The sequence below is a fragment of the Triturus cristatus genome, chromosome 10 (assembly GCF_964204655.1).
Source record: "Triturus cristatus chromosome 10, aTriCri1.1, whole genome shotgun sequence".
Lineage (NCBI taxonomy): Eukaryota > Metazoa > Chordata > Amphibia > Caudata > Salamandridae > Triturus > Triturus cristatus.
Window position 1 is genome coordinate 616,436,804 of NC_140593.1, and position 1,153,433 is coordinate 617,590,236.

General features: G+C 46.0%; 4 protein-coding genes, 1 non-coding gene and 1 pseudogene across 11 annotated transcripts; 2 read left to right on the top strand and 4 right to left on the bottom strand.

Moving 5' to 3' along the window:
• Positions 1-49,111: 49,111 nt before the first annotated feature.
• On the bottom strand, positions 49,112-88,732 carry LOC146789800 (methyltransferase-like 26). The gene is made up of 6 exons (XM_085632145.1): positions 88,278-88,732; positions 67,036-67,198; positions 64,730-64,789; positions 62,752-62,819; positions 56,552-56,630; positions 49,112-53,596 (listed from the first exon to the last, which is right to left on the bottom strand). The coding sequence occupies exons 1-6, from the start codon at positions 88,472-88,474 to the stop codon at positions 53,549-53,551; spliced, it is 615 nt and encodes a 204-aa protein (XP_085488271.1). The 5' UTR covers positions 88,475-88,732; the 3' UTR covers positions 49,112-53,548.
• A 483-nt stretch (positions 88,733-89,215) lies between these two features.
• TRNAG-CCC (transfer RNA glycine (anticodon CCC)) lies at positions 89,216-89,286 on the bottom strand. The gene has a single exon. It is a non-coding gene; the product is annotated as a tRNA-Gly (tRNA).
• A 77,395-nt stretch (positions 89,287-166,681) lies between these two features.
• Positions 166,682-311,954, top strand: MCRIP2 (MAPK regulated corepressor interacting protein 2). Its single transcript, XM_085632147.1, has 5 exons — positions 166,682-167,144; positions 167,770-167,872; positions 239,951-240,087; positions 285,303-285,404; positions 311,310-311,954. Exons 1-5 carry the CDS (start codon positions 167,093-167,095, stop codon positions 311,378-311,380), a joined length of 465 nt encoding a protein of 154 aa, XP_085488273.1. The 5' UTR covers positions 166,682-167,092; the 3' UTR covers positions 311,381-311,954.
• A 29,647-nt stretch (positions 311,955-341,601) lies between these two features.
• Positions 341,602-818,649, bottom strand: ABCA3 (ATP binding cassette subfamily A member 3). Of its 7 annotated transcripts, none has more exons than XM_085632152.1 (32): positions 793,408-793,622; positions 791,678-791,792; positions 664,921-665,024; positions 647,207-647,465; positions 642,065-642,192; positions 625,488-625,653; positions 616,511-616,782; positions 608,818-608,934; positions 608,370-608,490; positions 575,354-575,527; positions 554,286-554,467; positions 527,131-527,277; positions 510,142-510,271; positions 481,943-482,097; positions 466,293-466,448; positions 465,880-466,090; positions 463,878-464,028; positions 459,158-459,256; positions 448,044-448,236; positions 444,688-444,994; positions 437,627-437,900; positions 431,007-431,211; positions 430,333-430,552; positions 386,690-386,848; positions 372,985-373,157; positions 356,177-356,311; positions 355,837-356,031; positions 352,869-353,056; positions 352,602-352,772; positions 351,342-351,532; positions 349,961-350,034; positions 341,602-347,210 (listed from the first exon to the last, which is right to left on the bottom strand). In XM_085632152.1, the coding sequence occupies exons 3-32, from the start codon at positions 664,972-664,974 to the stop codon at positions 347,079-347,081; spliced, it is 5,139 nt and encodes a 1,712-aa protein (XP_085488278.1). In that variant the 5' UTR covers positions 664,975-665,024; positions 791,678-791,792; positions 793,408-793,622; the 3' UTR covers positions 341,602-347,078. The 7 variants fall into 7 exon arrangements, with proteins under 7 accessions (XP_085488278.1, XP_085488276.1, XP_085488281.1 ...); XM_085632150.1 differs by having other exon boundaries at positions 792,956-793,622; XM_085632155.1 differs by lacking the exons at positions 791,678-791,792; positions 793,408-793,622 and adding an exon at positions 818,545-818,649.
• Positions 818,650-904,122: 85,473 nt separating this feature from the next.
• On the bottom strand, positions 904,123-1,045,731 carry CCNF (cyclin F). The gene is made up of 17 exons (XM_085632146.1): positions 1,045,530-1,045,731; positions 1,037,475-1,037,629; positions 1,016,901-1,017,007; positions 1,006,640-1,006,707; positions 1,005,370-1,005,563; positions 1,004,834-1,004,887; positions 1,004,618-1,004,722; positions 991,922-991,999; positions 991,343-991,494; positions 986,980-987,144; positions 982,922-983,045; positions 982,555-982,735; positions 976,600-976,687; positions 928,365-928,464; positions 926,156-926,289; positions 912,026-912,198; positions 904,123-907,839 (listed from the first exon to the last, which is right to left on the bottom strand). The coding sequence occupies exons 1-17, from the start codon at positions 1,045,540-1,045,542 to the stop codon at positions 907,364-907,366; spliced, it is 2,367 nt and encodes a 788-aa protein (XP_085488272.1). The 5' UTR covers positions 1,045,543-1,045,731; the 3' UTR covers positions 904,123-907,363.
• A 61,008-nt stretch (positions 1,045,732-1,106,739) lies between these two features.
• On the top strand, positions 1,106,740-1,132,413 carry LOC146789805 (small ribosomal subunit protein uS8 pseudogene; annotated as a pseudogene).
• The last annotated feature ends 21,020 nt before the right edge of the window (positions 1,132,414-1,153,433 follow it).

The window sequence follows — 1,153,433 nt, forward strand, 5'->3', positions numbered from 1 at the left end:
ACAATATTTTGCATTTAATTCCTCCAGGATTCATGTAATTAAACTGTGCGTAGTAAAAACCATAGATCCAAAGTTAGATCAATCTGAAACTATTACTATTTCATTTAAAAAAAAGTACAAAGCAAGTATGAAGATGTACCATAATGTCAATATCTTTCCTGACTTCACTGACACACCAAGTTCAGGACAGGATTAACATACCAGTGAAGTCAATTGCAAATAAAGCAGGAGTCTGTTGGCTGCACGGTTTGCTCACGTTATAAGCTTTCAATGAGAGACATGCCAAATGGATGAGCAGACTTTAGTGTATGCATTATTTTTTAAATCCATTAATGTATTTCAGCAGTACAGCACTTGTCCTGTGCAGCAACAGATTTCTAATATAAAGGGGTACACAGTGAAAATGATTTGAGCCTGCACCCAAGCTCTAGCAATATGAGGCTAGCGTTTACAAAAAAACACAAAATCTAACCTTCCCTGTTGATGCTTTCTGGGTCTTTTATTTGTAATTAATGTCTGCCATCAGCTTTGTGCGAAGAGCTCTTGTACTGATCAGCAGAAGGACCCCTTTGTTAAGCGCACTCCTGAGGGCACCTTGCACAGAGGATAGTTACAGCTTGAGAGGGTGCCCTAGTGTGCACCTTAGACAGATGTTATAATGACGTAAAGTGGTGTGATCTTCATACCCTTTGTAATGTAATACATTCCATTCCGCGCTATTGGTTGTTTCCATCACCCCATTCCCCACATTCCACACTTGTCAGTTGCTTTCTGTGAACTGTCAGATTAACCATGGCAGTCCACCCTCCTGGCCGTGTCCAGGGCTGTCACCACATTACCTTAACCCACTTACAACTTCGGGTCATCTTTGCAAAGTGGCGACGAGTGGACAGCCCTACATGCAGTTTCGAGTCGTTCACCAACTTGCTAATGTTGGTACGGAGTTGTGCAGTGAGGAGTTTAAGAATCCTGGTGGACATATGGTGTGGAAACCTTGAGACGGAAGAGGTGCATCTTGAATAGCCTTGATCAGTGAAAGTTTTGGTGAAATACCTATTGCACACACAGAATGACCCAGATAATCAAACACTTGTACATTAAATTGGCATTTGTCCAACCTTAGAGTAATACCAAACTCAGAAAATTTACCAAGAACCTGGGCCAGTACAGCATCATGCTCAGCCATGGTTTTAGCAAAGGTGAGGACATCATCCTGGTAGGCCTGCACACCAGTGATGCCCTCCAGAATGGTGTCCATCAATTTCTGAAAAAACACTGGCGGCAGATGCCAGTCCAAAAGGAAGTGTGGTAAACTTGTAAGCCCCAAAAGGAGTAACAAATGTAGTGAAAATTTGAGAGTCAGGATGAAGAGGAATTTGATGATACGACACCTTTAAATCCAGCAGGGAAAAGTGCAGCGCACCACCAATTTTGGCCAACAACTCCTGAATTTTAGGTAAAGGGTGACTCTCAATAACAATGCTTTTGTTAAGGCTGCGCAAGTTTGCACATAATGTAATACTATTATCTTTCTTGCGTTCAATAACTATGGGATTGACCCATTCAGATGCTTCTGCCTTAACAACCACATCTTCAGGTAACATTTTATCAAGCAAAGACTTAAGCTCATTTCTAGTGTTCAGTGGAACTGGATGAACTTTGTAAGTACCAGGAGTAGAGCTTTTCTTCAACACAATAGTATGTGAATAGTTTTTCACACCACCTAAAGAGTCAATAAACACAGCAGGAATTTTTTTTCTCCATAATGTCATACCACACTCCTCAATAGAGTAAACTGGGGCAATCGGAAAATCATGAATCCTGACTAGAGGCTCACCACCAGGAACTAAATAAATTCCTAATTTGGCCAGATCCTTCCAACCATTAATAGCTTTACCCTTTTTTGCAACATAAATCTTAGTTTATAAGGTCCTACCTAGGCAAGTACTGAGATCATAGAAAAATCCCACCATATCAATTTCTTGTTCCCCATAGGCTTTGGGACGTACATCAGAACAATGCAAACTTGCCCGATCACCCCAGTTAGAATAGAATAACACGTGAGAAATAATAGTGATGGGAGCACCAGAGTCACACATCTTGTCCAGAGTGCGGATCCCAGCTATAGTTACCTCACAAATGGGATCCTTAATTTCTTTATCTGAAATTTGCAACACATCAAGACTAAGTAATAAATTGGATAGTCCACAGGTGCTCTTGGTGCAGATCAGAGCTTCCGAATCCCCTCTACTTCCATGGACAGAATGATTTCACAGTCAAACACTCATACACACATCATACGCTGGTGGGGCCCATTACACCAACATTCACCCTAAATCACACTATCCGTGCCCTGTAAAGGAGAAACACCTTTTTACATATGCTCTGTCTAATCTGCCTGTACTTTGAGGTCAATGCGACCAGCTGGTTGCTGTGGATCTAGCAAAATACATTTCAAAGAATACACAATAAAATCAATAAACATGACCAGAAATAACCACCCGAGACAGGAATTCAAACAGATTGTTCATTTATGTAAAATTTCAAGAAAAGCCAATTAAATGCAAATTTCATTTCTCTCATATTTATCTATTCTGTCTAAATGTCAGATCCTAAGTCAGAACCGGTCCTCTGTAGAAGCATTAGAGTCTTCTGTCGTCATGTAGAGTCATCGTCCTCTCCGTCAGCATAGGGACCTCGCATCATCAGCTCGGGAAGAAGTGGCGCTAGACCTCTCTAGTCTACTATTATTTATACTAAAATTTACATTCTAAAAAGTATCATTTATTTATTCAGAACGGATGAATGGCGGAAATAATGTCATCTTGGTACTTTTTGATATTGTACGGGTTATTCTCACGCATAGATTGTCCCAAATAATGAATAGCAGAATTGAATGTTCATGACTAATTCGCAACATCTACGGATGTCTCTATTAGGTGAATTTGTTGCAAAATTGGGTTCACTCTAAGTTTGTATCAACTTTTCCGTCTTTCAGGGGCTCTTGGCTGATGTCCCAGACTTGATATCATGCTTATGGCTTTTCAGTTCATCGGAGGTGCAAGGTCACAGGCAAAGCGATGCCTTTCTGTAAATTTCCAGCAACTCCAATGCAGGCTGCGGGTGGTGGCCATTTTGTGGCAGGCCACAATGGACAACTTTAAGCAAAATAGACATAAAACAGAATTACTGCATAGAAATGATTAAACAGTGTTATTCCCCTGCTAATACCCTTATGTGTGTGTATTTATCTAGCCATTTGCGACATCAGAAGCCATTAATGCATATTAATTATAAGCGCAAAACACCATAACATCACATAAGCAACATCGTTTTCTGTCAGTTTGCTCACCAACTTAGTTCACTTGTTATTTAGCCATGCAATAGCATTCCCACGTGTAATTCTCTTGTTAATAAGGTTGATTAGTCAATATTCGACAAACTTTTAATCATTAATAATTAATCAGTAGTACTTTTAATTATAACATGCGAAAATGAAACAGATATTCGGTTTTTAGAGTAAAACCCTGCTCCATCACTCTCACACTATTAACTCTAGTCTGAGTTTTGCCCATCCTACATAGAGTATGGAAATGACCAACTTTTTTGCTTTTAACACAACGTTTCCCAACAGCTGGACAATGAGGTGAATTACCTACATGATATTTTGAACCACACCTGAAACAAAAGGTCGCTGTTTTGTTAACGTACTTAGTAACTTTGCTTTTAGGTTTTACAACATTGACATCCACCTCATTATCAACAATGTGCACTGGAGTAGAAGTAATCATTTCCTGACTCATAACTTTAGAAGACTCAATGGAGCATTCTCTGCTTTTAGAAACTGTTAAAACGTCCCTAAGAGATGGATCTCTGAAACATAGCAACTTCTCCTGTATCTTTTTGGATGAACAGCCATATACAAACTGGTCACGTAAGTAAATATCCAATGATGGACCAAAATTGCAGTTGGTAGCCCTGTGTCTCAAAACAGATAAATAATCCTCCATTGACTCATCACAGGTTTGTCTTCTTTACACAAAATTAAAGCGTTCTAGAAGAATGCTTGGCTCATCACTGACTTTCTTTTGAAGGTGAGCTTTCACTTCCAGAAAAACATCCCACTCATCTTACTCATCAGTGGGTGCTGGTACTCTGGGCAAATGGTCAAAAACGTGTTGACCTTCACGACCCAAAAGGCTAAAGAAAATAGCTGCTTTGCGTTTCGCAACATACTCATCAGCACCAACAGCAATTAAGTAACACTCAAAAGCTCTGATCCAAAGCATCCACTTCACAGGAGGTTTGACAGGGCGCTCAAGAGACAAAGCCAACTGAGCCAAAGAGTTGGGCGCAGAATTAGCAGCAGCCATAATTATTGTGCTGGCAATAGAAGAAAGCAAAAGCTGAGTGCTGTCACCGTTGTAGACAGACAATAACGCTCCTGAATGATCACAGGTAAGATGAAATCTTGAAATGGGTCCCAGGCGCACTTCTGTAGATGCAGGAAATAACCCCTTGAAGAGAAGATTCCACTCAAGGTGAGGCCATGAACATCCAGAGACAAGAGACACTTTAGAGCGATGCGCAGGAAAGTGCACAGTTGAATATGCTGTAAGTGAATCCTTGACTTTAAAAGGCAACTCCACAAATATCCAGAAATGAAGCAATTTGTAGAAATGAGGTGTGAACCTCTTGCGTGCCTTAATCCAGTGACACCAAGCATGTGTAGCACTTTTACAAGGGAAGAGTGCTACTTGAAGAAGATCTGTGGGCTCCCTTAAACGTGTTTCATTCCTAATCGCCACCAAAATGTGGTACAATAGTCCAGGCAGAAATGTACCATCGCAGAAATGAGGAGGTAAGCAAGTCAGCCAATAAAATCCAGAGAGACCATCCAGCGTCTCGCCATTTGCAAAATAATCGCAAAATCAGCTGAGGAGCGCGATGATAAATATATTTATCTCTTTGGTCACAAAAAAAGGTCTCTGTCAGACAGGAAAAAAAACGAGTGTCATCTTATTGGCTGTACGCACACATACATCACTACTTGATGCCGCAGAGCCATAAAAGCGGCCTGCTTCCTCCTGCCACATTAAGGATTACAGAAGCAAAAGTACAATCGTGTCAGTGGGCCCTGCTCATTTACACGATTGTACACATTAAAAGTCTGCCTGCTCAGCTGTGCTCACCTCACATAACAGAGGGGAACACAATGCTGTGAAAGAAAGACAAGAAAACGAAAGTAGCTCTTCACTGGCAAACTCCTTAACCCCTTCGCCGCGAGGGTAATTCCCCCGCGGCGCGGGGGGGCTGCGGCGCTGTGCTCGTGACGAGCCCAGCTCGTCATGAGGCACAGTGGAGCTGTGCTCATGATGAGCTGGGCTCGTCACAACTCCTCCCACTAATTGATTCTCCCGCACAGGCGGGGAATCAATTACACATGGGAGTGGCGTGACCATTATGACGAGCCCAGCTCGTCATGAGCACAGCTCCACTGTGCCTCATGACGAGCTGGGCTCGTCATGAGCACACAAGGGGTTAAAGTAGCGCTAATTTGTTTGGGTGTGACTAAAACCAGTATGGTCACTTTGCGGCCACTGTGTTTTGTTTGAACATTTTTTTTTTCTTCTTTTTTTTTTTCTCTGTCCCAAGGTGGAATATACCTATCTGCCATACCCCAGTTTTGCTGGTTTTTACAAAATGTTTCTGTCAAGGCATTATTCATGGCCATGAGCAGCACAAAGATATCACAGGTTTTGTCCATTGACATATATTTGTCAGTGGAATCTAAGATGTGCCAAACAGTAATTCCATTGCTCTATTGCTGTCCTTTTCTCAGGTATCCTCCACTAACATATTGAGCAAAAAGGCGAACACAAATCAGAAGTAGCATGCTAACTTTATGTGTCTAATGGTACAAAAACTATGGACCCACATTCTTATGTGTGCGTACGAACAGCAAAAGAACGTGGTTGGGCGTATAAAGTGTGAGTTTTAATGGTAAGTGTAGTCCAACTGGCATTCCAGACTACAGACAGTGCATAATTGTTTCACCGGTTTCAATAGGGCAAAACAAGAAGATGGACAGAACAGTCTGCCAAAAACGACTAGTGGAAAGACCTCCCTTGTAGAGGCACCTCTCACGCTGATGCTAATAGTTGAGACGAGTGAGATGGAAAACATCACAGTGTTACTGGTCACCCAGCATCAGCAAGCAAGCTGCGCCGCCAAAGGTATGTGGTTGCAAAATTAATAAAACCCGCCAAGCCCCCGCAGGTGGCCAACAGGGCCTGGAGGCTGGTGACCCAAGACTCTTTGCAGTCTCACTTTACCCCTGATAATAGGAAGTCTCTGAGCACTCTCCCAGTGAACATGGGAGTAGGAAATCTTGAAACAGAAATTAGAAAAATGCTGTCTCCATGCGCACCCAAACTAAAACCCAAACCGATAAAAAGACCACTCTCAGAGAAGTGGTACAATCTGAACTCAAGGAACTTAAAAGAAAGTGTAAAGCCAAAGAACATCAATGGAGACTGTCCAAGCAAGAACTAGACAGACTAAGGTATAAGTCTGAGTTCAAGACCTACAATAATGCCATCAGGAAGGCAAAGAAGGCCTACTTGCACAACGAATCAACAAGAATTGCAACTCAGCAAAACGGTTGTACAAAAACTGTTGGATCTGTCGGTAGCGTTCGATACGGTCTCGCACAACCGATTGCTGGAAATCCTGCATGGAAAGGGAATCCATTCGAAAGCCCTACAGTGGCTCAGTTCATTTCTGAGTAACAGAACACAAACGGTGCAATTGGGTCACTTCCTATCCAAACCTAGCTCCATCGGCTGTGGTGTACCGCAGGGAGCATCTCTGAGCCCTACACTGTTTAACGCTTACGTGTCATCTTTGGCAAAAACCAATAATAAATGGGGTCTCAGTATCTGCTCCTATGCGGATGAAACACAACTGATGGTAGCCCTGGGGGAAGGGCAGGATGGTACCAGAGTAAAATTGAACAATTGCCTTTCAGAGATGGCACAATGGATGTCAGAACATTGCCTAAAGATGAATGCAGGAAAATCAGAGATTCTGCTCTTCGGTGGAGCCAACCTAATCTGGGATGCCACTTGGTGGACACTATCCCTGGGAGATGCCCCAGCACCCAAACAATGTGCAAAAAATCTAGGCATTCTCATCGACAATACCCTTTCCATGAAGGACCATGTGCGGGCCCTGTTTGGAAGGGGTTTTGCAACTCTGAAACTGCTGAGAAGACTCTTTCCCTGGATTCCATTGGACTGTAGAAGAACAGTCACACAGGCCCAGCTCATAAGCAAGTTAGCCTATGGAAATGCCCTATTCGTAGGCATGGCAGAGTACCTTTTTACACGCCTGCAGGTGCTGCAAAACACTGCAGCCAAACTGGTGCGTAACAAAAACAGACTGAGCTCTGCATCGATGTGCATGAAACATCTTCACTGGCTGCCTATGCGACAATGAGCAGAGTTCAAGCACCTCACAAAGCATTGCACCACTGTGGCCCCGGAATTTTACAGAATAGAATCAAATTCTATGTCCAAAAGGTGCCTACGATCACTCCATCAAGGGCAGGTCAGGCCAAAACATATAAGGAAAGCTAGGGGAGGAGGACGCTCATTCTCTTATCTAGCAGCAAAGAAGTGTAACGAACTACCCCAAGAATCACGCCTTATGGGTGACTATCTAGTGTTTAGGAAAAAACTTAAAACTCACCTGTTCCCTAAAACCTAACACAGATCCACTACTCCCACTGGCAGCCCTACGACGAATTCCCGCTACATAGCGCTGTGATATCCTACGGGATGAATGTCGCGCTCTATAAATAAATAAATAATAAAAAGTGAATGAAGAGTTACCACCTCACACATACCTCCTGCTTTTTGCCCTCTTATGCAGGGACAAAGAGGGTCATATTGTGGTTCTCTCATGCCTCCCCCTCATGTATTACTTTCATAACACATTAAAGCTCATTGGATCTCCAGAACACTTGAGGAACAAAGCAGCAAGTTTGGGGAGCGTATTCAAGGATTAATGCAGGTGGAGCTGGTGATGAACAAAATACCTGGTTCCTCCTGTCTTGGAACGTATAGCACTGACTTGATGTAAAAGGTAATTGCTTTGAGGCTACTGTCCCTGCGACACAAGAGTGCACTTGTTGTGCTCCACCACTGCTGTTGTTCCAAAACAAGGCTGTCGTGAGGATGTTCCTCCACAACCTCAGGTAAGTGAGACTTCTCTCATGCTAAACGCTTTTAACAGCTGAGGATGGACAGGTTTGGCTCTCCCCACATGATAGATTGATTTTTTTTTGATTTTTTTGATTTTTTTTATTAGCATTTCAAGTTTATACAACCAAATACAACCATAACATACAGGTCACAGTACAACAGCATCCATCGTCCAAGTTTTAGTATCCCAATATGAATCGGAGGATCCCCCACGCACCCCGCCATTTGTCGCATGTGACAGCAGCATTCCACTCTCTTACTGTGATTGCAAGTATTGTGTCAGGTACGCCCAATAGTCTTTTGGCTGTGATCTGGCAGGAAGTTCTTCTTCATATATCTTCAGTGTATCTCTACAATGCGTTAAATCCACAAGCCAGTCTTTAAGTTTCGGGACCTTTCTGCCATTCCAGCAGAGCGAGACCCTCCTCTTGGCCATTAGCAACGCTATAACACAGAATCTACGCTTCAAGGCTCTAATGTCAGGAAGTAGACCCAGCAAGCAAGTTTTTGCCTCACAACGCACCTCACCGCCCACCATAGTTCCCAGAAGTTTCGTCACTTGCATCCAGTATTCCCCTATCGCCCCGCATGCCCACACCAAGTGAATAAAGTCCGCTCCCTCCGCCCCACAGCGCCCGCATCTAGAATCCTCACGCAGCCCGTATCTGTGTAGCCTGGCAGGCGTGTAGTACGTCTGGTGTAAGTACTTGAAGTGTAGGATGCGGAGATTGCCATTAGGCGTCAACATGCCAGTCAGTGTACAAGCAGTAGCCCATTCCTCCTCCGTGAGTGGAGTGTCCAGGCAGCTATTCCATTGTTCCAGGGAGGCACTAGTGTCCGCTGCTATGTCTGTTTGTATTTTCGTGTACAGTGTTGACACCAGATGTCTGACCGCGTGTGTGGTGATCAACCATTGCAAGGCTGTCAGCTCCGGTGGTTCCACCGGGTATGTCGGGTACAGCTGTTTCACCGCTATTTGGAGCCGGTGATAGTTAAATCGGAACAGCGCAGACATATTACTAATGAACGTCAGCTGATCTAGTGTTTTGAAAGTCCCGGCTTCGTACAGATCTCCCAGGGTGTCAATGCCCACTTGTCGCAAAAGCTCCAACCCCTTCTCCTCTTGTGTGACTGAGATTCCCGGATGCCACTGAAGCCGGAGCGCCGGGGCATACAGCGGTAGTTTGTTAGCCTTCCGCCCCATAGTGTGCCATGCTTTATTTGTAGCGTCTATTGTGTTAATGTCGTTCTTGTGCAGGGGAGGCCTACGGTGAGTTATAACTGCTTCCAGGGGGATCGGCAAAGCGTCCCCTTCTTCAATTGCCGTGTGGGTGAGGAATGGAATTTTGTGGTACCAGAAGTGCGCATATTGCGCTTGCGCACAGAGGTAGTAAAGGAAAAAATTGGGTACTCCGAATCCCCCCCGGCTGTATGGCAACGTGAGCGTGCGCAGTTTGATCCGTGCTGCTTTTCCCGCCCAGATAAGCCGGAGGACCATCGATGTGATGCGTCTAAACACCTCTGCAGGAGGATGAATGGGGATGTTATTGAACAGGTAAAGGAGTTTAGGCAGCACCACCATCTTAGTGATGGCGATGCGATCCGCCAGAGACAGTGGCAACTGGATCCACCTCCCCACCTTTTCCTCTAGTGCGTCAATCGTCCTCCCATAATTAGTTCGGATCACAATGTCTGGGTCCCTGTGATACCACACACCCAAATATTTGATCGGGTCAGTTCTCCACTCCAACGGGTAATCCATTGTGTGTGGCCGCGGGCTGTCCGTCAGAGGAATAATCATGGACTTGGCCCAGTTTATACTGATACCAGAGTGGCGCGCGAATTTGATGAATTCCCGCAGCAACGGGTTCAGGTTGTCCTTTGGATCCCTCACATATAGCAACATATCGTCGGCGTATAGTGATATATGCAGCGGCCTTTGCGGAAACTGCAGAGCCGAGTGGTGGTGACCCTGTCGGATTTTGCATGCCAGGGGCTCTAGCGCCAGTGCGAACAGGAGGGGGGACAGAGGGCATCCCTGACTCGTCCCCCTCTGAATAGCAATGGGGTCTGAAATATATTTGTTTACCCGGACCCGCGCCACCGGAGCGTCGTACAGTAATTCTATCCACTGGAGGAACCTGAGCGGGAACCCCATCCGTCGCAGCACCGCATTCAGATATGTCCATTCCAGTGAATCAAAGGCCTTGGCCGCGTCCAGGAAGACCACCGCCGCCTTCGTCTCGGGTGTTAGGTAGTGCGAGAGCGCGAACAAAGTTCGAGTATTGTGCATAGTGGAGCGCGACGGTATGAACCCAGATTGGTCGGGTAGAACAAGATTGGGCATCAAGGGGTTAAGCCTGGCAGCAAGTAGTTTGGCCAGAATCTTGTTGTCCACATTTATTAGGGATAATGGTCTATATGAATCGCAGAGCTCTGCACATGATAGATTGATTGAATCACCTACCGAGACAGAGCGAGGGAAGGTGGAGCTAAAAGGTGCCATGTGTCTGTTTCCTTCAAAAACACGGCTCTTATGTCAAGCAACAGTAAGTGGTCACCTCTTCTCTGCGATCCCTGGAATTCTCACATATTTTGGATCACCTGGTGTCTCCTCCATCCCAGGATCTCTGGACCTTCCTCAGAAAGAATTGGCTTCATCTTTACTTCTTCTTCCTAGGATTCTTACCCAATGTTTTCTAAATTCCTTGCTTCACTCCGCCTCACCAAACTTCATTAGCCTCTCTTTCTTCCCTGTGTCATTGACACTTTTGGCTTTGCCCAGATTTCATAAATCTCTGACCCTTCCAGCATTAACTGACACTTTGAGATTCCATCAACTCTGGATCCTTGGTTCTTTCCATTTCCTAGCAGCCATTAGCTGAAGTGCATGCTGTTTTAAGTGATGCAGTGTATATAACCTAGTCATTTCTCTTGTGGTTAGCCTAACCATTATCCATGATATTACTTTTCTGCTTGTGTTGCTCTCTCCCTAATGTTCCATGTTTAGCTGCACCCTTCTCATGTTTAGTTTTAATTCTAGCATAGCTTTCTATCCCACTGTTCTTTTAGAACTTACTTTACCTCCACGTCTTGCAGTCCGTGTTTCACATTTTATCCAAGCAACTCTCTTCTGCTTCACAGTTGTCTCCCTTTTTCATGTGTTCTGCTGTCATGAGCTATCTTTTTTTCTGATTTCTTTTTGCCCTGCTTATTTTTAACTTCTACTATGGGTCTCATTACGAGTGGCCTTTTAAATTCAGGTATGTGCAATAACTCCTGTTACTGCACACAGCAGAATTATCAGCTTTCAAGGGTAAATTTCATCAGGTCAAGCCTCCAAAAATTTACAAAATTCTAAAGGCCACACACTTCCTACCTGGACAAACGCATTCACATTTCTTATTTGTCTCTTTTAGAAAAGCTAAAATAATGTATTCTATGCACCCATCCGAGCTTCCTTGGATGAATTGTTCCTCTCCAGAGCTCGTCTTGAAAACTGTACATTCCGCCTTAACTCTGACTCGTGTACCCTAAACCCCAGGGCTACACCTAGTAATGTAACAGAAACTGCTTCTATAAAGGGTTCTGAAAACCAAATCAGGGTTGAAACTGATATCTAGCTACGCTCCCTCCACGTGGAGCTGCACATGCACATCAGTTCCTTCTCAATAGTCAGTCTTTGCTGATAATTTGTGTTGGTATCGACCATAGACCCCAACTGTGGAGGGCGCCTCACTTCCTCCATGCTTCATTTGTCCCCTTAGTGTCGCTGGATGTTTCCCACACTGCAAGTCTAGTGCTCCCTAAGGATAGCCTTAATGTACCATCCCCAAGGGAGAGCCCCACAACCCATAGGTCCTGGCTGAGGCAGCGTTTATGGATTTTTCAGAGGTAGTAGCAGCACCAACTGGTAATGCCTAATGTCCTCCAAGTGTAAGTTACATCCAGGGGCTTCTGGTAAAGCGCCACCCTATGGATGTGTTTTGTTGTTTGATTAATAGGAGTGTGAGAAACATTAGCCAGATTGCATTTGAAACAATGACAGCAAATATTGAAACAAGAACCGATGAAAGACTGATCATTTTGACATTCCTTGCACCTGCTGTTAGGGCTACACCTACTGTGAAGATCTTTTGGTATGGTTTGTTAATGTAAAATAAAGGATGGCTCTGCCCACAAAGATAATCTGGTTACATAGAACACTGCAGCCTTTCAATGTTCCATCAGCAAAAGAAAGGGTGGGTTCTTATATACTCCTAAGTGCGGCTACACTTATTTCTTAGTCTTGCCCACCTCCAAGTGATCTTCATTCTAAAAGTTTGGAGTTTGCCAACCAACCACACACATGATCACATCAATTAAAAAAAAAAGGTGTGAGAAGTCAGAAAGTACCTCACGTAAGCACCACCCATAAAGCTACTGGTTGGTACTCACCAGTTTGCTCCAGTTGTCATCATCAGTAACTTTCATGGTAAGAGAAGAAAATGAACATTTTTGCCCAAGTCTTGGAGTTGTGTGAGAAAAAGTGAAGATGAATAAGGTGTCAATGACCATATCATCCATCAGCCATCTGGACCCTGTAAAGTGCAAAAGAAAACTTTTCTAAGCTAAACTGAGTTGTGGCTCACTTTTTGTCATACATACTTTAATTTCCACAGTGTCCACACTCAGATTAAAAGGAACAGCATGTTTAGAGCATCTTATTTGGAGCAGCCAACATGTTTTATTGCCTTGTGAGTTTTATGCCAATTTTATCAGGGCTCAGGGACGCATCTCCACCTCACTGATGCTTCTAAAATAATCAAGTGGTTGCCTGGTGGACTCCTACCAGCAACTCACTGAGAAGGGGGAAAAAGAGTCTTAACAACTTTTCCCCACGGGTAGAACGCAGCCATCACTTGTAAGCAGCTCTACCGATGGTCTGAGCTTCAACAACCTCCTGGACACCGAGAGAACTCGTGCTCCCAGTAATGAAAGCATGCATGCTGTGACCCGGAAGCGGGACACTAGACCTAGAGCCTCACCTAAGAGTATATTCGAACCCCCCCCCTTTTTTTCTGATGGAACATTAAAAGTCTGCAGTGTTCTATGTAACCAGGTCATTGGTGTATGGATTAGTGAGTGGAGGGCGACCTGGCTATAATCCCTCTGTTGCTCCGAATTATTTTGATGGTCTGCCCACAAAGAACCAAGATAGACACACAACCCGCTGCTTCTTTCTCCGCCTTGCCCGTTTGTACCCAGGGCATGTGTGACGGGCATGCACTGGGTTTGACACCAGAGCTGATGAATGGAGAATGTACCCACCAGATACTATATAGGTATCAAACTTTACAATACAATCTGGGTCCTGTGAAAACTTGCTGTACCCAGCATCCTCTCTGAGAAAATGTACTGACTGGTTGGATGCCTGAATAGAACGCGCTTGAACTGACTGTTAGTGTGCCATTGGCCAACTGCCAAGGGCTGAGTATATATACAGCAAAGGGAAGCTCTCCATTGACACAGACCTGTTTGGAGCCCCCCTTCTTCTGAACATGGAGCTGTGCGCCCCCTCCCATTTCCTTCCCTTAAAATTAGATCTAAATCAGATGCCGTGAAGAAGCTCTTGTGGCCTTTCCTGCTGCGTCCTTCAATTGCATGAAACCATGACTCCAGCCAGGTCAAGGAGTTGGAGAGAAGAACACAGAGCACTATTAAGTTCTATGAATCTCCCCCCAGAGACCGGATGAGGGCTGCCCAGGATCAACCATCAAGTACAGGTGAGCTGGGCGCTGACCCAACCTGCATCCATCTTGGCTTCTTCACATTCATTGGACTCCCTCAGCTAATATCTTCCCTTTCCCAGTAGTCTGTAGCCTATGTCCCACGTGGCCTTGAATGTAGACCCCTCACCATCCCAGTGGCTGGGATTACAGAAGTGCCCCCATGCCCACTTGCAGATCTACTACCCGTCCTTGCTGTGCTTACCAAAATGCTCCTGCCTTGGTGCTAGCTGGATCCAGAAACTCAAAGTGGTGCTGCCGAGTTCGAGGACTGGAGGAAAAGCCTGACCCTAGCGGCTAGTGGTGTGGGTCAAATTCTGTGCATTTGGAAAAAGATGTTATAGTGCAATAAAATCCATCAGTTAACCATTGAAACAGTAGCTATGGATCAGATTATAAATATCAATAAGGCTGTGCTTAAGGCTAGGAATGAAGAATCGGTGAGAGAGCGATGCCAAATTAGGCTAGTAAAAACAACAGCACTCAAACCAGTGTTCCAATAGTTCCCGGGGAAGCACCTGCCAATGCAGAGAGGAGAAACTGTTCCTGAAAAACACTGAGCTGATTATATATTTGAGGAATGACAGCAGCCTCCCAATCCCAGTCCTGTAGATGCCCAGTCTCCTTATCCCTAGCTATTCAGATTTGGTCAATTGAGACAGGAATAGAGAAAATCAAAATGACATTATCTGAGGAAAAGATAGTGATCCAGAAGAACAAGCTGTAAATGGAGCAGAGAAAAAGAAGAAAGGTAGGGCTCATGGTCTTGAGGTAGAACAACTAAGAACGGAGGCCTTAAATATTCACTCTGCTCCACTTCTTGCTGTGGCCGCCCTTGTAAACTCTTCGCTCCCATCCCTCACTTCCCCATAGATAAGATATTTTTCACATCTAATCTATGGGCAAAGATGACTTGTTTCTGTCAACGTGTCAGTTATCATGTGAGGTTCCCAAGCTTATTGAGGTGGTAAAAGGAGTGCGTCAACTCAGTCGGTTGCCTCTCTATAATATGGAAAGTGATAACTGAACTGAGTGTGAGACACCAATCTGTGAAGCATGAATGATCCATTTGTTAAACAATTTTGGTAGAATATGCCGCATGAATCTTGGGAGACACAGAGGCAGGATTCTACCCAGACTTGAAAAGTAGGGTGAATTGGAAAACGTTGGTCTGTTATATTGACCTGTGTAACACATGCTTTGGTTGAACACCATTTGGACGCTTTTTTAGCAAATTTGTGTCAGTACATCGCTGACCCAAGCTGCTGGGTTTGGGAGGAGACAACTGAGAAGCCAAGGTGAGGAGTAAAAGAAAGACTGGTTAGTGCAGTTGCCGTGCTTATAAGCATGACAACTATTCGAAACAGTAAGCCTAATGTGTCCTTGTGTTATACTTGCGTGACTTTATAACCACTTAATGCTGTATTGCTCAACTATGACTCTTATGAATCAACTCATGAACCTCTTGTATATGTTATCACGTAATATGTACAGCGCTCGCATACCTTCGAGTCTAGCTAGCGCTTTATAAAACTCAAAATAATGATGAAGACCCTCAGATCATTTGCGGGGATCCAAACTTCCTGTTGAAGACTTGGGGGCATATTATCAAGATAGGCGATAAAATTATCGCCGCTTTAGTGGCAGAAAACTGCAGCTAAAACGGCGATAATGGGCTTGATAATATGCTCTATGGAATTCCAATTGAAGCTCAGGTTAGATGTGAAGGACATCTAACCTGAGCTTCAATTGGAATTCCATAGAGCATATTATCAAGCCCATTATCTTCGTTTTAGCTGCAGTTTTCTGCCGCTAAAGCGGCGATAATTTTATTGCCTGTCTTGATAATATGCCCCTTGGTGCCTGGAGTAAAGTCGAACAGTTTGAGTGGTGCACGCTAATTTGTACAAACGTTTTTGTACAAATAATCAGCTCCAAATTCGTAGTAGTGGGTTCACCGGAAAGCACCTCAACAATTGCAGTTAGGAAATGCCCAAAAGGAATAGTTCCCACAACGATAGTTATATTAAATCGTTAATTAATCTTTATTACTGGTGATGTGTTTAAAACTTGTGGTGATGTTTACATTCATTCCCTGTTAATTCTTAGGATTCACTAGTTTGATGCTGAGCTGTCAATCATGTAATTGTCACAGCATTTTGTCCAGAGCTGCCCTTCTCCAGAAGATAAATAATGTATCCAATCTAGAAGCTAAAATAACATATGTCCTGTTTTTCTGAATGTGAATAAAAACTCAACTCAAACAAATACAGATGTCAGGAATCATTTTTTTAGATGTTACGATTGGACATTCCTAAGGCTTTTCCTGGAACACTAGACTGCGGGTTATACTTCCCCCATTCTGTCATGGAATGAGAATCCAGTGCCTGTCTTTGACCCTCGTTTACAAGTTCAGTGCTAAATTCTGATCCCCGTGCAAACTACTTGCACAGGAATCGCAGTAATGAGTTGTGTAATAATTAGCACACCCTAGCACTTTTTACTGTGATAGAGTCTGGCAGGCCAAGCCTGCCGAAATTTACTGTGGCAAGGGGGAGAGAGAAAAAAATGGAAAAAACATTTAGAATTCAGTGTGTCAAATAGTGTTTCTGTATGTCATACCTCATTTTCAAGTTGAAAATTCGGAATAAGAGTAGTTTACAACACCCAGTAAATACCTTACCTCAGAGTAATAGTATTTATGAGGTGTGGTAAATACACCAACTACCCATTCCACCCAACTTGCAATAAGCCCTAAACTGTAAAAATAAGTAAAAAAGAAGGGTGTTTATGGATGATATCAGGTTTCAAGTACCAATGTTGCTTTTGTGTTCTACTTCTTCAATGTGACCCTTCTTTCAGTTTTGTGAGACATTAGTTTTATCCTATTAAGGACCATCGGTCAGGCATGTTGCATATTCGCTGATGTATACCTATTGATAATGCTGCATTAGGCTCAGACGCGTTATTTCAGTCTTTTCACGACAGACAGACTTTTAATAAAAGCCAGATCCTTGTTACAGCGGACCAGGCTGCTCTTCTTACACAAGATTCAGATTTAGCACTTAGAAGTACTGAGGGGCATATTATCAAGAAACGGCGTGAAGATTATCGCCGATTTAGCGGCAGAAAACTGCAGCTAAAGCGGCAATAATGGGCTTGATAATATGCCCTGGAGAATTCCAATAGAAGCCAAGGTTCTGGTGTCAACACGGGCTTCTATGGGAATTCTCTGCGGCATATTATCAAGCCCATTATCGCCGCTTTAGCGGCAGTTTTCTGCCGCTAAAGCGGCGATAATTTTAACGCCGTGCTTGGATAATATGCACCTATGATATTACTTGCTGTGTATGTAAAACAAGCAATTATCATAATTATAGATAGATGAATACCTAGATATTTGTCTGAGACAGCTGAAGGTCCGGAAGGCAAACATTTCCCCCCAAAGGTCAAACTTGTCCTTGGCAAGGTACTATCCCTGAAAATAATTTGTTTAATTTTTTTATATTTTTTTCAAATCTCTTTATTTGCATTTTATCTTATTTTCATGCATTTATAGTTCACACAACAAGACTGATCATTCCCAAAATAATTAGTTTCATGTTACAAATCACAACACTGGGAAACTTAATTTTGCACCGTTTACAAATTATCTGTCAACTGTTGCTGGGCAAGGCAGCCAGGTCTTCAAGTCCCATCTGGTTTAAAATGTATTTGATGGTCAGATATGAATACTTTTCTGTTATCATGTAAGACCCATGCAAAAGAATCTTCCAATCAGCTAAAAACTATTTTGCACGTGTTTTTTTTTGCCATTGTATGTTTTCAAGCGCGAATATAAAATGGTAATGCATCAGGAATACACAATAAGTAAAAACAGTCGGCTACCTTCAAGTCCCACTCTCTATTGCTGTTCCTTATTTATCTCCTTTTTTCAGTCTCTGCTTTACCTTTCTTTCTTGATTTGTTTCTTTACTTTTCTTACCTTTCGTTAGCCTTCTTTCTTCCTCTTTTCTTTTCATCATTTCTTTCTTAGAGCAGCCTCTTCATTAATTATTTCATCACTACCTGACTGGTGTGATCATGGGATAGGAGTAGCTGCTGAGCTACTTTAACTTGTAGGCAGTTGTGAAATCTAAGCGTACCATATAAAATTTATTTTACAGCATTAATCTCTTCTATATCCGCATGCTGTGTATTTATCCACAATTTTCAACTTTATTTTCCTGTTGGGCATTGACTTACACAGTCAGTGGGACTCACCATAATGTCAGTCATAAGCCTACAAATGGCTCTCAACTTAGCGTCCATCTTGGTTCCCACTGGTGGGTTCAGGGGTGCGTTGAGACTGCACCGAAAACTCAATTCACTTCATTCTTTATTTCATTTTTTTTTAATGCATAAAAGTACACCATACCACAAAATACAAATGCAATAAAATAGATAGCCTAAATTATTGACGGCCGTAAGTAAGTCCCTTTTTTGCGGCCGCAAACGGGAGATCCTACCGTTTGCGACCGCAAAAAAGGGTAATGGCATGTACAAATGCTATTTTGCGAGCCACTGACTCGCAAAATAGCATTTGCGACTCCTGCTATTAGGAAGAGACATCCCTTCCTAATAGCGAGTTACCATGCCATGTACAACTGTTTTGCGACTGCATTTGCGTCCGAAAAACACTCGTAGTTTACCACCTACTTGAAGTAGGTGGTAAACCACTCGGAAACATGAAGGGTACACCAGGGGACCCCTTCCCCTTTGTGAGTATGTGAGAAAATATTTTTAAGAGCAGGCAGTGGTCTCAGGGACCACTGCATGCCCTTAAAAAAATTAAACAGAAAAGTTTCACTTTTCTTTTTTAAATGCATCTCATTTTCCTTTAAGGAAAACGGGCTGCATTAAAAAAAAAAAAAAAAAAAAAAAAAAGACTGCTTTATTTAAAAGCAGCCCCGAACATGGTGGTCTGCTGACCTCAGCAGGCCACGATCCCTAGGAGTGCTAGCCATTCCTAATGTGGTCGCAAATTGTGACAGCCTCATTAATATTCATGAGGCATGAAATTTGCGACCCCATTAGTAATTGCTAACAGTGTCTGAAACACTGTTATACGTCACAATTTGTGAGTCGCAAAAGTGACGCACTTTGCGAGTCGCAAATTAGTGGGTCGCACATTTGGCCCTGAATCTCTAAAACTGTTAAAATATTAATCCATTTATGTACATGACCATAAAACATGTATAAAATAAACCACGGTCATAAAACCATGATAAAAAAAAAACGACTGTTATACTCATTTACACACACGTAAATAATGACAAGAGGATTGCACTCACCATGAGCCCACAGGACTTTGACGAGACTTGCAGATTTTGTGGCCATCTTGAAGCAGAAAGTATAAATTCCTCGTGGTCAATAGCATTCTTTCTAGACAATCCTGATACACAGTTGCTACAGCAGAGACTTGCTGGGAGTCCTGTTATTGTTCTACTATGACAGCGAAGAAGACATCCGGAAGGCAGACAAATATCTTGCAGGAATAGACGTGCACTTGGTCCTTGGGGATTATGAAATCTATAGCACTTGACTATTTCCCACGTGCCACCCATAAGATTATGAACCCTGGTACAGTGTCTACTCCGGAAGGAATCAATTTTGTGGGTTATTAAGTATTCCATACTCTAATGTATGTATATTAGCACAAACATATTATGTTTGTAGTATGTCGATACCAAACACAGTGAATACATATGTGACCATAGTTAGAAACCATAAAGCCAGTGCCAATGAATACTTTCATGGTACAGTTATCCATTTGTCCCCTTGGATGCAAGCCCAGCATGGAAATAGATTTCCTGAGTTTGAAGGTTGCTTTCATTGGTAAACAAGTCAGGCTGATGACACTTCAGTTACTATATCAAAACTTAATCGTAGTTCATGTCAGAAAAAAGGCAGGGTTTTAAATTGTACTGAAAAGTGGGAATACAGAGTGTCAGCAGGTATACCATAGGCAACACTTCAGCTTAAAATATCAGTGTTTAAACTATAGCAATGATAATGCTCTCATTTGCCTTTTGGATATCAACACTCCATAGTGCAGATTAAGCCCAGCTGTGTGACCAGGCATGTGACGATTTCCAGTGTATCCTTTTTTCTCTCTTATTTCATTCCCTCTCCATGGTCCTACTGTTTAATTCCACTATAGTATTGAGGACTTGGTAGTCGGTTAGAAGTGTGGAAAACATCTTCACACCAGCCCAATAAGGATGTCCAGGTTAGTACATTTTGACAGTAAAAAGAAAACCAAAGACATACGGAGTAGACATGAGAAGGGACCAGAGATTTACGCTAGATCATGGATTCAGGTTTTTCCAGGGGGTCTCCGGAGTAGTAGGAGAAGATTGTATGTTAGCGGTGGTGTCCTGGAGACTCTTCAAGGCAATGTGTAGCATGAGCACTTTTCAAATTCCTCTCCAACTGCTACGAAAAGTTCGACCTTAACGACAAACAACAGGTATGCATGTTCTGCCCTGCCACCCCCAACACTATCCATAAATCTGAAGACTGCGGTGTTTATTCTAAAGATTTCTACCTGTGGTGGTTTGACCTTTGCATGTAAATCAAACAATACACCTACCGTTTTGTTTTTCAAAAGCCAACAAATGCAGAAGACAGAGGATTACATAGATTAGACACAAGAATGGCTATATGTACTACATACAAGTGACAAAGGATAACAGGAAGGTTTATTTGTAGAGCACTCAACACAAGTTTTAGTACAGCGCTATCCAGAGGACCTCTTGCCAGATGATGGGTCAAGCTATGCAAGCTTTCTATGATTTTCGCAAATAAAGCTCTGGATGTGAAGCCAAAAGCACACTCTACTAGAAAGAAGGGAGCGACATTGGCTTTTATGTCTTATGTATCCTTAAATGACTTATGGATACAGCAGCTGCTTGGGGTAGTACGGAGTTCTCAAGCCTCAGAGATGGGTAGTTTAAAATTAAATAATTATAATAGCAATTCCAATTTATATTTAAAAAATAAATACAACTAGCTAATAATTTAATATTAACTTAAAATCAAATTTAAAATTAGAATAATTATTAAAAACAAATTTAAGAAAACATATTAATTACCTTGCTACATTAAATTGAATTATTAAATTACATGTGTGAATATGCATACATATACACATGTATATGTGTTTACGTACATTACCCAGTGGAAGTCACCACTGGGTAGTTCAGTCAGCTGTTCAGGTGAAAAGCAGTTTTTGTGTTGCTAATAACTTTAGACCCGTTTGACGAATCTTCACAAAACCTTTCTACTTTTTGACAAGTTTGTGCGTGGAAAGTTTCAGGGTGACCCATCAAGCAGGGGCCAAGAAAAAAAAGGGGGGTTTCCCAAAACACACAATCCCCATTCCTTTTCCATAGACTTCTTCAACAAGGGCACAGTTAAAACCGCTGAACGGAATTGCCAAATTTGCCAGGAAGATGGATCTTAGTCCGCAGATCACGCTTTTAGTGATTTGGTGTAAATTTGATCAGTAGTTTTTAGAAATTAAGGGTAAAAAATATTTGTATATTTGGGTGGTTGGTTCTGCAAAATGCTCAAGACACTTTTGCTGGAGCACCTGTTTAAAATGCAGCGTTCTGATTGGCCTAAGGAGCTTTTATTCCTTTGGGCCAATTCACTCCCTTGGGATTCAGACTATCGTAGGAGTGAGCCCTCTCATTGGCTGCCAGCAACATCAGGAAAATGTTGCAGGCAGCCACTACAGGACTCGGGGACTTAGTTCCCAACCCTGAAGTGTTAAATAAAAAAAGAAAAGAGGGCAGGTAGGCCCCTAGGCCTCATGGGGCGGGGAGGGACTCGGGGTGAGCCCCTGTGGTCAAAAACAAATCAGCAACTTTTGCAGCAATCTCGCAGGATCAGAGGGGGGAAAATGGTGGCTTGTTCAATTATAGGCTATGGGGAGCACACCCCTGGGGGCCATATTCGATAAGAGGAGGGGGCTGTATGCCCCCCCCCCCCGCCTGAACCATTATAGGCCACAAGGAGCCCACCACTGTGGCACAAATTACCTCCACCAGTCATTACAGGGCCTGGAGAGCCCACCGCCTGGGGCCGAAATATCATCAAGGGGAGGGGGGGGGGCACCGGCCTTCCACACAATCTCTAAAGCTCCTGGGGATCCCATACCCTAGGGACGCTAAACCTTTTTAAAAAGGGAGGAGGCGCTGCCCCCGAGTCATCTATGTGCCTACAGACTCAATCCCCCTAGGGCAGCTCACATGCTGTGTACCTGGGAGCCACCCTTGCGACACCCCCCTTTTAAGATATATATATATATATATATCTATGAAACTTGGCATGGAGCCCCTGGGCCATAATTGGCACATACCCCCTACTTTAAAATAAAAAGATATCCCTGGGAGATGGGGTCCCCAGGGCCTAAAGATGCTCAAGGAGTGGCACCACACGGCCCCTCTCCTTTAACATATTTATGGCCCTGGGGGGTGTAGTGTGCCCAGGGCCATAATAGGCTGCTCCCCCCTTAATATATATGCCTCTAGATCCCTGGGGGATGGGATCACCAGGGCCATAATAGGGTTGGGGGGGCACATGTCCCCTCTTTAAAATAAAAAAACGACCCTGGGGGATGTAAAACTCCCTTGAGTGTAGTAAGCATGGGTTATGTGCACCATTAAAACTATACCATACACTTCACAGGTAGCCTAGTTCAGATTACCAATCTATCACAGATATATGGGAAACCCTTACTGCACAAAGTGTTCAATCTGTATACAAGTGTTCAGAGAAAGCCAAGTCCCTCAAGATACTCAACGTCTCTTCCAAAACTAATAACCTAATACAGATAGCCTGGATCTGAATCAAACGTCTCCCAGTCACCGAACCTACACTGAGAAATGAGGTGGATACGAGTGGAAAAGTGGGTACTGTAAACGCTGTTTGCTCTATGGAGAGAGTTTACTCAGTACCACACTGTTTGCAGACAGTGAAACTCTCATGGGAAATACACCAGAGTATTAAAAAGTATCTACTAAGAACAGTGTACACGGTACGCAAAACGTGTCTAAAGATACAGTATTCACTTAAATAAGTAAGGACTGCAGGGGCTCTAGGTCCTACTACCTGCACAGTTTTGTAGTGCGCTGAAAACTTTACAGATACACCATCTTCTAAAGCTAAATAAGTACATAGGTTAGTACCAGGTGCACACAGTCTTCTATGATATGTAGACATTGTCATGCTGAGACGATTCTGTCTGATAACTCAAGGCTGCCTATAATATTTAGTATCTACTACTTAGAAACTTTGTCCTGTTAGAAATTTTTTCTGCAGAGACAAAAAACTTGCACGGAACATACTTGACAGAACTCGGCAACTGTCCTCTGCACACAGAGTTACTCTTCAGTACGAAGGTTTAGAACCTGTTCAATACCTCTACACATCTACGATGCATTATAAACACATCTGTTGTTTAAACACTTACACCCCGTACCTGGACACAAGCTGTACAAAATTAGGTAGCACAGTAATACAGTAGTTACCCGCCACTATGGAAACTATAAAACTAAGAAGCATATTCATTGGATGAGGTCATTGGAGAGGTCATCTGTGATGGTGCAAATGATGTCATAGAACATGTCATGAGTGATGAAATATGTGAGGTTATAAATAGTGCATGACAGAGGAGCAAGTTATAGTTAACTCTGCTAACTATAATGTGTGAATTTCTGTGTTTTTTTAGTTCAAAACATTAATGTTGTCACTGACATATTGATCTAACTATAACGTTACTTTAACATTAGTATATATAAATATATATTGATATAGGTTTCGAAATAAAATATACTTACCACCTTATCTGCAAAGTAAAGTTTTCCCAATGTAAAGTACCGGGATGTAAAGGTAATCCTAATGTAATGAATAACAGTCTTTCACTCCACCTGGTTTGGGGGGGGGGGGTAGGGGTAGGAAGAGTGACATAGGGGCAGCTAACCTATCAAGTAAATATGCAACATCGTAAGCCAGATAGGTTCTTGAGCTGCTGTATTCTCTATTGTTTGTTCTCATTGTAAAAACAAGAAAATATCTTGGAAAAAACAAAAATTTTGAAAAAGAACATGGACTGAAATGTATGAAAATTGTGCGTAATGTAACTGTGGACTAACATTTCAGAGAAAAGAAATAAGGTTCTTCCTACCTCTGCTTTTAAGGAAAAAACACACATTTTTAGTAACAGGTTCCAAAACTTGTGAGTTTGACGATGTTGAAACATAGTAGAACTACCAGAAGCAATATGTTCAATGTTTATAAAAGAGCACAACTTTTTTTTTAAACAAACTATCATTTATTATGAACACACACACACCAAAATACACAAGGCAATTTGTTTAAAAGTCAAAAGGCAGCTGTTGGCCTACTTAAGTCACCATAGCACAGTGTCACCCTTACATAAGGATATTACTCTCACTAGGAGGAAACACAAGCAGCACACTCTCCTGATGTGTGTTTCCGCTTGTACTGAGATTGGCTGGTGCTTGGTTTGAGAACTGCAACTGTGTATATTTGCAGTGCAGTGATTAACCTCTTCAATGCCCATGACGAGCTGGTCTCGTCATGGGCCGCGGTTGCGCTGTGCCCATGACGAGACCAGCTCGTCATAAACCCCGCCCGCTAATGCAACGGCCGGCACAGGGCGGGGAAAGGGGCGGGCACTGAAGGGGTTAACCTATCCTATCACAAAAGCAGACAAAGACTAACCCAGAGCTCGGCTGCTGAATGCTGGAAGGTTACTCATTACTAGGCTGGCTAGATAGCAGGGGTGGGTTATGTCATTTTGAACCTAGTGATGGGACTGAGCGAGATCAGAGGAGAACGCTGGGGATACCATTGCAGTTGCTGCAAGCTGCCCTCCTGATTGGTCCCGTTTATAAAGGTCTTTCACAACTATACCTCATTAAACTTCGGAATAGCATGAGGTGTCTGCACATATGAATACTATCCAATTACATAAACAGAGAGAGATTAACCCCAACCATAGGGCTGTGGGAGTTCTGCTGGATGCGGGGAGCGAGGGCAGAGAAAGGAAGACAGTTTGTGTCTTTAGGTAAGGGCAGACGTGGCCCCTTCTGCTGTGGATGCGGGGGCTGGCAGGGAGTGACAGTGTCCTAGCAGCACTGTCTCCAAATCATGAGCAGTGAAGGCTCTACTGCTGTGGAGGCTGCATTTGTTCACGGCCCCACAATGTATAACAAAGTCTCAGCGATGCTGACTCAATTACTTACCAGCAATTGTATTGCTCAGAGTCCCATCCCTCTCTTCCATGCATTACACAACGAGGCAGGTTTGCTGCCATAGACACAATCACCACTTAGCCTCCTGAATAAAAAGTCCCTCACACCCACTCTCATTCTGTTAACACTAAGTCAAAAGACACAACATTACCAGTTGGCCTCAAATGGACTTGGAGGGTGGGATGGTAATGGATGGAAGCGAGGTAGTGGATCTTGGAGTAATACAATTACTGGTAGGCATTAACCCCTTGTCCCTCCCTTGCTTCCCTTCATTACACAATGAGATATACCAAAGCAAGAGCCCAGAACAATCAAGGTTGCATACTGAAATACTATATTATATCCACACAGCAAGAGTTCTTTCCCTATCAATCCATTGAGGAAAGAACCTTAGAATAAAAAAAATCCTTAACATCCAACCACAGCATAACCCTGTAATGTTTACCAAATGTTCACGAAGTAGACCAGGCAGATGCCCTGCACATTTCTGCAATAGAAGCCTCCAGGACATCTGCCATGGAGGTGACAATACCCCTTGTGAACCCACCTTGAATTCCCATTGCCCTGTAACCCAAAGATACCAGGGATCTATTGTGTGAGGCAATTTACATTTTTTCAGCTCTTCTAACTATTCCAAAGTTGACATAGAACAAGTCAGCTGCTCTGAAGGAGGATACTCTATTATTATATATGAGAAGAGCCCTTCTCACTTTCAATTTGTGAAGCCTGATCTTTTCCTTTGACTCATGGTGAGGTACAAACTGGAACAAAATCGCTTCCCGATCTTAATGAAAAGAGTTAAAGTTCAGCACAACAGCTGGACCTAGGCAAAGGACAATCCTTTGTTCAAAAAATAAAAAGGATGTTTGCATGACAGCACAACTCCCAAGCCTTCTCGCTGAAGTGACTGCCACAAGGAAAAAAGATTTAATTCAAGGTCTCAAAGTCTATTGAGTCAAGAGGCTCAAAAGGGGTATTTTTCAAGGATTTCAACATTAAGAACGAATCTCAAGAAGGAAAGGTAGGAACACAAACTGAGAGGACATAATTAAACACCCTAAATAGATGATCTACTAAACGTTCGTCATATGAGAGGTTTCCTTTGGTTCTACTAAAAGTTTGCTCTGAAGGCCGCCTACTGCATTTTCAGTGTGGAAACCTCTGGCCCCATGTGGAAACATTCTGAAAAAGTAAAAGATGTGGGCAAAATCATCAACAGTCTGCGGATCTAACTGCTTAGTTGTGCACCAAATACTAAAAGATTCCCAACGTTTTCAATTGGACCTTAAAGCAGATTGTCTTCTGGACGCTAGAAGGGTTCTAACAACAGCATCTGAAACACAACTATCTTTTAAAACCTATTCTTTCAACCTTCAACCTCTAAGTTGCTAACTGGAGCCTGGCCATTGTGTTTATAAGCAATATCAGAATAGAAGAGATGGTTGGTAGGTAGAAAGCAAAACCTCCTGACCCTTCCTCCGAGCTATCAGAAGAGCAAACCAGTCAGAGTAGGGCACTATCAGAGCAATAAAGATCATTGATGCCCTTTCTCTCCTCATCCAGATTTAGAATGGAAGAAGAAGCAGGATCATAAGGAAAGCATGAAGCAGACCCCAAGGCCACTGCCAACAGGGTACATCTATCCCCTGGCTCCTTTTTCCTTCCCCTTCAAACAAAATACCTCTACTTGAGCATTAAGAGGCGATGCAAGGAGATATATTACTTGCCTCCCTCAATGTCTGCATGTCCTAAATGTCGAAATGGAGTGGCAAGTCCCTTGGATAGAAATCGCTGAGATTGAAACCACATTCAACTCGGTCCAAGCAAAAAGCTTGTCTGATATCTTGTAAAGGAATTGTGCTTTCATCATGCCTTGTTTATGTACAACTTTGCAATCATGCTGTCAGTCCTGATCAGAACTACCCTCCCCTTCAGAAACTTGGAGAAGGACAAGCGGGCTACACAAATGGTCTCCAACTCCCTCCAGTTGGAGGACCTTAACCTCTGATAGTCTCTTTGTCCAGTAAGAATCCATCAAAGCTCCCCTGTCCAACAGATTGGCATCTATTGTACTTACTACAGAGTCAGGAAACTAAGGTTCTTTAATACTGACAGAGGTCTCTCTGTGTGAAACTGCAATTACACACGTGATGAAGAATGAACCAGCCAGTCCTCCAGCTATAAATACAAAATGATTCCTTCCTGTTGAAGGTGAGCTACCAGTGGGGCCAACACTAGGACTGGCCTGAGATCCCAAAGATAGTAGGACCAAAAACAGGATTAAATAAACTCCTTGTCCAATCTCTTCTTGAGGAACAGGAATGATGGCTCCGTTTTTAATAGAGCCCAAAGCCGTCCCACAGCGTTTTGGCAGGATCTTTGGGAACAGAATTAAGGATGAGCCCCTAGTTTGGAGGAAGTTCCGAGAAGCATCTCTTGATGATGATTGAAGATCCATCCATCTTGTATGTATTTTTGCCATGCCCGGAAAAATAGCTGAATTCTTCCACTCACAACTGGTGGTGGAGGAGGATAGTTACAGAACATTCGTTTAGAAGTTGTTTTTCTTGGCTGAAATTTCTTCGTCCTGGAAGAGTGAGACCTGTAGTCCTTTCTGCTGGACTCATATGAAGACTAGTCCCAGGAGTTTTAAGAATGTGAAGTTTTCATCATGCAATGTAGATTGAGCTTCCTGACTTTAACAGCTTTGTTGATCGTAGCATCCAATTGATCATCAATTTCTTTCCATCAAAGGATACGTTTAGAAGGGAAGAGTACTTAGAAGCATCCACCTTCCAATCACGCATCCACAGGTTTTGTCTGCCTAAAACCATGGTGGCTTTAACTACTGAAGCAAATTTTAGGGCATCCGAAGAGACGCTGGCCATAAATTTAGCTTCCTGCTCCATCTATACAAACAAGTCTGAGCAGTCCATGTCCTCCTGAAACACCACTGAGAGAGCTTCAAAATCTTTAACTTAAGCTTGAACCACATAGGTAGAGTAATTGGCAGTATTAAGGCAAATATTCTAAGCTGTGGACAATCGCTTTAGAGTTCGACACCTTTTTATCACCTGCATCAGTAGGAGAACAGCCGTTTAGGTTTATTGAATGGCCATCCAAACAATGTTCATTCTCCATGGAAGTAAATAGAGGGATGCCCAAGTTGTCCCTATGAGTAATAGTTCTCACATCTGCTCTCTACAAATACTTCCTTGATGCCGTTGAACCAAGAATTTCAGACTCTGAATGAGATGAATTATCTTGGAAATGAGTCAGTCTAGATTTTGGTTGTATGTACCAAGATAAAAGAGATCTCTTCCCGGTGCAACAATGAAACGCCTCTTGCACAGCAAGCAATAATATAAAGTATTGCCAGTCAAACAAAATGTAACAAATAATGTCCTATGAGGAGTGACTTTTTTCTCTCCTTGTTGGCTCCAAATCCACTTGGGAGAGCCCTATTACTCCCTCAGTGGACGCAGCATCTCCAAGATGCTGCTCTGCCTTCCCTGACCTGGTATGTCAGTCCCTAGCACTTTTGGGGAAAATAGATGTAATTTCTGCTCGCCTCAGTAACCTTTGTGAGGCTTACCACTAACACAGTTATAACCTCACTGAAAGATGCTTCAGACGGGGTGCGCCCCAACCCACACAATAGAGACGACAGCCAATATCCAGCACATGGCCCCCATGGAAAGTCTTCTGTAAAGGCAAACAAAAACAAGACGGGGAGGGGCTTTTCATTCAGGAGAATACGTGGTTTTTGGGCCTGCCTCACTGTGTAATAGATGGAAGAATGTGGGGGATGAGGAGGCATTGTCCTTGGCTCTGGGATACAAGGGTCTTTGTGGATGGGATACAGTGAGTGTGCCCTAATTGAAAATGAACTCTACTATCCCTTAGGTGGAAGTACTTTTACTGGTGGATGAATACTCCTGCCGATTTAGTACTTCCGCAAGATATCAGGGCCTTTCCTATTATTATTGGACTCTAAATCAGTCTCTAGTTGTTCCACGTATACTCCTGATAAGCTGGCAGGCATCTGAAAAACAATTTTATAGACCACCATGTTTTTAACATCCTCCATACCTGCCTTACCTGCAACAGTACAAATACTATTATTTTATACCGCGATCTCCTTCTAGGACAGACTTTAAATCCTGTAACCAATACAAAGGGGGGCCCCTGCGGGCGAATGATAGGGAGGTGAAGCAGGGGAAAATAATAGAAGCCAACACTAACAAAGATCACCTACCTATATGTAAGAATTGCAAAAGGACCAAAAGGGGAGGGTCCCAATATTATATACCAACAGCAAGGGCTGACAGATGCATATGCTCAAAGAATTTAACAATAGAATTAATTGACAATTATTTTTCTTTTATTATTATATCAAACATAGTTGTCAAATTTCAAAGATACATAAATAAATGCATAGGGTATCATCAATAAATATATACAATGTCCCACACATAATCATTCATAACCATCATTCATGCTTACATTCACTCATAGTGACATACACATTCATTCCACAAAACAAACACATTTCTAGAGGCATCACAAATCAATCAAGGTGGTAAGACTGCCACAAGATGTTAGAATGGATGGTTCTCGTGTATCATCCCGATGGTGAATGGAAACAGAGTCCAAGGACACGAGAAGAGTTAAACGCCGACGCACGTTTCGGTGTAGAGCCCAAGACAGGGCAACACCTTCATCAGGGCGGAGATCGATAAACAGTGTGGGACACACAAGCACACCTAAAATCACAGGGAAATATAGCATCAGCATTTATGTTTACATAATTATATAAACAGCATGTACATTATTCAATGCGGCAAGATATATCGAAGCACAAAAATACAGCAAAAGTCAGCCCCGGGCGGAGAACTAGATTCATTTTTTACATTCTATAGAAAGCTCAGTAATTTAAAAACGGAATAGAATGCACCAGAGCGAAATATAGGATAAGATAGAAACAGTGAAAAAAGAGTTTACCTTAACACTATACATACTGTGTAGATAGTTAAAGATGCCAAGTTCAAAGACATGTGATGAGGATTAAATGTGCATATAATAGAGCATCATGGCATGCAGAGGGCTCAGAGTAGGAAGACTTCTAGCATACTCCAAATCCTCCAAATATACCTGAAAAATAGTGATATTCACTTAAATTCTCTTTACAAGGTCATGAATATAACCTAGCGGTTCAATGGAGCAATATCTGTAACGAGAGCCAATGAATAAAGGTTTGTCAGGCACTCAAAGCAGTGGCTGTCCCGTCAAAGAACATAGGAAAAGGGGGTAACCATACATAAAACGATGCCTTCCAGTAGTCAGCAGTGCTACATGAGAATCAAAATCAAGGCAGGTGCGATGGCCGTTCAAACTGTCTGGGACGCCAATAGGGAATCGTTAGTGAAACTGTTCAGGGAGAAAGTCACTAGGTTCGTGGATAAAGGCTGCAGCATTTCTGGAAGGTAAGAGAGAATATGGTCTCAGACAGATAAAGATCAAAGGCCGAACAGGATTCTCTTACAATCTACATAATCCCACAAGTGCCTGGGTCCCCTTATAGCGGACACGACTTACCAGTTGTTTTTGGAAGTGAGAAGGATTCCGGAAATTACGGGGTCATAAGGGAAACATGACTGTGGCAGAGCCACAAGTAGAACAAACAGCCTGCTCTATCTATTCGATAGGGAAAGACAAGAATATAATTCAGGGATCCAAATTATCGCAGGCGGGACTTCACGACACCTAAAAACGAGGAGGTCAAGTGGCCCCTCGGGATAGCGAAAAAGGGGGGATATTGGAGATCATCGCAAGAACCAAGCGGATGAGATTCACAACCAAAAATGCTGTAAGTGAAAACGGTCAACACCTAAGCTCTGAGGCAATCAATAGGGCCCAGCATGTGTTGGCGCGCTTACCAGATAAGGATTACGGGTCCATCCTGAATGGTGTTTCCTCCGGCATTCGACAGGGCGGGGGACTCTCCAACCGTAAAACGTTACAGTGACTGGACAATTTCAATGTTTCCCAGTCTGGTAAGCCTCCAATAGGCGAGCGGAGTTTACTGCACATGAAGATAGAGGACGGACTGGGTTGAGTAAGTTCCACGAAGAAGGCAGAAACCATCTTGTAAAGTGAAAATATTGTGATCTGTAATAGAGAATCGCATCAAAAACATTTCCTCTGGGGCATAGATGGAATAGTAAAGCATGTGCCCCGCAGCTATATGGTCAAAGCCAGAGTCAAGTTGCGACTCATCAAACATTACAGAGTTTTCAAAATATAGGTAAAACAAAAAAGACAATATTGTAATGAGGCACATACCAGCAAACACAACAATAAAGGAGCCTGTTTGTGTTTCCAATAAGGGTACACAAGCCAGGGGAAGGCTAAGTACAATCAATATATCATCGACATAGGGGATGAACGAAGTCACAGCTACATCAAGACTGGAAAGTCAGAGTTAAATGATGGCATTTTGCCAGGGGCAGTGTTCGTTCAGGCCTTTATTTACAGAATTTAAAAAGTAGATCCAGAATACCTCTCTTTTCTTTCTGATCATAGTCGGATCCTTTCTCGGAGTAGCTAGAACTTTCTCTAGGATTGACCACTTAAGGTCAGTTTCAGTATGATCCTTTTCTAGCCAATGGCTGACCAGGGGAGCCGAGACCTTCTTGGTTCGAATGTTTGATTTATGCTCCCCAATTCTGATCCTGCATTCTTGTCCCGTTTCTCCAATATATAGAAGATTGCAGGGACATGTGATAATATAAATAATATTGGAGGTGTGACAATTCGTCATTCCTTGTAGAGTTAAAGAACGCTCGTTGATTTTAATAGTATGGCCCACAATGGTAATTTGGGCAAGCCTGGCAGGTGCCGCAGCGATGGTTCCCCTTGATGGGTCCAAGACTCGAAATAGATTTTTGACATGGGGTAGACGGTTCCAAGATTTTTCCTTTCACCAGATGGTTCTTGAGGTTCTTATTTCTCTTAAACACAAAGAGGGGTTTGGGAAGTTTACTGTCGCCATCATCCATGTTCAATAAGTACCACAAGGAATTAATGGTTTGTCTTATTTTGAGGTTTATGTTGGAGTGTTTGGTGACACAAACCAGCTTATCCGTGGGTCTAGCCTCATTATTTTGAAACATCGCATCTTGATTAAAATATCTTGCCCTTTTAAAAGAATCTTTAATCAATTTGCAAGGGTATCCCCGATTGAGCAGTTTTTCCTTTAGGATGTCGGCCTGTTGAAGAAAATTCTTGATGTCAGAGCAGTTTCTTCGCAGGCGAAGAAACTGGCTGAAAGGGATACTATCCCTTTGACAGTGGGGATGGGAGCTTCCATACTGCAACAGAGTGTTTCTGGCAGTGGGTTTAGTGTATAGAGAGACAAACAGTTCATTCTGATTGTGCTCGATCCATACATTCAAGAATTCCAATTTGCAATTGCTGGAATGTGCAGTGAATTTCAAATTTACATCTGCAGCGTTAATCCATAGAATAAATTCATCTAAAGATGCCTGGTCCCCCTCCCAGATGGAAAAAACATCATCAATAAATCGAGACCATGCTCGAACATTCTCATGGAAGGGGGCCATCTCATTGTATATATTTCTTTGCTCAAAGTGTCCCATGTATAAGCAAGCTACACTGGGGGCACATGACGCCCCCATGCTTACTCCCTGTATTTGGTGAAAATAGGTAATGTTGAATTCAAAATAATTCTTACTTAGGACCACATTGAGACATTGGATAATAAACGGAGCATTGGTAATTCCAGGTTCAGTAGATAGAATCTCTTGGAGTACCATCAAAAATCGTTCCTGGGGGATGATAGTATAAAGGGACTCCAAGTCCAAAGTGACCAGGAGTTCCCTATCGCAGTAATATTGCATATTCTCAATCTTTGAGACGAAATGGCCTGTGTTCTTGACAAAATATTCCAGTTTGCTAACAAGAGGTTTCAGAAATCGTTCAATGTATTTGGAGAGGGGCTCAGTAGCAGATCCAATAGTGGATACGATGGGTCTTAGAGGAGGGTCGAGCACATTTTTGTGAGTTTTGGGGACCCCGTAGATAATGGGCATGCGAGTGTGTTTAGGAGTCAGATATTCTGCTTCCTGAGGGCATATGTATCCCATATCTACGGCGGCCTCAACCATAGAAAGAATTTGCTGCTTCAACCCAGGTTCAGGGTTTCTAACAATACGTTTGTAATGTCTGGTGGATGAGAGAAGGGTGTTAATTTTCTCAATATATGAGGGGGTGTCAAAAATGACAATACCCCCTCCCTTATCACAGGGTTTGATCGTTAGTTGTTTATTTTCTCTCAGGGACACCAGAGTGGTGTTTTCAGTTCTGGAAAAATTGCAAGGAGGCTTAGGGACATATTTAATGATTTTTTCAATTTTTGAAATGATGGCTTTCTCGAAAATACCCACCTCCGGTCCTACTGAATCGAGAGTGGGGGTGAATTCAGAGGGAGGTCTCAACCCGGAGATGTTATCAATGGTATCAGGAGGAGGTCTACTGAGGAAGAATTTCTTCAACCTGATTTTCCGAAAGAAAAGGTGAAGGTCTTTCATGAATTCAAATTTATTGAAAATTGATGGTAGGAACAAAAGTGAGGTCCCTAGATAAAAGGCTCACTGCTTCTGAGTCAATATTGGAAGTGGATACATTAAACACAGGGATGTTTTTTATGTTTTCCAATATTGATGGTGCCGTGTCTGTATGTACATTTGCGGCTGGTCTTGACCCTGACGGAAATTTCTCTGTTGGGGGTTCCGGGTTCTTGGCCGGAAATTCCCCCTGCGATTGCCCAAAAAACAATTGGGCATCGCTGATCTTTCAAATGATTCCTGTCTGGGTTGATAATTCGAATTATAGTTGGGATCATAGTTCGTAGAACCTTCTCCGTCCGAATCTGTGGTGTCAGAGAACGTTGTGACTCGCCCGTTTCCCCATCTGGAGTTGCCATTATAAGGGCCATTATCTTCAGGAGTGGTATAGAAGTTGGCTGTCGAATACGGATAATCACGGTCTTGGGTGAATAGCCGGCTGTCCTTCTTGAGCTTTTCCGTCTTTCTCTTAAGGAGATAGTCGGAGAAGGAATCTAGCTCCTGGCAGATTTCTTCTAATTTCTTTTTACCCATTTCAACTGAGTTGTCTTTTTTCAACTTTTCTTCCGGATCCTTAGTCCAATGGGGATCGTGCCAGTCTTCAAATACTCCAGCATGAAATTAGCGTGGAATTTGGTACGCTTGGGTTTCTTCCTGCGATTGAGAAGTTTAGTCTATTCCCCTCTAAACCTTTAGAGAGAGTAAAGTGTTTATCGCTACCTGCCGACACACCAATCATGCGAGCAAAATCCTCATCGGAAAACCCAAAGGTCTTGATACTTTCCATAGCTGGATAGTGGAGGAAAGAATGTAGATAAGAGTGGAAAAGAAGATCCACAAGATGGAGAAACAAGGAAAAAAACTTTCCAGGGGATGGGACCTAGCACTCAGTAATGGGAGTAAGAGATCAGGGACACAAACCGAGACCAAAAACATACAAATAGACACGCTAATCAATATAAGCTGGAACAAATGATAAATGTGAATATATAGTAAAAAGAAATGAGCTAAGAGACAATCAAACAAGAGCCAACCACCAAAGACAAAAATAAAAGTAATTAGGTGCACACTTTTCCAAGAGGGAAACAAAATCCCCACAGCAACAGGGCTGTGACGTAATAACCAATACAAAGGGGGGGGCCTGCGGGCGAATGATAGGCGGGTAAAGCAGGGGAATAGAAGCCAACACTAACAAAGATCACCTGCCTATATGTAAGAATTGCAAAAGGCCCCCCTTTTCCTATATTCTTTGACGGGACAGCCACTGCTTTGAGCGCCTGACACACCTTTATTCATTGGCTCTCGTTACAGATATTGCTCCATTGAACCGCTAGGTTATATTCATGACCTTGTAAAGAGAATCTAAGTTAAGATCACTATTTTTCAGGTATATTTGGAGTATGCTAGAAGTCTTCCTACTCTGAGCCCTCGGCATGCCATGATGCTCTCTTATATGCACATTTAATCCTCATCACATGTCTTTGAACTTGGCATCTTTAACTATCTACACAGTATGTATAGTGTTAAGGTAAACACGGGCTTGTCCCTCTTTTTTCACAATTTCTATCTTATCCTACATTTCTCTCTGGTGCATTCTATTCCATTTTTAAATTACTGTGCTTTCTATATAATGTAAAAAATGAATCTAGTTCTCCCCCCTGGGGCTGACTTTTGCTATATTTGTGCTTCGATATACCTTGCCGCATTGAGTAATGTACACGCTGTTTATATAATTATGTAAACATAAATGCTGATGCTATATTTCCCTGTGATTTTAGGTGTGCTTGTGTGTCCCACACTGTTTATCGATCTCCGCCCTAATGAAGGTGTTGCCCTGTCTTGGGCTCTACACCGAAACGTGCGTTGGAGTTTAACTCTTCTCGTGTCCTTGGACTCTGTTTCCATTCACCATCAGGATGATTCACGAGAACCATCCATTCTAACATCTCGTGGCAGTCTTACCACCTTGATTGATTTGTGATGCCTCTAGAAATGTGTTTGTTTTGTGGAATGAATATGTAGGTCACTATAAGTGAATGTAAGCATAAAGGATGGTTATGAATGAGTATGTGAGGGATATTGTATATATTTATTGATGACACCCTAAGCATTTATGTATCTTTGAAATTTGACAACTATGTTTGATATAATAATGATAAAAGAAAAATAATTTTGTCAATTAATTCTATTGTTAAATTCTTTGAAGATATGCATCTGTCAGCCCTTGCTGTTGGTATATAATATTGGGACCCTCTCCTTTGGGCCTTTTGCAATTCTTACAAATAGGCAGGTGATCTTTGTTAGCGCAGACTTTAAATCCTGGCCATTAATTAGCCATTGGCAACTCTGCAATGCTCTTTGGCTCCACGAGTCTAGCGCTGAGAAACCATGCAGAACAGGAAGGTGGGAAGTTTCACAAATCACAGTTCAAAAGCAGGATGGAAATCCTGGTGATATTACAGAAAAAATGCAGTAAAGCTAATTGCTTGGTTTTAAATCAACTTTAAACTACCTTATATGAACAATAAGCCCAAGGAGAGCTGTAATAGCCCCACAAGACAACAAAAAAGCGAAAGTAGTAAATCAATCAACAAGGGAGGCACTTTGCCTCATAGGGTCCTACTGCTCATGAATCCCGCTTCTTTGAACAACAATTCAAACCAACATAGGAAGCACTACAAAATAATCACAGACAGTTAGCAGTTCATTCTAACAAGTATCAAAATAATGCACATCAGTTCGTTAGAAGAGATGAGTCTTCATTCAAGTCTATTAATACACAGGAGCTATAATGTTGAATCCACAAGACCTTTTCATTCTTCACACATCGATTTCCAGCCCACGCGTTTCATCCCTTTAAAAGGTCTTCATCAGGTCTGAGAAAAAACATACAAATTGCTTCCTAAAACTACATAAAACAACTCCAAAACATAAACATTTGTTATGGCTCCCAAACCCAACATATATCATATCACAGAGCAATAGGAATATGGGACAGAATCTTCCTAATTCCAAAAACTCATCTTCCTGGTATGCACAAACAAAATATTGCATCACCTTAGTTATTTACCATATTCCAAATATCAAGTAATACTGCATTGGTTACATAATAACACAAACTATTATTTACATATATTAACAACAGAACTCTAGAAATCAGGATTCACATAAACAACAAAATTAGCTAAACATCCCATTTGAACTACAATCTTTGTTCATTATAATTTATCAAAAAGTATTCACATATATTCGTAAGTCTATCATAATCTTCTTCCTACAATGAACATGTTATCCAACATGAACTGAAGGTCACATAAATTATGTGCAATGTTGGCTTTAAAGAAACAAGGAATTTTTTATTCACCCATAGTTGAATTCAATATATAGTCACACCTCCCCAGTTCCCCCATAAGCAACTATTCACAGTTTATTTCCTCTAGTCTTTAACATGCACATCCAAGTATACACGGCACTGTCGCCTTTAGTCTTGTCAAATCTTACGTATAAATAATATTTAACAAATTCACTACCTTTTATACAATCGTACAGTCAAACAAACACAATAACTAACCATGCGCGTACAAAAAAAAAGCTCAACTTTTTAGCCTTTCATGTCGTAACACACTGTGTCACTTCCATGTGAACCTCAAAAAACGCGACCAATCAATCAATCATAGCATTTGTAAAGTGTAGTACTTACCCGTGAGGGTCTCAAGACGCTGGGGGTGGGGGGGTGCTGCTACTGCTCGAATAGCCAGGTCTTGAGGAATCTTCTGAAGGTCAGCAGGTCTTGGGTCTGCCGTAGGTGGGTGGGGAGGGTGTTCCAGGTCTTGGCGGAGAGGTGGGAGAAAGATCTGCCACCGGAGGTCGCTCTTTGGATGTGGGGGACTGCGGCGAAGGTGAGACTGGCGGAGCGGAGCTGACGGGTGGGGGTGTAGAAGCTGAGTCGGCTGTTGAGGTATGCTGGTCCGGTGTTGTGGAGTGCTTTGTGTGCGTGGGAGAGGAGCTTGAAGGTTATCCTCTTTTTGACTGGGAGCCAGTGCAGGTCTCTCAGGTAGGGTGTGACGGGAGATGTCGAGGATCAGGGATGTGGAGGTGTTCTGGATGCATTACAGCCGTCTCAGGAGTTTGGCCGAGGCTCCTGCGTAGAGTGCGTTTCCATAGTCCAACCTGCTGCTGACGAGGGCCTGGGTGACCGTTCTTCTCGTCATGGTGGGGATACACTTGTAGATCCTGCGGAGCTTGCGGAGGGTGTTGAAGCAGGAGGAGGAGGCGGCATTGACCTGCTTAGTCATGGAGAGGGTGAAGTCGAGGATGACCCCTAGGTTGCGTGCGTGGTCAGTGGGTGTTGGAGCTGTTCCCAGTGCGGTTGGCCACCAGGAGTCGTCCCAGGCCGAAGGGATTGATCCGAGAATGAGGACCTCCGTCTTGTCCAGGAGGATGAGGGCCGCTGTTTCTCCTTTATCCAGCAGGGTCCTGATGTCATCGGTGGCGGCGATGAGGGCGGTTTCGGTGCTGTGGTTGCTGCAAAACCCAGACTGGGACGGGTCCAGGATGCTGTTCTCCTTGAGGTAGTGGGTTAGTTGTTTGTTGACGGTTTTCTCGATGACCTTCGCCGGGAACAGGAGCAGGGAGATGGGCCGGAAGTTCTTGAGGTCCTTGGGGTCCGCCTTGGGTTTCTTGAGTAAGGCGTTGATCTTGGCGTGCTTCCAGCTTACCGGGAAGGTTGCTGTCGCGAAGGAGATGTTGATTACTTTCCGGAGATGGGGTGTGATGGTTGTGCTGCCTTTGTGGAAGATGTGGTGTGGGCATGGGTCTGACGGTGATCCGGAGTGGATGGTGTTCATGATCTTGCAGGTTTCGTCGTCGTTGATGTTGGTCCAGGAGAGCAGGCGGTTGGTGGTCGAGGGGTGGAGGTCTCAGTGGTTGTCGGGGTGGTTGTGGCGTTGAAGCGGTTGTGGATGTCGGCGATCTTGCAGTGGAAGAAGGTGGCCAACGAGTCGCACAGGTCTTGCGAGGGTGGGATGTCGTTGGGAGTTGGAGCTGGGGTTGGAGAGTTCCTTCACGATGTTGAAGAGCTATTTGCTGTTGTGCGCATTGTTGTCTAGGCAGTCCTTGAATGAGGCCCTTTTGGCGGCTCTGATGAGGTGGTGGTTCTGCAGGTGGTGCTCTTGTGGGCTGCGTAGCTGTCCGGTGTTCGTTCGCGGAACCAGTTCTTCTCCAGTTTTCGGCATGTCCGTTTGGAGGCCTGGAGGTCTTCGGTGAACCAGCTGACTTTCTTGCTGGTGTTACTGTAGAAGGGTTTCTTGATCAGGGCGAGGGTGTTGGCGCAGTCGTGGATCCATTGTCTGAGGTTGCAGGCAGCGGTGTCGGGGTCGTGGGGTAGGCAGGTGGGCTCTGGGCAAGGGTGGTGGTTAGCTGGTCATCGGTGACTTTGCTCCAGCGAGCCATCTGTTGGGTGCGGTGGTGGGCTTCCTGAAGGTGAAGTGTATGCAGCGATGGTCGGTCCAGTGGAGTTCGGTGGTGTGGCTGAAGGAGACGTGGGGGCATGCGGAGAAGATGGGGTTGAGCGTGTGGCTGGTGGCGTGGGTGGGTGTTGTGACAAGTTGTTTGAGTCCAAGGTTGGCAAGGTTGTCAATCAGGGTGGTGGAGTTGGTGTCGTCGTTGTTCTCGAGGTGGAAGTTCAGGTCCCTGAGGAGGATGTAGTCCGTGGAGGCGAGGGCGTGAGTGCTGATAAAGTCGGCGATGGAGTCGCTGAACTGTGGTCGGGGTCCGGGGGGTCTGTAGACGAGCGTTCCTCTGAGGGTGGTGTTGGGGTCGGTGTGGATCTGGAAGTGCAGGTGTTCGGCGGTGCTGAGGGTGTCGTCGGTGTTGGTCGAGACTCTGAGGATGTTCCTGTGGACGATGGCGATTCCTCCTCCTACTCCATTGGTGCGGTCCCTGCGAGTGATCTTGTAGCCTTCCGGGATGGCTATGGCGATGTCGGGTGCTGAGGCGGGGTTCAGCCAGGTCTCCATCAGGAAGGCGACATCTGGGGAGGTCGAGTCGAGTAGGTCTCAGAGTTCGACGGCGTGTTTGCGGGCGGAGCGGGTGTTGAGGAGGATGCATCTGAGGTGGTTAGGTTCATTCCTGGTAGGTGGTTTGGCGGGGCGGATGCTGGTGAAGCTGCAGGTCCGGCAGGTGAAGGGTCCTTGGGTGCGCTTCGAGGTGGCCCTGTAGCAAGTGTGTTCTCGTCCGGGGTTGAGTGCGTTGGGGGTGCTGGCATCGTAGTGGAGTCGGGCGTCGTGGCGTTCGCGGGGTCCAGGCGCGGACGGGTGCAGCCTCCATGTAAGGGGCGGGAGGAGCAGCTGGGAGGCGTGGGGAGCAGCCTTGCCTGCAAGCAGGGTCAAGGGTCACTCTCACTGCTGCGCAGCAGCCTCCATATAAGAGGAGGTGAGAGGGAGGAGCAGCTGGGAAGCGAGAGCGGGGTGGCGAATGGGTGAGCGAGGGGGCGGGCCGCAGGGAAGCAGCGGCAGGAACGGAGGAAAAAAACGGGATACAGAAGGCAAAAGGGGGTTCAGCACCAAACAAGTAATACAGTCAAAGGGGCACAGAAAGGAAGAGTGGGGAGAAGCAGACAGCAATTACAGGTACAACAGTGACAGGCACAAAATGATGCAGAGGAGTGGCGAACTTACGGCAGCAGCGGGGGAGAGGCAAGGACACACAGGAGGTGCTGTGCGGCGTGGGGAGCGGCCTGACCTGCAAGCAGGGTCAAGGGTCGCTCTCACTGCCGCGTAGCGGCCTCCATATAAGGGGAGGTGGGAGGGAGGAGCAGCTGCGAGGTGGGAGCGGGGCGGTGAATGGGCGAGTGAGGGGGCGGGCCGCAGGGAAGCAACGGTGGGAACGTTGGAAAAAAAACAGGATACAGAAGGCAAAAAGGGGGTCAGCACCAAACACAAGTAATACAGTCAAAGGGGCACAGAAAGGAACAGTGGGGAGAAGTAGGCAGCAATTACAGGTACAACAGTCACAGGCACAAAATGATGCATGGGAGCGGCGAACTTACGGCAGCAGCGGGGGAAGGCAAGGACACACAGGAGGTGCTGTGCGGCATGGGGAGCGGCCTGACCTGCAAGCAGGGTCAAGGGACCAAAACACTACGAAATTTAAATCATGTTCGCACCAATCATAACCCTTCTCAGTCTTGTTGCACTAATCACACGTCTGTCTGAACCATCTTCTTGTGCAAATAAACCAATCACTGACATTCATATACAAATCCTTCAAGCAACTTCATTGGATAGTTTTTAAACAATCTTTCGCTATTCCTCATTCAAAAAACACCCACGCATTATTAGGAGCAGCTTATCATATTTGTCAATCCCATACCAATCACTACATGCTCATATCATATTATAAGCAGGATTCGACACCTATTCACAAAACATCATGTCAGAGATGCATGTCGAAACTTAAATTCAAAAACTAATCTAACAAACTCACTCAATTTTACACAATATTAAAAGCAACCAAACAAAATAACCATCCATATAATCCCAAAAACGCTCACCTTTTAGTTTACCATATCATAACGCACCGTGTCACTTCCATGAAAATAAAAAAGATGCAACATAAAGCAATATGAAATTTAAATAATGTTACCACCAATCACATTCCTTTACATTCATACTACACCAATCACACATACCTCTCTGAGCACTCTTAGAAAGCAAATAAACCAACCACTTACGTTCAGACCAAAATAATTCAAGCTGTTGTATTAGTGCGTTTTTTAACCAATCCAAGAGTACAAACAACTCTCAGCATCCAACACCATTCCTCATTAAAAATTGCCAGTCACCTCTTCTAGGGGGGCTTACATAATTCATCAAATCCATACCAACCAACAACACCCATTCAACAAGAGTGTAACCATCTCATTGGAGAAGTATTATTCAATAGTAACAAATTTACTCCTCAATACACCGATCACCATGCAAAACTCCACCTATTCTTACCACGGCAATACAAAAAAATCTTTAAGAACAAAGAAAACAATCTCTATTCATCCAAACACAAATACATCAAAATGCTGTATCAAAATGTCTTTTAAGTTTGTAAAAAATAAGGGACCCCTGACACAATTTCCTAAATCAGGGTGTATTAATCGAGTGTAAACAAAACAAATTAGGAAAGTAGAAAATAATTATGGACCTAAACAACATACATAATATAATGTACATACACCCTCTGGAATTAGGTATCAAAAATATTTTTTCTTTTATAGATAATTTTATTAATGTACAATTTAAAAAAGAGAAAACAGAAGTTTTTGTCCTCTACAATCAATAATACACTGTATTTACACATTTTGATTACATGAAATGGTTATGTTTCCTATCATGAATCCAGACACAACTCTATAAATGTTTTAAATTTATATATTTAATTTTAAATCTTTGGTCTCCGTATATCCTTTTGAGATATCATATTCATACTACTATCATAGATCACTGGACGTGACCATTTAATATCACCGTGGTAGTTAGGGGGGGGGGGGGGGGACAAAATCTTTTTCCTCCTAGTTTCAGGCACTATTGCCCCACACTATGGACAAACTGGATATAGAATCTCCAGAGCCATGCCAGAAAAGAATGTACTCTACATAAAATGAAGTGATAACTTGTATATCTTTAGATTAATATTGAATTATTTGAAATATCTTTATATACAAAGATGTTTACTGTTGACACTGTAAAAAAATGTATAGAGTAGTGTCTGGATTCATGATAGGAAACATAACCATTTCATGTAATAAAAATGTATAAATACAGTGCATTATTGATTGTACAGAACAAGAACTTCTGTTTTCTCTTTTTAAAAATTGCACATGAATAAAATTGTCTATATACATAATATAAAATAAAAAAATATTTTTGATACCTAATTATATTATGTATGTTGTTTAGGTCCATAATTAATTTCTACTTTCCTAATTTGTTTTGTTTACACTCAAAATGTCTTAAACCATTAAAAGTGAAAATAATCTGCCAATGCCACTCTGCATTTAAAAATGTGCCCGCCGCATGAACAAAGCTGCCTGTCTGATTCATGCAGTCTATACCAATCATTAACACACAAAAAAATTAATGTAGCTACCTTATTGGATAAGACTATCCATCTGTGGTTATCTTTGACCAGTGGTGGCTGGTGACATTTGGAATTGGTAGGGCGTAAACGTTCCGGTTCTGCTTCCCCCAGATTATTTTTCAAAATAGTGGGTTAATGGTGCATTTTCAAGCTAATTCGAGGAAGCAAGAAGATTATAATTCCACAGTCGGTGCAAACTGCTGTTTGTGTCCATAGTGAGATTACCGTCTGCACTAAGTTTGCGATTGTTCCTAGCTACGATTTTCGGCAGAACAAAACTAACGCATGCAAATTGCACAAATGTACTGATTGCAAAATACAGGAAGTGCCTGAATTGGGAAAACATATTTGCCTGTCCTTCCCATTCGCGCGTAATCCGACTCCATATGTGCACTCGCTTATTTGTGAACCTACTACACACAATTGCAAATAATATGGTGTTAGTGCATAGCTTGCCCAGGCAAAATGCAACCCGTTTGTGATCGCGCCCTGATGTGCCATGATTTTTAACCCTTTGCCACGCACACGTTCCTCTCGTGTTCACCTCTCACCCTCTCCTAGGTTCAGGCCCCGTCCCTACCCCCCAAGTTCTGCTCTTTTTCCCAGCCCTGTTCCTGCTCATGCTGCTTACCCCTGCGATCCTTCGGCGCCAAAGTCTGGCTATCTACAAAGCATACGGCTCCATCGGTGTGTTACTGCCATTTTGGGGGCCGGCGGGAGGCAGTTGGAACTCAGGCAACATGAGGGTCCAGTGTTCTGGCCAGACAATTTAAAGCTTTGAAAAAAGGCATTGGCTAATCTCGTCCATGAACAAAACACTCCTAGAATGAATGATTGTACGTAATATGTCTATTGTTCATTGAATAATTGAATAATTCAATGAATTCCTAATGTTGGAAGGTGGGTTATTGGTAGGGGCAAATGTCGGTCTGCCACTGGCAATAAGGCCACTAACACATAATAGGACCCAGCATAGGTCTTAGAAAATTATTCCTATGCTCAACCCTTGGTAACGTGGCTGCGAGCAGACAGGCTTAACTTCAAAGACAGGTATGTAAAGCATTTAAAAACACCATTTCAGTAAATATTTAAGACACAACACTAAATAAAAATCCAACACCAATTTATAAAAATAGGTAATATTTGTAACGTTTAAATGACACCAAAACGAAAATAATCCACTGTAGGGAACCAGAGTTATGAATTTTTAAAGATTAGTCACTTTCTAGTGCTTAGAAACCAACAGTGCCCCTTTTAGTCATTTCGTTTTCTCTGACAGGGACACACCTTTAGAAACGGTTCAGTGCCGCCTTCTCCAGCAGGCGGGTCCAGTTAGAACTCCTACCTGAAGTTCTGCTTGCGGGTCCCAAAGTATCCAACACACAGTCCAAGGTTCTGGAATCTCCAAGAGCGTCCTTGAAAGTGTGAAACTTCAATTCCGCAATCCACTTGAACAAAACCCTTTCAAATCCACTGGTACTCCAGGCTGGGGATTCTTTGTGGGGATGTCCAGGTGAGCTCTGTTAACCTGTAGCTTACAGGGATTCTACTTCTTAGTCCTTTTGTAGCAAGGTAATCCACAGGGCTGCAGTGTTCAGATGGCGTAGTTTTCAGAGGTCAGGCCTTAGAAGTCTTTGCACAGCAGAACTTCGCAGTAGGGCACGTCTTGCTTCAAGTAAGTTTCAAGCAGCAGATCTGAAGGGCTCTGCCCCTCTCAGATACTAATTCAAAATTCTCTGGGTCAAGCCACAGGTCACTTCTGACCAATGAAAGCAGGGTAACTCCTCATAGTTATGACCACATCCGGTAGAGTGTGGCATTATGTTGTCCCAGAGTGCATCTTCCTTCCAAATCCATAATGGCTGATTTTCCAGCAAGGAGGTAAGAGCTGGCTAAACACACCCCCTGGGATGGCTTATTTCCATGGACTCTCCCCCTACCATCTGCACATACCTTCCTTAAGCCTAGCCCTGACTCCTGGTCAAGAGTGTCAGAGTGAACCTGAAACCCAGGCCTCCCCTCTGCCTTTGAAGAGGATAGTTTACGACTCCACCTCCTGGCCTGGCATACCTATAGACCAGCACACTGCCCTCCCAGCAGAGTGGCCCTTTATCACCTCTTCAAAGCAGCCTGGCTAATCCACTTAACTCTGACCAATCAGGGCAGACCACTGGAAGGCTGAATTTGGACTTACAAACAAGAAAGTCTTATAACTTCTTGTATGTACACTTTAGGAGAAATTCAACAATATAATATTGTTGGATTTACTACTACCATTCTGGGAAGTCTTTGAATGGTCCGGCTAGTCCTCTCCTATCAATATTTATTAATCTTTAACTTCCTACCATGTTAACCTATGGGCCATGGGGTTTGCAATGGGGAAAATGACTTGGGTCAGTTTTCTAGCACCAGGGCTTATAAAAACATATTTTATAAGTATTTCCCTAATCTCTACAGGACCCCCCACCCCCTGTGCAACTAAGGGAGACTTTAGGGGTTTTGAATCTGCAGAAATATTGCAGATCTTCCTTAACCAGGTTTTCTAGCATCAACGTCGAATTTGAGCAGCTCTTTACTTTTTAAAAGCAGCCCTGGCAACCAGGGATGGTTTTAAACTGACCCCAGGCTTCAGCAGAGCACACCTGCAAGTGCAGAAAAGCTGCTGGCCTCTAAACTGCCATGCACCAGGATACTGGGGACCTCTAGGTAGTTTCAATCCCCTGCCATATTATATAAATCTAATGTGTTCCTTTCAGCTTGGCACTGGCCCTGGGCCTGGTTAGGAAGAGCCCAGGGTCAGTCAGAGTCAGTTACCACCAGTTCCAGTCAGCAAAAAGTTAGGGGGTGCCCAGGATGACTTTGCAACACCTAAAATAACTGAATTTCGTACTCCTATGATAGGAGTACGAAGTTCAATTATTTTAGGAATGTACTGGCGACGCCTCTGTGGTGTACTTGCTGTGGTAACACCGTGCCTTAGTGTGGGATATGTCTTGCGCGATTGTCACTGCCACGAAATACTGTCCTTTCGAAATAGGTAAAAATTTCTATTTATGTTAGTGACAGGCACATATTGGGGAGACTGTTATCTTGCAGGTAGCATCGGCGTATTTTACGCGCATGGACTGGCTTGTTGTGTCGTTTTCCCACTTTCTTGCCAAGCATCCCCCCCCCCCCGCCCTCGCCAGCTTTAGTCGGCCCCAGGCCAGGGCCTCTGCGGGAGGGCTGCAGACTCCGTTCCCCTGACAATGGGAAGCTCTCTGCCAAGTGAAAAGAAAAGTTTAGCGCGGGCGGCTTCCTCAGTCACTTCCCTCCCCCGGAGCACCCCCTCTCTCCACTGCAGACCCTCGGCAGGTGCACAGCTCAAACCGGTGACTTATATTAAAGGAAGGAAGAATTTGTAACAATAGTTTCTACAGCCGCGCTGTCCTATATTACCATTGCTTCGTGTAATGAGACTATTTGGCGCTTATCGGAATGATGAACGACCGAACATTTCATACACAAATTTCCGAACATGCTTTTGGTCATAACGCTAGCTCAGTGGATAGGCATCAACTCTGCATCACTTTTGGAATTAGAACATTAAATGAAAAAGAAGCGGTACACTACAGCAGCATAAGATTTAGCCCAAACAAGTTCCCTCACTAGCTCGCGCGGCCAGAATTGTGGGCGGAAGGGTGGTGGTGGTGGTTGGGGGGGGGGGGGGGGGGGTTGGGAATGGGGTCGTCAGGTGGGGTATGGGGGGAGGGGTCTAATAACATCAAAATAATAAATAAAACTTACTGAGCTTCTGGATGGGACCGACGACTTCCGACTTCTGCCGTCCGGTCCTGCGCCAATTCCTGCAACTCCTCGTCAACTGGAAAGGCCGCCTCGCTCCTCGTCAACTGGAAAGGCCGCCTCCTTCCCCTCCCTCCACCAATCACAATGCTGGTGAGGCACTGGGGAGAGCGCCCCAGCCGTGCCATTTTCTCCCGCATAGAGAAAAAAGGGAGAGTGGGCGGTCGTGCTCGAGGGCAGGGGGGAAGTGGCTTACCCGCTTTTGTGGGTACTGACTGTTTGGACGGCCCCTGGCGCTGACCAAACAGTCAGTACCCACAACAGTGGGTAAGCCACTCCCCCCCTGCCCTCCAGCACGACCGCCCACGATCCCGCCCCCAACCAGGTACTTCTGCTTTCTCGCAGTGCGAGAAGCAGAAACATAAATGGTAGTTTTACCATTTTATGTTTCTGCTTCTCGCACTGCGAGAAAGCAGTGGGGCAACGCCCAAACGCCCCTATGGAGGAGCCGCCACTGTCTTTGACCTCAGTGCACATGATTGTCAATTAATCAATTATTTGTATAGCGCAGCTAATCACCCTGGAGGGTATCCAGGCGCTGTGCTGCGGGTATCAGTTGAAGAGTCAGGTCTTGAGTTACTTTATGAAGAGGATTAGTGAAAAAGTGAGGAGATGAAGTTTCAGGCTTTGGCAGCGAGTTGGGATAAGGAACATCCTCCGGAGCGGCGGATATGTTGTGTCTAAGCAAGGGCTAGGTGGCAAGAGTGGAGGTTTCTGGAGGGTCGGTGGAAGATCAGGAGGTGGTTGATGTAGTCTGTTCCTTGATTGTAGAGGGCTTTGTATGAGTGGGCCAGGAGCTTGAACTTGCATCTCTTCTGGATGGGGAGCCAGTGGAGGTCTTTCAGGTGCTGGGTGATGGTGTCCTCTTGGGCAGGTCGGCAATCAGTCTGGCTGCTGCATTCTGGCTTGTATGCAGTCTTTGCAAGAGCTCGGTGGAGGTGCCAGCATAGAGTGCATTGCCGTAGTTGAGCCAGCTGGTGAGGGCCTGCTTCACAGTTTTCCTTGTGCAGATGGGTAGCCATCTGAAAATTTTTCAGAGCATGAGGATCATGTGGAAGCAGGCTGAGGCGATGACACTGACCTGACGTTTCATGGGGAGTTCCTATTTAGTATGATGCCAAGGTTTCGGGCATGGTCTATTGAAGTGGGGGTGGGTGCACAGTCCATTGGCCACATGGAGTCATTCCAAAGGATGGTGTGTCTGCCGAAGATCAGAACTTCAGTTTTGTCAGTGTTCAGTTTCAGGCAGTTGTCTTTCAACAATGTTGCGACGCTCTTCATGCAGTTATGGAAGTTGGTTTTAGTCAAGGTGGTGTTCTTAAAAGTGAGAGGATGAGTCGAGTGTCGTTGGCGTAGGAGATGATGGTGATGGTGTGTGATCTGACGATGCCTGTGAGTGGAGTCATGTAGATGTTGAAGAGGGTAGGGCTGAGGGAAGAGCCTTGGGGAGCTCCACAGATGGTGTGATTGGGTTGCGAGGTGAAGAGTGGGCGGTGGACTCTCTGGGCGCAACCTGTGAAGAAGGATGTCATCCATCTCAGCACATCATCTGTGATTCCAGTCTAGCAAAGTCAATTGACAAGTGTGTGGTGGAAGACTGTATTGAAGGCAGAGGAGAGAGCCAGGAGGATGAGGGCACCTGATTCTTCTCTGTCGAGAAGGGCTCGGATGTTGTCTGTTGCTGTGATCAGGGCTTTTTTGATACTGAGGTTGGTTCTGAAACCGAATTGTCTTACTAATACTCTCACCTCACACTACGATTAGCGTAACTGTAGTGGTCATGGCCTTAGAGTCTCGCCACCCAAAATTAATCTAAATTTCAGACCAGAATAAATCAGTGTTACTTTTCAAAAAAGCTAATATATCATATAAAATAATACCTATCGAAACAGTAATCATAACAGAATCCTATTATCCCCAAACCTCAGTCTAGTATCTACAACAATCCTAAGTGAAATTAAAAGTCACACACCCCAAACATTCAAAATACTGTTTCAAACCACTACATATATCCACACAGTCTTATCCTAAAGAACATATCTCTCATCAAACACCCTATTAATTTTCACTATAATTCACATTCATTCTATAAACGTCAAGACAATAATAGCCAGTGACAATATTCATAGGAAATAGCGTAATTTATTCTCAAATTGATCCCTTTTTGTATTTTACCACTCTCAATCTGTTGTTCCCCTCGCCTCCATTTGGCAGAGCCTCAATTTGAGGTCACCAACTTGTGGATCATTTTTCAATCCTCTGTAACCCATGAAACTTCAAATTGATCCATTCGGTATGGTGTTCTTTAATATGTTGGGCCAGAGGAGGACGCATATCCTGGTTTTTGACAGTCTTGCAGTGTTCTTGTATCCTGAGTTTCCTTAGTACTGCCTACGTACAACCTAAAACAATCATAAATAATTGCATACATCACAGACACTATTGCAATTAATAAATTGTTGGTTATGGTATACTTTGTCCTGTTGAATCTGAAGCTCTTGATTTTATTTAACCTATAACAGCAATATTACAATCTGTACAGGTATAAAATCCCTTAGGTGGACTAGTTAACCAATTATCTTTTTTTCTTGGCTGGTAATAAATAGTTCCTAATAACCCTATCTCTCACAGCATATCCTCTCCTAAAGGTGACTAATGGTTTATCAGAGATCATATTAACAAATCCTGGTACCCCTTAAAGGAGAGACAAATGTTTCCGTAATATCTTGTAAATGACATTGTGCTCCTGATTGTAACTAATCACCAATGCTAATCTGTTGCCAAATTTCTTCTTGGTTTTCTGTACAAGAGTACTACTCCTATCAACAGTACAGATCCTCTTTTCAGCTTGATCCCCCCCCCAAAAAAAAGAAGAAATAGAGTACCACTTTACCCCAACCTGCTTTTCACATCCATGATTCCATTCTCAAAATGTTGGTCTTTTCTCCAATTCCTCCGTAGTCTAACCATTTCCTGATAAGGGATACCTCTAATCAAAGAATTCGGATGCAAACTTTCTGCACGTAGAATATTATTAGTGGCAGTGGATTTCCTATGCAGTTTACCATGAATTGAGTCTCCTTTCACATACAATTCCACATCCAGAGAATAGATTTTACTGATGTCACAAAACATGGTAAACCGTACATTATAAACATTGTCATTCACATAGTGCAGGTATTCTTCCAATTTTTCCAGTCCAAATGATAAGGATGTCATCTATAAACCACCAGAAAAGAAAATGTATTCAATCCATTCACTTGCAGCGAAGGCCCAGGCATGCGCCCTCTCAAACCATAAAAAGATGGCATAAAAGGGGACAAACCTAGACTCCATCGCGGTTCCCTGTACCAGGTGGTACCATTCACCACTGAACAGAAAAAAAGTTGTTAGTCAAAATAAGATCTGCCATTTCAACCAGCATCTCAGAATGTTCAATTGGACTTGCACTTCTGTTTGACAGAAAATGACCCAAAGCCTTGAGTCTAAAATCCTTGTGAATACATGTTTAGAGACCAACATCCAGAAAAAGAAACATCTTATTAAAGTCCTAGCGGATATCATGGATCTTATTTAGGATGACAATAGTATCTCTTTCATAGGAAGGCAGGATGACCACCAAAGGCTTTAAAAAGAGGTCAAGGTATTATGACAGATGTTCGGTAAGGCTATCTAAATCAGATATAATCGGTAGTCCTGGTGGAAAATCTCCAGACTTGTGTACCTTCGGTAGAATGTATATAAAAGGAAAATGTGGGTTTCAACTCGGATGTATCTATATTCTCCTTCATTGATAAGCCCAGTTTCCTTCCAGGTATACAATTTCTCAAAATCAGCCATTTTGCATTTATTAAAGGGTTACCATTAACCTTTACATAACATGTATCCTCACTCAGTGTTCTTATAATTTTATTACCATAACACGATCTTTGCATAATAACAATATTTCCACCTTTGTCAGACTCCCGTAGTACGTTGGAAGTATCAGCACCCAGACTTCTCATCGTCTGGAAACCGATGTCTGAAAAATAACAAGAACTTGTGGATTCAACTTTTAGGCTCATGTGTATTAATGGACTGAATAAAGAATCACCTATCCTGATGGACTGATTTGCATTATTTTTATACTTGTTAGAATAATCTACTAACTGTTCATGTGATATTTTGTAGCGCTCCCTATGTTGGTTTGAATTGTTCTACCTTATGTGGAGTAAAGCTTTGCATGATTACAGACACATACTGTTGTACAGAACAACAAAGCCCATTTACAGAATTGTACTCCTTTCATTCACCTCGGGAGAATGCTTGGCTGGCTGAATGGCCCAGATGGGATTTGAAACTGTGGACCACAGTGGTCAAACATAGATCCCTGTAGTTCATGCATTAGTCCACTAAATTCCCAGACACTGCATATATAATTGAAGCTCCAACCATCATTACAGGACATGTACCTTGTTGCTTATATAAATAGAAGTGTGCACTTCTCACATGCACATCTTGGGATATATCTCCCTGACCAATGTAACGTTTTACTCTATCTTCGGAAAATTGGGACAAGCTATATAAACACTCAAATCAAAAAGGCAAAATTAACACCAATGTCGCTTTAAAGCTTAAGGCTGGCGGTCCACAGGAAATACATACATACTTACGAGACAAATGTCATTACTACAAGTGAGGGGTGGGTGGATGACATAACTTGCCACAAAACATTGCAAGTCTGCCTCTCCTACTTAAGAGCACTCTGTTTGAGATGGATATTGGTTCTGTAACTAAATACAAGCACTTTGCACTGCAAAGCTCCAAATGGTGCTTTAAGCAGAGTGATCATAAAAGGGATTTCTGCAAGTCAAGAGGCATGTCTGACTAGTTCTGCTTCTCTGACCATTAATGTAGATAAGGTACCTACACAGCACTTAGTAGTGGTGATCAGCATATTTCTAAACACTCCCAATTTTTCACAAAAAGGCAACCAAAGAGAAGGCACATGAGTTGTGCACAAGTTAACAGAGTGCAGTCAAGCGAGGAAAGCGGTACAGAAAATGTTCACTGGTGCAAAGAAATAAAGCTCGACAGGTTAAATTAATTTGCCTAATTTTTCCAGCATGTACAATAGGGAATGGAATACATTTATTTGCTCTATAGAAAATACAGCACAAAATGATTTAAGACTTTCAACCAACATGTTCCACATGTGTCATTCTACAACCAACACTTTCCCAACCATACATTTTCAAAAGGCACCACCCAGGTACCAATGCACCCAGGTGGCCTTGGCAGGGATATGAAGAGCTACACAAATGTAATAATAAAATGTGTTTTAGCTGTATTTAGATAGTATGAATTGGAAAAATTTACTTTTTTACTTTCGAATGTGAAAGTTGGGTCCATAGTTGAGGGAAAAATCTATCTTCTTTTTAATCATTACAAACGTTGGAAAAAGAACACAATCATCAGTTGCACTCTTTTAAAATGGACTAGTATTTAGATTCTAATAGATCTGTTTTTTTGTACTGATTTATATATAGATTTTTTTTAAAGTGTTAAACATATTTACATAATGCATTATCATAATTTTTAAGTGATGCAAATCTGCTGGCCCCAATTTTGAATTACAAGAAACATTTTGCAAATATATTACCCATTTTGTTTTTGCACCCGCACAAAGTTACCTAATATAACCCAAGGTCTTCTGGAAATACAATGCACAACAGGCAGACCAAATTCGCTCGTAACCCATGTTCTAAAATTGAACCTGGGGAGGAGGGGGTATCCTGGTAAACTAGTACCAAATAGCAACACGAAAGTATCACAACCAGAATAGTCATTGGCTGGCCTAGGCGTTCTTTTTATCGTCCCGCTCCCGCAAAGCCTATTCCGCAACTGCAAAAACACTGAAGTTATCCTGTTTGCAGGAATGCCCTATAATATTACTGGCCACTAGACAGTGCTGAAGCTCCACACATTATGTACAATGAAATACTGGCCTGTCCAAGTCAGAAAGCAAATGCCCAGAAAGACTGTAAGGATCCATGTAAACTGTGTCTTAGGTTTTGAAAATAACAAACATGTTACACAGCAATTGATGTTCATGGCGTGTTAAACTTTACCTAGATTTACTACAACATTGCCAAACTCAATGGTGCTCATTTTCTTGGTCTGTTGGAGGCACTGTTGCTTGTATGAACACGAATGGTAGGAATCCGCTAGCACTATGAACATGGCCAGACTTCCTGAAGATACTGAAAACCAAAAAGTCTGTATCGCAAAATCTTTTTCTACTGCAAGGCACAAAAGCAAGGAGGTTTGGGGATTATTGTAGTCATGCAGGGAGTCTAGAAATCGTCCCAGAGACACTGCATAGGGTCTCGACAATTAGTTAAGCTTGACCTGCCATTGTGGCCACAAGGAGAAGAACAAGGTTTGTTTACAAGACTAGAGTCAAGGAGGCAGTCGGGCAGGGAGAGTATTGTCAACCTTCGGTTGTCATAGGTAGGTAAACAAACAGGAAAAATTAGGCAGCCCCCGCAGGGAGTAAATCAGCAATCGTCGATTCCCAACAGTTACAGCTTGCGGAAGAGCAGACATTTGTTGTTGGCGGGCATGTCCACCTGAAGGAAAATCAGAAAAAGGCCTGGGTTAGAACAGTTTTTAAAATCTTAGCAGTGAGAACAGATTGGCATACTGAGGAAGTAATATCACACGACCTCTGACAGTGATGACTTCATGGTAAGTCACAGCAGTACAGTGAAAACAAGCATTGGCAAAGCCAATAGGTGTGGTGTGGCTGCCAACATTTAGTGTTGCCAATATTTGTGGATAGTTTTGAAAAACTGTATGAAGGAACTACTTTAGGTGAGTAATTGAACATTGTGCAAGAACAGAATGTCATTACTCACAGAGAGGTAAGCCAATGACTAAGGTGAGCTGCTCCTGTTCCCCACACTCTGGTGGATACAACAAAATTGTTAATGATGTACTGACAGACCAATGAATGAAGAGAACTGCCTGAAAGCTCCTAAATATATATTTTTTCACAGAAAAAAACAATAAATAATGGTATAGTTAGGTGAAAATATAAGTTAAAACCTAACATCGCCATGCCAGTGTTGTCATCCATGTTGTTTTTTTAGATGTTATCAATGATGTAATTAAACATGTCATGGAAGATGCAAATTGTGAAGTCGCAAGTAGAGCATAGTAGGGGCACAATTTCTATTTAGCTAAGCAAACTAATACTCTAAAGTAAGAATACTTTTACCCTACCAAACTATAATGTCACTTTCGCCTTTGTTTTTTTCTTTAGTAAATTTCTAATATTTTTTTTTTTAAATGACATAAAGTAAGATCTTATCACCATGCCCAAGCCCACTACAAAACAGCATGAAGAGAGAAAACGTTCGAACATATACAAGTCGCCAAAGGGAGAAAAAAAAATCAGAAGATGGTGACTACACACAGGAACTTCCGGGGTGCCCATTTGACAACACAAATAAGACTGACTTATTACCAAATGGTGGTCGATAAGGACACCGTTAGAAAAAAAACCAAAAGGAGACCATTTTGGAAACAAAAGCGATTCAGAAAACTCATTGAGCTGCAAAACTACTCCTACAGGTAAGTAACTGTTCCATTTTCTGCCTAGGCATAGAAGGAATGTGTTCTTAAAGCAGGATTCTTTCTCAAATTAACTTTCTATGTTCTTCTAGGTCCTTTGACAACACCAGGATTTCATCAAGATCAAGTATGCTGAAAGGCAGCCGGGGAATGGCAAGGTTTCAAAGGACATGACTAACTAGTCATAATGGCAACAGCGCTCTTTGGTAGTCCCCCTGCCTCTGCAGCATCCATAAACAGTCATCTAAAGCAAGCCTGCAGTTTATTAGCCATGGTAGCTACCACTGCCTACCAGTAGATGGCACCAGATGAACGAGCTGCTGAATTTTCTTTTCATGAAGACGTTTGTCTTAAGTCTGTGTTTTAACAGCACATAGTCTAACAGACATTTTGATTAAAATATAAATAGAGCACCCCTTTCAATCATTCGCTTTTTTCGACCGTTCTCTTTTTGCCATTTCAGTTAGATTTCGGCAATTACATCTGAGTGTTCTTTCGTCGCCCAATGCTATTGGCTGTTTGGGTGTCTCCTTCACCTCCATATGAGTTCAGTGATCACTTTATAATAATCGTCATCTCTGTCTGCTCCTACTGCACTCTCCTGTGTGTATCACTTTGTTCCTCTTCTGTGGTCCCTTAACATCCCTCCCTCCTCCTTCTGTGTCGTCCTAGTTTCCTCCCCCTGTTGCCATGTTGTAGCTCCCCAGCCCTTCTCTCCTTCTCCTGTGCACTCATCACTCTTCCTTCCGCCCTGTCCTCCCCTGTGTGCTCTTTCGTCTCCTCACCTGCTATTCCTTCCCGGCGACTTCTCTTAAGTGCCGCTGGGACGTGGTATTGTGCTCGGTTTCGTGTAAATGAACGATGGGCTATCTTGAGTCTCCCTTGCCTTGAATACAGTTCTCTTTTTGTTTTTATGTCCAAAGAATGTAGGGTGGCAATGGTGCCTCCATTATGGTATTTTTGTTAAGTCGTAAAAAACTGAAGAATGATTTTTAAGAAGGATCCCTTGCCACCCACCGTTTATGAGCAAGTTAACCCCAGACCTAAGGGCTTTGCCAGTGCTTGTTTTATACGTAGACCGAGGCAGTCTGAGGGACCTCATGTCACGTGTTTCGCCCGAGCCCTCCAAAGCCCTCTCCAGGTCTACCTTGTTTGGTTCCATTGGAGTCTCCACGTCACTGGCTCTTTTCAATATTTATTTAGGTTTCTTTTGTTCAACAGCAGAAATCGGGGCTTACTTGTAATCTGCCTGCTTTTGCTTGCTCCCTTCAGTATACCTCGCTCAATTGTGCCAGTACAGAATGAGTTAGCACATCACAGTGCATCTATAGGCTTGCCCAAAGCTTGCTTTCCAGGTTATCAATGCAAGGTTTTACAGAGATTCTCCACTGTCAATGTTTTAAAATATTGGCATGCATCAACCATGTTTTATTAAATCTTAATTAGAGAAAGTATATTTAAAACTGCCTTAAAAAATGCAGAATAACTTTCCAAAACTATCTTTTCTTTTCAAGTTGCAAATGTTTCTGGGCGCATTTTATTTTGAAAGTAAACAAGCCAGACTCTCGCTTCCATTCTTTTGAAGCTAGGTTTGAGATTTACAAACAAAGTTTGGTATATGAAGTCTTCTGAGAGGCGGATGGATTTCTGAGACCACCTGCTGCCAGCCCACCTTGGTGAATAATAAACATGGGTCGGGCCCGGCGACTGCCCAAATCTCCAGATCTTCCGAGAGCACAGAGAATCTTAGTCAAAACAGTTTCCTAAGGAGTCTAGAATTTCCTAGTAGACCATAACATTCAGACAACTTCCAGCAAACAGTTGAATGGTGGTGGTGGGGAGGCAGAGCAGAAATGGGAGTTAAAATTTTTTAGGAGGGGAGAAGACATAAAGCAGTTCCTCAGAACAACATCACCACAGGAGAAGCTGAGACTTGAAATGAAACTTACCATTTTCTCTAGTTGCAGACAGTTTAATTCAGCTAGTTGCTGCAGAACATTTGTGTCCCGAATGCCCCAGGCAGGATTGCTGGAAAAAAATCAAACAGCATAAGCTAAAGCGGTCGATTAGAAATGGGGCAGTTTCACAAAGGCTTACCCACAAGCTCAAACACAATGGAATAGAGGGCACGCAGGCATCAGATTTTTTAAACATTTCCTACATTCACTTTTTTGCTGTTTTAGTGGCTCCACCATAAGTGGGAGTGGGCATGGCAAGAGACCGTTCCTCAACTCGCTTTGCCAAAGGTACTCGAACTTCACTTGCGGATGAGGCCTACCAAACGTCTCAACCATGTCTGGGGTTGCTTGCGTTTTCTTTCAAGTTTTCATACCCTAGTAGTTTGGGATGAACTGATACTATGAGGTTCTTCTATAACGGTGCAAACAGCCATAAAATGATGGGATGGCATGCACCCAGAATGGTTATCAGTGGCTCACATAAACTCCAGCACTTCCTATCATCACTTTCTACTTCTCATCTGAAGCTGCAACACCCAAGTGATAGGATATACCCGACACAGTATCCAAGGCTAGAACATCTCAACTGCATCGTATACATTACAGTCAAACTAGGACAAATGTACCCCTCAGGAACCCACACACCCATTACCCACCTGACATTCCTCAGAATTCACAGCAACCTCACCAGTTGAACACATCCTTACCATTAAAAATGCTAACCCCTAATGCACTCGATCTGACAATTTCTGTTGTCTAATAGTTAATCCCTTACGCTCACTTTGCATTACCTCTCTTTTTAACCACTCTCTCTCTCTGGTACATTTCCCACATGCCTCGATATGACAGTGGCCTTACCTTTCATCAAAAACCCTAACACTAATCCTTCATTCTCAGTGAACTACTCTACTGACCTATATCTGAAATTCCCTTTTTTTAAAAAAAATATTAGAAAGATTGGTCTTCAATTACCTCATTTATTTGGCTGAAAAAAAATCCCCTCTACCCAGTGCAGTAAAGTTCTCAACCTATCATTCCACTGAAACAGCTCCAACTCATTTATCTTTCTTCATCATGACTGCTCGCCACCCAATCTCCCTACTACTTGACTTTTCCACAGCCTTCGACACTCATTCAATAACTTGCAAATCACTCGATCAGTGCACACCTGGATCAATTCCTAGCTCTCTAACTACTCATTTAGAGTGGACTAGAATTCCAAGACTTCTATGCCCACTCCTCTTCTCGTGGGTGTCCCACAAGGCTCAGTAAATGGGCCGCTTATGTTCTTTCTATACAACACTGCCATCTGTGACATCATTTCCTCCTTTGGCTTCTCATATCACCTCTATGCTGACAATACCCTGATACTGTGCCTTTCAAATTCACTGATATTCAAGCACAAATCTCTGACCGGCTTCCAGTCATTCATCAATGGATGGATCTACAATCATTGGTGATAAATTCTTGTAATGATCTGTGGCATAAATTCACCCTCCAACACTCAGCAGGTGTGTCAGTGCACTGCTTCAAATTCATTAGCGTTTTAGACACTTATCACCTTAAAAGACTTGATTTTTTCATCAGGTGTATATTGTATTTAAGGCAGTGCTTGTTTCTTAGGGAAAAACTATTCATTGATATCAGAGATAACTATATAATTCTGATGAGCATTTATATTGCAGTGTGTTAAACAACCGTGAACCTATATTAGAATCACAAAGCATGTAGCTAAACAATAGAAGGTAGCTACTTACAAAATGGAGTGAGCTTGCATCAAAATAAAGAATACAATTACTTAAATTTAGATTCCATTTGTGGTTCATTTTCAGAGAGTTGCCAATCAACAACGAAGTGATTTGTTTGATAAACATAAACCTGAAAAGAGCAATAACATAGTATTTGTATCCAAATACACAACCAGCTCTTCAGCAATTAAAAGAATCATTAATAAAAGATGGGAGTTATTGGCCAATGAGGCAGATTTCAAGGACATATTCAAAGAACCCCCCTTACATGCTTACACAAGGGGAAAAAACCTGAGAGAATTACTATCTCAAACTCGTGTTGCCGACACCCCTTCTACATCTAAAGGCACACTTAGATGTTTTAACTGTTCTCATTGCAACAACGTAATTCTTGGCAACTACATTATTCACCCTACTACTGGTAAAGCAATCCCATTAAAACATACGAGTGATTGCAATACTAGCAATGTGATATATGGAATAAAATGTCCCTGTGGGAAAACTTATATTGGCAAAACAGAACGTAAAATCAAAATCAGACTGACAGAACACAAAAGCCGAATAAGAACCAAAAATTTGAATTCATCATTGGCGGCTCATTGGATAGAGGTAAATCATTCTATTTCCCAACTACGTTTTCAAATTATAGAGAGAGTCAAAATTTCACCAGGGGTAGATAACAATAACAAACTACTTCAACGTGAGGTTTACTGGATTAAGACCCTGGACCCTATGGTTCCAATAGGCATGAATGATAGATTGGATATGTCATGCTTTGTATAGTGTTACAGACACGGAGTACTTATAACACAGACAACAATTTATTTTCTCTCCATACTATTTTCTCTTCATTTAGCAACATATGCCACATCTGTGCTTTGTTACTACTAGCACCAATATGTATAGTCTGCTCATTTCAGTCAGACTTTAAACTCCTACACTATACCATCTCTTGGCTTTCATCACATTAATACTAGATCTTCATGCATTGACTATCAGCATCATTATAGTCATTACACCTCATTACCCTTTCGTCCATAGGACAGTGCTATTTACGTAAACTTTAGGCACCTCATTATATCTTTTTTTTTTATATTACGTTCAGGTTTGGCACGTTTTACGTACAACTCCGGTCAAACAGGCACTCTCTATTAGTATTCCATAGAGACGGTGTGCCGATTTTTTATACACGCATCGCGTTCAGTTTGACGAGCCACTATGTCATCATGTCGGTATGTCTAGTATACCTAGTTTCCTTCTGAACACCAGTTTTATCAGAAGGAGCCCTTGATTCTTTTGATTCTTTTTCCCGTCATCCCTGTTTATTCATTAAAATACAGTACTATGGTAATGGCCATATCTTGGACAACATTTAAATATGGCGCCATAAGATCAGTCCCACGCCGTTGGCCCGTCTTCACTGTTTACAGTCCGCGCCTTTATCGCGCAATTTAAATGTGAACGCAACGAAATACCACATCAGCATCACGGAAGTTACTTTGTTGAACGCGATCGCATTATCTCCAGGTACGAGGCACTTCTCCAACCGGTTTCTTAGGCTTAATCACACGAGTCTTTAATATTATCTATTGAGGAATGGTTAAGACCTAATCTTGATTCATGTTGTTTTTTCGTTTAGATATCAGAAGAAATGGGTGCTATTTAGGTAAGGCAGTTCACTTTGTGGATATGTCATTTAAACGCCTTAATGCAACCTTGTTGATTGGATTGCTTCAATTTCATGGTTTTTATATCAGATTTTCTTTTGGCTCTGTATTTCAGACAATGTGTTCGGTAAACCTCTATTAGGTAAGCCTTTACAAAAATGTTGGCTTTACGTTTCCAAGCTTTTAGCGGCATTAAACTATTATCATTGTCATCTGGCATTCTAGATTATATGCAGTAAGGACTACCGGTTCACGCAGATACACACTGGCTACTTAAGGTATGACTTATTAATACGCACTGAAAACACTTTGAGCAAACACACATTTGCAGAAATTCAGGTTAGGGCATTCTGACAATCCTGAAAAGAAAAAAAAAAGAAAAAAAAGGTGCTCTTCTTTCCCACGTCCTCTGCATCTGCTTTCCTTTCTATCTTTCTTTTAATCCCTGTGACTTAATGAAAATGGTCTCATCAGCTAGAATCTCAGGGCTCATTTTCACCCTTCTATAAAGCTCAAAGCATATATTGGCCACACTGCCACAACTGAAACCCTTTCACACTACTCATCACCATGCAACCTCCATTTCAACAATCACAACCTACTGACTTCACAAAAACACTGCCTTATCTAAATGTAAAGCCTTTTACCGCTTTGGCCAGCTCCTCTAGAACAAATTACCCCCTGGCATCAGCGCCTCCATGTTGCTCCAGGATTTCAACGACATTTTAAAAAACATGTTTTGAAACAGGTAATTGAAACCGGTTTAAATACATTCATCATTTTGTACCTGTAACAGCCGCTCTGCTAGTATATAGTTTCCCAATCAGTTAATCCCCAAGTAGTAACACCAGCTTATGTACGCATGTTATATAGGGTCTCTGCCAGTCATAACCAAATATTGGCATCAATCGTTTTTCCAACAATGTACATTTAACATCACTCATGAAATAATATTTCAAACCGTCTTGACATATGTACCCCCACAGTTTGCCGTGGACAACATTTGTGTCCAAAATGTTCTGCTGCTGTGAACTATAAGGAATGCATATACTCTTTCTGATGCCACAGTGCCATCGTCATTTACTTTGGACTCAATGTAAGGCTGCAACATTCAATTCTCATAAAGTAATGGCTGAGCCCTCACAGTATTCCCATACGAAAGAGACAGAACTTGCAGCCATCACCAACTATTGAACTTTTTTATGCTACCTCATGTTTTTGTATTCTTTTGTGGATGCAATGCAGAAATAAACTATTCTGTAATAGCAGTGAAAAACTAGGATAAAGGGATTTCAGGAGTTAGAGGTTTGTGGAAAGGAGTCAGGGCAAGGTCTGGAAAAGTAGCACACTGCAAAATAACAGCGAGACATCTGAAAGGCTTTGTGTGAGTATTAGAACTGAAATAGGTAGGGAACAGGGAGATATACATTGTGACGAATTACAGCCTAGTGCATAGAGAGTTCTTATATTGGTGGAGCAGATTGCCAATAGGAAAGACCACAACCACGCCAGCACACAAGGAGTCTATATTGGTAAAACACAGAGGCTCTAATTGCAAACAGGCCAATGATTTTGAGTCATTGCAAATTGTCTTTTGCGACAGATTCAGAATTAGAAGTTGTGCTAAATTGCTGCACTGACCCAGATCTTACCTGCTAAAATTTGTGTGGGAAAAGCTACAATATTTAAGTTTCATCAATCACAAGCGGGAAAAAAAGGAACATGCTTTCAGCTTAGAGTAGGATAAACCATGCCTCTCTTATTAAACTATTTACTCTTGAGCTAAATTATTTTACAACACAGTGTAGCACCCTTGCATGCATGTACTGTGCTTTTATATACATATGTTTGGGTTATTATAACTTTATGAAGCTTCACTACTATTTATTCAATGACTAGCTAAGCCTTATACATTGTTGAAGGAGACGTGCGCAAATGTAGATCGCTTGGGCCACCCTCATTTTGCCTAAAAAAGTTCTTGTTTAAATATATAGGTATTATCCAGACGACAGCCACAGAAATTGGTTTATTTCTATTTCCTTCACTTTTGCATGCTTCCTAATAAATACACCATTTATGGCTAGGTATTTGGGTAGTTAAATAGGGTTCCTTGGTCCTGAAGAATGCCACAGACCCCTGCGGGGGCTCATAGTTGATGGCTGAAATATGGCAACCCGAGGATGAGGGGGTGGCTAATAACCTCAACGTTGATACTCTTGTTTTAACCTTACCATAGGAGACACATATGAGGGGGTTATTGACGGCATATAGGTAGCTTTAACATATGGAGAAGCCCACCAGCCATACTGAGCTTCCACCTGGGTGAGGTACAGACAAAAAGTTAAATTTCACTTCGGTGGGTAAGGTTCATGCGCCCTTAAAACAAAAACCTTAGGAAGGTGGAATTTAACCTGATCCTCATTTGGATCATATTCTGTGGGTTCTTCAACTTTTCTGGAGTAATCCTATATCAGTGCATGCCACAACCAGTGGGAGGGCCAGAATAGTCTGCAATTTGTAAGTATTTGTGCAATTTTACAATTGCCGTGTTTTGTTTATTTTGCTGCAAGTGCAACACCCATACAAACCCGGAAAGGTCAGTTAGAAGTGTGTAGCCGTGGGAGTGTGTGTGGGGATGAGCGAGGGTGTGTGAGGGATGGAGTATTTTGTCTCCAAAAGCAGAAGCTTAACGTCACCTGTTTAAACAGTGATAACTGCAATCTGAAGAGAAAAATAAATTAGAGAAAAAAAAAACATAGTCAATTCATCCTCCTACCTGTGCCTCAGACTTCTGTCAAAATCCACGTTGCTCTGTGACGTGAGAACTCCGTTGACCACATACGGCTGTAAGAACACAAAGCAAAGCTGAGGCAGACACCAAGATCACATACTATACGCATACACTAGTAAGAGAACCAGGCACAGCCAACAACCAATACCTTTACAGCTCCCACCCTGTCATCCTCAACCACTCTCAAAGACCGTAACAGCAATATACCTCCAGATGGCCACATGAAAAGCAACACATCAAACTGAAGGCAATCAACATGACTGAGCCATGCTGCTTAAACCAGAGTAATGTGAAGTTCAAGATAGGAAAGAATAGGATGGCAAAGCAGAGCAAAGAATTAAGTCAGTTCACTTGATGAGGAACACACGCTTCCCTTCCCCCTTCCTTTCCCCAATTAAGAGCAAGATGTAAAGTCTGGGTGAATATCTTTAAATAGAAATCTTTAAAGATAGATTGTGAAACCTTTCGTTGTCCACTACCTGTGGAGTTAGGAGCGCAATCCATCTGTAGAAAGGACCAAGCCGTCACTGGCCACAAAATTGCATTTAAGTCGGGCAGTGCAAACTCTCCAAAACCATCAATACAGCAACGCTGCAGTAGGCCTAAGCTACAGTAATGAACCCTCGCGTTCAACATCGCAGAATTGATCAATTTAGGCGACAACCCTAATATTTGAAAAAAAAGCAAACTAACTGCTTCCACTGCCTTACTCTGGATTCCTTCAGAGCAAAGAAGCAGACTAAAGAGGCACGCTGGCAGGCCATTCCAGTGTGGCCCAGCAAATTCTACCCCACAAGGAAAACATTTTCGTAGAAGGTTGACTAGTTGAATAAGCGGATAGATTTGTTGTTGTTGTTGGTCTGCATAATGTTATGCCAAGTGCCTGGCAGTATTTCTTTAATATCTTGATTGAGTAGACATCATTTGTGATCACTCGTATCAGTAATTGCGATTTTCATTATAAGAGCTAATAAAGCTCAATTTTTTAAAAAAGGAAGACTTTTTCCACAACTTGTGTGCCAATTCCAAAAAATAGCTAGTAATTTGTCAAAGCCAGGCAGCAGCCTCACCTTTACACCATTCTTTTCTCTTGGGTCCATGTAGGAAGTAAAACTATAAAGAACTCCTTAAAACTAATCGCACAACAATACTAAATCCAACTAATAGACCGAAGTCCCCTTACTTTATCTGCTGAACTACTTGTAGAACAAAACAGCTGATTCTTAGCGGACACACCTGAATCCATGACCCCGGCCACAATGACTAAAACCAGAGTTCTGCTATCGACCTGAAATCCAAGGTAGCGCTGCCGAAGCCAAAGTGATGCAAATGCAGAATTCAGAGTAAAGGCTCATACTTATACCAATAATCTATGAACGAGATCCCAGAAATCAATCTCCAAGCAAAATCATGCATCTAGAGCCCACCAAGCAACACTGTGCATTCTGAGACCACTGTGCAATGTCCTGCATCCGGAGGTAAACCAGCAAAGCCTTGTAGCTGGAGACTACTAAGCCGGGTGTCATATCCCGAAACAACGGAACACAGTCCTGCATCGAGAGAACACCATAAAGGACCAGTATTCTGAGACACCAAGCAAGAGCCATCATCCACAAATGACTGAGCAAGGTCCAGTATCCTGAGACCACCCAGAAAAATGCATGCATCATAAAATCACTAGCAATGTACATATCCTGAGGCCACCAATCAAGGAGTCTCAATACAGAGACTTTAGAAAAAGGCCTCGCACTCCGAGGCATGCTTCCTCCAACCTCTCGAGTCAGTCACTCCAAATTCTTAAATCCTGAGACAGTACTACACACTTCTTTTCCGGAATTCCAAACCAAGCTCCAACTATCTACCGCAAGACATATTTGTATCAACCAACCCTTCATCATTCACGCTCCCATTGGCACTGACAGTTTCTGCTTTGTAGCCAGACAATGAGTTTCTCAAAACTTACCCCATATGTGAAGAGGACACCACCAGGTTTCAACAGGATCCCCGCCCCTTCAAACAATCCCTGGAAAAGGAGACAGCGTAACCAACATTTTACAAATAACCCTGAAACAATTAAAGAAATATTACAAAAATAACTTTGACTAGAGAAGAACTACTATTGTGTGTTGAGGCACTGGCATGCCCACAAAAAAACACTCAAATAGATAATAAAAGATAAATAAAATCAGAACAAAACTACATTAAAAACCAATGTTAAAAATCAAATGTAAAACTAATGTTTAAAAGAACCCCAATGCAGCAGAAACCTCAAGTTTTTGTATTCTCACATGAAAGATCTGTTTTATTTTATTTCATGTTATTAACTTGACATTTCTCTAGTAATGTTTTCAGAAACGTTGATCTCGTTTTACAAAATTTTAGGCAATTCAATAATGAATGTTCCAAAGCATCTTTTAACACGTCTTTACAATTAAGGTTCTCCTTAAGCACATTTAGACCGAATGATGAGGAAATAGACTTGGTCTTTAATGTCATTAAAATTTGATGAGGAAAACTGTCTCACACCTCACTTAAATATTGAAAACTACCTAAGGACATTGCTATAAATTCAACCCACTTCATACTTTTTTTTAACTTATGTACCTTGTATCCGATGGGACAGAGCAGATTTTTAAAATCACATGGTTTGCTTCCATATCAACCTTATTGAATCAATCAGTGTTTGTAAGCGCGACTACTCACCCGCTAGGGTTTCAAGGAGAGTTTAGGCACTGGTAAACTAATATTTAATACATTATAACTATAACATTTTATAGACTTTTCCCAGTTTAACTAACTTTTAAAAATCACTTACCAACTCATTGCAGCTTCTGATGGCTTGTGTTAAGAAGCCTACATAAGCCCATAACCCTCAGCTTCTCCTGCTAAACTGTTCAGGCCCAACTCTAACCTGATTGCCTCACTCTGGAACTCTTAATGCCACCTTGAAAAGCTGCCCTACATTTTTTTAAATGATACAGGTGCTTAAAAAGTATTAACTCATACCCGTAAATGACTATCAAGCAAGGTTTTATATTTATAAACTTTATTAATGAGTAGAGCGATAATCTGTGACATTGATCATTAACTTGCTAACGCCTCATAATGTGCAAGGCAGTTTTAGCTCATCTCCCAGTATCATTTCCAACTAAGACCGCTCGCAACTAGTACTCGAAGGTAGCATATTGACCAGTTACAATTTGGTGCATCTCCAAGAAGAATTAGATGTATTCTTTTTTTGAACTCTTTCAAAAACATGATCTATGTCTTTAATGTACAGAGCATGAGATACATTGCTCGACCAGGGCAACTGGTGTTACAATGAAGGACAAACTTATATAGTTAAAACACAAGTTAAGGTATTTTCAGAACTGCAGATATAAACTTCTCCAAGCTGGAAATGAACCCCCCCCTCTCCTGACACACTGAATCAGATAAAATGTGTGCGCAATATAGAATCATAAGATCATCTAGTTTGACCCCCTGCTACCAAGTATCAACATCCTTCATTCAGCTGTGTCACAGAGTTGATTTTATTAAGAGCAGAGGAATTTATAGCGCAGACCTCAGCGCAATCAGAATAAAATTAAAAAAAGAAGATTAAAACAAATAACATAAAATGATATACTTCAATGTTATAATTAAAACTAGTCAACATTATTCAAGGATCACTTGGTACAAGGACAATACAATGCTACAAATAATTATCAAATATAAGATGGTGAATGCTACTCGTCCCATGATTGCTTTAAATAATGCACCATCTTCCATCTGACGGAAGATTAACACGCAACTATAAGTCAGTTGTATCCATATGATCCAAACTGCTGCAGGATGCCTTAAACCAGGTTCATCAGAGCACGTCCCACCCATTACCAGGATATAGGTATTTTGTGGCTCTATCATGAATTACATATCTATTTTCTTTGCTTGTTTAATTTTCTTTGCTTGTTTTAATAAAACTACCCATCACTCTGTTGTTCAAAGTTGATAAATCTTATTTTTAATCTGAAAGTTAACAAAAAACAGCACATCATCACAGGAAAAAAAAAAAGATGGTTATGAGGACTTGCACATGATGGCTTCAGTGCACCAAAGCATTGAGGCCATCAGATTGGGGCTGCAAGCTCCAGTTGGGAAGGAAGGCATTTTAAAAAATCATACATTCAAGAGGAATAGAGAATGTCAAAATAAATGGGGAGAAAACATGGCTTCATTAAAAACTAAACTGTCTCTGCTAGATTTGATTTGGAGATCAGGCACACTCACCTTCGTGCATTGAAAGGGGGTGATGTGGATCATATTGATGCAGACGACCAAGTCCAGCGAGTTAGGCTGCAGGTTGCCCCAGCTCTCCCAGCTTTTGGATGAGTCCAGAAGCAGGGGTGGCAGCACGTTCTTCAGCTTCATCCACGAGGTGTAGGAGGCAATGCTAAGTGGAGCACAGGAGAAACACTTTGTAGAAAGACTGCAAAAACAGGTGGACCGACGCACTGGATGCTATTTCATTTTAGAATCTAAGTCTCCCCTCTCGATTTCTTTGCCAATGGTTATTTAATTAAGATTTTACCTCCTGGCCTGTAATTGTCAATGCTCCCGCGTTTACATTTTTGAACCTGGGAAATCAATGTTCTCCCCACCTATAGAAAACCGACCCTAACGCCTACTGTACGATCCACGGCCAAAGGCACAACACAAGTATGAACCAGATGGACTCGAAGACTAGCTTAATAATCTCGAGTTGAGATAAAATGAATTGCAGTTGATATATCGGTCGCTAATGTTAAACCAAGAATGCATACCTCTCTATTTGCCTGTCCTATCCTCTTTCTCCCTCTCATTTCTAACTTTTCTGTCCTTTCCTCCTTACACCTATCTCTCTATCAAAAATCTAGCCAGCAAGGGGGTTACCGCATAAACAGCACTGTACTAATGATCTATGCCAGCTGTGGTTAACCCTGCAGCAGTAATTGTGATTGTATACAATTTATAAAAATAAATTTTAAAAAATTTAAAATTTAAAAAACGACATGCAGCAGCAGCACCACTGCATTGGCACAGAGACCTCCATGAGTCACACAAAAGGTGTCGACAGCTCCCCTAGTAAAGTTATCCCTTGCACTTTGGTAAGTATAGTTTTGTTAACTGCAAAGAAAGAATTAAACTGGATCAAATACGTTCTGCTGTTTTATTACATACTTTTGTGCAGTGCACCATTCATCATAAAATAGCCAGTTGGTACTGTTTGGTGGCACAGCATTAAGGCTGTCCCTTACAGGCTGCAGGTTTTTTCTATTGTGACTTAGTTTTATAGAGCAGTGCTTCCCAATCTTTTGAGATCACAACCCAATTTTTAGAACTACAAACGTTTGCGAGCCACCTATCTTTAACAGAAATGAAGCTGGCAATTTTTTTAAGTAATAGTAGTCATGCTTTCAGAATTTTGTGATACACCATAATATTCTTTACAATTTTTTGCGTTCCTCTTTAACAGAAAATGTTTGTACATGTCACAACCTTGACCACACCCTTCAATATGTCTTTATCAGACTGTGGCCAAGAGATCGATCTGCTCATAAAAATGGCAGATGGCGCTCTGCACTGGAGCTGAAACACACTTCGAAGTGGGGTGCTGGCCTGAGGCACCTGTTCACTAAAATTACAAGACTTCCGAAAAACATTGGTGTTGATACCAGTAACTTTAGCAAATCTGAAAAACCATTCTGCAGAAGAGTAAGGTCTCATTTTAAATAAAACGAGGCACAATGGTGCATTAAAGACTCCCTATTTATATACTGTGCTTTACACCAGATTGCATTACATAAAAACAGATTCATTTTATTTTATGCAGAGGAGATTAAGTGATTTGCCCAGAGCCAACAACGGGACTCGAACCTGGTTCCCTAAATTCAAAGTCAGCAGCTCTGGCTGTTAGGGCACATCCATATTTCTCAATTTAGTTGCAAAAGTCATACAAGTTGGATGATTGTGTAGGTTTACATATAGCGAACACATTCTCTGTTCAAATGGCTTTGTGAAGTTAAGAAAAGCCGCAGAAAAATTACTGGGAGGTTTACCCACAATCTCGATTGGGAATAGATTAGGCAAGGGTTTATTTTAAAACTAAATTTATGGGCATGGCTCAGCACCTTTGCACTAGCGGTGCTCGAACAATTTTCCGAGTGCTGTTACTGACATCAATGCTGCATCACTTAAGTCGTAGGGATTGTGAAAAATCCCAGCTTCACACAAGGTGTGGTAAGGCTGTAGTTGTAGCTGGTAGTGCATTTCGGAGCACATTGTCGCAAATTTATTACTAAAGCATTGTGTAATTTTGCACTCACTTACAGGCAGCACATTTTTCCATTGAAATAGCCACTAAATTTGCACAGTCATACAGTCTTATGATAAAACTATATAGAACCCAAAACATAATGTGTGGAAATTGGGTTTCAATGAAAATTTATCATCTGTACATAACCAAGTAAAACAAATTGGATTTGATTATTTTAAAATCTTTATAATCTTTAATTTCATCACTATTCAGAATTACAAGAAAAATATGCTTTTTTTTTAGGTCTCGTCTAGGCAGCGCTAGCGCAGTTTCTTCGAGACATACTGTATAAGGTATGTATAAGGTATGGCACTGAAGCTCTGCCCACTTGCCACCCATATTTTTCATTGGCTTGTGTCATTGCCCTTCGTCAATAGGCTTGTTTGTCCCTCCCTTGGTACCCCCTTTTCTACATTTGTAACCTCCCATGAGGACTGGCCCTTTTACTTGTGTTGTTACGTGGTATGTTTTATTTACAGTCTGTGAGCACTAACTTCTTTAATGATTTTCTCCTACTGCAGACACAACATGCTTTCCTGCAACGGCGTCCGCTTTGCTTTCACCTTTTCATCTATGTTATTTATTTATTTTTTGGCTGCTCGGCACGTTTTAACTATAGCGGCTGTGCGCCTTTATTTTCCTTGCAGCTTGCTCCTTTTCATCTGCATTATTTTTATTTGTTTTTGCCAGCGCAGCACACTTTTACTATAACGGCTGCGCCCCTTTATTTTCTTCTGAACTGGCTTCTTTTTATTTGCATACATTTTTTTGTGCAAGCTCAGCACGCTTTTACTATAGAAGCCACACACCTTTTTTTTCCCCCTCGAAACACAGCCAATGGTGGCCGCATGCTTTTTTTTCCAACAACAACCCCTCCTTCCCCATATAATGGCCGCCAGAACTGGAAGAAGGCATCTCAGTGGCAAACAGCAGCTGCAAGCGGTCACAATGATGGCTTGAGGATTAGAAGCCTACTCTAATCCTGGGCCAGTGCATCGGCTATGCCAGAGGACCCGATAGCTTCTGTGCAGCAGAGGTGCCGCAGGGGACTTGATCCTAATATGGGAGGCTTTTTTTTTTTTTGCATGCACGGCTTATCACTTCTAAGGCTGGCATCATGCTTCTCAAGAATTCATTTGTTCCTTCTTCAGATAGATGCACTTCATCTTCAGTGTAACTGTTTTGGCACTATTTGGATAATAAGCCGCCCATGCCTGACAAACGTCATATTCATGGTCTCTCGCCTTCGACTCCTATCAAGAAACAACCGCATCTTTTTTTCCATTTTATTTAAAACGCCGGCTGGTACCGACGCGGTTTGAGTTTCTCCTGGGCTTCAATCACCCCCTCCCCTCCGATTGTGTCCCATCCAATCGCTGTCCTCTGCCCCCATTGGCTAGACATTTTCACATGCTTTCTTCAAACTTTGCATCCTATTGGCGCTTTATGCCTCACTTCCTACTCTGTCACTTCCTCCCTCTCAGTTATTGGGGCACCATTTTCCGTTTGTGTAGCTCTGGCCCGTTCTTTGCATGCACCTCATGCGTGCCACATCCCGGGACCGGTTAATGTAACATCCCTTGACAACTGCTGCATGTGCTGGCCTTAGACATCATTGTCTATTTTTGTTTCACAGTATGATCAGTTTTTATTTTTTTGCAGGTTTGTGACCAGAAGTTATTTGAGCACTTTACAAGAGCACCAGCTGCATTACTCAAGGACACATTCATTTCTTTTTTATAGACAACGGGAGATTAAGTTTATTCGCCCCAAATCACAGGATGTTGAGTCAATGCCGAGACTAGAATCTAGTTCCTCAGATCCGAAGGCGGCAACCCTGGCCTTTTTTTTCCCCCCTTCCGCTTCGCATTAACAGCCCCCTCCCCCAACTTGGTATTTCTTTTAGTCTTTCTTTTTTTTTTGCACGCTGCGGCATGCTCTTTCTAGCTTTTTTCTTCCCCCCTCCCACTTCGCATTAAAAGCCCCCCCTCACTCAGAATTTCTTTTGCACACGGCGTGCTCCAAGCCAGTGCTGCCACTTGGGTGTGCCCTGTACACATGTGATGTGGTTGTTATTTGCCCACGTGATAGCCTGTTATTTGCCCACGTGATAGCCTGGTTGACTAACGCCCCAGCGACAATGCAGAGAGATATGTGTAACCAATTCACAGATATTTACCATGGAGCTAATAAGTAGCTGCTGGAAACATTGTAGATTTACACCAACTGTTTTACACTAACTTTGAAAAGTTTGGCACTGGAGCCAGCCTGAAGGTGCTCAGATAATCTTTAAGGTGCATTTGGACAGAGTTTATGCTTTGCTAAATGGATCTTAAACATGGCCTGTGTGACTTTCCACAAGGGATCTTTCTTAATACCACCCAAAGTGGCTGGTGAGAATCTGGCATGCCTAATTTGCCAAGAACTAATCTTGGTGAAAAAGACTCATTGTTTGCTTAGCGTATATTCCACCGAAGACCATTTCTAAGCACTCATGAGGAAGTTTCCTCCAGTGCTTTCAGAGAATCTTGCTTTGGGGTGTCAGTGTGTAGCTCTGAGAGCCCCATCCGAAGAAGAGCTTTTTAGTCAATTAATCTTTTGTTCTGTATCTCTGGGAAGTGGTTCTTTACAAAAGGTTCTGGACCTGCTGTATTCGGTTTGATGTGCTTTGCTGTCAGGCTTAACTACAGACATTTCTTATATTTACACTTGCTCATACTTAGACACGTGCATGCTTTAAGTCTACTGAGACACTGTTTTCGGAGCGCACTCTTCTTTAAGTGGGTTATTTGTCATTTTGCACCCCTGACTGGCATTTGGCACCATGACCTAACTTGATCTCATATTTGGTGAATAATAGGGTGCTCTTGAGATTGCTAGAACAGATTATTTCTCTTGCTGCAGATAGCGACCACCAGGCCATCGTCAACCACTGTGATGCTATAGATGGTACCACAGATGCAACTTAGCTCCAAGATCTCTCTCCTCCAGCACTTTTATTCTGCTTCGCTCTCTGCAAAAAGCTCTTTTTTGAAGGCACATATATATCCGTGATATGCTAACAAAGAAATTTGGTGGGCGAGTGCCAGGACAAAGCACCATATAATTCACATTCAAACCTGGCATGGCCAACTTAGCCATTAATCCTTCAGAGGTAAGTAAAGTGCATTCAACAGGCAAGTGAAAATAACTATAATAATAAGCCCTGCAACAAGTACCTGTTTTAGGGTATTCGCTATGTATTGAGCCCCTACTCCTTCCTCTTGGAAGATCTCTTCTGACGTCTGTGTATAGGTCTTGATTCCCCAAGCCCATCCGGCGCGGTGGCGTACATGAGCCCCACCACTGTTGCCAAGATAACAGGTATTCATTCACCCAGTTAGAAAACTTACAAGTAAACTCCTGTCATATTTGGGGGAGAGTTGGCTAAGGGTGAAAGAATAGCAATCAAATACTGCCAATACCTAACTAGTCACTTAAAAAACATGTTTGGGGCATCCAGGGAAAGTTAAAACTAACTTCTGGCTTGCATTCATCGTCCGGACTAAAATATTTTTTAAACAGCTTTTTTTGTTTACATTTGTTTTTATTATTATTGTTATTATCATTAGTATTATGTGCATGACAATTATTACATTGCAACAGTTCGCATTACATCTGAAACATCAGCAATCCAATATAAGTTACATATCAACTTTGTAGAATGCATGCAAATACAGATGTACACATTATAGTCAATTTCTGTTGGCATAGAGCCAGTGTGTTGTTAGCTGAAGTAATCGTTTATATGTTGAACATCTATCATAACCAAGTAAACTCACAAACCCCGAAACATAACATTTGCACCCTCCTCTTCAAGTCATTGAATAACTCAACTGCACATGTCTAGAATCAGCACAGTTTTTGCTACCACACCATGTTGAATGTGCCCAGCCGCCCACCATACTTTTCACAAGATATAAATTCAGGCCTATGTGCCTGTCAGTGTTAGTAATTTATATTTCACTGGCCCATTCCTGGGATTTTGGGGATTATGCGCGGACGCAAGTGTGACTATTGCACCCACAGGTTACATTAAGATGTTATTTAGAGGCGAGACATCTTTCCTAGTCCCTGCACCCAATGCACCCTGAATAACTACCCCCCTCCCCACTCTCAGGTGTGTCTTCTGATGTCTCTGAACGAATATTTTTTTTAAACGTAATTTATCGGTGGAAAATGCACCCTCCAAAAATCCACACTACCGACAATCCAACACATAATTCCACATCACACCACAAAATTCTACAGCACACCACATAATTAAACTCCACTACATAACACAACACAAAATACTATACCATATAATTACTCTTCATAACACAATCCCACTCCATAATTCCTATACACTAAATACCACATAATTACTATCCACATAAATCCACTACACGCCACATACATCCACTCCAATCCAAAAACCATATACATTTACAATGCCAATGGCTATAACTCTGTCTTGTGTGAGACCTTTTGCATTGCAAATGCTTGTTGCTTTCCTTATTGTTGATATGTTCTGACATATGTGTACTGTTCATTTACAGGTGTTTAAATGTTGTGTGTTACAAATTACATCCTACAGCATTTCCTTTCACACTCCGTGTACCACAGCAAGATTGTTACATAGGTCACGTTACTAAATCCTCTCACTTTGCAGTCAGAGGAAGAAAGGTAAACACGAATCCCCACGTTGGAAGAATAAGCAGCAGTTTGTCAGAAGATATAGTCTGACATTTGACCTCTGTCTTTGAAGCACAGCAAATGTGACAAGATAAATACAAAATGTAAAGGCAACTTTATTCATTGGTCTTTCGCAACCCACCTATAAGCAGCTGCCGACCAGCAGTTTGGGAAACGTGGTTATAAAGCACAATACAGGGATAGCTACAGGATTTCCTAAAACAGATATATTTTCGGTTCACTATGGAATTTTTCAGTGTTTCCTTCTACAGACAATGTGGCAGTAAAGCAGTCCCAATGCGAGCACCACAGAATCCAAATATTTCCTACTCAGAGCAGAAAACATAGGCATACAGCCTGCCAGATTTCTATTTGAAGAATAGAGGTTTATCCCAGGAACAAGATTAGTTACTAACACCCAAAGATAGTCATGTGCATTCCAGTGAAGACGTTTGCACACAGACTTAATTCTCGACTCGATAGGAAGACAGTGCAATTGTATTCAGGCTTAGAAAGCAAGATCACTTTTCCTCTGGACCGATGGCTGGGTGGACCTGAAAGAGCCTGGGTATAAAGCTACACAATAGTCCAAGCAACAATTAACTAAATAGTCAGTAAGAACTGATCTGTGTCTGGCTTGGATGAAATTGGCAAGAAATATTAGTCAAGCAGAAAATAAGATGTTCTCTGCTGACACAAACACTTGGAACTCATTGAAAGAGGTGGGCACTGCTACAAAGGTATATCACCAAACATGCATGGTTGGAGGAAAGTTGGAAGGGTTTTACTGGTGTCCCATAAATGACATCTTCATTTTAGACCTATTGAGTTTCAACCAACTCGGTCGCATCCGTGACTCAATTTCAAGAGAACACGCAAGTAGTTACTAAATATCCTTTCTCGCAACCCTACCACCACACACCCAGTTTCTTAACCAGAATCGGGCGGCGGCAGAGCAGGATTGGTACAGTAGACCACAGCCTGACGATACTTTCTATAGTGACTGCATGTAAAAATAGATGAACATGCAGGACATGACCCGGATTCCCTGTTCCAGTATTTGTCTTCCTCTCTGTGTCCTCCGTCCTATCTCTAAGTCAGTGGATTCCTATTCTAGTTTTAGTAAATTCCTGCTAGAGTTTGGGGGTTTCCAGTTACAATTCCAGTGTATTCTCTTTCTGGATGTTTAGTGTGCTTCTTGCCCAGCTTCTAGGAACCATTGCCTCAATATTCATTTCTGAGACACATATGTGGTGTCCAGGCCTGGCTCGACACTCGCTGCACAGAGGCTAGGCCTCAGGCGTTGCAACGCAGCAACAAAGGGACACCCACACTATATTGCTGGTACTGGGCTAAGACCCCGAGCGGTCTTACGCCCCTTTATTTAACCCCTCGGGCGAGCCTGCCCTTGGGGTGCATGCGTGCAAGTCATGCGTGAACGGGCCAGGTGGCGCCATCACTACATTCCTCCAATCTTTTAGATACTAAGGTCCTTCACATTTGCAACCTCAGTCTTTCTTTATGCACCACGCAGTCTTTTAGTCTTTGGCTGGGGGCAGGGATCGGCCGGAGACCATACCTCTGGCTCCGGGAGTTCTTCTACATTCCTGACCCACCTGCCCCTCCTTCTAGCTCAGGAGACATGGCACCGGGGCTCCGCTGTTCTTCACCCGTTCTTAATTCTTCTCCTTCCGGGTGTGTCACAGGTGCTGGACTACTGATAGGAGTGCTTGTTGGGGCTATTCCTTCTCCTTCCTCTGACTCTCCAGTGGCACCATCTGCAGACACTGGTCCACACTCCACTCTCTTGAACCAGGATGCATTCCTGGTAACCACACGAGTCCCATGCATTGCCGACACCATGGTACCTTGCACATTGAGGACTCCCACACCTCTGGCTCATACGGGGTGCGATACTTCCACCAAGGGTATCGGTCCTTCACAATGATCCTGTCACCAACTCGGATATTCATCGGCTGTGCTCTGCGATCCTGGGTAGCTTTATCATTGGTAGTTTTTCACCGGGCTTGGTCAGCATTGGGGGGATTCTAAGAGGGGTCCGCGGGGACGCTGTCCCGAGGTGCTTTTCGGAACATTAGGTGAGCCGGCGCACAATGAGTGATGCAGTGTAGTGTCTGACGATAGGCCCTCAAGAATTGCTGTAGGCAATGCTTGGCATCCTACCTTTCTCCACTCCGATCCAAAGAGCTCTGTTCATCGCCCGCATAAACCGTTCCACCTCGCCATTTGCCGGAGGCCACAGTGGCGTGATCTTGCGGTGTCAAATGGCGCGGGAGGCCAGGTATTCTTGGAACTCTCTTCCTTGAAATGGTGGGCCAATATCTGACTTCATTTCTTCTGACAGTCCCATCATTGCGAAGACGTGCTCAAGCGCGGTCCGGACGTGTTTAAAAGTGGTTGACGACACTACCTCCACTACCGGGAACTTTGAATGAGAGTCGATGAGAACCAGGGTGTTTCCACCGTCTGGAAACTACCCAAAGTCGAGACTCACTCTGGTCCAGGGCTCCCGGCACGGTGCTTCAGTGATCACTGGATGTGGTGTCGGGTCACTTCCGGTGATGTTGCAGGAGTGGCAGGTATGGATGACCTCCTCGACCATGGCATCCATGCCAGGAAACCAAACTTTGCTTCATAGCCGGGCTTTTGTCTTCGATATCCCTTAATGCACTTGGTGTGCCAGATGAACTATTCTCTCTTGAAGGCTCCTTGGGATTACGAGGGTGGAGCCACACAACTCCATGAAGGCCCTCATGAGCTCACTCTGAATTTTCCACATCTGTTGCCGAAACAGCCTTTCCTCCGCTGTCAGCACACTGACGCCATCGAGGAAATGATGCCAGTTCCTGTTGGCTAACGTGGCCTTGACCAGGCACTCATCGGATTCAGTCACCTTCCTGATGTCTTCTAGCGTGAGAGCAACTGGGCACGCTTAGAGAGAATTCATCCGGACATATTCCTCGGTGCTGTCTTCATCGGATAGGGGCCTAGGAGACCCAGACGGGCCAGGGTGCCGTGACAGGAAGTCAGCGGGGTTGTTGACCCAAGGACGGAAGATTACGTCAAAGTGATAGGCCTACAGTTGGACTGCCCACCTCTCGATCCGGGTTGGAGCCTGCCGAGATGTGCCGGCGAAGAGGGGGACAAGAGGCTTGTGATCCGTGACTACGTGAAATTCGTGCCCATACAAGTAGAGATGGAAATGCTGGCAAGCCCATTTGATGGCCAGGGCCTCGCACTCTATCTGTGCATAGTGCATCTCCGTTCTGGTCAACGCTCTGCTGGCGTACGCAGTTGGGACCCACTCCTTAGACTCTGTCTCTTGCATCAGGACCGCACCCAGCCCTACGGGACTGGCATCTACCACTACCTCGGTGCGCCGATGGGGGCGAAAATACGCCATCACTTGGTCATCGATGAGGGCCTCCTTGATGGCATAGAATGCCATATCTTCCTTCGCGGACCAGGCCCTCGGCTGACCCGCCTTTATGAGACTGCAGAGTGGTTCGGAGAGGGACGCCAGATTGGGAATGAACCTGCCATAGTACATGGCCATGCCGAAGAAACAGCGGACCTCTGTGGGCGACGTAGGCCTCAGGGCAGAAGGTATGGCCCACTGCTTTCTTCGGGTCAACACGTAGCCCATCTCTAGAGAAAATGTAGCCAAATAAATCCATCGACTCTTGATAAAACTAACATTTGGCTCTGTGCAGGGTGAGTCCATTCTCCACCAGCCGTTGAAGGGTGGCTCTGAGATGCCCGTGGTGCTCCTCCAGTGTCTTAGAGAATACGAGGATGTCATCACCCAAGTTTATAACACCTTGCAACCCTGTGAGCGTCTCCCTGATCACGTTCTGAAACACCTCCGCTGCGGAACACACCCCAAAGCTTAGTCTCTTATACCGACGTAGCCCCATGTGAGTGGAGAAGGTTGTGATGTTCCTGCTGTCGTGGTGGAGCTCCAGCTGGTGGTAGCCGGCATTGAGGTCGAGTTTGGTGAACCACTTGGCGCCATTGAGGTCAGCCACAATTTCATCCATGGTGGGTGTGGGATGACGTTCCCTCTTCACGGCCTTGTTCGGAAGGCGCATGTCCACACAGAGCCGAATGGCTCCCGGCTGCTTTGATTTGGGGGCCACAACCAAAGGCGACAACCACAGGTTGGGGCCCAACACTTTCTCTATCATGCCTAACTGTTCCAACTTCTTCAGCTCCTCCTCCACTTGAGGGTGTAGGTGGAGCGGCACTCGTCGGTGCCTTAAGGCCATCAGCTTGACTGTTGGATCGATGTGCAGCCTGAACATTTTCCCTTTGAGGCAGCCCAGGACCTCAAATAACATGGGGAAGTCTCTGAGGATTTCTCGGGCATGCAGATCGTGCATCTGGTTCGTGAAAAAAACAACTCCAGGTCCTCCCCCGTGTGACAACTGAGGAGGGTTCCTCGTTTCCCTTCCGTGACACGAAACCTTGTGTTGAGACAATGGCCCTCATTGGCAACTTCAATCTCCATGACTCCTCGCAGGGGGAGCAGCTCGTTTCCGTCGTATGTGTATATTCTTGCCTTGGACAGTAGGAGCGGCGGACGCGGTGATAGCTGCTCATATTAATCACTGCCCATTACATTCACCGACGCCCCCGTGTCTATGAGGGCACTCACGGGAGAACCAGCCACTGTGATAGTGCACATGGATGGCGGCTGGCGTCTCGTGCCTTCTCGACCGACGAACGACACGAAGAACATATCATCGTCTTCTGCTCCTAGTCCAAACCCTGGCGGGGTGGTGTCCACTTGATCCAGAGGGTCCTCGGGCGTCAGCTGTCTCACCACTGTTGTCGGTCCACGATGACTTAGGGTGTTCGTTCTCACTCTGCCTCCTCTGCGGACCTTCGCGAAGTGGTTGAGCTTTTCGCATTGGGAGCAGGTTTTGCCTCTCACAAAGCACCTCCCTGCTGGAGGGTGATCCAATCTACCATTTCCGCACGCGCTTCTTTGGGGCGGTCTCGCGGGTCCCCTTGTCGTTGCCGGCTGTCTCTGAATGGCGTCCACTCTCTCCTCTTTGACCACATGGGGTCGTGGCGGTGCGGGCTGAGGCATGGGCCGGTTGAGAGCCGCCTCCATCTCATCCGCACGAGCGTTGGACAGCTTGTGGGACCTGGCGAGCACAAGAATCTCATCCAGACTGATGCCCGGTTGTCGGAGTATCAGGCAGCGCAGCGTCACTGAACGAAACCCTGAATGACTTGCGCCCTGATCTCCTCCCTCTGGTCTGGCAGCGAGCGGCAATTTCCGTAGACGAGCGTAGAAAACATCTATGGTCTCAGCCTCCCCTTGCCTATCGGAGCTTGAATCGCTCGAAGTCGGGGTTTATCTGGGGATTGAAATGCCTGTTTAGGGCCGCAACCGCCCCGTTGTAGTCGTCATCCACCCCTGTGTTGGGCAATGTCTTGAATAAGTCATACAGCTCACCCCCTCCATAACACATGAGGAGAGACCTTTTCACCCTTCAGTCGGTCTCACGCACACCCACGAAGTAGTGGTCCAGATGGCCGATCCAGGACTTCCAGCACGCTGCAGCTGTGGCAGGGTCTGAGAGCTCGCTGAACGGTGGTAGGGGGGCAGCCAAGGTTGATCTGGTAAGGCCGCCTGCTGAGGGACCAGCGGCTGCGCCGCAGAAGCTCCACCTCCTCCGTCTGCGTTCTGCGCATTCATCTCTGGCCACTAGTGTGCTTCGCCGAATCCCTTGGGCGTGACCTCCGCTGTGCTGCTGGTTTTGGGACACCTACAAGCCACTGCCTGAGGAGGTGAGCGTGGCTGGTTGCAGACCGACTTGAGGCAGTGGGAGCACTTGCAGGCTGCTAACTCCCAGTGAACTATGCAGTGTTCTGTACAACTTTCAGGCCGTGAGGCCAGGTGTGAGGCACTTGCGCGTGCAAGCGCTACACTGCTGCGGGCCCCGAGACTCCTCGCCTCTCCACACACGCGAGGAGCATCTCCTCCGCCTACCGTCCGCCGGCTCAACCACGTGGGCGCGCGGCGGGCCTTGTCGCTACTGGGGCGCTGGCTCGACCACACAGCTGTGGGAGCGGTGTGTCGGGCACGCGCAGACACGCGTAAGGCAGGACTGGCCTCACCTGCAGGTTGTCGCTCCTGGCGCTGCCGGCTTCCTCTTCGCACGGGCCTCCACGCAACCAAGTAGTCCTGGCAGGCCACCAGTCAGCCTTGCAGTGTGGGGTGGGCACCCGCCGATCCGGCAGGGTGAACTACACACGCCACGTGGAGATCTTCTACGGCGACAACCAGCCGCGATCACCGGCACCGGGGACAGTCGAGGGAGGTGAGGCACGACGGAGGAGCGGGTGGGACCTGCCTCGTCGCCAATGTGGTGTCCAGGCCTGGCTGGACACTCGCTGCGTGGAGGCTAGGCCTCAGGCATGGGAAAGCAGCAACAAAGGGACACCCACACTATATTGCTGGTACTGGGCAAAGACCCCAAGCGGTCTTACGCCCCTTTATTTAACCCCTCGGGCGAGCACGCCCTCGGGGTGCGTGCAAGTCATGGCCGGGTGGCGCCGTCACTACACCATACACATAGCATTCTCGGTTCTAGAATTAGTAGTGACTGTGCCTCAATAGATTGCTGTGTTTCTGGCAAGAGATACCATGGCCTGGCAGACCAAGACGGACGGACGGACATTGTGAAGTAAGGACAACAATAATTTGAATATGTTGCCCCCTGTCTTGGGTGATGCTGAGGGCAAACGGCAATGGACTGGAATGAGCCCAAGCTATTATCAGTGACTGAGACTACCCATCACCTTTTCGCTATTTTACAGTTCAAGTCTGTTCACTGTCTCTGTAGTGTTCTCTGTCAGTGTTTACATGGAAACCAGGGCTTTAAGTGGGCCGGGTGTCACCGGGTCTGAGCACCGGCAATTTTTTTAAGGGGGCCTCGAAACGGGTCTCTGTTGGGCTCTGTTTTGTGCCCTCGCACAGGCTGCCTGTTTAGTTTGTTACCGGACTGCAGTGACAGCACATCATTCACGTAGGGTCCCTTTAAGTGATCAAACTGTTATACTCTGTAGAGCAGGGAGTAATTTTTGGAAGGCTATTGGAAACTGTTTTGTTTAGTCTTCGATAGTTAATCATTGCGTCAGCCGTGGGTCTGCAGACAATGTCAGTCTACTAGAGGGGCGTACAGGCACTTGCGTCAGCCGAGGGGGAAGCATACAGGGTCTGCAGACAGAGGGGAATCAAGGCAGTTGCATCAGCCGTGGGCCTGCAGACTGAGGGGTTTACATGCAGTTCCATCAGCCTTTGGTCTAAGAGGTTTACATGCAATTGACCAGTAGCATTCTCTAGGTGGCCGGCAGGTGGGGACAGTGGCCCATCTATAACTGTCCTTGCCCCACTTTTGTGTCTCACCACTGGACGACAGACGTAGCTGCCAAAAACCAACCTCTCAGCTTGGGAACAGCAAAGATGATCATTTTTACATTCCAAGTTTTACTTAACTTTTGCATTCCCTTAAAGTGTAGGCATTTTCCAGGATGTAGTGCTTTCATGCAGCAACTACTTGTGTACAGTGCGTACTGTGAAAAGAGTAGCCTTTGTGTAATTGTGTGAGTTCAGATTGTGGGTGGGTATTTATAACAGTCCATGGCCGAAATCTGTGGAGTACAGGCCAAACTCAGTGTGAATTCCCACAGTGCCCTTCAGAGGGTTATATAGAGGTTCAGAACAAGTGCTCATCCAATCTGTGGCCTCTCTGCAGAGCACAGAGAGCAATGTCATGTGTACTGATTATAACTGTGATTCGATGAAAAAATGTGTGAAGGAGGTACACTACTGTGTAGGGCAAAAAGTTAAAAAAAAATGCAGTGTTTACAGGCGAGTGGGTGAATTGTGTATTATGAGTAGAGAAGTGAAGGAGACACAAAGAAGTGTATGCAGAAGAGAGTGAAAAGATGATGCTGAAGAGTAAAGAGATGAGGTGTGAGAAGCAGAAGGCTGCTTCAGAAAACTATGAGGAGAAAAAGAGTGTGCCTAACCGAGAGACTGCAGAAAAAAGTCGTGTGAAGAGGTGATGGCAGGGCTTTAAGTGGGCCGGGTCTCACCAGTGCTGAGCACCGGAAGTTTTTAAAGGAGGCCTAGAAACGGGTGTCCATCGGGGTCTGTGTTGTGCCCTGGCACAGGTGGCCCATCTTTTTTCCGGTCTGCAGTGACAGCAGGCACATCGATGTGCGCGTGCTCACTTCTTACTAGCGGAGAAGTTACGGCATGACGTCATGCCAGGTGAACGTTGTAGGGCAATCCTTTGAAGAGAGTTAAAAATTTGCTAACATTCGTGACAAGAATTTTCTATTCTATTAAGGACAAGGAGGCGAGGATTATGCTTTCTCATTTCTTTACTAGAAATGCTCAGCAGCCAATAAAACACAGTATAAGAAAAAACTACAATACACATGAACACCAGGGTATGACGTATAACCATAGAGTCCACTGTATATATAAGGCAATATGGCAAGCACAACATCCTCTTTCTTTGGTGAGAACAGTTCCAATAGTAGAAGAAACAGATGAAGAGTCACAACGACCAACAGGAGGGACCACCAGCAGAGGCCGCAGGAGTCTGTAAGGCAGAACGCACATCACTGGAGGGCGACAGGACTCTGGTAGCCAGACGCCATTGGATGCAGATGAAACCAAAGGATGCAGTAAAATTGTCACTTCGGGTCAGAACCTGAAAAGAGACAGACTGCCGTAAAATACATCCAATATAAGAAAAAATGTAACAAGGGGGGGGAAAAAATATCAGAGAACAATATAACAGCAGAAGATACATAATACATATGCAAACATCTGTATAAATGCAAATTAATACATGAGAAGGAACATAATGGGTGGGATAATCCTCGCCTCCTTGTCCTTAATAGAATTGAAAATTCTTGTCACGAATGTTAGCAAATTTTTAATTCTATGTCAGGACAGGAGGCTCCGATTATGCTTGTTCAAAGCTTATCCACCACTACTGAAGCAACATGATCAATAGGTTTATAATAAAAAGCCTTAAACATGGAATCAGAAGACCAATCTGCGGCCTTCATAATGTCAGACAAAGTCACACCCAAGGAAAAAGCTTTAGAAGCCATAGCTCCTCGTGCAGAATGAGCCCCAAAAATAGATACATCAATGCCTGCTTCTGACATAAGCCAGCGCACCCAACGAGCTAAAGTAGCCGGGGTAACAGGACGAAAGGGTTTCTGCAAAGCAATCAACAGTTGACCCTGTAAATCAGAACGTAAAGAAGCAGTACTTACCTCATAATCTTTGAGACATTGGACCACACAAAGATTGGGACGGAGAGGAAAAGAAGGATAGGATATCAATGAAGTATTCGTCTTGGTACGACGAGAAATTCGAAAAGTGACACCCTCAGGGGTAAAACAACGACCAGCCAAATCTAAGGCCCGAACATCAGAGACTCGTCTGCACGAGACAAGGCAAAGTAACATGGTCAGTTTGGCTGACAGCTGTTTGCGGGAAAGCAAAGAGTTGGAAGGCCAGGCGTCCAAAAAATTCAAGACAATGGAAACATCCCATAAAGAAGAGTATTTAGGACAAGGGGGAGTCGTTAGGCGAATACCCTTGAGCAATTTAGTAATCAAAGGGTGCTCCCCAGCAGGTTTACCGTCAAGAGGAGAAGGGCCTGCCGAAATGGCAGAACGGAAGTTGTTAACGGTCCGATAAGCTAAGCCTGAAGAGGCAAGAGACGCCAAAAAATTAATAATTAGAGAGACATCCGCTGTAGCGGGATCAGCTTCCCGTTGAACACACCAATCACACCATCGTTTCCAAGAACCTGCGTAGCGTTTGTGAGTGTTGGGCGCCCAAGACTCGCTGATAAATTTGCAAGCGTCGCTTGAAAGGCCTGGGACCGACCAACGGTCCCCGAAAGTCGCCAAGCCAGAAGACGGAGAGAGCCTGACTGGATTAGGGGATGCGGATTCCCTAGAGGGTCCAGCAACAGATTCCACTTCTGGGGAAGAAGGATCGGCACCGCACAACACATTTCCAGAAGAACTGGGAACCAAGCCTGAGCCCTCCACAGAGGAGCAATCAGAATCAGCTCTGATTGAAATCGCTTTGTTCGAGCTAGGACTCTCGGAATCATCATGAATGGAGGAAAGGCATAGCACAGCTGGGCAGGCCAGGTCTGGAGAAATGCGTCCGTGGCCAGAGCCTCCGGATCCGGTCTCCAACTGAAGAATCGGGGAAGTTGCGCGTTGAGGCGAGAGGCAAAGAGATCTATGTGACTCTGCCCCCAAAACCGACTGAGGGAACGAAAGATGCGGGGATGAAGTCTCCAATCGCTGAAATCCCGAAGGTGACGTGAATGCCAATCCGCAATCAGATTGTTGCGGCCCGGAAGATATTCTGCAATAACAGTGATCTTCCTTTGCAGACAATAATGCCAAAAATCTTTGGCGATCTCCGCTAACAATTAGGACCTCGTGCCGCCCAACTTGTTGACATAACGAACCGCGGACACATTGTCCATGCGGAGAAGAATGCAACAATTGGCCTGAAGAGGCGTGAAACAACGAATCGCAAAGGAACCCGCCAGGAGTTCCAGACAATTGATGTGAAGAGACAACTCCTGCGGGGACCAACGACCCCCCGTTGAAATCGGACCGCACCGGGCTCCCCAGCCCCACCGACTGGCATCTGACTCTATCACTATCTCCGGAGAGGAACCGAACAGGGCTCGACCATTCCAGGCCTCCATGTGGTCCAGCCACCACTGCATCTCGCATCTCGCCTCGTCTGACAGAGGAATCTGATCGGAATAGCGAAGACCCTGCTGAAGATGACGGATCTTCAGCCGTTGTAATGCCCTGTAATGCAGAGGACCTGGAAAGATCGCCTGAATTGAGGACGCTAATAGACCGACTACACGAGCTATAGATCTCAATGACACAATCCGTTTGGAGATAATAGACACCAACTCTCGTTTGATATAACGAATCTTCTGAGAGGGCAACAGAAGTTGACAGGTGAGTGAATTGACCTGGAAACCTAGAAACTCCATCACCTGTGAAGGAAGGAGGACAGATTTCTGAGGATTCACCAGAAACCCTAATGATTGGAGAAGATCGATCGTCCAATCGAGCTGCAGGATCAATTTGTGAGGACAATCCGCCATGATCAGAATGTCGTCCAGATAAACAATCAGGCGGAGACCCCGCGCGCGTAAGTGTTCCACCACTGGCTTCAGAAGTTTCGTGAAGCACCATGGGGCCGACGAGAGGCCGAACGGAAGGACCTGGTATTCGAACCAGTTCCCTTGCCACTGGAACTGAAGAAAACGCCGATGAGGCTTGAAGATTGGGACTGACAGATAGGCGTCTTTGAGATCGAGACGAACCATCCAATCTCCCGCTCGGAGAAGATCTCGCAAAAGATGGATCCCTTCCATCTTGAAATGTCGGTAAACCACTCCGCCGTTGAACTCCTTTAGATTGAGGACGAGGCGGGAACCGCCCCCTCGTTTCGGAACTAGAAACACCGAACTTACAAACCCTCTGGGATGGCGGGTAGTTTGAAGAATAGCCCCTTTCGCGAGAAGAGAAACGATCTCCGATGAGATGATCTCCTGATCCTGAAGAGAAAAGATCAACGGGGTAGGAAGGAGAGGTTGAGGCACGGGCTGATAAAATTCTATTTTGTAGCCCTGAACAGTTTCGAGAATCCAAGCATCGCTGGAGATTAGTTGCCAATTGTGTAGAAAAAACTGGAGCCTTCCCCCCAAAACCACATCGGAAAAAGGAATCACTCTCACCTGAAGTATTGGAGTCGTGATGACCTCCTTGTTGTCCTCCGAAGCGACCCTTCCGGAATTGTCCCCTTCCCTTGCGGGAGGTATAGAAGTTTGAACGGGTGGAGAAGCCGGGATCCTGTCCACCGCCACTGTGGGACTGAAATCCTCGTTGAGAATTTTGCTGTGATCCGCGGCCGAACGAACGTCCCCTGAGACGTCCGGCCTTAGCAAAAACCGGCCGAAACGCCCGCCTCAGCGAGGCCTGGGCTTTGTCAAGGCCACTGAAAGTGGCCACAAAACTAGAAAGTTCTTTGAGGAAAGGTTGTCCAAATAAAAGCCCCTGAGCCAAGGGACCGGCCTCAGAAGAGGAGAGCTCCGCTAGCCTGGGGTCCAGGCGAAGAAGGATGGAGCGGCGTCTTTCGCAAGAAAGCGCACAATTGGCATTACCCAATTGACATATGGCTCTCTGAGCCCATTGAATGAGTTCATCCGGGTTGACAAGAGCCGATGATTCTTTAGCCAGAACACCCAAATCTAACATCTTCGTGAGTGGGCCCAATAAATCTAATAGTTTATCCTGGCAGGACCGCCAAGATCTATCCAAACCCTTTTTAGGGTCTCGTGCATACTTCTTCAGGTAGGTGACCATGGTAGGATCAACCTCCGGAGTGTCGGCCAAATGATCTGCCAGATCAGGACGGGGACATTCAGATCTCATACGTGCCCGGGCATCTTGTGGAAAAGGTTGGCGAATGTGGGATTGGACGTAATCCGCCACCGCTGGTGAAGGTAGCCAGGAAGTGGAATGGGGATGCATAATCTCCAAAGGTTCAAATGTAAGAATGGGAGGAGTGGAAGGAGCGTCAACAAAATGCTCTTTGCGAGCCCTTTTCCTAGGAGGTGGTTCAAATTCAGACGAGGAAGAATGTGCATCATCACCGTCAGGATCATGGGAGGATGAAAAAGAAGTCCCAGCCGCCCCTGCAATAGAAGACGTGTCCGAAGACAACGACTTAGCCAATCTTTGAAAATCAACCTTGTGAGGATTGACAGGGGACTTTGACGCACGGGACGGTAACCAACCCTGTTGCTGTGCATACAGAGACAAATGTCGCTTCAGAGGATTTATTGCGCGCACAAGCGCCTTATTCACGGAGTGCTGCACCCCTTGATCAAGAGCTTCCACCAAGTCCTGCTCCAAAGAGCCAGAAGGATCCTCCTCATAATAATACTCATCCTCATCATAATATTCTGCCATGCTGACACAAAGTGTAACAGTAGTCAAAGCCCACAAAAAACAAATCAATAGTGGCCAAAGGCACAATGCAAGGGGGAGTGAAAAACCCCACAGCAAGCCGAAGTGTAGATAAAACTAAACACTTCAAGTAAACAAATTCAAATGTGGAGGGAGGGCTTGCTGAAAACAAAAGCTAGCACTCTAGGCAAAGCCTATGCACAATTATACAGCCCAAACCCTTAAAATAGCAAAAATGGGCGTAAATAGGGGGAAATACTGTAGCTGTGGGCTCTCGGCGCGTAGCGACCGTTCTGACAGGCGAGACACACCTGTTGTCAACAACAAATATGGCCGCCGCGCATGCGCGGTAACGGCCGCCCAGTATTTTCAAAAACGAAGCACTCGCAGCACCAGCGCGAGTCTCCGAGCCCCTGACTCCCTCTCCACAACAGTTGAAACGCAGGCGCAAGGCGCCCGGTAACGGGAGGTGAACCACACGCTCCCCGCACCTGTACTGACACACGCGGCGAGCGAAGGTCACAACAACAACAGCGCCGATAAAAGAAATAGCGTAACCATGACAACAATGCGCGCTGAAACATAAAGCGTGGCAGCGTACAAGCAATAAAAACAAAGCTGCAACAAAGTCACAAGAAATGCAATAAATAATGTCAAAAGCACTTAACTGGCTGCGGAGCAGCAAAGAAAGAGGATGTTGTGCTTGCCATATTGCCTTATATATACAGTGGACTCTATGGTTATACGTCATACCCTGGTGTTCATGGGTATTGTAGTTTTTTCTTATACTGTGTTTTATTGGCTGCTGAGCATTTCTAGTAAAGAAATGAGAAAGCATAATCGGAGCCTCCTGTCCTGACATAGAATTGTTTTCTCTTGGGATTTCCCTTCTCTCTTTAAACTAAGGAGCAGCATTCGTGGTGTCACCAGGGATTTAAGTGGAAGCTTTTTCAAAATTATATACAAGACATAGTTGCTGCTTATTTATGTTATGCAACTAACAACCACTGTCAAAGCCAATAGTCCTTACTTGTTGTAGGTATGATGTTACTTGTTGTATCCAATATCTGGACGCAATGACAGAAACAGCAAAATAGAAGTCGGGTGGCACACTATTGCTTAGCACACATTGTTACATTACGTGATTTAGGTCACGCCCTTAATGACATTGGCCGCGCCCATTTGAAAGACCCCCCCCCCCCCCCCAAGTTTTTTCATCCCACTTAAACCCCTGATGAAACCATTAAAAACAACATGCACACAGCATATATTGAGTCACAGGGAATATTGACAGGAATAACGTGACTCTGCCAAGTATACGGTATAAAGACACTCCACCTGCAAGATGTTGTGTGCCACAGCTCACCTCTCTATGCATTTCTTGTCCATCTCCGACGGCTGCCATCTTACATTAGGCAATGCCTGGGCAAAGTGGGCAGTATGCTGACCAGAGCCGGAGGCCACCTCCAGAACGTGGACAACGGGGGCATGGGGATCCACGCAGCCTCGGAGCACATCCAGGATGGGCTGTTTGTTTCTATCAGCGGCAGCCGCAGACAACATCCTAAAAGTCCTTCTAAAAGTAAGAGTAACCGTTGTGAAGGAAGTTGCTACGCTTAAGGGAAGCCCTGTGCAGCGGATGCTAAGAAATCGTAAGGAGACGTAAAAGTGGTTGATGAACACACAAGCACAGAAAATATACAGAGCAAGGACGCACAATGAGCGGTAGACAAAAGCTATATACTGGGCTGCTTCCAGAACCGAGAAAAAGATACGCCCCTTAAAGGTTACTGGGGATTGTAGTTCAAATGAATTCAAAACCGCCAGAAAACTACAGGAACCCGGGAAATAGTGTTACTAAAATGTAAATGTCAAGGTACTTATAGAGCGCACTTTCGGTTTCCTGGCGCTGATACTCATACCGCTGTGGAACCCCTCCTGGCTTTCCCTGTGAAGTGTCCACTCCTGGGCACCCCCAGACTACAAACCCCACGGAATATAACCCATTTAAGAGGTTTAAAGAACCTCGAATCACTCGCCCCTTTAAATGTGCATACATCGATTATTTTCTCCCTACTCTGCGTATTTTCACATTTATGAGTATATATAAAGTGATCACCAGAACTGTGGGATAATATGTTAGCAAAACACTAAAAGTCTAAGTTTACTACCACAATTTTCATTTTGCGAGCTGCTTGTCCAACGGCTCAAATTTTTGAAGTATATTAAACGTTGGCAAGATGTAAGAGTGCGAAATATCAAAGGGCAGAAAATTGCTCATAAATAATTGATTAACAAAACAAGTGCGCCGCCCGGGAATCGAACCCGGGTCGCAAGAATGGGAATCTTGCATGATACCACTACACCAGCGGCGCTCATGCTCTCAAAAGTTCCACTGTGAAATACATCGTTAGAAGTGAGTATGTCGTCATTCTGTTACATGCTAAATCACGTGAGATTTGAGCTCTGTCTGAAGGATCCGCCCTATTAGAGTCAGGCAAAGTAAAGTCAAGAGAAGCCGTGCTAGGAGGCGCCTCACTCTAATATGCTCATTTGCACTAAAAGCTGTTTTATGAAAGAAAATTCGAGGATTAGAAGTTAACATTAACTTCTTGTCGACTTTGCATCAGCCACAAACTTTGTTTTAAAAACTCTCTATTTACTGATTTTACAGTTGTAACACAACAATAAAACAACAATTAAAACCAACTAATGCATGTTCAAAAAATCACCTAAATCCGTATTTTTCCCTTATAAATTCATATTTAAAACAGTAAAGATTAGAAGAAAACACTTTAAAATGTGTTCTACTGCTCCCCTAATGACCCTAGACTGATAAAAAAGTAAATAAATAGTGAAAGGCCATGTTAAAAAAGAATACAGACACTTCATATAAAGTTCTACTTAAGATTTGTGCAGGTGGGATGAGGGCCTTGACATCCAATCCACTTATCTTGAATACGCATGTGGGTTATGGCCTTCTGCGTCCGCCTGGTCTGGCCCCCTTCCGGGTCATACTGTGGCCGAGTCCACTCCAGGTGTACAGGAATTGTGACCCTCCTGTATCCTCTCAGCATAAGAGCCTGTGGGGGGCACTGCGTGGTGCAGTGTGATGTGCCCCGGAATTCCCTTAGAAACAGATTAAGGCTGAGTTCTGGGCTAACACCTTCATGTGTGGCAATTATCAGGGTTTTGTCATGGTCTGCAAAAATATTTCCACTTCCCCATTCGCTTGTGGCCACTACGGGTAATGTGGAGGTGTCGGATTCCTAGACTGTCAAGCGGATCCTTGAACTCGGGCCTTGAAACGGCGGTCTGTTGTCCGGTTTAATTTCTTCAGACAGACCAAACAGGGCAAACATATTTTCCAGCGCAGGCGCCACATTTGCAAACACCGTTGACTCAATGAGCTCCACCACATGGTATTTCGAATGACTGTCCACGAGGACCATGGTGTTCCTTCCATCCAGGAAGTTCCCGAAGTCCATGCTTGGACCATGGGGTGATACATGGCTCCTCCTTAATGACCGGCGCAGGCTGTAAGGAGTCCCAGGATTTTCTGCAGGAGCGTAAGGAATCCGAAGAGAGTGCCTCAGCCTTCCCCTACGGCCTTCCGACTCTATCAGACGCTAGAGTATCGGATGACACGCCAGGGGAAAACAGGGAAACAAAACAAGGGAAGGCGGGGGAAACTTCTGTAGCGTGGCTGAAGACGGGTCAGGAATGGGTGAGGCGATACTCTGCTGAAAAACAAAGGCTGTGTTATCTCCAGCAGTCACAGTATGACCCATATGTAGGACTAACCCTTAGGCCCCACCTACCACTGTTCTGTCACATCCGATCTTATATGGGGTAGGCATTAAGGTTTCAACATTGAGGATCCTATACAATAGAAAACACAGGGTTAGAGAGAGATGTCCCACTGAGAACATACACCGGACTACTAATGAGAGCAACTCACCCTGTTAAATGGTAGCGGCAGTTTCAATCGATAACCTTTCAAGTATTTGCCCGGCGGTAATCGCCTCTCATACCACTCGATAATTTACCAATGAAAGAGGCAGGCGCCGGAGACTGGAAGGCAGGAAACAAAGTTTTATTCCGTCGGAGCAGAACACATCAGATCAGACAGCAAGGTATCGTCACGAGGTGCTCTAACTGCATCTCTGAGACCTGGTCTCTTATACACAGGTTTATTGCTTTATTACACATAGTACATTCTTGAGATTCCCTTGATGCATGAGAGAACATCCCCTGAAGCCCCGGCTCAGATCCGATCCCACACATAGCTACAGTAGAAGTTCCCACCTTACCCGCAGTAGGAGATGGCTATCGCGCAGCAGGGTATTCCGCCAATTCCCGGGGGTGTGTGTGACCGGTCGGGTCTCAGGGGGTAGGGGCTTTGATCTACTATAATCCCTTTGATGTGGGGTGTTTCCCTTACAGTAGGGGCAATAAACTGCATCCGCAGGGCTAGGTGATGGCCTGGGACCAGTTCGGACAATGGGGCGCAGAGGAAGGGGGTTATCAAAGGAGAGGCACGACCATGTATGGGATGTCGGTCGGATGTGGTTCCGTAGCAGGGTCGCGCAGAAGGAGAGGGTTTACGGCCTGTATGAGAGAGCGGGGGTGGCCGGCGCGCGGGGGATGCTTGCAGTGTCAGGGGAACGCGCTGGCGATTGACAATGAGCGGGGGAGAGAGTGGGGTGCCCAAAATGGCTACCGTGTGCTCGCTGTGCGTAGCGCTGGGGAGAGGCAAGATGGCGCAGATAATGTTCAGTTTGCGAGCTAAATTTCCACAGTCCTCCCTTTTAACATATCTCGCCAGCTTGTCTAGTTCGGATTTATCCCCATAATACTACGGACTTCCACCTCATAAAGGGCTTTCATCCGCTCTGTTTCAAAGTTCAAAGTCTTAGGGCAGATGCAGTTCATAAAAAGCGAACATAAAGGTGGCAGACACTGAATCCCCAAGCAACATCCACATAGTATCACAACTGGTATTAGGATAAATGAAAACAGCCTCCATCCCCAACTTTTAATAGTGTCCCAAAACCAGCTCCCAAGTGACCACCCTTCTTGCTCCTGATGGACCTCTGCGGAAAGTCTGTGGAGGTGTTCAATTGCTTTGTAGACTGAGGGTGAGTTATACGGTACGTAGGTACAACAGCTGGACCCAATGATGCGGCATGCTCCTCCACGATCAGCCAGAACCACATCTAGAACAAGGCGGTTCTGAAGAGCCACCAGGCGGACGGCCTGAAGCTCAGCGGTGTTGTTGGCGAGGGCGCCAGCTGTAATGTTCATTGCTGTTTCGACTGCCTGGGTTAAGTGGCGGATGGCACGGCTGTTTACCATTGGACCCCAGAGTGGAACGAGTCCCTTTACTGCATCCAGGAACTGTGCTCCGGTGGAGTCGGCTTGTACAATGTCTTTGGCACGTTTCTGTCGGTGATGGTTTGCTGGAGCCACAAATGTCGGGGGAAGGACAAAAGCAATGTAGCAGGTGCCTCCCCAACCTTTCGGGAGCCAGGTGTAGGCCTTAGTACCACAGATGAAGTACATATTCGGGGAGGCAACAAAGGAGGGTGGATCGACTGAGTCCAATGTTCGGGTGATGAGGCAGGAGCTGTGGCCCACCAGCTGCGCCCCTAGGCCTTCGAGGCACACAAATCCAGTGATGTTGACGACGGTTAGGGCCACTGTCAGGGTGGCGGCCGTTCGTTTCCGGAGGTAAGAGAAGGTAGGTCTGGCTGGGTTGTTGAACACTTGCATTTCAACTCGTTCTTTGGCAGGGATGTCCAGGTGGAAGGAAGTGTTTGACTTCAGAGGGCAGAAGAGGGCAGAGGTTTTTCCAGTTTTGTTCAGCCAGAACCCATGGTAGAAGTGTGACACAGTTTTGCCGGAAGTGGCATTGTCCTTGTAGCTCTCCTGCAGGAGGATCAGCCAGGCGAGGCAGGAACCATGGACAGAAAAAGGTGAAGGGATGAAAGGGATTGAGTGCCCAGTGGCATGTGGTAGCAATCCACAGATCCAGCAGTTAGTGGCGTTGGCGGCAAGATTGTGTTGGTGGAGCAACTGCACAAAAGAGTTATTCCAGAACTCCTTACGTCTTTCTCGGAGTTGGGGTGAAAGTGAGATCAGATGGTGTTCTTTCATGGTGGTAGGTTGGACGGTGGTCAGCAATGTCCTATGAGCAGGGGCGCTCTCCTCCATGATCCAGAAGGTGACCATGAGGAGAAGGCAAAAGAGAAGGGTGACGAAAAGTATAATAATCTTCGAGCTGTGTATTCTGTCAGTCTTTGGGTTTTTGTAGTAGGTCTTCGGACGTCTGGTTGCTTCCATCATCTTCGTGTCGGGCGCTTCCATCACCTTCAAGGAACTCGGTAGCGGGCAGAACCACAGACTTTGTTTAGTTTCTCTCCTGATGGCCTTTGAGGGGACTAGGCAACCGCTCTGAGATTTTAACTTAGTTTGTGGTCTGCTTAGCCGAAGTTCTCTCCTTTCGTCGCAAGTTATACCCTTCTTTGGATGGCACAGTGGGATCGGGATATTCAGTCAATTCAAGTGTCTCTGTATCCGGGCAGCGGCTCAGGGATGGTCGGTCTTTGTCCAGAAGTTCCTCTTGGGCGGTGATGTTGTCCGTGGTTGTCAGGGTCGGTGATACCTTCTTGCAGTGGTGTGCATGCAGCCAATTGCGTTTCCCCTCCACTCGAAGAGCTGTTCGGGTGGTGATCAGGACTTGCAGGGGGCCCGTCCACCGGGGCTCCAGACTCTTGGTGCGCTGGAAGTTACGCACTAAGACGAAGTCACCGGGTTGGATGTCGTGTCCGGGGCCCCTGGAAACATCGGGAATGGCGTGCAGCACCTGCTGATGGATAACAGACAATGTTTTAGTTAGATTGTACAGATAATCAGACATGAGGACGTCCGGGACGTCGTGGATGGATGTTGGTTTTGGTGCAGTCCAAAGGTTCATGGGCCGCCCGAAGACGACCTCGTAGGGGGTTAAGTGGTGTTTGGTGGGGGTGGAACGCATTGATAGCAATGCTAGTGGGAGAGCGTCTGGCCATCTTAGTCCTGTGGTGGCGACTATTTTTGCTATCTTAAGTTTCAATGTGGCATTGTGTCGCTCAACCAGGCCTGCAGATTGGGGATGGAAGACCGCATGGAATTTCTGTTTTACACCCAACCCTTTTAAGATGAGTTGGATAACTTCGGCTACGAAGTGGGGGCCGTTGTCGCTCCACAAAATTCGACAAAGGCCGTATCGGGGGAAGAATTCCTTCAGTAGTACTTTTGCAGTAGTCATAGCGGTGTTGTCGTGGGTTGGATAGGCTTCCACCCACTTGCTGAAGGCACATACAACAACAAGTACGTACTTCAAACCCTGGCACCTTTCTAACTGGACATAGTCCATTTGTAGGACTTCAAAAGGGTGATTGGGGACCCCAAACCCTCCCCGGGGTACAGCAGTTCCTTTCCCAGGGTTGTGTTGGAGGCATACTAGGCATTGTTGGACCAGACGTTTGGCTGAGTCTGGGATCTTGTCGTTGTGCCAGACTTTGGAGACGAGTTCGATCATGGGGGCAGACCCTATGTGTGCGGGGGAGTGTGCCATGGTCAGCATGGGGATCAAGTATGAGTCTGGTAGCAACCATTTGTTCAAGTCTTTAGTTCGCCAGCAACCGTCATCGACCTTCAATCCCACCCGGGCCCATTCAGCTAATTCGTGAGGTGTGCTGGCTAGTTGGATATCCCTAATCGTTTCCCTAGCATCCTTCCATCTCTCAGTTTGTGACCTGGTCACGTACATACGGGTCGTGGACCTATTCTCGGCTGTGGTTCGGGCAGTAATGTCAGCTAGTGCATTTCCCTGTCCTATAATGTCTGTCACCTTCTTGTGTGCCTGGCATTTGATCACGGCCAGCCGTGTGGGTAGGAGGACTGCTTCGGTCAGGGCAGAAACTAGATCTCCATGCAGGATGGGTGTGCCATGAGAGGTCAGGAATCCCCTCTCTTTCCATAAGAGCCCAAAGTGGTGAACTACCCCGAAGGCATACTGACTGTCTGTGTAAATGTTTGCGGTTGTCCCTGCTGCCAGAATGCATGCTCGTGTGAGAGCTATTAGTTCCGCCGCCTGTGCGGATCGCTGTGTGATGCGGGCTGTCTCAACAACTGTTCGGGCCGTGGTGACTGCATAGGCAGCTGAGGTGGTGCCATCGGGGAGCTTGATACATGAGCCATCCACCCACAGTTCTCCGTCAGGGTTCGGGAAGGCAGTATCTCGGAGGTCAACCCTACTCTTGGTCTGTTCGTCGGTGAGGGTCACGCAGTCATGTATAGGGGACGCATTGGGGTCAGGGAGAGGTAGTAGAGTAGCTGGATTCAGAGTGGTGCATCGTTTCAATGTGATGTGGGGTGCAAGCAGAGTCAGTTCGTAACCGGTCAATCGTGCGCTAGTCAGATGTTGAGTCTTGGTTTGGTTCAGGAGGGTGTCAACCGCATGGGGTACCAATACAGTGAGGGAGTTCGAGAGCACAATCCCCTCGCTTTGCCGGATAGAGACAGCGGCGGCGGCCACTGCTCGAAGGCAGGCGGGCAAAGCTCTGGCTACGGGGTCAAGAGTGGCAGAGAAGTAGGCACAAGGGCGTTGTTTAGGGCCTATGGACTGGGTTAGGACAGACAACGCACACCCCTCCCTTTCGTGGGTGTAGAGGGAAAAAGGTTTAGTGTAGTCTGGGGTTCCTAGGACTGGGGCTGAGCAGAGGGCGTCTCGTAATTCTTTGAAGGAGGATTGACATTCGGGTGTCCAAGGGAGGGGGAAGGGGACATCTTTAGCCAGCAGGGAAAGCAGGGGTTTTACGATAAGACTGAAGTTTGGCAACCATTGTCGACAAAAGGAGGTGAGGCCTACTAGGGACCGTACTTGCTTCTGAGTTTTGGGAACAGGGGTTTCTAGGATGGTCTGAATTCGGTCAGGGGTAAGTTTTCTCCCGTCTTTGGATAGTAGGTGGCCTAAATATGTTACTTGGGGTTGGCAGAATTGTAATTTCTTCCTGGAGACCTTGTGACCATTCTCCGCGAGGAAGCGGAGAAGGTGAATGGTGGCTGTGACTGCAAGGGGAGTGGTGTCGGCCGCCAAAAGGATGTCATCGACGTACTGTATTAACACTACTCCATCGGGTAGTTGGACTGCATCTAGTTGTCTCTTGAGGGCTTGGCTATAAATGCTGGGACTCTCAGTGTAGCCTTGGGGTGCCCTACAGAATCTGTATGAACGGGCTTTTAGGGTGAAGCCGAAGAGGTAACGGCTGTCCGGGTGGATGGGGATGGAAAAGAATGCGTTCTTGAGATCAATAACGGTAAAGGTAGTGGCAGTGGACGGAATCAGGGTGAGGATGGTGGTGATGTCTGAGACCACGGGGTATTGAGGTATGACTATTTTGTTAACTTCTCGTAAGTCAACAATAAAGCGGTATGCTTTCTCATCTCCCTCGCCTTGCTTCTTAACAATGGGTAGGATAGGGCTGTTGCAAACATTACTGACTACTTCTTCTACCACTCCTGCATCAACTAGGGACTCGATGATTTCCACCAACGCCTTCTCGCCTTCAGGCGATATCCGATACTGTGGAAGCTTTGGGAGCACTGCGTCCGGTCGGACGGTTATGTGTACTGGGTCAATCACCATGCGCCCTACATCTGAGTCGGTTTTAGCCCATAGATGTGAAGGTAATGTGTCGAGTAGGGACAGGTCAGCATCAGTTATAGAGAGCATACGTCGTGTGTGACAGGGTCTGGACAGATCTGGGTTATCGTGCAAGATGACCCGAACTCCGTCTGGGGAGCATCTGATGGTAGCTCGAAAATGTTTTAGTAAGTCAAGTCCCATAATAGCATCGGGGGTGTTGGAGGAGAGCAGAAAGGTCGTGTCAGTGACGTTATCGTCTAAGTCAAAGGAGATTGGTGCTGATAAGGGGTTAGTGGAGGGCGTTCCATCGAAGCCTATTGAGGTTACGTGTGAGCCAGACAAGGGTGCCCTAGGAATCAGTCGTTTAGATAACGTGCTACGTGTCGCCCCAGTATCTACCAGGAATGGAGATTTCGTGCCCAGGACCTTAGCGGTGACGTAAGGACCTTGCTGGTCAACACGGAGTTCGACTGGATCCCTCCCTTGCCCCTGGCGGTCCTATGCGAAGTCATGAGTGCTTTCGTAGTCGGACTGCTGACACTGGTTTTGTCGGGGGCGATCAAAGGTGTTTGGTCTGCCTAGCCTGTCGTTGATGGCGTCGTTCGTGTGCCCTCGTCCCTGTCCTCTATTTCTGGGGTCATATGCGGTGTTTCTGGGATCCCTATTTTTGTTAAGTTCCAGAAGGACCGGGCACTGGGATTTCCAGTGTCCGAACCCTCTACAGAACGCACATTGGTTCCCATCTAAGTCTCTCCGTCCGTTGTAGGGTGTAGGGGTATGGTCTCTAGGGGGTAGCTTTCTAGGGGCGGTTGGTTGGTAATTCTCTTTCGGGGGTTCCCTTCCTATGGTCACCCCTTGCAACTGTGCTATCATTACCCTCTCCTTTAGTTCCTTTTTCTTCTTCTCTGACGCCCTATCGTTCTCGTTTTTCTGGTTTTCGTAGTATTGGGCCATCTGGAGAATTGCTGCGGGTTTGGAGGCTGCCCAACTACTCTCGCTGGTCTGTAGTTTCTGGGAAACTTCTTGTGACAGACCCTTCACATAATTCTGGACAAAGAGGTGATGTCCGGTTGCGGTGGTCATGTCTTGGCCACTGTAATCGGAAAACACAGTCTCGAATCGGGAGAAGTATTCAGACACATCCTCCTGGGGTTTCTGGCGGCAAGCCGTCACTATCGACCAGTCTACCTTTCTTTCTGGGATTAGAGTCTTCAGCTTTTGTACAATCTTGTCTGGGAGCTCTAATATGGCTTTCGGGGGTTTCTGTCCTGGTTCTCGCTGTTTATCTATGGTATCGAGTTGTACCCAGGTATATCCGAACGGCTCAGCGTGGTCAACTTTCCGGATTTGTTTCCACACATCAGCCGGCAGGCATAGCCCAAAGAACAAGTCGATATCTGCTAAAGTCATTATCGTTGAGCCTAAGGCTGTACCCAGTTCAGTGTAGAAGGCAGTCGGGTTCTTTCTCAAGTCGGGTAGAGTTTTTCTAAAGGTCAAAATATCTTGCCGGTCCCACGGCTGGTAGACCCAGTTATATACAACCCTTCCCTTCGCATCTTGGTGGTTGATGTTGTCATGTGTTCCCTGACCTCGTGGGGGGACCCAGTAGGGGGCAGCTTCTTTGATGGGCATCATGGCATCAGCCCTTCCTTCCTGGGGCTTAGTCGCTATGGGGGTTTCTGCTTTGGTGGTCTGTCTATGTTCTTTAAGGTGTCGGTAGACCTCGAGTGTACGAGTGAAGAGGTTCGTCACGTCGCCCTCTCTTTCTTCTCCGATGTCTACCTTCCTATATAGGGCCGCTAAGCCTTCGGGACCTTTATCGTGGTATCTATCCTCATATGCATTCAGGGCGTGATAACAGAGCCGTACGACAAAGTGTCGTCTGCGGCTGTCGGCATACGAGTTATACACGTCTGTTATATACTCCTCACTTTCTTTTCGCTCCACCAGTGTCCCTACTATCTTATCAATTCCTGCTCGTTCATCCTTTGTTAATCGATTCATTCTGGTGGAATCTTTCTTTCCCATCTCATGGTCATCTAGCGTTATAGCCGACGTTGGGTTCAGTACAAGAGGCTCAGCCGGCGCGGAGGCCGTGAGGACCGAGGCCCCTGTACTGCTTTCGCTCGTGTTCGGGGGTTGTGGGTGTTGCACTACTGACTGGGAGGGTGCATATGGAGGGGGCATGTAAATGATCGGGGGACCTAACAGTAATTCGTCATTCGTTCGCTGCTTGGAGGACAACTCAGGGTAGAGCAAAGAAGGGGTCCTAACAGCGTACTGGCCTGATGTTTCGGGCTCCTGCCTTAGTTTAGTTTCCCTTCTCTCCTTTATTTCTTCTTCTAACCTTCTAGCGGCAAGGTGGGCTGCCTTTCGTAATTCCTTTTCTGCTTTTACTTCTTCCCTCTTTTTCCGTTGCATTGCTTCTTTGCGCCACATGCCAATACTGTCAAGCATAGTAGGCGTCGTCTTATTGCTACGCAGAGCTACTTCTAGCGCTTCTATCTTATGGTCGTCGAAGGATCCCATCAGTGGCCACTGACTCTCGGGGTCCTTCTTGGTATATTTATGCCACAGCTTGCTATAAGCTACGGCGACTAGTCCATATTTAGTGAACATGTCCTTATTAGGGGTGCCCTCCAGTGGAGCCGGATGGTTCACCTCTAATAAGCGGTCCGGGCAGAACCAACTACCAATCAGTGGGGAGAAGATAGGCATGACGGGTTTCAACGGAGACAAAAGTCAGCACTACCTATCTTTTCACTGCTTGCAAAGACTAGACAGAATATCTCTATTCCTCGTTATTTGTAAGCAGAGAATACCTCCAAAGAACCAATATCGAACAACTAGTGTTCGGACAATCAATCAATCAATCAATGGGGAGATAAAGATAGGCACGACGGGTTTCAACGGGGACAAAAGTCTGCGTTACCTACCCTTCACTATTTGCAAAGACTAGACAGAATATTTCTATTCTACGTTATTTGCAAACAGAGAATATCTCAAAGAGCACTATTCTTCAAAACAATCAATGTTCGGACAATCAATCAGTGGGGAGATAAAGATTGGCACGACGGGTTACAACGGGGACAAAAGTCTGCGTCACCTACCCTTCACTATCTGCAAAGGGAGAGAGAGAGAGAGTATTTCTACTCCTCCCCGTTTGTAGACAGCGAATATCTCAAAGAGAACAATCAATGAGCAATACTAGTATTTCCAAAACTTCAAACAATCAATCAATTATTTCGCAATTTGTCGTGTATCACGACCTTACCCGGACCGCGTGGACAGTTTCTCGTCTTCCGCCTCCAGCGTCCGATCGTCCTCTACTCTCCGTATTTGCCGCGGCACTCCTGATGGTTCCCAGTCAGGACCGTAGATCACTCGAGAGAGGTCTGCTCGGAACCAGTGAAGTTCGGATGATCGGCTGCCAGACGAGGGTCTATTGGGCAGGAGCTCTCCCGATCGTTGCAGTCGTTCACTCTGTCGTCGGGACCTCTCCCACTGGATCCACGTGTCGCTGATGGGCCCCACGTTTGGGACGCCAATTGTTAAATGGTAGCGGCAGTTTCAATCGATAACCTTTCAAGTATTTGCCCGGCGGTAATCGCCTCTCATACCACTCGATAATTTACCAATGAAAGAGGCAGGCGCCGGAGACTGGAAGGCAGGAAACAAAGTTTTATTCTGTCGAAGCAGAACACATCAGATCAGACAGCAAGGTATCGTCACGAGGTGCTCTAACTGCATCTCTGAGACCTGGTCTCTTATACACAGGTTTATTGCTTTATTACACATAGTACATTCTTGAGATTCCCTTGATGCATGAGAGAACATCCCCTGAAGCCCCGGCTCAGATCCGATCCCACACATAGCTACAGTAGAAGTTCCCACCTTACCCGCAGTAGGAGATGGCTATCGCGCAGCAGGGTATTCCGCCAATTCCCGGGGGTGTGTGTGACCGGTCGGGTCTCAGGGGGTAGGGGCTTTGATCTACTGTAATCCCTTTGATGTGGGGTGTTTCCCTTACAGTAGGGGCAATAAACTGCATCCGCAGGGCTAGGTGATGGCCTGGGACCAGTTCGGACAATTGGGCGCAGAGGAAGGGGGTTATCAAAGGAGAGGCACGACCATGTATGGGATGTCAGTCGGATGTGGTTCCGTAGCAGGGTCGCGCAGAAGGAGAGGGTTTACGGCCTGTATGAGAGAGCGGGGGTGGCCGGCGCGCGGGGGATGCTTGCAGTGTCAGGGGAACGCGCTGGCGATTGACAATGAGCGGGGGAGAGAGTGGGGTGCCCAAAATGGCTACCGTGTGCTCGCTGTGCGTAGCACTGGGGAGAGGCAAGATGGCGCAGATAATGTTCAGTTTGCGAGCTAAATTTCCACAACCCACCAATCTTATAGGTACATAGGAATGTACTCCACCTAGGGTCCACTATGCATGAAATGAGAAGTGTTCAGCTAGGGCGTAGGAGAAGATCTGCCAAAAGAGCAAAACAACACTAAGTACCCCCCAAACTGTTATCATGAATCAAGGTAAAGAAAAAGGCAGCGCACAGCGCTGTTACCGTGCTTCTGTCGTGCTGAAATTACGGGCACAGTGGTCCACGCTAGTATCCCCAACGAAGAGCAAGCCTCTCTCCCCTTCTGACGAGCAAGGTAATGATACGCATCAATATGTGGAGACCAGGCAGGTTGTTAGGCTGTGGAGACCAGGCAGGTTGTTAGGCTGAACCCGTAGGTAGTGCCCGGTCCGGTGGTGCGGACAGGGCCGGTCGCAAGGCTGAGGACGATTGGAGTAAAGAACAAAGCCTCCGGCTTGGGGCCAAGGAGGCGTGCCGAACCCCGAGGAGTAGTGTGAGAAGTATGGGAATACAGGAGTACAGTTATAGGTCTCTTGGGAGAATATAAACGAGAGATACCGGGCAGTGTCCAGCCCGGTAGGGAAGTAACCCGGGCAGTGGGAGAGGAGCGGGCTGCGGGACAGAACACCGGGATGAGGGAAGTAACCCAGGCAGTGGGAAAGGAGCAGGCTGCGGGACAGAACACCGAGATAAGGGAAGTAACCCAGGCAGTGGGAAAGGAGCAGGCTGCGGGACAGAACACCGGGATAAGGGAAGTACTCAATCCGCGTTTGACCTGGCAGCAAAAGAGGAGCTGGCTGCAGGGCGAGTCAACAGGAACCAAGAAGAGACGCGGTAGTTAAATCCAGCCAGCGCTATCAACCCACTAGGGGCCGAAGGCGGAAACAGGAAACGAGGTAACGGAAGTCAGGCAACGAGAATCAGGACGGAAACAGAGCTCAAAGCTAGAACGCTAAGCGCGTTCGTGAGCATCGAGGGTCCTTAAATACTGGAGCGTCTTACGAGTCGGACCACGGGGCATGACAGCGGCGTTCTGGGATGCTGGTAACCTGGCACGCGGGTAATTGCTGTACCAAATTGTCCACCACTGCTTCCAGCCCCTGGAACCACACCTTCTCCCTCAAGCACGACTTCATTTTTGCCATCCCCTGATGCCCTCCATCGGCCAGCACTTCTCCCTACAATTGCAGACTTTCAGGGCTGACTAGCCCATGGACCCGCAGAATGAGACCCTCTTGGGTGGTGCTGATTTTGTACCATATCCTTCATAGTTGGGTGAGATGTTCCTCGTGCGGGTCACTCCAGCTGTTGGTGTCCAGAAGAAAATTATGCCATGATCCTCTCTGCAGTGCCCCCAGAACCTCTGCGAGCGCTGGATCACCAACAGTCGCTTCTTTTATGCCTGGCAGGCCCAAGGCTTTCAAGCAGGCTCCTTGAGACACCAGGCGGATGTACTCCTCCGTGCGATCAGCTTCTTTTTCTCATTCCTTTAGGGCAGATGGCATTACAGGAAATCCGCTACATTTTTGGACCTTTGCTTGTAGACCACCTGAAACTAGTAGTGCTGAAGTTTGATGGCCAACCGTTCAATGCAAGGTGGTGGATCGGGTGCCGTGCCCCTGAACAGTGGCATCAGTGGCTGATGATCGGTGATCCCCCTGAATTATCGCTCACTTAGATACAAATGAAAGTGTCCACATGCCCACTTGATGGCAAGGGCTTACATTTCGATCTGGGCATACCTTGCTTCTGTTGGAGTGAGCCCTTTGCTTGCAAACGCCAGAGGTGCCCATCTCCCTGGCACCAATTCCAGTGTTAGTAACACCCCAAGGCCTACGAGGCTTGCATTGACCACCAGCTCCGTTCTTTTCTTAGGGGCAAAGTATGCTATTGTTGTTTTGCCCAGGAGTGTAGATTTTACTCTCTGAAAAGCCTCTTCTTCACCTGGGCCCCATACCCAATGAGCATCCACTTTTGTCAGTGCACTCAGTGGTACCGCAATGGTCGCCAAGTAGGGAATAAACCTTCCACAATAAGTGGCCATTCCTAAGAAACTGTGTGCCTCGGAGACATTGCTTTGTGCTGGTGCCTGCTTTATGGAATGCGATTTTCAGGAGGGTCGACCAGCACCCCTTTCGATGTGAAAACACATCTGAAGAATTCAATGGTGGTCTGGAAGAAAGAGCAGTTTTCCCGATGGAGGGTGACACCTTGCTCACTTATGCGTTGTTGTTGAGTAAAATAAAATGTTATCACTGACATTCATGATGCCCTGCAATCCGGACAGTACCTCCCTTATGGTATTCTAAAATACCTCAGCTGCAGATGATATGCCAAAGCTTAGTCGCTTGTATCTCTGCAAACCACGGTGTGTGGAGAATGTTGATAAGTATAGGCTCTCTTCCGCTAGCTGGAGTTGGTGGTATCCAGCATTGCGGTCCAATTTGAAGAACCACCTAGCCCCATTCAAGTCTGCTATAATGTCGTCCATCTTGGGAGTGATGGGTCTCTTCCTTTTGATGGCCTTGTTTGGAAGGCACTTATCTACGCACAGCCATACCTTGCCAGGCTGTTTGGGCTTCTCTGCTATCACCATAGGGATACCCAGGGCATCAGACCAGACACCTTCTCGATCACCCCTAAGCTTGTCCAGCTCCTGTTCCACAAGCAGCCACAAGTGGAATGGTCCACGGCGATGGCGTTAGGCCACCGGCTTGACTGATGTGTCAATATGTAGACTGATCGGTGTGGCTCACAGGCAGTCCAACCCTTTGAACAGCCCTGGGAACTCGTTCAACTGTTCATCCACCTGATACGTTTGCTCATTCCTGGCTAATGACACAAAGCCCAGATCTGCTGTATGACATTCCAGCAATGTATCTGCCCCTTTGTCAATAACGTGAAAGACTGACTGGTCATTGGACTGGACAGACAACCTCATGAGTACTTTGAGCAGCAACAGTGTGTTCTCTCCGTATGTGTAGATTTTTGTGTGGGACAAGGACAAGGCGGGCCTCGGACGGAGGCGTCGATATTGTGGATGCTTTTTATATTAACTGGCAATCTCGACCACGCACGTGGGTTGTGGCTTCTATGCCACTTCAGATCTCCTGTGAACGAGATGAGGAACACGTCCTCCCCCTTATCTGAGTGTCGACCCCACGGGGGGCTTGCTTGGCCGCTCCTTGGAGCACCGGGTCCTCTGCGTGCTCCCCTTTCACATTTTGGTGTTTAATTGGCACTTGTGTTATCACCATGTCAATCTCTGTGGCCCTCGTAGCCGACAGATCGTGAGATCACGCCATGATGAGAATATCATCTAGAGTGATGTTCGGCTGCCTCAATATTAAGCTTCGCAGGGTCTTGTTTCAGCACCCTTGAATAATTTGCTCCCTGATCTCCTTTGATTAATCATCCACCATACAAATGCTCACCTACTCGCAGAGGTGAGCATCAAAAGCGTCAATGAACTCACCCTCTCATTGGCGGTTCCTGGCAGAGCTTGACTCTTTCGAAATCTGGATTCAGCACCGGGTCAAAATGCGCATTGAGAGGCCTCGCCATCACATTGTAGCCATCTGCTGATCCCCTGCTGGGGAGATGTTCAAATAGTTTATAGATCTCCTTCCCCGCACAGTGAAGCAGCAGGGTGTGCTTGACTGCCCCATCATCTTCCAGGTTGGCGATGAAATAATTATCGTCTCTATACAATGTCTTCTACCTAGGCGCAGCAGCAGCCGGGTCAACTAGTTTACTAAACGGCTGAAGCACACATAGCAGCGCATGCTGCTGTTGGACCTGCCCTTGCTGTGGCCCGTGATGTGGCGTGGCATTGGTCTCATCCTCCATTGTCCTCATGTAATCAGGTGACCTCCCCGCTTTTTTGATGGTGAACTATCTTTGTGGACTCACTGTCCTGTTATCAGCCATGTGCAGCTGGTCTGGAGGGTACCTACCATTGGTTTGGTAAAGTGTAGTCTATTTGAGTATGTCCACTTCTTTTTTTCCCTTTTTTCTTTGTTTCTAGCCCCCAGGCCTCTCCCAGCACTTGTCCCCAGACCACCCTCCAGGCCAGCAAGCAGAAGCCTTGATCCTGTTCGAATGCGGCGTGTCCATCACCTCTGAGGGGCCGCTCCTCACCTTTTCTCAATCAATCAATCAATCAATCAATCAATAAGGTTCTTGTAGAGCGTGACTAATTACCCGTACGTGTCTCAAGGTGCTGGGGGGAGGGGTAGGGGGCTTCTACAGCTTAGTCAAAGAGCCAGGTCTTGAGGTCATTCCTGAATTGAGGCAGTGACAGTGATTGCTTGAGATTCAGAGGTAGTGAGTTCCATGTCTTCGCAGCGAGGAAGGAGAAAGATCTTCCTCCAGTCGAGGTCTTTTGAATCCATGGGATAGTGGGCAGGGCCAGGTGGGCGGAGCGGAGATGTCGGGTTGGTGTGTAGAAGGAGAGGAGGTAGTTGAGGTATTCGGGTCCAGTGTAATAGAGGGCTTTGTGGCATGTGTGAGGAGCTTGAAGGTGATTCTTTTGTTGATCGGGAGCCAGTAGAGGTTTCTTAGGTGACTGGAGATGTGGTTTTGGCAGGGGATGTCCACGATATGTCTGGCAGAGGGACTCTGAATGCGCTGCAACTTCTTTTGGAGTTTTGGATGGTGTCGGCGTAGAGTGCATTGCCGTAGTCGAGCTTGCTGCTGACGAGTGCCTGGGTGACCATTCTCCTAGACTCGGTAGGGATCCATTTGAAGATCTTCTGGAGCAGGTGGAGCGTGTGGGAGCAGGAGGATGATATGGCATTGATTTGGCGGTTCATAGAGAGCAAAGAGTCGAGGATGATGCCGAGGTAGCATGCGTGGTCAGTGGGTGCGGGGGGTTCCGAGCGATGCTAGCCACTAGGAGTCATCCCATGCGGAGGGAGTGAAGCTCAGGATGAGGACTTTGGTTTTGTCAGCGTTGAGTTTGAGGCAGCACTCCTTTAGCCAGGCGGCTGCTGCCGTCATCCCATCGTGAATGTTGCTCTTAGCGGCTGTAGGTTCGTCATTGAGGGAAAGAATCAGCTGTGGGTCATCGGCATAGGTGACGCTGTTGAGTTTGTGGTTTCTGGCGATGGCTGCAAGCGAGCCATGTCGATGTTAAAGAGGGTGGGACTCAGAGAGTCGCCTTGGGGGACTCCGCAGCTGATCTCTGTAGGTTTTGAGGAGAACGGTGGGAGCCTGAATCTCTGGGTTTGGCCGGTGAGAAAGGACCAGATCCACTCTAGCGCTTTGTCGCAGATGCCAGCGTTGTGAAACCTTGTGCAGCGGGTGTAGTGGGAGACAGTTTTAAAGGCAGCAGAGAGGTACACGCTGGGACTGAATAAAGCACACTATGTGTTGCAGTACGGGTAAAGAACACATGCAGTCTAAAACCCCTTTATTTATAGCCTCTGGCTGCGCCTGGCCAGAGAATGTGGTGCAACTGACAACCGGGTCATGGGGTCACCCCATATAGGATATAGGGTCCGGGTGGATCATTGCAAGATTTATGTCTGGGGCTTTGCAGAATCTTGAAAAATGACCATTGGGCTAGGAGAGATATTACTAATAATAATAATAAAATACTTTAGACAATTAAGTCCCAACAACTTCAAGCATCTTGAAACATGACCATACAGGCAGTATTTTTCTCCAGTAAAGGCGGTAACCCTGGCTAACAACAAGGAATCTAATCCATGGGTGCCAGAGTTTACCATGTTTATGTGGGCAGAATCTTACACAAGTATTGTGTTTTTTTTAGTGTTACTCATCTCTCTACTCCCCTTCTGCATATAATGACGCTGCCATTGGTGAAATCCAATATTTAATAATAGTAGTTTAGTAAAAGAAACGTTTTTTCGGCAGCTACTGACATTTTTTATGAACACTGTTAGCCAAAGCTCTTTTATCAGACCCTCCAGGATTTTCACGATTTCGCGGTTTGCAAAAAAATCACGAAATCGGCAGTTTTGTAAAAATGCCGCGATTTTTACAAAACTGTCCGTGAAATTTGGAAAATTTAGAGGATGTATAAATAGAACAGTGATGGGCTGGGGCGGTGCAGGGTTTGCAGTGACGTGAGAGTGGCTGGAGGCTTTGGAAAACGCTCCTCCAGTAAGCAAGTAACAATCAGCCAGCAGCAAAGCAGCCATTCGAACCGGACAAACTGTTTCAGTCACAATACGCCTTTCACTTTTAACCCCTTGCATGCCCTTGACGGAACCACTCCGTCATGAGCCATGGGCGCCATGTGCTCATGACGGAGTGGTTCCGTCATGCTGCGGCCGTTGGCGGCCGCTCCTCCCACGCGGCGCTAAATCCCCGCCTGTGCGGGCGATTAGCGCAGTGGGTGGAGTCATGACGGAACCACGCCGTCATGAGCACAGCTCGCCCGTGACTCATGACGGCGTGGTTCTGTCATGAGCATAGCGGCGCCGCAAACCCCCAAACCTCCCCAGCGCTGCGGCGGAATTCGCGCCGCAGCGAAGGGGTTAAAAGAACCAAATAACCGCGGATAAACAATGTTTACTTTCTTTATTAACCTGCTGCTTATTGCGAGGCCTGTTTTTTTTAAACCTATGGGAATGTGGATAGAATATATGTCCTTGCAAAAGTATTTCAAACAAATATGTTACACACGTCAGCCATTCTCAGCATTTTCCTACTCTTTCATCATGTATACCTTTGCTATTTTATTGCCTGTTAGGGCAAAATGTAGAATGACCTTTATCCTGCTCTTGATGCACATTTTGAAAGAAGACGTGACTGCATAGTTTTTCTCAACGTTTGCAGGTTCCATTCACTATTGTCTTTTCATACAGTAGAAAATGTTCTTCTTTTATGGAAAAAACAGTTAGCATGTTAAATACTCCATTTAAAGTTTAATTCTCCTTATATCGGAACTAGTCTTGCTTTCATGCTGAGCAGGTTGCTGTGACATAATAATTATCTATTTTATTTTGTTTAGAAAAAAAATGCTCCAGCATCTCTTAAAGGCATGGTTTAGACTTAGATGGTAAAAGAAAAATCCAATATCTGGATACTACATCCACTTCAGGAAGTTCCTCTCACATACTATCAAAATAGGGAGGGGAGCCTCCAGGGGATTCACTCCTTGATTTAGCATCTCCTCCAGAAATTAGATTTTCTTTTTTCTGTTAACGCACATCTATAGGAAAGGACATTATATGGCACGATCAATCGCTGAGAAACTTGCATCTGTAGGCATAATTTTAAACCGCACACACGTTGGTATTCCACCTACTCTTGTAATTAAATGAGAAAAGTATTCTAACAAAAACACTGTTTTCTTTTTCAACATTTTCATAGTCTGCGCCACAAGTTATAAAGGGTATTATTAATAAAAATATATATTTAGATTCAATGCATTTATTTAGGATTACGAACTAGGGTAGAAGCAATGTGATATAACCTGCAATTTTTCGAATGCAACCAAATTTCAGTGTCTATACATACGTCACAAATAATGGTGAACATTGCAGTATTTGTAGTATTTCGAGAGGGTCACTTCAGTTACACAACTCAAAATCATTACAGTTTTTCACTCACTCCAGGGGGAAAAGCTATGTTACAAACAAATAAGCTTAAACCTGGAGAAGAATAGATTTGAGCACTCAGGGTCTCATTGATAGGGAATTGGCACAGGGCAGAACTGCAAATCTTCTTGCTGCGCTGCCCTACGCCAATGTGAAAGGGCAGGTCTTTCTAACTGCACTGGCGCACAAATTGCTGCCGAGCGCCATCACAGGCACCCTCGCACCATGGTGCAAGGGTGTCTGTGTTGCATGCAGGATTGTTTTTGTGCAGGATGGAGCACGTTCCTGCACAAAAGCAATCCAGAGAGGCCTTTTTCCTCTTCCTATGTTTGCTGGAAAAAACGGGGGTATAGGGTAAGATATTGCAGAGAGATGTAAAAGGTAATTGGATCAGCCATTACTATCCTGTGTCCTAGGGTGCCCGAGGAAGAGGTGTCCTGCCTCACGGATCCAGGAGGCAGCGGTGCCCCGACAGGGGTGCATTCATGGGCATGAGGTTAGGACATGGAGCTGTGCTTCCGCAGAGCTGCAGACACTTTAAACATGCCTATTTCAAAGTGGAATTCTCTGCTAAAACTGTTTCCATTGATTTCAGGCTGAAAATGAATGATTATGAGTAAAATAAAGTGCTGCAAAAATGCCGCTAAATTTCCATAATTGTGCCGCTAAATTTCCATATTTGTGTCGCTAAATTTGCTAATCCATGCCGCAATATCCTGGGGACTAAGCAATAACAATGTCCACAAGGAACTTATTTGAAATAACGTATTTGCAATAGGGAGTACAAAATTATATACTCATAACTGAGTCAATCAGGAAAAAATACATAATGATTTAAATTAAATTTGAAACAGTAACCTGGACAGTAATTTACTTCAGCCGAAGTAAAAATTGGTTTATTTTACAATTAACAATTTATTCACAAAAAACAGTTAAGGTCACAGATTTTTTCTGATACTATAGGCACATTTTATAGAAAGTGAGAAAGTGAACCCAGTGCAGTGATCATAGCCTTCAAGGTGAAAGTTAAGTGAATAGAATTCAAGGGAAGGTCTTAAAAACAGTGAGAGGCATTCAACAATAGCATGAATCTATCTTGCTCTCTCTTAGTTTGTGTCGACGGCGTTTCAACCCGCAATGAATAAGGGGTCTCTTCAGGACAGTTATCTGGGGACTAATGATAGTTTCGTATTCCCACAATGTTGTATGGTGTACCACTGATTGAAGCAGGGATGAGGGGACTTTTATAAGTTCAGTCCTGCATGTATAATTGTAAAAGTGATCTTCACTCGTCCTGGATGTGTTGGCAGCAGAAGGATTTGGGTTTATATCCGATCCGTCTCCACGACGATTTAAGCGTCTCAATTCAAAAAGGTGCAATATCCTGGGGGTCTGTTTTATAGCTGATGTATTTTAACTAGTATGAGTTGAACGACCCTGGTTTCTTAAAGTCTTATGTGTCTATATCAAGCGTGATACATGTTTTATCAAGAATGCATTTAAAAGCATGCTATTAGCAAACATGCTTGAAGTTGTTGGGACTTAATTGTCTAAAGTATTTTATTATTATTATTAGTAATATCTCTCCTAGCCCAATCGATATTCTTAGAAATATAGTGTCAGTTACGTTACTTCTTTCAAGATTCTAGTGACAGAACCCCAGTATTTGTGTATTACCGCAAAAGCCAAAGTTGTATGAAAGTCGTAAGAATACCAAGTTCCATGAATCTCTCACTGGCTGGAGTTGAGTGTCTGGGCCTCCTCTTCTAACCTCCGCCCATTCATAGTAAAACAGCTTGCGATGAACGTCGGGACGAAATTCTCGAAGGAGCTCAGAGCCAGGCCGCCTACTTTTTGTTATCCGTCTGATCCAAGTCCTAACTAACAATGGCGATGACACACCCTGATCCCATATCCCTCACAAAACACTTCTGCAAATCCAAATATAATGCTTTTAAGTTCACATACCCTCTGAATCGCTCTAAATACTTGAGGAAAAACCCGAAACACAAAAATGGAGAGGGATTTACCCCGTCTGCATTGTTGCCTGCTTGGACTACGGCTGGCACTCCCCTCAACCTCAGAGTGAAAGTTATTTATCACCCTCAGGGCCAAATTAACACTTTCGTCGAAGAATGCATGGAGATTTTCACATCCCAATGAATCCGCCCCAAAAGCATCATCTTAGACTGCCAGAAACCCACATACTGCAAGGGCTCCACACTACATCTGATCATATCCAGAGCCCCCTACTCAACAACCACTGATCCCATTCCCCGTAGACTGGTCTGAACTCCGTATAATCCGCTTCAAAGTGAACTTTACCCACACCAAAACCTCAGTTGCTCAACCAAAGGAGAAAATCTGGTCTAGGGGCACAAGTAGCATAGATATTTATGCCCTTGCTAAGATGGCTCACCCAAATCCTGTTTTGATCATTCCCCAACTTGACATCAACGAGGCAGGCGTCAAACAACTTTAATAACTGCATGGATTCCTTGATAGAGGAATTAGCTCCTCTCAAGAGCAAATGCAACAGACCCTGAACTCTCTCTACCTTGCTTCTCTAAAGACCTCTATAAAGGTAGGAAGCATCTCAGAAGGCTTGAGAAAGAATAGAGACAACCATTCTCCACTTTGAGGCTTACTAAAGCGAGATCTGCGAGACAAACCCCTGAAGACCACATCTTCCAAGCCAAGTCATCACATATCAGATGCCTCCTAGACACTACTAAGAACTGGTCTGGACTCCACTTCTTCGTTGGGGTGAGGTAGTGAGTACTGGGAGGAAGTGCGACGCCCCCGAAAACACCCTATAGCAGCGGCCTGGGACACTATGCTTATTCAATTCAAAGAGCTGACTGCTGTAAACCCTCCCCACACCCCCAGCCCTCTGTGTTCCTAGGTGGTTGCTGCACTGGCCCAGTGCCAACCCCCACACCTTGACGCTTTGCTTAGGAGGGTGGGCCGTACCCTCAATTGCCTCCCAGTGCCTTGTGTCCCTAACCCAAGTTCCCCTCCACTCTTCTTGATGCTCACCAGATGCCTCCGTTACTAGAGTTACCTCATACGTTTCACATTTTCCCCAACTTTCCTGCTTGTCTTGCTCAAGACCAAAGTTTCTCTTTTCCCTTCCTTTTTAATTGCATTCACTCCTCTGGAGTTCCTGGGATACTAAGGGTTTACTCGTAGGCCACTTCCTCCACGTGGATGTATGTTACAGAACTCATGACCTGCTACACGAAGCAGCCCACTACGTGGCATATGTTTGATTGTTACTGTCTCTTACTTTATGACCAGTCACAGAATACAAGCATACTACTGCTGAGCTATTCTGCCATTGTGGTGTTCTGCTGGCAAGTACATTTCTATGTTTCCTGTACTACATATGGCATGATGTAATCTGACACTTTCACAAAAGTAAGAAAACCCCAATAAAAAATATATAAAAAAAGAACAGACCTGACTCCTACTTGAAGTAATCAAACAGCTAAAAATACTTTCTCTAATATGCCATCAATGTGCTCCGACGACGTGTGCAACAACTTTGTGGAATGTCTCAACAAAAAAGTCAAAGACACAAACATCTTGATGCCAGCCACTCTTGACAATAAAGTCAAGGAGAAGAATTCTTGGAAAGCAAAGCATCTATTGCCCTCTATCTCCACAGTTTCAGCGACAGAACAACTACACACCATATCCAAGGGAAAACCTGCAAACCATACTTGCAAATTATCCCAGGCTTTATCAGTAAAGGCCACGCCAAACAGTTACTTCCCATTCAGAACACCCTGGTCAACTCCTCCCTGAAACAGGGTACATTCCAGACTGTCTAAAAGTTAAACACATTTCTCCTCTTCTAAAATAATAATAATTTGACTCTGATGAACTTTAAAAACCTCTGTCGAGTGTCTACCCTTCTCTTCTTAGGTAAGGTGATTGAGAGTTTTGTAACCTCCCAAATGTTGTTTCACATCAATCAATCAATCAGAGTATTTGTATAGCGGACTACTTACCCGTGAGGTTCTCAAGGCGCTGAGGGGGGGTGCTGCTACTGCTCGAAGAGCCAGGTCTTGAGGAGTCTTCTGAAGGTGAGAAGGTCTTCGGTCTGCCGTAGGTGGGTCGGGAGGGTGTTCCAGGTCTTGGCGGCGAGGTAGGAGAAGGATCTGCCACCAGAGGTCTTTTGTTGGATGCGGGGAACAGCGGCGAGCGCAAGGCTGGCTGAGCGGAGCTGGCGGGTGGGGGTGTAGAAGCTGAGTCTGCTGTTCAGGTAGGCTGGCCCGGCGTTGTGGAGTGCCTTGTGTGCGTGGGTGAGGAGCTTCACACTAACACTCTCTAATCTGGCTTCAAGCAGGGCTACATCACCCAGTCCGCAATGCTTCAGATTGGGAATGTCGCTCTCTGCATCCTGGAGACTGGACATTCATATGCTCTCCTCTATTCCTCTGCTGTATTTGGCACAGTTAAACACCAAGCTCTGGTAAAAATCCTGAAAAATGTAATGGGTATTGAAGGTAAAGTCCTTAACTGGTTCACTTGCTATCTAACAAACCACTTGCAAATAGTATAAATTGGGAGCTCAGTGTCGAAGCCAGTGAGCCTGCACCATGTGGGCTCCAAGGCTTGATCTCCTCGCCAAACCTATTCAATCTCTTTTTTGAGCATCTCTGTAAGATACTTAGGAACTCTGAATCCTCTTCCATCTGTACACAAACAACGCCCACATTTACCTGTAGAGGGCTTTCACAGACATCACCCTCCTATCAAAACGTCTAGATAAGATTTCAATCATGGATGTCAGATCACCACCCCAAACTACACCTCTAGAAAATCACAATTCCTTCAGATATCTCTGAAGAAAACCAGCCTATCTCTGCAAGATTGGATGGGATTCCCCTCAACCTCCATTGTTCAGAACGCCAAGTGACATGGCTTCATTCGCGACAGCCAACATAACCGCCAGAGCCGCATCACAGCAATGGCAAAGAACGCCCGGTTCCAACTAAGGCTGCACTAGGGAATCAGGCACCTCACCCCAGAACAGGCCCTAAAATCATTTGTACAGGCATCGGTTCTTCCCAGACTTGTCTATGGGCTCTCACTCCTCTGAGGTATCATGTTAGACCTGTCAGCTTTAGGGTGGTCTTCCTCCAGAGCTTTTACCTTACTCCTCCCTATTTTTCTGATCCAGTTTATGTTGGCCATTGGACTCTGTGCACTTTAACACTGCTGATGAGTACTAAGGGGCTTGTGTTCTCTCCTCTAAACATGGTAGAATTGGCATACACCCAATCTCTATATTTACTTTACTTGTAAGCCCCTAGTAAAGTGGTACTACATGTTCCCAGGGCCTGTAAATTAAATCCTGCTAGTAGGCCTGTGGCACTGATTGTGCCACAAGCTTAAGTAGACCTTTAAACATGTCTCAGGCCTGCCAATACAGCCTGTGTGTGCAGTTTTAAGCTGCCATTTTGACCTGCCATAATAAACCATTTACCAGGCCCAAACCTTCCTTTTTAATACATATAAATCAACCCTAAGGAAGGCTCTAAACAGTACCCACACAAAAAAGAAAAGGATGTTTCTGTATGATTATGAAGATCAAAAAACATTAATAGAAAAGACGCAAAGTTTTTTAAAAGCGCCCTCACCCACTAGTAGTGGCATGCTTCATCATAGGGCTGCTACAACATCCCTGCGCAGACCAACACCTGGGATGGAGCAAAGGGAAGAGGGAAGACAATACAAACATAGATCTCAGGATCAAATACAGCATAACATAACAACGTAACACAGAATGAAAATTATTAGAACTATCGCTGGGATACCATAAACTCATTTTATTTGATGACTCCCCAAATAGGATTAAAACAGAGAAAACAACTTGGGATGCTTTAGAGGATAATTAGTGCCCCTTCATTCTCTCACACTGCTCATATTGTCAACATGTTTTAGCTGTTCTGTGTTGGCCCAAAAGGGGTCATTCAGCCTGCTTCAGGATTAGCAATCCCACTTATTTCTGTCCCCTTAAACACATTATTTTAAGAAGGAGATTTTTTGTTAGAAAATTTTGGAAGATATATTCTCCTCATATATAGGCCTTATGTGTCACTCTTTTGATCACAGACTCAGGATACCTGAAATGACAAACCATGTACATAAACGCCCAACAATGCTGTAAGAAAGTGGCTCTGTATATACTGTTCCCAAATAGGTAAAGTGTGCACAGAGTCCACAGCCCCCAGAGGTTTGGCAGAGGCTAAAGTTAGATATAACCTTACTCTCTAAAGTGGTAGCTTGGTCGAGCAGTAAGGCAGAATCAGAGGACAGTGTAAAGCATTTGTTGTACACACACACTCAGTCAGCACATCCACTCAAGAACTGAACTCTAGGCCAATGGTTTTGTATAAAAATATATAGTTGTTTTATTTTAGAACCAACAATAGGTATCAAAATATACTTTCTCAGAATGAGATGCTTTAGATAAATACGTTCAATAGGCAATAGACGTTTGAATGAAATAGTTACAGTTGTTGCAATAGGCAACACAATTTCAAACACAATGTAACATTGAGCTCAATGGGAATTTCTAGTTAAATTCAATTGATTACTTTTTGGATTACTTTTCTTACCACAGGACTGGATCCTAGATTCAGTCCTGGGACATCTCCTGTAAACAGTTGAGTAAAAACGTTTTGGTTACAGTTGTGATTTTTAAGGAATATTATTCTATTCTAAAAGTTGACACTTAGAAACTTTTTCACATAGAATCACCAATGTTATTTTATGGGAGGAAATTCACTTAGCAGGTAAGTAGTGTTATTGTTACTTTTTCAAACTCAGTGTTGGATCCTGGATCCAGCACTGGGGCATCTCCTGTAAACAGTTGAAAGAATGTGTTTTTGTTATACAGGCGATTTTTAACGAATATTTGTACGTTTGCAAAATCGACACACAAGAATTTCTGGCAAAAACCAGGCAATGATATCCTATGGAGGAAAATCAAGTTATAGGTAAGTACGGTTGTAATTATTTTCAGGGTCAGTGCTGGGCACCAAGATCCAGCACTGGGATCTCTCCCGATAACAGGCGAGTAAATTCGTTTTCGTAATTCGGCTGATTTTAGATTAATATTCTAAATGTTTCAAAACTCGACACTTAGAAGAATATTACCCTATGGAAGAAAAGTGAGTTATCGGCTTTTGGGTAAGTACTCGTGTGGCAGAGTTAAGGTTCTGGGCATAGACTCAGGGTCAGGTAGGTACAGTTGTTACATCCTCAGCGGTACAGGGGCAGCCGGGTGCAGAGTGAGTTAGGCCCAATGTTATCCAATGGGAGGCAGGGGGCCTTTGGTTGGTGGCTGCTGGCTAGCAAGCCACGCGGCTGTGGGAGCTGGGCTCCTGGTCACTTGCTCAGGGCAAATGGGGAAGTAGATTAGAGTAGAGGTTGCACTGCCAGGGGTACTCTGGCAGCTGGGTGCAGGGTGCTTTTGAGCCTTCGGCCGCTCAATGGATTTCAATGGAGAAGCTCAAGAACGAACAAAGGCTGCAAGCTCGGGGACGAAGATTCTTTAGGTGCGACCACCACTTCGAGATGTAAGTTGGGTAGTTGGAGGATAGGTAGGCACCCAGGAGTTGGGCACAGGGGACGCAGGGCGCCGGGTGCAGGGGTGCCATTTGGCGTCGGGAAATCTTACCCTCTGCTGGTCGGGGTTGGAGGGGTCCCTGGTTCTGAGGCTGCAGGCATCGTCAGAAGCGTCAAGGTGGGTCCTTGGGTGCTGGATTCGGGGTCACAGTCGCCGGGGGGACAACCTCGTGGTCTTTGTCTACTGCAGCACAGGCCAGGCTTGGCAGGTGCAGAGTGTGCAGGGTTCGCGGTTCCTGGCTGATGCCAGGGGTCAGTTACTTGCTTTGAGCAGTACCAGGTCCTCCGGGGTTTGTGAGGTTGCTGGCCACTGGAGATGCCGGGGTTTAGCAGGAGCAGGTTTGAGGGTCGACAGGCCGGTAGGGCTGGGGCCAAAGCAGTTGGTGTCTTCCTCTTGTTAGCAGTGGCACAGCAGGCCTTCTTGTCTCTTGATCTTCTTTGCTGTTTCGGAATCTGGATCTGAGGAAGGAAGGTTCAGGGTGCCCCTAAATACTAAATTTAGGGGCGTTACAGGTAGGTAAAGGGCAGGGACCAATGGGTCCCTTCCCTGGGGTGGGTACACCCCCTATCCTGCCACTCTCCTGTGGGAGGGGGCAGTAGCCTATTCCTGATTGGGCAGGGCTCCCCATCTTCAAGATGACGAGTGCCCGGGGATGTGCTTCACCTCGCCTCCCCCACCTGAGGGGTGGGGTTAACAGAGGCTATGATACAAAGGGAGGGACAAGACAGGCGGGCTTATTTAATGAGGTCCAGTGTACAGGCCCCAATAATCAAGAACAAAAATGGGTACAAAGTTCCTCTGGTGCATAAAAAAGTTTGTTCAGGACGTCAATGATATTATACAGAACCGGAAAGGCCTAGTAGTAACTTGGGAAATTCCCTTGGTTGAACTAGAGCTCTCACACACCCAGCAAGCTGGGTGTCATGCTTCATCATATGAGCTCTGCCCCTCGTCAAGGCGGCGCTGCAATCCTTGACGGGCACCCGAACCGGGGCTCTTTATCGGGGATCTTCTGTTCCTGCCGGTTGGTGCATGGGGGTGAGGGGCCTAAAGTGTGTAGACGTGTGGAGGAGTGAGATTAAAACGGGTCAATTAGTCCTTATCAATAATTTATTCGGAAGGTAAACTACCCGATTAAAATGGTGTAGAGTGGCTAGTGTACTAGAGAAGGTGTCTAGTCATGAAGCTCTACTCTATAGATCGACATGTTTCGTGCCTCGTGTGTCAGGAGGATCTAGGCACTTCTTCAGGATCATAAGCAACTATCTACACTACGTGGAGAGGTGCATTCTACCTACCACGTCTTCAGGTGCGTTGCCTGCGGACAAGGGTGAAAAAAGTATAATACCAGATAACAATCTAAACAATACTCTTCTAAATATCAACAAGGATTATCACCATAGTGAAAAAACACGCAATTGAGGTTTGGATGTATAAGGGTAAATCAACTCTTCAATCAATAACGCATATGGTGTGTAATAACACCCAGTGTGCAAATCAAAGAGTAAAGGGGCGTGCAGTTAAAAGCATATTTTAAAAAAACATGTATTAAGGGAGAGGAATAATACATCACTCATGGACAAAGGGATTGCAGCTGCGAACTCACCTAGTGGGTTGCTAGAAATTGCTAGCAACAGTCCTGGCGGTGACTAGAGGACACCAGTTGGGTCCTGTGGAAATAAAAGCGTCAAACAAAGGGGAATGGGGGGTTAGGGAGGCCTGGTACATGACGCACATAAGGTAGGCAATCAGTCAAACTAACAGAGGCTGGCACACCCCCTTTCCTCACTTACCTTTTCCCGCCAATCTTCCTGCCAGAGAGGGGGTCAGAACCGGTGGGGGCCAGTTGCTGAGTACAGCAAGTGGCCTGGAGAAGCTCAAAAAGTCGGCATGCCTTTGAAGCTTCCCCTGATCTATCCTGGGGGAGGACACCTAGCGCATGGCTCTCTACCCAGGGGTCCAGCAACATGTCTGCTGCGTGGCTGCCTAGGCAGCCCCTCAGACAAGACGTGGATTGTAGGTTAGGTTCAGGGGGCAACTCTAAGTTGCCCTCTGTCGTGCATCTGTTTACTGATACCAAACTTCTCAGTCTTCAGTGTAGCCATCATGGTGCTGTGGAGTTCGTGTTGATGACCTCCCAGCACATATACTCTTAATGGCAGCACTGCACTTACAGTGCCCAGGAATGGACCTGGGTACTATAGGGGCACAGGGCTCATGCACCTGTGCCCACACCACTGGCATAGGGCACCCAGCTAGAGGGGTGACTGAGGTATGCCAGGGCAGTGTGTGTTGTGGGCATGGCACACAGGGATGTGTGCCATATCGACTCTTTGTTTTGTTCTGCACCAAAACACTCAGCCTGCAAAGGCAGTGTGTGTGTGTCAGGGTACAGGGCCTCTAAGGGTGGCACAATAAGTGCTGCTGCCCTTAGGGGCCTTCTCTGGTCACAAGGCCCTGGGTACCTAGGGTACCATTTACCAGGGGCTGACATGTGACCAGTGATGCCAGATTAGGTTTTTGCTGTTAGGCAGTTTTTAGGGAAGGAACACAGGCCCTGGGTACCTGATTGGCAGGAGCCCAGGGCACACCAAGGAAAAGTGCATCATTTATCAGGCAAAAAGTGGGGGGGGTTACTGCAACAGAAACCCACTTCCTTACAAATGCCCTTTCCAAAGCTCCATCTTCACCCTCTTCAATGCATGTTGTACATTTTCAATCATGCCATTGTATGAACAATCTTGCCTATTATCAGCTCACTCACATGGACAAGCCACTACCAATGATAACCATCACTCAAAGATTAAAGTACTGTTAAAATAAAGATAAGGACTACAACCATGTCGCTTACCACGTTTCAGCATTAATATAGCTGAAACTGGAGTGCAAGCGGGAGCATCTCCCTGTAGTCAAATCCCCTCGGGTTACGCAGTTCTGAGCTCACATTGAAACCGCACACTAATAAAACAAGCACGCCCATTGCTACTGTATTGCTGTTTGGTATGTTGACATACGTCTCGAATTGACCGACCCACTCCCACAGTACTGCAGTACTTACATCGTCAGGGAAAGACGCCACTAAATTGTGCCTCTCGCTGCCCCAAGTAGGTGCAGAGGCCATTATTTCACCACCATTTATTTATTTATTTTTTTATTCATTTATGCGTGAAGTATGCAGGGAGAGTTCAAGCCAACCCCAATTGCCCTTCTGGTGGCAATGTACGTCCAGTCACATGACCGGAGCACTAACTCTGTGTCAGTAAACTCCGGGCCTCTCATTTAGAGCCGAATCAGTCCAGCCCTAAATAATGAGGGTAACCGAACCATATTGTGTGCTCGCACACCAAGCGTTTCTCATTCTTGTGTTGTGTTGTCCAGCTCACGGTATTCTGTTGCCTGACTTCCCATACACAATGTGTGTGCATCGGGAGGGTTACCTTTCCCAGCACTGGCATGTGGTTGTTTACTTACACCCTTCCTGTTAGGTCCCACTACCAGTTCCATATTGGAGACAGGCATCAGATTCCACTCAGGAATAAACAAACCAATGGCTCAACCATATTCAGGATGGTATAAATAGGCCGTGTATGAAAAAAATAATTGTGCTCAAATTAAGTCCAAGAGAAACATATTTTTTATTTAAACAGATTTAGCGCTAGTTCACATGTTATGACTCGTCTGTCCCCAATGGGTCACTTTACTATTGGGAAACACAGACAAACTATTTTTAGCCTTAAGAATACAGAAGACTACCCTTCCTACTTAGGCAGTTAATGTTCCATAATCTTAACCATGCACAAGAATGCTGAACAGGGTAGTGCATCCTGATATCCGCATATGATCAGAGTCTCCCTTGTACCACTGCGCCACTCCTGCTTGGAATCAAACATTCAGTTGCCCCTTTACAGGTTGTTCAGTTGATGCCAGGGGATGTCATCACTCAGGCTAACCTTATGGCTACAGATCTTATAAATCCATTTTTGTTCCCTTTTAAATAGAAAGGTCTTAACATCCCAGACATCTTGGGGAATTGTGGGTTTATCTAGTACAGTCCAGTGAAATATTTTCTACTGTATGGTTCATCTCATAAGTTGTAAGCTTGGTCATGATTTTTGTGCACTTTACTTTGCCTCTATGTTCCATTATTCTCATATTTTTGAAGCTCTTCAAAATACAGCTAAATGTTAAATGAAACAGTCTGTAATAGTTACACTTCTCAACAATTTGCAGCTACACTCAGAGTTCTTTATTGACTGAGTCAGATGCAATGAAGGAGCCTGGGAGGGGGGGGGGGAGGGTTGTATTGTTTGTCCAGTTGAAGAGGGAGACCAGAATGGTCCATATACAGATGGAGAAATGAATGGCCATGCTTTATCACTGTTGGTTGATACAGCTGCTATCAATTCCACAGACAGACCAGTGGAAGTTCCGAACCTACCCCTCTTGGGAAAAGAAGTCCAAGTAGTAGGCATTTCAAATAAACAGGCAACTGATAAGATGTCGACACATGTTCCTGTAAAAATAGGCTTTATTATAAATAAGTATGTATTTATAATTAGTGGAACAAGTCCAGTAAATCTATTAGGTTGTGACCTGCTATTTAAGTTAAATTGTGTAAATCATTGCACACTGGATGGTATTTGCATTCAAACAAATTCGCCTGAGGGTGACTTTTAAAATTAAATCAGCTGAAATAAAAAATGGTATGTTCCCATTTCTCACAATTGAGGACTTAAGATTTCAGATACACAGTGATAAGAGAAGTTCAAGAATTCAATGGAAAAGAAATTGAGCTGATTAGAAGTACCATTCTAGTACAACATACAGTGAAACCAGATGAAGTGAACCCGTGCATTCCGAAATATAAAGTTACTTGTGAAACTGAAGAAAGGATTGCATATGTAAGGAAAAGATGATGCAGCAAGGCATTTTAAAAGAGGTTTTAGGAAGTACATGTAAACCACCTATAATTGCCTTGTGCAAACTCAATGGGAAATGGAGGGCATTCCAAGATTTTAGAAAGATTAATGAGATAGCAGTTCCATGTTATCCAGTGTTACTATATCTAGCAGTAATTTTCTTTAAAAATATGCCTGACTATAAAAAAACATTATTTACTTTGTCATGAAAAGAAGGTGCTCACTTTCTCTTCTTACACAGCAACATGGCAATGTAAAAAGACCAATTTATATTTTTCATACAAATTAGATTCAGCTGCTGCAGCTTTGTCTGGGTGTTTGAAAAATATAGACGCTCCTGCCACAATCACCATGCAAACGGAATCAATATTCATGGGTTACAAGCTCAGCATGTTAGTTTCTCATTCAGTGGAGACACTGTTACCCCAGCTCAGAACACAGAAATTAACCAGTAGCAAACGGACTGAGTATCAGAAATGTATCCTTATTGCTGAAAATATTTTCATTTTAAGATGTGAGAATTTGAACCCAGCTACTCTTTTACCATTGTCTAAGGATGAAAATAAGGATGAAGAGATGAATTTGATGACTAGATGAATTTGAGCAAGACTGCATTAATGTAACAGAATTGTGCACAAAACGAAGACAAGAAATTCAAGATGTATCACTCAAGTTAGTTGATTTCATTTTATTTGAGGATGGCTGATGTTTGAGAGGTGCCTACGAATGTTTACGAGCAGCATATGCAGTTTGAACATGAATATACTTTGTGGAGGCATCATAATTATGTAAAGCAAAAGTAACTGTGTTGATTGCTATCAATATAACATGCATAACCAATTAATTGAGTGTTACAAGCTATACTGATAGTATTGTTTTGAAGTTGTGCACAATTTTAGCCAATTGTGGTCACAGCACGGTTTCATGACTTCTGCTAGGACTCTAATTCCCAATGGGCCACGCTTTCTTGAATTGTTACATGCATTGAAATTAACCAAATAATAGCTGGGCCTTTGCATCAACTGGGAAAAGTCGGAGGTCATTCCGTTGACGGCGGCGCCCTGTAGCGGGATGACAAAGTATCCCCTGGCATGGTGTGAGGACTCTGTTAAATACCTCGGTATCCATGTACACAGAGATGCGGACCGCATCATATAGCTCAACTACAGTCCGGTGGTGGAGAGGCTGGGATGCAACATAGAGTGCTGGTTGACACTGCTCCTGACTATGGTGGGATGGATCACCATTGTTAAAATGGTAGTCCGCCCTCAATTCTTGTATTTATTTCAAAACATTACCATCCCGTTGTATAACAGTTTTTTCTCTACCCTTCAGACACACTTGACTCGACTGGTATGGGGTGGCAAGCAACCCCGGATTAGCTGGGACACCCTAATGTTGCCATATGGGAAAGGAGGGTTTGAGGTGCCAAACTTCTGTATTTACTACCTGGTGGCACAGGCAAGCTTTGCTCGGCACTGGTACCATGCAGATGCTAGGATTCCATACTGTAGGCCGGAGGCCGATTTGGCACTTCCGGCGTCCCTTAACATGCTCCTACATGCTGGGATCCCGCAGGACCCACAGGAAATTCAGATGCTCTCCACAACGAGCTGGGCCTGGCACCGACTACTCATCATAACTGGATCCCGCATCCTGTTCTCCCAGCATTACCACTAGCAGGCAATGGCTAGATCCCCATTCTGCAGGAGACGCTTGTAAAACGGACGTTAACAAAATTTGACTTGGAAACGTTCGGAGACTTGTTCCCTAGTGATCATATCTCCTCGCGTACGGAGGATCCCCGTTTTCGAGAGGCCACAGTTATGGATCATTTCATACTACGAAGGTTGCAGATGGCTCTGAGGGTTAGCATTTTTAGCTACCTGCTCGAACCTCCCAAATTTCCCGTTCTGACAGTTATCATCAAAGATACAGGTGCGATCCACTTTATGTCCAGACTATATAAGGCTGCTGTGGCCTTGCTTCCCAGCCGGGATACCAGGGTGCAGGCGGCCTGGGAGCGAGACCTGGGCCATCCCATCACTGACTCACAGTGGAGTGACTGCTGCACACAAATACGCAAGTGACCCCAAATCACAGCACAAGTTGCTGCATTTTACATTTCTTTGGAGGGCGTATATTACACCAAGTACATTACACCGTATTACACCGTATTGACCCATCCTGTCCACACTCCTGCCCCAGAAGCAGAATTTGCACACATTACTTGGACATGCGATAAGATAGCTGGGTATTGGAGAGTAGTCTTCGTCTTTGTGGAACTCTCCCGTATGACAGAGAAGGAGCTTGCACCCTCACCACTGATGGCAGTTATGGGGTATACGCATGACCTCCCCAATCCCAAGCGACACTTTGTCGTCATTGCGCTCCTCATTGCCAAAAGGGAAGTAGCCCTTAACTGGGGCAGTAAATTTACACCAACATTGAAAATATGGCTATGTAGCATGGCCTATTGCAACACTAACAGCGACACATATGCATCATTACAGCGGCCGGCTGCTAGGCCCCTTGATATATGGCAGCCATTCTATTCTTATTTACTGGCTGCACAGGATACTGGCGGCACTCCAACCCCACAAAAACGCACCCCTCTAGGTACTGGGATAATCAGGGGAATACCGGCATCCATTGGGCGGACACCAACGCCACAGTGATTGAATACATGTGATCTCCTCCCCCTTGTTAATCAGGATTGTCGTAATTAATGATTGCCTTGAATACCTCTGCCTGTTTATGGACCAGAATTAAACATTTTACTGTGGCCAAACACCAAGCTGCACTGTACCTCTGTTCAAATGTTTATTGTGAAAATTAATTAAAAAAAAAATGCTATTTCAGGAGGTGATCCTGAGGTTTGGATTGCCAACTTCAATTGAGACAGACAAGGATACACATTTTAAGAATGAAGTCATGAAGATCTTGTGCTTTGCATTGTAACCCGTGAACAGATGTTCTTTCTTAGTTATTATTCAAAAGCATCAGGGTTGGTCATTGAGCATATGAATCACATTATGAAAGGAACACTAGCAAATGTATGTGCTATAACTTCTTTGAAATGGACAGACATTCTTCCATTGGTGTTGTTTAGCATGAGATGTACTCCAAGTAGGAAGATTGAGTTGATTTCCAATGGTGATCACAGGAAGGTCTATGAGAACTCCTGATAGTCCATCTGCTGCTTTTTAAAATATTATTCATGATTTGGTCTTGGATTACTGCAAACGCCTAGCTGATATGGTACGCTCTCACCACATGACGCTTGTTACACTTTCTGCAAGCACTGAGATTTCTCATGATCACGAACCCGGAGACTGGGTTCTTGTGAAGAAGCATGTAATAAGGAGCTGACATGAGCCATGCTGAAGTGGACTACATCAGATGATGTTGGTAACAAATACAGCTATGAAGTGCTGTATTGGATCCACATATCATTCATAAAAATAGTGTGCACTACAGATGGAGAAATAGTGACACAAACTGCTGACTCACAAAGTCAAGTTCACATTTGCTGCATGGATCTAGTGGGGAAAGAGCAACAAGAAGAACATGTAACTTTGAAAACCCAAATAGAAAGTCACAGTGCACCACTTGTGAATTGTATAAACCAAGAAACAGATGAAACTCAAACAGATGAGACATATGAAACTGATGGATACTTGGTTCAAGTGGATTTGTCTGGGAGTGTGACAAAAAGCAAAAGAGCTTTGCAAAAACAGACTGAAGAAAAGTGATGAAAAATCACTTGATACAGTAAAAGAGAATGTTGACAAAGAATTAATAATGCATCAATAAATTATCATTTGAGAAGTGAACTAGAGATTGTGCATCAAAAAGATAAACAAGAGTAAAAGTACTAAACAAGAAATATCCAGCTCCAGAATGGGTATATCTGACAAAAATTGTAGCAGAGGTAAAATACACTGATTTGAAAGATGTTTAAATTTGTGCTTTAATAGACCTCATGAAATGACAAATGAACTAAGAGATGATCAATGCTAAATTGGTTTCCTGACAAAGAAGTGAACTGTTGTCGTGAATGTAAAAACAAATTGATTTTTCTTAAGATTTTTGCTTTTGAGGTATGGAGTACTTTTGAGTTACTTTGAATTGCTTGGTTTACTTTGGGTTATGGTTTATTTCATTTGATTAATGTTACATTACTTGTACTTTACTATCTGTGCTATCATAATTACATTTCTTTTGGAAAAAACGTTTTATAGAACTAGAGAAGATGCCGTCAACAAAAGAAATATTTTCCAAATATTTTTTACAATTCTTACTTCAAATGCACAAATGAGTGTGTTGATTTATCTGTATCTCTCTGCTGAATATCTCTCAACCCTAAATAATAGCTCAATGTTCTAAAATGATACTGATAGTAAAATCATAGGTTTGATTGTAAAGATAGTTATAGTAAAGGATTCGGACAAAATTCTTGTATAGATTTACTAAAGAATTATAGCGGGATAATGAATTTGTCTGATTGCAATATTTTTAATCATTTGCCACATTCGGTTCCTGAAGGTATTACTGTGTACAGATACTTCTATGGTACAGTATTTCATGTTCTAGCTTCTATGCAATCACCATGCACCAGGATTATTTAGAAGAAACTAACAATTACCAGATGACCTATGGTTGCAAATTTTGGGACAATTTATCCTTTTATGGGTGTTCTTATGTTTCACTGTCCTAACAATTGAAGGTGCTATACAGAATGTATGTAGACTGAGTGAAGCCAAGCATGATTTTATTATAGACTATAACAGAACGTGAGTAAGAGAGATGTTCTTGGGAATTCATAGAAAGGGGAGTTTGACTTGAAAGAAGAGGTCATTATTAAAAGTGCACAAATCCATCCTAGTCTTAGAATTTGGAAGGAAAAAGAAAGGCCTTAGTGTGCAATGCCAATGAAAACAAATACAAAGCATAATCCAACTAATATAGCGTATAGTGTGTGTGCTTAAAATGTTATTATAGATAGGTTGTAAATGTTAGGCGGTCTTGAGGCCACTGGATGTAGGCGAAAGTTCTTTGTATCTTAAAAATAATAAAAACTGTTGCAATCCTAAAAAGGCTCCCTCAAGCCTCTGTCGGAGGGACGGGCGGAAACAGAATCTTGGAGGCCGAATTAGATTTTCAATTGTGGCTGGTTTATTAGGCAGTGATAAATTGAAACAACACTATGATGCAAAGACAAGAATCTTCTGGTTGAAAGGATGGGATTCTCTCTGTTCTCTGGATGCTCCTGAGGAGTGTGGCTCAATGGTTAGAGTGGCAGACCCTGAAGCAGAGTTCTGGCCAGGGACCAGGGTTCGATTCCCACCTCGGCGGGGCTCGGGCTCAATTTCCTCGGACCTGTCTATTCTCGACTCGGGGCATATTCTAATCACGGGCCCCATGCTGCAACTCTGGGCAATAGCTTGCTTAGCCTCCACACCGGCCCCAACAGCGCTAAGGATGCTTGGCTTCACCCTGGGGGTGCCCAGGAGTGGACACTTCACAGGGAAAGCCAGGAGGGGTTCCACAGCGGTATGAGTATCAGCGCCAGGAAACCGCAAAGGCGACACCGCAAGGTGTCCATCTGGTGACAGTGTGCTCTATAAGTACCTTGACATTTACATTTACATTTACATTTACGGTTGGTTTTACCCAGGAGGCTCCGGAATAGAAAGAGAACATGGACGGTAAGTGTTTGAATTTATGGTGGATTTTATTGTACTACCCGTCACCAACACCAGGTGAGTAAATGTGCAAAAATCAGCTTTTGCAGGTCTAGCACTCTTTGTGAGGGCAGGGTAGGAGAAAGTGTCCAAACAAGAAAAACAAGCATTTGCAATGCAATAGGACTCGCATTTACGCGAGACCTATTGCATTACAAACTGGACTGCGGGCGAGAAGGCACAACAATGGAGTGCAGGGGGTGCGAGAAGACACAGACTGTGGGGGGGGGGAGGCATCTAAATAAAACATACTGTGCAACACTGGAAGTAAAGGGGCCAGTAACCATGGAAGGATACAAATGACGACATGGCCTTCATAAGGAGGGACTAACAAGCCTAAAACCAACCGGAAGGCAACATTTAGAACCGACAAAGACACACAGTAATGAAAAAGATAGGCGGAGAGTGGGCGGAGCTTTTATGGAGCTTCCACTCCATACTGAATATTGCATGCCTCGCAAAGGGAGCAGTGCATGCGCACTGCCGCTATAGGCTCGACCTAAAAATCAATACTGATTAAAGTTTAATCTACAGTGGTTTTTAAACGTAGAGAGACTGCACTCTCTTCTTGCCCTGTTTAGAGATCACTGCAGTGCATACCGCTTAGTGCCCTTATATAATCTGCAGTAATCACAGCAGAGTAGGAAAGCGTGCCGAGGGGTATGCACTGCAGAGTGATATGCAGTGGTTCCTAAAGTTTAGAAACCACTGCATACCACTCGGGGGCAGCGCCCCTACATACTCTGTAGTAATCACAGCAGAGTATGTAAGGTGCCAAGGGGTATGCACTGCAGAGTGATATGCAGTGGTTCCTAAAGTTTAGAAACCACTGCATACCACTCGACTGCGTCACCCTTACATACTCTGCAGTAATCACAGCAGAGTATGTACGGGCGCCACGTGGTGTTTGGCTGCACTATTTTCTTAGTGCAAAATGCATCCTGCACCATTTTTGGACGCAAGGGTGCATTTTGTGCTGAGAATATGGCGTCAAAAGCCCACTCTGCGCTGTTTCAGAATTCTGCGGAAGCTCGTGGAATTTTAATGTAATTCAACAGAATTCCATGGACTCAAACTCTGCCAATACCTCACACCCCTAATAAAGATATGTCACTGTCCATTCAAAAATGCACAGTGAGCTAATGGACTTCCAACAGCCCCATGCTCTGAGAGAGTGTTTTTAATGGGATTGCTGCCTACTTCTGTGAAGGCCATTCTGCATTGGAGAATGCCTTCCCACTCTCGTTAATCCATTTCCTAGGCACACATCCCATCCCAGAAACAGAGTATTACCTTAACAGAAAGTCAAAAGTTAGTTTCTTTCTCAACAAGACAATGTGATGCAAGTTAGAGTGAAGCCTACTGCACACAGCAATTACAAAATGTCGGTGAAAAGCATCATTGGTTCTTTGAGGCATTTTGTTTTGCCTCACAGGTGCTGGCAGTTTGATTTGTAACACAGGGGTCGCGTGGACTATGCAGGGGGTCGCAAAGGGAATGCCAGGGGTCCCAGTTGCAACCTCTGATGACACTTAAATTATGTCCCTGCTAAAGGATATGGCTAAGTGGCGATTAGGCTACGTGAACTTATTTGGCTGAACTCTGAACACCATCAATTCTCATAGTCTGACAAGCAAATTCACCAGACATTTTAAAATTAGATACTTTTTTTAAAGGCGTGCAGGACATGCTAGGACCCCATGAGACGGTGGCATTCACTTGTAACAGCTCACAGGGCTGGGCGAGCATTGAACATCATCTTTACAGTAACAAACAGCAGAATTTCTGTTGTTTGCAGCTCTGTAGGTATACACAAAAGTTCTACAGTAGCAATTCTATTATGTTTATAGCTCTATAGGTATATAAAAAAGTATTACGGTAGTCCTTCTGTTATGTTTATAGCTCTGTAGGTATACACAAAAGTACTACAGTAGCAATTCTATTATGTTTATAGCTCTATAGGTATATAAAAAAGTATACGGTAGTCCTTCTGTTATGTTTATAGCTCTGTAAGTATACACAAAAGTACTACAGTAGCAATTCTATTATGTTTATAGCTCTATAGGTATATAAAAAAGTATTACGGTAGTCCTTCTGTTATGTTTATAGCTCTGTAGGTATACACAAAAGTACTACAGTAGCAATTCTATTATGTTTATAGCTCTATAGGTATATAAAAAAGTATTACGGTAGTCCTTCTGTTATGCTTATAGCTCTGTAGGTATACACAAAAGTACTACAGTAGCAATTCTATTATGTTTATAGCTCTATAGGTATATAAAAAAGTATTACGGTAGTCCTTCTGTTATGTTTATAGCTCTGTAGGTATACACAAAAGTACTACAGTAGCAATTCTATTATGTTTATAGCTCTACAGGTATATAAACTAGCTGTGTTAATGTTATTGGTATAATTCTAAGCTAAACACATTGTTGATGTTCTCTGCCCCCGAAACACCAGGTGTAAGAAAACAACTAAAGAAGAAGAAAACAAATGAAAACACCAGTTAGATCACATGTGCAGCAAGGCACAAATTGAATATACATATTTGCATAATTCCATGAGCCTTTTGAAAAACTCCTGTGTTGAGAGGAAGCATGGGGTTTAATACATGGTCAGCAAATAAAAATGAAGTTCTTGTTGATTTCCGAGCAAGTATAATTTCGGGAACGTAAGGAGACAGGGGGTGGGGTTCGAATGGGAAGCAGCTGGAGATACTGAAAAGGGACACTCACAGTACCTTCACAATGAAAGGGAAAAGAGCAAACACAAGTAAACATTGGTTTCCCATGTATGGTTCACAAGCTACTGAAAAATCCACAGATTGCCAAGAGAGCTTTTGAGCCAGAGCTGGACAAACCCCACAAGAAATATCCGAGCCAAGCATCATTTTTGCCTGCTCTCCAGAGACGTCTAAATCAAGGCTGAATCCTCCATGTAGTACTTAACCCCTAATTGGAAAGGAGGCAAGTCAGTTTTTTATTTACTGTTCGCAAATAACGAGATAGTAAGCCCTTGTATTGAACACAAAAAAGAGAATCTGTTTCCCAACCGTCTAGAGCCACCACCTTCTAGCTTTTGAGCAGAGGTATGGTTATTGACATAGCCAGTAATCATTTAGTCAAGGCCAGCAAAAGAAATAGGGCAATCAGTTATAGCCAGTATTGCCTGCTTGTAAAAAAAATGCCCGCAATATCAAACAGAAGTAAAACATCACTTTAAGGCTGATTAGAACAATGTAAACTATTGCTGCATTTTTATTAAGGCCGACGTATAACTGGCAAGTTAAAAAAATAATATACAGGGTATTTTAGAAGTCACAGTTCCAAAGTACTGGTGCCTGGCTCTTCCAGTTAGATTTTCAAAGCATTAACACAAGTGCTGTATTTCTCTGTGAGGAAGGTGTCAAACGGCCGCTAAATGCCCCAAATATTTGTGGGCTGGCATTGTTCGGAGAGTGGACTACGATGTGTGGTTTGAATGAACAACACGGCTTGTGAAAGGGGCGTGGCACATTTATTACTTTTATGTGACTGGCAGAGATGGCTCATTATAACAAGCAACAACGACGGGCCAAAGTACGAAAAGAAAAGAAATATTCTCAAACAAAGTTAGCTGACACATGCATACACATACTACCTTCTGTGCTTTTTCGGAGGCTGAGATGGTGAAACATGAAAGCAAGCATTATTTAAAAGGGTGCGCAGTCTCTAAATTAAAATAAATAAACTAAATAAAATCTGCCCGCTTTCAAAAGTACACACACTACCTTCTGGAGAAAATGCAAAAATGTGCTATTGGTTCAGTTTTATCCTACCTAGGAGTGCTTGTGGGCAGAGAAGCACCTTTGTTGAGCCCCGCTTTGTCCGAGGATACTACTTGGTGCTCTGATAACATCAGAGCTTTACTAGAACAAGCATTTACAATGCAATGGTCTCGGCATTGGTAAAGTTAGAGCTATTGGCATTGCTCATGACAATGCCGTTTCTTTAAATGTTTTAAAAACACAAACATAAACAAAAATAATGTCATGAGCAATGCCAATAGCTCTAACTTTACCAATGCCGAGACCATTGCATTGTAAATGCTTGTTTTAGTCTTTGCTGTGTACTACAACACTTCTCTGTGAATGTACATTAAGCATGGCCACCAGGGTTTTCTTGGATACTGGAGTATGTAAACCTGCCACTTGCAAACAATTGAATTACAAGGTTTTCCAGGGGTTCAGGAAATCTATCAATAACATGGGTTATCATAAGAACCCAGATGACGCAGATATCTCTTCACAAAAAGTGTTAGAATCAATCTTGTCGCTGTAGGTAGCTTTTTCTTTTCTTAATAATCAGCATTCCCTTCACAAAAAAAATGTACGAATGCATTCTTTTTACCAACTTGTACCATAAATAACTTTTTTGTGGCCCGACTTTTTCACATTGCCCATTATTTTAAATACCCTTTTCCCTAGCTTCCTTCCTCAAAATGTTACAATTTTGCAGGTGCTCATTTTGTCGATGACATCCAATTTCTTACCCAACCTACCCCTGCAGTCTCTAAGATATCTAGCGGGAATGTAGTGAGCGAGCCCTTGCATAACAGTGAGATGGTGTGGTGGGCGCTTGCACCGGGAGATTTACCCGACAGGCACAGCTAAAGATTGGATAGGCTTCAAGCTTCTCAAACATACCCAAATAATAACTAGCATGGGGGAAACCAAGAGTAACTGTGTATGTCATTTGCTCAAAGGCACGCACAAGGTGGTGGTAAAACATTTGGATATTGAACAGATGAATGGTACTTGAAAGCAGACTGTAAGAAAGTACAATGCTACAACTTCAAAGAGTTGAAAAATAAGAATTTTATGAGGCACATTGTCAACCACTTCTAAAACAATGCACCTTGGAAAGCTAGGAAAGGAATGAACTACAAGCAACTGACAGGCAGAGAGTCATGCTAATTCATGCCCTGCCCTTCACTGTGCACAAGGGCTGGCTGTCGGGCGGCGACGCGCTCTTATGTCCAGCTAGAGGCAGCGCCTGATCTCGGGCGTCGAAGGGGTAGTTTTAAGCAGGAATTATTTTAAAATCAGTTCTACTTTGCATCACCAGGGAATAGTCACTAATGAAATAATGCATCCATTTAGAGCAAAATAATAAGCAGTGAGTTTTTGACGTGTACAATACATTCAGCATCAGTCACGAGGAACAAACGAGATAACGGTTGCTTCCAGGCTCTAAAAATATAAATGTCTTCAAGCAAGCTCCAAGGATGCACGCCAATCCCGCCACGGCAGCACGGAAAGAAGAGCGGCACGCTGCAGTGTTTACACGCCGACTCCTTCATCAGCAGTCACCAATCTAGTCATGGTTTACATCCGTTTTTAAATTCTGTTTAGTTATGTTCGAACATTATGAAGCCTGTCAAAAATAGTTTTAGCTGTCTGGCACGGGGGTTGGGGGTCAATACAATGGCTGTGTTTCAGCACTGGACTCGGGCGCACTGCTTGCAGAAATGGCAATAAAAGCTTACAGGTTCTTTGTGTTTTTACTTCAAGTGCATAGGAAAGCTAACACTGCCACACATCTCTCTGCTATCAAACGAGCACGCGCCCGCCACCCCTGGTAACGAATGAGGCGATTCAGAGCACTACAGGAAGGCAAACAATATGCAGAGAAAGGCTGGAAAGCAACGTTGCAAAGAGTGGCCGCAACACAAATCATAGCAGTGAATTGCAATGCCATTTAAAGAGTTTAATGTGACTGCAAGAGGTGGCAGCGACGCCACGGATGCCAATGGGAGATGCTGCAGCAGGTGGGGGGAGGGGCAGAGGGGGACAGAGAGAAGGGGGGCAGCCATGGTTGACATTTCCACCATACCTTCGTGGGTAGGCTCGGGGTCCGGAGTGAGCGAGATGTCGTCCAGCTCGCGGAGACAGAGCCACTCCCCGTCCATGGACACTCGGAATTTGCACAGATAGATGGTCTCCATTGCAGCCTGCGTGATCTTGTCTGTCGTGGGGGTTGGCATGTCACTTTGAGGCGTCAGGGCCGACATGATGACTCAGCTGGCACAACAACAACAAAACACAATCCTAAAGAGAAGCCTTCTAAAATACAACGCACAAATACCTCACCGTGTAGGATGGTGACAAAATGATTATCTTCGGAAAAAGGGTTTCGAATATCAAAGGCCACTGGTGGTCTCCCCCTCCTTGTCCTTAAAATCTAACACGGCTTTCACCAGCCGTACAACAAGCTATTCATCCCCATCTAGCGCCATAAAGCAAACCTGTCTCCCGGACGATGGGCTCTGCCTCAAAACGAAATTAGAGCCTGCTAGCTGGAAAGAAAAGGGGGGTGAAAAACAAAACAAGACAGTAAATATGGGACAGAAGAAGCAACAGTTATATGGAACGAAGGGAAGGGGCGGGGACCAAAGAGCAAGTGGCCAAGTCCAAGCAGACTATAGCCGCCATCTTCGAACGGGTCACTGAACTACAATCGACCCACACTGACCTCCATTTTTAAAGAGGACGGTCGCCATATTAGAACAGGATGTGAAATGTCGTAACTGGACTACTACCTTCGTTTTAGGAAAACACGAAGAACTCTATCTCGGAAAGTTCTAATTCAGAATTCGAGGGCAAACTTTGTACAATAATGACTGAAAGTGGGTTAGACAACCACAGATGCATGCTGCTGTGCCAGTTGTCAAATTCATAGTTTTTTTGGGAGGCAGGCTGCAAGAAATTAGCAAAATAATTCGTCGTTATCAGCGGCGTCATAAGCAGTCTATAAACAAGGCATTAATAATGGATACAGATAAAACGAGGAGAGCGAGACCAGGGGAAATGGATACCGCTGGAAATAAACGATTCTGGATCGGCAGCGCGCGCAGCGTTCGGTAATCTCAGCAGCAGAGGGATGAGGCACGTGGAGGGGCCGGGATGTTTTTTCATCGCAGTCTGTAAAGAGGGAGAAAACAAGGAGAGCAGGTGAGGGAGCAACGCCGGAACACCACCGCCTTTCTCCGAGGCACAGCAAAAATGCCTCGGAGAAAGGGAGCGTCCTTTTCGGATTTGGGGGCGTGTTTTGCTGTTGTCTCCTCCCTGAGACTTCTCGCAAAAAACACGCCCCCCGATCCGAAAAGGACGGGGCATAATCGGAGTGACTGGACCTCTTCTCCAGTGGCTGGCCAGCATTTAAGAGGCCAGCCAATGGAGAACAGGAGAGAAGAGGGGCAGGTGCAAGCCCCTCTTCTCAAAGTCATTAAATCTCACGAGCGAGACTGCGCAAGCGCAGCCATCGCTAGCCGAGACCTAAAAAGCGATCGTTAATGTAAAAAAAAAAAGCAAGCGCGCCACTGCGAGCCATATGTGTTTTCAATTATCGCGCCCGTGTCTGGGCACGATAATTGAAAACATATGGGCTTTGGTGCGCGTAACAGACACCAATAGGCTATGGGCGGAGCAATGCGCCTGCCTTTGGCCTATTGCGTGCTCTGTTTTAAAAAAACACGCACACAAAGCCCAATAGCGGAACCCAAAAGGAAAAGCACACGCACGAGCGTGTGCGATTCGAGGGTCCATTTTCAAACCCCGGACAAAAGGGCTCTCGCCTGCGCGTGCACCGCTGCGCCGTGCAATGCAGGACGCGAGCCCTAAAAAGAAATAAATAGGTTTTTAGTGGAAAAAACAAGGGTGACTCTTCTCAATCCTCCTTGCGTTATCATACAGCAATAACAAGTTCAAAAGAAGAGGAGGCACCACTCCCTCAAATACGATCGTAACAACCCTCCGTCTATTTTCAGGGTTACTACTTATGCCTCACTATGACCTATTTCTGATCAGCCATTCAGGCAGTACACCCAAAGAAACAAGTGGGGGCCAAAATTCAAGTATCTGGGAGCAAATTACTTATGCTTGACTTGCTCCTCACCCTGTACCCCTTTATGCAGGCTCTCCTCCTATGGATTCCTTTGTCTCAAGGCAAGAATCCCTTATGTGTGCAAATGTGCAAGAAAGCAGTCAAAGTAGAGCAACGCAGGCACTCATACTGAGCCGTCTGGACTACTGCAATGACCTGTTGGTCTCGGCCAATGAGTCCTCGCTCAATAGATTGCAGGTGGTCCAGAACACTGCGGAGCGACTCGTCCTTAATGCCCCTCCTAGGACTGCCTCCGGCCCTCTTCTTCGTCAGCTTCACTGGCTTCCAGTAAACGAGCGGGTTAAGATTAAAGTTTGTTGTACAGTTCATAAAGCCATGTACAATCTTGGCCCCGCCCATCTTACCGAAAAATTTACGCCATACATGCCCTCTAGGTCCCTTCGCTCTGGATACAAATCCCTTCTAGTGGTCCCCCGAGTTAGGAAAGCCAGGCTGGGCGGGAAGGCACTCTCCCACCTTGGCCCTCTTTTTTGGAATCAGCTCCTGTTGCATTTGAGACAATGCCCCGACCACCTTCAATTTAGAGAGCACCTTAAGACCACTCTTTTTTGCTTCTAATTCTGTTCTTGCGTCTTAGCTTCTCTTGTCGCCTGTCCGAAGCGCAGAGATAACACTTTGGGGGTCGATTCAGGCGCTATATAAATCTGGGCACGATAATTGAAAACATATGGGCTTTGGTGCGCGTAACAGACACCAATAGGCTATGGGCGGAGCAATGCGCCTGCCTTTGGCCTATTGCGTGCTCTGTTTTAAAAAAACACGCACACAAAGCCCAATAGCGGAACCCAAAAGGAAAAGCACACGCACGAGCGTGTGCGATTCGAGGGTCCATTTTCAAACCCCGGACAAAAGGGCTCTCGCCTGCGCGTGCACCGCTGCGCCGTGCAATGCAGGACGCGAGCCCTAAAAAGAAATAAATAGGTTTTTAGTGGAAAAAACAAGAGTGACTCTTCTCAATCCTCCTTGCGTTATCATACAGCAATAACAAGTTCAAAAGAAAAGGAGGCACCACTCCCTCAAATACGATCGTAACAACCCTCCGTCTATTTTCAGGGTCACTACTTATGCCTCACTATGACCTATTTCTGATCAGCCATTCAGGCAGTACCCCCAAAGAAACAAGTGGGGGCCAAAATTCAAGTATCTGGGAGCAAATTACTTATGCTTGACTTGCTCCTCACCCTGTACCCCTTTATGCAGGCTCTCCTCCTGTGGATTCCTTTGTCTCAAGGCAAGAATCCCTTATGTGTGCAAATGTGCAAGAAAGCAGTCAAAGTAGAGCAACGCAGGCACTCATACTGAGCCGTCTGGACTACTGCAATGACCTGTTGGTCTCGGCCAATGAGTCCTCGCTCAATAGATTGCAGGTGGTCCAGAACACTGCGGAGCGACTCGTCCTTAATGCCCCTCCTAGGACTGCCTCCGGCCCTCTTCTTCGTCAGCTTCACTGGCTTCCAGTAAACGAGCGGGTTAAGATTAAAGTTTGTTGTACAGTTCATAAAGCCATGTACAATCTTGGCCCCGCCCATCTTACCGAAAAATTTACGCCATACATGCCCTCTAGGTCCCTTCGCTCTGGATACAAATCCCTTCTTGTGGTCCCCCGAGTTAGGAAAGCCAGGCTGGGCGGGAAGGCACTCTCCCACCTTGGCCCTCTTTTTTGGAATCAGCTCCTGTTGCATTTGAGACAATGCCCCGACCACCTTCAATTTAGAGAGCACCTTAAGACCACTTTTTTTTGCTTCTAATTCTGTTCTTGCGTCTTAGCTTCTCTTGTCGCCTGTCCGAAGCGCAGAGATAACACTTTGGGGGTCGATTCAGGCGCTATATAAATAAATAAATATGCGTGCCCCAGCTCTGTCCCGTTCACTTACCACTGGGACCGCAGCTCTCCAGAACTGCGGCGGCAAACAGGCATCTCCTGGAGGCAACCACCAGTTGTCACTCCAGACTTCTGGGCCGTCTTCCCCATCGGTGGTTTCTTCGCCTTCCTTTGCCATCTTCCAGCAGTCCTTCACTCTCTCTCTCCATCAGTCCTTCTCTCGGGACTTCGATCCCGCGTCCTCATTTCCTTCGCCACTTCCATGTTCTTTCTCTCCTCCTTCTTCCTGTTCTCCCGATTCGTCCCTTTTCCCGGTCTCTGGGGCTTCTGGTTGGTTCCCAGAAAGGGCGGTGTCTGTGACGATCTGCATGGGAGAGGAGACAAGGAAAGGTTTAACCCCTTCATTACATTCATCCTCCTCTCCGTAAGTATATTTGGGAAGCATGACATCTGGTGGCATACATTGGTGCTCGTCCTCCGCCCCCTCCTGACAGCGACTGAGTTGACGAGCTCTTGGTGATGCACCTGTGCACCAGGGAGAGGTACAGAGACCTGAGAGGATTGTGGCAGCTTTCTCAGCAACCCCAGATGAATTTCGTTTTTATCTCTATTAATGAAGGATAATATCCAGAAACACATGTGTCTAGAGATTAACAGCACTAACCTGCACCAAATTTGGTGAAACACTTCAGCAAAATTTCAAGTAAGCATTTAAATTGAACTGCATTTACCAGGATGCCACGGGGTGAACTGTGCTGGGAGGTGGAGCAGTGTGCTCCCATTCCCCTTTTCCCTCAATGAATGTATGAAAATAGCAGGTAGCCCATGCAAAATAAAGGGATTCCCATTCAATAACAGAATTTTTTCTCTGAATTAGAAAAAGAGTGAGAAGAAAATCTTACTGTTCTCTTGAATCTGCCATGAATTGTGACAGTACTGCTCCAATACCTACAGAACTTGCATTGAATGTGCGAATAGTTTTTAACCCCACCTTAAATGGAACCAAGACCAGAGCATTAGTAATATTGTTCTCTGCATCCTGAAACACTGCCTGTTGAGCCTCTCCCCAAATAAATGTCTTCCATTTCTTCAACAAAATTCTCAAAGCCTTTGACTTATGGGTATAATCCTGTACAAACTTGGAATAGTGCACCACCAATCCCATGATAAAATGAAGTTTGTCTCTGTTGGTCGGTGCAGCTGCATTTACAACTGCACTGACTACATTTTATTTGAGTTTTACTCCCTCATCTGAAATAAGGTACCCCAAATATTCTTCTACCTGTACAAGGAACCGGTATTTTTCTTTATGAAGAGCTGAACCTACATCAGCAGATGTTCCACCCAAAACGTCCTGCAGTGTTGCATTGTGCTCAGCAACAGTTTTTCCCAAGCCCAATATAACATCTTGGAAGTACACAACATTCTTAATTCCAGCCAAAGTATTAGAAATAAGTCTTTGAAAAACGCTTGCCACTGACGACAATCCAAGCGGCAATATGTTGAAATAGTAGACCCCTTCTGGGGTAATAAATGCAATCAAGGCCTTGGAGACAGGATTAACCTTTTCCTGATGATAGAAACCTCACAGACCTAATTACAAGAAGCACCTTCCTTTCCCCAGACAAAATCAAAACCAATTCATTTGTTCTACCCGAGCACAAGTTGAATCCAAAATACACCAAACAAGAGCGAGGGGACTCATTAGGGACATGACCCCAATTAAGATCACAAAAACTGAACACGAACGTCAATGTTCAATCCACAGCAAAAATCATGATCAAGTAAAAATTATCCAAAGCACAAATGGAGAACAGGCGTCCCCCAGGGATAAGAACAAGGAGAAAAGCTCAAGTCAGGCTCAATTCAGGCCTACAAGCAATGCTGAATCTCTCAAGCCGGACTCTCGAGAAAGCCAAACAATCTGCAAGGAAGACTCCGAACCAATTTTATTATTTATACCAGAATATGTAACAAGAGGCAGGCACGACACACTTAACAGAGGGAACATAATAAAATTAATCAATACTATTCCAGACCTAAGGGGAATAGTTTCCCAAGACTTGCTGGCAGTGGAATTTCGGCAAAACAAACACTTTCCAGACACTGAAGACTCAGTTACCACCTGGGCCTCAAAGGACATAGCTGCTAAAATCCTTGCCAACAAAGAATCATTCGAGAGCTGGGGTATAACCCTGATCCAACATAAACGCCCCAGATACCCATACCCCCTAACCGGAGGCACTTCCTCACCAAAAGGGAACGAACCAATTGGTCACAAGCATAAATCATGTCTCCGTGGTGTCCGCTCTATTACTCAGGAAAAAAACCCTGGAACAACGCATACTTATCCAATCCAGCCTTGCAACAAAGGACCCTCTAGTCCAGTCCAGGATTGGTCATGGATTCCTTCGACTCTAAATCAACAGAGTTCCTAAAAATGACACAACCCTATTTTCTAACAAACACACACTAAACCAACATACCGACAAAGCTTATCCGGAAACAATTAACTTGTGTTCATGGAACACACATGGCTTTAGTAGCATGGATCAGGATCACGAGACTCAACATTTTTTTCAAAAACACGACATACTCCTCCTCCAAGAGACCTGGAACCTGACACATCCCGCAATTCCAGGCTTTGCAGAACACCACATCTTGGCGAAGAAGCTGTCCAAATTTGGACATCCATGCGGAGGGCTATCGATATACGTATCTCAGAATTTTAACTGGGAAACCGAGATGTTGGATGTGGGGTTAAGCTGGGTTCAAGTAGTAAAAATAACCAGAAAGTTGCTACATCAATTTTTATTAATAAACATCTACATTCACCCCGAACGGTCAAGCAAGGAAGAAAAAATGGAGACACTAGCTAAACTCATTAAAGTCCTACAGAAATCAAACGAGCAATGTCCACTGATAATTTCAGGGGACTTTAATTCTAACCTAATGAGAGACGGAACATCTAGTCGTAACCAGACCACTAAACTCGGATCAGGTTATATAGCAACGTTCTTGAATAGACTAGAAACACAGGGCCTGACAATCCTCAGAAGTGAAAAAAGGGGAAACTCAACAACAGGACCAACTTATATGAGTGGGAAAGTCAAGTCCACCATAGACTTTACAATAATAAGTAAGAGCATAACAGATAGTATTGTAGACTATGACATAGTCCAGCGTACAGAAAGTGATCACTTTCCCCAAATCATCAGGTTGAAATCAGCAGTCACCAGGCTTAACAAGATAATCTCACTGACTCACTTGCCGGAGAAATTTAATTTGAGAAAAATCAGATGGAGAGGGGGAAAAACCGAAGAAATCCAGGCAACAGCAAACAAATTTATGTTAGAACATGAACAACCAGAGGATGGAGAGCTTGTAAAACACTGGGAAAACATGGTTGACACGTTAATTCAAAAACATTCTGCCCCCCCAGCCAATCAAAACACCTTAAAAACCTTAAAAGAACCCTGGTTCACTGATGAACTAAGACTGGAAAAAAAAAAAATATCTAGGGAGCAACGGAACGTTCACACGTCCAAAAATCAAGGAAACAATTCGAACTACACTCTGTTAAGGAGCCTGAGGAAGAATTACCGTAAAATGCTGTGGGTGGCAAAGGCCAAATACAAAGAATCAATCTGGCTAAAACTTCTATCAGCCAGTAAACAGCAAAACTCTCGGGATTTCTGGGGGATTATTAACAACTTGAACAAAGGCGAAGTGATGTCTCACGATCCTGGCATTAATGCCGATGTCTGGGAAGCCCACGTAAGGAACCTCTATGCAATAAAGGACACTGCCCCATCTAACAAAATGCTACGGGCAACCAACGCAACGGACTCAGGTAACCAAATGGGCCCCCAGGAAAGTTTAAATAGGCTAATCGAACTGGACAAGGAAAAACGGGATTACGACCAGCCAGTACTGACATCCTGCAAAAGTGTAATAAAACTTTTACAGAAACTAAAACCCGAGGGTGCTCCTGGCCCAAACGGACTACCGACAGCCATATTTAAATTGAATAAGGACTTCTGGTCCAACCACTTAACAGCTTTGTTCAACCAAATCTTTATCACTCGTCGTATGCCTACATCGTGGAAAGGAAACATCATCCACCCCATCTACAAAAAGGGGAATAGAAGAACCCCAGCTAACTATAGGCTGATCTCTCTCATAGATGTAGAAGGAAAACTGTATGCTTCATGTCTTTTAGAGCAGGTTCAAGTATGGGTAGAAAATAACAACTTACTTCCCATTTTCCAAATCGGCTTTAGACAGGGGATGGGGACAACAACAAACCTGACGACACTGGCACTGCTGATGGAGAGAGCTGAGAAAAAGAACCAACGATTGTACGGGTGTTTTATAGACATAAGAGCAGCCTTCGATCGAGTGAGCCGGTTAAGACTATGGGAAAAGCTCAAAGACTGGGGGATGCCTAGGATGCTGCTAAACGCTATAATCTGCCTATACACCGATACATGGGCAAGGGTTAAATTAAGCCAGGGATCGAGCTTAACATCAAAAATCAAAACTCAGGACGGCTTAAAACAAGGCTGTGTCCTGGCCCCGTGCCTATTCAACCTGTTTTTGGCAGACTTAGGTAGTAACCTAGGACAAATAAACAACCACGCACCCAAACTAGGGAATGACTACATTCCAATCCTGCAGTTTGCGGACGACATTGTTCTACTAAGCAAAACCCCAATAGGCTTACAACGTCTGATAACCAACCTTCATTCCTATTTAGTACAAGAAAAACTGGAACTAAATAGGGAAAAGACAAAAATTCTTCGACTAGTTGAACATAAGAAGATTAAATTTACATGGTCGATTGATAAGTCAGTACTGGAAGAAGAGAATTACTACCGGTACCTAGGCGTTACAATTGGGAAAAGCAACTCAAAAAAAGAACATACCCTGACTATAAAAGCAAAGTCCCAAACACTGATTTACGCATATAGACAGCTTCAACAAAAAATGGGGGGTCCCAATTATACGCACCTCCTGAGGGTAATGTCTGCCCAAATTCAACCTACACTATCATACGGACTAGTCACTTGGCTCGGAGGTGAGGCCAAAATTTTAAACGAACTACAGAATAAAATCTACAAATCTGTGTTCAATCTGCCTAAATCAGCATCTGCGGCTCAAGTCCGCCTTGAATTTGGCTTACAAAATCAACACTTTCGCTCAATGTCAAGGTTTGCAAAATGGTGTCATAAACTTCGGCTAGCCCAACCCAAGTCCATGGACCACGTTTGTTGGCAAGAAATAAGCTCCCAAAACAGAGAGTCTACCGGAAATTCTTGGGCAATTTACCTGAACTCCTGTTTGCACGAACTAGATCTCCTAGAAACTTGGAACAAAGAAATCGAACATACTACTTTCTGTAAAATAGCCAACAGAGTGGCAAAAAGGAAATCTTTATTAGAGGACAAAACTACACTGGCTTCTCGACGCCACGCTTGGACCGTAATCTCTTCCTACTCTTATCAGAAACAGCAGACCTACTTAGCAACTCACTTTAGTCAACACTTAAAAAAAATCTTCATAGACTACAGACTGGGTCTGCATTATTCTAAAGATCTAAGACCGTCGTGGAAATATCAGAATGAAAGTCTCCAATGTAGACTATGTGGATACCATAATGAAACCCTAACTCATCTGTTTTGCGTGTGCCCAGCGCTAATGACACTGAGAAGGAAATACCTACGTGCTATTTGTCTCAATTTGAACATAAAAACATGCCGGCAAGCGATAATAACTTGGTTGAGTGGCTCCTCTCCCACTTTTGCTTGCCGGGGACTCAAATTCATGACAGAAGCTAAAAAACTACTCCCGGGCAAATGAGCGGCCCTACACTTTAACTAAAGTGGAACACAGTGATTAAGGCCGGACACTCTACCACGTGATTACATCTTAAAACGTGTTAGACTAAGAATTCAAAATCTATAAGTTATTCTTCCGGGGACTTGTGACCTGGTTTTAAAAAAAAAAAAAAAGACAAGACGAAACAAGTAATTTATGATCGCAAGCTTTACAATTGTTTTTATTAAATGTGGATTGTAATAATTTTTATTAATTATGCAATAAAAATTGACTGACTGACTGACAATTCATTTGTGGTAGGAAGCGGAAACCAGTCTGTCACAATATTTTTGTTCTGGCTACGCAAGTTTACACAGAATCTAAATGACCATTCAATTTCGTCATTACCACAACAGGAGGTATCCATTTGGCGGCCTCCACAGATTCTATAACCTCTTCCTTGATTGTTTGTTGCAATATTGGTTTGTCTTCTCCACTAACTGCTAAAGAAACTTTGGTTCAACATGCCTGACTGGCACAGCACCACAAGCTTGTGCAAGTATCCGTTGGCCTCACCAGGTCTGTTCTCAAAAACTGTTTCAAATTTGTCTGAATCTGCATCATCCACCACCATTACTTGGTTGACAGCTCTTTGGTTGACTACTATATGGAAGTCCTACTGATGTGACCATCCTAGAATAGGCGGTCCTGACTCCGCAACATATACTTTGTCAAATGTCTCATGATCTCCAAACTCGATCCTGGCCAACATGAAACCCTTCACAGAAATGTTTGGGGGAGATTTTAAAATTTTGTGCCATGTTTGCGTCACAAAAGTGACTAATTTGCAATCCAGCGCTAAACTTGTTTAGCGCTGGAAATAACATAAAAGTAATGCAAAGCAGCACAATGCGCAGCTTTGCATTACTTTGCGCCATGGGGGCCTGCCAAGGGTGGTGCATGGGCGTTCCCATGCCACCACTCAAGGTTTCTCACGCTACGCCCAATGTATTAAACACTGTAGATTCAGTTTAGCCTGAGAAAACTGCACCCTTTTAAACTGGGCGCAAGAAAGGAGAAATGCTTTCATTTCTCCTCCATTTTCTGACTTTGCATGAGTGCTGCACTGTGCAGCACGCATACAAAGTGTGAAAAGCTTTCCCTTGTGTCTAGGCATAGTATTTCGTACAGGAAGGCTACCCTTCCTGTACAAAACCTATGCTAGACTCACACACACACCCTAGTGCTATGGTGATAAGGTGGTGCGTGGCGCATGGCAGCTGTAATCAGCGCTGGCACAAGGGAAAGGGGAGGAGAGAGACATATCTTTGAAAATATGGCGCTCTCCTGCTCCTTTCCCTGTCGTGCAACGCAGCACAGCCTCGCAGGAGGCGGCGTTGCGTGGAGATTGGGTAAATCTCCCCAATTGTCTATTAATAACCCTTTAAATTCACAACCTTTGCTTTCAGTGATTCTCCGTGCAATGTGACTTCAAACAATTGTTTATGTATTAAAGTATGTAAAGATCCAGATTCCACCTCCAATGAGACATCTTTGCCCTCGAAACTAAAGTTAGCTTTGGGACGAACCTTGCTTTTCAATTCGTCATCAAGGTCATCAGAGTGTATATTCTCAACACTTAAGACTTTATGATCGGGATCATCATGTGCCTCACCAACTAGGGAGATCTGCCCCCTTCCCGTAGCCCTACAGAGCCTTTCAAAATGTCCCTTCCTTTCAAAGTTACAACACTCTTTACCTATAGCAAGGCAGTTCTTAAAGCCTCCTGAGTGTAATTTGCTTCCACACCTGTGGCAAGATCTTGACGTAGCCCTTGCACTTGAATCAATTTCTGGGTTGTCATCTATTTCAGCTACCGCTTCAGCATTCCTTATTTCCATCCGTTGCATTTCTTTCATGCATTTTTTTCAGATTCCTCAACCACCTTAGCCATTGTTCTGGTATCCTTCAGTGTCAGATTGTTGGCAGCCCATAATCTTTTTGAGGGATTTTAGGTACTGGAACATTGTACTATACATTAGTACCTGATCAATTCATCTGTCATCGCTCCGAATTAACACTTTGCTGCTAATTACCTCATCTCAGCCCAGCTAGGAAGTCTTAAATAGAATCTGTTGCTTTCTGGGTTGGGTATTAAACTTAGAGCGACCCATTACAATGTTCATATATATAGTGAATCTAACTCCAAGACACAATTTAGCTTCCTAGCATGCATCCAAAATGTTGTTTCCATGTTCCTCACACACAGGTGATAAATATTTTTTAAAACGTGGGCTAACTTCACCTAGAGATCAAAGTAGATGTGTTTTTCCCTACATTAGAGGAAAGTCTTCCCTTTCTAGGGCCTGTAAATAGTTTTCAAAAGTTTCAATCCATTCTTCTGATTCCATTAGTGGACTTGCTGGGTTGACCAAAAAGCTTGGGGGGAAGGGGTGACTCTAGAATGATTTAGACTCATTATTTGATGTAGGACAAATGGATATTCAAGTATAAAATAAGTTTATATGATTTTTCTCTTTATATTATTCCATATAGTTGCAATGTATTTATTGTTATTTCTCCCCACTAGATGGCGCTGTGCGCTTTGGAACAGAGTAACCAGCGCCTCTATCAATTTCGGGGGCAGGTGGTGAGTGTTTTGCTCTTTCTTATAAATGTACAAATGTTTACAACCAGTAAGAAACAGGGAGGCTTTTCTGAGTGACGCAAGTGAGCAAACGAGTATGAAACAATATTTAAGGTGAGAACCATTTATCAAGTTCTGAAGTTGCTATGGTTGAAGGACTGATAAAAGACGCTTAAATCTGTACTGAACGAGAGTAATAAAAGTATATAAAAAGTGATGGATGGAATACTTGAATTAATCTAAACAACTGAAAATTACTCCGGCTGTTGCCCAAATCCATCATTATTTTGCACACAATGCCACCTCAGTTTGGACCCAGAAATATGCAAATGAGTCTTGACTCTTCTTCAATAAGAACAGTCCAGCCCGAATTGAAGAGCCAGGTCCTCTCTGAACCAGAACACAAGTAACTCAGGTACAGTTTCGCCCTAGTCATAGGCTCATCAGGCGGGTACAACTTGGTTCCAGTGACACAGTGTGCACGGGACCCGCGTCTGGACATACCAGTCCCACTTAAGGCGACACATCAAAGTATACAAAAAGCAATGGATGGAATGCTTGAATTAATCTCAGCCACTGGTAATTACTCGGGTCGCATCCCAATCCATTGTCATTTTCCACACCATGCCATCTCATTTCAGACCCAGCTATATGCAAATCAATCTTCACCCTGCCCCAATGGGAACAGTCCAGCCCGAACTGCCAGGCCAGGTACACCCTGAACCAGAACACAAGCAGGGAGGATCTGGTCTGGCAGGTCAGACAGGACTGTTCCCATGAGGAGCAGGGTCAACACTGGTTTCCATATGGATGGGTCAAAACTGAGGTGTCATGGTGAGCGACAAAAGATAGATTGGGATGCGGCCCGAGTGACTGCCAGTTGCTGAGATTAATCCTTCACCTTGTTGTTTTTGCATTTGATGCCTAAGTGTGACAGGTATGTTCAGACATGGGTCTGGGTTCACTGTGCCACTGGAACCAATCTATACCTGGCTGAAGAGCCCAAAATAAGGAGAAACTGGTCCTAGGTCGCTTGTGTTCTGGTTCAGGGAGGACCGGGACTGGTACTTCAGGCTGGACTGTTCTCATGATGAACAGGGTCAAGACTGGTTTGCAAACGGCTGGGTCCAAACGAGGTGGCAGGTGAAAAACAATGAATTGGGATGTGGCCTGATCGATTGCCAATGGCTGGGATTAATTCAAGTATTCCATCCATCACTGTGTTGTTTTTGCAGTTGACACATAAGTGTGCTGTGTATGCCCAGACATGGATCCCGGGCTCACTGTGCCATTGGAACCAAGCTATACCTGGCTGAAGAGACCTAACTAGGGTGAAACCGGTCCTACGTTGCTTATATTTTGGTTCAGAGAGGACCTGGCCTGGCAATTTGGGCTGGACTGTTCCCATGAGGTGCAGGGTCAAGACTGATTTGCATATGGCTGGGTCCAGACTGAGGTGGCATGGTGGGTGAAATATGATGGATTGGGATGCGGCCCGGTTAATTGCCAGAGTCTGAGAGTAATTCAATACATCACCTTGTTGTTCGTGCAATTGATGCCCTAAGTGCCCCGGGTATACCAAAACGTGGGTTCCGGGCTCACTGGGCCATTGGACCCAATCTACACCTACCTGAAGAGCCCTAACTAGGGCAAAACTGGTCTTAGGTTGCGTTATTGATTTGAGATTATTATTCAACAAGGTATGAAGAACATTTAATTTCTTTTACACAGGAGAGCACATAGAAGACACATAACAGCTCCCGGACAACAGGAGCCGTAGCTATTGAATGCCCAACTGGGAAGGGACACCGAAAGGAGAGGGAACGTGCATGTGAAATGTCCTTAGGCACCCACTGTGCTATGTAAATCGCAATGTTCATGAGTTGTACTATGTACGGTTCATTATATAATTGAAAATACAAAGTTGTTCATTTCTGAGATCAGGGAAAAGACTGCAACAGTGTTTTAAGATCACTTTATTTCCCTGGGCCTCAGTTGACTTTGAAAGCCGGTCCAGTACTCTAAACACTATGTGAGTTATGATAAGTGACAAATTCTGTCCTTTGACAGAAACAATATCCTAGCACATTCCCCTCTCGCGCCTACAGTGATAGCGATAGCGATAAAAAACCTGACCAAAGCAGACGCCACATCCAGTGACATGGTGGTCATCATGTATAATGGTTCTGACTGTTCAGAATCTTCCAAATAATCATGTTCAGAGCTCTCCATTTGTCTAATATGTTTCATTTTTCCTCTTGTTTGCGTTTTCCATGTCTTTTCGGTATCTCTCCGCTTTAACTTGCAAAATGGCTTAATTTTCCACATTCTTTACCCTGCTGTCCTAATGCCGGACCTGTGTTTGAGTGTGGAAATTATAATCCACATCTGTAGCATACCCTTTTGTCTTTCTGTGAGAAATGTATCTTATCAGCTTTGCTGTCCTTTTTAACCATTTGTCTGACTTGTTCCATTGCTTTTATTCTACCGTGTTCCATATTAGTAGCATGCTTCTTAGGCTGCACTTCAATTCGAGCCATTTGAAGAATTGTGTGTAAATCATGTGGTTTTTCCAGTAGTTTTTTTTCTGAACTCTAGTGAATTGCCTCCATGAATGATTCACAGTCTAACTGTTTCTTTGTTGTTAAATGTGTTAAATTTACAAAACATTACTAACTTTCTTAATTTCGTCACATATTCATCAATAGTTTCATCCTCTTGTTGAGAGGCCATTTTAAAATTATACTTTTCAAAATGCAAATTTCTTTGCGGATCAAATTTTTTATTTAGACATTTCAGAAGTCATTTATACATGTTCTTGTCTGCATCAGGGAATATTACAATTTGATCTTCAGCTTCATCGCTGTCGGGTTCCAGCTTCCCTCCTCCCGAGCAGTTGTGTCAGGCATCGCCTCACGGGACCTCCCCTCTCTTTCCCTTACAGCCCCCGATCGTGGACTAAAACTGGAAAGACCAAGACGAGTATTACTCACACAGGACTGGCTCTTTAACACCCAACTGCAGGAGGACTCTAGCCACGCCCCCTGGGGGTGGGATCACGCAACGTCAGTCCCGGATAAGACCACCGGGACCTATCGAGAGGAGGAACATACCCGGAAGGAGTAAGAGAACCAGAGCGAGACCACAGAGGAACCGAACACCGCGAGAGGGAAGGAGTAGTCGGAGCGGCCCGCATGAACCGGACGTGGAGAAGCCAGGAGGCAACCTACCCCATGCAGCACCGTGCCACGTTCCCGGAGGAACGTGGCTTGAGCAGTTACGAGCGCGCTTCCTGGTAACAGGGAAAAGGGTGGAGACACCGTCAGAAAGGGCTGGGGAGGCTTCTGAGACCTCACGGCATACTGAGGCTGCCACCTAGGATAGGCCCTGGTGCACCCCCACCTTCTTGCCTTCGTGACAGTTTTTTCCCCCTGCACCAGCCCCAGATAGCCGGGTGAATACTCCCTCACTCCCTTCCTCTATTTTGTGCAAAGGTACGACACTAACAGAAGTGCATTTCTTTCTCTTCTTTTCCCCCGTACCTGATCCGAGTCCCGGAGGGAACCACATCCAAAGCGACGCCAAGGAGGGAGAGGAACCGATCCCCCTGAAGACGACATCACCACCCAACATATTATTTTGTGTACTTTTGTGAGACAGGCCCCAAAGACTGAATAAACTAAGAGTTTACCGCATATCCTGTTGTCACGTGTTTCCTGCCCAGCGCGACTTGTGGTGGAGAATGAGGGCAACATGACTTCCATTGGAGGCCCTTATACAACATTTGGTTGAAGGGCAAAAGAAACTGGAATGGGCGGTAGAACGTCAAATGAACTCGCCCAAGCGGACCGAGATACATTTAAGGACCTGATGAAGTCCCAGCTGGACACTCTAGTAAGGGGCACCGAAGAACAGCAACAGGCCGCCACAGCACATAAGCTCACCAAGGGATTCACGGCAGCACCAAACGTCTCTCTGCAGAAATATGTGTCAGGACCGGACCCGGATGCCTTTGTCCTGAATTTTGAGAGGGCGGCCAGGGCATCAGGTTGGCCCATAGGGAATGGCCTTTCTTCCTTGCCCCCTTGTTGTCAGGTGAAGCCCAGGCAGCATATCAGGTCGCAAATGCTGGGGGTGTTTTTCCCTACGAAGAGATAAAGGCCATCATCCTGGACCATCTGGGGATGGACTCGGAGGTGTATAGGCTTCGATTCAGAAAGGAGAATGGTTCCCGTGGGACAACTGTCGGGTACCCCACAAGACTTACTTTTGCTTGCGAAGTGATTCCGCAGAGACGACAGGAGCACCCGTCCTTGTCCCCACCTGACCTCCCCTGGGACCAGGACCCAACAGGGATGAGATGGGCGCAAGGAAAGGAGCCAGAAAACGGGGATGAGTTGGTAATGCGTGGAAGGTGCTGCGCAGGATATTCCGGGGGCAACTGGAAAACAGAACAAGAATATAATAGGTAAAGATCCCCTGCTTTCGCCCTTTATCAAACCTTCCCTAAAACACACACAAGCGTTATCCTGCCAGGACTCACCGGTGTGTCTGCTGCTCACGGTCTCCAACTTTTCGTATTGCTTAATACGGAACTGAATACTCCAGGAGAGCTCCCCAGCATGGACCCCCTGTGAAGCAAGAGCATGCGCTCCTGTGAGGGTTCGAGGAACTGAATGATGAATCGCCCCTGCGCTAGTCACAATGAAAGAAGGATTGCACAATGCTCTGACTCCCTATAACGTAAGATGTAGCGCTCCTGCGCTGTTGGCAAAAGAAAACAAGCCTGTTGGCGTTCCAGTGAGGAAACCAGAAAACACAAGGTCAGCGCTCCAGCGCGGTGAGATGAAACACAGTAATTAGCGCTCCAGCGCGGTAGCGAAGAAAAAACAATATACGCGCTCCAGCGCGGTGATACTAATACCCAAAAGCTAAAACAAGAGATGCGCTCCAGCGCGGTGAACAGGAAACCGCAGGTGTTACCGCTACAGCGCAATAACCAGGAACACAAGTTAACGCTCCAACGCGTTTAGCAACGAAATAGACTGGTGCTCACAAAACGGTGGGTTACTGGAAACTCCCACTCGACGTGAGCCTCTGACGAAATCTGAAGCACAGAGCCGGCGGGAAGCGCGAGCTAAAAGCGTTTCCCCCGGAAGTGCTTCAGTGCTCTGCAGGAACTAGACCGGGGCTCATCTTCCAACCGGAAGTGAGTATCCCGGCAGTGTTGTGTGTGTTTACAGGATGTCGGGGGAACGGCAACCGCTGCGAACCCGACAGAACCCCCCCCTAAAACAAGCCCCCCACCGAAACCCCGGACCTCAGAAAGGGCAAGCAGGGCGAGGGCTCAGGGGGTGACTCAGATGAAAAGCACGGACCAGAAGGGGAGCATGACGGACATGGGACAATGGTTCCCAGGATCGTTCATCTGGGCCGTAACCCCTCCAGTCCACCAAGTAGAAGAGTTTACCCCGGACACGGCGAGACCCCAAGATGGCCCTGTCCTCATACTCAACATGGCCCTCCACCACCACCGGAGACGGAGGAGAGGGAATCGGTGCACCAGAGCGGACCGCCCGCAGAAGGGAGACATGGAAGACCGGGTGGATCCGCATGTGTGGAGGCAGCGAGAGCTTCATGGCCACAGGGTTGATCACCTTCTCGATGGGAAAGGGACCCACAAAACGAGGCAACAGTTTCTTGGGACCATGCACGTTGAGGTGCCGAACGGACAACCACACCTTGTTGCCCAAACGGTAGTCGGGCTCCTTCTGTCTGTGTGCGTCGGCATGCGCCTTGTAGGTGTCTTTAGCTTTTGCCAACTCAAACCGCGCCTGCTGCCAGAGGTTGCGCAGGGACTCATGATAAGCACGCACCGATGGTAACTGGCTGTCCCGAGGTACCTCCCAAGCAGTGGTGCGGGGGTGACGGCCGTGAAGACAAAAGAAAGGAGACATGCCTATGGCCGAATGTTTGCTGTTGTTGTACGCGAATTCCGCCATCCATAACACCGCTGACCATTCCTTCTCCACCATCAGAAGCAAACAACGGAGGTACTGTTCCATGGTGTGGTTCGTTCTCTCCGCCTGACCGTCGGTCTGAGGATGATAGGCGGAGGATAAGCGTACGTCCATCCCGAGGATGGTGCACACCTCCTTCCAGAAACGGGACACGAATTGAGAACCCCGGTCCGTTATGACCACCGAAGGGATGCCATGGAGGCGGACCACCTCGTGAACGAAGACCAAAGCCAGCTCTGTCGCGGTGGGCACCTTCAACAAGGGTATAAAGTGCGCCATTTTGGATAGGTGGTCAACGATGGTCCTGTGAGGCGTCCGCTTCCACTATGAAGGGCTGCTCGGTGTCAGGATGCACCAGTACGGGGGCGATGGTGAATCGTCTCTTGAGTTCTTGGAGGCGCTGTCAGCGTTCTGGTCCCACCCAAACTGTACTCCTTTCCGTAACAAGCGCGTGATAGGAGCTACCAGAGCGGAAAATCCTGTGATGAACCTACGGTAGTAGTTGGCAAAACCTATGAACCGCTGGACCCCTTTTACGGATTCCGGAGAAGGCCAAGTCAAGATGGCGTCGACTTTCTTGTTGTCCATCTGGATGCCTGCCGGAGTGATGATGTGCCCCAGGAACTCCACCGAGGTGACGTGAAAGACGCTCTTCTCCAGTTTGACGTATAAACGATGTTCCCCTAGTCGTTGGAGGACTGCGCGCACGTGCTGTACGTGGTCCTTGATGGTTCGGGAATATATCAGGATATCGTCTATATAGACAATACAGAAGACGTCTATGAAGTCCCTCAACACCTCGTCTATGAAGAATTGGAACGCTGCGGGGGCATTACAGAGTCCGAAAGGCATCACTTGGTATTCGAACAGACCAAATTTCGTCCGGAAAGCGGTCTTCCATTCGTCTCCTTTCCTAACTCTGACGAGGTGGTAGGCACCCCGCAGGTCGAGCTTCGTGTAGACCGATGCGTCTTTTACTTGCTCCAGAAGGTTTGAGATCAACGGTAGAGGGTATCGGGTTTTTACGGTGATGGCGTTCATCGCCCGAAAGTCAATACAGGTCCTCAGATCGCCTTCCTTCTTCGACACGAAGAAAAGAGGAGAGGAAACCGGAGACCTGGAATGGCGAATAAAGCCGTTGTCCAAGAACTCATCCAAATACGAACGAAGGTGAGTATTCTCCTTCTCTGTGAGAGAATATATCCTGCTGCAAGGCAGCGTGGAGCCAGGGATCAAATCAATGCGGCAGTCGAACTATCGGTGAGGAGGCAGAGTGTTGGCCCCCTTCTTATCGATCGAACACCTCCGCTAGGTCCTGATACTCCTCTGGTATGTTTGCTTGGGAAACCGTCCCCATGCCATCTATCGGTAAGGACCGCGCCTGTATGGAGCGAGTCCCTGTTAGATTGTCCTTCATGTAACAGGTAGTACAGCAGTATTCAGAATCCAGGTGTATTGTTCTGGCCACCCAATCGATCCGGGGATTGTGCTTCACTAACCATGGTAACCCCAGGATGATCTTGAATTGAGGAGCGTCGATGACGTCGAAACAAACAGCCTCAGCGTGCTGGTTGACAAAGGACATGATCATGTTCTCTGTTTGATGCCTGATAGGACCGGAAGTCAAATCCGTTCCGTCAACAGCCTTGACCGTTTCAGGTTGCTCCTTAGCTACTGTGGCTATGCCCAAGGTGCATAGATAAACGGTGTCAATAAAGCTGCCTGTCGCACCGGAATCCAGCATGGCAGTAACCGACCAGGTTCTGCCCGCCTGATTTTGTAAGGTGACTTCTATTCCTACGTGACGACTGCCGTCCAGTACTGCAGGGATCGCTGAGGTGTTATACGAAGAACCCAGAGGACGGATCCCCTTGTCTACTGGGTTGTCTCGTTTCCCATCAAATCACTTTTGGTAACGGGTAACGCAAACGGCCTTCTGCCTCTTGTTTTGGAGGGTTTCACTGGACATTCCCTGACGAAATGTCCGCTCTTCCCACAATAGAGACATTGGTTCTGTTTTCTCCTTTTTTCTCTCTCTTGACTGGTCAACGGCCCTCTTATGCCCCCTATCTGCATGGGTTCGGATGTGTCACTTGGAGGTGTTGCTTCCTCTTTGGCCTTTTCGGCGCCCTTATCTCCGCTGGACAGGAAACGATGGTCGCTGTTTCTCCCTTTATCGGTCCTTCTTTCCTGTAGTCGGAAATTCATCTTCACCACTAAGTCTATAAAAGGACCTATTTCCTCAGGCGGGTTGGGCAACTGGGAGATGAGATCCTTCAGATCTTCCCGTAGGCCTCGGTAGAAAACTGACACCTTTTTATCTTCTGGCCAATGGGCCTCGATGACAAGCCGGCTGAAGTGGGTGATGTAATGTAGCAGGTCTTGATTACCTTGCTTTAGGTTTAGCAACTCATTGTCTGCGGCCTGTACAAAGGTGTGACGGGCGAACATACGCCGCATGGTTTCCTGGAATGTCGGCAAGTGGTGAAGCATGGGATCGTCGTTTTCCACAAATGAAATGGACCACTGAGCTGCGTCTCCCCCCATGTATGATAAGATGTAAGTGATCTTGGATGCGTCATCGGGAAAAGCCGTGTTTCTGGCCATGAAGTGCAAATGGCATTGGTGGATGAAGATCCCATACTTGGTACTGTCGCCGTAGAAACGTTCAGGTGGTGCCAGTTGTACAGGATGGGGTGTGACGACTTGTATGGCAGTGCTCGGGTCGGTGGCAGCGGAGGGCCCCCCAAAGGTGAAGGTTGGTGGGCGCAACAACCCTTCTTGTATGACTCTGGGACTAGGAGTGGTTCCCCAAGGACTGGTGACCCCGGACGCCACTTGACTCTGTAGGGTAGTGATATCGTGGCGTAGACTTAGGTTCTCGGTTTGCATGGCAGCCAGCATGACTGCTATGTCGCGCAAGGTGACCTCCTGGTCGCTCATGTCGTCTGGGTGGAATAGGTAACGTGGGCTTCAGATTCTGTCGGGTACCCCACAAGACTTACTTTTGCTTGCGAAGTGATTCCGCAGAGACGACAGGTGCACCCGTCCTTGTCCCCACCTGACCTCCCCTGGGACCAGGACCCAACAGGGATGAGATGGGCGCAAGGAAAGGAGCCAGAAAACGGGGATGAGGTGGTAATGCGTGGAAGGTGCTGCGCAGGATATTCCGGGGGCAACTGGAAAACAGAACAAGAATATAATAGGTAAAGATCCCCTGCTTTCGCCCTTTATCAAACCTTCCCTAAAACACACACAAGCGTTATCCTGCCAGGACTCACCGGTGTGTCTGCTGCTCACGGTCTCCAACTTTTCGTATTGCTTAATACGGAACTGAATACTCCAGGAGAGCTCCCCAGCATGGACCCCCTGTGAAGCAAGAGCATGCGCTCCTGTGAGGGTTCGAGGAACTGAATGATGAATCGCCCCTGCACTAGTCACAATGAAAGAAGGATTGCACAATGCTCTGACTCCCTATAACGTAAGATGTAGCGCTCCTGCGCTGTTGGCAAAAGAAAACAAGCCTGTTGGCGTTCCAGTGAGGAAACCAGAAAACACAAGGTCAGCGCTCCAGCGCGGTGAGATGAAACACAGTAATTAGCGCTCCAGCGCGGTAGCGAAGAAAAAACAATATACGCGCTCCAGCGCGGTGATACTAATACCCAAAAGCTAAAACAAGAGATGCGCTCCAGCGCGGTGAACAGGAAACCACAGGTGTTACCGCTACAGCGCGATAACCAGGAACACAAGTTAACGCTCCAACGCGTTTAGCAACGAAATAGACTGGTGCTCACAAAACGGTGGGTTACTGGAAACTCCCACTCGACGTGAGCCTCTGACGAAATCTGAAGCACAGAGCCGGCGGGAAGCGCGAGCTAAAAGCGTTTCCCCCGGAAGTGCTTCAGTGCTCTGCAGGAACTAGACCGGGGCTCATCTTCCAACCGGAAGTGAGTATCCCGACAGTGTTGTGTGTGTTTACAGGATGTCGGGGGAACGACAACCGCTGCGAACCCGACAACAACCCCAAGACACTGTTGTTTAAACTAAATCTCGCGGCCGATAAGTGGCTTAAACCCGCAGACCGCACCAAGGAGGAAATAATGAACGCCATCTACTTGGAGCAATTTTTGGAGGCCTTGTCATACCCCACTCAGCGGTGGCTGAAACAACACACCAACCTCACGGCAGAACAGGCGGTAGCAATGGCGACTTCCGTCGCTCGTGCTCAACCTTGCACCGTGACCTGGGAACCAGATCGGACCCACAGAATGCCTCCTACCCCCTGGAAACCCCTTAGACCTATTAAAGAACCCAAGAAGGTGAGAGGCCCAAGACCTGAATTGCCCTCACACCATGGATCCCCGTTTTTTCGACTGTGGAGAGTGGGGCCACGTAGCCCAGGCCTGCCCAAGGAGAAGACCAGATGAACCGATGGACGTCAGTTACGTTCCCAGTAATCTTCTCTACACCGAGGAGATGGGAGCCTGCTTCTATGTAAGTTTACGTGTTAACGGGTCTCTTGTGACCGGTCTCCTTAACTCAGGGTGCCGTCAGTCGGTGATCAGAAGCAAGCTAGTCAGACCCAGTCAGGTATTCCCGGGTAAACAGATACTTATCCGTACTGAAGTGCCCTGGTCGCTCCCTCTCCATGGTCACAGTGGGCGTTCTTCCTTCTCTTCCGGAGAAATTGATCCTGGGTATAGACAATCCAAACTTCTTGTCCCTCTTTTTAGGTAAGTTGCGGAAAAGTCAAGGAGACCCTGTCGCTCACCAAGCTCACGCCCCTACAGCCCTTCAATCCCAAGAGCCCTGGCAAATAGACAAGGACTTTCGTTGGGCTCAAAGCAACAATGCCACCCTATCCCATGCCTGGCAGGAAGCTCGCTTGACCCCGACCAGACCAAGGACAACCTATCCCTGTTTTCAGATCTCCAAAGGTCTCCTGTACAGAGTGGCTGGGCCTGTTGATAACGCACAACTGTTGGTCCCCCACGAGTTCCGTGAACAGATACTATTCTTCGCCCACTCCCACTTATTGGCTGGTCATTCGGGGGCCCTAAAAACCACTCAGAACCTTCTCAGGTTTTTCTATTGGCCAGGTATCTATGCACACATAAAGAAATATTGCCAGGAATGCCCGCTCTGTCAAAAGAAAAATCTGTACCGTCCCCCTCCAGTCCCTCTTTAGCCCTTGCCTATAGTAAGCAAACCCTTTGAAAGAGTGGGCATGGACCTGATGGGCCCTTTACCCACATCAACAAAAGGGTTCCAGTACATGCTAGTGTTGGTAGACTATTGTACCTGATTCCCAGAGGCCTTCCCCCTCAGGGCTCCCACTACCTCTAACATCGCAGACAAGCTATTGGAATATTTCTCCCGGGTGGGTTTTCCCCATCAAATCCTAACTGTTCAGGATACACCATTTGTCTCAAAACCTATGTTCCAGGTCTGTAAAATGTTAGATGTGAAGCACATAAAGACTTCCGTGTATCACCCACAGACCAATGGACTGGTCGAAAGGTACAATGGGACCCTTAGGTTGACCCTGAAGAAGTTGCTTTCGGTGAAGGTAAGAACAGGTACCGTATTCTCCCTCTCGCTCTCTTTATCATTCGAGGACAGGTTCAGACCAGTCTGGGGTGCTCCTTATTCGAGTTGCTCTATGGACGATAGCCTAGGACCTTGCTGGAAATGACACGAGAGACCGGGGAGAACGAGAACAACAAAACCAGTGAACTTCTAGAGTACATCCAACGTCTTCGTTCCTGGATAGAAAAACTACGGGATCTAGCCCACACAAACCTGGAGAAAAACCAAGCACGCCAAAAACATGTCTATGACAAGGGAACTGAGTGGAGAACCCTGCAGGTGAATGACTGGGTACTCATTCTCCAGCCAACCTCTCTCTCCGCGGTCAAAAGGGAAGGGAAGGGCCCCTACAAGGTGGTAGCCACCATAGGGAAGACCCCCTGTAAACTCCAGCTTGGTCCCAACAAGTACCAGATGTACCATATAAATTTACTCAAAAAATGGATAGGGCCTCTACCACAGAACAGCCACCTGATCCTGTCCACAAAAAGTATATCCTGTACATTGGAGAATCTGGTACTCAATGACTCCCTGACAAAAGACCAACACACAGCCAATTAGACGTACTGGAATCTCATGCTTCCCTTTTATCTGACCTCCCTGTAAGGACCAACCTGGTAGAACACCATATTGAGACAACCCCTGGGAAGGTGGTCCACCAGTGACCCTATACCGTCTGCTCGTCGGGTGCCCATTGCTGAGGAAGTCAAAAAGATGCTACATATGGGCGTAATCTGCCCATCACGGAGCGAGTGGACCTCCCCCATTGTTATGGTACCCAAACCGGATTGGTCTGTCCAGTTCTGTATCGACTTCGGCCAGATAAACGCCATTTCCAAACTGGACGCTTACCCCTTGCCCAGTCCTGTTTTGGTCTCCCCTGACTATAACCGGCCCTTCATTTTGCAAACTGATGCCTCTGATGTCGGCATCGGGGCAGTCCTTTCTTAGGTCTCAAAGGACGGACATGAAAGGCCCATTCTCTTTGTCCGCCGAAAGCTGTTTCCCCGGGAACAACATTACCCAGTTATAGAGAAAGAATGTTTGGCCGTCAAGTGGGCTATTGAGAAACTCCGGTACTATTTAGAAGGCAACAGGTTCATCCTGTTCACCGACCATGCCACCTTGGTCTGGATGAGTAGGAACAAAGGCAATAACCCCCGGGTGATGCGCTTGTTCCTGTCCCTCCAGCCCTTCTCCTTTGAAGTATGGCACCGAAAGGGGATGCATAATTCCAATGCGGACTTCCTCTCCCGTATTCCCTTCATCCCCGAACAGGAAGACTCTAGGGGAGGGGTATGTTGGGTTCCAGCTTCCCTCCTCCCTGAGCAGTTGTGTCAGGCATCCCCTCACAGGACCACCCCTCTCTTTCCCTTACAGCCCCAGATCTTGGACTACAACTGGAAAGACTAGGACGAGTATTACGGCACACAGGACTGGCCATTTAATACCCAACTGCAGGAGGACTCTGGCCCCGCCCCCTGGGGGTAGGATCACGCAACGTCAGTCCTGGATAAGACCGCCGGGACCTATCGAGAGGAGGAATATACCTGGAAGGAGGAAGAGAACCGGAGCGAGACCACAGAGCCGGAGCTGAGGAGCCGGACGCCGAGAGAGGGAAGTAGAAGTCAGAGTGGCCCGGACTAACCGGACGTGGAGAAGCCAGGAGGCCACCGACACAACGCAGCGCCCTACCACGTTCCTGGAGGAACGTGGCTTGAGCAGGTACCACGTGCTTACTGGGAACAGGGAAAAGGGTGGAGATGCCGTCAGAAAGGGCTGGGGAGGCATCCGAGACCTCGCGGCATACTGAGGCTGCCACCTAGGATAGGCCCTGGTGTGCCCCCCACCTTCTTTTCTTCAGTGACGTTTTTTCCCCCTGCACCAGCCCCAGATAGCCGGGTGAATACTACCCCACTCCCTTCCCCTATTTTAGGCAAAGGTCCACCACTAACAGAAGTGCATTTCTTTCTCTTCTTTTCCCCCGTACCTGACCCGAGCCCCGAGGGAACCACATCCAAAGCGACGCCAAGGAGGGAGAGTAACTGATCCCCCTGAAGACGACGTCACCACCCAACATATTATTTTGTGTATTTTTGCAAGACATTCCCCAAAGACTGAATAAACTAAGAGTTTACCGCATATCCTGTTGTCACGTGTTTCCTGCACAGCACGACAATCGCCTACCAAGTTAAGTAATAGGTCCTTAGCTTGATCATAAGTGTATCCTTTGCAAGTTGCTTTCAGGAAGTGTTCAAATCTCCTTCCCATCTCTGAGCAAGTTTGTTGATCTGGTATGTCAAACGTTAAAGGTCAATGAAAAATGATGCTGGAAATATTCTCTTTATCTTGAATGTATATATCATCCATTTGTGTGTTTGCCGTTGCGGTTGAGCTTTCACCCTCTTCCAAAATATTCTAAATAAATGCATGTATAAAATTATATAAGTTTATATAAATGTTCCTTATTTTTAAGGAAAATCCCCTGTTTTTTTAGATCTGTTCACTTTTTGTATTGTTTGTAAGGAAAATATGCTTGTTTTAATGTGCATTTAACTGTTACCTGGCCTTAAGATGGTTTGCTCCATAGGAACCAATTGTTGAGCCTGACTCAAAGATGGCCTCTGAGATTTCTAAGATGTCCACCTTTGTTACAACTTGTGCTTCATACGCACTCTGTTCCTCTTATGTGTCTCCGTGGGTGGGTAATTTGACCCCCTAGGCATTTTTCCTCCTCACCCAGGTTGTTGACAATTCTTAGTGATGCACGGTATGGGAGGGAGAGCACAGGGGGGAGGGAGTTTATTAATAATATATATTTTTTTTAAAGTTACATTTACCTGCAGCTGCCGGCTGCCTCCTGCGTCGCCCCTCCTCCTTCCTGGTCCCAGCAGACACTGGGACTACATCACAGACTCTCTGTGCAAACCCTGCACTACTCTCATTCTATGAGAGCAACGCAGGGATTGGCATGAGCAGGCTGAAAAGAGGCTCCACTCAGGACAGGGAGTCTGTGCTGTTTCTCCAGCCCGACTGTTCAATACAGCCGGGTTAGAGAAACCTACGTGCAAATATGTGTTTGGATGGACTGAGATGACCGGCCAAACACACAGGCGCACTCCTCCCCCCTCCCATGGCCCTGGCCGCACCCCTCACTACTGCACGCTGGCTCAGTGGGCAACTGAAAAATAAAATGATGAAAGCATATTGTTTTATTTTTCAGGTACTTGCTCTGAGCCAGTGGGGAGACACTCCTCTGCCATTGCGGAGGAGCCCCCCGTGGTCTAGGAACCATATGTGTTAATATAAGTCTTAACCTCGTTGTATGTTTCCTTTGTTGAATGTACATGCGGCTATTGGATGTTCTGACTGGAATCTGAGTTGGTGTCATTACGTGAAGGGATTACACAAGTAACACATCAAGAGTTGCCTAGTATCCAAGAATGTTCCTTTCTTTTAATACCTTCTTCCCCCTTCACCCTTAAGGCTAATCGGTCACCCTAATTGCTAATTTAGTTTGTAGGGTTAGCCTGGAGGTGAGAGGATGGACTATCTCTGTTCACATGGAACCTGGGTTTCGGGTGAGTGGGACTGTGACAGCCATGAATGACATTCAAAATATTGCATTGTTTCTTTAAACAAGTGAATTCGTTTAATTTGAATACTCGTCTAGCACACATGCGCTCGTGATCACCGATTCATACCTCAGATTGGCAAGAGCTGCATGCGTGCTTAAATAGATCTATTGCTTGCGCTCTTACCGATAATTTGTTGAAATTACAGGCAATTCTTATGCATTTCTTCCAAGTAGAGACTGTGGGTACTTTGTGGTCACTGCAGTGGAAGACACCCAGAGATACTATCTGGTATTAGACTTTACAGGGAAGATGTCTACAAGCTGTCATGCGACTTTCCCAAATCAGATCCTACATTCCCCTTTGCTACCATTGTTCCCTCAAAGGTCTCTTAAAACCCATGGCCAATCCCGACTATCAGCGTTTCCTACTACAACAAGCACAAAAGGGCTCAATGGAGTCTGGCAAAGGCTCAGCTTGAGGAGTTAGCCAACAAGTGCTCTTTTCGGAACAAAATGGAGGAAATCAGGATGCAGTTAATTGACTGCAAAGCTTAGACCAGGCAAATCGCTACAAGACATTATGACCTTGGGGCACTCCAAGTAACTATTGAAAGCCATAGCATTCAACAGGGAGGCTGCTTTGCATAAACCTATAAATACCAAGCCGATAAACCAGATCACCAAGGAGGAGTAATCACAGAAGGCTGACAGGCCACGCTGCCCATGGGGTACCTGCAGAGGACCATTTCCCCACTTAGGTGATTCCCCACCAGTGGAAAACAATACATGGCGTGTGGGATGATGAATCATTCTGGAGAAGTGTGACGATCGTTCCGGGACCCAAAGGCAACTCTCTAGAAAACAGTGCATGCTGTCACACCCCTAGCAAGTGACTCATTAGATGGTGACATGGATGATGATGAGGCAGAAGGAAAAGTACACACAGTCTGTGACACTTATCGGCACCATACCAAATCCCGCCTATCCCCAAAGTGCCAGATACTGGTTGGTGGCTTTCGATGACCGCTATCATTGGCAGGAGATCATCTATCAATGTGATGGACAAACAAGTTTAAGACACCCTAAGAACCCAACCGATGTCACACCCATGATGGTCAAGGTCTACCCTTATAAACACCCAACTCCTTTGCCGTTGGCAGAGCTTTTCAACCCAGACATCGCCTACAAATGCCATTGCACCTAAGCAAAGGTATATGTCACACAAGGGGTCACACTGAAGGAAGTGACCCAATTAGGGCCACCCGGGTCACTCGCCACCACCTCTCAGCCTTCCACAGAGAAGAGTTGGTCAGACAGTAGAGAATACAAAGCAAGTATATTTATTCAGATACACTTGAGTAGAGTCCAGTCTGACTAGCCTCCTGGGATTGCTGCAGAAGGACTGACTTCAGCAAGCATGGTGATACATTATGTACTATTCAAAACAAATAAACACACGCCTTGACTGGAAATTTACAGTTGGAGGCAGTTGGACAAAGAAGGTACAGAAGGATGAGTTTCAAACCTTAAACCTGGCACACACTATCTTAATGCCAAGGTCGTTCTGCCTGTGCCGCTGCTCTAAAGGTGGAAGCAGGCCTATCTAATGGGAAAGGTATGCGCTAATAAGAACAGTGTATTCATTAGTACAGCAAGGCTCAACCTTGGAAAAACGAAAACTATTGCAGCTGCTTTCAGCAGGGGCAGAGAGAGAAATTAGTTTTGATCATGGCTCAAAATGGCGGCTAAACATAAAATGGTGCCGCAAATGCTAACTTAAGATGCACAATACATAAACAGCACAGCTAAAACATTTTTATTCCAACAACATGCGTGCTACTAAGCCACCAAACAGCTGTGGGTTGTATAAAAAATATGGAGGCTTCTTTCTGTATACTGTGAACACAGGTTTGCTTGTTTTCGGTCATCGGAGCAATTGCAGTTTCATTGTTTTCCTATTGCTTTTTGACCCCACAGTCCAAACCTATTTTCTGAGACATTGTTGAGTGTCATTTTTAGGTCTCGGCAAGCGAAGGCTGCGCTTGCGCAGTTTCGCTTGCGAGATTTAATGTTTTTTAGTAGTGGGGCTTGAACCCGCCCCTCTTCTCCATTGGCTAGCCTCTTAAATGCAGGTCAGCCATTGGAGAAGAGCTTTGTCTGTCGAAACAAGCCCCGTCTTTTTCGGATTCGGGGCGTGTTTTTTCGCTTCTTTCTCTTTTTTAAGCCCCGCCCCTTTTACACTGGTGGGCGTGTTTGTATTTTTTTTTTTTTACAGGGACGTTCTTGTGTTTATTTTATATGAGCCAGGGAGGAAGGCAGGCGCGATGGGGCGGAATGCAGACTCGGCTCCCAATTCCCGCAGCCTCCTTTGTTCTCTGCTCGGGCTCTTCACAGCTGAGACGGAGTCCCATTGCACAGATGCCGAGCCGAGTCTCCAGGTGGAGGAGGGGAAACGAAGAAGGTAAACAAGCGCTCCAGCTAGTGAGCTACGGGGGCGCTGCAGAGTTTGGCGTGGACTGAATTTTACCCAAAGGTTCAGAAGCTTAAGAAATGTGACACTGAGCGCCCATTATGTGACTATGTTGGAAGCACAGTGCAAGCAGCATTAAAATACAACATATTTCCGGTTCTCGGCTCCTCAAAACTGATCTCGCGCTCTGTTCTTACAGCCTACCTCACCCTCCCCTTGGAAACCCGTGGCCAATGGCAATCTTTACGTGGAGGAGAGCGGCCTCATGGCCAGAGCGACTGACTTTGCGCTCGGAGGACCGTGTTTCAGTCTTGGTGTCGACTATTTTTTTTTTTTGCTGTTGCCTAATTATATAGCGCAAACTCGACCCGAAGGTATTGGAGCGCTTTACATAACACCGTATTTACATTACACATTCAGGCACGGGGAGATTAAGTGAGCCGGGGAGGAAGGCAGGCGCGATGGGGAGGAATGCAGCCTCAGCTCCCAATTCCCGCAGCCTCCTTTGTTCTCTGCTCGGGCTCTTCACAGCTGAGAGGGAGTCCCATTGCACAGATGCCGAGCCGAGTCTCCAGGGGGAGGAGGGGAAACGAAGAAGGTAAACAAGCGCTCCAGCTAGTGAGCTACGGGCGCGCTGCAGAGTTTGGCGTGGACTGAATTTTACCCAAAGGTTCAGAAGCTTAAGAAATGCGACACCGAGCGCCCATTATGTGACTATGCTGTAAGCACAGTGCAAGCGGCATTAAAATACAACATATTTCCGGTTCTCGGCTCCTCAAAACTGTTCTTGCGCTCTGTTCTTACAGCCTACCTCACCCTCCCCTTCCCTTGGAAACCCGTGGCCAATGGCAATCTTTACGTGGAGGAGGGCGGCCTCACGGCCAGAGCGACCGACTTTGTGTGTGGGAGGCTCTGTGTGTGTGTGTGTGTATATGTGTGCCTCTGTGTGTGTGGGTGGCTTTTTTTGTAGGTGGCTCTATGTGTGGATGGCTCTGTCTGTGTGTGGGTAACTCTGTGTGTGTGTAGGTGGCTCTGTGTGGGTGGCTCTATTTGTGTGTGGGTTGCTCTATGTGAATAGCTCTGTGTAGGTGGCTCTGTGTGGGTGGCTCTGTGTGTGTGGGTGGCTTTGTGTGTGTGGCTCCGTGTGTGGGTGCAAATGCAATAGGTCTCACATTTGAGAGAGATTAAGCTATTGACATTGTAAATAACAATGCTGTTTCTTTAAATGTTTTAAAAACAAAAACATAAACAAAAATAATGCCATGAGCAATGCCAATAGCTCTAACTTTAACCTCTTCAGTGCCCATGACGAGCTGGACTCGTCATGGGCCGCGGTAGCGCTGTGCCCATGACGAGTCCAGCTCGTCATGGACCCCGCCCGCTAATGCAACGGCCGGCACAGGGCGGGGAAAGGGGCGGGCACTGAAGGGGTTAACAAGGCCGAGACCATTGCATTGTAAATCCTTGTTACCTATGACTCAAGGTTGAAGAGCAGCTGGGAAAGTTGGAGGACGCAGAAATGATCAAAGCAGTAGAAGAGCCCATCCCCCTGGTGCCGCAAAACTTTGTGACCCAAAAACCCAAGCAGTCGGGCGAACTGAGACTGCGTGCACATACGTGTCCTAAATCAAGCCAACAAAAGGGCAAAGCATCTTACGCCAACAGTAGACAAACATTGGGAGTGAGTTGAGTGGAGCCTGTTGGTATTCCAAAATGGACTTGCAGTCCAGTTACCATTAGATCCTGCTAGACCTAGAGTTGAGGTACATTACCACCGTATCCACGCATCTTAGCCTCCACCAATGTCAGAGACTTCATTTTGGAATCTCAAGTGCAGCCAAGGTATTCCAAAGTACCATCAGAGAGGTGCTGTGTGGGCTGTACAGTGTTCTCTATGTAAGCGCTGACATTCTGGTGTTTGCGTCATCGCTAGAAGAGCATTTCATGCTTGGCACCAAAAAGGTGCTAAAAATGCCCCAAGGTATCAGCATCCTTGGGTACCGGTTTTCATTGGAATGGGCAGTCCCTGACTCTGCCGAGAAGAGAAACGTAAAAGCTGCACCTCTACCATCCTCAGTGATGGAGGTGAGGAGCTTCTTGGGTAGTAAATTATTGTGGAAAGTTCATAAAGAACTTACAATCGCTCCCCGCCCCACTATGTAATCTTACAAAGACTTGAGGAAAATCATGACGCACTTCCAGAGCACCAAGTAGGCCTTGTCTGCCAAGACCATCTTAGTGTTTTAGACCCAGGCAATCAGAATGAGATGTCAGGATATGCCAGTGCCACAGCCCTAGGGGGGGTGCTTTACCAAAAGCAGAGGTGCGGGAAGTGGGTTTCTGTAGTGTACGCTAGTTCAGCGTACACCCCTGCTGCTGCTGTCCTGAGGCGGACTTGTACAACAAGGTTTGGGGGTGCTCAGAGATAGCAACATACTGGAAAGCTAACTGAAGTCCTAGGAAGACCAGTGGAGATCTCCCCTAGGAGTGCACTACTGGGAATGCTGCGGGATTTGAGGGGCCACAGGGGCGACTGTGTGCTGGTGGGCATGACCACACTCTTGGCCAAAAGAGACATAGTACGCTATTGGACGGCCAAACTGACTCCTAATATCTCATCATGGATAGCGCCTATGTACTGGTGGGCCAAGCTTGAAGAACCCATATATAGGGACAGGGGAAGTCCAGGCAAGGACGACAAAATATGGGGCAATGGTAGAACTATTCTGGGATAATCAAATGAAGGGGATGGAAGATCGGGGAAACCTAGGGAACGAAAACTGGGGGGCATAAAGAGTGAATTCGACGTCTGTGGCATTATGGTGTGTTACCGAAACTAATAAATTTGGTTAGAAAAAAAATAGAACTTTCTTTAGGGTGCAGTGGGACTCTCGCACCTGCTGCACCATTGATACCCAAGTCCATACTATCTCTCTGCTGGGCCAGAAGTTCCTTCTGGGGACCCTGTGGCTGTTCGCGGTCCACGCAGGGGGCCTCTATAGGAGGGCAGCCGCCTTAGTGCCACATGATGGCACACGACGACAGTCTGGTGCTTTAGGGACTCCCTAGGGGTCCAACGCGTTCCACGTCATTTCCTGTGCGCTGGTGGGCGGGGAGCCAGGTATAAGTACCTCTCCCCCCACCTGGAGCTCTCTTTGCTGACAATCCTTCACGCCGTTTCCCTCCCTACCGCTTACCTGGCGTATATACAGGGAGTGGGGTGGGAGAGGCTGTTAACTTGTTATTCTGTGTTGCAGGTGGAGTTACAGGGCGGTCCAGAGGCTGGAAGGTACATAGGGGTACGATCTTCAGGAGCACAACAAGGGTGCAAAGGCCAAATATCCCCAGGAAGTCCTTGCGTTGGACCCTGGAGGAGTGACGGCGCCCCGCTAGTCCTACGGGCGGTTGTAAACCTGAGCAACCGGGGGCTGCCTGGATACCCTCCGCCCCCCTCAAGGGGCGTGAGTAGATGGGTGGACTGGCGGTCCACAGGTGGGAGGGGTAAACCCTCCCCCTAAAAATTGGTAAGCACCGATTGGCTAGTGCCACGGTGCAATTTGACTCTTCAGGTGGGCAGGCAGCAGAGGGGCTGCCTCCCCTTGGATCGCCCGTAAATTGACTCACCATGTTAGCATATTTCGGTATGCAAATAAACCTGCAGCGATTTTCTCCACGACAAAAGGTGTCTTGTGTGTTTATTTCATCAGGAGATTGCTGTATGTATGATGGGGCGTGTGTTGCCAATATTGGCACTATAGGAACAGCAGTCTCAGTCCAAATCACACAGTTCACTACATTAAAATGCAAGGAACAACACACGACGGTATACATCACAAGTGAAGTTGAACAAATACGATTCCATTACATTTCACGACGCCTCGTCGGGCGATGGCCTTGGGGAAGAAAAACGGTGGAATTATTTGGTGACAGTCAGCAGCACACAAGGGCCGAGCCGGTCAAGCATGCAATGCTTGCCATGCTCGCGAGGCGACTAGTCCTTTAAGAGCAGGGGGCGGGGCACGGGCCACCACATGTCTCTGTTTAAAGGGGCAAGGCAGGGAGGCTGGCCCCGCATTGGCAAAGTCACTTTGGGAGCAGTTTTGTTCACAGGGCACTTGTGGCAGCTGGCAGGCAGGGGCAGCTGGCACCTTAGACCTGGCGAAGAGGGGATGCTGCGACGGAAGGAGGGGTGCAGAAGGAACGAACGCCGGTAGGGATCCTCCCCGGGGGCGGCACGTACCGAGACAAGCATATGTGCATTAATATAGACTTTTGTCAAAGTTTAAACCTCCCTGTGAACCTCGCTGCTGTTCCTGGCTCTAGCTTTGAAGTGTCTGTGCCCTTTGCCTCACCATGTACACCATCACCAGGGGGCCCAGCAAGCTGGCCACACAGAGGCGGGCAGGTAAGTTCTCTGACACTTTTCGGAGGAATGACCACAAATGTTTTTTGATTAACTATACCGCTGACGTTATTGTCTACATTGTATTGGTACCTGTTTGGTGCTTTCTGACATCAATGCGAGACACAAAAAGATCTTTCTAAGTAGTCTGATCAATGTGTTTGTATAACGCTTCAAAATCTGTCGAGAAGCGCTGGAATTTGCACCGGGTTCCAAGCGCCTTTTAAAAAAAAAAAAAAAAAAAAAGGTTTCAAAGTAAAATGAATAATTCTAGCCATCATGCGAAATTCTGACATTTGTCCGTGAAATTACTCATTTTATCTTCGGTCTGAAATGTATAATCAGGTGGGCTGGCAACGATCCACTCCAATTCAGCTCCATGCAGAGGGTCAGCCGGGGCAGGCTGCGCTGGGAATGTCCAGGGGGTTTAACCTGTAAATGCATGTGGTTGTGACTTTTGTCAGAAGAGTATATTCAGATTGGATATCGTGTGTTGTGCTCACAGGTCTGAGCCCCGAGAGTTTCCAGAACACGGAGAGGGGGGGGGGGCAAGTGGGAGGCTCCGCGTTCTGCCTGCAGCCGGCTCTGCAAGCCAGCTCCACTCACACACGTGCTTTTTCCTTGGCAGGACCCACACAACAGATCGACAGCAAGCTGGTGGATTCGAAGGGCAGGGCAGACCCATCGTCGCCTTCCCCCGTGGCATCGTTCGCTTCTTCTTCTTCGTACAGGTGAGAGAAAACCCCCTGCTCGTTTAATCCCCATGCCTGCTGTCAGCCACCACCCTCCCCCACCCAGGGTGACCTTGCCTTTCGTACTGGGCTTCACCATCTTGCAGTCCTCGCATGCCCTCGGATCCCAGCAATCCGCACGGGAAGGGCGTGACAGCTCTTGTTGAATCCCCTTTTGTTCAGCTGATGAGGGGGGGGGGGGGGCGCTCTCCTGGGTGGGTTTTAGCCGGAAAGGTAGCTCAGTGTGTTCGTGCGCTTGCTGTTAGCGCTGTGCGAAACCTTGTTCACGAGTGCCTGCCCCGGCAAGATAGAGAAAAGGTACTTCAGTGTTTTCTTTAAGCCTCAATTGGTGACATTTCTTCAGCTGGTGATGGGGGCGCTCTCTTGGGTGGGTTGTAGTCGGAAAGGTAGCTCAGAGGGTTCATGCGCTTGCTGTTAGCTCTCTGCGAAACCATGTGAGCCTCGGTAGGTTAGTAAATGTATGTCAGTGTTTTCGTTAATCCTCATTTGGTGACTTATGCGCACAGTGCTGGCCCTGGGTTCCACCACTGATATGATGATAGATAGATCGGTGGGTTCATGGAATTCCTGTAAATATCTTTGTGGACCCGCTGCCCTAATCTCGTGCCGTTTCCTGCCCACGTGCTCTATTACACCAGTTATTTTCTGGAGGAGGTGAATAAAACTCAGTTCGAATCGATCCTAATGCCGCCTAGTATTTTTTATGGTGCTGGGAAGCTATGGGACTTTGCCGACAAGCACTATATGAATCCGAGTTGCTTCTTCACATGACTGGTATGTCAGGGTAACCTTGCCTCTCCTCCAATGGCTGTGGCTGTTTTCGGATATCTCAGTGGGCTAATGCCTTTCCTACAGAGGTCAGTGTGCAGCCAGCAGACCTCAGTTCAATTAGGCCACCCTCCCGAGACAATCGCAAATCGTGCTATTTACAGCGCCGAGGAGCTTCATGACTACGGCACTGGGCGCTGTAATGAAACAAATACGGCCGTGTCATTCCTCAGTTGCCCCAGCCACCACCGTGTGACCTTGTACCGGGGCTGCCTCGACAGCCTCTGATTGCCACATGGTTGAAGGGGGCGTGGCTCAGCCTCAGCGCTGGACTGACTTGACTCCCATTGCCAAAATGCCTTTCGTTCCGGGGACTTTTATTTCCCAATCCCAGGTCACGAGTAGACGAACGTCCCTCGTACTGGCAGCCCAGTTGGAAAATTGACTTCAGAGAGTCCCGGCGTTCATGTTCCCAGTTGACGCATCCATAGTCTGTTGTGATATATTTTTTCGTGTCTGGAAACCAAAATATTGCAGGAGGCGGGCGTCTGCAATTAGGGGGCGGAGCCCATAACTGTTAGGTAACTCCTGTCATTGCTGATGCATTTTCTAATTTCCCGAATTGGGAGGCAGGAAAAATGCAAAGTTTTGAAATTAGAAAGAGGGAGATTTTGGAAGAAAGCAGGGCGTTATACGTGATGTTTGGTGTTTCTATTTTTAACATATCCTTTTATTGAAGCAAGGCAATTTCAGGCAGGAGACTGCTAAAAGAAAGCCGCTCTGGCTCACAAAGGTCGTCTTCCCGTGTGTTCCCACTACAGTTCAATCAATCGAGGCTTATAAAGCTTGGCTACTCACCAGTGAGGGTCTAAAGGCGTGGGGGAGGGGGGGGGGGAGGTGGGGGGTCGACTGCTGCTAGTCCTGGTTGGAGGATCAATCAAAGAGCCAGGTCATGAGGCCCTTGAATTGGGTCAGCTACGTGGATTGCCTGAGGTGGGGCACGGTGTTTTAGGTCTTGGTCGCGAGGTAGGAGAATGAACTTCCTCCAGTTCTGGTCTTGTGGATCCTGGGGACGGAGGCTAGGACGAGTTGGGCGTAACAGAGTTGTCTGGCGTGGACGTGGAATGTGAGGCCGGGGTTCAGGTATGTTGGTTCTTTGATGTGGAGAGCTTTGTAGGCATGTGTGAGGAGCTTGAAGGCGATTCTCTTGTTGACTGGGAGCCAGTGGAGTTGTCGTAGGTGTTGCGTGATGTGGCTGCGACGGGGGATGTCAAGGAGCAGTCTGTTTGCTGCGTTTTGGACGTTCTGCAGTTTTTTTAGCTGTTTCTGGGTGACGCCGGCGTAGAGTGTGTTGCCGTAGTTGAGCCTGCTGGTAATGAGTGCGTGGCAGTGGCGTAACGAACGTTGAAGGTGCCCCCCTGCAAGGTACACTCTGGATTTAACCTGGATCTCTCAGGCCAGAGTTCTGTGCTGAGGGGGTCCCCCTTCAGCTCCGCCCCCCCCGCACTGCGGGGTCCTGTGTTACGCCACTGGTGCGTGTGTGACTATCTTCCTGGATTCTGTGGGGATCCATCTGAATATCTTCCTACTGCGTTGATTTGGCGGTTTATTGTGAGCGATGAGTCCAGTGTGATGCTGACGTTGCATGCGCAGTCTGTCGGGGTGGGAGGGGGTCTCATAGCGGCTGACCACCAAAAGTCCCAGGCTGAAGGGGTGGGTCCCAGGATGAGTACTTCGGTCTTGTCCGAGTTGAGCTTGAGGCAGCTGTCTTTTGTTCAGGTAGCAACGGCCTTCATTCCGCTGTGGAAGTTAGTTCAGACGGTTGTGGGTTCATTGGTGAGGGAGAAGATCAGCTGGGTGTCGGCGTAGAAGACTACGTTGAGTCCTTGGCTTCTGACAATGGTTGCGAGAGGGGCCATGTAGACGTTGAAGAAGGTGGGGCTCAGGGAGGAACCCTGGGGCAGTCCATAGCTGATCTCTGTAGGTTCTGAGAGGAACGGAGGTAGTCTAACTCACTGAGTCTGGCCAGAGTGGAAGGAGTGGATCTTGTCTAGTGCCTTGCCACAGATGCCTGCGTCATGGAGTCTCGTGATTAGCGTGAGGTGGGAGTCAGTGTCACGCCCGCAGGGGAACACCCAATCTCCCCCTCCCTAGGGCTTACCACTTGGTGCGCTCGTCCAGTGATGCAACACTACAGAAGTGAAGCCCAGCCGCTAGTATGCATGGAACGCGGGACAGTCCAGAAGAGTGGACTGAATCAATGGAGTGTAATTGGCACTAACCTGAGTCTAGGAGTGGATCTCCACTTCAGTTTCAATATCATACTACTTTGCCGACAGCCTCGGAACATGGTGATTGGCACAAGTGCGACAATTCAACCTGCTGGTAGGAGCGGAAGAGAATGTTCCTGACTTTGCCAGAAGCTGACATGGGCAGACCTATGACAGCTAACGGGCAAGGGGGCGGGGTTTATTGTTGGGTGACACAGCCACTTTGATCTTTGCTGCTGCTCTGCTGGAGCTGCTGCATTTTTCGAGCAACACTGGGAAAAGGAGGCCAAGCTGCCCACCTGGAGTGCAGCTGTGAACCTCGAGCAGGACCACTCCTGCTGCTGTGTATGTGAGTCACACACTCAAGATTCCTGAGTGTCATAAGCTACAGGTAAACTAACCAAGTTAAGGGAGAGGAAAGGAGTTGGCCTAATAGCTAGGGCAGTCGACCTCGATTCTGGGGAACCGGGTTCGAGTCTCGACAATGACGCTGAACATCCTGTGATTCTGGGAAAATCACTTAATCTCCCCGTGCCTAAAAAAAATTAATGTGTCCTCATGCAACGCAACTGATGCTATGTAAAGCGCTCTGACACCCGATACCAGGTCAAGTTTGCGCAATATAAAACTCTGTAAAAAAAAAAAAAAAGAAATGGAACTTTGACTGTCCCTCAATTGCCAAAATAGCACATTAAAGCCCAGAGAGACCCTTTTAATAGTGGACATGATGGAACCGACCATCGCATTACTTAACCAGGAAGGCTGCTTGCACATGCCATTGTGAGTTGCACTTGTGTCATGATCTCACCTAGTCATTCTGTGTCATTATAATACAGCAGCACCCATAGTTGTACCATGTGCCTGGCTTACCTTACATTGGCTAGTATTACATTTTGGTGTGTAATAAAGTCTTTCTTTTGTTTCTAAAAGAAAAGCCCTGGGCTGGACAGCATTTATTGTCTCTGTTGTTTAACTATTTGAGTTCTGAATATTTATCCCTTCCAGTACCTCTTTGAGTAGCCTTCGATTCCTGCCCTCTACCCTGAAAGTTAAATGCACAGTGGGGTGCATGGCGCCATTTTGCTTTGCCATATTAGATCTTGAACATCTGTGATAAAAGGTCTCATTCTCTCTGCCTTGAACTGCACCCCACATATCGTTGTTTCTGCCAAATCCCTAAGTATTACTTTAGACAAAGACCTTTCCATGCAAAAACACCTCAGCACCATCACTAGAGGAGCTAACCCTCAGCTGCATATCCTTAGGAAACTAAAGCCTTTCTTCGCCCCGGCTAACCTTACAACTGCGACTCATGCACTAGCACTTTCGAAACTGGACTATGGTAGCGCTACCCTTGTGGGCATCCCGAAAACCTCACTTACTCATCTGAAGGCTACCCTTAATGCGGCAGCTAGGCTAATCAAGGGATCTAAAAAATGTAATCACATCACCCCTGACCATCAAGCTCTGCATTGGCTACCATGTGAGGCCAAGATGCACTTCAAAATTCACGAAACTTTATTCACCTATTATAAACAGTCATAAAAGCACAGAAGACATAAAAAATATATTAAATACATTAAAACACCTCGATATCAGGTTCAATTACATATATTCATTATATGCAATACATAAATAATTCACGGGCCCACAAAAACATGCAACATTTCGTCACATTAATGACTTTCAAGACAAAAAGGGCAACATTATAGCCCACAGTGGGTTTTCTTAATGCGATCAAGTATTTATGTAATCTGATATTCTGTACAATGAATAAAGGTTTAAGATAAAAAACACCTGCAAATCTGGTAAAATGTACAAAGCAATAAAAAGTGCAACGTGCTTTGCTTACTTCAGATGGGACAAAGGTCATATGTGGAGGACAGGACTTCATATTTGGGAAAGCCGCTAAGTGATGCACAAAGCCACATCTCAGTCTTACCAGCACAAAACGATGCTGCATATTTGTCGCATGTAATAGATAACTAATTCCACCCCCACCAGGTCAAGTGACTTATAAAGAACGACTGATGATTTTGTTCCATTAACTGCCATACGCTGATCCAATCTATACTGTAAAAAGGCATCTTTAATCATCCTCTTAGTTAATGAAAATACCTGGGTAGGGTCTGACCACTTGGATAAAGTAAACAACCTACCAAGGGAAGAATTAATGTAGGATAGCCAAGGAATACTTAAAGCGTTGTCTAGAATTAGACAATCTGAGATAATAGATCTGATCAAACCGTTTTTTTTTACTCATAAGGAAACCATAATAATAGAGGTTTCAGCAGAAGAATATCTTCTAAAAACTTCAAGCCAACTTCCTGATGTATAATTGTATTTGAAGAAGGTAGACATAAAAGACATTAAAAAGCACTATTTTCTTCTACTTTCAAAGCAGTACAGAGGCTTAACCCCAGAGGCAAGCTCCATATGTGGTAGTAGTCCCTCCTTTACCCTTGTATTTTTCAACCATTTCCTTGGTAGGTCGGCTACCTAATTTAGAGGAAAATCTAAAAATCCCCTGCAAAACCCTACTCATTTTGGCTTTGATATTTAAAACCTGTCGTGCCCATGAACCATTACCCGTAAATAATATGCCCAAATAACAAAATGTGTTTACTGAAACAATTGTGGTGGTATCAATAAAAAGGTTCTAAATGGCTTTTGAATTGGCCCGTAGACCATAGTAAAAGTTTTAGATTTGCTGATTAACATTTTCTTAGAGGTCGCAGTTGACCTCACAACTGCTACTCATGCATTTGTGCATTTGGAACTGGACTACGGAAGTGCTGCCCTTGTGGGGCTCCTGAAAACCTCACTGGCTCCCCTGAAAGGCTACACTTAATGCAGCAGTTAGGCTAATCACAGGATCTAAAAACTGTGATCACATCACCCCTGACCATCAAGCTCTGAATTGGGTACTATTGAAGCCAGGATGCACTTCAAAATTCAATGCATGACCCATAAAGCGCTGCACCATATTACGCCTTTCCTACCTGTCCCAGAAACAGAGCCTTTCAGGTGGAAACAAACCCTCCAGAAATACTAGCTCCTTACTTCTCAAGCCACAAAAATTCAAAAAACAGAATATCTACAGCCTATCCTTCTCTGGAATGGCCCCATATATTTGGAACTCTCTCACTTCTGAGATCAGATGAACCCCATCTACATCCCTCTTCGGGAAATAAGTAAAAGATTATCTATCCAACAAATTCCTCTCTCAAAGGGTTCAACAAAAGCCAGTTCCCTGTCTAGACCCCAACTTCCTTTTGCCCGTTGACTCTTGTCACTCCGTAACATGCCTGAGTCTTGGGCCATGTTACACTGCACCCCTCATTTAAATCTATGCAGCCCTATCTTGCGAAAAACTGTGCATCTACTCTCCCCACCCGCACCTATCTCGGAACCTGTGTACACTCTCTATCGTATTCTTCTTTGGTTTGTCGCTATGTATTTTTATTGACACTTTACGTAACTCGGGTACTTGCTACTATTCTATTTATATATCCCACTGTATTTTGTTTACTCTTTTTACTGTTACTAAATATTTTAATTTTCTCTCTGTGTACCTCATGCTATTGCTAATGTGCTTAACCCCTTGCCTGCTCATGACGGAAGCACTCCGTCATGAGCCACGGGCGCCGTGTGCTCATGACGGAGTGGTTCCGTCATGCTGCGGCCGTTGGCGGCCGCTCCGCCCACGCGGCACTGATTCCCCGCCTGTGCGGGCGAACAATGCAAGTGGGCGGAGTCGTGACGGAACCACTCCGTCACGAGCACAGCGCGCCCGTGGCTCATGACGGAGTGGTTCCGTCACGAGCATGGCGGCGCCGCTAACACCCCAAACCCGCCCAGCGCTGCGGCAAAATTCGTGCCGCGGCGAAGGGGTTAATCTGTAAAGCAATAAGTTCTCATAAACGTAAGCGCTAAGGCACCATGTTTGTTCTCTACCTCGGTGGATAACTATGCATCTACTCTCTGCTCCCTCACATCTCCCTACCTCATGTACCTCAGAACTGTTGCGTTCACATGTCCTACTCTCTATTGGATTCTTCTTTTTACAATGTTGCTATGTATTTTTGTTTACGCCCTATGTAACTCAGATACTTGTTGCTATTCTGTTTACATATCCCACTGTATACCGTTTACACCTTTTACTTTCACCATATAGCTTTTTATCTACTCTTGAGGTACCTTTTTGTTATTGTTCTTGTGCTTCCTCTGCAAAGTGCTCTAATAAACTTCGGGTCATGTTCGGGCTATACAAAACTCATATAATTTTTTTTTTACAAACCCTGTGGTTGAGGCCTTGTGCTCTCCCTAGAGGGTTATGACACTTACTGTGTCAAACTGTGAGATTTCAAGTCCCAGGATATAATAGCTGTTGGCTGAAAAGTTAGGCCTACCTGAAAGGGTTGCATATGTCGTAGAGCCTTTCACCAGCTATGCTTAGAAAAACATAAAAATACAGAGAGACTTTTGTGTATTTTTGCTCTGCGTTTTTGATCCAAACCCACCAGTCCTTCTTTAGGGCCGGGGTTTATTCTAGAGAATATATGAAACTTTGACTGTCTAGGGCCACCCCAAAAGGCTGTTGGAACCCTTCTCTGGATCGCTGCACCACACCTATACTACAGGATATCCTTCTTGGCACATTGCCCGTTTACTCTATCATGAAATGCCTAACATAACTAGAGTTGTATACACCTTTTTCAATCTCTCTAAGTGCCATTTGTTATGTGGTAGCTTCAACAGTCTAAACAGCTCTTCTGGGTGTGTGTATCTGTAAACCTTTCTTTAAACAATGTGTCTGTATGTTCATGCACACACATTTGTATATGTGTTTTCCTTCTCCCTAATTTAATCTCCACTGTCTTTTGTCTGTTGGATGACTAAAATTGAATATGATGATGATTTGCAGGATTTATAAAGCGCGCAGATGCTTCTAAGAGTGTCCGAGTGCTAGTTCATCAGCAATTCAGTTAATACTGGGTGAAAAGACAAGTTTTTAACTTCTTTTTGAAAGTCTTCTCCGAGCTTTCCTGCTGAAGGTCCAAAGGAAGTATATTCTACTTGGAAGGACCAAGGAAGGAGAATGGATATCTTCCGGTCCTAGCCTGAGGAATTCTAGGGACTTTTGCTAAGGCCCATTTCTAGCAGGGCAGTTGAAGTAGATGCTGCTGGACAAGTAGTGTGTGCTAATCTGATGTACAGCATGAAAAATCAGCACCAGAATTTTAAACAGAATTCAGTTCCTAATAGGAAGTCAGTGCAGAGTATGGCGGTGCATAGAGCCCTGCTGCAACTTTACTGGGAGTGTTGCATAGCGCCGGGGAGCAAGAGGACCACATTCCCCAGGAGCTCCTGCCTGTGACACGTTAGTCAGATGCCGGAGCTCCATAAATTTACTTTGGGCGACCTGCAGCGCAGGAGCCCTGCTGCAGCTTTGCCAGCAGTGCTGCATAGCGCTGGGGAGCAAGATGACCACATTCCCCAGAAGCTCCTGCCTGTGACAAGTTAGTCAGATGCCGGAGCGCCATAAATTTACTTTGGGCGACCTGCAGCGCAGGAGCCCTGCTGCAGCTTTGCCAGCAGTGCTGCATAGCGCTGGGGAGCAAGATGACCACATTCCCCAGAAGCTCCTGCCTGTGACAAGTTAGTCAGATGCCGGAGCGCCATAAATTTACTTTGGGCGACCTGCAGCGCAGGAGCCCTGCTGCAGCTTTGCCAGCAGTGCTGCATAGCGCTGGGGAGCAAGAGGACCACATTCCCCAGAAGCTCCTGCCTGTGACACGTTAGTCAGATGCCGGAGCGCCATAAATTTACTTTGGGTGACCTGCAGCGCGGGAGCCCTGCTGCAACTTTGCCGGCAGTGCTGCATAGCACCGGGGAGCAAGAGGACCACATTCCCCAGAAGCTCCTGCCTGTGACACGTTAGTCAAGTACTAGAGCTTCATAAATGTACTTCGAGTGTCCTGCAGTGCAGTACGTGAGCGGGCAGCACCCTGGCCAAGACCAGGCCAAGAGCGGGTCCGTCTGCGCCCGTCCGAGGCCGGGTTGGGCTTCTCCTCTTGGTTATTAGCAGAAATCCACAGGAAACAGGGGAGATTATATCCAATCCTTCACAATGGCAAAGCAGAGGACTGAGGGAGGCCTGAGGGGGGGTTGTGCACGCCCTTCAGCATTTCTAGACTCAATGCTAGAGAGTAGTGGAAATTGTTACCAATGAGATCGAACTCACAGAGCGACGATTTTCACTTGACTACAGGGCCCCACCTCCGCCGTTTCTCTTAGGGGATGGGAATGCTATAACTACTATAAGTACCGTTACCCCAACTGAGGGCAAACTGCTATCATCAAGTATTTCACCCCCATACCAATGCGACTAGAGACACCAACATAAGTCATAGCAACAAGCCTGCTCCATGTTGCTGAGCAAAAGCACGTACAGATCATTCTCCACCAAAAAATACAGTAGTTAAAAGGAAAAGGGCATCCAGCAAACAGCCAGGCAACAAGAGGAAACCACTGCTCAGAGCAGCATCTAGTAACAAGCATTTACAATGCAATGGTCTCAGCATTGTTAAAGTTAGAGCTGTTGGCATTGCTCATGACATTATTCTTGTTTATGTCTTTGTTTTTAAAACATTTAAAGAAACAGCATTGTTATTTACAATGTCAATAGCTTAATCACTCTCTCAAATGCGAGACCTATTGCATTTGCACCCACACACAGAGCCACCCACACACAGAGCCACCCACACACAGAGCCACCCACACACAAAGCTACTCACATAGAGCAACCCACACACAAAGAGAGCCACCCACAGAGCCACCTACACACACACACACAGAGTTACCCACACACAGACAGAGCCACCACGCATAGAGCCACCTACAAAAAAAGCCACACACGCAGAGCCACACACACAGAGCCACACACACAGAGCCACACACAGAGCCACCCACACACACATAGAGCCTCCCACACACACACAGAGCCACCCACACACACACAGAGCCACACACACACAGCCACACAAACACACACAGCCACACACACAGAGCCACACATACATACACCGATCCACATACACACACACAGCCACACATATACACACACACACACACACACACACACACACACACACACACAGAGCCACACACCCACATACAGAACCACACACACACATAGAGAGCCACACACACACACATAGATCTAGACACATACACATTGATCTTGGGAGCCAAAGCAGAAGTGGCACCCACTTCACCTCCTGTTCAAATGTTAACTGGTCTCTTTGTATATGATTTGGGTAACTTGTTACTCCACACAAGCTCCTGAACACTGCTTGGTGGTCAGATATGAGGCTCTAGTTTGTTGTACACAGATGGTAGAACACGACTTTATAATGATGTGGTAGGAATCTTTTGGTGTCATTCTTGAGGTTTAATCATCCTGGCAATTAGTTTTGTAGCTGGTTAGTAGATTGTGTGCTGGCAGTGAAGTCTGTAAGGGAAGAGTTGTTGTCCCAGGTAGTGGGCACCCCAAGAATATAAAGGTTTGGGTACTCGTACAACGCCACTTACCTAAGGCTCCCTGATGTCTACGCCAGACCTAGTTTATCCCCAGGTAATCACCCACGTTTTGGAGGATTCAGAAAACAAGAAGGGTGTAACGCAGGTCATATCTCTCCTACGATTCTGTTCAAAATGTGACAGCCCAGAAAAATCCTTTGGCCTATCCCTCCAACAAGTGGTAAACCCTACTGAACAGAGCTTTTTTCATAGGAAGGAGGGCTGGTGAAACAAGCTTGCCTGACCCCTACATCTGTCCATGCATTATCAAATAAAAGCAAAGCCACACCGCATGCATATCCATGCCGCCACCCCTCCCCCATTCACCCAAACTGATAAATTCCACATATTCCGGATATCCACATAAAGTATGTGTGCATAGAAACAACTTATGCGAATCTCGTTGACTTTCAGGAGGCATCCTGAAAAATGTGGCCTGAATCAAGTCCTCCTGGACTTCTGTTCGGCATGCAACTAGGACACTATTCAGTCGGTGCCAGTGCACCTCACAGATAACAAACCTTCTCGTTGAACAGCATCCAGAAGACATGTGCCCTGACCAGCACAGAGAGATGGTAGATTACCTTCCAAGCAAAGAAATATATGCCACGCACCAGGCTGCTTTTTTTGTAGACAGAGAAAGGAAGTTATTTGAAGCGTCTGATGGGATACTCACCAGAAATATGATGAAAAGTCCTGTATTTTCAATTACAGCTGTAGGTTTATTAAATATTAATCTTTGTGGAGGCTCAAGATTTATTGTTTGCATGCAAATGTAGCAGTGCTGCTGCGCAGTTAGTAACACTGACTAGACACATAGCCGTCACGTACCTATGGATGGTCACACACACACCCCCAGCAGTGTACACAATGTCTGCTTTACAGCCATAGTATGCACGCTGTAGAGATACCCACAAATTACGAGCACTGCTGTCAAAGTAGCGAACACAAACTACTAGTACCACAGCCAGAGCACATGCTGCTAGTCCAGAATCTACATGAACATGCGGTTACACTACATCCGGGGTCAGCACTGCACCCATTGTCAGTAGCAGTAATGCATCCGTGATGGTTGCCTTCACGGAAAGCATTGCAGCGGGGCGGACACCCACCATGCTGATAGCACCGCAGCCAGCTAATAGATACACAAGGCGCCCATAACCAGAGTAAGTGCACACATTCACACTACTAGTAATGCAGCTAGGGTGTGTGGGCACACAAAAGGGATGCTTGTGCTAGTACTGCAGTTTCCGTGTGCACAGTACTACAGAGAGCCACCACACACAGTACTGCACCCAGATTATACACACAAACTCCTAGTATAGGAGACACAGTAAACCCACACATTGCAGCCACAGCCTACCCCTCCCCCACTACTGTCAATACTATTAGCACAACAGCAACCTTCCTACCGACAGCCAAAGCAGTCACTAGCAGTAAAGATAACACAACAAGCAGCTGTAGGCGGTTACAAATACAATACAATCGGGCTCCATATGCATTGTCTGGCGGTTATTTCTCAAGCTCTCGCATTCGTCTTGAGCGCCGCATTGTCCACTACAAAGCACGGGACCCTGCACACCCACTGGTCACTGGCTATCGGGGTGCTGGGGAATAAGAAACCCTGCTCGTCACTGTGGGCTCCTGAACATAATCCCCAGGTATCTGAAAGACTGCAGCTTGCTCTAACACCCTAATCACCTCCCGGGTCGGGAGCGCTGGTGGAAAGAAGCGTGACGCGCTAGCAAACCCGGCACATATAAATAGAAAGAGGATAAGGCAGCTCGCAGAGTGGACAGCGCAAACGCTTCCCCCCCGCTGCAGCTTCATGGTTCATCACTCTCGGAGGCCTGCGCAAAGCTGCTGGCGGAAAGGGCTCGGGCCGTTCTGGGCGAATCTCTGCAGCCTCTGTGCCTGCTCCGGGCACGCGACCGATAATACGGCGGCAGGGAGACTTGAGCTGCAGGGGAGGAGGGTACTATGTTTTTACAATAAAATAGAAACGAGGAGAAATCGGCCCGAGGAGAGGGAGCGAGCGCCACCATCTTTCTCCGAGGTCAAGCAGAAATGCCTCGGAGAAACGCAGCGTCATTTTCAGATTCGGGGGCGTGTTTTTCTTTCTCTCCTCTTGACATTGGCTGGAATGTTTACATTCCAGGGGAGGGAAAGAAAGTAAAAAACACGCCCCCGAATCCGAAAAAGACGGGGCTTAAATGGACAGATGCCCCTCTCCTCCAATGGCTGGCCTCCGTTTAGAAAGCCAGCCAATGGAGAAGAGGGGCGGGTTCAAGCCCACTACTGAAAGACATTAAATCTCGGAAGCGAGACTGCGCAAGCGCAGCCTTCGCTAGCCGAGACCTAAAAACCTATTTCTCACATGGGCACAACTTATCCAGGTGGATAAAGCCTCACAACCCTTACTGCATCCGGATTCACAAACTCCACACAGCATTAACATGTCCTGTAATGCTATCATAAGCTCCTCAAAAGGGATCTCTCAACCTGACTCCTCTTTTGTGAAGGCCTGTGCAACAAACGTAGTAACATTTTGAATGTATAATTAAAACTATGATTGGAGCGGTTGGCTGCCCTGGGAGAAGAAACTAGAATCTGTCTCCGGCCCTGTTGAGATGCACAATGCTGACAAAAACATTGTCTGTAACTCTTGCACAGCACCCCATGTTTTATCGCTACCTAGAGACACTGTATCACAAAGATCCTCTAACACTCCCCAATTCGATAGCATCTTGAGCAACCCACGGGGACAGGCCTTATTGCATGGATGTAATCTTGTAAGTGATAGCAGGCCAACAACCACCTACACAATGCTGAAGGGCCCAGCCACTAACCCCCCCCCCCCCATGCACCACATGCAGAACAAGCCACAATACGTACCAAGGCAACTGTAATGCTCGATGTGTAACCAAATCTCGACCTTTGGGGGTCTTAGGACATCCTGGACTTCTCCCCAGCAGCCTGTCTGTTGTGGTAGGTCTGGCTGGAGTGCCACCTCTGAGAGCCAACCAAAGAGAATCTTGGGAGGGACTGAGAAACAAAAGTGTTGATTGGCTAACCAAGCATAAAGGCTTCAAGTTCACCAATATTAACAACCTGCTAATAGTCTGGAGGGTGGGTTGGTTTGGTCGCTCTGAGAAAACAATTGCAGGTAACTGTATTGTGATTAACCTACGTAAACCAGCAATTGCTTGCAATCTACTGAGATATCCAGAAGATAGCCAAGTTTTTGACACTAACATTTGTTGTCTCCCACTTAGTTACTTTTACAAACCCATGTTGGCCTGCCCCCCAACACCCGCCACCTTTTACTGGGAAATAGGTTTGCCACCTTAGAGGGCTTAGACTAATTGGATTGACTGAGATCTACCCCTATTGATAGAACTGTCCCAGTTATTACTGAGCCATATTCAGATCTTGTCCCCAAGAACACGCTAGGTCTCAGCGTAACTGAAAGCCCTAAAGAAAATACACAAAAAATATTGAGCTGGAATATAGCCGGGTTACAAACTAAATTATCATGCCCCGACTGGCTCACCATCCTCACCCAGTATGACATTCTGATGTTTCAGGAGACCTGGTCTCTAAATGAGGTACACAATAATGGTTTTGTCCGCTTCCAGCATCCCTGTCAAGGTCAGGGCGTGTGAGAGGGGGTTGGCTACTTCTTTGAACATTAAGCCAGGAGGCAGTGTAAAGGCCCTTGAGACAGTTGATCCCAATTTTTTGACAATAAGGTAAAATCGAGATCAGACACTACATTTAAAAACTGTTATGATAATGATTTTACCAGTGTGCCCAACACCAAATTTATCTCCCTATTTGAGCAAATCTCTACTCTCCAGAAAATCACAGCAGAGAGCGGTGAAACCGCGGGGATTTTGCATAGGGGGAGATTTCAATGCTAGACTTTGCCCAATGCTGTCAATTCTGTGGAGGACATAGCTGCTGTAAATAGCCCTAATTCAAGAGGACTTGAGCTGGCCTCCCTTCTGCTCATGAGTTAGTCACTGTCATGGATATTGTATACAGAGAATATGAAATACCCCCTACTTTAAAAGGTCGAGGCCATAATTCCACAATAGGTTACATTTTTTATCCTCTAATTTTGTAGACTCTCTGTTACATGGCAAAGTGATCTCCTCTAGCTATAGCGACCACAACCCAATTGAAACCCTTCTTGCACTAGCGCCTAAGCCAGTATGTAATAAGGAGATTGGGGATAGTCATCTTGAACCCTTCTCAGACAGTCTAAGGTTAAAACAGAGAAGTATAGCACCCAAGCGTTTATCAGAATGTGTTTACTGAAAACCTCCCCCTGGTACAGGCATTCGTCACTGAGGCCGATTCGGCTAACCCTGCAGTTGTTGCCTTTGCCCATCTCTATGATAAAGATAAAAAAGAGCTTACCGCACAAACCTTCGAACCACCCAGTAGACCACGATGGTTCAACCGGTAGTGCTCTCTTGCTAATTGGCAGATGTGATAAACTCTTAAGGTTATCCCAAAGAATTCTCCGACTGTGGCTGAAGCTTGCAAGCAGTATACATGGACCATATGCATCAGGAAAGCGGATCTACTAAACCAGCAATGGGATTCCTTACATCAGTGGCAAATAGTGAGAATGGCAAACTTTTCTGGGCCGCTGTTAAAAAGATGAAACAACCCAATCAATCAGAGCTCAAGATCAATGGTAACATTTCCAGATAGGACTGGGAGGCCCATTTTACCAGAATCTATGCCCAGGACAGTCCAGATACCATCATCACATCCGATTTTAACTGTATTCCAGTACAACTGACCTTGGAGGAGCTAGAGGAGGCATTGCAGCAGAGTGTCGGGGGCAAGGCACCCGGTCCTGATGGGGTCCCTATCGATCTCCTGAAGCATAACCCCGACCTTTGGGCACCATTATTGCTGAATATATTCAATAGCCTTGCCTTTTCCCCTGTTCCTACTTCATGGTCAACTTCATTCATAGTAGCTATTTTTAAAACGGGGGACCGCTTTCTGCCCAACTGTTATAGACCCATTTCATTAATCGACACTACCACAAAAATTCTGGGTAGGGTCTTATACAACCGTATTAATGAATGGGCCAAAGCGAAGTCAAAACTGCATCCCAGTCAGTATGGTTTTAGACCAAATGTGGGCACAATAGAGCTGTGCCTTAACCTGAAGTTAATTATAGGGAAAATTTACCATTGCCGGAAATTCTCCTGTTTACCTGGCTTTTATGGATCTATCAACAGCTTTTGATGGTATAAATCGCTCAAAGCTGTAGCTTGTTTTAATCTCCCTTGGCCTGGATGAAGCACTTTTGCACTTTTTTGGCATACGTGGATAGAGGTATGAAAGGAAGAATAACAATTAATACCAATGGGGAAGTGTCAGAAAAGGTCGACATTCTTTTTTTTAAGTTTAGAAAGCTTTATTAAATATCATAATCCAAGTAAAACATCAGTACAGAAAAAAAACAAAGGCAATGTAATAGAACAATATAAAAAAAAAACGAAATCCTACAGTCTGAAAAAAGTGCCAATAAAAAGGTAGAGAATATACTTAGGCAAAAAGCATTTTAAGGTTTTGATTAATGGGCAGGGAAGGTAGAGAAGAGAGAGGAGAAGAGGGGAAGGGGAAGGGAGGGGGGGGGGGGGAAATGCGACCATTATACAGGATAAGCATCAAATACCGTAAACTAGTGAATGAATAAATACACTAGATGAAGCTGTATGTATAACATGAACAAAAAGAAAAATAAATAAAAACAGCTATTTATGGAACAATTTGAGAGAGAAAATTAGTTTATGGCAACCATAACAGATCTTTTTTGATCAAAAGAGGTACAGTGGTGGCAAAAGCACGATCCAGTCGGTGGTGATGGCATAGTAGATTCCACCATGCATTATATGAGATCTTGGAGGTATCTTTCCAATTGGTCATAATAATCTGCAGAGAAATGGCTATATACAAGTCTATAAATTTACGTACATTGGCAGAAACATTCCATATAGGAGCCATACCACCCACAAAAATATGGACAATCTCAAAAGTATGGTCAGTAGCTAAGATATCGTTCAGTTTAGACCAAATACGGGACCAAAGGGATTTAACCAACGGGCAGTGAAAAAACATATGCAAAAAGTCACTATTCTCAGAGGGGCAAGACCAACATTTTTTAGAGTCAATTAATTTGAAACTATATAAATCAGAAGGAGTAAAAAAAAGTTTGTTGTAAAAAAAATAAAGAGTCTGTATGGTGCTAGCAGAACGTGAAGCAGTGTGCAACTTTAACCAAACTCTTGGGCTAGATCCACTTCCCAGGAGAGTTCAAGTTTGGACTTGGTTCTTACTACCGGGGAACAGGAAAGTAGCTTATAGATAGCAGCAGCTTTAAGGGGAATAGAGAAGTCCGGCAGAGGGAAAATGGTTGAGTCAGTAGTAGAGAGTGAGGAGCCCTGAGAAATGAAGAGATCTAAAGAGTTTTTGAGCAAGGGATATTGGGAGGAGTGGGCATTAGAGAGGTGAAAAGAGTCGCGAATGTCGGAGAAGTCGCGCAGAGAATTGTTACTAAGTAAGGAATCGAAAGTAATGATGCCTTTATCTATCCATTCTTTCCAAAAAAGTGCTCTGTGATTAATCTTAACGGATTTGTTATACCAAATTGGGATTGAGAAATGAAACTCCAACTGCGAGAGGGAAGAGCGAAAGACAGAAAGGGCAAGTGCCTTGGAGTGTCTAAAGATAGGAGTAAGAAAACGTTGCGGAGGATGAGATAACCGGGCAGCCGTAACAAATGAGAAAGGCGAGAGCTGCGCAAGTTCTATAGCACTCCAGGCTGTTAGAGGGGGGTCAGACAAATCAGATACAAAAGGCCAAATCTGTTTCAGAGTAAAAGCCGAGTGAAATCGAACAATGTTGGGGAAATTAACTCCACCCAAATCTTTAGGTTGCTGAAGACGGAAGAGAGAAAGACTCGCCCTACGTTTATTCCATAAAAAGGAGGTAAAAATACGGTTAATAGTTTTAAAAAAATAGAGTGGAAGGGAGATTGGAAGCACTGAAAGGTAAAAATTGTCTATAGGAAGAAGCATCATTTTAATAGTGGCGAGCCTCCCCCACCAGGATAAGAAAAGGGGGGACCAACATTCTATAAGGGAAGAGAGCTTTGTAACTATATCCTTCTGATTAAGCTTAATCGTATCCCTAATAGTGCTAGCATACAGAATACCTAAACATTTAATATTACCTGAGTTCCATTCAAAACCCGAACCCTGAAACATATGAGGAAGGCAAAATTTGTTAAGTGGTAGAATCTCAGATTTATCTATATTAAGTTTATACCCAGAAACAGAGAATATTCTTGTAACAAAGAAAAGAGTGTGGGCAAAGAAGTGGACGGGTTAGAAATATAAAGCAAAATATCATCCGCATAGGCCGTAAACTTAATATCAATGTTTTGAAATATGAAGCCAGTATATGATGATGAACGTCGAATTTTTTCCAAAAAGGGTTCTAACGCAAGAATAAAAAGAAGAGGAGAAAGAGGACAACCTTGTCTTGTGCCTCTATGTAAAGAAATATAAGAGGATTGAGACCCGTTAACCCAAATAGAAGTGGAGGGAGCAGAGTATAACAATTTAACATAATGAATGAAGGGAGGACTAAAGCCATGCCATCGCAAAGCACCAAACATAAAATCCCAACAAACTCTGTCAGACGCTTTCTCAGCATCTAAGGTAATGGCAGCAATTGGTGAGTCCATCTTTGAGGCCAGGTGAATAATGTTAAGGAAGGTTCTCGAGTTATCAGTAATGGATCTACCGGATTGATAAATATTGGTAAGATCAGGAATAACTTTGTTAATACGAGAGGCCAAAACTTTAGCGTAAATTTTACAGTCCGTATTAATTAAAGAAATGGGTCGATAATTCTTGCAAAGGGAGGGATCTTTATCTTTTTTAGGGATTAAGCATAACATAGCCTGAGTGAAAGAACCTTGGGACCTCCCTTGAGCAACGAAGGAGTTAATCAAAGAAAATAAATGTGGTAAGAGGATATCTTTAAAGTGGAGATAAAAACGAACCGTGAAACCATCTGGGCCCGGAGTTTTATCTTTGGGAAGGAGAGTGATAGCATTAAGTAGCTCTTTCTCTGAAAGAGGAACGTCCAATGATGAGAGATCTACAGAACTATCCGAGGACCTAGGGAGAGACTGAAAGAAGGAGTCAATTTGAGAAGGCGAGGGAACAGATTCAGGCGTATAAAGTGTGGAATAATATTGAACAAAACAATCGAGAATTTTATCATCAGTATGCTGAGGATTCCCATGCGAATCAGTGATAGTTATTATTTTAGATTTCTGTTTCTTAATTTTTAGATAAGTAGCGAGAGACTTACCGGCCTTATTGCGTCCCCCATACATTTTGGAATGAAAATTGAGAAGAGTATTACTCGCAGAGTCCCAAGAGTGCTTGTTAAATTGCTTTTTTGCTTTGATGAGGGAAGAGAGCGATTCTGAGGAATTAGTGGTAAAGTAGAGATGCTCTAGATCTTTGATTTGTTTAAGAATTTGGGCCGACTTTGAAAGAGCTGTTTTCTTTTTCCGTGAGACAAAAGCAATAATAAAACCTCTAGCAGCAGCCTTGAAGGAATCCCAAATAGAGTGAAAGTGAGAAGTAGAAATGAAGATTATTTATAAAAAAATCCTGTGCAAAAAATATAAATTGCTCAACAAACTGTGAATCTAGGAGGAGCGAATTATTAAAGCGCCACCGCCTAGAGATGGGAGTAGGTGAGGGAAAGTCCAGGTCAGTAATAACCGGAGCATGGTCAGATATAAGAATTGAGCCTATTTCTGAATTAGTCATAAATTGGAATGAATGCTGTGTGAGAAAAATATTATCTATACGGGAGTGTGAAGAGTGCACTGGAGAAAAAAAGGAAAATTCTAAAGTATCGGGATGAGAAAGTCTCCATGAATCAATAAGACCTCTAGAGGAGATAGCATTAAAAAAGGACTTTTGCATTTTATTAGGGACATATCTGGTGTGTGATTTACGATCTAAAAATGGGTCCATTAGTTGGTTACAGTCACCACCCACAATCAAATTATCACTTGCATGAGAGGAAAGAAGCTTAGAGAAATCCCTCCAAAAGAATAAATCTACACCGTTAGGACCATAAACATTACAGAAGGAAAATTGTGTATTATTAACAGTAGCATCTAAAAATAGCCATCTACCACAAGTATCATGAAATTCATTGTGCAACTGAACAGATAATGACTTATGAAACAAAATAAGAACACCATTTTTACTATTTACTGCTGGAGAACAGAATGCCTCTCCAACCCATTGTCTACGCAGCGAAGACAAATCTTGAGAGTTAAGGTGGGTTTCTTGTAACAGTGCAACATGACATTTCAACCTTGCTAAATGAGATAAGACACGTTGTTTTTTAACAGGGTTGCGAACTCCTTTAACATTCCAAGAAATAACACGAAGACCATTCATTTCTGTAAATAAAGTAAAGATAAGCAGAAAGGAGTATGAAATTTAAGACAGGGTAGAGAATGAGAAGTAGACTGAAAATAGAACTTAAATGAATATGTGTCTGAATAAATAGTCAGAAACAGAAAAATTAAAGCAGGCAACAACCGCAAAAACGGTGGTAAAGATATAAAAGAGAAGAAAAACAAAGAAGTACCATGGTCAGAGAAAGAAAAAAAGAAAGTGTGGTGTGAACCAGATAATGAAGAAGTTGCCAAAAGAGTAGAGATGACAGGGATAAAAAGGGATGAAGAAAGAGAGGACAAACAGCAAAAAGGGGGAAGAAGCGAAGAGGAAAAGGGTAAAAATAGAGAGAAAGGTACAGGGGTACAGAAACCCCCAAAAGGCATCCAAAGGAGGGTGACGAAAAGCCTATAGGCTTTAGCCACTGAAAGCAATTGAACAAAAAACATTACTGTGAGAGGGGAGCGACGAAGAACAAAACAGCCTCACTAAAAGGAGCATATAGGAGAACAGACTATCACAGAGATAGAAAAAAACTGAAAGACGAAAGACTATGAATTGGAAAACTAGAACAATATATAAATCAAATAGGACAAGTGAAGGAACTTACCAAACATCTAGGGAAAGAAACAGCAACAGAAGGGGTAAACACTGTAAACAGCAGGATGGGACAAAGGGTGACCTTGACAAGAACACCACATAGGGGAATCCTGCAAAACAAAAGGAAAAACAAGGAATGAGCAAAAGAAGTACAGGAACTATCCAACTTATAACAGAATATTTTAGCAGAACAAAGCAGTCATATACTAAAAAAACAAAAAACAACTAGGGTTTGCTCAGTTCCATAAGTTCTCCCTTGTGAGTATGAATGAACTTCCGCAAGTCAGCAGGATCCTCAAAACTAAAAGTCCTTTCCTTATAGGTCACTTTGAAAAAACAAGGGTGTATTAAACCGTAGCGCGCATTCATAGATCTCAAAGCAGGTCTAAGGTCCAAAAATTCCTTTCGACGGGAAGCCGTAGGCTTGGAAACGTCCTGAGTGAAAAAGACCTTGTGCCCAGACCAAATCATTTGCTTATGTTGCTTGGCGGCCTGAAGAATCATCATAAGATCAGAGTAGAGGAGGAAATATGCTATGATTCCACGAGGTTTAGATGCAGAAGATGCATTCCTTGGCCCCAGACGATGAGCACGTTGTATGTTAAAGTCTGAGGATTTCGGGAGGCCAACAATTTGAAGAACTTGAGATTTTAGGAATTGGATCATATCCGACCCCTCCGAACCTTCCGGAATACCATAAATGCGCAGGTTGTTGCGCCTATTGCGGTTTTCCAAATCCTCCTCTACCTTCTTGAGCTGGCCGACCTCTTTGGTGAGAGTGTCAACTTTAGTAACAACATCCTGTGCATCACTGATCCTCTGTTCCACCTCAGACAATCTCGTATCCAAACTAGACCATTTATCATCTAACCTCTGAAGCGTGGCAACAGTGTCTGTAATAAAAGGACGAATAAGGCGCAACTCTTCCATAATATCCTCAAGAGTGAGAGGCAGCGGAGACTTGTTTGGGGAAGGCGGGTCTTTTTTGGTGCGCTTGACAGAAGGGTTGCTTGAATCCTTCCTTCCCCCAGTAGAACCACCATGAGGTTTAGTTGAATGTACGCCTCATACTGATGGTACCGCAACCAATAATGACAGAAATAACCAATGGCGGAATGCAGGCAGGACAGCAGTGATATTGCTTAGTCAGCAACAAGAGGAGGCGTAGCAAACGATGAAAGTGCCAAAATACAACACAGCGAAGGGTACTGGAACGCTGGAAGCACAACTAGCTCCCTCTAAAAAAATTGCTAGGAGACACAGTCCGAGGAATCCACAAAAGCAGCTGAAGAGACCAACCACTAACAACTAATTGCGCAAAAAGATAGCATAAAGTGAACTAACGCAGCCACCGCCGTAGTGCCACCAAAAAACAACAGGGAATTAACAAAAAGAGTCAGTGGCAGCAAAAAAATAGAAGAAAAACGCTGCAGAAAAAACAAAATGGCGGCCGCCATCTGAGGGGAGCAGAAAATGCGCAATTAAAGTGACAAAAAGACCGCATTTCGGTCAAAAAAACTTGCCAAAACAGTCTCTGCAGTGTCCCATATCCAAATCCATGGTCGAAGCGAAGCTCCGTTGCAGTAAAGAGGTGCCTTCACGCTCGAGTCGGCTTTGTTCGAGCGGAGCTCCTCACCCGGTGGCCATCTTGGATCGTCGCGCCGCGCGCTCCCCTCAAGGTCGACATTCTTGAGACAAGGTTGTGTCCTTGCTCCACTTTTATGCATTTCATACATTAAAGACCTTCTATCTTTTTTAACTTCCATTACCCCCAATGTCCCAAAAATCTAGAGCTCCTTCTATTATGCGTAGATGACGCCGTGCTAATGACTCATACTCCAAAGGCGCTTTCTCTTTTAGTAAGTGGCTTTGTAGAGTTTATGGCATCATTACACCTCCGAGCGAATTTTACCAAATCCTTTATAATGTCTTGCGGCCCAAAAAAAATATAATATATCATCCCTAAAGGTTGGTGACTCTAGTTTACATTACACAAGCACTTTTTCTTATCTTGGCATGACCTTCAGCAACAGTTGTTCTTAGAAAGCACATATAGCAAACAGTGGGAGCAAACTTTCTAGAGCAATAGGCTAGTTACTCGGCGTACCCCGCCCCAGGAAAAGGAGAGCCTTAGTCACCGTGCTTCAGATCTACAGATCCGTGTCACCCCATTGCTACCTACGGGGCTTAGGTCTGGGGAATTGAGAATTCTCATCAAATCCAACTTGAGGAGCATAGATTCTGTAGGAAGATCTTGGGGGTGCCGTTTTCCAGCTCTAGGTTTGTATGTCACAGTGTGTCCTGCATGTCGAGGATTATATTAGTGCCTGCCCACTGCATTTTTTGGTTTGCAATCTGGCATAATACAGAGGGAGCCCTTACGAAAGACATTACAAAAGACTGCCCTTCCTGTGACAAAGGTAGTAAAATTCCATGGCTGAAGTAAATTGAATTGAGCATGCACAAAATAGGTTATAATCAATTGTTCGAGAACCCAGGGGGCTCTCACACTGTTAGTAAAAAACAGTTTCAGGCCTGCTGGTTTAAGTTCGTCCATGCAGTGAGACTGAAGAGGGAGTCCAGCAAATCTAGAATGACAGCCTATCGGGCCAAAAACCAGGCAGGGCATGTCTCACCCCAAAGCTATTTGACTAGTCCTATAGGTCACTGGCAATGCAGTCTTGTTTCACCTTAGGGAAGGCACAATAAAGTACCTGCTAAACTTGCCATTAGGCTCTCAAGTAAACTTAGACTTTTGTCCCTGTCCATTTATTGGGAGGTCTGGCCAATATACGTTACATTTTTTAATGTTTTGCGGTTTTATTCAATGTATACCAAAAGTATTCTATTACCATTAATTAAGAGGTTACACCAGAATGATTTTAGAGAAGGTTACAACGCATTACTTCAGTTGAATAACAAGGATGTTTTTAACTGTATTGGTTTGTTTTTAAAAATCCCTGTGCGAGTGCAACAATCCATGTCCGCTCCATAATTTTAGCACACAGGGTTTTTTCAGACTCTTCTACCTAGGAAGATAATATCCGACGCACAGGAGAATCAATTTACTTTTATTCATTTATCTGTTCTCTCATGAGTGCAGTTTTCAGGGTTGTATATGTAGTCGAACAGACTTTTATGCACTGCACTGAACTTATCATGTGAGAGCAGCACTAGGCTAATATAAACACTAACATAGGGGACCATGTAGTAGGTTTTTGTTTTCTAGTTCTTATGGCTGTGCTGTCATACTCCAATCCCTATATTCAGTAATTGGGAGAGGGCATAGACACATGTGATTCTGTCGCTTTGTAATTGTTATATTTAAATTTGTATTACGTAAATTGTGTCGCTTTTTTGTGTAGTTTTATGGTTTCTATGTGTAAACCGACTAAAGATTAATAAAATGAGACTCCAATTCTCCGAGGAAGATTAAGTAATAGTCGTGCCGCAGCATTCTGGACCACCTGTAGTCTGTGGATGGCATAATCCAGCAGCCCAAGACACAGAGTTTTGGCATAGTCCAACCGAGAACTAATGGGGGCCCAGGGCCGGCTCTCGGGCGGTGTGATCGGTGCCACCCCACCGGGCGCTGACTTGGGGTGGGAGCGCCATGTTCATCACTTTGAAAGCACCGGATGCCGCGTACTTTGTCCCCGCAGTAACAATGACAACTCCAGTGAGTAATGTTCTTCCTGGAGAGAGTCCGGAGCTTTGTCTACTGAAAGTTTTGACTGATCAGGGGGCAGAGGGTTAAAATGCCTGTTGCAAAGAACGTGTCCCATTAACATCACAAAGTGCATATAATATAGATAGGTCAATGGGTTACCGGTTTTGTCAGAGATCCTTTTCTTACTTGCAGTTTGTAAGTTAAAATCCTAATATAGAGCAGTGAGCTATTAACTGCCAACAAAGAGCTGGATGCAAAATGGAAGGAAAATATTAGAGCTATATATTTTTTGCCCAGACTTTCGTTGTCCTAATATTGCAAAAGGGGTTCATTTGGGTAGAAATCAATTGTTATTATTAAAGAAACCCCCAACAATGGTGTTATATTTTAAATTCTGAATTTGTGCTTTTCCTGCCCGAGGACTCAAACTATACTGCCTACCAGTTTGGATGACATGTGACTCCTACCCCTTGTAGGCCTCTGTCTTATATAACATTTCCTATACACTGGTTTTCACAGCGATGATTGATTGTGTCTGTGCAATGCGTGTGTGATGTAAAGTTTTCTGACATCTTAAACTGGCATGAGTGGCACTATAAAACTAAATGAATCTAAGAGACAGTGGTTTTGGAGACTTGAGGGGCACTGTCAAATGGCGGTAGTGAGGGAATCTGTGGTGGAGGTGGTCATGGGGGGGGGCAACCAACATTATCGCACAGGGAGCCACCAGTGCTAAAGCCGGCCCTTTGGGGGCCTGAATAACGGGTTTCCTGGTTGGAAAAGACCGGTAGAACTGGAATTTATTCAGTGCTCAGAGAAGCCCGAAATATACCCGATTGTCAGATTTGACTCCAAGGTTCTTTGCTACCTCTGTTTGAGAAGCTGGAATGGGGCTCCTTCCGGCCAGCATGCCAGCCAATTGATAGGAGATGGTGTGCCAAAAAATAGTATTTCAGTCTTGTTATCGTTACACATCAGCTGTTTATACAAACACAGCAGCCAGGAAAGTCCTAATGAAATTAGGGGCAATATCCTCACCTTAATCGAAAGAAGAGAAGCTAAGCATCATCCGCATATGATGTGATCTTGGCACCAAATGATTCGACCAAGATGGCAAGAGGATTAAGTTAGATATTAAACAAAGTGGGCGGAACCCTGACGGATGCCAACTGTTATCACCTTATTGCCAGAAGAAAAAGGGGGTGTCCAAGCCTCCTGATAGCTATTCCCTAGAAAAGACCCCACCCTTTTAAGAGCCAACCTCATCATAACATGGATATTCTTGAAAAGAAGTCTAAGTACCATGAAGAAAATGAACAGAAACTAGTATATATAACTCATTCAGACTTGCAGTCTACCTGCTATATTGGCATACAAATGTTCCTCACTGGAAAAGTATTACCTCAACCATTCTTTGGCGTTGCGCCCACCTTCCATGAATCCCTTGATCTGGCCTGGCCTCCACTGACCTTGGTCCTATGACCTGCTGACCTCCCTCCACCCGGTTCTGATGAACCGGTAACCTTTTGTATACCTGCTGGTCCTCCTATAAATCCTGCAGCTACCAGTCTACCCTTCCACCTACCAATATTTTGTTTTGCGACTTGCAATCGGAGACTTGCAAAATGAAATGTACTAATGTGTCCTAATGTGTCTCAGACACATTAGCGATTCACAATGGGGTTGCAATGGACCTGGATCATCAATATTCATCAAGCAGGTCGCAATTGCCAACCCCTTGAAAGTGAGCAATAACACAGGGATGGTGGCCTGCTCGGGACAGCAGACCACCATGTCTGTGTTTGCTTTTAAATAATGAAACTTTTTTTTTTTATTGCATCCGGTTTTCCTTGAAAGAAAATGGGATGAGTTTTAAAAAAGAAAAATGAAACATTTGTTTTTTAAGAGCAGGCAGTGGGACCACTGTCTGCTCTTAAAAAACGTTTTGCTGCCAGTCACAAACAGGAAGGGGTCCCCTGGGGACCCCTTACCGTTTGCAACAGGCTAACCACCTTCTTGAAGTAGGTAATAAACTGCGATTGTTTTGGACCACATTCTGGTCGCAGAACAATTGTACGCCCCTTTCTAATAGCGACTAGCCAACCCTATTTTGTGAGTCAGTCAAAGGTTACGGACCCGCAAAATGGGGTTTGTACATCGGAAAATGCGTCGTACATCTGGCCCTTAGTGTTTGCTCTGCCCGTGCCAGTTGGGCGCTACCACTGCAGCACTTCAAGCTGTGCCAAACTGCGACCTTACAGGGTTGTGATGCTTTCCTCTGCAGAGGGACCCCCCACGAGCCCTAGGCAGCCCCCGCTAAGCACGTCCCCTGCCTCACCTGCTTGGGCTGACTTTACGCATGGCGGCGACTACGCCATCACTGCTGCCGCCAAGCCCAACAACACTCTTCGGGCCAGCTGACTCTTGCCCCCCTCTCACTAACTCCACCTGTGCCGGCCGACAACAAGTCCTCCTGGCCGGCGTCATGTAGAAGACCTCAGCAACACAGCCGTTGTCCATGCTGCCGCGCACGCCGCTACCACGGGCAGCAAACCTAGCTCCCTGTCCCTACACGCGACAGTCCACAGTATTGTCTTTTACAAAATGGTGGCTGGTAGCCCAAAATCACCTGGCCTTTTCAGAAAGTCCTGACCCCTAACTACTGAACCCAGCCCAAAACCGTTGCCTGTCCCGCGGACTGTACCACCCACCCAGAATGCCCGAGGGGCAGACCCATGAAGTCAACTGCCCCCCATTTTGGAAGTAGATGATGGAGTCGACGTTTCGGTCTTAAGTGGCATCAGTCCGTCAGACCATCTTCAGGACAGTAGATATTGCATATGAAAAAAAACCTTTTCTTGCTGAATGGACTAAACACGATTAAATCCTTTTCGTGGGAGTAAATTTCACACCGCTTTTATCAATAGCGGAGCTATCACTTTTTCATATGCAATATCTACTGTCCTGAAGATGGTCTGACGGACTGATGCCACTTAAGACCGAAATGTTGACTCCATCATCTACTTCCAAAACACTTAATGTGTTCAAGTGACCATTATTTTCACTAGGAGATATGTCATTTGAGATTCCACTGGAATAGATGTTTTGCTCATGAATTGTAGGATTAATTGTATTTTTACCTCCTTTCATAATTTAGTGCTGAATTAATTGTTCATTTGTACTCCCTTTTTAATTCAATCAACACATATAAATATTTTTGTATATTCAACAGAAGATACTCCTGTGTTTGTGCTTTTTTTTACTCATTTATTGATTGTTTCAATTGGAAACTTGGGTTTGTGATCTAATTAGACTCACCTGTAGAGAAACTCCTTGACAAATAACGACAGAATTTTTTTTCCTGTAAACAAAATCCCTTGTAGGCGCATTTACTTGCTACTGTTTGAATTGCCCAAGCCTCCAAGGGTGTATTGGGTTCCCCCGTTTTTACGCCCCTGAATATATGTCACTCACTTTTACAGTACTCGTATGATTGCCAGATATTCATGTTCTGTTGTTAATGGGTCTCCAAAACAAAAAGTGTCAGCCACAAATACCAATTGGGATGTCCTGTTCCATCTCCTTGCGCCTCTGACACTTCTCCACCTAACCTTATATCTGATGAATCTGTTTGTACATAAACCAATAGGTGTGGCTTACAAGTGTACATTGTGAACAGAACCTGTTTTAACCTCGTTCGAAACTAGATGGTGATGTGAGGTCTGTTCTATATTTTCAGTATGTTGTTTCCAGCAGAATTTGCGCAGAATCACAGGATACTGAGCCGACGTCTCGGCGTTGGCTCAACACCCTGTGATTCTGGGCAAATTACTTAATCTCCCCGTGCCCATAGACAGTGTGTGGATACCCTCACGGGTAATAAGCGTTGGTATATAAATCTACAAATTTAAATTTTGTTTGGGTGTTTGTCGTACATGCGTTTGTTGTTCTGTACTCTGGACAATTCTCATATAATAGTCTGACTTGCTTCATTGTTCAAGCTCAGTTGAGTTTACAATGGCTTCTACTTTGGACGGATCTAGACAAAGTTTATCTCTTAACACCTAATACACTAGGTTATTGGACTCTCACAATACAACCTAGCATGTTATTGTTTTGTTGTTAGAGAATCCCAATCAACATTTCAGTGGCGGCTGGCATGGCTTGCGGGGTAGGCGCAGGTTCCAGGGGTGGGGGGTGGTACGTGGGGCGAAATGTTAAATTATAAATAAATAAACACTTACTTTGCCACCGGGTCCCGCGTCTCTGCTCTAGCTCTCCTCTGTTGGACTCCAGGAACTGGAAGCACAGCTAGGCTCTCTTGACCAATCACAATGCCGCATTGCGGTGTTGTGATTGGTCTAAGCGTCGTGGTTCGACGCTCAGCCAGGGAATGGGTGCCTGGGCATGTTCAACACGCAGTCTGTAATGCAGCCTGTGTGGAGAACAGGGACTGTGCACATAACTGTTTGACCGGCCCCAGAGTGCTCTTAGGAGAGGGAAAACCACTCCTTCCCTGCTCTTCTCCAAGAGTAGAGCAGCCCCGCCCGCAATGATAATAACTCGGTTATTACCATTTTATGTTTCCTTTATTTGCACTGCTTAAAAGCAGTGAGATGACGCTTCTCCGCTACTGCAGCATTCACTGATGTGTGTCTGGATCTCTTTTACATGAAAAAGTAATTTCAGTGAACAGAAATAACTCTTGTGGCACACTGTACTGAACGCAGACCTTTTTCGAGTGCTTTCCAACCATAGCACTTCCCAGTACCTCCAAGCTACGTCTGTAGTGGTTAGGTGCCCAAACGTCAAGCATGGTATTGGTTCAGGGCAACTGATCCCATTACCAGATTTATCTGTCTGAATTCTTATGCAGATCAATGGACCTGCGTTTGGCAGACTAGTGTTAGCACAAAGTGCAGAACACAATTATTTTCTCTCTAAGGGTACATCCAGCTTAACTCCATAATCGGAGCAGAAGTACAGTATGGGGCAGTAACATTAGAGCACAGCAAATTTAATTTTTACAGGAAGTGTTCAGCGAGGATTTCTCCCAGTAGATGACAAGTTGCCAAACATTTGCTGCCCATCATATAAATTGTATGTATATTAGCATGTATGTATGTATATGGTATTTCTGTAGCACAAACCTAGCCAAAAAGCAGCGGAGACTATACATCGTCAAAGGCAAGTATAACGTCAACGAGTAATAGGAGAGGAAGCTGGTTGCGGACGGTTAAATGCATTGTAATGTAGTGGGTCTTCGACTCCTCCCTAATTTGGAGCAGCATTGGGGCTGTCCTGATGGATGGGGGATGTTGTTCCAAATTTTCTATGCATAGACGGAAATGGCCTGTTGTCTTGTTTTTTTATGTTTAACTCTTCTTAGACTGTAGTCTGATGGTATCCCAGCTGAGGGTGTGCCGAGAGCCACCAGAGATGGTGAGTTTGTCCTCAAGATGAATTGGAATGTTGGTCGAGACAGCTCTGCAACTGATGCAGCTGGTTTTGAAGATGGTGAAGGCCATCAAGGGGAGCCGAGGGCCATTGGGATTGAGGTGATGTGATCATGTCTTCAGGCCCTTGATGAGATGTGCTGCGGTGCGTAGGATACCCTTAAAGAGTGCAATTGTGGAGTGTAGGTCATCATAGATACGACTCTGCAGCTGCATAATATAAATATTTACTCATTGTATTATCCGGGGTATGTGCATTTAGACATAGGAGCCAGATTCAAGTGTTTAGTGTTGTGCATCACAGGTAACAGTACCCAAAGTGATCACAACAGCAGAAAAACTCAAATGAAATGTAGATGGCAAATATGTTTGAAACAATACAGACCACATGTTCTGGAATTTGCAACAGAGGAATCAGCTAGGCTACGTTGTTTAATGTGTAACTTACGCCACTTGCTTTTATTTTTGAGTCATATGATGCTAAGATTGTGTCCTATGCAGATGACACACAGATTCTTTTCTCCTTTAAGGAGGGGGAGGGCCTGGCTCTTGACTCTATCAAAGCTTGCCTTACAGCAGTTTATCCTGGCTACATCAGAATTAGCTAAGGTGCAACACTGATAAAACAGAAATTATTTTTTTGGGCTCCTTAACACCCTCCGGCTGGTCCGCTTGCTGGCCAGATGGTTCCATCCCACCTGTATCTCATACAGACACAGCCAGGAACATGGGAGTTAAGTTTGAATGGTGTCTGCCTTTCTTACCCCAGATAAGCGCTGTGACTGGTATGTTCTTTGGTATATTAGGCACGTTGAAAAAAATTACATTTCTGCTATCCTTCTCTGCCAGGAAAACAGTTATCCAGGCTCTCATAACATCTTGCCTTGATTATGCTATTTCCTTATATCCTGGCCTGCCAGAATATACTATCCGTAGACTGAAAGTAGTACAAAACCCTACGGCACGTCTCCTACTGAATATACCATAGAGAGCGAGGATCTCGAGTTATCTCTCCTCTTTGCACTGGCTCTTAGTAAGGAAGAGAATTATGTTTAAAGCTTTGGTACTGATTTTTCGTGCTCGCCACAATATTGGTCCAGGATATATGGCTTCCCGTATTCTTTTCTATACTCCTGTGAGGAGACTATGATCTTCTCATCTGGCTTTGGCCAAAGTGCCGAGAGTGAGACTGTCAAGGATTGGAGGGCTCTCCTTTTCCTTGTTAGAGCCTTCGGTATGGAACTCTCTCCCGATGTATCTGAGACAGGAAACTTCAAAACCTGCTTTAAGGAAAAGATGAAAAACCTGGTTATTCACCATATGAAGGTCTGGTCTACCACCCAGAGACCACTAGGAACAAACTAAATTGTACCCAGTGGGCATGGCTAAGAGCCTTTTGAACATATGGAATACAAGCCGAGCATGCCCTAGGGGACGGGAAGCTCTGCACACTGCCATTACCCCAGACCAGTAAACCTCATCAAGCAGGCTTCTTATGGGCGGGACTGGCCGTTCGTCACAGTCTGAATCCTGGGCTTACTGACAGGTGTTGAAAGCCATGCATAGTGGGATCTCTAAGTTGGGGGTACTGAAAGTAGCAAGGAGCCAAACCATGGGCCCAGCCCTCCACCCATGTAACAGCTGAAGTGATCTTTGACCTCAGCACACCTCCTTTTGCCTAGTGCACAGCCAAAGGCCAGTCCCAGAACCCACAGCCTCTAGAGTTCGGCGCTAGGTTCTGACCAATGGGAAGAACTTGCTCTGTATTGTCCTTGAACGGCTTCAGTGATGTCATCTATGGTGATTTGATGTCATCCATGATGTCACTAATGGCCTCATTTGTGATTTCACCTCTAATGTCAAACACGAGCTAATGAGCAATGCATCACGCTGGTCTGAGTTATGTTTGCTTAACTACCTCAACTTGCATATTTCAGTGATTTGTAGGCTTTGTATTATGTACACTGCATCACAACTAATCTGTTTTTGTTTGGCTGTGCTCCAGCTTACTCCCAATGAAGAAAATCTGAGCCCATTTACTTTCTGCTACCCACGGATCTTTGACTGAATGAGAGGCAAGAGAGGGAACAGATTTAAATTTCAAAGTTTCACAGTGTAACTCATTAAGACGCACAGAAACCCAGTCCACAACTGGAAAAAGGTTTAGTGGAATTTATTACAAAGTCAAGAATAAGCTCACAAAAACCACTCTTAGCAAAAGCATATAAAAACAAACTTGGCCAAATCTCCTGAAGAGATGAGCTTGATACAGAAAAGAAAGTATGATTAGTTTAATTATTACGAAATAAACTATCAGAGAAAAGAAAGTTGAATTAAGTTGCATTAATTGATTCTCAACAAGCAGAATTAATGCTACCTTTTCCTACACTATCCTAGCAAGGATGATTGTCAGGTTCAGGACCAATAAAGGAGAAAAAGAAAAAGTTGTCAGCAGTTGAAATCTTCAGTAGAAGTACTTACAGAATGGGTCAAGTAGCATGAAGCCACACAAGCATAGGTCTGCACGCTACGAAGTCTCAAAAGGAGTCGGTCTCTCCAAATATCAATAGACAATATCAACTGCATGCAAAAGAAGCATGTCCCACATGACCTTCTCTCTGGTACTTTTCCATCTGCCAGGCTTGATTCTTCCAACTCCCTTCTCACACAGGTAAGCGATCCTCTTCGTCCTTGGCCACACTTCTTCTCCTCCATGGGAACTCATCCCCTGCTTGTTGCCACATTCCTCTCATGCTACTTTGTCCTTTCACACCTCACTCACTATCAAACTAAAAAATAACTCATCTATGCTAACTAAGAAGGCTTTATCCATACCAGCAGTGGAGACAAAATAAACCCAAAACATTCCACATTGAAGGTTAACCTCTTCAGTGCCCATGACGAGATAGTCTCGTCATGGAGCACGGTTGCGCTGTGCCCATGACGAGACTATCTCGTCATGAACCCCACCCACTAATGTAACGCCCGGCACAGGAGGGGGAAAGGGCGTGGCACAGAAGGGGTTAAGCACAAATCAAATGTTAACTGCATTGTATACTTGCACTGAAATACAGCGTTAGGCTAGAAACAATAACACATGAAGTTAAATGAACAAGCGTTCGGCCTGAATAATAGCCAACTTAACAAATGTACTGAGTTACATATACATGCACATTTCGCTGTAATTAATAATTAGATAATTCACCATTATGTCATTACCACTAAATTATTAATAATCAATTCTAACTTTGCATTCAAATGATTAGACTTCAACCTACCCACATATCTTAATTACTAACATCACAATATCGCATATTAGTCCTTTATATTCTCAAAAATTCTAATACATCCCTTACAATACTTTCCATCAGGCACATTTTATGCACAAAGTTATGTTGACCTCTACATGGAACATTCTACATAAATGATACTCCTAAAGTTAGCAAAACATAATACTTGAGTGGCAATTATAGGTGAGTATGATGCACTCCTACGTTATCTCACATTGAAATCAAAATTACGCTTTCCCAATTTCATCATTCAGCTGCTTCAAACACAACCTTATATAAGTTTTTTTCTGTGAATGTTATTATTGTTTAAAATAATATACCCTGTTGTTGTGCCACCTCCAGAACAAGAGTCTTCGGCCATGCACTGGGCACAGGGTGTTAATTTCCCGCGCTCGACGCCAAATTCTTGTGCTCCACTAACTCAAAGGGCATTCAGCTGCATGCAGAGGTACTGGCCTGTTGGTATGGGGCTCAGAAGGAAAATAAATACTGGACTGAAGAACAGGGCGATTGTGTAGAGATGGAGCGGAACAGACAATGACTAACCTTGTGACAGTATAGAGACAGAGCAAGGGAGCAGGATCAGGACAGAGAAGGCAAATCAACCCTTCTGCTTTGTGAACAGGCAGGGGAAAGTACCAATAAATGGGGGGGAAAGCAAGGTTTTCACTTGCCATACATATGATAAAACTGTACATTTCCCACTGAAATAGAGAACCACATCTCTAGAGATTATTTGTAATGATGATCACATCGCGAGCTCCACAAGAAGTGGCTGTAGGTGATGTTTAGTGCACAGACAAGCATTATTCTCTCATACACACCCTCAAGCCTATATGGGTCCAGCTGAAAACCCATTGGAAATTCTTAAAGAAATACCAGTATCACTTGTCACAGTTAAGACGCTTTATAACGTATTTACCAGAAGATAAAGGAAGGGGCAGGCATTGTGTCCTGGAGTCAAGGAGCCAATCCCTGTACACATGGAAGACAAATACACACTGGTGAAGACAAAACAGTGCACTTGTCTGAATAATAAAAGCCCAAGAGCAGTACAAGGTGAGCAACGGGAAAAAGATTGTTTCAAGTAAATAAGCACAGGGAACAGGAATGCAAGTGTGATCTAACAAAACAAAAAGAGAAGCTAAAGGTAAAATAAAAAGCAAAGCAACACAAACAGAAGAAGCCTAATAACTGTAGCAAGCTTGCAAGTGTAAAGTATCAAGGTGGAGCCAGACAATGAGTAAAACAAGATAAGCATAAGAACACAGGGAACAGAGACAGGCACGGCAAAGCTGGGTAATACAAGTGTATGCACAAGTATTAGGAGCCTAGACATGTAAGAAACCAGGGCAGACCTTCAGACTAAATCAACAGGCCAAGCCCAAGCAGTCTAGCAACTGTAGCAGAAAAGAGACATTGACTGAAAGGTTACCTACAGAACACAAAGCAGAAGCACAAGCAATGACTAGATAAGATGATACAAAATCAGAATACTATGGAGAGTAGAATCCAAGTGTACAGACAGACACACAAGGTGAAAGTATAGGATACAAAGGAAACAGAAACAAGGAAATAAGAGAGGAAGCAAAGGAAAATAGAAGCAGCCAAAGGAGAACACAGAGACTGGCAACAAGGAGATGGAGCAGACTGAAGGCCAAAGTCAGAAAAGAGAGTAAGGCAAAATGCAATGCATGAGTGGGAGAAAGCTGCACTTGAACATGAGACAGACCTCTCCAACAACAATGCAGTAATGGATCAGGAACCAGGCAACACAGCTTTGTACATAGAGTTGTTTAAACCGAGTTTGAACATGGAGCTTTGGACAGAATTCTGAGCAGCAGAAGGCCAGGGCAGAGTCACATGACTGGGCTGCACAAGACTAGTCACCGTTGCATGTGTAATCTCATTTGCTCAAAAGGCCTGAAAGGGAGAATCCAGTGCTGAGACATGGCAGGACTCGTACCATTTAAAAAAAAGTGCACAGCTGTGGCTGGGTTTTCTGATTACTGGACCGTGTGTTCTGGGAGGTGCACTCTATGGAATCAATGGTAGGTTGTCTGCTGACATGCAAGCAGAAGTCCTGTAGGGGTTTTGGTGAGTTCTAGTGATTGTTTCCTGCACAGCATCTTAGAGAGAAAGAGATATGAAGTGCTGGGCACTCGTATCCATGAAACAACGGGGCACAGCATGCATCAATGTTCAGTGGGCGCTGGGCACATTGTGTGATTATTGTCCATCCCGTGCACCCAGTGACTGTGTCTCAAATCAACTACTCATTTGGTTGTGGCTTTTGTGTTTATTATCAATGACTAAAGGGGTAGTAGGTTTTCTACTGTTCCGTTTACTAACCATACAGCTGTAATCTGCCCCGGTTCTCCTCTCTCAGCAGTTGTTAGTAATAGGCACAGAAGAAAGACTAATATTTCTGTTGCTGTTGCCCTTGGGCGTGGCCAGGGAAGGGCATGGTGGGTGAAGGCACCACAGACCTACCTACCCAGGCATTGGCATGGCCACGAAGTTTAGGAAACCGCTCATCGTGCTTGTCACAGGCTCAGTAGATAGATGTAATATGTCTGTCCCTACATAGGCGGGCAAATTGGGGTGCACGTATGTAGGTGACGCATGAATCCCTGAGCGTTGGGCTGGGGTATGGGTGGTGGCCATGCATCATCCCTCCCCGGTGCTGGGCCAATACCAATAATGATTTTAAATAGCCTCCCCTTAGCGCTTGGACACAGACTGCAGTGACAACACATCTGACCCTGGGACTTCTTCAGCCAGGCTGAGCTGGATAAATGCTCCTCTCCGAGTCTTCCGAAAGTTCGCGAGAGATCAGGGTGGGAAGCTGACACTCATCCGTGACGAAGGCTTAGACCTTTGCACCCTGGCCTTTTACCTAGGCAAAGAGAGACTCCTTAACCCCCACCACCAGGGCCCTGAGCAGGCCAAGAGGCATGGGTGCAAAGTTCAACATTTCCTAGCATGCCAGGGAGATCATTGGCAAAAAAGGGCGGACCTCTTCCATCCTATTTTGGCCTAATGTTGCGGGACTCCCGCTGTGCCCCATGGATTTTTTTTCTCTATCCCGGTGTTAGAAATCATTGAGAGAATTTGCATTAAACAAAGAGCAACCTTTTCTTTCCAAATACGTGCAAGCCACACTATGCTTACAATTTTTGGATGGTGTAACATATTTGTTTCTTTTAATTGAAAACATGCTCAGCACCCGACTCAGCTGAGTCTGGTGCAAGGATCTCCTGGGCTAAATAATTACCGGCTTGTGTCCCTGAGCTTGTCTCCCTCATGTGCTCCGGGTGAGTTCGCACTGCAAACTTTTGGACTAAGACTCATATGCACCCTGCCATTTTGGGACCATCTCCTAAAGACACTCTTGTCCTTTCTGCCATCTTAGCGACCTTGGTCCCTACCTCTGGTCCCGCCGGTCTCTAGCTGGGTGACCTTTCGATCGATCGTCTATCTTCTCCACGGATCTACTCATCGTTTGCGAGTAATGCTGATGCCCCTGAGCCTATCACTCATCACCCCCCTCCCCTACCTCTTCCCTCCCTCACTCTCTTTCTACCTCCCCAATTCCTTTCCTCTCTCCCCTGAATTTCTCTCCCCTTGCCTGCTTTTTTCCATATGCCTGAGCCATGCTCCTGTAACTCATAAATATATATATATATGTAATATATCATTGTCCAAGCCTAATCGCTGTTAAAATGTAATCCTGAGTGAATTTACAATTTGTATATATACAACTCCAACCACTAGTATATGTAGTAGACCTTTGTACTCACTACCATTCCTATGTGATTTTAGAGTTTTTCCGTTTGTATCTCTTCCTTGAGTGACTTTACAACTTGTACATTTGCAAAAAAAATAATTCTGTGTGTATCTCTTATGTAACTCATGTCATCCAAAGTCCTTATGTAACGCAACTGGTTCTTTAGTAAAGCGCATTGACACCTTCCGGTAATGTTCGTGCTATATAAAATTGCATTAAATAAATAAATCTCGCAATGAAATTAACCTCTTTATGTCACCGACCAAATCTGAGGGAAACAAGAAGCCTGCTCCCAAATGTTTTAGAGGCTTCCAGACAGTCACATGGCCATTTTTTGTGTTTTTAGATCTGAAATTTTAATTTCTGTTCGCGAAAAATTCATCCATTCAAGTGGCTTTATTTGCCTTTTTTAAATGTGATTGATGATTTTGTAGAGCAGAATTAACAAGGGTATATTTATAACTCTCCTCCATGCACTAGTCAACTACATATTGAGGGTTCCGGTTTTCTCAAGAAGACTAGCCCATACTTCACCAAGCCAGTAAAAGATACTGAATGAGATTGAACCCAGCGTGCCTTCAAATTCCGTGGATTTTCATTCATACTTCTTTGTTTCTCATGGTGAGCCGGTTCCTTAGGGAGATTTCCGTGCAAATTATCACTTTTTAAAACCCTCTGAACTTTGTGCCTCTTTTAGAACATTCTGCATCACATTTGGCAACTCCCAAGAAGAGGTACTGTATTTTTATTTTGTAAAGCTTTTACAAATTGATCAAGAGAGATTAGAGGGGGCATGGCTATTAACAAAGCAAAATCAGCTGATTTTATGTATGTATTGAATGATGCCTCTAAATTAGTGGCAAAGATTCTAGGTAATGTGCAATCCTTCAAAATGTTTGAGGCCATTTACAGTTTAAATGATTTGAGTCCTCTTGTAAAAATGCTGATGCCCCATCTGCAGATTTGTGGTTTGCCAGTCCCATTATGACTCAATGACATGTTGGCTGTAAAGAAGTGCTGACATGTTAGCGCTTCATATTTATGTACTTGTATTAAGAGTTAGACTCCTAGGACTATGACCAATATTGAACTGTCTGGAATTATATATGAAATTTCCTTTTCCTTGGGGTTTAACGTACACACTTACCACCTGATCCAAACAGGTGGTAAGTGTGTCTGTGGGGGGAGATTTGAGATGCAAATTGGGAATGAAGTGGGTGCGTAGAGGAAAGGGTGTGGGGAAGTTCGTGACGGGAGGGAGTAATGTTGGATAGTGGGTTATTCTCTCATGCTTGTCTCTGGGTTGTGCAATGCAGCCATTTCTTTAAATCATTTTATCGGCTGGTAATTCTGTGTGTGGAGGAGGAACAGCCATTACAACGCAGCTGTTACCACGAAGATCCTTTGCCACGCATACACCGTTACCACGCATAGCTTTTACCACACATTTTTTTACAACGCATATGCCTTTACCACGCATGCCTTTGCAATGAATTAAGGTTGTAACGGTATGAATGGTAAAGGCATATACGTAGTACAAGTGGTATGGGCATATGCTGGTAACGGTAGTAACGGCACCTGCGTAGTCAAGCCTAACGGCTTCGTTGGACAATGCGTAGAGACCCTTCCGATTCTTCTTGAAGACCAGTGGCGCACCTCAGAGTTGCTTCGTCATACTGTTAAGGTAAGGAGGATTGGGCCTGGAGCAGGGGGTATGGATTTAGGGCTTTAGACTGGGGGTGGTGGTGGTTTTTGTTAGGGACTGAGGACCAGGGGAAGGTCGCAATGAGGTATGGCTTTAGGGTTCAGGGCAGGGGCCAGGTATTATTTTAAAGGGCCGGGAAGGTTGGGGGGCTGGGATTGGGGCATGGTCCGGGTGATTTTGAAAAGAGCCGGGGGGCAGTTGCGCAAGGGTGTCTGGTTTTAGGGTTCAGGGCTGGGGCCGGGGGGGGGGGGAAGAGGGGGTTTTGCGCTGGTGTCTAGTTTCAGCAAACACAAGGAGATGATGGACGGAGTGCTGAAACTTTTCAGACACTCAGCCCCAGTCACAGATCTGGGTTGAATCCATCATCATTCTTCCGCTCACTTCACCACCCCAGTTCAGACCCAGTCATATGCAAATCAGTCTTGACCCTGTGCCTCATGGGAACAGTCCAACCCGAACTGCCAAGCCAGGTCTTCCCTGGACCGGTAACAAGCGTCCTAGAACCGGTTGTGGGGTAACACCCCTAATCAGCCAGGCTAGCTTGAATCCAGTGGCAAAGTGAGCAAGGGACCCACTTCTTGGCATACACTGCCAACTTAGAGCGAACAATGCAAACACCCAGCGCTTCAGTCCATCATCTTCTTGTGTTTGCTGGGGTCTAGTTTTAGGACTCATGGCAGGGGTCAGTATTTCTTTTTAAAGGCTGGGTGCCGGAGGGTGCTGGAGACCGGTTTGAGGGAAAGGGTCAGGGAAAACCTTTATCACTCATAGGCCTTTACCATACATGCCTTTACAATGAAATTCGTTATAATGGCATGCATGGTAAAGGCAAACTCGTTAAAAAAAAAAGTGTGGTAAAGGCATTCACGTTTTAACATATGCGTAGTAGAGGCATGCATTGCAACAGAATGCCTTGTTCCGTCTTACATCCATGTGTAAGAAATATGCCTCCATCATGATTCAGAAAAGTGAAATTATACACAATATTTCCAAGTAATGCCTCATAATTGAGGCCTTGGAGGTCGGTGAAGCTCCCGGTTTCCTCCGGTAGAGCCTCTGTTTGTTTTGCCTTTGGAAACTTTTGACCGATGGCCCATCCCGCACAGGCCCATTAGTAATTGTACGCCTTCGTAAGGATAGTCCTTCATTTGAACCTTTTTCATGTTCAGGATCACCAGAGAAAGCCTGGTGGTTCTTCACAGGAAGGAACATAATGACTTCCTCACACTAGAGTAAACCTCCTTGAGTGTTAACTCCATAGGATTTTTGTTTTCCAGCAACAAACTGTCACTTTCGAAGTGTGTTATTGAAAAAACTAAATCTTTGCTGATTGGGTGTATTAAACATGGTGACAAATTTACAAAGGATCAGTGCCGTCAACAGAGCCGGAACAGCAGATCCACCAAAGGGACAGACATTTGCCGACAGGCAGGCGGGAAGCTTTAAATATGGCAAGAAATCCCCCACCAGTGGGGAGGAGGCCATAGCTTCAGTTGACCTCCGAGGCCAGTGTCCTGCCTGCCAGACTCAAAATGACCCCCTCTGACCACTTAAAAAACAACTGGTCTACAAGAGGCTACTCTTTTACACTCCAAGCACTGGGGATTGTGCTTAAGAGCCGCACCTCTACCTCCACCGAAGGGTGAGTCACTTCCCTGTTTTTTGGTGCATTGGTGTATATAGAGAGAGACAAACACTATTAAGGCACAGAACGAGGGGAGAGTCTGAAATTGATAATGACACAGAAGCTGTGAGATTAATCTTGGGCTTCTCATCTGAATCTAGAACAATCCGAGTCGGTCGAAAGGAACTGGAAAGTACTACAGACAATGTTATTGGCAATCCGTTACCTAGCAGGCCTGATATTACTTATCGAAAAAGTAAATCTTTGAAAGATATGCTAGTACGCATTCACTTTGTAGAGACAGTGCCTGAAATACCAGCAGTAGGATTTGTTCCTTGCACTTCCTGCAAGGCATGCAGAAATAGTGTTAAAGTGAAGGAATATTCAGTCCCTGGGAGTAAAGCAATACGTACTATTGAGAAACTGATGAATTGCAACACTAGTTTTGTGGTGTATTGTTTGGTATGCCCGTGTGGTCTACAGTATATTGGCAGTACCATCCATCCTGCCAACAAGAGGATACAGAGCACACACGGGCAATAACCAATCATGACAGTGCTTATCCCGTGGCCAGGCACTATGCAGAGATGCATGAGTCACGCAGTGATAGGCTACGTTATTTTTGCCTGGATCATGTGCCGATAAGTGAAAGGGGAGGAGACAGGGTGAAGGCGCTGCGTCAGCTGGAAGCGAGGTATATTATAGAGCTGCAAACACGTGCACCCTGGGGACTTGACAGTGAAGAGGAATTGTGGTCATTTATAGGATAATTTGCTATGGGTATTAGCCATGCATTAAGGGCAACGTTGCTTTTAAGTAACCCTGGAATGGCCGCTTTTATTTCGCCTTCCTTTCCTTTCCTTCTCTTTTCCTTTTCTCTCTCCCCCTGTGTTTTTACAACTTGGTTAGATCCTTTCTTCTCCTTTGGCCTTACTCTCATGTCAACAAAGGAGAATGATGAGAGAATATAGGTCCAAGAGGTCTCTGAAAATGAAATTGTACAGTATATATTTTTTTATTTTTTCTATTTTTGTTAAAACCACCATTTTGTTTCGTAATTTAAAATTGTAATGTTTGATTGCAGGTTGCAATGGAATAGAGTGGCGCATTGATTAGGCGTTGAGGCAGTCACACTATTTGTATGATTTTCTAATACAACGAGTTTGCCCATATTGAAGGGTTGAATTTGCCAAATCCTCCAAATTTGTATATTAGAAAAATTGTGATTAATGGATTGTGCTATGGACAATGATTAGTTATTTTGATGGCCATTGTTGGAGGGTTTACCCATCAAGGGCTCAATTTTGCCTTGTGACAGAATTCTAACTTGAATGAATCAGGATCAATTTGCGACTAAGGTTCTCGATTTGTTTTACGAACAGTACCCCGCAGTGAAAAATAAGAATAATTAGATCAATGAGCCAATGAGGAATCGATTGTGACAAGCAGAATGTCACAATTTGCAAATAAATGTGCCCAATAGGAGTAGGTAGTTACATGTATAAATCTGCAAATCTGCTGTACATTTCAAATGTATGGTGACTGTGTTGGCTTGGCCAAGATGGCTGCCACGTTAATACATTCAAACCAGTAATATTTTTTGCGAGTCCGTTTTTTGTCTTGATGAATTTCTATGAACGAATTAAATAACCTGTTAGTTAAGGGTTGTGCTTTATGAGTTAACTAACACTGACGAAGGCCAGATGGCCGTAACACGTGTGTTAGTCTTCCGTTTCCTGGAGCTGGAATAAACTGTTTTGAAAATATTGAGCCTGAGTGTGCAGCCTTGTTTCTTGTGTGGAGACTCCGTTACGCAAAATATTGTCGTGGGACCGCCTATATGAGCTGCGGCACCCGCACCGCCGAGAGCGAGGAGAATTGGGCGGTTTTCATGTGTGAAGAATATATACATATATATTCACTGAAAAAAACATAGGTTTCAGGGACTTTATAGTTAGTTGGACATTTCGCTCCTATAAAACCATAGAAATTCCGCCGTTCTAGTTAGTTCAGCTAACTATAGTTCGCGCCCCCACAATGCACTGCTGCTGACATCACAAAGTACATCATTCATGACATGGTCATTGACCTCACTGATGACATCTCAAATGACATTACTGATGTGCACCGGGGAGGTGGTGGTGGTCCCTGGGGCAGTGTGGGGTGCTCGAGCCCCCACACTAATTATTAATTACAGCCCCGGGTGGTGGCGTTCCCCGGGGCATGGGGGGCATCGGGGGCCCGCGAGGCCCTCCCGCCCTTAATTAATGAAGCCCCAGGGAGGTGGCGGTCCCCCAGGCAGCGTGGGTGTGGTGGGACCCCCCCCCACGCTTTATTTATTTAAAAAGCGCCGGGGAGGTGGCGAGGGGGCCGCATGCCCTCCGCATGCCCTCCGCATTAGATTTAATAAGCCCTGGGGAGGTGGTGGTCCCCGGGGCTACGGACCCCTACTATTACTTTTACACATGCCACCGGGACCTGGTCCACCCAGGGGCTCAATAATAACGAAGCACGAAGCCCACGCTTTGTGTTCTTTTTTTTTTTTTTTTTCTTTTTATCTGCAGGATTATTGTTTTCTTGTGACTCGGTTCTACCGAGTCACAAGATGGCTGCCAACACTTCCTAGTTTGGAGTGTTGACAGCCAATTAGAATGAAGCTCGTGGTCGGGAGGGTTCGCGAACCCACCGCTGCCCCGGATATCAAAACCTTTTCTTTTTCTAATTTCTCAGGAACTACTGAACGGATTTACTCCATTTAACAAAAAAGGGCTCTTTCTGAACCAAGACCTACCTTTTTGCCAAATTTGTGTAATTCCGTTCAGCAGTTTAGTCTGTAGCTTTATCTAAAGTTTCCTATGGAAAATAACATGGGGAAAACGCATTTTGGGACCCCTCTTTTTTTCTCAGGCCACCGCTTGACGAATCACCCCGAAAATTTCAGGACAGGAGCTGACCGGAGCGGGCCACTAGTTTCGAAAGTTTCGCGAAGATTCGTCAAACGACGCCAAAGTTATTGGCAAATCAAAAAACGCTTTTCCTATAGAAAATAGGTCCTAACTATAACTACCTACTGGCAACCGCCAGTAGGTTATATATATATATATATATATATATATATATTCACTGAAAAAACCATAGGTTTCATGCCTGATATAGTTACGAATTAGCATTTAAAAAACCTTAGAAATTCACAGAAAAAAACATAGTTTTTAGGGGTGTTATAGTTAGCTGGACATTTCACTCGTACAAAACCATTGAAATTCTTCTGATATAGTTAGTTGTACTAACTACATCTCGGCGCCCGCAATCCACTGATGATGATGTCACATATTACATCATTCATGACATGGTCAGTGACATCACTCATGACATCTCAAATGACATCACTGATTACATCATCCAGTGAATGTGGTGTGGTTTATTATTTAAATATGTATTATATATATATATATATATAGCCATTTGCATTGAAGAATGAGTGGATATATAAATATAAATATCTAGATGGAGGATTTAGTAGGAGTGTGATTGACTGTTTACTTGACTAATTCATAGTGTCTCACTAAATATATTGGATAGTGACTTAACTGTGTGAATATCTGTATCACTTTGTCAGTCGTTGTGTAAACTGCTTCTCCAGTTGGTTACTAGCTATGTGAAAGTCTATATTAGTTATTGATTAGTTAACTGAGTATTTGTATGGGAGAGTGAATGTGTGTGTGGTTCGGTGGGGGTGTGTGACTGCCCAAAGATGTGTGAATAGTTGATTCAGTAGGTATCTGAAGTTAAAACTACATGTTATAACAGTTGTTTGGGTGAGTGAACATCTTTATGGGTGTGGTGATGAGAAAATATATGTCTCAATGGTACATGCCCAACAAACTAGAAAAAATAAAAGCCAGTATATGTGTCAGTTGTTGTATATAAATAAGTATACATAAGACTCAGTGATTGTATGAGTGACTGTATGGATAACTGTATACTTGTAATAGTGATTTTATAACACACTAAGTATGAGTTACTATCTATATGAATCGATGAAGTGGTGTTTGTATAAGTGTGTAGCTAAGTAAATGTAAGTATGATCCATTGTTTGCATTCGTGAGTAGGATGACTTAATAAGTGATTAGGATGTGTGCTGGTGTGTAATGTCGATATAGGTGTATAAGTATATTTGATAGTGTTCTATTGATCTTTGACAGCATGTATGAGTGAATCTATAGGTAAGTGATTAGATGTGTGTATAGATCTAGGAATCACTGAGTGGGTGTTTAGAAACTTGTATTGGTGTGTCAATGGATTCAGATATGGCACTCTGTATTTTACAGTGAGAGATGAAAGGTTATACTAGTGTATGATGAGGTGTATCTGATTGTCACGTGGATGATGTCATCAGTGATGTCATTTGAGATGTCATCAGTGATGTCACTGACCATGTCATGAATGATGTAATATGTGACACCATCAGCAGTGGATTGCGGGCGCGCGAGATGTAGCTAGTACAACTAACAATATCGGAGGAATTTCAGTGGTTTTGTACGAGTGAAATGTCCAGCTAAATATAACACCCCTAAAACCTATGTTTTTTCTGTGAATTTCTAAGGTTTTTAAATGCTAATTCCTAACTATATCGGGCATGAAACCTATGGTTTTTTCAGTGAATTTCAAAGGTTTTTTAAATGCAAATTCCTAACTATATCAGGCCTGAAACCTATGTTTTTTTCAGTGAATTTCAAAGGTTTTGTAAATGACAATTTTTAAATGTATTAATTGTTATATTTATTTTTTGATACTGATTAACTACATTTTTTAAACTATTTATTTTTAGATATTTTATTTTTTAAATTACATTATACATTACATTACAAAATATACTTTCTCAGAATGAATTACTTTAGTTTAAATACTTTGCAAATAGACTTTTAAGTACAGTAGTTACAGTTGTTGCAATGGGCAACATAATTTCAAACACAATGCACCATTGAGCTCAATGTGAATTTCTAGTTAAATGCAATTAGTTACTTTGTGGATTACTTTTCTAACTACAGTACTGGATCCTAGATTCAGTCCTTGGACATCTCCTGTAAACAGTTCAGTAAAAGAGTTTTGGTTACAGTAGTGATTTTTAAGAAATATTATTGTATTTTAAAAGTTGACACTTAAAAATGTTTTCACATAGAATCACCAATGTTATCCTATGGCTGGAAATTTACTTAGCAGGTAAGTAGTGTGATCGTCACTTTTTCTTACTCAGTGGTGGATCCTGGATCCAGCACTAGTGCATCTCCTGTAAACAGTTGAAAGAATGCGTTTAAGTCATACAGGCGATTTTTAAGGAATATGTTTAGTTTGTGAAAATAGACACTTAGAAACCTTTCTGCTGAAAACCAGACAATGGACTCCTATGGAAGGAAATACAAGTTACTGGTAAGTACGGTTAGAATTACTTTTCAGGGTCAGTGCTGGGCTAAAAGATGCAGCACTGAGGTCTCTCCTGATAACAGGTGAGAAAATCGGAATTCGTAGTTCTGCTGATTTTATAGGAATATTTTAAAGTTCCAAAACTCCACACTTAGAAGGATTTTCAAGTGAAACCAGTCAATGTTACCCTACGGAAGGAAATCCACTTAGCAGGTAAGTAGTGTTATCGTTACTTTTTCTTACTCAGTGCTATATCCTGGATCCAGCACTGGTGCATCTCCTGTAAACAGTTGAAAGAATGCATTTAAGTCATACAGGTGTTTTTTTAGTTTTTTTTTTTAGTTTGTGAAAATAGACACTTAGAAACGTTTCTGCTGAAAACCAGACAATGGATTCCTATGGAAGGAAGTACAAGTTACTGGTAAGTACGGTTAGAATTACTTTTCAGGGTCAGTGCTGGGCTAAAAGATGCAGCACTGGGTTCTCTCCTGATAACAGGTGAGTAAATTGTAATTCGTTCTTCAGTTCATTTTAGGTGAAAATTTCAAAGTTCCAAAACTCCACACTTAGAAGAATTTCCAAGTGAAACCAGTCAATGTTAGCCTATGGAAGGAAATTCAAGTTACTGGTAAGTATGGTTAGAATTACTTTTCAGGATCAGTACTGGGCTCAAAGATGCAGCACTTGGATCTCTCCTGATAACAGGTGAGTAAATCGGAATTCGCAGTACATCCAGTAAGCGCCACAGAGCTGCGTAGCAAAGAGATGTCAAAAGGGGCACGGCCTGCACCACCTCTCTGCAACACAGCGCAGTGGCGCTTCCTGGAAGCACCTGGTGGGCTACTTGGCCCCCATGGTCCCTCAGGTTTGAAGTGGAATTTTTTCCCTAATTTAAAGTGCGCCACAGGGCGTGTTTGCACACATCACGTAAGGATCCGTCCCCTCGCTTCACCACTGTGTAAACCCGCCCTGTCACGGTTCTAAGTTGAGAGAGTAAGTCTCCTTCAATCCTAAGGGTCCCTAGGGTCAAACTAGCCCACTAGGTACCTCCAGTAAGCGCCACAGAGCTGCGTTGCAGAGAGGTGTAAAAAGGGGCATGGCCTCTGAACACCTGTCTGCAACGCAGCTCCCTAGCGCATACTGGAGATACCTGTTGGGCCAATTGGCCCTCAGGGACCCTCGGTATTGAAAGAGAATTAATTCCCCAACTTAAAACGCACTACCGTGTGTGTTTGCACATTGGTGAAGGAAGGGGGCGTGGCCTGAGGTGACATGTCTGCAAACACGCCCTGTGGCGCGTTTTAAGTTAGAGAATTAATTTCTCCTCAATCCTCTTGGTCCCTGGGGCCAACTAGCCCACCAGGTACCTCCAGTATGTGCCAGGAGGCTGCGTTGCATAGAGGTGTTCAGAGGCCAAGCCCCTTTTTACAAAACTCTGCAACGCAACTCCGTGGCGCTTACTGGAGGTACCTGGTGGGCTAATTGGCCCCCAGGGACCCTCAGAATTGACAAGGAATTAATTCCCCAACTTAAACCGTGCCACAGGGTGTGTTTGCACACATGTGAACTCAGGCCCCGCCCCCTCCCTTCACCACTGTGCAAACGCGCCTGTGGCGCATTTTAAGTTGGGGGATTAACTCCCCTTGAATACTGAGGGTCCCTGGAGTCCAACTAGCCCACCAGCTACCTCCACTAAGCGCCACAGAGCTGCGATGCAGAGAGGTGTAAAAAGGGGCGTGGCCTCAGAACACCTCTCTGCAATGCAGCCCCCTGGTGCATACTGGAGGTTCCTGATGGGCTGGTTGGCCCCCAGGGACCCCCAGTATTCAAGGGGAATTCGTTCATGGCTCTTTTTTTTTATATTTTAGGAGGGGGGCTGCCTTGCCCCCCTCCTTATGGCCCCAGGGACCACATCCCCCGGGGCCAGCCTTTGTGTTTTTTTTATTATTATTATTATTTTTATATATATAATTTGAGGAGGGAGTCGCGTGGCCCCCCTCCTGGGCCACTAATAGCCCCGGGGACTCCATCCCCCGGGGCTGGCCCTCTTCGTTGGGGACTATGGGGAAGTCCCCAATTTCCCCCACGGTCCTGCCGGTTCCCCGCCTCCTGTGGGAGCCAGCATTGCTTTTCCACATGGGGAGCAGCTAACATGCTGCTCCCCCTGTGGAAAAGCAATCTGCTTTACTATTTGGAAGAGAGAGCAGGCTTCCAAATAGCAAAGCAGTTTGCTATGGCAGGGTGGGAGCCGCGAGGCTCCCGCACTGCCATAGCAAACTACTGTGTCCCGGGGGTGGGCACCCCAGGACACTGCAGGAGCCGGCCCTGGGGGGTGGCGGTTCCCAGGGCCCTCGAGGGCTCCAGGAGGGAGGCCACGCGGCCCCCCTCCCAGCTTCTGCAAAGTCCCGGGGGGTGGTGGTCCCCGGGGCTGGAGGGTCCATCACGGACCCCCCAATTTACATATATAGAGCCCCAGGGAGGTGGCAGTCCCCGGGGCATGTGGGGGGGTTCAAGCCCGCCCCACACAGGTTTTTATTTTTATTTACAAAAAAATAAGCCCCAGGGGGTGGCGGTCCCCGGGGCTGCGAGGGGGGCATTGTGCCCCCCCCGCAATGTTAATTACATAGAGCCCCAGGGGTGGCAGTCCCCGGGGCTCGGGGGGCCTTAGAGGCCCCCCAAAAATGATCATATTAAGCCCTGGGAGGTTGCACTCCTCCGGGCTGCGGGGGGCCGTGAGCCCCCTGCATACATTAGCAAAAAGCCCTGGGGGGTGGCGGTCCCCATAATAATTAAAACATTGCTTCCGGGATTTGACCCACCCGGGCGCTAAATAGCAACGAAGCGCGGGAAGCCGCGCTTCGTTTTTTTTTTTTTTTCGCCCGGAATTCGTGCTGGGTGCGCGAATTTCGCTGATTTATTTTTTAAAAAAATGCTTTTTTTGGCCCTGGGGGTCCTTGTGGGACCCCCTGAGCAGGCCTAGGGGGTCAGGGTTTTTCTACCCTGCCCCCTTTTCGCGTTTTGCGCATTTGTTTCTTAGGTTTCTTGTGCCTCGGTTCTACCGAGGCACAAGATGGCTGCCAACACTTCCTGATTTGGAGTGTTGACAGCTAATTAGAATACAGCCCGTGCATGGCAGGGTGCGCTTAGGCTGCGCTTAGGGTACGCGGACCCTCCGAGGCCATAGCTATATATGTACTTTCAAATGTCATTTTCTCAGGAACTACTGAACGGATTTTCACAATTTAAGCAAAAGGCACGAGTCTGAAATAAGGACTACCTCTTTGCCAAACTTGGTGTAATTCCGTTCAGCAGTTCGGGCTGTAGCTACAGTTAAAGGTCCTATGGGAAAATGCATTTTGGGACCCCCCTTTTTTCTCTGCCCCCGCTTGACGAATCACCGTGAAACATTCAGGATAGGAGCAGACCGGAGCTGGCCAAAAGTTTGGAAAATTTCGCGAAGATTCGTCAATCAGCGCCAAAGTTATTCCAAATAGAATGTTGCGGATTTCCTATGGAAAATAGGTCCTAACTATATCTACCTACTGGCGACCGCCAGTAGGTAATATATATATTCAACTAATTTTTCAGACTTTATACAAGTTATAATACATAAATCTGCAAAATATAAAATGCAGAGTATTAAATCTAAAAAGATGTCCTCACTGTTTTAAGATTTAGATTCCCATTGTAAGTTTGTGTCATGTGTGGTTATGCAATATACATTCTATCATCAGTATGGCTTCTTTATGCCATTGTGGACTGGTACCTTCTCCACCTGATTTCAAGGATTTTGACATAGATTAGACTGTGGTGAATACTAATTTCAAAGATAATTTTCCAGCCCTCCAGTCATTGGTCAACCTTCTTAAGTAAAGTAAGCTTAATTTATGAATCATAACACTGCATAATTGCAATCTTGTCAATTACACTGCGCTGCTTAGTGATGCATAGCGTGCCCCGTGTTTGGAACTTATTTGAATCTTATGCACCATAAGCAAGATCTAACACATAGGACATTTTTATCCAACAGCCTTCAAACCAAGCACTCTGAAAAACCCCGGGAATCAATAGAAAGGGATGTATGACGTTACAACGCATGCTTTTACAACGCATGCTGTTACAACGAATTTTTCACAACGCAAATGCTGTGACAACGCAAGTCTTTACAACGCAAGTCTTTACATCGACTTGCAGTAGATGGCGTGCTAACATTAAAAAAGGGTAATTTACTATTCTAACTCCAGTCCACGTTGCAGTAGGGAAGGTGTTTGGATAGTAAACTACACTATTTTTAATGTTAGCACGCCATCTAGTGCAAGTCGATGTAAAGACTTGCGTTGTAATGGCATGCGTTGTCACAGCATTTGCGTTGTAATAGTTTCGTTGTAATGGTAGTGCGTTGTAAAAGTTGCGTTGTAAAGGTTGTTCCCCCATAGAAAGCAATGGAAATCAGAGCACTTCATGACTTTGTCAGTGGTATGCAGCACTATACAATTGCTGTAAAGTATGCTTAAACTGTGATAGGATGATTAATCATAAGTGATAATGCGAGCAAAGCCACAGTTGAAACAATGCAATGTGTTCCAGCGAAGGCGAAGCAAAGTCACCCAGTAGGAATTGATCCACTAGCAACGAATGTGCTCGACCTCCTACCCTAGCACCAACTTGATCTTCCTTCTTGACTACCTCCCTCATCTGCTCTTGGGGCTCCGTTCTTATTGCAAACCCCTTTCCTGATACGCCCGGGCTCCACAGACGCGGAGCAGCACCATAAGTATATTCCATTTTTCTAGATTCCACACATTGCCAGGAAAACTTTCCACTCTGTTTTGGATTTTTGGTTCCCTCAGAACTGAGGTCAGCAGGATAGTTCTTACATCTGTCAGTGCAGAAGAAGAGGATATGAATCTCACGTTTAAGTGACCAAACCAGTTAACTCACTCGCAGCGCCTGGAGGAATGTTCTTAATGGTTGTTTGTAAACACCCCAACCAAAAGCAGACTTACAGGTTACTCAACCCCCATATGTCTAGATCATGTAGGCTTACCTTCTTGAGAGAACCTCAGGTTTAGTTATGTCCAAGTTGCCATAATGGTGGAGTCTGTTATCCTTCCATTCTGCTGCTGTGAGTACACCAGGATCTCAGTATGCCATAACTTTAAGCGTCTTCCTGATGAACTGAGAAATCATTAGTGACATTTAAAACATACCCGAAGCAAGGATATTTTATACATCCGTCTGCTATCCATGAGGAGTTAAATCTCCATATATGCTTCCCCTGGAATTCCCTCATCTGGTGTGGGTTCTCAGCACAATCCTAATAATGGACAGTGTCCGTGTCTTCTCAGTGAGTAAATCGGTCTGAAACTACTGAGGGTCCCATAGCGTATTCCGGATTCAAATTTACTCTGCACTAACTTGCCTCTCAGCGTCCGCTTTCTTTAGAGACCCCAGAAACGGAATCTGCTCATCATGCCCCGATGCTTGATTTTTAAGGTCGGGCTTGACAGCGCAGCTGTCATCAGACAATTATGTGAGCGTCACTAGAAAGGGGCTTTTGCGCTGCCCACATGCTGGGAGCCAGGAGTACATGTTTTGATTGGCCAGAAGCTGTGCGCTTCCTCAAAAAGTGCTTGCTCTCCACACAGCTGTTATAATTTGGTTAACTTATCCAGCGGACTAAGCTTGAACTTTCAGGGGCACCCACATGACAATGGAATGCTATTATATGTCTTAGGTAACTAGATAATTTATGTTGTTTTTTCCTCGGGCAACATTACATATCGGAGAAGGGCAGTCATTAGCCTACATGGATCATAGGTCTGGCTTAACAGTGCAATATAATTCTACAGCACATTGCATCCACACGAATGCAGTTCTATTCCCTTGTTTCACATTACCATACAACATTCCATTTAAGCCAGACATTGCCAATGCTTGTTATATTCGCGTAGAAGTGAGTTGCAAATATCGGCTAAACTGTCAGATCTGTAGGAGTAGTGTTCTTCGGCTGTTTTGACTCTTCATGTTTCATGTGGGTGTGATGTCTGGTGGTCTTGCTACAGAGTGCAGGACACTGATTGAATCTGCCCCTGATTTCAAGTTCTTCTTCACAGGCTCTCCCCATTTAATGTGAATAACCAAGAGCTCTCAAGTATCCTGATTAAATGTGTGAGTAGTTCATGTAGTTGAGGTGATTGCTTTGCATTTCGATTCTTTCAGTCCTCAATCTACAAAGGGATAAACCGTACTCCTCACTAAGCCCACGCAAAATTGTATTAACATTGGCAAAATTCGTCAAATTAGCAAATCCCACACTGTGTGAAATTCAAAACATTTCCTGAAATTTCACATTACCTGATTTCACATAATTTTCTCACTCTGAGATTTATTTCCACGGAAATGCCTCATTCATGATACATTTTCTGTCTAAACCATTGTCTTGGCAATATCTCTGGGGACTTTGTTATGTGAAATTGCGTACAGTTTCGCAAAACGTTCCTGGATTTTGCATACTCTGACTCATTGCCAGAACCCAAAGAAAGAGCCTGAACTGGATGAGCGACTTATATATAACCATCAGGAGTCTGAGCGCGCTGATGGGGTCATTTGTATCCATGATTATTGATGATCAAAAGTCCCTACTCAATATATTCGCCTAGGCACATGTGACCTAGTTCCACCACCTTCCAGCAGAACAAATGTTTGCAATGGCTCTTAGTCCCAAAGTGCAGTAGTAGAACTCCATTCTCCGTCAATGTCCAGAAAGTGATTTGTATTATCACACAGATTTGGTAGGCTGCAATGACAGGTGTTTGCCTTTCCCTACATTACATCTTCATTGGACACTTTTTAGGTCGAGCCACTAAACTGCTCATGCGCAGTCTGATTCCAGGCATATTGTGGCTTGCCATGAACATCGAGGAGGTTGGAGCCCGCCCACTGCTTACCATTGGTTGGCTTCCCCTCTCACTCTAACTTACCTGCTTCTTATTCATGTCCCATCTCGTGAATATTGTGTTTGGCCCTTACTGTACTTTTATTGGCTGGCATCACTGCTTCCACTGCTTACTTTTCAAAGTACCTGTTTTCTTTTGTGTGAAGCTTTCCATGAGAGTGCGTGTGTCTCTGAACCATTGCCCTTGTGTACATATGCCCCCCCCCTTTACTCTGTTTTGCTCTGTCGCCCAAGTGCTTCTCTATGTCCCCTTCCTGTTGCGCTCACCCATGTGCTTATCCACACAACCTCCGTGTTGCTCTCCCCTAGCTGCCATCTCCGTGTTGCTATCCCCTCCCTCTCCGTGTTGCTTTCCGATCCCTCCTGTCCCCCTTAGCCTTTCCCAATACACCCCCCCCCCTATTGTTCAGTGAACAATGACCCAGCCGCCCCTGCTTGTTCCTTATGTCGATAGCGATCCCAGGTGTCTTGCAGGGCGGCAGATGCGCGCTGCTCCAGCAGTTCAACTGTAATTTTTCTTCAAATAACCACACTACCCCAAAGGTATTCGACAACTCACTCCCCTGTACAGGTACAGAAACTCTCTGTTCTTTTACCCTTCTCACTGCTGAGCAGGTAAAATTCCAAATGAATTCCATCAAGTCGGGCTCTCCACTTGGTCCATGCCCCCCCTAAAACAATACAGCTAGCACCCAAGATTATGGGAGCTCATCTCACTAACATTTTCCATGAAATGTTCAGTTCTGGTTATTTCCCAAAACAGTGGAAAAGGGCATCCGTACAAACTCTAACAAAAAAAAATCTAATCTCAGCCTGTTGAAACCTAGCAGCTGCTGACCATTTCCTGTGGAAAAGGCTATGAACAAGGAATCCGCCTCATTCATCAATTTGAACCATCTCCTTGAGTTCACACAGTTTGGGTTTAGGAGTGAACACAGCACTGAATCGGCTCTGATTGTGGCCTCAGAGGATGTAAGAGCTACTCTCGGTAGGGGAGGTAGTGCATCTCTCATGTTACTTGACCTCTGTGAGGCTTTCGACACAGTCAAATATGACCTGTTGATTGACCGTCTCCATCATATTGGAATCAGGGGAGCGGCACTTGGCCTACTGAAATCCTTCCTCCCTGAACTGGAACAATTTGTTGCTTACTGAAATCCTTCCTCCCTGAACTGGAACAATTTGTTACTTACTGAAATCCTTCCTCCCTGAACTGGAACAATGTGTTGCTTACTGAAATCCTTCCTCCCTGAACTGGAACACTTTGTTGCTTACTGAAATCCTTCCTCCCTGAATTGGAACAATTTGTTGCTTACTGAAATCCTTCCTCCCTGAACTGGAACAATGTGTTGCTTACTGAAATCCTTCCTCCCTGAACTGGAAAAATGTGTTGCTTACTGAAATCCTTCCTCCCTGAACTGGAACAATTTGTTGCTTACTGAAATCCTTCCTCCCTGAACTGGAACAATGTGTTGCCTACTGAAATCCTTCCTCCCTGAACTGGAACAATGTGTTGCTTGCTGAAATCCTTCCTCCCTGAACTGGAACAATGTGTTGCTTACTGAAATCCTTCCTCCCTGAACTGGAACAATTTGTTGCTTACTGAAATCCTTCTTCCCTGAACTGGAACACTTTGTTGCTTACTGAAATCCTTCCTCCCTGAACTGGAACAATTTGTTGCCTACTGAAATCCTTCCTCCCTGAACTGGAACAATGTGTTGCCTACTGAAATCTTTCCTCCCTGAACTGGAACAATGTGTTGCTTACTGAAATCCTTCCTCCCTGAACTGTTTACCATTTAGAATCCTCGCCGAGAATCATGTCATGCTAGCGGGTGCAGTCATCTATAATCCACCTGGACAACAAACTAACCTCAGTGCGAAACTAGTGAACCAAGTACTCCCTTTGTGCCTAAAACACAAACACTACATGATCATCGGAGATTTTAACGTCCACTACGAAAATTCCAATGCCCCTGGAGTCGCCCAGCTTAAATACGACATGGAAATCCTCCAACTGAAACAACTGATCGACAACCCTACTCATACAGCAGGGCACACCTTGGATCTCCTCTTTACAAACATCGAGCGGACCACTCTCAAGGAAATTCTCCCCCTGTCATGGTCTGATCACTTCATGCTTTCATTTCTACTTGAACTTCCTGGCAAACCCGTAAAAATCAAATACTCCCCCCTCACCTCCAACAGAGTCTGGAAACTAATCAAAGACTCCAATTTCCAAAATCATTTTCACGTGACAGATGTCTCCCTTCCAGATAACGAACCTACTGGGAATAACGCCATCCGGCTAGAAACCAGCATCCGCCAAACATTAGACAAAATTGCACCCCTGCGAGACGTCAGAAAAAAAACAACCATCAACGAAAAATGGTACACCCCCTCCCTCAAGAGCCTTAAAAGGGAATGCCAAAAGATGGAACACCAATGGAGACAAGCGAAAAACCCCACAACCAGAGTCAATTACACTGCCAAAAGGAAACAATACATCCTTGCCATCCGAGTGGCAAAAAAGGCATTTTTCGTGCAACGAATCAACGAAAACCACAACTCGGCAAAAGAGTTGTTTAAAATTGTGAAGGAGCTTAGCAATCCATCCTGCACCTCGCAAAACCTTACCCCCTCGACAGAAGCATGCGAACGGATAAGCTGCTTCTTTTCTGAAAAAATCAATAAAATTTACTCAACTTTTACTCTCCCCCAAACCGTCCCTCCTCATGATAATTCTGACGCAAGACCACCTACATCCGACAATGATAATGATCGCACAGACCTGGGTAACTCCCCTCGCTTATCCAACTTCCAACCGCTCTCTGAAAAGGAAGTACTAACAGTCCTTAGAGCAATAAAATCTGGCTCCCCCACAGACCCCTGTCCACACTTTGTATTCTCGGAAATTGCACCAACCTTATGCCCAATCATCACCAAACTTTTTAATCAATCCCTCACTTCTGCGTCTTTTCCAGACTGCTGGAAACACGCATCTGTAACCCCCCTCCTGAAAAAAGCTGGAGCCGATATTCTCAACCCAGAGAACTATAGGCCAATTTCACAACTCCCCTACCTCTCCAAAGCATTGGAGAAGATGGTTAACTCACAGTTATCCAAATATCTTGAGGACAACTTGCTTCTGGACCCCACCCAAACCGGCTTCAGATCCAACAATAGCACCGAGGCCACGCTGCTGGCAGTGTCGGACAGCGTCAGATGCATCACTGACCAAGGGGGTTCGGTGGCTCTGATACTGTTAGACCTGTCGGCAGCGTTCGACACTGTTTCACACAAATGCCTACTGAACATCCTCCGGTGCAAAGGTATACAAGGCACAGCGTTGCAATGGATCGAATCCTTCCTGTGCAACCGCACCCAGGCAGTGCACATGGGCCAATTCCATTCTGAACCCCGCCCCATCAGTTGCGGAGTCCCACAAGGGGCTTCCCTAAGCCCCACTCTCTTCAATGCCTATGTATCATCTCTGGCCGACATCGGGAGAAAGTGGGGCATCGGCATTTGCTCATATGCCGACGACACGCAGCTGATGGTGACCTTGGATGAAAGATCGGAGAAATTAGAAACAACTAAAAATAAACTCCACAGTTGCCTCTCCGAAATGGCCGACTGGATGCGTAATCACTGTCTCAAGCTCAATGCCGGAAAATCCGAAATTCTACTGTTCGGAGGAGCTAAACTATCATGGAATGATTCTTGGTGGCCACCGGCTCTAGGGACAGCCCCCGCCCCGAAACAACACGCCAGGAATCTGGGTGTCATGATGGATGACGCACTATCCATGAAGGACCACGTACGCACACTTTGGGGTAAGGGATTTGCAATCCTGAAACTCCTCGCCAAGATCTTCAAATGGATCCCACTGGACTGTCGTCGCACAATCACACAGGCCCTCCTAGTTAGCCGCCTGGATTACGGCAATGCTCTATTCGAAGGAATGAACGAGCAGCTGTTCTCTCGCCTCCAGGTCCTGCAAAACCAGGCTGCCAAGCTGGTATGTAACAAAGGCAAAAGGGACTCAGCATCGGCATGCTTAAAACAACTCCACTGGCTGCCGATGCGCCAGCGCGCCACATTCAAACTACTCTGTCATGCGCACAAAACCCTCCATAAAACAGGCCCTACTATCCTGCAAGGGAAAATTGAATTTTACATTCCAAACCGAAACTTAAGATCCACTAATTCAGCCCTAGCAAAACCCAGGCGTATCTACAAAACAAGAACAGGAGGACGAGCCTCCTCGCATTTGGCGGCCAAACGCTGGAATGAACTACCGGCGGATCTGAGACACACCACGAACCTCCTTGTATTCAGGCAAAAACTCAAAACTCATCTCTTCCCCAAATAATAAACCCCCGGTCCAAACCTCAGCAGCCCTTTCTCATTAAGCGCCTTGATATCCCTTGGGATGAATGCTGCGCTCTACAAATACCTCAAATAAAATAAAATAAACTGGAACAATGTGTTGCTTACTGAAATCCTTCCTCCCTGAACTGGAACAATGTGTTGCTTACTGAAATCCTTCCTCCCTGAACTGGAACAATTTGTTGCCTACTGAAATCCTTCCTCCCTGAACTGGAACAATTTGTTGCCTACTGAAATCCTTCCTCCCTGAACTGGAACAATGTGTTGCTTACTGAAATCCTTCCTCCCTGAACTGGAACAATTTGTTGCCATGAATGAATTTGCTTCTGAGCCCTTTTCCTTACCTTGCAGGGTTCCTCAGAGGTCATCCTTGAGCCCGACACTTTTTAATATATATATCACTCCTCTAGCCAGCTTAATTAAAGCCCTCGGTTTCTCTTTGTTGTCCAATGCTGATGACACTCAAATTGTAATCTCAGTGCCCAGCAATCCTATTGATACTGCAACCAGATTTCACACCTGGATGCTGGAAGTTGGAAACTGGATGAACAACAACTGCCTCAAGTTGAACTCGGAAAAACGGAGGGGCTCCTCTTCTGCAACAAGGTCTCTTTCTGATCCCCTGCCTCGTGCACTGGGCACCCTGCCGACCCCGGTTAAGAAAGTACAGAATCTGGGGGTTTTGTTTGATGACAAACTGTCTTTTGAAAGTCAAATCAATTCTATCACCACAGCATCCTTTTACACTCAGAACAATTAGGAACGTTCTCCCATATATTCCATCGAACTACAGAAGACTGTAGTTACCACCCTTGTCTTATAGAGAATAGACTATTGTAATGCTCTTTATTTGAACATGCAGCAAAGACTCCTCAACAAACTCCAAATATTGGAGAATGCAGCAGCCATTATGCTGCTGGGGATCCCTAGGTACCAGTCAGCCTCACATGTCTTACATGGATTGGTGTGGCTCAATGGTTAGAGGCGGCAGACCCGGAAGCAGAGGTCGACCAGGGTTCGATTCCCGTCGCGGCAGGGTCTTGGGCCAAGGTCAGCGGACTCGATAATTCTCGCCTCGGTGCCCACTCTAACCATTGATCCCACTCAGCAACTCTGGGCAACAGCTTGCTTAATCTCCATTTACGGCCCCATCAGCGCCGGGGATGCCTGTCTTCACCTTGGAGATGCCCAGTAGGGACCATCTCACAGGGAAAGCCAGGATGGGTTCCCCAGCGCTATACAGCGCCGGGACACTTCCGAGTAGCTGCGCGCTTTACAAATTAAAATAACATAACATAAGATAACAAGCTGCACTGGTTATCAATCCGAAAGCTCCTTGCGTTCAAGGCTCCCTGTATTGCCTCCAAATCTTTTCATGATTCTGGACCAGAGTACCTGAAGCGTAGTTTCACTTGGTACATCCCTTCCAGAACGCTTTGTTCTACTGCGGCTAAGTATATCATCATTCCCAAGAACAGACGGTCCACCAGGGGCAGTAGAAGTTTTATAACCTGTACTGCCAAACCCTGGAACAGCCTCCCACTCAAACTGAAATTAATGACCAGTCTTCTTCTTTTCAGGAAAGCTTTAAAAACCTGGCTTTTTGTCAACTCGTAAGGGTGCCTTATGAAGAGCAGCAACAGTGCCAAGGCGCCTACGGTCGCTTTATACAAAATAATTTGAATTTAAAATTAAATTTCATATACCATAACATGTAAAAGCTGGGGATAAAATGTATAAGGAGACGTATGAAAGAGATATTCACGCTATGAAAGGCAATAAAGTGTAGGTGTAACAAGTATTTTTGATTTGCAGAACTAGATGTCGGAGTGAGAATTAACGGATTTTAGAAGGCCAATGAGTAACAATCAGATCAGATTTGTTAAGGCAGTGAACGAATTAAACAATCTCGCATCAGAAGTGGTAGTGTTCAAAGGAATTTAAAAGACGTGAGACGTACTGGTGAGCAATGGCACCGGCTAAGCAACAGTACAACTGGTTAATGTGGAGTACGTGGAAGAGCTCTCCAGAGTCCCCACTCTAAGCATGAATACAACACATCCAGCCCGGATATTTTATGTGCTCTCTGGTACTTGTCCAGAAAACAGGACTACAGATACCCAAATGCAAAGGAAAAACATAGATGGGATGAACTGTTCACGCACAGAATCGAGGAGTGTCCGAGATACGTCAGTGTGTCACATGTACTCATGGTACATATGAGATTTTAGTGACACAGTATATTATGGCATTGTCTTTCTTCAGATTAGACACCCAGTGGTGGCTGGTAGGCAATGGTTGCGGGGGTGAAGGGGGGGGGGGGGGGGGTAGGAAAAAAACCCAAAGAAAACGTACCTGCTGGTAGCTTCCGCTGCCTCTCCTCCAACTCAGGAAGCACCCAGGCTGCCAGACTCCCCGAACCAATCAAGACGTTGCATTACAGCAGTGTTGTGATTGGTCTGAGCGCCATGGTTTGGTGCTCAGAGAGCGAGTGGGAGCCTGGGCATGTTCTCCACTGGCTGTAACAAAGCAGGCCAAACCGTCATGCTCACTTTAGAGTGTGCTCACCACTCCTGCCCTGATCTGGCCACTCCAGTCCGCCCCACACCTAAGCAGGAACGGAAAAATAAAATGATAATAACGCTCCATTATTATCATTTTATTTTTCCTCTGCACTGCTCTTAAAGCAGTGGGGCGATGCTCCCTCGCCCTAGCGGAGGAGCCGCCGCTGTTGACACCATTCTTTGCCAATGCGCTGCACGTGACATCACGAGCATCTGCTGAGAAAACATGATTGGCAAAACCAATAGAGGGCTGGGCAAAGCCTCTCGATTTATAATGAGATAAATAGCTGATGTGAAACTTGTAACAGCACCAAAAATTGGACAACGCTCAGCTTCCCTCTTTTGTAAGAACTGGCCGGGGAGAGGGTTTATTTCTGGTCCAAGTCTTTTTGTGAGGATTATGTCCATTGCAAAGCAAGATTTATTCTGACTTGTTTCTGAAAATACATATAAAATTACGAAAGAAGAGCAGAGGGACATAATAAACATTATGGTAGGACTTCCAAATATTGGTTCTTATTTTCTTACTTCTTTTAAAAACATTGCTTATGTTACAGTTTCAAGCAATGAATGATTTATGAAAAACTTTTATGTTGTACACCACTGGCCGTCAGCGCCATTGAGAAAGCCATATTTCACGGATCTCCTGTCAGGTGTATCTCATCCGGTTCAGGTTCTCTCCTTGCATATCAGGTATAGGAAATTAGGTTTTCAAGCATTTTTCATGTAGAACTAAAAGCACCACAGTGCCAAGAAACAGTGGTCCATAATATAGTGGCACCTGAAGCAATCTGAAATATTTTGAAGCTAAATGTATTATATCGTTTGGTGACTAACTCCATGTAGTAGCTAGATATCCTTTCCAAACAAAGTTTATTGGCAAGAGCTTATTCGGTGTGAGTGTACAGTGGTCCAGGTAGGGGTGGTGAGGGTCTTATAAATCGACATGGGTGACACAGCTAGTGGTGGAATGGGACGGATCCCCTTACCATACCCTGCCAGACGTCAGACTCTGTGTTCCTGCTGGGTATCCCACCCTCTCCCCCCCCTCTTTCCTCCTTCATTCCTCAGTGTGCCCGTGATCAAAGCACTCCTCTCCCCTTGTTGGGGAGGGATCCTGCATCTTATGCCCTGGAGTCTCAGCAACCCTGCTGAGAGAGTCCACCGTGAATATGGGAATCACACTTAACTGAGGACTGAAAATGATCCCTGTCCCACCCAACCGGACGTCAGACACAGCCACTTTCCCCGTCTCTACGCTGTCTCCCCTACCCCCTCCACCTCCGCTTCCCTCCTTCATTCTTTGACTACCTCCCCTTTCCCTTCCTCTCTCCCCTGAATTCCTCTTCACCTGCTTGCTTTGTCTATTCCTTTTACTGCTCTGCTAATTTCTCCCTCCCCTCACCCTTCCACTCTACCCCAGGGGCGGCTGGTGACATTTGAAAGTGGCGGGGCGTAAAATGATTGCAAAGGAAGCAAACGAACGTGTAAGCAGTCGTGGGGGGGTAACACGCGCTGGGGGGTCGCACGGGAGAATATGCAAACGAACGTGTGAGCAGTCGCGAGGGGGGGTCACGCGTGGGGGGGGTCGCACAGGAGAATACAATGAAAATTAAAAGGAAAACTTACCTGACCGCCTCTGCTCCTGGTCCGCGTTGGCGCCTCTGCCCCCTTCAAACCGGAACACCACGGACGTCAGCACTGGAGTGGCAACCCCTCAGCCAATCCTGGCGCTGCTGCAGCGCCAGGATTGGCTGAGGGCACAGCTTACGCTACGCCCGCCGCCTGCCCATTAGGAGACCGAGGGGCTCCTAATGGGCATGCGCAAGGCAGTAAAAACACAAGTACGCATGACTGGGCACGGGCTAAAAATTACTCTCCATGCCCACTCATGCGCACTTGTGCTGCAGTGCTGCCTTTCCCTGGCTTGTCTGACAATGCATGTCAGTCGACATGACGCCGGACCGCCCACGGTCCGACGTCATGCTGACTGACATGCATTGTCAGTTCTCCCCACCCTCAGCGTCTCTGAACTAAAGTAAACTAAGTTCAGAGACACCGAGGGAACTGCGGGCGCAGGCGGGAGCGCGGGGGCGGGGGGCAACGCCCCCACGCCCCAATGGACGCACCGCGCCTGCTCTACCCCCTTTCCCATCTACATGCCATTAACCTAAAAATTTAACTTTTAACGGTTGTACCTTATGTAACAATGTATAATTTGTAAGCTATGTAACTCTCCTCATGTAAAGCGCTCTGATGCCTTGGGGTCTAGCCAGCGCTATATAAAACTCAAGTAAATAAAATAAATATGCAACTTGTGGATAAGTGCTTCAGCGCCTGCTAAGCGCTATACTGGTGCTACACTATAAACCAATGGAGCCATTGTGCCATTACAGATCTATATGGTTAGTTTTCACCTTCCCTCCCAATATCACATCAATATCTTCTGGTTTGATTGTAGCATGTACTGCAAAGTACTTAGTAATCTTTTGAGGGCATTCTGTTGGTAAGTATAACACATTTAGCAAGCAGGCGGGCATGGATAAGAGAAAGAAGGAACAAGTTCAAACACAGTCTTGGTCTACAGTGGGCCTCACCTGGCCGCAACACGCTACGCCGCAAGAGATGTGTCTTGGGATGCGGCCAGGGTGGGGTTGCAGAGCGTGGAAGGTGCAGCACCCATCTGTATGACTGACAGCTCTTCCACTGATTTATTTTCAATTTAAGTTCACTCATTCTCTGAAGCATGTGCCCGGACAAGAAGCAGCACCAGTGGTCTATTCACCTGGCCTGTGCTGATCTTTGCATTCGATCATCACGTGGTCTGCCGCTACCTAGGTCACTGTGCCGGTGCCGCAGTTTAATGATTAGGAGAAGTTAACAAATGTGTCCCACTTAAGCCCACAAAACTACCACATAACATAGCCAATGGGGCCCACCACTGCCTAAAACGAGCAAACAGGTCTGGCTTTAAAGGAATGTTGTATGGTAATGTGACCCATTACAATTAAAAAGCAGGGGAATAGGTATGTTTTTGTGTGGAAGCAAATTACTGTAATACTGTTTTAGGTTAAAAGGTCGGGTGACAATTGCAGTGTCAAGCCAAACCTAAACATCCATGTGGGTTAATGACTGTCCTCCTCCCATCTGTGTTGCTGTCAGTTATCTTGTTATCTAAGACACTTTAATAGCATTACAGTGGCATGTGTGGTCCACTGAAAATTCAAGCTCAGGCAGAAGGATGAATAAACAAAATGATACAGCTGTATAGAAAGCAAGAACATTTTTTTGTTTTAGCACTCAACTTCTGCCCAATCAAAACGCGTATTCCTGGCTCCCAACATGCAGGCGCAGCCAAAGCAGCTTTCCAGTAATACATGTACGTCTGCTGGGATGTCAAGCCAGACCATAGTGATCACAGCAGCGTAGAGGGCAAGCACTTTTTTTGTGGAAGCACATACTTCTGCCCAATTATAACTTCTGGCTCACAACATGTGGGCGGTGCCTAACCCCCTTTCTAGTGAAACTCACAGAATTGTCTGGGGACAGCTGTGCTGTCAAGCCAGACTATTTTGAACGCTGCTCTGTATAAAACATATCTTGCAAAATTTTAATGCACATAAAACATTGAGGTCACAGAGTGACTCACACAAAAGAAGCATGAGTAATATGGCCAGATTAAAGAGTTTGAATCACCTTTTTAGGTCTCGCCTGACCCAGCGCATGCGCTGGTCTGGCAAGACTTATTGAGAGGGCTCCAAAAAGTGCTACCAGGCCAGCCTAGAGCTCCAGTGCATGTGCGCGGGTGCGCGCGCCACGGTTTACCGCGATTAGTTTAACTTTTGCGGCCGCAAGGCCGCTTTGATATTTGATCGCAATCGCGATCACTTTCACTTTCGCGGCCGCAAGGCCGCTTGGCATAGCCAATAGGTCTCGCTTTTGGGACCTTATAAGTATTTCGTAATGCAACTGTTGCATGGCTAAACACTTATAAGGTCCCAAAGGCGAGACCTATTGGCTATGCCAATGCTTGTTATAGAGTGACAAAGAGAAGGACAATGTTTTATTTTTTTTAACCATGCTGGGGAAAATTAACCAAAAGCTGCTTTGAAAATTACCAGGATGAACCCACATGCTAATTATGTGCAGTAGATTCCCCAAAACGTCCCCCCAGTCCGTGGGAGTGCTTAATCTATACAAAATATGAATGTAAAGAGGCCCAAAGCTTTTCTTAGGTGCATCCCGCAAGCACAGTTGAGTGGAGGGTTTGCTGAACATCTAGGCTGCCTAGTCTTGATTCCACCTCATGCCTCTTTCTTCCACCACCCAATACCTCCTGTCTTTCACTCTTGTACGATCTTTTTCCATCTCTGCTTTTTCCCTTTGCTACTGTTTGTCTATTTTTCTTGTACCCTTCCTTTCTCCCTTTCTCTCACTTGCTCTGCCTCAAAGTGTCCGATGATTAAAAAAAAGTCCTAGTCCCTAAAAATGAGTACCTGTGCCCTCCACCTGTGACCTGCTGCACTGGGTGGTGGCACTGTAGTTTCCACCAATGGACTCTATGTACCATTGAGCGATAGACTTCCTTCCTCTTCCAAAGGGCGCCACATCTAAGGTTTGTAAAGTGGCACGTGCTCAAAGACAAAGGACATAGCATGCAGCTGCCTTGTGGCACCACCACAAAAGGCCACCAGAAGCAGCTGGTTTGCAACACATTTTCTTGTTGAGGGGGAAATGGAGGACCCAAACACCAAAATATCATTTTGCTTGGGTCTTCAAAATACTTTGGGGGAGATTTACCAAATCTCCACGCAATGCAGCGCAGTCTCCCACAAGGCTGCGTTGCGCGACAGGGAAGGAGCAGGAGAGTGCCATATTTTCAAAGATATGGCTCTCTCTTCCCCTTTCCCTTGTGCTGGCGCTGATTACAGCTGCTTTGCGCCACGCACCACCTTAGTGCCATAGCGCTAGTGCGTGTGTGTGTGTCTAGCATAGGTTTTGTACAGGAAGGGTACCATTCCTGTACAAAATACCATGCCTAGACCAGATGCAAAGCTTTTCCCACTTTGTATGCGTGCTGCACAGTGCAGCACGCAGGGCTGGACTGGCCGTAGCGGGCACCGGGCAATCCACCGGTGCGCTGCACCGGTGGGGGCCGGTTTTAGGCCCCTGGGGGCCGTTGTTGTTACAGGGCCGGTTTTGCAGCATAGCTGCAAAATCAGCCCTGTAACAAAAACGGCAGAAAACCGTCCCTGGCAAAGAGCTCGGCGGCACCCCCATACCCCAGGGGGGGCGGCCGAGCACTTTGCCAGGGCCGGTTTTGGTTCCCAGTCCGGTCCTGGCAGCACGCATGCAATGTGCGAAAAGGAAGGAGAAATGCTTGAACCAAGTTTAAAAGGGCTCAGTTTTCTCACGCTAAACCCAATCTACTGTATTTAGTAAATTGGGTTTAGCGTGAGAAACCTTGGGTGGTTGCATGCATAACGCCCATGCACCACCCTTGGCATGGTAGCGCGAAGAACGCTGCTTCACATTACTTTTACATTATTTGCAGCGCTAAACAGGTTTAGCGCTGGAAAGTAAATTAGGAAAAAAAGATCTTGCGCTGTTTCGCGTCATTTTTGTGATGCAAACACAGTGCAAAATCTTAGTAAATCTCCCCCTTTGTGTTGGTCCGATGAATGGCCTGGTCTCCCTTTGTTCAGTGCAGACAGCGTTCCCGCGACCAGCCTGAAACAAACAGCAGCTTCTTTAAGCAAAAATCTTAAGTCATTGATCCAGAAAATGGTATGAGACAGGCCAGAGCTAAGGAAGGCAAATCAGCAAACACAGTGAATCCCGTGGACTGAGCCTTACGCAGTCACTGAACAGTTTGGAGCGACTACACAGAGATCACGGCGGAGCATTGGCAGGGAACCAGCCCACGCTTTTATCCTGACACAGTGACTCAGCAGTACTGAAATACCCCAAGGCCAGCCTCCCTGTCTCTAAAGAAAGGCGTTCATTATGAAACATGAAAGAAAATTGGCGGGACTTGCGCGGGCCACCGTACACCGATCCCAGGGAGGTCTCTTGGCTTCAGGTGTGCAAGCCAAGCAGGGGCAAGGCTGTAGCCTGGCTCGAGACAAATGCCTAACTCGGGCTTGGCCCTTGTTTCGTCAGGACTAGATCTAAAATTCAGCTACGACAGGCACTGCTCGACTCTCTCTCAAATATAGTTTTTGAAACCCAAAAACTGTTGAACACGGGACAACTGGGTGGATTTCTAAAATCTTCTTTTCTTCTTGTACTAGTAGTTCTGGTAAACAAATGCTTTTGGTATTCGGCTGCACTTCACGTGTGACTCATGGAGATCATTAGCCCAGAGTGCTCTCTCAGTGGCCACATTGTATCTATTTAATTGCACACAATGACGTTTTGTGCCACACCTAAAAACGGTCTGTTTTTGTTAAGTCCTAAAAAGCAGGTGTATTAACTTAAAAATAAAGGGTTCTGCTTTCCTAGTCACTTGAATTGTACTTTTTTTCTACAGATTTTATATAGCGTCAGAAAATTGTTACGTGATACTTGTATTTGTGTCATGCCAGTGGAAAAAAAATGTAGCCCAGTAAAACCGAACTGACTAATGCGCATTCACAGTTGGCAATTTCCATGTTATTACTATTGTACGACTAATTTGTCACAATAAAAATATATATATATATATATATTTTTTTTTTAATAAACACATTGGTTTTGAATGAGCACATATCCGACATTACCAAAGCAGAATACGATGTGCAAACCGGCATACCTTAAAGAACATAGTATTCCCACCATTTCCCCCATACCCTTGTGTGCTTCTACGGGCATCCCCTGGCTTGGTAGATTGTCTCTTCGAGTTTAGGACACCAGTCAATGGCGATCTTCCAAGTAGACAGAGGAGGGGCCGTTGGGTAGAACCAGTGCATTGTGGGTTCTCTCTTGGCAAGTACTGTTTCAATCCCCACTAAGGTTGGGTCACCCAGAGTTTCCCCCAAATCACCGAAAATTCCCAGCAAGGCAATCCTAGGGGAAGGGTATACCGTTGTGTTCAGCAGGTGAGTAACGGTGTTGAATATCTTCCACCAGTATTGTTGAATCGATGGGCATTCCCAGACCACATGGAAGAAATGGGCCTCCTCTGCTTGCCAACGTCGGCATGAGGGGGCTGGGAACTTGTTAGCCCTCTGCAGTTTGACCAGTGTGATGTATGTGGTATGGAGGAAATTAAATTGAATCAACCAGAGTTTGGAAGGAATTACCAGGATTCTAGGGGACATGCATGCATCTCTCCAGTAAAGGTCGTCCAATGGCACCACCCAGATCTCCCAGTGGGCCTTGAGTTGGTCAAGGGAGGGAGAATCATTTATGACAAGGTGTTTATAGACCAGTGAAATCATTTTCTCTGTCATGGGCCCATAATGTGTTTTGCTTCTAGAGGGTTGAAGTCAGGCACCATAATTAAGGCATCACAGTGTGCGTGTAGTACATGCCTGATCTGCAGATACCGGTAGAATTGAGACTTGTGAAGGGAAAATTCTGCTTGAATTCCTGAAAAGATTTAATATCTGACCCATGTCATATGTCTCCCAACACCAAGACGCCAATGAGGTCCCACTTCCCAAGCCCTTCAAGTTTCCGCAGTGTGTTGCAACCAGCTACCTTTCCAGAGGGGAGTTTCAAGGGTAATCTTGTGGTCCCAGCTCGCCTGTCACAAAGCCACTCTCCAGGACCACAAAACAGTCTGAGTGATCTCCGGTACATCTCACGGAATTGGATCGCCATGGAGGGGTCCCACGAGGATTTCATACCCCATTCTCTCAATTTCAAGGCAGTTTGCCGAATCGTCCCATCCGCCACATAGCCAGTTGTTAATCACTATTAGATGAGAGGGCCAGTAATAGAATTGCATGTCTGCCATTACCAGTCACTGTCATATGTTGACTGAGTACATTTATCACAGTTCACTCATGATGGATGGTTGGCTCAAATAAAATACCTAATTTTGGAGAGTAACACCTGGAAATAACTTTGATGGGTCCATAGAGGGAAATTCTGAGTCACGTATAATACACACGGAAGTAAAATCATTTTAAGTAAGTCTACCCTACCCATTATGTTAAGTTGTAGTTTAGCCCAGGAAGTCAAGGACCTTCTCAGAGAGGACTCAAGAGGCTGAAGATTTAAGGCCCCTGTGACGTGCGCTTCAAGGGCTATGTGGACCACAGATATAGGAAGCTGAGTCTTCTGAGGGAAGCTGGGCCTGCCAATTCATGGTACTGTCATATCCCTTCAAGGGAACCAAGAGAGACTTGGCCCAGTTGACACTATGTCCCACCATATAGAGTCAGCATGTGGAGTAGGAAGGGCCACATCAAGGAGGGTTTGGAGAGAAAAGTAGGTAATCATCCGCGTATAGGGCAATGCGGTCCTCCACAGCCAGCCCTCCATCAAATTCCAAACCCTGTAAATGACATCTAACCCAGACCACCAAAGGTTCTACAGCTAGCAGAAATAGTAAGGGGGACAATGGGAAGGCCTGTCTAGTGTCCCGACGCAAAGAAAAGGAAGATGATAGGATGTCACTCTGACATGTGCTCTCTACTGTGCATATAGAAACTAAACGTAGGAACGAAACCGGGGACCAAATCTCATTTGCATTAGAACCTCCCCCAAAAAGGCCCAGTTAACTGAGCTCAAAGCCACTTGGACTCTGCAGATACAGTGTTGCGTGCTATTTTGTTGCATAAAGCCACATTGGCCTGGATGAACTAACTGAGTAAGGAGTGGTTTGAGTCTGTTGGCCAGGTTTTGTGCCATAGGTTTTAAGTTCAGTTTTAATCAGGGTTATTGGTCAGTTGGATGAGCATCTCTCAAGGGGAAGCCCCTGTTTATGCCGCACTACAAATGTGGCTAGGTACAGCTCCAAAGGGAAGTGCCCTTTCACCACAGCTTCTTGGATCATGTCTAGAAGGGATTTCAGGAGTAGAGGAGAGTCTTAAGTAGTATACTATGGGGTACCCGTCTGGCCTTAGGGTCTTTCCAGATTGTATTCCTGCCACAGCCATCCCCAGATCCTCTACTGTGATGGGACGCTCCAGGGAGTGGGGCACTGCAGGGCTCAGCTCAGGCAGAGGGAGGTCTCCAATGTGCGGCGCAGAGGTTTCGGGACTGTTCTGGGCTGCATACAGTTTTTGGTAATATTCAGCAAATGCCTTCGCAATATCGTTGGCCCATGATAACTGTTCCTTGGTGCCCTGTATTATGTGGGTAATTAAGTGAGAGGCAAGGTCTTTGGTTGCCTGCCAGTAGATCAACTTTCACCCCATTCATATAATCTGGTCTGGCTAACCAACACTGTCAGGCCTCGTCAAGGGAAACCTGCTTGAGTGTCACCCGTGCATCCTCCAGTTGTCTTAGTGTCAGCTCATTGGGTTGGTCATAGTAAGATCATTCCACGGTCACAATCATGGCCTACAGGGATGTGACCTGTTGGTGTTTTGCCCCCTCCTGTCCTTTAAGATAGGAGCATGCTTTTCTCACTTATGGTGACCTTACTGGCCCCCAGAGCACTCCAGGAGATGTCGCAGAGTCTTTGTTATCTATTAAGAATTCTTGAAATTTGTGTATCAGAGTCCATGTGAATTTCTTCTCTGTGAAGTGTCTGGCATTGAGTCTCCACATTGGTCTAGGGCCCGAGTTGGGAGAGCTGAGTTAGACCACCAGAGGGGCTTGATGGGATATTCCCCTTGGTAATGTATAGAAACCCGATGAGTGGACCAGATCGGGGGCGGGGAGGGGTAGCAGGTCAATGCAGGAGTGTGTTTTGTGTGCTGAAGAAAAGAGTGAGTACTGCCTGCCTTGTGGGTGCAATATTTGCTACACGTTGCAGAGACCCAAGCCATCCACCCAATCTTTGAGACGATTACTGTCGCCTCGGCTGCCGGGATCCAGTAGAATACAATGCCGGATCCATGACAGCATTGAAGTCACCTCCCACTATTGTGGTTCTCTGGGGTAATTGTGTAACTACTTTGTGCAACTCTTGCAGAGTAGTCTTAGCCAGGAGGGGTGGAACATATACGTTTAGCAAGTGAAGTGGGGTACCTTCGAGCATGTCCTCCACCACCATGTAGGTCCCCAAGGAGTCAGAAGTGACCCTGGAAAGTTCCAGGGGAAAGGTTCTGTGACTACCCCCTGGAGACCCCATACTCTGTCGTGCCCATATCGCACCAGCATAGAACAGTTAGTACCAAGCAGGTGTCGTTCTTGAAGCATAAGGAAATCAGCGGCATATCTCCTGGCAAAGCGGTGAACTGCTCCTCGCTTTATCCGGTCATTAAGGCCATTAACATTCCAGGACATGATCCTAAACTCATACATTTGGTGGGTGAGTTAAGTCTGAAGGGGATGCGGAGGCCCACCAAGCGTGAGTTGTACTCCACTAATGGTATTGAAGGGTGGATGAAACTCACCCAGGGTGTTGACTAATCTAGAGTGTGTGTTGAAGCCAATGAACTTCAGATATGCAACAACCAAAAACATGAAGACCCTATGAGCGATCAATTTGAACCCCCCAACACCAACAAACCCCCCATCCTACACTCCCACACCTCCCAGAAGCATCTGTTGCCCTCCCAACATAATTAGTTGTCAGTTCAGTGAGTAGCTCCTTCATTCCTTACCCGGTGCAATTTTGATTAGTCCGGATACCATGGTGCTTGTCTGTGGTTGAGAACCAGGTCTGGGGACCATCGGAATAGTGCAATGCAGAGTACATTCCTGATCTGTGGAGTGTGGTGACTGAGTCCCCCACCATGGCAGCACCACAGTGCACTCATTGGATGAGTCTGGCTTGTCTGCCTCCGAGTCAGAGCAGTCTTTCAACACGGATTTCAATGTTCCTCTCCTGTTGCATTTACGATGTATGGGGCAGCCCAGGGTGCCTACAGTGGTGGCAGGTGCATCCACTGCCACCGTCCTGCTAGTCAGCCCTGCGGGGGTGGAGTTGGGCCCCAGTGGCTGTCAGACTCTGGGCACCGGCCGTACAAGCGTAGATCCAAGGCCGCCAAATTCAACGCCCAGAGTGAGGCCGATATTCTGGGAGCCCCCGGCCGACGGCTGCCCCACTCAGCCAGGTGCCAACCTGAGCGCCACAAAACATAGCCCACAGTCACCCGCGCCGGGTGCAGCCAGCCCCTGGTCCCGCAGCCACAGACCCAGAGCCGCCAGACTCCACACCATGTGCGAGGTCCGCCTTGCTGGAGCCATCAGCCCTTAGTTTTCTACTGGCTGGCCTGGCTTCTTGGTCTTCCATCTTGCACTCTTCCCGGTGCAGTCCGCTCCTCCTCTTCGCTCCAGCCTTGCTCTCCACACTTGCAGCCCCCGGACCCAAGAGGGAAGGTCCAGAGGGTGGGGCGCAGCCAGGGTCTCTCGTTCCCCTGTAGTTACAAGACCAGGATTATAAGAGTGCTTCCAGGAACTGGGAGCTTAGACGGGTATATCCACCATATTGGCCCGCTTGACCACGCCCCGATAAAAATATTTTTTACTGCATCACTGGTTGCATAATACAAGACTTTGCACAATGAAGTGGCTAGACTAATAGTCCCAAGACTACCTCACTGTTGTTGTACCTCTCTGAAGGGATTTAACCCTTTGCACCCTGGTTTTTGTTGAGTACCTTATTATTATTTAAAAAAAATATATATATTCATGTAATGCAGTTGATACCTGGCCTTTGCCGTTCCAAATTCTGTTTGCGTGTGTATGAAAGACAGACAGACAAATAGACTGGTAGACTCCAGTCTGTATCTGCCTGAACGAATGAGTGTGTTTTGTAATGTGCTGCTGGTACCATATATATGTTTTGTGTGTGTGTGTGTCTTGCAGTGCTCCTGCATGAAATGTGTGTTGTGTGTCAGGGAAAACTGCACTCCTACTACCTTTGCTGTGTGCGAAGAAGGCTTGTTGTGCTGCTCTCAGGCTGTAACATTTCTTTCTGTGTGAGGAGAAAGCACTTTCAAGTCAGGATCGTTGAAATAAAGTAGAGAAACAGTGAAAAAAAGTAGGGAAGCAAGGTGAAAAATAAAATACAACGGAGAGAAAGAAGAACAAATACAGAAAAAAGATGGAAAGAAAAAAGGACAAAATACTGAAAGCAGGATAGAGAAGGAAGCAAACCTAAGAATTTCAGAATTCCCTCAATGGAGCCTTCACCCCATTGACTGCTGGGTCACTTGCTTCACTTGCTCGCTCCTATTTGTTTGGGACATAGTTCAAAGTAGGGCTACATTATGTTTTTTAGCTGCTCCCTTGCTATAGGTGCTTTCTCTTTGGTAGTGAAGTTTAAGCAGACTTTTTCAATGGACAGCTTGTTTAATATTGCTTTGTTCTCCATTTTCTCAATCTCCAGCAAGCCTGTACCAGTCCCCAAGCTTGTGTTCAACAGAGTGAATGGGAAGAAGCACCAGCCATTCAGCCAGCAGTTCAGAGCCACAGAGGACAGCTACACACCAGCGCATGAGGAGAATGTCCGCTTCGTCTATGAGGGTAAGGGTTTGAGTTAGCCGGTACACATAGGGACTGATTACGAGTTCGGCGGAAAGGGTCCCACCGTCGAAATGGCGTCAGATTCCCCGCCCACCTAGTAGGCGGTCCGCCTGCTGTGTTACAATGTTGACGTATTGTTGAAAAAAAGGCCACTGGGTACCGCTGTCTCCGCCAGCCATTTGCCGACAGCCTCAATGGAAGCATGGGGAAAAGCAGCTGTCAAAGGGCAGTACAGACAAGGTTCCAGCCGTTGGGATCACAAAGTACCTTGCCGTTGAGCCCCCTGTGGCGGGGAGACCGCCTGCTTCGAGTTGGTGGAATCAAAGGAAAAGGGATGCAAATTCTCCCATTTCCTTCTTTTTCCTTCAGGCTCTGAGGTAGACCCCTTCGCCCATGACCCAGTCAGCATGGAAATCCAGAAAAGTCAGTTTCACGCTTTTCTCCCATTGACTAGACTTGGCATATATGATCCGGACTCCAGCAATGGAAAAGTACTCGTACTAGACGTATTTTTCACGTGTCATGCATATGTGTAAAATTTACACTTATTTAGTCTGAATGTATAATCCTGCATCGACACATTTGAAAACATATTTTTGAATTGCTGACCGTGTCCTTGCAGGTCCCCCACTGTCAGAAACACTGCCAGGTGGCTGGGCCAGTGGTGACACCTAAATATGGCAGATGAGAGACATTTGACTCGATGAAGCACTTGGAACCGCCGCCTCCACGGCATGGCGGAAAAACCGCCAAACTCGTAATCAGGCTCATAATCTACACCAGGGGTCTCCAACGAGTAGCTCGGGTGCTACTGGTAGCTCGCCAGTACCTTCAAAGTAGCTCTCTGAGGTGAAGTCAAGCCCAGTATCAATTTCAAAGTAGGTGCCTATTAAAGAAGGCAGCACTGATCATCTCAAGACCCTAAGAGTGACAGCCAGCCAAACTTATCACAGTGACTCATACTAACACTCAAATACACATTGTGCCAGCTTATAGGACCTACTACATGACAGTATGTATCCAATCTCAATATAATTAAGACACAAGGAGATTGACCATGTTGCAGTCCATCCTTTATCAGTCACAACATATGTGTGAACAGTGCACCATCAAAAAAGTATGGCAGCAATAGCCTGAGCTGTAATCAGTGCTGACCCACCAAAGTGCGGGACTGCAGGAGTCAGAGTGAAAATGTGTCAGTTAGATGCATGATCAGCTCAAGACCTGAGGAGAACAGGGTATGATCCAGACCAGAGAAAATTAAGAGATTCATCAACATTTATGTGTGTGCCCATAAGAAACACTATTGCTTTCTGAAACTATGCCTGGTGCCAAGAACCACCAAATATATATGCTAGCCCCATCATAAGAGTGTTATATTTGGCATAATTGTGTCCATTCCTGACATAATAGTGCCAATGGCATAATTATGGTCATCCTTGACTATTTTAGTATTTTTGGCCTAGTTGTGCTATGCTGGCAGCCATCATAGACCTACTCTGAGCATGACTGGCCTATATGCACCTATTCCTGGCATATTAATGGCCATGACTGATATGTGGTCTTATCCCTGATCCTTCTGGTTTCCAGCCTTGGCACAACTGCGGCCCTAGTATAATGGTGGACATTACTGGCATAATCCAGGCATCCTTGGTGCTATGGTGAGCACCCATTATGATATAATGGGGTAACCCACAATTGTCCACGGACCTGGGTAACAATTGGTATAGGAAACAATGGTCCTAGACTTCTTTAAAGCTACAATTCAGTTATGAAAAACATTCATTAGTCAAAGGGCATCCGGTACATATAGAATTATCATTGTATCATTAATGTACCACCATTTTCTTTACAATGCAAATAAGTATATCCTCAAAGACACACAGGCACAAAATATCGCTCCAATAGTAACTGTTTATTATTCAGTTACTTTTATAACAGATCACTATATTCAATGCTCCAAATAGAGAAAGAGGTTGCTCCAAGGGGAGTGTGAAAAAGGAAAGTGCTCGTGAAGTAGGACAGATCTAAAGGCGGGGAATCCAAAAGGCAAATTCAATAACCTATCAATTACACATTCTGGTATCCTTAGTAAAACTGGTCGTGGTTCATAGTGCCACCAGTTTTACAGATAGGCCAGTCCCTTAGGGATTTACAAATATTCATTTCATGATTTTCTGATGATGCACAGAGAACATTCATCTGTGAAAAGGCAGGCTGGGATGATATCGGGTACAGGCCCACTGGGAGAGAGTGTCAACGTTTTGACCCTAGTGCAATTAGGGTAATTTATATCCTCTACAGAATCATAAATTTAAAGTTCATGCACTCTCTGTATCTCTGTCTCACTCTGTTGCACACACACTCTCACCCCAGTGTCCTTTTCCGGCCATTGAGCCCAGTTCCACCTTCTACAATGCCCTACAGTTTTCAGACCACAATCCAGCCCAGCCCAGGAACAGCACAGCATCCTCCTGAGACATCCTCCTTTTCAGGGCACATGTTCATGCACACTGTGGACCCAGTATTGGAGGAAGCGCACACGAAGTAACACTGCATGTGTTACGACAGGGTCTGCACAAGCAGAATGATTGGCTAATGGGCAGTGATGATCAGGGCAAATGGTGTGCACAATATCTGTGTCAGCCATTGCCGCGGGCAGGTGACCGGCCGACAATGTGTTTGGTGGTCCCGCCTGCCCTATTACGATATAAAAGGCCTTTTTCTACTGCAGCTTCTGCTGTTTCCGAGTAAAGGGCAGCAGCACAAGCTGCAGCAGAAAAAGGTACTTTACAAACATCCATGAACCATGTGGTGCCTGGAACACAGTGCATGGATGTGTGTGGGGAGGGCACCACATGTGCCCACTTGGCAGTGGCCCACGGGAGTGGAGGGGCCCTTCTTGGGGCCCACATAGTCCATTTCCTTCTACCTTTTCATGGCGGTGGGACTGCCATGAAAAGGCATTCAGAAAGGGGCATCGTGATCCTGACGGCGGTGCATGAGCAGGCACCACCTGCATTCAGGATTACGATTCCCACAGCCACCGCGATGGGATCAGTAGATCCTGTCAGAGGTGTTGGTCCATCCCCTGCGATTCAAGGGTCCGACCGCCTGCATCGTAATGCGGCGGGCGGCCCGAAGGTTCTGTCTATTGCCACCGGCATCGCGATGATGTCCTAAGTTGCAACTAGTATATTTCCATATTTATGTATCATTAAGTGCACACTAATGCTTGGATGCTTGTTAGTTATATAAACGATGAGCAGCCTATATAAAACAACAGCACACTTTCTGCATACATTAGCATAGCAATACTGCCATGTGCACACCAGCATCTGTTTAAGGAAATCTTATCTCTTTGTTACTCTCCATGCTGACAAAATACACAGATGACGGCCCGACGGTCGTAATTGTCTGACTAGAGAGCCATTCAAACAAGGACGAACTTTCTGTATTTTTTCATTTGTAAAAATAAATACATACAGCAAACGCATTGCTCTCCAGCAGTATGTTGGGTTAGAAAATCTGTAAAAAAAAACCCGGAAGACTTGATTATGATGGAGTTTTCATTGTCAAGTTCTCAGGGGCATGGCATCAGTCAACCTCATCAAACCTCTGCTCCATTTCCAGCTTGGCTTGGGTCTTTCGATCAGGCTGGCAAGAGAGAACCACCTTTGGGGTGCTTCGCTGCATTCAAAGGCTACAAACAATGGAGCTTCCTTTCTCTGCCTCCCTGCTTGGAATCAAATTATGCCAAATTCCATAAAGGCCTGAAAACTCTTCTAGTTCTGCATGCATACGGTTTAAATCGCAGCCAATGTCCCGTTGGGTTCCTGGGTGACCACCAGCACTCTGTGTCCCGGTCACTTGTTCCATCTCCTCTTGACTTCAGTAGTCACCTACTAACTGTGGCACAGGTCTGTGAATCATCCTGGAGGCAGTGTATGCTTAGTCTAAATGCCATGATTAAAAAGAAAGCTCCAGCCCATCACCTTGATGGAGATGGGTGAATAGGACTCAACTGAGGATAAGCTACCACTACTGTAGATAAGCTACCACTACTGTAGCTTTTTGGGTGCCTGCATCAAAATGACAGCCTTTCCCATGTAGGGAAGCAGAGACTCTTATCACAAAATAGAGAGACTTCACCGCTCTAAGGATAACTGTGTGGCCGAGCAGAGGGTTATAGAGCCTTTCGCTAGTTTTCTGCTTGCTCAAGTTTAAACATTTCAACAGTGCTGTTGCAGTTACTTGCTTGAGGGGCACTTGGGGAAGTTAGGGAGCAGGGTTTATGGAAGATTGGAAACAAGGTGGGGATGGTCCTTTTAGAAAAGCACATGGAGAGGAGGTAAAAGATGGCGTCATGGGTCATTGAGGGTACTCGTCCAAGAAAAGACGAAGGGTGTGAGACATAATGGTGATGCCGCCAGGGAGAGGGGGAACACGGTGTGTTTGGTGCAGATGTTTCCTGTAAAGAGTATGCTATGATTCATCATGTCTGATTGTATTGATTTATATAGTGAGGGTGTGCCAGGAAGGTTGCAGAATTATTTTGTGGTTTGGTGTTTAGGCGCTCGGGTCTACTGGTTCAGTGCGATGATCTGTTGCACTTCAGGCTGGGTTGCAGGCTGTTAAGGGCAAAGGGTTAGTTCCTGTGGATGATTCTCATGTGCCAAACTGAAGGTGGATGCAGGGTTGTCCTATCAGACTCTATGGGACAGTGAATGCACAAATCAGGTACAATTGTCTATTAATGAGGGACCGCAATCAAACACAGCCATTGAGGTATATTTATTTAAGCTTATGCCTGAGAGATAAAAAGCTTCAGCTTCCAAGTATACTCTGCCAGACGCAGTTAGTGCAATCCATTTATACTGTTTAAACATCATTGACATAAATATGTAGGTTAAGCTGAAAATCATTAACCGGATTTCTATCAAACCTTGAATACACTTTCACGGTGCTGAGGCCATGTGAGGTTCTGACATTTGTTGTTTCTCATCTACCACTTATCTACCTGAACCTTCAGTTCTTAAAAACAAAGGAGAAGCTACAAGAGTAAACAGTTCCTGGACTTTACCCTCCTTGGCCTAACTGCAAAAGCCAGGGTTTGTGCAGCAGCAGGTTTTATGAAATAACACTGAAGACAACAACATGAAGAATAGTTGTTCAATATCACATTTCTGCTCCTAGAAACCGCCCTTTGAACAACTGTTCAAGATAGTTATTATAACTTTTGCTATTCAATATTTATTTGCACTAGTGCAGTTAGTTCTCCCCACTGCATCCTGACGTTTGGAACATGAACAGTGCTTGGTGTGGGAATGCACAATTTGGTACATTAACACGAACATCAATGATCCTTGAGGAATCATTCAGCTTTAACTCATTATTTAGGAGTCGTCACACTAGTGAACAAAATTTCTCAGAACTCGAAGAGTTTCCATTAATAAATAGTTATTTTTATCTTGAAATCAATCAATCTTGATATGCAATAATTTTTAATCAAACGAACATGGAAAAGTATTCATTAATCATATCACATATGGCAACACACAAACTACTGTCTTAATTCATATAACATACACAGTAGTATCTTACACCTTTTGTTCCCCAGTATGGACAGTACATGTAATCAACCATACATTACAATCAATTCATAGTTTTTGTTCAATTCATTATGTTTCCACTGATAACTATGTAAACAAAAACGGTGTAGTAGCGTCAATGTTTCGGTCTCAAATAAGATCTTATCCACGAGACCATCCTCAGGACGATAATCGTTGCACCTAACTAACTAAAGCGCCGGATGCCTCTCGGTCACTTTATCCCTCAATATACTTTTCATTCAATAAAGAAATTTGCGTGTCACTCCGCAACTCTTTCTATTTCAGGAACTTGAATAAATCCGTCCAACACTCGACAGCAAGACCGAGTCTTGGTACATGCCTGTCGGCAAACAAGAAGCTTATCTACACATAAACAACAGCTAATATTGCAATAACTATAACTATTATTACCTTTAATTTAGTCCAACCCCAGGCTCCAAATAGTGAAACAATTGTATTTCTAACACAAAATTACAGAACTCCAGGGAAGAGGTATCCACCTGCTCAACCTCTCTTCTTCCTCTTGCTATACTGTTCGTGTGCAGATATTTACTAGCATGCTCCTTAGAATGCTATCTAATAGGTGGAGGCATTGGCACAGATGACAGGACCCTCCCCAACCCTTGGGCAGCCAAAGATAAGCCTTTTGTCCACAGGCAAAATAAATGCCCTCCTCTGCTGCTACTGATAATGAGAGCCAAGAGGCATTGGCCAGACTGAATACATGGGTGCAGTTATTCCATCCCTTCCATCGTGATACATTTGATACAAGACATAGCTGCCCATGTCCCCTTGTTACCCATAAAGCCTGGGGATTTTTAAATAAGGGGGAGGTGTTGGGAATTTAATTATTCATCCCTAGGATGAACTGTTTATATCTTCTACTCATGACACTATCGCTGTAGGGTGAACCTTTGCCTCTGACAGAACAACCCAATGGTACTACTATTTCATCTCTGTATTTGCATCTGACATCAGTACCCTTCGGGCCAGAAAACCAGGTGATTTAAATAGAATATAACAAGACTTATTGAGCGCCAAACTGCAAGGCAACAAAGGCCTCCCGTGTTGTTACAGAAGGAAGTTTTTGACAAACCCATCAATCTGAGACATTTAATTCCTTATGATAGGTGTTGATCATTTGTATGGCAACATTTTCATGGTACTCTTTGGAATGATGGTCGTGTAGATCTTCAGTAAGCATGGTGTTGTTTGAACCCAGTAATTTTGGGAAGTATAGATTAAACAAGTAGATGGCAACTGCTGTTAGAGTAGTAATGATGACCAGGACAAAAGTATGCACAATATCTTTGTCAGTGTTGTTTCTTTCCATCCTAATGATTCCTCCTGAGCAGTTGGGCCACTTTGTTTCTTATTCTTCACCATTACTAGGCCGTGAGAGGTCTCTGGACCGGATAGTATACTATCGTTGGCTGGGTCAAGAAGAAGGACTTACTGTAGGGCGTGGGTGCAGGTTGTATCGAGGGCCAGCGTCCTTGATGGGCTGAGGGGTTGCAGTCATTGGGGCAATCATGTGTGATGCAGTCGGTGCTGAGGTGGCAAGGCAAGGGTGGGAAAGTTAGAACCATCCTCCTCAACAGCCTGGCAACGGTTCTTGTTGTGCAGCATGAGATTTAGAGAAAACTCAAAAGTATTCAATCTGCTATTGAAGAACTTAGGTTGGCAACTAAATTCAGGTTAGTTTGTTTATTGTAAACTCTGAAACAGATTAATGTACATCAATCTAAGCATAATAATATAGAGGTACAAATTAAATAGGATGAAGCCAAATCTCCGGAACCGATTCGCCCTATATAACTAAAAGAAAACCACTAGTTCAATTACAGCCACACTGGGTAAGAGAAGACAAATAGGCACTTTAGCTTGCATCAAAACTCCATTTAGAAACCCTTAGGGATGTCTAACTGTCCCTTCACTACCCTAAAGTGGAACTCCTACTCTAACCCAAGCTTCAGTTAAAAAGGAAATGGTGTCAGCCGTCAGAGCCTTCCACAGAAGTAAATCCAACCTGGGTCATGCAGCATAAAGCCACATAAGGCAAAGTGGAGGTCTGTACTACAAGGCGTCCTAAAGCAGAAGTGTATGCTGTCCCTAACTATGTTACAACTTACGCAATCACTGAATTAAGGCACCTCCCACAGTTCTACTTGTATTTTTCCATTATTCCAGCATCCTCCATATTCCTCTCTCCACCTCCATGTTCACACATTGAGATATTTCGTACATCCTTGATGCCGTCTCCTTCTCCCACGAGAACTCATTATCACATTTCTTCTTATCAGAACTCTCTATTTACTCTGTCTCTCAACTAATGAAACCTTGTCCAAATGCAGTGGGAACACAAGATACATGCAACATTCTATGGTATAAGCAAATTGCGAATTCAAACGTTAGCTGAAAAATGAATTGAAAACTCATTTCAGGCCTACAGTTAAGCTAAATTAACAATGCACAGGTTACATTATGTGCGCTTTTCTGCAGACACATAAGCTGTGCTTTCGATATATCCGTTAACAGTTACAAATGGCAAACCTTAAAATGTTAGTGTCATTAGTGTAATATTAAACAAATTCAGCAAACACATTTAGTTTGTTATTCCTTAACTACGTATTAATGCACACTTTGCCAGTTACATTTCTAAAGTACACATGCGATTGTTAGTCATGGGATTACTTCAACAACTCATACTCATCTTTCTTCTTTTTCATGTATTAGTCACACAGAATATATGCGAATGCAGACTACCCGTGATTATTATAATGCACTCCTACTGTCCATTCATAAAGGGGGTCCCAATTGCACTCCTCCAAGGGCAACGAGGTGGCATGTGCTGCAAGAGTGCGCACGATCATTACTGACACCTTACCGCATGCTTTTGGGAAGAATGGCTGAGGTTGATGTGTGGGGTAGTGCTTCATATTCACGAAGTGACCAGAACATTTCCAGTTCCTGGTCTGAGTCTGGTTCTTCTGCTGCTCTTTTTATCTTCGTTAACATTCTCTGAAAACATTGCACCTCCCCTTTCACTTGAATCTCTTGCAGCATGTGGTTAGTGCTTGACAAATGTACCTAGTCTGAAAGCCCTACCCTGTGATGCCCTTTCTGCAGCAGTTTCACCATTCTCCGTACACGGGACCAGGCATGACTATCAAAGTACCTTACATTGATAAGCCTTGTGTAGAGATTAACATCTCCGTCCAAGCTTTCATAATCACTTAAACGTTTCTTACCTTCAGCAATTTTAGGATGATGTTCTTGACTGTGGTTCTATCTGTTGGCTGAATACATTTGCACACGTATGTTTGGAGACTAAGATGCCTATGTGATTTCTTGTAGACACCCTCCATGACCAGACTCTGATGAATCTCAATTTTGTCTGCTTCGCAGCCTCTATGTGGTTGGCTGGCCAGCTCATTAGTCTTATGCTTCTTATTGCCTTGGCCAAAGGTAAACCAGAGTCACAGAGCATTTGCTTGAGCTGTTTGTCTGATCTGCATCATTGGATTACTCGCCTACTGACCAGCCGCGGCCCCTGGAGGGAGTTCCGTGGGGCGGTAAGGCGGGGTGGGGGAGGGGAGGGGCAGGGTGGGGGGTTCTAAAAACCGGAATATGGGTAATTGCAGGTAAGTAAACAATTAAATAAATAAAACGAATTTCGCAAAATGCGATGCAGCGCGCGCTACGAAATTCGTTTTATTTATTTAATTGTTTACTTACCTGCAATTATCCATATTCCGGTTTTTAGAACCCCCCGCCTTACCGCCCCACGGAACTCCCTCCAAGGGCCGCGGCTGCTACTGACTTCATTTGAGCCTAAAATGTCGTGACCAGTTCGATCAGCCTGTCATGGAATACACCAGTGGACTCCTCTGATTTTTTTTTGGGGGGGGTCTGTTGGAGCATAAACTAACCCTGGGCGTAGTTCGCGAAGTAGCGCTTCGCGTAGCTACGCAAAGTGCACTTCGCACTATGCGAGTTACGAGTACCACTTCGCGAACTGCGTAGTACCTTGTTCGCACTGTGCCTGATGTCGTTTTCAATGATTGCACAGTGCGGACAAGCAACCGGCACTGTGCAATCATTGAAAATGGCATCTTGCACAGTGCGAGCTGTAGTTTTCTGCTGCTCGAGTAGATTTTTACTCGAGTGGCAGCTTTCTCAACGCGAACTGGTGGTTTCTCATCGCGAGCATACGCGACCACTCGCAATGAGAAACCTGACCTCCTCGCGTTGGGAATCTCGCTGGGAGGTTTATTTTCCATGCTCGCGATCGCCAACTTGATGTTGCTGATCGCGAACAAGGAAAAAGTCTCGCCGGGATGTCATTTTGCTTGCTCGCGGTCGCCAACTTGACGTTGAGGACCGCGAGCAAGCAAAAAAAGACCGCAGCACTACGCAACACTACGCTACGCATGTTTGCACTGTGCTACGTGCAATTCGCGTAGTGCGAAGTAGCGCAAACTACGCGAGCGTAGCGTAGTGCTTTGCCCAGGCTTAGCATAAACCTCATGCAGTCTGCATTGACTGGCGGCGGAACATGAATATCAGTTCACCAAAATGCAGAGAGTAATAGAACGGACTTCATGCACCCCTTGATCTCCTACGACCTCATATGGTTGACCACTGTCCCATGTGAAATCCTCTTACAACCTCTTCTTTGCTGTTGGAGCATTACAGGATGGGGAATGTGAGCACACTACAGAACGCATTAAACGGGGCTCTTTGAGCCATCTTTAGTTCCAGTTCTTCTCACTGCCTTTAAAGTAACTGAGAGCAGTGGTAGCAAGGGCAGTGACGGGGATACCAAACCATCCAGGGGTAAAGCCTACTAATCCAGACGGCTCCCAATTGACTTCTGCTGTCTGATGTAGTTGGAAAGCGTCATCGCAACAGCATCCTCTGCGTTGACTCCCGCTGTATTTGGAAGGGTATGGAAACTGTCATAGGCGTCCTTGTCCGCAAAACGATGCAGTCGCAATCTCTTGGTAGGTGTCATTCTTGTTCAGTGTCAACGTGTAATTTGTTTATCTCGCCATCCAAAACACCCACCATGGGCCTGAAGATCCGGGCACCACGTGTGCTTGGGTGTCTTCTAGCAGGTCAGCGGCGATCTCGTGAATGAACCTTCACTAGGCTGCAGTCGCTACCCAAACACTGCCAACAATGACATGTTTCATTGCCAATCTGATGACAAGTTTTATGAATCACTGATGAATTACAGGACACAGGTTAGCATATAGGAGAAAAGAATACTGTAAGTTCTCTGTGCTCACAGCCCATTCGTTTGGGATTGATTTTCTTTTTATGTTTGATTATTGTCAGTAGAAAAAATGTAAAATACATGTCAACACTCTCTAGTCATTGCTTGTTATGTTTCTAGGACGGCTGGCCGTTGCTTGAATGGTATGCCCATCAAACTCATGGGAATTTGTGGATGATTACATTCTCCCTTTGCGCTTCCATTAGGTTTTTGTGATTGGTATCAAAAAGTCCTAGACTAGAACCAGTTTGTGCTCCTTGATGTATTTACTTTGCTTACATAACTGAATGGTAATTGCTGGTTTGTGGCTTTTATTGGTTAAGAAATGCCATTTGGATGCTTTAGCAGTTATAAAAACATAATTGCAATCACTAATCGCCCTGATGCGTTCATTTGTTTTACTTCTGTCATGATAACACGTTGTTGGATTTAAATCTGTTTTTTTCACATACTAAAGAAGTGGCGTGGCGTGAGGAACGGCTTTATTAAAAATGCAACAATTCTGAAGTTTGTCAAAAGTATCTACTATATTATATTAACTGTGCATGTCATTTAAATTCATCCTTCCAGTGCAAATGTTCTAGTTGACCCCTTTTTCATAACCCTCTTCTAGGAGGGTAAATCTGAACTCTGCTAATGCAGTCTGTGCAGGAAACAGCCCCTCCTCCTGGTTTTCCACAATGTCGGAGCCCAATATGCTGCTTCACTATGGATTGTGTCGTCTAGTACAGCTGAGGGCAACACGCGCAAAGGGAGACCCGACTATTACCACGTACTCTAACAAATAGTCCCACCTAATGGCTTTTGCCAATGCTTGTTTGCTCTTCAGCTTATCTCGGTGTGTCCCAGGTGCGGGCACGAGTGTAGTGCTTTGCCTCTTTTCAATGGCAGGTAGCTGCATGTTCCAATGAAGAGGGCCTAGCAGCAAGAGGCCGTAATGCAGCCCTGTTACTAAGAGCTTAAATAAACCACCAGCAGGAGCTTATGTATTCATGTTTACATTGAACAAACTCGGCCCTGAGGCATCGGAGCGCTTTGCATGAGCATCAGGTTACATTACACAAGGCCAGAATTCATTTTTTGTGTTTTTTAGGCTCGGGGAGATTGAGTGATTCGCACAGAATTACAGGATGTTGAGATGACGTCTCGACTCAAATCTTGTTCCCGAGTTCCAAGGTCGGCTGCTTGGGCGGTTAGGCCACATCTACTCCCCCTAAAACCCGCTGCTGAAACATGCGAGTTGAAAATAATCTATCATTAAAGACTACGATCTAATGGAAGCATTTCAAGCGCCGCCCGCCTTCCCTTGTGAGTACAAAGGGGACCGCCCTGCCTCTGGCAGTCGGAGCCGAATGGCAATTTTAGGTCGCCCTGGGAGAGGGGGCTGGCCATGGACTATGACCGTGCAGAAACACCCGTTCTTTCGCGGGGTGCACCTAATGCTGCTCCAAAGCTTGGATTTGCTACTAGGGCAGTGTTCAGCATTCCGAGACACCCTTGCACAAGAACATCATTTTGGGAGGGAGGGGGGCAAGCCAAACCGAGACCAAATTTGTGCGTGAAAAAGGCCACTTACTTGAAACGGGTGCATATCACAATAAAACACTGGCAACTGCCTTACAAAACCTCACTACACCTCAAATAAGTGATCCCCTGATCCCCATCCCGCCCCTACGATTCGATTCCCCCCCACCCTGCCGTTAACATAACAATAGCACAGTATTGCAGTTAAAAATCATGCAGCCCAATGAAACCCAAATCCCCTACTTGCCTTTCTGCAACTGTAACTACCAAACGCCTACTATAAACTTAGCCTACCTGCCTACCCTTTCCCTGCCCCGGTTTACAAACTTCCAACACTTAACCAAAAACTTCTGCCAACCCTGGCCAACTTTTAAAAACCCCGCCAGCACCTGTTCCAAGTGACAATTGTACAAATTAACGTACCCCTATGCACCTGTCTTCAACAAACCTAGCCAGAAATATAAATAGATAATTAACCCCTAAATGCACCCCCTCAAAGCATAAATTGTTTTAGGGTGGGAGGGCAAAAACGCTAACTAAGCAACAGCACTCCGAGCCACCAGGTCACTAAACCTAAAATGGTGGCTGGGAGTACCAGGAGCCAGACGTTATACCTGTTGGGCTATAATTGGGCTGTCAAAACGAAGCCCAAATGCACAAAATGGCCGCTAATCGACCGACCCCACCCCCTCCCAATCTGCCCGGGGGCAGACTTCCCTGGGCTTGGCTGCCCCCCAAACCCTCCTTGGGATGGCCTGGGGCACCGGCTGTTGTGCCAGGCATGCCCCTAGGTACCACTGGCATTGGCTTTCCTTCCCCGGTTCATGGATTCTGAAAGAAGTCACAATAAGCATGACTCACACTGGTGGGGGGGGGGACACAAATTGAGGAAGGCAAGGTGGAGTCTCCTGCTGTGTAGAGGAAGCCGATTCCCAAAATACGACTGCCCATGAAGGTAGTGATGTCCCCGGTCAGTGATACGGGCCCTGGGGAAACCCCATAAGCCCCTGTACCTGCTTTCCTGCGGTGCTGCGAAGTGGCCGGAGGTAGTGACGCGGCCAGCCGACTGCCCAGTTCCACGGTGGGGTGGCTCGGAGGAGATGAGGCACCGGTGTCGTCCACGGAAGAGCAAGGGGAGGCAAGCTGGGGAACGCGACAAGCCCACAAACCGCACCCAGGCCTAGCTGGGCCGCTTCTGTAGACCGCCGCGGCACGTCCCTTTAGTGGACTGAACTTGCTGAGGTGGAGGCGGGAGTGGCCGGACCCCGATTGTGCCTGTACCTGCCTTAGTCATCCCCCGTTGCCGCCAGCCCACCAAGATGCTCCTTGGAGGCGTCTGCTATCCGCTGCCGCTGGTGGTGCCCCTGGGGGGTGCCAACAGAGATGGAGGGTCAGAGGAATTCAATGCGGCGGGTTGGGGGCTTGTGGCGCCGCCAGGCCGACAATGCTGTCACAGAGGGCGTGGAGTTCAGGGGCACCCATGCTACTTTAGCCCGAGGCCAGACGAGGCCATAGTTTTTATATCCACATGTCCATTCAATGCACCTGACTGGTAGTGACCGGGTTCTCCACTGTCGAAACGTGTTGCTTTATTCCCCACATGCTCACTTTATGCAGACTCACTCTAACTTTGAGATCCTCTTCGCTCCCCTCAATAATGGTAACTCTGCCATCAGTAGTGCCTATTGTCTCCTACAAGTCCTCATGTACACTGTGAATCAGAGGGTCGTCCTTTGTTACAGTGGTAGTGAGTCTGCCAGATCCTCCTTGTGTGATGATGGTACCAAATGACAAGAGGAAAAAAAGTATTTCAGTTTTCTAGCAGATTTGTCCCGTGCCGCTTTGGGTGGCATGTTGCGAAGACAGTCTGATACCAGTTGGGCTCCACAAAGCTGTCAGTGGGACTCTCCCCTAAGTGCTCCAAATGGCCGATCCACCAAAGCTGAGCAGCAGGTTAGTGGCTGTCATTTGAGAGGGCAGCTCACAATGGGCTGCCTGTGCTCACAACCATCCAGAACACCCTGTCACTCCTTGGGGTCATTGTGTTGGCACATCAGACTCGTGGCTGAAGCCTTTTCAGTCCCTGGGCTGGATCACCAGGGTCTTCTCTGAAAAGAATAGCGGCTGTCACCATGTGCCCTCCAAAATTCATCCTAGACACCACCGAATCCCTCTCCATAAAATCTATTAATCAGGAGTTTGTAAAGCGTGGCTGCTCACGGCGCTGGTTGGGGGGGAGGGGGGGCTCCTGATCCCATCTGGGAATGGAGGTTCAGTCAAAGAGCCAGGTTTTGAGATCCTTCCTGAATTGGGTCAGCGGCCCTGGTGTCCTGACCCTCTCGACTGCCATGGGTGTGGAATGGAAGGACTATTTGGTTTGTGAATAGTGGCGAGGAGTTGATGCAGCACAGAGCTGATGTTCTGTTGTTTCCACCAGCTCCACTATGACCTGATGGGGACCTACACTCAATTTGGTTGCTGAAACTGACACCTCAGCGGATGCCACGCTGGAACTCCTCGCAGAAGCATATATCTGGGAACCAAGCATGCTCCGTCTCCACCAAACTGTAGTCATTGTAAGTAGAAAGATAGAGAGCCTGATTCACAAAGGGCCTCCGCATTTGTGGCGCAGTCCTGCAGTCGTGGGGGAGTCTTGGCACTAGCGGCGGAATCTACGCAATGAGAATTCCCATTGTGGGGATTCCACCCCGAGTGCTGAGACTCCCCCCATGAATGCTGGGCCTCCGCCACGAGTGTGGAGGTCCTTTGTGAATCAGGCACTGAGTATTGAAGAGATGCATGTTGAAACCCAGCATAAATAGGCTTGCAGAATCCACTCTGAAGGGTACTGCCGGCTAGCACAAGGAGAAAAGGGTGCATTTCCTAGACAGATTATCCACTACCACAAATTATTAAATGTGTTACATGATCGGGAACATCAATAGGGAGATCTTACTTTGTCGATGGCAGAACCAGGGATTCAAAGCTTTCAAGGGAAGGGAGGTCTGTGGATTACATGAGTGGTTTTCAAGTAGGTATATGTTCTTAGGGCAGACCTGGAAAGGCAAGGGTCAGTGGCCTGTCACTTTCTTATTTGTGGAATGGCTTGTCTAAAACCTTGAAGAACAAAAGAGTTCTAAAAGCAGGTCTGCCTATATATGGCAAGAAGGGGTGTACGAGATGTAGATAAGATAGTACCCCCCCCCCCCCGGTCAAAGAGGCATTTGATCTAATTATTAACAAAAATATATCAAACCCAGGTGGCAGCATTAACATTGTGCTCATTTTTGTGTGAGTGTTCACACAGTCCTGGTTTTTCTCTGCATACTTGGTTTTGTAATCCTGATTTTAAAATGGGATAATAATGACAATTAATTCGAGAAACCCAATAAAAAGCTTGAAATGGACGAGCTAGCAACGCCTGCATGATCATGTGGCACTCAAGAGATCTGCATTAAATGGATTTAATGTTCACACAACAAGGAAGCACGAAGTTCAAAAGGCAGCAAGCACACCTTTAGGTGAACACTTGCTTCTGAAATAACACAGCGAAATGTGGTTGCAAGCAATAAATAAAAAAAGTTATCATTCTTATAGTAACTATGGAGTTTTCCTAAGGGAGGTGTTCTTAATATACTACTGTGGAATTACAGTGTTATATAGAACTTAACCATCCGTAGTGAAGCACATTGCACTGAAATAATTAGCAGATTCATTCTTTGTAGCTATTGGTCTGGGATTTTACAAAGGGTTGATACACTGAATACTGAAGGCTGTGAATTAGCATTAGAGATTCTTTAGGACAAAGAGGAGCATTATGGGTTGGAGATGTGGTGTAAAAATTAGTTGCACACCTCAGAACTGAAGTAGGTTTTGCGACTTGTTCAAAACATGTGTCCCAGAGAGTATAAGCGCATATCCTTGTGCCTCTGTTTGGTTTCCGAGAGGAAGAAGAGTGCGAGAGTGAAGGCAAAGGAAGAGCAGGAGATTAGGTTAGATTAGAATACTTGTAAAGCGCATGGCTGCCTCGGCAAAGAGGCGTCCCAGCGCTGAAGCAAGATGAGAAGGGGTACAGCGAGGAATTAGAGTTGAGAAAAGAGCCATGTCTTCACAAGCCGTCTGAAGACTTGGTGGTCACAGATGCTGCGGAGGTGTAAGGGAAGGGAGTTCCATAAGGTAGGGGGCCTATCGCCTGAAACAACGCCCACCAGATCTGGCTCTTCGGATGCGTGGAATATGAGCGAGCATGAGATTAGCTGAACGTAGTGCACGCGGTGGGGAGTAGAGGGAGCACATGTCACTCAGAATTTCTGGACCGATACTGGTCAGAATCTTGTGCACGGTGCAGAGTGCCTTAAAGTGAACTCGGTGAGAGATGAAATAAAGCAAAGAGCGAGGAGTAAAGCAGGAAATAGAGAACAAGCATTGGCATAACCAATAGGTCTCGCCTTTGGGACCTTATAAGTGTTTAGTTATCCAGAACAATATCCTTGGTGCAACACCATCAAGTGTTGCATGGCTAAACACTTATAAGGTCCCAAAGGCGGGAACTGTTGGCTATGCCAATGCTTGTTTTGGGTGAGTGGCTCGTGCAGGTATGCCACTGTGAGGTAGAGATGCTGCGAGTGCTTTTACAGGAGCCCCTGTGACATTGCGCCTCTTCAAAATGTATCTTGGGTCTGGTGTAATACTTCTAGCCCCTATTCCCATCTTCTCGCACCCAATGCATCCTTAAATGTCCCATGTACAGGTAGGGTTGACACTCCTATTACCCCTGCCCTCCAGTGACACTTTACCTGTCACCGTTGGTGGTGGTGGACGTGGTGGTGGTGGTGGATGTGGTGATGTTGTACGAGGTGGTGGATGTGGTGGTGGACGTGGTGGTGGTGGACATGGTGGTGGTGGATGTGGTGGTGGACGTGGTAGTGGAGGCGGTGGTGGACATGGTGGTGGTGGATGTGGTGGTGGTAGACGTGGTGGACATGGTGGTGGTGGATGTGGTGGTGGATGTGGTGGTGGTGGAATTTGTGGTGGTGGATGGGGTGGTGGTGGACGTGGTGGTGGTGAACGTGGTGGTGGTGGACGTGGACGTGTTGGTGGTAAATGTGGTGGTGGTGGATGTGGTGGTGGTGGACATGGTGGTGGTGGACTTGGTGGGGGTGGACTTGGTGGAGAATGGGGTGGTGGTGGATGTGGTGGTGGTGAACGTGGTGGTGGATGTGGTGGACGTGGTGGTGGTGGTGGTGGGAATGGTGGACGTAGTGGACATGGTGGTGGTGGACATGGTGGTGGTGGACGTGGTGGTGGTGTTGGTGGTGGATGTGGTGGACGTGGTCGTGGTGGACGTGGTGGTGGTGATGAACGTGGTGGTGGTGGACGTGGTGGTGGTGGTGGACGTGGCATACATGGTGGTGGTGGATGTGGTGTTGGTGGACGTGGTGGTGGATGTGATGGTGGTGGACGTGATGGTGGTGGACTTGATGGTGGTGGACGGGGTGGTGGTGGACATGGTGGTAAATGTGGTGGATGTGGTGGACATGGCGGTGGTGGACGTGGTGGTGGTGGATGTGGTGGTGGTGGATGTGGTGGTGGTGGTGGACGTGGTGGTCGTGGACGTGGTGGTGGTGATGAACGTGGTGGTGGTGGAAGTGGTGGTGGACGTGGCAGACATGATGGTGGTGGATGTGGTGGTGGTGGACGTGATGGTGGTGGACTTGGTGGTGGTGGACGGGGTGGTGGTGGACATGGTGGTGAACGTGGTGGACATGGCGGTGGTGGTGGACGTGGTGGTGATGGTGGTGGTGGTGGACGTGGTGGTGGACATGGTGGTGGATGTGGTGGTGGGCGTGGTGGACATGGTGGATGTGGTGGTGGTGGATGTGGTGATGTTGGACATGGTGGTGGATGTGGTGGTGGTGTTGGACATGCCGGTGGACATGGTGGTGGTGTTGGTGGATGTGGTGTTGGTGGACATGGTGGTGGATGTGGTGGTGGTGGACATGGTGGTGGTGGACGTGGTGGTGGATGTGGTGGTGTTGGACGTGGTGGTGTTGGACGTGGTGGTGGACGTGGTGGTTGATGTGGTGTACGTGGTGGTGGTGGTCTTGGGGGTGGTGAATGTGGTGTAGGATGTAGTGGACGTGGTGGTGGATGTGGTGGTGGTGGTGGACATGGTGGACGTGGTGGACATGGTGATGGAAATGGTGGTGGTGGACGTGGTGGTGGTGTTGCCAGTGGATGTGGTGGTGGTGGACGTGGTGGTGGATGTGGTGGACATGGTGGTGGTGGATGTGGTGGTGGTGGATGGGGTGGTGGTGGACATGGTGGTGGTGGTGGACATGGTGGTGGTGGACGTGGTGGACATGGTAGTGGTGAACGTGGTGGTGGTGGACGTGGTGGACATGGTGGTGGTGGACGTGGTGGTGGTGGACATGGTGGTGGTGGACGTGGTGGTGGTGTTGGACGTGGTGGTGGACGTGGTGGTGTTGGACGTGGTGGTGGACGTGGTGGTGGTGTTGGTGGACGTGGTGTTGGTGGATGTGGTCGACGTGGTGGTGGACAAGGTGGTGGTGGACATGGTGGTGGTAGTGGTGGACATGGTGGTGGTGGACTTTGTGGTGGTGGATGGGGTGGACGTGGTGGTGGGGAACATGGTGGTGGATGTGGTGGTGGATGTGGTGGACATGGTGGTGGTGGACGTGGTGGTGGATGTGGTGGATATGGTGGTGTACGTGATGGTGGTGGAGGGCATGGTGGTGGTGGACGTGGTGGTGGTGGACGTGGTGGTGGTGGACGTGGTGGTGGCGGACGTGGTAGTGGTGGACGTGGTAGTGGTGGATGTGGTGGATGTGGTGGTGGACGTGGTGGATGTGGTGTTGGTGGACGTGGTGGTGGACATGTTGGTGGTGGCCGTGGTGGTCATGGTGGTGGTGGCCGTGGTGGTGGACGTGGTGGTGGTGGACGACTATTGGGTAGGAAGGTGCTAGCAGAATGTGGATGGAGAAGAGGATCTCGAAGAGGGCACATGGGAGAGCAGAAAGTGGCTGAATAATAGATACAATAAAATTTAAAGCGCAATGCTCCTTTAATACAAAATAAAACGTCGTGCCTGCAGTGAGAGTGGCTCACAAAGAAAAAAAACAAGTTTGCCTCCGGTGTTCAGTCGATTTAAGCTCCTTTTACCTAGATGCCCAGTTTGTTCAGGGGCGTGTGCGCTCGGTGAAATATTGTGTACTGACTTGTCTTGTGAAACCTGGCTGTATTTCTCAGCTTCCCGCGTGTGCCAGTCAGCAGCCTGAATTGACTTAATTCACATCACATGGAGTCTATGTCAATGTCATCTGTCACAAGACAAGATGTTAAATGCATGCAGTCACAAAACTCGGAATCTAGGATATTTCATGGAACAGCAGAGTCCCAACAGAATTAAACTGAAGTGTGTTCAAGTTATGAACCTTCTGTCAGTAGTTTGGTGAAACCACAGCGAAACCTTTCTGACATGTTTCTGTTGTTGAAACATTAATAAACTATACAATGCAAACCAAGGTCGGTTTCAGAGGCAGACATGAGCATTGAAAAAACAGCTCTGTTTTAGAATTGCTTTTGTTCTGCTTATCTTTGTGAGAGAGAGGGGGAGCAGGAGTTGAGCCCGGGACTGGTGCGTGCCTGCAAGCGCAAACTGCTCGTTTTCAAGCACTGCACTCGTGCTTGTGGCGCGCCCCTGCTCGCTCCCGCAAGGTGGATGCCGCCACAAGCACGAGTGTGAGCTTGAAAATGAGCAGAGCGACGGCTAAAGGCCCTCCTATACAGCGCATGCTCGCTGCGTAGGAGAGACCTAAAAAGGGCAGGTGCGGGAAGGATGAAGAAGAGGGAGAGGGAGAAAAAATGGGAAGAGGGAGGAAAATAAGGGCATGATAACATAAAAGGATAAAAGGTTAAGAGAAAACTATAAAAAGACGGGAGGCGCAAGAGATCGATGGTAGTAAGAGAAGAGGATCAAGAAAGATGGAAACAGATGATAATGATTGATACAGAAGACCAGAGAAAGAGTAGTAGAGGAAACATTTAAGAGTCAACCTTAAGCATGGGAGGGTAAACAAGCATTGGCAAAGACAACCGGCCTCGCGTATAAGCACTATTGGCCTTGGAAATGTTTTGTAGCCATGCTGTACAGCAGTGTGAACACTTTGTAGCATGGCTAAAACTAATTAAAAGAACCAATATGATGGCGCTAGATCTACTGAACCTTTTTTTTTAAGTGCAACAGTGCTGGATGTGTCATAGCACTTTAAAAAAACAATTTGCCACGCTGCTATCCAGAATGGTTACAAATCATTGTGAAAGTCAGCACTTTGTACGCTTTACAGCATATAAATAAAAATTTTGCAGAGCCAAAATGTCATATGGTCTATTGGCTTTGCCAATGCTGCTATTTTTTGTAGGGGTTTTTAGGAGGCGGTTTTATTCTGATATTAAAAGGCACTCAAACAACATAAATGTTTAATATGCTGTGATTGTTGTTGTAATTTTCTTTTCTGGAAGGCTTTGAATTTATGAGTTGATTGAATGTGGATGTTGGAAGGATGGCTGAAATTGAGCAATTATATATTGGCCCAAATCGAAATTAGAAATGGCAATATGGATCAAAAGAAAGCAGAAGACATTCATTATTTTATTACATTGTGATCAGAGGCCTCTCTGTCAATGGTGAAGCAAGTGCAGTGTCCCTGTCTATCAGAGGTTAATGATGACCGTTAAGCTGGTATATGTTGAGATTATAAGTGCAAGTTTCTGTGTTAAGCATTTTTTGCTTAATTGTAAGATGTCATGGAGAGGAGATGTGACTTAATGGACAAACCAGTCTTCTTTAGATCGGGGAACCTGGTTCAAGTCCGAGGGCCGACACTGCACCTTGAGCCTCTGAGCAGATCAGTCAATTTCCCCATGAGTGAAAAAGAAAAAAGACTCAGCCCAGGTCCATGTCTTCGTGACAATACATTTGGAAACAGATAACACCTGTTGTCACAAGTGGCCTCAAATTCAAAGGAGAAAAGGGCTTCTCTGAAGGGCATGTGGCAAAGTAAAACATAGCTACAAATGGAAAAAGATTCAACGCGGACAACAAGGAACCACGAAAAAATCAATATAGTGCCGCAACCACACCGCGATCAGCATGAGAACAGAAATAAAGCTGCAGCAACCAGTACTTGGTCCATGCTCCAACCTAAAGAAGAGGAGGTGAATCCTGCTAGTACTGACCAATCAGATGGCAGCAAATAGGAGTGACTATGCAGCCAGCGAATGGAAAGCAATAAGTGGGCTGCAAGCCGCTTATTGTATTCAATATCTCTTGCAAGCGATAGCAAATGTGCTGTCGCAGGTGAGACCTAATAATGACAATGCGACTACCCCTGAAACAGTCTGGGCAAAATCCCTAATGCATTTGGAAGACAAAGGATATGGTGGAAGACAAGAGAATAAAAAGGGTTGAAAAATTTTAGTTCAAGAGCGGCAAGTCTGGATGAACACACAGGGAGTGGTGGGGAACTCAAATTAGTGATAAAGAAAAAGTGTGTGCAAAAACATGGCTGTCACAAAGAAGGCAGCAGAGGACGATGAAGCAGGCAGATAGAGAGGGGCTATTATCAAGGAATGAAGAGGCTGTGAGGAGGCCTTTGCATGAAGGGATACTGGGGAATGGAGCACCAATAAAAGGAGAAGCGATCAACAAAGGGAAGAAGACCAGTTTTCAAAAAGAGAGGTGGAGGGCAGTTGTGCAGGCCGCTAGGCAAGATGGAGGTAGAGGGCATGCTTTGAGTATTAGTCTTGCGGTGGGAATGACTGTGAGAAGAGTCTTTAGATGAAGGTATACCGTGTAGTTAGAAACAAGATAGGGTGGGTCCAGCAGGGTTTGTACAGGACGGCTACCAATGGCGGTAGGTAGGTTGTGAGAGTGGTTCGTTGTTTGACGCTTCACCTTACGCTAACCTTATAATGTCCACTCTCCACGTGAGCGCAGCATTTGGCATTGTTTATTAAGAGGGTCTGGTCAGAATTTCAACATTTCTTACCTCGTGCCTGAGTGCTGCCACTTGTGTGTCGCACATCTTTTCAATGTCAACAAGGATCTGAGCTAGTGTGAATCAACAACCACATGACGACTCGGTCTGAGTGCAGGTGAAGAATGCATATTTGAGCCGATATGATTTGATTTGAATACTTACATAGCGCGCGAATGCCCGGAGGCGTCTATATATGAGAAGAAAGATAAAAGCAAGACGGGTGGGTGTGAAAGCAAACATTATAAAATGGCGGAAAGGCCGCTGTAGTGCCGGCACAGACCAGAGGTGCAATGGAGGAAAAGCAGCTCACTGACAGAAAACTTCTTCAAGCCTTGCTATCAAGTTGGCAACGGCCTTGGAATTACAATGTAAGTGCCTGCAGGTTTGTTCCACATGTATGAGTGGCTGTATAATAGTGTGGCTTTCCTTTAATAAACCACCAAATCACCCTCCTGTGACTGAGAAATGGCATGCATTGAAAGCTGCGATGCAGACCCAGGAAATAAAATGGAGAAATCCAGTTCTTCAGAAACAGCTCTGCGTTGAGATCTAGTAAAATTAAAGTTCCATTTTCATTGCGGTTGCCATGTTGTGTGACAATAGCATGGCCTGGCTAGCCAAACCACAAAGCTCATGTGCCAGCATTTCTGTTGTCATCTCTATATGGCAGCCATGGCTGAGTCAGTCAGTCTTCTTTGGGCATGGGGACCATGGCTGCATGAGTGGTAGACATTGAGGCCAGCTGTAGGAGGACTCATTTTCTTGTCTGTGGCCATGGATTCAGCTCTAAAGCAGAAAAGGATTTCTTTACATTTGAAGCAATGCTGTGCTGTAAAGGCACCATGTCATGATCAGGTTGTTTTAGGAGGGTCTGTATCTGCCTTTGCCTTTGCTTGGCGAGATTGAAGAATGGGGAGGGTTAGTGCACACACTGCGATGAAGTGCTGCCTCCCAGGCCGGCCAGGACAAGACACACCCGCTCCCTAAGAGGAAAAAAGGAGCAAGGCGGTTAAAATGGATGAAGGGGCTGCTGTGCTCTTATATGCATCCTTCGTGTCAACCAACCCCATACAACTGAAAACTGTGATCCATACTGGGATACCGGTATGGGGAGAAGATGTGGCGTTCTGGCCAGAGCTGCCGACTTTGAAACTGGGGAACCAGGTTCAAGTCTCTGCGTCAACTCAATATAACATGTATTTGTAAAGCACACGTTCACACGTGGGCATCTTGGCGCTGAACAACAGATGTTTATTGTTACCCAACTCACTGGTACTATATTTGACTTCAGATGGATGAAAGGCTGAGTGGACCCACTGGGATTTGAACCGGTGACCATGAGGTCAATCACAGGCCCCTGCAGTGGGCGCATTAGTCCACTGAGCCACCAGATCCTGTGATTGTGGGCGAATCGCTTAGGGCCTGATTTAGAACATTGGCGGACGGGTTACTCTGTCACAACGGTGACGCATATCCCGTCTGCTGAAATATAAATCCCATAGGATCTAATGGGATTTATATTTTGGCAGATGGGATATCTGTCATGTTTGGGACGGAGTAGCCCACCTGCGAAGATCTAAATCAGGCCCCTCATCTCCCTGTGCCAAAACGGAATGTGACGTTGTGTAATGTAAAGTGCTCCAATACCTTCGGGTCGAACTCACGCTATATAAAACTACAAACAAATAAATATTACTAGAGGGGAGAGGCAGCAAGACAGAGAAGAGGTGGGTAGGTGGGAAAAGAAGCACCACACATGGGGGAGTGGGAGGAAGAAAATAGTACCTCAATGACAGCACACCGGGGGCGGGCACCAATTAAGTGGAAAGAGTCAGCGCTTGGTCCATGCACCATGGAAAGTAATGAAGTATCCGCTTAACCTGCATTGTCCAATTAAGGGGCACAAAAGAAGAGTGACAAAGGAGCCAAGGAATGGTAATCAATGGGCAGGCTGCACGCAGGCCCGGTTCTAGTGAGTGGGCCAGGCCCACACAAGGGAGCCCACTGTTCCTCCTAAGACCCATTCAGAAGCAAAGTGTCCATTCGTGTTTCTTTTTTAATGTCTGACATATGAATGTAGCATGTCCTCCGTGCCAGGCAAGGGACTTAGTCTATTTCAGCCTTTGCCCCCTTACACAGACAGAAAACTGCTATAAAACCTCCCTATTTCCAAGTGCACTTTCAAATCATTCTCCTATGTGCCTTTATCTGAACCCCTACCATTCTCTAATCACTGTAATCGCCCCAAGTGATTTAAATGCACCATGCCTTATTGTAAATAATTCTTCGAGAGCAACTACAAATCTCACATAAAATGGTGTTTAATTTCTATTGTTTCAAGCTGTGTTGTTGGCCCTGTATGCATGGCAATGCGCCATTCACTGGTGTCCCCCGGAATTTATAAAAGAGAACTTAGCTGCTTCTAACTATAAATCATCTTGTGTTCTTATCAATGTTACTTGCACACTTTGTTTTAAAAAGCTAAGTTGTTGGGCTTCTCTGATGCCACACAAGAGGGGAGAAATTGATTGGTTTGGTACATGGATTTATAAACTCTAATGCAACAAGTAAAGAAGACCAGATTCTTGTGAAAACTGATTAGTCTCTGCACATGGTTCAAATCCCGGCCAGTGCAGTAGATTAAAAGCGTAATTCTTGGCAAGTCATTTAACCTCCCTGTGCCTGTGTGTGTATAAAATTGTATCATTGTGATCCCCACTTGATGTACATCATCATTTTTAAATAGTAGATCATTATTTTGGGCCGGCAAATGTCCACTTTGTTGAATAATCACAACTCTTGTCAGAGTGAACTCTCAAAGTCACTAAACTAACCTAAGCTTGACCCACTTGTAGGTATCGCTAAGAGCAGACAGGCTTCACTTAAGCAAAGTGTAAAGTATTTATTCAGTACCAAAACCGTAATAAAGTCAAAACAGCAAGCAATAAAATCTCAAACCGAATTAGAAAATAAGAGTACATTAAAAAAAAAAAATGACACCAAAACAACAAAAATCAAATAAGGGGATCCGGAGACATGAATTTTGAAAGATTTAGGACAAAATAGCACCAAAACATGCAAAGCATCAGTGGTAGTCAATGGTATTGGTAGACAGGGACCTAGGAGTGATTTCAGGCCAACCGCAATGGAGTGCGGGTCGGATACACCAGCCGACTTGGTCGGATGTTTTACCTTGGAACTTAGTCTCAAAAGTGAAAGTCAGAATCCTTCAGAGGGCCAAGGCAGGATGTATCCAAAGAAGTCTTCCCAAAATCAGATAGGCGTTGGTCAAAGTCCCACTGAAACTGTTGGTTTTGGCAGGAAAATCTCAGAGCAGGGAAATTCTAATGTGTGTCATGGGAAGTTCTCTCACTGGCTTGATACTTTTGACACCTTCACACACTTAAGATTTCTATCTTCAGATTTAGTCTCTTTTTCGTAGCTCATAATCCATTGAATCTGATTAGTTTCTGTAGAGAAACTCCGAGTGTGAGAACCCTGATTTCTTAGCTCAGCGAGGTCGCGCCTTGGGCAGATTGGTTTGGGTCCAGGTCGTCTGGAAGTCTTGAAGTCCAAAAAATGTCCACGTCATAGATTTCAACGGTGGTAGGAGAGGTCCAGTTAGACACAACTATGGTCAAGAGTCACTCCAGCAGAGGCGAACATCGGACCCCAACAAAAGGTCCAGTTTGTACTGGTTACCAAGGCACTTTAATGAAAAGGCCTCTTGCAGCTTGTTGTGTCCCTGTAGCCACACAGTAGATCATCTAACTAATCCTTGGAGTCCACGTCTTTGTCCTGAGTGCAAGAGGGAGCTAGTCCAGTCTTTCAGGGTTACTCTCAGGTCAAAGAGAGCAGGTCCAATCATCTTCTTTTCTTCCACAGGTCCAGAAAGTGTTCTGAAGTGGGTGTTTGAGGGGTGCCACATTTATGTCTGGCACTAGCTACTGGGTGGTGATGACTCCTAGCCCCACCCTAATCAATCAGTTAAGGTTTCTAAGGGTAACCCTACCCAGTTTTCCAGCAGTTCCTGTTTCCCCTACTGCAAACAATCCAACAGTGCTCCTTGTGTTCAAAATCCAAGATGGGGAAACCCTTCTCCCCTTGTGCTGATCCTGTATGCCCACCCAGAGGTGTAGCCAGGGTAATAAACCGTGCTGTCTCCTTTGTGGTTACTCTTAACCAGTTCTGGGGATGGCTTTCCCACCATTGGCATTGGTGCCTGCATGACTGGGAGGACAAAGACTAGGGTCTTTTTGGGTGTCACCAAACATTTACTTGTGGTAGGGGAGGCCCCTTTGATGCAAATTAGGTTAATGTGCCCCCCATCAACTAGTCCTCCTGCCAGTGGAACAAAAACACCGCCCCACATCCAACCACTTGTCTCTGCTCTGGGAGAAGTTTTCACAACTCATCCGGGCTAATTACTCACTGGGTTACTGCTGGACAGCTAACCAAAAATTAGCCTCTAGAAGCTTCAGGTGAGTAAATAGGTAACTTTCTAAACGTTACTCTTCTTTAATACTCTAACTGGAGATAGCAAATGTAATATGTAATATCTAATCCCAGTGTTTCACTGTTGGTTATCCAGCCCTCCTACAGTGAAAATAGTGTTTGTGTGCTAGTCACTGTAAGGACATCAACTTTACATTTCTACATGCCCTACTTTTAAATAGCATGCACCCTGCCTTGTGAACTACGAGGCCTACATAGGGGCGACTTTCAATTATCTATCAGCCAAAAAAAGTTATTTTGACAGGTCTCAATGAAGGTTTTACATTGCAACATACAAGCTACACCAGGTAGGGCTGAAGTCATATTCGCACTGTCACTGTAGTGGATGGTATAATAGGTGCTGCAGTCTACTTGTGGCATTTAAGTTCCAGGCCCTAGATGCACTTTCTACACCAGTGGTTCTTAACAGGTTGTCCGGTAACCGCTGAGATCTGCAAAGCCTACTTAGGGAATCCACAACTGCTTAGAAAGTTAAATAATATTAACAGATTAATTAATATTCTGTAAATGTAATGGAATTTTAAATTGGAGGATAAAAAATAAGTTAGTATCCTCAGATGGATTTGTGGGAGCAGTTCAAGTTTGTTAAACAGAACATAGTGTGGATCGTGAGTGGCCTCAATTTGGCCTCAATTGAATTTAGATTTTTTTTTTATATGTTTGCAAATTGAATAAAATATTTGACCATTTGTGTATTTGTTCGATTAATGTTTGTGTATTTCATCATCATCATCATCATCAGAATACTTTATTCGACAACTTAATGCCTTGAAAGTGAACAGATCGTACAACAATACATTTCATTTACACAGTAAAAAAAAAGAAAGTATTCCTGATATCAAGCCCTATAACCGTGATCTAAAAATACAATATAAACGGAACATTATGAAATACGATGTGCAAATGAGCAAGTACATTCGAATACAAATGGTCCTTATTTTTTCCTAAAATCCACCATAAGTATTATATAAAAATCAAGTACAAGAAAGCCTGCACAGACAAATTCCTAGAGGGTTCCGGTATGAATATGTCTAATGTCAAACCGGAAGCCAAGGCCTGATATAAAATAAGGTGCCAACCGTTTTATGAAGTATAAGGCACAATAAGCAACTGAGACGGATTCAAAGAATCCCTAATGAAAGAAAGTGAACTCATACAGGTATTGTAATCCCACATTATAAATCATAAATGGGCCTAAAGATAAAAACATAGAGAAGTAAAATCAAAACATAATGAATAATTGGAAGCCAACTTTTTCCTGCATCTGATGGCTCAAACTAATAAAAAAAAAAATTTAAAATAAAGAAAAAAAAATGAAAGTACGATGAAATACAGTAAGGGCGGCCTTACTTTAGCGAAAAGAAAACCTTTAAAAACAGTATTAAATATAACAATCACAGGGACTTTGCATGTATACATACATCTAGTTTTTGGCTCATGATAAAACAATCATAAAAGCGTCCTTGACTGACAATCATCACCCTCCTTCTCTTTCGCGGATTGCCCAGGACCAACTCAGAAACTTGGCGACCCCTATTATGGTGATGGAGTCGCCACCATTTTTCAGAAGACTTTTAGCAATCATTGCAGAGTTCGTACCCAAATTTCTGCACAGGGGTTTAAGCCACTCGCTTCTGGGTAAACGGTAAGCAGGGCAAACCTATAAAAGATGGTCAATATTTTCAACTAAATCTGGGCAAAATGGACACTTGTCTCCCTTGCCAATTGTCCAGTTGCGGGTGAATTTCCTAAGGGGGAGAGTTTCTACTCGAAACTGGTGAAACAACCTGCGATCTCTAGGTTTCGTAATTAAATCCCAGTAGCCTTCCATCCGGGGGTCATCTTTAAAGTCCAAAAAAGCTCTTGTCAGTGAGGAACCACCCATGAAGGAATGCCTCCGGTTTTTAATTAAGTCCCAGAATGCTGCTTTATATGATACTGAGTTTTAATTCTAGAGAACCATAAAATCTTATTTGAATGATCCAGACCCCTTATTTCAAGTAAAGCATTAGCAAATGGAAGTAATTCTGGGACAGTCCAGAGCCTTCTCCAAAAAGCCAGCATTCTAAAATGAACAATGTCCTCAATTGCATTGCATACCAGGTCGATAAGGAGGGGAATACGGGGGGTCGATCTGGGGAGACCCACAATAGATCTTAAAAACTTGTTTTGGACCAATGTTAAATCAGTTAAATTGCTACAACCCCAAATCTCAGCGCCATAGAGTATGGCTGGTATGATTTTCAGGGTGTACAATTTTCCAACTGGAGCTATTGGCTTGGTCTGGGAGAGCCTATGTTCCTTTAACAACGCCCCAGCTAACTGGGAATGTTTCAATGCAAGTAACTTCACCTGGGGGGACCAACTCAATTTTTCTCCTATGGTGATACCCAGATAGGTGAATACGTTGGCCTGTTCCAGGGGCTTCCCACTCATGTAGAATCTTGCAGAAACAGACCTCGCCCCATGGAGTACCATAAAGTTGGTCTTTACCACATTAATCACTAGCTCATGGTCGCTACAGAACTCCTCAAAACGGGACAGTGCCAGCTGAAGGCCCTGCCCTTGTTTTCGATAGAATCAGAGTGTCGTCGACGAACATGAGCAAAGGTACCCTTTGTCCATCCAACATGGGCGCATCTGTGGGAAAGTTATCAAAGTACTGTACCACCCCATTAATAAATAGTGAGAAAAGTGTTGGGGCCAGGACGCACCCCTGACTAACGCCCTTCCCCACACTAAATTTCTCAGTGACCTCACCTGGTTTCCCCCACCGAACCTGTGCATAATTAGAATTGTGGAGTTTAACCACAAAATCCACCAATTCCTTGGGTATCCCTAGTCCCAACAAAACTGCCCACAATTTAGATCTGGGAACAAGATCGAACGCAGATTTTAAATCTACGAATGCTGCAAAAATCAGGCCTTTACCCAAAAGGACCTCCTTCCAATAGAGCATAACAAATCTGAAGACTTGATCTAATGCCCCCATGTGAGCCCGAAACCCTACTTGTAAGGGAGATAAAATGTTTTCATTAGTCATCCATCTTTGGATCCTGCCCAGAAGGACCCAAGCTGTGGCTTTTTGTAGGGCATCGATAAGGCTAATGGGCCTATAGTTGGCCGGAGCGGAACGGTCCCCCTTCTTGTAAATCGGGATAATTTCCGCCCCGGACCAAGAGGGTGGAAATGGATTACCCCCCGCCAAAGAATTAATCAAGGTCGTGATATAGGTAACCCAAAGATCACTATTCTGTTTAAATAAGTCTGGGGGAATGCAGTCGGGCCCAGGTACCTTGCCGCTTGGAATGTTCCTTAATACCACCTCAACCTCCTTGGTGCTGAACGTCAAGGGGGTATCTATACTTATAGATGGAGAGGTGCTTTCCCTCTCCGTACCCTGGCGATATTGAGCTTCAAAAAAGGCAACCCAATGGTGTGGATCCACGTTATTGTTAGGAGTGATCAGCCTTTGCCCATTCCCCCATTTTATTAAATCCCAGAACTGGGTCATATTCCTCCCTTTACACGCCTGCAGCAGATCCTTCCATCGCTCCTCATCCCAGTCTCTTTTTGCAATTCTTAAGGTGGATTTATAAAGTGCCCTAGACTGTTGGATGGAAGTGTGGTTCCTAGATTTAATGGCATTAACAAGAACTTTGTGGGCGGACCTGCAAAGGTCATTATACCAAGAGGTGGGTTCCAGCTTACGATTCGCTCTTAATGGCTTGGTGTTTACGAAGTACTTTTTCAGACCACTAAAAAGCTTGTTATGGATTGTTGGCAAGTTAGCTTTAAGTGTCTCCTGCGAGCCACAGTCATTAATTTTCCCCAATGATCCTGTCACTAATGCCCTAATTTCTAACACACTTTTTTCATCAAGGGCCAACGGACCCTTCTCAGATCGTTTCCCAGTATTACGTGGTTAGAGCTGCTGTCAGACTCCAGAGTGGCTGTAGGGCCAAAGCTCAAACCTTTTAGTGTGAGTACCAAGGGATCATGGTCGCTTTCAGGGCGGGGTTGTACTTCCATGTCTAAGACATGGTGCCAAAATTCCACTTTTACTAGGATATAGTCTATCCTGCTTTTGTGGCAGCCGTTGTCAAAGGTTGCCGCCCCCAGTGCGTCAGACTTAGTCCTACCATTGGCTGCCCTAAAACCCCATTCCAGGCACAACCCTTTAACCTGGAGTGCAGCCTCGGTCCATTTTTTAATAGGTTGGAGGTCCAGCTGTGGCACCCCCCAAAGACAATCCACCTCCTCACTAAGCCTACCATCATCAAAATCCAACAGCTCGAAGCATGTGTTAAAATCTCCAGTGATGATCAAGTTGATTTTATAAACACCCTCCGCTAAGAGGGTCTCAAGGGCTGCAATAACCGGAGAACTCCTGCCCCCCGGTTGACCTCTAACGTAAACGTTAAACAGGAGTAGATCAAGGCCTCCTGAAGATCTTACTCTTATAGCGAGAATATCGGGATTGTCAAAGGGAATCTCGTCCACAGTTATCCCCTCGTATTGCCTAACCCAACATGTTAGGCCTCCCCCTCAAACCCTTATTTGCCGGTTTCTAAAAATGTAGGTAACCAGCATGAAACACATTGTCCACTGACCAGGTTTCTTGAAACGCCCATATGTCCACTCCATTAATAAAGGATGACCAATCTACTGACCCAATTTTTGATTCCAGACCCGCTATATTCCACGAAGAAATAATCATAATTTCTTTCTGCGAGATAGGGAGCTGGCACCCAGTGGCAACATCAGGGGCCAAAGAGCGACTAACCGGAGTCATTAGGGCAGTGGTGGGAGCCAAGGTTTGGTCCCTAAGGTCTACTGGGTTAAAATGACTGGTAGTGGGTAATCTCCTATCCCAGGACCTCCTATCACTGCTCCCCCGAAGGCACCCACCCACTGTCAATCTATTTCTTCAAGTGAAGAGATGGCATCAAAACGATTATTAAACTGAAAAGAGGAGACTGGCCTAAGGTGATTACGTTGGACTGGACGGGCATCCCTGTTTCTCTGGAGCGAGTACTGTCGGTGTTTGTGTATTTGTTTGTGTATTGTTTTGCGGTTTAAATAGGAGCAAATACATAGGCTAGGATGCCTGGCTTCCAGTAATGACTCAGTAGGCCCTAGGTTCCAGTAATAATTAAGTGGGGGTCAACAGAAGTCAGAAAATTTAGAATCACTGTTGTGTACTATAGGAATAAGCCAATTTAGCTGTGTTTAAAGAGGGAGCACAGGCACACAACTACTGTTTAGCAGGGGTAAAGTCACAGAGTTCTAAAGCCAGCAAAGCAGAGAGAGCAAACATCTGAGGGATATCACGCAAAAGATGGTCATTTCCTGCAAATCATATAGCTTGTCTCCCGATCCCTTCCGTAATGTACTGCGCACTGTTGCTTCCTAGCTAGGTTTGCGCACTATAAATATCAATACATACATATATACATGGGATCCTGGCAGCACCACCACGAAGAAAGGTGCAACTATTGTGGGAACTGGCTTTAGTGCTGTTTCGCCACCATTAGACTAGTTTCAGCAGAGCGACACAAGAAGAAAGGCAGGATCTACAAGTCGGAGAGGAAGGAATTTGCTCAACTAGGCACAGAGCAGCACTATTTTGCCCAATAATAAAATACAAAAAAAGGAAGATTAAATGGTTTAAACTCATCCAATTAAATATATATATGATTGTGAGTAATCAATATATATGTTCTACGCAATATATATTCACAGTTACAATTTAAAAGTTTGCCAGTGTCTGACCTCAATAAAGAAGCTAAAATGAATTGCTAGTTTGGGCTAGTCACCAGTACACATTCAAAATGCAATACTCAACAACTCAATGAACTTCCATTTCTATTCAGGGTTTCAATATGTCATCCGTACATTTAAAAAAACCACTTGTTGGTTGAGGGTCTTGCCAACCTAATCAGGGCATTACTGCAAAAGCACAGTTTTGCATGCCCAGTGTTATGAAGGGAGATTTTAGATATCGTCTTTATTCTTCATTTGTTTTGCAGCTCGGGAAAATAGAAAATTACATGCATAGGAAACTCTTTGAAGTTATTTTAGAATCTACAGCAACCTGTGAGGTTTGAGTTTATGTGCACTTGACATCGTTCCCCCGATAAAAAAAGTCAAAACCTTAATCTTAAACCTATAAGATAGGAAGAAGGTCTAACAGATACCTGTACAGCTTATTGCAGGAGTAGGTGGTTAGGAAAAACACACGGAGTCCCAAGAAGAAAAGAGAATTATAACTCAAGCTTTCTAGAGCGGTCCAAAATCAGAAGTTGAGTGACAGAGTAGTTTATAGTTATTACAATATATAATGGAGATCAATTGTAGTGAATCAACCATCTATAGAGAACTAAACACACAAATAGCTCAATAAATAAGATTTATTCAAAATTGGCACACGTTCAGGATTAAAAACATAACATAAAAAATCTTTTTAATTAAAAAAACATTTCATTTAGAGAATATACATATATTATACAATACAATGTACAAAAAAACAAGTAGGTGGTAAGCCTTTGCTCAGCCTGTTTTCTTCAAGCAAACTAGTTAGCTCTGCTTGGTATGATTTGCCATTTAGATATTCTGTCAGTATTTTAAATACCAAAGGAAATGATGGATGGAGTGTTGAACATTGCAAGCACTCACACCCAGTCAACTGATCTGGGTTTAATCCATCACCATTCTTTAGCCCACTCTGCCACCCCAGTTCAGACATGGCCATATGCAAATCAGTCTGACCCTGTGCCTCATGGGAACAGTCCAGCCCGAACTGTCAAGCCATATCTTCCCCGGACCGGAAACAAGCTTCCCAGGACCGGTTTCTGGCATTTCAGCCGTCTTCAGCCAGGCTGGCTTGAATCCAGTGGCAAAGTGAGCAAGGGACTCACGTCTGAGCATACCCTGCCAACTTATGGCGAACAAAGCAAAAACCGAAGGAAATGATGGACGGAGTGTTGAACATTGCAAGCACTCACACCCAGTCAACTGATCTGGGTTTAATCCATCACCATTCTTTAGCCCACTCTGCCACCCCAGTTCAGACATGGCCATATGCAAATCAGTCTGACCCTGTGCCTCATGGGAACAGTCCAGCCCGAACTGCCAAGCCATGTCTTCCCTGGACCGGAAACAAGCTTCCTAGGGACCGGTTTCTGGCATTTCAGCCGTCTTCAGCCAGGCTTGCTTGAATCCAGTGGCAAAGTGAGCAAGGGACTCACGTCTGAGCATACCCTGCCAACTTATGGCGAACAAAGCAAAGACCAAAGGAAATGATGGACGGAGTGTTGAACATTGCAAGCACGTGTATTCAAGCAAGCCTGGCTGAGGACGGCTGAAATGCCAGAAACCGGTCCCTAGGAAGCTTGTTCAGAGGGGTGGCAGAGTGGGCTAAAGAACGGTGATGGATTAAACCCAGATCAGTTGACTGGGGGTGAGTGCTTGCAATGTTCAACACTCCGTCCATCATTTCCTTTGGTTTTTGCAGTATTTTAAATACACCACGCACCAATCCAAGTTAGCATACCCCCTGCATATCCAATGATGTTAGTATGTAAGTATGAATGTAAACCATGGAAACATGGGCAAAGCCCTTAAGCTAAACAAGTCCAACAAAAGCTGAGATTTAAATGTAGCTCTCTAAATTACTGCTTTGGTGCCAAATCAGGACAAAGCAAGCTTCATTCCCAGGGTGTACTTGGTTAGACTAAATTCCAGTCAAATATTCTCTTGTAACATGGAGTTGGGTGATCTGAATAATCATCATGCCCAACCTCTTTGCTGCAGAGGTATATCTGGTGAAACTCTCAGAGGCTTAAAGGGTGCAGAAATATGGCCCTTGCTGCATCCAGGATTGGCCTTGCTGTTGGGCCTGCACGGTGAGGAAAGGATGCCTGCAGCACATATTTAAGAAGCAGTTTTCAGGTTTGGCGATGCTCGTTGATCATGGTCACTGCCCTTTTCGTTGAACCAGACCATGGTGTCTGCAGGCTAGCGATTTGGCCAATGCTTGACTATTCATACACAACCGCCCTTGTTTCTTGGCCTTGGTTCTGAATACGAAAACATTTGTGCTTGTTGTTTTTACTGCGGTCTTGTTGTCTTTGCTCTACGTGTGAAGGGCACTCCATTGATGCTGCAGGCCGATACTAATTCCGTCCAATGTGATTGTGTCAGCTTCGTACTGTAATTTTGAGGTCGGGGTCTACTTCTCCTCTGGGGGATCAAGACCTAGATTAGCCAGAGCAGCGCCCAAGTCTTCTACAAGTCTGCTCCGCAGAGGCTGAACAAGAGAGGGGTGAGCACACAGCCTTGTTTCAACCCCCTATTCATCTAGATCCTAGCGGATAAAGCAGAGGTGATGCTAAGATGGATTTAAAATTAGGTTCTACTGGATAGCTTGTACCCATATGGAATTCCCCAGTAATTACATTTATTTGACAATAAGTTCCTGTTGACTCCAGAAATGTTGTTTCAAAGTCCATGAAGCAAGCATACAGTAGTTCCCCAGCATTCAAATATTTGCAACCACAGTCAATGGTAAGATTTTGTCTGATGTACCATCAATGAAGCCTGTTTAAAGAATAGCAAAAGATGTTGGTGTGCAATCCAAGTTTCTAGTTCATGTAATAAGTTCAGCATCAAGTAGTTCCATTAGTCAGTCGTTTGGAGGGTCTGTGCGGGAGGCTGTTTTCTATAGGGGGTCCAGAAATGCCTCCCTTCCATTCCATGTAGTCGGTAAACCTTTGCTGATTTTAGGCTGCCTCCACCGTGTATATTCATGGCTCACTCGGGTGTTCTCATGGCCCTTCCAGGTTGCGAATCCTGGAGCCCGGGTGGCTGCAATCCCTTGTTATACACAATAGTCTTGCAAGCGAGAGCGGATGCACAGGTAGGGCCTACAAAGGGACAAATGAGAAACAGAAGAAGAGTAGGGGTAAGAAAGGGAGAGCACCAGGATCGTCTTCAAAGAAATAAAAACACTGTAAGAAGTGTTTAATTTGAGGCGGTGGTTGCAGGTGTAGCCCATCGGCATTCATTTTGGGGACTAGGACTTATTTTTTACTTATCAGGCTTTCACCCAGAGCTAGAGAGATTAAAACGCACAAAGGGGGAAGAAGTAGGAAGAGAAATATGGAAAAACAGTGATAAAGGGATGAAAAGGAACCTGAAAGGGGTGATAAAAAGAGCGAGGGTGTGCCTGGTGGTGGATAAAAAAAAGCAAGGGGTGGAATAAGACTACACAGCCTTGAAATTTGGCATCCTGACCTTTAAATGGCACATGCAGCTGGCTTTTCGGTACCAGCGCACATTATACTACAAATTAAGCACTGACTGGAGAGCTGCCTCACAGCTCAGGAGTCGGGGTGATAGTCTGAGTCAGTCTGGCCTGTAGGACAATCTGGCAGTGCCAGAAGGGCTGGTCTGGCAGGACAATGTGTGGGCTGTTTTTTTTTTGGGTGGGGGGGGGCTTTGTTTTCCGATCCCATCTTAAAATATGCCTTAAAGCCAGTGAGTAGTTATTTATTTTGTTTTCGTTGGCCCTTAACAGAAATGTACCAGCTCTAGCTGGAGACACCAAGTTTAAGGAAGCTGTCACCTGCTTTCAAAGAGTGACTCGAATTCACTCTGTTTGGTTTTGTAAATGAAAGCCTCCCCTTACAACCCAGCACGCCTCAGTATCCTGTCCCTGGGTGTTTACCTCAGTTGTTTCATCCTCCCCAACTCCACCCTTTTTGGAAAGTCAAGATGGTGAGAGGCGAACTGTTTTCACCCGTGGGCCCTTAAAACCATTATTTTGAACAAGTCATTTGAATGGGAATCTCAGGCGTGGTCAGCACAGTTTAGTCCAAGCAGAAGGTTCATTAGCACTGCCTTAGGTACAGCATTATTTCTGAGGATCTGGCAGTGCCGCTCAATGATGGACTAAAACTTATTATTTTAGGGCCTCCAAAGATGAGCTTTGAAGTGGACGGCTAAAATGCAGGAAGGAGCCTCTGTTTCAATAAGAATGGAGGGGTCTGGAAAAGTGAGATAGAAAGGGTGGGGTGAATGACAGCAGCCTGGGTTGATAAGGAACATTGTCTGCGCCAAGCAGCTAAGAAATGAATGGCAGGGCCACACCACGACATTGTAGGCGAGTATGAGGCCCACTAGACACCCAGGCCGTTTGATGTCCTGTCTCCTTCTCAGATTCACTAGGTGTCATCAGAGGATTTGGGCGCCCTGAGGTTGACAATTGTTTGCGGCACACTTTCAGCCTTCCTCATGTGAGCCATTGAAAATCTGCTGCAAAACAATTGATAGTTACATATTGGCCTTCTCCTCCGGGAAGCGTCACTGGCCTGTGCTTAATTTGTGCAGGTGCTAGGCGACAGCTTTCATTTTGGGGGACCAGAATTGTATCTCCACCGTTAGATTTTGGCTCAGAGCAGGAGAGCAAGGGAGAAAGGGGAGCGAGAGGGCCTCGTTGGTAGGTGAGGTGAAGGAATTACGGATTCGTTCAGTATGGGATTTCCAAACCGGTGTCAAGTCAGTTTGGTTTTCAGTTCCGTTTTTATTTGTTTTACTTACCTGTGCCCCCATAGCTTGACTGCTTCCTTATTGAGGCCTGGTCCGTCCACGAACTTCTGGTCTCTCGGTGTCACCAGCTCGAGCCACCAGCCCCTCAGCAGCGATCCTTCCTGGCTACTGTCCTTCTGTCGAGTGCTGCAGCGCCCTGGTTACAAGAGCTTTATACAAAGGACGCGTCACAATGGAGACCCTTCAACTTTTCACTATGACGCCACTACTCGGTGGATGATTCCATGTGTTCCAGGTTACGGGGGTGAAGGGTGTGAAAGGTATGGACACTATCCTGTTTCTTGGAAGGATTAACTATTATATCATTAAAACGGGTCCTGTGGCGTGGCTGCAAAGAAGACCCACCCCCTGCTACCCCCATATTGCCTACAAAGTGGTATCTCGTTTTCACCCTGCTGCAGTGGCGGCCTCCTGTATGCAAGCTCCATTGGGTTCATGAACTCTAGGCCTCGGGACATCACATTGAAGAGCGTATGACATCATCAATGTCCCCTTCACAGAGTTCTGCTTCTGGTGCTGCTGGGAAGGGTCGGGCGGTTTCAAATCAATGTTAGAATTTACATTTTTCTCAGTAATTGTTTAAAATAAACGAAAATGTAAAATAATACTCATTCGCACAATTTGTTTCCCCAAGCTACCGCAAGTGTATTTGTTAAATTGTGCTCCATAGCCACACACGCTTCTTGCGCCTCTCTTCTGCCAGTAACGTCCAGTAATCGCCCTCACATCATCTTTTAAGCAGTGCTTAATACCAATGGTGCCCAGGCCTCGGGCGGGTAAATGCGCAGAGTCCCAAACTGTGAGTATTTTAATCTAGTATCAACACGGGGTCGGTTTTTCAGTCTCCCCTTCGGAGGCCTGTACTTCTAACCTTGTAGGAGTTGAAGTTCCTTGTGTTTCTCTTGATGTGGTTTCCGGTGTTTGTTGTGGTTCTTCTGGTGAAGTCTCGCCTGTGGTGAGTGTCCCTCCTGTGCTCTTGGAGGGCACTGTCTGTCCCAGAGGCGCAACTAGAGCCAAATTTCGGGGAGGGCTAAGAAAAAATTTCGGGAGGGGGCTGAATATTTTAAGCCATAGGCAGAGTGGAACTGCAGGGGCTCTGAGAAGGGGTGAAACTACAGCGAGGCCTCATTCACATGCAAATAGTCTTTTAAAGACCTGTGAAGTGCTCGGGTGCGCTCGGCTGTGTGTGCGCCGGGAAGCTGTCTCATCCCGGGCTGCCACACACGACGGGGGTCTGAAGCCCTTTGAGTCCAATGGGTGTTGCGCGCCTGGTCTGTCCCATCTATTGCTGTTTGTTCACTTTGACGTCACAGCTTCTCTCTCAGGCCTAGCACAAGATGAGAGACTCCTGCACCACTCTTTGTGCCCGCTCTCCTGCCGAAGCAAAAGGCAGGTTCATGAGGCCTACTTTAAAGATTTAGAAGTAAAATATATGACAACGTGCAGCAGCTTTGTAAATATTTTTAGGGGGAGAACCAAGACTTTCAAATATATCCAGTTTGTTTCTTTGCGCACGAGCTGACCAGAACACATTTTGTTTTTTGAAATACCTTACGTTTGTTTTTCCTGTTATGTCATTTATCAGTAGTGTACTTTTTCTTTTTGTATTTAATAAAGCATGGCTTCTATGCGCTATTCCGATCCCGAATGCAGTGGAGAAAATGTTTTCTTGTTAGGCCCATAACCTGCAGAAGGACTGAGGACTGCGCATCTCTAGCCAACCAGTCTATGGGTAGATTACCCGAGTTTTCCAATATTCTGAGGTCCCTGTGACTTGCTCTTGACCTAATTCTGAATTACACCTCTGACTTAATTCTGAATTCCCCCTCAAGTCCCACTAGTAAGTTACACTTACTTACTCATGAAAGAAAGGTCTGAATCCGGATGTAGAGGTCTAAAGCAGCATAGTGGTGAGCGCAAGAGAGTTTGGTGTTTTGCACTAGGGCCCAGATTTACTAACCTTTCTCGCAACGCAGGAAGGGAACTTGCTGCACTGTACTGCGTGAAAGGGCAAGAGCAGAAATGCGCCATATCCACTTCTGCTTCCTCCTAGTGTTGGCGCAGTGTGTGCAGCTTAGCGTCCATGTAGGCACCCTTGCGTCATGTTGCAAGCGTGTCTGCATTGCGAACAGGATTGTTTTTGTGCAGGAAGGGTGTGTGATGCGGAATGCATCACACATAGAGGAAAAAGGAAGTAACAAGTCGAAATAAAGATATTTCTCCTTGTTACGCCGGGATCTGGGAGATGCACCATTTTGACGCATTCTCAAGTTTACAAGTCTTTGTAAATCTGGGAATGTGTCAAGGTCCATGCGAGAATGCGTTGGGACGCCCATACTTACTTATGAAACTCCTACATGGCACAAGGTAACGCAAGGCAGCGCTACGCTGCCTCGCGTTACTTTGAATTTACTACACCACGCAAAGCGACTATGCTTGGCTTAGTAAATCCCAGATACGGGCTTGGGTTGCCTTATGATGTTTTGCATCACGCAAGGACAACATAAATCCTTAGAAAATCTGGGCCCTGTTTTCAGAAGTTGGCAGACCACATTTGTTGCAATTTTAGTAAAACTGTGAATTCTATTTTGCTAAACTTTTACAAGATCTTGCATCGAGTGCCTTGGGCGCACAACCCTTGGGCTTCTACTGAAACATAAACGTGCTTGCATCCTAGGTGTTCTGAAACATTAGCGTTTCTGCATCCATTGTGTTCTGTGATCTTAGTCATGCACTGGTGGCAAGCCTGGGAACCACCGGAAACATTTGTTTTGACGCCATTGTCAGAACTGGACCTTGGAGGTTGTGAGTAGTAGGTTGTGCTTTACTGCAAGGGCGCACCAAATTTCCACCACCCCTAGGCAGCTGTATGTTGCATTGCCTGCGTGCCACACAGTCCAGCACTTTATGTTTTACATGAAGCACATAGTGCCAATATCGGCAACAGTTGTCACAAAACACATAAGTACATAAATAAACCACACGACACTGTATTGTAAGTGGAGAAATATTGGTGGGTTATCTTACGGGCGAACCCCCCCCCCCCCCCCCCCCCAGCCTTACAAAGCTGCTCGCGCGGCCGTGGCCTGACGTCACTTGACACTCTGGAGCTTCCGTACCAAGGGTGCAACACATTTCCACCACCTCTAGGCAGCTGTATGTTTGCATTGCCTGCGTGCCACACAGACCAGCACTGTATGTTTTACATGAAGCACAAAGCTGCTCGCGCGGCCGTGGCCCTGACGTCACTTGACAGTCTGGACCTTCCGTACCAAGGGCGCAACACATTTCCACCACCTCTAGGCAGCTATATGTTGCATTGCCTGCGTGCCACACAGACCAGCACTGTATGTTTTACATGAAGCACAAAGCTGCTCGCGCGGCCGTGGCCCTGACGTCACTTGACACTCTGGAGCTTCCGTAGGGCAGACGTCCAGATCAGGGCGGATCAGTCTGGCCTGAATGAAGGTTTGTGCCAAGGGCAACCAATTCCAGGAAGCCCCGGTTTAACGAGCCCAAAAAAGAATAGCTTTTCACAAAGCAGAAGTCCCAAGGCCATGGTGTTAAAATTCCCAAACTGCAAAGAAAACTAAAACCGTTGCACTTCACCCCTCCCGTCCACTTGGTCTACCTCACTTTTATGAACTTGGCTATTGAAAAGCAGCATTGATGTGACGCACGCAATTTGCATATCGGCTCAATGCATGGTTGGGAAAATGCAATTGTAATAAAACAAGCATTGATATTAATTAGGGACAGAAGCTCTTAACACTAGCTTGCCCTTTTGTATTCCTAGCACTGCCCTTGCTTCGCCTTAGGGAGACCACCTCCCTCCAGGATATTCTGAACAGTGTTTCAGCCCTAGACTTTTATATGTTGGTGCAATGCATTCTGGGTGTTGTAGTCTTGTTTTGCTTCAATTGGCCTAATTTGACCAACATACCCGAAATCAACAATTAGTAAGTGACAAGCTCAGCACTGGAGGCAGTGTGCGTAGTGACGTGGGATGAGTTGGTCACCAGGGCTTTAAACAGAAATATCGAAGTGCTGGTACTCGCTCTTCAGAGCACTCGTGTGCTCTTGAGAAGGGCTGGCACTCTCCTGCTAAATGTATTGCAGTCGAAACGAAAAATAGCGCTTTCTTTTAAATTAACGGAATGCAGGCACTATCTACCGGAGAGTACTTGCCTAGCACAGCCGGGCACTGGTTACCTACCCCACCAAGGGATATGAAGGCGTCAACCGGAAGAGAATGGACACTGGGATCTAAGACTCATGTTTACTTTCTATAGTTTCATCTCATTGTTGGTCCCCTAGTTTATCGGCAGCAAACAGTAGGGCAAGAGGTACAAGTCTCTGTCCGCGAGGTGTCTTGTGTGGTGTTAACAGTAGATCCGTTTTCTTAAAGCCCAGCGTCCTTCGTTCCCATCACCCCTTGGTGCAGAGTTCCGCCTCAGATTAGCAGAGCAGCGTCTGCCAGGTGGAGTCTGAAACAAGTTTCTGGTCTTGTACTCGAGTGAGGTTATAGGGATTTGTCCTTCAAAAGGAGGGATTTCCATGAGGCGGAGCCCAGTGTCTGTTGGCTGGTGGTGGGCGAATGTCCCACTTGGGCTGGCTCAGCATGGGCTGTCTCTTGGAAGTGTGGCCGAGGGTAAGGGTTGACCTGTGGAGAAGCGCTGATGTGTGTCCAAGTCTCATAGCTCCATCGGCTGTCTCGGTTAGGAGGCTGAACCCATGAGGGGGGTTTGTTCATGCTGCCTTCCCTGGCACCATCATTAAGTGTTCAGTGTGTCACACACATGGGGGCAGATTTATGAGCCCCTTGCGCCACTTTTGCGTCACTTTTAACATGGGAAAAGTGACGCAAAAATGGCGCAAGGGGCTCATAAATCTGCCCCATGGTGTTTCCTGCACAGTAAAACCTCAAAGTGGGGTAAGGGTGCTTCTGCCTTCCCCAACCACCGTTTAAGTGGCTTCTGCGCACATTTGTTGTAGATTCCTCTATGAGCGAATCCATTTGCTGAACTTAGATCGTATAAATAACACCACAATTTCCATTACTGAGCCTTCATTTAATATCCGCTTTTCTTTAGCGGGAGACTATATTGAATGAAAACAACATAAGTCTCCAGACCACTTTTTCCGTCTGTTTAGTACATTTATTTTATGTTTTTTAGTAGTATGCACTATAATTTTTTAAGTGACTTCCAAAACATGCATTTAAAGAGTTTATCACAAGAAAAAAACAACTATTTTCAATAGACATAAAAACTTTTTCACTCCAGACACATTCAATTTATCATAACTCACATTCATTCCCATACCATACTGCGCAGTTCAAAAACATACATGTCATACACATACAAATCACAAATTATTTTTCAATACAATAACGAATTTTCTATTTTTTGAATTTTTACAAAGGCCATAGAAACGGACCGTAGCTTATTGGCCATAAGAGTTTAAAATACTCTCCTAAAATACTTGCATTTGTGTACTATTCTGAAAAAATGTTTCTATGGCCTTTGTAAAAATTCAAAAAATAGAAAATTCTTTATTGTATTGAAAAATAATTTGTGATTTGTATGTGTATGACATGTATGTTTTTGAACTGCGCAGTATGGTATGGGAATGAATGGGAGTTATGATAAATTGAATGTGTCTGGAGTGAAAAAGTTTTTATGTTAATTGAAAATAGTTGTTTTTTTCTTGTGATAAATTCTTTAAATGCATGTTTTGGAAGTCACTTAAAAAATTATAGTGCATACTACTAAAAAACATAAAATAAATGTACTAAACAGACGGAAAAAGTGGTCTGGAGACTTATGTTGTTTTCATTCAATATAGTCTCCCGCTAAAGAAAAGCGGATATTAAATGAAGGCTCAGTAATGGAAATTGTGGTGTTATTTATGTTTATAGGCTAGTCCTTACTGATGGATGTCTAAACCCAGTTTTTGTTGAATTGAACTTAGATCGTATGGCCTACCTCTACACTTCTGTGTGTTCATTGGGGATGTCCCTGTGGAAGAACCTCTATAGGAGGGAAGAAGGCAGGAAGTTGAAATTGTGTGTCTTCAACCACACCTGTGTAAAAATATTAAATGGCGTCTCTGCTTTGGATTTCTCTTAGGTGGAACCTCATATTAGAGTTTGGATTTGTAACTTTACTGAACATCTGTGTAAACAGAGGGAATTGTGTGCAACATTTATTTGCTTTCTTTCTCCAGTAGGATGGGGCTGGTGTGTGTATGTGTATGTAGTGCTGAGCATGTCTCCCTGACCCACTGTTTCTGTCCCTGTAGACCAGCTCCAGCATCTGTCTGTGCCCTAATGCCAGTGCTCATGTTTTCCTGTTGAGTTAGTCAAGTTACCTCTTCTCTCTCGCCAGAGTCAGTATGCCCTGCTTGTCTGTGGTTGCACATCCATTCATCTATGCCTAGTCCCATTGTCCCTGATCCAGTGTAGGTGTCAAGTCAAGTCAAAGAAAGCTTTATTCGGATGCTATATCAGACAATCATAAAAGCATAAAAAAAACACATCAATCAATTCATGAGATTAAAAGTATCATACAAATATAAACATAATCTACAGTACATTACAAAGTTAAAACCGTATTAAATTAGCAGGATCCCTAGTCCGATTAGAATCGATTAAATAAGCATAAGTTTCCTTTGACTCACAACTTCTTTCAGAAAGATTACTATCCTAAAAACACTGTGCTCGTTATCTAAATGTTGTAGTGCAAAGAGAGCAGGTCGACATTGACGGAGCCCAAACAATTTTAGAACTGGTACCAAGTACATTCTCCTTACATGGATATAAAATCTACAAAAGAAAACCACGTGAATCGTAGATTGGTTGGACTTGTTATCACAAGGACAGAGTCAGAGGTTTTGGGACCAGTCATTCATTATAGGTAAACTGACTAGTCTATGAAATACCCCCAACCTAAATCTAATTAATAAAAACCTGTCATAAACTCCTGTGTAGGTGTTGTTACATCTTTATGCCAGTGTATCTTAGTCAAGGTATGTCCCTGATCCAGCGTTGGTGCATATTTACATCACTGTATCTTAGTTCAGGGTGTGTCTCTGATTAAGTGTCAGTGCCGTCACATCTTTACGCCACAGTATTTTAGTCACCGTGTGCCCCTGATCCATTCTCATACTCCTCAAATTTGTGTGTCTGAGTATCTCAGTCACTGTGTTTCCCTGTTTCACATTTGGTTTATATTCTTAGTCTCTGTCCCAAAGTCATCATATTCCTGTCCTATTGTGGGTGCTAGGGTCTCCTCTGGGTTCTATCTGTTTTGTTATTTAGATATAGTTTCTTATTAATCCTTTCGGTGGGAGCACCATGTCATCATGTACCTTCTGACAAACACAGGATTCCTGGTTCCAGCATGTGGACTTTGGGTGGTATGACTTGCTCCCTGTGCTAAAACATGAATTAGGATGGAGTTTTTATGGGATATTATAGTAAGAGGGATATATGGGGGAAGGAGCTGACTCATTGTGCCTGAAGATACCTCCTATCTTTGCTGGTAGAGATAGGCGAACAATTTAAAATTTGTTGGTTTCTTATATTTATGTTTGTTTTTTTGCTTTTAGCCTGGCAGCAGGTGGCGCAGCAGTTGGACGATGGACAGCCTGTGAAGAATGGGTCGCGGCCTGTGGAGTATGTCGAAAAATCGTCAAGTCCAACCTTAAAGAGTGAGTTTACAAGAACTTCTGTCTGACAATTGCACATACTTTTGTTGATCTACGAGTTTTGTATAGCAGCACGTCTTCCTCGACGCATTTCAAAGCATTGGGTTGTCTAACAGACACTCCATCCAAAAGCACACAGTGACCTAACCATCGCAAGTCTTGGCTATTAACGCTGCAAGTGTCCGTCAATGGCCACTCTTCCCAGCTTTGTGTGTAGGACTTATATGAAAGGCGTGGGGTTTGGTTCTGCTGTCTAGTTTTGATAGAGGTCACTGATATTTCACATCTTTATGGCTTGAACGCAGCTTGGTTAGCCAAATCAAATAAGACAATTGCATGTTCTTGGTTGGTGTGTAGTTGGGTATCATGTTAGGCATGTGCCTAGGATCTCTGACCCAGTTGTGTAACCTGTGCCGCAGTGTTATGAATTTGCTATGCATAGGACGCCTTTGACGTTGGTGTCCCTTAGGTTTTACCTACATTAAAACACTTTTTAGTCTCCTTGCACTGCAATCTTAAAAATTTCAATGCGCGTTTTGACGACCTCAATTAAGAATATGGTGTATTAATCCTAGATGATGTTAAAATACATTACATGACAAGCAGGGTGCATGAAACTGTCTAAAGGGGCAGTGGAAAGGGAGAGGAATGTGGATTGGTAGGGGTACTAAGTGGGAGAAAACACAATATTTTGTAAAATAACCAACGTTTTTGAAAACTTTAAAACAGACCGGGAGATTGTGTGTGTGTGCTTTTTTTGTCTCTGTGCGTATAAGCATTGCTGGTAAAATCCGACAAACACCTCACCATACCGGACTGAAAGCACCTGTACCCCACCAATAACCAGAAAAATACATTTATTCGGGGCGTGTAATACCCCAAACACCCCCCCCTAAAGCAACGCCCCTATAAGTATAGCACACGTTCACTACTGGTTTCTTAGCGCTTAATGTGTAATTTGCGTGAATGGAAAGCTGAATAAGAAGGGAGAATCACTAGGCTGAATTAGTCTCAGCAAAGATGGATTTATTGAACAACCATGTTTTTAGATTCTTTCTAAATGACTTTAATTCTGTTTCCAAGCGCATGTGGGCTGGCGGAGAGTTCCACTGTGTGGACACTAGCACGTAGAAACTACAGTCTCCTAATCTTTGTTTGGCGTATCTGGGTATTGTTAATCAGTTGGCAGTTGATGGGTGCAGAGCGTTAGCCACGAATAATGGGGCCATTGCACGTAAAGGTTAAAGGTTACGCAGCATGTTTTAAACTGGATGGTTTGCTTAATAGGAAGTCAGTGAAGCAGCTTCAGTTGAGGGGTCACATGGGATCCTTATAGGCTTTGAAGATCAATCAATCATTCGGGGGAATTGTAAGCACGCTACTCACCCGTGAGGGTCTCAAGGTGCGGGGAGGGAGGGTAAGCAGCTTCGTTCAGTCGAAGAACCAGGTATTGAGTGTCTTCCTGAAGATGTTCGGGGAGGGGGCACGTCTGATGTCGATCGGGAGCTCGTTCAAGGTCTTGGCCACAATGTAGGAGAAGGCTCTTCCACCTGTTCTGGCTTTGCGGATGCGGGGGTTTTCGGCGAGGGCGAGGTTGATGGATCAGAAGTTTCTCTTGTTTACGGGGAAGGAGATTCTCTCGTTGAGGTATTGAGGTCCGGTGATGTGGAGGCATTTGTAGGCGTGGGTGAGTATCTTGAAAGTAACTCTCTTCTCAATGGGGCACCAGTGGAGGCTCCGTAGGTGTTGGGTGATAAACTTTGCTGTGGCATTTTGCACCACCCTCCGTCCGTGTAAGGAATATGCTACTTACCAGTATGCATCTGTTCTTGGCATGTAGAGCTGCAGATCTACACACTGTGCATAGATCGCCATCTGGTGTTGGGCCCGGATGTTTGCAGTTGTTTTTCCTCTTGGAAAGTCTTTGGAAGTCACGAGGTCAGTGACTCCTCCTTTGGATCGTTTTGCGCATGGGCTTTGGCTCCATCCTCAGATTGTTTTTCACCATCAGGGAAATGATGGAGCGTAGTAATAAACAGTGAAGATGCCCATGTGTGTTGTATCTAAATAAGATAAACTGGAACAGATAAGGTAGCTGGGGAGGCGGGTGGGCGTGTGTAGATCTGCAGCTCTACATGCCAAGAACAGATGCATACTGGTAAGTAGCATATTCTGTTCGAGGCATATGAGCTGCAGATTACACACTTGTGCATAGATTTTATAGCAGTACCCACCCGTATCTGTTGCAGTGGTTTGAAATAATGTTTTGAGTACAGCCTGGCCCACACTAGCCTGTTGCTTAGTTTGCACATCTACACAATAGTGTTTGGTGAAAGTGTGCGGTGTTGACCATGTAGCTGCTTTGCAGATATCATCTAATGGGATGTTTCCTAGAAGAGCCATTGAAGCCCCTATTTTACGTGTAGAATGGGCTTTAGGGGGAACGGATAGCGTTCGTTTTGCTTTGTGGTAGCAAATCTGAATGCATTTTACAATCCACCTAGCTATCCCCGACTTGGAGATGGGGTTGCCCTTGTGTGGTGGAGAGAAAGAGACAAACAGTTGTTTGGTCTTACGGAAAGGTTGTGTTCTCTCGATGTAGTAGAGTAAGGCTCGTTTGACATCTAGTGTGTGGAGAGCTCTTTCTGCGACGGTTTGTGGTTGCGAGAAGAATACTGGTAGTTCTACAGACTAGTTTAGGTGAAAAGGAGAAATGACTTTAGGGAGGAATTTTGGGTTGGTACGGAGAACAACTTTGTTATGGTGCATTTGTAGAAAAGGTTCTTGAATGGTAAATGCTTGTATCTCACTGACCCTTCTGAGGGAAGTGATGGCTACGAGAAAAGCGGTTTTCCATGTTAAAAATTGGAGTTCACATTTGTGTAGAGGTTCGAAGGGAGGCCCCATTAGTCTGGTGAGAACGATATTTAGGTTCCACACAGGTGAGGGTGGCACTCTGGGGGGAATTATTCTTTTAAGGCCTTCCATGAAGGCTTTAATGGCAGGTACTCTAAAGAGTGATAGATGTTGCCTGTTTTGTAGGTAAGCTGCTATAGCTGCGAGGTGCAGGCGAATGGACGTATAGGCTAGATTACACCTTTGTAGGTGGAGTAAGTAGCCTATGATGTGTTGAATGGAGACGTCTAGGGGATTGATGGTGTTGTTGTGGCAATAGACAACAAAACGTTTCCACTTGGCGGCAAAGCACGCTCTAGTGGTGGGTCGCCTAGCTTCCTTGATGACGTTCATACAGTCAAGGGTGAAGATTTAGATAACCGAATTTTAGGATTTCAGGAGCCAGATCGCAAGGTTGAGCTCAGCTGGGTCCGGGTGTCTGATCTCTCCATGGTTCTGGGTTAAGAGGTGTGGAGAGAGGTGTAATGTTAGGTGCGGTACTACAGATAGTTCCAGCAGTGTGGTGTACCACGGTTGTCTGGCCCAAGTTGGAGCTACTAGGATTAGTGTGAGGGAGTGTTGCTGTAGTTTGCGCACCACTAGTGGAATGAGTGGGAGAGGCGGAAAAGCGTACGCAAATCTGCCTGACCAGTTCATCCATATGGCATTTCCTTTGGACAATGGGTGTGGATATCTGGCGGCGAAGCTTGGGCATTTGGTGTTTTCGTGGGTGGCGGAGAGGTCTATCTGTGGATGTCCCCACATCTGAAAGTACGGGTGTAGAACTTGTGGGTGGAGTTCCCGCTCGTGGATTTGTTGTGTTTGTCTGCTGAGCAGATCTGCCATAGTGTTTTGGACTCCTGGGACATGCTGAGCTAGGAGAAAGATTTTCTGGGGTATGGCCCATTTCCATATGCTCTGTGCTAGCTGAGAGAGCTGTGGAGAGTGTGTGCCGCCTTGTTTTTGAATATAGTACATGGCTGTCATGTACGTCTGTGCGGATTAGGACTGCCTTGCCTGAAATCTGTGTTTGAAAAGATTTTAGAGCTAAGAAGATCGCTAGTAACTCCAGATGGTTGATGTGGAGTAACCTTTGTTGAGGTGTCCATGTGCCCTGCACGGTGAGATGTAACAGATGAGCTCCCCAGCCGGAGAGCATGCGTCTGTCGTTAGTACTATCTGGGGAACCGGTTCCAGGAACGGTCGACCTTTGGAAAGGTTTGTGGTGGTCGACCACTGCAGAGAGCGATGGGTGCGACCGTCTACCAACACCAGATCTGTTAATTGACCTTGGGCCTGGTTCCATTGGCGCGCTAAGCACTCTTGGAGAGGACGCATCTGGAGTCTTGCGTGAGGTACTATGAAGATGCAAGAGGCCATCATCCCTATTAGTTGCATAAACACTCGAGCTGGAAGGGAGTGTTGTGCCATGAATTTTGCGCGTAGAGCCTGAATGCTTGTAATCCTGGCAGGATTGGGGTAGGATAGCGCTTTTGAGGTGTCTATGGTGGCACCGAGGTATTGTTTTAAGTGGGATGGTTGTAGATGGGACTTTGCGTGGTTTACTGTGAAGCCCAGTTGGTGAAGTAGCTGGATAGTGGCATGCGTGTGTTGTACACACTGGCTGTATGAACTGGCTATTATTAGCCAGTCGTCTAGGTATGGGAAGACATGGATGTGCTGTCTCCTGAGGTGTGCTGCCGCTACTGCTAGACACTTGGTGAATACACGTGGTGCTGTTGTGACTCCGAACGGGAGTACTTTGAATTGGTAGTGTTGGCCGTCCACTACGAATCTGAGGAACTTCCTGTGAGCGTTGTGCACTTGAATGTGGAAATAAGCGTCTTATAGGTCTAAGGTGGTCAGGAAGTCGTTTTGGGAAAGCAGTGGAAGTACCTGCTGAAGCGTTACCATGTGAAAATGGTCTGAGTGTATGCATTTGTTTAGGGGCCTGAAGGTCTAGGATGGGCCGCAGAGTCTCGTCCCTTTTTGGTATGATAAAATATAGGGAGTAGACCCCCATATTTCGTTGGTTGGTAGGCACGTGTTCTATCGCCCTTTTCTGTAGGAGGGAGATTACCTCCTGCTTTAGTAGTGTTAGATGTTCTTGTGACATTGGGCGTGGTCTGGGTGGAATGTTTGGGGGAGTAGATATTAGTCCTAGGCAGTAGCCTGACCAAATTATTTGTGTTACCCATTTGTCTGAGGTGATGGTGGCCCAGACAGGGAGGAAATTTTGGAGTCTGCCCCTGACCGGAGTGGGATGGTTTGGGGGGAGTGGAGGGAAGTCATTTGGTAGGTACGGTGGCAGAGCGGGCGGTGTTTGTTTTGCCTCTGCCTTTGTTATTGTTGCCCTGTAGCCGCCTCTTTGGTAGCCCCTTGTACAGGTGGACTGGGTAGGGGCCTTATATGAAGTGGAAGCGGTGTCGGAGGAGTAGCCTCTGGATGTTCTCCGCAAGGAAGAGCAGCAAAAGGAGCGCCTGGGAGGGTGTGATTGTAAAGCTCCCATGGATTTTGCCGTGTCTGTGTCCTTTTTCATCTTTTCTAGGGCCTCATCCACTTTTGGGCCAAACAGATGTTTCTGGTCAATGGGATGGTTGAGGATGGAGGCCTGTACCTCCGGTTTAAAACCTGAGATCCTTAGCCAGGCATGGCGACGGAGGAGGACACTAGTATTGATGGCCCTGGAGGCTGTGTCTGCCGCATCTAGGGCACAACGTATGGAGGTATTAGTAATGGTTTTTCCCTCCTGAATTAGCTCTTTGGCCCTAGGTTTGTATTTATTAGGGAGATGTTGCATTATGGCTTTTAATTCGTCATAATGGGCCCTGTCATACCTGGCTAGTAGCACTTGTGTATTAGCGATACGCCATATGTTGGCAGCTTGGGATGCAGTACGCTTGCCTGATGCGTCCAAGAGTTTAGACTCTTTGTCAGGTGGTGGTGCGTCGCCTGACGCTTGGGAGTTGGCTCTTTTACGTGCTGTGGATACTACCAGAGAATCTAGTGGTGCTGGCCCTCTGATGTAGGAGGGATCTGTAGGGGCGGATTTATATTTCTTTTCAATGCGCGGGTTAATGACCCTGGCTCTGACTGGCTCTTTAAAGACCTCTGGCGCCTGTTTTATAACTTTTTTTCACTAAAGGCAACTGTTGCCTGCGACTGTGTTCCCAAAAGGGGTTACAGTTTCTTCCTCGAGATGGTCCTGCACTACTTTCGTCAGATGGAATATCAAAGATATTGACGGAAACGCCTCACTCACATAATAGTGACATGCTTCATCATCGGCGTTACCTCCACACCCAGATAAGGTGGTACTATCTGGGCGGACTCAACCATAGATATACCGGGAGTTCTTATAAGTAGGTCACTGGTTAAGAGGCGAACCAGATTTTTTGGTACATACACTAAAAATACCTACAAGTGTACCTCCTCTTGATTCTTTATTCTGAGGCACTTGTGATATCATTAAAAGCCTTATGTTGGGGTTTTTTTGAACATTAGTGTATTCAAATTTACCCTCTACTAGATGCCAACATGTTTCGGCCCTCCCTAAATAGCCCAGTCGGGTCTGGGGCCTTCGTCAGGGCGTGGTGTTTATAAAGCCTACTTATGAGTCCCTATTGGGGCTTTTTACATGTATTTCATGCACACCAAAGGTGAGGCCTAGTGCACTCACCTGTACGTCTTTTGTTCGAACTCCAGTAGTATTTCTACTGGTGGATGCTATTAAGCATCATGCAGGAGAAGTGTGTCAAAGGTGGCGTCCTGTAGTCACACATTCGTCAAGGAACCGCCACCGCCGATCTGCCTAGTACACAACTCGCCTGCCGTCGAACCTGTTTTATAACTCCCTTGAGCATAGGCAATATTGAGGTAGTCCTATGTGTGGTGTCAAACGTATCTAGGAGGAAATCCTCCTCCACGGTGTCGGTATGGAGATCTACCCCGTGATAGTGTGCTGCCCTTTGTAATAGATGGTTGAACCCCAGTGAGTCTTCTGATGGGGAAGGTCTGGAAGGGTAGAGATCATCCTGTGGGACGTTAGGGATGTCAGGGATATTATAATCGTCCCATGGGTCTGGGGAGCCTGTGGGAGTAGGGTCCCCTGTAGGTAAATCTTGGGGCACGTCTCCTATGTCATCATATGGATCCCCCTGATCATCATCATCATCCGGAGAGGGTGTTGGGGAATGATGAGGTGGGGGCGGAGACGGTGGAGGAGGGGAAGGTGGAGGTGGGCGTTGGAGGTGGGGAAGGTATTCTGAAAGGAGAGGTAGCAGAGTCCTTCCTCTTTGGAGGTGGAGGCGGAGCAGGTTTTTCCAGCTGTCTCTTTTTGATGGAGAGCATCAAATGTCCGGTTTTAGGATCCTTGGTTAGTGTTTTTTGTAATGGATCCGGTGTAAAGAGTTCTGGTGATGTTGGTTGGTCCGTCGGTGCCGAAGGCATCGGGGCCGTTGGTTTTTTGGCTTTATTCGTGCTGGTTCGTTGTTTGGAACTATGCTTGGAAAAGTCTGATTGTTTGGTCGGCGCCGAGGTGGATTTCGGCTTCGAAGTGTCGGTGCCGGTGGCCTTGTGTGCTTTTGTCGGTGCCGAAGATGGTGTCGGCACCGAGGAGCTGGAGCTGGTTCTCGACATCGAGTGTTTCGGTGCGGGGCTCGGTGTCGAAGCGGAGGCCATTTTCTTTTTCAGTCTCGAAGAGTGTTTATCGGCACCGACGGTGGGCTGGCTCGAGCCCGAGCCGCTGGAAGGCTTAATCGGCTTCTTTACCGGGCCCGAAGGTGCGGTGTGGGAAGCAGTGTCTTTGGTCTTGCTTAGGCCCGGAGGCGAAGGCATGACCGAAGCCTTTTTCGTTGCTGGCGAGGGTGTGGGGGGGGGGGGTAGATTAGTACTCACGACCCTCTGTGCCAGAGTGATGTCCTCCACATCTGAATCGTCGGCTTCGGAGGCGCTGACGAGTCCCTCGTCGGTGTGGTGTTCTTCTGGAGCGTCGACGCCTTCCCCGAAGATGTCGTCCGGAATCGCCATCGACGAGTGTGTCATGGTTCTTCTAGCCCTTCGGTCTCTAATGGCTTTCTTGGACCGTAAGGACTTACACGCCAGACAATCTCGAGCCTCGTGTTCAGGGGAGAGGCAGAGATTGCATACTTCGTGGAGATCGGTGTGGGGGAACTTGGACCCACATCAAGGGCACTTCTTGAAGGGAGTCCTTTCCATTAGCCAGGACCGGAGCTTGGGTAGGCCCGAAGGCCGTCACCGACGACCGGAATCAAAGGTTTTTGCCGATGAGAGGCGCGTCGAGTGGGGAGATCGCGATCGAAACAATGCCGCGAGTTGGGGTGAGGATTGCACGTCGATCGTCGAACTGGAAGCTGTTCGGAACCGGAGCACGAAGATCACATCTGAGCCCGATGGCGGAAAAAAACAATCTGAGGATGGAGCCAAAGCCCATGCGCAATACGATCCAAAGGAGGAGTTACCGACCTCGTGACTTCCAAAGACTTTCCAAGAGGAAAAACAACTGCAAACATCCGGGCCCAACACCAGATGGCGATCTATGCACAAGTGTGTAATCTGCAGCTCATATGCCTCGAACATCGTTTTTTGGCAGTCCCAGAGTATTGTTCAAGTAATGTAGCCCTGACCCCATAGTACCATTACAGTATTTAGAGCTTCCACAGAAAAATAGGATGTTAACTTCCTCCATTACTCGTAACAAGAATATGCATTTTGAGACCACAGAATCTATCAGGGCTTTAATTGAGAAGCTGTTGTTCATTATCACACCCAGGCTTCCTGATTCCTTGGGTACATTAAAAGTATCCATTTCCGGGGGCTTATATTGATGAACCCATAGGTTGAATTTAGTATTCATAATCACTACCTCTGCCTTTTCAGCATTTTATTTTCAGATGGTTCTTTCCAATCCGGCACCAACCAAAATGCATGTATTTCGAAAATCCTTCCAGCAGCCTCTTGCAGCTAGTTCCTTTTATGAAAGGCCTAACATAGATATTGAACAAATGAGGGGATAAGTAACAAGGAACCTTGTGGGGATCCACATCTTAGAGGCACACTTGCTGCTAGAAAAGTGTAAGTTGAACTGCGTTTACCCGGTTCACCAAATTTAGAGGGAGATCTTTTAGGCTTGCCTCCTTAAGGTCTAGCAAAATTTCATGCTCAACCAGTCCTTCCATAATACAAGTGCTGAGACTGGTCCACTATCTAGGTCAGATCTTAAGTTTTGCCCATTGCAAGATGTTTTGTGATCTGAGATTTGTCTTTTTATTTTATTCTAATGTATGGCTGTATCTCTTGTTGATGTTCTGCTCTTCAGTCTTCTAGTGTGTAAAGGCCTGGAGGATTTTGGTGAGGGTGCGGGGGATCAGCCCTTCGAGGTTTTCCATGGTGTATAAAGTAGAGTTGAGTGTATGTACGAGGGAGTTGGTGCTGGTTTCTAGTGCAACTCTAAGTACAATTGTTTCTTGTAGTGTGTGAAAGGGGAAGCTCTTGAAGGATACAATTGGGGTTTATGGCCTTCAGAGGGGTTTGCCAGGTGGAAAGTTAAATGGGATAGGGTGATGGTGAGATCTGTGTAGTGGGAGTAGTGGGAATGCATCCAAAGAAGAGAACAAAGTGTGATTGAAATGACTGGTTATGTAGGTGTGTATGGCACAGGAGTTTAAACGAGTTAAGGAGCTCAATAGAAGAGTTTTTGATCCACTGACATCTCAGCTGCCGTGATCATAAATTGGTCGCTGGTAGGGTGCTGGTGGTGTTTTAGACAGCGGGAGTGAGAGTCTCAGATTTGGCACTGAACTCTTTGCCGTAGACGGAGGGTCAGAAGATTAGGTGAAAGGTGATTGGTTGTGTAGATTTCAGTTGTGAGGAAAGTGGAGACGTATTTGAAGAATGTTGTTAGCCGTATGGTAAGTGTGAGGAGTGGCAGATGAATTTATGGATGATGGCAATTGCAGGTTTGTTATAGGATTGGAATACAGTTGTGGGGGGGGCAAAAGTAAGGCCTACATCGAATAAGACTCCCATGGTGGCTTCCTTTGTGATGCATGGCTGGGGGATTCTCTAGGTTTTTTTGCCAAATCAAATGGGAGTGCCTCAGTTTTTGTGTCCTCTCCCTCTGCTCTTGAATCTCAGTTTTTGGCTATATTCAAATAGAGGGAGTTTAATCCAGCAGAATACGTGATCCAGACTCTGAGGCCCTCATTATGAGTTGGCTCCTAATTCCAGCGAAACCAGTAATGCAGTAACCAGCCCAGCAGATCTGTTTTGTTCTAGCCAGAGGTTTCCACTGCTGAAAGCTCCAGGAGCAAATGAGCTTCAGATGCTGAAAGCTCAGAGTCAAAATGCTACATTATGGGATGGATCACACCCAGAATACTGATTTTCACAGCAATTTCTCATTTCTCAGAGGAACCTCAGGGTTTCATCTTTAGTATCCATTAAATGTACCCTCTTAATGCTATTGTCGGTTCTGCAACCTGGGGTGCTGACTTACCAGGGACACATCTTGCCCACTCATAAGAAGAGGTTAGCGATAATTGTGTAGTTCCACAGATCATCTCTAGTAGGATGTGAATTTGGTTATCCGTGGCATGCAACCCAATGCTATTAGAATGCCTTTTCTGATGGAGGTACATGAATATTCAACTGCAAAAGTGAGTTTCAGGCCCACTGCACTTCCTGATGCAACTTTTATGGATGTGTCAACTATCCACTTCATACAGTTGCTGGCTTCAGATGAAGATTAAACATTGTAAGGCAGTTTGGGACAACGCTGTCAATTTTTCCAGTGGTTTCAGGAGTGCAGCACGACACATAATGTGGTTGGCTGCCAAGTGGATGAGGTATCTGAAGCAGCCAGCTTCCTGACCTTGAGAAAGGGTGAAGTGGAGATTCTATGAGATCTTTGCAAGTAGAGCTTCATCTCCTTTAGTGGGCCTAAGGCTCAGCTGTTCTGCTAAGACCATTGCACATCTGCCAGGTTAGGATCTGTGCACTAAAAATACAGCTCCTCTAAAGCCTCTGAAATTCAATTTAACTACCCTTGGTGGGCATGTAGCCTTCTCTGTGCAAGCCCACACCACCTGGAATTCCCAAATCACTCACCGTTTAATGAGTCGTCATTAGCTATCAACTTACAGATGCAATATAATAAAAGTACTATATATATATATATATATATATATATATATATATATATATCAGATTCATCCACCAAATATCCCCTAAATATATTCAGACTCTTTCATACGCTACTACCACACAAGATCGCCGCCTCACTCAGAATCAGCATATTTCTTAAAAGTTTGAAAGATTTGCAGAGGAAGCAGAGAGCATGTATATTTACAACAGGTAGGGATTGGAAATATTCTTCAGCTGCTTCTTCGTACTGCCAATTATTTTTTTTAATTTTTTGTAGGGTGTAAGATCTTTTAAGCAACAGGATTTCACAAACTTATGATTGTAAAATCAAATCAGATCAGCTTGAAGGCAGCATTGATGCTTGCCTTAGGGAGTAAGGCTTTCTTCCACCTGACACCAGCAAATTGGAGTTTCTTTCAGAGCCCGACTGCGGAATAAGAACCCTCCTCTGTCTGGCACACACTCGAAGGCGGGATCGCCTCACCCTGCTTTGTGTTACAGACTGAGGCCGATGCTCTGCAGCATGACATTACATATTCCATAAGGCAGCTCCCCTATAGTCCCACACCATCACAGATTGAAGCAGTGCCTCTCGTTGACTGAAACTAGCCCAAACGATGGAGCGCCTCTCATTTACACACACTACTGGCGGCCTCTGCAGGCTGACACTACAGCACACTCTGGGAGGCCCACTCTCAACAGTTGAGTTGCTAGAGGACTCCTACCCAAACTGACATTGAGCCTTTCTTTCTCTTATGTTATTTAGATAAGATATCCAGTACTGCCCAGGCTACTGCTTGCGGCATACCATATTCTCGAGTCTTTTTATGTTCAACGCTGCGCATGCGCAGTCTGGCAGCAGAACCGTCCTGCGAAGCGAGAGGTCAGGATAGTAGAACAGAGAGCGGTTTAGACACATAAATGTTGCATCATTGCCTCTTCCCCTACACCTGCTGATGAATGTTAAATATAACTTTAAATTACCTCTCTATAATCTATTTATTGAAAATACCATGACAACAATGGTGGGCTTTCCCCCAAAACAAATATCTCCTCTCATATTCCCATTAGCAGATATTTCCGAAAACATTTTTTAATCTAGGATTACCAACGGTGGCACTTTAAGCAAAATATGAAATGTGTTTATCTGTCCCCACGTTCAAAATTATATGAATTCGTATTTAATTTCTAGTAGTTAAAATCCTATTTGGAGCCCAACCACGGGGAGGATAGCACACAGTTTTGGGAAAATTAAAAGCTTTAAGCGCAGAAACTATTGGTACAGGTAAGTAATCTTTTCCTTCTCATTGTCTGAGGAGGAACTGTGAAAACACGCCTGATCAGATCTCAGACAATATTCCCAGTAGTGCCTCTAGAAGGTAATCTAATAAAAAAAATATGTAATCCTTTCTCTTGCTGGATAAATCGCTGGCTAACACCAGGATACCCAGTTTTTGTGGAAATGGTTCAACCATCTATCTACTCAACATTTTTACTTGTGAGCAGGAGGTCTCTCTGTAATACATTTCAGAAATGTTTCAGCTCTCTCATTGTCCAAGAAATGTACTCTTTTTGTCACAGGTAACGGAGTCCGACTGGCATCATTATACTTGCTTAATAACACCAAGTTAGGGGAGGCTATGTAATTTCGTTGAAACAAGGCTCTCAGATCTTCTCATTCTCAGAGGTCTGTCTTGGAAAGGGAGCATTGCTTAGATTTAGCTCTGTCTCTACCTCTGATGGCTCTTGACCATGAGACTTGATCCCATTATGGACTACTGTTTTTTACTGGCTTTAGGTGAATTCGGCCTCTAACGCTTCCCAAAATATTACTCTTTTCGTTTTGGGATGTCAACAAAATTGGAGTCTAGGCTAGATGACCTCTTTGAAAATTGGAACATGAGAGTGGGCCTCTGAGAGTCTGCCAGGCAGCCATCAGTGTGTGTAAATGAGGTGTTCCATCAGCCTAGGCTAGTTTCAGTCAGTGAGAGGCACTCCTTCAATCTGTGATGGTCTGACCATCTTTATGAACAAATTAAAAAATAATACAGAATAGGGAAGGGAGATAAAATCAACCAAGACACTGGGCCCTACACACATTCATAAATTGTGGGGCAACAAGGAATAGTAAAGACTTTGAGAAATTACTACGAACAGCAGACAGCAACTCCAGATAATTACAAAAATATGCCATCTCCTTAGGTCGAAGGAAGGAAGGCTGAAGAAAAGCTTCCAGGTAGCATGGGAAAGAGAGCCGAGTGTTACACTCCCAGACAAAGCATGGCAGCGGATGCTGAGAAAGATAGGCAAGGGTGCTAAGGGAGCAGAAGGCATAGAAGTGAGTAAGAACATCTTATACAGATGTCATTATACCCATAGTTGAAAATTTAACCACGCTAGTTACTCTTTTGAACAATAATCCTGGGGAAGCCGTTGACGGAACTACTTTGGGTGTTGGAGAGGGAACAGAGCCTTCCGGGGAGAATCCATCGACATTGATTTCTAACGCCGTTGTTGGGAGCTCTACATTCCAGTGCCCCCCAGCAAATCCAACCCCCGCGGCGAATGTTCCCCACATGCAAACACAATTACAACCCCATACTTCTACGTCGGATCCCCTGCAATTTATTGTTGAAGCCACACCCGTGGTGTTAGTCCTTGCAAATGTCCCTCCATTAGAAAGAGGCACGGTGGAAAGTTCTAACTCACTGTGCAGCAAAGCCCTACACTGGCTAACCAGTAATATGCGGCTAGCTCCAGGAGGACAGCAACATCTCGCAAGTGTAATTAAATCAGCAACTAGGGTTTCTTGGCTGGGAAATCGGCCAAAAAAATTCAAAGGTGAATGTGTGGCTGTGAGCTTCTCAAATCAACACGTTCTTCCTAATATTCTTGCAAATATCCTTCCCCCCCAACGAAGACAAGGCACTGTGGTTCCCCTCACTTTGAAATTCTTTTATGGGGAACAGCAGAACGTATCAATCCCAAGGACTCCTGCTCTAGGATGGAACACAAATTGGGATTTTCACTCTAGATGGGGACAAGATATAAGGAATAATGCACCAGTCCACCGACAACAACCCTTCGTGTTTAACCCTGTTACACAACCCTTAGAACTGTTTAACCGTTTTGCACCATTATCTTTTATGGATCAAAATGATTGACTTTTGCCAAGTCAAATTAATGATGTTGAGGGACCACATCCCGCTTCTGTTTTATCACCTCAGTCCTCTGCGGGCAACAGGGCCTGTAGAATTATGAGCTGGAACATTGCTGGGCTCAGAACCAAATTTAAAGACAAAATATGGTTGGACAAAATCAGGAGTTATGACATTCTTGCTTTTCAGGAAACTTGGGAAACGTTAGAGTGTTTGGCCCTAGATGGCTACTCTCATTTTTCAGTACCTGCAGTCCCCAGTAAAGTAGGAAGAGCAAGGGGTGGGTTAGCTGTGTATATTTCACTTGACGTTAAAGGTAAACCTAGATACATCCAGTCTAAATCCAAAAATTGTTTAATGGTTGAACTGACTTTATCAAACTGTAACCCTATTTTACTTGTAAATTTTTATAATTCTTCGACCAGTCAATTTCCTAACGAGCATTTGTTATCCTTAGAGGATCTTTTATCTACTCATATTGAGAACAGTTATTTCGAGTATGAGGTAATCCTTATGGGAGATTTTAACATTCATCCCTGCCTGGCAGGTTGTCAGAGGGAAACTGAGATACTTCCTTTTTATTCTTCATCTCCGCATTTTGAACACACCCCAAGCGGAGAGATTTTGGAATCATTTTTGGCCACCCTCAACCTTTATGAATTTTGTACCTGCTCAAATGATTCGAGGCTACCAACATATGTGGGTCATGATTCTGGTACAATTATTGATTACATTTTTGTTTCTTTAAGTATTCTACCTAAAACATTTGCTTATATGGTAGAAACTTCTGTTTTTAGCGATCACAATCCTGTGATTTTAGAGGTTTTAGCATATGGAGTCCTGGAAAATAGGAAGATTGACACACTGTGTGCGACAGGTCTTGCGCTAAAAGATCAAAATCGTAGGCTGAAATGGGACCAAGTTATCCCAACATCCTTTTTACAGGAAACATTGGCCAAAGTTGTTGATGAAATTGCCATTTGTTTAGATAACAAAAACCCGAGTGCCAAGATGGTTGAGGCCTTTAGTGTCATATGTCATCAAGTTAACTTAGATTTGACTGTAAAGGCAAAGTCAAACAAACCAACGGGCCCTAGATGGTGTGATATAAACTGTTCTAGGGCCCATTCAGCCCTTCTTAAGGCCTTAAAGTGTAAACCTAGAGACAGAGTACTGATAGCATCATTGAGGAAACAATATAATTTAGCTATTAGGAAGAGGAAATCTGAGATTAAAGATGAGGCTTGGAATGATTTGTTACTGCCCGAGACACAGAAAGATAGTGCTAAATTTTGGGCAGTCATAAATCACCCATATTTTGTGGGACTAGATAATCAGAGAGCTGACTGTATTATCCCAGACGAACAGTGGGTGTCACATTTTAGTAATATTTATAGTCAAACTCACACCACAATAGATTGTGAAACACCAGTACTACAATCATTGACTCATATTCCTCCCTTTACTCAGGAAGAGGTGATACTTGCAATTAAAGATACATTCTGCAAAAAGGCACCGGGGCCAGATGGGGTCCCTGCGGACTTCTTTAAGAGCGCTCCTGAACTTAGTTCAAAAATTTTAACTAATATTTTTAATGCTACAAGGGAATTTATTTCCCCCCCCAGCTGGGCAATTTCGACCATTGTGCCAATCTTCAAGAAAGGACAGAGGACAGACCCGGCCTGTTACAGGCCTATCTCTCTTATTGATTCGAGTGTTAAAATCCTGGGGAGAGTCCTCTTAGGTAGATTGTCCACGATTTTAGAAAGTAAGGGTATTTTATCTAATGCACAATATGGCTTTAGAGCCAATAGAGGAACTTTAGATCAGTGCCTAAACCTAGAGCTAATTATAAACAAATATGTAGTCGCTAGGGGTGGTTCACTGTACATGGCCTTTATGGACCTCTCCTCAGCTTTTGACCTGGTTAACAGGTCGAAGCTGTGGGGGATCCTTTTGGGCATGGGCCTTGACCCCCCTTTAGTCGATTACTTAGCTGAGCTACATAAGGATCTCATGACTTCAGTTAGAGTCACTAGGGAAGGAAGATGCACCTGCCTCTTTAAGTCTGAGAGGGGGGTTAGGCAAGGGTGCATACTTGCCCCCCTCCTCTTCACCTTATATATTAATGATCTTGAGGCAGTAATGCGAACATCACATAGTGATATTCCGCGTGCAGGGGAGACAAAGATACCTGTCCTCCTGTACGCGGACGATGCTGTTCTTCTTGCACGTTCTGGAGTTGCATTGAATAAACTCCTTTTATCTTTTGGAGCTTTTATGTCATCTTTGGACATGAAAATTAATACAGAAAAATCACATGTAATGATCGCTGGACACGCAGGCAGAAAAAAAAAGATGCTAACATTTTATTGCGTGGGGAAGGAGGTTAAGAGAGTCCCTTCTTTCCCATACTTAGGTGTGACTTTTGACGAAAAGGGCACTTGGGGCCCCCAGCTTCTGGTTAAAAGTAGCGCTGTTGCTAGAGCGACCGCAGGATTGTTGGGTTTTGCCAAAAAACTGGGCGCCCGTCCTATGGAAAGCATAATTAAAGTTTATAAAGCAAAATGCTTGTCAGTCGCCCAGTATGGCTCTATCATTTGGGGATATATTAACTCTGCTAAAATACAGAATGTAGAAAATAAATTTTTAAGATCTCTCCTTTCTGTTCCCCAATCAACCCCGACATTTGCATTACATACAGAGGTAGGCTTGGGCTACATATCTGATACTTTAAAATTAGCCCCAGTGATTGGCTGGCTAAAAACCTGGCTTAACCAGGAGCTCACATTAAATCACATCATTTTAAAAGATTGTTTAGCCCTGGAAAGAGCACTTAAAATCCCATGGGTAAGATACGTGAGAACTCAGCTGTCCTTAGCAGGCCGTCCGGAGCTCTTCTCATCTCCAGATGAAATAACTCATGAAGATTTAAAATTAGTTAAAAATACTCTGATAAATCTATATGCCCTGGAAAGGGAAGCACAAGAGCTAAAAAAAACCCACGGTAAGGAAACATTATTTGCTTACCTCTGTTCCTGGAATGGAACCATACCTTCTTTGGGTAACAAACCCTTACCATCGTTTTCTCTTAACGAGATTTCGTTTTGACTTAATTCATTTTATATTGGGTAATTTTGGAACCTGGGCTAGACCTGATGACGCTGAACCATGCGATTGCGATTGTTTTTCAATTCAGGATACGATGCATTTTATTATGTTTTGCGGTCATTATACCGAGATTAGAAAAAGATACTTGCTCCCTATTTTACGTACTCAGGGCTTTATTCAGGTAAAACCAGCCCTGTTGTTTTTGCAACTTCTTCCTAATATAAAAGTAGCCTTCTCTGTCGCTAGTTTTCTAGTGGCAGGAGCACGTTTAAATAAGTTTCAAATAAGGCACAGGCACTTTATCTCTGAAAAATGAATTTCCTCTTTTTTTAACAAACCCTTCTTTTTATCCCTTTTAAAATATTTATGTATGTTTTATTGTATAAATTTAATGTTTCTTTTTGTGATAATTGTATGCAAATTTAGTGATCTGATGAAATGTTGTTATGTATTTTTGCTCGATCTTTTATGATTTTTAATAATCGAATAAAGATAATTGACTGACATTATACCCATAGTTTTGGTCCAAGCATTACTGACTCATGCTGGAGATTATATAGAAATAGGAGTACACTATTTATGCCTTATGGCATTGTCCCAAGGTTGAGAAATGTTGGGCTGAAGCCCTCACAGATATACAGCTAATTACAATAATTCAGCTTCCCTAAGAGTCAGCTAGTAAATTATTAGAATGGGCTCTGGGAATCAACTCAGAAAGAGGGAAGGGCGTGGAAAACCTTTTAAGGACTCTACTGCAAGGGGCAAAAGAAATGCTGTTAACAAGGTGGGATAAAGCTGCCCCACCTACAACCTTTGAATGGTACCAAAAACTTTGGCGAATGGAGAAAATATTGCATGATAGGGATGATACTGAGAAACATTTCACAGAAATATGGTCACCATTGTTCTAAATTTTTTCAGCAGACTGCAGATCGCTCACTTGTCCATGGACTTTAAGAGCCGTACAGCTTATACCAGTAGAAATTGAACAAAAAGTGAAAAGGACAGAGGGGTGTGTGACCCCCACGCCATGTCAATAACACATTAGTCTTGCGTATGGTAAAAATATACTAGCAATTATATTCACTGGGCCGGACTTCATTTCATGTGACTCGACGGAGCGCAGGAGCCAAAGTTGCTGCGCTGCTTTGCATCAAAAGGAGAGAGCAGAACAGCACTATATCTGTTATGGTATGTTATTAATATTTGTTAATGTGCACTACTACCCTCAAGGGTATCCTGGTGCTGAGATAGTGGGAAACTAGGCCTCACAGCAGTGCTATTGGAGGAGCCAGGTTTTAAAGCTCTTGAGGAACTCAAGTAGATAGGAGGAGGCTCTAATGTGCAGGGGGATGTTGTTCCACACTTTAGAAGTGATATAAAGAGAAGGCTGACTCCGGATATGGTTCTTCATATGCATGGAATATGTGCTAGTACGAGTCTGGTAGAGCGGAGGAGTCTGAAAGGTTTGTGAAAGGAGATGTAACTGTTAAGGTAAGTGGACCCATGTTGTGTAGTGCTCTGAAGGTGTGGGTGAGAAGTTTGAACTGTGCCCGTTTGTGTTTTGGAAGCCAGTGGAGCTCGTCGAGATGTGGCCTGACATGGGTGCTGCGTGGGTGGTTGAGGGTAAGTCTAGCTGCTGAGATCTGGATGATTTGTAATCTTCTGGTGTGTTGCGTGCTGATTCTGGTGCAGAGGGTGTTTCCGTAGTCCAGCTTTCTGGCGAAGAGGGTGTGTGGTGGTCTTGCGAGCGTTGCTTGGGAGCGAAGAAAAAGCTTTGTTTTGCTCTTCCTCTGCATGGATGCATTTTAAGCAACCCTGTGCCACGCATGTTCACTTGCACCATAGTGCAAGGATGTGTGTGTGATGTATAGCATATATTGTATATTTGAAGGATACTATTGTGTACCAAATTCCAGCCTCAGACATAGTTTTCCAAGTTTTTATGTATGCTGTAAGGTACAGCACAGATGAAAAGTTATGAAAGTTTGAAGAAAGAAAACTTTTATCCAAAAGACACCTGCCTCAAGGAGGCATACATTTTTGGCATAATGCCCTGTCTACCCTTTTCATTAGGTAGGGACCTTTCCTCAAAATCCAGGGATCCAGAGGTTCCATAGCCAACAAATATAATAATAGTGATGGGCAGGAACCTTGCCTGGTGCCCATCTCAAACTGCCACGGTTCTGGGATGACTCAACCCTCCCTAACTCTAGCCATTGGTAATGAGCACAACTTCACCTATCCCATACAAGAACTACTTGTTCCCAGCTTCCGCTACACCTTCCAGAAATATGGCCAGGTCACAATATTGAATGCTTTGTCAATATCCAGTCATGCAACCCATGGAACCAGACCATCCCCAGGGACGCTTTTTCATTTTGTGAAGAAGGTGACGGAGATTAAAAAAAGGTATTGCGTTGTGCTATAAAAGCATTTGGGTTGTGATGTACTAACGATGGTACCACTGTCAGTAGTCTGAATCTTTACCACCCAATTAGGAACTGAATAGTAATTATCATTGAACAATAATTAATTCCTTCACAGCAAGTACATTTGTCATCATCTCAAAGAGTAATAAATCCGAAAAATGTAATGGACCATATGACCATAGAAAGTGCATATCGATTAAAGGTGGGTTCTGAAGGTCCTTTATAAATATTTATGTACTAGTATAACTGTGGTTGTGGCGGAATCACAATCAGTTTTACAGTTCCCACAAGATTTTTTTCTGCTTGAACCAGTCTCCTGTAGAGAAAATGATGTGAAGGCACAACCGTACGGAAAAGAAGCTAGTAATCGTTTATATACAAGTGTCAACAATTTGGAATTGCGTTAAAATGTCCTCGTGTAACTAATATTTCGCCAAGGCCTAATCATTAAACGTTGCTTTAATATTCCAGCATCAGTAACCGTGCCAAATGCTTAGGTTGCTCAGTACCAAGGCTGCCTTATCTTGATTCGAGTTCATGACTCTTTCTTCCACCACCCTACACTTCTGTCTCTACGCCTCACTCTTCCAGGTTCTTTATCATTCTTGTTTTCTCTCTTTGCCACCGTTTTGCTATCTTCGTCTTCCTCGCTCTTTCTGCTTCTTCCATTTCTCTCTCTTGCTCTGGATTGAAGTCTGAAGAGAAAAATAAGTCTTGGTCTCCAAAAATAAATGCTAGTGCACACCACCTGCAAATGTACTTAGGTAAGTGTAGGCTTGCTTTACTTAACTCCACACAAATTAACTTTGATTATATACATATCTATCTTCTAGGTGCAAGGATTTAAGACTGGTAAAACTATACTTACCTGTATATTCTTGCTGTCATTATATTTTAGTTCTCCATGCTCAGGCCGCAATATTTGTGTGTATCAATATTCTGATACAGCCGTGTCAATGGGCTAAGCCGTCATTTAAGACATTTGTTGATTTTGTGCAAAAAGCACTACGCTGTCCACTTTTCATTTTAGATTTTGTGAAAGTACAGACATTGGGGTTTTCTGAAATTTAATTGAGAATAGCTAGGACTGCGTTTGCTTTGTCAGAGGAAAAGAAGATTATGCGGTCTGCTTATGCCTCGTGCTTGGGTAATCATTACCTCTATGTTTAATGGTGGGAGGAAAGGGCAAGATCCTTGTGAAATACCTCTTTGGTATCTAGGGCCATGGTTGCAGAGGTCTTAGAGGAGGATTTGACTGGGTGATCATGTGTGACTGTAACGTGCTATGGATGCTAGACAGTTCTATGTGCATAAATATGGTTTGTGTGAGTTGGATTAGTGAGCTAAACAAGTGGTTAGCATGTATCCTTGGTGTATGCTCAAAATCCGCCTATAGTTCACATTTTGTAGGGGTCTTTACGCACTTTGCAGAACAGCACGATAACTAACTCTGAGGCTGTTTTATCATGTAACTCCCCTCCATAAAGATGTGTATGTGTGTGTGTGTAGACCCCCTTTCAAATAATTGGGAAGTTCTCTGTAAAAGAGGTTGTGATTGCCATCTGGGTCACTAGTTTTGTTGGTGGCGAGCATGGAAAAGGATCTCTGCTTCTTTTATTATGTCTTTGTCTACTTCTGAGGCCCTCAGTAAATTGCTGTTGCCCAGGGGCTGGCGACCAAAGAGAGGGAAGCAGTGTTCCTTCCGAGAAGGGCGCCAAGGTTTGAGTACAATGTCAGCAGTGTTTAGGATGTCACTGTCTTGGTCAGCAATAGTTCCAATTGATGAACTGCAGCTCTCTTTCTCTTTATTTTTGTAATTAAACAGCTTGATTTGTTAGTGTTGCAAAAAGAGCATGTGGATTAGCATGGCATCCAATTTGTTTTCTATAGTTTTTATACTCCATGTTCACTATTTAAGGTTTACAGCGATAGAATCTAGACTTTGAAGCCAGATAGGCTTCTTGACTAATCCTAAAATTCTTTTTAACATCACTATTTCTTTTAATTGAGTGTGTTGCATTGTGTATTTGATTTGCTGTTATCACTTACAACGTGCCCACAATTGTCAATTGCAAGGGATTCCACTGTAGTTTGTGAGATCTTTTCCCAGTCATTCCCTTTAAAGTAAGGTGCCCCCTCTCATCTTTGTTTAGATCAGACCGGTCTTCCAAGATTTCATAATTTGTTCGTTCCAGTTTGATGTTGTCGATGACTGGTAGCGTCTAGTGAAAAGTGTATGCAGAAATTATATGAAATACAGATTGGCCCCACAGATCATGTCACATTTATGGGGGGGGGGGGGGGGGGACCAATTAAAAGGTAAACTATGCTAGAGTAGCTGTACCTTGAAAATAAAAGTCAAGGTGAATTTGCTTGCTGTTGGGGTATGGATTCTCTATATTCCCTCTAGGGTGAAATGTTCACAAACGGTTAAGGGCATTCAAGCATATTTGAACAGTGAGATTTTATATCATTGCATGGAGTTTATTAACCCAATCTTCTCAGGTTGTATTTAATGACCTTTCACAGTACCGTATAAGGAATTCAGTGACACGGTTTCTTAAATTACATCCTATCTCTTATCGGTTGCTGGGAATTCATTTTAAATCTGATGTTTAGTATTTTTGTCCAAAACAATTAGAAAACATCTCTTTTTTGCAATCTTACTACAGAGAACTAAACAATACTTTAAGATAAGTGTGACTTTGGCCTGCCCGGTGCTCATTACTCAGTAGCTTTCTTGTCCATTGCAGCACCTTTCTTCTGCTTCAATGGATGTGCTCCCTATTCTGGTTTGTCCAGCCTCTGACATTCCCTGTTGATGTCTAGAAACTATTTTACCTTTTGCACCAATCTTTAGTATTTAACATTTAGGGCCTCATGTAGGTAGCCAAATACCGGTCGGTAACGGCCGATTTTCGGTAATTATACCGTTACCGACCGGTATTTTGGCTATTGGTATGTAGGGGGTCAATTTCTGGAATCGGAATTTACCGATTCGGTAAAACTACCGAATCGGTAAAATTACCGAATCGGTAACGTTACCGATGTGGTAATGTTACCGATTCGGTAATTTTACCGAATCGGTAACTTCCGATTCCAGAAATGATATGTAGGGGGAGTGTGTGGGTGTGTTTAGGAGTCGGTATTTACCACCAACTTATAGTTGGTGGTAAATAATTAATGTATGTGTGTATGCATTTTGAAGCGCTTAGCAGTGTGCAATGTGGCAGACATACATGCCCTTAGGGCATGTATGTGTGCCACATGTGCACACATGGCCGAATCAGGGGTGCAACAGGGTGTCAATGTGACACCCTGCCACCCTTGCATGTTCTCCACCATTACCGAATCGGTATTTACCGATTCGGTAATGAGGCATACCTTCCCCTCAATGGGAAGGTATGCCTCATTACCGAATCGGTAAATACCGATTCGGTAATTACCGAATTGTAACGAATCGGTAAAAAATACCGACTCATTACCTACATACGAGTTACCACTTCTTAAATACCGATTCGGTAACGTTCGGTATTTTAGAAGTGGTAACTGGTATGCTACCTACATGAGGCCCTTAGTGTGAGGGTATCTATTACTCACTCCCACCACTCCATGAGTCTGCTCCTACCTATCCTCTATCTTGTTTCTGCCTCCTGCTTCCTAGTCCAGCCACTTCCTCTTTCCCCGCCATTGTGCTGCCACTCGATGTCCCTCCCCCCGTCTGCATGCTTCACAGTGATATTTCTCTCCTCGCTTTCTGCACCAACCTCATCACTCCTTCCCTTGTTGTGCCTCTGCTTGAGTTCTCCTCTGCTTGTCATCCTACTCCATGGTGCCTCCCACTTCTGTCTGTTCCCATGTCTGCTTCTGCACTCCAGCATCTCTGCCCACTTCGGTCTGTCCTGCACCTCCCTGTTTATCGTTTTTCTCGCCTCACTTCCTACACCCTGCTTCAAAGCAAGACCAATTGGTTTTTCCCATGCTTGCTTGCTACACAAGCAGCCCCACAACTCCCAAAAATATTGAGCTCCACACGCACAGACATTCACAGAGACTGTAAGGCTGTTTTGTAACTAGTGGTAGTATACAGAAGAAGCATACCCCCCCTCCCCCCCCATCCACAGCAAGCTATTGTGCTGGAGCCTAGTGTAAATCCCATCAAACAGGGGTCAGCTTTAGAAAGAAAAAACATTCTACATATAGCAGCGGTCGCATGCACTGGGAAGCATTGGCATAATTAGGTATGGTAATAAAATCGGGCTTAACATTAAAAAAACATAGAAATTCACAGAAAAAAACACGGGTTAAAGTGATAGTATAGTTAGGAATTTAAACAATATTCACAATTTAGATAAAAAGCTTCAGAAATGTACTCATAAAAATTAAAGGTTAAAGTGATGTTATAGTTAGGTTAAAATGTAATGTTGTAAGCTAAAAAAACACACTGAAATTCACTAGTTATAGTTCACTCAAGTATTTATAACTTCCGCCTTAACCATGCATTTCTTATGACCTCACATAGTATAATACTCATGACAAGTTCTATGACATCAATGATAACCTCACTGATGACAAAAGAAATTACATCATTGATGACATCACTATGCATGGTGAGAGATCACGTTAGAGTTACTTAACTATGATTGCTGAATTTCAGTGTTTTTGTTTTAGTTGTAAATGTTACGTTTTAACTGCCACTTTCACCTAACTAGAACATCACTTTAACCTTTGGTTTCTTCTTACGGATACTCCCAGACTGGATACTACGGATTCCCTATGGGAATTGTAATCCTGATGGGGTAATAGGGTGTGTTACTGGCCCACATGCAGGGCCAGCTCTAGGGTGGTGCGACCTGTGCCACTGCACTGGGCGTTGAATCCGGGTGGGGACGCCGTGTTTGCAAGTATATTAAGGATTCAAAAGCACCTTCCTGGAGAGAGATAGAAGTAGTAGAAGTTGTAGTCTAGTAGAAGTTGTAACTCATCAAAAGGTAGCGCAGAGGGTTAATATGCCTGCTGCAAAGAACGTGTACCTTACTGATCACAAAGTGCATATAATGTAGATAGGTCAGTGGCTTACTGCTTTTTTCAGAGAGATCCTTTTGTTACTTGCAGTGTCTAAGTTAAAAGCCTTTATGTAGAACAGGGAGCTATTAACATTTCATCAAAGAGCTGCATGCAAACAGCAAGGTATAGATTAGAGCGTCATGATTTTTCCCCCAGTATTTCATTATCCTAATGTTGCAAAAAGGGTTCATTTGGGTAGAAATCAATTCTTATTATTAAAGAGAACCCTCAACCATGGTGTTACATTTTAAATTCCGAGTTACTGCTTCTCCATACAAGCACTCTTAAACTATATCGCCTACCAATATGGATGACATGTGACTCCTACACCTTGTAGTCCTCTGTATTATGTAACATTTCCTATGCACTGATTTACACACGTATGATTGATTGTCTCTGTGTAGTGTGTGTGTGTTGTAAAGTGCTCTGACAACCTACACTGGTTTGAGAGGTGCTATAAAACTAATTAAATGCACCTGAGAGAGAGTAGTTTTGGAGGCTTGCGGGGCATTGTTAAAGGGTGGTAGTGAGGGAATCCGTGGCGGAGGTGGCCATTGTGGTAAAGGACGTTTCCTGTCTGGAGGAGATGTGTAAGGTCAGCAGGAAGGTTAGCTGGCTGTCAGCTCTCCATGACATTCTGCTATTTGTGGTGCCACCAGTGACTCGGCCACAGTGGTTCCCCCACATAGCTTTTCTTTAATCCAGCTAAGGGGGTGCATTTAAGATCATAAGGTCTCTTGACAGCGGTAGTGACGTCGACCTGAAGTCGTATCTTTGGGGATCACCGCTATAAGCAAAGCCACACATAAAGAGATTTTAATTCCTGAGGCGAAAAATATAATATGAAAGGTTAGACAGTGGTGTTCTTATTCACCCCAGACATGACGGAAAGCTTTTTGTTGTTGTTGCCTCCAATTCAAATGCAGTTCCTAGAGGGCGTTTGAACTTCTCTGCCGTTGACATGCTGGAGTGGTAGGTGCCGAGCCAAGGATAGCTTAGTCTTTTCTCTTGTTTGATGATTACTGTTTCTGTCCACATCTGTATCGGCACTAAATTGTTGTTATATTTCTGTCACTTTTCAGATTTTGTGCCTATTGACCTGGAGGAGTGGTGGGCCCAGAGGTTTCTGGCCAACATTGAGAACTGCTCGTAGATCACAGGTTCGACCACAGTCGCCATCTTTGCCTGCTGCGGAGTGTGCTGGGAATGGCGCACCAAGTGCAACCAGAAAGGGGGGCATGGCACCGCGCACCCTCATTGGGGCGAAGCTGATCCTGCAGCACCCTTTGTCATAGAAACCGCATGTGGACCGTGCAACTCCAGAGACATTCCTGCCAAGACTGAGCCGTGTACTGGAACAGGAAGTTGAGCTCGATTCTGATGGACTTTTTTTATCCCACAGGGATAGTAAAGTATCCCTGAGCCTGCCTTTCCCCCCGACCCCCTCTTCTTGGCCTCGTCTTTTCAAACCACAAGTTGTTGCCAGCGATGCACAATTACCTGTCTGTAGAGAACAAGATGTCGCCGGGGTGAAGCCGCAGCCTCTTGCCCTTTCCCAACTCTTACAGCCAGCGTACTGGCAGCACTCGGGAAGAGGGAACGAGGAGACTGGACAAACACAGAGGGGACACTTTTATACATGCAGTTCATGTGGCTGCACATAGTGAAAGATGTAAACAAACCCCACTCACCCTATGATGGATGTAATTTATAAACCTTCTAATTTACTCTGTGTCCATGTGGTCAATGAGCATCTGCTACTCACCGAAATGTGCTTCGGCGCCTCGTCGGGGGTAGTAAGTGCTATGTAAATACAATTTTCCTAGATAAGGAGATCTTGGTGGAGGGGTTGAATAGTTGACAATCTCCGATTTGTTACAGGTAGCAGCAGCCCACAGTTTGAGCGCCAGATGGTACTTGTACCATTGGGTACTTTGGAAGAACAACAGGGTTGGAGGGGTGCGCGCCCGTTTAATAATCCGTAAAGATAGAGGCATATTTATCATAGGGTTGGGTAGCATTTGAGCCATGCAATGTGGTGCAAAAGCGATGCAACCCTTAAGTGCAATTTATCAAGATGGCAGACTGGCTTGAAAAATCTGCAGCAACGCAATGCAACACACATCGCTTCCATGGGTTCTCAGTGTTCTCAAGCAACACCAATGGATTTTGACTCAGTCGCCGATTTACCATATGTTTTAGACCTGGGAATATGTCAAAACTGCTACGTATGCATTCCCAGGGGAGGTGTAACGAGGAGAAATATCTTTAGTTGTCCTCATTTGGGCCTCTTTCTATGTGCGCTGTAGAAAGAGGAAAATGCCTCAGGGGATAGTTTTTGAGCAGGAACATGCCCCTTCCTGCATAAAAACAATCCTGCTTACAATGCAGCAGCCCTTGCACCATGGTGCCTGTGTTGGAACTAGGCAGCACATTGTGCGTCAGTGCTGGGAAAAGACAGGAATGCGCTGTATAATGTTAAATATGGCACATTCCTGCCTTTACCCTGTCACGCAGCAAGGTGAATTGCTGCGCTGCATGACTTGTTAGTAAATATGCCCCATATTATGGTTCACAAGCATGTGTTCGACTATGCTGGATGGCAAATGTGCACAATTTAATGCCTTTTTCATCCTGTTAGTTTGGATGCTAGCTGGCAACAGAATGGTACCCAGGTCTAACCAGCATTTTCATGTCTGGCCCTCCCCAACCATAACTAACAGTCAGGTGCGAGAGAAGCCAGGAAGACCTGTCTCTCCAGCATGCTTAATATAAGACTGACACAAGACAGAAATCTAAGTTTCTCCAGCGTTCCAACCCCAGCTGGAATAGGGCTTTTCATGGGCTCTGAGGAATAACGGTAGGTCACTGTAAAAGAGTATTCTAAATTCACCTCCTAAGTATATCTTATCTTCCTATTCACTATGATGAGTCACATGCCAATGCTAATGGTAGGAAGGACAATGGTTACTAACCTCTGTAGTTATAGGATGAGTATTAGCTAGAAGATAATTATTACACCAGCTGAATTGACCCTTCCATCCACCTACACCAAGGGATTCCCACATGCCTACAAAGCTCTGCACGATGCTGGACCTGCGTACCTCAACCACCACCTCACATTCCACACACCCACCAGAGACCTCCGCTGCTCCCAACTGGCCCCGCTACCATCCCTCGTATCCGGAAGGCCACGGCCGGAGGAAGATCCTTTTCCTTCAAAAACACATTTTTCATCAGTGTTGTATTTGGGGCTTCTTACCTCGTAGAGTCCTGCACTCAAGTAATCTTTAGATTTTTTAGAAAAGTGGGAATCTCATGTGAGCTCGTGGAATAACTTGCATTGGTACTGCAAGCTCCCTGTCCAGTGTCCATGTAATCACAATTACTGGGTTAACACCTTTGGTCATATTAATGTAAAAAACCCTGCAATATCTAATATGTTTTGCTAACAGAAACACAGTACCTTAAATGCATATTTTTGTTTAGTTTGAAAGTGATGCATACCACCATGTTGTAAACTTGGCCAATAAGATACATTGAATAGAAAAATGGAACTTCATCCTGGAACCCAAAGAACCAGTCAGTAAGTAAATGGCAGGATGTCATCTGCTGGTGGGAGAATTCGTCCATGTGTACTGAAGTAATGGTGATAAAGCCTTGGTGCAGAGCCAATAAAGTCGAAGGTAGTCCAGAGAAGGCAGTAGCCGATCTTAAACATCTACTGGTCTGACAAGGGATCAAAAACAAATGGACATAGCTGGGTTTGCATATAGACCTCTGTTGACCATGTCCCTCCTTGAAAAAGATAGGTATTAATGACCTGAGTTTATGGAGTCCCTTCCTAGTCTGGACTATGTAGAAATGAGTCCTCTGCACAAAGGCACCTTCTTTAATTTATTTAATGGAACATGACGTCCATATGGACAGTGTAAATGGACAATAGGTTTTGATTGATTGATGTTAGACGTCTAGTTGGAAGGAAAGGGACAAACAACCTGTCTAGATTGCTTGGTCAGCCATGGAAGGCTTTGTGGCTTAAATAGAGGGGTTGCAAATTCGATCATACTTTTACTGGGGGCAATGGAGGTAATTCAGTGCCACTGTGATGTTGATTGTAATGTTCCAGGTCAAACATGGTATATAGCCTCTTTGGAGTTATAATAGTGATTTGTTTTTGCTCTCAAGTGTTGAGGCTGTTTCAGTATTGCAGTTTGACTTTACCACAGCTAGGACTAGGGCAACTTTTTAAGAAAGGTGGCAAAACCTTTCTTACCAAATGTAAGTGGTGGGAAGCGGATTTGAAGTCAGGACTTAGTAGAGGGTTAAATGAGAACATGCTGTCAAACAGCACACACAGAGTACAAGCTTTTTTTACGGGGAACAGGGCGGATCCCATTGATGCGGACAATTTAAACCAGGGGCAGAGTTAACAAGTGCCCATAAGCAGAATGTATGTTTTCTCGACCTTCAGGCAGAGCTCATTTTTCTGCCTCCAGGTAGATCTGGAAGTTCAGAGCTATTTAACTTACAATGGCAATTAGCCTCATCTGCATATATTTGATAACCAATCTTGTGGGTAGCCTGGACGTTCATGAGCAGGACCATAAGCAATGAATAGGGATGGTCTACCCTGCTAAATACGGAAGATTTTCCAAGATTTGTCTTGGTAAATATTTTAGAGTTGTAATGTGGCAGGAGAAACTGCTTGAACAGAACTAATTCAATTAGTTAGCATTTTGTACCTCAGACAAGCAGAAATTTCATTAATGGAACTGTTGAGTTCTAGCTACATAGTCCACACCTATCTGGCACTAAGATATAACTGTTGGACATTATTGAGGCCAGAAAGTAGCTGAAAAATGTCCAGTAACAGGAGATAGGAAATTAAGGACTTCATCGGATGGCAGTGAGTTTCACTTCAGTGGTGGAGCAACAGAAGTATTCTGTAATTGGAGGATGATCATTTTTTTGTTTCACATACCTCTAGGTCTGTCTCTCTACTCCATATTACAGTGGGCCCTTTTTACGTTTGCCAGACAAGCCGTCTTTGTTTAAATCGCCTGTTGTGATAAGGTTTAGAAAAGATTTGACACATATGCTTCCTCCCAAATTTTATGGGATGCCACAATGGAACCTTAACTTGGTCTTACAGTTTGTCATGTGCAAACGCTTCGAGCCCATGCATAGCTGCGTGCTTTGCCTCTGGACTTTGAAGACTATCTTTCTCATTGCAATTTCTTCAGTTTATTGCATGAGGGAATCTCAGGTACTGTCGCTGCAACTGCCCCACACAGCATTTTGTTTCTTGATAAAGTGGTGTTGGGAACTGGGGCGACCTTCAAATCTAAAGTTGTCGCTCCTTTCCATATTGGTGCTGTTCATTGCTCACCCTCAACCCTGTAAGGAAGACGTGAGGCTCCAGTGGTTGGGCCCCAAAAGAGTTTGAGTTTTTATATTGATCATAACAAAGAAAACCATGTGGACAATCAGATTTTTGTGAGGACCCTGTCAAAGTGGATTCTTTGTTGCATCAGGATCTGCTAGGCAATGGCCAAGAAGCATACTGCAGAAGGTCTGAGAGCCCATTCCACCATTGCCAAAGCTGCTACCACTGTTAGCAGCAGAGTGGCTGTTCTTGACATCTGCGAGGATGCACCGCGGACATCAGTGCACATGTTCATGAAGCACTACTACCTTGACAGCCACATTTGGTGGGATAAGCATTTTGCCGATTTGGTCATGTGTGACTTTTTTACGGTCTGAGCTCACTCCACAGACCCTCCCTATTTGAGAGATATTGGTCTGGTCTGGTATCTATTCTAAGGTGAGTAATTTATGTTTTGATGTATCCATCAGAAGAACAAGTTACTTACCTTTAGTAATGCTCTTTCCAGTGTACACTGCATCGAACTACAGATTGCTCACCTTACTCCCCAGGCACTAGACTGGATCTGGTAAAGTTTTCCAGCATGAATTCTGGCCTATATGTGTAGGCTATTTGCTGCAGCTTTTAAATATACAGGCGAACCTGTCACAATAATCATTTTTGCCAGGCAGGAAACCTGCTTTTAAGTATTAAGGGAGTCAACCCTAAGTAGGCATTTTATCACACTATGTTGGGGGCCTAGTATTTAAAAGTGGAACAGGGTGACATGTTCCTACAATGACTAGCCGCTAAAAGCTATTATTACTTCAAACAGCTAAAGCTGTTTCTATGACAAAAAAGAATGTACAATTAAAATACTATTTTTGATAATTATGATTTGTAATATACTTCTTAGTCCATTCAACCTCTATTTTTATTATTTATTTAAAATCCAATTTAGTGTTGTAGTTAGATTTGTGATAACTATAAAGGAAAAGTAATATTCTACTTACCAGTATGCATCTGTTCTTGGCATGTAGAGCTGCAGATCTACACACTTGTGCATAGATCGCCATCTGGTGTTGGGCCCGGATGTTTGCAGTTTGTTTTTCCTCTTGGAAAGTCTTTGGAAGTCACGAGGTCGGTGACTCCTCCTTTGGATCGTATTGCGCATGGGCTTCGGCTCCATCCTCAGATTGTTTTTCGCCCGCAGGGAAAGATGGAGCGTAGTAGTAACAGTGAAGATGCCCATGTGTGTGCTATCTAAATAAGATAAACTGGAACAGATAAAGGTAGCCGGGGAGGCGGGTGGGCGTGTGTAGATCTGCAGCTCTACATGCCAAGAACAGATGCATACTGGTAAGTAGCATATTCCGTTCGAGGCATAAGAGCTGCAGATTACACACTTGTGCATAGATTATACAGCAGTACCCACTGTTAGCGGCGACCACCCGTATCTGTTGCAGTGGTTTGAAATAACGTTTTGAGTACAGCCTGGCCCACACTAGCTTGCTGCTTAGTTTGCACATCTACACAATAGTGTTTGGTGAAAGTGTGCGGTGTTGACCATGTAGCTGCTTTGCAGATATCATCTAATGGGATGTTCCCTAAGAATGCCATGGAAGCCCCTATTTTTCGTGTAGAATGGGTTTTCGGGGGAATGGATAGCGTTCGCTTTGCTTTATGGTAGCAGATTTGAATGCATTTTACAATCCACCTAGCTATCCCCGATTTTGAGATGGGGTTACCTTTGTGTGGTGGAGAGAAAGAAACAAACAGTTGTTTGGTCTTACGGAAAGGTTGTGTTCTCTGAATGTAGTAGAGTAAGGCTCGTTTGACATCCAGTGTGTGAAGAGCCCTTTCTGCAACGGTCTGTGGTTGCGAGAAAAATACTGGTAGTTCTACTGTTTGGTTTAGGTGACAGGGAGAAATGACTTTAGGGAGGAATTTTGGGTTGGTGCAGAGAACAACCTTATTGTGGTGCATTTGGAGAAAGGGTTCTTGAATGGTAAGTGCTTGTATCTCACTGATCCTTCTAAGGGAAGTGATGGCTACAAGAAAAGCGGTTTTCCATGTTAGGAATTGTAGTTCACATTTATGCAGAGGTTCGAAGGGAGGCCCCATTATTAGCCTTGTGAGAACGATATTTAAGTTCCACACAGGTGAGGGGGGCACTCTGGGGGGAATTACTCTTTTAAGGCCTTCCATGAAGGCTTTAATGGCAGGTACTCTAAAGAAGTGAGAGATGTTGCCTATTTTGTAGGTAAGCTGCAATAGCTGCGAGGTGTAGTCGAATGGACGTATAGGCTAGATTGCACCTTTGTAGGTGGAGTAAGTAGCCTATTATGTGTTGAATGGACACGTCCAGTGGATTGATGGTGTTGTTATGGCAATAAACAACAAAACGTTTCCACTTGGCGGCATAGCACGCTCTAGTGGTAGGTCTTCTAGCTTCTCTGATGATGTTCATGCAGTCAGGGGGAAGATTTAGGTACCCGAATTCTAGGATTTCAGGAGCCAGATCGCAAGGTTGAGCTTCGCTGGGTCCGGGTGTTGGATCTCTCCAGGGTTCTGGGTTAAGAGGTGTGGAGAGAGGTGTAGTTTTTGGGGCGGCACTACAGATAGTTCCAGCAGTGTGGTATACCACGGTTGTCTGACCCACGTTGGAGCTACTAGGATTAGTGTGAGGGAGTGTTGTTGTAGTTTGCGCACCACTAGTGGAATGAGTGGGAGAGGCGGAAAAGCGTAAGCAAATCTGCCTGACCAGTTCATCCATATCGCATTTCCTTTGGACAATGGGTGTGGGTATCTGGCGGCAAAGCTTGGGCATTTGGCGTTTTTGTGGGTGGCGAAGAGGTCTATCTGTGGATGCCCCCACATTTGAAAGTACGGGTTAAGAAGTTGCAGGTGAAGTTCCCACTCGTGGATCTGTTGTGTCTGCCTGCTGAGCAGATCTGCCACTGTGTTTTGGACTCCTGGGACATGCTGGGCTAGGAGAAAGATTTTCTGGGGTATTGCCCATCTCCATATGCTCTGTGCTAGGTGAGAGAGCTGTGGAGAGTGTGTGCCACCTTGTTTTTGAATATAACACATGGCTGTCATGTTGTCTGTTCGGATCAGGACTGCCTTGCCTGAAATTTGAGTTTGAAAAGATTTTAGGGCTAAGAAGATTGCGAGTAACTCCAGATGGTTGATATGGAGTAACTTTTGTTGAGGTGTCCACTTGCCTTGTGTGGTGAGATGTAGTAGATGAGCTCCCCAGCCGGAGAGCGATGCGTCCATTGTCAGTACTATTTGAGGAACCGGGTCCAGGAACGGTCGACCTTTGGAAAGGTTTGTGGTGTTCCACCACTGCAGAGAGCGATGGGTGCGACCGTCTACCAACACCAGATTTGTTAATTGACCCTGGGCCTGGTTCCATTGGCGCGCTAAGCACTCTTGGAGAGGATGCATCTGGAGTCCTGCGTGAGGCACTATGAAAATGCAAGAGGCCATCATCCCTATTAGTTGCATAAACACTCGAGCTGGAAGGGAGTGTTGTAGTGCGAATTTTGCACGTAGAGCTTGAATGCTTGCAATCCTGGCAGGATTGGGGTAGGCTAGTGCTCTTGAGGTGTCTATGGTGGCACCAAGGTATTGTTTTGTGTGGGAAGGTTAGAGATGGGACTTCTGGTGGTTTACTGTGAAGCCCAGCTGGTGGAGTAATTGAATGGTGGTAGATCTGTGTTGAACACACTGATTGTATGACCCGGCTTTTATCAGCCAGTCGTCTAAGTATGGGAAGACGTGGATGTGTTGTCTTCGCAAATGTGCTGCTACCACTGCTAGGCACTTGGTGAATACCCTTGGCGCTGTTGTGACTCCGAACGGGAGTACCTTGAATTGGAAGTGTTGTCCGTCCACTACAAATCTGAGGTACTTGCGGTGAGCTTTGTGCACCGGAATGTGGAAATACGCGTCTTTTAGATCTAAGGTGGTCAAAAAATCATTTTGGGAGAGGAGCGGAAGTACCTGCTGAAGCGTTACCATATGAAAGTGGTCGGAGTGTATGTACGCGTTTAGGGGCCGGAGATCTAGGATTGGCCGCAGAGTCTCGTCCCTTTTTGGTATGAGAAAATATAGGGAGTAGACTCCCATGTTTTGTTGGTTGGCAGGGACGGGTTCTATTGCCTGTTTTTGTAGGAGGGAGATTACCTCCTGCTTTAGGAGTATTAAATGTTCTTGTGACATTGGGCGCTGCCTGGGTGGAATGTTTAAGGGGGGTAGATATCAGTTCTAGGCAGTAGCCTGATCGAATTATCTGTGTCACCCATTTGTCTGAGGTGATGGTAGCCCAGACGGGAAGGAAATGTTGGAGTCTGCCCCCGACCGGAGTGGAATGGTCTGGGGGGAGTGGGGGGAAGTCATTGGGTAGGCGTTTTTGCAGAGCGGGCGTTGTTTGTTTTGCCTCTGCCTTTATTATTGTTACCCCTATAGCCGCCTCTTTGTTAACCCCTCGTGAAGGTGGACTGAGTGGGGGATTTGTACGAAGTGGACGCGGTGTCTGAGGAGCAGCCTCTAGATGTACTCCGTAAGGAAGGGCGGCGAAAGGAGTGTCTAGCAGGGTGTGACTGTAAGGCTCCCATGGACTTTGCCGTATCCGTATCCTTCTTCATTTTTTTATAGGGCCTCATCCTCCTTTGGGCCAAATAGATGTTCCTGGTCAAAGGGATGGTTAAGGATGGAGGCATGTACCTCCGGTTTAAACCCTGATATTCTTAGCCAAGCATGGCGACGGAGGAGGACGCTGGTATTGATGGCCCTGGAAGCTGTGTCTGCTGCATCTAACACACAGCGTATAGAGGTGTTAGTGATAGTCTTACCCTCTTGAATTAGTTTGTTGGCCCTAGCTTTATATTTTTCAGGGAGGTGGTGCATTATGCTTTCTAACTCATCATAATGTGCCCTGTCATATCTGGCCAATAGCGCTTGAGTATTGGCTATACGCCACATATTGGCTGCTTGTGATGCAGTGCGCTTTCCTGATGCGTCCAGTAGCTTTGACTATTTATCAGGTGGTGGTGCTTCGCCCGACGCCTGGGAATTTGCCCTTTTGCGTGCAGTGGACACCACTAGTGAATCTAGTGGCGCTGGCCCTCTGATGTAGGAGGGATCTGTGGGGGCAGCTTTGTATTTCTTTTCTATGCGCGGGTTAATGACCCTGGCCCTAATTGGGTCCTTCAAAACTTCTGGCGCATGCTTTACCACCCCTTTAAGCATAGGTAATATGGAGGTAGACCTATGTGTGGTGTTGAATGTGTCGAGGAGGAAATCTTTCTCCACGGGGTCGGTATGCAAGTCTACCCCGTGATAGTGTGCCGCCCTTTGAAGTAGATGGTGGAACCCCAATGAGTCTTCTGGTGGAGATGGCCTGGAGGGGTAAAGGTCATCTTGTGGGACGTTGGGAATATCAGGGATATTGTAGTCGTCCCATGGGTCTGGTGATACTGTCGGAGTGGGGTCCCCAGTGGGTAGGTCCTGGGGGACATCTCCTATGTCATCATATGGGTCCCCGTGATCATCATCGTGTGGAGAAGGGGTGGGAGGACGATGAGGTTGGGGTGGAGAAGGCGGAGGGGGTGGAGGTGGAGGAGGTGGAGGAGGTATTCTGAACGGAGAGGTAGCAGAGTCCTTCCTCTTTGGAGGAGGAGGTGGCGCAGGCTTCTCCAAATGTCTCTTTTTGGAAGAAAGTGTCAAATGTCCAGTTTTTGGATCCTTGGTGAGTGTTTTCTGCAAGGGATCCGGTCTAAATAGGTCCGGTGAGGCTGGTTTGTCCGTCGGCGCCGAAGGCGTCGGGGCCGTTGACTTTTTAGGCTTTTCCGTGCCAGTTCGTTGTTTGGAACCTGGTTTGGGAACCTCCGGACGCTTGGTCGGCTTTGAGATGGATTTCGGCCTCGAAGTGTCGGTGCCGGTGGCCTTGTGTGCTTTGGTCGGTGGTGTCGGTGCCGAAGAGCTGGGTTTCGACCCAGAGTGCTTCGGTGCGGAGCTCTGTGTCGATATGGGGGTCGGCTTCTTTTTCGGTGCCGAAGCGTGTTTATCGGCACTGGGGATAGGCTGGCTCGAACCCGAGCCGCCGGAAGGCTTGCTTGGCTTCTTCACCGGGCCCGAAGGTGGGGTGATGGAAGCAGTGTCCTTGGTCTTGCCTAGGCCCGGAGGCGAAGGTGTGACCGGAGCCTTTTTCGGTGTGGGTGGGGGGGATCAGTACTCACGACCCTCTGCGCCGGGGTGATGTCCTCCACATCTGAGTCGTCGGCCTCGGAAGCGCTGATGAGGCCTTCTTCGGTGTACCGCTCTGGAGCGTCGATGCCTTCTCCGAAGATGTCGTCCGGAATCGTCGTCGAGTAGTGCGCCATAGTTCTTCTGGCTCTTCGGTCCCGAATAGTCTTTTTGGACCGGAAGGACTTACACGCCAGACAGTCTCGAGCCTCGTGTTCAGGGGAGAGGCAGAGATTGCATACCTCGTGGAGATCGGTGTGGGGGAACTTGGACCCACATCGAGGGCACTTTTTAAATGGAGTCCTTTCCATTAGCCAGGACCGAAGCTTGGAGAGGCCCGAAGGCCGCCGTCGACGACTGGAACTGAAGGTCCGTGCAGATGAGAAGGCGCATCGAGTGGGGGAGATCGCGATCGAAACAATACCGCGTTTTGGGGTGAGGATTGCACGTCAACTGTCGAACTGGAAGCTGTTCGGAACCGGAGCGCGAAGATCACATCCGAGCCCGATGGCGGAAAAAAACAATCTGAGGATGGAGCCGAAGCCCATGCGCAATACGATCCAAAGGAGGAGTCACCGACCTCGTGACTTCCAAAGACTTTCCAAGAGGAAAAACAAACTGCAAACATCCGGGCCCAACACCAGATGGCGATCTATGCACAAGTGTGTAATCTGCAGCTCATATGCTTCGAACATAACCTTTTAGAAAGGTAGATGTAGGAAAGTGCACTATATGACATGGTCACCCCTCATTTGTTGCCTGGTAGTTGATGTGATTTTGACTGGAAGGGCACTGGGTTCCTGGTAACCAGGTCCCCATTGGTAGATCTCTTTCCCCAAAAAACTGTGCACTTGTTTTTCCCAATTGGCGATACCTTTAGTTCCCTCACTAAGTCCCTAGTAAATGCTACCCCCAGTACCTAGGGCACTAAGGAGGGTCCCCAAGGGTTCCAGTATGAATTGTGCCACCTCAAGAGGCCCCTCATTAAGCTCATGCATGTCTTGATGCAGATAAAAGTGAAAACACAACATGGTACACAACCCGTGTGCCCTGCCTGCCGACTCTGTATGCAGTAAAATTAAGTCATCCCTACAGCAGGCCGTACCACCCTAAGGCAGGGTGCACTTTGCTACATGGGAGGGCATAACTGCATGAGCAGATATGCCCCTGTACTGGTAAGTTCCATTACTGCCAGTACAAGTGATGAGGGAAGCCATTCTAAAAGCATGTGCTGGACACTGGTGAAAATGAGTTCCCCAGCTACATGATGGCTTCTCTGAAAATAGGGATGTTTGGTATCCTGCATAGCATGAATAAACCCACACTGATGCCAGTGTCGGATTTAGTGATGCATGCACCCAGAGGGCATCTTAAGTGCTCTCTGAAAACTGACCAGTGACTGCTGTGCTGACTGCCTGGGTTTCGCCAGCCTGCCACAAGAGATGGGTTTCGGACCCCCATGGGTGAGAGCCTTTGCTCTCTGGAGGACATGAACAAAGTGTGGTCGAGCAGGGGGTGCTTTGCACCCTGCCCACAGAATGACCGGTGGATTAGCATTTCAAGGCCCGGGAGCTTCAAAGAGACCCACCGCCTCTGGTATCTGAATCTGACTTCTCTCACAGGAGAAGAAACTGCCCCCCCCCTTTGTCCAGAGCCCTTGGCTCCTGTACAGGCTGGAAATTAGCTGGGCAAGACAGGCGCGTCCACCCTCAGGCAAGCACAAGCCCTTAAGTGAATAGGACTTTTCAGAAGTGACCATATTGGTGATGGAAAATTCAGGATCTCTGGGAGAAGGTTATGCCCACTTCCCCCAGGAAGTGGTCCTATAGGGGGCATAGTGCTACCAGGGGTGAGTAACTCATTGGCTACTACCCTATACTCCCCTAACACCCCTACATTCTGTATTTAGGGGAGCCCTGGCAGAAGGAAATCAGATCCAGCCAACCCCAAGAAGAAGGGCTGAAGATTCTCAAAAGCAAGAACTGCAGAAGAAGCAATTGACTTGGCACCAGCCCTGCTGGCCTGTTCACCTATTCTCGACAATTGCACCAAAGTCCTCTTGCCTTGTAAGCTGCTGATCCTAAAAGCCTAGGAGGACTGCCAGCACTTCTCCAAAGACTCAGAACTCAAGTGGAACAGCAGAGCAGTTCCCCTGCATCTTACAAGTACAAAAGACTGAGCTGTGAGGCTCCAAGACCACAAAATACCGACACCGGAAAGCACCACTGCACCCGAGCCGCATAGCCCGAGGTGTGCCAGTGGTGCCAACAAGACATCGAAGAGATGCGAAAGCAGACCAAGGAAGAGCAACAGACTTCACACCAGGGCTGGCGGCCTGTCTGCTTTTCCCTGTCATAACTATGCAAAAGACATCTTGTTCTGTAGCGGTTGAGTTTTTATGAATGCAGACAGTCATCCTAGGCTTTGGCAGCACAATAACTTCCAAGGAGCAGTGTAGCGGCTTCCCTGCATCTAGCAGGCACCACAAAGAAGACTGGGTGCTCTGGACTGCAAAAACCCAGCACCGCAAACACCATTGTACCTGTGCTTTCAAGCCTGAGTTGAAGTGGGGCAAAGGTGCCAGCGTGGTCCCCTGGCTCTCCAGAGACGAAGCCCACCTTGGACTTGTCCACTGTGAACTTTCCGAAGCCGCTTTCAGCCTCTGTTTGCAGGCCCCCTCTATCGTGAGTTATCACTGTGACGAAAATCTGATGCCTAAAGACACCTCTGCACCTGTCGCCTTTGGAGAAGAGGACCAAAGGCGTCCCCATGTTCCCGAGAATCACAATGGCTGAGCCCCCTTGTTGGTTCAGCCCGACTGGTCCCCAAGCCTGCAGTCTTTTATCCGATGGACCGATCTCCATAGACTTGAATTATGCATCCAACGCTGTAAGGCATCTCTGCAGCCGGCCGCTCCAGTGCTGCCTGAAGTGAACTGCTGATGCTGCCTAGGACCTTGTCCCATACTCACCCTCAGTCTAGAAGACTGGTCCTGTAACTCGCTGTTGAGTGCCCAAATGCAATACATGTTTTTCCTCCAGAGATTAACATTAAACACAGTGCTTCAATTACGATTTTAAGTCTCAAAAACCTGTTTTCTTCAAACCTGCTATTTTAAAAAGTACTTACCAGATTTGGATGTTCCCAGTGCCTAAAGTTCTATAAAGAATAAGTGTTTATTTTTAATAAACTGATGTGAATCTCCTTATTGAGACGTGTGTATCATTCATTAGCTGTGTGCGCGCAGCAGATGTCTAACACTCCTCTCTGATCAGCCTAAAGCTGTTCGACCACACTACCCCCTCAAAGAGCACCCTGGGATTGCTAGAGTAAGCCCTGTCCACTAGTTAGGAAATACCTGGACTCTTTGCACGATATACCTCTTTCCGGTATGGTATATCGTATAAAGAGCAAACGTCCTATAGTAGGCTTTCCCTGCTTGAAGCTGATGATATTAATTGTTGCCACCCATGTAGGAAGTGGCAGATCCTGCCTCCAACTCGGTAGCTGTGCGCTGGTAAGGGCAAACTAAAGGGACTTGGAGGCCCTGGCCAGATTGGCGGATGATTGGGATGAACATTGCCCCTGTTGGCCAGGTTGTCTGTTGACTCCATGGCCCTGACCTTGGAATGTCTGGGAAGGGCCCAGCAGTGTGTCAGTGAGAGCTTCACAGTAGGGCAACAGGTGTTTGGTTGTTGCCTGGCCAATATGTAGAACATCTGTTGCCATGTTAGTTTTTTAACCTCCATATTGGGAAGGTGAAGGACCCCAACAGCCCTCTCTATTACTGTGGCTTTAATGACTTAGTTGCCCTGGGGGTGAGGTGTTTAGCACATTGGTATCCTGTAGCTCCATATACCAGTTATCATCAGATGGGGCAAATTCCTACCCTTCTCCACCATAATCGTCTCCATGAGGCTGGTGCTGCTCAGAGTCCAAACCAAAAAGCGGGTTTAACCGACTGTGAATTGTGCTGGAGTCAGATGGGTTCAGCAGGGGCTGCAGCACATCGAGATCTGGATGTGGCAACGGTTGAGACGGGATTGCCAGACTTCTTCCGGCATTGGTGGCATTAATGCCTGTGTCAATGCTGGAGGAGCTTTCAGCGCCATTCCCAGTGCTGGCTCAAAACCCAAAATGGGCCCAAGGGACCCAGACAGCACCAAAGGCATACTAGCCAGCAGTAACCCAAGTAGTGTTTAATGTGGATTCTTGGAGCCCAAAGACGTGTCAGAGGGAGCCAGAAACGTGCCTCTACCCGCTGTGATGTCGCTGATCTGTTTTATGAAGTTCTCTGGTGCAAAGAAAGGCAAGGCAGTGCAGACATGCCCAAGCTCATGATGACTATTCCTTTTTATTAAGAATTTCTAAGCACTGGCTAAGAAGGAGCCCTTTGAAGGTCTGAGAGCTCATTCCACCAGAGCCAAGACTGCTACCACTGCACTGTCATATGAACTGCCTGTCCTGGATATCTGTCTGATAGCTATGTGGGCATCAGTACATACGTTCACTTAGCACTATTGTCGTGACAACCAGGTCCGCTCGGATGCTCATTTAGCAAATTCAGTCCTGCAGGACTTTTCAGTTGGAGCCATTCTACAGACCCACCACCTTGGGAGGTAGTACTTTGTATATATTCACAAGAAAAGGAATTTGTGGTTAGAAGTATCCATCAAAAGAAAATGGTACTTACCATCTTTAACACTCTTTCTGCGAATTCCTCACCGCCTTCTCACCTCCCTGTTCTGTGGAATGGTCTCCTTTTCCACCTAAAAACGTTCCACTTTAGGAATCAGCACACAGGTCCTTCCAATTTGTTGATGGGCTCTGTGTCTGAGGGCACAGACAGCCACATGAAAACATGGGTAGCACTTAAATGCGGCTCAGCTCGTCATTTCTGGAGTGGAACTGAGGTGACGCAGAATTGCACAATACCACTCAACAGCACACAAAAGTACTGCTTTTTTTGAGTTTTGCAGATCTGTATGTTACTTTAAAAGCATGTAGCCAGTGTTGGAATTGTGGGGAACATTGTGTTATTTTTTTATTTTACTATGCAGATCTGCTTATATGTATAATTGTGGAATAATTAGTTTTTTATATGTAGATCTGCTTATATGTATCACTGCCATCAGTATGAGTTTTAATCCGTTTAAAAAAAAGGTTTTGCTCGTTTGTTTTATGATATCCTGTCTTGAAAAAAAACTATATATTGATTGTGAGAAGCCTTTTTACGCTTGAATGCAGAGGATGATGGACACTGGTGGTGATGAACAAGTTACTTACCTTCGGTAACGATGTATCTGTAAGAAACATTAGTTAGTTAGATTCCTCACCTTAGAATAGCCCCAGGCGTCAGGCTGGATCCGGAAAGATTTTTCATCCGCAATACCCTTTGCGTGTCGCTAGGCGTCGTCTGCGGCTCCGCGTCCGTCGTCGGCGTCGTACGCCGGAATGATGTCGTCGGAGTACTTAGATGCCGCCCTCGCGCGCTTACGTCAGTTCTTGTACATAGCTTTCCGCGCCAGGAACGCAGAGCCATGCAAGAGACCGACACTGGTGCCAAAAAATTCTAGGGCCCTGAAAGGGATAACCTCAACCCTAGATATCGGTTCACAGAACGGGGAGGATGGGTGGGTCGGTGAGGAATCTAACTAACTAATGTTTCTTACAGATACATCGTTACTGAAGGTAAGTAACTTGTTCATCTGAAAGAAACACGTTAGTTAGATTCCTCACCTTAGACTAGATACCCCAGCAATACCAACGCTGGTGGTGGGTCTGCGAACCAAGATCACACCAGAAAGTCCTCGAGAACAGAACGGCCAAAGAAGCCGTCTCGCCGGACTTGGCTGTCCAGGCAATAATGCTTGGCAAATGTGTGCAGCGAGGCCCACGTTGCTGCCTGACAGATGTCCTGCAAGGGGACTCTCCGGCCCAGGGCAGTTGTCGCCGCCGTGGCCCGAGTGGAATGGGCCCTCAGCCCTACAGGAGGTTCCTTTTTAGCCAAGGAATAACAAGCTTTAATACACAATACGACCCACCGAGAGATGGTTCGCTTGTGTACCGCCCTCCCTTTCTTAGCGCCCACATAGCCCACAAAGAGCTGGTCATCCACCCGGAACTGCTTGGTGCGGTCCAAATAAAAGTACAGCGCCTGTTTTGGCTCCAGACGGTGGAGCCTCTCTTCCTCTTTCGAAGGATGCGGAGGCGGAAAGAAGGTGGGCAACGTGACAGACTGCCCGATGTGGAAGGCAGTCACCACCTTAGGAAGAAAGGAAGGACGAGACCGGAGAACAACTTTCTCCGGATGGACAGAAAGAAAAGGAGACTTAGAAGATAGAGCCTGGAGCTCACTCACCCTTCTAGCAGAGGTGATGGCAACCAGGAAAGCAGTCTTAAGAGTGAGAAGACGAAGGGGGCAATTATGAAGTGGCTCAAAGGGAGCGCACATCAGCTATGTCAATACCAGGTTCAAATCCCACTGAGGCATTACGAAAGGGACAGGAGGAAACATGTGAGTAATGCCCTTGAAGAAGTGAGAAACAAAAGGGGATTTGAAAAGAGAAGGCTGATCAGGAAGCCGTAAGAAAGCAGAGATAGCTGAAAGATAACCTTTAAGAGTGCCCAGAGCAGAGCCCTGCTGGGCCATGGAAAGAAGAAAAAGGAGAACCTCAGAAAGAGGGGCGGAAAGGGGATCCACAGCCTTTGCTGTGCACCATGCCACAAATTTCTTCCACCTGCAGGCGTATACCGATTCTGTGGAGGGACGCCTGGCTGCCAGAATCACATTGCAGACTTCAGGAGGCAAGTCAAATGGCATCAACTGTCGCCGCTCAATCTCCACACATGGAGGTGGAGACTGGACAGGTTCGGGTGGAGGACCGTCCCCTGCTGCTGCGACAGAAGGTCCTCCCGAAGAGGCAGTCGTATCGGGGGATCGATCGACAGACTGAGTAGCTCGGGATACCAGTACCTTCGTGCCCAATCCAGAGCCACCAAGATGACTTGGGCCCGGTCGCGCCTGATCTTCTTCAGCACTCTGGGCAGAAGTGGTATAGGCGGAAAGGCGTACAACAGACCGCAACTCCACTCGCGACGAAAGGCGTCCCCAAGCGAGTGCCACCTTGGAAACTCCAACGCGCAGAACTGCTGACATTGCGCGTTCTCTTCGGTGGCGAATAGATCTAACCAAGGTTCTCCCCACTGCCGAAAGAGGCCTTGCGCCACGTCAGAGTTGAGACGCCATTCGTGATCCATCATGCACCGGCGGCTGAGTTCGTCTGCTCTGGCGTTCAGAGAGCCCGCCAGATGTTGAACCACCAGGGTGATGCCCTGATGTTCGAGTCATGTCCAGAGGCGCAGAGCCTCCTGACAAAGGGTCCACGACCCCACCCAGCCCTGTTTGTTGCAATACCACATAGCGGTGGTGTTGTCCGTGAACACCTGCACTACACTTCCCCGGACAACGGGAAGGAATGCCTTCAGTGCAAGTCGGATCGCTCTCAGCTCCAAAAGGTTGATATGGAGCCGAGACTCCGCCGGAGACCAGAGTCCTCTGATCTCCGCCTCCCCCATGTGGCCCCCTATCCCAGGAGGGATGCATCCGTCACTACTATGTGCTCCGGTTGGGGTAGGGAGCCACTGACCCAATCGCAGTCCGTGAGCCACCACTGCAACTGTCTTGCAGTGCCCTCCGAGATCAAGACATGGTCGGACAGGTTGCCCCGATGCTGGGCCCACTGAAACTTCAGGTCCCACTGCAGAGCCCGCATTCGCCACTTGGCGTGATGAACTAACAGGATGCAGGAGGCCATCAGCCCCAGAAGCCGCAGCACCAACCTGACCGAAACCTGGGATAGAGGCCGAAAGATGGGAAGCAGAGCCTGAATATCCCGGACTCGCTATTCCAGAGGATAAGCCCGGAACTGCGCTGAGTCCAGAACCACCCCGATAAAGAGGAGCGTTTGGGAGGGACTCAGATGCGACATCGGCACATTGATGGAGAACCCCAGCAAATGCAGGAGGTCGGCCGTAGTCTGGAGGTGGGAGATGACTTGCTGTGGCGAGCCCGCCTTCAAAAACCAGTCGTCGAGATGGGGGAAGACTGGAACCCCTGATCTGCGCAGATGAGCTGCGACCACCGCCATCACTTTCGTGAACACCCGAAGGGCACTGGTGAGGCCAAAGGGGAGCATGGTAAACTGAAAATGCTCCTGACCCACCGTGAACCGCAGGTAACGCTGGTGGGCCGGCAGGACGGGGATGTGGAAATAAGCGTCCTGCAAGTCCAACGCTACCATCCAGTCTCCAGGGTCTAGGGCAGCCAGAACCTGAGCTAAAGTGAGCATCTTGAACCTCTCCTTTCGGAGGAAGGCGTTGACGCTCCTGAGGTCCAAGATAGGGCGTAGGCCCCCTTTGCCCTTCTTGGGAACCAGAAAGTAGTGGGAATAACAACCACGGCCTACATCTGGACCAGGAACGCGCTCGACGGCCCCTTTGGCCAAGAGGGCCGCAACTCCCTCCTGTAGAAGATTCAAGTGATCCCCCGACATGTGGTGGCACTGCGGTGGCATGGCTGGCGGGGTCGTCTCGAAGGGGAGGGAGTAGCCCCTTCGGACGATTTGCAACACCCACCTGTCCGAAGTGATGGAACGCCAGTGGAGCAGGTGATGGCGAACTCTGCCTCCCACTGGCGTGGAATGGGCCTGAAAGCGCGGACTAGGACGGCTTTGAGGCGGATGCTGCTGGGGTGGATGTGGATGGACCGGCACGTTGTCCCCCTGTACCGTCTCGGCGGAATCCACGTCCGCGTGGAGGTTGGTTCTGCGGCCTGTGGCTAGGCGGACGTGAGGGGGCGCCCCTTCCTTGGCCACGAAAGGAGTGAAAAGCGGAAGTTTGTGGACGCAGGGCCGAGAGACCCAAGGACTTGGCCGTAGCCCTGGAGTCCTTAAAGTGCTCCAGCGCACTGTCCGCTTTGTCGCCAAAGTGGCGACTGCCATCAAAGGGCATGTCCATGAGGGTGCTCTGGACATCCCCGGAAAAAGTCGTGGACCGCAGCCAGGCGTGACGACGAAGCGCCACTGTGGACGACATTGCCCTGCCTAGAGAGTCCATCGTGTCCAAACCACATCGGATAGCATACCGCGCTGCATCCCGCCCCCCGGCAAGAGCCTGGGCGAGCCGCGTGCGGGCCTCCTCCGGACATAGGGGCAGCACGTACTCCACCGTGTCCCACAGAGAGTGGGAGTAACGGTCCAAGAGACAAGCGTTGTTAATAGACCGCAGCCTTAAACTAAGTGAGGAGAACAGCTTTTTACCAAACTGCTCCAGTCTCTTGGATTCCCAATCAGGGGGAGCGGACAGGAATGAGGTCTGGGAAGTAGAGGCCTGGATAACCAGGCTCTCAGGCGTGGGGTGTTGGGACAGCAAACTGGGGTCGCCCGGTGCAGGGCGGTGGCGCCGGGCCACGTTCCGGTCCTCAGGAGGTACTGTGGAGGGCTTGGACCAGGTGCCCTTCAGAACGTCCATCAGTGCTTCGCTAAACGGCAGCAGAGGCTCCGAGGAGCTTGCTGACGGTTGGAGCACTTCAGTGAGGAGGTTAGTCCTCACGGCCACAGTAGGAAGCTCCAGCCCAAGGGCTTCGGCCACCTTACGCAACGCCACAGAAAAGGTAGTACCTTCCTCCGAAGCCACAGTCGGAGGAGAGATGAAGCCAGTGTCAGGGGAGGTGTCAAGGCCACTGGCATCCCCCAGCTCATCTGCTCAGTCCTGTGATAACTGACCCTGGCGGGTCAGAGGGTCATCAGACCCCTCCCAGTCACCACCGTCATCCAATTCCTGGTAAACCGGTGGAATGATCGGAGCCGGGCGGAAGATGAAATGGTCACCCATCGGCGTCGGACCGGGACTGAACTGGGGAATGGCGTCGTCCGGAGACGGTGCCGGGGGTGGCACCGGTGTCGGCGCCGGCAGAGGAGGGGTCGTGAGGTCGACCGGCACCGACTGAGATCCAGGCCTGGATCCCGCGGGGACCTGCGGCGTCGGGCCCGAAGTCGATGACGGCACCGGAGCGCTAGGCCTCCCAGTCGAGCCCGCGGGGCCCGAAGGCGTGCCGGCAGGCGTCGACGGCGGAGCCAGGCCCCTCATGGCCGAGAGGAAGGCACTGATCTCCGCCGGAGTCGCGTCAGTCCCAGGGACCGGCAGGTATGGGGACGGACGCAGCTCCTGCAGCTCCGAAGGAGCCGCGGGGTGGTACCACCCGGACCCTCGACCGAGTCGCGCGACCGGCGAGGGGAGTCCGAAGAGCGATGTCGTCTCTTGGACTTCTTACTATGCTTCGACTTACCCGAAGACTTGGAACCCGACAAGCGGTGATGATGGCTGCGGCTCCGCGACCGGTCCCTCGACCTCCTCCTCGACCGGGACCGTGTACGGCACGGAGCCGAGTGCCGGAGCTCGAGAAGCTTGCGGGACCGCTCCCGCCTAGCCTTCGAGGGCAAGGCACGACTCCGCATCATGGTCGGCCCCAAGGCAGTAAAGGCAGCGGCGGTGGTGGTCCGTTACCGACATCAGTCGGTGACAGGAGTCACAGGCTTTGAAACCAGGCATCCTACCGGCACCAGTATCAACGAGAGTAGACAAGAGTCCAAAAAGTTTAGTCAAAAAGTGACTAAAAGGGTAAGCTCTTCCCGGATTGGCGCGGTCTGGCGCGGAAAAAAGAAGAACTGACGTCAGCGCGCGAGAGCGGCGTCTAAGTACTCCGACGACGTCATTCCGGCGCACGACGCCGACGACGGACATGGAGCCGCAGACGACGCCTAGCGACGCGCAAAGGGTATTGCTGACGAAAAATCTTTCCGGATCCAGCCTGACGCCTGGGGATATTCTAAGGTGAGGAATCTAACTAATGTGTTTCTTTCAGATTTACCCATTTAAAAAAAATATTTTTTTAGTCAAACAGATACTTTTAATCAGATTTCTTTGAAGTTTAAGTTGTGCTATGAATGCATTTAGATGATTTTCGATGGGATGTAAGTATGAATATTGAAGGCATAACCAACATCCACTTTTGTACAATGCCCTATACAACGAGTTCCTTAATTTCTAGCATAACTTTTCATCCTCTAATTTTAGCCACCAAACATTTCATATTTTTATTTACCTAAGACCACCACCCAGAGGACGCCCATGAGTTCCACGCTCTTCCCCACAAGCGCAATCCATGGCCCCCCGTAATCCACCAGTCTTAAGGTTTTTTCGTAGTACATGGTGTCCTGTTGGTTCCTTCTGCACTGCTTCACAGTCTTCCCTCAAAACCCATCGCTCCCTCTTTTTACACTTTGTTTTGGTTCTGCCTCCTATCCATCCAAGGTCCAAAGAACCCATAGAAGTGAAGTTGAAATGGAGCAGTCTAGTACAGCACAGTTTAATCTTGCACCATAATCAGTAATAACGCTGTTGGAGAAATGTATGCTTTGGAGTAAACTTAGAAACACAGGGGCTTATTTACAAGACCCTTGCGCCGCAGGTGCTTCACTTGGCGTGACGCACCGGCGGTGCAACCTGCTGCCTAATATTTACAAGCACATGTAAAGCCACCCTGTGTGGCTTTATGTGTGCTTGTAAATATTGCCCCTTTTCACACAACACTTTACATGTTATGGGCGTGACATGGATGTTACTGTGTGTGTTCCTTGCAACACCCATGTCCACTGATGCAGTTCAAGCAATCGTAAACCTGGAAATGAGTCAGGGGTGGCATAGCGAGGCACAACGAGGGGACATTTTTTAAATTCTTCTTGTTTTTTCACGTCTTTCAATGCGTGCTGCATTCTACAGCATGCATTAGAAGAGGAAATCACCTCAATTGGTTGTTTTTTGCAGGAAGGGGCACCTTCCTGCACAAAAACAATCTCCCCATGAAGCAGGCAACCTTGCACCATAGTGAAAGGATGCGCGTGCATGGCAGCACTTTGTGCGCCAGTGCAAGGAAAAGCACAGAGATGCGACATATTGTTGTAAATATGTAACACCTGTGCTTCAAAACTAACTCAGCAAAATGACTTGCTGCACCGCGCTGCGTTAGCTTCGCGTAAATGGGGCCCTTAGAGAAAGCTCTTGATACCTCAGTAGTTCTATTATTTAATTATTATTATTATTTAAAACATTTATAAAGCGCAACTGTCACCTGGCAGGTATCCTGGCGCTGGTAGCTACTCTTGTGGTTTATTGACGGGGGTGAACTGGAACTGAACCGGTTTTTATAGGGACAGGGGAAAGAGCCAAGTTTTAATACGTTTCCTGAATGGGAAGAGGTGAGGGATATGGCGTATGTCGACAGGTAGACTGTTCCATAGCTTGGCTACAGCTACTCGGAACGATCTTCCTCCCATCCTGGCCCTCTTACAGCTGGGCACTCTCGCGAGGCAGGCAGTTGTGGACCTGAGTGTTCTTGTGGGAGTATACCAGGAGAACAGACGTTGAAGAGGTCTGGGTCCTATTCCATGTAATGCCTTGAAGACCAGGCAAAGGGCCTTGAAAGCAATGCGTTGCCTCAAAGGCAGCCAATGCAACTCGGCCAGTGCGGCAGTGGCCGAGGATCTCCTGGTCCATCCCAGAGCCAGTTTGGCTGCTGCCGACTGGACTCGTTGGAGTCTGTCCAGTAGTGTCGCAGGGGATTCAAGCAGCAGGGCGTTGCAGTAGTCAAGGCGACTAAGAATAGTACACCTGACTACTAGAGCTCTGGCGGAGGATGGAAGTAGAGGCAAGACTTTGCGCAGTGAGCGCATAAGGCCAGAGCAAGTTGCGACTGTTCTTGAGACCTGTGTTTCCATGCTTAATTGATGGTTGAGCATGACGCCCAGGTTGCGAACGGTGGTAGCTGGTAGGGGGTTGTTGGAGTTTTCCGGGGGCCAGAACTCAGCGGGCAGAGGGCGAGGTATGCGACTCGCAGGGCAGTACATCACCTCGGTTTTCGAGGCGTTGAACTGGAGTGAGTTCCGGTGCAACCAGCATGCCGTGTCTCGTAGGCAATCATGGAAGGCTTGCAAGGGAATGGAGTCTTCGCCTTCCCACGAGAGAAGGAGCTGAGTATCGTCCGCATAGTTTACTGTGGTCATGTTGTGTGACTTAATTAACGTGACCAGAGGTTTAAGGTAAACATTAAAAAGAATCGGACTGATAGAGGAACCCTGGGGGACACCGTGAGGGACAGGGGAGAAAACCGATTGGAAAGGGGGGGAGGGAAACAGCCTGTTTTCTGTCGCTGAGGTAGGAGTGAAACCAGATCAGGGCCGTGCCGTCGATCCCTGCCGATTTCAACCGCTGTAGCAAGATCCTATGATTGACAGTATCGAATGCGGCAGACAGGTCAAGTAAAATGAGGGCCACGGGTTGGCCCCTGTCTGCATTCGAAGCTCCTCCATGGCCGTGAGCACCGCGGTTTCAGTGCCATGGGCTGGGCGAAACCCAAATTGGAATTCGTCCAAAAAATGGTGCTGCTCGAGGTGTGTTGAGAGGTATTTACTGAACCAGCGTTCGAGCACCTTCACCGGGAAAGGCAGGAGTGATATGGGGCGGAAGTTGGACAGACAATCTGGGTTTAGCGTGGGTTTCTTTAGCAGCGGGGTTATAAGCGCTTGCTTCCAGGAGCGGGGAACGACGCCGCAGCTCAGGGATTGATTACAAATCAAACGAAGGGTGTGAAATAGTAGATGCCCGCAGGTTTTCCATATTTTCGGTGGCAGAGGGTCAAGGGGGGATCCGGAAGTGATGCCCTGTGCGACTATTTCAAATTCCGTTTGAGGAATAGGAGGGAAAGCCAGCAATTTATCCGTGGGAGGACAGGGTGGCCTCAGAGATTCAAGGTCAGTGAGATTAGTTTTGGAAAGGGTGGAGAGAGTGGAAGATGGGGACGTTGCCAGGTTGTTAATGATAGTCTCAATTTTATCAGTAAAGAACTGGGCGAGGCTATCACAGAGGGACTGAGAGGGGGGGATGGAGTTTTTGATGCAGTCAGGGTGTAAGATATTGTCCAGAATCTGAAATATACTTTTTGGACTGTTAGCCGCATTGGTAATGGTGGAACAGTAGTAGTTCGCTTTACTCTCTGCAATAGCGGATTTGTAGTCCTGGAGTGCCTTCTTCCAGAGGGCTTTGTTGTTGTTACTATATCCGTGTCTCCACTTTCTCTCAGCTTGCTTGCAGGCTGATTTGAGGGTTTTCAAAGAGTCGTTATACCAGGGAGCCGAGGCTCTACCTTTCGGTTTACAGAGTTTAAGAGGGGCAGCAGAGTCCGCAAGGGAGGTGATTCTCGAGCTAAAGAGTCTATAGTTATCTTCCACAGAATTGGTAGTGGTGAAACTGTCCTCCACCTCGAAGGTTCTGGTGGAGGTGCTGAGTTTTTCTAACGCTTTCCAGTTTCGGTACAAGAATTGTGGAGGCGGGTGAGATTTGGCTTTGCTTGTTGTGGCATTATTGATATAGAATTTGATGAGCGAGTGGTCTGTCCAACTCATAGGCAGGATGTCGCCTATTTGGGTTAGGCCTGGGCTCGAGAAGATAAGATCGAGTCGGTTGCCTGCGGAATGAGTGGGGTCCTTTACCAGTTGTTGGGAGGCCTACACTATCACAGGACAGCCGAAGGTTGTCTAGACCTGCGTCTAGGCCCGCCATTTGGCCAAAGATTAAAATCTCCTAGAAGTACTAGTTTACTGTGAGAGGTTGCCATGTTGGTGATGGTCGTGAGAAAGGCTTGCTGTTGCAAGAGAGAAAAGGCCCCAGGTTGACGATAGCAGATGATTACCGTAAAAATATCTCCTTGATGGCGGTTTATAGACAGACCAAAGAGCTCGATTCCAGGAATCGGGTCTATGTCTAGGATGTTCGTTTGCCACGAGGCTTTGAGAATGACACCAACACCGCCACCGCGGCCCTTGGGTCTAGGAAGATGAAGAATGTTAAAGTTTAGCGGACAGGCGGCTGCTAGGTCAGTCTCACAGTTTGCGTGTGTCCAGGTCTCAGTTAAAAAGAGTACATCAAGATGGTGTGACTCGATAAGAAGATTGATTTCGGTGGCGTGTTTTGGTAAGGATCTTACGTTCAGGAGGCCTCCTACAGTTAGGTCCTTGTGTGTGAAGTCAGTTAAAGGAAAGGCAGTCTCTTCGAAGGAGAGCTTACCTTCATACGCATACCCTCGAAGGTCGAGCAAAGCCTCCCGGGTGGAGTCGGGGGATGATGGGCTGTGCCGGACAGGGTGTGTGGCGCTAGGCGCGTCCTCGTCGCGGACGAGTGCAGACGAGCTTGCCTTAAGCGCGCCTTCGGCGCGCAATCGGCGTGCCCGCTGCGCTCGTCCGCTGCGCTTCCGACATTGACACATAGTTTATAGTGGTCACGGGTAGCGTGGGAGGGGGGCGTGGCCAACAAGAAGTTCTACATCAGTGTGGAACTTTTCATCTGTTGATTATTTCTAATAAGACTACTCCATGTGGCTATTTGTATTAGACACTGGTTCAATCAAGTAGCACCGGTCTAATTTGCAGACATTCAATATTTCGTTGCTGCAACGGTGGAAGGAAACTATGGACAACGATTCATCTGAATTGTATCCTGTTTCTCCACATATTCAAAACAGAGCATTGTTATTTGTATAGAAAATACCAATATTGTGCATTCAGTCCTTTCACTGCTTAGCAAGGATGTGATCGTACTGCAGAAAAAAAATGAACACATATTTACAATGAATTGTGTTTTATGGTAGATCAAAATGGCCCCCTCCGGGATCTGCAGCATCAACTCCACAATCACTGCTGCTTTTTCGGGGTATTGAGCATAGACCCCTCCAGTCCAGCACTTATTCGACTCCTACTTGTAGCCTTCCAGCGATGCACAGATGCAGTCCGGTGAAAGTTACACTGAAGCCTGCATCATCTAGGAAAACTTGATGAACTGTGTCCGAGTGTGTTTTTTGTAGCTTGATAAAGAACAGCGTTATTAAGACCATATTTTCATGATTCCACTAGTCGGTAATAACAAGCAATTATACTCGAAAATGGAAGAACATTTAAGTGCCCAAACCCCTAGATGTACATTTTTATTTGGTATGGCATGTGACAGCAGCTCTTCACATTGCACATATACAAAGTACTTGCTATTGCAGTATGGTAATGTTGCATTTATTCTGCATACAATGGACATTAGGGCAGTGCCCGACTACAGAAACACACAATCATCCCGAGCCCGAAATTGTCATGCAGTAGACTTGAATTCCCAATAGTGTGCAACTTGCGCTACCAGTCAGCGTTTTGTCCAGGCAAGTTATCCCAGGGCCGTTTAGGGCAATTTATGACTGATTTTGCCCACTACAAACGACCCTCTGGGATTTAATTGGTAAACCCATACCAGTCATTTTCTGGATGCCCCTGGTATTCAATGTCTTCAATTTTTGTATTGTCACCTTGTACAGCTACAACTAGTAGTTTCTCCCCCTCCCCTTACTTAGTGGCCACAATCGTGTCACTATTTAAGCCTCCTCTCACAATAAGACTTATATCGCCCGCTCTCATTCATAAACGTTGAAGCAAATATCGTGGCCAAAGTCCTGGTGAACAGATTGTTACTCTTGTTACCTGATCTAGTCCGTCCCGATCAGGTGGAATGTATTCCTGGTACGTCAGCCACTTATAACCTCTGCTCCCTGTTTGCCCTATGCATCAGCTGAGCCTGCAACTTAGTGCTGTGGTTGTCTTTTTGGATGCCACCAAGGCGTTCAACTCTCTAGAGTGGATCTGCCTATTCGCTGCCCATCTAGAATGGTCTTTCCCGACAGTTACATACACTGGGGTAAACTCCTGAATATGCAGCCGTCGACTCAAGTGAGACTGAACAGACTTCTTCCAGATACACTGCCATTGGGAAAGGGCAGGCAGCAGGGCTTTCCACTCTACTCTATGCCTTGGCTGTCAAACTGTTGGCCAGTGTGATTCGACAATTACACGGCCAATGTGGCCTTAATTTCACCCTTCTATCTCATTGTACGTGAATGATATCACTATATTTAGGCAACTCTGCCCACAATCTAAGCCCCGTCATTTATCAATTCATGCTATTCAAAGCTGTATCCGGCATCACTATCAATTGGAATAAATACACGGCGTTCCTACTTACTCCCAACACACAAGAGGTTTCTCTTGAGTTCCCTATTCCTTGGTGCACTACGTCAGTCAAATATTTGGCTGTCTGTGTTCTCCACAATAAAATTGTGCTGTAGGAAAACTACGGGGTGGCAATGACCAATGTGGAGGATCAGGTCAATAAATGGCACCACCTACCCCTTACTCTAATGGTCCCTCTAGCCTTGATGAAAATGGTTATCCTACTGCAACTGCTATACCTGTTTTTTAATCATTTCCTCATCTTTCTAACCTAACAGTTCTTTGGTGTGTTAAGATCACACACAATTTCCCTGGCAAGGGCAGGCAAACAACCAAGTGTTTGTTGGGAAACTCTTATCTTACCATATGCCCAGGATGGTCTAGTGAGCCAGACTTCAGCTTCTACTGTATATAAACTCAGCAATGTGCTAACATAGCCCCTTGGGGCACTAACTGGTCAGTAGCCCTCTTGTGGCTACTCCAAGATCAGCTTGGTGGCCTGCACCAACGAGCCTGGGATGGCATCCGTTGCAGATTGAAACTATCAACGCTCTGCGCCCCACAACAGGCATTTACCCAGAACCCACTGATTCAGCTCATGCAGGAGTCGCAAGTCCTCTGTAGGTCGGGAGATTGGGAATTGCGCCAGACGGAAGATATTTATCCCCATGGGACAGTTCCTTTACTATGCATCCCTTGTAGCCAACTGGGATTCTACAACACTAGACAGATTCACATACCTTTGGCTTCGTGCACAAGCCCATCCAATAAACACTTAGTAACCATGTTATACCCAATCCAGCAGGCCAAGACCTGGTGGTGCTCCCTAGGGCCAGATGAATTTGTGAGGGGGGCACCTATCTCAGCCAAAAAATGGACCTTCTGCTGTGAGCAAATGGGGATGTTGTCCCCAAATGGTCAATTATGCCTCATTCACTTTATGTTTCTGCGCTGTGTTTACCACACACCTCTTCATTTGGCAAGATGCCAGCTGAGGGTGGACTCCTGCTGCATTGGATTTTGCATTAGATGTGGTACCATGGATGTAGACTTCATACACCTTGAAAGGGCCTGCCCCTCACTAGGCGAATACTGAACGACGATATTTGACGCTCTTTCGAAGATGACTAACTTATCTTTCGAGCCCTCACCAAGGATGGCATTGCTGGATTACATGTCCAATGTGGGCAACGGCGTTTAGTGTCAATCGCTTGTTTGTTGGTCAAGAGGTGGGTACCATGAAGCTGGGGGCAGAGACAAATCCCCACTGTCTGGCAATGGATGCTCCACAGGGTCTAGTGCAATAAGCATCTGGAACTGTGTTATTCTACCATGCCCCCGCCAGTAGGCCTAAAGACATTTGGGGGCCTCTACCAGCTTACTGGTGACAGAACGCACCATTGGCGGATTGAGAATGACTGGGATGCGAATAGAGGTGTGGGGTGCCTGGACAATGCTATGGATTCTTCACCTGGGTTGGCAATGGGATCAGCTGCCTGTATGTAGTTAAAGTGAGGGCCAGTCTGTGGGATGGTGGTCTGTGGAAGTTTGACCTCTGAGAGTAGACCTAGGACTGTGGAAATAATTCCTTCCTGCCTGGACTGGTTTTGTTTTCGGGAGACTACCTAATGCGAGCCAATAACTAACGATATGTATAATGATTATGGATTCTGTTGTCCTCTGCATGTACCACTGTACCTCATGCTGTGCTTCAATATGCTGTTGGTCACTTATGCTGAGTTTTACAGGAAAAATACTTAAACTTTTTTTTATTTTCTAAAGTTTTACACCGATTGCAAGGAAAGCTATCCCTCGAGTCACCATTGTGTGTAGTATGGCAAGTTGGGTCTATAAACAGTGTTTGTTCATCTAAATGAATATGTGCCGATTGTGGTCGTAGCAGTGAAACATGCTGAACACCATTCTTGAGTTTACACATGCAAAATATGGTCTCAGATGGGTGCCGATAAATCACCAGTAAAGCCCTCATGAATGTGTTCCAACAGCTTTAATTTTTGTTTCTGTGCCCTTACACATGCCTTTGTGGCACCTACACTCTTGATAGGGACAGGGATTTAAGCAGCACACTTCTGTTCCTTTAGTAAGGACTAGCCGTAGGGTTCAGCATTCAGGTTAGCACACCTCTTGTATCTCGTGCAACAGCCAAGGAACTCCCAATAATGGTGGAGTTCCTAACTAGAAGTGGGACCACCACCACCCTTGGTGTTCCCGTGAGGTGTCTCCTTCACATTTTGTGTACACAGCACACAGTGTGCTGCTGGGTAAGACCATGCAGGATCATTCCTTTTTTGCTTGCATACCTCTGAATTTATGCAATGAGGGTGTTCCTCTTCTATAGGAGGCGGTTTAGGCACTGACACACTTACATGATTAATTTTGCGTAAACCGAAGTGTCTTTTCCAGGATTTGTGTCTTTTTATAAAGGTTTACCGGGTATACCTTGAGAAAATTGTGAAGCCCAAGTGAAATACCTTGTGTAACTACAAGTCGTCAAAAGCAGTTCTGCAAGATATTCCCCACTTCCCAATCGGAAAAATCAGACTCTGTTGCAAAACAAAAAAACTGTGACTAACACTATTAATGTGAAATAATTATATTTCCCCAAGGTGTGTTTAGTGTCCATAGGAATAATAGCACTTGAACTGAGTGGTTGAGTACCAACATAACTGTGACTGACTGGACTGAAATAAAGTTGTTGGACCATTATCATTCCCTGTAACTTTCCAGTCAGAGGACTGAATGAGGGCGTGCTGCAAAATGGATTTTCATTACAAATAGCAACAAACATTTCTTGTACATTTTTGGCAGAAGCATGACAGTCCAATCACAAGGGGAAGACAATACACCATAAACAGACACCACAGTTCCACTTGTAATGTCAAAACTGCAGCATAAATATTGGTTAATTTAATATGTACAATCATAGTGATTTTAGTGCAATATTTAAAATTTGCATTGGTCGTCAGTAAGTATTCATGGTTGTCGCTTTCTAAATATGAATCTCAAACTACATTACACGAAACAGGCCAAACTGTTAAAATACAATATTAGCAGGTTTGAGGCAGTGCTGGTTTCTGATCTCTCCCTCCCCCTGGATCCCCAAGACAAACATCTTGGCCTACTCCTCTTTTTTGCAGGATAAAGTGCCTATGAAGCTCTAGCACCAGACGTAAAGTTACAGCAGGCCACTTCCATATAGCCCAACGTATACAGCGCTTGTAATAAATCCTTATTAATGTACATTGTAGAGTCGACTTACAGTACATAACATGAAATTCCTCGACTTCACGGCCATGGTGTAATCCTTCTCTTAAATTATACATTTTGATAGGCCATCACGGTTACGTCTCTGTATTGCGACACTACAGCTGGTGGCATGGTGCAGAATGCTTATACAGGGCTTGGGAAGCAATTATGAATCACTTTCTTGCAAACAATTAATGAAGCAGGTTCTCCCATAGATATACAAGATAAACCTTCAACTACAAAATGGTATATCAAGATTTAAACATCTAACTCTTTGGCAGGAAACTAACTGCACATGAATGAACCCACTCCATCATATATTCCCAAAACCCACCGAAACTGTTATGTTGGAGACCAGAATGTGCAAACAGAATTTAGCACTGTTCTTTGTAGATTGAATACTTCACTTAGAAAGAACCTTAGTAACAAGATATAGCTACTGTCTGACTAGAAACTTCTGTCCAGCATCCTCAATGTACATACTTCTGTTGGATCCAACAACGCATGGTGGCAACTTAGTTGTCCAAAGGCATCAATGATAGTAGAGGACATTTGCAAATAGTGATTTTGAAAGAGTACTGGCAGGTGGGACTTGGAGGAAGGACCAGAAAGGACAGCAGGCCCTTTCAAGGAAAGGTCTGTTTACACACAAGTAATATTTGTAAACCTTTAATGATAAGCCGAAAGGATCTCTGGTGATACTGGGCATCATAGAAGAAATTAGTGCTTCTTCCCTGGGGAAGGGAGCTACTACAGTCCATAATTTCAAAACACTTTAACTCAAAAGGAAGAACAGAAAAATGGGGACGGAGGAGGCTGCTCAAAAGGTACGCACTTCCCATAGATGCCTTCCTGGGTCCTCTCAAGCATGATGGAGGCTCCTTGTAAATATGGAAATTTGATCAAAATAAAGTAATAGTTTAGGTAAGAAGATAAAAAATATGTTTCAAAATAAGGATATTTCATTTTTACTCTTCGTAATGGATATTATTCTGACAACACAATAGATGCGATTTCAGTTAATTCATATCTACTACAGGGGACTGAAATCCCGAAAAAAAGCACAGACTCAATGGTGGGTTGCGCAAGGAAGAGGGCTGGACAGTTCCTGATGGGATAAAACAGTATTTGCCAAACAAAATGGATAGCTTGTAGCAGCACACATGCCTGTTAATCCCATCCTAAAACAGCAGAGTGATGCATAACAAAGTGCAGAATGGTGCAGAGGTTTGGGCAGTTACACACACAACATCCTTTAAAATACAAAAAAAAACACTCTACCCTCTTATCTGCTCCGTTTTTGTGACTGGAGCCAGATAATTTCATATGGCCTTCATTTAAAGATAAAGTAAGCTATCGTTACCCAAACGATTCTGCCGAGGCCCAAATTCATAACAGATGAACTGCAGTGCAGCCATACATTATAATTCTATTTTTGTTCTGCCTATATCCAGTGCAATAATCAGCCACTGTTATAACCCATGTATCACACATGCCCAGCACTGAAATTCACAAATAGTTATTGGATGGAAGAGCTCCAAGGAGGGTTAGCTGACTCTAGGCAAAAAAACAGGACTCCCGTCTCTTAAGCAGGAAGCAGATGCAATGGGCGGCGAGGCTTCTGTGTCAGGATTTATACTACTGACTAAAGCCTCTGACTTAGATCCATTCTTTTTCAGGGCACTAGTGTTTTCCTTCTGGTGCACCACTCTTAATTAGAGGTTGTTTTTTCTGCAGTGGATGCAAACACGTGAAAACATCTTGTTGGGACAACCGCGAGTAAAATTTAGATAGGAGGCGGAATTATACTGCTGATGTTGCATGTCTGATGGGAGGAATCACATGTGTCATCAGGGCTTCATGTATAATCATCGGCTACTGGAAGACATGATCAACACTAGCAAAGAGTGTAGTAGTTTGAGTTATGTTGGTCAGTCTCTTGGCTGTGCCCAGACATCAGATGTTTCTGCCACGGTTTGCGGCTTGGAGTCAAAGGTGATCATAGTAAAGAAATCACCTTTTTTCCTGAATCCATGGGTTTTACAACTCACTTCACTGTTTTTAGAAGATAAAGTTCAGTTATTGGAGGAAAATGGGCTAGGTTTAGTTTAACTACAGATTAGCCAGGGTTTACAAACAATAGGAAGGGCAGCTACATTTACAACGGATGGCCCCAGCGCTTCCCTCTACAAGCCGCCTCTGTAGATAGTGGACCAAAAGAATTCCAGAAAGGAAGATTTAGGGGGAACCTTTCCACAGAGTTTAAGGCAAGGGCTGTCATGCTAAACTGCCAGGAATGTTTGCTTACAGGGCTATGAAGCCACGAACAGTGATTTACCTCAGCCATTCCTTCTTCACAGATTGTTCGGGCTGATGTAGTAAGACTAATTAATTTACAAGGACTGAGAAAAACTTTGACAAGATTGACCAAGGGCAGGTAGAGCCTAGCAAGCCCCACGGCAAGTCAGTCGCAGAGCAGAAGAAAAATGACAGAAACATTAGGAGAATGTATTCTCTTAAAAAGTGTGGGATACTCAGAACAAAAGTGTACCATAGGGCCACGAGGACAGCCAATGAAACCACACTTTGCGATATTTCAAGATTTAGTTGTCTGAGACTTAATTTTCATATGAGGGAAGCATCCCACAGTGCCACAGGCAAAACTGAAAAAAAGGAAGAAGGGAGGCTCTGCCAGAAGATGTCTGGTACCTTTCAAATCACAACAGCTTCAAAGGAATTATGTGGCACGTGCATACAGTAAAACCGACCAAGGCAACCTGTGATGTCACAGATTCATACTGAAGCAGTACCTCTTCTCTCTCCCCCAGCTAAGAGAAACATGCAACCTAACCTCAGCTGGCCTCGAGGCCAGCTTTGCGCAGGATACTATACAATTTCTTTCTAATGCTTCATAGGAGCAGCCTGTGGCAGGGAGTGGCAACAAACTTAGAGCTGTGATGGGTCCAGAAACAGACATGTATCTCTTTATGTAGAATATCTGAATATCCCTAAAGATTCACAGCCTTGACAGGGTGAGGAGCATGGCGTTCAGGCTGGCTGGAGGTCCACAAGTTTGACTGTAGGTCCAGTAGTTCAACCTAGCTTTAGGTAAAGCACGATTGTGGCCTATGTTCTAAAGACATGCTGCCATTACACTCCAATCCCCCTCTCTAATCGTGGAAAAGCGTGAACCCACATGACGTTGCCTCAGTTTCATTTTTCAGCGCTAGTTGTAATTTCCATTGTAATCAGATAGTTTAACTTTCGAGGAAAACCAAATCACATTCATTAAGAAAAAATAAACCATCAAAGAAAGTGGTTTGGCCACGTCTAAACACAGCAGCAGGGAATTTGGAAAAAAGACAACGGGGAATAACAGAGCCTCAATTAACCACCCATCTTACATAAAATGCCCAGAGGAAAGCTTTGGATGGCAAACATAGCACACTGTCACCTTTCTTGCGGAAAATAAGCTGAGTACTAATACCCTAAAAGGGGAAAGAGACTACGGGTCCTTCTTGGTACCTTGATGGCACAAATAGGGGGTTTCGATCACTATGGGTAGCAAAGAAATGACTTGCATATAATGTGCCAAGAACTTCAAATCTATTTTCAACTAGAATAAAAAAACATTTTGAATGTCTTGTAGGGTTCAAGGATCAGTGAGTTAGGAATGAATTGATCCTATTGTTTTCAGCAGCTGTCACTCAAATTGATCCAACATAAAGCAAAGTCAGAACTGCCCCAAACTGTGAGGCACACACTACAGCACACAGCACATATTTGGAACCCAACTCTGCTTTCAAATGGGTCTTTACGTATTAAGAGAGTGGGGCAAAGAGCAACACAGACAAAAAGTACCCAAGTGGACAAAAGCGGGAAATCTTTCGATTCAGAGGGCTAATGTATGAAGGAGTTTGGACCCTACATTCTAAGTACATCTTCTGAGAAAACGCGAGTGGCCCACAGGTGCATTCACGTCTGTGCTTACTATGCACACACATAAGATTCCACACACATACAGCATTCTTTTTTGGGCTGTTCTTCCCCTTCCAATTTTTATTTTTTACTTCTAAAATAGTTTCCCTTCATTTTGCTGCACATTTACCTGTTCTCCCTCAGCCTGGACAGACTTTATGTGATGGCAAGTATCATACTTATTATCGTGATGCAATGGCAAGGCCTTAACCCAGAATATTGAACGGTTTGCATCTCTTTTCTGTATATAGTCTGTAAACATGTATAGTGTCTCCTCGAGCACGGAAGGTTAGAGCGGAAGCCAGTGGATCACTCCAGCCCTTGCTAAATGAGGCACTAGTTTGGACCGATTCGTCCAGCAGCTGTCTTTGCAACCAGTAAAGTGTTTTGATGAGGTCTTTCACTATATGGAATCCTGTTGTTAATCTACCCAAGCATAGTAGAGTATGGAGGACACAGACGACCAATGGCTGGAGAGGAAATCTATCGAGGTGTGGCACGTCTAGTTCACTCTGACACAAAAGTAGCCATCACGTAGAGGTAATAGAGGGTGGTTTCCACCTGTGACTTATTTTTTGCCCTGCTTGGTCCCAACAGCCAGAAATTGATGGACGGAATGCTTTTCATTGAGAAACAAGGCATTAGTGTGGCGCATTCAGAGTTCCCCTTGCTCGCTCTTTTGATAGGTTCACGTATACGCGGGCCATTCAAGCAAACTTCCCTTGACCCGCGATGAAGTCGTTCATACACTTTCACAATAAGACACACGTTGATATATAAATTATTGTTGTTTGTTCCACAGATGCCCATTGGGTCAATTGAGAGTCCAGTCACTTCCCTCGCTCCCTCGTGCTCTGCTGGAAGCGTGTGAAGCTCATGAAAACTTGCTCTAGTGATATCTGGCTAACTGCATAATCCTCCAAGTGGTACATCTCTTTGGCTTTTTCCAACACCCCAAACACCTTAAAAAAAAGAAAGCAACTGCAAGTTAATACCAAGGAATTACAAATAAAAGTGCACGCTTTTCACTCATGGGCTCAAATATTGGTAATTTGTATACAATTCACACAAACGGCAAGATGTAACAGTTGTACGAGCAACGATACATACACACCTAGCAAGCTAAAACGTCACAGCAAGCAAATGTCCCGCCACACATCTGAGACCAGATAGTCAACAAGAACCTGAACCAAGTATTGAACTGTCCATCATGCGGCTAATAAAAGCAAAACGGTCAGTCACAGCACACCTGCCAATTGTTTTGATGTACTTTTCCTGAAATGTATCCTTCTACCCACACTCTGCAAAAGGTAGTCCACCAATTTCTGTACACGTGGTGTCACTTTCATCCCAGGTGCATCATAAACATTGTTCCCTTGTGGAACCAAATTGGTTTTACAATTACTTTCCTTAACTTCGGTTGATCACTATCCTACCTCCATTAGGGTGACCAGACGTCCCGGTTTTCCCCGGACGGTCCCCGTTTTTGGAGAAGTGTCCCCGTGTCCCGACACTTTTCTCCAATTCAATGAAATGTCCGGGTTTTTAAACAGTGTCCGGGTTAAACATACAAATGTCCCGGTTTTTCATTTGTTTCGGTTGTTTGAGCATGCGCGTGCATGCTCTCTTTGCACTGATTAAAGCGTGACGTTTAGGTGAGCGTTGTAGCAGGAAGGGAAATCGGGCTTTGAATGGGATGGGAGGTGGGGAGAGGTGCTCCTTTCATTCCACAGCGCGAGGTTCAGCGCTTTGAATGTGACCTCTGTCTCCAGGCCGAGAAGTCAAAGGATGCAATCTGCATACATTCACACCTGAATGCCGGTCACTTAGGGTGCTTCCAGAGATACCTTTGTTTTGTTAATGCAGCGCTCCTGCTCCAACAGCTACTGATGGCAGTGCGTCTTTGAATGTCTTTATTTTGTAAAAGCCTACTTGCAGGACCTGCTTATATCCTTGTTTAGAAACAGTAACCTGTTTGTACTTCGTGTCCAGTGCCGGCTTTAGGGCGGTGCGAGTGCCACCGCACCGGGTGCTGGCTTCCTGGGGGCGCCATGTTTTAAAGTTTATTGTGCTTTTGAAGCACCTGCTGCAGCGTTTCTTTACCCCCAGCAATTACCAGGCCTCACATAAATGTCAAGATAACTCGTGTGATTAATAATCTTCCTGGAGAGAGATCAGCATTTTGTATAGTTGAGGTTTTGACCGGTGAAGTTAGTGTAGAGGGTTAACATGCCTGCTGCAAAGAACCTGTACCAAGTAGATTACAGAGTGCGTATGATGTAAACAGATCAGCAGATTACTGCTTTCAAAAGAGATATCCTTTTGTTACTTGCAATTTATAACTTAAAGTCCTGATATAGAATAGTGAGCTATTAACTTTCATCCTAGAACTGCATACACACTGCAAAGTATACATTATTAGAGCATTGATTAATGTTGCAAAAAGGGATAATTTGGCTAGAAATCGATTCTTATTATTAAAGAAAACTCCCAACTATGCTGTTTCTTTTTCGACTCTGCGTTTGTGCTTCTCCACACAAAGCACTCTTAAACTATACTGCCTACCAGTATGGATGACATGTGACTCCCTACACTTTTAGTCCTTTGGCTTATGTAACATTTCCTATACACTGATTACACATGCATGATTGATTGTCTCTGTGTAATGTGTGTGTGATGCGAAGTGCTCGGACACCCTACACTGGTATGAGTGGCGCTATATAACTAATTCAATGCATCTGAGAGAGTGTGGTTATGGAGACTTGGTCACTGTTAAAGGGTGCTAGTGAGAGAATCCGTGGTGGAGGTGGTCTTGGGGGGGCGCCAACAAACACTGTCGCACAGGGCGCCACCAGCACTAAAGCCGTGGTCACCAACTATAGCAAATGTTGAGGCAAAGTCTGTTTAAATGGAATTAATGGTTACAGCCAATAAAAGACCTCTGATTTGTCGTCTGTAATGCTTCATCTCGGTCTGTGGAGGGAGCTGTCATTATAGTCCTTTTTCTATGTCCATGGCAGCTGTCAAATAGTCCTACCTTTATGTCGATGGTTACTGCAAACCGTAGTCCTACTTCTATGTCTATGACCTGTCCCCGTTTTTTGTTTTGAGAATCTGGTCACCCTAACCTCCATCCACTTTATCCAAGGCCCTCTAAATATCTCGCCTAGATCACCCGGCCTTATGTCTTCTACATTCCCTCTCTTATCTTACAAGCACAAAACCACTACAGTGTGTTACGCAACAGAATGTCGCACTCTTGATTTCTCGTAAGTGCCTTAATTACAGCCTATCTTCTGGTGCCTCACTTGTGCTTGTGTACTGTGCCCACCTCTCACATTATTTCGTCCATGCAGACACAACTAAGTCCTGGACTTGTATCTGCGCATTTCCTTATCTGATCGTCACCAGTATCTTACTAGTGACCTTACTACTAAACTGTAGTATGTGTCCAGGCCTACTTACGACACAGTAGTTTTAAATACGGTACAAGAAAAGGAGGGCACAGTCTGTTTCTTACCTGTTGACAACCAGCCCACGTCTTAACTGTGCCCTATAATTACCTGGGTGTTACCACCACCCCATCACTTACTCCTTGTCACGTTGCTGTGGCTCATCCTACAACCACCTTACCTATGCCCCACCCACCCCACCCCATCACATGACATGTCCTGGGCTTCTTCACTTGTGCTAACTGCATCCAGGTTCTTACCTTTGCCCAGCTAAGGCTCTTGTCAGTCAGATGATAATGTACCATGCCTTGGTGTTCATGTTTTAGGACACTTCCTGGAAGACAGTAAAAAAGGTTCACAGGTGTGTGAGGAGCTTCCAAAATTTCTCTTTAAAGCAGAGAATTCCCAGAGAACAATCAGAAGATTTTTCAGTTTCCATCAAGCAGCAAAAGGGATACCATAGGAGCTGGTTCCATACTGCTTCCTATAATAGCGCTGGGGAGCAGTGGGGAAATTAGAGCTGGGGGGCTACTAGAATATGGCTTTAATGACAACAAGGTGCAAAAGCAGAGAGTTACATATTAACGAGGGCAAAAATTAGAGGCATTCTTTTAAGAGAAACAGCGGCTTAAGAATGAGGGGTTAAGATAGACTTAAACTTTAGTGCAGGTAGGCAGCAAAACAAGTGAAAACCCAGCTACACTATGTACTGAGCTACTTCCAGAAATGAGGGACAACCACATTAGTCTATGAATACTTAGGTAAAGCTGCTCACGTTAACCAGGCCTTGGCGTAGTTCGTGGAGTTACACTATGCGGAACTCCAGGAAGTGACAAAAAAAACTCTGCAGAGTTCCGCAAGGGGTTAAGTGCAGTGCGAAATGCTGTTCGACCTGGTCTTCCTGCGGCTCGGGTAGAAATTCTACCTGAGGGGCAGCTCGCGCTTGCAAACTTAGCGTCCGCAAGCGGGGGAAAAACTCACTGCACTACGTGGAGCAGAGTTTTCTGCACTCCGTGAGCTCCGTGGAGCGCAGAAAACTCAGCAAACTCCGCAAACAGAGCAGAGTTCACCGCCCAAGCCTAACGTTAATAAGGTGCTTAGCGGAGGTGTAGGACTCCATGAACTGAGCTTCCCTTAGCGACAAAGGATAATAGCAGAGTTTTATACCTTCAGGGATTGAGGTGTCTGAAGGAAAGAGGTGCAATAGCAGAGATGTATACACCTCAATAAATACAGATGACCTGAAGAAAGCGAAGAGAAGCAACAGAGATGCAAACCGTCAGGGATAGATCTTCCCTGGGGTAAGCAGGGCAACAGCAAAGACGTATATCCTCAAGGATGCACACAGGAAGGAGGGGAGACTGCAGCGGTGCATCATTCCAGAGATGGAGTTGCTCAGAGAAATATGGACTAAGTGCAAAGACCTGTACCCGCAGAGATAGGAACAAGGGATAATGCGCAAAGAGGTCACCACAACAGATCAAAACCTGAAATCAGGTATTAGTGAAATATGAACAAACATGCAAGGTTGGGAAATTTCTGTTTCAGACTCACAACAAACATTAGTGAATCTCTGATCAGCCAAAGAATTCTTGCTATGGGAATATCACCTTAAAAGTGGCCCAATAGACCAAGACCTACCTGGGAAAGTCATCTCCACAAAGTCTTTAAAGGCCAAGATCCCATCCTCGTCCCCATCGCTCTTGACCTTTGCAAGGAGAGTGTAGCCGCTGCCGAATTTGCTTTTGAGGTGCTGCGGACTGCCTAGGCACTTAAACTGTCCGTTGACCATGATTGCAAGCCGCGTGCAGAGGGCCTCACATTCTTCCATACTGGGGTTGGCAAATTGTGTTGGAGAAAAGAAAACAAACAAAAGACACATTTTATACCCATTCCACAATGGCCAACTTTTGCTGTTCGGTCAGACGACAAGCTGAGGGACATTAGGGTGCAGATGAACCATGGGTATGAACATCATTATCTTGAGCATAGGATTTAGCAAGAAGTATTGAAAATGGCTGCCCAACAGGCCTGTCTTAAACAAACATGGACTCCTCCCAGAGAATTGCCAGAGGAGAATTGGTTTTCTTCCCAGGCTAACAGAAGCACTCACTGAATACAAATCCAAAGTACACAAGGTTGCCCTCCAGATGATTTAGTACACATTTTAAGTTTGATCAATCAGTGATCTAATTATTATGATTCGTACTTATTCTTTGTATTTACTATTGAACATCAGGTAACATGTTAGTTATTGTGGAGCATTTGGCCTGCTCTTTTCTTTACTGGGGCTCAATGTGGACAGTGGGCTTCAATTGGGGAACAAAGATTCTGAGCAGAGTGTAGCTTTCATCATTCTCGGTGGGTGGTGGTGGCTTTCCCAAACCAATAAACTTAACTCACTGGCATGAGAAAGTCTTTCCTTTCTTTATCCCCTATTCAAAACAAAAAGAGTAGGACAGCAAGCCTCCTCTACAGGGATTTCTAATCAAATATTATCTAATGAGGGCAGGATTCAATTTCTTCCTCTGCCCAGACATAAGTGAGGGAATAAACCGGTTTCTTGGAAGTTTACAATACAGCAATCATATATTTAAAAATTAACATCAGCATTTAAGAACTAGTTGTCTACCACCCTATAAAAATCGAACACAAAAAAACAGACGAAATATAGCCAAAATATACTGCAAAAAAGTACTACTAATGCTAACAAAAAAAGGAACCCGTGTAAAGGCAGCCAAACAATCTTTAGAACCTACACTGATGTAAAACATTTACAAATTGTGCTCTCACAAATGGCCCACGGATGTGGATTTTAGTCAAAAATTGCATTTTAATAACGTATTACTTGCTGTTGATTAATTGCTAAAATCCCAAAACAGTAATCAAATATCCAAGCACCTGTGGGAGGTGATGATGACCGCTTTGCCACACTCCCTGGTTCTGGTAACTGCATCCCATAGCAGGCGTCTGGCGACAGGGTCCATGCCTGTGGATGGCTCATCCAGGAAGATGACCGATGGGCCACCAATTAGGGCAATCCCAGCACTCAGTTTGCGCTTGTTGCCACCACTATGGAGGTAAAGTAAGAGGGTCATGTTGAACACTGGTTTCATAGCACTTGAGGAGGAGCAGAAAAAGGCAACAGAAGATAACAGCACAGCCTACCTGTAGGTCCTCACCAGCTTGTTAGCATGAGGCTCAAGGAGCAGACCTCTTAACATATTCTCCACGCAGCTAGCGATGTACCTTTCAGGAATTCCACGCAGTCGGGCATACATGCTTAATGTCTCACGACCAGTCAAGTGATCCAGTAGTGCGTCAAATTGCGGACAATATCCAATCCTTTGCTGGACCTAGGAGGATTAGCCATCAAGGGAGAACATGTCACACAAAGTTTAACCCCAGTTTTTCACAACATTTTCATGCACAAGGGGAATGTGACAAGCAGTTTTAAGTGTACTGGCCCAAAATCTATATGCAATATCCTTAGTGCTGGTTCTGAGAAATATTATTTGATCTGGGCATATTTTTGTGATCAAGCGTTAAGAAAATGTCGAGGCACCCTGGTTCATGGCTCAGTGGCCTGTGATGCGTCTACTACTCTGCACTTGGGAGTCCTAGGCTGGACGGTAAAGATTATACACAACTATTTAGCCTGTCATCAAGAGTCATACCTCACCAACAATGCCCTTTTTAGGACTCACCTGCACAGTGCATGTCCTGTGCTGTGAGGCACATTGTTTACTATTCAGCAGGTTTACAACTTGCCCACAGCATACCATTAGTTGTTTTCATTGATATTCTCCCATGTAATGTTTTGATTGCTTAGCTCCTGTAGGCTTCCCTTCCTTTCTTGTTAGCTCCTCCCTGAAGCATGGGTCAAGTTAAGTATTCTTCCTCTTTTTTACCTTTCCTTGTCTTTTTGTATCTTTCTTTTTTTTTTTTTAATAAGCGATTTGGTATTATTCCTGGACGTGCAATGTGCTTTCCTAATTTTAACACAGGCTTACAGCTTATTTATGTTGCTTTCACCGTCTCCGACGTCTGTACTGGTGTTTTAGTTACTTACACCCACAAGTGTACTACTCTACGCTACTTCACTCTATGCCACTCCACACTGCTCTACTCCATTTAACTCTATGCCACTCCATCTCACTTTATGACAGTCTACTCAATGCCACTCTACACCACTCCACTCTATACTAATTTACTCTACACCACTCCACTCTACAGCAATCAACTCCACTCTTCGCTAAACCACACCACAGAACTCCACTCTATGCTACCCCACTCTTCTCTATGCCATGCCACTAAAGTTTAGTCATGCTGAACGCAGCCACGCTGTTAAACAACAGGGCTAAAAGACATTGGCCACTAGCTGTTACAAAGGCAAGGCCTGTTGGCTTGCTAATGCACGTTATCTTTGTACTCCCCCCTGGATGGAACAGCTATATATTCTACCACCTATGAAGAACTTTGTAGCATCCCCTACTGTATCATCTTAGGCCTAATAATTTCTGAACCCATCTTGAACTATAATGGAATATGGTTAATTTGGCCTTAAGAGTAGCCTGCAATGCTAGTGCAAGGGCAAGGCAAGCTGCCAATGTGCTTTACCAGTAGAGGGACAATAGAATACCCCTACATTCAGATACCGACACCCGAGGAAAGGGAGAGCGAGAGAGAGAGAGAGACATGTAACTCTGCCCAGAGCAATGAACATCCTTGCACAAAATCTTTTTCTGTGCTGCATTACCACAAGGCATTCTATGCACCACAACACCTAGGTCTGTATTCAATTGTGGGAAGGCAAATGATGGCACTTCATACATGTTGCTGGCAGAACCTTGCACTATATCACTACAGAGTTATACCAGATTCGACTGCTTCTGTTGGAGAGCCCTTTATAAGAATCATCTTAGTTATCCATGCCTTCGTTCTTCATAAGCATTAGGAACCCCACAGTGCACTATCTAAAGTTCTTAAGAACTTCTGGCACCTTTGGTATGTGAAGCTTTGCATTCAAACACTTCAGTAGGTCTAGGGAAACTACACTTTTCCTCATAATGGCTATTTAAATCTCCTCTTCCTCTTATCACAGCGTCATTCATTGATACCTCTAAGAAAAATACGTGCAAGGCACGGAGTGAATGCTGCTCATCTCAGTTTTGTCATTCAACCCGTGGATGTTTTATTACAACAACCTAACCAAATGCACATGTTACAGCAATGTATGCCCTTCATCAATCTCATAATAGAGCTTCTGCAAAATGCAAGAGAGAGAGAGAGAGAGAGAGAGAGAGAGAGAGAGAGAGAGAGAGAGAGAGAGAGAGAGAGAGAGAGAGAGAGAGAGAGAGAGAGAGAGAGAGAGAGAGAGAGAGAGAGAGAGAGAGAGAGAGAGAGAGAGAGAGGGAGGAAGCGAGGGAGAGGGGGAGAGAGAGAGAAACTAGAGGAATGGATAACCCATCACCCTGTCGTAGTAGCTCATATCCCTGAATGATCGGCGACAGCACTAAATGAAAACTTTATTGAGCAATGTTTTTCATAATTCCAATACTTCTCCCTTTGCTCAGTGACCCTTCTTAGTAACTACATTTGTTGAGTTAACATAAATCGGTTAGCAGACACCTAGATTACAGTAATAAATATTGAGTGGCTAACAAGTTACACAGTAATAACAAAATAAAAAAAAGTGTACTATTGCAACCTCCATCCAAACATGGGACAGAGACCACAGACTGGTATTACATTTTAGATACCTCTAACTGAGAAAGCAATTCAGTGATCATATTAATAATTCAATAGATTGATATGCACTTTTAAACAGGCTTGCTTCCTTATCTGCCTGTTTTATCTGCCTCCTTCAAAGATTTCATGGTGAGAGCAGGCACTTTGTTTACACATTCAATTCAACAACTTGTGGCCTTGAGGATCTCAGTGACACCACTACTTTGTAGGTGTAGATTATAAAATATACCATGTAAATGCCGTACTAATGCATTGAGGCAGGATGACTGTAAGGGAATAGAAGGACATGCTGCTTGCAGCTTCTACAAACATATGTCTGTGGAAATTAGAACATATAATGCTTTCCCCTAAGAAATTCACAGCCCCTCAAATGCAAACAAGGTACCTTCTTAATACTCTCCAGAACACTGTGTCCATCCACGTAGGCATCACCTGCTGTGATGGTCTCATCCCCAGTCAGCATTTTGAAGGTGGTAGTCTTGCCAGCTCCGTTAAAGCCCAGAAGGCCGAAGCACTCCCCCTTGTTGACACTCAAGGAGATCCTGTCAACAGCGAGCAGGGACTCGCTACCATTATAAACCTATGAGATGAAAGCCACAAGAAAAGCGAATTACAAGCATTAATATTCATGTCAAGCAATCCATGCCAAGTGGAAATTAAATATACCAATCAAACACTCTGTGACAGATGCGAGGCAGGATAAAAATGTGGTATTCTAAGCCCACCTTTGTCAATTCCCTGATGACCAGAGGGCTACCCAGCATAGCTATCTGCTCTGGAGGGGACTCTAGGACTTTCTTCCTCTCGTCTGCCACATCCCAGTCTTCTGGAACAACAGCCATGCCTTCCCGCAGTAGCACCTAGAGAGAAGAGGGGAGAACCCTAGAAACTGTTAAGACTTCCTTGTGTGCAATAAAGAAAGTTCCAACAGATAAAGGACCGCATGGCTCAATACAGTCCTAACAGGCAACCCAGTGGACAAGATAGGCATGGTAGCATGCTCAGCCCTGTCTGTACCTACAATAAACATTTTTCTAAGTTACTAGGATAAAAGAGAGGTCTGTATAGGACAGTGACCACAGTCCTAGAGTTGTGGTCCAGTAAAATATCCTAACCCAATGCTCTACACCAATAAAAGATCACTGTAACCAGAAACATGTTAATAGGGCACCAGTCTAAGCCCTGAATTCAGCTAACTCCGCAGTCAGACAAAGTGAGAGGATAGGATTAGAGGAGAAGTAGAGGGAAGTAGAGTAGAAGAACGGAGGAGAGAGTAAGGGAGACAAGGAGAAAAGGAAGAGAGGAGAGCGGAGGAACTTCAAGGACTGAAGATTGGTTTCTAAAATGAAGTTGCTTGCACTTCATGAATTTCAAAATAACAGATGTGTAAATTGGATGATTTACTTTTTGATCAATAATTTTAAAAATGTCGGTTGAAGTAACCAGTTATTTTGTTATGGTAGGAAGACATTTATTTACTTAATTCATGCACCGAGTTTCCTTTAATCTGTGTTTTATTTAAATTATCAAATAGAATCCTCAAATTAATTTAAGGAAAAAAAACAAGACAAATTAGATTTTCCGGGGGAAATTGTTTGCATGTCTAATGATCAATGCGAAATACATTCTTAGAATATCCAGCTGCTGTGAAAATGTGTCAAATACCAATGAGCAGCAGCTCAATGTCTCGATCAATATGCACTATCATTTTTATCTTCTGTTGACAGAGAAATTAAGCAATTTCTTCTCCATCAGTCTTATGGAAATTAAGCAATTTCTTCTCCATCAGTCTTATAGAAGGTCAAGCGCCAACTTCTTGGTATTAACATTGTGGCTTAAATAGAACATGGATGGCATAAAACAAAGACACCATCTCTACTACTACATTCAAGAAAACCTAAAGAATGGATGCATTTGGTATTTAACCTCACCTGCAGTTGCCCAAATAATTTGTATCCATGATACAAAAGTACTATTACAGCCTATGGCCTTCATGACGAGTGAGGTTATTTCACATGGAGTGAAAACTCAGTGAAATCACTAAAATAGTTCTTACAAGTCTGTCAAGGCCTGAAGTTACCAGGTCTGCAAATTTTGGATCTGATAGTTCCATGCCTGGAGACACAAGGCCTATCTTTGTTGCTGCAGGAGGGACTGCGGGTATCAGCGCCCACACAACCCCAACAGCAGCACATGGGAGCAGACAATGTTTACCCCAAAAAGGTACATGTGTGCCCTGCAACCCCGCATCAACCAGTCCCTCCACAGACACTTCCTGCTTGATCAGAGCATGGCTCGCTTTACTGTCTGGAAACAATGTGGCATCTCTGGGTCTGAGCAATTATTTCCCATTCTGGGGCTGCTGAAATTTGGTGAGTGAATACTGTTCTCTAGTATCCCCGCATCCAATTTTCAGCCAACTCATAATGACAGCCAATGTCTGTTATTGCAAACTTTATTATCAAGAATTTATTGTGACTTACGATTGTAATCTACAGGCGGTCCACATTGGACGGATAAATGAATATCTCAAATATAAACAGCACGGGTATCAATCAAGTGCCCTTGTGCTGCACTGATCTGGTTATCTCAACCTTAAGTTAGAGTAAATTGTAGCGATATAGCCACAATCTGTAGAATATGTATGGTGTGTCACTAACCCATATGGAACAGTTAGGGACCACAGGCACAGTTTCTACACATTTTTGACGAAATTCTCAAGTATATTAAAAAAAAATATGGTAATATCCACAGAATCCAGTTTCTTTATTCTCTGACAGCACCTCTGGTATGTTTGATGAGAAAGGCCTCATTTTCATTTGGAATCCCAAAGAAGAGTAACTTTGGGGATCTTCTACTACATTACCCAGTTGTCATGCTAAACACGTACAACCCTTCACCAAAGAGGCAGCAACCTCTGATATACGTGTCATTTTAATTTAATACAAAGACACCTGTGTACTTAGGATTTTCATACTATTGCCCCGTCTCCTGGAAAGCTCCATCCTCCTGAAATAATTCAGTTCTTCAGTTAATTACTTGCAATAGAAAATGTTGTCCAAGAATGAATAAATCTCTAAAGTGTCCAACAGAACACTGGACTTTGAAACGATCACTGTAATCTACAAAATGTGAGCTACCTTAGGTAAGACTACTATGCCTTACAGAATGACACTTGTCCCAATATAACTTGAATTTCAGGCATTTAGACACAAATGAGATTCTGGTTGAAACTCTGATTGCTTCTGTGTTGTGAACCCATTTTTCACAAGGCCAAAGGAAGTGATTTCTGCACCCAATTCTGGCTGGAAGTTGCTAAGCTGTCTTTAGATCCCTTCAACAAAGGTTGGGCTATTCGCCTTACATTGTCAATGGTAGGTTATTCATTGGTATACATTTTGTTAACTCTTATGTTTAAGATTATTCAAGACAGAAGAAATAGAATGCAGATATTTTGGGTGAGCTTGAAAGCGTCACAGAATTATGTCAGAATTGCGTACTATTAAACAATCTTCCTGGTTGACAAAAAGAAATGTGCATATTAGGAAGGACGATGCTACTTACCAGTATGTATCTGTTCTTGGCATGTAGAGCTGCAGATCTACACACTTGTGCATAGATCGCCATCTGGTGTTGGGCCCGGATGTTTGCAGTTTGTTTTTCCTCTTGGAAAGTCTTTGGAAGTCACGAGGTCGGTGACTCCTCCTTTGGATCGTATTGCGCATGGGCTTTGGCTCCATCCTCGGATTGTTTTTCGCCAGCAGGAATAGATGGAGCGTAGTAGTAACAGTGAAGATGCCCATGTGTGTGCTATCTAAATAAGATAATCTGGAACAGATAAAGGTAGCCGGGGAGGCGGGTGGGCGTGTGTAGATCTGCAGCTCTACATGCCAAGAACAGATGCATAATGGAAAGTAGCATATTCCGTTCGAGGCATATGAGCTGCAGATTACACACTTGTGCATAGATTATATAGCATTACCCACCGTTAGCGGCGACCACCCGTATCTGTCGCAGTGGTTTGAAATAACGTTTTGAGTACAGCCTGGCCCACACTAGCTTGTTGCTTAGTTTGCACATCTACACAATAGTGTTTGGTGAAAGTGTGCGGTGTTGACCATGTAGCTGCTTTGCAGATATCATCTAATGGGATGTTCCCTAAGAATGCCATGGAAGCCCCTATTTTTCGTGTAGAATGGGCTTTTGGGGGAATGGATAGCGTTCGCTTTGCTTTATGGTAGCAGATTTGAATGCATTTTACAATCCACCTAGCTATCCCCGATTTTGAGATGGGGTTACCTTTATGTGGTGGAGAGAAAGAAACAAACAGTTGTTTGGTCTTACGGAAAGGTTGTGTTCTCTGAATGTAGTAGAGTAAGGCTCGTTTGACATCCAGTGTGTGAAGAGCCCTTTCTGCAACGGTCTGTGGTTGCGAGAAAAATACTGGTAGTTCTACTGTTTGGTTTAGGTGAAAGGGAGAAATGACTTTAGGGAGGAATTTTGGGTTGGTACGGAGAACAACCTTATTATGGTGCATTTGGAGAAAGGGTTCTTCAATGGTAAGTGCTTGTATCTCACTGACCCTTCTAAGGGAAGTGATGGCTACAAGAAAAGCGGTTTTCCATGTTAGGAATTGTAGTTCGCATTTATGCAGAGGTTCGAAGGGAGGCCCCATTAGTCTTGTGAGAACGATATTTAAGTTCCACACAGGTGAGGGTGGCACTCTGCGAGGAATTATTCTTTTAAGGCCTTCCATGAAGGCTTTAATGGCAGGTACTCAAAAGAGTGAGAGATGTTGCCTGTTTTGTAGGTAAGCTGCAATAGCTGCGAGGTGTAGTCGAATGGACGTATAGGCTAGATTGCACCTTTGTAGGTGGAGTAAGTAGCCTATTATGTGTTGAATGGACACGTCCAGTGGATTGATGGTGTTGTTATGGCAATAAACAACAAAACGTTTCCACTTGACGGCGTAGCACGCTCTAGTGGTAGGTCTTCTAGCTTCTCTGATGACGTTCATGCAGTCAGGGGGAAGATTTAGGTACCCGAATTCTAGGATTTCAGGAGCCAGATCGCAAGGTTGAGCTTCGCTGGGTCCGGGTGTTGGATCTCTCCATGGTTCTGGCTTAAGAGGTGTGGAGAGAGGTGTAGTTTTTGGTGCGGCACTACAGATAGTTCCAGCAGTGTGGTATACCACGGTTGTCTGGCCCACGTTGGAGCTACTAGGATTAGTGTGAGGGAGTGTTGTTGTAGTTTGTGCACCACTAGTGGAATGAGTGGGAGAGGCGGAAAAGCGTACACAAATCTGCCTGACCAGTTCATCCATATCGCATTTCCTTTGGACAATGGGTGTGGGTATCTTGCGGCGAAGCTTGAGCATTTGGCGTTTTCGTGGGTGGTGAAGAGGTCTATCTGTGGATGCCCCCACATTTGGAAGTATGGGTGAAGAACTTGCGGGTGAAGTTCCCACTCGTGGATCTGTTGTGTCTGCCTGCTGAGCAGATCTGCCACTGTGTTTTGGACTCCTGGGACATGCTGGGCTAGGAGAAAGATTTTCTGGGGTATTGCCCATCTCCAAATGCTCTGTGCTAGGTGAGAGAGCTGTGGAGAGTGTGTGCCGCCTTGTTTTTTAATATAATACACGGCTGTCATGTTGTCTGTTCGGATCAGGACTGCCTTGCCTGAAATTTGAGTTTGAAAAGATTTTAGGGCTAAGAAGATTGCTAGTAACTCCAGATGGTTGATATGGAGTAACTTTTGTTGAGGTGTCCACTTGCCCTGTGTGGTGAGATGTAGTAGATGAGCTCCCCAGCCGGAGAGTGATGCGTCCGTTGTCAGTACTATTTGAGGAACCGGGTCCAGGAACGGTCAACCTTTGGAAAGGTTTGTGGTGTTCCACCACTGCAGAGAGCGATGGGTGCGACCGTCTACCAACACCAGATCTGTTAATTGACCCTGGGCCTGGTTCCATTGGCGCGCTAAGCACTCTTGGAGAGGACTCATCTAGAGTCTTGCGTGAGGCACTATGAAAATGCAAGAGGCCATCATCCCTATTAGTTGCATAAACACTCGAGCTGGAAGGGAGTGTTGTAGTGCGAATTTTGCGCGTAGAACTTGAATGCTTGCAATCCTGGCAGGATTGGGGTAGGCTAGTGCTCTTGAGGTGTCTAAGGTGGCACCGAGGTATTGTTTTATGTGGGATGGTTGGAGATGGGACTTCTGGTGGTTTACTGTGAAGCCCAGCTGGTGGAGGAATTGAATGGTGGTAGATGTGTGTTGAACACACTGATTTTATGACCCGGCTTTTATCAGCCAGTCGTCTAAGTATGGGAAGACGTGGATGTGTTGTCTTCGCAAATGTGCTGATACCACTGCTAGGCACTTGGTGAATACCCTTGGCGCTGTTGTGACTCCGAACGGGAGCACCTTGAATAGGAAGTGTTGTCCGTCCACTACAAATCTGAGGTACTTGCGGTGAGCTTTGTGCACCGGAATGTGGAAATACGCGTCTTTTAGATCTAAGGTGGTCAAAAAGTCGTTTTAAGAGAGGAGCGGAAGTACCTGCTGAAGCATTACCATATGAAAATGGTCGGAGTGTATGTACGTGTTTAGGAGCCGGAGATCTAGGATGGGCCGCAGAGTCTCGTCCCTTTTTGGTATGAGAAAATATAGGGAGTAGACTCCCATGTTTTGTTGGTTGGTAGGGACGGGTTCTATTGCCTGTTTTTGTAGGAGGGAGATTACCTCCTGCTTTAGGAGTATTAAATGTTCTTGTGACATTGGGCACTGCCTGGGTGGAATGTTTGGGGGGTAGATATCAGTTCTAGGCAGTAGCCTGATCGAATTATCTGTGTCACCCATTTGTCTGAGGTGATGGTAGCCCAGACGGGAAGGAAATGTTTGAGTCTGCCCCCGACCGGAGTGGAATGGTCTGGGGGGAGTGGGGGGGAAGTCATTGGGTAGGCGTTGTTGCAGAGCGGGCGTTGTTTGTTTTGCCTCTGCCTTTATTATTGTTACCCCTATAGCCGCCTCTTTGATAACCCCTCGTGAAGGTGGACTGAGTGGGGGATTTGTACGAAGTGGACGCGGTGTCTGAGGAGTAGCCTCTAGATGTACTTCGAAAGGAAGAGCGGCGAAAGGAGCGTCTAGGAGGGTGTGGCTCTAAGGCTCCCATTTACTTCGCCGTATCCGTATCCTTCTTCATTGTTTCTAGGGCCTCATCCACCGTTGGGCCAAATAGATGTTCCTGGTCAAAGGGATGGTTAAGGATGGAGGCTTGTACCTCCGGTTTAAACCCTGATATTCTTAGCCAAGCATGGCGACGGAGGAGGACGCTGGTATTGATGGCCCTGGAAGCTGTGTCTGCTGCATCTAAGGCACAGCGTATAGAGGTGTTAGTGATAGTCTTACCCTCTTGAATTAGTTTGTTGGCCCTAGCTTTATATTTTTCAGGGAGGTGGTGCATTATGCTTTCTAACTCATCATAATGTGCCCTGTCATATCTGGCCAATAGCGCTTGAGTATTGGCTATACGCCACATATTGGCTGCTTGTGACGCAGTGCGCTTTCCTGATGCGTCCAGTAGCTTTGACTCTTTGTCAGGTGGTGGTGCTTCGCCTGACGCCTGGGAATTTGCCCTTTTGCGTGCAGTGAACACCACTATTGAATCTAGTGGCGCTGGCCCTCTGATGTAGGAGGGATCTGTGGGGGCAGCTTTGTATTTCTTTTCTATGCGCGGGTTAATGACCCTGGCCCTAACTGGGTCCTTAAAAACTTCTGGCGCATGCTTTAACACCCTTTAAGCATAGGTAATATGGAGGTAGACCTATGTGTGGTGTTGAATGTGTCGAGGAGGAAATCTTCCTCCACGGGGTCGGTATGCATGTCTACCCCGTGATAGTGTGCCGCCCTTTGAAGTAGATGGTGGAACCCCAATGAGTCTTCTGGTGGAGATGGCCTGGAGGGGTAATGGTCATCTTGTGGGACGTTGGGGATATCAGGGATATTGTAGTCGCCCCATGGGTCTGGGGATCCTGAAGGAGTGGGGTCCCCTGTGGGTAGGTCCTGGGGGACATCTCCTATGTCATCATATGGGTCCCCGTGATCATCATCGTGTGGAGAAGGGGTGGGAGAACGATGAGGTTGGGGTGGAGCTGGAGAAGGTGGAGGAGGTGGGGAAGATATTCTGAACGGAGAGGTAGCAGAGTCCTTCCTCTTTGGAGGAGGAGGTGGAGCAGGCTTCTCCAAATGTCTCTTTTTGGAAGAAAGTGTCAAATGTCCAGTTTTTGGATCCTTGGTGAGTGTTTTCTGCAAGGGATCTGGTGTAAATAAGTCCGGTGAGGGTGGTCTGCCCGTCGGCGTCGAAGGCGTCGGGCCGTTGACTTTTTAGGCTTTTCCGTGCCGGTTCGTTGTTTGGAACCTGGTTTGGGAACCTCCGGACGCTTGGTCGGCGCCGAGATGGATTTCGGCCTCGAAGTGTCGGTGCCGGTGGTCTTGTGTGCTTTGGTCGGCACCGAAGGTTGTATCGGTGCCGAAGAGCTGGGTTTCGACCCCGACTGCTTCGGTGCGGAGCTCGGTGTCGATATGGGGGTCGGCTTCTTTTTCGGTGCCGAAGCGTGTTTATCGGCACCGGGGATAGGCTGGCTCGAGCCCGAGCCGCCGGAAGGCTTGCTTGGCTTCTTCACCGGGCCCGAAGGTGGGGTGTTGGAAGCAGTGTCCTTGGTCTTGCCTAGACCCGGAGGCGAAGGTGTGACCGGAGCCTTTCTCGGTGCCGGCAGGGGTGGTGGGGGGGGGATCAGTACTCACGACCCTCTGTGCCGGGGTGATGTCCTCCACATCTGAGTCGTCGGCCTCGGAAGCGTTGACGAGGCCTTCTTCGGTGTACCGCTCTGGAGCGTCGATGCCTTCTCCGAAGATGTCGTCCGGAATCGTCGCCGAGGAGTGCGCCATAGTTCTTCTGGCTCTTCGGTCCCGAATAGTCTTTTCGGACCGGAAGGACTTACACGCCGGACAGTCTAGAGCCTCGTGTTCAGGGGAGAGGCAGAGATTGCATACCTCGTGGAGATCGGTGTGGGGGAATTTGGACCCACATCGAGGGCACTTTTTAAATGGAGTCCTTTCCATTAGCCAGGACCGAAGCTTGGAGAGGCCTGAAGGCCGCCGTCGACGACTGGAACTGAAGGCCCGTGCCGAAGAGAAGGCGCGTCGAGTGGGGAAGATCGCGATCGAAAGAATACTGCGGTTTGGGGTGAGGATTGCGCGTCGACCGTCGAACTGGAAGCTGTTCGGAACCGGAGCGTGAAGATCACATCCGAGCCCGATGGCGGAAAAAAACAATCTGAGGATGGAGCCGAAGCCCATGCGCAATACGATCCAAAGGAGGAGTCACCGACCTCGTGACTTCCAAAGACTTTCCAAGAGGAAAAACAAACTGCAAACATCCGGGCCCAACACCAGATGGCGATCTATGCACAAGTGTGTAATCTGCAGCTCATATGTCTCGAACATGACTTTAGGGAGGAATTTTGGGTTGGTACGGAGAACAACTTTGTTACGGTGCATTTGTAGAAAAGGTTCTTGAATGGTAAGTGCTTGTATCTCACTGACCCTTCTGAGGGAAGTGATGGCTACAAGAAAAGCGGTTTTCCACGTTAGGAATTGTAGTTCGCATTTATGCAGAGGTTCGAAGGGAGGCCCCATTAGCCTTATGAGAACGATATTTAAGTTCCACACAGGTGAGGGTGGCACTCTGGGGGGAATTATTCTTTTAAGGCCTTCCATGAAGGCTTTAATGGCAGGTACTCTAAAGAGTGATAGATGTTGCCTGTTTTGTAGGTAAGCTGCTATGGCTGCGAGGTGCAGGCGAATGGACGTATAGGCTAGATTGCACCTTTGTAGGTGGAGTAAGTAGCCTATGATGTGTTGAATGGAGACATCTAGGGGATTGATGGTGTTGTTGTGACAATAGACAACAAAACGTTTCCACTTGGCGGCGTAGCACGCCCTAGCTTCCTTGATGACGTTCATACAGTCAGGGGGAAGAATTAGATAACCGAATTCTAGGATTTCGGGAGCCAGATCGCAAGGGTGAGCTGAGCTGGGTCCGGGTGTCTGATCTCTCCATGGTTCTGGGTTAAGAGGTGTGGAGAGGCGCGTAAATTTTGGTGCGGTACTACAGATAGTTCCAGCAGTGTGGTGTACCACGGCTGTCTGGCCCAAGTTGGAGCTACTAGGATTAGTGTGAGGGAGTGTTGCTGTAGTTTGCGCACTACTAGTGGAATGAGTGGGAGAGGCGGAAAAGCGTACGCAAATCTGCCTGACCAGTTCATCCATATCGCATTTCCTTTGGACAATGGGTGTGGATATCTGGCGGCAAAGCTTGGGCATTTGGTGTTTTCGTGGATGGCGAAGAGGTCTATCTGTGGATGCCCCCACATTTGAAAGTACGGGTGTAGAACTTGTGGGTGGAGTTCCCACTCATGGATTTGTTGTGTTTGTCTGCTGAGCAGATCTGCCATAGTGTTTTGGACTCCTGGGACATGCTGAGCTAGGAGAAAGATTTTCTGGGGTATGGCCCATCTCCATATGCTCTGTGCTAGCTGACAGAGCTGTGGAGAGTGTGTGCCGCCTTCTTTTTGAATATAGTACATGGTTGTCATGTTGTCTGTGCGGATTAGGACTGCCTTACCTGAAATCTGTGTTTGAAAAGATTTTAGGGCTAAGAAGATTGCTAGTAACTCCAGATGGTTGATATGGAGTAACTTCTGTTGAGGTGTCCATGTGCCCTGCATGGTGAGATGTAATAGATGAGCTCCCCAGCCGGAGAGCGATGCGTCTGTTGTTAGTACTATCTGGGGAACCGGGTCCAGGAACGGTCGTCCTTTGGAAAGGTTTGTGGTGGTCCACCACTGCAGGTAGCGATGGGTACGACCGTCTACCAACACCAGATCTGTTAATTGACCTTGGGCCTGGTTCCATTGGCGCGCTAAGCACTCTTGAGAGGATGCATCTGGAGTCTTGCGTGAGGTACTATGAAGATGCAAGAGGCCATCATCCCTATTAGTTGCATAAACACTCGAGCTGGAAGGGAGTGTTGTGCCATGAATTTGGCGAGTAGAACCTGAATGCTTGTAATCCTGGCAGGATTGGGGTAGGCTAACGCTTTTGAGGTGTCTAAGGTGGCACCGAGGTATTGTTTTATGTGGGACTTTGCGTGGTTTACTGTGAAGCCCAGTTGGTGAAGTAGCTGGATAGTGGCATGCGTGTGTTGTACACACTGGCTGTATGAACTGGCTTTTATTAGCCAGTCGTCTAGATATGGGAAGACATGGATGTGTTGTCTCCTGAGGTGTGCTGCCACTACTGCTAGGCACTTGGTGAATACTCGTGGTGCTGTTGTGACTCCGAACGGGAGTACTTTGAATTGGTAGTGTTGGCCGTCCACTACAAATCTGAGGAACTTCCTGTGAGCGTTGTGCACTGGAATGTGGAAATAAGCGTCTTTTAGGTCTAAAGTGGTCAGGAAGTCGTTTTGGGAAAGCAGTGGAAGTACCTGCTGAAGCGTTACCATGTGAAAATGGTCTGAGTGTATGTATTTGTTCAGGGGCCGGAGGTCTAGGATGGGCCGCAGAGTCTCGTCTCTTTTTGGCATGAGAAAATATAGGGAATAGACCCCCATATTTCGTTGGTTGGTAGGAACGTGTTCTAGCGCCCTTTTCTGTAGGAGGGAGATTACCTCCTGCTTTAGTAGTGTTAGATGTTCTTGTGACATTGGGCGTTGTCTGGGTGGAATGTTTGGGGGGGGGTAGATATTAGTTCTAGGCAGTAGCCTGACCAAATTCTTTGTGTTACCCATTTGTCTGAGGTGATGGTGGCCCAGACAGGGAGGACATTTTGGAGTCTGCCCCCGACCGGAGTGGGATGGTCTGGGGCGAGTGGAGGGAAGTCATTGGGTAGGTGCGGTGGCAGAGCGGGCAGTGTTTGTCTTGCCTCTGCCTTTGTTATTGTTGCCCCTGTAGCCGCCTCTTTGGTAGCCCCTTGTAAAGGTGGACTGGGTAGGGGCCTTATATGGGGTGGAAGCGGTGTCGGAGAAGTAGCCTCTGGATGTGCTCCGAAAGGAAGAGCGGCGAAAGGAGCGCCTGGGAGGGTGTGATTGTAAGGCTCCCATGGATTTTGCTGTGTCTGTATCCTTTTTCATCTTTTCTAGGGCCTCATCCACTTTTGGGCCAAACAGATGTTCCTGGTCAAAGGGATGGTTGAGGATGGAGGCTTGTACCTCCGGTTTAAAACCTGAGATCCTTAGCCAGGCATGGCGACGGAGGAGGACACTAGTATTGATGGCCCTGGAGGCTGTGCCTGCTGCATCTAGGGCATAACGTATGGAGGTATTAGTATTGGTTTTGCACTCCTGAATTAGCTCGTTGGCCCTAGGTTTGTATTTATCAGGGAGATGTTGCATTATGGCTTCTAATTCGTCATAATGGGCCCTGTCATATCTAGCTAGTAGCGCTTGTGTATTAGCGATACGCCATATGTTGGCAGCTTGGGATGCAGTACGCTTGCCTGATGCGTCCAAGAGTTTAGACTCTTTGTCAGGTGGTGGTGCTTCGCCTGACGCTTGGGAGTTGGCCCTTTTACGTGCTGTGGACACTACCAGAGAATCTAGTGGTGCTGGCCCTCTGATGTAGGAGGGATCTGTAGGGGCGGATTTATATTTCTTTTCAATGCGCGGATTAATGACCCTGGCTCTGACTGGGTCTTTAAAGACCTCTGGCGCATGTTTTATAACTCCCTTGAGCATAGGCAATATGTAGGTAGTCCTATGTGTGGTGTCAAACGTATTGAGGAGGAAATCCTCCTCCACGGGGTCGGTATGGAGATCTACCCCGTGATAGTGTGCCGCCCTTTGTAGTAGATGGTTGAACCCCAGTGAGTCTTCTAGTGGGGAAGGTCTGGAAGGGTAGAGATCATCCTGTGGGACGTTAGGGATGTCAGGGATATTATAATCGTCCCATGGGTCTGGGGAGCCTGTGGGAGTGGGGTCCCCTGTAGGTAAATCTTGGGGCACGTCTCCTATGTCATCATACGGATCCCCCTGATCATCATCCGGAGAGGGTGTTGGGGAATGATGAGGTGGGGGCGGAGAAGGTGGAGGAGGGGAAGGTGGAGGGGGCGGTGGAGGTGGGGAAGGTATTCTGAAAGGGGAGGTAGCAGAGTCCTTCCTCTTTGGAGGTGGAGGCGGAGCGGGTTTTTCCAGCTGTCTCTTTTTGATGGAGAGCATCAAATGTCCGGTCTTAGGATCCTTGGCTAGTGTTTTTTGTAATGGATCCGGTGTAAAGAGTTCTGGTGAGGTTGGTTGGTCCATCGGCGCCAAAGGCGTCGGGCCGTTGGTTTTTTGGCTTTATCCGTGCTGGTTCGTTGTTTGGAACTATGCTTGGAAAGGTCTGATTGTTTGGTAGGCACCGAGATGGATTTCGGCTTCGAAGTGTCGGTGCCGGTGGCCTTGTGTGCTTTTGTCGGTGCCGAAGATGGTGTCGGTACCGAGGAGCTGGAGCTGGGTTTCGACACCGAGTGTTTCGGTGTGGGGCTCGGTGTCGAAGCGGAGGCCATTTTCTTTTTCAGTGCCGAAGAGTGTTTATCGGCACCGACGGTGGGCTGGCTCGAGCTCGAGCCACGGGAAGGCTTAATCGGCTTCTTTACCGGTTCCGAAGGTGCGGTGTGGGAAGCAGTGTCTTTGGCCTTGCTTAGGCCCGGAGGCGAAGGCGTGACCGAAGCCTTTTTTGGTGCCGGTGAGAGTGTGGGGAATGGTTTTCTTGGACCGGAAGGACTTACACGCCGGACAGTCTCGAGCTTCGTGTTCAGGGGAGAGGCAGAGATTACATACTTCGTGGAGATCGGTGTGGGGGAATTTGGACCCACATCGAGGGCACTTCTTGAAGGGAGTCCTTTCGATTAGCTAGGGCTGGAGCTTGGGTAGGCCCGAAGGCCGTCGTCGACGACTGGAATCGAAGGTTCTTGCCGATGAGAGCCGCGTCGAGCGGGGAGATCGCGATCGAAAACAATACCGTGAATTGGGGTGAGGATTGCGCGTTGATCGTCGAACTGGAAGCTGTTCGGAACCGGAGCGTGAAGATCACATCCGAGCCCGATGGCGGAACAAAACAATCTGAGGATGGAGCCGAAGCCCATGCGCAATACGATCCAAAGGAGGAATCACCGACCTTGTGACTTCCAATGACTTTCCAAAAGGAAAACCAACTGCAAACATCCGGGCCCAACACCAGATGGCGATCTATGCACAAGTGTGTAATCTGCAGCTCATATGCCTCGAACACTGGGTTTATGTTGCAGTACTTCCCACCCCTGATGCCTGATGTGTGATGCAACTTTGACTGAAGTATAATGGTTCCTGCTAACCAGGCCCCCAGTACAAGTGTTCTTTCCCTTCAAACTGTATAATTGTGTCACCCAATTGGCAAAACCTTTAGCCCCCTCTTTAAGTCGCTAGTAAATGGTACCCCTCCTACCTAGGGCCTGAGGTACTAAAGAGTCCCTCTGAGCAGCAGCATGCATTGGGCCACCTTAAGGGAACTCTCACCAAGCACATGCAGGGCTGCTATCGGAAGCGGTATGTCTTGGTGCAGACAAAAGTGAAAATACAACATGTCACACATCCCTGTGTGTCATGTCTCCTAACACTGCATGTAATATTTGTAAGTCACCCCTACAACAACGCTGACAACCCTAAGGCAGGGTGCTGAATTTTACACGTGAGGACATACCAACACAAACAGATATGCCCCTGTGCTAGTCACTCCTTTTCCTGCCTATACAAGTGACCTGGGAAGCCATTTTAAAATGTGCTTGAAACTGGTGAAAATGAGTTCCCCAGCTACATCATGGCTTCACTGAAAATATGGATGTTTGGTATCAAACATCTTGTATTGTTAATCCCACCCAGATGCCAGTGTTGGATTTACCAATACATGCACCCAGAGGGCACCTTAGAGGTGCCCCTTGAAAACCTACCAGCCTCTGGTGTCCTTAATGACTGGTTTCTGCCAGCCGGCCTCCCAAGACACTGTTCCGACCTCCTAGGGTGAGAGCCTTTTGCACTCAGGAGACCTAGAACAAAAGCCGGTTCTGGAAGAGGGTGTAATACCCCAACACAAAGAATGGCCTGCTGATGAGCCTGCTTGGACCGGCAAGCTTCAAAAAGCTGCCACCTTTGGAATGGGGACCTGGCTCCCACTCACAGGAGAGGATGCCACCCCACCTCCCCCGGTACCAACCCTGCCAGCCTGTCTGCATCCCTCGCCGAAAACTGTGCAAAATTCGACCCGTCCTGCAGCTGTTGACTCCAGAAATGGGGGAGGACTGCCTGCCTTCGAAAAAGGCTCAAGACCTCCCGTGAGCAGTGGACCTGTTCTGAAGAAACTCCAGAAGAAGACTTCAAGGCTTCCTGAACAGCCAAAACCAGACACCTGAAGCCACCACTGCACTCATCGCATCCGGCCTGAGTTGAAGTGTGCCAACGGTGCCGACAAGGTTCCTCCCCTCCAGAGCTTGAGTCCAGCTTGGTTTCACCCCTCCTGGACTCCCAGACATCACCTACAGCCTATGCACACCGACCCCCTTGACCGCGACTGCAACAGTAAGGAAAAACCCTAAGCCTATTGACACCTCTACACCCGTCAGACCTGGGCCTTGGAGAAGAGGGCCAACGTCATCTCCTCCCTCGTCCCCAAGCATCGCAAGGCTTGAACAAGCTTGCTGGTTTAGCCCAGCTGGCTTCCTAGCCAGAGCTTGCAGCCTCTTTTTACAGTGGCCGATCCCCATTGAAACGGATTGGGCTACCAACGCTGATTTGCACCATGCACCTGGCCGCCTTCGTGCAGCTGATGGTGTACTGCTGGTGCTGCCTTGGACCTTGTCTTAACTCCTGGAGATTGGTCTTGTAAGTTGATGTACTGTATACCTGTTTGCAGAACTTGTCCTTCTTTCCACAGTATAACATTGCAGAACTCAGTGAAAAGAATTTATTTTTAAGAACGTACTTACCTGAATGATTTGCCTCAACATATATAGAGGTACATGGTATAGTTATAAACTGGTGTGGATCTCCTTCTGAAGTTGTGTGTCATTTATTAATCACTGTGTCTTGCATTCCTCGGTGTTAAGCCTAAGGCTGCTCGACCATACTACCCCCTAATAGAGCACTTTGAGATTGCATGGCAAGCCCCTGACCACTCATAAGGGAACTCCTGGACTCTTTACACAGTATATCAGGATCTTGATATATCACAGAAAGAGCCAGCTTCCTATAGCGTAAATACAATTTCTCAGGTGGAAAAAGACAACAAATGAGAGGTATGCCAAAGATTCATTTTCTATTGCATTATGTGAGTGGAAAAAAGGAACAGAGTGGTGAGACACAGAGATCCTTAAGATGCGAGGGGGTTGGTGTGTTTTACCCTCAGCTCAAATATTTTGGAAATGCTAAAACAGTGTTCCCTCCTGTCAAATTGTTGTACGAGGACCCCATGCCTTAGGGATAAGAAGGAAGTTCACATACTAAACATAGGGTAGAGCTCATGAAGTATTAAAGGATTTTGTGATAATAAAGACAGAGTAGCCTCTGACACTGAGGGCCAGTCATTCGAAATAGGCAGTCCTTCTATGGCATGTTCCCTCAACTTATGGAAAAGTGTGCAGAATGGTATCCCTTTGTACTGGAAGGAGAAAGCATTTGCTTCACATGCAAACGGTACCCATGAACTAGCCCGGATTTGTATAAACTACTTTTTTTAAGGGTACCCAGCAAAATAGGTAGCATTTACAAAAGCAACTGTTTATTTGATGTGAAGGGCACAGTGCCTACAAGTAGTTCTCCTCCCTCTACGGGGTGCAGCACATGACTGTCAAATTTCCAAATGAGCCCACAGGCACACATGCACTTCAAGTAATGTAAGAAAAACAAACTCTGCATTCATAGTGAATTACTCGGGTTTGAGTATGGTAACAAATTCAGTTGAGGACACTACTAATTCTTTTGGGCAAACAGACATAATTGAAAGTACTGAACTTACAAGGCGATCTTGGTGTTGAGGGGCGTTATCTCTTGCACAGGAGTACTATTCAGATTCTGTGTGTGAATGTATACTTAAAAAGATGGGGGAAGCACCAGCTTCCCTCACATACTGAGGCACTTCTGCACTTTAAACCATGCTTAAATGAAGAACACAGTTGATGCAAGACTATCTGACTTGCTATAAAATATAAAACCCTAACCTATGGATTGAAACTCTTCCAACATAATTGTCAACTTGACCCACAGGATCGGCAATCATACCACCACAAAGTATGCATGTCACACAAACACTAACAGTGTAATAATTGCTGCACTGGTCCTGCAAATATAGCTGAAAGGCAGAATGCTCTACAACTATTCACAATTGCATCATCAGAATTCACTATTCCCATTTGCAGACATCAGACAATTCCCACCCACACCCACAACTCAAAGGCCCCAGCTCACCCATGTCCTTCTCCCATAGAAACTGCAACAAACATTCCACAGCCTGTGAAGTATGCTGGTTTCGACGAGGAAGAGAAGCAGAAGGAAGGCTAGGCCTTGTACTGCCATAGATGTCATGTACTGTCCGATGCCCGGAGACTCCCATGCAAAATATTCCTCCTGGTAGGTAATGTCTAAGTAAAAAAACAACAACAACAGTTTTTAAGCGTTTTTTCTTATGACTTTATATTAGTTGAAAGATGTCACATGTAGAAGGATGAAAACTGAAAATCATTCAGACGGGAATCTAGACAGTGCGGGCAGTCACGTGCCAGCTTCTATTACACAAAGACTGCATAAGATGCAAACAGTGCAGCACATGCTTTGCCTGCTGATACAATACATTATGCTTACAGAAGGTAACATCCACACCAACATTACTAATTGAACTGTTTCTACATATTACTATCAGGAGGCCATCCTGAAAGGAGGAGGGCGTTTGGAACACAAATCAGGGCGCTATAACAAGAGGTTTTAAGCCTGACAGTGTGGTATTTTGGGTGCTTTAACATCTCCACGACAAAGTAAATACTAATGTAGGGCAGCACCATTGTAAGTCCCCCCCCCCCAAATCCTTCCTAAAATAGAAGATATAGAAGAGATTACACATCACTGCAAACCTCGCGTACAAAACACATTTGATAGGGACAATAGTACCACATGCTTTGCTCACACAGGGCAGATACAGAAATAGTATAAATATTCGCAACTGGCTCACAAAAGTACAGACCCAGCAAAAATGTACAAAGTTCTAAAGGAGGGTGTTTTGAAAATGCCTTTATGCATCTGCTTCATCTTTTGTGGCATAGGTAGAAATTGTTTCTTTGGCTACAGACAGGTCCAAGCCTCAACTAAGAACCAGGAGTCTTTTTCTCTCTTCTTTGAGCCACAGACACTCCATATAGATGGGCTGCCTTGTGTTTAAAATTATTGTAGACACCAAGACCCTATGTTTGTGTTAGCTGTAAAGGACTGGAGCCAAATCACTTTGCTGGTAAGCAAAGTTCACACTCATGCTCTTGTTCTCGGTCACACCTTGTGCCCTTTGTATCTTGTAAGTTCTTATGTGACTACATTCAGGTAGATTGGGCCATCTGACCAACTCATGCTATGCTTCATACCCAAGTATAACCAGCAGTAACTGTACTGCAGATCTATCATCAGTAAAGGAGGACTAATCTCTTAGTCTCATCTATTTTTCAAAGCTACTGTATGAACCTACATCTCACTTGAAATGTTTTTGTCTTCTTTGACAAATTGTACAGACATTTTCACTCCTGAATTCCTGGTAATAATATTTCACAGGGGCCACTAGGCCAATTCATTTTCAATATTAGATCTAAGTCCTTAGCAGAAGGCTTTCTGGCTTGAGGTTGAGTAATTTACTGTTGCAGAGTGCCTGAAACTGCTTCGATCAAGTGGATGGTCTTTTACTACCAGAAGCGCACTGATAGTCAAATACCCTGAAGCTGGCAGGATTTAAATGGATTGTGGCTGTTTCCTTGACCTTTTTGAGTTTGCATTTGTATTTTGGGGGCCTTTCAAAGTGCGATATGGACTCTGCCTTCGAGTATGATAAGGATACCCTGGGAACATTTTTGTGCAAAATCATGCTAAGGTCCTAGACATTATCTCGAATTATGTTTTTGGAAATCTGTGCCAACTCAGCTTCTTCTTGGTCTGCTAATTCTTTAGTGTCAGTTTGTGTTCAGCAATTTCAGCACTTTTCCCTAGTAATGCAGCGTTTCTCTCTCAATGTTTTTAGTGTCGATACCAGTAATAAAGGCATGAAGACCGGAATCAAAGTTATGGCTGTTCTGTAGAGGATACAATTATACATTTGCTGGCCTACTCACAAATGTAACGTTAGATGTGAGGGAATCTACATTTGTAAAATATGCTCTTACATTCTGTAGTAAATTTACTACTTTTGGCTTTTCACCATTTCTGAGCATAACTTTACTATAAAGTGTAGAACTTTCATAGCTCTACCCCGTGAAACAGGGGGTGGAGCCAGATTTATGAGTGTAAAGTTACCACTAGGAACTTTTCATATGTAGGTGGAGTTCTCTGCCACCAGGATGGAGATTTCTCTATGGTAAAGTATAGGAACATTTTTAAACGTTTATTAATCTTTTTTTTAAAAAGACAAATATTTTCGATTAAATATGGTTGCAAATTAAATTTTATATTTTAATTTCGCATATTTATTTTGAATGTATAACGGGAGTTACGAGGGGGGGACTTTAGATGGGCTAAGCGTGACAGGATCACGGCAGAGTGGGCAGGTGGAACCAGATCACACCCCTTCTCCCTTCCATTCTTAAGCGCATGAGGAGTCCCACACAGCGCATGGAGCTTCAGACGGACTCAGCCAGATGACGCCCCTTCTCCATTGTGTTTTTAAGCGCATGAGGGGTCCCACAGCGCAAAGAACTTCAGACAGACACCAGCAGAGGGATTACGAATCCTAGGATCACTGCAGAGGGAATGACCGGTCCAAAGGCAAGCCTATCTATGCCCTTCAGAGCCTCTGAGCATTTGTTTTCAGAGTTCTCTCCGCACCACAAGTGACAGTGTTATTTTTTCACTTCGAAATGTTTGTTTGCTTGATACTTCAAAGGGGGCCCCTTTTTAGAGCATTATTGTGACCGCTTACTGTTTCTGGACTCTTTGGTTGCCCGCCAGAGATCCTTTATTACTGTAGGGTCGATCCACTGCAGTTCCTTTATGACTCATTCATAGTCCTGGGACATAAGAAAGCGCAAGTCGCCTCCAGTGCACTTATTTGATTTCTGCAGATATAACCCAACAAGATTATATCAGTAGAAGAACAACTAGGGTTAGGACCATCCTTTGTTAAACAGTTTGACTGTACTTCTCACGGTACGTCATTTGAAGAGGCTGCTCCTAAAGTTAAGGCTGACTCTAAAATGTCCCCAGTTGCTAATTCACATATTGTGGAAGTCACTCTACACCAAGCTCCCCCAGTAGGGCTGGCTGTTTCACTCAAGCCCTTGGAAAAAAAAGGTGGCGACATTCCTTGGGTCTTCAAAAGGAACAGCTTTGACACCTGATTTTGTGGATTAATTGCTTGCTAGACATTTAAATAAGCTGGAAAACTTAACTATTTCTTCCTTTTCTGCCTGCAATGACAGGCTTAGTAAATTAGAAAATGCCCTTGCTGAGCTTGATGTTATTCCCGAGCCCATCCATTTGATTTCTGTGAGGGGCCCACGCCTCATTTTAAATTGGACCCCCTCTTTGCAGGGTCCTACACTCCTGAAGGCCGGTGGCCTGCAGAACACTTTTGCTCATCTAGAGAATACCCATCATGTTAGCCTCAAACCTAAAACATTTATTGCTCACAACACTGGGCTTCGACTAGGTAGTGGGGCGATTACACATGCTTCTTCAAATCATCTTTGGACTCTACAACCTCCTACTGAAGGAGTCAATGCTGGTGGGAGGTGTATTAAATTAGTCGCAGGAGGTGGAGATCTCTGTTCCGATAGTTATCACCTTGCCTTGCCACCGGCTGCTACAACTTATGTCATTGTACTTGCCAACGTGCCCCCTCCCCCGCCAATAAAATCTACGGAGCTAAACATTATTTGCAGCTTAAAAACAAAGTTTTCCATTAGTTTGAGGGGCGACTTAGCATCAATTTGAATTTAACGGTGTTAATCTAGTGCGAAGGATCAACTGGCTAGACAAGCCAGCAAAAACTGTGGGCGGTGATTGTATCATTGTGAATTTTAACAATTTCTGCACATCTGGTCCTTCGTTTTTGGACATATCCAATTTACGCGCACCTTGTCCAGGTGTTTTTTCACTTCCCATGGTTTTTTTTTCTTCAAGCCTCCTGCTATTCTTATCAATTCCTTAGCGTCTCATGAAATGCCTTTATCTATTCACTCTGAAGTACAAGTCAAGGATTTTACCCCTAGCATCCTTACCAGTAACAGATTTGGCCCCGGAGTTCCTTTAATGACAATGACTGACTATTACATGGAATTTATACTGATGACAGTGGTGTCCTCATCAGGCAACCCTGCAATTCATTTGAGCGGGACTCCTTCATTACCTTATGTTGGAATGTAGCAGGGGTAGCTAGAAATAAGGATGATACTGGGTGGATTTTGTTTCTGAAACAACTTGATCCTGCATACAAAAAACTTGGGAGATATGCAACAGTTTGTTCCTGGAGGGCTATAATCAGTGATACTCAAAGTATAGGCCTGGGGCCGCATGCAGACCTTGTGACCTTTACATGCGGCCCCCTGGGCAGCAGCAGCTTTGGAGTGCTGTTTACTCAACTCAGCACTAACATTTTAAAAAATGTAATATAAAGCAAGTACTTGTGTAAAGGTTAATTGCAGTTAAACAAAAGGAAGTAACTAGGCCCTTAACTTTAGGAATACCTTCATTTTCAGAGAGAGCAAACGTGTAAAAATATGAGTCTTTTCAAAATTCAAAAAGTGTATTTCATTAACCTGTAGAACTATTTCACCTTAGTAAATTAGTTTATTGCAGTGCATTCAGAAGTTTTTTGTTTTTTTTTAAGTCATGGTACATGAATTTAGAAACATTCATTCTCCCCCCCACACCACCCTGACAACAATGACATTAGTGATAACATCCAAACACAGGATAAGGTTTTGCACAGCACGCATCCTGAAGTCATGTATTTCGAGGTCCTCTTATATGTGATAATGAAGAAAACATGGCACTGAAATAAAACAACTGCTCAGGATCACACAATTTGGTCAAGTGGAGAACCCACGATTCATCCCAGGTTTTCTGGTTTCACATTGTGCAACTGAGTTCAGCCACTAGTTATCCATACTTCTCATCCATTACACCCACTTTAGGGCCCCTGCTGACTCAGTGCGGCCCTTGGTCACACAAAAGACCAAACTTTTTGGCCCCTGGGAAAATGTTTGCGAGCACCCATGGCTATAATTGTGTGTTTTACCATGGCAATATGTACAAGCTCAGGTAGAGCTAATGGGGGGGGGGCTCTTACTGCTAATTTCTTTAAGTTTAGATTGTAGCCTCAAACAGCTGAACATGGGTTCTCCCAATTTACTTGCAGTTTGTCTTTCTTTTCGGAATCTTTGTATCATTTTGCTTATCAATATTTATAATTCTAATCCCCAAGTCAGTTTCAAGATGCCAGTGCTTTTCATTTAAGAGGATTGTTGGAAAAACATGACTGCCTTATAAAGGGAAATATTTTTGTAGTGTTACTCTGTGTGTTTAATACACAACTATGTAACACCTGCCCTGTTCAAGAGGCCTGTAACTGGTCATATTTACCAGTTGCACAACATTTTAGACATTATGGGTGACTTAGTAAATACCATACCGAGTAACTTTTATTTGGTCCTCATTGAGATAATTTGTGCAGATAAGAAACCCACCCAGATTGTGCCTACTTTTTCCTGGAGAGGTTTTTTCCCATATCAAATTTGTCTTTGTCTCTTCTGGCCTAGCCCCTTATCTCTTGAATTCTGAGGTATTCTGGGATCCCATAAGCGATCATAATCTTTTATGTGCCACTTTTTCCTGGGTGGGTTATTCTACAACCAACAGTCACACTTTGTGCTGAAGGAATCACTAAAGATCAGGGCTACAGAATTGCGTGGGACAATGTTATTCCCAGTCAATGTTATTATGAGTTTTTCAGTGAATGTTCCAGGGAGTTTTAAACTTGTCTGAATGACGGAGCCCAGGATGAACATATTTTGAAATCTTTTGTTGACATCTGCAACAAGGTGAGGCTCATTCTTACTGCCACCAGTTTCAGTGCCCCAGTTCCATGGAGATGGTTTGATCACTCTTGCTCCCTTTCACACAAAGCTTTTGAAAGCCTTAAAAGAAAAGCTCATGGACAAAGAGAGTTATCTGCTGCCATGAACATTATAATATAGCCATCAAGAAAAAAACATCTGAGCTGAAGTAGGAGGCCTTATTGAAGTCCAATGGTGACCTATGGGCGCCGCTCTTAACACTTTACAATAACACCACCAACAGATATCGAATTCCATCTTCATGGTCTAATTCTATTATTGGCCCGTTCTTTAAAAAGGGCCACAAAGATGACCCACATTGCTATCGCCCTATATCCTTGACTGACTCTACGGTCAAGGTGATAGGAAGATTGCTATTGAACAGACTGATCACGTGGGTTAAAGATCACCATGTCATGACTAATGTCCAATATGGTTTTCAACCCAGGAAGGGCATGGTGGACTAATGTTTGAATCTCGATCTGCTCATAACTAAATATATCAGAGCAAACCCTGGCTCACTTCATTTGGGGTTCATGCACCTGAGTTCAGCCTTTGACAGAATAAACAGGACCAAGCTTTAGAACATTATGTTAGGGATGGGAATTGACAAGTCCATACGCTCGCCCTGATTTTCACAGGACGCTGTTCTCGAATCAGAGTTGGGGGACCACAGTGCCTTAGACATAGTAGGGCACTTTCCAGAGCTCAGGGTCAAAAAGCCTTTTAAGTCTATCCTGCCTACGCAGCCCTCCAATGATGGTCTAAGGCTTGTTTGGTATCTGAAGGAACCAGGGGACACCCTCAGCTCCCTTTCGATGAAGCACCTAGATATACTTTTGATCTGTGCGGCTCATATGGGTGGTGAAGTTATGTTAGCCCACTATGAAGCGTCAAGTTCCTGTATTAAGAGTAGTTTATTGAAGCCTATTCGGTGTGCCCAAGATGTTTCGATAGACATTGTTCTTCAGCGAATCGCTGGCTAAGGAACGCCAAACCTAGAGACCCATCACGGTTTGTGCACCCCTCAAGAATAACTCACATACCTTCCAGACAAGGAGGGCGGAACTGAACAATAAGGATTGGGAACTCCTAGAAAACGCTGCAACATCTAAGAATAGCAAGGTGGCCTGGAACATGGTTAAAAAGAAATCAGGCAATGGGATGCCCCTCACAACTCTTTTGAGTTGGAATGTTCCCGGTTAGACATTTTATAGCTATTTATCAACTAATGGAAGTGGAGAATCAAGGAGAGTCATGTTGGTATAAACTGAATACATCACCTAACTTGTCCATCACTTTAATCGAAGGAGGTGGAGGCTACAAGGCAAAGCCAAGGTGGTACAGCCCCAGAGCCAAATTGTGGTCCCTACTTACAAATGCATTCAATAATTTGTTGTGTAATAGGATCCCATGCTCGTAGGCTCTCGCAAACGTTTTTCCCATCTTCAAAAAGGGAATCGCATGTCCCCTAAATACTACCTCCCTACTTTCCAGCAAAGTTCAGATCTTGGGAAGGGGAGTTTTTATCCATATGAGGCTTTGGGTGAGTCAAAATAACATTTGGTTTTGTTATCAATACAGGTTCTGACCTGGGCTGAGTACAGTAGAGCAGTGCCTGAACTTGCATTTGATTATTGGCACGTATACTATCGCCAGACAATGCCTACTGTCCCCTGGCCTTTGCGGACCTCTTGACAGCTTTCGACTGCGTAAATCACACTACACTTTGGCTGATGTTACTAGATCTGGCAGTTGAGGTTGTACTGGTGAACATTTTGCATATTCTGCATGAGAACCTAGCCACTAACGTCCGATTTGGCTTATCAGGAAAATTGTATGATTCTTTCCCATTAGCCAGAGGAGTGTGTCAGGGTTGTAATCTGGCCCTGTTGTTGTTGATCATCTGTAGAGTCCTTAATTGGTCTGTACGACAAGCAATGTCCCGAACATAGGGAATGTGCACGTACCATCGCTACTCTATGCAGATGACACAGTACTTATGGCATGGACCCCGAGAGCACTTAGTAAATTGGTGGAGTCCTCTGTGACCTCTATGAGCAAACTAAATTCAGTCACCAATTTTGTGACATCTCACATCATGGCGTGTGGGCCAGGAAGAAGAAACATTCTTAAACTATTGGTTAACAGTTAAACGCTGAGCAGTGTCAATAGCTTTTGTTACCTGGGAGTTTTCTTTTGACTCCTCAGGTTCCAGGCAGTCACAAATGCGACATTTATGCCTGAAGGTCGGCAGGACCAATTTTTAATCTCCCTCAGATTGTAGGCTGAGGGACCATCTCTCCTCAAATGAACATATATAAATTTCAGTTTGTTCCAGCAGATGGGTACGGGGCAGAGATCTGAGGGTGTTACAATACTCTCCGTTTAAAGACAGGAAAATCATACATGTAGAATGCTCCTCCGTCTTCCCCTTACTAGCCCTCACTTTGTTATCCACAAAGAGTTAAGCTTAACGTACATCTCAGTGCAAGTGAAGCTGGCCCTGTTTTTATTATGGATTATGATCTGGGCCAATACAGGACTGCCTCAAAATAGAGAAGGGTCTGTTGATCCCCTGGTTGGGTTATGTCTAAAGTACCCTAAAAGATTTAGGTCTGCCCGACATGTTTGAATCACCTTCCACCCTTACCAAAGACACTAAGTAGATGGTTACAGTTTAATTCTAGGAACGTAGCCAGTTGCAGAGACTACTCACTGAATCTAACAAACGCTCCATCAGAGATTACATTATGATCTCAGCCCTTGATGAGCCCGTACTGTACCTAACCTTTGATCTTACACACTGGGAAAGCGCTCACTTCCGCACCAGAGCAGGTACTAAGTGGTGGCTTTTGTGTTTTTGGGACAAACAGATTGTCTCTGGGATCACTGCAATGAGATTCCTCGGCGAATCCCTGATGCATTTTATGCTCTTCTGTACATTATTCAGATCTTTTTCTCTACTTGGTTTGAAGTCTATTTTAAAGTATTTTAAAGTGCTGAAGTGCAGGGACGTGTTATGCTGCTTGCAGCTATAAGGTAACTCTGATGTTTGTTTCAGATATGCTCCTTCCTTAAAGCGGCAGTAAGATCATGGAACGCTATGGCAGGGTGACCTTCTAGTCGTAGTTTTTGTCCTGGGTACCTTAGGTCTTTGTTACCTTTCAAGATAAGGGAACGCTAAGGTTGCTAGGATTAGACTCCGAGGTGTGGAATGCAGTTGCACATCTCAGGATGCCCACAGCTCTTAATTTATAGTATCACAGCGGACCCTCTGAGGTTTTTGATGTCTGTATAGTTGTAATTCTGTAGGATATCCTATACAAATATCACTTAGCAATGAACGCTTTAGCTTACAAAACCATGTACCATCCCACACTGGGGTGTACGACTTGCTGAGTGTACTGTTGTTTGATCTTTAGGGCACACTTTATTCAGAAAATATGTTCCTGAGTTGCCACTGTCGCTGAATTATAAGTATTGCTGCACCGCTGCCTGCCATACCTGTATACACTTTATTTCGATCATTTGTTTTAAACCTTAATCGCTAGAGTTTAGGCATTTTGTATATGTGATATATTGTCTCTCTTCATTCGATTTTACAAAAAAACATAAAAGATGAACTGGCTGATTCATTGACAAATCCATTATTGCTTTTTAACATAACCTACTTATGGACATCACTGCTTCTGTTCATTATGAGCCCTTAGGGAGAGGGCACAAGGAAGCTTGCTCTGAAAATGAGTGTTAGACAGTGCAGCATATTAGCTTCCTTTTGATTTGCTTTGTATGTTAATAACCTGGACAAGGTTTTACCAATGGCAGGGAGATCTACCCTTGGTAAGCCGCCAGGCAGCGCCTGTATTACTTTATGCCGACAATGATGTCCTGATTTTTGAAACTGTTTTAGGCCTGAACAGCTTTGTGGATTTTATAGACAGCCTTGACCTCAACACCAATTTGACCAAATCTAATATCATAGTAATTGACCAAAATAATACTAAGAGCAGAACTCACTGTATTCAAGGTAACGGGCTCAGTAAAGTGAAGATGTTTCCCTATCTTGGGATTCTTTTTGATTTCTCTGTTAATTGCCCCCCTTTGGTTAGCGCCAGAAGTGATTCCTGTGGTAGAAGCATTGCCTCAGGTTTCAAATTTGTTCAAGATTAGGGTATAGATGCGTTGTCGCTGTGCTCAATATTTAACAGGCCAAGTGTCTGGGCATAGCCTCTTATGGCAGCGAGATTTGGGGGTATACCAATCTGTTGCAACTGCAAACAACAGAATAGGCATCTAAAGCGTCTGCTTTTTTTCTGCCCTCCAGCGCTTACTAATAGCATTCATGAAGAATTAGAAACTGTATTATTCTCAAAATTAATTCAACTTCGTCCCTTGACTTTGTAGCTATTCCTTTGGCTCAAGAATGAACTCGAGTTTAACAGATTAATCATTAAAGACGGTTTAAGTCTTAGCTATGCCAATAAAATCCAGTGGCAAACCTATGTCAAGGACTGCTGTCACAAACTAGGACGACCTGAACAGTTTCATAATGCAGAATCATTGTCAAGAAAGACTATTTGACGTTAAGGAAGGATGAAAGCAAATCTAGAACCTTGGCCTTTACTTGTGTTAGATCTTATGTATTGGTTCAAACTACTTTTTCTTTGGAACCGTATTGCAGTTATGGGATGTCAAATAGCCATCTTTTTTGTGAACTTGTTTCAGTTTCAATTTAATACACCATCTGCTTCGAGTTCCAAAGAGATGCGTTAATGAGGCAGACAGGCTATTTATGTGAATGTATATCTATTCAAGACGCTAAGAACTTTGTTCTATCATGTCCTTGTTATTCTTGCATGCACTGGAGATTTCTGAAGCCAAAATTGGCAGTTTGGAATTTTAGGCAAGCTAGGCCTTATCTACTATTCCAACAGATGCTGCCGGACGTCAGAACCTGACATCATATTGCTTGCTTTTTAAACACTGCGGTCAGAATGAGGAACGCAATGATTTTAGAATGATGCACTGGTTTTAAGTGTCGCTTATACACTTTATTGTGTAATATATGCAGTTTGAGATGTGGTCTATTGTGTGATTTATTTTTAATGAATTGTGTTTTATTGATGATGAATTGTTTTAATTGCTTTGCTATGGTTTACATGTTTTTTAACCAAAAAAAGGTGTGGTGCAGCAGCCAGGGCGGCTGACTTCGGAACACGTGGGATCACGGTTCGATCCTCGGCGCCGGCATCAGGTTAGCCCAGCACCTTGTGACTCTGGGCAATAACTTGCTTAATCTTCCCGACGGACCCAAGCGCCGGGACACCTCTCCGGAGGTAGCTGTGCGCTTTACAAATGCTGGTATTTAACAAATCCACCATAAAGTAAAGTGTTTACAATGTATTATGTATAAATTACAAAACGTGTATAGAATTAATTTAAATTAATGTAATTATTTTAAAAACAAAGTTAAATTTATTTTTAAATTAGAACTTTTATTAAAATATTTAACCACAAAATACTTTTTTAACATTAAATTAAATGTAAAAATATATTTAAAAAAATCAAAATAAATTAAATTCTTTTAAAATTATTTCTTATGGATTTCTACTTTGAGTCCCTGCATCCATTATTTTCTATGGGAGAGTGTTGCATTACCAGCGCTTGCCCATATGTGGTACAGGGCTTACTCCAGGTCTAAGCTGGAGTACATTTACAACTCTTTTGGGTCTCTTTTGGCTCCCCTAGGTGTAGAATGTGATTCTGAATGGTACAATACCAAATCTTTTGGAAACTCTAACAGTAAGGACATCCGGGCACCCTTGCTGCTGGATGTTGTACATTGCACTCATGTTGTTCATCTTGATCAGTACTGTTTGCCTTGATAGAGAGTGAAAATGGCCCGAGTGGCAAATTGTATCGCTGTAAGTTCGAGGTAGTTGATGTGGTGTCTCACTTATGGTAACATGTTCGGTAATGGCCATGGCCAGATACAAATCGGTTTTGTTCCACCACAGGAGGACATGCAGTGTTTGGGGCTCTACCAACACTAGGTCTTCTCATTGACCCTTCGCTTGTGACCACTGCTTTGCTAAGCACTCTTGTAGCTTGAAGTAGTTGATATGGTTGCCCCTGCGACTCTTACATCCTAGTTCCCGGAAGTCATAACGGAGAGAAGCAGGTATGAGCTACAGTACATTTACAACTGTTTGGGGTCCTTTTTGGCTGTCATAGCTTTATAGCAATGGGGGTTACTCTTTTGTGTTTGGGTGTCAGTCCCTGCCTAAACCTCTCCCATTTAGTAGTTAGTATTCACCATTTTTCAACCACTCCCCCTAGTCCTGATATATCTCCTACTAAGGGGCCGATTACGATGTCGTCAGGAAAGCATTCCAACCGAATCGGTTTAAGAATGCTTTCCAAACGATTCGTATTTGGGGAGTCGTATGGGAGTTACTATGTGTCAGGATGCTTACGGACTCGGTTCGGTCGGACTCCCATTGACTTCAATGGGACCTGTGTTGCGAACGAGAACACAGGCTCACACTGGAAAAAAGGGATGGGTGGGGAAAACCTTGCACCCAGTGGCAGGCACCCCATGATTCCTGCCACACTGTGCTTGGTTGGGAAGGGGGCGGACCTTGGGTACACCCACGGGTCCCATCCGGAGGCCAATGGGTGAAGGGGGGGACTGCTACGGGCCCCCAAAGTCCGATTCCCAAAGCCATTTCGTCTCGGTCAAACCGTTTCGGAACAGATGTCCAAATAGGTCATCGTACTCACTCGTTCGGAAACCGTCTCGATTGGGCTGTACTATTCGGCTCTGAATGACTCGGGCAGCCTGTATCTCATTCAGAACCGATTCGGACAGCCTGCATGGCTTTCTTGCATCATACTCGGTCGTCCGGAAAAGTGACCGATTCGGTCGGGAACAGAGGTACTGAATCGGATTCGCAGAATCTGAATCCCGTTCGGAGCCTTTCATGACGACATCGCAATCGGCCTCTAAGTAGTAGAGTTACTTGGGTGAGAATCTTCCCAAAGAGAAGACAGGAGAGGTGGAGATTTCCACTTGTAGGTTTGTGGATTGCATTTTGTAGTAATTAATACATGTGCAGTACTATTTTATGTATTACAAAATCCAATTTGTGAATCAGACCCCAAGAGTTTATCTATCCACCTAAATATGTGGTAACATTTTGAGCAAACGTAAGGGAAAAAAGTAAAACCCACAAATCACTTTGGAATCACTCTGGTGTGACACGTATCACAAAGTTCCAAGACCCCTCAAAAAATCAATCTTGAAAAAATGTAGTCCATCACAATACATGCCTTCTGTTTCTTTGTGGTTCCCAATACCACTCATTCCAAACACAATTGTGGATAAAATGAACTCAAAATCCGTTCTATTGGGGTTTTTAAGTCATGACCATGATCAGTCATGCATACCATGCTGACTATTGTAACTTTACTTATTGTAAATTGTTTACTTTTTGGTAAACAAGATGCTATTCCGAGCCTACCAAATGATGGGTACTGACAGACATCCACAACCCTCGCCTCCCCAAAAAAAGAGCAGGAATGCAGGGTTCCCTTGCACATTACACACAGAGGAAAGGTGAAAGAACACACACACACACCTGTATAAGTTGCTTTATGCCAAAAAAACCGATGGAGTATGCATCATCCCTCTACATATTCACACAACATACAAGTGCTAACTATTATGGGGTTGATACCGGCTTAGTGCTGCATGTGTGTCAGTTGATTCAAGGCTACACAATCAGTAGTCTGACTAAATCTTGTAAATTCCTCAAAATATCGACTCTTTTTTAAAGCCTCTCTTTAATGTAACATCAAAAACTCACTGAACATTTTGCAGATGATGGCAGCGCCTAATGAAGAGGTGCAGAACTGCATGAACTCATAGTTCTGATAGAAGTTGCTGATGGATTGTCCAAGGCAATAGTTGGGCAGGACCAGAAACACCTTATCCAGGGTATTTGATAGGTCAACCATTCCCAGCTCTGCAAGATAAACATATAACAAATTTAACATCAAGCTCAGGCACAGGAGATGCCAGGGACGACAGAGGATGGAGTACACTAGAAAGCAAAAGACTGAGTTACCTTGCTAGGGACATAAAAAGAACAAGTAATTTACTAGTAGCAATAGCTTACTGGTATAGGTATAGTCTATGAAACAGTGAGCTATTGGAACATAGGGTTACTTCTTCATACCTGAAATAATTCCACAGCTACAAAGGTTTGTTAGTATGAGTCACAAAGGAGATGCATTATTCCCAAAGCATGTTAATTAACTACATCACCTTGGCAAGTGGAAAAAAAAGAAAGTTGGGTCTGTGATGAAAGACTAAAACGTCTTTAAATTCTAATATTCTAAGGTTTTACTTTGAATTACTTGAGCTAATGCGCATGTGCTGATTTTATTTAAAGAGTTTTAACGAGGAAGCGCATGTTCAAGCAAGGCAAAAGATTTAAAGTGTCTATAAGAGTAGAAAAGCTATGCCTGAATGGAGCTTAAATATGCAGACTTTGGCTGTCTAAAGGAACACAACCTTAAACAAACCAGTGGCTCCTGACATCCAGCTCTAGATGGTTAGATCCCACCTCTCTGAGCATGCTACCTCCTTAGCTATTGCTCTTTTTCAAAGCACACTTTACCCATCACCATAATCTGAGAATAAATTCCAGAAACATTCTTCATCCTTACTTGTTTTAAGAGATCTATAGGTCGTGTTCAGGCAGATGTTTAATGAGAATGCCATTATCAGGTTAAAGCACATTAAAGCCATGCTGTTGAATGCTTCCTATACTCTGATCCTACAATATAGCAAGCTACAGCAGATACTGTGATTTCATACACAATATATAAGGAAAATGTTACTTATCATGTAACCAGCCGTTTGTAGCTTGCTGTACTATAGATTCACATAATCTGAATACTCCTGCCATCTGGAGTTGGAAATAGATGTCTGCAACTTGTTTTTGTTCAAATAACTTTTCCTCACAAGGTATTTTGTGACACTTCACTAAGCTTACCAGGAAAAAAGCTCCATGTCAGCTTGTTTTTCTTTAGCAGGTGAGTAATGCTTGAGAAGTATGGTGAAGGAACACAAAATACATCTTTAGTGAATTGTGAAATTATCAGAAAAAACAATATTTAGGATCAATCTACTCACTTCTGGGGAGGAAGGAGAGAGTGCACGTGAATCTACAGTGCTACAAGCCACGAAGAAAAAAGGTTACTTACTGTAACTCTAGTTATCCAGTATTGGAAGCCTACAGTACTCAGTTAACCACTCCCATCAGAGGCTTCCATACATCAGATTTTCAAACACAAGTGTTTATAATAAATTACTAGGTATAAATGGTGAGCGTCTAGAGGGGGTTGGATCCCATGTGAATCTATGATAGATGTCAGAGCTGGAGAACTACAGGTAAGTAACTTTTTTTCTTCTCCAGTATTGGATCTTTCATAGAGTCACATGCTTAAATCAGAATAGTAAGCAGTTAATAAGGCAAACATCAATATTTCCTATATGCGCTGTAAATTTGATGGTGGTCGGATATAAATTAGTATAACTTTTCTATAAGGGTCACCTTACTAGAACAGATGCTTAAAAACTGCTTGGTCCACAGCCGCATCATTTTGTACCGTTAAACAAACAGTAATGCTGGGTGAATGTGTGCCTATTTTTTTCAAGTTGCTGCTCTACAGATGTATTGTATAGACACACCAGCAAAAACAGCCATCGACGTAGACATACTCCTGGTCGAATAGGCCCTTACGAGAATTGCCATATGCTATCAATAATTGTTACTTTCTCCTCAAGGCACTGGTTTAGTGGATATAGAATTTTATGCATTGTTTAACATCTAAAGTACGTATTGTTCTCTCCACTATGTTCTTGAGGTTTTGGAAGAATGTTTTTAATACTAGTGGTTCATTCAAAATGGAACTGTGACTGTACCTTAGGAATAAAATGAGGATTTGTCTTTAGAATTACTCAATCGTCTCTAAACTGTATAGTAGACTCTGATGGTGAAAGCTTGTATCTCACTTACTCTTCTTGTTTAAGTAAGGGGCAGGAGCAATGCTAGCTTCCATGAAACATAATTAGGATCAGCCTTATTAATAGGTTTAAAGAGGATCTTCATTAGCTGTGTGTCAGGGTACTGTATTGAGTTGCCAAGAAACTGGACGGTCTTCAAAGGAGGATGAACCCTGAAAAGTTATTATACGAATTACGTTAAAATTCTATTTGACCACAATGAAGAATTGTTTGATGAACTCCTATAACGCAATATGTCTGTCAAATGGACCTAAACCGAAGAGTGAGACAGGCCAGATTTTGATAGATGTGATAGATACAGTAGTAGCTCTTGAGGATGCGATGAGAGTGGATGAACTTTGTTGCCCACATACCATAAACAAAATCATTTTCACTTGAACTGATAGGATGCATTAGTTGAGTCCGCTCTGGCTTTAGCTATGATTGTGATAAGCCGACAAGTTCAAGGGTTTTGAGTTCAAGCCAAGCACCTGATGTTTGTTATATGAGGGAAGAGTGGAGATGGGTGTTAACTTCCAATGTTTCACCTCAGATAGGAGAAGTAGCTCGGTGAAACAGTTTTGCAAGGATCATCTTGGGGCTATCAAATTTATTCGGCATGGTTTTCTCTATCTTGTTCAGGACTTTGGAAACAAAAGGTATTGGAGGGAAGGCTGAAGGTACACTGTGTAAGGAGTCCAGGCAAACCTCAAAGGAATTACAGAGGCACCAATGACTCCCCAAATGCACTCTTTTGTGGTAGTGTGGGTGAGCAGTTAGGCATATCAGAGGGTAGTACTAAGCATTTATTGCATACACAAAGGCAGAAAATGAGACACACACTTAATAAGAAATAAGACATTTATAAAAGTAAAATATATGCCAAGATCATCGGAAACGGGTAAGTACTTTTCAAGTTATGGGTTTTCACAGTTTTCAAAAATGGACACAGTGCAATTTCTGGATCGATAATGTTATCCTATGGAGGAAAAACATCTATTGCTTTCGGGCACTTAGCAGCAACTTACAAGATCTTTAGGACTTAAGGTGAGTATGGGGCAAGGCCTAAGGCAACACCAACAGTCAGCTCGGGAGGCTCTGGGGCATCCAGGTGCAGAGGTGTGTTTCGGTGTTGGGTGTCCTATTCACTTCAATGGGAGAACGGTCTGGTCAGAAAGAGGCTGCAAGCTGGGACTACGGCATCAGTCTGGGGGAACCCACAGGGGGATCAACCCTCGAGATCCTTGAGCAAGCAGGGCCACCCTTGGTCCATTTCTTCTTGGGCTGTGGGCTCGGGTGCCTTGGTGTGTTTTGGCATCGGATCCGGTGCAGGAGTTTATCGCAATTGGAGGGGACCTGCAGGAAGAGGCTGCAGACGGCGACTGGAAGTCCAGTCTGGGCAAACACAAGGATGGGCTTAGCTCTTGTGTGTCTAGGGTCCCCTTCTGCACTGTCACCTTCATTGGACTTGGGCTGTGTAGCGAGGGTGCATAGGTGTTTTGAGGCATCGGGTGGCGGAGGTCACAGACTCACTCTAAGTATTTGGTTTTTGCAGAGGGAGGCAAACAGGACAGCTGGGCTACTCTCGATGTGGGTCTCACTTTCCCTGAAGTTCCTATAATCCCTCAACATGCAGGTCTGTCTTCCTCGATGTTGGTGTCCGGACTGGACACAACAAGCCTTGGCTGCTGCAAGGGGTACAGTAACCCAGGTTATGTGTAGACCCGGTTGTTACTGGAGTCCCCACACTTATAAAGAGGACGGATCAGACCTGTAGGTGCACTGCTATCTGTTCCTGGGCGGCTGCTGCGTCGGTAGACTCCCCTAGGTGGCTGGACGGTGGACCGGGTCTTGCTTCTTTGGTGCCTGCTCTTCATCAAAAGAACCTTCGGTTTTAAGCCATTGTTTGTCTAACTTCTCCTAGTGGCCCCTCATCTGCAGGTGGCAGAGAGCAATCAAGGGAATGCACGAGGACATCATTCCCAGCAAAGATTTGTAAAGTTGTACCAAAACTGAATTTCTTGTTAGGAATTTACTTGCTAGTTGTATCCGTTTTCAGTGTCTGCAGATGGGTATGCTTTATCCTTTATGGTATCTAGATCCACTCCGAGAAAGGTAATGTTTTGTGATGGATGAAAGGAAGACTTCTGAGTGTTTAAAGTGAGGCCCAAATTGCTGAATATTTGTAAGCGGGCTTAAGTTGACTTTTTTGCGGCCCGAGACGATGGAGTCTTTAACAGCCAGCTGTTTAGGTAAGGAAACACTTGGACCATCATCTTCCTCATCATCATTTGATTCCTCCATATCTAGCAGGTGACTTGGTGGTAAAGGTGAGACTTTACTTGGAGATGTATATTCAGGTATTAATGGCATAGGAATTCCCTTTTCTGAATTCAGGGTCACATTTTGCATTGTCACCGACGTTTTCTTAATTGCTAGTTTGATCGTTGTCAAGGTGGATGGCATCCAAGAAGAAGAAATTGCTGTTGTTACGATCAATGGCGTTATTGTGGATATCGTCGTAGCTACCATCGTTGACAGTAGTGTCAACAGTGTTCGCAGAGCTTTGGCAATGAGGTCAATGAGGATTTCTTCAAGGGTTTCAATGTCTTTGATTATTTGCTCGTCATCAACGATTCAATTGATTTTTTTTTTCTTCAAAGTAATCAAAACCTTACTTGATGTAGTTGTAGGCTCAAACCTGGATTTTGAGGAATTCTGCTCTTTGAAGTGCTTTGAAGATAGGCTTCGCTATTGGGAAAGTCTGTGATGACTTTTTTTTTTTAAAGACTTTCTAGGACGTTTCTCAGTTTTATGATGTTTAGAAGAACTACTCTCTGATCTCTCTCTCGCTTGTGAGATCTTTTGGAGGATTCCGAGGTAGGTTCACTTTCCTCACAAGAGATTGGTTGTCCTTGTTCTTGAGCTTTGAAGCCACAACAGTAGCATAGCTTCTCTCTCTTTCAAAGTCTTTGAGGACAATAAGTGTGACATATTTTGCAGTCTTTCACTTTTTGTGAAGGATGAAGGCAATATATACATTCATTGGGGGGGGGTCTTCTGAAATATAGTCTTTTCTTCCCACACAAACCACAAAGCCTGAAAAGGCTCTTTTTTAAAGTGTCTGCCATTATGGTATGTCAGAATCTCTCTTATTAGAGTTTGAGAGGGATATTTTGCCCAATATTACTTGCTGTAGGATTTACAATCTTGAAAATGAACAGGGGCGGCACCTCTTCAGGAGGGGAGGAGAGTCTCCCCGCTTGCTGCAAGCGCAGCAGGCACACATGTAAGTAAAATGACATGTCAATGTCCTTTTACTTATATGCTGCAGTGTGATGACAGGGCTGAATCCTGCGATTGTAGGCTTACAGCTGCCCCTGCACTCACCATGAACCGACAGGTCAACGCAGTCACATCCAGCTGCTTCAACACCCTCCGCATACTCCGCAAGACCTTCAAATGGAACCCCCCCTCCCCCGAGACAAGAAAGTCACCCACACGCTCATCACCAGCAGACTGGATTATGGAAACGCGCTCTACGCTGGCATCAACAAGTCCCTACATCACAAACTCCAGACGATACAGAACACCGCAGCCAGACTCGTCCTTGGCATCCCCCGACAAGAACACATAAGCCAACATCTACGAAGACTCCACTGGCTCCCTGTAGAGAAAAGAATCACTTTCAAAATCCTCACCCACGCATACAAATGCCTACACAACAAAGGACCCGAATACCTCAACGACAGAGTCAACTTCCACGTACCCAAAAGAAGCCCCCGCTCCTCCAACCTTGCACTAGCCGAAACCCCACCCATCCACAGAGCCAGAGCAGGCGGAAGATCCTTCTTCCACATCACAGCCAAGACATGGAACGAGCTACCGGCAGACCTCAGACGCGCCCCCTCCCTGAACACCTTCAGAAAGACCCTCAAGACCTGGCTCTTTGGCTAAGCCAACCAGCGGACCCCCCACCCCCCCATGCCTTGAGACCCCCACGGGTGAGTGGCACGCTTACACTTCCCCTGATTGATCGATTGCAGTGCGCTTGTCGGGTTGGCCGGCTGGCTTGCTACGGCCAACCCGACATGCACACTGTAGACCCAGCAATCCCATGGCTGTGAAACAGCCAGGGGATTTCAGGCATAGCCCCCAGCTTCAAAATGAGCACTGGGTTAGCCTGCTCCCACCAATCCTGGAGCTGCTCTCATGCTGAAAACATATGAAGAAAGGGGTAAGGCCCTAGAGGACAAATACCAGGGAGGGCCGTATTCAATAAGTACAACGAAAGGGAACCCGGTATTCTGATTAATTCATGCAGTTTCTGTATTGCAATAATCACATTCAATAATTTCATATGATTAGGTTATTTATTAAACCTTTTTTTTCACCTTTTCAAAAGTATATACATTAGAAGGAACACAGGTGCAAAAAGACTACTAATCCTTCTGGTCCAACACATTTCAAATTAATTCCACTATTTACACCTATTCACATATTTACAACATTTACCACAATACATGATACATACATTTGACAAAAATCAAATAACAATAACATCAATATAGTTCATAAACCAATGACTCATTTAATACTGATCCATACAACTTAATTCATTATTGCTGGTAAGTACAAGTCAGTTTTTGAAACTGGAATCCCCAATTGCATTCAACGTTCCTCAGAATCTAACCACCCTTCGATCGTGATCTTAGTGTCAATTATAAAACATGCCGATGTGTTTCGAACCCCACGGGACCTCCAGGGGCTCTCATCAGGGCTTCTGAATTATACATGCATTGCTATGATCTACAAAATAAAACAAATGTGTCACTCTTACTCTAATCTCAAGGTAACTCACTTCTCATCAGTAAACTTGCAAACCAAAAATGCCCTACCTGCTGATTGACCGTTTTTACTTGAAGTTTACACTGTTAAGGTGAAGGGGGAACAAGCTTAACTGGCCCTGTTCAAACACAGCTAATTAGACTACGCGTTCAGGTCTTGCCTCATTAACATTCGTAAAATGGCTACAAAAACGTTACACGTACCTCAGCTTATTTTAGGTGCTGGGAATCTCAAAAACCCTCGATATCCTGAGATACACCGCTAAGCGCCTGACTCAATCTAAAACATGAGATGAAACGGAAGGGAGTCGTATCAAAAATTGCTTTTTGCCATTACATGGTTTTAACACTGCGACTGTGTTTTTCTCGTCATGAGTCTACATACCTGCCGCAGTTTTGACTATCAATTAGTCCCGCCACTCGTGGGTACAAAGTAGCCCCGTAGTGCTGACTATCATTTAATCCTGCCACTCGTGGGTGCAAAGTGGCACTGAAGTGCTGGCGTCCATTCTGAAAACCGAAAGGAACGGACGTTGTTAAGCCGCCGACATTTTGTGGCTCATGTAGGTTTCTTAGTCGAAAAAACAAAGAAGCAAGTCCGTGCCTTACCGCACTATCGTGTGTTCTTTGTTCTTGTTTCCCTCATTAAATGGTGTCGGTTTGGGCCATTTCTAAACGAGCAACGAAGAGCACGGTGTCAGTAAAACTTTCACCTTTCTCGCTATTATGTAGCAGCCCACTTCTCACCCCGTCTGCACTTACTTCTGTTTGGAAAAGGTTCATCTACGCAGTCACGCTCCTAAGCCGCAGGGGCACTTCCTGTTTGAGCTTTTTGCAATAAAGTTATTGCTGGGAATTCTGGGACTCATAGTTCAAACAAACTATTCATTCAACTGACATGTTCTCATGCCCTTGACAACGCCATCATTTCATTATTATGCCCTGTATGGGTGCTGTTAAATATCAAAATCAAATATGCTTCTTTTGTGAGAAGAACTGAATCAATATCCATCAGCCTTTAAGGTGTGTTGAGACATACTAAAACTGTCCACTTGAAGTCTCTCTTTCTGTGTGTGCAGGCGATGTGAAGTGATCAACCATAGGGGCAGTGAGCACTTTCTTTTTAATTTTGGACCTGTGTTGTGTGACCTGTGTGACCTGAGCCAGCCCCCCAAGCCTGCCGGGACCAGAGCGCCCACTGGGTGACCATGAGCTGCCTAAATCCAGTCAATAAAGCTATATTTTTGGCGACGATTTGCTGTGCCAGGCGAAGGAGTTCTCAGTGAAGGAGATTCACCCAGAGGAACCTATGCAGCCGCAGGAGTGTATAGTTCCCCAACGAAGGCCTACCTGTGTATTTTTTCGCCGGCACTGCCACCAGAGTCATTGTTGTGGTGGTCCCGACGACCGGAGGAGTCCAGGGACTACCACTCCCAGCGCCACAAGCGGCGCACGCCGCAAATGTCATCGCTCCGCGCCCGGAGGCGCACATAAGCGGCACGGCACTCCCGCAGCGCGGGTTCCCCAACGAAGCCATACCTGTGTACTTTTTCGCCGCCACCGCCACCGGAGTCATTGTTGCGGTGGTCCCGACAACCAGAGGAGTCCATGGACTACCACTCCCAGCGTCACAAGCGGTGCACGCCGCAAACATCATCGCTCCGTGCCCGGAGGCGCACATAAGCGGCACGGCACTCCCGCAGCGCGGGTTCCCCAACGAAGCCATACCTGTGTACTTTTTCGCCGCCACCGCCACCGGAGTCATTGTTGCGGTGGTCCCGACAACCAGAGGAGTCCATGGACTACCACTCCCAGCGTCACAAGCGGTGCACGCCGCAAACATCATCGCTCCGCGCCCGGAGGCGCACATAAGCGGCACGGGACTCCCGCAGCGCGGGTTCCCCAACGAAGGCCTACCTGTGTACTTTTTCGCCGCCACTGCCACCGGAGTCATTGTTGCGGTGGTCCCGACGACCGGAGGAGTCCAGGGGCTACCACTCCCAGCGCCACAAGTGGCGCACACCGCAAACGTCATCGCTCCGCGCCCGGAGGCACACATAAGCAGCACGGGACTCCCGCAGCGCGGGTTCCCCAACGAAGGCCTACCTGTGTACTTTTTCGCCGCCACTGCCACCGGAGTCATTGTTGTGGTGGTGCCGACGACCGGAGGAGTCCAGGGGCTACCACTCCCAGCGCCACAAGTGGCGCACACCGCAAACGTCATCGCTCCGTGCCCGGAGGTGCACATAAGCGGCACGCGACTCCCGCAGCGCGGGACGCGCACGGGCGTGCCCAGGCCAGTCTGCGCCCGTCAGCGACTGGAGGAGACTGGACTGGGCTACCCCCTTTGCAATTCATACTGTCACTATACGGTGTGGTAAGGACTCTCTAAATAAAACGGGACAACAAAATAGTTAGCTGGGACTTAAGAAATATTAAGTGTTAACTTCTGTTTGGTAAATTAAAGAAGTATGAGCTCAAACAGACGTAAGGGGGCTGCTGGCACCCTGGATGCCTTTATTATCACAGCAGAGTCCCTTTTAACCCACGAGATACAGATAGCAGAGAGACGCCTCTCTCTTGACCCCTCTAAACTAGCTGCATATAGACAAACGAGCCCATTAACTACTAAGCCTCCATTACAGTCACCAAGGCTAAGTCCAACAGTGATTGTCCATAACGAGCAACGAAAATTAACTTCACTGATACCACCCTTAATTGATTTGGACAATGTGGAAGTTATGGAAGATGGCCCAAACAAAAGGGGATTGACAACTAGGTTGCGCGAGCCGAGGTTATCTGAAGAATTAAATGAGACGGGGAAATCGGTAAAAAATAGACAAACAAACAGGCATAGGAAAGCCAAAACAAAGAAAGCAGGAGGGCAGGTGTGTATGGTAAATTTAAACCATAATACCGATGAGCACCCTGAGATTGAAACCCAGAACAGAACAGTTAGCACGCAGACAGAGACAGACCTTGGTATATATCCTCTTTTTTTTAGAACAGACTAGGACAATTCTAGAGGGCTCTATAGCATCAATGCTAGAAAATGCTTTTGGGATAATGTTAACACAGATTAGTGATCAAATGGATAAGAAACTTAGTCCAATAGGAATAAAGATGGAGCAACTGAATAGTGCAATAGAACAATTAAAAATTAGCAGCAATACCGTCCACATTGAAAAACGCACAGGGACATATCCATTATTACAAGCAGAAGGGTTGCTAGCACAGCAAACTAAAATGAGTAATGTGGGTAAAGAGCAATTATCAGCAAATCATATGCCAAAGCTGATTGGCAGGAACATAGATCAACTGGGTAGAGCATGGAATACACAAGATAATTCAGGAGGGCTTCAAAACAGTAACACCCAACATATAACTCCTAACGTACCAGAGACTCATACTGGTTTAAGACAAACACAAAGTCCCAAAGGGACTGACCCTATACCCAATAATGAAGTTTTAGGTCTTCCACAGGCCTTGTGCCCTTATGCGCTAATTTTAGCTGGAGTCCCACCGCTTAAAAGATAGCAAAAAGAATCATGGCATAATTTGCGAAATAAGACGGTTGATTGGCTCACTAAACACAAAAAATTCCATCCCTTGAACATAAAAGATATACTTATGATCCGTAGGGTTGGGTGGATAGGGCAATCCCCAAAGAATATGGTAGGCGACTGCGTAGCAGTAAATTTTCGGCGACCACAGTTGGTAAGCAGAATACTAAACATGCATGAGGAGATATCCCCCCAAGGTAGTTGCATTACTGCCCTTCCACTGGGCTTTTTCTACAGACCCCGATTTGGAAATTCCCATAATAGTGATGGTACACAAGTAGTACTCTCCAATAGGTTCCAGGGGATATCTGATCTAGATGCATTAGATTGACAACAAAAGATATTACATCAGAGAGATATCCAACCTGGGATTATCAGGCAAAATTGTGAAATGGTTCAAACTCGCTCAATAAATGTTCATAGTGTGGAAATGCCCCATTATGTCTTAGAGTCTGGTAGGATACAGGAAATAAGGCAGTATCGTGTGGAGGAGAATACAAGTATTACTCAAGGCAATCTCTTAGAGATTCTATCTGACCACATGATTAGTAGTATTATAACCGAGAAATCCAATTGTAGTACGAGTAATAACCTACATCTGGATGCTGAACGAGGTTCACGGTCAGAAATACGTCTTATTTCATGGAATATAGCAGGCCTCAATAGGAATCTCAGAGATATGGAATGGCACAAGTACATAGAGCAGAGTGATATTTGCCTTTTGCAGGAGACTTGGGCATTGGAAATCCCCCACAGAGTAGGATACAAGACATTTAATGTGGAAGCTATTCAGTCGACTAGAGGTATGCCATCGGGGGGCCTAACTATTTGGGTACGGATCAGCCTTGAAGTTGATATAACCCAAATATCTTTACCATCACATGATATAATTGGGATCAAAATAATTGCTAGAGATGGAAAAAAGATCTATTTAATTAACATCTACAATAGACCGAGCCCAGCAATAAAGGAATCATCAGTGATAGACCAACTTGATTCCTTTTTGAATACATTGGAATCGGAGGCACGGGTAATTGTTGGGGGGGACTTGAACTGCTGTTTTGAACCAGTGGTGGGTTTTGAAAATCTTTTTGAGGGCGAAGATGCAGCAAATAATATCCCTAATATAGAAAGCGACAAGCTAGTGCCGTGCACTGTGGCAGTGGCGCAAATTATGAAATTGACTACAGGGAATGGACTAAGAGCTTGTAATGGCAGTTTACCCTCGGATAGACCAAGTGCGTATACTTTCTGTAGAGGCAAATCTCGGAGTAATATAGACTATATAATGGTTTCGATGGAGCTATGGCCAATTGTCCTTGATTTAAAAATAGAACCTAGAATTGAGAGTGACCACAGACCACTTCAGCTGACATTATCAGTGCAGCTAATTCTTCCTGCGTTTTTATGTAGTGAAGGAAATAATAATCCTGTAGATGAAACCCTAGTAAGTAACAACCGCCGAACCCTTAAATGGCCATATATTCTAGGGAACACCCATTCTTTGGAATGCATTTATAAGACCTTCGCGGATATTATTTTGCCCTATATTGATAAACTACCTGATCCAATTTTAATGCTAGAGCTACATAATGCCCTTGTCGATGCATTAAATCCATAAGTGAGCAACGCTCTGAAGGAAGGTAGTAGAGGCAAGCAAGATGAGAAACCAGGGATGAATCCTTGGTATAATAAGGAGTGTCGCGAAGCAAAGGCTAAAATAATAGTGGCAATCGAAACCAACAATGTAGTCCTAATAAGGGAGAATAGGGCACGTTACAAGAGAATCCTAATTAAAACAAAAAAAATCTGGGAAGATACCATCTGGTCAGAACTAATAAGTGCTGCGAAAACAAAAGACCAGCTAAGTTTCTGGAGGCTAATAGCAAAAGGGAACAGGTCAGGTAGGGACACTAAGGATCTTTTCCTTGACGCTAATACCTGGGTTGAGCATTTTACTGGTCTTCACGCAGTAGTTGAAACTGACCAGCCTAATATTGCTGTCGACTTGGCGTAAAACTTAAGGATCGCGAATTTACATTTTAGTTTGGAGGAAGCCATTTTGGCCATTGATGCAGTAAAGCCCGGGAAAGCCCCAGATCCGGATAAAATACCAGGTGATCTACTAAAGCACGATATTGGCGTTTGGGGACCATATATTAATTGTTTATGCAACGCAATAGCCTTCGGGAATGCCAATACCCGAGTCATGGAAAGGGGCAGAAATTGTGACGATTTTTAAGAAGGGCAACCGTTATGACCCCGTAAGAAATCGCCCAATAAGTTTAATTGATATTTTACAAAAGATTTATGCCAGGCATATTTTAAATAGACTGAGATTGGACTTAGGACTGAGTTCTATCTAGAACGAGCTAGCTCTGAAACCTCTTAGGTTTTGGCGCAGGCTATGGATAACTCCAGAACTGTCTAATTATAGGCTTGAATTAAAGGATGTGCTGAACCATGGTAGTGCAGCGAAAATCCCCTGGCTTGCATTTGTGAAAAAGGAACTGGGGAAAATGGGTCTATCGGACCTTTGGCATGAGCCAGAACAGGCATGCAGGGGGGTCTCATGCAAAATGCTTGCGAAGTCCTTTATGGACTACAAACAAAATATATGGCTGCATGACTCCAAAGCTGGCCCTCTGACAACGACCTTTTTAACACTTAAACACTCATATGTTTTTGAGGAGTTTTTGAATCTTATTTACCCAGTTGGAGCTAGGAAGGTATATATCCAATGGAGATTCGCAATGCTACCACTAAGGGCATTTACAAGTAAGTGGTCTACACCAACGAGTAATTCTTGCCCTGGATGCGGTGCGATTAAGGAAGATGAACTACACATGCTCTTTTTTTGCCCTGCTTACAGTAAAGCCAGAAAGTACTGGTTGGTACCCTTGTGCAAGAACATGGGCTTTGATAAATGTCTTGTTGCAATGAGAGTCCTTAAAACTGACACTTCACCGCACATAGTTTTCGCACTCTCAAAGTTCCTGCTAGCTATGTGGTCCAAGAGATGTTCTCTCATTACAGCGGCATCCAGGGGTGATTGTATATTATGATTGCATACCCTGTTTGATAATCTGATTTTATGAAATGTTTATTTATCTCTTGTGGTTTTATATATGTTTTAACTGTTTTAACTGTAATCTTTTATGACTGAAAAAATGTCGAAATAAAGATCAAATGATGATGATGATGAAATAGACTAAGTGACTGGATAGAAGAATAAAATGTGCTTTCAAAATTTCAGGCAGGATTCAGAATTAAAACTAGCACAATCAATCAAGTATTTACATTCAAGTGTATTTGTTGGAAGTATATAAATGTAAGAAAGGGCTATTTGTATATTGCTTTCGTAGATCTGAAAGCTGCATTCGACTCGATACCATGGAATTTATTGTGGGATTCACTAAAATACCAAGGGGTGTCTAGCGACTTGTTAGTACAAATTATGAGACTGCATGAGGAAAACTTCGCTAAAGTGAGATGGGGACCACGGGGCGAACTCACAGAGTGAATCCCTGTAAGAAGAGGTGTGCGCCAGGGGTGCGTACCAGCGCCCACCCTATCTTCTTTATATGTGAATGATATTCCTGAGTATCTGTATGGTTGCGCTAATGATGCTCCTAAGTTGGGGGGGGATCTGGTATCAGCATTATTATTTGCTGATGATACTATATTAATATTACAGACCCCGAAAGGATTACAGTGTTGAATAGATCGTTTCTATACATACTGCATTACTAAGGGCCTTGAAATCCAAACTCCAACAAAACTAAGTATATGGCAATAAATCCGCACAGATCATTTAAAAAGAATCTAGTACTAAAGAACCAAAAATTAGAGTACGTGCAAAGTTTTAATTATTTGGGTATAACCCTAGATACAAAAATGTGTTGGAAACCTCAGTTGGAAAAAAACAAGATAATCCTTCTGCAAAATACGGTGTCGATAGCCAAAAAACACCAAGCTAGCACTTCGAAAGCAGTTTCTCCAGCATAGGAGGTTTTTAAACGCAAAGCCCAATCAGCTTCCCTTTACAGGGCCAAAATCTGGGGGCCTTACTGTAAAAAGAACTTTGAATTGGGAGAAAACAAATTCTTTAGGACAATATTAAGTCTTCCCATAAGAATTCCCCTGATTCCTATCACCATGGCCCTGAATGTTAAACGCACTGACCCTGCTGCCCAACTAAGACAACTCCTATGCTGGGTAAGACTTTGGATAACCCCGGAACTGAAACACTATAGGGAAGGTCTAGAGGAGATATTAAAGAACGATAGGAGCAAGGATATTCCTTGGTTCAAGCAAATCTCCTTCTGGTTCTCAAAGCTGGGTATATCTTATTTTTGGGAAGATCCGACCCAGCTAATATTATCATCAAAGAAACTGCTAAAAATAACCTTTTGGGCTCATATCAAAAACAGTATGTTACATAGCTCCAATAAAGGGTCACTTACAAATAAGTTTCTTCTTTATAAAGATGTTCCATGTTTTGAGCCATTTATGGACGAGGTGCGCCCACAATTAGCTAAGTCCCTATATGCAAAATTTAGGTACGGGGTGCTACAAACAAATGTTAATAGATCCAGATGGCGTAGCAATCCTGAAAGTGAAAGTAGTGAACTGTGTCTACTATGTCAAAGTGAAGCCAAAGAAAATAATCTGCATGTACTTTTTTTCTGCCCATCGTATAACATACCAAGGAAGAAATGGATTATACCCATTTGTAAAAACTTGAATATTAGGGTTTGTAAAGAGGCAGAGAGAATTTTGAAAACTGACACCCTGCAAGTAATTGTCTTTGGCGTAAGTAGGTACTTATTTAATGTAAATCTTATAAGAGCCAAAGTAGGATTAAAGCTCTAAAAATTGATACTTTGGTAAATAGTAGAAGAACCAGAGGAAAACTGCGCCTATGTTATAATTCTGCATATAGTATTTTATGTTCCTTTTTATGTTGCATTAGGAAGTTGAAATATTTATATCCATGATAGAATGGTGGAATATTGGAATTATGAAGTTAGACCCACATTGATATTACCCGTGGTATTATGAAATTACAAAGGGATCCTGTGAGGAAGCACAATCTATATAGAAATGTTACTGAATTAGCTTAAACTGATTTTATGATTATAAATGCCTGCTTATAGATATTTATTGTATTATATAGTTGTATTGGCTGTAGTAGGGGCAGGTTGCACTCCATAAAATCCTAAAGTCCTAAAGCCCCTTATTGCGATGTATGTATTGTATAGTATCTATATTTTAACAAATTTATTTGAATTATGGAATGTGATTTTATATGCATCTTTTATGGCTCTAAATGAATCGAAATAAAGAATTCTGAATTCTGATAGTCAAAACTGCGGCAGGTATGTAGACTCATGACGAGAAAAACACATGAGTCACAGTGTTAAAGCAATGTAATGGCAAAAAGCAATTTTTGATACTACTCCCTTCCTTTTCATCTCATGTTTTAGATTGAGTCAGGCGCTTAGCGGTGTATCTCAGAATATCGAGGGTTTTTGAGATTCCTAGCACCTAAAATAAGCTGAGGTATGTGTAACGTGTATGTAGCCATTTTACGAATGTTAACGAGGCAAGACCTGAACGGGTAGTCTAATTAGAATTTTGTTTGAACAGGGTCAGTTCAGCTTGTTCCTCCTTCGCCTTAACAGTGGCAAACTTGAAGTAAAAACGGTCAATCAGCAGGTAGGGCATTTTTGGTTTGCGAGTTGACTGATGAGAAGTGAGTTATCTTGAGATTGGAGTAAGAGTGACACATTTGTTTTATTTTGTAGATCATACCAATGGATGCATAATTCAGAAGCCCTGATGAGAGCCCCTGGAGGTCCCGTGGGGTTCGAAACGCGTCGGCATGAGTTATAATTGACACTAAGATCACGATAGAAGGGTGGTTAGATTCTGAGGAACGATGAATGCAATTGGGGTTCCCAGTTTCAAAAACTGACTTCTTGTACTTACCAGCAATAATGAATTAAGTTGTATGGATCAGTATTAAATGAGTCATTGGTTTATTAACTATATTGATGTTATTGTTATTTGTTATTTGTCAAATGTATGCATCATGTATTGTGGTAAATGTTGTAAATATGTGAATAGGTGTAAATAGTGGAATTAATTTGATATGTGTTGGACCAGAAGGATTAGAAGTCTTTTTGCACCTGCGTTACCTCTAATGTATATCATTTTGAAAAGTAAAAGAAAAACACTAAAAGAAAAAACGGTTTAATAAATAACCTAATCATATGAAATTATTGAATGTGATTATGGCAATACGGAAACTGCATGAATTAATAAGAATACCGGGTTCCCTTTCGTTGTACTCATGCTGAAAACAGCACGAGAGCAGCTCCAGGATTGGTCATTGGCATTCCAGTGAGCAGGAATGAAGCCCTTCCCTTTCCTGCTCCGAAGACGCTGATCAGAAAGAGAAGTGCTGCACCCGGGAAGGCAGTATCTATGGAAAGCTTTGAGCTGTCGCGCCCTCCATATTTTTATAGTTCTAGCTGCCCCGGAAAATGAAACTCTTTTCTGAAGAATGTTGAGCAGAGCTCAATGAGACTCCCATCACACGACTGTGAGACTTGGCATCTTTGATGTGTTTCCCCTGTCTTTTTTTGCTTTCTGACCTCCCGTTTTTTTGCTGGTTTAATGTGTCTGGGCACTTTTTCACTGCCATCCAGTGTTAAAGTACAAGTGCTCCTGTTATAATTTGTGATATGGATTGGTATTTCCACAATTGGCATATCTAATATACTAGGAAGTCCCTAGTAAAATGCACTGAGAGTGCCAGGGCCTGTAAATCAAATGCTGCTGGTGGGCCTGCAGCACTGGTTTTCCCACCCACACAAGCAGCCCTGAAAAGGGTTCTCAGACCTTCCACTGCAGTGTCTACGTGCAGTTTGTAACTGTATTGTCGACCTGGCAAGTGCACCCACTTGCCAGGCCATAATCTTCCCTTTTCTTACATGTAAGTCACCCATAAGGTAGGCCCAAGGTAGCCCTGAGGGCAGGGTGCTGTGTATGTTAAAGGTAGGCCATGTACTGGTGTGTGTGACATGTCCTGGTAGTGAATTACAGTGTATTTTCTTTTTCACTATGGAAAGGCTATCTGTCCCATAGGATAGAATGAGAGCTTACTTATAACATCTTAGAAGTATATCTTCCAATTGGGACCAGATAGAGGAATGGAGTTTAGTATGCCTGAACTCAGAAAGCAGAAATGCATCTTTTAGTAAAGATGATTCTTATATTCGGTGTTTGAAAATACCACTTTTAGAAAGTAGGTATTTTCTTGCTTGGCCTTCTTGTGTGCCTCCGCTGGGTTTGTGGATTGACTGTCTGGCTTTTGAGTGACAGGGGCTGAGTATGTGCATTCTCTTCAGACAGTCACTGGGGAGGGGGGATGTGTCCTGCCCTTCTTGGATGAGTCAGGACTGGGCTGAATAGACCTGGGCCTCATTTAGAGTATTGGGAGGAGATTTCATTGCACCTGAATGGGCCTGGTGTGCTTTAGACAATGCTGGGAAGCTGGGCCAGTGAGGACTAAACTTGTTTGGACTAGGTACAGACACTCTCTGCCTAAAAGAACGAAGAGAAACGGAGTATAAATATGGGGACCCAAACCCCAGAACTTTAGAATTCGCTGGAATCAAGGAACCAGCCAGGAAGAAGAGCTTGAAGAGCTGCCAGGAGGAGCACTGCCCCTTTGCTGTGTTGTTGCTGTGTTGGGTTGGCCTGCAGTTGCTGCTTGTGCCCTGGGCAGTAAACGGACTGGACTGAACTTTTTTACTTCTGCTGAGTATCTCCAAGGGCTTTAAGTAGAGCTTGCCTTCTGAAATCTCAGGGACTGTAAAGACTTCACCGACCTCTGGGAACCGCCTCTAGAACCGTGGTTTCAGTTGCCACAGAGGGGGAAAAAGCAACCAACTCAGTCGCTGGCTCTGTGTCCTGAAGGCACCGCCGCATCTCGCACTGAAATCTTGGTCTCACTGACGACCGCCACCGAGCCGATGCTTGCACCGTGACCTGTGGGCACAGCCCTCTGCACCCCCTTGCTTCACTTTGCCACCCTGGTCTCATCAACGCTGTTGCTGCCTGCTGACTTCCAAACCCGTGACCGCATCATGGCTTGGGAGCACCGCTCATAAATCTCATGTCGCACTGCCTCACCCAAACTGCAGTCTGGGTCAACCGATGCCAGCTTCCACCAACCGGCTCTATCGCTTGCACCATGACCCGCCAGCACGGAAACAAGCACCGCCTCACTACGCACCGCAGCCCTGGTCTCACCAACACCACTGGACGACCGTCACCAAACCGCTGCCTGCACCGCGCCTTGAGGGCACGGCACGCTGCACCACTTCACCTCACATCGCAACCACTACGGTTGCCACGACCGACTTGCACCAACGTGATTGGCTGCAACGAAAAGGCACTGTTTACGAGTCTACCGACGCGGTCAGACGGAACTGCTGGACTCTGTGGTTGTCAGTATCATGGTAACACAGGACAAAGCTACAGACTTCAAGGAACTGCATTTTTAAGGTTATTCTTGCAAAGTGCATATTTCTAAGTACTGTAAGTTGTATTTTTATCGTTTTGGTCTCGTTTTGAGTATATAACGTACTGGATATTTTTCTAAACTGGTTTGGTGTCCTTTTGTAGTGTTTTCACTGTATTACTGTTGCTTATCTGCAAATGCTTGACACACTGCCTCTGAGATAACCCTGTCTGCTCGTGCCAAGCTACCAAGGGGATTCAGCAGGGGTTATTTCAGTAGTGTATCCCCCTTATCCTGAATAGAAGGAAGGGTCCCTACTTGGACAAAGGTGCAAACAATTGCCAACTAGAGACCCCCATTTCCAACTATGACGTGTGGTTGAAAATCTAAAGTATGGTAGCCCCTGAGGGGAGTAGTTAACAGGGTGCTGTAGCCTGACTGGCTGAAGTTTAGCTTTTTTAAAACAATATGAATTGGTTACTAAATATGTTGTTTTACAGCCCGTTTGACATATTTATAACATATTCCTGTTTTGTAATGATGCAAGCATGTGAATCAGTGAAAGATCCAATACTATAGAACAGATGGTTACAGGGTAACACTGTCCGTCTGTAGAATGTGTGGCTGAAGAAACACATGCTTTGCATAAACTGTAAAGCAGTTCATCCTGTAAACGGTAGCTAGTTTACAGATGATGCAGATGTTTGAACCAAGTTCATAAAACTCTTGGCTAACTAAACAGTCCTGATGGGCCTGTATGCCATCACAGTAGTGTTTGGTGAACATGTGTGTGTTGTTGACCATGCGGCAGCTTTACAAAAAATTGCAATGGGCATGTTCCATAAGAAATCCATAGTGGCTGGTTTCTTTTGAGTGAATGCACTGTTGGCACTGCACATTACGGCACTTACCTTCAGCGTAGCATGTTTTGGAGCACATAATCTATCTGGCAATCCCACCCTTGGAAATGGGTTTACTATGTGGGGTTTAGCAAAACCACAAAGAGTTGTTTTGTCTTTCGGATGGGAATAATTATGTCATTGTAATATCGTAATGCCCTCTTGCCATCAAGTGTATGCAATGCCCTTTCTATGACAGCCACCACAATTTGCAAAAGATGCAAACTGTTGGTTGACATGGAAAGGGGAAACCACTCTTGGGAGGAATTTCTAAAGACTTCTTTACTCCTTTATGTGCATGAACGAAAGAATCTTTCATGGTTAGTGCATATCTCATTTATTTCTTCTAAGTGAGGTGATAGCTACTAAACCAGTTATTTTCCAAGACATGAATTGCACGCCACAAGAATAAAGAAGCTCCATAGGAGGCCCCATCAACCTTTTTAAAACTATTTTCAGGTTCCAGGCTGGTGCTGAAGGAGCTAAAGGAATAATTATTTTAAGGTTTCCCATGAATGTTATGTTATGTTAGCAAGAATTTGTAGAGCGCACGGTCACCGAGAGGTTTCATGGCGCTATATCTTAATATATAGCTTAATGACATGTATTAAAAAAAAGTGACACGTGCTCCCGGTTTTGCATTTAGGCTGCCATTGCAGCTAAATATAAACAAAAAGAAGGGTATGCCAACTGCAATGTAATAAAGAACAGATTATATTCTGAAAAGATGCTTTCAAGGGGTCTACCTGGTGTCCTAAGCAATAGTGGACAAATCTTTTCCATTTTGAAGAGTAACAGACACGCATGGTGGGTAGGTGTTTCGTGTAAGATTTGCATACACTTCTCTGGTAGATTAAGCTAACCGAAGTCTAGGACCTCTGGTGCCACAGCTTACTCCGATACTGTGTCACGAGGTCTGGTCCACGTGTTAACGTCTTGTGCGGACATTTTTGGCAAAATTTAAACCATGAGAATGAGTGTCGCTGATACTTGCCGCATCGTCCTCACTACATATGAGATCAGTAACTGTGGAGGAAAAGGATAAACAAATACCCTGGACTAGTAAATCCATAGTGCATTTCCCATGGACTGTGGGTTTGGGAAACTGATGGTAAAGTTTTGGGATTTTGCATTAAACAGATCGATTGTGAGAGTGCCTCATCATTTAAAGTACTTGAGGATTAATCTACCATGTGTGGAATTGTTTATGTGTACTGCTTAACAGGTCAAAAAATAATTAAGTGCCCTTGGGAGATGCTACCCTAGTTGGAGAGTGTGAATCTGAATTGCCCAATACCAAATCTTTTGGTAACAGTGACAGCAAGGACATCCGAGTCCCCACTGGTTTCTGGATGTTGTACATTGCTGTCATGTTGTACATCTTGATGAGTACTGCAATCTTGAAGTAGTTAATGTGATGTCCCTCCTGCTCTTGAGTCCTGGTTCCCTGAACGGCCATAGGGGAGAGAAGTTCTCTCCAGCCTAAGGTGAGATGTGTGTGGAAATAATCACTTGCGGTAACAGGCCGAGGAATGGCTTTTCCCTAGGTACAAATTTGTTTTGTTCCACTGTGAGAAAGTGGCTCTGTATATACTGTTCCTTAATAGGTACAGGGTGTACAGAGTCCACAGTCCCCCAGGGTTTGACAGAGGTTAAAGTTAGATATAACCTTACTCTCTAAAGTGGTAGCTTGGTCGAGCAGTAAGGCAGTATCAGAGGACAGTGTAAAGCATTTGTTGTACACACTCAGTCAGCAAATGGTCTCACACACTCAATAACTGAACTCTAGGCCAATGGTTTATATATAAAAAATATATGCTTGTTTTATTTTAGAACCAACACTTGGATTTAAAATATACTTTCTCAGCATGAGATGTTTCATATAAATACTTTTGCAATATGCAATAGACTTTTGTAAACAGTTACAAGTGGTTGCAGTAGGCAACTCTATTTTTAAACACAACAATGCATTGAACTCAATGGTAAATTCAAGTTATTTGCAACAGATTACTTTTTTGATTTCTTTTGGAATTCCAAGACTGGATCCTAGATTCAGTCCTGGGTCAGTACTCAGAATCAAGTGATGAAAGTCGACTTAATTACTGTAATGGTTTTTAAACAATATTTAGCTATTTTAAAAGTTGACACTTAGAAAATATTTCAAAGAAAACAGTCATTGATTCACTATGAAAGAAAATTCAGGTTACAGGTACAGTATGTTCTCGTTACTTTTGTAATCCAGTACTGGGTGCCTAGACTCAGTACTGGGACCTTTATCCAAAACAGGTAAGTAATTACGTTTTCAGATATTATACGATTTTTGAAGAATATTTAAAGATTTCAGAAATCGACACTTTAGAAGAAATTTCACAGAAAAACAGTCAATGGTTTCCTATGGAAGAAAATTGAGTTAAGGGCAAGTACAGTTGTAAGTATTTTTCAGAGTCAGTGCTGGGCACCAAGATCCAGCACTGGGAGCTCACCTAAGAGCAGGTGAGTAATTTCGTTTTCGTTACTCGGCTGATTTTTGGTGAATATTTTAAGATTTGAAAAGTCCACACTTAGAAGAAATTTCAGGAAAAAGCCATTCAATGTTACCCTATGAGGAAAATAGAGTTTGCGGTTTAAGGCTAAGTACTCGACTGGCAGAGTTGAGGTTCTGGGCATAGACCCAGGGGTCCCCCAGGGTCAGGTAGGTACAGTTGGTTCACCCTCAGCGGTTCTAGGGCGGCCGGGTGCAGAGAGAGTTAGCCCAATGTTATCCTATGAGGGATAGGGGGGCCTTGGTTGGTGGATGCTGACTGGCAAGCCACGCGGCTGTGGGAGCTGGGCTCCTGGTCACTTACTCAGGGCAAGTGGGGAAGTAGGTAGGTGTAGAGTTCTCACAGCCAGGGCCACTCGGGCGGCTGGGTGCAGAGTGCTTTTGAGCCTTCGGGCGCTCAATTGATTTCAATGGGAAATCTCCGGTTTAGAAAAAGACTACAAGCTCGGGGACGAGGACTCTTCAGGTGCCACCACCACTTCGAGAGGTAAGTTGGGTAGTTGGAGGATAGGTAGGTACCCCGGGATTGGGCACAGGGGGCCGTGGGGCGCCGCGTGCAGGGGTGCCTTTTGGTGTCGGGAAATCTTACCCTCTGTTGATCGCGGTTGGGGGGGCACCTTGTTCTGAGGCTGCAGGCTTCTTCAGGAGTGTCGAGGGAGGTCCTTGGGTGCCGGACTCGGGGTCACAGTTGCCGTGGGGTCGTCCTCAGGGTCTTTGTTCACTCCGGCACTGGCCAGGCTTGGCTGGTGCAGAGTGTGCTGGGTTCGCGGTTCCGGGCTGCTGCCAGGGATTAGAGATAGGTTTTGAGTAGAGCCTCTACTCATGGGAGTCCCAGGGGCTTAGAGCCAAAAGGTAGCCAGGTCCTCCGGGGTTGGTGAGGTTGCTGGCCACAAGAGATGCCAGGTTGGAGCAGGAGCAGGTTCGAGGGTCAACAGGCCGGTAGGGCTGGGGCCAAAGCAGTTGGTGTCTTCCTCTTTTCAGCAGCTGCAGGGCAAGTCTTCTTTCTTCTTGCTCTTTGTAGTTTTGAATCTGGAATCTGGGGAAGGAAGGTTCAGGGGGCCCCTAAATACTAGATTTAGGGGCGTTACAGGTAGGTGAAGGGCAGGCACCAATGGGTCCCTGTACTGGCGTAGGTACACCCCCTATCCTGCCTCTCTCCTGTGGGAGGGGGGCAGTAGCCTAATCCTGATAGGGTAGGGCTCCCCATCTTCAAGATGGCGAGAGCCCGGAGATGTGCTTCACCTCGCCTCCCCCACCTGAGGGGTGGGGTTGGCAGGCTGGCACATTCCCTGTCCTTATTTGGGGTTTCCGGCCAAAGCAAGTTTCCCGCCAGAGTGGGGGGTTGCAGGGGCCTGGGGAAGCTCACAGAGGCAGCATGCCTTTGAAGCTTCCCCCTGCCCATCCTGGGGGAGGAGATTTAGCACGGCATGGCAGTGTAGGTTATGGGCATGGCACACAGGGATGTGTGCCATGTCGACTTTGTTTTTGTCTTGCACCCAAACACTCAGCCTGCAAAGGCAGTGTGTGTGTTTAAATGTACAGGGCCTCTAAGGGTGGCACAAGGAGTGCTGCAGCCCTTAGAGGCCTTCCCTGGTCACAAGGCCCTGGGTACCTAGGGTACCATTTACCAGGGGCTGACATGTGGCCAGGGTTTGCCAATTTGGGTTTGGTTTGTATTAGCGAAGGAACATAGGCCCATGGCACCTGGTTGGCAGGAGTCCAGGGCACACTCAGTCAAAGTACATTCAGCAATTCAGCAAAAAGTGGGGGCATACCATGCAAGAAAGATGGCACTTTCTCACATCCACCACATGAGAGCGTGCAGAGTTCTGAGCTCTACCAGCACAAGATCTTTCCTTTGACCCTCCGCTTGTGACCATTGCCCTGCTAAGCACTTCGCCAATTAACTTGTGTAATCTTCTGCGCAGCACTATGGGTATGCATGTTATCATACCCAACAGTTTTATTACTGTCCTCAACGTGAGAGAATGTGAATGCCTGAAAAAAAAGTAACAGCAATTGGCATGCCATTTCACTCTCTTGACTTGGGTAGGCTGGGAAGAATGGATCTGCTGTGGCGTGAGATGAGACTTCTTGGCATTGAAACCCAGCCTGTGTATAATAGGGACACTGAAGCCTGAGCATATGCTAAGCATAGTTAGCTGCTTCTGCTCTTTATCAGACAATTCTCTTCAAAATAAAATGCATGAACAGCATGCGTAGGATGTGCAGCCTCCGCAGCTAGACATTTAGTAAACACTGTCTGGCCGTTGTGCTCCCGAAGCATAGTACTTTGAATAGGCACGGTTGTCCACTTCCCACAAAGCGCAGGTTGTGCTGATGAACAGGAAGTGTAAGTGTGTGTTCTTCATGTCTAGGGTCACACTGTGATCCCTTCTGTGGAGTATCAGGATGGTGCTTTTGTATGCTGGTCATTTTTAAGTGCTTGACAGGGTGTACAGGTTGTGGGCACTGATATATAGGATTTTGCGGAGTGCCATCTTTTTTACAGACATAAGGGAGTAGAGTCCTTAACCCCATTTGTGAGGGAGTACCAGTTATATGGCACCTTGGGACAGGCACACTTGCACTTCCTCTAGCAATAATTGTAGGTGGTCCCGACTCATTGTATGGCAACGTAGGTGTCTGTTTGGTGACATAGCTTTGAACCTTTAGCAGTAACCATGCTATACCACTGACGTCATCTATTAGTCGAAGGTTATTTCCAGCCCCTGTGACAAGAAGAACCTCAATCTTTCCCCATCAGGATGCTGGGCGATGATGTTGCACCAGTATCTGCCTTTGCTATGTGTCCTGGCTTCCTGCACATCCTGAAAGGACTGCCGCTGCTTCCAATACCCTTGCTAGAGAGGAGGGGCTGATGCCTTGAGCGCTCCTCTTGATGGCTGTCTATGGAAGGCAGATCTTGGTGTCTGCGTCTGAAAAGGTCACATCACACCTTGGCAATTTCCGTGTCTTTTTACATCTTTTCCAACATGGAATCAAACAGAGGACCAAACAGGTGTTCCCAGTATAATCAGACAACAAATTGGGGTGCTGCCCCTCTGGCCCAAAGCCTGATTTCCTTAACTAGGCAAGGTGTCTGAAGAGTACAATGGTGTTAATTTCCCTGAGGTGGTATTAGCAGAGTCGAGGGCACATTGCAGATTGCTTTGGAGATCACCTTCCCTTCTGTGGCCTACTCCTGCCTTTTACTGTGCTACTCCTCAGGGGTTGTGTTTGATCAACTCCCGCATCTCTTACCAGAAGTGGCGATCTTCCCTGTGGAGCAGTCCACCAAACTAGCGATTATCCACTATTTGGCTGCCCCCATAGCCACCCATTGCTCTACTGCATCAATCTTCTTGTTCTTGTTTTTGGAGGAGGAGAGTCTCCTGTCACCCTGCACCAGGGTTCTTATCCTTGCTGCACAAACCACCAGAGAGAGTTTGCAGGGACCTGACCCCATATATAAGTGTGCTACGTCATCTGGGACATCCTCATATTTCAACACATGTATTGATTGCTCGAACCTTGACTAGGTCTTTAAAGATCTTGTAGTAGATTTCATCAGGCTTGTGAGCATGTGGTAGTACTCGACTGGTCTTTCCGTCCTAGAGAAGGTTTCAACTAAGAAATCACCCTCGTCCTCTACCACTTGTAGGTTCACTTTGTTGTGCAGCGCCACCATTTATGTACTGCTTGGTAGAGACTGGTATCAACCGGTGAGGAGGCCTTAACAGGATAGGGCTCAAGATCGCGGTTGTCTTGGGATCCACGTTGTCCTGTTTCAAAGGGCCATCCAAATCCTCGGGTTTTAAAGGGTCATGGTATGTGTCCTGTGGGTCATGAGGGCTCCAATGGTCAAAGTCTCAGTAGTTCGGTCAGAAGAAACACTGTGATGACTGAGGAGATGCTGGAGTGTGTGGCAACGATGGACATGGTGATGTGTGAGGTTTAGGAAGTGCTGGATGTACTGCAGGAGTGAGAGTTCTAGGGATAGGAGGTTGTGGTGGCGGGCTGGTGGCCCCTACCTCGGGGACTGGGAAGGTTTGAATCTCCTCTGAGAACTGTTCCTCAAATGTATGTGTTTTCTTTGGCACCTCAAGTAATTGAGTCTGGTATTGCTGAGGTAACTCAGCTGATATCTTCCCTGGATATATTGCATTGCCTGACGTCATGTAGTTCAGGATGCTCAACAGTGAGAAAAGCCTAGCCCAAATCTGACTTCTGGACTGAGGCCCGTTTTAGCCCTGAGGGCGGAGTGAGTCTCAGAGTTGGTGCTTTAGTCTGTATCGACTCCACAGTGGTTTTTCCAGGGGCTTGAAGTCAGACTGGCTTCAATGGGTGCTGAGGCACCTCAGTGCACTTTGCTGAAAGCTTTCCTGGTGAAGAAAGGGTCTCTCAGGGTCGAGAGGGCCCAGTCTGGACCAAGTCCCAGGGATTAGGGCCTCTTGTGACTTGCCTCAGACCTCCCACAGGAGCACTGTTCAGTCTCAATAGGAGGGTGCTTACAAGGTTGGGAAACAGAGAGCTGATTCTTTAGTGACTGTGGTCCAATAGAGACTCAAGTGGTTATTTTGTCCTGGGGACTGTCTGCTAGCGAAGTGTGAATTCTTCTAGTCCTCTTTCTCCGAAGCGTCAGAGAACAACACTTCCAGGATCTTCTCCCCCTCCGCTGGCTGGATGCCTGAAGGAACCAGCTTTCCTCTCTTAGGACTTTTGGCCAACAATGTACAGCATTTCGGGGGAACTTGCATTGCATCCTATGGAACATCCAGTATCTTTTACATTGCTACTGGATGGTTGTCTTACACCGAAACTCATTGCACACTGAGCAGGTGAACTCCTTGTGTTTGGGAGACAAACAGAAGTTGAACTCAGAATGATGGTTTAACCAGGGGGATTTTGCATTACATTTTGGTCAAAACTGGAAGGAAGGAAAGGAGTTCCATCCATAACACCACCCTCAACAACAGCATTCTTTACACATTCGGTTTCCTCACAGGAGCCACATCAATGCTGCTAGCAGTTGACTCCCTGTGGACACTGTCTGGGAAAGCTCTTCTGTTGCAGTAATTGAAGCCTCAAAGGCTGGAACTGAAGACAGTACATGTCCAGTAAAGGTCTCCAGTTGCTGGGTTCAAAGTCTCGATAGCTGGCACCAACGGTCAAGACGAAAACCACGTTGGTTCTGGAGCTGGCACTGGAAAGTGCGAACATACAAGTTAATTACCTTCGGTAACGATGTATCTGGTAGAGACGTTGTCTAGCCGTAGATTCCTTAAGTTAGAATATCCCCAGGCGTCAGACTGGACCCGGTTTTTATTTTTTTCCAGCAGCACCTCTGTGCACCGGGGGATGGCGCTCGTACATCAGATCGAGACATCTAGCCTGCAGATTCCTTAACTTAGAATAGATACCACAGCCATACCCCCAGGGGGAGGTGGGTCTGCGACAGAACAACAGAAAGTGCCCGAAGCACTGAGCCGGCAACAGAGTGACGGAGCATGGGTAAGGCTGTGGCGGAACAGCAAGACAGCAACCCAAGTGGCTAGAAAGAGCAAAAGACAAGACATCCCAAACTGCCAGAATAGCGCGACACCATACCCGTAGGAGTATGAGCTGGATAAACAGCACTAGCCATATCCCAGAACAGAAGAGAGAGTCCAGAACGAAGGAGGGAGAAGGACATCTCCTGGCTCAATGGTACAGTAAGTGGACACCAACGAAAGCGAGAGGATTACAAGAAGAAATGTAACCAGAGCCTACCAGGCTAGCCCACGCAAGGGAAGCTGGAGAGGCCACAGCCAGAAGCGAAGGGCAGAGGCAGGAACTGAGCAACATTTTAGAAAAGCAGGCGGGAACAAAGACACGCCAAGTGCACACCTAGTCACCAAAAGGTGTGACAGGGGCGAATAGTATCACTGAAGCACGCTGAAGCGGACCACGACTAAAACATGCCCAGAGCAGACAGCCTCGGCGAAAGCTGAAATGAGCATGGAACTGCCCAACGAGGGAGCTTGAAGGTCGGGGAGAGAACTCACCCACGAAATACAGAGAAGCAGGGTGCAGCACCTTGGACAACCTGCACCAGAGGGGCCATCCCGCAGGCACAGGAGACATAGAATAGGGTGACGTAAATTAAAGTTCCCTAGCTGGGGTTTGAACCCTTGCCAAAAAGCATTCAGAGCGCCTGTTAGTTACCACTGGACCATCTGTCCTGTCCCATTAAAAAAGACACATCTGAAGGTAGTGGCCGCAGAGGCAACGAAAGTGCCAATAGGAGCTGTGAATAGGAACACGCATAACTGTTGAGTAGAACCTCAGATCTCCTGACCACTTCCTCCGACTGTGAGGAGAAATGCACTCCCCTACAGAAGAGTGGCACTGTTTAGTATAGGCCAAGAAAGAAGCATCCTGAAGCGGGCGGACTATCCCAGTGAGTGGTACAAAAGGAACCCATATTGCCGAAGATGCAGGAAAACACACCGAAGTGCACATAAAGGTGCTAGAAAAGACACCGCCGAGCAGAACGAGGGCAAACTCGAGTACAAGCACTGCCTTGCTCCTTGAAACATGGAGATGTAGGACTTCGGAGTAGCGAAGAGAGGTGGAGAGCAAGGAGGGCGAGCGACGACCACGCAACTACAGGTGCCGTAGGAGGAACCCGCCTAGTGCACCCGTGGCAGGAGGTAGCTGCGTTGTGAAGTGTGTCGAAACACATTAAAAACCTCCAAAAGAGGAGAATGAGGCACATGCGCAAGGCTCAAGCAAGGCGAGACCCACGGTGTAAAGGAGATAGCGCCAAAGGCACAACACTGAACACCGTGCATTGGTAAGACAAGGGCGTCATTGGACGTAGACAGCCCAAAGGAGCCTACATGCTCCCGTGACGCATAGCAGAGCTATCCAAAAGCATACAGGTACTCCACTTGGAGTATGGCACATCCCAAGAACCATGGGGGAACACCTCTTAGGGCAAACCACAATCAGAGGACAGAACACAAACAATCCGTGGAAGATCGCCACAGTAGGCTTACAGCCAGCCTAAAAAACGCATAATGCAACTGGTGGACGCCAACTAAAGTTTCAACCACCCCAGATCATGTGAAAGGGAAACCATTGGAAACAGACCTATGGGGGAGGACGAAATCCCGCAAGGAGGCGATGAACAGCCGAATCGGCGTGGGCATCAAAGAAAAGGACCCCATAAAAGGGTAGGTCAACAAGGCGTTCCCAGATATTCTCCGGGAAGACGCCATCCCTCAACCAAGCATGGCGCATAGGGCCACCGAGCCAGCCATAGCACAGCCTAAGGAATCTGCAGTATCCAAGGCCGAGCAGATTGTAAATCCCACCAAATCACGGCCATCACGGAGAAGAGGTCAACACGAGCACCCTCAGAAGTGGCCGATAAAAGAGAACTTGCATTGCATCCTATGGAACATCCAGTATCTTTTACATTGCTACTGGATGGTTGTCTTACACCGAAACTCATTGCACACTGAGTAGGTGAACTCCTTGTGTTTGGGAGACAAACAGAAGTTGAACTCAGAATGATGGTTTAACCAGGGGGATTTTGCATTACATTTTGGTCAAAACTGGAAGGAAGGAAAGGAGTTCCATCCATAACACCACCCTCAACAACAGCATTCTTTACACATTCGGTTTCCTCACAGGAGCCACATCAATGCTGCTAGCAGTTGACTCCCTGTGGACACTGTCTGGGAAAGCTCTTCTGTTGCAGTAATTGAAGCCTCAAAGGCTGGAACTGAAGACAGTACATGTCCAGTAAAGGTCTCCAGTTGCTGGGTTCAAAGTCTCGATAGCTGGCACCAACGGTCAAGACGAAAACCACGTTGGTTCTGGAGCTGGCACTGGAAAGTGCGAACATACAAGTTAATTACCTTCGGTAACGATGTATCTGGTAGAGACGTTGTCTAGCCGTAGATTCCTTAAGTTAGAATATCCCCAGGCGTCAGACTGGACCCGGAATTTTTTTTTTTCCAGCAGCACCTCTGTGCACCGGGGGATGGCGCTCGTACATCAGATCGAGACATCTAGCCTGCAGATTCCTTAACTTAGAATAGATACCACAGCCATACCCCCAGGGAGAGGTGGGTCTGCGACAGAACAACAGAAAGTGCCCGAAGCACTGAGCCGGCAACAGAGTGACGGACCATGGGTAAGGCTGTGGCGGAACAGCAAGACAGCAACCCAAGTGGCTAGAAAGAGCAAAAGACAAGACATCCCAAACTGCCAGAATAGCGCGACACCATACCCGTAGGAGTATGAGCTGGATAAACAGCACTAGCCATATCCCAGAACAGAAGAGAGAGTCCAGAACGAAGGAGGGAGAAGGACATCTCCTGGCTCAATGGTACAGTAAGTGGACACCAACGAAAGCGAGAGGATTACAAGAAGAAATGTAACCAGAGCCTACCAGGCTAGCCCACGCAAGGGAAGCTGGAGCGGCCACAGCCAGAAGCGAAGGGCAGAGGCAGGAACTGAGCAACATTTTAGAAGAGCAGGCGGGAACAAAGACACGCCAAGTGCACACCTAGTCACCAAAAGGTGTGACAGGGGCGAATAGTATCACTGAAGCACGCTGAAGCGGACCACGACTACAACATGCCCAGAGCAGACAGCCTCGGCGAAAGCTGAAATGAGCATGGAACTGCCCAACGAGGGAGCTTGAAGGTCGGGGAGAGAACTCACCCACGAAATACAGAGAAGCAGGGTGCAGCACCTTGGACAACCTGCACCAGAGGGGCCATCCCGCAGGCACAGGAGACATAGAATAGGGTGACGTAAATTAAAGTTCCCTAGCTGGGGTTTGAACCCTTGCCAAAAAGCATTCAGAGCGCCTGTTAGTTACCACTGGACCATCTGTCCTGTCCCATTAAAAAAGACACATCTGAAGGTAGTGGCCGCAGAGGCAACGAAAGTGCCAATAGGAGCTGTGAATAGGAACACGCATAACTGTTGAGTAGAACCTCAGATCTCCTGACCACTTCCTCCGACTGTGAGGAGAAATGCACTCCCCTACAGAAGAGTGGCACTGTTTAGTATAGGCCAAGAAAGAAGCATCCTGAAGCGGGCGGACTATCCCAGTGAGTGGTACAAAAGGAACCCATATTGCCGAAGATGCAGGAAAACACACCGAAGTGCACATAAAGGTGCTAGAAAAGACACCGCCGAGCAGAACGAGGGCAAACTCGAGTACAAGCACTGCCTTGCTCCTTGAAACATGGAGATGTAGGACTTCGGAGTAGCGAAGAGAGGTGGAGAGCAAGGAGGGCGAGCGACGACCACGCAACTACAGGTGCCGTAGGAGGAACCCGCCTAGTGCACCCGTGGCAGGAGGTAGCTGCGTTGTGAAGTGTGTCGAAACACATTAAAAACCTCCAAAAGAGGAGAATGAGGCACATGCGCAAGGCTCAAGCAAGGCGAGACCCACGGTGTAAAGGAGATAGCGCCAAAGGCACAACACTGAACACCGTGCATTGGTAAGACAAGGGCGTCATTGGACGTAGACAGCCCAAAGGAGCCTACATGCTCGCGTGACGCATAGCAGAGCTATACAAAAGCATACAGGTACTCCACTTGGAGTATGGCACATCCCAAGAACCATGGGGGAACACCTCTTAGGGCAAACCACAATCAGAGGACAGAACACAAACAATCCGTGGAACACCGCCACAGTAGGCTTACAGCCAGCCTAAAAAACGCATAATGCAACTGGTGGACGCCAAATAAAGTGGCAACCACCCCAGATCATGTGAAAGGGAAACCATTGGAAACAGACCTATGGGGGAGGACGAAATCCCGCAAGGAGGCGCTGAACAGCCGAATCGGCGTGGGCATCAAAGAAAAGGACCCCATAAAAGGGTAGGTCAACAAGGCGTTCCCAGATATTCTCCGGGAAGACGCCATCCCTCAACCAAGCATGGCGCATAGGGCCACCGAGCCAGCCATAGCACAGCCTAAGGAATCTGCAGTATCCAAGGCCGAGCAGATTGTAAATCCCACCAAATCACGGCCATCACGGAGAAGATGTCAACACGAGCACCCTCAGAAGTGGCCGATAAAAGAGACTCTGCAGAGTCCCAAAGGGCAGAAGTAGCCCGAGCCAAGACACACACTGTATTTAGTGATCAAAGAGCTGCGCTAGTGGAGGAGAAAATGTAATGGCCCCACGACTCCAGCCATCTGGACTCCCGAGAGGGAGGAAGCAACAGCTGAGGCAAGGAAGGGAAAGCAGTTTGCAGGACAAACCCCTGAACGTCTGGGTGAACAAATAAGCAAACTGGATCATGTGGAGCAGGACGGTAGCGGTGCAAGATAGAACGAGCCACCGGATCCCCGGAAGCTGGCCGAGCCCAGGTGCCCAAAAGGGCATCATAAAGAGAAGCTTCGAAGGGTAGAAGCGGCTCTACAGTCTCTGAACCGTGGTGGAGGACATCCAGCAGAGGGTCAACTGGCAGGGGGATCGAAGGAGGGTGCATACTCAGAACATGAGCAGCCAAGGAGACAAACCCAAGGAACGCCGCACCGGCCTCGGCAGCCTTCCGAGGAGGCGACAGCAACTCATCTGTGGGTGAGGGCTGTAAACTAAGCCTCCCACCCCAAGGAGGTTGAGCAATGAACTGAGGATGCGACCTATGCCAAAAAGAAGGAAGCCCCATTGACGAATGAGGGTCCTGATGGGGGTCCTGAGGAGGTAGGGGCCACAAATTCTAAAGGGGAGATAGGCAAGGAAAGATCCGGCATTGCCAGGTGTTGAGGCGATGCTGAACTACCACCCGAAAGCCTCCGGAGAGGAGTCAATAATACTGTGTCGGGACAGCACCTGGGCGACTTCGGTCGGCTATGCCCCTGCCCCGTCCAGGGCCGACTCGGCCTCGTCCGGCGCCGACTCGACCACGACGAGCTCCGCTTCCGAAGAAGAAGTGGACTGCGCCGGAGCAGGGGAGGTAAGCCTACGATGTCAGACCGGCGCCGACTCAGCCTCACCCACAACAGCCTCCAACTCCAAAGGAACAAATGGAGTCGGAGCCGGGGAGGCAAGTCTACAGCGCCGGACCAGCGCCCACCCCGTCTCCGGACAGTCAGCCGCCTGTCCGGAAGGCTGAAGCATGCTCGAAGAAGGGCTGCGAGCACCAGCAACCACCTGCGGCATCACAGGGAGCCCCACTGGACTATGCGGCGCGGCGCGGCAGAGGTGTATGGGTCGAACAGGGGGACCCAACCGGGCCGCGCCCTGATGACGCCACATCTCCATCATCCCTAGAGGTAAGGGGCACAGTCAGGGCCGGGGTCGAACCTGCCGGCGCGTCCGCCGGAGACCCCACCCGTAGCGGAGGCTCTGAGGACGCCCCAGGGAGAGGAGGGGACCCAAGGGAGGCCTGCAGGGTTGCGGCATAGGCCTCCATCTGGGTCCGAGTCGCCCCCGCGCCAGGATAAGGCAGATAAGGAAGGGGCGACTCCCGGGGGCACACATCCGGAGGATTCCGGGAACTAGTGCCCCCGACAACTGAAGGAAGTGAGGTTGATTTCCTTGGCAACATGCGCCGTGTCTTACCCGAGCGAGGCGAATGACGCATCTGGAAACCAGAGGGCGACCGACGCCACAAATGAAACCCACTGCCAGAGGGACCTGCCGCTGATGAGGAGGCCGGGGCCGAGACGACTCCGACCGGGACAGACGAGCCGAAAGCAGCTTCATCCTGCGCTCCCGTCGGGACTTCGGCTTGAGGTGTTGGCAGGCGTCGCAGTCCGTCGAGTCGCAGTGTTCACCCAGACACCACATACAGATAAGGTGTGGGTCCATCGCGGACATTTGCCGCGAACAGGAGGTACAAGTCTTAAAGCCCGAAGGCATCGCACACTGTTCCAGACGCGAAGCGTCAAAAAAGGGCCTGAAAACAGGCCAAATGAGCCGCTTACTCCGGATCCACGTTGCACGTCAACTGACGTCAGCACACCGGGAGGGACTTATATGACCTCGCTGACGTCACGTCTGTGGACGACGTCAGGGCGGGGTCGTGTGGCGCCGTCCCCTGGCGCGCAGAGGTGCTGCTGCAAAAAATATTCCAGAGCCAGTCTGACGCCTGGGGATATTCTAAGTTAAGGAATCTGCGGCTGGATGTCTCTATCAGATCTGAGAATCTGAGGTGGAGTTCTTACACTGCTGCATCTTGGGCTGATGATGGGGCACAAAACAACTCGTGACCAAAAAGTTATTTGACCATAAACAAGTTGCAAACGACAACGCCCAACACAAGATGGTAGTAATATACAGAACATGTGTATCTACAGCCACATGTGCTACAAGCACATTTTTGGAGCAATATTTACTTTCAAATTCCAAATGTTGGCTCCAGTTTATAACTATTATGTGCATTATAAAGACAGAGGAGGGTCATTTCTTTTACTGATAAACTGATAAAAGGTTGCATTCCATATGTTCTGTGATGACGATGATGGGAAAACAATGGGCCACTAAAGAATTCAACTTTCACAAACTTGGAGGTTATGTACTGAAGGACTGAGAATGGATAGATTAGAAGAACAAGTTAGTTACCTTGGGTAATGCCTTATCTGGTAGAGTCTATCTAGCCGCAGATAACTTATTGTAGAATTATCCCCAGGCATAAGACTGAATCTGGAAATTTTTGTGAGCAGTATCTCTGCCTGCCGGTAGGCTGCGGCATTCAGCTCTGCATGGTGGCGGCAACATTGTCTGCGTGGAAAATTACGTATGCTCTGCCTATATAGACACCAACCCATCGTGCTGATGTCAGTTTCTTTTAATAACTTTCCACGGGAGAAGCCCAGAGCCATGATGAACATGGACCACTGGGGCACTAAATTAGTGCCCTTAAAAGGGAAGCACCCTTTACTCTGAAATCCATTCGCAGAGCTGAAAGGATGGGTGGATCCGTAAGGAATCTGCAGCTTGATACTGTCTCAATCAAATACGGCGTTAACGAAGGAAAGTAACTTGTTCATCCGATAAAGACTTCTAGCTGCAGATTCCTTACCTTAGAATGGATAAGCAGGCAATACCTCCCTGGAGGCGGGGCTGCCTGTAGAAGCGAACATGCAAAAGGAATATGCTACTTACCAGTATGCATCTGTTCTTGGCATGTAGAGCTGCAGAGTCACACACTGAGGATAAGATCGCCATCTGGTGTTGGGCTCGGATGATTGCAGGTTGTTGTTGTCTTCGGAAGAAGCCTTTGGTCACGAGGTTGGTGACTCCTCCCCTGGACAACAGTGCGCATGGGCATCCACTCCATCGGCAGATTGTTTTTCGCCATGATGGGAAAAGATGGAGTATATAGAAAAGAAAGAAAGGATGTCCATGTGTAATGTCTAAGTAAGACGGATGCTGGAACAGATACAGGTCCCGGGGAGGCGGGCGGGCGTGTGTGACTCTGCAGCTCTACATGCCAAGAACAGATGCATACTGGTAAGTAGCATATTCCGTTCGAGGCATATGAGCTGCAGATCACACACTGAGGATAGATTATACAGCAGTGCTCCCCTTAGCGGTGGTCGCCTGTATCCGTTGCAGCAGCTTGAAATAAAGTTTTTAGGACAGCCTGGCCCACGGAGGCCTGTTGTTTGGCCTGCACGTCAACACAATAGTGTTTAGTGAAGGTATGCGTGGTAGACCATGTGGCTGCCTTGCAAATGTCTTCTAAGGGAATATTGCCTAAGAAGGCCATAGAAGCCCCTATTTTACGCGTGGAGTGCGCCCTAGGGGGAACTGTAAGTGTACGTTTAGCCTTGAGGTAGCATATTTGGATGCATTTAACTATCCACCGGGCTATTCCTGATTTGGAGATCGGGTTGCCTTTGTGTGGTGGCGCGAAAGCAACAAAGAGTTGTTTTGTCTTTCGAAAAGGTTTTGTCCTGTCGATGTAATAAAGCAAGGCTCTTTTGACATCTAAGGTATGTAGGGCCCTTTCAGCTACCGAGTCTGGATTTGGGAAAAAGACCGGTAGTTCTACTGATTGGTTAAGGTGGAAAGGGGAAATCACTTTTGGAAGAAATTTAGGGTTTGTCCTAAGAACCACTTTGTTACGGTGTAGTTGTAAGAAAGGTTCCTCAAGTGTAAGGGCTTGTATTTCACTTACTCTGCGCAGGGAAGTGATTGCGATAAGGAAAGCTACCTTCCATGTTAGGAATTGCAATTCACATTTGTGCATAGGTTCAAATGGGGGACCCATGAGTCTTGTTAGAACCACATTGAGATTCCACACTGGTGCAGGTGGCAATCTTGGGGGAAGAATTCTTTTGAGACCTTCCATAAACGCTTTGATGGCTGGTACCTTAAAAAGGGACAGGTGTTGCCTATTTTGCAAGTAGGCTGCCAAGGCTGCTAGGTGTAAACGTATAGAGGAATACGCTAGATTGCATCTTTGCAAGTGTAGTAGATAGCAAATGATGTTTTGGATGGAAGCATCCAATGGATGTATGTCATTATTAGCGCAGTAGATGGCAAATCGTTTCCATTTAGCGGCATAACACGCTCTAGTAGTAGGGCGTCTGGCTTCTTTTATGATATTCATACAGTCTGGAGGGAGATTGAGGTAACCGAACTCTAGGACCTCAGGAGCCAGATCGCTAGGTTCAGTGTTTGAGGATCTGGGTGTTTGATTTCTCCATGGTTCTGGGTTAACAGATCCGGGGAGAGGCGTAGCTTTTGATGTGGAACTAAAGATAGTTCCAGAAGTGTGGTGAACCACGGTTGACGTGCCCAAGTGGGAGCCACTAGTATTAGTGTTAGTGACTGTTGTTTCAGTTTGCGTACCACAAATGGAACTAGTGGGAGAGGCGGAAAGGCGTACGCAAATCTGCCTGACCAGTTCATCCATAGGGCATTGCCTTTCGACTGTGGGTGTGGAAACCTGGCGGCGAAGGTTGGGCATTTTGTGTTTTCGGGAGTGGCGAACAGGTCTATGTCTGGTTGTCCCCACTTTTGGAAGAAGGGGAGTAGAACCTTGGGGTGTAGTTCCCATTCGTGGATCTGTTGTGTGTGGCGACTTAGGAGGTCGGCCACTTGATTGTGGATCCCTGGGAGATGTTCTGCTAACAGGTAGATGTTTTGGGGAATTGCCCATCTCCAGATTTGCTGTGCCAGTTGGGACAGTTGGAGAGAGTGTGTCCCTCCCTGTTTCTGTATATAATACATTGTCGTCATGTTGTCTGTGCGTATGAGGACAGTTTTGTTCTTTAGGTGAATTTGAAAGGATTTTAGTGCTAGGAACACTGCTAAGAGTTCCAGGTGGTTGATGTGGAGCAGTTTTTGTTGACTGGTCCATCTGCCCTGAGTGGTATGGTGAAGGAGGTGGGCTCCCCACCCCGTGAGAGATGCGTCTGTAGTTAGCACAACTTGTGGAAGAGGCTCTAAGAACGGTCTCCCTTTGGACAGGTTGATGGTGTTCCACCATTTCAGTGAGCGAAGTGAGCGACTGTCCACCAACACCAGATCGGTAAGTTGTCCGTGAGCTTGGTTCCACTGTTGTGCTAAGCATTCCTGTAAGGGACGCATTTGAAGTCGTGCGTGTGGGACTATGGAGATGCATGACGCCATCATGCCTAGGAGCTGCATGAACACTCTTGCTGGAAGAGATGGATGAGTTTGAAATTGAGAGATGAGATTTTGTATACTGGCTATCCTGGCAGTACTGGGATAGGCAATGGCTTTGGATGTATCTATGGTTGCTCCTAGATACTGATGTAAGTGGGAAGGTTGTAGGTGGGATTTGGGGTAGTTGATAGTGAATCCCAAATCGTGGAGAGTTTGAATCGTGCGATGAGTGTGGAGAACGCATTTTTGGTATGTATTGGCTTTTATGAGCCAATCGTCCAGATAGGGGAAGACATGGATCTGTTGTCTTCTGAGATGCGCTGCCACGACTGCTAGGCACTTGGTGAACACTCTGGGTGTTGTTGTTACTCCGAATGGGAGAACTGTAAATTGATAGTGTTGCCCATCTACCACAAATCGTAGATATTTTCTGTGAGCGGGATGCATAGGGATGTGAAAGTATGCGTCCTTGAGGTCCAATGTGGCGAGGAAGTCTCCCTGTTGTAAAAGTGGGAGGACTTGTTGGAGAGTGGTCATGTGAAAATGATCCGAATGTATATACTGGTTTAGTAGTCTGAGATCCAGTATGGGCCTTAGTGTTTTGTCCTTTTTGGGAATGAGGAAGTATAGAGAATATACCCCTTTTCCCTGATGTTGAAGGGGGACTGGTTCTATCGCATGTTTTTGTAACAGGGATTGAACTTCTTGTTTGAGGAGAGAGAGATGATGCGAGGACATTGGACGTTGTTTGGGCGGTATGTTTGGGGGGGATTGTATGAGTTCGAGGCAGTAGCCAGACTGGATAATTTGTCTTACCCACCTGTCTGTGGTGATGGAAGTCCAGACAGGTAGGAATTGTTGGAGTCGCCCCCCGACCGGAGTGGAATGGTCTGGGGGGAGTGGTGGCAAGTCACTGTTTGGTGGCTGGTGAGGTGCGGGTGTTGTTGTTGTTGCCCCGCCCTCGACCTTTGTTGTTGTTTCCCCTATAACCTCCCCGGAAATAACCTCTGTTAGGGGATGTTTGTCCAGAATTTTTAAAGGTGGACGTGGTCTCAGTTGATGTGTTTTTGGAGCCTCCTCTATAAAAGGAGCGACGAAAGGAACCCCGGTTTTGAGGAGACTGCAGTGCTCCCATAGACTTGGCAGTTTCATTATCTTTTTTCATTTTTTCTAATGCAGTATCCACTGCAGGGCCAAATAGCTGCTCTTGGTTGAATGGTTGAGCTAGAATTGCGGTTTGAACCTCCGGTTTAAAACCGGAAATACGGAGCCAGGCATGTCGTCTGAGTAAGACGCTAGTATTGACCGCTCTAGAAGCAGTGTCTGCTGCATCTAAGGCGCATTTAATGGAGGCATTAGATATTAATTTGCCTTCTTGGATGAGGTCAGAGGCCTGGGACTTAAAGGGTTCAGGCAGATGTTGCATAAGGTCCTCAAGTTGGTCATAATGCGCTCTATCATACCTGGCTAACAGGGCCTGGGTATTCGCAATACGCCAATGGTTAGCCGCCTGCGCGGCGACCCGTTTGCCTGAGGCTTCTAAAAGCTTAGACTCTTTGTCTGGGGGAGGCGTTTCTCCAGTTGTCTGTGAGTTAGCGCGCTTCCTGGCATTTGATACGACTAAGGAGTCTAAAGGGAGCTGGGCCTTAATGTATGCAGGGTCTTGCGGGGCTGGTCGGTACTTTTTTTCGATGCGTGGGTTGAGAACCCTAGCTCGAACAGGGTCCTTAAAGACTTCAGTAGCATGCTTTATAACCCCTTTGATCATGGGCAGTATGTGCACAGTCTTTTGTGACTGCTCAAAGGTATCAAGGAGAAAGTCCTCTTCAAGGGCGTCTGTGTGCATTGTGACGCCGTGGAATGTTGCTGCCCTATTTATAAGTTGGCCGAACCCTAGGTAGTCATCAGGAGGGGAGGGCTTGGAGGGGTAGGTAGTGGGGTCAGGCATGTCAGGTATAGGATAAGACCAGTCATCCATGGGTGCTGGGTCTGGGAACGTAAAAGGGTCGTTTGGATCAACAGGATCATTAAATAAATCAGGGTCCGCCCCTCCCCCTAAGTCATCATTATCATCCTGTGGAGGAGGTGAATGATAGGGAGATGGTAAAGGAGAATCAGGAGGAGGAGGGGGGGACGGGTTAGGAGGTAAAACAGGAGAGGAAGGACGAAGTGGTGAAGTAGCACAGTCCTTTTTCCGTATGGGAGCTGGGGGAGGTGTAGTGTCCAGCTTCCGCTTTTTATATGGGATGGCAGTCACATGTCCCGTGTTAGGATTGATGTAGATCCGCTTTTGAGTAGGATCTGGTCGAAAAAGTTCATCTGGCTCCGAAGGTGGTGTCTGTGATGTCCGCTTCGGGTCTTTATGAGCTTTTTTCGGCGGGGACGCAGTTTTCGGCGCCGATGATTTTTTCGGGTCCGATGGATTTTTCGGAGCCGACTGAGTTTTCGGTGCCGACTGAGTTTTCGGTGCCGACTGAGTTTTCGGTGCCGATTGAGTTTTCGGTGCCGACTGAGTTTTCGGTGCCGACTGAGTTTTCGGTGCCGATGGACTTTCAGGCATCGATGTTGAAGAACGTCTCGGTGCCGGTGGAGACTTCGGTGCCGAGGAACGTTTCTGTGCCGAAGGAGATTTCGGTCTTGGAGCCTGTTTCGGTGCCGACAGTGGGTTTTTGGGTGCCGAGGGTGTTAAAGGCACAATCAGGTGAGGTTTGCTCGAGCCCGAGCCACCCACAGGCTTAGATGTCTTCGGAGCCGGGCCCGAGGGCGGGGCTTCTGAAGAGGATTTCCGGTCGCGACTGGGCCCAGCTGGCGGAGTCTTGACCAATGCTTTTTTGGATGGGGCAGGGGCAGGGGGGGTGGTACTCACACGCTGCCCTGGAGTGATGAGGTCATCGGAATCGTCGGCCTCGGACACGATCTCGAGATCTTCGGTGTCGTCTTCGGGAACATCTTGAGCAAAGATGTCCTCCGGTTCTGGAGCTGGTTTGGCCATAATATGGCGTCGAGCTCTTCGGTCCCGGAGGGTCTTCTTCGAACGGAAAGCGGAACAAGCTGGACAGGTGGACTCGTTGTGTTCCGGCGACAGGCAGAGGTTACAAACCTCGTGGTGGTCACTGTGGGGGAACTTCGCTCCACACTGGGGGCATTTTTTGAAGGGTGTCCTGTCCATCAGCCGCTTGCGGAACCGGTCCGAGTTGAGTTCGACGTCGATGGAATGAAGATTAAGTATTTAAAATGATTGCTAGAAGTTTTCTGCTGGAGCGGAAAAAAGTTCATCCGAACCCAATGGCGGAAAAAAACAATCTGCCGATGGAGTGGATGCCCATGCGCACTGTTGTCCAGGGGAGGAGTCACCAACCTCGTGACCAAAGGCTTCTTCCGAAGACAACAACAACCTGCAATCATCCGAGCCCAACACCAGATGGCGATCTTATCCTCAGTGTGTGATCTGCAGCTCATATGCCTCGAACTGCCCGTATCGCCGGACCGGACTGTCAAGGCAGTAGTGCTTCATACATGCGTATCCTGCCCCTGCTGGGTGCCCATGTTGTCAGAGGGCCTACTAAAGAGGTTTGGAGGCTGTGACTGCTGAGGTGGGGTGGACTGGCTCGCCTCCCTGGCTGCCTGTCCAACGTGGTCAGTAGGAACCGCATCCTAGGCCACGAAAAAGACTGTGGTTTGAAGGCCAGGGTGGCTGGGTGTGTAAAGATGTGGTTGGAAGCCCCTTCTGTGACCACGAAAGGGGCGGAAGGCAGATTAGGGTTGGCGAGGGGCCATGGAAAGGCCAAAGGACCTGGCTGTAGGTCTGCTGTCCTTAAAGGGTTCTAGTGCTGAGTCTGCCTTCTCTCTGAGAAGCCATCTAAGGGCATATCTATGTACGAAGCTTGGACATCCCCTAAGAATCCAGTGGTTCTCAACCAGGCATGGTGTATAAGGGCCCAAGACTATGAAATCTCTCTACCCAGCAAGGTGGTTGTGTCCAATTGTATTGTGAACTTGGCTGCATCCCTCCTATCAGCAACTGCTTGAGAGAGTATGGCTCGGGCCTCCTCTGAGACCATGGGCAACACTTGCGCAACCGAGTTCCAGATGGTATGGGAGCATCACCACAAGATGCAGGGCCAGGCAGGAGAAGGGCATCCAGGCCTTTGTATTCCCTAAACTGAGGAGTGGTAGGAAATGCACCAGGGTTAACTTTGGAGGTGGAGGCCCGGACCATCAAGCACTCCAGGGTAGTCTACTGGGTGAGGAAACTGGAGTCCCTGGAGCGGGGACAGTGGCAAAAGGTGCTATACACAGAAGCAGGGCTTGGATGAGGCCCGGGCTAGGACGTCAGTAAGGGACTTATTGAATGGGAATAGCTGTTCGTTGAGGGCAACTCCCAGCTGCAGCAACTCTGTCAAATTCATTTCGACTTCTTGCTCTCCTTGTGTGGGTGGACTTACCTGATGTCCCAACGACTTCGACTGCAGCAACGAGCGGATTGGAGTGGCTCCACAAACGATCTAAGGACCTTTCTCTCAACCGAGATCTTGAGTGTTGTGTAGTCGAGGAGCTTGAGGGAGCACTGCCTCAAGGCCTTCGGTGAATGGCAAGGTAGTCAACAAAGGTTTTGGGATCGAGTTCCAAGCACAAGAGGTACACCAAATGAAGTTTGCCACCAACATCTGTCCATGACCAGTGCCACACAGTTTAAACCCATTTTCCTACTGGATATCCAGATGCACCAGGTAACAAGGTCTCGAAAAAGATCTCGTAAAAAAAGACCGGGATAGCTCTACCCGGATCTACGCTGACTGGTGTTTAAAGAAAAGAACTGACGTCAGTGCGCTGGGGAGGCTTTTATATGGGCACCATGCACATCACTTCCAGCGTGGACAACACCAACAAGGCCAAGTGAAACAGAACACCACCTACCGGTGCACAGGAGTACTGCTCTCTAAAAAGATCTGGATCCAGTCTGATGCCAGGGGATAACTAGAAGGTAAGGAATCTGCGTCTAGAATTCTCTATCAGATAAGTATTTTTGAAAATAACAAACTTTCCAACAGACTTTAGTAGTCTCCTAACATGAAGCCTGGTAATTGCACTGCACCAAACGTCTCTGGCTCAGGAATACAGGTGCTGTGGTCCTTCTCTTCTGTTACATAGCTCTGCAGCTATTCTGCAAAAAGATGCAAGAAGATGTCACTCTCCCACGAGAGAAAGATCATTTACACTTCAACTTCAGTCCATTTCTGCTATTGATACTGCTGGGATTAATGGTGAATATATATGATGCATTTCCCAGTTCTGCTCTTTGTCTTTTAGCTATGCTTCCCTCAGGTGACTGCTTAACTATGTACACATCTTTTAAATTAGGCTCAGACCAGCTGCAATCAACTTGAGTTCGACACTGCCACCTGCAAAATGAGGATGGCAAGTGGGAGGTTAAGCACTCACCTGGAATGCTCATGATGGTGACAGCCAGGAAGGTGGCAGTGCCAGAGAGAATGTTGAAGATGGTAAGGCGGGTGTAGGCAGTGGCAGCAACGGAGAAGAAGAAGCTGAGCAGGTACATGAGGGGGATGACAGCCCAACCATACAGCAGGAAGATCACCATGACATCCACCAGGTGGTTGTTTTGAGTGAATGCTTTGACATCAAATGCTAGGAAAATCACCTTGAATGAAAATACAAATAACAAGAAGCTAAACAGATAACACAACTTTCGCTTAAAGCCTCTACTATATTGACTATAAAATCCTTTCTTTAGGAAGCCCAGATAAGGATAGACCCTCACTGTTCATTCTTCTCGGGGGAAGCACAACCCTAGGTTATCTATGGCAGCCTATGAGTATATTGATGAACATTTGGTCATGGAAATGAAGAACCTTTCAGGACTGAAGAACTACACTTACCCAAACACTATTCAGTCACAGGCAGTTTGTATTTAAATTCAACTCCTCTTCACTACACCCCTTTTTAAATAAGTCTTATAATAGCCATTGACAACTAATTGACAGGACTAGGTAGTTATCTGTACTGAGCCACTAGAATGCTGTAAAGTTCCGTATTCAACTACTTCAACTCACCATGGCTCTACACTTAAAATCTACACATATGCAATGACTCACCAGCATTAGCAAACAAGGAATGAGGAAATTGATGAGATCCCAAAGCAGGGCAGACAGCCAGAAGTTGGTCACGTATACACCACTGACAAACTGCACATGCTTAGACTTGATAGCCCTCTCAGTGACCAGCAGAAGGGCAAAAGTACTGGCCAGAGAAGCCATGCCGTAAAGCAGGTTGATAGCAATGGCAAATCCGGTCTGGCCCCTAAAGAAAAAAAGATAATAGAGGAAAGGAAGGGGAAACATGGTTAACAGAGAAGCTTGCAGCTAAAACAAAAACAACCATGGGGACTCAACCCTCATTAGTAATTTAGTTCTAATAGTCATATTTTTCCATCTACAGCACACTGGACTGGGATGTCTGCCACACCTTTGAAATGTAAGCTCAAGTGAAGGCTATCTCTGACTGCAATGGCAGCAACTAACTTTATTTGGGATATGTGATTTGCCTTGGAGATTGCTCTGGCTGTGCAAATAAAGCCCAAGTGTAAGGTCCTTCATAGGCAATATTACAGAAACGACACATCCATGTAAATACAGGGCAAAACCATGATGCTTTTTTATAATACTAAAATAAGCAAATACATTTTACACTTGTCTGTATTACAGGTTTTCTTTTCGCACCAGGAGAACAATGAGAAATTTATTTGCAGGACCTTTCTGAACATATAGAACATGTTTTTTGGTTATAAATGTATTTTACAAGTGTGAAATATTTTAAGAAAGAAAACCTAGTCCACAAAGACTCTTTAATAAACATATTGCGTTTGCAATGTTCTTACTACTATTCTAATAAAAATGGAGCAACATTTTGCTGTGACCAAAGTTTAAAATTGCACATTTGAAAAGTGGAGAAAATAATTCTAAATCAGTTTTTTAAAATTTTTAAGCTGGTAGAAATACTGAATTCTCCACTCACTATTAAACAAGCAAAAGAAAATGTTAGCAGATTTGCCCTGATCTGTTTCTTCCACAGTGCAACGTTTTTGTAATATGGCCAAAAGAGTACATCATCGTAAACAATTTTATAGACAGCCCTTTGCAATTTTCTAATTTTTCTTTGCACTCAGCCATTACAAGCGGAACATTTTCCTGCACCATAGTTGTTAGAGGACCTACAGCGGGTCATCAGAAATCCTTGACACTCTACATAGTCACAAAATAATGTACATGAGAAAAGGAACAGCAATTTTATTTCTGAATTAAAAAATAAATAATTGCTGGATCTCAAGTCTCATGGAAAAACCTAATAGCTGAAAAGTTTGTATAAAGGAAATAGGGTCTCCACTATATACGGCTTATGCTATGTCAGAAAATGTGAAAAATCTAATTTACGCAATTATTTCTACAACGGTAATAATGAAAGAGCAAAACAAATGTTGCAATAATCCTACTCTGGGAGCCCTTTTCTTGGTGTGCTGTGACATTCTGGGGTTACTTTGCAGTATCCTTCGAGAGCACAGTGATTTTGCATTAATGCCGATGGCCACCAATACTAATGCTCTCCAATTGGATGACCAAGTTACTGTCTTTGGGGACTACGTCTCATGCCATATTCAAATCTACCAGTTAAGGCTTGCTCTAGGGGGTGACAGTGGTTAAAAACTCAGATACAGCATGACCCAATAAATAACATTCAAGCTCAATGTCCAGCCAAGGAACTGTTAAAATGTTGACGCATGGGGAAAACTGGAAGACACTTGCACATTCTGCAGCTGAAACAACTCCGAGACATTTTATAGCACCTAGGAGCAAGACTTTATATCACATTGACATAATGCCGAACGTTATCCTGAAAGGGCTACATCTAGGACGGCTCATGGAGCTTCAAGACTTTTTAAGTCTTTTACTATAGCACTTACAGTCTTTTGATGCACCAGTCAATGCAACAAAGGTACCAGACAAAAATGACACAATTTTAGCTCTTGCTATTGTGTTTCTGGTCATTAATTGTAATGGTTCTGGGAGTAAGAATTAACAACTCAGTAGACTGAAGTCTGAGCTGCTGAGTCTTCAGGCACAAAAAGAAATACATCATCAAAACTAAAACCCTAACACTTAAACAACAAGGGTCTCACCCAATAAAGTCAAGGTGCAGTTGTGGGTTCCTTCAGAGTCTGCGTTCAAGTCAGAGATGACAGGGGATCTAGCCAGTGCATCTCAAATACTAACTGTCAAAGTTGAAAATTTCTACCCGTGTGCGTACCTACTGGACCTCTGAAACTTCACCAGCTTAAGGGAGGTGGAAATAAAAAACTACGTTTAAATTTGCATGTTCAAGCACCAAATAAATAAAGGGGAATTACAGAGGGAAAAATCAAGGAGAAAAAGGGGCATTCTCTACTTAATATCTATCCACAAAAAATAAACCCCTAACTCCTACATCCCCCCATGTTGAACACACGTTCTAAGGCCCCTCCAAACTAAAAATGAGGAAATAAATCTGGGGTGTGTATATCAACCTACAGACAAATACAGGCTTAAAAAAGGAAAATATGAGATGCCTCACTTAAGGAGCCAGAAATAACCAGTTGGGAAGTGTTACCAACTGGATTCGCTTCTCATCATAGGCTTTCTCCTATCCAGGCAGTGATATATCCTATCCAGTTTTGATGTTTTGTGTTAGGAAAATCTAGTGGTGTCTCGTTTATGTAGATCTATGATGAGAATTTCTAATAGATTCCATAAGCTTATCCGCTGCAGCCAATTGTGATTTTGTCCTCACCAAAGTGTAATGAACTCTGACATCAATACAGATGCAAGACTGGGATCTGCCGGCACAGCAGGTGGTTTTATAGCATGCATGCACACAGCAATTATGTCCACTGGTATGCATTGGCCCGGTGGCTATTTGGTGCAGTGCATTATTGGGTGATAGTGTGGTACTCTTGCCTTGATGTATTTGCCAAAAGAATCTTGTCAATGAAACATGTTGGCTGCTTATTACATTTAGTTCAGGACATTTCATTTGTTTTTAACCATGCAGCTAAGGTCAACATGATCAAAGTACACAGTAGCTCTTTGGACACAATTGTAACTGATGGTCATGGGACCTAGAGAGGGCTTTTCAAACTCTCTCTTGTTCTAGGGAACCAGCATTGACTAGCTGCAGGGATAAGCTTCGAGACACTATTAGAAATTCATCATAGAGCAACATAAGGGCGACGCCACTAGATTATCTACCACAGATGATCAAAATTAGACTATCTATTAATATTTTTTTTCACTGGAAAAACCAAAGGTTACATGGACATTATAGTTAGGAAATAGAATTAAAAAAACCTTAGAAATTCAGTGAAAAAACCCACGGTTACAGGGACGTTATAGTTAGGCTGACATTTCACTCGTACAAAATTAGAGAAATTTAGCAGTTATAGTTAGCTGATCTAACTATAACTCATGCCCCCCCCCCAATGCACTGCTTATGACCTCACATATTACATCACTCATGACATGGTCAGTGACATTTCTGATGACATCACTTATGAAATCTCAAATGACATCACGGATTACTCTCAAATGACATCATTGATGACATTATCCAGTGACTGAGTGTTTTTAAAATGTTTATGAGTGCTAAACATATATAACAAGGTGTATTGATGAATCAGTGGCTGTATGCGCACCCATATGGAAGATTCAGTGGGTGCGTGACTGACTATGTGAGTGATTAGGTGTCTCAGTGAATGTATATGTGAGTGACAAGGTTTTGAGAATGTCTGTATCAGTCTGTCAGATGGTGTCTAAGTGGTTGTATGCGTAGGTGAGTGGATACGTGAGTTGCTGTATGGTTGATTGATTAGGTGTCGGAGTACCTGAATGGGTGTATGAGTGTCTGTGTGGCTGGGTGAGAGAGTGTGTAATTGCCTGCATGGATGAGTGGGTGGGTAAGTCAGTGGCTGTGTGGGTTAGTGAGTATGTAAGTGACGGGCTTTATAGGTGACTGAGTGTGCACATGGGTGTGTCATGAGGGAAGGAATGTGTCAGTGGTATATGGGTGAGTAACTTTATAAGTGAAAGGCAGTATAGGTGTGTGTTGGAGTATATGAGTGCCTATGTGTGAGTGTGTGATTGTGATAGTGGCTGTATGAGCGAGTGTGTGCTTACGCCAGTGAATGTATAGGTACGTGAGTATGTGTTAGTATCTGTATGAATAAGTGAATAAGTGTGCATAACTGTATAGGCAAGCAAATGGCTGTGTGAGTGATCTTTAGGTGAGTGAGTAGGTGTGTGAGTAGCTGTATGAGTGACTGGCAGTGTGTGAGTGGCTGTATGGGTGTATGAGTGGATATATCAGTGGCTGTATTAGAGAGCGAGTTAGTGCATGAGTGGTTATATGGGTGAGTGAGTGTGTGTGTGTAGACCTATGAATCAGAGAGTGGGTGTGTAAGTACTGGCATGAGTGTGTCATTGGTTTTGAGAATGGTAGTGTGGAAGCTGGAGTGGGTGTATGAAAGGGTATATGGGGGTGTGAGTGGGAGTGTCAGAGATTCTGTGGATGATGTCATCAGTGATGTCACTGACCATGTCATGAGTGATGTAATATGTAAGGTCATAAGAAGTGCATTGCAGGGGTGCAAGTTATAGTTAACTCAGCTAACTATAACAGCTGAATTTCTCTGGTTTTGTATGGTAAAATCTGACCCTAACTAGAACGTCCCTGTAACCTTTATTTTGGTATGGAATATATATAAATAGATATATATATAATCCGGCATACATAGGAGAACACATGATGCATATGATGAGAAGAGAAGCCAGTTGGTGACATTTACGAACAGGTTATTGGTGGCTGTTTACGTAAGGCATCTCCTATTTATTTTTTAAGCTACAACATCTTTTAGTCAGTAGTTTATATACACACCCTACATTTAATTCCTGATTTGCAAAGATCAAGGCCCTGACTATGGAATGCTTCAGAGAGGCCTTCGAAGATTTGTTCAACATAGGTGTTGTAGGAATTAGGGGTTTCTTTTTTGTGGATATGTTCAAACGCCAACCTGATATAAAGGAGAGCACTATTTTGTGCAAAACGTAAACAGACACTGGGTCATATAGACCCCACCATTCCCAAGTCCACCTGTGAACTACACAGCACCCTATATGCACAACATACATTGTACATGGTGGGACAGGACACAATAAAGACAAAGGACTCTAGTTATGTACAAAGGATGGTCTTTACTGGGGAAAACAGGAAGGTAGCCACCTAAGAGGAATATAATTTAAGAGACCTTTGCCTCAGATCTGGAATCATGGTGCCACTGCTGTGAGTCACTGCATAGCATGGATAAAGGTGGCGGTAATTGTCCTCACTCAGAAAGAAGGTACACTTTGGGTCGTTCCTTGACATGTGAACACAGTTCTGATGTTGACAGCGTCAAAAATAGAAAGATGCACCTCCAGTGGGCCCACATTACTGTCAAGCTAACTGAAGGAAAAATACAGGGTTATTCAGGAAAAACACAAATATAGTTTTCCAAAGTGATAGAGAGGTTTTTGTTCCAAAATGGTATACCTTAGAAAGAGTCATTGTAAAGACCTACTGCCACAGCTTTTTGTGGCAGTGATTCTTTACACCATCTCTACTAGTTTGGGACCGAGTTTAAATGGTTTACATTTTTGCTTTTTTCCCCCAAGACTATAACTGAATTTCAGAGCCACACGCCAACAAAAAGCTATTTCAGTGCAGGTCTGAAATATTACTATCACTCTACAACTATCTTAGGATCTAAATAAATGTGTGATAGGATGCAATGGGAACTTGCATAGAAAAAGAATTATATTCCATTCTGACATGGCGGGGGCTATACAAATATTATATTAAGATGATAAATTCCTCTCATTTTTCTGCCTCCAAACTTTCAATTGCTCTGGGTACCCATGCATCTAGTAGAGCAGTAACTCACCACCATTCACAGCTATCAGTCCAATGATCTGCACTTTCTTCCTTCATGGCAATATATAATGCAAGCGCCACCTTGAACAGCATACATGCACCTGCAAACAATCTACCATCGGTGCACCCTCACCTACTCCGGCTGATCTTCAATGGTCCATTTTCAATTTGCAGTGCAAGTACCTTGATCTGGATCTGTTTCTACTCCACCCCAAGATGAATTTTCAATGGAAGCTACTCCATGTAAAATGATCATGCCCTCCTGCTTAATTTCTGGAATATTACTATTATTATATTAGTTTTAAAGCACATCTATCACTGTAATGGAGATTGTAGTGTCAATGAGAATACCTTAGTCCGAAAGGCAAGAACAATAACTAGGTAGTTGCTACATAGTAAAAGCAGACTGCACTAAAGCTTTTCTTGCCTAAAACAGTTTTGCCAGACAGGGAGAAAATAAGGGCCTAGTAAGGTCTGAAAGAATGGCAGTGGATAAGAGTAACTCAAAGCCACGCTTCCCTCTTCAGATTTCAGCTGTAAATCATTATAGTCTAATTACATAAGAAGTAAAATCCCAAAAGATGTTCAATTGTCTAGGGCTATCAGTTGTATTATAATGGGACAATTATTGCACTACCCCTGCCACTCCATGTGACTGTTGCCTCCTAAGACTACAAGTAACTGATTGCCATCATAAAAAAAATAAAGTGAAACGACCTACTCTCTGAGTTGGTCCTTGGCAGTCTCATTTGTGGACCGAAGCTGCGGGTAGTTGGTGAGGGAGATGGAAGCATTGGTTCCAGCCAGCAGCTTGTAGATGGCGTTTTCGGCCAAAAGAAGAGCAGAGGCAGAAGAATGATAAGCTTGGTTATTGAAAAAGGCGGTTATGATGGTGGTGCTACCAATATCTATGAAAGAGGCTGCAGCCACACAGTGCTCATTGAAGGCCCCACCTTCCTCTGTGGCCTTTCCAATAATATATTCCTCCAAGTTACCTGGAAATAAAAGACTACATGTAAATGTGACACATTTTCAATATAGCTAAACAATGTAATCTGATTATTTTTTTTTTTTAAATATAAAGCATTTTTATTGCCACACCATTCCTCTCAGCTCAAGGATTCTATCCTCTTCCCAGATCTTAGGTGTCCTGTTACTTAATGGCAAGACTAAAACCAGCTTTGCAAGACTGTACTCTGATGCCTGGCTCTAGCCTGCCATTTCATATTTGTTCTTACAGAGCAAGGATTATGTTACTTACCCTGTAAGCATCTGTTCTTGGCATGTAGAGCTGTAGGTTCACATGCTTTGCATACTCCAGCCATCTACTGTTGGGGCCAGATGTGTGCAAGTTGGTTTCCGTCTAAGAAGTCTTTTCCAGTCACAAGGTAAGGTGACACCTCCTTTCGATGATGGTGCGCATGGGCATCGATGCCATTGTTGGATTGTTTTCCCGCAAGAGGGTGAGAATGGAGTAAGTTTAATACAGAGATGTCCATGCATATGTAATGTGAATAATAAGAACTGCAACAACCACAAGTGTCCGGGGAGGAGGGAGGGCGCATGTAAATCTACAGCTCTACATGCCAAAAACAGATGCTTACTGGATAAGTAACATATAACAGCATTCTCCCATTGTGGTGGCTAACTAGTGGGTGTTGCAGTTGTTTGAAAAAGTGTTTTAGCACTGCTTGTCCTACATTAGCTTACTGACGTGCTAATATTTCCACACAATAATGTTTTGTAAATGTGTGTGGTGTAGACCATGTAGCTGCCTTACATATGTCAGCTATGGGAATGTTGCCTAAAAAGACCATAGATGCTCCTATTTTGTGAGTAGAATGTACTCTTGGAGATATAGTTAAAGTTCTTTTAGCTTTAATGTAACAAGTTTGAATACATTTAACAATCCATCTAGAAATACCGGATTTGGAGATAGGATTTCCTTTATGAGGTGGAACAAGTGCAACAAAACGTTGCTGAGTTTTGCAACAATTTTTTGTTATATCAATATAGTAAAATAGTGCTCTTTTAACACCCAATGTGTGTAAAGCTCTTTCTGCTACTGAATCAGGTTGAGGGACGAACACAGGTAGCTCAACTGATTGGTTAATATGGAAAGCAGAAACTACTTTTGGAAGGAATTTGGGGTTTGTATAAAGAACTACTTTATCTATATGAAGTTGAAAGAAGAGTTCTTCTAAGGATAATGCCTGTAACTCATCAACACGTCTCAATGAAGTGATAGCAATTACAAAAGCAACCTTCCATGACAGAAATTGTAATGGACAATTGTGTAATGGCTCAAAAGGTGGACCCATAAGCCTTGTGAGGACAATGTTAAGGTTCCAGACAGGTGCAGGTGGTACCCTGGGTAGTATTTTTCTTTTAAGACCTTCCATAAAAGCTTTAATTAGTGGAACTTTATATAATGATAAAGGTTGTCTGTTCTGCAGCTATGCAGCTACTGCAGCAAGGTGTAGTCTAATCAATGTGTAGGCTAAGCCAACTCGCTGTAAATGCAACTAATAACAAATAAGGAGCCAGTAGAATTAATGTGAGTGATGCCTGCCTGAGTTTCCGAACCAGAAATGGCAGGTGAGGGAGAAGCGGAAAAGCGTAAGAAAATATCCCTGACCAATTCATCCATAGGGCATTGCATTTGGATAGATGGTGTAGGAATCTGGAGGCGGAGTCTGGGCATTTTGAGTTCTCTGCTGTGGCAAAGAGGTTTATGTGGGGGAAATCCCCATTTTGGAAGAATGGAAGGAGAACTTGGGGATGAAGTTCCCATTCGTGGACTCTTGCCGCATCCTGCTGAGGAGGCCGGCAAACTGGTTGTGCATGCCTGTAAGGTGTGCTGCAAGGAGATTAATTTTGTGATATATCACCCAATGCCAAATGGTTCGAGAGAGGCGTGACATTTGTAGAGAATGTGTGCCACCTCCCCTTGTACATGGCTCTCGTATTGTCTGTGCGGACTAGGACAGCTTTCCCTATGAGGTGAGGCTGTAAGGCTTTCAGTGCTAGATGAACAACTAGCAGATCCAAGTAATTGATGCGGAGACTCTTTTGCTTGGTGTCCCATAGACAATTGAATTGTGAGATGGTGGAGATGTGCACCCCACCCTGTGAGAGATGCATCTGCTGTTAGCACGGCTTGTGGAACGGGTTCGATGAAGGGCCGCCCTCTTGATAGGTTTTGTGTGCTCCACCACTGCAGAGAGTGATGAGTGCAGCTGTCTACCAACACTAGATCTATTAATTGACCCAGTGATCAATTCCACTGACATGCTAAGCATTACTGTAGAGGACGCATGTGTAATATAGTGTGAGGTACTATTGCAATGCATGATGCCATCATTCCTAAAAGTTGCATGAAAGTTTTGACTCTTAGGTTTTGGTTATTTTGAGACTGTAATAAAGTTTGAAACTTTTGAATTCTGACTGCATTGGGAGAGGCTAGAGCTGTGTGAGTGTTTAGCGTTGCCCCCAGATAGGTTTGCAGTTGTGAGGGTTGAAGATGGGACTTTTGTGCATAGACTGTAAATTCCATTTGATGGAAAAGGTTTATGGTATTTTGAGTGTGTTGTAAACACTTTTGCTGTGTGTTGGCTTTGATGAGCCAACCATCCAGATATGGAAAGACATGAATTTGTTGTCTTCTTAAATGAGCTGCTACTACTGCTAGACATTTTATGAATACTCTGGGTGCAGTAGTCACTCCGAATGGGAGTACTTTGAATTGATAGTGATTTCCTGCTATCACAAATCTGAAGTATTTGCGATGTGCTGGTTGGATAGGGATATGGAAGTCTGCGTCCTTCAAGTCTAATTTGGACATAAAGTTGCCTTGTAGAAGTGGAAGCACTTTTTGAAGGGTAACCATATGGAAGTGTTCTGACAGTATGTATAGGTTTATTGCTCAGAGATCTAAAATTGGTCTTAGGGACCAGTCTTTCTTGGGAGTTAGGAAGTAAAGGGAGTAAACTCCTGATCCTTGTTGTTGTAAAGGAGATGGTTCTATAGCTCCTTTTTTTAGAAGAGTTTGTACTTCTTGCTTGATAAGCTATTGATATTGTAACGAGATTCTGTGAGTACGAGGTGGAATATTGGGAGGATTGCTGGTAAGTTCCAGGCAATAACCATGTTGGATAATGTCTAACACCCATTTGTCCGATGTTAGTGATTGCCAAATGGGAAAGAATAGTTGTAATCTTCCCCTGACAGGTGTAAAATGGTCGGGGGGAATTGTGAGCAAGTCACTGTTTGTTGGGAGTTGGAGAGGTACACGTTGGTGTACCCTTTCCTCTGCCCTTGAAATGGTTCCCTCTCTAACCACCTTAATAAAATCCTCTTGATGGCGAGGGTTGTGTGTTTGACCTGTATGATGACACATTTGGATCTGAGGGATTACCTTTGGATCCTCATCTGAAAAATGGGCAGGGAAAGGAACCTCTATTAGATGGTGACTGAAGGACTCCCACTGATTTTGCCACTTTTGCGTCTTTTTTCATTTTCCCCAGTGACTCATCTACTTGAGGTCCAAAAATATTCTGTTTATCAAAGGGGGTATTAAAATGTTTTGTTGAACCTCTGGTTTAAAACCATGCATGCCTTCTAAGAAGAATGCTGGTATTAATACCTCTTGCTGCGGTATCAGCAGCATCTAGTGCACATCTGATAGATGAACTCGATATCAGTTTTCCCTCCTGCACTAATTCTTGCCCTTTTTTCTTGTGTTTGTCTGGGAGATATTGAATTAACTGCTCCATTTCATCCCAGTGGGCCCTGTCATATCTAGCTAATAGGCCTTGTGAATTAGCTATATGCCAATGGTTGGCGGATTGTGCAGTTATCCGTTTTCCTGATGCATCTATTAGCTTAGACTCCTTGTCTGGAGGTGGGTCATCCCCTGTAGTTTGGGATTTTTCCCTTTTCTGAGCATTTGACACAACTAGGGAATTCAAAGGCAACTGTCCTCTGATAAAAATCGGATCAGTTGTGGGAGGTTTGTATTTCTTATCAACCCTATGTGTTAAAATACAGGAATGCACGTGGTCGTTAAAAATCTCATCAGCATGGCGCATCATGCCTTTTAACATAGGTAAAGATTGTGTTGTCCTATGTGATATTCTTAACGTCTCAAATAGAAAATCCTCTTCTAGGGATTCCTTATGAAGTGGGACCCATCCGCATCAGAGTACTTCACAGGTCTTTAACAGACCATTTGCTTGTTAATGAGGCTTTATTGTTTTTTCACACCTTCTTAGAGCCCCTGCATCACCACTCTGCCCATTGCTGGAAGAATTCCCCCCCGAAAGTTTTTCTTAGAACCCCCCACCCCCAAATTTAGCTCTAGTTGAGTCTCTGCCTATAGGTGTCCTCTGCATGTGATCTGAGGCTTTGACACAAATAGATTAATGTGATCTCTTTCCATATCACCCGAGCCCACTTAAAATATAAAGCACCATATGGAAATAAAGTTTGTTGAGTTTGAAGATGAAGGCAGCAAAGCAAAACACCCTCATTGTCTGAGGGTAGAGTTAATTTGTCAGTCGTAAGAACCTGAAGAGATATTTGTTATGATTGCTAATTGGTAAACAGATCTTCATTGTTGCTCATATCACCTTCATCACCAGTACTAGTATCCAGATCACTGAACCTCAGTCTCCTGGAATAAGGTTTAGCGGTTAGCCAGAAATAAGTTCAATAGAGATTTCTCCACATAAGAGTAAGCAGTAGTGCCAAAGGCTAAGGAACAAACATTTTTATGCTCTTCAGCTTTACATTAAGGGTTGTCAAGAAGCTGTTCAAGGAGGTTGCTTGAGTGTCAAAGTCCACCACATTGGTGTTTCTAGAGTCATCCATAGGGCCATCCTTTCTTGTACATTATGACAGTACAACAGTCAAAAACAACTGGTTTACACTAGGAGGTTGCTAAAGATGGGCCCTATGCTTTTGGGTTTCCTCCATATCAATGCTTCTCATTTTCAATCATTCGATAAGAGAGTCACTAAAGGCATATTCTATTCCAATATGTCATGGGCTTTGTTTGGCCTCAGACCAATGTGGAATTACAGTTTCATACATGCACTTGTGACTGGTGAGGAAGGCATGCTGCGTATAGCACTACCTCTACTTTTTTGCACTTGTGATGTTCAACTAAAAATAAAAGGCAACGGGAATTTGGCATGTTTTGGGCAGGAGTTTTTATCTTTGTTGACTTAAGCTGGTACCAAGTAGGATCTGGATGTCACACCAAAAAGTGGAGCCATGCGGAAGCCACAACTCACGAGAAAAGTTGGATGCCTTGTGTATTGAAAAGGAGCCAGTACTTCTCATGGTGCTAATGTAACCAACACCATCGTATGGACAGGTTGACACAGAAACACATCCAGAATGGAAGACATGCTCATTGTCAAGGAACAGTCTACCTGGGACATCACAGCACACAGAGAGGTGGACTTGAGATGACAGCACAATGTTTTCACCAGAGCATGGATGAATAAAGGAGGCCTTCAACTCTCGTCAGGAGCCAGGCCTTTCTGGATGGAGTCAACTGGATCCACACATGATAAGTCAACAGGTGTGCCTTTGATGCCAACCTCCCATCACGTGAAAAGACCCTTTGAAGAGGGCCTTGGTACTGGACGAGTCCTAGGACAGCTGGAACAGGGTTCAGATTTCGAGTCCCAGTACCTGTCTTCTGGTTCTTGCAAAGAAACATATGATCAACAAACCCAGACAGGAAAGGAACTCCTCTTCTATGCATAAGCAACATGAGGGATAAGGCATGAATCTGATGGCTAGTACTTCAACAGAAACAGGAATCATTTGTGCAAGTCATCTGTAGCATACTAATTCTGGCCGAATGTCCTTGGTTTAAAGCAGAGCATGAGCTGCTTTTGCACAAATGGAAAGTTAAAGGAGGAAAACATAAAAACCTGAAACAAGCAGCAGGGTGGCAAACCCCGCACGGTGCAAGAAGGATGGGGTCCATCCAAATAAATGAACAGAGTGAAGGAAAGCTAAATGGCAATGATGTACTCCTACGAAGGAAAACGATGTGCAGCATTCTGCATACATATGCATGGCATTGATAAACCTAAAACCACTTTAGCTTGCAAGTGAAGTATTATTTAGTCCCACCAGTAGGTGGTTGGGAACAGTAGAGAAAAGATTAAAGTAATCAAATGAGACCCAGAGAGCTGACACATAGCTTACTCATTTTCACATCATATTCTGTTACTGAAAGCCACTTCACATCATAAAGGAGACATCGGCTACCCTCATATGAAGAACAATTAACACACTGAGAATGGCTTTAAGTTCCTTTCATACATACAACAGCTTTAATTCATACACTGAACCGTACTACTAGGGCATATGAGAGACAGCAGGGACAGCGGCGCTGCAAGTTCATACTTAATACAGCAGAGACTGAAACGGAGAACGAAGAAAGTGCAGCCAATAGTTTAGGAAGTACGTCTTTACCTTTCACACAAAGATATAAAGTATGGATCTCTGCTAACACACAAAATACCTTGGTAGAAACATTAGCTTAACACTTGCTAAGAAAGACTGGAGAGCATACAAGCCCTGGAAGCACACACTTCACTGTTGGTCCTAATATGTGCCAAAACCGTGCTTTACCTTTAATTGTGAAAGAATTGTAAAATGCTGTGATGGCTCTATACTGTGATTTGGGAAAAATATTATGTAAAACCCTCAAACTTGAGAAGTCCCCTTAAAATGCACACATTTTACTGGCCCACTTACCCAGTACCTCCAGTGGCAATGCCTTGTGTGCCCCAAGCTGTCCTGCATAGAGTGCTGCCAATCTCTGCGTCAATGGCGAAGCTTCAGCTGTCAGTGAATATGGCACCACAGTCTGGCCATAAGGGCTCAGGCCCAGAGCCAGTGCAGGAGAGTCTTGAGGGCCAGGAAAGGTCTTAGCTACAATCAGGGCAAAGGCAGTGAAGATCAATGGCACCAGAAACTGCGCAACCACCATCTTCCAGTTGCGCCAGCTGTAGACAGCCCGCTTCATGAACATACTGTAGAATTGTTGACCACAGAGGTAGACCTGAGAGAAAAAGAGAGAGATATGAGGGAGGTGGGATGTTACAGTGAGTGTTGAGCACTAAAGATCCATGTAATTTGGCTGCGGATGAATGTAGTGCTGTATTATTAGATGTCACTGAAAAATCCTCAGTACTAACAAGCAGCTATCAAAGTGGGCTAAAGTCTGATGCCAAAGCTGTAGTTCATGTCTAACCTTGCAACCTAACACAATTTAATATTTTGCCTTAGTGTATAGAGATAATCTTGTAGAAACAATAAAATGTGATCAAAACCAAAAGTTGGGATGAATTCAGGGCCTTTTAAAAACACGATCTTTCTAATTCTTAGTGAGGTTAAACTGAATCAGGCACAACATTAATTGTCTCCAGGCATATTTTTCTTTTTCAAATGATCCCCAGATGGTTGCCTGATTTTCTTTACATAAAGGTAGACCAGAGCATCTCTGGATTCACAAGTTACAAGAAACCTAAAGAACCCTTGAATAGGCACCACCAAGGTGGCATCAAAATACCTCCAGTCCACAAAATCGTAACTGCTTTTCAAACAAGTTGAAAACCTAATAGCAGATACGCCAAAAAGTAACATCTAACAGTGCCCACATTAAGGCCTTCCCGAGTCAAAGATAAAGCAGAGGGAATCCGATGATTAAGCCTTAAAAGAGGCACTGTTCGGGTCCTTGCACCAAGCCACAAACATAGCCCAGCAGCCAGAACAGATGGACAGCATGGAAGGGCGGCAAGCCTCCAAGCTCAGTTCCACTTCTTCCGTCTGCAGCACAAAACCACTCAGTTGTATCCGCTCAAGTTCCACGCATGGAAGTGTAGATTGCTATGGTTAGGGTGCAGGACCCTGCCATTCTGCTGGGACAGCAAATCCTTCCAAAGAGGAAGCCTAAGTGAAGAGCTTAGGCTTAGGTTTACCTGACCTCCGTGCCCAGTCTAGGGCTATGAGCAGGAGCTGGGCTCTGTACATCTTGACCTCCCTCAACACCCACTGAATCAGTGGCAGCAACCGGAACACATACAGTAGGCTGGAACCCCACCAAAATCGGATACTCAAGTCAGGTAAATTAAACAAACATTAAAAAAAAAAGATAAAGATAATTGAGTATTGAAAATTAAAAATCTCCTGTTTCTTCAGAACATCAATTCTCTAAAAAGAGGCTATTGGTCTTTAGAATTAAATCAACTTAGCGGTTACCCAGTCTGGTTTCTGGACTATTCAACAACTAGCCAACATATATATAATAAATAAAATTAGGTCAACTTGAAAGCCGCTCTCGCTAGCACTATCTGTGGGCATGCAGTGACTAGACTGATATGATGTCAGGGTGCAAATTTCCATTTCAGGATGCAGTCCCCCCAGAGTCTAGCATTGCAAATTTATTGGCTGAACAGCTTAAACTTAAAGCAATATCGAGACTAGGAATATTGGCCACAACTGATCCCATAAAAATTAACTAAGATAAACACTCAATGAGACCTTATCTGCAGCTGTTCAACCCACTTCTTTTACACTAGAAACTCTTGTGCAAAATGTTGAGGCATAAATAGCTGGTCTGGAACATTTGCAGATGTGATAAGTTTACTTTAGGTAACAGAAGATTAATTATTAATAGCACACAACTTAGGGATATGCTTGAAAGAAACTTATCAATGAAAAATCAAAGTGAATGAAAGAATTCCAGATTGACAAATTATTTACTCTCCCTAACAATATACCGGTCATATCCTCTCTCCTTATTCATGAAAAGTCTTTGGTGCATGCTGGCTATCTATGTTGAAATATGCTCAAATATGTAATTTCATTTATCCATGTGCTTTGTACTGCATTGCTGGCTTGTCTGGGTCGGCCAGGGAAATTTAATCTGTTTCTTATTTTATTTAGCTATATTTGTTTTCTTGTTGTGTTAAGTGGGTTATTCATGCAATGCAATGAACTATGGAGTTTTAGACTTGACTGATACAGCATTTCCTTTGAAGACTGTAGACTGTAGCCCAGACCATTCAATTGCTCATCAAACCAGATATGTTTCTAAAGGCCAACACTCCCCCACAATTCTTTTTGAGTTAAAAAAGTTCAGACAGGATAGCCTTAGGTAGTATGCTTAACTGATCTAGTATGGCTACGAAAGTACCCCTCACTTACCTACCAGAATGGAAAAAGGGGTTAGTGATGAAAGCATCCATGTATAGTGCACGTCCAAGAGTGAAATAAACGTGGAATTATACCTTTTACGGCACCATTTTTTCTCATAACAGAAAATAAATATGGATAAATACCAATAAGATGGCCAAAAATTAAATATAGATAAATACAGAAGGAAATGTTAAAGAAATAAGTACAATAAAACCGGGAGCCCTAATTATGAAGAATCCAGAACTCATTGTCCCGAAAGTATTCCATCTTGCCAGTCAGCGCTACCAGCGGATCTTCATTTTTGGGCCGATTCAAGGAATCTGGCACTCAGCCTTGAGACCCAGACCACATGGGTGCTTCTGACTGCAGGCTTATTGGAGCCCCCCGTGGGTATCGATAATATTTCCAGCTCAGGCCATTCCCAGCCACCCTGTTCCTGAGGCTCGTCACCAAGGACCCCCTACCTTAGCAACTGCATTACCTTTCAAAATCCCTCTCTCAGGCTCATTGTATCCCACACCCCCCCCCCCCCGAGACTGAAAGATGATCCCCCAATTTTTATTGGGACTGAAACACCGTTGACTTTAAAAACAAGGACCCTATATGATTGTTGAGATTTGATTTAAAGGGTCGTGCTGTTCTTGTGTTTGTTGATACAATTGTTGATCACTATTTATCACTTGAGTTTATCACCTCTAAAGAGAACACTAAGCACAATTATTTTGCACCAATATTCACTGCACCGCTAGGTGTCTTGAAATCGATTTTCATAAACTCCTTTGAATACATTTTCTTCGCCATTTTGTTTTGTATGTCTAAAGTATTGTTTCTAGGGACCAGTGTGTTTTTGTAATAAAAAAACATACAGAGCATCACCGGTATCCCATTGCTCATGAATTCATGAAACTTACCCCAGTGTTGAGTTTGATGCTGGAGCAGTCCTCCGTGATAAGGGCACCACTGTCATCTGTCATATCGGTCATGGTACTCATGCTGCTGGAGTCATCTGCGCCCCAATCATTGCATCGCCGCTCATGCTGGTACTGCAGGGCTGGAAGCTGGATCGCTTGGATGTCCATGCTAGAATCAACCAGCTTTCCCACTCTGTAAGGAAACCATTTTTTAATCCTTTGCATTCTCAGCACAACAAGCTACAGATTATTTATGTTTGAATCCAAACTATTATACAATATTTTATCCCAGGTAATGCAGGTCAGTGTTTAATTGATGGTGGTGGTGGCTGCAGGTCGGGGGCACTGGCACAAATTTTTTGACCAGGATTTATTTTTACCATTAGAGTGAAAAAACTTATGAAAACAGAAAGGAAGACGACAAGTAGGTTGGGGAAACTGTAAAAAGGGGAAAAAGGAGGGAAGAAAATTCCCCTGCAACAGTGAGATAAAGCGACAGGAAGTATAGGGCACTGGAAGGAAGGAGCACGAAATGGAATGAAGACTAAACAAACAACTTAGTTACCTTCGGCAATGCCTTATCTGGTAGAGACTATCTAGCCGCAGATTTGTCACCGTAGAATTATCCCCAGGCGTCAGACTGGATACAAACTTTTTTCGTGAGCAGTACACCTGCGTGCCAGCAGATGGCATTGTTCAGCTCCATGTGGCGTCATTGGCAAAAGAAATGATGTACTAAGTGCTTACACAGGCGCCACCTCAGCGCGCTGATGTGGTTTTCTTTTGGCAACTTTCCACACCAGAAGCACGGAGCCACAAACAACACTAACCACTGGAGTGTGGAACTAGGACCCTGAAAAGGGGAACAGCCCTTAACTCTAAAATCAATTTGCAGAGCGAGGAGGATAGGTGGGTTGGTAAGGAATCTGTGGCTAGACTGAGTTTCTACCAGATAAAGCGTTACCGAAGGAAAGTAACTTGTTCATCTGATACTTCTGGCCCCAGATTCCCCACTTCAGAATACACAAGCAATACCTTCCTGGAGGTGGGTCTGCGGACATGATTTAAACCAGAATGACTTGAAAGGTCCAACGGGCAAAGTGCCCATCCCGACGGATCTGACTGTCCAGGCAGTAGTGTTTGGTGAATGTGTGCAACGCGGCCCACATTGCTTCCTGGCAGATGTCCAGGATCAGACCTCTGCATGCTTACCCAGTCGTCGCAGCTTTTGCTCTAATGGAATGAGCTTGCAAGCCAACCGGAGGTTGCTTCTTGGCCAATGCATAGCAGATCCTAATGCACAGTATGATCAATCGGGACATGGTTTGTTTCTGAACAGCCTTTCCTGGCCCTGACATATCCCACAAAGAGTAGAACGTCCACTCAAACGGTATTGTGCAGTCAAGGTAGAACGACAATGCGCTTTTTGTGTCCATTCCGTGGAGTCTCTCCTCTTCTTTATAGAGATGAGGAGGAGTGTAAAAGATAGGCCAAGTGATGGGCTGGTCTACGTGGAATTGGGTGACTACCTTCGGCAAAAAGGTTGCTCGTGTCCGCAGGACCAGCTTGTCAGGGAAGAAAGACACATGGCGGCTGAGATGACAGGGCCTGCAGTTCACTGACCCGCCGGGCAGATGTAATTGCCAACAGAAAGGCCGTCTTGTTAAGTGAGAAGCCTCAGAGGGCAGGCATGAAGCAGCTCAAAGGGTGCGCACATCAGAAAAGTAAGAACCAAATTAAGGTCTCATTTAGGCATTACGATTGGAGTTGGTTGAAACGTGCTGCAGACCTTTAAGCAAACTATTTACATTGGGGGATTTGATGAGTGAAGATTGATCTGGCAGCCGCATGAAAGCAGAGATGGTAGATAAGTAACCTTTTAAAGGTGCCCAATGCAGAGCCCTGCTGGGCAAGGGGAGAGGTAAACAACAAGACTTGAAAGAGGGAACAGACAAAGGGTCAACTTATTTGGCTGTGCGCCATGCCACAAAGCTGCGCCAACGCCCGGCATACGGTGGAGGGACAATGAACTGGCAATATAACAAGACAGACTTCAGGCGGAAGGTTGAAAGCTGTCAACTGTAGCCGCTCAATCTCTATGCATGAAGGCAGGGTGTTGGCAGGTTCAAGTGCAGAACCCTCCCCTGCTGCTACGACAGAAGATCCTCCTGAAGTGCCAGCCTGATCGGGGGACTGATGGCCATGCTCAACAGCATGGCCATACCAGGCTCTCCAAGCCCAGGTCGGAGCCACAAGGATGGCTTGGGCCTGGTCGTTCTTGACCTTCTTAAGAAGTTTTGGCAGGAGTGGTATGGGTGGAAAGGCGTAGAGTACATCTGAGCTCCGCTCAAGACAAAAATTGTCTCGGAGCGAGAGCCGGCTTGGAAACTCCAGCATGCAGAAGTGCTGACATGACGCATTTGCAGCGGTGGCAAACAGATCTAACCAGAGTTCTCCCTTCTGCTGAAAGAGAACTTTCACCACCTCCAAATGGAGGTGCGAATCATGATCCGCTAGCCATCTTCGTCCGAGTTCGTACGCTCTGGCATTGAGCAATCCTGTCAGGTGTTGAACCACAAGGGAAATGCCCAACATACCAGCCAAGTCCAGAGACACAGGGCCTCTTGACAGAGGGTCCACAACCCCACCCTGCCGTTTGTCGCAGTACAACATGGCGGTGGTGTTGTAAGGTAACACCTGTACCAGCCTTCCCTTGATGGAGAGTGGAAAGCCTTTCCACTCTCCAATCGGATCGCTCGGAGCTTTAACAGGTTGATGTGGAATCCGGATTCTGCTGATCTTCACCTCTCCCAGATTGCCTCCCCAGCTCAGCAGTGATGCATCGGTCACTAATGTTAGATCTGGTTGGGGAAGGGAGAGGGTTCTGCCGCTGACCAAATGCAGTTCATTAACCACCACTGCAAATCTTTTCCAGTGCCCTCTGAGATCTGGATCATGTCAGAGAAATTACCCTGATGCTGCGGTCACTGGAACGTCAGGTTCCACTGCCGAGTCCGCATAGGCTAGCAGGCATGTGTCAAAAGCAGGATGAGGGAGGCCATGAGACCCAGAAACCTCAGAGTCCATCTCACCGAAATCAAGGCTAGAGGCTGAAACATTAGTATCATAGCCTCAATATCCTGGACACGCTGCTCGGATAAACCTGAAACTGCACTGAGCCCGGACATCCCATATGAAAGGGAGCATTTGAGAAGGGGTCTGGTGTGACTTCGGCACCCCAGAGAGTGCCAGAGGTCAGTCGTAGTCTAAAGGTGGGAGAGGACTGCCTTGGGCAAGTTCGCCTTCAACAGCCAGTCATCAATGTAGGGGACGAATGGCACCTGTGATCTCCGTAAATAAGCTGCAACCACCGCCATCATCTTGGTGAACACACAAGAGGAGCTGGCAAGGCCAAAAGAGAGCACGGTGAACTGAACATGCTCGTAGACTACCGTGAACCACGGGTAACATGTGTGGGTAGCCAGAACGGGGATGTGGAAATATGCATCCTGCAAGTTCAACACTACCATCCAGTCTCCCAGGTCCAGCAGACAGGACTTCAGAGAGCGCAAGCATTTTGAATTTCTCCTTCTGCAGGAAGAAATTGAGAAGGCGCAGGTCTAGGATAGGAAGACTTTCTCCGTCCTTCTTGGGCACAAGAAAGTAGCCAGAATAGCAACCAAGACCTACTACTGAAGCCAGCACCCTCGCTATGGCTCCCTTGGTCAAGAGAGTTGCCTTTTCCTGGCAGAGTAAGGAGTTGTAGTCCTCCGTCTGCCTGTTACAATTAGGGGGCATTGGTGCAGCGGTAGTAACAAAGGGGAGGGAGTAGCCCCTTTGGACAAACTGGAGAACCCAGCAGTCAGATGTTAACAACCGCCATTGGCGCAGGTGATGTCGTATTCTGCCTCCCACTGGGAGTCCATGATGTTTGGAGGGCAAACTAAAGGAGATTTGAAGATGCAGCTGCCAGGGGAGTGATTGACTTGCCCGACCTCTGGCTACCTGACCCATAAGCCTGTGGGTGCCACATCCTCAGCCGTGCAGGGGTTGTGAAGCTTGCAACCCGTGGTGGCTGGGTGGGTAGAGACGTGGCTGGAAGACCTTCCTGTGGCCGCAAAAGGTGGAATGTGGTTGGCGAGGGGCCATGGAAATGACCAAGGACCTGTCCATAGCTCTGATGTCCTTGAAGCGCTCTAGCATGGAGTCCAGCTTGTCTCTGAAGAGACAGGAGCAATCAGGGGCATGTCCATGAGTGAGCCTTGGATATCCCCTGAAAAACCAGTGCTTCTCAACCAGGAGAGGCGCCTAAGGGCCACCAATAATGAAACCGCTGTGCCCAGTGAGTTGGTCGTATCCAACCCATAACAAATGGAGAACTTAGTTGTGTCCCTCCCTTCAGCAATAGCTTGGGAGAGTAAGGCCCAGGCCTCCTCTGAGACTACAGGCAGCACCTGCGCAACAAAGTCCCAGAGTAAGTGGGAGTATTGGCCCAAAAGGCATGTAGCATTTACCAAAAGCAGTGCCAGCTGGCGGAAGAAAACATCTTCTTGTCTAAGGTTTGCCACCTCTTGGATTCCCTGTCTGGTGGAGTAGTAAACAATGCACCAGGATTTAGTTTGGACATGGAGGCTTGGAACACCAAGCTCTCTGGGGTGGGGTTTTGGGTGAGGAAGTTCGGGGTGCTCTGGGGTGGGCAATGGTGTTGGGCTATTGTCCTTTTCACAGGAGCCCCTGTGCAGGGCTTGGACCAGGCCGAGTAGGACATCTGTGAGGGCTCTGTTAAATGGAGAAGCAGTTCAGTGTTGAAGAATCTGAGTCAAGACGTTAGTCTTGACGGCCACAAAGGGAAGCATAAAGTCCAAAACCTCAGCCGCCCTTGCCACCACCATTACAAATGAGGCTGCCTCCTCCGTAGCCATGGTAGGAGGAGCTATCAAGTCAGTATCTGGGGAGGTGTCCAGTCTACTGGCATTCTCCAAACCTCATAGCAGTTGTCCTCAGTAGTGTCTATGGGCTGGTATTCATAAGAGTACAGAGGCCTCTTCCCAATCTTCATCAAGCGCCAGCCCATAGAATTAGGGCTCAGGCTCCAGCCTGGAGGGAATGGCTCCAGTCGGCGTTGAACTATGCCCATCCGGCTCCGTGTTGGAGTCAGGGATGCGAATGGGGGCAGTGCCAAAGACGTCATCAAAGAGACTGACACTGGGGAGGGTTGAGATGGCTCAACCGGCGTTGGTCCGGATCCATCCATGGATGCAAGGGGCCGTCTGGCGCAGTGCCTGCTGGCCGAAACCCAGTAGGGGCCGCTTCTGACCCCGCGGGGCCCCAAGGCACGCCAGCGGTGTCGGGACACCCAAACATGAGGTGCATGGCCTCCTAAAACTCACAGATTTAGGTGGGGGTATCTCCATCTCCAGGGAACTCAGGGAGGCGTGGAGATGGCCAAGGTGCCAGCTCAACCTCTGAGCAAGGCCCTTAATGCAGATGTTTCCTCGTCTCGTCAGATGACTTCGATGGATGAGGCGAAGACTTCAACAGCTTGTTTTTCTTTTTCTTGTGGGATTTACACAAACGACATCGGCAAAGATTGATGGCTCCGCAACCGATCTTGGGACCTTCCTCTCAATTGGAATGGAGACGGTTGTGGCATTGCACATTGAGCGGCAAGGAGCTTCGGGGAGCTGCTGCCTCAAGGCCTTGGGTTGCAAAGCGCAACAATTGACACAGGTCTTCGCGTGGTGGTCACGTTTGAGACACCAGCGGTAGATGAGGTGTGGATCTGCCAAGGACAGGCTCCTCGGTGCTTAAAACCAACCTTCCTCCGGACATCCTGCCACACCAGGAGACAATATCTCAAAAACTCAACAAAAGGTTGAAAAAGGTCTGTCAAAAAGTGACCAGGGGTAGCTCTTCTCTGGATCTGTGCAGACAGGCGTGGTGAGTTGGTGCCTATATAAGCACCGTGCATGTAATTTACAGCGTGGACAATGCCATGCAGAGTTGTACTGCTCACAAAAAAGTTTCAGATCCAGTCTTGACACCTGGAGATAATTCTAAGCTGAGAAATCTGTTGTTATAATTCTCTATCAGACAGCTTTGGTATTTGGCCAGCACAGTATTCAGCAGCATCAGCTGCATGCTGCTAAGAAGTATTTCAGCTACCTGCACTTGCGTATTTTGTTTTGCAAATTAAGCACAAGTAATGGACATCTAGTGTGTAAATTAGCTGGTACAATGTAAAGTTCATGTAATTTATGCCCCCCTTGTAACAATTACAGTACCTTAACCACAGGAGCTTCAACATATATCGGACTATGCTGTAAAAGAATTGTTATCCTAGTTATTTCTAGTCTACTTTGTAATATAAATCATACCTTTTATTCCATTACATTTTTCTTACCATCTTAAACTACACAAACTTTAAATATAACATATTTTAACACCATACCAGACTGCAGTGCTTCAAATGAAATATTTGTCCACTTCTATACCTTATTTCCTGAAAAGCAAGTGCTTATAAAAAAAGTTCTAATCATAATGTCAGTAACAAGTCCATTCGTACCACAAAATATTGGTTTACAAATGTCTCTGCTAACCAGATTTAATTGAGCTGCAGGTTACCTGAACACATTGCTTCATGCAACTTGAATAATTACATTTTTGTGATTGTGAGCGTTTGTGCTGCTAGTTTTGCTACACTTGCTTTAAAAGAGGGAAGCTTTCTCTGCAACTGCAAATATTCCCCCAGTCTGTATGAGAGAAGCTTGCACTGCTGGTACCTGAGCTACAGGTGGTCTTTGTGTGTGCGTGTGTCTGAGATTTGTGGGAAGCTTGCACCACTGATCAACACTTGTGTGCAACATAAGCTTTTACTGTTCCAAATGTGGTACCTGTTCAGCGTTAAGTCCATCTGAAGTTTGAGAACGATTTTCACAACACAAAAGCAGAAATGACTGTCCTTATCAGTGCTTGGTTAACATTTAGTTTGTATCCTCAGTTAAAGTGAATTCGTTGCTTTACAGTTCTTGTCTAAAATATGTCAAACATCGAATCCTTTCTAAGATATTGTAATAAGGACAAATAACACAATTCCAGATGTTTACTGCCATGGAGTTGATGGAACTAAGTCTTGTGAAGCTCAACCAAATGAATGTCAAATAAGGGTAGCCTTGTGTAGGAGCTGTTATCCTTGCAAAGTTGACCTTTGCTCTGCTGGCACTGCCCTTGTTACCACTAGGCGTCAAGGGTCATGATGGCAGAGGCAGAACCAAAAACTAAACAGGGCTCCAGGAGACCAGTTTACACACTGTGGATTGCAGGGCTTGGCAATCCTCCATCCCCTTAACAGTAAACAAATGGCTGTTAAGTGGCTATGGGTGGGACAAACGGGGAACCTAGTTAAAGGCATTGCCACTGCCTGAAGTCACACTGAAGATACAGTAATGTTTGTTTGGTGTGGGGGCTTCTGTGTTCAGGTGAGATGGAAGATGAATTCAAGAGGCTTTCCGAAGATGGATCTCCTTGTAACTTGTATCCTTCACGCCAGGATGGCATGTGACCTGAAACTGAAACAAAATGATTCACAGCACTCATTACAGCTGTTTCCAGGTTGTTTCAAAGACCATTACATTGCACAAAAGAGGAGTCATCTCTGAAATGTATCTTATTGTGTGCACCCTACTTCCTTGCTCTACTTGGGATGAAATGCCTTTCAAAGTGTTGCAGATTAGCCATTGAAATAGCATGAATAAGTGTACTGAAAATATGTCACTGTCACATAAAAGCACACTGAAAGTTCTACAAATATGAGAACCTCTCCAACTAGTTATCTGAAAACGCATCTTCTATGGGAGCCATGTCAATCTTCCCATACAAGAAGGTACACTAAGACACTGTAGAGCTGGGAAGTCTGACTACAGTGATATCCAATTGTTCAAACTCGAACAGGAGAACATAGATTACAGGTCCCGTTCATGTGAGGTGTGATCTACTCAGTTCGCGTGTGTGCCTACAACATTCTGCTGCCAACTAAAATAGATGCAGACAAGTGACATAATGATACTTAATGTACACACAATATAATCAACAGTAATAGAGCAGAGTTCATGAAGGCAGGGTAATCTCTTTTTGGTAAACAGAAAAGTTGGTCGGGAATCTGGGTAGGCTTCTTTCCTAAAAGCTTGTATTTAGGCCAACGGTTTGTCATATATATATATATTGTAATGGAATGTTTTAATCTGTATAGGTCTAGAATGTGCCCCAATTCCTGCGTGCTCCTCTTTTATAAAACAGTCAAATAATCACTGTAGTCATGCAGTTCGTCTAGCACAAGTTACAAAACTCTTGATTCAAAATCTTTTGAGCTGGTGGTAAAATGTAATGTGTTTCTTTATGCGATCTTGATAGAGACGCAGGGCGATTCACATGAAGATTAGGAGCATATCCTGCCTTTCACTGTGCATATAATCAGAATGTTTGGATAAACAAAAATGATTCAACAGGCATCCTTGGTGCAGCGATAACAATCTGAATGAGAAACTGCCACAGAGAAATGAAAGTAAAAAATAAGCAGGAACATCACCTAAAAATGAACTTAAAAGGTCAGAGATCAAATGTAAGACACCCCTGGATCCACTGCAGTATACTCATTTTTATTGTTTTTACTGCCTTTTTGATCCTAGTAAGAACACTTATTTCTCTTCCCCCATGAGGCTTGTGTTTTGCTCTTAAGCAGTGTAATTAAATGTATGCAACTGATTTTATGGTGGCATTAATTATTTCCTGTGAAGTTATCTTTTACTGCAAGTTGTAGCATGGCCACCCCTTTCACCCAGAGAATCACCCTCCTTGCCCATGTCCAAAGATCACTTTGTGTTTCCATCACTTGTCCTTATGAAAACATCTGCACAAAATTAAAAAAACAAACCAACAGCGAATAAAGATAGTTCCTTTAGCTAGGTTCCCACTGACTTTCCATGACTGAATTCTGTGAAATCTCTAGTTTCTCTCCCCACGGCATGGAAGCGTTCAGGCTTTCAAATTTCCCCATAAGTAGGTTGGTCTGAAGTGGATTAACAGGATAGCCTCCATTGATGACCCGAAAGAGTGCACCAGAGACAACTGTTCATAAGATTCCTTAAGGAAGGCTCACATCCTTATCTGTTAAACATGCACATGATAGGAAAATAAGAAGCATTAGCCGATTGGACAGACTGCTATTTGATTCCGGACAAATTCTATCAGAGTATCTTCAAACATTAGTTTGGAACAGCAGCAGTGGTTAGACAGTAGTTCGATATGAGCTGCGGAGTTAGGCTTATAATCTTTCGTTTCCTTGAGGCATTAGCTTGGAGCAGTAGAAACAATGGCTTCTAGGTACGTTGGCACATAGCTCTGTTAAGGGGCAGGACTAAAGAGTCCCTTACCCTCGTAAATCACTCCGCAGGATTTACAACAAAAGGTTTCCTTTCAGCGTCGAAGAACACAAAACACAAGAACCTCAGAGGTATACTTTGTTTCCTTCGAAGTGTTTGTCTGAAACTGCAGTCAACAGCAAGGGACCACAAGACAGCCAAATCTTGCCTTCCTGTCTATTAACACCCTTGGACAGAGAGCTCCTTTCTACCCTTGTAGGAAACTGACATGGGAAGTACAAATTTGATATGATCTGGTGACAGCTTCTGTTTCATTTCAGCCAACTGGCACATGCATGTTAGAACGGGCCTTTTTGTCTTTTTAATGTTTTATCAAGCGGATAAACGGCACATTTGTGAATGACTGATCCACCCAAGTACAGCCGGATTTCAGGACACTGCATTTTCTCTTCTTGGCTTCAGTGGCAACTGGCTTGTACAAAAGGTGGTGGTGCGGGGGGCATTAAATCAATAAATAACTTCACTTACCTTACCATCACAGCGTGACGTCCTCCTCCCTCAGGTGTATTCCAAGAAGCTCCTGATGCAGGAAACGGCACTACCTAATCCTGGCGCTGCTTTCACAGCATGAAAGCAGCGCCAGGATTGGATAGAGTAGGCTCTCCCAGCACTCCTAACAGCACCAAAGGCCTGCATTTTCTCTAACCCAGCTGTCTAAGACAACTAGGTTAGAGAACTTTGAAATGCGCATGTCTGGCTGGTCGCAAAAGACGGACGGCCAAAGTGACATGCACATTTTAACCCCTTGGGTGCTGGTTTATTTCCCGCGCTGTGCGGGAGAAATAAACGGTGGGCGGGATTACGACGGCTCCCGGCCGTCATGCACACACGCCCACCGTGATGCATGACGGCCGGGAGGCGTCGTGCGCATACAAGGGGTTAAAGCACACAACTCCCTGCTGCTGCCACTCTGGCCCCACCCCGTCCTGAGACTTAGTTCAGAACGGGTTGCAGAAAAATAAACTTTATTCTTGTTTTATTTTTCAGCACTGGGGCTTTTGGGGGGACGCTCCTCCGCTCAAATGGAGGAGCTGCCTCTGCGTGGCTTCAATCTAGGCAAGAGAACATGTATAATGATCACATGTTGATATTCCCAAAGAATATCAATAAATAAACAAAGAACCTTGAAAAAACAGTAGCTTCTTTTTAAATGTCTACTGTTCCTCTATGATCGGTTTGTATACTCCATAACTTTCTAATTAATTTGCACTTGTTATAGGTAGTGATCCAAACGTCTTCTATGAATAAACTCAACATGTCACCACACCGCCAATGAAAGATGAGGTATTTCATTTGGCATAAAGGGAGAATTTCATAAACCTGCCTAAAGGCAACTCGAAAGCTCATCTTAGGTCTGAATTCAGTGTACCTAATTCAGAACCACACATAGCATTAAAATGAGTGAAAGAGAAGGTACAAGATCAAAGGTAGCAATCTGAGAAATACCACTAAGACAACATATATTATGCATGCTTAGTTTTAACAACTTGGCAAAAATAGGTCCGAAGAAGGTGAACAGGCACTGATAAGCGATAAAGGCAAATGCATGACATCATTACTTAATAATGAAAAAAAACTCCCAAACAACAGGCCCTTACAAAGTGCTACTCTTCAAAGAGTTGGGTACTGAAAGAAGGCTGAATGCAAGAGAAATGTCAAGATCTTTTGAACTCAGACCTGAGAAACACTTCTTCCATTGTGGTGACAGATGCTCCATAACTGGCAATTCCTAGTTCGTCTCGCCTCCGCTCCAATTCTGTAAACAGAGCTTCAAACCTATGGAGATGGGAATAGTGGTATAATGAGATAACATTGAAGAAACAGAATTACATATATAATATTCTTCCTCTGATACAGAAGAAAGTTGTTTTTGTGCAGCTCTGTGACACTTTCTACAGATGGCAGACACTGCATAATGTCCAAATGTACTCCTAGTTATAGACTATCAGTTAAATTCTAGATTTAAGCAATGCCCACATACATTGCAGTTCTACACTCCTTCCAACAATCTTACTTTAACTACATGTAAGAACAAGCCACATCCCTCAACTACACTCCAAATCACTTCCGACTCCATCGCTGCACACACACGCTTCCAACACTATCTCTCAGCAAAACCATATTATACCAAAACATAACATAACATGCATTTGTAACGCGCACATTCACCCAAGGGTATCTTGGCAATGAATAACAGACATTTATTGTTACCCAACTCAATGGTACTTATTTTATCGACCTCAGAAGGATGAGTGGACCCTCCGGGATTTGAACCTGTGACCACGAGGTCGAACAAAGGCCCCTACAGTGGATGCATTAGTCTACTAAGTCACCAGCCCCAGCTACAAACACACGTCTCTGCTCTGAAACCAATTCAAATCTAAGAATCAACTTAGAAAGATGTTTAATTGATTCAAACTTACCCACCTGATACGACACAGCTCATTACTTGCCTGTCTCAATCTACAACACAGCAAACATAAACTGAGCATCACACTGTTTTTCCTATCCACCAGTCAGGTGGGAGGAATTGCAACTCTCACCTCAACTTCACCTCAGCAGAGAGGTATCATATAACAATAGTATACCACTTAAATTTTATATCACAATGGAGGCATCTTCCTAGTTCAGGCACAGAGAAACATTTGCTGTTGGCAGCTGTTCCCTTGCTGAAAGCCTGGTATGAATTACCCCACAGTGTAACCTTTGAGGTGGACTAAATGAAGCACTAAGACTGTAGAGACAGGAATAACAAATAAGAGCAAATGAGCAAGAGAGCCAAACGTGAGTGACAAGAGTGAACGTGTGAGTGAGGAAAAGAGCAAGCGAAACTGGCAGCACTAGTACATCACTGCAGCGGAGGAGCAGCGAGAGAGCTGGGAGAGCGGGAGAAGAGAGAGTGAGGAAATACGCGTGAGTGTAGGGGTAGAGATCATTGCATGACCTTTTCTCCCACCTGACCTTGACAACCTGTGTATTCACTGGAAATCCTTCATGATTTTCTTTTGACAGTTGGTATCTCGGTTGACAGGGACCTCAAAGAATAAACTCACCCATAGTTGAAGATGGGTACTGGCCTCTAACACCAGACCATTGGGAGACCAGCTGGTGGAGGAAGAAATTACAGTTGGTAGGGGCCTTTTCACTGGCAACACTGAAGTAGTGCAGGTCCATTAGTTTCTCCCTGTAAGATCTGTGCAACTCTCCATTACTGGCGTCCTCACAATCCTATCATGGTGTATGCCATATTTGTGTCCTTTGTGTGGAGGACGTATCAGTCTGCAAAAAATTGGGGTTTCCTGCGGGATGTCTTTGTCCTCCTCTCCTCCTTATTACCTAATAGTGTGCAAGTCCTCTGTTTCCTCCATGAAAGAGTTGTCTAATGAATCATCTAAACTGTACCCAGGCTACACTTCATCCATTTCCTCTTTTATGGTAGGCATCAACAAGAAAGCAGAGGAGATTAGTTGAAGACATCATTGTGCAATCCACATTTGCCAGAGATCAGCAGGAACTAGGTCTCCTCTGCCAAACAGAAAAAGGATGGAAAAATTCTAATTGGAATCTGTGCCACACTGACAGTTGAGAGAAACTAACACTGATCGTTCACCAGTTTAAAGTGGACAAATACCAGTAGTCCAGTGACCAATGCTATGTAAGACATTCAAAGAGAGAACATTAAAAAGAATTTAATATTTTTCACTATCAGGAATCAACAGTGTGTGTGTACATGTAAATGCATGCATGAGTGGGCATGCAAGCACATAGTCTCAGAAAGTGAAGCTGATGTTAAGTTTCTGATATCTGTAGAGCACACAAGTTCCCATGTGCAATGCATCACAATACTTCCAGTACTATGATTTCAAATAGTTCAGAAAATCCCATAGCGAATTGCAGATGTGACATTTCAGCAGCAGCGGCAGGGGTCACGATCCTTTATATAAAATTCTTTAAGCTACATTAAGAAAACATCCTAACACCTACACTGAGCCATTCAAAGCTCCATCTCCACTATAACACTTAATATCTGTGTGTGGAGATGTTATGCACCTTGACCTAAACCAGTTTTTAGTATGTGCGCTAACAAATCACATACACAGACATGGGTCCCTTGCTCACTTTGCCACTGGATTCAAGATAGCCTGGCTGATGAGGGTTATGCACCCGAAACCGGTCCCAGGATGCTTGTTTCCGGTCCAGGGAAGATATGGCTTGGCAGTTCGGGTTGGACTGTCTCCAAGAGGCACAGGGTCAGACTGATTTGCATATGGCCATGTCTGAACTGGGGTGGTGGAGTGAGCTAAAGAATGATGATGGATTAAACCAGGGGTGAGTGTTTGATTTCCTCAAACGCTCCCTCCATCATCCCCTTTGGTATCGCTTTTTTAAATAAGACAGCCCAAATATTTCTTTTAAACCAATTACTTACAAGAAAAGGAATTCTAATGGAGAGATGGAGGAATTATGTTCCATTTCAGTGTTCAAACCACTTATTTTTATTCTAAAATTGACTAAAACACCACGCATCCGAAGACCTTCACTCTACCACTCCAGTGTGAGCCTACATGTCTTTCTATTCCAATTCAATATCCGTTCGAAGATGAAGCACATCACATCCACTTACAAGTCTAATTCCATGAGGACAGCTAGCTAATCCATCACTCACCATTTTATATCCGATAGAAGATGAAGCACATCAGTTCCAGCTCCATGAAGCTAGCCAGCACATCCATCCCTTCCCCTTCCAACTACTTTCATGCTAAAAGGAAGCATAGGGCTACCCATTCCAATTCAACTTCTCTGCTGGGATACATCACATCACTTTATATTTGAACTCTCCTGCAACATTTATTAACGTATTCTTCTATGTGGAATTTTAATTCTTACAACAGGGTTGAGCAAAGGTAACTTCATGAAGTTGAAAAGCTTGTTAACTTTGCACAGTTTGGGTGATGTTTTCCCCAAACAAAACAGCAAGACATTTTTCTACTGGAACTAGCACGTTTGCACTTTTCTGGAAACTAAAGTTCATGGCACTAAGGATGGGAGAATGGTCTTTTTTTAAAGAACCTGCACGAACGGCGCTGCCCAGGCACTAGTATCCAATGCAGCAAGTGCGGCTATCACGCCGAAGCTATGGAGCATATAGTCTGTGTATGTCCAGCTATGCTCATCGACAGACGGTCTTTATTGCGGGACGAATGGAACAACCTTGGAATACGATCCTGCCACCAAGCCATAATAGCCACCCTAAACCCCGACAAAATGAAGCTGAACATTCGGCTCACCAACTTTGTAAACCGAGCGGCGAAAATGTTGGGAGATAACAGAGCTGCAAATCTCCATCATCCCGGCTGAGTTGTAACCCTGCTCCAGGTTCAATTAATGAACTTTTGATTGCTAATTTCTGTTGACAGGAACATTGCCCTCTGCTTAACATTAACAGTTTATAGGTCCCTAGTTAGCTTTTGAAAACACAGTTTCATTCGTAGTTTCTTATAAAAAGAGGGGGGGAGATGCCCTGATTGACCTGACAACTCAGTATTGGACTGCCACAGATAACCATTATCGTGAGGATGTCTTTATCACTCCCCCCCCATTTTTAGAGTCTTTTAGTATTAACCTTAGTCTTTTAAATGCCTTGTCTCCTGCATATAAGAACCGTATGAGGTTTTTTAAAATGTTTAATTGTAATGGTTTCAAGTAATCAAACAATAAATAATTATTATTATTATTACTGGAACTAGGTTTTATTGGGTTCTCCTTATTTCATAAAAACATTTTGCAGTTTTCTTTAACACTTCCTGAAGTAGATATTAGTAAAGCTGGCTAAATGTACACTTTGTCTAGTTTACAACCCCTACCCCACATGTCCAAATCAACTGCTGATCATGGTTTCCTACTGTAGCCAATTATCTTAAAATCGTAAAGTGTTGGACCTGAACCTTCTCCCACTTCTACGTTGAGAGAAAAATAGTGAAGTAAATGGATGTAAAGGTCATGTTTAGGTAAAACCGTCGGGTAGAAATGTGTGAAATACAAGTGGATATCATTCATTGCATTACCTCACAATACAAATAACACTGGACTGGAAAGTGCTGTGTTCCCTCTCAGCAGCACTTTACCATATGTTTAACAATGCCACAATGTACCATTTTAACCTCAGCAATTGCTTCCTACCAGTATAGTAAATAACAGCAAAAGAGATGCCTAACTTTAAAGTTTAAACATTATCCAAAACCTGTAACACAATATTAAAACATTCTGTCCTGTGCCAATTCTTAGTTCCAGCTCTCTTTTTTAATATTCACATAAAGTTCCCTCTTATTCTTGTTTTCGGTTTCATACTGTTTACAAAACAAACCTAGGATGCGGAGTCTTATTTAATAGTTTTCACCTGTGAGTGCTCTCCTTGGGCAAGACGAAAGATAACTCGGCTCCGGCATTGCTCTCCAGAATGGCATTAGGAACATACTGACATACCAGGCGGGAAATCTCACCAACATCACAGTGTGGTGCTTTCACCATCACCATGTGATATCCAGCACCTGAAAGAGAACATGAAGGATCACCAATGTTTCAAAACAGATCCACAATAATTAACAATGGGCCCTAATTTCTACCTCAGGGGACCTTTCAGACTGCAACGTTCTGTCTCTATCCCAACTTCCTTCAATTCTTTCTCATGTCCTTCGTTCACCTTAAACCATGGCTATCTCTACCAACCAGGCTCATTCTAACCTCTGCAATCTTTCCTTTCACCACCTTCCTTATCATAACAACCAGAACCTTGCTTTGCTAATTCCCACCAATACCATGCATTTTCACCCAACACCTCCCACTTCTTTCACATGGACCTCTCTATTTTTTTTTGTATCAAACCAGTATGATCTCTTTCATTTCCATTCTCCCTGACTTTTTGGCTCCTACTCTCTGTGTTCCTTACATTTACTGGTGTCTTTTTTTCACACTTCCAATTTCACCCATTTCCTTCAGCAGTTAACTTCCATTATTTTCACACCTTGATCTTCTCTTTCCGTATCATTTATCTACACAGCTGTTTCACCTCCTGTTTATTTTCTTCAATAACTCGATTTCCTTCACATCACTCAGCAATTTCACATAGGTCAGTTAGCCGCAACTTATTGGCTTGAGAGTCCACCTGCAGAATCCAACCACAACAACAAGAAAAAGAGATCCTACAGGTGCCGCATATTACTTGTGGCTAAATATAAATTGTGAATAAAAGAAGTATCTCTATGTCCAATATAACATCTAATTCCTCACAATTTCCTATGAAAGATTAATGATAAGAGCAAATTAGCTGTAATGTCACTCTGAACAGTATTTCAGAGCAGTTCCCATTTCATGGATAATAGGTCCGCTGAAGAAAAATCTTGATTTTATTATGCTATTTACTGGCTGTTATTTACATTTGCACTTTATCTTGTTAATCTTATATTTTGCATTTTATAACTCAATACTGTGTTTTTCTTGTAAGTGAATTTTTGCTGCTATTATACCTCCACTTTATGTGGTGATAATATTTGCATGTGATGTTAATAGTACTGTTTTTTACTAAGGTAATTATTGGCTGCTATTGCATATGCACTTTAAATGTAGGAATTAATTTTCGTTTTAAATGACTCAAGATGGATCTTATATCACAGTTGAGAAACATGTGATTTTGCTGCTACATTCTGCATTTGCACTTTATTTGCGGGCCTGTTAATATCACGATAGAATGGCATGATATAGAATATTTAAACACACAGTACCCTGAATGTTGCTTAGTAAGCAGATGTCTTTTTTCTTGTAAGGCAATTTTTGCTGTTATTATACTTCCACTTTATGTGGTGATAATATTTGCATGTGATGTTAATAGTACTATTTTTTACTAAGGTAATTATTGGCTGCTATTGCATTTGCACTTTAAATGTAGGAATTAATTTTTGTATTAAGTGACTCAAGTTGGATTTTATATCACAGTTGAGAAACATGTGATTTTGCTGCTATATTCTGCATTTGCACTTTATTTGCTGGTTGTTTTTTACCCCCAGTCTGTGTTAATATACCAAGCATTAATGGTTTGTCCAATTATGATGGTCCATATGTTGTGTTTGTAGATGTGTATCATGGCATCCTTCTGCTCTGCTCAATAAAAAAATTAATTTAAAAAAAAAAAAAAAAAAAAGAGAAAGAGATCCTACAGGTGCCGCATATTACTTGTGGCTAAATATAAATTGTGAATTAAAGAAGTATCTCTATGTCCAATATAACATCCAATTCCTCACAATTTCCTATGAAAGATTAATGATAAGAGTAAATTAGCTGTAATGTCACTCTGAACAGTATTTCAGAGCAGTTCCCATTTCATGGATAATAGGTCCTTTATTTACCATATTTATGTTTCAGGAAGAGAGAAGAACCACAGCACTGCAGCTCGCCTTGGGCCATGATGGCAATGCGGTCTCCCAGCAAATCTGCCTCGTCCATGAAGTGGGTGGTCAGCAGTATGGTGCGGTCACTTTTCTGCTGTTGAAGCAGATCCCATGTGGCCCTTCGGGAGGCTGGATCCATTCCAGATGTTGGTTCATCTAACATCACCACCTAAAACAGACGATGGTTAAGGAGTAGGAAGAACCCTGGAATAATTACCCAATCCATAGGGCCGCTGTTCCTTGGCAGAGATAAATAAGGAAAATTCAGATATAACCCACAGACCCTCCGCTATACAATAGTGTATACGCAACAGGACCATTCACTACCCCTCCAGAGACCGTGACAGATATCTGAGAGATCACTGACTTACCTTTGAATCTCCGATAAGCGCAATACCGATTGACAGTTTACGTTTCATTCCACCAGACAGAGCCTTGGACAGAGATTGACGCTTGTACCCCAGGTTCAATATGCAAAGGATTCGCTCAATCTCTTTGGGACACTTCAACGGGTCAAAACCTTTTAACTGACAAGGAAAGATGTACATTTAAAACAGACAGCACACACAAAGAGGTAATAAAACATGGAAGACATCTTTGGGTTTTCATAGCAAAGAGAGATAATCTTCTAATTTTACTTTCGTCTATATACTATTTTGACATTGTTCTTGGCGGTGAGGGACTTTAAAGAATAAGCTCACCCCAGTTTGGTTGTTAGCACATGTCTTGGAGCTGAATATCACACTTCTGAAACTAATGCAGGTTTGCTTTTTGTTACATAATATAAAATGAGTCGGTCAAAAGTAAGCATTTTTGTTAAATTAACAGCTCTCATTTCAAACCTGCTGGTAAATGCAGCAAAAGTGACCTGAGGCACCAATGCAGCTTGTCAAGAAATCACCGCTGTGCTTAGATGTTCATTAGTAAAGTTGAGGAATAAGCAGCAGCAACAACAGCATAGTTATTATTTTCACATGCTTACCTGCAGTCTTTAATTTTTTTGAAAACAGAGAATCATTCTTGTAATGTATGTTGGTATGATCACTAATCTGTAACCGGATTACCACACATTTTTACTTCTCGGCCACAGATTGAATTAATCGAAACAAACTAGCAAGTATGTCAGATTTAGCTCAAAATTCTCTTCCCGTAATTGTGCGTTGAATCTTTCTCAGTAGCTAGATTACAGAAGAAAATGTTCTACTTGCTCATATAGCAATGATGTATATATGAACAAGGAAGAACATTGAATGCTTTTATAAAAAGCATTACATGCACAATGGTTCTACATAATAGTTATCGTTCTCAGTAAACAAATTACGAGCCCATCCTCTTTGGTGGTTTTCCAAACATTGGTCTAGGTTTCACACTTGCTCTTCAAATTAACTCATAAGACAGTTAGAGCAAGGTCCTTGGGGATGGGTTTTTGATACAGGTTAGAATCGACTCATGAATTGGTCTTGTAGTGAGAAGTCAGCAGCATACCATTAGTCACAAAATCAACTATGGAACAAAGTGCAGGCAGAGAATATATTTATTTTACATTTATTAGGTTTCATGTGTTGTTGTGCATTATTTAATGCAATGTAACACTGAAAATTTGTTAACAAAAATCTTTCTGGGAGTCTCCTGAAGACAGAGATAGACTGTTATGAATGGCAAGGGTGATACCCATGCTGGTAGGTGGCCTGAGGACGTGGCTGGCACGAGCTCCTCCCTGCCTGCGGTTCCCGGTCCCTCACAGCCACTGCAACGCCTTGCTCTTTGGTGTTAGGGAGAGACCCGTGCATCCAGTGTGGGCTTCTGTTGGAGCCTGAGGTGGGATGTGGGTGCGACTGCGCCAGAGCCTGGGGAATCCATATAGCGGCCTGCTCCAATAGCCGCGGCCGCACCACACCTCACTTCAATCCAGGAGACACTGCTTGCCCTTGACAGCCACAAAAGGACATGGTGTGTGACTGCGGCCACAGGGAGACCCCTGAAAACTTGCTTGGCTATTAGAATTGGGGCTGGCCTCCCGGGGACACTAATCGCAGTCAGATTCCAGCCAAATTCAAAACAGCAGCCCCGCTTTGATAGTGCAGCCGTATTATTCATTGCAGGAGCCCGCACTAAAACTTTAGAATGGTGGGAGTTGGTTGTGTCTCGGTATCCGTCCAGATTTTGGGGGGTGGGGTGGAGAGATTTTAGAGGGGGAGATGCTCCCACCTCGCAGCTACTTCCAAAGGACTTGGGTGGGGGATAGGTCTTCCAATGTAGAAATTGCCAGCCCTACGTGTGGAGTGGCTACAGAGCCTGATACCTCGTCACCCCCTTTTGTTGGAGGCAGTACTGCGAATAGAAGACCCTGCTTGTCAGTGGGGGGGTACCCGGGAATGGCCGCCCTGCATCTCCTCTACCCCCCAGGGCATTGAATTAAGGTACTGTTTTTTGGGTGGCCCCATACTTTGCTAGTTGTTGATGCTGTGCTGTTCACGACCCATAGACCTGTCATAGTCTCCCCCTTCTGGACCACTTGTAAGCACAGATTACATTGATACTAATGACTCCCTGCTCGCCGGGCCTCTAGCTCACTGCATTTTCCTGCGTGATGTATCTAGCGGTACTGCTGGAGCCTCCACAGCTGGTCCGCTTCAGGATCTCTTTGTACGCGGCCTGTACTGCTTCTGTTCGGGCCCTCCTATCCTGTTGGTGGACTGCCTTGGTGAAAGCTGCGAGGAGGCTGCGGCTGGGTGGCAACCCATGGCTGATTCTTCTTGTTACACTCCTCCCACTTTCATTGGTCGTCATGGGATATACACTGCGGACCAGAGAAGATGCATCTTTGGACGGCTCCCAGGAAGCGATTAAGCAGGCTGCTCGTGGGAGTGATAATTCAGGTACAGATGATAAATCTGAAAAACTCGTAGCCGTAATAGACTCCTTCAGGGGGTGCTTAGAGGGGCAGATTGATGCCATTTGGGTGGAACTTGGCCTTATACGAGAGGACTCCCAGAAGGCCACTGAGAAACTCACTACTCTGGAGAGCACCATACCTTCTCTTACCTCTGCGGTCCAATCTCTGGATCTCCGCATCACAGCCCTGGAGGCCCAGGTACACCGCCTGACGGCTCAGCTTGATGACCAGGAAGGAAGGGTCTGACCGAACATTGTCCGTATTGTGAGGCTGCTGGAACATGTTGAGGGTACCTCCTTGCTGCCCTACCTGGAGGAATGGCTACAGTAGGTGGTAGTTCTGGAGGGACTTTCCAAGTTCTATGCCCTGGAACGTGCACATCAGCCGCCTGCTCTGGAGCCCCACCTCAACCAACAGTAGCCCTCCTCCTACAGTTTAGAGACAGAGATCATCTCCTGCAAAGGGCTAGGGCACATGGCGCCTTTGTGGTAGATAACGGCAAGAAGCCCTTATATCCAGACTTTACCTTCAGAGTCTAGACCCAGAGGGCAGTTCATGGCAGTGAAGACGTAACTACAGGACCGGGTCTACTTTACTCCTTTCTGTTCCCTGCCCGCCTAAGAGTTCAGACTGAGAATAAGGTACACTTCTTTACCGACGGACTGCAGCATATGACTGGATTGAGCTTTATGATAAGGGTACGGTGTGGCCTGACATGCAGGAACAGCGACAGCTCCCCGAAGAGGCGGAGTTCCCGTTGCAGGGGGACATCCTGGCCTTTGAAATCACAGGTGGCACTAGAGCAAATCAGGGCGGTGGGGAACAGTGGGGGTTCTTCTCAGTGAGCATTCCCAGGATGCCATGTATCTTCTTCTGATTCGGAGTGGTACTAGGGCTAAAGAAGCACTCTACAGGGGGTCACCCTAGGCACAGTAGATGATCGAATTTAATAATATCTGGTTTGGCTGTGCTGTATAATGGATGTGTTTTAGAACTGGTTGTGCTGTGATGGTGATGTAGCAGATATACCCTGTATTAATGCTCTTTTTCCCGATTGGGGTGGGCTGGGGGAGGGGGTATCCAGGAAAAGTCCTCTGCATTTTGCTTGTTTTGTTCAGTTTACTTTCCCCTTCTCTGGCAGGCTGCTCTTCCCCCCATTGTATATTTGAGTTATGGAACTAGTTTGGCCTTTGGGCCTTCGTTGGTGGACCTTGTGTGTTCTGTTGTTTGGACAGGATGGTTGTATGCCTCGGCCCTTGGAGGGGATTTCATTTTTTAGTTCTGTTTTTTAGGTGTTGATGTCACAGCTTTGCAGTGGTGGGTGTACGGTTAGGATGTCTGTCTGTCTAGTGTGGCAGGGCACGTCCAGTCTGATTGGAGGGGGATGAGAAAGGGGTCCTCATGTCTGTTTCTTTGTTCCATTGCTCATGGCAGCTCAGATTAAACTGATTACTTGGAATGTGAGGGGTCTCTCTTCTCCTTCTAAATAATACAATGCGCTCTCCGATCTGAAGTGTAGGGGAGTTCATATTGCGTTCCTACAGGAAACACATCTTATGGAAGCTGGAGGTCGAACCCTTCAGGGACGCTGGTAAGGACAACTTTATGCTACCACTTACTCTGCTTTGTCAAGGGGCGCTCTTATATGGATAAGACCTGGGGTCTCCTTCTATTTACACAGGGCGATCACTGACCCAGATGGCAGGTATGTTTTGGTACTGGGTCGCTTGAATGGCAGGGATGTGGTACTACTGAATATATATGCCCCAAATGTCGACCAGTGTTCGTTCTTGACTAGCCTGACCCCTCTCCTGTCACTGGTGGTCCCTTATTTGAAGATAGTAGGGGGCGATTTTAACTGTGTGGTGTACCTGGGGTTGGACAGGTTGCACCCGCCCCTGCGTTCCACAACGACAGGCAGCCCATTCTTGGGTATCACAGTGAGATCTTGTTGACTGCTGGAGTGTGAGGAACCCAATGGTCAGTGTGTACTCCTACCGTTCAGGCCTTCATGATCTTGAGGTCTGGCTTGACAGAGTCTATACCTGTAGGGAAATGTACAGTAAGGTAGCCAGAATGGAGTATCTAGGGGAAACCTATTCTGATCACTCCCCCATGCAGTTCTCCCTTAAGAGGACCTCGCCCCAACCGAGTATCCCTTCTTGGTACCTAGACCCCGGGTTGCTTGAGGATCAGGCTTTCCGAGTGCAGTTGAGCAAGCAAATAACTAATTATTAACAAGTAGAACAGGTAGTACGGGGTTGCTGCATAGCTAACGAGGTAGGTGTGCGGACCCAGTTACATTCTGACATCCAGCGGCAGAAGGCATTGCTTGATGACCTTCCCTGTGGGCTGGAGGAATCTCCAGAAGGTCGGAGGCGACTGATAGAGGAACCAGATCAATTGTTTGCCCTCATAGAAGGTTTGCAGCATTTTGATTATGGGGCATACCTTGTTAGGGTGCATGCTGAGCGCTATAAAATTGGGCAAAATGCTGGTGTGATTTTACAGAGCTAGAACCGCAGACACGCCACACTCCAAGTGTGGGACACTTCGAGACATGATACCTTTACATAGGACGGGATAAATGCGGCATTTCTTCAATATTATCGAGATCTTTACTCAGTTGGGTGTGTGGGCAGTGAGGAGGATATGTTTGACTATATATAGAATAGTTTCCTTTCTGGTAACCATTGACACTGTTGTGGCGGAACGTTTAGGTGCAGACATCACTGAGCAGGAAATACGTGGCTCAATTAAGGACATAGCAAGAGGGAAGGTACCTGGGCTGGATTTTCTACCAATAGAATGTTATGCTACATCTGCCTTGGTCCTTGCCCCTAGGCTTTCCAGTCTTTACAATGACTCCTCCTTACGAGAGGCTTTTTATTGTATCCCTTCCTAAGAAGGAAAAGGACCTGCTCAGCCTTGACTCATTATCCACTATCAATGCTCAATGTTGATTAAAATATATTGAGCAAGGTACTAGGGACCAGGCTGCTCCTGCATATGTACACTCTGGTTCATTCTGATCAGACTGGATTCATTCCCATTCGCAGCACCATGCCCAACATCCATCAACTACTTCTGGCCGTGGACCAGTGAGAGCAGTTATCGACGTCTGCTCATGTCCGTAGACATCTGGAAAGCATTTGAGTTGTTCCTTTGGAACTTTCTATATGTAGCTTTCTTTGGCATGGGCTTCGGCCTTCCTTTTGTTAAGTGGGCAGAGCTGCTTTATTCTGACCCACTGGCAAGGATCCGAACTGGCGCGCTGGTTTTGGAGGCATTTTAGGTGGGACGGGAGCACCACACATGGCGGCCATTTATCCCCATATTATTTGCTCTGACCGTGGAACTCTTTGCGCACACATTCCACCTAGGCCTTCATTATAGAGGGCTGCCTCTTGCCTGTGATGACACGTATTTGTCATTATATGCAGACGACATGCTGCTGTATTTGAGAGGAGAAGACTTCGATGTTGGGGAAGCTGTTCTGCGCTGACGGACTTTGGACATCATTCGGGCCTGGAGGTCAACTAGGACAAGTCTTGTATTTCCCCCCTATGAAGTGATTTGGGAGGGGGGCTGACATCTTCCTACAGCCCTGATGTAGCTATGGGAATTGCATGCTATTGGATACCTAGGGGTAACCATCTATCGCTCGGTGGACGTAATGTATGAGGGAAATTATGTCCGTGCTGTTACCTTGAGACGCATGGTGTCTTTCTGGACGACGCAAGTGCTGATAGTAAATGGGTGGGTAGCGTTCTCGAAAATGATCACCTTACCCAGACGCCTTTATCTATTTTCGGCCACCCCTTTGGAGTTGCCCAGGAAATTCTTTTGGGAACTTGATGGCAGACTGCTGATGTTCTACTGGGGTACGTCACAATGCTGAGTGGCCCCCCGGAAAATGCGTTTACCAGTGACAGAGGGACACCTAGCAGCTCCCTATTTAGAGCTTTATTATCTGGCAGCGCAGTGACAGTCAGTGGCTCGCTGGAGGTCTTACCTATGGGGTGGCGCTTGCACCTTTGGAGGGGGAACTCCCTCTAAGGAGCTGTTGACTAGTGTCTTGATAAAGTCGGCACCTGCATTTACAGTTCAGAATATTAATGTTATAATACGAGCGACATGCTTTGTTAGGGCCGTGCCTTGCACACACGCACCGCAAAGCCCTACAAACGAACTCCCGCTGCTGTCAGCCTGGCAATGGAAGCCCCTGGTGGATGGTTGGGTCTACGCAGGTGGATGGCAGCCGTGGTCATGGTACTGGATGATCTCTTTGTGGGTGGGGAGTTATGCCCCTTCTTAGAACTCTGTGACTCGTGTGACCTCCCAGCTGGGCATTTTTAATATATAGTGCCTTGGTACACAGGATACAAGAATGGTGGGCTTGTGGAGCAGCCAAACCTGCCTGAGAACAAATGTTTACGCTACGTTTAGCAGTCACTCTGCTCTATAGGGCCCTAATACAGTGGATAGAGCCAGACACAAACATTAAGTTTAGCATTATTGATTATTGAAGCACTTTTATAGCCTGTTTGCACAATGGAATTACTGTTTACTTTGCATTTGCACTTTAATTTATAATGATCCAGCCCATGTCTGATAGATTTTGTAGTTCATTTGTATAATGATTGATGCAACTTAATCAGTTTTATTGCATAAATATGAATGTATTTATGAATTGTCAAGAATATTTTTTTGTTATCGTTTAAAAAAAAGATGCTCACAAATAGTTTTACTATTGGCCTGTAACTACATGTGATAATGTTTTTCATATATTGTCCGATTATTAAGATGTTTTAATTGCAATGATGTTTGTTAATCAAGCAATAAAGACTTTATTCATGCATAAAAAATCAATACAAAAAGATTGTGCTCTTCTGGGGTATGGCCAAAGAATAATTTAAATTTTGGTTAGCAATAATTCCACAGGTCTCGAGAAACCTTATATTTAGGATGCAAAAGCCCTCATCCCACCTAAATTGCATGCTTCATCATCAGACTTGAGCCTCACTAGGTGGGCACTGCAGTACATAGTAGAGCTCCCCAAAAAACTGGGCTGCAAATCAATACCTGAACTATCATCTTATAATTAATAAATACACTAGGGTGAAGAATGGTTGTGCTTATTTAGTATTCATGGACCTCAGCTCTGCGTTCAATAGTTTTATTCGGGCAAAGCTATGGGGTGAAATGCTAAATATGGGACTGGAACCTCAAATTGTCCACTTAAGCCAACCCCACACTGATGTTACTGGGTACATCAGGTAAGAGCCTAATGGTGAGAGCACTTTCCCAATCAAGATTGGCGGCAGGTTAGAAAAGGTAGCGTGTTGGCACCTTTTCTCCTTAGCCTCTCCATTAAAGACCTAGAAATATTTCTGTTGCGGGCAGGGGCAGATACTCACAAAGGGAGAACTAGGCAACTTCCTTTACTGCAGTGGACTGTGTCCTAATGGCAAGAACTTCGGTAGGCCTGCAGAGGTTATTGAATATTTTGTTCCATTTATGAGTCAATTGGAATTGTCCTCTAATGTCTCCACATCATACACTATGCTGTGCAGTCAGCTGAATAGTAAACCGAAAGCTCATTATGTCAAAAAGAACATACATTTATGTGTACAGAGTTTTACATATGGGGGGGTGGGTCAACAAAGGCACCTGGGCACAGCTAGGGAAAGTAAGAAAGTCTCAAGTTGAACAGTATGTATCGGCACGTTTTAGGTTATCTACAAAATTGGGCTCCAAACCCCTGAATGTGATGATTATTATCTATAAGGCCAGGTGCAAGTATTCGGGGAACGTGATTTGTCACATATTCAGGTTAGCCAAAATGACTTCCTGAAATGACTTATCTGTTCCAACAAGCTCTCCTACATATGTATGCCATAGGGGAAGCTTTGAAATCGAGCCCTGACACTTCGTTGGGGAAAGTCTGCTGGCGCCCTTACTCACCTGCTGTTCTGCTGCCGCTCCTGGGTTCTTCTACAGCGTGTCTCCCCTGCTGCCGCTACACTACCGTGCGGCCGAAGAGCGGGGAGACTACATTTCCCAGGCGCCCTAGCGCCCGCTTCACGCCAATCACGCGCCCGGAGGCGCACAAAAGGACGCAGCTCCTTCTGCGTCGCGGGACGCGCGCGGGCCGCGCCGGGCTGAGCCCGGGCAGAGGGCGGGCCGTCAGGGGCAGGCAGGGCTGGGCCACCCCCTTTCGGCCCACACTATCGACTCTCTGCATTGGCCTCGTCACTGATCTCCAGCCATGCATACAGATTATTAAGGACAGTGGTTACAGTTGCCAACACAAGGGTCACCATTTACCACAAAGTCTGGAACCCGCCTTCCCACTCGGATCCGGGAACACCACCCCCTACGAACAGAAGTGAGGTGAGTGTATACCGTCATCATGGGGAAACGTGCTATTACAGCTGCCAGCCAGGGTCCAAGATGTCCCCCTATCATCACGTCTACCCTGGAAAACATGATAGAAAACGCTTTCATGTTGGTCACTTCCGAAATCGAGGACACGGAACGGAGACTATCTTTGGGTCAAACTATACTGCCGTCCCCAATGTCCCGTGGTATTGTTGCTACTGACCCCACAACTCCTGTGCCTTTAACACCTAATATAATAGTTGTTAATCCCACCGATCAAGGAAATCCTTCTGAGGTAACAGAGGCTAATGAGGCCAATATTCCCACTGTCGAAATAGTTGATTCTCAGCCGGAAATGGAAGTTGCCCCCCTCATTGTCAAACCGGTTTCAAACAACAAGCCCCCTGGGGGGAAAAGGAAGAATGGCAATACTAAAGCACCTATTGCTAAAATAAAGCAACCCCCTCGCAACATTAAAAGCCAACCGACTCCCCAGAGCATGTGGTTACGAGGGAAAACTACTGCGAACGTGGAACTTGCCAGTGCAAATATTCACTCACACGGCCTAACCAACAGCACCACCGATGTTACTATAATTGCAGCTGATACGAACTCCATATGTACACAAACTGAGTTAATAACTGCTAATAGCATGTTGGGAAGGCCTACTGAGAACTTAATTGACACTATTGTGGACTCTACTTTTAAGCAATTGAAAAGTCTAATGGATAAACAGTTTAATCTTATTTTTAAACGCCTGGATAGGTTGGAGAGCTTAGTAAAGAAAGAAGATACCAAGAGGAAAGGGACCACGATTATTGATCAAAAAAGGGGTGAACGCTTATTAAAGGATATGGAGGCTATCAACAAGGGCACTCTAGGTGGCTGTGGTAAATGTACCGCAACTAGCGTAGATAATGCACGTGATAAATGTATTGGCAATAAGGAGAGCTTGCCCCACAGCCCCCTAATGAGTAATTTGGCCAGCTCATCACCCCTGCTAAAAGCCCCTGTGACCAATAAACCCTCCCGTCATAACTCATCCATAGGGGCCGTCCCTCCCACTCCCCTTGAGATAGTACCTCCAAACCCAATGTTACACACCAACCATGAGCCCACTCCCCTTACCCGGTCTAAAAAACACGCTGTTGGGGTTCTTAATCTGCCGTCCGCAGCATGTCCTTATGTTTTAATTTTAGCCGGAGTACCACCTTTGCAGGAAAATCAAAAAGAGTCTTGGGTTCAACTTAAGAACAAATGTATTGATTGGTTATGTAAGTTTAAGGGGATGGGCATGGAGATCGCTAATGAAATTCTGATGGTGAGACGGGTAGGTTGGGTTGGACCCTCGACAAAAAACATCACAGGTGACTGCATAGTCGTGAATTTTAGGTATCCCTCCCTGGTAAAAAGTATATTAAAACATAACTTCATTCACCCCAGCATTGCAACTGCTATATCTTCTCTACCACTAGGCTTCTTTTATAGACCACCCCAAATTAATCGCCATCCCGTTACTTCGACATATCCTGTACAGAATCGGTTCAATGTCCTGACTGATTTAGAGGGTCAGGACTGACTCCCGGGTAAACTTTTAAATACTGTAGACCAGCCTTGGGAGGTATTAACAGTTAACCTGCCCATGGACAAAACTATCCTGACAAAGAACTCTCGAACAGCTTGCCCGGCGGAGTATCCTCCCTCTAATCCTGTCACTTGCGACCCCATGTCTCCTGGTCAACATTTAAAAATTTTAAGCTGGAACACTGCAGGCCTAAAATCAAAATTGAACATAGCGGAGTGGACACAAATGGTCAGCAGTTTCGATGTTTTGATGTTTCAGGAGACATGGAGCACTACTAGCCTGTTATTTGAGGGTTTTGCATGCTTTAATAGCACTGCTCCTATTCCCGATGCTGGCAGACCCAGCGGGGGACTATCCACATGGATAAAAATCACCGCAGGTAGTAGCATTAAAGCTGTGGAAACAAATGACAGTCATTTTCAGGCTATAATATACTCGAATGGGATCACGATATGTTTTATAAATTTTTATAATAATGATTTTAAATCACTGCCAAATAGGAATTTTATCTCTTTATTTGATTTTATTGATGACTTGATAGAGGGAAATGGGCCCAGGAAACTGGATGGAATTTGTTTAGGGGGCGATTTTAATGCTCATTTGCATAAAAGATCGCACAACATTACAGCCTCATTTCCCATGATAATTCCTTGCAAAAGAGGGGAAGAATTGCTTAACCACTTATCCTCTCGGGATTTAACCAATGTCATGGAAAAAGCTGGTGGCATATTCGATAACGAGCAACCGCCTACTTTTATAGGCCGTGGCTGCTCATCAATCATTGATTACGTTTTTATATCATCGGCCCTTGAGAATTGCCTAGTTAAGGCTGAGGTCCTGCCAACTAGTTACAGCGACCACAACCCCATATTGACTATTATTAAATTTGTCAATAAAACTATCAAACAAAAAGAAATAGGGGCTAGGGATCTGGCCGCATCCACCGATAAACTTAGAGTAATCTGGAAAGGGATAAATAATAAAGCATTACTTGCGCGAATTATAAAACTCTATCCTTCATTGGTGGAAACGTGCCTATCCAGTGACTCCCAAGACATAGAGATTGTCGAGGCCTTTATTGGGTTGTGCTCTGCCATTAAAAAGGAAATATCAAAACCTATTAGGCAACAGAGCAAGAATAAAGGATGGTTCGATGGGTCCTGTTCACGGGCAAATCGGGACCTCCGTAAGGCATTGGCCGAAAAACCTCGGAATATTACGCTGGTTTCGTCCCTGAGAAACCGCTATAAAAAAGCAATTAAACTACGAACGGATGAGATTCTGAAGGAGAGGTGGGATTCACTGGCACGTACTGCCGCGCTCAAAGATGTAACAGGGTTCTGGAGCGAGGTAAAAGCACTGAGGTCCATGGGATCCAATTTAACCCCCATTAACTGTAATATACCAAGTAAATCATGGGAGGAGCATTTTGCAAAAATATATGCAGCCCCCGTAACAACTAAAGCTTTATCTTGCCCTGTACCCAAGGTTGATATATCTATCCTTGAGGTGGAGGATGCCATCATCCAAAGCGCAGGGAACAAAGCTCCAGGCCCTGATGGTCTATCCATAGACCTAATTAAATCTGAACTGGACTTCTGGTCCCCCCTGCTTTGTAATATTTTTAACAAACTGTCCAACACCAAAATCCCAGAAACTTGGTCAAGCAGCATCATCGTACCTATATTTAAGAAGGACGATAGATTAAGCCCTAGCTGTTACCGCCCTATATCTTTAATAGATAATACCTTGAAAATTCTGGGCAGGGTGATTTTTAATAAAATCAGACTATGGGCAGAGGAAAATCAAATTTTACATTCCTGTCAGCTGGGATTCAGAAGTAAAGTGGGAACTGTAGAACAGTGTCTGAATTTAAACCTTATAATAGACAAGTACACCATCGCTAAAAAGGTCCCTTTGTACTTGGGCTTTATGGACTTGTCATCAGCGTTAGATTTTGTCAACCGATCAAAACTATGGGAGATTCTCCTAAACTACGGATTAGATGAGTCACTTGTTTATTTCCTGGCACATCTGCATAGAGACCTCAAAGCTCGCGTTAGGATAAACAATGATGGAGAGGTCTCCGGGGATATTTTAATTGGTAGGGGGGTCAGACAAGGTTGTGTTTTGGCCCCCCTACTTTGTATTCTTTATATAAATGAACTAAATAAATCCCTGTCTAAATCCACATGCGATGTGCCGAAAATTAATGGCAACTTACTCCCAGTACTGTTATACGCAGATGACGCGGTGCTGATGGGCCGCACACCTAAAGCATTACGCACTTTAATCATGGGCTTTGTCTCCTTCATGGCTGATTTGGACTTATGCACTAACTTTAAAAAGTCATATATTATGTCGTGCGGTCCAACTAAATATCGCATTAATCATATAGCCTCAGGAGAGAACATCCTAAAAAGCACCAGCACTTTTCCGTACCTGGGCCTGATTTTTTCAGACACTGGCTCATGGGCCGCACATGTAGTGCATGGCAGAAACAAACTCGCAAAGGCAGCCAATTCCATTATTAGCTTACAACAGCCAAAGAGTGCTGAGGTTATGATGCCCCTAATACAGATCTACAAATCTCAATGCCTACCTACCGCAACATACGGCGCTGAGGTGTGGGGGTACACTAATAGTAGTGGCATTCAAAGAGAAGAAAATAGATTCTGTAGAAAGATTTTGGGGGCTCAAATTTCATCACCCACCTACATATGCCATAAAGAGCTAAACTTGTATTATGTCGAGGATTTTATCAAGTCCCGGCCAGCCTTGTTCTGGCTGAAGATATGGCAAAATCCGGCTGCAATTTTAACACAGGAAATAATCACTGACTGCCTCAAATGTGACAGGGGCAGTTTTATACCGTGGCTTAACGCTGTAAAGGAAAGCTTAGCCAGTGTAGAACTGGAACACATCTTTTTTGACCATTCAAACACAGAGGGCGTGAATATTAAGACATTGAGAGAGGCATTATTTGACTCATACCGGAGGGAAAGAGAACGTTCAGAGCTTCTTAAATCTTCAATAATCAGATACACCTCCATCTTGCCTAGCCCAGGTCACAAGAAAGATACACCACAGGAATACCTTAAAAAGAGTATCGGAAGATGGAATAGGAGCCTGCTCTTTCGCCTCAGGGATGGAAGCATAAAATACTCCCTTTGCTTCCCTCTCGGTTTTAACAAAAATATAGAGCTTTCACTCTGCCCATGTGGGAACGGTCAAAAACAAACAATTCTACACTTCCTTTTTTTCTGTAACTTTTATAATTGTTACACCAAACAGTACTTTATTCCTTACTTCAAGTCACTTGCTATCACTGACCATAAAATGGCATATAACGAAATACTACGGTTAGGAAGTGATATGATGATTTTCAGAGTAAGTTCTTTCTTATATTCTGCGGTTCGCTCACGAAAAACTATGGACATCTTATAGTTTGTATCACATCTGCTATTCCTGTTATTCAATTTATTGCTTACAGCTTGCTCATTTGCACATGGATATAGTTAGACTGTTGTATGCATAGTGAAATTGTGAGCACCTTATTGCTAGTTTGCACAACTTTATGATATTGACAAGATGCCTTGACTATATAAGCGAACTTATTTGCACTTTATTCCTACCCTGCACCTTCTGCCCATATTTTAACAGTATTATCATGAAATTGATCATGTTTTTATTCTTGTTCTTTGTTTGTATTTTTATCTTATTGGTGGTGATGATTTGTACTTTTATGGATATTTTTTATCCGAATAAAGACCATTTGACTTGACTTGATATGTATGCCATTCAGAACTGGGGCTGTTGAATTTGGAAGAATATGTGAAACTTTCCCCCTTAATACTATGGATTTCTGTTCGGTCAAAGACAGAAAGAAGTCTTAAGCAACTTGTAGTTTTAGACTGTCTGCGACAAGAAAAGTATGTAACATCCCCTGGCTGACATACTTAGAGGAGCAATTTATCCTATTGGGGAGGTCTGACCTCTAAGAATCCTGAATGTATTACTTCCTCTGTTAAAGCAACTGTCAAATTAGAATTTCTCACTATGTTAATGAGGATAAGAGAAGCACTAGAATGCAGTTAGAGGAGGGTGGCTGCTGATCAACTTTTATCTACCACAAACCATATGAGCCTGATTTATATTTTATACATAATCATCATCATAGGTACTATTTAGTTAGGTTTCGGTTTAACACAGCTTGTTCTCTGGTTTCCTATCCTAAAGATGTGTACAGAGAATTGGATTTAGCACAAAATCATTGTGACTCAGAGTCAACACGAACAATGTTGCACTTTTTTCTGCAAGCTTTATACTGTTTCAAGGAATTTTTTTTCAACCCTTAATTGAAGTCTCTTAATATAAGAAAATGTAGGCCAGCCCTATTACATTCACAATTACTCCAGTCAGAGTCTGTTTGAACAATGTTTTATAAATTTAACTCGGCTTCAGTAAGACTGAGAAATATGGTGGGCAAGGTATATATGTCTATGATATTCTTAAATATGAATTGATTTTCTTTGCCTGTGCCGTGTTTTTATCATAATTAGAGCTGCACAAGATAGATTATCTGATTAATGTAATGATCAAACATGTTTAGTTTTAAGAAAAGAACATTTGTAAAGTTTTTTAAGCTGGTATTTTACCATGCATAAGGCACTTTCATGTGTCGTTTGGAATGGTCGGAAATATTGTAATTAAGAGCTAATTTAATGTGCAAAGATGAAATGCATGTTGGTGTACTCTTTTATGGTTTTATATAAACCAAATAAAGATTTTTTGACAATGAGGATGACGATTTTGTTATATCTATTCAACTGAATCTGCAATTTACTAGCGATGTATTCTACCTGGTCTATGTCATATCTGCAGCTGTAGTGCAAGACAATCTTTGTAGCCCCTTCGCCATGTTTTTAGTAACATGTCATATAAAATTAAATCTAGGGTGTGTGTGTACGCATGTATGCCCACACCTTAACTTTAAGAGCAACTTTAAGGATCATTTTTAACCCTTATAAGCAATTGGTCTGGTCAAATTCTTTGGAACAGGACATTGCTGGTTGCAATAGTGTATTCTGATAATCCAATTTGAGAAAACACACAAAGGAGATATATTCCGTATATTCTGATAATAATGTCATTACCCCAGAGTAAAATCTCAGATGCTCTTCGACAGTCATGTTATCAAACAGAACATCATGCTGGGGGCAAAGTCCAAGGCTTTTGCGGATCAGAACCATGTCACGTGAGATGTCGTATCCATTGATGTAAGCCTGTCCACTCGTGGGGGGGTATAGACCTAGCAGGAGACAAAAAAAGAAAAATATTTCACTGAAGAGCTTAGTTCAATTGCAATGTGGAAAGTCAGATAAGCAGCAACTAGACCTAATCCTTAATCAAACAGCCTGCCTTAATGTTATCTCTCACTTTATAAAAGTTTGGCCTGGTATTATGTAGAGTCTACGGGGGTTGCAAATATTACAGAATTTCTCATTTACTGAAGAAGTAAAAATAAATGACTGATATTTATAAATTATCAATGACTGACACAGATGGCATCCATTTTCTTTCCCTGAGACTATTACAAATATAAATAATAAGCAGAATTGGACCTGGTCACTTTTTTAAATAATGAGTAACGTTTCTGGAGGTAAATGATAGAAATGTATGGTGTTGCTTGGTACTCTGATCTCAAACAAAGAAGAACTAATGATTTATCCACTTGTGACTCATTTGGAGCAACCATTTTGATGCTTAACCTAGATGCTAGTTTGCTTTTCCCCAGTGTGTGTTCTATATCAAACAGCCTTAGGCAGTGCTGATTGCAAGTCAGCGAGCCCCAGCACTAGTTAAAAATATTCTGTCACTCTGAGCAGCCCATTCTAGGCATGCATGCATGTCAGTGGACTTCAAGACTTAGGGATACAAACATGTTGCAAAAGAAACACTTATTCCATGATGATATGCATGATCCATCAATAGTGATTGATATGTGTGGCCCCTGACCATCACTGCATCTCTCCTCAGCCTCGTCAACACTTCAAATTGGTTCATTAAATACTACATATGGCTGTTCCTAGTACAGCAAGTGGGGTGGACCACAGGTCTTGCTCAGGAAGAGCTTGACTGTGTACTTGTGCACTGGCATCACTTTCCTGTTGACATTCCTGCTACCTTGCTGAAAGTCCATCAAACTTCTCTGCGTATACCCACTAGCCTGCCACTTGCCGGACAAGTCTGCCTGAGCCACCCAATGGCTACATCATTAAATACAGATTACTCCACTGTACACCCTCCGCACCGCAGTAGTCACAACAGATGAGACCAGATGGAACCAGGGTGACTTACAGTTTTCCATGTGCTAGGATAGTAACTTGCTGATGTGACAATTTATGCTCGACTTCCTCATAATCCTCTCAGTGCAATGTACACTCATTGTACTGTCTGTATTCTTATAACATAAGATGTAAAATATATCAGTGCATTTTGTGTAATGTCATGTGAGGGTATGGAAAGTTTAGTGATTTCCTCAAATAAGATAGAAATCTGAGATTTATTTATTTTTGGAACCGAGAATAAGGGGTCACAGGCAGAATCCATTCTGCCTCCTGCACAGCACCGCAATTGTTTCAGATGGTAATTACTATGTGAAAAAAGTATTGTGTTGGTGATAGTAACAGGTTGAAGTTTAAAAGTAGTAGTCGTGGTACAGATGCAGCTAACCACACAGCATATTTTCTGATTGTGTAGTGAAGTTTTCAGTTCTGGTGGGCAAAATGTTATCATCTGTACTGCAGATGCTTGCAGACTTGTGGGTAGATGGTGTGGAATAAGGAGATACTTGTAAGGGCAGAGAACACTGGCAGAGTGGGGAGGAGGTTTCTATTTGTAGACAGCAAATGATGGACTATGGGGTTGGAGATTCTGGAAAGGATGTAAAAGGGAAAGTAACTTGTGTCGATATATACTTCAAACCATAGACTCCTCACCTCTAAAATACATACCAAAGCGGTAACTTCAAATGGTAGAGGGTCTGTGGAGTGGACTCAGACCAAAAAGCCCAGAAGGATTAAACTGGCGAAATGCCCTTTGTGTCAGACCTGACTGTCAAGGCAGTAGTGCTACATGAATATGTATACTGACGCCCACGTCATAGCCTGGCAGATGTCAAGGGCAGGCACTTCTTGAGCCAGCACAGTGGTAGAAGCCTCAGACCTGGTAAAATGGGCTCTCGGACCTTCCGGGAGCTGCTTTAGGCCAGTTCGTAGCAGATTTTAATGCAGAGGACTATCCATCTCAACAGGCTCCTCTTCTACACAGCCTTCACTTTCCTAACTCCTTTAAACCCCACAAAATGTGGATCGTCCACTCGATGGTCCGTGATATGATCAATATAAAAGTTAAAGCACTTTTGGCATCCAGTTGATTAAGTATCTTCTCCTCTTTAGTGGTGCCCACTGCAAGGCCTTGCTGGGCCAAAGATAAAACAAACAAGAGGTCATCCGATAGCTTTGCTTGCAAAAGGTCGGTCTTGCAAACAACACATATTTACCCTATCGTATGGCATAAAGGGACTTTGTGGCACCAAGGATAGCATCCAGCACTTCGGATAGCAAATCAAACGCAGTAAATTGCCGCTGCTCAATTGCCACGCATGTAGGTGTTGATTGAGCAGATTTGCGTGGAGGACCCTGCACTTTTGCTGAGACAGAATGCCCTTGCAAAGTGGTAGCCTGCTCAAAGGATAGATGTTCATGAATAGAAGGGCTGAATCTCACACTCTCCTGTCCCAAACCGGAGCCACAAGGATAACTTGAACCTAGTTATTCCTGATCTTCATATCTCTGGGCAGGAAAGGCTGGGGCAGGAAGGTGCACAGGAGTCCAGTGTTCCATAGCAGCTAGAATGCATCTCTTCTTGCGGAAACTCCAAAATGATCAATGTTTGACACTGCGCATTGTTGACGGCGGCGAAAACAGCTATGTAGGGTTCTTCCCTCCACTCGGAGGATATCCTGAGCCACCTCAAGCTGTAGACACTTGTGGTTCGATAGCACCTGCACAGTTGGTTCACTCTGCCATTAAGGGACCCTGACGGGTGGTACAAGTTCAACAAAGTCAGCAAAATGACTTGAAGTTCTAGCTATCTCCAAAGGCACTGAGCCTTCTGACACAGGACACCACTTCATCCTGCTTGCTGCAGTACCATATGGTTGTGGTTTTGTCCGTAAGAACCAGCTCCAACCTCCTCCTGATGGACATGAGAAAGGCGTTCATAGCCAGACGGAGGGCCCTCAACTCCAGCAGATTGATGTGGAGCAGGACCTCCGCTAGACACCTGTCCTTCTGGTCTCCATCCCCCCAGAAGACCTCGAGTCCCAGCAAAGACGCAGCACCATCAGCTCAGGGTGGGGAAAAGAGAGGGGGTCTGCTGCTGGACCAATTGAGTTCGAACAGCCACCACTGTAGGTCTCAAGCTGTCTCCTCCTTAGGCCTGGAAGACATCAGTGAATACAGTGAATATACTCCTAAACCTTGATAAGAACAGGTTCTATAGCTCCTTTTGCTAATAGAGCTTGTACCTCCTGTTTGAGAAGCTGCAAGTGTTGTAATGACAGCTGATGATTGCGAGGTGGAATAATGGGAGGATCGCTGGTGAGTTCCAGACAATAACCATGTTGGAAAATTTCCAATATCCATTTGTCTGTGGTTATTGCTTGCCAAATGGGAAGTAAGTACTGTAGTCTTCCCCCAACAGGTGTAAGATGATCGGGGGGAATGGTAGGAGAGTCACTGCTTATTGTGAGATGGAGTGGTACGTGTTGATGAACCTCTTCCTCTGCCTTTGAGGTTGTTCCCTCTGTAGCTTCCCTTATAGAAACCCCTGGGTGAAGTGGGTTGGGTGTTTGTTTTATAAGAGGAATTATTGGGATCTGAGGTATTACTTTTGGATCCTCCCCTACAAAATGACCGACGAAAGGAACCTCTGCTGGATGGTGACTTCACACCTCCCATAGATTTTGCTACTTCTGTGTCTTTCTTTCATTTTCTCAAGTGATGCATCTACTGGAGGTCCAAAAAGGTGTTCCTTATCAAAAGGAACATTTAAAATTGACTGTGGCTTAAAACCAGAAATCCCAAGCCATGCATGCCTACAGAGGAGAATGCTGGTATTAATCCCCTCTTGCTGCTGTGTCAGCAGCATTTAGTATACATCGAATAGAAGAATCAATATTAATTTCCCTTCCTGCACTAGCTCCTGACGCTTTTTTCTATGGTGTTCTGGGAGGTATTGTAGAATCTCATCTATTTCATCCCAATGGGCTCTATCATATCTTGCTAAAAGAGACTGTGTATTAGCAATGCACAAGTGATTGGCAGATTGCACTGCTATTCTCTTGCCTGATGCGTCAATTAATTTAGACTCCATGTCTGGAAGAGGTGCATCTGCAGTTGTCTGTGACTTAACTCTTTTGCACGCATTTGATACTACAAGAGAATCTAAAGGCACCTGCCCTTTGATTTATATTGGGTCAGATTATGGAGGTTTGTACTTTTTATCCACTGGAAGTTTTAAAACACAGGTGCGCACTGGGTCCTTAAAAATGTCATCTGTATGTCTCAACATACCCTTCAACATAGGTAAGCTTTGTGTGTTTCTATGTGTGGAACCTAATGTTTCACATACAAAATCTTCCTCTAGAGATTCTTTATATAGATCAAATTCATGGTAAGATGCTGCTCTTGAAATCAACTCCTGGTAAGCTATATTATCATCAGAGGGTGAAGACTTAGTTGGGTAGAGATCAGGATCATTATCTACTGGGTGATCATAATAAAGCCATGGATCTGTGGGTGGAGGACTTTGAAGGTGTCTTGTCTCGACTCGAGCCCAAGCCATAAGGCTTGAATAGTTGTTTCGGTGTCAGGCACGAAGGCGGGGCATTCAAAACAGTCTCCCGGTGCTGACCATGGCCCAAAGGCTGTGGTGGCCCAGAAGCCTTGGGTTTAATGAGAACAGGTTTGGTGGGCAATGGGGCTTTTTTACTCATGGCCCCCTGTCCCACTGGAAGTTCTTCGGAGTGTATGTCGATCTCGAGCTCGGAGTCCAATTCATGAATAGAGAGGGCTTCTTCCTCTTCTGCTGCCAATGCTTCCATCTCCTCTTGATCGGTACTTTGTCCGAAGATATCCGGGGTGTACTCTATGTTTTGTCTCTGCATGTCCCTTCATCGAGCCCGACGATCCCACTAAGTCTCTTTCAACCGAAATGATCGACAAGTGTCACAATATCCCTCCTTGTGATCCCATGAGAGGCACAAGACGTCGTGCGGGTCGGTGCGCGGATATTTGGCGTGGCACTGGGGACAGAACTGAAACGGAGTTCGTTCCATCGGCAGTACACTCGGCAAGTACGACGGAGTAGAGGCCGAAAAAGACAGCTATGCCTGAAGCCCACCAACGTCTTCTGGATTAAAGATGGAGTTTTCTTGCTTTTTTCAACACGCTGGAATATAGGAACACGTCCAAAACAATACTGATGAGGGTACAGTAGGTTGCGCATAAGGGGATCCAAAAGAACGGTCTTGAACTGGAGCGCCACGAACCACTTCCGAACCTGATGACAGAAAGAAAACAATCTAACAATGGAGTCGATGCCCATGAGCATTATCACCGAAAGGAGGAGTCGCTTTGCCCTGTGACTAGGAAAGACTTCTTTAAAAAAAAAAAAAAAAAAACTTGCAAACATCCAGACTCAACACTAGTTGGCAGGAGTATGCAAAGCACACACGCCTCTAACTAGGTGTAACCATTACGCAACATAGTGATACACATTTTATCAAGACTGGAAGGAGATAGAAGCTTTTCATGAACACCGCAACTTTCACATTGAAGAGGACTTCAGATTTCTACAGTAGGAACATTTATCCAAAGACCTGTCTTAACTGCAATGTCTGCTTGTAAAAAACAAGTTACTTACCTGTACACTGTGGTTCTCCAGTATTTTTTTTTTTTTTTTTGAAACCGTTTATTACAAAACTCAAAAAATATACAAAGATGGGCCTACAACCTTCCGGCCGGCCGCTAGTAAACAAAAGGAGCATATGATACACATTGTAGAGCACGCGTTGCGGCTAAGGAAGATGCACAGGAGTTAGCAGCGTTGATAGCCACACCATCCGAACCCCACTGTACGGTTTCATTTTAAACTGAAATAACAACCAGAAAAAACAAAAACCACAAGGCAATCCACAGTCAGAAATAGCAGCATGTGCTCCCCTGAGAGGGGGACCCTCACAATCCATAGGAGTATCAAGAAGGGGAAGAGATCAGGATTAGGGCTGGGTAAAACTCAATGCCCGGAACAGGGAAGATGGGTCGGCTACGGGGATGGGGCAGGCGACGGATCGGGCAATAACGGTGGAGTACAGATTCCCCCGCGGTAGGCGTTCCAGGGGCCCCAGACTTTCACCCATGTCCCAGGCTTACCTCTCGCAACATACACCACCTTTTCCCGAAACATGCACCAATCCATATGTTCCTTCCAGGCCGAGACAGTCGGGGACCTCTGAGATCCCCACAGTTGAGCAATATCACGCTTGGCCACCATATATCCCAGAGTCACCCACCACGTCTGTGGCGCCGAGTAGTCGGTAGGTTCCCACACATTCAACAGGCATCTCCTCGCTTCGGGTAGCAGCACCACATGCGTAACCACACGCAGGACCTCATGCACACCACGCCAGAATCGCTCCACCTCCGGGCATTCCCACAATATATGCAGAAAGGTCCCCAAAGCGCCACATCCACGCTTACACAACCCGTCCACAGCATAGCCCATACGCAGAAGCCTCGGCCCCGTCATGTAGACTCTGTGGAGTATCTTGAGCTGGACGAAGCGAAGGCGGGCCGGTATGGCCACCTCTTTCGGGGAGGCCACCGCAAGGGTCCAGTCCTCGTCGTCCAGCTCCAGTCCATCGGCAACCCAAGCCTCACGAAGGGCAGTCAGCAATCCCGTGCGGTCATTGATCAGTTTTTTGTAGATCAGTGAGATCGTGCTGTCCGGAACGTGTCCATCCAGCACTCTATCCTCAAGGGGGGAACACTCCGGGATGGATGCAACGTCCGGGAAGACGGAGCCCAGTGCATGACGGATCTGCAAATACCGAAAGTACTCCCTGCCATGCAAGTGGAATTCCGTCTGCAGCATCTCGAACGTTTTAAATCCTCCCCTCGTCCAGAGATCCCCCACCTTGCTAATGCCTATCATGTCCCACTTCTCGAAGCCCTTCGAGGTCCACAGGGAGCCCAACTGCTCGGACGCGTATAGTGGTGACGCCCGGGTAAGACGATCCTTCCACCCCATCGCCACATTAGCCGCGTGCCACACTCGCACCATGACACGCGTGGGGCCGGTCAGCCGAGCGTCGGGCGTGCTGGAGTAGAGCGCTCGATTATAGTCCCCACCCGGGAGTAGCATGTTATCCATTTCGAATGCCGGGTTTAAAGCGGGCCCATACAGGCCGTGATTAATCGCGGCCAGCTGGGAGGCCCAATAGTATCGTTTGATATCCGGGAGGGCAATCCCGCCGTCATACCATGGGAGCGTCAGCTTCGCCAGGGCGATACGCGGCCTCCCGTCCCAGAACAGGCGGCGCTGCAAACTCTCCACCTCACGGAAGTAGCGCGCTGGGACGGGGTCCATAGTATTCTGCAAAGCGTAGAGGAAGCGCGGCAGAGACATCATCTTAAACAATGCCGCCCGGCCGAGCGGCGAGAGCGGCAAGCGCCGCCAGCGCGTGACATCTTCCTTCAGGCGCTGGAGGGGGGGAAGCAAGTTCCGATCATACCGGGCCTCCGGGTCCAGAGTAATGAAGACACCCAGGTACCGAAATCCCTGCGGGGCGATCCGGATCGGACAGCCCCGCGGGAGAATGGGCGCCTCCCCAGAGAGAACATAGACGCACGATTTAGACCAGTTGATGACAAGGCCGGAGTTACGACCAAATGAATGCAAAACATCAACCAGTACTATAAGTGAATTACGTGGGGAAGCTAGGTACAAGAGGATGTCATCAGCGTATAGGGATACGCGGTCCTCATGCTCGGGGGTCCAACGGAGACCACGGATGGACGGCTCCCACCGCAGCCACTCTGCCAGGGGCTCCAAGGCAAGCGCAAAAAGGAGCGGCGATAAGGGGCAGCCCTGCCGCGTGCCCCGGCCCAGCTCGAACGGAGCCGATACTCTACCGTTCACCACCACCTGTGCCAATGGGCCCGAATACAGCAATTTGACCCAACTGATGAACCCTGCGCCAAAGCCAAACTTCGCAAGCATCGCCCAGATGTATGGCCATTCAAGCGTATCAAACGCCATGGTGGCGTCCAGGGATGCCAAAATGGCCGGCTCCCGTATGTACTGAACACGTGCAAGCACCCCATGCAAACGCCGCAAGTTAAGAGCTGTGCTACGATGGGGAATAAAGCCGGACTGATCCTGGTGAACCAGTTCGCCCACCACGCCGACCAGCCGATTGGCCAGGACCTTGGCGAGAATTTTAGGCTCCGCGTTCAGTAGCGAAATGGGCCGATAGGATGTAACCCGGTCCCGAGGCCTCCCCTCCTTGTGGATAACCACGATTGTAGCCAGACGCTGGTCCAGCGGGAGGGAGCCCACCGAATGGGCCTCCAGGAACATCGATCGGAGATGTGGTGCCAGCGTATCCGGTCTCAATTTGTACAACTCGATGGGGAGACCATTAGGACCCATGGCCTTGCCGGAAGCGACCGAACGTATGGCGAGGGCGATTTCGTCGGAGGTTGGAGCAGCGTCCAACGACACTCTGTCCTCCTCCGAAAGGGAAGGCAGCGCGATATCCCTGAGCAGGGTACGGGAATCCTCTTCAGAGCAGGAAGACACCGGGGAATACACCCCACGGAAATAGTCCGCGAAGCAGGAGACAATTTCTTCCGGCTCAGTAACACACACACACCGTCTGTTTTCTCAATCAGCGGGACTACACGACTCGCTCTCTCCTTTTTGTCCAGCCACGCAATCAATTTACCAGCCTTATCACCCACATCATACAATCTCCCCTGTTGCTCTCTACTGAGGCCCCTGGCTGCCTCCGTGACGAGGGCCCTATAGGCCGCTTGCTTGAGTTGGAGGACATGCAATACGGCATCCGTCACCCCACTTTCTAGATTACCCTCCAACTCGGCTATCTCAGCTTCCACCCGGGTCACCTCCTCCCGCTCGCGCCTCCGGGTGTGGGAAATGAGGGACAGGGCCTCTCCTCGTAGTACTGTCTTGAATGCCTCCCACAGTGAGACAGCCGAAGGCACGGACCCCACATTCTCGTCAAAGTAGCGCTGGAGGGATTTAATCAATTCAGCGAGAATAGTGGGGTCGCGCAAGTACCAGGGATTGATCGGGACCACCCTACCCTCACCCCTCGGAAAAAGGTCCAGGTGTAACAGGAGCGGGGAATGGTCCGAGATACCCCGTGCCAAATGGCGCACCTCTCCCACCCTCCCAACATAGGCCGCCGGGACCAGGACATAATCTAGTCGTGAGAGACTACCATGGGCCCCCGAATGGAAGGTATACTGTAACTGCGTGGGATGTTTTAAACGCCAGCAATCCACCAATCCCAAAGTGTCCAATAGACCAGAGAGCCACGCTTGGGCCCGGGGGAGGTCCCTAGGGGGGTGACGATCCACAGTCCCGGAAACCACCGCATTGAAATCCCCCCCCACCACCAGAATCCCCCCCGGAAGGCCAAGGAGGAGACGCCCCAGGTCCGCAAAGGTAGTCGACTGCAGCCCCGGTGGGACGTATACTGACACAAAAACCACCACTTTGCCCTCCATCCTTCCCACCAAGACCGCGTAACGTCCCCTGTCATCATGGAGCACCTCATCAATCTCCAGCGGAAGCGAGTTCTTAACCATGATGCCCACACCCCTTGAGCCAGACGTAAAGCCCGAATGGGCCACTAGGCGATAGCCACGCCGATTCATGGCGCAGAAGGAGTTGCCAATGAGGTGTGTCTCCTGCAGAAAAACTACATCGGGCGAGATTCGCTTCAAGAACTGCAGGACCACCCCACGTTTAATCCTGTCCCCCAGTCCATTCACGTTCCAGGACAACAGAGTTAGTTCCCTACCCCCATCATAGACAAGAGCCACCATTCGTCCCCCCGAGAGCACTATAGAGCTAGCACAATAATACTTTTGCCTTGTGGTGAAAACGAACAACACCCCCCCATCCCTACCCACCCACCCCAACAAAACTCCCCCCTCCCTGCACCCCTGCATGAGCCCGAACAGCCCCCCCAACGTGCAGTGTGCCTGTCGCCCCATATATATAATAAAAACTAGCTAAGCCCCCTAGAGGAGGAGGGAGAACCCCCAAGAGACCCCACACAACCTCCATAGGAGGGGAAATTATACAGACAGATGCTTAATCGAGAGTGGCAACATTTTTTGTCCAGAGTGAAGCCCAACCTCACCCCCTCAGTCCCGAGCCAGTGTGCCGTCTCCCCCCGCCACCCCCCCCCCCGCCCCCCAGATCACGATCCCCAGACAGAGTGTCCAGCCAGTCTCTGGCCGCTTCGGGGCGATCAAAAAAGTGCGTGCGACCCTCTACCTCCACTCGCAGCTTGGCTGGGAAGAGCATTGCGTATTTAAGGTTCAAGTCCCGAAGACGGCGCTTGACGCCTTGGAAGCTCAGTCTCTGCTTCTGGACCGCTGGGGTGAAATCCGGATAAAAGTTCACCTCCATGTTGTCAAGCTTAACCGGCCCCAACAGTCTGGAGGCTTGCAGGATAGCGTCTCTGTCCCGAAAGTTGAAAATCCGGGCAATGAGGGGCCGCGGAGGGGCTCCGACCTTCGGCCTTCCCCCGGGAACCCTGTGGGCCCGCTCCACCGCGAAGAATTTACTCAGCCCTCGTGGCTGGAGATGGGTAGCGATCAGGTCCTCCACAAATAGGTCCGCCGCCGCTTCCTCCCGTCCCTCGGGTACTCCGATGATGCGGATGTTGTTTCTCCGGGCCCGACTCTCGGAGTCCTCCAGGCGCCGATCCATAAGCGCGCTCGCCTGACTAAGCCGGCGCACCTCTGTTTGTAGCGCCGCCACATCAGTAGTAAGGCCCGATGCGGTGTGGGCCAAAGAATCAACTCGGTCGTTGGTCTTGGAAAGATCGGCCCTCACCAGGCCAACATCCACGAGGACCGAGTCGATCTTCTGTGCCAGTGTGTCGAACCGCTGGCCTACCGAGGCCTTCATCTCGGCAATGGCGCCCATGACATCCCGCAGAGTCAGATCCGTGGGCAGATCCGGGGCATCAGGAGGGTCCTCAGGGGATTTGTGCGGTCCGCCGGGAGATCCCCTCTGGAGGGTATAGCGGTCCATACTGTTGGCCTGATGGGTGGTGCCACGCCGGGTCGGCTTGGTCTTTGCCGGGTCTCCATCTTGTTTGGTGGCCATGGTCACTAGTCTCCCGGTCGCACCAGTCACGTCGTGAAGGGCAGGCAATCAGGGCCACAAGCTCCGGGGGGGGCCACCCCCGATCGGCGGGGTGGGTCACAGCCGGCGGGCAGGCCAAGTCTCCCAGCGAGACCACACCAACACAAAGAGCCCCGCGACCCAACCCTGCAGTGATTGCAAGGGGGTGCGAAAGCGAAAGCGAAAGCGCGGGGTGCGCGACTCGCCAGGCACGGCCCGCCGCTGTTGTTCACTTTGTCACTGGGTCACCCCTCAGCGCAAATCCGGGGTCTGGCGAGGAGAAGGCCGCAGACTTCAATCGGTGCTCACTCCGGTGTCCGAGGTCCGATTTGACAACGGGAAACGGGTGCCACCTCAGCTCAGGCTCACCAACACATTCCCCTCATCCGAGACAGGATAAATTCAGGATAGTCGTGGGAGGTTGCGGAGGTCCTCGGGAGCCTCGCACCTACGCGGCCATCTTGGTTGCGCGCTAGGCTCCTCCCCCTCTGGTTCTCCAGTATTGATATCTTTTATAGATTCACATGCTTCCCCGTAGTCATGGTAGGAGTCCCACGGTAACAGCAAAATAGCAGTATATAAGCTAAAAAAACAATCTCCCTTGAGAATCAACAGTATTTAGTAACCATTTAGCCTCATTAAAGAACATACAAACTCCAGCCAATCACATCACAGACCTTTGAGTATTCATCCCCTGCAGGGCCACCATACCTCAGATTTCGAGCACAAGTGTAGTTTGTAAAATAAAAGAGGTTAGGAGGGGTGCACATGTAAGGGGAGGATGGAGGGCCACATGTGAATCTATACAATATATCAATACTGGAGAACCACAGTGTACAGGTAAGCAACTTTTTTTCTTCTTCCAGTATTGCATCTTTTATAGATTCATATGCTTGAATTAGACTAGCAGTCAGTACATAAAAATACATGGAGGTGGGAAAACAGGTGAACCATCCAACCTTGCAACAAAGTGTCATCATCTAAAATTGAAACAAGCTACACAACTTATGGGGGTATAAAATATATATGCATATACCTAAATAAGAATATAATAATAGTAATACAATTCTTAATAAACTTCAATAAACTGAGGTCTACCTTAAGTGAACAGACGACAAAGGGCCGCTTGGCCAACCGCAGTATCCGTCTTACGCAAAGTATCCAGGCAGTAGTGCCTTGTGAAGGTACGGACGTTTGTTCATCGCGAGGCAGTAGTGCCTTGTGAAGGTACGGACGTTTGTTCATCGCGCCCCCATGCAGATGTCTGGTAGGATACACCGGCAAACAGGGCCGAGGACGTTGCCATCTTTCTCGTGGAATGGGTAGCCACTTTAGAAGCATGCGGGGGTCCCGCTTTTTCATGGCAGTAGGCTATAGTAGAAGAAACCCAACGAGCAATTGAAGCTCTAGTCAAAGCCTGACCCTTGCTAGGGCCAGAGAAGGCGATGAGGAGTGGAGTACATTTGCGAAAAGATTTAGTCCTTTGAAGGTAAAACTTCAAACATCGTTTGATGTCCAAAGAATGTAGAGCTCTCTCCGCTGGTGTAGACAGAGCAGGAAGGAATGAAGGCAGGACTACAGGATCATCCAGATTGATTGTGGTAGGTACCTTGGGGATGAACGAGGGATTAGTGCGGAGCACCACTTTATCCTGCTGGAATTGAAGGTAAGGTTTTGTTGCTGTGAAAGCATGAATTTCACTAATACGTCTAGCAGTCTAGCAGACGTGATGGCTAAGAGAAAAGCCACCTTCCAAGAGAGAAATTTCAGATCACACCTGTGAATTGGTTCGAATGGTGCTTTCATGAGATGAGACAACACAATGTTTAATTGCTAGCACTGTAGGAGGCCGAACCGGTGGGTAAGCTCTGAAAAGACCTTTCAGAAATTCCTTTACTAGTCTGCAGGACCATAGGGACAACTGGCTCGGACGTATCCTATACCTTGAAACTGCTGCCAAATGAACTTTAACCGAAGAATGGGAAAGGTCAGCTTTTGTCAGTGACAAGAGATATGGAAAAACCTCCTCTGGAGAAGAAGAGGGCGGATAACTGGAGTGTTTTGTACACCAGGAGCAGAATCTTTTCCATTTGGCTGACTAACACTTGACCGTGGAAGGAGCATGGGCCTTGTTAAGAATGGAATGGCACTCCTCAGAGATAGCCAAGCCTCCAAACTCCGTGTGGTGAGGAGCCAGGTAGACAAGTGGAGAGATTGAATCTGTGGATGAATCACCTGGTCTTGGTCCACTGAAAGTAGACGTTCCGAAGGATGAAGCGACCTTTGACCCTGTTGCAAGGCAGATCGCTCCCCACGCTGCGCAGCTCCACCTGACTGTGCCCGTGTTCCCTGCTCGCTTCTGCTGCCTCTGCCGCGAGTTCAAGGCCCTCCTCCACCCGCAGGCTACCACCTGCGCCTCATCCCTGGTGGCCAGTCGTTGGCCGTAGGTTTGCTGACACTCTATCTTATCGTTTACTGTATTATTCTTATTGTGTAATTCTTCACTGTGCCGTTCTGTATTATTTTTTGTGTGTAATTTCTCATTGTGCCGTTCCGTTTTCATCCGTTTCCCCCGTGCCCTTTGCCTTCTGTTCCTTATCGCCGCTCCTACTCCCTTTCTCCCCGCCGCTGCGTCCCCTGCGGCCCCGCCCCCCTGCTTGTACTACATTGACTCTGCACTGTTACTTGTCCGTTTCCTCCTTTTTCCCTTCATATTCTGTGCCATGTGCCCCTTCTACCTTCTTTCCCTCACCGTTCCTGCCCCCGATCATCCCGCCGCTGCGGCCCCGCACCCGCTCGCCCATTCGTCCACTCCCACCTCCCCTTCTTAAGGCAAGCCCATCTGTGCCCATCCGCGCCTGGACCGTGCCCAGCGCCAGACGCCCTGGCCCCCAGCGAACGCCACGACACCCGTCTTCGCTACGACTACAGCACCCTCCACGCACTCAACGCCGGATGATCACGCACCTGCTGCTTGGCCACCCCGAAGCGCACACAAAGACCCTTCTCCTGCCGGAACTGCAGCTTCACCAGCACCCGACCAGCCAACCCATTGAACAGGAAAGAACCCAACTACCTCAGTTGCATCCTTCTCAACACCCGCTCCGCCCGCAAACACGCCGTTGAACTCTGGGACCTACTCGACTCAACCTCCCCAGACGTCGCCTTCCTGGCAGAGACCTGGCTGAACCCCTCCTCGGCACCCGACATTGCCATAGCCATCCCAGAAGGCTAAAAAATCACCTGCAGGGACCGCACCAACGGAGTAGGAGGAGGAATCGCCATCGTCCACAGGAACACCCTCAGAGTCTCGACCAGCACCAACGACACCCTCAGCACCGCCGAACACCTGCACTTCCAGATCCACACCGACCCCAACACCACCCTCAGAGGAACCCTCGCCTACAGACCCCCTCGAACCCCAACCATAGTTCAGCAACTCCATCGCCGACTTAGTCAGCACACACGCCCTCACCTCCACGGACTACATCCTCCTCAGGGACCAGAACTTCCACCTCGAGAACAACAACGACACCAACTCCACCACCCTGATCGACAACCTAGCCAAACTCGGACTCAGAGAACTCGTCACAACACCCACCCACTCCGCTGGCCACACGCTCGACCCCATTTTCTCCGCAAGCCCCCACGTCTCCTACAACCACACCACCAACTCCACTGGACTGACCATCGCTGAATCCACTTCACCTTCCGGAAACCTACCACGCACCACCGCTCCCAACAGATGCCTCGCCGCTGCTGGAGCAAAGTCACCAAAGACAAGCTAACCACCACCCTCGCCCAGAGCCCACCCCCCGTGCCCACCGCCGCAGACACCGCCACCCGCAACCTCAGACAGTCGATCGCCGACTGCGCAAACACCCTCGCCCCGTTCAAGAAACCCTCCAACAGTCACACCAGCAAGAAAGCCAGCTGGTTCACTGAAGACGTCCAGGCCTCCAAGCAAACCTGCCGAAAGCTAGAGAAGAACTGGCTCCGTAAACGAACAACGGACAGCAACACAGCCCTCAAGAACGCCACCCGCAGACACCATCACCTCATCAGATCAGCCAAAAGGGCCTCCTTCAAAGACCGCCTAGACAACAACGCACACAACAGCAAAGAGCTCTTCAACATCGTGAAGGAACTCTCCAACCCCAGCTCCAACACCAACGACATCCCACCTTCACAAGACCTGTGCGACTCGCTGGCCACCTTCTTCCATCGCAAGATCGCAGACATCCACGACAGCTTCAACGCCATGACCGCCCCAGACAACCACTGAGACCTCCGCCCCCACGACCATTATCCGCACCAACCGCCTTCTCTCCTGGACCAACAACAACGACGACGACACCATCAAGATCATGAACACCATCCACTCCGGATCTCCGTCAGACCCTTGCCCACAGCACATCTTCAACAAAGCCAGCACCGCCATCGCACCCCATCTCCAGAAAGCCATCAACATCTCCTTTGAGACAGCAACCTTCCCGGAGAGCTGGAAGCACGCCGAGATCAACGCCTTACTCAAGAAACCCAAAATTGACCCCAAGGACCTCAAGAACTTCCAGCCCATCTCCCTGCTCCCGTTCCCGGCGAAGTTCATCGAGAAGCCGTCAATAAACAACTGACCCGCTACCTCGAGGAGAACAGCATCCTGGACCCGTCTCAGTCCGGGTTCCGCAGCAACCACAGCACCGAAACTGCCCTCATCGCCGCCACCGATGACATCAGGACCCTACTAGACAATGGAGAAACCGCGGCCCTCATCCTCCTGGACCTGTCAGCCGCCTTCGACGCGGTCTGCCACGCACACTACGAACACGCCTCCACTACGTCAGGATCCAAGAGAAGGCCCTGGACTGGACCACCTTCTTCCTCTCCGGCAGAACACAGAGCGTCTGCCTCCCTCTTCCGCTCCGAAGCCACCGAGATCATCTGCGGCGTACCCCAGGGCTCATCCCTCAGCCCAACGTTGTTCAACATCTACATGGCACCGCTCGCCCACGTCGCCCGACTGCACAACCTCAACATCATCTCCTACGCCGATGACACCCAGCTGATCCTCTCCCTCACCAAGGACCCCAACACCGCCAAAACCAACCTCCACGAAGGAATGAAGGTCGTCGCCGAATGGATGAGGAACAGCCGACTGAAGCTGAACTCGGACAAGACTGAGGTCCTCATCCTCAGATCCACCCCTTCGGCCTGGAACGACTCCTGGTGGCCGACCGCACTGGGAACAGCTCCAACACCCACCGACCACGCACGCAACCTAGGGGTCATCCTCTACTTCACCCTCTTCATGACCAAGCAGGTCAACGCCGTCTCTTCCTCCTGCTTCAACACCCCCGGCATGCTCCGCAAGATCTACAAGTGGATCCCCACCGAAACAGAAGAATGGTCACCCAGGCCCTCGTCAGCAGCAGGTTGGACTACGGAAACGCCCTCTACGCAGGAGCCTCGGCCAAACTCCTGAAACGGCTTCAACGCATCCAGAACGCCTCTGCACGCCTGATCCTCGACATCCCTCGCCGCAGCCACATCACACCCCACCTGAGAGTCCTGCACTGGCTCCCCGTCAACAAGAGGATCACCTTCAATCTCCTCACCCATGCACACAAGACACTCTACAACACCGGACCAGCATACCTCAACAGCCGACTCAGCTTCTACACCCCAACCCGCCAGCTCCGCTCCGCCGACCTCGCCACAGTCCCCCGCATCCGAAGAGTGACCTCCGGCGGCAGATCGTTCTCCCATCTCGCCGCCAAGACCTGGAACACCCTCCCCATCCACCTGCGGCAGACCCAAGACCTGCTTTCCTTCAGAAGACTCCTCCAGACCTGGCTTTTCGAGCAGTAGCAGAATTCCCCACCCCCCAGCGCCTTGAAACCCTCAAGGGTAAGTAGTGCACTTTACAAATGCTATGATTGATTGATTCATTGAAGACAAATTGGAGATGTCTCCGATAGGCGAAACAGCTCTGTGAACCTGTATTGCCTTGCCCACGCCGGGGCAATGAGAATGATGCAACAAGGCTCTTGTTTAATCTTCTGTAGAACTTTGGGTATTAGTGGGAAAGGAAAGAACGCGTAAGCAAACGTCCCTCCCCAGGAGAAATGGACCCCAGAGAACCTGGCTTAGGAAATCTGATGGCGTAGATTTCACATTTGTTTGTTAAGTAATGTAGCGAACAGATCCAGGGTTGTCGATCCCCAACACAAATCTTTTTTCCAGCTGAAAGGCATCCAATTCCCACTCGTGACAGTGCTTGGTATCTCTGCTGAGCGAATCAGCCCATTTGTTCAGCACCCCTGGAACGTGTTGAACTTGTAAGGAAATCTTGTGGAGAATCAGTCAATTCCAAATTTGTGGCATCAGACTTGAGAGAGCCGGAGATCTCGTCCCTCCTTGTTTCTGCAGGTAGAACATGGTGGTTGTTTGGTCCGTGCGGACAAGGATTGACGAACCCTTTAACCTTGGATGGAACTAAGCCCTAGAAAAACTGCCTTCAGCTCCAACAGGTTGATGTGGCATAAAGACTCCTGGTCCGACCACCTCCCTTGTACCTGAAGTTCCTGGAGGTGAGCTCTCCATCACTCCATGGAAGCGTCCGTTGTCATTACCGTCAAAGGCTTTGGTGGAAGGAAGGACAGGCCTTATAAGAGATTGCTTCTTAATGTCTACCAAGACATTACCCAGATCATCTGAGGCATAATTAAAAGTGTCCCCGAAGGAGCCTTGGGCCTATATCCATTGGGTGTCGAGCTGTTCCTGAAGAGGCCTCATCCGCATTCGACAGGGAGGAACCAACGGAATGCAAGATGACATCATCCCCAACATTGATTTGTAAATCCTCACAGAAACAAACTTTTTTGAAGAGAGGGACTGAACCATCCTTAGAAGGCGAGAAATTCTTTCCTCTTTAGGAAAAGCCATTGAGCGGTTGGTGTCTAACCTCGCTCCAAGGAACACCAGAGACTTGGAAGGATGGAGTGAAGCCTTCTCTTCTTTGAGATTGAGGCCCAGAGAGCGAAAAAGGCAAAGACAGGCGTTTGTAGACTTTCTTGCACCTTGAAATGTGGAAGCCTCGACCAACCAATCGTCCAGGTAGGGTCACTCGTGGTGACCGGAGAGACGGAGATAGGCTGCTACTGGCGCCAAGCATTTGGTGAAAAACCCTGGGCACAGACTTTAGCCCGAAAGGTAGCACCTTGAACTGGTAGTGGCACCCCGCCACTTGGAACTCAAGGAAACGACGGTGCTTTGGAGGAATAGAAATACGAAAACACGCATCCAGAAGATCCAGAGAGGTCATGTTATCTCCTGAATCCAAGAGAAGGAGAATCTCCTGGAGTGACAACATCCAAACAGTTGAATTTTGATGAACTTGTTAAACAACCAGAGGTATAACCTGCCTACATTTTCTGGACTTTTTCTTTATCAGACAAAAGTGGGAGTAGAAGCTTAAGTTGCCCTAACTGCGCTGTACTATCTCAATTGCCTGTTTGTCGAGAAGGAGTTTTATCTCCCTTTTGAGAAGCGCCAGATGGCGGTGAGCAGTCTTTCTTGGGGGAAAATCCGGAGGTTGTTGATGAAATTCCAGGGTGTGACCATGATTAAAAACATCTAAAACCAATCTGTCGGACAAAATGAAGTTCCATTGATAAAAGAATTTGGAGCAATCTGGAGCCAAATGTAGTGGGCCTGGGTGGCAGGTGCCTGAGAAGTCTCATTGCCTTCTGCCGGCGTCATGGGATTTCCCTCCAGATGCGGGACGTCTTCGAGCTGGAGCCCTGGTGTAATTCGGTGCAGGCGTCTGCCGAAAGGACTTGGGGGGGGGGGGGGGGGAAGGTGTATTGAGGTCGGAAACCTTGCTGGTAATAAGGTTGAAAACGCTGCTGAAGCTGGGGCCGAGATGTGAATTGACTCTGTCCCCGAAAAGAGAACCTTTTCTGTTGCAGATTGGCTAAATATTTTGCCATATCTGTGTCCGTCTTGATAGCCTGAAGTGCCTCATCAACATGTTTGCCGAACAGGTTCTCCCCGTTAAATGGCATGTCCAGCAGCTTAGCTCGGACTTCTGGGCGAAATGTTGTCGCTTTCAGCCAACCCTGTCTGCGCAACACTGCAGCGCCTGCTATCTGCCTAGAGGCAGTGGAAGAAATGTCCATAGCCACATCAATGGCTTCCGATGAAGCTCTCTGACCTTCTGAAAGAATCTCCTTTGCTTCCTTCCTCTTGTCTTCAGGCAGAAAGTCCAGAAAAGGAGCAATGTCTGACCACATCTTCCTATCACACCTCCCAAGGATGGCCATGGCATTGGAGGCTCTGATGGCTGTAGCCGCCAGCGCGGAGAATCTTTTCCGGATATTGTCCAACCTACGCCCTTCCCTGTCTGGCGGGGTGGTACATGGAGAAGCAGGGCTCTTAGATCTTCTTTGAGCAGTTTGCATTATTACCGAATTAGGCTTCGGATGGCCGATGAGACTTGCGGGAGAATTTTCCGGCGCTCAGTACTTTTCATCCAGTTTTGGAATGACTGCTGGCACAGAAGCTGGATTCTTCATTAGCATAATGACTTCTTGGCACAAGTAGTAGACAATAGTGTGAGAAAGTGCCATCTGTCTTGCATGGTATGCCCCCACTTTTTGCTGAATTGCTGAATGTACTTTGACTGAGTGTACCCTGGACTCCTGTCAATCAGGTGCCCAGGGCCTATGTTCCTTCCCTAAAAACACAAAACCCCATATTGGCAAACCCTGGCCACATGTCAGCCCCTGGTAAATGGTACCCTAGGTACCCAGGGCCTTGTGACCAGGGAAGGCCTCTAAGGGCTGCAGCACTCATTGTGCCACCCTTAGAGGCCCTGTACCCTTACACACACGCACACTGCCCTTGCAGGCTGGGTGTCTGGGTGCAAGACAAAACAAAGAGTCGACATGGCACACATCCCTGTGTGCCATGCCCATCACCTACACTGCCATGGCATACATCAGCCACCCCTCTAGCTGGGTGCCCTATGCCAATGGTGTGGGCACAGGAGCAGGAGCCCTGTGCCCCTACAGTACCCAGGTCCATTCCTGGGCACTGTAAGTGCAGTGCTGCCATTTAAGAGTATATGGTGCTGAGAGCTCGTCAAACACGAACTCCACAGCACCATAATGGCAACACTGAAGACTGAGAAGTTTGGTATCAAACTTCTCAGCACAATAAACCCACACTGATGCCAGTGTGGGATTTAATGTACCACGCACCCCAGAGGGCATCTTAGAGATGCCCCCTAAAACCTGACCTACAATCCACATCAGTTCTGAGGCTGCCTAGGCTGCCACACAGCAGACATGTTGCTGGACCCCTGGGTAGGAGAGCCTCTGCTCTCCTGGGCCTGAAACAATGCACATCCTGGGCGAGGTGCTAAATCTCCTCCCCCAGGATGGGCAGGGGGATGCTTCAAAGGCATGCCGCCTCTATGAGCTTACCCAGGCCACTGCAACCCCCCACTCTGGTGGGAAGCATGGCCGGAAACTCCAAATAAGGACAGGGGATGTGCCAGCCTGCCAACCCCACCCCTCAGGTGGGGGAAGCGAGGTGAAGCACATCTCCGGGCTCTCGCCATCTTGAAGATGGGAAGCCCTACCCTATCAGGACTAGGCTACTGCCCCCCTCCCACAGGAGAGAGGCTGGATAGGGGGTGTACCCAACCCAGGACAGGGACCCATTGGTCCCTGCCCTTCACCTACCTGTAACGCCCCTAAATCTAGTATTTAGGGGCACCCTGAACCTTCCTTCCCCAGATTCCAGATTCCAAAATCCGAAGAAAAGCTAGAAGAAAGAAGACCTGCCCTGCAGCTGCTAAGAAGAGGAAGACAGCAACTGCTTTGGCCCCAGCCCTACCGGCCTGTCGACCCTCGAACCTGCTCCTGCTCCAACCCGGCATCTCTTGTGGCCAGCAACCTCACAAACCCCAGAGGACCTGGCTACCTTTTGACTCTAAACCCCTGGGACTCCCATGAGTAGAGTCTCTACTCAAAATCTACTTCTAATCCCTGGCAGCAGCCCGGAACCGCGAACCCAGCACACTCTGCACCAGCCAAGCCTGGCCTGTGCCGGAGTGAACAAAGACCACGAGGATGACCCCACGGTGACTGTGACCCCGAGTCTGGCACCCAAGGACCTCCCTCGACACTCCTCAAGAAGCCTGCAGCCTCAAAACAAGGTGCCCCCCCAAACGCGATCAACAGAGGGTAAGATTTCCCGACACTAAAAGGCAACCCTGCACCCGGCGCCTCGCGGCCCCCTGTGCCCAATCCCGGGGTACCTACCTATCCTCCAACTATCGAACTTACCTCTCGAAGTGGTGGTGGCACCTGAAGAATCCTCGTCCCCGAGCTTGCAGTCTTTTTATAAACCGGAGATTTCCCGTTGAAATCAATTGAGTGCCCGAAGGCTCAAAAGCACCCTGCACCCAGCCGCCCGAGTGGCCCTGGCAGTGCAATCTCTACACCTATCTACTTCCCCACTTGCCCTGAGTAAGTGACCAGGAGCCCAGCTCCCACAGCCGCGTGGCCTGCTAGTCAGCAGCCACAAACCAAGGCCCCCATACCTCTCATAGGAGAACACTGGGCCTGACTCTCTCTGCACCCCGCCGCCCTTGTGTCGCTGAGGGTGAACCAACTGTACCTACCTGACCTTGGGAGACCCTTGAGTCTATGCCCAGAACCTTAACTCTGCCAGTCGAGTACTTGCCTTTAAACCGATAACTCAATTTTCTTCATAGGGTAACATTGACTGGCTTTTTCCTGAAATTTCTTCTAAGTGTGGACTTTTCAAATCTTAAAATATTCACAAAAAATCAGCCGAGTAACGAAAACGAAAATACTCACCTGCTCTTAGGTGAGCTCCCAGTGCTGGATCTTGGTGCCCAGCACTGACTCTGAAAAATACTTACAACTGTACTTACCAGTAACCCAATTTTCTCCCATAGGAAATCATTGACTGTTTTTCTGTGAAATTTCTTCTAAGTGTCAATTTCTGCATTTTTTAAATATTCTTTAAAAATCGTATATCTGAAAACGTCATTACTTACCTGTTTTGGATAAAGGTCCCAGTACTGAGTCTAGGCACCCAGTACTGGATTACAAAAGTACCGAGAACATACTATACCTGCAACTTGAATTTTCTGCCATAGGGAATCATTGACAGTTTTCTATGAAATATTTTCTAAGTGTCAACTTTTAAAATAGCAAAATATTGTCTAAAAATCATCACAGTAATTAAGTCGACTTTTATCACTTGATTCCAAGTACTGACCCAGGACTGAATCTAGGATCCAGTCGTGGAATTCCAAAAGTAATCCTAAAAGTAATCTGTGGCAAATAACTTGAAACTTCCATTGAACTCAATGCATTATTGTGTTTAGAATTGTGTTGCCTATTGCAACCACTTGTAACTTTCTTCAAAAGTCAATTGCATATTGCAAAAGTATTTATATAAAGCATCTCGTTCTGAGAAAGTATATTTTAGAAACCTATTGTTGGTCTAAAATAAAACAAGCATATATTTTTTTTATATAACCCATTGGCCTAGAGTTCAGTTATTGAGCGTGTGAGACCATTTGCTGCCTGAGTGTGTGCAACAAATGCTTTACACTGTCCTCTGATACTGCCTTACTGCTCGACCAAGCTACCACTTTAGAGAGTACGGTTATATCTAACTTTAGCCTCTGCCAACCCTCTGGGGACTGTGGACTCTGTACACCCTGTACCTATTTGGGAACAGTATATACAGAGCCACTTTCTCACAAATAGGGATTGCCCTAAGAGAACGCTGCATGGAAGCCTTGAAGTTGTACAAGAAGCATTTCAATTGCTTGACGGGCATAGGAAGGTCAAAGTGTTTCAACGCTCTTTCAAGGTGGTCATGGAAACCGCTGATATCTGCTGGAGGAGAGTCAGCCACTGGCAGCGTGGAGAAGGCGGTGTATGTGCCACATAATCCATCCACTCATCATGGACATCAGTGTCCACCTGTAACTCTCCTTCTTCCAATTGTCGGTCACTACTGTCTGTAGCCTTATAGAAGTCTGCAGGGGAGGTAAGGACTTCTGTTTTGGCGGTGCAGGTGGGGTTTCTTGATCTGGAGTCATGGCAGGCTCCTCCTGCGAAGAAACTGGCTTCTGGGCCACATTGGCCTCAGGGAACCATTTATAATAGTCATTTAACATCAAACGTACGTCCGTGACCAGTGACATTGGAACGTTAACGGAGGGTTCTCGTTGATGGTCCTCCTCTTCCTGCTCACAGTATGGGTCATCTGGTTGATCATCTTCTTCAGATTCGTGGCACTTTACTATCAGTTGAGAGGGGCTGTAAGCAGGGCCATAAGGACCTTCAACCTCCAATTCTTAAAAATCCAGGGATCGTCACCACAGACGGCGTTGAAGTGTCTGTTGACGGGGCGGAGACGCTCGTCGATGGCGCAGCACCAAACTGAACCGTAGACCGCGAAGGTCTCAAGAACAATAAGCTCCTCGCCAAAGCCGTCGACATCACTACTTCCGTCTTCGTCGACGAGACAGCCGTCGATGTCGATGATGAGACAGTAGACGGGGTCTTCTTTTCGATGGTCGTAGGCAGAGAATGCCTCCTCGATGAGCCGGACGATGGGCAGATTTTCTGTAGGGGAGTATGTGGCACAGAAGGAGGTGCAGAACCAGATCTTTTTTGGGCCTAAGAAGAGCCAGGTTGCTCTTTTTTTGTCATTTTTTCCACCAAAGACTCCCTGCTCTGAGATCTTGGTTTCTTTGGATCTCTCTGACCAGAAGAAGTATCCTCTTACTTCCTTTTCTTGGAGTCAGACTCCCTCACAGATTTTCTCTTTTGAAGCCAAATGAGAAGTTTTCCTCTCACGATCTTTGAGGGTTTTAGATGAAAAAGTCCAGCAGTGCTTACAGTCTTTAGGTTTGTGATCTGGGTAAAGGCAGAATAAGCACTCATTATGAGGGTCTTCTGAGAAAAGCCTGGACTTTCCATACGTCTTGCAGGGCCTAAACAGCGTTCTTTCAGACTGTGACATTCTGTAGAAAATACAGAAATAAAGGAGTAAACTAATTTTCTTGCAGCACCTCAGTTGAAGAGAAAGTTGAGGAAAAGGCACTGCTAGCTGAAAGTTGAAAAGTTCAATGTCACTGAGAAGAGCTCAGGGAGCCTCCCTAACACACGACGTGCGGTTAGAAATCTGAGGTATGGTGGCCCTGTAGGGGACGGAAACTCAAGGGTCTGCAAAGGGATTGGCTGGTGTTTGGATGTTCTTTAATGAGGCTAACCGGTTACTAAATACCGTTGATTCTCAAGGGAGATTGTTCTTTTAGCTTTTATACTGCTATTTTACTGTTACCGTGGGACTCACACCATGACGACGGGGAAGATTCAAGCATGTGAATCTATAAAAGATACAATACTGGAGAATTAAGAAAGCTCAGAGGGCTAAAGACCCTCAACAGAGAACTCTTTGCATTCAGCAAGCCTGAGTTTTCAATACTGGTACAATTGCTCATGTGTTTAATTTGTCTACCGCAGAGAACTGTGTAAAACCTGCATGTCATAAGTTTGAATCCTAGTGAAAGATCTTTGTCGACCCATGTCATCTTACGCAGAGCCGGTAGTAACCTGCAGCATGCCGCATACATACAGTTCTTATTAGTATATATAGTCACTTAAACCTACCATACATGATTTGTATTGTGCATTCAGTAGACACGCTCTTTCTTTAATGCATTGAAATAGGGTGTAGCCATCTTTCAGCAATGTTTGCTAATCCTTCGTTCAATAAACATGATGAATACTTTTTATTGGTAAGTCGCTCGCCTTTTTTCAGAATGTTAAACCATCAGTTTTCGTATCTCTAACCCTATTAACAAACTTGACAGAGTGTATGTGTATGGAAGAGTGTGTTATGTAGTCCCTCTAAATTCTCACAGGCCCAGCCATAACACTGAGTAATTCAAACATTAAACCAACATTGGGAGATAAGAGGTTGTCTTTGGGTCTGTGATTGCAGAGGAGGATCAAACCTGTCTTTCTTTTCAATCACTGGTTATTTATTACCTGCTGCTGTAAATCCTGGCTGTTGGAAACTCTACAAAATGTAAATGTGAAGAGAAGGGAAAGGTGTCACCGTATTCTGGCATGGCAGAAATGGGGGTATACTTAGTCAGCAAAGAGACAAATAACAGCACAGTTATTTTGTACACAGTGCTTACTAAAAAGCTTTGTTTTTTCATTTAGTTGAGCTATAAACATTACTTTTCTTAACTGTGTGGCACATATTTTATTTACCTTAGAAAGATGAAGCTTTAAAGTCCAGTAACTTTTCAGTGACATACTCACTTTTGCAATATGTGTAGTAACGCTATCCTACATATCAGCATTTCTTCAAAATAACACAAATAACTGTGTCCACAATCTTTTTGGAGAGCCGCCTAATTGAGACAGAATGGATTCACTTCTAGGATGGAGGCCCTTACCTTAGTCTTCAAGTCAACATGTTCACATCCTATTAAGGGCCCCTAACAGACCTGACAACTTACAAATATATTTCACCATGTGAAGAGTGGATGAGGACTTAGGGGGTCTGACCCTGTTCCGAGAACCACCTAAGAGACACTGTCCAGAATCTGCTCACGTCCCTTTTCGCGGAAAGAAGTTACAGAATGGTACTGGACGTTACTCCAAAGCGGAGAAGAAGTGCAAAACCCATTTACAGAGATCTTGAGAAGGGAACTGCCAGACCAAGACCTCAAGTTTTTAGGGCTAGTATCTATGTCTTACCTGTGGTCATATGTGAAATCTGCTCAATTAAGGAAGAACCATCTCTTTACTGTCCACAAGGCCTACTGGACGCCAGAGAAACTATCGAAGCTGGGGAGTCGAGCAGTGAAGAGGTGTCCAAAGCATGGCGGAAACAACTTGAACAAGACCCATATGTTTTGGCAGTGTACCTCAATCCAGCTTTTCTGGCATAAAGTGGGTAAGATTATTTCAGGTATCCTGGTTCAGGAGATTAAGGTGAGCTTGGCCCTGGTGATTTTTGGGGTGGTCCCGGGAGGGGTGGACAATCGGGGTCTTCTCAAGACACACAAAGCCCTTTTTTTTTGTTTTGATCCTCCTTGCACGTAGGGAGCTGTGTGTCAAGTAGATCCTTTCTTGCCCCCCTACTGAGGCTGAATGGATTTGCTCTATACAAAAACATTGTCTCTTGACCGGGCTAAAACTCGTTAAGTGAATACAATTCTGGGAACTTAGGGATGACTGGTTTAAGTCTTATGTTTCCAGCCTAACACACTTAGTATGGAACTCCTCTCCCTTCTCCTCCGCTTCTCCCTTTCCTTTTCTCTTCCCTTCTATTCCCGTCCTCTAGTTTTTGCATGATGTATGTTTATGTTATTCTGAAATCTTATGGTCCAATGATTAATTGTATGCTACACAGGTTGCATCAGTGCTGGAGTCACCTTTTCAACACCTGTTCAGAAGAGTTAGTATTAATGACTAGCCAGGAGGTATTCGTTCTGACCTGGGAGAATTCGATCTTTCCTCCCTTGTGGAAAGACCGGGTGGTTTTCCGCCTCACCTTGGCCTGGTCAGTCTGGCTTTTCTGAAATCAGAGCATAATTTGATAAATGAGGACTTAAAAAAAAACAAAAAAAACAAAAGGTGGACACAGGTGGAGCTAAAGCATATTCATGGTATGGACTGAGTCGTGGAGATATTTTGAGGGTATCGTACCATACTACCCTCTAAATTATGCCCCTAGTCTCTAAATGAGACAGAGATTTGACACTACTCTGTTATGCTGTATTTTAGAAGCTATCCAACTCCTGCACCCTGGGGCAAGCCTTCTCTGCTTGTTATCACTAACTTTAGGGAGTCAAGCGTACAATTGAAATAACTTGATTAGTGAATTGGAAATAAATGGAATGCTATGCCTCACAACCTCCTTATTCTTTTAGCCTCTTCTCTGTAAACATTAGCATGTCCTCAATGTGTTGTTGCACCCAGACAGCGGTGCTGTCTGGTATACTTCGATCTAAAAAGGAGTGCACCATCTAACTGAACACCCGATGTCTCAAGTGAGTTAAATCAGATTGCTCAGTACAGTCGAGTGACTGTCGAAAGCACTGATCGTAAAACAAAACAAAAAAGCACAAATCTGAACTGTTCAGAAAAGTGCAAGGGCAGGTGTTCAACTTCCAAATGCCGGGCATATGACTTTCTTCTCAGCACTGGGCTTCACTTATGCCGGTCCTAGGATTTGGGACTCTCTTACGGTACGTGTTTAGACTATCATCTTCACTACCACAATTTTGAGAGAAAAAAGAACTATGAAAACTTACATTGAAAAGTCAATTCAGGGTTGATGTGCCTTTGTTAATTGTTCCTCTTTGTTCTCATATTGAATAATTTCAAATTGTTTTGTTGAGTAAATGTACATTGTTCAGCCTCCTACTGAGAAGACACTTACCACTACCTGAATTTCCAATTTGTTACCCTATATACTCCCAACCCCAACACACTCATCTTGTAATGTACTATGGTGCTGCTAAATACCCAATATGATAAGAAGGAGATTCCAAGGTCAAGAATGACAGAATATCTCACAGCATAAATGCTGCATTACAATGCTGCATTAAGCTAATAAAAGGTTACAGACTCACGACAGAATGCACCCACTATATTTTACTGTTGCTCTGTTACTTAAACTCTATGCAAGCTTGAAGGGGAAGTTGAACCTGCCCATATCCTAAAGAGATTGCCTTCATTCCCAGTACCTGTCAACATAGAGAGGGTGGTGGTCTTGCCAGCTCCGTTGTGCCCCAGTAGCACTGTAATCTGCCCCTCATACATGTTCAGGGTTAGATCCCCAACAGCTTCCTTGATCTTGTTACCCATCTTGAACTCCTATTGAAGAAGCAGAGATGTCAGAGTTCCAATATCACCTGCCAAGGTTAAGACTTCAAAGGAACAAGGAAAGTCAAATTTCATCTTTAAACATTTTATTGTGGTTTTACAGTAATTCACAGTACAACAATTCCTGAAGGCCGGTTCCAATAAATGTATATACCTTTCACTGTTGTGTGACATACTCCTAGTGCATTATACCTTTTTATACCATATTATTTTTAATTGCCATAATCGAGCTCATCTCCCCCACATCCCACATACACTCAGTTGGCTGGCACTTTATCAGATGCCCGAATTCCCACACATGTATGGAGACCCCCATAGGAGGGCTTTGCAAGACTTCTCAGTAACATAGGTATAATGCTTTTAGCCAAATTGGTTTAAATCTCGTATTATCCACACATTTCACATGTTTGATCAAAGGATCATTATGTTTTTAGAAGTCTGCTGTTGACGCACCATTTCATAGGCTAATTGTTTTGCTGTTAGCAGCAAATGTCCATCAGAAATTCAGTTATTAATTTGGGAGGAGGTGGTGACCCCTACCAACTCAATAAAGTGTGCGTTAAGTTCAAGCAGAACCAACAATTGTAAAGTAAATGAAATTAAACAATAAAATTCCCAAAACAATTTAGAAATAATAGAGAAAACTGTAATGAGCTAAAAGAAACACACAAATCATTCAAATCAGATAGATGGAATCAGAGATATGAATTTTTGATGTTTTAAGGCTAAAAGCATACACAAACAGTACAGCATCTTGGAAAACAACAGTTCACAGTTCACCAGGACATAGGCATGATATCAGGCTGACGACGACTGAGCGGAGAGGTCTACTACACCAAACAGGTTGTCCAGGTCAAATGTATTGCTTAGACTTTTGAAATAAATTAAAGTCAGTACCCTTAGGCAAGTACTTATCTTGTAAAAATAGATATGTCAGGGCTCAAGGTATCATTTAGGAGGCCACTGAGCTTGCACATCCCACTGCCCAAGTCAGTGATGCCAAATGCCAGTACCAATGGCCTGGATGCCCGGTTATTTTTTAGTGTACAGTAAATTGGCAAACTAATGTGTTGTGCTGAAAATAAGCTGACTGCACCATCAAGTGGATTGTAATTAAAAAGTATATGTAGTAAGAATTAACTACCGATTCCGAGCATCAGCAAACACCAGTACAAATTGAGCACTGCCTTCATCGTAGCAAGGTCAAAGTCTGAGATTGGCGAGGGTCCCTTTAAATTGAATACATCGTTACCAAGCTACCACTGAAGCCACTGTTTTTTGTGCAAAAATTATGAGTGAGACAAAGCTGGATTTCGTAGTTGTTTTGTTCCTGGGACACATTTGCCAACTCGCCCAGGTCCAATGTCTAAGCTAGACAAACCTGGTTTTCTTGCCTGTCTTGGGTGCACCCTCCATATGAAAACCTCAGCACCTTCTCCTGGTCCACCAGTGGTAAAAAAAAAGTTACTAAGTTCCATTTTTTCGCTAATTGCTGGAAAAGTTCTTTCCAGTCAGACCTGCAGGCTTCGGGTACTCAGGGCGGGCTTCTTGACAACAGATCACTCACATGCTAGGTCCAGTCCTCTGGGGTCACACCAGGACTCCCTAGAAAGCAAAAGTACTTCTGTTTTTCTATGTCCATGGACTCTTGGGGTGAATGTCCAGTCCCTAGGTGGCAGCAGGAGTCAGGAGTGCTTAAGTGCTCTTCTTCCAGCAGGAGAAAGGAGACTTCTTTCTTCTAGCAGGGCCTGTATTTTCAAATATAGTTTTTTCTATGTCCAGGAATCTTCTGAAGAGGTAGTGAGTTGCCAGTTTTATCATGTGCATTACCCAGTGATAGGAGAAGTCTCCTGTCTCAATTCTGTCGATTTTTTCACCTAAAGCCCACCTCCTTTTGCAGCACTTTCTCTTCGCTTTGCTGTAAAAAAAATCCCAGAGCCCTAAATTCAAGATTACTTAAGTATTTTACCTTTTGGAAAAATTCCAGGCTGGCTTATAGCCACAGTCTTATTTAAATGAGCTATTTTCCTTCTGCGGTGATAACAACTAGTTATCCCTCCTCTGGGGTTGAGATTATAGGGTCTAGAAGGGTACTGGGTGTGAATGAGAGCAGGTTCTGTCAAACCCTTTTGGAATCAGAAAGTCAAAAGAAGAGTTAAAGCGTTCTTTTCTTTGGTCAATTGTCCTGTACCCTGCACAGATTACTAATTCAAGCAAAGTGGCCAATTGTTGACAACTTTTCTGCCTTAGTGGGTTCAGAAGCCAGGCTAGTGTCCTCCAGCAGTCATCAACTCCAGACAGGAGTGCGTTTTGGCCTTTTGAGGTGTGATGAATGACAGAATTAGTTTTAAGGCAGCGCTAGCTCAGGCAGCCCAAAGTAGATTTTTAATAAAATACCCTTTTCATTAAATCTACCAAAAATCTGAATTCAACATGAAATCGTATTTTTTAAAGTATGGAAAAGTGGAGTGGCTGTATAGATGACTCATGTGAAAGTGGCCTTACCAAGCTCATAGCACCACATAGCTTCTCCTGAACTGATCTGCAGCATCTGCACGCTCAGAATGGAGAGCTCACCATGATGTAGAGTGAATGAGCTACCATTTGAGGGGGCTCTATAGAAAGTGCTGGCCTAAGAGAGATACTCAGCTTCAAGATGGTTACCGTCAGCGCAGCAAGAGGGGCGCTGAGAAAGACAGCAGGATCTCTTGATGTTGGAGGATGTGATGGCTGCACGGATGAGCCTTTGGCGGGAGGGAGCCAAGTACTGAGTGCAGAGAATGGGAGATAGACCCACAGCCCAGGGTATGAGGACCTGTGCCGGGTACCTCACCATGGGGCCCTCAACAATGGAGGAACAGGTCGAGGAGGCCACTGACAATGGTCCACCAGAGATCAGCATGAAGCTCAAGTGGCAGCTAAGAAGGTAAATCTACAGCAGACTGGAGATCAAGTGGTAGCTGGTGACACCCACAAACCCTCAACACTTGCGACAATCGACTGCTCTGTGGACAGTGGAGACTGCAAGAATCTAGTTTCAAGGTTGGGAGGGATTAGCCCCCCTTTACATCAAGCTGGCTGGAGATGGTGGCGAGCACCGAATTAAATAGGGGTAGAAAAGTGCAAGATGACCTAGCCAGGTAGCATTATTGCTACCTGAGGTTATCCATGTCTTACTATTCTGGCCAAGCTAGTGACCAGACTCTACACCCAACTGCATCCCCAGTCCCTAACGCTTGACAACTGGTAAAAACTGGGATGCCACCTTACTCTTGCCTTATGAAACAGAGAGGGCTGAATGGATCACCTCAATGTGAAAGGCTTGAGTGAATCACTGATAGAGCTTCCTGGGGTTTGCGGGTCCCTTCCCACCTCTCCTCACACCCCCAACATGTTACATGGTGTGCCCTTTTCGATGGCTGTGGGCCCTGCTACAGACCCTCAGCTGGTAAAAGCTTCCACTGAATAGCGCTGTGAATGTTTTTCCATGAATAAACGTGCTGCATTAATCGACAAAGGGAAGCTCAGCGAAGTGCCCATCATCAAAAAATGGTCACTTCGCCAAAAACTGCTCTTAGAAAAATGGATGTCCCATTGGCACCAATGATAAAGCCCCTGTGTATATATATACCACCTACAGATGACTCAGATACTCCCTTTATTAAAGGTGATATTCGCATGCTGATTCTTGAATTTAGGAACAAAAGGAGCCCTATATTAAGATTTTGCCAAGACCGGCTCAGATCTGACCCATAAATCAATATAGTCAAAACCAGAGTTGAGCAGCTAGGGGCATCAACAAGAGAAGGGGCACAGGAAAGGGATGAGCTTGAGATCAGGGTGATGGATATCAAAAGCCAACATAAGGACTTATCCGGACCCTACAGATTAGAGGCCTCCAAACATTTTGCTCTGAGCCTCCCTCTAAGTAAAATGTTTTGAAGTCCGCCAACCTCCAAAGCTTTAAGGCTAAGACTGGGGGAGCGGGAGGGGCGTGGCTGATTGTAGGGGGCGAGCATTAGAGATTATTTCAGGGGCGTATTCCTGGAGCTCATAAGCCACACAACATCTAAGACTTATAAAAGAGCAAATGCATCAAACAAAAACAGAATTGACCAAGAACTCCCAGGCCTCAATGCATCTGCTGCACTAATAATAGCTGCTGGAGTAATGGTTGCTGCTGCACTAATGATTGCTACGAGCCAGAGATGTAGGCTATCCCTTCTTCTTTCACCCCTTCCACACCATGCCGGACCATCACTTGAATCTTGAAACAGGCAGTCTGTCACTTTCTGAAAAGAAATGAACTCGCACATTTTGCCCCCCCCCCCCCAACCCACTTTTTGTGGCAAGGGTGACCTCTTCTGAAATGCTAGCAAGACAAGCACTGGCATAGTCAATTGGTCTCGCTTTTGGGACCTTATAAGTATTTAGTTATACAACTGTTGCATGGTTAAACACTTATAAGGTCCAAAAGCGAGACCTATTGGCTATGCCAATGCTTGTTTTTAAAGCAGCCCATATCCATTAAATGGAAAGGAAATCAGGTTTCGGAAGATATCAAGGCGTGGTCCTCTGGATCCCTCCTGTAACCCGCCACCTCCTCCATGCCACTGGCATGATTTCCCAAAGGGAAAGGTGCCTGAAGGGAATACCTTCCCCTTTGCGAAATAGTTACCAACCCAATTTGGGAACTGGTAACTGATCAAAGGTTTGCGAGGGCAGCTGCAGCCACAGATATCTGAGGGGGGCGACCACTTTCGGAGGATCGCAAAATCATTTTATGAGTTAGAATGTACATGATGAAAAGCCCTTTTGCACCTGCAAACCCTGTGGATTTTTTTCTAGTATTGCAGGATTTACGACCACAAAAGGCTTTGTATATCAGGCGCCCTCTCCTGACGGACTCTCCCTCTGCCGGTAATCACAAAGTAGAACTCTTCCTAAAAATGTGTGCGCGTGGCCAAAAATGGCTCAGTATTGGCACATGAAATGTGAGGAGTTCGGATCCCGGCAAAGCAGACTCAACTTTCTGGCCAGTAACTTTACAATGAGCAATTATTTACAGCGCTTAGAAACTGCAGAAATGTTGTAAAGAGCTAAATATAAATAAATAATCATTTTAGAACGAGCGTATTGGCACCTCAACTACTCACAAAACGCTGTGCAGTGGGTTGGGGACAGGTGCACAGATATAAATACCCCAATGAGGAACAAATAAACTATAAATTAAAGTCTAGGAGAGTTGGAGGAGGGAGCCCATGGAAGGACAGGCGGTACAGATAGGGAGAGGATGGCAGGGAAGTCATGGGAGGAACGTTGGACAGAGCAGAAGGAAGGACACAGGCCTGAATTGGAGTAAACTGTGGAATCAGTGGTGGGGAAGGAGGTAGCAAACGGATAAAGAAGGAAGTAACAAGTCAATAAAAGTAACAAGTATAAAATAACAAGCAGGAAGTGGGATAAGGGAGGGGGTGGCAAATGGTGAGCACTTTCGCAGCCGCTTTGATGTTCTCAGTGGCCGCGTGGCTCAGTGAGAACATCAAAGCGGCCGCGAAAGTGATCAGGCAGGCTGACAAATGGTGCGCGTGCCCGGCGCACATGCACTGTATTAGGAGGCCTGAAAAGCAAGTATGCACTTCCAAATCCCCCTTATACTAAAGCTCTCGCCAGAGCAGTGCTAAAGCGCTGGCTCAGGCGAGACCAAAAAAACACAGACATTCATACTTGTGATGCAGTGGGCCCCTCAGACCTTGGGCCCTAGTGCCACTACACCTGTGTTACTAATAATAGCTACAGCCTTGCCAAGCAGGCTGTCTCTGGCATCCTCTTGCTCTCTTCTCTCAGATGCTCAAATCAAGGTGTCTCCTCTGCTTTAATTTTCCCCTCCCTTGGGCAATTGCTCCAAGGCCCAAATCAGCATTGGCGCAGCAAGTATGTACTTGTCGCCCTAATGCAAGAAAGGTAGGACAATAAAACAGCTGCAACTATGCAGCTGCAGAACAAATGATACTTACAGTTCTGCGAAACAGGCTGTCTACTCTGGCCACTGCCTGAGGCCACCACTCCTAGGCCTGAAGCCTAAAGCAGGCTTTTTGCTGCCACTTTGCATTAAAAAAGAAAACCAAAATAAAACCCATCTAGCCCTCCCGCTCCCCTGTAGCTTGAGCCTCGATCCATGCGAAGCATGGGTGACCTAGGCCATAATGCTAACGAGAAAAATGTGCCCATGCCTCTTTTCCTAGTAGGGCAGGGTGGAGAGGCTTCTATAATCGAAAGCAGAGAGCAGGATAAAGAGCTAAAGAAGAAACATGCCTTCTTACCAGCATGCCTGCTACCTGAAAGAAATGTAAATGTGCTTAACAGGTTAATCACCAAATATAATGGATACTTAGGAGGCAGTATGGACTTTAACTGATGGAGTCACTTAAAGCTTCGTGGGGAAAAATTATTATTCTTTTTGACAGGAAATATAAACATGGTATCTGCAGTGTTCTGTAGCATGTCCTTTTAATGGACGCTTAAAAATGTTTTTGTTGCACAAGATAAAGTCAGAATACTTATTAGAAAAGTATATATTTTTAAAGCAGTTTTTTATCCTAAACACTACATTTTGCAGCAGCCCATTTTATACTGTTTAAGACAATTTTAAAATGACATTAATAGTACTTTTTGTCACAGGCTTGCATCTCATAGCACAATAAATAAACAAGTCACTATTCCTCAGTGCAGCATTTAATTATATAACTCTCAGTACACACACAAAGATATCTGCATGCACTGTCTAGGAGAGACCTAAAGAGTCCTTGAAATATTTCTCTAACTGATTCCTAGGCAGAGATAACATTTATTAAACTTAGAATTGTATTCCAAAGCTTTTGTATGGACTAGCCAACCCTGCTACAGTGAAAATAGCTTTGAGGTACTAGTCACTGTAAGGAAATGTTTAACATTAATCTTTCTATGTCCTACTTTTAAATATCATACACCCTGTGTTAATGGGCAGTAAGGCTTACTTAGGGTTGATGTGTAAGTATTTCAAAGGAGGGTTTTAGGTCTTGCAGAAGGGGTTTGACAGTTTGAACTGACAGTTTAAAGTTGCACAACCAGAATATTAGTGGCAGGCCTGCAATCATGTTTCAAGTCTGTGGCACAAAGAGGCCACTAGTGAGATTTAACTTACATGCCCTGGGTACACATATTCCTCTCTATTATACCACTGTAGGGTCCCAAAATAGACAGAACACCTGGGGAAGATTTAGGAGAAATCAGCCCATTACATTTTCCGAGTCATCAGGGAGCTCAGACGACTCAGACCCCCAGCCAGGTCCCAGCCGCTCAGACAGTCATACAGGATAGCCTTTTTTAGAGCGAGGTGGGAAAACAAAAGGGAAAACATGGTATCAATATCCAGGAGAGCGCCAAACGAGGAGGAAGCATTACCAGTGGGGTCCTCAACCATCCTAAGGCATGAAACCGATACACCAACTGCAATTCCTATTTTCAACTTGTCACAGCATACACTATCCTCAGCTGAAATATCTTTATTAAGCAAGGGTTTATCTTTTGTCATTACAGAGCGTACAAACTTTTTTAATCTCAAAACGGAACTTTTCCAGTTTTTTCAGAAAATACGCTTAAAACTATTCTTTAAGGATAAAGAGCCCATGATACAGGATTCAGTGACAGGCCTTGGACCTCCATCTATCTTTTACCCCACCAATGCCATGATGCCACCTGAGCTTTTAACTTTTGAGAAAATCATATTAGGAGGACTGGATAGCCTCAAAACAACTAGATGTTTCATACCATATAACATCACGATACAGGAGAGACAGGCGTTACAGGCACTGAAGAATGGTAATTCCATAATTCTGAAACCTGCCGACAAGGGAGGAGGAATAGTGGTTCAGGACAGGAAGGAGTATGATGCAGAGATTCACAAACAAATTAGTGAAGTGAAGCATTACAGAAGATTGGGTACCAATCCACTATTAGATATTAGTACTCAAATCCTTCGAATTACCATTCAAGGCAAAGATGAGGGCTACATTAGCAAGAAAGAATTTGAATTCCTTAATGTAAAAAAGAAAAAACAGAACTCCTGTGCTATACACACTGCCCAAAATCCACAAGAGTACAACTAACCCTCCTGGTCGTCCCATTCTATCGGGATGCGGATATATTTTAGAACCGATTGGCAAGTACATAGATTTTTTAATTAAAGAATTTGTACCCTTGCAAGAGACCTATGTCAGAGATACAAAGTACATGATTAACTTTGTGCATGGTATGCCCTATAACACCGAATCTGACTGGTTGGCAACATTAGACATTTCCTCACTCTATACTAACATCCCCCAAGATAAGAGCAATTAGGTGATAGAGGACAAACTAGAAACTAGACCCAGGCCCTTACAAGTACCTATGTCTTTCATCATCAAGTTATTACGCATCGCCCTGCAATCGAATTACTTTGTATCTAATGTTGTTTACTATCAGCAATGCTCCAGGACCAGCATGGGGGCCGTTTTTGTGCCAAATTTGGGGAATATTTACATGGACAACGTTGAACACAGGTTTGTCTTGAATGCTAACAACACATACCGTTCCAACATTAAATGTTGGAAGAGATATATAGACGATATCGTTTTAAACTGGTCAGGGACTCGGACAGAATTCAATGAGTTTGTTGTGTATTTGAATACCATCAGACACACTTGACATTCACTTCGACTATTCATAAGTCACCTATTGCCTTCCTGGATCTAAACATACAACATGAGAATGGGTCCCTATACATGTCCCTCCATAGGAAACCCACTGAGAGGAATACCCTCCTAGCTTACAAAAGCCAGAATCCCAGAGCACTGCGAGATGGGGTACCTTTTGGCCAGTTCCTACGCCTGCGCAGAAACTGTACGCACAAAAAAGACTATATGGCAGAAGCAGAAATATTGAAATCTAAGCAAGTGGCAAGAGGATACCCTAACCGGATAGTCAGAAAATCGCTGAAAAGGGCCTGGTTTTGTCCCAGAGAGGATTTGTTAAAAACTAAAGAAAAGACTTCAATTGACAAACTTATTTGTGTGACGACATTTGGAGTACATTCTAATAGGATCCGTAGTATGATCATACAGAATTGGCACATAATAAAAAGTATTGACCCCTCAATTGAGACACCCATGTTTGCTAGGCAAAAATATCAAGGATTATTTAATTCGCTCCTCTAAAGGGAGCACTCTACGTAAAACCAATACTTTGCAATCCACCTGGAATTTACCAGAGATGAAAGGCCATTTCAGATGTGGTAATTGTGTTGCATGTCCTTTTACATCAAACGCCAACACCTTTGAACACGCCAGTGTGAAGCATACCCTACAATTCCTCTCCAACTGTAAAACACGGAATGTGGTATACGGTATATGGTGCCCTTGTGGATTGCCATATATTGGACAGACACAACAGTCAATCAAGGCACCCATTGGACAACACAGAAGCCGTATACAACGGTCTGTTCTGATTGCCCCCCAGGTAGCACACTTCCCTGAATCCAGCCACATGGCAGACGATATTAAATGGCAGATTATTGATAGAGCCAACATCCCGGCAAGAGGCGGGGACCTTACACAAATCCTACAACGGCTGGAATGCCGATGGATTGAAAGGACTAACTCCAAAGTTCAGGGATTAAATTCCACAGAGGAATGGCAAGGATTTGTAACACCATTGGGGTCTTAGAAACGCAACAACATTGTGTAAGAACCATACACCAACACAGTCAGCACACACTATTTTGTCCATAGGGTCTGTACTACCAATAGTTGACACAGGCAAGCTAGAATCCGGTTCACCGTCTGATATCCCCATTCGGCCTACAATGTGTCAATTTACCTCATTGGATTGTTAAATAATGTATGACTCAGTATCTGGCACGGCTGACCTTCACAATATGAAAGAACACCAAACCTATGAATAAGTGTGCTTTATAATTGTGGATCTTCTCTGTATTACCAAATGTGATGGTTGTTATATGAGCAAAGTATTAACTCTGATTCCCAAGTTTATTCGCAACCACAGCCTTTTCAGATCCATTTTAATCGCTAATAACAATTGTTGATTATATGTTGGAATATTGCGCCCTTTCTACACACGAAGGGGACATTAGTGTCACTCATATTCCCATTGATGCAACGTCATGTACTTTGAATTTCTGATTATTAGAACATTTGTATATTACACTAATGGCTCTGTGCTCTGCACCAGGTGCTTGATAAATAATGTGTATGTCACATTGTTATTTACTTTTACCTTTCAGAGCATACTGCCGGCAAGTACATCCATGAAATTGTGTTCTTTTCCGTGACGCTCACGGTTATGTTTTGTAAATATTAATAGATGTTGTAACACCGTCCGGGTGTTCTACTACCTGAACATTTTACACCCAGGTTGCCTTTTAGGTTTAATTATCATTTACAACAGCCGCACTCTAAGAGTATGACTCATCCTAATCTTTCTATCCTCTTTTTAGGTCTCGGCCTGCGTAGGCTGCGCTTGCGCAGTCTCGCCGGCGAGATCTTATGTTTCTTAGTGTGGGGCTTGAACCCGCCCCTCTTCTCCATTGGCTAGCTTCCTAAACGGAGGCCAGCCATTGGAGGAGTGGGGCGTCTGTCCATTTAAGCCCCGTCTTTTTCGGATTCGGGGGTGTGTTTTTTAGTTTCTTTCTCTCCTCTGGAATGTAAACATTCCAGCCAATGGGAAGAGGACAGAAAGAAAAACACGCCCCCGAATCCGAAAATGACGCTGCGTTTCTCCGAGGCATTTCTGCTTGACCTCGGAGAAAGATGGTGGTGTTCATGGCGTCATCCCCGTCCACCATGGTACCCCGTACACGGCCCGGCTGGTGCGCTTCCCCTCTGAAGGTCTGCAGTACCGAGGGATTAGTGGGGGTTAAGTAGTGCAACGAGGAAACAAATGTAACTATAGAAATGTACGCTCTAAACTGGTGCTCATGTGAAGCGCTGCAATACCTTCTTTTATTTTTTTTTTTTGCATCTTTTATATAGCGCGAACTCGACCCGAAGGTATTGGAGCGCTGTACATGAGCACTGTATTTACATTACATATTCAGGCACGGGGAGATTAAGTGATTTGCACAGAATCACAGGATGTGGACGGCCTTGGTCCCCGTTTCCCTCCCCATGCCCCCGCTGTACCTTGTCAAATAACGAGGAGCATACGTGAGCCCCCCCGCATCACCTTTTTTTTCGAGTTCAGCAGTCTCCGGACACACCCACTTCCTGAGCCGGTCCCGCCCACTGCAGTCACAGCCAATGAGTGATGAGGAGGGCCCCAACCACCACACCCACCCCAGACCTCCCGGGGACTGTGAGAGGCTTGGGGGAGGCGAGTGGGACATTGTGAAGCTATTTGTATTGTTGTGGGGTCGGGGGAGAGGGAGTGCGGGGAGAGGGAGGGCGCCGAGATAAAGAGGCAATCTCCTCCTGCTGGGCCCAGCTACGACCCTCGGTCCATATGTATGGACAGCCTGGGGTTTGGAGAGGTGGCAGATGAGTGGGGGTCGTGGTGCGTAGGTGTGGGCTTAGGGTTGTCCATGTAGGGGGGCACTGATCTCCCACTCGGACTGCTCTGGAGTAGACCACACCATGCGTGGAATAAAAGAGGCGAGGTAGGGGGTGCTTGCATAATAGCACAAAGCCGCCCCCACCCCTTTGGCATTTGTTAGGAAAACATTAATGTGGTGTTTTACTTGCATAAAGATAATTTAACTGCTTTCGCTGTCAGAGCTCTCTAATTGACCCATGTGGGAGGAGATGTGGGCTAACGGCTAGAGCTATCGACTTTGGAATCAGCTTCAGAGTCCCTGCGTCGGCTCAGCATCCTGTGATTCTGGACAAATCACCTAATCTCGTCTTAAACACATTAATAGTGAATCTGACCTTGTGTAAAGTCATCTGGTGCGTATGTAGAGTGCTCCAATGCCATTGGGCTTAGTTCGCCTGTTTAAAACTGCAAATAAAAATAAAGCGTTTCGCCGTGTTCTGTGAAAATTAATGAATGAGCGAGTTCAAAGCTGGTCGATGAACCAGAGAGTGCAAAAACTGATGCATTGGTGAGGGGGGGCTGTTAAGACTCCCCCGTGCTTCTGCTGCCCACAATGTGAAATCCACGGGATGCCAACTCGTAGGAGGAGTCCTTGTCTATCCATGGCTGCCAACCATCACCTACTCTTAGCTGATGCCTCCTCGTCACCATGGACACAATGCTCCAGTCTAGTACTTTTCTATTTCGATTGATTGTTTTTTAGGTCTTTTAGTTCAAATGGATGATGTGAACTAAGATTACAAATCCTTGTCTGCGTTAATTTTTTTGAAGATCTGGGACTGCCATTTAATTATGTGTTTTTACTCAGCGCTGACATTACCCAAAGGTGTCCCAACGCTTTACAATAGAGCAAAGAGCGTTACATTTGAAACTCTGAGTAATAGGTGACAATACGTATAGCTACTACGGTACTCATGACAAGAGTTACATATTTTTAAGTTACATATTCATTACAGATTAAGAAAAGTTAAAGAGATTAAGGTCACACAAATACATATTAAATATTTACAGAGTCATTGCCAAAAGGCCGTTAAAACTTTCAAGAGTGGCATGTAACAGTCAGGCTACCATCTTGTAATCGTACCCACAACACTTAACCACAGATCCCCCCCCCACTCAGCGCCTTGAGACCTTTACTGTTTTTGTACGGGTGGCTTTGTGTGTGTGACTCTGTGTGTGGGTGCAAATGCAATAGGTCTCGCATTTGAGAGTGATTAAGCTATTGACATTGTAAATAATAATGCCGTTTCTTTAAATGTTTTAAAAACAAAAACATAAACAAAAATAATGCCATGAGCATGCCAATAGCTCTAACTTTAACAATGCCGAGACCATTGCATTGTAAAAGCTTGTTTCTTTCGGCGTTTCCTCTTTTACTTTTTATCATCGGTCTTTCCTCTCTTTTTCTGGGATATCTGACAACCGGATGACATCCACAGGCAGCAATCCCAAGTGATGCCTGCCGTGGTAATCGGTTTGAGTGGGCTCGCGGTCTACTTAACAACGCAGCAACCGCGAGCTCACTATCATTGAGGCCAGGTAGACGGACTGTGCAGTTCTACTTTCTTCGCGTAGCTGAGGTACGCGTTACAGATCCTTATCTCTTGTATCTTTTAAAAGGTAAGCGATCCCCCTGATAATGGCTTAGGCTCCCCGCGGCTCTACTTATTACAATTTAGTGCCTAATCGACACACCTATGTGCACCAATTATTAATTAGCAGAGGCACGTGTTACCGATCCATATTTCCTTTCCTGAGAATAGCTTAAGCTGCCCGTAGTCCCGGTGCAGAGATTGGACATTTCAATTAATTGACCCGCTCGATAATTGTAGATTGTAACCTGACCCGACGGAACGATCGAGTCCTCGTTTCACTACTTACACTGCACAGGCTGGAGCTGCCGCACCGCCTGCACAATTGACATTGACCCTGGTAAGGTAAGCCTTTTTCATTTACAAACAATAAATATACTTATTTCTGTGTTCACACGCCTTTGCTGGGGATATTTAAGTACTCATGAGAGCCATACTTATAATTTACAGAGATCCACTCGTATCACTAACAGGCCGAGTCTACAGGTATTTTATTGTCCAATATACAGTCATTCACCGCGCTGTGTATATCCGTGGTTGCCAGCCTCCCACCCCGTTCCTCACATTGGGGTAAGGAACGGATTAGACAGTGGCTCACTTTAGACAGCATACAACTTAAAAAGTAACCCCCTTCCTATTTAACCCTTACCTTGTTTATTTTTCTCTCACTCGTGTAGCACCCGGCTGGGTCCCGTGTGAGTATTCTCTTTACTTCTTTTCTCACCTGACCGGTGTTTCATACTCTTCACATGGCTGCGCAACCCCCTTTCAGGTACCACATGGTCCATTAAATTCCTTTCAAGGACTGCAGTCACTTATTCAGTACCCTTAGTGATAACATTTTCTTTCTTTGAATCATAGATGCCCCTACACCTACAGGTCCTGAAGAGACCCTATAACGCATGAAGGATCGAAACGTCGTCGACAGCTATTTAAAGCGAATCATTTGATCAGCTCTGATTATTGCATACAGTAGCTGTGATCATTGTAAAGTTATGGATGGTCGCCTTTAAAAACTATGGAAACCAAGTTGTATATGTTACAAATTCACAACTTTTTGTTTTATGGTTCCATTCACACTGGGGACACAAAGCACTATTGTGTTATTTCCTTTTTGTACATACCCGTATATTCTTTGAATTATATAAAAGAATTATTGTAAATACAAACAGAGGTGTTCATGGTCTCCTTTCCTTCTGACATCAATCTAACCCGTTATCATTGCGATTGTGCATATCATTACCAATATGGAGTAGTATTTTTCCGCAGGAACCACTGTTTCTGTTACATATGAATTACCCTGGTTCCTAGTGAGTAGGGTGTCCCTTGTTCTCGTTCTCAACTCTGGGTACACTTATGGCGCAATATACTAGGGACTTATAGGTAAGTTAAATATGAAATGACATGTATACCAATTTTACCTTGTTGAAAAGAGGTGCACAAGAGGTTTATCTCTGGTTTTCAGGACACAAGTGCAAAGAGTTGTACAGCCAGCAAAAATTGGGTAAATCAAAAAGGCAAAGACATTCAGGATAAACCTGCACAAAGGAGACATTTCCAACAAAGACTCTTTTGGGAATTTTCGGCACTGCTGCAAGGACTGGAAAGGCTTCTTAAAAACAAGAGAACTCATGTTATGAATATAGAAATAGCCTAGCAGAAGCTTCCCCCTTTTGTGGCCAGGACATTCCCCTACCCAAGTGTTACCAACCATTCTTGCAGGAGTATTTTGAGAAGGAAAGAGAGAATAAAGGTCTAGACGCTCTACTTCAAGCTTTGAAACATTGTTTTGATATGTTCACACCTACACCACGTGCAGGTGTAATTTCAGGGTGCCAAATTAGCCTCTAATACAAGAGTGTCCACAAATATTGCCTTAAAATAGGGAATTACAGCTGTAATTAGTATCACAACACCAAATTCATCTGGCAATGCCCTAACTTACAGCCATTTCCCCAACAAGTTTGGGAAATGTAAGAGCAAAAACACTTATTTACTTCACTTATGACTTTTGAAAATCTTTTATTTTAGTAGTTAAGGCTTCTCATCCCTCTACTTCTGAGAGTGGGCAGACTTGTGTGTTCCTAGGAATCAAATGCTCTGTGATAGGTGTAAGAGGAAGATGGTTTCCAAGCCTTTCCTAGTCGCTCTCTTCAGATAATCTGCTTAAATTCTCTTGAATAGTCTCTTTATCACCATAGCAACACTGTTTTAAATCTATGAACGTGCACTTACTTGAACAGGTCAAACCAAGAGCATGAAACTAATTAGTTAAACGCTTACAAAGCTGACAAATGGATTTCCCTACTTATTTATTAATTTTGACTTTACACAAACACCAGATTTGTGATTTATCAGGAGGCTGGCTTTGTGAACTGCTTGACTAATGACAGTCGCATTAGGGCACCTATGGCTTCATATTTGGTGCTTAAACTAATTCAGTGAGTCACCCACTGGACAATGTTTAATTGATTAGAGTGACTGTCTTCTCTGGAATATGCCCTGTTTTACAGACTGCAGTAATGGTGTTGGACTCAAAATTGGCCTTCAACACAAAAGAGTAAGAGTTTTTGACTCTTTTTGTTACATAGTGTCCTATTAATGAGAGGGCTACAATGACTGTTGTCCCTGTGAGGTATATGGACTACTCCTACACAAAGGGGCTGATCTGTTTTGGTTTCACGGATTATGATTTGTCCCCATGCAGATAGTGAATGTTGTGCCTTCTGTCTCTTTATGAGGTTTTTGTGTAGAGATGAAGGTTGAAGTTGTTCTTGTCTCTGCTGATTATCTGCTGTCCTGATAAGGAGTAGAGTGGTTGTTTTCTTCTCCCATGTTGGGGTGCACTCCTCAGGTGAGAAATAGAGTGGATGTTGGCACTCCTGGTTGTCTGATCGCCTCCAGAGGAGGGCCGGAATGAATATCTCCCTTGGGTATGTGGTGTTTCCCTAGAGAGTGGAGTGGATATTTCTTTCAGTGGTGGCTGTCCTCTAACATGAAAAGGGCTAATGAGAATGAACTGAAGCCACTCTCTGCCTTTAGAGGAGTCACGCTTATATTGGGGTGTATCTTACTGCCACATGGGAGTTGGTGACACTTTCCTCCCCATGCAGACTGTTCTTTACTGTTAAGCCTGTCAGCAAGCGGCACTACCAGAGAGCCTTAGAGCTAAACACAAGATTGTGTGTTTTATGATTTATTGTACTCAGAAAAATGCAAAAGACATAGAGAATATACCAATAACTGACAAGAAAACTTGCCGGAGAGGATAGACATTGATGATGCTAGAGGAGAGTACTGGGCAGCTGGAGCAGATTGTGTCAGAACATGTGAAACATGGGTAACAAAAACTTAAAAGTATGAGACTGCTGCTATCACATTCAGCAAAACCACCTCTCATCGTTAAAACTCCCAACTATAAGTAGCCGCTGTCTAATAATTTCCCTACATACTGAAAGCCAGTTTTATTCAATGAAGAAAAAAAGGGAAAGGGAGAACGATAAAAGCGTAAACAATTCGCCCAAGCTATACCTATGAGCCTCAATGAACAACATTTTTACACCACTCGCAGTCAAGGTTTTGTTTCTAGCAATCTCTTGCTTATTGGCCAGCACGTAGCCTGACCTTGCATACCTTGCACAAGTGTTTAATCTTAATTCCCGAAACCAGATCTGAAGGCTCCTCCTCGATGAACTGGCTCTTCAGTGCCTTCTCTGGATCCTCCTCGTCCTCCTTTTCTTTTACAATGATTGTGCTGGGAGTCCCACACCAATATGAGGGCTGAAAAGAGAATAAGACACTCAGTAAGGTATGTGGAGGTTCTTGAAGATTGACAATCTGTGAGTTCATTCATTCTTGAGATGGGGAAGAAAGAAGAAGTCTGTAAGAAAGCAAATTTGGGTTGAAATCCAGGGAATAAGGTGCTGATCAAGATTACTCAGAAGTGAGGTAGAATGAGAACATGCATTAGAAGAAGAAACAAAGGAAGACAGCGTTATCTGACAGAATTGAGTAAAGAGTGTTCAAGGAAAAAAAGCAGAAAAAGATAAAGCAATGGAAACAAACACAAGGAAAAATAAGAAATTTAAAAAAAGAAAGAGGCAAAGACAAAAGGGAAAAGATGACTATATGGCAAACCACAGATTTGAAAACTCAAAGAATAGGAGGAAATAGGTGCGAGAAGTTGAAATGTACGTTTGGAAGCAAAAACAGTAAAGTAGATAGAGAAAATGAATGTAACAACAGAATGAGGCAAAGCAGCCCAGAACTCATTTACATGAGGGTTGGATATGGGCAGGCAGAGTGCAATTAAGGCTCAAAAGATCAAAAGGCTCAGCAGCAGCAATAGGGGACAGGAAGCACATAAAAGACATGTCCAGACAAACGAGAGCACAATGTAGATTTAATAACCACACAAAACTCTCAAGTCATTCAATACGTCTACTATAGGTAACCAGAAAGCTTTTAAAAGCGAGACACTCATCGTAAAAGAAAACTTTACAGGACCCAGAAGCTAGAAACAAAAGGAATAAAAAAGTACCACAAAACCAAAATCCCATCTTCTTTAGAGAACGTAATATCCACTGGGTATTTTGAAATGTCAATGTGGCGCTGCTTCACTTTGTGGAGAAAATCTCCAGGTTGAAAATTAGATAGTTTTTGACGTAAATCACAAAACATGGCTGGTGTAGAAGTATATACTTATAATTTGTTCAAAATAATCTACATTACCATAGTAGGTACTTAAAATCCCAGAATGGAAGCTTCGGATGATGTAATGGAGACTACTATGATAAGCTTTGCACTACTGTGCCTACAACACTGCAAAAGGGGAAACATGATTTATCTTAATTCATGTCCTTCCTTTCTAAAACTGGAACGTTTGCACCTGACGCACGTCCATAAAAAGCGTCTCCAAAAGAAGTGGTTTCTTTTTTACAAGGAGTCAAACCTTTTACTGGGGCATCTATGTTTACTGGGCAGTATCCATTTTGTGTAGCATGGTTTAAAAATGGTGTCCCAGGGAAACAAGTTCTGATGCACGTTAACTAGATAACAAAGTTACTCCCTTTTGGTACTTGACTTTGCAGAGGTTGTGAAGATTCCCTGGAGCTCAACTGAGCCAAACTTAGGTATGTATATGGATAGTGTTAACCTGTTACAGAAATCCTATATGAGTAAGCACCTTGGCATCATTCAAAGCTTGCCTAGCCTTGAAAGCTTTTACAGCTTCAGAAGGCAGGTTAGTACTCTTTGACTGGTTGGTAGATATGGGAACTCAACAGTATAAGCATCACTACACCAGTTTGCGTTTTTCCTGCAACTGTTCAGACACTGGAGAAAAGTTTTCTATTAGAGGTTACACCAATATGCTTTTTAGAACAGAGCAGCTTGTTTATCTTACAGGATCGAGAAGGTGGGCTGCTTTGGGAAGTAGAAATTACGCATATTTTTCATACTATTCTAATTCTGTAAATCCAAGCGGTACTGGAATCTGGATTACATCAGTTGTCTCTAAGTTGCATTTTGATATTTTTTCTTTCTCTGACTTTACCATGCCTTTGTTTGTTATCCAGTATTGAGGAAAGAGAATAAGCTTGAACTTTTCCCATGGTTCGATTCGCTGAGTGCAGTAAACTATACCCGGAGATGTTCAATTACCATAAAAGGATTCGCTTTGGGATGATGGATACTGCCAGTTCAGAGTGAGGACGTGGAAGCTGGCTGCTCAAGAATACACTGCACAATAATCTAAAGTGTATTTGGCAGTGCTAATGGGGCAAGTCTAAAAGAAATACCTGCAGCACCAAGCTTGGAAGGAGGATACTATTTCCAGAGCTTAAATTGCTTTTTACAAAACTTCCAATAAACAGCTTTGCTTGGAGGGGTGTGCCTTCTAAATCCTTGGAGCTAGGGTTAATGTTCACATTTGCTGTTTCTTTGGTTGGGGTCTACTTGGAACCCTGTGCACCACTACTGGTTGTGAGACAGGATCTGTAACCTGTAAACTTGAATATAAATGAAGTGATGTGGGATTTATATAGGGAAATCCTGCTAAATGGCAAAAGAGAGCTGTACAAGGCCAATAGGGAAAAGGAACATAAACAAAGTGTTACATTGGAAAAGATAGGGGAGTGGCATGTGAGATGCTGATCTCAGAGGGATGGAGGAAATACCCAAGGAGATGAGGTCTAGTGTTTTTTGAAGAGGCACACCTTTAGCTCTTTCCTGAACTGAATGAGGATTGCGGCTGTCTAGGTGGATACAGGGATGTTGTTCCTGATCCTGGATACATAGAGTGAAAAGGACTGTTTCCTGTTTTCTTCTCTGTACCTCCTGGCATTGAGACCAACAGTGTCCTGGCTGCGAGTGTGTTGAGAGCTAGCTGCGATCACAACTTGTTATTTAAATAAGTGTTGCAATGTTACAATGCAAAGGACCAGGTTATCAAAATAACAAATCAGATCTTATAGGTTGCTTATTTTACTTTGTTGATTCCAGGGTCCACAGTAGTATTCTACGCAGTGGACCAGGGAGATGTTGAAGCCATTGGTGGTGACATGGATGTAGCTGCCAATGGAATCAAAGGAATACCACTATTCACAGTGTTGTAGACACAGGAAACTAGAGATCTGGGAAACTGAACATGTCTCAAATATTAAAGATGGTGAGCTAGGGATATCTGGTGAAAAGCAAGGGAACAGATTCTGAAAACACTTATGTAGTGGAGAAATAAAATCAACAGGCTTGACTAAATACTACTGCAAAGGCTCAAACTCTTGACCAAAAAGAAGAATCCAAAGGTTCAAATCGTATCTCAGATAAAGCTCAAAGTGATACCTGTATTGCTATTTCACTTCTGTTATCCTTCTCGTTTTTGCCTGTTTCCTTGTGCTTTCTTGTGGTGCACAATGGAAGAAGTACACAAAGGAGGCAGGAAACCCCCCCTAACACTCTGCCCCCTCTTTTTAAATCACGTTCGATCGACCTCGCAGATGGTAATCTGATAGATTCACCAAATCAAGCAATAGGGTTATATTGCAATGCCCGCTCGATCCCTAAACATGCTCTCAAAATATGGAGTCTACTAGATTTCGAGAAATCAGACTTTTTCTTTGTCACCAAAACGTGGCTCCACAAGTCCGGCCTTCCTGACATTGCAACTGCCTTCCCTCTGGATTATCAGTTGCTCAGACTCGATAGGAACAACAAGAGAGGAACAACAAGAGAGGTGGCGGCCTAGCAATTGCTTTCAGAGCTCATTCCAAATTTAGCATACTGGAAACCTTTCTCCAGGAACGGGGAGAAATCTGTATCTTTAGAATGGAGCTCTCAACCAAGGGGTCCTGGAGAGGGTCCTAACTGTATCGTCCCCCTGGTGCTAAAATCAATTTCACTAATCATCTGATTGAGACCATTAAGCCTCATGTATTAGCAGCCGATAGTTTTCTCCTACTCGGAGACTTTAATCATCATGCTGAACTTTTATCCGACATCCACACCAGCACACTTATCTCTAGTTTAAATACTCTGGGCCTCCATTAGTTGGTAGTCGGCCCTACTCATTCAGCAGGTCACATCCTTGACTTCCTGTTCACCAACTCCCCCCATATCAAAGTGGAGTCTGCCATCCCAGTTCTTTGGTCAGGCCATCACCTATTAAAATTCTCTCTACAGAAACCTCCCATTCACAGTAATCCCTGTAAAGAACCGAAATGGAGTAGGCCATGGAATAAAGTTAGCTTAGCTACCCTTTCTCACCATATGACCACTCCCTCCCAGCTCAATATAGACAACTTAAATTCTGAAGTTGAAACCTTTAAGATGGCAATTACTCAGGCCCTTGACATCATTGCTCTCGTAACTAAAGTCAAACGTAATCATAAAACATCACCTTGGTTTACGGCCGACTTAAAATCTGATAAGCTAGCGACCAGGAAAGTCGAACGTAAGTGGAGGCATTCCAAAAGCGCTGAAGACAGACAGGCCTATAAATTAAGTCACAGACCGACTCTGAACCCTGCTGCTTATTTGCACACGGCCCCTGGCACCCAAGACGCACTGCACTTTACAGATAGTCCCTGGAAGGACGAGAAAACCGGGGAAGCGGTCCCGCAGCTCGGGAGACCGACTCTGAACCCTGCTGCTTATTTGCAGACGGCCCCTGGCCCCTGGCACCCAAGACGCACTGCACTTTACAGATAGTCCCTGGAGGGACGAGAAAACCGGGGAAGCGGTCCCGCAGCGCGGGACGCGCGCGTGGCGTGCCCGGGCTGGGCCTGGGCGAAGACCGGGCCAAGACGGGCCTGTCTGAGCCCGTCCGAGGCTGAAGGAGGCTGGGCTGGGCCACGTTATTTGGTCTCAGCAGAGGCTGTCATTGTTGTTCTGTCCCTCCACCTACGGACATCTGGAGTTAAGGTACTGTGAAGCCGCTTACTGCCTATTGCATTAGCCGTTGTTCGGTGGGCCCACAATTGTGTAATTGGGCTACTACATCTTGTGTTGCAAAATGAGTAAATTAAAAGGTGTAGCCGGGACCCTGGACGCATTCATTGTAAGGGCTGAATCACTTTTAACTCATGAAATCCATCTGACTGAAAGAAGGTTGTCTCTGGACCCTGCCACGCTACAATCTCGTTTGTCGCTGGGGGGTTCCGCTAATGTCAACACAATTCGTCCGAACACACCAAACATATCACTAAATATATCTCCAGCAAGACCTGCCTCTGTTTCCTCTAACTCACTTTTACCATTTGAAAATTCCCCTAATGTGCCTGTTTTAGATGTACCCTGTATTAATACTAGGGGAAATGCCGCTAAGGCACAAAGGAACATTAAATTAAGCGATCAATCTATTAAAAAAAGCATGCCTCCTCTGCTAAACCTAACTCTAAAAATGTTAAAGGCCGCCAACCGGCTGGGAACTCAAACATTGTCGTGGCTGCCATTACAAATTCAGTAGCAACCCAGACAGACAGTATTTTTGAACCCATGTGCAATAAGGCCAACACAGGTGCTGCAGGGGAGTCACACAAACAGGGTTCGCCATGGAAGCTCTAGAGTCTACGTTGGTTACCCTCAAGGATGTGATTGATAAAAATGTTGAATTGTTGTGGGGGAAATGTAATCAATTGGACCGTATTGTGGACAACTTAAGCGGTGGGAGGTTGTACAAAGTTTCTGATTGCGCGGGACGAGGGAACAATATACCATCAGCGGCCAACAAATATGTGCCTGCTACGCAACCGATGGATGTCGCTCTCGCTCTCCAGGCTACATCCTTCGTCGTCAATCCTAGTGTTTCCCGTTGTAATCAAAATAACTTACTTGTGCCAAATCCTATTGCCATACAGAGGGGAAGCCTGGGCATACCCCATATGCGTAATCCCAATGATTTCAATGTGACACTAGGTAGTGTGAATTGTAACTTGCCTCAGCAGGGAACTATTGAGGCTGACCAAAATAATGTGGTTATGGACCACCTTAGAGACACACACCCAAGTCCCAACACAGACGTGCTGAGCCTGCCACCGGCTTCTAGTCCTTATGTGTTGGTATTGGCTGGTGTTCCCAACCTTGCTGAGGGACAGAGGGAATCCTGGTCAGACCTCCGCAACCAAATCTGTAGATTGGCTACGTAAACATAAAGGTTTCCACCCCTCTTCAATGATTGAAATCATCATGGCGAGAAGAGTAGGGTGGGTTGGCCTCTCAGATAAGAACATCAGCGGTGACTGCATTGTCCTTAATTTTTGTAGACCACACACGGTCCGTCATTTACTTAGTACTTAAGAGCAATCCTTTTTACAACATACCGATATTTGCGCACTTCCCTTAGGTTATTTTTACAAACCACCAGTTTCACCGTTTAGGGATGCTCATGTAATACCCCTGGCAGCAAATAGGTTCCATGTACTTTCCAACTTGGATGCCCAGGACTGACAACAACTGTTGCCGACTAATTCACAGGCTTATGCGGGGGATCATTTAGATACCGTATTTCCATCTTCTAATGATAAATTGGTTCCAACTATGGCAAACATGGGAGCCAACCTGAGCATTCTAAGTTGGAACGTGGCGGGGCTTCAATCCAGCCTTGGAGAACAAGACTGGTTGCGCCTAGTAAAGGAACAAGACGTAGTCATGTTACAGGAGACCTGGGCCACTGAAGATATTCATACTGAAGGGTTCCATTGTTTTAGTATAGTAGCCCCCATCCCTAAATTGGGAAGACCATCCGGGGGGCTATTCATTGGGATTAATGTGGCCGCTGGCGGCAGTTTTAAGGCTCTCCCAACTAATAGTAGAAACTATCAAGTTGTCTTTTTTAAAAGGAAGGTTTGCTTATATTTGGTAAATTTTTATAACAATGATTTTTATTCGGTTCCCAACAGGATCTTCATTGGGCTTTTTGATTTTATTTCTAACCTAGATAGTCAGCAAAACATGGAGGGACCTATTGGGATTCTCTTGGGAGGAGATTTTAATGCTATAATTAATGGTGTGGCGCATGCCAAAGGAACAAGTAATACTGGGCCCTCGTCCCGTAGGGGAGCAGAGTTGAACATGTTTCTAAAATCAAATAACTTTTCTAATGTTATGGATTTGGTGAGCAGCCCTAATACCACTAATAAAAAATTGCCAACATTTAGGGGAAGGGGCTGCTCGTCAACCATTGATTTTATTTTTATTTCTCCTTGCCTTGAAGACCAACTAATGGCCACTGAAGTAATTGAAACGGATTATGGGGATCATAACCCCATTAAAATAATGCTGAGCTTTGCACCTCGGCCTGTGCTCTCCCTCGAATGCGGAGCAAAAAATCTCATACCCTAAACTGATAATTTGAGACTAGTTTGGAAGGGCGTTGACAGCGGTGAACTTTTTAAAACGTTAGTTAGAGGTAACATGCATCTCATTAATTCCTGCTTGTCACTACACACCGCACATACTGAGGTAGTTCAAGACTTTTCAAAACTGTGCCTAGCTATCAAAACACTCCTGTCTAAACCCGCCTTATTGGCAGTAAATAACCCCAAATGGTTCGACCGTGAGTGTGTACGGGCCAATAGAAATCTTCGCAGGGCACTGTCACTCAACCCAAGGTGGGACACAGACGTACAATCGGCAAGGAGGGAATATAACATTGCAATCCGGAAAAGGAAGGGAACCCTCCTAAACGAACGCTGGGAAACTCTATCCCAGGCTAGAAGTACAAAAAAGGGCAACATTTTTTGGTCCACAGTAAGGGAGCTTCGATCGATGGGTCAGCTATTAACTCCCATTAGTTGTAATATATCAAGCGAGACCTGGGAAAATCATTTCTCAAAAATGTATGCTACCCCGCAACCAGAGCCCGACCAACATGATTATGGCCCTTTTACCACTATTGAGTTAACTATCTCTGACATAGAAGAGGCTATCCAACAGAGCATTGGGAACAAAGCACCCGGCCCTGATGGGCTACCAATTGATTTAATAAAATGGAAACCAGACTTTTGGGCCCCACTACTTTTAAATGTTTTTAATAGTCTAACACAAGCCACGTTACCAGACACATGGGCTAAGAGTATTATAGTCCCAATTTTTAAAAAGGGAGATCGGTCCCAGCCTAGTAACTATAGGCCGATCTCATTAATCGATAACACTTTAAAAATATTAGGAAGAGTCCTGTGTAATAAAATTTCAACCTGGACAGAGGAAAATAGTATCTTAGAGCACTGTCAGTTAGGTTTCCGTAGCAAGGTGGGTACCAATGAGCAATGCCTCAATCTTAATCTGGTTATTGGGAAATACACCATTGCACGGAAATCCCCGGTGTACATGGCCTTTATGGACCTGTCCTCAGCGTTCGACCTTGTCAATAGGTCGAAGCTCTGGGCAATTCTTTTGGCATATGGTTTGGATGAACCTCTGGTACATTTCCTAGCCTACCTCCATAAAGACCTCCAGGCGCAGGTGCGGATTGGTATGAGTGGCGAGGTTTCGGGGGTAATTAAGGTAGGAAAGGGGGTCAGACAGGGTTGCGTCTTGGCCCCCCTCCTTTTTATTATTTATATTAATGGGCTGAACAAACTGCTCAAAACCTCGACCTATGAAGTTCCCATGATCAATGGTAAAACCCTTCCTGTGTTATTATACGCAGATGATGCGGTCCTCATAGGCCGCACTCCGAATTCCCTGCGTAGGCTAGTACGGACTTTTGTTGAGTACATGGATAGCCTGGACTTATGTGTTAATTTTAATAAATCATTCTTAATGTCCTGTGGTCCTGGGAAGCGACAGTTAAGTTCTATTGTAGTGGGTAGTCAGAAATTGACAAGTACATGTACATTTCCATATCTTGGTTTGGTCTTTGCTGCGAACGGCTCCTGGACTGAGCATCTTGCCCACTCCAGGAGCAAGTTCTCAAAGGCCACCAACTCAATTCTTAGTCTTCCCCGCCCAAAGACCACTGGCGCTATATCAGCCATTTAATTTTTTTTTAAACTACAGTGTGTCCCTGTTGCGACTTACGGGGCTGAGCTTTGGGGTACTGTAAACTGTTCCTGCATTCAGCAGGAAGAAAATAGGTTTTGTAGAAAACTTCTGGGTATCCCAATCTCTACCCCACAATACATCTGCCACAGAGAACTCAATCTTAATTATATATCGGATTTTATACGCGCTCATCCTGCCCTTTTTTGGCTATCGGTATGGAAGAACCAGGCTGCCTTCCTTACCAGAGAGATTATTAATGATTGCCTTTTGGGTGACAAAGGGATGGAAATCCCCTGGCTTAGTGGAGTATACCAAAGATTGTGCAGTGTCAACAAAGGAAATATTTTCCTAAAACCAAATATAGCTGACACTGTGCCAAAAAAGGAGCTTAGAGATGTGCTTTACTTTTTATATAATAAAGAAAGGATTGGCCTGGAATCTAAGAAATCTTCTGTTCTCAGTTACATGTCCATTGAACAGGATTATCACTTCCTACCTATATATCTCACCCTACACATGAGCTATTGGGAAAGGAGCCTATTATTCCGCCTTAGAACAGGAACTGTTAGATTTGCATTGTGCTTCCCTCTCGGTTATCATCATAATCTTGACCATGTACCATGCCCTTGTGATGGGGTGAGTGGCCAATCAATTTTACATTTATTAAATATACAAAGTGGCTCTTAAACCCATTTTTTAAAAAGAGAAGGCCTATCAGTCTGGATAATGCTTATACATGCTTAGTTTCCCTGGCTGATGAAGAGCTGATCCTTCGCACAAGCACTTTCCTGAGAATTGCCATTAGAGTACGTAAGACTATGTCCGATCCCTGAGCCCTCATCTGACTGACTATCTCTGTGTTATTGTTAGCTGATACATTGTTTTATTAACAGAAAATCATCTATCTATTACCAATGAAGTTTCTTTTTAACATGTCATCAAATTCATTAATTGTTATAGCCATATTACTATAAATGTTAGATTATTGTGTATTGTCAATCTTCCATTTTGTTATTGATATTTTTCGTTAAGATGTTGTGCTTTTATGGGTATTAAGTTACCCGAATAAAGTCTATGAACTGAACTGAAGTCATAGACGCTATCTTGATCATAATGCAACAGCCAATAAAAAACTATCTAGGCAACAGAATAAATAAGGCCTCCAACTCCCATAAAGAACACTATAAAATATTAAAAGAATTCACCAGCCCCATCTCATGTCAGTCTGAACAATCCATCTCGCAAGACTGGGTAGACACTCTGTACACCTTCTTTGAGAATAAAATCAATAACATTTACAGTCTCTTACCTAACCAGGCATGTGAACGTCTGTACCATCGGTCCGCCTGTGATCACACTTTTATTCTAACTTCCCTAAACGAATTCACTGAATTCACACAAGAGGAAGTTAGTACTTCCCTTTATAAGATCAAATCAGGCTCACCTGCCGACCCCGTCTCTCCCCACATTCTGTCTATAATTGGGCCCGCCCTCCTCACAGGCCTACTAAGCTTATTAATCTATCCTTATGCCACTCAATGGTCCCCACAAAATGGAAAGCGGCCATGGTCAAGCCTATTTTAAAGAAGTCTACCCTCAACCCCAAAGAACCAAATAACTATCGGCCCATCTCCCTTCTCCCTTTTTTGGGGGAAGTCTTGGAGTCTCTTATTAACAAACAACTCACCACTTATCTAGAGAATAATAAACTATTTGACTCTCCCCAATCTGGGTTTCGGGCCGCACACAGCACGGAAACTGCTCTGTTAGAGGTAGTCGACAACATCAGACTCTCTCTTGACGCTGGTCGGTCAGCCATTCTGGTTCTACTTGATCTATCGGCGGCCTTGGACACCATCTCTTACAGTACGCTTGTGAATCGTCTGTGGGAGATGGGTGTCAGGGGCAATGCATTGAACTGGCTTAGGAGCAATCTAACTGATCAGTCTTCGAAAGTACATGTTGGCACTTTTGTCTCCCGTAGCCAAGTGATAGACAAGGGTGTCCCCATGGTTCTATCTTAAGCCCCACGCTCTTCAATCTGTACGTGGCACCCCTAGCTAGAGTGATCAGATCGTATGGCTTCGACACGGTGTCATATGCCGACGATACACAACTAGTAATCACGCTAGACCCAGATCCAACGGACACCAAACTCCGATTTATTAAGTGTATGTCCGACATACACATCTGGATGCAAACTAATCATCTGCAACTTAACGCCAGCAAGACGGAAATCATCCTCTTTGGCAAAGCACAAACCCTGTGGTCAAGTGATTGGTGGCCTCCTAATCTTGGCCCCTGTCCATCTCCCAAGTCGGCGGTTTGTAATCTTTGGGTGATGATTGACAACCACCTTTCCATGACTGACCATTTTAATCATGTGACGGGCATGTGACAGGCATTTGCTATGGACTAATGCGCAGTCTCTGTAAGATCTTCCAATGGGTTCCATTGGCATCTCGGATGCCGCTGGTTCAAGGATGAATCATCAGTCGGCTAGACTATGGAAACGTTCTAATGGCCTCCATCAAATGCAGAGCTCCCCACCAAACTACAGGTCCTTCAAAAAACAGCTGCCAGACTTGTTTTAAATCTACCCTCCCGATCCCCCTCAATACCAAGTTTGAGAGATCTTCATTGGCTTCCCGTCAGGAAATGTATAATCTACAAGATCAACTACCTGGTCCACAAAACCATTTACGGGAATGGACCACACTATCTTGCAAAAAAAACTGATCTGGTTTAACCCCACCAGAAACCTTAGATCCGCCAACAAACATCTTCTTATACCTTTTAAGATCCGTACCGCTAGGAATGGCGGGAGATCTTTTTCCTATTTTGTCCCCACCCAGTGGAATTCACTCCCTTTGCATCTACGTATGAAAACCAACCACAGAAAATGTCGTAAGACTCTTACAACCTGGCTGTTCTGATCTCTCCTCTCCCTGTTTGCTACCTTCATTCTTTTTCCTCTATGTTCTTGAGTTTAGCCTAGCACTTTGAGACCCTCGGGTTATATGTGTGCTTAATAAAATCCTATAACTAAGGACTGCATGAGATGAGGACCTTTTTCAAAGAATGATAATTCCTTTTCTCTAACCAGGAATATCCCAATTTTCTTTATGTTTGTGAAATATATGGATGTTTTTGGGCTACATGCTGTAGGCGTACAGGTCCCAGGCAACATCTGTATGTGAAAATTGTCTCACTAAAGTAAATCAAATGGTAAGGATTTGGCAGTAGTTCTATTGGCCTTCCCCTGGAAATCCAAATGGTCCAGGAACCTGTTTGATCTCACAATGATCACACTTCTTACCTAGTGCTTGGAAGCCAAGGTTCTCCTCTTTAACAGCAAACTATCTTAAATGAGTTAGAAAATGTTTTTGGCTAGGCACTTTCACAGCAAAAAATTATTGCAGGTGCATACACGTTGATGATTTATTTTATAAAATGCCTGCTGAACTCCCTGGGACAGGAGAGGCAGCACTCACTCTGGTATTGAGGCTGTTATTGATAAGCAGTGTCAAAATAGGGGACACAGCCGGTACCAAACTGCTTTTACCAGATCAGACAGGGAGTGTTCTGTCACAAAGTCAATGGTCTCAGGCTGCACCAGTCCTAGCTTCCACATCCCCCATGTGCCTTGACTGCAACAACTTTGGCAGAGTTCCTGTGTGTAATGGACATTAAATCACTAATTGAAAAATCGGCAAGTTTATGAATTTCATAAACTGAAGAAAATTGCTTGGAATAGGCTGCCTCCTGCATGGGGTTGAGTTGGAGGAAACCATTTTTCCATTCAGCAACAAATGGAATAGAAAATGAAGAACTGAAATAATACACCTTCTAAAATGGGAGCACAATTTGGAAACCTCCAGGGAAATAAGGCGTGTGGCAGGATATGCCCACCATGCAGTCCTGCCTGTTTGTCGAAAAAACAGAACTGGGCTTGAATGGTTGGTGGCATTTAGATAGGTGTGTGGCATTTAACAAGAAAGAGATACAAAAGTTGGGTACCTAATGAAAATGTTAAAGTAACAGCAACTGTTGAACGGATAATGCTGCTCACCAAGTAAGCATCTGTTCTTGGCATGTAGAGCTGTAGATTCACATGCTCTGCATACTCCTGCCATCTAGTGTTGGGTCCGGCTGTTTGCAAGTTGTTTTTCTTCGAACAAGTCTTTCCTAGTCATGAGGTAAGGTGACTCCTCCTTTCGGTGCTAGTGCGCATTGTCATCGGCTCCATTGTTAGATTGTTTTCCCGCAAGAGGATGAGAATGGAGTAAGTAAGTGTAGTATAGCGATGTCCATGCATATGAACGTATAATTAAGAACTGCAACTACAGGTACAGGCGGATGGGCACATGTGAATCTACAGCTCTACATGCCAAACCAGATGCTTACTGGGTAAGTAACATTATCCGTTAGAGGCATGCGTGCGGTAGATACACATGCTCTGCATAGACTAGAATGCAAAAACAACAGTTGATGGACAGAATGCAGAACAATGTCATGCATTCACCCCAGTACAGAGATCTAGGCCTAAATCCATCGTTTTTTTGCTCACCATGCCATTCCAGTTTGAACCCAGCCATATGCAAATCAGTCTTGACCCTGTGCCTCATGGGAACAGTCCAGCCCGAACTGCCAAGCCAGGTCCTCCCTGGACTGGAAACAAGCATCCTAGGACCGGTTTCGGGGTTTCACCCCTCTTCAGCCAGGATAATTTGATTCCTGGCTGACATGGCTTGGCAGTTCGGGCTGGACTGTTCCCATGAGGCACAGGGTCAGACTGATTTGCATATGGCCATGTCTGAACTGGGGTGGTGGAGTGAGCTAAAGAATGATGATGGATTAAACCCAGTTCAGTTGACTGGGGGTGAGTGTTTGATTTGCTCAAACGCTCCGTCCATCATCCACTTTGGTATCGCTCTGCATAGACTATAAAACAGTATACTCCCAAAGTGGTGGCTAACCTGTAGATGTTGAGGTGTTTGAAATAGTGTTTTGTGTACTGCTAGGTCTACAGTAGCCTGTTGAGGTGCTAACACATCTACACAATAGTGTTTGGTAAATGTATGTTGTGTAGACCATGTAGCTGCTTTACATATGCCAGCTAGAGGGATGTTGCCTGAAAAGCCCACTGACGCCCCTATTTTGCAAGTGGAATGCGCTCTAGGGGGTATAGTTAAAGTTCTTTTAGCCTTAATATAGCAAGTTTGAATGCATTTCACAATCCATCTGGCAATACCAGACTTTGAAATGGGATTGCCCTTGTGGGGTGGAGCAAATGCAACAAAAAGTTATTTTGTTTTGCAAAAGTCTTTTGTTCTATCTATGTAGTATAGTAAAGCTTTCTTAACATCAAGCATGTGAAGAGCCCGTTCTGCCACAGAATCAGGTTGAGGAAAGAAAACTGGTAACTCAACCGATTGGTTTGTATGAAAAGCAGAAACTACCTTGGGAAGGAATTTTGTATTGGTATGAAGAACTATCCTATCTTTATGTGGCTGAAAGAAAGGTTCTTCTAATGTTAATGCCTGTAGCTCATCAACTCTCCTCAGTGATGTAATAGCAATGAGGAATGCAATTTTCCATGATAGGAACTGTAAAGGGCACTTGTGTATTGGTTCAAAAGGTGGACCCATGAGCCATGTGAGAACAATGTTGAGATTGCATACTTCGGCAGGGGGAATCTTTGGTGTTATTGCCCTTGTTAAGCCTTCCATGAAGGCCTTGATTACTGAAACTCTAAATAGTAACAAATGTTGTCTATTTTGTAAGTACGCAGCTACTGCTGCAAGGTGCAAACGAATAGACGTGTAAGCCAGAACTGTTTGTTGCAAGTGTAACAAGTAATGTTTTGTATAGAAGCATCTAAAAGATTGATTTTGTTGTTATTGCACTATACAGCAAATCGTTTCCATTTTGCGGCATAGCAAGCTCTGGTGGTAGGCTTTCTTGCTTCTTTTAGAATATTCATACACTCTGGTGGTAAATTTAAATAACCAAACTCTATGACTTCAAGAGCCAGATTGCTAAATTCAGTTCTTTGGGATTTGGATGTTCTGATTTCTCCATAGCTCTGTGTGAGGAGACTGGAGTTTAGGTGTAGTTTCTGATGTGGAACTAGTGACAGCTCTAACAGGGTGGTGTACCATGGTTCACCATGTCTTTGAGGGCCATTCGTGATCCTCTCTTGTTCAGGAAATCCCTGAAGACCTTGCCGTTTTGATGAATTTCGTGGGATGGTTGCCTTTTTCTGTTGTTAGCGCCGGGACACTCCCGAGTATCTGTGCGCTCAATAAATTAAAATAACATAACATAACATAACATTTGTCTGATGTTATACACTGCCAAATGGGGAGAAATTAGTGAAGTTTTCCCCCGACAGGTGTGGTATAAATCGGGGGGAAGCGTAGGTAAGTCACGGTTTGTTGGGGGAAGGGGAGTTACCAGGTGTGTTGCCCTTACCACTACCTTTGAAGTTGTTGCCACTATAACCTCCTCCTCGAAAAAAACTCTGAAGAGAGAGGACTGGTTATTACTTTTGTAGGTGGAGGTATTTTGATCTGGGGAAGTTGTTTTTGACCCTCCTCTGTAGAAGGAGCGACGAAAAGCACCTCTGTCGGGTGCAGTTTGAAGTGCTCCCATAGATTTAGCGGCTTCAGTGTCCTTTTTCATCTTTTCTAATGCCTGGTCAACGTTAGGGCCAAATAGGTGTTCCTTATTGAAGTGTGTGTTAAGAATTGAATGCTGGATCTCGGGTTTAAAACCTGAGATCCTCAACCAAGCGTGTCTCATGAGCATGATGCTGGTGTCAATCTCCCTAGCTGTGGTATCTGCAGCATCTAGAGCACATCGAATAGAGGAATTAGAAATGCGCTTACCCTCATTTACCAAGTCCTGTGCTTTAGCCTTATGCTCATCTGAGAGGTATTGAAGCAGTTGCTCCATTTCATCCCAGTGTGCCCTGTCATACCTAGCTAAAAGGCCTTGGGTATTTGCAATGCGCCATTGATTTGCTGCTTTAGCAGCTATGCGCTTTCCAGGGGCGTCAATTAGTTTGGACTCCTTATCTGGTGGAGGAGCACCCCTGCAGTTTGAGAATTTGCTTGCTTAAGAGCGTTTGATACCATTAGGAAATCTAAAGGCAATTGTCCTTTGATAAAGATGGGGTCTGTAGGAGAGGCTTCATATTTATTGTCCACTCCAGGAGTTAAAATGCAGGCTCTGACTGGGTCTTTAAAAATTTCGTCAGCATGTAGCATCATGCCTTTAGGCATTGGGAGCGATTGTGATGACCTATGTGTGGATGCTAGTGTCTCAAACAAGAAATCTGATTCTAGTGATTCTTTGTGGAGCTCTACCCCATGGTAATGTGCAGCCCTGGCAATGAGTTCATGGTGTGATGCATTGTCGTCTGGAGGAGATGGTTTGGCTGGGTACAAGTCTGGATCGGTGTCACCTGGGAGATCCAGTATGTAATCTGTCCATGGATCCATTGGAATATTTATTCCCCGATCACCTGCATCAACATTGTCATGATGAGATTGAGGAGAATCTTGAAGTGTAATCTGTAAAGGATTCTCAGGTGGTGATGAAGGTGGTGGAGGTGGGGGTGATGGAAAATTAAAAAAAGGCCTTGTTGCCACAGTTTTTTTCTTCAAGGGGTTTTTGTAAGAAATGTCCTCTTCTTGAAGCTTGCGTTTTTGGGATGGCTTTATGTGAATATGACCAGTATCAGGGTTAATATGCAGTCTTTTTTGCTTTGGATCGGGTGTTAATTGGAATAATGTCCACCTTTGGATCCGAAGGAGTATTTTAATGTTTCAGTGCCAGTGATTTTGGTGCTGACGGATGCGGACCCTTCGGCGCAGGAGATTTTGGCTCTGTGCTGGGCTTATGCTTGGAACCGGAGGCTTTCGGCTCCGGAGAGGGTTTTTGTCGAATCTGTACCGAGCCAGAAGTCTTGACTGGTGGTTTTGCTGCCAGGCCCGAGGGCGGGCGTCTGAAATGTCGTCTCGGTGCCGACCTTGGCCAGAAGACAGACGTGGAGCAGAAGCTTTATGTTTTTTCAAGATAGTTTGTGGGGGCACGGGGTCTTCGGTACTTACGTCACCTTGACCCTGCGGCAGTTTTTCGGCGTTGAGGTCGATCTTGGGTTTGCAGCCTGAATCTTGTTCAGAGAAGGCTTACTCCTCCTCTGGCGCCGATGCCTCGATATCTCCTTGGCCGGCATCTTCACCGAAGATGTCCGGCGTGTCTTCAATGCTGCATCTCCCGACGTCAAGCCAACAATCGCAAAGAGTCTTCTTTGATCAAAACGATCTGCAAGCGTCACAATTTTCTCCTTTGTGCTCGGGTGACAATCACAAGTTGCACACTTTGTGCGAGTCGGTGCGCAGATACTTCTTGTGGCAAAGAGGACAGAATTTAATCGGAGTCGGATCCATTGTCAGAGAGCTAACCGAGTGCAGTTAGGCCTCGAAGGCCGTCCACGAAGCTTTGCGATAGGTCGATTCCGATGTCAAAAATGATACGCGGAGAAGTGGGAACGCATACTGAAACAATACCATTGAGGTAGAGAGTATTGTGCGTCGAGGGGAACCCGAAAAACAGTTTGGAACCGGAGTGCAGCAATATACATCCGAACCCAATGGCGGAAACAAATCTAACAATGGAGTCGATGACCATGCGCACTATCACCGAAAGGAGGAATCACCTTACCTCATGACTAGGGAAGACTTCTTCGAAGAAAAACAACTTGCAAACATCGGACCAACACTAGATGGGAGGAGTCTGCAAAGCATGTATATCTACAGCACACATGCCTTGAACACGTTATTTTGAGTGTTTTTTTATGCAACCTTTCTCAACAAGTTACCAAGGATAGAAGGCAAGCACACTAGAGTAATACTATGTACATATTGAGAATATAGAAGCATGAAACTGAAAACGTAATTAAATATTGATGACTTGCATAGCAGGACTCTATCACACTTTTTTAACACTATTCTGTGAATTCTACTACCAAAGGCCAGATGTTGAATAATAGCCACACAAAGCTATTACCAGTTTCTGCTAAGAATACTGTTCTTGCAGTATTGCACAACCTATTGTCATAAAAGGGTATTGGGGTTGTCAGCCAGAACAAATTGATCAAGAAGGAGTAGTTTCTTTTCTGTAACTCCAGTTCTGTAGTAGGGGTATCTCTGTTATAGTCATAATCTAGTGAATAGTCCCGCCCATGTGCGTGGACCCCGGAGCAATAAAAAATAATCTCTAAAGGTGACAAACCATGCAGACCTGCATACACCTTTAAGAGAGAATTTAAGTTAAAGACAGATGATGCAGCCTATACCCACAGGCTACACTGTCCAGTACTTCAACTAGAATTCCAACAACATCCACAAACAGCACTGCCTGTCCAGCTTTTCTCCACATAGGAAAAAACCCTGCCTCTACCAGCAAAAGCCTCTGGAATGATAGAGAGGAAGGAGTGGACAGACAAGCCCCATAGGCTGCCATTATGTGGCTTAGAACAGGATACTGTGCCTTTAAGAAAACTTTCCAGATTTCCACAACTTTCCCCAGTATCCCAGAATGCCCAGCAGGTCCCATTTACTTTCAGTTCTTTTTGAAGCCAGACCTGTAGCATTCTACATACGAATCATTATCTCTCCACCGGGGAGGAGGGCGGGCGCTTATGACTATAACAGAGATACCCCTACTACAGAACTGGAGTTACAGAAAAGAAACTACTCCTTCTGTAGTAGGGGATCTCTGTGTATAGTCATAATCTAGTGAATAGAATGGCAAGCCCATCCCCACACAACAACAGCGGTGGAGAACAACAAGACAAAACCACTACTGTGCGAACAAATTTCGCAGCGAAGCCTGCCCAACCTGAGCATCTGCCCTGGCATCCGAGTCCAGACAGTAATGCGCAGCAAAGGTATGGACCGACTTCCAAGTGGCCGCCTTGCAGATTTCCGCAATAGGAACATTACGCAGCAAAGCCGTCGTGGCAGCTTTGCCCCTGGTGGAATGAGCCTTAGGTTTACCCCCTAAGATCTTATTAGCCTTTTGATAACACAATTGTATGCAGGACACAATCCACCGAGAAATGGACTGCTTAGAGGTCGCAAGACCAGTCCTGACTGATCCATAATTAACAAACAATTGGTCAGACCTACGAATATCCTTGGTCTTATCCAGATAGAATTTCAACACCCTCCGAACATCCAGGGAATGGAGAGACCTTTCCGCTGGCGAAGAGGGATTCTGAAAGAACGTAGGTAAAGTTATGGTCTGGTTGACATGAAAATCAGAGATAACCTTAGGAAGAAATTTAGGGTGAGTACGCATCACAACCTTAGCAGCATGAAATACAGTATAAGGTTCTTGACAACATAATGCCTGAAGTTCACTCACCCTGCGGGCCGATGTAATGGCCACGAGGAACGCCGCCTTCCAGGATAGGTGCTGCAATGAAGCCTTGTGAATGGGTTCAAAAGGCTCCTTCATCAGTCTGGACAGCACCACATTCAAGTCCCAGGAAGGCGAGGGAAGTCTGACGGGAGGAAACACTTTCTTCAAGCCTTCCAAAAAATCCTTGACCACAGGGATCTGAAAGAAGGAAGTCTGTGAAGGGCATTTCCTGTAAGCAGTCAAAGCAGCCAGATGAACCTTAATGGAATGGAAATTAAGGCCAGACTGCGCCAGATGTAAAAGGTACGGAAGGATGACATCTTCCTTACATGTCGTCGGATCAAAGTTCTTGGACTTACACCAGATACAGAACCTCTTCCACTTGTAAGCATAAGATGTCCTAGTGGAAGGTCGTTTAGACTCCTTCAGTATGTCCATACAATCGTCTGGTAGATGCAGATGGCCATATTGCACTATTTCAGGAGCCATGCCGCCAAACTCAAAGACGAGAGGTTGGGGTGCACCATCCGCCCCCCGAACTTCGTGAGAAGGTCCGGCCTGCACGGCAACCGCATGTGAGGAAGGAGAGACCGGTGAAATAGGTCCGTGAACCACCACTGCCTGGGCCACTCCGGGGCGATCAGGATCATCCGCGCCCTGGACTGGGACAGCTTGATGAGCACTGCCGGAATCAGGGGAATGGGTGGAAAAGCGTACAGAAAGCTGTTCGACCAATAGATCCATAGCGCATTCCCCAGCGTCCCCCGCTGGTAGTACCTGGATGCGAAGTCTCGGCATTTGCTGTTTTCGGCGGTGGCGAACAGATCTACGTCTGGAGTCCCCCACCTTGCGAAGACTTCTCCTAGTACTTCGTCGTTTATGACCCATTCGTGGTTTTCCTGAATCAGCCTGCTCAAGGCGTCCGCCTGAGCATTCTGCACCCCTGGCAGATGCGTGGCCGTAATCGTCAGTCCTCTGGCCAGCAGCCAGTGCCAGATCGCCTGCGCCTCCTGCGACAGAGTGCGCGATCTCGACCCCCCCTGCTTGTTGAGGTAATACATCGTGGTTGTATTGTCCGTCTGTATCAGCAGCGAGTTGGTCTGGAAGGACGGAAGGAAGGCCTTCAGTGCCAGGAAGACAGATCTGAGTTCCAGGAAATTGATGTGGTACGTCGATTCCAAAGGAGACCACTTTCCTTGGATCTGCAAGTCCCCGGAATGCGCTCCCCAGCCCTGGAGAGACGCATCCGTCACGACACTCGTCGTGGGAATGTCCTTGTGGAAGGGAACCCCCTTGAGGAGGTTTTCCGCCGAACACCACCACTTCAGAGACTGAAGAGCATGCAGCGACAGTCGTATCTTGTCGTCCCAAGAGCCTGTCCTCTGGTCCCACTGATCCTCCAAGCACTCCTGCAGTGGTCTCATGTGTAGCCGTGCGTGAGGTGTGAGGAAGATACAGGAGGCCATCGATCCCAGTAGAGAAGACACCTTCCTCACTGTCGTCGATGGAGCAGTCCTGAGGTCCTGAGCCTTCCGAAGGAGTGATAACCGTCTCTCCTCCGAAGGAGACACGCTTGCTGACCGCGTATCGATGGAGGCTCCCAGGTACTGTATGCACTGGACCGGAGTCGGGACCGATTTGGACATGTTGACGTGTAATCCCAGCTTGTGCAAGAAAGCGCACGTCCACCGGAAGTGTTCTTGCGCTTCCGAGTAGGATGATGCCTTGATCAGCCAATCGTCCAGATACGGGTAGACAAACACCTTGTTCCTTCGCAGGTGTGCCGCCACCACCGCCATGCACTTCGAGAAGGTCCTGGGCGCAGACTTTAGCCCGAATGGCAGTACTGTGTATTGATAGTGATTGGCGCCGACTTGGAATCGCAGGAACTTCCTGTGCTTCCGCGCTATGGGCACATGGAAGTACGCATCCTGTAGATCTATGGCACAGAGCCAGTCTCCCCGTTGCAGCTGAGGGTAAATCTGATGCAACGATAGCATGCGAAACTTCTCTCTGCGAATCCATTTGTTTGCCTGTCGCAAATCCAGAATGGGCCTGAACTCGTTCTTGTCCTTCTTGCGAACGAGGAAGAACCGAGAGTACAGACCTCTTCCCCTTTGAGACAGAGGTACCTCTTCTACCGCCTTTTTTCTCAACAAGATGTCTGCCTCCGCCTGGAGCTCTCTCAGCTGGAACTGAGAGCTGACCGGCGGAATCGCTGGCGGCGGGCTGATAAACCGAAGACTGTATCCATTGCAAACAATATTCAGCACCCACTTGTCCTGAGTAATTTTTCTCCACTCTGCCGGAAAAAGTTGAATGCTTCCCCCCACTGGAGTGGGTAACGGTTGAGGGGGAAGTAGCCGCTCAGGGCCGAGACCCGGCCGGGCCCTTGGTAGTGGTAGCCGCCTGCTGGCCTCCTCTACCCCTCTGGCGTTGCTGGAAGGGCTTCCGGAACTGCTGCTGTTGGTGCTGCAGCTGTCCCGAACCCTGCCCACGCCCTCTGCCCGAAGACCTGAACCGCCTCTGGAATGGGCGCTTCTTCTTCTCGGCCTTCTCCAACCCGACGGCCGTCAGGGTTTCCGCCTCCGCCTTAATGCGGGCCATCTCATCATCCGCATGTTTTCCGAACAGGGTTTCCCCCGAGAAGGGCAGGTTGGCCACTCTGTGCTGCGCCTCTGGCTTGAGGGACGTCAGGCGCAGTCAAGAATGCCGCCTCTGGTGGACGCCATGACAGTAGGCGTGGGCGGCCAACAAGGAGGCATCCGCCGCCGCGCCGATCACCTGATTAGAAACCAGCATGCCTTCGCGCACTGTTTCCAAGAAGTCCTCCTCCCTGTCTCGGGGCAGCAGGTCCGCATACTGCTGCAGGGACTCCCACAGGGCCCGGTCGTAACGGCCCAACAAAGCCCCTGCACTCGCCGCCTTCATGGTGGTGGCGGCGGTCCCACACACCTTCCTGCCCGCAGAATCCAGCCAGCGGCTTTCTTTGTCAGGCGGGACCGTCGATGAAGGGGCGGTCGCATGTTGTTTCCTCGCCGCCGTCACGATGACCGAATCCGGCTTCGGGTCCACCCTCAAAAAGGTAGGGTCCGACTCCGGGGCCCTATACTTTTTCATGAGCCTGGAGGGAGCGGCCTTCGTCACCGCGGGAGTGAGGAACAACTCCAACGCGGGTTCCACCAGTCCTGGTACAAGGGGCAGTAGAGGGCGAGACAGATGTTTCTTATGAAGCGTCTCGAATATCACGGACGTCGTGGGTGTTGGAACCGTCACCGTGATACCCAACTTTGCTGCCCCTCTCAACAGCACCTCTTGGAAAGAGACCAAATCGTCCACCGGAGACACCCTAGTCCCCGGCGAGTCCGACAGCGTCGGGGAAAAGTCTCTGGTCGAGGATCGCGTGTGCGACCTGGACCTGTGCTTCCTACGGCGTCGTCCTGAGTCCGACGATGACCGTCCATGGCTCCGTGATCTTCTCCTCCTGAGAGAGCGGGAGCGCGACCTCTTCGGCTTCGGTCTGCCCGCCGGTCTAGCCGGTCCCGGCGACCGCGGGCGTCGCGGCTTCGGAGTCCCCTGCGGCGGAGTCGGGTACCTCGGAAGGGAAACCGACCGCGGGGGAACCGCCGGCAGCCCCAATGGAGTGCGTGGTAACGACCGAGGTGGGGGCGGCAGTGGCTGCGGCTGCGGAGGCGGTGGTGGCGGTGGAGGTGGTGGTGTTGGCGGTGGTGGTGGAGGCGGAGTCGGAGGTGGTGGGGGAGGAGGCGGTGACGTAGGCATCCGAGGAGGCGTATACACCACAGAGTACACCGATCCCGATGACTCTCTCTTCCTCGACGTCGATCTGCGCCTCGACGGCGACCTTCGCCTCGACGGCGACCTCCGCCTCGACGGCGACCTCCGCCTCGACGGCGACCTCCGCCTCGACGGCGACCTGCGCCTCGACGTCGATCTGCGCCTCGACGGCGATCTTCTTGACTTCGAGCGGCTCGACGTCGATTCTCTCTTCGACGGCGACGTCGACCGTCTCCTCTTCACCGACGGCGAACGGCGATCTCCCCTCGACAGTGAGCGCTGACGCCCGGTCCGATCTCGACGCCGACCGCTGGACGGCGACGTCGACGGCGTCGTCGCCGAAGATGCCGATGTAGTCGACGGCGGCCTGTTCAGGTCCCTCGACGTCGACCGTCGACACCGCTTCTCCCCAGAGCCCTGGGGGGACGGCGAACAGATGGTAGTCATCCTCCTCGACGTCGCCGTCGACGCCCTCGACGTCGACGGGGAGAGGGGACGCTTACTGGTCTTCCTGCCCCTGGGGAGCCCCCCAGAGGCCTCAGTATGGGCCAAATAAGCCCCTCCAGACCCACCTGGTGCCTTCAGCCTTCTCTCCTCCAGGACTTGAAGCCTTATCTTCATTCTGTCCCTCAGGGTCCTGGCTGAGAACGAGTGGCATATATCACAGTCTTCAGGCACGTGGGACTGGCGAAGGCAACCTATACACACCTCGTGTGGATCTGTTTTAGCCTTCTTTCTACCACATTCCGGGCACTTGTCGAACAAGCCAGGCATGTTGACAGTACCAGCCACAAAGCACTTGAAAAAGTGACAACAATTGACAAAAACTACAATAAACTCTTGAAAAGGGGAGAGCTCAATGCTCCAGGGTCCTGCTAGCAGGAGCCGGAAAAAAGAACTGAAAGTAAATGGGACCTGCTGGGCATTCTGGGATACTGGGGAAAGTTCTGGAAATCTGGAAAGTTTTCTTAAAGGCACAGTATCCTGTTCTAAGCCACATAATGGCAGCCTATGGGGCTTGTCTGTCCACTCCTTCCTCTCTATCATTCCAGAGGCTTTTGCTGGTAGAGGCAGGGTTTTTTCCTATGTGGAGAAAAGCTGGACAGGCAGTGCTGTTTGTGGATGTTGGTGGAATTCTAGTTGAAGTACTGGACAGTGTAGCCTGTGGGTATAGGCTGCATTATCTGTCTTTAAGTTAAATTCTCTCTTAAAGGTGTATGCAGGTCTGCATGGTTTGTCACCTTTAGAGATTATTTTTTATTGCTCCGGGGTCCACGCACATGGGCGGGACTATTCACTAGATTATGACTATACACAGAGATCCCCTACTACAGAAACATACCTATTTGTTAAGCAGACAAGATTATGGTAAACTATCATGAATGAGATGAATGTAAGGAAAGGAGATAGTGGCAGCTGTTTCGAACCATTGCTTCGTCTTAGAAAATGCACCTGGATGTTTACCGGTCCGTCACTCTGACATACAAGGGTCCTATTTCAACTTGGTTATTACTTTTATTTACTCTTGTAGTGGTTGCACATTTGACATTACACTGAACCCTCTATTACTGACCTTTATTTATCATGTCTGCATTTTCCTGCATCCCTACAATTGAACTGCTCCCTCTGGTTTTGTTTCACAATTTCCCTCATACCCATTCGCATCCGCAACATTGAGATCCAGACAGGAGTGAAATCAGCCACTCCTTTGAAAATCATTGTGCTTCTCATGCACACTGTGTGGTGGAGGAAACGTCACCCATTGAAGTGCAGAATTTATCAAAACACCAAGCGCATGTGAAAAGAAATGCATGTGGAGAGGGAATCGCAGGTGTATCAGTCAAGAAATCTTTAGCAAGGAGGCGTTCCTTTGACAGGAACAGCCTTAGGTTACCTGTGTGGGTGTCCTGGATATGGACAGTTACCTAATTCTGATTGGCTTCAATGGAAATGGGCCACTCAATCAATCATAGGGCATTGTGTAAGGACCATGTATTAGGACCATTCTAATTGGCCTCAGACAGCTAATCAAAATAACGCATATGTTACCTCTTCTAGCTGGCCACACTTCCCAGACAGCCTGATAACTTCACAGCAGTCTATGGACCACTGCAAAGTTCCCACCGAAAGTTTGCCCATTTCATAGTGCAGTATAGGCAGAAGCAGGTCTTGCAAAACAATCAATTTGCTTCTGTAGATTGCATAAAAAAATTAAAAGTCTTTGTTCTGGGGCGTCGATGTGAATACAGCTTGGAACAAAGATGCGAACCATGCATGTCAATCACTGGGTGAGGAGGCATTGAAGTGGTATCCTCTTTGAAAGCATCCCTCAGACATGTTCTGCAGTATAGTGCTCAAGGAGAGTATCTTATTACAACATACCAATGTCAATACTTGCACAAGGACTCTGATCAAGCAGATGTTATTATACTGGGGAGGTGCTTTCACTGCTTGCCCTACCAGCTCTTTCCTGCACTGTAATACTACATTTTGCTCTAGTGACACAGTCAAACCAGCAAACCTTAGCAAGCATGGACTGACAATTGTCTTGGCTTTTTCCTAATGAAAGGCTTTTCTCAAGATTCAGAAGGACACACAGCAATTACCACATGGGGAGCATCAGTGCAAGCCTCCATCACACAAACAGCAAGTAGAGCACAAACACCAGAAATGCAAACTTTTACTTTTAAGGTGGCCTCGTAATTGGTTCAGACTTAGTCTTAGGATCCTTTCACAAGCACTGGCATGTTGGGCCCAGATAGCTAAGCTTTGAAAATCATTCAAGAAAAATACTAACAAGAGACTATGGGCCATTAATATGAACACATTAATATCACAAAGTGGTTACAAATTGCACACCGCCCTTTAGCAGTCAATCTTTACTGTCACAGAACAACCTGCCTAATGAATAATGCATAATGACCTTTCTGATGAATTTACAACCCGTTAAAAATGGCTACAAACACCCAGCAGGCAGCCACCAATGTACAGTAGACCACTAATGTACAGTAGACCACCATCCCTTTGTTTCCATTATCAGATTTTTTTTTTTTTTTTTTAGAATACAGCAGTAAGCATTCCTTAAAGGAACCAATGCCGATAAAAAAATCCAATCTGGGAAGATATTAATACATCTAATTGCAAATAAGATGGAACGTGCTTTTAAGGCCACTTACCATTTGCAATTTTGAACAAGATATTTAATCGATCTGGTAATTTTGAAAGGCACCTACAAATCACAAAACATTTTTAATACATGGAAACACAACATTTTGCAGTCACAAACCTGTGATTATGGGAATCACAGAGTTTGCAACTGCAAAATGGTTTTGTTATCTGGCTCCAGGTTTCAAGCGTGTAAAGGAAGACAGTGCATGAACTATTTGGTGGGAGGACTGTGGAAAGCTCCTACACAAGAGTGAAAGGAGTAAGCACCCACAATACCTTTCAAGGAAGAAAGTTTACATGTTGAATTCATAGCTCATATTTCCCTAAAAATGTATTTGCAGGAGGATGTTGAAATCATATTCATCTGCAAAATTAAGACGCAATACATTTACAGAATAGATTATGCCAAGCTTTTGTTGCTGAATCAGCTTGTCTGAGATCCGCCAACCAAAAAGTAGGGATCACCGACTAAGTGAGTGCTAAAAACTGGAACTGAGGTGACTCGTGTGCAGGCAAAGATCACGGTGATGAGAGATAAGAGGATTCAAAGATGTCACAGAAAATTCAAGGCATGTCATAAAAGAAATGGTAACATAAGAATATGATGTATGCAAAATCTGGCAAAATTATCAACAGAGCACAACAGTAAGTAGATCAGAGCAACTAAAGGAGATACTTTTTCATATGATTTGATATTTTCAACCCTCTATGACTCCACTACTTCAAACAAAACAACTGACAAAAAGATCAAAGAATATCTGAAATAGTAAATGGATCTATATAATCCAGAGGAAAATAGACAGTGATAGGTAAAGAACATTTGTAGGACACCATTACCTGGCTGGGAAAGCAAAAGGGTGTAGCAAGGATTCCCACTTCATTAAGAATACCTTCCCCCTAGGACTCACCGTCAAAAAGTAGTACCAGGGCTGGGGAATGCCATACTCTCCTGGGAAGACTGCCTCCACATACCAGGCCACTAGGCCATACAGAACAGAGTCTAGAAGGAGCATTCCCAGCACATGTGCAAAGGTGAAGTTATCGTCCACACTGACTGGCTTCATCAGGTTTACCCACTGGATGCCTGTCCCTAAATAATGGCAGAAAACACATGTCAAAAGAAGCTTCATTATCACACATGTCCCTCCATACATGCATTCAGCTTTCCAGTAGTAACAGAGCCTCTGCATAAACCACCAGAATTCACAGACTTTAATGTGATACTCAGACTCCCCAACATCTCACACACAGACTATCATTCGCCAGAGCACAACTAAGACAGTTTCTTCACAATAGCCTTGCATCATCTTCGACCATCAATCTGATACCCACAGAATCAAGTAAAAACCATGGTACCACTGGTAAAGAGTCACTGGAGGAGTCAGCTTATTTAAATATTATTAAAATGTTTGCGTTCATCACTTCTTTTCTCACTGTGTCTCTGCACTCAACTCTCAAGTAAATGTCAATTAATGTGTCCTCTCTTGAGCAAAAGATTACCACAGGGCTCCATGCTACCGAAGACGCAGTGCACCGCTCCTCAGATTTTTGGAGGACTTGGGGTTCTGAGGTACTCAGTGGTTACTGGAAGATATTGGATGACGGTTCCGTTTTTCACTAGTGGCGTTCCAGGGCCATCAGTACCGGTGAACTCGACTTTGATAACTAAGGATCAGATCTACTAAGAGTCTGTTCACAAATTGCGTACCAACTTTTGGCAATGGACTCCGATTCTATGAACTGAACCTACATACTAATAGTCTGAGTCACAAAATCACCATTCTCAGAGTCACAATATGACTTGGCTAATTAATAATTAGACAGTGTGCAATCTGTGGCCCACTGTGAGTAGCTACAAACACAGAAATGGCGGCCTTTGAGGGACAGCAGACTACGATCTATTTCTAAATGGAAACCTTTTTTTTGTTGGCCCCTTCCCATTTGTGAATCAGTTACCACCCCCATTGAGACTTTTGACTTATAACTGATCAATGGTTTGCAAACGAAACTGCAGTTGCAGTCCACTGATTATTGACATACAGAATCAAATTTGGAAGGAAAGCTCTCTTGTATGTCCTGTCTAACTGCGATTTGGTATGGGTCACAAAACCTATTTTAGATGTTGGAAAAATAAACTCAGACTTGTAAAATGGGTTTTGTACATTACAGAAATACAATCTGTAGTAACTAACCAAGTGATTTTGGGAAATAACATGGTTTGTGATCAAAAAATCCCATTATGTATATCATGCTCCAAGTTACTTCCTTTTGGTACGTGACTCTGCACTGTTAGTCAAGGTTAACTCTCACACATGGTCCAAAAATAACACATAATTCATTGAGTATCTAGTCAGTGCTGATAGCATGAAGAATAGGATTGGGGTTCCACAGATAAAACTATGAAACACACTTGGGCTGAAGTACAAAGAGTAACATTTATAGCATATATGCACTAGGAGCTAGATTTCTTTTGTCTACATCAAGCCCTTTGGCAAGTGCGAATCTTTGGGGAAAACAGGTTTTGTTGGAAATCTTTAGGGCTCATTAAATCTTGCTAGTGTTTATATACTTTAACTAGTCAATAATGCAGGTGTCCGTAGTCAAATTCCATCGCTGTCTTTCTACTTACTCTATTTGAAGATTCAGAGTAAAGACATGCAACTCAGTGGGTTGGAGAGCCTGATGCTGAATGCCCCACATAGTATTCCCAAAATACAAAGCCCAAAAATCAAGCTAAAACTGAAAGAATTATCCCAAACAAATAAAACGTTACTTTAGGGAGGTGAAGCAGTGAAGAGGAGAAGGCCAATCTGCACTACGTGTTGGTGCCCAGTTAACTGGGCTACAGGCCATTGGGTATTTAAAGGTTTTGGTGCACTGGAAACAAGCACTTGGTAGGGAAACCAGTTAGGAGCTTCACTAGGTCTTGTGTCTCTGCAAGTGGACAGTGAGAGCACCTCTTACCAGGTCTTTGGGGATACCAGATTTTAAAAGGCCTGTATCTTGGAAACGAAGGACTGCTATTACCATTTTACAGAGGGAGGCAAAGTGAAGGGTCTTTGGGTATCCACTGAATCAACAGGATCCACCAAAATACTAGGAACTAAGGTCAGGGTCAAATGAAAACTTCAAGCAGCTATATCTCTGGAAACAAAAGGATGAAAGAGGTGTGGGCGGGAGAGAGCGGGAAAAGAAAAACAATTCAGTTCTGTTAATAGGTAGATCAACAGCAACTGCTCAGATATGAAAAGAACAGGAGCCTCTCCTCAACACATTCTCTTCTAAAGCTGGATGAAGGCATATCAAGGGCCTCTGGGGTACTGAGCAGACTGTGAAACCAAAAGCAGCCTTTGCAAAAATGCTCAAGTCAGCCCGCTACCTTTGTCTCCCCACCGAATCTGTCTTTCCATCCATCTAGTCTCCCTCACTGCTTCTCCCCTCTCCTTCTCTGTTCGCTTTCTCTTTTCCTTCCCTCTCCCTCCTTCTTTTTTCTCTTTTGAAGCCTCCCAGTGCCTGCTGCAATTAACCTCGGGACATGGATAAATGACAAAGACTCGGGGACTTCGAGCAGGGTAGGTGCAGATGAGCTGTCTGCATGCTGAAACTATAGCACGCGTACAACACGGAACCCCTGTTTCACCTGATGATGCTGGAGTCCGACAAACTCTAGGTCGGACCCGGAACACAACACACACAGTAGGCAGCACGAAAGGGCACCACTCAGTGTGGGGTTGTTTATACACTGTATGTTTTTATGTTTTTTGTCCTGATGAAGCGCCCTGAATCCTTATGACCAGCTCAGGCGTGAAACAGGTCGACACATTAATGAAGGAGTGACCACAACTAGGTCTCACTTTCGAGACTGTAAAAAGATTCTTTACTCGATCTCAACACTCCGACTACCTGGGCTCCTTTTAAACCCAGAGGTAGCACTAACCTACAATAGGTTTTTATCCATGGAAGGGTAATCCTGTCGACAAAATACAGCGTTGGAATTCCCTTACCAGTTTTAACCTGCATTCTACACCCCATGTCACGTCACCAGTCAACTCACTTGCATTCATCAAGCGGTGGCCTCGTAAAAGATCTCCTCTAAAGAGACTCTTTGGGGGACCCGTTGGGCATTGCAGCGCCATCCCACGAGGAGCACCGCCCAATGATGAAGCATGACACCCTCTAGGATGTGTGTGAGGGCAACATAAACAGTCCCGATGACTGTCCCGTTCCAGTTCTCTGGCCCAGACACTCTCCACGTTCTGAGATATTGCGCCTCTCCCCTTCTTTTTTTCCTCTCAGGAATATTAGCCCTATTGTTGAATATCATAATTGCTAGGAGCACGGGCTTCTGGGCCCCTTGAACTAGCTCCTTGCCCCCCCCGTACCCCTTCCCTTACACAAGGGGTCTTTTGTTTGATACGTAAATGACAGACACCAGGAGCAGCCCTGTGCTTTCAAAACGGGCCTCCAAGGGCTCCGGTGAAATAAAAGGCCTAAATGACCTAGTGAGCAGGACGGGAAATGCTCAAATAGCAGCCCTGAAAATCGATTTAGCTGCTCTTTCTTGTAACAATTAGTTTATAGGTGCTTGCTCACTCACTGACAACCTCCACACAGTTACGTTTGCAGCCAGCATAACATTAATCTCATCTTCTTCTTAGTCAGGGTTCTATTATTTTCATCTCTGGAATGTTCAGCATCTCCTTCCAAGAAGATCACAGCAACAGGGGTTTCCTTAAAGCTTGCTCCCAACCTCTAAGAAAAGACAGCAAAAGGGCCATGTGTCTGGTAAAGCGGTTCTCTGCCGCTGCATTTCAGAGTCTCATAAAGACCAGAAAAACAAAATGTGCTTGTACCAGAAAACTAACATTTCTTCTGCTTTGCTCTGGCTGGGCTTTTATTTTTACCTCCTGACAGTTTCTCTACATGACCGCTCTCTCTAAATCTCAAACTCTTCTGCAATAAAGGGGAAGTATACCATGGCATTCATCCTTTACACCTGAACCATAATCAGTTGATAGCAACTTCTCCCACTTCCATCAGAAAGCAGGTGCTGCTGATCAATGTCACAGGCTGAATTGTAGGGAATCTACAGCTGACTCACTGCCTGTCAAATCCACTGGGTGGAGAAAACATGTGCCTAATAACAAATAGGTCAGGGTGGTACAGCTTTTGAAATTATGCTTGCAACTAGGTCACCCCTAACAAATCACTGTAATCTTATAGGTTAGTTCAGTCGCTTTATGCCTCAAAAGTACAACTAGAAGCAGCAACTAGGTGCTTAACGTATGTTGAAAATGGAGCATGGAGTGATATGGAGCAATCCAGTAACCTCACAAAGTTCAACATATTTCAAACTTTCTTCAGCAGTATTCCACAAAGTGTACACAAAAATAGGAACTAGCAATGGTTTTAAATTATTCACAGTGAAATTATAAGCATTGGCAATGCCAGGAGGTCTGGCTTTAAAGGAATGCTGCATGGTAATGTCTAACAAGTTTTTGATAGGTTTCATTTTGCAATAGTGGCTTTATTTTTACTCTTCATGTTTGCAAACATGCTCGCTCTTTCATATGATAGAGCTACATACCGAGGTTTTAAGTGGTTTGTGGGAAAGGCGATGTTGTGACAATCTATTATATGGGATAAAGTGCCCCTCTGAATTCCATAACATTATAAAGGAACTTGGCCATCGGCCTCATTCCTCTATATGGTTATGGAGGTCCTCGGTGACTTGCAATAGCCTTATAGCACAAGTTAATACTTGTGTAACGATATATCTGTAAGAGACATTAGTTAGTGATAGATTCCAACCTTAGAATATCCCCAGGTGTCAGACTGGATCCGGAAAGTTTTCCATCAGTAGTACCCCTGCGCGCCGGAAGGTGGCGTTGTGCGGTTCCGTGTCCGTCGCTGGCGTCTTATACGCCGAGATGACATCACGGAAACTACTTAGGCGCTACCCATGCGCGCTGACGTCAGTACTGTACACGACTTTCCACGCCAGGAACGCAGAGCCATGCAAGAAACTGACCTCTGGTGCCATGAAACTAGGGCCCTGAAAGGGATGACCTTAACCCTAGAAATCAGTTCGCAGAACGGGGAGGATGGGTGGGGCGGTAAGGAATCTATCACTAACTAATGTCTCTTACAGATATATTGCTACGCAAGTAGTAACTTGTGCATCTGAAAGAGACAATTTAGTGAGATTCCTTACCTTAGAATAGATACCCCAGCAATACCAACCCCGGAAAGTCACGGAGAACAGAACGGCCAAAGAAGCCGTCTCTCCGGACTTGACTGCCAAGGCGGTAATGCTTGGTAAACGTGTGCAGCGAGGCCCACGTAGCTGCTTGACAAATGTCCTGCAATGGAACGCAGCGTCCAAAGGCAGTAGTGGCTGCCGTTGCCCTGGTAGAATGGGCACGCAGCCCCACAGGAGGCTCCTTCTTAGCCAACGAGTAATATGCATGATGCACAAAACGACCCATCGAGAGATGGTTCGTTTGTGAATGGCCCGACCTTTTTTGGTGCCCACATAGCCAACAAAGAGCTGGTCATCCACCCGGAACTGTTGTGTACGCTTCAGATAGAACGAGAGCGCACGTTTTGGGTCCAGACGGTGGAGCCTATCTTCCTCTTTCGAAGGATGTGAAGGCGGAAAGAAGGTGGGCAAAGGGATGGTTTGCCCGATGTGGAAGGGCGTGACAAACTTTGGCAGGAAAGAAGGACGGGTCCTTAAAACCACCTTGTTCGGATGAACAGAAAGGAAAGGAGGTTTATAAGAAAGAGCCTGGAGCTCACTCACTCTTCTGGCAGAGGTGATAGCTACCAGGAAAGCCGTCTTGAGAGTGAGAAAACGTAAGGGACAGTTATGAAGGGTCTCAAAGGGAGCGCACATCAGCTAGGTCAAAACAAGATTTAAGTTCCATTGAGGCATTATGAAAGGCACGGGAGGAAACGTGTGTGTAATGCCTTTGAGGAAGCGATTAACAACCGGGGACTTAAAAAGAGAAGGCTGATCTGGAAGCCATAGAAAGGCGGAGATGGACGAAAGATAACCTTTGATAGTGCCCAGAGCAGAGCCCTGCTGGGTCAAAGAGAGAAGGAACAGAAGTACCTCTGAAAGAGGGGAATAAAGGGGATCCACAGATTTAGCTGTGCACCATGCCACAAATTTGTTCCACCTGCAGGTGTATACCGTTTTAGTGGAGGGATGACTGGCTGCCAGAATGATATCAGAGATGTCGAAAGCTGTCAACTGTCGCCGCTCAATCTCCACGCATGGAGGTGGAGGCTGGACAGGTTCGGTGGAGGACCATCCCCTGCTTCTGCGACAGAAGATCCTCCCGAAGAGGCAGTTGGATCGGGGGATCGATCGTCATGCTGAGTAGCTCAGGATACCAGTATCTTCGTGCCCAATCCGGAACCGCAAGGATGACTTGGGCCTGGTCGTGACAAATCTTCTTCAGCACTCTGGGCAGAAGTGGTATAGGCAGAAAGGCGCACAACAGACCACAGCTCCACTCGCGACGAAAAGCATCGCCGAGCGAGTGCCGCCTTGGAAATTCCAACGCGCAGAACTGATGACATTGCGCGTTCTCTTCGGTGGCGAATAAATCTAACCAAGGCTCTCCCCACTGCAGAAAGAGACCTTGCGCCAGGTCATAGTTCAGATGTCATTCGTGATCCATCATGCACCGGCGGCTGAGTTCGTCCGCCTGGCATTCAGATAACCTGCCAGGTGTTGAACCACCAAGGTAATGCCTTGATGTTCCAGCCATGTCCAGAGGCGCAGAGCCTCCTGACATAGGGTCCACGACCCCACCCCACCCTGTATGTTGCAACACCACATGGCGGTGGTGTTGTCCGTGAACACCTGCACTACACTTGCCAGGACAGAGTGCAGAAATGCCTTCAGTGCAAGTCGGATCGCCCAAAGCTCCAAAAGATTGATATGGAGCTAGGACTCTGCCGGAGACCAGAGGCCTCTGATCTCCGCCTCTCCCAAGTGGCCGCCCCATCCCAGGAGGGAAGCATCCGTCACCACTGTGTGCTCCGGTAGGGGAAGGGAGAGGGATCTGCCACTGACCCAATCGCAATTCGTGAGCCGTCACTGCAATTGTCGTGCAGTGCCATCCGAGATCTGGACATGATCGGACAGATTGCCCTGATGCTGGGCCCACTGGAACTTCAGGTCCCACTGCACAGCCTGCATATGCCATCTGGCATGTTGCACTAGCAGGATGCAGGAGGCCATGAGGCCCAGAAGCCGGAGGGTCATCCTGACAGAAACCCGGGATAGAGGATGAAAGATCGGAATCATAGCTTGAATATCCTGGACTCGCTGCTCGGGAGGATAAACCCGAAACTGCGTTGAATCCAGAACCGCTCCGATGAAGGGGAGCTTCTGAGAGGGACTCAGGCACGTTGATGGAGAACCCCAGCAAATGCAGGAGGTCGGCCGTAGTCTGGAGGTGGGAGACGACTGCCAGAGGCGAACCCGCCTTCAACAACCAGTTGTCGAGATAGGGGAAGACTGGAACCCCTAATCTGCGCAGAAGAGCTGTGACCACCGCCATCACTTTCGTGAACACCCGAGGGGCACTGATAAGGCCGAAGGGGAGCACGTCAAACTGAAAATGCTCTTGGCCTACCGTGAACCGCAGGTAACGCCGGTGGGCCAGCAGGACAGGGATATGAAAATATGCGTCCTGCAAGTCCAACGCTACCATCCAGTCTCGAGGGTCAAGGGCAGCCAAGACCTGAGCCAGAGTCAACATCTTGAACTTCTCCTTCCGGAGGAAGCGATTGACGTTCCTGAGGTCCAAGATGGGGTGCAGGCCCCCTTTCTGCTTCTTGGGGACCAGAAAGTAGTGGAAATAACAACCACATCCTGCTTCTGGCCCAGGAACGCGGTCAATGGCCCCTTTGGCCAAGAGGGCCGGGACTTCCTGTTGGAGAAGCGCAAAGTGATCCCCCGACATGCGGTGGAACTGAGGTGGCATGGCTGGGGGGAGTAGCCCCTTCAGACGATTTGCAGCACCCACCTGTCCGAGGTGACAAAACACCAGTGGGGGAGGTGATGTTGAATCCTGTTGCCCACCGGCATGGGGTGCACCCCACAGTTCGGACTAGGAAGACTTTGAGGCGGATGCTGCGGGAGCGGAGGTGGACTAACCCGCACGCTGGCCCCCTGTCCCGCCGCGGTGGCCACCACGGCCGCGCCCGCGCTGAGGTTGGTTCTGCGCAGGCTTCTGGCTGAACAAACGTGTTGGGGCACCCCTTCCGTGGCCATGAAAGGAATGAAAAGCACCACCGGGCGCTTAGTGGAGAGACCGAAGGACTTGACCGTAGCCTGAGAGTCCTTAAAACGCTTCAGCGCACTGTCTGCCTTATCGCCAAACAGGCGAGTACCATCAAAGGGCATGTCCATGAGGGAACTCCGAGCATCCCCTGAAAACCCCGTGGACCGCAACCAGGCGTGGCGACGGAGGGCCAGTCATGGAGATCACCCTCCCCAGTGAGTCCGCGGTATCCAGCCCACACCGGATGGCGAACTTTGCTGCGTCTTTCCCCTCAGCAACAGCTTGGGAAAGTACTGCCCGAACCTCCTCCGGACACTGAGGCAGCGTCTGCGCCACCGTGTCCCACACAGCGTTAGAGTAGCGGCCCAAGAGGCATGCGGTGTTCACCGACCGCAGCCCCAAGCTGGCAGAGGAAAACCATTTCTTGACAAACTGCTCCAGCTTCTTTGATTCCTCATCCAGCGGGGCGGTAGGGAAAGCGCTTTGGGAAGTGGAGGCCTGGATGACCAGGCTCTCTGGAGTTGGATGGGTCGTTAAAAAGGCAGGGTCACCCGGTGCCGGGCGATGACGCCTGGCCACGTTCTTATCCACAGGAACCCCTGTGGCTGGTCTAGACCAGGTGCCCATTAACACATCCGTTAACGCCTCATTGAACGGAAGCAGAGACTCCATAGAGCTTGGCACAGCCTGAAGAACTTCAGTGAGGAGGTTGGTTTTGAGAGTGACCGTAGGCAGATCAAGGGCCTCAGCTGCTCTACGGAGCACCACAGGATATGTTGCGCCCTCCTCCGTGGCCACGGCAGGAGGAGACAGAAAACCAGGCTCAGAGGAGAGATCAAGGCCACCTGCATCCTCCGACTCTTCCGCCCACTTCTGTTCAAACTCGCACTGCAGTGCAAGAGGGTCCTCAGACCCCTCCCAGTCGCCCCCCTCCTCCACTGCCCGTGGCACAGGCTGGGGCAGCGGGGGAGGGACAGGGGCATACAAATGGTCCAACGGTGACGGGAACGGCGCCGTTCCGGCTCCTGATGCCCTGTGGAGCTGTCCTATGCAGCTATAGAGGAGTTTGGCTCTGGTTCACCCCTTGGCCGCCACCTACCCAGCCGGACATTGGACATTGTTTTTCCTCGTCTCCCCGTTGTGTTTCCTACCTGCACTTCTTACCCCGGTTTTACCCGAGCAACCTTGGCTGATGCCCGGTGGAGCTGTCCCATGCAGCTACAGAGGAGTTTGGCTCTGGTTCACCCCTCAGCCATCACCTACCCAGCCGGACATTGTTTTCCTCGTTCCCCCCTTTTTGTTTCCTACCTACATCCCTTACCCCTGTTTACCATTCCCCTCTACCTGTCACTCCCCACAAGACGTTTGTCTTGGCTATGCTACGTACTATAAACTCACATTTCTGTGTAATCTCATGTTTTCCTCCTATGTCTATACTTGGCTCCCGTAACTGATGTAATTTTGTTACCTGTAACTCGCTGATCCTTATGTAAAGCGCTCTGATACCTCCGGGTCTAGCCAGCGCTATATAAAACTTTTCAAATGAATAAAAATAAATATCCCAATTAGGGTTCCAACCTGGGGCAAAATTGTCCGGAAACCCGGGCAAGGGCGAAGGTGGAATGAATGGAACCCATTGCGGCGCCAGGAACGGAGCCGCGGGAGAACGGCGCCGATCCGGCTCCATATCCCAATTAGGGTTCCAACCTGGGGCAAAATTGTCCGGAAATTGTCCGGAAACCCGGGCAAGGGCGAAGGTGGAATGAACGGAACCCATTGCGGCGCCGGGAATGGAGCCGCGGGAGGCGCCGGTGCCGGAGTCGCCGGCGGAGGACCTTGCGGTGCCGGGGCCGAAGCTGCCGGCGGCACTGGTAGCGGAGCCGACAGCAAGGAAGGGTCCTCAGCTGGGACCGCGGGGCCCGAAGGCGCGCCGGCGGGAGTCCGAGGCCTGAAAAGGGAGTCCATGGTAGCAAGAACATTTTGCACCCGGGCCGGAGTCGCCGATGGACCCGTATAAGGTGGGTAGGCCGCGGGACTCACAGGCTCCAACGGAGCCGTGGGGGAGGTACCCCTGGCCCCCTCGTCCACGTCCGGAGACCGACGGGGGGACGCCGGAGAGCGCAAGTGCTTCTTCGACTTTTTCTTATGACGTCTCTTACCCGATTCAGAGTGTCAAGACTTCGACCCCGAGGAGCGATGGTGATGGCTCCACGGTCGGTCCCTTCGATCAACCCCTAGACCTCGAACGGCGTGGAGACGATTGCCAGGCCTCCAACAGCTTTCGGGACCGCTCCCGCAAAGCCTTCGGAGCCATGGCCAGACAGTCGGAACATGACCGGGAGTCATGGTCGCGCTCCAGACAGTAGAGACAGACACCATGGGGGTTGGCCACCGACATCGTACGACGACAGGCCCCACAGGATTTAAACCTAGGCATCCCTACGTGGCACCAGGAGTCAAAGACTCAAAAAGAAATAGAGACAAAAGTCTCAAAAAAGTTAGTAAAAAAGTGACTCGGGTACGTGCTCTAATCGGACCTGCGCTTGCTCGCGCGGAAAAAGAAAGAACTGACGTCAGCGCGCATGGGTGGCGCCTAAGTAGTCTCCGTGACGTCATCTCGGCGCATAGGACGCCAGCGACGGACGCGGAGCCACACAATGCCACCTTCCGACGCACAGGGGTACTGCTGACAAAAAACTTTCCGGATCCAGTCTGATGCCTGGGGATATTCTAAGGTAAGGAATCTATCACTAACGTGTCTCTTTCAGATATGTACGGCAGGGGGCACTTTATCTCTCATATCTAAGAAGCTTTTAAGCATTACAATGTTACGCGGGTGCCCCTGGAAGTAAGTTCAATTTCAGGCAGCATGATAAATAAACAAAATGATCACAGCTGTGTGAAGGGCATTCACTTTTTAGTGGGAGCACACAACTTCTGCCCAATCAAAACATGTATTCCTGGCTCACAACATGGGGGTGGAGCCAAACCCCCTTTTTAGTGATGTTCACATAATTGTCTGGTTACAGCTGTGCTGTTAAGCCAGGCCATAAAAAAGAAATAGTGAAAGAAAATAGGCAAGGCAAATAAAGGATAAAAAAATAAAAAGTGAAGAGGGTTTCACTTCATCTTAGTAGTTATTGGGAAACTGGTAAGGAAGGAAAAAAACACATCTCATAGGATAAGCCTAATGCTTGAGTAACATTTTCTCAAAACCAGATTATACTTCAGGGGTAGGCTCTTGTTTCCATGGTCATTTATAATGTTATTGCCCAATTCCTCAATCTTCTTCAGCACCTTGAGATAATTTTTGATAGTCAAGCCAGGAGCAGTCTACTCCCTGAACAAGACTTAAATTATTTTTTGCGCAGGGCATCTTATGGTTTGTTGTGTCTATTCTCTGGATATTGGTGAGGTTAATATTTTGCTTCTCCTGTACTGAACTACCTTTCACTAATGGTGTAAGGAAGTGGGGTTTTATTGCAGTAACCCCCCCAACTTTTGGCCTGATAACTGACGCACTTTTCCTTGGTGTGCCCTAGGCTCCTGCCAATCAGGTGCCCAGGGCCTGTGTTCCTTCCCTAAAAACTGCCTAACAGCCAAAACCGAATTGGCATCTCTGGTCACATGTCAGCCCCTGGTAAATGGTACCCTAGGTACCCAGGGCCTTGTGACCAAAGAAGGCCCGTAAGGGCAGCAGCACTTATTGTGCCACCCTTAGAGGCCCTACACCCTGACACACGCACACTGACTTTGCAGGCTGAGTGTCTTGGTGCAGAACAAAACAAAGAGTCAACATGACACACATCCCTGTGTGCCATGCCCACAACACACACTGCCCTGGCATACCTCAGTCACCCCTCTAGCTGGCTGCCCTATGCCAGAGCGTGGGCACAGGTGCATGAGCCCTGTGCCCCTACAGTACCCAGGTCCATTCCTGGGCACTGTAAGTGCAGTGCTGCCATTAAGAGTATATGGTGCTGAGAGGTCGTCAACACAAACTCCACAGCACCATGATGGCTACACTGAAGACTGAGAAGTTTGGTATCAAACTTCTCAGCACAGTAAACCCACACTGATGCCAGTGTGGGATTTACTGTAAGATGCACGACAACTTAGAGTTGCCCCCTGAACCTAACCTACAATCCACGTCTTGTCTGAGGGGCTGCCTAGGCTGTCATACAGCAGAAATGTTGCTGGACCTCTGGTTAGAGAGCCATCAGCTCTCCTGGGCCTGCAACAATGCACATCCTGGGTGAGGTGCTAGGTCTCCTCCTCCAGGATGGGCAGGGGAAGCTTCAAAGGCATGCCGCCTTTGTGTGCTTCTCCAAGCCACTTGCTGTACTCAGCAACTGGCACGCACCGGTTCTGACCCCCTCTCTGGTGGGAAGATCTGCGGGAAAAGCTAAGTGAGGAAAGGGGGTGTGCCAGCCTCTGCCAACCCCACCACTCAGGTGGGGGAGGCGAGGTGAAGCACATCCCCAGTCTCTCGCCCTTTTTGAAGATGGGAAGTCCTACCCAATCAGGATTAGGCTACTGCCCCCTCTCCCACAGGAGAGTGGCAGGATAGGGGGTGTACCCACCCCAGGGAAGGGACCCATTGGTAAATACAATGCACAAAGCTAGCGGTATCCCACTAAGACAGCACCGGATTTTAGAGTAACTCAATGTATCAATTTGGTGAAAAAGATTATTTATTCACCAGAAGTGTGCACTTTTGGTTAGCACCCGCCAGCACAATGCCGTTCCATTAATTGGAATCTACATATACAAAAAAACAGCACCAAATGCACCACTCAGCCTATGCAATTTAAGTAAGTCCAAATCATTAGGGTAGTTCGTTTTCCAAAAGCTTCTTCTTTATTATGCAGTTTAACATGCAATCTTTAAAACTTCCGACAACAGCAAAAGCAGCCGACGCGTTTCGTCCAACTTTGGACTTCTTCAGGGCTGCAACAAATTTATACACAAAAGGCAATATGAATGACACACATAAGGACCAAAACACAAGCAGCAATTTCAACGCAATTGGGGGTATTAAAAACATTGTAAGTACAAAAATATTGTTATTGGTCTGTCTAAAATGTCGTCAGGGCAATCCATACTACATACAGTAGACATTAGTAATTAACAACATCATAACAGTGACGTATTGTACACATGGATTTGCCGAATGAGTGTATTTGAAAAACATAAGGGCACTCCTTACAATATGTCACATTTCTAGAGGCCCATGACAATCATAATAATAAAACAATAAAAAAAAGCCGGTAGGGGACACAGAAAGAGAGAGAAACTCTTCACCCAGGATTTAATGTGCAGAGCATGCGGCAAGTGATAAAATTGAAAAACCCGCAGGATAAAGCGGTCAAGTCAGGTGATGGCGGTAAAGAAATGGAAACCCAACTGGTGATAACACCTAGACCCGACGGAGATAAAGAGAGGAACAAATGGCTACAGCGGAACAAATCGATAAGTCTGTACCCACCCAAAATAGTAGGTTGAATGGCAAACACGTGGGGTTCTTATTAACTCTATTCAAGAATCTTTCTCCATCCAGTAGGATATAGTATATCCCCAATAAGAAATCACAGTCCCTGGAAGGAAGAGAAGGTCACATCAGAGGCACTGTAGAGAAACAAGGTCATCCTCTATATCCATGGACATGTAACGGTCATAATGTAGTCCTACTTACTGTTTAAAAACAGAAGTTTATGGTACAAATTAGAAGATTAAAAGATCCTTTGCCATCAGTTTCAAGCAATAGTAGGATAGTGGATCTATATGAAAACTCCTCCAATGATAAGGGCGAGTGTATCCTATAGTGGGATACCTATGAAAAAAAGGAAGGGACATACATGAGGCATGCTTCTTCAGAAAGATGGGCGTTATAGTTCTAGTAAGGGAGTACCTAACTACTTTTAAGAAGGAAAACACGGAAAAATGGGAAACATGTGCTAAATCAATCAACATGTCAACATTAGGCTTGAGTCAATAGTTTACTAAGCAGAAAAAAATTTGATGAACTAAAAACCCTTTGAGCGTCACGTCAATTGCGATAAGCATCCAGACAGATGTGATTTTCTGTTATGCATTGGTTGAGACCTTTAATCAACTATACGACCATGGGCGCATTTCACCACTTTAAGATGACGACCATGTCTTTATTGAAACTTTGTTCGTATAGTTGCTGTTATTTCAACTCGCCCGTTGGATTGGTTCGCGTTGTCCTCTGATTTAGAGTTTGTAATTATTTTTTAGCCAACTCTTGGACACATATCCAGTGAGGCGGGAAAGCTACCGTTCACGCTGTTTTTTTCCTCTGTCCAGTTATAGATTGGACGGCTTACTGTTGGTCCCGCACGTCCAGGGCAGTATTATAGGTTCGTTATATGGTAATCACGGACATATGGGATTAGTAATATCCCGTTTACGTTACGATTCGGTTCATAGATATATAGTTTTCTTCCGCCTTTCAAACATGGCGGCCGACTTACTAGACTTTTCTCCCGTCTGGAAGCGTTCGACCTGTGACTTGGAATTCCCGCATTCGGGGATTAGGATCAGGTGTTTTCACTCTCGCCTGTTATAGACACTATTTAAACAGGTATCCTCATTCGTGGATGTCGCTGTTATCGGACGGGGCTGGTGCCTCCCTTTTACTTACATCCGGATACTGAATCGGGTAAGATGTCTTTCGCCGTGCTTTACGGAGGATAGTATTGCATAGAGTTGATAGCGCCTTGTGGCAAGTAACAGAGAGTATTTCTCATTCCCTAACGGCCTTTATCTGTCTGGATGCTTATCGCAATTGACGTCACGCTCAAAGGGTTTTTAGTTCATCAAACTTTTTTTCTGCTTAGTAAACTATTGACTCAAGCCTAATGTTGACATGTTGATTGATTTAGCACATGTTTCACATTTTTCCGTGTTTTTCTTCTTAAAAGTAGTTAGGTACTCCCTTACTAGAACTATAACACCCATCTTTCTGAAGAAGCATGCCTCATGTATGTCCCTTCCTTTTTTTCATAGGTATCCCACTATAGGATACACTCGCCCTTATCATTGGAGGAGTTTTCATATAGATCCACTATCCTACTATTGCTTGAAACTGATGGCAAAGGATCTTTTAATCTTCTAATTTGTACCATAAACTTCTGTTTTTAAACAGTAAGTAGGACTACATTATGACCGTTACATGTCCATGGATATAGAGGATGACCTTGTTTCTCTACAGTGCCTCTGATGTGACCTTCTCTTCCTTCCAGGGACTGTGATCTCTTATTGGGGATATACTATATCCTACTGGATGGAGAAAGATTCTTGAATAGAGTTAATAAGAACCCCACGTGTTTGCCATTCAACCTACTATTTTGGGTGGGTACAGACTTATCGATTTGTTCCGCTGTAGCCATTTTTTCCTCTCTTTATCTCCGTCGGGTCTAGGTGTTATCACCAGTTGGGTTTCCATTTCTTTACCGCCATCACCTGACTTGACCGCTTTATCCTGCGGGTTTTTAAATTTTATCACTTGCCGCATGCTCTGCACATTAAATCCTGGGTGAAGAGTTTCCCTCTCTTTCTGTGTCCCCTACCGGCTTTTTTTTATTCTTTTATTATTATGATTGTCATGGGCCTCTAGAAATGTTACATATTGTAAGGAGTGCCCTTATGTTTTTCAAATACACTCATTCGGCAAATCCATGAGTACAATACGTCACTGTTATGATGTTGTTAATTACTAATGTCTACTGTATGTAGTATGGATTGCCCTGACGACATTTTAGACAGACCAATAACAATATTTTTGTACTTACAATGTTTTTAATACCCCCAATTGCGTTGAAATTGCTGCTTGTGTTTTGGTCCTTATGTGTGTCATTCATATTGCCTTTTGTGTATAAATTTGTTGCAGCCCTGAAGAAGTCCAAAGTTGGACGAAACGCGTCGGCTGCTTTTGCTGTTGTCGGAAGTTTTAAAGATTGCATGTTAAACTGCATAATAAAGAAGAAGCTTTTGGAAAACGAACTACCCTAATGATTTGGACTTACTTAAATTGCATAGGCTGAGTGGTGCATTTGGTGCTGTTTTTTTGTATAAAGGGACCCATTGGTGCCTGCTCTTTACCTACCTGTAACGCCCCTAAATTTAGTATTTAGGGGCACCCTGAACCTTCCTTCCTCAGATCCAGATTCCGATACAAGAAAGAAGAACAATTTCACAAGCGACCATCTTGTTTTTGTTTGTTCGGGACACGGGGCCTTCATGCAGGGGCTGGTTTAATCCCAAGCCCGCGATCGGGCCAGGGCTAGACTGACTTCTAATGCCATGGTTTATGGACGGGCTGGCCTGGGACTGGAACTGTATGCATGTTATGCGCGCACTCGTTGCGACTTGTATCCCTTCGCTTACACTGTGGTGCCATGGTATCTTCGCATGCCGTTTTTTGGCGTAGTGGGCTCTCAGTGTGTGGGGGCCATGACTGGCTGATGGTTTGGGGCGCTCTGGTGTCCCGTGGGCTCCTCCCCGCCTTCTTTTCTGTTTTCTTATTTTCTTTCCTCTATTCCTACTTTCTTTCTCCTCTATATTTCGGGTTCATTGGGCGACAGGCACTATGCTGGGGGGGGGGTAGGCCGTAGCCTCCGCATTGGTGTAGGGTGGGGGGGTAATACTCTGTTCTTAATTAGTTCTATGGGCCTTTTTTCCTTTATGTCTCTGCGTTCTACTTTCTTCGATTCTGGGTCCGGGTGCGGGGTGGATCGAGTGGGGGCGGCTCCGGAGGGGTGCGTACTTGCTCATGTGACTATCCTGTTATATTTCTGCACCGCCTCACTGTTTGAGTTTTTGCTTCAATTGTTGTTCTTCCTGCTGTTGCTGCTCTCCCGTGTGGTGAGGCTATCTTGCGGACTCGAATCTCCTTTGTTCCTATCCTTCATTGACTTTTTTCTTGATAAACTTATCTAAAAACTTAAAATTAACCTTCACTTCTCCTTCCCCGAGTGTCAAAGATATCTCCAGTATGTGATCCATAACTTGTTGTTAATCCTGACTGTTGACGCACGGGGGATTTAATGTGGGTATCAGTGCTTCATTGTATCGTGGCCGGCCTGAAGGTTGTAGGCCCGTATTTGTTCTTTCAAGATGCACGAATAAAGGTTTTTTAAAAAAAAAAAAAAAAAAAAAAAAAGAAAGAAGAACAAGGAACAGAAAGACCTGCCATGCAGCTGCTAACGAGAGGAAGACACCAACTGATTTGGCCCCAGCCCTACCGGCCTATCGACCCTCGAACCTGCTCCTGCTAAACCCCGGCATCTCCAGTGGCAGCAACCTCAAAAACCCCGGAGGACCTGACTGCCTTGTGACTCTAACTACCTGGGACTCCCACAAGCAGTGGTGCTGCTCAAAGCAAGTAACTGACCCCTGGCATCAGCCAGGAACCACGAACCCTGCACACTCTGCACCCACCAAGCCTGGCCTGTGCTGGAGTGAACAAAGACCCCAAGGACATCCCCCCGGTGACTGTGACCCCTATTCCAGCACCCAAGGACCCACCTCGACGCTCCTTACAACGCCTGCAGCCTCAGAACCAGGAACGCCTCCAACCGCGACCAGCAGAGGGTAAGATTTCCCGACACCAAAAGGCACCCCTGCACCCGGAGCCCTGCGGCCCCCTGTGCCCAACTCCTGGGTGCCTACCTATCCTCCAACTACCCAACTTACCTCTCGAAGTGGTGGTCGCACCTGAAGAATCTTCGTCCCGGAGCTTGCAGCCTTTGTTCGTTCTTGAGCTTCTCCATTGAAATCCATTGAGCGCCCAACGGCTCAAAAGCACCCTGCACCCAGCCGCCCGAGTGCCCCTGGCAGTGCAACATCTACTCTAAATTACTTCCCCATTTTCCCTGAGCAAGTGACCAGGAGCCCAGCTCCTACAACCGCGTGGCCTGCTAGCCAGCAGCCACCAACCAAAGGCCCCCTGCCTCCCATAGGATAGCATTGGGCCTAACTCACTCTGCACCTGGCTGCCCCTGTGCCGCTGAGGGTGTAACAACTGTACCTACCTGACCCTGGGAGACTCCTGAGTCTATGCCCAGAACCTTAACTCTGCCAGTCGAGTACTTACCCAAAAGCCGATAACTCACTTTTCTTCCATAGGGTAACATTGACTGGTTTCACTTGGAAATTCTTCTAAGTGTCGAGTTTTGAAACTTTAAAATATTCATCTAAAATCAGCCGAATTACAAAAACAAATTTACTCACCTGTTATCAGGAGAGATCCCAGTGCTGACCCTAAAAAGTAATTACAACCTACTTACCTATAACTTGATTTTCCTACCTAGGATAACATTGCCTGGTTTTCGCCAGAAATTCTTCTGTGTCGATTTTGCAAACTTACAAATATTTGTGAAAAATCGCTTGTATAACAAAAACACATTCTTTCAACTGTTTACAGGAGATACCCTTAGTGCTGGATCCAGGATCCAACACTGAGTTAGAAAAAGTAACAATAACCCCACTTACCTGCTAAGTGAATTTCCTCCCATAGGATAACATTGGTGATTCTATGTGAAAAAGTTTCAGTGTCAACTATTTAAATACAATAATATTCCTCAAAAATCACAACTGTAACCAAAACGTTTTTACTCAACTGTTTACAGGAGATGTCCCAGGACTGAATCTAGGATCCAGTCCTGTGGTAAGAAAAGTAATCCAAAAAGTAATCAATTGCATTTAACTAGAAATTCCCATTGAGCTCAATGTTATATTGTGTTTGAAATTGTGTTGCCTATTGCAACAACTGTAACTATTGCATTCAAAAGTCTATTGCCTATTGAAAAGTATTTAGCTAAAGCATCTCATTCTGAGAAAGTATATTTTGATACCTATTGTTGGTTCTAAAATAAAACAACTATATATTTTTATACAAAACCATTGGCCTAGAGTTCAGTTCTTGAGTGTGTGAGACCATTTGCTGACTGTGTACAACAAATGCTTTACACTGTCCTCTGATACTGCCTTACTGCTCGACCAAGCTACCACTTTAGAGAGTAAGGTTATATCTAACCTTAGCCTCTGCCAAACCTCTGGGGACTGTGGACTCTGTGCACACTGTACCTATTTGGTAACAGTATATACAGAGCCACTTTCTTACAAATGGCATATATGTTTCCCTCCAGAAGGTTTTCTTACTGTTATACTCCAGCTGTACATATTGAAAAGAAGACCGCTGATCATCACCAGACTCTCCTGTGCTTGCCCATTACACTGGGACTTGGATTTGACAGAAACAAATAGTGCTTGCTGGCAGGCAAATTATGATGCAATAAGGTAAGACTGTGCTTCTAGCAGTCCCTTGTTGCAGACCTTTGGCACCTTGAAGCTGGGTAGACAGTAGTTAATTCATAAGTATTTTGTTTGCCTGTCAGAGACTGCATCAATATTCTCTTGGTCGAACAGTTAGCTAAGTGGAGTCCAGGTGGAGGTGACTATAATGGTTTATGTTTCTAAGAGAGAGTTTAACACAGCTAGTTGTGGAGCCTTTTATCTCCTCTCTTTGGGAATGTGGACTGGTAATTAATTTGGTGCGTTTCAGGGCAACGTTTCAATTGTAGGTCTCATGCTTGTGTTTTAAGCCTAGTCTCTCAAACAAAGGGTTTGAGTTTTTCTGAATCACCACGGATAAGCTGGATTATTAAATGTCCGTCTTACTTGACAGATGGAGAGCAACAGTTATAATATAATGTTAAAATGTGGGATGTGTGGAATGTGTAGAACCCTAAGGATTCCAGGGATTCGGAACACCGGAGGTACTTTCTCAGAACTTCCCATGCTTCATTCTCTCTTTGCCTTTAATCCAGGAGGCACTGGATTCAAAATTCACTTTTTAAGGAGCGATGCCTGCCGATCCAGGGAACATCTTTCACTCACAATGGCACCCTTACTCCTCTTTTCTACGATGGTGATTTCCCATTGCCAATTTTGTGGAGTTGTTCACTCCAGGGCACACTCATTCAGTGCTCACTAGGTTTCACTAACCTGGTGATAATTTTGACACTGGCTCACCCAAGTTTTACATGCAGCTTCACTTTAGTGAGGAGAATGCAAGACAGAGGACATAACTATTGGAAGAGGTTATGGGCAAAATTGTCTGGTGAAATAGATGGGGTTTTCGAGGATGGTCGAGGCTGTTTGGAATCCCAACAGTAGTCACTGGAGTATCTGAGGAACCATCTGTGAAGGGCTAACATCTTACAGAGGTATTGAGCTGAATAGGACCTCTTCAGGCAGGCAATGCCTTTATGAACCTTTTGTCACAGGCATGTTGTTTTCCAGGGTGCTAGCAGGCAACTTTAGCAGTGAAAGGAGCTGGAAAAGAACCTTCTCAGATTAGTGTTAACAGACAACGGATTTGGTTGACTGTGTGTCTCAATAACCACCAGAAGAGGAAAAGGCTAGGAGTGGGAGTATAAAATGTGGCTGTTGGATTGAGGTGGGTTGGTTGAATGATTGTATGCCAACGTGACAAAGTGACCAGTGACCAACACATAACAAGGAGAGACGGGTATCCCCCACTCTTCTCACTTTTTCCTCGTTTCAAACCTTACTCTCATTCAGCATCCTCTCCCCCTCCACTTAGCAAACCCTCCAGCTCAAAAAGGCATTGTCTCACTCACCTTTGCCCTCAAACATGCCAATGAGTTGGGCCCCCATTGCCATTGCCACGTTGGAGATCAGGCAGGATGACAGCTTCTGGTTGTGAGACATCAAGTCATAGCGCGGAGAAATGAAAAAATAGGGGATGTACGAGAGGAAGTAGAGGAAGCCTCCAGCAGCTGCTGCAACATTCGCTACAAAGAGAAAAGGACAATAATCATACTAAGCAGAAGTGAAATGAATCTGGCACAGAAACTGTCAAGGGTCTCCAAACCATATGCACATCTCTATCATGATGTAGAAAATCCACAACACTGAGGAGCTGCATCACGATTGGCTTTCTATTAAAGAACAAACAAAAGTGCAAGTGGGGTAAATGAACAAGCTACTCCCCTTCGTTAACACCACATCTGGTAGAGACTAACTAGCCACAGATTCCTTACCTTGGAATTATCCCCAGGCATCCGCCTAGATTTGTAAAAAGATTTCATGAGCAGCACCCCAGCGCGCAAGTAGGTGGCATCGTTCAGCTCCACATGGTGTCATCATCGCCAGAAGTAGTGTCTCTGTAAGTTCCACTTCAGGGCGCTGACGTCTGTTTCTTTTTTAGACTTTCTATGCCAGAAGAGCAGAGCCACGAAGAACTCGGACCACTCGTGTGGATAACTAGGGCCCTGAAAAGGGCAAAAGCCCTGTCCCTAGAAATCTGTTCACAGAGCAGGGAGAATGGGTGGGTTGGTAAGGAATCTTCAGCACGATAGAGTCTCTACCAGATAAGGCACTACCAAAGGTAAGCAACTTGCTCATTTGATAGATAATTCTAGACGCAGATTCTTTACCTTAGAACAGATACCAGGGCAATACAGCCCTGGAGGTGGGTCTGCTTAACTGTTGAACACTAAAATGTCCTGAAGGACCGAACGAGCAAAGTGTCCATCCTGATAGACCGCTCTGTCCAGGCAGTAGTGTTTTATAAATGTGTGCAAAGAGGCCCACATTGTTGCCTGGTAGATGACCAGGAACAGAACTCTGCATGCTGACGCTGTAGTCGCAGCCTCAGCTCTGGTGGAATGAGCATGCGCACCCTTAGGGGTTGCTTCTTGGCCAATACGTAGCAGATCTTAATGCACAGCACGACCCATCGGAAGATGGTTTGCTTCTGCACAGCCTTCTTTGCTCTGACATACCCCATGGAGAGTTGGTCATCCACCCAGAACTCTCTTGTGATGTCAAGGTACAACAACAAGGTTCTTTTTTGGGTCTGGACGGTGAAATTGCTCCTCTTCCTTGGAGGGATGTGGGTGTAGGCAGGGTGAAAGACTGGCCTACATTAGAGTGAGTGACGACATTTTGCAGATAGGAACCTCTAGTGTGAAGAAGGGTAAGTTACTTACCTGTAATTCTAGTTCTCTTCCAGGGGTATCCTCATCAAAGTCATAAGCACTGAATATTCCCGCCCATGTGCGGGGACCCCGGAAATAATAAAATTATATATGTAAAAAACATACATATATACAGCTCTGTATATGTATAAACATATATCATTTTTTCCAAGCAAATGCAGCTCCCATAAAAGGCTAGGCAATGTAAATATACACATCCAATAACACACATATATCTATATATATGTATAAAGGTATAACAATACACCCAAATCTCTTTTTTTTTTTTTTTTTTTTAATGAGGTAAACACTCATGAGAAAGCAAAAAATAAAGAGAACAAACTGTGGAAAAACACAGATGTATAACACATTGCCAGCCTGCAGGCTGCATTGCAATACAATACCATAGAGACTAAAAAGCCCTGTACAGGTAAAAACTGGCACCGTGCCTTTAAGGCAGCCCTGACTTCCATATCCCATCATGCCTCAGGGGTGACAGTTAGGTCAGTTGTTCTTTGCGGGACCGTAGTCCTAAACACAAAGATATACCTTTTCCATAATGAATAATACACCTCTTCTCATTTGCCTGGGGAGGTGGGTGGGTTGCTTATGACTTTGATGAGGATACCCCTGGAAGAGAACTAGAATTACAGGTAAGTAACTTACCCTTCTCTTCCAGGGGATCCTCATCAATAGTCATAAGCACTGAATAGAGTAGCAAGCTCCCCTTCCACCAGCAGGCAAATGAAACTAAGGTTGTATCACCCATGGAGAAAAAGAATCATGAAAATGATTATGTTTGGAACAGATTCCTCAAGGAGGCTTGTCCTACTTGAGTGTCTGCCCTGGTGTCCGAATCCAGACAATAATGCCTGGTAAAAGTGTGGACAGATCTCCAAGTGGCTGCCTTGCAGATCTCGGAGAGTGGGACATTATTGAGAAAAGCCGCGGTAGCCGCTTTTCCTCTTGTCGAATGCGCCTTAGGGCGCGCCCCCAATGGTTTCTGAGCCAGTTGGTAGGCCAAAGTAATACTAGAAACAATCCACCTAGCAATGGAACGTTTGGATGCAGCAAAGCCCATACGGACAATCCCATAGTTCACAAACAATTGGTCAGATTTCCTGATATTCTTAGTCCTATCTAGGTAGAATTTTAGGACCCTTCTGACATCCAGAGAATGCAACGCCCTCTCTGCCGGAGAGGAGGGGTTGGGAAAAAAGGTTGGTAAGGAGATGGCTTGGTTTACATGAAACTCCGATACCACCTTGGGTAGGAACGAAGGGTGAGTTCTCATCACCACCCTATTTAGATGAAAAACAGTGTAGGGTTCTTTAGAACAGAGGGCCTGTATCTCACTGACCCTCCGTGCTGAAGTGATGGCTATTAAAAATGCTGTCTTCCATGTGAGGTGCTGTAGGGTAGCCTTATGAATAGGCTCAAAAGGTGAACCCATGAGCTTCGACAGAACCAAGTTTAGCTCCCAGGAAGGAGAGGGAGGTCTAACAGGGGGATAGACTTTCTTGAGTCCTTGCAAGAAATCCTTCACTACCTGCACTTTAAAAAATGACTGCTGTGAAGGCGAACGCCTGTATGCTGTTATGGCTGCTAGGTGAACCTTTATGGAAGAAAATTTCAACCCTGCCCTTGCTAAATGTAGAAGATAGGGCAAAATTACATCCTCCTGGCATTTAGTGGGATCATAATGATGCTGAGCACACCATATATAAAATCTTTTCCACTTACAGAAGTAGGAGTGTCTTGTCGAAGGCCTCCTGGCTTCCTTCAGTATGGACATACACTCTTGAGGGAGGTTCAGATGGCCATACTGGAGGACTTCAGGAGCCATGCTGTTAAGCTCAGCGAGGGAAGGCTGGGATGGTAAATCTTCCCCTGCATCTTGGATAACAAGTCCGGCCTGCACGGCAGCCGCTTGTGGGGGCGGATCGACATGTGTAGGAGATCCGTGTACCACCACTGCCTCGGCCAGTCCGGTGCTATGAGTATCATCTTGGCAGATGAATTCTGTAGCTTGGTCACCACCTTGGGAATTAGTGGGAGAGGCGGAAAAGCGTACACAAATGTCATTGACCAATTGATCAAAAGGGCATTCCCTAGGGATCCTGGTCGATGGTATCTTGAGGCGAAGCCTCGGCATTTTGTGTTTTGCTCGTCCGCGAAGAGGTCCACTTGCGGGCGCCCCCATTCCCCGAAGATGTCTTCTAACACTTCGTCGTTGATTACCCAGTCCTCTGGCTCTTGAAAATGCCGACTGAGCAAGTCTGCTTGCACGTTGAGTTCTCCTGGTAGGTGCACCGCTTTCAATGAGATGTTCCTTGCTAGGATCCAGTGCCACAGGGACTGAGCTTCCAGCGAGAGCGTTCTGGATCGAGTACCCCCCTGCTTGTTCAGGTAGTACATTGTGGTGGTATTGTCCGTCTGTACTAGAATGGTACTCGTCGTTATCGCAGGTAGGAACGCTTTGAGGGCTAGGTGGACCGCCCTGAGCTCCAGCATGTTGATGTGGTACAACTGTTCGCTGCTGGACCACCGTCCTTGAGTTTGCAGAGTCCCAAAATGCGCACCCCATCCCTGAAGGGATGCGTCGGTGATTAAGGTCTGAGTTGGGGGCTCTTGATGGAAAAGAATCCCCACTTGCAGATTCCTTGGCTTCAGCCACCACTTGATTGACTGTTTGGCTGCAGAGGAGAGGCAAACCTTTTCTTCCCACAGAGAGTTCCTTTGATCCCATTTGTCCTCGAGATCTTGCTGGAGAGGACGCATCCTTAGCCTGGCATTGGGCACTAGGAAGATGCAGGATGCCATGGCCCCTAGCAGAGATGAGATTTGCCTTGCCGACGACAGATTGCTGGTCATAATCCGTCTGCCTTTTAGCATAATGGATGACTGTCTTTCCTCCGAAGGAAACACTTTTCCTACTACGGAGTCTATAGTTGCACCCAGGTAGTGTATTCTCTGCGTTGGTGAAAAATTGGACTTTTTGACATTCACTCTGAGACCCAACCTGCGACATAAGTTCAGGCATAGCGACAGCTGTGTCCGCACATTCTGTGGCGATGAGCCCTTTATTAGCCAGTCGTCTAGGTAGGGATAGACGAAGACTCCTGCGCGCCTCAGAGCAGCCGCTACTACTGCCACGCATTTTGTGAATACTCGAGGAGCTGACTTCAGGCCAAATGGGAGGACTTTGAACTGATAGTGAGCGTTGCCTACCACAAACCTGAGAAATTTTCGATGATTCCTTAGGATGGGAATATGGAAATATGCATCCTGAAGGTCCAGTGAACACATCCAATCGCCCATCCGGAGAAGAGGATATATTTGGTGGAGCGCCAGCATGCGAAATTTTTCCTTTCTTATGTGCTTGTTCAGTATCCGTAGGTCTAAAATGGGTCTGAACTCCGCCTTCACACTCCTCTTTTGGATGAGAAAATATCTGGAGTAAACTCCCTTTCCTCTCTGGTTTATGGGCACTTTCTCTATTGCAGATTTGAGTAGTAGCGTCGCTACCTCCTCTCTGAGCTGCTTTAGATGCTGGGATGACTTGACAGGAGGAATCGATGGGGGGTGACTTTTGAAACGAAGAGAGTACCCATGACGCAGTATATTGAGTACCCACTTGTCCTTTGTGATTGTCTGCCACTCTGGAAGATGATGCGCAACACTTCCTCCCACCGGAGCGGTGGACAGCATCGGAGGAAGCGGTTTCTCATTGCTTCCCCGGTGCTTTGTTTCCAGCATTAGACTGCCTGTTGTTACCTCGTCCCCTGGATGGCTTGCGGGACTGGTATTGCTGTTTCTTTTGACCTTGCTGGTCCTGGTTCTTTTGCCAATGAGGGGTTTGAACCCTCTGTTGGTAATTGCGCCTGTCATTTCCCTTGCGGCGTCGAAACTCTTTCCTCTTTTCAAGCCCGACTGCTTTCATGGTCTCCAGCTCTGCTTTCATACGGGCCATTTCCTCGTCTGCATGGGACCCAAAAAGAGAACTACCGGAGAAAGGCAGATTTAAAATTCTTGCCTGCGCTTCCGGTTTCAGGGCCGTCAATCTAAGCCAGGATGATCTTCTGGCTGTGACTCCATGTGCATATTCATGCGCTGCCAGTGTTGCCCCGTCCGCCGCTGCACTTATGATCTGGTTAGAGACTAGACTCCCCTCATGCAAAATCTCTTCAAAGTCCCGTCTGTCTTCTGATGGAACTTTTTCAACGAACCTCTGAAGAGAGTCCCATAGTGACCTATCATAGCGCCCCAGAAGAGCCGAGGCACTTGCCACCTTCAAGCTTGAGGATGCTGAGCCGCAAACTTTCCTCCCCCAGGAGTCTTGCGTTTTACTGTCCTTATCTGGTGGCACCGTTGAAGAGCCAGCTACTGCATGCGTCTTTCTGGCAGCGGCGGTGATGACAGAGTCCGGTGGAGGATCTGTTTTAAGGAATAGCGGATCCTCCGGAGCTGGACGGTACTTTTTTAGAATTCTCGCCGGCGCCGTTTTGGTGGTTGCTGGCGTGAGAAAGATATCCATTACCGGTTGTAGCAAACCGGGGACTAATGGCAACAACGGGCGTGTCACTGTGCGCTCATGAAGAGTTTCAAAAATTATGGATGTGGTGGTCTCCTGAACCGGCATAGGGATACTTAATTTTGTAGCTCCTCTACACAACACTTCTTGAAATGTAGAAATGTCATCTACCGGAGATACCCGAGAGGGTGGCGTCTCCGAGAGTGTCGGTGAATAATCCCTTTTGGATGATCTGGAAGAAGGGGAGGTAGAAGGGGTCCTACGGCGCCTTCTCTCTGATCTGGTCGACTCTCTTCTGAGGGAGGCAGACCTGGATCGCCTTCTTGGTGCTCGAGAGTGACTTCGGGATTCTCTTTCTCGAGATCTTGGTCTGATCGGTGTCGCTGGGAATACCACGCCCCTTATTCTTGTTAGCGATGCCTTTATTGTGTCTGTCATAGCAGGGTCCTGAGGCATCTCCCTTACGGGACTTTGAGGCACAGCATTGTCCTCCTCCTGCGAACTTTCTCTTGCAGGAACTGGAGATTGATGTACAAGCTCTGGTGATGCTGACCTTGAACCTGAGCCCTCTGATCCTGAAGGCGAGATAGAAATGATACGCGGTGACTCCGGAGCTGTATATATCAGTCTATGAGGAGATTTTCGCCTTGAGACTGGTCGAATTGTGAGGCGAATATGTGAAACCTCCTGCGTACCCTCAACAGAGGGCTGCCTCGACGGTGATAAGCCTATCACCGGAGATCTTTGACTCGAATCTTCGAGGCTCCGAGCTTCCTGTCTCGACGTCGAGATTACCTTCGACGGAGGCTTCATGTACCTCACCAAAGCTTTGGAGACCTGTGAGGACGGAGGCACCTGCCTCGACGTCGACTCCGACGGAGGCCTCTGCCTCGACGTCGACTCCGACGGAGGCCTCTGCCTCGACGTCGACTCCGACGGAGGCTCCTGCCTCGACGTCGACTCCGACGGAGGCTCCTGCCTCGACGTCGGCCCTGACGGAGGCGTCTGCCTCGACGTCACTCCTGACGGAGACTTCTGTCTCGACGTCGAAAGCTCCGACGACGTCGAAAGCCTCCTCGCCGTCGAACGATGTTTCCTCGACGGCGATCTTGATCTTGACGGCGATCTTGGTCTCGACGTCGACTGTGGAGATCGTCTACGTTCTTCTCGCGACGTCGAATGATGTCTCGCCGACCTCGACGTCGAACGATGTCTTTCTTTCGACGACGAACGATATCTCTGTGCAGACGTCGATCGATCTTCTCTCGACGTCGACAGATGCTTCTTCGACGTTGAACTATGGCGCCGAGTCCTCGACGCCGAGCTTTTAGACGCCGTCGACGTCGAACGCAACCTCTTCGACGCTGAATATAAAGTCGGCGTCGATTTTCTCTTTGCAGCATGACTTCCCCTTGACTCCTCACCTCTCAGCGACGATCCCGCCGCTGGAGTCTTCGACGCCGAGCCCGACGTCGATGGAGAGCAAACAGGGACCAACTGCTTCGACGTCGACCGTTCTGCTAGGCCATACAGCCTAATCCTCTCCCTCTCCTTTAAAGTCCTTTTGGAAAGGTCTTCACAATGACGACATGTTGCTGGAGAGTGAGAGTCCGGCAGACAGATGATACACACCTCATGTGTGTCTGACGCAGCCTTCTTTTTTCCACAAGATGGGCATGGAACAAATAAAGAAGGCATTTTTCTGACAAAATGGTTGAAAAATCAGTCAGAAAAACACAGGATACTGACTTCCTCACAGAAATTGTAAGAAGAAGTCCAAGAAAAATCTTAAAGTTGTTATAATTTTTGACTAAAGAGTCAAAAAAGAAGAGAGCTGAATTCCAGGGTCCTGACTGAAGGAGCCGGAAAGAACAACTGACCTAACTGTCACCCCTGAGGCATGATGGGATATGGAAGTCAGGGCTGCCTTAAAGGCACGGTGCCAGTTTTTACCTGTACAGGGCTTTTTAGTCTCTATGGTATTGTATTGCAATGCAGCCTGCAGGCTGGCAATGTGTTATACATCTGTGTTTTTCCACAGTTTGTTCTCTTTATTTTTTGCTTTCTCATGAGTGTTTACCTCATTAAAAAAAAAAAAAAAAAAAAGAGATTTGGGTGTATTGTTATACCTTTATACATATATATAGATATATGTGTGTTATTGGATGTGTATATTTACATTGCCTAGCCTTTTATGGGAGCTGCATTTGCTTGGAAAAAATGATATATGTTTATACATATACAGAGCTGTATATATGTATGTTTTTTACATATATAATTTTATTATTTCCGGGGTCCCCGCACATGGGCGGGAATATTCAGTGCTTATGACTATTGATGAGGATCCCCTGGAAGAGAACTAGCTTGTCTGGGAAGATGTTCAGTTATGGAAGCCTGGATCAAAAAGCCTGGAGGCTCACTGACCCTCCAGGAAGATTTTATTGCCACCAGGAAGGCCGTCTTGATGGTAAGAAGCCTGAGAGGACAATTGTGCAATGGCTCAAAGGGAGTGCACATTAGAAAAGTTAGTACTAGATTAAGGTCTCACTAAGGCATGATGATTTGAAGAGGGGTGGCCGATTTGACAACGCAGAAAGGCTGAGATGGCATAAAGATAGCCCTTTAAGGTGCCCAAAGCAGAGTACTACTAGGCAAGAGAAAGGATAAAGAGAAGGACTAGAGAGAGGGACAGAAAGAGGGGCAACCTGTTTCTCTGCACACCATGCCACAAACTTAGCCCCAACAGCAGGCGTATACAGACTTGGTGGAGGGCAGTCTGGCTGCCAAGATAGCATTGCAGACTTCGGGTTGAAGGTTAAAAGCTGTCAACTTATTATTATTAAAAAATGTTATAGAGCGCGTAGTCACCCTGAGGTATCCCAGCGCTAGAGATCCCTACCTCTGTGGGTTGGGCGGCTGAGAGGGGGGGACGGCAGGTATCAGAAGGAGGAAAAATAAAATTAAGGGAACAGGTGAGCTTTGAGCCGTTTCCTGAAACGTAGGTAGTTGGGTTCTTTTCTCAGGTCTCGAGGGAGAGCGTTCCAGAGGCGAGCAGTGTGGACCATTCAATCTCCATGCATGAAAGCAGAGCATTGACAGGTTTGGCTGTAGAACCCTGTCCTGCTGCTGCAGAAGAAGAAGATGCTCCCGGAGGGGCAGCCTGATCGGAGGACCGATGGCTATGCTCAACAGCTGGGGATACCAAACACTCAGAGTCCAGTTCAGAGTCACAAGGAAGACTTGAGCCTGGTTGTTCTTGATCTTCTTGAGAACTCTGGGCAGGAGTAGTACAGGTGAAAAGGCATATAGAAGGCCGGAGTTCCACTCGAGACGAAAAGCATCTCAGAGCGAGAGCCACCCTAGAAATTACAGCAGTTAGAACTACTGACTTTGCATGTTCTTGGAGATAGCAAAAAGATCTAACCAAGGCTCTCCCCACTGCTGAAAGATACTTTGCGCCCCCTCCAGATGGAGATGCCATTCGTGTCCCAATAGGCATCTTAGGATGAGTTACTCCGCTCTGGCGTTCAGAGAGCCTGGTAGGTGTTGAATTAGCAGGGATATGCTCTGAAATTCCAGTCATGTCTAGAGATGCAGAGCCTCTTGACAAAGATTCCAGGACCCCATCCTGTTTGTTGCAGTCCCACATGTTGGTAGTGTTGTCCTTGAACACCGGCTCCGGCCTTACCTTGATGGAGGGTAGAAAGGCTTTTAATGCCAGCCTGATCACTTGGAGTTCCAGAAGGTTCATGTGGAGTCCTCTGATCTCCACCTCTCACAGATGGCCGCCCCATCCCAGGAGTGACACATCAGTTACCACTGTCAAAACTAGTTGGGGAAGGGACAGGGGTCGGCTGCTGACTCCATAGCAGCTCGTCAACCACCACTGCAGACCGTTTGCAGTTCCCTTTGAGATCTGGACCAGTGGGAGAGATTCCCCTGATGCTGCTCCCACTGGAACTTCAGGTCCCACTGCAGAGCCTGCATATGCCAGCAGGCATGAGTCACAAGCAGGATGCAGGAGGCCATGAGGCCCAACAACTTCAGAGTCAGTCTCACCGAAATCCAGGATAGAGGCTGAAACATTGGTATCATACCGTAAATATCCTGGACTCGCACGTTGGGAGAATAGGCCGGAAACTGCATGGTGTACAGAACAGCTCCAATGAAATGGAGTCTGTGAAGGAGTAAGGTGTGATTTTGGCACATTGATAGTGAACCCTAGTGAGTGCAGGAGGCCGGCCGTTGTCTGAAGTTGGGGGACAACAGCCTGGTGCAAGCCCACCTTCAACAGTAAGCTGTCAAGATAGGGGAAGACTGGTACCCCTGATCTCTGCATTTGGGCTGGAACCACTGCCATTACCCTATTGAACACCTGAAGGGTGCTGGTAAGGCCAAAAGGGAGCAAGGCTAACTGAAAGTGCTCGTGGCCTACTTTGAACCATAGGTAACTCATGTGGACAGGCAGAAGGGGAAAGTGAAAGTATGAACCCTGTAAGTCCAACGCTACCTTCTAGTATCCTGGGTCCAGGGTAGACAGGACTTGAACGAGCGTGAGCATTTTGATCTTCTCCTTTTTGAGTAAGAAATAGAGAGGGCCAAGGTGTAGGATAGGATGAAAGCCTCCATGCTTCTTGACCACCAGAAAGTAGCGGCAATAAAAAACCCAACCTATTTCTGGCGTCTGCAACCTCTCTATGGCTTCCTTGGACAAGAGAGCTGTCACTTCCCGGTGGAGCAAGGATAGATGGTACTCTGTCAGCCTGTCAGGTTCTGAGGGGGTCACTCACAGCTGAAGGATCTCTGGCATGACATTAGTCTTGACTTCCACTGAGGGTAGGCTAAGTTACAGGACCTCGGCCGCCCTTCTCACCACTATAGGAAAAGAGGCTCCCCTCCTCCATATCCACGGTAGAAGGAGAGACAATGCTAGTGTCGAGAGATGTATCCAGTTCACAGGCATCTGCCAATTCCTCACACCAGTCCATGTTAGCATCTAGGGACTGGTATTCTTAAGGGTCCAGCAACCCCTCACAATCCTCCTTGAGTCCCACCCTATAGGGCTAAGGTTTGGGCTGGAAGGCATGGATCCAATCGTCGCCAGAGTCTGCGTAGGACAGCGCCCCTCCAACTATGTGTCGAAGTCGGGGATGAGAATGGGGACAGTGCCGCTGGGAGAGTCAGCATAGGGACTGGCGCCGCATAAGGTTTAGGTGGTACGACCAGTTGCGGATCAAGTGGGCCAACTGGAACCGGGGACAGAACAGTCAGCGGAGAACCAGAGGGGGCCCTACCCAAACCCGTGCCGAAAGGTGTGCCTGTGGGGAACGGGCCACCTGAATATAAGGTGCATGGTCTTATACAACTCACAAAGTGGGGCCGGGTCGATCCAGGTCCTGGAAACTCTGGGAGGCGCGGTGCTGGCTCAGGCACAGGTTCAACCACGTAGTCGGGCCTCAAATGACAACACTCACTCGTCTCATCGGATGACTTTCACAGACATGGCAAAGTCGAAGGCCTCTTCGACTTCTTACTTTTCTTTTTCTTGTGAAACTCACGTGAAGGCGACTTCGAATAAGACGAGGATCTCTGGTTCCGTGACCATAACCGGGACCTTCCTCTCGACCGGGATCAAGACCGTCGCGGCAACACACATCAAGACTCAAGGAGCTTGAAGGAGCTCCCCTCAAGGCCTTGGGGTGCATAGTGTGGCAGTTGATGCAGGTCTTTGCGTCATAGTTGTGTGCAAAACACCAGAGGCAAACAAGGTACAGGTCCATCACCTGCATCTGTTGGTAACAGGCACTGCAGTTCTTGTAGCCGGCCTTCCTTTTTGACATCCTGCCACACCATAAGAAGATCTCAAAAAAGACTTTGACAAAATGTCAAAAAACGTCAGTCAAAAAATGACTGAGGATAGCTCTCTCCAAATCTGCGCTTACTGCTGCGTAAAGAAAAGAATTGACGTCCGCGTGCTGGGTTGGCACCTATATAGGCAACGCACACCTCACTATCGGCTAAGACGACGCCTCCTACCAGCATGCAGGGTAACAGCCACAAATAAAAAACCTGGATCGAGTCTGACACCTGGAGATAATTATAAGGTAAGGAATCTGTGGCTATACTGTCACTGTATTGACTTGCTCGGTCATAAACGCAAAAATAAAGTTTTAAAAAAATAGGAATCTGTGGCTGGAAGTCTCTAAGATTTAATGTTCTCTGATGAATTCAAAACAATGCAAGGAAAGAGAAGAAACACATGGCAAAAGCTAAGGCCACACAACTTTAACAGCCTTTGCTCTGCAATTGCTTTGGGCAGGCAGGCCAGGCACAACATATTTTGTATTTTAATGTACATGACAGAAATGCAATCATTATATTTCCCTAGAACATATCTATCACACTGTTCTGAAAAGTCGTTTGCAGCTTGACCTCCAGTTGCATACCACTGTAAGTAACAAATGTTATTGTTATCAAACTCTAAGGCACTCTCAGAACAGTCCAAGGAGGAATTTACTGTTGTGTGGACTCATGAAACCTGGTTAGAAACACTGCAGAAACTGCACTAATATCTTAGAGACTGAACTAACCACTTTGGGATCTAAAAAAAGCAAATGGGTTGGGCTTACATTTTAACTGAGTGCTTCCCTCAGAGTGCAACATTATTACTGAGGAAGACAGCAATTCAGGCTCTGATTCTCCTGGTAATTACTTATTTCTCCCCAAAGTTATACCCAGACATTTTGGCTTCTCTGAACTAACTAACTCTTAAGGTACACACAGATGATGGGTTGGTAACTCCTACTACCACCTCATCAGAATTACCAGATCACTTTAATGACTGCCTACAATTTACAATTTTAACCCTCAATAATGAACTGCTCAAGGAAAAAACTTCAAATTCTGAATACTGAGCAAGAGCATGCCATTCATACAAACAAATATGCGAGCTAAGAAGAAAGAGGACCCATGTGATGGCATGTCTGGTTTTGTTGTAATACGCTATGGTAGTGTTCCTAGTAAACTAGTACACAGACTACCAGTGAATAAACAAGCAGAAGGGCGGAGCCCATATCTGATATAATGTCATCAACATATACCCACCTAAAAAGATCTCCTCTTGCTTCCAACACGCCTGGTTTATTACAAAAACCAACAGGGACATTTAATTTACAAAAGCACACATGATCTGCTGCATGAATGTCAGATGAGAGGTGCATGGAAGTCCATGAGAATGCAATAACCAAGCCTTGAACCACCTGTATTCAACCCACTCTGATGGCAGATGCAACTTAACATCTGAATATTGAACTGTCCTGCTAGTCTTCAACTGAACTCTGTCAACAAAGGAAAGAAACCATTCCTTGGTCATAAGGAGAAGAGATCCAATAAAACCATCACCATCATATCTTGACATTTATGCCTTTTCCTCCCCTCGTTTATCCAGATACATAATGTTGAGCATTCTCAAAACACACAGCAATCCAAAACCCATTGTTGATCTTCGTTTAACTGTTTTTAGGCCACATCTCATTGAGAAATATAACCTGTGCTTTGTTTTATTTTAGTATTACGCTCATGGGTTCTCTGGCACATCAGATCTTGAGAAACTGTTCCTTAACTACAGGCATGGTTCCTTGATAACAGAAAGACTTCCTAAGCAGCCCCACCAAGGGTTAAGTAGACAGAAAGAATAGGATTGAAGACAGATTGCACGGAACTGCCTCATGCTTCTTTGCACCTGCCAATTATTGGAAAACACGCTCTCTCCTTTAATTATAGTTGTGGGGTTGTTGTTGAACACCATCTCACTCAGCAAGTAAAAACAATACTCCATCTTGGGCCATACAGTTTAGCATTTTCACTATTATTGGCCTAGTGGAGTGCTTGGTAGTGGTATTTTGCTAGGAATCCTATGCACTCTCACAGCTGAAAGTCTGTGCAGCCCTCCTAGAAGTTGAGACAATCCTTCAATAATTGCTCTATATCAGACCCTACCGCCTTTCCTGACATCCCACCAATGTAAAGGTTGTTCTGTCTTAATCTGCTCTGCTACATCATTCGCTCCTCCCTGCATTGTATGGATTGTTGTCGCAGACTAGTGGAGAACGTGTTTGCCTTGGGGTGCTTGTTATAAATTATTTGAGGTTGCTGTGATGAGGCCTACACTTCAGCTCACTCATCCAATCTTTTTTAGGGCTTCAGGGCATGAATGTTTTAGTGACAGTCTGAACAGTACCAGCAGGTAACATACCAACATTTCTGAGGTCATCTGTCTGAGCTTCTCCTCTGAATTCCACATGCTATTTTGGTCTCAGCAGGCATCTGGTGCATAAACATATCACTTTTGTTTTTACTGTTAAGACTTCCCATTCACATGCTGCTCCTTATGTTATGTGTAACTGCTGCAATACAAACTACTATCTTTGTTCTGAGATGCAATTACCTGCATCCATGTGGTTCTAGGCTTTCCTTTCAGACACGTTCTCACTGGCAGTACTGGAGTTCAAGTGCTCGCAGAAGTCCAAACTAGTGTACTTGGAGTCTTAAGAAACAGGATAAACACCCACTAGGTTTCCTTCATTTGCCAACTTCATATCAGCTTCTGCACTTGGATATCTATTTACTCGTCAACCTCCCAGATAGTGAGAAAGGTGTTGTTCTGGAGTGCTGGCTCCATCGCATTTGCTTACAACCAGGGTTGGACTAGGGCCACGATTGGGCCCGGGCATCCAAAAAAAAGTGGCCCACATTTGAGGATCCCAATCTTTCACAATTAATTGCTTGATTATGATCATGGAGCTAAGTGTTGGCAAGCATTTGTGGTAATAAAAGTATTTAAGGCTTATAGTGCCAGCACTTAAATTGGAAATTAACATTCCAATGGCAAAAATATAAGTTGGAAGCTCAGAATTATTAGAAATACTAGGAACTCCTGTTTAAGTGATTCTTTTATCTATAAGTGTGCTGTGGATGTATTGATGAATTTTCGCTGGGAAAGAGGAAATGGCAAAGACATAGAATGCCTTTTATACTCACCCTGGACTTTTAGATGGATTATGTTACTTACCCTGTAAGCATCTGTTAGTTGCATGTAGTGCTGTAGATTCATATGCTTTGCATTCTCATGCCATCTAGTGTTGGATCTTGATGTGTGCAAGTTGTTTTTCTTCAAAGAAGTCTTTTGAGTCACAAGTGACTCTTCCTCTTGGTGATAATGTGCATGGGCATCGACTCCACCGTTAAGATTGTTTTCCCATAGGTGGGTGAGAATAGAGTTTACAGTTAATGTAGTAAAGAGATGTCCATGCATAGCCAAAAAAGTATAGGAAACTGCAACAGCTACAGGTGTCCGGGGAGAAGGGTGGGCGCATGTGAATCTACAGCGCTATATGCCACGAACAGATGCTTACAGAGTAAGTAACCTAATTTCTTCAAGACATGTGTAGCTGCAGATACACATGCTTTGCATAGACTGTAAGGATTATATCACTTACCCTCTAAGCATCTGTGCATGGCATGTAGTTCTGTAAGTTTCCATGCTCTGCATATGCTTGCCATCTAGTGTTGGGTTTAGAGATGTACAAGTTTTTTTTTTTCAAAGAATTGTTTGGAGTCTCGAGGTAGTAGTGACTCATCATCTTGGTGATACTGTGCCTGGGTATCACCTCCTGTGTTAGAATGTTTTCCCGCAGGAGGGTGAGAAAGGAGTGTAATGAATGCGTAAATAATAGAGATGTCCATGCTAATATGTGAATATATGATTGAAATGCTTGAAAACATAACATCCTCAAGCGTCCGGGGAGGAGGGAGGGCTCATGTGAATCTACAGCACTACATGATATGAATAGGTGTTAACAGGGTAATTAACATCATCCTACTGATGGCATGTGTGGCTGTAGATACACAGGCTTTGCATAGACTGTAAAGCAGTCCCGTCTTTGAAGCGGTGGCTCGTGTGTGGGGGATGCAGTGGTTTGTAGAAGAGTACGTAGCACTGCCTGACCTACATAGGCTTGCTGACGTGCCAAAATGTCCACACAGTAGTGTTAACTAATGTGCGTGGTGTAGACCATGTAGCTGCTTTACAAATGTCATCTATTGGAATATTTCCTAAAAAGGCCATAGTTTCTCTTTTTTTCGAGTAGAATGTGCTCTAGAATTTACAAGTACAGGTCTGCTGACTTTATTGTAACAAGTTTGAATGCATTTAACTATCCACCTCGCTATACCCGATTTGGATATAGGGTTGTCTTGATGAGGTAGAGAAAAAGCTACAAAGAGAGGTTTTGTTTTTCTGAAAGTTTTAGTTCCATCAATGTAGAACAAGAGCACTTTTTTAACATTCAAAGCCTGAAGAGCTCTTTCTGCAACAGAATCAGAGTTAGGGAAAAAACCAGGAAGCTCAATAGATTGACTGATGCAAAACTGAGAAACTACTTTAGGTAGGAATTTAGGATTAGTATGTAGAACCAGTTTGTCTCCTCAACCTAATGAAAGTGTATGCTAAACTGGACTTTTGTAAATGAAGCCTGTAGCAAACAATGCCCTGCACTGTGGCCTTAATAAGATTAATGTATTTTGGTTGGCAGTAGCAAACAAAACGTTTCCATTTTGCAGCTTAACAGCCTCTGGTTGAGGGTCTGCATGCTTGCTTAAGAATGTCCATACATTCTGGTGGTAAGTTTAATTAACCAAACTCTATGACCTCAGGAGCCATATTGCTAGATTGAGCATCGTGGGGTCTGGCTGTCCGATTTGTCCTTGATCCTGAGTGAAAAGGTCCAGCCAGTTGGAGAGCTTCTTGTGTGCGACTACTGAGAGATCTAGTACAGTTGTGAACCAGGGCAAACGGGCCCAGGTGGAACTACAAGGATTATGGTGAGAGAGGTTTGCCTGAGTTTCCGAACTAGAAATGGAATGAGAGGGATAGGTGGAAAAGCGTAGGCAAATATCCCTGACCAACTCATCCATAGTGTGTTGCCCTTGGATAGTAGGTGTGGGTACACAGAGGCAAAGTCTGGGCATTTTGCATTTTTGACTGTGACAAACAGGTCGATTTGGGGAAACCCCCACTTTCGAAAGTAAGGTAGGAGGACTTGTGGGTTGAGTTCCCGTTTGTGGGTCTGTTGGTGCGTGCTGCTGAGCAGGTCTGCAAGATTGTTGTCCTTCTCCAGCAGATATTCCGCCAACAGATGAATGGTGAAGAGCCCAGTTCCATATGGTCTGAGAGGTGTGTGACAGCTGAGAAGACCGTGTCCTCCCCCCTCTGTTTTTGTTGATAGTACATGGCTGTCATATTGTGCGTCCAGATTAGGACAGCCTTGTGGGATAGATGAGGAAGCAAAGCTGTCAGTGCTAGGAAGACTGCCAGAAGCTCAAGGTAGTTGATGTGTAGAAATGATGTTTTGCATCCTAAAGACCTTGTAATGTCAAGTCTTGTACGTACGCACCCCAACCCATCTCTAAAGAATCTGTGGTAAGCATACATGCCAGCAGACCCAATTCAGGTGGGATACTCCTGATTTATTAAGCCAAAAATGGCTTTATTTTAGCTGTCTCCCACCTGCAATTGCACCTTCTTCAATAGAAGTCAGTGGGGAAATTACATTCTCCCAATTTCTATTTCAAAATCTCCCAATGGTCCAGGTATGAGAATTCAGGAACGTTTTGTTGTTGTAGATGTACTGTGACCACTGCCAAGCACTTTGTGAAAACCGGAGGAGCAGTAGTAACCCCAAATTGAATAATTTTGAATTGGTAGTGTTTTCCTGTTGTGACAAACCTGAGGTATTTGCGGTGAGCAGGATGTATGGGTATATGGAGGTAAGTGTCCTTTAGGTCTAACGTTGCCATAAAGACGCCCTGTTGTAGAAGTGGAATGACATCCTGTAGAGTGACCGCAAAAAGTGTTCTGATAGGATGTAGTGGTTGAGAGGTTGAGGTCTAAGATTGGTCTTAGGGACCTGTCCTGGTTTTTGGAATCAGAAAGTATAGAGAATGTACTCCTGTGCCTTGCTGATGAGGAACTTCTTCTCTGGCCCTTTTGAGAAGAAGGGCTTTGACCTCTTTTTCGAGATGTGTTAGGTGATCCTGTGAGTGCAAGGTGGGATGTAGGGTGGTGGGGTAATGAGCTACAGACAGATCTGTGGTGATGGACTCCCAGACTAGGTGAAAAAATTGCAGTCTTCCCCAGACAGATGTTGTGTGTTCAGGAGGAAGGATTTGGGAGTCACTGTATTAAAGTGGATGTTGGTCCGCGTGCAGAGACCCCTTCTTTTGTTTACACCTCTGAAGGAGCCCTTGAAATAGACCTTATTGGTCGTGGATTTATACCCGCCGTTGTAGCTGTAGCGACGAAAGGCGCCTCTAGGTGTATTCGTTTGTAAGTCTCTCATAGCTTTAGCAGTGTCTGTGTCCTTCATCATTTTATCTAAGGTGGTATCTACCTGTAGACCAAAATATGTTATTTGATGAAGGTCATGCTGAGAACTGCTTGTTGGAGTTCTGGTTTGAAGCCAGAACATCTAAGCCAAGTGTGTCTCCTAAGGACCACGCTGGCACTGATACCTTTAGTGGCTGTATCAGCTGCGTCTAGGGCACATCTAGTGGAATTATTGGTGATGGCCTGACCCTCTGCAACAATTTGTTGTCCTTGTTTATGATGGTCCTCAGGGAGATACTGTAATAGTTCCTTTATCTCACCCCAAAGGGCCCTATCATAACATACTACAAGGGCCTGGGAATTGGCAATGCACCAGTGAATAGCTGCCTGTGCTGCTACTTTTCTCCCTGCTGCGTCAATATGTTTACTCTCCTTTTCAGGAGGTGGCAGATCTCGAGTTCTCTGGTTGTTGGCTCTTTTACGAGCAGTAGTGGCAACTATGGAGTCTTATGGTACCTGACTTCATATAAAGAAGGGGTTTCACGGAGCCACTTTGTATTTTTGACTTGCCCGTAGGGTAATAACTCAGGCATGGACTGGTTCTTTGAAGAAGTTGTCAGCGTGTCATAACATGCCAGGAAGCATAGACAAAAACTGTGTATCTTTGTGGGTAGATGAAAGGGTATCAAAGATGAAGTCTTTATCCAAAGACTCCTTGTGTAGGTCAACCCCATGATAAGTAGCTGCTCTAGCAATGACCTGTTGGAAAGAACTAGCATCTTCAGGATGGGAGGGATGGGCTGGATAAGGATCCAAATCATTTGGCATCATGGGACCTGTATCATATTATTCCCTTGGGTCAGGATCTCCTAATGGCTCCCCCAATCCCCCAGGGTTTGATCTTGGTACCCTGAAGGTGTAGCATCAAAAGGGTCCTGATGTGGAGATGTAGGGGTGGTGGAGAAGGTAATGATAGTGGGGGAGGTGGAGGATGATGAGTAGGACTGGTAGCTTTGTCCTCTTTTTGGGAAGAAAAGGAGAGTTCAATGCATCCTCAAAGGTTAATGGTACTTTGGTGGAGGAGAAGCCATTATTCATCCAGCAACTTCTTGAATTTGCATTTTCCGTTGTCAAATGTCCATTGTTTCAAGAATAGGCTTGCCAGAAGACATGGAAACCGACTAAAGCTTCGAGGTTTTGTTCTCAGACGGCTTCGGAACGTGGGTTTCAAAACGGATAAATGTTTCTTGCTCGGCACCGAGGTAGATGGGGTTGGTTGCCGAGTCAGTCCCTAAGGTTGGGTGGAGACCGAAGCATGGGCTTAATCCTAGGAGGTCGACACCGAGGGCTTAGCCTTGGTGGACATATTTGGTGCAGGGTCCAGGGGCGGGGCATCTGAAGTGTTTTTTCTGATCCGACCATGGCCCGATAGCAGAGGCCATCCGGCGACCTCTAGTATTGGGAAGAGTGAGAGTTTTAAAGTTGCTTTAATTGTAGAGCAGGGTCTGAGGCAATAGTATTCACTTGCTGAACGGGTGGCAGGGTGTACCCGAATTCCTCCTCCACGTCGGAGCTGGAGATTTCTACTACAGAGTAAGCCACTTCTTTCTCTCCCGCAGCAGGCTCCTCCTGGGCGAACTCCTCCCGAAAATGTCGGGAGTGTCGCCTTCACTCTGAAGAGAAATCTCCAACTGACTAGCCCTTCAGTCCCGGAGAGTCTTTTTGGAATGGAAAGACTTGCAAGCTTCGCAGTCGGCCTTGCTATGGTTGAGTGAGAAACAGAGATTGCAACTGTTGATCAGTTTGCAGCTATTTAGAGTGGCACGGTGGGCAAAATCGAAAAGGTGTTACATTCATCAGGAATACATCTTCTACATTGACTGTGCACATGAGATGGAGGGCCCGCGACGGGCGCCGACCCGAAAGGCGATTGGTCGGTGCCTGAACCAACAAAGTTTTTACTGCTTCCATGCTTATGACGAGCCCAGCTCGTCATGAGGCACAGTGGAGCTGTGCTCATGACGAGCTGGGCTCATCATAACGGTCGCGGCACTCCCACGAGCAATTGATTCCCCGCCTGTGCAGGAGAATCAATCAGTGGGCGGAGTCGTGACGACCCCAGTTCGTCATGAGCACATGATTTGAGAAACCTTCCCGCCCCCGCCCAGATGACAATGCAGTTAATGAACTATGGGGCAAGTCAGCTTTCATGTGTATCCTATATGTGGCTAGATTTGTATTATATATGGAGCAAATGTTTAGTCTATTAAATCAATTGTACAGGAGACATGCTGAACTCATGTATTTTAAGGTGCTCTCGTATGGGATAAAGAAGAAAGTGGTGGCCCAATGATTTTAAATATTTGCCCAGGATCACATAATTTGAAACTAGTTTATGGGCCATGAGCAAATAATTTGGTCAAGTAGATTATTTAAGTCACTAGACATGCAGGTCTAGTAAACTTTTTATGATTTTTCGAGACCTGGTTTACCCCTTTGCCACAGTGCTGGGATAGCAAGGGCTCTATGGCTCCCTTGCTGATAGGTGCCTGCAACTCCTCTTGAAGCAGGCGCTGATGTTTGGGAAGATGTTGTGCTTGCGGGGTAAGAGGTTTGGTGGTGTGTGCATGAGATTCAGTCAATGGCCGTTGTCTATCACATCGAAAGTCACTGGTCCAAGGTGATTCCTGCCCACCGGGACAGAAACCCCTGTAGATGTCCCATGACAGGTGTTATGTGGCCAGGTTGGGGAAAGGCCAGCAAGCCGCTGCAGTGGTCGCACCTCTGCCCCTAGAAGTTTTATTTTTGTAGCCCCTTGTGTAGTAGCCCTCAGAATGGGTAATCTGTTTCAGTGGGGGTGGTGGTTTTAGCAACTCTGCAGTACTGAGGCCGGCGAAAGGAGCCACGAGTGGAGGGTGTTTGAAATGCTCCCATTGCTTTTCACAGTAACAGTGTCCTCTTTACCTTTTCCAGCATCTAGTCAACCTACAGTCAAAGAGGTGCTCTTAACAGAAGGGCAGATCGAGCAGATGCTGCTGTACTTACCGGCCTGAAACCAGAACCAAGGAGCCAGGCGTGTTGGTAAAGGACACTGGAATTAATTCCGTGGGCAGCGCAGTTAGACACATCTAGAGCTCTTGCTCCGTGCTCTGTACTGGCCAGGAGGTGCTGAAGCAGCTTCTCCACTTCATCCAAGTGTGCTCTGTCATACAACAGAATTGGTGATATGCCAATGTGCAGCATATTGGGCAGCGTCGCGCTTCCCTGCTGGGTCTATCTTTTTTATTTTTCCTCTTGGCAGGCAGTGCATCACTTGTGCCCCAGGAGTTGGCACATTTGCGGGCAGTATAAACTAATAGTGAGTCATGTGGTAGTTGGCCCCTAATGTAAACAGGGTCAGACAGGGAAGCCTTATATTTTTTTTATCAACTCTCAGGGTGATAACTATAGCCTTTAGCAATTCCTTAAAGATGTTGGAGCGGGCTTAAGCATGCTCCTTAAGCATAGTCAAGTAATGCATGGATCACTGGGTGGAAAAGAGTGTCTCCAGCAGGAAATAGTCATCCTCTGACTCTTTATCCACTTCTACCTTCTAGTAGGTTGCTGCCCTTTGGAAAATTCCATGGTATGAGGTAGTGTCGCCTGGTGAGGAAGGCTTTGCAGGTAGAAGTCAGGGTCGGTAGCCCCAGGAGGATCGATGTTATAGTCGTCTCATGGGTTGTCTTGTGGATCTAAAGGCATATCGTACAGGTCACCAGGGGATAGGGGACTGTCTCCACCAAACCCCAAGCGAGGTGACTACTGTAGTGTGTGGTAAGGGGTTTGCAAGTGGGGGTGGTGAGGGGGTTGGAGGATGGTGGAGAGGAAAGCAGAGGAAGAGGGGAAAGGTGAGGAGGAGGAGGAAGTAGAGGCCGAGGATGAGGCAGAGTAGTTCCTCTATCATGGGGCTGAAGCATTTTGGGCACTGGCTCCAGTGGTGGGTTGAGGTCTTCCTCGAAGGTGAACATCCTTTCATAAGAGTCCTGCAATTTGGAAGGAGGCTCAGCCAGGATCCGACCAGTTTCTGGGTGCATTAAGGTGCATTGTTGACCTGCGTCAACCTCCTCCTGAAGGTGTTGGAGAATTGGCTGGTCTTGATCCTCCTCCGAGGAGGAAGATGGAACCCTGGACACCGGGTGTTTCGGCACCAAAGATGGGCAACGGCCTGCTTGCACCCAGATGGATTTTGACTGAGACTGTTTCGAGTCGAAGTCAGCTTTGAGGGCGTTTTCAATGCCAGTGCTGATGAGGCGGTCGAAAGGGAAGGATGTAGTTTTTGCATGGACTTCAGCACCAAGAGCTCGGAGGGCGCCGGGTCTGAAGCGGCTTCTCAGATAGGACCATGGCTTTCTGACAGTGGCGGATTGGAAGCCCCCTGACAGACTTGTGAGCTTGCAGTTCGACCCCATCAGGGTGATGCTTACCTTCTGTATGGTGTTGCATCTGTATGGTGTTGCAGCTGTATGGGAGGCAGTATGCGCTTACTCACTACAGCCGTCTTTAATACATGAGGGTGGGTAGGCGGTGTGTCATCTACCTCTGAGTCAGAGCCAGAACTCTCCTTCAAGGTGAAGACTTGACCTTCCACTGCAGAAGTCTTTGGCAGTGGTTTGGCTTTGACATCCTGCTTCCGAAAAGATACAGAGTTTCATCGCCCTTTCGGTGCACCATGGAAACAGAAGCAATGTATCGATCCCAACAGTAACACAGAGACTTTATACTATGGAAGGCGAGGCACGCCGAGCAGGAGGCCTCGTTGTGCTCCAGAGACAGATTAAGGTTGCACACCTGATGAGGTCTGTGCTCGGACACTCGGCACGACACTTCAGGCAATACCTAAATGGAGTCCTTTCCAACACTGATGGCACATTCTCTGGCATCGAAGCGAAGCCCAGAGCGATGTGCGGAATGGTTTCAGTCCTGGAGTCAAACAAGGATTACATGATGCCTAAAGACAAAGAACAATTGCGACAATTATTTTATACCAACGAGTCTAGAGGATCTGAACAGGCCCGGTGACAACACTACAAGGCTTAGACCTGGAACTCAGTGGCTCGTCTGACGATGGAGCCGAGGCCCATGAATATACCAGTAATAGGTGCAGTGACTAAACCTTGTGACTCAAAGACTTCTAAGAAAAACAGCTGGCAGAGGTCCAAGCCCAATACTAGATAGCAGGCGTACGCACAGCATGTGTATCTGCAACTACACATGCCACAAACATATTGTTATCACAGGTAATTAACTTTACTTGTGATGGATACATCTTCCTGCACATTCCAGGCATTACAAATGAATCCCAAAGCAATACCCTCCAGGAGATGGAACTGAGTAGCGTCAATTAACCAACAAAGTAATGTAGCACAACTGTGGCAAAGAATCCATCACTGCATGCTTTGTGTGTGAGGCAGTAATCTTTAGCAAACATATGCAGTAATGACCATGTGGCTGTTCAGATTATGTAAGCCACTGGAACACTTCTGATGAGAGCCGTGGAAGCAGCCATGGCCCTAGTGAAATGGGTACAAAAGCCCTTCGGAGGGTCTTTCTTAGGCAAGGCATAGAATATCTGAATATATACAACGACAAAAGGTGAAATGCTGGCTTGCCTTTCTTGGCTCCAACAAATCTAATAAAGAGCTGGTCATCCACTATGCCTTGTTGAGTAGAGCTCAAGCTGAGATGCTAATAAGATTCAATACAAGATTCACATCCGACTGAATAACAATGAACAGAGTAGACCTAAACAGTTAAAGCAAACCTGTCAGAAAATGCACCAGTAAATAATGTCTGATCAGAGAAACACATGAAAGCTGACAGGGTAGGCAGGTAACCCTTGTCGGTAGTCACTGCCAGGCCCTTCTGTGCAAGAGACAGTTCAAAACACAGGAATTCAGAAAGCTATAATTTAATGGGAGCCTTGCATTCTGAATTACACTGCTGCACAAATTTATTCCAGCAACCAGCATTAACTGATTCCATAGCAGGGTTTCTGACAGCCAAGAGGAAATCAGCCAACTGTGACACAGAAGCAAAACAGCTCTAGTTGGCACTGCTCAAACACCACACATGCAGCACAGTGTTTGGGGAATGTAGTGGAGGATTTGACCATATTGTTGGGTTAGAAATTCTTCCCTGTACAGGAGAGGAAGAAGCAGCTGAAGGTTATGTGCCTACAAGTCAGTATACCAGACCCTCCTTGCCAATTCTGGGGTGAAAAGGACTGTGTCCAATTCCCCATTACAATCTGCACAAGTATTGACAGAAGCAGGATTGGTGGACACACCTGTAGTAGGCCGTGGACCCAGCTGAACCTGAAGGCATCCCCCAGAGAACCATTCAGAGGGAATGTGTATGGCACAAAACTGAAAACTTTCTGAACGAAAAAACTGTTTGTGGAATTAAAATACATCTACACAAGAATTGTCTGCGTTTTAAAAAACACAGCCAGTACCGGAGCTTAGTCTATTGGCTTTTGTACACTGGAAAAAAAGCTAAAAAGGTTCAACAGGGGCTTTTAAGAAAGACATTTCCTTTAAGTATACAGAGCCACCACTCACAGCATCAAAATGGTCTGCTTTTCAAGCCAAAGAAAAATGAATGTACAGTTATTCAGGACTTGTAGCAAAGGTTAATGAACTTTGTTATGGTGCTCCTTATGTTTCCATTTGTTTCAAGGACTCTCCCCAAGTTTTTAGGGGCTGACCCATGGGACAGTTCTCAAATTTATAGAGACTGTCCCATCTTACAGACAAGGTCAAAGTCTGTTTGCCCTTCTCAACAGTCTGTCTGATCCAGATCCTGTGCTGTAAAGCATGACGTTGTCCCAGAACACCTATTCACCTTTTAGGATGGTGTAAGGTATCCCCGTCTATGATTTTCCCTACTTGCGTCCCCGTCATATCAAAAGCCAATACCTTTCAGCCCTTCACAAGCAAAGAGTAACGTTCCACTTCATGTCAAGATAACCCTTGTGTATGCCTGCCATAGAGTAAGGTTCCTGGTTATTGATGTATCCTCTGGTTGCTAAGATATCAACTTGGTTTGGTTCTATGGATGTCAGGTAGCTGAATAAAGGCATAAACCCTTTGCGAGAGCTGGCTTTGGTAAAGCGTTAAATGTTCCTTATCTGAAATTTACCAGACTTTAAGGCAGAGACAAGCGGTCAGTATTTTGCCTGAGCAAGCCTTTCTTCAGGGGCACTCTGTTTATGAATGATGGCTTTCAAAACAAGAGAAGGGTGGAAATTCATAAAGCCTATTGTCCTAGTAGAATCTGAGATCTGGGGCATAGTCACACCTCTTCACATCTAGTGCTCTGTCGCAAGCCCAGTCAGGCAGCAGATGCCAGCAAGTAACTGGTACTCAAGAAGTTACAAAGAGAGTTATCAAAATAATTCTGTTGATATATAAAACAAAAATATTTAATATGTTTTTAAATTATTGTTAATGAATTATATGTCATAAGAACTACATTCTAATCTTCCCAGCCAAAAATGGAATCAGGATTATGATACTGCACAAATATTTTGTGTAAAGTTGCTGCATCCTCATTAGTAACCTAATAATTTTAGTAACTTCTAACATGCAAGTGTGAACAAACTGCCTGTTTTACACTTGGACATTATGCAGTTAGACCTTACTGCTACATGTCAGAATGGAAGCCAACTCACATGAAATAAAATTTAGCATTTTACATCGGACATCGGTCAGTATTGTGACATAGCTGATTCTCAGTTCATTTGCTATGTTTAATCACACATTCTGGCCCACATTGGGTGTATGACAATTATGCTACCTGCTTGTATATGGTATTGCCACTAGGTGGAAGTACCATGCACAGAGTCCAGGGGTTCCTCAAAAGTGTACAGGTCTCAATGTAAAACCCTGCTCTATTAGTGGTAGTATGGGTGAGTAGCACTAGGCCTAACACAGAGGAGAGTAAGACATTTATTGCACAACAGTGATTAATGGACACACAACTCAAGAAGGACATCCAGACCAATTTTAGAAAATTCTACTTTGTATTTTATTTTAAGACCAGGATCTTTGTAATAAGGGAAGTTTGTATTTGATTAAAAATACTTTTCTATTGAAAAATCAACACTTAACAGCTTTTCAACACATTCCAATGTTATTCTATGGGGAAAACAATATTGCGGTTAAACAGGTAAGTATAGAACTGATAATCCCAGCCTTCTGAGCCAAAAGTCAGCAAGGGCCAGGGGTCAGGCAGCTACCAAAACTGCCCCCCAGCGACACGGGCGGCAGGGTGCAGAAGTTAAATTCGGAGTTCGACCCAATGCTTTCCAATAGAGATAGGGGTGCCTGGAGCCACACTGCTTGCAGGTAAGTAGATCGATTGCAAGGGCTATGCTTTGAGGGTTAGGTTAAGCAGAGGGGGACACACAAAGCAGCTCCAAACATACACCACCAGCGGCACGGGGAGGCTGAGTGCAGGGTGCAGTTTTGACTTCTGGTGCCCAATGCTTTTCAACAGGAATTCTTATGATGGCAAAGAGGCTGCAGGCTTGGCACCGGAGGTTGTAAGAGGAAAATCAACAACAGCAGAGTTAAGTTGGAGTTGTAGGGGCACCATTGGTTCAGCTCACCAAGGCCCAGAGACTTTGGGTGCAGGGGTGCCTTTTGACGTCGGAGTCTTCTTACCGGAGCTGGTCCGGGGAGCCTCTGAATTCACATTGCAGGCGCCGTCATGGAGGTCAGGAGTGGTGATCCAATGCTGGACTCAAGGTCAGGATCTCTGGGGAGACTTCACTGCACAGGTAAGCCACTCAGACTCGGGCTGTGGGTGTCAGGTGAGGATTGGGCATGAGAAACCAGATCCGCCTGGATTCAGAGTCTTTGTAGTAGGCTTCCTCAGGTCAGGTCCTCTGCCCACAGGAGATTGGAGTCTTTGTTGATGGCAGCAGTCCTCCCAGGGGTTTTGGGGGTCGCGGGCTGCAAGACAGGTCGCAGGGTTGTCAAAGCTGGAGACAGGCCAGTAGGGCTGGGGCCAAGGCAGTTGTCATCTTCAAGCTTCTGCTGCAGGTTGTCTTCTTTCTTCTTAGGTCATCGCAGATCTGAGTTCCAGGTATGGTGGAGGGGCCACCCAAAATACTAAATTTAGAAGGCGTTTTGGGTGTGCAGCAGGTAGGTCTAATGGGCACTTTACCTGGGGTGATTACACCCTCTATTATGACACCCTCCTGTGGGAGGGGGCATAGACCTAGCCCTGATTGGAGGGGTCTCCCCATCTTCAAGATGGTGGGGACTGAAAGTTGTGCTTCACTTTGCCTCCCCCACCTTAGGGGTGGGGTTGGCAGAGGTGGGCACACCTATTCATTTGAAATTTTCTGGCTGGTTTTCCGGCCTTAAGTAGGGGTGTAAACCTGATAGCAGCAGAGGCTGGGGAATCATATTACAAAGGCGGCAGGCCTTTGAAGCTCCCCTCTTTGAGCACTGACCCATTCTGGGGGAAGAGGCATGACACCTCTGCACAGGACTTGCATTGTTTCTATCCCCAGAGAGCAGGGGCTCTCTACCCAGGGGTCCAGAAACATGTCTGGTGGTGGCTGGCTGCCTAGTGATGGTCAATTACCCCACCAGGGTAGGCAGGTTTTCAGGGGCTCCTCTGAGGTTCCCTCTGTGTACATGGTACAATAAATCCCTCACTAGCATCAGTGGGGATTTATTGAGAGGAGGAGTTTGGTACCAAACACTCCTTGGTTCAGTGAGGCCATCATGGTGCTGGGGAACTCGAGTTGTTGAGTTTCCAGCCCATGTACTCTTTATGGCTTCACAGGCACTTACAATATTCGGAAATGGATCCCAATATTGTAGGGGCATATCTGCTCATGCAGATATGCCCTCACCGTTAGTACAGTGCACCCTGCCTTAGGGCTGTAACGCCTGCTAGAGGGATGACTAACCTATGGCTTCAGGTAGTGCCAGTTGACAGGGTAACCAGGCAGGGTGCCATGTTGACTGTCGTTTTCTCCCTCACAGAGTCATGCAAGCTGCAGAGGCAGGGCATGGTCCCAGTGAGGGGGATGCCAGGGGACCCTCTTCAGCACTCAGGCCCTAGGTACCCAGAGTACCATGTACTAGGGACTTACAGAGGACAAGTGCCAATTAGGGATTTGTTTTTAGGGAAGGAGCACTGGCACGGGGGACCTGGTTGGCAGGGGCCCTGTGCACTATGTTTGAAACCACATCAAAATCAGGCAAAAAGTGGAGGGATTGCCATGCAAAAGAGGCACTTTCTCAAAGAAGGCAAGTGCAGCAAAGCCTGAATAGCAGAGGCCAGCAACACAGCTCCTTAAAGCAACCGTCGGGCAAAGATGTACTGTCTACTATACCGCAATGTAGCTGTCAAAGCAGTGATTTCTCTTAATATTTATACATGGCACATTACTGCAAGCCTTACGAGGCAGAAGGCTGCCTATCACAATTTCTTTCATTATGCCTTGAGTTACTTGACATTTTGAGTAATAGGGAATTTTAACATACCCTCTGCAACTGTATTACTGTGACTAACATATTCTGCAGTGGTCGGCGGGAGGGGAGGGTTTACTTCCTTATCTACATTGTCTATACTATACGCTTTATAGGGCATGATGCCCCCTTCAGCATTTATATCTCAGCACCCACTGTGAAGTGTATGTTATCTTAAACTATTTGGAGAAGGAAGCACCCACTTCTCCTGTGTGTGTGTGACATGTATTATAGTACACTCTGAAATGTAAAAAGCCACATTCTCACTCCTTATATCTGCATGAATAAAATTATCCTAAGCCTCAATGGACTTCTTGCTGTGGGACAGCGAGTGCTCGGAGACTTAACTGGTTACGATGCTCTAGCTCATTGATAAGGCTATTGTTCTTAAGCAAGCACTGCATGACAATCTGCAGACACAATTTTGAATACAGAAGGGTCCATTTTAGCTATTATGCTTTAAAAGTAAATAAAATGAGTACCATTGATTAGGTTATCCTTGACCCCTAGTCTTGTGTGCCACTCCTCCGTTGAAGCTGTGTAGCTCCTCCAGTCTCTGTCAGGTTCTCTGCCCTAAGGCCTCAGGTGCGGTCCTGCTGTCGGGTGACTACTGCTTGGATTGGCTGGATTTTATTTTCGTTGCTACCATGGTCTGAGGTAATCTTTTAGGTGGAACTTTGGTTTAGGTTTTGTCTTGTTCCCGCTATTGGGTGACTGCTTCTTGGATTGGCTTGATTTTATTTCTGTTGCTACCATAGTCAGAGGTAATCTTTTAGATGCAACTTTTAAGTCCAGCTTTGTTTTGTCTTTTTCAGCTCTGTTTCCATTTTGCTTTGTTTCGCCTTGCCTAGCTTTGCTTAGTACAGTTTGGTTTACTGCTTAGTTCAGTTTTGCTATTGGCATCTTCTGTTTAATCTGCCTTCCAGGGGTTGATTACTGCTCCCGCACCGTTTCTCACTCCCACCGTTTCTCCCGCTGGTTCCCCACGACACGCCCTCCATCCTCTCTGCCAGCCCCTCCCACGTCTACTTACAGAGGCCGCTCCGCAGCCCTGCCAAAGGGGTTCCAAAGGCAAGCCAGTCTTTGACCACCCACGCCTGGACCGAGCCAGAAGTTCTGGACCTCCAGCTAATACACCCCCAAGGGGCACCTGGACCCCGGACACCGAAACAGTTGCATCACTTCTTCTCCAATATCAACCAAAGGACCCTTCACCAGCTGCCTCCCCTGTGACACAGCCCGCAATGAATCTTGCGCCACTACCACTCAGAAGATCGCGAACAAACCCGGAACTGCTCCAATACATCCTGATCGAAGCCAGGCACCTCCGGAAACACGCCACGGAAATCTGGACACCATGACCACGATCTACCCTGTCGTGGCCTTCATAACCGAAACATAGCTCAACCCCTCCTTGAACCCAGACATCGCTACCAACACTCATAGATACAAGATGATACACTGCAACCGTACCAACAAACATGGAGGGGAAATCGCCATCATCTTCAAGGAAACCATCCGATACACAATGATTAACAATGACCCAACACCACTCATGGAACACCTCACCTTCAGACTACAGACCAACGCTAAGACCACGATCAGAAGCACCCTCGCTTACAGAACCCCAGGGTCCGACCTGACTTCTGCGACATCATCTACAATCTCATCGCCCCCCCTAGCCATCGACTCCCACTAATATGTCCTTCTCCGTGATCTCAATTTCCATGTTGACGACCCAAACAACACCACTGTCCTGGAGTACCTTAACACTGGCCTCACCCAAATAGTTCCCAAACCAACGCATAAAGCTTAACACACACTCAACGCTATCTTCAACCATGTCCCAGAACTCACCTAGACTGACCATTCCATTGTTCACCTTATCATCTGACAGCCAGCATATCATCACAAAGCACCACAGCGGCACCCACCACAGCTGGGGAAAGGTAACAGACTCAATGGACACATGCCCTGAGCACCACCCAACCAGAAACTTCAGCGGTCGTTGACCAGGCCATCCAGAACTCCTCGGCCTGGATCACCAAGTGCGCCGAAACAGTCACCACGCTGGAACCAACAAAAGCCAACAAAAAGCCAGCTCGTATACCCCAGAGCTAAAAGTCACCAAGCGCAACCGCTACAGACTTGAGAAGTGATGGCACGTCACCAAGGACCCCTCCGACAGAGCCACCCACAAAACCGCCATCAGCAACTACCACCAGCGCATCAAGGAAGCCAAGAGATCAGACATCATCACTTGCATCGACACTGTGGCCAACCACAGGGAGGAACTCTTCAAAATAGTCAAGGAATTCCCCAACCCGACAGCCACAGAGAACACCATCTACCCCTCACAATAACTTTGTGACACCCTCTCGGACCACTTTCACAGCAAGACTGCCTCCATCTACAATAATTTCGACCCCCCAACCCATCACTCTCAACCTCGACAACCTCAACCAACCAGCGAACACCAGCCAAACGATCACCACCTGGTCTCCGCTCAGCACTCAGACCACCACAGTCATCTTGCTGTCCATCCACTCCGGGGCACCCACCGACCTCTGACCCACCACCTCTTCAACCTCAGAAACAACCTGATCAGCACAGAACTCACCAGCATCCTCAATACCTCCATCTCCACAGTAACATTCCTGGACAGATGGAAAACGCAGAGGTCAGACCCCTACTAAAGAAACCATCTGCCGACCCCAGCGATCTAAAATATTACAGATCTCCCTGCTCCCCTACCCTGCCAAAGTACTCGAGAAGGCCATCAACCAACAGCTCACTGAATACCTGGAACAAAATCACCAACTTTACGCCTCACAGTCAGGATTCTGGGCCAACCACAGCACTGAGACTGTGCTGATCACTGTCACAGACATCCAACTCTCCTCTACTGCAGAGAAACTGTGGCCCTGATCCTCTTCGACCTATCTCGACACCATCTCCCACCACACCCTCATCAACTGACTCTACAAAACCAGTATACAGCAAAGCGCCCTCAAGTGGATCGCATCTTTTCTCACATTACACACACAGAGTATCCGACTTCCCCCTTTCACCTCTGCACCTAAGGACACCATATGCAGCGCACCCCAAGGATAATCCCTCAGCCCCACCCTGTTCAACATCTACATGACACCCCCTCGCAGACATCATCAGATCCCACAGACTCAACATAATCTCATATGCAGACGACACTCAACTTATTCTCTCCCTCACTGAGGACCTCACCAACCCAAAACCAACTTCTGCAATGCCTCGACCAACGAAGCCAATTGGATGAGGTACAACTGACTCAAACTCAACTCCAACAAAACTGAAGTACTGATCTTCAGGAAGAACTCCTCTGTATGGGACTACAGCTGGTGGCCAGCAGAGCTCGCACCAACACCCACACCAAAAGACCATGCACGCGACCTGGGCATCATCCTCGACAGCGAAATGATCATGAAATGGCAAGTCAAATTTCCTGATGGATCTCAATCAACACCAGAAAGACCGTCACGCATGCCCTCGTCACCAGCCACCTCAAATACGGCAATGCCCTCAACACCAGATTATCCACCCAGCACCTCAGAAAAATCCAGACCATACAGAACACCCTAGCCAGACTCATTCTGGACCTCTCCAAACGGACCCACATCATCCCCCACCTCAGATATCTCCCCATCCAGAAGCGATGCCAGTTCACAATTGTCAACGCCCTACACAATCATGGACCAGCCTACATCAACCATTGACTGAACTTCCATCTGCCTGCAAGACACCTGTGCTCCGCCTCACTCTCTACTCACTCACTCATCTGCCGCAGCCGGGGCCACACCTTCTCCTTCATCAACGCCAAGTCTTTGAACGACCTGCCCCTCCACCTCCATGGCAGACTTCAGAAAGAATCTCAAGACCTGGCTGTTCAACAGAGACCCAGCACTCTCAGCACACAAATACCCCTAGGGTGACAGTTTGTGCTATACAAATGCTTATTGATTGACTGAGAGGGTAGAATAACATTTTTATTAACTATACTGTACAAATCTGTTTTGGGTTTATCCTTAGTAAATATACAACATTTACTGCCAAGGGATATTGTTCCTTTACAAATATACGTGAAGCCAGGACATTCCTGTAAATATTTTTTCTGGGTGGACAGTAGGGGAAAAAGAGGTTTGTGTGAGAACAGTGAATCAGACTCACCCCTGGAGAAGAAGGTGCTGACCATGAAGCTGAAGGAAATGGTGGAGATGGAAAAGATAGCCAGGAATACGAACACCAGGGTGGGGTCGCTGCTGGTAAGCACGGCTCCCTGCTTACTCATCTAAAAACAAAAAAACAAAAGAAAATCTACCAACAGTTTCCAAATTGAATAAATTCCCATACTGTGATGCTGATAGTTCTCCCTGTGCCCACCACTAGTACTTTATTGGAGAGAGAGGTTTATAATTGCATACCACTTTTCTAAACACCACCTCCTAGTAGGGTGGACAGGTAGAATGAAATCTTCACATTTATCTGAAGAGCACAAAGGCATGAATAAACGTTCAACACAGGAACAGAGTAGAGTTTCAACATAACACAAGGCCAGCTTCACAAACTAATTACAGACAGAATAGAACGATTCTGGAAGTTGCATTTTGGCACTCACCTGGACACAGAAAAGGATAGTGACGAAGAAGACTGACACCAGCAGGAAGAGGAAGAACATGAGAAACCAGGCACTCCAGTGAAGCCAATTACTAAGGCCCATCATACGCATGTACTCCTGTGACAGAGAGGAAGAAATTTAAATCATTACACCAAGGAGAATGAATGGTCCACCGGCACATTTGCTTTATCTCAGCTTCTCTGGTAAAGCAGACAAGGATGTGTATTTAGTCTTTGGCAAGAGAAGAGGCCCTTCTTTCACCATTACACCAAGAAGACAGAGCAGCATAAATGACTTGCCTCACATGAGTAATTAGAACTGCCCATGAGGAACATGTACTTCTAATTAAGAGGGACCGAGATCAATCATTATATTGATTAGACTGACTGGTTCAAAAACTCTTGCACACTTAAGTTACTGTGGACCAGCAAATAAAATCGGGAAGCACAGAACACACTGTACAGCTCAAATGATTTTCCCCACTTCACCAAGTACTGAGGCCTTTTATGCCCATGTGCACCCGGGCAATGGATGTACGAGACTCAAATATTACACTCTTATGGATTACCTGGTTCAACCACATTCCCCACCCCAACTTTATGACTTATCAAAGACCGTCAATCACATGTACTTCTAAAGTTTAACATGTGTCCATGAAGGCGACCGTGCAAAGGAAAGATTTCCAGTCCTATATTCCTTGCATTGGCACAGTGTTGGATCAGAATCTGCGAAGAACCAAAGCTAGCCAAGAGCATTTTTATTACGGGGTTCATGGGGGGCTACTGTGGGTGATAAAACTGGGTGAAATGTGGGTGCTGGGTAAGGAGCGCAGGGTTGGATGTGCAAGCACAGGGAGCTATGGGCTTAAACAAGGAGCATATAGCACAAATTGTAGTGACTTGGGTAACTTAAGATCAACCAGCCCAGCTACCGGGCCTTTGGCTGCAGGGTGATAATTATGGTGAAATTAGGACTAAAGTTTCAGATAAACATTTTTTACCACCTTTTAATATTTTGTATTGGTGCCGCGCCTCTCCTTCTTTCAACAATTTGACCAAAGTAGACATCATCTGGTCCAGAACACTATTTGTCACCAAATTAGTAATTTCCTGCGTGGCATGCAAGTAGTGTGAAAGAAAAAGCTTCCTGGGTTTAAGAATAAACATCCTCAGGAAAACATCTTAGCTATCTTGTGGCACACTGTGAAAGTTATTGATGCTCAATTTGACACAATATGCTTGAACCACAGAGCTTAAAGTGCTACATGAGATGTAATTTGCATCCGATCCAAGTTTGTGTGCAATTTGCCAATGTATTCCCTGTCACTGGCAGTTGCTACTGTTAGATGCTATTTGGCTTCCCTCTAAGCCTTTATGTACTTCCATGAGAAGTGTTCTTTGAGCCATCACTTGTGATGTGCTGACTGGAAGGTTTTTTTGATTTCTCTCCTTCTGCTCCATTCAAAGTTCTGCAGCCAGATTTGAATTTAGATTTATTTTCACATACGGAGAGCGAGAGACTACAAACCCAGTTGCATTTTCCCAAATAAACACTATTCTCACAGTAGAGCAACTAGGAGGAAAGGAAGACAGACAAAGTCTGAATGAGTGTTACTTCCCAGGCCTGCCAAAGTATGCAAAGATATTGAAATAGACGCCTCACTCACAGAATTTCCAAACCTGCAAGCGGCGGTGGCTCAGTGTCCTGAAGATATTAAGCATGGCCACTGGAATGCTTGTCCTGGAAGGTTCACCAATGGAGTCAGGAATTTTGGCTTCATCTGTTTTAATGCTTGAATTGGCTCTGATAAAACGGAAGAGCCTAGCATAGGAGAGCAGAACTTTTCCTCGTGGAACAAGAGGATTTCTTCTTCTTCCTATGTTGCATTACATGGGAAGCAGTCCTGGGAGATCATTCTATGTGGTTAACCTTATCTGAAGGGGAGGTGGACAGCTTTGGTAGACATAGGCCAAAAATCAATTGGTCTCACTCTCTGATGATCTTTGGGTGCATCATGGAAGAGGAGTCACAAGTCATGTTTGGATCCTAGACAACATGCACAGATATCCTGAGGAAATCGCAAGGCATTTGCAACTGGATTTAAACCCCAAAACCGTAGGAGGTATTTCACCTGTTCACTGCAGAAAATTGAAGAATTTAGTCTGTGAAGAACCAAGTGTAGGAAGCAGGCTCTCTGTATAGTGTACCAAAATGAGGTGCACTGTGCAAAGAATCCAGGTAACCTTTACTAAAGTTCAGGGGCTTGCTTTAACAATCCCAAGGTGCTATCAGAGAGGAGTGTTAGGCATTTGTTGCACACACAGCCAATAATGAGACATACACTCAATTAGAAAATCTGACAGCAACTTACAGAAAATAACATCAATTTTTATATTAATTTAGACACCAAGATCTAGGTAAGTACTTTTTGAGTCAGCGATTTTCAGACACTTAGAAAATACAGGTGTTAGATTTGAGTCATGAACCTCAAACCAAGAAATGTTATCCTATGGTTCTTGAGGGTCTCTGAGGCAAGGGTGTACAATCGGAAGGCTCGGACTGGGACTGTGAGGCTCGGGTGCAGAGGTGTTTTGTCCAGCGGGTCACTTGCGTTGGAGGCTCTCACGTTTGGGTCGACCTGGAGATGGGGACAAAACAGGATAGCAGGGCCACTCTTGACGATGGCATCTCTGGTGCCGACCTCCCATGTTGGTAGGTCGGTCTTGGCGGTGCTGGTGTCCGGGCTGGACAATGAACAATCCTTGTTTGCTGCAAGTGGTCCGGGGCCCTGGGTATTGGGGCAGGGAGGCTCTTGGGGGTCCTGGCATCTCCAAACTTGGTGAGGAGATGGATCTGACCTCCTGGAGCACAGTGACCTCTTGTGTTGCGGCTGCTGCATCGGTGTACCCGGTGGTCAGCAGATCAGTGAACCAGAAGTTGTGGTTTGTGCTTGCAGGCAAGTGGCTCCTCCACTTCGAGGGAGAAGATGGCTGGTTGGCGAAGTGCTGTCAGATCTCTAAGGCTTATGGAGGATGCACAGCTGCAGGATGAGTCTGGTCTTCGCTATTTTTTTAATTGGGGCAGGAAAGGTTTGGCGCAAAGTTCACACCTAGTCCACCGTACTTGCATTCTTTAGACTGTTCTTTGTCCTTATTCCTCTTTAATCAGGTGAATTTGAGTTCCTGGTGTCCGGGGGCCACCTAAATACTGAATTTAGGGATGTTAAGGACAGTGAAAGGTAGTAGCCAATGGGCTACTTACCCTTGGGTTCACTACACCCCCTATATGACCACTTTCTGTGATGAGTGGGCATAACCCTGTCCCAGATTTCCTAATTCCACTAAAAGCAAGATGATGGAATCCTTTTGTAGAGCATATCAGGCAGCTCACTTTAGAGGAGTGACTAGCCTCGTGATGCAACAGGCCTACTAGCATAGCTAATTTCCTGCCTGCCAAACGGGCCTCAGGATAGGGAGGCACTTACTAAGTTTGGAGGAAGCCAGAGTCACATATCAAGGGCAGCAGGGAATTTGAAGCCCCAGGCATTGATATGTAAAGTCACCAGCCATCCTGTTGGAGGAGGTGTGAACACCCTTCTCCGGAGCAGGCATTGTTTCTTGCCTCAGATAGTGTGGGCTCGCACCTGTAGGGGGTCAAAAACGTGTCTCTGGTGGAAGTCTGGACAAAATCAGTCAGCCAGGTTGTTTTAAGGATCCCTCTGGGTGCATGTTATAGTAAATCTTGTACTGGCAACAGTACATATGTATTAAGACATGGTGTTTGAGACCAAACACCATAGGTTTCAGTAAAGCCATCTTGTAGCTGGGGAACTTGCAATGACCAGTGCCCGATACATATACTTAAGATGGCTTCCCTGTTCACTTGTACCATCCAGCAATTGAACTAGACCTCACATGTAATATAATGCACCTTGCCTTAGAGCTACAAGGCTTGCTGTAGGGGTGACTCACATATATTAAATGCAGTGACTTTGGCATGGCACACAGTGAGTGTGCCATGTCATGTTTTCATCGTTTGCACCATGGCCCACAGTCTGCAATGGCAGGCTGCATGCAATTTGTAGGGGGTCCCTTACACATGTTGTAGCCCTTAGGGACCCTCTTTGGTACCCCTGCCCTAGGTACTAGGGGTACCACTTACTAGGGACTGACAAGGGTGTGTGCCAATTGTGTTACAATTAGATGGTTTTACCTTGTTTTAGGGAAAGAGCACTGACACTGGGGTCTGGTTAGCCGGGACCCAGTGCACATAGGTCAAAAATCATCACTGCCAGTGGCAAAAGGTTGGAGTGACCATGACAAAAAGAGGATTTTCCTACATCAAGAAGTCTGTGCCAATGTTGAAGAGGGTGTTGATTTGCAGCTGTGACCATGAGGCTCCGCCTGGTGAGAGCTGAGAGCTACTGCTTTTGAAAAATATTGTAGCTCTATGCTGGTGCCTGGGGGATATTCATAAAAGTGAGGAACCTAGGAATAAGTAGCCATCAGAAATTCTATCTCAGGGTGATATGTATTTTTATCTGTAACCCAAACTTGGGGGAGTTCGCTTACTGATTCAACCTATGAAAGAAAATCCACAATGGCCTGGAATAAGAGGAGAATTAACTGTGCAGGGCCAGGAGAATAACTGGTCCCTGACCATGAGGCCAAAGAGGATTGTCCAGCTGACTGAAGCTTTCAAATAAGGCATTTTAGGGGAGTGAAAGGCAGAACAGAAACAAATGCCTTGCAGGCAAGCAGGGCTGAATTGCAAAGAAGTAACTGAAAGAGCTACTGATTGTGGTCACTTACAAGAAGGGTGAGCCTTCTCTGTTTCTAGATCACACCGAAGATAAACAGTTATTTTTCCTCTTCACCATTGTTTTTGGTAGTAGGGTCATTTTGGATGCATCCAGTTGTCACCATTGCAGAAAATTCTCCTGGCCCCTCCCATTCTGGATATACCTGCATTTAAAGTCATGGCTGCCCAGTGTCGCTAAATCCAAGGTCACAGTTTTTACAGATCACCTGTGAATTTTGTGCTCCTCTGCCAAATGCAAGTCATGTCCATGATCATCCAGTTCTAAGAAAACGGGCACTCAAATTAAGTACCCTTGAGGACTTGGGAAGGAGAGAGGGAGAGGGTGTGTGTGTGTTAGTTTTTTGGCACAGAACGTTAGATTTATCCACTGTGAGGATCCTAAAAATAATAACTTATTAATCTAATAAGAATGCAGAAGTGCTTGGATACTAATTATAAAATACAGTAACCACACCTTTGGGGACCACTGATTGTCCTTGGACTCAAAGAACCATCCTTACAAATGCAATACCTTTTACTTAAAATCTACCTCAATATAGAGGTAGGTTATAAATGGAGGAGAAATAGATTTAATAATTGTGGAATCCTACCTGGAAACTATGCTTGAGACTTTAATGGCTCTTGCCTGCCCCTAAAATGTATTTAGGCGTACACTTGTTAGACAGAATGGAAGCTGGTACATTTTAAAATTCACACCTTTGATCAGGAAGCTTCCAAATCAGCAGATTGCCTGAAGGCATTTAAGTCTTTACAACGAGGGCCATCTAAATAGGATTTAAATAGTAGGCCTAGCATTGTATTTGATGTTGTTTTAACATGTGCCCTGTACAGTGGAGAAAAATGTTTTCACGAGGATAGACAGACACAATGTCATGCCAAAAGAAACTCTGCTGATCACTGCCTGAAGAGGGGTTATCCTCTTCCAGGTTAGGAAATGTACTATTATGCAGCATCTTTCAGAACAAAATTACTATCTTCTGCTTCATGATAATATTTAATAGTGCTTGTTAAATACATGTAGAAGGAAACTCTGTCCCTCCAGGACTTGTGTCAGTTTCACAATCCAAGCTTTTTTCTGCCTTATCCCCAAAAAAACAACAAGGCTAAGTTCCTGATCTGTCTGTGCTGCTTTATGTGCAAAACTTGCAACTACATGCAAAGGAGCTTTTATGGCTCATTCATCTATGGAGAAACCAGGATCCTAAATCCTGTGAAATGTATTAATGGTCTTCAAAGCAGCAGATATTAAAGTCAGGCAGCAGTTTAGCAAGGATGTTGTGAAATTTTTTCAGAACTCCAATGAGAATTTCTTGCTTTGCTCACTTTTTGCTTTCAAATTTTTCAGTATCTTTGTTGCAAATGCCAGACTAGCCCGGATAGGCCTGCACTCAAGGGCACCATCAATGCATTATAAGAAACACAATTTCTAAAAAAGCTGTATTCCAGTTAATTATTCTAAATGGAGGGAGAAAGTGGGATTCAAGTGGATGCTGAGGAATGGAAGGGGCCCTGAAGGCCCATACATTGTATTTAAATAAGAAACAACATAATACATGCATACAGATTCTGAATGTGTATAGATGAACTGCATATACAGTATACTGAAATGTGTTTCTATGAGACTTGGGAAGTTTTGGGTGTTTTACATCTCAAATAAAAGTGTCAACCTAGGATATGGCTAGGCTTAAAAGCACATTAAGATGTGTGCCATAACAGGCATTTCTATATTCCGCACATTCACCCCAAGTGGTTCTGTTGACATATAGGAGATGTTCATTGTTACTATACTCAGTGCTACTCATTTTACCTGCCTCAGAAAGATGAAAAGCTTACTGGACCTGCTGAGAATTGAACAAGGGACCCTGGGGCCAAGCAGTGATTCATGCAATGGCTGTATTAGACCTAACGGAACGGTGATGGATCAAACCCAGATCTGTTGACTGGGTGTGAGTGTTTGATTGGTTCTGATGCTCCGTCCATCACCACTCCCTTTTGTACCGCTTTGTTCGCCATAAGTTGGCAGGGTATTCTCAGACGTGAGTCCCTTGCTCACGTTGCCACTGGATTCAAGCAAGCCTGGCTGAAGACGGCTGAAATGCCAGAAACCGGTCCTAGGAAGCTTGTTTCCGGTCCAGGGAAGCCATGGCTTGGCAGTTCGGGCTGGACTGTTCCCATGAGGCACAGGGTCAGACTGATTTGCATATGGCCATGTCTGAACTGGGGTGACAGAGTGGGCTAAAGAACGGTGATGGATCAAACCCAGATCTGTTAACTGGGTGTGAGTGTTTGATTGGTTCTGATGCTCCGTCCATCACCACCTCCTTTTATACCGCTTTGTTCGCCATAAGTTGGCAGGGTATGCTCAGACGTGAGTCCCTTGCTCACTTTGCCACTGGATTCAAGCAAGCCTGGCTGAAGACGGCTGAAATGCCAGAAACCGGTCCTAGGAAGCTTGTTTCCGGTCCAGGGAAGCCATGGCTTGGCAGTTCGGGCTGGACTGTTCCCATGAGGCACAGGGTCAGACTGATTTGCATATGGCCATGTCTGAACTGGGGTGACAGAGTGGGCTAAAGAATGGTGATGGATCAAACCCAGATCTGTTGACTGGGTGCGAGTGTTTGATTGGTTCTGATGCTCCGTCCATCACCACCCCCTTTTGTACTGCTTTGTATTAGACCTATGCCAGCCAGAGGCAAATCAAATATTGAAAGTCATGAAAACAAGCTGGAGAGACAATGAAGAGTAATTTCTAGACGATGCTGTAAATATATATTTCTCAAATGATTTGGATAGGAATACGGTTTTTAAAGAAATCTATTTTAAAGTAGAAAGAACACAGAAGAAAAATGCGCTGCTCTGAGAGACTCACTACCTTAAGCTTCTTCTCCTTTTCGTGCACCACAGCACGGACAATGTTCAAAGAGGTATATGTGAAGCTCAGCATGATCAGCAAAGGCAGCTGGTTTTGGATGGCTAGAAGGAAGAGGTCATTAACATAGGGAGGGTAGGAAAAACGTCTCACTGCCACCCTCAGCTGAGCAAGAAGAGAAGCAATTGAGGCATTGCCACTGGCATTGGTCTGCTGATGGATAATGGCTCTGTTCACTGTGTGTTGCACTGCCAGGAATCCTTCTCTGATGTAACCTAGGGAAGAAAAAGAGAAAAAAAACATGGTCCAGACAGTCACTGCTAATAGACGCGAGCATAAAAATCAAGGTGAGTACTGAAATATACAACACAGGTCGAATGTGAATCATTAGCACTATATACCAGGAACAGATGCTTACAAGGTAGGTACTATGTTCAGTACGTGGCATGTGCAGCTGTAGATACACATGCTGTGCATAGACTGTAAGGCAGTCATCCAAAAACAGTGGCACAGCCTGAGGGTTTTGCAGAAGACTGGAATTGTGTATGTAGAACAGCCTGGCCAACTCTAGCTTGTTGTAAGGACATTCACTCAATAGTTTTTAGTAAAGGTGTAAGGAGTGGACCAGGTAGCTTCTTTACAGTTGTTAGGTAGAGATGTGTTACCTACAAAAAAAAAACATAGAAGCCATTTTCTTCCGATTAGAATGGGGTCTGGGAGGGGCAGGCAGAGACACTTTAGCATAAAAAGACTGAATGCAGTTGATAAGCCAAAGTGCAACCCCTGCCTTAGAAATGGCACTCACCTTATGCGGCTTTCAGTAGGACGCGAATAGTTGCTGTGTCTTAAGAAATGGTTTTGTCAATGTAGTACAGCAAGGCTGTTTTAGCATCTAGAGTATGTAACACGAGTTCCGCTACAGACTATGGATGTGGAAAGAAGAATGGCAACTCAGTTGTCTGATTAAGTTGGAAGCTAAAGACCACCTTAGGGAGGAATTTGGGATCGGTTCTGAGAAGCAACCTATCGTGATGAACCTGGAAGAATGTTTCTTCCAGTGTAAGAGAATGTATCTTACTCACTCATCCAAGTGAAGTGATGGCTACAAGGCAAGCTACTTTCCACAACAGACATTGTAACAGGAAAGTGCGAAATGGCTCGGAAGGAGGACCAATGAACCTAGTAAGAACGATGTCAAGAATCCACATCGGTGCAGGAGGTGTCCTGCGTGGAATAACTAATTTAAGGACTTTCATGAAAGCCTTAATTACTGACACTCTGAAGAGCAAGGTGTGTTACTTATTCTGTAGGTAGGCAACCACAGCAGCCAGATGCAACCGAATGGAATTGTAGGCGAGGCTTGACATCTGTAGGTGAAGGAGGTAACAGGTTATGTCTTGTCCTGATGATGTAAGCAGATTGATATGTTTGGAAAGGCAACTATGCACAAAACATTTCCATTTGGATAGATAACAGGTCCGGGTGGTAGGCCTGCGCGCTAGACATACACGCCTCCTGAAGAGAGGTTACTAAACTATAAGACCTCAGCAGCCAAATTGCAAGGTTGAGGTGTTAAGGATTGGGGTGCCGGAGAGTGCCATGATTTTGTGTAAGAAGATCCTGCCTGTTGGGGAAGCTTTTCGTGGGGACTAGAGAGCTCTAGCAGGGTGGAGTATCATGGCTGGCTTGCCCAGGTCGAAGCCACTAAGATGAGATTAAGGGATATTTGCCTCAGTCTGCAGACTACAAATGGTAGAAGTAGGAGAGGTGGAAAAGCATAGGCAAATATCCCGGATCAGTTCATCCATAGTGCATTGTCCATGGACTTTGGGTGTGGGTGAGGTAACCTGGCGGCAAAGTGTGGGCATTTTTAACGGTCGCGGATAGATCTGTACAAGGATGCTCCCACCATTGAAAGTACGGGAGTTCCGACTGTCAAGGTCGGTGAGATCGTTGTCCACTCCGAAAATGTGTTGGAGAAGTAGATGCACTCTGTGATGTACTGCCCACCACCAAATGCTCTTGGCTACTCCTGGGTGGAATATGTGCCTCCTTGTTTCTGTAAGAACATGGCAGTCGTGTCGTCTGGGCGTACTAAGACTGTCTTGTTTCGGATGAGAGGGCAGAACGCCCCCAAGGCCGAGCTGAATAATCAGCAGATCCAGTTGATTGAGGGGAAGGGACTTTTGGGCACTTTCCCTTAACGGTGAGGTGGCTGAGGTGCACCAAGGCCTAAGATGCCTACCACCACATCCTTATTGATGTGGTGGCAGCAAATCAGAGCTCAGCAGGAGATCTGTTGGCACTGCTGATCTTCCGCAGCAGGAAATATATACAACGTTTTTGAGCATTAATTGATCTAAAACTACTTAATGAATTTACAGCAAATCACAAAAAGCACTCTTTCTGGACCAAGATCACGCACTCTTCCATATTTTGAGTAAATCCATTCAGCGGTTTCGGCTGTATCTAAAGTTTCTATGGAAAAATGAATGGAGGAAATGCGTTTTGGGGTCGCCACTTTTTTCTCAGCCCCTGCTGGACTGATCCCCTTGAAACTTTCCAGGAAAGAGGTAAGAAAACAATTATTTGGGAAAATGTTGTGAAGATTTGTTAAATGGCATCAAAGATATAAGGAAACCAAAAAATGCCTTTTCTATCGAAACACAATGCTAACTATAACTACCCAGTGGCAACCGCTGTGGTAACTCATGGTGAACCCACTGCTCTCACGACGTCTCCTTCTTTCCTCTGTCTGTTCCCACCCAATCACTTGTCCCTTCACTTGTTCTCTCACCGTCATATGCCCAACCACACTCATTCCAAAGGCCACAGCAAATTATAGATAAAAACCTATTTCGAAAGTAACTGAAAACTCGCTTGTTTAAACTGTTGGGTGGTTGATGTTGTCCTTTGGCTTTTCGCCTTAGCACCGGGACACTGTCGTAGTAGTTGAGCACTTTGAAAATCTATTCTTTCATTCATTCAAATATATCCTAGAGCATCTAGAACCCTTTCTCTCAGGTCAAAACTTTCTTTCTCAACCATGTAAGAGAGACTAACTATTCCATTGCCGCATCATTTCTCAGGTACAGTGAAAATGTTAGTCTACTGCAGTAGTAAACTTGAGTGGTTGCCTACTCACAAGAACAAGGGTTCACCTGAAGTGCTACTCCATACCTTCCAGCAAGAACCCACCATTATTTATTACTTTTATATAGCGCTAGCTAGACCCATGGGTATCACAGCACTTTACAGAGACTAGTGAAAACATGGTATAAGGATACATAAAGTGATACGCATAACAATAAACATTTTAAGACAGAATACATTAGAGGGGAAAGTGATAGCTTAGGTAGGAGAAACAGTCAAATGACCACCAATCCTTGATGGTCAAGATAGTAAGGGGAGTTAACTGGGTTATCAGAGCCTGGATCAGTTGGCTTTGTCCGTAAAGTATTTGTCGAGGAGATGGAGTTTCAAGTCCCTTTTGAAGCAGGAGAAGGAGGGGTAGCATCTTAGCTCAATAGGTAGTGTGTTCCACAACCTGGGTACATTGCCCGAAAAAGATCACGACTGGGTGGTTATCTTTTTCAGTTTCGAAGCGATGAGAAGAACCGAGTTAGAGCTTCTAAGGGTTTTGGCTCTTCCTGCTATCACAAGTTTGCTGTTTAGATAGTTGTGGGGATGTGTGTGAAGGGTTTTGTATGTGATGCATGCAGACTTGTAAATACATCTACCTTCAATAGGAAGCCAGTTGAGGGATTTAAGGGTTAGTGTGATGTGTTCAAACCGTTTAACACCTGTTATGAGCCAGGCTGCCATGTTGAGGACGGACCTTAGTGGGGCTAGGTGGGTTTTTGGCGTCCCTGCTAGGATGGCGTTCCCATAGTCCAGTCTAGAGAGGACTAGGGATTTAACAATTTTCTTGAAATGATCCTGGGGGATGAAAGGTGTTTTAGAGAGTACAGTGCACCTTTGGCAGAGTGTTAGATGTGGTCCTTCATTGACAAGTTCTTGTCCAGGGTAATGCCTAGTGACTTTACAGAGTCGGAGAGGACACAGGAGCAGTTTAGGGCATCCAGGTTCTTGAGCCAGTCTTGGATTGGTAGGTGGTTATTTTTCGGACTGAACAATATTAATTCCATTTTGTCCGGGTTCGGCTTTAGGTGGTTTGAGCGAAACCAGGATTGAGGTGTCGGATGACACTGAGAGATTTGATTTTGTAGTAAAGTTGTGCGTCATCTGCAAATAGGTGATATTTAACTCCAGCTTGCTTCAGTATGCTTGTGAGTGACTCCATGAAGCGATTGAAGAGGCCCAGGGAGAGGATCGAGCTTTGGGGGACACCAAGCATGACTCGTGTAAGCTTAGAGAGCCAGGAGTGGATTTTCATTTGTTGCGATCGGTGATGAAGGTAGGAAGTGAACCATTTTAGTACTCTGCCATTAATGCCAGAGCGTCTATTTAGAGTCTCAAGTAATGCTGCATGATTTATTGTCTCGAACGACGCAGATAGATCAATTAGGATGAAAAGACATGCTTCACCTTCATCTGCGGATATCATCAGAGATATTGGGCATTGCTGTTTCAGTGCTACAGCCCTTTCTGAATCCCGATTGAAAGGTATCAAAGGGGTTGAAATTGTCAATATGTTTGTTGAATTGTTGAAGAATGCATTTCTCTAGGGTTTTAGCTATGAACAGGAGATTGGAGAGAAGTGTGAGATTCTTAAGATTGTAAGGGACAGCCCCTGGTTTTTTAGAATACGTGTAATTTGTCCTAGTTGGAGAGAGTCGGGTACACAGCCTGAAGTGAGAGAGGAGTTAATGATTTTTGTCCAGAAGGGGGAGATGATGTGGTTGAGATTTTGCACTATTGTGGAAAGGAGGGGGTTCGTGGTGTGGAAAGTGGGCTTTAAACTCGCAATGATATTGAAGACTTCTTTTTCAGACATGGTTTTGAAGTCTGACCAGTTAGCATCATTTTTCGTCATCAGGTTATCCTCGACAGGAATTAGTTCTGTTTGGTCAGAGGCGAGCATAGTGGGGCAGGTTCGGAGGGGAGGTAGGTTCAGGCTTTGGAAGAAGGATCAATCAATTTTTGTGACCTTATCTGTGAAGAAGCTGGTGATTTCTTCGCAGCGTTCTTTGGTGGCTATTAAGTCCTGCAAGGGTGCCCTGTTAGTTTGTCTTTTAACAATGTTGAAGAGTTCCCTGGGTCTATTCTTAGCCTGGTCTAGCTGGCTGCAAAAAAAGAAAGGACTTTTCTCTGAAGATGTGTTTTTTGTATGACACCCGTGTGGTTCGAAGTAGATCAAGGTGCATAGTCGAGGGGTTTTGCCTCCATGACCTTCCTGCCTGCCTGAGTTGTCGTCTTTCATTATTGAGATCCTCGTTGAACCAAGAGTTTGAACTGAGGGATCTCAGTTGATCCAGTTTGATTGGAGCAATTTGATCTAACACCTCAGTCACTGTAGTGTTAAAATGTGCTGGGAGGTCATGAGCTTTGTGAGTGGGGGGATGAAGCTGTAGATGGGCATGAATCTTGGATTCCAGTTCAGTGATGGGGACATCTTTGATATTACTGGTCTAATGTATAGGTTTGGTAGCCCATGCTGGTTGGAGTCTAGCGTGTGAATCGATATTAAACAATATGAGATGGTGGTCTGAACAGTCAATGGGAGAAATCGATCTCAGAGAGACCAGCTCATTTTTGGTGATGATCGCATCTAGAGTGGCTCCTTTGATGTGAGTTCATTCATTGCAAAGTTGTTTAAGGTCATTGATTTCAAGCAGGTTGGAGAGGTTCTGGACTATGGTGTCTTCTTGGTTATTCCAGTGGATACTGAGGTCCCCCAGGAACAAGTCTTTTGTATCAGTTACTGAGAATCATGTTACTAGGTCGGTTAGTTCTTCGGCGAAGTCGGCACACTCACCCGGTGGGTGGTAGATGGTGTGGAATTTGATGGCCGCGGAGCCTTTGACTGTAAGTTCAACACCAAGGTACTCAAACGTCAGGTATTCTGCATTTTTTATTGTGGCAAGTTGTTATTGTATTACTCTCCTTGACTCAATTGTCCTGTAATTATGCGATCATTCTTGTTTCTTAGTCTTACGTGATGTCGATATTGCAATTATGTCCTTCCTTCCATCCTATGATATCCCTTTATAAATAAATAAATAAATAAATATACCTTCTTTGTGAATGATAGCTAGTCCGCCATCTGTTCTAATTGGTCTGTCCTGTCTGATGTTGTAGCCTGGAGGAGTGAGTATGTCTAGAATGGGGGAAGAGTGGTAATTGAGCCAGAATTCAGTGAGGAAGGCTATATCAATTTTTTCACTGAGTATAACTTCAGCAATATCTGGGGCGTGTTGTTCTTATGATCTACAGTTGAGAAGCATGCATGATATAGGACAGGGATAATCATTGCTGGAACGTACTGTATGAATAGTAGTGTATTGAGCAGGTGGTCTGGGCGAATAGACAGTTCTAGGGATTCTGTTTGTGCCTAGTATTAAAGGGATTGAGAAGGGAGCCGTAATTTGGCTCATTGTGAGGTAAGAATTGTTGATATCAACGGCTTCCGGATTAGAGATAGGATGGAGAGTATGGAGGGGACATTGGGTCTGGCCCTCCAAAGGAGTAGGGAGCCATGTGGTGCCTTGTATGGCCATGGGGGGGTCAGTGTCGGGGGGTGCTGTGCAACTGCCCGGTAAGGAAGGTCTTGACTTAGATGGAGGATGTCGGCAGCTAGAGTCGATTTTTTTTCTCCATTTGGATCAGTCGTTGTGTAAGTGAGTCAATTGTGCTTCTAGCCTTCGGTGGGTGCATTGTATGTCTAGGGTCAGTGGTAGGAGACGGTACTGGGGGTTTTGGGTTATGTGGGAGGATGGTGTTATCAGGACTAGGAATGGGCATTGATTGCATGGGCGGAGTCAGATCATTGATGCTTCCAGACTTGGGATTGAGAGGAGTCATTGGGGGTCTTGGGTCAGAGTCAGGCGTGTGCGCAGTGCTTAGAGGGAGGTCAGTGACCTTGGGCCTAGCAGTGACCTTGGCAGTGAGGAGGGTTTGAGCATGTGGAAAGAGGAGAGTATTGGGGTTAGAGATAGTTTGAGCAAGCCGAGTCGGGTCTAATGTGGTCTGGAGGGGAGTTCCTAAAGCGAATTCACTAGTGGACCGACTGTAGTTGGTGTCCGATCTGCCTGTCTCGGGATAAACTTTGGGGGGTTTATTAACAGAGTATTTGTTGGTCAGGGTGGGGGTTATTATAGTCATTATGGTGGATGTTTGTCGGGGGAGTGAGATAATGGGGGTATTGTGATTGTAACGAGGAAAGGTGGAAGTTTCTGTGCTGGAGAGTGAGTCGGCTGGGGGGAACGGGTCGGTTCTGGTTCTTTTCTCGGGTGGGGAGGGGTTAGAAGCTTCTGTTGAGCTAATGCGGAGAATGGAAGTGACGGTTAAAAGTGGTGAGGTGAGGGTCAGTGGCCTGTATGAGAATTTTCCTGTTCTGAAGATGGAGATGGTGAGTTCCCCTCTAAAGGTAGGGGAGACAGATGTGGAGATGTTTTACCCACAGGGTATTTTAGTTACTTGGAGGTAGAGAAGGAGGATGTTTTCCCATTTTGTTGGGCGTTTAGTGTAAAAGACTAAGTCGGTTTTCTTATTGCCATCTGTTGCGCTTTGGTAGTTGTCAACTATAAGTGTTTCCGGGTGCTGTTTCAAAATTCCGTGCCTGAAGATTTTTTTAACGTTATTGGAAATATTTTCCAGGTAAATTATGGTCCATGAGTTGGGTCTGTAGAGCAGGAGAGCAGAGTTGATGGAGAGATTTAGTGGGAACTTAGCTGATGATTGATTGGGAGGTCAGGTTACAGCTGTAATGCTCCCTAGGGGGATGTGTACCATACTGCACAATTTAATTCTCTGAATCCTTGACAGGGAGTTGCGGTCTTCCTTTAAATGTTTGAGGGTCCAGCTAATCCAGGATGGCCGCAAAATTGTATGCGCAGGAGGAGCTTAAGTTACAGAAGTTGGGCAACTGTTGTTGTGTGGTAGGGGGTACATACATGGGATTAGGGCTTCTTTGATTCATTGTTAGTTTAGCTAAATGGAGCTAGGTAGGGGTAATATCTTCAAAAGTTAACTAACAGTTTTTAAGTGGGCAGGAGTAAAATACATGGGCATTAGTGGTTCATCGGTCTATTGTACGTATAAGGGTTGTACCATTCCAAGATGGCTGCCGTATTAGAAGAGTACGAGGAGTGAAAGGCAACAGTGGTCATTTGTTCATAACAATTGTTAGGTGGGAAGGTGTGATACAGGAGTTCCAGGGCTTGCTTAGTCCTTTGTCAGATTAAAGGTGGAGGTGAGGCAGAGGGCAGAGACTAAAATGGTGGCCTTTAGTGAGTGAGGTGTATTGTGAGTGAGCACAAAGAAAGGTGCTCCTAAACTCAGTTCAATCCTGTGCATGCTTCATCCATTCCTGACCATTCAACTGATTATGAGCGGACATCAGCAGGGCACCAGTGTGGACACCAAAGTGTGATAGCCATCCGGCAGCAGCCCTTATCCCCCAGTACCAAAACGGCCATAAGCACCCAACAGAGAAAAAGAAACCCAACCACAGGACTCAATCCATGCTCGTCTTCCAGGCTTTAAATGGCGCATTCTTTTCAAAGCACACTTAAGCTAGCTCCTTCGAGCTCCAAAGACAAGCGCTTTCAGATTGGAAGAACATAAAATCATTATAGAAAACGGGGCTGACAACAAGATCTTACTAATATCTTCAGAGCGGTGGAAATCACTGACTGACCCACAGAAAAACTAAGAAGTGTAGCTGAATTCTGTCATTAATGCTCACTGTAAATATACCACAGCGCAAGAGCTGAAACGTAACTCTGACGCACTACATACTTAGGAAAAGACAAAGCAACCCTACATCTACCTCCAAATGGTACAAATAAGTCCATACCTGGTGTCCCTCCATCTGAATACAGGGGCTCTCTGGGGCCAGGAAGCTGAAAGATTGGAAACAGGTAGCGGGTGTGCCAATCTCTGTCGATATTGGGGTTCAGACCAGTCTGCTCACTCTTTGGGGCATTCCGTGGGCTGTACTTGAAGCGAAGGTGGTACTTTACCTAGAAAATATGGTACCAGGTATTAAAATTACATCAGTGTTTTGCAAACAGGAAAATTGATAAGATGGTGGAGGAGAGAAATGCTTTAAAGACAGAAAACGGGTGTGTTTCTCAGTGCTGCTGGAGGTGGGATTTTTTATACTGTGGATGTATCAAACAGCCCCTAGACAGTTTTACAGAGTCCCTTGTGGCTGAAGATCAAAATAGTATTTCCTTGCAACAATAATTCTCCAGGTCAGAAGTGTTCATTTGTAGAGCTGAATACAGTGCTTAACATTCTTCTGTGCGATCAGATGAGCCATGTGTGCACTACTTCGATCCTTCCTTCACTGAACTGAAGAGACTTTCCAGCCTGTTCCTTTCCCAAACAGAAACTAAAGTGGCCACTAAGGTTGAGACATTCACATTCATAGACTAGAATGTATGGAAATGTGCTTCTTTCTGCCAGGAGCATCTTAAAGAAAAGCTTCAAAAGTTATTTCGACAATCTGCCCTTGATGACACGTTTATAAAATCCATCCTTAAACAATTAACTTTTTTAAGCGAGCGCAATATATTGAGTCCCTTTAGAGGTAGTTCTACATTTTCAACTGCCCATTAATGTCAAATACACTTTCACCAAATCTGCAACTAGCGAAGCGGACAACCATGTAACACAACCCTTTCTCGCCTCCACTTCCTGTATTACAAATTCATTTTTTCTCCTATTTTCCTTTACTCAGACCTTTTTGAAAATACTTTAACTCTTTGCTCTTGTCCTGAATTAACTGGTTGATTTACCACATTGCACACTTTCTAGATGCTTGGTTTAATTTGCCAGGCTAAATACTGTTTCTATTGTAGTTAATTGCTAACATGAACTAGCTGACATTGCCTTCGGTATGAAGTGGTCAAGATAAAGGTCCCCCTTATTCTTGCTTACCCATGCTGGAGAACATTTGTCATATGCATGTAACTTCGGCAATAACTACAGCAGGTGTGGTCTCAAACATGACGACTGAACACGGATTAGTATGGCGAGCAAAGGGTCCAGTTAAAACCATATTACTGAAACCAGAATGTGATGGGACGGGAATGGCCCAGCATCAGACAGCGCACTGATGTTTTCATTTTTACTTTACATGTTTAAATTACACATATGGATCAGAGGAAGATATATTTACCCAGAATCACACAATTTTTGGTCAAGTGCTGAAGCTGAGATTAGAAACAAGATTTCCACGTTCTGAAGGTGAGTCATTTAGATACTAAATCAGAAGTACTCAGAAGTGTGAGTTTACTTGAAGAAATGCTTTCTAAAAACTGTCCAACGTCTGCCCAGGAACTTGAATCTGCATCCAAACAATGTTTGCTGAATTCCTTTTAGATATCAACAAATTTCAATAAAATGTTTATCAAGTGTGCTGCTACGGCAGCTAATTCATCATGAGATGAGCTGCATCTGGAAGTACCAAATGTTCTCAAAGTTTCCAAATGTGTGGCAGAAGTGGGAACCTATTTAAAAATACCTCTAAGAAGGGAATCAAAAGAGCGTTTCATAATGGTGATTTCTTTGGCAACCTGGATGAGTAGTTTAAGCATTTTGCCTTTTCCTAGTATCAAAAGGCTCTGTCGATGGAGTTCTCAATGTTTGGGAATACCTGCTAGTATATCATATTCAATGCCTATTTAGGGCATCACTTGGCAACTTTAGATCTGTTTATTGTTACATTCATTAAATATTTTTTCTTTGACACTTTCTCATAAATATTTAAAAGAAAATGCTATGTGATCACAATAGAAGCACTGGCAAAGCCAATCTGTCTTGCTTATGCAAGAGCTACTGGGTTTGGCAATGGGTTTTAACCATGTTGTACATCAGTGTGGCTGCTTCTGTCCAACATGGCTAAATGTTAGTGGTGGGGTAAGGAGGAATGGGGTAGATTGTAGTAGCGTGCAGTGTGGGAGAATGAAGTAGCGTGGAGTGGGGAAGACTGGGGTAGTGTGGAGTGGAGTAGGCTGGGTTAGCGTGGAGTGGGGCAGCATGGAGTGGGGTAGATAGGTTTAGAGAGGGGTAGACTGTGTGGGGTATATTGGGGTACAGTAAGATAGACTGGTGTGGGGTAGACTGTAGTGATGTAGATTGGGGTGGAGTGGCGTAGATTGTAATGAAGTGGAGTATATTGGAATGGAAAGGGGTGGAGTGGGCTGGGGTAGATTTGGGTGGATTGTGGTAGATAGGAGTGCGGTAGATTGGAGTACAGTGGAGTGAGGTATATTGGGGTAGACTGGAATGGGGTAGATTGAGGAAGAGTGGATTGGGTTGGATTGGGATGGGGTAGAGTAGGTTGGATTGAGGTAGATTGGAGTAAGGTAGATTTCAATGGAGTGGGGTAGAGTGTAGTGTGAAAGACTGGAGTGGGTTTGTTTGAAATGGGGTAGATTGGAGTGGAGTGCGTTAGGTTGGTGTGGGATAGATTGGAGTGAAGTGAAATGGGGTAGAGTAGAGCCTCGTAGGTTGGATGAACTAGGGTGGGCTAGATTGGGTGGATTGGATTAGGGCAGAGTGGGGTAGACTGGAGTAAGGTAGAGTGGGGTGGGGTGGGGGAGACTGGAGGAGAGTGGTTAGGTATGGGGGTAGATTAAGGTGGAGTGGGGTACAATGGAGTGGAGTAGATTGGGTGGATTAAAGTATGGTAGACTGGAATGGTAGATTAGAGTGGAGTGGGTAGATTGTAGTGGGGTGGGGTGGGGTATGAAAGAGTGGAATGGGAAAGGTTGGAGTGGGGTAAAATGGTGTGGGGAGGCGCAGAGTGGAACGGTGTGGAGTGGCAAGCCGTGTCTTAGAGTGTCTTGCAGTGGTGAATCGTGGAGCAGACTGGCATGGCTTGGAGTGGCATGCATGGAGTGGAAGGGCATAAAGTGGAGCAGAGTGTTGTAGAGTGAAGAGGAGTACAGTGTTATAGAGAGGAGTAGTGTAAAGTGGAGTGGCGTAGTGTGGAGTATGTATGGTGTGATAGTGACTGCCATTACAAACAACACATTTCCAATTTGTTTTGATCGTATTCAAATATTTGTTTCCACCACACTTCAGAATTACAAAATAAAAATGAGTTTCATTTCTACTGTTCTCATTCGGATGTATTCTGAAATATCAGCACAGTTCATTTTTGTTGTGTCCTTGAAAATATAACATCCTTCAGCCTGTCCATGGGAATTCAGCAGGATGGATTGTAACAAATTCTCTCACTTTGAAGTCAGCGAAAGAAAAGTAAACACCAAGTTCCCTAGAATACAAAGGCTGACATTTGACCTCCGCCTTTGAATGCACAGCAAATGACACAAGATAAGAACAAGACGCTCAAAAGAGGGGGTTACAAAATGGTGGTACATGCGGGGTTCACTTCAGGATCCAGGGGGACAGGGATCCTTGTGCGCCACTCCTTCCCCTTAGCGGTTCAGCGCACATGGACGGACCCGTTGGGGCGTTACGTGGCAGCAGCAGGGCAATGGGAGGGTAGAATACTAATATTGGTCGCGGTATATATCCCTCCGGGCCCGCAAGCGCAAACTTATAAGGATCTGGGTGCCTTTCTATTAGGTTTACCCAGGGGACACCTTGTGATTGGAGGGGACTTTAACTCCGTGGTCTCAGGGGACTGGGATAGACACCCCCCGCGAGCGATTGGAGCGGGGCAACAGTGGCTCCCCCAATTCATTGATGCATTTGGCCTGGTGGACGTCTGGCGGAAACACCATCCCACCGGCAGGGGTTATACTTTCGTGTCAGGAGCGCATCACACACTGTCTCGACTCGATTACATACTCACCCCGGTACAATTTGACATGAATACGACGGAAATACAGCATCTGCCCCGGGGCATCTCGGATCACTCACCACTATGGGTGCACTTCACAATGGGGGATAAAAGAATCGGAGACCCAGTGCCAATAAACCCATGGTACCTTAAAGGCCCGGAGATCAGAGCAGCGCTGGTAAAAGCAATTGACCAATACTTCATAGATAATGAAGGCACGGTGGACTCACCAGCCACGTTATGGGAGGCGTTCAAGACAGTCCTAAGGGGGCAGGCCCTCTCACTCATAGCGGGTAGGCGTAAAGAAAAAGGGAAACAACTGACAGAGATAGAGAACGCGATCAAACAAATAGAGGAGAGAATCGGCCGTGGCCCGGATGAGGATAGTACACACCAATTGCAGCTTAGGGCCGCAGAGTATAAGGACATCGCTACAGAGGCGGCGAAAACTTTGGCACGTGATAGGGATGGGCGCATATACGATCAGGGCGACAATGCGGGCAAGCTCATAGCTTGGCTGGATAGGAAAGAAAGAGAACAACGGGTGGTGCCCGAACTCATGAGCACTTCGGGGAGGCTCCTGACTGAACCGGGTGACATAGTGAACGAACTGGCCTTGCACTTTGAACAGGTGCATAGGAGACAGTCGGACCTCACGGAGGACGACTCTGCTGCCTTCTTGACCGACATTCAGATGCCCACCCTGACAGATCAGGAACGAGATCAAATGGAAGATGATCTTACGTCAGAAGAACTCACCAAAGCAATAGGTAACCTCAAAGGGGGTAAGGCACTGGGGCCCAACGGCCTCCCTATTGAGCTGTACAAGCTTAAACCAGATAGGATAGCGCCATTTCTGAAGGCAATGTATAACGAAAGTCATGAACAGGGGATCCTGCCTCGGGACCAGCGCATAGCCACTCTTGTGGCAATTCCCAAACCAGGGAAGCCGAGAACGGAGTGCTCCTCGTACAGACCCATTTCGCTCCTCAACGCGGAGCCCAAAATACTGGCTAAAGTCTTAGCCAACAGGCTTCGTACAGTTATCACAAAGCTGGTGCACCCTGACCAGTCGGGATTCATGCCTCATCGCAACACCGCACTCAACCTCAGGCGACTTCACAGAGTCCTGGGGCGCTGCCCTGGAATCCAGGAGGATGCTATGGTGGTGTCATTGGATGCAGCCATGGCGTTCGACACACTCGAATGGGCATACCTATTTGTGGTGCTCAAGAAATTCGGTTTCGGACCCAAGTTTCTGGGGTGGGTGCGCCTCTTATACTCCAAGCCACTGGCGACCGTGTCGGTAAACAACAAGACGTCTGAGGTCTTTCCACTCAGCAGAGGTACGAGGCAAGGCTGCCCGTTGTCGCCGTTGCTATTCGCGCTCTCGCTGGAGCCACTTGCGGCGTGGATACGTAGAACTGTGACCATCCGTGGCCTCAAGTGGACTGAAGGATGGGAGGACAGGATATCGTTATATGCAGACGATATACTGCTTTATCTGGCATCACCTGCCCGTTCCCTCAGAGTGATTCTAGACATTTTCGCCAGTTTCGGAAGAAACTCAGGGTTTCGTATTAACTGGAGCAAATCAGTGATCTACATGCTCCACGGACCGGCCCCCTCCCTCCCGAGAGACTGCACAATTCAGATTGTAGAAGACGGTTTCCGTTACTTGGGGATATTCATAACCACTGATGTTAGGAAGCGATATGACCAAAACCTGATTCCCCCGTTGCAAAGGCTCAGGAGAGACGTGGAGGTCTGGAAGAAGTTGCCCATATCCTTACTTGGGAGAGCGACGCTCTTCAAAATGATGGCCTTCCCTAGATTCTTGTATGTTCTACAAAACTATCCAGATGCTGTGCCGCCAACATTTTTTAGAGAGGTCGAGTCTTTACAGAGAGACTTGTTGTGGGACGGTAGACCCAGAATTGCGTTAGGCAAGCTCACACTCGGATGGTATGACGGAGGTATAGCCCTCCCTGACATCAAGAAGTATTACTGGGCAGCACACCTGGCCGCAATAAACCAATGCCAGTATGGCAATGGAGATGACCCGGCATATGGAATGGATAGGTGGTTACTGCCGGGGGGCGACTTTACGAGATCCCTATATTCTAGACCAACCAAATTCCCACTCACAGGCCCCACTAAACACGCGGTCCAGGTCTGGCATGTGGCAACTAAAGCCCTGGGATGGGCCAATAAACTTACAATGGCAACCCTGCTGTGGGATACGGAGCGGCTGGGTACATTGGGACGAACGAAAGGGTTTGCAAAGTGGGATCTCATCGGTATCTCACACATCAGGGACCTGTGGGGGAGGGAGGGTGTGGTGCCATTTGACACACTGCAACAGACGTACGAAATGGCGGCGTCAAAACGCTTCCGTTATACGCAAATCAGGCATGCCCTGCAGACCTCCATATGCGCCGGCACGACGCTTCCGGAGGCATCCCCACTCGAAGATAGGTTGCTAGACGGGCATCTGCCGAAAAATGTATATCTCTCACGTGCAAAAAGATCATCCACCACACTCCTGATCCCCTCGCAGCACTCAGGGAGAAGTGGGTAAGAGACGGTTTGGAGGTGGATGACGAGGAATGGCAGGAGGCACTCGCCTCACCCAAGGAGGTGGCTATTTCTGCAAAGTTGAAATTAATACAGCTGAAGATTTTGCACAGAGTCTACTTATCAGGGACCCAATTGATCCACATGGGGAGTAGTATGGACGGGCTTTGCAGAAGGGGCTGTGGAATGCAGGGCGCATTCCTACATGTGCTCTGGGAGTGCCCAGTCATTCATAATTTCTGGAGGTGCGTGTTGAAAGTAATGAGTGTGGTGTGGGGGGTGCCCGTGTTACCTGAGGCAAAGAGATGCCTTCTGAATGTTTGGGAGCCCACAGATTTACCCATACACGGTAGGTTGTGGGTCACACTGGGGCAGACGGTGGCCAAACGCAATATAGCGCAGCTGTGGGGGGCTGCTGCACCTCCCACTTTAAAGAAATGGAAAGATGACATGGACTGGTGCATGGTCCGGGAGAAAACTGTATATGTTGCACGGGGAAGCCCCAAAAAATGGTTATCGATCTGGACAAAGTGGAATGTGTACCGGGGGGGGGGGGGATATGTGAACCACCAGTTGTTTCTTCCCCAGAAGACCACTGTACAGTGTGAACCATAATGTATGTAGAGTAACATCGCCTGCTATTCCGAACAATATGTATTGACATATGTATACACTGATGCACGTATTCCTTGTGAGGTAACCAAACGGAACTGTACAATATGACCAAGTTTCTTTATGTTGAATAAACAGATTGTGTACCGGGGGGGGGATATGTGAACCACCAGTTGTTTCTTCCCCAGAAGACCACTGTACAGTGTGAACCCTAATGTATGTAGTGTAACATCGCCTGCTATTCCGAACAATATGTATTGACATATGTATACACTGATGCACGTATTCCTTGTGAAGTAACCGAACGGAACTGTATAATATGACCAAGTTTCTTTATGTTGAATAAACAGATTGTTAAAAAAAAAAAAGATAAGAACAAGATTTAAAGGCCAGTTTACGATAGTGAGTACTCATGAGGTCAAGCTGGACAGCCTATAACAACTATCAAACGACTGAACCAGCTAGGAAAGATGCACTCTGTAGAGTGGCTCAACAATAAGACAGAAAAATAGGACCCAAAAGTGCGAGCAGTGTAAGGACACAAGTACTTGGACCATGCTCTAGGGGAGGGACACATGCAAGAAGGAGGAAGTGCCAACTGCAGATCTGGCCAGCAGGAAGCAAGCAATTGAGAGTGGCTTTGAATCCCACCAATGGTAAGTAACGGGAGGGCTGCAAGTCCACTAACAGTAAAAACAAGCATTGGCATAGCCAATAGGTCTCGCTTTTGGGACCTTATAAGTATTTAGTTATGCAGCACAATATCCTTGGTGCAACAACATCAACTGTTGCATGGTTAAACACTTAAAAGGTCCCAAAGGCGAGACCTATTGGCTATGCTCGACGACTCCATTATGTGGTGTCCTTCTGAATTGTGTGGCATGATGTGGAATTCTATGGTGTGGAATGGATGGATGTGGCGTGTAGTGTAATTGTGTTGAGTTGAATTATGTGGTTTAGTGTTGAATTATGTGGTGTGGATTGGATGGATTAATGCATGAAAGGTTGGATGATGAAAGTGAAAGAGTTGCTGGATGTATGGGCGAAAGGCTGGATGCATGGACGTGTTGAATGGGTTGATAAATGGATAATAGATGGATGGATGAGTGAGTGAAAGGATGGGTGTAAGGATGGATGAGTGAAAGATTGAATGAATGAGTAAAAGGGAGGACAGATGGATGGCAGGGTGGACGGGTGGATGAGTGAATGGATGGAAGGCTGAGTGACAGGGTGGATGGATGAGTGAAAGGTAAATGGATGGATGGATAGATGTGTGAGTGAAATGGTGGATTGCGGGTGATTGAAAAGATGGATGGATACATGCATGGATGAATGAGTAAAAGGATTGATGAAATGATGCATCTAATCACAGACATTTACAAATGCAGTTTAGCACATTAAAGCCAGACAATTTGCCAAAAAAGGACTGGTTTCTTATTAGTTGCATATACAAGAAAAAGAAATGAATATGATCCTGTGATGACAGAGTGTACTTTTCACTGGCAAAATAGTCCCTCGATCATTTTAATGGAATCACTTTAAAGAAAATGGAATGATACACCTGAGGATCATTAATCACTACAGGTATCTTGACATTTTTATTGTTGCCTGGAAATTGTTAGAAGCACGGAATGAGGCAGCATGTTGCACAATATAAACAACAATTGTAGTACTCACCTTTTAATGATGTTAGCTTTGCAAGAGCGTGTTTGTATTGGCATTAGAAAATAAATTAAATACAAATTGGCACTGGTAAGTCACAACATAGGATCATGTATGCGCACACCTGGGTGGCCATCCCACAATGCTATTTATTAATAAAAAAGCATTGCAAAATTGTTGGCCTTCTATGCATATGTGTGTGTCTGCTGCGTGATGCAGTGGCAGTTGTTGTGACATATTCTTTGAAACTTTTGTGCACCATTCCGGTATGCTGAATGAACATTTTAGAAGGGTAAATAGAAAAAATGTATGCACAGTGTTGTGCAAAGCAATATAAGCAACCTCGCTGGAAGCAGTGTGATGCTGCTGGGGCAACACTGGAATAATTGAAAAAATAAATAAATAAAAAAGTGCAAGCAGAAATCGAATGGGCAAGAATCACGATATGCAGGAAGCAAATGGACCAGTAGCAGTGTTATTCTCCCGGGCATTCGCACAATCATTTGTTGAAAAATGTATAACTATTTTAATTTCTTTTGTGGAATACCCGCTCATGCTTGCTTCTAAGGAATGCAGTTGTTTGAGGTTATGAGTTTCGAATCATGGCAAGTCAGACTCCCTTCTCCATTCATCTGAGGTGGGTGAATTGAGAACCATGAATTGGGCAACAGTTATATAACATAGGGTAGTGAAAAACGTGAGTTGGCCGTTATAAAGAGCTATATAAAACTCATGATATTATTGTTCCTTATTAATAATGTATCTTTTCATGCAGCACCGGAGTAGAGGGGAGCAGGAGCCCCCAAAAGATGCCCCCACCCAACTGACCGCCTTATGCCCCTCCTGGCATGTGTGGGGTCTGCAAGGCAAGACCCCTGACCCTCAAAGTACACCAACCAGGGAAAGAAGGAGAAATGCGTTAAGAAGCAGAAACCGGTGGGACGAGGAGCCTCAAATTAGGTCAATAATACGCTTTTTATCGATTTACGTTAGGAGTAAAGATAAGGATAGGAAAGATGGGGGAGGGAGCGAGGGAAAGTGGATTCAGAGAAGGGAGAAGAGACAATGGGACAGGAGAGGGGCATGGGTAGAGGAGAGAAGCCAGGGGATGAGAGATGGGACTAAGGGGAGTCAGTCTTTCGTTTTATGTGTATTTTTTGGAGAGAAGTCACCATCAGCAAGGGCAATCTTTATGTTGCCTTTGTTGATTTACGTGCTGCATTTGACATGGTACCAAGAGCAAAACTGTGGGAAGTTTTGGAAAGTATGGGAGTGCCAACCCCTCTTCTCAGCATTTTAATAAGACTCCATGCTAATACCCAGACTCAAGTAAGATGGGACGATAGAGGTGCCCTAACAAAAGCTATACAAATTGATCGGGGAGTCAGGCAGGGGTGTGTATTGGCACCTACTTTGTTTACCCTCTTTATTAATGATGTCATTGGGTGTTTGAGCAGGGATGGCTGTGACGCTCCAAAAATCGGAGGGCAATCGGCCCCAGCCCTCCTATTTGCGGACCATACCCTACTCATATCCAAGACCCCGCAGAGGCTTCAACAACTTTTGAATGATTTTCAGGAATTTTGCATGAGGCGTGGGTTGGAGCTCAACAGCTCTAAAACAAAATGTATGCTCTTTTCCTCCAACTTGAATGCTAAATGCATGAGACAATTGTATGTGGGTGGCAAACCATTAGAATTAGTTAAAGTGTTTGATTAGCTGGGTATCAAACTTACCCAGAATATGAGTTGGGCCCCACAATTGACAAAAGCACATACTACCCTGATATATCAAACTGCAAACATTGTGAAAATCCAAAGGAAAGCGATATCTAGAAAGCTGGGGCCATCATTGGAAATGTATAATACTAAAGCTCTAGGGGCTACCCTTTATGGTGCAGAACTCTGGGGGTGTTCAAATTGTAATCTTTTGAATACTGAGCATAGGTTTTTTAGATCTCTAGTGAGTCTCCCAGTGTCTACTCCATTGAGTCCACTCTATTTGGATCTTGGTCAGAAGAGGGTGTCAGATAAGATCTGTTTACAGGTACTTATGCTTTGGCACCGGTTGTGGACAACTGAAGCACTTGCCTCTTATACAGAGGGGCTTCGGGGGCTAATGATAGTATCTGGTGTGAACAGGATCTCTTGGTTGTTTGCAGTTAAGAACCTGCTGGATAAATTGGGGTTGACTGTACATTGGAGGGAACCAGAAACCCTGAGTCCGATAAACAAATCAAGCCTCAAAGCAATGTATTGGGGTACAATTGAAAATGACCTGATATTGAATTGTAAGGGGACACTTTCAACAGATTTTATGAATTTTAAACAATCTGCCCACTTTGACCCCACATTAGATGAAATTGAGCCCCCTCTAGCTAGGAAACTGTATTTACAGTTTAGATATGGCTGTCTTCCTCTAAACCATTTTAGAAGAAATTGGAATAAAGAAGGGGAGAGTGGTGAAGAAGAGTTTTTGCCCCTGTTGTTTGGGGACTGCTGAGACTCTTGAACATGTCTCATTTTTTTGCCACCTTTACTCCAGATCTCGATTTAAATGGATAGTTCCCCTTTGTAGAATTCTGGGAGTAAGGAGACATAAGGAGGCACGTAGAATAATGAAGACTGACACGACACGCATTATTGTTTTTTGTGTAGCAAAGTTTTTAATGGCCCTATGGATAAGGCGTGCCAAGTATTCTTCATCCGACACGGCAATGGTAACAATGATGTAAAATATCATTCAAACTTTTACATTTTTTTTATTCCTTTTAAAAAAAATATATATATTTTAAAAGAAGTTGTAACATAGATAACTGGTTTTCTGTTTTAAGGACTTTTTAAGAAGTTGGCTTTTATAACCAATGATGCACATTGTATAATTAGGTTGCTACTATAGGCATAAATACTATCGCACCAGGATTAATTGATAACATTAAGATTGCAGACTGATCATGACTGTTTATTTAGGGGTGACATATTTTATTTGTACTGTGTGTTTGTCATTGTCTTTTTTATGGTGTACTTTTATGATCCGCAGAGATTGAAATAAAGTTTTTGAACTGAACTGAATAAGGGGAGCGAGGAACGAGTGTGGTGGAGAGAGGGACACACACACACACACACACGCACACACACACAGAGTGGAACCGAGGGGAGCAGAAACACAGAGCGGCAGGAAAGACCCAGAAACAAAGAGTTGAAGAAGAGACACGAAGAAACAATTGGAAAACTGGAAAAGAGTGGGTGATAGAGAGCAAGAAACAGAAGGAAAGAACGAAGAAGAAAGAGTGAAGAATGGCAGAGAGGACCACCAGCTGGGTGGGGGGGCGGAGGGGGGGTCTGGGTGGACGGGGTTGTAGAGAGAGGCAGACACAATTAAGAAATCGAGTGCCAGGCATATCCCGCCTAAAGCGCCTAGAAACGCCTTCAGGGGTTACATCAAGTACCAGCCCTGCTGCTCACACTCGATTATCAAGGCGCAATTGGTAGCATTCCCTCTGGTTCTGTCACTAAAATGGGAATAAGGAGTCCAACCTAAACACATTATTTCTGAGACGGGTCAACGGTTGTGTGCTAAATGTCACAATGTGGTATTTTATTGCAGAGTATTTTGTGTGAGGCGGAGACTGCAGCACAACAGAGTGTGCCTGAAAACAAATTTGACGGACTAGTTTGGATTTTACGGACACAGACGCCGTACCGAGGACTACCTATAACAAGATATCTCAGACTTCTCGGTTTGATTTCACAAGATGTAATCGAAGTAACTGCAAGCAAGACAAGCGCCTAGGAGGAAACCACTGGTAGAATAAGATGCCACCCAAAGCTAGATGCATGAGACCTGTGAAGGGGGAGGGGCGATATATTGGAGTGGGAGCGGATTTGTTACTTAGTGCGTTTTCATGTTTCTTTTTCTTATGCTTTTTGTTCTCTTCTCCGCACTAACTATCGCATTTGTGCTTCTGTAATTGGCAGATAAATGCTGAAGTACTTCTTGCATTCCTACGGATGCAGGCGAGAGTATGTGCAAACTTGATTTATTAAAATAAAAAACAGTTACATTTTAACAATTAAGTGACCCGCTATAATATCAGCGGAAAATAGGTTAAGAGGGCCTCGCCAAAAACTTTTATCTGACCCCACCCATCCAAAAAGCCTTTAACAGCCCACCTTATATCCAATAAATAATAAGTAGTAAAATACAAGAAACAGAGAGAATAAGAGAAAACAAAGAAACAGCATTTTGTTTTAATTTACAATTTGTTTTGTTCTGATAAGATGTAAGATTTTAAAGGGGCCGATGCAATAAAATTACCATGCAGTGGTATACCGCCTATCAGCTATGGCTAGAACGTCATAAGGCCTTGCATGGCACATTTAGTTTTCCCGTTTACGTTAAGTTGTGTTGACACGAGCTAAAAAATCAGTTTAAAACCAGCTCGTGTTCCATATAAGCTGCCAAGGGCTCCTAAAGCATGACATGCAATCGAGCAACTGGCGGGACGCAGGAGACAATCCGCTTTCCAAATATTCGCGGAGATGTGGAAATTATGTTTTGTTTGACAGCTGTTTGCATGTCAGAGAAGTGTGTAGTTGAACTTCCAGTCTTCAAATGACCGCCCACTGTGGAGTCAAGACCGATTTACATAATTGCTATCTTTAGTGGTTCAGGAAACAGGAGATGGGTTGAAATTGTCTGGGGTGAGTCAACAAAAAGAAAACAAGCAAGCGTTAAAAGGCAAAACTGACGAAAACAGAGGGGGAGAAGGGAGATGCGAGCCCAAAAAAAAAACAAGAAGGGCAGGAGGAGAAAGGAGGGGTGAGTGCAAGCTGAGGTGACAAGAAGGGCTGACTAAGAGGGAGGGGGAGTGAGATCAGAGAGAGAGGGGGTGGAGGGGCATGGTTCTGGCGCTGTAAGGCTTAATGAGCCATTACAAAAGCCAGATGGCCTGTGCACGTTCACGCGCACGTGCACGCGCACGCAAGGTTCAGGCCAGCAAATGCCTCTCTGGTAGCACTTTAAAAACCCGCTTACTAAAGATCTCGCTTGAGCTAGCGCATGCGTTAGCTCAGGCGAGACCAAAAATGTCTAGAAGAGCACATGTGCTACCTACACAAGACCTAAAAATCATTTGAATCCACTATTATAAAATAATTTTGAGCATATTAAGAAATGTTGTGTGATTTAATAAATTGGTGCTAGAATTCTACTTTTAATCAAGCTTAGGCAAATCCAATAGGTTTCATCTATGCAAGAGCTATTGGCTTTATCAATGTGTTTTAGCCATGCATTTTACCAGTGTGGCAGCTGTTCAGCATGGATAAATGTTGGTGGCGTAGAGTGGAGTGGCGTAGAGTGGAGTGTCGCAGAGTGGAGCAGAGTGTTGTGGAATATCGCAGAGTGGCATAGAGTGTAGTTGAGTGGTGTAGAGCAGAGTGTTGTAGAATGGCGTTGAGTGGAGTGTCATAGATTGGCATAGAGTGTTGTGGAGTGGCGTAGATTGTCAGAGTACAGTAGAGTGTCACAGTAAAGTAGAGTATCAGGGGGGGGCATAGAGCAGAGTGAAATAGATGGTCATAGAGTGGAGTGGAACAGAGTATTGCAGAGTGGAGTGCTGTAGAGTGGTATAAAGTGGAGTGTCAAGAAGTGGAGGAGTGCAGAGTAGCATAGAGTGGAGTAAAGTGTCATAGAGTGATGTGGGGTTGAGTAGAGTGGAGTAAAGTGGCCTAGAGCGAAGTGGCATGGAGTGGAGTGGTGTGGCGTGGGGATGAGTAGAGTTGGGTGGAGAAGAGTGGGATGGGGTGGCCTATATTCAAGTGTCATATAGAGACTTAAAGTGAAGTGACGTAGAATGGAGAAGAGTAGAGTGTTGTGGAATGTCATGGAGAGGAGCAGAGATGCACAGAGTGGAATACAAGGGAGCAGAGGTGACAGACTGAAGTAGTGTAGATGGGAGTAGAGTGTGGTTGAGTGAAGTGGCAGTGTGAAGTAGAGTGTCAGAGTGGAGTTGTGTGGAGTGGAGTATGCATAGTGTGGTAGCTCAGTGCCATTACACACAACACATTTTCAACAGACATACAGACTTTCTAATAAAGCTATACAGCGCACAAACGATAATGTGTGGAAATTACATCACCTAGTGTATTGATGTGTTTTGATCGTATTAAAGTATTTGCTTCCAACACACTTCAGAATTACAAAAAAGATGCGTCATTTGTGCTTTCCAAATTATGATATATACAGAATTATTTGCACAGTTCAAAAAACGTTACTGTGTGCTACAAAGAATACATCCTACAGCCTTTCCTCCAGCACACCCCTAGTACCCAGAAAGATTGGCACATACATCCTCTAACTTTGAAGTCTGAGAAAGTAAAGTAAAACTCCTTTGGAAAACAGAGCATGATATTTGACCTCCGTCTTTGAATGCACAGCAAATTTGACAAGATAACAAAATGTATAGGCCTGTTTCCAGAAAGTGAGCACTCATTGGAAGCACACAAGGAGCAAGTCAGAGAGGGAGTATACAGGCTATGCTCCACAAGATGGACTAAGAAATGCTGCACATCCTAAAGCAAATAAAGCCAGGAAAAAAAATAGAGAAATATGATTAAGGATAAAGCCAGGTTTTTATCACTGTATTAAATGCAAAGAGTGTCAACATAAAATAAAATAAAAAGGTTTATGAAAATCCATTTACAGGTACAAAAAACTAAATTAGAAAAAGCACCACTTGTAGGAATGATCATCTAATTTATGATTTGACTTGCCCATGCCTAAAACGCAAGTGTATAGAGGGAGCACTATTTTACCAATGTACAAACAAATTTTGCAACATCTGTGAGTTTTAAGAATTAATAATGACATGAGCGTACTAGTCAACGTTACAATCCTATGCAATTGATATGGTGCATGAGTCAATGTGGTGGTGATAGGAAGCAATGTTGAAGGGTTTAGAGTCCAGATACGTTTTACAACATTACATTAAGGAGCAGTCAGGCCTAAATATGTGGGAGAAAGGGCAGGTGCCCTTAGGGGTGTAATCTCTACTTTAAGATGTTTTTAAGTACAATTTCTGTTTTTCTTTTCATTCAATTATACAGATCCTTGATGAAGGATTAGACAAAAGATCATTAAACTAATAGAAAACATTGGAATTTGTTGATGTTAGATACCATGTGTGGAATTCAAAAAATATTCTGATATGGTGAGCTAACTTACAGTGGAAATAATTTGGTTTACATGAGGAATATTTCCACATGTATTTATTAAATATGAAAATATTTATTAACTATACAAATTATGTATTTGCTTAACATTCCAAGAGGATAACGGATCCAAGAGTTGATGACTTTCGCAACGGGGGCAGGTTATGCTGTGTGTGTTCATGATAAGGTTGTGAAGTATTTATGTAAATGAAAATTACAATATATGATTGTCACAGGAACTTTTGGTATCGGAATTTTGCAAACATTCTTGAGATATGAAATTCCATATTAATTTCCTCTCCCAGATATATGAGCAGCCTATTCTATTGGAAGTGCTGGTCTTTATTACAAGGATTTTGTCATTTTCTCAGCTGAATAAAGAGAGTGAGAGAATGAAGAGGAGTGATTTACTGAGGGAGATTAGATGGTAGATTGTTTTAATGGGCATGCAGTGCATCATATCCTAGCTATACTATGTCTCCAAATACTGCAGCCCAGTGATAAAGGGTACTATAAAGAAGAAGAAAGCAATACGATACAAAAAGTTCTTACCTGAAGAGGCAGTGCTTCATTTTTGTGGGTAAACTTGTGGTCAAACACAACTGCTGCCAAAACATTGCCCGAAGTGTTGCCAGTCTTGATATAGTTGTCAAAGTCCTTTTCAGTGGGGAAACCGCGAGCTGGAGTTGGAGTTGGGAATGAAAGTGAGGGAATTTACACAGCAGAAAGGTGCGAAAGGGAAGGGTTTAAGGGAATAGGGCATTAATGGCATTACACTGGACCATACTGGGCATCAACCAGATTGCTGCTGCAACCAGTTGACTTACAAATTCCTGGAAGATTAGATATCATCAGCCACAAACATCACCACCCCCACCCATTCAGAACTATTCCATACCACTTCTCGAAGTATAAGCATATCTGAGTGAAGGGCTTAGCCACCAGTTATCAATGAATTCAAACCCTTAGAGAATGTTAAAATACAATAGTATAAACAACTGCACAACTGTCGGCAAAAAAATCAACAAATACAGAAACAACAAGCAGAATGAAAGCGGGTAAACTTTCAGATGGAAATAAAGGCTAGAGATGGGCTGAAAGAAAAGGGACTCAGTGAGATAAAATAAAGAAATGAAAAGTAGGTCAATGAGGGATGGATGAAAAGTGTGAATGGAGAAAAGACCAGACGAAGACAAATGAGAACAGAGAAAAAGTGAGAGAGACAGTGATGACTGAAGAAGATAAAGATGGGGAGAGGGAGAGGGAGAGGGAGAGAGAAAGAGAGAAAGAGAGAGAGTGAGAGAGAAAGAGAGAGAGAGAGAAATGAAATGAAAATTCAATTTGTATAGCGCATGGCTACCCTAAGGCCTCCCAGCACTGATTGATAGAAGGACAGAAAAGCAAAAAGCCGTGATGTTAAGGAAGCGTCTTAAAAAGATGGGTTTTTAAGAGCTTCCGGAAGGCCAGAAGATTATTGTTCTCTCGTAGGATAAGAGGGAGAGTGTTCCATATTTTTGCGGCATTAAACGAGAATGAGCGTCCACCCCAACTCGATCTTCGTATTTTCTTGGGGGTGACCAGATATAGAGAACTGGAGCGCAGGGTTCTGTAAGGAAGATAAGGGGTGACCAGGGAATGAGTAATAGCCGGACCAGTCTTCCAGATGGCTTTGTGGGCCAGGCACATAGCTTTGAACTGTATCCTGGCTGGAATAGGAAGCCAATGAAGACTCCTCAGTGCTGGTTTTGCAGACTGCCACCCTGGCGTCTGGAAAAGCAGGCGGGCTGCACAGTTTTGCGTTACTTGCAGTTTGTGAATGGTGAATTGAGGAGCTCCGAGGTATAGGGCATTCCCGTAATCAAGGCGAGAAAGTATAAGGGCATGTACCATAATTCTTCTCGCTTGGAAGGGGAGGAGGGGGATGATTTTCCGCAACATTCTCATCAGTCCATGGCAGGTGGCTGAGAGCTTGGTGACCTGATGGTTAAAATCAAGAGAGCTATCAAGCCACATACCGAGGCTCTTGATCTGTGTCCTTTGAGGAGGAGCAGGGCCCAAACAGACCGGCCACTGAAGGGCGGGGACGGAGGATGACGGATTACCCAGGAACATGATCTCCGTTTTGCTCCCGTTGAGCCTGAGGCAGGAGAGTTCCATCCACTCGACCACCGCCTCTAGGCAAGGACCTAGGGTATTAGACAACCCCTCAGAGTGATTTAGTGCTACCACTAACTAAGTGTCGTCTGCAAAGGTGATGATCTTAATTCCGAATGGATGGACAACCTCCGCCAAAGGGCTCATGTAGATATTAAAAAGCGTGGGGCTCAGGGCAGAGCCCTGTGGAACCCCACAGCTGAGAGGTAGCCGGAAGGATACCACATCTCCCTCAAAGACTTTGAAGAAGCTGTCAGTAAGAAAAGACTGGAACCAGGTCAGTGCCGTGCCTGACACTCCCATACTAGTAAGTCGATGGGCCAAGATGTTATGGTTAACAGTGTCAAACGCGGCACTGAGGTCCAGGAGGATGATTGCAGCAGTTCCTCCCTCATCCAGCAATATCCTCGCCTCCTCCGTCACCGCGAGCAGGGCCGTTTCCGTCCCATGCTGAGGACGAAAGCCTGTCTGAGAATCACATAATAGGTTGTTGGATTCCAGATAATCAACCAGTATGGTGTTGATGTGTTTCTAAGTCAGCTTACTCATCCAGGGGAGGAGGGAGATTGGGCGATAGTTGGCTAGATTGGACTGGTCCAAACTGGGTTTCTTCAAGAGGGCCCTAACCATCGCGCATTTCCATGCTTTAGGAACCATACCAGAGGTGATCGAGGAATTCAGAACATCCAAGAATAACTGGGCGAGTGGAGTTGATGACCAAGGTAAGGTGTTGCGGGGGAGCAGGATCCAATGGGGAGCCTGAGGTTACTTTGGAGATGACCAGATCCAGTGAGTCGTCATCTAGGGGGGAAAATTGCTCTAAATGAGCATTTGGATATGGGAATGGAACTACTTGTTACGATCGCCATGGACTTGGGTATTGTGATAGGGAAGGATGAATACATTTTTTGGATTTTTTGATAGAAAAAAACTGCCAGGTCATTGCATCGTGTGAGTGCTCCTTCTGTTGTCGGGGGTTTTGGGGGAAGGGTGACAAGAGATTTCGCGATACGGAAGATCCCCTTGGGTGAGTTTGCAGCTGTATTTATTTTTTCTTCATAGAACACAGTTTGGGCAGTTTTAATTTCTGATTTATATAGCCTGATTGCTTTCCTATATTCCGCTTTCCTAATCTATGAGAAGTTCTGTCTCCAACTTCTCTCTAATCTTCGACATGATTGCTTCAGGTCCCTCAATTTGGGGGAGAATCATGGAGCCGTTTTCTGTCTGTTTTTTATGTGGATGGGTTCCTTGGGGAGAACGAGGTCGAGGGAGCTTTGGATCCATGCATTAAAGTTGCTACTGACCAGATTGGGATTAGGATCCCTAGGCGGTCTTGTGTTTTCAAGAACTCCCGACCAACAGTTAGAGGAGAGCCTAGACCATTTCCTTCCCAGGGTCGGCATTGCTTTCTGGGATGGCGGTGGCACGAAAGTGTCCCAAATTAAAGGGATTAAAAAGTGATCCGTCCAAGGGAGTGGGGTAGGGGTCCCTGCGATCAAATTGTCCAGATAGGTGAATACATGGTCAAGAAGATGACCCTTAATATGTGTAGAGGCGAATCCTTTTTGTTTAAGTTGGATCGCCATAAGACTCGATAGTAGTTCACTGGCTATGGGATTAGAGGGGTCATCTAGATGAATATTGAGGTCACCAAGCACCGTAAAATTAGCTGGAACCAGTGCTAAATTGGCGACTAAAGTAGAAAGATTAGAAAGAAATTGCCCTGGGGTTCCCGGGGGGCAATAAATCAGCAGACCGGAAAAGGTGCTCGTTGGCGAGAACTCCAAGGAAAAGGCCATACTTTCACAGTCTGATAGCGTAGTTAGTGTAGTTCGACAATTAAAGGTCTCCGCCTCTGCCAGATGTGCGATCGGCTCTGCGTATTGAGTAACCCTGGGGGAGGGCTTGAATAACAGCAGGGTCAGTTTCAATCTGGAGCCAGGTCTCTGTTAAGAAAAGAGCATCTGACTTAAGCTCCTCTAATAGTAAAGCTATTTCAGCAGAATGTTTAGACAGCGATCTGCAGTTTACGGAAAACATCCTTAGTGGTGTGCTTGTATGGGGCTTAAAATGTTTGTGAGGCGTAAACTTAAAATTACAGTGTGGACAGTGGGAGGGGTCGTTAGCAGCGTTCAAAGAATGTAGACAGTTGGGGTTAGTATCTCCTCTCAGCTCCAGCTGGAAATGCGTACAACGGCCGGGGTTGTGGCCCCTGGGCCCGGTCGGGTGCCGACGGGCTTGACTTTGGCGCGACCGCTGCACGTGTCCGCTGCGCGTTAGCGCCATTTTGCCCTGAAATAGATTGGATCAGCTAAAAAGTTGGAGCGTCACCCTGCCAAGATGGCCGCCCAATAATGTCCCAACCAGGAAGTGATGAGCTCGGTAATCTCCCTCCACACAACCAGCATAGGAATTGCTGTGGTAGACCGGGGAGTCTGCGAGTGTATAGGGACACAAAATGAGTACGGTAACTTTTCAGTTGTGACTTTTAAAACCGATTAGTGCAATTTTTAAAATCAATTTGCAAAGCGCTGGCGCAGCAGCACGGGCCATGCAGAACTCTGCCTTCTAACAGCGAGAGAAAGAGAGAAAAAGAGAGAGAGAGAGAGAGAGAAAGAGAGAGAAAGAGAGAGAGAGAGAGAGAGAGAGACGGAGAGAGAGAGAGAAAGAGAGAAAGAGAGAAAGAGAGAAAGAGAGAAAGAGAGAAAGAGAGAGAGACTCACGTAAATGTCACAATTGGACAAGAAATGAATGAAACAAAGAATGATTAATTGACAAATATGTCCCCTGGACCATTCGATGCCCTTATGGAGAGCTATAATACAATCAGGACTGACCTTTTAACATTCCTGATTGGGCTGAAAGGATTATGCAAGTGGATTTTAAGGTATCTCCAAACTTGGAGCTTTTTTTAGGACACACACTGTATGCTAACTTGTTGGCTCCCAGTGATTCAATTATCTGCACAGATTGTCAAGATAGAAACTTATTCACCACTGGAATATAGACTGCTTGCAGCCCCACTACACCGTGGCATAACACAGGCCCCCGCAGACTCCACTGGGTGCGGGGGCCTCCAAGCTCCAGGGGGCCCCCTCAGCACAATACTCTGACTTGAGAGCTCCTAATTGAGTCTGGAGGGGGGCCCTCCACGTACCACGCAGGGGGCCCCCTTAAGTTTCGTTACGCCAGGGCCACTATATACATACTTTATGCAAGTGAGAAAATTACACATCAATCGAGAGGGTGCCAGTGGAAAGTAGAAAAAAATGAGAACCTAGGAGGGAGTTCTCATTTGGGCAATGATACCTCGCAACTTGGAAGGAATAGGTTTAGAACAGGTTATGTTTGCAGATGGTGTGAAGGGCAAGAGACTTGCTCAATGCTCCCGATGGACTGGGCGCTACTTTTGTTTGCACCTTGAGATGTCAATTTGTTTGAGTTGCTATTGATATTTTATATTATGCACATGTTTTATTGTAAACCAAATAAATGTGGCTCATAAATTAAAAACAAATACAAATAAAAACAGCTAACCTCTTATAGGGACAAGCAGAGCTTTTTCAACCATGGCAGCAATCTCAGCCACCGCACTGCTGTTGGAGGGAACATAGGCCAGCTCCCATGTGTGATGCTTCTTGTGGAAGAACGGGGGTAGTACACTGATGGTCTCCGTAGGATACGAGGTGGTGTTTGGGTGATTCTCAGACTCCACCTTCTGGCGTATGGCAATCAAGATAGCAGCAAAGAGCAGTGGCAAGAAGATCTCGACTATGGTGACCAGAATCTGCCGCTTCTGCACAAGAAAACATATAGTGAGTGAGTAGTTTGATAAATTAGTGACAAATACTGAAAAAAACAAATTAAAGGCATTTTCAAGCAACAACTCCATTACCCTAAAGAAACTGTCATTCAACCCTTTCTGCAGGGCAAGCAGCTTTAATGCAGTACCGCTCTTGTGTGCATGGGTAACTGTGCCCTAAGTTGAGCAGTCAATTTTGATTTTACATTTAAAGCAAGCAATTGATATTCCTAGTTATCAACTTATCATAATTGTGAAAAGGTGGCCTGGTATATGATATCCACTAAATGTAAGTGGGCACCTTGCACCAGCCCAGACATCCCTTATAGTGATTTAAGAGGTCTTAGATAATGTTAGAAAGCTCTCTAAGTGGTAGCTGTGGAGAGCAGCCTTCAGGCTTACTCCAGAAGGAGTGCAAAGCAGCTTGTTTTACCAGAATGCAAATTTATAGTATAGATTAAGTAAAAAAGAACCACACAAGGTATTTATAAAAATATGAATTTATTATAGAATACTCTCTAACACATTTAGATATCTCCTACACGGAGATTAACACAATGCACACAATACTTTGCACAGAAATACAATAAATAGTATGAAATACACAGTAGGCCCCAGGGGTGGGGCAAACCATATACCAAGAAAGTTGTATAAGAACCACGACTCAGGTCAAGACAATGTCGAGAGGGCGTAGAATTGCTGGGGACCCAAGGAACCACCCAAGGTGAGTGATTAGGAAGCCCACGGAGAGTGTGTGCAGTGTGGGAACACGACCGCGTGCTCCGTACAACTCTACGTGCAAGTCGCGTTTTTAAAGATGAAGGGCCCTTCACAGAGAACCGTAAAGAAACCCCGTGGAAGACAGAAGGTTGGAGAGCAACTTCACCCGTGGATACCCTAGTACCCATGTTACCTACACCACGGAAGCCGGGGGCATATTTGTGAAGTGCTGTCGGAAACTGCCGTCAAACTCAATCGAGTACTTCAGGAAAGTGCCGCTGCTGAGGTAGGAGAAAGTGTGTCCGGGGTGCCGTTCGTGTAAGGAGAAAAACGTGACTTTTAAATCCGGATCTTTGTAATTCCCTGATTGCTATCATTGGAGCTGTTTTTAAATCTGGTGTTTGCCGAAAGAGGGAGGGCGCTGATGACGGGACTGCGAGGACCAGCAGTCCCGCAACTGCCAACAGCTGTGTCCTCTTCCCGTATTTCCAGCCTGAAGCTATAAAAAAACCTCACGGCCCCCGCTTTGCGGGAGCCGTTCGTGTAAGGAGAAAAACTTGACTTTTAAATCCGGATCTTTGTGATTCTTTGAGTGCTATCATTGGAGCTCTTTTTAAATCTGATGTTTGCCGAAAGAGGGAGGGCGCTGAGGACGGGACTGCGAGGACCAGCAGTCCCGCAACTGCCAACAGCTGTGTCCTCTTCCCGTATTTCCAGCCAGAAGCTATAAAACACCTCACGGCCCCCGCTTCGCGGGTGCAGTTCGTGTAAGGAGAAAAACTTGACTTTTAAATCCGGATCTTTGTGATTCCCTGAGTGCTATCATTGGAGCTGTTTTTAAATCTGGTGTGTGCCGAAAGAGGGAAGGCGCTGAGGACGGGACTGCGAGGACCAGCAGCACCGCAACTGCCAACAGCTGTGTCCTCTTCCCGTATTTCCAGCCAGAAGCTATAAAAAACCTCACGGCCCCGTGTAAGGAGAAAAACGTGACTTTTAAATCCGGATCTTTGTAATTCCCTGAGTGCTATCATTGGAGCTGTTTTTAAATCTGGTGTTTGCCGAAAGAGGGAAGGCGCGGAGGACGGGACTGCGAGGACCAGCAGCCCCGCAACTGCCAACAGCTGTGTCTTCTTCCCGTATTTCCAGCCAGAAGCTATAAAAAACCTCACGGCCCCCGCTTCGCGGGAGCCGTTCGTGTAAGGAGAAAAACGTGACTTTTAAATCCGGATCTTTGTAATTCCCTGAGTGCTATCATTGGAGCGGTTTTTAAATCTGGTGATTGCCGAAAGAGGGAAGGCGCTGAGGACGGGACTGCGAGGACCAGCAGCCCCGCAACTGCCAACAGCTGTGTCCTCTTCCCGTATTTCCAGCCAGAAGCTATAAAAAACCTCACGCCCCCCGCTTCGCGGGAGCCGTTCGTGTAAGGAGAAAAACGTGACTTTTAAATCCGGATCTTTGTAATTCCTTGAGTGCTATCATTGGAGCTGTTTTTAAATCTGGTGTTTGCCGAAAGAGGGAAGGCGCTGAGGACGGGACTGCGAGGACCAGCAGCACCGCAACTGCCAACAGCTGTGTCCTCTTCCCGTATTTCCAGCCAGAAGCTATAAAAAAACCTCACGGCCCCGTTCGTGTAAAGAGAAAAACGTGACTTTTAAATCCGGATCTTTGTAATTCCCTGAGTGCTATCATTGGAGCTGTTTTTAAATCTGGTGTTTGCCGAAAGAGGGAAGGTGCTGAGGACGGGACTGCGAGGACCAGCAGCCCCGCAACTGTAAACAGCTGTGTCCTCTTCCCGTATTTCCAGCCAGAAGCTATAAAAAACCTCACGGCCCCCGCTTCGCGGGACGCGTCCGGGCCAAGGGCGGGCCCGTCTGAGCCCGTCCGAGCACCGTTGAGAACGGAACGGGATACCCCTCTATCATCTGGTATAAAAGGGTAATCATTGGAAGAGTGAAGTGAAGTTTTCTGGTTTAAGTGTTTGCATTGAGTATACCTCCTTAAAGGAAATAAGGTCATTACCTTCCGGGGCCACAAGTTCATATATACTAATGGATAGGCCTACTAAAAGGGATGGGAGTGGCAATCAATCATCTGGGGGTGCCTTAATCGGGACTTTAGATAATTTTCTAGTGCGAGTACAATCAGCACTAGCCAAAGACATCGAACTAACGGAAAAAAGATTATCATTAGATGTTCTTTGTGATAAGAGGTCATCCCTGGGAAGTATGGCCAAGGTTAGGTCTCCACCGTGTCTACAGACTGTTATGTTGGATTTTCCGGTTTCAACATCTCCTTTGGTGGAGGACGAAAATGAACAAACAACTGTTACTACACCATTGGTTGAACTCTGGGTGATACCCTTGAATCTTTTGATACCTCGATTTTTTGTAATCCGGCCCCAAAGATTATGCCCCTATCAAATATTAAGACCCGCTCTGCTAGTAATATTAAAGCGGGTTCAGCTCAACAACTCCAAGGTCTAACATTGAAAAAAAAACGTAAGGGAACTCAATCGAACTCCACAGGGAAAAAAGTTAACACTGGACCTGTTTTTGGTTTGAGGAAGGATCTAGTTTCATGTCCTCCTCATCCTGTAGCAATTGAGGAGAGGGTAAATTTACCATTATTTTCGGGGAGTGGAGCCACGGAAGACATGGGCCCGACGTTTTGGAGAAAAATGGAGAGTACTCTAAAGAAATTGTGTGACCCTATTTATGAAAGATTGGGCTCCATTGAAAGAAGGCTTGTATGCTTGGAACTTTCACTTGCTTCGGCCAGGTCACGGGGGGGAAGCCGGGGCTCTGGTTTATACAGCGAACGACTAGGCGTGGTAGGACAATGTAGCGAGGTTAAAATTGCTACTAATGGTCCAGCGATTGCTGTAGAGAGCCCTAAACTGTCTGATTCTCAGGAGCCATGTGCCATATCCCCTCCTGCCAACCAGCTAAGGGATGAACATCCTCCACAACGTGATGGATCCCATAATGCTGGGGCTAATACAGTTAGAGTTGTTAAACAACCTATCCCCACAAAGTCTCCTGTGCAGGCTTCGTCTGGATTAATTGATATACATCTCCCCCCAGAGGCAGCCCCCTATGTGGTGGTTTTAACTGGGGTCCCACTCTTGGTGATGGGGACAAGGGAATCATATAGGGATCTCAAGAATAAGTGTATTTTTTGGCTTAATGCAAAGCGCCCATTGCCGGTCCATATATGTGCTGAAATCTTGTTTGCTAGGAGAATAAACTGGGTGGGCAGGAAGCCTAAGAAAACAAAGGGGGATTGTATTATTATTAACTTTAGGGATAGACGGTGTGTGGAACATATCTGTAATTGGCCTCAAGATGATCCCTCACCTCTAATCTGCACTATACCTTTGTCCTATTTCTATGCTCCCGCACCATTGTCCCAGCAAGGGATAACATATAGGGGAAATTTGACAAACGGTTGCCCTTCTGGGGATATATGGCCCTTCAACCGATTTGATGTGTTATCCGGGCTAGTGGACTGTGATTGACATAAAGATAGAATTGGATATTCTAGACCCGAAAGGGCATCTGTAGTCACTAATTTAGAAGAGGGTAAAAAACAAGGAGGGCTGTCTGAAATAGAAAGCACTATGGATGGAGCTGTGATCCTTGCTCTAACAAATTCTATCAGAGTTGCTGAACAGGGATCTAGAGATGTTCTTCAGCAGGAATCGCTGATCAATGATGGAAATCCAGATTCCCCTCATGGCGTGGATATACCTCCTTTATTAACTATAGGGAGTGCCGATGGAGTGGTAAAGGCTGCCGGTTACACAACGATATTATCCTGGAATGTGGCGGGTGTGGGATCTAAATTATCATCATCTCTCTGGACAGACTTCATTGGTGAGCATGACATTTTTCTTTTTCAAGAGACATGGTCAATAGAGCCTGTGTTTAGATTGGGTTATTTGAATTTTTTTGTCCCAGCAGAGAAAAGGCCAAAGGGCCGACCAGTAGGAGTCCTGGTCATTTGGGTCAAACAAAATTTAAATTGTAATATCCACCTTATCCCAACCTCGAATCGTGACATCTTGGGAATTAGGTTGAATTTCCCGCCAAACATGCAAATTGCTATTTTTAATGTCTATGCAAGGGGTCTACCAGGTGGGAAAAAAAATCAGAGGTGGGAACAGCACTAGATACTCTTGTTGAATCCAGTCCAATTGATGTGCTCCCATTGATTGCGGGTGACTTCAATACGACTTTCGAACAACTAGGATTTCACGACTCAACTTTAATGGAGGAGGAGGATCTTAGATAGGGAGTTCCGCAACTTGAGACAAAACCTATTAGTAAATGGACAGAGGTGGCCCTGTATTTGAAAGGGTTTTGTCTGGGTAACCAATTGAGGGCTGCTAATGGCAGAACTTTGTCAGACAGGATGGGAAGTAAAACCTATGACAATGGCATCAGGGCAAGTAATATAGATTATCTTCTAGTCCATCTAAGGATGTGGCACACTCTTGTGGATATGGTGGTTAAACCCCGAATAGAGAGTGACCACAACCCATTAGTTGCTCTTTTTAAACTGGATATGGGTGATAGAGTGGATTTAGTATCTGATGCAATAGGCCCAGATGTCATTATATCAAATGACGAACGCCGCCTTAAATGGCACAAAGTAGTAGAGCATCCTGACATAATAAATAGTATCAATTCCAATGTAGAAGAGGCACTGGCATTAATGATGACAGGTGGCATTGAAGTCAGTCCTTTGTCTCATTTGAGAATATACATGAAAGTCTTTTTTCAAAACTTAAACCCTACTTCTATAGGCCTCTTTTAGTAAAACAAGATTTTAGTAGAAATCAGGAGTTGGTTTAATGCCTCTTGTAAGCACTAAAATTAAAAGACCAGAGTAAGATTAAGAAAGCACGTAATACTTACAGGATGGTACAATGGAATGCTAAAAAGGAATGGGTAGAGTGCGAGTGGCAAGATCTTAAGGCAGCATGTGTAGCAAAAGACCAAAAAAATTTTGGGGATATTTTTTCATGGAAAAGGGGCGAGATTATTGATAGCCCGCATAATCATGTCCCTCAGAGTTCCTGGGTCGAATACTTCAAACCACAATATGCAAAAGGAGACGAGGATGATAGTGAGTTCTATTGGGAACGGGTGTTTTATAATAAACCTGTTTTCAGCGCTGAGGAGGTTGATAGGGCGCTTGATTTGGTAACCCAGGGTCGTGCTCCAGGTATGGACTGTGTGAGAAGTTGGCCTGATGTATGATGTCACTAGTTCTAGTGTACACCTTATATCAGTCCAAACAACCCTTATGGTGATTGGTTGTAAAGTCAACCTTATAGACCAGCTATCCTAGTGGTAGCATGGACAAGAGCAGTCTTAGGCTAAACTCTGAATGGCATGTGAAGCCAGCTGTGATACCATATATAATCCCTTGAATACCAAATGAAAGGACACCACAACAGATATATATCAAAATAAAGTGTATTTATTCTAGACAACCCTCAGCACTCTTTATGAGATTAGAGGTAAGTACAACACAGTGTTATTTATGCATACATTAAGTCACACAGGTAAGTAATACAGTTAGGCCCTAGGGGCCACGCAAACCATATACTAAGTAAGTGGTATAAGGACCACTGTCACGGAAATAGGATAGGCCTAGGCCTAGGGAATCGCTGGGGCTACACTATGCTACCAAAGGTTAGGAAGTGGGAGGCCCACGGGATTCAGGTGCAGAGTGGAAACACTCACGCGTAATGCGTATAATCGATAGAAATAGTACAGTTTTGAATTAAATAGATTTAGGACACTTCCGGAGTAGCTAGGAAGTCGAGACTGGAAAACTAGACACTAGGATAGTCACTACCCTGATGAGCACCGGAGTACCCAAGTTACATAGCCCACAGGCTGCGGGTGCATAGGTGTGAAGTTGCGTCGGGTTTCGTCGTCGACTCCTATGGATGCCTGAAGAAAGATGCTGACAGGCAGTCAGTGAAGAGTTTCCGGTGGATCCCAAGGCTGGGATCAGGAAGAAAGGATACCTGCAAGCAGAGGGGACAGAGTCAAGGTCACTAGCCAGTGACCACGTGGAACCAGGAAGGAACCAGGCGATGTCGTGAAGATTGCAGGTGAAGCTTGTCGCTGCAGCCACGAGGACCAGGGAACGTCGAGGACGACCAGGACCAGGAGGCGAGCTGTCCCACGAAGGCTCTTGCTGTCGGCGGCGTCGAAGTTGGACTAGGACTCACCAAGCCTTGGCAAGCGGAACCCACGAAGAACGGAGGACTTGCTTCTGGTGCAGACCAGGAAGGTCTGGGGTGCTTCTCTTTTTCAAAGAAGCGGGAGCCAGTCTGGAGGAGCCAAACCAGCGCTGAAGATTGCAGGGTGCGTCGTCTCAAAGGCCGCTAGCCAGCGGGCAAGCAACCGGACAGACGCGGCAAGCAGGAAAATGCAGAAGGGCCCCACGCAGGACTCGTGGAGTGTGGGGGGCTGATCTTCGGTGCAGATGGTGCTTGGGGTTGGGGCTTCTCAATCCCCGGTGCACAACTTCGAGGGTGCCTTAGAAGCTGCGCTTGAAGATACTAGCCACTTTTCCCAGGTAGCCGGTCCCACGTCTCTCGTCGCCTCCACGGATCTCAGCACGGCTGTGGATGTGGATCAGGGTCGGAGAAGTCTGGAAGTCAAGGCTCTGGTCAGGCTCTGCAGTCGGTCCCTTGTAGAACTTTAGCAAAGCAAAGGGTAGTCTCTTGATGGTGCCTGTTTGCACAGGGTAGCCACTCCTTGGCCACAAGGGAGATTCTTCAGTCTTCTTCTTTCGTCGAATGTCGAGAGTTTCTGTTCAAGTTGCAGGTTCAGGATAATCTAAAGTCTTGAGGCCCAACTCCCACTCTTATACTAATCTGGGGGGCTGGGATACCTGCTAGGTCACGCCTTATGGGTGGGACCTGGGAGGGGGGTGGTTACACCCCCTTCCCTTTGTCCAGTTTCGCGCCAGGACTGGGGCTGGAGTGCCCCAGCACCGGTTTGAACTGGACTATGCACGGGACACCTTGTGTGCCCCAGGCATGTCTCATTCTATTCATCCCTCCCTGCCCCAATACACTAAGGCCTGTCTGGGGTGGTGCTAGCACCTCCCAAGGCAGGAAACCTATTGTCCAAGCCTCCCTTGCCAGGATCACTCCCAGCAGCAGGAGGTCAGACTCGTGTCTGTGGCAGCAGCATCCATTTTGTGATGCTGGGGCTCTGGTTAACTTTAACCGGGTAAGTAGGTTACAACATGTCTTCTCCCTCTAGAAGGGAGGGATAATATCCTCATCCCCAGAAATGGGATGGGGGTATTATTCCAAAGTGTTAGACACCTTACACGACATGTTTTGATAAAGCCAAACCATAGTTACCATAACCGTTTAAGATTATAAGGCACTTTAAGAGTATATGGTAGGCTACATCATAGAACAGCTATAAGGACATGGTTCCGAAAGCTGCAGACAGGCTCAGCTCATGCTAGAGCACCATCTCACATGTTACCAAGCACTCTGCCTCCAGGATTGTTAAGGCCTGCCATAGGAGTGGCTGATAGGTACACATGTGTCTATATGTAAGTTAGGTATAGGAATACTACACCTAAGCAAGGGGTGATTACACAACCTTGCCCCAGCTGAGTGATCAGCCAGTTGTGTCATAATGGAAGGCCAGGTCAGGGGTGGCATAATACATGCTGCAGCCCCTGGTAGGCCTAGGGTACACCTATGCCCTGGGTACCTAAGGTACACTGTACAGGGGCCAATAAGGTGATCCTATCCAAATGGGTCATGCACCTAAAGTACATAGTATTAATTTAGAGAGAGAACAGCAGGGCTGTGGGTCTGATTAGCAGGCCCACAGCCCCATCTAAGTCGAAAACCAGTAAAGCAAAAGCAAAAAGTGGGGGTGAACATAGAAAGCAGACCCTACTCTCCTACAGACTGCATCCCAGCTGACTTATTTGTGCACGATAGACAAAGATGGCAGGCATATATCATCTATTTAGCTAATGCAATAGCTCAAGGGATGGCTATCCCTCAATCCTGGAAAGGTGCCAAAATCGTGCCCGTATATAAAAAGGGGGATAAAACATTAGCTTGTAATTATAGGCCCATTAGCCTGATTGGGGGAACAACCTTTACAACGCAACTTTTACAACGCACTACACTTACAACGCATTTTTTACAACGCACAATCCATTACAACGCATGACACTACAACGTATTTTTAAAAACTACCTTTACAACGCATTCCATTACAACGCATACTACCATTACAACGCATACCATTACAACGCATAATATTACACTACACTATCCAACACTTACCCTACTGTTGCACCCCCTGGAGTTAGAATAGTAATTTTTACCCCTATACTATCCAACACTTACCCTACTGTTGTACCCCCTGGAGTTACAATAGTAATTTTTACCCCTATACTATCCAACACTTACTCTACTGTTGCACCCCCTGGAGTTAGAATAGTAATTTTTACCCCTATACTATCCAACACTTACCCTACTGTTGCACCCCCTGGAGTTAGAATAGTAATTTTTACCCCTATACTATCCAACACTTACCCTACTGTTGCACCCCCTGGAGTTAGAATAGTAATTTTTACCCCTATACTATCCAACACTTACCCTACTGTTGCACCCCCTGGAGTTAGAATAGTAATTTTTACCCCTATACTATCCAACACTTACCCTACTGTTGCACCCCCTGGAGTTAGAATAGTAATTTTTACCCCTATACTATCCAACACTTACCCTACTGTTGCACCCCCTGGAGTTAGAATAGTAATTTTTACCCCTATACTATCCAACACTTACCCTACTGTTGCACCCCCTGGAGTTAGAATAGTAATTTTTACCCCTATACTATCCAACACTTACCCTACTGTTGTACCCCCTGGAGTTACAATAGTAATTTTTACCCCTATACTATCCAACACTTACTCTACTGTTGCACCCCCTGGAGTTAGAATAGTAATTTTAACCCCTATACTATCCAACACTTACCCTACTGTTGCACCCCCTGGAGTTAGAATAGTAATTTTTACCCCTATACTATCCAACACTTACCCTACTGTTGCACCCCCTGGAGTTAGAAAAGTAATTTTTACCCCTATACTATCTAATACTTACCTTAAATGCAATTTAATATTATGCGTTGTAATGGTAGTATGCGTTGTAATGGAATGCGTTGTAAAGGTAGTTTTTAAAAATGCGTTGTAGTGTCATGCGTTGTAATGTCATGCATTGTAATGGATTGTGCGTTGTAAAAAATGCGTTGTAAGTGCATGCGTTGTAAAAGTGTGCGTTGTAACGACATGCATCCGCCTGATTGACGCCATACAAAAAATTATGGGCCGTCTGGTCTTGGGAAAAATCCAGACCTAGATGGAAGTTAGTAATATTCTGAGCCCTCTCCAGGCTGGCTTTCGCCCCAAAACTAGTACTATAGACCAGGTTTTCAGGTTTATGGTCCTCTATTGGAGGACAGTGGTTTTGGAAAAAGGGGTCTTGTACGCAATATTTGTCGACTTGCGGGCGGCTTTTGATTTAGTTCCGCGTGGTAAGCTGTGGCGGGTGCTGGAGGGGCTGGGGATGGCCCCAGAGCTGCTGGCATTGGTCATCCGCTTACATGAGGACAATTTTGCCAGGGTGCGGTGGGGACGACAGGGGGAGGTTACGGATGCCTTCCCCGTAGAGCGGGGAGTGCGGCAGGGTTGTGTCTTGGCACCGACCCTGTTCTCGCTCTTCGTGAACGGAGTGGCTGATTTCCTCTCCCGGGTCCCCTCGGATGCACCGGCTATGGCTGGTATTCGTGTTCCGGTCCTCATGTTCGCGGATGATACTCTGTTGATCTCAAAAACACCGAGTGGCCTCCAACTTACCCTCTGGCGTTTTGAAGAATTCTGCTTATTGCGTGGACTGGAAATAAATGTTGCAAAGACCCAGTTTATGGTCCTTAATGGACCTAAACCTTCTAAGTTTTATAAATCTTTTAAAGGAGCCATTCTTATGAATGGCTCCCCATTAGAGCTGGTCGATGCATTTACTTATCTGGGGGTCACACTACAGATGAATATGTGTTGGAAAAGCCAAATTGATCTGGCAATATTAAAGTATCAACAGCAGGCAGGCTTCCTCTTGAAAAGATTTAAAACTTCCCAGACCCAACCAATTGGCCCATTTATTGAGATTTATGTGATGAAGATCCGTAGCTCGGCCCTTTATGGGTCTGAGCTATGGGGGTATAGTAAAAATGGTAAAAATCTAAAACGCCTGACTGCTGTGGAAAATGAGTTTATTCGGAAAGTCATTGTGTTCCGCAAAGTACCCCCTTGATACCACTTTTTTGGGACCTAGGCTTGAAAACTCTCCAAGATACAGCTTACCTGCGCCCATTGCTGTATTGGCGTAGGGTCTGGACTACTAAGGAGCTTAAGCACTATGCCTTGGGTTTGAAGGAGATTATGGAAAAGGATTCCTTTCACAAGATAGATTGGCTGAGGTCATTAAGATCGCTACTGGACAGAATGGGAATGAGGGACCTATGGGAAGATCCTCAAAATGCGGTATTTCCCTCAAAAGAAACTATGAAGGTCAAATATTGGGAAATGATCTGTTTGGAATTAATTTCCAAAGGATGCTCATTCCATCTCACAGGCAGATTTTTGGAATTTAAGGCCTATCCAAAATTGGAATTGTACTGGGGCCTGATTGAAATACCATGTGATCGTAAGCTCTACTTCCAGTTTAGGATAGGCACGCTCCCGATCCGATCATTTACATCTAAATGGGCCAAAGGGTCTCAAGATAAATGCCCAAAGTGTAGGGACAAGAATGAATCTCTGAGCCACTTCGTGTTCTTTTGTCCCCTTTACACTCTCCCACGTAAGAAATGGGTAATACCCATTTGCCGTCTAATTGGAACCCGAAGGCACGAAGAGGCTATGCGAATTTTGTGTTCGGACCCAAGCCCGGTAATTGCAATAGCCATGGCAAAATACATAAAATGGGCCTGGGTAATTCGGTCAAAACAGATTAACCCCAAAGTACCCAATGAATAGGCTTCCATATACAATTTATAGGTTAGGACGTACTGTTGTGTTAATATCCAAACCCGGGGAGGGTGGTATATTGCTGCATAAATTAGAAATGTGCTTGTTTTATATCTGGATGTAAAGGTTTTGGTCTACTCATACTCATTTAAATAGAGTTTAATTTCGTTCTAGGCATATACATATAAATTTATATTGATTTTTGTATTTTAATTTGTATTTTTGTAAATGGTTCTAATATGCTACTTTTATTACTTAATTGTCGAATAAAGTTTTGGAAACGGTGTCCGGAGGAATCCGAAGGAGGATTCTAGATGAGAGGTACCTGCAAGCAGAGGGGACGGAGTCTATATCACTCAGGAGTGACTAGGAGACTTGGAAGACGAATGCCCTCCGATGTCGGGTGTTGCAGGATGGGTGACTATGATTTTGACTCTCAACTGTGAGGACTAGGCGAAGCTGAGGAGGACCAGGAGCCGTGCACGAGCTGTCCCACGAAGGATGTTGAGTGCTTAAGGGGTCGGTGTCCGGCGGGAGCACCAACAAGCCTTGGCAAATGCAACCAGCACATGAATTGAAGGAAGAGCAGCGTTAGGACCAGCAAGCTCCAGGGGACTCACCACAAGCAGGGATGTCAGCGCAGGCCCCTAGCAATCAGGGGAGCCCAAAAGAAACAAGTTTGACCCTCAAATGGACCCACAGGCCAGAGGCACTGGAGTAGCGAGAGGACCTTGAGCAGCTCACCAAAAGATGCAGGCCACAATGCACACAATGCAATGTCGCTGAAGATTCTGGTCACTGGAGGTGTTTGAGATTGGGGCTCATGGGAGCCCGAGGATCTTCTTGGAAGGAAGCCAACAAGACTTTGCAACTGCAAGGTGACGTGGTGCACAGGGGTTCGGTTATTGAACCCCCACAAGGGATACTAGCCACAAACTGGGTGAGAGGGCAGGGCAGGCCTCGGGAGCTGTGGAAAACCACCGTGTTGCAGAACATTTCGAAGTCCGGGGAAGCTCATGATCAGCAGACCGGTCGACTTAGTTGCGGTGCCTGCGAATGCAGGGGAGTGTCTCCTTCACTTCAAGGAAGATTCCTTCAGGTCTCTTTGACGCCCACAGGCCTTGGAAGGTTCCTGTATGGTGCATAGGCACAGACGTTGCAGCAGACTAGAAAGGAGACGAAGTCGAGCCCAAACGAAGTCCAGCAAGCCCAGACGTTAGAAAAAGAAGTGGTGTCTGATCTGAATCTTGTCCCACAACGAATCTAGGGACCCACCCACAGGTAAGCCCTTAGGTACCCTCAGGAAAGGGTTGGGACGATTCAGGGGACCCTCCCAGGGGAGGGTTTGGACAGGGGGGAGGTTACTCCCATGTCCTTTGTCCAGTTTCACGCCAGAGCAGGAGCCAACGGCTCCCAGGACTGGTTTGAACTGAACTATGCATGGGGAGACCAAATGTGTCCCTCATGCAGACTGAGTGGTGCTGGCAAGCGCACCCATCCTACCCCAATACACTAAATCCTGTCTGGGAGGTGGTCACACCTCCCTGTGACAGGATGCCTATTGTTCTGCCTTCCCCTGCTTGAGCTAGGCTCAGCAGCAGCAGGGCAGAATCGTGTCTTTGGTCGGCAGCAACCACTTTGTGGTGTCTGGGTCAAGAAGGCTGGTACAGGGAACACTAGGAGCCTAACAGAGGGCTCCTCCAGTGCGTGGAATCATCCTCCCACACCGTTCATGGTGTGGAGGTATCATTCCAACATGTTTGATACCAAACATGATAGGTTTCGTTGCAGCCGGTTTCAAGATGGTCATCGCGTAATTACGTGGTGCCCCTCTATATAGTATATGGCTGCTTCACTGACAACCCAGGAGAATAGACTCTGTAGGCTGCAGGGGTGTCCTGTTCATGCGGAGCACTCTCTCACTTAGAACCAAGCACCCTGCCTTCAGGATTGTAAAGGTCTGCTATAGGGGTGACTTATAGGTTTTAAGTGAATTGACCCTAGATATAGTAAACCTATATCTTTAGTAAGTGGTGTTAGCACCAGCTTACACACGCTGCAATGGCAGGCCTATAGTTCCAATTTGAATGGTATGCCATGGCTGGCATAATGCATGCTTCAGCCCATGGGGAACCTCTGGGGTACCTATGCCCTGGGTACCTTAGTACCATATACTAGGGACTGATAAGGGTACCCCAGTATCCGATATAGGATGTACCTAAGAACTGACCACAATAGTTTAAGGGAGAAAGCAGATCGACTGGGGTCCTGAATCAGGACTCCTGATCAGCAGGATCCCAGTCAGACTAGTCAAGAACAGCTTAGCACCAGGCAAAAAGTGGGGCTAACTATGCAGAAGGATCCTACCTTCCTACAATACTGAAAATACCCCAGAGTAATGCATATGAGGGTAACAGGGACACTGTCTAAAAAAAATTGGCAAAAGCAGTCAACATTTTTAAATTAGAAGTAAAGCCTTTGAGGAAGTCCCGGATTGACATTCCTATCAACGATCAATTTCCGTTGGCTTTGCTTATCAACACCCATAGATGTGCTACCCAAAAGCTATATGGGGTTTCCAATTTTAAACAATACACATAAAGATCCATTTACCAGATGTGGCTAAACTAATGAGACCACAAGTTTAAAGTAGAAGAATAAACTGTCAAACGTTTATTAAAACACAGGTTGGGTTAGCTAACAGGCGATCCGGGTAGTCTGAGGTGCTAACAGCTAACCTCTATCCTGAGAAAGCCAAAGCATATAGTTCCTATTTACATCCTTTATGCACGCACGCACGCACAATACATTAAAACCTGAAGGCATTTGTCTGGGGCTAGCTTTGCAGTTATTCCCATAGTATTGGTGACAAAAGTCATATTGCTCTTTTGCAGATCTGTATTAGGGGTGTCGGACAACTTTGTTTGTTGGTCAGAAGCTTCAACCTTGATCGGTGAGGGGCATTTATCTAAGGTACCTCAATTATAGTGTCCCCCCACACACTGCTAACCCGGTTTACTCACTCATATGTTTATCATACCATTCTCCATATACATTTTACAGGTCAACCTTACCAGAAAGATAGTGGTATGTATACAAGGAAGAATAGGTCAAAGTTTTTGGGGTTTTTTTCTCAAAAGTGCTGCTTGCTGTCTTTAGTTTACGACAGAGCCCAGTGAATAAACCAGTGTCCTTAAATTCAGATGGGGAACAAAGTCATTAATCATTGAATGATGGGTTCTGCTCTAGAATTATCCAATCGCTGTTGCCAATTGTGTGTAGACCACTTGAAGTTGAGCTGGAATATTTTTCTTAACGGGCACTTGAGGAAATGCATGGTTTTGCGATGAGTCTTAGGTTTAATACGTTCCACAGGTGGAATATCGAAACTTTAGGCCAGCTTCCATGTTTGATCCAACTGAATGTCTGTTGGTAATCAAGTAAATGAAGTAAAGGAAACCCACCTGCCCTCTATAGTCTGCCTTTCAATCCACCCAGATTTAAACCCATCATGGAAGGTGGTATGATAAACTTTCATCTTGACTGCGGTCCTTTCTTCTAGTCATATTGACAACAATAAAACAAAAAACAATGCAGTGTGCCTCTGATTAGGCTGTAAGAGAAGTGACTACATTACAGCAGCGTGTGGCTCTTCACATTAACTGTCTGTCGAGCTCATGAAATATTGAAGGTTGTATTTATTATTAATGAACTAGAAATAAATGATGTTGGTGATCAACTACACATAGCTGACACACAGCATTTACTGATTCAGCACCAGAAAAGGGGCACAATGAGCATTATTGGGCATACATACTTTTTCTTAGTTACACCCAGTATTCTTTTATAAACATTTAAAGCAAAACTCACAGTGTCATAATCTAAAAGTAATTTCACCATTAATGCACACTGTTAGACAACAACAGACATCTCTTCAAGTAGTTAGTTAAACAATACCAAACTCGTCCTCCTTGAACTCACTATTTGGGACTCGATGGCGTAGTTGACATTGCTTAACTGATTTAAGAGTGGCTAATACTGAAGAACCCTGCAGCAGATGTGGTGACAAAGGTCCAATAGTGGGAAGACGTAGTAGAAGACACCAATGAGTTCATCATACAAGCCCAAGTCTCAGGTGCAGGAAACGGGCTTGTGTGGATTTTGCACAACGAGAAACAAGTCTACCATAAAAAGGAAGGTAACTGAAAACAAAGCCTACCCAATAATGTCAGTTTAAGAGGATAGGCAAAACTAAGGCATCAGATCTTGGGAATTACTCTCAGAAGAGCTGGCCTTAGTGGGTGGGGCTGAATTGAGCAACAACAGAGTATGTAGGATAAAGGAGTTTAAAAAACTCAAGTCTCGGTTGTCAACTAAACTTTGCTTGTGTGGCAATACACACTGAAGATGGAAAAAGCATTTGGGGACTACAAAGAAGGAAATGAGAGTAGCGTTAGATGTACTTTCAGCAACTTCTCTTACACCACCACAAGAAAGCTATTCATGCCCCTGTCAGCAAGACTCTAAGGGATCTCAAAATCTAACAAAACAATTAACAAGAAAACTATATTGAAAAAGGTCATATCTCTGCAACAACTTAGCATATCAACATTTGCCTCTTGCATCTTCCTACTAATTTCAGATTCCACAAAACCTAGGTCTTACTATTTTATAGGCTGCTGAAAGCAACAAAGTTAAAATAAATAAAAGGTACCCTAAAGCGCCCTCATTCTTCAGATAAGTAAAACATCTTCCCAGTACATGAAAGAAAAACATATACATTTATAGATAATTAAAAGAAAATGTGGTTAGTGTAGGTGGATGGAAGACAGTTGAAGGCCGCAATCTAATAAAACAGAACCAATGTTTCTATTTGGAACTTATTTTAATCATTCTCAGTGTCCTGGTGAATGCTGTAATTCACAACACAGTGTAAATAAAACTGAAATCAGAAAGTAATATGGATTTTCTAAATATGATCTGTAACCTGATAAAGGCATTTTTGCCTCAATTAAAGCATTTTAAACTCTCGAGGGGTATTCCTTTTATCAATGATGTAATAAGGATTGGAGTGGCATTTCTAAAGGAAGGCTTCAGGCTGTGTTTTCACCTAGGAATGAATCAAGGGGTGTAAAATGCAACCCCCCAAAACCCTGTTCAGTGTACATTTTAATAAAAGGTGCAGGATGAGTTGACTAGTCTCAGGGACCTCTCATTTTAAAGGTCGTGCAAGGGGTTGACATACTTTAGCTCGCTATAATCACCTTCAAGACTGAAGTTTAGAACACATTTTGAGAACTCAAAGCAATAAAGAAACATTGAATAACTTTTCAGGAAGTTCGCTGGATAAATTAAAAGATTTAAAATACATTCTTTGTCAATTAATGTCGGTCATATATGCCGAAGCTATGGACATATTTATGCCTGCACTCAGAAATGGTCTCCAGACTAGCAAAACGAACGCCAACCCACACTCCACACCTTTTGATGCATGGGGAGGGTTGATTGAGGAATTTTCCTTCATGGGAATGAAATATGATGCAATCGAAGGCCAATCAAATTTCCTTACCCAATAAACACCCTCGAGCCCACTTGTTATTAGACCCCTCACAAAAACAGAAGTCTGCATTCTCACCTGTAGAAGGTAATTCTTCCAGAGCAGCAGGCGGAACTGCATAAACACAGCCATTGTGATTTCTGTGGAGGAATGGTCCCCTGCAGGATGTGCCAAGGCCCTTCCTATCAAGGAAAGAAGAGTACCTTTAGTAAGGCTGTTGCTACATTACTTTATGCAATCGTTTGGTTGTGGGTTATACAGAATATAATTTCCATTTACAACATACCACCACCCTATAATGTATACCCTCATGACTCATTATGATCTAGTTTAATCCATTCTAATATGCTTCCTGAATTTCACACTTGACTGTAGAGAAATATAGAAAATCACCAGAGAACCACTCTTGTATTTTTAGATACACATTTCTTACCAAGGTCCCATTCATATTTCACCTGCAATGTTTATTTAGTCGCAAAAGATTCTTGGCCTTTAAGAAAGCCTCTCTAAAATATTTAAGTCCATTGCCCACCTTCAGTACCCCTAGCCATAGGATTTGCATCTTTGGTGTTCAGAGGATTTTGTCCACTTTGATATCAAGATAAAATAGACGTTTTGCACAATAACTAGACAGGAGCAAAATCACACTAAAATGTGGTTACCTGTTTAACTTTTTTTCTAGTGTCTCCACTTAAGCTAAATTGCTCCCAGTTTTAATTATACTCCATGCAACTTAATATTTAAAGATCCCTGTCACTCCTCCTTGCCTCATTTCTTTCTTTTTCGTTTGCACAGCCACTAAGAAGATTATCAACATGTTCTCTCTTGTTGTAACCTCTGCGTCTAAGGGGTGTCGTACTACCCTTGCTTGACCTTCAAAGCCGTTTAACTAGTCTGACAACATTTGAGAAAAAACACTAACTTGCTTACATTGGAACTCTGGAAACATTAAAAGGGCCGATCTGTGTGACAGAACCCAGTCCAATTCTGAATTGGATGTAAACTCGAAATTTTCCAGACGAGTACGTGTTTTGGTATTTGTGGAGTCATAACCTGTGAATCTCCTTTGAGTGCTCTGCCCTTTTGGCGTTTTTCATTCTGTTAATGCAGACATGTATGGTCTTTGGCAGGCTATCGTACATGCCTCAATCACACCCGAGAGCTTGATTCGGTCCTGTAATTCTAGTTGGCTAGAAGGACTCAATTCTCGAAGACTCCCATGTCTTTTCTGGTCTCATCTAGGTGCATTGATAGTCACGAGTATTTGGTATAGTCATGTGACTAATTAGGAGCTAAAGTTACTATCTTTGAGTCCTTTGGTGTATAGGAGTTAGGGGGAGGCAGGAGCTTTAGTTCCAGCATTGCCCAATGACTAGGGTTCTTTCAGTGACAACTGTAGTTCTGTGCGCTAATGCAGATCCTGCAGTTCCTAATGACGTTCCCATGATAATTCTAGCTGCTTTGTTTTCATTTCTATGATGTTCGTAAAGACAATTGTTAAGCATTTTTGGACGTTATGTTGATCAAAGTGAACATTATATATGCACAACTAATGATTCTGAAGTCAAGAGTGACAGCACAAATGGTCTGTAGCTCAACTGCTGTGCATACATCCTCTTTCACTGCTGCGGGTTTAGTTCCCTTTCACCCAGCCTTTAGCAGGCCTACAGTGGAACCATCAGCTCTGTTAAAACTGAATTGTTCCGCTAGTCTCACCGCTTGTTCACGAACAGACAAATAAGAAGTTGTTTTGCTTTACTTACGTCTCACAAGAAAGAGCAACTGATGCATTGATGATAATAAAACTACATCTAAAGGTGGATGGAGATTCATAGAGATCGGGATGCTCATGGAAATATGAAAGATACATAAATACACATAGGAGCAGCGTGGGTTATTATTAACCTATAATGGTGTTAATTGTTTGTCATATGAATAGTTTTTCGATTATTTTTATTTGGGTTTACATTTGTAGTAATCCATAACAAGTTCCGCTATTCGAAGCGTAACAAGACAGAGAATAAAGAAAGAATTTATCGATTAGACTAAGACGAATCTCCTTTACAGTCAAGACTCTCCACGATCTTGGTAATTAATTATCTATGGGCTCAATGGCTTAAATTATTCCTTGCCTCTACTATATTCTTATCACTTTGTATGTATGTCACCAGGCAGTCCCCTTCGATTGATAACGAGTAGCAACTGCGACATTTGTGTGAACATCTGTCCTATCACCTGCAATTTAGGTGAGTGTATGGGAAAACTCTCGTTCTCCCTGTCTCAAAGCCTTTAACACAGCATAGAGATTTATTACCTTACATATATTTATTTTGTTTAGGCTGTTATACACCTCCTGTGTCTTGAAGAAGACCCGATATGACTGTTTACAACGACTGGTTGATATAGGGTCGAAACGTTGACGGTTCCACAGTCCCTTACCAATTGGAATTCCTTGTTTATAACATAAAAAGATAGGACATGTGTCTTACAAGGTTTATTATATACCCATAAGGAAGTTGAGGACTCTTTACAACAAAAAGTTTTTGTAATTTTTGTATTTTGTGTATACTTTGATTTTATTGATAAACACGTGCATATACTGTAAATACTTCCACTTTCACTATTGCACTGAGTCACTTTATTCACTTTGTCACTGCGTCGTTTTTGTAAAATATTGTATATACAGCCTTTCCATTTTTTTGCTTTTATTCAAATGAGTTGATACCCAACTGAAAATACAAAGAATAAATTGTTGTTTCTCAAATTGTAACTCATGGGTTAATATTGATTATTTGATTGATGTATCATGCTGTGTTCTTTGATCTTTGTTGTTTGATTTATTGCTATTTGAAATTAACTGTTCCCCTTTGGAGCCATTGTTTATATTATGTTGATGAGGCCCAGGTTCCTTGGGTTATAGGGTTACCCCTGTTTGTTTAACTTTTGCTCTAATCATTGAGCCACACTTCTCCACTTCTGAATATTAAAAGGTCAAAACTAGGCTAAGACGTTGCATAATTAACAAGCATAGGAAAGCCAATAGGTCTTGCATGACTAAAGAATTAAAAAAAAAATAGAAACATGTTTGGCACGGATGGCTGCATTCATTTGTAGGCGCGCACACCACACATGCTTGTGCCTACAAAGCGACGCAGGCACTCTTTAAAATGTTTAGTTACCAATACTAATTGGCTTACCAGAGAGAGTGGAAGGGTGTGGAAAGTAAAGTGGGGACGTTGATGGAGGTGAAGAAACAACGGGAACAGAAAACACAAGGGAGAGTCAGAGGGGCACAGACTGAGGCAATCCTGATACGTGAGAGGACAGACGCACACAGCAGACAGGGTACCACTGAGACGGGGGAAACAACAGAGGAGGGTCAGAGAAGTACACGTCGAACAGAGCATAGCAGAGAGGGGAAGCACATGAGCACACAGCGAGACAGATCAACACAGAGATGGGGCAGAGAAGCACATGAGGAGGATATCTAGAAAAAGCGCGCGTTTGTATAGTGCTTAACTAAAAATAAAAAAAGCATAAAAATAAAAAAAGCATAAAAATAAAACAAGCATTATAAGGATACAGTAGTGTCTTCATACTCCAGGGGAGGCACAAACTCATGACTGGGAAGCAAAGACCACACAAAGTATCAAATAAGAAACAATCAAATGAGAGTGTCAAAGAGACTAAGCAATGGTAAGCAAAGGGTGGGCTCTAAACCAATTGTAAGCCTACACTTCTTAGTCAAGACCTCAGAAAAGCAGAACGTCGAACAACGGTGCTGGAAATCTACAGACATGCAGAAGCTTGCACTATGACATCGTATAAGTACTGTAGGTGCGGCAAATGTGTTAAGACTTAACTCGTATGTAATATATTTAGAATACAAGAAGTTTGATTGGTGGAATGTGTTAAGAGATTATAAGTCTGAAACTGTTGCTGTTCCTATCTTTCAACACCCAGCCCAAGATGAACATTTCTCTCAGCAACAGTTTTAACAAAGCTATTAAAATGACACTTAGGAATACGCAACATGATCAGGAAAGTTTATTTAGATATCCACAGTTCAATAAAATACGCCGATTCTCAACCTCTGCGGTCTTAAACTGCTGGATCTAAAAAAATTGTTTTAAAGTAAGGAAAGGTTCATTAGAGATTTGGAACTAAAGGTAAATATTTGAAATGACTCTTTTTACAAGGGTAGCTATGTAATGTTAATAACCGGCAGTGTCTGCCAAAATGTCACATGAATGAGATATTCTGCACCTGCATCATGGCACTGTGTTTGTTATCTAACGCTAACGAAGAATTAGCATGTTCCGAGAGAGCCGTTTTTAGGTCAGCTGAAGCTGCCTGCAATAGTCCTGTTTCTATGTTCTCTGACAGCAGCAATATAGCTGCTGCACGCGCGTCTCCCGGGCTGGCTGTTTTGAGCGAACGGAGCCCCCTTGAGTGAGAGAAATAACTGAAAAGCATCAGGTAGGAGGCGTCTCAATCGTTTGTTTTACAACTGGAAAGCATCATGCTCAGTTGGTTTAATGTCTTTAGTAGGCCGTGAGCTTATTTGTCGACAAATAGAATGCCAATTGAGTACCTCGTATGCAGTAGATAGACATGGGTTGCCCGTGGAACTGCAGTTATACATGGTATATTGTGCGTTATGAATTGGATGGTGGGCCATGGTTGTAACTAAATCTATTCAAAACCAGGCTGCATCCTCTGGGGAGAATACATTCACCCTGCAAGTGTGGATGATATCGCATACACCTTTTCAATGCAAATCACAATTCGTTAGTTTAATGAATGGAGTCACACCTTGTCTTTTATGACCTATTGTCGAGGTCAACGAATTTCTATCAGATCTCGTTTGAATATAAAAAATTCGCTAAACTAAATATATTTTGCCTTATGCATTTTTTAGTTGAACTCGTGTCCTGATGGCTGTGTCTACTCTTGCAGTGGTACACGTAAAATCTCTACCTTGAAGTCAGGTGAGCCATCACGTGGGTTATTATTAACCTATAATGGTGTTAATTGTTTGTCATATGAATAGTTTTTTGATTATTTTTATTTGGGTTTACATTTGTAGTAATCCATAACAAGTTCCGCTATTCGAAGCGTAACAAGACAGAGAATAAAGAAAGAATTTATCGATTAGACTAAGACGAATCTCCTTTACTGTCAAGACTCTCCACGATCTTGGTAATTAATTATCTATGGGCTCAATGGCTTAAATTATTCCTTGCCTCTACTATATTCTTATCACTTTGTATGTATGTCACCAGGCAGTCCCCTTCGATTGATAACGAGTAGCAACTGCGACATTTGTGTGAACATCTGTCCTATCACCTGCAATTTAGGTGAGTGTATGGGAAAACTCTCGTTCTCCCTGTCTCAAAGCCTTTAACACAGCATAGAGATTTATTACTTACATATATTTATTTTGTTTAGGCTGTTATACACCTCCTGTGTCCTGAAGAAGACCCGATATGACTGTTTACAACGACTGGTTGATATAGGGTCGAAACGTTGACGGTTCCACAGTCCCTTACCAATTGGAATTCCTTGTTTATAACATAAAAAGATAGGACATGTGTCTTACAAGGTTTATTATATACCCATAAGGAAGTTGAGGACTCTTTACAACAAAAAGTTTTTGTAATTTTTGTATTTTGTGTATACTTTGATTTTATTGATAAACACGTGCATATACTGTAAATACTTACACTTTCACTATTGCACTGAGTCACTTTATTCACTTTGTCACTGTGTCGTTTTTGTAAAATATTGTATATACAGCCTTTCCATTTTTTTGCTTATATTCAAATGAGTTGATACCCAACTGAAAATACAAAGAATAAATTGTTGTTTCTCAAATTGTAACTCATGGGTTAATATTGATTATTTGATTGATTTATCATGCTGTGTTCTTTGATCTTTGTTGTTTGATTTATTGCTATTTGAAATTAACTGTTCCCCTTTGGAGCCATTGTTTATATTATGTTGATGAGGCCCAGGTTCCTTGGGTTATAGGGTTACCCCTGTTTGTTTAACTTTTGCTCTAATCATTGAGCCACACTTCTCCACTTCTGAATATTAAAAGGTCAAAACTAGGCTAAGACGTTGCATAATTAACAAGCATAGGAAAGCCAATAGATCTTGCATGACTAAAGAATTAAAAAAAAAAATAGAAACATGTTTGGCACGGATGGCTGCGTTAATTTGTAGGCGCGCACACCACACATGCTTGTGCCTACAAAGCGACGCAGGCACTCTTTAAAATGTTTAGTTACCAATACTAATTGGCTTACCAGAGAGAGTGGAAGGGTGTGGAAAGTAAAGTGGGGACGTTGATGGAGGTGAAGAAACAACGGGAACAGAAAACACAAGGGAGAGTCAGAGGGGCACAGAATGAGGCAATCCTGATACGTGAGAGGACAGACGCACACAGCAGACAGGGTACCACTGAGACGGGGGAAACAACAGAGGAGGGTCAGAGAAGTACACGTCGAACAGAGCATAGCAGAGCGGGGAAGCACATGAGCACACAGCGAGACAGATCAACACAGAGATGGGGCAGAGAAGCACATGAGGAGGATATCTAGAAAAAGCGCACGTTTGTATAGTGCTTAACTAAAAATAAAAAAGCATAAAAATAAAACAAGCATTATAAGGACACAGTAGTGTCTTCATACTCCAGGGGAGGCACAAACTCATGACTGGGAAGCAAAGACCACACAAAGTATCAAATAAGAAACAATCAAATGAGAGTGTCAAAGAGACTAAGCAATGGTAAGCAAAGGGTGGGCTCTAAACCAATTGTAAGCCTACACTTCTTAGTCAAGACCTCAGAAAAGCAGAACGTCGAACAACGGTGCTGGAAATCTACAGACATGCAGAAGCTTGCACTATGACATCGTATAAGTACTGTAGGTGCGGCAAATGTGTTAAGACTTAACTCGTATGTAATATATTTAGAATACAAGAAGTTTGATTGGTGGAATGTGTTAAGAGATTACAAGTCTGAAACTGTTGCTGTTCCTATCTTTCAACACCCAGCCCAAGATGAACATTTCTCTCAGCAACAGTTTTAACAAAGCTATTAAAATGACACTTAGGAATACGCAACATGATCAGGAAAGTTTATTTAGATATCCACAGTTCAATAAAATACGCCGATTCTCAACCTCTGCGGTCTTAAACTGCTGGATCTTTCTTCTTTGATAGTTCATACGATTCATGTTATTCTTTCTTTATTGAGAATATTTAAAAAATGTTCATACACTTTACAGATTGCATATTATCAAGACGTAGGAGGCAAATATAAAAGTATAGGTGTACTGTAGAGTAGAATAAATTGTCCTACTGAAGTGTAGTAGTGTAGAGTGTTGCAAAGCGGATTAAAGTGACAGAGTGTAGTAGAGTGGAGTGGTGTAGAGTGTGGTAGAGTGCCATGTGGTAGAGTGGATTAACGTAGAGTGAATTCCAGTGGCATAGAGAGTCGCAGAGCGGAGTGGCATAGAGTGGCCTACAGCGTAACATAATAGAGTGGCATAGAGTCACATGGAGTAAAGTGTTCAAGTGTTGGGCAGTGGAGTAGAGTGGCATGGGATAGAGTGGAGTGCAGTAGAGTGGCGTAGAGTGGGATGGTGTACAGTGGAGTGGGGTAGATTGGAGTGGCCTAGAGTGGAGTGGCGTGGAGTGGCGTAGAGTGGAGTGGCGTAGAGTGGAGTGCCGTAGAGTGGAGTGCCGTAGAGTGGAGTGTTGTAGAGTTTTGTGGAGTCTCGTAGAGTGGAGTGTCAGAGTGGAGTGTCAGAGTGGAATTTCGTAGAGTGGGGCAGCATAGAGTGGAGTAGAGTAAAGTAGCCTTGAGTGAGCAGGACAGAGTGGCGGAGAGTGGAGTAGAGTGGCGTGGAGTAGCTTAGTGAATCATACAGGGAGGGCGTAGAGTGGAGTAAACTGTCATACAGTGGAGTAGAAAGGAGTATGCGTGATGTGGCACTGCACTGTCATTATAGACAACAAATCTTCAATTTACATGCCAATTACATTTATGTTATGTTACTTAAATTTCATATAGCACAAACGACTAACTCCCAGAGGGGTATGTTGGTGCTCCACTGAATGAAGTCAAGACAACCAATCCGAATGAGCAAGTCTTCCGAAATGTTTTAAAGCTATTGAAATCTGAACAGGAAAGAATGGGAAAGGGGAGCTTGTTCCAATGGTGAGCGGCAAGGTAGGAAAAGGACCGGCCGCTGTATCGTGAAGTATGAATTGAATGGGGGCTTAGCAGCAATTTCTCCTTTGATCTAAGGTTTCTGGATGGGCAAGTACTAAGTGAGTTTCTCGCATAGGTAGGCCGGGTCCTTGCCCACCAAGGATTTGTGAAAAAGACAGAGAAGCTTGAACAAGAACCGTTTCTGACTGGGAGCAAGTGAGCAAGTGAAGAGCTGAGCTCTTAGTATTGGGGAAGACAGGGAGCCAGGGGGAAGTTTACAGACAAGGCACGCAGCCGTGTTTTGGACTACCTACAGTTTGGAAATGAGGAGTTCATTCGCAGCTACCAGCAAGGAATTCCCATAGTCAAGGAGACTCGTAATGAGAGCCAGAATAAGAGTTCTCCTTGACCTCAACGGAAGCCAGTGGAATACTTTTTTGAAACAGTTGCATAATACCAAAACAGGTGCCACAGACGCACATAAGCTGTCCTCTCATGGAAATATTCTTATTGACCAAAATATCCAACTTCTTAACTACCTTTGGTTTTTCCCAGCTAACTTTTTGGGAGGAAAACTGGTGTGATAATGTTCTTTTTACAGCTCAATTTTCACACGCACTCGGTGAAATTCCAAAGATTCTTAAGGGGCATTAATGAAATATTATAACACTTTTGTAGAGCCCTGGCATGCGTCACCTTCGCCCGAAGTGTTGCGACTCACCTCTGTAACAAAACTTTAAAAGAACAGTGCATTTTTCAACATAATATCCTAGTTTAAAGGTTGTGTGTTATATGTATTACAGGGTGCTTAGAAGCTGTTTTATGGTGGGAGATGATAATAAACAAAATATGTTGTGCGTGCATCGTGTAAATAGCTTCCCGAGGCCTTCATTGGAGTGCTATTATGTGTGTAAAGTCCAGCTATTAAACTGCGCACATTTCTCATCCATTTGATCCAGAAAGGAAAGAAAATTCCCAAAGCAAGCTCGAAACAGGTAAGAGATTAACTCTTCAAGGGGTCAAATAGATAAAACTATTATATGAGATGCCTCTGGGTGTTTTATATGGTTCGGGTCGCCACACCCTGGTCCGCTTATGCGCAGCCTTCATTGCTTGCACAGCCATTCATAGGTGAGGTCTGCCTTCCCCTAAAACTCTGGTAGGACAAGGGAAGAGTCAGTCACATTCAACTTGCTACATAAATATCAGGTAAATACAGATAAGTCACCTGGTAAACTCTGCTCCACTCAAATAGCCTGGCATGGCAGACCAAATCGGCTGTTTGGCAGGCTGCAACTCTTAAGTGGCTGGTAAAGCTGTGAGGAAGTCAGTCACGCGTGGCAAAGTACAAGCAGCAGTCAGTCCCATGCTAGGCGACTCCAACAAAACCCAGCAGTAAAGTCAGTGACGTGCCCGGCGAGCCGCAGAAAGTCCAGCAGAACTAATAATGTCTCCTGTCAACTAAACCAATCCTGATGCTGCCTTCATGTTGTTTGTATTAGCAAACAGCATGACATCAGCACCCAAATTGGACAGAGCAGGCACACACAGCGCTCAGATAGGGACCAGGAGAGTGCATCTGTGTTTCCTTGGCTCACTTTAAGAGCATAGGTTGAGGAGAGCAGAAGTACGCACGTCAGGTTTGGCTGTGGAAAACGAAACGGCCAAACGGACATGCGCACTTCCTTTTCACTGCATCCTGACAATCATTATGCTAGAACCAGCCCACAGTAAGTCATTGGGCGTCATCATGGTGAGAGAAGTCACTGCTGGGTCAGGCCATAATGAAATTAATGTTAGAACAGGAAACAATCTATATATTTTATAAGCTATGCTGGCACGCAGGGGGGCAACGCCCTGGCGCTCATATAGATGCATCACCACTGCAACCAGCAGGCCTGTGCCTTGCCAAACAGCAGAATTTAAGTCATGTCTACACTGAGCTGCTAGACAGTAGAGAGTCATTCAAGTAGCGATCTTCCTCATGCATTCAATAAACCTGAATTTCGCATTTTCCAGATCTTGCCCAAAAGAAAGGATTAATGGGGCATTGTCTGCATAGGATATTTTGGTAAAGCCACAAGACTTGACAATCTGGGCAGGGGGCACCACTTAGATGTTAAAAAGAGTAGGGTTCATGGAGAAGTCCTGTTGAGACCCCCTTGTCCAAGAATATGGTCCGAAATTTAAATAAATTGAGTGAGGCCATCTGGGTCTAATTTTCCCAAAACTGTTTAAGCCAGTCCAGGGCCTTCACATGGATACCTATCTCATAGAGTCTACAGACCAGGATAGAGTGGGAGACAGTAGGAAAAGCAGCTGACAGGTCAAGTAGAACCAGCATAGCCGAAAGTGCTGGCATCTAACATGAGTCTGATGAAACCGTCTAAAGTCACCAAAGCGGTTTCTGTGATGTGAAACGCTCTAAAGCCAAATTGCGTAGGGTCTAGTAAGTGGTGGTCCTACAGAAGGGAGGAGAGCTGTTTATTCACAAGTTCCTCCAAAACCTTGCCCAGAAGGGAAAGGAGCGAGATGGGACAATAATTGGCCAGTATGTTATGGTCAGCATTAGTTTTCTTTAGGATAGGGGTAACCCATGCAGATTTCAACTCCTGTGGCATTTTCGCCGAGTTCAGTTGTAGGTTAAACAGAAACGTGATGGAGGACATTAGTAAAGTTAACTAAGTGGCCATTATGTGAGGGAAGCAGGGATCAGAAGGGGAGGAACCCTGATTTTGCTTTGATCAGCATATCCAACTCTTGCTCTTGAGAAATGCTAGCAATGCAATTAGGTTTGGGGGTGAATCCTAACTAGGTGAGACAGGATATTTTGATTGTGTCATGGGAAAATTCGGATATACTTTCAAGATGTTCCCCACAAAGTGGTCCGCACGTGAATCACAGAAAGCTTGTGAAGCATGGGATGTACTGGCATGGGGGCTTAGGGAATTAATTTAGCACCTTAAATAATTATTTGGCAGGATTGTCCGCTTGGTCAATCCTATTATTCATAAATAGTTTACGTGCATCTCTTATCTTCCTATGATAACCCCCTAGGGCTGGTTTGTAAGTCTTTTTATCTGAAGCATATTTGGCGATACGCCATCTCCTTTCCAATTTTCTACTGGTCTTACTTCTCCGGAATACCATGGGGAATGGGTCTAATGGGATTGGAAGAGCCCTGTTTCAGAGGGACGTCTACATCCAGAGCCCGATTCCAAAGGCCTGAACACTTGATTGCTAACTACCCTAAGATGGTGACCGCAGAAGTCCCACAAGGAAGTGAGAAGTCTGTTATCACTGCTCCTTTGCACAAACTGTACAAAACGGGGCAGACCATGGAGCAGAGTAATGTAGCCAAAAAATAGCCCACAATGAGAATTCTAAATCCCAGAAACAAAATCCCTCCTCCTCTATATGAAGGACCTCCATGTGCCAAATGAGCAGAATAAGTAAAAGGACTCAGAGGAAGATCAAACTGCATGAGTTATTAAAAGTAATAAAACACAATTACTATGCAATTAAAAACTACAATGCTTGAAGACAGTAGTGTCTTGCCTCAATTCGCTTTTGCACATAAAGTTTTACTGATACCACTATAAAGCGCAGAAACAATAATGTGTACAAATGGTATCGCCTAGTGTATTGCTTTGTTTTGATCTTATTAAAATATTAGTTTCCAGCACACTTCTGAATTACAAAAAAACGTGCTTCCTTTGTCCTTTTGCAATTCTAATATATTCTGAAAAATTTCCACAGGTCATTTACAGAAATGGAAATTTTGCTGTGTACTTGAAAAAAGTGTTTGCTTTCAGACCCCAAGAATGCCAGATAAATTACTTTTTTTTCCTCTGACTTCAAAGTTAACACCAAGCTCCCTCAGAAGACAAGGCCTGGAATTTGACCTCTGTCTTTGAATGCACAACAAATGTGACAAGATAAGAACAAAATTTACAGACCTGCTTAGAGGAAGTGAGCACTAATGTAAGAATACATTAAGCAGGTTATGTTCCACAGGAGAACCAAAGACATGCTGAACAACCTTAACAAATAAGGCCAGCAAATAGAAAGTAAGCAAATGTGAGTTACAAACCACAAGGCCAATGGGAAGGAATGGGCAGAACATATACTTAGGTCAGCTTTCAAAATGTCCCAAGAAGTCTGTAGCACCAGCAATCTCACCTGTCTGGTAGGATTGGACTTAAAAGCCAATGAGGGAGAACTGCAAAACTGCTATTTTAGTTTAAATTCAGTTTATAAGGGACAAAAACTTGAGAAAAGTGCAGTTGAGATTAAAATTAGAAAATTGGTTACTTTTTCTATTTTTTAATATAAAATACTGTAAGAAAATGAGAAACAATCTGATCCTTTGTGTGCAAAATTTCTATTTACACATTTAGGTTGTCAAAACCCAATATATCAATGCCTACCTTAAGCACTACACAAGCTGGACGCCTTTTCTCAGTTCATAATTAGCAAAACAAAAAAACACACACACACACACACACACACACACACTCCCTTCCAAGATCCAGGGGTCAGAAGAAGGAGCAGCCCTGTGCAGGTAAGAGCGGTAGGGTGGTGGAGTTGACAGACGACAAGAGAAAATGTAATTTTTTTTAAAAAGAAAACCATTTTACTTGCGCTCGTCTCATTACCGAGTTGTCAAGTAAAGTGGTTTTCTTTTTTAAAATGTAATTTTCCCATGTTGTCGTCTGTCCACTGCCCCCCTCCTTCCACTCCGCTCCACCACTCTTACCTGCACGGGCCACTCTTGGTCAGAAGTGCAGTTCTTCTTTGGTCCTTTCTCAAGTCCAGATGTGATTTGAGGTTCAGGGTGCCAGGGATGCCTTTTTTAAGCCCAGAATAAGCTCTGGGGTATGATGTGGTCACTAGCCAATGGGCTACCAGGATCCCTCCCGGCTATGTGTGGGATCTTGAAATCCCAGAGTGCACTATTCTGCCCACTCTCAAGATGTCTGAACCTTTCTTTGTTCATCAGGAGCTTGGTAGTCCACTCTAGAGGTGTGGCTACCAGTGAGCTAAATGTCCACAGAAAAAAGTTTAGCAACTGGTTTCCCCTCTCTGTTCTGCTTGTCTACCTGAACAAAAGGGCAGCCCTACTAGAGTTTGATCACCATTTGTCCACCAAACGTGGCTTATTCTTTGAAGCTCGCCTTTTGGCCAACACCCTGTGTGGCTTCCAGCAAGGGGGAATGCAACACCTCCCTCTGCAGCAGCACTCTATTTTGCCTCAGCCTGAAAGTCATTTACACCACTCCCCATAAAGGCAGGAGGCTGCTTGGTGGCCAGCAACTGCGAATGGCCACCGGATAAACTGGGCAATAGAATGGAAACTTTCTAAAAGTTGTTTTCCTTAAAAGTGACATTAGATCTGACTAGGGCATAAAGTAGGGATTAATCCCACAATTAATTTGGTACCTTGAAGTACCTAGTTTAGTAGTCCCATTCAGAAGTTATCAGGGCTGAGATGTCAGCCTGTAACACTGTACTAACCAATGGGGCTACTAGCTTTCCCACAGTAAAAAGACAATTGGAAGTTTTACTGTAAGAACATTTACAAGTGCATGTCCCACTTAATAATATACTGCTCCCATGCCTTAGGGCTATGCAGGCCTTCCTTAAGAGGGGCTTATATATATTGTTAAGGGAACTGGGGGCTCTGCCATTGGTTTAAATGGCACAGTCGAACTAGCAGTTTTAAAACTGCCCTTCGAGGCTGCGGTGGCAGGCTGGGAGACATTTTGTAGCTTGACACACTCAGAGTGGCACAATCAGTGCTGCAGTCCTGATAGAGTCTCTAATTTACATGCCCAGGGTCCAACTGGTACCAGAGACCTCCTATAAGTAAGTTGGTTTATACTAATTGGGGATAGCCAATTTAACATTAATTTAATAAGGGGTTAGAACACTGGCACTGAGGTAGTTAGCATGAATCAGTGTCCTCTCAGAGTAGAAAAAACAGCAGCATCAGTCCAAACCTTTGAGAATGATCATGCAAAAAGAAACATTTCTTTACAGTTTGCAATTAAACAAGTGTCCAGGCGGCAGCTGTGTAGTGAAAAGGAGGTCAGTGAAAGAGGCATATGTATCTCAGAGTCTATTTTATATTCCCTCTGTTCCCAACCCTAATCTGCAAATACATGATTTACCACTATATCACGACATTTAACAGATTGTTAAGCAACCCGTTTCAGTCACCAAGCTTTCCTTTATTGAGGAAGTAAAATAGGATGTTGGTTGCAAAACAACGTTGTATTGTTCTGTATTTACTCTAAAATAATATATTAGCTGACTAAACATGTTTTCAGGGAACAGCCAGGATTTGATTTTTATTTTATTTACATTACAACTGATGTGTAAGCGACTCCTTTGACACTTTTCATGTCCAGAACGGAGCTCATTCACCAGCGCAGTATTAGGCAGGGCCGCTGGCTGAATTAATGACCACGATGGAAAGTGCATGCAATTAGGTCCAGTGGAGTAACACTGCAGTGGAGGAAAGGATTGTTAGATTTCAACTAATTATGTTGCATGAAAACGGAAAGAAAACTGCACAGGTTGTGTATGAAATAATCTGAAAATTCTGTCCAAAATATTACTTCTTCCTGCCAGAGTAAAAGCTTGCATAAACAAATATAATGCACTCTATAGAAAACATAAATGCTCTTATGTTGTTCTACACATCCCATTTCTGTTTTAAAACGTACCCTCGGTGTTGGGTTCGCACTGTGGAGCTCTGGGCCCGCCCATTTCCATTAACACACATTTTCTATTTATCACAGACCTTTAAATAGGAGGAACATTGACACGGAAGCAGTGAATCTTTAAAATATTTTTTTTAAAAGATGTGATATGCAAGGTATTATTTTAAAATAAGAGTCCCCTCTTGAATGAAATACCAATTTCAGAAAAATCTATTTAGAAATACTTAAAATAATTCATGTAAAATACGCGTGAAAACATATCACTATGAAGTGCCGAATTTCCTGACTAAAGAAGGAATTATTCTTCACATTCCATTTGCAAGGTAGTTAAAGCATGCAAGGCGTTTTTTGCGCTCCGTCATGTAAACAATGCCCTTCCCTCGGTCTGCTGTTGGAGGGGCTTTGGGATGGGCAGATACTCCCATGCAAATACACACCTGCGAATAACAAAAGGGCTATTAGCATGTCCAGAGGCCAGTGTACCGGAAACCCTGAAGTCAGTTTACGCTGCAGACAGGGCGATGGGCAGTGCTGCGAAGAAATACCTTTGAGAATCAAGGCGCATCATGTGTCACTGATCTGAGACCCAGACTGCAGCAAGGATGGGGCTAAGGCGTTCAAAAAGCGGCTGCCTGATTGCAACCTCCAGCTCGCAGCGATTTACATTAAAAGCAATAAAGCAACAGGTGTACGTTTAAACTATATAGTAAATTTAAATGTGTCGTTGAGTACATGTACATTCGCTAAGAATTCCTTCTTTCCACGACTATAGCAGTCTCTGGTGTTTGTACTCAGTAAAAAAAAAACATTATCTCTCAGATGCCTTCAAAAGCTGAACATCAAGATATTTTCTAACGTTGTCAGAAGGCTCTCACACTGAAGGTAATGTGCACAACAAATGGACAGATACAGAAAAGGGCAGATTAGAAGGGATGGAGACTGGTCCATAAAAGGGCGAGAAGGGGAGGAGGAAGGGTCTGCAAAAAGAGAGCATGGAAGGTTTGGATTGTTTAATATGAGGGAAGGAAATATAGGAAGCCTGTCAAATGAGGGCAGACGAAGGGGAAAATGGAAAGAGTTGAGGTGGAAACGTAAGAACAAGCATTAAAAATGCAATAGGTCTCGCCTTTCATTAAGTTGTAATCACTGTAATACATACTAAGTTTGGCTGAATCCGCTAAAGAAATGCTAATGTATCTGTTAATTAAAATCAATTAAAAAAAAAATTGAAATACAAAAAAAGCCATTTGCTTTGCTATACAATACCAGTAGCAAAGCAAATGGCTTTAACTTAATCAAAGGCAAGACCTATTGCATTTTCAATGCTTGTTTGTTCTGTGTTGCCTCTTGGTACATTCAACCACTATGATGTTGGGTCTCCCGTTGGGGGAGAGGGCTGGATGGTGGGTAATTTGATGTATAACTTACTATGTATTGGCTCCAAAATATTTGTGTATAAATTTGTAAATAACTATCCATATGTGTTGTGCTTTGACTTTATGCTGTTGATAATAAATACACCTAGAAAAGTTATTCTCTGACCAAACATGTTCTTTTGGTTAGAGAATAACTTTTCTGGGTTGCTAATCACGGTCTTTGTAAAACAGGGTCACGGAGGGGTGAGTGTGTGGGGGGGACGGGGGGGGGGGGTTACAGGTGACAGAGACACTCGACGTGTCCCCTCCATATGAAAATGTAGCATTAGACCCACCTTCCTGGGAGGGGAAGATGGGGACCTAACATGGAACGGAAGAGCAAGGGGATTATCACCAGTGTGAGACCCGTAGTGTTGAACAGAATTGCTGGCCGCAGTCATGACTGAGGTGCTATCGTAGTTCTGTGAACCAGCACACAGTGCAGCAGGGGAGGGAGGGAGGGAGGGAGAGAGGACAAGAGCGCGCACGCGCACACATTAATAGCAGGAAGTTCCACAAGTCAAGATGTACACACAGGAGGTGTGTGCGTGTCAGTGAACAGTGACAGCTGCAGCTTATGAGTGAGGTGGTTTGGTGGGGGAGAGGTGGGGGGCTGTGTGTGGGTGTCACCCTGAAAAAGATGGAGAGTCATAGTGGGTGATTGTGAGAGCCGAGGGTCTGGACAGAGTGGCACTGCCAGAACTAAGTATGCCCAGTACTGTAATACCTTGCGGTGCGACAGGTCATGATCGGCATACATCGGAAGAGCGGAGTGTACCCCATTAGTGTAACAGCAGAGGGTGTATAAGGTCTTGGTCGAGGTACTTTGGGACAGTGTGATGGTTCTGTAATAACAGATTGTGTGCTCGTTCCGATTGAGATACGTTGTCTGAAGTGAGTGTGCCCTGTATTGTACAGCATAGGGTGAGACAAGTCCGCATTGAGACACATTGGCAGATCTGCGGGAGTTCCGGGACTGTAGGAGCCCAGGGTGCGGCGGGTCTGGATTGAGGTGGGTAGGATGCGTCTCAGTACAAAAATGGCAGAGGGTTAACAGTTCAGGACTGAGGTACATTGAGAGAGTTGTGATCGCCCGAACCTAAAACAGGAGAATATGGCGCTGTGCATCCTTGTACTGAAAGAGCAGAGTGTATGGCACGTGAGAATTGAGGTACACTGCCGGAGCAATGCTCGCTCCAGAACTGAAATAGCAGAGGATGCGGCAGCTCGAGATTGAGGTACACTGACAGAGCTGTGCGTGCCCAGTACTGAAATAGTAGAGGGCGTGACTTCGCAGGAATCAGAATTGAGGCACACTGCCAGAGCTATGGCGTCCCTGTAATACCAAGGGTGCGGCGGGTCAAGATAGAAACCCATGGCAGAGCTGTCGGAGTGCTCGGTACCTGACGCAGCATAGTTTACACACAGGGTTAAGATGCATCTCCGGCGCGTTGGCAAGAAGCCTCGTGCTCACATGCCTGGTCCGCAGCCAGAAGCAACAAACCCCCATTTCTATGAGAACCAGAACCAGACACCACTCGGCCCTCTTAAACCAGCGCGGTCCCGAAAGTGAAAGAGGACCGCGCTGCAGCCGGAGCATGGGGATCTCTTGTCTTTATGGAGCCATGTGTTTCTAATTAGAAACACATGGCCCCATAAAGATAAGAAAGTGCTTTGTGACAGCAGCAAAGCAGGCCACCGAGTCCGGATCGGAGACGAAAGGGCGTGAACCAAAAACCCTAATTTCCAATGGCAGGCCACCGTTTAGCATAAACAGTGACGCCAGCCAATGGAAATGAGGGGCGGGGCTTCTAGCCCTCTTCTGAAAGTCCGCCTTAACAATAAATCTCGCCGAGCGAGCAGCGCATGTGCTGCCACGCTAGGCAAGACCTAAAAAGGAGAGGTTTGGTATATAGAATATGCGAGGAAGTAGAAACGGTGAAATCTAGTGTGGTATTGTAGGGAAGAGGATGATTTACATACATTTGTAAACCTTTCTGCACGTCTACGTACTGGTTCAATATGCAAACAGCCACATTTATGATGCCTCTTCAACTTTGTTACTCGCAAAACGTGCAGCTGCACTTGTAAATATATTTACTCACACATAAAATTACATCACCACACATGTGCGGGTTATGGGTGTTCCAATGTGTATATACCTACAAAAATGGCTGAACTCTCACAAACTTGCAGGTTTGTGAGCATTCACAAAACTTTTGCAGATAGTTTCTCGCACTTTTTTTTATTCCAAAATGTGCCCCAGACATTTAAACTCTATCAGCCGAAAGCAGCGCACATCGAGCAGGCGTTTTACAGTCAGGAGCAGTCCTGAGATGTTTGATGACGTCCCTTCTGCTCCGACCAGATCCCACTGTCTGCTGTACTCACCCTGCCTTCATCTCTGCATCCCTTGCGTGTAATAAAGGTATGGCAAGAAATCACGTCAGATTTGTCTATATAAAAATGGTAAAATAATGAAATGGTACTATCACAAAATGTGCTGCATTAAGCCACATCATTTACCTTTACTTGTCACACAAATTAGTCATCCCTGCCACATATTTTGGTCCTCCCCTGCTGCATAATTTTAGTGGCCCTAATCGAACATGAGCGTGTAAATGGAGTGTAGGGTTCCATACGTGTAATAGCAGTGAGACATCAATCAGGATTAAGTGACTTTACTGGACAGCAACAATGAATGTTCCCAAGCCACTGGAAGTCCGACGGGCCTACTGCGCCACAGTTATGACTGGATTTTTCTACTTAACACACGGCACATGTCAAACAGGTCTCCTGGAACTCCAGATTCTATTATTCCCAATTCAACTATGTACACCAAATGCACTTCACCCCACATTGCCTACACCGTATTTTCGATGGGGCGGCCAAACAATGTTAGCAGTTGCTCGGTTCTATCACATGGTATTGTAATGTCCGGTATAGCAAACCACTTGGGTGATGGTAATGACAGCCATGTCAGAGCTAGCAGACCACCAAATACCGTGCACCCCCGAACTCCGCTTTCTAGGGCTTACGCCACGTCTCAAAGATGACCTACTACTGTGCAGATTCGTGGACCTGGCGGTCATACTATTCAAAAGACACACAGTAATGGCTTGGAAAGCGAGAGCAGTCCTTGACGTGAGAGTTTGGACAAAAGACCTCTTGAAGTGGGCAAAGACAGAAGCTGACACACTAACACTACTTTTTTATTTATTTTTTATTTTAAGAGTTTTATATAGCACTGGCCAGAACCGAAGGTATCGGCGTGCTTTACAACCTATTGTCATATAACAGTCATGTACATGGTAAAACAATATAAAGCAAAGGTAAACATAATGGTTCGTGACAGATCCTATTCAGGGAGGGGGGGACGAGGATAGCAATCGAATACAGAGAATCTTATAGAAAATAAATGGTTACGTAACGAATCATGTTAAAGGGAGTGTGGGCGGAGGATCGAGTCGCGAGGTAGGTGCTGTAAAAAGTCTTCATAATCGACCTGATTGTATACTCCAATGGGTAAGAGTTTTTGTTAGGGGGCAGCTATCCTTTCGGAAGAGTTTGGTTGAGGTAAAGGTCTTTGAGCTGGCTTTTGAATTTTCGGAAGGAGGGGTTTGTTCTGATATGGATAGGGATGGCATTCCAGATTTTGGGTGCATTTCCAGAGAAGGAGCGTGATAGGGTTTTTTGTTTGCACGTTTTTGGAGGGATGAGAAGTAGGGTGTTAGTACTCCTGAGATTTCTTTTCTGACCGGCCTTGAGTTTAGATGCCAGGTAGGCTGGTTTGCCAGTGTGCAGAGCTTTATGTGTGAGACAGGCAGTTCTGAAGCTTGCACGCATTTCACTTGGGAGCCATTTTAACTCCCTGAAAGCAGGAGAGATATGTTTGTATTTCTTTACTCCAGTGACCATCCTGGCTGCTGCGTTTAGAGTTGATCGGAGGGGAGCTAAGTGAGATTTTGCCGTGCCTGAGAGGGTTGCATACTCGTAATCGAGTCTGGATACCACCAGGGATTTTGTGGCCTGTTTGAGGTCCTTGGGGGGGATGAAGGGCTTTATTTTGTTGAGTAGTTTTAGGCTGAGGAAAGCACATTTTGTAGTATTCTTGATATGTTTGATCATGTCCAAGTTTGGGTCCAGAGTGATTCCCAGTGATTTTACAGAGTCCGCCGGAATGAGATTGCAGTTGAGAGCATCGATGGCTTTTAACCATTCTGCGATTAGGGGGGTCTGCTCTTTGTTGGAAATGAGAAGGATTTCTGCCTTGTCTTGGTTGAGTTTCAGGTGGTTGAGTGATAGCCAGTGTTGGACTTCTTTTAGAGTGTCGTTTAGTCTCTGAATGTCATCAATGGAGGAGGTTTCTAGGTATATCTGTGTGTCGTCTACATTACTTAAACTGAAAATGGGACGTGGACCCATCGGGCTAATGAAGGATGTACACACTGGGAAACTAGAAGCCAAAAACGAGGCCACACCACCCTGCACACATGATCACATCACACCATCAAAAACACACGTCTGACACACCCTGTGACTGAAACCTGAACACAGCCAGTTTGGTGGATGACGAATAACACAGACTAGCACGTACGCACTCAGAGAACTAAATGAGTGCAAACCCGGCGCAGGGAAGTAGAATGGGCGACTCATGGGACTTTGGGGGAGAAGGGGGTTAACGTCAAAAGCGGGCAGCGGATCTCCCCAATAGACGACTGTACTTGTAAGAACTATACCGATGTAACATATGATTACGTGTGCCGCCCGGCCTCCGGGATGTGGGCAGTACGGCTGTGTATACTGCACGGATAAATGGCTACGGGGGGGTGGGAAACCTGCACTAATGACATTTGTCCTGAGTGTTCTACGGTATATTTGGTCCTGCAATAAAAATGGTTTGACAAAAAAAATGAGTGCAAACCCGGCACCCCTCACAGCAATGAAGAGCCAATAGGGACAACTAATTGACTGTGGGCCTAGGTGCCATACTGGGATAACTGAAAGATAAGATCCACCAGGAGTATCTTAGTTTATCTGCACATCTACAAGGCATCAGCGGAAGAGTGCCCATCCTCTGACAACCTGTCATTACTGGAATAAAGCCTACAGCAAAGCAGAAGTCGATTGTCATTCTGCCCGAACTTATGGGTCACATGAGGTGGGTTGCGGGGACAGAACAAGGGTCCGTATACACCATACATACATACATACATACATGGAAAACAATAATGTATGACCGTGCAAAATGTTACAATTGTTCAACTGCATACATAAAAAAACTTTAAAAAACTGAACCCAGTGGAGCACAACATCATGTTTGATGGTTCTGAAAGGTGAAAGGAATTCATCTTGCTCCGGGTTAGAACTACGTTTCTCAATACCTTTCCAACAATTGCAAGTACTTATTGAAATTGCTTCACGGTTAACAATAAAGTTCATCCATCAATTGCAAAATATCCTCATCAATAACATATGTGCCACCAAAAAAACAAATATGGAAGTTTTGATATAAGCATGAATGCCACAAAAGACGAAAATGGTTAGGACAAATGTGCACTCAGATTTGTATTTTCATTAAAAGTATTTTACAGATTGGAACGGATACCCGAGAGCAGTGCATTTGGAATCCAACAGTTAGCCCAGTTAATGGGTGACTTTGAGAAGGCAGGTGGAGCAGCTCTTAAAATGAGCTCATATTGCAGTGTTACAAGCATTAAAAAACTGAGCAGGAATCAAGGACAGATGCAGACAATGTCACTGACTGAAGGACAATGTTTATCTTTTCCATCTTGACAAGAGACAAAAAAAATACAGACAGAAGCAGAAAGACCAGTCTATGAATAAGTAACATCACCGAGCCGTGGTTCTGTGCTACCATAGATTTAATTTAAAATCATTCATTTTTGAGATATAAAGTGGTGTACTAGCAGACCTCTTGGCAGACATAGAAAACAACAAAATTGTCTGTCTGTCTGACCAAGCTAATGCACTATATTAGGCAGTACAGAAATCCTACTAAAATAAAAAAAAATGTACTCATAGCTTAACCGAGATGGGAACGTATAGCTGAGAATCGGACTAATTGCAGGATGAAATTCATTATAAACAATCTTTTTATAATTAGACCATTGTTTGTAGAACATTCAGCTGACACGACTTAATCTTCCTTTTCCAACCCATGTTTGACATCATCAACAAAGTCCTACTGTACATTCTTTTTCAACATTGACTTCATTATTTTTTCTGGCCCCATTAAGCAACGCCATTAGAACCTTCTGCCGACCACTCTGGGGCTTAGCATCACAGTTTTGATAAGGTAACCTTAAGTGCAAAGTTCCTTTTGAAGACTAAGATACTTAGCACTCAAATGGGCAATGGTTAAAAAAAATTAGAATAAGGACGTCACTGGATGTCAGCTGAGGAAGAAATTCAAACCTACTGACTTTTGTAAGAATATAAAGTTGCCATAGATTTATTCATAAATGAACGCCCTTGATCATATTTCCATTTGTGTGCTAAGTTTCACTTGAGTTGGAGAGTGTGAACAATTGAGAAGAACAAGATTTAGAACCTCAATGCCAAATATATAGGCAGACCAAGAGTAAGAATGGCACATATTGGGTGAAGGTGGGCAAGACCTTGGAATCATTCGCATTCGTGGTTTGCCCGTTGGTGGGGATCCATCTTGGATACAAAGGAAGAAGTGCTTCTCAGCTTCTCCAAAACCATATGATTTTCAATAAATCTGGGCAACATTACTGCATTTTTGTGGACCTAGGCAGTGAAACAAGCCAAATGGGGGTTGAACGAAAAATTAGTAAGTATAAGTATAAGGAAATAGTGAGGGCAGGAATGACATAACAGACATAATTCACAGACTGTATAACATATCTAGATCTCAAAGCCAGGACCCGTAAGCAGCCCCTCATTTTCATCAGTTTCTATGATTAGAGCCATAAAGTGGTACTATGACAGTTTACAGTTTTATGGCGCAGGCCTAGAGGACTGCAAAAAGAACAGGCGATGGACAGAATGCTGAAGAAATCAAACATTCACCACCAGTCACAGATTAGGGTTAAATCCATTGTTTTTGTGCTCGCCATACCATTCTAGTTTAGACCCAGCCAAATGTAAATCAGTCTTGACCCTGCTCCCCATGGGATAAGTCTGGCCTGAACCGCAAGGCCAGGTCCTCCTTGGACCAGAAACAAGCATCCCGGGACGGCTCTTGGGGTATCACACCTCATCAGAAGTCTAGCCTGAATCCGTGGCATTGTGAGCACGGAACCCACGTCTGGGCATACTCTTACCACTTAGGGCGACAAATGGAAAAAGAACAGTTGATGGACGGAATGCTGAACAAATCAAGCATTCACACCCAGTCACGGATCTGGGTGAAATCCATGATTGTTTTGCTCGCCATGCCACTCCAGTTTGGACCTAGCCATATGCAAATCAGTCTTGATCCTGCTCTGCGTGGAAGTAGTCCAGACCGAACTGCCAGGCAAGGTCCTCCCTGGACCAGAAACAAGCATCCTGGGACTAGTTTTGGGTTCCAAACTGGCGTGGCGTGGTGACCGAAAAAAAGATGGATTAAACCAGATCTGTAACTGGGGATGAATGTTTGATTTGTTTAGCATTCTATCCATCATTTGCTCTCTTTGCTTCACATGTAGACGGCAGCAGGGAAAACGTTACTTATGTGAAACGATGCTTGAAACTATTCTAGATTCACATGCTGTACGTTATTGCGCTAGCTAATGGCGGGAATCAGGAAAACAGGATGGCATTATGAATAACGTTTTTTGGGCGTTGACAATAGTTGCAGTGCTACTCCATAAGTTCTTCATTTAAGTTACTTAAAAAAAACTGCTGGTGTGCATGTATCTTTTTTATTCCTATACTGGTGCTGCTCTAGTAATTTAACTGTTAAAGTATGGTACAACTGCATGTGTAACATAGCTTTTTTGAGTTTTAAATTGCTGCATAAGACTCCTGAGTTGTATGGTCACCGTTTGTGCCTTAGCTACATTGGATCCTGAGATGGAGGCTTAAGGTTACAAAACAGGCCTGCTTATTTCCTAAGAAGAGCCATTCAATTTGTGCAGAACTTGACACAATGAGATGCAGTGTTTTTGCTGGAATTACACAAGTGGTCAAGTCGAGATGGTCGCACTATGAGTGGCCTCAGTGACCCTCAACTGGCAACCTAAGCACTTGAACCCCAAAATAATCAGGATTTACAGCAAATCTTTTTTTAAATCAAGAAAATGCCTAAAAGTAAAATTACTAAAGCAGTTCACAGGATTCTTCCTCATAAAATAAAGAAGGAAAAAAGCAACAGCAGGATCAGAACAATGATATTTCCTGAGCTTCGCTATAAACAGCAACATTTACGTGCTGGCAAATTCACAGCACTACTACGATCAGAAAGCTGAATTACACAGAACCCATTGTTAGAATTGAATATGTCATTGCCCCATCCTCTATACTGTATACTGTGTTATGTTAGCATTCATGTAGCTATTCTATATTGATCGCCATTGCAAATGTGTGTGACCAGTCCCTTCAAACATTGTGCTGGCTAAAGATAGCATCTGAGATGGCATTTTCTGCCATGTAACCGCCATGTTTATTTTTTAATTTTCTTTGAAAAGGTTTATATATTTATATGCTTTTGCATGCCTATCCCTGGTCATAGTTATGCTCCCACACTAGAGAGAGCGGAGACTGAGCAAGATGACCATGGGAGCCTGAAAACGTGTACCCATTCTGCAGGTGGTAGCTCATCCTTCTGTGCCTTCTTTGTTCAGCCGTTGCCCAAGTTGAATATTCCCACCAGAGGAGGGACTTGGGGTCTGTTGGAGAGCTTATTTTGTGTTACCAAGTGTTCTGAAGTCAGTCCCTTGACAGCTATCCAATGAGGCTGGTTGGACTGGACTCCACTGGAGTGTACTTGCTAATAAAAGTGTTAGATTGTATTCTCCACTGTCGTTCTGACTTCATTTCTGGGAAGGCCGAGGGGTGGTCGCGGAGACCCGGGTCGCCCATTTCGGGTCACTTCCTTCAGTTGGCGCCCAAACAGGGACCCCATCGGGCTGACCCATCTCTCCCATAATTGGGTGTAAAGGACAGGGCTGCGTCTGGTTGAATGGGCGGATCTGGGATCCCCACACAATACAGCCTAGTTCTCGCAGCTACTCCGCATGTCTGGTCGGGCGATGCCTTGCCCAGCGGTCATACGGGCTGGGGTCATGATAAGGCAAAATACTTGGATCTGACCACTTGGTCCAAAGAGTCGGTGGTAGAGAATAACTTTGCTTGACCTGTGTGCACCAGGTGAGTTTGTCTTGCCTCTTGGTAAATATGGTACAATCTTGAATAATATTAAATATGGTCTGAGGGCCATTCCTAGCTTGCTTGAACTTGGTGGGTCTGTGGACCCTTGAGATACAGAGTGTTTGTGAATGCTGTGCCAGGCCACCTGCTGAATTTGGTTTACTCTTGAAAAGGCCCGGGGCTAGAGCCCATCTTCTTGTCTTGGTACAATCTCTGGACTGTCTTGGTGCAGTCTGGGGGCTGCCTCTTGGATTCCCTTGGTTTGGTGTGTTATTTGTTTCGTGTGAACAGTGAATGTGTCTTATATTAAGATGCCTTGTCTGAGCAAACTATGGTGTTTGGGGTGCCGCTGTTGTTCTGTCGAAGCTCGGCTGGACGAAAGGCAACCTGTGCCTCCGGAAGGCACCCTGAATTTCGATAAGTATACCAAGCACGGCATTGGCCCGATTATGTTTAGTACATTATGGCACAAATATATGAGGGACAATGCTGAGGTTAAGTGGCCAAAGACAGGTACCTTCGATGAACAGAAACTGAACTATTTGCAGGATAAATTGTTTGCCAGAAGAAGTAGGCAGTCGATGTTTGATTCCCTTCAGGTATGGCAGAAAGAAGCTAGGCAAAGGCACATGTGGGCGGAAAACAAGGTCAAGAAAGGGAAAATGCAAACAGTAACTCGGAAAGCAGTACCCTATGATAGAAAGAAAAAAGAAAAAGGTATAGATTGTGCTGATAGGAAGTTTTGATTGCAATGTGATAAGTCCTATGTTGCCAGAGAGGAAGGTGATGCCGTTGTGGATGAACTATTAGAAGCCCGGCCCCCACCTCCCTATGCCCCACAGAGGATATACCCTGTTCCGCCATCTCAGTCTTCTGCCCCTCCTGTTTCTGCATCTGGCCCTTCTGTCTCTGACCTGGCTGCTTCAGCTATGCCTCTGCCTGTCCCCTCCGTGGCTTTGCAAGCTGTGGGTGCAGTAGCTGCAGGTCCTCCCGCTGTGTCTACTGTCCCCGCTCAGGCTACCCCCTCTCTCACCCCTTCGATGCAGTCACTACTAACATTAGTGCCCGTCCCTTCATCCACTGGGTCTTTCCCAGACATTTCATCCCCAGCATTCTTGGGTGCTGGGACACCAGTGCGTGGGTTGGACGAGGGGAATTGGGCTGCGGCACCTGAGCGAATGAGGCTGGTGCTGATTCGATCTGATGTGGGAGACGAGAAGAAAAAGATTGTAGCTGATCAGACTGCACAGTGGGCACGGAGTCCGATCTACAGTGTAGAGGATGTGAGGAGTGTGTTGAAAGATTTTGAGCCGCTTGTATAGCAACATGCCCTCAAGCATATGTTGGCTACATTGATAGGGTTGTGGGAACAGTGTTTTGGTGGTGTGGCAGCGTAAATAGTTTATGACATTCGAGACCGCGTATACGCTACTGACATGGCCCCTAATTATGTTTTTAGTAATGTTGTAACGATGATTGGTTATCGAGGTAGGTTGCATCAAAAAACACCAGCAACTGTGTCACAATTCCCGGTGAGACAGGTGCATCCTATTTTCCATCCTGAGATCCCAGAACAGCGTAATGTGCAGGATGTTGTTGTTCAACAATGGGTAGAGGCTCGTTTTCAGGAACAATGGGTTCACACTCCATGAAAAAGGAGTGAGGTCTTAGCCCTTAAGAGTCAGCTGCCGGGCCCTAGGAAAATCCCAACTACATATTGCAAAGAATTAACGGAGGCCGCCTCGTCGACAGGGATGACGCTGGCAGATATTGAGATGTTCTTTGGGTTGTTGGTACCAGTGGACATCTGGAGGCAGGTGCACACGCAGGAACATGTCGTGGAGTTGGGTGGCATTTGGAATAATATTAGGGCACGGGATCAGGAGTGAAAGCCTGGTGAAAAGCCTAAGGCTGAGATACTAACGTTGCCGAGTCGTATCATTACTTATATGCAACCGCTCATCCCACCCAGACGAGTAGATTGGGATAAGTGAGCAGAGTGTCGTCAGAAGAAAGATGAAAGTGTATCCGATTTTTTCATTCGGTTTGAAGGAGTGTTTCTGGATTACAGTGTACAAGATTTGTCGGTAGAAGAAGGTGTCCGGTTGTTCGTTAACAGATTTGTTACAAACCTGCTTCCAGAGATTGCGACTCGGTTGCAGGCTTCCGAGAGCACCTGGACTACCTCCTCCCCTTCAGTGATATTGAGTATGGCTCAGTAGTATGAGCATAGGGAAAATGAGGAGAAGGAAAGGGAGGGGAAGAAGAATAAGGAGTTGAAGACTAAGGCACTAATGCAGCAGGCAGCAAGGGGGTCCGGCAAGGACGTGGCACTGGTCCGAACCAACAGTCACGTGGCACTGGAAGAAGCGGTGATCCTGTCGGGAAGAACCTGTGTGCGTATTGTAAAAAGGAGGGACACTGACGGAGTGAGTGTTCGGAGTTGTTGCAGAAGGTCGCAGCCCCCAGAGGTCGGGGATCAAGTGGACGGGTCGTGGTGAAAGCGGTCGTAATGAGGTCCAGGCTGGTGCATCCTTTGGGGGTCGTTCTGATCAGAACTATTTTGATGACACCCGGGGAAGGCAGTACTGTCACGATGATTATGATCTGGACGAGGTGTCAGGGATGTCCTATAACTAGGACATCCAAGGACAGGGTGAGGGACCAGTCCAAGTACCTGTAGATCAGCGTGGTCTTTATGTCACAGTAGATTTGCATGGTTCGGCTAAGAAGTTAGATACAGGTGCAAAGAATAGCTCTGTTTCTTGTTCACTGGTCCCCGGGGCAGCTCTGTCTGGCCATAACAATGTCTCAGTAAGTTTCTCAGGCGTACCGGTTCTGAGCCCCATTCCCGAACCCCTTGCTTTGACTATTGGCCCTTTCACTGAGGACTCGCCATTCTTATTGACGACGAATTGCGGAGAAAATTTAATGGGATAAGATTTGTTGAAAAAGTTGCATGCTACAATTTCATGTTCTCCAGGTGGCGTTTATATGACAATAGGACTGGATGTAGCCAGTACCAAACAGTGTTTTTTAAAAAATGCACCGCTTCCTGCTGAATTTAAAGATGTGCCGCCCACGTTGAGGGCAACAGGAGATATGGACATAGGGTTGTTGCAGATACCACCAGTCTCTATTACGATTAAAGACAACTCCGTGCTACCTCGTATTCCCCATTTCAAAATACCGCAGGCGGGGGAACGAGCTTTGTTGCAGATTAAACAGGTTTTGATAAAATGGGGGGTGGTCGAGGAGACAATTGCGAATGTGTGTAATAGCCCTATTCTCCCATCCTCAAAAAGACACCCTTGGATTCCCCTGATGCTCATATTGATGTCTATCGCTTTGTGATTGATTTGCGGGAGTTTAACAAAATAGTGGTCCCTCAGTTTCCGGTGGTACCCGACATTACTGCTCTCTTAACAATGATTGCTTCCACGGCCAAATTATTTTCTGTGGTTGACTTGAAAAATGCTTTGTTTAGCATCCCCATTCACCCGGATAGCCGGCACCTTTTCGGTTTTACCCTGGCAGGCAGGAGTTTCCAATTCTGTCGAGCTCCTCAGGGGTATACTGAAAGTCCTAGTATATATAGTCAAGCCTTGAAAAGTCAGTTGGATTCCCTCTCTCTTCTCTCAGGTAATGTATTATTGCAATATGTGGACAACCTTCTGGTGGCCTCCGATACTGAAGAGGGTTGCAAGGATGCCACTGTCAAACTATTGCTACATTTGGCACAGAACAGACAAAGTGTTTCTTTCAAAGTTCCAACATTGTTGACGGGAGGTCACCTATTTAGGTCACCTACTGTCAAAGGAGGGAAGGAGGCTAACGCCTGAACGAGTTGATGCCATTGTTAAGATACCCGTCCCTATGAGTCAGAGGGATGTGCGTGCTTTCATAGGCATCACCTTGTGTTGTCATCATTGGATACCTGGTTATTCTTTACTCACAAAGCCTTTACTATGCCTAACAACTAAAGATGTGCATGAACCCTTACCCTGGATGCATGAATGTCAGCAATCTTTTGAGCAATTCAATGTCGCGCTTTGCTCTGCACCCGTGCTTGGTACGCAGGATTATCAGAAGCCTTTCGTGTTGTACAGACACGAAACAGCTGGATGTGAGCTTTCTTTGTTAACACAAGCCTTTGGAAGTAAGCAGAGTCCGTGTGCTTATTTCTCTGCCCTTCTTGACACCGTCACCAGAGCCCTCCGGAGCTGTTTAAGAGCAGCCGCAACCGTCACTATTCGACAATCAGAAGGGCTCGTCCTCAATACTGATCTCACAGTAATGGTACCCCATGCTGTGGACACAATTCTGAACAAGACAAAGACACAGCACCTTACCACTGCTTGTCTGACGGGCTATGAATTGACTCTGTCTGCACCACACATCACCATTAAAAAATGCGCTACTCTGAACCCAGCCACGTTACTACCCCTCCCTTCAGAATATGAGGACACAGATGATCATGATTGCTTATTTCAAACGGAAGAGGAGACGAAGGGACGGGTAGACCTGATTGACGTTTCCTTATCTGACCCGCAAGAGGAACTATATGTCGATGGGGGCGTGGCTACGACTGCGATGGCGGCAGACGTGTTTAGGTAGAGCTCTGCAAGAGGCTCCCCTAAACGGGCTGATATCTCCGGATGAAGTCGCTGCGGGGGGACACCGGCCGGGCAGAGCGTGTGCAGGACATCATCCTAGAGCAGCGACATTGATGGGAGCTCACCCGAATCCTGAAGTGAAACCCTCGACTGGCGGCGCCGCCCGCTGCATGGATCCAGCGGCACCAACCACAGCTACTGGAGCCCTGGGTCTGACTCCACCCACAAGGCCGCAAGACGTGGCGCAGTTTCTCTAAAGGGGCGACAAGTGCTCACAACTGCGGTTCCTACCTCGTTGTCCGCTGATTGATGGTGAGGGGTGGATGAGGCCCCCCACTGTGCCGCTCACCTGCCCCTGCATCTACGGGACTGGACTGTCTGCCGCTTGCCAAACCACGAAGGAGGGGGGCTGTGAGCGGCAACGGAGTCCGGATCGCTTGTATGGCCGTTGACATCGCTGCGGAGCTGCGGAGGGCAATCATTAACCGTTAATGTGGCTCTGTGGACACTCGCCCTCCTACTGTGTGGCTGCCTTCCCTCTTTGCTGCTGGCAGGCGGAGGCTGTTTGGTGCCCCTGCGGTGCTGCCCGTAGCGCCCCGGGCTCTAGTCTTACCGGGAACGGCTGAGGGGGTGGCTGAGGAAGCACGACAAGAGAAGACTCTGCCTGGCTCGTTTGAGCTGCCGCTGCCTGTGCGGGGCAACCGGGGAGAGCGCCCCTTCCCCGCTGGCGGACTGGGGACAGATGCCACCTGAGCCGATCTTACCGCCGTCACCGCCATGGATCGATTGAAGTGCTTGGTCCCCCGCCGGCGGGCCGGGAGTTGCAGCGGACTATTCCACACCATCCCTGCATAATCTAGACGGTGAGGAGCACACTGCGGCTGGGGCCCCTGAGACATAGTGGATGGGTTGCTGAGGCCTGAGACACCAGAGGCCCGCCGGACACCCATGGTGGTGAGGATGAGGGGGTGTTTACGGGGCGGCACCGCTCGGGCAGCCTTGACCGTCTCTGCATTCGCTGCGTGACCCAGGGGCGAGGGGCCCCTCTTCCACGTCACTGTTTGTTGCACGCCATTATTCTGCGCCCGCGCTGGTGGGCATTAACATATTGCAAGTACGGGTGACATTGGCGGATGCGCTGATACACTAGACTTCAGAGGCAGCCACCCCAGGTGAGACACCCAGCTTATGCCCCCCGGGGCCGGAGTGGAGACACGCACTGCTGCCCTGGTAGGTGATGGACTATTGGCGCAGATACATTTCCGCACAGCTGAGCCACACCCACAAGTATTCACGCGAAGCGCCCGGATGGTGACACGATGGGGAACCCAGTTGATACTAGCAGGGGAAAATCACACCATAGACGTGGACGGTACCGGCCCCTCCCTGGGACATACGCCGACGCCACCACCAGTAGCAAGACACAAGACTAGGGCCTGTGATTGGTGATCCGGCTGCGGCGTGCACGTCTAGGAGGAGAGATGGTGCCCTGCTGATACGGTCGTGGACTGGGAGACGGTTACTGTGAACACATGTGTCCCCCCACCATTGGAGTGAGTCCTCTCGTGAAGTACACGCTCAGGGGACAGCACTTTCTAACCCTGCTATATACAGAGCGGCACCGGAGTGCGAAACAGTAGACCCAGGTCGGGCGGCACCCGGGCGCGGACCGGAACAGGAGGAACACAGACCCCACAGCTAACGCTTAAGACTAAAACGGGCAAGATGGCAAAGCACGGAAACGCAGATCAAACAGCGAATACATTAGATGCAATGCTCGCTGCGATGGAGCGGTTGGAAGAAAATATCAATCAGACTTGAACTTCTTTGGAATCTAAAATCGATATGGGGGTTCTTTGGGGGCTGAGGACGCATCAAACTTGAGCCAACGTGACCTGTCTAGTGATGATGAGCTGGTGTATGGTTTGCAAAACTCGCAGGACTCGAATGAGCAGCCGGACGTCACTCCACAGACAGCTGATCACATCATATGAACACTGTGAGACTTTACCCTTGATGGGACTTCAAACTGAGGTATTGTGATGCATGTGTAGAAGTATCCAGTCGCTAATGATATATGGAGGCTGCAGTTCGGCCACGACATTCTGTATGGAGCGAAGAGTGCCATCATGTTATTTGAGGAGAAGGAAGGGTTTGATCTTATGCTCTGTCATAGCTGCGTTGACGCCAGGGTGTGCCATTGGCTTGGCTGGGGTCCCCGGGCTGGGACACATAGTTTGCTTATATTATACTGTACTATGCCTGTAGACAGGGAGCCTCTGGAACATGAGACACGTATATTGTTAATCACCAGTACGTAAGACGCAGCGCACCCCCCCAGGTCGTTTTGACTGTTGCCTCTATTGAGGGTTTGGACGATTGCCTGTTGCACCATCGCCCTTTTGGAATTATTTTAATGTTTGTGTCATTATATTGGTTTGTTATGAGATGTCTTTTATCGTACACCTATCTTACCTGACAAACATTGCCACGAGTCACCATGTGGGGGAAGTTGTACACTGCAGGGCCATATATACTGTGTGAGTCTGATGGGTTGATGAGGACGCATGGGAGGTTCGTGTACTATAGAAAAAATGTCTGCAGTTAAAATTGGTACATGGATTGTGCGAGGCATGCACACACCGTCCTGTAGGTATCAGATATACTTCTACATCAAGAGACATCGCATACAAATAGCTCTCTTGCAAGAGACGCACCTGACCAAATCGGAAATCCAACGCTTACACCGTCGCTGGCGAGGTCAATTATACGCCACGGGGTATTTAGCATATGCACGAGGTGCACTAATCTGGGTGCAGCCAGGGGTCCCATTTAAAGTCACACAATTGTTGACAGACACAGAAGGTAGATATGTGGTGGTGCGGGACACGCTGGATGGCAGACAGGTTGTGATTGCATCATTGTATGCTCCCAACACCGACCAGGCTGTTTTTTTACGATATGTCACGCATCCTAGCGCCATGGCATGACACACCTATGCTTCTGGGGGGAGACTACAATAGCGTACTTGACGCCACACTGGACCGCTCCTTTCCACCCCTCCCGGTCACAACCACGAATACTGCCATGAAGGCGCTAACTGGGCAGAGCAGTGGCGTCCCAGGGACATCTGGAGGCACATTAACCCCCATGACAGGGTATATTCTTACTACTCTGGTGCTCACGTTTTACATGTACGATTAGACCGGTACATGTTTTTTGATGAACTACTTCCACATGTGTCTGCGGTCTATTATTTAGGAAGGACACATTCAGATCATAACCCGCACATATTGGAGATATTGTGGGAACGCCCCCGGTCGCCGATTCAGACCTGGCGGATGCAGCGAGACGTGTTAATGGATGCACCCTTCCGGAATCTGCTGGCCACACATATAGCACATTACTTTGAAGAGAATACTGGCACCACCACGACGCCCCAGGCAGAATGGGATGCGTTTAAAGTAGAGGTTAGAGGCAAATGTCTTGGTATGCAGGGGGGTATGCGAAAACAACTAGAGATTGAACTCACGCATACTGAAAATGACCTGCTCCAGAGGGAGGGAGAGGCTGTAGAGGGTGACGATGGGTCTTTGGCGCGAATCAGAGGGGAACATTCCAGATTACTTGACCGACTCCATAATTTGAACTACGCAGCACACTCAGCGCGCACTCATCATATGAGAGACAAACCTGGCAAGTTGTTATCGTGGCTAATACGGCAAGACACAATTACCACACCCGTGACGTCTATACAAAACGCGCATGGCGTCACGGTTCATACCCAGAGAGATATACACGATTCCTTTGTAGAACACTACACCATAATGTATCAGACTTGCTTGCGGGCTACAGGCACAGACATACAGGAGTTTCTCTCAGCCCTGACGCGAACGTGTCTGACAGAGCATCAGCAGGACGGACTGGGTGTCCCTTTGCTGCCAGACGAACTGCAAGAGACTATTTTCTCCCTATCGAACAGTCCCCGGGTCCGGATGGGCTAACGGCTGAATTTTTTAAAGCCTACTCTGATATATTAACACCGGAGTTGCTGCGGGTGTACACGGCGGCCCTAGACGACTCCGTCCTTACACTTACGCAAAATGAGGCGATGTTGATCTCCCTCCTGAAACCAGGTAGAGACCCTTAAATCTTGGTTCTTATCGCCCACTGGCCTTGCTAAACACGAATTATAAAATCCTTGCCTCCACCCTAGCTAGGCGTATATCCCCATTTGTACCAGCCCTGGTCTATAGTGATAGAAAAAGGATTTGTCCCAACTAGGAACACCTCTCTTAACATCCGTAGGTTATTTAGAGTTCAGAAATATGCAACGGAGAATTGGCCACGATCTGGCTGCTTAGTACTCGACCTGGAGAAGGCCTTTGATTCAGTAGAGTGGCCTTATCTCGCAGCGGTGCTGTGTAAATATGAGCTAGGAGACGGGTATCTACAAATTGTGCAGTTATTGTACCAGCGACCCATGGTACGGGCCACTGGCGGCTATGCTGCGACAAAGTGGAGCAGACTGGGGCATACCCCTGGAACATGGTCTCCACACAGTGTCCCTATATACCGATAACCTGTTGCTGTATATGAGAGACCTGCATGATATACTGCCAGCTATATCCGACATATTCCGTAGGTTTGAGGAAGTCTCAGGCCTTAAGGTAAATTGGGCCAAATCGGGTGCTTATTCTTTTAGCGAAAATGTGGATGCGACTGATATAACAATAAATGGCACGGCGCTTGCCTGGTACCCGACAATGTTTAGATATCTGGGCATATACATCTACAGATCCCCGGCGGACAAACTCGAAGGCAACTTGATGTGCGCCATCTCCTCCATACGGGCACAGATACAATTTTGGAAGCCTCTGCCACTCAATGTGATGAGTCGTGTCACCCTCATTAAAATGAAAGTATTACCCAGGCTACAGTATTATTTTGCAAATCTGTGTGTATATGTCCCGGTGCGGCTGTTTTCGGGAGCTGGAGGGGTTAATCAGAGGTCTAATAGGGAACAAGGGGCGGCCCAGAATAGCGCTGCAGAAATTATATGCGCCACCGGAACGTGGGGGCTTGGAAGTCCCTCATCTAGAATTGTATTATTTAGCTGCGCAGCAGCAGTGGGTCGCAAAGTGGCTAAGCGGTAAGCACCTGGTAGATACCGCCACTGAGTCGTATTCATGGACACAGACACAAATCTATAGCTTATTTCACCCACAGGTGAAATCTCACCGCCCGACAGTTACACATTGAGTTAGCCCACAGATGCTACTGAAGGAGCCTCCAACTCACAAAAGACACTATCCCCTATGCCCCAATACTGCCACTGGTAGGTATGCCCCGAGGCAGAGACTTTGTAACAGACGTAGCGCTGGCGCCCTGTACTGAGGCAGGAGTGGAGACACTGGGAGATCTATATACGGATGGTGCCTTGTTGTCTTTTGCAACCCTGACAGAGGATACTGGCTTGCCGGTGGGCCAGTTTCTCCTGCATGCAGCCATCATACGGACATTGACACTAACATGGGGAGATTTGTCAACTGAGCCACAAACACATCAGCTGCTGCAGTATCTACATGTGATGGGGGAGGGGACACATGTGATTCATTGGCTAGTGCAGGCCCTACTTACACAGGTGTTAAAACCACCGCAGAAACTCTGGACGAGCTGGGCTAAGGACAGAGGTCAACCCTGGATGGACAAGGACTGGGAACGTGTCTTGGCCAGTGCCACACACATACCGCGTAATTCACGCTTCAAACTCATACAAACGTATATATTAGAAATGGCGTATCTCTGGCCAGACAAGATCAACAAATACTTGAACATCGCCACCTCTGCTTGCCCAAGATGCCATCTACTAGGTGCTGACCTACTACACATGCTTTGGTCCTGCTCCCTACTTCACACCTATTGGCGCACAATAACAGCAACTCTCCCCAGCAGGATCAACACTGAAGTGCCACGCACATGGGAGGTTTGCATCCTGGGGTTTTATAAACTTACAAAAGCTAACAAAGTAAGCTCCAGATTCTGCGACTTAGGTTTAATCACTGCAAAATGATTAATAACTAGGAGATGGAAACACAAAGACCCTCCAGAGGCACCCCACTGGCTGAAATCTCTAGAATATTGGGCACAAGCGGAGAGCACCATTCTTAAGAGAAGAAACGGCTGGGCTGCGTAAGTTTCCTATCGCACAGGCCTGGGATGACATTCTGAAAACTCTCACACAAGCGAGTGAAGCATTGCGTGTTCCCCCAGTACAACAAGTTGGAGATGATGCCTGAAGAGCTGCCTAGATGGGGCGGATAGGCCGTGCACACAAGGCACCCTTGGACAGAACTATTAGGTTGGGCAACGACCCCACGTTCCTTCATAGCACTACATGGACACAACCCTAGATGCAGGATACCTTGGAATTCACACAACTACATACTGACTAGGAACAGCAACCCAAGTCTGCTAAACTGCCCGCGACCCCCGACATGACTTTACTCGAAAGGCCCATAACATACTAGATGCATGATGCTTTGTGTACTTGATAGCTCACCTTTTTTTTGCATTTATTTTAAGATTATTAGTTACGATTCAAAAGTTGGAAAATTAAGATATCTTGTAATCAGTGATATTGTCCACTTCCTATAACCCATGCCTTATTGTCTATTGTTCCTTAGCAATTGTATTACACACACGCTATATGCAACTGTGCTGACAGACATGCTCACATCGTACCAATCGCTGTAAGAAGAAGATATATATGATTGATATGTCCTGCCCCTCAATCAGAGGTGACGGTATATGTGGGTATCATATACCCATACCAAGCTGCCAATGCACGCTACCTTATGTGAAATAGCGGTAAAATTACGCTGTGCTTATCAAATGATACTATTTGAAACTATATATGTAATGTCACAGCGATATTGATTTTGTGAGTAAGTGCAATATAAGATTATGCTTGATTGGTTTGTATTGAGAAAATGACGAAAAAATGTAATAAAGATATTTAAAAATAAAAAAAGGAACTATATGTCGATGGCTTTTGTTTCAAATTGTCAGATGGCACCACGACCGCAGTGTATGCTATTACTACGCTGCGTACTGTAGTTGAGACATCACATGTTCCTTACCAATCAGCACAAGCTGCAGAGCTAGTTGCTCTTTTGCGAGCATGCGAGTTAAGTGAGAGATTGGCTGTCAATATTTACACTGACAGCCAATATGCGTTTGGAGTAGCCCATAATTTTGGGCGGCTCTGGCCGAAGAGGGGATTCCTGACTTCCCACGGTATGAAGATACAACACGGCTCTCTGGTACACAGGCTTTTATCAGCCCGACACGTTCCAAAAGATTGGCAATAGTGAAGTGTATTGCCCATAAGGTGATTACTGATGATGTGGGGATGGGAAACGCGTTTGCAGATCAGACAGCAAAGAGACAGACAGGTCTAAGATGAAGAGAATGTTTGGGGCGGGACTAGTTAGATGGGTGCCTGAAAATGGGATGTTGGAGGACACACTGGAAAATGTGAAAGAAATACAGAGTGAGGCAACAGTTGAGGAGCTGGCATAGTGGCAGGAGAGTACAGGACTCAGACGAGGATGTGTACTGGACTGAAGTCAGAAAAGCAAAGCTGGATGTTGCCAGATGCATATGTATTCCCTGCGGTTACAATGGCACATGGCCCTGCTCCCAGTGCGAAAGGGATATGTAAACTACTGGATCCTGTATGGCGAAATGACAATATCCCTAAAGTAGCTGCTCATCTAGTGAAGCACTGCATAGTTTGCCTGACGCATAATACTGGGAAGGGTACACCTACACCTCCTGGTAATTTTGCACCCCCTTCCATCCCTTTCGAGGTTCTCCAGATGGATTACATCGAAATGGAACGAGTTAACAACTTGATATGTGCTGGTGGTTGTTGGTGCATTCAGTAAATGGATTGAGGCTTTCCCCACTAAAGAGAACACAGCCATAGCGACGGCAAAAGCCCTTTTAAAGGAGTTATTACCACACTTCGGCTTGCCCCGTTTGATTTAGAGTGACAACAGGAGTCACTTCAATTCAAAAGTTATTCAGCTTGTGTGCGACGGTCTGCACATTAAGCAGAAGTTTCATGCAGCGAACCACCCCCATTTAGCAGGTTTGGTTGAGAAGTACAATGGTACTCTCAAGTTGAAACTGGCAAACATCAGGTAGAGCACAGGATTGCAATGGCCAGACGCGCTACCCCTTGCCCTATTATCCACGAGGGTGACATCTCATTCTAGAATAGGATTATCCCTGTACGAGGTTGTTTTCGGTCACCCCGCAAATGTGAGGGGCGTCTCCCGCCATTTTTCTGAAATTGAATACCCATTACTTGTAGATTACTTATGCAAGTGGACTAAAAATTTGCGTTCTATTCATCAACAGATTCATGAGGCACTGCCGCCAACACCTGAGGGGCCAGGGCACAACATCCAGCCCGGCGATTTCGTCCTGGTCCACAACTATCTGAGGAAGGGGTGCTTGGAGCCAAGGTGGAAAGGGCCTCTACAGGTCCTGCTCGCCACACGGACGGCGGTCAAAATGGACGGCCATAAGCACTGGATTCACTCATCGCACTGCCAGCGAGGCCTGCTGCCTCTCCCCGATGACAAATGGGTCCTTGAAGGCATAGGGGACCATGAGATGGAGAAGGTGCCTCGATTCGTTACTTTTTCTGATGCCGACTGACCTGGGCACAGACGGAAGAGGAGAACGACGCTGCTTTGAATAAGGCGGTCTACCCAGAAATAAGGGCTGCCCAGATTTCTCTTCCACCTGGTCTACAGGAGCTTGAGTCTCAGTCCCCTGCCCCCTCTGAATTTAAGATCCTTTTTCGTGACGAGACAGTGCCTGGAGTGGCTCCAGGCTCCAGCCTTATCTCAATCTCCCCCTTTCACTCTCCTTCTGTGTCCTCTGTGTCTTTCCTCCACTCTTTCATGCACTTTTGCTGCCTTATTTGCACTTTTCTCTCTCTTTTTGCCTTTTTCCTTTTGCAGCCGTTTTTTCCCCGCAGCTGCTGCCCCCGCGGCCCCGCCCCCCCAGCACGACCAGTGCAAAGAGCCCAATCCAGCTCCCCTCCCCACTCCCAGCTGTCCAGCCCTCCCTGACCCCTACTCTCCTTCTGTGCCTTTCCTCAGTTTCTTCACTCGTTTTTTTACCCTCATCTCAGTCTCCCCCTTTTACTTTCCTTCTGTGTCCTCTGTGTCTTTCCTCCACTCTTTCTTCTAATTTTGCTGCCTTATTTGCACTTTTTTCTCTCTTTTTGCCTTTTTCCTTTTGCCTTTTTCAGTCAGTTTTTTCCCCGCCGCTGCTGCCCCCGCGGCCCCTCCCCCCCCCAGCACGACCAGTGCGACCGGCCCAATCCTGCTCTCCTCCCCACTCCCGCCTCCCAGCTGTCCAGCCCTCCCCGATCCCTACTTAATGGCAGCACTGCGCGGCCGCACAGCGGCTGTGCCGCCGGCGCGCCAAAGGCAAGCCCGTCTGCGTTTGTCCGCGATCCAACTGCGACAAGCACCAGGAACCCTGGATCTCTGCACCGCCAACGCTACGCCCCAGCGGCACTCCACGCTCTCAACCCAGGCCGCAACAACAACTGCAAGCTAGCATCACCAGCCGACACCCACGAACCCTTCAGCTGTCACCGCTGCCGGCAAACCTGCAGCACCGCAAAGACCATGGACCCAGCGCAACCCGCCCACAAGAACACAACCGAACCAAAGACCCTGCAATGCATCCTCCTCAACGTCCGATCACAAACACGCCACTGAAATCTGGGACCTCCTCGACAGCACCACCACGGACGTAGCATTCTTTACCAAAACCTGGACCAACACCACCTCGGGACCGGACATCGCCATCGCCATTACCCAAGGATACAAGATCTCCAGGAAGGACCGCCCCACCCGCCCGGGAGGAGGAATCGCCATCGTCCACAAATCCACCCTCCGCCTGAGCACACTCCCCAACGAGCCCACAGACCTGATGGAACACCTTCACTTCAAGATACTGGCCAGCCCTACATCAACACTCAGAGGAACCCTCATCTACCGACCCCCTGGACCCCGCAGACTTTTCGCCAACTCCATCACGGACATCATCTCCCCACATGCCATCGCGTCCACCAACTACACCCTACTGGGAGACCTCAACTGCCACCTCGACAACCAACTGGACCCCAGCACCACATCCTTCCTGGACAACCTCCTTCAGAACACCCACCATCCACAGACACCAGCACCTGCTCCCACGAAGAAACTGGACTAGAATCACCGACGACCAGCTAACCTCATCACTGAGCAACTCCACCCCAAAGATCGCGGAAAACGACGACCCCAACACCGCAGCCCGAACCCTGCACAGATGGATCTCCGACAGCGCCAACACCATAGCCCCCCTCAAGAAAAACAACAACACCCATGCCAAGAAAGCTAGATGGTTTACCACCGAACTTCGAGAGTCCAGACGCGCTTGCCGTCGCCTCGAAAAGGCCTGGAGGAACACCAAATCCACAGAAGCCCACAACAACTTCAGAGCTGCCACCAACGCCCACCACCAACTCATCAGAAAAACAAGGAAACAAGCGATTGAAGACAGAATCTCCACTCATGCACGCAACAGCAAAGAACTCTTCAACATCATCAAGGAGTTCGCCCAACCCACCAGCGAGTCCATCGACATCCCTCCCTCACAAGACCTCTGCGACAAACTCAGCACCTTTTTCCACCACAAAATCAAGAGCATCTACGACAACTTTGACGAAGACAACCAACACACTGAACCCTCACCAACCACCCAGACACCCTGAAGCCAGCGATCAACAACGGTACAGCCCTCACCACCGAAGACACACTGAGGACGATGAAGTCAATCCTCTCCGGGGCCCCCACGGACCCCTGCCCCCACCACATTTTCAACAGAGCCGCCGACACCATCGCACCCATGCTCTGTCACACCATCAACCGCTCCCTGGCACCCGTCTCGTTCCCCGACGACTGGAAACACGCTGAGATCAACCCCCTCCTGAAGAAACCCTCGGCGGACCCCACCGACCTCAAAAACTACAGAGCCATCTCCCTGCTCCCGTTCCCAGCTAAACTCATCGAGAAAGCCATCAACAGCCAGCTCGCCACATTCATCGAAGAGCACAACATCCTCGACTCCTCCCAATCCGGCTTCAGAAAAAACCACAGTACGGAAACCGCCCTCCTCGCCACAACAGATGACATCCGCACCTTACTAGACAAAGAAGAAACATCAGCCCTCATCCTCCTTGACCTCTCAGCGGCATTCAACAGTCTCTCACCGCACCCTAATACGCAGACTTCACGACACAGGGATCCAAGACAAGGCCCTCGACTGGATCCGCTCCTTCCTGTCTGGCAGAACGCAGCGGGTCAGACTCCCCCCTTTCCCCTCAGACCCTACACTTACCACCTGCGGAGTCCCCCAAGGGCCCTCCCTCAGCCCTATGCTCTTCAACGTCTACATGGCTCCGCTCGCCCTTATTGTCAGAACCTACGGACTCAACATTGTGTCATACGCAGACGACACCCAACTCATCCTCTCCCTATCCAACAAACCCAACACCGCCAGATAAAACTTTCGAGAAGGCATGGAAGCCGTTGCCAAATGGATGAAAAACAGCTGCCTACAACTAAACACCAACAACACGGAAGTACTCATCATGGGCCCAAACCCCGATGCCTGGAACACCTGGTGGCCCCCCGCCCTCGGAAGCCCGCCCGCCCACCCCCACGAACCACGCAGGCTACCTGGGAATCATCCTGGACTCAGAGCTCGTCCTCCTGCTTCCACACCCTCCGCCTCCTACATAAGACCTTCAAATGGATCCCCCTCGAACACAGAAAGACCGTCACTCAGGCCCTGGTCACCAGCAGGCTCGACTACGGAAACGCACTCTATGCCGGAATAAACAAAAACCTCACCCGCAAGCTACAGAACATCCAAAACACCGCCGCAAGACTGGTCCTCAACCTGCCAAGACACTGCCACATCTCCCAGCACCTGCTCACTCTCCACTGGTTCCCCATCGAAGCTAGAGTCATCTTCAAGATGCTAACCCACGCTCACAAGACCCTCCACGACACCGGACCAGCATGCCAGAACAGCTGACTCAAATTCCATTCACCCCAAAGGACCCTATGATCAAGCCCAGCTCTCCTACGCCGTGGCCCCCCGCACCAAAAAGACCAGATCAGGAGGCCGCTCCTTCTCCTTCCGCGCGGCCAGAGCCTGGAACGACCTTCCGCTCCACCTCAGACAGACATCGCTCCCCATCTTCGCAAGAAACCTCAAAACCTGGCTCTTCGACAGACCCCCTCCTTGATGGACTGGAACCTGAGACCCCCAGCGCCTTGAGAGCCTTACGGGTGAGTAGTCATGCTTAACAAACACCTGCTTGATTAGGAAGAATTTGTGTCCCCGGCGAAGGGACAGTGCACCAAAGGAAAAGTCAAATTAGTAGGGATGGACTTCATCGATGAAGAATAGGGTATAAATACCTTGTCTGTGGTACCAACGACAGATCAGGAAAAAAGATGTGGTGCATCGTCAAAGACACTGGAAAGGATAAGTTGGGGGGGGCGTTTTCCCAGGAGGGAGCATGCCCTATCCTGAGTGAAGAGACAGAAAGGGTTGTGACGGTACAGTCCCGCCGTGAAGTGCTCAATAGCACCATCGTTGATGAACAATAAGAGTCGACGGGCATTGAACTGTGTGGTTTTTTTTTTGTTTTGTTTTTTATATGCCTGGCTCAATAGTACGGACCTCCTCTGGTAGTTTGATATATAAATATGTACCCCTTTTGCCGCATTGTTATGGAAGAAGAAGAATAGCACTTAGTAACACCCCGTTTCAAGAAAAATAGCCCAACTTGGTAGAGTTGGCCCACCAAAACTAAGATAATATTCTTAATATTCGTTTTTGTCGCGTTGGTAGCAGTGTTAGGGATCATATGGTTCCTTGAAGAAAGACATCCTGTGCATTCCCCGACTGGTACTACTCCTGTTCCCCCTGAACATGTATTTGTCACGTTGGCCCCTCATAAGGAAGACACCGACAGACTTATGTTGACAACTTTTTTCTGCAAATGCTCCATCAGGCTCACCATATCAATGTCACTAATTGTTGTGTTTGTGGCTTACTCCCTTCCGTGATGCATAAGACTGATCTGTTACTGTCACTGCCCTTCTCTTATATGGCCAGTTGTGAAGCCTGGTTTCAGTTGTTCACCATGGTCTATATCCATTATCCCGCTGATGCAATGAATATGACATACCTTGACTATGAGGCTGTATAGGGATATATAGTGACTCACCAAGGATTTACCCCGGGGAGGGATGGGACTATTGGTACTCTACACCCAGATGCATGTATGAATGTCTATGAGGCCAAAAAGAATATAACATTGCTCCAGAATGAGATGATGGATTTCCAGGACTTTAATGTCACTGAATATTTCAAGTCTTTTCAGTTGCGCAACATTACCCAGGATAAGGCAATGCCAGTACAAGTAACTAATACAACAGCTAGTTTCTGTGTCCAAGGTTTTGGAAAGGTTCCGGTAGGAGAGAGTACTTGCAACTATACTTATGATTTGAACACCACTAGTAGTCCACCACTGCTTCCGCCCCACAATGTGTATTTCATTTGTGGGTTCCAGGCTTACGTGTGGCTTCCTAGAGGGTTGTCTGGTATGTGTTACGTGTCCTTCCTTTTGTCTCTGTATATATTGCGCCATCGAATTATCACAGAGATCACAGTTTACAACGCAGGAGTCTGTACTTGCCCAGAGTTAAAAGGATTATTGACACAAAATATATAGATCAGACAGGCACTACTTTGCAGCAATTTACAGATGCCATGAAGGGTATTTCGCCATTTTGGGGTCCTCTGCACAACAGCCGTAGTATACGCAGGCTCACAAGGGTTGTAGAAGGAGTTATCAACACCACAGCAGGAATACTGACCAACATCACAGCTGAGCTTCAGGCACGAGACTGGTCGCCCTTCAAAACAGGATGGTGTTAGACGTCATCCTTGCTGATCGGGGTAGGACCTGTCGCTTCATCGGTAGTAGTTGCTGTGTGTACATACCGGACCCCGATCAGAATGTCTATGCAGCAATACAGAAGTTACACAGACTAGCATCTGATATCCACCAGGAGAATGGGACTTGGTCCTTGTCCGGATGGTTTTGGGGTCTGATAGCGACCTGGGGCTGGAAAATACTCTTAATCTTAGTAGCTATTGCAAGGGGTCGTCTTCACTTGTTGTCTGGGCATTAATTACCTTCCCGCCTGCTCTACTTATTATATCCAAAAGTTAACACCCCAACCCAGAATCCAAGAACAAAATGCTAAGCCCTCCGCCATGATGATACAAGCTGTTAACAAACTGATGTGTACAGATGAGGGTATGTCTTAATATTGATATGTGTATCTATCTGACCTTGCTGATGATCAACTGAACTGTTAACTGTTGCCTATGTAGCCACCATTTTGCCTAACCCTCCATTAGAAGTGTAAAGACTCTTAGCTGATCGCAATAATACAACTTTTCAAATAATTTTTTTTTTTTTTAACTAGCTATGAATGCTAAAAGGAGGGTCTGTTAGAACTGAATGTGTCATTGCCCCATCCTCTATACTGTATACTGTATACTGTGTTATGTTAGCATTCATGTAGCTATTCTATACTGATCGCTAGGGCAAATGTGTGTGACCAGTCCCTTCTAACATTGTGCAGGCTAAAGTTAGCATCTGAGATGCCATTTTCTGCCATGTAACCACCATGTTACACTGTGATCGCTACCCGGCCTCTGTGCCCCTCTCTGCTTGCCTCAGCAGAAAGCTGCAGTTCAGTAATTCCCTCTTATCGTATTTAAGGTTCAAACCCAAATGTACTAAATGAATAGTTTATTCTGCTTTTGCATGCTTATCCCCGATCATAGTTATGCTCCCACACTAGAGAGAGCTGAGACTGACCAAGATGATCTTGGGAGCCTGATAACGTGCACCCATTCTGCAGGTGGTAGCTCATCCTTCTTTGCATTCTTTGTTCAGCCTTTGCCCAAGCTGCATTTTTCCACCAGGGGCAGGACTTGGGATGTGTTGGAAAGCTTATTTTGTGTTACCAAGTGTTCTGAAGTCAGTCCCTCGACAGCTATCTCATGAGGCTGGTCAGACCGGACAGCACTGCAGTGTACTTACCAATAAAAGTGTTAGATTGTATTCTCCACTGTTGTCCCGACTCTTCATTTCCGGGAAGGCAGAGAGGTGATTGCGAGTGACACCGGGTGGCCCATTTCGGGTCACTTCCTTCACCATTAATGGGAATATTCAAAGATTTACAATACACAGAACACTGGTATGTTCAGAATCCAGTATGTTAATAAAGGTGGATTAACCAAAGCCTTGTTAGAATTCAGACCCTGACAAAATTGTCCCCTGACTAATTAGAGCGGCTGCTATCAAGGCTCTGACATACCGAGAACCCTGCCATAATATGTCACCTCACAGCACACATCCAAATGGGACAGGTGATTTTCTTTACAGAACAAGTAGATTTCTGAAGCATTCCATCCCTTGGACAAGCAGATATTTTATAAAATTCCACCCAACCAATCAATGCAGGAAAGAAGCAAGCAGTTGCTGAAGGTTCAGCAGCCTGCTGAACCACGTGGCATGCATTAACCTGACTATATAGGTGGCAGTGAACCGATCCAATCACTCACTATCAGCGATGAGAGAGGCCGACATCCAAGCTTATGAAAATCCACACCAACCAAGGAGCATGTGGCAGTGCTTCTAAAATGCTCAGCTTTCACTGCTGATCTGATCCATGACAATCACCATTCTTTAGGTGATGCAGAGTGTGGCCTGAAAGACAGTAGCCTATTCCACGATGCGCGACAATGAGCTGGGTTGTATTTCTATAATAGCATTATAGAAATGTGTTTATTTGGCTAAATTAATAAATGCATAACAAAATTGAAAAGCGTGTATTTTTCAGAATAGATAAAGCGTTTACTTGGCTGAATAGATTTGTAACCAAATTGAAAAGTGTGTATTCAAGACGAAAATGTGTGCAGTGTCAGAACTCATAAGATTTTGGAGGAAAATGCTTGAATTTCCAAAATATTTTTAAAGATAATATTTAAATGATAAATCATGTAGCAATGGAGAGACTTATGTATATTATTATGTTGGTGGCACGAGAATAGCAACTAAGGCTGTAGACATTCCAGATTGACAAAATCTGTTTTCAACATTGCCACTTGCAACCTTGCCTGATGCACTGAGGTGATCCTTGCTGGTAATATAGCATTGTGTGGCCACTAATGTAATCTTGTATGGTGTGTTCACTATTGCAACACAAATAACACAAATAATATTAGTAGCTCAGGATAATTTTTGTTGTGGATAAGTAGCTCTTGTTACAGAAAAGGTTGGAGACCCTTGGTTTAGACCTTTTCCCCTGAACTCTGATAAATTATCTAGTCCATAAATTTGTAAGTCGTTTGTAGGTCTCGCCTGACCCAGCGCATGCGCTGGTCTGGCGAGACTTATTGAGAGGGCTCTAAAAAGTGCTACCAGGCCAGCCTAGAGCTACAGTGCATGTGCGCGTGCGCCGCGCTTTACTGCGATTACTTTCACTTTCGCGGCTGCACGGCCGCTTGGCATAGCCAATAGGTCTCGCTTTTGGGACCTTATAAGTATTTAGTTATGCAACTGTTGCATGGCTAAACACTTATAAGGTCTCAAAGGCGAGACCTATTGGCTATGCCAATGCTTGTGTTACTAACGCTGCCGGTGAGTTTCGAGGCTTCTGTTCTAAAGTACAATGCATTTCGACCCTATCTCCTCCTGTAGGCTCCAGCATCACCCCGTCCCCACTCAGTCATGCTACTACGCATGTGTTCTACTCCCACCCACACCACTGAGGGGTGTTGCTATATCTCATCAATGTAAAGCCCTGGCCCTATGAGGTGATGCCCCACTCCTGTGTGATTGCAGGTTGGCTGCGCAGTCTTCTTTACGCCTCTCTCTGGACCTGGACAGAGGCCGGGCTATGTGCAACAACTCACTTCCGGTCACAACCGACCCGAGCCTGTCTCACTTGTTTAACCATAGCACTCCGACGCACTGAGAGGCATATCAAGGAACTCTTGCTTTTTTGGGTTCTTTCCCTGTTTTCTTGAGTTTAAACCAGACTGTGTGTGTGCTGTAGATTTGCAGATTGCTTCTTGGAAACAAAGTAGACACTCACACATAGCGATTTTTTGGGGGGGAACTCCCGTCTCTGTGTAAGCTTAGAAACTCCTGAATGGCGCGCAGTTAATAGTTGATAAAAATGCGTGTTCTGATTTTGCGTTACATTTTTTCGTTGAAAATACAATGTAGATGAAAAATATGTACTGCCAGCTTTCTAGCTCGCTGCTTGTCTTTTGCCACTTCGAGGGTTGCGGTGGGTTCAGTGGGGTTACATTAGCCCCTGTGGTACTGGGTGGGGGGGGGTCCAGCACTGTGCACAGGCTCAAGTTTCGATACCTCACAGGGTGGGTGATCACATAAGCATGCTATACAGTTTGAATGCATGAGTGAATCAACTAACGAACACCGAAAAATAAGTGCATGATTGAGTGAACGGAGCAGTGTCTAAACGAATACATACTTTGTGCTTCACGCACCCAATTAGGGCTTCGGTGCGCTTTGGTGATCATGGTTAAAACAGCAGAGGGACTGATTTAGAATTTGAACACGAGTGAAAGGTGCTTTTTCCGGAACACTTTTGAATTGCATAAATGCTCCTTTTCAGAAAGAGTATTCAGCTGGAGCAAAGTACACAATTTTAAATTGTTCAACTCTGCTGTGTGCAAAAGTTTATTTATGTGCGTTTGCGTGCAGTTTCATGTGCACGCGCGCAAAATTAAAATAGTATTGGAAATACAGGAGACATTTTATTTTGTGGCGCATGCTGAGCCTGTGCACGCCCATTATTTCTTACTCTCAAGATGCTAACAGAGAGCCCTAAAATAAATTATATGACGTTTTCAAACTGTTCCCAACATCGGCTCCTTTGGAGAAACCTTACTTGACGCACTGGGGCCACAAGGCTAGATATCGTTGCTCCACCCGTGACCGAGGATCATTTCAGATCAGTGCAAATCACTTACCTAAATCCTGTGAATCAGAACTGTAATGCTTTTCTATACTCTCCATTGGACACTCCCATATTCTAAATGTAATTACGATAAAGTGATTGCGGCACTTCCCCCGCCAACCTAGTTGTATTTTCTCTCCTGCGCAAACTAGGCACACGTACCGTGCAAACGCATTTAAGCATTGAAAATGCAATAGGTCTTGCCTTTTATTAAGTTGAAGCCATTTGCTTTGCTATACAATACAATTAGCAAAGCAAATGGCTTTAACTTGATCAAAGGCGAGACCTATTGCATTTTCAATGCTTGTTAAGATTGTTCTCAATAGCAAGGCAGTTTTATTATGAGAGTGCAGTCTTGCAAGCAAGGGTTTTCAACAAAAAATAAAGGAAACAACCAATAGTAGGTGATAAAATGCCTGTGGAACTGGCATCTGCCAATTTAAATGAGGACTGCCTGTATAAGATTGTGTTCAGACGCCTGAGGCTACAAGAAAATTTTAAGAACAGGAAGGATGAAGTTACAACAACTACAGACCTAATGTCTATCATTGTGCCACGGTCATCAAAACAGAAACAATTAGTTCCAGCTTTCCGGCCTCTTAATCCAACTTATTATGTTTGGGTTTGAAATTGCAGCAGTCTAAACAGGCCTACTGTTTCCAATATATATATATCTACTGTGGACTTTAGGTCTGTGCATTACAGCCACTGGCTTTTTTGACTAACCTCTTTCAGTCATTGGCTTGAGACTTTGTCAATCACATCCTGGCTCTGCCCAAAGACTTCTTCTCCTCTCACTTAATGCTATTAGTTGTTTTGGTGTATCATCCCGCCTCCAAAGGAGTGCATGCATTAAAGTGCATGAGGGACTATTTTACATCTCCTTGTCTCAACCCAAGTCAACCTCTTGTTCCAAGCAAATGTATAAATGTTCAGTTGTGCACGCCATCTTTACACACTTTAACATATTAATACCACACCAACAGACTTTCAGAAAGCTTGTTTTTAGAGCACTTCCAATATCAACTGTTAAACTGTACTTAACAGAGGTCTGAAGAGGGTCCTGAAAGAATCAGATAACTACAGACATGGTGTCTATTTCTTGAATTTAGCACATGAAAAGCAGTGCATTGAAAAAAAGAAGCATTTGCAATGCAATAGGTCTCGCATTTGCGAGAGTTTAAGCTATTGGCATTGTAGATGACAATGCCTTTTATTTATCTGTTTTGATAATTAACACATAAATAAAAGGCATTGTCATTTACAATGCCAATGGCTCAAACTCTTGACATTTCGAGACCTATTTAATTTCAAATAAGTGGCCGCCATTGTCCCGGGCTGTTTGGAAAGTAAAAGTGTGCATGCCGCGCTGAATGTTGCAGGAAAGCACATCGTGCCTGCAGTAGGAGAAACTCATGAAAGAAAATAGTGCTTACAGACTAAATGAGACATAACGTGTAACAACAGAAGTAAAAGGGGCAGTCCTCATGGGAGGTTACAAATGAAGACAAGGCGGTACTAAGGAGGGACTGACAAGCCTATTAACAAATCAGAAACCGGCAATTTCAAAGGACATTGACACAAGCCAAAGACAAATATGGGCAGGGCTGCAAGTCTATACTCTAATACAGCATGCCTTGCAGAGCAGCGCAGGCGCTGCCCAGGCTCGACCTAAAAATGCACTGAAAAAAAGCAACCATTTCGGCAGTCTGAAGGCTAGCAGGATGGAGGGCAGCAAGCAGTTGATGAAACACATCAATTTTCTGCAAACTGCACCACGGAACACATAGGAGGGAGTGGCAGCCAGTAACTAGTGGGATTTTGTAATGCTGTATGTGTAAATGCATTGAGCGTAGTTTGTCACACACACACACACACGCGCGCGGAAACACATGGTCATTGAGGGGGGTAATGGATGGAGGCAGACAAGCAACGAGGTACCCACCTGCAGCCTTTTATCAAAGGAACACAAATATCAGAGAGTCGTGACAAACAGAAGACATCATTACCCAGAACTGGATTTGCAACTAGGTGGTAGGGTAGTGCTTTAATCTTTTTCCAGAGGGACTGTTCTCATGGACATCTCGCACTTTGTGTGGAATTTAATTTTAGTAATTTATCTGTCTAGGGATTCGAAGGAACAAGCAGCAGCGTGCTGAAAGCGCTTAAAGTGATTTCTGTCTTCCGTACAGTGATGCTCCAGTTTTACTGTGATATCCGAAACCAATAAACGGAAGTGAAAAATCAACCCTTAGCAGTCACTACACAAGCGCAAACGAGTCTGCATAAGTGAGTGCTATGAAATGGGCACACTATCCGGATATGAGATCATTAACAGCAGAGAAATGAATCCAGCAAGAGTTTAAAAAGCAAAAGGGTCAATTTGTAGTATCGCAAACGCAATCGATGAGAAACTTTAGTACGGCGCTAAAATACGGAAAATGATCAAGCAAGATTATAAACTCACAAAAGTGATAAAAATGATAACTAACATTATGGCTTCCTCAAGAATGTAAAACCATGGCCAATGAAGCGCACCCATAACAACATAGTGCCACATATGGGATCATTCTAACACTACCGCTCAGAAATCTTATCAAATAAACAGACTTTAGTACAAATTTATTAAGGTACATCGATCAATACTTTATTTGGTTATAAATCCATCAAAGTACATCAAAAAATAAGTACAAGCACAACAATTTAAAAACAGAATATAAATAAATGTGCATATAAATATACAGTACAGAGCGTGACATGAAATGCTGACACCAATTATGGCATACAATGAACAGATCTAAAAACATAATTGTTATACAAATTAATCATTTTTATTTGAAAAGTTTTATATAGGACTGGCTAGACCCGGAGGTATCAGAGCACTTTACATGAGGATCAGCGAGTTACAGGTAACAAAATTACATCAGTTACAGGAGACAAGTATAGACATAGGAGGAAAACATGAGATTACACAGAAATGTGAGTTTATAGCGCGTAGCATAGCCAAGACAAACATCTTGTGGGGAGTGACAGGTAGAGAGGGAATGGTAAACAGGGGTAAGGGATGTAGGTAGGAAACAAAAAGGGGGGAATGAGGAAAACAATGTCCAATGTCCGGCTGGGTAGGTGACGGCCGAGGGGTGAACCAGAGCCAAACTTCTCTGTAGCTGCATAGGACAGCTCCACCGGGCATCAGTCAAGGTTGCTCGGGAAAACAGGGGTAAGGAGTGCAGGTAAAAAACAAAACGGGGAGACGAGGAAAAACAATGTCCGATGTCTGGCTGGGTAGGTGGCGGCCAAGGGGTAAACCAGAGCCAACCTCCTCTAAAGCTGCATAGGACAGCTCCACAGGGCATCGGCCAACGTTGCTCAGGCACCAAGGTGAGTATATTTGAAAAGTTTTATAAAGCGCTGGCTAGACCCGGGGGTATCAGAGCGCTTAACATGAGGAAGGGTTACAGGGTTACATAAGTTACTGGAGCATAAACATAGCATAGAGAACAACAGTGATTTCAAAATTACATCAGTTACTAGTACATTAAATAACAATAGAGAACAAGTTCTATGGAGCATGGAGGGAGGTGAGGGAAAAGTAAAGGGGAATAGAAAGCAGATCAGTTCTGGCAGACCTGCCATGGAGGAAAGTACTTCACGAGACACCAAAAAGTCAGAGTATGCGAGTCTACAAACCAGTAAGGGTCCAGTGATAGAGAAACATCTAGTACCAGATACAATCATTGCGTCAGGTCGAAAAAGAAAAGGCATGGGTCCGAAACGAGTCACAAGGGTGCCTCACTGTGACCAATGCAAGGAGTGAGGGGTGTAGGCGTCTTAAGGGGGGGTCGAACTAAGGCAAAGGTCAAACTGGCGGCAAAGGCGGTGAACATAATTTGATTGCAGAACCTAAACCTCAGACAGATCAAGTTCTTTTTTCAATCTCGTCAGACTTGAAAATTGTTCTAGATTGAAACAAGAACTACTGAAGTCTACGAAGTGTACACAAGATGTGATAGTGTCCTGATATTTGCGTCCTTGCAAAACCAGATAATTTTTTTGAACCTTCAATTTTTAAATATTTCTGAAGAAGGTGAATAATGCACTGCTGCTCTCAATTCTGGTGTCAATAACAGTTCTTGCAATCACAGCTCTAAGCTACTCCAAAAAGTATGTCTTTTCCTAAGAAATTTCAAAAAGTAACTGAAAGATCTATAATTGAATTCACATGCTTATGTTGGTCACAAAAGCCGCCCACAGGCTTCACAGTCAATTAAATTGATATATAGGTTTTTAATACCCACTAGAAAAAAGCTCTTGGTAGTGGCACTGTGTAAATAATGGATATCTGACGCGTATAAACCTTTAAACATATTTAGCTTGATATCATGAAAAAGCACAGGGAAAAACTGACAACAGATCTAGGGAGTTGGTGCACTCTGTTCAGGACGAAGCTCTTCAACATTCAAGACAGGCTGCTATCACAGCAAAATTCAGGTTGGTTCAACTCAAAACATTACATAGAATATGCAACAAACTAACACTAATTGTAAAATTCTGTAGGCCTGGGTCTGACCACTGCCTTAGAAGGAGTGGACAGGTGGGAACCCTTTTCTATACTGTATGTTTGTGTTCCCGTATGCAACCCTTTTCCGGATGGCGCCAAATGTTTCTCAGAACTGGCCGAAATTTCCATGATTAATGAGGCAAGACCCCTATCGTTGGGTACTTTAAGTGACAACACCACTCCAAAATACAATAAACTACTGTGCGACTTTGGCTTGATGGTGACAAGACATAATGCTAAATGTAATGGGAGAGGGTGGTGGCATACACTTCCCTGTGTTATGTAGATACATGAAAACAGATATAGGCGTGAGCATGGCTTCAGAAAAATAGGTCTACTGCAAAGGTGTTTAAAACGTTTTATATGATCTGGGGGTCAAGGGGAAGTGTGTACGGTTCAGCTGAACTTTGAATGGCTAAATAATAGGGGCTAATACCCAGACTTGAGTCCTGAGACCACAAATAAATTTCAGATGTGAAGTATAACGCTCAACAAGTGACTTGTTAGTTTGAAAGTATAAAAATCTGAATATTTGAGTTTTATATGGAAAAAAATGATATGCCTAATTATGTACGATAGTAAATGCACAGCATCTGCACCGTACCATAGACAATAATAAACTGTACATGGAAATATTTTTTTTTTATAGTGGTTCAAATTTGGATACATAATTGTTATAAAACATTTATTTGATTACGGTAATTAGCGGATGCTAAGATACAGAACTTCGTTCTGGAGACAGTAATACTAAGACAGTTTCTATTCTTTCAAGAGTGAATGGCATGAAATGTTGGCCAACTTAAACAGCACACTTGTGTTATCTGCATATGTATAAAAAAGAAACTTCAGGCTCACTAAAAGGTGATGGAAAGGCTGCACATAAATGCTGAAAATCACTGGAGGTAAACAACAGTCCTGGTCTACTATCATAATTTGGCTCATAGGGGCTAGGTCCAAGCACACTAGAAGCCTATTAAACTCAGAAGTAGGCAAACCAACTACTAACAATAGAGGACACGGTTGCCTCTTCTTTCATTCGTGATAACAGAATATTGTGACCAAGGACAATGGAATTACCCCACAAGCCATGGCTGCCACTGCAAAATGCTTGCCATGGCTATTATCATATAATCCATGCCACTTTGCCTTCAGTGTGTTTTTTTTTAGCCTCTTCATTTTATAGACTCCATTTTGACAGCAAACCCTCAATCACTCTTCACCCTTTTGCAGATATCGCTTATAAGACTAGGAACAAAGTGCCAAGTAGATCCATGTTGCGTGTGACACCATCTGACAGTCTGTGGTTTTTAACCAATGGCACTTTACTGGGTAGGGTTTTGAAACCATATTTACCTTGAGAAAACCTATATATCCCACAAAGTGCAGACCCCCAGGCTACATTAAATGGGTCAAACTTCTTTATACTACTCTCACGGCTAGAGCTCGAACAGGTCCATACATATCCAATACTTACCTGGTATGGCAGGGCACGAGGCATGGGTGTCCCCTTCAACCCTTCTTTTCATACTGGCAATTGAACTCATACCTCAAAGGATTCAACAAGAGGGAGGACACCGGGGATGCCCATAGGCAATGCTGTACATACTATGCTCTATGCAGATAACATGATCTTTTATTTTAAATATATTTGGGTGGCAAGGGTAGATTTGGCCCATTTTTTGTCCACCTTTGGAAATCTCTCTGGTGTCCGCATCAATGTGGACAAATCGTGTGCTTACTCCTTTGTCGGCATGCATGCGCAGCACACACTTCAATTCGGCAATTCTCCGAATCCAGTGACCCCTTGCACCTTTCAGTACCCTGGAGTTCAAGTATACAGAGACAGCCCTGATTTATTGGAAAATAATCTCACAAGTACGATCACTGCACTCAAATCTAAGGTGACCTGCTGGGTTACATTACCCCTTTCTGTGGCCGGATGGCTGGCCTTGTGAAAATGGTGATGCTACTAGGCCTGTCTTACCACTTTATTGAACTTACCTATTTTAGTACTGGCCAGGGTGTTTAAGCTATCGAATACTATACTGATTGACTTAGAATGGGGACAGGGGACCAGCAGAATCAGCCTACCGAAACTACAACTGCCAACAGAAGCGGGAGGGACGGGAGTCCCCAAACTTAAAAGCTGACTGCAATGCCGGGCAAATGCGATGGTTGGCATACTGGCTAGCTGGTCGTAACCTGACCGAAACAGACCATACTGAAGCTCAGCTAGAGTGTGGCCAGTTACACAGATCATTATGCCCTGATGCCCAGTCGCAGCCCACACATCCATTACTAATGCGCATTGCGACGACGTACTGGAAACTGGCGATGAAATATAGGTCAGTCCAGGTGCCTTATGCATCCAATATTCCCCTGCGAGGTATACCTACCGCCTCGGGCACCCTAACGAGATGTAGACTTGAACCCTGGGAGCAAGATGGAGTCAATACGGTGGGGAAGTTATTTGCGGATACACAATCAGTCTCCCGAGCCTCCCTAGCCCTCACTCATGCTAGTATCCTTTGATATGTGCGCAAATATTGGGCAGGGAATAGACAGGACTCCTCTGCCCATGAACTCCTCTGGGCACTGCACAAGATGGGGCACGGTCAGCACATGGTGCGATGGCTGTGTACGATGGCCTCCGGGATCACCTCATGGTGCCACTCGCTTCCTTGAAATGCAGGTGGGAGATGGATTTGGCTAAGGAACTCCAAAAAGGAGTGGGCATGCATACTAGAAAACCCCAAAAATGTATCTTGCAACCAGAGATTCAAATTCATTCAATTTGCCCTACTACACAGAGCATATTTAATGCCACACAAAATTAACCAGATGTACCCCACAGTGTCCTTGGGGTGTCTCCGTTGCAATGTGCACAGGACAGACCAGATTCACATGCTGTGGGCTTGCCCACAACTCTCAAGCTACTGGGCGGAAATAGCAGATGCATTGGGCGAGGTCACGGGGCAGGCCCATTGAGATAACTAAGAACACTGTACACGAAGTGCCCATAAGACCTAAAGGATCCAAGGTGGAAGTGTGATTCACGAATACAGAATTACTACTAGTGAAACACCTGCTCAAAAACACTGGAAGTCCCCTTCGGCCCAAAGGGTGGAGGACTGTCTGAAGGAGGTCCATCATTGGGTCTTGCAGAAAGTGCAGCTCTCAGGCGAGAGGAATACAGGGTGCTGCTTAAAACTCCCAACTCTATGGAATTGGATATGATATTGGAGGGCTTTAAAGAACATGGCTCAGATCTCTGATGTGAAACTATGGCAAAGGGGGCTGACGACATGGGTCCAGCGTAAGTTGCACTTTTGTGTTATTGTGTGCTGCAAAGTTTCCAGCACCAACAAATCTACTAGGTCCGTATCCGGACTTTAACACACACGCATATGCACTTCGCCTAGGACATTGGATAGAACAGTTCTTTGGTGACACATCAGGTTTTGATTCTTTTACGATCCGGGTGGGGGGTTGGTTATATTACTTAATCTTTGTTTTATTCCCTTCTTGGCATGACGGAGACGGAGATTAAATGCCAAACCCATGGCAATGTATACATATCCTATTGTTTTGATCTGACTGCACTACATGCTTATTGAAAAGTAATTCTCCTGTAATGCCTAATTTTAATGAAAATGCAATCAAGTTTGTGCATTAAAAAAAAGTATCCCAAAAAGTGCAGTTAGCTCCAAGTCCTGGGCTGACTGTTGGTGTCATTAAAGCCATCTGAACGCTTAGCATGGACATATTCCAGCTGGACCCTTGCTTCGCATATGTACACTGGTAACACAATCACTTTTGAATATCGCTTCCTTCCCCAGTATCTTTGTTACATATTAGCTACATTGATGCCATGAAGTACAACCTTAAGACCCAGCTCCTATTTAGTGGCCTCCAAGACCCCTCCACTAAACCTCTGGTGCCCCTCATCAGTTACCTGCCCTACATCCATGACTCTACACTGGTATTTCATAGATCAGTCTTTAGGATTTTTGTCCACCTTGCATTACATTTCCCACTGCCCCGTTATTACAAATATGCCTATATCGTCCTAAAGTTAGAACATTCTGTCCACCTGCTTATCTGTAAGGATATACAATACAGAATTGATTGATATAATGCACTCTTAATTATAACAAGCATTTGCAATACAATCGGTCTCGCCTTTTGTACCTTATAAGTATTTGGCTATGCAGCACATTAGCCTGGGTGCTGAAACATCTACTGTTCTTTAACATGGAGGGAAAGTAAGCACCAAACTGCGTGAGATGCTAGGTATGGGAACACATGAGGAGAAATATTGCCTTTCAGTGGGAAATGGTATAGTCCAAAGCTCTGTTTTTAATATAAAATCAGGGCCTTCGGTGTTCATATCACTGAAAATACAAGATTAAAAAAAAATATTATAGTCTATGGGTGCTCGTGGAAGACAATTTCTACGGACTGGACTCTAGAGACTGCTAAAGTGATTCTGGTATTTTACGGAACCTGCTGGTCGTTTTCTATCAAGAAAGTTAAATAGAGGCAGTTGCCAGAAAAATTTAAAAAAACAGAAAGTCTCTCAGCAGAAAGCAATTCTGGTACTTTACTGACCTCTCCTGGTCGTTTTCTATCAAGACAGTTAAATAGAGGCAGTTGAACAGAAAAAAAAGTCCCTAAGTGGAAGCAGAGAAGTCCTAGGGCTGATCTCCATTGTCCATATAGTACATACACATATAAGTATATAATAATAAGTATATACTAAAGTATATCAAGAGGTCTTGAATGCTCGACCTAAAAACAGAACTTCAGTTTAGTAGAATCCAGAGTCCTACAGAAATGTAGAGGTGAAATGAGTAGGCCATATATACATGGACACTTTGAAAGATGCAAGATTAAGAGAGATGCCAATAGATAACATTCCCAATTACATAGACACAAAGCATATGGACACCATAAAACATATTGTTTCTTTTCCTTAGCTAAAAATTTGAGACTGGTACTTTTCTGGGTCGCTTTAACAATACCTCCGGTTAGACATAAGCCACGGTTGGATGCTATGCTCTATAATAATTACTGCTCTGTCCAACAACTCTACTCTCGAAATTTGTATAGCTCTATGTTAGTTCTTGAAAAGATTAAAACTTTGGTGGTGATTTCAGGTGAACATTTTTATTGCTGGGTGCTCATACGAGTTCTGTGTAGCTCTCCTCAAGGAAATATGTTAAAATGTGTCAATGCTTGCCTGTCCTCTCTTTCTGACCTTATCAAGTCCTTTAAGCTCACCTGCTACCGCTGTGCTAATGACACCCATATTTAATAAAGATGGTAAGACCACAGGGTTACAAGACATCCAGGCTCAGTGAAAGCCTCACCGAATAGGGACAGTGGATGTTAAAGTATCGTCTTAACTTATGTTATGCTATATGGGTTTATAAAGCGCACTGTTACCCGAAGGTGTCCTGGCGCTGCACACTGTTTACCTGGAAAACCCTCCACCCTGGAGCCCTATCGGAGACTACGCTGAGAACAACCAAGTCTTCAGACATCTTCTAAAAGTTAGGAGTTCCATGGCAGACCTTTGATAAAATGGAAGATCGTTCCAGGCGTTGGTGGCTCTGAGCACAAAGCTCTTTCCGTCCCAGTTGGCCTTTTTCACCCTGGGAACGGCTGCCCGCTTTGCTTCCATTGAGCGCAATGCTCTACCCGGGACATACCATTGGATACGTTCTCTTAGGTCTTCCGGGCCGGATCCCCTCAGGGACTTGAATACCATGCAGAGTGCCTTAAATTGGGCTCGTTGTTTAATTGGGAGCCAGTGAAGGTCACGTAGGCCATTTCTAATTGACACAAACCAGGAGTGCCCGTGAGCATCCTGGCTGCCACATTCTGTACCATCTGCAGTCTGTTAAGATGTTTATTGTTAATCGACAAATACAGACTGTTGCAATAATCCAGACGGGACAGAATTAGAGATGATACAACTGATCTGAAGCTTTCATCCGTGAGGAGGAGTTTGATTATTTTCAGTGTAAAGAAACATGTTGACACCACTCTGCTAACCTGGTCCCCAAATAAGAGAGTGTTATCCACAATAACACCCAAATATTTTACCTTAAGTGCGGGTGAAGGCCCATCTCACTGGGCCACCAGGCCGCGGACCAGAGGTTGGGATTATTCCCGAAAATGATCACCTCTGTTTTGCCTGCGTTCAGCTTCAGGCAGTTAGCAGACATCCAGCCAGTAATGGCTGCCATGCAATCATGGCAGCTAGTGGCCTTTTCCGCTTCTTTGCCTCTCTGTAGAGATAGCACGATTTGCGTATCATCCGCGTAGGAGGTCAAAGTGGGCCAAAAGATCGTATAAGGGCAGCCAGTGGTTTCACATAAATATTGAAAAGCGTCGGGCTGAGGGAGGATCCCTGTGGGACCCCAAAGCTCTGAAGACACCAAGCAAGCAAAGCAGTAGGCCTGACCCTTCCTAGAAAAGCTCACATGTCTCTTTCATCCAAGCATCTATCCATTCATGCGCCTTCCATCCACCTGATGATGTCATTATTTCACATTTATTTATTTCATCAATTCATTCATTCATTTATTCTTCGATCCATCTTATCACTCAGTCTCTCCGACCATCCATTGCCATTTCATCCATCCGTTCACACTTTTCATCTATCATCTATCCACTTCTTACAGTGGAGAAGTGTGGCTCAATGATTAGAGCGGCAGACCCTGATGCTGAGGTCTAGCCCGGGACCAGGGTTCAATTCCCTGCCTCGGCGGGTCTTGGGCTCAAAAAATTCCACGGACCTGATAATTCTCGCCTCGGTGCCATTCCAATCATGGTGTCCAACTCTGCAACTCTGGGCAATAGCTTGCTTAATCTCCACAACGGCCCCCACAACGCTAAGGATGCCTGGCCTCCACCTTGGGGGTGCCCAGAAGTAGACGCCTCACAGGGAAAGCCAGGATGGGTTCCACAGCGGTATTCGTACAAGCGCCTTGAGACCCTTGCGGGTGAGTAGTGCGCTATACAAGTATCAATTTACATTACATCTATTGAAACAGCCTTTCGTTCATCAGTTGATTTTTTTCTCCATCCACCCACTCCCTCCCTCAGATTTCCATTTAACCTGCCATCCTTTTACTCCCCCATCTATCCTCTTAGATTTCCAATTACTCTGCTGTCTTTTCACCTGTCCACTCACCCACCGTTTCACTCACCCATCATCCATCCACTCATTCAACATCCATTCATCCTATTACCCTTCGTACCTTTTTTTATACCCTTCCTTACTTTCACCTTTACTTCTTTCATCCTTCCTTCATTTTTTGCTTTTCCTTCACCCCATCTTTCATTGTTCCTTATAGCGTTGGTAATGAGTTTTTGTTTTCAAGCTGCTGACAGAAGATCCTATAAAGGACCCCAACCTGGCTGTAGCTGCTAAAATCACAGTTACAGTGTCTAACAAGCATTGAAAATGCAATAGGCCTCGCCCTTTATTAAGTTAAAGCCATTTGCTTTGCTATATAATACAATTAGCAAAGCAAATGGCTTTAACTTAATCAAATGCGAGACCTATTGCATTTTCAGTGCTTGTTTTCTCCTTCTGTCCCCTTCGCTGCCCCCGTGATTCTGTGCCTTTTTTTTCTCCTGTCCCCTTCGTTGCCCCCGTGATTCTCCGCCTTTTTCTCCTCCTGTCCCCTTCGCTGCCAGACAACTGTAGAGAGAGGCATCGACGCATGTTACAAAGTCCAATATTGTACCAAAATGGAGATTTAATTCATAACGTTCTGCATTTATAATGGACTATTTCAAACCATAGAGTGGCATCTTGGTATAGGAATAGCAGGCCGTTTTGAGATTTATGGCTGCTCAAACTCATTTAAATATTTTTATCACGGTTCCGGTTACACAGAAGCCTCTGAAATGGATGCATTATTTACATAGACGCTGTTCCTGGCTTTTCACAATCCATGCACGAAGGCATGTTTCCATTCCGTTTGTCGACACTTGTTGAGCATGCTATTGGTGCAATGCTGCTTCGGCTATAAAAGGTGCGCTTAGAATACTTGTTTTCTAATCATTCGTTTTTAACAGTTACCAGATAGCACCATTCTTTCTGTGGCTGATAAAAGAGATTTGCATTCCTCACTTGTAGTGCAACCAGTTGGCTTCAAGTCACGAAGGACGCTGTTCCGCAGATACTGGCTTTCATTTAACAACCAAATGCATTCTGGGAGTTGCAGTCCTGGTTACCACCAGTCGTTTCCATTGAACTACCACAGCTGAAAAGAATAATTATATAAGAAAAGAGTCATCCGATAACCTTCCTCCCTGTGACGAGGAACAGAAAATCTGTCATAATTTCCTGCACCGAATCGCTGACGAATCTTTGCAACTCACAAGTCACTGACCTGCAGCAAATTAACTGTCCGCTTTCCATCCTTAACAAAGCCTGTGTGTGGCCTCGGCATCCGCCGCGGAAAAAATGTGGTTCGGTGCCTGCGTTTCATTCCGTGGTAAGAAAGGCTGCGTGCGGCGTGCTCGCCAACACCCCTCAAACAGTTCCGCGCGGTTTCTGAAAGTATATGGCAATCTTTTTTAAGCACACTTAGCACAGCGCCAGCACTCAAGGGGCTGGGCGGGGCCTCCTCAGTGTGGATGGACCCACCCTAAAGCTGCACGCTGCTTGATAAGATGGCTCTTCAGAGCGGATGTACAGACAGGGCAGGGGCACAGCCAACAGGGACTGGGAGAGGTTCCTCTTTAGCCTGCACGCTGCATGACATACATACAATGGGGGAGTTTCAAAGACAAGACTTTTCATGATCAACAGGGGAGAGCCTAACGTTTGCGTGGGCTGCCCGGTCCATCTTACCTCAACGAGACGTTTATTAAAAATATATAAATATTTATTTTATGTTGTTTCTTGCTGGTAAATGCGTTAAACTTTAATCGGATTTCTTTCGTAAAACACACTAAAAATGAATAACAAGCAGTACGAAAAGTCTTTCTTTTAATCGTTGCTATTATAAACAAGCAATGCCAACCTGGGACCAAAGCGAGGGTCAGGGTGACAAATGAGACGCTTGTAGGCATGGAAGAGTGCGGGGAGAAGGGGGCGGGGAAGATTGTAAACCCATGAAGCAAAATACCCTTTCAAAAATGTGTGAGTGTGTAGAGGGGACATGAGATGTATGAAGAGGGGTGTAGCGAGAGGGGACTCTGGGATTAGAGGTTTGGGTGAGACTAGCAGAGATACCTGAGAGCGGAGTAGTAATTCCTGGAAAGAAGGGGCACGCGACACCCTTGGAGTTAGGGATACTAACCGAAGGGACCTTAGCTGGTAGGGAATGATTCTACAGTGTTTGAGACCACGGGCAGGGAGGGTAGAGCCCAGCCAGGTTATAAGTGTGCCGTGGGCAACATCAGAGAGGCAGAGTGGAAAACTGTCACGTAAGGTTCAGTGTGGGAGATCATGTGGGAAGTGAGGCCACGGGTCGCGGTTGATAGGTGGGACAGACATGAGGAACGTGAAAAGTATACGAGCTCAGGGGTGAGATTACACGGGAATATGCACCTCCCCACCTCCTGGAGACACAGCTGACCAGGATGACGAGCAGTGTCCGGGATACTGCCGCTCCCCCAGCCGCGCTGCCTTAACAGCCGGTGTCTGCTGGGCTTTGATACGAGCGCGGGTTCCAGGGAGGTGGCCTGTGGCGCTGGGATCTCCCGGGCTTTCTTCTCGCCATTGTACAGTAGCCCGGCTTCAGACCTGCGCGCTCATGTTTCCGATTCCTGTGAAGTTCTCTCTACTACAGGGCGTGCTTCGGAGCGCTTCAAAGGGGCGCCGTCCCACAAAGGAGACAAGAGACGAACCCCCCCCCCCTCCACTGCCTGCTAGGCAACCTGCGAAGCTGGGCCAATCCCAGCGCGGCTTGCGGTGACGTCGGAGCTTTATGAAGTTCCAGGCGGTGATCTCTTGTCTTTATGGGGCCATGTGTTTGAAACACATGGCCCCATAAAGATAAGAAAAGGCTTTACTACAAACGTAAAGCAAGCGAGCCAGTCCAACTGGGACGGCTCTAAAAGCGAAAAGTGTACGTGACAAGATGCTCTTTTCCAATGGCTGGCCACCTTTTAGCATAAAAGAGGGGCGGGGCTTAAAGCCCACTAGAGAAATCTAACCAAAACATTAAATCTCACCAGCGAGACTGCGCATGTCTGCGTAGTCTTATGCCAGGCGAGACCTAAAAATGGATTTAGACACTGTAAGGATACAGGGCTCAGCCAAATGTACCCAGGCGAGACCTAAAAATGGATTTAGACACTGTAAGGATACAGGGCTCAGCCAAATGTACCCTCGCCTGTTGTCTAGTGAACCCTGCTAGCGGAATGGCTGACAAAGGCCACAGGCAGTGGGCTGCAGGTAGGTCAACTCTTCACTTTTCTCTGCACCAAAACACGCAGCCTGCAATGGCAGTGTGTGGGTGTTAAGGTAAAGGGCCCCTATGGGTGGCACAATAGGTGCTGTAGCCCTTAGAGGCCTTCCCTGTTCACAGTGCCCTTGGTACCCATGGTAACTTTTACTAGGGGGCTTACCTGTGGCCAGAGATGTGCCAATTGAGTGTATAAAGGTACAGCTTTGAGGAAAAACACAGGCCCTAGAAACCTGATTGGCAGCGGCCCAGGACACACCAAGTCAAAGTGCATCATGTGTCAGGCAAAAAATGGGGGGTAACCATGCAAAAATGGGCACTTTCCTACACTGGTAAATTACAATCGCTGCACAAACAGGGGAATGCAATTACAAATGATGCAAGGTTTATTGCACCCGGTGATTTCCAGGTGATATAAAAATTGCTCTGCTTTTTAAGTTTCGAAAGTTCAAACATAAGGGATTATAACAAGGGCAAAAGACCTTGTATTTAGAAAGACAAGCAAATTTTGTGCTGTAAGCACAAATAACTGGACGTAATTTCCCAAAAGTTTGGAACATCCGAAGATTAACGCATCTAATAAATTCTAAGCAAGTCTGTATTTATCGCATCCAACAACTAGCTACTCCTAATCAGGCCCTTTGTCTCCTGTCAGTGAGTGTGAGTGGTCGTGTCCAACAGTAGTCAGCATAAGGAATCCAGATATGCTTTCCTGAGGCTGCAATGTGAACCACAACACAGGAATATCAGGATTTCTGGGGTTCTGGCCATTCTTCCCATCTGAAAAGACACCCACTGTAATGCGTTTATAACACTGGATTTGGGGTCTTTATTCTCACCTTGCAAGGTTTGCTTTGGCATGGAAACCAACATGCCAGACAAGCACTCAAGTTGATTTCCATGCCAGAGAGTACCTCAGTGGACTAAGACCCTGCTCAGACGCGCCAGGTTTCCTTAGGCTAAAATAACGCTTTGTTGTTGGCCTCCAGCTTTAATCTTGCTTGCCTGTGACTAACAGGCAAATTAATTGGAGCCACAACAAACAGCAACTGAAACTTTTTGACTGCATTGTTATTTCTGAAAGACTGTTCCTTTGCAATCGGCAGGCCACCATTCTTATTCCTTAAAGTCAACATATATTTCAACATATACCTCTGTTGGCTATATCTTATCAGTTAACTACTTCAGTGGCTCAAGTGACCTTGCTTACACTACAACTTGTATGAAATCAGCAAATTTCTTTGGAAAGCTGGCTTAAATGGCACGCCCAGACACACTGCTTTAAGTGCCAGCAAATAAAGGAATAAGTTTGAATGAGCAAGTTACCTGTGTAAATGGATTTAATTTTGAATGGACAATGAAAATAACCCTGCTAAATTCAAAACAATGGCTCTGTCGCAGAGGAGAAACTTTGTGAACTTAAAACGCAATACCCTTTTTTGGCACGTTGGTGATTAATGGCAACCCCCGTTAGACGCAGTTCATTTACAACTTACGTGTCATTAGCAAGTCCAGTCAGCACAGTCAGAAGTGGGCTTATTATTAGGCCATTAAAGCACTGATGAGAATACTAAATTTAAACTGGTTCTACAAGTTGTAATGTCATGTAGCGCTTTGGCATGTGGGTGTCCATTAAGGTCTAGGCAGAGCAGAGTTAAAGTAGTGATAAGGAGACCATTGTATTTTGTTATGTTTAAAAGTGACCCCTACTGGTCACTTGTTGGCAAAGTGAAAAGGCCTGCCCGTTTAGTGAACAGAAGTCAGCTATTTCCAGTTGCGCAGAGCATCATGTCATTGGATAAAGTGCCAAAAGACTTCACTGTTTGTTTCATTTTGCTGAGGTGCGCGGTTGTCTTTTGCTTAGCTCTTCGGTTCCGAGGCATTTTTGAAAATGTGTGGTTTAGATGCAAAATTGTGGATGGGTACATCTAACTTCTGAAATCTACTTTTCACAACTATTGTACGTGTTCTGGAAGTATTAAAAAACTAAAAGTTATACATATAGTGTAAAAAAAAAAAAAACCTGATTAATATCAAGGACTTGATGACTTAAGCTTTTTAGTAGACATGCTGCCACACATTCCCAACACTACAAAAGCCTTTGTCCTGTTTTCAAATTGCACACAGTATCCCTTCAGAAATGAATTCAGGAGGATGCAGACCCGACTGGATTTATCTGATCTAGAATAGGGAGATTGCTACTGCAAGACGAGGGAGAAGAGAATGGACTGAAAAGAACTATATTCATAAATTGGATAACATCAACTGAAAATTAAGAATCTTCACCAGCAAAAAAAATGTAAATTTTTAACCAGGAATTGGCAAAAACAATAGTTCTGCTTTTTTATTGTTCGATTATAAAGGCCTTAAAATGCCTGCTGCAGTGAAAAAAATCAAGAAAACGCTTTCCCTACACAATGTATATGTGAGAAAAAGATTTTAATCTGTAACTATTGAGATTACGTTTGGTAATGTAAAATAGTCCCTCTTACATTGAAATGAAAGCACTCCATGGGAGCCGGGATAGTACACCAAACAAGGAAGAGCTTGAAGTGAGAGGGGAAAATTCCCTTCTGGTGTAGACAAAGCCCACCTTGGTATCAAGAGGCTTGCAGACAACTGCGCACTCAAACCAGATATCAAATCAATCAAATGAGCCACAAATATGCACCCACACTCAGCAAAAACATGTTTGCATGGGTTGTTTTTCCACAAAAAAAATCTGTGATTGCGTTAGTGTGCAATGTTATGTTACCGGGTATTAGCATATATATATATAGCAAAGAGTTTGACAAATACTTGCCCGACTGGCACGTGCTCACGACAGATGAGTGCTTACTGTTGACACAGTGATCACTTCTAAGGGCATGCCCTGTTCACGGTGAATTTACTAGTAAACACCCTTATCTTGTTTATGGTATAATAGAATTTAAATGTATTAGAAAACACTGCATTTTTTTAGGACGTTTTCTTAAATACATCCGGAAAACAAACCTTAAGCAATGACTGGAAGCATTATCATTTTTTGGAGCAAACGTACCAAGGAACCCCTAAAACTAATCTGAGGAAAAATATTTTTTCCACAAACACATATAAATACATAAAAATAAGTTATTCATAGTATACGTTTGATCTCCACGATGTACTCACAATTTCCTCTTCAGGCACGTTATGTGTAATTTCAAAAATTCAATTAACACAGAAGAAAAACAATTTAGCGTGTTACCACTACTTTATTTTTTGTTTTTTTATTTGTTGCTTGCATATGTATATAGCGCGAACTCGACCCGAAGGTATTGGAGCGCTTTACATGAGCACCGTATATACATCAAACAAACAAATGATGGACGGAATGCAGACATTCTCCCCCAGTCAAGAGATCTGGGTTAAATCCATCGTTCTTTTGCCCACTACGCCACCCCTAGGATGCTTGTTTCCAGTCCAGGGGGGACCTGGCTTGGCAGTTCGGGCTGGACTGTTCCCATGAGGCACAGGGTCAAGACTGATTTGCATATGGCTGGGTTCAAACTGGAACGGAATGGTGAGCAAAAAAATGATGGATTTAGGCCCAGATCTCTGTACTGGGGTGAATGTATGACATTGTTCTGCATTCTCCCCATCAATTGTTCTTTTTGCATTTGTCACCGTATATACATAACACATTCAGTTAAGTGATTTCCCCAGAATCACAGGATGTGGACGCGACCTCGAGGCTCGAACTCTTGTTTCCAGGACCAAAGTCGGTAGCGTAGCCGACGGACCACATCCTCTCCACTACATCCACCACTACAAAGGGCCGCTGCAATAAGCGGCATCAATACGGTCTGAATCTAACCTCCTGCAATAAACAGCCCAGGCAGGCAGAACATGAGTGATTGCCTTGCTCATCAATAAAAGAGTCGTAGCTTTAATTGAGGTTGAGATATGACCGACGTTAGAGAAGTCTCGCATGCGTGTGTGTCTCCCGTAATGTAGATCACGTGAATCCGACAGGGCAAACTCAGGCCATCCATCCTTACGAGCTAAGAAAAGTATGCAGCATTGCGTTAGGCAATGTCAACAGCGCTTGTTTACAGCAGAAGCATGCTAAGAAGGTCAATACAAAATCACAATCCATTGGTAAATACAGGCGCACACGGTCCAAAATCCCCACACGACACTGCCTAGCACTGTAGTCCAAACCAGGAGACAGTCATTTACATAATCTCTTTTTGACAACACTTTAGTTTTTTTTTTTTACAAAATGGTAAACTGTTAAACAGGAGAACCTTACGGAAAGCAACGACCGAAGCAGGAGGTTCTCATTCAGGTTGCAGAACCGCCTCGTCGCCTCTCTAGCACGGTCTGCGGAGCTCTCCGCGAGACCTGCTCGACGCACCGTCTCGGACAAAGGTGGAGGGCCAGGGTCTGCCACCTGTCTCGTGCCAACACGTCCCCTTCCCAGAGGCCTTATTGGCTGCTTTGATGGAGCAGGTCCCGCCCACAGGCCAGATCCGTGGATCCTGCATCCCGACAAATGAATCTGCCCTTTTCACAGATTCTTCTAGAAGGGAACAAAGGCCTCGGAGGCCAGCTGCTGCCGGGGCGACCTCGCCTAACCCCCCACAGGAGACTTCGAAAAGGAGCAGCTTAAACACTATTATCTATCTATCTATCTATCTATCTATCTATCTATCTATCTATCTATCTATCTATCTATCTATCTATCTATCTATCTTATGGGGGCACTGGTAACCGTATACCTTCAGTAAAGAGCCCAAACGTTAACACAACTATGTGAACTTGTAAGGAAGATGAAAAAAGTCGCTTACATTTTGACACGAAGTCACGGAGCCATCATAATTATAGGGGAACAGACAGAATCATGACACACGGAGCAACGGGCTTTCTTGTCCAAGTGACTGAACAAGGAAACAGGGGGTTCGGGTTCATCTTTTCGTTCGTTATTCGAAAACACAAAAGGCTGGGTCTCAATGGCATCCCTTCTGGGAAGTGTATCAGACCACTGAAATTGCACACGCTGCCGAAAGCGAAGACCATCTGGAGAGGGTGGGAAGAGATGTTTCATTTAAAATTTTAAAAACACTGCTTTCAGGATTTCAACACGTATCGCACTTACAAATCAAGCGGATAGTATTGTACACCAAGAACTCCAGGACACAAATTCAATTGACAGCTTATCTATTACCGGCCCCCTTGTGTACCACAATCCCTACAAGTTGGTGCCCATTTCTTCACTATTCGTTTCCATTCTAGTAAAAGCACGAGTTGTGAAGCAGAGTGCACTTCTGCGATATGTAGTCTTGGCGTGTTTCTGTTCTAAGTGATCTTACCAGGAACATGACTACAGACCAATGAGAAAACTGGGGGATAAATGGTGTTAGCCAGGGATTTAAGTGGGCCGGGTCCCTCCGGGTGTGAGACCGGTTAGAAATTAAAAACGGTCATTGGAACAGGTCTCTACAGAGCCCTGTATTCATATCTTTAACTTTACGGGCAAATAACAAGGGTCGATTTCTGAACAATGAATGCCAAAAATGTTAAAGTATTTAACTTCTACGATTTAGTTCATGTTTACGTTTCACATGTTTTATTAACTACTGTCCCAAATCAAGGGTAGGGCGGCACGCTATAGGGTTCACCAACAATTAGCATGTTTAAGCCACAGCTGCGCCCTTAATTATACAGGCCACGCTGATTTTAGAGACCGCCCCCCCTCCCCCAACACCCTTTTTGCATTCCGCTAAAAGCCCTGGTATGAGCCAATAAACATGTTTTAATATTTATTTTTTATAATGTATTATACTGATGCTAAGGAATACATAATTTACTTCAAATACAATGTGTAATCTTTGCAACTCATCCAAGCACAGCTATGGTCATTATGAATCTGCTCGAACAAGCCAATTACGTTGTTAACTTTGATGTACACTGCAAAAAATGTGGTTGATTTTCGTGTGACCAAAATGTCTTCGTGTTTAATTAAATGTGCATACCATATATGATGACAAGATGTATCAAAATAGTCTTCCTTATTGCCCACTTGTAAATGCTATATCCCGTTGAAGAATTAGTCACAAAGACGTGTTAATATATTTTCACTTTTTCATTATATGTATATAATTGGGTCAACTGTTATTTTTATTACAGAACCAACTGTTAAGCAAATAATAGCCCCTGTATTTCTCATTATGGCATTACCAATATATGACAGGACAAAATGCAACTCCCTTTTTATTCTCTGCCTCACTACTTTTTGATTTTTAATTCGCGCAGTCTTCTTTCCACCTCCAAAAACGCTGCCTCAATTTTTCTATCAAAATGTGTGTTACATCATAAAAACCACCCATAGTTGATTTTGGCTCGATTTACACAACAGGGGAGTACCCTTTCTGCTACATAGTGAGCCCCATTTCTTTATTTATTGAAAGCTCCTTTGTGTGCAATTATTAGGCATCCTGTTGAATATACATGGATTGTTTGACCAATTCGGTTGAAATGGAAACAATTAAGTGGTGTAAGAGGCTGACCCTGGTCATTATACCATAATTCTTGTGGAAAAAACTATCATACATCTGTCCGACAACCTGTATCTACTATATGAAAATGTCCCATTTGTTATCACTGTTCGCCTGCACCGAACACAGTGACTTGTACCACGTGTTGTACAATATCTAAACAATCTGTGGGATACCAGTAATAAAAAACCAAAGAAAAAAAAACCTCAATGCTTCAGGATTCTTGTTTTTGGTCCACTGTTCATGCCGGTACAGCCTACTCGCCAGCTTGCAGTTACACAGCATTTGCTTGCAATCTCTAAAGTAAATGATATATTGTTTTTCACAAATATGTAAATCATTATGAAAAACAATTGAACCGTTGTTATTGTGTAACTCAATGCTAAGTGAGGCACAATGCATTCTGAGAATCTTCTGCCATATTTAAACTGAGCGAGGCATAAGGCATTTGCTGATATCTAATCCTGCAAAATCAGAGTATTAAGAGGTGTAAGTCCTAAATGGCAGCTGTGAAATAAATTAGAATGCATTTCGACGAAACTGAGGGCTGCGGGGTTTCTGGCACCAACAAGAGGGAGTGCATCCTGCGGGTTGTTTTGTCTGTTGGGTATATAGACATAAGTTTTGCCAGTGTAGTCATAAACATTAATACCAGGGACATCTTAAGGATTTTGGGGGGTCCAGGATAAACAATTTGGGGCCCGCTGCTCGGAATAACTCTGAATGCATTATTTTTAGCTCATTCACAGCATCAGCAACTATGCTATGATCATTGGCAACCCTTTACGTTGAACCCCAAACCTTTAAGGGGGGGGCAGTCCTCAGGGGGACCCCGTTCACTGCAAAGCCATTGAAGATCTACGAGACATTGCAGGCCTGGGAGATGCTTTTCATATTGTACAGAGATCCACATAATTTTTAGGTCGAGCCTGGGCAGCGCATGGGAATTGGAGCACCGCCCAGTTTTCATTGGCTTGGGTCATTGACCAGTGTAAACTGTGGCTGTTCATTGGTCAAAAGGTTTAGTAGTCCCTCCTTAGTACAGCTTGGTCTCATTTTGTAACCTCCCATGGCGACACCTCCTGTTACGGTGCTGTTGCTCGGTAGGCTTTAATTACGGCCTCCGAGCACTATTTCCTCATATAGCATTGTCCTGCCTGCTGTTGCAGGCAAGACACGCTCCCTGTCAAACCTTTTAACCTGTTCCGTGCCCATGACTCAACCACTCCGTCATGAGCCACGGGTGCGCTGTGCTCATGACGGAGTGGTTCCGTCATGCTGTGGCCGTTGGCGGCCGCTCCGCCCACGCGGCGCTAATTCCCCGCCTGTGCGGGCGTTTAGCGCAGTGGGCGGAGTCGTGACGGAACCACTCCGTCATGAGCACAGCTCGCCCGTGACTCATGACGGAGTGGTTCCGTCACGAGCACGGCGGCACCGCAACTGCCCCCAAACCCCCCCAGCGCCGCGGCGGAATTCCTGCCGCGGCGAAGCGGTTAAAAAATGTTTTAGCACACATTTGCAATCAATAGGTCTCACCTATGGCTTTGTCAATATGTTTTTAACATGTCGTACACTAGTGCGACTGTTAGTCAGTATGACTAAAAGTTATTGGTGTAAAAGGGTGTACAGCAAAGAATTGTAGAGTTGAGTAAAGTGTAGTGTTATGGAGTAGCGTGGCGTAGAGTGGTGAAACGCAGATTTCAGTGGTATGGTGCATTATGAAGTGGGGTGTAGTGTTATGGAGTGTAATGTAGGGAGTATAGTGTCATATAGTGAAAGGGCATAGAGTTTAGTGGAGTAGATTGTTAGAGTGTTGTGGAGTGCTAAAGGGAATATCCATGCCAATACGGCATGCCTGGCCGTTCTGTATTACTGTATGGGGAAAAATGTTTTTTTGACTGTAATGCAGGTTTACAAAGAGAGTGACATGATGGAAGTCAACCGAGATATCGGGTATGCTGCTTTTTAGGACGGTTCATGTTACTTGAAAAGAGACTGGCAAACGCCCTATGAAGAGGAGTCGACAGGTATGCTTTTGACAGCTCTGAAGTGTGCCCATAAGGTAACACCAACTTCTTACGGTAGTGGGTGGAAATGAAGCTCTGTGACAGAAGGGCCCTTTCAAATAGTAGTTTAATAAAATAATCAGGAAAGACGGAGGATCTAAGTACCGAACCAGCTGTGAAGGTCCTTGAGTTGAAGCAACTGTCCAAGGCAGACGCTAGAAATACTCCAGGACACAGGTCTAAACCATTAAAGAGAAGTGCAAATGAACAAGTAAAAGAAGAATAAATGGTGCATGCTACACTTTGCTATGAAAGCCTGGTGACGTTGTCGCAGTATTTCCTCTTTATCTTTGTTGTAGTATTGTGCCGAATGGCCGTGCTGGGGACGATCGCTGCGGGTGACTTTGGGAGGGGGCTGACTCCTTACTGCGCCCTTCTCCCTGGAGCGGGATCGCTGTGGCTTCTTACATGTTGCCGGTGTGCCCCGACTCTTCATGAGCTGTGTGCAGCTCTACCCTCGGAACTGCGATGGCGACACCACTTCCTACTACTGCCCCCAGTGGGGCTGGCACTCTGGGCTAGCTGGACTGGTATCATGCCAGCAACAGGGAACTAATAAAGCCTCTCTCTCGCTGGACCCTCCAAGGCCAGCTGCTGCGTTTACGACTTACAGGAAAGGGACGCGGTTGAAGTCACAGACATAAAGTAAGGACACAAGTCTACAAGTCTAATTGTGTCATCACGACATCTGATGCCCGTGTACCTACAGCTTCAGGTTCGCGTGTGCACCACCTCCTAATGAGATTAAAAAGAGATGGCCATCTTGAAACTTGCTTGATTTACTGCTGGCGAATCAGAGGTGGGGCATCACAATAAATATATCTGCAGTGTTTTGAAGTGATAGGTAGCGTCAAAGTGCAGGTGCAACTGGGTACGTTTCCTGGCCATCGCAAGAGCAGTAGTTGTCTAGTCGATAGGAGGGCGAACTAGTTTGACGTCACTCTTAAAGACAGAACTGTAGATTGTTTCTTTATATCGCGTGAACGCTAGGAGTAAACCTGGTTTTTGTTCCCTCTTTCTGTTTCGATATTAAACCAGTGGGTGGCTGTGATTGCCTTACACGCTTAATGTAAGCTTGTTGCACTTTCGTGGCTTCCAACTGAGAGCAGAACACGGCCCACGGCAATGGTGCATCAGTCAGCTCAAACTTTACCGACTCCTGAGGAGATCATCCTTCAGGCAACATGAACCCTTTTTGGGATCACAGGGGTGCATCAGGAGAGGAAGGGGCAATGTCCACAGCAAATGTGAGGAGAGAACAAGAATTACAGCCCTGTTTACAGAAACGGAAGTCGGAGCTCAGAGCAACTGAAAAGATCTAGCGCTCTTGTGTAGTGTTCTTAGACAAAGGAAAAAGTAGTCCCTCCTACAGTCGTTAAAATGGGACAAGCCTACAAGTACTGGGGCGCTGCTCCATGGGATTAAACACAGATAAAAAGGAGGGATAAATAGAAAAGATTAACCACATGAAAGCAACATTTTTTAAAGGACACTGAAAGAAACAAATAAAAGCAATGGGCAGGTTGTAAGCCCACTAAGTATATACAACATGTCTCGAAGCTACTGCGTTAGCATGGTCTAGGCTCGACCTAAAAACACATTGACTAATACACTGCCAACGTGCTATTCTATTTACTTCAAAAGCCGACCACAGGAAGAATCGAGGAGTGGCGTCTCAAATGTGAGAATCATATCATGCGATTTACCAAAAGCAGAACCCAAACAGTCCTAACTGGAAACAGACAGATATGCAGTGAGCAAGGCACAACAAAAACAAGGGAAGCCACGTCAAGCCTACGTAGAACATTAGATGATATGACATAAGAAGATGCGACACCTGGAGAGTGTCTCTCCTAAACACCCTAGAACCTCCCCACCCTCACTCCCACTACATATTTGCAGTGTGCAAGGCATAACCGAAACAAGGGAAGCCAAGTCAAGCCTATGTAGGACATCAGATGATGTAACACCGGCTACATTTAAAGATGCAATACTAAATAAATAGGGCACAAAAATGGACATTATTTTTAAGAATAGCACAAAAATGAATTTGACATATTGTTAAAAGATAATAAGCTGCGACGTTTGTAAATCACTGGAAGCGGCATCGTGGAGGACCGAATGCCCATCCTTCTTGACAAGAGAAAGCATGGGTCCATGAGACAATATTTTTTTTAAATACTGTACAACAGCAAAAATCTATGGGATTCCGTTCTGTTTGCAAAATATAACATGCAATATATCGTGTAAACAGACAGCAAATCACCAAAATCATTACTATAAGTTAACAAACAAGACTCCATTTAGGAGTTTCCATCATGCCATGGTTGTTGCTGACCATTAGTGCAGAGGATAACTTGACGGAGCAGTGCCCGTATATGAACACTCTACGGAGTGGCTGGCCAGGTTATTTTAGAATTAATTCTTGATGGACTGCGGGAGGAGCAGCCACACCGCCCTGTGTCTTTTACCTTCAAGACGTTTTCAACGGACCAGACTTCAACCAATAACTAATCATCATAGTCATATGTTTCTCTGAGGGTCATTCAACATATGAAATCAGCGTCCTGAAGATGGTCTAGCAGATACATTCACCACATAGACCGAAACGTCGACAATTCCACCCACTTTCTTTGTGATTTTTCATCATAGGAATTGTTTGTATGATGCATTATAATTTCCTTATGTAGACATTGTATGAAATGGGTGATCACATTAGTGACAATGAGAGACTAGTGGCAACAAAAAAAAAATCTATAGATCTTGGTCACTGTGTGTTTTTATGTATAACATTTTATGTACTCCCCAAATATATATTTCTTCAACATAAATTTGTATTCCAAGAAGTATACACCCGTCTTGTGTTTTGTTCCTTCACAGTTCTTAATTGATCTGTTAAAATAAGTAATCAATTTTTGTGAATAATTTAATGTAAGCTACTATTCAGAGCTTATTGGTGATGATCCCCATAAAAACACAAAATCAAGTTCAAGAATAAATCCCTTGTAGGCATTCTTACCTGTTGACACTTTGATAAATTAACAACAATATGATTAGAATATTTTTTGTCTGACAATAGATTCAGAAATTTTTGGGTGAATTAGAAACATTGTATTCCAGAAACGATTAGCAAAATGCAGTAAACTGGATATAAATGACTATGCCATTCAGGCTAGAATTGATTAACAATAGGCTTTATTTGACAAAATCGCACATGAAGACACACGCATGTTAGACAATGCCTGTGTGTTGATTATTCACAAGTCAGGGTCTAAAGTGAAGGGCAGGCTAGTGAAGACTGGAGAACCCCCTCCTCCCCCACACTGCACCCAGTCCCAATTAAATTGATCAAATGAAGAGGGTTCTGAGACAGTCCATGGTCACAGGTAGTGAACGCCAAATGACACTACACAGGAAGAAGGGGATGGGGTCACAAGGGTGGGTCCTGAGTTATTACAGATGGTAATGGGTTGGACATGGGTTGAGGAACACTAAAGACGAAACTCAAAAACCCTGCCAATAATGAAACATAGGCCTCGTCTAAAGTGACACCATAAGAGAAATCCACCACAAACAAAGCTAATCGTAACAGAATTATGTGTTAATCTAAAGGGTAGTGTCTGTAGAAGCATCACATGATTGAAACAATACTCGTCAAAGCACATAAGTAACCTGAAACAATAGATAATAAAAACAACGAAGCAAAACACTGCAGGAATACAATATACATAGACAGTAGCTCAGCAAAGCACAGGAGGAACGTGGAGTCTACAGTTAAAAGCATAATAAAGTGCATTAGAACCTCATTATCTAAAAAGAAAGTACACAAGCAATTCTAAATTTGCAGGAAAAAACACAGTAAAGCACAGGAGGGATTCAATACCACCAGGCAAAGACAAAGCGCAGCACATAAAAAACACTGACTCTTCAGACAAAACACAACAGAGCAATGGAAAAACAATGTTGGCAGAAAAAATGCATAATAAATCACAACAGGCACACAAACCACCAAAGTAAACATAACAAAGGTGCAAGAAGAACACAATGACACCAATCAAAAAAGACAGAAATGACAAGAGAAGCACAACGGCTATAAAGAAACATGAAACAAAGTACAGGTGCTAGCAATGTTTATATGCACATAGCAAAGCACAAAGCAAATAGGATCTGCAGACAAAACATTGAAAAGCCCAAAAGGAACACCATATCTTCAGGCAAAATACAGAAAGCACATGAGAAGCACAAAGTCCACTGAAAAAAATACAATGTCAAACAAGGGAAGAAGTCAGTGTCCACAAATAAGCACGGCACAGGAGGAATGCAATATCTAGAGACCAAAATACAGTACATCACAGAAAAAAACAGTGCCTAGTGACAACAAAGGCACATACAGGGGGAATACAGGATACTGTCAATATTATAGTCTTGTCATAAATTGAGACAAAAGCGTTGCTTATCTGCATAATTTATAATCACTGAATAGCAGATGGTAGATTATAATCGTGGATAGTAGATTACACTGCAGTTTTTGATAAGACTAGGATGACCTTCGGTGGCAGAAGCTCGATAGAATGTGTTTGAATTACCGCTTGTTAAAACTTATAGAGGCCATTTATTCTGATACATAGGTCAGAGGTTATAAGATCGAAGACACCCATTACAGTAAAATAATCACAATCTGCAATGGTTTGAAATAAGGCTCTGTCCTTGGCCCACACTCTTTAACTTGGATTTTGCAGATCTTCCTCCCAACTGGGTTTAATAATTTGTTTCTAAACATCCATCTTACATAGTTATTGCAAGTAGACGACTTGGTGATTTTAGACCAAACTCCAACTGGTGTGAACCATCAGTTAGAACGTTGCTGATTCTATAATGGGGAGATCTTCGGATTGCTAATTTGAACAAAACTAAGATCTGAAAATGTAGGGAAAACAATTGCAATTGCATGTGGTTAAGACATGGGATGAAAGTAGACGTGGTAAAAAAGTTTCCTTACCATAGATTGTCGTTTAACCATGCTTAACTGACTTTTCCAGATCGAGAGCATTAGAACTAACGCATTTTATGTTTGTCATTGTTTAATTTATTTTTATCGTGAGTCTACAATGCAGTGGTTAGCTCTGTTATGCTATATGCCTTCCCTGCTCTTGTCAGATGTGGTGTGTTACTATGCAATATATATATATATATATATATATATATATATATATATATATATATATATATATATATATATATATATATATATATATATATATATATATATTACCTACTGGCGGTCGCCAGTAGGTAGTTATAGTTAGGACCACGTTTCCATAGGAAAACCTCAACATTCTATTTTGAATAACTTTGGCGCCGGTCGACGAATCCTCGCGAATTTCTCAAAATAGGTGGGGCGCTCCGCTCCGCTCCTACCCTGAAAGTCTCGGGGGGATTCGTCAAGCGGGGGCTGAGATAAAAGGGGGGTCCCAAAACGCGTTTTTCCCATGCATTTTTCCATAGGACCTTTAGAACGAGCTACAGCCCGAACGGCTGAACAGAATTACTAGAAATTTGGCAGAGAGGTAGTCCCTAGGTCAAGGAAGTGCCTTTTGTAGGTTTGGTGTAAATCTGTTCAGTAGATTCTGAGAAAATAGCCTTTAAATCAATATATATATCTGAGCCCGCTTACGGTACGCTTACCGTACGCTTACCGTACGCTTACCGTAAGCTTACGGTGGCGTGCGCGAGCGCGATTCTGATTGGCTCTTAGATCTTAGTAAACATTCGAATCGGCCGAAACCAGGAAGCGGCGTCCGCCATTTTGTCTCTCGCACTGAGTGTTGTTTATCAAACATGATGGCCAAAAACATGTTACGGGGCTGTTTTGACAACTCCCTCCCACATAGTCATGTTGAGGGAGTCCCCAAACATCCCCCAAGAGCAAAAACGGTTTTATTTTTTTTTCGGCAATTTCGCGGGGTACGCTTACCGTACGCTTACCGTACGCTTACCGTAAGCTTACCGTACGCTTACGGTAAAAAAATAAAAATAAAAAAAACACTATCCACACTTACCCCACCCCCTGTGCTTTTGGTGGCCGCAGGCCACCAAATGTGCAGGGCTTATTAATAGAGAAAAAAAACGTAATTTTGGCAACATGAAATTATAAAATCGAAATAAAAAAAACACTATCCACATTGACCTCACCCCCTGTGCTTTTGGTGGCCGAAGGCCACCAAATGTACAGGGCTTATTAAAGTTGATAAAAACCGTGCACGGAACGAACTGCGTTGAGTGGGCGCGCACGCCACAAATGGCGTAAAGTAACTTAGCATTTAAAAAACCGTACAAATTCACTGAAAAAACCATAGGTTTCACACACGTTATAGTTAGGAAATAGCATTTAAAAAACCTTGCTAATTCACTGAAAAAACCATAGGTTTCACACATGTTATAGTTAGCTGGACATTTTACTGATAAAAAACCAATGAAATTCCCCCGTTATAGTTACTGTAGGCAACTATAACTCACGCGACCGTAATCCTCTGCTGATGACATATGTGTCTTTATGAAAAAAAAATATTTGTAATATATGTATAGCTAAAATTTAATGGAAGAAGATATGGGCAAATAAGTGTCTAAATACAGTATTAGCATCAGCAGAGGATTGCGGTCGCGTGAGTTATAGTTGCCTACAGTAACTATAACGGGGGAATTTCATTGGTTTTTTATCAGTAAAATGTCCAGCTAACTATAACATGTGTGAAACCTATGGTTTTTTCAGTGAATATATATATATATATGATTTTGCCGAGCCTGGTTTCTGCAGGGCGGCCCTGGCGGTAGAGGGAATGGAGGGTCCCGTCCAACGCATACAAAAAAGATTTTGACGAGCCTGGTTTCCGAGTTATTATTGCAGCTTTATTCACGTCTGCCAGTCCTTACAAGTTTCAAAATCGTTGTACCTTGTTCACTGGTGGGAATCATTTAAATAAAGTGAGAGTGCTGCTAATTAAGTCATGTGACCTTCTTCGTGCACCACAGGTTCCACAATGCATTGGTGTCAGTAGAGCAAACGGTGGCATTATTTAATTAGGCTTAATAGCATCTCCAGCCAACTCTGCACTGTTAAAATATCGCCAGTGGAATAAAGTGTCTGTGTGCATCCAATTTTCCCAAAAACGGCAGTTAATACATTTTGAAGTTGCAAAAAGACTCGGAAACTGTCCGGGTGAGGTGTGCAGTCACCCTCTCCCTTTCTCGCTTTCACCTCCACAAAATACCTTGGCAGTCCTTTAGGTCTGGTGTGGAGCAAGCGGGTGGGTCATGCCCCCAGCGGTGTTAGCAGCACCAAAATTCACGTCTCCAACATGGGGGCCCCCGACCCTGCAGGGCGGCCCTGGCGGTAACCGGAATGAAGGGTCCCATCCAAAACATACAAAAAAGATTTTGCCGAGCCAGTCCTTACGCGTTTCAGCATCGTTGTGTGTGTGTATATATATTCACTGAAAAAACCATAGGTTTCACACACGTTATAGTTAGGAATTAGCATTTAAAAAACCTTGCAAATTCACTTAAAAAACCATAGGTTTCACACATGTTATAGTTAGCTGGACATTTCACTCGTGAAAAACCACTGAAATTCCCCCGTTATAGTTAGTGCAGGCAACTATAACTCACGCGACCGCAATGACGTAAGATATTACTTCACTGTATTTAGACACTTATTTACCCATGTCTTCTTCCATTAATTTTTAGCTATACATATATTACAAATATTTTTTTTTCAGAAAGACACATATGTCATCAGTGATGTAATATCTGACGTCATCAGCAGAGGATTGCGGTCAAAACTATAACATGTGTGAAACCTATGGTTTTTTAAGTGAATTTGCAAGGTTTTTTAAATGCTAATTCCTAACTATAACGTGTGTGAAACCTATGGTTTTTTCAGTGAATTTGTACGGTTTTTCAAATGCTAAGTTATGTATTTATTGTTTTTTTTTAAGGTTTTTCACCGTGCGCGTACTGTACGCGCACGGTGCGCTTCACGCACCGTGCGCGCGCTGTGGGCGTGCGGTGCGCTTCGCGCACCGCACGCCCACATTACGCATTTCGCGGAATTTTTCCGTTTCTACCGTACGTGCACGCTATGCGCACTCCGCGATTTTTCGAAAAAAAATTAAAAGAAATTTTGGCCCTTGGGGGTCCGTCTGGGACCCCCTGACAAAGGCTAGGGGGTCAGGAATTGTCCACCCTGCCCCCTTTTCACGTTCTCCACCTTTGTTTTTCACCCCCTCAGACTGCGAGAGACAAAATGGCCAACACTTCCTGGTTTCGACCGATTCGAATGTTTACTAAGATCTAACAACCAATCAGAATCGCGCTCGCGCACGGCAGCGTGCGCGTACGGTAAGTTTACCGTACACGCACGGTGCGAGCTTATAGATATATATATGCTTTTAAATGCTATTTTCTCAGGAAATACTGAACAGATTTACACCAGACCTGCAAAAGGCACATCTCTGACCTGAGGACTACCTCTCTGCCCAATTTCAAGTAATTCTGTTCAGCCGTTCGGGCTGTAGCTTGGACTAAAGGTCCTATGGGAAAATGCATGGGGAAAACGCGTTTTGGGACCCCCCTTTTTTCTCAGCCCCCGCTTGACGAATCCCCCCGAGACTTTCAGGGTAGGAGCGGAGCGTAGCGCCCCATTAGTTTTGAAAAATTCGCGAGGATTCGTCAACCGGCGCCAAAGTTATTCCAAATAGAATGTTGCGGATTTCCTATGGAAACACGGTCCTAACTATAACTATCTACTGGCGACCGCCAGTAGATATATATATATATATATATATCATTTGATTTGTTTTTTAATTGATTTCCAATTTAGCTTGTATGTATTTAATAATAATTACACACTTGTGTTGTAATTATGTGTACATATTTAATTACCTTGCTCAACTTTGTAACAAGAGTCTTTCTTCCAAGGATCAAAGTACTGAGTGAGGTCCCGCAGGTCTATTCATGTGGGAGAAAGGTGTTTAAAGGTGATGGGGCGCTACCACCCTCTGTATGTTAGCTTCGAGAAAGACTGTATGTCGAAACACAGCAGCTGATTAAAAATTAACTTGGAATACTTCTCCGGAGTGCAGGCATTACTATCGCTGCAAGTGTGTATATATCTCATTTTGCTGGCGAGTGCATGCATGGTGCGCACGCCTACAAACTGACGGGACCAACACATAAAGCACCTTCTTTAAGTTTATTTCCTTTAAAGCATGGTGCACATGATGCTGTACAGCATGGCTAAGCACCACTGGCAAAGCAAATGGGTCCCCAAGGGCTAGATCTATTGGTTTTGACAATGCTTGTTTTTAGTAGGTTTTAATAATAAGATTTGGTTCTTCGTTTAATGCGATTTGATTTCATGTACTGTATATTGTTTGCTGTATTTAGGCAGAAAACTGAAAAAAAGCAATACATCTGAATCTGACCATTTCCAGAACGAAGATGCAGCAAAGCCAAGGAGGAACATAATGACTGCTGAAGAAAAAAAACACATCACACCACAAGAAGAACACAAGGACTACTGAAAAAGACACTTGCAAACAAAGGAGGTACACTATGTCCAGAAAAAAAACGTAGGAGGAACTAAACATCTACAAGGGACACAAAGTCTACAGAAAAATAACACAGCAAGCACAAAAGAAACACAATGCCTACAGGCGCAAACACAACAAAGCACAAGAGAAACACAAAGTCTACAGACAAAAACACAACATAGTGCAAAAGGCTCACAATTTAGGAAGGTGAAAAAAGAAGAGAGCACTGGAAGAGGACAGATAAAAGCACAGACAAGCACAGGAGGCATACGTATACCAACAAATCTACAACAAAGCACAGGTTAAAGGCAATGTCTGCAGACAAACACAGCGAGCAAAAGAGAAACACAAGGCCTACTGATAAAAACATGACCAAGCAGAGGAGGATCTCAAGGTCTACAAACAAACCATACAAATGGTGCAATGCCTACAGACAAAAACACAGCAAACCACAGGGAAACAGACAAAAACAATGCCCCGTACATTTCGAAATAAAAACAAAGCTTTGAATGAATCTTAGGACTGCAATGTCTGCAGCCATAACAACACAAACCAATCACAGGGGCAAGGTAATGCCTACAAACAAAGCAACGAAGGAGCACTAAGGTCCACTTTAGGAGAGGACCAACCCCAGAAGTGACAATTATCGCATCTTTTAAAATCAGATACCACGAGGATCGGAATTTAACAGCTATTGTATTTACCATCTAGTTTCCGTTCACCCCTGTAAAATGGAGGATAACATGCAGATTGTGATGCTTAATACACAAAAATCTCAGTGTTCTGGAATTTTGTGGACGTTTTCGCCTTCGGTAAATTTTTGCTGGTTTCACCTGACAAAACTAAACCTTGAACAAGCATCGGCAAAGACTGTATGTCTCGCCTGTGCAAGAGCTATTGGTTTTGCCAATATATTTTAGCCATGTTGCACACCAGTGTGGCTGATGTTCAGCAAGGCTAAAAGTTAGTGGGGCAAAGGAGAGTGGCGTGAGGTGGTGTGTCGTAAAGTGAAGTAGAGTGGAGGTTTATGGAGTGAAGTTGAGTGGTGTAGATTGTTTTAGTGTTATGGAGGGAGTAAGTACAGTGTCGTAGAGTAGAAGGGCATAGAGTTGAGTAGAGTGCCAGAGTGGAGTAGATCGTTGTAGAGTGGAGTTGCATAGAGTGTTGTGGAGTGGTGTAGAGTGTGTTGGTTAGAGTGGAGAAGTGTTGTAGCGTAGAGTGGCATAGAGCGGAGTAGACTGTTGTTGAGTGGCCAAGAATGGAGTATTGCAGGAGAGTGGAATGATATAGAGTGGAGTAGTGTTGTAGAGTTGAGTGGTGTAGTGTGGAGTGGCATAGAGTTGAGTGGCATCGTTTGGAGTAGTGTGTAGTAGAATAGAGTGGAGTAAAGTGGCATAGAGAGGCATAGCGGGAGTTGCATAGAGAAGAGTGTTAAAGAGTGGAGTAGAGTTAAATGGAGTAGAGCTTCAGAGTGTAGTGTCGTAGAGTGCAGTGGCATAAAGTATCGTGGTGTAGAGTAGATTGGCATAGAGTGCACTAGTTTTGAGCAAAGTAATTTTGAGCAAAGTGGTGCAGAGTGCAGTAGCACAGAGTGGAATGATTTTGAGTAAAGGGGTGTAGAGTGGCATTGGCATAGAGTGCAGTGACGGAGGGACGGAGAGTGCAGTGGCATACAGAGACTGTTTCAGAGTAGAGTGAAGTGGTGTGGAGTGGTGCAGGGCATAGAGCAGAGTGAAGAGGCGTAAAGTGCAGTGGCATAGAGCAGAGCGGTGTAGAGAGCAGGTGCGTGGAGTGCAGTGGTGGAGAATGGATTAGAGTGGAGTGTCATGGGGTAGAGTGCAGTAGAGTGGAGAGGTGCAGTGGCATATAGTTAAGTGAGTGGCACAGAGTAGAGTGGTGTAGAGAACAGGGGTGAAGAGTACAGTGTTGCAAAGTACAATAGAGATGCATAGAGTGCAGTGATGTAGAGCACAATGGTGTAGACTGCCGTAGCATGCAGTGGTGCTGCGTAGGGTGCTGTTGAGTTCAGTGGTAGAGAGTATAATCTTGCAGAGTTGAGTGGCGTAGAGTGCCATGGCGCAGACTAGAGTGGTGCAGAAAGCAGTAGTGCAGAGTAGAACAGAGTGGCGTAGAGTGCATGGACGTAGAGCGCAATGGTGTAGAGTAGCATAACATGCAGTGGGGTAGTATTGGTCAAGTAGAGTATAGTGGCATTGAGTGCAGAGTAGTTGGTGCAGAGTGGTTGGTGTAGAGTGCAGAGTAGTTGGTGTAGAGTGCAGAGTAGCTGGTGTAGAGTGCAGAGTAGCTGGTGTAGAGTGCAGTGTAGTTGGTGCAGAGTAGTTGGTGTAGAGTGCAGAGTAGCTGGTGTAGAGTGCAGAGTAGTTGGTGTAGAGTGCAGAGTAGTTGGTGTAGAGTGCATTGGTTGTGAGTAAAGTGGTGTTGAGTGCATTAGTTGTGAGTAAAGTGGTGTTGAGTGCACTGGCTTAGAGTAAAGTGGTGCTAGGTGCATTGGCTTAGAGTAAAGTGGTGTTGAGTGCACTGGCTTAGAGTAAAGTGGTGCTGAGTGCAGAGTAGCTGGTGTAGAGTGCAGAGTAGTTGGTGCAGAGTAGTTGGTGTAGAGTGCAAAGTAGTTGGTGTAGAGTGCAGAGTAGCTGGTGTAGAGTGCAGAGTAGCTGGTGTAGAGTGCAGAGTAGTTGGTGTAGAGTGCAGAGTAGTTGGTGTAGAGTGCATTGGTTGTGAGTAAAGTGGTGTTGAGTGCATTAGTTGTGAGTAAAGTGGTGTTGAGTGCACTGGCTTAGAGTAAAGTGGTGCTGAGTGCAGAGTAGCTGGTGTAGAGTGCAGAGTAGCTGGTGTAGAGTGCAGAGTAGCTGGTGCAGAGTAGTTGGTGTAGAGTGCAAAGTAGTTGGTGTAGAGTGCAGAGTAGCTGGTGTAGAGTGCAGAGTAGCTGGTGTAGAGTGCAGAGTAGCTGGTGTAGAGTGCAGAGTAGCTGGTGTAGAGTGCAGAGTAGTTGGTGTAGAGTGCATTGGTTGTGAGTAAAGTGGTGTTGAGTGCATTAGTTGTGAGTAAAGTGGTGTTGAGTGCACTGGCTTAGAGTAAAGTGGTGCTGAGTGCAGAGTAGCTGGTGTAGAGTGCAGAGTAGTTGGTGCAGAGTAGTTGGTGTAGAGTGCAAAGTAGTTGGTGTAGAGTGCAGAGTAGCTGGTGTAGAGTGCAGAGTAGTTGGTGTAGAGTGCAGAGTAGTTGGTGTAGAGTGCAGAGTAGTTGGTGTAGAGTGCATTGGTTGTGAGTAAAGTGATGTTGAGTGCATTAGTTGTGAGTAAAGTGGTGTTGAGTGCACTGGCTTAGAGTAAAGTGGTGTGGAGTGCATTGGCTTAGAGTAAAGTGGTGCTAGGTGCATTGGCTTAGAGTAAAGTGGTGTTGAGTGCACTGGCTTAGAGTAAAGTGGTGCTGAGTGCATTGGCTTAGAGTACAGTGGCTTAGAACGCAGCAGCACAGAGTACAGTGGAGCAAGGCGAAGTGCAGGGGCGTAGAGTGCAGAGGCGTAGAGTCAAGTGGCTAAGAGGCAAGTGGTGTAAAGTGGAATGGTGCAGAGCAGAGTGGAGTGATGCAGAGTGGAGTGATGCAGAGTGGAGTGATGCAGAGTGGAGTGATGCAGAGCGGAGTGGCCTTGACTGGAGTGGTGTTGAGTTCCATGGTAAAGAGTACAGTGGTGCCTAGTAGAGTGGGGTAGAGTGCACTGGCATAGAGTAGAGAGGCATAGAGTGAAGTGTCTTAGAGTGAAGGGTCAAGAGTGCAGTAGTGCACAATAGATTAGAATAGTATAGAGTGTAGAGTGCATTGGCATAGAGAGCAGTAGAGTGGTACAGAGTAGAGCACAGTAGATCACTCAGAACATGAAAGAAAATACTTCTGACAGAAAGCGGCCAACACAATGTTTTCACTGATGTAATTAACTATATTGTTTAGTATGTAGGTGTGTCATAGGAAGCAAACTATCTTGGCATTGTGAATGTAAAGCACTTGGTGTCCCAAGACAATGAATTTTGGCTGGAGGATAATAAGAAAGGGGACAGATCCTTTGCATCATTGTCATGTTTCATATATGCCAATGCACGTGTGAAACATTAATTTTCTCATTTTGTTTGTTAGCGATCATAACAGCACTAGAAGGAAAGGCTCTATCTAAGCCCTTCAATATCCATTTATTAAATACTCAAGCATGAGCAAGTTCTGATGACGCACAATCTATTTCAAGCGGAGGTCAATTGAAGAGCACTTCAAGCAGAGAATGTTTAATGATTTTCTGTTACTGTTGCTTTATAGTCTTTAGTGCGGATAAGCCCTCAAGCATCATGGGGAATGATATGACCAAGAAATGGTCCCTGATCTCAGACAATAGTTCTGTAGTTTGCGGCGCTTCTAGATACCCATGCTGTGCATTATCCCAGTTATACAGAATGGAGTCTTATTTGGTGTCGGCCATAATGGCAGTCTCAATAACTAACTATGACTTTGACTCAAAACTCAAAGCCACACACTACAAACCATCTTGAACTTCACACTGTTTTCTTTTCTCCATCACTTTTGTAAGCCGATGCACTGCCAGGCCCAAAGAGATCACATAATGGTCGACCTAATCAGTTAGGCTCAAAGGAAACATTATTAAGGAATATTCTTTCGTACCAACTTCAAGTCAAGTGAATTTCCCTTAAAATGGGTATCACCATTAACATTCTGCTCAGAAACCATGTATTCTGCACCTTAAAGTAAGTGTTTGTGTTAGCAAGGAAGGCCTCAACTCAAATGTTAAAATAACCCAAAGTGGTCAGGTAAGGTATATAGAAGGTTAGCTATTAAGTACTCACATTTCTCCTCCAAAATGGTATCTAAAAGTATTCAGTAAACGGACACCACATCACACTGCATTAAGAGTTGTTTTGTTTCTCTATGTGTCCACAAGGTGGGATCATAGCTTTCCTGGTTTCATCAACTATGGCTGAACTTTACAGGAATATATAAATGTGCTTGTTACCAAAGTCATGAACTTTTTTAACAGAATTAAAAAAAATTATACTCAAGTATAATTAAAATTAAGAACTTTGAATACTACCAGAGGTTTCTAACTTGTAACTCTTAAACAATAGGACCTCAAATTGTGTCTAAGCAAAAGCAAAGTTTATCGCAAAAAACAAAGCCAGTGCTTTCCTAAGTAATCACATTAATGTAACTGATACAAGGTTATCCTATGGACTGTCAGCACCATGGGTCACAAATTATCTGTCCTTTGTGCCAACATTTTCTCCCAACATTATCCCATGAAGAAAACACACAGTTTTGGTGAAAAACAAATGCCCAGGTTCCTGTGGCTTTTACCATCACCTGTTACCTAATGGGGAAGCTACTGGTTCATGTAAGAAGGCAAGAGGAGCTGTTGCTGAGTAGGCTTCACCTTCTATAGTGAAGAAGATCTCATTGTACAGCAGTGATGGCTGTACTGCCCCTTTATGGTTGAGACCTGTTTTTATACGTTTTCTAAAGAAGCAAAACACCATCATTTTCATCCAGGGGTCAGTGAGATGGAAAAGTGGATGAGTCAGTGAGATGGAAAAGTGGATAGGTCAGGGGGAAAAGAGCAGAGGGTTACAAAGTTCCAGGGTTGGATCATAGGGGAGGACGAGACAGTTGTGATCAGTCTCCACTAGGTTGTTCAGTTGCATGCTCAAATTGTATAAGCCAGTGTACTAGGAGTTAGGTCAGATTGGAAAGTTTACGAAGTCCAGAGCTAGAAATCAGATGCAAGGGTCCCACATTTTGTCAAATTGTGGTAGTTTATGGTCTATAGAGGCCGTTCGTTTTTCCATTCCGATAAGGCCCAACAATTTAAATCGCCAGTCAGAGAAGGTTGGCGTGTAATCTGTGCCCTATTTGGACTTCATGACTTATTTGGCCACACACAGAGCCAGAGTGGTGCCTTGTTTTTTTTTATTTTTTTAATTGTGCAGTAGTATGTGGTGCTGATCATTTAACAACAGACAGATCACGTTGGACAGCAACTAACAACACAAAAACACGGTGATTGCCCGCAACTCATTCTGCAGTGTAAGGACACCTTGGGAGCAGGACGGGACATCAGTCTGGCTATAGAAGTTCACACAACACAGCACATGTGCTTTGTGGCAATGTCTTGGTCCAATATGCTTGCATAATGAGCACTGGTGCCGCAGTGCAATGGCCTTTGGGAAAAGGTAGACTCTGCCATAACGGAACTGGTGGAATTGGATATCCTTCTGCTAGTTGCTGGCACCACAGGGGCTTAAATGCAGAATCTTACAATGGCAGAAGCCAGTCATCAGGGGCTGGAATATACCTAGTGAGCGGAGTCAGGGGGTTGCAACCTCATAATCAAACACTGCAAGAAGTAGTTTCCACTGCTAGTCTCTCCTGGAAAGAAGTTTACAACTCCGAAGTCACCTTTGTGATTCTAGTGGCTCTCCAGTGATGTTCAAAGAGCATTGGATTAGACCCCCAGTATTTACTGGATGTTTAGGAGCTGTGCATGGATCTCAGTTCCAGTCACAATATAACATCAAGGTTCCCACCACTTGGAACTTAAATGCATCAAGTTCAAAATCAATTGTAAAGTGAGACAGTGTTGTCCAGATACAAAGGAAGAGTGTTTGGCCAAGAACACCTGCAGTCTTCTAGAGAGAAAAACATCACAATATCTAGACAGACATAGCTCAGCATTGTTTTTTCATAGATCAGGGCTCCCAGAAAAAGGTTAACACCGTTGTAGGGAATGTCTGGTTCCCAAGCGATGAGCTCATGCTGCACCCAAAACTAGTAAACTAGTATTGCCACCAAATCCTACAGATATTAGGCAATGATAGTGGTCTGAAAAAAGGGACACTTGGTTCCACAACCACCTAGAGCTTCAGAGGTGTACATCAAAAATATCACCCTGTTCAGTCTCTGGATAGCATACCTCTAAGGGTGATTGTCGGGCAGATTTAAATGGCAGGGGCACAAATAGATTCTCACTGCGTAGAACTATGGTTGCATAGAAAATATAAATTGGTGAGAAAACGATGGTACTCCAAAGTTGGGAAGATAGAGCAAATGAGGAAAAAGTATGTACAGATGAAGAGAGATAGATAAGAAAACACAGATTTTGACATCAAAAACAAGGAAACCCATGCAGGTTTCCTACGTAGACACAGCAAATGGAGGGCCTACTAACCAGCGGGGTCTTGATCGGACAAACCTCAAAATATCTGAGAAGAGGGAGAAACAGTAACCTTTGGGGAGAAGAACAGATGGGGAAAATCGGTAGTTGCTAAGGACAGTTGTAGGTGAGGCAAATTGCGTCCCACTCAAAACTGCGAAAGCAGGAACTGCATTATTATGTAATGTAAATATGTTTTCTTCTTCTTGGAAAACGAAAACCTTTGCTACAATCACTCGCACTCGAGGAGACCGGCGTGAGGAGCGAGTACGCGGATCGGCGACTTGACTTTAAGATTCGGGAGCATAGGAAACGGAGCAACCGAAGAAATCTATAAATATGCCCGGCAGATTTTACTGAATTCTCACCTCACGCCACAGGATTAGTGTGGCCTGGAATTATCGCCACATTGGAAACTGCAATTTAGTGAAATCATTCAGCCATGAACAAGTCGCATGTACAAACTTACTGAGGCGACGAAACACGTGTTGGCTTGGGAACAGTTCACTCACTAAAAGCTTGAAGAAAAATTAAAAGAAGAAATAATCAACTGATTGATTTGTTGTGTTATATGTGAATAACATCAGAAACTGTCATTTATTGAGTTCACGTGTGCTGGGGTATGCTGATTATGTTGTCTTGTTGCTTAGGCCACAAACCTTAGGGAGGCAGGCGGTTCTCTCAAACCCTTCAGCACCGTCACCACTCAGAACTTTTCCTTACAAATACTTAGTGAAATTACCTATCGGCGCCTATATCCTATTGCCTATACCACCAATCCAAGTTAGACTATGAATGGGAATGTCATCTATGTGTAACTCTGACAGAAATACTGATTGCCATCCTCAATTCTCTTTCTGTTGGAGGCTGAGAGAATCATGCAGCTACAATTAATGACACAAGCTGGCTAGAGTCCAGCTTATAATGGTCTGCCAGTTGTAACTCCTACTGATGGGAGAGTTATAATAAACAACAATTGCCTCTTGGACAGATTACTTACTACTTACTAGTCCAGTAAAACTCTAGTAGGAACAAAACAAAAAGAAGACTCAAAGCTTCCTCTGCTTTTACTTTAATTAAGATCACCCTTCTCCACATTATTTTTCATCGGTGGGCATCTTACCTAAAAACCCAGATTAACAAATGTATTCTGCATTCCATTCGGAGTTGTCTTCTACTCAAAAGGAAGCTTCACGTGCAATCAGAGATGCACTTGAATGTGAAACAGCACCTAGGATCAAACCAGGAATTGTGTACTCATTGTGGTTTGCTATTTTAGTGGTTTGGAGCATGTAATGGCCAAGTGCATCAATCTCCACCAGTCAAGGAAACAATCAGTCTATCAATGTTTGCAAGTATACCCCATCTGCCATCTCAAGTAACCAATTGTGTGGATGATGCAGGATGTACCTCATTCAAAAGTCAATCTTATCCTGTGTGCAAGCATATTTAAAAAAAAATATATATTTTTATTTGGAGATAGTTCACAAATCCATAGTACAATAACATTAAAAGGAAGAAATACATTAGTACCACAAACAACTTATCTACATGATTAGAGCCGATATTAAAACCATACACAGTAAGAACAACAAGATTTGTAAAATGCAATATATCACATCAATGATCGTACAATCCGATTTATTATAAAAATATAGCCATTCCGACAACGAAGCAGACCCTAACTGCATTTTAACCCGATTCTCCAATAAAGCCTTAAACTTCCTATAGAAGCCCGCTCTTAAAGCGTACTTTCTTTCGTGCTCCTTATTCCTACCTAATTTACTAAGTAGCTGTGAGAAAGTTGGAATATCCTCTGACCTACACCTTTAAAGAAACAGCGACCGAGCAGCCAGGACCACAATATATATATATATATATTTTTTTTTTATAGGGCAGTTGCTGTTAAGCCTGTAGAATATTCTAAAATCATTGTCTGGGCATCCAGTATCTGAGGAAATTTCAGTGTCGTGACAATATCTATTGATCATCTCCCCAAATTCATCTAGTTTCCGACACCCACTGATGTATGGGTCCAGTACCCCCCTCCCTCTAGATTACAGCGGAAGCAGTTTGACGAGATCTGGGGATTGATTTTATGCAAGAAGTCCGGAGTGCGGTACAGCAACCATGTACAGTAAAATTGCATCCGCTTAAAGGTAGCCACTTTCAACAGGGAGCTATGAAACGTATTGATCTGATTCCAATCTATAATAGAGATATGCAGCCCTTCTTGATTTTCCAATATTCTCTGTACTTTCCGATATAGTTTATCTGCCCCTTGGGTCCGGAACAGAGGGACCCACCACTTATTGAAGTGAGATGTGTATGGTCTAGTAGGTGCCTTACTAGATCACTCGTGTCGCTAATATGTGTGGGATTAAGTTCCAACAGGAAGCCTCTAACCCTGACAAACGACCAATGCATGATAACTTTACTATGTTTAAGTCATGGTTCCATATCTGACCAGGTTTTACAATCTCCCAGTAGAAAATCTCATATTTTACTGAAGCCCTGACTTCTCCAGTTAGCCAAAATCGCTGGGTCCAGTAAAGGATCTTGACCTACGTGGATGTCCGAGAGGAAAGTTTGTGGGGATCGAATAATACCTAAACAGTTGTGTTTTTTCATCTGATGCTCCATTGTAGGGTTTTATATCTTACTGTTATGGGGAGTTTTATTAAACGCATAAGTCTACACTGCTAATTCTGCTTATCTTCAGAAAGTGTATGAAGAAAATGAATTTACAGGCAGATTTCTAGCCTGGCAAATAAAAGATAAACCAGCTCAGAATAGAGTGTGCAAGCGTCTTCTGTCAAAATGACCCCCACTGAGTCTCAAAGGCAGTCGACCATGTACTTAAGTGTGTACAGTCTCCTCTCTGCCATTTATTGCTACAATTGTGCCCACGGTGTGAGAATTGTCTCAGCCGGACGATTGTGTTGTTAATTTTAGAGTTCAATCTTTAAACATAGGGTTGCATCAGCATTACTAAGTCTCTCTGTGGTCAGCTGCCAAGTGTGGTCTAAGCTGCTGCCACGGCGATTCTGATATATTAGGGATGCAGAAAAAATATTTCATTTATTTGCTTTCAGCTGAACTAGTGATTTCAAACCGCATCACTTGATCTAGGATAGAACATTTTAAAAGCTGGCCCTTACTTCCAGGCTATTCCACACTCGAAATCAGCACTCAAAAAAGGTACTTCAGTCCCACTTGACTAAAAGCATCTACCCCCCCCCCCCCTCCCCCCCAAAAAAAGAAAAAAATCAAGAACAGTTCAAAAAATAAATCTGCTTGATTAATGTTGTAAACCAGGCAATGTTCAGAGTATAAGGGAAAGAAAAAGAAATTCAGTAACTAGGGGGAATACCAGCTGGACACGTAGCACATATTATTTAGAAGAGATGGTGAACGGTGAAGTAAACAAGCATTTACAATGCAATGGTCTCGGCATTGTTAAAGTTAGAGCTGTTGGCATTGTTCATGACATTATTCTTGTTTATGTTTTTGTTTTTAAAACAACATTAGAAGAAACTGCATTGTTATTTACAATGTCAATAGCTTAATCACTCTCCAATGCGAGACCTATTGCATTTGCACCCACACACAGAGCCACACACACAAAGCCACCCACACACACAGCCACCCACACATACAGAGCCACTCACATAGAGCAACCCACACACAAATAGAGCCACCCACAGAGCCACCCACACACCCAGAGAGCCACCCACACACACACAGAGCCACCCACACACACACAGAGCCACCCACACACACACAGCCACACACACATACACAGAGCCACATACACACAGTGAAAGCTCCAAAGGTCCCACACACCCTCAGCATCATGCCCTTTCTGCCAAGGATATTAAAATGCAAGCATCACAACAGGTAGGCAATGGGGGCCTCTGTTATTCCCGCCTCCTGATGCTCCGCCCATAGTTCCCCTACTTCCCCAGCCCCCCGCCCCCACTTCCACCACTAGCTACACGGGCAGTGTTTGTAATTATGGTAGCCATTTTGATTTTACAGGTTTTCTATATTAGTATTAGTTTATACCATTAAAGAAAAAAACATCAAAGGACAAAGCCCTTTGAAGTTCCCATATCCAATTTTAATGTTGATAGGTAGTATTAGCAAACATTTCTCGTTTATATACCTACCATATTCATTTCATTAAAAAAATAACACACACACACATTGCGGATTCTCTTTTCAGTCTATTGATTAAACCAATCTTCCGTGAGTCAGAGGCTCGGTATTTCGCTCATCGCCCACGGAAGAAGGACGACGTTGCTCGGTCTCAACTTGTTTGGCTTGCACCTAATCGCCATGTTGGAATTTCCATATTATCCAACGTTCACTGGATGTCAAAAGTGAAACACGCTTTGCCTTGATTCAATTTGAATGAAAGAAAGTGCTGTTTTATTTCCTTAAAAAACACAGCACTTCCTATTAAAATGTATTAGTTTTAGCAACGAGTAATAGTCAACTAGTACTATAATAAAATATTGACTATTTTCAACTTTGTGTGGGTATTAAATAAAAACGTTCTTTGTGGCGGTTCAATTCATCCAATTTCAGAATTCAAACATTTCTATTCCGCTAAAGCTTTTGGGTGCGCTCTGAAGTATACGGAAATGGACTGGGACGTTACTGTCTGTTGGTCCTTCTTTTATGTCTACACATCCCTTTCGAGAAACCGAAATTGGCGGGTACTGAGTAGAGCGGCAGTTTTGGGACTTGCTTCGAATTTAGTGAACTGCAGTACCCTTGTTTATGGAACTCTGTTAAATCTCTCTGGATTCGTAATCTGTCTGTTAAATACTTCTTTGAAGAAAAGAGGCAGTTGTGCGAATTCTGACAACCCCGGGAGACTCTGAGTTAGCTCGTGAAATGGTAGCTCGCGCTGCCCACCTGCGCTCCGCCACCTGCGACCTCTGAGCCGACCCCGATCGTTCATATCTGGTTCGTGAGCTCTGTTTGTGTTCTTTTGAAACATCATGCCTGGATTGGTTTCCCCCAGCGTTGCCAGCAGTGCGCCTCCCCTTGCCAAGAGCGGAAGTCCCGCCAAGAAGAGCCGCCTCTCCCTAAAGTTCTTCCAAAAGAAAGACACCAAAAGAGCTCTAGATTTCGCCGAAGGGCGACCGGGAGAGCCGATGGAGCCGCCGACCGACAGGTGGGTGGATATTCGCCATTTGAAGTTGTTAGATATCCATCAGGCTTCAAGTGATCCAGCCTTCGTATCAACACCCCCCCCCCCACTTATCCCACAGTCGATAACATTTTGAGTTTAGTGGTATCTGCTTCCTCAAACAACGAGACCATCCATCACGTCTAATTGGCGTTTGAGAGATAAGTTGCCACTCGTAGAGTGAGCATACACACTGGTGCTCGCAGGCAATGGCACCTTGCACAACCATGTGTACACTGCAGGCCGGGCTTCAATGGAAGCGTAACGCATCACTATTTACAAACCTCTGAGGCTTTCCCAGTGTGGTGGGTGACTCTGAGCTGTGCACTGTTACCACGAGCGAACAACAAGCACACCACTGCCTTTCTCCGAGGCGAAGCAGAAATGCCTCGGAGAAAGGCAGCGGCGGATTCGGGGGCGTGTTTTTCTTTTCTCTCCTCTTGTCATTGGCTGGAGGAGATAATTAGAAAAGTTGCAAAAAACACGCCCCCGAATCCGAAAAGGACGGGGCCTGTTCGGAGTGACGAACCTCTTCTCCAATGGCTGGCCAGCATTCAAGAGGCCAGCCAATGGAGAAGAGGGGCGGGTTCAAGCCCCTCTTCTCCAAGTCATTATCTCTCGTAAGCGAGACTGCGCAAGAGCAGCCTTCGCTAGCCGAGACCTAAAAATACTACAGAATACAGTGAAGTACATTGCAAAAAGAAAACAAGCCAAAAGTACAGAATGGCTCAAAAATGAAAAAAGATGGATGGACTTGGAAAATCATCAAAATGTTACTAGACCTGCAGATCTGGTAACTTGAATAATCTACTCGACCTGACTGTGACCCATAAACTGGCCTCATTATGTCATCCTAGGCAAATAATTAAATTTGCAGACCCACCTTTTTCTTCATTATCACACATGAGAGCACATTCCAATATGTGAAATCAGCATCCCTGCTATATTAAAAAAAAACTATTTGGTTTGATTTAATAGACTAAACATTGCTCCATGCATAATAGGATTCGAGTCCACATGCAGAGTACACATGTCCCTGACTTGTCTCTTAGTTCACTAACAACATTGCCATCAGGGCAGGGGCAGGAATGTTTCTCAGTTCATCTTAAAGAACTCTCTTTTAATAAATATATTACTACACGCTAGGTGGTAGTGCAGTGTCATTTACAGGCAGCACATTTTCCATTGAAATGGCCCAAATCGTTTGCACTAACATATAGCTTTAGTTACAACACTATATAAGGCCTAATTACAATGTTGGTCGGAAAGCCTCCTACCGGCATTTTTGGTTTAAAGTCCTAAAGCTGTATTATGATGGCGGTCAGAGTTTATACCGCCCGATGGTGATCGAAGTTTAAACCGGCTGGAAAAACCGACGCAGTTCGGAAAGGCCTCATATTCCCTTAAGGACGGAGTTTCTGCCATCCAGATTATGATGTTGGTTTCCGACAGCCAATCTATTTTGGCCTTACCGTCACGGATTGGCTGTCGGAAACTGACTTTGGGGGCCCCTTCCACTGCCCTTTCCCTGCCGCTGGCCCTCCGCATTTGGCCCTGGGGAGCACCTATGGTACCCCACTTAATATCCCTGCACCCTGTGGCAGGCACCATGAGGTGCCTGCCACATGGTGTAGGGATGTTTGGAAACATCAATTTTTCTATAGGAGCTTATGCTCTGGGCGTTTTCCGTCCCCCATACAAGCTCCCATAGGAAAATTGATGTTTTCAACTGCCCTGCATGCGGTTGCATCCAAATGATGCTGTCGGAACCACCAACCTAAGGTCTGTCTGTTCCCATTCCGCAATGCCGACATCATAATCAGTGCCACAGTGTGTAAACAATCTCTGGAAATTAGGTTTCAGCAAAGATATTTATCATTTGCTCATCACCAAGTGTTCTTATTTGTTTTTTTTCCTATTAAAATATTGTTTTTCATCACACAGAATTACAAGACAAGGCATTTCATAACTACTGAAATTTATTTTGCAAGGTTCATACAGTTCACTTTTTAGCTATTTAAATGTGTTTTAAAACAAAACCTGATATCCTAGAGCCATTCATTTCACTCTTTTTGTACAGCACGTTTGTCAGACACTTCTCTTTACAAAATCTGTGAACTTTGCGGTCAAAGAAAGAAAAGTAATTGTAAACTGACTTTTGATCTCCTTCTCTGAACACAGAATAAATGGGACAAGATAAACTCAAGATTAAAAAGGCATCTTTAATGCTCGTTGACTTTGTAAATGAACTAAACACCTGCTGTTTGTCAGCTCTAGGCCCTAAATATAGCTTGTCCTGATAAAATCTGAATCGTCATAGCGAGTGGGCAAGTAGATTTCTTGAGGCCTGGATGGGAATAATGGAGAAGAAACTGCGATGAAGAGAGAAGACAAGGTAGAATGCTGGAGAGGTGCCATTGTCAAAGAAAGGTACGAGTGGGTTAAAAGTCCTGCAATCAACACCATTATAGTTTCCTACTATTCATAAGTTTCCTGGGTATTCAGTAGTACCACTGCTCTGTACAATCTCTTTCAGGTTTGACCGTAAATTTGGTCTTGGTCTTTTTGTGTGTATTCTATTCAGTGCCTACTTAGCTGCAAGGTGCTTCAAATCGCATTTTACCTTTTTATTGTAGCAGGAGCATCTGTGAGAGCTACAAAAAGACAGCACTGCAAATCAAATATAAGCTGTGTGTTCAATGTCAATGTTTTTCAGCCACATCCCCAGGCAAAAAAAAGGAGTACATTGCACGAGCTTGTTGCATAATGTCGGAGTTGCCCAACACTAACACTACATGGTCTTGATGCTACCTTGTGCTTCTTTCTTCCATCACCCTACACTTCCTCATCCTCGGTTTCACTCTTGTAGGTTCACTTCATCCCTCCTTTCTCTGAGACCACAGATCATTCCGCTCTCGCCTCTCCCGTTCTTCACAGAATGGAGGTATTTTGCTTGTGCACGTGTGCTTCTACATAAAGAGTACTTCAGTGCCAAAGCATGGTAGCATTTAATCTCGAAGCACACTTATACCATAATTACAACAGTTAGTCCCTCCACTACTCCAATTGGCCCTAACCATCACGCACTCGCTTGCTACTAAACACTCACCACCATAAAAATGATAACCCGTGCAACACTAAGCGACGTACAAGAGACAGCCAGAGACAAGAACACAACACAAAGTCAAATCTACTGGCTTTGCCAATGCTGGATTTCTTTTGCTTTTAGCACTCACAGGAGTGAGTGTGTTTTCTTGTCCTTTCCCCATCTTTCCCGTGTGCTACTTCCCCCTTCCATCCCACCCTGCCAGCTCACCCACTGCGCTTCCCCATCACACATCATCCCGTGCAGCACTTTTCTTCAATTTTTTTTATAAACTCCACCCCAATCTGTTGCTCCTCTCCCTCCCCTTAGGATGACCTAGCAGTGTGCTAAAGGACCGCTCCTCTTTAAATATGCTTCAGGGGTCTCTAACCTTTTCTGCAATGAGAGCTACTTATGTTCAATGAAAATCATCCTGAGCTACTAATCTTATGAGAGATGTAATAGTGACAACATCAGCCTGGATTAAATTAGTGGTCACCATATGCAGGATTACCAGCAGTGTTCACGTCAGTACATCGGGCGCATTTGCCAGCATTAATGTAAAAAAATGCTTTGTCAATGTGGCATGTCGTTACAAGGGTAATACACAACAGCCATAGTTACAATGCGCATGGCAGCAAGTTCATAAAATTAGTAGCAGATCTGCCTAAAACCAGATGATTTTTCATTCATTTCATGTCGTTCAAATTCCAGCATTAATTTGTACATTTTCATGCAAGAGGTATGAGAGGCAACATGTAAATACAATAATTACAGAGTCAAGGTATCAAAAAAATGAGTCCACGTTGTTGTTTGTAGTCTTGTTGTGTCTTTTATTGCGCAAGTGCTGTTTTTTTCATAAAATGACAGCCAACGCGTTGTGCCCAAACATGGGCTTCTTCAGGGCGATTAATGGGTGCTGTACTTTCGCCAGGGTCAAAGACAGAGATCCGCAAAACTTTACAGTCCGTGTAGGAGCGTAGCAATTAGGAGAAGAAGTTCCCTTGAGTAAAGGGTAACCAATGGTCTGATGAGGTTCAGCGACCAGGGTGCTCTGTCTCTGCCGCGAATGGTCCGTGTCAGAGGCAGGGGGTATTAGAAAATAACGATGAGTCCGCGATCCGTGTTGGGTGGCGTCAGTAACCAGTCTGGCGAGGTAGAGTTTTTTCACTCTACCGCGCCAGACTGGACCATTAATCGCCCTGAAGAAGCCCATGTTTGGGAGAAATGCGTTGGCTGTCAATTTATGAAAAAAACAGCACTTACGCAATAAAAGACACAACAAGTCTACAAACAACAACGTGGACTCATTTTTTTGATACCTTGACTCTGTAATTATTGTATTTACATGTTGCCTCTCATACCCCTTGCATGAACGTTTAACTTTATGGTCATGTGGCAGCTGACCATTTGAGGTGGGCAATATCCCAGAAGGGGAGTGACAAGCCTAGGCAGTGCTATCCTCTTGAACACCCAGCTACCTCTTCCAATAGTAGCATAATTTGTAAATTCAAGTATTTTTCTCCAAACATCAGCGTATGTGTTCTGAAAATGCACACTTTGTACTTTCAAATGGACACTTTTCAATTTTGGAATATATTAATTTAACAAAGCAAAAACTTCAAATTTAGTATGCTGGGCTGCACATAGGAGAGCTACTTACAGATGGCTGGTGAGCTACCAGTAGCTCTCGAGCTACTTGTTGGAGAACCCTTACTTGTTGGAGAACCTTTACTTGTTGGAGAACCTTGCTTTAGCATAACTATCAGTTATTTTTGCACATGTACAGCTCTTAGATGGGCCTCTGTCATCTTGTAACAGTACATTAAAAAAAAAAATTTAAAACCATAAAGCCCAGTCGGAAGAGGCCTCAGAAGAAGAAAATGGTGGGGAAATGTAAGACTCATATGTGTAACGTTGTCGAAGGTTATGGTCTAAAAATTGACAGTAGACAAAATGTTGTTGGAATGTATATCGCTGGAATGCACTTATACTATGTATGGTCAGAACGGTATGTGCCTTATTGATTGGAATAATAAAAATGTTTATTAAAAAAACAAAAAACCATAAAGCCATAGCTATAATGGCCTTTGCATCAAGACGTATCCATGCGGAGGAGGAGCCTAGCGCGCAACCAAGATGGCCGCGTAGGCTAAAGGCTCCCGAGGGCCTCCGCAACCTCCCACGTCTATCCTGTATTAATCCTGGTTTTATTGACGGGCTTTTGTTGGTGAGCTTGAGCTGAGGTGACATCCGTTGTCCAAATCCAAATCGGACTCCGGGAACCGGAATGGTCGCGATCTGAAGTTTGCGGCCTGCTCCTGGCTTGGCCCCGAACTCGAGTGGGTGAGGTGCCCGGGTACGAAGTGAACAACAGCGGCAGGCAGGATCTGGCCTGGCACGTACCCCGCACTTTCACTTTCGTTTTTGAGCCTGCTTGCTGAAACCGACTGCGGGACCTTGGTTTCTCAGAGGAGCGTGGCTGCGGAGCGGTTGAGTGTTCGGCCCGGATTTCTGACGATAGACGGGCCTACAGTCTGATGGCGGTGGTCCCTTGAATTGGCTGTCTGGTCCCTATTCCTAGTGTTGGCAAGTGCCAACCTCGGTGGTCATCGGAGGATGGCGGCAAGGCTGGACGGAGACAAGCAGAAACCTAAGATGACCCGGCGGGGAGCTTATACCTAGGCTAATAATATGGACCGCTATGCGCAGTCAAAGGGATCCCCTAGTGGATCGCATAAGTCGCCGGAAAGGTCCAAAGATGTCTCGGGCCTATCGGCTGAACTGACTTTGCTAGACGTCATGGGCGCCATTGAAGAGATGAAGGCTACAGTGGGTCAACAGTTCGATACCCTGGCTCATAAATTGGATGCAGTCCTGATCGATGTCAATCTAGTCAGGGCGGATCTGTCCAAAACGAATGAGCGGGTCAACTCTTTGGATCGCACTGCGTCGAGCCTAACTACGGACGTAGCCGCCCTACAAACTGAGGTTCGCGGGTTACGGCTAGCCAGGGACCTAACTGACCATCGACTGGAGGATTCCGAAAGCAGGGCAAGGCGAAATAATGTTCGTATAATTGGGGTACCGGAACGATCGGAGGACCCTGCGGCTGACCTTTTCGTGGAGGATCTGGTAGTCAACCATCTCGCACCCAAGGGCCTGAGCAAATTTTTCGCGGTGGAGCGGGCTCATAGAATTCCGGGTGGTAAGCCGAAAGTGGGTGCCCCCCCGCGGCCTATAATTGCTCGACTCTTGAACTTTCGGGACAGGGATGCTATTCTTCAGGTGTCGAGGGTGAATGGGCCGCTGAAGTTCGAGAACACTAACGTTAGGTTCTATCCGGACTTTACGCAAGCGGTACAAAAACAACGACTGGGATTCTTGGGTGTCAAACGGCGCTTGAGGGACATGGAGCTGAAGTATGCGATGCTATTCCCGGCCAGGTTGCGTGTTGAGTTAGAGGATCGCTTGCACTTCTTCCACCGGCCGGAGGCGGTTGGAGACTGGTTGGATACCCTGCCTCAGAGACGAGGTCGAGATGGACAGACGCCGAAGACCGGAGAAGGCTCGGCGGAACAGGACTAGAACTTTGGTTCCCAGTGCTGGACTGTGGTGGCGGCGGTTTGTACCTTGGCTCAATGGGACTTTTGTCTGGTGTAATATGCCCTCAAATTGCTCCGGGGTTGTGGGGAGCCTATTGGGGCCCTTCCTCCTTCAGGGGTTCTTTTTGTGGTTCAGTATATATTAGGGAGACAGGCACACTGCAAGTTGGGGGGGCTGTCCGGGCTCAAGCAGGGGTGCAGGGAGGGGGGAGTTGTGGTTGGGATATCGTGGGGGAGGGGGGGTGTTGGGGGTTGTTTGTTTGTTTTACAAGGCAATGTGAAGTTATTTGCTGACTTGTGTGGGTTGTGTTCTCCGGGATGTGAGCATCATGCACGGGAGCGGGGTGGGGGGTAGGGGATTGAGAATACTCTCATGGAATGTGAACGGACTGGGGGACAGGATCAAGCGCGGGGTTGTATTGCAGTTTTTGAAACGGATCTCGCCCGACATTGTTTTCTTGCAGGAGACGCATCTGATTGGGAACTCCTTCCATGCCCTGAATAGGCGGGGCTATCGCCTGGCTGTTCATTCGGGTTTCACTTCTGGCTCTAGGGGAGTGGGTATTTTGATTAGAACCTCTCTCCCGTTGGAGGTAGACGAGGTGCTCCACGATGATAGAGGACGATATGCTGCATTGGTGGGGAGATGGGAGGGTAGAACTGTTTCGCTTGTTACTGTTTATGTGCCACCGGGATTGCAGACGGCTACATTTGCTGATTTGGGAAGATTGGTCTTGGGACTCCCTGGGGGGGTTCTGGTGCTAGGGGGTGATTTTAAGGCTGTTGTATCCGGTACAGATGACCGTCACCCCCCCAGGGATCTCCCTAGGGCCCAGGCTTGGCTGGGTGGATTTCTAGATACACTAGGACTTATAGATTGCTGGAGACTGATGCACCCTGGGCAGGCACAATACACCTTTCATTCGGGGGCCCACGGGAGTCTCTCGAGACTTGATTATATACTTATGCCGGCGATCCAGGCTGGTATGATTGGGGAGGTGCGTCATTTAGCCCGGGGTATTTCCGACCATTCCCCTTTACTATTGCAGATGGATGTTGTCCCTGGGGCAGAGGGGAGAGTGGCGCCAATTAACCCCTGGTATTTGCGTAATCCTCATATTCGCGCGGAACTGATTAAGTCCATTGATCAATACTTCAACGACAATGTGGGGTCAGTGTCGTCGGCTGTCTCCCTATGGGAAGCCTATAAGACTGTGATCCGGGGGCAGGCCTTGTCTCTCATTTCCCATGATAAAAGATGAGGGAGGAGGTGGTTCGCCTGGAAACTGACATGGCTGAGATGGAGGGGGACTTGGAGCGGGGTGTTACGGATGAGAAATTGCACGTTCTCAGTCTCAAACAGTCTGATTATAGAGCGCTGGTCACGGATGCTGCTAAAGCGATGAGTCGAGAGCAACAAGGGCGACTGTATGATGTGGGGGATAAGGCCGGAAAGCTGATTGCTTGGTTGGACAAGAAGGAGAGAGCGAGCAGAGTGGTGCCGGTGGTGGAGAGAGTGGATGGCGTGTGTGTGACCGACCCTGTAGAAATTGTTGATTGCTTCGCGGATTACTTCCGCGGGGTATACTCTGGGCGTTCGGAGGAGGATTCTCGTCTGTTACTTCGAGATATTGCATTGCCGTCTCTCTCGGAGGCTGATAGAACATTGATGGAGGCGAAATTGTCGCCGGATGAGATTGCTTTGGCCATTCGCTCGATCGCTTCTGGTAAGGCCATGGGTCCTAATGGTCTTCCCATTGAATTGTATAAGTTGCGTCCAGATAAGATAGCGCCGTATCTCCGTGACATGTTCCTCGCTGCACGGGCGGAGGGTTCCCTCCCCCTTGACCAACGTCTTGCCACCATAGTTGTGATCCATAAGGAGGGGAAGCCGCGAGATCGTTGCGCCTCCTATAGGCCTATCTCGCTGTTGAACGCGGAGCCCAAAATTCTGGCTAAGGTGTTGCCCAATCGTCTGGTTCGGGTCGTGGGTGACTTGATACATCAGGATCAGTCCGGTTTTATACCTCATCGTAATACCGCCCTGAACCTGCGGCGATTGCATGGCGTGCTGGCCAGAGCGGAGTTTATGAGTGAGCCGGCCATCTTAGCGTCATTGGACGCGACCATGGCATTCGACACTTTAGAGTGGCCGTATATTTGGGCTGCGTTAGCGAAATTCGGGTTTGGCCCCGAGTTCATTGGCTGGGTAAAATTACTATACGCTGACCCATTGGCGCAGGTTGTGGTGAATGGTAGGGTGTCGGCTCCCCTCGCGCTGGGGAGGGGTACGCAACAGGGTTGTCCGCTGTCGCCCCTCCTTTTTGCCCTTTCTTTGGAACCTCTCGCTGCCTGGCTGCGTTGGGAGCCGTCGTTGCGAGGCATTAGATGGACGCCGGAATTTGAGGACCGTGTCTCCCTTTATGCGGATGACATCCTTCTGTATCTCACCTCCCCTCGAAAGTCCTTAATTGTACTGGTGGACGTATTGAATTCCTTTGGTCGTAACTCTGGCCTGGTTATTAACTGGGCAAAGTCATGTGTCTACGTCCTCTCGGGCGAGCCCCCCCTCCTGCCGCGGGGTTGCCCTATTCAGATTGCGACACTAGGATTCAAATATTTGGGAATCTTAATATCATTGGATCCCACGGTCCGTTATGAGCGGAACCTTCTCCCTCCGCTCCAGCGCTTGAAGGCCGACGTCGCGAGATGGCGACGGCTTCGGCTCTCGACGCTCGGACGGGCGGCATTGTTTAAAATGATGTCGCTGCCTCGCTTCTTGTACGCTTTGCAAAATACGCTCGATGTGGTGCCGGCCCGTTACTTCCGTGAGGTGGAGAGTCTTCAACGGCAATTGTTTTGGGATGGGCGACCAAGGATCGCTCTTGCCAAGTTGACACTCCCTTGGTATGATGGGGGTGTTGCCCTCCCCGATATCAAACGATACTATTGGGCGTCTCAATTGACGGCGGTGAATCACGGGATGTACGGTCCTGCTTTGAACCCGGCCTTCGAGATGGATAAATTGCTACTGCCTGGTGGGGATTACAATAGAGCACTATACTCGGCGACTCCGGAGGCACGGTTGACAGGACCAACGCGAGTCGCGGTGCGTGTCTGGCATGCGGCGAATGCTGCGATGGGGTGGAGAGATCGCCTGACTCGAGCGACGCCGTTGTATGCCTCCCAGCGGCTGGGTTGTTTGTGGAAAACGAAAGGCTTTGAGAAATGGGATATGATTGGTATAAGTAGGGTGGGTGACCTCTGGGCGAAAGGAAAATTTAAAATGTTTGAAGCGCTCAAAACTGAATATAACTTGAATGATAGGGAGTACTTCCGGTACGCACAGGTATATCATGCTCTGTGTTCGGTTTTTCCGGACGTTGCTGCTATCCCAGAATATTCCCCGTTGGAAGATAGAGTGTTAGACGGCTATGTGCCCGACAGCACTATTTCTCTGATTTATAAAAAACTCATTAATGATCGCACGGACCTGCTGACCCAGTTGCGGGAGGCATGGACAGCCGACGGATTGGAATTGGACGATGAGGATTGGGTATCGGCGGTGGCATCCCCGAAAGAAGTGGCGATCCCGGCCCGCCTTCGATTTGTGCAGCTGAAGATACTCCATAGAGTTTATGTCACAGGGCCTGGTTTGATACGTATGGGTTATTCGGTGGATGGAATGTGTAAGAGTGGCTGTGGCTTGTTGGGTACTCTCCTTCATATCCTATGGGAATGTCCGGAGGTTGTACGGTTTTGGAACGGAGTGCATACTGTAATGGAGGTGGTCACGCATGTTGCTTTGTTACCAGAGGCCAGGAGGTGTTTGCTGAATGTCTGGGAGCCGAATGACTATAACGCGGCACAAAAGCAGTGGGTGACTCTGGGGTACATGGTGGCCAAGCGTAATATCGCACAGCTGTGGGGCTCCCCGAGGCCGCCTACGGTGGTGGTATGGAAGGAGAATATGGACTGGTGCATGTTCAGGGAAAAGACGGTGTATGTGGCGAGAGGCAAGCCAGGGAGATGGACTAAAGTGTGGGGTCCATGGAATTCCTATTGTGGAGGTATCTGCGCTCCGCCTCTGCCGCTAGAGGTCGACGTCGCTCTGTCCCCCTAGCCGCGCATTCCTACTTAGTTGCGCAAGGTGTGCTGTATACTTTGTTCTCTTCTCCGCTGCCCCCCCACTGCCACCTCCTGTCATAAGTTACTCCAGATAATGTGGATCTTCCCCCGTCCTGGGGAGCGCACGCTGCTATTTAGGACTCTCATTGCCTTGTTGGTGTGTATCTGTTGGTATGTTCAAATAGAAAATATGAAACCGTTCATTCTAATTGCTTTTGGACTACGGCCTCGGTCTGTTACAGGTGCTCACGAACATCTGGGGGCTTTCGCTTATGGTTTATTTGAATGTATATGGCATTGCGTTGCTGGCCCCCGGGCTTTGTGGCGGCCGGCCTCTGTGGTTGTAGGCCCTTGTTTGTATCCTTTTAATGTGTAATAAAGGTTTCCTATAAAAAAAATTAAAAAAAAGACGTATCCATGCTCATACATATACATCATCAAGCAGGGTCGACCATAGTGTCACGACGGACAGTCGCACACATAGATATATATATTATTGCGAAGGCTTTATAAGCAATAACCATTTTCTCCCCTTTTTTGCCACATCTTAGAAAAGATTTTGACAAAACCATTAGTAAAATAAAAGTTGCCAATGCTTTTTAAATGTATGTACGGATGGTCAGTGGCAGCACTTTATGTTTCAAGTGTACAAATGCTGCTGATGAAAGCAATGATGGCTGCCCCAAGCCAGGTAAACATGACAAACTTTGGAGGGAGACCTGGTGCCCAGAAGGCTGATCTAAGTACATAGGGACTGCAGGAGAGACCAGTAGTGACTTTTCCAGCACAAAGAAAATCTTAAAAGTTAGTAATTTTCTAAAATTATGGCCGAGTGGAATAAGGCGCAACCAAGCTGGATATAGATTGTGGGTTTATCCCAGTCAGAGCGTTTACATCCAGTGTTTGAGGCCACCATGGGACCGCCCTAGAAGAAATTTCGAGCCGGTGGAGCCCTCCTCAGAACAGATTCCAGCTTGCCTGACCGAAGGAAAACAAGAACCAAAAAATGTGACCAAGTCTAAATGCAGGACTTGTTACCAGGGTTAAATCGCCCTTAACAGCTACAGAATCCACCTGCATGCTGCTTAGAGCTTTATGGATCCAGAATAAAAGGCTTCAGCAGGAGCTCAATGACGACCTATGCAACAAATTTGCTTCCAAGAGAGCCTGGTTATGGAAAAATGTTCACCTAAAAAAGCTTGGCTCTGATTGATTACTTGGCAAAATGACCAAAAGCTGTGGTGAGCACAACAGCCAAAGCGCAAACAGAAGCGATTCCAGAATGCTTCTCATTCATCATAAATTTACAGCTGTTAGGGATTGAGATTGTGTGGCATGTTTGTGCTTACACTTTTTATATTCTTATGAAATCAAAAGTCGCACTAAGTCAGCTGATCAAAATCACCAGTGATTTCTGTAGAGATGTGACAAAAGGTATGTGTTGGATTATTAGCGGATAAGAAACTTAGTTTTGGCAACTTGAACAATGTCAGCGTCTTAACTTGTGTAGGAGTTAGATCTCGAGGAAGAAGAATGAGGAACTAAGCCTGCCTGTTTTGTAAGGACACTATTACAAGATCACCCATGACTGAGAAGGAGGAAATGGGAGCATGTCTGAAAACAATATTAAGGCAACATTTAAAGCACATTTAAAACCACTAACCTGGTCAAGCTTTTGACGTATGTGCAGGTGGAAGATTCTGTGGTGAACTGAAGATAACCACATACCGTTTGGGAGAATAACTTCCAATTACAAATTGTACTTGGCATAGAAGATACAAGATAATATCTCTTCTTTTTTCCTAGTTTTATTAGGCTTTTGGCAATCATTACCGGACAAATATATTTAAAAAAAGCAGACAATGACATCAAGTCCAACTGCTAAACACGTGATTTAAGGTTATATTGTCAGAAGTCATTAATTTATTTACATAATCGCATAATTATCTTACATTATAATTTCTCATGTGATTTATTGCTTTCTTGATTATTTGTTCTATATTTTTTCATCACCATATTTGTGGTGGCCTATTGTCTGGAGAATCCTTCAACCATCTCAACATATATGCCCCCTCTGCAATGTCTTCAGCACCCTCACATATTTTTGCTGTTCTCTGCCAGTGCCCATTCTTGCATGCTTTTTGACTATCTTTCATATCAGAGGGCCCTCTCCTTAACTGCGATCTGCAGTTTTGCAAATATTAATATCTCTTCAGGAAGAAACAAATCTTCCAGAAAGGGGTAGCAAAGGTAGCAGCTTGAGATTTCAGTCAGGAGCACTGAAAAGGATGAGCCTCCATGTAAATAGTTATGGAAAAAATTGAAGGTAGATCAAATTAATGCAATAAACATCAAATATTGATACTGGGGATGAATGCATTCAGTACACAGCAGCTTGAATAGCTGTGACAGGCTCGAAAAAATAAACATCCGTCATTCGCGCAGCAAAATACTCAGCATATCATTCAGTAAATTATCAGTAAACGAACATGGCAATGTCTCTGGCCTATCATTCAGCAGTCTTCTGTGCCTCCTGCAATCTGCTAACTATCACTTATTGATCAGCCGGATATGCTAAGATTTGGCAGTCTTCACTTAAGGACATGTGCAGATTTGACAAACATCACTTAATAATTCACTTAGGAAGCTCGAATTGGCCACCCATCACTTACTAATGTTGATGCATGAGAAAGAGAGCCTTTAAAAAGTAAGAAATTAAGACAGTCGTAATAAATGGAACTAGCCCATCACCCCAAAGCATGTGAGTGTGCATGGTCCAAGGTTTTTTGATCATGTGCACCTGTATGTCTCTTGGTCTTCCTGCTGGAGTGCATTAATGCCGATGAGATCTATCTGTTTCCAGGTCCATGCACATCAGGACTGTTTAGGGAGCATAATAAAATCATCGCTAAATATCTGGAATTTTAAATGCACTTTCTCCAACTTCATCCAATTGTAGGCTCTCTGGACAGCTAACTTCAGACAATAACCACCAAAACCACTCTACTGAAGACACTTTGCTTCAGTCTGGACCTCAGCTTTCTGTCTGTCACCAGATCTTTGCCAATGATCTCTTCAACCTAATCAAAGTCAGTGGTACAGCTGGCAGATCATTGCTTACACAAATCTTGAGGGACACTCTCTTCCTCACTCCATAAACACACCAACTCATACACATCATCAAGCACTCCCTCTTCTGCAGCTTTTCAAACAACTCAAGACCTCACATATCGAACAAGTCCTCATGAAACCTGGAGACCAGGCCTCCACCCGTCAGATCCCTCTAACTTCAGACAGATGTCCACAAGAGCCTTTATGCAAACCAAACTCTGAAATGTCAACCTTCACAGAGCCATTCTCTCAATAAAACAACATGCTCTCAGACTGGAAGACACGATTCCTCTCTCGGGATGAAATCTTCCTTAATTATCACTTGGGAAGACCTATAACTTGCGGTTGACCATAAAAAAAATTCTACTCTAACTACTGAACTTTGCTTTTACCTTTGACACAGTATGTTACTCCCTATTGCTATGGAGACTGAGTGATCACAGAATTTAAGGTACCCCTCTTTATTGTCTAGTATCCTATTTTGCCAACAAAACTCAGAATCATGCTTCCTCCTTCGTATACTCCGATTGCTCCCATAACTCAGGCGTTTACCCCTAGCCTCACCATAACACCACTTTTATTCAAGGTTTACCTCAGCATCTTCACCCCACAAAATCATCAGATCCTTCAATCTGCCTACTACAATCATGCTTATGACAGATCCTCAAACTGGAAGCTTCCTTGGACCTGGACTCCTCTGCCCTGCACCACTTAGCTATGGCCCAGTGGAAGTCGTGCAACATGTTGAAACGCATTTCAGAAACCATGATCCTCATATGTGGAAACTGAACCACCTACCAACCTACTTCCCTTGGAACTGCCACCAAATCCCACTATAAAAATAAAGAACATTAAGGTAAATATGGACTCTGATATTGCCCTTCTTTCACAGAGGAATAAGGTGAACACATCTTCAATGCGTTTAATTGCAAAGACCATGCACCACATTTTTCCGCACCATGAACTCCCAGGCAAAGCACAGCCCCCTATACACTTGCTCCTCCTCCTACCTAGACTATTGTATCATGCTACACCTAGTGGCTTCTGGTTTTGCTCTCCACAGGCTCCTAAGCATCTGGAGAGAAGGTATCGGACAATATCTATACGTCAGTGTCTGTCATCACATCACCAGCACCCCTCATGCTATCTGTCTCACCTACTGGGCCATCCATGAGACCAGAGCGAAATTCCTACAACTCAATTTCTGTACTTGCCACCCAAGAAGGACCCTCAGATCGAGACTGGTCCTGTATCTGAACCCCAGGATAACAGTTCTTCATCAATGCTGAAACTCTGGAGCTCTTTCAGCAAGAACAAAAAAAAAAATGTAACCCAACTCCAGGTTTCAAAGAGTTGTGAAGACTTAGCTGCTTCTAAACACAAGCCTCATCGCACAAGGCAACATCAAATGACCAACCTTTAGATCAATGGGAAATTAGAAATGGGCAAGTGCTGCTGTGAATACCTCACATTTTTAGGTTTCGCCTGACCCAGCGCATGCGCTGGTCTGGCGAGACTTATTGAGAGGGCTCCAAAAGTGCTACCAGGCCAGCCTAGAGCTACAGTGCATGTGTGCGGTCGCGCGCGCCGCGCTTGACCGCGATTACTTTCACTTTCGCGGCCGCTTTGATGTTTGATCACGATCGCGAACACTTTCGCGGCCGCTTGGCATAGCCAATAGGTCTCGCTTTTTGGGACCTTATAAGTATTTAGTTATGCAACTGGTGCATAGCTAAACACTTATAAGGTCCCAAAGGCGAGACCTATTGGCTATGCCAATGCTTGTTCTGTGTTACTGACATGCCTAAGCGTGGCTTCAGGTCTGCATCAACACAATTGTTGCACCCCTCGGAACCAGAAGCAGAACACCCAAAACTTACTAAAAGAGTCAAACGTTAAGTAGATGTTCTCCCACCTAAACAAGCTAAGTGGACTCTTACTTGCATTCCCCAGATAGTTGTGCATAGCCACACCAGTGGCTTGTTGCACCAAACAAATGCTATAACACAATACAGCCCCTTAGCTAAAGTAAACAGATATAATATAGAAGCCTTGACTAAAGAAGCGAGACAACACAAGCCACATTTGCAGGGAAACAGATGCAGAGCCACCAGAGACTGGAGTCATTGAACAGAAGCAATGCTCTTTTCAAACTAACCATGACAGAGAAAACTAATGAGCCATTAGAAGCCAATGGCAGTGGAGCATCGCGATAAGGAAGAGGACGTTTTACTAGAGTATTTGCAGATACATAACAGACAGGATCAAGAAAACCAACAACATGCGTTCAGTGATAAAAGAAAAACAAATTAATAACAAGCATTGGCAAAGCCATAAGGTATCCTCCTATGCAAGAGCTATTGGCTTTGCCAATGTATTTTAGCCATGCTGTACACCAGTCTGGATGTTCTTCAGCATGGCTAAAAGGTAAATGTTTGCGGCATGGGAGAGAGCGGTGTGGCGCAGAGTAGCGTGTCGCAGAGTGGAGTGTAGCAGTGGTGGAGATTAGAGTGGTGCAGAGTGGAGTAGAGTGGACTAGGGTGCAGTGTCACAAGCTAGAGTGGCACATTGTAGAGTGGTGTAGGGTTGTGCAGAGTAGAGGATAGTGGGACAGAGTAGAGAGGGACAGAGTAGAGTGGCACAGAGTGCAGTGGCACACAGTAGTGTGCAGAGTAAAGTGGTGTTGAATGCAGTGTGTGTTGTAGAGTGCAATAGCTTAGAGTAGAGCGGCGTAGAGTTCAGTGTTGCAGAGTACAGTGTCAGAGTGCAGTGGTGTAGAGTAGATTGGTGCAGAGTAGTGGCAGAGTACAGTGGTGCAAAATAGAGTAGAGTGGCACAGAGCACAAGGGCGTAGAGTGCAATTGTGTAGAGTGCAGTGGTGTAGAGTACAGTGGCGTAGAATGAGGTCGAGTTGAATGGTGTGGTGCATCATAGAGTAGAGTGACAGAGTGGAGTAGAGTGGCGTACAGTGCAGAGGCACAGAATGGATTGTTTCAGAGTAGAGTGGAGTAAAGTAATGCAGGGTTGAGTGGAGTGGTGCAGGATAAAGTGGAGTGGCATAGAATAGAGTGGCATAAAGCAGTGTAACGTGATGTAAAGTGCATCAGCATAGAGTAGAGTGGAGTGGCGTAGAGTAGTGCAGAGGGGCATAGAGCACATTGGCAAAGCACAGAGTGGAATGGCGCAGAGTGGGTTGCATCAGAGTAGATTGAAGTGCCATACAGTGGAGTAGTGCAAGGTTGATTTGAGTAGTGCAGGGTAGAGTACAGTGGCATAGAGTGCAGTTGCGTGGAGTAGTGTAGATTGCAGTGGTGCAGAGAAAATCAGAGTGGTGTAGAGTGGATTGGCGTAGACTGCAGATGCGTGGAATGGTACAGAGTAAAGTGCAGTGGCACAGAGGGCAGTGGTGTTGAGGGCAGTGTTGAAGAGTGGCATGGAGTGACAGAGTAGAGTGGAGCAGACTAGAGTAGACTGGAGTGGTGTAAAGTGCATTGGCGCAGAGTGGCTTAGAGTGCATTGGCATAAAGTAGACTGGTGTACAGTAGGGTAGAGAGGGGCAGTGTGAAGTAGAGCAGAGTGCAGTGACGCAAAGTGGAGTGGTGCAGAGTAGAGTGCAGTCGCATGGAGTGATGCAGAGTAAAGTGGAGTGGCGTAAAGTGGAGGTTGCATGGTGTAGTAGCGCATCGCCATTACAGACCACACAGACATAGTATTACTGATAAGAATATACAGCGCACAAAAAATAATGTGTGGAAGTGACACCACCTAGTGTATTAATTTGTTTTGATCGTACTAAAATATTTGTTTACACCACACTTCAGAATTACAAAATAAATAGTGCTTTATTTATGCTTTCCTAATTCTGATATATTTTGAAGTATCTGCACAGTTCATTTACAGACATTTAAACGTTGTTGTGTGCTAAAATAAAAAGCCTCTCTTTGACACATAAATCCTCTCACTTTGAAGTCAAAGCAAAAAAAATGTAAACATCAAGCTCCCTCGGAAGACAGAGCCTTACCTTCAACCTCTGTCTTTGAACGTACAGCAAATGTGACAAGAGAAGAAAAAGATTTAAAGGACCGTTTACCGTAAGTAGCACTCCGAAGGAACCAGTAAATAGGCAATGCTCCGCCCGAGGGACGAACTCAAGATGGACAGCCTAAAACAAATAAAGCCAGCAAATAGAAAGCAAGCACATGTGAGTTACAAACCACAAAGCCAACGGTACGAAATGGGGAAGAATGCATTCCCATGGGAAGTTTTCCAAATGTCCCCAAGATGCCTTAAGCAAATTAGAGAGCCGCGCGCTTGGTAGGCTTCGGCCTAAAAATGGATCTTGACACTGAGCTGAGATCTGTAATGTAACCAGATAGATTTCTCTAAGCAGCAGGTTCAGTGCAGCAGGAAAATATGCTCTTTGAGACTGGTAATGTGCAGGAAAGAAATTGAGCACATTGGGAAATTTAATCAGCTGGCAGTGCATATGGCTTAAAAAATACTGCCAATGTCATGATAAGGAAGCAGAAGGGAGGGCGGGACTCAAGGTCAACAGGAACAAGACGTGCCTTTTCCCCGTTTTAAGAGGAAGGAATGACCTACTGGATGCGTTAGATGTAGTATGGGAAAGCAGATGTCTGACTTATCTGGGAGTACGTATTTATCACACAGCTGCCGACTTATTGGAAGGTAACGTCGGACGAGCGATACGAGCCACCAAGAGTAACTTTGAATTCTGGGGGACTCTCCCGCTCTCAGTGGCAGGACGGGTGGCACTGCTAAAGATGGTCACACTACCGCGCTCGCTCTATTATTTTGGCTCGTTACCACTATGGAGCACACGAAAATTCTTTACCCAACTTAACACCATGATCACAGGATTCTTATGGGGCTCTGGGAGACGCAGAATAGAGCTCACCACCATGATGAGACCCAGACGGGAGGGGGGCTTTGCAGTGCCTAATTTTGAGGTCTACTACCACGCAGCTCAACTGCAGTGGTTCACGAAATGGATGGCGGGAAGGCTCCTCAATGGGGAGGACCATGGGGGTGCAGATCCGGATCTGGGACAGCTCTCTCGTGTGCTGCTGCGGCTCCCCTTGAGCGAAAGAGAAGCTCCGGGGGACCTGTGGGCGATGCGCCAATGCTGAAACCGGGCTAGTAAAAGAGCCCAGCAGGGATTCCCATATGTGCCTGAGATTCCGCTGCTGGTTTGCGAGGCACTACCCCACGGGGGAGACTGGCAGGGACTACGGATCTGGGAAGAGGCGGGGATCTCCACTATCGGAGACCTCTACGAGGACAATACCTTGCTACCCTTTAATGATTTATTAGAGCGTTACGAGCTTCCCAGGAGGGACTTTCTCTTACATGCCGCTCTGACAGCAGCCATCCGTAAGCATTGGAAGAAGGGGATGGTAGAACTGCCGATCTCTTTCCCATGCCAGTATGTAGCATCAGCGGCCGGTACGATCAAAGCAGTCACTGGCCTTTATAGGCGGCTCACCCAGGAGATAAGAAGTCCCTTGGAGAACCTGCGTCTTAAATGGGATACAGATCTCGGGATGCCCATAGATGAGAAGCCATAGGAGGCACTAGTAGAAAAGCATGGAAAAGTTCCAGAAATGCGCGATTCCAGCTAATCCATTTTTTTGTCCTCCACAGAGCATATCTCACCCCACACAAGATTAATGAATATTTTGGGGCCTGATCAGCCTGTCCGCGGTGTAAATTAGAAAATGCCGAATTTTTACATATGTTCTGGGAGTGTACATTACTAGAGGGGTTCTGGAGGGAGGTATCGACTAAGCTAGGCGACATACGGAAAGAGACAGCACACTGACCCTGGGATATTGCCTACTACACTGGTTTCCTCACACTGCCCGGAATAAAGTTACCAGCAAATTTATAGACCTGGGGTTAGTCCTAAATAAACAAGAAATTACCAGTCACTGGAAGGCGGCCAGTGCCCCTAGTGTCTTGAGGTGTCTGCGGGAATTTATAAAATGGGCAGATTGTGCAGGGATTCTTAGACTGCAAAAGGCCCAGAGAATAGGCAATGAAAAAATGTTAGACACGGGAAGAGCATGGGTGGCGTTAGTAGAGTTACTCAAGCTCCCGACTGATGATAAAGAACCACCTCTTGAATGAGCAGAACTGTGTGTAGGGGTTGAAACATTGTCCTCTCTGGACACGTAATCTGGGGGATTGAAAGCATATATTGCATAGCGGCTTCCTCTTTTTGGATTCCTTCCTACTGGAATTATTGTGCCCGATGCCGTGCATGACTGGATACTATTCTCCACAGAGACATAGATAATTGAGCGACATGCCTGGGGGGGCGGGGGTGGGGACGGGAGGGAAGAGAGGGTTTCGTTATTTTATTGTTTGCTGTGATTCTTGCGAGTTCGTACTGGAACGGACTGTTTAGATGTCAATATCCCACCACAGGGATGTAGAGCATAGCTCCCCTGAGAACTCTGATTTGACCAACAAATACTGTTACCATTTTGTGAAAGGACCACACATGGTGAGAATCTGCAACTAGTAATGTGCGACCGTCAGACATGATTATCGATAATTGTTGTCAAAAACATGATGTAAGCTCTAGAATCCCATTGTATTGCTCCTACATGCTTGGATATTACTGAATAAAATCTGTTTACAAAAAAAAAAAACTAAGGAAGCAGAAGGGAGCACCGATCAAGAATGCATACATAGAAGGTTTAGTTGAAAACACTGAGGCAGAAAGTCCAACTATAACCATTAGGAAGAAAACAATATTGATCCTCAACACAAATAGATGTGAGATGGTCACTAAACAAATGGCCCTGGTGACAGAAAAGGATAAAGGTTGGTGAGAGCAGGCAAGAACAGGAGACCAATAAAACATAATGTAACAATATAGATAAGCATGATGATATTATGTTCACTGTATTTAAGTAAAAGTTTGCACAGTAAACATAAGAAATACACAATCAAGAAGCCTGTTTGGGGAGCTCGAGCCATACTGAACAACTCTGCAACGCTCTATATTTTGTCCTATGAGTTTCTGTAGTTTGTCCTAATGTTCAACGTACCGCGCCGGACGAAGGCACATGCTGTTCATCCAGATTGGTGACCACAGAAATGGAACAATCATGTTCTGCTCCTGTATAGTGTGACTCATACTATTCCCAATAACAAATACAAAATGTGCAGCTACGGGAAATGGTTGTCCTTTAACTGTAATAAGCACTAATGTGATTAAAGATCCAAATTAACGCATTTTGAATTTCTGGGGGTCCATTTGATAGGGAAACCTTTTACTTGAATTAGTTCACCAGCTAATGAACATACTGGCGTATTATACACCCTATCTTCGGGTAAATACGCTCAACTGAAAAAAAAAGGGGAGCAACGTGTTTAGAGCACTCTACCTGACCTGCCACCAGTTTTCTACGTTATGTACGGATGCGCAATATCTGCATTGCCCTGCCACAAGAAGATAGTCCATTTTAGTTATGATAGAGCTGAAGAAGTTTTTTAAGGTAAAAAAATAAACATAAAATAAAATGTATAAATTGTTTAAGATTCTACGGGCATTTTTATGCCATAAATCCTACTATATAAAGAAGACAAAAAATAAAAATGCACCCATCAATTTCTAAAACCGTTTTATATAGTACATATATAGAGCCACCAAGTGTAATAAGCTGCATGCTATTTAGAGCCATTGTTCAATGTGGCGAGAAACCAGGACACGAGAGGTGACATTACTACCCTCCCTAAACAATGTTAGTAAATAGTTTATTAATCGCTGCAGATTTTGCATGCACTGTTTATGTCAAGCTGGTTTTTTCCTGTGTAAAAGTTATAAACTAATGTATTAAACCAGGGCAAAAGGTGTTAGATATGTGCAATTTGCTAAAAAGCATTGATATTTTGACCAAACACTGAATAAATGTGTGAATGGACATCTATTCACATACATACCCAAATGGCAGGTTTTAATGAGCCATCTTTATGTTCACGGGACAACTAAAAACATTCATTTATAAATATTCAGTGAAATGTCTAAGTAAGAAGGAAGTTACGGTCCTTTAATCAGAAAAGAAATTGTAAATGATGCGCAAAATAATTTGAATTTTGCTTCAAAAATTCAGTTAATGGAATGATATGGTGACAGGCCACCACCTAAAGTTCTACTAATATTTGAAAGGTTCTGTGAGCTTTATACCAGACCTCCAAATAAGTACGGATTATAGTCTGGTCCGAGATGTCATTACAAATGACGTCACTGATGATCATTGGTCATAGCCTGCATTGAGAGTACCGGCTAAGCATGGCCTTTGGAAGCTCTCGAACGAAAAAGCAAGGGCCCCCTGTACAGTAGTTGTATAATTCCTAGGGCAGGGTACTATCAAGTAAGGTATAAATCCCTAGGCAAATATGCTTAAATTGTCTGTAGTCTGTTGGTATATCTATGCCCAATTAGTGCATTTAAATCCTTAGAGATATTGGAGTGCAACTTATATAAATTCGACTAACACTTACTATATTTAAAAACATTCATTTAATGACATATTAAAAAACATTTCATAATACAAAGTGAAATACAGTTATTAAAATTTCTAAAATATTACACTTTTATCACATCACATAATAATTACAGTTACATGAGTACATATTCTTTAGTGGCTGACGAGTAGATTCTTTCTCGACGCGCGTTTCGACGCAAACTGCGTCTTCATCAGGAGGGGCCACACGTTAACGTTGTTTGTATCTTCAATACGTTTCCAACGGTCTAACAACGTTATTTCTTTTACTTTATTGTCGCTCTTGTATTAAGGCTGATTCTTCGTAAGTAGTTTGTTCTCTAGATTTGGAAATATCTTCTTTTTTATTTCATAATAACGGATGTAATTCAAGGTATACTAATATAACGTATTCCGTCGTTAAATGATATGAGAATAGTGATGAGGGCGACGGTCTTTTTTTAGGCAATTGTCTTCATAGGGATGAAACTTAAAATATTTTTGTCGATGTATGAACCGGCGGCGTCTCTGCGTCCTACTCGGTCTGTTACGGTACCGTAACAGACCGAGTAGGACGCAGAGACGCCGCCGGTTCATACATCGACAAAAATATTTTAAGTTTCATCCCTATGAAGACAATTGCCTAAAAAAAGACCGTCGCCCTCATCACTATTCTCATATCATTTAACGACGGAATACGTTATATTAGTATACCTTGAATTACATCCGTTATTATGAAATAAAAAAGAAGATATTTCCAAATCTAGAGAACAAACTACTTACGAAGAATCAGCCTTAATACAAGAGCGACAATAAAGTAAAAGAAATAACGTTGTTAGACCGTTGGAAACGTATTGAAGATACAAACAACGTTAACGTGTGGCCCCTCCTGATGAAGACGCAGTTTGCGTCGAAACGCGCGTCGAGAAAGAATCTACTCGTCAGCCACTAAAGAATATGTACTCATGTAACTGTAATTATTATGTGATGTGATAAAAGTGTAATATTTTAGAAATTTTAATAACTGTATTTCACTTTGTATTATGAAATGTTTTTTAATATGTCATTAAATGAATGTTTTTAAATATAGTAAGTGTTAGTCGAATTTATATAAGTTGCACTCCAATATCTCTTTGGAAGCTCTCGTGCAGTTCCCTGTGCAAACTGGTTGTAAGGTCCATGGATGGAAATCAAAGAAGGCAACCTTTGCTGAACCAGATCCTTCTTCTGGCTCACAATTGACAGAAAGTGAATAGGTTTCCTCACAGGCACAATACTTGCATCCCAATGTGGATAAAGGCTGTGAAGTCTACATAAACAGCAGGTTAGCTCAGATATCTTAATCCAAGAGGCATGAAGGTCAGTTTAACTGGTGCAACAACTTTCAACAAGGAACTAAACTCACTTATTCAAGTTTATCTTAAATCATGAGTCACTCTAAGTCCCTCCACGTGCATGACAAAAACATAGGCATTCACAAAATCACCACAAACGCTGCCCTCTCATGGACCAACACAGCGCCGATTCATTTCCTCACAAACATAAGGATTCAAATTACACTATGCAAATACAATTCTCCACTTCCATTTTCAAACAGAATGATATTTCACACGGAAACTCCAGACATCAGGCCTGTACACAGCTGCATTTCTGAAATTCACACCATGGTGAAACGTGTCTATGCTATTAGGCACAACTGTGACATTCCGAATCAAGTTTGAGAGAAGTACCACATGGGCAGTGCGTTCAAAACAGCTTTCTGTACTCGCCTTTAATGAATCAGACCTTCTCAGTTCCCAGTGAAGCATGCACTCAGAAGTTTCCAACTGCAAATTCTTTCCGATGGCAGCAGCTCTATATGTCTCTAAAAATGTACACGTCCAAGTGTGGGTTCACCCTGTTGAAACTAAAAAAAAATACGGGGTCCAACCATTTTCTGCATTTTTATTACACCTAGTAAAGTACTACGTGATTAAATGTACTGCACTGATTTCTCACAGTTAGCATTTATAGTCACACAACTAAAGCCCTATTACAATGGAAACTCCGCCCAACATCGTTTCGGTCATGGGACCGGCCGACACCTGGTCGGCGGTCCCAACTGACTAATTAGGATGTGACCGAACACTGTTCGGTCGCATTCCTATACTTTACAATGGGAGCATGTATTCCTGCTCCCATAGTAAAATAGGAGGTCCAGTTCATCCCCTCCCCCTCGGGCTCCAACCGCAAGCCGTACACCTAAGGGGGCCCTGCTGGGGGCCCCCCCAAAGTTGAGTTCCGAAAGCCTTTCCATGTCGGAAAGGCCGGCACGGAAAGGCTGCCGAAACCGGACATATTTAATCCCTATGGCGGAAAGTGACGCCCTTGGGATTACTGGCCGCATTCCGACTGGCTCTCCATTTCTTTCGAAAGCCTGTTGGAATGTCGTTTCAGATTCCTTTCCGACCACCTCCATCGTAATGAGGCGGTCGGAAAGGAATCCGACAAACATATTTCGATGCAGTCGGAAAGGCTCTGACCGACAGTCGGACCTTTTCCAACCGCATCATTATCGGCCCCGTAATGCATTAGGAAATTGCTGAGACACACCATAGAGTTTCCCCATTCGCTTACGAGCCTCTCTTCCACACAGCAATTTCATATAATGCTAGAAAAAATGCAAAAAGAACAATTGATGGAGAGAATGCAGAACAATGTCATACATTCACCCATGTACAGAGATCTGGGCCTAAATCCATTGTTTGTTTGCTCACCATGCCATTCCAGTTTGGACACAGCCATATGCAAATCAGTCTTGACCCTGCACCCAATGGGAACAGTCCAGCCCGAACTGCCAGGCCTGGTCCTCCCTGGACTGAAAACAAGCATGCTAGGACCGGTTTCGGGCTTTCAGCCCTCATCAGCCTGGATAGCTTGATTCCAGTGGCATGGAGAGCACGGGGTCCAGTGCTAAGGCCGACAGGCCTCTGTCAAGGTTTTGTTTGAGCCTCACTACAGTTGACATTTTTCTAAATACGTCCATTGCGTTGACACTACTGCTTTCAGGTCCAAAATGCAACCACAGAGATAAACAATTATTATAGTTAGGACAATAGGAACAGTTTTTAGGGTTGAAATAGTTAATACAAATGGAACTTCAGGGGCGCAAAACTACTTTTGTGATTTTAGTGCACAGGCAAATTTGTTGCAATTAATTCTTTCTTTGCAGCCAGCAAAAATGTAAATAGAAAGACACATGTTAGCATAAAAAGCTCATTATAGATCACGGGGCCGCAACAATGCTCTCCCAAATGGCACAGAGCGATACAGGTAGTCTAATCTGTGTATAGCAGCATAAAGAAAGGTTTTTAGGGGGGTGCCCAACAAAGTCTTCAATGTTGCTCATTCCAGAAGACAGCCTTGAGATTACATTTGCCTCAACATTTCGCTATTTAGCTTTAGTTCCCGGCAACAGCTAGCAAAGATACATTTATTGTCCAGGCTGCTACGGCTTCAAACTTTCCTTAGTGACATCAGGGTGAATGCTCGAGGATATAAACCTGCGGCCGCCAGATCCAGAAAGGAGAAGAAGGCACTGAAGTTAAGAAGCTGGAAGAGAAAGTCAAATTCTGCCTAAAGCTAGCCACATCTCTGCAAATCCACACATTTATCCAAGCTGCCACAGGTATGGTCAAACAAGTGTTCAGAGAAGAATGCTAAGAGTGAGAGATTAAGCCTCTTGACCAACATCATATGTAGAATGGTACGGGCTCAATAAGTATGCGTAGTAGAAACTACACAGTCCTGATATGGCCAATGCAGGTTACAAACTTGATCACAGGTATAGTGGTACAGGAAGTTAGTTACTGCTCTGCTTACAAGAATGGACATATCCTATCATCATCCTCCTGTATGTACCTAGCTGCAGAACAATAAAGATTTGCCCACTACTTACGAGCATTGAGGTTTACCGTCACTTTAAAGACAGGCCTGGGAAACGAAAGGGGACAGGCTCGAAAGTAAAGGTGCCAAAATCCCACAATTAATGAACAGTACGCGAAATATCCATACAACATTGATAAGAGCCCCCCATCAGATGCCTAGAAAGTTCTCTTTAGATCCTATTTCAATTTCTAGTATTTACTAATAGTCATATAACATCTCCAAAACAAATACAAAGCAGAAACTCAAAAAGGGCCAGATAGCTCGAAGCCACCACCAAACTCTTTTCCCCATTGAAACACATTTTAATAATGCTCAAGAATATCCAAGTCATTCCAGAACCTGAATAAGGTAAAGGAAGCTGTGAACAAATGCAACTCTAGAATAGACAAGACCAAGCAAAATGTGCATTATTTCAAATTAAAATGATGTACCTCGAATTGGTGAGTGAATTACATGATCGATGGAATCTGATTAATGTGCTAGTTAGGCAGCAATCCAGCTGAAGGGCATATTCCAGCCAGGCAGGGGAGACAGTACCTCACGTGTTTAATACAAACCTGGATGTCACAATGCTTGGCCCTGGGACAAGAAAGCACCCCTTGAGGATAGTCATCAAAATTGCCCTAAGGTGATTCTTACTTCTACAAGGCTCCGGTCTTGCTCAACCCAAATATCAGCAAACAAATTATGCAAAGCAGATGCAGCTTATAAAGAATTCAAGGACAAGTCCGGACATGTTGTTGGTAGGATGAGGGTCTACTGAGAAATATAAGTGGTAGAGGATCTATTGCACTTGTTCAAGAAGGTAAACACATATCCTATGACAAAGGCGAACCAGAAGAAGAGAACGAGGGTCAAGCGTAGAGACGGTAAGGAAACAAGCATTTACAATGCAATGGTCTCAGCATTGTTAAAGTTAGAGCTATTGGCATTGCTCATGACATTATTTTTGTTTATGTTTTTGTTTTTAAAACATTTAAAGAAACTGCATTGTTATTTACAATGTCAATAGCTTAATCACTCTCAAATGCGAGACCTATTGCATTTGCACCCACACACAGAGCCACACACACAAAGCCACCCACACACACACAGCCACTCACATAGAGCAACCCACACACAAATAGAGCCACCCACAGAGCCACCTACACCCACACACAGTTACCCACACACAGACAGAGCCACCACGCATAGAGCCACCTACAAAAAAAGCCACACACACAGAACCACACACACAGAGACACCCACACAGAGCCACCCACACACACATTGAGCCTCCCACACACACACAGAGCCTCCCACACACACACACACAAAGCAGCAAAAGAAAAATTCAACAGAAATGCCATGCGAGGTATAATTTGCCATTTCTTGCCACATAGTCCAATCATCCCTTGCGCATAATTTGGACCTCATTGCCACATAATCCTGTTGGCCCTGACTAAATTCTAATGCCAATCTTGAACCTGCATTCATTCCTTTCCACACCTTTACCGTGACTTACTTCTAAATGATGTGTCTTTTGCTTTCTGTTTATTATCGGAATGTGAATTTTGCTATAACATTAATTATCACTAGTGGACTTCAGGGTGCACTTTATTACACTCCAGAGCGTCGTCTTGTAGAAGTTACTGCTTGCACAAGGCACAATTTTTCGTCAATCATTCTGAGGCAAACTCCTGTCTGTATTAATAATTCTGATTTGTTGGCCTTCAGAACTGGACACGGTTCTTGAGATGTGGTTCTGCGCCGTTATATTTGTGTCTATAAACACCTGTCTGAGGTGACTCAGCTGAACGCGTGTGGATTTCTGGGCAGATATGACGCACGTCCTTTTAACAGGATTCATGAGAGACGGTTGCTGCAAAAATACCACCTGAGCTTATCAGAAACTATTAGCAGAGCGTTAAAGTCGCATCTGCTTTTGAAAATGCGAACGATGAGGGGCTGATAACAAGCTTTAGGGGACAAAGGTAAAGCGACAGAGCAGGCCGACAAATACAGAATGATTTGGTGGCCAAGGACGACAGTGCAGGCCTGTCCGGCGTTACTAGCGAATAGCAGTACAGGCTGGGCCTGTTCACCTGCCAGCAGTGTGATTTGTAGGCATGGCTTGAAAGTGAAGCTATCAAGCAAGACCTGTTGCTACCAATGCTTTCTTAAAGTGGCTGTGGACTTTGTACAAGCAACTACTTCTCTCTTGCATTGTTTAACGCATTTAAATGAAAGATTCCCGTGCAATAAATTATTGTTCTTTTTGTATTTCATTTACAATTCTGATTTAGATATCCGTGAATGAATACTGCGCGAAATGAAATTTGGGAGGCGAAGAAAAAGGGTTTTGTTGCGTGTGTTTCTTCTTTCCGGTTTTCTCTGTGCCGCCCCACATCTGCTCTCTAATTTCAGGATGTCTCTTTGAAGTGATTATGCAGTGATCCCTAAGGGGGACGGGTGTAAGACAATCTACAGTCACAGGCTAGCAGCCCTTCCGTGTGTGTCAGGCGTGCCAGGACAAAGACACTCTGGCTGCCAATAGCAGACCTTGGGGCTTTGCGTTACTTCCTGTGGCGCACATTTGACCGCTCATTGGCCACTTTTTATGCAAGTATTCAGTTCATTCTTTTCAGGCGTGGGTATTGTACTTTTGCTGGTTTGTTTATTGGCCGCTTTTAAATTAGTTCTTTACGAATACTTACTGTAGGGGCATGCACTAAGTGTAACGTCACGTCAGAATCACGGGTTTGCAAAATCGCCCATCTCACACACACATGAACCGGAAGTAGCACCTGTCCTACTGACAAACGCTAGGTATTCGTACTTGTATACAGAATACTTTCCTTAGAGAAGAGACTGTGCGTCGTTGAGGGAAATCGCCCTGAACACCGCCGCCTTTCTCCGACGCGAAGCAGAAATGCCTCGGAGAAAGGCAGCGGCGGTTTCGGATTCGGGGGCGTGTTTTTCTTTTCTCTCCTCTTGCCATTGGCTGGAGGAGATAATTAGAAAAGTAGCAAAAAACACGCCCCCGAATCCGAAAAGGACGGGGCCTGTTCGGAGAGACAAAGCCTCTTCTTCAATGGCTGGCCAGCATTTAAGAGGCCAGCCAATGGAGAAGAGGAGAGAAGAGGGGCGGGTTCAAGCCCCTCTTCTCCAAAACATTAAATCTCGGAGCGAGATTGCGCAAACGCAGCCCTCGAGCCGAGACCTAAAAATGGATCCCTGCTCAAAAGCAGACTATTATTATGCATGTGATACCGCACCTTAATCACAAACAAGATCTGTTTGTGGAGTATGGCAAGTGCATCAGAATTCCACAAAACTGGTCGATATTAATAGGCCTAACCAAGTTTCTGGTGCTCGACACTGCACTTTATTGTCAACACGGTTCTTATGAGAGCCTGCCACATGGTGGCTGTTTGTCTAATTTTATTGAGGTAAGAACCTAAAATAGACAAAAACAAGAGCTATCTACATTCCACATTACCCATGTACCAGTAATTGTATAAAAAAAAGACATATTTAATGTTAATTGAACGAAAAACATATTATAAATACATATATATACGTTAATAATGGCGCTCATACAGTTACACAGACAGTGTTATACTTATGGACGATAACAAGTGTAAACTAGACAAATAGTGTCTGAGGAAAAAAACAAAAAACGGGTCTCAAAATAGAACAAAAATACACAATACAACAATTGTGTCCTCTTTCATTTAGGCCACGTTACTGGCGTCGACGACTTTTCAACCCAAAGAGTACTTAGGGGGTCTCATCATCAGGACAAAAGCATCATATGTAGGAGCGTCCACTGTTTTTCAAATAAATCTCTATAGACACGAAGAATGAATCAACATAAGTTGTGCATCAGGCACTTAAACTTGAAATAGTAGAAGCCCAATCCTTAGGTATGTCTGTAAAATTCACAGAGAGATCCTCAATTTCAAAATAGTGAGGATATATACCAGAAATGGCCACCAAATCCAAATCGGTATCCAACTGTCGATGGTCCCGAACGTCATATTACCTCAGGGGATCAAGGTTGATACAAGCAGTGTTATTCTAAACTTTAAGGTCCCCCTCGTCCGATCGGCATACCGGCTCCAGCAGAAATCACGTCCTTCTGCAGGGGCACAACAGCTGTTGTTTAATAATTAAATAAACATTAAAATCACTAACACCTGCCACCCAAAGCTATAAGAACAGCTTGTCCGACATGTATTAGTCGTTTTAATGTATATTTAAAATATGAATTGTCACATTTGCATGAGTGTGATGGTAGGTAATGATGGTATTTTCATTGGCAGCACTAGTAGGAGCAATGGGTGGTGTGAGCTGCAGTGCCCTCATGACACTGGCACTTTTTTTTTTTTTTTAACAAATTAAGCACCGCCTCGGAGTGTATTCACACGATATTATCTGTTTCCCCATCAAAGCTCCACTTAAAGAGGAGGTGTGGGATTCATACTCTAAGCAGTAAGGCGTTATAGAACTCTGCCCAAGTCAGGGAACTAGCAAGACAGTGTTTGAGTTAAAATATGGTTTGAGTTATAGTTACTGATGGCGATTTCCCAAAACACACATGGCTGATCCAGCTAAAAAATCTTTTTTTAAAAGAGGCAAAAAAAAATGATTATCAAAATGCTGGATCAGTAAATCACTTACTGAAAAAAGAAGGAACAGCTGAAACCAAGAAGCCGAAAGTAGGATCTGGAAGCAGAAGTAACAAAAATTATATTTCTATTTCATAATAACAGAAAGAAATGTAAGTTAACAACATTATGGTTTTTGGGGAATTTTCTTATGTAGCACTGCTGAAAATATGTATCTTACCAAAAACGTCTGCAGTTTCTGTCTGTCACTGTGTACATGGTTATTTCAATTACAAAAAAAATTAAACATCACTCTACAGGACAATTGTAAAAGGCTATTAAATGGAAGAAGACAACAGTGAGAGAAAAAAAAGAGCAGCGGTTCTCCCTGGGCCTTGCAACTATCAGCTGTAGAAGTACCATGTGATTGTGGTAAGTTGAGACGTCAAATATTTATTCAGGCTAATTTTTAGATACCAGCATCGTAACGGTCAACAACCCTAGTGCTGTGGTAATAACTATTTGCTCACTTTTGTTGGGTAGAGTTAGCCACCTATCAGTTTACAGAAAGAGGACAGTGCTGGGCTCACGAGGCAGAGAGATTCCAGGTACTACACAGAAACATGAGTGGGGGGGGGAATGTGTCCCTGGTCTGGTACTGGTATGAGAGACAATGCTCTCCAAGTCCTTCCTGCCCACATGAAGGAGTCTTGCACGAGGAGCCTCTCATACACGTCCATCACAGGGGGCCTAGGAGTTACAAATCCCTGGTAAGGCTTGGCTCTTCTAGACAATATTTGGCTGCTTTGGAAGGCCTTCCCACAGGGAGTAGCTATGTGTTAGATGACTCGTTTGAGGAGTCAAGGTAGGATATTTTCTTTCATCCTGGAGCCCTCGCAATTTGTGACAGCCTGACGCCACCACCGAGAAAGGATGCTACAGGTGATGTTGGCATGGAGGGGTATAAAGAGTGCAATATAAAGATGGCACCCTCTGATGACAGTCAGAAGCTCGTGCACCAGGGCTGCAACTGCGCGTATAGAAAATAAAGTCTTCTGTTGTTCAAGCTGCTGACCAAAGGGTGGGTTAGGCTAGCAAGAAACATGCTACTGAGCAGGGGCAGACGAGCCTGATGAATGTTCCCCACCTTAGCCGCCTGGCCGGCCATGCACCCCAGTCATGATGCTGTCTTTACACTCTTTACTAATAAACATAAACCCTGGCCGTAGGCTTTTACCAGCAACAAACTACAAGTTAGGTTGAATTCACCTGCAAAATTCTAAAAAAGCAGAGTGTGGCACCAAATGCCACGGGTGGTCTCAGTTGCCAGGGACTTCCAACCGGTCTTACAAGGTGGTCCCCATACTAGTCAAAACCTCAGAGGCAAACACATGAAGGTGTGCACTGTCGCATACAGTTATTTGTGCTATTTGTGCACCAGTTTACACTGTACACTGATCCGCCCAGCTAGTTATACACGTCTCCCCTCTAGTCCTGTTTTCATTGGCTTGAGCGGCTTCCACAACCACCGTGCACACTTTCACCATGGCTCTTGCAGTCATGCACTCAGTTGCCACGGGCATTCTTCTTTCCTAGCCCATGCTCACACAGTATGACTAACAACACAGAGGCCTAAAACACGCTGGCAGGCACACTGTGCATGTTTGTGTCACTGAATCCAAAGAACAGGACCCCACGTTGGGTGTCCCCTTCACACACTAACCTTATTACAAATGGTCTTTTAATTCCAATCAGGCCAGTCGCAGCAGGTATCAGCCACAGCAGAATTATGAGATCTTCAGGGATTTTACTGACCTGTTCTTGAAAGCAGGTAAAATCTGTGTGAAAATCCGGGTAAATTAAGTTGCCAAGGGAATCAAGCCAAGAGTTACAGATGCGCCATGTAAATCTACATTTCTAAGGGTACTCTGAGGGTCCTACTAGTACAGCCTCAGATTTTCCGACCACCAGAGTTATTGAAACCCCTGTGTCAGTATCCATTACCACTAGTCTAAGTACCACAGTGAGGAAAATCCAAGCCACTTTCCAGGTCACTTAGTGAATCTTAGTGGGGGAAAGTTGCAGTGGAATGAATGCATACATCTTATTCACTGCTGATTACTCTGGATATTGAAGATGCAAATACATTAAGCGTGCCTATGTCTGAATACCTATCAACTGCGCTTGAAATGGAACCTCACCCTAAGCTCCTAGACAGTGCACTGACACGAAAGGACACACAATGGATCTTTATAATATTATTTCTCTTGGAGACAGAATGAGTAGTTTTACCTCTTGCAACAAAAAAAATCAAAGAGTGGTCCCTCAAAGCACAACCAACAACCTCATGCACTGTGAAGATTAGTTTAAAACTTGTATTTGATTTTCACTTAATGTGTGTGCAGGATATTCCATATGCAGTTTCCTCTATGTTAACGTTTAAACAATATAGTTCAGAATAGTGTGTTATTTTTAGTTATGTAAATGACCCCATCCCCCACTGTACTCAGGATCGGTTCCCATACTTTTTTTATACACTTCGGCCTCTTACTACAATGAAAGTATAACTAGATGAAGCGGTCATTTAATTTGTTACATTATTATTTATCTTTTTTTGTAATATAATTTGTTCTTCCATTGTCACACAATTCCAGTGGCCCCGTATATAAGAGACGGGACTCTCGATGGGACAAAAGACACGCCAGGGAGATTCGCCTTTGTTCGTTAAGTAAAAGTCTGATTTACATTTTGCGCAACTCACTGGCAGTTCTAAAACTCAGACCTTCCTGCAAAAATGTGATTGGATATGCGCCAGGGTTTCAAGTTACAGTTAACACCCGAAGGGCTGTTTTTGGCGAGAGGTTGGTGTTGTTTTACTTTGTGTATCGACCAGTGTTACAGATGGACAGGCTTAGGGAAATAACAATATACAGCGAACAAAGAGGGACAGACAGATGCTACACAGACAATGTGCTTTTGTGAATGCCTATTACACACTCACCGAAGCGGCCACCTCTTTTGGCGTCGAGTCTTCCTGGTCTTGGTCCTTTACATTTCAGAGGCCTTGCTGCCCAGCATCTTCTGAGACCGGACACTGAAGCAGACTGAGGCAGTCTGCGGCCAGAGGCCTCGCCTGATTAACTGCAGGTACAGTAATGGGGCTTGTTTTTGCTGTCTCCTACGATCGATGCCTTCTGATGCCCGCTGTCAGCGGTAATGGATGCCTTATGACAGGTGTCGGGTAGCCTACACCGAGGGATACTGACTGACAGCTTCCATGGGTCTCTCCCTCCAGGTAACCTTATAACCAAAATTCAGGGATCTCTGCACTCGTTGCCTGCCCTAGTGTCCTCTCGTTTTCGCGCTAGCGGCGTCCCCCCCTCTCTCGATCAACCTGCCTTCCGTTTCACCGCTAACCGATCCCCTTACATTCCTGCCCTCAATGACACTGACCTCCTTGCAGCAAATGCTCCCCACGTTCCTGCTTCCAGGGCGCCGTTATTGCTACTGAAGGGCCCTCGCCACCCGGGGAGATCCCAGGATCCCTCTATGCGACACTGTCATTAACAGCTGTACCGCCTCCAGTCATTCCCCCGGTCCTACAAGACGCTCTCTGCCGCCTCCGCTCCTGATCAGCCAGGATATCTCTGCTTGTTGTGCTGGAGTCCGGCACCCAGACAGAGGAGCCGTCACGTCACCGGCTGAGCCAGCCCCCTCGCACAGCTGCTTCCGGACCGACAACTCACGTGACTAGCTAGGTCTGTCACATGACCCTCGTGCTGTACATTCTAGTCTAGGACAACATTCGAAGCACAGGGTGTACGAATTGAGGAGACTGACAGTAAATAAATCGATACCCACAGGACATCATTTCCACATAGGTCAAAACACGTTTTCAGACAACACTCCTGCTACGTGAAGGAGCGTGTGGTATTTACCTATGTTACTGCTTTGCAGGCTTCAGTTGTCTTCAACCTATTCAATGTGTATTACTCATGCAGGCAGCTCTAGGATGTGGAATGTGCTTAGCTACCGAGTCCTCTCTTGTCAGTTGCTGCTGGGTGTGATGTGGATAGGACGCTTCTATTACATGAACTTAAATAAAGAAGAACTCATCAACTTCCTGTCTCCCCTCGTACTTCTTCACACTGGCGATGAGCGAAGGAACACTGATCCTATGAGACAACAGAGAAAACTTTGCATCTCACGAGATATCCTGTTTGACTTTGTGAAACCTTCAGCTACACAAGCGTCCTGACATAGATAAGTTCAATTGCCTGAAGTGTACAGCTTGTGTCGAGAGAGATGGAGGACTTTCTAGCTAAGAAAGGAATTGTTCATAAACAATGTTCTCATTATCACCCAGAATGTAATGGGATGGTTGAGAGAGTCAACCGTGTCTTAGAAGAATCTATTCAGTTAGCCAAAGAGCAAGGTCGTGACTGGAGAACTGCAATACTTGAGAAGGTTATGGCCTACTGTTTGACTCCTCACTCCACCACTAAGAAAGTACCCTTCGAGTTGTTCAGGGGACATACGCCTAACACTCATTTTTTTCAGTCTTGGATGAGAGGGAATGGGGCTGACATTAATGTTCCTGAGGATCTTCAGCGGAGGGCCCTTCAGGATCTCAAGTCGGCAAAAATGAAAGCTAACTGAAAGCACAGCATTTCATAGCTTATCAACGTCCGACATGCACAGCTGACCAAGTTAAATTTAATTCGCGTGTTGGCTTAGGTGAATAGCCACTTTCTTTTACGCTGATACGCCCAGCTGTCTAAGCTCTAAATTATTTGCGCATCAATTCTAAAGTTTAATTTCTCGCTGATGCGCACAGCTGTACAACTTTATAACTTTTCAACTGGAAATGTTTATTGTCTGCTGACTACGCTAATGCGCACAGCTTGTATCTTTACAACTTTCAACTTCTAACATTTATTGTGTGCTTATTACGCTGATGCACACAGCTTGAATCGCATATTTTCCTATTGTACATTGCTACGCTGATACAGCTAATTGAACATTGATTTACACATTTATTATTACTTACACTGAAGTTTCAAAGTATCTCTATTTTATTAACTCTACTTACTGTGTTATAAAAAAACAAATCTTTGGCATTTTAAATATAATAAAATATAAGATAATTTATATTCATTTTCCAACATGCAAAATGTAACACCTCCACCCTTCTTTCTTTCAAATCTGGTGATCCACCTTTGCGATGGTCAAAGTGGAAAAAAGTATTCCTAAACTATGCAAGAGTCTGTGGTGTGTCTTTAAGTGCGGAGAGAAAATCAGCACTGTTATTACACTGTCTGGGGTCAGAGGGTCAAGACATGTTCGAGCATCTTCCTGACTTGAACGATGGAGAATCTGACAACCTTAATGAGTTTGAAATTTGCTCTAAAAAACTAGATAAACATTATCTCCCAAAACTAAGCACTATATTAGAACGTTATCATTTTGGGAAGTGTGTTTAAAAATCAGATGAACCTGTTGAGACTTACATTACAGCCTTACGCAAATTAGGCGCAACTTGCAAATTCGAAGGGTCGTTGGAGAAACGCATACGTGACCAGTTCATGCTTGGTTGCAACGTTGAAAAAATAAAAGATGAACTTTGGCAAAAAGATGATCCGAAACTTGATGAGGTGATGGTCTTAGCTAAGAGGATCGAACATTCTTTAGCTTGTGTAGAAGTAATAAAAAAGGAGAATTGTGTCTTGGAAGAGAAGGTTCACGCTATTAATAAAAACCCTGTGAAACCTCTTTGGAAGCAAAGTGAACCTGTTTGGAAGGCACGCACTCCTAATAACTTTCCTTCTACTTCTAGATCAAAAGATAATGCTAGAGTCAATGTTACCGTTGTAACCTATTTGGTCACCTTGCTAAGGCCAAGTCTTGTCCTGCACTCTCCTCCAAATGTCACAACTGCGGAAAGGTTGGACACATAGCCAAGGCATGTAGAGCCAAGAAGATTAAGTCAAGTAAGCGTGTCAAAGAAGTTTTCTTTGAAAGTGACGACTCTGAATACGAACACAATGACTTGCACTGTGGGGAGATTATGACACTGAGTTAAAAATACAAGTGTAAAGGTCCTGTTGATGCTGTTCTTGTGAATGACTGTAACATAAGAATGCTCTTTGATTCAGGTGCTAAAATTTCTCTTATACCCAAGGAATTCTTTGATTTAAAATTACATGGGAAGGTAAAAATGTATAAGCCAGACATCAAACCATTAGCATATGGAGGTCAACCCATAAAGCTCTTTGGTTATTTTCTTGGCAACATTGAATATAAAGGAAGACTGACTGCTGGGAAGATTTACGTGTCATGCAGAGGCAACAGCATAATCAGCTGGTTTCACCAGGCTGATTTCGGGGTGTTTTAGTTCCTGGTGCCGATCCCTGCATTGTTCTGAGAGACATCACCTCTCGTTCTCTTCCCTTAAACAAAACCTTGTGTGACAAAGTTTGCAACGATGTTTCAAGTGTGGGTGATTCTAGCTCTGCATTACGAGCTGAATTCAAGGAGGTTTTTAGTGAAAAGTTAGGTTGTCTCTCTGATTATATTCACAAAATCACTTTAAAACCAGATGCTGTTCCTGTCACGTTGTTCTGCTTGGGTTTTCGGATCAGATAGAACCCGCTCATCAGAGCCTCACTAACCCAGCCAGAACGTTACCCCCTCCCTAGAACCTATTTACAATCCTACAACCACATATATCTATCGCCTAAGGACAGGGGATTCCTACTATGCATACCAAGATCTCACAATCGGCGGCCTCGCGATCCCATACGGATCCAGACCTCTCTGCCCATACGACAGTATCACAAGTGGCGGCCTCGCGGTCCCATACGAACCCAGACCTCTCTGCCCATACGACAGTATCAGCACAATCGGCGGCCTCGCGATCCCCTACGAATCCAGACCTCTCTGCCCATACGACAGTATCACAAGTGGCGGCCTCGCGGTCCCATACGAACCCAGACCTCTCTGCCCATACGACAGTATCAGCACAATCGGCGGCCTCGCGATCCCCTACGAATCCAGACCTCTCTGCCCATACGACAGTATCACAAGTGGCGGCCTCGCGGTCCCATACGAACCCAGACCTCTCTGCCCATACGACAGTATCAGCACAATCGGCGGCCTCGCAATCCCCTACGAATCCAGACCTCTCTGCCCATACGACAGTATCACAAGTGGCGGCCTCGCGGTCCCATACGAACCCAGACCTCTCTGCCCATACGACAGTATCACAAGTGGCGGCCTCGCGGTCCCATACGAACCCAGACCTCTCTGCCCATACGACAGTATCAGCACAATCGGCGGCCTCGCGATCCCCTACGAATCCAGACCTCTCTGCCCATACGACAGTATCACAAGTGGCGGCCTCACGGTCCCATACGAACCCAGACCTCTCTGCCCATACGACAGTATCAGCACAATCGGCGGCCTCGCGATCCCCTACGAATCCAGACCTCTCTACCTAGACGGCAGTCTCATACGACAGTTCATCCTATGATCACCATAACATACAAAAAGGGAATCAGTCTCACTATTCATCAGATCACACAAGGATTGCCAGTTCGGGCATAGCCTGTTCTCAGGTTTGAGGGGCTCCTCTTTCCCTTATTCAGTTACCACTTACCTGATCAGGGTTAACATCTGTTCATGTAGCCGCAGCTGACTAGAAGAATAGGCTACCCTCTTATACAAGAACATGCAGCACATGTTGGTTCACAACAAACTGGATACTTTATTACTCATTGCATACACGATCACATAACATTACAATATGACACATAACCTGCAAAGAAAAGTGAAAGATTAAGTTGTACACTCTAATAAGAAAGGGTCGACATCACCTTAGTAGTACGTAGCCTGCACTCAGTGGTCATCTAGGCTCCCTTCTCGTCTGTGCCTCGGCTCGCCTGGAATCACCCTTCTCCGAGTCACTGGGACCTCTTCCTTATCGGCTACTCTCTCCTCTCTGGTTATTCTGTTAGGAAAGCATCTGTCTCTCAGTTCTTCTCCGCCTTCAAGATGGCGTCTGTCTTCCCTGGAATAAGTAGTAGCTTTACTGCTAACGGCTAGATGCCGCCTACGGACTGAACGTGTAACTGTCTCCGACTTTCACTAATATAGAGGTGCATTTCCTCATGGAAAATTCCGGCCCGTAACCTGCCGCCCACCAAATTCTTGTACCTCCCCGTACCAAGGACACGTTCCCAGCCGGCCGGCCTGATGTAGTGTCTTCGGCATGAAGAAAAATACAATCCTTCGATAAGGGCCGGCCTGAACCGGTTCTCTCCAAGCGAATAACACCTCATAACTAAAACATTACTCTTGACCTAGAAGAATCCCAAGCTGCCGGAGCAGAAAGAAAGATGGAGTCTCTCCCGTTTGAGGCCTACCAGGCCTGAATTCAGCACGGCTCCATGAAATACCCTCACTACAGGACAGGTTATCCCTAATACTAACGAATCTATCCCCTAGGCTATGTGTGCAAGCCCTGATCTATGGGGAAGAGCACAGAATCATGTCGAAGTGCCTAGTAAATAGGCTCCATTCACTACTCTAACCCTTAGGCTTGAATGGTAAGAGACTGAAGTCACATTCAATCACTTGTTAACACAAGAAGGCCAGGAAAATCGAGCAGAACACACGTGTAAGGAGCGGAATGTTCCTTTAGCCATAAAAGAGTCCATGCTTACAGATCTTGAGAAATTAAAGGGTGATGCGATCATTATTGAGACTGAGACCAGTCAGTGGTTGGCTCCCGTTGTTCTTGCACGCAAGGCCTCAGGTGAGGTGCGCCTATATGTGGACCTGCGTACCCTCAACCATGCAGTTGTTGCGGACAGGTACCCTCTCCCTAACATCACTGAAATGCTAGCACAATTGAGAGATTCACGCATGTTCTCCACACTAGATTCACGTGCTGCCTATCATCAGGTTAAGATAGACTTTAGTTCCATGGATCTGACTGCCTTTATCACCCCTTTTGAGACTTAGAGGAAGTCAAGATAAATCAAGATGATGTGTTGATTCATGGTTCTTCGCAAGTTGAATACGATGCGAGACTGAGGTGTGTGCTTGAACGTTGTCTTATGAGAGGTTTAACTCTCCGTGAAAATAAATGCAAGTTCAATCTTACCGAAATTGATTATCTTGGCCATTGCTTGACATGTGATGGTGTCAGACCCAAAGAGCGCTTAGTAAAAACTATAGACAAACTGCCGGTTCCTCAATCCAGGGAGGAACTGGTAACATTCTTGGGCATGGCCGAAAACTATAATAAGTTTGTGCCACGCTTTGCCTGCCGCACTCATACACTTAGGTCCCTCCTGAAGAAGGGCGTAAAGTTCTTATGGTCGCCCCAGTGTCAATTGGAGTTTGAGGAAATCAAGAGGGCTCTTAATTCTGCTCCTTCCTTACAGAGCTTCGACGCTTTCTCGGACTCCGTCCTTGTCACTGATGCGAGTTCTAAAGGTTTGGGAGCTGTTCTTAAGCAAATAAAAGATGGGAAAGAAGAAACTATTATGTTTCTTTCAAGAGCTCTTGTTGGTCCAGAATTACAGTACTCAGTGATTGAAAAAGAAGCTCTTTGCATTTTCTGGGCAATCAAGAAGCTCAAGAAATTTCTCGGGGGGACCTCTTTTATCGTTTATTCGGATCACAAACCACTCAAAGACCTGTTTTGCAAGAAGGAACTGGATGCTGTTTCTTCTAGGATTTGCAAATGGGTCATAGCACTCCCAGACTTTGATTTCGTTCTCAAGTATATCCCAGGGGTGGACAACAAAGTTGCAGATTATCTCTCCAGTTTAGTACCTAAATGCTCTGCAGACCTTGACCCTGAAGACACATGGGAAATCAATAACTTTAAGGTGTGTGAGGTTGTTGAAGGTGTTGTATCTGAAATAGAATGGAGAGACTCTTTGAAAAATGACAATGTCTTACTCAAAGTTTGCAAGTTTGTGTCTGATGGGTGGACAGGTATTAAGTCCCTGTCTGACGATGCATGAAAATCTTGGAATGTGAGGCATGAACTTTCACTATGTAATGATCTCTTGTGGAGAGGAACGCGTCTTGTCCCTCCGTCCTCTCTTCGGGAGAAGATCATTCATTTGGCACATGATGGTCACCAGGGCATCTCCAAAACCAAGGAGAGAGTTTGTTTGCACTTCTGGTGGCCTGGGGTCGACATTCTTGTTGAACGATTGGTTAGAGACTGCTCGGAGTGTAGAATGTGTGACAAAGTTTGCAAAACTAGAACTCAACCGATGGTTATCCAGGAGTCTCCGACTAGATGTTAGCAACATGTTGCACTTGATCTCTTAGGTCCTGTTTCTTTCAAGACGGGCCAGTCTTATGTTTTGGTACTTATAGATATGTACTCTAGGTGGCCGGAGGTCAAAGTTACACAGGGTATTGAAACCAGGGAAGTCATCAATTTTTTGGAAGGCATCTTCTACAGAGGGGGTCTTCCTGAATCTCTCTTGACCGACAGAGGTATATGGCTTGTATCGAGAGAGATGGAGGACTTTCTAGCTAAGAAATGAATTGTTCATAAACGATGATCTCTCTATCACCCAGAATGTAATGGGATTGTTGAGAGATTCAACTGTGTCTTAAAATAATCTATTCAGTTAGCCAAAGAGTAAGGTTGTGACTGGAGAACTGCAATACTTGAGAAGGTTATGGCTTACCGTTTGACTCCTCACTCCACCACTGAGAAAGTTCCCTTCGAGTTGTTCAGGGGGCGTACGCCTAACACTCATTTGTTTCAATCTTGGATGAGAGGGAATGGGGCTGACATTAATGTTCCTGAGGATTCTCAGTGGAGGGCCTCCCAGGATCTCAAGTCGGCAAAAAAGAAAGCCAACTTTGATGTGAGACATGCTGTTGCTCATACCCTAGTCAACGTAGGTGATTGTGTAAGAGTACGATTTCCACAGAAGTTTGAAGGTACAAAGATCTCTACTCCTCGCAAAGTAATTAAGCTATTTCTTTATGCTGTGAAACTTGATGGGCGCATTTGGAACCTGGGTAGAATTGCTCTTGTACGTTCCTCTGCATCCTCCAATTCTCATACTCAACCTATCTCTTCCAAGTTTATTTCTCCTCTGCGCAGGAGCACTCGCACATGTTCAACTCCTGTGAGACTTCATGATTATGTCTGCAACTGAACATTGCAGCCATTGTTCACATGTTTATGTTTGGGGGAAGGTATGTGGTATTTACCTATGTTACTGCTTTGCATGCTTCAGTTTTCTTCTACCTATTCAATGTGTATCACTCATGCAGGCAGCTCGCGAATTTGGAATGTGCTTGGTGCTTAGCTAACGAGTCTTCTCTTGTCAGTTGCTGCTGGGTGTGCTGTGGATAGGACGCTTCTATTACATGAACTTAAATAAAAAAAGAACTCCTCATCAACTTCCTGTCTCCCCTCGTACTTCTTCACAGAGCGTTTTGAAAGGCAGTGGTGCATTTGAGGCAGGTGGTAGGTATGGTTCACCATCTCTACTAAGCTTAATTTATTCACGCCATGTTGAGTGTTCCAGTAACTGATCCAGTGCCCTTGGAAGAACTTTAGGAGACGCAAACAACATTGCTGTTGGGTATGTGGTATGTGGTATGTAGAATGTGGGGCCTCGCGGGTGTTCCCTGTGTGGAACTGGGGCCTCGCGGTTGTTCCCTGCGTAAAACTCGGGAGCGGGGAGGACGGCAGTTGCTGCCTATCGCAAATGGCGGATGGACATGAATAAAGGAGCGTCTACCTTCACTTTGTGTCCGCTTCCTCCTCACTGGCGACGAGTGGTTCGTCCGTCTTCCCAGCGTTCCCGAGCTGGCCTCATCATTCCTGTGGCAACCGGCGTGTCGATTCGAGCTGTCAGTTCCCCTCAGTGCTCAGAGGTTCTTGCCGTGGCTTTCCTGCGTTGAGTGAGGCGTCCGTGGCACTCACGCCACCCTGGTAGGGCGTTAGCCTGGAGCGCTGCTGTTTTTGGGGTAACTGTTTGACTGTGGGCCTGAACTGTTGGTTGGGTGACGCGCACCGCCACTCCTTTTTCTGTGCCGGTGTGCACGCGCGTCCCCACCCCTACTGTGCTTGATATCCAATAGAAAACATACGCATTGTGTGCAACGTGCCACCATTTTGGATTGGGCCAGAAGTCGCATATTCATATGCAGAGGCAAAATAGCACATAATCTCCCGGTGACAAGTACACTATTGTTGTCAAGTGTGCACCTTTACCTGCGCAACATCAGTGACAGGCTCACCTATCTTGCACCGTGTACTGCATTGTGCGTTTATTTTTGTTGCAATTTACAGTTTTGCATTTTGCCAAATCTTTATACATTGTGTTACTAGTCGTGTGGCAGCAACTCACCCACACAAATTCACAATGGATCGAATTTCTGCACATCCACCCTTTTTGCAAACATCTGCCTCTCCCCCTATGATCTGGCAACTGTGGAAGGACACTTTTGAGGCTTATTTCGAAGCCATTGACAGTGATAACTTCACCAAAAAAAACCAGAAGGCCCTTTTAGGCCACAATTTGGGTGCTGAAGGCAGGAATATTTTGAAAACCTTTCCATTAGAAGTCATTAGCACCCATGTCAGTGGTGGTAATGACGGCGACTCCATGTTAATCGATGATTACGCATCCATCATCAAAACTCTTGAAAAGAGATTCAACTCCAAGAAAAATGTTGTGTTGGAACGCCAAAAATATTTGCAACTAGAACAGATTCCTGGGGAATCAATTGATGATTTTGTTGCTTCCTTAAGAATTTTGTCCGCCACTTGTAATTACAGGGAGTTCAAAGGAGAAATCATTTGTGTTCAACTAATTGAAAGAACTAGTAATAAGAAGGTTCAATAAAAACTACTCTCCACCGAAGATCCCGATCTTGAAACTGCTCTTAGACTGGCCAGGGTTATTGAACATTCACAATTGTGCATATGAGAGATGAATAATACGGCTAAGTTTGATGAGGTTAAACTCTTTTTTTTTTTTTTTTTTTTGAAAATTTTATTGTGCAGAAAGAAGGGTACAAGCACGGGCCTACAACCGCCTGGGCCGGCCGCTAGTAGTTAAAGAGCTCAAACAGTGCAAACACAATGACTGGCTCACCGGGGCTCCGCACCCTACAGAAGATCAGACTGCACATAAAGGAAAATCAGGATACACCCTTTTAACATAAATAACAACTAAAAACAAAAAGCGAGGCAAGAAGACATGAGATGGGCGTCGGACCACAGCAGGGGCACTTCCATACCCGACCACCCGATGGCAGTCAAGAAGAAGGAGAACTAAGAGGTAGGGGGGGGGGAAACGGGAACACCAAATCTATACTCAGATGTGCCAGATAAGTAAGGAACCATCAAGGATCAGGGGGACAAGGCTACCTCAGACGTATCCACCAGGGGGGGAGCACAAATATTTCCACGATACACATTCCACTGCCCCCAAATTCTACTCCAAGCCCCGGGTTTACCACGAGCCACATACACAGTCTTTTCCCTGAACATGCACCAGTCCATGTTCTCCTTCCAGACAGACACGGTGGGGGGCCGCTGTGAACCCCAGAGCTGCGCTATGTCCCTCTTTGCTATCATGTTCCCCAGGGCCGCCCACCGAGTCTGGGCCGCGTTATAGTCATTGGGCTCCCACACATTCAGAACACAGCGACGCACCTCCGGCAACAGCGTGACCCCGGTGACTCGCCTCATAACCTCATGCACCTGACGCCAGTATTCCACCACCTCGCGGCACTCCCACAGGATGTGGAGAAAGGTGGCACTGAGCCCACAGCCACGCTTACAGAGCCCGTCATCAGAAAACCCCATCGAGACCAATCGGGGACCCGTCACGTAAACGCGATGGAGAATCTTAAGCTGGACCAAACGGAGACGGGCCGGGATGGCAACCTCCTTAGGAGATGACAGCGCGGACTGCCAGTCCTCGTCGTCCAACTCAACCCCATCCCCCGTCCACGCCTCCCGTAGACGCACCAAGAGGTCAGCCCGATTATTTATCAGCTTTTTATAGATCAGAGAGATAGTACTATCGGGAACGTGACCGTCGAGTATGCGGTCCTCGAGGGGCGAAGAAACAGGGACCTTGGTCCCTTCCCCAAAGACCGAGAGCAGGGCATGCCGAACCTGGGCGTAACGGAAAAACTCCCTCTCACTAAGCTCATACACGCCCCGGAGCGCCGCGAAGGTCTTGACCGCGCCTTTAACCCACAGATCCCCCACTCTGCTAATGCCGATCGTGTCCCAGTGCTCAAAGCCTTTCGTCGTCCAGAGGCTCCCCAGGCGGCCTGAGGCGAACAATGGAGTAGCACACGTTAAACGCTCACTCCAGCCCATCGCTACATTCGCCGCCTTCCACACCCGTACCGCAATCCTAGTAGGGCCCGTGAGGGTCCTACCAGCCGATCGGGAGTAAAGCGCTCTGTTATAATTACCGCCGGGAAGCAGGAATTTATCCATCTCATACGCCGGGTTCAAACCAGGAGCATACGTGGCATGGTTAATAGCCGACAGTTGGGAGGCCCAATAGTACTGTCTAATGTCAGGAAGCGCGATGCCCCCGTCATACCAGGGGAGAGTAAGCTTTGCCAGAGCGATACGCGCCCGCCCGTCCCAAACCAGTCTCCTCTGCAGACTCTCCACCTCCCGAAAGTAGGCCACCGGAATGACATCAAAGGAGTTCTGAAGTGCGTAAAGAAATCTGGGAAGGGACATCATTTTAAACAGGGCCGCGCGACCAAGCGGAGACAGGGGCAGCTTACACCACCGAGCCGTATCCACCCTCAAACGTCGGAGTGGAGACAGGAGGTTCTGCTCATAGCGGACCACCGGGTCCAGCGAAACATATAACCCCAGGTACTTAAAGCCGGATGAAGACGTTTGGATAGGAAGTAGAGGCGGCAAAAGGGGAGGGCCACCAGAGATAGGGTACACGCAAGATTTGGACCAGTTAATTATCAGACCCGAGTTTCTCCCAAAGGAAGTAAGGACATCAAAGAGAACATTAAGCGACTGTCGCGGCGAGGTGAGGTACAAAAGAATATCATCCGCGTACAACGAGACCCGATCCTCGAAGCCCGGGGCCCACCGGATCCCTCTGATCGAGGGCTCCCAGCGGAGCCAGGCGGCGAGCGGTTCCAAGGCAAGAGCAAAGAGCAGAGGGGACAACGGGCACCCCTGCCTAGTGCCCCTCCCGAGAGCAAAAGGCTGAGAAGCCCGCCCATTGACAACCACCTGAGCCATTGGTCCGGCATAAAGAAGCTTCACCCAGCTAAGAAATCCCTCCCCAAAGCCAAACTTCTCCAAGACAGCCCAGAGGAATGGCCACTCGATTGGATCAAAGGCCATCTTGGCGTCTAAGGAAACCAATACGGCTGGTTCAGAGAAGTACTCCGCCCTAGCTAGGACGCCGTGCAGACGCCGCAGATTAAGAGCGGTATTACGGTGGGGGATGAAGCCGCATTGATCCGGGTGAATCAGATCACAGATAACGCTCAGCAAGCGATTGGCGAGGACTTTAGCAAGGATTTTGGGTTCTGCGTTTAAGAGGGAAATAGGCCTATATGAAGCACAGCGGTCTCGTGGTTTACCATCCTTGGGAATCACGACTATAGTCGCCAGACGCTGGTCGGCGGGAAGGGAACCCCTCTCGATCGACTCCTGAAACATACGACGAAGGAAGGGCGCGATTTTATCCGGGCGTAGTTTATATAGTTCGATCGGCAGGCCATTGGGGCCCATGGCTTTGCCCGAGCGAAGGGAGCAAATCGCAGTAGCAATCTCATCGACAGACAAGGGGGCATCCAGCTGCTCACGGTCCTCGACGGATAAGCCGGGCAGGGCAATATCCCGTAGTAGAAGACGAGAGTCGTCTTCATCTCTATCAGACACCGGGGAATACACCGCCCGGAGGTGATCAGCAAAACACTCCACAATCTCGCCAGGCTCAGTCACACACACTCCATCCGCAACCCGGAGCTCTGGGACCACACGATTCACTCTCTCCTTCCTATCCAGCCAAGCAATCAATTTACCAGCCTTGTCCCCGGCATCATACAACCTACCCTGCTGCTCCCTATACATGGTCTTGGCAGCGTCAGTGACAAGGGACTTGTACTCGAACTGCTTCAGGCTGAGGGCATGGAGCCCATCCGGAGTGACACCCGTCTCCAAGGCCGCCTCCAACCCCAATATGTCAGTCTCCAGCTTCACCACCGCCTCCATCTTAACCTTCTTAGCCACCACTATCTGGGATAGGGCCTGCCCGCGGAGTACTGCCTTAAAAGCTTCCCACAGGGACACTGCGGACAACACCGACCCATCATTCTCAAGGAAGTATTGGTCAATCGACTTGACCAGGCTATCGCGGATCGTGGGGTTCCGCAGGTACCAAGGGTTAATAGGAGCGATCCGCCCAGCAGACCGCGTCCCAGTGTCAAAAAGCAACCACAGTGGGGAATGATCAGAAATACCCCGGGCCAGGTGCTTAACCTCTCGAATCCGGGCAGTCTGGGCCGCGGGCATAAGAAAGTAATCCAATCTGGAGAGACTCCCATGTGCCCCAGAGTGAAAGGTGTACTGACACTGTGTAGGATGCATTAACCTCCAGCAATCTACCAGACCGAAGGTCTCCAAGAATCCGCCAAGCCACGCCTGGGCAGCAGGGAGGGCCCTGGGCGGGTGGCGATCCCGGTCGCCCGAGACTACCGAATTGAAATCCCCACCCATAAGCAGAAGACTATCAGGAAGCTCAAGCAGCATACGACCCAAGTCTGAAAAGGTGGAGTTCTGGAGGCCCGGGGGAACATAGACAGAGACCAAGGAAAGGGACTGCCCCTCCCACCGCCACATAGCGCCCTCTATCGTCCGGGACTACCCTGGTGATCTCTAACGGAAGTGAAGAACGCAGGAGAATGCCTACCCCTCTAGAGCCAGTGGTGAAACCAGAATGGGCCACGAGTCGGTAACCCCCCCTGTTCATGGCATGACAAACGTTACCCACCAGATGCGTCTCCTGTAAAAACACCACATCAGGAGACATACGACGCAAATACTGCAGCACAACACCCCGTTTGATACGGTCCCCCAATCCATTGACGTTCCATGACATCAACCTCAACCCGTCCCCCCCCATCCCCTCCAATAGATCAAGGGTCCCCCAGCAGATAGCGCAACGCCCGAAACTGGAACAGAACAAAGACCTCGCATTAAAAACAAAACACACAAATCAAAACCCCCCAACCCCCCCCCCAATTCCAACTCCCCCCACCCTGCACCCCTGCGACCCAAAAAACCACCCCAACTTGCAGTATGCCTGTCGCCCCACAAACCCCATTCTACGGAAAGACCCCGGAGGAGGAGAGGGACCGACCGCCCCCCACATAGATCATAATGAAACAAAATGCACAAAAGAAGTTGAACCCAGCCGAACAGTACAAAATGGCAAAGTCAAGGACCAAAGTCACTCCGAGGGAGACCCGCCACCCTCGGTACCAGCAAAGGGCCCAGGCCGGTCCCCCCGGCCCGGCAGCGAGTCAAGCCAGTCACTCACAGTCGCGGGAGAGTCAAAAAAGGTAGTCCGATCTTCGTGTTCCACTCGGAGCCTAGCAGGAAAAAGCTTGGGAGGGAGGGGTGAGGGGGGCAAAGCAGACCGCTGACCAAGATATGTGTGTAAAAGGCCGCTTTATTGGAGACAGGTGCACATTACAATTTTTAACAACCTTGGCCGAAACGCCTTCCAAAACTAAACCTCACTAAATATAACATAACTAACCCCGCCCACCACCCCCTCCCCTAAATTCCTTCGAGCCCGCCCGTACAATACAACATTACAACAATATCAAACATTACATTCCTGTATAACCCCCCCAACAATCTCTAAATACAAACCTTCGGTTAAACCAACTCCCCTGCCTGCCCCTTTACAGCTATCGGCCCCCAAACTGTGTAACCGAACTAAACTTACCAACCTATCCTTTCCCTGTCGATAACCCAACTCAACAACATAACTCCACCAACCTCCGGTAAAACTATCGAAAATTGACCATAACCCCCGCCACCCAGAAAGAGGGGGGCGGTGCAACTACCCTCCCCTCTTTCTGCCCCCCCCCCAAAAAAGGGGCTTGAAACACAACAAGCCTAATTCCGCACATTCAAACACCGAGACAAGACCTCCCGAAGCTCCAACAAATACAAATCCATTCCCAACCTCGACAAATGGACCCCATCCCCCCGAAAAAATTCCACCGCCTCAAAACGAATATCTTTGTGCGTCACCCTCCCAAAACCCAGATCTCTGCAAAACCTGGAGATTTCCAAATTCAACTTCCTCCGGGACCTGTCAATCGCCCTGGGATTCTTTGCCCCTCTCCACACCCTCCGCGGAACCAATTCTGTCCACAACACGTGACAACCCGACCATCTCTCCTTCAACAAAGCCAAGTCCCGCTTCATGGCACGCAATAATACCACCCCTTTTACACTGCAAAGATCATTCTCCCCCAAATGTAACAGAAGAATATCCGGGCATTGCCCCTTCACCATGGCTTTGTTCAAACACGGAATCAGCTCCCTCCAAAGCATACCTCCCTTTCCTTTCCAAATCAATCGAAACCGACTCTCATTAAAACCCAAACTCCCCCCAAAATAACTCTTGCAAGCTTGGACGTGTGCCCACTTTACGAAGGAATGCCCCACAATCCACACCGTCAACTCCTGTGTACTTGGCCCAGCCACAGAACCTGAAAAGAAAAACAAGAATGAAACTCAAGCAAAAGAGGTGGACGCAAGCGCCTTCGCTGCAGGTTCTCGCACATATTTGTTAAAACAGTCAGATGACCAGCGCCCTAAGCGCATTATGTCGCCCTGAGACCAACCCCGATTATGCGCTTCGGTTGCCGCCCCAATTCGAAAAGAGTGCGTCCCAAACTGGGCCCCATCCAGACCCATGCGCTGCAAACCCTTACACAGCACCATGCGCAGCTGATAGTCCGTGACACGCGCCCCATTCATATGCCTGAAAACCAAATCGCCCCCATCGCCCCCTGATAATATCTTCCATTGACGTGCCAAACGCAGCGGACACGTGCAGCTGGGGGCTCCTGCCTCTAACCACACCCCCGTACCCATCCCTCTCTGATCAGTTTTCGAGCTTGACAACCAGATGTTCACACCCGTGTCCGAAAAGAAAACGTCCTGCCAACGAATGCCCTTCTTAATCTTAGTCCCGAGGAGCTCGGAAACCCGAAAAGCCCCAAAAAACATGAAAACCATAAGGGTGGCGAATAACGAAGCCTCAAAATTATCTCTGCAAACTTCAGGCAAAACTGTCAACAAACGCGCTAACATCTGCCAGGAAATGGGTAAACGGGACATCACAGTTCCCCCCCGCTCCCTAGCCCAGCCCTCGAGCATCCTGCGTCCTATTTCCCCAGCAGACGGGGAATAGCCCCAAAACAGCTTACCCATAAAGGAAATCCCCGCCAACTTCCCCGCAATGGTGACTCTAGACAAACCCTTATCGATGAGGTCAAGGATGAATTGAACTACATCCTCTGAACTTCGCCCCCCTTTCTTCCCTCCTACGCGCTCCTGAAGCCAAAAATTCCTTCCATGCCAGAGCATACGCTGCACGAGTTGAAGCAGACAAAGAACCTACCACCAGCTGAAATACCCTACGTTGCCGACAGACCAGAGGTGCTCCGGCATCGGGGTCGGTGTCCTGTCCGCCTCCTTGGCCAGCCCACGGAACCTCTCCCACTGCGAACGAGACAAAGCATCCGCGATGTCATTGTCCACACCTGGCACGTGCAAAGCCCTGAATGCAATATCGTAACGCAAACAGCCCAACACAAACACCCTCATCAATTCAATATCTGCTCGTCCCTGGCCGACTGCCTGTTGACGATTTGCACCACAGCCATGTTATCCACACGGAACAGGACCCTCTTATGTTCTAGCTCCTTGCCCCAAATGGTCAGAGCCACCAGCAACGGAAAAAGTTCCAAAAAGCCAATGCTCCGCCCACCATTCCTCCACTCCTGCGGCCATTTCTCTGCACACCAACGCCCCTGCCAGTAGATGCCAAAACCATCACTGCCCGCTGCATCTGAAAACATTTGTACGTCCCAGTGCACATCCTCATCTCTTGCCAGTGGAACTCCGTTAAAGGAGTGTAGGAAAAAGGACCACATCCGCAGGTCTTCCTTCACACCTGCTGACAGACGCACATGATGGTGAGGCAAATGCTGACCCGCCAAAGCCCGGCCCAGACGCCTACAAAACGTCCGACCCGCCCGTACCACTCTGCAAGCAAAATTCAAGTGGCCTAACAGCACCTGGATGTCCTTCACTGTCACCTTCGGCCGAGCCAACATCAAGTCCAACAACGCCAACATTTTGGATTTCTTATCCTCGGGCAAACGGGCCTGCATCGCAACTGAGTCCAGCTCAATACCCAAAAAGGAGATAACAGTATCAGGTCCCATCGTTTTCTCCGGCGCCAAAGGCACCCCCAATTCCTCCATAATCTCCTGAAAAGACTCCAGAGCCTGTCGGCATTCCAAAGAGCCCGGAGAGCCCACAAAGAAGAAATCATCCAAATAATGCGTGACCAAGCTGTGACCAGTGCGGTGCGTGAAAAACCATTGCAAAAAAGTGCTGAACATTTCAAACAGAGCACATGACACCGAACAGCCCATTGGTAAGGCCTTGTCCACATACCATTGCCCCTCAAACTGTATACCCAACAACGGCCAATCGTCCGGATGAACCGGGAGCAGCCTGAAAGCCGACTTGATATCGCATTTTGCCATGCCTGCAGCTGCGCCCGCGGTCACAACGAGTGACATGGCGACGTCAACTGAGGAGTATGACACCGAAGCAGCGTCCTCATCGATAAAATCATTGACTGACGACCCCTCAGGCCATGACAAATGTTGAATCAGCCGAAACTGCCCTTCCTCTTTCTTGGGCACTACACCAATCGGGGAAATGATCAGATTATGAACTGGCCACTCACCAAACGGGCCAGCCATCCTCCCCTCCTGCACTTCTTTACACAGTTTCTCACGCACCACCAGGGCGTGTTCTGAGGCGGATTTCAAATTATCCGCCCACCTTCTCTGCCGGGGCCCGTGGTACCCCAAATGAAAACCCCACCTGAAACCATCAAGAATTGTCTGCTTTGCCACCAAATCCCCGTAACCCTTCAATGCATCCTCAAGCTGAGCCAATTTAACTGGCGTAGGAGCCCTTCGGCCCAGAACCCTGTGCACCCCTACCTCCCCGACCACCCTGTGACTGCTGCGCATTGCTAGACATCCCTGCGCCTGTCTGCTGCCCTTGCTGCCCACCTGATGGCCTAACACCCCAGCAGTTGACGAGAGAGTGGCGCTTGCCGCACTTGGAACACTCGTGCTTATATTTGCAGTACTCCCGCGTACATAAGCCTTTGTTGAAATCCCAACAAGCTCCGACCCCAGACTGTGACGCGGCTGAGCCTCCCACCCCTCCCCGGGTGGGCTTGCCCTGAAAGGGCCGGTAAACTAGAGGCAAACCACTAGCCGTGAAAATAGTCTTGCCCCCTGGTGCAGCCCTCATAGTATGCTGCCACAAATCATTATCAAGCTCACCCCACTTTGCCTCCGAGTCCCAAGCCATACGGGCCCGAAATTCCTCATCATACTGTGCCCAAGCATACCCATTGCCTGTAATCTGGGCCTTCCGTATGATGTCCATATACTTAAATATGGCCACACAGCGCTCGGGAAATTTCTCACAGTAAACGCTGGCATAGATCAAAAATGCCGCCGTCCAGTTCTCAATCGTCAGCGGCACCTTAGGGCGCTTCGCCAATTCATACTCCTCCTCCTTAGAGCCCTCCTTAGATCTCACCTCCCTATGTAATAGCTTAAGAAGTTCCACATATTCGCCCTTCCAAATCCGCTCCTTGGTCGCTAACATTAAATGGGCACCAAGAGGCTTAGTCACCCCCATATAAGGGAGCTTCTTAATCTTCAACTCCTTGCTCTGAGGCTTATCCTTAACCTCCTTTACCTCCGTATTGGACCCTGCCTCTACCTTCGCCCCCAGAGCCGCTCCCTCCGACCCCGTACCAACACCTGCGTCTTTCACATATTTTCCTTTGTATAACCTCCCCTCCAAAACACCCCCATCCCCATCTTCCCCCGACCCCACAGACACCATAATTGGTTTGGCCCGTGGTTTAGCACTCTCACCTGGCTCTAAAGAGGGTGTGCGGACCGACTCCGACCGCCTCGCCGACCTCTCAGAATGATCCCTCGGAGGATGCGCCCTCGCCTGCGGGCCGTGCACTCCTTTGGATTTCGCCACCACTGGCTGTGCAATGTGTGCCGCACCAGACACCTGTAACATACTGCGAGAAACATTAGAGTGCCCCCCTCCTCAAAGCCCCTTATTTCCCCCTCCTCAGGGCTGTCCTCCTCGTAATCAAGCAAGAGTGGCTCATCCACCATCAAATCCTCTGCAGCAAAATCCACCACACGGGCCTTACCGGACCCAGATTTATGCCAACCGGCCTCTGCGGCCTTAAAACCAGCTTGCGGGGGAGCCGACTGTACACGCCGGTCCTCCCCTCTGCCTTGAGCAACATAACCATCCATCTCGTTTGAAAAATCCGACCATCTTGAACGCCGTGAAGGTGGGGCCAGCGAGGCCGCGCCAGACCTTCGCGAGCTGGCCGCGACGGGCTGCCCCGGCGGTACGGAATGTGTAGCGCAAGGCCTCATCCTCCCTTCTCCTCGGCGATACTGGGCCGCACCTCGCCCTACCGAGTCCGCTGCGCTGCTACTCTTCTTGACCTGAAAAGAAAAAGTTTGGACTGGTGTGCTGGGTCCCTGCAATCTACCCGCGCTGCCCGCCCTATGCTCACCTGACAAACCCTCTCTAGACTGCCGACTCCCAGAAAAACCCGCCTGCACCCTACCGTCCACAAACGCCGGCGACAAGCCCTCCTCATCCCCACTCCAATCCAGCATTGCCTGAACCACCGCAGATGCTTCTCCCATCGCCCGCAATACACCGCCAACCCGCGAACTTCCCCGTGCCCCTACCCCCGACTCCAAATCTCCCCCGCGCCCCCGGACCTGGCACGAGCCCGACGCCGCTTCCCCCCCACACCCCCGTATCCCCTCAGACCAGGAGGGAAAAATATCCAGACCGTCCCAAGCCCGCTCTCCCCCAGCTGGCTCCAAATCCCCAAACACCATCACCTCCTCCTCACCCTCCCCAACACTCACTCCTGCCCCACCCCTACCTTCCTGAACCCCCAGAGAACGAAACCCCCCCCCACGCGATGACACAGGGGCCCGCGAAACCCCGAAATCCCCCGGAAAAAGGAAATCCTGCTGAGAGCCCCACCCCCCCACCTGGGCCCACTCCCCTTCCCCCAAAGAACTCGCCTCTACAGACCCCGGCCCACCCCTTGTAGATAGAGGGGGGGAAAACAATAGCGGGCTCCCCCCTCCCGAGGCCCCCACCACACCTCGCTCTCCCTCATCCCTAGACCCCTCGAAAAAACCAATGCCCTGCCCTACGCTGTCCCGCTCCACAAAAGCATCCTGTAAAGAAAGCGAGGCCCCCTGCTGGGCCCTCCCGCCCCCCGCGCCGCCGACTCTGGCACCCACCTCCCTGACAGCATACGCGCGAGGAGAACACCCGGCACGCGCCACACGCGCAACCTCTCGACCCGCTCCGCGCCCGTCACCGCCCACCGCCTCCGACTTATACTGTGCCGGCGCCTCAGGCAAAGAAGAGGAACGCCTTTCATATACGCGACCTCCCCCGCGCCTACCCCTTACCGCGGGGGAAGAATACGAGCGCCCCGCTGACGCCGGCCCCTTAAAAACCATCTCTTCCGTGCACCAGCCCTCCCTACCCTCCTCATTCACCCCTCCGAACTCCCCAACCGGCACAGGCGCACTCCGCTGTACGCCGATAGCTGGGGCCGCCTTCCGAGCGCGCTGACGGCCCCGTTCACTCACCACCATGGGCTTCATGCGCTTTGGCGAAGTACACGCCGCCACCGCCGCTGCTACGCCAGCCGAGGCCCGTCGCATAGGGCGCGACGGCCCCGCCACCTCACCCACGACGAGGTCCATCCGGCCCGCCTCACTCAGGAGCCTGAGGGCTTCCAACACACGGTAATCACCTTCCGCCATTATTAACAGCAAAATTAGCACTAACCACACTAACTAGCCCTGACAAAAAACACCAGACTAGCCAAGCTCCCAGCCACCAGGTCACCAAACCTAAAATGGTGGCCGGGAGCGGGCGCCCAAGGCATTTATACCTGGGCAGATTTGGTTAGAAAAAGGAGCCCAAATTCGAAAAAGGCCGCGCGGAGCCAGCCACGCCCCCCCCCACACGCCCCCTCCCAAACTGCCCGGGGGCGGGGACTCCCTTCGGTCGCCACCCCCCCCAAGCCCCCCATGGAGTACTTGAGACCCAGGTCTCGGAGGCGACGCTTTACCCCCTGGAAACCCATCCTCTGTTTCTGGACAAGTTGGGTAAAGTCCGGGAAAAAGTTAATAGACGCATTCTCATGGCGGACCGGGCCATGGGCCCGCAAGGCCTGCAAAATCACATCTCGGTCTCTGTAGTAGAAAAGTTTGGCAACAATAGGCCTCGGGGGGGCCCCCGGCCGCAGCCGACCGCCCGGAACTCGATGGGCCCGCTCCACGGCAAAGAACTTACTCAGGCCAGCGGGGGCAAGCTGCTTGAGGATGAGCTCCTCCACCATGAGATCAACCGGGTGGTTGTCGGAGGTCTCCGGGACGCCTATGACGCGGATGTTATTGCGGCGGGCCCGTCCCTCAAAGTCCTCCAGCCGCCGGGCCATCTGATCGTTGGCCGACTTGAGGTCGCCGAGAGTGGCCCGTTGGTCCGACACATCCGCAACCAGGGTGGACGTCCGCACATCAAGCGATTGAACCCTCTCGTTGGTCTTAGAGAGATCCGCCCGAATCAGTGCGACATCAATGGCCACCGTGTCGATTTTACGGGCCAAGGCCTCGTACTGCGTAGCGATGGTCTCCTTGATGCCGTTAATGGCGCCCATAATGTCCTGCAGGGACAGATCCGAAGAAACGGACGGGCCACCACCAGCGTCGTCCGGGGGGGCACCGGCCGCTCCAGGGGACCCTCTTCCTTGAGTATAGCGGTCCATGTTGTTCGTCTGGACCGGTCCCCCGCGGAGGGATGTCTTAGTCTTACGCCCCTCGGGGCCCCCCCTGCCACCCATGAGAATCACGCTGACCAAAGGGGACCACCGGCCAAGCGTCAAGGGGGCACCGGCAACTCAGTCAGGAGCCGCACCAGAGACCGTGACATGGCCGGGCGAGGGGACCAAAGTCAATGGGCACACTGGTGGCAGGCGGAGACAGAGGCATCCAGCAGAGGTAAACACCCAGCCGCACCAAGCGGTTACAATTTCCAGCCCCTCAGAGATCCAAAAGTGAAACCGAAAGTAATGGAGCGGCCACTGGCACAGATCCGCTGCCGCTGTTGTTCAATTACGCCCCGGCTCCACAGTTCACCCTCGCGCCGGGCACAGCCATCGATTGGGCCTCAAAAATTCAAACCACCTTAGATCAGGATTCCCAGGTCCGATTCGATTTCTGAAAGAAGGTCAATGTTCAGCCAGAATTCGCCTTCCAGATTCCATCAGCCAAGTCAGGATAAATTCAGGATAAATTCCGAGGAGCAGCGAGGGTCCGGGGAGCCCTGTGCTCACGCGACCATCTTGGATGCGCGCTAGGCTCCTCCCCTGGATGAGGTTAAACTCTTAAGTGCCAAACGTGTTTCCAAACCTGCCAAGGGAAGCTCTAGTCAACATTCTGAAATGACTCCCAATAAACCACAGAATCCCGAGACTCTATCCAGTAAGGCCAAATCCAACAGGTCTGAACTGATGTGTTTTAGATGCGGTAGCAAATCCCATCTCAGAAATGCTAGATTTTGTTTTGCTCTCAATCATACTTGTTTCAAATGTGGTAAAAAGGGACGTCTTGCACAGATGTGCAAAGCGACATCTTCTCACAAACCCTTCATGCTCTCCATCAAAGCCAGTGAGAACAGTCTGGACAGTTCAGATGATGAGAACTTTGAGTTACTAATGTTATCTTGTTCATCTGTACACACTGAGGTGGAACGAGGAGTATCTGCTTTGCTGGAATCTCGCAGGACAAAACCTCCAGTTTGTGTGGTCGAAGTGAACAAAACGAAAATCAATTTTTTAGCTGATTCTGGTTCTCCTTTTACACTGATAAATCAGAAAGATTTTAAGGAGTTGGAGGGCATACAGTTACAGCATTCTAATATAAAGGTCTTCTCTTACGGGGGCAGGAGGGTGGATGTTTTAGGGAAATTTGAAGTAAGTTTGGTGTTCGAAGGGAATTCTGCCAATGGATCCGTTTATGTAGTGAAAGAAGGTGCAAATTTGTTGGGGTGGCATGAGCAAGGGGCGTTAGGAATAATTTTAGACCCTAACCTTCCTGACATGGTATTATCAAAGCAGAGAATGATGGGATCCTGTGGTGTATCTGTGCCAACTTCTGCATCCTGTATGGAGATTGTTGGACATTTGATGGCTGATGATTGGGTCCGTAACTATCCCGAAGTGTTTAGCCCAAATTGAAGGGCTTCCAGCACAAAATCATTCTTAAGGATTCCGCCCGTGCGATTGCCCATATAGTGAGGAAAGTGCCTCTAAGTTTGCATAATGAGTTGAAATTAGAATTAAAAAGGTTGTGTGACACAGGGATAATTGAGCCAATTGAGGGGTCTGAGTGGTTGGCGCCTATAGTTTTGGTGCGCAAGGCTGACAAGTCCATGACACTTTGTGTGGGCTTGCGTGACCTCAATTCCAACATTTGGATTGATCGCCAACCCCTGCCAAACATTAACAAAATGTTGGCAACATTGGATGGTGTGGTCGATGTGAGGGCTGCTGTTCAGAAGAAGTACTGCACCAGAGATGTGTGTAGCAGAGCATCCCCAGTGTGTGTTGGTGATTGGGTGAGAATCAAAAAACCTGGTTTAATTCGCAAGGGATTGTCACATTTCTCTGCACCGGTCTGTGTCAGGGAAGTGAAGGATTGTGTGGTCATTTTGGAGAATGGTAAGATTTGGAATAAGAGTGTGGTTTCGGTGGTGCCCAGATCTAAGGCTGCCTATGTGAATTTTAAACTGGATGGACAGGTGGATTCCGGTTTGGCGCCTTCCAATGATCATGGACCGACTGACACTAGCTCTGTGCACCGTAGCAGGGTGTCTTCCAGGGTTTAGTCTACACCTGCTAGATTCAAGGATTATTGTAGGTTCTAAGTGTACCTTTATTTACTTATTTTTATTTGTTCAGCATTTCCTTGTTGTTTCTCCTCATGTTCACTCTTTCGTGATTTCTCTTTTCATTATTATAACTTGGTTTTTTTTCTCTTTGTTCTGTGAAGGAAGGGGGGTGTGTTGGGTATGTGGTATGTAGAATGTGGGGCCTCGCGGGTGTTTCCTGCATGGAACTGGGGCCTCGTGGGTGTTCCCTGCGTGGAACTCGGGAGCGGAGAGGACGGCAGTTGCTGCCGATCGCAAATGGCAGATGGACATGAATAAAGGAGCATCTACCTTCCCTCATGTCTGCTTCCTTTTCAGTTGCTTATCCAGCTATTTTCACAATACTCTTTAGGTTTGCTCCTTTTCAAGAGAAAAATACCAGCCATGTGTCATAGCTTACAAGGTTTCAGATTGCTTTGTGATATTTTCATAATTTCAGTATAAATATGAGTGACATATCAACGGCTATGAGTGCCACTTTCTCGCGAGCAAAATCAGACAATGAAGACAAGGGTAACATATAAATATCAGAAGTTACACCCATTTGAGCAACGAGAAACTCTACCAAGCTCTTAAAACTGCTTCAAAGCACCGGAAATGGAAGGGCATTTAGGAAGTAGAGGGGTGGCAAGGGGTATGCTGAGTGGGAAAGAAGCATTCAACCTCCCTGGTGGAAAGACTGAGCAGCATGTACAATGCACATGACCTAGAGTGACTGCTTCTAAGCACTATCATCAGACACAAAAGAAGGAGTCTGGGACGGGGAAGAGCAGAGTTATAGAAATTATGACACTGCTGTGATCAGTCTGAGCCCGCTGACACTTGAGTTCACTGCAGCCCACCAATGCCGCGGTGAGGGAAATAAAGAGTGTGGGTGTGGTGGAGAAGGTTGTGTTCTTGTAACCAGTGGTCATAGTGCATTAAAAAAAGTATGGGGACTGTGATGCTGTGCACAAGGTGTAGGGCTCCTCGGGACACGCTGAATTCAGCGGCACCCGTTTCCGCGTTCGAACGCGGAGATGTGAGCCCCACCCGCTATTCTCTGTCAGCAGGCGAGGGCGGCGCTTAATTGGTATTTAAAGAAGGGATCCGTGCTGGCAACGCGCTTCGTGTTCCAGCACGGATCCCGCCAGGCCTCCCACCGTTTTTGTTTCCCGACTAACCTGACTATGTTTGATCACAGTTTCTTCCCCAGTCTCTCGCTCGTGTTGCTGGGCTCCTGGTGTGTCCTTCTGCTTCCTGGGTCCTCTGGTGTTCTTCCAGGGTTTGTTGACACGCTGTTCCTTCCCGGCTGGTAACTTTGTTACAAAGGAGCTTCTGTTTCTTTTAACCCTTTGCGTTCTGGTATTCTGTCTCTCAAAGACAAGAAAATAGGCAAGGGTTTTAAAGGATTATATTATCTTTGTTTTCGGTTGTTTTCAGAACTGCTTTTTGGAATAGGAAAAGGCACTTATCTGATTGTTCCGTGCTCTTGACGGGTACTTTTTGAGGTTCTCTTTATTTTCTGGTAAACTTCTTTCTGGCCGCTATAAAGAAAGAAAAAACACTATTGCAAAAAGTCCAAAACCTCGCTATTGTGATTTGCATAGTTTTGACCATTGCTTTTTTGCCTTTTTTTTGTCCTGTGTTTCCTCCTGACTACCGAAATTAGTTTTTTGGTTTCTCCCCAATTGCAGGAGTAATGGGTACATTATTATGTTTTGACTAAGGGTCCTATCCACTCCTATGGTGTCTGTAACCTAGGTTTGTATTTTATTGTTCCTTTCTTGTTTCAAATGCAAACACCCACCGTCCTATTACATATTGAAGCTTGTCCTTCCTTATAGACAGTGGGAGTGTTCTATCGTCCCTGGGAGTCGTTTCTTCGCACGCACTTGGCATATTCCATTCAAGGTATCTTATTAGAAATAGGGGAGGGGTAACCTAAAGCCAGCTCCTTTTACCCATGTATAGTACTCACCTTGTGCTTTCTACTGCAGGGTTCTAGAAGACTATCCCCACAGAAGATCCAGCAGAAGTCTACCCCTTCTTACTTCCCTTGTTTTGTTTCCCTCCTTCCCTCTTTTGCTTTAACTAAGTTGGGCGAAGGAGGTGGGTGAGGGAAGTTGGGGTTTAGCCTCACTTCCTTCCATGTCGTTCCTGCAGTAAATCCAGGTGAACCATTGCACAAGGGGCGGGATGAGTGAAGGTGTGGGTGTGGCTAAAAACACAAATATTCTGTACGTTTTTTCAGTCTTTCACTTTCCTGTAACTACATATAAAATAACAGACTGCTTAAATGAAAATGAACATGTTAATCAGTAGGAATGAAAAGGAAATACAAATGTAAGGGGGGGATGAAACAGGAACAAGGATGGAGGAAAGAAGTGAAACAGCAAGCCATTAAAAAAGGAGACAATGGGAGAGCAAACATGAGAAAAAAAACAAGGGACAGACCGAGTAAAAAAGACAGTGAGAAAAGGAGAGAAGCATGAAGAGAAAAAACGGAGTAGAAAAACATACAGAGTGGGATGTGTTAAAGAATTAATGTGGAACACAGTGGACAATGCTAAATGGGTGGAAAAGAATGTATCACAGTTAAAGGGAAGGAATGAGAGAAATCAGTAAAAGATAGCTGCCAAAGGGAAAGGTGAAAGGAGAGGCTGTAGACTAAGGGAAGCGCTTGAAACAAAGGGAAGAAAAGTGAAAGTAATGAAAATAAAAGAAAGGAGAGAAAAAATACCAAAGCCTTGTTTGCTACAGGTAAAATATGAGTCAGATACAAGCAGGGGGTGATGCACCTAATTCATAGAAGTATGTGTAATTTACTGCCCTCTGACTCTAATCCTGGTGAAATAGTTTGGTGGTTATTATGCTGACTGCAGCCATAAATGTGTAGGCTGCAGGTCACCGGTCCTAAAACCATTCATAAAGCTCGATGGGTTACTGCACATACTGTTGAGCTGTGCATTTCACACCTCCATCACAGGGTGCAATCATAGATCATAGCTAGATCATCGCTGCAGTTGTGTTTTATTTTTCTGCATGTTGCAGTCCTGTGGTGTGGTTGCATGTGTGTGTCTAATCTACGCAATCTATAATGGATGCTAGGGTTACCAGCGCTTGTTCCCTGCTGCCCCTTTGCTTATACACGAGGCGTGCCCATATGCTAAGAAAATAAATAATAAAAAACCTCTCACTTTCGCCAATGCACTACTCTGTTTCACCCAATACTGCTCTCATTATATCCTCTGCCTCCACTCTGACTCAACCCAAACCTCATTCTACTACTATTACTCTCTCTCTAAAATAATCCTTTCTACTGCCCTCTGACTCTAATCCTGGTGAAATACCTTGGCATCCAAGGACGTCCTTGGGTGCCAACTACCCTTCCTGCTACCTCAAGTAAGTCTCACACAGCAGGGTTGCTGAGAGGTTGTCAGAGACCCCGCCCCTTTTCTCCACCACTCTGCAAATGCACCTCCTGGTGCACTACTAGTTGGAGTATGAAATCCCCTTGGCTCGTAAGGGGCCCCAAGACCAACTCCTCCTCCTGTTACCTCCAGTAAGGCCCACACAGTGGTATTGCTGAGAGGTTTTTGTGGCCACGTCCCCTTTCTCCACCACTTTGCAAACACGCCTCCTGGCACACTTCTAGTTGGGGGATGAAGCCCCCATGGCATTTGAGGGTCCTTGGGGGCCAACTCCCCCTCCTGTTACCACCAGTAAGACCCACACAGCAAGATTGCTGAGAGGTCATCAGAGTCCATGCCCCCTTTCTCCACCACGCTGCAAACACGCGTTCTGGCGCACTACTGGTTGGGGGTAGAAGTCATCTTAGTCCTGAGGCCCTCAGGAGGCAAGGGGACATCATCCCTCCACCAACAGTGTGTCGAGAAGCAAGTTTCCAGAATGGTGGAGAAAGGGGGCGTGGCCTCCAACCATCTCTCAGCAGTCCAGCTGTGTGGGACTTACTGGAGGTAACAGTAGGTCATTTTGGTCCATAAGGGCCCTCAGTAGCCAAGGGTACTTCATCCCCCAACCAGCAGTGCGCCAGGAGGTGCGATAGCAGAGTGGTACAGTAAGGGGGCGGGGCCTCCGGATGTCGTGCCAGTAGCATTTTATTCACTTTTTAAATTATAAAGGGTCCCCCTTCCCTGGGCTGTATTCGGCCCTGGGGACCCACTCCCCCAGGGCCAGACATTTTTAGATTTGGGGGGGGGGGGGCATGCAGCCCCCCTCTCCTGGCCGATAACCGCTCCAGGGACCCCATCCGCCAGCGTTTTTTTTATCTTCTTTTTTTAATCAAAGGAAGAAGGGCCCTGTAGACCCCCTTCTCTGGGCCAATCTTGGCCCTGAGGAACCCATCACCCAGGGTCTGCCCTTTATTTATTTATTTCAGGTGGTGGTCCCCGGAGCTGCTGGGGAGGCTGTAGGGCCTTGCCCGCATTCTCTTTTTATTAAATATGCATGCGCCCCGGGGAGGTGGCGGTCCCCGGGGCAGCGGTGGGGCCAAGCGCACATCGCATTTCTACTGATTAGTGCCCCGGGGAGGTGGCGGTCCCTGGGGCTTTAGAAAAGCCTAGGCTCCATGAGCCCCCCCTCCTAGATTACTGTCATGCTCCTGGGATTTGGCCCACCCGGGGGCTTTCTATAGCCCCCTTTTTCTAAAAAAGTCATGCGGGAGCCTGCACATCTTTTTTTAATTTTGTTGCAAAATCACCCACAAATTCACTGTGTATATATATATAACACTGAAAAAATCATAGGTTTCAGGGGCGTTATAGTTAGCTGGACATTTCCCTCGTACAAAACCCTAGAAATTCCCCTGTTATAGTTAGTTCAGCTAACTATAACTCGCGCCCCCGCAATGCACTGCTGATGATGTCACATATTACATCACTCATGACATGGTCAGTGACATCACTGATGACATCACTGATGACATCTGAAATGACATTACTGATGACATCACTGATGACATCATCCATGTGATAAATTAGTGCATCTTCTCATACCCTTTGATATACTCAATCAAAATTTCAGACGTCCATTCTCAAAACCATAGATACTCCAATACCAATAACTACATACCCACTCATTGACTCTTAGATCTACACACACATCCACTCACTCACCTGTACAGTCACTCATACTTACAGTCACTCAGTACAGGACTATCATATGCATTTATACACCTACATAGACACTCACACACCACCAATCATCCATAGAGGTACTCTCACACCTAGTCAGTCATGCAAATAATTAATCACACTCCCATTTACTCACCTATGCAGTTATACACACACAAGTTCACTTACTCATAAAAATAGTACCACATTCTTACGCTCTTATACAATCACTGATACAAGCACACACTCATCCATACAGCCACTCTCACAATCACACACACTCACATATACCCACTTATATACTCTTACACACATATATACTGCCTTTCACATATGTAGTTACTCACACATATACAACTGAGCTATACATTCAATCACTAACACACCCATATATACACTCACCCAACCATAGAGTCCATCACAGATGCACTCTTAAAACCATGCACCCATAGAATCACCCACTTACACATGTATGCACAGAGTCACACACACCCCACCCACACAAACACTCAGGCACCCATACAGATACTCAGGCAACCAATCAATAACCCATAGAGACACTCATATAGCTATTCACAAAATCATGCAGCCGCTTATACACCAACAGACAGACAGATACAGACATTCACACATTTTAGTCACTAGTCTGCAGTAAGATACGTTTAATGACTCACTTATAGGTCAGTCACGCACCTACTAAATCATCCATTCATACACTTATACACCCACTCATTCTTCCATAGGTTTTTCCCTATATATATATTAAACATATTTAAAATTTACAGAAACACACACTCACTGGATGACGACATCAGTGATGTCATCAGTGATGTCATTTCAGATGTCATCAGTGATGTCATGAGTGATGTCACTGACCATGTCATGAGTGATGTAATATGTGACGTCATCAGCAGTGCATTGCGGGGGCGCGAGTTATAGTTAGCTGAACTAACTATAACGGGGGAATTTCTAGGGTTTTGGAAATGTCCAGCTAACTATAACGCCCCTGAAACCTATGGTTTTTTCAGTGAATTTCTAAGGTTTTTTAAATGCCAATTCCTAACTATAACCCCCCTGAAACCTTTGGTTTTTTCAGTAAATTTCAAAGGTTTTTTAAATGCTAATTTCTAACTATAACATGCATGAAACCTATGGTTTTTTCAGTGAATTTCAAAGGTTTTTTAAATGCTAATTCCTAACTATATCAGGCCTGAAACCTATGGTTTTTTCAGTGAATTTCAAAGGTTTTGTAAATGACAATTTTTAATGTATTAATTGTTATACTGATTTTTTTTATGCTGATTTACTACATTTTTTAAACTATTTATTTTTAGATATTTTTTTTTAAATTACATTATACATTACAATACAAAATATACTTTCTCGGAATTAATTACTTTAGTTTAAATACTTGGCAAATAGGCAACAGACTTTTAAGTACAGTAGTTACAGTTGTTGCAATGGCCAACCCAATTTCAAACACAAAGGAACATTGAGCTCAATGCGAATTTCTAGTTAAATGCAATTAGTTATTTTATGGATTACTTTTCTAACCACAGGACTGGATCCTAGATTCAGTCCTTGGACATCTCCTGTAAACAGTTGAGTAAAAACGTTTTGGTTACAGTAGTTATTTGTAAGGAATATTATTGTATTTTAAAAGTTATCACTTTGTAAGCGGGTTCGAAGGAGGACGCTAGAGCGTGGGCTGCTGTATAGAATGAGCTTTATTGCCGTATACAGGGTAGGTATGTAGGAGGGAAGCAAGTCCGGTTTCCTGGCTGGGCGGTCGTCTGATCTCTGAGGTCCGAGTCTTGCTCGTGGGTGGGGCGTGGTTTACAGCTGACTGGAGGAGCTCCGGTGCCGGTGCCAAAAGGAAAAGAGAAGACTATCGTTAGTCTCAGGTCCCGTTCGGGCACAATCGTGAAGGAGGGGAAGTGAGGGAATACACACACCCGTGCAACGGTGACCCAGTCCGCGTCTCGTGTGGGGGGGTGTTTTGTGAGGAGGGGGTTTACACACTATGTACACGGCGGCGAGTGGTGGAGTCTAGAGCCGCCCTACCTTCTCCCGCCTCCCGACCCAGCCCGAGAAACGATCCCGTACCTGGGATAGCCACACTCTCCCTTGAGCGTGGCTCGGCGGAGCGTAGTTGCGGAGACCTCCTTGCTCCGGCTTTCCTTCCTCTGAATCGCTTCTGCTCCTCGCTGGTTCCTCCGTTCTCCCGTCGTCTGGCCGTCGCTCTCTTCCACCTTGGCTCTCGCTCTCTCGACTTCCTCCGGTGTCGTCACACACCCGGCTCCTTGTCTCCAGGATATTTATTGGCTGCTGGCTGCTTAGGTCTGCACAGAGGGCGGTAGTAACTGTGAGGGTTTCCCAGTTAAAGCAACAGGCGTCCTCCTGGGAAGGTCCGGTGTCGGATGAAGTCCACGGATCGTCCTGGGGAGTACAAATCACAGGCTTTGTCATGTCGTGGTGTGCCCACCAGTCTCCCTCAACGAGGGGTTGTTCCCCGTGTTCCCCGTGACACACTTAGACATTTTTTCACATAGAATCACCAATGTTATCCTATGGCAGAAAATTCACTTAGCAGGTAAGTAGTGTTATCGTTACTTTTTCTTACTCAGTGGTGGATCCTGGGTCCAGCACTGGCCAACCTCCAGTAAACAGTTTAAAGAATGTGTTTAAGTCATACAGACGATTTTTTAGGAATATTTTTAGTTTGTGAAAATAGACACTTAGAAACTTTTCTGCTGAAAACCACACAATGGATTCCTATGGAAGGAAATACAAGTTACTGGTAAGTACGCTTAGAATTACTTTTCAGAGTCAGTGCTGGGCTAAAAGATGCAGCCCAGGGTTCTCTCCTGATTACAGGTGAGTAAATCGGAATTCGTAGTTCGGCTGATTTTAGAGGAATATTTATACATTTAAAAAATGGACACTTGGAAAATTTTCTGGTGAAAACCACACAATGGATTCCTATGGAAGGAAATACAAGTTACTGGTAAGTACGCTTAGAATTACTTTTCAGAGTCAGTGCTGGGCTAAAAGATGCAGCCCTGGGTTCTCTCCTGATAACAGGTGAGTAAATCGGAATTCGTAGTTCGGCTGATTTTAGAAGAATATTTTTAGTTTGTGAAAATAGACACTTCGAAACTTTTCTGCTGAAAACCACACAATGGATTCCTATGGACGGAAATACAAGTTACTGGTAAATACGCTTAGATTTACTTTTCAGGGTCAGTGCTGGGCTAAAAGATGCAGCACTGGGTTCTCTCCTGATAACAGGTGAGTAAATCGGAATTCGTAGTTCGGCTGATTTTAGAGGAATATTTGTACGTTTCAAAAATGGACACAGAAAATTTTCTGGTGAAAACCACACAATGGATTCCTATGGAAGGAAATACAAGTTACTGGTAAGTACGCTTAGAATTACTTTTCAGAGTCAGTGCTGGGCTAAAAGATGCAGCCCATGGTTCTCTCCTGATTACAGGTGAGTAAATCGGAATTCGTAGTTCGGCTGATTTTAGAGGAATATTTGTACAATGGTGAAGGAAGGGGGCGGGGCCTGAGGTGATATGTGTGCAAACACGTCCTGTGGTGCGTTTTAAGTTGGGGAATTAATTCCTCCTCAATCATGAGGTCCCCTGGGGGCCAACTAGCCCACCAGGTACCTCCAGTATGCGCCAGGGGGCTGCATTGCAGAGAGGTGTTCAGAGGCCACGCCCCTTTTTACAACACTCTGCAACGCAGCTCTGTGGCGCTTACTGGAGGTATCTGGTGGGCTAGTTGGTCCCCAGGGACACTCAGGGTTGAAGAGGAATTAATTCCCCAACTTAAACCGCGCCACAGGGCGTGTTTGCACACACATCACGTCAGGCCCCGCCCCCTACCTTCACCACTGTGCAAACGCGCCCCGTAGGGTGTTTTAAGTTGGGGGATTAAGTCCCCTTGAATCCTGAGGTCCCCTGGCGTCCAACTAGCCCACCAGATACCTCCAGTATGCACCAGGGAGCTGCGTTGCAGAGAGGAGTTCAGAGGCCACACCCCTTTTTACAACACTCTGCAACACAGCTCCGTGGCGCTTAGTGGAGGTACCTGGTGGGCTAGTTGTCCCCTAGGGGACCTCTGGATTGAAGAGGAATGAATTCCCCAACTTAAAACGTGCCACAGGGCGTGTTTGCACAGTATCACCTCAGGCCCCACCCCCTACCATCACCACTGTGCAAACGCTCCCCGTGGCGTGTTTTAAATTGGAAGATTAAGTTCCCTTGAATCCTGAGGCCCCCTGGCAGCCAACTAGCCCACCAGGTACCTCCAGTAAGTGCCACAGAGCTGCGTTGCAGAGAGGTGTAAAAAGGGGCGTGGCCACATTACACCTCTCTGCAACGCAGCCCCCTGGCGCATACTGGAGGTTCCTGGTGGGCTAGTTGGCCCCCTGGGACCCCCAGTATTGAAGGGGAATTTGTTCCCCCTCTGCAAACGCGCCAGGGGGCGCATTTGTAGAGTGATGAAAGGAGGGGCGTGGCCTCCTCCTGATCCGTTTTTTTTTTCTTTTTAAGAAGGGGGGCTGTGTAGCTCCCCTTCTTTTTCTTATTTTTTGGCCCTGGGGACCCCATCCCCCAGGGCCTGCCCCCTATTTTAAAAAAAAAAAAATTAACTGTGAAGGGGGGCCACGTGGCCCCCCTCCCGAGGCCTTAATTTGCCCCGGGGGCCCTTTTTTTTTTTTGGAGGGGGGCTGCCTTGCCCCCCTCCTGTGGCCTCTGGGACCCCATCCCCCGGGGCCTGGCCTCCGTTGGGGACCATGGGGGGGTCCCCAATCCCCCCACGGCCCCGCCGGCTCCCCGTCTCCTGCGGGAGCCGGCATTGCTTTTCCACATGGGGAGCAGCTAACATGCTGCTCCCCATGTGGAAAAGCAATCTGCTTTGCTATTTGGAAGAAAGAGCAGGTTTCCCTGCTCTCTCCTCCAAGCAGTTTGAAATGGCAGGGTGGGAGCCACGAGGCTCCCGCCCTGCCATTGCAAACAGCAGTGTCCCGGGAGTGGGCACCCCGGGACACTGCAGGAGCCGGCCCTGGGGGGTGGCGGTCCTCAGGGCCATGACAAGGCTCCAGGAGGGGGGCCGCGCGGCCCCCCTCCCACTTAAGTTAAAGCCCCGGTGGTGGTGGTCCCCGGGGCTTGGGGGGTCCGTATCGGACCCCCTACTTTAAATATGGAGTGGCCCGGGGAGGTGGCGGTCCCCGGGGCATGTGGGGGGGCTCAAGCCCCCCCACACAGGTTTTTTTTGTTTTTTTTTAAAAAACAAGCCCCGGGGGTGGCGGTCCCCGGGGCTGCGGGGAGCCATGAGCCCCCCCCATACATTAAGATAAGCCCTGGGGGTGGCGGTCCCCAGGGCTGGGGGGCTCCTCTGGGCCCCCCATGACTATGAAAAATTGCCCCCTTTTCGCGTTTTGCGATGTGTTTTTTTGGGGCTTCTTGTGCCTCGGTTCTACCGAGGCACAAGATGGCTGCCAACACTTCCTGATCTGGAGTGTTGACAGCCAATTAGCATTCAGCTCGTGCACAGCAGGGCAGTGCTTAATAAGTAAAATATGAGGTGCAGGTGCTCCAATTTTTTTAGGAGCCCACACCCACTTCCCTCGACTCCACCCACCTTCATCACTGGCCCCACCCACTGACTCTAGTTGCTCTACCCCAGTGCTTAATTTGTAAAAAAAAAAATAAGTGCAAGGGACCTTTTCGGGAGAGCACCGCCCATTGCCCCTGCCAGCACTGCCAGTGACAGTACCAACACAACTATATACCATCTCAGTCCTAAAAGTGATACAATTCAGACTATTTTTATGTATTTTAACTTATTAAACACAGTTGTTGTGCCCTTGTGGGCAATATTTTACAGGCATGGTTGGGATTTTAATTTCAAGGTAAATAAAAATGAAGAAAAAAGAGACAGAAAGAAAAAGAAACTACGGAGGAAATCATCCAAAACCGGCGTTTTCCCTTGTGTAACATACACTTTAAAAAATATATATGTACAGGAATTATACAATTCAAATCTGTTTTAGACCCATCTCATCTATCCATAAATGATTAGTAACACAAATAAAGACAGAACAAACTTTTTAAAAAGGTGATACAGAGGACTGTAAACAAGTATTGAACCTTCCAGAATTACAAATTAATCTCACGTGAAGAAATATTTATTTCACTGAGTAAGGGGCGGCCCTGGCCTCAGAAATAGCAAGAGAGGGGAGGAATAGGGAGAAAGAAAAGGAGAGAGATGATTGGAAAAGGACAACGGAGAATAGAGCACCTGCAAGAGCGAGAAATATGTATAGAAGTGGAGCGAGGTGCAGAAAGAGGAATGGGGGAAATTAAGCAACCTTGCCACGCGGCTGCGCCGACAGGCCCCAGAAATCCTCGAGGCCCCTGCGCTTAAAACTTTACAAGATAAGCATTGAGCACAATGCACCTCAATCGTATCCAGCAGCAAAACATGGCACCCACGCGCAGCTTCTATGCTAATGCACCTCAACAGTAAACTTGCTTTACTCTGGTAATGAAAGCATAGAACTCCCACAGTTAATGCATGGCAGAATAGAACGGTATAGAAACATAACAACAATGCGAAAACCACCACAAACACCACCCACGCAGTATGGCATCATTATACTTTATTAATCTAATGAAAAACATCCCATTCCACCTGGGCCTCCTAGTGTTAGGTCATAGCTGCGAGGCTGGGGGCCCCTTCCCCTGGGATTTGCTGCGGTAAAAGATGGTTGTGACTGCAAGGCCTACTGGGGGCCCCTTCTACCATGGGTCCTGCAACAGTAGACCTTGGCATTGTATGTGCACATAGACGGTGCCGGAGGCATGATTGCTCAGGGCATGCCGGCTTGGACTCGCATGAAGTGAACCATGAAGTCCACTGTGCAAGGCCTGCCCTGAGCAATCATGCCTCCGTAAGTCGGCACTGTCCGTGTGCAAGTACAATGCCATAGTAGGGGTCCCCAGTAGGCAGCACAGCCATGTTTTACGGTACCGCTGCAAGCCTAGGACGAGGGGCCCTAGCCTCGCAGCCATGACCCAACGCTGCCTGGGAGGACCACTGGCCTAGGTGAGGGGAAACACGCAAAAAAAGACTCTATTGACTGCCAGTGCCAGTGCCAGGAGAAGGCTGGTCTGCTGGATGAAGGGCAGCAGAGCTGGTGCAGCCTGCAGGGCCTTTAAATTTAACTTCATCACGTCCGCGGGAGCCGGAGCTAGCCTACGCCTACCACGCCCGTGACCGTCGGTCGCAGACAGTGTCACTCCTCCCACCACACTCCAAAATAAAAAAAAAAAGCAGCCTGCGTTGCTACTTACGGTTTGCTGGTGGTGATGGGCGGCCGGGCACTGTCCTGCCTGCCTGCCTTTATTCAATAGGCGGCCTAGGCCTGCTGCTGCCTGCACTCAGCGTCGGGCTAACCCTCTGCCTGTGAACCCTGATAAGTAATGGCGAGGACAGGCGTGTGCGTAGGTGTGCTGCAGCGTGGCATACTGAAAAAAATACACGCACACGCTTCCTGCCGCAGAGCACAGCCCTACCCCCGCAAAACCAAACTCAGCCCCCTGCCCAATCAGTGTCCCGGGGCCACGGCCCGCCCATTGACAGCAACACTAAAGTCCATCCGCTGTGGTGACGCACAGCTTAAAGCAAATTTGAAATGCGTCATCATTGGAATAAGTAAAATGAGTCAGACGGACGGTCTGTGGAGTCAGTAATATGAATCTTTAGTGATGCGCACCGCGCGCCGCGTCTGAGCCTGAGGTAATTTAATTTTATATACTGACTGATATTCACATTACCTACCATATGACCAATTATATGACGTCGTGCAGAGTCAGAGTTGCAGACGCGTGATGGTGTTATGTAGACCTGGCCCTGTAAAATAGGTGCCGTTGCTAAGCACCGGCAAGCACCGGCACAAATTAAGCACTGCCCTTACCCACCCCTAAACCCTAAAACCACCTCACCACTTAATACCCTTACCCACCCCTAGACCCTAAAAACACCCTTACCACCCAAAATCCTTACTCACCCCTAAAGCGTAAAATCAACCTATACCCTATACTTCTACCCACCCCTGCACCCTAAAAACACCATTACCATCCAAGGTGTTTTCAAAATTGCATGTGCTAAAGCATAGTTTAAAGGGTAGTTGTTGTTTAAGTATCAAAATAGCCCCCACAGACATTTTATGAAGGTGTCAGTTTTGGTTCTCTGCTCACTCCATACCTCTTTTCAGATTCATACCGACCCCACTAGTGGCTTTTCTGCCTATAAACGCGGCCCACGTTACTCTGACTATGCCCTGTGTTGTAGTAATTGTGACTTTGTGGATGTGTTCAGTGGGTCTACCTGATAGCAGGTAGGTGCAGAATGTTAAATGTGTGTTTTATGGGTGTATGCACGTATAGAACTGCCATGCGGGTATGTTAATTTCGTTTATTGTTTTTGTTCTGCGCTCACTGTAACCCAAGATCGCTTCTGAGTGCTGTAAGAGAAGAAGGGACAAACCGGGGCTTTTGAAACAGCCATGTAGAGGGACAAGGCCAACGCTAGTCTGAATCTCTGTCCTAGGATGGAGGTCTTTATCTCTCTTCTGTGTTTCCTAAAATCTTATTCTAAGGGGCACAGAAGCAGGAATGAGTTCCAAACGATCACTCGATCCATGTGGTGAACTGCAAAGGACACTTGTTGGCGCCTGGCCTCAGGTGATATTGTCCAAAAATACAATAAGTCCTTGGTGGCTTGAGGTGAAAAAAAGGCGAGGCTTGTGAAAGTTATTCTAATGCAGTAAAAAACAACTTCTATTTTCCTGCCTAAACTCTACAGATATTAGCAAGCATTGTCGAAGCCAATAGCCTGACTTTAATGTGCCAGCACATGGAAACACACACCGGGCATAATAACAGTCTGCTTTCAATAGCACATTCAAGCCAGAGCTATCTGCTTCGGCAAAAATGTGTGCGTTCGTGAGACAGAGAGAGAGAGCACGGCCTTGTGTATTCAGGGGCGCAGCTACCAAACGTGCAGCAGGTGCAGTGCACCGGGGCCCTTTGAGACCTGGTAATTATTGTATTTTACTACCGCAACAGTGAAAGGGGCCATTTCTCATGCTTGCCCAGTGCCCGTGGCACCATTGCTGCGGGACTGTGTGCGTGCACGGACGGAAGCACTCTGCGGTATCTCCTTTCACATCCTCTCTGCATATTCCCACGTCCTCCATCTGTACTGTAAACCAACCTCCAGACAGGGGTTTTGAGGTCAGGCAACGTCATGTGGCTGCGGTTACTGTCTTATTCTCGTAACTCACCAGGAATAAAAGTCTGAGCAAACATGGAGGGAAAATCTTTGTTGGCCGTTTCTGTTTTGATGGTGTTATGTAGACCCGGCCCTGTCAAATAGGTGCTGGTGCTAAGCACCAGCACAAATAAAGCACTGCGGCAGGGTGCGCGCTGGTGTAGCATCGCGCTACAAAGAACCACAGACGCTTCTGGTGGTTTATTAGGAGCTTTATTTCTTAACCTCTTGTCTCTACCTTGTCCCTACTCCAACTGACCCTATCCTGTCCGGACTCCTCCTCTTCCTCCTACTACTCTGACTCCGCCCTCCCCAGCTACTAGTCTGCTAACTCCATTACATCTCCCCTTTTCTTAATAAAACAAACAATCAACAGTGTTTTAGTCCATTTCTACAATGAGTCTCTTGGGTGGTCGAATTTCACGACGTGGCCGCAGTGACATGCTCCCGTTGGGCACGCTCGGCGCTAACTCACTCTGCTGACCCATGCCCCCAGTGTCACTAAGGTCAGGTTCCTCACCTGCTGGCATGACAGTCTGGTTTATCCCTGATCCGGTCGGGTCTCGCGGACACTTCTTGAAATGGGAGACATTTCGGGTGACTCTGCGCTGTTCAGATTCTGCCGTCAGCATAGTGCCCTTCTGTTGTGTGATTGTCAATGGCTCATCACGGAAGCGGGGATCAGTCTTTTTCTGCTGCTCTTGTTTGAAGAAGACCTGATCTCCCTCATGCAAAGACGGAGACCTCGCTCTTCTCTTAGCATCAGCATATGATTTCATTCTGTCCTTGTTGTGCTTATCAGTCACCACCATTTCCTGATGAAGGAGATTGGGTGATACCGCCTGCAAGGCACCCTCTCATGTCGGGATGCGATTTCTCATTGGCCGCCCTAGCATGAGGGTTGCAGGGCATTGTCCGGTGGTTGAGTGAGGTGTTGTCCGGTAAGCCCTAAGAACTTCAGTTAGGGCTGCCTGTAATTCTCTTTTCTCAGCGGTCGCTTGCTGAAATGTCTTTTTAATTGTGGCCATAAATCTCTCAATGGTGCCGTTTGCTTGGGGCCAGAGGGGCGTGACCTTTCTATGTTTGAAGTCCATATGTTTCGCAAAGGCGCTGAATTCGTGTCCATTGAATTGGGGTCCATTGTCTGTTTTGACTTCTTTGGGGACACCCCAGGTTGCAAATACTTCGTCCAGCACTTTGAGAGTGCAAGAGGCACTGGTAGATGATATTATTTGTGCAATGGGAAATCGTGAATATTCATCGATGATGGCAACCACGTATTTACCAGACTGTAATGGCCCATAAAAGTCCATGGCAATTTCTTGCCATACTCCACTGGGTAAGGTGGTCATTTGTAGCGGTGCTGGTGGGTTGCTTTTGCTGGTCAGCTGACAGAGGTGGCAGTCTTTTAGCGTGGACTCTACCATTTGATCCAAGAAGGGGAACCAGACACGTTCTCGTAGAGCTCGATTCGTGGAGACCACTCCTCGATGACCTTCGTGGGCCAGGTTGATAACTCCCTGCCGGAGTTGACTGGGAATGACGAGTCGTTGACCTCTTAGAATGACTCCATCCGTGGTAACCGACAGTTCATCACAGACGTGCCGAAATGCTTGGATCTCTTTCCGAATTGTAGAATCTGTGTCTTCTTCCTGTGGGTTATACCTCCATCTGTTGGTTTGGATCCGGTGTAGTACCATCTGTAGGATGGTGTCTTGGTCGGTGGCCTCCCGAATGGCATCCATGGGAATGGCAGGTGGCAAGGCCCGGGCAGCTACAAAGTGGATATATTCTTCGGCAATCGATGGTTTCGATTCTGAAGATAGCTGGGGATGACGGGACATGTAATCAGCCGGGTTCTCTGCCTTCCCCGGTTTATGAACAATCGTGAACGTGTACTCCTGAAGTCGGAGACCCCATCTCTCAATCCTCGGAGGCATCTTGGATTTAGGGTTGCCGTAGATGGTGACCAGCGCCTGATGATCCGTGATCAAGGTGAAGTGCTTGCCATATATAAAAACATGAAAGTGTTCGCATGCCCACACTACAGCAAGACTTTCCTTCTCCGGCTGTGAGTACTTCTTCTCGGGATCCGACAGGCTGCGGCTGGCATATGCGACGATCCGCCTCTGATCAGAATCGTGATCATATTGAGCCAGGATGGCCCCCAATCCTACAGGGCTGGCGTCAACAGTGATCTCCGCGTACTGCAATATTTGCGTAGTTTGACTCCTGATGTGGTGTTTCTCCAGGAGACGCATCTGGTTGGCAATGTTTGTCATGCAATGAACAGGGGGGGATACCGCCTCGTGGCCCATTCTGGTTTCACAACTGGTTCCAGGGGGGTGGGCATTCTGCTGCGAACCTCACTTCCGGTGGAGATCACTAAGATAGTCTCGGATGACAGAGGGCGCTATGTGTGTTTGATTGGGAGGTGGGAGGGGCAGCCCCTTGCCCTGGTTTCAGTTTACGTCCCCCCGGGCCTCCAGAACTCCACCTTCACTGACTTGGGTCGAATGCTGCTTGACCTTCCGGACAGCCTCCTGCTCATGGGCGGGGACTTTAATTCTGTGGTTTCGGGTGAACTGGATCGTCACCCACCAAGGACCCTCCCCGCTGCCCAGGCATGGCTGGGTGGGATGCTGGAGACCTTCGGCCTGGTGGATAGTTGGAGATTAATGCATCCGACCCAATGTCAATTCACCTTTCACTCGGGGGCGCATGGGAGTCTCTCTAGGTTAGACTACTTCCTTATGCCCGCGGCGCAGACTGGTCGGATTCGAGAGGTCAGGCACCTGGCGCGGGGTATCTCCGACCATTCTCCGCTGTGGCTTGTTTTTGACACCGGGCCGCGGTCTGCAGGGCGGCTCGCTCCCATTAACCCATGGTACCTGCGAGACCCTACGACTCGTGACAGCCTGGTTAAGGCTATGGACCAATACTTCCTGGATAACGAGGGGTCGGTGTCTTCTGCAATGTCCCTGTGGGAAGCCTTTAAAACCGTGATCCGCGGACACGCCCTTTCCCAGATAGTGGTGGCTAAGAGGGTCAAGAGTGAGGCAGTGGTGAGGCTGGAGACTGACATCTTGGGGCTGGAGTCGGCCTTGGAGGCGAATGTTACTCCGGACGGGCTCCATGCCCTCAGCCTGAAACAGTTTGAATATAGGTCCCTGGTTACTGACGCGGCCAAAACTATGTATAGGGAGCAGCAGGGTCGACTGTACGATGCCGGGGACAAGGCGGGAAAGTTGATCGCGTGGCTGGACAGGAAGGAGAGAGTGAATCGTGTGGTCCCGGAGTTGCGTGCTGCGGATGGTGTGTGTGTGACGGAGCCTGACGAGATTGTGGAATGTTTTGCCGACCACCTCCGGGCTGTGTACTCCCCAGTGACTGACAGGGATGAGGACGACTCTCGCCTTCTACTGAGGGATATCGCCTTGCCCTGCCTGTCCGTTGAGGACCGTGAGCGGCTGGACGCCCCCTTGTCGGTGGATGAAATAGCGACCGCGATCCGCTCCCTTCGCTCGGGCAAGGCTATGGGTCCCAACGGTCTGCCCATTGAGCTATATAAATTGCGCCCTGACAAGCTTGCGCCCTTCCTCAGTCGCATGTTCCGTGAGTCTCTGGCGGCGGGTTCCCTCCCGGCCGATCAGCGTTTGGCCACGATAGTCGTTATCCCCAAGGAGGACAAGCCGCGAGATCGCTGTACTTCTTACCGGCCTATTTCACTGCTAAATGCGGAGCCTAAGATCCTGGCGAAAGTCCTTGCTAATCGTCTGTTGAGCGTCGTGTGCGATCTGATTCATCCGGACCAATGCGGATTCATCCCGCATCGTAACACCGCTCTTAACTTGCGGCGTCTTCATGGCGCCCTTGCCAGGGCGGAGCTCCTCTCCGAACCGGCCGTGCTGGTTTCTTTGGATGCCACGATGGCTTTTGACACCATCGAGTGGCCATTCCTCTGGGCTGTCTTGGCTAAATTTGGCTTTGGGGAAGGATTTATTGGCTGGGTGAAGCTTCTGTACACGGGACCCATGGCTCAGGTGGTGGTGAACGGGCGGGTCTCTCGGCCCTTTGCCCTCGGCAGGGGCACGAGGCAGGGATGCCCGTTGTCCCCTTTGCTCTTCGCTCTCGCCCTGGAGCCACTCGCGGCCTGGCTCCGCTGGGAGCCCTCGCTTCGAGGGATCCGGTGGGCCCCGGGCTTTGAAGATCGGGTTTCGCTGTATGCGGACGATATTCTCCTATATCTCACCGCGGCAGTCGCTCAACGTCCTCTTTGACGTTCTGACTTCCTTTGGGAATAATTCGGGTCTCACGATCAATTGGTCTAAATCCTGCGTCTATCCGATCTCCGGTGGTCCTCCACTCCTACCGCCTCGGCTTCCGATCCAGGTATCACTGAGCGGCTTTAAGTACCTGGGGATATACGTTTCGCTGGACCCGGTGGCTCGCTATGAGCTGAATCTCCTGCGTCCGCTTCGGCGATTGCGAGAGGATACGGCCCGGTGGTGCAGGCTGCCCCTGTCCCCGCTGGGTCGGGCCGCGCTGTTCAAAATGATGTCCCTTCCCAGGTTCCTCTATGCACTCCAGAATTCCTTCGACGTCATCCCAGTGGCCTACTTTCGGGAGGTAGAGAGCCTGCAGAGGAGACTGGTGTGGGACGGGCGGGCGCGTATTGCTCTTGCTAAGCTTACTCTCCCCTGGTATGACGGGGGCATCGCGCTTCCCGACATTCGCAGGTATTATTGGGCCGCGCAGCTTTCGGCCATCAACCATGCCACGTATGCGCCTGGCCTGAACCCGGCGTATGAGATGGACAAGTTCCTGCTTCCCGGCGGGGACTATAACAGGGCGCTGTACTCCCGCTCGGCTGGCCGGACCCTTACGGGTCCTACTAAGATTCCTGTGCGGACCTGGAGGGCCGCCACTGCGGCCACGGGCTGGGGTGAGCGACTGACATGTGCTACTCCTTTGTTTGCCTCCGATCGCCTGGGGAGCCTCTGGACTACGAAGGGGTTTGACCAGTGGGACACGATTGGTATCAGCAAAGTGGGAGACCTGTGGCATAAGGGCGCGGTTAAGACTTTCGCGGCTCTTCAGGCCGAATATGAGCTTACGGACAGGGAGTTCTTCCGCTATGCCCAGGTTCGACACGCCCTGCTCTCGGTCTTTGGAGAGGGGACCACGATCCCGGTTTCCTCGCCCCTCGAGGACCGCATACTTGACGGACATGTCCCGGACAGCACTATTTCTTTAATTTATAAGAAACTGATTAATCATCGGGCTGACCTCTTGGTGCGCCTTCGGGAGGCTTGGACGGGGGATGGAGTGGAATTGGACGACGAGGACTGGCAGTCTGCACTGTCGTCCCCCAAAGAGGTCGCCATTCCAGCCCGTCTCCGGTTGGTACAGCTTAAGATTCTTCACCGGGTGTATGTGACGGGTCCTCGCTTGGTCTCGATGGGATATTCCGACGATGGGCTCTGTAAGCGGGGTTGTGGGCTCAGTGCCACCTTTCTCCATATCCTGTGGGAGTGCCGCGAGGTGGCGGACTACTGGCGCCGGGTACATACGGTTATGGGACAGGTCACTGGGGTTGTGCTGCTGCCGGAGGTGCGTCGCTGTGTCCTGAATGTGTGGGAGCCCAATGATTATAGCGCGGCTCAGACTCGGTGGGCGGCCCTGGGGAACATGATTGCCAAGAGAGATATAGCGCAGCTTTGGAGTGCCCAGCGGCCGCCCACCGTGTCAGTATGGAAGGAGAATATGGACTGGTGTATGTTCAGGGAGAAGACTGTGTATGTTGCCCGTGGTAAGCCGGGGGCATGGGGCAGAATCTGGGGGCAATGGAATGCTTATCGCGGGGGTATCTGTACGCCCCCCCTGGTGGACACCGATATCGCCATGTCCCCCTGACCCTTGACGGTTCCGGGCACCTTTTGGAATGACTACATATGGACGTTCAGTTCCCTTGGCCCCCCCCCCCGTCCCCAGCCTCCCGGTACTCCTTCCTTTCGTGTGCTGCTTAATGGTCTGACCTGGAGTTCCCCGGAGGAAGCCTGACCTGCGCCGTTTGTCTTTATGCCTCGCCTTTTGTTTTTCTTTTAGTTTTCTGTGTTTGTTTGATCTAAGTCTCCTGTGCCTCTAGAACTATCCGGACTCACTACGGGGCCGACCCCCGGGAACCGCCTGCAGCTTTGATAAATGTATATTTCATTCTGTACTTAGCGGCCGGCCCTGGTGGTTGTAGGCCCGTGCTTGTAATCGAATTATTGTTCAATAAAAACTTTTAAAAACAAAAAAAAAAAAAAAAAACAGTGATCTCCGTTTTCCGTTGAGGATTGAAGTACGAGAGACTGTCGGCCGACTCCACTGCGTGCTTGATTTCTGTGAACGCCCTCTCACATTCAGGTGTCCAGTCAAATGGCTGACCAAGTTTGGTCAGGATCCGAAGAGGATGACTGATGGTCGCATAGTCCCGGATGTAACTGGCACAGTAACTGGCCATCCCTAAGAAAGACCTCAAGTCATTGGCATCCTGCGGGCTTTTGGTGTTATTCAGAGTTGCGATCTTGTCCGGGTCGGGCTTCATACCCTCGTCCGAGAAGATATGACCGAAGAATCTCAGGGTGGCCTTGTGGAACTCACATTTCTGTTGGTTTAGCGTCAGGTTTGCATCCAGCAGGGCATGGCACACGCGATCAAGAGCGATGTCGTGCTCACTGACATCCGACCCATAGACTAGGATGTTGTCGCTGTAATTCAACGTGTTAGGAATATGTTGAATGATCTGGCGGATAGCTTCCTGGAAGATTTCCACGGCAGACGAGACACCAAAGCTCAACCGCTTGTACCTGAAAAGTCCTAGGTGTGTCGCAAACGTGGTGATGTATCGAGACTTGGTGTCCAATTCTAACTGGTGATATCCCTTGTTCAGGTCCAGCTTCGAGAAGACTCGTGCGCCATTCAGGGCAGCGATCATATCGCTCAGGTGCGGTCCAGGGTGTTGCTGTCTCTCGATTGCGGTATTGGGTAGGCGCATATCAACGCACAGTCTCACCTTGTTGGGAGTCCCTTTTTTCGGTACAATGACCACCGGCGACACCCACGGTGTCGGACCATCCGTGCGCTCGATGATGTCCGCGGACAGCAGTTCCTGAAGTTCCTCCTCGACGGCACTTTGAAGATGATAAGGAACACGGCGTGGGTGCTGCGCAACGGGTTTGACCTGTTCATTGATGTGCAGCCGAATCTGACACCCTCTCAGCTTGCCCAAACCCCGAAAGAGTTCAGGAAACTTACTGGCGTAGTCCTGTGTGTTGTTAACTTTGAATAGGATCTCCACCAGACGAAGACGCTCTGCTGTGGGGAGGCTAAGAAGGCAGTCGGCTTCAGGCCCTTTGATGACATGTATGACCGCCTGTATGGTGATGTTGTCATGAGTGAGCGTTGTGTGAAATTTGCCCAGACAAGGGAGCGGTTTGTTGGCCTGCCACGTGAAAACGCAGACCGGTGCAAAAGTCAGTGAGGGTTTGGGTACCATTTTCTCGTATTCCGTAACTGGAATGTAGTTCAGCGAGGCTCCGCTGTCCATGACAAATTTAGTGTTGTGAGTCCCCACTTTAATGTCTAATCGCGGATAATTTTTAGTTGGTCGGGGTCTGCAATCATGTTCAAATATTCCACAGTGTAAGTCGAGTCTCTGGAGGATGATGAGCTCGAACCTTGAGATGGGAAACGGCGTTCCCAGCCTGACCTACGTGATTCCCGGCTAGAATGTGATGAGCCTGGGGACCGCACGAGTTCTCCTTGAACAGCTCGTATGTGGTGTTGCCGTGTGTCTGAGCGAGACGATCTCGTTGTTTCACCTCGCCTATTTCTGTGATAGTCCCCACACATTGCTTCGAAGTGATTGGACCACCCACATTTCCTGCATCGTTGGCCCATGGCCGGACAAGTATCCACATGTGGATAGTCACATCCACACCGATAACATCGCTTGGTCCTTTCTGTCCTTCGGTCTCTTTGCCCAGGCTCCCTTCTCCCGTACTCCGGGCATCGTTGTCGAGATGACGTACTGGGTCTCCATTTGCTCTCCGGCGAGTATTTCCTCCTACTACGAGAGTGTTCTTGAACGCGGTGCACCTGCTCGTGACTGACTTTGTGTCCAGTTTCGATGGTGGCAGCGTGTTCTTCCGCTTGGTCATATATGCGAGTCATTTCCTCAATCTCTTCTAATTCGTGGGGTTTCCTCAGTAGCCGTCTCCTGAGTTGTTCGGAGTGGCAACCGGTTATAATTTGCGATTTGATGGCAGCATCAGGCGAGAAGGTCTCAAACTCACAATATCGCAACAGCCGTCGTAACCGAGTGATGAATGCACTCATTGCTTCCTCCTTCCCTTGTCGTGCTTGGTGGAACGCATGGCGCTCATAATCCACGTTTCGTTTATGAAGAAACTTTTTGTTTAGGGCTTCACGCACTTTGTCATAGGTTCCCGTTTCAGCAGGCGGGAGATCCTTGATGATTTTGCTTATTTCCCGGCCTGCCAGATTTCGGAGGGCGATCAACTTCTCTTTGTCCTCCGTTACTTTGGAGCCCTCATTTTAGTCTTCGAAGTCTTCCACCCATTCTTGCCACTTGGGGCCCATACTCCCTCCGGTGGTCACGGTCAGTGGTTCCGGGGCTCGCAGATGTGATCCTCCCACAACAAGGGGCTTCCTCGACGGTGAGACCGGAGGGGTCACCATGATGTCACTGGTTGATTATCACCTTTGTTGGTGTCTGTGCCCTTATCTGTTCTCGCCACTGCTGGTTTATTTGCACTTGGCAATGCTTATTTATCCTTGTTCGACAATGCTTGTTTACTCCTTATTGTCAATGCTTGTTTATTTACACTTGACGATGCTCGTTTGTTTGCACTCGACACTGTTTGTTTAGTTCTTCTTGCCAATGCTTGTTTGTTTGCACATACCAATGCTTGTTTGCTTGCACTTGCTAATGCTTGTTTATTTCTTATTACCAATGCTTGTTTATTTGCACATACCAATGCTTGTTTGCTTGTATTTGACATTGCTTGTTTTATGTCCCTTCGCCAATGCTTGTTTATTTGCACTTGACAAGGCTTGCTTATTTGCTGGGTGCCTGACTTCAAAATGGCCGCTCTGCAAAACTCAAGGGGACCGTCTCGAAAACTGCCTGATTCCAAGATGGCCACCGTCACTGCACACACACGAGGCTCTCTCCCTTGGCTCATTCAGTCCTTTCCATTCTGGACTCACCGGCGGGCATCTTCAAGGGTGGCACTCGTCAGGCTCTGCTCAGTTACGATGGCGACAGCTATCAGGTGAGGTCGGGGTGGGCTCCTGCCTTATTCTGCAGCTTCCCGCTTTTCCTCCGCGCCGAGCATGCCAAAGCTCACGCATCGGGCGTGAGATTAACCGGCACCGACGGGCTTTCAGCTCGCATTTCACCGCGCTCCACAGCGCTTGCTGGCAGGCTTTCGGAGACAGCGTCTCCAACGTTGAGGCACTCCTTTCCTCACTCTGGGGCACAAGGCAGGGTCGGGGTGGGCTCCCGACTTCTGTACTCACTGGGGCATCCGAATTACACACATCCAGCGTGACTCGAGCTGCGAAGTGATCAATCACTTCAGGCAGGTCCACACTTGTTCCTGTGGCTGCTCCCGGCTCTTCACCAATCTCTGGGGCTCCTTGAATAGTGTGGGCTTGTTAATCCCACCTTCGTCGCCAGTTGTAGCATCGCGCTACAAAGAACCACAGACGCTTCTGGTGGTTTATTAGGAGCTTTATTTCTTAACCTCTTGTCTCTACCTTGTCCCTACTCCAACTGACCCTATCCTGTCCGGACTCCTCCTCTTCCTCCTACTACTCTGACTCCGCCCTCCCCAGCTACTAGTCTGCTAACTCCATTACCGCTGGGTGCGGGGAGGGTCCGCGGATCCTCCTCGGCCATAGAAATCACTAACTTTTAGCTCTAATTTTCTCAGGAACTACTGAACGGATTTACACCATTTAAGTAAAAGGCACGAGTCTGAACTGAGGACTACCTCTTTGCCAAATTTGGAGTAATTCCGTTCAGCAGTTCGGGCTGTAGCTGCGACAACAGGTCCTATGGGAAATTGCATGGGGAAAACGCGTTTTGGGACCCCCCTTTTTTCTCGGCCCCCGCTTGATGAATCACCGCGAAACTTTCAGGGTCGGAGCGGAGCTGGCCAAAAGTTTGGAAAATTTCGCGAAGATTCGTCAATCGGCGCCAGACTTATTGGGAATAGAATGTTGCGGATTTCCTATGGAAAATAGGTCCTAACTATAACTATCTACTGGCGACCGCCAGTAGATAATATACTGTGGGAGGGCAGGCTTGATAAACAGGCGAGGAGGCTGGATGTATTTGCCGAAAGAAAGGGTTTTATTTTGTTTCTGAGACAAGAGAGTTCTGGAGCTTGTTGTGTCTTCTGGTTTCCCTCCTGCGAGTACTGCCGCCGAGTTCGTTGGGTCTGTAGAGCTTGAGCTTGAGCTTGACGTGCCAGGTGTTTCTTCGGCAGTGCGGCGTCCATCGTCCCGGAGGCTCATAGGAGGGAAAAGAGGGAGCCGTCAGTTATGTATTTACTGGTTTGTAGCGTTTAAGAAGTACCGTCACCACACCAGGAGTGTTTATCAGTTGTAGGGTCGTGAAGGAATAGGGTAGTGAAGGGAGTAGGGTAATTACAAAAAGGAGTCGAAAACCTTCCTGTCAACTATTTATTCGTTCATGTGTTTATCGTGCATTAGGCAAGAACAAGGTTCGCGGGATGAGGAGTCAGCGAGGTTCGGGGTGTAAAGACGTATAGCTAGGTCCGACTTTAACGAGGCAGGCATAGTGCGATTAATACATAGCAGACCAAGCCCAACCTTCCTCGGTCTCTCCCGCCTCCCCCTCAATGCGTTCCCTCCCGTTTCACGAGAGCCCGTTAAAACCCTCCGTTCTTAAGCCCCTGTGACGCTTTCACTCACCGGCCCCGCCGCAACTCTCCAGAGTTGCAGCCGCTCCCCAGCATCCTCCGGAGGGCACCACCAATCTTCGCACCACCGGTCCTCCGGCTCCGCGTCTTCTCGGTCTTCCTCCCGACTGTCCTCGTTCGAGTCCGCTCTTCCCGCTGTTCTTACTCCGCCTTCGTCTTCTTCGTGCTGTTCGTTCCGCGTCCCTTCCTCTCTCTCTCCTTGGGTCTGTGACGTCGATGTCCCTTCTCCTTCGCCTTTCATTGGGTGTTGGTTTGCAGTTCCGGGGTTAACCCCGCCCTCTTCCGGGTCCTCGCTTCCTGTCTGTGGACAAACAGGAGAGGAATATGGGTATCGTAGTTCAGGGTGGTCCATCATTCTCTTACGGGGGATTTTGTGTGGTAAGTGTTGACCAGAGCCCTTCCATGGCGTCAGATTCGTGAGATCGTCCCGCAATCCCTCACATCTACATATATATATATATATATATATATATATATATATATATATATATATATATTATCTACTGGCGGTCGCCAGTAGATAGTTATAGTTAGGACCGTGTTTCCATAGGAAATCTCAAAATTCTATTTTGAATAACTTTGGCGCCGGTTGACGAATCCTCGCGAAATTTTCAAAACGAATGGGGCGCTCCATTCAGCTCCTACCCTGAAAGTCTCGGGGTGATTCGTCAAGCGGGGGCCGAGAAAAAAGGGGGGTCCCAAAACGCGTTTTCCCCATGCATTTTTCCCTAGGACCTTTAGACACAGCTACAGCCCGAACGGCTGAACAGAATTACTTGAAATTTGGCAGAGAGGTAGCCATAAGGTCAAGGAAGTGCCTTTTGTAGGTCTGGTGTAAATTTGTTCAGTAGTTCCTGAGAAAAAAGCATTTAAAGCAATATATATATCTGTAAGCGCGCTCCGTGCGCTTACGGTAAGCTTACCGTACGCGTACGGTGCCGTGCGCGAGCTCAAATCTGATTGGTTGTCACATGACTGTAAACATTCGAATCGGACGAAATCAGGAAGTGTCGGCCGCCATTTTGTGTGTTTCACACAGAAAAAAAAAGGGAGATAACGTGAAAAGGGGGCAAGGAAGAGAGTTTTAGACCCCATAACATTTGAGAGGGGGTCAAAGAAGGACACAAAAGTACGAAAAATACATTTATTAATTTTTAAAAAAAATCGCCGAGTGCGTGCACGGCAAAAAAAAAAAAAAAAAAAAAAAAAGAAATAACAATCACATTTATTAAATAAATGGAAGGACCCGCAAGGGAGAAAAAAAAATTGTTACTGTGTAAAAAAAGGCGAGGCGCGCACGGTATGGACTGCGCAATGTGGGTGCTCGGTGCGCGAAGCGCACCGAGTGCCCACAGCGCGCGCACGGCGGGCAAAGCGCACCGTGCGCGCAGGGTGTGAGCACGGTGAAAAACCAGAAAAAAAAAAAAAAATAAATACATAACTTAGCATTTAAAAAACCGTACAAATTCACTGAAAAAACCATAGGTTTCACACACGTTATAGTTAGGAATTAGCATTTAAAAAACCTTGCAAATTGACTTAAAAAACCATAGGTTTCACACATGTTATAGTTAGCTGTACATTTCACTCGTAAAAAACCAATGAAATTCCACGTTATAGTTAGATCAGGTAACTATAACTTGCGCGACCGCAATCCACAATGTGTCATTTCAGATGTCATCATTGATGTGAAGAGTGATGTCACTGACCATGTCATGAGTGATGTAATATGTGACGTCATCAGCAGTTTATTGTGGGCGCGCAAGTTATAGTTACCTGATCTAACTATAACGTGGAATTTCATTGTTTTTTTACGAGTGAAATGTACAGCTAACTATAACATGTGTGAAACCTATGGTTTTTTAAGTGAACATATATATATGTGTGTTTTTTTTAATGCTTTTTAACCCCTGCAGGGTTTTACTTTGTTTGTGAGACTCGGCCTCAGGCCGAGTACCAAGATGGCTGCCAACACTTCACGGTTAAAGTGTTGGCAGCCAATCAAATTTTAGTAGGATCCTCAAGTCCACTGCAAGGACTTGCGTCCCCAGATGTCTATGTTTTTTAAGTGAAATATCTCAATAACTACTGAACAGATTTACACCAAATCACAAAAAGCACACTTTCTGGACCAAATCTAACCTTCTGCTAAATTTGGTGTAATTCCGTTCAGCGGTTTGGGCTGTAGTCGTGTTCAAAAAATGAAAAATCCCCATAGACATAACACGGGGAAAACACGTTCTGGGTACCCCCGCTTGACGGATCATCCTGAAACTTTCAACACAGCAGCTGAAACAAAAAGGGGAAGTTTTTTTATTTTTTATAATTCTTTTTGTTAAATGTTATCGACATAACAACCATAATGAACTATAATATGGAGACAGTGTACTTTTCAAGCATCCGGACAGGGTTACAGAGATTCAAATCACAATACACAATATGTAACAATTAGGGGGTTGTAAGATTCTTGTCCTCATTCAAAAGTGTCAGTGGGGTACAGATATCACCTCTGTACGAGTTCCAGGGCCCCCAGACCCTGTTCCAGTTCTTGGGACACCCTCTGGCTATGTAGACTGACTTTTCCCGGAACATGCACCAGTCTAGATCTTCCGTCCATTTTTCTATTTTGGGTGGCTGGAGGGCCCCCCAGTTTTGTGGTATGTTCCTTTTTGCGATCATTACTGATAGTGTTGTCCATAGGAGGTGGGGTCTGTCAGTTCCCAAATGTTCAGAAGGCACCTACGTGCCTCTGAATGCAAGTCTAGTGTGAGTACCTCCCTAAGTATGCGATGGACGGCTTGCCAGTAGGTTTGTATGTATGCACATTCTCATATACTATGAATGAAAGTGCCGTCATTCCCACAACCTCGTCTGCACTCCCCACTATCTGCCCTGCCCATACGGACCAACCCCGGACCTGTTATATATAGCCTGTGTAGAATTTTGAGTTGTACTAATCGTAGTCTGGCTTGGATTGCCACCTCCCTTGGGGAGGAGACTGCCTCTTGCCAGTCTTCCTCATCTAGCTCAAGGCCGTCTCGTAACCATTTCTCTTTGAGGGATTGGAGCGGGTCTTCCATATTATTAATTTGTTTTTTGTAGATCAGGGTGATGGCTTTTTCAGGTAGGTGACCATCCAGTATTCTATCTTCCAAGGGGGAGGCACTGGGGAGGGAGGACTTCCTAGTGAGATGAGTCTGGAGATATCTATAGCGTTCAGTGTCTGCCAGGCTATATTGTTGTTGGAGTGAGGTAAACAAAAGGATTTCATCTTTAACCCAAAGATGTTTAATCTGGGAAATTCCTATAAGGTCCCATTTATCAAAACCCTTGGTTTGCCACAGGTTCCCCAGCTTTTCGGAGTTCCAAAGGGGTGTTGCCAGGGTAAGTCTTCGGTCCCAGCCCAGATGTTTATTAACCACATGCCATATGCGGACCTAGTGTGCGGTTGGTCCTGTTAGGGGGTATCTATGGGGTCTAGAATAGAGTGCTCTAGTGTAATTTCCCCTTGGGAGGAGCCATCTGTCCATGGCATATCCCGGGTCGTCCTGGCAGCCATATGTCCCTTGATTTATGGCTGCTAGTTGGGTCGCCAAATAATACTTTTTAATATCTGGGAGGCTGATGCCATCGTCATACCAATTTAGGGTGAGCTTGGTTAAAGCGATTCAGGGTTTTCCGTCCCACAAGAGATCTCTTTGAATACTCTATACCTCTTGAAAGTATGAATTAGGAACCGGATCCAACGAGTTCTGGAGGGCATAAAAGAAGCGGGGCAGAGCCATCATTTTAAAAAGAGCAGCCTTACCCAGCATCGAGAGGGGCAAAGACTTCCACTTCCTTATGTCTCTTTTTTATCTCTGTATTGGTGGCAGGAGGTTATTTGTGAAGCGGAGCATGGGGTTTAATGAAATAAAAATGCCAAGGTATCGGAAGCCATCCGTCGCTATCTGGATCGGGCAGTTCCTCTGGAGGATGGGCGGTTCTCCTTGTAGGGCATAAACAACGGACTTGGTCCAGTTTACGGTGAATTCGGAGTATCTGCCAAACACTGCTAGGATATCTAACAAGCATATTAAAGAGGTTCTCGGGGAAGTCAGATATAGCAGAATGTCGTCTGCATACAGAGATATCTTGTCTTCCCCATCCGGAGACCAATGCATACCGTGAACCACTGGATCCCTGCGGATCCATGCCGCCAGGGGTTCCAGGGCCAGAGCAAATAGAAGCGGGAACAAGGGACACCCCTGGCGTGTACCACGGCTTAGTTGAAATGCTGTTGATTTGCGGTTGTTCACCACAACTTGAGCCATTGGTTTGGAGTATAGTAATCGGTTCCAGCTCATAAATGTGGGCCTGAATCCCATTCTGTCGAGTACCGCAAAGAGGTATGGCCACTCCACCATGTCGAACGCCATGGTGGCGTCTAACGAGACCAGTACTGCTGGTTCTTGGATAGTTGTTGCTCTGCCCAATACTCCATGTACTCTATGTAGGTTTAAGGCTGTGTTACGATGTGGCATGAAGCCTGATTGGTCAGGATGCACTAGGCTATCTATCACTTTTACCAACTGGATCACTAATAGTTTTGCGAGGATCTTGGGTTCAGCATTAAGTAGGGATATAGGCCTATATGAGGCACAGCTATTTTTGGGTTTACCCTCTTTGTGAATGACTACAATGTTCGGCTATTCTTTGGTCTATAGGGAGTGGTCCTTTTTCCTTGCTGTCTATGAACATTGATCGTAGTTATGGGGCTATCTTATCCGCTCTAAGCTTGTACAGCTCAATTGGTATGTCGTTGGGTCCCGAGGCTTTCCCCGAATGAATCGCCCGTATCGCCTGAGCTATTTCATCATTGGAAAAATCGGATTCAAGATATTCACGATTTTCGTCTGTTAGGGTAGGAAGTGTGATATCGCAGATTAAGTCACAGTTGTCTTCTGTGTACTGCCCTTTCGTGCGGCACACAGTCTGATAATATTCGGCAAACCGTTCAGCGATTTCCTGTGGGTCAGTGATAGGTTTGATGCCCTCCTCGTGTAACACGGGTACAAGACGGCTGGCCCACTCTTTCCTATCTAACCATGCGAATAACTTTCCCGCCTTATCTCCTTGTTCATAAATTCTGCTTTGTGTTTCCCTCCCTTGTGCCCTAGCTCTATCTGTTCCTATGGCTTTGAACTCGTCTTGTTTAAGATGCAAGAGGTGCAATTTCTCTGGGGTTACCGTCAGCACTAACTCTTCTTCCAGTCGAAGTATATCATCTTCTGCCCACACCATGTCTTTCTGTTTGTCATTTTTCTTGCCCGCGATCAGGGATAAGGCTTGCCCGCGAATTACCGGTTTGTAGGCTTCCCGTAACATTTGGGCTGAGTCTACCGTACCCTCATTTTCATGGAAGTAGTGTTCCGTGGCCTGAGTTATTTTCTTTCGGGTGTCGGGGTCTCGGAAATACCACGGATTAATGGGATCGACTATCCCAGCATTCATTTGGCCCAGGACCACATGTATCCAGATCGGTGAGTGATCAGAGATACCCCTGCCTAAGTGGCAGATCTCTCGAATATCGAGTGCCTGTGATGCTGGAACTAGGATATAATTGATACGGGCGAGGCTACGATGGGCACTTGACAAGAAGGTGTATTGGACCCTATCTGGGTTGTGTACCCTCCACCCATCCACTAGGCCCATGGCCTCAAGGAAGTCAGGCAGCCACCGCTGTGCAGGTCTAATGTCCCGTGGGGGTGACGATCTACTGCTCCAGACACTACTGCATTAAAGTCCCCTCCCACCATGAGGAGTCCCTCTGGGAGTGATAATAGGATCTTACCCAGGTCTTTAAATGTTTCATTCTGAAAGCCAGGGGGAACGTACACCGAGACAAATGTGAGGACTCTACCCTTCCAGAGACCTGAGACTCCTATGTATCTACCCCGGTTATCGGACCATGTAGATTGTATTGTGAAATGAACGTGTTCTTGATTAAGATGCCCACTCCTCGCGACCCGGTTGTGAAGCCTGCATGTGCCGCTAGTTTATATCCTCCCCTGTTCATTGCCTTACATCTGTTCCCAACTAGATGTGTCTCTTGTAAGAGGATGACGTCCGGAGCCTGTCTCTTGATGTATTTAGAACCATGCTACGTTTGACCTTATCACCAAACCCATTAACGTTCCAACTGAGGACCCTAACCCCCGTATCCCACTGCGTACCCATCATGTGATTGTACTGCTCCTGGACTGCATTACATTTAGATGTTGTCGATAAAACAATTACTACATTAAATTAAAAACGTATGACCTTTGAAAACCCTTCCCAACTTCCCCCCTCCCTGCGTCCCTGCACTCAGGGCTTCAAACTGCCCATGAACCAACTTGCAGAGTGCCTGTCGCCCCACAAGTTAACTAAATGTAGAAAAGTGGGGTACGGGGTGCTTCCCCCCCCCCTCCCCCATTACAGATATAACTGTTATGCAAGGCCCTTAAGTGTGAGTCAGAATTTTACTCAATATTATGCTTGAGGAAGGTTCTTATCTTGCATAAATGTCTTACGGTGTGCTCCGGCGCAGGCCCCAACTCCACATCACTGCCGGACATGTCTACAAGCCGATGGCACCACTACTCTCGCCCGCTGGCCCATGCCCGCCCCATCCCATCAATACCACCCCAATTATCGTGCTGGCTGCAGATCAGCGGCTTTCCAACCAGTCTGCCGCTGATTCTGGATGTTCAAAAAACCAGGCCCTACCGTCAGCTTCCACCCGAAGCCTGGCTGGGGAACAGCATGGCGTACTTGTAACCTTTGTCTCTCAGAGTCTTCTTGATTCCCAGAAAGGAGCGCCTTTGTCTCTGGACCAGCTGGGTGAAGTCTGGAAAGAAGGTAATGTCCGCGTTGTAGTACCGAAGTGGTGGACACCGTCCTGGCATGTTGGAGTATCACGTCCCGGTCTCAGAAGTTGAGGACTCTGGCCAGGATTGGGAGAGAGTTGGCCCCAGGTTTTGGTCGACCTCCGGGGTCTCTATGGGCCCTCTCTATGATGAAGAATTTCCTGAGCCCCTTGGGTTGCAGGTGATTAAGGATGAGATCTTCCATGAAGAGATCTGTGGCCTGTCCCTCTGATTTTTCCGGGACCCCTAAAATGCATACATTGTTGCGCCGTAGGCACCCTTCATAGTCATCCAGTTTGGTTTCTGCAAATTTCCGAAAAGTTTGCAATTCTTTGACGTCCGTTCGCAGCTGGGAGGCATCTTCCACAAGGCTCGCAGTTGTGAGCTCCACCTGTTTGACTCGTTCACTGTTTTTATTCAGGTCCACCCGGAGTAGGTTGACCTCCACGGTGATCGCGTCCATCTTGTGTTCCAATGATGTCTTGATCCCCGCAATCGCCTCCAGGATGTCTTTGAGCGTGGGTTCCGGGTCTTCTTCTCCCTGTGGTCCTCCGCTTTTGCCCGTAGGTGAGGGGTCAGGCATTGATGTTTTGGGGAGAGTCTATCGATCCAGTCTGTTCTGTTGCACTGGTTTGTTGCCTCTGGTTGACGACATTGCGCTTTGATCTCTTTTCCCCGCTGCGCCGGTACTGAGAGGATATGGCTAGGTCAGCAGTCTGAATGCACTCTTGAGGGCAGCACTTCCACTCTTTTTGGGGCCGCCGGTGATCCCGTGGGGGCCGGTTTTGTATTAAGGAAAATGCCAGGCAAATACTTGTAGTTGGGCCTGTGTAACCGTCCGGCCTCTGGCAGGGCCCGTCGACGCTCTCACCTGAAGGGACCTGGAGTGCAGTGGCAATAGTTCGTTATGCCCAGGGGAAAGTTAGTGGTGCATGGGGGGCAGTAGATCCTAATGTCAGTGACCTCTGGAGAGGTATGGGCTAATTATTGCTCCAATCCCGCTGGTCGTGTGGTGTTTTGACAGCTGCGTACTCAGGGGAGCTGCGATTAAACGAGACCCACACCGGACATTACACGTGCACACTGGTGGCCGTCATGGTGTGCAAGCTTGTTGCCCCACTGCAGTTGGCCCAGGAATGCGAGCAACTCTATTCCTGTTGTGGGGCCATGCCTCTTTGCACCCCCGGTCCGTCCTGCAGCAATGGCCCGCGATCTGGTGGGACTCCACGCCAAGCGGTGCGGGAGGAGCAAGACAGCGGGGCGGAGCACAAACGCCTGCACTCCGCCTCCGTATCTACGCGCGGTCCTGGCTTTTGTGTCTCCAACAGGCCGTAGTCCCGGTGTGCCACTCTTTGGGGCCCGGAGCACTTCTCAGCGAGCGCCGCCCGGGGGTGATGCCGGACGGCCTCCGGTCGTCAAAAGTGCAAGTCAGCTGTGTCGATCCGTTGGTTGTGGGTTGGGCCGCCGGAGTATCTGGGCCCACACCCTGCCTCCATCACCACTCGAGGCCCCGGCGCCCGCATCCCACACAGGCCGCAATCCAGTCGTGCCTTTTATTGGATCTCCGGTCAAAGTTCAGAGCCCGTCACTGCAGGGGTTTGTACCAGATCCCTTCCGACGAAGGAGTTTCACCTTTGGGCTGCAGATGGGTGTCACGGATAGACGGGGGAGGATAGGGAGTTACAGAGCCTCGCAAAGCAGCGGCCATCGCGCTCAAAAGGGGACGTTTTGTGTACATTTCATGGAGACTCGTCAAGCGGCGCTAAAGTTATTAGCAAAACAAAAAACGCTTTTTCTATGCATACTTTGATCCTAACTAGAACTACCTACTGGCAACCTCCAGTGTATATGTACACACCACAAGTCCCAGCATGCCTTTGAACCTGGGCGGCTACTAGGAGCCAAAAATCTACAAATGAGGCATTTGCTAGTTGGTGTGACTGATGCTGGCCTATCCATGAATAAGGTCAAAGGTTGACTGAAACGCGTCGGAATTGGCCAATACAAGAATAAAGTAATCATTTAACTCACCGCGGGAGTGCGGCTCATTTCTTTTCCGCAAGGAGAGGGTGTTGGAATGTTATAGCGGCTTGGTTCAGCCGCGAGCGACGCACCGCCAGAAAGCGCGCCATGGCTGCCCGAAATTGAACCGTCCTGGAGTCCGTGAAAGCGTTAAGGGTTCAGCAAGGTGCCACCGGAGACTGGCTCTGGTATTGGTCTCCAGCAAAACTCGAAAATAGTGATGCAAGGGAGCAGCGGTGAGCAATAATTCCGTTTATTTTAACACATCAAAGCATCACCCACTGGAGGGGAACTGTTAACACACCACAAGTCCCAGCATGCCTTTGAAAGACTTTCCACCTGGGCGGCTACTAGGAGCCAAAAATCTACAAATGAGGCATTTGCTAGTTGGTGTGACTGATGCTGGCCTATCCATGAATAAGGTCAAAGGTTGACTGAAACGCGTCGGAATTGGCCAATACAAGAATAAAGTAATCATTTAACTCACCGCGGGAGTGCGGCTCATTTCTTTTCCGCAAGGAGAGGGTGTTGGAATGTTATAGCGGCTTGGTTCAGCCGCGAGCGACGCACCGCCAGAAAGCGCGCCATGGCTGCCCGAAATTGAACCGTCCTGGAGTCCGTGAAAGCGTTAAGGGTTCAGCAAGGTGCCACCGGAGACTGGCTCTGGTATTGGTCTCCAGCAAAACTCGAAAATAGTGATGCAAGGGAGCAGCGGTGAGCAATAATTCCGTTTATTTTAACACATCAAAGCATCACCCACTGGAGGGGAACTGTTAACACACCACAAGTCCCAGCATGCCTTTGAAAGACTTTCCACCTGGGCGGCTACTAGGAGCCAAAAATCTACAAATGAGGCATTTGCTAGTTGGTGTGACTGATGCTGGCCTATCCATGAATAAGGTCAAAGGTTGACTGAAACGCGTCGGAATTGGCCAATACAAGAATAAAGTAATCATTTAACTCACCGCGGGAGTGCGGCTCATTTCTTTTCCGCAAGGAGAGGGTGTTGGAATATATATATATATATATATATATATATATTATCTACTGGCGGTCGCCAGTAGATAGTTATAGTTAGGACCGTGTTTCCATAGGAAATCCGCAACATTCTATTTGGAATAACTTCGGCGCCAGTTGACGAATCCTCGCGAAATTTTCAAAATAGGTGGGGCGCTCCGCTCCGCTCCTACCCTGAAAGTCTCGGGGGGATTCGTCAAGCGGGGGCCGAGAAAAAAGGGGGGTCCCAAAACACGTTTTCCCCATGCAATTTTCCATAGGGACCTTTAGTCCAAGGTACAGCCCGAACGGCTGAACAGAATTACTTGAAATTTGGCAGAGAGGTAGTCCTCAGCTCAGGGATGTGCCTTTTGCATATATGGAGTCAATCTGTTCAGTAGTTCCTGAGAAAAGCAAAAGTAAAACCATATATATATGTGGGCGGAGCCTAACCACACATCTCATCCTGAGATCTGATATATATATATATATATATATATACTGAAAAAACCATAGGTTTCAGGCACGTTATAGTTAGAAATTAACATTTAAAAAACCTTAGATATTCACTGAAAAAACCATAGGTTTCAGGGGCGTTATAGTTAGTTGGACATTTCACTCGAACAAAACCATAGAAATTCCCCCGTTATAGTTAGTTCAGCTAACTATAACTCGCGCCCCTGTAATGCACTGCGGATGACGTCACATATTACATCACTCATGACATGGTCAGTGACATCACTCATGACATCACTGATGACATCTCAAATGACATCACTGATGGAAGCTGAGTTGCAGAGAGGTGTTCAGAGGCCACGCCCCTTTTTACACCTCTCTGCAACGCAGCTCTGTAGCGCTTACTGGAGGTACCTGGTGGGCTCGTTGGACCCCAGGGACCCTCAGGATTCAAGGGGACCTAATCCCCCAACTTAAAACGTGCCACAGAGCGTGTTTGCACACATGTCACCTCAGGCCCCACCCCCTCCCTTCACCACTGTGCAAACGCGTCACGTGTTGCGTTTGAAGTTGGGGGATTAAGTCCCCTTGAATCCTGAGGGTCTCTGGGGTCCAACTAGCCCACCAGGTACCTCCATTAAGCGCCACAGAGCTGTGTTGCAGAGAGCTGTAAAAAGGGGCGTGGCCTGGACCACCTCTCTGCAACGCAGCTCTGTAGCGCTTACTGGAGGTACCTGGTGGGCTCGTTGGACCCCAGGGACCCTCAGGATTCAAGGGGACTTAATCCCCCAACTTAAAACGTGCCACAGAGCGTGTTTGCACACATGTCACCTCAGGCCCCACCCCCTCCCTTCACCACTGTGCAAACGCGCCCCGTGTTGCGTTTTAAGTTGGGGATTAAGTCCCCTTGAATCCTGAGGGTCCCTGGGGTCCAACTAGCCCACCAGGTACCTCCATTAAGCGCCACAGAGCTGTGTTGCAGAGAGCTGTAAAAAGGGGAGTGGCCTGGACCACCTCTCTGCAACGCAGGCCTTGGGCGCTTACTAGAGGTACCTGGTGGGCTAGTTGGCCCCCAGGGGCCTCAGGATTGAAAGGGAATTCCCCAACTTTAAACGCGCCACAGGGCGTGTTTGCACACATGTCACCTCAGGCCCCGCCCCTCCCTTCACCACGGTGCAAATGCGCCCCGTGGCACGTTTTAAGTTGGAAGATTAAGTCCCCTTAAATCCTGAGTGTCCCTGGGGTCCAACTAGCCCACCAGGTACCTCCAGTAAGTGCCACAGAGCTGCGTGGCAGAGAGGTGTAAAAAGGGGCGTGGCCTGGACCACCTCTCTGCAACACAGCCCTGTGGCGCTTACTGGAGGTACCTGGTGGGCTAGTTGGCCCCCAGGGACCCCCAGTATTAAAGGGGAATTAATTCCCCATTGTGAAACTCGTCACAGGGCGCGTTTGCAGAGTGTTGCTGGGAGGGGGCGGGACCTCCAGCACGATCGCGGTGTTTTGTATAATTATGTATTTTTAGAAGGGGAGCTGGGTGGCTCCCCTTCTTTTTACTTTTTTTGGGCCCTGGGAACCCCATCCCCCAGGGCCTTACCCTCATTTTAAAAAAAACATTTGAACGGAAAGGGGGCCGCATGGGACCCCTCCCGTGGCCCATTCCAGCCCCGGAGACCCCATCCCCCGGGGCATGGCCACATAAATATTATTTTTTTTTTATGGAGGGGGGCTGCGTGGCCCCACTCCTGAGGCCTCTATTGGCCCCGGGGACCCCATACCCCCGGGGCCGGCCTTTATTGTTTTTCTTAATTATTTTTTTGGGGGGGAAAGGGGGCCGTTTGGCCTGGCTATTGTTTTTTTATTTATTTTTCAGAGGGGGGACGCCTGGCCCCCCTCCTCGGGCCAATTATGGCCCCGGGACCCCAACCCCCTCTGGCTGGCCTGCCTTTTTAAAAATAAAAAAACATTGTAGGGGAGGGGGGCCGTGTAGCCCCCCTCCCGGGCCACTTCTAGCCTTGGGGACCCCTTCCCCCGGGGCTGGCCCTCTCCGTTGGGGACTGTGGGGGGAGCCCCCACGGTCCCTGCCGGCTCCCCACATCCTGCGGGAGCCGACATTGCTTTTCCACATGGGGAGCTGCTAACATGCAGCTCCCCATGTGGAAAAGCAATCTGCTTTGCTTCATTGAAGCGAGAGCAGGTTTCCCTGCTCTCGCTTCAATGAATCAAAGCAGTTTGCAATGACGGCTCCCGCCCTCTCATTGCAAGCAGCAGTGTCCCGGGGGTGGGCCTCCCGGGACACTGCAGGAGCCGGCCCCCAGGGCCATCAAGGACTCCTGGTGGGGGGCCGCGTGGCCCCCCTCCCAACATTGGCAAAGCCCCGGGGAGGTGGTGGTCCCCAGCGCTCGGGGGTCTGTAATGGACCCCCGAATTTACATAGTTAGTGCCCCAGTGAGGTGGCAGTCCCCGGGGCAGCGGGGGGTCGTGTGCCCATGCAAAATAATTAATTAAAGCCCGAGGGGGGCGGTCCCCGGGGCTTGGAGGTCTCCACACACACAAAAAAAACAAAGCCCCGGGGGGTGGCGGTCCCCGGGGCTGCGGGGGGCTGTGAGCCCCCCGCAAATATTTAATGAAAGCCCCGGGGGTGGCAGTCCCCGGGGCTGCAGGGGCCTACCTGGGCTCCCGCAATTTCAATTTTGCATGCCCCCGTGACTTGGCCCACCCGGGGGCTAATTAATAACGAAGCGCCGAAGTCCGCGCTTCGTTTTTTGTTTTTTTCGCCCGATATTCTCGCTAGGTGCGCGAATCTCATCGATTTTTAAAAAAATAAAATGCTTTTTTGGCCCTGGGGGTCCTTGTGGGACCCCCTGAGCAGGCCTAGGTGTCAGGGTGTTTCTACCCTGCCCCCTTTTCTTGTTTTTTGCGTTTCTATTTCTCTTTTCTTGTGACTCGGTTCTACCAAGTCACAAGATGGCTGCCAACACTTCCTGGTTTGGAGTGTTGACAGCTAATTAGAATAAAGCTTGTGATCGGGAGGGTGCGCGGATCCACTGTGCCTCTAAATATCGAAACTTTTATTTTTTGATTTTCTCAGCAACTACTGAACGGATTTACACCACTTTAAAAAACAGGTCTCTTTCTGAACCAAGGGCTAAATTTTGGCCAAATTTGGTGTAATTCCGTTCAGCAGTTTTGGCTGTAACCGTGTCTAAAGTTTCCTATGGGAAATTGATTTTCCGACCTCTATTTTTTTAATTTCTCAGGAACTACTGAACGGATTTACACCATTTAAAAATAAGATCTCTTTCTGAACCAAGGGCTGCCTTTTTGCCAAATTTGGTGTAATTCTGTTCAGCAGATCGGGCTGTAGCCGTGTCCTATGGGAATTAACATGGAGAAAACACGTTTTGGGACCCCCTTTTTTCTCGGCCCCCGCTTGACAAATCACCCCGAAACTTTCAAGATAGGAGCTGACCGGAGCGCCCCACTAGTTTTATGATGATTCATCAACCGGCGCCAAAGTTATTGGGAAAAGAAAAAATGCTTTTTGAATAGAAACAAGGTCCTAACTATAACTACCTACTGGCGAACGCCAGTAGGTTGTGTGTATATGTATATATATATATATATATATATATATATATATATATATACACACATATACATACCTGGATTTTAGTAGGGCAAGGAGAGCAGTCACGAGATGAGGTTAATGTATCATTTAAAAAGATTTCTGCCAAATTTAGACTACCATGTACTTTGGAGAAAACAACTCCAAATTTCCAAAGCGAAAAGAAATGTTTCTGACCCCTCTTTAAAATACATCAAGGAACATGTGACACCTTTCGACTATATAAATTTGCATTCAAGATGGCCGTTGATACTAGATGAGGCAGAGTCAGAAACAGTTTATTCCACACAATGCCTTCCTGAAGGTGTGGCACATTCCCCAGGCACTTTCACATTTAGGGTGAAGGAATCCACCCTAAAGGTAAGGATGATTGATGTGGGTGGAGAATATAGGCGGGAGCTCAATGCGTGAACATTAGGAAATATTCTCTCCCTCAGGTTGGTTTCCAAACTGCATTAAGCTTCACAAACGTGACTCACTTTAGGAGAACAAGGATGCAATCCATCCCAATCCTCAGTTGCCAAAATAGTCTACTGAGTCCAATTTAAAACAACACAGAGAAAGAAAATTAGGAGAAACACTGTATTTATCATATTTACAGGAAGTAGTGGTGGTATACAAGGTAGCACCTCAATTCTAAAAGATATAACTGGTTTATTCTCTGTAGGTTAATTAATGATGGTGCCTCTCAAGGTAACCGGAAAACGACACCCCACTACCATGGATGTCAACACTGGGAAGTTCAAGAGAATTCCCCTGTTAAGCTATACACAAAAGTTGTACCTGGGCACTCTTAAATTCCATGTTTCCATTCATGTAGAGTAAAACATAACTCCTGATCCAAACTCAATGTAGCAACTCTCAGGAAAAATTCAATTTGAAAAAGTCAATTATGCAATGTTACTTACCTGCAATAGCAAAATTTTCCTGGTGGCTACCTAATCTTCCTGAAGATTCTTCACCTTAAGAAATTCCTTCCCAGGCATCAATTGGTCTGAAATTCTTTCTTCTCCAGGAGTAATTCTCCAGTGCTGCGGGGTAGTGCCGTCCCCCTTCAGCTTGCACAATGCCTGCCGGATATGATGACATGGCATGTAATAGCTGCTAAGATTCAGTAAAGAATGCTTTTCTATGTCCATGTCAAAGTTTTTTCTCATGTGCAGTTTTGCATGACAAAATATTTGTACGAATTAGTAATGGTATTGATGTATATGACCGTAACCGATGAATTAATGATTTTTGTGCTTAAAACGATATGAATATCTCATATACAAGTGCGATAAATAATGTAGTATAGTTGTGACACATTTTTGTGTAAGACACCATCATTTTTAACCCCTTCAGCGCTGCGCGGATTCCCACGCGGTGCTGAAGGGTTCGAGCGCGGGCGGGGCCATGACGGAACCGTTCCGTCATGAGCATGGAAGGGGTTAAAATGGATGCAGCTTGTGGCGTCTTGCTCATCCAGCTCTTCCTCATTCCCCCTTTCAATCAGTTACCCGCTGCAAGTCTTCCCACCCTTCAGTTTCTGCGGAACTCGGAGAGCAACGATGTCAATGTACTGTAGTGTTAGACAGCACGTATTGTGAGTGAAACTTTCACTGTGTTTCTAATGTATCATTTTGAATGATGTGCGCCGTTAGTTCTGATTTAGGCATGTAGAAAGATCTAATTCTATGAGCGTTTGTTGAGAAATTGTTTCATATTGAGTTGTACATCTCTGGAGTGCAGTTGCTGAGGAAGCAAGTAGAAGATTTCTTGTACCGTAAGAAATGGGTTAGTGTTAAGGACCTTTTGAATTTATGTAAACGTTTTTGATTTGCTAATGCGACCTAGCCATGATCATGTCATTCTGAGTTTGCAGTTGTATTAATTAATATGCATAACTTGTTTGTAAAACACCCTTTTTTTGAAGGATCAAGGGCGGTTTTTCCATTTTCTTCCTGAAACTCTGTCCTATTATCTTGAAATGTTCCCGGCACAGGATGCGCTCAGTACACTTTATGAGTTTGACTATAGTTTTTGTTACAATTCTGTATGTGAGCCTTCATGGCAGAATATGCTAATTTCTTTGTAATGCTCATTTTGATGATTCTGTATTAAGGCTTTTAAACTTTATTGTGATCTAGAACTCAGTAGTCCCAGTTACTAATTATGTTTTTACTTTGCTAAATTTAGGTATTGATGGGGAGGTTAGTCTCTTGCCACTAGATCAACGAGAAAGCTTAGGGAGCTGAATTGCCTAAGGTAAATAGTGGGGTTCATTCAATACTGTAATTGCACAAGTTACTCACTTGTGTAACGATATATCTGTAAGAGACATTAGTTAGTGATAGATTCCTTACCTTAGAATATCCCCAGGCGTCTGACTGGATCCGGAAAGTTTTCGTCAGCAGTGCCCCTGCGTGTAGGTAGGCGTCGTCGTACGGCTCCACGTATGTCACTGGCATCGTAGCTGCCGAGATGACGTCGTCGGAGCTACTTAGATGCACCCACGCGCGCTGACGTCAGTTCTGTACACAACCTTTCCGCGCCAGAAGCGCAGAGCCATGCCAGAGACTGACTACTGGTGCAATAGAACTAGGGCCCTGAAAGGGATGACCTGAACCCTAGAGAACAGTTCGCAGAACGGGGAGGATGGGCGTGCGGTAAGGAATCTATCACTAACTAATGTCTCTTACAGATATATCGTTACACAAGTAAGTAACTTGTGCATCTGAGACACGTTAGTGATAGATTCCTTACCTTAGAATACATACCCAAGCAATACCAACCCCGGTGGTGGGTCTGCAAAGTGAGATTACACCAGAAAGTCACGGAGAACTGAACGGCCAAAGAAGCCGTCTCCCGGGCCTGACTGTCAAGGCAATAGTGCTTAGTGAAAGTATGCAACGAGGCCCAAGTGGCTGCCTGACAGATGTCTTGCAGGGGGACACTGCGTCCCAATGCTGTAGTAGCTGCTGTCACCCTAGTACAGAGGTCTTCAAAGTTTTTTGTAGATTAAGCCCCCCCAACTGAATTTTTTTAAATGTCGGGCCCCCCCACCACCTGACAGAAATTTCACCCGCATATCCCGGGCCATATCCGGCAAATAATGTTCAACGCAATAGGAGTTTAGTGAACTGTAAGTTTGCGAGTGGGTGTGGTTAATGACAGAGTCTTATTACACAGCTCAAAACAAAATGTTCCAAGATAAAATGTGTGCAAATTGTTTTTACTGGGATGCTTTGTTTTACACATGACAGATTGATATAAACACCACCAACATTAATGTGACGGGTGTGCCTGTTTTTCATCACAGAGACGGTCAATCTGTGGATGGATTTTTGCTACTGCCATCCTCAGGTTGTGCTCCTCATCCAGTCTTGAACGGTACTTAGTCTTTAATACCGCAAGTGCTGAGAACCCAATCTCACATAAATACGATGAGCTGAAAGGCAAGAGAGTTTTGATAGCAGTTTCTCTCAAAGCTGAATATTCTGCAGACATTTTCAGCCAAAACTCTCCCAGTGAGACTTTGCTGAAATGCATCTGCAGAGTGCGGTCAATTTGTGTGAGAAAGTGGCTCTGTATATACTGTTCCCTAATAGGTACAGGGTTTACAGAGTCCACAGTCCCCCAGAGGCTGATAGAGGTCAAAGTTAGGTATGACCTTACTCTCAAAAAGTGGTAGCTTGGTCGAGCAGTAAGGCAGTACCAGAGGACAGTGTAAAGCATTTATTGTACACACTCAGTCAGCAAATGGTTTCACACACTCAATAACTGAACTCTAGGCCAATGGTTTATATATATAAAATATATGCTTGTTTTATTCTTAGAACCACAGGGGGGATAAAAATATACTTTCTCAGAATGAGAGGTTGAATATAAATACTTTTGTCTTAAGCAATAAATTTATGTAAACAGTCACAGTTGGTTGCAATCCTATTTCCTAAACATAACAATGCATTGAGCTCAATGGTAAATTCAGGTTATTTGTAATAAATTACTTTTCAGATTACTTTTGGAATTCCAGGTCTGGCTCCTAGATCCAGCCTTGGGTCAGTATTCAGAATCAAGTGATGAAAGTCGACTTAATAACTGTAATGACTTTTAAATAATATTTAGCTATTTCAAAAGTTAGCACTTAGAAAATATTTCAAAGAAAACATTCAATGGATCTCTATGGCAAGAAATTCAAATTGCAGGTAGAGTACTTTATCGTTACTTTAGTAATCCAGGACTGGGTACCTAGACCCAGGACTGGGGTCCTTATCAGAAACAGGTAAGTAATTTCGTTTGCAGAAATGGTACGATTTTAAAAGAATATTTCAAATTTGCAAAAATAGACACTTAGAAGAAATTTCACAGAAAAGCAGACAATGGTTTCCTACGGGAGAAAAATGAGTTAGAGGTAAGTATAGTTGTGGACACTTTTCAGAGTCAGGGCTGGGCACCAAGATCCAGCACTGGGAGTTCACCTAGGAGCAGGTGAGTAAATTCGTTTTTGTCACTTGGCTGATTTTTGGTGAATATTTGCAGTTTTGAAAAGTTCACACTTAGAAGATTTTTGAAGAAAAAGCCAGTCAATGTTACCCTATGAGGAAAATGAAGTTAGCGGTTTAAGGGTAAGTATTCGACTGGCAGAGTTGAAATTCCGGGTATAGACTCAGGGGTCCCCCAGTGTCAGGTAGGTACAGTTGGTTCACCCTCAGCGGTTTCAGGACGGCCGGGTGCAGAGAGAGTTAGGCCCAATGTTATCCTATGAGGGATAGGGGGGCCTTGGTTGGTGGCTGCTGTCTGGCAAGCCACGCGGCTGTGGGAGCTGGGCTCCTGGTCACTTACTCAGGGCAAGTGGGGAAGTAAGTTAGTGTAGAGAGTGCACTGCCAGGGCCACTCGGGCGGCTGGGTGCAGGGTGCTTTTGAGCCGTCGGGCGCTCAATGGAAATCAATGGGAATGTTCCGGTTTGGAAAAAGGCTGCAAGCTCGGGGACGAGGATGCTTCAGGTGCCACCACCACTTCGAGAGGTAAGTTGGGTAGTTGTAGATTAGGTGGGCACCCCGGGATTGGGCACAGGGGGCCGCAGGCCGCCGGGTGCAGGGGTGCCTTTTGACGTCGGAAATCTTACCCTCTTGTTGATCGCGGTTGGGGTGGCACTCTGTTCTGAGGCTGCAGGCTTCTTCCGGAATGTCGAGGGGGGTCCTTGGGTGCCGGACTCGGGGTCACAGTCGCCGTGGGGTCGTCCTCAGGGTCTTTGTCCACTCCGGCACTGGCCAGGCTTGGCTGGTGCAGAGTGTGTTGGGTCCACGGTTCCGGGCTGCTGCCAGGGGTTAAAAATAGGTTTCTTGAGTAGATCCTCTACTCATGGGAGTCCCAGGGGCTTAGAGCCAAGAGGTAGCCAGGTCCTCCGGGGTTGGTGAGGTTGCTGGCCACGAGAGATGCCGCGCTGGTGCAGGTTCGAGAGTCGACAGGCCGGTAGGGCTGGGGCCAAAGCAGTTGGTGTCTTCTTCTCTTTTTAGCAGCTGCAGGGCAGGTCCTTGTTTTTCTTGCTCTTCTTGTAGTTTTCTATCTGGAATCTGGTGAAGGAAGGTTCAGGGTGCCCCTAAATACTAGATTTAGGGGCGTTACAGGTAGGTGAAGGCCAGGGACCAATGGGCCCTTGTCCTGGGGTGGGTACACCCCCTATCCTGCCTCTCTCCTGTGGGAGGGGGGCAGTAGCCTAATCCTGATAGGATAGGGCCCCCCATCTTCAAGATGGCGAGAGCCCGGAGATGTGCTTCTCCTCTCCTCCCCCACCTGAGGGGTGGGGTGGGCAGGCTGGCACATCCCCTGTCCTTGTATGGGGTTTCCGGCCAAGCTTCCCGCCAGAGTGGGGGGTTGCAGTGGCCTGGGGAAACTCCAAGAGGCGGCATGCCTTTGAAGCTTCCCTTTACTCATCCCGGGGGAGGAGATTTATCACCTCACCCAGGATGTGCATTGTTGCAGGCCCGGGAGAGCAGGGGCTCTCCCACCCAGGGGTCCAGCAACGTGTCTGCTGTGTGGCAGCCTGGGCAGCCTCAGAGCAGACGTGGATTGTAGGTTAGTTGTAAGGGGGCATCTCTAAGATGCCCTCTGGGGTGCTTGGTACATTAAATCTCACACTGGCACCAGTGTGGGTTTAATGTGCTGAGAAGTTTGATACCAAACTTCCCAGTCTTTAGTGTTGCCATTATGGTGCTGTGGAGCTCGTGTTTGACGAGCTCTCAGCACCATGTACTCTTAAATGGCAGCACTGCACTTACAGTGCCCGGGAATGGACCTGGGTACTGTAGGGGCACAGGGCTCCTGCTCCTGTGCCCACACCATGGGCATAAGGCACCCAGCCAGAGGGGTGACTGACATATGCCTTGGCAGTGTGGGTGTTGGGCATGGCACACAGAGATGTGTGCCATGTCGACTCTTCATTTTGTCCTGCACCCAGACACTCAGCCTGCAAAGGCAGTGTGTGTGTGTAAGGGTACAGGGCCCCTAAGGGTGGCACAAGGAGTGCTGCAGCCCTTAGGGGCCTTCCCTGGTCACAAGGCCCTGGGTACCTAGGGTACCATTTACTAGGGGCTGACATGTGGCCAGCGTTTGCCAATTTGGAGTTTGTGTGTTTTAAGGAAGGAACATAGGCCCTGGGCACCTGATTGGCAGGAGTCCAGGGTACACTCAGTCAAAGTACATTCAGCAATTTAGCAAAAAGTGGGGGCATACCATGCAAGAAAGATGGCACTTTCTCACACTTTGGAGATCAATGAGTTCCTCCTGCATACGAATCGGGAGGCCTATGTGCAGGTACAGAATACAAATTTAAAGAAGGTGGTTTGAGTGAGAATATGGTTGAGCACTTTATCGTAAATCCAAGCTCATGGTAAGCGTATCAGGAAATATATCGGTTACGATATTTACACACTTACAAAATCAAATTACAAGCAATAACATGCTCACATTTTAAAACAAGCCTCAAACACTTCTCCATAGAATTCCGCCACTTCTCCTCAAAATTTCTGAATTTCTCTGCCATGTCGGCCGCCTCCTACCTGACTGAACAAATTCCTGGGTCCAGTATAAACCAGTGCAGCCAATCAGCAGGACGAATGCTCAGACTCTGCCCTTGATGGGAACATGATCACACACCACAACATACTAATTCAAGGCTGTGGTGAGCGTAAGGGGGAATCACAGACAGTGTGCTGTGGCTTCCGTGAGCTAGAGGAAAGCGCCTCTGACAGGCATAGTCCCAGCACTGACCAGTACAATATATATTTCATACATGCCAACATTTCAGAAAAGCAAAGTGGGAGATTCTTTAAAAAAAAAAAATCGGGAGAATGGGGCCTTGAATCGGGTTACTGTCATGAATGGGCCTTGGAAGTGTGCTGCTGCAGTATTTGGACATCTGAAACGCAAATGCACGTTTTTTTCTTACCTTTCAGAAGCATGGAGCGCAATGGCAGGCAGAGAGAGGGTGATGCAAGTGTTCTGCACTCACTGGCCTGGCAGGTTGCTGGCAGTGCATATACCAACCCCCCTCCACACCCCCACCTGTGTGGCAGCCCAGACACACAGACAGCCGCCTCGAGTACTTCACAGGTCTTTTAAAGACCATTCGCTTGTTAATGGGGCTTTGTTGGTTTTTCACCCCTTCTAGAGCCCCTGCCCTGCATCGCCATAACGGCCGCACTGCGCCCATTCCAGGAACCGTACCATACTTGTGCATCTGCATTACTAAACATGGCCAACAATCGTTGTATGTGGTGGTAATTGTTGGCCGCAGTTTTTATTACTTATTACATAGTCACACTTATACAACTCCCCCGGACACCCCCTTGGAGGCCGGGGTCATAAATTATTGTCAGACATTATTACCAATGTGATGTCACGCATTGTCAGCGGGACATCATAAATCATGGGCCATAGATCATTGTGCGTCATAAATCATTCTGCCACAATTGGCCCTTACTTTGTTGCCATCAATCACTCTGCCTGATCACCATAAATCAGCAGTCAAAAATCATGGGTCATAACTCATCGGTATGTCATAAATCATTCTGTCATAAGCCATCATAATTTTGTTGTCATAAATCATTTTGCATGAGCATCATAAATCATCAGCCATACATCATGGGTCATAAATCATCGGTATGTCATAAATCATTCTGTCACAATCTGTCATCATTCCGCTGTCATAAATCATTCTGCATGAGCATCATAAATCATCAGCCATAAATCATCGGCTGGAAGAATTAGCACGTTACACAACACCAAGCCCTGTCTGCTGAAACCCCGAGGAATTGGGTTTTTGCTTGCAGGAATCGGGAGGCGGGAGACTAGCCTTGAAATCGGTAGTCTCCTGCCTGTATCGGGAGGGTTTGCATGTCTGACATTTTATCACCACTGGTATTTTAAACATCGTTCGTCATTGGTTGTCTGTCAGTCAAAGTAAAACATAATACATTGATATACACATCATGAGCTCAAGTAAAAGAGAGAGGCACGTTCAGCAATATAAAAAAACTTATCAATTAAAAACTCTTACAAATCTTACACGTACCAAAAACCCGGGGCGAAGGAGCGGGACAATTCGACGTAAAATATCAGAAATTGTGACATTGGAGACGGATGGCTCTGCCCTGAGAGTGAGTAAGTTTGGGCGAGAGACTCGTCAGCAGCAATGACAGCAACAAAGACGAAACCATTCTGAGGAATTGCATCCTTCTGGGAAAACGCCTCATTGCCCAAGTCCTCAAACTTTTAATGACCAACTCTAGGCATCATGTGAGCGAGGGTTGTCAGGACGTGATCCCGCTGTCTACCAGCTGTAAGGATGGAACTCTTAGTCTGCCTTGCAGGGCTCAGGGCGGGGGAAGTGTTAAGGGACATAGTGAACTGGGCGCATCAAAAGTAGCCATCGAGGTGAATAATATACAACTGAAAAACTAAAGCGCTGTGCGCGAGGATGCTTTTAGGCGGCCAATGGGTTCAAAACTTCCGTTACGGCCGAATATCAGCCAAACATTCCCACCCCCCCTTCGAGAAAGCACTCTTACCAGATTTCTGCAGTCCTTCACAGCAAAACGACGGGAAAACGCAGGAAAGCCTTCACAGGAAACCGGGAAGAAAAGGCAACAAAACGTGAAATGCAGGAGCTTTATGCCCGCAATTTTCGCGGCACTTCCTGGAATCTCAGCTGCTGCCCCCCTCATTGGTGGAACGTCACTGGTGACGTTCCTGCGTGCTGAATGGAGAAAGCGGGAGCAGCAGCCAATCAAAACTTCTTATTCGAAATGGGTGGTGGGACGCGGAAAAACAACACAACAAAGGTCAGATTTCCGGGAGGAGTGCGCGCCCCCCCCTGGGATGGTGGCCCGCCCCCCCTGGGGGGCGCGCCCCACAGATTGAAGAACACTGCCCTAGTAGAATGGGCGCGTAGCCCAACCAGAGGGTTCCTTTTTAGCCAGAGAGTAACAGGCTTTAATGCACAAGACAACCCATCGGGAGGTAGTTCGCTTGTGCTTAGCCCGGCCTTTCTTGGTGCCCACGTAGCAAACAAAGAGCTGGTCATCCACCCGGAATTGTTGTGTGCGGTTTAGATAGAACGAAAGCGCGTGTTTTGGATCCAGACGGTGGAGCCTCTCCTCTTCTCTTGAAGGGTGCGGAGGCGGAAAGAAAGAAAGTGGGCAGAGTGACAGTTTCCCTGAAATGAAAGGCAGAGACTACTTTTGGTAGAAAGGAGGGACGTGGTTGAAGCACAACCTTGTCCAGATGAATCGCCAGGATAGGAGGTTTACAGGAAAGAGCTTGATGATCCCTCACCCGCCGAGCTGAGGTGATGGCCTCCAGGAAGACAGTTTTCAAAGTTAATAACCGCAAAGGACAGTTATGAAGAGGCTCAAAGGGAGCGCACATCAAGTATGTGTAACGCCCTGAACGTCTCAGGATCGTTTAACAGACACGATAATGAGGACGCAACCACTTGTGAAGGGTTAGTTATTTTAATGAAGGCAAAAATAATACAAAGAATAAACAAAAGTTATAGTCACTGGAATCCTCCAGGCTAAGTACGTTACCAGCCCACAGCACGGATGGTCCTAACCGTCCTCTGCATATACGCCGATCCCGGCGTATGCCAACAGAGGGCAGAAATTAAATGGCCGACAATGCCAATCGGTAGGCTGTGAGGGGCACGAAGAGTGTTGGGGAGAATCGAGGAGTCAGGGAAACACCCAGCCGGGGTCTCTACCTGAAGGGAGCAGCCGCTCAACCTCTTCCTCAGACTGCACCGGGACGCGGAGTCACCTCCTGGTGATGCGTCACCGATACCCCAATCAAAAGCAAGAAGACTGAACCGAGAGCAGCCGCTCGATCGATCCTGTGGACTTCCGAGTCTGTAACGCGGCAAACACCTCCTGGTGTGCGTTACAGCTGGCAGTCCCTGTATCTCTGGTCGGGCTGGGAGTTACGACTCCAACCAGCAAAAGCGCCACTGCGCTTTGACTCAGCCGAGTCAAAAAGCGAAGCTCAATGGTTGACCGGTAGAGCTTCCGGGTCCTTCACAGGTGACGATGGGGCAAGACACGGCCCAGGGAGTAACGACTCGACCTACCTCCGTTCTTGCCTTACTGGAGCACCACTCCGGAACACTGCTCTTCACGAAGCAGGTACGTCGGTGTAAACACAATATCCGACAGCGTTGTACCTCCCTTTATAGGGCGTGTTTTCCTTGAGTTATGTAACAGCTCTCCTGTTTACATAAGGGCGTGTTTTCCTTGAGTTATGTAACAGCTCTCCTGTTTACATAACCTCTCAACCGCTAAGCATCCTGGGAGATGTAGTCCGTTTTCGCTGGTTACCGTTTTCCTCCCCTCGCATGACAGGAATTCTTGACAGTATGTGAGAACCAGGTTCAAGTCCCATTGAGGCATCACAAAAGGAATAGGAGGGAAAAGGGGAGTAATGAGAAATTGATTGACAACTGGGAACTTGAAAAGAGAGGGCTGATCAGGCAGCCCAAGAAAGGCTGAAAGAGCAGAAAGGTAGCCCTTGATAGTGCCCAGTACAGAGCCCTGCTGGGCCAAGGAGAGAAGGAACAATAGGACCTCAGAAAGAGGGGCAGCAAGAGGATCTACAGCTTTCGCTGTGCACCATGCCACAAATTCTTTCCACCGACAGGCGTATACCGTTTTAGTGGAGGGACGCCTGGCTGCCAGAATCACATTACAGACTTCAGGAGGCAAGTCAAATGGAATCAGCTGTCGCCGCTCAATCTCCACGCAAAGAAGTGGAGGATGGACAGGTTCGGGTGGAGGGCCATCCCCTGTTGCTGCGACAGGAGATCCTCCCGAAGAGGCAGTCGGATCAGGGGATCCATGCTCATACTGAGTAGCTCGGGATGCCAAACTCTTCGAGCCCAGTCCAGTGCCACAAGAATGACTTGGGCCCATTCTCGTCTGATCTTCTTCAGCACTCTGGGCAGAAGTGGTATAGGCGTACAATAGACCGCAACTCCACTCGCGTCGAAAAGAGTCTCCGAGCAAGTGCCGCCTTGGAAACTCCAACGCGCAGAACTGCTGGCATTGCGCGTTCTCTTCAGTGGCGAATAGATCTAACCAAGGTTCTTCCCAGTGCTGAAAGAGACCTTGTGCCACCTCTGAGTGAAGATGCCATTCATGATCCAACATGCACCTGCAGCTGAGATGGTCCGCCTGGGCGTTCAGGGTACCTGCCATGTGTTGAACCACCAAGGAAATGCCTTGACGTTCCAGCCATGTTCAGAGATGTAGAGCCTCCTGACATAGGGTCCACGACCCCACTCCACTTGTTGCAGTACCACATGGTGGTGGTGTTGTCTGTGAACACCTGCACTACTCTCCCCTTAACAGAGGGAAGGAATGCTTTCAGTGCAAGTAGGATCGCCCTGAGCTCCAAAAGGTTGATATGGAGCTTGGACTCCGCCGGAGACCAGAGGCCTCTGATCTCCGCCTCTCCCCTGTGGCCGCCCCATCCCAGGAGGGACGTGTCCGTCACTACTGTGTGCTCCGGTTGGGGAAGAGAGAGGGATCTGCCGCTGACTCAACGCTGGTCTGTGATCCACCACTGCAAGACATGTGCAGTGCCCTCTGAGATCTGGACGTAGTCAGACAGGTTTCCTTGATGCTGCGTCCACTGGAACTTCAGGTCCCACTGCAGAGTCCGCATATGCCATCTGGCATGATAGATCAGCAGGATGCAGGAGGCCATGAGGCCCAGGAGCCTCAGGGTCAGGGTCTTCCTGACCGAAACCCAGGACCAGGGCCGAAAGATCTGAATCATAGCCCGAATATCCTGTACTCGCTGTTCGCGAGGATAAACCCGAAACTGTGCCGTATCCAGAACCGCCCCGATGAACAGTAGCTTCTGAGAGTGAATGAGGTGCGACTTTGGCACGTTGATGGAAAACCCCAGCAAATGCAGGAGGTCGTTCGTAGTCTGGAGGTGGGAGACGACTGCCTGGGGCGAGCCCGCCTTCAACAACCAGTCGTCGAGATAGGGGAAGACTGAAACCCCTGATCTGCGCAGTTGAGCTGCGACCACCCCAATCACTTTCGTGAACACCCAAGGGGCGCTGGTAAGGCCGAAAGGGAACACAGTGAACTGAAAGTGCTCGTGGCTTACCATGAACCGTAGGTAACGCCGGTGGGCAGGTAGGATGGGGATATGAAAATAAGCATCCTGCAAGTTCAACGCTACCAGCCTGTCTTGCGGGTCTAGGGCAGACAAGACCTGAGCAAGCGTGAGCATCTTGAACTTCTCCTTCCGGAGGAAGCGAATGACGTTCCGGAGGTCTAAGATAGGACGCAGGCCCTTGTCCTTCTTTGGAACCAAGAAGTAGTGGGAAGAACAACCACAACCTACTTCTGGCGTCGGAACGCACTCAATGGTCCCTTTGGCCAAGAGGGCCGCAACTTCCTACTGGAGAAGTGACAAGTGATCCCCCGACATGCAGTGGTACTGAGGTGGCATGGCTGGAGGGGTAGACTGAAAGGGGAGGGAGTAGCCCCTTTGGACTATTTGTAGAACCCACCTGACCGAGGTGATGGTGCGCCAGTGGGGAAGGTGATGGCAAATCCTACCAACCACTGGCGTCTGGTGGGCCTGAAACACCAGACTAGGAAGGTTTTGAGGTGCGGCGGCAGGGGCGGTGGTAGATTGACCCACCCGTTGTCCTCGGGACCCACCACGGCAGGTCCCACGTCCTCAGCTGCGTTGAGACTGCGGCTGCACAGGCCTGCGGGTCTGAAAGAAACACACTTGGGCGCCTCGACCTTGACCTCGAAAGGAGCGAAAAGCGGACCCCGAGGGAGTACGCATGGTGACGAGACCCAAGGACTGGGCCGTAGCCTGAGAATCCTTAAAGCGTTCCAGGGTGCTATCCGTCTTGTCACCAAAGAGGCGTGTGCCATCATAGGGCATGTCCAACAAAGTGTTGTGGACAGCCCCAAAGAAGCCAGTTGTTCTGAGCCAAGCATAACGGTGGAGCACCACCATTGTGGAAAGTGCCCTGCCGAGGGAATCGGCCATGTCAAGCCCACAACGGATAGTAAATTTAGCAGCATCTCTCCCTTCGGTAAAGGCCTGGGAGAGCACCGCCCGAGCTTCCACAGGACACTGAGGCAGCACCTGTGCCACGGTGTCCCACACAGAATGTGAATAGCGGCCCAACAGGCACGCAGTATTCACCGCTCCCAACACGGAACTGGCAGAAGTGAAAATCTTTTTCCCAAATTGCTCCAGTTTCTTAGATTCCTTGCCTGGAGGAGCAGAAGGGAATGCACTCGGCGAGGCAGAAGCCTGGACATCCAGTCTCTGAGGCGTCGGGTGTTGTGTGAGAAAGCTGGGGTCGCCAGGCGATGGCAGCGTGCCACACCCTTATCTACAGGAACCCCTGTGTTGGGTTGGTTCCAGGTGCTCAACAGGATGTCAGTAAGCGCTTCATTGAAGGGCAGCAGCGCCTTCGCGGAGGAGGACGTTGGTTGCAGCACCACGGTCAGGAGATTGGTCCTGTTAGGCACAGAAGGGAGCTCCAGGTTAAAAGCCTCAGCCGCCCTACGCAACACCACTGAAAAAGTCCCAACCTCCTCCGTAGCCACGGAAGAAGGGGGCAGTGTACCAGGGTGTGGAGAGAAATCCAGATCAACTGGACTCTCCATGTCGCCTTCCCATTCAGGCTTATCCTCGCATTGAGCTGTAAGAGGGTCTTCAGACCCCTCCCAGTACTCCCCTTCATCCACCGGTTGTTGAAGAGGCCGGTAAGGATGAGGGGCCTGGGAAAATGGGACAAACTCCCCACCAAGAAATGGAATTGGGTGGTAAGAGACCAATCCTGGTTCGGCGCTGTCCGGCGTCAGTGGCGGCGCCGCGGCCGGATCCGGCGGCGCCGCAGGGTATGATGCTGTCGTAGCCGAGGCAAAAGGCGGCAGCAGATCCACCCAACGGGTCCGCGGGGCCCGAAGGCGCTCCGGAGGGACCCGATGTGTCAAATAAATGGCGCAAGGCCGACATGAAGGCCTGCACCTCGTCCGAAGTCGCGTGCACGCCTGGAAAGGGTGGGTAGGCCGCAGGCAACATTGGAGCCGCAGGGGAGTGACCACCCACCCCCTCTACCCCGTCCTGCAACCAGTGAGAGGTAGAGGAAGAGCGACGTCGCTTCTTCTACTTTTTATGGCACCGTGACTTACCTGTCCCCGATTCAGACGAGTGATGGTGATGGCTCCGCGACCGGTCCCTTGACCTCCCACGGGAGCGGGACCTCGATCGGCGCGGAACCGATTGCCGGACCTCCAACAACTTTTGGGGCACTCCTCGGGGTCATGGCCGTGCCCCAAGCAGAAGAGACACACGTTGTGCGGGTCCGCTACTGACATGTTCCGGCGGCAGGCCCTACAGGACTTAAACCCGAGTATCCCTACTGCACCAGGAGTCGAGTACTCGACAAAACAAGAGAAACAAGTTTTCAGAAACCAAGTTAAAACATTTAACTAGGGGTACCGCTCTCTCTCGGATCTGCGCTGCTGGCACAGAAAAGAACTGACGTCAGCGCTCGTGGGCGCGTCTAAGTAGCTCCGACGATGTCATCTTGGCGGCTACGACGCCAGCGACGTACACGGAGCCGTACGACGACACCTACCGTCACGCAGGGGTACTGCCGACGAAAACTTTCCGAAACCAGTCTGACGCCTGGGGATATTCTAAGGTAAGGAATCTATCACTAACGTGTCTCTTTCAGATCAGTAGTTTATTGTGGTTCCGTTCCAACACCCTTAGTAAGGTATGCCTAAAGAAAGCAATAGAGCATCAACATTGTTGAGAATAACAGCACATAACATGTTTGCATAGGTATATTTTGTATTTATAGGAATTACTGGGCCTGTAAAGGGTAGGTTGGAGAGTAATCTGCAGGAAGATTATGACCCTGATTTAGATCTTGGCGGACGCATTACTCCGGCGCAATTGTGACTGAAATCCTGTCCACCGAAATATAAATCCCATAGGATATAATGGGATTTATAATTCGGTGGACCGGATATCCGTCACTGTTGTGACAGCGTAACCAGTTTGCCAAGATCAAAATCAGGCCCAATGTATCTACAAGAAGAACAAGTTACTGATCTTCAGTAGAATATCCTCAGGTACGGACTGGATATGGAGATTATGCAGCAATGCTCATGTATATCGATAGGTTGTGCCTTGTAGCTCCGTGGTGAATCTGTACTGTCCTGAAGTGAGGGATAATTTCCCAGAAATAAAGGATCGGAGCCCATATAAGCTCCACCCCAGCTCGTTGATGCCATTTTCTTAATCTTTATTCTTCCGCGCTCTCAGACACAGAGCACTTTGTACTACTTGCAGGTGACTGTGTGCCAGAATAGAGGTTTGAACTTTATTATGATGTTTAGGAGTCCAGTCCACAGAACAGCGAGTTGGAAGGGCAGTGAGGAATCAGCAGTTAGAGTATGCATCTGTAAGAGTGCTACTGAATGTTAGCAACTTGTCATGCAAAAGGATTTTTCCAACAGCAGATTATCAACCTTGAGAATAGATACCCTAGCAGTACCTCCAAAAAGGTGGATGATTTGGAGAGTGGACTCAGACCACAAAGTTTAGCAGGACTAAGCGGACAAAATCCTTCTCCTGCCAGACCTCACTGTCAAGACCTTTGTGTTACATGAACGTGTTCACCCATGACCTCATAGCAGCCTAGCAAATGATCAGAACTGATGCCCTCTTGCCAATACTGTTGTAGCAGCCTTGGCCCTTCTGGAATGAGCCTACTGGCCTTCTAGGGGGGTTGCTTCTTGGCAAGCGCCTAGAAGATTTTGATGCAGAGGTAATCTAGCTTTACAAGGCCATTTTCTGCACACCTTTTATTTTCTTCTCTCCAGAGAATTCCACCAAAGAGCTGATCCTCCACCAATGGTCTTTAGTGTGGTCAATGTAGAAACTCAAAGCTGTTAGGGTCCAGTCGACAAAGCTTCCCCTCTTCCATGAGAAAGTGGCTCTGTATATACTGTTCCCAAATAGGTACAGTGTGTACAGAGTCCACAGTCCCCAGATATTTGGCAGAGGCTAAAGTTAGATATAACCTTACTCTCTAAAGTGGTAGCTTGGTCGAGCAGTAAGGCAGTATCAGAGGACAGTGTAAAGCATTTGTTGTACACACTCAGTCAGCAAATGGTCTCACACACTCAATAACTGAACTCTAGGCCAATGGTTTATATAAACAATATATGCTTGTTTTATTTTAGAACCAACAATAGATATTAAAATATACTTTCTCAGAATGAGATGCTTTAGGTAAATACTTTTGCAATATGCAATTGACTTTTGTAAATACTGATTACAGGTTGTTGCAATAGGCAACACAATTTCAAACACAATAATGCATTGAGCTCAATGGAAGTTTTAAGTTATTTGCAATAGATTACTTTCAGGATTACTTTTGTAACTCCAGGACTGGATCCTAGATTCAGTCCTGGGACAGTTCTTAGAAACAAGTGATAAAAGTCGACTTATTTACTGTTGTGATTTTTAGGCAATATTTTGCTATTTTAAAAGTTGACACTTAGAAGAAATTTCATAGAAAACAGTCAATGATTCCCTTTTTTTTGCACACATTTTCACACTTTCGTTCTTGTTTGAAACTTTATTGATAATTGTATGCGCACACGTCAATACATCTTTTTTTCTGCAAATATCACTTAATTTTCTTTACTTTATTTTATTTTCCAATCGTAAATTAGTTTTACTGTCAACATTTTCTTAGTTTGCTCTTCATCTCGTTTATACCTTTATTTAATGTGATTACACGCTCTAAGAAGGCCACTGTTTGGCGTTATTAGTACGGTTCTACATTCTGTCGTATTTACCTGCTTCAAGATGGCCGCCATTTGGCACCAACTGCCCGTTTTCACTGTTTAAAATGAGCATGAACAACAGTTGACACTTGTAACTGGTCAACGCGAGCACCGCATACGTTCGCTCCTGATTAACTAAAGGTAAAATCCATGTGTAACGGAGTGTTTTTCGGTTATCTTTGGGCTACTATGGATGTCTTTGTTGCTCTTTTCATTGCTTCGCAATCACGGTGGTTTGTTTGTTTTAAACTTTACCAACAGGCTTTTCCCACTAATCCGGGCACGTTAATCTCTTTCTTAGCACTTTTCTCATTGTTTCGTAATCACGGTGATTTCCTTTGTTTCTTAAACTTTATTAACGGATTTCTCTCACTCAGTCAGTCACGTTAATTCCTTTTTGTATCAGGTTCATATTTAAGGACATTTTTCACCATACATGGTCTATCTTTCACCATTTCATCCATGTGGCATTTTAACTTCACCATTATTTCCGGTTTTTCCTTTCACGATAACGACAGGATTTAACACACGCATTTTTACATGTTAGCCATAAACTTGATTGCAGATTGTTAGGGGGTCGTGACTCCTACCTTTACATTTTTTAGGATTCCTCCTGACGAAGGGTTACCTACCCGAAATGCATTGGGGATTTTCCTTTTGTTTCCTCTAAACGCTATTTGGAATTGCCTAAGCAGCTTTATCATCAAAATATTCATGCTGTCAATGGATATTATTGTTAAATAAAAAACTCAAGATTTACCTTGTTGAACTCCACTTGGATCAATTGCGACTTCGTCGCACCATCACCGCTGTGCTATAAGAGGGACACCACTCATTGCTGAGTGGTGCAACTATTGCTTGTATTCTTTCGCCTTGTTTTAGAGGACGACTCCTCTTCAGCACGCTCAGAACTTCCTTAAATTTGGTTCATTTCATTTAAACCAGGTGTGCGTGGTATTCTATAACATTGATTTTTCACACTCAGTCAAAGTACATTCAGCAATTCAGGAAAAAGTGGGGGCATACCATACAAGAATGATTGCACTTTCTCACAATCAGTTCACATGAAAAGGAGTCACACCCTTGAGTAAGACGTCTGCCTGGGTCCTCAGCACTAATTTGTCCTGGAAGAAGATGGCCTAGAGTGGTTTCACTGCCAGTACTTGAAGTTCACTCACACAGCATGCAGAGGTGATGGCAATCAGGAAAACCATTTCATGCTTCTGTAGTTGCAGTGAGATATTGGCTCAAAAGGCATGTACATAAGGAAGGTCAACATTTATCAAGTCCCATTGGGGCATGAAAACAGCTTTGGGGGACACATGAGTGAGACCTTTGATAAAAATGCATTACAGCAGACACTGTAAATAGAGATGGTTGATTAGATAAATACAAAGTAGGCTGAAAGGAGCGACAGAAACCCCTTCACTGTGTCCACTGCAAAGTCTTGCTGGGTAAAGAGCAGAACATACAGTCAAAGTAATGCATCTGAAAGTATGGCCTGCAGAGAGTCAGTATATAGAGTTTCCACACCAGGCAACACATTTATCTCAGCGCCCAGCATAGATGGGCTTTATTGAAGGGTGTTGGGCTACAAGGATGAAATTGACCACTGCCAGCAGATCGAATGCCTTTAACTGTTACTGTTCAATCTTCATGCATAGAGGTGTAGGTTGCAGAGGCCTGGGTGAAGGAGGTTTCTCTGTTGCGGACACAAGTTGTCCTCCCTAGGTGGGAGGGCAAATGTTCATGCTCAGGAGTTCTGGGTACCATACTTTTCTGGTCCAGTACGGAGCTATTAAGATGACTTGCGCCCAATCTGTCCAGACTTTTCTCATAATTTGAGGCAGGAGGGTAAGTGGTGGAACGCATACAGAAAATCTGTTTCCCATCACAGTCAGAATGAGTCTCCTAGTGACTAGCGCACAGTAGTTTTGACACTGCATATTATTGATGGAGGAGAACAGATCTAGCTAGGTCATGTCAAACTGATAAAAGATGCCCCTTGCTACCTTGGGATGGAGATGCCTCTCATAATCCATCAGCCAACGTCTACTCAGCTCATCTGCTCTGGTATTCAAACATCTTCCTACTTAGCTGGCTCCAGAAAGATGTGCTAGTCCAGCCACCTCTAGAGACGTAGGACCTCCTAGCACAAAATCCACAACCTTATTCCGCCCTGTTTATTGCTCTACCATATGGTGATCATGTTAATAATAAGGACTTGCATCTTCGAAGGATGGCAAGAAGGCTTTCAGGGCAAGACAGTTCTATTAAGGCTCCAGAAGACTAATATAGAGCTGGATGTTCATTGGAGACTATAGTCCTTTGATTGACACCTCTCCCAGATGACCCCACAATGCAGCATGCATCTGTCACAACTGTGAAAGCTGTGTTAGGAAGGGAGAGTCGCCTGCCACAAGTGAGGTTGGTGTTTGCCAGCCACCATTGCAGATTGTGACCATCCCTAACAAAATCACAATGGAATCGGACAGGCAGCCCCGTTGCTCAGCCCACTGTTGACTACCACTGTTGACTGTTGACTACCACTGAACATCTCCGGGACGTTCTGGACGCCGGTCAAAGTGCCGCGCTGATCCTGCTGGATCTCAGCGCGACCTTTGACACGGTCTCACACAAGATCCTGCTGAAACGACTTGAGGCCATAGGGATTGATGAGCTCGCCCTTGAGTGGTTCCGGTCCTTCCTGAAGGACAGGTCCTTTCGAGTTTCAGCCCCACCTTATATCTCCCAACCCCATTCCATCGAACAGGGAGTCCCTCAGGGCTCTGCGTTAAGTCCATCCCTTTTTAACCTTTACGTCCAGCCTCTTGCAGTAGTGGCAAAAGAGTGGGACCTCACGCTGGTGTCGTACGCCGACGACACACAGCTGGTCATCACTCTCTCTGAAGGCCCTTCAACTTCGGCTGCTAAATTCAGGGATGGCTGAGCGGCAGTTGCGCAGTGGATGACGCGCAACTGCCTTCAACTGAACGCAGGGAAAACTGAGGTGCTTCTCCTCGGTAAGAACCCCGGCCACTGGAGCGATCATTGGTGGCCCTCTCTGCTCGGCCCCACTCCCGTGCCAAAAAATGTTGTGAAGAACCTAGGCGTCTGGCTGGACTCCTCACTCAACTTCCAGTCCCACACAAAGAAAGTGGCAGCTACTTGTGTGGGTCTACTGAGGAGTCTCAGTCCGATACTCGGTTTCTTCGACTGCAGAACTCGTCAACTTATCATCCAATCCATTATCCTTGCCCGGCTGGACTATGCCAATGTTCTATTCTTAGGGGCGGATAAAACAGAACTAGCACGGTTGCAACGAGTTCAGAACTCGGCCGCTAGGGCTGTGGTTGGCCTTCCGCGCAGGTGCTCTGCCAGAGCCACCATCCGGAAATTACACTGGCTGCCAATTGAATCCCGAATTCAATTCAAAATTCTCACCACTGCATTTAAAATTCTTAATTCAGACGGCCCTGAACTCCTACGCCCGCTTCTAGCACCCTACACTCCCCAGCGCACCCTGCGATCGCTGGGACAGCACCTGGTGACGGTCCCGCGAACCAAGCTCTGCAGAATGGGCGGCCGCTCTTTCAAAGTTTTAGGGGCTAAACTTTGGAACTCCCTGCCTCTGCATATCCGCACCCTGACCAACCTAACTACCTTTCGAAAGGAACTAAAAACCCACCTTTTCTCTGTCATCTAACTCCTCTGTGGTTTCCCCCTCCCCTCAGGTACTGTTTAGGTCAGCGCCGGGACGCTCCGTTGCTGGGGCAGCTGTTTTGCGCTTTAACAAATTGCTAACATAACATAACACTGGAAAATTAGGTTTCACTCAGCAACGTGGTGCTCAGGATGGGGAGGATCCACAGGGTCAGAAGCCCAAGAAGCCTCATACCCATCCTACTGAGACCCAGGATGTAGCCTGAAGCAACAGGATCATATTCTGAATAGTCTGGACTTGCTGCTGCAGCAGAAAAGCCTTGAATAACACCCTGCCCAGAATATCCGAGGCCTCAGAAAAAATATTTCCAAACCTGGAGGTTTAATTACTGGAATGATCTGTCAATCGAACTGTAATGCTCCTGACCCATAAACTCGTTTCAAATTGTGTGATCCTAGGCAAATATTTTATTTCAGTTGCCTTTTTCTTCACTTTCACATACAAGAGCACCTTCATAAACTCTTTTGTTTTATTTAGTAGACTGAACTTTTGCTCCATTTACAATAAAAAGCTTGCCGACATATACGGTACACATGACCCCTCAATTGCCCCTTAGTTCACTAATAGCATTGTCATCAGGGCGGGGGCAGGAATGTTACTTAGTTCAAATTTAAAAACTCCTTTTGGATAAATATTTTACTAAAGCATGACGTGATAGCATGCTGTCATTTACAGACAGACATTTCCCATTAAATGCCACAAACTTTCCTACTGACAGGCAGTTTTGATGATAAAATTATACAGCGTACACATGATAATGTGTGAAAATCGGACTTCAGAAAATATTTATCATGTGCTCATTACCAAGTAAAGTATTCTGATTTGTTTTGAACCTATTAAAATCTATGTTTCCATCTCACTTCAGAATTTCATAGAAGTGCTTTCCTGATTGCAAAAATATATTTTGGTATAGTTCATCTACAATTATTTAGCAGTGGTGGCTGGTGGATTTTAAAAGTATTGTGGCAGAAATTTTAAACCGGTGCAAAAGGAGGATGCGGGGTAGGGGGTGGGATGGGGGGGTTCTCCCCCGCAAAACAAATGTGATTCAAATGGCGGATTTTACAGAGATATATAGTGCCCCAATTTGAATTAGTTACTGCTTTTATATTGTGAATCAAAGATCAAAGTTAAGAAGGATCGATCAATAATTTACTCCACGCCCGCCCCTTCAGCCCTGAAAGGCAGAGGCTGTCAAACTGCCCCACAAAGCACCAGCAATAGTCTAACAGTGGGTAAGCAGGAGGGCTAGACATTCTGACGTTGGATGGGATGCCAGGGATCCTTGCACCTGCCTCTCCCGTAACCCATGAAAATCTGGCCTATAGATCTGTTAGACCCCTGGCAGGAAGAGCTGCACTCGGAGGCCAGCCTTCAAAATGTGAGCAAGTCTTTTGCCACTGAACAGAGCGTGCACTCAGCACCTGCCTCGCACCACTTTGCTGATGGCTGGCAGATCTCAAAGAGTTTTCCAGAAGCAAGGTTTTGAGAGAAGCGCCCTTTGCTTGGCAGCTGCAGCGCACTGTCCAGGACACCTGCTAAGGTAGGGTGACCAAACATCCCCGTTTTCCCAGGACGGTCCCCGTTTTTAGAGAAGTGTCCCCGTGTCCCGACACTTTTCTCCAAGTGACTCAAATGTCCGTTTTCAAACAGTGTCCAGGTTAAACACAGAAATATCCCTGTTTTGCATTGCTCCGGTGGAGCATGCACGTGCATGCTCTCTTTGCACTGTTTACGGCATGTGTCGTCACTGAGGTGAGCGCTGTAGCAAGAAGGGAAATCCTTTGAAGAGAGACATTTTACACGCAGCGCCACCTACGTCATCGTGCCTGCCAAAGTTTCTACTTTGGATAAAACAATATTTCATCATGTAGCTTGTACTCATAGCCATACAAACTTTTCAGTAGCCCTTATGCATACCGTGCAAGGATTAATGCATTGCTCATTGCATGTTTTTTTCATAACCAATTGATGCATGCTCTGTGTTCTCCGTATCAAAGATATGACTTGACCTTTTGACTGACCTTTCAGATCACGGCAAACTGTTTAGCTGGAAAGGACTTAAAGGAGCAGCATTAACACCTGTGGAAGAGGCGAGCAGCGCTGCTCGAGGTTTTTGCTCAGGTCTTCACACTATTGCACTATGAGATGATGATACCAATGGCTAGAGTGCACTATACATACCCCAGTAAGGTAACACGACATCCCAGCAGTGACCACGCAAATGTGGGAGGACTGTGTGGTCGGCCAGCCCTTGCGACCCTTAAGACCCTACGGCAGTAATACCTGGAGAGAAGTGTTTTTTTTTACATTGGTCCATGGCTGCCATTTGGCAATTTAGCATTCCGCAGTTTACCTCCCATGCTTTTCTGTCATGAGCAACTAAGCAACATTGGTGAGTTGTACTTTACGTGGTGTTGACACGCAGCTATAGAAACGAGCATTGATAAAGCTATTAAATCTGCCGTTTGCTAGCCTGTGATGTTTTATTGATTTTTGGCAAATATATGCAATAACTAGGGATGGGCGTCGAATTGTTTTCACCCTGTGAATTTTCTGCCCATACTTTCCTAACGGAGAAGTAGCTGCACTTGGTTTGAGGCTTCTCTGGGTCGCTCGAGCATGACATGGAGAGCAGAATGATAAATAGTTATAGGTGAAAATAAAGCCGGGAGCTGCTCCTCTGGGCTAGAGAGCAGATAAGCATGCAGGGTCTCTTCAGAGACAGGCCAAAAGACCCGTTTACACATCCTAAACTGTGCAGCTTCAGCACCCTGGCTTGTGCCAAGGGATGAGTGCCAATCGAACGCGAAAGCTACGATATGAGGTCTTGAAAGGGTGTCTTTCTACTCCTGCATGTCTGCATCTGTACTTACACAGCACACACCTTGCTCAGACGCGATGCAGTGCTGTGCACAAGTAAGAAATGCTTCAAGATTCTGCGTGCTAAGAAGCAGGTTGAATGGGTGCTTCTAGGTGGATGGCAGTAGCTTTAAGTTTAGCGTTTCACATATCTCTTAAAGTGCAGAAACAGAGAATAAGCCACATGTGGCAGATAGTCTGGTGTGTGGCCTGTGAGAAGGGGTAAAGGCTAAGATGGCTCTAGCTCAAGAGATGGTTCTGGGAGCGGTGGGTGGAACTCAGCTTGAAGCACACGGCAGGCCAGCTTGTTAGATTTTTTTGTTATTCAGCAGTAGATATGTTTATTTCACTTACGCAATTTGTTTACATCGTTTGCAGTAAATCAATGCTTGCTTTCCTAATGCGTGCAAAAGCAAACTCCTTGAAGTTACACATTATGCTTCTGCAATGCGCTGTACGCTTCTGTTTAAGCATAAGGTGATTGGCTGGTCATGAGTTTGAATACCAGCAAGAAGTGCTTGAATTTCCATTGTCCCGATGAGGGTAAATCGAGTACCATTAAATTTGTCAATGAAGCATGCGTTTTTTCTAATACAGACTGTTTAGGCATTCTTTCATTCCCTCTGTTGAAAAACGCATATCTTCCTTTTCAAACTTTACAGTTGAGCTCCAACAAACTGATGGCGTGTCCCAGTAACATGCCATTCTCTTCCACCGAAGGTGTTTTGAAAAACAATCACGACATGTGCACTTAATTAACAAAACAGAAAAAGACTTCCAAGGCAAATGAAACAAACGTATGCACTGCCAAGCTTACCGATGTTGTTTACCTTCTGGAGGGCATGTTCTAGGATACCAGTGCAAGTGAAGCCTGCTAGGTTCCAGGGGTGTTGTCCCTTCAGCAGGGCTTTTGTTTCCTCTGACTACAGGCCCCAAATACCATTCAGACCTGTCTCTGAAGATGAAGCGCTGGAGATCAAATGGCGGCCTCCACGCGGTCCTGCAGTTAGCAGCCCAGGAAGCAGACACCTTCTGGAGTCTGCAGTGTCTCTTCAGAAGTCCATATGGCAAACTGCGCACAATGGACTTTTGAGCTTCCCGCCTGCCTGCAGCCTTTACCCCACCTCTTCATAGCTAGTCAAAGGGCAGGACCCGCCCCTCTGTGAAGAATTGAGAAAGGGTGAGGTGACCATCATCTCCTCTGCTCTCGCTGACTGACGGGAATCCCCAATGCTACAGGGCTTCCCCTTCAACCTGAAGCGATCAGGGCAAACTTTACCCACACGTCATCAGGGGGTGGAGACTGGAGCTTGAGTCTATGTCTTTGCCGAGCAGATGACTTCACAGGCCTTAGGGCTGTGAGCTCGTCAGCCCAGCAAATACTGTAGACTCAGGGCCCTCCCAGAGGCAGAAGGTTTAGGAATGTATCGGACATGCTGGCAGTGTCATCACATCGACAGCCGTGTCTCCAACAAACATGCGTACAATTTTTTTAAATAACAGATTTAAATCGTTTTATTTAACTTCTGCAATGCTGACGGCTGGGGGGACGAAAGTAAAGAGGGCAGAGCCCTGACACCCTTTCTCAGAAAACGCTGCTGCTATTTAGATGTTGTGTGCCCAGCACTATTGTCAGACAGTTAACTTTAAAAAAACATCCTCTAACTTTACAGTCAGAGAAAGAAAATAAACATCATTCTCCAAAATAAAATGAGCAGCGATCTGTAAGAAGATACAAGCTGACATTTAACCTCTGCCTTTGAACACGCAGCAAACGTGAAAAGATAAAACCAAGATTTAAAGGCACCATTATTGCTCATTCACTTTCTGAATGAACAGAACACATGTTCTTTATATCAAAGCCTTACAAATAGCTCACTCTGATACAATCTGACTCTCCATGGCGAGTAGATTTCTCGAGGCTTGTATCCCCAATGAAGGAAATACTCTGCATTGGTCCTTGGTGGGTCTTCGGCTCGTTCATGGAAACTCCAAACTTATCAGGATTTAGTCTGAATGTGGTCTACAAATGGCTGCTGTAAAACCGGTCTTGAGCAGCCAGCCATTGAGGTACAGGAACACATGAACTGCTAACTTCCAAAGATAGATTGCAACCATTGGAATCACTTTCGTGAACACCCGAAGTGCCGATGTGAGGCCGAAGAGAGTACAGGAAATTGGAAGTGTTCTAACCCAACAGTGAACCGCATATAGGGCCTCATGTAGGTAGCCCAATACCGGTCGGTAACGGCCGGTTTTCGGTAAATATACCGTTACCGACCGGTATTTACGCTTTTGATATGTAGGGGGACCATTTCTGTATTCGGTAATTTACCGAATCGGTAAAATTACCGAATCTGTAATTTTACTGATTCGGTAAATACCGAATACAGAAATGAGATGTAGGGGGAGTGTGTGGTGGGTGTGGGGATTCGTTATTTACCACCAACTGACAGTTGGTGGTAAATGACGAATGTCTCAGTTAAGGCATTATTTGGCCCTTACATGTGTGCAATGTGGCAGACACACATGCCCTCAGGGCATGTATGTGTGCCACATGTGCACACATGAAGGAATCAGGGGTGCAACAGGGTGTCAATGTGACACCCTGCCACCCTTGATTGAGCTCCCCCCATTACCGATTCGGCAATGGTAACTGGCTTCCCATTGATTCCTATGGGCCTCCTGGCCCATAGGAATCAATGAGATACAGGTTACCAATACCGATTCTAAAATACCGACACTTACCGATTCGGTATTACATTTACCGATTCAAAAATACCGAATCGGTAAAATTCGGTATTTAAGAATTGGTAAATGTAATTTACCTACATAAGGCCCTTAATGCCAATGGGACAGCTGGATGGGTGTATGGAAATACATGTCCTGCAAGTCCAGGGAAACCATCCAGTTTTCTGGTTCCAGAGCACATAGAATCTGACACAGAGTGAACATTTTGAATCTGTTTTTCCACACATAGCCATTCAGTGAGCAGAAGACCCTTTTATACCCAAGGCTTCCCTCCTTTGGTATGCACACAGCACTGCTCTCCTCTCCTCTCGTTGAAGCCAGCACCTGCTCATTGGCACCCTTGGTCACCAGAGTTTGACTTCTTGTATCTAGATGGAGCAATGTTCTGCTCTGCTGACAGCTGCTATTATGTTGTGGGGTGGGTAAACGAAGTGGGGAGAATATGAAAGACCGGGTATATCGCTTTTGAACAATTTGCAAGGCTCCTCTGTCCAATGTGATAGATCTTCAGCCAAGGAAGGTATGTCATATTTGCCTCCTACCAGCTGAGTATGGGCCTGTACAGGGATTAAAGTGGGATGGGAAAAAAGGGGGGGTCTATCATGGGGGCGTTGCCTTTGTAATTAAATGCATGGTTTAAACATGTAAACTAAATTTCTGTTATTTCCATTGGCAAGAGATGAGTACCCCACATAAGATATATCCCACTGTTCCTGTGCCATCACAGCCACCTCTTACAGCTGTTCCCACTGTGGTAGTCTCGACAGCTGTAGCTTCAGCTCCTCCTTCTTTGCACATTTACCATCTGTGGCAACTGTGACTGTTAGCACACCTATTGTTTCAGCATCCCTAGCTCAAGCTCTCTCTCCCCCGGTGCACCCACCTGCGGCTACCCAACCCAGTGCTTCTGTTGCTTCTCCATCTTTGATGGTTCATTCCCCAACATTATTGAGTGCGGAGACGCCAACACGTGGTTTTGAGGATGGAGGTTTGACAAAATTTAGGGTGCGTAAGGCCCCTTTTGCACAATCTGCAGTAGGGGATGAGGAAAAGAAGGTAGGAGCTAATCAGGCTGTGCAATGGGGTCGTAATCCCATTTACAGTGTGGAGGATGTTTGAGGTGTGATGAAAAATTATGAACCTTTTATACAGCAGCATGCTCTTAAATATATGTCCTCTACGTTGATCAGCCTTTGGCAGCAACATTTTGGGGACGACACACCACAAATTTAAGATATTAGTGATCGGATGTATACCAGTGGTTTGGACAAAGGCCAGGTTTTTGGGAACATTACCATGTTGGTTGCCTATAGTGGCAGGTTGCATGAGAAGAGTCCCACTCCGGTATCGGTTTCCGTTGCGAGAAGTACAGAGTTAACAGGTCAGCAAGGTAATGTTACTCGCGCGGGTGTAATAGACCGTTTCCAGGAGCAATGGGTTTATACTCCTTGGAAAAGAAGTGAGGTTTTATCCCTAAAGACTCATTTGCGCGAACCTAGGAAAAACCCTAGTGCTTTTTATAAAGAACTGACTGAAGCTGCCTCTTTGACGGTAATGACTCTTATTGAACTGTTCTTTGGGCTTCCTGTTCCAGTTGATATTTGGAGACAAGTTCATACTCAAGATCATGTTGCAGGTTGGGCAGTACATGCGATCAAATTAAAGTATGGGTTCAGGAAAGAAAGCCAGATGATCCCGAGCAGAGATACTTGCTTTGCCAGGCTGCATTATTGCACAAGTTACTACTTGTGTAACGATATATCTGTAAGAGACATTAGTTAGTGATAAGATTCCTTACCTTAGAATATTCCCCAGGCATTAGTCTGGATCCGGAAAAATTTCTGCTTAGCAGTGCCCCTGTGCACCAGTAGGTGGCTCCGTGCCCGTCACCGGCCTCGTGCACGCCGGGATGACGTCACAGAGGCTACTTAGGCGCTACCCATGCGTGCTGACGTCAGTTCTGTACACAACTTTCCACGCCGAAATGTAGTCATGAGAAAAACTGACCTTAGGTGCATAAAACTAGGGCCCTAAAAGGGGGATGACCTTAACCCTAGAAGTCAGTTCGCAGAACGGGGAGGATGGGTGGGGCAGTAAGGAATCTATCACTAACTAATGTCTCCTACAGATATATTGTTACACCAGTAGTAACTTGTGCATCTAAAAGAGACATGTTAGTGATAGATTTCTTACCTTAGAATAGATACCCCAGCAATACCAACCCTGGTGGCGGGTCTGCGAACAAGATTACACCAGAAAGTCACGGAGCACAGAACGGCCAAAGAAGCTGTCTCTCCGGAGCAGACTGTCAAGGCAGTAGTGCTTGGTAAACGTGTGCAGCGAGGCCCACGTAGCTGCCTGACAAATATCCTGCAAGGGGACACCGCGTCCCAAGGCAGTAGTGGCTGCAGTTGCCCTGGTCGAATGGGCACGCAGTCCCACAGGAGGCTCCTTTTTCGCCAAGGAGTAACAGGCTTTGATGCACAGGACGACCCACCGGGAGATGATCTGTTTGTGCACCGCCCGATCTCTTTTGGCGCCCACGTAGCCAACAAAGAGCAGATCATCCACCTGGAACTGCTGTGTATGCTGCAGATAGAATGCAAGCGCATTTTTTGGGTCCAGACGGTGGAGCCGCTCCTCTTCCCTTGAAGGAGGCGGAAAAAAGGTGGGCAAAGTGATGGTCTGCCTGATGTGGAAGGGCGTGACAACCTTTGGCAAGATAGAAAGACGTGTCCTCAGAACCACCTTGTCCGGATGAACATAAAGGAAAGGAGGCTTGGAAGAAAGAGCCTGGAGCTCACTCACTCTCCTGGCAAAGGTGATAGCTAGCAGGAAAGCCGTCTTGAGAGTAAGAAGACATAAGGGACTGTTATGAAGGGGCCTAAAGGGAGCGCACATCAGAAAAGTCAAGACAAGATTCAAGTCCCACTGAGGGATTATGAAGGGCACAGGTGGGAACGTATGCGTAATGCCCTTAAGAAAACGGTTAACAACCGGGGACTTAAAAAGAGAAGGCTGATCTGGAAGCCGTAGAAAGGGAGAGATGGCCGAAAGATAACCTTTAAGAGTGCCCAGAGCAGAGCCCAGCTGGGGCAAAGAGAGAAGTAACAGAAGAACCTCAGAAAGAGGGGCAGAAAGGGGGATCCACAGTCTTAGCTGTGCACTATGCCACAAATCTGTTCCACCTACAGGCATACACCATTTTAGTGGAGGGACGCCTGGCTGCCAGGATGACATCACAGACTTCGGGAGGAAGATCGAAAGGTGTCAACTGTCCCCGCTAAATCTCAAAGCGTGGAGGCCCGTCCCCTGCTGCTGCGACAGAAGTTCCTCCCGAAGAGGCAGACGGATCGATGCTCATACTGAGTAGCTCGGAACACCATACTCTTTGAGCCCAGTCTGGAGCCATAAGAATAACTTGGCCCGGTCACGCCTGATCTTCTTCAGCACTCTGGGCAGAAGTGGTATCGGCGGAAAGGTGTACAACAGACCGCAGCCCCACTCGAGACAAAAAGCGTCTCCGAGCGAGTGCCGCCTTGGAAATTCCAACACGCAGAAATTACATTGCGCGTTCCCTTTGGTGGCGAATAGATCTAACCAAGGCTCTCCCCATCGTAGAAAGAGACTTTGCGCCACATCCAAGTTCAGACGCCACTCGTGATCCACCATGCACCGGCAGCTGAGTTCGTCCACCCTGGCGTTCAGAGAACCTGCCAGGTGTTGAACCACCAAGGTAATGCCTTGATGTCCCAGCCACGTCTAGAGGCGCAGAGCCTCCTGACATATGGTCCACGACCCCACCCTGCCCTGTTTGTTGCAATACCACATGGCGGTGGTGTTGTCCATGAACACCTGCACTACACTTCCCCAGACAGAGGGAAGGAATGCCTTCAGTGCAAGCCGGATTACCCGCAGCTCCAGAAGGTTGATATGGAGCCGGGACTCCGCCGGAGACCAGAGGCCTCTGATCTCCGCCTCTCCCATGTGGCCTCCCCAACCCAGGAGGGACGCATCCGTCACTACTGTGTGATCTGGTTGGGGAAGGGAGAGGGATCCGCTATTGACCCAATCGCGATTCGTGAGCCACCACTGCAATTGCCGTGCAGTGCCCTCCGAGATCTGGACATGATCGGATAGGTTGCCCTGATGCTGCGCCCACTGGAACTTCAGGTCCCACTGCAGAGCCCGCATATGCCATCTGGCATGTGGTACCAGCAGGAGGCCATCAGGCCCAGAAGCCGGAGGGTCACCCTGACTGAAACCCGGGATAGAGGCTGAAAGAGCGGAACCATAGCCTGAATATCCCTGACTCGCTGTTCGGCAGGGTAAACCCGAAACAGCGTCGAATCCAGAACCGCTCCGATGAAAGGGAGCTTCTGAGAGGGACTCAGGTGCGACTTCGGCACATTGATGGAGAACCCCAGCAGATGCAGGAGGTCGGCTATAGTCTGGAGGTGGGAGACAACTGCCTGGGGCAAACCCGCCTTCAACAGCCAGTCGTCGAGGTAGGGGGAAGATTTGACACCCGTGACCTGCGCAGATGAGCTGCGACCACCGCCATCACCTTCGTGAAGACCCAAGGAGCGCTGGTAAGGCCGAACCGCCGGTGGGCCGGCTGGACGGGAATGTGAAAATAAGCGTCCTGCAAGTCCAACGCTACCATCCAGTCTCCAGGGCAGACAGGACCTGAGCCAGAGTCAGCATCTTGAACTTCTCCTTCCGGAGGAAGCGATTAATGTACCGGAGGTCCAAGATGGGTCGCAGGCCATCCTTGTCCTTCTTGGGGACCACAAAGTAGTGGGAATAGCAACCACTCCCCACTTCCTGATTAGGAACGTACTCAATGGCCCCCTTGGCCAGGAGGGCCGTGACTTCCTGACAGAGAAGAGTCAAATGATCCCCCGACATGCAGTGGTACCGAGGTGGAATGGCTGGAGGGGAGGACAGAAAGGGGAGCGAGTAACCTTGGCAGATTATCTGCAGCACCCACTTGTCTGACATAATCTCGCTCCAGTGGTGGAGGTGAACCCTGCCACCCATTGGCGTGGGGTGTCCCCTGAAGCTCGGATTAGGAAGGTTTCCAGGCGGAAGCAGCGGGGGTGGAAGTGAACTGCCCCGCACGCTGGTTACCAGACCCGCCCCTGCGGAACCCACGTCCGCGCAGTGGCTGGTTCTGCATAGGCTTGCTGGAAGAGCGCGCCCGGGCACCCCTGCCCACGAAAGGAACGAAACTCCGTTGTGGCAGGGTTTTTCGAGGAAAGACCCAAAGACTTGGCCGTGGCACGAGAGTCTTTAAAGCGCTTCAGGGAATTGTCAGCCTTATCACCAAAGAGGCGGGAGCCATCGAAGGGCAAGTTCATGAGTGAGCTCTGGACATCGGGTGAGAAGCCAGTGGAATGCAACCAGGCGTGATGCCGCAACGCCACCGTCGTGGAAATTGCCCTACCCAACGAATCAGCGGTTTCCAAACCACTCCTGATGGCAAACTTCGCCACATTCTTGCCCTCCGCAATTGCTTGGGAAAGGACAGCCTGGACCTCCTCAGAGCACTGAGGCAGAACCAACACCACCGAATCCCACACTGCGTGGGAGTAGCGGCCCAATAAACAGGCGGTATTAACCGATCTCAACCCCAAACTGACTGAGAACAACCGCTTGCCATATTGGTCCCGCCTCTTAGAGTCCTTATCCAGCAGAGCGGAGGGAAAGGCACTCTGCGATGTCAAGGCCTGAATGACCAGGCTCTCAGGTGTGGGGTGAGTGGTCAAGAAGGCGGGATCACAGGCGCCAGCGCCTAGCGACGTTCTTATCCACCGGCGCCCCTGAGGCCGGCCGCAACCAAGTACCCAAGAGGACTTCGGTAAGGGCCTCATTGAAAGGGAGCAGCGGCTCCGATGACGTAGACGCCATCTGGAGCACCTCCGTAAGGAGGTTGGTCTTAAGGGCCACCGTGGGGAGGTCGAGGTGGAGAGTCTCCGCGGCTTGACGCTGCACCATAGTGTAGGAAGCGCCCTTCTCCATAGTAGGCGGAGGCGAGGCAAACCCCGGGTCAGAAGACACATCAAGTTCACCCGCATCTTAAAGGTCATCTACCCAATCCTGCTCGGTGTCACATTGCCGCGCAAGGGGGTCCATCCCAGTCCTCATCCGGCTCCGGGGTAGAAGGAGCCGGTCACGACGTCAGGACCGGAGCCAGAGAGGGGGCCAGTGGCGCCGGTCGGGGCTGAACCGGAGCCGCATCTCAATGAGGATCCCTGGTCGGAACGAAATGGTCCGAGAACCGAGGCAGGGGTGGGATAAACGTGCTGGGGCCAGAGCCAAGGCCGGAGCCGTGGGATCCAGTGGCTCCGGGGCTGGCGCCGGAGGCGGTGCCACCGGGTCAACAGGATCTGGACACGGGGCCCGCAGGCGGGAGCCCGAGGCCTAAACAGGCAGTCCAAGGCAGCAAGAAACTCTTGCCGCTGTTTGGGAGTCGCCGATGGACCCAGGTATAGCAGGTAGGCCGCGGGACTCCCAGGCTCCAGAGGAGCCACAGGGGCGGAGCGCCTGTCCCCCACATCTGCCTCCGGGGAGCGGCGGGGGGACGTCGGAGAGCCAACACGCTTCTTCGACCTCTTATGGCGTACCGGAATCTGAAGGTGAAGACTTAAGAGTCCGAGGGGCGGCGGCTGCGGTCCCGCAAACGGCCCCTAGACCCGGAGCAGCGGTGAGAGGAGTGCTGGACCTCCAGCACCTTCCGTCACTGCTCCCGTAATGCCTTCGGGCCATGGCACGGCAGTCCCGGGAGTTGTGGTCGTTCTCCAGGCAGTAGAGGTAGACATCATGGGTTTCCGTCACCGACATATTACGGTGGCACGACCCGCAAGACAAAGCCAGGCATCCCTACATGCACCAGGAGACAAGAGGAGACAAAAAAAAGTCTCAACAAAGTGGTCAAAAAATAACCGAGGTACGTGCTCAATCAGGATCTGCGCTGAAAAAGAAAGAACTGACGTTACTGCGCATGGGTGGGGCCTAAGTAGCCTCCGTGACGTCATCCTGGCACGCACAGCGCCACCTACTGGCGCGCAGGGGTACTGCTAAGCAGAAAACTTTCCGGATCCAGACTGACGTCTGGAGAATATTCTAAGGTAAGGAATCTATCACTAACGTGTCTCTTTCAGATACATATATGCATTCTCTTATTCCGCCAAAGATGTAAGTTGGGACAAGTTGACGGCGTTCTGACAAAAGAGAAGTGCGTCTGATTTCTTCACCTTGTTTGAGGATACATTTTTGGATTACAGTGGGCAGGATATGTTTATTGAAAGAGGCATTTGGTTGTTTGTCGACAGGTTTGTTTCTATTTTACTTCCCAAAATTGCAACTCGTTTACAGGCTTCTGAAAGTACCTGGTTCCCCTCTGTTATTTTGAATATGGCTCAATATTGTGAACATCGGGACCAAAAGGAGAAACAGAAGACTGAGAAAAAGCATAAAGATTTGAAGACTAAGGTATTGTTGCAACAGGCATTTAGAGAATGGTAGAGGATGTGATGGTCCTGCCCGACAGGTTCAACGCACTAGTAGGCAGCCAAATACAACGCCGTAAGGAGGAGGGTCACTGGCGTATAGTCTCCCGTGCTTTTGCAGAACGTGGCGATCCCTAGAGAACTAGGTTCTTGTGGACAGGGTTGTGGGACTGATAGGGCTCAGAACACTGCAGCCTCACAGGGTCGTTCTGATAATAATTACTTTGATGACCCCCATGATGGGCAGTACTACAGCTAGAACAGCCAGGGACAGAGTGTGGGACCAGTTCCGACACCTGTAGACCAGTGTGGTCCTTATGTAACTGCAAGGTTCAACTTAGGAATTTTTGGTGGACACAGGTGCGACAAAAAGTTCTGTTTCTCAAAATACTGTCCCTGGGGCGGCTGTCTGGCCATAATGATGTTTCGGTAGGTTTTTCAGGTGTAAGGGTTGTGAGCCCCATTTCAAGGCCCCTTGCATTGACTATTGGTTCTTTCACTATGGATTGTTCATTTTTGCTGACATCGAATTGTGAAAAATTGATGGGTTTGGATTTGTTGAAGAAATTGCATCCGGCTATTTATTGTTCCCTGGAAGGTGCTTCTATGACGATGGACACCCAATGTGTGTACTACACAGTGTTTGTCTCACCCTCTTCAAAGTTGAATTTGCTAATGTACCATCCACATTGTGGGAGACAGGCGATACAGATGTAGGACTGTTGCACATACCACCAGTTTCAATACAGGTTGAAAGACAATGCTGTTTTGCCTCGTATTCCTCAGTATAAGACACCTCAGGTGAGGGAACGAGCCCTTCTACAGATTATTCAGGAATTGATACAAAAAGGTGTAGTTGGAGAAGTCTGTCAAAATTTGTAATAGTCCTATTTTTCCAATTCTTAAACAGACACCCTCAGGTTCCCCTGATGGTCATGAGGATGTTTATCGTTTTGTGATTGACCTGCACAAAGTTAACAAGATTGTGATTCCTCAGTTTGCGCTGGTTCCTGATATCACCACTCTTCTGACCACGATTCCTTTTCCTGCTAACATCTTTTCTGTTATTGATTTGAAAAATGCATTCTTTGGTATCCCTATTCACACAGATAGTAGATATCGGTTTGGTTTTACATTAGCTAGTAGAAGCTTTAGGGCTATACAGAGAGTCTGAGTATTTATAGCCAAGCAGTAAAAGGTCAATTGGATTCCCTTTCGCTTCCTGCAGGTAATGTATTGGTGCAGTATATGGATGACCTTATTTCTTCTGATACAGAGCAGGGTTGTAAAGATAGTACAGTTAAATTATTGTTGCATTTAGCTCAACATGGCCATTAAGTTTCTCTTTCTAAATTTCAGCACTGTCAACAGGAGGTCACCTACTGCCGAAGGAGGGTAGGCGGTTAACCCCTGAGCGCATCAGTACCATTGTTAAAATGCCTATTCCATAGACTCAGAAAGATGTGGGCGTTTTTATAGGTGTCACTTCCTACTGTCGGCAGTGGATCCCAAACTACTCCCTACTAATCCCTTGCTTGCCTTAACGAACGAAGTGAATAAGCCTTTGCCTTGGATGCCTGAATGTCAGCAGTCTTGAGCAGTTGAAAACTGAGCTTTGTTCGGCTCCAGTACTTGGCATCCCTAATTACGGCAAACTGTTTGTGTTGTACGTGCATGAGATGGCTGGTTGCGCGCTTTCTTCCTAACACAAAATTGTGGGGATAAGCAAGATCCATGTACTACCCCTCCCTTCCGAGAGTGATAAAGTTGACAAACATGACCGTATGTTCTGGACAGAAGAGACAAAAGGAAGGGTAGACTTGACTGACATTCCCTTATCTGACCCACAAGGTGAACTTTATGTTGACTCTTCTTTCAAATTACCACATGGCACTACAACTGCGGCTTATGCTATTACCACACTGCGTACAGTAATAGACACATCACCAGTCTCTTATCAGTCGGCTCAAGCTACTGAGCTTGCTTCCCTTATTCGAGCTTGCGAATTGAACGAGGAGTTGGTTGTCAATATCTATACTGACAGCCAGTATGCATTCGGGGTCCCGCATCATTTTGGGCAACTCTGGGCTGAGAGAGGGTTACTTACTTTGCATGGTACCAAGATCCAACATGGGCATCTTATATTGAGGCTTTTGTCTGCTTTGACACTCCCCAAGAAATTGGCAATTGTGAAATGTAGCGCCCACCGGAACGTTACTGATGTAGGTAGAGAAAATGCGTTTGCAGATCAGACAGCTAAGGAAACGGCCCAGACACAGATGAAAAGAATGTTTGTAGCAGGTCCAGCTAGATGGGTTTGTAGCAGGTCCAGCTAGATGGGTTCCTGAGGTTGTCATGTTTGAAGATACTCTTGAAAGTGTAAATGAAATACAGAGTGAAGCAACGATAGAGGAATTAGCAATGTGGCAGGAGAGTACAGCACAGTTGAATGACGAAGGAAGTTGGATTGATAAATCAGGGAAGCCGAGATGGATGTTGCCAGATGCATAGGTTCTTCCCGTGGGCACTATGGCCCATGGTCGAGCTCATATTAGCACAATAGGCATTTGTAAATTATTAGACCCTGTATGGCTGAACGACAATATCTCTGAAACAGCTGCACACTTGGTGAAGTATTGCATAGTATACATAACCCCAGGAAGGGTACCCCTACAGCACCTGGTAATTTTGCACCACCAACTTTCACTTTTGAGGTCCTTCAAATGGAATTAGAGAGATGCAGTAATTTGAATTATGTTTAGTGATTGTATGTGCATTCAGTAAATGGTTTGAGGCTTACCCCACTAAGGACAATACAACCATTACAACTGCAAACGTACTCTTGAAGGAGTGCTTTCCTCGATTTGGTTTGCCCAGAGTGATCTGGCGTGATAGCAGAAGTCATTTTTATGCAAAAGTGATTCCGTTGATTTGTGAAGGTCTGCACATTAAGCAAAAATGTCATGCTGCCAATCATCCAATCAGTGTGTTTGGTTGAGAAGTACAATAGTACTCTCAAATTAAAATTAGCAAAAATTCAGGAGACTACAGGGTTACAGTGACCAGATGCTTTCCCGTTGGCCCAGTTAACAAAAAGTTTACGTACTATTTACCAACAGGCCCAGGATTTCCTGCCTTCCACGTCAGAGGGACCCTGCCATGATATTCTGCCTGGAGGTTTCGTATTAAGATTTTTCAGCAGAAGAAGAGTTTGGAGCTGCGGTGGAAGGGGCCGGAGCAGGTCCTTTTAGCACCGCAGTGAAAGTCGCTGGCCGTAAGAACCGGATCCATGTGACCCATTGTTGCAGGGTCCCTCTGCCTTATGACCTGTGTGTAAAAGACTGCATCAGGGATTCTGAGTGCAAGACGTGCATTGTTTGTCCCGTTCAGCATTGCCCAACTGACTTGGACGCAAACACATAAGAAGAATGAAAATGTGCTGAATGCGGCGGTTCCTCCGGAGATAAGAGCTATGCAGGAGCCCTTATTTGTTGACAATTCAGTGCCTGGAGCTACCAGGTACAATTTGCGCCCTCGGCTGAGTGTATCCAAGGAGAAAAAAGATTAGGGATGGACTGAGTAAGATAGGTTATACTGAGTTCTAGTATCAACGGAGATCTATTGAGCTTGGTGAAGAATTTCGGTTTACGTTTGTTGTTTGAACATTAGATAGGGCAGATTGAAGTATACCGTAAACGTATACCACCACTATCCACGTGGGCTACGAGCTTAGGACAGAGCAAGCTCCACCACCGCTGTTCAAGAACGCCAACGTATTGATGGACAATAGGAGCCTGTACCAGTGAGGCTGACGGACACTGGGAACTTCCATATTTCCCCCATTTCATCATTTGTTATGCATCCCTTTGGTAGAATGTTTGCTGAGAAAGAGGAGCCAGTGATTCTTGGTGCCCAGCACAATGCAGTGTGGACCAGTCAACAAAAGTTAACATGTATTGCCCATGTGATTTTGCTGTTAATCACGTTATGTGGCATATCGTGGGTTTTGGAAAGTGAACCAAGTGTACCTTTACATAGTAAGGATAAGGGTGTTCAAGTCCGAAAGAAAAGGACGGCCCCATGCAATGTGTTTCTAGATACACACAAGAGGTTCTTTGGCGAAGGGGCTGCTTATTACCCCACTAAATCTGTCACTAGTCTATGGACAGCATATCGATTGTCAAATATACCTATACTTGGCCCCTTGACGTAGAAGTGCAAGGAGTACTTGGGTTCGGCTATCCAGGTCCTTGTCTATATCATCGAAAGCCACGAGGCATGAGTTATCCAGGGTTTGACAACAACACTTATTGTGACAACTTCTATATGGAAAAACAGAATGTGACTCTGGTGGGTTACCAGTATAAGGAATTGACAGTTCCCCGAGAAGCTGGTTATTACCCTGCTTGTTGTCCAATTATCAATTTTACTGGCACTATATTGTATGTCAATTGTTCAGGGATAGTATTGTGTTAGGGCACGTACTCTTTAGTAAATATAAAGGACCCCAGTACCTTTGGGAGGAATTCCAGGTATTCTGCAGTAGATTATGATAGGCCAGTGTATGCACATCCATGGTTTTTCTTTTTATCTAATGGAACCTATTCAAACATCCATAATGGTACGGATGATGTGGCACTTGGGATTGGACTTCCTTTGGGTGTACCTTGCAAACATGCGAAGCCTAAAGTAAGATAGGTTAAAAGGACATTGACCAAAGAATTCTGCGAAGGAGTGACAGATCTCAAAGTCAATAATTATAGTAACGTTATTACTTTTGGATTAATTCTTCCCTCCATAATTACATTTGGTGGTACTGCTATGGCCAGGGGTGAGAAAGCGAGAGAATATTTTGGATGTAAGCTGCAAATCTGGTCTAACTCCACAGTAGCAGCTTTGCGTGACATCACCACCCATATGGAAAGTATGCAAATATATTCAGAGCAGACTAGATATACAGTCGATTTCATCCTAGCTAAGAGTGGTGGTGTGTGCGCGGTAGTAGGAGACCAGTGTGTAGTCAGGATCACAAATATGGAAAAGAATATTACCCGACACATTTTAGAAAATGTTAAAGGAATGGAAAGTGGGAACTGGACTTGGTCTCTTTGGCAGCTGGGGTTGGATCTTTGAAAAGGTGATTTATTTCATTGTGATCTTGGTCTCTAGCTGTGTCCTTGTTCAATGCCTTCCCTTCTGCTCTTATTGCACCACTTTTCTCACACCTAAAAGGAAAATATTGATTCATGACACCAATGCAGCAATTACAGTTCATAAGGAGATCGATGAGCTCATACAGATAGAGGAGGGCATTTTCAAGACTTCTTCCCTCCTTAGTCTTTTTTCCTGATGTTGACAACATGGAGTGTTTCTAAGAAGTTTACCTAGGACTTCCCGTTTCATTATCTGCTCTTCGCTATTACTAGAAAATGTTTAGCTCATGCTAAAAGGAGGGTCTGTTTGAAAAGAAAAATTTATGTTTGCGCATAGTTCTATGCGCTATTTTGAGTCTTTATCGAAATTCATTCTTCGCTATTTCTGAGAAAAGGCCTCTGTTGAGTTGTTTCTCCAAGGTTAACTTTAGCTTCCCTAATGAATACAATCTTCTTATTAGCCCATACCTTTCCCTTTAGATAGAGGCCTTCTCCCACTTGAGTAGTAGATAGTGTGTGCCCGGCCTCAGAATCAAAACTTATTTTCTGTACTTCGCTGTTTTGCTGCATTTGCTTGGAAAAGTCCACTATGGGAGTGCCTTCATTGGTTATGAAATGTACTGAATATGCTACTTACCAGTATGCATCTGTTCTTGGCATGTAGGGCTGCTGACATTCATATCTGTGCATAGATCGCCGCCTAGTGTTGGGTCCGGATGTTTGCACGTTGTTGTCCTGGAAGAGTCTTCGAAGTATCCTGAGATAGGTGACTCCTCCCCAGGACCACAGTGCGCATGGGCATCCTCTCCATCCCCAGATTGTTTTTCGCCATTGTGGCAGTGATGGAGTAGATACAGGAAGTGATGACCATGCTATACAGTAATTCTGAGAGCTGCAGCTGCTACAGGCGCCGGGGAGGAGGGTGGGCGATATGAATGTCAGCAGCCCTACATGCCAAGAACAGATGCATACTGGTAAGTAGCATATTCAGTTCGAGGCATGTGGGCTGCTGTATTCATATCTGTGCATAGAATATATAGCAGTACCTCCTATTAGCGGCGGCTGCCAGTGCCAGCTGCAGCAGTCTGAAAGAGAGTTTTGAGAACAGCCTGTCCTACAGCTGCCTGCTGTTTTGAGTGTACATCTACACAGTAGTGTTTGGTAAATGTATGTATAGTGGACCATGTGGCTGCTCTACATATTTCCTGTAAAGGAATGTTTCCCAGGAAAGCCATGGATGCCCCTAACTTACGTGTTGAGTGGGCTCGTGGGGGAATCGTTAATGTGCGTTTAGCCTTTTGATAGCAAATTTGAATACATTTAACGATCCATCTGGCTATACCTGCTTTGGAAATGGCGTTGCCTTTGTGTTGTGGAGAAAAGGCAACGAAAAGTTGTTTTGTCTTCCTAAAGTGTTTAGTTCTGTCAATATAGTACATGAGGGCCCTTTTTACATCTAGTGTATGGAGCATTCTTTCAGCGACATTTTGTGGATTCTGAAAGAAAACAGGCAGTTCAATAGTTTGATTTATGTGGAACTGCGATATTACTTTAGGCAGGAATTTGGGGTTGGTACGCAGTACGACCCTGTTTGCGTGAACCTGTATGAATGGCTCTTGAATGGTTAGTGCCTGGAGTTCACTAACTCTTCTTAACGAAGTGATCGCGACTAGGAAAGCTACTTTCCAGGTGAGGAATTGAATCTCACATGAGTGGAGAGGTTCGAAGGGTGGACCCATTAGTCTGGTGAGGACCAAGTTGAGGTTCCACACTGGTGCTGGTGGGTGTCTTGGGGGAATTACTCGTTTGAGTCCCTCCAAGAAGGCTTTGATGGCAGGCACTCTGAATAAAGAGGGGTGCTGCCTGTTCTGGAGATAGGCTGCTATTGCGGTTAAATGGATGCGTATTGAGGTGTATGCCAGATTGCATCGGTATAGGTGTAAGAGGTAACAGATGTTTTGAATGGATGCGTCTAGCGGGTTTATGTCATTGTGGGTGCAGTAAATGACAAACCTCTTCCATTTAGCTGCATAGCAAGCTCTGGTAGTGGGTCTCCTGGCCTCCTTGATGATCTCCATACAGTCAGGTGGCAGGTTTAGGTAGCCAAACTCTAAGACTTCAGGAGCCAGATTGCCAGGTTCAGCTGTTGCGGATCTGGGTGCTGAATTTCGCCATGGCTCTGCGTTAGGAGTGCAGGTTTTATCCGCAGCCGTTGATGCAGCACCACGGAAAGTTCCAGAAAGGTGGTGTACCATGGCTGGCGCGCCCATGTCGGAGCAACTAGGATGAGCGTCAGTGAGTGCTGTCGCAGTTTGCGTGCCACCAGCGGTATTAACGGCGCTGGGGGGAAAGCGTACGAAAATCTGCCGGACCAGTTCATCCATATCGCATTGCCCTGCGACTGTGGATGTGGGAACCTGGCGGCAAAGCTTTGGCATTTTGCGTTTTCGTTTGTGGAGAATAGGTCTATCTCTGGATGACCCCACTGTTGGAAGTACGGTTGGAGTACTGATGGGTGCAGCTCCCACTCGTGCATCTGGTGGCTGTGTCTGCTGAGCAGATCCGCCATCTGGTTGTCTTTGCCCGGGAGGTGTTCCGCCATGAGGAATATGTTCCTTTGAATGGCCCACTTCCACATGCTCTGAGCCAGATGAGACAACTGTGGAGTGTGTTCCAGAAGGTTGATGTGCATCTTTTTTTGCTGTGTTGTCCATAGTCCCTGCACTGTGTAATTGAGTACATGAGCTCCCCATCCCTGGAGAGACGCGTCCGCCGTCAGTATTATTTGTGGAACAGGCTCCTGGAACGGTCGGCCCTTGCAAAGGTTTTGTGGATTCCACCAATGCAGAGAGTTGTATGCCCGACCGCTCACCAACACTAGGTATTTTAATTGCCCGTGAGCCTGATTCCATTGACGTGCTAAGCACTCCTGAAGCGGGCGCATATGTAGTCTCGCGTGCGGGACTATGAAAATGCAGGAGGCCATCATGCCTATCAACTGCATGAACACTCTCGCAGGAAGGGAGTGTTGTGGTTTGAACTTTGAGATCAGCAGTTGCATGCTGTTGATCCTCACTAAATTTGGCTGAGCTGTGGCTGCCAGAGTGTCTATGGTCACGCCCAGGTACTGTTGTACGTGTGCGGGTTGTAGATGTGATTTTGGGTAATTTAGTGAGAATCCCAGACTGTGAAGGAGGTGAATGGTGAGGGACATGTGGCTGGCACATTGCTGGGCTGACTTTGCCTGAACAAGCCAGTCATCCAGGTAAGGGTAGACGTGAATGTGTCGTCGCCGTAGATGTGCAGCCACTGTAGCTAGGCACTTGGTAAAAACCCTGGGTGCTGTTGTCACGCCGAAGGGGAGGACTTTGAATTGATAGTGCTGTCCCTGAATAGTGAACCTGAGATATATCCTGAGTGATGTGTATGTGGAAGTACGCATCTTTGAGGTCTAGTGTGGCGAGGAAGTCTCCCTGTCTGAGCAGCGGGAGAACCTGCTGTAGGGTGAGCATATGAAAATGCTCTGACTGAATGTAGTGGTTGAGGGGTCTGAGGTCTAGTATAGGTCTGAGCGACCCGTCCTTTTTAGGGATTAGGAAGTACACCCCTGTCCCCTGCTGGTTGACGGGCACGACCTCTATTGCACCTTTTTGCAGCATACTTAGCACTTCGTTTTGCAATAATGCTAAGTGCTCTGCGGACATAGGACGGTGTTTTGGCGGTATTGTGGGTGGAGTGGAGGTTAATTCGAGACAGTAACCGTGCTGGATAATATCCCTGACCCACCTGTCCGTGGTGATGGCTTTCCACGTAGACAGGAACCGCTGGAGTCTCCCCCCGACAGGTGTTATGTGGTCGGGGGAAGGGAGAGGGCGTCACTGTTTGTTCTTGGGTGAGGACCTGGTGTTGCCGTAACCGCGTCCACTGCCCTTGGTGCTGGAGCCACGATATCCACCTCTGTTGGTTTTATCGTAGGTGCTCTGTGTGCCCCCTTTATTGTATGGCTGCTGTGACCCCTGTCCTCTAGCTGCTCCCCTATTCCCGGGGCGACGAAAGGAGCCACTACGAAATGTCTGCGTTTGCAGCGCCCCCCATTGACTTTGCAGTGTCAGTGTCCTTTTTTATCTTTTCTAAGGTGGTGTCAACTTCTGGTCCGAATAAGTTGTCGGGGTTGACTGGCTGATTCACGATGTTGTTTTGAATCTCTGGTTCGAATCCAGAGATTCGTAACCAAGCGTGGCGGCGTAACATGACGCTGGTGTTTATCGCCCTCGCGGCTGTGTCGGCAGCATCTAGTGCGCACTTACTGGATGCGTTTGTAAGAAGTTGACCCTCTCCGACGAGGAGCTCCGCTGCTGTATTCGTCTGGCAGATGTTGGAGTAGTGACTCTAGCGTGTCGTAGTGTGAACGATCGTAGCGAGCCAGGAGGGCCTGTGTATTGGCAATGCGCCAGATGTTTGCTGCTTGAGCTGCAATCCTCTTGCCCGAGGTCTCCAGCACTTTGGACTCCTTGTCTGGGGGAGGAGCATCACCTGTTGTTTCAGAGTGTTCTCGTTTGCGAGCGTTAGCAACCACCATGGAGTCCAGAGGTAACTGACCTCTAATGTACATAGGGTCCCCGGGCGCAGGCTTGTATTTTTTGTCAATCCTGGGGTTCAGCACCCGTGCCCTGGTTGTTTCCTTGAAAATGTCCTTTGCTGGCTTGAGGACACCTTTCAACATGGGCAAAGTCTTGACAGTCCTCTCAGAGGAGGCGAAAGTGTCCACCAGGAAGTCGTCCTCAACTGTGTCAGAGTGGAGTTGCACTCCATGATTGGCTGCAGCACGTTCTATGAGGGCATTGAAGGCAGCAGTGTCCTCTGTGGGAGATGTTTTTGAGCCGTAAAGCTGCGTGTCCTGGGTATCTGTTGCGGCACCCAGGTCTGCAGGGTCATCCCAAGCTTGATCTGGGTCCTGCTGTTCCTCAGGATCTATATCCCTGGGGTAGGTGGTATCATCACCTGTGTAATCCTCCATTGCGTCCGTGTCGGAGGGCGTTGGAGAAAAGGACTGTGGATCCGGATAGGAGGTGTGCAGGCGTTCGTATAGAACCGGCTCCGACTCTGCTGGCAGTTTCTGCTTAGAGGGATTCTGTAAGAGTCCAAGGCCCGCTCTGTCGTGGCCTTCCGTTTTCGGAGCATGAGTCTGCCGGTGTCGGTGAATTGGGACGGTGAAGGCTCAGTAGGAGAGTGTCCAGTAGATGGGGACCTCGTCTGGCGGACACGTGTTCGGATCTCGAACATATTCGGTGCCGTGGACGGCAGCAAACCAAAAGTGATGTTGGCTGGTGCCGGAGGTGCCTTTGGAGCCTTTTTCGGGTCGGGGCCCGACGTGGACTGGAGGGCTGCCCGTTCTTTGACGCGTTGCAATGACGCTGCAACTTGTCGCACCGAGAACGCCGAAGGTTCTTTGGTGCCGAGTGGTTCCGTAGAGGTAAGCGTTGACTGCTTCGGAGCCACAGGCTCATCGAGTCGAGGAGAGGTAGTAGCGGTCGACGGAGTCGATGACCTGACCTGTGTCGCTGCCTTCGAAGTGGACTACGATGTAGCGGCCATCTTAACTTTGGTAGTCGGGGCCGACTGCTTCGGTGCCAGGGGCCGAGGCGCTTTTGTGGGACCGACGGCCCTCTTTTTCGGGTCGGTACCGCCATCCGCTGCAGCGAGTTCGGCGCCGAAATCCCGTTTAGTGCGTTCGGAGCCGATGGACTGTGCTGGCGTCAAAGGAGTGGAGGTCTTCGAGCCGACCACTGCCAGTTTCACTTTCAGTTTCTGAGGAACTGGTGCGACGATTGGTTTCGGTTTCGTTGAAGGGAAACCAGTCTTCTTCAGTATTAATGGCTCTTGCTGGATGTTCGAGGCCGGGCCTGAAGGTGGGGCCGAAGAACTTTTGGATTGATCTCGGGTAAGGCCCGGAGGCGATCCCTTGACCGGAGCCGTAGAATGACGCACTTTGATAGCCTCCGTGTCGACGGGTAGGCCCTGCTCTTCACCAGAGCTATCTCCTTCGGCCCCAAAGGCCTCATCGTAGTCCCCTACCTCGCCGTCGGCTTCTTTTCTGTGAAAAAGCGCTTCATCAGCGTCTTCCGATTGGGAATCGTGTTCGGAAGCGGGGCTGGAGTTTATTTCTTCCACGCTTTCAACATCTTCGTCCTCGGTGCTGAAGATGTTGGCCGGGGCCGGTGCCGATTGCTGCGCTTCTAATCTCACTGCCCGTCGATTCCGGAGAGTCTTCTTGGATCGGAAGCGGGCACAGGCCATACATGTCGATTCGTCGTGATCCGGCGAGAGGCATTTGTTGTGGACGTCGATGTGTGGATATTTGGCGTGGCATAAAAGACACCGCTTGAATGGGGCCCTCGATTCCATCGTCGATATAATGTCGATGGTCGGATGAAACGGATCCGAAAAACTGGAAGAAGTTTCTAAACTAAGTAAGAAAGCTGTCGACACCGAGCGGGAACAGTACCGACGAAAGCTAAAGGCCTTTTGGCCGTAAACGAAATTTTTCCTAACTTGAGCTAAGATAAGCACATCCGAACCCAATGGCGGAAAAAAACAATCTGGGGATGGAGAGGATGCCCATGCGCACTGCGGTCCAGGGGAGGAATCACCTATCTCAGGATACTTCGAAGACTCTTCCAGGACAACAACGTGCAAACATCTGGACCCAACACTAGGCGGCGATCTATGCACAGATATGAATTCAGCAGCCCACATGCCTCGAACATAAGGGATCTTTATGCTTGTGGATGTCAGTCCCTCTACAGCACTCCTAGCGACTGGGTTCCGCTCGGAGTGTACTTTAAATAAACAGTTATTGGTTGTATTCTCTGTCTGACCAACTCTTCATTTGTATGGAAGGCTGAGAGGTGGTCATTAGTGACCGAATCGGGCCACTTCCTTTAGAACATTAAGGCTGGGTTTAAACAGTCATACTGTGAAAGGTCTCTTAATGAAAATGTTAATTAAAATCCTCGTAGAAGACTCATGCAATTTAAAAGGAACTGGATTAAGACTTGATGAAGGGTGAGAGCACTATTGTGGAGAAGGAAGTGGAAGAAAAACTGAATGTAGAAATTATCCCTTTAATAGAATCTCTTTGAAGATGCATCACATTGTTTAAACTGGGCTTTAAAGATCCAACAGGAATACTGCAAGAAAATTTACTGGAGAAAAAAAAGTGTTCTGTGCAGCTTTACAGTCCAGTACAAAGGAACTTCCTCACCTGGAGGATATTTTAATTATGGATTGTTACCACACATGTTGGATGGAATCAATTTCAATATTTGAAACGTCCGTGCTATTCTATACCAACAACAGGAGAATCAGTATTTGAACTCCCACACATTTTATGTTTTCAAATGTGCATTCAAATTGGAAACTGGCTAGTGTATTCAAAAAAGGTAGAAGCGTTTTCCTTTGATTGAAGTCAAGATCCCTGCCTTGCTGCAGATCATTGGGGTGACATTTGGCTTACGAATCTATATTTTCTGCAAAAATGCTTAATAAATCTTAAGGAAAGCACCCAAGAAGCCACTTCTGCATTTTGTGGTTATGATTACCTATTTCTTTAGAGATTTGTATCTTCTTTTTTTAGACTTCTCAGATAAACTGGAAAAATGCCACTTTCCTCTGAACTGTTATGCTCTAATTTCATAAAGTACTGAAATAATGGCCTTTAGGCATCCTAATAAACCTTTATATTCACACTTCCACAATTATATTGGGCACATATGTTATAGGCCATCATTGTGCTCCAGTACCACTTGTACACTATAGTAGAAGAAATAAATACATAATTTGAGGTATACATTAGCACACAAGAAACATTATTTACAAAAACATTTATATACAAAAGACAGACAGTACAAAGCTTTCCATTGTCTCTGCAAAACTGAAATTACTAGGAAGAAAAAGTTTCTCCAGTGTTTCCATGTTTACAGTCACCCATACACCACTAGTTCAAGAAAAGTACTTGGTACTCAAGGAAAGAAATGAACAGGAAATCACAGATAGACAAGGCACAGAGTAACAGTCAATGACTGAATCAGAGACAGGACAATTAAAATAGTTGTGATGAACATACATTTGGATTCACATTTTAAATGAAGGCAGCACATAGGTGGGCTTTTCAAGCTATGGAATCCTAGACCTAGACCGGCAAGGTTTTTTTTTTTTTTAAATTGCACAAATGGCACTAGTACTTTGTTAATGGATTTTTTTTTTTACAGCATGTTTTGTAATCTAGTCTCCAGAAAGGTTCCTGATAAATGAAAGTAACAAAATTACAATAGCGAGAGAACAAGCTGCCAACACGGAGTTGCAGATAATGGTCAGAAACCGCCAACTGGTTCGTTTTAGGGTAGACTGCTTCAAAAAAATAAAAGTCAGAGGTGTGGTCTGGTAGAAAGGCATTACAAATGCTCTTAATTACGCCCATTTAGACTGAAATTCTGTTCAGCTCTTGGCCATTGAGAAGACCACTAATTAAACTAGGAGCTGGAGGGAATGGTGAAGATAACACTTTATCCAAGTGTGAATGTATGTAAAGGCACATTTTCAACAATTGCCGCAGAACATCATTCAGATTAAAATCTGAACTGGTCACACAACTCCCTACACCAAACCAATAACATTGCATGATAGAAATGCTCCGCTGCTGGTGAAAACTGGTCCTGAGAGACAAACTATCTAAGAAAAGGCTCCATTCAAGGTTAAGCAGCAGGTAAGACCATAAGGTAGGCAGAAAAGACTAAGAAAACTCTTCTTGCTTCTTCCCTCCCCATATTTAATGACTTTAATCTCTAGTGGGTTTCATTTTAAAGACATACCTCCTTTCAATGAAGTCCATCAAGAGACCTGCAGCTTATATGAAAAGGATAAGAAACCTCTTTAGATCTTATACATGGAGCATGGAACAGTGACTGATGACTTCTTTTTTCAATTTGATTGATTTTCTACCATTTGGAAGAAATAAATATATGACTAGCAGAATTCATGCTGCCATTGAATACGCTACCTGCATAATTCAGATATTATACAAAATATTACGTAAGACCAGTTTGAGTGCAGCCTGAAAGGTACCTCTAAAGAACACTTAAGGCACTAGTGGTATCTGAACTCTTAAAAACCTCAGATTCACAGAACAGTTTACTCATGAAAGAGGTCCAAGATTTCGGATTGATACATTCTAAAGGAGAATTTAAATTAGTTTGTATCATAGCTAGAGCTTTTAGCATAGCCAATACTCAAACATCCACAGGGAAAGCTTTACACCTTCTGAAATTTACTAAAGGGCCTAACTTTATCCCCTGCTACTATTCGTTGATGGCAGTAGGATGAGATCGAGGGAAGCCAGACTCTAGCTGCCAAACATTGAGTAAGAAGGAAATAACCTGCCACACGTAATTAGCCATCCTAATCGATAGACAAACTGACCATACAACTCGCATGTCAACAATAGAAACACACCATTAAAAAAAACCACACTTCAGTTCAGTGGATGGGTATGGACAAATCTGACAGCAATGGGATGACTACTATATAATAGACAGGAAGAGTGCCCAGCAATACAAAGTTCTCATGTATGCTTCCCCCAAGGAATCTTTAGTGATTTTTAAGCCAATCACCAAACAATGAATGTCTTATTTTGGAAACGTGGGAGAGACTGAGGACAGTGTACTCTGACGGAATTAGCCTACATGTAATGAATAGCACAATACAAATTCTATCACAGTTTAAGGATATAGATTCCAATTCATTGGCTAACATTGCTCAAGTCACCAGTAGAATTAATTTCACATGAATGTTTCACACACAAAGTCCAATCTTGAGTAGTTCTTTGCATCAAGCATCGATTCATTCAATGAAGATAAATATTTCGTTCAATACTTCATTTATGAGCAGGATTGGTTCATATTTCAAGTCAGTCATAAGATAACCGGTGTTGCTGTGTGTAGAAAAAAAATCTCCAAAAAAAGCAAATCTGCGTGGCTTCGTAATATTTCGTGCCTCTGGTTCTCTTCAGGACAAGACAGTTGGGAGGTTCAGTGATCTTATCTTGGGGGTCTGCTGACTAGCCATCAACACATTGGGTTAAAAGTCCCATCAGTGGACCATTTTCCAGGAACTTAGGGACACAAACAGCAAAGTGAGATATGACCTTCCTAAAGCAAGGTGCAGTACCCAAATGCTAACCATAGCAGCATGTAATAAAATGAAGGCACAATTACTGTAGAAGCATACTTTGTGGTGTACCCAGATTACCACTTTCTTTGTTTATACTAGGTCTGCTACCAGCCTTGAAGTATTTCAGTGTGATATTTCTAGATATAACTATTACTCAAATAAATGGCACTCCTTTCCCTGCCCACATGAGAATAAATGGCTGAAGTGACCAGTCTACATAAACATATCCCTGAAGGTTTCACTCCGATTCAAGCAGGTGCATGGACCTATAGTGCTAATCTAAAATGCTTAAAACATGAATGCCTTTGTGTCAAAAGGTCACCACACAAGAAACCTGATCAAAAGAAAATTGTGATTTAGTATATACACACTGTCTGGAACATTTTTTAAATAGCAGGTGCTCATAGGTAAAATAAATGGATTTTGTCAAATTAGGTCCATTAAAGCTGATAACCCACAATCAAGTAAGGACTTCATTCTCCTTTGGTGGCTGGTGCTTTGTGATAGTCAATGAGGACATTTTGGATACTCTTATGACTGTGCTTAGCGTGGATTACTTGTGTTTCAGAAAAGCCCCGGGCAAGGTGGAGTGAGTGAAGGTGAAGTTCCTTTGGCCATTTTGACTGCCAAGGTCAATATAGAGTGCTTCTTCAGGCTTTGGTCCAAATCCTGGTGAACGTGCAGATTCAGCAATTTCAGGGAAGAAACTGGAGTGAGGCCAAATACTTAGTCCCTACACTCCAGCAAGAAAAGATGTGCAGGCAGGATACAATGACATGAATTGATTCTCCTCTTTTTAAATCCTTTGAACTCCTTTCCAAAAGGACGATATATAAAAATACTGCAGAAATGTAAACTTTAAGGCCATTTTTTAACATTAAATTAAAGGCTTAAAACTCCTACTTTTATGTCCTCCTCTTCACTGTGTCCTGCTATGTTTTTGCGCTTCACTTGCCGCCGGTGACCATTGTCCTCAGTTGGACTAGTGGGAACAGGGTGTAAACATGGCTTCAAGTATTGGGTGAGGAATGGCCAACCCTTGCCGCTGGTCCCTTGGGGCAGTGCTGAGGTAGCTGTAGTTGGTGTGGCGCAGCTGGTCTCTATAGACGATGTGGGACTGCCACTACTGACAGAGGAGTAGCCAGAGCTGGCTTGGTCAGAAGGTTCCTTCGGTGTGTGGAAGGTAATCCATGGCTTCAATGAAGTGCCATCACAAACCGATATGAGGTGATCTGGCTGGGGCATACTTTGCAAATCATGTTTCACTGGGCACTCCTCATCACTGGAGTCCTCACAACAGTGTTGGTCAGGATCGACATGTACCACGGTGATGTCCAAGATGCCACTGGGTCCTGTAACTGAACAGACAAAAAGTAGTTTTTTTATTGGATGCTTATGACAGCATACTGATGGGGAAAATAAAGATTTAAACCTCAAGATAAAGCACATTCTAGCTAGTTATCAAGTCAAACCTTTGCCAACAACAAAATGTAAACAGCAATGGAACTTGAATCTGAGCATAGATCCATTTCACACAACGAGAAGAGGGGAAATATACACATGTTAAACAAGATAAAACTAAACTGGCAGATTCAGCTCCTGAATAAATATGCAGTCTCATGTAAACGTTAGTTACATCAATCCACTCAAATAGCCCATCAGTGTAACAGCCCTGGACAATGTCAGAAGACCAAGTGATATGGAGTATTCAATACTCCCGAGACTAAAGCTAGAGGAAGCCTGCACTTGAGCCCAGATGCCCAGGATCCTCTGCCTGCCACTGGATGTCAAAGTACCAGCAAGGAGACCGAATCCCAACCTGCCTAATGGGTCCCCAAGTGCATGGGACCTGTAGCAAACATTGAAATGGACCCTGGCCCTCCTACAAGCAAGACTCACCTGTGGACAACCACTGAAGACCACTAACTGGAGACCAGCTGACCAGTAGCAGCTGGACCTGCACTAGACTTCACAGAGGCATTGTGGGAGAGTTAGGAGAGGACCCCTGAAGTTCGTGGACTGCGGCGACGCCCAGGAATACTCATCACTGCTACAGCTCCAGCATCTTTCCAAACTCCCCAGTATCAGGACCACTTCTTGGCTACAACCGCAATTCAGGTGAAATCTTCTGTAAGGACTTGAGACTGCTGGACCAGGCAAGTAATAGTCTCCCTGGACCCAGGTGGCCCCTGTAACAGGCTCCCAACCAGATTCGGGCAACCAACCCATATAATCCACTTTCCTACACAGTTTCATTGATATTAGACGTTAACGTAGTCTCTGTCCCCAGTCTGTGTCGTGGAACAGTCACGTAAATGCCCACCATCTCTAATTTATGTCATAGTGGCAAGGATCTCATAATTCATGACGAAGTGATGTACTGAAAGACATGTGGTCTTTCCCTTGATAGAGGGTAGGCTAAAAATCTGCTCCCAGCTCCAGAAACCTCTCCCACTCAGGTTCAAGACCCTGTAAGCGATTTGGTATGCTTTAAAATTTGAAAATCATGTGTATGGATACAAGCTGCAGCACTTCAAACCTGAAAACTCTTGCTTATGTCAAGAGAAAAATAAAAAGCCCGAAAAATAGCCAGACAAATTTAGACTTAATTACGGATTAAACAATTTGACAACTCTGAATGGCTCAAGTCCTGACAGGTCTGGAGAAGACCCGCTAGTATCTGGTGTGGACTTCTGTACAGTGAAATATGAAGTCAGTTGGCAAGGAACCAATGAAACAAATTGTGTCTGAATTGACAGACTGGCAACCAACAGGGTCTTAACATGTTACAACCACGTGTGTTGTGGGTGATGGTGTGGGATCCAACAATCTGTTTATCAGCAATGTCACCAAAGATTGGCATTGAACCATTAATGGTACCAGTTTAGCTGTAGCCACATGTTTGACCTTACTAAAGAACGAAGAAGCTGCAAAGGTGGCTGTCCGGGAAGGACATCTTGTCAACTGCAGAGAACGTCTGTGGGGTCATACACTATTACAGTTGACCATCTCTTTGGTGCTGAGGATGATGCAGCCAACAACATATCTGAAAACTAGGTAGTCTTGACAACCAACAAGACTGATATCTTAGTTAAAAAAAAAAACAAATTCTACCACAGGCCTTTTATAGGTCTTCAATGCATGCTTTCGCGGTGGGCATGGCTGGCTTTGAAAGACCGCTCTTGTCCTTGGCGGAGGGTAAATGTAACTGGTTTGACGCCTCCATCATAGAGGCAGTGTTGGTGTGCCATCCTTATGGGTCATCTTTAAATATATGCAACACAAACATTTGTGGATGAGATGGGTGCAAACTATTAGGGAAAATGTTACTTGGCCTGTAGGCATCTGTCTATAGCGTGTAGTGCTGTAGATTCAAGTTTCTATTAACACAGGCAGCACACAGAAATGTCTATCTCAAGAGCAGTGTAAAAATGAAGATTGAGCTGGAATTAACTGGAGAATCTTCAGCCCCCCCCCCTCCCTTAAACGGAGTTTTATATAGTGCAACTTGACCCGAAGGTAGCAGAGCGCTTTACACGCGCACCAGTTGTGTTATTGACGGACACATTAATTTTTGTTGGGCACGGGGCGATTAAGCAATTTGACCAGAACCACAGGATGCTCAGCGTCCCTGCCGGAAAATAGAACTCTATGAAAACATCCAACCTTGAGCAGAGATCCGGAGAATCCTCACACTAAAATGCAGAAGAAAATCTGGCTGGCTAAGCCTCAGAGAGAGGGTTCACTGGCAAGGCATCAGATTGAGCAGACTTTGGCAGTTTATGCACTACTACATAATAAGGTCTTACAGCTGGATCGGATCAGCAGCAAAACGGGTCTAGTCTACAAACAGGTTGTTTTAGTAGGATTCAGTGAATTTTAAGAGATTTAATGATGGAATTTATTGAAGGGAGGAGTTTGATGCCTTACAGAAGCAGGTTTCACTGAGAATAAAGAAAATCACACACATGCATGGGCAGAGTATTGAAACAGGACGCAGGGTTACAGATTAACGTAGGGAACTTGATGGAACATAAAGCAAAACTCCACTATTCGAATCGAGTGGGGTACAGAATAATGGATAGCTTTATACCGAGAGCAGAATGTGCTAAACGCAATTCTCATCAAAAAGGGAGTACCAGGGTAGGCCAAAAAATAAATAAATAAAAGCTGTGCTTTTATAAATGCTTAGCTTGAGGGTGAGGGCATTACCACTGTTAACTCTGGGGACAACGGCCCTGTGCATCACCAGTTTTACTTCAAAGCGCAGATAGGGGAGAATCTTGTTCAACATTAGGAGAAGAAAGAGTGCAGTCTTATTTACCTGGTGGAGGAGGGAGTTCAATACAAGGAATATTTAAAAAGGAAAATCAAATTTCTAACATGAACTTTTACATTAGGAGAGTAGGCAAGGACTAGGTTGGAAGGCAACCATGTGTCACAACATGCAATGAGGGAACCTCCTAGAACTAAAATCTTTCGGTACTTTAATAGTATGGAGGACATGCAGTAGGCTACTACAATCACACAGTCTTGAAAATGATTACCCCCTGTGTTATTTCCAAATCACTGACTAGCATAGGCGAATCTACAGAAACAATTGAGGCTATCAGAAGACTCCAAACAAACCTTAAAAAGAGCAGGCATAAAGTACACCCCATAGAAACTAAGGTTGCAGTAAGAGGAGCAATAGGGAATAAGAGCGACAGCCCGAGTTGCGATAAGACCGGACTTATCCCATGGAACCTAGTGAGGCACACGATGATCAAAGATTCATGAAAGGAATTAGTGCTACAACAGAAATAAAGATATTACCATCTGCTAGGTTTAAATCAGACTAAGCAGGAACAAAGGCAGAAATAATATACAGATGAGTAGAAAACCTTCACATTATTCTCCAAGATCTTGGCTGAGATAAGTAAATATATTGGGGGCTCCACTATCTGATCAGCGATCCGTTTTTTCAAACAAGGCCATCATTGCTAAGGGAAACCAGTTGCTTACACAAAACAATGGTTTTGCAGTTTAAATATTAAGCCTGGAAGTTCACTTAAATAGACCCCCCGGGTGTTGACCATGGCAAAGTCAGGTTGACTCACTAGAACGTGGACTACAAGCTCACAATTCCCCAATAGATTACTTCCATTTGGGTTCAGAGGTGTTTGGTTTGAGCCCAAGGGTGGGACAGACTTGAGCCTTTTCGGTTCCTAATATGCAAGGTAAAACCTACTAATGTTATTCCCAAAGACAATTTTTTTTGCGGAAAACCCAGCAGACCAAGTAAATACACATCCTGTATTAATAGCCTGTGCCATGACGACTACCAATAGTCTCAATTTATGAAACTGGGCAGAAACCCTTGGAGAAATTATTAAGGCCAGCTAAGTCTCTTCTATAACAGATTGCTATCACAATCTCCATATGTTGAACAGCTTCAGAGCTGTTGAGTGCAAGTATGTAAGAACTTCATAATTTTCTTTGCACGACCAAGCATACTCTTTTGCAGTGGAATAACAATTCCATTTTGGAGTGCATCAGACTTACCATCTCCTTCCTTTTCGCCCTCGCTTTCTCGGTCACCTTCATATCCTGTGCAAGAGGAATCCAGGCTCCAGTCCAGAAAATCTCCAAGCAGAGTTTCTTCCTGATTGGATAGCTCAGCTGTTGGTGTGGTGACAAAGCTGCCTCGATCTTCCTGGATACTGTCTTCCCTCCTCCTAAGAATTAAGGATAAGTGGTCAGAACGATATACCTAAAAGCATTGATCTAAAAGAGGACTACATCAGAGTAATTGCAGGAATACTCCGTCAGCACATCTCAGTAAAATCGATCCAACGAAATCTCCTTCAGCTGCCTTTAAATTAGGTGGGTATATATTCTGGTGTTTATTCGAAGGGAATTGTGTGTGATCTCCTATTCAGTACTCATATTTTACGCCACATACCCATTATCAACTTAATTACTCCTTCCACTACCTTCCTACTTTGTTTTTTAACCTCACTTCACATAGAATCTGGTTATATTGTTGTTTTGACAAGTTTAGAAAACCAATCTGATAGAATTACTGCCGTGTAACAAACCAATAATTTCAGAAATATTGTATTGTAATTACATTTATATAGCGCTTACTACCCCCAAAGAGGCATCAAAGCAATTGTTCGGAGTAGCACGCTACTCTGGAACCCATAAAGTGGTGAATTAGTATAGTGAAATATGAAAGTAATTTGAGTAGTGGATATGTTAGTCTGTTAATTGGATTGAGAAGGATAGCGGAGGGATAATAGAGGGAAATGAGGTTTGCATTTATATAGCGCTTGCTACCCCTGATGGGGTGTTGGAAGCGCTTTTTTGGCGAGTAGCACGCTAATATTGATGTCCGGGGTTAACATAGGACCCACAAAACAACTTCATTCTTTAAATATTTAGATTCTTTGACCACAGTTTATTTAGTCAAGAAGATTACATATCTGATGAAGAAACTAGTCTCACACAAAGTGTGTTTTAAGACCAGTACATTTTAGTACTGCAGTTTGGAAACATTTATCAGGGATTCCCAGCCGGCATGGGAATAATGTAAGAATGTAAACAATGATTGTCTGTAGCTTGGGCTGCATTTCTCCTTCCAATTATCAATGCTACAAAATGTTAGACTGAACTGCTACCTAATGTTCACTTGGAACTTTCTTCTGCAAGAGATTAGCTTTCCCCTATTTTTTTCCCACACTCCGTGTAGCCTACTTTACTTTCACTTGGTGATATTAAATGGCAGCAATATTTTAGACGGTAATGAGGAGGAATGACTGGTTACTTGATTACAATAAGTACTTTAATAAAAATCCTGGTGTGCAACTTATAGGAACAATAAACAACTGACGTAAGCTGATGCACACGTTACTACTTGTGTAACAATATATCTGTAAAAGACATTAGTTAGTGATAGATGCCTTACCTTAGAATATCCCCAGGAGTCAGACTGTATCCGGAAAGTTTTGCTAGCAGTACCCCTGCACATCAGTAGGTGGCGTCGTGCGGCACCGCGTCCGTTGCTGGTGTCGTCAGCGCCGAGATGACGTCACGGAGACTACTTAGGCACCCCCCATGCGTGCTGACGTCAGTTCTGTACACGACTGTCCACGGTAGGAACGCAGAGCCATGCAAGAAACTGACCACTGGTGCCAAGAAACTAGGGCCCTGAAAGGGATGACCTTAACCCTAGAATCAGTTCGCAGAACGGGGAGGATGGGTGGGGCGGTAAGGAATCTATCACTAACTAATGTCTCTTACAGATATATCGTTACACAAGTAGCAACTTGTGCATCTGAAAGACACGTTACTGATAGAATCCTTACCTTAGAATAGATACCCTAGCAATACAATAGGATTACACCAGAAAGTCGTGGAGAACAGAACGGCCAAAGAAGCAGTCTCTCCGGACCGGACTGTCAAGGCAGTAATGCTTGGTAAACGTGTGCATTGAGGCCCACGTAGCTGCCTGACAAATGTCCTGCAAGGGAACGCCGCATCCCAAGGCAGTGGTGGCTGCCGTTGCCCTGGTAGAATGGGCAAGCAGCCCCACAGGAGGCTCCTTCTTAGCCAACGAGTAACATGCTTTGATTCACAGAACGACCCACCGAGAGATGGTCCGTTTGTGCATGGCCCAACCTTTTTTGGCGCCCACATAGCCAACAAAGAGCTGGTCATCCACCCGGAACCACTGTGTGCGCTTCAGATAGAACGAGAGCGCACGTTTTGGGTCCAGACGGTGGAGCCTCTCTTCCTCTTTTGAAGGATGCAGAGGCGGAAAGAAGGTGGGCAAAGTGATGGTCTGCCCAATGTGGAAGGGCGTGACAACCTTTGGCAAAAACAGAAGGACTGGTCCTTAAAACCACCTTGTCCAGATGAACAGAAAGGAAAGGGGGCTTGGAAGAAAGAGCCTGGAGCTCACTCACTCTTCAGGCAGAGGTGATAGCTACCAGGATAGCCGTCTTAAGAGTGAGAAGACGCAAAGGACTGGTATGAAGGGGCTCGAAGGGAGCGCACATCAGATATGTCAAGACAAGGTTTAAGTCCCACTGAGGCATTATGAACGGCACGGGAGGAAACGTGTGTGTAATGCCTTTTAGGAAACTTAACAACCGGAGACTTAAAAAGAGAAGGCTGATCTGGAAGCCGTAAAAAAGCAGAGATGGCCGAATGATAACCTTTGATAGTGCCCAGAGCAGAGCCCTGCTGGGCCAAAGAAAGAAGGAACAGAAGGACTTCGGAAAAAGGGGCAGAAAGGGGATCCATAGCCTTAGCTGTGCACCATGCCACAAACTTGTTCCACCGGCAGGCGTAGACATCACAGACTTCGGGAGGAAGATCAAAAGTTGTCAACTGTCGCCGCTCAATGTCCACGCATGGAGGTGGAGGCTGGACAGGTTCGGGTGGAGGCCAGTCCCCTGCTGCTGCGACAGAAGATCCTCCCGAAGAGGCAGTTGGATCGGTCGCCATGCTGAGTAGCTCGAGATACCAGTATCTTTGTGCCCAATCTGGAGCCACAAGGATGACTTGGACCCGGTCGCGCTGAATCTTCTTCAGCACTCTGGGCAGAAGTGGTATAGGCGGAAAGGTGTACAATAGACAGCAACTCCACTTGCGACGAAAAGCGTCACCTAGCGAGTGCCACCTTGGAAATTCCAACGCGCAGAACTGAAGACATTGCGCATTCTCTTCAGTGGCAAACAGATCTAACCAAGGCTCTCCCTAATGCTGAAAGAGACCTTGCACCACTTCCGAGTGAAGACGCCAATCGTGATCCATCAAGCACCGGCGGCTGAGTTCGTCCGCCCTGGCGTTCAGAGAACCTGCCAGGTGTTGAACCATCAAGGTGATACTTCCCCGGACAGAGGGAAGGAATGCCTTCAGTGCAAGACGGATTGCCCGAAGCTCAAACAGATGGATATGGAGTCGTGACTCTGCCGGAGACCAGAGGCCTCTGATCGCCGCCTCCCCAAAGTGGCGTCCCCATCCCAGGAGGGATGCATCCGTCACCACTGTGTGCTCCGGGAAGGAAGAGGGATCTGTCATTGACCCAATCGTGATTCGTGAGCCACCACTGCAATTGCCACGCAGTGCCCTCCGAGATCTGGACATGATCGGACAGGTTGCCCTGATGCTGGGCCCACTGGAACTTCAGGTACCACTGCAGAGCCCGCATATGCCATGTGTCGCATGCAGGAGGCCATCAGGTCCAGAAGCTGGAGGGTCATCCTGACTTAAACCCGGGACAGAGGCTGAAAGATCGGAATTATAGCCTGAATATCCCAGACTCGCTGCTCAGGAGGATAAAACCGAAACAGCATCGAATCCAGAACTGCTCCGATGAAGGGGAGCTTCTGAGAGGGACTCAGGTGCGACTTCGGCACGTTGATGGAGAACCCCAGCAAATGTAAGAGGTCGGCCGTAGTCTGAAGGTGGTTGATGACGCCTGGGCCGAGCCCGCCTTCAACAACCAGTCGTCGAGGTAAGGGAAGACTGACACCCATGGCCTGCGCAGATGAGCCGCGACCACCACCATCCCTTTCATGAACACCCCAGGGGCGCTGGTAAGGCCGAAGGGGTAGCACAGCAAACTGAAAATGCTCCTGGCCTACTATGAACTGCAGGCAATGCCGGTGGGCCGGCAGGACGGGATGTGAAAATATGCGTCCTGCAAGTCCAATGCTACTATCCAGTCTCCAGGGTCGAGGGCAGCCAGGACCTGAGCCAGAGTCAGCATTTTGAACTTCTCCTTCTGGAGGAAGAGATTGACGTTCCGGAGGTCCAAGGCCCCCTTTGTCCTTCTTGGGGACCATAAAGTAGTAACGAATAGTTTCTTACCTGTCGGTGTAGTTTTGCAGCTTGAAGATCTTTCTGGATTCACTATGCTGTGCATTATTCCGCGATCTTGTGGTTGGGTCCGGATTCGTAGTCTTTTCTTTGTTTTTTTTTTTTTGTAGCCCAGGTGGGCGGCGACGAACCACCATTTGGTGCACCTCCCGTGACGTCGTCGTGCTTCCTGCGGAAGTCCCACCTTTGGGGCGCCATCTTCGGGTTCTTTTTTCCTTTTTTTTTTTTAAACCCTAGGCGATTGATTAATCCTTCTTGTCCATTTCTCTGTACGTTGTCATTTCTTTCGAACTTTTCCATTTTACCCCCTCTTCCTCCAGCCTCATCTTCCTGGCGGAGGTGGGCGGGTTCGCTAGTGAATCCAGAAAGATCTTCAAGCTGCAAAACTACACCGACAGGTAAGAAACTATTCGTTTTGCAGCGTGAATCTTTCTGGATTCACTATGCTGTGCATAGACTTTGTAGCGGTTTTCCTAATTTTGTGGCGGCTGGGTGGTAGATGAGCGTTGGTCGTTGAAAATGTGCTGAAGCACCTTCTGTCCAACCTGTGCTTCCTTGTTCATCTGAATGCCCACGCAGTAGTGTTTCGTGAACGTGTGCACAGATGCCCAAGTTGCCGCGAGGCATATGTCCTGGATGGGCGTGTTCGCCAGGAAGGCCACGGTGGCCCCTTTCTTCCTTGTGGAGTGAGCCTGCGGCCCCTCCGCTAGCTCCTGTCCAGCCTGTTTGTGGCAGAATTGAATAGTGAGGGCAATCCACCTGGCGATGGTGCCCTTAGTTACTGGCCTACCCATGAAGCTAGTAGCAAAGGACACAAACAGCTGCTTCGACTTCCTGAGTTCCTTGGTTCTCTCAATGTAGTGCATCACCGCTCTTCTTGTGTCGAGGGTGTGCAGGGTCTTTTCTGCGTTAGAAGTCGGGTTTTGGAAGAAACTTGGTATCTGAATACTCTGATTCATGTGGAACGCCGACACCACCTTGGGCATGAAGTGTGGGTCTGTTCTCAGGACTATTCTGTCATTGTGAATCTGAATGTAGGGTTCCTGCAGTGTAAGTGCTTGAAGCTCGCTCACCCTGCGTAGTGAGGTTATGGCCACCAGAAAGGCCGTTTTCATCGTCAACATCTGCAGTGTGGCCTTGTGAATGGGTTCAAACGGTGCCTTCATGAGCTCTGTCAGAACCACGTTCAGATTCCATGCCGGCGGCGGCAACCTTTTCGGTGGGGCCATCCTTTTGGCTCCTTCCATGAATCTCCTCACCACCTGCGAGGTGAAGAAACTTCCACCCTTTTCACCTCTGGTGTAGGCCACGATTGCCGCTAGGTGTACCCGTAGGGAGCTCGAGCAGAGGTTACTCTTTAGAAGGTGTGTGAGGTACCTCAGTACTGTTGAGTCTCTTGTCATTCTGTTTTGCAGGCCCTTTTTCCTGCACCACACAGTGAATCTCTTCCATTTTGCGCTGTAGCATTTCCGTGTAGTTGGTTTCCTTGCCTCCCGTAGCACTCGCATAGTGCTCGGAGGCAACCTTAGGTGTGCGAACTCTAGGTCTTCAGGAGCCATGCCGTCAGGTTGAGGGTCTCTGGCTCTGGGTGCAGGACCTCTCCGTTTTGCATTGAGAGCAGGTCCTTCCTCCTCTCGAACCTGTGTGGATTGCCTTGTGCCATTTCTTGAATTTGTGAGAACCATGTCTGCCTCGCCACTGCGGAGCCACTAGGATCAGAGTCATGTTGCTGGTTCTGCACTTGTCGAGCACTCTGTGCAACAGGGGTATCGGTGGAAAGGCGTAGGCAAATGTCCTCGACCAGCTTATCCATAGGGCATTTCCCTGGGATTGCTGATCTGGTTGCCTGGACGCGAAGCTTTGGCATTTTGCATTGTGGCGTGTTGCAAATAGGTCTATTGTGGGAGTCCTCCATCTCCGGAAGAGTTTCTCCGTTTCCTGGCCATTGAGCTCCCACTCGTGCGATGCCGAGGTCTGCCTGCTTAGCTAGTCTGCCTCCACATTGTCCTTCCCCGGTAGGTGAATTGCCAGTAGATCTATCCTGAGAGGTATGGCCCATCTCCAAATCTCCTGAGCTAGAGAGGAGAGAGGGAACGACTGTGTCCCCCCTTGTTTGTTGATGTAGAACATTGCCGTGCTGTTGTCCGTTTGAACCAACACCCTCTGGTTGTACAGGTGCCTCTGGAATGCCTTCAGGGCTAGCAGTATTGTTTTCAACTCGAGGTAGTTGATATGGCGCACCGCATCTGCTGGAGCCCACAGACCCCTCACTCTGAGGTTGTCCATGTGCGCTCCCCATCCCTTTTGCGATGCGTCCGTGGTAATGGTCACTGTTGGGATTGGTGGTGTCAGGCTTCTCCCTACTGTCATGTTGTCTCTGTTCCACCAAGTTATCTCCTCCTGCACTGCCTGCGTAACAACCACTAGATCCTCCCAACTTCCGTTTGCTTGTGACCATTGCTGTTGTAGCCATTCCTGGAATGGTCTCATGTGCAGGCGTACATTCGGCACCAGCTGGATACACGACGCCATCATCCCCATCATCTTGCTCACTGCCCTCACCGTCAGAGCTCGCCCCTTCTGGTAGAGCCGCGTCTCCTTCAGTAGTGCATCTGTCCTCCTGTCGCTGGGCACTACTGTACTGTTGAGGGAGTTGATTTTCGCCCCCAGGAAAATCTTCACCTGTTCCGGTTCCAGCGATGACTTCCCCCAGTGGATCGAGAACCCCAGATTCGTGAGGGTGTCTGTTACGCGTTTTGCGTGCCTCTCGCACTTCTCGCGTGAGTTTGCCTTGACCAGCCAGTCGTCCAAGTAGGGGTAGACATGGATTCCCTGTCTTCGTAGGTGGGCCGCGACCGCCGACAGGCATTTTGTAAAGACCCTTGGTGCCGAGGTTGTGAACTGGTAGTGTTCCTGCTCGATGTTGAATCTTAGAAGGCCCTTGTGTCTTCTGTTTATTGGGATGTGCAGGTAGGCATCCTTGAGGTCCACGGTGACCATGAAGTCCCCGTCTCTTATTTGGGGCAGTACCTCCTGCAGCGAAGTCATTTTGAACTTCTGCGTTCTGATGAACTTGTTTAGGTAACGCAGGTCCAGGATGGGTCTGAGGTTTCCGTCTACTTTCGGGACCACGAAGTAGTTTGAGTAGACCCCTTTGTTGCGTTCTGAGAACGGCACCGCCTCTATGGCTCTCTTTTCTAGAAGTTTCCGTGTTTCCTCTCTGAGTAGTGCCAGTTCTTGGGCCGAACTCGGTCTTCCCTTTGGTTTCCTGTTTGGAGGTCTTTTCTCCAAATCTACGCAGTATCCGTACTGCATGATGTTCCGTATCCACCTGTCTGTGGTTATACGCCGCCACTCCTGAAGGTAGAACCTCAGTCTTCCGCCTACTGGTGTTGTATGCTCGTAGGCTTTTGAATATTCTCTTCCCCCTGATGTTACTTTTTTGCGCCTCACCTTTGGGGGCATGACGAGGGTAGGTGTCCTCTTGCGTGCTGAGTCACTTTGAGGAGGGCTGTTCGCCCCCTCTCCTTCTTTGGCCACGTCCGCTCCCTCTCCCGCGAAAGGACTGGCCCCGAGGTTGGTACTGCCAGTTTTGCTTCTGTTGACCTTGTCCGTGACTTTCACCCTGCTGACCCTGCTGGAACGTCTGGTGCGACGGCCCCTGCTGGCTTCCTCCCCTACCGTAGGGTCTCCTCGAGGGATTGCCTCGCCTCATTCCCCTCAGCTGTAGGGCCCCCATGGACCTCGCCGTTTCGTTTTCTTTTTTCAGCTGGGTGAGCTTCTCGTCCACTGTTGCTCCGAACAGTGTCTCTCCGTTGAAGGGGGTGCCAAGGATGTTGTTCTGCACCTCCGGTTTGAATCCCGAGATTCTTAGCCATGCATGCCTTCTCACGGTGACCCCTATGGCCATGAGTCTTGCTGAAGTCTCTGCCCCGTCCAACGCCGTCTTTATACAGGAGTTGGCGATGTTCTTGCCTTCGTCTATCAGGTGTGAGGCTCTCTGGCGGTATTCTTCGGGGAGGTGCTTTACTAGCTCCCCCATCTCGTCCCAGTGCTGGTACTGGTGTCTATTGAGGAGTGCATTGGAATTCGCCATGCGCCAGTGCATTGCGGCGTTCCTCTCGACCTTTCTTCCTGTGAGGTCTATCCTCCTGCTCTCCTTATCAGGTGGTGGGCCCGAAGTTGCTGGTACGTTGGCCCTTCTCCTGGCCGTGGAAGCTATGATGGAGTCGGCGGTCACGCTACCCTTAATGTAAGGGGGGTCCAGGGAAGAGTGCTTATATTTCTTCTCTGTCCTGGGCGTGATCGACCGGCAGGTCGCCGGTTCCTTGAAGGCTTCTCTCCCCTGATTCATCACACTTTGTAGCATGGGGAGGAACTGGCTCCTTGTCTGGATGGGGAGCAGGGTCTCGAGGAGAAAGTCGGCTTTCGGCTTCTCCTCGTCGAGTTTGACGCCGAAGGCTGTCGCTGCGCTCCTGACCACCATATTGTACACCCCGATGTCGTCGGGTGGCGAAGGCCTCGAAGGGTACGTGTCCACGGGCTCCTCCGGGTTTTCGGTGTCGAGATCCTGCCATTCGATGTCGTGGCTGGTAGATGGCGCCGAGTCGTAGAACGACTGCTGGTCTTCTTCCTCGGCTTCTCCGTCATAATCGGTCTCGTCTTCCTCTTCGAGATCCCTTGTTAGGCCTTCGGTGTCGAATTCGTCCTCGACGACGTCCGCTGATGAAACCGTTGGAATCTTGAATTCCTTCATCTTGGCGTCAAACTCCTTCTTCCTTTGAAGGATGTTCTCCATTTCGGCCTCGAGCCGCCTCTTCTTTTTCTCCATCTCGGAGATGCTTTCGGCGTCGACCGCGGGTCTTTTCGATGAAACTTGCGTCGACCGTTCTTTCAGCGTCGATCGGCCAATTTCCTGGGTTGTCTTCGACGACCCTTGCTTTTCGGCGTCTTTCGGCACCAGGGAGTCCTTTTCTAAGGATCCGCTCGGCCCTTGTCCATGGTTCCCCCCTTGGTCGTCGAAGTTTTCGGCGCCGGGGCTCCCTTCGTGGACTTAGACTCTGATTTTCTCGAGTCACCCTCCTGTTTGAGGTACTTTCTGTTTTGCGCTCGACGATTCTCTTACCTAGTCTTCTTTTTTCTTGTCGGTCTCTACGACCGTGAAGTTTTCGGCTGTCTCGGCGACGTTGTCCTCGTCGTCCGTGGAGAGGCCCAGATCGTAGAGCGACGGGGCCTTACACTTGCCATCCATGCTGGCGTTGGCTCTTCTCTGCCGATCTCTCACCCTGAGCGTCTTCGGCGCGAAGGCTGAGCAGGCGTTGCAGTCCTTACTCTGGTGTTCGACCGGTAGGCAGAGGTTGCAGACCGGATGCTGGTCCTTCTGCGCGAACTTGTGGTGGCAGTTTGGGCAGAACTTGAATGGCGTCTTGTCCATTGCGCTCAGGGCCTCTGAGTGCGCATTCTCCAAGGTCGAAGAAAAAGGGCGCTGAACCTCCTTTCTTCGCGCTCCTGATGAAATCTCTTCCTTTCCTGTGATATTCTCTAGTATTTTATCGACGAAACTCGCTTTTCTTTCTTCTTCCTTCGAGTGTAATTCTGGAGCTTCCCGATGACGATCCAGACCCAACGGCGGAAAAAAGAATCTGAAGATGGCGCCCCAAAGGTGGGACTTCCGCAGGAAGCACGACGACGTCACGGGAGGTGCACCAAATGGTGGTTCGTCGCCGCCCACCTGGGCTACAAAAAAAAAAAAGAAGAAAAAAAAAGAAAAGACTACGAATCCGGACCCAACCACAAGATCGCGGAATAATGCACAGCATAGTGAATCCAGAAAGATTCACGCTGCAAAACAACCACTCCCTACTTCCAGCCCAGGATGGCCCCCTTGGCCAAGAGGGCCGTGACTTCCTGCTGGAGGAGTACCAAGTGATCCCCCGACATGCAGTGGCATGGCTGGAGGGGTGGACTGAAAGGGCAGGGAGTAACCCCTGCGGATTATCTGTAACACCCACTTGTCCGATGTGATATCGCGCCAGTGGGGGAGGTGGTGGCGGATCCTGCCACCCACCGGCGTGGGGTGCTCCACAAAGCTCGGATTAGGAAGGTTTGGAGGTAGAAGCAGCGGGGGCGGAGGTGGACTGACCACCACGCGGATTCCCAGACCCTTTGGAGAGCGAACTTGCTTCTTCGACTTCGTTTAATGTCGTCGCTTACCCGAATCCAAGGGGGAAGACTTGTAGCCTGAAGATCGACGACTGCGGCCCCGCGAGCGTTCTCGGGAACGGTCCCTGGAGTGGCGCTGGGACGAGTGCCGAACCTCCAGCAGCTTGCGGCGCCGCTCCCTCCAGGCCTTCGGGGCCATGGCCCAACAGGACCGGGAGTCGTGGTCGGTCTCCAGGCTGTAGAGGCAAACATCGTGGGGGTCCGCCACCGACATATTGCGATGGCAGGGCCCACAAGACTTAAATCCAGGCATCCCTACGTGCACCAAGGAGAAAAAGGGAGACAAAAAGTCTCAAAAAGGTTAGTCAAAAAGTGACTTAGGTACGTGCTCTAACCGGATCTGTGCTGGCTGGCACGGAAAAAGGAAGAACTGACGTCAGCGTGCATGGGTGGCACCCAAGTAGTCTTGGTGACGTCATCTCGGCGCTTACGACGCCAGCGACAAACGTAGAGTCGCACGACGCCACCCACTGACACGCAGGGGTACTGCTAGCAAAACTCTCCGGATCCAGTCTAACGCCTGGGGATATTCTAAGGTAAGAAATCTACGATAACTGCTATGAGCATTCAATCTAAAGTGTAAAAATGTGCATCTCAAACTACACCCCACATTCAAAATCGAAGTTAACAGGGTGCTGCCATGCCAGTAACTAGCAAAGTCACTGAGGGCTCTAGGCGCAGTTAACTCCACTAGGCACCCTTAGTAAAGACCTGGTAAGAGGCTCAAGCAACTAAGATCACCAAGAAACAAAAATGAAGTGGCATCTAGAGGTAATACGTGAGAAAAATGCCAAATTAGCCCTTCACTTTACTCTATATGCTGAATCCTTCAATAAAGAACTACAGATTCAGTTAAAACGGGCACCAATATGCAGATACTCTCTATTTTCTAAAAATATCTTCAACTCAATGTCAAAGCACTAGAAAGTCTCTCAACCCCAAAATAATGCACTAATCACGTTCTCATTTCACTCAGACAAGACTTCTTCTATTCAGTTTTCTGCCTAGTCAGAGAGCACACAAGCTTAAGACTGGATATTTTAATTTGAACCCACTTACTCTACCTGTCCACTAAAGTGAAAAACAAAATGGCAGGACTTAATCCTAGATGACAATCTCTAACGTAACCGCAAAAAAAAAAGCTCAACAACTGTGCACTATCCAAAACGTAAAACCAAAACCCCCCACACATTCGTCCCTCTCCTCTGCATTTTCCAGCCAATTGTCCTCCAGCAATGGGGTTCAATGTTCCTCATGGCCTCCAGTGATTTTCAGTGCTCTTTTCTTTTTTCCTCTGCAGATCTTTGAAGATTCTTCAGAGTTCCTCCAGTATGCTTCCGAACCCAATGGCCGAAAAAAGTAATCTGAAGATGGGGGTGAGGCATCAGGAATTTCAGGGCACCATCTGAAATCACAGAGGGGCTAGACGTACCACCAAATGGGGGTGGGTGGTTGTTAGAGACACACAAATCCAGACCCAACCACTAGATGGCAGGATAGATGCATAGCAGGTGAATCCTGAAAAGGATTCATGCAGCAAACCCTAGTTCTCCTAAGATCGGCCTATGGGATTTCAATACTCACGGACAAGGAAAATCTAGCTGTATCCCACCAACTGCTGTTCGTAGTTGACGAGAGGATAACTTACACAAGCATTTGCAATACTATTGGTCTCGCCTTTGGGAACTTGTATGTATTTAGCTATGCAGCACATTAGCATGGGTGCTGAAACATCTACTGTTCTTTACCATGGATGAAAAGTAAGCACCACTTGTGTGGCACGCCAGGTATGGGAGCACATGGAGAGAAATATTGTCTTTCAGCGGGAAATGGTATGGTCCAAAGCTCTGTTTTTAATATAAAATCGGGGCCCTCGGTGGTCATATCACTGACAATACAAGATTTGAAAAACAATATCGTCTACGGGTGCTCCTGGAAGAAATTTTCTATGGGCTAAAGTGATTCTGGTATTTTACAGACCTCTGCTGGTCGTTTTCTATCAAAACAGTTAAATAGAGGCCGTTGAACAGAAAATAAAGTCCCTAAGCGAAAGCAAACAAGTCTAAGGCTGATCTCCAGAGTCCTCAAAGTACATACACATATAAGTATATACTAAAGTATATGCAAGAGGTCTCGAATGCTCGACCTAAAAAATAGAGAACAGAACACATCACCACAGAGAAGCTACTGCATACAAAGAACAGTATACATAAATATTCAACGCTCTGTATCAAAGCACCTGTGGGGACTTTCAATTTTTTGTTGAGTATAAAGAAACCCTATATAACAGAATCTAACCCTTGAAAACCTAAAAGTCTGAGCAAATACGGTGTCAAGCATTCTCTAGTACACTATTAATGACAAATTAACATTCGCACAGAGCTCAGGAAATCACCATCATGTAAAGACATTAAAAAAAAAAAAAAAGATTTCAAATCATGCTGGGCTGACTGAACGGTTAAATAAGTCTAAGGCCTACAAATCAAGAAAAGCTCAAACTCCACTATTTTAGGAATCGTATAATGTAACAGTATAATGCAACAGTCTGCACTAGCCAGGACGAGAAGGGTTTGGGGGGAAGGCAATGTACAGTTCTGGCTCCCCATCCAAAAAAGGGGCCAGTTCAAACTGCTGACCCACGCCTACAAGGCCCTGCACAACAAAGGACCAGCCTACCTCAACCACAGACTGAACTTCCAACAACCCGGCAGACAACTACGGTCCGCCTCCCACTTTCTTGCATACACGCCCCACTTCCACAAAGCAGGAGCGGTGGCCACACATTCTCCTACCTGGCCGCCAAGACCTGGAATGACCTCTTACTCCACCTACGGAATGCATCCACCCTACAGAAGTTCAGAAATGGCCTAGAAACCTGGATGTTCTACTGATCTCCCAGCAGCAGCTCCCCCCCCCCCCCCCCAAAAGTGCCTGGATACCCTCATGGGTGATAAGCAGCGCTCTTCAAATTGCTGATTGATAATCTTAACACCATATTTAAATGAAAAGGTCAAGTCATAATATCCCACCCATCAACATGCTATTCTGCATAAGATACTACAGCCTTGATACCTTGAGTAAACAATTCTCAAACATTCACAGCATTGAGAACACTACATCGGATTTCACAGCATATCAATGTTTAATTGGTTTGACACGCCTTTGGGCTGCTTTGATTGATTTATTACCACTGTACTGCATTTCTGGTTTTATCTTCTGACATTTGTTAAAAAAAATATTTCAGAACTACATTGTACATTTGCCTGTCTTCTTTGATGCCCAAAACCAATCACGGCAGGCCGATGGGTGTCAGAAAACTATAGGCAATGCACCGAAGGATCAATGGAGCCCTAACAGCTTTTAGGGTTCAAACTAAAGTAAAAATCTTTACACATAGGTCTTAAAGATGTTACTAAAACATGGTCAGAATTCCAAGCCCTTGCTCTCGATTTATGGAATTTGCCACAGAACAAAACATACAAAACCACTGCTGAGAAAGTAGCCATCACCCGTCATTGGGGGTTCGCAGACGACAAATGCAAAATTAAAAAGGTTTTAAGAATGCTATACACATTTACTTGCCTTTTGGTTTTCTTTCCAGAGGGAGAGCAGAGGAAGGCCTGTACGTCAAAGTTGCTGGTGAGCGGTGCGCTAGGCTCCGGTTCCTCTTCCTGCTTTACGCCAAGCAATGCACACAGCTGGCTGTAATCCATTACCTGGGCGACAACACCACAGCCCGGGTAAGCAACAGCTTTACATCAGCCATGCTCTCACTCCTAGCAACGTATACAGCAGGCTGTAATTCATCACCTGGACGACGACAATACAGTCCAGGTAAGCTCAATCCTGCGCTAAGGGCCAGGAAATGCCAACTTATTCCCCCACCTCAGACCCACATATTACAAAGGAAGACAAGCATACTCCACCAGTGGAAGTAAACACTGCTCTATATTTTTTGGACTACACACAAAGCAAGAGTGACTTATTAGAGATCAGAATTGTAATGCACTTCCTCAGGCAATAACCTACCCAGTCTCATCTTCCACAGCCAAACTAATGAGGAAAAAACTGTATAACGATTTAAAGGAAAAAGAAAGCCTTCACCATCTCATTTGGTCCATAGAGCTCATGCTAAGAATGTGTAGAGGATAACTAGCAGTTTGACTTAAAGGAAAAAGCTGAATCTTTTAAAGAAGAGATGCACAGCAAATAACATTAGTACCACTTATACAGTGTGAGAAAAACCCTGTGCTTTTATGGAGGATGCCAAAGCCTCCAAGTGCACCAAGCACTAGCCCAATTGGAGCACATCAAGTCTGCAGAAGCAATAAAGCTAACAATCACCAATGGATACTCAGTTGTGTGGAGGGTAGCATTCAACAAATTAGACTTGAAGCAAGGTGTCTGGTGGAGAACACAGTCTGTGCTACCTTACAGCAAAGGTTTGTATTTTTGCACTGTTTTATCACTAGGAGTGCTGAGAATTACATGATGTAGCCTGGAGTAGTGGCCTTGCTCCACACACAAGATATCCAGATTAGTATACCATGGCAATTTTGTCTAGCACAACCTCTGTTCATAAAACGAACACCCGTGTACTTACTCACGATCCTACATTAAGGCCTAGTCATAATGCACAACATATGAGGTGGACCATGGTATACCTGGAATACAAGTCAGATCCATCAGCTTGCCATCCAAATGAAGTGCAGCAGAACCCCCCCCCCCCACTTAGATCGCACAAGGTAATTAACCACACACATAAAATTCAGTCCCCCTCCTCCCAAGCACAAGGCAGACGATCAAAGCATAAGACTAATCGTATTCCATGAAGGGTATTTTCAGTGCCTCCAGATGAACCTCATCATGAAGAGGGTTACATAACAAATTGCAGAAAGAGTGGAGCAAGGGAACCAGCAATCATGAACCAGTTCAACTGGGACACCAAACTCGCTAGTTTGAAAGCAAACCAAATTGAGAAGACATCAGGGGTTAAGAAGTTATCACTTGGCATCTGATGAGGAAGAGTATCAATACCATCAACCCAAGAGGATAATATCAGCCTATTTTAAGCACATTGCAGAAAACACCTTTTGGGGTGGGAGGTTCTCAGGCAGCACATTCAAAGTATATGGTGGCTAAAATGGGAAGGTCCCATTTCAAATCTAGAAGGGGCACTAGACCGTAATCAGTAAATGCCCCAAAGCATGCCCATGAGCAAACTGGAGGGCTGTTTGCCACCATGACTGTTCTTTGAATATTTTTCCATTAGAAAAATACAGAATAGGACAAGGGATAGGGGAAAGTCATTGAGGGAGGCATGCCAGGCTCACTGAGCAAGAGTTGCTTATGCCCATGAGGGCACCTCCTGTAAAGTCTAGTACAAGACCTTCAATAGAGCCACAAACCAAAAACTTAGTTTACAGTCGTGACTAGCGTGTGCCTTCAAATGAGCATGCTGTAAGGTAACATACAAATTGCAAAGGCTTAACGTCAGCATAGAGAACTGGAGACGAGGACTACCAGGGGCTGGGACGTAGAGTGAATGTGTGACGGAGCCATACAAGCGCCTTCTGTTTCAGAGAGTATATAGCAGTACATTAAGGTTTATGACCTTCAAGAGCTAGCTTCCACCTTTGAGTATGGAGCCCCATAGCAAGCAATAAAACCAGATCGCCAGAACTAGTTGTTGGGCACAACCAAGCTTGATTCATCACACCCTTTCTCCACCTTCAATCAATCGACTAATTTTTAATGGCCCATGCGGACCACAAATATGGATTCTAGTTACCTTTTCTCTGCTGATTTCATCATAGCAATCGTCTTCAAAGCGCTGTTTTACTGCAGTCAGAGACACTTGACGATAATCTTTCGGGGCATCGTCATGAAAGCTGAAAGAAAGATCCATGTGAGTAAGTCAGCTATAGGAATAACGAGTCTCCCTTCACAGAGTGCTTCCTATTGGGGAAAGTGGTGAATGTTTTGCCTAAGTATCTACTCAACACCATTCAGAAACAAATATACTATTTGCCATTTGAAAGCCAGTATATTGTATTCCCAGCTCTCTTCTGTATGTATTTCAAGTTTTAACGCCCCAATCATTCATTTCTTGGACCACAATAGTACCGGGTCTATGGTGGAAAAATAGTAACAAATACCTATACTCCCCTTCAAACTGTCCAAGAGTGCAATCATCTCATAAAATGGACCTGTAGCACAAGTTACTTTCGATAGCGCCTTACTTTGGATCTAGCCACAGATTCCTTACATTTAAATTTCCCAGGCACCAGAGAGGATCGTATAGTTTACTTGTCCGTGTAGTTTTGCAGCTTGAAGACTTTCTTGATTCACTATGCTGTGCATTATTCCGCCATCTAGTGGTTGGGTCCGGAATTGTAGTATTTCTTCTCTTTTTTTTCGTGGCCCAGGTGGGCATCGACATACCACCATTTGGTGTCCTTCGTGGCGTCGACGCGCTTCCTCCGGAAGCTCCCACCTTTGGTCGCCATCTTCGGATTCTTTTTTCTTTCTTTTCTTATTTAATCCTTGTAAAGTCTTTTCACCTTCTACCCCCCTTTTATCCTCCTGTCTCATCTTTCTGGCGGAGGAGGGTGGGTTCGCTAGTGAATCCAGAAAGTCTTCAAGCTGCTAAACTACACCGACAGGTAAGAAACTATACGTTTTGCAGCATGAATCTTTCTGGACTCACTATGCTGTGCATCGACTTTGTAGCGGTTTCTCCTCATAGTGATGGTTGGGTGGAAGATGAGCATTGGTTACTGAAAATGTGTTGCAAGACCTTATGTCCCACTTGCGCTTCTTTGTTCATTTGGATATCCACACAGTAGTGCTCAGTGAACGTATGCACTGAAGACCATGTTGCCGCTTGGCAAATGTCTTGGATAGGTGTGTTTGCTAGAAACGCAATTGTTGCTCCTTTCTTCCTTGTTGAGTGAGCATGAACTGCTCCTTGTAATGGCTGAGCTGCCTGTTTGTGGCAGAGCAGAATGGTTTGTGCAATCCATTGTGCAATTGTATTTTTGGTAACCGGTCGTCCCAAAAAACTGCAGGCGAAGGATACAAAAAATTGCTTTGTTTTTCTGCATTCTTTTGTCCTTTCCATATAGTGCATCACTGCCCTCCTGGCGTCCAGTGTGTGTAAGCCTCTTTCTGTGCTCGTGGACGGAAAAAACTTGGTATTTGAACTGTCTGGTTGATGTGGAACTTAGACACCACCTTTGGCATGAAATGCGGGTCCGTTCTCATGACAATCTTATCACTGTGTATTTGTAGGTAGGGTTCTTGGAGCGTTAACGCTTGCAATTCACTTACTCTTTGTAGTGATGTGATAGCCACTAGGAAGGCTGTCTTTAGTGTGAGCATATGCAGTGTAGCTTTGTGAATAGGCTCAAATGGTGCTTTCATTAGCTGTGTGAGCACTACATTGAGGTTCCATGCTGGTGCTGGCATTCTGCATGGAGGAGCGATCCTTTTTGCACCTTCTAGGAATCTTTTTACCACCTGGGATGTGAAGAAATTTTTCACTGTTTCCCCTCTTGTGTAAGCCACAGTTGCCACTAAGTGGACCCTTAGGGACATGTAGCCTAGCTTATTTTGCAGTATATGCGGCAAGTATCTTAGTACTGTTGATTCCTTAGTAATCTTTGTTTGCAGATTTTCTCTAATGCACCATTCGGTGAATCTCTTCCACTTTGCTACGTAGCACTTCCTTGTGGTCGGTCTTCTTGCCTCTGAGTACCGCCATCGTACTTGCCGGTAATTTGAGGTGTGCGAACTCTAGGTCCTCAGGAGCCATGCAGCTAGGCTGAGGCTTTCTGGTTCTGGGTGTAGTACTCTTCCGTTTTGCATTGTTAGCAGGTCCTTCCTGGCGGGGAACCTGTGTGCGTGCGTTTGTGACATCTCCATGATTTGTGAGAACCATGTTTGCCTGGCCCATTGGGGTGCTATCAGGATGAGCGTCATGCTGCTGAACCTGCACTTGTTCAGCACTCTGTGTAGTAGTGGTATTGGTGGAAAAGCGTATGCAAATGTCCCTGACCAGCGTTTCCATAGCGCATTCCCCGGGACTGTTTGGACGGTACTCTGGATGCAAAGTTTTGGCATTTTGGTGTGTTGCAAAGAGGTCTATTTGTGGAGTCCCCCATTTGTGGAATACCTTCTGGATTTCCTGTTGGTTCATCTCCCATTCATGGGATGCTGACGTCTGTCTGCTGAGCCAGTCTGCCTCTACATTGTCCTTCCCTGGTAGATGTATTGCTAACAGGTCTATCTTTCTGGGGATTGCCTATCTCCATATTTCCTGCGCTAGCCGTGAGTGTCACTGAAGGTGTCCCTCCTTGTTTCTTGTTGATTTAGAACATGGTAGTTGTATTGTCTGTTTGTATCAGTACTCTGTTCCCGTACAGCAGTTTCTGAAAGGCTAGGAACACTGTCTTGAGTACTAGGTAGTTGATGTGCTTTATTGCATCCTGATGTCCCCACAACCCCCTTACTTTGAGGTGGTTTGTGTGCGCTCCCCACCCCTTCTGGGAGGCGTCTGTTGTAATGGTTACAGTTGGAGTTGGTTGTGTGAATGATCTCCCCTGTGCTAAGTTCTTCTGGTTCCACCAAGCTATTTCTTGCTGTACTGTGTGTGACAACCACTAGATCCTCCCAATTCCCTGTCGCTTGTGACCATTGCTGCTGGATCCATTCTTGGAATGGCCTCATGTATAGGCGAATATTTGGTACCAAATGTATGCATGATGCCATCCTCCCCATCAGTTTGCTCACAGTCCTCACTGTCAGAGCTTGCCCCTTGCGGTAAAGATGCGTCTCCTTGCATATAGCCAGAGTCCTCTTTGCACACGGAATCACCGTGCATTGTATGGTGTTGATTTCTGCTTCTAAGAACTTTCAGTTCTGGTTCTATTGACGTTTTCTCCCAATGGATCGAAAAACCCAGTTGGGCCAGCGTCAGTATCACTATGTGCTTCCTGCACCTATGGTATGAGCTTGCTTTTACCAGCCAGTCGTCGAGGTATGGGTATACATGTATCCCCTTCCTCCTTAAGTGTGCTGCTACTGCCGCCAGACATTTTGTGAAGACTCTCGGTGCTGATTTTAATCCGAAAGCTAGCACTGTGAACTGGTAGTGTTTTGTGCCTATTGTAGACCTGAGGAGGAGTTTGTGTTTGCTGTTGAAGGGGATGTGCAAGTAGGCGTCCTTTAAGTCTATAGTTTCCATGTAGTCTCCTCTTTGTAGTTGAGGTATGACCTCTTGGAGGGAGGTCATCTTGAACTTTTGAGTCTTTATGAACCTGTTTAGGAATCTGAGGTCTAGAATTGAACGTAATGTTCAGTCTACCTTTGGTATGAGGAAATAGGTTGAGTATACCCTTTGTTCCTGTTTTTGTGGCACAATTTCTATGGCTCTTTTCTTTAGCAATTCTCTTGCTTCCTCCCTCAAGTGTGTCAGCTCTTTTGTTGTGCGCACTCTGCCCTCTTCGCCTTCTGTTTTGCGGTGGCCTTTCCAGGTCTATACAGTACCCATATTGTATGATGTTTAATATCCATTTGTCTGATGTTATTTTCCTCCACTCTTGGAGGAAGTGTCTTAATCTGCCTCCTACCGGTGATGTGTGTTGGAGGAGCTGTTGAAGTTTTTGATTTTTTGCTGTTTTTTGTCCTGTCTCTTTCAGCACTTCCTGAGGTCTCATCCAGGAGTGCGTTGTTTCTGCTGGTGAGTCACTTTCCTGTGGGAGGCTGACTTCCCCTCTGGCCGTTACCCCTTCCTCGGCCGCGCCCTCGAAAGGATTGTCCTCGGGGCTGGTACTGCCAGTTTTGCTGCTGCTGTCCCTGGTTACCCCCTTGATAACTTTGCTGGGTGGTTTGGTGTGTTGCCCCAGGCTGATGATTTCCTCTGCCTGTCGGTCTCCTGGAAGGTGTTCCTCTTCTCATACCTCGGAACTGCAGCCCCCCATAGATCTAGCCGTTTCGTTATCTTTCTTCAGCTGGTTCAACTTTTCATCAACTGGTGCTCCAAACAGTTGTTCCCCGTTGAAGGGTGTGTTGAGGATGTTGTTTTAGACCTCATTCTTGAAACCAGAAATTCTTAACCAGGCATGTCTCCTTTCTACGATCCCCAGAATCATCTGCCTGCTCGATGTCTCTGCTGAGTCCAGGACTGACTTTAAACATGTATTAGCCATGTTCTTCCCCTCTTCGACCAGATGGCTTGCTCTTCTCTGGTATTGTTCTGGTACGTGCTTGAGGAGTTCTCCCACTTCTTCCCAGTGCTGGTATGCTGGTCTGTTGATGAGCGCATTGGAGTTGGCAATGCGACATTGTATGGCTGCACTCCTTTCCATCTTCCTACCCATCATGTCTATCCTCTTGCTTTCTTTGTCTGGTGGAGGGCCAGAGTTTGTGGGTATATTTGCTCTTTCCCGAGCTGTGGATGTAATGGAGTCGGCTGGTACTGACTGACTATCTGATGTACATGGGGTCCTTCGAAGAACGTTTATATTTTTTCTCTGCTCGTGGAGTCACAGCTCTACACATGGCAGGCTCCTTGAATGCCTCTTTCCCCTGGTCCAGCACACTTGGGAGCATGGGCAGGAACTGGCTCTTAGTCTGTGAAGGCAGCAAGGTCTCCAAGAAGAAGCAAGACTGGGGTTTCTCTTCCTCTAACTGCACTCCATACGTCTCAGCCGCCCTTTTGCTGACTTGATTGTAGATCCCTATATCGTCCGGCGGCGAAGGCCTCGACGGATATGAATCTACACCCTCTTCCGGTGATTCGGCGTCGAGATCTTCCCACGGCAAGTCTTGAGCCTCCGAATAAGTCGACTCTTGGGAAGTCTCATCTTCTTCCCCTTCACCTGTCCCATAGTACAGGTCCTCTTCCTGTTCCTCTCCAGGTTCAGATGTGTTCGGCGCTTCGAATTCCTCGACGCCCTTTCCTGTTTCGGGTGTAGTCTTCGACGGTATGCTGTAGAATTTTACCTTTTCGTCGAAGTCTTTCTTGCGTTGCAAGATGTTAGCCATTTCGGCCTCGAGCCTCTTTCTTTTCTTCTCCATTTCTGCCGCGTGATCGGCTTCGGAGGCCTCGACCTTCCTCTTCGCGGTTGTCGATGTCGAAACCGGTCTCGGGCCTTCGCCTTTCGACATCAAGGCCTCTTTTTTATGGCTGCTCTTCGGCGCTTTTCCCTTGTCTTGGGATTTTGCCGTCTGGGGGGTCCTTCTCAGAGGATCCGACGGACTGTTTGTCCCTGGATGCAGTAGTCGACGTTGAGTGCTTCGACGGCCCTGCTCCTTTCAAGGACTTTGGCTCGCCTTTGCGAGTATCAGTGGAGGGTTTAGGGTTCGACGGCTCTTACCTCCTTCGATGTTTTCTTTACGACCTCGACGACCACGATGTCTTCTGGTCCTTCTGCTACGTTGTCTTCCTCTCCTCTGGAGAGTCCCAAATCTCGTAGCGATGGGGGCGTTCCCTGCATGTTGTAGTTTTCTCTTCTCTGTCTCTCCCTTACTCAGAGTCTTCAGGGTGAACGTTGCACAGGCGTTGCAGTCCTCGCTTCGATGGTCGAGCGGCAAGCAGAGATTGCAAACCGGGTGTTGGTCCTTTTGCGCGTACTTGTGGTGGCAGTTTGTGCAGAATTTGAACGGAGTCTTCTCCATCACCGCGCCCAGGGAGCCCCCTGTATGCGCATTCCCCTTCGTAAAAAGTTGAATTCTTCGAAGTTCTCTTAACTGTAGTCGAGTTTCTTCTTACTTGGCCTCCGGTGTCTTCCCCGGTGAAATATTCCAATCTTTCGTCGATTCTTCTCTCCAAAGTTCTTGGAGCTCCTTCCTGTTGATCCAGACCCAACGGCAGAAAAAAGAATCTGAAGATGGCGACCAAAGGTGGGAGCTTCTGGAGGAAGCGCAGTGTCACGAAGGACACCAAATGGTGGTATGTCGAGGCCCACCTGGGCCACGAAAATAAAAAAAACTAAAACAAGAAATACTACAATTCCGGACCCAATCACTAGATGGCGGAATAATGCACAGCATAGTGAATCCAGAAAGATTCACGCTGCAAAAGGAGTAGTTTATTTTCTGTAACTCCAGTTCTGTAGTAGGGGTATCTGTTATAGTCATAATCTAGTGAATAGTCCCGCCCATGTGCGCGGACCCCGGAGCAATAAAAATAATCTCTTAAATTGTCAAGCCATGCAGACCTGCATCTACACTTAAGAGAGAATTTCAAAGACAGATAATGCACCCTATATCCACAGGCTACATTGTCCAGTACTTCAACTAGAAATAATTCCACCAACAACCACTAACAGCACTGCCTGCCCAGCTTTTTCCACAGAGAAAAACCTGCCTCTCCCAGCAAAAGCCTCTGGAATGATAGAGAGGAAGGAATGGACAGACAAGCCTCATAGGCTGCCATTATGTGGCTCAGAACAGGATACTGTGCCTTTAAGAAAACTTTCCCGGACTTTTCCAGTATCCCAGAATGCACAGCAGGTCCCTTTTACTTTCAGTTCTTTTTGAAGGCGTAGCACGCCAGACCTGTAGCATTCCTTATATTAACATTCATCTCTCCACCGGGGAGGAGGGCGGGCGCTTATGACTACAACAGAGATACCCCTACCTCAGAACTGGAGTTACAGAAAAGAAACTACTCCTTCTGTAGTAGGGGATCTCTGTGTATAGTCATAATCTAGTGAATAAAATGGCAAGCCCATCCCCACACAAAAACGGCGGTGGAGAAGATTACAAAATAAAACCACTACTGTGCGAACAGATTTCGCAGCGAAGCCTGCCCAACCGGAGCATCTGCCCTGGCATCCGCATCCAGACAGTAATGCGCCGCAAAGGTATGGACCGACTTCCAAGTGGCCGCCTTGCAGATTTCTGCAATCGGAACATCACGCAGCAAAGCAGTCGTGGCAGCTTTGCCCCTGGTGGAATGAGCCTTAGGTTTACCCCCTAAGGTCTGATTAGCCTTTTGGTAACACAACTGTATACAGGACACAATCCACCGAGAGATGGACTGTTTGGAGGTAGCAAGACCGGTCCGGACTGAGCCATAATTGATAAACAATTGGTCTGACCTACGAATATCTTTGGTCTTATCAAGATAAAACTTCAACACCCTCCTAACGTCCAGGGAATGTAGAGACCTTTCCGCTGGAGAAGAAGGATTCTGAAAAAACGTAGGTAAAGTTATGGTCTGGTTGACATGAAAATCAGATATAACCTTAGGAAGAAATTTAGGGTGAGTACGCATAACAACCTTAGCAGCATGAAAGACAGTATAAGGTTCTCGGCAACACAACGCCTGAAGTTCACTCACCCTGCGGGCCGATGTAATGGCCACTAGGAACGCCGCCTTCCAGGACAGGTGCTGCAACGAAGCCTTGTGAATAGGTTCAAAAGGCTCCTTCATCAATCTGGACAGCACCACATTCAATTCCCAGGAAGGCGAGGGAAGTCTGACCGGAGGGAACACCTTCAAGCCTTCCAAAAAATCCTTGACCACAGGGATCTGAAAGAAGGAAGTCTGTGAAGGGCATTTCCTGTAAGCAGTCAAAGCAGCGAGATGAACCTTAATGGAGTGGAAATTAAGGCCAGACTGCGCCAAATGTAAAAGTTATGGAAGGATGACAACTTCCTTACAGGTCGTCGGGTCAAAGTTCTTGGATTTGCACCAGATGCAGAATCTCTTCCACTTGTAAGCATAGGAAGTCCTAGTGGAAGGACGTTTAGCCTCCTTCAGTATGCCCATACAATCTTCTGGTAGATTCAAATGGCCATATTGCACTATCTCAGGAGCCATGCCGCCAAACTCAAAGACGAAAGGTTGGGATGCACCATCCGCCCCCCGGACTTCGTGAGAAGGTCCGGCCTGCACGGCAGCCGCATGTGAGGAAGGAGAGACCGGTGAAGCAGGTCCGTGAACCACCACTGCCTGGGCCATTCCGGGGCAATCAGGATCATCCGCTCCCCGGACTTGGACAGTTTGATGAGCACTGCCGGAATCAGGGGAATGGGTGGAAAAGCGTACAGAAAGCTGTTCGACCAGTCGATCCATAGCGCATTCCCCAGCGTCCCCTTCTGGTAGTACCTGGATGCGAAGTCTCGGCATCTGCTGTTTTCGGCGGTGGCGAACAGATCTACGTCTGGAGTCCCCCACCTTGCGAAGACTTCTCCTAGTACCTCGTTGTTTATGACCCATTTGTGGTTCTCCTGAAGCAGCCTGCTCAGCGCGTCCGCCTGAACATTCTGCACCCCCGGCAGATGTGTGGCCGTGATCATCAGTCCCCGGGCCAGAAGCCAGCGCCAGATCGCCTCCTGCGGCAGAGTGCGCGATCTCGACCCCCCTTGCTTGTTGAGGTAATACATCGTGGTTGTATTGTCCGTCTGTATCAGCAACGAGTTGGTCTGGAAGGACGGATGGAAGGCCTTCAATGCCAAGTACACGGCTCTGAGTTCCAGGAAATGGATGTGGTACGTCGACTCCACCAGGGACCACTTTCCCTGTATCTGTAAGTCTCCGGAGTGCGCTCCCCAACCTTGGAGAGACGCATCCGTCACGATACTCGTCTCGGGAATGTCCTTGTGGAAGGGAACCCCCTGAGGAGATTCTCCGCTGAACACCACCATCTCAGAGACTGAAGAGCATGTAGAGACAGCCGGATCTTGTCGTCCCAAGAACCTGTTCTCTGATCCCATTGATCCTCCAAGCACTCCTGCAGTGGTCTCATGTGCGTGCGGAGTGAGGAAGATACAGGAGGCCATCGACCCCAGCAGCGAAGACACCTTCCTCACTGTCGCCGATGGAGCGGCCATGAGGTCCTGAGCCTTCCGAAGGAGCGATAACCGTCTCTCCTCCGAAGGAGACACGCTTGCTGACCGCGTATCGATGGAGGCCCCCTAAGTACTGTATGCACTGGACCGGAGTCGGGACAGATTTGGACATGTTGACGTGTAACCCCAGTTTGTTCAAGAGAGCGCACGTCCTCCGGAAGTGCGCCTGCGCTTCCGAAAAAGATGAGGCCTTGATCAACCAGTCGTCCAGGTACGGGTAGACAAACACCATGTTCCTTCGCAGGTGCACCGCTACCACTGCCATGCACTTCGAGAAGGTCCTGGGTGCAGACTTTAGCCCGAATGGCAGTACTGTGTATTGATAATGATTGGCGCAGACTTGGAATCGCAGGAACTTCCTGTGTTTCCGTGCAATGGGTACATGGAAGTACGCATCTTGCAGGTCTATGGCACAGAGCCAGTCTCCCTGTTGCAGCTGAGGGTAAATCTGATGCAACGACAGCATGCAAAACTTCTCTGCGAATCCATTTGTTTGCTTTCCGCAAATCCAGAACGGGCCTGAACTCGTTCTTGTCCTTCTTGCTAACCAGGAAGAAACTAGAGTACAGACCTCTTCCCCTTTGAGACAGAGGTACGTCTTCCACCGCCTTTTTCCGTAACAGGATGTCTGCCTCCGCCTGGAGCTCTCGCAGTTGATACCGCAAGCTTACCAGCGGAATCGCTGGAGGCGGCCTGATGAACCGAAGACTGTATACATTGCAAACAATATTCAGCACCCACTTGTCCTGAGTAATTTTTCTCCACTCTGCCGGAAAAAATTGAATGCTTCCCCCCACTGGAGTGGGTAACTGTTGCAGAGGAAGTAGATGCTCAGGGCCGCGACCCGGCCGGGCCCTTGGTAGCCGCAGCGGACTGCTGGCCCCCTCTACCCTTCTGGCGTTTCTGGAAGGGTTTACGGAACTGCTGCTGCTGGTTTTGCTGCTGTCCCGAGGCCTGGCCACGACCTCTGCCCGCAGACCCGAACCGTCTCTGGAACGGGCGTTTCTTATTTTCTGGCTTCTCCAACCCGACAGCCGTCAGGGTCTCTGCCTCCGTCTTCATGCGGGCCATCTCGTTGTCCACATGCTGGCCGAACAGGGTCTCCCCCGAGAAAGGCAGATTGGCCACTCTATGCTGAGCCTCCGGCTTGAGCGAGGTAAGGCGAAGCCACGCGCGACGTCGTTGGTGGTGGACGCCATGACAGTACCCCATGCGCCGCCAGCAGGGACACATCCGCTGCCGCACTGATCACCTGGTTTGAGACCAGCATCCCCTCGCGCAAGGTCTCCACGAAGTCTTCCCTCTTGTCGCGAGGCAGCAGCTCCGCGTACTGCTGGAGAGACTCCCACAGGGCACGGTCGTAACGCCCCAACAGAGCCCCGGCACCAGCCGCCTTCATGGTGGTAGCAGCCGTCCCACAGACCTTCCTTCCCGCCGAATCTAGCCATCGGCTCTCCTTGTCGGACGGAACTGTCGATGAAGGGGTGGTAGCATGTTGCTTCCTACCGCCGTCACAATGACTGAATCCGGCTTAGGGTCCGTCCTCAAAAAGGTCGGGTCCGGGGCCCGATACTTCTTCATAAGCCGGGAGGGGGCGGATTTCGTCACTGCCGGAGTGAGGAACAACTCCATAGCGGGCTCCACCAGTCCCGGCACGAGAGGCAGCAGGGGGCGAGACAAGTGCTTCTTGTGCAGCGTCGCGAATATCACAGACGTCGTAGGTGTCGGTACAGTCACCGTGATTCCCAACTTGGCTGCACCCCTCAGTATACCTCCTGGACGGAGACCAGATCGTCAACTGGCGACACCCTCGTCCCGGGTGAGTCCGACAGCGTCGGTGAGAAGTCCCTGGCAGATGATAGAGTGCGCGGTCTGGATCTGCGCCTCCTGTGGAGTCGCCTCGATGTGGACGACGAACGCCCACGGCTCCGCGATCTCCCTCTCCGTCCGGAGCGGGATCTCCTTGGCTTCGGTCTGTCCGCCGGCCTCGCCGGGCCCGGCAACGATGGCTTACCCTGGCGCCGCGGCTTAGGCGTTCCCTGTGGCGGCGGCGGATACCTGGGCAACGAGACCGATCGCGCCGGAACCGGTGGTGGTCCCGAAGGCCTGCGAGGCGGAATAGCAGGAGGAGGAGGAGGTGGAGGTGGAGGTGGCGTATATACCACTGAGTACCCCGAGCCCGGGGACTCCTGGTGTCCGGGCACCCCCTGCGCCTTCTCGACGTCGATGAATCCCTCCTCTACGTCGATCGCCTCCTCGACGGCGAACGGCTCGACTGCGAACGTCTCTTCGTCGACGGCGGCCGGCGATCTCCCCTCGACGGTGAGCGCCGACGCCGGGCCTGATCTCGACGTCAATGCCTCGACGGCGACGTTGACAGCGTCGACGCTGACGAAGTCGTCGACGGCTGCCAGATCAGCTCCCTCGACGTTGAACGTAGACGTCGTTTCTCCCCAGAGCCCTGGGGAGACTGCGAACAGACCGTAGTCATCCCTCTCGACGCCGTAGTCTACGTCATCGATGCCGGTGGAGAATGGGGGTGTTTGCCGGTCTTCCTGCCCCTGGGGAGCCCCCCCAGAGGTCTCAGCATGGGCAGAATCAGCCCCTCCTGACCCACCTTGTGCCTTCAGCCTTCTGTCCTCCAGGACTTGGAGCCTAATCTTAATTCTTTCTCTCAGGGTCCTGGCTGAGAACGAGTGGCAGATCTCACACTCTTCCGGCACATGGGACTGGGGAAGGCAGCCTATACACACCTTGTGTGGGTCTGACTTGGCCTTCTTCCTATCGCACTCCGGGCACTTGTCAAACAAGCCAGGCATGTTGACAACACCAGAAGGAAGTCCCAACACTAAAACACTTGAAAATTTGACAAAAATCACAATAAACCCTTGAAAAGGGAGAGCTCAATGCTCCAGGGTCCTGCTAGCAGGAGCCGGAAAAAAGAACAGAAAGTAAAAGGGACCTGCTGTGCATTCTGGGATACTGGAAAAGTCCTGGAAAGTTTTCTTAAAGGCACAGTATCCTGTTTTGAGCCACATAATGGCAGCCTATGAGGCTTGTCTGTCCATTCCTTCCTCTCTATCATTCCAGAGGCTTTCGCTGGAAGAGGCAGGTTTTTCTCTGAAAAAAAAACTGGACAGGCAGTGCTGTTGGTGGTTGTTGGTGGAATTCTTTCTAGTTGAAGTACTGGACAGTGTAGCCTGTGGATATAGGCTGCATTATCTGTCTTTGAAATTCTCTCTTAAGTGTAGATGCAGGTCTGCATGGCTTGACAACTTAAGAGATTATTTTTATTGCTCCGGGGTCCGCGCACATGGGCGGGACTATTCACTAGATTATGACTATACACAGAGATCCCCTACTACAGAACTTCCTGTTCTATACTACTGAGTAGGATTAATACGATGTGAGAATACCAATACATAGTTGGCATAAACTGTTAAAGGAGATACTACTGGGTATTTTTTTTTGTATCTCCAGATATACGGCTCAGTGTATAGCGCATACTAAACTGGTGAAAATACATAGCTTTGTCAAGTACCACAGGTTGTATAGGACAGTAGGAGCTACACTCCAATGGGTTTATCATTTCTATGGAATATGGTGTAATTGCTTTGTGCAATTTTTTTGGGTTTGAATTTCCTCGAGTAGATCCAAGAATAATGGAAAGACTATATTAGCTAGTATTTTGTATACTTCTGCACAAATCTAAAATCGGGTCCAAGAACCTTGCCTGTTGGCAAACTAGGAATGGTAGTTAAAGCCTCCTCTAGTGGGAATTCAGAATTGAGTATTTCATTGCCACTATGATCCAATTTGGGTAGATTAGTACTTTTGAGATACTCTTACAATAAATGTATAGTTACTGCTCCCAGAGACAACTATGAGTTGTAGTTTTCAAAAATAGATCAGATTACTAAGCGTTTATAACATTTTTCCTGTTTAATCACTTATTTAAGTAATTGTGATCTTAAAATCATCACATCAGCTTATACAAGCGAATAATTTACCGGATTTTACTCCCATTTCAAAGATTTTTACTTGTGTGGAAGGCTTTTTCAATTAAATTTTGCTGTCAATAGTGTGCTATGCACCCGTGAAGAGCCACTATTTGCACGCATTTGCTACGCTTTATAGAAGAGAAATATATAATAACCGTTGTGTACCTGAATTTATCTATTCAGTTTTCGTAGTAGCTCTTCCTCTTCCGCTTGTTGGATCGGAATACCAAAAAACTGAGTTATGCCCTGTAAGCTTCCATGGTGTCCCATACTACAGATGTTTTATCTGATCCTCGGTGGGTTTCAATGAAGCCCGCTATTTGTGTTTTCTGCTCTTTGGATCGGAGTTCCAAAAGACTGAGTTATGCCCAGTTAGCTTTCACGGTATCACATACTACAGATGTTTTAGCTGATCCTCTGTGGGTTTGAAAGAAGTCAGCGATTTGTGTTTGCCAATATTGGACGTAATCATTCCGTTCTAGTATATATTTGGGAAAGCAGTATGGATATGGTTTAGTGTTATTAACGCCATTATACTCCCATATTAATTCTACTGCAGAATGATAAGGGTGGAAGATGAACAAGTTACTTACCTTCGGTAACGATGCATCTGTAAGAAACATTAGTTAGATTCCTCACCTTAGAATAGATACCCAAGCAATACCATCCCCGGTGGTGGGTCTGCGAACCAAGATCACACCAGAAAGTCCTGGAGGACAGAACGGCCAAAGAAGCCATCCCTCCGGACTTGGCTGTCAAGGCAATAATGTCTGGCAAACGTGTGTAGCGAAGCCCACGTCGCCGCCTGACAGATGTCCTGCAAAGGGACACCCCGTCCCAAAGCAGTAGTAGCCGCTGTGGCCCGAGTAGAATGGGCGCGCAGCCCAACAGGAGGGTCCTTTTTTGCCAAGGAGTAACAAATTTTGATGCACAAAACGTCCCACCGAGAGATGGTCCGTTTGTGCACAGATTTCCCCTTCTTAGCACCCACGTATCCAACGAAAAGCTGGTCGTCCACCCGGAACGGCTTTGTGCGGTCCAAATAAAAGGAGAGCGCACGTTTTGGGTCCAGACGGTGGAGCCTCTCTTCCTCTTTGGAAGGATGCGGAAAGAAGGTGGGCAAGGTGACAGACTTCACAAGATGAAATGGAGTCACCACTTTCGGAAGAAAAGAGGGACGAGGTCGAAGGACAACCTTGTCCGGATGAACAGAGAGAAAAGGAGGTTTTGAAGATAAAGCCTGGAGCTCACTCACCCGTCTAGCCGAGGTGATGGCTACCAGAAAAGCAGTCTTAAGCGTCAGCAGACGAAGAGGACAATTATGAAGAGGCTCAAAGGGAGCGCACATTAGAAATGGGAGAACAAGATTCAAGTCCCACTGAGGCATTACAAAAGGGACAGGAGGGAACGTGTGAGTAATGCCCTTTAGAAAGCGTGTAACTACAGGGGACTTGAAAAGAGAAGGCTGATCAGGAAGCCGCAAGAAGGCAGAGATGGCAGCAAGATAACCTCTCAGGGTGCCCAGGGCAGAGCCCTGCCGGGCCAAAGAAAGAAGAAACAGTAGAACCTCAGAAAGAGGGGCGGAAAGGGGATCCACAGCCTTTGCTGTGCACCATGCCACAAATTTGTTCCACCGGCAGGCGTATACCGTCTTTGTGGAGGGACGCCTGGCTGCCAGAATGATATCACAGACTTCAGGAGGCAAGTCAAAAGGCATAAACTGCCGCCGCTCAATCTCCACACATGGAGGTGGAGGCTGGACAGGTTCGGGTGGAGGACCGTCCCCTGCTGCTGCGACGAAAGATCCTCCCGAAGGGGCAGACGTATCGGAGGATCGGTCAACATACTGAGTAGCTCGGGATACCAGTACCTCCGTGCCCAATCCGGAGCCACCAAGATGACTTGGGCCCGGTCGTGCCTGATCTTCTTCAGCACTCTGGGCAGAAGTGGTATAGGCGGAAAGGCGTACAACAGACCGCAACTCCACTCGTGACGAAAAGCGTCGCCGAGCGAGTGCCGCCTTGGAAACTCCAACGCGCAGAACAGCTGACATTGCGCGTTCTCTTCGGTGGCGAATAGATCTAACCAAGGCTCTCCCCACTGCTGAAAGAGACCTTGCGCCACTTCGGAGTTCAGACGCCATTCGTGATCCATCATGCACCGGCGGCTGAGTTCGTCTGCTCTGGCGTTCAGAGAGCCCACCAGATGTTGAACCACTAGGGTGACCCCCTGGTGTTCCAGCCACGTCCAGAGGCGCAGAGCCTCCTGACAAAGGGTCCACGACCCCACCCCGCCCTGTTTGTTGCAATACCACATGGCGGTGGTGTTGTCCGTGAACACCTGCACGACACTTCCCCTGACAGAGGGAAGGAAGGCTTTCAGTGCAAGTCGGATCGCTCTCAACTCCAACAGGTTGATGTGGAGACGAGACTCCGCCGGAGACCAGAGGCCTCTGATCTCCGCCTCTCCCATATGGCCACCCCATCCCAGGAGGGACGCATCCGTCACTACGACATGCTCTGGTTGGGGAAGGGAGAGGCTCTTGCCCTTGACCCAATCGCGGTCCGTGAGCCACCACCGCAACTGCTGTGCAGTGCCCTCCGAGATCAAGACATGGTCGGACAGGTTGCCGTGATGCTGGGCCCACTGAAACTTCAGGTCCCACTGCAGAGCCCGCATGCGCCGCCTGGCGTAATGCACTAGTAGGATGCAGGAGGCTATCAGCCCCAGAAGCCGCAACACTAGCCTGACCGAAACCCAGGATAGAGGCCGAAAGATGGGAATCAGGGCCTGTATATCCCGGACCCGCTGTTCCGGCGGATAGACCCGGAACTGCGCCGAATCGAGAACCGCTCCGATGAAGAGGAGCTTCTGAGAGGGACTCAAGTGTGACTTCGGCACGTTGATGGAAAATCCCAGCAAATGCAGGAGATCCGCCGTAGTCTGGAGGTGGGAGACGACTGTCTGGGGCGAGCCCGCCTTCAACAACCAGTCGTCGAGATAGGGGAAGACTGGAACCCCTGATCTGCGCAGATGAGCTGCGACCACCGCCATCACTTTCGTGAACACCCGAGGGGCACTGGTGAGGCCGAAGGGGAGCACGGTAAACTGAAAGTGCTCTGTGCCCACCGTGAACCGCAGGTAACGCCGGTGGGCCGGCAGGACGGGGATGTGGAAATATGCGTTCTGCAAGTCCAACGCTACCATCCAGTCTCCAGGGTCTAGGGCAGCTAGAACCTGAGCCAAAGTTAACATCTTGAACCTTTCCTTCCGGAGGAAGGCATTGACGTTCCGGAGGTCCAAGATAGGGCGTAGGCCCCCTTTGCCCTTCTTGGGAACCAGAAAGTAGTGGGAACAACCACCACGACCTACTTCTGGGCTCGGAACGCGCTCGACGGCCCCCTTGGCCAAGAGGGCCGAAACTTCCTCGTGGAGAAGATTCAAATGATCCCCCGAGATACGGTGGTGCTGCGGTGGCATGGCTGGAGGGGTCGTCCCGAAGGGGAGGGAGTAGCCCCTTCGGACGATTTGCAGCACCCACCTGTCCGATGTGATGGACCGCCAGTGGAGCAGGTGATGGCGAACTCTGCCGCCCACTGGCGTGGAATGGGCCTGAAAGCTCGGACCAGGAAGGCTTTGAGGCGGAGGCTGCCGGGGTGGATGTGGGCTGACCTCGTCGTCCTCCAGAACCGCCTCGGCGGAAACCACGTCCGCGACCGCACGCAGGTTGGTTCTGCGGCTGGTGGCTAGGCGTACGTGAGGAGGCACCCCTTCCTTGGCCACGAAAGGGGCGAAAAGCGGAAGTTTGCGACCGCGGGGCCGAGAGGCCCAAGGACTTGGCCGTAGCCGGGAGTCCTTAAAGCGATTCAGCGCACTGTCCGCTTTCTCGCCGAAAAGGCGAGTGCCATCAAAGGGCATGTCCATGAGGGTGCTCTGGACATCGCCCGGAAAGGATGTGGACCGCAGCCAGGCGTGACGTCTAAGCGCCACTGAGGTAGAAATCGCCCTATCCAGCGAGTCCGTAGTGTCAAGCCCACATCGGATAGCATGTCGCGCTGCATCCCTCCCATCGGCCAGAGCCTGGGTAAGTCGTGTCTGGACCTCCTCCGGACACAGGGGCAGCACGTCCTCCACCGCATCCCACAGAGAGTGGGAATAACGGTCCAAGAGGCAGGCGGTGTTCAAAAACCGCAGGCCCAAACTAAGGGAGGAGAACAGCTTTTTGCCAAACTGTTCCAGCCTCTTGGAATCCCGGTCCGGCGGAGCAGTCGGGAAGGAGGATTGGGAGGTAGAGGCCTGGATAACCTGACTCTCAGGGGTAGGGTGTTGGGACAGAAAACTGGGGTCGCCCGGAGCAGGGCGGTGGCGCCTGGCGACGTTCCTGTCCACAGGAGGAACTGTGGAGGGCTTGGACCAGGTGCCCTGCAGAACGTCAGTGAGGGCCTCTTGAATGGCAGCAGAGGCTCAGTGGAGCCTGCTGCAGACTGAAGCACCTCAGTGAGGACGTTCGTCCTCACAGCCACGGCAGGTAGCTCGAGCCCAAGGGCTGCGGCCGCCTTGCGCAGCACCACAGAGAAAGCAGCACCCTCCTCCGAAGCCACAGTCGGAGGAGAGATGAATCCAGTGTCTGGAGAGGTATCCAGGCCACTGGCCTCCCCCAGTTCATCTGCCCAGTCCTGGGACAGTTGAGCCTGAACGGCCATAGGATCCTCGGATCCTTCCCAGTTGTCCCCATCATCCGATTCCTGGTATGCAGGAGGAAGGATCGGAGCCGGGCGATAGACAAAATGTGTCTCCAGCGGCGCCGAACGCGGCGTCCATCGACGCCGTATCGGCGCCGGGCCCGGACCGGGGCTGAACCGGGGCTCGATGCCGAGCGGAGTCGGAGGTGGTACCGGTGTCGACGCCGGCGGAGGAGGCGTGTCGAGGTCGACCGGCGTCGGCGGGGACTCGGGAACGGGTCCCTCGGGCACTTGCAGCGTCGAGGCCGGAGCCGTCGACGGCGCCAGAGCCGCCGGCAGGCAAGGTTGCCCAGTCGGGTCCGCGGGGCCCGAAGGCGCACCAGCGGGAGTCGACGGCGGAGCCAGGCTCCTCATGGCCGAGAGGAAGGCACTGACTTCCGCCGGCGTCGCGTCAGTCCCAGGGACAGGTGGGTATGGGGACTTGCGCGGCGCCTGCGGCTCCGCCGGAGCCGTGGGGGTGGAACCACCCTGACCCTCGGCCGAGTCGCGCGACCGGCGAGGGGAGTCCGAAGAGCGGTGTCGCCTCTTGGAGTGCTTCGACTTACCCGAAGACTTGGATCCCGACGACCGATGACGTCGGCTGCGGCTCCACGACCAATCCTTGGACCTCCTCCTGGACCGGGATCGAGAGGGGCGCGGAGCCGAGTGGCGAATCTCGAGAAGCTTACGGGACCGCTCCCGTCTAGCCTTCGAGGTCCGGGCCCTGCAGTCCGAACACGACTCCGCGTCGTGGTCGAGGCCCAAGCAGTAAAGGCACCGGCGGTGATGGTCCGTAACCGACATCAAGCGGCTACAGTCAGCACAGGCTTTAAAACCAGGCATCCTACCGGCACCGGAGTCGAGACAAGATCAAAAAGGATCGAAAAAGTTAGTCAAAAAATGACTAAAGGGGTAGCTCTCCCGGATCTGCGCTTACTGGCGCGGAAAAAAGAAGAACTGACGTCAGCGCGCGAGGGCGGCGTCTAAGTACTCCGACGACGTCATTCCTGCGCACGACGCCGACGACGGACGCGGAGCCGCAGACGACGCCTAGCGACGCGCAAGGGGTATTGCTGACGAAAAATCTTCCGGATCCAGTCTGACGCCTGGGGATATTCTAAGGTGAGGAATCTAACTAACGTGTTTCTTTCAGATATACTGAATTTGGGGAGATGAGGCAATCAGCACACTAGACAAACATCAATTCAGAAATATTGCCTATGAGGTTGAGAGAGAGAAGTATCCACCTATGCATTAGGCTTGATATCCCTCCACACATCCACTAAATGTACACTTCTATCATTAACAGCGGCGGCTCCTTTATTAGGGCGTTGCCCCTCTATATTTGCCCACCACTGCCCTTGAATTTAATATAAGTAAACATACATTCACCGGTTGTGGGTGTTGTGTATGTATTTTGTTTAATCGGCCACAAGCCGGTTGCTTAGAGATGAGTGGGTGGGGCTTAAAAATGCAACAAGCTCACCTCCTGGGCATCAGACACTTGCACTTAAATGTCCCCATGTCGGGTTGGCCGACTGCCTTTCTGCGACCAGCCTGACATGTGCACTTTAAGCCCATCACACTCTGTGTATAGAAAGAAGAGGGGGTACGGGCAGCCGCAGCTCCCTGCACTCAGAATGAGCGCTGGGTTCCTCTGCCCGATCCAATCCTGGCGCTGCACTGCCAGGATTGGCCAGGACCTGCGGCACTAATGGCAGCTGCATGTCATTGTTTCTCCCCCCAGTTTCTTGCTAACTACCCCCCGCCCGTAGCAATGCAGGTAAAAGATAGTTGGGCAGGGGTAGAGACAGGCTGTAGACATGAAAAAAGGGCCAGTAGGCAGACCGAGAGGGCATGCTTCAGACAATTGCACCCGTTGAGCTCTAGCGTCACCTGCGTCATCGGCTACTTGAAGGAGAGTTTCAGGAACAACAGAAGGCCTAGAGGAGCGCGAGAAAGTCTTCTTTGGTGGCCTTCGGAAGGGCCTGGGAGCAGTGACCCTGGACATCAGGTGAGTGCTGGGGGGCAAGCGACCTAGGGTTCTGGAGTGCTGAGGGGGGCATACGTTAATGTAAAACATAGTGAGTTTCTCAAATTGCTGTGTCGATCGAGTTTTGTGTTGGGCTTCTGCTTTTTTCATGAAAAAAAGACCTGTGTTCGCGCTTCAAAAAGTAGGCAGGGGGGAAAGATGGGGTCCTGCACTTACTCAGTGTATTAACTGTGTACTCCACTTTGGCCTCCAGCAGCCTAACGTTTTGTTTGATATGTTCGGGCCAGCACTGTAATAATGGCATTGGAACTGCTATGACATGTAATCACGCTCCTTTCCTGTGCTGTGTACTGCAGCGCATGTAGAGTAGGAGGCAGGAAGAGCAGATTTCATTAACATGTGTGTAAAAGAACATGTGCAATTTAAAAGCCTTTGAGCGTCATCTGTCACGAGAGCAGCCTTGGGTATAAAAGGATTTTATTTCAGATCATGTGACGGCCCCTAAGGCCAGGGACATGTAATGTGATGGAATTACACTGTCAGATTTTACCAACTGAAGTGTACATTTTGATAACCTGTTAAGTGGTGCAGTGTGTGCATTTTGTTCTTGTTGCACTCTGTTGGAAGGGTCTCATACCTGAAAAAATGTCACACACTCTCCTGGAACCACATCTTCTCTGTCCTTTTAAACAAACGTCCTTGCGTTGAAATATTATAACCCTTGTTATTTACAACTATAAAAATGCTTGCGTTTTAATAACAACCTTAGTGTGGCAGGAGAAGAACGAGTCAATATCATTGCAATAAATTGGTGCCCGTTTTGTTTTAATTTGCAGAGCTTTTATAAATGAGATTCTTAGCTCTAACATTCCCCATGTTTATGATTAAAGGAAATCCTACTTTTTACTGCAGTTTAAGGATGTATGAAATAACGTACATATTGATTTGATGAATTTTAAAAATGGATAAGGCACTCCACTAAGGTTGACAGTTCACTTTTCAGTTGCATATTACTGTATTTGGGTAATAGTAATAATAAGTTGAAACCTTTATGACAGGGTGGCTCGCTTCCTGCGCTTGGTGGCCACAGGTCACTCATCACAACCTTTCACGCCTTACCACTTTCAAATTGAAATGAAATTGAAATAAGCTTTATTTCGATAAAAACATATCTTGAAAAGCGTATACAAATGTAACATACAAAACAGAGTTTGTGGGACCAAAAAACAAGCCATAAAGATACAATAGTAATCATGCATCCCAAGATAAACAGAGGAATTTTTTTTTTTTTTTTAAACAATACATGTAGACATAATAAATAAGAATTTAAAAAAGGGGATATACATAGGGAATAAAATCAATCATCCGGCTTAAATAAGGGCTATGAGGGCTTTCGTTCTTATCAGCAAAGACCACCTCAGGAATTTCGATAAGGCGCAGACGTGCAAAGATCGAGCGTCTGATTTCAGAATGCGCAGAGCTATGCAGTGGTCACGTGTGCCCAGAGTTTTGCATAGGGGTTTAAGCCAATAGGATCTTGGGATTTTATATTTAGGACATGCAAATAAAACATGTGCAATTGACTCAACTATGGACTCACAAAAAGGGCAAAATGTTGATTTTCTGGGAGGGTGGTTTCCATCGTGCAGTCAGCTCCCGGACCGGAAGAGTGCCAATCCTAAACTTAAGATAAAGGGATCGGTCATATGGCTTTTGAATTATGTCGAGGTAAGGCTCGTAACACACTACATCTTTGAACGTAAGAAATTCAAGAGTTCTACTGCCACCATGGGAGCTTAAATTTCTTTTTGCAATCACCCAACTCCAGTATAATTTCTTGAGCTCTGCTTTTGGGGGCGATGTTCTATTTTCCCATGCGTCTGAGGCCGAGATCAAGAAGCAAGGCCTTCACATCTTTTAACCATTTGATTTTATGCCAAGAAGGCATAGACAGTATTTCAAATAGACCCTCCGCATATTTGGCTAGCTCAGGGGTCCGCCAGAGCCGGGCCCAAAGGAGTAGGGGGCGTACTTTTGCCAAGTCTTTCAATGCATGGCACCCTAAATCCATTAGTAACGGTACTAGAGGGGTGCTCTGTGGAAGTGCCAGCAATTCCTTAAGAAAGCTAGATTCAGACTTGGCCAGCTCGTCGATGTTAGTTAAGCCCCATAATTCTGCACCGTAAAGTGCTGAACTCACACCTTTTGCTTTATATATATATCCAAAGCAGGAGCTATTGGCCTGGACATGGAGGATCGGTGTTCCCTGAGAAGGGCGCCAGTAACCCTCTTATGAGTTAATAACATTTTTTGTAAGTGGGATGACCAGGACATAGTATCTGTAATACGAATGCCCAAGTAATCGAATTCTTTTACCCGTTCAAGGGTGACAGAGTTCAAGACTGGGGGCCGCCCTAATTTTCTAGGTGGATTCAAGATTAAGTACTTGGTTTTGGTAATGTTTATAATGAGGCCTCTAACACTACAGAAAGCTTGAAAGCTATCAAGCAGGATTTGTAAACCCTTAGGTGATTTGGACAGCAGGAGAGTGTCATCAGCGAACAGGAGAGTTGGACTTCGGTCGCCCGCCAGGGATGGTGCGTCAGAAGGGACTTTTTTCAGATGATCCACTACACCATTCACATAAAGTGAAAAAAGGGTAGGGGCAAGAACACATCCCTGGCGGACGCCCCTGTTCACTGGAATTCTCTCCGTTTTCATGCCCTGAGACCCCCACCGGACTTGGGCATAATTTCCATCATGTAATTTCATTAGTAGAGCCAACAGATAAGGAGGAATTTTCATGTTGGCCAGGACACGCCACAAAGTATCGCGGGGGACAAGGTCAAATGCTGTTTTAAGGTCGATAAAGGCAAGATAGAGATTGCCCTTCCCAAGAAGTACAACCTTCCAGTAAAGAAGAAGCAGTCTAAATGCCTGCTCTATAGTGCCTGTACTGACCCTGAAGCCTGCTTGATAGTCTGAGAGGATGTTGTTATCATTTGCCCAGGATAAGATCCTCTCCAAGATTACTTTCCCGGTCACCTTCTGAGATGAGTCAATAAGACTGATCGGGCGATAATTCGCTGGCTCGTCTCTAGCGCCCTTCTTAAAAATGGGAACAACCTCGGCCCCCTTCCAGGATTCGGGGACCGGGGCACCGTTATTGATGGCATTTATTAAGGTAGAAAGGAGCTTCCCCCATCTAGATGGATCAAGTTTTAGAACGTCACCAGGAATGCCGTCTGGGCCAGCTGCCTTCAGGGGAACAATGGACTTGATGGCATAGAGCACTTCCTTTTCAGTGAAGGGAGCAACGTTCAATGCTTCCACAAAGGAGGGGACATCTTCAATAGAGGGTGTCCCCGTATCTTCCGACCGGGAAGAATAAAATTTAAGGAAGTGTTCGAACCAGGTCATGCTCGTGATGTTACATGTTAAGAGTACATGAGCTGGTCTATTTTTAGATCTAATTGTTTCCCAGAAGGAGCCAGAGTCTCGTTTGAGGGAAGCCTCCCTTAATGTCTGCCAATAATGTTCTTCCCAGAATTTTTTGGCATTAATAACGGTGGTCTTATAGTCCTTCCTAGCCAGCTGGATCTTGGGTATGATCCTAGTTTTGAGGGCCGCAATTAGGGCAGATTTTTTCTTCCTGCAGTTTGGTGTGTACCAACCATCCGTATGAATGTGTTTGTCCACACCTCTCGGAGGGCCACCTTTACCCTCCACTCGAAATAGGTTTCCCAACTTACTTATAGTGTCTTGAAAGACGGATGAAGCCTTATCATAGGGAATCTCATAGATGCTTAGTAAGGCCAGCTCATCTTGTGCTTCCTGCAATATAGACCTTATCAAGTCGACTTTCTCATCATCTAGACTCACGTTGCGCCATTTAAGGCGTCTCTCGCAATTAGCAGGACATACCTCATGGGTTTGCATAGGGCTAATTACTGGAGGGGGCAGGAACCCATGTACATCCTCCCATAACGATTTTATGCTAAGTGATAGCTGTGGTCGCTATCATGTGAGGGAATTATTTCCATGTCCACCTCATATGCCCAAAGATTGAGATCGAGGAGTATATAATCGATCCGAGATGTGTGATTAATCCTATTATAAGTATGCAAACCTTGGGGGTCAGAGGGTGTTCTTCCATTTGTAGCCCTTAGTCCAAACTCCAGAGTCATAGTATTAAAAAATATGGCTGTTTTTGACTATCTCTTAATAGGAGGTAATGATAGCAATGGGATGCCTCTTTTGATGTCGTCCTCAAAAAGATCGGGGAGATCTAATGAGACAAGGGGCTCAAAGGAACAGTTGAAGTCGCCAGCTATTAGTATATGGGTTGTATGGTGGCACTTACGTAATTCGCCCTCAAGGAGTGGAAATACAGGTGATAATGCACCACCATTAAGGCCCCTGGCATAAACGTTAAAGAGCTCAAGGGACCTCCTTCCTTGGGTACCCTTTAGAGTAAGCTTTAGGATGTCAGGGGAAACAATACAGGCCTGCCTAACAGAGCACCCAAGGGAGATATTAACCCAAATCAAGAGACCTCCCCCGAGGGACGACCTCTTCCTGTTAATGGTAAAATGGCCGGTATGAAAAAAGTGGTATAGCCGACCATGTGGTGAGGCACTGTACTTCATGTCTCCTGGAAGATACAAGTGGAGTAAGGTGCTATTAAAGAGTTCCAATCTGGAAGGGCAAGTTTGCTTGCAAGACCGGCTACGTTCCAACTAAGAACCATAAAGGAGGAAACATCAGTTGCTACATCTTGCGTTGTGAGAAGAGCAGGAGAGTTGGGAAAATCCTGTAACAAATTATGTGGAGAGGACGGCAAAGAGTAGTTACTGGCCTGGTGGGAAGGAGTGGGCTGTAGGCTACGCTGCTGGATATTTTGAGGAGAATCCTCAGCTAGAGCGGTAAGGAGTAGTTTCTTACCTGTAACTCCAGTTCTGTAGTAGGGGTATCTCTGTTATAGTCATAATCTATGAATAATCCCCGCCCATGTGCGGGGACCCCGGAGCAATCAAAAATATCTCTTAAGCTGTCCCGCATTTGCAAACCTGCAAAGACACTTAAGAGACAGACAAAATAATACAGCCTAATCACCACAAGGCTGCACTGGCCAGCACTTCCTCTGAAGTGAACACAAAAGCCAAAATAAAGTTGAAATGTCATTTTTATTCACATTTGACATGTTCCTTTATTATCACACACTCCCTTCACCAAAATCCCTTTAAACAATAGAGAGGAAGGGGTGGACAGACAAGCCCTATAGGCTGTCATTATGTGTCTGCTAAAGGGATACCGTGCCTTTAAGAAACTCTCCAGAGACCCCCGGTATCCCAGGATGCACAGCCAACACAAGTTACTTTCAGTTCTTTTTGAAGGTGTATAACAACAGGCCTGATACCGCCAGGTTACTCCACCGGGGAGGAGGGAGGGTCGCTTATGACTATAACAGAGATACCCCTACTACAGAACTGGAGTTACAGGTAAGAAACTACTCCTTCTGTAGTAGGGGATCTCTGTGTATAGTCATAATCTATGAATAGAATGGCAAGCCCATCCCAACCAACAAGAAGCGGTGGAGTAAGACCAACCACCAACAAATCACTGTGCAAACAAATTCCGTAGCGAAGCCTGTCCAACCTGCGCATCTGCCCTAGCATCAGAGTCCAGGCAGTAATGCTTTGTAAACGTATGGACTGACTTCCAGGTGGCAGCCTTACAAATGTCAGCAATGGGAACATTCCTAAGCAAAGCGGTGGTAGCCGCCTTTCCTCTAGTCGAATGTGCTGTAGGCTTACCCCCTAATGTTTTATTAGCTTTTTGGTAACAAAGCTGAATACAGGAAACAATCCATCTGGAAACGGACTGCTTTGAGGTAGCTAAACCAGTTCTTACCGAACCATAATTAACAAACAGTTGATCCGACCTGCGGATATCTTTCGTCTTATCCAGGTAGAATTTCAACACCCTACGCACATCAAGTGAATGCAGAGACCTCTCCGCCGGAGAGGAAGGATGCTGAAAAAACGTAGGCAAAGTTATCATCTGATTCACATGGAAATCTGATATCACCTTAGGCAAAAATTTAGGATGGGTACGCATCACTACTTTAGAAGCATGGAAAACAGTATACGGCTCTTGGCAACACAGAGCCTGAATCTCACTCACCCTCCTGGCCGATGTAATGGCTACAAGGAAGGCCGCCTTCCAAGACAAATGCTGCAGCGAAGCCTTATGGATAGGTTCAAAAGGCTCCCTCATCAATCTAGATAACACCACATTCAATTCCCAAGGTGGAGAAGGCCTTCTAACAGGGGGAAACACCTTACGCAAACCCTCCAAAAAATCCTTAATCACAGGGATTTGAAAAAATGAGGTTTGAGAAGGGCCCTTCCTATACGCAGTCAGAGCTGCGAGATGAACCTTAATAGATTGGAAATTAAGCCCAGACTGAGCTAACTGCAGCAGATAAGGCAAAATAACGTCTTCTTTACAGGATGTAGGGTCAAAGTCCTTCGCCTTGCACCATAAGCAGAATCTCTTCCACTTGTAGGCGTAGGAGGTCCTCGTAGACGGTCTCTTAGCCTCTTTTAAGATCTCCATACAGTCCTGAGGCAAGTTCAAGTGTCCATACTGCACTAGCTCAGGAGCCATGCTGCCAAACTCAAGGACGAGAGATTGGGGTGAACCATCTGCCCTCCGAACTTCGTGAGGAGGTCCGGCCGGCACGGCAGGCGCCGGTGTGGCAGAACAGACCGGTGAAGAAGGTCGGTGAACCACCATTGTCTCGGCCACTCCGGAGCAATCAGGATCATTCTGGCTCTGGATTGCGACAGCTTGATCAGCACCGCCGGAATCAGGGGAATGGGTGGAAAGGCGTAGAGAAAGCTGTTGGACCAGCTGATCCATAGTGCATTCCCCAGCGTCCCTGGCTGGTAGTACCTGGACGCGAAGTCGCGGCATTTGCTGTTTTCTGCCGTGGCGAACAGATCTATATCCGGAGTGCCCCATTCTGCGAAGACGTCTCTTAGCACGTCGTCGTTTAGCACCCACTCGTGGTTCTCTTGAACGAGTCTGCGGAGCGCGTCTGCTTGGGCATTCTGCACTCCCGGCAGGTGGGTCGCCGTGATCGTCAGATTCCTGGCCACCAGCCAGTTCCAGATCGCCTGTGCCTCCCGAGACAGGGTGCGTGACCGGGAGCCCCCCTGCTTGTTGAGGTAATACATGGTCGTAGTATTGTCCGTCTGAACCAGCAGGGAGGACGTCCGGAAGGAGGGATGGAACGCCTTCAAGGCCAAGTGTACTGCTCTGAGTTCCAAAAAGTTGATATGGTAGGTCGTCTCCATCTGCGACCATATCCCCTGAATCTGAAGAGGGCCCGAATGCGCTCCCCAGCCCTGGAGAGACGCATCGGTCACTATGGTCTGGGCCGGAATGTCCTTGTGAAAAGGGGTCCCCTTGCAGACATTCACTGGGGAACACCACCATTTCAGAGACTGCCGAGCGTGCTGAGACAACTGGATCTTGTCCTCCCAACGCCCCCTCCTCTGGTCCCATTGATCCTCCAGACATTCCTGCAGGGGCCTCATATGCAGACGTGCATTGGGGGTGAGGAAGATGCAAGAAGCCATCGACCCCAGTAATGAAGACACCGTCCTCACCGTAGGAGAGCGGGCTGAGATGAGATGCAGAGCCTTCCCACGGATCGATAAGCGTCTCTCCTCCGAAGGACACACGCTTGCGGTCAAGGTATTGACTGAAGCCCCCAAGTACTGGAGACACTGCACAGGGATCGGCACTGACTTCGTCATGTTGATGTGCAGCCCCAGACGGTGAAGCAAAGCCGCCGTCCTGTTGAAATGGCACTGGGCTTCCTGATAAGTGGACGCTTTGATCAACCAGTCGTCCAGGTAAGGGTACACAAACACCTTGGTCTTCCGCAGGTGTGCCGCGACCACTGCCATGCACTTGGAGAACGTCCGTGGCGCAGACTTCAGGCCAAACGGGAGTACGGAATACTGGTAATGGTTGTTGCCTACCAGAAACCTCAGGAATTTGCGATGCTTCGGTGCGATCGGCACATGAAAGTAAGCGTCCTGCAGATCTATGGCGCACAGCCAGTCTCCTCGATGCAACTGAGGGTAAATCTGATGCAGGGACAACATACGGAACTTTTCTCGGCGGATCCACCTGTTTGCTTGACGCAGATCCAGAATAGGCCTGAACTCGTTCTTGTCTTTTTTTTCTTACGAGAAAGAACCGTGAGTAGAGACCTTTTCCTTTTTGCCTCAAAGGAACAGCTTCTATCGCCTTCTTTTTTAATAGAACGTCCGCCTCCCGCTGGAGCTCCCGCACCATGTAAAGGGAGCGCACTGGTGGAATCTGTGGAGGCGAACTGGTGAAACGAAGACAGTAGCCATTGCAAACAATATTCAGCACCCACTTGTCCTGTGTTATTGTCCTCCACTCTGCCAGGTAGTGTTGAATACTTCCCCCCACCGGAGCGGGTAACGGATGAGGGGGAAGTAACTTTTCAGGGCTTCGACCCGGACGGGCCTTTGTTCCCCGCCGAGGACTGATGCTGGCCTCTGCCCCTCTGGCGCTTCTGAAAGGGCTGCCTCTGGTACTGCTGCTGTTGCTGGGGCTGTTGCTGGGGGCCCGACTGACGCCCTTGGCCCCTCTGCTTGGTGTAGCGCCTGCCTGAGGAACGGAAGGACCTCCTCTGCTCCTTAGGCCGCTCCAGCCCCACCGCCTTCAGCGTCTCCGCCTCAGCCTTCATGCGGGCCATCTCGTCATCCGCATGCGACCCGAATAACGTCGTGCCAGAGAATGGTAGATTGGCGATCTTCTGCTGCGCTTCCGGCTTGAGCGGAGTCAGCCGCAGCCAGGAATGCCTCCTCATATGTATGCCGTGGCAGTACCCATGGGCCGCCAACAACGACACGTCCCCCGCCGCACTGATGATCTGATTAGAGACCATCATGCCCTCGTTCAGCACCTCTTGAAAATCCTCCCTCTTGTCTCTGGGCAGGGAGGCCGCGAACTGTTGCAGGGAGTCCCAAAGAGACCTGTCATAGCGCCCCAACAGAGCGGAGGCGCTAGCGGCCTTCATTGTAGTAGCCGACGTGGAGCACATCCTCCTCCCCAAGGAGTCCATTTTGCGACTCTCCTTATCCGGGGGAGCCGTGGAGGAAGGCGTCGTAGAGTGTTGCTTACGAGCCGCCGCCACGATAACAGAATCCGGTGGGGGGTCCACTCTGAGGAATGCCGGATCCGAGTCAGGGGCCCTGTACTTCTTTGACAGTCTCGAGGGCGCCGGCTTCACCACAGCCGGCGTTAAGAACACCTCCATCGCAGGTTCCTCCAGTCCTGGGACCAGCGGGAGGAGGGGGCGCGACAGATGTACTTTATGCAAAGTCTCAAAAATCACAGACGTAGTGGGAATAGGGGTAGTCACTGATATCCCCAACTTCGCAGCCCCTCTCAGCAACACCTCCTGGAACGTGGCAATGTCATCCACTGGAGAGACGCGGGAAGGAGGCGTCTCTGACAGCGAGGGCGAATACTTGCCAGCCCCCGGAGAGTACGTGCCCCTTGACCCTCTGGAACGGGACCGATACCTCCGTCGACCATGTCCAGAGCGAGTGGAGGATCTGCGCCTACTCCGTGATCGCCTGCGAGGGCGAGAGCGAGATCTCTGCCGGTGAGGGACCCTCGGGGGAGGAGGCGGTGGCTGCGGTGGTGAGGCAGGCAGCTGAGGCACGGGCAGAGGCAGCGGAGGAGGTGGAGGAGGAGGAAGAGGAGGCGGAGGAAGAGGAGGAGGCTGAGGAGGAGGAGGCAGTGCAGGCGCCGGTGGAGGCGCCGGTGGAAGGTCGGGCACCGGAGGCAAAGGAGGCCGCTGGGTACGCAGCGGGGTCAGATGGTCTGAAGCCCCATCACTTCTAGCCGGAGAGCCCCCATCATCATTGTCCGGGCTCGCGGCCACTCTCCTCTTCTTGGCGGGCCTGTCCCGCGGGGAAGCCACCGAAGGCGAACGTCCGCGCCTTCCCGATCCTCGACTGGAGATCGTAATCACCGAGGACGTATTCCCCGATGTCTGGGACGTCGAACTGTACCTTGACCTCGAACGGCGTCTCTTCGCCCTCGACGACGAGTGCCGCCCCGCAGTCGATCGTCCTCTCGACGTCGAACCAAGTCTCCTCGACGTCGACCCATGCCTCCTCGGAGTCGAGCCCCGCCTTGATCGCCGTCGCCGGGGTGTCTGCCTCGACGTCGACTGTCTCCTCGACGCTGACTTCTGGCGTCTCGACGTCGACCGCCGGTGCCTCGGCGTCGACTGCTGCGATCTTGACGTCGATCGTTGGTATCTCGACGTCGATCGTTGATGTCTCGACGTCGATCGTTGGTATCTCGACGTCGATCGTTGGTATCTCGACGTCGATCGTTGGTGTCTCGACGTCGATCGTTGGTGTCTCGACGTCGATCGTTGGTGTCTCGACGTCGATCGTTGGTGTCTCGACGTCGATCGTTGGTGTCTCGACGTCGATCGTTGGTGTCTCGACGTCGACCTGCGTCTCGGCGTCGACCGCCTCCGCCTCGACGGCGGGCGCCGGGATCTCGGCGTCGACTCCGTCAGCGTCGAGCCGTGGGTAGACGGCGGCGAGTGCAGTCCATGGGGCTCGGTACGACGTCGATGTGTTGTCGACGTCGACCGTGACACCTGCGACGGCGACCCGGTCCCGGGTCTCGCCGGCCCCTCCCTCGACGTCGAACGCCGAGGCTGCCGCGACCCAGAGCCCTGGATCGACGGCGAACATACCGGTGCCTTCTCTCTCGCCGTCGACGTCGTCGCCTTCGACGTCGAACGCGACCTACCAGCCGGTAGGTGTCGTGTCTGCTCCTTTTTCTGCCCAGAGGTCCCTCCAGGGGCTGAAGCATGGGCGGAGGAGGGGGAATGGGACCCTCCATGCCCTGAAGTCTCACCGGTCCTCTGCTTCTCCTGTCCCTGAAGGCGAGTCTTCTCCCGGTCCCTCAGGGTCCTTTTCGAAAAGGTGCTGCAGATGTCACAGGCAGCTGGGACATGTGAGGGCGACAAGCAGAGGATACACACCTCATGTGGGTCCGTCTTAGCCTTCTTTCTCCCACACTCAGGGCATTTATCGAATAAAGCCATGCTGAGAGTGGGCCAAAACTGCTCCAGATTGCAGGCAGTAGTAGACAAAGGCTTTAGACGTCGAATGAAAGCACTTGTAATCCAAAAAATCCGATTTTAATCAATTAAACCACCCAAAAGGGTAGAGCTCAAGCTCCAGGGTCCTGCTAGCAGGAGCCGGAAAAAAGAACTGAAAGTAACTTGTGTTGGCTGTGCATCCTGGGATACCGGGGGTCTCTGGAGAGTTTCTTAAAGGCACGGTATCCCTTTAGCAGACACATAATGACAGCCTATAGGGCTTGTCTGTCCACCCCTTCCTCTCTATTGTTTAAAGGGATTTTGGTGAAGGGAGTGTGTGATAATAAAGGAACATGTCAAATGTGAATAAAAATGACATTTCAACTTTATTTTGGCTTTTGTGTTCACTTCAGAGGAAGTGCTGGCCAGTGCAGCCTTGTGGTGATTAGGCTGTATTATTTTGTCTGTCTCTTAAGTGTCTTTGCAGGTTTGCAAATGCGGGACAGCTTAAGAGATATTTTTGATTGCTCCGGGGTCCCCGCACATGGGCGGGGATTATTCATAGATTATGACTATACACAGAGATCCCCTACTACAGAAACACAATTACATCTTTAGTTTTTTGGGCTCCTGCAAAGGAATGAGTTTCGTCCCCAAGGAGAGAATCATGTCAATAGGAATCATAGTGCCCATAAGGGGCACAATACCTATTTGGAACAAGTGGAAAGTAGACATTTTCACTGGAAAGCCAACTTCTCTTAAAATAATCATCCTGAGGCAGGTGAAGAAGGGGGTATAAATGGCGGAAATATACAGAGTCAGAGTAGAATTGGCTTAGATCTAAACATTCTATCCCGTTGGTATTAGAGCCTGGATGTCCCGGATTACAAATTAGCTTAGTTACACGGGAATCCCTAAAATTTACAATGACACAGTCGCCAGACATTTGCTTTGGTCTATTTCCCACCCAGGAAACCCTCCTAACATGAAGAACGTGACCATCCAGATGTCTAGGGAGTGGCCTATTGATGTTCAGCCAGTGTGTCGTTTTATTTTTTAACTCAGTAAAAGTTTCTAACCACTTTCAAATGTCACCAGCCGCCACTGATCATTAACAATGCTAACTTTGGTATTCTTCATACGTCCTGTGTAGCAGCATTTGTAGTTCAATCGAGGACTTTAGTATATAGAATAAAAATCACCCACAATAATATTGGGAAAGTTATAAGCTGCTCAGTCCCAGCGTGAATTTAGCAAAGACTAGGAAAACCCGATCTCTATCTTCAAGATTGGTTATCTCCATTATTGCCTATCTGTCAACAGAGTATGCCTTAGAGTTTACCATTATAATGAATATGCTACTTACCATTATGCATCTGTTCTTGGCATGTAGGGCTGCTGACATTCATATCTGTGCATAGATCGCCGCCTAGTGTTGGGTCCGGATGTTTGCACGTTGTTGTCCTGGAAGAGTCTTCGAAGTATCCTGGGATAGATGACTCCTCCCCTGGACTACAGTGCGCATGGGCATCCTCTCCATCCTCAGATTGTTTTTCGCCATTGTGGCAGTGATGGAGTAGATATAGAAAGTGATGACCATGCTTACAGTAATTCTGAGAGCTGCAGCTGCTACAGGCGCCGGGGAGGAGGGAGGGCGATATGAATGTCAGCAGCCCTACATGCCAAGAACAGATGCATACTGGTAAGTAGCATATTCAGTTCGAGGCATGTGGGCTGCTGAATTCATATCTGTGCATAGAATATATGGCAGTGCCCTCTTATTAGCGGCGGCTACCAGTGCCAGCTGCAGCGGTCTGAAAAAGAGTTTTGAGAACAGCCTGTCCTACAGCTGCCTGCTGTTTTGATTGCACATCTACACAATAGTGTTTGGTAAATGTATGTGTAGTGGACCAGGTGGCTGCTCTACATATGTCATGCAAAGGAATGTTTCCTACGTGTTGAGTGGGCTCGTGGGGGAATCGTTAAAGTACGTTTAGCCTTTTGATAGCAAATTTGGATACATTTAACGATCCATCTGGCTATTCCTGCTTTGGAGATAGCGTTACCTTTGTGGTGTGGGGCAAAGGCAACGAAAAGTTGTTGTGTTTTCCTAAAGGGTTTGGTCCTGTCGATATAATACATGAGGGCTCTTTTGACATCTAGTGTGTGGAGTGCCCTTTCTGCGACAGTTTGTGGGTTTTGGAAGAAAACGGGCAGTTCAATGGTTTGATTCATGTGGAACTGCGATACCACCTTTGGCATGAATTTGGGGTTGGTACGTAGTACGACCCTGTTGGCGTGGACCTGTATAAATGGCTCTTGAACGGTTAGTGCCTGGAGTTCACTAACTCTCCTCAAAGAAGTAATTGCTACTAGGAAAGCTACTTTCCAGGTAAGGAATTGACTCTCGCATGAGTGTAGAGGTTCAAAGGGTGGACCCATCAGGCGTGTGAGGACCAAATTGAGGTTCCACATCGGAGCCGGTGGGTGGCTTGGAGGAATGACTCGTTTGAGTCCTTCCAAGAATGCTTTGATGGCAGGCACTCTGAATAGAGAGAGGTGCTGCCTGGTCTGCAGATAGGCTGCTCTTGCGGTCAAATGGACACGTATAGAGGTGTACGCCAGATTGCATCGGTATAGGTGTAATAGGTAACAAATAATGTTTTGGATGGATGCGTCTAGCGGGTTAATGTCATTATTATTGCAATAAATGACGAACCTCTTCCATTTGGCTGCATAGCAAGCTCTGGTAGTGGGTCGCCTGGCCTCCTTAATGATGTCCATACAGTCAGGTGGCAGGTTGAGGTAGCCAAACTCTAGGACTTCAGGAGCCAGATTGCCAGGTTCAGCTGTTGCGGATCTGGGTGCTGAATCTCTCCATGGTTCTGCGTCAAATGCTCGGGTTTGATCCGTAGCCTTTGATGTGGCACCACGGAAAGTTCGAGAAAGGTGGTGTACCACGGTTGGCGCGCCCACGTTGGAGCAACCAGGACGAGCGTCAGTGAGTGTTGACGCAGTTTGCGTGCCACCAGCGGTATCAGTGGTGCTGGGGGAAAAGCGTACGCAAATCTGCCGGACCAGTTCATCCATATCGCATTGCCCTGCGACTGTGGATGTGGGAACCTGGCGGCAAAGCTTTGGCATTTTGCGTTTTCGCTTGTCGCGAATAGGTCTATTTCTGGATGACCCCACTGCTGGAAGTACGGTTGGAGTACTGATGGGTGTAACTCCCACTCGTGCATCTGGTGGCTGTGTCTGCTGAGCAGATCCGCCATCTGGTTGTCTTTGCCGGGGAGGTGTTCTGCCATGAGGAACATGTTCCTCTGAATGGCCCACTTCCACATGCTCTGAGCCAGATGAGACAACTGTGGAGAGTGTGTTCCTCCCTGCTTCTGTATGTAGTACATGGCGGTCATGTTGTCCGTCCGGATCAACACGACTTTGTTGCACAAGTGTACTTTGAATGCTTTCATAGCGAGGAAGATTGCCATCAGTTCTAGGAGGTTGATGAGCATCTTCTTTTGTTGTTGTGTCCATAGTCCCTGCACTGTGTAATGGAGTACATGAGCTCCCCATCCCTGGAGAGACGCGTCCGCCGTCAGTATTATTTGTGGAACAGGCTCTTGGAACGGTCGGCCCTTGCAAAGGTTTTGTGGATTCCACCAATGCAGAGAGTTGTATGCCCGACCGCTCACCAACACTAGGTCTTTCAACTGTCCTTGAGCCTGATTCCACTGACGTGCTAAGCACTCCTGAAGCGGGCGCATATGTAGTCTCGCGTGTGGGACTATGAAGATGCAGGAGGCCATCATGCCTATCAACTGCATGAACACTCGCGCAGGGAGTGTTGTGGTTTGAACTTGGAAATTAGCATTTGCATGCTGCTGATTCTCACTAAATTTGGCTGAGCTGTGGCTGCCAGAGTGTCTATAGTTGCACCAAGGTACTGTTGTACGTGTGCGGGCTGGAGATGGGATTTTGGGTAATTCAGTGAGAACCCTAGACTGTGAAGGAGGTGAATAGTGCGGGACATGTGGCTGGCACATTGCTGGGCTGACTTCGCTTGAACGAGCCAGTCGTCCAGGTAAGGGTAGACGTGTATGTGCTGCCTCCGTAGATGTGCCGCCACAGTAGCTAGGCACTTTGTAAACACCCTTGGTGCCGTTGTCACGCCGAAGGGAAGGACTCTGAACTGGTAATGCTGTCCTTGAACAGTGAACCGGAGGTATTTTGTGTGTGATGGGTGAATGGGTATGTGGAAATACGCATCCTTGAGGTCCAGTGTGGCTAGAAAGTCTCCCTGCTTGAGCAGCGGGAGGACTTGCTGGAGAGTGAGCATGTGAAAATGCTCGGAAAGAATGTATCTGTTTAGGGGTCTCAGGTCTAATATAGGTCTGAGTGACCCGTCCTTCTTCGGTATTAAAAAGTACAGGGAGTACACCCCCGTACCTTGCTCGTGGACGGGTACGACCTCTACTGCGCCTTTTAGAAGCATACTTTGCACCTCTTGCTGTAAGAGCGTTAAGTGCTCTGAGGACATAGGACGGTTTTTTGGAGGTATTGTGGGTGGAGTGGAGGTTAGTTCTAGACAGTAACCGTATTTGATAATATCTTTGACCCACCTGTCCGTGGTGATGGGAGTTCCACGTGGACAGGAACCTTTGTAGCCTTCCCCCGACAGGTGTTATGTGGTCGGGAGGAAGGGAGAGGGCGTCACTGCTTGTTCTTAGGGGAGGACCTGGTGTTGCCGTAGCCGCGTCCTCTGCCCTTTGTACTGGAGCCACGATATCCACCCCGGGTGTTTTTATCGTAGGTGGTTTGTGTATTGCTCTTGTTGTATGTTTGCTGTGACCCCTGTCCTCTATTTCCGGGGCGACGAAAGGAGCCGCTCCGAAAGGACTGAGTTTGGAGAGCCCCCATGGACTTTGCAGTGTCCGTGTCCTTCTTTATTTTCTCTAGGGTGGTGTCAACCTCCGGCCCGAATAAATAGTCGGGGTTGACAGGCTGGTTGAGTATGTTGTTTTGCACTTCAGGTTTGAATCCGGAGATTCGTAACCAGGCATGTCGTCGCAGCATGACGCTAGTGTTTATGGCCCTGGCGGCTGTGTCTGCGGCATCCAGCGCGCACTTGATGGATGCGTTTGTGAGGAGCTGTCCCTCCCTGATGAGGATCTCTGCACCTTCTCTGAATTGGTCAGGGAGATGTTGGATTAGTTGCTCTAATGTGTCATAGTGCGCTCTATCGTAGCGAGCGAGGAGTGCTTGAGTATTGGCAATACGCCATATGAACAAGTTACTAACCTTCGGTAACGATGTATCTGTAAGAAACATTAGTTAGTTAGATTCCTCACCTTAGAATATCCCCAGGCGTCAGACTGGATCCGGAAGATTTTTTTTTCGTCAGCAATACCCCTTGCGCGTCGCTAGGCGTCGTCTGCGGCTCCGCGTCCGTCGTCGGCGTCGTGCGCCGGGATGACGTCGTCGGAGTACTTAGACGCCGCCCTCGCGCGCTGACGTCAGTTCTTGTACATAGCCTTTCGCGCCAGGAACGCAGAGCCATGCAAAGACCGACACTGGTGCCAAAAATAAAGTCTAGGGGCCTGAAAGGACAACCTTAACCCTAGATGTCAGTTCGCAGAACGGGGAGGATGGGAGGGTCGGTGAGGAATCTAACTAACTAATGTTTCTTACAGATACATCGTTACCGAAGGTTAGTAACTTGTTCATCTGAAAGAAACACGTTAGTTAGATTCCTCACCTTAGAATAGATACCCAAGCAATACCATCCCCGGTGGTGGGTCTGCGAACCAAGATCACACCAGAAAGTCCTGGAGGACAGAACGGCCAAAGAAGCCATCCCTCCGGACTTGGCTGTCAAGGCAATAATGCCTGGCAAACGTGTGTAGCGAAGCCCACGTCGCCGCCTGACAGATGTCCTGCAAAGGGACTCCCCGTCCCAAGGCAGTAGTAGCCGCTGTGGCCCGAGTAGAATGGGCGCGCAGCCCAACAGGAGGGTCCTTTTTAGCCAAGGAATAGCATATTTTGATACACAAAACGACCCACCGAGAGATGGTCCGTTTGTGCACCGCTTTCCCCTTCTTAGCGCCCACGTACCCAACAAAAAGCTGGTCGTCCACCCGGAACTGTTTTGTGCGGTCCAGATAGAAGGAGAGCGCACGTTTTGGGTCCAGGCGGTGGAGCCTCTCTTCCTCTTTGGAAGGATGCGGAGGCGGAAAGAAGGTGGGCAAGGTGACAGACTGCCCAAGGTGAAATAGAGTCACCACTTTAGGAAGAAAGGAGGGACGAGGCCGAAGGACAACCTTGTCCGGATGAACAGATAGAAAAGGAGGCTTTGAAGATAAAGCCTGGAGCTCACTCACCCGTCTAGCCGAGGTGATGGCTACCAGAAAAGCAGTCTTTAGAGTTAGAAGACGAAGAGGGCAATTGTGAAGAGGCTCAAAGGGAGCGCACATCAGGAATGTCAAAACCAGATTCAAGTCCCACTGAGGCATTACAAAAGGGACAGGAGGAAACTTGTGTGTAATGCCTTTGAGAAAGCGTGTAACCACAGGGGACTTGAAAAGAGAAGGCTGATCAGGAAGCCGCAAGAAGGCGGAGATGGCTGCAAGATAACCTTTCAGGGTGCCCAGGGCAGAGCCCTGCCGGGCAAGAGAAAGAAGGAAGAGGAGAACCTCAGAAAGAGGGGCGGAAAGGGGATCCACAGCCTTTGCTGTGCACCATGCCACAAATTTGTTCCACCGGCAGGCGTATACCGACTTTGTGGAGGGACGCCTGGCTGCCAGAATGATATCACAGACTTCAGGAGGCAAGTCAAATGGCATCAACTGCCGCCGCTCAATCTCCACGCATGGAGGTGGAGGCTGGACAGGTTCGGGTGGAGGACCGTCCCCTGCTGCTGCGACAGAAGATCCTCCCGAAGGGGCAGACGTATCGGGGGATCGGTCAACAGACTGAGTAGCTCGGGATACCAGTATCTTCGTGCCCAATCCGGAGCCACCAAGATGACTTGGGCCCGGTCGTGCCTGATTTTCTTCAGCACTCTGGGCAGAAGTGGTATAGGCGGAAAGGCGTACAACAGACCGCAACTCCACTCGTGACGAAAAGCGTCGCCGAGCGAGTGCCGCCTTGGAAATTCCAACGCGCAGAACTGCTGACATTGCGCGTTCTCTTCGGTGGCGAATAGATCTAACCAAGGCTCTCCCCACTGCTGAAAGAGGCCTTGCACCACTTCGGAGTTCAGACGCCATTCGTGATCCATCATGCACCGGCGGCTGAGTTCGTCTGCTCTGGCGTTCAGAGAGCCCGCCAGATGTTGAACCACCAGGGTGACGCCCTGGTGTTCCAGCCATGTCCAGAGGCGCAGAGCCTCCTGACAAAGGGTCCACGACCCCACCCCGCCCTGTTTGTTGCAGTACCACATGGCGGTGGTGTTGTCCGTGAACACCTGCACGACACTTCCCCTGACAGAGGGAAGGAAGGCTTTCAGTGCAAGCCGGATCGCTCTCAACTCCAACAGGTTGATGTGGAGACGAGACTCCGCCGGAGACCAGAGGCCTCTGATCTCCGCCTCTCCCATATGGCCACCCCATCCCAGGAGGGACGCATCCGTCACTACGACATGCTCCGGTTGGGGAAGGGAGAGGCTCTTGCCCTTGACCCACTCGCGGTCCGTGAGCCACCACTGCAACTGCTGTGCAGTACCCTCCGAGATCAAGACATGGTCGGACAGGTTGCCGTGATGCTGGGCCCACTGAAACTTCAGGTCCCACTGCAGAGCCCGCATGCGCCGCCTGGCGTGATGCACTAGTAGGATGCAGGAGGCCATCAGCCCCAGAAGCCGCAACACTAACCTGACCGAAACCCGGGATAGAGGCCGAAAGATGGGAATCAGGGCCTGTATATCCCGGACCCGCTGTTCCGGTGGATGGACCCGGAACTGCGCCGAATCGAGAACCGCTCCGATGAAGAGGAGCTTCTGAGAGGGACTCAAGTGTGACTTCGGCACGTTGATGGAAAACCCCAGCAAATGCAGGAGATCCGCCGTAGTCTGGAGGTGGGAGACGACTGCCTGGGGCGAGCCCGCCTTCAACAACCAGTCGTCGAGATAGGGGAAGACTGGGACCCCTGATCTGCGCAGATGAGCTGCGACCACCGCCATCACTTTCGTGAACACCCGAGGGGCACTGGTGAGGCCGAAGGGGAGCACGGTAAACTGAAAGTGCTCTTGGCCCACCGTGAACCGCAGGTAACGCCGGTGGGCCGGCAGGACGGGGATATGGAAATATGCGTCCTGCAAGTCCAACGCTACCATCCAGTCTCCAGGGTCTAGGGCAGCTAAAACCTGAGCCAACGTTAGCATCTTGAACCTTTCCTTTCGGAGGAAGGCATTGACGTTCCGGAGGTCCAAGATAGGGCGCAGGCCCCCCTTGCCCTTCTTGGGAACCAGAAAGTAGTGGGAATAACAACCACGACCTACTTCTGGACTCGGAACGCACTCGACGGCCCCCTTGGCCAAGAGAGCCGAAACTTCCTCGCGGAGAAGATCCAAATGATCCCCCGAGATACGGTGGTGCTGCGGTGGCATGGCTGGAGGGGTCGTCTCGAAGGGGAGGGAGTAGCCCCTTCGGACGATTTGCAGCACCCACCTGTCCGATGTTATGGACCGCCAGTGGAGCAGGTGATGGCGAACTCTGCCGCCCACTGGCGTGGTATGGGCCTGAAAGCTCGGACTAGGAAGGCTTTGAGGCGGATGCTGCCGGGGTGGATGTGGGCTGACCACGTCGGCCTCCATTTCCGCCACGGCGGAAGCCACGTCCACGACCGCGCGCAGGTTGGTTCTGCGGCTGGTGGCTTTGCGAACGTGAGGAGGCGCCCCTTCCTTGGCCACGAAAGGGGCGAAAAGCGGAGGTGTGCGCCCGCGGAGCCGAGAGGCCCAAGGACTTGGCCGTAGCCCGGGAGTCCTTAAAGCGGTTCAGCGCACTGTCCGCCTTCTCACCAAACAGGCGAGTGCCATCAAAGGGCATGTCCATGAGGGTGTTCTGGACATCCCCGGAAAATGACGTGGACCGCATCCAGGCGTGGCGGCGGAGCGCCACCGTGGTGGAAATCGCCCGACCTAGCGAGTCCGTGGTGTCAAGCCCACATCTAATGGCGTGCCGTGCTGCATCCCTCCCATCGGCCAGAGCCTGGGTAAGACGCGTCCGGACCTCCTCCGGACACAGGGGCAGCACGTCCTCCACCGTACCCCACAGGGAATGGGAATAACGGTCCAAGAGACAGGCGGTATTTAAGGACCGCAAGCCCAAACTAAGGGACGAGAACAGTTTCTTGCCAAACTGCTCGAGTCTCTTGGAATCCCGGTCCGGCGGAGCGGTCGGGAAGGAGGATTGGGAAGTAGAGGCCTGGATAACCAGACTCTCGGGGGTGGGGTGTTGGGACAGGAAACTGGGGTCGCCCGGAGCAGGGCGGTGGCGCCTGGCAACGTTCCTATCCACAGGAGGAACTGTGGAGGGCTTGGACCAGGTGCCCTGCAGAACGTCAGTGAGGGCCTCGTTAAACGGCAGCAGAGGCTCAGTGGAGCTTGCTGAGGTTTGAAGCACCTCAGTGAGGATGTTGGTCCTCACAGCCACGGCAGGCAACTCGAGCCCAAGGGCCTCAGCCGCCTTGCGCAGCACCACAGAAAATGCTGCACCCTCCTCTGAAGCCACAGTCGGAGGAGAAGTGAATCCAGCGTCTGGCGAGGTGTCCAGCCCGCTGGCCTCCCCCAGTTCATCTGCCCAGTCCTGAGAAAGCTGTGACTGAACAGCCAGAGGGTCCTCGAACCCCTCCCAGTCGCCCCCTTCTTCCGATTCCTGATAAACAGGTGGAATGATCGGAACCGGACTGTAGAGATGGTAGGTCTCTAGCGGCGTCGGATGCGGCGTCGGCGGACGCCGTGCCGGGATGAGGGCTAAACTGGGGCGTCGGCGTCGCCGGTGGTTCGGGCGTCGGCGGAGGAGTGACAAGGTCAACCGGCGTCGACTGGGGCCCAGGCATGGGCCCCGCGGGGACCTGCGGCGTCGAGACCGGAGTCGTCGACGGCGCCGGAGCCGCCGGCACGCGAGGTCGCCCAGTCGAGCCCGCGGGGCCCGAAGGCGCGCCAGCGGGCGTCGACGGCGGGGCCAGGCTCCTCATGGCCGAGAGGAAGGCACTGATCTCCGCCGGCGCCGCGTCAGTCCCAGGGACCGGAAGGTATGGGGGCGGACGCGGCACCTGCGGCTCCGCCGGAGCCGCGGGGGTGGAACCACTTGGACCCTCGGCCGAGTCGCGCGACCGGCGAGGGGAGTCCGAAGAGCGATGTCGCCTCTTGGACTTCTTTGAGTGTTTGGACTTACCCGACGACTTGGAGCCCGACGATCGATGGTGGCGTCGGCTCGGGCTCCTCGAGCGATCCTTGGACCTCCTCCTGGACCGGGATCGCGCACGACGCGGAGCCGAGTGGCGAAGCTCGAGAAGCTTGCGGGACCGCTCCCGCCTAGCCTTCGAAGTCAAGGCCTGACAGTCGTTGCACGACTCCGCGTCGTGGTCGAGGCCTAAGCAGTAGAGGCACCGGCGGTGGTGATCGGTCACCGACATCAGTCGATGACAATCTTCACAAGCCTTGAACCCAGGCATCCTACCGGCACCAGATGTCGACAGACAAGGATCAAAAATGATCAAAAAGATTTAGTCAAAAAAGACTAAAAGGGGTAGCTCTCCCGGATCTGCGCTTACTGGCGCGGAAAAAAGAAGAACTGACGTCAGCGCGCGAGGGCGGCGTCTAAGTACTCCGACGACGTCATCCCGGCGCACGACGCCGACGCCGGACGCGGAGCCGCAGACGACGCCTAGCGACGCGCAAGGGGTATTGCTGACGAAAAAAAAATCTTCCGGATCCAGTCTGACGCCTGGGGATATTCTAAGGTGAGGAATCTAACTAACGTGTTTCTTTCAGATTTTGGCTGCCTGGGCGGCAATCCGTTTGCCAGAGGTCTCTAACACCTTGGACTCCTTGTCCGGGGGAGGAGCGTCACTTGTTTGTGAGTGTGCCCTCTTGCGAGCATTCGCAACGACAATGGAATCCAGAGGTAATTGGCCTCTGATGCAAGTAGGGTCCCCAGGCGCTGATCTGTATTTTTTGTCTATCCTGGGGTTTATCACTCTTGCCCTGGTGGGTTCCTTGAAGATGTCCTTTGCTGGTTTGAGGACACCCTTCAACATGGGTAGAGTTTTTATATTTCTTTCTGAGGAAGCAAAAGTGTCCATAAGAAAGTCGTCCTCGACGGTGTCCGAGTGAAGTTGCACCCCATGATTGGCCGCAGCACGTTCAATCAGAGCGTTGAATGCTGCCGTGTCCTCTGTGGGAGATGTTTTTGCTCCATAGAGTTGCGGGTCTTGTGCATCCATAGGTGCACCTGGGTCCACAGGGTCATCCCAAGTTTGATCCGGGTCTTGCTGGGCGTCAGGGTCCATGTCTCCGGGGTAGGGGACCTGGTCACCCATGTAGTCCCCCAACGCATCCGTGTCGGAGTGTGTGGGAGAGAAGGATTGTGGATCCTGGTAGGGTGAGTGGAAAGGTTCGTAAAGAAACTGGTTCTGAAGCCACAGGCTGTGAGAAAGTGCCATCTTTCTTGCATGGTATGCCCCCACTTTTTGCTAAATTGCTGAATGTACTTCGATTGAGTGTACCCTGGGTTCCTGCCAATCAGGTGCCCAGGGCCTATGTTCCTTCCTTAAACCACACAAACTCCAAATTGGCAAACCCTAGCCACATGTCAGCCCCTAGTAAATGGTACCCTAGGTACCCAGGGCCTTGTGACCAGGGAAGGCCTCTAAGGGCTGCAGCACTCATTGTGCCACCCTCAGAGGCCCTGTACCCTTACACACACACACTGCCCTTGCAGGCTGAGTGTCTGGGTGCAGGACAAAACAAAGAGTCGACATGGCACACATCACTGTGTACCATGCCCATCACCTACACTGCCAAGGCATATGTCAGCCACCCCTCTAGCTGGGTGCATTACGCCTATGGTGTGGGCACAGGAGCAGGAGCCCTGTGCCCCTACAGTACCCGGGTCCATTCCTGGGCACTGTAAGTGCAGTGCTGTCACTTAAGAATACATGGTGCTGAGAGCTTGTCAAACACGAGCTCCACAGCACCATATTGGCAACACTGAAGCCTGGGAAGTTTGGTATCAAACTTCTCAGCACATTGAACCCACACTGATGCCAGTGTAGGATTTAATGTACTAAGCACCCCAGAGGGCATCTTAGAAGGTGCCCCCTTACAGCTAACTTGCAATCCACGTCTGCTCTGAGGCTGCCCAGGCTGCCACACAGCAGACACGTTGCTGGACCCCTGGGTGGGAGAGCCCCTGCTCTCCCGGGCCTGCAACAATGCACATCCTGGGTGAGGTGAGAAATCTCCTCCCCCAGGATGAGCAAAGGGAAGCTTCAAAGGCATGCCGCCAGTTGGAGTTTCCCCAGGCCACTGCAACCCCCCACTCTGGCGGGAAGCTTGGCCGGAAACCCCATACAAGGACAGGGGATGTGCCAGCCTGCCCACCCCACCCCTCAGGTGGGGGAGGCGAGGTGAAGCACATCTCCGGGCTCTCGCCATCTTGGAGATGGGAGGCCCTACCCTATCAGGATTAGGCTACTGCCCCCCTCCCACAGGAGAGAGGCAGGATAGGGGGTGTACCCACCCCAGGACAAGGACCCATTGGTCCCTGGCCTTCACCTACCTGTAACGCCCCTAAATCTAGTATTTAGGGGCCCCCTGAACCTTCCTTCCTCAGATTCCAGATAGAAAAACGACAAGAAGAGCAAGAAGAACAAAGACCTGCCCTGCAGCTGCTAAAAAGAGAAGAAGACACCAACTGCTTTGGCCCCAGCCCTACCGGCCTGTCGACTCTCGAACCTGCACCAGCGCGGCATCCCACGTGGCCAGCAACCTCACCAACCCCGGAGGACCTGGCTACCCCTTAGCTCTAAGCCCCTGGGACTCCCACGAGTAGAGGCTCTACTCAAGAAACCTACCTGCTATCCCTGGCACCAGCCCGGGACCGCGGACCCAACACACTCTGCACCAGCCAAGCCTGGCCAGTGCCGGAGTGGACAAAGACCCTGAGGACGACCCCACGGCGACTGTGACCCCGAGTCCGGCACCCAAGGACCCCCCTCGACATCCCGGAAGAAGCCTGCAGCCTCAGAACCAAGTGCCACCCCAGCCGCGATCAACCAGAGGGTAAGATTCCCGACGTCAAAAGGCACCCCTGCACCCGGCGCCCTGCGACCCCCTGTGCCCAATCCCGGGGTACCCACCTAACCTACAACTACCCAACTTACCTCTCGAAGTGGTGGTGGCACCTGGAACATCCTCGTCCCCGAGCCTGCAGCCTCTTTCCAAACCGGAACATTCCCATTGAGCGCCCTAAGGCTCAAAAGCACCCTGCACCCAGCCGCCCGAGTGGCCCTGGCAGTGCCCTCTCTACTCTAACCTACTTCCCCACTTGCCCTGAGTAAGTGACCAGGAGCCCAGCTCCCACAGCCGCGTGGCTTGCCAGACAGCAGCCACCAACCAAGGCCCCCCTATCCCTCATAGGATAACATTGGGCCCAACTCTCTCTGCACCCGGCCGTCCTGAAACCGCTGAGGGTGAACCAACTGTACTTACCTGACACTGGGGGACCCCTGAGTCCATGCCCGGAATTTCAACACTACCAGTCGAGTACTTACCCTTAAACCGCTAACTTCATTTTCCTCATAGGGTAACATTGACTGGCTTTTTCTTCAAAAATCTTCTAAGTGTGAACTTTTCAAAACTGCAAAAATTCACCAAAAATCAGCCAAGTGACAAAAACGAATTTACTCACCTGCTCCTAGGTGAGCTCCCAGTGCTGGATCTTGGTGCCCAGCCCTGACTCTGAAAAGTGTTCACAACTATACTTACTTCTAACTCATTTTTCTCCCATAGGAAACCATTGTCTGCTTTTCTGTGAAATTTCTTCTAAGTGTCTACTTTTGCAAATTTGAAATATTCTTTTAAAATCGTACCATTTCTGCAAACGAAATTACTTACCTGCTTTTGATAAGGACCCCAGTCCTGGGTCTAGGCACCCAGTCCTGGATTACTAAAGTAACGATTAAGTACTCTACCTGCAATTTGAAATTCTTGCCATAGAGATCCATTGAATGTTTTCTGTGAAATATTTTCTAAGTGCTAACTTTTGAAATAGCTAAATATTATTTAAAAATCATTACAGTTATTAAGTCGACTTTCATCACTTGATTCTGAATACTGACCCCAGGCTGGTTCTAGGATCCAGACCTGGAATTCCAAAAGTAATCTGAAAAGTAATTTATTACAAATAACCTAAATTTACCATTGAGCTCAATGCATTGTTATGTTTAGGAAATAGGATTGTTTATTGCAACCAACTGTGACTGTTTACACAAATTTATTGCTTGAAACAAAAGTATTTATATTCAACCTCTCATTCTGAGAAAGTATATTTTTACCCCCTTTGTGGTTCTAAAAATAAAACAAGCATATATTTTATATATACAAATCATTGGCCTAGAGTTCAGTTATTGAGTGTGTGAAACCATTTGCTGACTGAGTGTGTACAATAAATGCTTTACACTGTCCTCTGGTACTGCCTTACTGCTCGACCAAGCTACCACTTTTGAGAGTAAGGTCATACCTAACTTTGACCTCTATCAGCCTCTGGGGGACTGTGGACTCTGTACACCCTGTACCTATTAGGGAACAGTATATACAGAGCCACTTTCTCACACAGGCAGCTTTCTTTTTAGTGGAATCCTGAAGGAGTCCAAAGCCGGCTCCGAAGTTATTTTCCGTTTGTGGATAATCATCCTGCCGGTGTCGGCGTCGATTATATGCGATGGAGACGTCTCCCCAGAGTGTTCGGCAGGCGTGATTGTGGTATGGGTCACCCGTGTCCTGATTTGGAACATTTTCGGGGCCGTGGATGGTGGCAGGCCAAAAGTAATGTTGGCCGGTGTCGAAGAGGCTGCTGGAGCTTTAATTGGCTCGGGGCCCGACGTGTCCTGGAGGACCATTTTCTTTTTGGTGCTTTGCGCAGCAATGGGTTGAGTCTGGAGCACCCTCGAGTCTTTCGCACCGACCGGTTCAGTGGAGGCGGTCGTGGATTTTTTCGACGCCGGTGGGTCATCGAGTCAAGGGGCGGGAGTGGCCGTCGACTTCTTCGATGATTGTGGCGTAGATGTCGCCGTGGAAACGGCGTGAGACGCAGCAGGCTGTTTGACCTTTGGGGTCGGAGTCGATTGCGTCGGTGCCGGGAGCCGAGCAGGTTTGGTGGTACCGACGGCCTTCTTCCTTATGTCGACTCCGACGTCGGCCGCTTCGAGTTCGGCACCGAAGTCTCGTTTGGTGCGCTCGGTGCCGATGTGTTTTGCTGGCATCGAAGGTGTGGAGGGCCTCGATCCGACCAGCGCCACTTTCGGTTTCGGTTTTAGAGAAGGGAAACCAGCCATTTTTGGCATTAATGGCTGCCGCTGAATGTCCGAGGGCGGGGCCGAAGAACTGCGGGATAAGTCGTGGGTAAGGCCCGAAGGCGATCCCTCGACCGGAGCCATAGACTGTTGCACTGGGCTTTCTTCAGTCTGAACGGGTAGGCCTTGCTCGTCACTGGAGCTACTCTCTTCGGCCCCTAAGGCCTCATCGTAGTCTCCTACCTCGGTGTCGTCTTCATCTCTGCGAAAGAGTGTTTCATCGACATCCCCCGATCCGGAGTCATGTTCTGAAACGGGACTGGAGGGTAGGTTCTCCACTTCTTCGACATCTTCGGTCTCGGCGTTGAAGATGTCGGCCGGGGCCGGTGCCGCTTGCTGCGCATCGAGTCTCGCCGCTAGTCGATTCCGTAGAGTCTTCTTGGATCGAAATCTGGCACAGGCCATGCATGTAGATTCGTCGTGATCCGGTGAGAGGCATTTGTTGCACACCGGATGGACGTCGACGTGGGGGTATTTCGCATTGCATACCGGACACCTCTTGAATGGTGTTCTCGATTCCATCGCTGATGTCGAATCGACGGTCGGGTAAGATGCGAAAGTTTGTTCTAGAAGTTAGTAAACTAACATAGATACTATCGATACCGATCGATAACAGTACCGACGTGAGCTAAAGGCCTTTTGGCCTTGAAAACAGGTTTTCCTAACTTGAGTCAAGATAACACATCCGAACCCAATGGCGGAAAAAAACAATCTGAGGATGGAGAGGATGCCCATGCGCACTGTAGTCCAGGGGAGGAGTCACCTATCCCAGGATACTTCGAAGACTCTTCCAGGACAACAACGTGCAAACATCCGGACCCAACACTAGGCGGCGATCTATGCACAGATATGAATTCAGCAGCCCACATGCCTCGAACTGTTAAATATTACAGAGATCTCTCTCTTCTAAGAATAATATGCAGCACTAGTTAGATCATAGATTCATTGCATAGTATAGCCTTTGCAGCACTTCGATACACTAGCCTCCGATTTAGTAAGGCGTTTTCCCTGTAAGGCTTCAGAACATACTTTGGCTTTTTTCCTCCCTTTTTAAAGGCATTTATATTCCAGGACAGATTTTTAACCATTTTCCATTATGTTGAATTTTTCATTAACTTTTGCTGCTCCCATTTTCTTATTTTCAGCCTAACATTCCCCCCCGTACTCCCCTTCACCCACCGACCCTCCTCTCAACACCCTGGTTCAGTATTAAGAGGGTAGAGTCTCAACCACGTTTGGATGTCAAACCAGACATGCTGGCAATGCTTGTGAGTGGGTCACTCCCCGTGCATAATTCCCCTCAGCAAAAGAGGAATAGACTGGAAAGCTGGGAAAGTAAATTGCTAATGTTCTAAGTTCAAGACAGCTTGAGTTTCTTGACAGAACTAATGTCTATCGTCCAAGGATTGTTGTGCGCTTTTGGGATCAGAAAAGATAAAGCCTTTTCAGTTCATCTTTAAGGATGCTATGCCTATGAGGGATACTGGAATAGAAAACGCTTTGAATCCTGGAATGAGGGCCCTCATTTCTCTAAACCAGGAGGCAGTTTCCCAGGCTAGGTCTTGAAAGATAGGAAAAGAGTAGCATTCTCGAAATTTAAATCCCCAGCATTCTTTAGCAGTTAAAGACTTTTTCCTTCATGTTGAAGTCTTGAAAATAGGCAATAATTGTTCAAGGCTTACCATTTTTTATGGACACTCAGCACACAGGGAGTCAATTCTTCTAGAGTGAAGCCAGTACATTCAGCCAGATGACTGGGCCATGGGTGAGCTGCAGAAAATAGGAAGATCACCAACTGTGTTAAGCGAGACATCGAAAGAGGACCAAGACATTCACTGGTCTAACATCTTTCACATAATCAATTCATAGGAAGCATCACAATAAGAAAATGCAAAAAAAAATATTTTCTTCAGTTCACAATATCATCCTATCCATGGATAAAGAATACAAAGATTTTTAGCAGAAAAAGAAAGCTATCACATTTCTGGATACTGTCATCCAAATAGGTTCAAGTCCTAATGTAAAAGGATACATGCGGAGAACCTCCAATGAGTATATACTATAGCAAAACACAAAGGTATAGTGTGCAGAGTCAAGAGGATGCCTAAAGGTTTACAGAGTTAAAAGTAGATAATACCATACTCTCTATTTGTGGTAGTGTGGGCGAGCAGTAAGGCTTGATCAGAGGGTAGCGTTACGCATTTATTGCACACACACTCAGGCAAGAAATGTCACACACTCAAAGACTTAACTCAAACCAACTGCTTGTATTATAAAACAAAGTCTTTAGTTGTATTTTATTTTTTAGAACCAAACAGAACTTGGTACAGGTAAGTAAAATTATATTTTTAAAACAAGTTTGATCAGAATATGCAAGCTGGATAAAATTGACTGTTACAGGTTAGTAAAAATATTTAAAAACAGTTGATACTTGTAATTAATTTACGATTACTTTTTCTACTCAGTGTGGTATGCCTAGATATCACACTGGGACATTTCCTAGACAAAGGTAAGTAAAACATCTGCATTAAAACACAGTTGCTTAGATTTTAAAACTTGTTCAAAGGAAAACAGTCAATGCAATCCTATAGAGGAAAATGTGGTTATCGGTTTGCAGGTACGCAATCGGTCTTGAGGGTTGAGTTTCTGGGGTTAGAACGATGCACTTCAAGAGCGCACTGATTGCCACTAGGGCAGCCAGGTGCACAGTACTGAGTCCCACAGGGTTATGGGAGTAAAGCTCCTAGGGTTAAGCTCTGGGCAAAGGGGGATCAGAGTCATCACACAAGTTGAACACACAGTGGCGGGCAGGTGCAGTGTGCTGATTTGGTATTGGGCGCCCTGTTTTCAATGGGAGAGCTCTGGTCGGAACAAACACTGCAGGTTTGGACAAGGAGACTTCTTGGAGGCAATCATCAGATTCCAGGTCAGGTGTTGGGCCACTCGGGCATCGGGTGCAGACTCGCGGATTTGGCCAGAGCCAGGGTCTAGTTGTTGTGCAAGTCCGGTGCTCATGGGAAACAGTCTTTGGAGGGAAGGCATGGCAGGTCCTCCGGGTTCTGGGAGGCTGCTGGCTGCAGGACACACCGGGACACCCTAGGGTAGCTGTGCGCTATAAAAGTCTTACTTACTAACATAACGCACCAGGATTCTGCTGGAGCAGGACGAGTTCGTGACAGGCCGGTAGGGCTGGGACCAAGTTAGTTGGTGTCTTCTTCCTTCAGCACACCTCTCCTATCTTGGTTTTCCCACCAATTCTCTTTCCCAAAGACTAGACTCGATGGGGGCCAGTTGCTGGGAGCAGCAAATGGCTGTCAACTCACAAAGGCAGCAAGCCGTTGAAGCTTCCCCTTCGTGAAACCTGTCCATCCTGAGGGAGAAGGCTTGGCACCTCTGACTAGGATGGGCTGTGTTTCAGGACCCCTAGAGGTGGAGGCTCTCGACTAAGGGGTCCAGAAGCAGGTCTGGGTGTGGCAGCTGACCAGGACACAAGTTAGGTAGTTTTTCAGGGGGCATCTCTAAGAATTTCTTTTTATTTATTTGAAAGGGTTTATATAGCGCTTGGTAGACCCGGGGCATCAGAGCACTTTACAGGAGTAGAACACAGTACAGGAAATAAAAAAAACATTTGGTCAGGGCAAAGCATGAACAGTCAATTACAACACACCTGCTTTAGAAATAAAAAAAAGGGACGGGGAGAGAGAAATTTAAAAGAGAGGGTATAAGGGTAGCTCATTGACAATTAAAACGGAAAAACAAGTTATAAATAGAGGGACAGGGAAGAGCAATTTACATGAGAGGAGGGAATAAGGTGGGGTCATTTTACAAAGGTAATAAAAATATGCAGGTAGAGCTCAAGCAGTTGAATTATGGGGGGGCTAAAAGTCTGGGCAGAGAAATGTGAAATGAGCAGTTTAGGAGGATAAGTGGGGAGAACAAGTTTGAGTAGAAGAGAGACATGGTGGAGAAGAGATATAAGGGAGTAAAGGGGGTTATGGAAATAGGACGTGGGGCGGGAGTGGAGGAGCAGGTCGACGTTAGGAGGGCAGGTGTGAGAGGGGAGAGCAAGGGGGGTGGGGGACCCGAGGGATCATCAGTGGAGGGGAGGTAGAGAGTAGGTTCAGAGAAGGGTTTAAGGACCGAAGTATTTGTTGAGGAGGTGGGATTTAAGATCTTTTTTAAAGCTGAAGTAGGAGGGGTTACAGCGCAAGTCCTTAGAGAGGGAGTTCCAGATGATCAGTGTGTTCCCGGAGAAGGAGGGCAATTGGGTGGATTTCTTTTTAAACAGAGGGGGTGGCGGAGGACAGGAGGAGTGCATTGGTGCTTCTCATCGGTTGGGCGCATCCTGCTTTGTTGAGTTTGTTTGTAAGATAAGGAGGGGTCAGCTGGTAGAGGGATTTGTGCGTAATGCATGCAGTCTTGTAGAGGCATCTACCTTCAATGGGAAGCCAGCTGAGGGAAGGAGAGATGTGGTTGCATTTTTTACAGTCAGTGATGAGCCTAGCAGCAAAGTGAAGCACAGCTCGAAGGGGGGCTAAGTGTACTTTGGGGGTTCCGGTGAGGATAGCGATGCCATAGTAGAGTTTGGAGAAAACTAGAGATTGGACAACCCATTTGAAGTCATCTGATGGAATGAAAGGTATTATTTTCTTGAGATGTCAGAGGGTGGGCTCCTTTAGCAGAGTTTTTTTATATGGTTAATGAGAGTAAGGTTTTTATCAAGAGTGAAACCAAGTGATTTTGCAGAATTGGATAAGGAGAGCGGGCAATGGAGGGCATTAAGGTCCGTGGTCCAGCTTTGGATGGGGAGTCCGTTGTTTTTAGGAGAAAGAGAATAGTTTGATTTTTAGGGTTGTTTGAGATGGTTTAAGAAGAACCAGGCTTGGATCTTACTCAGAGTTGTTGAGATGGAGAATGTCAGAGTGGGATCTAATCTTGTAGGATTGTTGGGTATCATCGGCATAAAGGTGGTAGTTGATTCCAGATTTTTTCAAAAGGAGGGTGAGGGGTTCCATAAAGAGGGAGAGAATAGAGCCCTGGGGGATGCCCAGGGAGACAGGTGTGGGGTGGGAGACAGGTGTGGGGTTGGAGGCAGTCTGATTTGTTGCCTTCTATGTTGGAGGAAAGAAGCGAACCATTTGAGGACCTGGCCATTAAGGCCGAAGCAAGCTTTAAGTAAATTCAGTGGCTAACAGTATCAAAGGCTGCAGAGAGGTCAAGGAGTATAAGAAGGCAGGTCTCACCATTGTCGAGGGAACCTTGAATGTTATCAACAATGTTAAGCATAGCAGTTTCTGTACTGCAACCTTTTCTGAAGCCAGATTGAAGGGAGTCAAGTAAACTGAAAGTACCAATGTGTTTGTCCAGTTGGAGCAGTGTGCATTTTTCAAGGGCTTTAGATAGAAGTGGGAGGTTAGATATAGGGCGGAGATGGTTGAGATCGTTGGGGTCAGCAGTGAGGTTTTTCAAAATGGGTGTGATTTGACCGAGTTGAAGGGAGTCGGGTACGCAACCAGTGGCAAAGGAGGTGAGATGTTAGATGCCCTCTGAGTGCATTTTGCATTAAATCCCATACTGGCATCAGTGTGGGTTTAATGTGCTGAGAAGTTCGATATAAAACTTACCAGATTTCAGTAAAGCCATTATGGTGCTGTACAGTTTGTAATGACTAACTCCCAGACCATACACTCTTTATGGCTTTACTGCACCCGGCCGCCCTAGTGCCCCTATAACAAAGCCAACTGCATTCTATTGCATTCAACTGTATCCTCCACGAAAAGCACTATTTTACTTACCTGCACCAAGTTCTGCTTGGTTCTAAAAATAAAATACAACTAAGAAACCCTTACTGCTCGCCCACACTACCCACAAATAGAGCGTAAGATATCTACTTTTACCTTTTAAGTCATTGGGGAGGCACTGGACTCTGAACACTATACCTTACTTTTGCATAGTATATACAAAGTCAGCTTCCTACACATGTTGGCTGTAGTCCCAGTCTGATCCAAAACGGTTGTGAAGTGAATGCCTGTTCTGAGGCACTGGCAGAATTCTTCCCAAATCATAAACAAGCTGTATCGATTGAGGCAAAATTGGAGCAGGGCACAACTGCAGCCAAGATTGTTTTGGGTTGTATATTGGATCAGAAAATGGAATAGGTTCTTCCTCCTGCGTTGGGCCTGCTGTTGACATAGGAGGAACTGATGTCAGGACAAGCATCTGTTGTAGAGCTGGGCAAACTCCGATGCCAGGCTGAGTGGCATGGACAGTCCGAGACGGATCTGCAGAAAGTAGTCTGACTGGAGACCTCCACAGATATCAGGGCCCGAAGGCAAACCAGACGGAACCAGAAGGGTGTCTAAGATATGCAACATGGCCACCATAAAGGCTTCCATCTTCTGAGGCATCTTCCCGGAAATTTGACGTAAATAAACCAGTTGAGGGAAATCGTTTTCCGGTAGGCATCCATGACCAGGGTGGCACCTTAGTATCCATGCTGCTTCTCAGAATGATAGTCTAAGAATGAGGGAGAGTCCTGTTTAACTTCTTATGCTTCTTTTTTGACTTCAACTTAGCCAAAGATCTTGAGTGGAATGACCTATTGTGGGAACGACCGCAGAACGGGACCGGGCCCCTGACTTTGATTGGGAAAGTGTTTTCTTTGGTTTCTGGTGATGTTCCACTAGATATTTTGACTTGACACTATAGATTTTCCTTCAGATTCCTCCTTGAGCAGTCTTTGCAAGCATAGGAGTCGTGAGAGGGTCTGAGACAAAAGGGACATGCCTCGTGAGGGTCTGTCACAGAGGTTTGTGACAATCCTTACTAGTTTTCAACCCTGCAATTTTAGGAGGAAGCCTATCCCTTGCACACTGCAAAAATTCTTTATTTTTTTGGGGGCAAGTAAGGGAACGTGCTCCGTATCTAATAGCGTTGGAAGAAAGGAACGAACGTCAGTGTGCAGGGGTAGCGATTATATGTGGCTCCAGTGTCACTTCCAGGAAAGGACTAAGCATAGCCACATGACACCACTTACTGATGCGCAAGGGGATTGCTAATACACTCTCCGCATCCAGTCTGGTGTCTGGATGTACTCACAAGATGACGTATCTGCAGTTTATAGTTTCCATCATAATAACAGTCATAAATCACTAAATACTACATTCATAATCATTTCTTTAACATTAACTGTAATGCGACATTTAATGTCATCTAGTATGTTTACATTTTTAATAGCATCTGTTACATCAAACGTGAGGTCATAAGCGTTGTATTTGATGTACAAGCTATATTTTCGTGGCTGTTGTGCGAGTTAGTATGGTATGCAGGTTGTGAAAAGGAATAGTAAACTGATATGTGATACCACCTGGAGAGGCTTACCCCTACTTCATAATCTGTAAAATATGATGTGTTGTGGAATATACTATTTGATGGCACTTGTGTTTATTTAGTACTGCTGACGTATGTGTACAACCACTTAGTTATTGTTTTTAAACTGAAAAAAAAAAAACGTTTAAAAAAAGAAAAAGATGCTATGCTAGAGAATTGTGGATGTACCAACACTGAAGGTTATTGGGGCACTGTGCACAATTCTAGCGAAACTAATGCGACAAAAAATCGATTGCATTGCACCTTACCTTGCCTATGCAATATCTTCGCAAGCAGTAGAGCAGCAGTGGCAAGCTGTGCAGGCGAGTAAACCGAGAGCTCGGTATAGAGCAGAGACAGCTCGCAGATATAACTGCAAAGGTGTAAAGTTTTTCTCTCTAGCGGTGCAATGTTTGACAGGACATCCTTGTAGTCCACCAAGGTAGGAGTCTAAAAATAAACACGTTAACGTTAGTAATTGATAAGTTAGTTGGAGGAGTGATTCAAACAATATCCCAGCACGCCAATAATGAACCTCAGCCACCCTGTCACTTCAGTCATCTTAATATTTTTAGAAAAGGAAGAGCAAATTGATAAATTTGTACCCAGAAATAAGCCAGTGGAAAATAAACTTACACGTATCTTGCCATCCAGAGCAGAAATGATTTCTCCCATCATTCGTACCAGATCCTCATACTTGTAGGTATTATCTGTCAACCACACAGCTTCTCGGATTGTAAGAATTTCTTTGCTGATGAAGCTGCAATGAAGAGGTACATGGGTGAAGCTCATGTTAGTAACTTATTAGTCAACCAGAACCCTCCCAGTCACATGCTTGGACAACCTTGCCTCTTCAGGGAAGAGCTAAAAAATATAATCCTGCTATGAAGGACTGCTTTTCTTTTTTTTTGCCAGCTATACGCTTGTAAGAGCTCAGCAAGGAACCCATGTCCAACCGGCGCAGCTTCTGCAGACTGACAGAACACTGTCAATGCATTCGATCAATTTAATTAGCAGTTTAGGAACATAAGACTTTCCCCAGTACTGGTCCTTAAACTACACTCAATGACATATCTGCAGAATGTCTGTACCTCACTCTTAGATGAAGATGTTGCACAGATTTGAAAAGTTGGATACTCTAAGATCATATCAATGCCAAGATTCTAATGGTGGACACATAAATGGAAACTAGACAGACCTTGACAGAAAAAACCCTTAAGCAAGTAGTTTAAAAAAAATATATATATTAAATCTCCCCAAAAAATTGTCCTCCGGTATTCCTTTTGAAAAAGAAAGTGTTGTCACAAGTTTGGCTTGGAGGGAAGACTGCAGTGATTATCTGGGTGCATCCAGCCTAGAGGCCTGCGGGGTCTGAAAGGGAGGATGGGCAGGCTAACAACTACAGAATGCATGCACCAAGCATGCAGATGCAGGGTTGGTTGACACTTTAGATGCCATCTCAGTCTTGTGCCCATTCACTTCCAAACAGATAGAAAGGTAACCACTTCTCATATAGGCCCTCCAGCACAAAGCATACGCAACAGACATTTGCTAATACATGATCTACAACTGGTAGTAAGCCGAAATTGGATGAGAGCATGCACAGCAGAATATCCTTCAAATGGAATATTGGCACTGTCACCTTCAACCTCATGGATATCCTTTCCTCTAATGCACTTAACTTTGTTTGCAGTAAGCACTAGGTAGATACTCAGGCATTACCTAGGCTCAGCACAGAACACAGCTTCCCCTATAGGATACTCTATGAAAGTTCTATAGTTAGCAGTCTAAAAGCGGTCTCCCAGTGATAATCAGTCTGTAGTGAAAGCAGGTGATTTCCAGCAAACATCCATCATGCTCAGTACAGACCACACTCTACCCCAGGGGTGACTTTTAGATTGTTTTAGGGATATCAGAGGGCCACCTGGCAACTGGAGCCAATAACTACTAGCGATTGTAACTTTTTTTTTTTGCAATTGGCTGACTGGAGCCTTGGACTGCCTGATCCCAATTGCGATTTTGCAATTGGCTGACTGGAGCCTTGGACTGCCTGATCCCAATTGCGGAGAGTAAACGCCGTTGTGCTGAATCTAGTCCTTGGTATGATGATTCGCTTCAGCTCCTTAGGAAAGCATGCAAACTAGCTGAAAGAGCCTGGCGTAAGTCTTATTTGCCAGACATGAAAGCGATCTACCGTGCCAGGACTAAGAAATATCATAGAGCGGTTAATAAAGCTCGAGCTGCCTACTATTCTCGCGAATTCAACACCAGCACCAATCCTACTAAATTAGTATTTAAGGTGCTTAAGGATCTTACAGCCAGTAGAGCTCCAGTCGCTGAGATCTGTTCTGCCTCGCACTGTGAGGACCTGGCTGCCTTTTTTGTGGAAACGGTGGAGGCCATCTACCGTTCCTTTTCTGCTCCATTCGTCTCTGTGGAGAAGTTGGAACCCTGCCCAATGACTACTATGTCTTTGTGCTCTTTCCCAGAGCTTTCGATGGAGGAGTTTAATAAAATTGTGGCGAAAGTCAAATCTGGCTCCCCTAGGGATCCTCTTCGGCCTGCCCAATTTAGAGATTCAGCGTTACTTTGTCTTCCTCCCCTGCGTGATCTCGTCAATCTATCTTTGACGTCTGGTTCTGTTCCTGCTAGCTGGAAACAAGCTCAGGTGATGCCTATTTTAAAAAAACCTGCCTTGGATCCATTAAAGCTGGAGAACTATCGCCCTATATCTCTTCTCCCATGGGTCGCAAAACTGACTGAGGTTCATGTTAATGCCATTTTATCTAATCATCTTCATTGTGCTCACATTTTGGATACCTCGCAGAATGGCTTTCGACCCGGCCACAGTGCTGAGACTGCGTTGCTCTTTATGGATGAGCACCTGCGTACTCTGGTCGACTCTGGTCAAACGGCGGCACTGGTGCTTCTCGATCTCAGTGCCGCCTTCGACACCGTCTCCCACGCCATTCTAATACAGCGTCTGGGTGAGGCTGGTGTCGATAATGTGGCACTTGAGTGGTTTCGATCGTTTTTATCTGGTCGCACGTTTAGGGTTGTCACTCCTCCTTTTCAGTCTAAACCCTATCCTATCACTCAGGGTGTGCCGCAAGGGTCAGCTCTGAGCCCCACACTTTTCAATCTCTATGTGCAGCCGCTGGCTGCTGTCGCCAAGTGTTGGAACCGGACTATGGTGTCCTATGCTGACGACACGCAGCTGGCGGTTGCATTAAGTGGGGCGTCTGACCTCGAGGCTGCTAAGTTCCGCGAGGGACTGAGCTCAGTGGCCCGTTGGATGACAGATAATTGCCTGCAATTGAACGCTAAAAAAACCGAAGTGCTCATTGTCGGCAAGCAGAGTCATCTCTGGGGTGATCATTGGTGGCCACCCGAGCTTGGTTCAACTCCTCTTCCTGTCACCGAGGTTAAGAACCTTGGGGCCTGGTTGGATTGTAAACTCAGTTTTGCCTGCCATACTAAGAAAACTGCCGCCACGTGTTTTGGGATTCTACGTAGGCTCAAACCTATCTTTACATTTTTTGATGCTCCAACCAGACAGCTTATTGTTCAAGTTACGATTTTGTCTAGGCTGGACTATGCGAGTTCTCTTTTGTTGGGGGCTAACTTGGCCGAAATTTCTAGACTTCAACGCGTTCAAAACGCTGCCGCCAGGGCTCTGGTGGGCTTACCGCGATTTTGCTCGGCCAAAATTACCATTGTCAAACTTCAATGGCTCCCTGTCGCTCAGAGGATTAAGTTTAAATCTCTGTGCCTTGTGTTTAAAATTCTGAAGCACTCTTCTCCTCAGATTCTGGAGCATTTTATTCTGCCTTATGTTCCCACGCGCTCTCTAAGATCCTCGGGTCTTCACTTGGTCACAGTCCCGCGCTTTAAGAGAGCTAGGTCTGGCGGCCGCTCTTTCAGAGTACTTGCTGCCAGGCTCTGGAACTCTCTTCCTGTCCATGTTGGCGCAATCAACAAAATTTTTGCCTTTAGGAAGGCTGTTAAAACCTTCCTTTTTCCTCTGGATTCTTAGTGTTGCTATGTTTTTGTCTTTGGTATTACTTGTGTCCGGTATTTTGTCCTCTATAGCGCCGGGACGCCCCTTTGCTGGGGCAGCTCTGCGCTCTATAAATCCGGATAACATAACATTTTGTCCAAAAGACTTAGGAAAGGCCTACTTTGGTATTCTGCCAGACAAGAGATGAAGACTGAGGATAATGTTACTTATGAAATCCTTCAGCATTTCATAGTCACATACTTTTGACATATTCCAGGTCATAAAGCACCTGCCAGAGAGCTATCCGCCTAACAACCTAGAAAATTTGGTTTGGTGAGATTTGGAGATGGAGACAAAAGCTCCCTAGTACGAAGGCAAGTAAGCCACTGTCCCCATAGGGCCGCTCCATTTCATGATCTCTCTGATGTAGATTGGTTCAATCCAAAAGCAGGAGAACCTCTCCTCACAATAGCCATGCAAAAAGTGTAATCCTCTGTTGACTGGAAGTGATGAAGCAGAAATCCATAGCTCTAAACCCTTTCATATGCTTCCTGGTATAAGTGTATCTCTGCCCTGTGTGAAGCAAATGAAAAAGCAACAAAAGGGTTTAGATAACTGGTCCCCCCCAAAAAACCCATCTTGTTCACCTCCTACCACCTCTTCTCCTCTACTGCCATTTAGATACATCACTCACCGTGTACATATGACCATGCAAGCAATTCCCACCAGCTGAAGTTTGGCTCGAGGCACTGAGCGTAGTTTTAAGTATCGGTCCACACAGCCAACCGTCATGTGAAGGCAAAGGCTGGAGAAATCCTTCATGGTAGCCACTTCCACCAGCCAATCAATAAGAATATACCTGAAGGGAAAAACATGTTCTAGCTCAGAACGCAGCTTGTTTAGTTCACCAACATCCCACCTCACAGTATCATATTTTTTAGGTAATCCGGTCTCCTGCTCCTGTTGAAATGACCAGTGACAGGAGAAAGCACAGCGGCGAATGTTTGACATAGTAGCTCTGGAGTGGCAGAAAGCTATAAAGGACAGTGTGGGGAGGGCAGGGTATTAAAGTGGAATAAAGTGCAATAAATCATCTTTTATCAGCCACAGTGGTGACACTCCTAGGCAAAACACAATTGTTTTGGAGTTTTGTGAGAAGTTGGCCTGGCATATGCTGTCTCCTAGTTATAGGGGCACCTTGTACCAGTCCAATTCGACTAATTGATGATAGGTTTAAGGCAACCTTTAAAGAAAGCTATCCTAGTGGTAGCTGTGGAGAGCAGCCTTCAGGCTAAGTCTTGGAGTGTTAAGCTTATTGTTTTACTACAGATAACCTCTTGAATGACCAAATGAAAGAGTAGCCCACACAGGTATATATATGTAAAATATATGAATTTATTCTAAACAGAATCCCACAAGTCTCTTTATGAGGCTAGAGGCAAAGTTACAATTCAAACAAGCATTGATAGATACAATAGCACTGGAATCACAGGGCCCCAGGGGGGGACCAAACCCTATATTAAAAAAGTGGTATAAGAACCACGACAATTCTACAGACAATGCCTAGGGCATTTAGGATCGCTGGCCCCTTAAGAATCCACCCCAGGTTATGAGGAAGGGGACCCACAGGAGGCGCGTGCAGTGGAAAGAGCTGCTATCGGGATCTCTATTATAGCCTATGGAGAATGTCGCGGTTTGATTTAAACAGATTAAAGACACTTCTAGCAGGAGTTCAAAGTTAAGGGCTTAGAGTTAAGCCTTTGAGGAGCCCACTACCAAGAGAGTACCGAGGTACCACTGTTACCTGCCCCAGGGAAGCCGGGTGCATAGGCCGTTTTCGATGTCTGGTAGCGGGCTGATTTTCCATGGGAAAATGTACAAAACTGCTGCTAGCCAAAAGCGTCTATGATGCCGTGAAGAATGAAGTTGTAGATCTTGTAGAGAGGAACCTGAAAGCAGAGGGGACAGAGTCTGGGTCACGTCACAGTGACCAGGGAGCTCAAAGGAAAGAGCCCTTCAATGTCGTGCTTCAAGTGGAAAGAGGTGTAGCTTGGATCTGCAGCCACGGGCTCCGGGAGGCTTCAAGGAAGGCAAGGTTCTGGAGGGCGACTGTCCCACGTCGGATGAGGGTCGTTGCGGTGTTAGTGTCCGGATTGGATCCACTAAGCCTTGGCAACCGCAACCCACGCAAGATGAACAAATCAGCTACTGATGCAGACCCACGAGGTCTGTGAGAGGTCTCCTTTGGAGAGACTGTAGAACAGGCCTGGAGCAACCAGGGGAACTCTTAAATGTCGAGATTGTCCTCCAAAGGGCCCGCAAGTCGAGAAACAAGGGACCGCGGAAGGCAGCAAAATGGAGTGCGCAAAAAGGAGCCCACGGGCCACCGGAGGGGGCTAGGGCGCTGATCTTTGGCACAATTGCTGCTTGGCTCAATAATGGGCCAAAGCACAACTTCCCCACTGGTCAGGGTTGTGTGCTATGCAAGAGGTGGCCGGGTCCTGGGGGTATTGGGAATCTCGGCACCCACGCGGTCCACGGTGCTCAGACTCGCTGTGCACACTCACTGGCCTCTGGGATGCTTAGGAAATCCACCTCAAGGTTGCTGGGAGTCGACAAAGACCGTAGGAGCAGCGAAGTTCCAACCTGGTCACTTGCAGTGTTTCAGGTGCCTGCCAAGCAGGGGGTAACTCCTTTACCCCAAGGGAGATTTCTTCAGTCAGCTGGGCAGCAGCTCGTCGAAGGTCAAGTCTGTGAAGTCCAAGATTAATCTGAGGCTCTGGGGACACAGTATTCACCTTTATCCCCAAGATTAGGGGAGGGTCCAGATCAGAGCCTACCAATGAGAGTTGAGGCGGGAAAGGGTGGCTACACCCACTCCCCTTTGTGTGTTTCCCGCCTGGGCGATGGGCAGGATGCCCCTGAACCGGTTCCAGGCGATGTAGGCACTGTAGCTGCCTACGTGCAACTCAGAAAGGCAACATATGGTGCACCCACCCAGTTCCAATCCACATATCCTGTCTGGGGAGATGCTAGCACCTCCCTGCCACAGGAGCCCTATTGTCCAGCTGGCGAGGCTGGGATTTTCCCCAGCAACAGCCAGCCAGAGTCGTGTGGGTGGCGGGTAGTAGCCATTTTGTACTGCGTTTGCACTTTTAAATTGGTGTCTAAATTCTGCAGTTTTTCCCATATCGCCCCTCTAGCAGGGGGGAATCGTGCCCTCATGCCCATGGCTGGACTGGGGGTATGATTCCTACATGTTTGACACCAAACACGATATGGTTCTGTGTAGCCAATCTCAAGTTATCACACTATTGCGATAAAATTATAATGCGGTTAAGAGTATATGGTATGGCTACACTACAAACAACCCAGCAATGATTTTACGTAGGTTGCAGAGGGGCCCTACTCAGGTAAGAGTCCCCCCTCACACACATCTCAGCAACCTGCCTTGTAGGATTAGCAAGGCCTGCTTGAGGGGTGACCAATGAGAATACATGTGTTGTACATAGGTGGGATAACAGGGTACCTGTATCCCTGTAAGGGGGTGCAAGCACCACCTTACCCAGAATACAGTAGTGGTCTGGTGGTGTCATTTGATATGGCTGTCCCAGGGTGGCACAATAAGTGCTGCAGCCCTGGTAGGCCTACTGAGGGACCCATGCCCTGGGTACCTAGGGTACCATCTACAAGGGACTGCCAGGGTATCCTCAGTGTCCAATTGGTTTGTACCTTAGGGTACTCACATCAGTTTTAAGGAGAAAGCAGATAGGCTGGGGTCCTGGATAGCAGGATCCCAGCCAGACTAGTCAAGAACCACTCAAATACCAGTCAAAAAGTTGGGGGCAACCATAAGTCAGATTCCACCTTCCTACAAGTTTATTCTGTTAAGCAGCTGAAAAAAAACTCTAGAGCAGAGTAGTGAGCACTCCCTGGGCAGGCAGACCTGAAATGCCTCCACTGCTCAGAGATACTTTAGATACACAGCATTGCAAGATCTTTATGCCATGTGCTTCAACCATATTCAGGTAAGAAAATGGAATTGTCTAATTTGTATAGGGCTATATGTGAGGGCAAACAACAAATGTTTTTTGCAAGTGGACACTTTTTCAGAGAACACCGAAAGTTTTTTCAGCAGAATGCCATTGTGCTGATGTACTGCAATAAACATGCCCCTTTTCACCCAAGATGACTGTTTCTCCATGTAGGCAAAGTACGATCTGGAACACGTTCTCCCTCTCTTTGGCATTAAAACCAAAAAACTAAACACAAAAAAACTCACAAGGTGCTAAGCTCAACTGAAATCTGCGTTTTTTCAGTGAGCCTGGAAACCAAATTCACCCCACCTATCCACACAGACCCCGTCTAATACGAATAGTTTATTCCTGACATGGGAGAGAGAAAATCTAGGCATCTGGAGCCATACCGTGGGACCATCCTGCAGTGAATGGTCAGTGATTTTGCCCTTCACTTCTGGATAAGCAAATAAAATCTTAGTACAGTCAGTCTGCCTGCAAGTTCTCTTAACTGGTTTATGGATACACACACACAAAAAAAAAAAAATCACCCTCATTTGTTTAGGCCAGGCTTCTCCAACAAGTAGCTTGTACGCCATTTGTCGCTTTCTAGTAACCTGTAACTCTCCTGTGCACAGCCCAGATTATTAAATTAGAAGTTTTTGGCTTGGCTGAATTAATAGACGCATAATACATTTTAGGGTGGGTATTGAAAAAAAAAAGTGTGTATTTTCAGAACTCCTAATCTGTTTGGGGATAAATGGCTCGATATTTAAAAACTTCCAATCAGAAATGCCGTTCAGACAATAGTGTAAATAACTCATGAAAATGTCAACATTTCAACCATATTTGAAACAAAGCCATTTGTCTCTGTAGGACACTTTCCCTTGAACCTCCAGGAATGTGATAATCCAGAATATAATCAGTAAACAAGCTTGGATGAGACTGATTTTAAAGTTCCCAGATACTTTGCTGTGATATGTGCGGGAAGGTTTAGTAAACTGGTCAGCTTTGCTCTACCGCTCCTTCCCCAACCCTTACCTCATGGTATCATTCATGCCCTTCTGTACAGTAAAGATGCTTTGCTTGTTGACTGGATGAGAGGATTGGAAGACTTGTGCCACTAGATCGTTACTAGCTCGGGGCTCCAATCCAAGCTGGTTGCCATTTCCACAGGCCTTGGCTAGTGACAGCTGTAAAAAGGACAACAAATATAGTCACAGAGTTTTGCCCAAATACAAACAAGTGTTAACGCAAACAAGAGTTGCCACAGTACAAACAATTCTTCCAATAAACCACTGGGACAATGTGGGGTTTACTGATGCCTTATGCTCACAAAATGGTGTTTTTGCAGCCTGGTTTTTGGTCTACGTTTTGCAAGGGTGACAATGGCTATCAAGCAAATTCACCTATCAATGTTCTGCAAAGCTCAAATTTTGAAAAAGAAACTGCAAGATCAGCAAAACCAGTTCCTCCCCATATAAATCATGTTCTCAAATCTTCATCATCTAAATTGTACAATTTAGCACTTTTCTCCGCCTTTGACATTTAATTAGGGGTTCTCCAGAAGAGCAATCACGCAACGAAGAAATGCAAAACAGACTGCAAGAGGAGTCTCACCTGTGCTTCCCAGCATCCTTTAGCAGCATAATCTCGAAGTTTCCGAAGGCTCTGTAGGTACCGGCCAGGATCGCTGTTCTACAATTAGCATCGCAAAAAATAAAAAGTTAGTAAAAAAGGACACTAGCCTATGCTTTATATATAAAGGGAAAAGGGTCTTATCTCAACGATGGGGTGAACATTATGCAGACATATTGGAGGTTGAAAAAACACTGTAAAAGTAAAGAGTTTTCCACTTGGAGGTCACAAATGGAGTACCACTGAAATGAGCAATAAGATGTAATTTGCATTGCTTAGAAAATGTCTAGTGGAGTTCTATAGTAAAAAAAAAAAACATTTGAGAAGATTACACAATTGAAAAGGTGATCTGTGAAATTGCAGGAGGCATGCACTAGAACCTGAACGTGTACACCAACTACCTATTAACTTTATATCCAGTCTCTCTTACAGGAAAACTTCTTGGTAACCGGCTATGATCACAATGCGTGCTATAGGAGGGACAACATCCGATTCCCAGAATGGTTTTAAAGGGTTTACAGGAGCGTCATGGATGTGTCCTTCCCTTTGGAACAGACTGCACCGTAAGGACTAGCTTCATCAGGTACGCTGCCCATTGTTGTTCAAAACTGCTGCATGTTATTGCTCACCTCCAATTTCGGAATCGCATGTTGCAGCTTTTTTTCTAGGGAGCAAGTTCAAGATATCAGACAGCAAGTTTAAGACCGTGTTGACATACAAAAGGGGATGTTCTTCCTTTGTAGTCTGGGTATAGCAAAATAAAAACTTAATTTGAACACCACGTATTCCTGCATTCTCATGTTTGAGAATTGGCAGCACTTTACACACTTTAGTGAGGATACACTAGGAACCATGATACGTGATGGTTCTTTCAATTCATCAGACTCCAATTGGAAGGGTTGGTTGGTTTGGCCTGTGGACTCAAAAGGGTGTCAAGCTAGATTCCTGGGTAAAACCGATGATGTGTACAATCAGAACACTCAGGGTGGTGACATCATATAGAGTTGGGAAGTTATGCGTAGATTGGCAAAAGACCTCAACGCTTTCCCAGGTGAAACACTAGTCCCTTATTACTGATTATCTGGATCTCAGGGATATTTTCTTACTCGGTCCCCGGAATCCCATGTCAAAAAGAACAAGTTATTTACCTTCGGTAACGCTTTTTCTGGTGGATACCGTACCTGCCTGTGGATTCCTCACCTTATAAATATCCCCTGCGCCAGCATTCCGCGGAATTTTTTCTTAGCTCTCCACGCCGTCGGCTCCGCTCGAGACTACGCATGACGTCACCGGAGCCATAAGAGAGCCTCGTCGGCGTGATGACGTCAGTTCCACCCATTTTTTCCGTGCCTTCGAGAACAGGTGGACCGACAACAGATTCAAAGTATACACAGTACACAACATTTGAACCAATATACACAGTACACAATCAAAAAGGAAAGCTATATAAATGTACCAGATAGAAAGAAGATACAATTTAAAACAACCCAAATAAGGCATCCTTTTAGGTATACAAAGGTGGACAACGGGGAGGACGGTGGGTCAGTGAGGAATCCACAGGAAGATACTGTATCCACATGCTGATGGATACATCTGCATGTGGATTCCTAACCTTATGAATAGATTCCCACAGCAGTCCCACTCCCGGAGGAGGGGGTCTACCTTTCCTATGCCAAAAAGTCCTGCAAGACAGAGCGCGCAAAATGGCCCTCCCATCTCACTTCGGAATCCAAGCAATAATGCTTCGGGAAAGTGTGGCGGGAGGCCCAAGTCGCAGCCTTACAAATGTCCACTACAGGAACACCTCTGGCCAAAGCAGAGGTGCAAGACTTAGCTCTAGTAGAACGAGCCCTAATACCCTCAGGTGGTTCCTTACCAGCAAAGGCGCAGCAGATCTTGATGCACAAGATGATCCACCTGGATAGAGTGCGATTGTGCACAGCTTTGCCTTTTGAGTGTCCAACGTAGCCCACGAAGAGCTGATCATCCAAACGGATGTCCTTTGTTCTGTCCAAATAAAAGCTCACCGCTCTTTTAGGGTCCAGGCGGTGAAGTCTCTCCTCCTCCCTGGAAGGATGAGGGGAATATAAAACACAGGGAGAGTTATGGACTGCCCCAGATTAAAAGGATTAACTACCTTAGGCAGAAAAGCAGCCCAGGTCCCGAGGACCATCCTTTCAGCATGTATGGTCAAAAACAGGGGTTTTGAACTAAGAGCTTGAAGCTCACTCACCCTCCTTGCTGAGGTAACAGCTAAAAGAAAGACTGTTTTAAAGGACAAAAGCCTCAAAAGGACAGCTATGAAGAGGTTCAAAAGGGGAACCCATCAAAAAAGTCAAGACAAGATTAAGATCCCAATGGGGCATAATAAAGTGAGTAGGCGGAAACCTTTTGGTAAGGCCTTTGATAAATCTCAAAACGATAGGAGACTTAAAAAAAAACCCTGCTGAGCCAAGGAAAGAGCAAACTGAAGAACATTGGACAAGTGGGCCCTTAAAGGGTCAATGGATCTCTCTCCACACCATTTAACGAATCTTGACCATCTGTAGGAATAAATGGACTTGGTGGGGTGTCGCCTGGCCGATAAAATAACAATCAGGCAGAAGAGAGAAGGAACTCAAGTTGCCCCGTTCAATCTCCAGGCATGAAGGTACAGACTCTGGAGGTGGGGGTGTAGAACCTGCCCCTGCGAGAGGAGGTCTGCCCTGAGAGGGAGACGGAGCGCAGGGTGCGATGAGAGGTGAAATAGATCTGTGTACCACACCCTTATTGGCCAATCCGGCCGATTAATATGACTTGGGCCCAGTCTTGGCAAATCTTCCTCAGAACCCGAGGAATCAAGGTTATGGGAGGAAACGGGTAAAGGAGTTGAGAGCTCCAACTCAACTGAAATGCATCCCCTATCGCTCCCTGCATCAGAAACTGGAGACTGCAGAACGATGGGCAGTGCGCGTTCGAGAGTGGCAAACGGGTCCACCCGAGGAGCCCCCCATGTCCGGAAGACGTGACGAACTACCTCCGGATGAAGCCTCCACTCGTGGTCGGCAGAGAACTGCTGACAGACTGTCCGCACGCACGTTCAACGCCCCGGCTAAATGATTCGCCATCAAGCAAATCCATTCACCATCAAGCAAATCCAATGGTCCTGAGCCCAGGACCAAAGCCACAACTCCTCTCTGCTGAGACGGTACGACCCTACTCCTCCCTGCTTGATGACATACCACATCGCGGCAGTGTGGTCTGTCGGGACTTGAACCGACTGACCGCGAAGGGAAGGGAGAAAGGCCTTGAGCGCCAAACGTATCGTCCCCAATTCCAGAAGATTGATATGAGACCATCTTTCCTCTGGAGACCAAGGACCCTTGATCTCCAGATGAGCACCCCACCCTAGGGTAGAGGCATCCGTGTGAGAAAGTGCCATCTTTCTTGCATGGTAAGCCCCCACTTTTTGCTAAATTGCTGAATGTACTTCGATTGAGTGTACCCTGGGTTCCTGCCAATCAGGTGCCCAGGGCCTATGTTCCTTCCTTAAAACCACACAAACTCCAAATTGGCAAACCCTAGCCACATGTCAGCCCCTAGTAAATGGTACCCTAGGTACCCAGGGCCTTGTGACCAGGGAAGGCCTCTAAGGGCTGCAGCACTCATTGTGCCACCCTCAGAGGCCCTGTACCCTTACACACACACTGCCGTTGCAGGCTGAGTGTCTGGGTGCAGGACAAAACAAAGAGTCGACATGGCACACATCACTGTGTACCATGCCCATCACCTACACTGCCAAGGCATATGTCAGCCACCCCTCTAGCTGGGTGCATTACGCCTATGGTGTGGGCACAGGAGCAGGAGCCCTGTGCCCCTACAGTACCCGGGTCCATTCCTGGGCACTGTAAGTGCAGTGCTGTCATTTAAGAATACATGGTGCTGAGAGCTTGTCAAACACGAGCTCCACAGCACCATATTGGCAACACTGAAGCCTGGGAAGTTTGGTATCAAACTTCTCCGCACATTGAACCCACACTGATGCCAGTGTAGGATTTTATGTACTAAGCACCCCAGAGGGCATCTTAGAAGATGCCCCCTTACAGCTAACTTACAATCCACGTCTGCTCTGAGGCTGCCCAGGCTGCCACACAGCAGACACGTTGCTGGACCCCTGGGTGGGAGAGCCCCTGCTCTCCCGGGCCTGCAACAATGCACATCCTGGGTGAGGTGAGAAATCTCCTCCCCCAGGATGAGCAAAGGGAAGCTTCAAAGGCATGCCGCCATTTGGAGTTTCCCCAGGCCACTGCAACCCCCCACTCTGGCGGGAAGCTTGGCCGGAAACCCCATACAAGGACAGGGGATGTGCCAGCCTGCCCACCCCACCCCTCAGGTGGGGGAGGCGAGGTGAAGCACATCTACGGGCTCTCGCCATCTTGAAGATGGGAGGCCCTACCCTATCAGGATTAGGCTACTGCCCCCCTCCCACAGGAGAGAGGCAGGATAGGGGGTGTACCCACCCCAGGACAAGGACCCATTGGTCCCTGGGCTTCACCTACCTGTAACGCCCCTAAATCTAGTATTTAGGGGCACCCTGAACCTTCCTTCCTTAGATTCCAGATAGAAAACGACAAGAAGAGCAAGAAGAACAAAGACCTGCCCTGCAGCTGCTAAAAAGAGAAGAAGACACCAACTGCTTTGGCCCCAGCCCTACCGGCCTGTCGACTCTCGAACCTGCACCAGCGCGGCATCCCTCGTGGCCAGCAACCTCACCAACCCCGGAGGACCTGGCTACCTTTTGGCTCTAAGCCCCTGGGACTCCCACGAGTAGAGGCTCTACTCAAGAAACCTATTTGCTATCCCTGGCACCAGCCCGGGACCGCGGACCCAACACACTCTGCACCAGCCAAGCCTGGCCAGTGCCGGAGTGGACAAAGACCCAGAGGACGACCCCACGGCGACTGTGACCCAGAGTCCGGCACCCAAGGACCCCCCTCGACATCTCGGAAGAAGCCTGCAGCCTCAGAACCAAGTGCCACCCCAGCCGCGATCAACCAGAGGGTAAGATTCCCGACGTCAAAAGGCACCCCTGCACCCGGCGCCCTGCGACCCCCTGTGCCCAATCCCGGGGTACCCACCTAACCTACAACTACCCAACTTACCTCTCGAAGTGGTGGTGGCACCTGAAACATCCTCGTCCCCGAGCCTGCAGCCTCTTTCCAAACCGGAACATTCCCATTGATTTCCATTGAGCGCCCTAAGGCTCAAAAGCACCCTGCACCCAGCCGCCCGAGTGGCCCTGGCAGTGCCCTCTCTACACTAACCTACTTCCCCACTTGCCCTGAGTAAGTGACCAGGAGCCCAGCTCCCACACCGCGTGGCTTGCCAGACAGCAGCCACCAACCAAGGCCCCCCCTATCCCTCATAGGATAACATTGGGCCCAACTCTCTCTGCACCCGGCCGTCCTGAAACCGCTGAGGGTGAACCAACTGTACCTACCTGACACTGGGGGACCCCTGAGTCCATGCCCGGAATTTCAACACTACCAGTCGAGTACTTACCCTTAAACCGCTAACTTCATTTTCCTCATAGGGTAACATTGACTGGCTTTTCCTTCAAAAATCTTCTAAGTGTGAACTTTTCAAAACTGCAAAAATTCACCAAAAATCAGCCAAGTGACAAAAACGAATTTACTCACCTGCTCCTAGGTGAGCTCCCAGTGCTGGATCTTGGTGCCCAGCCCTGACTCTGAAAAGTGTTCACAACTATACTTACCTCTAACTCATTTTTCTCCCATAGGAAACCATTGTCTGCTTTTCTGTGAAATTTCTTCTAAGTGTCTACTTTTGCAAATTTGAAATATTCTTTTAAAATCGTACCATTTCTGCAAACGAAATTACTTACCTGCTTTTGATAAGGACCCCAGTCCTGGGTCTAGGCACCCAGTCCTGGATTACTAAAGTAACGATAAAGTACTCTACCTGCAATTTGAATTTCTTGCCATAGAGATCCATTGAATGTTTTCTGTGAAATATTTTTTAAGTGCTAACTTTTGAAATAGCTAAATATTATTTAAAAATCATTACAGTTATTAAGTCGACTTTCATCCCTTGATTCTGAATGCTGACCCCAGGCTGGTTCTAGGAGCCAGACCTGGAATTCCAAAAGTAATCTGAAAAGTAATTTATTACAAATAACCTGAATTTACCATTGAGCTCAATGCATTGTTATGTTTAGGAAATAGGATTGTTTATTGCAACCAACTGTGACTGTTTACACAAATGTATTGCTTAAAACAAAAGTATTTATATTCAACCTCTCATTCTGAGAAAGTATATTTTTACCCCCTGTGTGGTTCTAAAAATAAAACAAGCATATATTTTATATATACAAACCATTGGCCTAGAGTTCAGTTATTGAGTGTGTGAAACCATTTGCTGACTGAGTGTGTACAATAAATGCTTTACACTGTCCTCTGGTACTGCCTTACTGCTCGACCAAGCTACCACTTTTGAGAGTAAGGTCATACCTAACTTTGACCTCTATCAGCCTCTGGGGGACTGTGGACTCTGTACACCCTGTACCTATTAGGGAACAGTATATACAGAGCCACTTTCTCACAATCCGTTATCACTGTGGCCACAGATGGAGGAAGATGAAAGGGCTTTCCTTGAGACAGATTGCCCTCCCCGCTCCACCAAGACAGATCCGCCGCAGCTTCTCTGGAGATCCTGACTGACTCCCTGAGATCTCCGTTGTGCTGATACCACTGCCTGCGGAGACACCACTGGAGAGCCCTCATGTGCCAGCGTGCATGGTTGACCAACGGAATGCAGGAGGCGAACAGACCGAGCAGGCGAAGGACCTTCAGAACTGGAACAACCGCTCCATTGTGGAATAAAGGGATCATCTCCTGAATGTCGAGAATTCTTTGTGGGGGAGGAAATGCTCGACACAGTGTCCAGTACCGCCCCTATGAACAGGTTGTGCTAAGAGGGCACCAGGTGAGACTTGGGCACATTGATTGAAAAACCCAAGTTGAACAACAGCGGAGATGTTACCCGCAGATGATGAAGCACCCTCTGGCGACTCCGCTTTGAGCAGCCAGTCGTCCAGATAGGGGAAAACAGGAATCCCCGACCTTCTGAGATGAGCTGCCACCACTGCCATCCCCTTTGTGAAGACTAGAGGTGCAGTAGTAAGACCAAACGGGAGGGCCGGAAACTGGTAGTGCTGCGACCCAACTGTAAAACGGAGATACTTCCTGTGCAAATTCAGAATGGGGATGTGAAAATACGCATCCTGCAAGTCGATCGACACTATCTTGCTGCAGCGCCAGAAGAACCTGAGTAAGGGTCAGCATCTTGAATTTCTCCTGCTTCAGGTAAAAATTCAAGACACTGAGGTCCAGGATCGGACGTAACCTGCCGTCCTTTTTGGGAATCAAGAAATACTGGGAGTAGCATCCCTAACCCCTTTTCTGCTCCGGAACCACCTCTATCACACCTTTTTGAAATAATGCAAGAACCTCCTTCAGCAGAAGAAGCAAATGGTCCTCTGAGCAAAAACCTTGGCAAGAAGGAGGAAATTCCCAAAAGGGAAGGGCGTACCCATTCTCCACAAGGTTTAAAACCCAAAAGGTCTGTCGTGACCGATTTACAACCTTGCAGAAAGTGAGACAGCTGACCCCCTACAGGACCCACATGATCCAAGATGGGTAATCTAGGGCTGCTTTCCTGTGGTACCAGAGGGAGCGGGGAGGCTGAAGAGGAGGAGAGATTGCGGGCAGAACCATGTTGGCGTCCTTTGGCTCTTCCCTTATAAGATTTATAGAGTGGATTTTGCTGCTGCTGAGGTTGACGGAAGTTGCGAAAGGAAGACCTTCCAAAACCTCGATATTCCTTGTAGCCGCAGCCTCTTCACTGGGTCTGCAACCCCAAGGATTTCACAGCGGCCCTGCTGTCTTTAAACCTTTGTAAGGCCGAATCTGCTTTCTCGCCAAAAAGCTTCGACCCATCAAAGGGCAAATCAACAAGAGTGGCCTGGACATCAGGGGAAAATCCAGAAGGTTGAAGTCAAGCCTGCCTTCTTGTAGCTATGGAGGAGCCCATAACTCTGGCTATGGTATCAGCCGTATCCAGGCCTGATTGAATAACCTGCCTAGCCGCAGCCTGAGCGTCTGACAGAACCTCCATAAAGTTTCCCGTCTCTTCATCAGGCAACTTGGGGGCCAATTGCTTTGCCAAGTCCATCAAAGCATGAATGTAGCGGCCCAACAGACAAGTGGCATTGGTTGATTTCAGTGCCATGCTAGAAGAGGAGAAAACCTTTTTAGCGGACTGTTCCAACTTCGAGTCCCTGTCAGCTGGGGCCTGTGGAAAAGCTCCCGAAGATTGCTTTTACCAGGATGCTTGTACCACCAAACTCTCTGGTGATGGATGAGAAGAGAGAAAATCCGGATCCCCTGGAGCAGTCCTATACCTTCTAGCCACAGCCTTTGAAACAACAGGCAAAGAAAGAGGCTTGCGCCAAACCTCGATGACAGGATCCAGAAGGGCTTCATTAAAAGGTAACAGAGGCTCAACAATGGAGGAAGGTGAATGCAGAACCTCCGTCAACAAATTCGGTTTGTATTTAGCAGTAGGCAAATGCAAATCTAAAAGCTCCGTAGCTTTCCTGATCACCAAATGGTAGGGTGCAACCTCTTGAGGAGGTGAAGCCCTTGTAGAAGAGAGCTCCCACTCAGGGGAGGTGTCCAATTCACTTGCCTCTTGAATTCCCTCGAATTCATCCAGGGACACTTCCAACTCACCCTCCTCTACTGCCTCTCTATGATACTGCGCCTCTTCTAAAAGCCTCTGAGCCTCTCTCCGTGAACGCGGCGTCAGTGGCACCGTACGCGGCGCAGACTGCTCCAGAGCTGGCGTCGAGGGAGGCTCTGATGGAGGCACAAGATCCACACGAGGCCGAGAGGAAGGCTCTCCAGACGGCGCCGAAGATTCCATCAACGGCGTCGAGGCTCTCGGCGCCGGAAACTGCCATGATGGCGCCATCGGCATGAAGGGCGCCTGAGCATAGTGTTGTGGCACGCCCAAATTGAATGCCAGCGGACCCACGGGACCAGAAGGTGCTCCGGATGGGAAAGCTGCCCTTTGAAAAACTCTGTACACGGCATTTAAAAAAGGCGATGGACCCGCCCCTGGAGCTGGAAATTGCGGATATGGATTCGAACCAGAATCCAAACGGGGAGTGTCCAACATCGGAACAATCGGATCCACTGCCAAATTTACCAGTTCTATCTCAGGCACAGGAGAAGATGGAACATCCTGAACCTGCTCGGCGTCGGAAGCTGGTGAATCCCTCGGCGCTGGAGACTGCGCCGGAGTGCCTCTAGGCGAAGGGGACTTCTCCGGAGTCACACGAGGAGAAGGAGAGGGCGAAACAAAGTCCTTACGAGGACGTCGAGGTAAAGGCGATCTCGAAGCATTACCCTTCGTCGATCGGCACAGAGATCCAAGTCTTCTCTTTTTCTTGTGTTTTCTCGACTTCGTCGTGTGTGAAGTCGACGACTTCGACTTTTCACGCTTGCACCCTCTACCATCTTTCTTCACCTTGGCCAGAAACAACTTCGCTTCCCTTTCCTTAAGTACTTTGGGATTCATCTTCCTGCACAGGAACAGTCCTCCACGTCGTGATCCGACGAGAAGCACCATACACAATCTTCATGGGGCTCAGTGATGGTCATGTGACCCCACATTCCCTACAGGGTTTAAACCCAGAGTTCCTCGAAGAAGACATCACTTCTAGCAACAGTTACAGCTGAAGAAATAAAGTAACTCCACAATATGGAGAGTGCTAGAAAACCGTTACGCGTCGATGGCGCGGAAAAAAGGAACTGACGTCATCACGCCGGCAAGGCTCTCTTATGGCTCCGGTGACATCATGCGGAGTCGCGAGCTGAGCCAACGTCCTCGTCGGAGAGCTGGGAAAAAATTCCGCGGAATGCTGGCGCAGGGGATAGTCATAAGGTGAGGAATCCACAGGCAGGTGTATCCATCAGAACACTTTGAAAAATGAGTCCAATTACATTTCACTGTGGCTGAGACACCATTCACTGACTGGATAATCCATGATTACATCACCCTACCAGTCACTACCTTTCAATTCCAATATTGACTCAAATGCCAACAGGTGGGCTGATAAGCGCTAGGGGAAGGATATATGCATGAGTATTGGGAATTACCGTTGAGGTTTAGATGCAGGAATGGGGACACAGGTTTTAGCGGCTCAGACTGTGAAGTCTTAAGTGGCTCCTTGATTTGCAAGGACTTTTCTCCCCCCCCCCCCCCCCCCCCCCCCCGAGGAATGCAATGCTTCAAGGGCGAACTTGTCTTATTATCTGAAGGGTTCCCCAGGTGCCGTGATTCAACCTGTATTCAGGCTGCTCTCGAATGTGAAATTTGATTCCCTAAGCAAACTGAAAGCAATGCTTTTGAAAAAAGATGTGGCCTTAACTTCAGCCAAAGAGACGTTTGATCTCTAGGTTGCAAGGTCTTCGACAGATATAGACTATTCCATACTAACTTCCCGGTGCATTTTGGGGAGCTGGTCTATCGTATCATTAACATATCTGATATGAAAGGAAAAGTGCACTTTTTTTAATGTATCGGCTCTGGTAAGGTTAGACCCTTTCCGACGATATTCGGAGTTCTAGCATCTTTCATACACACCGTGTTGGGAAGCGATTATGGAGGGCTCCTGCTTGTCCCGCCACTTATGGTGGAAGACTTTTTTTTCTATCTACTCTGCAATAGAAGTCCCAGTTCGAATCAGAATAGAGACAGCACTGATAGTGCTGTGTGACTGATGGACCCCTTAAAGGCCCATGCGTATTGCTGTCCCCTGCGTATTCCGATTGATGATGGATTTTTAGAGTCACCCTGGGATGCTCCAGCCCCATGCGATGTGGAAAGCTCTGCGGAAAACTTGTGGGGTACGACGCCTCTATCTGCGGAGCTGGGCAAAAGCACTGTTTTGTCTACCACTCAGAACATAAACAATTGGCCATTACTATGTGGGAACAATTTGGCCTCTTTTTAAAACAAAGTGTAACTAAAACAGCCTTTTCTATTTCTAGTCACCATGCCTTTGAGTGCTTGGATCTCAAATGATGTAAGGGCTTTAAGACCTTTTTTTGATATTTTAGTATCACTTTTAGGAGTAGTTTTTGTAATGTTTAGAATTATCGGCTGGCTTTTTAGATATCGACCCTTAATATGAGTGGGTGTTATATTCCACAGTTCGGTCCATGTAGCGAAGCAGCTTATTTCTTACTTAGTCCTCACAAATAACGTTTTCAGCTGTGACTTTTTGCACACATTTGCGTGCATAACTATGTTGGATTACTTTCTCTAAAGCTAAACACATCTAGCTTCGCACATCACCACCACAATGCCCTGAACATCATGTATAAGGACTTGTTTTGCACGATGTACAGATGTCATCACTATCCTCATCCATGGGGGGACAGGGCCATCTACAGATCCATAACATCACTAAACTATACGCACATTGCAAGGCTGTTTTTTATTATAAAAGATGAGCATCCCTATAGATTAGTAGAGGAGGTACTTCCACTGACACAGAGGATGCTTGCATGCTGAGAAATCACCACGCATCAATGATGTCTAGTTCATGACAAAGACGCGGTCCTTTACTCTATCCCATCAGGTAACGGGGTTGGATCGTCTCTTAGGGTGATTCACAGCTTCACACCAACACACACTCAACACACTTAGAGTAGGGGTCTGCTAAATTACTGCCTTATATGTGCCTGTATATATACATTTTTTCAGCACAATGGTAGAGCTAGATCTACAATTTATGCTTTTGGCGCTTGTAACAATGTGTATCTGCTTCTGCCTCCTAATCATCACAGCACATGCTTTTTATGCAAGAATAACTTTGGTTCAATAATTATTGAAAATGTCCCACTGTGTATTCTCTGAATATTTCTCTGAGAAAAAGTGAGCACGAGTGACTGAGCAAAAGGTCCTGTACTGTTTCCCCGATGCCCTAGGGGACAGGGTTGTCATGTTCAGTGGTTCCCAGAAACTATTGGCTTCCTGGTAAGCTTAGGAGGGGGCTTACAGTGGCACTGTGAGCTAACTGGCCTACAGGCCAACATTTCCCCTGTGGGGGTGTACAGAATCAGTCTAGACACCAAGCCCTTAGTTTATGTTTCCCAAACAACGTGCAGATCCTACGGATTGGTAGGAACAAGATATATATATCTCTCTCGAAGTCTGCATAATTATCACCATTGTCATCGAGTCAAGAGAAACATCTAGGAGCTTTAGAGAACAGCCTAAAAGTGGAAGCAAAACTATGAAGAGGTCACCAGAGACATGGTAGTTCTAGGCATGATGTCATGGAACCTGCAAACATATTTCCACACCAGACAGTGGAATACGTGGAAAACAAGCATTATAAGGACCCAGGAGAGAACACGATCCATCAGTGATCTGAAGGACTAGAATATATCAGTCATGGAATTAAAACCTGTCTGAGGAACAAAAGCAGAAACATTTATAGTGGATCATCTGCGCCAAGAGCACACTTCACCATTCACAATAAGACGATCTTAAAAGTTAAATCAAAGCAAGTGCATGGAGCTCCAGAGCAAGCGGGCGACATACAGCAGTTTTTCGGTTCCTTTTCCACAGAAGGTAGGAGCTGGCTAAACATCCCTGTTTGGATGACTCTTCAAACATTCCCTGAGCAGCCATCTTCTTTTCATCATCCTAAATGGATAGAAATGAAACGTTAAAGCTGGACACTGCAAAATAAAATATCGCTGTGAACAAGCTGCTTGTCAATGGCATCTCAGCATTTGCTAAATGAACAAGACTTACCTCAAACAGACTCAGTACTTTAGCCAAGCAATAAAGAACAGATCCTTTCTGAACCTGTAAACCAAAAATGCTATTGCCATTAATAGGAAACATGTATGGTAGACCTCTGTCACATTTTTAGATAACAGTAGAAGAGATAATGACAGAAATCCCGGTTTGTAGTTAACAGGAAAAGGCTGCACTACAAGTTGTTACTAGACAATATCGTACTCAAACGTCAACAGGCTTTTGACTACACGTCATTTTCTCTTCTAAAGAGTATAAGCTAGCAATGACAGAACGGAAAAGAGTTTAAACACTACAAACATCAAAACCTATAGACTGGGCGAACCAAAACAAGACTATGCAGGGCAATGTGAATGTGTACACTGCAATTTATAAAGCTCTTGTAAATTTCTAAAAGGATTGATAAATTCAAAGTCCTTGCTTCAAATAATTGTTAGAATATCTCCTCTCGGGACAGGAAGGAAATTGCAAGGCGCTTCAGGCACATGAAGCTGGGAGGGGACAACTACACAGCAGAGGGTCACACTTACAGTCTGTGCCTGACATTCCTCCTTAAGGCTCTCATAGACCACCGCCTTGCAACAGCTCCCAGTGACAGACCATGGAGGGCGGATGAACAACCAGATGAACGGATTGGCACTTGAATTCAAACGTTCAGTCAAACTGAAGAAACGGGATGCTTTGAGCCCATTCACTTCTGCACGGCCCTCATCGGAGATGGAAACTAGAAGATAAGGACCAAAAGTTGCTTTAAGACATGTAAAGCCAGATTCCAAGATTCTCCATTGTCTACATCTATTGAATGCATGGAGGAAAACACTACTAAGTGCACAAGGCCATAACATTTCTAAAGCAGTCTTAACCCCTAAAGATTTTTTTTGTTTAAATGCCCGAGGCATTTCCTTTCTCCTTATCATGGGGTGAGGGGGAGAGAGGAGAACACTAGCATTAAGGCAGACTAATAAAACTAAATAAATACATGTGCTGTAATACATTCTCTACTCTGCCTTTAAAAATCAAAGCAGGAATGCATATTAAATAAAGATTTTTAAAAGCATTCTGTAATCCCACGAAATGGAAACATAAAAATATTCACAAATTTTTAGCATCTCTTCAGTGCCATAAAAAAACATGAATACATATTTTTTTTAAATAAGACTTTAAAAGGGTTCTGCAATCTCACAAAATAGAGATATTAAAATATTTATATACAACAGTCCTGCTCTGGAGGAGAGCAATTATGACATTAGGGACACTAACTGAAGGCTTCACAGTCCTAGGAAGATATGGCTCAAATTTTACCTGCCTCGTGTTGTTAATGACAGCAACATTTACATCAGTGTGCCTTCATCACCTCCAAATCATGGAGGTGGATCTCAAAGCCTCACTAAATCTCTCTCTAAGGAGCATCGGTGACTGGATCCACTTAATTGGACCAGTGCAGATCGATTCACTGCTGACCATGCTACACACTGGTGTTCAGGGATGTCCACATAATTAATTTAGGTCTCCTGGCCATGAGGAACGACAAGTCAATGGACTACCCTGGGTGCTATTCTGCTTTGTCTTCAGTTAAAGGCCAAAAAGGAACGTTTTATCAGAGCGCAGGCCTGTCCAGTGAGTTCAGCAACCATCAATATAACTTGCCATCAGAATAACTGGATTGCTCGAAACTACCTCTAGGTGGAGAAATTAAGCTTGGACTCCAGCATTCTTAAAATTGTTATGCAAGACAACGGAATTGTCTGACAGAGCATATATTTATTAAAAGAGAAACAGGAAATAAAGCATTGCACTTACGCCCTTCATTGTAGAGGTATGCTATTCCTAACTTCACAGCAGCTTCAAAGTTTCCACATTCAGCAGCTCTAAATGAAATCAACAAGTATTTGAAAAACATCAGTTCCACACGAACCTTGATGATCAATATGGGATACAAGGTTTGAAATCAGCGGACTACAAAAAATGTCTTGCATCGATTTAATATCAGGGATCAAATGGTGACAAAGATCAAGTCTGGCAGTAATAAGGGGGTCATTTAAGAGACTACAAGAATTTTCAATGCAATATGTCTCCCTCTTTTTAGGTCTCGCCTGACCCAGCGCATGCGCTGGTCTGGCGAGACTTATTGAGAGGGCTCCAAAAAGTGCTACCAGGCCAGCCTAGAGCTACAGTGCATGTGCGCGGGCGCCGCGCTTGACCGCGATTACTTTCACGGCCGCTTGGCATAGCCAATAGGTCTCGCTTTTGGGACCTTATAAGTATTTAGTTATGCAACTGTTGCATGGCTAAACACTTATAAGGGCCCAAAGGGGAGGCCTATTGGCTATGCCAATGCTTTTTTTTTGTTAGAGCTATTGACACTGTAAATGACTATCTTTTACCAATGGCGTTTTGGTGTAGAGTGAATGTATGCGGTTGGAGTAAAATTATGTGGGTTTCGATTGGAAAGGTTAGTTGTAGAATTTTATGTGGGGAGAAGTGGATTTGTGTAGTGAAATTATGTGACAGGGTGTGCAGTGGAAAAGGACCATGGGAATAAAAGACACTGGGACCTGACAGGGCGAAAGAACACCTGGAAGCGAGAACGCCGATATAACAAAGGAGTCACCAGGCACGCGGAGATAGTGAAACCGTGAACAAGTGTCAGGGAGAGGAAAAACACTGATGTGAAGAGAGGGGTAGATAAATCTCGGAAGTGGTCAAAGTGCATTATAAAAAATATGGGAATTGTGGTGCTGCATGCTATGGAGCTTGGAGGCGGAAACAAAGGTGAGGCTAAAAAACTAAATATTATGCAAGTTCTTGTTTTAGTGCTTCCCCTTCAGGTTGCTACATTTAAAATAATGTGCATCTTAAATGAAAAAAAAATTATTAAAGATTTTAATCAGTGGGAAATGCACTATAGTACATTAGAAAACCTCTAATAATTCATGCACTAAAGAGATTTGTTTGCAACTATAGAGCCACGGAATTAAATTTTGGTTGGTGTAGTGGGGAATAGTGACTTGTGTATTGTTAGTGCTACGAAGTCCAAGTCTGTGACAGAAAGCAATGTCAATATGCAAGCTATTTTTTAAACTTGTATTACAAACAGTAACACAAAGCTTTAAGATAAAATGGTACTTCAAAAATATAGATTTTAGTAATCCCCAGACTATACGTATTGCAATATAATGTCATTTTGTATAAATGTCTCTTAGAAACACGCACATCTCAGCCGGTAACTCTTCTATAGTGCACTCAGCTCGCCGACCCCAGCACAGATTTCAAGACTACAATTAAGCACACAAGAGCGACCCATATTTACTACCAACTATGCACTAAAATATAATTACTGCAGTGAAATAAAGCGTCTCAAGAATAAAAGCTGAAATTTCCACCTGCTGCAAGCACTCAATACTCATCTGTGTATTGTGTTTCTATTGGGATGATGCACATAGACCATCTAAAAACTCGTAAGATTCTGCTACTGTAAAAAAGAGGGCAGAACAGTTGCCCTTCATGAAGTGTGACCAATTGACAACTAGCCAATAACACTCACAAATTCATATAAAAAGCACTGAACTCCAGTAACTATATGGGTTTCAAAATAAAAGGTTCTAGTCTCTATCCTCCAGTGAGGAAAGTATTATTCAATAATTTCTCTTTCACGTTCTAATTGTTCCTTGTGGAAATAGTCTTCGCCAGTCAGCATTCCAAAGAAGATATAAAATACCTAGTAGGACCATTTAGCAGACACCTATGTTGAATTGAAGACCAGCTCGACAAACTAACAAGAAAATAAAAACAACCAGCAGCGCAGGAAGGATGGCAGCAATGACAGGAGAGAGGGGGTGCGAGCTACGAGGTAACAGATGGCCAACAAAATGGAACAATCAATGAATTCCGCTGGGAGGGAATCAAGCACTCAAAGGCAGGATAGATGTACACTATTCACCGACCAGAGCAAAGGAATTTTGAAAGGCAGGCCTGAAGTAATTCATGGATTCCCAACCTTCCCCTTTGGGGTTCCAGATCCCAGGTGCTTAGGGAGAGCCCTCTTTCCCTTCCACTTCTCTGGACCCGGGGAATGCAGATGATTCACTCCGGGTTTCCTGCAGACCCTGGCTTTGTCTGGTGCGCCACTACCCGTGGGAAATGATTCCAAGGCAGAAGTCGACCCTACAGCCCAGGTTCAGATACATTAAACCCAGACGACCTCTTATATACCCGTTCGCCGATGGTCTCCAGACCCCCAAGCGGCCTCCTACATTGCTGTGAAAGCCTTTGGACATGGGATTCAGAAGCTGCTTCCCAGACCGGCTTTGGAGGGCAAAGTAGCCCTCACCCCCGAGATGGATGCCAAGATGGCTACTTTTTAAGCAAAGTTTGTGAGAGATTCTAAAAAAAAAAAAAAAAAAAAAAAAAAAAAAGAAGGATAGACCATTCTTGGCAATCATGCGAAGACAAGCTATTGGATGTGGCAGGACCTCAGTCCAAAACTCTGGACATTACAGAGGATGCCAAGCCTTCGGTTTCTTGCTCTCCCTCAATTTTCTGTCCAGCTTGGCTAAAAGGGCCATAATATTTTTGGGGAACAAAAACTGTGCGATATCCACAGTTCGTCGCAGGTCTCCCTTAATTAAAACAGACCCAAAGCTAAGAGAACTCTCAACTTCGGAGGTGGGGCCTATAGTAGAGGGCATCTCTTCTGTGATCCATTCATCAGAGTTAGGCAAGTTTGCAATTAACCTTCAATCTTCTGGATGTAGGAATCTGGCTCTGTATATGCTATACCACTAGGTGGTTATACGGTGCATGAGTCCAGAGATTCCCCAGAAGTGTACAGGGCTCAATGCAAAGTCAAGGTGCTCTATTAGTGGTAACGTGGGAGAGCAGCCTTAGGCCTAACACAGAGGAGTGTAAGACATTTATTTCACACACATTGACCAATAAGGTACACAAGACTTAAAAAGTCAACACTTCATGTAATGTTTAAACAGTTCAATGTAATCCTATGGAGGAAAACAACAATGCGGTTTCACGGGCAAGTATCCAACTTACAGCTCCAGTCTTCAGGGTTTAAGATCAGTAAAGGCAAGGTTATGGTAAGCACAAAGTCTGCACCACCAGTGGCACAGAGGCAGCCGGGTGCAGAGGTCAAAGTCGGAGCTGGGCCCAATGTGTTTCAATGGAGTCTGGGGGTGCTTGAAGCCACGTGGCTTGCAGGTAAGTAGATTGGTTGCAGGGGTGAAAGCTTTGGGAGTTAAAGCAAGCATGGGCCACAAGGCAGCACCAAACCTTCACCATCAGCAGCATACAGACAGCCGGGTGCAGAGTGCAAATACAGCGTCGGGAGCCAAATGCCTAACAGGCATCTTTCAAGAGCCTATGTACAATAGGAGACTACATGGATGGCTAGTCAGGCAACCGCAGAAAAGCTGAAAATAGTAGAAAGGTAACCCTTTAAGGTGACCAGACCAGATCCCTGCTGGGCAAGAGAAAGAAAACTGAGAAAGGGGAGCAGGGGTCAACCTGTTTGTCTGTACACCATGCCACAAACTTGCACCAACGGCAGGAGTATACCATTTTGATAGAGGGACGTCTGGCAGCCAGAACAACATCACAGACTTCTGAGAGAAGGTCAACAGCTGCAAGCTGTTGCCCCTCAATCTCCACACAAGAAGGCAGAATATTGACAAGTTTGGTTGGAGAACCCTTCACTACTTCTGCGACAGAAGATCCACCGAAGAGGCAGCCTGATCAGAGGACTGAGGGACATGCTCGACAGCTCAGGATACCAAACTCGCCGAACCCTGTCCAGAGCCCCAAGGATGACTTAGGCTCGGCCATTTCTGATCTTCTTGAGTGGTATGGGCCATAAGGCGCAAAGGAGGGCTGAACTTCACTCAAGATGAAGTGTCTCCAAGCAAGTGTCACATTGGAAACACCAGCGCATAAATCTGCTCACATAGCAAGTTCTCGGTGATGAGGGGACGTATCTAACCAAGGCTCTCCCCACTGCTGAAAGAGACCTTACACCACACCACCATGGAGATGTGATTCGTAATCAGGCATCTTCAATCCTGAAAAATGCAGACTACCTAGGCGCCTGCTCAACTGCAGAGCCAGGCCTAGTGTCGACGTTTGCTAGTCTTGTCAAATGACGCCAAGTCTAAGATGCTTTCGACTTCTTACTTTTCGTGGGAGTTACACAAGCGACCAGATGTAGGAAAGTGGTTCTGTATATACTGTTCCCAAATAGGTACAGTGTGCACAGAGTCCACAGTACCCAGAGGTTTGGCAAAGGCTAAATTTAGATATAACCTTACTCTCTAAAGTGGTAGTTTGGTCGAGCAGTAAGGCTGTATCAAGAGGACAGTGTAAAACATTTGTTGTACACACTCAGTCACCAAATGGGCTCACACACTCAAGAACTGAACTCTAGGCCAATGGTTTGTATATAAAAATATATGGTTGTTTTATTTTAGAACCAACAATAGGTATCAAAATATACTTTCTCAGAATGGGATGCTTTAGTTAAATACTTTGCAATAGGTAATTGACTTTTGCATGTAATAGTTACAGTTGTTGCAATAGGCAACACAATTTCAAACACAATTATACATTGAGCTCAATGGAAATTTCTAGTTAAATGCAATTGATTACTTTTTGGATTACTTTTCTTACCACAGGACTGGATCCTAGATTCAGTCCTGGGACATCTCCTGTAAATAGTTGAGTAAAAACGTTTTGGTTACAGTTGTGATTTTTAAGGAATATTATTGTATTTTAAAAGTTGACACAAACTTTTTCACATAGAATCACCAATGTTATCCTATGGGAGGAAATTCACTTAGCAGGTAAGTAGGGTTATCGTTACTTTTTCTTACTCAGTGGTGGATCCTGGATCCAGCACTGGTGCATCTCCTGTACACAGTTGAAAGAATGCGTTTGTTATACAGGCGATTTTTAACGAATATTTGTAAGTTTGCAAAATCGACACTTAGAAGAATTTCTGGCAAAAACCAGGCAAGTTATCCTATGGAGGAAAATCAAGTTAGCGGTAATTACGGTTGTAATTACTTTGCAGGGTCAGTGCCGGGCACCAAGATCCAGCACTGGGATCTCTCCTGATAGCAGGTGAGTAAATTAGTTTTCATTATCCAGCTGATTTTAGATTAATATTTTAAAGTTTCAAAACTCGACACTTAGAAGAATTTCCAAGTGAAACCAGTCAATGTTACCCTATGGAAGAAAAGTGAGTTATCGGCTTTTGATTAAGTACTCGACTGGCAGAGTTGAGGTTCTGGGCATTGACTCAGGGGTCTCCCAGTGTCAGGTAGGTACAGTTGTTACTCCCTCAGCGGCACTGGGGCAGCCAGGTGCAGAGTGAGTTAGGCCCAATGTTATCCTATCGGAGGCAGGGGGCCTTTGGTTGGTGGCTGCTGGCTAGTAGGCCACGCGGCCGTGGGAGCTGTGCTCCTGGTCACTTGCTCAGGGCAAATGGGGGAAGTAGATTAGGACAGAGGTTGCACTCCCATGGGCACTCGGCGGCTGGGTGCAGGTTGCTTTTGAGCCGTCGGGCACTCAATGGATTTCAATGGAGAAGCTCGAGGACGAACAAAGGCTGCAAGCTAGGGGAAGAAGATTCTTCAGGTGCGATCACCACTTCGAGAGGTAAGTTGGGTAGTTGGAGGATTAGCAGGCCCCCAGGGGTTAGGCACAAGGGGCTGCAGGGTGCCTTTTGGCGTCTGGAAAGCTTACCCCCTGCTGGTCGCGGTTGTAGGGGTCCCTGGTTCTGAGGCTGCAGGCGTCGTCAGGAGCATCGAGGTGGGTCCTTGGGTGCTAAAATTCAGGGTAACAGTCGCCAGGGGGACGTCCTCGTAGTCTTTGCCAGCCTTGGCGGGTGCAGAGTGTGTAGGAGTCGCGGTTCCTGACTGATGCAAGGGGCTTTTTACTTGTTTTGAGCAGTACCACTGCTCGTGGGAGTCCCAGCTAGAGTCACAAGGCAGTCAGGTGCTCCGGGGTTTTTGTGGTTTCTGACCACTGGAGATGCCGGGGTTTAGCAGGAGCAGGTTCGAGGGTCGACAGGCCTGTAGGGCTGGGGCCAAATCAGTTGGGGTCTTCCTCTTGTTAGCAGCTGCACGGCAGGTCTTGTTCTTCTTTCGGAATCTGGATCTGAGGAAGGAAGGTTCAGAGTGCCCCTAAATACTAAATTTAGGGGCGTTACAGGTAGGTAAAGGGCAGGGACCAATGGGTCCCTTCCCTGGGGTGGGTACACCCCCTATCCAGCCACTCTCCTGTGGGAGGGGGTAGGTCCTGTAACTTCAGTATTCCACTGAACATTGCAACCCTCGTTAGCTAAACATTCTAGCTGCTTGTAGCAAAGTGGGTTTCTGTTGCAGTAACCACCCCACTTTTTGCCAGACTACTGATGCACTATTACTTGATGTGCTCTGGGTCCCTGCCAATCAGGTTCCCAGGGCCTGTGCTCTTCCTCAAAAACTAACCCAATTGGCATATCTGGCCACAGGTCAGTCCCTGGTAAATTGTACCACAGGTACCCAGGGCACTGTGACCAGAGAAGGCCTCCAAGGGCTGCAGCACATATTGTGCCACCCGCAGCCTGCATAGGCAGTGTGTGAGTGTTTTGGTGCAGAACAAAGTGAAGAGTCCACATGGCACACATCTGTGTGCCATGCCTACAATCCACTGCCCTGGCATAGGTCAGTCGACCTCTAGCTGGGTGCACTATACCAGTGGTGAGGGTACAGGTGCATGAGCCCTGTACCCTGACAGTGTTTAAGTTCATGCTTGGACATTGTAAGTGCAGTGCTGCCATTAAGAGTATATGGTGCTGGGAGGTTGTCATTACGAACTTCACAGCACCATAATAGCTACACTGAAAACTGAGAAGTTTGGTATCAAACTTCTCAGCACATTAAACCCCCGATGCCAGTGTGGGATTTAATGAAAAATACAGAGGGCATCTTAGAGATGCCCCCTGAAAACGAACCCACCACTAGTGTCCAGGCTGAGTGGCTGCTTTCAGCTGCCACCACCAGACATGTTTCTGGACCCCTGGGTCGAGAGCCTGCTGCTCTCTGGGGACTGAAACAATGCACTTCCTGGGACGAGGTGCCAAGCCTCCTCCCCCAGGATGCGCAGGGTTCACGACGGGGAAGCTTCAAAGGCTTGCCACTTTTGTGAGCTTTCCCAGGCCACTTGCTGCTTTCAGCAACTGGTTCCCTCTGGTGCTGCCCCCCACTTTGGACGGGAGAACCAGCGGGAAAAACAAGTAAGGAAGAGAGGTGGTCCCACCTCTGCCAACTCCACCCCTCAGGTGGGGGAGGCGAGGTGAAGCACAACTCTCAGTCCATGCCATCTTGAAGATAGGGATGGGGGGGGGGGGAGAAGACTCAGCCAACCAGGGACAGGCACATGCCTCCCTCCCCTTGGAGGCTGGCATAATAGGGGGTGTACCCACCCCAGGGAAAGAACCCATTTGTCCCTGCCTTTTATCTACCTGTAACGCCCCTAAATCTAGTATTTAGGGGCTCCCCTGAACCTTGCTACCTCCGATCCAGACAAGAAACAAGAAGAAAAGAAGACGGCCCGAACAGCCGTACAGCAGCTAACAAGAGGAAGATGCCCACTGACTTAGCCCCAGGCCTACCGGCCTGTCTCCCCCTCGAACCTGCTCCTGCAAAATCCTGGCGTGTCCTGCAGCCAGCAACCTCAAAACCCCCGGAGGACCTGCCTGCCTTCACTTCCAAAGACTTCTTCTCCCGCGAACACCGGATTTGTTCAACTGCAACCTCCGGTAGCAGCCGGAAACCGCTCCGCTCTGCACCCGCCGTCCACGGCCTGAGTTAGAGTGGGCAAACACCATGAGGAGGTCACCCTGGCAATCCTGAACCGAGATCTGGTGACTCCTGACCTGCCTCAAGCCAACACCTGCAGTCGAAACCCAGAAGCCCCCCCCCCCCCCCCCCCCCCCAGGAGCTGGTAAGAAGATCTGACCCCAAAAGGTACCCCTGCACCAGACGCCCCATGGCCTTTTGTGCCCAAACCAACTGTGCCTAACCAACCCCCAACTTCCCTCTCGAATTGGTGGTCGCACCCAATAGTCCTTTGTCTCCTTGCCTGCAGTGCTTTTGCAAACCGGAGGTTCTCCATTGGGAACAACAGGGCATCCGACGTCGAAACAGCACCCTGCACCCGGTCGCCCTAGTGCCGCTGAGGGTGCACCTTTGGTGCCAATTGGTTTCCCCATTTGCCCAGAGATAAAGTCCAAGAGCTTTGCTCCCACAACCCAGTGGCCTGCTTGCCAGCAGCCACCAACCGGAAGCCCCCATCCCCATTGGATAACATTGGGCCTCAACACTCTGCACCCGGCCGCCCTAGTGCCGCTGAGGGTGTAACAAGAATGCATCCTTGACCCCGGGGGACCCCAGAGTCTATCCCCAGAACCTCAACTCACACTACCTACCTCCAAACCGATAGCCATACTTTCCTCCGTAGGATAACATGGACTATTTTTCCTGGAAACGTTTCTAAAAGTAGAGTTTGAAAACCTAAAGAAATTCTTTAAAATTGTACCGATTAACGAAAACTATTTTACTTACTTGTTTGCAGGAGATGTCCCAGTGCAGTATCCAGGTATACTAACTACACTGTGTAAGAAAAGTAATCCAAAAGTAACTTACCTGCTATTTTACTGAAAATCCGATAAAGACACCAGTGTAGATAAACAAGAAGAATCAGCCGGCCCATGCAGTCAAAGTAACCATGAACCTACCCATAGTCTTTTCAGGATGATCAAAAAAGGATGGAGCCATCCATATTTTGGACTAAGCAAGATACCATAGAGTTACACTCTGCATCTGCTGAAACAAGAACGCTGTATGCACAGAAATGTTTACAGAGGTTATGGGCCATCATTCTTTCCCCATAGAGAACGCAGGTTTTTCAGGCAACTTCCAATTAAAACAGAATATACCAGGGATAGAGTTAGAGCAAAGTCAAAACAAAGCATTCGAGGCATCATAGATGCAGTACACTTACAAAGTCTAAACCGTTTTGGGTCCTTTCCAAGATACACTGTGCCAGACAGTGATCAAAATATGCCAGTTATCTGCCATGTACTGCTGCTACAATAGAAGATCCACTTATGCCCTTGGTGGTCTAAAGTCATGAATTCTTGAGCTGGGAACAAAATTCTAGATGGTGCATAGGCATTCAACAAAAAAGAAGCTCTATTGTCACCAGCTTTTTTTTTTTTACATATTCATTTAGGTGTCAGTCATTTGGGTAGCGTGACTAGATGAGGCACCCTTTACAAGTGATCACAGAACCAGCCCTATACAAATTCACCTGTTGCTTTCAACTTCGAGATCTGAGAACTATTATGGCAGGGGTATTTACAAAAGAAATAACTCCAATCAATAAATCCATCAAAATCCCTCCAACTTCGGTATCCCTAATTTCAATCACCTTTTTGCATACAAATCAAGCACAAACTACTACCAGGGTATTTTCATATTGGCGAGGGAAAAAAAATCAACATGGTAAACTATCATTTTGACACGGTGAGACAGGGGAGTAAAATCAAATGCTAAGAGTCTCAGACTAATGTCAAGCAAACGGCAAATGTAGCGGTCAAGCAAACGGCAAATGTAGCGAACAACCTACTCATTTAAATAAGGACAAGCGCAGATGGTTGAGCTCTTGACAGTATAGAATGCAAGACATTCAGGGATGCCACTGCTGCTAACGTCACCCAAAAACTGTCTCAATGCCATTTTTTCCTCAAAAAGGTCTTTTCGGGAATAGCTGGTATGCAAAGAAGCAATCAGTTACAGAGATTCTGTACAAATGCAATGATCCATCGACTGGAAAAATCAGGGCGGTACAGGTAATGAAGATCTTGAGGACCTGCCTCTTCAGTAAAGTCTACAGGGCCTGCTTGTAAAAAAATCAATGGTCGTTACTGGCTACAGATATGCCAGGAAATAACTTAATTATGTTGACAAATGGTTATTTTTAGCATTCAATAAAATCATGCTAGCCTTACCTTTCAAAAAGCTTCAAGTTGTCCAGTGAGGGCCAGGCATCCTGGAAACAAGCACTGGCCCAGACACTAGTGTGATTATCCACAAGGGATTTAAAGTGTGAATGCACCTGAAAAATAAGTGTACATGTAATTAGTAAGGTACACTTAACAGATCTATAGATTAACCCCGCCCCATACCCCATCAATTTCTTTAGGGCACGTAGGCTATGTTGCACTGCCATTAGCAGTGAACAGCTTGATCTTCCTCTCGAGATTCAGTCTACCTAAAGTGAGAATACAGAGGCTGGGCCTTATAGGATGTAGTAGGTGAATGAACATCTTCTGCATGAAGCACTGAAGTTGCAGTTAACAGTAAAAATGTGACTTGTGTTTAAGTCCACTGGAATAATGCAATTTTGCGGCTGCGGTGTAGTCTTTGCTTAATTATGGAGTTTCGGCACTTGTTGGCTAACCCATCATCTGTTGCATAATTTGGCAATTAAAGCACAAGTTACTTCTTGTGTAACGATATATCTGTAAGAGACATTAGTTAGTGATAGATTCCTTACCTTAGAATATCCCCAGGCGTCAGACTAGACCCGGAAAGCTTTTTGTAGCAGTACCCCTATGCGTCAGTAGGTGGCGTTGTGCGGCTCCGCGTCAGTTACTGGCGTCGTAAGCGCAGAGATGACGTCACGGAGACCACTTAGGCGCCACCCAGGCGCAAGGTCGTCAGTTCTGTACATGACTTTTCGCGCCACGAGCGCAGAGCCATGCAAGAAACTGACCACTGGTACCATGAAACTAGGGCCCTGAAAGGGGAATTACCTTATCCCTAGAATCAGTTCGCAGAACGGGGAGGATGGGTGGGGCGATAAGGAATCTTTCACTAACTAATGTCTCTTACAGATATACCGTTACACAAGTAGTAACTTATGCATCTGAAAGAGACACGTTAGTGATAGATCCCTTACCTTAGAATAGATACCCCAGGAATACCAACCCCGGAGGTGGGTCTGCAAATAGATTACACCAGAATGTCACGGAGAACAGAACGGTCAAAGAAACCGTCTCTCCGGACCTGACTGTCAAGGCAGTAATGCTTGGTAAACGTGTGCAGCGAGGCCCACGTAGTAGCCTGACAAATGTCCTGCAAGGGGACACCACGTCCCAAGGCAGCAGTGGTTGCAGTTGCCCTGGTAGAATGGGCACGCAGCCCCACAGGAGGCTCCTTCTTAGCCAAGGAGTAACATGCTTTGATGCACAGAACGACCCACCGAGAGATGGTCCGTTTGTGCACAGCCCAACCTTTTTTGGCGCCCACGTAGCCAACAAAGAGCTGGTCATCCACCCGGAACTGCTGTGTACGCTTTAGATAGAAAACGAGCGCACGTTTTAGGTCCAGACGGTGGAGCCTCTCTTCCTCCCTCAAAGAATGCGGAGACAGAAAGAAGGTAGGCAAAGTGAGAGACCCTATCTCTCATCGAACTGAGAGGAGACACTCTGCCAGAACAGAAACCAGCAAAGGCTGGAACTGCTTTCTGGCTAATGTAATGTCATTGCCCAAAGATGCTGCTAATATATAGGACCTGCTGTCCTCCAATAATCCCCTCATAGGGTTCCTAACAGAGACTTGGACCAAACCTCACTCCAATCCTGACATAGCAGTAGCACTCCCTGATGACTACCACATACTAAAAGTAGACTGGCCACATAGGACAGGGGGAGGAATAGCAATAGTATATAAAAACCCAGTAACTATTTCTGTCCTGGACCAAGTAAGTAACGATCAGTTGGAGATGCTGGTATTTAGCAAGAAGCTGCACCATAACCTTAGCTGGAAAGGAGCCATAGTCTATCGCCCTCCGACCATTAACCAATATCACCTCACAGCTCATCGAACTTCATGCCCCACATGTCATTTCCTCCAGAAAGATTCTTCTTCTTGGAGATTTCAATATACATACCGAAATTCGAGACAATCCGGAAGCCTCATCTTTTCTGACCGAACTGACAGCACTCAACCGTACTGTAATAAACAAAGATCTTACCCATCAGGCCGGACATACGTTAAACATCATTTTAACTAACTCTCCCGACATATCTTATGTTGCTACGACTCCTCCGACCTGGTCGGACCATCTTATGGTCGCGTTTCGGATTAATAACCATAATGCTCATCCCGCTCCCAAATCCTATCCTAAGAAAAATTATAGAAAGTGGAATTTAATTACACCTACACACTTTGAAGGTGCATTTTGCCCACCTCTTCAGGCAGAAACAGATAATGTCGAGAAACGTCTTGCCTCCTTCAACGCTTGCCTATTGACTAGCTTAGATATCTTAGCTCCCCTGAAAACATGCCCCACAACCATTAAAAGTCGCCAGGCCCCATGGTACTCTGCCCCCCTGCGGCTAGAAAAGGGCTCTTGTAAAAGACTGGAACGCCATTGGCGACACTCTCAAAACCCTTCTGATAAAGAAAAATTCAAGGAGGCTCTAAGCCATTACCATCGCAATCTAAAAAATGCGAGGAAACCCCATATCGTAGCCTCTCGAACAAGAAGGAACTTCCCAGAAATGCCTCTATCAGATTTTAAAAACCTTCACTAACCCATTGGCCTGCAACACGGCTTTCGTACCATCCCAAATGCTGTGCGATAATATCGCTAATCATTTCACTCAGAAAATAGACACGATCTATAACAAAATCACCTCGACCATAAATCCTCAACCAAAATTAGGTTGTGAATCTCCACGCATTCTACCGGCAACCAGTTTATTAGGAAATTTCCCACAACTCACAATAAAAGATACCGAAGCCCTCTTAAAAAGTGCTAAATCAGGGTCCCCATTAGACCTGATACTTGCTAAACTGAGAGCCACCTTGGCCAAACAGCTTGCCAACCCCATTTGTAATATCCTTAACAGCTCCCTGAAGGATGGAGCTCTCCCTTCGGATTGGAAAGCTACACAGATGCTTCCAATTAAAAATAATCTCAAAATCTCACCAGAAGACGTAACAAAATCTTAGAAAAGCACATCAATACACATCTCTCCTACTTTATTGAATACACTAACAGCCTAGACTCTTCACAATCTGGTTTCCGCCCTAGATACAGCACAGAGTCTACCCTAGTGGCAGTAACAGATAACATCAGAATGCTGTTGGATAAGGGTCAGGCGATATAGGCATCACAGGGAAAGCCCTGAAATGGTTAACCAACTTCCTATCCGATAGATCACAGACTGTCAACCGAGGCCCCTACCACTCTAAGACCACCAAGGTTACCAAGGGAGTACCAAAGGGGTCATGCTTGAGCCCTACCTTATTCAACCTTTATATTGCTCCCCTGGCGAGACTGTTGAGAAAACTGGGCTTCATCCCTATATCATACGCTGATGACACCCAGCTACTCCTTTCATTTGACAAATCCAACCCGAATATTCAAGCCATCTTTTGCGAAGGAATGAAATCTATAGCGGAATGGATGAAAATGAATTTTCTCCAACTGAACGTTACGAAGTCCGAAATAATGCTATTTGGTGATGCAACCGTGTTATGGTCGCCTAATTGGTGGCCAGAGGAACTAGGTCCTACCCCTTGCCCTAAACCAGTGGTAAAAACCTTGGAGTCAGACTAGACCAAAAACTCACTCAGAGACCATGTCTCAGAAGAGTCTTCCCTTTCCTACCACTGTTCGAGGAAAACCCCGATTCAGGCACTAATTTTAAGCCGCTTAGACTATTGCAACGCGCTGTTGATCTCAGCTAACGAAAGGGACATATATAGACTACAGGTTGTCCAAAACACCGCGGCCCGTCTGGTGACCAATGCCCCCTCAAGAACAGCCTCCCTCCACTACAGAAATTACACTGGCTACCCATTCAAAATATAATTAATTTCAAAATATGCTGTATGGCTTATAAAGCCGTAAACAAATTAGGCCCTAGTTATCTCAATGATAAATTGGTTAACTATGTACCTCTCAGACCCCTCCGCTCAGGAGACAAAGCCCTAATCTCAGTCCCTCGCGTTAGAAAGGCTCGACAAGGCGGTAAGGCCCTCTACCATCTTGCCCCTTGCCTATGGAATGATCTCCCCTTCCGCTTGCGACAATGTACAGACCGCCTGGCATTTAGGAAAATGCTAAAAACATCACTTCTAAATAAGTCTCCTTAGTTCGCTTATGTGGCTCCAGCGCCAAGATACCCTTATGGGGTGATTCGTGCGCTTTATAAGTGAAATAAATAAATAAAATGGTCTGCCCGATGTGGAAGGGCGTGACCACCTTTGGCAAAAAAGAAGGATGGGTCCTTAACACCACCTTGTCCGGATGAACAGAAAGGAAAGGAGGTTTGGAAGAAAGAGCCTGGAGCTCGCTCACTCACTCTTCTGGCAGAGGTGATAGTGACCAGGAAAGCCGTCTTAAGAGTAAGACGACGCAAAGGACAGGTATGAAGGGGCTCGAAAGGAGCGCACATCAGATAGGTCAAAACGAGATTCAAGTCCCATTGAGGCATGATGAACGGCACGGGAGGAAACGTGTGCGTAATGCCTTTAAGGAAACGGTTAACAACCTGGGACTTAAAGAGAAGGCTGATCTGGAAGCTGCAAAAAGGCGGAGATGGCCGAAGGATAACCTTTGATAGTGCCCAGAGCAGAGCCCTACTGGGCCAAAGAACGAAGGAAGAGAAGAACTTCAGAAAGAGGGGCGGAAAGGGGATCCACAGCCTTCGCCGTGCACCACGCCACAAACTTGTTCCACCTGCAGGCGTATAGCGTTTTAGTGGAAGGTGGTGTTGTCCGTGAACACCTGCACCACACTTCCCCGGACAGAGGGAAGGATTGCCTTCAGTGCAAGTCGGATCGCCCGCAGCTCCAAAAGGTTAATATGGAGCCAGGACTCCGCTGGAGACCAGAGGCCTCTGATCTCCGCCTCTTCTAAGTGGCTTCCCCATCCCAGGAGGGACGCATCCGTCACCACTGTGTGCTCCAGTTGGGGAAGGGAGAGGGATCTGCCATTTACCCAATCGCGATTTGTGAGCCACCTCCGCAACTGCCGTGCAGTGCCCTCCGAGATCTGGACGTGATAGGACAGGTTGCCCTGATGCTGCGCGCCCACTGGAGCTTCAGGTCCCACTGCAGAGCCCGCATATGCCATCTGGTATGTCACCAGTAGGATGCAGGAGGCCATCAGGCCCAGAAGCCAGAGGGTCATCCTGACTGAAACCCGGGACAGAGGCTGAAAGATCGGAAGACTGACACCCCCGACCTGCGCAGGTGAGCTGCGACCACCGCCATCACCTTCGTGAACACCTGAGGGGCGCTGGTATGGCCGAAGGGGAGCACGGCAAACTGAAAATGCTCCTGGCCTACCGTGAACCGCAGGTAACGCCAGTGGGCCGGAAGGACAGGGATGTGAAAATATGCGCCCTGCAAGTCCAACGCTACCATCCAGGGTCGAGGGTAGCCAGGACCTGAGCCAGAGTCAGCATTTTGAACTTCTCCTTCTGGAGGTCCAAGATGGGGCGCAGGCCCCCTTTGTCCTTCTTGGGGGACCAGAAAGTAGTGGGAACAACAACCGCTCCCTACTTCCGGCCCAGGAACACACTTCCTGCTTGAGAAGTACCAAGTGATCCCCTGACATGCAGTGGCACCGAGGTGGCATGGCTGGAGGGGAGGACTGAAAGGGAAGAGAGTAACCTTTGCGGATGATCTGCAACACCCACTTGTCCGATGTGATATCGCGCCAGTGGGGGAGGTGGTAGCGGATCCTGCCACCCACCGGTGTGGAGTGCTCCACAAAGCTCGGATTAGGAAGGTTTGGAGGTAGAAGCAGCGGATGTGGACCTCCCCCCCCCCCTCCCCCCGCTGATTCCCAGACCCATCCCAGCCGCGATGAGGCTGGTTCTGCACAGGCTTGCTGAAGGAACGTGCCTGGGCGCCCCTGACAAGGCCACGAAAGGAACAAAAACCAGGAGTGGCCGGGGCCTTCGTGGAAAGACCCATGGACTTGGCCGTGGCCCGTGAGTCCTTAAAACGCTCCAGGGCACTGTCGGCCTTATCGCTAAACAGGCAAGTGCCATCAAAGGGCATGTCCACGAGCGAGCTCTGGACGTCAGGCAAGAACCCAGTGGATCGCAACCAGGCGCGGCGACAGCGCCACAGTCGTAGAAATCACCCTGCCCAACGAGTCAGTGGTGTTCAAACCACACCGAATGGCGAACATAGCTGCATTCTTACCCTCAGCAACCGCCTGGAAATACACAGCATGGACCTCCCCAGGACACTACGGTAACACCTGAGCAACCGTGTCCCACACCGCGTAGTAATAGCGGCCCAACAAGCAGGCGGTGTTCACCGACCGCAGCCCCAAGCTGGCCGACGAGAACAACCGCTTACCAAAGTGCTCTAGCTTCTTAGAGTCCTTATCCGGTGGAGCCGCGGAAAAGGCACTCTGCGACGTCGAGGCCGGAATGACCAGACTCTCAGGCGTGGAAGGAGTGGTCAGAAACGCAACCAAGTGCCCAACAGGACGTCGGTGAGGGCGTTGTTGAAGGGAAGCAGTGGCTCCGACGAAGTCGACGCAGTCTGGAGCACCTCAGTAAGGAGGTTAGTTTTGAGGGTCACCGTAGGGAGATCAAGGTTGAGGACCTCAGCAGCCCGATGGAGCACCATAGTGTAGGAAGCGCCCTCCTCCACTGTAGGTGGGGGAGAGGCAAACCCCTGGTCAGAAGAGACATCGAGGTCGCCGGCGTCCTCCAGATCGTCCACCCAGTCCTGCTCGGAGTCACATTGACGGGTAAGAGGGTCCTCGGACCCCTCCCAGTCATCCTCCACCTCCGTTGCAGGAGGAACCAGTCAGGGCGGAATAGCCGGAGCAGGGACAGCATCGGAAATGGCGCCGGCTTCCAATGCGGATCCCAGGCAGGAACGAAATGGTCCTGGAACTGGGGCAAGGGAGGAATGAACAGCACCCACTGCGGCGCCGGAGGCGGCGCCGAGGCCGGAGCCAATGGCGTGGGATCCTGTGGTGCCAAAGCTGGATCTGCTGGCGGTGCCGACGGGCCAACAGTATCTGGACACGGACCCGAAGGCGCGCCGGTGGAAACTCTAGGCTTAAAAAGGCGGCCCATGGTGGCAAGAAACTCTTGCATCTGTTCGGGAGTCGCCGACTGACCCGGGTAAGGCAGGTAGGCCGCGGAACTCCAAGGCAGCCGCAGGGGCAGAACCCCTGCCCCCTCGTCCGCATCTGAGGACCGACGGGGGGGGGGGGGGGACACGGGGGACGGACGGACGTTGGAGAGCGAACACGCTTCTTCGACTTCTTTTTATGTCGTCGCTTGCCGGAATCCGAGGGCGCAGACTTGGAGCCAGAGGAGCGACGACAGGGCCCCCACGAGCGGTCCCTGGACCTGGAGCGGCGTTGAGACGAGTGCCAGACCTCCAGCAGCTTCCGACGCCGGTCCCTCAAGGCCTTCGGGGCCATGGCTCAACAGTCCAGGCAGGAGAGGCAATCATCATGGGGGTCCGCCACGGACATGTTGCGACAGCAGGCCCCACAAGACTTAAAGGCAGGCATCCCTATGTGCACCAGGAGAAACAAGCATTGGCAAAGCTGAAAGGAGAAAAAAAAAAAAATAATAATAAAAAAAAAAAACGCAATATAAAATCAAGTAAAACAAGCATTGGCATAAGTGTTTAGCCATGCAACACTTGATGTTGTTGCACCAAGGAAATTGTGCTGGATAACTAAACACTTATAAGGTCCCAAAGGCGAGACCTATTGGCTATGCCAATGCTTGTTTCCTTTGCTTTCAAAATGACATCATACATCTTTAATGAGCAAACTGGATGTAAAAACGACTTTCTCAAAGTCAACCTTTAATTTCAGAATGAATTTTTCTGCTACAAGTTCTTCAACCTGTTTCAAATACAAACATCTCAAATTGAAAAACCCTTGTCCGGTCGGTTGACCAAAGTGCATGTAAACACTGTCAACAAGAATGGAGGAATAAAGTTTTTGATATTCAATTGGGATACCACGTGAGCAACACCAAGTGAACGGTGCTTCACCTTCATATTTAAGCGTCAGGAAAACATGGTCACGATTATCTTGGGGCAGAAGCAACCGTTGTAGTCGAGACGAAAAGCTTTTCAGGTATGTGGAAAGAATGCGTACTACTAGAGCTCGCAGCGGGCAGTCAAAAAAAACGTGAGGATATTTATTTTAGACCCTGGGCAACATCGGCAGGCTCTTCTATTTTTTTTTTTAACTTAAAGGGAGTTTGTAAAAAAGCAGCAGCGGCGAAGTTCAGATTTAACCCTAACCATGAGCCCCTAGCAGGAAGACAATAACAAGCAGGAAGTGGGATAAGACGGTCACCCAGGCCCTCGTCACCAGCCGACTGGACTACGGAAACGCCCTATACGCAGGAACCACCGCCAGACTTCAGAAACGACTATAACGCATACAGAACGCCTCCGCACGACTCATCCTCGACATCCCTCGCCACAGCCACATATCTGCCCATCTGACAAAACTGCACTGGCTCCCCGTCAACAAGAGGATCACATTCAGGCTCCTCACCCACGCACACAAAGCGCTCCACGACATAGGCCCCGAATACCTCAACAACCGCCTCTCGCTCTACACTCCCACCCGCCAGCTCCACTCCGCCAGCCTCGCCCTCGTCACTGTTCCACGGATTCTCAGAACCACCGCCGGAAGATCGTTCTCCTACATGGCAGCCAAAACATGGAACTCCCTCCCCGCACACCTACGAACAACCCAGGACCATCTCACCTTCAGGAAACTCAAGACCTGGCTTTTCGAGCAGTAGCAGCACCCCACCCACCCCTTCAGCACCTTGAGACCCTCACGGGCGAGTAGCACGCTCTATAAATGCTTTGATTAATTGATAAGGGAGGGGGGTAGGTCACGTTGCGCGCACTAAGGCGGAGAGAGGCACGCAGGCTGGCAAATGGTGTGTACTTTCGCGGCCGCTTTGATGTTCAGTGGCTGCGCGGCTCACTGAGAACATGAAAGCAGCCGCGAAAGTGATCACGCAGGATGACAAATGGTGTGCGCGCCCGGCGCACTTGCACTGTAGCTGGAGGCCTGAAGAGCCACTAGTTTCCACTTCCAAAACCCTTTTACAAAAACTCTCGCCAGAGCAGTGCTGGCTCAGGAGAGACCTTAAAAAACAAAAAAAGAACGGGGGGGGGGGGGGGGGGGTGTCTCTAAAGAGTGACTAAGGTACGTGCTCTATCCGGATCTGCGCTTGCTGGCACGGAAAAAGAAAGAACTGCCGTCAGCACAGATGGGTGGCGCCTAAGTAGTCTCCGTGACGTCATCTCGGTGCTTACGACGCCAGTGACGGACGCGGAGCCGCACAACGCCACCTACTGACGCGAAGGGGTACTGCTACAAAAAACTTTCTGGATCCAGTTTGACGCCTGGGAATATTCTACGGTAAGGAATCTATCACTAAAATGTCTCTTTCAGATAAAACTTATGCTCCTAGTACGCCGCAGGTTAAGCCACTCAGCGAAGTTAACTTGGAACCTTTCAGTTGCAGATTGCTACATTCAGATGTTAAACTAGAAAGAAGGCGAAACATTTGCTCATGTGCAGTGCTATTCATGTGCACTGAAGGTGAACATGCTGTATAACCTGACCGTTCTTGCAGAATAGTCAACCTGGTGCGTAATTGGGTCTCCACTGCTGAATAAATTAAGTGCCTTAGTCTTTGAATGCAGTCTAGAGAATGATTTGGGCAGTACTGTGAACTCCAAAGCCAGGTGAGAAGACAGCCAGGAGACAAGGGACAAAGTAGAGATAATGAGTGATGAAGTATTCAGACAACCAATTAGAATTTCAGATTACAAAACCACAATTCTAATGTCTCACATTTCATTAGTTATACAAGCCATACATTTTTTCTTGCGTTGTGTGTCAATATAACCTGCAAGAGCCAATCCACAATGGTCACTAAAGTTATTCATGCTGTAGTCATTTCCACACTGTTATCAAGTCCAAGGCACACATACAGCGAAAATAGATTCCAGTTTACTGGATGGAAGGCACAATACTTTTTACTTACTTGAGGCTGCCGGTTATGCTAGAGAAATGACCCATGCAACAAGCTCCTGAACGGCTAAATAAAAACAATCCGTGGCAAAGCCAATGGGTCTTGCCCACGGAAACTATTGGCTTTGTCGGTGTATAAAAGCCATGTTGCACAGCTGAAAGCTTTTTAAAAGCGCCTACTGCGTTTTTAATTTGTATTGTTGGCTGGAGGTAGGTGTGCAACACGGAGGGTGTATTGAACTCTCACCCACTTTCGCCAGCAATAAAAACAAGCATTGGCATAGCCATTAGGTTTTGCTTTTGAGACCTTATAAGTATTTTGTTATGCAACTGTTGCATGGCTAAACACTTATAAGGTTCCAAAGGCGAGACCTATTGGCTATGCCAATGCTTGTTTTTCAAAACCATCCATTTAACAAACATTGGGCGAATGGCAATATTCCAAAGCACACAACACAAGTTTTATAAAAATACAACGTACCTAAAAAATGGTGGAGATATTTCCAAAGTCGCATTCACTAATGCGGACGATATTTCCCCCAAAAAGGACATAAAAACAGCCGTACTAAGGCTTCCAAAGCAAAGTGGAATGGTTTGAAAGGAAATTAGATAGAAAAAGTATGCACGCGCGGGGAAGCTGGCTTTTAAAGCAAACCGTAATTATAAGCAAAAGATGCATTAACTAATGCTGACGATTTTAAAGTATGCGCGGATAAGTGCGTGCATGGGGAAGCGGGAGTATGCTCTTTTTCCGAAGCACATACGCGTGCTTGCGGCGCATGGCTGCCAAAGCACATACTCGTGCATGTGGCGTGTGGCTGTGCGCACTCCCGCAAGTCATATGCCACCACAAGCACGAGTATGTGCTTTGGAAAAATAACTGCACGGCGGCTAAAGGTCTCCTATGCAGTTCATGCGCACTGCGTAGGCGAGACCTAAAAAGAAAACACAGACAGACGAAAAGGGAGCGGCTGCAAAATAGCTTAATTCTAATAGCCCCGATCTTATTATACACTCACGTGCCAGTGTCTCATTTTTCTTGCCTCACTCTCCTCTTTCCTCTCGCTGTCATGGACTGCCAGTCAAGACACACATACCCACAAGAAATAGGGGGTAGACTTGCTATGTAACACCGGAAGCTACTCCGGACTTTGTGCCAGAAGCGAGCTGGGACTTTCGGCCCCTGCATTGGACTGAATCATTCTTCCCTAAGCAAATGAAAGTAGAAGCTTTAACAAAAACTTGTGTGCAGTGCGAATAAAGTTTAGACCCATCCCGCTGATAAGGTGAAACTACAAATCCCAGAACACAAAGTCTCATGACTGTGTGAAGAGGTCTCAGTGCAACAAGCACTTAGTAGCCAGGTCTATTTCCCTTCTGACACGGATGCTCGGCCATGTTACAAGAACCAGAATTCAAAGTTTAAAAAAACAACAACTAGATGTAAAACTCAGACATGCCAACAATGAGACTGCCAATCCCAGGACGGCTGATACAGTAAAATAACGATTGAAAATGAATTACTCAAATTCAATCCGAGAAAAACTACAACTCCCAGAATGCAATGATTTGGAAAATAATCAGACAGGAACCATGGTGCCCCACAGTCATTAGGTTATGTAGAAATTCTACTCCAAAGTGAAACTGGTCTATAAATGTCCCGAGTACACTCGGGTTGGAACAGAAAATCATATGGTTAAAATTAACAAGCATTGGCATAGCCAATAGGTCTCGCCTTTGGGACCTTATAAGTATTTAGTTATGCAGCAGGTCCCAAAGGCGAGACCTATTGGCTTGTTTTTGCTGTTCAACGTCAGCAAAAAGCACTGACAAAACCTAACGGCAGGAAAGTTGGGAACTATTGGCTTTGCCAGCCTCCAGGCTTTCTTCCATTTCTTAGATTTTCAGTTTAATGGGTTCCCTCTATCTAAATCCCACGGGGCATTTAGATAACACACATTTTACAATGAAACTAAACTGTTCAGTTCAAGGAGGGTGAATAATGGAGAAAGTCGGATAAATATTCTAAAATATATTTTTATTTTTCCATTTTATTCTCCTCAACAGTGGATATAAGCGCACGTGTATGAGAGTTTACGAGTGTGTACTGTACGAGTATGTGTGTGCCTATGAGCGTGAAAGAATGTTTGTCATCGTTTGTGTAAATGTGTATGTGATGACATGTGTATTAGTACGTCTGTGATTGTGTATGTGAGAATATCAGTATGTGCATATTTGTGTTTGTATTTGTGTGTGTTATTTCTCTGTGTTAGTGCTTGTCTGTGTGACTGGGTCAGTGTGCGCGACGGGGTCAGTGTGCGCGACGGGGTCAGTGTGCGCGACGGGGTCAGTGTGCGCGATACGGTCAGTGTGCGCGACGGGGTCAGTGTGCGCGATACGGTCAGTGTGCGCGACGGGGTCAGTGTGCGCGATACGGTCAGTGTGCGCGATACGGTCAGTGTGCGCGATACGGTCAGTGTGCGCGATACGGTCAGTGTGCGCGATACGGTCAGTGTGCGCGATACGGTCAGTGTGCGCGATACGGTCAGTGTGCGCGATACGGTCAGTGTGCGCGATACGGTCAGTGTGCGCGATACGGTCAGTGTGCGCGATACGGTCAGTGTGCGCGATACGGTCAGTGTGCGCGATACGGTCAGTGCACGCATGCATTTTTGAGAGATTAGTTTCGAGTGTGTAAATGTGTCCCAGAGTATATATTTATGGGTCTGTCGGCGTGTGTGTACCCATAAGTGTGTCAGTGCGCTTGTTGACTTGCGAGTGTACGCGTGAGTAAGCGCAAGCTTTGCACATGTTACCTTTCGCTTTTCTTACAGGAAATGAAAACGCATGCATCATGTGTCAAAATCCCAGACTGAGCTTTTGTGAAGAATTCCCATAAAAAAAGAAGCAAAAACCTGTATCAGAGGGTGGCTGAGGCATGAGAAAACAGTGGGGAATGTAGCCATGGCAATAGCTCAGCGGCACGCGGATGCAGCGAACATGGCGATGAAAGCCTGCCTTATCTTATGTAAACTTGTATGAAAAAGGACTCCATCAGCCGTGCGCGACAAGGAGCATCTTGCTAAGCTCGGCTAGGATTAAAAATAAACAAGCATTTGCAATGCAATAGGTCTCGCATTTGTGAAAGTTGGAGCTATTGGTGCTGTATATTACATATTTTAGATATTCATTGGCATTAGAGGTGAACCTTGTGCGATTGAATGGAGTTGTGAACTGCTTCAATGCAAATACAAAAGTATCTGCTGTACCTATAGTTATTTTATAAATGCATCTAAGTCATTTTTTAAGACAGAAAAAACCACTCTATCTAGACCGTGTAGAGATTACAAAACACATTGAAATAGGGTATTAATCCATGTTTTAATTTTGACCTTAATTGAAAAAGACTTACTTAATGAATACGTAGAATTTATACATTACACCAACACTTCAACAAAACCAAGGACCTATTAGTCCTACAATACATTGGTACCCATGGACAATCGGATATAAAATTATTCACACAGCAGGGGAAAATTCACAAGTAAATCACACAGATTTTCAGTTTAGGCGTATTGAACTGGACTGTTCATCACACAGATTTATTAAGACCTTACAATACCACAAGAACACATTTTCTTGTTATTCCATCTTGTTTACCATATGTCATTCTTTATTGTATCCATCTGTGTATGCCTTACACTTAAGAAGACTCGCCTACCACTTTTGGGCTTGTATTTTGTTCATCTTTTAGCTTTTAGGGTGTATGTGTCATTTGTTACATTGTATGAATGTTTCCTAGTATGAATGAGTATGTGTGAATAATTTTATATCACAGATTGTCCATGGGTACCAATGTATTGTAGGACGAATAGGTCCTTGGTTTTGTTGAAGTGTTGGTGTAATGTATAAATTCTACGTATTCATTAAGTAAGTCTTTTTCAATTAAGGTCAAAATTAAAACATGGATTAATACCCTATTTCAATGTGTTTTGTAATCTCTACACGGTCTAGATAGAGTGGTTTTTTCTGTCTTAAAAAATGACTTAGATGCATTTATAAAATAACTATAGGTACAGCAGATATTTTTGTATTTACTTGTGAATTTTCCCCTGCTGCTCTACCTTCATTTACTTAGGGGTTCCCCTTTTCCAGTGGTTTTAACTGCTTCAATGCAACCTGATAAAATTACTTTATTGGCATTGAGAAGTGTAGGCAAAGGTAAAACAAATAGTTACACTAAAATAAAACATAACAGCAGGCGGACTGGAGAATTACAAAGGAAGAATATTGAGTTAGTTGCAGCTGTGTAACAAGTAATATGGGGTGGGGAGCGGAAAGTAACGTGGGCCGAACCATATCAAATAGATGCTTATCTTTGTATTTATATACCATTACGTTGTCTCTTATATTACAGACATTGGTACTACAAGCCTTACTCAGACCAACTTGGTAAAACTAGGTAAACATGCATAGTAAATGCACTTATCGCTTAAAGTTTTGTGCACACCACAATGACCCAGTAAAAGTTTTAACCCCGGATATATTCACCAGATCTGATAAAATAAGAAACTTTACCATGCAATGTGAAAATCCAGAATACAAATACGCACACCTTCTATGGACACAAAAAAATCTATAATTAGGACAAATATTCAGACTTTAGCATCATGATTGGGTAACTTGGGTAATATTAAACAAATGCTGCAGTCAGATCTGATCGATTAGAAGTGAACAACGTTTCTTCCATAAAAGAAGTAGTGAATGCTATTTGGAAACAAGCATTTACAATGCAATGGTCTCGGCATTGGTAAAGTTAGAGCTATTGGCATTGCTCATGACATTATTTTTGTTTATGTTTTTAAAACATTTAAAGAAACGGCATTGTCATGAGCAATGACAATAGCTCTAACTTTAACAATGCCGAGACCGTTGCATTGTAAATGCTTGTTGTGCCTTGTTATCGCGGACCTCGGACACACATACGGATCTGGCATCCCGCGCATTTTGTAATTATTCAGTAACATACCATCACCAATCGCATAAGACGCTAGGTAAAAAAAAAGCACCGTAAACACACTCAAGAATACATACACAAAGGGCCGGGATCGAACCCTTACGCTCTGGTATGCAATTGTAAAGTTAATATTTAGTAATATAAACACTCCGACCCCCCATAAGGAGCTAGAATTCCTGTAAACCCCAGGGATAGACATGAGCACAGGGCTGGGCCGAACGCACTGGTCCGGTTATGAAATGACACAGTAAATATGCAATAATTAAAGCCCACCACTCTCCGTCAGGTTCTATTAAAAACGTGTTTTGGACTCCTTTAAGAGTCTCAAACATTGAGCAACCGTTTTTTTCTATTTCAATATGTTGAAAAAGTTTGTTTTTTTAGATAATGTTTTGCATGTTTTGGATGAGAAATGTTTGTACAGATCTGGTCGCGATTTGCCCAACCGAATGTATTTAAATGTACAGAAAAATGTTTCAAAGTTGAGAAAGGGTCTGAAGGGGCGCACGGGGGCCCTGCACGCGGAGACCACCGCCAAGACTTAGCTGAAAGGGAAAACACATGTTTTATTTAATAAAATGTAGATTTGGCCCCTGAACGAAGCGCATTGAAGCGTATGCGTGTCGTTCCCACAGCGCTAGTTTCCTTCATGGCGCACATAAGATGATCACACGCCCCTACACCACCTTCCTACACCCATACCTACGCCGTACGAGGGAATACTATTTTAAAACAAACTCAATATTGGGACTAATTTGCAGTTCTCTAAGCGCGAGCTCTACCCCAAGGCACTGGAGCGCGTCACAGGAGCAGCAGTTACCTTACTTGATGTTTTTGTTTGCATCTTTTATATAGTGCGAACTCGACCCGAAGGTATTGGAGCGCTGTACATGAGCACCGTATTTACATTACAGATTCAGGCACGTGGAGATTAAGTGATTTGCCCAGAATCACAGGATGTGGACGCGACCCCGAGGCTCGAACCCTGGTTTCCAGCACCAAAGTCGACAATCTAGCTGATGGACCACATCCTCTCTCTGTCACGTTACAGTACATGTTTTTGTTCAGGCTCAGCGGGGGTGGAGGTGGCAAAGAATCCCACGCGTTGAGCCCGCAGTCAGTGAGAGACGAACTAGGGAGAAAGTTCAGAAGGGAAAAGAGAAGAAGTGAGAGAGCAGGGGAGACAGCGGATGGAGAGGGGGAGGGACGGATGGGGCAGGAGGTTTGTGTCAGCGAGGCTCTCGGCTCCTCCCTTGCATCTCCAGCCGGCTCTCGGCTCCTCACTTGCATCTCCGGCCGTATCATTTGTAGATAAATGGTCCCCATCCATTTTCACCCAAGTATTGCGGTATGTTTCCGTGCCTCTTCTGGGGCGACGGCCCTACGGTATGATAAAAGAACGACCCCCGGGAATGAGGGGTCCAAGAACAGCTCCAGGGCAACGGGACTCGTTGCACCCAGGGATAAGAGTGGGGGGGGGGGGGCCATTCGGGAGGTGAATGAGAAGGGGGTCTCTACTCTGCCCACACCACCATCTGCTGCTGGCGAGTGGAGATCGGTGCACAGTCCAGTCCTTACCGCCGTCTCGCTCCACGCCAGGGCTGCCCGTGTCCCGGAACGCGGCCATCTCCAAGTCTAGGGGGTTCTGGTGGCTTCCTTTTCGGTCCACCTCGCGCCCTCCGGTTCTTGCTCCCATGACAGCCATCTGCGCGGAGGGGACAGGGAGACCACAGGTAGCGGACATCAATGAAGAATGACTAAAAGCGACTATCTCCTTCTGAGCCTGCGCACAAGTTTACCAACGTCACTTCCTGGCGGATCGCATGCCCTAGAGAGGATTTCAGGTTTACTCTCCTCTTCAGGGCCAGCTGTGAACGGAAAACAGCCCTGGTAAATTGTGAAACCAAACCAGCACCCATACGGTGCATGGCAGCAAGTCTGACCACTACAAGGGGAGTTCGACAACAGTTCAAACTCCCCCCCCCCCCCCGCCCAATGAGAAACAAGACAGAGCAAAAGGCACACCACTGCCTTTCTCCGAGGCAGAGCAGAAATGCCTCGGAGAAACGCAGTGGCGTTTTCAGATTCGGGGGCGTGTTTTGCTTTTATCTCCTCTTGCCATTGGCTGGAGGAGATAATTAGACTTCTTGAAAAAACACGCCCCCGATCCGAAAAGGACGGGGCCTAATCGGAATGACGGACCTCTTCTCCAATGGCTGGCCAGCATTCAAGAGGCCAGCCAATGGAGAACAGGGGAGAAGAGGGGTGGGTTCAAGCCCCTCTTCTCCAAGTCATTAAATCTCAGATCGAGACTGCGCAAGCGCAGCCTTCGAGCCGAGACCTAAAAATGACAGCAGTTTTAGGGCAGAGTAACAGCCGTGTGTGGTTTTTTGTAAAATGTGTACTTCATGTTACTAAAGGAAAGATGGCTAGAGCAGAGAATAATTAAAGAAGGTTGTGCTGCAGTTTAAAAGTTGCATATTTGGCCTGTTGAATTACAATATTACCCCAAACAGTGAACTGTCACATAGTTTTGTTGTCAGCTGTAAAACATTGAGCATTTGATAACTGGAAGAGGGGGAGAGAGACGAGGGAATGGCACAAAAAAACCACATATGAAGTTATACACATATACAAAGAGACAGGCAGACAGAAGCGCACTGACACCTGCACACAAAGAGCACACCAGACAAACTCACAAACAGACGCTGCCCCACACATGTACACGCACGGGACACCCAGACGAACGTACACAAACACACACCAAATCACACAAACCGATGCAGACAATAGATTGAACACACCCTGAAACAACGCATATACACAGTCTCACACACAATGGGGTTAGGACCCAGGGCTGGCTGAAGATTAGCTAAAGACATGCTTGGCAGTGCAGCTATGCCTCTGGTGTCCATACGGCATGGCGCGCTGCCAAAAATAAACTAGCAACAGCCTTCCGTTCATACCGGTCATTTGCTGAAGTAGACACTCGTCAACGTACCCATAATTGCGTTATAAGTGAGCGTCAGCACAAGAATCACTGACAGAGTTCCCAGCAGAACGGTCCATAGTGCGAGGTGCTTGGGACACATTTGTGAGACAATGAGCTCGGGGTACATCATGAACGAAGATAAAGTAAACAAGGTGAACGAAGGCAGATGCATGCTGGGACACGTTGTGTCGGATTAATGAAAATAAGTGTTAAAATGTGCACGATATTAGAAAAAAAATAATCTAATGCGTATGAATAAGATAAACAATGGCGTGGCTTGCGTGAAAAAGAGAACATCCGATATGAGAAAATTCAGAATGGACTGTTGAAATGTCCAAATTAAAATGGTGCTCAAGAGGTATCACGGAAGTGAAGAAACGAGTTCTTCCCAGGTCTCTTCTTACCTTAAGCGAATCGGTGAGTTACTTCCGATTAGACATCAGGTAGCTGGTTGAGTGCTAGAAATCATACCAAGTGCTGTATACAACAAGCACGGAATCGAAACCAGGGGTGCGCGCACACCACAGAGGAGCACGGCAGCAAAGCGAACGCGCGCTAATTATAAACACATGTTTATAATTAAAACCAGATGACGCTGCTGCGCGTAACAGACACCAATAGGCCATGGGCGGAGCAATGCGCCCGCCTTTGGCCAATGGTGTGCTGCCTTTGTTAAAAAGACGCACGCAAAGGCCAATAGCGTGGGCCAAAAGGAAAAGCACATGCACGAGCGTGTGCGATTCCTAGGTCAGTTTACAAACCCCTACAAGAAGTCTCTCGCCGCGCGAGCAGTGCTGTGCACTGCAACGCTAGGCTCGAGACCTAAAAAGGGTGTGGAAAAGAACATCTCGGAAGCTGCAATGGTGTCGCTTCTTGGACCGGATTAACAAGCCCGGGAGTGGTGCGTGCGCAGGCTTCACGTTTCAAGCACTGCACACGTGGCGTGCCGCTGATCGCTCCCGCAAGGTGGATGCCGCCACAAGCACGAGTGCAGTGCTTGAAAAGTGAAGACCGATGGTTAAAGGCCCTCCTTTGGCAGCGCGTGTGTGCTGCCTGGGCGAGACCTAAAAATATATGCTCCACTGCAATAGGAAGCGCAGCTAATTCATGTGCCAAGAAAAGCAGCAGCCTCAAAAGCAAAAAAGCATTAAAAAAAGATTGTTTTACCCTTGTTTGTTCTTTTTTCCATTATTAACTAGTTACCCTGTGGCTCCGCCTGTTCTCAAGAGACTCAACTATTTGTTTAAAGAGTACAACATCTTTTCAATGATAGTTCACGCATATAACCTCTGATATTGGCCAAGCAGCCACCTGAGTGAGCAGAGAGGTCAACAACACATACAACAACAAAAAAGCGCATATGCGATGGAGGGGAGCAGCAGGATAAAGGCAGGGGATTCACTTGACTCAATCTGTGTTTGGTTCCCGGAAATGTTTTGATTGCACTGGCAAATCAAGAAGCCTTTACAGCTTCTGTAGCTGCTTACCAACTGGCACTACAACAAAAATAACACGACCCGATCAATGTGAAATATGTTTTGACAGCTGCACATCAAAAATGCATTTTCGGATCACGTGATGTAACAGGTGAACTGTGAAAGACAATCGTGGGAGACTAGGAAGGAATTTATTAAAGAGTATTCGACCTACCGTACAAAACATAGCTGCCTCTCACACATACAATTAGACGAGTAATAATTTAAAAGTAGGAACTTAATAATGCTATCCACTCTAAAAACAAAGTATATCACTCCAATCAGTAAAAATACATAAAGAATAGACCCTAATAAAATTGAGTCGTCTGTGAAAAAAGGCTGGGATCGTGAAGCCTCTGATTGGCAGATCATCTGACGCTTTCCTGATTTTTTGATACAAGTCATTTTTGTAGAGGGAAAAATAAGTGGCGCCATGAGGCAGCCCCGCTTGCCCACTTTAATGTGTCTTTTTTATGATATGGTCTTTTTGGCAAAGTCTCACCTAGAAGGAGGTTCCAGCGTACAGCATTTAAATTAGTGACCGAAGCCCAGGCTTTATTACCACCATACATAGCGTAAATTCCTAGGGCAACTTCATAAGATCACAATAAAGCAATGCAATTCTAGTACAAGGAGAGACGGAGACAAATTTATATTGAAAAGTACAAAAAATAATTATTTATTGATAATGATATATTCAGTATTTCATCATTAAAACTAGAACAAACCACATACACACCACATCCATCTCATCATTTGTGCTCAACAGTCATAATGAATACATATACAGGTATAATCAACACCTGAGAATTCATTAGTCAAAGCATTATGTACATGCAAATAAAGTAAAGGCTAACTGGAGAGCTGGAGGAGAATCTACAGTGAGCAGTAGCTACTTTGACCCAGGAGTGCAACATTTAAAAATTATAACAAGTACAATTATTATACCATAACGCATAGTTGTAAAGTTGCCAATGTGACAGAAAGATAACTCAAAGCAAAGTGACTACTTACAGCTCTCACAGAGAGGATATCCTCGGCAGGAAGACATTTTAATATGTACAAAAGTACATCTTCAGGAAGGCTCAGCAAAGTCACCAATCGTGGTCTTTTCCGAAGACGACGTTTCAATGGCAATGAAAAGCATTTTGAGCATCTACAGTGCAGCACTGAAAGAGAAAAAGTACAGTGAGGTAAAACACACAGACTGAACCCTCCAACTTGTCTGAATTGTCACAAAGCTGTGGCCTAAAATTGTACGGCTGATGGGCACCGCAGTACTAGGACTGTCACAAACATTGTACTGTGCGCAAAGTTTTCCAAATGCTGGTTAACACAGTGATACCGATAACCCTCACCATGGATAAAAGTTAGGTACCCTTTTATCAAATTGTCTTCATTGACTGATCAGGTGCGGTGACCCCCATGGCCATCCCCACTCATTCACTTATTCCTAAAATTACAACCAAACACTGTGTTGCGCAGAAACAAGAAATTGCAGAAGGGGTTTTCATTACTTTCGTAAACATGTGTCAAACAACTCGCATTGAAAAATATATTGTATTGTTTAAATACGCATAATAAGACAGATGGCCTGGTGCATATGAATGTTGTGAAGTGCTTGTTAGCGGAACTAATTTTTTTGCGAATTACCATAATATTGATCTTATATAAGGATTGTTGAGCATGTTAAAATTTAAAAAAGCATAAACATTTATGGGTCAAGCTAACAATTACATATGGGAGCTAACAAACCCCCCCCCCCCCCCCCCCCCCCAAAAACACGTTTTATATTATAATAATGTTTCGTAAATATTAGCATAGAGAACGCTTTTAATAGGTATAACATTTAAGCGTTGCTTTTTTTTTATTTCGGAGCCCGTTTTTGTAGTCATCTAGAGATTAAAGCACATATGTCTAGTGTCCGATTCTTAGGAGGTGGAGGTTTGGGGGAAAAGGGGATGACATTCTCCTTTCAAACACTGGTGCCGTTTTTAGGACAACAGCCAAACCTGTACACAACCAAAGCCCTGCGCAGTGAGGTTTTCGATTTTTAAAGGAGGGGGCTGGCTACAGCCATGTGCGGCGGGGGTTGGATTTACATATGGTAATTAAATACTTTTCGTTTTTTTAAAACCTACAAATTCACTTGTACTTATTTATAACTCGGCCCCAAGTTCACTACAACTTGTGCCATAGTCACAACATCATTGATAATATCACTGCAACATCCGTAGTTAAATTATTGATGAAAAAACTGTGCAGGGAAGGGGGCACGAGTTATAGTTACTTGAGAACTATAACTGGTTAATTTAAGTTGTTTTTAGAGTTTAAAACGGTACAGCGTTACTTTAACCTTTGTTTTTTCAGTGAATATATATCACTGAAAAAACCATAGGTTTCAGGGACGTTCTACTTAGTTGGACACTTTACTCATACAAAACCAGCCATTATAGTTAGTTGAGCTAATAAACTCGCGCACCAGCAATGCACTGCTGATGACGTCACATATTACACCACTCAAGACCTGGTCAGTGACATTACTGATGACATCTCTAATGTCATCCCTGATGACATCATCCAGTGACTGTCTTTCTGTAAAGTTTAAATGTTTTACACACACACATATATAGATTACCTACTGGCAGTCGCTAGTAGGTAGTTATAGTTCGGACCTAGTTTCTATTCAAAAAGCGCTTTTTCTTTTCCCAATAACTTTGGCGCCGGTTGACGAATCTTCGTGAAATTTTCAAAACGTTGGTCCTGCTCCGGGCAGCTCCTATTCTGAAAGTTTTGGGGTGATGCCTAGCGGGGGTCCCAAAACGCGTTTTCTCCATGTTATTTCCCATAGGAAACTTTAGACACGACTACAGCCCGAACTACTGAACGGAATTATACCAAATTTGGCAAAAAGGTAGCCCTTGGTTCAGAAAAACTTTTTTTTTTAATGGTGTAAATCCGTTCAGTAGTTCCTGAGAGATTCAAAAAATAGAGGTCAAAAAATCAATTTCCCATAGGAAACTTTAGACAAGGTTACAGCTGAAACTGCTGAATGGAATTCCACCAAATTTGGCAAAAAGGTAGTGCTTGGTTCATAAAGCGACTTTTTTAAATAGTTTAAATCCGTTCAGTAGTTTGAGATATTAAAGGAAAAAAATCTTTATGTATCTGGGCAGGACCCAACTACACAAGCACGAGCTTGGCTCTAATTAGCTGTCAACACTTCAATCCAGAAGTGTTGGCAGCGGGAGGTCACTCGACAGCGCTCTAACACCTGGCTTAAGGATGCAGGCTGCCTTGGTGCTTCACTTCAATATTATTTTCGCCAACGCGTTTCAAGGTACTTGACCTCTTCTTCCTGGGCTGCTGCAAACATTCATTTGAAGCTCACACTGATCGTTTTTCCGGTTAATTTATTCAATTAATTTAAACCAAGCCCCCGCTGTCGAGTGACCTCCCGCTGCTTGAGGGCACTTTGGTCGAAAACATTTACACGGCGGCCTGTCCGTGGGGAGGAGCACCATCGCCAAGCTGGGGGAAAATGAATATCCAGCTTGCTGAGGTTGTAGTTTTGAACTATTCAAGAATTAGTGGCACAGCGCTCCATATGCTGATTGAGCCTGCTTTGGTGAGTCACAACCTACTAAAGGAAATAATAATGCTTTAAACATCAAACAAACATTTGAACTTACCAGAAGGAAAACTTTTATCCTCACATTGGGGACTTTGTGTCCCATAAGGCATTGAAATTGATTGCACTGAGCATACGCCCACTGGGGGCTTGATTTAAATTAATTGAATAAACTAACCGGAAATACGATCAGTGTGATCCTCAAATGAATGTTTGCAGCAGCCAGGAAGAAGAGGTCAAGTACCTTGAAACGCGTTGGCGAAAATAATATTGAAGTGAAGCACGAAGGCAGGCTGCATCCTTAAGCCAGGTGGCAGAGCGCTGTTGAGTGACCTCCCGCTGCTTGAGGGCACTTTGGTGGGAGATATATATATATATATATATATATATATAATTAAAAGAAATAAAAACATAGGATTGAGGTACATTAGACTTACAAATTTTCATTTAAAAAACCTTTGAAATTCACTGAAAAAAAACATAAATTTCAGGCACGTTATAGTTAGAGATTAGCATTTAAAAAACCATAGAAATTAAGTGAAAAGAACCATAGGTTTCAGGAACGTTATAGTTAGCTCGACATTTCACTTGTACAAAACCATAGAAATTCCGGCGTTATAGTTAGTTCAGCTAACTATAACTCGCGCCCCCCGCAATGCACTGCTGATGACGTCACATATCACATCATTCATGACATGGTCAGTGACATCACTGATGACATCTCAAATGACATCATCCACGTGAAAATCTGATGCACCTCCTCACACATGAATATAACCGTTGATACACCCACTCTAAAATACAGACTACCATTTTCGAAAAAATAGACATCAATACCAGTTACTAAATACGCACTGACTGATTCCTAGGTCTACACACACATCCACTCATTCACGCATAGTCACTCATACATGCAGTCACTCATCAATACAACACAATCATATGCACTCATACACCTATACAGACACTCGCACACTGCCACATATCCAGAGTTACTCACACACTTAGTCAGTCATGCAAAGAATCAATCATACTTCCATTTACCCACCTATACAGTTATACAGACAAAACCTCACATTCATACAGATACTAACACATAACTACTCTCTTATAGAATCACTGATACAAATATACTCATCCATGCAGCCACTCTCACAAATAGTTATTTATACACCATCACTCACATATACTGCCTTTTACATATGTAGTTACTTGCACCACAGACATGCATTCACTCACCAACACGCCCATACACACATTCACCCACCCATACAGCTGTTTCCACATGCACTCTTGAACCCATACACCCAGTGAATCAACCACTCACACATCTATACACAGTCACACACCTCCCACCCACCCACCCACTCAGGTAGCCATACAAATACTGAGGCAAGCAATAAATAGCCCATATAGATACTCATGCAGCTACTCACCAACCCATGCAGCAGCTTACACAACAGACAGACTGATACAGACTTTTACAGTTTAGTCACTAACCCATGCATTGAGTAAGACACATTTAATCACTCACTTTTACAGTCAGTCACGTACCTACTAAATCCTCCATACAGACACGTATACACCCACTCATTCCTCAATACAGCTTGGCATACACATACATATTTTATATATATATATATATATATATATATATATATATATATATATATATATATATATCAAAGTTAAACTTAACAGAAACACAAAGTCACTGGATGATGTCATCAGTGATGTCACTGACCACGTCATGAATGATGTAATATGTGACGTCATCAGCAGCGCAAGTTATAGTTAGCTGAACTAAATAAAACGCCGGAATTTCTATGGTTTTGTACGAGTGAAATGTCCAACCAGCTATAACGTTCCTGAAACCTACGTTTTTTTTCAGTTTATATATATGCGAAGGTGTATTGAAGTATGAGTGAGTGTACGAGTGTCTGAATAGATGATTTAGTAGGTGCGTGACTGACTATAAGTGAGTGATTAAACATGTTTTACCGAATGCATGGGTTAGTGACTAAACTGTAAATATCTGTATCAGTCTGTCAGTTGGTGTGTGGTTGTCTGCATGAGTCATGTCATGAGTGATGTAATATGTGACATCATCAGCAGTGCACTGCGAGGGCGCGAGTTATAGCTAATAACATCCCATAAACCTATGTTATTTTCAGTGAATTTCTATTTTTTTTAAAATGCTAATTTCTAACTATAACATTCCTAAATCCTATGGTTTTTTCAGTGAATTTCTAGGCTTTTCAAAATGCTAATTACCATTACGTCCCTGAAACCTATGTTTTGTTTCAATTAATCTCTAAGGTTTTTTAAATGCCAATTTATAACTATAATGTAGTAGTCGCGTTTGTAGAGTGGTGGAGAAAGGAGGCTGAGCCTCTGACCAGAGCTCAGGAATTCTGCTGCGTAGGACTTACAGGAGGGCTTCTTGGCCGCCAAAGCCCCTCAGGAGTAAAGTGGACTTCATCCTTCAACCCACAGAGTGCCAGGATGATTATTTTAGCCAGTTTTATGCTGTTTTTTTTACCGTTTCCTCAGTCTGTCAGTTCATTAGCTGTTTCCTTATAGATTTTTATACATATACCCAAGATTAGTTTTGGTGGTAATTTGAGGTCTTTCTATTTTCTGTATTAAGAAGTGTGCTTTTGTGATTTTCACGAAAAATCTAATAAAGTCTTACTACTACTACAGCATTCAAACCCCATCATTTGCTTGCCTTCACCAGTACAGCCATCTGAGAAGAAAACAGTGATACTGGCCCCATATAATATCGTAATCAGTCTTGCCCAAAACTACTGGAATTATGAGACATGGGAGCGGTTTGAGAAGCAGATTACGGATTATGCAGCAAATCGTTTATTATGTGCAAAAAACACATCCTCAAAACCACATAATCTCCGCTGCCCTGGTTATGGATAGAGCAAGAATAACTTTGCGGTGACCAACCAGGAATGACCAGAAAAAGAGGAGAAAATGTCTCCAGTATGACATCTCTATATACTTTTTTCTGAAATGCTAAACTAGGTCTTTCAAAGAATGGCCATACAGCTTCTGACTGCTCTAATATTAGGGCCACTGGACTTATGTGGCAGAGAAAACCCAAACTATGCACCATGGTTGCCTAAAAAATGTGGCAATAAAAGGCTAATAAAGTAGCTCATTTTGTGATAGCTATAGTAACACGGTCTGTAAAAAGGTTTTTGCTCATTAGTACCAGTTTAACACCAAATCGCAGCAATAAGCAACCGAAATTGGAGTAGTCAACATTTGCAAAAGACGCTACGCGCCAACAACCTGTAGCCATGGTGTTAAGTAACTTCATCAGTTTGTGCCAGAAACAATTTTATTAAAATCTGCAAATGATGAAGCAAATTGTGGATTGCGGTAAACCCATAATCATGATGGAAAACAACTCAAGTTGCCTTGCATATTATAGTACAAAATATGCTACAACACCGATTTGGGTATAACAGGCTATCAAGTAGCCCCATAGCACTCCTGGAAGAAATAAAACATCAGTAAACAGGTTAGTCTCCACTCTTGTTTTTAACCAAGGAATGCCATTTGGCTTACAACAGCACTAACCACAAAAACACACACGCTCAAGACAACACAGACAAAAACAGCTTGTGCACATCATATATTCAGATATCACTATGTTCAAAATAGCACTTACTCCATGAGCCACACACGCTCAGAAGAATTAATATGCACTCCCCAAAATCCAAACTTAGTTCATATTATATATACACACACACTTATAAATATATATCATACACACATTAAAAAAAACACACTTATCTGGCTTAGTGAAGATGACAGCTAACCAACCGAGAATGACCACAACACCAGTATCATTACCAAAAGACGAATCTTGTCTTGTCAAAGTTCAGGTGTCAGGTTCACGAGTCCAACATATAACATGATTTTAAATCCATATTTACACATTCGGGTTTCTATAAATAATACGATATATATATCGGATTATGACCTTTCGAAAAATGTACCCAGCGAAAATAAAAAGTTGGTTGTGAACAGGTAAGAGTTAATGATCAAAGAGATGTAGTAATATGTAGATATTACTAGTCAAATGAATTTGGGACAGGAAGAGAGTTATCAAATTGTAGCATAAGGCTAGGTAGTAAACCACTACACAAGAATATTTTTCTGTCTAATAAAAAGTTAAATGGAAATAAATATTAACCAGTTTGAAGATAAGGTGAGGTAGACACACCAATACAACGGTCCACTATCTTTTGAATACCCACTTACACCCATCCGGGGGTAGGCGGGGCTCTAACTGCTGAAGGCAATATTTTCTAGAGTAAAGGGCATGCCGAACATCATGCAAAATTTTGACTCACAGGGCGGGACATTACATGTTACCTGCCTGTTTACTTTCAAATCGATAATGTATCCCACAAATCAAGCCTGTAAAATCCATCGAAAATATGCAGCTTTTAAGTTTCACGGGACTGGGGGTGTTGAAGTAACTTAATCAAAGGGCAACTTTACTCAAGAGCCTGTGAATATCCCCGCCAGGTATCAGAAACATTTGTAGATTGGGAATAAAGCGTGCTGCAAACGGACAGTGGCACCAATCTGGAGCGGGGGAGAAAGACCGCTGAGCGCTTTAAACTGCATTACAGGCATACAGGAAGTAGTCAGAAGAGCCGGTGGGATTTAAACCAATGGATGCACATGGTGTTTAGAATGTAGTGGGAGAAAAGGGATGTTCAGCGGGTTCAGTTTTTTCAATAGAACATACACTTGGAGACATCTACCCCCTACAGTTGATATGTCAATAGATCAATATTCACGGGTGGAAAAACAGGGCTCAGTTGGAAAGCTTTTCGTCAAGCCATTTAACTTGGAGCCGCTGTGTACGGCGGGGACCACTGGATACGATAAGGAAATGTTGAACGTTAGAGATATGCATGGATCAAGAGAAGCGCCTGTAACACAGCTAGAGATCAAGATTAAGGACCCGAGTACAAATCCTAAAGAGGGAGAGGTCTGCGGCACTAATGCGCATGCCACTTTTGCAGAACCAGTGGAGAAAATGCAATATATATATATAAATATATGTAGTACAGCTAACTCTTCAGGATCAGGTGGTCTAAAGCATCTCAGGGCTGCAGATGCCCACATCTTATATTGAAACTACAGTAGACCACGTAAGTACAGCGGTATCTTCTGTTAAAACGACAGTGGTCCACGTTAGTGTACAATAATTTTAGACATACGCTTTGACACGTTCCAATTTAAACAAAACAAGCATTTGTAGGCGTGTATAGAGGGACAAAAAATGCCAATTGAAATAAATATGTAAAAAGGATAAAGGTCTTTTTTTTTTTAAGTTGGAACTTTGTGAGAGTGCCATGGACATAGTAAGTTAAAGGACACGCGCTGTCTAGACTCACCGCCTGATTTCATGATGGGATTCACTCGTACTGGAGTAGGCTCCACCTGTAAATAAACGTAGAGCTCAATGAACCTTAAGGGCCGTGGCGGCTAGCGTTCGCAGGGACAACCGCGTCCACACACGGGTAGGACTCAGCAGCTCTAGTCTCCAGAGCGCGGACCGTGCACCCATAGTGCACGCCCACTCCGCGCGTGACCAACGGCAGCCCTCCGAGCCGACTTCACAAGTCAAAGGGGGAGGTAGGCGCGCGAGTACGCCCACCGATAGGAGGCTTTTTCAAACTTCTCTCAGACACCAATTGGGCCAAACTGTATTTGCTCCGCCTATTTTTTTTCACCGCCAAAGCGAGGTTTGACACGCAAGAAAACCACCGAGATGAAAGCAGACTTAGTTGAGTGTGCCAAATTTTCCGTACAACCCGCTTTTCTGTAATCCGTGTCTTGTGTATGAACTTGTATCAAAGCAGGACAGGGAGTGCAAATTTAGCTATACAAGTTCCCTTTACAAGTCAGAATCACAAATGGGCGGCGAACGAGTACACATAGGGGCGTGGCTTCTGGAAGGAGGTGAAATGAGGATGGTGGAATGCTTTGGAGCGCTCTGATGGCATTGGATGCCGCCGGATGCGATTTCGAACCACGCAGGTTATCCATTGGATGAGGGTGGGGCCGACGAACAGGCGGTGCCTTTGAAAGCACGCCCATACGGGAAGTGCTGCACGCTGGCTCACACACACTGTGTAGAGAATTGGTGAAGGATAGCGAAAGAAGCAAAACTTGACAGTCCAATGGGTTATGTTACATCAGCTAACATAGCCAACCATTTCGTTAGGTTAGAATGCGTAGCTGCTATTTCTCTGTTTGTGTTGTGTGTGCTTATGTTGCTTTGGCACTTGGCATCACTGCATGATGTTCCACGCCGGTGGTGTCGTGGTATAAATGTCAACAGTTTGGAACAGGAACGTGGGAGATTTCAAAACCAAATCGGGGTAATGTATTTTCTCCTAATTACATCTGCTGAAGCAGAGGCAATTGGAGGCCTTTAAAAATCGAGGGTGAGACAGGCAGTCTTGTAGATAGATCTTGCCTTGATGGGAAGCCAACGGAGGATGGATAAAATGGGTGTGATGTGGTCGCTTCTTTTGGCCCCATATATGAAACGAGCTGCTGAATGGAGAACAGACTTAAGGGGGGACAGGTGGGATTTGGGGAGGCCAGTAAGAAGAGAATTGCAGTAGTCCAATCTGGAGAGAACCAGCGATTGGACCAGGGTTTTAAGGTCTTGCTCCGGGAAGAAGCGACGAATACCCCAAAGAAGGCGCAGTTGGTATCGAGCAGACTTTGCAATGGAATCGATGTGGGAGAGTAGATTGAGTTTTTTGTCGAGTATGACACCAAGGGATTTTGCGCTGTCGACAATGATGGGTTTATTGTTAAGTAGATTCATCTGGTCCATCCATGATTGAACCGGGGGAGGAGAAAGTGAGGAGGAGAAGAGGAGGAATTCAGTTTTGGAGGGATTCAGAATCAGCTGATGAGTTAACATCCAGTTTTGAATGGAGTCGAGAGTAGAGCTTAGGATGGAGAGATCGTGAGTGGAGGCCACCTTAAGGTAGTTTTGAGTGTCGTCAGCATAGAGATGATAGTGGATCCCGGATTTACTAAGGAGATTTCCCAATGGTTCTAAATAGAGATTGAACAATGTGGGTGCAAGTATAGAGACTTGAGGAACACCTTGACCGACCGCCAAAGTAGATGAAAGACTGTTCGCTATTTTGATCATTTGGGATCTATCAGAGAGGAAGGAGGCAAACCGTTTAAGCACAGTGCTTTCCATGCCCATTCTCTGTTGAAGAGTGTTAAGGAGAGTGTTGTGATTGACAGTGTCAAAGGCTGCAGAAAGGTCAAGGAGAATTAGAAGACAAGACTCTCCCAAATCGAGTATCCGCAGCGCATCAACAATCACTTGCAGCAGGGCTGTTTCAGTGCTGCAGTTTTGAATGAAGCCGGACTGGAAATTGTCAAGAAGATCATTGTCCTGTATATGGCGAGAGAGTTGTTTCGCCGCACATCTTTCTGTGATTTTCGCAAGAATAGGTAGGTTAGTGATGGGGCGGTAGTTGTTGAGGTCGTTGGCAGTGCATGCACATACTGGGAACATACAGGGAAAAACATGGGTATCACAGGGGTAGCACAGTGTTGTAATGATGTGTGAGCCCATCTGCTTTGTGACTGTTGTGAATGAATGTATATCCAACTCCAAGATATCTTTTTAAGTGGTATTTATTATGTTGGTAAGTTCAGAAGTAGAACTACAGTGAGCCCCCACCAGAAGCAGCCTTCTTGTTGCTCAGCCCATACACCAACTGCCAACCTCACTCATCCAACATTCCATTGCATCATCACTCATTCAACATTCCACAGCACACTCACACTGGCTGAGCAGCAAGTATAACACATCCTCCTTCTTCACAGTAAACAAAAAAATGCAATGGTTCAAGAAAAAGTATACACAGGTAACATGCACATGAATGGAAATAACATGACAACTCATTGCAAAGGCCTGTTGATGACTGAGGGCAAACAAGTTAAGATAAAAATCAAATATAAAACCGTACAATGGGCATGCAAGAAAAGAACAAAAAGCAAAGAAAGCACAGGAAAATGTAACAAATTGCTTGCATGTTAACAAGATACAAAATGATGGAAATTGAACAATGCCCACCCATGTACTCACATTTAAGAAAACAGCAAACTAGACCAGATAAAAACTGTATTTAAGAAAGCAAAACGACTACACATATAACATCCTCTCCCTTTCAACACAAAATAAACTAATCTACCATCCCACAAAAGCCAAACAAGCTCGCCTTCAACTACACCACACATAACCGACTAAACCCCTTATGTCACAAACATACCAGCTGGCCAGGCTGAAATGGACATGAACAGACAGGGAACCAAACCAAAACAGTGCAGTAACAATCACCCCACAACAAAATAAAAATATACAAATACACCAAGGTAAAACAATGCCGCAACCACACAAGAGTGGAAGGAACGCCAACACAAGTGCACAAATACACTATAGAGAAACAATGCTGCAACCACACAAGAGTGGAAGGAATGCCAACACAAGTGCACAAAAACACAATCAAAAACAATGCCGCAACCACACAAGAGTGGAATGAAGACCAATGCCAGTGGGTGTTTCAAAAAAGTCAACCACCATCAAAAAAGGTGGTGAACGCAAGTGACTCTTCCCCAGTCAACTCAAACACCACACTTAAAAGGGTGATTAAAAAAATCACCCCACTCCTACAAAAACAACAGTGGGCTCACCCAAGAATCTTCGCACTTAAAAACCATCACACAGCTGAAGTGAAGGAAACACAGTGGTAACATAAATCATACCAACAACAAGAGATCCACTTCCCACAACAAAACCAGGGTGATAACCCAGAGTGATTTAAGGCTAAAAGTCAACTAACACACAGCACTAATTATAAATAAACTGACATCTGACCGTAGCACACACCACAGCGCAGCACCAAAAGGGCTGAGATGAAGAAAAAAACAGCCCTTCCCTGAAATAATGAACATTTTATAGTGAAGTGTCCCGAAGTAAAAAAAATTAAAATGAATAATTTACCCCATGGATTAAAACCGTAGTCAACAGAAACCAAGATCTTCCCTGTTAAGAATAAAGAAATAAATATTAGAGCCGCTCGAGCAAAAGTAATTTTACCAACTTTCCCAAAAGTCAGTGTAGGCAGAATTCCCCAGAAAATTATTCCAAATTAGGGCATTAGATTAATGCTGAGTCGCTTTATAGCAATGTCAGTGCGGGCAGAACACATGGAGAATATAAACATTGCGTCGCTGCGATGCTCACCAGAATACTAAATGGCTGACCCTTTTTTAGGTCTCGGATAGCGTAAGGTTGCGCACATGCGTAGTCTCGCTGGCGAGATTTAAAGATTTAGAGGGAGCTTCAGTATCGGGCTTTAAGTCCCGCCCCTCTTTCCCATTGGCCGGCGTCACCGTTTATGCTAAACGGTGGCCAGCTTTTGGGAAAGAGCTCTTTCTGACGTATTCTTTTGTCTCTTTGAGCGGTCCCACTTGGACGGGCTCACCTAACTTACCCCCGTCGCAAAAGGATTCTTATCTTTATGGGGCCATGTGTTTCAAACACATGGCCCCATAAAGACAAGCGCCGCGTTTGCCTAACATTGCTTTCTTGAGTTAAACACGCCCTTCTTCCCTTGCGGAAGCCATGCCACATCCCCGCACAGCTGCACCGTGAGACAGGCTGTCTTCGCGCTCCTCCATTCACGGCACAGCACGCAGACGTGGATTTCCACCGGTAGGCTCCGGGTTGTTTACCAGTCACAGCATGCTCGGAGAAGGTGGCAGACGCTCACTTTAAATTGAATCTTCCAGGACGCTTACATAATAGCCCAGCGGCGTCTTGTATGTATTCATTTCAGGGGGCTGGGTTGGCAGGGCAGTGATGATTTTCCAACCACATTGTCGGTGTATGTCACGTAGGCCACTCCTTTCTGCAGTGTGGGAGGAGGTGTTTTGTTAACACGTAGCGAAATGAATTCTTGATATGAACCCCTAAGAATAGTTATTGGCGCACACCGATATTGTGTCAGATCCGTCTTCAGGCTTTATCTTTCGAAAACCACCAACATATATGTAAATGCTTAAAGGAGCCATTCCAGAGGAATGTCGAGAAAGCCTGACTCAGAGCAAATTACATTCTCAGTTTTCAAATGTACCTTTTATTGACACATCAGTGTTTCAAAGATGCACTGTTGTGCTCTGCACCACGGCTGGTGTTACTCTTTCTGATTTTAAATCTCTTGCAATGTATCTCTATCCTCTCCTGCAGTATGAACGGTTGTCCCAGAATTGACACTTTGATTAAAGTTCTTACAAAGCAGCTGCTCGCCGTAACTTTGGTGGTACAGCCTGAATGTACCCGTGACTTATTAGATAGTGGTAACTCCTCTAACTGCCGGTGTCCTTGTAATAGTTACCCTGCACAACCTTGCAGTCTGTCTCCAAGACCCAGGCATCCTCCCTCCAATCCATTTTCCCCCTGCTGTGAACTTAACAAAAAAGGGGGGGCCATAAGTCTGTATGTGCCCCTGCTGGAGCGGGTAATGCAAAATTTTGTATACCCACCCCATTTTGCATGTCATTCTATTAATTAGATTAATTAATTATAATCGTACTAATGGTTTGGAGTGATATGAAAATAACTAACCGACCTTATTAATGACCGAAATACACGTGGGATTTGCATCTGCATGGCCTAATTAATGACGTGAACTAAATTCCGTACGCATACTAATGATAGATAAATAAAACATTGCATGGAGAAGTGTAGCTCGCTGGTTAGAGGAGGCATACCCTGAAGCAGAGGTCAGACCCGGGACCAGGGTTCAATTCCTGACGCGGCAGGGTCTGGAGCCCAATTGTCCACGGACTCGATAAATCTCGCTTCGGTGCCTACTCTAAGCACGAGTTCACACTATGCAGCTCTGGGCAACAAGCTTGCTTAATCTCCACAACGGCCCCCCGCGGCGGGATGCCTGGCTTTCACCTTGGGGATGCCCAGTACGGGTTATCTCACAGGGAAAAACCAGGACGGGTTCCCAATGCAAGCGCCGAGATGCCCAAGGGTAATTTGAGCGCGATATAAGACCGCACATACATACATACATGATATATGTTGCTTTGGTGATGTAATTGTGATTCGTGCTTTATTTTGTAAGTATAAACCCGCAATGAGTGTTGCTTTGGCTAGATAAATACACACACATATGGGTATTAGCGAGGGAATAACATTTAATTAGTCATTTTTATGTATTAATTACGTCTTTGTGTCTCTTTCCTTAAGTTGTCCATTTTGGCCTGCCAAAAGATGGCTGCTTGTGGTGCCTAACCCGACTGCCAACGCTGAACAAGGCTTGGGTGAAGTGCGCCTGCGCTGACAACAGATACACAGTGGCCTGGACCTGACCCCAGATGAACATGTACCTTTCAAAGACAGTCTGGGACACCTTCCAAATATTCCAAACAAAGACTGTTGTGTGAACCGGAACTGGCAAGGGTCATAACCCAAGAGACACTTTTGTGAGAACCCAAAAGGATGATCCCTGATTGTCCAATCAGCGAACTCAGATGCCCAAAATTTGTTACTTTTTATCATCAATTTTACTATAAATTATGGTAGAATAGAGAGGTAATTGGAGTCGTCGGATCGCGCTTTTCGATTTCCTGATGATATGCTGACGGAGAGGACGGTGATACTGCAGGACAGCTGTTAGCCTAAATCTCTGACGGACTGAATTAATGCCCAAATTCCTGATGAACTTAACCTGCTAAATTGATGGCATAGAAATGCGAGACTGCCAGATTTGACATAGAGGACGATTTTAGCCAGAATAGGTAAATATGAATGGCAACTTGATCAAATGAATGATTTAATTTGCAATATTAATATAAAATTGAATTTGAATATCTACAGAAATGAGTTGGGTTGTTTATTCATTGAAATGTGTTAATATAAAGGTTAATTAGAGTATTAGTATTTCACTTAAACCGCAACTAGCAGATCCGTCCCGGTTTTGGGAGGATAATACCAAATGTAGAGTCCAGGGCCTAATAAGTATTAGAAGGGTTTGTAGGTGTGTTGCTCATTAGGGTAAAGTGGTATCTTCCTCCCTCATTATTCAGCGCTTGGAACGAATGATCTCCTCCCGCACGTACTAATGGTAAGTGTCCGTTGGTGTTATGGGCACCACCAGCGCATGTATGGATAGTGTGCGTGTGTGAGATCCGTTGGTCCGTGGCAGTAGGGAGGGATTTTGCACTCCGCGCTGGATCAGTTTTTCTGGTAGCAGAATGATGGTTTGTTATTGTTTGGTTTAGTGATTATTGCTTGTACATTGCTTATTGATTTTGATTATTGATTGGTATTGATTTATGTACTAACACTCTATGTTGAGTTACGTCAAGTTTAATGTTTGCACGGCTTCTGGGATGTAGGAAGTTGGAAGTTTGTAACGGTTCCGTAGTAGAGCAGAGGTAAGCGCTGCTCTCGGGAAAGACGGAATTGTTGTTACCCTGTAGGTACACAGGGGAAACGTGTGACAAGTGAAGTTGCACGGCGCATTGTCTGGGTTCGATTCGGTGACATCGTCTTGTGTTGCCATTAGAGACATTTTCTGTGTGAGAGAGGTGTGTATGATAGCGAAGGTTACCTGTGAAGTTCTGGTCTTAGGTACCAGGGATCCAACTGGCATTCCGATAACGCTTATCACTGGAAAGGTAATAGGTACTCTCTGAGCTTGTTAGAAGGACAAAGGAGAGGTAAGCGCTGCTTTGTTAACGTATGTCATAATTCTGTAGTAGGACAGATTGTTCGCTGTAATCAGGAAAGACAGGATTCTGTGTGAATGTACTACATTTTCTTGTGTGAACGAGTGTGAATGCAAAGGCATTTGGGTTGATTGCGAAACTCTAGGTTTATTTCTCAGGAGCATTGGGTCTCCAACTATGTGTCTTAAATACTAGAGAGACAATTAGCTAATGCTTGTTAGAAGGGTGAAGTAGAGGGATATGCTACTTTATCAACGGAAGTAATGATTCCGTAGTAGGGCAGAGGTAAGCGCTGCTCTCGGGAAAGACGGAATTCTCGTGAGAAAGGTCTTTTTGCTGTTCTTTGGTTAGCGAAGCCGACAATGGAGATGTTTCTATATTGTTACTAACAGAAGTGTAAAAAATTGAAACAAAAACGTACCGAGCGGATTTGTAAAGGAGGGGTAGACAGAAGCAGGAGCTGCCGCAGCGGCTGCTGACGTCAGAACGACCGCGCTGGGATTGGACAGTAGGTCAAAACTGTGAAACTCCCTGGATTGGTGCGTTAGTGTACGCCGCGCTAGGATTGGAGAAGAAACAGGGTGACGTAGACGCTCCTTATTGGTGCGTTAGTGTGAGTCGCGCTAGGATTCGAGGACTGTGACAGTGACGTGGACGCTCTGAATAGGTGCGTTAGTGTGAAGTCGCGCTGTGATTGGATAGATTAACGGTACAGTTGTAAAGAGGGACTAGCGTTGCGCGAAAGACAAGAAAATGTATTACAATCCCACCAGAGAAGGAGAAGAAGACCTGGTTAGGGAGAATTAAAAAGTGGTTTAAGAAAGACAAACCAGGGAGGAGCCAAGATGGCGACCGGAGCAGACGCTTGAGCGCCCGGCTCCGCCGGCCCTTGGCCTCGGACTATCATCCTGATTCCTATCCTCGCCGATTTTCGAGGTGCAACGTGCGCGACGACGCGCTGACCGCGCCGCCGCTTTCCCGGAGTCTGAGCCCGCCCGGATGCCGGAGCTCTTGGTGCCTTTGTTCTCCGCGCTGGACCCCTGCTACATTGTGGCCTTGGTCGGCCCCGTGGAAGCTCCGCAGTCACTGGACCCCCGGCGCAAATCAGAGCCCCGCGGCCCCGATCCCGCCTCACACCACGGACTGTCGCCAGACGAGCCGGGGGAGAGACGCCCGGACACCTCCTTCACCTTTCACCTGACGGGCTGGAGCTATAGGGTAAGCCCCGGTGTGGCGGGTCTCCTGCCCCGCTCTGTGGCCCGCGCTGTGGAAGGCTGCAGACCCCCTTCTTCTATTGCCTAGTCGGCTGCAAAGAGAGTCCGAGAGAGGGGAAGCGACTGTTGGCTTTCACCTGTTGCGGCGCAGACCTGCGGGGAATTGCCTCCTTGTTACGACCCCCCCCCTGGCCACTGTACCGTTCAGCGGTAAAACATGGCGTTGATTGCCTGCTCGCTGCTGGGGGGTGATGCTCCGGTCTCGCCCGCTGCCTGCTTCGCCCTCCCTCTACCGGACTCCAGCTCCACAGTGCCGTCCCGGATTGCTGCCGATGTGGGGGCGCAGCTTCCGCTGACATGCGGCTCCGTTCTGGCTGCCCTGCGGGACTTTCGTCTGCAATTGTGTGTTGGCTTGCAAACGCTGAGTGAGCGGTTCGACTCCATACTGTCGGCTGCGGGTCGTGAGCGCCCCGTTTGTTCTCAACAAGACGTGGGTCTGCCAGTGCTTCTGTCCTCTTGCGGGGACGCAACGACTGGGTATAACCGTGCTGCACTGGTGTCTGCATCTGGCTTTCCCGGCACCCAGGATCAATCGATCTCCTGCTCAATTGTGGACACTTTGTTTCCCCGTTCATTGCTGCCTGCTTTGTTGTTGCCTGCCTCACCGCGCCCGCAAGAGTATCCAGCTGAGCGACACCTGACGTCCTCGAGGAACTGTTCACGGTGGCCTACGGCTTCTTTTATGTGGAACTCCTGTACTTTACAGGCCAGGTCTGGATTTTATATGGTGCACAAGGGGACCTCAATAGATGATCGGCGGCCATTTTGTGACTCTACTTCTCCATCTTCTCCCAAGCGGCCATATTGTCTTTGTTTGCACGGGCTGCGGGGCCTTCATGTGGGGGCTAGTCTAATCTTACGCCCGCGATCGGGCCAGGGCTAGATTGCTTTCTATCACCATGGTTTCACGGATGGGCTGGACTGGGACTGGAACTGTCTGCATAGGTTGTGCGCACTCGTCGCGATTTGTCTGCCTTCCTTATATTGTTGTGACACGTTATCTTCACACGACCGCCTTTGGGTGTAGTGGGTTCTCAGTGTGTGGAGACGTAGTTGGCCGGTGGTTTCGGGCGCTCCGAGGTTACGTGGGCTCCTCCCCGCTTTCTTCTTTGTTTTCTTATTTTCTTTCCTTTATTCCTACTTTCTCTCTTGTCTATATTTCGGGTTCATTGGGCGACAGGCACTATGCTGGGGGGGGGGCAGGCCGTAGCCTCCGCATTGGTGTAGGGTGGGGGGGTAATTAACTGTTTCTTTTTAGTTCTATGGGCCTTTTTCTTCTATGTCTCTGCGCTATCCTTGTTTCCGATTCGGGGTCCGGGTGTGGGGTGGATTGAGTGGGGGCGGCTTTGGAGGGGTGCGTATTTACTCATGTGACTATCCTGTTATATAACTGCAACGCCTCACTGTCTGAGATTTTCTATGGCCGTTTCTAATGATGCTGCTGCTCTCCTGTGTGATGAAGCCATCTTGCGGACTCGAATCTCCTTGGTCCTATCCTCTACTGACTTTTTTCCTCGATAAAATTATTTTGAAAACCTTAAAATTAACCTTTACTTCTCCTTCCCCTGGTGTCAAGGATCTCTCCAGTGTATAACTCCTGAATCGTTGCTAATCTTGACCATTGATGCACAGGGGATGTAATGTTTGTCTCAGTGCTTAACCGTTTTGTGGCCGGCCCGATGGTTGTAGGCCCGTATTTGTTCTTTTAATATGCACAAATAAAGGTTTTAAAAAAAAAAAAAAAAAAAAAAAAAAGAAAGACAAACCAGTTAAGACTAGGGAAGGACAGTTACTTCCTCCACCGAAAACCCCTGCATCCTTTATGATTACGAAATATGGGTATCATACTTGTATTTGGTTGGATAACTGGGTGAGATACACCAAGGACGACGGAGTATTAGCTTTCCCAGAGCATGGTTCATTTAATTTGGCTGTTTTAAGAAACTTAAGGGAAAGAATGACGAATTTAGAGCCAAGACCTAGACCGACACAGTTTGAGGCTTTGACCGAATGTGAAGACGAAATGCATGAACGAGAAAGAAACACAAGTGGTAGAGGATATAGGTACTGGTTCGGAAGGCCATACGGACATGAAACACATAGTGGTCGAATGAAAAGATGGCGAGATGCGAGCATGACTGAGGGTGTGTTCCCTGTAAGAACTGTAGGAGAAAATGAAGGTCGAAAGTGTGCGGAAAAGAGGCATAATTTGGAGTCGAGAGGGTATGGAGTGAATGAGTCTAAGGATGATGTTCTTGATGATATGTTTTATAAAAATCCACCACCGTATAGATCAGAACCAGAAATGTTAACTCCAAGTGCCCCAATGAGAGAAACAGTGCGAATTATAAAAACGGAACCAGAATCCCTAAGTTTGAGTAAAACAGTGGTACCAGGGAAGTAGAAAAGAGATCAGAAGGAAGAACAGATGGAGAAAATTCTGTAGAATTAGCAAAAACAACCCTGGAATTGACTGAGAAAATAAGAGAATTGACCAAGAATCTAGAAGCAGTAACTGTTCCAGTAACGATAGGTCCAGTAATGCCTATTTTTGAAAACCAGAAGGACAGTGAGCATTGTTTGACAGTCCCTTACAGAAATAGTATCCCTGTAGAACAACAAAGAGTGAGACAGAATGAGAATCCATGGAGACAGACTATGAGCGTAATGGAACCGACTTTTACAAATTATCCATTTGTAGATCAGAATTGTGCAGAAAGACGCATGACAATGATTGAGACAGTGTCAGAAACACAAAATGATTTTGGACACGGAAGTGTAGAAAAACCAGTAGGACCATCAACAGATGAGTTAAGTGAATGGTTAAGAAGCTTGCAGAAGAAAGACAGAGTCCCAATCAATTGATTTGGCCAAGTTACGAATGGTATTGGAAGAGTTAATCGTAGGGACTATCCCGTTAGAAAAATTGAAAACCTATCAGGATGAAGAATTATTATTTCTATGTAAAAGTGCAACCTGGAGAGCGAAAAACTTGCATGAAAGGTTAGAAGAAGTAGCAAATGAAATGGGTATTGATATGGAAAAGGTAAAAGCTTTGCAGAAACCTTATCGAGTAGAATTCACTGAAAAGGACATTGAAAACATGAACACCACAGGACGAATAGATCAAATTAAGGACATAATCATTTTGCTGAGAAAATGGGGAGACGTGGATAAATGGAGAAGCAGGTGGTATAGAAAACGTGACGATGCCTCAGATAAGACATTTTCAGCCTTTCCTGTAAGAGAAAAGGAGAAGGTAGTGACAGAGTGCCCTATGAGAGAGATTCCAGGAGGAGGATATGTACATGTCTCATGGACGAGACAGGATATTTTGTCATTTACGAATGATTTCCCTCGACTACGCGAAAAGCCCGTCGAGTGGTACAGACAGGTAGACAGATTTGTGAAATTGTCTAAAGTACTATGGATTGATTTGAATAGTCTGTTTGATGTAATAGTTCCAGCAGACCTATGGTCAGAGTGTAAATTAATGATAAACTGGCCAACCAAGGAATATCCAAGGGATCCTAAAACAGGAGCACCAGACCCCGAGGTAATGAAGAAGTATGAGCAGGTTATGGCATTTCTGAAAAATAATGTGCCCCCCAAAGAAACAGACTGGGTAAAAATTGATCGAACACACCAGGAAAGTAAAGAGTCAGTACATGCATACTATGAGAGGCTAATACAAGCTTTTAAGCAGTTTGCAGGAGACGAGAATCTGAGTGAAAAGGATTTGAGCCATTTTGTATACAGATTTGCATATGGTTTACGACCAGAAATTGGTGATATGATTAAACAGCATACGGTAGATTGGCAAAACAAGAAAATAGATGAAGTATTGAGACATGCTAAATACTTCAGTGATGAAATTGAAGCAAAACAGCGAAAGTTAAAGGAGAAGGCAATGTGGGCACAGGTTAAGGTAGCGGAGAGACAGGAAGCACAAGTGGTGGAACAAGCAGGGACCAAGCCAAAATTTCATAATGGGAAGTACAAAGGGAACATTGAAGAAGCTAAGAAGAGGTTTCCGTGTCATAATTGCGGCAGGATAGGGCATTGGAAATCCGAGTGTAAGTTTCCTCCGAGTACTAACAATGAAAATTCATCATTGAACCCACAGGTGCAGCATGAGGTGAGTGGTCAACTGCAGCAACAGCAGCAAGTTGTTCCCCCACAGAATCAGGTGCCAAAGCCACCTTTTCCACAGAGCAGAAACACACAGAAGTATAGTAGTGAATCGGGATTCTACAATGAAGAACAGGTAAATAAACGTCCGTGCGCTAGCGCTGTCTGGCAATATTGGCTGCAACGTGATGAGAGTGACACAGAAGAGAGCTATTGATGGTGCCGAAGGGAGGAAGAAGAGTGCGTACTTGGTGCAACTCTAGAAGTAGACCAGACAGGACCTTTTGTAGATGGGAGGGTTAATGATGAAAATATTACTTTCCTAGTGGATACTGGTGCTACTCGATCAACTGTTAGATCAGCTGATGTAAAGAATCTTCCTCTCTCGGATGAAACAATCCAAGTAGTTGGTGTGTCCAACAGGCAAATTAAGACCTATCTTACAGAACCAGTGAAAGTTAGCATAGGGAAATTTTCAGAAATGCACCGATTTGTGGTGTGTGACACCAGTCCTGTGAATTTATTAGGTAGGGACCTGTTGTACAAAATGAATTGCACTATATTTTGTACTCCGGATGGAATAGCTTTTGAAACACCAGATGATGATGTATTGTATAAGATGACCTTAGCTAACAGAGAAAGTGAAGTTACTGAAACATATGCTGTATTCAACCCTGATGAATTACCAAAAGAACTGAGAAACTCTGTAAAGGCAGAGGTTTGGGATTTTACTGGAGAAGATGTAGGACTAATGAGAAATGTAGATCCAGTTAAAATAACTGTAAAAGAAGGAGTAATGTTTCCAAATGTTCCACAGTACAGACTGACACCTGAAATAATTGAAGGTGTAACTTCTATAATAGAGAAAATGATCAGACAAGGAATCCTGAGAGAAATAATGAGTAGTCCATGTAATTCACCGATAATGGGACTGAAAAAGCCTAATGGGAAATTCAGGATAGTGCAAGATTTGAGAAAGGTTAACAAAATTGTGGTATCATGTTGTCCCATTGTACCAAATCCATCAGTGATTTTGTATCAGATTCCCCATGATGCAGAATGGTACACAGTAATTGATCTGTGTCATGCTTTTTTTCCCATCCCATTGCACCATGACAGTCAGAAAATGTTTGCATTTCGTTTTGGTGAGCGTATTTTGGCATGGTGCCGAATCCCACAGGGGTATACAGAGAGCCCCTCAATATTCAATCAGTTGTTAAAGAGGTCTTTGGAGAGTCTAGAAATGCCAGAAAATTCTGTACTGGTGCAATATATTGACGGCCTTTTGGTGGCGTCAAAAACACGTGAAGCCTGTTAGGTAGATACAATAGCCTTACTGAATCATTTGGCAGATGGAGGACTTACAGTGTCACCTGCAAAACTACAGTTTTGCAAGAAGGAAGTGCAGTATCTGGGACACAACATTGAGAAAAGACTAAGGAAAATAACAATAGACAGAATCAGAATAATAAAAGGAATTAGAGCTCCCATGACTCAAAGAGAAGTAAGAATGTTTGTGGGAATGGTAGGGTATTGCCGTCAGTGGATAGGGAACTTTTCCTTGATCGCAAAGCCTTTGGTGCGATTAACGAGAAGTGATGTAAAAGATCCCCTTGAATTAAGCAGAGAAGAATTGGCAGCATTTAGACAATTGAGAGAAGGTTTGTGTGAAGCACCTGCATTAGGCATGCCTGACTATGAGAAGGAATTCGAGTTGTATTGCGGTGAGAGGAATGGATGTGCACTTTCTGTGTTGACCCAGAAACATGGGAAATTGAGAAGGCGAATTGCATACTTTTCATCAATGCTAGATCCAGTAGCTGTAGGTTTACCTGGATGTCTGAAAGCAGTGGCTGCAACATGTCGAAGTTTGGAGCAGAGTGAAGGAATTGTGATGGGTTATCCATTGAAAGTGTTTGTACCCCATGATGTAGCAATTCTGTTGACAAGGAGTCGTACTCAGTATATGACACACAGTCGGCTGACTAAGTACGAGAAGGTCATATTAGGTGCAACTAATGTGAGTCTTGCAAGATGTGTGAATGTGAATTCAGCAACATTGTTGCCTGATGCTGAGATTGTGGAGGTGCGAGATGAAGTTGATCACGATTGTCTGGATGTACTTGATTTCTGTACTAAACCGCGACCAGACATAAAAGATGTACCTTTGCCAGAAAGTGATTTTGTGATGTTCGTGGATGGGTCATGTTTGAGAACAGATGAAGGAGTGCTGAGTGCAGCGTATGCAGTATGCACAGTTGCAGCAGTAATTGAAGCCTCATATTTGAAAGGAGTGAAATCCGCCCAGGTAGCTGAACTTGTGGCTTTGCCTAGAGCATGCAAGATTGGGAAGAGTGTGAGAATGACTGTGATAACTGACAGCCAGTATGGCTTTGGAGTTGTCCACGACTTTGGCCAACTATGGCTACAAAGAGGTTTCCTGACCTCGAGTGGAACTCCCATTAAGAATGCAGAAGTGGTTGGAAAGTTGCGATACAGCTGCAGAAACAATTGGCCGTTGTAAAATGTGCTGCACATAGTCAGGGTGGTGATTATATTGCCACTGGGAATAGGTATGCAAACGACATGGCGCAGTATTGTGCACGAAATCAGAATTCGGTCAATCGGGCTAAGGAAAGAGAAATGTCTTCTTGCTCATCGATGTTCACTAACATTGTGGGAACTTGGGAAGAGGTAAAACAATTGCAGGATGAGGCAGGAGATGAGAAAATGAGACAGTGGGGAAAAGCAGGATGTGCCCCAAGGGAAAAGGATCATGTGTGGGTCTATAGAGATGGAAGACCAGTTATGCCTGATAGCATGATGTCTACCATGGCACGAATGTATCTTGGCCAGGGACATATTGGACGGGATGCTATGATCAGGTCATTTAAACAGACCTGGTACAATGCAAAATTCAGACTTGTGGCAGAAAGTCTTTGTCAGAGATGCTTAATATGTCAGCAGTACAATCCTGGCAGGAAGACAGTAGTGAGTCTGGGAACAATAGGTCGAGAAGGAGGGCCTTTCACCAGAATGCAGGTAGATTTCAATGAGATGACTCCCTGTAACAGATTGAGGTATGTTTTGGTAGTGGTCTGCCTATTCTCCAGGTGGGTGGAAGCATTCCCAACAAGAAGAAATGATGGGTTAACAGTAGCCAAGCTACTGTTGAGAGAATTCATCCCCAGGTTCGGGTTCCCAGTGACAATTGAGTCAGACCGAGGAGGACACTTCCAGAATGAGATTGTAGGATTAATTTGTGAAGCATTGAATGTACAACAAAAACTACATTGTGCCTACTGACCAGAGGCTTCTGGTGTGGTTGAACAGATGAATGGTACCATCAAAAATAGAATAGGGAAAATGTGTTTGGCCACAGGTATGAAATGGCCTGATGTCTTGCCTCTTGTACTCATGACAATTAGGGCCATTCCAGACAGAACCACAGGATTGAGTACTCATGAAATAATTATGGGACGTGCAATGAGACATGTGTTTATACCAGTCAACAAGCTGATGACAATTTCTGATGACATGGTGTTGGAATACTGTAAAGGCCTGGCTGACGCAGTTCATTCTGTGTTTCATCAGGTTGGACCAGATGCCACCACACTTGAAAAGAAGCAAGCCCATGATCCGAGCCCAGGTGATTGGGTAAGGATAAAAGTCCACAGAAGAAGAAATTGTCTGGTTCCAAGGTGGGGAAAACCATGACAAGTCATTTTGACCACGACAACAGCTGTGAAGTGTGCTGGACTGAAAAACTGGATCCATGCCAGTCACACATTGAGAATTCCAAATCCAGTGGACAGCACAGGAAAAGAATACTTTGATGAATCAGAATCAAGCACTGAATCAGATGACGAAGGGTCAAAGACACAAGGAAACTCTGAAAGGGGAGAAACAGAACAAAGATCAGCTTTAGTCCCCAGAAGTGTTGCTCTGAGAAGAAGATTGCAGATTTCCGAATCTAGTGATTCCGGAAACGAGCAAGAAGCGCAGGGTTCCAAGAAAGAACACAGGAAGAAAAGAGGAAAGAGTACTGAAGATGCAACAAAAGAAATTAGTGGAAAGGAAGTACCATATGAGAGACTGAGAGAAATTCCACCTGAGATAACAAATCTAAGTGTACAAGGGACAGGTACAGAGAGAGAGGGACAGATCGTGAAAGACCCCCGAGGAGGTGTAGGGAACTGCAACAACGAGTTAGGTGAAGAGACAAGTAGCCAGCAGGAAGATTGCGTGCCGGAGACACGAGGAGGGACAGAAGTAGGGAAAACAAAACAAGTGGTGGAAGAAGAAGTCGCTGAAAAGACAAAGCAAGTTGAGACAGAGTCTGAAGAGAGTGAAAATGAGATACCTCAAGGTCGAGTTCTAAGAAAGAGAGCTTGGAGGAATGAAAAGAATGACAAAGGAAGTAAAGTAAAAAGAGTTGCAAGAGATGATGTTTGGCCCAATAAAATAAGGAAACTGAGATACAGACTGACACGAGTGAATTCACCAAAAGCTGAACAGGTGAATGAAGTGACAAGTCAAGAAAAATCAAAAGAAGACGAACTAACTGAAGACAAAGAGAGTAGAAGAACAAGGAAACCTAACCAGAAGTATAAGTCACCAGAATGGACGTACATGGCTCTGCCTGAACAGGGAGAAGAGGCAGATAGTCAAGGAAATCCAGAGGAGACTGTACTGAAAGTGGTTGAGGATGAAATAGAATCGGAAATCCTGAGAGTTCTCTTGTCCGACATTGGAGAAGAAGAAACGGAAGTTCAGGAAAATCCATAATTTGAAGACGAGAGGAGAGTGAAGAACAATGAGATGCCAAACTGAATAAGTTAAGAAAACTATTGATGAAGAAAATGAAGAAAACAAGATATTGAAGTAAAAAATAGTGACTGGTAGAACCAAATAGGTGTTAGAACCTTAGGTTAGAAAAACTAGTTGTGAAGTATAAGAGGTTAAGTCAAAAGACACGGTCCATTTTAACAAGATGGCTAACATAGAAAGTAGTAAAGGTAGATGTACATTCATGAAAAGATGGTGTAAAATGTGTTGTTGTTGTACAGGATTATTAATGCTTTTATGGAGCATCCTTGCTCTTGTCATTTCTTTTAAGGCTACTATAGACACTTTAGAAGGACATAGTGAGAATAAAACTAATATAGGGAAGATTCCAAAAGTAGTTCCAACTAGAATAGATAAAAATTATTTGCATAAAGACAGGTCAATAACAGATTTTTCTAATGTGTTTTCAAAATTATTGTATGAATATGTAAAGACAATGGACGTACAGGACTGCTACGTGTGTATGCAGTTACCTGCATCTGTTTCTGAGGGAGTGACATATCATCACCTTCCAGCAACGTATGGTATAACATGTAGTGTGATAGCTAGTTTGTTTTATGAGACAGGAAAATTAGAATATTATTTTTCAGATGTAGATAACATTTTTGCGCAAGTGCCTTCTTATAATAAGTTGAACAAAGTAAAACCTGCTAAGGTATTAGGTGAATTCTTTTTGGAAACTAATGAACTAACAGAGTATATTTTTAGAAACAATTTAACATGCAGTTCGAAGAAGGAGGAAAGGACATTCCTAGACATGGTTGAGGAAAGGAGATTGAAAATGCAAAAGAAAGCAGCTGAAGGGAAAGTGGAAAACCAATCTGGGATATAGAGAAAGAAAAACATTTGAAAGGAGAAGCTAGTCCAACTATAGCTTTAGATTGGCCTCAGAAAGGGAAATTTTGCATTCGAAGGAATCAAACGGCATATGATAATTATTTTCTAGGTAATAGTGAGTGCCATGATACATATCGAATCATGGGTGGATGGGGATTCAAAGGTGGAAGAGATCCAGTCTTTCCTGGATTATATTTTATTTGTGGGAACAGAGCATTTTATCGTTTGTCAGACCATTGGTATGGCACATGTTACGTAGGCCTGGTCTTTCCAAAAATCTTTCATATGGATAGAGGAGAAGATGGTGTACATAGCTTAAGTAATCATTTAGCTAGGACCAAGAGAGAATCTTGGGCAGAAATTGTAGGTGATATTTTTCAGGCATTGATACCAGCAGTGGGAATAACTCTGAATGCTAATAAAATTAGAAAATTGTCAACAGTAGTGGATCGCTTGTAAACAAGCACCGCTGGAGGATTTTTATTGGTTAATACTGAAATGGTTGCCATGCGTGCTATGGTAATGCAAAATCGACTTGCCCTTGATATTTTATTGGCAAAAGAGGGTGGAGTCTGTGGAATGCTGAAAGTTCAACATTGTTGTACTTACATTCCTGACGAAAGCAAAGATCCGAAAACTTATATTAAGAATATTACTGAATTGCATGATGAACTTGCACCACTAGAGGTTGAAAGTGTTTGGGATAGAATTGGAAAGAAAATAGCTGCTATTAGGAATTGTTTAGTAAAAATAGGTAGTACACTTATAGGTAAAATATTATTTCCATTAACATGTGTAATCTGCATAGTTTTAATGATAAGATTATGTTGTATGTGCTGTAGAAACAAGAAAAATAAGAAAATAATAAAAAGAGAAAATTCAAAAAGAAAAGATAAGAAACAAGATAGAGATTTGGAAGAGATAACATTAGAAGAATGCAAGCAGAGTATTTATAAAACTGCAAAAAGAGAAGAAATGGGTGAAACTGAATTATGATTAAGAGCAAGAAAACATTTCAAAGATTCTGTAAAGACAGAACAAAATTTTGGGTGGTGTGGTGATAAAATCACCAAAGGGGGGATTGCTGGAGTGGGTAATGCAACATTTTGTATACCCACCCCATTTTGCATGTCATTCTATTAATTAGATTAATTAATTAATTAATTAATTAATTATAATCGTACTAATGGTTTGGAGTGATATGAAAATAACTAACCGACCTTATTAATGACCGAAATACACGTGGGATTTGCATCTGCATGGCCTAATTAATGACGTGAACTAAATTCCGTACGCATACTAATGATAGATAAATAAAACATTGCATGGAGAAGTGTAGCTCGCTGGTTAGAGGAGGCATACCCTGAAGCAGAGGTCAGACCCGGGACCAGGGTTCGATTCCTGACGCGGCAGGGTCTGGAGCCCAATTGTCCACGGACTCGATAAATCTCGCTTCGGTGCCTACTCTAAGCACGAGTTCACACTATGCAGCTCTGGGCAACAAGCTTGCTTAATCTCCACAACGGCCCCCCGCGGCGGGATGCCTGGCTTTCACCTTGGGGATGCCCAGTACGGGTTATCTCACAGGGAAAAACCAGGACGGGTTCCCAATGCAAGCGCCGAGATGCCCAAGGGTAATTTGAGCGCGATATAAGACCGCACATACATACATACATGATATATGTTGCTTTGGTGATGTAATTGTGATTCGTGCTTTATTTTGTAAGTATAAACCCGCAATGAGTGTTGCTTTGGCTAGATAAATACACACACATATGGGTATTAGCGAGGGAATAACATTTAATTAGTCATTTTTATGTATTAATTACGTCTTTGTGTCTCTTTCCTTAAGTTGTCCATTTTGGCCTGCCAAAAGATGGCTGCTTGTGGTGCCTAACCCGACTGCCAACGCTGAACAAGGCTTGGGTGAAGTGCGCCTGCGCTGACAACAGATACACAGTGGCCTGGACCTGACCCCAGATGAACATGTACCTTTCAAAGACAGTCTGGGACACCTTCCAAATATTCCAAACAAAGACTGTTGTGTGAACCGGAACTGGCAAGGGTCATAACCCAAGAGACACTTTTGTGAGAACCCAAAAGGATGATCCCTGATTGTCCAATCAGCGAACTCAGATGCCCAAAATTTGTTACTTTTTATCATCAATTTTACTATAAATTATGGTAGAATAGAGAGGTAATTGGAGTCGTCGGATCGCGCTTTTCGATTTCCTGATGATATGCTGACGGAGAGGACGGTGATACTGCAGGACAGCTGTTAGCCTAAATCTCTGACGGACTGAATTAATGCCCAAATTCCTGATGAACTTAACCTGCTAAATTGATGGCATAGAAATGCGAGACTGCCAGATTTGACATAGAGGACGATTTTAGCCAGAATAGGTAAATATGAATGGCAACTTGATCAAATGAATGATTTAATTTGCAATATTAATATAAAATTGAATTTGAATATCTACAGAAATGAGTTGGGTTGTTTATTCATTGAAATGTGTTAATATAAAGGTTAATTAGAGTATTAGTATTTCACTTAAACCGCAACTAGCAGATCCGTCCCGGTTTTGGGAGGATAATACCAAATGTAGAGTCCAGGGCCTAATAAGTATTAGAAGGGTTTGTAGGTGTGTTGCTCATTAGGGTAAAGTGGTATCTTCCTCCCTCATTATTCAGCGCTTGGAACGAATGATCTCCTCCCGCACGTACTAATGGTAAGTGTCCGTTGGTGTTATGGGCACCACCAGCGCATGTATGGATAGTGTGCGTGTGTGAGATCCGTTGGTCCGTGGCAGTAGGGAGGGATTTTGCACTCCGCGCTGGATCAGTTTTTCTGGTAGCAGAATGATGGTTTGTTATTGTTTGGTTTAGTGATTATTGCTTGTACATTGCTTATTGATTTTGATTATTGATTGGTATTGATTTATGTACTAACACTCTATGTTGAGTTACGTCGAGTTTAATGTTTGCACGGCTTCTGGGATGTAGGAAGTTGGAAGTTTGTAACGGTTCCGTAGTAGAGCAGAGGTAAGCACTGCTCTCGGGAAAGACAGAATTGTTGTTACCCTGTAGGTACACAGGGGAAACGTGTGACAAGTGAAGTTGCACGGCGCATTGTCTGGGTTCGATTCGGTGACATCGTCTTGTGTTGCCATTAGAGACATTTTCTGTGTGAGAGAGGTGTGTATGATAGCGAAGGTTACCTGTGAAGTTCTGGTCTTAGGTACCAGGGATCCAACTGGCATTCCGATAACGCTTATCACTGGAAAGGTAATAGGTACTCTCTGAGCTTGTTAGAAGGACAAAGGAGAGGTAAGCGCTGCTTTGTTAACGTATGTCATAATTCTGTAGTAGGACAGATTGTTCGCTGTAATCAGGAAAGACAGGATTCTGTGTGAATGTACTACATTTTCTTGTGTGAACGAGTGTGAATGCAAAGGCATTTGGGTTGATTGCGAAACTCTAGGTTTATTTCTCAGGAGCATTGGGTCTCCAACTATGTGTCTTAAATACTAGAGAAACAATTAGCTAATGCTTGTTAGAAGGGTGAAGTAGAGGGATATGCTACTTTATCAACGGAAGTAATGATTCCGTAGTAGGGCAGAGGTAAGCGCTGCTCTCGGGAAAGACGGAATTCTCGTGAGAAAGGTCTTTTTGCTGTTCTTTGGTTAGCGAAGCCGACAATGGAGATGTTTCTATATTGTTACTAACAGAAGTGTAAAAAATTGAAACAAAAACGTACCGAGCGGATTTGTAAAGGAGGGGTAGACAGAAGCAGGAGCTGCCGCAGCGGCTGCTGACGTCAGAACGACCGCGCTGGGATTGGACAGTAGGTCAAAACTGTGAAACTCCCTGGATTGGTGCGTTAGTGTACGCCGCGCTAGGATTGGAGAAGAAACAGGGTGACGTAGACGCTCCTTATTGGTGCGTTAGTGTGAGTCGCGCTAGGATTCGAGGACTGTGACAGTGACGTGGACGCTCTGAATAGGTGCGTTAGTGTGAAGTCGCGCTGTGATTGGATAGATTAACGGTACAGTTGTAAAGAGGGACTAGCGTTGCGCGAAAGACAAGAAAATGTATTACAATCCCACCAGAGAAGGAGAAGAAGACCTGGTTAGGGAGAATTAAAAAGTGGTTTAAGAAAGACAAACCAGGGAGGAGCCAAGATGGCGACCGGAGCAGACGCTTGAGCGCCCGGCTCCGCCGGCCCTTGGCCTCGGACTATCATCCTGATTCCTATCCTCGCCGATTTTCGAGGTGCAACGTGCGCGACGACGCGCTGACCGCGCCGCCGCTTTCCCGGAGTCTGAGCCCGCCCGGATGCCGGAGCTCTTGGTGCCTTTGTTCTCCGCGCTGGACCCCTGCTCCATTGTGGCCTTGGTCGGCCCCCTGGAAGCTCCGCAGTCACTGGACCCCCGGCGCAAATCAGAGCCCCGCGGCCCCGATCCCGCCTCACACCACGGACTGTCGCCAGACGAGCCGGGGGAGAGACGCCCGGACACCTCCTTCACCTTTCACCTGACGGGCTGGAGCTATAGGGTAAGCCCCGGTGTGGCGGGTCTCCTGCCCCGCTCTGTGGCCCGCGCTGTGGAAGGCTGCAGACCCCCTTCTTCTATTGCCTAGTCGGCTGCAAAGAGAGTCCGAGAGAGGGGAAGCGACTGTTGGCTTTCACCTGTTGCGGCGCAGACCTGCGGGGAATTGCCTCCTTGTTACGACCCCCCCCCTGGCCACTGTACCGTTCAGCGGTAAAACATGGCGTTGATTGCCTGCTCGCTGCTGGGGGGTGATGCTCCGGTCTCGCCCGCTGCCTGCTTCGCCCTCCCTCTACCGGACTCCAGCTCCACAGTGCCGTCCCGGATTGCTGCCGATGTGGGGGCGCAGCTTCCGCTGACATGCGGCTCCGTTCTGGCTGCCCTGCGGGACTTTCGTCTGCAATTGTGTGTTGGCTTGCAAACGCTGAGTGAGCGGTTCGACTCCATACTGTCGGCTGCGGGTCGTGAGCGCCCCGTTTGTTCTCAACAAGACGTGGGTCTGCCAGTGCTTCTGTCCTCTTGCGGGGACGCAACGACTGGGTATAACCGTGCTGCACTGGTGTCTGCATCTGGCTTTCCCGGCACCCAGGATCAATCGATCTCCTGCTCAATTGTGGACACTTTGTTTCCCCGTTCATTGCTGCCTGCTTTGTTGTTGCCTGCCTCACCGCGCCCGCAAGAGTATCCAGCTGAGCGACACCTGACGTCCTCGAGGAACTGTTCACGGTGGCCTACGGCTTCTTTTATGTGGAACTCCTGTACTTTACAGGCCAGGTCTGGATTTTATATGGTGCACAAGGGGACCTCAATAGATGATCGGCGGCCATTTTGTGACTCTACTTCTCCATCTTCTCCCAAGCGGCCATATTGTCTTTGTTTGCACGGGCTGCGGGGCCTTCATGTGGGGGCTAGTCTAATCTTACGCCCGCGATCGGGCCAGGGCTAGATTGCTTTCTATCACCATGGTTTCACGGATGGGCTGGACTGGGACTGGAACTGTCTGCATAGGTTGTGCGCACTCGTCGCGATTTGTCTGCCTTCCTTATATTGTTGTGACACGTTATCTTCACACGACCGCCTTTGGGTGTAGTGGGTTCTCAGTGTGTGGAGACGTAGTTGGCCGGTGGTTTCGGGCGCTCCGAGGTTACGTGGGCTCCTCCCCGCTTTCTTCTTTGTTTTCTTATTTTCTTTCCTTTATTCCTACTTTCTCTCTTGTCTATATTTCGGGTTCATTGGGCGACAGGCACTATGCTGGGGGGGGGGCAGGCCGTAGCCTCCGCATTGGTGTAGGGTGGGGGGGTAATTAACTGTTTCTTTTTAGTTCTATGGGCCTTTTTCTTCTATGTCTCTGCGCTATCCTTGTTTCCGATTCGGGGTCCGGGTGTGGGGTGGATTGAGTGGGGGCGGCTTTGGAGGGGTGCGTATTTACTCATGTGACTATCCTGTTATATAACTGCAACGCCTCACTGTCTGAGATTTTCTATGGCCGTTTCTAATGATGCTGCTGCTCTCCTGTGTGATGAAGCCATCTTGCGGACTCGAATCTCCTTGGTCCTATCCTCTACTGACTTTTTTCCTCGATAAAATTATTTTGAAAACCTTAAAATTAACCTTTACTTCTCCTTCCCCTGGTGTCAAGGATCTCTCCAGTGTATAACTCCTGAATCGTTGCTAATCTTGACCATTGATGCACAGGGGATGTAATGTTTGTCTCAGTGCTTAACCGTTTTGTGGCCGGCCCGATGGTTGTAGGCCCGTATTTGTTCTTTTAATATGCACAAATAAAGGTTTTAAAAAAAAAAAAAAAAAAAAAAAAAAGAAAGACAAACCAGTTAAGACTAGGGAAGGACAGTTACTTCCTCCACCGAAAACCCCTGCATCCTTTATGATTACGAAATATGGGTATCATACTTGTATTTGGTTGGATAACTGGGTGAGATACACCAAGGACGACGGAGTATTAGCTTTCCCAGAGCATGGTTCATTTAATTTGGCTGTTTTAAGAAACTTAAGGGAAAGAATGACGAATTTAGAGCCAAGACCTAGACCGACACAGTTTGAGGCTTTGACCGAATGTGAAGACGAAATGCATGAACGAGAAAGAAACACAAGTGGTAGAGGATATAGGTACTGGTTCGGAAGGCCATACGGACATGAAACACATAGTGGTCGAATGAAAAGATGGCGAGATGCGAGCATGACTGAGGGTGTGTTCCCTGTAAGAACTGTAGGAGAAAATGAAGGTCGAAAGTGTGCGGAAAAGAGGCATAATTTGGAATCGAGAGGGTATGGAGTGAATGAGTCTAAGGATGATGTTCTTGATGATATGTTTTATAAAAATCCACCACCGTATAGATCAGAACCAGAAATGTTAACTCCAAGTGCCCCAATGAGAGAAACAGTGCGAATTATAAAAACGGAACCAGAATCCCTAAGTTTGAGTAAAACAGTGGTACCAGGGAAGTAGAAAAGAGATCAGAAGGAAGAACAGATGGAGAAAATTCTGTAGAATTAGCAAAAACAACCCTGGAATTGACTGAGAAAATAAGAGAATTGACCAAGAATCTAGAAGCAGTAACTGTTCCAGTAACGATAGGTCCAGTAATGCCTATTTTTGAAAAACAGAAGGACAGTGAGCATTGTTTGACAGTCCCTTACAGAAATAGTATCCCTGTAGAACAACAAAGAGTGAGACAGAATGAGAATCCATGGAGACAGACTATGAGCGTAATGGAACCGACTTTTACAAATTATCCATTTGTAGATCAGAATTGTGCAGAAAGACGCATGACAATGATTGAGACAGTGTCAGAAACACAAAATGATTTTGGACACGGAAGTGTAGAAAAACCAGTAGGACCATCAACAGATGAGTTAAGTGAATGGTTAAGAAGCTTGCAGAAGAAAGACAGAGTCCCAATCAATTGATTTGGCCAAGTTACGAATGGTATTGGAAGAGTTAATCGTAGGGACTATCCCGTTAGAAAAATTGAAAACCTATCAGGATGAAGAATTATTATTTCTATGTAAAAGTGCAACCTGGAGAGCGAAAAACTTGCATGAAAGGTTAGAAGAAGTAGCAAATGAAATGGGTATTGATATGGAAAAGGTAAAAGCTTTGCAGAAACCTTATTGAGTAGAATTCACTGAAAAGGACATTGAAAACATGAACACCACAGGACGAATAGATCAAATTAAGGACATAATCATTTTGCTGAGAAAATGGGGAGACGTGGATAAATGGAGAAGCAGGTGGTATAGAAAACGTGACGATGCCTCAGATAAGACATTTTCAGCCTTTCCTGTAAGAGAAAAGGAGAAGGTAGTGACAGAGTGCCCTATGAGAGAGATTCCAGGAGGAGGATATGTACATGTCTCATGGACGAGACAGGATATTTTGTCATTTACGAATGATTTCCCTCGACTACGCGAAAAGCCCGTCGAGTGGTACAGACAGGTAGACAGATTTGTGAAATTGTCTAAAGTACTATGGATTGATTTGAATAGTCTGTTTGATGTAATAGTTCCAGCAGACCTATGGTCAGAGTGTAAATTAATGATAAACTGGCCAACCAAGGAATATCCAAGGGATCCTAAAACAGGAGCACCAGACCCCGAGGTAATGAAGAAGTATGAGCAGGTTATGGCATTTCTGAAAAATAATGTGCCCCCCAAAGAAACAGACTGGGTAAAAATTGATCGAACACACCAGGAAAGTAAAGAGTCAGTACATGCATGCTATGAGAGGCTAATACAAGCTTTTAAGCAGTTTGCAGGAGACGAGAATCTGAGTGAAAAGGATTTGAGCCATTTTGTATACAGATTTGCATATGGTTTACGACCAGAAATTGGTGATATGATTAAACAGCATACGGTAGATTGGCAAAACAAGAAAATAGATGAAGTATTGAGACATGCTAAATACTTCAGTGATGAAATTGAAGCAAAACAGCGAAAGTTAAAGGAGAAGGCAATGTGGGCACAGGTTAAGGTAGCGGAGAGACAGGAAGCACAAGTGGTGGAACAAGCAGGGACCAAGCCAAAATTTCATAATGGGAAGTACAAAGGGAACATTGAAGAAGCTAAGAAGAGGTTTCCGTGTCATAATTGCGGCAGGATAGGGCATTGGAAATCCGAGTGTAAGTTTCCTCCGAGTACTAACAATGAAAATTCATCATTGAACCCACAGGTGCAGCATGAGGTGAGTGGTCAACTGCAGCAACAGCAGCAAGTTGTTCCCCCACAGAATCAGGTGCCAAAGCCACCTTTTCCACAGAGCAGAAACACACAGAAGTATAGTAGTGAATCGGGATTCTACAATGAAGAACAGGTAAATAAACGTCCGTGCGCTAGCGCTGTCTCGCAATATTGGCTGCAATGTGATGAGAGTGACACAGAAGAGAGCTATTGATGGTGCTGAAGGGAGGAAGAAGAGTGCGTACTTGGTGCAACTCTAGAAGTAGACCAGACAGGACCTTTTGTAGATGGGAGGGTTAATGATGAAAATATTACTTTCCTAGTGGATACTGGTGCTACTCGATCAACTGTTAGATCAGCTGATGTAAAGAATCTTCCTCTCTCGGATGAAACAATCCAAGTAGTTGGTGTGTCCAACAGGCAAATTAAGACCTATCTTACAGAACCAGTGAAAGTTAGCATAGGGAAATTTTCAGAAATGCACCGATTTGTGGTGTGTGACACCAGTCCTGTGAATTTATTAGGTAGGGACCTGTTGTACAAAATGAATTGCACTATATTTTGTACTCCGGATGGAATAGCTTTTGAAACACCAGATGATGATGTATTGTATAAGATGACCTTAGCTAACAGAGAAAGTGAAGTTACTGAAACATATGCTGTATTCAACCCTGATGAATTACCAAAAGAACTGAGAAACTCTGTAAAGGCAGAGGTTTGGGATTTTACTGGAGAAGATGTAGGACTAATGAGAAATGTAGATCCAGTTAAAATAACTGTAAAAGAAGGAGTAATGTTTCCAAATGTTCCACAGTACAGACTGACACCTGAAATAATTGAAGGTGTAACTTCTATAATAGAGAAAATGATCAGACAAGGAATCCTGAGAGAAATAATGAGTAGTCCATGTAATTCACCGATAATGGGACTGAAAAAGCCTAATGGGAAATTCAGGATAGTGCAAGATTTGAGAAAGGTTAACAAAATTGTGGTATCATGTTGTCCCATTGTACCAAATCCATCAGTGATTTTGTATCAGATTCCCCATGATGCAGAATGGTACACAGTAATTGATCTGTGTCATGCTTTTTTTCCCATCCCATTGCACCATGACAGTCAGAAAATGTTTGCATTTCGTTTTGGTGAGCGTATTTTGGCATGGTGCCGAATCCCACAGGGGTATACAGAGAGCCCCTCAATATTCAATCAGTTGTTAAAGAGGTCTTTGGAGAGTCTAGAAATGCCAGAAAATTCTGTACTGGTGCAATATATTGACGACCTTTTGGTGGCGTCAAAAACACGTGAAGCCTGTTAGGTAGATACAATAGCCTTACTGAATCATTTGGCAGATGGAGGACTTACAGTGTCACCTGCAAAACTACAGTTTTGCAAGAAGGAAGTGCAGTATCTGGGACACAACATTGAGAAAAGACTAAGGAAAATAACAATAGACAGAATCAGAATAATAAAAGGAATTAGAGCTCCCATGACTCAAAGAGAAGTAAGAATGTTTGTGGGAATGGTAGGGTATTGCCGTCAGTGGATAGGGAACTTTTCCTTGATCGCAAAGCCTTTGGTGCGATTAACGAGAAGTGATGTAAAAGATCCCCTTGAATTAAGCAGAGAAGAATTGGCAGCATTTAGACAATTGAGAGAAGGTTTGTGTGAAGCACCTGCATTAGGCATGCCTGACTATGAGAAGGAATTCGAGTTGTATTGCGGTGAGAGTAATGGATGTGCACTTTCTGTGTTGACCCAGAAACATGGGAAATTGAGAAGGCGAATTGCATACTTTTCATCAATGCTAGATCCAGTAGCTGTAGGTTTACCTGGATGTCTGAAAGCAGTGGCTGCAACATGTCGAAGTTTGGAGCAGAGTGAAGGAATTGTGATGGGTTATCCATTGAAAGTGTTTGTACCCCATGATGTAGCAATTCTGTTGACAAGGAGTCGTACTCAGTATATGACACACAGTCGGCTGACTAAGTACGAGAAGGTCATATTAGGTGCAACTAATGTGAGTCTTGCAAGATGTGTGAATGTGAATCCAGCAACATTGTTGCCTGATGCTGAGATTGTGGAGGTGCGAGATGAAGTTGATCACGATTGTCTGGATGTACTTGATTTCTGTACTAAACCGCGACCAGACATAAAAGATGTACCTTTGCCAGAAAGTGATTTTGTGATGTTCGTGGATGGGTCATGTTTGAGAACAGATGAAGGAGTGCTGAGTGCAGCGTATGCAGTATGCACAGTTGCAGCAGTAATTGAAGCCTCATATTTGAAAGGAGTGAAATCCGCCCAGGTAGCTGAACTTGTGGCTTTGCCTAGAGCATGCAAGATTGGGAAGAGTGTGAGAATGACTGTGATAACTGACAGCCAGTATGGCTTTGGAGTTGTCCACGACTTTGGCCAACTATGGCTACAAAGAGGTTTCCTGACCTCGAGTGGAACTCCCATTAAGAATGCAGAAGTGGTTGGAAAGTTGCGATACAGCTGCAGAAACAATTGGCCGTTGTAAAATGTGCTGCACATAGTCAGGGTGGTGATTATATTGCCACTGGGAATAGGTATGCAAACGACATGGCGCAGTATTGTGCACGAAATCAGAATTCGGTCAATCGGGCTAAGGAAAGAGAAATGTCTTCTTGCTCATCGATGTTCACTAACATTGTGGGAACTTGGGAAGAGGTAAAACAATTGCAGGATGAGGCAGGAGATGAGAAAATGAGACAGTGGGGAAAAGCAGGATGTGCCCCAAGGGAAAAGGATCATGTGTGGGTCTATAGAGATGGAAGACCAGTTATGCCTGATAGCATGATGTCTACCATGGCACGAATGTATCTTGGCCAGGGACATATTGGACGGGATGCTATGATCAGGTCATTTAAACAGACCTGGTACAATGCAAAATTCAGACTTGTGGCAGAAAGTCTTTGTCAGAGATGCTTAATATGTCAGCAGTACAATCCTGGCAGGAAGACAGTAGTGAGTCTGGGAACAATAGGTCGAGAAGGAGGGCCTTTCACCAGAATGCAGGTAGATTTCAATGAGATGACTCCCTGTAACAGATTGAGGTATGTTTTGGTAGTGGTCTGCCTATTCTCCAGGTGGGTGGAAGCATTCCCAACAAGAAGAAATGATGGGTTAACAGTAGCCAAGCTACTGTTGAGAGAATTCATCCCCAGGTTCGGGTTCCCAGTGACAATTGAGTCAGACCGAGGAGGACACTTCCAGAATGAGATTGTAGGATTAATTTGTGAAGCATTGAATGTACAACAAAAACTACATTGTGCCTACTGACCAGAGGCTTCTGGTGTGGTTGAACAGATGAATGGTACCATCAAAAATAGAATAGGGAAAATGTGTTTGGCCACAGGTATGAAATGGCCTGATGTCTTGCCTCTTGTACTCATGACAATTAGGGCCATTCCAGACAGAACCACAGGATTGAGTACTCATGAAATAATTATGGGACGTGCAATGAGACATGTGTTTATACCAGTCAACAAGCTGATGACAATTTCTGATGACATGGTGTTGGAATACTGTAAAGGCCTGGCTGACGCAGTTCATTCTGTGTTTCATCAGGTTGGACCAGATGCCACCACACTTGAAAAGAAGCAAGCCCATGATCCGAGCCCAGGTGATTGGGTAAGGATAAAAGTCCACAGAAGAAGAAATTGTCTGGTTCCAAGGTGGGGAAAACCATGACAAGTCATTTTGACCACTACAACAGCTGTGAAGTGTGCTGGACTGAAAAACTGGATCCATGCCAGTCACACATTGAGAATTCCAAATCCAGTGGACAGCACAGGAAAAGAATACTTTGATGAATCAGAATCAAGCACTGAATCAGATGACGAAGGGTCAAAGACACAAGGAAACTCTGAAAGGGGAGAAACAGAACAAAGATCAGCTTTAGTCCCCAGAAGTGTTGCTCTGAGAAGAAGATTGCAGATTTCCGAATCTAGTGATTCCGGAAACGAGCAAGAAGCGCAGGGTTCCAAGAAAGAACACAGGAAGAAAAGAGGAAAGAGTACTGAAGATGCAACAAAAGAAATTAGTGGAAAGGAAGTACCATATGAGAGACTGAGAGAAATTCCACCTGAGATAACAAATCTAAGTGTACAAGGGACAGGTACAGAGAGAGAGGGACAGATCGTGAAAGACCCCCGAGGAGGTGTAGGGAACTGCAACAACGAGTTAGGTGAAGAGACAAGTAGCCAGCAGGAAGATTGCGTGCCGGAGACACGAGGAGGGACAGAAGTAGGGAAAACAAAACAAGTGGTGGAAGAAGAAGTCGCTGAAAAGACAAAGCAAGTTGAGACAGAGTCTGAAGAGAGTGAAAATGAGATACCTCAAGGTCGAGTTCTAAGAAAGAGAGCTTGGAGGAATGAAAAGAATGACAAAGGAAGTAAAGTAAAAAGAGTTGCAAGAGATGATGTTTGGCCCAATAAAATAAGGAAACTGAGATACAGACTGACACGAGTGAATTCACCAAAAGCTGAACAGGTGAATGAAGTGACAAGTCAAGAAAAATCAAAAGAAGACGAACTAACTGAAGACAAAGAGAGTAGAAGAACAAGGAAACCTAACCAGAAGTATAAGTCACCAGAATGGACGTACATGGCTCTGCCTGAACAGGGAGAAGAGGCAGATAGTCAAGGAAATCCAGAGGAGACTGTACTGAAAGTGGTTGAGGATGAAATAGAATCGGAAATCCTGAGAGTTCTCTTGTCCGACATTGGAGAAGAAGAAACGGAAGTTCAGGAAAATCCATAATTTGAAGACGAGAGGAGAGTGAAGAACAATGAGATGCCAAACTGAATAAGTTAAGAAAACTATTGATGAAGAAAATGAAGAAAACAAGATATTGAAGTAAAAAATAGTGACTGGTAGAACCAAATAGGTGTTAGAACCTTAGGTTAGAAAAACTAGTTGTGAAGTATAAGAGGTTAAGTCAAAAGACACGGTCCATTTTAACAAGATGGCTAACATAGAAAGTAGTAAAGGTAGATGTACATTCATGAAAAGATGGTGTAAAATGTGTTGTTGTTGTACAGGATTATTAATGCTTTTATGGAGCATCCTTGCTCTTGTCATTTCTTTTAAGGCTACTATAGACACTTTAGAAGGACATAGTGAGAATAAAACTAATATAGGGAAGATTCCAAAAGTAGTTCCAACTAGAATAGATAAAAATTATTTGCATAAAGACAGGTCAATAACAGATTTTTCTAATGTGTTTTCAAAATTATTGTATGAATATGTAAAGACAATGGACGTACAGGACTGCTACGTGTGTATGCAGTTACCTGCATCTGTTTCTGAGGGAGTGACATATCATCACCTTCCAGCAACGTATGGTATAACATGTAGTGTGATAGCTAGTTTGTTTTATGAGACAGGAAAATTAGAATATTATTTTTCAGATGTAGATAACATTTTTGCGCAAGTGCCTTCTTATAATAAGTTGAACAAAGTAAAACCTGCTAAGGTATTAGGTGAATTCTTTTTGGAAACTAATGAACTAACAGAGTATATTTTTAGAAACAATTTAACATGCAGTTCGAAGAAGGAGGAAAGGACATTCCTAGACATGGTTGAGGAAAGGAGATTGAAAATGCAAAAGAAAGCAGCTGAAGGGAAAGTGGAAAACCAATCTGGGATATAGAGAAAGAAAAACATTTGAAAGGAGAAGCTAGTCCAACTATAGCTTTAGATTGGCCTCAGAAAGGGAAATTTTGCATTCGAAGGAATCAAACGGCATATGATAATTATTTTCTAGGTAATAGTGAGTGCCATGATACATATCGAATCATGGGTGGATGGGGATTCAAAGGTGGAAGAGATCCAGTCTTTCCTGGATTATATTTTATTTGTGGGAACAGAGCATTTTATCGTTTGTCAGACCATTGGTATGGCACATGTTACGTAGGCCTGGTCTTTCCAAAAATCTTTCATATGGATAGAGGAGAAGATGGTGTACATAGCTTAAGTAATCATTTAGCTAGGACCAAGAGAGAATCTTGGGCAGAAATTGTAGGTGATATTTTTCAGGCATTGATACCAGCAGTGGGAATAACTCTGAATGCTAATAAAATTAGAAAATTGTCAACAGTAGTGGATCGCTTGTAAACAAGCACCGCTGGAGGATTTTTATTGGTTAATACTGAAATGGTTGCCATGCGTGCTATGGTAATGCAAAATCGACTTGCCCTTGATATTTTATTGGCAAAAGAGGGTGGAGTCTGTGGAATGCTGAAAGTTCAACATTGTTGTACTTACATTCCTGACGAAAGCAAAGATCCGAAAACTTATATTAAGAATATTACTGAATTGCATGATGAACTTGCACCACTAGAGGTTGAAAGTGTTTGGGATAGAATTGGAAAGAAAATAGCTGCTATTAGGAATTGTTTAGTAAAAATAGGTAGTACACTTATAGGTAAAATATTATTTCCATTAACATGTGTAATCTGCATAGTTTTAATGATAAGATTATGTTGTATGTGCTGTAGAAACAAGAAAAATAAGAAAATAATAAAAAGAGAAAATTCAAAAAGAAAAGATAAGAAACAAGATAGAGATTTGGAAGAGATAACATTAGAAGAATGCAAGCAGAGTATTTATAAAACTGCAAAAAGAGAAGAAATGGGTGAAACTGAATTATGATTAAGAGCAAGAAAACATTTCAAAGATTCCGTAAAGACAGAACAAAATTTTGGGTGGTGTGGTGATAAAATCACCAAAGGGGGGATTGCTGGAGTGGGTAATGCAACATTTTGTATACCCACCCCATTTTGCATGTCATTCTATTAATTAGATTAATTAATTAATTAATTATAATCGTACTAATGGTTTGGAGTGATATGAAAATAACTAACCAACCTTATTAATGACCGAAATACATGTGGGATTTGCATCTGCATGGCCTAATTAATGACGTGAACTAAATTCCGTACGCATACTAATGATAGAAAAATAGAACATTGCATGATATATGTTGCTTTGGTGATGTAATTGTGATTCGTGTTTTATTTTGTAAGTATAAACCCGCAATGAGTGTTGCTTTGGCTAGATAAATACACACACATATGGGTATTAGCGAGGGAATAACATTTAATTAGTTATTTTTATGTATTAATTACGTTTTTGTGTCTCTTTGCTTAAGTTGTCCATTTTGGCCTGCCAAAAGATGGCTGCTTGTGGTGCCTAACCCGACTGCCAACGCTGAACAAGGCTTGGGTGAAGTGCGCCTGCACTGACAACAGATACACAGTGGCCTGGACCTGACCCCAGATGAACATGTACCTTTCAAGGATAGCCTGGGACACCGTCCAAATATTCCAAACAAAGACTGTTGTGTGAACCGGAACTGGCAAGGGTCATAACCCAAAAGACACTTTTGTGAGAACCCAAAATGATGATCACTGATTTTATCATCAATTTTACTATAAATTATTTATAGAATAGAGAGGTAATTAGAGTCGTCGGATCACGCTTTTCGATTTCCTGATGATATGCTGACGGAGAGGATGGTAACACTGCAGGACAGCTGTTAGCCTAAATCTCTGACGGACTGAAATAATGCCCAAATTCCTGATGAACTTAACCTGCTAAATTGATGGGCATAGAAATGCGAGACTGCCAGATTTGACATAGAGGACGATTTTAGCCAGAATAGGTAAATATGAATGGCAACTTGATCAAATGAATGATTTAATTTGCAATATTAATATAAAATTGAATTTGAATATCTACAGAAATGAGTTGGGTTGTTTATTCATTGAAATGTGTTAATGTAAAGGTTAATTAGAGTATTAGTATTTCACTTAAACAGCAACTAGCAGATCCGTCCCGGTTTTGGGAGGATAATACCAAATGTGGAGTCTAGGGCCTAATGAGTATTAGAAGGGTTTGTAGGTGTGTTGCTCATTAGGGTAAAGTGGTGTCTTCCTCCCTCATTATTCAGAGTTTGGAAGGAATGATCTCCTCCCGCACGGACTAATGGTAAGTGTCCGTTGGTGTTATGGGCCCCACCAGCGCATGTATGGATAGTGTGTGTGTGAGATCCGTTGGTCTGTGGCAGTAGGGAGGGATTTTGCACTCCGCGCTGAATCACCCCCATGCGCACCCCAGTGTTTTCCCTCAACTTGCCAGACTGGTGAATGTATTCCACCCCCCGGCGCACCCTGTGTGCAAAGGAATCTCGTCCATTTAAAATGGGGGGCACTCCACGACGTGTTGTTTTCCCACTTCACTGGTAAGGGGGTTATGGATTGGACTAGATGACTGTGCATCAGCCTGGAGGAGGCATCCTCCCTTCTTTTTTGCATTCTCTTAAGCGGTGGCTTAAAGTCAAGGGCGGCTTTTGGTACGGGCGAGCTGGGCCCTGGCCCGAGGTGCCTACAGTTGAGATGCTCACATGTAACTCACCCCTTGAGCTTCTTCGAATAATGCTTTTATTCCAGGGTGTCGATTCTGTTCATTATCTCCGGAGTGCAGGCTGGATATCATTTTTTTTCACGTTAGTCTCCATCCGATTCGCTCCCCCAATTCTCGCCTCCCTCTCCTTCCTTCTCCGTTGCCCAACTGAATAGGTGATTAAGGTGAGGTCTCAAGGGGCAAATGTGTGTGTTAACAGGCAGGTCACTGATCCGAGGTATTCAGCAAGAACGTGACCAGAGAACACATTGGGAGGGGATAGATGTGGAAAGGATGAGGATCCGGAGGGAGCAAAATTTAGTTTCACCCGGGGCACTTTACTTGTGCGCAAGATGAAGAGGAAAGGAATTTCGTGGATTCGGATGAATCGGATTCCTCAAATGTGAATTATGTAGTTTGAATTGACTAAGACATTTTGGATGTCAACCTTGGTAAAGTTAAGAAACCCATGTGTGAAGTTAATTTGGGTGGTGTTTTGATTGAGGTAGTTGCTGATTCTGGGTCACCGGTCACTATTGTAAGTGAAGATGTTTGGAAAAAGAGATTTGTGGGGTTACTAGAATCACTAGAACTTGACAAAGCAAATGTTATTGCTAAAAGCTATACTGGTGATATTATCGATTTTCTTGGATCAAAGACCCTTAATTTCCAGTTCAAGAATAGAAAAGCACAGTGTAAACTTTTGGTGCAAAGAAAGGACCATCTGTACTTGGCTGGAGTGATCAGGGTGAACTAGGTATTATTCTTAACCCTAACAGTAGTGCACATGTACTCTCAGTCAATGACATTGATAACACATGTACAGAACTGAAGAAGTGGTTTCCAGGAATTATTTCTGTCAAAGCTGGTAAATGTAATGATTTCTAACATAAAATTGAATTAAAACAAATCTCCATACCATATATACATAAAGTCAGACTTTTACCCATCTCCATTAGGGATGAAGTACACCAGGAACTTGAGAAGTTGGTTGCAGAAGGGATTATTGAACGTGTGGTGTCTGCTGGGTGGGTTTCTCCATTAGTAGTCATTAAATGTTCCAGTGGTAAGGTCAGGTTATGCATTGATCTTAGGCATCTTAACAAAAATATATTGATTGATCAATTTCCATTAGCACGCATTAATGTATTGCTTTCGGCCGCAAAGGTTATGTGCTGGTTCACGACTATAGATTTAAAATCTGCGTACCACCAAGTACCTTTACATTCTGACAGCAAAAAATGTACGACTTTCATCACACCATTTGGCTGCTTCTGTTTTACAAGGATACCCTTTTTTTTACTCTTGCATATGCTCCTGCCCTGTTTCAAAGGTTATTGACTAATATTCTTGATTAGGTGGCTGGTGTGAAATTTTTTCGGTACGACATCCTGATCATGGGGAGCAATAGCAAGAACATGATACTAGACATGGGCAAGTCCTAGAGATATTAGGAAAGAAAAGTTTAACAGTAAAATTTAACAAATGCAAGTTTGCTTAAAAGGAAGTTGTCTATTTAGGTCACAGCATTACAGGGAAGACATTACACCAAAACAGGGTCTCATCAATGCTATTGTTAATGTACCAAGTCCCACTGAAAAGCTGGAAGCATTCGCACTGGTTTGCAATAGGAGATTCAATTGCAAAGGTTAAATTACTCACATGATGCTTCGACACTGTAACTGTGTATTCTACTATGCTGTCTGAGACTGTATGTCATTATGCCACGTATGATTATGATATCGTATCATGTTTTGTTGTTTATTTGAATGGTTGTGTAAAATCAATAAAAAACAGATTTAACAAAAAAAAAAATGTACCAAGTCCCACTGGGATGTAAGGGCATTCCTAGGACTAACTGAGTATTTGTCCAAGTTCATTAAAAACTTCTCTAAAAAAACATCATATTCGTCAGCTGCTTGAAAACAAAGCTAAATTTGAGTGGTCAAGGGTATGCCAGAAGTTTTTTGAGAACATCAAAATGGAGATCAGCAAAGCCCCGTTTCTTAAAGGTTTTGATCCCGCAGCACAGATCACTGTGACAACTGATGCCAGCAACAAAGGATTAGGTGCAGTGTTGTCGCAACAGGACAAAGAGAGTAATGAATGGATGGTAGCCTTTGCTTCACGTTCACTTACTTCAGCTGAGGAAAAGTACTCCATCATCGAACGTGAAGCATTAGCAGGTACATGGGGCATCAATCATTTCAGGTTATATGTTTGGGGATTCCACATCATCCTACGTTCAGATCATAAGCCTCTCATTCAAATATTGTCAAAGGCAGGCCTAGCCAATGCCTCCCTGTGGATCAGTAAGATGTCTGCGAAATTACTTGACTACAACTATGAGGTAGAATACTGGCCTAGGGTCAAGAATAGATTTGCTGATTTTCTTAGCAGGTTACCGCAACCCCTTGAAGAGAACGATAGACAATTTACCGAGAAATCTGATAAAGTGGCTTTGCTTTTAGTGAAGGTCTAGAAGGTATTACACTCTCAGAGTGGAAAGAAGAAGCAGCCAAGGACAATGTATTACTGAAAATGTGTGAATTCACATGCCGACTATGGCCTCGGAAATTGAATCTCAAACCTGAAGAGATTATTTTATTGGAAGTGAGAGATGAGCTGTGTTTCTATGACGGTTTACTATTTAGATCTGGTAAAGTAGATCCTCCATTCAATTTATGTAATAGTATACTTTGGCTATGCCATGAGCGACCCCTAGGCATTTAAAAAATAAAGGGTTAAGAGCAATTACTGGTGGCCTGGTCATGACAAGACACTGAACCTCTTGTTAGAGACTGTGTGGCTTGTAATGATTCTGACAAAAGCCTTAAAACGTTCAAAACTCCCTTGAGTCCAATTGAAGCGCCAAGCATGTCATGGGAAAGAGTTGGTCTGGACATTGTGGGTTCGTTTTAGAATCAAAACGGTATATATAAGTACATTTTGGTGCTTGTAGATCATTTCTCAAAATGGCATGAAATAATAATTGTTGAGAATACTGAATGCGCAAATGCCTGCGACGGCTGGCCAATCACACATGCACACTTAGAAGTGCACGTAGCACTACTCCTCCTCCCCCTACCATGCCCTGGCCCTCCCCTACCTGCACAAGCTGGCTGAGAGCCGGCAAATAAAAAATAAAACAATTATGGTATATTGTTTTATTTTTAACTTTCTGGCTCTGAGCCAGTGGATCAACGCTCCTCCGCCATTGCAAAGGAGCCCTCCCTTCTATTTATTGAAACATTCCATGATAATCACAAAGAAAAGAAAACATTTATTCACATGGAAAAGAAGGAAGGAAAACATTGAGTTTGTTAATAAGGGCTCCAGCTCACCTAGAAATATAGGGGCTGATTACGATGGCGGTGAACCCGCAACCGGCAGGCTGTCAGTGGCGGGTTCACTGCCATTGTGAGGCCATTTCCACCCATATTATAATTGTGGGCGGGTCTGTGGCGGTCGGAAACTCCTACTGTCACATATCTTACGGGTCCTTGAGACCGCCGCTGCTGTGGATGCCCACATATTCCCATATATGGTGGTGGTGCCTACCAGGCACCGCCATTGGGATTACAATGCTCCATCCCCGCCAGCCATTCCATGGCGGTTCACCCGCCATGGAAAGGCTGGCGGGGATGGATGTTGGGGGCCCGTAGATGCCCTCCCCCTTTAACTTGGGCACTTCAGTTTTGTGTTTGGGGGGCTCGGTAGTGCCTCCCTACATTTCCCTGCACCATGTGGCAGGCAACGCATGGTGCCTGCCATGTCGTGCAGGGAAATATAAAAAGTGCATTTTTAACATTCCAGCGGGTGCTGGGTGCTGCAGCCAGCAGCACCCGCTGCAATGTAAAGTATGGCACTTGCGGCGGGAGCTGCATTGTAATTCAACCTCTGGGACCGCCGCCTTGTAGGCGGGCGGTCCCAATCCCCGAGATGATGGCAGGCGGACTGAAGTCCGCCCGCCATCGTAATCAGCTCCATAATGTTCATGTGTCACCAAGCAAGATGGCAACCAACTGTATCCATTTTAAAATTCAGGCCAACATTAGCTATAGTCAGTATAAGCATAAATGAACATGATTTACCTCTACAAACTGCATTAGTATGTCTATTAATGCAACATTTTTTTATTTTTTTATTTAAAAAACTCTTCCATCCATATACCTCCTTTCTCGCCACTACATTACAACAACAAAAAGAAGTGCCACAAGCATCTATCATATCATCTCTTCTTTTTAACATTTACATGCAACTCTTACCAAAGCTAGTCAACCGCTTTGAACTTACCTTGTACAATTTATTCAGATGACACATAGATAATCCTAAAATTGGAAAACCATAAGGACATAGGAAAATCAAAAGTTAACAGCTGCTTCATAGCCTTAGACCAATAGATGATCTGGACTCACCTAATACAAAATACTTCAAAACAGAAATACTCACCTGAATGGAATCAATCAATCAATCAATCACAGCATTTGTAGAGTGCACTACATACCTGTGAGGGTCTCAAGGCGCTGGGAGGGGGAGAAGGCTGCTACAGTTCGAAGAGCCAGGTCTTAAGAAGTCTCTTGAAGGTCAGAAGGTGTTCAGTATGGAACAGTTATGATCCTTTATTCTTTCTAGCGAAAGAATATGACCACCACCAAAAATAACTAAGGAGATACACATTCCTAGAAATTTCATTGATTATCCACTTTCTATGAACCCTCAAATGGACAAACTTCCTAGATACACCTCCTGCTCAATGAAAACACATTGCAACTTCACACATCTTGGATTTACTGCAAACATTTATTCAATAACTTCACTTACCCTCTAAAAATTACATAGGCAAATGGGTTTACAACCACTCTAAATAAATTCAAAATTCAGAACTCAGTGGCTTGACTACTTCTACAAGTAAAGATACAAATCTACATCTCTCCTTTCCTGAAGACTTCCCACTGGTATCCGTTCACAAGAAGATCTTGATTGAAGCTATTATTCATCACAGACGGAACGATAAATGGTACAGGTCATAAATTCTTGCTTACAAAATTCACTAAATGCCTCCAGCCTAGAAATTGAGTTTCCAGCCTAGCACTGCATCAAACAATTTCAGCATACAAGAAAAACATTGGTGTCACTACATTCTCTGTACAGGCTGCCAAATGCTAAAATTCCCTCGAGGCAAAGATGAGGGCCACTGAGAACTACCTTGTATTCAGGAGACTGGTTAAGGACTCGTTATTCCTTATGCCGTTACCAGGGAACATCAGTTTGATTTGTTCAGAATGACGAGAGTCAACACAAATACTTGCTGCTCTTTCTTCCGACAGATCTCCATACACTACTTGTTTAAAGGTAAGTGAGAACACCTAAACACTATCTCCGGAGAAACATTTTGCCAGAAGTCTTGTTCAAACATAACACACCAGAAACCCCAGGAATACCCAGCTGGGCAAAATACTCAACATAGTCTTTTCACACTATGGCGACAATGAGGATGAAACCGAGCAGCATAGGCATAATGTTATGATATTTAATATCAACAAATGCAACTCTACACTGCATTTTGGTGGTCAAATATATTGGCCAAGGTGACAAAGTATACAGCACCTCATGCATGCAATGAACATTGATCCTTTAAGCCTACTTGAAAATGAGCATAACCCTGCTCTCTGAAGGATATCATATCCCTACAAACCTCCCCTTACTTTTTCTACTCTTCTTAATCACCACTTGTTACAGCGCATAGCTTCTGGCTTTCGTGCCCTATACTTCGCCCTGCCCCAGATCATACTACTCTGTGAATTTGCTTCTAATTGACCAGCACACTTCACAAATCATTTTCACAATTCCACAAATTTCCTACCACCAATGGGTTTTTCAACTCCACTAATTAATAAATCACTTAATTTATGATTCTAACCTATCTTTCGAATTTCTAACCTAACCAATAAAAAGCAAATTAACTTCAATCACAAAGAACCTTAGATGTTATGCATGACATGGTTCATCTTGAGAATACAAGTCCAAAACCTATTAATTTCAGACAACAAGAATTCTTTACTAATGCATGAATTGCTTTTCATCTGATGAGTACAATTTGAAAGCTTAAGCAACAAATCCACTAATAGACTAACCACTAACCCTGGCTGGTTTTTTGCTGTAATACCTCGTCAAGGGTAGTAAGTAATATATAAATGCAACTGTGAAAAAAATACAATTCAGTACAATACATGGCACTGCAATTCAGTTATCAAAGCGGACAACAGCAAAAATCAGTAGATAGCAGTAGGCAGTTAGCCACACAGATTGGTAGTGGCTGTGTCACTAGCAGGCAGTGCCCAGGCTGCCATCTAAAACAGCATGATGGGCATAGTGCAGCCACACATGTCCTTTTCAGGATACCCACTGGTGGCTGGTTCAGCCTAGATTGCACATGCAATCTCCGGTGGAATGCGGGACAGGCATGTCACACATATAAGCTGGTAGGTAAGCGTGCTGCTGCATTGCAGAGAGATTTAAATTTGCCTGGTGCTAGGCGTGTTCCTGATTCATCCAAGGCACATATCTGACATGTAATGAGTTATGCGGTGAAGGTCGAAATTGTGAGCGCTTGTTGGGTTGCAAGGCCTGGCCCAGCTCAAATCAGCCTATGAGAGGCGAGCAAGATCCACAGCTGAGCCTCTATTCTTCGAGGCATGAGGGATGGATGTTAGTGTCTTGTAGCAGCCTGGGACGGCACGCCTACCTCAAAAACCTGTTAGTGTAACTTCATCCATGAGTTGTGAGTGGCCCCGCTGGAGCTGCTACACCAAACGTAGTTACCATGTTGTTACAAATCACATACCATTCAAATGGAATCTGGCATCCATCATTTACGCCGCCTTTTATCTGTGTGAGTCAAGTGCTAAATTAAATCATCTCTGCAAAGCCTGCTAAGTGGTTGCCAACACTGATGCGCGTCAGCTGCAGCACAATTAATTGGCGTGCGCCAGCCCTCTAAAATGAATCATGGTGCTGAGCGCCAACAAACATTGGCTCCGATTAGGCCGTCTCCCCGTGTTATTGTCCTCAGCTTTGGATAATGCTAAATCTTGACTCCAGACTTTTTTGAGCAGAGTGCCCCTGAATATCGATGATAAGACAACATATTGAGGATAGAATTTTGAAAATAAAATATCAACAGGTGAATAAGTCTACATTTTCTATCCTTAACTCCACACAGATATCTATCTTAGAAGTAGATATGTCTTCAAGGTACATAGATGTGAAGTTAGGAGTGGTAAATCTGTACTTCCCTATATGCACTTAACTTTTGATATTTTGTCCCTCAATATTCCACACTCGGGATCTCTGGAAAATGTCTCCCTATAGGCTCACTGACAGACGCTGTCAAGTCCCTGTATTGTGAAAACATCAAAGACTGTGTTGCACCTACTACTCCGACTCAACAGGCAGCAGGAAATTACTTTATTTTTATTATTTTTCATCAGCATTTGTATTTTTGATAATTCTGTCTTGCACTGTGGAAAAATCTATAACCTGCATTTGTGGAAAAATCTGTAACCTATATATTTGTTGGCCAGTTTAAGTCTTTTACTGGCTAAATATGACTAAAACCTTATATGCTACTACTATTAGATATGAAGGTTACAGTTTCTCTCAGTGCATATTTATATTTGAGAGGGTGATAAATTCCTTTTTGCACAGCATCCCATCAATTGTGCTTTGATAAACTTTGAATCATTCTGTAACCTGATTTAATTGTATCCTCCATCCGCGGTTTCACAGGTTGTACATTCCTAAATAATACATCTTCCAGTTAGGGAATGCTTCAGTTTGCGTGCCATAGGTGGCGGTGACAGCTTTTCCCAAACCCAATAGCTTTAATTTTGACCAGGTACAGAAGAGAGATTTTGAATTTCCACATGAATAGCCAATAGCCTTTAGTACATGAAAAGTATATTTAGCACAATTATTAAACATCAATTTTTCACTCAGGATAAAATATGGTTTTATTTTTAACATTAGAGGTGCCAGTCGCACTCTCATCTTGCACGGCCAGTAAGATAAATAATGTGCTTTATAATTCTTTACATCCAACCGTAAAATTGACAATGTCAATCAATGTAGTTTTACAGTAACCCTTGATTGCAAACGGATATCTCTGGTAATCCATAGCAATTGACTAGATCACATTAAACATTTAAAGAAAAAAACTTCTTAACAGGGTTACTACGTACATACATTGTGTTAAATTAATTTCCATTCATCCCAAGGATACAAAATTTAAGGTATTCATTCTACTCTTATTACGTACATCTATAGCCTTTTAGATTGCCAAGAAATTGATCATTAATTAAAAAGCTTTTTTTTAAATCAAATTTTATTGGTTTTAAAGGCATAAAAGGAAAACAGCAGCACAAACAAATCTTACATTTAGAGCATGAGATGTTGTCATAAATCTTAGTGGTTTAGCCTCAGTGTGAAGTAGTAATAATCATGATCAGCTCTAGTTCATCCTCACCCCCCCCCCCCATCAGTTACATCAGTAGTCCCAAGCAATTCCTCCACACGGGGCCATGCTTGGCAGGACAGCTTCTCGGTTCATAGATGGGCTTTTCTAGCGCGGCACACCAGTCCACCCCTCTGTGCCATTTAGTGATACCGGGGGGGGGAGGGAGGGTCTTTCCATGCAGCCGCTATATCGCGTTTGGCCACCTTCACAGCTGTGCTTAGAAAAATGTTGTCCATTGGGGTCCCATCTAGGCACTCCATGACTCCCAGGAGTAGAGCTAGTGGACTATGCGGGACTTCCCAACCCAGGAGAGTGCTCAGTTCGGACCACCCTGGAAAATCATGACTTTGTGCTTTTGGTAGGACAGAGTTATCTGGGAGTGGGTGGCTTGTAGGATAGCCTCCCTGTCCTTGAGGTTGAGGATTCTGGCAATAATCAGCCGGTACGGGGCACCCGGCGGAGGTCTGGGCGCTAGAGCCCGCTCCACGACGAAGCACGTTGATAGTCCGTCCACAGGCATCTATAACTTGATCCAGGTCTCTTCGAAGGTTGCCACTTGTCCGGGTTCTGTCCCCTCGGGAATACCCACCAGACCGAGATTGTTATGTCATGAGCTGTTTTCTGTGTCTTCTGTGCATGTGGGATTGGAGTTGCGTGACCTGTTCTTTTAAGTGGTGTACATTGTCCTCCACTGCAGACAAGCGGGATTCGGCATCCGTAATGCGGGCCTGGCATTGCGGAAGTCCTGTCTTATGAGGGCCATGTCGACTCGCACTTCTCCAATTTTGTTTTCCATGTAGTCTTGTGAGGACCGTATGGCTTGTAAGATCACGGCAAGGGGGGGGGGTCTTGCCTTGGGTGGCCTTGCCAGCTCCAGTCCCGCTCATGGTGTATTGCTCCATTCAGGTTTCCTTTGGGAGTGGTTTCATTCCTTTCTCTTTCCCCATGGCTGACAGGGCGCAGGGAGGCCCTCTTCTTCGCTGTGATATAACAGTTCCACAGGCCTGTTAACAGGGGTGTGGTTTTGGGAAACGTTCAGGCATGTTGCAGACCAGTTCAGTGTGTCAGATTTTGTGAGTTTTTGCAGACCAGGCCGGGTCGCCTTGTCCCAGTGAGATGGAGGTTGAAGAGCCAACCCAGCTGGGGATGGGCTACCATCAAGGAGGCGTGCAAATTAGCCTAGTTTCGCAGGTAGGGGGCCCGCGTAGCCTCGTCGCCAGATCGTGAGGTGACCGGTGAATGGTCCACTCTTACCTGGCCAGCAGCGGGAGTGGATCTCTTCAGCTTGATTGTTTCGTCGCCCAGCGGGTCTTTCCCTTTTCAGACCCCCACCGACTGCACCATGGCTCTCCCCAGGGCCACCGAGACATATCCGCGTCTCTCTCCTCGTCAGTCCAGCATCTCCGGTGTGGAGCCCAGGGTGCCTGTATTGCGTCCTTGTGTCGACCGCTGCGTCAGGCATCCAGTTTCAGTGAATGGACCTCAGAGGTCCGGTGCTGCTTTTGCGGGTGATGGGATCTCGATGTCTGGGGTCCTGGCTCCGTTTGTGTCTGGTGGTGCCTCATTGTTCATCTCACCAGCACACGCCTGTCGCCTTGGGCCAACACAGTATCAGGGGGCTCAGTCTCACCATTTTTCCGATCCCTTCAGGGCCCGAGGGCCAAGCACGTCTCCCCCGGTGCCAGGGTTGGAGGGGCACTCAAGAGGGGGTCCTCAGACCGTATGGCGCCAGGTGGGTGTTATGAGTCATGCGCCCGGTCTCTCAAGCAGGATTCAAGTCTAGTTGGGGGGGGGGAGGAGAGGTCTAGCAGCCCCACCGCAGACCCCACTTATCCCCGTTCCACTGGGCAGTCTATGTGGGAATCTCCCGGTACCTTGTTGTACAGGCGACTCTGATTTCCTGCAGGTCTTTGCTCCTTTTCAAAGGAGGCAGTCAATTTCGGTTCCACTGCGGGCCCCTTCAGATATGGATTTGCTGCGCTCAGGACTCCGGGCACCATCGCAGCCGGGCTTCCAGCTCATAGGTTAGGATCCGCTCTCAGGTCACTCAGTGGCTGCCCCACTCATCCCCAGGACCCGCACTGCTGCCGGGGGGGCTGCCAAAGATTCACCTTCTTAGTCCCGGTGGCCCCAATGACCGCGGGAAGGGCAACAGAGGCCGGGATCTCTCGCGCAATGTCGATCAATGCTTTTCACCCAGCGCCTTGGTGATCTTGCTGTATCTATGCCGCCAGGTCCTCCGCCTCTCACCTGGCAGCCGCCATCTTGCCTTATTGTGGGGTCGGAATGCAGGGTGTCTTCTCGCGCAGTGAATGCTCAGTGCAGTCAGGTCTTCGGTTGGAGGGCCGCCACTCCCCCTGAGGGTCGTGCCTGTTCTAGGCCAGTCACCGCTACAGCCCTCAGTCCACACTGTACTGATCATGGGGTTTGGTTACACCGCCGCCATATTGTCGCTAGGCGCGTAGAAGGTCAGGTCGGCACCACGGCTGCAGCTGCTTCAGGATGGTTTTTCTTTTGGCTCTCACCCCACTGTAGGTACAGTCAGCACTCTATACGGGCCGGTTCTGCTTAATTTTTGATAGCGACAGGAGCCTCAGGATAAGAGCGGATGACAGAGGGTTCCGGAGCACTCTTAGAGTGCGACCGCCATCTTGATGCTCAAAGCCACGCCACGTAGCTTCTTTTGATGCCACCACTACAAAAAATGTTTTCCCTAACAGACGAGTAATTAGCAACCACCCAGACTAATTGATCAGGTGACCTCCAAAAGTCCTTCTGGACCTTGTCTTTCTCTCTCTGGTGACAGGTTGGTTGGTGCTTCTTGTTCGGAACACTCATTCCATCACCAAGAGATCCCCAGGTACCTAGTCATTTGAGAGACTTGGCAGTTAATATTCCTCGACCACCACTTGAAGACCCCTTGAGCACTTCTATGTTATTGGTTTAGGCCCTTTAATATAAGATAATTTTGAGAGAAAACCTTCAAATGAGAACATTTCTGTCGGCTCAGGAAACTACAATTTTGTGCAATAATATGGTAAGCTGTTTTATCAGGTGAATCCTGGATTTGGGGAGGATTACGTTTTGTTAGGGATCAAGTCAGTTTTCTTTTGGTTACAGTAGAAACCTAAAGAGCAGTGGTTGGCCACTTGTACAGATCTCGGCTTATCAGCAACATGAAAGAGATTCTTCGTTAGATCCACTCCTGTCTAAAGGATAGCCAGCAGCTTGTTGCTCTTTCACTGAGACATGCCCCTAGTTCCTGATGGTTCCAGCAAAGCTCTAACTCTCGCGTATTATGTTTAATTTGTATGTCTGTTCCTTGGCTCTCCTCATCGGCCCCTTCTGGTAGCTAGTACACCTATGCTAATAACGTTTAAATCATCCAACAAGTAGTTAGTGAGTGGGTAGAAGTAGTTGAAATTGAGTGGTCCACAACTTCCCAGACACCACACTCCCCTCAGATCTTACATGCCACAGCAAACCTCAAGAATGGCCTGAAGAAATACTGCCACACTAGCCACTGCCATGAGTTATATAGTCATAGATGGGTGACAGAACCAGTGGTGGGAACGGGACTCGATTACACTTTCCAAAGTATATATGGGCTAGGTGCGACTAACATCCATCATCGACTGATGGTCAAGTAATTCCTACCAATTTGTATATGTATGCACTCCGGCTGCCGTATGGAGATTTGCATGTTAGCAAGAAACTCCATCGAACCACTGCCTACTCCTAAAAATATGTTTTAGACATTAGCAAAAAGAAAGGGATCCCTTAGGGACCGCTTCCCGTTTGCGAATGGCGTACTACCTCCTTTCAGAAGGTGGTAAAATATTAACGTTTTGTGACTAGAATTTGGTTACAAAACATTAATATATACCACTGCAATTCAGTATTTGGAAGGGATGCCCTAAATGTGCCCCTTGCAACTACCAAATCTTTATTGGGTCTCAAACCAGTGATTTAAATGAGCCGGTACTGTCTATGCACTTTTTTATTTTAAGAGAGAGAGTTCCTGCACTTCTCAAGAGAGACGTAATACTTTTAATCGGAGAGTACTGCCACTTCTCAGAAACAAGTAGGTACTCTGATACAGAGTACCTGCACTTTAATTTATCCATTTCAAGCACTATCTCGAAACCAAATTGTTATTTGGTAACCTGTTACTGAATCACAATTTATGGTTTGTACATAGGAAAAGGCTTTTTTAGGTCTCGCCTAGCTATTGCGTTTACTCAATCACTATGCGAGACTCTAGTAAGAGGGGCATTTCAAAGTGCTCCCAAAAGTGGATTGCATGGCGAGCACGCGCACAATCACGTGCATCGTGCCGCCATGCAATCCGTTTGGGGAAGTGCTTCAGCCCACTGGCGCGTGCATGTGTAGCCACAGCCTCGGCATCATACTTCAAAGGGTCCGCTCCTCCGCCTGGAATGCGCTCCCCCGCCCCCGCCACAGCATGCCAAGAGATTGTTTCCTCATGGCGCCTCTCACAACTGTCCCTCCCCCACCACAGGGCTAGTCTCCATGCGCTGGTCAGCGAGACTTCTGCAGTAGAGTATGGGAGAGAAGCCCCACTGACTCTCCACCCATATTTTTCATTGTCTTGTGACTTTGTTTTTCGTAAATGCTGCTGGCTTTTAACTCAGTTATCGGTTTGTTAGTCCCTCTGTAGTATAGACTCGGCTTCATTTGTAGTCTCCCATGGCTATTGGCCGTTTTACTTCTGTTACACGATTCATGTTATTTAATCTGTTAGCACTGCTTTCTTTAATGAGTTCTTCCTACTGCAGGCACCACATGCTTTCAGCGCACGATGCATGCTTCAGTTACCAAGCAGCCCCTCGCTTGCTTTATCTTTATCCCACCCCTGCCCTTCTGAGATGCCATTTATTTATTTTTGTAATTTAAGGTGCTAGATCCGTATCCAGATTTGCTAAAAGGCTTGAACACTGGTCCCCAGCGCCCGAGTCTGCAGCTCTGACCGCTGAACCACAACCTCGCCCTCCGAGAGCAGCGTATAGTTCTCTTTCCATGCTTGTTCTTCAAGCAGCACAAACGTGTAAAAGGCTCAACGCTGTGCTGGAAGACTGCAGGAAGGCCGGCCATTTGATCAGGAGTATATACACTTTATTAAAAGCACAAGGAGTTTATGATCTTCCAAAAGGCACACTTATCATTGGCCTTACCCTAATGTCTATCGCCATTGCTATTTATATGGTAATCAGGAGATCTTTTATTTCTGCACCAGTCACTTGTATTTAAGCCATCTTTGGAAGTCGGGAGACGCTTTGGTGCTCAGGATAAACAGACAGGTCTTGTATTTGTCTTGCATGCTCTTTTACTCTCAGTTCTGATCTCTCGTGGTGTCGCAGCTGTCGCCAGCCGTCATTGACATCCGCTCCTCCTCATCTCCATCTTTGGGATGGCTGATTGCTTGCGCTCCCTTTTTAGGTCTCGCCTGAGACAGCGCTTTAGCGCTGCTCTGGCGAGACTTATAGTAAGCGAGTTTTGGAAGTGCAAACAGTGGCTTTTCAGGCCTCCAAATACAGTGCATGTGCGTCGGCCGGGCGCGCGCACCATTTGGAGGCCTGAAAGCACTTGTTTGCTTTCACTTTCGCGGCCCGCACGGCCGCTTTGATGTGATCGCGATTACTTTCACACACGCATCTTATCTGCCCCATCCCTTTTGCTTCTTCTGTCTCATCCTCGTACCCCTATCTGTTTTTTCTCCCGTCTCCCCCACCCCACTTCTTTATGTTTAAGCACTTCAATAGTGCTTCCTACTTTGGTTATGTTCCTATTACAATACCACCAAATGCAACTGACTGTATTCTATGTTGCTTTCCTCAACCCCCCATACCCTCCTTCTCAATTGCGGCGGTTGGTTTCGCTTCGCACTTGTTCTTTTTTATTTGCTTTCCTAAATCACGCGCTTCTAGTCAATTTGAAACCGAAAGGGATACTGCTCTTGGAATTCCCCAAATATCTGGCCTCCAGCCCTGATCACGTGATCACCAGAAGCGAACTGGTCTCTCATTTAGTTGCCCGTTAGACGTGCAGCTCGAGCCACGACAAACTGTTTGCATCTGTCATACAGGACGAGGTAAAAAACAGGAATGTGAGATACTGCAAGTAACTGCATGGAGAATGTCTTGCAGGCTCCCAACCCTGGTTTGCCTTTTCGCAGAGCTGTGAATCAACATGTCTGAAATGTATAAACTTAGCTGTAGCGGCCCCTGAAAAACAGGCAGCCCCATTCTTGTTTGTTTTCTGAAACCATGCATGCAAGACTAACTTCCTTTAAGAATGTGTTATCTAAAAGCTCGTGTTCATTCTCTAATCATCAGTGAGTTAAAAGGACATGTTTTTTTCCTCTCTAAATTCGCTGGAACTGATAGCGCTTTACCGCAGCTCTGCGTTATTACAGTGTCTAGTGACAAGTGAATTGTAAGGTTTGTACTTTCTGAGTCGTGTTCTCTGTGGAAGACGCGTTGTGCATTGAGCTTTTCATAATGCTTTACGAGGAGCGGTTTCACTCGCGCTGGGAAGGAACAGTGGCTTGTGGGGTCTGTTGAATATACATGCAGCTCAGAGAAGACAGATGTATTCAGTGAAACGAGTCAACATGTGCCTGGCGTACTAGATTGCCTCCTGTTCTAAGTTCCCATGATTGAGAGGAAGAGGGTGTGGAGTAACGGCCAGAGCTGACGTCTTTGGAGCTGCGGGACAAGGTTTGAGATACGGCTCAATATCCTGTCATTCTGGGCAATTCACATTAATCTCTCTACAAAAAAAGATGTAAAACAAGCATTTGCAATGCAATAGGTCTCGCATTAACGCGAGTTTGAGCTATTGACATTGCAAATAACAATGCCTTTTATTTTTGTTTTCTTTTTAAAAACATAAATAAAAGGCATTGTTATTTACAATGTCAATAGCTCAAACTCGAGTAACTGCGAGACCTATTGCATTGCAAATGCTTGTTTAGTTTTATTTGACCTGAAGCCAGTTGCATATTTTTCAGTTGCCCAAAGAATGGCCCGTTGGAGTGAAGAATATTTAATGGCGACTACCGCTTCCACGTTGTGAAATCCTTTTCCAACGTTAAGTTCATAAATTTGCCTTTTCTGATATATTCCTTCTCCTGTTGCCAGACAAATAAATACCCATTATTGGGCAATTTAGAGGTAGCCCCGCCTTCAGGCTTAATAAGCCACCTGACGTCCTATTTTTTCCGAGTGGAAATACTGCTCCGATGTGATGTGCCAAATGTTTATTTATAGTTTCTTTTTCTGTCTTGAGCGATGATGCTTTGTCACAGAATGTGTTTTCAATCGACAAATGTTTACTATAAAAATGATTTTTTTAAAAGCGTGCACTCCTAGCCAATCGACACCCCTGTTTGAATTGGTTGCCTACGCCTTCTCACCGATCCAAATCTTGAATGTCCAGCCGTCTGATTTCCCCCGAGGCTGTACATGCTAACGTGAGTCGTTACCGTGCAGCGTTTCGTAGATAGACTTTTCTATGCTCTCTATGCCTATCAATATAATCTCCAGCTTTCTTAAACCACATATAAAAGCCTTCTCTGAATCGCCTTACAGGGAGGAGCCTGGCTCCTCAGAGGTATCTTACCAGAAAAAAGTTTTAAATATTGTTTTACAAAAATATGGTTGCCAGAATTTCGGCTACCAACATTTTGTGAAGGAAAATATACATAGTTAAGTATACTTTCATAATACTTAACTCCACAAATACGTACGTTCTGGAAGGTACATGTGGGCTTACCTATATTGAATCTATATTGCCCTATGTCTACTTACCAGTATTTTGGCAGTCTGATACTCTGGCTTTGATATTTTTGCATTAATATCATCCCAATCCATCTTTATGTTGCACACCACCCACCTCAGTTTACTTTAGACCCAGTCAGTATGATATTTTTGCATCGCAATATTTTTATGCTTGGTATTCTGACATACAATTCATTCCAGCCTGTATTCTTGTCACTCTTGGAATGTCTCATCCAAATTGTTGTGCAACTGTCACTTGGTTAGTTAGGTACAGTTAATATCCAGGGATGTGCTAGATGGACGCAGAGCTATATTTGCTAAGCGAATTGACACTAGTATTTTCTGCCTAGGCTGTGCCAAACTATGTCGGAATAATTCATTTGCTTTGGCGCCTTGAAGATGGCAGCCCCATGTACAGAGCAAAGCATCATGGGATATTTATCAGGCCTCCCGGAGATGCTGTCATGTTTTAAAGTCAGTGCATAGTCCAGGGTGAAATGAGAACCAAAGAATGTTTAGGGCTGGTGGCAGGAAAGCAATGGAGAGGCATAAAAATATAAAACGAACTAAAGTCTGCAAGTACTTGATCTACAGAATTAAATGCAAAGAAAACCATCACAAGCATGGAAATAAAATCCATGTGTTTACGTTTGTAGCAAAGGCTGTTAGTTCCCTTAGAATTTTTAATGTCTTTATTTGTCAGTCAATACTTTATTTTGGCTTTACAGCCATAAAAGCCAAAGGCAACAATAAATGAACAATGACATACAAAGCCATGATATACAGTTATATACAATAGACATAAGGTGATTTTATCTCCATGAGTTAGGCAATACCAAATATAAAATATAAATAAGAATATTAATTTAATTAAAAACCAGACCATTATCTAAAAACTGAGGTAGACTAGATGTCATAATACCATAAAGCGGGGAAATAAATTCCCCCCCCTGCAATTACAGTTTATGACCAAACCGTTCCCTAATAATGTACACATTAAATAAAAATCTACTTATACCAAATACCACTAGTTGTGAGGTGTCAGATTTTAATATGCGCTCCGCTGCTCTGTATGACCTAACCCCCACGTAATTACAAAGGGGTTTGATCCAACAGAGCCTCGGTTTCTTGTAAGCCGGTTAAAAGAAGAGTAGATGAACATCATCTTCCCTAGCCCCTAATGAACACAAAGTGCACAGATCCAAACCGTTTTCCCCGACCCACCTACAAGTATAAGCTCTGATCAGTAAAACCCCGTACCTGAATTGCAAATATAGTGATTTTGCTAGCGGAGGGGCAATCTCATCCAGAAAAACTTCAAATTTGGGTGTGTCTTTTATATTTAGGAAATTCTGGGTCAATGTGCCAATCGTAGTTCCAAGGATTAGCTCACCGTTAACATAAGACCAGAAAGTATCCTTTAGAATTTTTTTGGAGAGCTGAGTCATATTCTGAGGCTCCTCCCAAAAATGTAAAAGCCCTAGTCTCTTAAACCACATACATATATACCTCAGCCACTGGGTTTTCAGGTATTCGTCAATCTTAATTAGTTCGATCAAGCCAAACTTGTAATCCTTCAGCTCTGGGATTATCCAAATCCTAACCCAGTACAACAGTGATCTCAATGATGCTAAGTGCTCTGTTCTTTTAAGATTAATATCCAAAAATACGGGGATAACAGGGGTTCTGATCGGTATTTTAAGTAGACTACGCACAAAATTGTTTTCTGCCTTCCCAAATTTATTGGTACTACAATATCCCCATACCTCAGCACCATAGAGGGCTGCCGATTGGGCTTTAGCTTTAAATACCTCAAGTGCTGGAGAAATGGCTTTAGAATGGCTTGCGCCATGCACTTTTAAGATGGGCAGTGAATTTTGTTTAAGCAATAGTGTGCTTTTATTCAGCTGTCCTTTCCAAGTCAAATTACTATCCAGCGTCAGACCCAGATAATTGAAACTTCCTACCTGTTCTAATGTACGGTTCTCTAGGAAGAGATTTTTCCTGAGTGTTTTTTTGGAATTTATAGCCATATATTTGGTTTTAGTTGGATTAATTTCTAACCCCTTCTCTACACAATAACTTTGGAAGGAGTTAACCAAATTTTGCAAACCTTTCGGGGTCCGAGAAATAAGAATAGTATCGTCAGCAAATAATAGGGACGTAATTATTTCTCCATCCAGTTTCGGGGAGTCATGGACACAATTCCTTAGGTAGCTTGGAATGTCATTAACATACAGAGAAAAAAGTGTGGGGGCTAAAACGCAGCCTTGGCGTATGCCTCGATCAACAGGAATGGCTTTTGATAATTCGCCAGCCTTCCCCCATCTGATTTTAGCATAATTCCCTGTATGTAACTTAATGAGTTCATTAAGTAGCTCACCTGGGACCTTCATTTTCCTTAACGTAGACCACAACAAATTACGAGGAACAAGGTCGAAGGCGGCCCTTAAGTCCATGAACGCCACATAAAGACTACCCTTCCTAATATTAATATATTTCCAGCAAATGCACATAAACCTGAACACCTGATCGACTGTGCTGATTTTAGACCTAAAACCTGCTTGGTATTTGGTTAATACCTTTGTCTCCTCAGTCCAATCTAAAATCCTATTTAAAATATGTCTGGCATACATTTTTTGTAAAATATCTAATAAACTAATGGGGCGGTAATTGCAAGGATCATGGCGATCACCTTTTTTGAAAATTGTTATAATTTCTGCCCCTTTCCACGATTCTGAGATCGGAGTTCCAGCCGCAATTGAATTACTTAAAAAGTTTATGTATGGTCCCCACACCTCCACATCATGTTTCAGTAGGTCTCCAGGGATTTTGTCAGGACCAGGGGCTTTACCCATTTTAACAGCGAATAGTGCCCGATTAGTCTCTTCTAAGCTGAAATGTAATGGTACAATACTATTGTCTAAATTTTTTCCTACATTATCAGGGGGCAAATCATCCTTACTGATAGAGTAAAGCTTAGAAAAGTGGTCACACCAAGTAGTTTCATCCAAAAAAATATCCTTGGGTGATCTGCCCTTCTTATTTCCCTTGGCAATTAGATTCCAGAACGTACTTTGATCATGTAGCTTAGCCGCATCCAATAAGTCCTCCCATAGATCAGCATCCCATGCTTTTTTTGCTTGGTTCATAGTGGTTTTATAGGTGATTCTTGCATTTTTTATGTCAATTTGACTTCCATGTTTTACTGCCAGAATCAACCTTGATTTTGCTTTTCTACAGTCTTGGTTATACCATTGATTTCCCAGTTCTAGATGCTCCTTATTTCTATTTCCCTCTTTTTTATATACTTTACTCAGAAGGGGGGTCAAGGCGTCGACCAACTTATAATGTAATTCTACAACACCTTGTGTTCCTATTGAGGGCAACTGAGGTGTTCCAATAATTTTATTGAATTTGTTATAAATGTTGGTCAACGCTTCTTTTTTGCCCAAAATATATGACCATTTTAGAGCACGCCTATTATTAGATATCTGTATCTCCCCCACTGGAGAGTTTAAAGGGCCTTCTACATATGGTCTAAGGAAAAAGGGAGCAGAGTCTAGCCATAATTGGAGAGGAAAATGATCACTCTCCGTTCTGGAATCAATCTTGAAATCAGTTAATGATCCCCATAGGTTCCGAGAGGCCATTACAAAGTCTATGTGAGACCTAGAGTTTCCCTTAAAGTAAGTGGGAGCCGGTAGTCTATCTGAAAAAAAGCGGCCATTACATGCTTTTAAGTCGTGTGACACAGTCATCTGTAAAATCTGTATGGCAGTTATTGAACTTTTAACAAAACTTGAGGTCTCCAGGGGCATAATATCACTAGCAGCATCTTGTTCATCAAACAGTCTATCTAGGCCCTGAATGGGTTCATATTTACAATTAAAATCTCCACAAACTAAAACATGGGCATTATGTCCTAAATCTTCCAAAGTGGAATCCAGAATTTCTACCACCTTTGATTCCTTGTTAGAAGGATACGGTCTATTGTAAATGTTTATTAGGTAGATAGCTGCTTTCCCACTAGTCACAATTTTAAGACCTAGCAAATCAGGGGAGGGGATGGATAGCTGACTAACCTCTATTTCCAAGGTAACTTTGGCCCAGATGACCAACCCCCCGGATGCCCTTCCTCTGTTTGATGATATTGCTTTAGAGTTAAAGGTTTTATATCCTAATCTATGGGGGGTTTCAACCATCCAGGTTTCTTGTAAAAGGATAATGTCATAATTTTCAATATATGAACACCATACTACATCCTTTAAGTTCCTGGATAGGCCAGCAATATTCCAAGATAGCAACCTAATATTAGAATTATTGTTTACACGTAGAGGAGATTTTTCTAATATATTATCATCGCTGATAGTATCTTCCACAAGTGTGGCTAGAAAATTTAATGCCTCTGCTTTGTGATTATCTTTAATATTACTTGATGCCTCTAACACTGGATGGGACTTCAGAGCCATATCTGCTCCAGCTAACTCACCCAGCCGGTCACACGAAGTCCCGACATTGTTTAACAACTCGTCTACAAACGCGTCCAATGGCCTTGGTGGTACTTTAATTTGTGAAACAAGAACTTCACTACATATAAGGGTCCCCCTCGCCTGGTTAACTAATGCTGGTACTGAAGTTATATGTTTTTTATCAGCCTTTGGGAGTCAATCATTAGCATCTAATGAACTCAGTACTGTATATCTGTTCTCCGTTGGAATATCAAAGATTGGCAGGCTTTCAGTGTACATAAATTTTTCCCTGTTCGTAGTTTGCACTGGCCTGTCTAAATGTCTATAAAAATAACCCAAAGAGTGTACACCCACAACATTCTCCCCCGATATAAGAGATGTAGCAACATGTTGGGGGTGTCTAAAATTTATAATGACACAATCCCCCTTACATGTTTTCCTTGTATTACCTATCCAGCAGACTCGTCTGGTGGACAATATTTGATCAGAAAAATTTGTAGGAAAGCCACAATTTTTATTTAACCAAGCAACTGATTTCCGTTTAAGTGAATCGTGAGTTTCCTCACGGAAATTAGATGTTGCTTGGTCAAGGGGTGGAACATTAGAAAGAACAATAACATAAGGTTCACAGGCTGGTGGAAGATTGACACGGTGTGGTTTATGCACTAAAGCTCTAGACCCCTCACTACTAGGTGGCACTGAATTAGTTCTGATACTACTGCCAGCTTGTCGTGGTAGTCTCGTTGAACTAATAGAACTGATGGAATTCCCAACCTCAGGTATAGGCAGCAGAACAGAGTGAACGGGTTGTGTTAGTGCCTCAGGCGCATTTGTAGGCTGTTTCAACTTATCTAAAAGACCACCCAGTCTCAGTACCTCATTCGACAACAATTCAATTTTCTCCACAAGAGGTTTAATCGTTAATGCTAATTTTTCCTCAAATATCTTAGCAATAAGCCCCGATAAAGCAGAGCTTTCAACCTTGTTAGTGGACGGGGTCTCAGTGTGGACCACGGTGCTTCTCTGAGATTGGTCCAGCACTGGTTTGTGATGAACACTTCCCCTCTTGGTTGGAAGCTTCCTACATTTTCTAACCACTCTTCTCGGGGGGAAAGGGGGTGATACAATCTCTTTTGGGGACGCCAATACAGCACAACTTTGAGCAGTATTATCACCGTCCAAGGGAGAATAAGTCAAATTTTCCATTAAAGATGCTTCAATTGAGAGGTCCACTATGGCAGGAGTATTAATACTAACATCTAGGGGCAGCTGCATATTATCTATGAAGGACTCCTTACCCAACGATTTCCTTCTTTCGCTGTTAATTTTACTAACTCTTTTAACCAAGTAGTTATCCATTGTGATTTTAGCTTTTGCCATGACAAACACGATCCACGTTATTTGACAATTACACAAGTGATAATAGGATAGAATTAACAGTAGATTATCAGGTTTAAAGAGCCAACACCCAGACCATAAGTACCACTTATATACCAATGATGGCCAGATCCCATATGTTTCCTATAGCGTAAATAACGATGACTAACAACACGCTAAGGGATATGACCTGTATAATAACAGTATAATAGTGTCACAAATTCACGATACAATGAACAACGGGACTAGCTTAAGTCTTCCCTGTAAGCAGAAACGTAAAGTACTTGCAGTTGTAGCACAGACCGCACCGCTCAAGGGGGGTGGCCCGACCCGACCTCCTCCGGCCTCCTAACGGCCACACAACGGCCCGCCCTTTGCCCGGGCTTAGCCCGCGTGCGGGCCCGCGACGCGGGGAGTAGGACCCGATTTAAAGCGTCTCCGGCCACAGGAGATGGTGACGCTGCTTCCGGGATGTTGTTGGGCAAGGATCCTGGGAAATGTAGTATCTTCCTCCCTCCACACTGTGGCCACGCGATGGTAAACGCGGCGGCTGGAGGGAGGAGGCGTCAGGAGTGACAACAACAGCAGTTATGCAAGGGGGGCCCAGAGGCAGCACGCCAAACCCAGCAGGAGCAGGTAGGGATTCAACAGGAGCGTTAGTTAGGTACAGTTAATATCCAGGGATGTGCTAGATGGACGCAGAGCTATATTTGCTAAGCGAATTGACACTAGTATTTTCTGCCTAGGCTGTGCCAAACTATGTCGGAATAATTCATTTGCTTTGGCGCCTTGAAGATGGCAGCCCCATGTACAGAGCAAAGCATTATGGGATATTTATCAGGCCTCCCGGAGATGCTGTCATGTTTTAAAGTCAGTGCATAGTCCAGGGTGAAATGAGAACAAAAGAATGTTTAGGGCTGGTGGCAGGAAAGCAATGGACAGGCATAAAAATATAAAACGAACTAAAGTCTGCAAGTACTTGATCTACAGAATTAAATGCAAAGAAAAACATCACAAGCATGGAAATAAAATCCATGTGTTTACGTTCGTAGCAAAGGCTGTTAGTTCCCTTATAATTTGTAATGTCTTTATTTGTACTTTTAGGACCTTTCATTCAAAATTAACATCAGCCGTAGATTCTGTGAAAATCACTTTAATCTCCCCATTTGTGGTAGTAGTGTGCAATAACAAGCATTTGCAATGCAATAGGTCTCGCATTTGCGAGAGATTAATTTATTAGCATTGTAAATGACAATGTCTTTTATTTGTTTTAAATAACAAAACATAGAGGCATTGTCAGTTACAATGCCAATAGCGCAAACTCGTGTAAATGCGAGACCTATTGCATTGCAAATGCTTGTTGCAATTGCAAGCAGTCTGATTCTGCGAATCGGCTTGTTTGCAACCGCAAAAATGCTTTGTACTTCTGGCCCTTAGATCTCTGCGACTAACTATCCCTAAAACAGGTGTGAATCGCGAGGCTTCTTCAACAATGAAACAAAAAAATTATGTCAAGAGGACACTATGAATCTGTACGTGGTAATGCAGCTTACAATGGGATGCGAGCTGAAGGGGAGGGGGATAGATGGGGTGAGAGACATGGGGAAAAGTCAGTATGTATTTTTCCATGTTTGTTGCTATGCTATTGCTGACCATTGGGCCCTGTGTTAGGCGTCTGCTCTTTGAAAAACAATTACAATTCATTAAAAAGTCACTGAATATTTCAAACGTGCAGAGGGTGGCATGGTGTACATATTTTAAACTGATCCCTAACCCCAAAAAGCATATGAAAGCTTTAAAGACATTTCATTAAGTTTACTCCTGTCTTTTAAAAATGTTCGACAGAGACTTGCTATAAATATATTTGTCATTTTATTCATCAAGACACTTTTTTTAGCAGTTTTTATCTAGCGCGATCTTGGTCCAAACATTTTAGAATGCTTTACACGAGCACCAGGTTACATTACGCAAGGTCAAATTTTTTAAAGGGCCGGGTGAATAAGTGATTGGTCCAAAATCACAGCATGTTATGCTGATGCCCCCAGTTCCACCCGTCAGCTTTTCTGGCTGTCATTACGTACTTTGTACGAGAATGGACCAATCATTTCATTCAGCACTCACCCTTAGCTACCTCTTACATAAGCTTTGACGTTTTCCGAGATAAACATTTATTTTTAAAATGTTTTTGGTCTACTCTAAAACATCATGATCTCGGCCGTCCTCTGGGAAGCAGGCCCTGTAAGGCCACCAGGCCAGTGATTGGCAGCTTCTGGAGGGAATCAACTTCCTAGTCCCGCCTTCTCTTCCCTCCCTTCCTGATCTGCCTGGTGTTCTCTGCTAACATATGGCGTTTAAGAATAAACCGCTTTTAAGCATCTCTTGGGAACAAAACACGTTTTTAATGTTCACAGCAGCTCGGAGATCGGTGGCCACCAGCTGGCACGTTCTTTCATGACACATGTTGCCCATCAGGCTTCTGCAAAGCAGCCAAGTGCCCCTGAGGGATTCCCTCTTTTCGTTGACCCACAATCGTAAACGATTTAAAGCGATACTCTTAATTCAGCTGTAATTTCTTAAAGAGATGCTAATAAAATGTTTAAGAGGGGCTGTCGCATCGAAACGTACAAAATGGAATGATGAGTAATTTTCAAAACAAACCCACTGAGGCTGCTTCCTTTCAGCTTCCTGGTTTAAAATCCTTTTGAGCTCAGTGCGTGATTATGATGTGACCCTGCCTGAGGAGTGCCCAATCATGTCCTACTCACGTCCCCCAGTAGCCCACCACCCAGCCCTGACTTTTAAACCCGATCCCTAGTTGCAATAATGTAGGGGCCAACGGGAGTACAGCTCGAGCCATCCTTTTGACAGGACGCGTGTTCTGGAGGGTCAGCTCAGTATAAGCCGATTATTTTACTGACATATTGCGTCTCCATGAGGGTCCCGCCATAAAATAAGGACTGCTGTGTGGCTGCATAGCGTTCACTGTGGGTAGCACTTCTAAGTATGATTGGGAAAGACACTGAGACATGTGTAAGTGTCTGCTTGAGACTCGAGCGCGTGTGTTTTATCGGGCATACAGTGCTTAGTTTGCATAAACAGAGACAAACATTATTAAATGCTTTTTATTAGTGTTACCCGATCTTTTTGCCTTGCCAATACGTTTTGCTGTGACTGCAGTAAAAAGAAAAATTATACTTGCTTGCCAATGTCGAATTATACTGCAAAAACCAAAATAAAAGTCCACCATTCGTGATGATGTATACCCATACATGCTTCACTACACATGCAACCAAATGTGCCATGCCATGACGCGGCAGTATTTTTTTTTTAAAAAACCCTCTATATTTCCTCTTTCCGCCATATTGCAGTACCGGCAAAATGGTGCACGTGAATGTTTTTGAAGATGCTCTAAAACGCATCAGCAAAGCAGACAAACGTGAAAAACCCCAGGTTCTGATCAAGCCACGTTCCGAAGTGATCGCAAATTTCTTAACTGTGATGATGAAACATGGTTACATTGGTGAATTTGAAATCATAGATGATCACAGAGCCAGGGGCGGCTCCTCCACTAGGGCGGAGGAGCGTCGCCCCACTGCTTTCTCGCAGTGCGAGAAGCAGAAACAAAATGGTAATAACTTTCTGTTATTACCATTTTATGTTCGGTTGCGTTCGGGCAGGTGAGCGGGGCTGGCCTGCGTTGCAGACAGGGCAGGGGAGGAGTGGTGTGCCCACTCCTGAGGGCGCAATGACAGTTTGGTTGGCCCTCTGGGGCAGTCCAAACCAGTCACAAGGACTCTGATCCTCTCCATGCAGGCTGCAATGCAGCTGCATGGAGAACATGACCTCCCCGTAAGCTCCTGGTTGGGCTGGTGCAGATCGGAGCTTCCGAATCCCCTCTACTTCCACGGACGGAGTGATTTCACAGTCACACACGCACACACACATCACACGCTGGTGGGGCCCATTACACCAACATTCATCCTACCACTTTATCCGTGCCATGTATAAGGGGAAACACTTTCAGATACCTAACCAATCTGCATGTACTCTGAGGTCAATGGCATCAACTAGTTGCTATAGATCTGGTGAAAACATTTCAGATACGCAAATAAATTCAATAACATGACAATAAAATAACCACCCGACACAGTGATTCAAACAGAATATTTGTTTATCTAAAATTGTATGAAAAGCCAATTAAATGCAAATTAGTTTCTCTCATATTGACCTATTCTGGCTAAAAGTCAGATCCTAAGTCAGAACCGGTCCTCAGCAAAATAATCAAAGTTTCTAGCCATCATGTAGAGTCACCGTCCTCTCCGTCAGCATCGGGACCTCGGATCATCAGTTCGGGAAGAAGTGGCACTAGACCTCTCTAGTCTACTAATATTTATACTAAAATTACATTCCAAAATGTTGCAATCATATCGTACAATACGGATGAATGGCGGAAATTATGTCGTCTTGGTACATTGGGATACATCAGTACATTTTCACACACATTGATCATCTCAAATAATGAATAGAAAATAAGGGGTCCATAACTAATTCGTTACTTCTACGGATGTCTCTTTTGGATAAATTGTATCCCATTCGTGGGATCATTACAAGTTCATAAAGTCAGTATTTTGTTTAGCAACAAATTTCATGTTCAGGGGCATTTGGCATCTTTCCTGGATTTGTCGTCATGATCATGGCTTTTCAGTTCGTCAAGAGGGCAAGGTCACAGGCAGCGCGAAGCCTCCTTGCAAAATTTCCATCAACTCGAATGCAGGCTGCGGGTGGTAGCCATATTTTGGTAGGCCACATTGGTCAACTTAAGTAAAATGAAACACAAAACAAAATTACTGCACGGAAATGATTATACAGTGTTATTCCCCTACTAATACCCTTATGTGTATGTATTTATCTAGCCATTTGCGACATCAAAAGCCATTAATGCATATTAATTATAAGCGCAAAACACAATAACATCACATAAGCAACATCTATTTCGTCAATTTGCTCACCAACTTAGTTAATTTATTATTTTAGCCATGCAATAGCATTCCCACGTGTAATTCTTCTGTTAATAAGGTTGGTTAGACAAGACTCGACAAATCTTTAGTAGTTATTAATTAATCAGTAGTACTTTTAATTATAACATGCGAAAATGAAACAGGTATATGGTTTTAAAGTAAAAACCCTGCTCCATCAATCCCCCCTTTGGTGATATCTTATCACCACAAAAAATCAAAAACCCAAAAATCAATTTAATTTCCCCTTTTGAAGAAATTCAAAATATCTTCTTGTTCATTTTTCAAACCCTTGTTTCCATCTCATCTTCTTTCTTAGTTTCTATATACATGCTTTCTCTTAGCTCTTCTAATTCTATTTCTTGTGGATCTATTTCTGATTTCTTTTGTCTCCTTTTAACATTTTCTTTTGTAATTTTCTTTTTATTTCTTCTATATCTACAACACATACACCCTAATCTAAGAATCAATAATGCAACAATTACACATGTTAATGGAAATAATATCTTACCAAAAATGGTACTACCTATTTTAGCTACAAAGTTCTTAATAGCAATCATCTTATTAGCCATTTTGGTCCAGATACTTTCAGCTTCCAGTGGTACTAATTCTTCATGCAAATCAGTAATATTTTTTATATAAACTTTTAGATCTTTGCTTTCGTCAGGAATGTAAGTGCAACAATGTTGAACTTTCAGCATTCCACAGACTCCACCCTCTTTTGCCAAAAGAATGTCAAGGGCAAGTCGATTTTGCATCGCCATAGCGCGTAAAACAACCATTTCAGTATTTACCAAAAGAAAGCCTCCAGCGGTGCTTGTTGACAAGCGATCCACCACTGTTGACAGCTTCCGAATGCCAAAGGCATTCAAAGAAATTCCCACTGCTGGTATCAAAGCTCCAAAAATATCTCCTACAATTTCTGTCCATGTTTCTCTTCTATAGCGTGTTAATGGATTAATTTGTTCTGCATTGTCTACTCTATCCATGTGAAAAATCTTTGGAAAGACCAGGCCAACATAACATGTGCCAAACCAATGGTCAGGCAAACGGTAATAAGCCTTGTTCCCACAAATATAATACACTCCCGGAAAAACTGGATCTTCTCCTCCTCTAAATCCCCATCCGGTTGCAATAAAGTATGTATCATGGCACTCACTAGTCCCTATGAAATAATAATCATAGGGACTATGCATTACCAGGATCTCTTCCTGGTAATGCATAGTTTGCCTTTCTGTGGTGCATCTATAGCCATAGTTGGACTGGCTCCATTTTTCAATTCTTTTTCTTTCTCAATATCCCACATTGTTTCACTCATTTTATGTCCTTCTGCTTTCTTGTGCATGTTCAACCTTCTTCTCTCAACCATGTCTAGAAAATTCTTCTCTTCTCCTTTCAAACTGCAAGTTAAATTGTTTCTAAAAACATATTCTAAGGTTAATTCTCTAGTTTCTAAAAAAAATCTCACCTAAAGTGTTAGCTTCTTTTGCAGGATTCAGTTCTTTATTCATAGGCAATTGCCCAAGAATATTATCTACATTAGACATATTATAATCTAATTTCCCTAACTGATAAAATATACTAATCAACACACTACATGAAATTCCATACGTAGCCGGAAGATGATGATAAGTCACTCCTTCCGAAACAGAGGCAGGTAATTGCATGCAAACGTAGCAATCCCTTACTTCCATTGTCTTTACATATTCATACAACAATTTAGAAAAAACATTGCTAGAAAAATCATTAATTGACCTATCCTTATGTATATGTACATTGCTAGTTCTAGTTGGTACTATCTTCTGTGAACTCTTCCCTATATTAGTCCTGTTCTCAGTATGTCCTTCTAAAGTGTCTATAGTTACTCTAAAAGAAATCAGTAGAGCAAGCACGCTCCAAAGCAGCATTAATAATCCTGCACAGCAGCAGCACATCTTGCACCATCTTTTCAGAAAGGTACATCTACTTTGATTATTCTCAGTGGTAGCCATTTTGTTAATTTGACCGTGTCTTTTGACTTAGCCTCTTCTACTCCACTACCGAACTTTAGGGTAACAAGCACCCAACTGATTCTTACAATCTACTAGTTTTAATATTACTTCTTTTCTTTTCTTCTCCAAATGATTTCTTTGGATTTATTCAATTTGGATTTTCATCACTTTTCACTGTTTCTTCATCATCATCAAACTGTATTAGGTCCTGAACATCCGTCTCTTCCCCAATGTCGGACAAGATAACTCTCAGGATTCCCACAGCTTCTTCTTCAGCATCCACTTTCAGTAAAGCCTCCTCTGGACTTCCTTGACTGTCTGCCTCTTCTCCTTGTTCAGGCAGTGCCACATACGTCCATTCTGGTGACTTATACCTCTGGTTTGGTTTTCTTATTCTTTTAGTTCTCTCAGGACTCTTTGTTTCTTCTTCCTTAGTTGGATTTTGACTTGACACTTCGTTCACTTGTTCAGCTTTCGAAGAGTTAACTCGTGTCAGTCGATACCTCAGTCTCTTTATCTTATTGGGCCAAAGATCTCCTTTAGCATTTCTCTTTTGTCTTCCTTCTTTATTGTTTCTTTCTCCAAGCCAAGTTCTCTTTCTCAGAACTCGTCCTCCATGTATCTCATTGTCACTTTCATCAGATTCTGTCTCAGTTGCCTCCTGTTCATCAACAGTTTTCTTTTCTCCAACAACCTCCTTTCCTCCAACAGTCTCTTTTTCCACCAATTGAGTTTTCCCTACTTCTGTCCCTCCTCGGGTCTCGGACACGCAATCTTCTTGCTGTCTACTTGTCCCTTCACCTAGCTTGTTGTTGATGTTCCCTACACCTCCTCGGGGTTTTTCCGCAATCTGTCCCTCTCTGTCTTTTCCTGTCCCTTCTTCTTCAGGATTTACCTCAGGTGAAACTTGTTCAATTTCCTCATTTGATTCTGGTGTCACTTCTGTTGGAATGTTCTTTTCTTTTCTTTCTTTCTTTTTGTGTTGGTCACTGTTAGTTGAAACCTCAGGTACTTCTTCAGAATCTGAACTTGCCTCTGCGGTTTGCACTGTTCTTTTCAGAACCTCTTCTGGTGGGATGAAAATTTCTCTTGACTCACTTTCCCCACTTTCAGGATTCTTTTTCCTTCTTACTGCCTCACTGTCTGCTTCATCACTGGAATCTGATTCTTCAAAGTATTCTTTTCCAGTGCCGTCTCTTGGATTTGGAACTCTCAATGTGTGACTTGCATGTATCCAATTTTTCACTCCAGCACACTTCACAGCAGTTGTTGTGGTCAGAATGACTTGTCTCGGCCTTCCCCACCTTGGAACCAGGCAATTCCTTCTTCTGTGGACTTTTATCCTTACCCAGTCCCCTGGGCTCAGATCATGGGCTGGTTTCTTTTCAAGTGTGGTGGCGTCTTCTCCAACCTGGTGAAACACAGAATGAACTGCGTCAGCCAGGCCTTTACAGTAATCCAAAATCATGTCATCAGTTATAGTCATCAGCTTGTTGACTGGTACAAATGCATGTCTCATAGCACGTCCCATGATAATTTCATGTGGACTCAAACCTGTTGTTCTGTCTGGAGTAGACCTAATGGTCATCAGGACTAGAGGCAAGACATCGGGCCATTTCATTCCTGTGGCTAGGCACATTTTGCCAATTCTGTTTTTGATGGGACCATTCCTTTGTTCAACCACACCAGAAGCCTCTGGTCGGTAAGCACAATGTAGCTTCTGCTGTACACTCAATGCTTCACAGATCAGACCCATGATTTCATTATAAAAATGTCCTCCTCTGTCTGATTCAATGGTTACTGGGAACCCGTACCTTGGGATGAACTCTCTTAACAGTAGCTTGGCCACTGTTATCCCATCATTTCTTCTTGTTGGATATGCCTCCACCCACCTGGAGAACAAACAGACCACCACCAGGACATACCTCAATCTGTTGACTTGGGGCATTTCAATGAAGTCTATCTGCATTCTTGTGAAGGGTCCTCCCTCTCGGCCTATTGTTCCTAGGCTCACCACTGTTTTCTTTCCAGGATTGAATTGCTGACATATCAGATATCTCTGACAGAGACTCTCTGCTATCAGCCTGAATTTTGGACTATACCAGGTCTGCTTAAAGGCCCTTATCATTGCATCCCTCCCCAGGTGTCCTTGGCCATGATACATCCTTGCCATTGTTGATAGCATGCTATTTGGCATGACTGGTCTTCCATCCCTATAGACCCACACATGATCTTTTTCCCTTGGTGCACAACCTGCTTTCACCCAATCTTTCATTTCCTCATCTCCTGCCTCATCCTGCAGCTGTTTCACTTCCTCCCATGTTCCCACCTCATTAGTAGACATTAAGGAACAAGAAGACATTTCTCTTTCTTTACTCCGATTAATGGAATGATTATTTCTTGCACAGTATTGTGCTATGTCATTGGCAAATTTGTTCCCAACGGTGACAAAATCATCACCTTGACCATGAGCAGCACATTTTACAACTGCTAGTTCTTTAGGCAGCTGTATCGCCTCTAGCAATTTTCCAACCACTTCAGCATTCTTTATGGGAGTTCCACCTGAGGTCAGGAAACCTCTTTGTAGCCATAGCTGGCCAAAATCATGGACAACTCCGAAGCCATACTGGCTGTCAGTCATCACAGTCACTCTCACATTTCTTCCAATCTTGCAGGCTTTTGTTAGTGCCACCAATTCTGCCACCTGAGCGGGTTTAACTCCTTTCAAAGGTGATGCTTCTACAACTCCTGAAACTGTACATACAGCATATGCAGCACTCAGTGTTCCTTCATCCGTTCTCAAGCAAGATCCATCCACAAACAACACATGATCACTCTCAGGCAGTGGCAAATCTCTTATGTCAGGTCTTGGTTTTGTACAGTAATCAAGCAGATCCAGGCAGTCATGATCAACTTCATTTCTCACTCCCACACATTCAGCATGAGGCAACAGTGTCGCTGGATTCACATTCACACATCTCTCCAGGCTCACATTGGTTGCACCAAGAATGACTTTCTCATATTTAGTCAGCCGACTATGAGACATGAACTGTGTCCGGCTCCTTGTTAAAAGGATTGCCACATCATGAGGTACGAATACCCGTACAGGATATCCCATTATGATTCCCTCACTTTGTTCCAGACTTCTACAGGTAGCAGCTACTGCTTTTAGGCAACCTGGTAAACCCACAGCTACTGAGTCAAGTGTTGATGAGAAGTAGGTAATTGGCCTTCTCAGACGTCCATGTTTCTGGATTAACACTGAAAGTGCACATCCATTCTCTCACTACAGTACAGCTCAAATTCTTTTTCGTAATCTGGCATTCCTAGGGCAGGAGCTTCACATAGTCTGTTCTTTAACTCTTTAAATGCAGCCATCTCTTCTGGGTTTAGTTCCAATCGGTCTTTTACCTCACTTTTGGTCAATTTGATCAATGGCTTGGCAATCAAGGAAAAGTTACTTATCCACTGACGACAGTAACCCACCATTCCCAGAAACATTCTCACTTCTCTTTGTGTCATTGGGGCTCTCATCCCTCTAATGATTTTAATCCTGTCAATGGTCACTTTTCTCAGGCCTTTCTCAATGTTATGTCCCAGATACTGGACTTCTTTATTGCAGAATTGTAATTTGGCTGGAGATATGTGAGAAAGTGGCTCTGTATATACTGTTCCCTAATAGGTACAGGGTGTACAGAGTCCACAGTCCCCCAGAGGCTGATAGAGGTCAAAGTTAGGTATGACCTTACTCTCAAAAGTGGTAGCTTGGTCGAGCAGTAAGGCAGTACCAGAGGACAGTGTAAAGCATTTATTGTACACACTCAGTCAGCAAATGATTTCACACACTCAATAACTGAACTCTAGGCCAATGGTTTATATATATAAAATATATGCTTGTTTTATTTTTAGAACCACAAAGGGGGTAAAAATATACTTTCTCAGAATGAGAGGTTGAATATAAATACTTTTGTCTTAAGCAATACATTTGTGTAAACAGTCACAGTTGGTTGCAATAAACAATCCTATTTCCTAAACATAACAATGCATTGAGCTCAATGGTAAATTCAGGTTATTTGTAATAAATTACTTTTCAGATTACTTTTGGAATTCCAGGTCTGGCTCCTAGAACCAGCCTGGGGTCAGTATTCAGAATCAAGTGATGAAAGTCGACTTAATAACTGTAATGATTTTTAAATAATATTTAGCTATTTCAAAAGTTAGCACTTAGAAAATATTTCAAAGAAAACATTCAATGGATCTCTATGGCAAGAAATTCAAATTGCAGGTAGAGTACTTTATCGTTACTTTAGTAATCCAGGACTGGGTACCTAGACCCAGGACTGGGGTCCTTATCAAAAGCAGGTAAGTAATTTTGTTTGCAGAAATGGTACGATTTTAAAAGAATATTTCAAATTTGCAAAAATAGACAGAAGAAATTTCACAGAAAAGCAGACAATGGTTTCCTATGGGAGAAAAATGAGTTAGAGGTAAGTATAGTTGTGAACACTTTTCAGGGTTAGGGCTGGGCACCAAGATCCAGCACTGGGAGCTCACCTAGGAGCAGGTGAGTAAATTCGTTTTTGTCACTTGGCTGATTTTTGGTGAATTTTTGCAGTTTTGAAAAGTTCACACTTAGAAGATTTTTGAAGAAAAAGCCAGTCAATGTTACCCTATGAGGAAAATGAAGTTAGCGGTTTAAGGGTAAGTACTCGACTGGCAGAGTTGAAATTCCGGGCATGGACTCAGGGGTCCCCCAGTGTTAGGTAGGTACAGTTGGTTCACCCTCAGCGGTTTCAGGACGGCCGGGTGCAGAGAGAGTTAGGCCCAATGTTATCCTATGAGGGATAGGGGGGCCTTGGTTGGTGGCTGCTGTCTGGCAAGCCACGCGGCTGTGGGAGCTGGGCTCCTGGTCACTTACTCAGGGCAAGTGGGGAAGTAGGTTAGTGTAGAGAGGGCACTGCCAGGGCCACTCGGGCGGCTGGGTGCAGGGTGCTTTTGAGCCTTCGGGCGCTCAATGGAAATCAATGGGAATGTTCCGGTTTGGAAAAAGGCTGCAGGCTCGGGGACGAGGATGTTTCAGGTGCCACCACCACTTCGAGAGGTAAGTTGGGTAGTTGTAGGTTAGGTGGGTACCCCGGGATTGGGCACAGGGGGCCGCAGGGTGCCGGGTGCAGGGGTGCCTTTTGACGTCGGGAATCTTACCCTCTGGTTGATCGCGGTTGGGGTGGCACTTGGTTCTGAGGCTGCAGGCTTCCTCCGGGATGTCGAGGGGGGTCCTTGGGTGCCGGACTCGGGGTCACAGTCGCCGTGGGGTCGTCCTCAGGGTCTTTGTCCACTCCGGCACTGGCCAGGCTTGGCTGGTGCAGAGTGTGTTGGGTCCGCGGTTCCGGGCTGCTGCCAGGGGTTAAAAATAGGTTTCTTGAGTAGAGCCTCTACTCATGGGAGTCCCAGGGGCTTAGAGCCAAAAGGTAGCCAGGTCCTCCGGGGTTGGTGAGGTTGCTGGCCACGAGAGATGCCGCGCTGGTGCAGGTTCGAGAGTCGACAGGCCGGTAGGGCTGGGGCCTAAGCAGTTGGTGTCTTCTTCTCTTTTTAGCAGCTGCAGGGCAGGACTTTGTTCTTCTTGCTCTTCTTGTAATTTTCTATCTGGAATCTAAGGAAGGAAGGTTCAGGGGGCCCCTAAATACTAGATTTAGGGGTGTTACAGGTAGGTGAAGGCCAGGGACCAATGGGTCCTTGTCCTGGGGTGGGTACACCCCCTATCCTGCCTCTCTCCTGTGGGAGGGGGGCAGTAGCCTAATCCTGATAGGGTAGGGCCTCCCATCTTCAAGATGGCGAGAGCCCGGAGATGTGCTTCACCTCGCCTCCCCCACCTGAGGGGTGGGGTGGGCAGGCTGGCACATCCCCTGTCCTTGTATGGGGTTTCCGGCCAAGCTTCCCGCCAGAGTGGGGGGTTGCAGTGGCCTGGGGAAACTCCAAATGGCGGCCTGCCTTTGAAGCTTCCCTTTGCTCATCCTGGGGGAGGAGATTTCTCACCTCACCCAGGATGTGCATTGTTGCAGGCCCGGGAGAGCAGGGGCTCTCCCACCCAGGGGTCCAGCAACGTGTCTGCTGTGTGGCAGCCTGGGCAGCCTCAGAGCAGACGTGGATTGTAAGTTAGCTGTAAGGGGGCATCTCTAAGATGCCCTCTGGGGTGCTTAGTACATTAAATCCTACACTGGCATCAGTGTGGGTTCAATGTGCTGAGAAGTTTGATACCAAACTTCCCAGGCTTCAGTGTTGCCAATATGGTGCTGTGGAGCTCGTGTTTGACAAGCTCTCAGCACCATGCACTCTTAAATGACAGCACTGCACTTACAGTGCCCAGGAATGGACCCGGGTACTGTAGGGGCACAGGGCTCCTGCTCCTGTGCCCACACCATAGGCGTAATGCACCCAGCTAGAGGGGTGGCTGACAAATGCCTTGGCAGTGTAGGTGATGGGCATGGTACACAGTGATGTGTGCCATGTCGACTCTTTGTTTTGTCCTGCACCCAGACACTCAGCCTGCAAGGGCAGTGTGTGTGTAAGGGTACAGGGCCTCTGAGGGTGGCACAATGAGTGCTGCAGCCCTTAGAGGCCTTCCCTGGCCACAAGGCCCTGGGTACCTAGGGTACCATTTACTAGGGGCTGACATGTGGCTAGGGTTTGCCAATTTGGAGTTTGTGTGGTTTAAGGAAGGAACATAGGCCCTGGGCACCTGATTGGCAGGAACCCAGGGTACACTCAATCGAAGTACATTCAGCAATTTAGCAAAAAGTGGGGGCATACCATGGAAGAAAGATGGCACTTTCTCACACAACCCCCCCCCCCCCCCAAACGAAAGGTGATGAGACTAATCTTGTCCTATGGAGTCTTCATTGTCTAAGTGGAAGAACCTGGAAAGTCCATCTGCATTGGCATGGGCAGTCCCTGGTCTGTGTTCCACTTCAAAGTCCATTCCCTGTAGGGAGATGGACCACCTCAGTAGTTTTGGATTTTCCCCTTTCATCTGCATTAGCCATCTGAGAGGTCTGTGGTCAGTTTGAACTAGGAAGTGAGTGCCAAACAAGTATGGCCTCAGCTTCTTCAGGGACCAAACCACAGCAAAGGCCTCCCTCTCAATGGCACTCCAACGCTGCTCTCTAGGGAGTAGTATTCTACTTATAAAAGCAACAGGTTGGTCTTGGCCTTCATCATTGGTCTGGGATAGGACCGCTCCTATCCCTAGTTCAGAGGCATCAGTCTGCACTATGAACTGCTTGGCATAATCTGGAGCTTTTAGAATTGGTGCTGAGCACATTGCTTCTTTTAGGGTGTCAAAAGCCTTTTGACAACTAACTGTCCAGTTAACTTTCTTGGGCATTTTATTGGAGGTGAGTTCTGTGAGGGGGGTCACAATGGACCCATACCCCTTCACAAACCTCCTGTAGTACCCAGTCAAGCCAAGGAATGCCCTGACTTGGGTCTGGGTTGTTGGAGCTATCCAGTCCATGATGGCCTGGATTTTGAGTTGTAAGGGCTGTACCTGGCCTCCACCTACAAGGTGGCCCAAGTACACCACAGTGCCCTGCCCTATCTGGCATTTGGACGCCTTGATAGTGAGACCTGCACTCTGCAGAGCCTCTAAAACCTTCCCAAGGTGGATCAGGTGATCCTGCCAGGTGGAGCTAAAGACAGCAATATCATCAAGATAAGCTGCACTAAAGGACTCCAACCCAGCCAGGACATGGTTCACCACCCTCTGGAAGGTGGCAGGGGCATTCTTTAACCCAAAGGGCATCACAGTAAACTGGTAATGCCCATCAGGGGTGGAGAATGCTGTCTTTTCTTTTGCTCCTGGGGCCATGCCAATCTGCCAGTACCCTGCAGTTAAGTCAAAGGTACTGAGAAAGTTGGCAGCCCCCAATTTGTCTATCAGTTCATCTGCTCTTGGGATAGGGTGAGCATCTGTCTTGGGGACAGAGTTGAGCCCTCTATAGTCCACACAGAACCTCATCTCTCTCTTTTCACCCTGTTGATGAGGTTTGGGGACCAGAACCACTGGGCTAGCCCAGGGGCTCTCTGAAGGCTCAATGACCCCTAACTCCAGCATCTTGCTGACCTCAGCTTTGATGCTTTCCTTGACTTGATCTGACTGTCGATAGATTTTGTTCTTGACAGGTGCACTGTCACCAGTGTCCACATCATGGGTACACCAGCTTGTCAGACCAGGGGTCAGGGAAAAGAGGCTAGCATATTGTTGCAAGACTTGTTTGCAGTCAGTCTGCTGTTGGGCAGAGAGGGTGTCTGAAAAAATCACACCATCTACTGACCCATCTTTTGGGCTGTAGGATAGGAGGTCAGGGAGTGGCTCACTCTCTGCTTCCTGTTCTTCATCAGTCACCATCAGCATGGTGATGTCAGCCCTATCATTGTAGAGTTTAAGGCGGTTCACATGGATGACCCTTTTGGGTGTCCTGCTAGTGCCCAGGTCAACTAGATAGGTGACCTCACTCTTTCTCTCTAGGATAGGGTGAGGGCCACTCCATTTGTCTTGGAGAGCCCTTGGTGCCACTGGCTCCAAAACCCACACCTGTTGCCCTGGTTGAAATTCAACCAGTGCAGCTTTTTGGTCATACCAGTGCTTCTGGAGCTCCTGGCTGGCCTCAAGGTTCTTGGATGCCTTTTCCATATACTCAGCCATTCTGGACCTTAGGCCAAGCACATAGTCCACTATGTCCTGTTTGGGTTCTTGAAGAGGCCTCTCCCAGCCCTCTTTTACAAGATACAGTGGTCCCCTTACAGGATGACCAAACAGAAGTTCAAAGGGTGAGAAACCTACTCCCTTCTGTGGCACTTCCCTGTAAGCGAAAAGCAAGCATGGTAACAGGACATCCCACCTCCTTTTGAGTTTCTCAGGGAGTCCCATGATCATACCTTTCAATGTCTTGTTGAACCTCTCAACAAGGCCATTGGTTTGTGGGTGGTAGGGTGTAGTAAACTTGTACTGCACTCCACACTCTTTCCACATGTGTGTTAGGTAAGCAGACATGAAGTTGGAACCTCTGTCTGAAACCACCTCCTTAGGAAAACCCACCCTGGTGAAGATACCCAGGAGGGCCTTGGCTACTGCAGGAGCTGTAGTAGTCCTAAGTGGAATTGCTTCAGGGTACCTAGTAGCATGATCCACTACTACTAGAATGAATTTGTTCCCTGAGGCTGTGGGAGGTTCAAGTGGACCCACAATGTCCACACCTACCCTTTCAAAGGGGACCCCCACCACTGGTAGTGGAATGAGGGGGGCCTTTGGGTGGCCACCTGTCTTGCCACTGGCCTGACAGGTAACACAGGAGCTGACAAACTCCTTCACCTTTTGGTGCATCTGGGGCCAGTAAAAGTGACTCACTAACCTTTCCCAAGTTTTGGATTGCCCCAGATGTCCAGCTAGGGGGATGTCATGAGCCAAAGTTAGGAGGAACTCCCTGTACTTCTGTGGCACTACCACCCTCCTGGTGGCTCCAGGAGTGGGGTCTCTTGCCTCAGCATACAGTAATCCCTCTTCCCAATAAGCTCTGTGGGTACCACTGACATCTCCCCTGGCTTCTGAAGCAGCTTGTTGTCTCAGGCTTTCAAGAGTGGGACAGTCTCGCTGACCCTGGCACAGCTCTTCCCTAGAGGGTCCCCCTGGGCCCAAGAGTTCAACCTGGTAAGGGTCAAGCTCCATGGACTCAGTTCCCTCAGGGGTATCTACATCCTCTCCAGGGGGAGAGGGATTCTGAGTGTTTGGCTGTACAGAAGCTGGTCCCCCAGTCTTCTTGCCCTTCCTCTTGGTTGGTTGGGCCATTATTCCAGGCTCCAAACCTACTTTTTCACCCTTCCTCTTGCTCTGTGCTCTGGTTTGCACACACACCAATTCAGGGATGCCCAGCATGGCTGCATGGGCCTTTAACTCAACCTCAGCCCAGGCTGAGGTTTCCAGATCATTTCCAAGCAGGCATGCAGCTGGCAACTTTGGAGAGACCACTACCTGTTTCAGGCCAGTAACCCCCCCCCCAGCCTAATGTTACCATGGCCATGGGATGACTAGTGGTGACACTGTCAGCGTTGGTGACTGGGTAAGACTTCCCAATCAAGTATTGCTCAGGGGAAACCAGTGTGTCTTTCACCATAGTGACACTGGCACCTGTATCCCTCAGAGCTTCTACCCTAGTTCCATTTACCCAGGGGTACTGTAAGTATTTCTTTATGTTGGGGGGCCACACAGCCACAGTGGCAAACTCCACTTCTCCCAAGGAGACTAAACTTGCTTCAGTGTGTTCCCAGATTTGCTCAGGGTACACCTCTGATCCCATTTGTATACTTGCTGCCCCAGGAGTGGCTGTACTGGGTGCCTTAGGGGCTTTGTTTTGGGGGCAAGATACAGTTAGGTGTCCCTGCTTCTTACAGGTATTACACCAGGCCTTTAAGGGATCAAAGTTCTTCCCCCTATATGGTTGGGGCACATAGGGAGTAGTTTGGGTCCCACCCACCTGAACAGGTTTTTGGGGCCCTTTGGAAGACTCAGACTTTTTATCTTGGGGATTCTCACCACCTTTCCCCTGGGGAGGTTTTGTGACCACCTTCTTTTGGTCACCCCCAGTGGTTGTCTTGGTCACCCTAGTCTTGACCCAGTGGTCCGCCTTCTTTCCCAATTCTTGGGGAGAAATTAGACCTAGGTCTACCAAATGCTGATGCAACTTTTCATTTGTGCAGTTACTCAAAATATGTTCCTTCATGAATAAATTGTACAATCCAGTAAAATCCTGCACACCATGTCCAGCTAACCAACCATCCAGTGTCTTCACTGAGTAATCTACAAAATCAATCCAGGACTGGGTCTGGGTTTTGTGAGCCCCTCTGAATCTAATTCTATACTCCTCAGTGGTGAATCCAAATCCCTCAATCAGAGCTTTCTTCATGAGGTCATAGGATCCTGCTTCTGGCCCAGAGAGAGTCAGAAGCCTGTCCCTGCAGTTACCAGAGAACAGTTCCCACAGGAGTGCCCCCCAGAGAGGTTTCTTTACTTTCCTGATATCACAAGCCCTCTCAAAGGCTGTGAACCATTTGGTGATATCATCACCTTCCTCAAATTTAGGGACAATCCCTTTGGGGATTTTAGGGTCAGAAGTTTCCTCCCTATCCTTGTTTTTATTATTGCTGCCACCATTGATGGGTGCTAAACCCATCTCTCTCCTTTCCTTTTCTAGGGCCAGGAGTCTGGACTCTAGATCTATTCTTTTGGCCAGCCTCACAAGGCTGTCCTCTTCACTGGGGGGTCCCCCAGTGTTGTCTCTGGGACCAGAGCCACCTGTGTGGTCTCTAGGTGCCCAGATGCTATGTCTTGAGTTGGAGGGTATGGGTGCCATCTCCTCCCTAGGGAATAGTATGGGGAGGTTGCTGTCCACCTCCCCTGTTTCCCTTTCCTCATCTGACTGGCCATCACCATGTTCAGATGGGTGGTCTTTAGCATACTCAGCCAGGAGCTCCTGGAGCCCTTGTTTGGTTGGATGCAGACCCATTTGTAAATTTTTGAGTTTACATAAGGACCTCAATTCCTTGAAAGACAAGTGTAAGTAAGGTGTGAGGTCGAGCTCCTCCACCAGGTCCATGTTATTATTATCACTAATAGCTGGGTTTATTTGAGACATTCTAACCTGACAGTTCTAACCCTCTACCCTGACTAAAGTGACTTTTATTTTTCTAAAATTCTAATGGGACTTAAGCAAGGCCCTAGCAAGACTTTTAGTAATTTTGGAAAAACCAATCAGAATTCTAAAGGCAATTTTTAAGAGTTCTGTCGTGTGATCAGATGGTAACCAAGTAGTCCAACAAATGCAAGTTTGTATCCCACCGCTGATCCACCAATGTGAGAAAGTGGCTCTGTATATACTGTTCCCTAATAGGTACAGGGTGTACAGAGTCCACAGTCCCCCAGAGGCTGATAGAGGTCAAAGTTAGGTATGACCTTACTCTCAAAAGTGGTAGCTTGGTCGAGCAGTAAGGCAGTGCCAGAGGACAGTGTAAAGCATTTATTGTACACACTCAGTCAGCAAATGATTTCACACACTCAATAACTGAACTCTAGGCCAATGGTTTATATATATAAAATATATGCTTGTTTTATTTTTAGAACCACAAAGGGGGTAAGAATATACTTTCTCAGAATGAGAGGTTGAATATAAATACTTTTGTCTTAAGCAATAAATTTGTGTAAACAGTCACAGTTGGTTGCAATAAACAATCCTATTTCCTAAACATAACAATGCATTGAGCTCAATGGTAAATTCAGGTTATTTGTAATAAATTACTTTTCAGATTACTTTTGGAATTCCAGGTCTGGCTCCTAGAACCAGCCTGGGGTCAGTATTCAGAATCAAGTGATGAAAGTCGACTTAATAACTGTAATGATTTTTAAATAATATTTAGCTATTTCAAAAGTTAGCACTTAGAAAATATTTCAAAGAAAACATTCAATGGATCTCTATGGCAAGAAATTCAAATTGCAGGTAGAGTACTTTATCGTTACTTTAGTAATCCAGGACTGGGTACCTAGACCCAGGACTGGGGTCCTTATCAAAAGCAGGTAAGTAATTTTGTTTGCAGAAATGGTACGATTTTAAAAGAATATTTCAAATTTGCAAAAATAGACAGAAGAAATTTCACAGAAAAGCAGACAATGGTTTCCTATGGGAGAAAAATGAGTTAGAGGTAAGTATAGTTGTGAACACTTTTTAGGGTTAGGGCTGGGCACCAAGATCCAGCACTGGGAGCTCACCTAGGAGCAGGTGAGTAAATTCGTTTTTGTCACTTGGCTGATTTTTGGTGAATTTTTGCAGTTTTGAAAAGTTCACACTTAGAAGATTTTTGAAGAAAAAGCCAGTCAATGTTACCCTATGAGGAAAATGAAGTTAGCGGTTTAAGGGTAAGTACTCGACTGGCAGAGTTGAAATTCCGGGCATGGACTCAGGGGTCCCCCAGTGTTAGGTAGGTACAGTTGGTTCACCCTCAGCGGTTTCAGGACGGCCGGGTGCAGAGAGAGTTAGGCCCAATGTTATCCTATGAGGGATAGGGGGGCCTTGGTTGGTGGCTGCTGTCTGGCAAGCCACGCGGCTGTGGGAGCTGGGCTCCTGGTCACTTACTCAGGGCAAGTGGGGAAGTAGGTTAGTGTAGAGAGGGCACTGCCAGGGCCACTCGGGCGGCTGGGTGCAGGGTGCTTTTGAGCCTTCGGGCGCTCAATGGAAATCAATGGGAATGTTCCGGTTTGGAAAAAGGCTGCAGGCTCGGGGACGAGGATGTTTCAGGTGCCACCACCACTTCGAGAGGTAAGTTGGGTAGTTGTAGGTTAGGTGGGTACCCCGGGATTGGGCACAGGGGGCCGCAGGGCGCCGGGTGCAGGGGTGCCTTTTGACGTCGGGAATCTTACCCTCTGGTTGATCGCGGTTGGGGTGGCACTTGGTTCTGAGGCTGCAGGCTTCCTCCGGGATGTCGAGGGGGGTCCTTGGGTGCCGGACTCGGGGTCACAGTCGCCGTGGGGTCGTCCTCAGGGTCTTTGTCCACTCCGGCACTGGCCAGGCTTGGCTGGTGCAGAGTGTGTTGGGTCCGCGGTTCCGGGCTGCTGCCAGGGGTTAAAAATAGGTTTCTTGAGTAGAGCCTCTACTCATGGGAGTCCCAGGGGCTTAGAGCCAAAAGGTAGCCAGGTCCTCCGGGGTTGGTGAGGTTGCTGGCCACGAGAGATGCCGCGCTGGTGCAGGTTCGAGAGTCGACAGGCCGGTAGGGCTGGGGCCTAAGCAGTTGGTGTCTTCTTCTCTTTTTAGCAGCTGCAGGGCAGGTCTTTGTTCTTCTTGCTCTTCTTGTAATTTTCTATCTGGAATCTAAGGAAGGAAGGTTCAGGGGGCCCCTAAATACAAGATTTAGGGGCGTTACAGGTAGGTGAAGGCCAGGGACCAATGGGTCCTTGTCCTGGGGTGGGTACACCCCCTATCCTGCCTCTCTCCTGTGGGAGGGGGGCAGTAGCCTAATCCTGATAGGGTAGGGCCTCCCATCTTCAAGATGGCGAGAGCCCGGAGATGTGCTTCACCTCGCCTCCCCCACCTGAGGGGTGGGGTGGGCAGGCTGGCACATCCCCTGTCCTTGTATGGGGTTTCCGGCCAAGCTTCCCGCCAGAGTGGGGGGTTGCAGTGGCCTGGGGAAACTCCAAATGGCGGCCTGCCTTTGAAGCTTCCCTTTGCTCATCCTGGGGGAGGAGATTTCTCACCTCACCCAGGATGTGCATTGTTGCAGGCCCGGGAGAGCAGGGGCTCTCCCACCCAGGGGTCCAGCAACGTGTCTGCTGTGTGGCAGCCTGGGCAGCCTCAGAGCAGACGTGGATTGTAAGTTAGCTGTAAGGGGGCATCTCTAAGATGCCCTCTGGGGTGCTTAGTACATTAAATCCTACACTGGCATCAGTGTGGGTTCAATGTGCTGAGAAGTTTGATACCAAACTTCCCAGGCTTCAGTGTTGCCAATATGGTGCTGTGGAGCTCGTGTTTGACAAGCTCTCAGCACCATGCACTCTTAAATGACAGCACTGCACTTACAGTGCCCAGGAATGGACCCGGGTACTGTAGGGGCACAGGGCTCCTGCTCCTGTGCCCACACCATAGGCGTAATGCACCCAGCTAGAGGGGTGGCTGACAAATGCCTTGGCAGTGTAGGTGATGGGCATGGTACACAGTGATGTGTGCCATGTCGACTCTTTGTTTTGTCCTGCACCCAGACACTCAGCCTGCAAGGGCAGTGTGTGTGTAAGGGTACAGGGCCTCTGAGGGTGGCACAATGAGTGCTGCAGCCCTTAGAGGCCTTCCCTGGCCATAAGGCCCTGGGTACCTAGGGTACCATTTACTAGGGGCTGACATGTGGCTAGGGTTTGCCAATTTGGAGTTTGTGTGGTTTAAGGAAGGAACATAGGCCCTGGGCACCTGATTGGCAGGAACCCAGGGTACACTCAATCGAAGTACATTCAGTAATTTAGCAAAAAGTGGGGGCATACCATGCAAGAAAGATGGCACTTTCTCACAAGATACCTTTAATCCTCCATCTGCCAAGTGATTCAGTAAAGCAATGGTGTCTACTTCACAGGCTTCACGTGTTTTTGATGCCACAAGCAGGTCATCAATATATTGGACCAAAACTGAATTTTCAGGCATTGTTAGACTTTCCAGAGATTTCTTCAGCAATTGATTAAATATCGAAGGGCTCTCTGTATACCCTTGTGGAATTCGGCACCATGCCAAAATCCGCTCTCCAAATCTAAATGAAAATATTGGCTGGCTGTCATGATGCAACGGGATTGAGAAGAAAGCATGACACAAATCAATTACGGTATACCATTCTGCATCATGGGGAATCTGATACAAAATCACTGATGGATTTGGCACAATGGGACAGCATGACACAACAATCTTGTTAATTTTTCTCAAATCCTGTACTATTCTGAACTTTCCATTAGGTTTCTTCAGTCCCATTATTGGTGAATTACATGGGCTGCTCAGTATTTCTCTTAACACCCCCTGCTGAATCATTTTCTCAATTATGGGTGTTATTCCTTCAATTATTTCAGGTGTCAGTCTGTATTGTGGAATGTTTGGGTAAACCACTCCCTCTTTTACAGTAATCTTTACTGGATCTACATTTCTCATCAGGCTCACATCTTCTCCAGTAAAATCCCAAACTGCTGCTTTCACTGTCTGTTTCAATTCTGGGGGTAATGCATCTGGATTAAATACAGCATATGTCCCCAAAGCCTCACATTCCCTGTTATCCATGGTCATTCTGTATAGGACATCCTCATCTGGTTTTTCAAAGGTTATTCCATCTGGAGTACAAAAAATAGTGCAATTCATCTTGCACAGCAGGTCCCTGCCTAGCAAGTTCACAGGACTAGTGTCACACACCACAAATCGGTGCATGTCTGAGAATTTCCCTATACTAACCCTTACTGGTTCAGTAAGATGAGTTTTAATCTGTGTGTTGGACACACCAACTACTTGGATTGCTTCATCCGAGAGAGGAAGATTCTTTATATCAACTGACCTGACAGTTGATCTCGTAGCTCCTGTGTCAACTAGAAAAGTAACACTTTCACCATTGATTTTTCCATCTACAAAAGGTCCTGCTTGGTCTATTTCTAGAGTTGCGCCAAGTACGCACTCCTCCTCCTCTCTTCGGCACCGTCAGAAGTCTCCCTCAGAATCACTTCCCTCATTTTTCAGCCAATATTGAGATACAGCGCTTGCGCGTTTTGGCTTTATTACCTGCTCTTCATCGTAGAACCCCGACTCTTGACTGTACTTCTGGGATCCTCTTCTCTGTGGCAAGGGTGGTTTTGGCACCTGATTCTGCTGCTTAACAGCCTTCTGCTGTCGCTGATGCTGACCACACCCCTCACTCTGCACCTGTGAATTCAATGATGGATTGTCATCATTAGTAGACGGTGGATTCTTACACTCGGATTTCCAGTGCCCTAATTTTCCACAGTTGTGGCAAGGGAATTTCTTCTTTGCTTCCTCAATATTTCCTTTCCCTTTTCCTGGACCAAACCTGGGTTTATTTCCTGGGTTATTTGCTTGTTCAACCAACTGAGCTTCCTGTCTTTCTGCAACTTTCACTTGTGCCCACATTGCCTTTTCTTTCAGTTTCCTTTGCTTTGCCTCAATCTCATCACTGAAGTATTTTGCATGTCTCAGGATCTCATCGATCTTTTTGCTCTGCCAGTCTACGGTATGCTGCCTTATCATTTCACTGATTTCAGGTCGCAAGCCATTCACAAATCTATATACAAAATGGCTCAGATCCTTGTCACCCAGATGTTCATCTCCACTGAACTGTTTGAAAGCCAGTATTAGTCTTTCATAATATGCATGGACTGATTCCTTCAATTCTTGATGTGTTCGATCTATTTTAACCCAGTCTGTTTCCTTGGGGGGTACTTTATTTTTCAAGAAGGCCATAACCTGCTCATACTTTTTCATAACCTCCGGATCTGGAGCTCCTGTCTTTGGATCTCTTGGGTATTCCTTAGTGGGCCAGTCTATGACTATTTTACATTCCGCCCACAGGTCTGCTGGTACAATTATATCAAACAGACTATTCAGGTCGATCCACAGCACTTTTGACAACTTCACAAACCTGTCGACCTGTCTATTCCACTCGACGGGCTTCTCCCTTAGTCGAGGGAAATCATTTGTAAATGATAAAATATCCTGTCTGGTCCATGAGACATGTACGTACCCACCTCCTGGAATCTCCCTCATGGGGTAAGCTGTCACTGCTTTCTCCTTTTCTTTCAGGGGGAATGTTGAGTAAGTTCTGTCTACTGCATCCTCTCGTTTTCTATACCATCTGTCTTTCCATCTCTCCACATCTCCCCATTTTCTCAGCAAAGCAATCATCTCCTTAATCTGTCCTGTTCGGCCTGCATTGTTCAGATTCTCAATGTCCTTATCTGTGAAATCCACTCGGTAAGGCTTTTGTAAAGCTTTTACCTTATCCATGTCAACCCCCATTTCACTGGCTATTCCTTTCAACCTGTCATGTATGTTCTTTGCTCTCCATGTGATACTTTTACATAAGAACAGAATCTCCCCTTCCTGATAATTTTTCAGCGTTTCTGTAGGGATTGTTCCTACAATCAGCTCCTCCATTTCCATACGTAGCCTAGCTACATCAATTCCCTGGGATTCTTTTTCTTTCCTCTGCAAAGCCTTCAGCCAATCATTCAAATCTTCAGCAGTTATTCCCACAGATTTTTGTGCACCCCCTGGTTCTGACACTCTTTGTGGTTCTAGGATTGATCCTCTGTTCCCTTCCACACATCCAGAGTTCAAACTCGAGTTAGTCTGCACACTCAATTCTCCTCCACATATGGTATGTCTCCACTGATTTTCTCCTGTTCTCCACTGATTTTCTCCCGTTCTCATTTCTGCCTGCTCTGGAGGAACAATCAATCTATTGCCCACATATGGCACTGTCAAACCACTTTCGCCCGTCCTCTGCTTGTCGAAAATTGGCATAACCGGACCTATTGTTACAGGCACAGTAACTGCCTCAAGATTTTTAGTCAGTTCCCTGATTTTCTCTGTCAATTCAAAGGTAGTCCTTGCTAGTTCTCTGGTCTTTTCATCCTCAACTTCAATCTCCCTTTCTCTCTCTCTTTCTCTCTCGCTTTCTCTCTCTCTTTCTCTCTCTCTTTCTCTCTCTCTTTCTCTTTCCCTTTCCCTTTCTCTCTCTCTTTCTCTTTCCGCCAGAGAACAACTGCTTTTCAACCCAGGGGTGGTACCCTCTGTCTTAATAATCCGCAGGGTGTCTCTCATTGGGGTCACTGCTGTTCCTACCTCTGGTTCTCGTCTATACGGGGGTGGTCTTTTGTAGAGCATGTCCTCTAAAACATCATCATCAGACTCATTCGCCCCATACCTCCTTGTTTCTACATTATGTTCTTTCTCTGTACACTTTCTCCCTTCTGTCTCCTCTGCTGTTCTCATAGGATATAATCCCTCAGTCATACTGGCATCTCGCCATCTTCTCATCCGGTCATGATGGGTTTCGCGATCATACTTTCGCCCAAACATATACCGGTAATTCCCTCCACTCCTCTGCTTTTCTCGCTCATGCATTTCATCTTCCCATTCAGTCAATGCCTCAAATTGCGTTGGCCTAGGCCGAGGCTCGAGACACATCATCCGTTCCCGTAAGTTCCTCAGTATGGCCAGATTAAATGAGCCATGTTCCGGGAAAGCTAAAACCCCATCCTCTTTTGTATACTTCACCCAGTTATCTAACCAAATACAGGTATGATACCCATACTTTGCAACCATGAAGGATGCGGGGGTTCTTATCGGGGGAAGTAACTGTCCTTCCCTAGTCACAATATCCTTATCCTTGTCAAACCAGTTCTTAACCTTACTAAACAAGGATTTCTTTTTCTTTTCCTCAGCATGGTAATACATTTTCTTATTTTCCGCAACCCTTTCGTCCTTCTACAACTGTACGATCTCCTGTCCAATTGCAGCGCGACTCACACTAACGCACCAATCCTGGAGCGTCTACGTCACTAACTCAGTCCACGAATCCCAGCACGACTCCCACCAACGCACCAATCCTGGAGCATCTACGTCACCCTGTATGTCTCCCAATCCTTGCGCGGCATACACTAGCGCACCAATCACCGTGCTTCCACCATTCTAATCCACTGTCCAATCACAGCGCGGTCTTCCTGACGTCAGCAGTCGCTGCAGCAGCTTCTGCTCCTGTCTCCTGTCTCTCCCGTCTACCCCTCCTTTACAAGACTACTTGGTAGACTTTGTTTCAACTTCTACGAGTCTGTTAGTTACACCATACAAACATCTCCATTGTCTGCTTCGCTAGCCACAGAACAGCTAAAGACCTTTCCCACGAGAATTCCGCCTTTCCCGAGAGCAGCGCTTACCTCTGCCCTACTACGGAATCGTTACTTCCGTTGATAAAGTAGCACATCCCTCTACTCTACCCTTCTAACAAGCACCAATTAACTGTGTTCTCTGGAATGCTCCTAAGAGTTTCACAATTAACCAGAATGCCTTCTCATTCACGCACTTTCACACCAGAAAATGTAGTACATTTACACAGAATTCTGTCTTTCCCGAGAACAGCGAACAGTCTGTCCTACTACAGAATTATATCACACGTTAACAAAGCAGCGCTTACCTCTGCTCTGTCCTTCTAACAAGCTCAGTGAATACCTATTACCTTCCCAGTGATAAGCGTTAACGGAATGCCATAAGGATCCCTGATACCTAAGACCAGAACTTCACAGATAACCTTCGCTATCATATACACCTCTTTCACACAGAAAATACGTTTCTAATGGCAACACACGGCGATGCTACCTCATCGAACCCAGACAATGCGACGCGCAACTTCAATTGTCACACGTTTTCCCCTGTCTACATACAGGGCCAACAATCCCGCCTTTTTCCGAGAGCAGCACTCCCTCTGCCCTACTACGGAACTGTCACCAACTTCCTACGTCCTAGAAGCCGTACATATTACACAAAACTCAATACGACTTCAACATATAGTGTTAGTACAAACATCAATATCAATCAATAATCAACAAGCCTATATACACGCAAATTCGCCAGATCAAGACAATAGTTAACCATCATTCTGCTACCAAGAAACTGGTGCAGATCGGAGCTTCCGAATCCCCTCTACTTCCACGGACGGAGTGATTTCACAGTCACACACGCACACACACATCACACGCTGGTGGGGCCCATTACACCAACATTCATCCTACCACTTTATCCGTGCCATGTATAAGGGGAAACACTTTCAGATACCTAACCAATCTGCATGTACTCTGAGGTCAATGGCATCAACTAGTTGCTATAGATCTGGTGAAAACATTTCAGATACGCAAATAAATTCAATAACATGACAATAAAATAACCACCCGACACAGTGATTCAAAGAGAATATTTGTTTATCTAAAATTGTATGAAAAGCCAATTAAATGCAAATTCGTTTCTCTCATATTTACCTATTCTGGCTAAAAGTCAGATCCTAAGTCAGAACCGGTCCTCAGCAAAATAATCAAAGTTTCTAGCCGTCATGTAGAGTCACCGTCCTCTCCGTCTGCATCGGGACTTCGGATCATCAGTTCGGGAAGAAGTGGCACTAGACCTCTCTAGTCTACTAATATTTATACTAAAATTACATTCCAAAATGTTGCAATCATATAGTACAAAACGGATGAATGGCAGAAATTATGTCGTCTTGGTACATTGGGATACATCAGTACATTTTCACACACATTGATCGTCTCAAATAATGAATAGCAAATAAGGGGTCCATAACTAATTTGTTACTTCTACGGATGTCTCTTTTGGATAAATTGTATCCCATTCGTGGGATCATTACAAGTTCATAAAGTCAGTATTTTGTTTAGCAACAAATTTCATGTTCAGGGGCATTTGGCATCTTTCCTTGATTTGTCGTCATGATCATGGCTTTTCAGTTCGTCAAGAGGGCAAGGTCACAGGCAGCGCGAAGCCTCCTTGCAAAATTTCCATCAACTCGAATGCAGGCTGCGGGTGGTAGCCATATTTTGGTAGGCCACATTGGTCAACTTAAGTAAAATGAAACACAAAACAAAATTACTGCACGGAAATGATTATACAGTGTTATTCCCCTACTAATACCCTTATGTGTATGTATTTATCTAGCCATTTGCGACATCAAAAGCCATTAATGCATATTAATTATAAGCGCAAAACACAATAACATCACATAAGCAACATCTATTTCGTCAATTTGCTCACCAACTTAGTTCATTTATTATTTTAGCCATGCAATAGCATTCCCACGTGTAATTCTTCTGTTAATAAGGTTGGTTAGACAAGACTCGACAAATCTTTAGTAGTTATTAATTAATCAGTAGTACTTTTAATTATAACATGCGAAAATAAAACAGGTATATGGTTTTAAAGTAAAAACCCTGCTCCATCAGGGCGACGTCCCCACCAATCACAACGCTGCTTGCAGCATTGTGATTGGCTTTGGGGAGGGTCCGGAGGGAGCCTGGCTGCCTGCTACCTATTCCTGCCAAAGGCAGGAGAGCAGGAGCAGGTGCCGAGAAGATGCAGGACCCGGCCTGCAGAAAGGGAAGTCTATTTTTTTGTTGTTAAATGAAATCCCTCCCACCTCCCCGCGCGACCCCCTCCTGACCCCCCCACACATGTAAGACATGCTGTCCGCGACTGCACAGAGCTAGGAAAATTGTTGTGAACATCTCTAGCAGACTAAACCATTGTGGTATAATAAGTCCACGGTTTGATGTGCAACTGAAGGATCTGGAAAAGTGGTAGGAAAATCTGTTGCCGTCCCGTCAGTTTGGATTAATTGTTCTCACAACGACAGTTGGCCTCATGGACCACGAAGAAGGTAGGCGAAAACATATAGGTGGCAAAATCCTGGGATTCTTTTTCTAAAATGTAAAAAAGCAGACTAATTGAGAAACAGAAAAAAAACCTTTGGATTTACTGTTCTAAGATGACGGATGCCAATCAATGTTGGAGCAATAAATTAAAGAAAAATGTATGCAAGAATATTTAAGAAAAAGAAGAAGTTTTGCAAAAAATTACAGAGTTGGGCCTTTGTAAAAAAGAGAAACATATGTTTAAAAAAAAATACCATGGGTAGTGGGCGAAGGAGCATGGTAAAGTGGATGAGGACGTATAAGGTAATGTTGTGGCAGTAGAAAATAGCGGAGCAGTTGAGGAGCTGGGGGTCAGGAAGCTATGCTCCAGGGTAGGAGCAAATACAAAAAGAGGAAGGAAAGCCAACGAATAAGAAGCAAGCACATTAGACGAACAGGAAATCCATCCAGTTGTAAGTAATGGGCTATTCAAAGCCCACTGTAAGAATTAGTATAGTACAGAATAGATCTCTGACAATAGATAGCCAAATGCTGTCTAAAAGTGAGGCCTAGAAATATTGGGGGCCCAAAGTTTTTGTTACTACAGGAGAACGTTGCCCGCACTGCTGAATTTCGGGGTTTCCAAGTACCAAGGGGCCTGTTCAGCCTTTCTTGTACCTCATGCTTCCTTCTTCCACCACCATACACTTTCTATTTATTTATCTCACTTTACAGGTTCTTTTTCATCCCTGCTTTCTCCACTTGTCATTTGTTTTCTATGTTTCTCTTCCACCTCCTGTCTCGATTCCTGCCCATCTCTCTGAGTCAAACTCGGATGATAAAAAACATAAGTTCTAGCCTTAAAAAACAGTGTCCGTGCTCACCATCTGCAGCCACTGCCATAAATTAAGTTAGCACTGTTCATGAGATGGATTTAGGCCCAGATCTCTGTACTGGGGTGCATGTATGACATTGTTCTGCATTCTGTCCATCAACTGTTGTTTTTGCATTTGTCACCATGAGAAAGGTCTGACCTTTTTTGAACCTTCCTTCTCTATCAGGGAATATGTTTTTAGCAATCCCCCTTCATGTTAGTGTCCCGGTGCCCCAATGGAGTAAACCCTCTCTTTCCTAGTCTTTTTTTTCTGCGGTTACAATTCAAAATTTGCGAGCATACGTGACAAGAATTTTCAATTCTATTAAGGACACGGAGGCGAGGATTATGCTTCTCATATCTTTACTAGAAATTGCTCAGCAGCCAATCATATTACAATAAATAAAAACCAAAACTACAATACCCATGAACCCACTGGGTATGACGTAACAACCATAGAGTGTCTACGTATAAAAGGTCACCAAGAGAAAACCATATCCTCTTTCTTTGGTAGTTAGAACAGTCAGAAAAGAAAAATAGTTCAACATCCGGGAAGAGCCTGGAAGAACAACGTAGCTCGATCCCCACAACAAGAGACCAACAGATCGGAACAGCTGACTTGACGCTTGAGTTGACATCCCCAAAGCCGGAACCAGCAGGCATCCAAAAGAAGATCCAAGAAAATGGTAGCAGAGCGCAATTCACTTCGGATCAGAACCTGAAAAAGATATAAAGCCGTAATATACCATTCCTAAATGAAGGAAAAAGAGGTATAGAAACTAAAGGGAGGGAAGAAAAAACAAGGAAGTCATCCAAATTACATCATAAAAATATACAAGAAATAGCAAGTTATCATATGCAAAGATATATATGAAAAATATATACATGACAGAAAAATATGGGTGGGATAATCCTCGCCTCCGTGTCCTTAACAGAATTGAAAATTCTTGTCACGTATGTTTGCAAATTTTGAATTCTATGTCAGGACCGGAGGCTCCGATTATGCTTGTTCAAAGCTGCGCCACCACAACAGAAGCAATATCCAAAATAGGTTTATAATGAAAAGTTTTAAACATAGAATCAGTTGACCAATCAGCTGCTTTCATAATATCCATTAAGGTCACTCTCATAGAAAAAGCCTTGGAAGCCATTGCTCCACGAGTTGAATGCGCACCAAAAACCGAAATGTCAATACCTGCCTCACCCATGAGCCATCTGACCCATCTTGCTAAAGTAGCCGGGGTCACAGGACGATAAGGTTTTTGCAACGCAATCAACAATTGACCATACATATCCTGTCGCAAATGAGCAGTATTTACCTCATAATCCTTAATACATTGCACTACACAAAGTTTTGGATTATTGGGAAAACTTGGGTAAGTGACTGAGGTAGTATTACTTTCTTTCTTAAATCTTTATTTCGATTCAACGAATCATAAAAGAAATCATACAAATGCATTTAAATCACACAAATTATCTTAAAGAAAGAAATCTTTCATTAATAAAAAAATACACTATAAACTAGGGAGGATACAATTGCGAATAGGGAAATTGCAGCATAATCCTAGCCACAGATAAGCAATTTACATTTCATTTCGGCAGATGAATTCTTCTAATATACCATACTGCTGCTAGGTACTTGCTAATAGCAAAAACAGTAGGAGAAGATAAATCACTTTTCAGCAGCCTATAGGCATCTAAATGTCGTCTAAAGCCCCAATTCCTACAAATAGGAGCGATCAACTTCTTCCTAGATTTAGTGTACATAGGACAAAAAAACATTAAATGAATATCGTCCTCCAGCTCACTAGAGCATGCAGGACAATTTTTTAAGGTAGGCGGGTGCCACTTACTGGTGAGTGCTCTAACAGGAAGTGCGTTATATCGCCATTGTAAAAATAGTTTTCTCAGGGCGACAGGATTTATATCATTCAGGACGGTTTCCAATCTATAGTGGTCCTTAGTGATTAAAAAAGTGGTGGTCATTGATCCCAAATTCTCATTAGCAAGAGATGCCGAAAGATTAGAATTGTGGTAAAGTGCAACAAGTTCTTTACGAGGTATAGTCGCACAGGCCTCTAGGGGTTTTGTCCAGTGGGTCTGTAGGCCCAGCTTAATAAATTCATTTTTGACATAATTCAGCCATGGGATTTTGCCCAGAGCTGGATGAAGGTAGAGTTCCATAAGTTCAGAGCGATAGCTTAAAAGTTCAGTGGTTGTCCAGAGACGCCTCCAAAAAGTTAAAGGCTTCACACCAAGTTCTTCCCTTATCGGTCTCAGTCCCATATCGAGCCTCAAGGGAAGTAACGGCGTGCTAGATGGAAGGGCAGACAAGTTCCGTAAGAACTTGTTTTTCCGTAGCGGCAATCTCAGGGGCACAATCAATGCCCCAGAGTTCGCCGCCATAAGTTAAAGCCCCACGCGCCTGCATTTTATAAATTTCCAGAGGTGGGCCAATCGGATGGGTCATGGATTGGTTCCATAGTTTCAGGATTCCCCCTACCCTTTGATTTAACTTTAAATTTGATTTTATCTGGTGATGGGACCAGGTCATTTTCTCATTGAGAGTTAGACCCAAATACTCGAAAGTGTGGACTCTTTCTAAGCTGGTTCCATTTATGGTGGGATTAGGTCGAAGGGACCTAGGGGGGTTGAAGATCATAAATTTGGTCTTAGCCGTATTGATCTCCAACCCCCGATCAATACAGAAGGATGCAAAACCATCCAAGACACGTTGTAACCCCATAGGGGTCTTAGCTAGAAGCAGCGTATCATCGGCAAACATAATGGCCGAAATGCCAATACCCGCAAGCCGTGGAGCGTCTCTATTAGGTACATCATTTAAATGAGAAATGAGACCATTTACATAAAGGCAAAACAACGTGGGCGCCAAAACACAACCCTGCCTTACCCCTCTTTCGACAGGGAAACTAGCTGAGAGGCTGCCATCTCTACCACATCTTACCCTCGCATAGTTATTAGTATGGAGGCGCACCAGTATGTGCAGGAGGGGCCCTGGAAGGCCTAAATCTTGTAGCACGGTCCATAATTTTGTGCGGGGAACTAAGTCGAAAGCCGCGCGGAGATCGACAAAGACTGTATAGAGTGAGCCCCCCTCTATCTTTACTGTTTTCCAGAAGAGCATACACAACCTAAAAATCTGATCAGTTGTGGAAACGCTCTTTCGGAAGCCAGCTTGGTAGTTGCTCAAGATCTCAGATGACTCGACCCATTCCATAATACGATTCAGGATCAGCCTCGAAAAAAGTTTTTGTGCAACATCTATCAAGCTAATAGGCCTGTAATTCCCTGGCAACAGTGGGGACCCTTTTTTGAAAATAGGCACAACTTCGGCGCCTAGCCATGTAGAGGGAATAGGCAAACCGTCAAGAATAGCATTAAACAGTAATGTAAGGTATGGTGCCCATACTCTAGGTTCGTGTTTATACAGATCACCTGGTACCCCATCCAACCCTGGTGCTTTCCCAGCAGGAAGTTGGGAGATTGCAAGCTGGATTTCAGTTAACGTAAAAATTACCTGATCCTGGCTTGATACTGCATATAATGGGCTCACTAGGGCAGACATCGGGCCACTATAGAGAGTGCTGAAGTGGGTTTCCCAGGCTTCTGGGGCAATGTTGTTAATTACAATTGCAGGAGGTTCGGTTGAGCCAGTAGATACAATCAACCAAAATCTCCTTGAATCTCTAGATTTTAGGGCAGATGTTAAATTCTCCCAATTTTCAGAAGCCCATTCCAATTTGGCAAAGTGTATCAGGGATCTATAAATCTGTCTCTTGTGTTGGATGTCAGCCTTAGGGGCTTTCTTCTTTATAGCATCGAGCAAGTCGCTCTTGGCCGATCTACAGGTCTTGTTATACCAGTTGGGCTGGTTGACGAATCCCTTTTTACAAGGAACGATAGGGTTAAATAAATCTGACAACATAAGAAACAATTCCTGATGGGCAGTAGCCAATTTCTCATGATAGTTTAAAGGGGAATACTGCTCTAGAATCTCCACTATATTGTTTAGAACCGAGGCAGCTACAGCATAAACTTGGGATATTTCTTTATCATTGCGAACCAATTTGGTCCATTTAATTCTCCGCTTATTATTTGAGAGAATAGCTGAGTTCGACGGCTCCGAATTAGGTGGTGACGCTAAATCTAGAGGGCAAAGACCAGATAAGGAGACATCCAGTATAAGAGGATTATGGTCACTCTCCCCCCTTGGAATGACTTGAAAATCAAGGACTCTATTCCAGTCCTTGGCTTGAACAAAAATATAATCAAGTCTGGCCTCTCTACCTGGTTTATTAAATGTGGGCTTAGGGGGATTATCTAGAGTAGTTCGTCCATTACAAGCCCTAATAGAGTGGACCATTGTCAAGGAGGTAATCTGGATTTCCAAAGGTGTCCAGGCCCTAGCCATTGGGCCTGAAACCTGAGGGATATTCCAGATTTCGTCCTCTTCTAGGTTTATTTGGTCCACCAAGCCCTCGAGTGGTTCAAAATGGGAGTTAAAATCACCAGCTATAAGAAGCATTATGTGATCGGGTATTCCAGTTAAGACATTCGAAAGGGCCTCAATCACCCGGGATTCCGCACAAAAATTCACGGGTCTGGCGTATACATTAATCACCGCCAGTTTGTTATCTAAGCCCCAATCCAATATCAAGCATAGAATATCATCAGACCCGGTTTCAAAATTAGTAACAGTACATCCTAGGTGAGTAGCAACCCAAATAGTCAAACCGCCAGAAGGGCGGCCACGACCACCCCACACCGCCGGAATTGAATAAGTAGCGTAACCCAATCGATGGTAATCTTGTCTTGCCCAGGTTTCTTGGAAGCAACAAATTTGGTGAAGATCTATAAAGGAGCCCCAAATTGGGCAATCAAGTTTACTGGGTAGACCGGCTATGTTCCATGAGAGCACTTTGTGTTTTGTTGTGCAATTGGAAGGAGCTACGGGAGTTTTACAAGCGGAAGGCTCGCACAAATTCGAAAAAGTAGGAGTGGTAATAGGAACAGGGATAGGAACAGGAGAGGTGGAGTGGCAATTAGGAAGTGGAAGCAGTGGAGGAGATAGAACAGAAGTAGAGTCTTCCTGAGGAAGTCAATCGACATCCTCGAGACAGGCGTACCTATTAAAGGTTGAGTAGCCAGAGGACAAGGGCTCATCGATATGGAAGCGCCTAGGCCTGCCTCTAGCCCCATTGCCCCCAACTTTGAACCAATTATCATCCATATCATCCTGGAAAAAAGTGTGAATTGGGGGATAGAAAAAAGACAGAGGTAAAGAATTAATAAGGGAGGTACTATTACCACCAGTCCAATTTAGAATATAGGGAGCTGTTAAGCGGTTGCTGAAATTAACCAAAATACAGTCACCCTTAATATTCTTTGTAGTGCTACCGAGCCAAGGAACCCTTCTAACCATTAGAACCTGTGACCTAATATTTGGGGGGAGAGGCCTATGCTTGTTAAGCCAGTTAATGACTTTGTTTTTTAAAGATGCATAGGATTCAGGCAATGAATTAGTAAGTTCCGGAACGCCTGTTAAAACAACAACATAAGGTGAGGCTTCTGGTGGGAGATTGATTATATTTTTCCTATTTGTTAGAGCCGTATTTGAATTAATGTTGGCTCTTGGATCCTTATTATTTTGGTCCGAATCTGCATGTTGTGGGGTGGGTACTATAACTAAGTTCTTAGTTAAGGATTGTGATTGACATTGGGCAGGCACAGAGGATGTGTGTTGCAAGGCAGAGGATACCGGCAAAGAAATAGTTGGTGTAGGTTCTGGTATGTTTGGCATGGGGTCACGAATTCCAAATGGAAGGATTTCCTTCCTTTGAAGTGGGTTTGGGGAGCCTAAGGGAATAGGAAGGGAGGGAAAATGTGAGTCCGCTTTTCTTGCTTCGCATACAGCACACGGTTTGGCTCTGCTCACTAATACGTTTGCCGGGGCTGTGACAACCCTTTCTATTTCCTTAAGCCTAGTGTCAATTGCATCAAACCTAACAATCAATGAAGTAAGAAGACCCTTGATAGCAGTATTTACAATATCATTATATCGGCAAGAGGCCTCATCGGATTCCAAATCACAATCAGAGACATGTATGGATGTATTAGACGTCAATACAGTTTGTTCCAGTGGGGGTTTGAGAATGCCACTGTTGACTTGGGCAGGCCTAGTACATGTTGGAATAGATGCATTAATAGTACTAGTATGAGGTATATCGAGTCTGGGTTTTTTCCCTCTCTTTGTGGGCCCCACACGTTTTCTTTTTGGAACAGCACCCTCCTCAATGTACTGTGCTCGATTTGGCATCTGGTCCGGCAATCGGGAGTGCATAGTATGATCCGTACCCTCAGGGATGGGTTGAAGAGTATCTCTACATGAGGGGGAGCTAGATCTTAAGTCACATAATACAGATTCAATTGTACGATCAATACTGTCCATCAGTGCTGCTTGTGAGTCATCGAGGTTTGAAGGGGAGCCTGCAGATGCGATTAAACCCAGAGATGACCTGCGTGTACTGGCAATCCCGTCAGATAAACGCCTTTCTAGTAAGTTCAGTTCGCCTTGGATTACAGAGTTCGCCCTGATAATAAAATTATCCAGTGTTCCAGATACTATCGGTTGTGATTTCGTTGATTTACCCCGTGTATCCATAGTGACTTACTTCCTTGTGCACGGCGAAACAGTGGAGCACAGGGACAGGGCCCGGTCCGGTCTTGACCGTGCTTGAACGGGCTTAAACGGGCCCGCCCTTTGCCCGGGCTTCGCCCCGGACTACGCCCCGCAACGCGTCCCGCAGCGCGGTAGTAGGCGCGGGAATTAAATAGGAAGAGGAGGAGCCGGGAAGAGTGACCAGGTGCGCTCAATCCGATTTCACAACAGCGCACCCTGGACCTCGCAGTCCCAGCAGGAAACTGACTCCAAATATACCAACACAAAGACGTCGTGAATAAAACTCCTCGTTATTAAAAAGTTAAGATAGGAACAAAGTTCTCCTGTGTCCACGCTTGCGAGCGGCTCCCGCGAAGCGGGGGCCGCGAGGCGTTATGTAGGCGAGAGAGGAGGAGGAGGAGCCGGGAAGAGTGACCAGGTGCGCTCAATCCGATTTCACAACAGCGCACCCTGGACCTCGCAGTCCCAGCAGGAAACTGACTCCAAATATACCAACACAAGACGTCGTGAATAAAACTCCTCGTTATTAAAAAGTTAAGATAGGAACAAAGTTCTCCTGTGTCCACGCCTGCGAGCGGCACACTTAGTACGTCTGGAAATAGAAAAAGTAACTCCTTCCGGTGAAAAGGTACGACCTGCAAGATCTAGCGCACGAACATCAGAAACACGTTTGCAAGAGATCAGACATAACAACATAGTCAGCTTTGCAGATAATTGCTTGCGGGATAAGGAATCGTTAGAGGGCCAAGCCTCCAAGAAATGTAAGACAATAGACACGTCCCATAAAGCAACATACTTAGGACAAGGAGGTTTAACCAACCTGATACCCCTGAGTAATTTGGAAACCAAAGGATGTTCACCAGCAGGTTTACCATTAATAGGAATATGTCCCGCAGAGATGGCAGAGCGGAAATTGTTGACAGTCCTATATGCCAGCCCGGAGGAGGCAATAGAAGCTAAAAAAAATTACAATCAAAGAGACATCTTTTGAAGAGGGATCCACTTCCCGTTGAGTGCACCAATCACACCAACGTTTCCATGCGGTGGTATAATGTTTGTGAGTGTTGGGAGACCAAGCTTCGTTGATAAATCTGGAAGCGTCACGTGAAAGGCCTGGGATTTGCCAGCGTTCCCCGAAACCCGCCATGCCACCAGAAAGAGTTGACCCGACTCTATTAGAGGATGAGGATTGCCGAGAGGATCCAATAACAGATTCCACAACTGGGGAAGAAGAAGTGGTACTGCACAAGACATCTGCAGAAGAATTGGGAACCAAGCCTGAGCCCTCCAGAGAGGGGTCATCAAAATCAACTCCGTCTGATAAAATTTCATGCATGCCAGAACCCTGGGTATCATGACAAACGGAGGAAAGGCATAGCACAGTAGAGACGGCCATGTTTGTAGAAATGCATCCGTGGCCAGGGCCTCCGGATCCGGACGCCAACTGAAAAACTGGGGAAGTTGAGTGTTGAGACGAGAGGCAAAAAGATCGATCTGGCAGGTGCCCCACGTTCGAGACAGATATCTGAACACCCGAGGGTGAAGTCTCCAGTCGCTGAAATCCCGAAGATGACGAGAATTCCAGTCCGCCACCAGATTGCTGTGACCCGGCAGGTACTCTGCAATCACCGAGATGTTTCTCTGGAGACAGAAGTGCCAAAAATCCTTGGCTATCTCCGCCAGAATCTTGGAACGTGTCCCCCCTAACTTGTTGACATAACGAACCGCTGAGACATTGTCCATGCGCAGGAGAATGCAACAATTCGTCGTGCGTGGAGACAGACAACGGATCGCAAAAGACCCCGCCAGAAGCTCCAGACAATTGATATGGAGAGATAGCTCCTCCGAAGACTACCGGCCTCCCGTGGACATTGGACCGCAACGGGCTCCCCAACCCCACCGACTGGCGTCGGATTCTATCACCACCTCCAGGGACACTCCGAATATGGCTCGACCATTCCAGGACTCCATGTGTTCCAACCACCACAACATCTCCCACCTCGCTTCCTCTGAAAGAGGAATCTGATCCGAATATCGGAGGCCTTTCTGGAGATGATGGATTTTGAGTCGCTGGAGCGCCCGATAATGGAGAGGACACGGGAAGATGGCCTGAATTGATGAAGCTAACAGACCGACAATCCGAGCTATAGATCTCAATGACACAAGCTGTATGTGTAAAATCAATCTCAACTCCCGCTTGATTGTTCTGATCTTTTGAAGGGGCAAGAGCAGTTGGCAAGAGAGAGAATTGATCAGGAAACCCAGAAATTCTATCGACTGCGAGGGACGGAAAACAGACTTCTGAGGATTTACTAGAAATCCGAGTGACTGCAAGAGATCTATTGACCACTCCAAATGGAGCATTAACAGACGGGGACAGTGAGCCATGATGAGAATGTCATCCAGATAGATTATCAGACGAACACCCCGAGCTCGCAGTGACTCCACCACAGGTCTCATAAGCTTTGTGAAGCACCAAGGTGCCGAGGAGAGGCCGAACGGAAGAACTTTGAACTCGAACCAGAGACCCTGCCATTGGAAATGGAGAAAACGGCGATGAGGACCGTGTAAGGGAATCGACAAATACGCATCCTTCAGATCGAGACGGACCATCCAGTCCCCTTTCTGAAGAATATCCCTCAAGAGATGGATGCCCTCCATCTTGAAGTGGCGATAGACAATCCAGCCGTTGAACTCTTTTAGGTTGAGAACTAACCTGAAACCGCCTCCTCTTTTCTGAACTAGAAAGATGTTGCTGGAAAAACCTTGAGGATGACGGGAAGACTGGACAATTGCCCCTTTCTTCAGAAGGGAGTCAATTGCCCCTTTCTTCAGAAGGGAGTCTATTTCCGCGGAAAGAATCGCCTGATCGTGAAGGAAAAAAACTAGGGGAGAAGGAGGGACAGGTTGACTTGGGCAACTGAAAAACTCTATTCTGAAACCTTTGACAGTCTCTAACACCCATGCATCGCTGGAGATCAAAAGCCAATTGGGAAGAAAAAACTGAATCCTGCCCCCCAACACTACTTCTGTAGCCAAGAGCAAGCTCACCTGAAGCGGAGGAATCGTGATGTCCTCCCTGAGTACCACCAAAGTGTCACGATCCGAGCGCACCGACCCCGCCACAGCGGGCCCGGAAGAACTACAGGTCCCAGAGGCAACGCGGCCACCCGATCACGTAATCTCCTGTCGGCCTATAAAAGACCGCAAACATCCCGGGGGCGTTGCCTATGATTCCTACATTCATCTACGGCTCCCCGGCTGCCGACCTACGCGGTTCCCAGCCCGCACTCCTCTACAGAGTTCCTGAGCTCCCCGCGGCCCTTGCAGCCTTTGCCCTCCAGTGCCGACGACATCTCGACGCCTTCGTGGAGAGGTGTGCGTCTCCGGTTCTATCTTCAACCCTTGTAGACGCCCCTCTTCCGAATCCACACTCCGCCGTTACCTTAACGGCTAACAACCAGACGGACTCCCCGTTCTACCTCTACGCCCACGGATTTCCGGGCTTGTCAACTCCTCAGAGTGCGCTCCTCTACTCACGGCAGAATCGTGAGTATGTGAGTAGCAGCGCGAACATCTCTATCGGGAAATACCCGCAACTCCTTCTGGTTACTTTTGTTTACTGTTTGTCCACCCCTCTCAACCAACGAGTGAAAACCGAGCTTTCGCCCCACTTCCTTCCTCCTTGGGAAAAGTGAGGAGGAGAGAACCTTCCTGGCTGGCGCTCCTCCGCTCACGGAGTTCCGAGCGTGGAAGTGGTAGCGCCACTCGGTTCCCAGTATCTTCTGGTTGAAGGGACCCTCGAGACTTCCGCCTACAGCACGAAGGTACCGGGGTTATTCCACTATTCAAGAGCCGTCGGGAAGGGTGCGGGGTTCCACGTTCCTCTTCTCACTCTGTGCATCTTCTCTTCTAGGTCTCGCTTTCCCGGCTGTTCCTGTCCCGTTTTCCCTCGCTCACCCGTCCCCCTAGTCCGCGTGTCTCATACATACTCCGGGCTGGGGACGGATGGGAGGGGGGCCTTATTTAGCATCAGTGCCATCCCGAGGAGGAGCTCGCAGATACCCGTGACAGAATCATAGGCCCACGAAATTACCTCTCCTCTTGATAGCACTGATCGCTTACAATGTCCACATTGGACGACGTGTTGGCTGCTTTAGCGCAAATCCAGCTGGAGTTAGCAACGTCACGAGCGGAAACCGCAGCCTTGCATACACGACTGGACCGCCTCCAACGAAACCCGTTTGACGCTGGGCCGGTACTCCCGTCCTCGACCCCGCCAGTAGTGGTGGAAATGCCTTCACACGTTCCGTTGGCCCCTCCGGAGAGATTCCAGGGAGATATCCAGAAGGTCCAAGTCTTCCTGACCCAGGTGCTCTTGCACTTCCACTGCAAGCCCAAATTGTTCCTCACGAACCAGGCCAGAGTGGCGTTTCTGATTTCCTACTTGACAGGAGAAGCGGCGCAATGGGCTGTCCCCATCGTTCGCCGGGACGACGCACTCCTGTATGACTGGGACACCTTTCGTCAGGAGTTTGAGAAGACCTTCGACCGTCGGGCGGATACCTTCTCTGCGGATCGAGACCTCCTTGAGCTACGCCAACAGAGTTCGGATTTTCTGGGGTACGTCAATAGCTTCCGACGATTGGTGGCGGAAACGGATTGGCCCGAACAGAAGCAGACTGCTATCTTCTATCGAGGTCTCACCGAGGACCTGAAGGATGTTATCGCACAGATAGATCCCCAGCCCAGCACATGCTCGGCCATGATCGAACTGGCCTCTCGATTGGAATACCGGCTCAGAGTACGAAAAGGGGAAAACAAGCGCAAGGATAAAACACCCCTGTCCTTCGAACACCCTCGCTTGCTGGAACCAACCTCCCCGAGACCCGTACCCATGGACATCGGAGCGGTGAGAGCGTCCCTGACCCTCAGCGAAAGAGACCACCGGCGCACACAGGGTCTCTGTTTGTATTGTGGCAAGAAAGGCCATTTCCTGAGGGAATGCCCCGTCCGCCCAAAGAACCGCCGGCCTCAGGTGGGACAAACAGCCACCGTAACCAACACTGGACCGGTGGGAAACCTGAACGCTTGAAGGAGCAAGAAGGGGCCCCTTCGAGCTGTCATTACATCCCTTCTCTGGACGCAAACACCTCCATAGAGCCAGACCACTTCTATCTAACCGTGCTCCTCGCTATAGGTCCCAAAACCCACCATGTACGGGCCATGATTGACTCTGGAGCAACGGGCTGTTTCATGGATGACCACGAAGCCCACCGGTTGGGGATACCGCTGGTGGCGAAAGACACCCCTGAACTCGTCTATGCAGTGGACGGCAAGGAGCTGGAATCCGGCCCCATAAGGTATACCACGCCCTCCTTAAAGGTGTCCATAGGAGAAGACCATAGCGAGAGACTCGCGTTTAACATCATCCAAGCACCCCGATGCCATCTTATCCTTGGATTGCCTTGGTTACGTCGTCACGAGCCCCAGATACATTGGGCTTCCAACTCTGTAACCTTCTGCTCCCTCTTTTGCCGCACACGGTGTCAACGCCGTGAGGCCACTCCAGATTTCAACGAACCACAGGCTCACCATGTAGCTACAGCTGCAGAGAAGGACGTGGAGCTCCCTCCTTGTTACCACCACTACAAAGGAGTGTTTGATAAGCAGAAAGCCGAGGTTCTCCCTCCACATCGCGAATACGACTGTAGGATCGACCTCACCCCGGGAGCCGCTGTTCCGTGTAGCCGGGTGTACGCTCTCACGGGCCCAGAAACCAGTCATCTCCGGGACTATCTTGATACCTACCTTCGGTTGGGGTTCATTCGCCCTTCCAGATCGCCCGCAGCATCCCCCCTCTTCTTTATACCGAAGGCCAATGGGGAACTACGCTGTTGCATAGACTATCGTGCCCTCAATGCCATGACCATCAAAAATCAATACCCGCTACCTCTGATCCCGGTATTGCTGGAACAGGTGCGAGGAGCGCGAATATACACCAAGCTAGACCTCAGGGGGGCATACCACCTGGTGCGAATGCGAGAGGGGGATGAGTGGAAGACGGCTTTCAAAACAAGATTCGGCCTGTTCGAATATCTGGTAATGCCCTTCGGGCTCTGCAACGCCCCAGCCGCCTTCCAATTCTTTTTGAACGAAGTCTTGAGGGATTTTCTAGATCTCTATGTAGTGGTGTACATAGACGACATCCTCATCTTTTCATCCTCGGAAGAAGAACACGTGGGCCATGTAACATCGGTATTGCAGGCCTTAGAAAAACACCACCTGTTTTGTAAACTTACGAAATGCGAATTCCATGTCACCACGGTGGAGTTCCTTGGTGTCCTGCTTACCCCCGATGGACAAGTCATGACAGACCGCAAAGTCCAGGCGGTAACCAGATGGCCTCCGCCGAAGACAGTGAAAGAGGTCCAAAGCTTTCTTGGGTTTTCAAACTTTTATCGGCGTTTTATACACCACTTCTCTCAAATGGTGACACCACTCACAAAACTAACAAGGAAAGGCATCCCCTTCCTTTGGTCACCAGAAGCCCAGACAGCGTTCGACCAACTCAAAGACGCCTTCACCACCGCTCCCATCTTGCGCCACGCACAACCCGACCTTCCGTTCATAGTGGAAGCCGACGCATCAGATGAAGCAGTGGGAGCCATTCTTTCCCAACGCCAGCCCGACACGGGCCAACTACACCCAGTGGCCTTTATGTCCAGGAAGTTGAATCCAGCGGAACGTAATTATACCGTCTCCGAGAAGGAACTACTTGCCATCAAAGACGCATTCTTGGAATGGCGCCATTGGCTACTGGGGGCCCAACATCAGGTAACGGTGTTCACGGACCACCGCAACCTCCAGTTCCTGCGGTCAGCCCGACACCTCTCTCCCAGGCAGAAGCGATGGGTACTCTTTTTTGCGGAATACCACTTCGTGGTCACCTACCGACCAGGGACGCAAAACAAAAAGGCCGATGCCCTCTCAAGACAAACCCTTTCGCACCTTCCGTTAACAACACCAGATCAGCCCATCTTATCTCCGGAACAGGTCATCGGCAACACGCACACCGAATCCTTCCTGCAAGGAGTGAAGTGAGGGATACGGACATGTGCATGGTCCACATGGTTAAAAGGACATAGAGAATGGCGACTGCACCGTGGTCTCCCGGTAAACGGATCTCGGATACTGATTCCTACGCTCAAACTCCGCAAACTCGTCTTTTCCTGGTGTCACGACCTGCCATGTGCTGGTCATACAGGAGGCACCAAAACGCTGGAGAAAGTGATGCGTCAATTCTGGTGGCCCTCCGTTCGACCGGACGTGTTGCAGTGGGTGAAGGAATGTGCTGTTTGCGCCCAGATGAAGAGCGACCACCAAAAGCCCCAAGGTCTTCTGATGCCACTACCCACTCCTCTGAACCCCTGGGAACGCATATCCATAGACTTTGTGGTAGGGCTGCCGAAAGATCAAGGGTGCACAGCCATCATTGTCGTCGTCGACTATCTGACGAAGATGGGACATTTTATAGCCTGCAAGCAAGTGCCCACAGCGGGAGCGTTAGCGAAACTCCTCTTGCAACACGTGGTGAGACTTCATGGATTACCGACGGGGATTGTTTCAGACAGAGGGTCGCAGTTTACTGCACGGTTTTGGAAGGTGTGGTGTGAAGCGCTGGGTATTCACTCCTCCCTCTCTACGAGCTTCCACCCACAGACAGACGGACAAACGGAGAGATTGAATCAGACGCTCAAGCAGTACCTGCGATGCTACGTTGACCAAGCCGCAGACACCTGGGTGGACTTACTTTGGGTGGCTGAGGTGGCATACAACAACGCACAACACTCCTCAACCCAGCAGTCTCCGTTCTTTCTCGCCACGGGGTTCCATCCACGCTTTCTCCCCTTCTTTCTCCCGCGAGACAACAGCTGCCTTCCTGATCTCCAGAGCCGGCTTCATTCCATACGCTCGGCCCTGAAAAAGGCCCGGTCCCATCTCCTGTTAGCCAAGGCCCGATACAAAGCGCAGGCGGATAAACACCGCAGACCCCCGCCGGTGTATCACAAGGGGGACAGAGTATGGCTGTCCACTAAGAACCTCCGATTTCGAAAACCCAGTGTTTTCAATCCGAAATACATAGGACCCTACCCGGTGGTTAAACACATCAACCCCGTAGCGGTGCAACTACGCCTCCCACCGCACATGCACATTCACCCGGTGTTCCACGTCTCTCTCCTCAAACCCTCGCGCTGTCTGGCGCGGAGGGCTCCTGCTCCGGTGTGGATCAACCATGATCGTGAGTACGTGGTTCGCCGAGTTTTGGACTCCAAACTGTTGAGGGGGAAGTTATGGTACCTCTTGTCCTGGAAGGGGTACGGTCCTGAAGACGACTCTTGGGAGCCCGCCTCAGCGGTGCATGCCGACCGCCTGGTGGCTGCCTTTCACCGTCGCTGTCCAACCAAGCCCGGGGGCCCGGGGGCGGCGGTGACGGGGTAAAGGGGGATGTGCTGTCACGATCCGAGCGCACCGACCCCGCCACAGCGGGCCCGGAAGAACTACAGGTCAAAGAGGCAACGCGGCCACCCGATCACGTAATCTCCTGTCGGCCTATAAAAGACCGCAAACATCCCGGGGGCGTTGCCTATGATTCCTACATTCATCTACGGCTCCCCGGCTGCCGACCTACGCGGTTCCCAGCCCGCACTCCTCTACAGAGTTCCTGAGCTCCCCGCGGCCCTTGCAGCCTTTGCCCTCCAGTGCCGACGACATCTCGACGCCTTCGTGGAGAGGTGTGCGTCTCCGGTTCTATCTTCAACCCTTGTAGACGCCCCTCTTCCGAATCCACACTCCGCCGTTACCTTAACGGCTAACAACCAGACGGACTCCCCGTTCTACCTCTACGCCCACGGATTTCCGGGCTTGTCAACTCCTCAGAGTGCGCTCCTCTACTCACGGCAGAATCGTGAGTATGTGAGTAGCAGCGCGAACATCTCTATCGGGAAATACCTGCAACTCCTTCTGGTTACTTTTGTTTACTGTTTGTCCACCCCTCTCAACCAACGAGTGAAAACCGAGCTTTCGCCCCACTTCCTTCCTCCTTGGGAAAAGTGAGGAGGAGAGAACCTTCCTGGCTGGCGCTCCTCCGCTCACGGAGTTCCGAGCGTGGAAGTGGTAGCGCCACTCGGTTCCCAGTATCTTCTGGTTGAAGGGACCCTCGAGACTTCCGCCTACAGCACGAAGGTACCGGGGTTATTCCACTATTCAAGAGCCGTCGGGAAGGGTGCGGGGTTCCACGTTCCTCTTCTCACTCTGTGCATCTTCTCTTCTAGGTCTCGCTTTCCCGGCTGTTCCTGTCCCGTTTTCCCTCGCTCACCCGTCCCCCTAGTCCGCGTGTCTCATACATACTCCGGGCTGGGGACGGATGGGAGGGGGGCCTTATTTAGCATCAGTGCCATCCCGAGGAGGAGCTCGCAGATACCCGTGACACAAAGCGTCCTTTCCGGAATTGATGTCGACCTTTACGGGATGGGTAGAAGGAAGGCTTGTTGGTGGTGTAATTGGAATCTTGACCTCCTCCACGGGGGGACTGGAAACCACGTTGGGTGGATTGGTTAAAACCGCGGCCGAACGATCGTCCCCTATATCGTCCGGCCCGTCCAAAAAACGGGCGAAAAGCCCGTTTCATAGAAGCCTGAGCTTTGTCAAGACCGCTGAAAGTGGCCACAAATTTCGTTAGTTCCTTCAGGAAAGGGTGACCAAACAATAAACCCTGCGCCAAAGGACCAGATTCAGAAGAAGATAGTTCAGCCAACTTTGGATCCAACTTTAATAAAATAGAACGTCTGCGCTCAGAAGGCATGGCACAATTGGCGTTTCCCAATTGGCAAATAGCCCTTTGAGCCCAACCAATCAAGTCATCAGGGTCAATGGCGGAGGAAGATTCCTTGGCCCGAAAGCCTAAATCCAATATTTTTGGGAGAGGACCCAGTAAGTCCAGTAACTTATCTTTACACGAGCGCCAAGCTCTATCAATGCCTCTCTTCGGGTCCTTGGCATACTTTTTGAGATAGGTCACCATAGTGGGGTCCACCTAAGGAGTGTCCGCTAATTTGTCTGCTAGATCAGGCCGTGGACACTCAGATCGGAGACGGGTACGCACATCTTTGTCAAAAGGTTGACGAATGTGTGTCTGGACGTACTCCGCCACCTCCTGAGACGGGAGCCACGAAGAAGAATTAGGATGCATGATGTCGGAAGGTTCAAAAGTAAGAACTTGGGGATGCGACGGCGCATCAACAAAATGCTCCTTCCGAGCCCTCTTACAAGGAGGAGGGGAAGCCAACTCATGGTCAGAGGAGGAAGAAGGAGAGGTACCTTCATCATCTGTCTGGGGAGCCTGACCATAGGAATGTTCAGAAGAAAGGGCTTTAGCAAGCTTGACAAAATCAGACTTATGCGGATTAACTGTCTTTGAAGATTTAGAAGACCTGGAAGAGTGTGGAGATTTTGAAGATTTAGAAGACTTAGGCAGCCAACCCTGCTGCACCGCATACTGGGACAAATGACGCTTTAAAGGTGTAATAGCGCGAACCAGCGCTTTATTCACAGACTTCTGAACACCCACGTCAAGAGCCTCCACTAATTCCTGTTCCATAGAGCCAGAGGCTTCTTCATCATCATAATAATAATACTCCTCTTCCTCAAAATATTCAGCCATGGCAGTACCTGGCGTTAATAAAGCCCACAGGAGGAAGAAAAATAATAATAGTAACACAATATGCCAAAGCACAGTAAGGGGGGAGCGGCAAAACCCCGTAGGCAAGACAAATCAACAGGTGAAATAACCTGAAATATTTAAATATTTAAATGTGGAGGGAGGGCTTGCCAATAATTATTAGCCACTCTAGGCAGCGCCTATGCATTATTATCCAGCCCCAACTGTGTAAGAAAATCCAGCAGGACGTCAAAAGGGGCAGGAAAACAGGCTGTGGGCATACAAGCAAAGAAGCGCTGCTCTCGCGCTGGTCTCTGAGGAGAATACAGTGTTTACCAACAGAGAAAATGGCCGCCGCGCATGCGCAGTAAACGGCCGCCTGAATTCACCAAAAGAAAGGACTACACGACTCGTGCGTAGCCTTTCTGCCCCACTTTCTCCCACTCCACTAATGAATGAGGCGCGGGCGCCCCGCGCCCGAACCAGGGAGGCAGACACACGTTCCTAGCAGCGCGAACGCGAAGTATGCAAATGCAGTCATACGCGCGAAGAACGGAATGCGTACAGCGTGATCAAAGCAAACAGAACGCTAAGTTTAATAATAGAAATGCCACACTACAACAAAGCAAGACAGAGAAATAACAGTAGAACATAAGTAAAAAGCACTTAACTGGCTGCGGAGCAGCAAAGAAAGAGGATATGGTATTCTCTTGGTGACCTTTTATACGTAGACACTCTATGGTTGTTACGTCATACCCAGTGGGTTCATGGGTATTGTAGTTTTGTTTTTTATTTATTGTAATATGATTGGCTGCTGAGCAATTTCTAGTAAAGAAATGAGAAGCATAATCGGAGCCTCCGGTCCTGACATAGAATTATTTGTTTACTTAATTATATTTATTTAGCACTTGCTAACCCAATGAGGTGCTGAAGCACTTTATGCTGGGCAGCACACTGCTCCAGAACCCAAGCTAAGGGTTAGTCAAATGTAATTAGTTATTGTTAATTATTGGAATTAGTTTTTTGCACTCAGCAAATCATTCCATACATTCATTCCACTTTCTTTGTAATTACATGAAAAGGATTTTGGTATGGTATGTAGTGGAGAGGTTTTGTGAGCACATGGTTGGTGGGGTCAGTAGATGTGTTAGAAGAGGTTAAGTGTCCTTAGGCTGAAGGGGTATGACTTTCAAAGAAGGAGAAGTTGTGACCTTTCATATGAGTTGTGGGCATTTTTCAGAAATACAATCATAGAGATTAAGCCACACATGCATGTGAATTTGAGAGGGTTCTGCTCAAAGAGAGGAGGCCTGTAGAGGGTGCAATGGAAGAGGAGGGCCATGTGAAAGAGAAGAGGAGAGGCAACAATCAGAAGTTTAGAGTAAAGATCAGTGTTCCAGCCGTATTTAGAAATATTGAGGTTGATTTTGAGACAACATGCAATTTGAGAAGATAAGATTGTAGAAAGTGCCAGCATAATTTGTGCGCAAGGATGGTGATATATTATGTACTCCTGATAGATTCTAGAATCAGGCGAACAGTCTATCCACTGCGTGGCTCTCGCTAGGCCACGGCGGAGTCAGCTGATGAGCACAGGGGTTCCAAAGCGGGAAATAATGGCTGGAGGCACATACTAGGAAATACCAAGAGCTCTAGGATGTGCTTGAAGGAAGCAGTAACCTCATGATCAAAGCATTGTGAGATATTTTATGGGAAAATAGTGCTAACAGTGAAAAGGAGATTCCGCAAATGCTGGAATGTATGTCTGAGAATATGTATCCTTAAGTGTGGCTAATGCAGGTGTCTCCGACCTTTTGTGTAATAATAAGCTGCCTATGTTCAATCAGAATCATGCGATCTACTATTATTATTAGTGCTGTAATAATGACCACACCAGACAAGATTACATTAGCGGCCATTATCATACGCAAAATTACCAACAATAATCACCTCAGTGCATCAGGCAGGCTTGCCAGCAGTAATGTTAAAAAGGTTTTGTCTGTTTTCAAAACCTTTACGTAGCTTTACCTTTACGTACCTTTACATGCCAGCCACAACTGAGTACCCCTGGCACAAAAGTCATAATAATATTAATAAGTCTACTCAAATAAAAAATGTTTATAACCAATTTTATTGTGTTTATACAGCAAGCAACATCCAAAGCATTACAATTTTTCAGAGCTGAGCACTTCAGGAGTACAGCAAAACATGAGACAGTTCTGTCAGAAAATGGACCCTTCATGATGACAGACCATAATAAGACCACCACTACACCCACACTTTATCAGGTTTATGAGAACAGCCATGTGCCTTATAAATCGATATTTCCTTTTGTTCACACCAATCAACTCCCCTTCGCCACAGTTGGATCGAGGGGGGTGTAGGTTGCCTCTGGAGGTGGACAATATATCTTTTGGCTACCAGACAGGCTACCCCTATAAAAATCCTTTCGGAGCACGAAACTCCCATCTCTACAAACCCTAGCAGGGCTCAAGTCAATTGAGCACTCCAGAACCATAGAGATATCCCGCCCAAACCCATCCCAAAAAGGTCTCAGCGCCGGTCAGCCCCACGCCACATGGTAGAAAGTCTGCGGCAGTGAGTGTGCATCGCATGCAGGCAGCTTGGGCGATAGAGAGCATCCGCTGCATGCTGCGCGGGGAAAGATATGTTGCATGCAGGACATTTTCCTGGACCATACACAGGTGTGAGGATATCATCAGTTCCCTGGGGGCCAGGCATGCCTCCCTCAATCATCAACATTCAGCTCACCAACCCTGCACCCACGTTTGCCGAAGG

What these genes read in the sequence shown, in the direction of transcription:
- LOC146789800 (XM_085632145.1), bottom strand. Translation starts at nt 88,474, where the DNA reads ATGTTGTCTGCGGCTGCCGCTGATAGAAACAAACAGCCCATCCTGGAT. An exon ending in CCCCCTTTCAATGCACGAAG is followed by an intron (nt 64,790 to 67,035) that starts GTGAGTGTGCCT and finishes CTCCTTTTCCAG; the next exon opens with GGATTGTTTGAAGGGGCGGG. An exon ending in GACAGAAGTCTGAGGCACAG is followed by an intron (nt 56,631 to 62,751) that starts GTAGGAGGATGA and finishes ATTTTTTTCCAG; the next exon opens with CAATCCTGCCTGGGGCATTC.
- MCRIP2 (XM_085632147.1), top strand. Translation starts at nt 167,093, where the DNA reads ATGTACACCATCACCAGGGGGCCCAGCAAGCTGGCCACACAGAGGCGG. An exon ending in TGTCCGCTTCGTCTATGAGG is followed by an intron (nt 240,088 to 285,302) that starts GTAAGGGTTTGA and finishes TTTTGCTTTTAG; the next exon opens with CCTGGCAGCAGGTGGCGCAG. An exon ending in GTCAAGTCCAACCTTAAAGA is followed by an intron (nt 285,405 to 311,309) that starts GTGAGTTTACAA and finishes GTCACTTTTCAG; the next exon opens with ATTTTGTGCCTATTGACCTG.
- ABCA3 (XM_085632155.1), bottom strand. Translation starts at nt 664,974, where the DNA reads ATGGCTGTGTTTATGCAGTTCCGCCTGCTGCTCTGGAAGAATTACCTT. An exon ending in ATCTGAGATTTTACTCTGGG is followed by an intron (nt 466,449 to 481,942) that starts GTAATGACATTA and finishes TTTCCTTGTCAG; the next exon opens with TTAAAAGGTTTTGACCCGTT. An exon ending in TGTGGAGATGACTTTCCCAG is followed by an intron (nt 350,035 to 351,341) that starts GTAGGTCTTGGT and finishes ACTGTCTTCCAG; the next exon opens with GAAGTGTCCTAAAACATGAA.
- CCNF (XM_085632146.1), bottom strand. An exon ending in AGGAATGTCAGGCACAGACT is followed by an intron (nt 1,004,888 to 1,005,369) that starts GTAAGTGTGACC and finishes TTTGGTTTACAG; the next exon opens with GTTCAGAAAGGATCTGTTCT. An exon ending in GAAGATATTGCATAGGCAAG is followed by an intron (nt 976,688 to 982,554) that starts GTAAGGTGCAAT and finishes TATTTTCTGCAG; the next exon opens with CTCACCCATGGCCCAGTCAT.